General features: G+C 36.4%; 1 protein-coding gene, 7 long non-coding RNA genes, 1 other non-coding gene and 1 pseudogene across 108 annotated transcripts, besides 44 other annotated features; 6 read left to right on the top strand and 4 right to left on the bottom strand.

The window, feature by feature from the left end:
* Nucleotides 1-85,766: 85,766 nt before the first annotated feature.
* LOC107986387 (uncharacterized) lies at nucleotides 85,767-90,289 on the bottom strand. Its single transcript, XR_001742523.1, has 3 exons — nucleotides 90,253-90,289; nucleotides 86,544-86,635; nucleotides 85,767-86,007 (listed from the first exon to the last, which is right to left on the bottom strand). It is a non-coding gene; the product is annotated as an uncharacterized LOC107986387 (long non-coding RNA).
* Nucleotides 89,720-89,920: a silencer, noted in NCBI's record as "peak5340 fragment used in MPRA reporter construct". NCBI's record gives its function as "represses an SCP1 promoter by STARR-seq MPRAs in K562 erythroleukemia cells {active_cell/tissue: K562}" and the evidence as "EXISTENCE:reporter gene assay evidence [ECO:0000049][PMID:32103011]".
* A 20,088-nt stretch (nucleotides 90,290-110,377) lies between the features above and the next one.
* On the bottom strand, nucleotides 110,378-694,629 carry MEF2C-AS1 (MEF2C antisense RNA 1). 9 transcript variants are annotated; one of them, NR_136219.1, is made up of 10 exons: nucleotides 694,474-694,629; nucleotides 672,689-672,750; nucleotides 612,044-612,118; nucleotides 482,930-483,000; nucleotides 427,364-427,426; nucleotides 427,182-427,235; nucleotides 373,907-373,992; nucleotides 200,597-200,676; nucleotides 112,184-112,293; nucleotides 110,378-112,043 (listed from the first exon to the last, which is right to left on the bottom strand). It is a non-coding gene; the product is annotated as an MEF2C antisense RNA 1 (long non-coding RNA). The 9 variants fall into 9 exon arrangements; NR_136218.1 differs by lacking the exons at nucleotides 373,907-373,992; nucleotides 427,182-427,235 and adding an exon at nucleotides 634,837-634,943; NR_136222.1 differs by lacking the exons at nucleotides 373,907-373,992; nucleotides 427,182-427,235; nucleotides 694,474-694,629 and adding an exon at nucleotides 688,479-688,651.
* Nucleotides 168,210-175,651, top strand: LOC105379073 (uncharacterized). Its single transcript, XR_001742436.3, has 4 exons — nucleotides 168,210-168,282; nucleotides 174,293-174,413; nucleotides 175,137-175,253; nucleotides 175,562-175,651. It is a non-coding gene; the product is annotated as an uncharacterized LOC105379073 (long non-coding RNA).
* LOC105379074 (uncharacterized) lies at nucleotides 183,599-188,355 on the top strand. Its single transcript, XR_001742437.2, has 3 exons — nucleotides 183,599-183,704; nucleotides 184,327-184,428; nucleotides 188,198-188,355. It is a non-coding gene; the product is annotated as an uncharacterized LOC105379074 (long non-coding RNA).
* Nucleotides 199,282-200,366: an enhancer, noted in NCBI's record as "VISTA enhancer hs789". NCBI's record gives its function as "enhancer in: eye[3/7]" and the evidence as "EXISTENCE:transgenic organism evidence [ECO:0001131][PMID:17130149]".
* Nucleotides 235,069-235,118: an enhancer, noted in NCBI's record as "active region_22773". NCBI's record gives its function as "activates an Ori minimal core promoter by ATAC-STARR-seq in GM12878 lymphoblastoid cells {active_cell/tissue: GM12878}" and the evidence as "EXISTENCE:reporter gene assay evidence [ECO:0000049][PMID:35858748]".
* Nucleotides 263,811-264,260: an enhancer, noted in NCBI's record as "active region_22772". NCBI's record gives its function as "activates an Ori minimal core promoter by ATAC-STARR-seq in GM12878 lymphoblastoid cells {active_cell/tissue: GM12878}" and the evidence as "EXISTENCE:reporter gene assay evidence [ECO:0000049][PMID:35858748]".
* Nucleotides 264,331-264,420: an enhancer, noted in NCBI's record as "active region_22771". NCBI's record gives its function as "activates an Ori minimal core promoter by ATAC-STARR-seq in GM12878 lymphoblastoid cells {active_cell/tissue: GM12878}" and the evidence as "EXISTENCE:reporter gene assay evidence [ECO:0000049][PMID:35858748]".
* Nucleotides 297,423-297,592: an enhancer, noted in NCBI's record as "active region_22770". NCBI's record gives its function as "activates an Ori minimal core promoter by ATAC-STARR-seq in GM12878 lymphoblastoid cells {active_cell/tissue: GM12878}" and the evidence as "EXISTENCE:reporter gene assay evidence [ECO:0000049][PMID:35858748]".
* Nucleotides 306,000-306,049: an enhancer, noted in NCBI's record as "active region_22769". NCBI's record gives its function as "activates an Ori minimal core promoter by ATAC-STARR-seq in GM12878 lymphoblastoid cells {active_cell/tissue: GM12878}" and the evidence as "EXISTENCE:reporter gene assay evidence [ECO:0000049][PMID:35858748]".
* Nucleotides 306,080-306,219: an enhancer, noted in NCBI's record as "active region_22768". NCBI's record gives its function as "activates an Ori minimal core promoter by ATAC-STARR-seq in GM12878 lymphoblastoid cells {active_cell/tissue: GM12878}" and the evidence as "EXISTENCE:reporter gene assay evidence [ECO:0000049][PMID:35858748]".
* Nucleotides 323,276-325,376: an enhancer, noted in NCBI's record as "VISTA enhancer hs503". NCBI's record gives its function as "enhancer in: heart[8/8]" and the evidence as "EXISTENCE:transgenic organism evidence [ECO:0001131][PMID:17130149]".
* Nucleotides 505,711-505,760: a silencer, noted in NCBI's record as "silent region_16165". NCBI's record gives its function as "represses an Ori minimal core promoter by ATAC-STARR-seq in GM12878 lymphoblastoid cells {active_cell/tissue: GM12878}" and the evidence as "EXISTENCE:reporter gene assay evidence [ECO:0000049][PMID:35858748]".
* Nucleotides 508,013-508,307: a silencer, noted in NCBI's record as "tiled region #5119; HepG2 Repressive non-DNase unmatched - State 24:Quies". NCBI's record gives its function as "represses a minimal TATA promoter and a strong SV40 promoter by Sharpr-MPRA in HepG2 cells {active_cell/tissue: HepG2}" and the evidence as "EXISTENCE:reporter gene assay evidence [ECO:0000049][PMID:27701403]".
* Nucleotides 673,854-860,842, top strand: MEF2C (myocyte enhancer factor 2C). Of its 79 annotated transcripts, none has more exons than XM_047417181.1 (13): nucleotides 673,854-674,043; nucleotides 690,361-690,457; nucleotides 693,533-695,004; nucleotides 754,032-754,224; nucleotides 773,158-773,361; nucleotides 816,631-816,774; nucleotides 825,916-826,102; nucleotides 828,842-828,889; nucleotides 846,058-846,230; nucleotides 847,725-847,748; nucleotides 848,612-848,741; nucleotides 849,331-849,466; nucleotides 855,034-860,842. In XM_047417181.1, the coding sequence occupies exons 4-13, from the start codon at nucleotides 754,171-754,173 to the stop codon at nucleotides 855,353-855,355; spliced, it is 1,422 nt and encodes a 473-aa protein (XP_047273137.1). In that variant the 5' UTR covers nucleotides 673,854-674,043; nucleotides 690,361-690,457; nucleotides 693,533-695,004; nucleotides 754,032-754,170; the 3' UTR covers nucleotides 855,356-860,842. The 79 variants fall into 79 exon arrangements, with proteins under 79 accessions (XP_047273137.1, XP_047273138.1, XP_047273152.1 ...); XM_047417182.1 differs by having other exon boundaries at nucleotides 754,029-754,224; XM_047417196.1 differs by lacking the exon at nucleotides 847,725-847,748 and adding an exon at nucleotides 696,937-697,035.
* Nucleotides 687,551-688,085: an enhancer, noted in NCBI's record as "H3K4me1 hESC enhancer chr5:88185691-88186225 (GRCh37/hg19 assembly coordinates)". NCBI's record gives its function as "activates a minimal SCP1, AML or CMV promoter by ChIP-STARR-seq in naive H9 embryonic stem cells {active_cell/tissue: H9 hESC(naive)}" and the evidence as "EXISTENCE:reporter gene assay evidence [ECO:0000049][PMID:30033119]".
* Nucleotides 688,086-688,622: an enhancer, noted in NCBI's record as "H3K4me1 hESC enhancer chr5:88185154-88185690 (GRCh37/hg19 assembly coordinates)". NCBI's record gives its function as "activates a minimal SCP1, AML or CMV promoter by ChIP-STARR-seq in naive H9 embryonic stem cells {active_cell/tissue: H9 hESC(naive)}" and the evidence as "EXISTENCE:reporter gene assay evidence [ECO:0000049][PMID:30033119]".
* Nucleotides 688,300-688,499: an enhancer, noted in NCBI's record as "active region_22767". NCBI's record gives its function as "activates an Ori minimal core promoter by ATAC-STARR-seq in GM12878 lymphoblastoid cells {active_cell/tissue: GM12878}" and the evidence as "EXISTENCE:reporter gene assay evidence [ECO:0000049][PMID:35858748]".
* Nucleotides 693,668-693,717: an enhancer, noted in NCBI's record as "active region_22766". NCBI's record gives its function as "activates an Ori minimal core promoter by ATAC-STARR-seq in GM12878 lymphoblastoid cells {active_cell/tissue: GM12878}" and the evidence as "EXISTENCE:reporter gene assay evidence [ECO:0000049][PMID:35858748]".
* Nucleotides 743,261-743,390: an enhancer, noted in NCBI's record as "active region_22765". NCBI's record gives its function as "activates an Ori minimal core promoter by ATAC-STARR-seq in GM12878 lymphoblastoid cells {active_cell/tissue: GM12878}" and the evidence as "EXISTENCE:reporter gene assay evidence [ECO:0000049][PMID:35858748]".
* Nucleotides 752,773-753,067: a silencer, noted in NCBI's record as "tiled region #14259; K562 Repressive non-DNase unmatched - State 6:EnhF". NCBI's record gives its function as "represses a minimal TATA promoter and a strong SV40 promoter by Sharpr-MPRA in K562 cells {active_cell/tissue: K562}" and the evidence as "EXISTENCE:reporter gene assay evidence [ECO:0000049][PMID:27701403]".
* Nucleotides 756,368-756,467: an enhancer, noted in NCBI's record as "active region_22764". NCBI's record gives its function as "activates an Ori minimal core promoter by ATAC-STARR-seq in GM12878 lymphoblastoid cells {active_cell/tissue: GM12878}" and the evidence as "EXISTENCE:reporter gene assay evidence [ECO:0000049][PMID:35858748]".
* Nucleotides 758,234-758,283: an enhancer, noted in NCBI's record as "active region_22763". NCBI's record gives its function as "activates an Ori minimal core promoter by ATAC-STARR-seq in GM12878 lymphoblastoid cells {active_cell/tissue: GM12878}" and the evidence as "EXISTENCE:reporter gene assay evidence [ECO:0000049][PMID:35858748]".
* Nucleotides 833,346-834,545: an enhancer, noted in NCBI's record as "CDK7 strongly-dependent group 2 enhancer chr5:88039231-88040430 (GRCh37/hg19 assembly coordinates)". NCBI's record gives its function as "activates an origin of replication core promoter dependent on BRD2, BRD4, P300/CBP, MED14 and CDK7 cofactors, with strong dependence on CDK7, by STARR-seq in HCT116 cells {active_cell/tissue: HCT116}" and the evidence as "EXISTENCE:reporter gene assay evidence [ECO:0000049][PMID:35650434]".
* Nucleotides 841,384-841,433: an enhancer, noted in NCBI's record as "active region_22762". NCBI's record gives its function as "activates an Ori minimal core promoter by ATAC-STARR-seq in GM12878 lymphoblastoid cells {active_cell/tissue: GM12878}" and the evidence as "EXISTENCE:reporter gene assay evidence [ECO:0000049][PMID:35858748]".
* Nucleotides 842,566-842,665: an enhancer, noted in NCBI's record as "active region_22761". NCBI's record gives its function as "activates an Ori minimal core promoter by ATAC-STARR-seq in GM12878 lymphoblastoid cells {active_cell/tissue: GM12878}" and the evidence as "EXISTENCE:reporter gene assay evidence [ECO:0000049][PMID:35858748]".
* Nucleotides 845,357-845,636: an enhancer, noted in NCBI's record as "active region_22760". NCBI's record gives its function as "activates an Ori minimal core promoter by ATAC-STARR-seq in GM12878 lymphoblastoid cells {active_cell/tissue: GM12878}" and the evidence as "EXISTENCE:reporter gene assay evidence [ECO:0000049][PMID:35858748]".
* Nucleotides 845,757-845,806: an enhancer, noted in NCBI's record as "active region_22759". NCBI's record gives its function as "activates an Ori minimal core promoter by ATAC-STARR-seq in GM12878 lymphoblastoid cells {active_cell/tissue: GM12878}" and the evidence as "EXISTENCE:reporter gene assay evidence [ECO:0000049][PMID:35858748]".
* On the bottom strand, nucleotides 855,128-901,741 carry MEF2C-AS2 (MEF2C antisense RNA 2). Its single transcript, NR_146284.1, has 4 exons — nucleotides 901,696-901,741; nucleotides 872,303-872,436; nucleotides 865,094-865,168; nucleotides 855,128-855,335 (listed from the first exon to the last, which is right to left on the bottom strand). It is a non-coding gene; the product is annotated as an MEF2C antisense RNA 2 (long non-coding RNA).
* On the top strand, nucleotides 880,815-886,202 carry GSCAR (glioma stem cell association long noncoding RNA). The gene is made up of 3 exons (XR_007058863.1): nucleotides 880,815-883,742; nucleotides 884,185-884,412; nucleotides 885,065-886,202. It is a non-coding gene; the product is annotated as a glioma stem cell association long noncoding RNA (long non-coding RNA).
* Nucleotides 881,046-882,025: an enhancer, noted in NCBI's record as "OCT4-NANOG hESC enhancer chr5:87991751-87992730 (GRCh37/hg19 assembly coordinates)". NCBI's record gives its function as "activates a minimal SCP1, AML or CMV promoter by ChIP-STARR-seq in naive H9 embryonic stem cells {active_cell/tissue: H9 hESC(naive)}" and the evidence as "EXISTENCE:reporter gene assay evidence [ECO:0000049][PMID:30033119]".
* Nucleotides 886,542-886,768: a silencer, noted in NCBI's record as "fragment chr5:87987008-87987234 (GRCh37/hg19 assembly coordinates)". NCBI's record gives its function as "represses an EF-1alpha promoter that drives an FKBP-Casp9 reporter gene in an ReSE screen in HepG2 liver carcinoma cells, and both phorbol 12-myristate 13-acetate-treated (for megakaryocytic differentiation) and untreated K562 erythroleukemia cells {active_cell/tissue: HepG2 | K562 | K562(+PMA)}" and the evidence as "EXISTENCE:reporter gene assay evidence [ECO:0000049][PMID:32094911]".
* On the top strand, nucleotides 886,918-1,039,693 carry MIR9-2HG (MIR9-2 host gene). 14 transcript variants are annotated; one of them, NR_015436.2, is made up of 5 exons: nucleotides 893,134-893,301; nucleotides 904,931-904,994; nucleotides 906,874-906,923; nucleotides 1,035,889-1,035,924; nucleotides 1,036,836-1,039,693. It is a non-coding gene; the product is annotated as an MIR9-2 host gene (long non-coding RNA).
* Nucleotides 887,324-888,003: an enhancer, noted in NCBI's record as "NANOG-H3K4me1 hESC enhancer chr5:87985773-87986452 (GRCh37/hg19 assembly coordinates)". NCBI's record gives its function as "activates a minimal SCP1, AML or CMV promoter by ChIP-STARR-seq in naive H9 embryonic stem cells {active_cell/tissue: H9 hESC(naive)}" and the evidence as "EXISTENCE:reporter gene assay evidence [ECO:0000049][PMID:30033119]".
* Nucleotides 888,004-888,682: an enhancer, noted in NCBI's record as "NANOG-H3K4me1 hESC enhancer chr5:87985094-87985772 (GRCh37/hg19 assembly coordinates)". NCBI's record gives its function as "activates a minimal SCP1, AML or CMV promoter by ChIP-STARR-seq in naive H9 embryonic stem cells {active_cell/tissue: H9 hESC(naive)}" and the evidence as "EXISTENCE:reporter gene assay evidence [ECO:0000049][PMID:30033119]".
* Nucleotides 892,079-892,702: an enhancer, noted in NCBI's record as "H3K4me1 hESC enhancer chr5:87981074-87981697 (GRCh37/hg19 assembly coordinates)". NCBI's record gives its function as "activates a minimal SCP1, AML or CMV promoter by ChIP-STARR-seq in naive H9 embryonic stem cells {active_cell/tissue: H9 hESC(naive)}" and the evidence as "EXISTENCE:reporter gene assay evidence [ECO:0000049][PMID:30033119]".
* Nucleotides 892,703-893,327: an enhancer, noted in NCBI's record as "H3K4me1 hESC enhancer chr5:87980449-87981073 (GRCh37/hg19 assembly coordinates)". NCBI's record gives its function as "activates a minimal SCP1, AML or CMV promoter by ChIP-STARR-seq in naive H9 embryonic stem cells {active_cell/tissue: H9 hESC(naive)}" and the evidence as "EXISTENCE:reporter gene assay evidence [ECO:0000049][PMID:30033119]".
* Nucleotides 897,269-897,458: a silencer, noted in NCBI's record as "silent region_16164". NCBI's record gives its function as "represses an Ori minimal core promoter by ATAC-STARR-seq in GM12878 lymphoblastoid cells {active_cell/tissue: GM12878}" and the evidence as "EXISTENCE:reporter gene assay evidence [ECO:0000049][PMID:35858748]".
* Nucleotides 897,484-897,984: an enhancer, noted in NCBI's record as "H3K4me1 hESC enhancer chr5:87975792-87976292 (GRCh37/hg19 assembly coordinates)". NCBI's record gives its function as "activates a minimal SCP1, AML or CMV promoter by ChIP-STARR-seq in primed H9 embryonic stem cells {active_cell/tissue: H9 hESC(primed)}" and the evidence as "EXISTENCE:reporter gene assay evidence [ECO:0000049][PMID:30033119]".
* Nucleotides 901,667-902,232: an enhancer, noted in NCBI's record as "OCT4-NANOG hESC enhancer chr5:87971545-87972110 (GRCh37/hg19 assembly coordinates)". NCBI's record gives its function as "activates a minimal SCP1, AML or CMV promoter by ChIP-STARR-seq in naive H9 embryonic stem cells {active_cell/tissue: H9 hESC(naive)}" and the evidence as "EXISTENCE:reporter gene assay evidence [ECO:0000049][PMID:30033119]".
* Nucleotides 902,670-902,769: an enhancer, noted in NCBI's record as "active region_22758". NCBI's record gives its function as "activates an Ori minimal core promoter by ATAC-STARR-seq in GM12878 lymphoblastoid cells {active_cell/tissue: GM12878}" and the evidence as "EXISTENCE:reporter gene assay evidence [ECO:0000049][PMID:35858748]".
* Nucleotides 905,068-905,681: an enhancer, noted in NCBI's record as "OCT4-NANOG-H3K4me1 hESC enhancer chr5:87968096-87968709 (GRCh37/hg19 assembly coordinates)". NCBI's record gives its function as "activates a minimal SCP1, AML or CMV promoter by ChIP-STARR-seq in primed H9 embryonic stem cells {active_cell/tissue: H9 hESC(primed)}" and the evidence as "EXISTENCE:reporter gene assay evidence [ECO:0000049][PMID:30033119]".
* Nucleotides 905,682-906,294: an enhancer, noted in NCBI's record as "OCT4-NANOG-H3K4me1 hESC enhancer chr5:87967483-87968095 (GRCh37/hg19 assembly coordinates)". NCBI's record gives its function as "activates a minimal SCP1, AML or CMV promoter by ChIP-STARR-seq in primed H9 embryonic stem cells {active_cell/tissue: H9 hESC(primed)}" and the evidence as "EXISTENCE:reporter gene assay evidence [ECO:0000049][PMID:30033119]".
* MIR9-2 (microRNA 9-2) lies at nucleotides 911,020-911,106 on the top strand. Its single transcript, NR_030741.1, has one exon. It is a non-coding gene; the product is annotated as a microRNA 9-2 (primary transcript).
* Nucleotides 912,666-913,488: an enhancer, noted in NCBI's record as "OCT4-NANOG hESC enhancer chr5:87960289-87961111 (GRCh37/hg19 assembly coordinates)". NCBI's record gives its function as "activates a minimal SCP1, AML or CMV promoter by ChIP-STARR-seq in naive and primed H9 embryonic stem cells {active_cell/tissue: H9 hESC(naive and primed)}" and the evidence as "EXISTENCE:reporter gene assay evidence [ECO:0000049][PMID:30033119]".
* Nucleotides 913,489-914,312: an enhancer, noted in NCBI's record as "OCT4-NANOG hESC enhancer chr5:87959465-87960288 (GRCh37/hg19 assembly coordinates)". NCBI's record gives its function as "activates a minimal SCP1, AML or CMV promoter by ChIP-STARR-seq in primed H9 embryonic stem cells {active_cell/tissue: H9 hESC(primed)}" and the evidence as "EXISTENCE:reporter gene assay evidence [ECO:0000049][PMID:30033119]".
* Nucleotides 916,137-916,962: an enhancer, noted in NCBI's record as "NANOG hESC enhancer chr5:87956815-87957640 (GRCh37/hg19 assembly coordinates)". NCBI's record gives its function as "activates a minimal SCP1, AML or CMV promoter by ChIP-STARR-seq in naive and primed H9 embryonic stem cells {active_cell/tissue: H9 hESC(naive and primed)}" and the evidence as "EXISTENCE:reporter gene assay evidence [ECO:0000049][PMID:30033119]".
* Nucleotides 916,137-917,017: a biological region, named in NCBI's record as "NANOG hESC enhancer GRCh37_chr5:87956815-87957640".
* Nucleotides 916,428-916,507: a silencer, noted in NCBI's record as "silent region_16163". NCBI's record gives its function as "represses an Ori minimal core promoter by ATAC-STARR-seq in GM12878 lymphoblastoid cells {active_cell/tissue: GM12878}" and the evidence as "EXISTENCE:reporter gene assay evidence [ECO:0000049][PMID:35858748]".
* Nucleotides 916,828-917,017: a silencer, noted in NCBI's record as "silent region_16162". NCBI's record gives its function as "represses an Ori minimal core promoter by ATAC-STARR-seq in GM12878 lymphoblastoid cells {active_cell/tissue: GM12878}" and the evidence as "EXISTENCE:reporter gene assay evidence [ECO:0000049][PMID:35858748]".
* Nucleotides 917,559-918,070: an enhancer, noted in NCBI's record as "H3K4me1 hESC enhancer chr5:87955707-87956218 (GRCh37/hg19 assembly coordinates)". NCBI's record gives its function as "activates a minimal SCP1, AML or CMV promoter by ChIP-STARR-seq in naive H9 embryonic stem cells {active_cell/tissue: H9 hESC(naive)}" and the evidence as "EXISTENCE:reporter gene assay evidence [ECO:0000049][PMID:30033119]".
* Nucleotides 918,071-918,584: an enhancer, noted in NCBI's record as "H3K4me1 hESC enhancer chr5:87955193-87955706 (GRCh37/hg19 assembly coordinates)". NCBI's record gives its function as "activates a minimal SCP1, AML or CMV promoter by ChIP-STARR-seq in naive H9 embryonic stem cells {active_cell/tissue: H9 hESC(naive)}" and the evidence as "EXISTENCE:reporter gene assay evidence [ECO:0000049][PMID:30033119]".
* H3P23 (H3 histone pseudogene 23) lies at nucleotides 974,642-975,288 on the bottom strand (annotated as a pseudogene).
* Nucleotides 1,039,694-1,047,990: the final 8,297 nt, after the last annotated feature.

Below are 1,047,990 nucleotides of genomic sequence, written 5' to 3'. Positions count from 1 at the left end.
CTCTACGAGGATAGAAATTATATTTTCTTTGTTCTCATTTGTGTCTCCAGGGCCTGGCAGAGTGACCAAAAAACAGTAGGCCCTTAATCATACACATCAGATGAATGAATGAATACAACTCTCACTAATACTTTTCTTATGGATGATTTCCCTGTCCTGCTGTGGTATCTTTCCTTTTTACCTAGTTTTGTGGTACTTTTGATTCACCTAAATTGATTTGTGTTTATTACTTGGGATTTACTAAGAGTCTGACAGTCTTCTTCACAGGTCTTCAGAGGACCTAGGGCAGGGATTGACAAAGTTTTTCTGCAAGGGCAAGATATTAAATATTTTAGGCTTTGCAAGCCATGTGGTCTCAGGCTCAACTATTCAACGAAGTTGTAGCACCAAAGCAGCCATAGACAATATGTAAATGAATGAGCACAGCTGTGTTCCAAGAATATTTATTTATTATAAGGTTGGATTTGGCCTGAGGTCTATCGTTTGCTGACCCCTGACCATCAACCAATTGTTCTGTTGCTTTTCCCCTAGAACAATTCTGAATTCAGCAGTGCATATTCAGCTTAGGCATCTAATATCATGAATCTTGTTTTAGTGATGCCATTATTTTCTTCTCATAATCCTTAACAGATTGGTTTCTGATCCTTTCATTAAGTTTAGTAAAATGAGAAGTGCTATTATGTAAGATGTTCAACCAGGAGTAAAAAAGAACCAAGCATTAGTGTTTTTGACCAGTAAATGAAGAAAATAGTGTCTCTAATCTTGAGTTATATTTTCAACTAAATCATTACATTTGTACTAAATAGGAATGGTTAGCATACGTTTTAAAGAATGCAGGGTATTGTGACATAAAGTTCATCATAACTCATTTTATTTAGAAAATCAAGTTTTACATATTTTGGAATTCAAGGCTTGTTCAAGAATGCCTTAATACCTTAGGGTACAGGTTGAATTTGATTGGGGCAGGGAAAACAAAACAGTAGGACTTAACAAGAAGAAAAAGGAATAAATTAATCTTTCAGGCATTGTGCTCTAATATACCGTCAGAACAGTTCAAATGCTACGAGTGCTAGCAATAATATAGTTTCTGAGGGAGCTCGTCTTACAAGGCCATTGGTCACTTTCATTATAGAAATTTGAATCATAATATTAATATGAAGAGTTTCCACCTCTGAATATTTCACACCCTGGGGTTGTTTGTTCCAACCTGATGTAGAAAAACAGATGCCTGTGGTACATGATCATAACTGTGGAGAGCTCTAATCATAGATATTAAAATAGATTGATGTATGAGTAAATACCTGGAGCCATCCTAGGTATCCTTACTAACTTCAATAGATACTACTGAGTAAGGGAGACACACTGGCATTACAGATAGTCCAGAAAGAAAGAGCATCCTTGAATTATTCTTGGATTGTGTTTTGTTTTCCTTTTTTGACTCAGTAGCTTATTTAGACACAAGTCATTGCTTGATCAAAACTTGTGGAAAAGAAAGAAAAGTACTTAATATTTAATTTTTCTTTACCTTTTAAAATGTTTAAATTGATAAAATTTTAAATAGTAGAGAGGCATTACAGGCCACTCCCTTTACACTCTATTCTAAGGCAGGAATTTTTGTGCATTCTTCACATATGATGTCTACCTTCTGCTTGCAAAATGCTAGGCAGAGAACTCCTTCTGTAACAATGCCCATTTTGGACTTTTCTCGTTGTTAAAAATTTCTTTTGTTCTTACCCCAAATTTACTCATCTATAGGGTCCCCCTGTTTTTTTTTACCCCTGGATGCAACATGCAATTCCTATTTCTCTTCTACATGATAGCTCGTAAATTAATTGAAGAGATATACATATACTGTCTATGCTTTCAGGTAAAATGGTTCCATTTACTCCCTTGGTCTTTAAATTAGGTAGTCTGCAGTTCTCTCATCCACCAAGATCTGCACAAGGTATGCTCTTCTTTCATCAATGTTCTGTGTGAAGCTGTGACCCCAAATCTAGACTAAATACTTCTATTAGAGTCTGAATGGATACGTGGAAAACATACTGAGTGGTTTTCTCTGACCAGATATTCTTTTTATAAAGAACACTCTGTACCACTAAAATGCCATATCTTTAGGAGATAGAGGCCTATGATGATGTTATAGTTTCTAATATAATGTTTAAAGTTACTTACTTGTATGTAAATTTGTTGTATAAGAATGAATGAATTATATCCTCTAGTTCATAGCACTTTATCATCATTGGTCCATGTCAGTGCATCCATGTTTTGTCTCCATGCATTTTTAATTTTTCTGAATGGCATTGTCTGTGTATCTCCTTTCTTTTTCCCTTTTCTTTTTCTTACTCAGTACTATTTATTTTTTAAGATCTCTGTGTCTAGGTGCATATTCAGCCCATTGCTTCTAACCACTGCATAGAACTGTGGGAATGTGTATTTATGCAAATTTACCTCTCTGCTCTCCCAGTGATGGATATGCTAAGTGCCTGCAATGTTCTGTAACAGCAAATTATACTGGAATAAACTTCCTTAACCCTGTGTTAGAATTTTGGGATTGCTGGACCATGAGGTGTAAATATACTAAACTTGACTAAACAATGCCAGACTACCCCTTAGTATGGCAACAGACAAGATTCTCATGCATGAAAGCCTCTGTACCTGTATATCCTCACCAACATTTGGTGTTTTTCAGGTTTGTAATTTTTGTCAGGTTAAAGAGATAGCATGTTGATATTACACCATTGTTTTAATTTTCATGTTCTAATGGCTAATGAATGTGAATATATTTCTATGTTGTTAGTGTCCTTTTTAAGTTTCCCCTTCTGTATAATGCTTATTCATATCATTTTTATTTTTTCCTCAGTATCATTGAGGTATAATTGATAAATAAAAAATGTATTTATTTAAGGTGTACAATTTGATGTTCTGATATATGTATACATTGGAGTTCCTATCTTTTTTTGTTGGCTTGTAGGAACTCTTGAAATCTTTTGAATACTATAGTTTTTCCACATTGCAAGTATATTCCATCAGTGTATCGTATGTCTTTTTTTGTCCATTCATAATTATTTTGGATGATGATTTGTGTTTTTAAAATTTTGTTTAAAATTATCTTCTTTACCAATCTCAGTGACAACATTTTTCTTTATGTTTTCTATTAACTTGATAGATTTTAAATCCAGGGGGTCCAAATTTGTATGCAATCTTGCAAGCCAGTTTTATTTTGCTCCACAAAATGAGCCACTTCCCTTACACTATTTAAGAACAAATCATCTTTTCCATTTTGAATTAAATAATATATTAAATTTCCAGGTATACTTTCATTTATCTCAGAGTACTTTTTTGATCCATTGATCCATTTGTCTGTTCTCGTGCTAATGTATGACTTTTATTACTATGACCTAATAGTTTATCTTCATACCCAGTTGAAAAATTCTCCCTTCATTATTTTTTTTAATGTATTTGTCTTAGAGGCATCTGTGGTCTTTTATTTTTTATATAAATTGTAAGTATATTTATCAAAACATCCAGCTGGAAATGAGTGGGATTGCATTGAATTTATACATTAATTAAGGAGAATTGACATTAGTTGTCCTGTTTAAGGAAACGAGATCTCTCTCCTTTTATTCAGACCATACTTTTGTCCTTAGTTTAAATTTTTTTTGTATAGTGATTAAACACTATTTTAAATCTAATTTTAAAATAAATGTATTTAAGGCTACAATTTTAAATCTGCATTCTTTTTTTGGTTGCATTTCATAAATTTTGGCACATACTCTTTTTATCATTTAATTATAAATATTTATTTCCTTCATGATATACTATATATCCAAATAGTAATATAAACACAGTATCAAATATGTAATCATATTATTTCCAAATATATGCTACTTTACAACTCCTATTTTATTTTTAATTTTTACACTTATTGCATTAGAGTTGGAAACCATAGTTGATAAGATAATAACTTTTTGCAATTTATTGAGATTGACTTTATAGTCAAATACATGATCTATTTTTGTAAATTGTCTTCGTGGTGTCTGGTGTCTGATTCCTGTATGTGTAATATTGTGTGGGGAGTATGTGTGAGAAGACACACAGTCAGTTCCTATTATGTTCTATAAAGTCACTATGAACACTGAATTAGTGAATAGGGAACCATTTCTCCCAGGAGAATTACAGGGTTATCTTTCTGCAAGCCTCTGGTAACAATATTTTCATCAACTGATCAACACATAACTTTATTTTGTGTGTGTTTCTGTTTAAAGACAACTTATTTAGTATATGTTGTTGATTCATTGACATTGAACTCAGGCTAACAGCACTGTAACTCATGCCTCAATGACGACTATCTCCATGAAGCACAGTACAGGCTTTGTGTGCTGCCGAACACTACAAAGCACTTCAGCAGCACACTTGGAGACAATTTTAAACAGCAAAATCACCAAGAAAAAGCACAGAAGTAGCAAAATAGACTGTGAAAGGGACACTTGTTTACGCTATAAGAGCTGATACAAGAAGGCAGAGTGTGGCCTTGTTTGACCTCAACTAGGAGCATGTGCATCAGGACACTCAATTTTTTTTTACCACGCTGCACATGTCTGCAAATGACCATGAACATGCTGCTGACTTGTGAGATTATGAATAAATTTTAAGAAGTAGGCAAATTCACAAATACAGAACCCACAAATAATGAGGATTAATTGTATATAGAAATTTTGTCCATAAAAATGTATACCTTTCTCTCTCTCTCTTTGTGTGTATATATATATATATGTGTGTGTGTGACATGTATGTGTGTGTACATATTATATATATGCTTTTATAGAAAATATATATTAATATGTGTATGGCTATATATAATAGTTTGTGTTCATTAATTACATTTTTCAGTCTTTCTTGGTTGGAATTTATCAACTGTGGAGGCTTGGTGGAGTTGCTAACAGGAGTTACTGCTCCAGGGTGGCTGATGAATCTCCTCATTCCAGCTGAACTTGGCAGTGTGCTGTCATCGTTCCTGACTTAAGCTGCTTGATGCTGATTTCCACTGCAATGAGGCAAAAAACGATTGTCTCATGGCAATGTGGGGGAGATGTCAGAGTGGAATGTAAACACTTTCCTCTAACCTACTCTCACATGATAGACTTCCTCTGACTTGGATCCACTTGAAGTTGCAGCATCTACCTCACCCTACACACAAGTTAAGCCTCTTCAGGAATCAATCTGTTTCTCTTTCCCCCTCTGTCTCCTGGCCCTGGGAATTATGATTCCCTCTTACATGTATAATTTCTCCAGGCTGTTTTTTGGAGAGGTTTGGAGCTGGACAGGGGGAGTGCACAGAATATGTTCATATACATTAATGTTCATAAATTAAGTAAGTAAATAAGTAAAGTCCTCAAGGTAGATTGTTGCATTTAACTGTGGAGGTTTCTAGGTGTGTGCTAAGGGCTTGGCAGCAGTGATTAAAGGGAGACCTGTAGCTAGCCACTATTACTGAAAAATGATCATCACTTTAGTAACCAATTGAGGAGCCAGTAATGACAAGGAGGGAAGAAGAAATAAGCTGGACAGCTAGGTATAGTCTGAGAGCAGAATCAGAACCATGTAGAGGGCGGCATCATAAACTCCTTCATGATCACAAGCATCAACTGGGATCGCTCTTGGGGTTGTGGGTTGGGGAGAACTACATTTTGTCAGAGCTTACTTCCAATCCTCTGAAATATCTGTGCCTATAGCTTTCCTTACCATTTTACTTCTTCAATTACTCAAAATGCTGATGTTGTTATTGTTGAATCTTTTTTTTTTTTTCTGGTATTGATGACACTGCTTATTCCTCTAGTCCAATCTAACTCAGCCTGATTCTTCCAAGATTATGTGGTTTGAGCCATTAGATTATCCTAAGAGGACAGAGACCCATGTCAGAGAATCCTAGTACTAACCTGGACTGGTTAATTTCTATATAATGTTGCTATTGTTTACCAGAATGTTTTTACCCACTACATGAGCAATATAATCTCTTTCACTGAAAACAAACACAAATTCATCTGCTGGTAATGCCATTTTTTTAGCCTATTTTTCCCTCAAGATAGCTGCCGGCAAATGTAACTATTTTTTATTACTTGGATCAAGTAAAAATTTGTATAAGTTATTACAATACCAACTTATCAATAGTACAATATTTTTCTTTAGTTAGATTTGTTTTTCTCTTAAAAATACAGCCTTCACTTAGCATAATTCAAATGTGCACATGGAACAAGAACTTCTGACTGTTTTTAGCAATTTTATTAGAGTTGTCCCCCAAAATATATAGTGCTAGACAAACTACTACTGTTTTGAAGAGCTTTTTGTCTCTACAATGACAAGAACTTTGAAGAATTAATTTAAGAATCTTCAAAAACAGCAGTAGCAATTGCACTACTTGAAACTTGGATTCAATTCCAGTTAGGTTCAATTTTAACTCTTCCTGCAACACTGAAAATCTGCATCCCATCTACCACCTTTTGCGTGACTTAATGAAACATAAATCCTCTGAGGGTGGGATGGTCAGATTGTATGAGCAGAATCATCTTTTCACATGCATCTTTAACTGCAAAACGAAAGGACATTGTAATCTAAATATTGTCTTTAAAAATTTACCAATTTGTTGCAACCACAAATTTAGGTGGCAGTAGAACGATTTGAGCTACTCTACAAGGATAAAAGCAACCTGAACATGGAGCAGTTATTCTGTGAAATATTTTGGATGGAATCATTTGAACGAAGGGTCTTTTTATTTTTTATTTTTCCAAAACAATGTCTCAAATTCCTGCAACTTATATTTTCTCAAGTACTGCTTGCTCCATTATTGAGCCATTTCTAATGCCTGTATGAAAAAAAAGTTTACTTTACTTTTGTAGCCAAAAAAACTGCTTTTCATCTGTGCGGCAAGTTGGGCTTTTGTATTTATTTTTCAGGGCAAGAAATCATGATAATTTAAATTCTGAATCATGGAATTGGACTTAAAAAACAATTGAGTTTTGGAGCTTCTAGCAGTAGAATCAACTGGGAGGACCCAATTTCATCCAATTTGTAGCTTGATTTCATCCAGCAAGACATACTTAAGCATAAAGACCTAAAAGTGGTAGGTGTTGTATTGAAATAGCATCACACTTAGGGTGCAATGAGGCATAAAGTAATGCTGAATGCTTTACATTCACTAACACGACATTATTCCAGCATGACACACAATCCAAAGCTTTTGCAATTACAGCTGTGACCCCGAATTAGATTTTAAAACATGTATATATGTATATGCATTTTGAAATTTTCCCTTCATTTTGTCTGCTAATAGTTTAGAAATGCAAATGCTGGTAGCTTCTTAAAATAACTCTGTTCACACAGAATACCATCCTTCCCCTCAGTTGACTTTTCTTTGGACAAAGTCTGATCTTCTTGGGGATGGGTAGGACTGAAGCTTGGGTTTTAGGAAATGGAGCTTAGGGGCTGAGGCCCTGCTTCTGTTCTAGTGAAGCTCCACCGCTTACCTGAAATAATTAAATTGCTTTCTTATTGTTTATTTTTCTTTCATATGTACATGAATAAAAAGCACGACTCAATAAGGTTTTAAAGTTAACAGTGACAGTGACAGGGGGGCTGCTACATGTTCCCTCTTTGTCTCCTGTGTCAGGATTAAGTCACCTCCAGGCTGTAATTCCGAGTGTCATGAGCTCAGAGTGGCACCTGAACATTGTCTCTGGGCTTGTGGAAATATTTCTTTTCCCTCAGAAGGTGCTTTACATCACTGGAGGCCTCAGACAAGGGAAAACCTTTCCATTTCCATTTGCTGCATCCCCACAGTACTGGGCCACAAAAGGCTTGGATTGACATGCATATCGTAGAAATATGCCCGATGCGTGAGCATTTCATCTGTGCCTTATGTCCCACAGCTTCCTGCCTCCCTTAGAAGATTATATAATCACTTATCTTTTCTATTTTTAAAGCAGATTAATTTGATTTAGTAGAAAGGGGACAAGGGAGAAAAGAAAGGAATAATGGGAAAAAGCCAATATTATTTCATTCAAAGCAGTTTGGTTTAGAGTCATTTTAATAGGTCTGGAAAATTAGAATTGGAAAAAGAAAATCAGTTGTGATGCTATATTCTAGTTTGGAAGGGAGCATAAATCCACACTGGCACAGACTTCCTAGTGCTAGATAATTAGGACTGCTTTGTTCTCATGTGGGAGAAGCAGGGGACTCATCAGTTTCTTAAATCTATTATTATTAACAATGTCGTGAATACCAAGAATTCTCTTAGGAATACAAGACGCTCACAGGATGCATCCATCATGTGAGTAAAGGGTAAGCAGCAGGTCTACCTCTTGTGGTTGTAGCAAAGGCCTCTGTCCTAGCAATGCACAGCCACATTGGTTTTTGCCCATCCCCCTCCCATAGGCTAAACACCAGATAAACTCCCTTTATCATCTTTCTTCATAAATATTTCTGAAAATTTTATCCTCAAACGTTCTGAAATAGTAACATAATGGCAATCTATAGCTTGGGTTTTTATGCAATCTAAAGCTATAGGAAACTTTTGATTTTTAATAGTTTCTTTTTTGTTTCTTTTGTCTATTTTACTTCGTTAATATCAAACAAAAACTAAGGTTGAGTGGCTGAGAATATGAAAAAAATAAATTTATGGAGGGTAGGGAATATTTAAGTGGTCAAGGTGGAAGGAAAATTCTAGGATAACTAAAAAGACAGAAAAAAAGACTAGACCAGTATGTTGGGAAAAATTACATTCTAATACACTAGGAAGCTGGTCAAAGTGATTTTGAAAACAAAATGAGGGAAAGAGTTCTGGAATCATAGGAGTAAATGAAGGGATAGTAGAATGGCCCTCTAGAAATTAACAGAAAGGGAAATGGAGAGAAACACATATAATTTCTAGAAAGATATAACTTTTAGTAAGGCAAGTACTTGATTATCAAAGAGGAAAAGAGAGATTGCATAAAATACTGTGGGAAGCTGAAGATTAAAGTTTGGAAAATGTCAAAGAAAAATTGCACTGGACAGAGTTTAATAGGAAGGATGACTTTATTGAAAACTATTGCAATAGATGTCAAGACTATTTAAGAAACCGAGAAGTACTGGAAGATGTTGAGGGAGGGTGGTCATTGTGATTAGGTCATCTGTGTGTTGCTTATGAAGTTAGCCTCCTACCCTCCTACAGAGACTGAGAGATAGGGGCACTATCTTGATGATTATATTTCAGTGATGGCTCCCAGTGAATGTCCTTGAGAAAGACATTCGTGGGTTATAAAACTGGCAAGAGGCAGGGAGAAGATTTATACCTAAAAAGGGGCAAAGAAATAATTTACAATTGCGAATTTTCTAAGGAAAAAGAGGTCGGGGCCTATAGTCAACTGCATAAGGTCTAGTCAAGCTGAGGGACCTTTAAAGCTACTGTCTTGGTCAAAAAATACCAAAATTGCCAGTGCAATGGCTCAAGATTCTAATCCTGGCATTTTGGGAAGCCGAGATGGGAGAATCGATTGAGCCCTGGAGCCTGAGGCCAGCTTGGGCAACATGGAAATTCCTCATCTCCACAAAAACTAAAAAAAAAAAAAAAAAAAAAAAAAAAAAAAATTAGCTGGTAATGTAGGTGCATGCTTGTAGTCCCAGCTACTTGGGAGGCTGATCTGGGAGGATCACTTGAGCCCAGGAGGTCGAGGCTGTAATGAGCCATGATTGCACCACTGCACTCCAGCCTAGTGACAGTGAGACCCTGTCTCAAAAAGGTAAAAAAAAACAAAGCAAAAAACTAAAAACAGAACACCAAAAACACCAACATTTTGACTATAGGGGGATTTTCAGACCTAATTTTTCTTACATAAAATGGAAATGTATAAAACTACTCGATAAAATTGTTCTATGATTTTAAAAAACTTACATGCATAGGACACTTAGAACACTACCTGGAATATAAGAAATGCTGACTAAAAGTTAGTCATTTTTTGTTATTATTATTTCTAGTAATTATGTGAGGGGGAAGATAAAGGACATTAAGATTTAGAGATCCAACTCAATTAAATGTATCATTTGTGAATAATCTTTAAAAACAAGGTAGAAATAAACAGTCAATAAAAACTTTATTAAGATGGTTCATTAGTTGGGAGGAATTTTGAATTACAGACAGCATAATGCACTACAGCCAATGTCTACTCCCCACCCCTAATTTTTACATTTATGAATATTTACTGCTTGCATATAGATACAAAGGCATAAACAAACAAAGCTTAATACCTGTTTTCAACTAATTCTAAGGGAAATAAAGATAGAGGACAATTACAATCCAATGTTGTAAAGGCAATGATATAAATATACACAAAGTATTATTCTAATAATCAATGGTGAATTCATTGGCTTTGAAATTTCCTGGATGATGGCTCTACTCTAGTTGATAGAAGAGTTGTATAGGAGAGAACCATAGTGTTCCTGAGCAATCCGTAGAAGCTCGAATGCTAGATTCGGTCTTGGATCCCCTGGGTCCAGCTTGGAATGCTATTTCAGGTCCCAACATTTGGCAAATGGCCTCTTCATCCCTACAGGAATCATGGTTGGGTTTTACCAGGGGAATTATTAGAAGGGAAGAAATAGCCCCTTAGTTTGGTGCAGTGTTCCTCAATATTCCAATAAAATTGAAAAAAAGAAGATACATTTTATATTGCTACAGTGGAAGCAACTCACAGAGACTCACAACACAAACCTTCTGGACATTAAAATGGTGGAAAATCTGACAGAATGAGAGAAACCAGGAAAGAGAGTCAAAAGTGGATACTCCCTGTCTCAGTGGTAACACTAATAAATATTCCCTCTGACCAAGCCAATTTCCTAGGACTGGCACTGAAAACATTTCCTGAATGAAAGCCACATCTTTTCCTTCTGATTTCATGGTAATAAGAACAAGGGGATCCACTGACTGTTCATCCTTTTTGTTATATTTTTGAATGAAGGCAAGTGTGGACATCCTCTTAACTATATTTGGAATAGCCTCTTAACTTCTCTCTTGAGCTACAGAAGGAAAAATGATGCTCACTAGGGAAACACATTCCTATGGCTATTTATCTGACACAACTTAATGGTGAAAAGACACGAATTTCCCTGCCCTCAGTGTCTCTGAGCATTTGCAACTGACACACATGAAGGGAAAACCCAGAAATGCTACATTATCCAAAAAGAGGTAAAGAAGAGGCCATATTGGTCAAAGATCATGCACAGGAACCAAAAGATCAGTATCCTGTACCCCTAACTCCATGCTTCATCTAAGCAAGTTTGGAGCCACTCGATACTTAGCCAAAGCTATGTAAGTAACAGTGGCCATGCTAACTCATTGATTCCTACCAAGGCCACTGTCCATCCTAATTATAATAGCTCTCTAGTATTGACTGATCAGCAATTTATCACTAACACTATTATGCATCTCTATACAATTATAGCAAGTGGAGATGGATTAGCCATACTTTATTATCTGCATAGGGTCACAGTGGGTGTTTTTGCAGACTTTTGGTCAGAATCTGCTTTAACAAAGGAACTTGGCCTTGAATCTTTCTCTTCTGGAAACAATTTAGACTCTTTCCCAGATCAGAGAACTCAGATTAAATGTCAAAAGCCTTTCATTTAACTAGCCTTTGTATGATTTTGGCTTCATTCACCTATCTAAGCCATCCAAAGAAAAACAAAATGGCTTGGAGAATGGAAAGGCAAAAGAACCTAGGTGAATGATCTAGTTTTCTGAAATCTGCAAGTCTCTGAAGTTTATGCTCCAGCTTTAATTTTGGCTAACAAATGCTCCTTCTACATCCAAACTAGCACTGCCAAATAATTAATTGTAAAATATTGAACAAAACTTCAGCCATAAAAAGAGGCTTTAAAGAATATCTTTGAGAAGAAATAAAGGGGAGGCTTTGCCTTACCTTTGCCAGAATATTTAAGTTTTGAATTTTTCTTATATCAAAAGCCAAACCTGCAAGCTTACTCTAATGCACCAACATTTGATGCACTGTGAAAGGGTACTTACGTGTGGAAAATTCCCATTTCAAGGACCTGGGTAACATTGGATTCACAGATCCATGAGCTTGAGGCTGTACACTCCAGGATAAAGTTTTCTTGTCCCACTTCTCCTTATTCTTTTAGTGTATGCTGGTCTACATGAGCTTGTGTACACACGGATGCGTGTGCATGCACACACATATGCACACACTGCAGAGCTAATCTGGACTTAGGAATGCAGAAGACAAAAGTGTAGACATGGCCAAACAAGACTAGAGAACACATCACAGTTTGCTCCAAGATGTGTTTTTGATCCTTTGCTTTTCATTGGAGTAGCCAGAAATCCCCCCAAATTCATGTTAACATTGAAGCAGATAAAGAAGCAAAACAGGAGTGGGGTCCAAAGCAGATGCTCTTTTTTAGGCCAGGGGAATGTGACTGCCTGGAGTGTTGTAGGTAATCAAGCTGGTTCATTTGGTATGCCCTGAAAATTGAAGTTTTGTTAAATTCAAATGGATTCTAGTTATCTCTTTGATTTCTTTATTTCCTTAAACATAGGTGTTCTTTGCTTATTCTTGTCAGTGTGTAGAATATTTTCCAGAAACATACTGTAGATGTCTTTAAATCAATATGTGATAGATGACATGATACATTTTATCTTTCACATTTGGAACAAATAATAGTATCTATAGTTCTGTTCAGAGCTTTTTTGTAAAGATAGTATTGTGGTATACAAAGGCAAATTATACCTCAAATATTTGTTTAAAGGTAAAAGTTACTTTATGCAATCGGATGATCAGTTTGGACTAGTTGCCATAGTACACTTAATATTGACTAGGCATCATTCACTGAAAGATTAATCTTCTAGCCCATTTTCATATACAGTTTACAATTCAAATAGTTATAGTTTGATCACTAATGTAAGCCATTATTTCTTTTTTATGGCAAATAGAGAGCGATGTTTCTATTTTAACATGTATAAATAGTGGATTTTAACATGGTAAGAAGAAAATGAATACAAAAGAATAAATGTTTCAAATGATGGAGACTGTAAATAGTGATTTATCTCTCATAAACTAAACAGAAATTTCATGGTGCAGAGACTGCTACACAAGCCAAAATTAAATATAACAACTCATATAATAGTAGCCTTATAATTTTTTCTCTGGAATAATGAAGGAAGTTTTCTGCCTTTTGCTATGAGTCACAGCAACTTCAGAAACTGTCTAAAGTAACATAAGCAGTGGGAGCAAATGTCCACAAAATAAGTTATGTTTGGGAATAATAATAATAATATAATAAACACACATTCTACCTCCCTTAAATGAAGACTCATTGAAATCAAATACACAATTATTTTAACAAGCTTCCATGCACACACACACAAAATCATTAATAGTCACAGGAAGGGCTAATATTGATGATAAGATTGCATTTATCTTTGTTATTTTTCAACACTTTCACTAGTGTAGGATGCTTAGGCAAGAACAATTTCAATGTAAAAGAGGTCGTGATATGTTGATGATGCAAACAGGATGATTTAGACTATTGTAAAGCACCTACCACTACTTTTCAAGTTCGTTGGTGTAACACATGTGAGATTTGCTGGCATTGATACTCCCAACATTTCCATCTGCCTTCCAAACAGTAGCAAAACAGTTTTTTTTTTCCTCCAATAAATAACTTCTCTTCTCATATGAATAATCTGAGCAAACAAGGTTTGGAACAAAGAACATACTTATTAACAAAAGGAAAAAAAGAGCAAGTATGTTCACTGAATGTTGTTTATCTTTAGCTGTATGCTCACAATGATAGTACTAGGATGTTTGCAATTGTTGCTTTACTTCACAGGATAATTTTCTATGTATAATAATGAATCATTTGTATTTATGAAAAGTCAATTTAAATTCTCATTATGTGTTTTGGGTTAAATGACGTTTTACTGACAAGGATGCATGTTCATAATCATTCCAGTGCAACGACATTTTTTGTTGAACTTTGATGAGGGACTACATAAAATGTCTTTATCATCGAGCAGTTAGTCAGACTACTAACCAGCTAGTGGATTAATTGGTTGTAGTGTAATGAAATAACAGGTTCACTATGAAATTAAAATATAGCTATTTTGAAATTGTTCCCAGATCGGGAGAATATGAGGCTAATTGATGGCTATATCCATTTTCTAGGGCTGCCGTAACAAAATGTCACATGCTGGGTAGCTCAAACAACAGAAATGTATAGTCTTCCAGTTCTGGAGGATAGAGATCCAAGATTAGGATGTTAACAATTTGGTTTCTTCTGAGGGCTCTCTCTTTGGCATACACATGGCTGCCTTCTAGATGTGTCCTCACATGGTCTGTCCTCTGTCTGTATGAGTGCTTGTGTCCTAATCTCCCCTTCCTGTACAGATATCAGTCAGACGGCATTAAGGCTAACCTTAATGACATCATTTTAACTTAATTACCTCTTTAAAGGCCCTGTCTCCAAATACAGTCACATTCTGAGGTGGTGGGAATTAGAACTTCAACATGAGAATTTTGTGAGGACACAATCCAGTCTCTTATGATTAATTCCTTTTGCTAACTCTTATGGACTGAATGTTTATACATCCTCAAAATTCATATGTTGAAATCCTAACCCCCAATGTGATGGTATTAGGAAGTGCAGCCTTTGGGAGATAATAAAGTCATGAGAGTGAAGTCCGCATGGGCAGGATTTGTACCTTTATAAGAAGAGAAAGAAGAGAGCTTGCACTCTCTCTCTCTCTGTTTTCTGACATGTGAGGTTACAATAAGAAGATATCTATAAACCAGGCAAAGAAAGGCCCTTTACTAAGAATTAGACCATGCTGGTACCCTAATCTCAGACTTCCAGCCTCTAGAACAATGATAAATAAATGTATGGTGTTGTTCAAGCCATCTAGTCTATGGTAATTTTTATAGCAGCCTGAGCTAAGAACAAGCATAACTCTTGACTTCATGTTTCGTTGTTGATAATATAGACTTCATTTTCATATAAATTCATTAATATTAGCATTGTAGTAAATAATAAATAAAAAACAATTAGTAGGAAGATGAAAAGAACATTTATTCTACAACTGGGTAAGTTAGACTTTGACATTTTTACCAAAATTTTTGGAATTCCCACAATCATCTGTTTACCTGATTTCTTGTAAAAAATATTTACTGTAAAATTAAACTGACTTAAGTTAATTTTCTTTCCTTTTCAGATTCTCTTCTACATTTCCTAACAGTACTCTTGGGAAGATGAAAGGGCCTCTGGAGATTCTTTAAAAAAGGATTAGAAATGACTATTTGATAGCATTGAATTACACTTTGAATGAGACTGAAATTTCCTTCATTCCTGAAAACAAAAAATGCATATTGGAAGTATCATTTGTAGAATGATATATCTGGAAAATTCCAGAGCATAGCTATACCATCTATGCTATTTATGAGACTTGTAAAAACGAACTAGTAGCTATCTTTTGTGAAATTGTAATATGTTCACTAATACAATTCTGCTCATCTTTAACAATTGCCAAAGACTTCCCCAACTTCCCAAGCTTTCATCCATTACTGAAACACATCAAGTCAAGGGTAAAATCTGGCATCTATTTAATAACACATAGCAATTCATGCCTATCCCAGTCAGGAAGTGAAATTGATATAAATACAAACATACATATTATGCCATGTGAAATTTCATCTAGTACAAATAGTAGCTTATAGCCGAAATGAAAATATTGTTCATTTCAGACTGCATGCTATTGAAACAGAGGACAAGCTATAGATTGAGTCAAAGGAGTTAGGTAAAGTAAACTACAGAGTTTGAACACTGCAAGAATTATTTTATACCTTTTGAAAAAGACTTCCTATGTTTTTTTGTATCCTAGATCAAGCAGAAGAATTTTGTTTCAACTGCTGCTATTCCACAAACAGTGACATTTTGTACTTCTAATTAAGAGGACAAAATGTCATTCTTAAGTTAAATAATTGACTGCTGCCCTTTTTAGGAGCATTGTCTATTTTTCAATCCACTAAAACACATATTTGGTATGATTATTACATCTGGGATGGGTGGTGCAGAGTAGCAGATAATGGCTTTAGGATAAGAGTCTAACTTTCATCAAGATAGGATTTTTTCAGACCCATTGAAAATGTGTATTTGTTTGCATTAGCTTTGTTTTCTTTTATCCCAGGAGAAATTCTTTGATGTTTAGACACTCAAAGTTAAGAAAACATGAGAGAGATGAAAGTTATCTGAGAAAATAACAGGAGAAAAAAGAAATACAGTCTCTTGGAACTAAAAGTATATAAGGAACACTTCCTCTGGGATGAGAGAAGGTAAGGGTCCATCTCTTGCCTCTACTAGCTGCTATTTCTACCTGTTTCCATTGGTAAAGGAGGTTGTGATGGTTAATACTGAGTGTCAGCTTGATTGGATTGAAAGATGCAAAGTATTGCTCCTGAGTGTGTCTGTGAGGGTGTTGCCAAAAGAGATTAATTAACATTTGAATCAGTGGACTCGGAGAGGCAAACCTACTCTCAATCTGGGTGGGCATCATCTAATCAGCTGCCAGCATAAAAGCAGGCATGGAAAGAGCAGACTGGCTGAGTCTTCTGTCCTCCATCTTTCTCCCATGCTGGATGTTTCCTGCCCTCGAACATCAGACTCTAAGTTCTACAGCTTTTGGACTCTTGGACTTACACCAGTGATCTGCTAGTGGCTCTTGGGCCTTCGGCCACAGACTGAAGGCTGTATTATTGGCTTTCCTACTTTTGAGGTTTTGGGATTCGGACTGGCTTCCTGGCTCCTCAGCTTGCAGACAGCCTATTGTGGGACTTCAACTTGTGATCCTGTGAATCAATTCTCTGAATAAACTCCTCCATATATTCATCCATCCTATTAGTTCTATCCCTTTAGAGAACCCTGACTAATGCAGAGGTCATTTCAGTGTTTCAACAAGCAGAACTTTACCACTCAGGAGAAAGACGCTTGAATGCATAATGGATTCCTGGAGATATTCAGTGATCACTGAGGTGTGATTCCTCTTGGGCAAGCTAACACATAAAGGCCTAGGAGGAAAACAATTGGCTTATCAGCAGTTCGTTTTCAAAGCTATAAATCAAGAGCATATGCTGGTCATACCACGAAATTTAGTGACTTAGTAATTGTCTTGTCGTAATTGCCACCCAAACTCTCCTCATCAAAAGAATGAGAACAAATACTTTTATTTAAAAATTTTGTTCAGGGCAAATATTTCATGGTAATTAAATGGCCATTTTTTTCTGTGCAAAAATGGCAAAATGTTGTGGTTTTAACCAAGTATCTGGTAAATCCTATAAAGGGTGGTCATATATTTGGATGATTAAATGTAGCAGGTATTCAATAAATTGTGTTGAACAGATGAACAATTCAAGTTTTTACTTTTCTCCTGTAGCAGTTTCTTACTCTTTAAAGCTGAATTTTATAGATATTTAACTAAACCTATTTTTACTATTTCATGTAAACAAGTATCATATGTATATTAAGCTTAGGTGCTGGTATTTAATAGGACTAAATCTAAGAGGCAGTGTAAGAACATGAGTTTTGTAATCATAGTGACTGATTTGAAACTCAGCTCTACAACCTTCTAGTTCAACAACATTTCAGTGTTTCAGATTTTCCACAGGTGTATAATAGCAAACAATAACAATATCTGCCTCAAAAATATGGAAGGAATAAAGCCACAAATATATGCAATGCAATTAGAATGTTGCCTGGCACACTGAAAATGTTAGCTTTTACTAGTACCCAAGTAGCCTGAAGCTGAACTCTTCTCTTGTACTTAGACCTATCATCCCTACTCTTGACTAGATGATTTCTTGGATGCATCTGAGGGAATTTTAGGTCTTCACTCTAAAAGAGAGATGGAGGATCAAACATGATTTTCATTTAAATAATATAAGCACAAATTAATATTACACACTGCCGGGATATACCTAATGATTAGTCCCCAGGCTGATCCATCATCAGTAGTTTGTAGCTACATTGTTCCTTACCCTAGAGTAAAGCTGAAGATACTTCTTTCTTTAACAAACTAGACATTAATTAAGCTAGGCAGGGGACTAGAAAGTATAATTGCTACTGTAAAGCATAAAGAATGTTACAAATAGCAGTGAGCTTACTAATGAGGAAATAAAAAAATACAATTCCTCTTCCTAAAAGATAAAATAGAAAAGCATCTCTTTTGAAATAAAGGTACTTAAAGTTGTATTAGAAAAAAATTAGCGAAACTCTATTCTCCATTTCCAGATATTTGATTCTTAGAACAGAAGTAACTTTAGGGCAAAATTGGATCATATTCTCAGAAGTCAGGCACAGTAACAGTCATACACTAAAGTTGGTACCTTAATTTTTCTCCAAATTACAAAGCATTGTTATTATATTTTTATGTTACCTCCTGGGTATTCTATTAGTACTGTCCCTTTGTCTAATTTTCCTCTTTTCAATATCAGTTCATTTGCCTATGCTCACATCTTTAGTATTAACCTTGACCTCTTCCTTAATTCTTACATCAAATAAGTCACAAGCCATTTCACTTTGACACTATAATAGCTCTAAATGAGCTACTTTTGTACATTTCCATATAGTATAGCATTATAGTTAAAAGCTGAGCCTTTAGAATTAAGTGACCTGTATCTAAACTTCAATTCTGTATGGGATCTTTGGTCTGTTTCTCATTTATAAAATGAAGATGAAAATATTACATACCTCAAAGAGTTCTTATCAATATTAATGTGGCAGTCCATGAAAGGGGCTTTGATACAGTGCCCACTGTGGAAGGCCTTAATAATTATGGCTATTATTATTCTTGTTGTTACCACTGGTGTTTCCATTGTCACTAGTCTAATCAGATCTCTACTGTTTCTTTTCTGGATCACAACAATAGTCTTTCCATCTTAAGTCTGTCATCACCAATTATTCTGTACCGTATTGTGAAATTAATCTGACTCCATAGTTCTTATCAGATTACTCTCTGCCCCCAAATGGCCAAATTACTTATCTTGGAACAATGTATCCTACACTCTGCCTCAACCTCTCTAACATTTTCTTATTCTACTCCTATATACTACCTAATGTCTTAATTGAAGTGCATACCATTTTCTGAACATGCTAGATACCGTCCTGCTTCTAAAAATGCTTTCTGTGGCCAGGCATGGTGGCTCATGCCAGTAATCCCAGCACTTTGGGAGGCCGAAGCAGGCAGATTACGAGGTCAGGAGTTCAAGACCAGACTGGCCAACCTACTGAAACCCTGTCTCTACTAAAAATACAAAAATTAGCTAGGCATAGTGACATGTGCCTGTAGACCCAGCTACTTGGGAGGCTGAGGCAGGAGAATCGCTTGAACCCGGTAGGCGGAGGTTGTGGTGAACCAACATCGTGCCACTGCACTCTAGCCTGGGCAACAGAGCGAGACTCCATCTTAAAAAAAAAAAAAAGAAAAAACAAATGCTGCCTTTTAACCATTGGCAATTGATAATAATAATTTGTTAATCCTTAAAGAATTAAATACTGTATCAAACAACACATCTTTCATTAGGTCTTTTTTGAGTTCCAAGTCAGAAGGAATCCATTGTTGCTTTCGTTAAATTGCTCTTCTATAATATTGTATACTTTCCTTGGGTTACTTATCTCTTTTCATTGATGTATTATATACTATAATTATGGTTGTGCTTGTCTTTTCTCCATGAGTGCACTGTAAACTTCAAAGGGGTGGGTCCTATGTCCTAAACATATTTTGATAATGTAGATCAGCATTTACTAGAATGTAGAGGGTACAAGTATAAATGCAGAGGGTAAAAGATGTTTTCAGGTGGTGCAATTTGAACTTTAAATAACATCGAGTCACAAAGTAAGAAATATATTATCTTTTAAAAATCCTATGGTACCTCAAGAAAAAGCTCACAATTGGGTGCTGTCTTTAAAACCTCCATTAAACATATAGTCTTCAGAACCTGTAGAAATCAGTGTTTTCTAACCAGTGCTTTGTCTCGTATTCATTTCATATGTTTCTAGTTAAGAAACTATGCTTACTAAATAAAAGTAGAGGTGGTTTGGAGATTTGGCAAAAGTAACTGTAGATAGGTTGGAAATGGCCAGAGGTTGTTATATTGGAACTCTATTGGAGTTTCTGCTAATAATGGGCACTGAGCAGGTTTTAGGTGATTTCTTAATTCCATATGCCTCAAAAGAGAATTGTTGCAAAAGGGTGCCACTAATTCTTATCTTTCCTTGCCAGTCAAAATGACCCACTAGTCCCCACCATCATCTTTTTTACCAGATAAAATTTTCCAGAATGGTCTTCAAGTTACCATTTACAAGCCAATTGTTTTCATTTACCCTCTTCTACACAAAAACTCTGTTATTGCTGTCTTCTAGGAGACACACATACATTTATGTTAAAATGCTCAGGATTTTCTTTAGACAATTTGCACAAACCCTGAGAAAAACCGATAAATCTTATTTTCCTTCGCAAGGAGTTGATTGTAATGAGGTTATTTAACAATCTTATTGTTAAGCAGAAAATTAGAATTGCTACCAACTGAATTGTGTCCGCCCTAAAATCCATGTGTTGAAGCTCTAACTTCCCATGTCGTAGTATTTGGAGGTGGTGGCTTTTGGAAAGTAATTAGGGTTACATGAAGTTCAAGGGGGAAATGCTCATGATGAAATTAGAGCCCTTATAAGAAGAGATACCAGAGAGCTTGCTCTCCCTCCGCCACGTGAAGATACATCCAGAAAGATGGCCATTTGCCAGCCAGGAAGATAGCCTTTGCCAGAACCCAACAATGCTGGTATGCTGATCTTGGTTTTCTAGAGCCTAGACAGTAAGAAAATTATTTTTTGTTGTTTATAACACCTAGCCTGTGGTATGTTGTTAAGAAAGCCCAAGCAGGCTAATACAGTTATATAACTTGGCACAACTGTATCAAAATGGGACTGGATGACATTCATAGATGTGTCTAGGAGCAGGGAACATCTCAGAGAATGCATTGCTGTTATGGCTCTTCTACTGCCAATGGCAGTGGTGTACCTATTAGAAATGGTGCTGGCCATCCCTGAAAGCCTGGACAGAGGAAGTTAGTCAATGGCCTGAGGACAGCAGGCTAAGAAAAATATTTTCCTGTTCCCAGAAGAAGATAATGTAGTCTCTGAAAAAAATCTTTCTGTGCAAGCACCTAAAACTACGATAGCACTTGAATGAGGTGAACATTTCTACACCTAAATATCCACAATGTTATGGAAGACCTGAGTACAAAGAAACCAGTATGAATTCATCTTCTATTTTAAGACATAAGTTGATACATCTAAGTGGATAAAGTAGTCTATTAAAAGGTGATTTGAACGTAAGTTTTGATGATTTTTCTAAATATTATTTATTTAAAAAATTTCTTTTATAAGATGAGGAATGATTGCATAACATCTTAGAATTGTCCCTGTGTTTGTCTTCATCAGTGCTTTGCCTGAGTCAGCCATGGTTCACCATGAAAACACGATGAGTCACACCTGCATCACAGTTGATCATGATCTCTAGCGACTGATGATATTAAAGCAAAGACTGGGTCCTTTGCTGATTATGTTTTCTTCCTGGCAGTTCCAGTGTCTTCTGCAGTGTCATTGAGCCCTCCACCATCCCATCACCTTTGTTTCTTTGTTAATCGTATTCTGCCAACACCTGTTTTATTTAGAAAACACAAATAAATAAACAACAGGAATTTAAAAATATGTAGTTTCAACATTGCTGTCAGTCCAGGAATTGAAAATATTTAGTCAAATGATTATACATCTTCACCAATGTCAGATCTTCAAAAATCCTAATTTTAATAAATTATTTGGATAAAGAGAGAAAACAGACTATTTATGATAAGAAATCACATTTTTTCTGCATGAATATTATCATTGAAAGCAACAGATTTTTTATGTATACATATATGTATATATACACATACATATATATACTATATATGTATATATGTATATGTATATGTATATATATGTATTTAACTAACATATGATTAGATTTTCAGCTAAAACATAATTCTGGATAATGCACTTGGGAGATATAAAGTCCAAATTTGTGTGTTAGTTCTAGACATTTTTCCCCACTAAGAAATTTGTTGGAAACTTTTCCTCTAACACTTTGAGATCATAGAATGTGATACAAGAAACTGAAATAAGAAAGTCAGATTGAAGCTGGGCACGGTGCCTCACATCTATAATCCCAGCACTTTGGAAGGCCGAGGCTGGCGGATCACCTGAGGTCAAGAGTTCGAGATCAGTCTGGCCAACATGGCAAAACCCCGTCTCTACTAAAAATAGAAAAATTAGTAGGGCGTGGTGGTGCACACCTGTAATCCCAGCAACTTGAGGTTGAGGTAGGAGACTCACTTTAACCTGAGAAGCAGCAGTTGCAGTGAGATCATGCCACTGCAGTCCAGCCCAGGTGACAGAGCAAGACTCTGCCTCAAAAATAAATAAATAAATAAATAAATAAGAATTAAAAATACAAAAATAGAAAGTCAGATTGAACTATGCTTATTTTTTTTCTTATTTTTGAGAATTAAGTAAGTCTGTTTACAAGAAAACAGACTAAGTTATTACCAAGACCCATAAACTCAGACTCCAAATGCCAATTGACAGAAAATAATGTGTGATGTTCAAAAAATGCAAATTTATTTATTTGTTTAATTTTGAGATGGAGTCTTGCTCTGTCACCCAGGCTGGAGTGTGACGGCGTGACCCTGGTTCACTGCAGCCTCCACCTCCCAGGTTCAAGGGATCCTCCCATCTCAGCCTCCTGAGCATCTCAGCCTCCTGAGTAGCTGGGACTACAAGCGCACACCACCATGCCCGGCTAATTTTTTGTATTTTTGGTAGAGACAGGTTTCACCATATCTCTCAGACTCGTCTTGAACTCCTGACCTCAAGTGATCCGCCTGCCTTGGCCTGCCAAATTGCTGGGATTACAGGCAGGAGCCATTGCACCCAGCCTGCAAATTTATTTCTGATGCAAAAAAGTTAAGTCTTTTAGGAGTCACTTGTTTGTATAAATGCATCATGTGACAGGTGCTACACCAAAGAAGACCATCTTTGGAGTCTCACAGAGTTTTGGAAGCATTTATTTGATGAGCAATGAAGTAATGTTAACCAAAGCAGAAACACTGTTTAAAGACAATCATCTCTCCTAAGATTATAAAGACAGGTTTAAATGGCATACTATGCCAGTCTGGCAGGAAAGGAATGTAGAATCTAAATTATTAATATCTTTTGTCCACAAGCAACATTTAAGAACTGATAATTGGTATATTAAGCCCTTGTTAGTTTTTCTTTTTTATATTGACAGATTCTAATTAATGGAACTATAGAAGCTTCATTTTATTCACAAAATTAATTTGGCTTAAGATTCAAGGAAATACCTGTATACCTTTACTTTTACAATGCTTAGGGTCACACATACCAACAAGATCATCCCATGTATTTTTCAATGGACAATATTATTCCACCAAACCAGGAATGGCAAAGATGTTTTGCCACAGAATATTCCCTAAGGAGTGGCTAAATTTGAAGACACTCTATCTAAATTTACATTAGTGTTTTCAAACTACAGGAAGCTTGCTAATAGTTATGTTCATTAATTGTATTCCTTTGGTTCATTAATTTTATGTTGTTGACTTCAAAACTGACACTGTACTTCCAGCCTGAAGATTGTCTTCCTTTGCAATTTTTTTTCATTATCACAACGGGTCTAAATTAGATTAAGCTACATTCATGGCATATACACAAAATTAAGTAAATAAAGTTTGTCTTTCATGAATCAACTGAAAGGATTACCAATGAAGAACAGGAACTGAAAATTCTTCTACTGGGAAATACTTTGCCCTCTTTTTAATGAGGTGAAGACCCGGAGCAATAAGACTTATGTTTGATAACAATCATATTCACATCAAATAAGATTGTGTGACTATCAAACAATCTTATAATCAAAGGATCATGTTTTATGCACCAGGAGATGAGGTTCGGGCAAGTTAGACAAATCATCAGTCAAGAGAATACTTTGCTAAAGATCGAGATCTTTTGGGCACACAGTATTATTTTCTTTGTGTCGTTTTCAAGCCTGTATCTGTCTATAGAGAAAAAAATAGATATCTCCCTCATAAGACAATGACAGAAATAGTCTGTGGATATGCATCTATGTCCAATCAGCAACAATATGCATAGTAATGTGTCGCACAGCTTGTGTAATGAAGTTCCCAGCGTGCAGTCTGGAAAGGTATCCTCCAGTGTGTAGGGTGATTTATTTCCTCTGTTGAGAGGCAGGACAGCCAGGACTTGTCCTTCCCTAGTCTACCTGCAAGAATACTCTGTCATCTTGGGAAGTGGTAATGGGTTCTGCAAGTGCTGAATAGGGCCACTGTTTTGAACCCTTCATTTAGCTGGTCTATTTCCCATCCCTTTTAATTCTCTGACTGGAGCATTAATGGGGATTTCTTTAAAATCAAAGCAATCTATAGTAGGACTACCATTTAGTACTAGTGCCTTGAAAGCAATATTTAGAATGACGAATAAAAACACTTTTGCTATGGTTAAAAAGTATAGAAAAAATGAGAAAGCAAAGCATCATATATACTTTACAACATTCTCTGTAGTAGGGGTGAGAAGAAACAAGAAGAGTGTATGCTTCCCAAAGCTGTTGAAGTCTGTTGTATTTATGGCAGCCATTATTTCCGGTGCTAAAATGTAGCTATCAACTAAACAGTTTTTCTTGGCCCTGTTTATTAGATTTTGATCTTGAATTTTAATTTCCTTTTCATCTTTTTGGATTATATGAAAGTTTATCCAACAATAGCTATTTTCTTTAAAAGACTGCATATTGTAGTCTAAGTAAAACTTTTATTTGGGGAACTTACAAGAGGAAACAATTCCTTATTTTTCAATAGATGAAAACCTTTGTGCTGAAAAGCTAATATGACGGAAAACAATTATTTTTCAAGAGAAATACAGAAATTATCTTAACATCCAAATCAAGTATTTCTGATGAAAGTTTTAAGAGGCTTCTGTCTATGGTGTCTATTTTAGGCACTTATTTGACCAAATCCATTGAAGTAGAATGTCACAGTTAAGATCTTGGGACAGCATGTATTTGGGTTTAGAATCATATGGGTCAACAGCACTACTTCTTACTAGCTGCATGACCTTCGACAAGTTGCTTGAATGTCAGATTTCTTTATCTCTTAAAATGAGAATGATAATCTCGTGGTTATTGTAATCCAAAAAGTTTTACAAAATTAAATGAATTAATTTTATCGAAGTTTTGGTACAGCAACTGGCACCTAGTGAGTATGTATTATATGCACACTGCATTCAAGAATGAAGCATGTTGATGTCACTTCTAATTTCTGTGGGACAGCAATTCTATATTTTTCCACCTGGGCCACTAGAATGGTTTGCTCTCTATCAGTTCAGATTCTAGTTCCTGAGTTCTGCATTGCTGTTATGGATGTATTTCTCTAATGTCCTTTTAGACATTTCAGATGAGTATCTTATTTTGTCTTCAACAATGACTTATAGCTTACCATGCAGTGCTTGGTAGGATATTGTTTCAGAGACCAAATCAGCTCCTCCCATTTGGACAGTGATATTGATCTAGGCATTGTCTTTGAATTATAGAGATTTTTTTCCAGTGGCCTCTTACATCTATGCTTATTAAACCATTTTAAGTGTAATGGGAGGAGGAAGAGCTGAGGGCAGTGAGCAAGATTTGTTAAAATTTCTATTGACAGGAACCACTGTTACTCTAAAATTAAAAATCTTAATATCAAGAGAAGTTTCCTTTATTCTTCAGAACCTATTCTGCCTTTCTCTCTATCCTTTCATTGAGCTCTTATTCTGGCTAGGACTTTTCACACATTTACTAAGTTAATCCCCACAATAGCCATGTGAGTGTTGATTATTAATCCTGTTTTAAGGGGAATGTCTTTTTGAGAGGTTAAGTAACTTTCCCAAGGTCCACACAGTGATTAGGGAAGAACCAAAAATTAGACTCAGTCTTGCCTCCCTCCATGCCTGTGCTCTTCATAACATAGGCTGAAAAATATTTCTATTTCTTGTCTATATTTATTTTAGTTGAAAATATTTTGAGTAATCTTTGAATTGGGCTTTCTTAAAAATGTCAATATTATTAATTAAATCTTCCAGTCATGTCTTGTCTACGTTAGTGACTTTCAGGAGAATGCAATTTCTGTGACTGAGCAAATTTAAATTTGGGTCAAATTATTCTATTTATGGTGAAGAGAGATTAAGAACCTGCATTAATAGCAAATTAAACATTGAGATTAGGATCTAGAAGGTCAGAATCAGGTTGCAAGGTCAAAAATGAGATGTAAAATATTAATCAAGCTGTCATATTAAAATAAGGAACCTGATAGGATAGGGCAAGGCTGCTTCCTAGATCAGGAAAATCAGTGATTACAATCAAGAAGATGAAGGAAAATATTTATAGATATCAGGTTCTCACCTGAAGGTATAGCAGGGAGAGAGAATGCTTGAAAAACCTATGTAACTTTTCTGACCCTTAGTTTTCTCATACTCAATTATGGATTCATGGCAGTCCCCTCTTATCCACAATGGGTACGTTCCAAGACCCCTAGTGGATGCCTGAATCTGCAGATAGTACTGAACTCTACATTTACTACGTTATGGGGGTTTTCTTTTTGGTTTTATATTTTTATTATTTTTCTTGTTTATTTTATACTATTTTTTTAAATGTGATAACCCAGACAGCTACTAAGTGGCTAACTGCAGGTACCATATACAGTGTGAATACAGTGAGATGATTCACTTTCCAGTTGGGATGGAGTGGGAAGTCTTGTGATGATGAGAGATTTCATTATGTTACTCAGAACAGCTGACAATTTAAGATTTGTGAATTATTTTTTTCTGGAATTTTCCATTTAGTATTTCGGGGTCACAATTCACCACAGGTAAATGAAACCACATAAAGTGCAACTTCAGATAAGGGGGAGCTACTTTAACTCTTTTTCATTAGTTGTGAGGATTAGACAAGCTGCACGGGGTATGTCTAACACAGTTCCTGGTACGTGGCTGCAACCTACAGAATGTCCACAATAAGGAAAGAACACCTGAGGGTTTTGAATATTTGGTTGTGACCTTGACTCCACAGCTTAAGATTTTCTATAAAATAGATTCCTCAAACACCAAAGTGTTCTGCTCAACACAGACTGACGTGGACATTCATGTGTCATATCTTCCAGTTCCCCATAAGTGTCCCCATGAGTGTTAATGGTTTCTACATGAATAAAGTTTAAAACTTTAAAAAATGGGATATGCATAAAATGAATACACGCCTTATATATTTTTATGTTTAAAGTTGGATAAACAATGTTGTGGAGTCACAAGAAAGTGAAATTTACTTTTTAGGCTGCAATTTCAAGTAAACACGTTTTTAGGAAACTACAAAATGGCGAATATTACTTAACATTTTACATATTGAACACAACTCCTGTTTTTGATACTTGGGGGACATGTTTGTGCCAGATTTAGATGATAGGCAAATAAAATTATATCAAAGAATATTGGTTGAGCATTTTAAAAAAAAAACCAGCAATAATCCTCATGCTGGTCACTGAACATCTAATATGTTCACTGAACATCTAAGTTTAAAAATCCAGTGTGTTCAAACTCATTCAAACCTCTTTTTCTCTCCAAATAACCAAACAGCTAGATTGAATGTTATCAATATTTTATAGTTCCACTTTTCTCTCAAGTGTTGGTGATGGGAGCATCAGAGGCAAAGAGGGTATAAAGGGAAAGAAGAGCCCTGACAGTCAGGAATCATCTTTCTAAAACACATCTGGTCACTTTATTTCGGTGTTCAAATCCCATCAGTATCTTCATTACCTATATATAAAACCCAGATTCTCTGTCTAGTAGACCAGGTTTTTCATGACCTCTTCCACCGTATGTATTCTCACCCTTTTCCTTTTTTTTTTTTTTTTTTTTTTTTTTTTTTTTTTTTTTTTTTGAGACGGAGTTTCACTCTTGTTGCCCAGGCTGGAGTGCAATGGCGCAATCTCCACTCACTGCAACCTCCGCCTCCTGGGTTCAAGCAATTCTCTTGCCTCAGCCTCCCGAGTACCTGGGATTACAGGCATGCACCACCACGCCTGGCTAATTTTTTTGTGTTTAGTAGAGACAAGCTTTCACCATGTTGGTCAGGCCAGTATCAAACTCCTGACCTCAGGTGATCCACCCGCCTCAGCCTCCCAAAATGCTGGGATTAGAGGCATGAACCATCGCGCCCAGCCTACTCTCAATTTTACAAGTGGACTTGAAAAGCAGATTTACTCAAATAACTCCTAAATGGCCATGTTTTGCTTCATATATGTCACTCCTGTGTTGAAATGCCCCTTCCCATCTGGTGTTGCTTAAAGCACTTCTGCTCACACTTGAAGACATAACTCTAGTGTGACATTCTTTGTGAGGATTTCCTTAACTGTCCCCTACACGGTTTACCATTTAGCAAAACTGTGTTACTTTTATTTGTTTCTGATGCCTCAATTAGCCAATTAATTGCTTGAAAGTGAGAATTCTGTCTTAATCTCCTTATCCTCAAATTCTAGCTCACTGCCTAGCTTCATAGTGGATCTCACAAAGTACTGTGTTGAATAAATAAATTAAGGAATCCTCCCATGAGGCAATTCCATGGTTCAGTCTCGAGCTCTGCCTGGAATGTGAGGAATATGGAGCATGGTAATTTCAATTAGCTCTTAGAGGATTTTAAGTTCCTTAAACATAGGATCCCAGAAATTTTCAAAAATATTAACATAATAAAAATATGAGGTCACATTTTTAATGGTGATAATAATATCTATTTCCATTTAAAGTTTCAAATTGATGAAACTGTTAGGCAAATAATTTCCCCCTTTGAAATAGAGTAGTGTGAACAGTTTCTAAAACATATCGATTAAGTTGTGAGTGGTGTCATGACTCAATCATTCCACTTGTTAATCAACCAAAAACTCCTAGGAATTGTGACCGTTGACCATTATATAATTTCAGATGTTTATTCTTAGTCATATAATATTTCTTTTTTTAACAGATAATATAATATTGATAAAAGACAGTAAACATAACAAAGTGAAACAAAGAAGTGTAAGGAGAATATAACCCTATCAAATTGTCTAAAGATGATTTTCAGTTACTTTATCTGATCAGAATCCTAAGTAGCACATCAAGATTTGTCCCAAGTACTGAAAAAAGCCAATGTTAAAATAAAAATACACGATAAATGCATCTGATTTGTATCTTATCTATTGAGATGAAGCCTCTCCTTATATACCCATCCTGTGTCATTTGTTTACAAGTGTTTGCAAATAACCTAAATTTTTAAAATAGTTATTTGGAAGAAAAAAGCATAAATATTACATTTTAAAAAGTTAGTTGTTTCTTATCTTTTCTTATCTTAAAAAAAAAAAAACAGAGCCTTGCTCAGTTGCCCAGGCTGCAATGCAATGGCACAATCACAGCTTACTGTAGCCTATTTTTTTTTTTTTTTTTTTTTGTAGAGACAGTGTCACTATCACTGCCCAGGCTGGTTTCAGACTTCTGGCCTCAAGTGGTTCTCTCATCTCGCTCATCTCGCTGCCTCCCACAGTGCTGGGATTATGGGTGTGAGCTACTGCACCTGTTCTATTTTAGAAAGTTTTTAATGAAAAATGTGAAAACTCAAATTAGTAGTTCAGTTAAGAAGTTTTGTTTACTTTCTATTAGAAATAGTTATATTTCAGTCTACATGCTGATAGACTTTCAGTCTCCAACTCAGATATATCATTTTAAAATTATTAAAGATGAAGATATTTTCATAACACAGCTAAGTTACGGAAAATGTTATGAATCACTTGCTATGTAGGAAAGGTTGAAATCTATCTTTACATGCTATAAAACTTATCAGAATATGAAAATCAATTTTATAATTCAATCTTTTCTAACATGCCAATATAACTTTAAAAAATATTATTCAAAATAATACTTTTATTACATTTCATATATACACATTGAATGATAAAGAAATTTTAGAAAATAATAAAAGTGCTTTGCAAAAGTGCATGCTTCTGTGAAAGGTGTTCATTCATGAGTTAAAATCTTAGAAAACACCCATATAGTTGAGTATAGAATTTGAGAGTACAGTTGGATGCTGTGAAAAAGTATTCCATTCACTTCCACTTCAAAGGCCACAATGTGTTTGTGGTCTTCTAACTATGGAAACTTTTCAATTAAATTATAAAAGAGAAGTCATAATTGGATGCTCTAGAAATCTCTATTACAATTTTGAATAATGCACAATGAAGCCATATTGCATAACAGATGCAGTTAAATTTGTTGATGATTCACTTAGAGGACCGCTTTGGGAAGATTAACACCTCAATGGAATCTGATTATCGAGCTACTATCTATCTATCTATCTATCTATCTATCTATCTATCTATCTATCTATCTATCATCTATCTATCTGCCTATACATTCTTATAAGCTACGAAAAATGGCTTTTTGTTGTTGCCCACCATAGCTAAGCTGCTTATATTTTTGGTCAGGCTTACAGGCAGGGATGTAGCAGAGATATAGCTAATTGGGTTGGAATAGTTATGCCACGCCACTGAAGGCTACTATTTAGTGACTTGCAATGTTATTTTAATTATGAGTTCTTAGTATTCAAATAATAAAGAGCAATTTTAAAAATGCCTGATTATTGATATCCCATTATATATTCTGTAACTCAGGCTCAGCGCCACCAATGTTTCATACCTCTCCAGAAAACACACATCCCTGGGAACTTGTGCCTTGCTGTTAGCCTTAATCCCTATTAGATCCAATATTCTTTCTTTCTCCCTGTTGCCTCTACCATTTATTAGAAAAAGATTGTATTTTCACTGATACTTTAAGGTAACCATAGTTTCTGCATATCAAAAGAGACTTGCTTGCTTTGTTACCAAATGAGGAAATAGCAGAAGTAAAACTGCAGTCAGAAAGAAGGTCTCTGGGGCAGTTATATAAGATGACAATATATTGCTTAATTGGTTGAATATGATAACAAAGCAAGGAATGAATACTGGATACTTTGCTTTCAAAATATGTTTTGAACTTGTATTTTTTTCCCACCGGATTCTACTAGATTGTCAGTATTTTGGTAGAAAATTTCAATATATTTTCAACTTGGGACCCAAAGGGCTATACTACACTTATATATTTATTTATTTTAGCCCATGACTAATGAATGCAGATCTTACAGAAACTGAACCAAAACAAACCACAACTCTATCAGGCTTGCCTGATATTTCAGAAGGCTTCTAAAAATTAGGTGGGTTTTTAGTAGACACAAGCAAAACAAACAAAAATGTGAACAAGTCGCAACTTAAATTGTGTTTTATTAAAGTCATTGTTTGGATGGTTCTTATTTTTTTAATGTTAGATTTCTCCTGCTGAAATGACAGACCAACCCACTCACTAACAGCATGTGTTTCAATGGAAGAATTTCTATTTTCTTCCAGCCTGAATTCAATGCAGTCTGATCACCAAAGCAAGGTAATGTCAGCCCAGCATGCATGTGATTTAAATATACAAGACTTGCATTTAAAGAACATTTAATATCCTCTTAGTTGCCCTTAGGTAAAAGAGAGTCCTTAAATCCATTCTTTTGTGGTTCTGCAGGAATAGAATAATAGAAAATTAAGAGGATTCTTTTGACTATGAACTTCAATACTGAAAGCTAGATGAGGAGTGCAATATATTGACCCTTTTCTCTTGTCTTGCTCCTGTACAAGGAGAGCCCAAAAGCAAAATCTGTGGAAAATAGCTAAGTGTTCATCCGTTAGCATTTTACCATTCAGGTACTACTAATACAAATTCAAAAAATGCTAATAAAGTCTGAAATTTCCCAGTAGGGGAGTAATGGAACACTTTTTAAAAAGACACTTTCAGTTAATGACTAAGGCATTTTTTGCTAACAGCAATTTTGGCTTCTTATCCCAGGTGGAGAAAAATGCATTAAACAGGAGATTAAAATGTCCTTTCAACTGCTTGGTAATGCCAGCTGCTGCCGCAGGCTAAGGCATCCATGAAGTGGCATTTAGTTGATGGTGGTTCTGTTCCAGGGATGGAGCGAGTATGAGAATCCCACTGGATGGGGTCTCTTTAAATATGCTGTATACGCACAAATAGCAAGTGTAGGAGCTGGGCTACGATGGTAAACTGTACAATCTGTTCATTGCATTTTGGTTGCTAATTAAGAGGTGACATACAGTATGAATGCACAGAACCTGTTGAAATTCTGTCAGGCTCTGTCTTTGCTTTCACATGTTTGAATGCTATTTAATAGGGCATCTTAATTGAAAGCAGAGAAATATATAAAAGTAGAGTACAAATATGTTGGATCAGGATTCTGCGACAACAAGTGTGTATGTTCATGATTTCTAACCCCTTAGTGCTTCTCTCTAAGACAGCTACTCTACTTCATAAACACAATATGCAAATGCCGTGATTTTCTTCTTGCTGTGGGGGATAGAGCTAGAGTGGAAAGTTGGAAACAGAACTTGCAAATACAAATGTGAACTTAACAGTGACTCTGACATAAAGGAAAAATGGCTTTTCTTGCCAAGAAATACCATTTTTATGAGGAGTGTTTAAGCAAAGAAAATGGAAAAAAAGAAAGGGCACTTAGTTTTAACAATGCATTGTGTGTGTATATTTATATAGCCAAATGCATATTTTCTCTAAGCTTTTATTCAGTGTATGAAGCCAGATTAATATCAAACTTTATTTTCTGAAAATTGGATTCATAAAGATAATGAAAGAAGAAAAAGACACAATAAGAAATAAAAACTTTGGTCCCTCTGAAGCTAGCATTGCTTGAAACAGAAACATGCTGAAGTTTGGCATAAATATAAAAGTCTCCAGAAGTGAGAATTCTATCTCTATGCCTTAGTTTTTCCATTTGAATAAAGGGGTTAATGAGTTAAAAGACATGAAGCACTGCATTTGCCTGGCACATAGAGAGTGTTCAACACTGTTCTATCTCTTTGGTTGTTATGATTTAGTCTGTGGAAGTGCCAATATTATGGAATCTGGTGGTAGTAGGTTTTCTTCACAGAATTCTCACTGTCCATCATTTCTTCTAAAGTTAAAACTATTTGAATTTGTACTTCTCCAAATGACAGGTGAAAGGTGACATTATTAAAACAAGTATATATACATCCACTTGAATAATCACTTACTGATAGCTTCAAAAGGTATGTTTTGAGTTTGAGAGTTCCTTTCAATTTCCATTTGTACTGTTCACATCTTCTCCATCTCCTGGTTTATTTTACTGACAGAGTTGGGAAGGATCTCATTTGATGCCCAGATCCATTAACATTCCGTCTTAAATTTCAGCAACGTGTAAGTCAAAATATACATAAGATACAATGCCAGAGCAGTGAGTTAATCTGGAGCAGTTGTGATACATAAACTATCAGTATTGTAGACCTACAGTAGTCTGAATTCATATCCACTTAAACTTAAACGGTGGGACATCAAGAACATTATTACGTAAATACATGAAAGGTAACTTTTGAGAAAATGACTCCAGCAAAAGTGTTATTTGAATTTTTAGCAATCAGTCCTAACTGATGCCCTCTTCATTATAAAAGGTTGAAATTTAGGGAATTGGAAGACTGAATAGTGATTTGTAACTATAGGTGAGTCTAGAGACAAGGAGGGAGGGAAGAGGGTAGAGTTCTGATAGTTGGTCCAATCTCTGGAGCCAAAATCCAAACACCTTTATATGAAGGTATAATATTTTTAAAAATATATGCATCAAATTATCAAATGGTCAGAAATTGTGTTGAGATGATTCTTCATAGTTTCACCACTGTCTTTATTATTGCTGGACATGGAATTTTCAAGAAATACTATTTCTAGGGCATTGAAAGCTATGAATTGCTGCCCTCGCGGCTTAAATCAGGATGAGCTGAGATGATCCCCGAGACAGCTTTGAAATGTCCTAGCTCTGTAAAAACAGAGCAAAGTACTTGTACAAAGAGTTCTATGGTGAGATGCTCTAAAATTCTTTCACACGTTGAGTAAGAATGAAAATATTGTTAGAGATTTCAAACTCCTAATCACTAAGAAAATAAAAATTATACTAATGCCTTTAATTACAAGTCGCTTCACAATATTACTTACCGTAAGATTTTAGTTTTTCTTGGTAAATGCCAGTTAAAAACATAGCAATTACATGTTCTTACAGATTACTTGGTGACTCTATTTCTAAAGTTTGCATGACTTGCCCTCTGATTTTATAACTGAAATAATCTCTTTACCCTATAATTATTTGCTATGTAAATACCTGTCAATAGATGATTGACACTGGCCATTTCCATTTAATTAAAAGGTCAACACCAACATATAAATACTTTTTATTTAATGATATTTGTGCCTATAACCACGCAGGTAGCTTAGAGTCCAAGACAAATTTATTTTTGCTGTGCACACTGAGACACACAATATGAATTTGATGTCACAGCCATATAACATCAAATTCCCCATGTGGCCTTTGTAGATAATAAATAATAAATACACATAGAAATGCTGCATGTAAAATTATTAATCTGTGTATAAACTTATCCAATTTTTGCATAGATTAGGTAATAATAAGAAGTGGGACAAAACTATTCCAGAGAATTTCTATTTAGGTACCAAAATGCACATATATATCTATTTGTCCTCTTAGCATGCGTCTTTTGAGCACAGCAAAGAAAATAGAAAGTAGAGATGAATAGGACTTACAAAATGTATTCCTCTGTTACTAGGAGCGTCTATGGGGATAGAAGGGTGAAATGGAGCAGAAAGACAGAGGAGGTCAGATGGGTTATGTGACGGGAGTAAAGAGCAGGCTAATTGAATTTGCAAATGATATGAAATTGGGAGTTGTCAGGAACAGAGGGGAAGACAGACTGAGTGTTAGTAGATGACTTACTTAAGAAGTTGGACTGAGTTGACATTCTGGAACTTTGAACATTTATACTTTGCATATTTTTGGCTTCTGCTTTGTTCTTTTCCATAGGATTTATTAGTTGCTGTCCTTGAAAATATCCAATAATTATTTTATAGTCCATTCAACAAACATGTACCCAAAATGTTCCAGCCCTTTTTCACCCCAAGGAAGTACATAGAGATTAAAATAATCATTATTTTTATAGCTTTCCTGGCTTAAAGACACACTTGGCCTGGAATGTTTTCATTGAGGATAGGACGCATGGCAATTTGAGTTATTTGGGTGCTACCTGGCTCTTAATATGAAATTTTTGCAAAAGCCAATTCAGAATTTAATCTGAAGGAGAATACCACCGAACAATTTTGCAGATCATAAGCACCCCTTAAATGGGCTATATACAAACAGATGGAAACTAGTACAGTTTTTGGTGAATTAATAGTTCAAAACTGCCTCATCTATGTTATTCATCTTCAGATAGAGAAATACATTTTATACCTCAAAGGGTTTGGCCTCCTTTGCCATATATGAAATGTCTCATTCTTGCTTTAATCAAGTGTAGCTTGATTTTTGAGTGATGTAAGTGCCTGATTGTCAGTCCTGGAAGGAGAAGCCCCCTTTCCTGAAGTGGGTAGTGAATGAAAGATGTCAGGTCCAAGGTCCTTTGTTCTCACCCTCATTAACCTTCCTTTGCTTTACCTCTTTCCCACACAGCTCTAGTTACTCCAAAAACAAACAAACAAACAAAAAAACAAAAAAAAAAAGAAAAAAAAAAGCTCTGGGAGTGAATATAGACTTCATAATATAATACGAAACGAAGAAATGTAGGTCATGAAAATTTCAAGCCTGATAGAAATAGTTAATGCTCATTTATGCCATGACCTATGTTGTTTAATTTATTTATAACTTCTAAATGTTATAACATTCTTTTCAAACTTATCTCCTGACAGTTTTCTTATAGTGCCCTGGGGAAAATTTTAAACTTGAAAGTTTCAACATTTTTGATTTATCGAAGTAAAAGAATTTCTCAGATTCTCTTTTCACTGGGTTTTACATTAGAGAGTTAATATAACTAAAAAAATCTCTTCCTAAAAAAAAAGTAAATCACCTCTAGGCTGAGACTGTATTTGGAGAGCTTCTGCTCTAAGGCAATTTGAGGCTATTTACATAGAGGGGGAATTTGGAATTTGTAACTAAAATTATTTAAATGACAAAATTTGTTAAACTGGATGTTATGATAAAGTCTGATGAACATATACATTTTCTAAAGAAAATTAGGTAAAACCTAATTTGGTTAAAACTCTAGTGTATAGTGAAAAAAAGACTTTTTTGAGGGTATTATTTTAGAAGTGTTCTACAGACTGTGAAGTCTCCACTTTTTTTTTTTTAAAGAAAGATGCTTATTCTTAATTACAATAACTGATAACATTGGTTTAGAGGGACAAATCATTTTACAGCCAAATTGCCACTATTGTAGTATTCAGAGCCAAAGTAGAAAATAATATGAAGAAATTGTGTCCTGGAATTTATTTTTTAAAGTATTCTTTACATATTAAGTCACCTATATGTCTGTGAGTCTAACATGTCACCTTAATAAATCTATGCATGTTTTAGAGCTATAACTTCTTTCAAGTTCAGCAACAGCACTAAACTAAGCCCCTTGAAAGCTTGAAATTTAGCTAATGAATTGAATATGATTAACATTCAGAGTTCAATAATAACTAACATTATTGCCATACTTCCTTATGCACCCATATATGTGGGGCCCTAAATTACCACCCACTGATTACTACCTAATCTAACAACAAAAGTGTAGGTATATTGCTCTTGTCACTAAAAAGGCTGTGGACACATTCAATGACTGTCACTCAGCTGAACTAGTCCCAGAGTGATTAGACAGCTGCAGGCCATATGGAATATATCATTTCTTTAAAAAAATGGCTTTTGGGGATGGAGGCTATTTTATTTGTTGTACATCTCTCTCTGTACGTGATTGTGTGATTTAGTTATTTTGAGATAATAGCTTAGTATGAAAATTATATCATGCAGAAATTTTAGTCCACCTACATTTCATGACATTTGTTGCCATATTTTTTGGATTGTTTATATTCATAGGTAAGATATTTTTAAAAATGAAGGAATAACTTGAAGTATAAGCTAGATTTCTAATGATGAAGAATGTGTTTTCTTGCTAAAAAGCTGAGCCATGCTGTTCCTTTTTCTCATGCTCTCACTCACCTCCTCTGTACTTCTATTCCACTTACAGGCTTTATCTTCAAAACTCATCTAAGTGTCCTTGCATCTGTCCTTAGATTTGGTCAAGTGTGGTTCTTAGTCTGGGCCCTATGCTGTGGAGACCCTGACTCTGACCATCCCCTCTGTTGAGCCCCTTCCATTGGGCCAGCTCAGGTGGCAGGCCACTGGGGCATGAAACCTCCCCATTAGATAATGTCTCAGCTACTCAGGACATGAGAATTTGCTGCCTCAATATGCCTGAAATCACTCCCAGGGCCTATGCTAGGTGATCCTCCTTAGGGCTCTTCCAGAGGGCATCATTGTGCTTTTCCCCAGGGGCAGAAGGAGGAGGAAATATGTTAGCTGAGCACTAAGTTGGTATTCTACAGGTAGAAAAAGGAATGGTGGGTGGTTTCCCAGTAGCCTTCACTGAACTCATGCTTAGTCCTTAAAAGCAGTAGCTTGAAATCATTTACCAAGAAAGGTAAATTTCCCAACCTCCTTGATAAGGTCAAATGCCTCTGTTATTAGTATAGGCCTTCCAATGATTATGTGGCAATCCTTGCAACAGTTGTGATTTTACACTTCTCTTTGTGATTACATTTTTATTTTATGTAATTGATGCCCATCTTGCTACAGGTCTGTGACCTTAATTAAGCCAGAAAATAGGTTTATTTCCACTATTGTATACTCCTGCCAAATACATTGGGAAAGCTCATAATAGCTTCCTTATAATGAATGAATAAATGAGGATGTTCTTGCTTTATAATGTTCCTGTGAAAACTAGAAGACCAATGACTCTATGTTGCATTACTATATGAGGCTTGATATATATTTGGTAGCTACTTAGAAAAAAAATTTGTTAACTAAGGGTTGTCCAACCAAGCTGTTAATCAATTTGAGTGAATATTACCTGATTAACATTTGTGTGATATCAATTATTTAGTAGTCAAAAATATTGTGGTTTACAAAACCTATTTTAATCTGCCTTACTGAAAAATCAATACACTTCACTGAAAATCCAGGGGAATTAATTGACCTATGTACATACGGACCTAGAAGCTCAAATAGTAACATCAGTTATCTTTCTCTTTCCATCTCTGGACGCTATGTTAGCTTTGATCTCAGGCAGACATCTTCCCCATAGTTACAGCAAAAATTCCAGGCCTTACTCTCACAGCCCAGTCCTGGGTCACATGTTCACCTCTGACCCATGCAAGTCAGACTACCATAATACAGAAATTAAAAAAGAAGGCGAAATAGGTTCCTGAAAAGAAAACTAGTGCACTTTTGCTGTAAAAGCACAAAACTATTAACAGACTCTACAAAACAGAGATTCTTGATTCCAAGTGACTTAATTTAATGATTTGCAGTCAATTGCTGCCATATGATCGATTGGTCACACAGAAAGAGAATGAGCAGTATACAATGTTGCTTTCTAGCCTGTTTCCTGAAGGACTTCCTCAAGCATCCTGTCTACCTGTTCCTGCTGCTGTCACAAAATATCTCAGACTGAGTAATTTATAAAGAACATAAATTTGTTTCTTATGGTTCTGGAGGCAGAGAAGTGCAAGATCTAGGTGTCAGCATTTGGTGTCAGCTGCATCCTCACATGGCAGAAAGGGAGAAAAGGGCAAAGGGGACTAGGGTGTTTCCTTTAGCCTCTTGAAGAGCACTAATCTATTCAGGAGAGTGGAACTCTTGTGACTGAATAACTTTCCCCAAAGCCCCACCTGTTAATGCTATCACCTTGGGGTTTAAAGTTCTAATACATGAATTTAAGAGGAACATGTACATTTAACACATAGGACATCCTTAGGCTTTACTTCGAGGGTGGCCCTTCATCACTTCCTCTGGGGCTGAGACAGGGCAGCAGAGAGGTACGCTGCCCTAGTGAGTGTCAGCCCAGCCATGCTCTTGGGGCATTTATGGACTGTTGACCAAAAACCAGAGTTAAGGAAAGGAGAAGAGTGAAGCTGAGAAGAGCAGAAGGAAAGACTGGGAAAGGAGAAGAGTGTTAGAGTATAGCACAGTCTACAGATTACAATGCTCATGAGACCAGCAAACCACTTCTGCAGGTAATTCCAAAAGAAGAATCCATTTAATATTGTGGGAAAGCGCAGCATTATTTGAACAAGTGTAAACTCCCTAGGGGACTACCCTGAAAAATAAAGCTAGTTTTTGTATGTTTGTTTAGAATAGAGAGGTGATTAAGTGTACAGGCTTTGGAGTCCAGTTTTCTGAGTTCAAATTGAGGCTCTGCCAAGAACCAGCCTTGTGATCTTGGTCAAGTTGCTGAATCTCTCTGTCCCTAACAGTCCACATCTTTTCTTTGGAGATATTAATATTATCTACTTAATGGATTTGTTATAAGAAGTAAATGGGTTGATACAAGTAAAGATTTAAAGCACGGATTGGAACACAACAATCATTTAAAAGTTGGCATAGCTATCAGAATGCATTTGTAAACAGAATAGTTTATATATATTAGATACTAAATTATTAAAATGGGTCTCAATCTTTTTAGACATATGACATAGTGAATCCATAAAACTTTGACTAATGACTAATAAGGGCAAGGGAAAAAACAAACAAGTGGTACTGACTGCACTCAGTATTATGGAATCTTATAAACTAATCATGGAATGTGCCCTGCAATATGGAGTTAAATTTGTACATTTAGGACACAGACCAGCTCTGTGTATATATAGGTTCAAAAACCATTCAGTCCAAGCTTTGAAACTATTGGACTCTGTGAAACTGCAATGTGGTAAGGGATCGAAGGATGAAAATGTCAGTGCCAATAAAGACCGTTTCATGGATTTAAAAAGCTGGTATGACTTGTGTAACAATTAGCATGCAGGAGACAGCCACAAGTTGTGAGCAAGCAAAGAGAACAGATAATAGCTTTCTAACTGGAAATCAGCAAAGTAACAAAGAATATCCACGTGTTTGAATACTTATTCATTTCACCATTTGTGCATTAATTAATTAATCAATTAATTTAACACACTGTGATTGAATACTTAAAATAATATACCAGTGCTCAGAATAAAGAAATACAAACAAGTGCCCCTGATTTCAGAGTATGCCGTCTACTAGTATGGAAAAAAATATATATATATTCCACTTCTACTTGTGAGGAATCAAAATGGCTTCACAGAAAGATTGTCACTAGGCAGAAAGGCATTTCAGTGGGCTAGAAGCCTGATGAAAGGCACATTTGTGGGAGGACAAGTCCTCTGGTATGGCTGTAGCCCAAGGTACAGGGCCAAGGGAAGAAACAATCATTAAATGCCCCAAATGCTGTGTAAGATTTATTTTATTATACATGTGTTAAAGAGGATTTTATTATGAGGCAGGATCAACAGCTTTGTATTTTAGAAAAATAACTTTAGTGACAATATGGAGGTCAGGTGGAGTGTCATAAGACTAGCAGCAGAGAAACAGGTAAGGAAATGTCCTCAGGTAAACTATACTAAGGGCTTAAAGAGAAGCAGTGGTGTGGCTAGAGAATTTGGTGATTGGGTGGAAGTCTGTGATTGGTAGTATCATTCACCACAATTGAGAATAGGAGGGGAAGTAGATCTTGAAGGAAAGATAATGAGGAATATGTATGGGAATTGTTGAGTTGGATATGCCTGTGAGCCATCCAGGAAAAGCTCAGGAGGGTGGTATGGGATAAAGTTATAGAAATGTCTGTTATTAGTGGACAGAGAAAGGTAGGGTGAGTAGAAAGAAAAGAGCAAACCAAGGATAGGCTTTGAAAATCACTAATTGCCAAAAAGTATAGAGAGGAAGAAGACGCATATAGGAAACTGGAATAAGAAACTGAGAGGACCAGAAAAAAACTTGTATCATGAAAACTAAAGTAGTAGAGAGTGGATGACGCTGTCAAATGCTAAATGGCCAAGCAAAGAATTCCTTAAAAGGATTCTACCAATGTGTGTGCATCAGATGAGAATGATTACAATGGGAATAAGAAATATGGCCACAATATAGTATTTCTGGGCCACTTTCTGAAATATCCATCTGGTAATTGTAGGTTTTCCCCCAAATTGTCTCTTCCAGAATGTCTGCACAAACCTTCCTATATTTCCTCTGTGTTCTTATAATTTATATGATCCTAATTAAGATAATCCTCTAACTTTTTGGATTAGAAATGGAAAGATATTACTAAATAATTTGTACGTATGCTTTATTACTGAATAATATTAAATATATGAGAAACTTTGTATAACTCATACAAACGTTATGGAGTTTCAAATTATAGCTGTCTCCATACAATTTGGGCATTGCAGAATTGCCTTTTATTAGGCCTGTAACTCCAATGACAGTGCAAGTCACTATGTACCATCTAAAATTAGCCTTCCCCACCAGATGTCTGTGGAAAATCCCATGCACTTCCAGGGAACTTGTGAATTCCTAGGAGATTTACATTGTCTGGTTCCAAGCTTCTACTCTATCAGTTCAGTTTATGGACCATCTCACTATCCTCCAGTGCTGATATCATCTGTTTTCTGTTATTTCTATGCCTACAAACTACCACCTAACATCTTTGTGCTTAGAAGCCTTTGCTAAAATTTTGGAGAGATCCTAGAGGTTTCAGAAAGTTTTGCCTTTTAATTGTGAAATGTGAAGCCCTTCCAAGATGACTTTCTGAAATCTCAGGTTCAGAAAGGGGGTCCTCTGGCTGAAAGGCTAGGACAATAGAAAATGTGTACCTCCAGCCTGAATGGTAGAAAAAATCAAAGGGAAAAGAGCATTAGGAATGGCTGTTGAGTGAACAAGCCAACTGACTGTCTACCATTGACACAGGTATTAGTTCATCCTCACGTGAATCCCATGAGGTTAGATTATCATGATTCCCAGTTTTATAAATGAAGAGAGTATGACCCAGGAAGATTAATAAAAGCTAAAAGCAAGGAGGCAAAGTCATTCTTAAACTATACTTCCTTCTTATTTTAAGTTCTAAAAATTGCCAACAAGCCACATGTGAGTCATGACACTGGTCAGAAGAAAAGCAGCAGTCATTTCTTTGGCCTTGTGCTTCTCCTCAGCTCTTCCCTGAACATTCACCCATATTCTTGTGTACCCAGAAAACCTAGTCCTTCCTCTCTTTTCACAATCTCATCCCGGGAATTCCCATGTCATCTATGAGATTCTCCTGATTGTCCCTATACTAGTAACTTTTGTCTCCTTCAAATGCTAGTATCTTTTAAGTTGCAATAATTTATTTGATACTTGTTACAAATTTTCTGTAATTTCCATTTTTAGTTTCCATTATGTGTCAAGACTTTACACTTCGTAAACTTCTTAAAAATAGAGAAGATAGATCCTATGAATTATAGCTATATTACTCCTACTTTCTTTTCTCTCTGTCCAAATTCTAACTATGTGTCACTTAAAAGACTGGGAATATGATGTCTCTCATAATTATATGCAAACAGGATTTCAAACATAATTCATTTCTCCCAAACTATCATCATTGTTACAAATAAATATTATGAAACTGAAAGTCAGTGGCATCTAATGGCTGATCTTCTATGGGAAATTACGGCCCAGTCCTGCTTAGATAAAGCCTTTTAAAACAAGATTAAGAAGTCAAAGTCCTTTGTCCTTCATGTAATATTTATTGAGCACCTAAAATGTTCTTGCACTATGCAAGATATTGAGGTTATAAAGGTAAATGACAACATAGCACCTGTCATCTTGGAGCTTATCACCTAGTAGGAAATGCCAAAAAAGGAAACATTCAATTAACTCACAGTGTGGTATGTATCCCTAGTTTGCCTGGAACCTGTTGTCCCCTTTACAGGATTATTTCCTAGGAGTTTGAATCTTTTCCACCCCTATTCTAATTTTCAGATTTATTTCCTGGAATACACCAGAATGCTTTTTATTTATACTTCTTTTGAATGGGCAGCTTCCAAATCATTACTTTATTGTGTCTCCCAGTTCATGTTTGCTGTGCATTTTAAAGCTTACCCTCTATGGTAGGCTGCTTCTAAAATGGCCTCTGATGATCTCTACCTCTTGGTATTTACTCTCTTGTGTAATCTTCTCCCCTTGCTTGTGAACTAGAGCTGGTAACTTGCTTATAACAAATAGAATGGAAAAAAATAATGGAATGTCACTTCTGAGGTTAGATTTTAAGACTATAAACTCCATCTTATGCATTCTCTCTCTGATTTGTCTTATTTGCTTTGTCATATTAAGAGTGGCTCCATGAAGTAGCCTATGTGGCAAAAAACTGAGGGTGACTTTCAACCAAAGTCAGCATGAAACTGAGGAATTCTTTCCAAAAGCATGGAAGCAACTGACCTGCCAACAATCACATGAGTGGGCTAGGAAAAGAACCATTCCCCAGTAGACTTTCCAGATGACGTTGCATCTGACACCTACACTGATGCCTGATTACAGTATTGTGAAAGACCCTGAGAAGGAGGACCCTGGTACTTTGCACCCAGGTTCTTGACCCACAGAAACTGTAAAATAGTAAAATGTTGTTTTAAGCCATTACATTTGGGGTTAATTTGTTAAACAGCAATAGATAACTAATACAGCTTAGAACACACAGGATTTGTCATCTTGATACACAGACTTGAGGCCTTCTCTTCTGCCCTCATTGTTTTTCCCCAGAAGTCTGCCTAACTTCTTAGTATGTTCTACACTTTAGCTTTATCTCTCTTTGTTTCTCTTCATTTCCAACTTTCTAAATAGCTAACACTATACCGAAGTATATTAAGTATACTAATTCCATATAGGAGGCTAGATTTTGACCACCACTGTAAGAAAATTAAGCTTATAATACCCTATAAGCTTCCTTTTTGTAGAACAGAGGCTTGAAGTCTTGGAAAATAGCCCCTGGAGACAAGGCTAGTCATCAATCTCTGTTACCTAGATGATTGCAATAACTTCCCTATTGGTCTTCCTGACACTAAGGACTCTGTCATCTCCACCGCAAGTCAATAAGAGCTTTCTGAAATTCAGATCTTCTCATTGCAACGCTATACATCCTTCCTCCACACACACACAAACTTAAAACACTTTGAGAACTTCTCGTTAATCTTAGATAAAGGACAGAAGATCTATTCATGACCTACCAGGGCCTACAAGGTCCAGCAAGCACACACATCTCCAGCTTGGTGTTTCATACCCTTCTCATTCTTTCTGTCCCAGTCACTGCTGCTCCTCATCTGTGCTCCCTCTGCAGTAGCGGATTTCTACACCCTGTTTCCTCTGCCAGGATTACTCTTGCTAACTGAGGCATGCTCATTTTCCAGATCACAGCTCATTACTAAGATTTTACTTTGTCACTCAAGTTTTCCATGATCTCTTCTTCTATGTTCACATATTACCATATAACTCTCCTCCACAGCATGTAACCCCAATCACAATATTAAGCACTTTTAGTTAAAGTATTCAAATTAACATTTATAGGACTAGACTATTAGCTCCGGGCAGGTAGCATATAATTTTTTTACACTTTGTGTCATAATGCCTGGCAATAGTTGGCGCATGGTAAATATTTGTGAATAAATGAACTAGACAGCACTCAAACTGTTCTTTGTAGTAAATTATATTATTATTAAGCTGAAACCTTAATAGAGTATTAGTCTTGTTTTTCATGTAATATGACCACAACATAGACAAGGAGATAAAAACAAAAGGAAGAAAATATGTTTTGAAAGCTTGCCATATATGTATATGAATTACATTTTTCTGCACCTATGTCTTATATGTTAGTCCCACTTTTATGCTGTATGACATTTAACATGAAAAACATAAGAATTTAGTGTTAATATGTAGCATGTTAAATTTCTGGGCCATTTTGACCAAGCTCTATGACGTTCCAGATAAATAAATTCTAAAAACAAATTAGTAATTTGATTAATGACTGATTGATATCTAATCCACTTTATAAGACCAGATTTACCATGCAGAATAAAATTTAAGAAGCTCTGATATCTTTAGAAACATCAACAACCAAAAGGCACACTCAAAACAATCTACCTTACAGTGCTTGTTTGTTTTTTTTCCTACTTTGCTTGGTCACATTTTTCTTTGACGCTATTAGTTTTCATTAGAATCAGGCTGATACTTTTCCTTAATCTTTGTTCCTCTGATTAGTCTCTCCTCAAAACTAATTTTAAAAATAATGCTCCAAGCTTTTGAAATATTGAGTTCTTCAAATTTAATTTTCCTCATTTTGTTTCTTATTTATACTCTGTAAATAAATATATATATTTCAAATTGAGACAGACCTTGAAACATAATGTGTCTTTATATAGCTGTGATCCACCCACTCAGAAGAAAACAATCCATGAACATAGAGTTTAAAATATATCACAAAATTCACACTTCATGCTGTGCCAATTTAATACAAACATGCCACATCCCTTGCATTAATAACCATAGATGATGACTGATAGAAGACGTTCATAAGATTGTAATTTTAAAGTGAAATTAGTTTACAGATCATAAAATATTTGAGTAATGAAATTCAGATACACAAAAAACCCATATCTGCATTTATACACAGATGATCAGAGTCTATAATGTCATATCTGATTTATTATGCATACAAGATAATTTAAAAACCATGCCATTTTACTTCCTTGTCCTTAAGAGAAGACCAGAATATCCATTTTTTGCACTTTTCCTTCTAGAATTTTATTAAAACAATAATTTGATGATATTTATGGGATGAGAAAATAATTTTATTAGGCACTTTTGGTGAGAATTGCTCGAATTAACATTTCTAAGGATAAATTATTACACTGCAATAGATCTCTCATTCATCACCAGTGACTTACGGGATTACTTGAACCAACTACAAAACCCAATATTTAGAAAATAATGTTAAATATTCTATGAATTTAAAACAAAATCACATTGCAGGTTATTAAATTTGCTAATACTACTTACTAACCAACCCTAAAAGAATGTACCTATGGAAAAATAGATAATAATCAACATTTCATGTAGATGCTACTATATGATGTATGTTCTAGCAACCAAAATGTTATTATAAGCCAAATATGTTTATTTGTCTCAAATTCTTGAAAGGATTTTCCAATCTAAGTCACTAAATACTATTTTGAAGAGTCCATCAATATTAAGGCTTTTTCTTGAAGTGAACCCAAACACGAATGTTTTCCTTTATTTTATCCCTGAGTATCTTGTATCAGGAAAGAAAAAAAAATTAGAGTGAAATCTAATGAATACTAATGTTAGACAAATGGACTAAAATCTCATTTAAAAGTTATCCGTAGAAAATAAAAGTATTTTGTAAAGATTTCTTCAGGAAGTCATCCTTGTTCCAGGTATACCTCTCTAATTTGAATTTGGGGAGGCAAAGTGACATAGTGGAAAAATATCTGAACTGCAACTCAGAAGACAAGCCACAAGTCGGAAGAATTCCAAAAGAAAACATCATAGGTAAATATTTCATGCAAGAATATTTTTCTCAATTCACTTTAAAATGATACATTATTCTAGCAGAAATATTCCATAACAATGTAGTGTTCTACAAAAATAAACATCCATTTTTATTATCATTTGTTATATCTTATGTTTTTTGTTTTTTATTTGTTTAATTTTAAGGCCTAAACTTTATTATATGTGGGAAATAGTCTATGCTTTTATATTTACTATAAAAGTAATAAATAGACTGGTTATCTATTCACAAAACATGTTTTGTTTATACAAACCACTTGTGTAAATTCTACTGCCTCCCTTCAGTTAGCTGTAGCTCTGGACTCAGTGCTGGGCAGTGGATGTTAGCAAATGTGACACAAGTCACTTTCAGGCCTTGCCCTCTAATGTGTGAAAACCCATGCTCTTTCTCTTATTTAACTTGAAGCAGACCAGCCTGGGGTTCATATACTGAACACATGAACAAGATGGAGGGAATTTTGTTCCTGAATCACCACGTGTAGGAGAACTGCTCATGGATTGATTGCAAATGTCTATTTTGAAATTTTCTGAGCAAGAGATAAATTTGTGCTGTATTAAGCCACTGATATTTTAATACAGCAGCTATATTTTGTTTTACATATCAATATTTTAATTGAGGTATAAGCTATATACAAAGAAATGAATATTTTCTGTGTACAGTTTATGAGTTTTGGCAAATTGTATGTAGTCACCACCACAAAATAAAAATATTGAACTGTTGTATCTCCTCAAAGAATTCTTCATGTGCCTTTGTAGTTAATATGTTTGATCACCCTAATCCCTGGCAACTACTGACTTATTTTATTTCTCTATAATTTTTCCTTTTTCTGAAATGTAAAAATTAATAAACTCATAAAGTACATAGATTTTTTCACTTAGCTTATATATTTGACATCCATCAATGTAATTGCATGTATCAAACATTCATTTCTTTTTTATTGATGAATAGTATTCCACTGCACAGATGTTCCACAGATTAACCTTTCATGGAGGACATTTGGGTTCTTTCAGCTTTTGGCATTTATGTATAAAGCCACCATAAACATTAGCCTACAAGTTTTTGTGTGAACATAGATGATCACATCTCTGAAATAAATACCTAAGCAAAGGATTACTGGGTCATGTGCTGAGTGTATGTATATCCTTATAAGAAACTGACAAGTTATTTTGTGAAGCATTTGTAGAATTTTGCATTTCATCAGTAATGTATGAGTTCCAATCATTCTGTGTCATTGCAAATAGCACTTACTATTGTCAGTTTTTGTTTGACCATTCTCATAAGTGTGCAGTGGTATTTTATTAGTTTATATTGCTGCATAGCAAAGTACCACAAACAAAGCACCTTAAAGCAACACAAATTTATTATCTCAAATGTCCTGGGAGACAGACCGCTAGTCACAGATTAGCTGGATACTCTGTTCAGGGTCTCCCAAGATGGAAATCAAGGTGTCAGTGGAGCTGCTATCTCATCTGAGGCCTAGAGTCCTCTTCCAAACTAATTCAGGTTGTTGGCAGAGTTTGGTTTTTTATATTTTAAGACTGAGGCCTCTGTTTTCTTGCTCTCCTTTGGCCTGAGGCCACTCTCAGTTGCTGGAGGTCCCTCATTCTCAGGTCTTCTCACAAAATGGCAGTTTACTTCTTTGGAGCCAATAGGAGCATTGCTCTGATTTCCTGTTTCTAACCACTAAACCCTCTTTTAAGAGCTCACCAAATTAAATTAGATCTACTCAGATTATCTCCATTTGAATTAGCTAAAAATCAACTGAGGAGGGATCTTAATTATATCTGCAAAATCCCTTCACCTTTGCCTTATAACATAGCCTAATCATGGAAGTGATATTTCATCATAGTTACAAGCTCTATTTACACTCAAGGAAAGGGCAATATACAAGGGCATGGATCATTGTGGGGCCATCTTAGAATACTTCCTTCCATATAGCTCATTTTGGTTTTGATGTGCATTTCCCTAATCACTAGTGATACTGAGTATACTATTTACAATATCTGTTAATGAACTTGCCTGACAACTGTATTTCTTCTTCATTGAAATGGCTGTTGAAATATCTTGACCATTTTTTATTGGTTTGTTTGTTTGTTTTCTTAGAATAGAGCTTTAAAAATTCTTTATTCTGAAGAAAAATCCTTTATACATTCTGGAGAAAAATCCTTCATCAGATATGTATTTTACAAATATATTCTCCCATCTGGTCTTTCTTTTTTATTGTCTTAACATTATCTTTTGAAGGGTAAAATTTTTAATTTTAATGAAGTCCATTTTATATATATTTTTTCTTTTATAGTATATGCCTGTCATATTATACTTAAAAAAATATTTACCTAACTCACATTCATTCACAAAGATTTTCTCCAATGCTTTTATAAAGAAGCTTTCTAGTTTTAGTTTTACATTTAGGGATATGATTTCTTTTTACTTAATTTTGCTTAAATCAAAAGGTATAACTTAAGGTTAATTATTTTGGTCCTCAATGTTCAATAGTTCCAACATCACTTGTTGAAAAGACCATCCATTTTCCATTGTCTTTTGCAACTTATTCAAAAATCAATTCACCATATATGCATGGGTCTATTTCTGGACCCTCTATTCTTCACAATTAATTTGTGTTTCCATTCTTTCTCCAATATAATACTATCTTTATTACTGTGGTTTGAAAAGTAACTCAAAGTCTGCTAGTATGAGCTGCACAGCTTTATGGTTCTTTTATGTGCTTAATTACATTTTAATATTAAGTATGATGTTGGCTGTAAATTTTATTTTTAAGTGTCTTTTAATGGAGTGAGAAAGTTCCCTTTGATCCCTAGTTTCCTGAGTTTTTATCATGAGCAAGTATTATATTTTGTCAAATGATTCTTCTGAATTGATTGAAATGATCATGTGTTTTTCTTTTCTGTAGTCTATTGGTACAATGGAATTACTTTGATTGATAATGTTAAATCACCATTTGTACATATTGCTGTATTCAATTGTGCTAAGCATTTGTACATCTATATTTATGAGGCATATTGGTTTGTAAGTTTGTTTCCTTGTAATGGCTTTGTCTGATTTGACTTTCAGGGTAATGCTAGCTTCATAAAGTAAATTAGAAAACGTTCTCTCTTCTAATATTTTCTGAAAATTTTTACATTGAATTGGTATAACTTTTTTCCTAAATGTTTGGTAGAATTTACCAGTAAAGCCATTAATGAACCTATCTAAGTTTTTTGTTTGTTTGTTTCCATTGGAGGGTTTTTAATTAAAAATTCAATTAATCCAGTAAATACAAGATCATTTAGTTTATCTGTTTTTCTTGAGTGAGCTTTGGTGGTTTTTCTTTCAAGGCATCTGTCCATTTTTTCTGCTGCCAACATTTATGGGCATTACATTATTCATAATATTCTTATGTTATTATTTTAATATCTGCAGGTTTTTAGTGATTCATTTCTTCCATAGTTGATATTGTTAATTTCATATTCTGTTTTTTTCTTGCTAAGTATGACTAGAAATTTATCTATTTTGTTAATTTTAAGAAAATAAATAGCTTCTGGTTTTCGTGATTTTCTCTACTGTTTTTTGGTTTGCAATATCATTGTTTTCTGCCCTCATCTTTACTATTTCCTTCCTTTTGTTTACTTTTGCTTTTCCTTTCTTTTTCTAGTTTATTAACATGGAAGCTTTGATTTCAGACTTTCGCTCTTTTCTTAAGTAAACAGTAATGCTATAGATTTCCCTCTAACTACTGAATTAGCTGCATCCCACAAATGATGACGTGTTTTTATTTTTTTTAAATTGAAACTATTTTCTAAATTTTTTAAGACTTATTTTTTAAGTCATGAATTATGTAGAAGTGTATTGTTTCATTTCCAAATACTTGAATATTTTCCAGGTTTACTTTTGTTATTGATTCCTAGTTTAATTTTGTTATGATCAGAGAATAGATTTTATGTGGTTTACAAATGGCATTCATGCATGTAAATAGGCATGCACTTTCCTTTCCTTTGCTGTAAGGGTAAGAGTGTGAGTCAATCTGGTCAGAGGGTTAGATGGGTTTACTTTTCATCACTGCTTTGATTACCTTCAGTGTACACTGACTTCAAATTTATCTGGCATTAGCATGTTCTTGGCATGGGACTGGTTTATCAGAGGGTTTTCTCATTATTTCTTCCTCACTGTCAGCATTAGGCTGCATCCCTGTGCTTTTATCTCAGAGTCTCTCTTCATGCTCTTGCCCTTGCCCCAGAGGTGCACTACTGTTTCTTGCTACTCTGTGCTTATTAGCCTAGTGGTGTGAAACTGGGGGATTCTTTATACATCATCATATATTGGTGTCTTTATACAGCATCATTCCCTTTGTCATTGGCATAACCAGGGACTTCCGTTTCCTGACTCTCTGCTAATAGTGGAGGGGTTAATTTCTCTCCTACCTCTAGGTACAATGGGTTTACACCTGTATCCTGGAATGTCAGGGGTTGTTGTCTTTCTCACAACTTTAGACTTTTGCTTCGTTGGGGGAAAGGATCTGCACAGGATCTCTGGGTTTTCCTACAGTGACAGCCTTATCCACTTGACCTAGTGGAAATGTATAGAGAGGAAACTTTGAGTGGATGTAGACTCCCTTGTGTTTTGGCCTCCCAAAGGTTCTCTGTTCTCATGTTAATCCACAGTTTAGCAATGTGTTAAAAATTTAGCTGAATGTTTCTTAACTGCTTTGTTTAGCAGCTCTATCTTCCTCCCTTGCTCTGCTCCTGGTGGGTCTGTATTTGACATCCATATTTCCTTGGAAGCTCCTGTTTTTCTTTGGATTTCAGGATACTTGTTTGTCCTCCAATCCCACTACCCTGATGGGTTCAAGGAGAGCTATCATTTTGTAAACTATATAGCTTCTTTTTATTGTTAGAAAGGAGCCAACATTCTTTTCCAATTTCTGCATTCTAAGAAGCCAGGCATTAACAGTACACTTCTAAATATCTTATACATATTGACTGTTACAGTATCATTAATTGAGAGCTGTAAAAGAGAAATCTGTAAGAAGTAGCCTGTATTTATTAGTTGTAGGTGTGTGTGTGTTTTGTTTTTTTTTGTTTTTGTTTTGTTGTTTTTTTTTTTTTTGAGACAGAGTCTCGCTCTGTCACCCAGGCTGGAATGCAGTGGCATGATCTTGGCTCACTACAAGCTCTGCCTCCCGGGTTCACGCCATTCTCCTGCCTCAGCCTCCAGAGTGGCTGGGACTACAGGCACCCACCACCATGCCCAGCTAATTTTTTGTATTTTTAGTAGAGACAGGGTTTCACTGTGTTAGCCAGGATGGTCTCGATCTCCTGACCTCGTGATCCACCCACCTCAGCCTCCCAAAGTGCTGGGATTACAGGCGTGAGCCACCACGCCCAGCCCAGTTGTAGGTGTTAAGGATACCACTGTCGTCTGCACTTTACAAATGAAGAAATTGAGCTTAGGGAGTTGTCCAACACTCTCAAAGTCATATAGCTAGTAATGACAGGGCTAGACTTAGAACCAGATCTGACACCAAAGTTTATGTCCTTGTACTTTACAGTTTAGAATCTCACATGGAAAATATTCATCATGCACATACATCTTCACAGAGACTATTCATTGGAATAAAAAATAGATTTTAAAGATGAATTATCAAAGTAGCCATCTCCTCTGTGATAGGGATTGTTCTTCATTCTTTTATCACTAGCATTTAGCATACTTCTACATAAATGTTTTCTGAATGAAGTAGTTAATAAGTTATTGAACAGGTAAATGGGTAAATTACTCTAGGGAATTTAAATAGAAAATTTCCTGATAGTATTTTGCTAGGTGAAGTTGCAGGCAAGATACCTATATTTTCATAGTAGGACATATTTCCTGATAGCAATTTTTTTCATAAAATTTGTTGCAAATGTCCTCTGAGCTTTATTTTTCACAATGGTGACACATTAAATAGGAAGAGTAATATGGTTTGGCTGGGTACCCAGCTGAATCTCATATTGAATTGTAACTCCCACTTTTCCTACATGTCATGGGAGGAACCCAGTGGGGGGTGATTGAATTATAGAGGTAGGTCTTTCCTGTGCTGTTCTCGTGATAGTGAATGAGTCTCACAATATCTGACGGTTTTAAAAACAGGAGTTTCCCTGCATAAGCTCTCTCTTTGCCTGCTGCCATCCATGTAAGAAGTGACTTGCTCCTCCCTGCCTTTTGCCATGATTGTGAGGCCTCTCCAGCCATGTTGAACTGCAAGTCCATTAAACTTCTTTATTTTATAAATTGCCCAGTCTCCGGTATGTCTTTATCAGCAATGTGAAAATGGAATAATATAATAAATTGGCACCAGTAAAGTGGGGTGCTGCTGAAAATGTGGAAGCGACTTTGGAACTGGGTAAGAGGCAGAGGTTGGAAGAGTTTGGAGGGCTCAGAAAAAGAGAAGAAAATGTGGGAAAATTTGGAACTTTCTAGAGACTTATTGAAATGCTTTGCCCAAAATATTGATAGCGATATGGACAATAAAGTCCAGGCTGAGGTGGTCTCAGATGGAAACGAGGAACTTGGGAACTGGAGCAAAGGTTATTCTTGCTAAGTCTTAGTAAAGAGACTGGTGGCATTTTGCCCCTGCCTTAAATATTTGTGGAACTTTGAACTTGAAAGGGATGATTTAGGGTATCTGGCAGAAGAAATTTCCAAGCAGCAAAGCATTCAAGATGTGACTTGGGTGCTATTAAAGGCATTCACTTTTATAAGGGAAGCAGAGCATAAAAGTTCAGAAAATTTGCAGCCTGACAATGTGATAGAAAAGAAAATCCCATTTTCTGAGGAGAAATTCAAGCTGGCTGCAGAAATTTGCACAAGTAATGAGGAGCTGAATGTTAATCCCCAAGAAATAGGGAAAATGTCTCCAGGGTATGTCAGGGGTCTTCATGGCAGCCCTTCCATCACAGGCCCTGAGGCCTAGGAGGAAAAAATGGTTTCATGGGCCAGGCATAGGGTCTTTGTGCTGTGTGCAGCCTTGGGACTTGGTGCTCTACATCCCAGCTGTTCCATCCATGGCTGAAAGGGGCCAATGTAGAGCTCAGGCCATGGTTTCAGAGGGTGCAAGCCTGCTGCCATCCATGTAAGATGTGACTTGCTCCTTCCTGCTTTCCACCATGATTGTGAGGCCTCTCCAGCCATGTTGAACTGCAAGTCCATTAAACTTCTTTCTTTTGCAAATTGCCCAGTCTCTGGTATGTCTTTATCAGCAGTGTGAAAATGGACTAATACAAAGGGGACTGAGATATTTACAGAAAATATTATTGTGATACCAAAGGCTCTCTGCTAGTTATTTAACTGAACTAATCCCCCATGTTTATTTACAATATTTGAAGGACTACATTTTAGAATAAACTAAAGAGGGGCAATGTAAATTCATAAAGAGAGGAGTTGCAAAGGAATAGAAAGAGAAAAAAAGTAACGAATCATAGTTGAGTTTTTGGAAAGCATTCCAGGGTGGTTTCTTTACCTGATCAGAAATGGGTTCAATAAGATCATTTTATTAAAGAACTGAGAATGTCATTTTGCCCACACAAGCCAAATATGAACTCTTCAATGCACAATAGCCTAACGTGGTTAACTATGTGTGGGTGAATCTGATGCAGAAATGTATTCTTTAAGAGTAGGCATGTGTTGACAGTTCTTGTGCAAATTTATATGAACATCCCTGAAACATTATACAAACATTTGAGATCATTATGATTATTAATGAACTCTCAGTGAATATGCAATGCTTTTAAGCAGCCCTCAGAATAAATAGTAATTATTTAGAAAATCATAATCTCAATTATCTCTTTGTCCATCCTAGGGGAGAACCTACTGAATTTTTAGATTTTTTTTTCAATTGTTATCTTTCCAGGTTATTTAATGTTCAAAAGAAATGAATTTATTTTCATGTTTTTGTTGTTGTTGTTGTTGTTGTTGATAGAAACAAAAAAAAAGAGCCCTGTAGGTATTCTAAAAGCAAGGTTTAGTATAGCTGTAACACAGTATGAATACAACCATTTGGCTTCCCAAACGGCTTCATGAAATTTGACAATTCTCTGGTTTTTATTTTAAGAATAGTCTTTCACTCTTATGAAATTGAGAATTTGAAGATACAAGTGTCAGAAAACAAATTACACTGCTTGATCTTCTAATAAAGTAATATGATAATACTTAGTAAATTATTACACAAGAACATCTAAGCTTTTGAGACATTTGCTAAACCAGAGGAGACCCATCATATAAAGCAATTTTTATTTAAGCCTTTTGATGTGGGACAATTTAACATATCCAGGCACATAACTAAGCAGATACTCAGGGATTTAAAGAATCAGGAATTATAATCCATGTTCTGTTTTACCTTAGAAAAACCACTACACATATTGTCTAGTGCTCCTTTTCCAGGTTGAGTAACATATAATAAAAACACACCTAATAAAATATTCTTACATAATCCCTTGCTATTTTTATATTTATTTATTTATTTGAGATGGAATTTCACTCTTGTCACCCAGGCTGGAGTGCAACAGCATGGTCTTGGCTCACTGCAACCTCCACCTCCCGGGTTCAAGCGATTCTCTTGCCTCAAACTCCCAAGTAGCTGGGATTACAGGTGTGCAACACCAGTCTTGGCTAATTTTGTATTTTTAGTAGAGATGGGGTTCCACCATGTTGGCCAGACTGGTCTTGAACTCCTGACCTCAGGTGATGCACCTGCCTTGGCCTCCCAAAGTGCTGAGAATACAGGCAATAGTTACCATGCCCAGCACCTTACTATTTTTAAATATTGTATATTTAAAAATAATGTTCTAAGTTAACAACACTTTGTATAGTTTTTCAGTTTGTGCCAACTTAAGAAGATTCCTAAAATCTTCATTTTTCTTCCCTTAAGTACCTTAAACAATTAGAGGTTGTTATCCAGAGTCTGAATTGCAAGGTGTTTGTCCAGAAGTTTTGGAGTGTAAGAGAAGGCTGGCAGGAAAGAGAGAAGGAAAGGAAATTGTATTTGAGGTCTATATCTCACCTTGTAGTTTACTTTCTTCACTAGTGGGTGATATGATTTGGCTATGTCCCCACCCAAATCTCGTCTTGAATTGTAGTTCCCATAATCCCCACGTCATGGGAGGGACCTGGTCATAAGTAATTGCACTGTGGGGGTCATTACTTCCATGCTGTTCTCATAATAGTGAGTGAGTTCTCATGAGATCTGATGGTTTTATAAGGGGCCTTTTATTCGGCAATTCTTGCTGTCGCCATGTAAAGAAGGATGTATTTGCTTCTGCTTCCACCATGACTGTAAGTTTTCTGAGGGTTCCCCAGCCCTATGGAACCGTGAGTCAATTAAACCTCTTACCTTTATAAATTACCCAGTCTCGGGTATGTCTTTATTAGTGGCACAAGAATGGGCTAATACAGTAAATTGGGACTGCAGAGAGTGGGGTGCTGTTACAAAGATACCCAAAAATATGAAAGCCGCTTTGGAACAGGGTAACAGGCAGAGGTTGGAACAGTTTGTAGGGCTCAGAAAAAAAGAGGAAAATATGGGAAAGTTTGGAACTTTGTAGAGACTTGAAGGGCTCAGAAGACAGGAAGATATGGGAAGGTTTGGAACTTCCTAGAGACTCATTGTATGACTTTGATGAAAATGCTAATAATGATATGGACAATGAAGTCCTGGCTGAGGTGGTCTCAGATGGAGATGAGGAAACTGTTGGGAACTGGAGTAAAGGTCACTCTTTTACTTGTATTTATTTGTTTTCAGAGCTATAATAAACACACTAATGACCATTCATATCGAATATGTATATTATTTGTGATTAAATAGCCATATTACTAAAATATTAGTTGTAAGTGTTTGATCAAATGAAAATTAAATGCTATATACTGTGTGACTCTCTAGAGGAAGGCCTCCTCATATCTTTATCAATAAAGAAAATACCTTTTTCAATTATAACTTGTCAACTAGCGTAATTGTAAATCTGTGAGATCCTCGCAGTATCAAAATGTTTCTGAAGTTACTTACTGTTATAACTCCAACAGATCTCCAACTTTATCTCATTGAGAAGCCAGAAAATATACTAAAGTCTCTGTGGTTAGTTTGATTTGCTGAGTATTTGGTCCTTGGGAAGTTTTGTTACCAGTAGCAAATCTCAACGGTCATGAATAAAGCCAAACCTCATTTTGGCACAGTACCACTGTTTGGTCATTTCTATGGGAAAATGTGTTCTGCTGTCCAACCAACTAATTTTAAAACAAATGTTGGTAATGCAAACATGAATAAAAAGAGAATACTTCATATTAATTTAAACCATGTAATTTTGCATTAGCTACTATTATATTGAGTCTTATAGTGTCCCACTCAAGGTGCATATTTTTTATTAGGGTGCCTTTTCCTTGAAATCTAGGACTAAAATTTGTCATTTTTCACTCACTCTTCATCTCCTCCCTTCCTCTTTTCTTTCAATCAGTATTTATTTAAATTCCACCTTAGGTCAGTAACTGTATTATAGAAGATTTCAGTCACCCCAGGCATGATTTAGAAACAAAATATAAATCATTTTTCTGTTGATTTTTTAAGTTAGCTTTTTCCTAATATCTTATCCTCATACCATACAATCCCTAAATATTTCTAAAATTCCAGACCTGAAATGACTGAGGTAGCATTCATGAATTTTTTTAAGTTTTATTATATATTTATTATATTTAATCAATATCAACTGTAAACACAAATATTAGGTCATTGATGCATTTTTTCTATATCTCTTTTCATTATGTTTATTATGTCTTTATCCAATTTTAATCAGAGGGCAAACATAATTTTGCATGCCAATTTTTCATGTAACATTACTTTGTAAGTATTTGCAATGTTGTGTTTCACTGCATCACTCATAAAGAATACATAAAGTTCTGTCTAATTAATGGATCATAATTTACTTTTCTCATTTTTGACATGTAGTTATCTATTTTTTAAATAGAAAACTATCCCCCCAAATAGTAGCTTAAAACACAATTGTTTGTATCACAATTCCATGGGACAGAAATTCGGATAAGATACTGCAGGGACATCTTACCTCTGCTCCTAAAATGGGCTGGGACTCTGTTGGTATTACTCAAATGGCTGGGGGACTGGTTCATATATTTGACTTGTGACTGGGGTCATATGTCTAATTCCTTGGTTCTCCTCTATGTAGATTCTCCTCCTGGCTGGGGCTTCCTTTCATCATGGTAGTTTCAGAAGCTTCAGATTTCTTACAATGTGGCTGGTTTTATCCCAGAAGAAGCTCTCACACATGCTAAAGAGTAAGACTAGAACTGGTATAGTGCTGCTTCTGCCACATTGTATTGGACAAGGCCATCCCAGATTCAAGGACAGGTAAAACAGATTCCCCTTCTCCATGGTGAACTAGCAAGTATATACACAGAAGGAATGAGCTGATGATGTCCATCTTGGAAGATTACCTGCTACATTCATACAATCCATTTGCCAGTGATCATCCTTGTCTGTTTTGGTTGACTGAATTTTGCTCGCTCCCTAACCTTAACTCACAATTGAACCCGTTCATCAGAAATCCCAGAAAATCTGACATACCAATAATTTTTTGTAGCTTTTTAGAATAGCTCTACTGAAGGTTTGTGGTGACATATATAAGTGACCATATCACTAAGCACACAACATTTTACATAAATGATTCCTATTTTCTTTACAGAGTCTTTCCCTACAATGGAATTCTTGTACCAACTGCCAAAATGACGATTTTTCTCCCATGACATTGCGTATGAGTGTAGCAGCTTCACAGCACACTTGCCAGAACTTAGTAGTGGTAGTTAGTTATTTTGTAATGTTTTATTATGAAATAGTACAAGTACCTATGAAAGTAGAGAGAATCATATATGGCATGCTTTTACAGGCATCACTCAGCTTTAAGGATTATCAACTCATGGCCAACTTTGTTGCATCTATATCTTGCCCAGGTACTGGCTACCCTTCCACCACTTCTCTGGTTATTTTAAAGCAAATTGAAGATATCATATAATTTCATTTGTAAATTCTTCAGGATGTTGGTACTAAACTTAAGTGGAAAATACTAGCCCAAAGTGGACAATTGTCACATCTTGGGCCCACTGAGCCTGTTCCCAAATAATAGTAGCAAAAAGAAACCATCCAGTGCCTAGAGCTGTGATCAGAAACTTAGTTTTTTACTCTGAATACAGGGAAAAGGGAACTGAAATACAGATATTCTCAAACTCCTGCCTAGTTGTAAATAGTTCAGTTAGGAGCCTTAAAGGAACAAAATTAGAGGAGCACGTCCATGGAAGACTGAGGGAGAGGTAATGGATCAACCTATAGAACTGGGCATAATGGAGGCAGATGCTTGTGTTTCATGTGAATGCATATGGCAGAGATGTTCTTAAAAGTTACAGGGATATTCTCATGCTAGTACAATGAGCTCATGAAGAATATGTATGTGCTCCTTCTCAATAAGCCTGACCATGCTATTGCCACTGCTAAAGGCCTTTAACTTACTTGCCATCAGCAGAAACAGATTCTCATCATTCAATATGGCAGCATTCCTCAAGGCGACTGTCAGCTACTCTGGCAGTTTTGCTATGTCAATCCCTTCCAACCTATATGAACAATGATAAATTCTTACCAGGTGTATCTTTATTCTGCACTGAATATTTATTTGCCTTTCAATTCTGAAATGCTGCTACCATCCTCATTACTTCAGGGCTCAACAGAATGTCTTACTTATCAACATGGAACCCATACGATGTTGCTTCAAACGAGTAAACTTTATTTTTGTGATAAAGAAGCTGTTACAATAGCCCCAGAATATATTCACTGGTCTTAACATATGTTCCTCATTTAGAAGCAGCTGGCTTAATAGAATATTGGAGGGTCATCTAAGGTACCAGCCTGGGATTGGGGCTCTGTCCTCCGTAAGTTGGTTTATGTGCTGAATAAGACCATCATCAGATGCTGTGTCCTCAGTAGTGAACATGTGGACTCCAAAAAACGAGTTAAGTGTGATCAGCCCCTCTCATCATCATACCTTATAACCCAACTGTGAAACTGTTTATTCACATTTGCATAGTCATGTTCTGCTAGATTTGAGATTCTGTTTTCCATGTGTCCAGCAGCGGATTCTTCTGCCAGGGTACACACTTCAGGATCCGCTGAACCTGAAGCTCTGACTACCACCTGGTTTGTTTGAATTCTGAAAGGCAGATAAACTATATTCTATATTGGAACAAGTAACTGACCTTGATGCACTTGCGGTAGCTATTACACCATAAAAGTAGATAAGAATAGTTTCAAACTCAGTGTCTTCCTAAAGGCATCTCATGATAGTTCTGGGCCCTGTATCCTGTAACCGTTTTCCACGTAGGGAAATGGTATTTACAGACCATAATAAGGGTGTAAGTGATGCTCACTGCTACTCACTTGATCATGTTTATAGTCTTTTTTTTAAATGTAGGAAAAGGTCATGATCTTCTTGATACTTTCAACTCAAATTCAAAATTACTTGTGTTTTAATTAACCTCCATTTTTATTTGTATCTCCTTTCTCCTCAGGGAAAACCCAAGATGTAAATGACACCACATAATGATTGATTCACTTTATCTCATCATTGCACATAATAGTCTCTGAGTAGCACTACTAGCATTCTTATAAACAGTACAATTAATGAAAGCTGCTTATGTTTTTTCCCCAGTACCTTTTTATTTTGTCTTTAAGATATACACTACCAGGGAAATTTTGCCAAAAGCTTAGTTATGAGTTTAAAGCCACATAAAATAATTTCTCCCTGTGTGGTTTTGCCAATACAGCATACCATTTGGTTACTTTTGTTTCATTTTGCTTTTGATTTTAGGTATTGATTCTGTTTACTTCAACTTAACTTGTTTTATAAATTATGTTTGAACATTTTAATGAATCCAAAATCCAATAGTTACAAGAAGGCATATTTTTGATAAGTCTCTCTTTAGTTCTGCTTCCTTCAATTTGTTGTTGTTCTCTTCTGTAAGGTAACAACTCTTTTTTTTTTAAGTTTACTCTTTAATTTTTTGAGATAAGAAAATCATATGTATATTTGTGTGTATGTGTGTGTATAGATATATATAGGTAGATAGATATTTAGAAAGGGAAAGAAGAGAGAGGGTGTATTCCCATCTCATTCTTAAATAGTAGAATAGCAGTAGAAGTCTTATAAGTACAAATTTAGAGATTCTTTAAAAAATAACTTTTGTTTTCCTTTTACTGAAATGAATTGTTTCACACAATTACATCTTAGGCTGGTGCATATAAAGTGACAACTCCTACTTTAAATAAGAGATAAATAAAGAGGGTTTTTGAAGCCCACTTCTCCTTATATAATTTAGATCCCATTTTGAATTTTAAATGGTAAAATATTCTATTTTGTAAAGAGAAAAACTTTGAGGTCCAGATAAACTCATTATTTGACAGACCAGGCGAAAATGACCCACATATGAGATCAGTAGGTTTTCATACTGGGAACAGGTAAAATTTACTCTGTGGTTTGCTTCAGTATTCACTGTTTCCACAGATACTGCTGTTAATGGCTTTGAACATAAGTTATTACAAAATTCTGAATCATGGTATACAATTATAATAAAGAAGATTAGAAAGCATATTTTAAGCTACTACTTTAGATAAGCTATCCTGAAAAGCACTGTGCAGAGGAAACATTGGGGATAGAATAATAGTCCTTGCTTTAAAAGAACAAAGAATAGAAACCTTCAGTTGATGAGATAATGTGCCCAAACAGCAGAAGACCACTTAGAATGCATGTAAAAATTTTGTTATATAAGCTGAGTGAAGTACAAAAAGGCTTCACCTTTATTTTCCCCAAAGATTATTTTTTTCATCTAATTGTTTTTAATGCAAAAACTCTTCTTATTTTTAGAATTGGTATTCTAAATAATAGTTTTTCAGGAAAGATCTCTTTAACGTGTCATGGAAATGAAAAAAAAAGAAAATATTATGACAGTGACATTAAAACTTTTTAAAATCAGATAAGAAGCAACAATTTTTTATTAATATTACTATTTTGAATGTGTGAAGTAAAGGACATTAAGATAGCTAGAAAGAATAATAGTGTATGTATGGACAGGCCCCGTGTGGGAGTTAATGGACAGAGGTGATAAGGGAATATGATATAGAGGAGGAAGGGTAGGATAGGAATAAATTTGCAGTAAGAGATCGGAGAGGCACAGATACAGTTAGCTAGAAAGATAGATCAGAGAGAGAGACTTAACTCTGATATATAGTCATACCCCACCAACTTCTCTATCTCTGGCTCAGATACTTAGAAGACAAAATTGTTTTTTAGTTTTGAATTAGATGAAATTAATTATAAAGTGGGAAAAGTTCATAGTCTCACTATGAAAGCTGTGAAATCTAAATCACTGTTCTATTTTTCGTTACTGAGTAAAAATTGCCATTTTTTTATTGAGCTATAATATGGAAACAAAGAAAAATTAAAAGTGTTTTGGCATAATTCAACTGATAATGGCATTTTATTAAAATTAGTAAATCAAACATTTCTGTACCCCATAATTTATCACTGTAGACGTTTGGTAGATTTTCTTTCAGCACATCGGATGATATTCTGTGTATATGAACGTGTCTGTTTCATTGGGATTATAATATATAGTTTGTATTTTAGTTTTCGCTTTGTTTTGTTATGGCTGGGTAACACAATCATTTCCAATGTTAAGATATTATTTAAAACTATTGTTTTAAATGTAACATGGTGTTCCATAACGTCCTCTTCATGTATTTTTATTTTTCACCTTTATAGATAATGCTGGTAGTAATTACCTTGTAAGTAAATGTTCCCATTAATGTCTTATAACTTTATTTAAAAAAATCCCAGAAATTGAATTACTAGGTCAAAATTATGACCAAAATATTTCCTCCATTCCACCCCGACTCCCTCATCTCTCTCTCTCTTTCTTTCTTTCTTTCTTTCTTTCTTTCTTTCTTTTTCTTTCTTTCTTTTTTCTTTGTTTCTGTCTTTCTCTTTCTTTCTTTCTCTCTCTTTCTCTCTCTCCTTCCTTCCTTCCTTCTCTCCTTCCTTCTCCTCCTCCTCCTTCTTCTTTCTTTCTCTCTTTCTCTTTCTCTTTCTTTCTTTCCTTTCTTTCTCTTTCCTTTTCTTTCTTTTACTTTCTTTCTTTTCTTTCTTTCACTTTCTTTCTTTTCTTTCTTTCTTTATTCCTTTTTTTTAAGTAAGAAAGAGATTTGTTGAAAGAATATTGTGTAGTTCACAGAATAAGAGTGTTACCTCCAGGACTTGATAATAAGAAAAAAATCCCTGTGACCTCAGTGGCAGAAATAAATGAAGTGTTTCTTATGGGTTGGCCATTGAAAGATTTGGTCCTAACTGCTTCCTATCCCTATGTGCCTCCATTTAAGATCCATGTTCTTAGAAAAGAGACTGTATTTGGCCTAAGTTGGATCATGCTCTCTGCATATGGTGGAACATTTATCAAAATCTTAGACTACAGAGTGAGGGGCATTTCTCCCAAATAAATGATGCTGGTCAGATAAAAAAAAATCAGTTATATTCAACAACTATAATCAAAATGTCAATTACATTCAAGTATCTGATTTGAATATATATGTCTCTTTTTCTCCAACATGCAAGTGATATAATCAGTCATTCCACACCTTAACTCTATCCTTAGAAATAGATAACACCAAATCATAGTCTACTTCTATATCCACATGTTATAAAACCAACTTTCTGACTCCATCATCAATGCAGTTTTCTTGCAATATTCTGCTGGAAACTCTTTAATTAAATGGTAAAGGAAGAAACTACAAAAGTCAATTAAAAACTATGAAAGACAAAGAACAAAGAGAAGAAAAGAGAAATAATTTTTTTGCAGCTTCCCCCATTTTTCATGTTACTATCAAGGCTCTTGACACAAAATGGTACTCTTCTGGAAAAATTGATCCAATTCCATTAAGAACATGCAAGAGGGCCTGTTTCAGTGTACCCTTGTTGGCAATGAATATTAAAATATATTTGGCAGACAAAAATACTGTTGCTCCACTCTAAAAGATTTTGTTACTAATATGATTGGACATTTTTCATAAGTTTAGTGTATATTTGTAAAGCTCCTTTAGTGAATGAATGTAAGTAATGTCATTTGCCCAGTCTTTCTACTGGAGCATCCTAAAAATATCTGCAACAAAGAGCAAGCATCAGCTTAGAGGACTACTGTGGTTAGCAATTAGAGAATCAAATACATACACACACACAAACACACACACAACCACTTATAGGTGGTTAGTCATTCCTGAAATATTACATATCTAATCTGTATTTAACCTCTTGTAGATAGTAGTTAGCTGTTACATAAGATTATTACATAATATTATAATTACCTGACTAAAAGTAAGGACAAGTATTTTTAAAAAATACAAATGTTAAAGAAAGGCTGCACCAAATATTGGTAAATTCAAAGGTACATAAAGTTAGAATTTCTTGGTGTCTGATCTATGCCTTAAAAGTACATGAGGCACATTAGGAAGCTGAATCATGGTATTATGTACTCTTTCATAAGTCTTGCTTACGAGTGACCTAAATTCAAGAGTTTGCAAGTGGCCTGAGAGAGGCAGCTTCTGAAGGCTGGCAACATTACAACCCGGGAACATCCTGAGTGTGGGAGAGTTACGCCAATAGGTCTTAAAAGCCTTGCTTTGGGGTAGGTAGGTGGGTGGGAGGGTGAAGAATTGTAAATATGGCCAGAGTCTCATTGTCCCTGGGAGCATACCCTGAATCAATGCAATACTTTCCTGCAGCTGACATTCCTCTTAATATGCCTCCAGGTTATCAATCCTTAAGAACCTGAAGCCACAGAATGACATTTAACTTTGAACTTCGTGTTTAGTGAAGCAAGTGTTAATGAGATATGGTAGCTAAGATAATAACTGCAAGAACATTAACTAGCATTCTTGCAGTTTCCACAGAGGGTAGTGAAGTTACTAAAGAGCAAGACTTCACATTTGATCAGAAGCTAATTGAAAGATCCCTTCTGGCTTCAAAGTAACCAACAGTAATGAAAAATGAGGGATTTAAATAGCAAAGCGAATTTGAGGAATTATAGCTGCTGAAAACTTTTAGACTTAAACATCATTTTAAACACATTTTTTTCCTTTCATTGAACTCTGAGAGCATGGTGTCTGTACTAGCATTGTGGCATTTCCCAAATACTGGCATATGTTATATTACAATCTCTTCCCACTGGGTGGTAAGTTTTGTGAGGGTAGGGTCCAAGGTCCATGAAATATTTACCTTTATAGTCACTGTTAACATTTCAAAAATGTTCTGATCCAGACTGAAGAGACAAGCACCATATTTATTAATGGCTATAGCATTAATAAAAACAAACCGAAGGTTTTTTCCGTTGTTTTTACCAATTTAACTGCTTAAACTTATGAGTAAAGTACTTTATAAAATTCAAAAAGCAGTGTATACTTTGGAAATCATCATTCTTACGTTTATACTTGACGGGTAATTTGTGGAATTATATGCATCTGATTCCAATGTAACCTATATTTTAATAAATAGGGCCTGACATTTTAATTTTTTTGTTTCAAACATTTCACAATGACAATAAATTTTAAAAGGAATTTGAATATACAGTTTTCAAGACAATATTTTCCCAAATACAAAGGATTTAGCTGCAATCTTTGTACTTTCCTGGGTTATAAAGAAAGATAACATTTGGGGCCTGGCGCGGTAGCTCATGCCTGTAATCCCAGCACTTTGGGAGGCTGAGGCAGGCGGATCACAAGGTCAGGAGGTCGAGACCATCCTGCCTAACACTGTGAAACCCCGTCTCTACTAAAAATACAAAAAAATTAAAAAATAAAAAAATAGCCAGGCGTGGTGGCGGGCCCCTGTAATCCCAGCTACTTGGGAGGCTGAGGCAGGAGAATGGCGTGAACCTGGGAGACGGAGCTTGCAGTGAGCCGAGATCACGCCACTGCACTCCAGCCTGGGTGACAGAGCAAGACTCCATCTCAAAAAAAAAAAAAAAGAAAAAAAAAAAGAAAGATAACATCTGGAACTGGAGATTTTGAATTAGGTAATCTGGTCTTCATAACACTAATCATAAATTAGGTGGGTACTTAATTTTAATTTCAAAGCATGTGTTACTGGTTCTAACATAAAGGGATTGATAGTACTTTGAGAAGGCTGAGTAGGACAAATTGGGAAAAATTCAGTCCTAGTTTTGTATCAACACTCAAGTTTTCTTTTTTTTTCCCTAAATTATCACCCTGTCAAAATTAAATGATCAATTCACAGGAAAATTAAAGTCTAGTTAATGTATTTCAATACATTTAGAGTCTCTGATTTTCTAGGTGTATTATTCCTTCAATAAACATTATAAAATGAAAAATTCCTGTAATATCTTTATACTGTATACTATTTACCTACCTTTACTATCACCCCAATAGTAGTATTCAATACTTGTTACTTCTTGGCCATTTTGTTAAACAACAGCTTTGCTTTATTTTAAATTCTATAACAGAATTTTATTTTTTAATTCAAGCAGTATATCTGAAATTATTTTTTGCCTGATACCTGTATCTTTTTGTTCCACTTGTGCTAGTGTTTCAAGTTGAAGGCCTATCCCACATTACCTCTAACTAAATGGTCTTGTGTAAGCGAACTAGGACTTTGTAACTTCAAAGAACAGTATAAAAGAAGGGTAAAGAACAGGATAACAGAAATTCAGAAGGAAACAGATTGTTCTCCCTGAGGGAAAAGCAAAAAAAAAAATTGCAAAAGAACTGGTCTCTTTTTTTAATCTCTGGGATGAAAATGGTAACCATAGAAATCATAATAAAACTTAGGCTTCCTTGTCAAAGAATTTCTCTTGGTGAATGACAGCCTTGATACTCTTTTTAAATCTTTGACCTTATCACCCTTCCCAATATTTTAGAATCTCTTGAAAGAATACACCTGTGCCATTCATGGACTAGAAATTGGGCCTGAAAATTTAAACAGAGCTGAAAATTTGAGGTCTCATGAAGACAGAATATGACATTTAAAGCACAACAGTCAGTTTTCTATAGAAAATGAGAAGAGCAAAAGAAAGGGTGGAGACTCGTTCCTCACTAATATAGCTAACAGTTATGTTCTTTCTATTCATAAGGCATAAAAACCCTCTGGCTAGTTTAAGAGAAAAAATGGTCAAGGAACAGAAACATTGTTTATGAAATTTAAGAAAATAACGAAGTAATCAGGACTTAAGAAAGAGGGAGCTAAACTACAACGCAATGCTTTTAAGGTAGTGAGAATTTACTCCAATGACATTCAGCTTTGGGTTTTCATTTACCAAACATCCGGAAAGAGAGAGGCTGATTGGATCAGTTCAAATCTGGTGAATAATCCTGCATCAATTATCTGTGACCAATTCACACATTCAGGAAGGATGAATAAAACTACTAAAAGGAACCTCTCCTGTCTGCATTGGAGACAATTCCCAGAGGAAGGCTAAGTATGGTGGCAGGTCCATCATTTTAAAAGGTGCTATCACAATATTCATATATTTAAGGCCAATATTCAAAGTTACCATGCTCAGAGCATAAATTACTAAACAGACGAGTATAACAAAGTCAGTGACCCCACTGCTAAAGATACTCATTTGTTTATCCAGTGAATATTTATTTATACATAGAACTTGCATTATAAAATAAACACTATGCTATATAATTAGGATACAAAGATGACTAAAATATAACCTTAGGTTTTAAGAGTGTCTGGTTCTAACAAAAGGGATGAAGCAGGCATTAATTAAAAATAATTAACCATAAAAGTCTTCAATAAGAAGAACACCTAAAGATACTAAGCAGTGAATTTAAGGAGAATAGAATGTAAATTTTGTGTATTCATCTTATTCTAAGTTCAGTGCAACCAGGGATTGCACAGGATCCATAATTAAAACAAGCATAGCAGAGCCTGCTTCTTGTCATCTGTGTCTGTCTTCATGCGTTCACATGCTGTGTGTTTCCTGCTTCACTCTATTTCACTCATGCCATTTTTATTTTTTGGAATGAAAAGCCTTCATTTTCACAATAGATTTAATTGTCCTCCTGAATCCCCCTCTGATTTTCATGGCATGACTACCAACAGTTTTCTGGTGCCTAAAATTCCCCTATTGTGGCATCCTACCTGCAATCCCTGAAATGAATGACTGGTCTGGTGATGACACAAACAATTTTCACATTTTTTCCACAGTTTTACTCAGGGCTTCACATGGCTAAGAAAAAGTAGAATAAAAAGGAGGATTGTTTTCTCTCCTTTTTATATCTAGGACTATACCTACCTAAGGCCCATGCATGGGTCAAGGGAAGTAAAAGCTGAATTAATTTTTTCACAAATATGGTGTTTTCATTGTAAAAAGTTATTAGGCCTGTTTCTAGATTCTGCAGTTAGAAGTATAAATAGAATATAACAGGTTTGCATGTATGTGCAACCATTTGATTATATTTAAAAAGGAGTGTTCTATATATTTGAAACCATGCAGCTAAGTACTTCCATATTCAAACACATGTATATAGACTTAGTAATAATTTTATATCTGCCAGGCAATTTCTCTGTGTAACAAGAAATATATACTTTTCTTAAAATGTGGGCTTATGTAAAATTATTTTATGTAAAATTATTGCCTACCCTGATTTTAAAAGAATAAATAGTTCTAGTGAAACTATGTGTAAATTATATGTAAATGAGAGTTTTTGTAAAAGGAATTGAAAATATGACAGTTTTAACCTTCAAAGTAAATTAGAAGTGAGGCTCAGATGAGGATTGGGAGCAGTCATATCATATCATCCAATATGATAATCTCCATCAGTCAGATAAATCAGTTATTTTAGAAGTTCTCAGTTCATCTTTAATTTGGGGGACCATCCATGAATAAATGTAATACATAATTATGTAGGGGAAGATAGTACATGTAGGGCTCCAGAGGCTGGGTCTGGAAGTCAGACTTCAAGAGACCGCTTAACTTCTGTGTCTGTTTCCTCATCTATGAAAAATAATAATGGCAGCACCTACTTCCAAAGGTTCTCGTGAGAATTAAATGGAATAATACATATGAAGTGCACAGGACAGTGCCTGACATATAAAATGTGGCTGTGAATGTAAGCTATGATGATTATATTCTGTGAGGCAAAGTAAGCGATTTTTAGAAAGATTATTTTCTTCCTATTAAAAAATTTTTATTTTAGTTTTGGGGGTACATGTGAAGGTTTGTTAGATAAACACGTGTCATGGGAGTTTGTTGTACATATTATTACATCACCCAGGTATTAAGCTCAGTACCCAATAATTATCTTTCTTGTCTTCTCCCTCTTTCCACCCTCCCACCTCAAGTAGACCCTAGTGTCTCTTGTTCCCTTCTTTGTATCATAAGTTCTTATTATTTAGCTCCCACTTATAAGTAAGAACATCTGGTATTTGGATTTCTGTTTGTGCATTAGTTTGCTGATGATGATAGCCTCCAGATCCATCCATGTTCCGCAAAAGACACAATCTCGTTCTTTTTGTGGCTGCATAATATTCCATGGTGTATATGTACCACATTTACTTAATCCCATCTGTAATTGATGGAAATTTAGGTTGATTCCATGTTTTTGCTATTGTGAACTGTGCTGCAGTGAACATTCATGTGCATGTGTCTTTATGGTAGAATGTTTTATATTCCTTTGCATGTATACCCAGCAATGGGATTACTGGGTTGAATGGTAGTTCTGCTTTTGGCTCTTTGAGGAATCACCATACTGCTTTCCACAGTGGTTGAACTATTTTACACCACACCTAACAGTGTATAAGAGTATTCTTTTCTTTGCAATTTTACCAGCATCTGTTGTTTTTTGACTTTTTAATAGTAGCCATTCTGACTGGTATGAGATGGCATCTCATTGTGGTTTTGATTTGAATTTCTCTGATGATCAGTGACGTTGAGCTTTTTTTCATGTTTGTTGGCTGCATGTATGTCATCTTTTGAGACGTGTCTGTCATGTCCTTTGCCTACTTTTTAATGTGGTTGTTTTTTTCTTGTAAAAATTTTAAAGTTCCTTATAGATGCTGGATATTAGACCTCTGTCAGATGCATAGTTTGCAAATATTTTTCCCATTATGTAGGTTGTTTACTCTATTGATAGTTTATTTTGCTATGCAGAAACTCTTTAAGTTTAATTAGATCCCATTTGTCAATTTTTGCTTTTGTTGCAATTGCTTTTAGTGTCTTTGTCATGAAGTCTTTGCTTGTTCTTATGTCCAGGATTGTATTGCCTAGGCTGTCTTCCAGAGTTTTTTACTTTTGGGTTTTAAATTTAAGTCTTTAATCCATCTGGAGTTGATTTTTGTATATGGGGTAACAAAGGGGTCCAGCTTCAATTTTCTGCATTTATTGAATAGGGAGTCTTTTCCCCATTGCTTGTTTTTGTCAGCTTTGTCGAAGATCAGATGGTCATAGATGTGCAGCCTTATTCCTGGGCTCTCTATTCTGTTCCATTGGTTTAAGTGACTGTATTTGTACCAGTACCACTGTTTTGGCCACTGTAGCCTTGTAGTATAGTTTGAAATCAGGTAATGTGATTTCTTCAGCTTTGTTCTTTTTGCTTAGAATTGCCTTGGATATTTAGGCTCTTTTTTGGTTCCACATAAATTTTAAAATATTTTTTTCTAGTTCTGTGAAGAATGTCATTGGTAGTTTGATAGGAATAGCATTGAATCTGTAAATTGCTTTGAGCAGTATAGCCATTTTAATGTTATTGATTCTTCCTATCCATGAACATGGGATATTTTCCCATTTGTTTGTGTCATTGATTTCTTTGAGCAGTGTTTTGTAATTTTCATTGGATAGATCTTTGACCTCCCTGGTCAGTTGTGTTCCTAGGTACTTTATTTTTGTGTGTGGCAATTGTGAATGGGATTGGCTCTCTGATATGGCTCTCCATTTGGTTGTTGTTGGTGTATAGGAATCTAGTGATTTTTGTATATTGATTTTGTATTCTGAAACTTTGCTGAAGTTGTTTATCAGCTGAAGGAGCTTTTGAGCTGAGACTATGGTGCTTTCTAGATAGAAAATCATGTCACCTGCAAACAGGGATAGTTTGGCTCCCTCTCTTCCTGTTTGGATGCCTTTATTTCTTTCTCTTGCCTGATTCCTCTGGCTAGGACCTCCAATAATATGTTGAATAGAAGTGGTAAGAGAGGGCATCCTTGTCTTGTGCTGGTTTTCAAGGGGATTGTTTCCAGCTTTTGCCCATTCAGTATGATGTTGGATATGGGTTTTTCACAGATGGCTCTTATTATTTTGAGGTATGTTCCTTCAATATCTAGTTTATTAAGAGGTTTTAACATGAAGTCATGTTGAATTTTATAAAAAAGCTTTTTCTGCATTTATTGAGATAAGATTTTTTTTCAATGATTAAAACACAGGGTCCTGGTTGTGACAATTTTTAATTCCTCAATATGGTATAGTTAATTTGTTCATTTAGCAAATATTAATCTCATACCCAGCTTATGGCAAGTACTTTGTTAGATACTGGCAATGCAAATATGGTCCATGAAGTCCAGGAGCTGAAGGACTGATACAGGCATCTTGTATCAAAATATTCAATATAATATTGTAGGTGGGATGGCAGAAGTAGGCATGGGATGCCATTGGAATACACTGGAGATACTGTAATCTCATGTCTCCCTTGTATGTGAGTTCCAGGAAGTCTTCAGAGAGCTATTAACATGAACTAAGTCTAAATCTCGTTAAGTGTCCACCCAGAAAAAGGGATAGAAGAAAGCTTGCAATCTAAACTGGAGAAGAAGCAGCACATGCAAGAGGTATAAAACATCATGATGAACTTTCAAAATGAAAATAGTTTTATAAAAATGAAACCTAAGGTGACATGAGTTGACTCTGCTCAAATAACAAGCTTTATCTTTTGGCACATTAAGTGCTATGCTAAGAAATCTGAGCTTGGAAACAGTAGGGACCTAATATAGTGAGATATATTTTGGGAAGTTAAATCCAGTGATGTGGCAGGTGATAGATCAGCATGATGAGATCAAGCAGCATTTATCATATTTTAATATGTATGTAATTCACTTATCTATCATATTTATTTTTACTTTCCATTTCTTCCCACTAGAATGTAAGCTTGAGGAAGACAAGACTTTCATCTGTATCCTCAGCATCAAGAGCAGTTTCTGGCACCTGGTAAATTTCAATAAGTATTTAGTGAATAAATTGAAATTTCAATAGCTTAGGTAAAAGAAAATGAAAGTCTAAATGAAAGCAGTGTTATTAAAGCTGGAAAAAATAGATTTTAAGAAGTTAGACTATAGGAATTTATGACTGATTAGAAGATAATGAAGGAACCAGATATTGTCAGCAAATACCTGGTGTCTAACGTAAATACTACATTTCTTGCAAACAGACTATATAGGAGAATAATTTGGTGTGAAGAGGAAGGTGGTTGGGCACATAGGAGTTTAGATTTTTGGCACGTTGTTCTTGAAGGTCATACATCTGGGAATATACAGGTGTTCAGGAAGTACTTAGCTATCTGGTCCTAAAGGTCAGGGATATGGGCCTGAACTGACATTAATAGATTTGATGATATCCCACATATCATTATGGTTATAATTAACTTGTAAATATGTTTAAGTCCAACTCATGAGTGAATATTTAGTATCTCCAACCAGATAGTAGTAGTTGCTGGATACCCTATAACTGTGTATTTTTTTCCTAGTTCCCATAGTTTTTTCTTTTTTAGATTTATTTCATATATTTTTATTTCAATACCTTTTGGGGTATAACTAGATTTTTGTTCCATGCATGAATTGTATAGTGGTGAGATTTTAGTGCACCCATTACCTGAGTAGCGTACATTGCATCCAATAGATAGTTTTTCATCTCTCAGCTCCCTTCCTCCCTCCATGTTTTGGAGACTCCAGTGTCCATTATACCACTCTATAGCCCTTTGTGTAGACATAGCTCAGGTTCCACTTAAAAGTGAGAACATACAGTATTTGGTTTTCCATTCCTGAGTTACTTCACTTAGACTAATGGTCTCCAGCTCCATCCAACTTACTGCAACAGACATTATTCCATTCTTTTTTAATGGCTAAGTAATATTTCATGGTGTGTATATACCACATTTTTTATCCACTCATCGATTGATATGCACTTAAGTTTATTCCATATCTTTACATTTGTGAATTGTGCTGTGATAAGCATATGCATGCAGATGTCTTTTTGATATAGACTTATTTTCCTGTGGGTAGATACACAGTAGTGGGAATGCTAGATAAAATGGTACATCTACTTTTAGTTCCTTGAGAAATCTCCATACTATTTTCCATAGAGGTTTTACTAATTTACATTCCCACCAGCAGTGTATAAGCATTCCCTTTTCACCACATCCATGCCAATATCTATTGCTTTTTTTTGACTTTTTAATAATGGCCATTCTGCATTTAGCCTTTTTTGCTTCCCAGCCTTGCTTCCCTCATGCTACTTATGTCATATATATATATATATATATATACACACACACACACACACACACATGACACACACACACACACACACACACACCTATAAATATAGATTGATCCCAGTACAGTATGCTTTTGGGAGAGAGAGTGCCATGATTGAGAGAATGAATATCCGGATCAAAAAGATCTGAGCTCAAATCCACTTAGCTATGACTTTGGAATAAAAGTTACCTAATCTCTCTAAAGATCAGACTTCTCATTTTTAAAAAGTGTGAATCTCCAGTCTCATAGATTACTATAAGTATCATTGTGTTTAGTACAGTGCTTGGCCACAGCTGAGTCATCAATTAATTAACTCTGACCATAACTTTAATCATTACTATACTAGGTGTAAAGACTGCACTGCAACTTTAATTTAATGGTAAATTAAAGATGATAAAATGAAAGGTTTTTAGACAATTGGCTATCATTTCTGAATTTGTTCTGCTACAAATTTTAGAGCACCTTGGTAAAAATGTTTATTTTAATAAAAATAAACCTTAGTTAAAAGTTGTTTTCACAATGTAGGATTATCCAGCAAGAATAAATATTGATTTGTCTCTAATGGATTCTAAAAGATCAGTTGAATGAGTCATAGTTGAACCATCAGCCACGGTTGATCTAGATGGTTCTACTGTGAAATACACTACTCTTTAAAAGAATATCTTATGTTGTATAGGAATCTTAAGTGTGTGGCCCCTCTTCATCATCCTAATTATTCTGTGAATACAGCAGGTTCCAGTTTCACAGAATGAGGAATTTCAGGCTCAGACTGGTGGTGGCATATTCACCCACAAAGCAATAGAAAAGCAAGTTTCAAAGCCAGAGTCAGTTGACTACCTATTCCACTGTCTTTTCCCCTACTCTTACTATCTTAACATTCATCTCCTGCCCAGGGGTACCGTACAGGTAGGTGGCCAGTGGGAATAAACTGTAATCGAGATAATATGTCTGGAGAAGACTGAGCTTGACTGTAGACATTAACAAGCAATCACTACACATAAAATTTGAGGATATCTAATTTGTGTAGGATTAAACCTATGCTGTTATATTGAAAAATGCACCCCAGAATGACACTATCGTGTTCTATATAAAATTTATTTCAAAAAATTACTAACTTACTAAAGCTTTTTCCCCTGTCATCAGCCTGACATCAAAGATAAAATGAAAACCATGAGCCACACCACCAACAACAACTTAACCTTCAACCACATGCACTTCACTCTTTCCCTAACATCTCACAGAAATGTTGTCTCTCTTCCATTCAGTGCTGATAATATCTCTTGTGGCCTGGATTCCATCACCTTCCACCAAATCACAGACAATATTCTTTTAATTATACTCTTTTAAGTCTATTCAATATTGAAACAAATAATCACGGAGAAAACTAAAATGCTATTCTGTAAATCTTTTATGCCTTTTAAACTCAGTTTCTTTCACGTGCTACTCTATCCATAAAAAGGAATCTGTCTTTCACTTACTAACTTATCTTTATTTTCCAATCCACTGACTGCACTATTCTATTTCAGTGTGGTTGGCCAATCACCACCTAATTGCAAAATGTGAAAGAATCTTTATTTTCAATATTTTTCCTGTCTTCATCTTATCTAATTTTAATGCCCTTTTGGACACTGTCTTTATTCCCCTTAAAATGTACTTCTCTTGCTGTTTCTCTAACTGGGCTCTAGTGTTACACATTTTATCATACTCATTTGGTTTTCTTCTTTTTCACAGTTGTTCTTCATGTTTTGGTGCTCTTCAGGATTCCATCCTCAGCCCTCTTCTCATGTTCTCCTTCTCCCTGATGACCTTCCTTCCATCTCTGTGTTAATGACTTCCAAGCGCCTTCTCTCATCCTGCATCACTCTCCTTAGCACCATATACATGTATTTCATTTTCTACTGGGCACTTCCACTTTAGAGTGACCCTAGAATCTCAAGTTAAATATGTTCCTAATTAATTTTATGAGTCTTCCCAAACACCAACCCCCATAAACAACTTGTCCTGTATTTTTTATCTTATTTCATGACACCATGATCCATCCAAATTTCTAAGCCATATACTGGGAATTACCCTTAGCTCTACTTGCTCTTTCTTCCCCATCCCCTAAACCCATAAGACTCTTAATGCTTTTCATCTTGCTTCTTAAATATTTCTCAAATCCATTTAAGTTTCTTCAGCTGCAAAGTCATTGGCTTATTTTAAATTTGCTTTATTTCCTACTGGATTCTTTCAGTGTTTTTCCCACCTATTGTCCACACGACAATCAAAAATCTTTCTAAAACACACCTCTTCTATGACATATTCCTATAAACCAATTTTTACTGAATTTGTTACCTTTAAATTAAAGTCCATTTGTAAAAACTGAGTTTACATGGCCTTTCAAGAGTTAGTTGCCTGGATACTCCTCCAGCCATTGTTCTGTTGCCCCTTCATTTGTTCAATTCTTCTTCGTCTTAAATCTTACCCAAGACATCACTTACTATGGGTCATTTTCCATAATTCTCCTATTTTTGTTTTTGGAAGACTTCTTTGTGTTTCCATGTACGCCTTTCCATATTTACACTTAACAAAGTATAATATATTGTAGTAATCTTTTCACTTATCTCTCTTTTTATTGATTGTCAGAATCTTTTGTACAGAAAGCCTGCATTTTTCTTGGTGGTCGACCCTAGAATCTGCCGTGGCATTTGGCACCCATTATGCACATAATACAATTTTAGAAATGTCTGAATATAATATGTATTTGAGGGAAGCATGCTGCAGGACAAGCACTACTCTAAGCAGTCAGTGTATAACTATCAAAAACATAGACAGAGCCCCCACCTCAAAGAGCTTACATTCCAGTGGAAGGAGTAAATAAAAATAAAAAATAAATAAATCCAAAAGTGTTAAAAAGTGGAGTCATTTCAAAATTTCTAATGAGGATTTTTTTAAACAATCAGAAAGATAACTCTTCTTTAAATTGCAAATCATAACACCAAAATTTCCAGATAAGGTGTAACAATTATACTAAACTAGTTTTATCTATAAACCTCATATTAAACCGAAGAATGTTTCTAAATGTGTATGCTTTAATGTAAGTATGATGATCATCTGATAAAAGTTGTAGAAAATACTGTAAACAATTCCATTTACATTGATTTAAAACATTTTAAATCAAACTTTGCATATAAAATTTATTTCAGAAATCTCAAACCATAAAGTATGCAAAGAAAATGGGCTATGAATGGATGAGAGTCTAAAAAAGTGTCTAATTTCTAATTCCAGCTGCAAGGAAAAGAATGTCAACTATGTTAGACTGTGGCTCTGTCTGCATCCACAAACTGATTTTGCAAATGATTGAATTCATTTAAATGGTCAGTTATTTTGACAAAAACCAATGACCAAAAGTGGCCAAATCTAGTCAATACCTGGTAGTTTGCATTCAGGCTACTTGCCCTCTCAACTTGGTTTTTATGTGTAGATAGTCTGTGGATCAAGAATTCAGGGTGGGCTACTAATGTCATTTTGTGAAAACAACATGTTACCAAGTAAGAGTGTTTTCTGGCCATTTGCTCTTGGCCACCCATGTGTCTGCTAGTGCAGTGCCATTGGCTCAGTACCTTAGGGCCTCACATTTTCCTCATTGTCTGAGGATATGGTAAAAACAGTTTGATTGGAAAATTGTCAGCCTGGTGGTGGTGGACACATAGTTACCACAGAGTTGTTATCAATCCAAGGCTCAAACAGTGGGGGCTAGTACCCAAGAACCCAGCAATTCCTACTCTCCTTTAATTAACCTGACTGCTCTTTTGGATAGAAATGTTTACTCAAAAGTGTAGAATTGCAACAAAAAAAATTTAAGGGAAGCAACTTTGTTTCTGAATTGCATTTGTTTCTGTAACAATTCTCCAGCTTCAGTTTCTGTCAAATAAAAGACCAACTAGTATTTTTCTAAATACAAACACCAACAAATATGCTTACTGCAATTACTATAGCTGCCTTTTTACTATTGTTAGGAGATATTGAAAGGCTTAATTACTTGTATTTCTTGTAATGCTGATTAAAAATAAGAAAAATGCACACATACAATTCAATGAGGACTGTGAGAAAAACAATGTGTGGCTGAAAATATAGTCTTATGTTCCTGCTGGTCCTTAGCCAGGGTTATTACTATATTAGTGTACAACAGTACAAAGTTTATATTGCATATAATACATGCTATCAGTTTAGTTTATTTTAACAATGCCTGCTCCTTATACCGAAATCATATATCTTACTTTTCTATTATGTCAAAAGAAAAACAATTATGCTTGCAGCCTATTTCATATTTTATCCTATCTCATCAGGCAGGTCAAAGTCATTTTAAAAAACAGTTATAAAATAGATACGATATTATTATTATAATTTTAGGCTGCCCTGACTAATCATTTCTTGTGGTTCAGAGATAGAACTAGTAGAGATGACAAAACCATAGGAGAAGGTTCTAATTCACCTGCCTATACTTAGACATTTACATTGGGAAGCAATGACTAGAAAAACAAACACCGACTACTCTTCAGGACACCTGAGTCAGCAAAATCACCTGCACATAGTTGAGAAAGGGGTCCCTCATAGTGCAGATTTTGTGGAGAACTCAAAAGCCAGAATACAGTAGCTGTGGATGGCATTTATATTTAGTAAGAGTGCAATATACTCGTTTGAAGTTGGGAGATGAGTATTTATTGAAACAGCTGGCAAATCAGCAGGAAAATGCTGATTTTGAAAAAACTATTCTTCTTCTGTGGAATCAGACCTACTGTATTTAGCAACACTATTATAATTGAACACAAAAACTGCATTAAAACACCATTAAGAAGGAGACAGAAATCCAGAAAAATAAGAGAATTCTAAGTTAAAGGCTGTCACAGCACTCCTGAGTCAGCTCTTTTAAGCATAAATGCACAAGCGGTCTTTCAAGTCTGACACGAGATGAACTGACTGGCCTCTGTTTCCCCATCTCTTATGGCCACTGTCAGATGGAAGCAGAGTATTTTTCCAGACTGACCTACCACAACTCATCTATCTATATACATGGGAGCACCAATTCTGCCCTTCATGAAATTAAAACGCCAGGAAATTGGATGAAATTTTAATTTTAGCATGACATGAGCACAGCCTAACCTTTCCCTGAAAATGATACATGTGTTAGTAAGGGACGTTCTGTCACTCCATCTGACCCCACTTCCACCACTTAGAAACACAGAACTGTATACTTTTATACAGACATAAGGAAACCAAAGGATCACCAGGTCATTTTTTTTTCACATGAAAACACTGAGAACTGCTTAATTTATGTAACTTGCTAAAGGTTACACAACTGGTTTGTGGCTAAAACCAAATCTTATGACTTTTAATCCAGTGTCCTTTCCAGCACACTCCTTGCCCTCTCTTTAGTCTGTCAGTAATGCATAAAATAAAGATAGACTTTGTCCCAACCCTGGGCCTTAAAGGCAACTAGGAGGACAGACATGGGTATAAACAGTAGGGCATTTTGTAAAGCACTTAATGGTTACTATTTTCTCCTCCTGTGTTTAATAACGACAGCAGTCAAGTAGGGCTTGTCCAACTCCCCAGCGCAAGCCAAGAAAGTCCTGTGGCTAGCCACGGTGCAGTGTTTCCAGGGCAACAGACCATTGTTGTACCTTCTGCTACCCTGGAAAAATCAGGGAAATATGGGCCATGCAGAAGGGCGAGGTGCAGATGCCTGAGGACTCTCCTAGTGTAGCTCAGCTCTGGACCCAGGTGCAGGTCCACCTCAGTGTCAGAAGCCTATGTGATCATTCTCTAGAAATATGCTAATAGTTTCTCTTATTAAAAAAAAAAAATAGAGTCAGAACCTTTCTGGAGATAAACATGAGCTTCATTTTTATTCAAATAGTCTAAGACCAATTTAATACTGGCTTCAATAGAATCAAGCACAAGCACTTTGTTGTGCAAAGTGTATCTGAATCTAGCTTTTGATAACTTTCTGTGGAATCTCCACTGTCTGGGAGAGAGTTGGCTTCCTAGGACACACTGGTGGAGGTGCACATGGCTTGGGAATGCATCTGAACTTAGATCTTAATATCTGTTAGAACTGAGGAGAGAGTATAAGTGGTGCCAATGGGTTTCAAGAGGCTACATTTTTGTGCCCAGCTCTGTTCTTCGGAAGTGCAACCGTGTCCTCTCCTATATCGCAAAGATTACAGACAGATTTATTTAAAACATAGCTTCCCCCTTTCACAAAATCCAATATTTTGTACCTTTAGAGAGGCTTGAATCAATTGATTAAGACTCACATCATAACCCTGGGAAGTTTAGCAGGTGAGAAACAGAAAACCTGAGAACTTATTTATATATTGAGTTGAGAGCCCAGTGAATGTTCTTGTTGTTGAAACTTTAAACCTAACTTAAACTTTTGAATATTCAAGTTCATACCTTCTTGGCAAAGCATGACCTCATTTTCTTCATGGGAAAAAATTCTAAAAGCTTCAAAAGTTATTTTTTAAAATAATTTTAATTGCAAATGGATTAGAAACATATGAATTAAGTATCTCTGAAATTACACATAGTTGCTAATACCAAAAGGAAAAAGATTAAAACAATTTCTTTTAGACTTCATCAAACCATAAATATCCAAAGTACGCTTTTGAAAAATTTGGCAGGGGAGACAGGAACATAAATGCTGTATGATGTCTTATTTTTTTATATATAAAATAGAATTAAGGAGAAATTTGTCTTGAATATTTGTGGTGACAACCTCAAATCTGATTTATTCTATTTCCAGAGGAATTTTTTTTCTTTCCTGTTCTGCTTTATGCTAATATATTTTTATTCTTCTAACCAAATACATTGTCAGGAGAACCATTAAATGCTGATCGGAAACACGGCTTTGGTCCTAACGTAATTCCAGGGATGAGTGTGGTTTTTAACTTAGATTGCCTACAACCTTTGTTGGATTAAGATTGGTTAAAAGTTTAAACAATCCTGAAACATTACTAGTAACTTTTAATAGTCCCATACCAGTGATATTGAACACTTCCATGCTTTGATTTCAGGATGATTCATTTACATGAAAAGCCTGGTATGATCTTCCAATCTATCTTTTAGCAATTTTTTCTACCTTTATAATTAAATATAGGCAATCGGGCATTTATTCTGGCATTTCACTTTTCTCCTAGAAGTTTGTTTATGGGTTACTTTTAAGAAACAGTTTTAGAACACGCAGCATTAGTTATAATGTTGTTTTTATTATTTTTGTTAAGAAATAATCAATATTTATTGAGTGCCTTCTGAACACCAAATTTGCAAGAGCTTTATAGTTGTTGAGCAGTTGCATATAGGGGCTTTTCATATAGAATTTTAAATTCAATAATAAATTCTATTCAAAAGAAAATGTACTGTACTTTTTTTTACCCTCTCCCATTTCCCTAACCTTTAACTCACCACTTGCCATATTCCATAAAACTTCCTACAAATATTTTGATTAATTACACATTGTAGTCAAATACAAAATGGGAGGCCAGGGAGAGATGCCTTCCTTAACAAATCTGCGTCTCTCTATGAGAAACATTGCTATGCTTCACCTGCTTATAAGTTCAAAACTTGTTACAGGTAAGGACACCCAGGACATCTTTATTGATCTAAACACCAGTCTGCTCTGCTCCCCTTGTGCATGAGAGGATCATGAGACAAATTCTTTTAACTGTCTCCCAGGATCAATATCAGAAAGATACAAAACTTGAAGGTTAAAGAAAGATCTGCATATACTGTGTATTACCTGCATACAATGCTTTACTTGCATGCAGTGATTTACTAGACAACTTTGGGATGTGGTGTGAGAAAGCCTGATTTCTCTGTTTTTTTTTTTTTTTTTTTTTTTTTTTTTTTTGCTTTTGTTTTTGTTTTGAGTAGAAATGAATATAAAACAAAGTAGGTTATATATGAAAGTATCAATACTAAACTCTCACTGTACCTTACTGATGTGGTTTCAGTCTTCACCAGCACACAGCAATTCTGGGTTGTCCAACAGCCAGGGTAAGCCCATGAATAGAGCAACAAGAAAATTAATTAATTTTAAACAAAAGTGTTGATATTTTAAAAAGTAGCAATAATCTTGGAGAAATCAGTACTATAAAGGGGACTCTACATATATTTTGTGGTTTAGGATTTTTATATTTTGAATTCAATATTTAGGTGTAGGCAATAGGAAAAGTTGGGCACAGCAGTAAATTCAGTATTGAAGTTCTCATCATTTCATAGCTGTGCAAAATATTTTAAAATTTTCACATGGGACATTTTCCGATGCAATGTAAACTCAACAAAAGATTGTTAGTACTTTTCCATGACCTCCATTTTGCAATCAGAGTTTTCTTCAGATTAATTCCCTCTAAGAATGTCTCCTGAGGTACTTTCTACCCCAACACATCCATTCAAAATCCAAGTACTGTTTCCGGTGTTTGATTACAGCTCCAGAAAATCCCAGGACATCAACTATAAACCAACTAAAACATTGATGGAGATATGAGTTAGCATCACTCAACTCTAGCTCAGATTCACAAATAATATGGGTTTGAGTTATCAGCCAGTTTTCTTAGTAGTTTTCTTTACTGATCTCTTCTGATCACACCATACTGTGGGTTTGAAGTCTATGAGTGAGGAAGGGAAAGGAAAGAAGATTAAATGCGAAAAGGTTCAAATTGCAATGCAGTGCTGAGACTTCCAGATCAATGGAGAGTTCCCAAGCAAAAGTTGCCCATTAAAGGGTCATACAGGAAAAGTCTAGATATAACACCACTGCTATGCCCAGTCATCATCTTAGAGAAGCCCAGAAAAAGCACAGTTTGGGATAAGTGCCAGGGTGGATTTGAAGCCATGGCTGCTATAGACTATCAATCAACTATGCTTTCACAGCAACTTATCTTAAAGGGAAATCTAAAAGACACAACTCCACGGTCATAGAGTTTACCCTTTGCCCTGGGAAGATCTAATTTTCTATTTCTATTGGGCAAGGACCTTCTCCAATACATGGTTCTCAGCTCCTGAACGGAAACTTAGATGAGGAAGGGCAGTGAGACAAACTACAACCCTCTGCTGTAGTTGGTCTAAGGGCCACAACTAGTACTCATTCTTCCTCTCCTTTACCATCAATTCTAAAATTCCTTCACCTTCAGCCATCAACTTAGCAGGTTTTAGTGGTCATTCTGGTACACTTATATAAACCTTCAATCCTCAGAGGACTGAGCCCTTGATCTGTTTATTTATAATTACAACAGGGCAAGTGAGTACCAAAAAGTACCCTCTTGTATCATGTGGATTCTACATATATAGTCATGCAATGCTTAATGATGGGGACACATTCTGAGAAATGTGTTATTAGGCAATTTCTTTGTTATATGAATATCATAGAATGTATTCATACAAACCTAGAGGTATAAGCTACTACACACCTGGGCTATATGGTATAGCCTATTGGTCCTAGGCTAAACCTGTATAGCATGTTACTCTACTGAATGCTGTAGGCATTTGTAATACAGTGGTTTTGTATATGTAAAATATGTGAACATAAAAAAAGTACAGTAACAATATGATATAAAAGATTTTTTTTAAAGTGTACCTGTATAGGGCACTTACCATTTATATGATACTTACCCAGCTTGCAGGAATGGGAATTGCTCTGGATGACTCTGTGAGGGAGTGGTGAGTGAAGGTGAAGGCCTAGGACATTACTATACACTACTGTAGGCTTTACGAACACTATAGACTTAGGCTACACTAAATTTATTTAAAAAGTTTTCTTTTTCAATAATAAATTAACCTTAACTTACTGTAATGTTTTGACTTTATAAACATTTAAATTTGTTTTTAATTTTTTGACTGTTTTTAATAACCCTTAGTGTAAAACACAAATGTATTATAAAGCTGTACAAAACTATTTTATTTCCTTATATCCTTATTCTCTAAGTATTTTTTCTATTTTTGAATTTTTTATTTTACTTTTGAAATTTTTGTTAAAAATAACACACAAACACACACATTAGCCTAGGTATACACATGTTCAGGATCAATAATATTACTATCTTCCACCTCCACATCTTTTCTGTCTTCAAGGTGCAATAACACACATGGAACTGTCATCTCATGATAACAATATCTTCTTGTCGAATATCTCCTGAAGGACCTTCCTGCGGCTATTTTACAGTTAAGTTTTTAAATATAAGTAAAAAAAGTACACCCTAAAATAATGTTAAAAGTATAGTATAATACACAAATCAGTAAAATAGTCATTTAATATCATTGTCAAGTATTATGAACTGTATACGTAATTGTATCTGCTAGGCTTTTTACAACTGGGAATGCAGCATATTTGTTAATACTAGCATCACTCATGAAACATAATGCTTTACAACATCTATGATGTCACTAAGTAATAGGAATTTTTCAGCTCCATTATAGGCTTGTGAGACTACTCTAATATATGTGGTCCATCATTCACTGAAGTGTCACTCTATGGTATATGCCTGTGTTTGTGTCTGCCCTCATTGTGTAAAAGCAGCCCTCCTTATCTTGCTGATCAGGGTTAATTATGCCTGGCAAGGTGGTGACTCCTCATCTTCTGATCTCTGGATGCAAAAAGTCCAAAGAGTTCTGGAAGCTGCTATAGCTTGTAGATTAATGAGATCCTTCTTGTGTCCTCTGGCAAGAATATGCCCTGTTTGAGGACCAGGAACTCTAATTCTAAAAAGTCCAGAATTGCAGGAATGGAAAACATGAAGTCCCCAAGTAGGTCATTGGAAGCAGTTGTTATAGGGGCCACTGCTGCTTCTATCTCTTAAATCCTAGACCCTTTGTTCTTCCTAGCGGTGACACAGCACCATCTAGACATGCTCATAATGGGTAATCTGATCTAATACATGTGCTGCATCATGAAAAACTACACCACATCCTTAAAGAACATTGCCTCTGGCTGTGTCTTCAGTAGTCTGCACCAAGACTGTACAAGACCTACTGCTTCTGAATTACATAGTATGTGACATGGCCAATGGATCTTTTTGCCCTGGGCCCACTCCTGTACCTCTTTTGCTATGTTGATGTTCAGTTAAATGCTATACTGTGTGAGATTTTTGTCCCTCTGTATTAGAATAGTGGTACATGGTAAGGCTGTACAGGCAGGAAAGGCAACCCTATGCTGAAAATAGCCTTCTATCATTTTAAGAATGAACTGCTTGCTCTTCCTGTAGGATAAAATGGGCTCAATGCAGTTGACTTGCTACCAAGTGGCTGGTTAGTCACCTCAAAAAATATTGACATTTTTGAGACTCAGTATTGGTCTCTGTTGGACATTCAGGGTCAGCAGCTAGATCAACCTTGGTCAGTAGGATTTCATACTGTTGGGCTCGTGTGTACTTTCATCTCTACTACCATAGCGACTCAATTCATTTATCCATTGAGGCAGTTTCAGTGTGACCAGTGACCAAGGCTATGTCAATTAGATGGCTTGTTTTGTTTACCTGGTTGTTCTGTGCCTTTTCTGTGGTTATCTTTTTGTATTGTTTTGTAATTTGTTTCTGTTTTTGTTTTGGTGGGGAGGTGTTCATGTTTGTATAAAAAAATTCCCAGTCACGTCTACTTCCGTGTATCTATTCACATGTTTATACCTCTTCTTCCTTGTCCAATTTTCAAATCCTTTTCCTTCTGTGTCAACCTTGAACATCTGGCAAGGCCACTGGCCATTGCCTCACCATCATAGGGCATTTATTTTTTCACACAAAGTAGATAATCAAATGTACCACTTATCTCCCACTCTGTAATAAAGAGGCTGATACCATTTTTGATGTTCTACTGCTGACATCCTTTAAGTATCACCACTCCCTCTTCCGCTTTCACCTCACACCTGGGCAGGCTGAAGAACAAATCCAAATGGTGCTTCCCTTGTGCTGGTGGGAAGTTCAAACCATGTAAGACCTGGTCTACATGCAAGAATCCTTGTTGCAGTCCCTGCTTTCTCAATCCATTTTCAGACCTGCTTGGAAGTCTTTCCTGCTCTCCCTAGAAAGCTTCATTATTTGAATAATAAAAATTTCACACACTTTCCATGTGTATTACATCACCAGTTTCTACATTCAAACCTAATTCTGAATCAGGTCTGCATTTCACTTTGGTGGGGTAATCACAAGACACCCATTGAGAAGATGCTTCCTTTCCACTGTCTGTCTAGGCCACCCATGATTGTGGCAGGAAAGCAACTGCCAATCACTTGGCTTGCACCCTGATACCAAGCTATCCCATCCATAGACTAAACTTAGACTTTTTTTGTCCTTCTTCTATTGATCAAACATGTCCTCCATATGGCCTTACATATGAGCTCAAGAAAGGTATTGGTGCAACAGTAGTGGGTGTCATGTGAATTGAGACAAATTGTTCATGCAACTTACTTGTACCTTCTGTCCTGCCTGGGCTTGATCTCAGATGTACCATTTCCAATTCACGGTGAATTTCTGCTCGACCTGTCTGACGGTAAGCTTGGTAGGTCCAAAAGAAACCAGCAGTGTGATATGCGTGGTCACTTGGTGCCTCGTATTTAACCAACTGATCTATACCAAGGACAAATAATATATCAGAAAATATTTTCCAAAAAGTGTGTATTTCTTTACTGCTGATGGTATAGCCTTGCTCCTGAATCCCAAGGGCTTGCTTTGGGATTCTTGCACTGCAGCTTGCCATAATCCTCAAATTGTATCTTTCCCCATTGCAGATACTTGCAACACCATAGGTCTACAGGATTGTAATTCCAAGTGACAAAGCAGCTCACACTACAGTCTGGAGTTGCTGAAGAGCCCTTTCCTGCTGGCAACCCCTATGCCATTCAGTACATGGGCCAAGCTGTGTAACTAGGTGTGGAATGTGTGGCCTCCAAAATCCACAAAGGCCTACCAGGAGCCATGCTTCCCTTTGCTGGTAGAGATGCAATATGGAGCAATTTGTCTTTTATTTTTAAGGGATACTTGACATGCCCCCAAGATCCCCAAGGATGTCACTGAAGTTGCAGGTCTCCTAATTATTGAAGGGCCTATCTTCCACCCTCTGGAACTTTCCTGTGTTACTGAGGTCTCTCCCTCATGTTAGCCACCTTTTGCCCATTTTTCCCAGTCAGTCTGTTTCGTTGATGTAACAGATCATTATGGTGTTGGCCAGTGTCCAGATGGTGCAGACCTCCTCAGACTATATTAGGACAGAAAATGAGAGAGTTAACACTGGAGCAAAACTGTAAATGAATATTGCCATCCCGTCTGTGTGAATGTGAACTGTTTCTGACTCTCATTTCTGGTGAGAAAAAAAAATGCATTTGTCAAATCTATTATAGCATAATATCCAATACATTTTTAATCTATTCTACAATGATACCCTGTCCAGCACAACAGCTACAATCAGCCTACAAATTGGTAGATCTTGTGCAAGTCCCTTGTAATTTTGGAGTTCCTATCTAGTTTCTATAGAGGCCAGACTGGCACATTAAAAGGTGTAAATTAGGAACCACTATCCCTATACCTTTAGGCCTTTAATAGTAGCAATAAGTACAGCACCTAGCCCAGGATAGGTATTTTTTACAAACTAGCTTGGATGGAGTGTGTGGGGGTAAGTTTCAGAGGTTTGTACTAAGCCTTCCCCACTATAGTAGCTCTCACCGCATAGACCAGGACTTCATATGGGGATTACTCCAACTGTCAAATATGCCAATTTGCAATAAGGCACTTGGAAACCAAGGAAATGCCTACCAGCTGCATTTGTAACCTCAGTGGATCCATTTGAAGCCAGTCCATGTTCTGGACTCCATTGATTACCTCAGTGGGCTATGATGACGCCTTGGGCCTATGGGTGACAATATCCAATAAGCTTCAAAATGCCTGGCTAGTCATCTTTCTCCAGTTTATACTCACCTAAGTTAATGGCCATAGATCCCTTTGGAGAAAGACTGCGGACATATATTTGCAGTTGGGTTGCATGTGCATTATCCTGGAAGCCTGATACCTTTCTAGTCAATAAATTCCAGATCTGAAATTTGGCTTAGGTTAGGAACTGGGCATGTAATTGTAACTTTTTTTGTGAGGTCTCCTACTCCTCTCATCTTATTCTGATTTCAGATGTTAAGCAGTGCCTTCATTGGCTGCACATCTCATTTGCTTCAAAGGATCCCATGCTTTATCAACCAGCTCTACGAGTCCCTAAAGGTTGAACTCCCTTGACTGCCCCTTTGATACTGGTGATTACTGATGGAAATTCCAGTCCCCTAGCTTCTGGCATATAAGTCCTGCCACATGGTCTCTATTACTTAAGGGAACCATCACCACCATGGCTATTAAGCCCAGCTCTATGAATGCCTCTCTGAATTAGCTTCCTGGGGCTTGTATAACAAAGTACCCCAAATTGGGAAGCAGGGTCAGGCTCCCTCTGAAACTTACAGGGAATTCCTTCCTTGGCTCTTTCTAGCTTCTGGTAGTTTGCAGTCATATTGTATTAGGGCCCTTCCTCATGACCTCATTTTCACTTGATCACCTCTATAAACACCCAATTTCCAAATAAGCTCACATTTTGAGGTACTGGGGGTTAGGAATTTAGCATATTTTTGTGGGGTGAGACACACTTCAGCTTATAATACTCTCCCACCATCACCCTTGACCTGCGGGGAGAGCCACCACTGAATGCAGCTGTATTATGATCACAGAATACACTCTCAAAAATACATTCATGTTGACCATGGTGAATGGTGTGTTCTCTAAGCCTCTCCACAGAATAATCTTCTGTTAGGTATTCTGACCTCACAAAATGTACCCATTCCAGCCTAATCACTTTCCTTAGCCTGTTAATCTTTCCCCTGCTATCTATCAGGAGAAACACAGGCAGGAGTTTGTTCAGCAATAGCCACCTCTTCTTCAGGATTTTACAAGCCACCCGTACCCTAGGGTCTTTCCCTAGGGAGCTGAATCCCAAATCCCAAGGGGCTCTAAACTATTGAATTGTTGCTTATCTAGTCTTTCATTTTGAATCTTTTTTATCAAGAACCCTTAGAATCCAACCCTAAGGAGTACTTCTTTGGCTCCTGCTAATACATCCTAGCTAATTCTTAGGCTCTTTGGGGTTTGGTATCTTACCTTTTTAAAAGGCTTGGCATATCCTCAGCCAGGCTATGCTAGGATTTCACCCAGCTACTCAGATTGGCAGTGATGAGACTATATGGGGGCTGCTCCCAAGAGGGCCAACTGTTACTATATGAGGAAGAATCCTAAGTGTTATGGTTTGCCTGTGTCCCCACCCATATCTCATCTTGGATTGTAGCTCCCATAACCCCCATGTGTCGTGGGAGAGACCAGTGGGAGGTACTTGAATCATGGCAATGGGTTTTTCCCATGCTATTCTCGTGATAGTGAGTAAATCTCATTAGATCTGGTGGTTTTATAAAGGGCAGTTTCCCTGCACACACACTTGCCTGCCGCCATGTAAGCTGTGCCTTTGCTCCTCCTCTACTTTCTGCCATGATTGTGAGGCCTCCCCAGCCATGTGAAACTGTGAGTCCAGTAAATCTCTTTTTCCTTATAAATTACCAAGTTTCCAAAATGTCTTTATAAGCAGCATGAGTACAGACTAATACACTAAGCAAGATATTTCCTTATGGGAGAAAATTTAGCTTATAGTAGGGAGGAATGGTATACCTCTGTAAGCTCTGAGATTTCAGGGGGTAGGGAGTTGCACAGTCAGAATCCGTGGAGGACACATATATGCAGAAGTCCTTAAATGTTGTTTTAAGATCCCAGGTTTTCCTAATAAGAATTTATCACAAGAGTCCTGTTGCCTTGGCTGAGCATTTAAACACATTCGGAGTTCTGTAACTCTATTAAGCTACGAAAAAAGTACCTCTGGTTCTAATACTTTAACTGTTTAACCATGTCCCATTATTCTTATGAAAGGAATCAATAATGCTTGGTAATAACTGGCGAGTTCTGCTCCCCTATTAAGAATTTTTCTCCCCTATATCTCTCGAATACCTGAATAATCACTTCAGAAAGGGGCCTTCTCTCTCTTAGTACACTTTCCCAACATCAGCAATGGTGAAATTTTTAGCAGTTTGGCAACCAGTTTGTGCCAAGCGTTAGCCATGCTTCACATTCTACTCAGGGTGAGTGTCCTCATTGCTCTCTGGGTGGTAAGGGAACCAGTCCCAGCCACAACTTCCAGTAGCACTGGTGTAGGTTCAGGACTCTCAAGAAGCCTTGATGATAAGAGAAAATCTCTGAAGCTTAAGTAGTAGGGAGCAGAAGAAGGCAAGACTTGTATTCTAGCACAATGCGGGTATAAAGCTTGTGAAAAGAGAATGGGGAGAAAGGAGAACTTGTAGACTGAGAGCAGTTCTGAGAAAGTCTTGGCCAGAGTGATAAGAAGTTCCCCAGCAAAAGCTGCTTATTAGAGTCTAGCACTGGCAAGAATGTCCTGGCTCAAGAACTCCCACTATGCTCATTCTTTCTGCCATGATTGTGTTAGGAGAAAGATGGCCTCAATAGGAAGGACACAGTGGATCTCAAGGTACTACAGGTGGATAAGTCACCCCACAGAAGATTCTCTTGAAGGGAGAGCTTAGTGGCTTACATTCATGCCAGCACACCCTTGAATACCGGTAAAGCATGAGTCTTTATGATGGAGCCCGAAGTTCACTGAAGTGTCTTAAAATGAATCTTTCTTTGGAATACTTGTTGCTTTGGCTTAATTCAGCTCCCATAATTGCATTAAACTAGATTCACTTCTCTTCCCTGTGTAAATAACATTGATGTTAGACCTTCCAAACTTACCTTGCTCTGAAACTTTCTTCTGCCTCTCAAATCTGACTCCACCTCTCTGTGAAGAAAACAAATTAAACAGCAGTGACAAAATATGTTTCGATATGTAACACCCTCCCTGAAATGATGCTATTCCAGGATTCCAGTTTTTCTACCGAGTTTCAAACATCCTTTTGAAGAGTCATCTCTCTTAGTCATGTCTCCTGTGGCCTGCTCTTCTATGTTGGCATGAAAACTAAAAGATACATGCATTTTGGGTGAGGGGTAGCAGAAGAGATACTGTAACATTTGGAAAAATTGGGGTTAATTCCAAATATAAAAATAATGTTGGGTGGGAATTTTCAAATTTTTTACTCCGTGTATGTTATCAGTTCAGTTAATTAATACTAACTACCAAATCATACAAGACTCAAAATCTTTGTAGCTTAATACAATAAAAGTTATGCAACATAGTTTAGCAGAAGGCTATTTTCCACTTAACAATTCAAGGATTGAGGCTTTTTTTTATGTCCCCTTATCATCATACAATTTTCAAATTGGTTGTAGCAGACAAAGAGAGTAGGAGGGACACTAGCTCCTAAATGTCCTGAATAAGAAGTGACACAAAATTTCCACTCACATTTTCGTCTGCCAGAACTCACTTCTATGTCCCCAGCCTAACTGCAAAGAAGGTGAGGGAATGTAAATGAGCATGGTGACCCATGCTGAGCGTGATTTGTTTTTGCACACCATGCCAATTTTGCACTTTCCTCATCCCACACTGGGTGACTGACCCTCTGTATTTTTTTTCTTCTTTTCATAGCCCCTGAAATATCTCCATATGCATGTATTCTCTGCCTTGCCAGGAAAGAAAGAACAAACATTTGTAGAAAGAATGAGATATTTCTAGAGATACCGTTAGTTTAAAATATTCATCTAAGTTTCATAAGTTTCCTGATGTCAGTATCAGTCTGTGTGTTTTCAAAGTTTTTGGTGTTTCTTCTTTTTCCAAATGTCTTGTTTGAAGAATTACGTACTTGAATCAAAAGGAACAGCACAATAAGGGTGGAAAAAACTAAATGGTTCTCCTTAAAATATATTCTACAATGCTGATAGATATGCAAACAAATGGATGATATAAAAATATATTATTACATTCTCCATGTTGTAAAAGTTGAACATAGATGATAACTCCGGTCTTTTTAATAGAACAAACTTTTTGAATTTGCTTATTTCACAGCAGATTAAAAAATCTATTTTACTGAATGTGTTAGCTCCCTATTGCTGCTTTAACAAATTACTAAAAAGTTAGTGGCCTAAAACAGCACAGATTTATTCTCCTATCTCAGTAGAGGTAAGACATTTAGAATCAGTCTTATGGGGCTAAAATCAGCAGAACTGGTCCTTTCTGGAGGATTCCAGAAGAAAAATCAATTTCCCAACTCTCATAACTTCCAGAGACCACCAGCATTCTTTGGTTTACTGTTTCATCATACCAGTCTCTGCTTGTCTTTACATAGCCTTCTTTGTCAATTCTCCTGCCTCCCACTTATAAGAATTCTTGTGATAATATTGGGAGCACACAGATAATCAAGGGTAATCCCCCCAATCTCAGCATCCTTAATTTAATCACATCTGCAAAGTTTCTTTTACTGTGTAAGGCAATTATTCACAGGCTTATTCTTATAGACATTACATTCTTATCAATAGCCCATGCTTATCAATCAGCTGGATGAATATAGGGATATAATCTATAGTAATGATATAATAGATTCATCTTCATGAAATGAAATGACTGATGGCAGTAGCAAAACCTTCTTTAACACTAGTCAACTATGAATTTGTTAATGAATACCCATGTAAAAGGTAGTATTGATCACCTAGGAGAGGTAGAGCAAATTTGTATAGAGGTCAAGGAACATTTTGGAAATAAAGAGATCAAGATCTTCACCTCTTCCCTATTGAGGATGAATATTCATTTTTCTCTAATGTACAAAGACCTAGACAACAGAGGTCCACAGGTAGGATAGAGTCTCCAGGGGCACCATATTTGAGGTGGCAACATATTAGAAGCAATAAAAATAACTGACCTTTTAGAGGAAGGATTTAATGTTTAATTTAAATCACAAATACTTCCAGGTATGGTGACAAACTGGATAATCTAGAGGCAAAGGAGTTTTTATAAAATTACATGAGCCCAGTAAGGTAAAACTTTGTGAATAGATGTGATTTCTTTCTGGACATTAATCTGATCTTTCCAAACCTAGATCTGTTTTTTCCTTTTTAAATGTCATGCCCCCTAATATTTTCTATGACCTAATTGTTACCATTGTAGCGGTGTTGCTGTAGAACTACTCTGAATTCTTTTTACCAATGTAATGGAATTATAATGGCATTATAATGGACTCCCGATAATTTCTTTTTACTATTGTAATGCTGTCATAATGGCATTGTAAAGGGTTCTCCATAAACATATACTGAAATCATTTTGCCACCATCATGACAGTGAAATGAGTCCCCATAGAGTTTATTTGAAATTGTTTTGCTCTTATAATGGCATTATTAATGCAGTCTCCACAGACTTACAGGGAAATTGTTTGACCATCATAATGTGGTCTTCATAGACTTACAATAAAATTGCTTACCAGTGTAATGTGGTTTCCATTAACTTGCACTAAAATCATTTTCCTACCATAATGGCATTATAATAGGGTATCCATGAACTTGAGCTACCAAAGTTTGGTTCTCTTGATGGCATCATAGCAGCACATTACAAAGACAGTTAAAGTAATGTTGATGCTTTGTTGTGTCATAAGCAAATACTATAAGTAATGCACATCTACTTTTCACACTTAAGGATCATGTGGTTTCTCCTTTAAAAGTAATGTACTGACCACAGCATACTTTATAAACCAACAATAATCACTTCTCAAATAACTAGATGAGAGAGCCCTAGATTCTGAGTGCAGAAAATCTCAACTCATGCACACTCTAAATGAATTCTAATGGTTTTATTAATCTGACTATTTTTTCTCCTCTAAAAAAAAGTGTGATACATTTTTTTCTCCAGTTCCTTCAAAAAACAGAAACATTGTTTTTATAAATACTTTTTCGTTCTACAATTTATGATGTTTTCTGAGATTGGTATAAAGTACAAATCAACACTTTCTAGTTCTTAATATGAGCATGTGAAGTGTATGATATTTATATAGAGTTTTTATAACCTTTGTCCTTTTTATTTAAGAGACAATACAGAGAACTCACTGGGAATGAATGGATATACTATAAAGGCAGATTAAAAGCATATAATAAATAGAGTGGATTAAATATTTACTGGATGAACAGGCCTCATGTTAGGTGCATTAGTAGGAGATGCAGGCAGGATGAAGGGTGTGATGTTGAGGGAATTTTATTTTTTCATAGGATGTGGTTAGGTTACCAGTAATGTAACTTTGCAAACAGCTTTTGGGAATTATTTACTAGCTGGGAAAATTTTAATCAATCCTTCTCTGAATTAGCAACAGCTGAGTGAATATATGTATGATTTTAAGGAAGCACAACTTTTTCTGCTTATATTAAAAATTTATTTATGTTGCTTTTAATACACTATTGTCCATTCCATCTGATTTCCTTTAGATACACCCATGAGTTCTTATATAAGAAAGAAAACCTATGCAATTAGGTATGGGGATATGACACCTAATTTAGATAAAACTATTTAAGAAAAAAAGCAAGAGTCTGTATTGTATGAGTCACTAGCCACTTCTTTATCTTGGTGTAAAGGGAAAATTGCCTTGGAGGAGTTTCTTTTTTGATTCTAGAATGTCTTTCTAATGTCTCCTTTTCTATTATAAATATGAAGCAAGTATGGATCAATTGCCCTGGAAGGGTATACACGATTTCCTTTTTGGGTAAAAATTGTCCTTCTGAATGCCTGCTTAATAGGTAGTGTTTATCACTGGGAAGAAGGTGGAAACATTTGTACAATGGTCAAGGAACCTTTTGAGAAGAGAGCAAGAACTTCACCATGTTCCTTTCGAGGTTTAATAGAAGCTCATCATTTTTAACAGATTTTGATGGTTAGACAGCAGTGGTCCACAGGTAGGAGAGATTTCCCAGAGGCATCTCAGTAGGAACAAACAACATAGAGTGCCTGAAGTGGTGACTGATTTCTGTCCCAAAACTTATATGGCCTTGGGTTGGAGAGCAAAGGCAGTCGGGAGTTTTTCTCAAGCTACTAGCCACTCCCAATACTGGGTGTGCTTTCAGACAATGAGCATTATTTAATAGTAATAAAATAATAATAGTATTGTGTCAAGGATTTTTCTGTGTACCTTACACAGATCATCTCGAAACAACTATGAAGTAGGCATTTTAAGATATACATTTTACCATAGGAAAACTGAGAGGATAAATGACTTGACCAAGGTCACACAGCCATTAAGTAGCTGAGGCATAAATTACCTGATGCAGTTTGACTCTGCTGTCTATCTATGTTGGCACTACAACATTGTGGGAGCCCAAGCTTGAGGCCCCTTTTTCCTACCATACTGACACAGTGGTGTTTTACTCCCAGTGCAGAGATTCGGTAAGGTAGGAGTGATTTGAGAACTGGCCCTTAGTATCATAGTGGTATAAGGAAAAATTTCGGAAATAAACTTCCTGCCCTTTAGATCCTGAGAAAGTATTGCCAGGATGGTAGTGGCATCATCAGAGCAGCAGATGAATTTCATATCCCAATGTGTGTGTCCACTAGAATTCTACAATGACAAATGTGGCTGAGAACAGTGATTGCAACAGAAATTGGGGAACTTCCTTCTATTAAATTGATCAGATTTTCTATTTATTTCCCCAAAGTGTGAAACAGAACTGGCCCCTTAGGATGATAAAGTCTCCAGAGTTCTGGAAATATTCAGGGAGTTTGAAGAGTCCCAAGAGAGATACTTGAGCTCCTGCTGATGGGCATGGGAGGGCTCTAGAGATTAATTTTGGTACTAAAAATAGAAATGACCTCATTTATATTACAAGCTCATGAAACAGGTCATTTTACATATTCTGCAAAGACCTCTGGATTAACATATACCAGCCAGATTTCAGAAAATAAAAAATGTAATCATTGATTTTCTCAGAATTATTTAATGGAAGCCACTGGCTTTTACTGTCAAGCTTAGGTTACAAATTTATGACTAAAATAGAAAACAAATCACATTGGTCAGAGGTCGGTAACAAAATAACACCAGGATAAAGTTAAGAAAATAACTGAGTCCAAATTATAATATGGCTACCACATAACTGATATTTAAAATGGCAAAAACAAACATTTATTATCCTTAACGTTCTATCATTTACTTTTGTAAAAAGATTAACATCAACACTAAGGATATCATCATTCCTTGACTCAACAAGAGATTTATAGATTGGTGTAAAGAACTCTCAGACTCTCAGAGTGGGGAATCAGACAAGGGAAGTGATAGTACCTACCTCATAGATTTGTTGTAAGAATTAAAAGAGATAATTCACTTATAGAATTTAGCATGCTGCTTGAAACTTGATAAGCATCGCATAGATACTGTCTCATAGTTTTTATTGTTGTGTTCTTGTTGCTATTTGTTAATAAACCACATGGCATTGGACAAATCACTTTATTTCCCTGTATCATAAGTGCCCTATCTACAAAAGGAGCAAATCAAATTAGAGGACTTCCAGACCATTCTTAATTCAAGCTGTTTGAATATTTGAACATATAAATATACACTGGAGGAATTCTGATGGCAACATTTTCTGAAAATTTTCATAAGATAAACTCAATATTATTTAAGCACAGATAGTAGAACTATTGTAAAAAAATGTTTAAAAATACAACTTTGAGTGGTTTAGACCTTTTGCTAGACAGGCAATAGGAGTGACTTGTTGGATAGCAGTCAAAGATAAGGACTCAGAGTAAAGATCATCATGCACCTTCAAAAGAAAAAAGTCGGTGGCTAAATGGCAAGAATTACTGGCAAACACTGGCTAATCATGGAACAGGTTTGTCAGTAACCTCTGTAAGACTCTGGAATAGCAACATTATCAGCAGAATCCTCTTCAAATAAAAATATTTTTTATGGTTAGTAAAGCAAGTTATATCCTGAGCTTTGGGATATCAGAACCCTTCAAGAGGAAGACTTCTGATTTATTTATTATTTATTTATTTTTGAGACCAGGTCTCATTCTGTTGCCTTGGCTTAAGTGCTGTGTTCTGATCTTGGCTCACTATATCCTTCACCTCCCAGGCTCAAGAGATCCTCCCACTTCAGCCTCCCGAGTAGTTGGGACCGCAGGTGCATAACACCACACCATACTAATTTTAAAAAAAACATGTTAGTAGCGATGGGGATCTCCCTGTGTTGCGCAGACTGGTCTCAAACTCCTGGGCTCTAAAAAATTCTTCCGCCTCAGTCTTCCAAAGTGCTAGGATGGAGATATTTTGATATGAAAAGGAAATAGATTTTGGTCAGTCAACATGATATACTGGGATTGTTGGCCAAAGAGCTGTATCAAAGTGCTATAGAAAAGTAAAAGTTAAGTTTGGTCAGATCAGATATTGAGATAAATATTAAGTAAGTAGAGTTCAATAGAAATGGAAAACTAGGGTTAATCTTATTCATAAAATAGGGGGAACATGAGATACACTAAGGAATAGCCACAGTTCTTGGCCTTGACAACTGCCAAACTTTCTTACTTACATGGTTTATATTTTCTTATTTTGGTATAACTGCATTATTCCAACAGGCAGATCAAGCCTTTGGAAAAAGTGGGGTGAGAAAAATTGTGTTTGGCTTTTTAACCAAATTGAAACCTTATGCTTAGGTCTAAAAGATAGGATCATGATCTAAGATCATGTTCCTAGACCTGTGGGCGTGTTCTTCTCTATGTAGAGGTGCCTAAGAAAATTATGAGACATGGTGGGAGGATGTGACAGCATTAGTGACAGAAAGTTTCCAGTCCCAACCCTTAAGCCCATAGAGTTGCTATGTGTCCTAAAGTTTTTCCTTTAAAAATTTTTTTTTGAGCTATCTCAGTTTTTACTCATAATAAAGGATAACAAAGAATATATTGACTAACAATACATCACCTGCCCACAACTGCCTTCTCTCTAAATTCCTTTAGTCATCTGATCTTTTCCTTAATCAGCTCTTCTTAGTCATCTCAACTATTATTACTCATTTCAAGATTTATGCCTTCTGAACAGAAAAATTATGGGATATTTTAAGGAATGATTTTTATAGCCCTTCAATGGGTTATCACAACTCTAGTTTTAGTAGAATGGGCAGTTTTGCTGCTGCAGCATAAATAAATAACTTACCATTTAATATGTCGTTACTTCATCCTAATTGTTCAAACACTGTGCTTTGATTGAAAAGATTACTGTATCCTTACTGTTAAATAAGAATATAAACAATTCATATTATTCTGTTTTGTTCAGAATAAATTCCCATATGTATACTTTTAACTGAGGAATAAACATATATAGTGATGGATAAAAAGTAAGTCTGAAGTGTACAGCTCAATTGACACCCATGGTGTGTGTGTGTGAAGGGGAAGAGGGGATGCATTGGTGGGTGGGTAGTGGTTAGATGGATACACACACACATACACAGTATACACATATCACACATAGACAGATATCCATCATTATATCTGTGACAGTTATCCAAATTGTTGTAAAAAGCCATAATTTGATTTTTTCACGGCCACGTAAGATTCTATGGCATGAAGATAACAAAAAGTATTGCTCCAGTGTACTGTTAATGGAAATTTGGACTGCTATAAGCATTCATGCTCAAATCTTCATGTAAATGCATGCTTTCATTTCTCTTAAGTCTATGGCTTGGAATAGAATTCCTAGGTGATACAGCATTATATGTTTAGCTTTAGCAGATACTGACAAATAGTTTTATAATGTAATTGAAGTAATCTATATTCCCACCAGTGTAGAATTCCAGTTGCTGCAAATTCTTCCCAATGCTAAGTATCATGAATATTGTTTTATTTTCATCATTGTTGTATATTCTTCTTATGTATATTTCGTGTGCATTTCCATGATTTACAATATTGAATTCCAAAATCTATAATTGAAATTGTTTATTTCTATAATTTACTAGCTTCCTTAGGAAACATGGTACAATTATTTACAAAACGGGACTAAAGTTTTCCAACATTAAATTGGTGGGACTTAAGAACTAGGTTTAATTCTATCTGTGCTTACAACTAGTAGTGTGATCTCAGGCAATTCATTTTTCTTGTCTGGCTCTTGCACTCCTCATCTGTAAATTAAGGGTTTGGTTGTCAGGTTGATTATATTTCCAACATATATGACTTAATACATGTTTAGTTATCCACCTTAGTCTGAAATTCTGGTCAAAAGGGTCCCTGTCTCTGGTCACCGGGGAGCAAGACTCATGTAGACAAAATAAACAATTATTCTAGGTCATTTTAAATCTAGATTTATAATTTCTTTGGATTTGCCTAGATTTTTAATCCTATTTCTTAGTAGAAGTTGGAAGGGTCTACTGATCTGAGTTACTATTCATTTTTGCAGGATTGTTTCTTATCAGAATCCCCAAAAAACTCCTTCTGGGTCCTCTTGGCAGACAGACTTTGCTCCAGGGCTACCAGCTTTCTCTCATTTGTGCTGACACAGCTCTCCTGTCAGATCTAAATCTTAAAAAGGGCTATGCCCTTACCAAAATAAATGGCTTCCCATCTGCTTCAGGGAAATTCCATAGCTCAGAAGTGTGCACACCATGTAGTTAGAGTAGCAAAAATAATGTCTTTCTACATGTAGTTAGAGGAATTTTAATCAAATTACTGTAAGAATTTTCGCTCTTATTTGTGTTTGAACTAGAGCTACAAAAAAGAACATCATTTTCCCCCTTTTATCCAAACCCAAATAAAGGGTGACTGATGGCCTAAGCCGTTCCTATTTTTTCTGCTAAGATTTATTTAAATTTATTTAATTCTACATGAATATGATTCTGTTGGAGACCACACTTTCTAGTGTCAAAATTGCTGCCAAGTATAAAGTTAGCCCCTTGTAAAAGCTGCATTAACTCTTCAGAGCCATTAGATTTCTGGTTAGTGTAGTGAAGTCATTGTTTACATTGAAGTAATTTGCTGCATTTCAGAGAGAGATTGTGGCAACTAGACCTTGATTCACACAAAGATTGGCCTTCTTGACTTATATGATCTGCCATTAGCATTTAAAGGCTTATCAGCTTCTTAATCAGATAATAGTGTTACTTGGTAATGACATGCGATTAATAGTCAGTCACATTTTTTACTTTTAGTAAGATCATTATTTATCAAAGTATCATTGATTTATGAATTTAGCAACATTAAACTCCTTGGTAAGATACTATTATATTCCTGTGAATACAATAGTAAGAACACAGAAAAGTCATCTTTTCTTTGTCCTGGTGGGGCTTAGAGTCTTGCAGGTATCACTGTGGAAAAGAAATCTTAAATTTCAAATCTTAAACATCCAAGAACATGAATTAGATGGCTTAATGGAGTCATCTAAGTTTCACAAATTATTAGAGTTTCCAAAGGCCCTTTGACCTACAGACAGAAGAATTAGTTTCAGGCATCCTTTTTTCTTCTACAAATATTTTTGCTTCATTTGATTTATCTGAAATTGTTATATGCTGTGAGGAGCCAGGAGTGAAGGAAACAGATGTGCCTGTTGTCCTCTGGAGTTTCTGACCCATTGTTTTCTTAAATTCTGCTTGGAAAATTCCCTTAATGGCTAAGAGCCTGGGTCACTACTAAATTATTACCACAGTTTCAATCTTCATTTAAATGCTCATACTCATATGTATCCTCCTCCTTGGAAGCTTAGGACCTAGTTCTTTCTTTCCTTTAAAACTATAAATAGGGGCCGGGCGCGGTGGCTCACGCCTGTAATCCCAGCACTTTGGGAGGCCGAGGCGGGTGGATCATGAGGTCAGGAGATCGAGACCATCCTGGCTAACAAGGTGAAACCCCGTCTCTACTAAAAATACAAAAAATTAGCCGGGCGCGGTGGCGGGCGCCTGTAGTCCCAGCTACTCGGGAGGCTGAGGCAGGAGAATGGCGTGAACCCGGGAAGCGGAGCTTGCAGTGAGCCGAGATTGCGCCACTGCAGTCCGCAGTCCGGCCTGGGCGACAGAGCGAGACTCCGTCTCAAAAAAAAAAAAAAAAAAAAAAAAACAAAAAAAACTATAAATAGGGAATGTGTGTGTGTGTGTGTGTGTGTGTCTGTCTGTGTGTGTGTTGTATACTTGAGATTATTTGGTTTGTCAAGCATATATACAGTTTGGAGGGAAATGGAATGAGAGAATATTTCTCACATCTTTAAATATGCCCTAATAGACTTGCATATTAGGTATAACTTGCTCCCCTGTGTCTCGTGCATACCAGTATATGGTATGGTTTAGACTACTAGTGTTAAAGTTAAAAAACTACTTTGGGTATATACCCAAAGGATTATAAACTATTCTGCTATAAAGACACATGCACACGTATGTTTACTGCAGCACTATTCACAGTAGCAAAGACTTGGACCCAACCCAAATGCCCATCAATGTTAGACTAGATAAAGAAAATGTGGCACATATACACCATGGAATACAATGCAGCCATAAAAAAGGATGAGTTCGTGTTCTTTGCAGGGACATGGATGAAGCTGGAAACTATCATTCTCAGCAAACTAACACAGCAACAGAAAACCATACACTGCATGTTCTCACTCATAAGTGGAAGTTGAACAATGAGAACATATGGGCACAGGGAGGGGAACATCACACACCAGGGCCTGTCGGGGGATGGGGGCTAAGGGAGGGATAGCATTAGAAGAAATGCCTAATGTAGATGATGGCTTGATGGGTGTAGCAAACGACCATGGCACACCTATACTTATGTAACAAACCTGCACATTCTGAACATGTATTCCAGAACTTAAAGTATAATAAACAATAAATAAATAAATAAATATTGTTAAAACAGAAAAAAACTACTTTGGATTCTAGCTCTGCCATTCAATACTTTAGTGACTAATCAATTTATTCCTTGTCCCTGAACTTGAATGATCCTATCTGTAAAATGAAGAAAATAATTTCCATTGTACGCTTAATCAAAGTTTAAAAACAGGAAATTGGATTGCATGGGAGATTCAGGGCAACAATTTTAGTTATGTAGCAGGAACAACTTTCTATTTAATAAAAGAAGCTAGTACTACGGTTTCTTCTCATTATTGTGGACATTGACAACTGGTAGAAGAGGAAGAAAAAGTGCTGCCTGCTCACAACCAGTAAAACATGATAAAAGATCTGCCACCTTCTCTGTTCTTTGCCAATGATTGTTTGTTCAAAACATTCTTTGCTGTTTGCCAGGCATCAAATCATGCTTTCAGCATAAATACAGTATCTGGATGACTGGGCACAACTGCTCCAGAAATATACCTTCTTTCATAGAGGGAAGGCTTTCACAAAGTTCCCTCAACCATGCTTCACTTCACTATCGAATATTTTCTTTCCCTATAGGTCAGTTATCCCATTTCACTAATGAGGCATAGATAGGCTAAATAATATCATTCAGGCACAAATGATGATTAGATGGCAGAGCCGGAATTAGAACCCATTAGGTGCTTTACTTCCAGGTCTTTTCTCATGTCATTGAATAAGGCTTGTGTTCCATTTCAGCTCAGATTTCTTATTTACAGTAGATAATTTTTTGTTGTCTGGAATTTCAAAAATTAGCACTTTGACCCCTTAGAAACAGGTTTAAGTGATTGTAGCACTTTTGCCTCAGTGCATTTTTATTTTTACTTAATCAATTCATCAAGACATTCTATTGTTAGCAGGAGAAAGACAGAGACCAAAAACTTTCACAACAGCTCTAAATATTCAATTATTCATCAGAAGTGGAAGCAAAATAGACACAACCAGAATTATCATGATTTAACAAGTGAGCTACTCTAGATCGGAGCATGGAAAGAATATGCCTGTGCGGCAAAAGCAAAAAATATAGAATTTGATTCCATAATTCTGTATTTTTCCCATAAAAGTTTTATTTTCCACATGCATCTAGTTACAGACAGACTTGTCTACATCAATTAGAACTAAATTCAGCTGCATACAACAGAAAATCCAAAATAGTAGTGATTAAACACAACAAAATGTATTATTTCAAATACAAGAGAGTCAGAAGTAGGCAGTCCAGGTGTGTCAACTGGCACCATGGGATGGTCAGAAAATCTCCTTCTCTCCGTTTTTTCTGCTCCATCATCCTCAGTGTGTGGTTTTCATCCTTAATGTTGCCTCATGATCTGAATGGCTGTTAGCGCTCCAGTTCTCATGTCATTGTTCCTGGCAGCAAGAAGGAATGAGACAAGAAGGCTGGAAAAGTGTGCACTCCCTGTCCATATTCCTTTTGAAGGAGTCCTCCTGCACGTTCCACACAACAACTTCCGCTTATGTCACCAGAGCCAGATTTTATTATCATCGCCACTTTTAGTTGTGTGGATATTTGAGCTTCTACTTGTTTGTTTCTGTTTTCTTATGTTTCATTCTGTTCTGTTGTTCTACTTTTATGCTGGCCATGTTGCCTCTGAGACTATTATAAGCTTTCATATAGTAAGGAAAATGGCAGAATGGTTATTGAATAGACAGTTTGCAGCATCTGACTCAGTGTTTAAAGCATGCATGGAGTAAATATCTAGCATGATAATTATTTAGGGAATAACTATGAATGATATTCCAAATAATTCCCATAAAATATTAGTTCTTATAAAGGGATAGTCCTACATAATAACTGTAAGGAAGTCTTTAAATAGTTTTCCACATTATTATCTTAACAACAAAAGCGATGCATGATTATTATAACAAATAAACAATGTAGAAATATGAAGAAAAAAATTAATAATCCCTTTGCTTTCTACACCCTCTCTGTCTTGCAGAAAACTAAAGCTAGTAGTTTATGTGTATTTTTTTCTACCTCTTGCTATAATGATACAAATATATACATGTTACTGTTAGTAACCAAAATAGGTTTGTACCAATTATTCTGCAAGTTGATATTTTAACCTAATCTAAGTTCAATACATGTAGATATCCTCATTCTTTTTAATGGCTGCTTAAAATTCTAGAGTATAGATATGCCATAACTGTTTTACAAAGAAGACAACTTTTACTGATTAAGATTTCTAAAAGGGCAACAAAATCAGCTTGATGAAGTACTGAAAACAGCTAAAAAACAAACAGTCTAAATCGCTAAGACAAAGGTAGAGGTTTTAAGGTCGAGCACATTAAGTGAGTTCATGTGGCTAACTAAGGACACAGAGCATGCTCAGTGTGTGACTGCACCACATTCAGGACAGAGGGGAACTTTTTAGCATAGCTTCTTATGCCACAAAATTCCTAAAGATGCCATTTATGCCATCTGGCTTTGTTGTTCCTCTTAATCAGCATCTTTAGACATTTCTACTATTCATTTTTTTTTCCCTTTTCAAAACATCTCCCCAATCAAATCACCATCCAAGTTCTAAATTCTGAAAAAAAAAAAGTTTCAAAAAATTATTAAAAACTTGGGCCAGTCGTGGTGGCTCACGCCTGTAATCCCAGCACTTTGGAAGGCTGAGGTAGGCAGATCACGAGGTCAGGAGATCAAGACTATCCTGGCCAACCTGGTGAAACCCCTTCTCTATTAAAAATACAAAAATTAGCTGGGCATGGTGACACGTGACTGTAATCCCAGCTACTTGAGAGGATGAGGCAGAAGAATCGCTTGAACCAGTGAGTCGGAGGTTGCAGTGAGCTGAGATCATGCCACTGCACTCTAGCCTGGTGACAGAGTGAGATTCCATCTCAAAAATAAATAACAATAAATAAATAAATAAAAAGTATTAAAAACTTTGCCCTTAAAGCAGCTTTTCTAGTTATTAGTTCTACCTGTTGATCATATTGCTTGCCATTTTGAGTTTGAGAAGTCTTTTCATTTTGTCTTTCACATTCTTCCTGTTTTACACATTCTTTCTGTCTTTCATTTTCTCGTCTTTCTTCCGCCCTTTTGCCTTTTTCCTTTCCCTTTCATGAGCATCCATCCCACCTTCTTAAGCTTTTCAGATATTTACTTGTTTAAAGACAAACTAGCATATATTCTTTCATCTTGAATTTGCATAAATATTTACAATTTAAAATGGAAAGGAGCTGTGTTAACGTCTAAATCTCCAGGGTCCTATGATCCTCCTTTCAAAAATGTGAACCTCATGCCACGAAGTGCTTTCCTCCCCAGCCTTGTCCTAGCCAATACTTGAGGTCTGAATGTACATTATGGACATGATGAATAAGTAAAGTAAATAAAGAAGAAAAGGGAACTCTATGAAAGAGACTAAAGAAACATTTGCTCTAGAACACAAACATGGAGGTATTTTGGCTTGCAAGAAAGACAAATATATCCAAGAACGAACACAAAGCTGCTCAGTTCTCCCTGCTGATCCAAGCTTGAGGGTTCTCCTCTTTTGTGTTTTGTGGATTGTGACTAGGTAAATAGGAAAGTAGTGAAAATACTCACTGGGAATGTTTCATATACTTATGCATTCTTCAATCTCTCTGTTTCCTGATTTCCTCATTCTACAATGAAGTTAACTGAGGATACTCAGAATGTGAGGGGATGGTTCTGAGAGCATTTAATAGCATAACTACATGTTTTCTTTAGTCTCTTATACCCCTTTTACTAAGGATTATAATGTGCAGTTGCATAAAAATCAGTTGCAATAGTAATAAGAATATGAAATCTCACATATGGAAGGAAACCAAAGAGATGCAATGGCTTGTCCAAAATTACATTATTGTGGCTGAGCATGGTGGCTCATGCCTCTAATGCCAGTACTCTGGGAGTCTGAGGCAAGAGAAGTTCAAGGAGTTGAAGAACAGCCTGGGCAATAAAAGGAAACCCCCTATCTACAAATAATTTTTTTTTTAATTAGCAAGGCATGGTGGTGCATGCTTGTAGTCTCAGATACTCATAGGGTTGAGATGGGAGGATCACTTGAGCCCAGGAGGTTGAGGCTGCAGTAAGCCATGATGTCACTCCAGCCTGAGCGACCGACTGACTCTGTCTCAAAAAATAAATAAAATACAGTAACGTTATTGTTACAAAGCCAGAACCAAGTTCTGTCCACTGTGCATGTTCCTCTCACTTTCCTCTTGACAGCAGGCTGCTTCAGATGACAAAATAAACTGATAGATATAGCTGAATCTGTTATTTCTAAGAAAAAAAAATCAGTTAACCTTTCATAGAATGCTCATCATATACCAGGTACCAGTGTGCAAAATGTTTGATGCTTTCCTTTACCCCACAAATGTATGTCAAGGGATATTTATGTGTAACTCTTTGTAGGCACTGTCAGAGGGTCCCTGTTGTCATGGACTCACATCTGGATTTGTGTGTATTTGTGTGTGTGTGTTAGCAGATGGTGAAGGTGGGAAGTGAAAGAAAAAACAGTAAGCAAGAAAACATAATCATCAGAGATGGGATAAAGAAGAATGTAGAAGATGAAGAAAGAGAAGTATGTTATTATATATTAGCTAATTTAATCCTAATATCAAGTCCATGAGGTGGGTAATAAGATTATCCCTAATACATAGATAAATAAAGCAAGCCTCAGAGATTGGAAACTTCTTCAAGTTAATAATTACATTCTAGGTCACAAGGAGACAGCTTTAACCCCAGGTCTGCCTCACTCCAGAGTTGTGCTCTAGTCACTGCCTATTTGCCTCTAAATGAGAATGTCAGGAAAAAACAAAAAAGAAATATATATATATATATATATATATATTTACTTGAATTTTTCTTCAAAGCAGTGATTGTTAAATGAGAAAATGCAATGGGTAAATATTGCAGATTAAGTATCTGAACTGTTGAGCTGAGTTGCTTAATGAGGTTAAGGCTCATGGCATAGGAACTTGAGTTATTTCGTCTTGAGAATGGTGGAAAAGAGGCCAAATAAAAATGCATTATTGGATTCATCTGGTTTCTATTTTCAGGGATTAAAGAATCAGCTAATAGGCACACAATTCTTGAAGCCATACTGTTCAAAGCAAGGTCAGCAGCTAATAAAGACATCTACTATTTAATCATGGATCAGACCATTTGACTTTGCTTGTATCATTGATACCAGCCATTATTGGCTGAGAACCAGCAGAGTACTCAGTACAGCATGAAATAGGAGAGGTTTGGGGATCTGTTAATTGCATCTTGTCTCAACTCTAGGAGGTATACTACTCCAAAATCAGTTCCTTCCAATTATTCCAGGTTGCAGCTGGCATGGTGAACCCTGGGTTGTTTTTGTCCAATGAAAGGGTCTAATTTTATCACAGAATCACAGGACTGGCAAGACCTTGGGAGGTCAATGGAGCTTTCAGGCAAGGCTGCACTGAGTGAATATATCTAATCCTATTTTAAACTATCTCCAGAGGGGAGATTCCATGATTTCTCTTGAAAGCCAATGCCAGTATTAAGCAACCTTTTCTTTAGCCAGTCTAACATCCCTAGTGATTTATTTTGAATTCTTCTTTCACAGGGTTCATAATGTTAACTTATACTATCTCTATTTTTCCTCTTCATATTTTAAAGCATCATTGAAAATTGAAATAACTCAAATGTTTGGGTAGAGAGGTTAAATGATTTTTAATTGTTGCTCAGTAGGCTTAAATCAGCTTAAAATGCCCAAATCAAACACCCATTCTCTGGAAGCTTTAAGTATTGCAAATAAATAAAAATGACTTTGAAGGACTTGCCATCTGGCTCCCACTTCCCCCGGTTCACTATGTTCCAGGCACACCAGCCATTTCAAAATACTCAAACACACTGGGTTTATTGCCCTTGCTATTTGGTCCTGCCTCTAACAGTCTGTCCCAGAGCTTCCAGTGGAGAATTTTCCCTTCTTGGAGCCATCCTTGATCAACCCATTTAAAGGTTCCTCAGAACAATCATCAGATTTTTAAATTACCTTTTTTAGTCCCTAGTTGGCACATTTGTTGTTTCTTTCCTTCCCCATTAGAATGGGGAACTTCACCTATTTTTTTTTTCAACCATTGTAATCCAATCCCAGTTTCTAAAAAAGACACATGGTAAGCATTCCATGAAGATTTGCTAAATGAATGAATGAAAGGACATTTGAGTAGCAATAAAACAGTGCAAAATATTTATTATAGTCTCTTTTTCCTCACAGCCCCAGAGTGGTATGTAAAGAAAGGATGTACAGCTTGCTTACATGAACTCTAAGATCACACTTAGATCCCAGGAGCTTTAGATCCCAGATCTAGCATTTCCCAACTGTAAAAGCTTGGGCAAGTTACTTAAATTCTATCAGTTTTAGTTTAGTAACCTGTGAGATAATTATAATAAAACTAACCTTACTTTCTAGTAATTTGAAAAAATGGTTTATTTTACATAAGCGGGTTATTTTATATAGCATGTAAACTATTAATTTACTTTTTTAAACAATATTTATTGAGTATCTATTGTCAGACAGTGACCTCGGTCCTAATGATACAGCAGTGACTAATCAATAAATATCTTTACCATCAAGCTTACATTTTGGTGCATGTATGTACATGTTTCATAATTATTCCAATTATATATATATATATTTTTTTTTAATTTTTTATTTTGAGACAGAGTCTCTCACTATCGCCCGGGCTGGAGTGCAATGGCACGATCTCCGCTCACTGCAACCTCCGCTTCCCAAGTTCAAGTGATTCTCCTGCCTCAGCCTCCCGAGTGTCTGGGACTACAGGTACCCGCCACCACACCTGGCTAATTTTTCATATTTTTAGTACAGACAGGATTCCACTGTGTTAGCCAGGATGGTCTTGGACTCCTGACCTCGTGATCCACCCACCTCGGCCTCCCAAAGTGCTGGGATTACAGGTGTGAGTCACCAAGCCTGGCCCTAAGAATGTATTTCTGAAATTATCTATATGGGGATTAAGTCTAAACTTCGGTCAGGGTACTAACACAGGCTGTTTTCATTACTCCAATCAGCTCTTCATTCAAGAGTCAACATATATTTACTAAGTACCTATTATGTGCCTGAGCATATTTATAAGTTAACAATAGTGTGTTAGGAGGATTCTTAGAGAGATCTACCTATTGGAGCAAGGAGCCATTCTCTCCTACAAACAGATTGCTCATATTTGACACCTAGAGTGCATTAAGAGATATCTAAAGAGACACAAAAAGATATTTTTAAAATAGCAATCATGTGTATTTCAGAAAAACTATCAGCCAGAAAGTGAATATTTATTTGATCTCTTAGTAAAGAAAGCCTTTTCTTAAAAAAATAAGAGTGTTTCTTGATTTTAATCAAAGAGCCATGTGCATTAGTGAAAGTTAGGGCTAGAATTCAGCCCTTAAATTTTTTGGAAAAAGTATTTTTTCACCAGTAATCCATTCTCTGTTAAAAATGTTTTCAAAAAGAGATAAGCAGCCAAGCACGAACTTCTACTCATATATGAATAGATTGAGGTAAACATGTATTTACAACACATATGTTTTTAAAACATAGGTGAGCTTCTATTTCAAAAGCATTCCTTTTTATCAATATGCAGTGACTAAATTGTGTCAATAGAAATATATATTCAGCTTTCTCATCCTTGTGACTGCATAAGATCTGTGTATGAATGTATCATGATATATTTAATCACACCTCAGTGGATGGACATTTAAGTTGCTTCTGAATGTTTTGCTATTCTAAACAATAATGACATAAACCATACCTGACAAAATGTCTTTGTGTAGTTGTTTGCTTACCTTCCCATATAAAGAAGTAGTTTTTTTGTTTTTTTGTTTTTTTTTTTTGAGACAGAGTCTCACTTTGTCGCCCAGGCTGGGGTGCAGTGGTGTGATCTCGGCTCACCACAACCTCCGCCTTCCGGGTTCAAGCAATTCCCCTGCCTCAGCCTCCTGAGTAGCTGGGACTACAGGCACATGCCACCATTCCCAGTTAATTTTTGTATTTTTAGTAGAGACGGGGTTTCACCATGTTGGCTAGGATGATCTCTATCTCCTGACCTTGTGATCCACCCGCCTTGGCCTCCCAAAGTGCTGGGATTACAGGCATGAGCCACCACACCTGGCCTTGAGAAATAATCTGTATACCGAAAAGAAAGTATTTTAAAATCAATGGATTTGATTATATGAAACCTAGTTTGTAATACATGTAATAATAAACCAAATAGAACAGAAAGTGTAAAGTTTGGGAAATATTTGCAAGACATACTTAGTCACGATTGATCAAGCCAGCCTGGCAGTGTTTGACTTCCGTACTTACTAGCTCTGTGACCTGAGGAAAGTTATGTACTCTGTCTGTGCTTCAGTTTCCTCACCTGTAAAAATGGGGATAATGATAGTACCTACCTGCAAGGGTAATTATGAGGAATAAATATAAGGTGGCCTGAACTGTACTTGACATCTAGGAATGGGTATATAAAAGTTTGTTAATAAACATATCAACAAAAGGTAACTTCCTAAATATATCAAGAGTTTAAAGGTCAGTAGGATTAACACTAGTACCTGAGCAAAAAACAAACTAAGCGGTATAACAAAATAGTCAAACAAGAAACAATACAAATAGCTAATTTATAAATTAAAGATATTTGATATGTCTAAAATTTTTTTAAAAATATGAAAGTTAAATCCATAAAATACATTTTGTCCTATCTAATTAACAAATATCAAATACAGTGAAAATAACCAATACTAAGATCCACTACACTGGGATAGCAATGTGAATATGATGAACACACTTTGAAAATAATTTGAACAAATGTATTAAAAGCCTCAAATAAGGGTTCACCCTTTGAATGTGTAATTCTATTTCTGACAATATATCTCAGGATATAATCGAAAATGTGTGCAAAGCCTATACCACAAAGATTTTTATCGACATATCATGATATATGTAATATGGAGCAAATATTTTACATATCATGATATATGTAATATGGAGCAAAAACAGCAAAGTGGTTAATAGACTGATATTGAGAATGAGGTAAAGCCTGTGTTCAAATTCTGACTCCACTATGAAACACGTTTAACTTTTTTTTTTCCTTTTAGTTTTTTTTTTTTTTTTTTTTGCAGGGGCAGACGGTCTTTGCCCTGTTGCCGAGGTTGGACTGCACTGGCGCAATCTTGGCTCACTGCAACCTTCACCTCTGGGCTTAAGCGATTCTCCGGCCTCAGCCTCCCAAGTAGCTGGGATTACAGGTGCATGCAACCATGCCCTGCTAATTTTTGTGTTAACAGTAGAGATGGGTTTTCACCATGTTGGCCAGGCTGGTCTCAAACTCCTGACCTCAAGTGATCCGCCCACCTCGGCCTCGCAAAGTGCTGGGATTGCAGGTGTGAGCCACCGCGCCTGGCCTGTTTAACTTCTGTTAAACTCTTTCACTTGAAATTAAATGTAGTAACTAGCCTAACAAATTAGTTGTAAAAAGTACACAATGTCTAGCACAGAACAAACTCTCTCTGGAAATGACTGCAATTACTATTATTAATAATAGCCCCACATTTTAGATAACAGAAATGGTTGTAGACATATACATTACCGTATTTAAAAAAATTTTAAGGCATAAATAAAGGATGTCATGAACATTCTAATGGATATAATGTTTAATTGGAAAATGAGTTTTGAAAGCAAATATATTGTATAAACTTAACTATGTAAAAGTTTACATATAGGAGGGAAATAACTTCAAATGTAGTTATTTCTATATGATAGAATGAAAATTTTATTTTTCTTGTCTCTATATAAATATATACACATTTCTGTAATTTCTAAATGTTATGCAGTTTTATATTTGGCACTCTTACATACAAAAAACAAGTATTTGTACAAATAAAACAAATCCCTAGGCAACTTTTTTTTACAGTTACAATGATATACAAATAAGAATATAATAAATATTATTTATTTGGGTAAGAATCTGGTTTTTCCTCTTATTCTAACATCCTCCTATCATGAAATATTTATTATGTGTTCCCAGGCACTTAGCACTTGCTAGAGGCGAGCCTGAATAAGTCCCTATCCTCAAGGTGTTGACAACAAGAGATCATCTCACCAATAACATCCATGAAGGTATAAGAGATGTACACGTTTGTGATGACTCAAGAATAAATTCAAAATGACAGTAAATATTTCAGAGTGGATCATTATGCCCATTATTATACATTGATGAAATTCATTAAAAGTTTAACATTTAAAAGTAACAGAGGGAAGCTAACATTTTCTCCAAGAAAATACAATACCCAAACTTTTCAGTTACTATAAAGTTTTACTTACATAGTTCAGAAGTCTACATATTAGGTAGAGTAAGGAATTTTACTAATTGTCAGTGAATAAAAAATGAGAAATTAATATTTTCCACAAAATGAGAAAGATCATCACCTCCATCTGTGTTACCTGAAAACCTTCTTTCTTCACATGGTTTTACTTGTGAAGTCAGCTGGAGCGTGCTAAGCAATGCCTAAACTAGTTGATTATTTAAAGTCTTGCTAGTTATTGGCCAACATCATCCCAGAGTATCAGTTACAGGATGAAATTTAATATAACACGAAATTTTACCATCCTCAAAAGAAGTTTTAAGAAGCCAAGCGAAAGGGAAGATCTGAATTGCATTCTGAAACAAAGTTGTATGCTCCATCACTCCCTGTAGTCTTGGTGAGGGCAGGGTCATGTTGCTTTTGTTTCATGCTCTATTCTCTGTGTGCCCAGCACATAGTGGACTTCACTTCAGAAAGTGCTAAAAAAAAGGCATGAGAAAATTGCATTATAATGAGACTTTAAATTATACATTAACAATACTAGTAATATTAACTTCCCAATTAAAATATGAATAACTATGAAAGTATATAAATGCATTAGAGGCCTAACATTTCCTACCACATTCAGGATCTGATAAAGAGGATTCTGGAGTCTTCATTTTGTCACTCCTCATCACTGTGCGTGTAGGACATATAATGTGTGTGTAGGACATACACAGTCCTATAATCCTATAGGGTGAGAGAAGGGAGTTACTCTTTGGATGTGAGGAATCAGGGCAATAGTTGTTTGTCACAATATAGATAATAGATAAATAAATAAATAATGTTTAATTGAAAAATGAGTTTTGAAAGCAAATATAATTCATAAACTTAACTATGTAAAATTTTACATATAGGAGGGAAATAACATCAAATATCAGATAAATATTTATGGAAGTAGGGTTTTGGCATTTAACATTCTTTCAAATTCAGTATTTCAAATACATAATACGTGTTCTTTATAGAAAATTGGAAAGTGTGAAAATTAGATAAATGAGAACCTACTCCATTCTCCAGTACCCATGGGCAGCTACTTGGACAATTTGATGAATTCCTTCTCCATTTTTAAGCATTCCCCAAGCACAGAAACATAAACACACATAACCATGCTTAACTATACTATTCTTCATATTAAAGAGATCTCAGGAAAACATCTGCCACTTTGTGATTCAGTTTCTTCCTTTATAAATTCCTTACGTCATATTCAGAAGAGGTTGAAACATTTATATTAATTTTCTGTTTTTTTTACCTCCCCTAACAGACGCACAAGCTATGCTTCTCATTTGATTAACAGCTAGAAGTTATACGTAATCCCCAAAATAGAAGTAATCATGATGTACAACGTTTTATAGCAGTTCTCCCTCATTCTAGATAAGGGTTGTCTATTTTCTTTAAAACGGGGAAAATAATAACGCCAAAGTTTTATTATGAGACTTAAATAAATTGATACATGTGAAGGAATTAGAGCCATGATAAGCATATAGTGTGAATTCAGCAAATATTAGCTATTATTATTGTTGTTATTGTCCTTCACATGGACTCTGTGATTATTTTAGAAAAGACTAACGCAAAGAAGGAAGGAAAAATGAGGGCCACCTCAATAGCAACCAAAAGAAACATAGCAAAGCCAAAGAGCTGTGCTTCTTCCACTGTATTTTTATTGGAGTATAAGGGACAAATGATTACATACCGGCATCAAGAAACAAGCCCTAATTGTGAGTATGCATGGAAGGATTGGGCTGTAAGACTACACAGTATTTTAAAATATTATGTAAATGCAACAAAACAAATTATCATAATAAATATTGTAAAACCTCTCAAGATAATTCTCTCTCATGTTCATTGTGTAACCGAAGTTAATATTTGCTATTCAACTGAAGAGTAAAATAAATAACTTCATGGAATTTATAGTATCTTAATTAATCTAATTTCATCCATAAAATATATGAGTCAACTTGGCAAGGATCAAATGCAGTTTTATTTATCAATTTAAAATTTTAAAATCCAGTTGACTATTTTTAAATTGTATAAGAGTAAAAAGAACAAAAAAAGAATTATTGCTTTCAAAGGCATCCTTTCTGCTTTTCCTACTCAAAAATGGCTCTGATTAAAATTTTTAGCTTTGGCAAGCAGCTATCCAAAAATATGATCAAATGATAAATAGATGAGAGATTCATGACTAAAACTCAGCTTACTGCTGTGCTTTCTAAGTAATATTTTTCAACCAAATTTGAGTAATTATTTTTACAATGAAGACTGATGTGACTAATATTTGAGTAGTCTATTAAAAACACAAAGTGAGGGAAATGCTCATATTATAAGGATCCAGTAGACAAAGAAAAATTTACAATTAAATTTCTTGAAATTTATTCTATTTAACATAATGTCATAGGTTGGGTTTCCCAGGAAGCAGAATCAAAGGCAGAGGTGGAGGATATTGATTAAGGAGAACTCTTGAGATCAATAGCTGTGAAAGGGAAGGAAAGAAGCAGAGAGAAGTTGAACTGCATCATAGACCCAAGGTCAGCCTTCTCAATGGGAGCTCTGGAGCTGAAATGGCCCTTCAGTGTTCCCTCATGTGGGCAAAAATGGCCAAGTCTTTATACACAAGCCCTCATCAGTCATGGATGTTGGCTTTCCATGACTGACCTTGGATGAGGTGACTCTGCCTAGCTGAGGCAATTTCTAGAAGGGGCTGATGGCTAAAGGTTACCTGTCAATAGCATACCCAGTATCTGGACAAGAGTACTTCTCTGGAAGATGACCTGGGTAAAACTTCATGATCTGGGCAAAATGTCCACCACATACTCTATCATGTTTATGCAGACAAGTAGCACAATTTCAGAGGAAACCTTCAAAGAAAGAAAGTTTTATGACCTTTTCCCCCCACTCCTCTCTCCTACTTGATTTCATCAAATTACTTCATAATCGTGCTGGATACCAAATTTCCGCATCACCTCTTACAGGAAGCCTTCACCACATAACCTGACTTGGGCACACTACTATTTTTACTTATTTATTTCTTTATAATTTTTGTGGGTACATAGTAGATATATATATTTATGGAGTACATGAGATGTTTTCATACAGGAATGCAGTGTGAAATTAACACATCATGGAGGTATGAGGTATCCATCCCCTCAGGCATTTATCCTTTGATTTACAAACAATCCAATTACACTCTTTAAATTATTTTAAAATGTACAATTAAGTTATTATTGACTAAAATTTTGCTTTAGAATTATCTTTCAATGTATCAGTTTTCCTCATAGGCGAACTCCTTTAAAGTAGGGATTGTGCCTTGATCATCTTTATATTCTATTGTCTACCACATAGTCTGCATTATAATGGTCACTCACTTAAATATCTAGTGATGAGTGAATGAGTTTTCTTATATCTGTTAGCCCCTTCATCTTAATCCCTCCTAATCATTCCTATATAACAGAATTAATACCCATTCCCATATAGAAGAGTTAATTCTTCTTCTCACAATTTATAAACTCGGTTTTTTGCTTTTGTTTTGTTGTTGTTTTTGTTTTTTTAAAGACTGCCTTGATTGTCAGTGTATCACTAGGGCCTGGCTTAAACAATAGTCATTAAACAGATGAATATTGACTTAATAGCTCTGGATGGGACAATAAATGTAGTCTGTATACACAGAACTACATGATTTGAAGATTCATCATACTACTAAAGGCTTCAATAAATCTCAGAAAAATTGACATTGCAATTTTAATATTAAGTATTAAAATAAAGCATTGTACTACTTTAGAACATTTGTCATGAATTATACCAATTCAATACTTTTATTGATTTATCTGTAGAAATGTCTGCATTCCTATTTCATCATCACAGACAAAGCCTACACCCATATAGACAACGGACATTTTTGGATAGCCTGATAGTTGTATGGTTTAAATGCAATATATCACTCTATCTTAATAATTGTGTGAAGTGTGTATTATTTTCATCTCCATTTTGTAAACGAAAAATCAGGCTTCAATGATTTTAGAAAGTTATCCATGCCTACATCTAATGAGTGGCAAAACTGGGATTCAAACTGATTTATCAGATTTCAGAGAATACATTTTTAGTACCATAGCCAGCTACCAGTGCTTTAGAAATATACAGATATTTAGACTTGTTTATTACATTTATATGCACATTTTTTATCCTCAGATTTTTACATAAATTATGGCTTAAAAATTTAATTAAAAACCTGATAAATATATGTTGTGAGAAAGACAACTTGCACATTGCATTTTCCAAAGACAGCTGAAACTCCTATACCATATCTTACAGGCTCCTCTGCAATATGACCTTGCCACTCCCTGATCAAGTTGTGGAGTCTCTCTCTTGAACCTGTGCTGGCCTTAGTGGCTCTCCTGAAATCAATAAAATGAGGCTGGAAGGATGACATATGAATTTTGAGGCCAGGTCAGAAGGAGCCTTGCAGCTTCTTCCTTGGTCTCATAGACAGATCACCCTCTGGATATTTCCTTTCCAGCTACTCTCTTTTAGATCTCATATATCATTTTTAATTTTAATTTTATAGATTCAGGAGGTACATGTGCAGGTTTGTCACATGGATATATTGCATGATGGTGAGGCTTGGGCTTCTAGTGTACCCATCACCTAAATAGTAAACATTATACCCAGTAGGTAATTTTTCAACCCTCACCTCTCTCCCACACTCCCCGCTTTTGAAATACTCAGTGTCTATTATTCCACCCTCTATGTCCATGTATATCCACTGTTTAGCTCTCACTTATAGGTGAGAACATGTGATATTTGACTTTCTATTTCTGAGTTATTTCACTTAAGGCAATGGCCTTCAGTTTCAATCATGTTGTTGCAAAAGACATGATTTTATTCTTTTTATGGCTGCAGAGTATTCCATGGGGTTTATATACTACATTTTCTTCATCCAGTCATTTGTTGATGGACACTTATATGATTCCATGACTTTGCTATTGCAGATACTGCTGTCATAAACATACAAGTGCAGGTGTCTTTTTGATATAATGATTTCCTTTGGGTAGATACACGGTAGTGAAATTGCTGGGTGGAATGGTAGTTCAATTTTTAGTTATTTGAGAAATCTCCATATTTTTTTCTGTAAGGGTTGTACTAATTTACATTCCCACCAACGGTGTATAAGCATTCCCTTTTCTACACATCCTCACCGATATCTGTGGCTTTTTAACTTTTTAATAACAGCCATTCTGACTGGTGTGTGATGGCATCTCATTGTGGTTTTGATTTTCATTTCTCTGATGATTAGTGATATTGGGCATTTTTTCATGTTTGTTGGCCACCTGTATGTCTTCTGAGAAGTGTCTGTCCATTTCCTTTGTCCACTTCTAAATGGGATTGTTTTTTTCTTCTTGAGTTGTTTTGAGTTGCTTCTGGATTCCGGATGTTAGTTCTGTGTCAGACACATAGTTTGCAAATATTTTTTCCCATTTTGTAAGTTGTTTGTTTACTCTGTTTATTATTATTATTATTTTTTCTTGCTGTGCAGAAGCTCTTTAATTAAGACCCATTTGTCTATTTTTCTTTTTGTTGCATTTGCTTTTGAGGTCTTGGTCATAAAATCTTTGCTTATGCCAGAGTCTGGAAGAGTTTTTCCTATAAGATTTTTATAGTTTCAGGTCTTGCATATAAGTCTTTATTAATCTTGAGTTAATTTTATATATGGTAAAGGATAGGGGTCCAGTTTCATTTTTCTGCATATGGCTATTTAATTGTTTCAGTACCATTTACTGAATAGAGTGTCCTTTTTCCACTTCATATTTTTGTTGACTTTTTGAAAATCAGTTGGTTGTAGGTAGCCACACTTCATTTTTTGAAAGGCTCAAACTACATGGAGAGGTCACAAGCTGCACTCCATTGACAGTCAAAGCTGAGTTCAGATTTGGAGGTATTCCAACCAGGCAACATTTATGTGAATGAACGAGCTTCTAGCTCATTCCACACCCCAGCAACACTGGTAATCTCCATCATTTGAGTTTCCTCAATTAATGCTGCAGACATAGAGCATGATAATAGAATAAGCCATATCCACTCTGCCTTGTTCTGACCCATGGATTGTTTGAGCATAATAAAATGGCTCTTGTTTTATTGTAGTGAAATTTGGGTGATTTTATTTTATTTTTTTACAGAGCAGATATCAGACATCTTAGAACTAGGAGGTTTACCCTCTATTATTCAAGCCTTAGTGAACTACTTGATTCTACCTGCCTAAGAACAAATGGTAAAAAGTACAAGTTCTGAAATATTCCACAAAATACTATTTTTAATGCGTATTTACTATCACACAAGTCTGATTCGTGAATACATAAATTCCAAAATTGTTTAAATTAATAATGGAAGATGAGACATAATGATTAAGTAAGTCAAATTACTGTATCAGATGTTGATAGAGTTGAATAATCTCTCCATTTCCCACTTCAACTCCTCAGAATGGGAGATTTAACAACTTTAGGATATTTGTCATTCTTGATAACTACCTACCCAGCTAGTGCCTTTTACTGCTTTGTAGATATGGCAGTGCAGACACAAAATCTATGAAACTTTATTCAAATCAGATTTATGACAATGTAAATAGTAGTACTCGACTTAACTGCTACTGTTTAAATAAAATCTAAATAATATATGATGAGCACAAACAGGCTTTCTAGTCAATTAACTGTTACTAGAAAGAGGAAAATTCTTCTCATCATTATTTCTCTATTTGCTCTATCATTTTTTCCTATCATAAAGATGGTCTCTAAGTAAATCTAGTCATAGACAATGTAGCCAAGTAGATAAAAGTTATAGGTTACAATCTCTAGCTTCTAATGTCTTTCTTATGGGTGAAATATCAATAGATTTTGTTCCTGTTTTTATTCAAATTGATGTGGTAGAGTAAATGTATTGAGTGCTGAGGAAAAGGGAAGCTAAAATTCCTAGGACTAATTTTTGACAATCCAAACCTTCATATATACCACTCTCTGAAATATGTTTGTCCACAATTGTTTTCAGTGTTATCAACATTTAAGGATTGTGATTTTTTTTTGTCTACATTTGATGAATACTTGGATTTTGGCTTTCATTCCACACCCAGAATGTATTATATACATGTGTGTGAATGCATATATATGAATAATTGTGCAAACCATATCTTACAGTAGGTAATTCATCTATCTTTATTTTTAGAATTTTACAAAACATATTGCAATAAATATTAAAAATCAGAACTGAAAATATCACAAACCTATTAAGATTAAGGTTTATTTGTATTATTCTTTATAAAGTGAATGAAGCATTTGTTAATGTCAACATTTTTGTTATTTAATTGCCTAGCTCAGTGCAAAAGGACAGCTTTAAATATATATTTCTTCAAATGGTGAACTAATCATCATTTAAATGGCATTTGCCTTTGCTTAACATGGCTTCCTGGTTCTCAGATAAGGCTAAAATGAAAATGAAATTCTTGATCCATCCACTGCTATTTTTTTTTTGGTGCAAAAAAGTCATATTAATAAGAACCTTAAACTGATAGGAAATATGTCCAGCCCTGGATGTAGTTAACAATCTAATTAAAAGGACAATTTGGCAATTGATATGCTATCAGAAAAGAGAAAGTGAGAGAGAAAGAGAGAGACAGAGAGAGAGAGAAAGAAAAGGCAGGAGAAAACCCAGGGCCTGGCAACAAATTTGTCTCTTAAATGCTCACTTTCAAGTGTGTCTGGTTTCTAGTGCAGTTTGTTTCAGAAGGGATCAATTTTTTCCCCTTTTCCCTATTCTACTTTTGCACTGGTATTGTCTGAATCCCAGAGTGAGCAGCAATACATCATCTTGCTTCAACATCTGCTAGAGCCCCCTCTCCTCCTAATCTGCCCAGATCCCCAAAGCCTTTTCCACCTGCTATAGCGCCAAATGCTCATTACAGCATACAGCTATGCCCTTCATTGTCCTTTCTCCCAGATCCTCAAGGTTAACATGGAACAATGACTATTATTAAGTGGGGGCTTCAGGAATATAAAAGCAGACTGGGCAAGGAGAGAGAGGGTGGGGCAGTGGAAGCATTGGGTAGCATGCCAGGAGAGCTGGCAGGAAAGAGCTGCTAGAAAGCTGTGGCCAATTTTCCAGTCGAAACATGAGTCACTGAATAGAGATGCCCTAGACATAAATAGCTTCCCTGTTCATTGCCCAGGACAAGCAGAGACCACACCCTTCAGTGGTTTTGTGTCAGGGTACTTTTGGATATGGCTTTGAGCAACTAGCGCAGGAAGAGAGATAAAAATGGCCAATTTGAGAAGGCTGGCAAGTCTAGAAGTTGTGTTTACTCCTTGGCCAACTGTAAATTGTAACCAATTGGAAGTTGTTCTACGTCTTTTTTTAATACAAATCACCAACCTGTTCCTTCTATTTGCATCATCACACCAACCACCAATGGAAAATCTGAGACACATTAGCTTAGACTGCTTAGAAAACAATGAAATTCAGAATCTCTCTGACTGTATTCATTTAGATTATCATAGAATCTGAATTATTTTTAAAGGAATCTAATGGTTGGGGGAGGCAGCTTTACTTTAGATTTCCTGTCTTTGGCAGCTGTGTACCTCACTCCCAGATGCCATACTTGGTGCAATTTCCTTTTAGTTTTGTAGGAGATATTTTAAGAAGTTAAACACTGTTTCCTCAGTGACATTCATAGGGATGATCTAGATAAACCACATGAATGTCAGCTGGCCTCTAGCAGAATTGGCCAGCTCTGTCCTGGACATCCTTTCCTGTTAACGCACCCTTGGACAATGTCTCCAGCAGGATCAAGTCGCTCCCTGTTGCTCTTCCTCTCCTGGAAGTAGTATAAAACCACGGGTTCCCTCTAAGGCCACCTAGTAAAATTTTACTTGCTTCCACCACCCAGAACCCCAAGGAAGTGTGTTAACCATCCCATAGCCACAAAATGTGCTGATCTAAATAAAACACAGGCCATCCAGCTCAGTGTTCTAGCCAACACACTGGAGGGGCTGAACAAGATCTCATTAATAAAATCAGTTAGGTGTAAAACAACCTGGGCTAGATAAAGTCAGAGTTTGTTTACTTACTCCACTAATGACAACACACCTAAACTGTCAGACTTAACACTAGGAAGAGTGTTATAGTTCCCTTTTCTATTTTAAAATCCAAGTTTGAAAGTCACAACTAAACTTAGATAGACAATTTTTTAATTGCAATTAGGAAATAAGAGAGACACATTGAAAAATAAAAGTTTTTCCTTTCACTTGGATTGATCAAGATACTAGATCTTCGTTGCGGGTTTGTGTGAAGATAGAAAAGTAACTAGAGTTTAGCTAAATGGTGAACATTTCAGGAACATATTCTTAAAAGTTTAAAATTTAAACCTTGTCCTAGACATTTCATATACATTTGCCTCCGTTTTAAGATTGAGAAGTAGTAAGTAAATGCTAATAAAAAGTATTTTATGTGGGTGTAGCTTTATATATAAGTAAAAAATAAGGAGAAAATAGTTTTTACTGAGGTAAATCTTATGGAGCATATGAATGCTTTAAAGTATAGTCCTAGCTCTTTCATAGGCTTGCATTGGAATTGCTATTTCACTGTAATATTGGGAAAGTTTCATTTTACCTCCCTGGGCTTTATTTTTACCTTATAGAATGAGGGTAGAAATGGTATTTCACCTTCCTCAGAAGGTTATTTGAGGATAAATGAAAAAGCTTTGGAAAGTGAAGGTGCCTAGAATGTAGTAAGAGGTCAATCCATTTCAATTGGTATTGTTGCTAATCTATTCTACTTGATGACGTTTGCAAGACATTTTATGATTCCAAAGGACTCTATTTCTTTTATCCTTCATTCCTTTCTTTCTCTGTTTTATGATTTTTATTACTTTTTTTTATTAGTTCACAAGCCTAAATTCTATTTTAATCACTTATTACTTATTTCTATTCAAACCTTTTGAAGAGTAGGATTCTGTTTTAATTCTTTCACAAGTTTCACGATCTTGAATGAGATGATAATAAGATGGTACAACTATAAATACCACAAATTAGGGGAAAAAAAGTATCAATGACTGAGTCTTAGTCAGTTTGGTCTGCCATAACAAAATATCATAGACTGACTGGCTTGAATGACAGAAACTTAATTTCTCACAGTTCTGAATGCTGAAAGTTCAGGAACAGGGTGACAGCATAGTCAGGTTCTGGTGAACACTCACTTCTTGGCTTGCAGTTGGCCAGTTTTTTGCTGCATCCCCTCATGGCAGAAGGAGAGTTAGTTGTCTGATGTCTTTTCTTATAAGGGCACTAATCCACTATGAGGACTCAACCCTTATGACCTCATCTGCACCTAGTTACCTTACAATGGCCCCAACTGGAAATATAATCATATTGGGGGTAAGAACTTCAACATATACATTTTGGCAGGATACAGTTCAGTCTATATCAGACTGTTGTCTCAAAATCTGTGACCTAATATCATCAGCTTAATGGCAAGGTTTTCAGTAGAACCAATAAACCTTGATGACCAAGATTTCAAGTTGTCAGACATTTTGACATTACAACTGCAACTTTGGGGATGATTAGCTCTCTATATTATTATTATTATTATTACTATTTTGAGATGCAGTTTCACTCTTGTCACCCAGGCTGGAGTGCAATGGCATGATCTCAGCTCACTGCAACCTCCGCCTCCTGGGTTCAAGTGATTCTCCTTCCTCAGCCTCCCAAGTAGCTGGGATTACAGGCACCCACAATTATGTATAGCTAATTTTTGTATTTTTAGTAGAGACGGGGGTTTTACCATTTTGGTGAGACTGGTCTTGAACTCCTGACCTCAGGTGATCCACCGGCATCAGTCTCCCAAAGTGCTGGAATTACAGGCGTGAGCCACTGCACCAGGCCCTCTACACATTATTTTAACCAAATTCTTCTTTATTCCTAAAAAGTTCTTCCACATAACCTCTTCAATCAACTTTTATGCATGATTACAAATTCCACACAAATTTTGACCCTGTCTCCCCACTGTTTGCTTTCTTTCTTTCTTTCATTCTTTCTTTTTTTCTCTCTCTCTTTTTCGCCACTTTTGTCCTATCCACCCATTGCCTCATTCCCTACCTAGTATTTACCTTGTCCTACTCAGCCTTAATCAGGACAGTCCCTACATCTCCCTGCAACATCTGAAAATCTTGCCTTTGAGTCAAACATCTTATAATATTTCTTCTCTGGTTGCTTCCTCTCATTACTATCTGCATGAATCTCACCAAAGCATATGGGATTTCTTGACCACTTCTCTTTTCCTCCTTCCAGAAAAGTCAATTTTCCTGACACTTTCTCTCTAGATTCTCTTCCAATGTCTCTCCCTTTGCTTTCTCTATTTCTCTTGCTTCTATTACAAACCTAAATCTAGGCATTCCTCTAAGGCTCTTTCCTTTATCTTCCCTATTCTCACTGCATTTCCTGATACCATCCACTTCCGAAAGTCTTACTTTCACCTCTATGAAGATAACAACCAACTAATTCTTCATTCTAACTTCACAGTTCAGATCATAATCAAGATCTCAAGCCTGGGAGAAGGTCAGGGCTGGGAGAGGAAGGCATGAAGAGGTTTTTAATTGGTGACAGAAAGAATATTTCAATGATAAATATAATTATCTTTGATATCATTCTCTAGTTGATTTATTACCTGGCCTTTCATTTCATTTAACACTTTCGTTTTATACTACTTCTTCCGGTATAAAAAAAGCTCAGGCTTCTCCTACTCTACCATATCACAGTCACACTGCTGTAGCTGAGTTCCTTTTCCAGTGTCATTTGGATGGCTCTAAATAATGTGCATAAAGTTGTTTTCACCATATTTGTCTTCTTTTCTTACCATCCCCATGTGTGTTTTATGTTAGTAGTTTTATCACTCTTCTAGCAGTCCAGTCTCAAATCCCTTTTGTGTCCGTACATTCCCCCCATGGACATATATTTAATAGTCTTCATAATCTCTGAATTTTTTTCTGGAATTTCTCATGCACCTAATGGCTCCATTTCCTTTCTATTGGCATTCTTTTATTCAGACTTTCATTTTGGTTTATCCACATTATTGTATTCTCTCCCTACATGATTCTCTCTTGACTGCTCATTTCTGTCTCCCAGTTCATTATTGCAAGCCACTCATTTTCTTCTATCTTCATTCACCTTAATGAGTTCTTACTGCCTATAAAACAAAACCTAAGGCTTTCAAGGCCCGCTACAAATCAGGAAGTGCCTAACTTTTGTGATACACAACCTGCAAGTTCTCTCCAAATACCCTGCACTTTTCCCGCCAAATCCTACTTATCATTTTCCTTTTTTAGAGATGTGGTCTCACTGTGTTGCCCAGGTTGGTCTCAAACTCCTGGCCTCAAGCCAACCTTGTGCTTCAGCCTCCCAAAGCACTTGGATTACAGACATGAGCCACTGTGTCTGGTCTGCTTATCATTCTTGAATGAACTTGGTTAATAACACAGTGGTGATGCCACTGCCTTCACATGGTCAAGAGGTTTCCCCACTTTTTCCATATGTTGAAATAGTCATTCCTTTAAAGAGCAACACAGATGTCAACCTCACCTGAAGTCTTCCCTGTTTCTTCCTGCCAAAACTTTCAGTTCAGACACACACACACACACACACACATTTTTAAATTTAAATGTCTTACCACCTTCTACTATAGTTACTGTTACCCCTTCCTTATCTCTTCCAATAGATTAGGAATAACTTTGTGTCTAGAACCATATCTTATCTATACCTTCCTCCTTCTCTACCACTATTGTCTAGATCAATACATACTTGTTCAAGTAATGTAGGTTAAATTTTGATAAATATCTATCTTTGGAATAAAAATCATTAACTTACTACTATGAAAAAATCTATACTTTTACTATTATGTGTGATTTCTTAAGAGAGTACTTAAAATAATTATAATACTGTTAATGATTAGAGGAAGCTGCCTTTGGTTTTCTTTTCTCTTTTTTTTCTTTGTTTTTGAGAGAGAGTCTTGCTCTGTCACCTAGGCTGGAGTGCAGTGGCATGATATCTGCTCACTACAACCTCTGCCTCCCAGGTTCAAGTGATTTTCTTGCCTCAGACTCCCCAGCAGCTGGGATTATAGGTGTGCGCCACCACACTCAGCTATTTTTTAAAATATATTTTTAGTAGAGACGGGGTTTTGCCATGTTTGCCAGGCTGGTCTCAAACTTCTGGCCTCAAGTGATCCACCCGCCTCAGCCTCCCAAAGTGCTGGGATTACAGGTGTGAGACACCACATCCAGCCAAGAAGCAGCCTTTAGTTTTCTGAATATATGAATAACATGACATGGGCAGCTATATCATTCTTCTCTACTCTAAAAACCTAATAGGTTATTATAATTTCGTTTGCATTACTGTAAATATCTGCATTAGAAGAAATAACACTTTGAAAACAGTAATGGCTTTTTTTTATAAGAGAATATGGCTAACATTTGGTCATACGTAATCTGTGTAGACTTATAGTCCAGTTAAGGCATGTTACATCTTTGAAAAAAACATATATCCATGAAAACAATAAAAATTAAAATCTAAACTAAATATTGTTGTCAAGAGATAAAATTAAGAGTTTAAGAAGACTGCCAATTAATAAAAGCTTCTGCTACTTTAAAAATAATTGAATAACCTACATTTAAGGCAAAGTTATTTCTTTCTATTTAGATATAGGAAATAATGTTGCTACTATCTAAAAACAATTTCCTCAATAGAGATTACCAAGTCTGTTTTTTTCTCCATCCTACCAAAGTCCAGGAAATTTCAAGTGCTATGAAGAAAAAACTATGTAGAATGTTTGGGTAAAAAAATAAATGCATTAAAACCTTGTATGAAAAGCTAGTTATTTCAAGGTATTTGGAAGACGCATCACCAGCAAAGAATATATTATAAGAGTCTGTGCTTAATAATTTTTTGAAAGAGAGAAGAGAAGTTTGATGACAGGATAGCATCAGTGGGCGGTCAAGCTTGGGAGATCCCATGAAAGGCCTCAGTCTACTGCGGAAGGTTTCAGTGTGGGTGACGGGATATTTTCATGTGTGTTTCCTTTCAGTTGATACCTTCCAGTAAAGCCTCCCACATGCTGCTAGAGCACACAACTATACCACCCACAGCATTGTTTTGTGATTTGAATTAGGTTTCATGGAGTATGGGTCATAGGAGTTTGACTCAATACCCAGGGACTCTAGACTCTAATGACAGCCCTGATTATCAAGTTCAAAGGGTCTCATCATTGTAAATAAAAGAAAGTCTTAACAGAGAGAAAATAAAACTCTATAGAACATAAATATTATTACTTTAGAGCCTTAAGTTGGAAGGAACATTTATTCTAACTTTCTTATTTTGCAGATGAGGAAACAGATATGGAGAAAAAATACATAAACTGCCCAAGGTGAAATCACAAGGTTTCCTGAGTTCTAGTCATTCAACCAAATAGATTGACTTCTCTAAGGAAAACTATCATCCCAATATTAAGCACCAGAATGTCATATTTGATGCGGTTAGTGAGAATGACTTTCTCCCCCAGATTCTTTTCATAAGGGTGGATTAAAGGAGCAAGAAAATGAGTTAAAAAGACTACAATTTGGTTACATTTGATGGAGTTCTTAGAACACTAAAAAGAATCTGTGTGTGTATACATATATTAATTCTAAATGTAAAAATATTAATTACAGAATGAGATGAGACATATTTGAATTGCCATTGGAAGTTATTGGAATAAGACTCACACATCTAATAAAATGTCCTCTGAGAAACTGGCAGCTTGCTTTTCCTTATATGTTATTTCCCCTAATGAGTTCATGCTGGGTGAAAAAGAATTGGTGGAAAATGTCTTTGTCATACACTTAAGAGGCAGAGAGGCAAATCAGAAAGAGAATAGGTTTAAATTATCTTTAAATCTGTCTCTTATGTGGCTTGGTTTAAACATCCTCAAAACAACTGAGATCAATCATTCAATAATTCCTATCTTAATACAAGAAAAGCAAAATGATTTTAAACTTCAGTGTTACCTTAATTTGCCATAAATATTCTAGATTTGAAAGAAATTAAAAAAGCACAGTAGACTCTGTAATTGAATTTTAATTTCAGTAAGTAATGAGAAGCAAGATTGAAATTATCTTGCTAATTCTTTAGGTGTCCCACCAGTGATCAGCAGTTTTTATGAAACTGGTGACTTCTGCGTTGTGACTCTACTTGGTCACTGTAATAATTACCTTTTAGGGTCTATCTCTGCTTAAATATATATGTGTGTGTGTGTATATATACATAAATGTATATGTATAAACATCCATGTATACATTTATAAATTATGCATATAAATATATGCATAAATATATATTTATGTATGCATATGTGTATACATAGGCTAAGGAAAAAAATCTAGACCTTCAAATATATGCACAGAAATTTTTGAAAAGTTGTAATCAAATATCTTACTAGCCAAATGAGCTAGAGTGGAGAGTTCTGGAAGAGCTATCCAATATGAATCGAGTTGGCAGAAATTAGAAAGAGGGAAAATATCATTATGATAAGACATGAAAATCTCAGGATTCAGCTAGTGGTACATATCATTGTGAAATAATGGTTAATAGGAGGTTCAGAACAATATGCAAAAAGAATAATTAAACACCTAGCAAGTGGAGGCTTTGGAAACAGTAAAGATAAGAGTCTCTATGGTGAAGCAGCTGGGAATAGTTATTTTACAGCATGGTGTTTACAGAATATTAGGGAATTAGATTCTGTTCTAAATATCATGGTATAAATGAGAAAAAAAGAGATACAAGGACAGTTCAGAGGTGTTCACAATAAAAGTTCATAAGGTCTCCTTCAACTAATTCATAAAACTCAGCAATCCTCACATACTTTTAGCTATTACTCCCTCATCCCTCTAGCTCCCCACCCACACACACACCTGCTGCCACTAATTTCATTGCAGGCATCTGCAAAGGTAAATTAAATAACCAGAGCTTTTTGACATCTGAAGACAGTCAAACAGCTCTCTATGACATGTGAAATGATACTACACAGTGAAGCATTTTGAAACTGAAATACTCAGTCTGGCCCCCAAATTGAGTAAATTACGTTTTATCAATTATTTCTCAATATTCTTGATTATTCAAATACTTAATGATGTTTTAAAAAATGATGTCCTATTTCCATTTATGAAATAATATATAGACATAAAATATTTCTTAGACATTAAATATTTTAGTTAAGATGCAACTAAACAAAATAACACATAGATATCAACAAAATAAAATTCATGGTATTACTGGTATAAGCATATATCAGCAACTATAGCATCAACATCCAATGCTATTTGTCTGGTTAATAATTACCTATTTCTGAGTAAAGTCCTGTATCTTGAGCAAGGCAAGATATTCACCCCACTTTCCTTTCAACCTAAGGAATATATTAGTTCAACAAAATATTTTTCTAAAGATAAACAATTCTCCAAATACAGGGTAATTGTAAACTTCATTGTGCTTAGGGATTAGATTTGTTAAATTCAGAAGAGGGGCGCTTGGCACTTGTACATTATTGGAAATTCCCCAAACACAGACAACAAAAGCTCAGTCAGTTTAATCAAATTATCAGCTTTTCCTCAGTCTGTGTTTAGTCTGTGTTTGTCTAATGTCCGGGTGCATATTTTCTACTTAAGAAAATCAATAAATCTGCTGCTTTTAAAAAAGGCACATTTCAAATGCAGTATACAGCGTATTGCACTATCTGATCCAGCAATCTGTCTGCCTCTGCCCACAGAAGGAATGAACAAGAAATATGCCTGATGAGCTTATGAGATGGTTTATAAATTCATGTTTGAAGGGGAAAAATGATGCCATTGATATATACATCCCATTCACTTCCAATGTAGGAGTATGGCATAAACTGTATAGCTGAAACTTTTCTGCTATCTTGAAAGAGGTTATAAGTATTATAGGGAAAAGGGATATGATCTTAGCAATTAAATAAGTAAATCAGGTTTCTTAGGTAAAATATTTATCCTTGTAATATTCTTTTATGAATGTAATTGTTACTTTTCTATTTATCTTGAAGTCTGACAGCATCTTTCCCTTTATTATTTGTTGTTGTTCTGTAAATATTTAAGTTGTCAGTCTAACACACAATATTCAATTTTCCAACTGTGAGAAATTATCATTTTGCACCAATAACATTTTCTCATGTCCAAGTAGCTCTCAATTTCTCTGCTGCTGTCTCTTTATTTGCAGAAATACTTCCTATTTAAACAGGCACAAATGAGTTGTTTATATAAATCATCTTAAATATTAATACTTTCGATAAATACTTCATTTAAATGTATTCTACAAAGATCACCTTACTCATAAAAGCAAATCAAAGTGCAGGTTTTTCTTAGACCCAGCCAGAAAAAATTCAGAACTTTGGTGGTAAGAATTTGGCTCATTCATTTCCATCGATTAACTCTAATACAACTAACTCTAATTGTATTAGAATTAGTGCATGTTCTCACCCAGAAGGATGGATCTACATTAAACAAAATTTGAAAGGATTTAAAGAAGACAGACACTTTAGGAATAAGAGGCATTCTTCCCTATTGATTGAGACATATAAACTTACTAGAAAATAGATGCTACTTTTTCTTATCAATAAATGATAGAATGCTAGACAAAGGTTATTATATTAGAGCTTTTTGATCTAAAGATTTGCTCACTAGTAATCTTTAGAAATGAGCTTGTCATTATACAAGTATTTTATCTCAAAACCAGGACTGATGCCTGTAAATGAGTTGGTTTGAACAATGACAGTACACTGTGTTTGGTTGCTAGAGAAATGTTATTTACTCTTTCTCCTTCTGTCTCTTTGGCAATAAGAAGACATGGGAAAATAGTGAATTCAGGCATCCAGTGAATATGTCAAATATTAATAATCACCCAAGTAATTTATGAAACTTTCATTGATAAACATGTCTGTGCTTATAGGGGGCAACAAATGAGCAAGTACAAGAAAAAGAAGAAAAAGGCCCCTTAAGACAGCATCCTGAATCCCTTTTCAGTAAAGACACATTTTGACTGGGAAACTCCTTCTTTCCCCCACAACATTTGATAGCAAATGTTTGCTTTGTTTATTATAAAAATGCAGAAGTCATCATCATCAAATAACTTTCTTGCTTATTCCTGATGATTTTGGGGGAATATTTTCATCTTTGGTGCACAACTCTCCCTGGATCTGGTTTGCTGTTTTCCCCCACTGTTGTTTATGTGAATAATTTCTAGTCAGGGTAAAAAAAGGTGTTGCTTGTGCAGAGAATCCGTTTAGTAGAGCAGGCTAATAGGCTGACCAGTCATTAACTAAAACACAGCTGGGAAGAGGCTATAATCCCCCAATTTCCTTCACAAATGCAGTAAATAAATATTCAAGTGAAGCAGTGCACAAATTTGCATATGTGTTAAACAAAAGCCCAGCTGAAGATTTGGTTTAAAAGCTCTGCTAATGTTTCTCCATTTTCTACCTACAATTCCTCTACCTGAAGATTTTATGTTTCACAAGATCCCAATACTTCTCCTCAAATAGAATTCCCTTTCACTTGAAGAATTATCTTGGAAATCTGTTTTGCTGGCCCCCACGGTTGCTTCATTGAGCCCCATTTTTTTAAAGAGGAATGAAAGCCACCTATCAAATTAAGTCCGCTGCTTCTTCTTTAGATGTTGTTAATTTGAGTATCTTAAATACCTAATATGCCATTGGCACACTGTGTTTTGCCAGTTCATGAATAGAACTCTGTTTTTTGGAATCCAGAGCAAAAAATACTTAGGAAATGAAATTCTAAGGGTTCGCCATTGGTACAACTAATTTGCTGACCCTGTGGCTTTTAGAAAGCAAATTCAGATCAGCTTCCTAAATTCCTTCTTCTGTTCTCTGAGCTTTCAAGCAAATGATGTAACATAGGATGTTGCTCGGTTAATTATTCCTTAGAATGATCCTCAATATCGTTACAAATTTCCCACTCTGCCTCTTCTTTCCCTCTCCTACTCTTATTCCATGGTTGTAATTTCTAGAGTTAGATTCTAGGGCACACCTGACCTTAGGCTCTGCTGGGTTGCTTATCCTGAAGCAGTGTGAGTCCCTCCCAAGGTGAAGAAATATAATTAGAAGAAAAAGAGATCATTCAGTGAGGAGCCTAAGGTAGGACACAAGGGGTTACTTTCTAAGGGAAAAAATAGATTGCAAAAAAAAAAAAATTGACTGATTCTGAAAAGAAAAAAAGAGTTAGCGTTCTGCAGTAAAAGAAAGCAGCATGTCAAAAATTAGTGAAGTAAATTGACTTTTACTTGTTTTCAACACTACTTGTGAGTCTTATCAGGCCTGTCTTATTACTCTCCCCCAGAGGAGAAAGAAAAACAAGAAGATAGTAGCCAAAGACCCAGAGAATTCCTAGGCTAAACTGAATTTGTACATTTTTTCCTTGTTATAAGAAGTGGCCTATCATTATATAGATAATGGTAAATGTATAATATCTATCATTAGTATTTATCATATATATATTTGCATACTATATATAAATATATTTTCTTACATTTAGAAAACAGACTCAGGAAAGTGACATACATAAATTTGAACTCTGAATCTTATTATAAGGAAATGAGTTAGTTATTGAAAGACCAAATCAGATTTGGGGGCTTTAATATTCTTTTATATAAATAATAGAGGAATTATTTTTGCCAAGCTGTATTTAACTGCATGGGGGGAATCCCTATTAGTGTCTCGTTAGTTACTTGCTATACAACATACTAACCTGTTTCAATACTGTAATACTTAGGAGCAAGTAAGTGTAGCTTAGGCAATGAAGCTTTCCAGGGATGAGATAATAAAAGATTTTTTCCCCTTCTCATTCAATCACATTTACGAAGCATATTTTTAGGGAGAAAGTCACTATCATAAAAATGATAATGTATTGTGGTTGAACAAAGCCATGTCAGTATATTTTGTGTCACCCTTTTTTAACAACTAATTCTTTTTCATTGAAGAAAATAAAAGATTTAATACCAAGAGGCTAGTTCAAACACAAGCTCTAGCTAATGTAAGAATCAAGTTGTGTGAATTGTGCTATATATCTATAAGCATTCTTCTGAAAAGAAGCTTCAAAACTTTCAAAATACACATAAAACATGGCGAGATAACAATATAAATGTCTCTGTTTTTTCTTTAAGTTTTATTTTTTGCTCATTTCCTTAACAAGCTATGAAAATATTGTTTCTGTTCAAACCACATTGGAAAGACACTGTTACCTTATTTGATAACACAAAAGCTTGAGAAGTACCCTGAGGAACACCTGTTGGGTTCAGATACAGCTCCTTTTCGCTTGCCTGCTAATGGAGTTGAAATTTTCATGAGAAGTGACCCCTTCTCATTTGGTTTTATTATCCTCAAAACTTCTGAAGTCTCACCAAAAAGACTGTAATGAAGTCCAGTATCACTTGTTTATCCACAGCCACTTTGGTGTATGTCCTCCATAAATTAAATTGGGAATGCTACTTAAAAATAGTCATAATATTTTCTATTTGCAGGGAAGAGTAAACAACATTTTTCAAAAAACTTTCAAGTGACTTATCTGTTTTAAGTTTCATAGGTTACCTTTTATTGCTGTTATTGTTGTATTTGTTGCTTTACACACAAAAAGTTACTTTACAGTTAGTTTTTCTTTGTTTCTTTATCACTAATGGCTCAAACTTTCATGAAACTGTGGTGCTGTGTGTTGGGTTAGAGCTTCCTAGTCAGCTGCATGTCAAAGACTCGAAATCATGTATGGAATCATAAGCTATGAAGTGACAAAAACTAGCGAAGAGAGAGCAAGCATTTCAGTCATTACCACAGGGAGATTTTTATCAACCATTCTGTCTGAGCAAATGTATGTCCAGCAGTCCAGTCTGAGGTCACGGCTGCCCCAGAATTTGAGCGGTTGGGGATATTTTGGGATGCTTTCATTAGAAGGCACAGAGTACAGTTAAGAAACAGGCTTGGGGCGCCAGCATGTGATTATGGTAAGACTGGCTGACCACTGGGAAATTGCTGAGCCAACAGGCCAAGGAGTCAGGCTGACCTCCCTGAAGCCAAGTCCACAGAGAGCCACCACCCAACACACCTTCTGAGGGGTAATCTAAAGCACTCAATGCTCAAAATACTCATCTGAGCAACAGATGTTTTTGTAAGACAAAAGTATTGTACATTTTCAGATGCTCTGTTTATGAATCTTCTTGCTATTCTATTTTTAAAGGTGCTTTATCAAAAAAAAATTTCTTATATTTACTTCAGAATGATCCAGCATTCTGGCTGCCTTTTCATTGGTGGTGGTGGAGGTTGGTGGGGATATGGGGGGTTAGGGTTGTTGCAGAAGAGCTCTAACCACAATGCAAGAGTAACTTACTAGGCAGGCAGCAAGTAACCAAGGGTTTGTATAGACAACCATTATATAAAGCAGGTATTTTTTAGCCTTATTGTACTTAGTGACATTTAATGCTTCTGGATAAAATCTTTTTAATTTCAAGTTGTGGTTAACAAAATGTTTCTTTCCTTCTTACTCTTGTGTTTCTTGCTGCTTTTGCTTCTTCTAGCACTCAAACTTCATGTTTTTTTTTTCAAGCATTCTGTTTTTACAAAGCATAGAAAACAGTCACAAAAGAGAGAATTTAGAGAAAGTGTCATTCGATAACCATGACAACTCAGAAGGCAATAAGAAGAAATTTGGAATCTAATATTTGTTTTATGAGCAGTAGAAAACCTGCCAATTGAAGCAATAGTCCTCTGTTACCTGCCAGAGTCATACCATGGTTGAAATGGAATAAATCTGAAGAAAACAGGAAGATGTTAATATGATAACTTGAAAAGAAAAAATACATAATAAAAATCCACTAATGTTACTTTTGTCATCTCACAACATCTCACATCTTTATATTTGAAAACACATGTCCCCATGCCCATCCATTCCCCACCCTCGCTTCCTCTTCCCTTCTCAATGTACATAACATATTCCTGTATGAGGTTTTGATTGGGCAATAGTGTGTATATTTTCTTAAAATAACAGGAAACGGCGGGGGGAGGGTGGGGGTGGAAATGCTAAGCAAGATTAATTATGATATACTCTAACATAAATTATGTTAAAGCATTGACTCTTAGGCTGTCAGGGATTTCAATTTAACTCATATTTATTTAAGTAAAACCCCCAAGCTTTTACAATTCAAAATCCACATTTCAAGTTTGGATACTATAAAATAAAAGGTATACTACACATCAATGAACAGATTAAGCTCAGAACGGTGGTGATGGTTATTGTCAGATTTCTGCTAAAAAGACAACAAATCAACAATAATATAAACCAAAATTTCTACAGAAAAGACAAATCTATAAAAAAACAGGTCCTACTTACCACTTTATAGTCTGTCTGCATTTGTGTGCATGTGGCTTGCATGTGTGTGTGTTTATGTGTGTGTGTACTTTTCTTTGCCACACATTTGCCTCTTCTCTAATTTATTTCCTCCCTTATTGTTTCTTTCCCTTTCCTCTTTTAAATATATCTTAAGGTCTTCTTCAGCAATTCCAGGCCATCTGTCCTCACCGTACTAAATAAGCATTCATGGACACATGGCTGCCTCCTCCAGACTGACAAAGGCTCTTTAGTATAGCTAAGAGAAATGACCCAACAGCAGTGGTGAAGAGGCCTAAAAATATTTAAAGTATAAAAAAATAGCAAGACCCACCAACTTTCTCTTTGCTTGACTCCCCCTTTTTCTTAAGTTTATTTCATGTTGTACCATTGGAATCTGCCCTTACAGAATGTATTTGCATAATTTCCTGCCAAATTGAATATAAGCCTATTTTTAAAGGTAAAGAATCCTTATATCAGAAAAAGAAATGAAAAAAAAAACTTTTAACTTGTTTTTAAACTATGCTTGCATATATTCCTATGTAGCACAATTGGCAAGCTTTTAAAAGACAGAAAGGTGATTGTGTGTAAGAAGCATTCCTGAAATTTCTACTTCTATAGTAGATACAAGGGGTTTGATAGATATACTGTTTTAGCAGTTTAATAAGAATGCATCCAATGAGCAAATATGCTTTTAAATAACTTATACAAATTGGAAGACAATAAGGACACACAGTTTTTTTAAAAAAGTACTCAACGTATTAAAATTTTACATAAATGACTGACTCACACCTTTTCTAGCTGACCAATCTTGGACTTTTTGCATACTCTGTAGAAAGATTTGTTTTATTCTCAATGAATAATGTTTTCTTACATAAATTTGTTGGTTTATTAAAGCATTTTATCTAATGAAAAATATTTTAATTGGATGTAAATTATCACTTTATTTTTTTCACAACAGATGCTGTGTGAATTACATGAACTTATATGAATTTCTGAGCTACTCATAAGTATTCAGAAAACTGCTAAAACCTGTTAGCTGAATAAAAGATAAGATATTCCTATTCTCTTTATGGACTAAACCTTGCATATGTAAAATTGTTAGGCTTTTTTTTCCCCTTGAAACTTAAGAAAGTATGTATAAGCAAGTGTTTCTTCATTCTTTCACCTATACTATATATGCTTACACCTATACTAAGTATAACCCAAAATGATGTCTTCTAGGACTTAAGCTACAAAATGGCTGCACACTACCTTTCATATATTTTATGTGAAACAAAAAATCTCTACTCAACATTGCTCTTCTCTATTGACCATCATAAATCTTTCTTTAGTATGCTTTCAGCTTCCCTCTCTTCATTACTAATTTGCTTTTAAAAATCTGTTTCTTAAAAACATCTACAACAAAAAAATTTGGTAAATTATATCTTTTCAATTTTAAGAAAAAATAATAATTTTAAAAATGATCTTTGAATTATGATGGCACAAACAGAGTAAATCATCTCGTTGACACAACAGAATGGAAGTCAAACATTGAAGAAATTATTATCTATGTGAAATACAAATCAAGATTTACAGTTTTACAAATGCTTTTTTGAAAATATATATTATGGTGTATATGCTTATTAAAACTGGTCTTACAAGGGTGTTTGTGTGTAGGGGTTTGAAGCAATGATGTGGGAAAGAAGGAACTGAATTTAGGTGGTGATGAATTTCATTAAGAAGTAGGTGTTCATCAGTGTGTGTCTTAAAGTGTTCAGTGTTTTTTATAGAATGTTTCCCCTCCTTCAAAAAAAATCTAGTGGGTGTTCAGTGGGTTCTTTTGTTGTTCAATCTGTTAATTAGAATTTTGCAACAAACCTTAAAAGAGGAACAAGGTATGGTAAAAAGGTCTTACTGTAAAATTCAGAAAATGTGAATGCAAAAATCAAAGTCAAAATTATAAACATGAGAGGAAAAATACCAAAAGATTTTATATAAGTTTGAAAATAAAAAGCACAGCACCCTCTGAGAATCATAAGGCTACAATTAGAAATATTTCCGGAATTTGATTGGAGAAGGAGGCAGGATCAAAGCAGCAGACTCTATAGACAGTAGATAAAATGCCCTTATATTTATGGTCTCATTTTGGCTGACAGAGAGAGAATAAATTATAGTTCTAACTCAGATTTTTCCAAATATTGGATAAATGGGTAGGAGTCAAGGACCTGCTTCATCTCTAATACATCAAGCCACTTTAAAAAGTAAGAAAAGAAAAGGGTGTGGAAAAAAAGACCAGGGAATATACACATTTAGTTCTGAGAATCAGTTCAAACCTCCTTAAATAGTATATAAGTCAAATGCAGCTGTCCAAAATGTAGAGCCATTTCTTATATATTTTTGCTCCCTTAATAAAGTTCTCCTCGGCACTTTTTAGTTTATTGTGTCAAATTCTTGATGAATTTAAATGGATAGATAATTTGAACCATACATCTCCTGTATATTTTAATTTCGCAGGAGGAAAATAATTGGTCAACTACCTGTAGACAATTATTTTGAAAATAAATATTAAATTAGTGAAGCAGCAATTGTACCCTCTGGGAAACAACATGAGATAATGGAATAATATCGATATCAAAGCTAAACAGACTTAAATTATAAATTCTTACTCTATTTCTTACCAGGTATGTGGACATTGTCACATTACCCGCCTCCCTGAGCTTCAGCCCCTCCTCTGGAATCAGGGGATAATTGCTTCATCATGGACTGATTATGAATACTAAATATGATATGTAAAGGGCCAAAAGGGGTTTGAACTTATAATGGGTGCTCAGAAAATGTAACACTCCCAACCTATGCCTACCTCGACCTGGACTACTAGAGACACATGACCAGTTTAATCACCAGAAAAATGATTCCTCAGGAATTTCCTGGAACAATCAGAAATCCTTTAGGATATTTTTAGCATTGAAGTCAACAGTCTTCTTAATAAAGGCTCTGAACAATGAAGTGGATTTTCATGTGTAAAAGATGCAGGTGGGCATGTGGGTAACTCTGGTAGGGGAGTTTTCTTTTAAAAATCCCCTGTTGAGAACCATAACTATCATGAGGTCTACAATGGTATCAAAATTATTGTTTTATTAACAAATTCTCCTTAATTCATATATACATACCATTATAAGCCACGGATTCACAGAGAATAAAATGTGAATATGGAATGTGGTCCATTCAAATAATACTTAAATTTATGATATTGTTATGGTCAAATAAATTTTAAAAATATACAGGTTTGGGCAATAGGGGAATTTTTAAAAAAAATCATTACTGAATTTTTCTGTCAATATTTGATAGTGAAAAATGAATTTAAATTATTTTAAATTGAGAAATTTATGTTAATTGTTGTAATAAATAGATAATAAATTATCCAAGTAAAATACTTTTCAAATTAATATACATGTTTAATTTTAGGAGATATTAGCTTATTTCTAGCCATTCATTTTAATCCTGTGGAATAATACATGTTTGTTTCCTTATGAATATCTTTGGAAACACTCTATATTGATATATATGATATAGAAGCAAATGCAAATATTAAATCTTGTATAAAACCATTATTTTACAGAAAAATATGATATTCTGCAAATAAAGAAATCTTTTTGAAAAAATTACACCATACCATAATGCTTCATAAAGTTAAAAAAAAAAAAACTCTGTGGCTTGAGACAAAGAATTTACTTCTGATTAGTAACATAAAGAATACACTTTGCCTCTTGGATTTTTCTGGAAGTCCTCATGGTCTTCTACCAAATACGTCTGTGTATGACTTTTGTTGTGGTTAATTCTGAAGAATGTATGAACAAATATAATTACATTATTCATCATAATTTAAAAATGGATAAATGATCATATCTAGGTGATTAAAGTGTATTTTTCTACCTTAAACATATGATCATGCATGCATGCATACACATATACCGTATTTTCTATGCATTTAACTATGCTCACAGAAACACCACTTGAATTGTTCTGGGTTGATCTCAGAAAAAAAGGCAGAGAAACACAGTAGGACTGCTTTAAAGTTACATGTTCTCTATTTCACCTATATTACAAATGGTCCATGTGGTTTTTGGAGTCTAGAAATACCTAAAGGAACTGATATCACTAGCAAAGATTCCATAAGGCTGACATGTAACTTTGCTTTCCATTTACAGCAGAAACAGCCTAAATTACCGTGGAAACAGAAGCACAATTACTTTGCCAGAATCTGTTATATAAAGTAGTAATAATCACTTTCTCTTGTTGTCAGATAGGAGAATACCACATAAGTAAAGTGGAGAGAAAGTGACTGTAGGGAAAAGAGAGGGGATGTGAAGGTACACACACACACACACACACACACACACACACAAAAGAAAATGAAAAGGGTCTGAATATTATTTTATAAAACTTTGGTTTGTTTTACAAGACAATAAATTAAAGCAATTTTTCTGAGTAGCTCAGGCAGTAAAACAGTTCATCTGAATTAGTCAAAGTGGAAATGTGAGTTTCTGTCTGAAGAACATAGTTTAACCATAAATTCATGATTCTATACTTTCTCTCTAGCCAGTCCAGAAAAAAAGTCTATCTCTTTCTGGTGAAGAGATTTGAAGCATTATCTTCTTTGTAGCATCTGATTCTGTGAAAAGTTAAGGAAAGGCATTCTTTGGATTTCTAAAAATTATGCACTCAGTGTAATCAGGATAGACTAGGTTATACTGAGATAACACCTCCAAAACTGCAGTAGATAAGTGCAACAAATGTATATTTATTGATCATATTACGTGTTCATCCCAGGACAGCTGGGAACTCAGCTCTACATCTTCTCACTCCAGGTTGATGAAGCTTCTATCATCTGGAATGCTGCTGGTTGCCTTGACAGTGGTAGGGAACAATAGCAAACCGAATTTCCTTTTAAATATTCCATCTTGAAGAGACACCTATCACTTCTCCTCACATTTCATTAACCAAGGCAAGTAATGAGGACACGAAGTGTGTTTCATGTCCTGAGGATAGGGAAATGTATTTTGACCATGTGACCAGAAGGAGAGGTAATAGTGACCAATTATAAGAGACCCTCCATGGGAAGGCTGAGCAATGAATTTTGTCTCTTTTCATTGTTGTTTACAAACTCTTTCATCTTAATGATTGTGTGAAAACCTACATTGATTAATATGGTCAAAGGTAATGCATAGCTTATCCTTCATAGTTTCATTTCAGACAAAAATAGAAAAAAAGTAGACTCCTGCTTGCAGAGACCCATTTCCCTGAAATGTTTTCTGGCTTTTTGTTTTTTTGACAAAAGAACAGCCAGCCATTAGAAAATTACTGGGCTTGTAAAAACATCGCTATTATAATAAATATCCTAGAGTCTCAGTGTATGAGCAGTGCTATGGACACCAACTTCTCAGTTTATTTTATGTGCTCTTTCTGCCTCTCTATGTTGAAAGTCAGGGCCTCTGCTTTCTCCAAAGATGTCCTTGGATTGACATCGCCATTATGGCACCAGTTGTTATTGCTGTGCTGTTGCCAAGGTAGCCAAAATATAGACCTGGGTTCAAAGTAGTAACTGGGTGTGTAAGAGGGTAGTCACTTCTACTCTCATGGATACAGCTGCTTGAATGTGACAAATACTATTAAGATCGTGGGTCTTATTACCTCAAACCACAAGGTGCTATCTGAACAAATGCTTGGCTTTTAACTGTCAGATTCTTGAATGTGTCACATTTTTCTTCGGATCTTTGGGTTATTGTAACAGCTGTTTGTAAACATTGTAAAGCCCACATTAGCTACAGAGTGAGTAGAAATATTTTGACCCAAATATCTGCCCCCTGAACCATGATAAGGAATGTAGCCTGTATGCTGACACTTAAGCAGTAGATTTAAATAGAAACTAGGATCAACTTCCAGCTGAATAAGTCAATAGGCATTTTTGATTTCTGACTCCATCTGGGTCAGTTTTCATTCATCAGATGGCCCAAAAACATCCATTGACGTTGAGACCTTAAATGAAAAAAAAAAAAAAAAAGGTAATAAACTAACAGGTATTTCCAACAAGATTTTGGCTGGGCAATATTTTCAATGAGAGTCTAATCTATCCTCTTTGTTTGACAGTTAAAGTTACCAGTGCTTGTTTAATAGCCATCCTTTTCTTTAGAAACAGGGACACAAACAGCTTTAGAATTTGTCATGCTCTGATCTCTTTCATTCTGAAAATACCCCATGCTATTTTATGTGGTGGTAATGAGTTAGATATTTCTAGTGTTTGCCTGGGTAAGCAGTCATGAGGGCTGTTGTAATAAGTAAATAGTAAGACTACATTGCTCTGATAATAGCAACTTTCATTGAAGGATGTGAATGTGCCTTGCAAAAGAATGATATAGAATCCTTAGAAAGGCTTTTATTAGCAGAAATGTAATACAACTATTTTTAAAATGGAAACAGTAAGGCAGAGTGGAGAAAGAATCTCTGATATTGTGTTTCTAGTATCAATTGTAATTTGGGACATCTAAGCTATCAACCCAAGCAGTTAAGAAAAGTTCTAGTAAGAAAATGAACTTGTAGCACATTGAATATTATGGGAAATCTTGTCCTCAGCATTTCTGGATTTTGTAGATCCACATATCTGCCAAGAAGTTGTATTAGATAGTTACCTTTGGAAGCGGCCAAATGATATACATCCAGTTGAAATTGTGATTAGGATTGAAAACATATTTCTTACATTAATAATCTAATCCTTTTGTCCACTCTTTACAAAATAATTAGATATATTATGGCCATGACCCCCAAAAGTTAAAGATATTTCCTATCAAGCTCACTTAAATATAGACAACCATCTACTATTTTATATATAATGGTTATAGCAGTAAAGATAAAGCTCATATATTTGCTTCTGGAAGAAGTACTTTTTTTTTTTTAGAAGATCAACCCTCTTGTTTTTTATTCTAAATATTTGAGTCATAATTAAAGGTAGTTAGGATTAAATACATAAATAACAAGGTAAGGTAGCTTAAGTGTATGCTGGGTAACAGGCAATGTCAGACCAAGATTTTACTGGAGCTAATCAAGACAACTGAATGTGGGATGCATGTTTTCATTGTAAAAATGCAGGCAAGCTTTTTAATGTTTTCTTTTCATGTGATGTTTAGACAAATTGAGGTTTGTTCTTGTCTCATCGAGCTCTCATTTTCTCTTTCTGTCGTTCTTATTCTCTCTCTCTCCCTCCTTCCCTCAAGGAGAATCTCGAAATGAAACTGACAGAGCTGTGTTTCACTCTTTTATGGTGTAATGTTTGTGAGGTTTCTCACATTGTTTACATGTTTCCTTGAAATAAAGATGGCACTTTCATTGAGCATGTGTCCTGAATTTCCTCACAAAATCAAAATTGAAAATGGAGGCTAGAAATAATGCTTAATATCTTTTATGTCTATTTTGTCATGAAAATTATTCTTTGTCAAAACTGGCCCTGTATAAATAGAGAGGAAGAATATATTTTTGCTCTATTGCCTTCTACACCTCTTTGTATTATTCTAGTACATATTCTAGTATGTTTTTCTAGGTTCTACTCCTAAAGTCCCCAGGAGTCCACAGTTTAGTGACCCTGAACATTTAAGATTTTTAGAAAGTGTCTAATTTCTAAATTTTGCATTCTCATCTATTATTACAAGTTTGCTGGAGTTTTCAGTCTTGTGGGCTATAATGTAATAAGGATGTCAATACTTTATGCATCCTATATAGCATGTGAGCAAATAACAATCCTATCAAGATAGTTTCTTTAGAGAATTTTTTGTAGAAATCATCTTATAAACTGTTGCCATATTTCTAAGTTCACAGAAAATAAGTAAAAACAAACCAAACTATACTTAGTGTTTAGTGCCCCTTCTTCCCTCCAAGCTGCCCCTTTCCCTACTCTCCAAAGTCAGAAATGTCAGACTCCTAGAACGTTGTTAATAGGAAACAATCTGAGAGTACTAATTTCCACTAATTCATGAAAGTGTGAATGACTCTTAATCCCTTAAACTCCCAAAGGTTGAGAGTGATTGGAATAGTTGCTACCTAAATAAATCATGAATTTGTAGAACTTTAACATAACAATACATTGATGTAAAAAAGATTCAGATAATACATAAAGATTTATTTTCAGTTAGCACGAGAAGATCATACCAATTTAGATGTTTGCCTCTGCATCTTTTTATCTATAACGCTCGTGATTTACACAGCTTTCTTATTCTTAACTTTTTGCACCACAGAATCTAAAAAGTCCCATTCGTCTTCATTGTGGTTCCTATTTCAGCAGCTGCAAGGCACTGGTGTGTGGGGAAAGTGTGGCAGGAAAGAAGGTATTGTGTACATTGATTTTGGGTAAATCAGAAACTGTGTATTTGCATTCAACTAGGGACTTTCTGGGGATACTGCCTGACTTGAAACTGTGAGGAGTTCAGGGTCTGTGGAAGGTTGTTGAGAAAATATTTAAGTTCCTGAAATCACACCATTGGTGTAGCCTTTTCTATCCTTTATATGTGACTTAAAATTCATTTTGTTCATTTCTAAATGAAATAAATGAGGTTTATACACCATAACCCTAGCTTCCTAGCTGTGGTGCTAGTATTCACTAGTCCCGTGTTTTTCAGAAAATCATTTTATCTCTTTTTGACTCAATTATCTCCTGAATCAAATGGGATCATGATTCTAGCTGTGTCTTTCAAAGGTGCTGTTGGAGAAATGATGGACGAATAGATATGAACATGCTGAGACAAAGTTAGGGATATTATGCAAATTTTACATATTTTAATTATCAAATATTAAGAGACAGGACAAAATGCAGCTTTAAAATATTTTCTTTAACTCTTTATTATAACTAATTTCTTGTCGAGATCTAGGTTAAGATTTAGGGAAGTCATAATGTGAACTACTTTGTTGAAACTGAAATTAACATGAAGTTTCAGATTTTATAAAGTAGTTATTGGAATACCTTTATAAAACTGCTTGCCCTCTTGCCTTTAAGAATGCCAGGGAACTCAACATACTTCTCAGGGTCCTTAAACACAATCAATGACAAAATAGTTTTTTTTTTTCCCTGAAAAAATAATCAGTGTTATTCCAGGTAAGGATTCAAAGATATTTGAACATATGTGATAAACTAAAATTAAACTGGACTAAAATTAAAACTACAGTTTTAATTTTATATCACACAAAGCATTTATGAGAGTATATTGTTTAATTTGTAACCCAAGAAACAGTCTTTGGGAATGTCAAGATGCAATTGAGGAAATGTTTCAGGGGGTTGGGTCCTGTATTAGATTGAAATGGAGGCAAGAAAGAGTAAGGCTTTCTATATTAATGGCATTGGGGTCCTTTTACACCAACAGTCTATGAAGCTTTAGAAAAGAGAGAGAGGCACAAAGCAATCTATTCAGCAAGACATACATATATACAGTATTTGGTTTTGCATTACACCCAAAAAGATGGTGTAGTGCAAAGCCAAACACTGTACAACTCACTTCCATAGACTGGAATTTCACAGACTTGGGTTGATATTGTGTGTCTGATTATATGCCTAAACAATAACTCTATTTGATAAAAATCTTAATTACAACTATCCATACTAATATTCAACTATCAATACTAATATTCAAAGTATTTCACAATGGATCTTATGCTTTCTAAAATGCAAAACATTAGATCTTTCCAGCAATTATAAACAGATGTTAAATATTTCTTTATAATACATATTCATTATATATTACATATATATTGATCTATATATATAAATACTTACAAGCACGTGTATATAAAATTAACAGTCTCAAACCTTGTCAAAATTATTCTATTACAAAGTCAAGTTTTTCTTTGATTTACGTTACTATTGTACTTTAAAGTTATTCTTCCTTTATGAAGGGATCTGGGAACACTATATCCAGACACTTAATGCAAACTGGTCTACTGGACATTACATGGTGCCAAAATCAGATACTTGTGAATTTAACACACCTAAGGCCATCTTTACATTAGTACATTGCTCACAGCTTCAGCAGAAAGCATATTGGACAAAGTCACCTGCTAAATAACTTGGCTCAGGAAGTCAGAAAATAAGCCACTGACCTCCAAAATGAGAAGAATGATGGTGAAAGGATAAGCCAAAAATGTAGGTCACTTTGATTCCTGATTTTCTGTCACTCCCGCTTCTAATCCACACCAAGTTTACCTCTTAAACTTCCCTTATATTCATGAATGTCCTTTCAGCACACCTCTCTAATGATCATTAAACCCTTTGAATCATTGAAATACTTTCTCAATGGTTTCTTATAGTCTAGCTCCCCTGAAATTAATTTTCACAATTGCAGTCAAATAACCTTCCAAAAAGGTTCAAATAATATCAAATCTCTCTCCCCGCTGCTGAAAAGTCTTTTACACCACTTCCCTTAGCCCTAATGACAAATGGATAGGTTTGTTTTGTTGTTCATGTTAGACTTTGTCTTTCATATGGTTGGTTTACCTCAACTTTCTCAAGATTCTTGGATGTGTAGTCACATTTATAAATGATGAACTATATTGAATAGCACAGGTAGCTGACACATATTCTGTTTGCTTCTGTTCACTACCATTTCCCCGTGAGGCCTCTCACCTGAAAGAGAAGCCTGAGTGAAGGTTCTGTGTAAGTGAGGGAAGTCAGGGGAATGTTTTCACAGCCAGTCTCTTTGAAGTGCCCCTGGGAAAAATTGCAGGTTTCAGAGCAGGAGCCTCCTACAGGCTGTAGTCCAGTGCATTTTACTACCAAAAGAAGTGCTCTTCTGCCTTTTATTTTAAACTTATTTTGTGGTGTGTGTGTGTGTGTGTGTGTGTGTGTGTGTTTGTGTGGCTAAAATCATGTTAGGATGTGCTCCACTTGTCTGTCAGACCCCGGCATCTTCACAAAGATAATTTTGTTATAAAGATCACCCACTTGCACTTCATTTTGAGAATAGTCCTTGGGCTTAAGCCCTGGAACAAAAGCCTTTGCTACCAAACCATAGCTCTATTTACACCTGTATGGAAAGGAAGAGTTCTACTGTCCCAGCTCTTTGGAAAATAGCTGTCTAAAAAATGACCCTGGATTGCCCCCTCGCCTATCCCTGCCTTCTTTATTTGTTGATTCACCTTCGAGGTCTCTTAATGACTTCTGCTAAATTTCATCTTCTTTTATTTCCCTACCAATCATATTTCACTTATGCTATTCTCATAAGTTTTTATTATTTATTAACTTATTTACTTCAGAAATTTCAACTTTTATTATAGATTAAAGGGTACATGTTCAGATTTGTCACCTGGGTATACTGTGTGATGCTGAGGCTTGGAGTCCCAATGATCCTGTCACCCAGGCAGTAAGCTTGGTACCTAACAGTACCCCTGCCCGCTTGCCACCCTCCCCCATCTAGTAGTCCCAAATGTTTATAAAATTTTGATTCACTAATGGTACACTTTATTTTTTCTTTCCATAGTGTCATGTTCTCTTTCATTTTAATTCACCATTTCTGTCAATTCAAGGAGAATCTGAGGCAAAGAAAATACAGACAGATTTGAACTTACTAGATCAATTTGAACCAGAAGCTTAAGTTTACCTTTAATTTTGTTGGAAAAATAGTTTGAGTAAATTAATAATTTGATCATTAAATTATAAAAGACAGTTGTAACATCTAGGAAAACTTACTATTTTTAGGACCATTAACTTCAAAACTGTTTCTATTAATTTACAAACAACTTTATGCATTCTTATTAAAGATGATTCTTTAAGAATCAATTTAGAAAACTTAATTATCTGATCATATCAAAATTAACAAGATTAAATATATTTATATATTTTTTATTTTCTAATTCAGATAGACATTATTTTAAGGAATTTCAGTTAGTTAATTATTAAATATCAATATTCAATGATATTGAAATTAGTCAAACTGATGATTAGTAAATATCCCATTTTGTTGCTAAATAGTAATGGATGATAACAATTTTCAGTTGTTTAAATAAAATCTTACTTATTTTGCCAATCCTCAGCCAATCTTGATGATTCTTTCCATCACAGCATCATTTTAAATCATAATATTTTTTAAAAGCCTGTTGAAGTTACAGTAATTAATGGGGATTAAATTAATTATATACCTTTTAAAACTCTCCTGACAACTAGCAGAATACCAGTAAATGATTCGTGAAGATCTGAAAACCATCATAATGTCCCTATAGAAACATGAATTATTATGAAGGATCTATGAATTGTTTAAAGGAGAAACAAAAATAATAAAATAAATGGGGTCTTTCTTCTCAAAGTGGTTACAAATATTATTGATGAAACTAAATATTTAATCTTCACTGAAACGTAACCATAGAAATTAGTCTACAGGTTGTACATACATTTCACACAGAAATTCCATTAAATCTGAGGAGATAACCCATGGGACCAGCAAAAAATGGTTCTGTGGTAGGAAATGACTTTTAACTAAAGGTTAAATAAAATTGTACTGATGTTATTTTAAACTGATTACTCAAGACAGTGGTTCTTTTGGAATGGTTCTTACTTCAATTTGCTCTTCACTTCTTTCTGCTTTTTAAATTCCCAGTACCCTTTTATTTCTCTTATGCTCACGTTTTTATCTCTATTTATTCCTTCCCCACTCTTTCCAAAATCATGGCCCTACCTCATCCTTCACAGAGATTTATATGTACAGAAAACCAACTTACTAGTTTACTCCTCCTTCTCATGATTACCTTTTCCTCTACCACCATTTATTTATCTCCTTTTTTCCCCCACCTAAGGATTCATCAGAACACTAAATTTCCACTGATAATTTATATTCCACCACAAGCGCAATTATACACTTGGTTACATGTTTCATTCATAGATCTTTAATTGTTTGTAGACTAAAATTCTAAATGATGATGGCAAAAGTGTGATGATAATTTAAATACCCAAGACTAAAATTTCCTGAAGATAACTATCATTTCTATTACTTATCTATGCATCTAAACATTTTGTAAATTATAACAACATTTAAACATTTTCTATCCAATCTATCTGTACAAATATGGCTTTAAATTATATACTATATATATATATCAAAATATATTTGCATTGAGTTTTAATTAAAGTATACATTGAAAATTCAGCCATGAACATATTAGTATTAATTAAAAGAGTTCTCGCATATTCTTCTCTTCTCCTCCTAAAAGCTAAATTTGTTTCTCAATTTACTTTTATAGTGTATTTTTGAAAACCCTTTCAATATTTAAGTAAGCACTTTAGGTAAAACAGTCATCTCTAACTAACATTCATACAAATGTGTTCACAAACAAGGTTTAAAATTAGGCAGTAGTTGGATTTCCACAAGGCTAGGGAAAACTGGTTGAAAAGGAAGGCTTTACTTTTCATTCATTGTAAAGTTTTTCAAAATAGGATTTAATTCAAGAACTAAAGGTACATTTTATTTTTAAAAAAGCAAACTCCACTTCAAAACTTTTCATAGGTAGTTAGCTACTAATACTGACTGGATTTGCCTATAATTTGGTTTCAGAGAGTTCACGCCACCTGACAATTTTGGATGCCTGAAAATCAAAAGAATTACAGAAAACTGAATATCAGGTGACTCAAAAAGAAGAATTTAATTAACATCAAAATACAGAACTCACTAGGGTTACACTTTTTAAGTTTGAGAGTCATAGCCATAGTCATATTGGATTGTCACAAATCTGATAGTCAATATTTGTACACTTCTTTTAAACAAAGCAGGGTTCTGGAGAAAGATGCAGAGGAATCAGGAAGAATCTTCATTTGGAGAGGTTAGAATATTAAATAGAAGATAGAATGTCATATTATTAACCAAAGAAAAGGCAGATGGAAATTTTATAGTGTTCTGAATTTTTATTGTGTTTCTAGTTTAGTTTAAACTCTTCTACAAGAGAGCTTGCATTTCTTCAATACTTATAACTATACAATGAAAGATATGGATTGTTTTTAAATTTTATATATACAACCTAAGTAAAACTGAGCCTTTTGTCTTCCACCTTAAGGTCAATCTCAGTATAGAATTACATTGAGGCTGGGTGCAGTGGCTCACACCTGTAATCCCAGCACTTTGGGAGGCCGAGGTGGGTGGATCACTTGAGATCAGGAGTTTGAGACCAGCCTGGCCAATATGGTGAAACCTCATCTCTACAAAAAATACAAAAATTAGCCACACGTGGTGGTACGCACCTGTAATATCAGACACTCAAGAGGCTGAGGCAGGAGAATCATTTGAACCCAGGAGGCAGAGGTTGCAGTGTGCTGAGATCACGTCACTGCACTCCAGCCTGGGTGACAGACTGAGACTCCATCTCAAAAAATAATAATTACATTGAAAAGAACATAAATCCAAGAAAAATATTTAAAAGATAAATTAATGTCCACAATCTCTTAAGAAGGCAACAAGCCACAGTATGTTGTATCAACGCTATCAAATTTCTTTACACTTCTTTGCCCAGGTCTTTCCCCAAAGTCTTGCATGTCAAATCATTATCTATATTTTTCTTATTTTAGAACAATGCCAGGTGCTTTTTAAAATAAACTGTTTATTTTGGAACAATTTTAGATTTTGGAAATGTGCAAAGATAATACAGAGAGTTTCCCTGACCCCCTCATCCAGTCTCTTGGACGTTAACATCTTACATTTCCATGGTAAACTTGTGGAAACTAAGAGGTCACCACTGGTACATTTACTATTAACTAAACTCAAGGCTTCATTTGAATTTCACCAGTTTTTATATGAATTTTCTTTTTCTATTCCATGATTGATTCCAGGGTACTACTTTGCTTTTAGTCATCATGTCTTCCTCCTCAGTCTTCATTAGTCATTTTTCAGTCTTTCTTTGTTTTTAATGTTTTACCAGTTTTGAGCAATGTGGGTTAGGTATTTTGTAGAATATCCCTCAATGTGGGCTTGTCTGATACTTTCCTCATAGACTGGGATTAAGGATTATAAGGATTATAAAGAAGAATAACCCACAGGTAAATTTCCTTCCTGATCACATCATATCAGGTGTGCATGTGACTTGACTTGTCACTGGGTGATGTCACATGACTTGTCACTGGGTGATGTTAACCTGAATCATTTGAACAAGGCAATGTTGGCTAGGCTTTACTACTGTAAAGTTACTGTGTTTTCATTTCCTATACTCTAGTCTTTGGGTATAAATCACTAAATTCAGCAAACACTCAAGGTGTTGTGGTGGTGGGAGACGCTGGTGAAGTAAGCTCCACCTTTAAGAGTGGTAGTCTCCATGTGTATATTTGGAATTCTTTTGTAAGAAAGATGTGTCCCTTCATCCTCATATATTTATTTTATTTAAAGATTTGCCTTCATCAGTATGTATTCACACCTATCTGTTTTATGCTTTAGGTTGTAACCTAATATTGTACTGAATTAACTAGTACCCCCAAATATTTATGTCCACACAGAACCTATGAATGTGACATCATTTGGAAATAGGGTCTTTGCAGATTTAATCAAGTTAAGGTGAGGTCATACTGGATTAGAATGGGCCCTAAATCCAGTATTTCTGATGTCCTTTCTTTTAAGAAGAAGAAAATTTAGAAATAGACATTGACACACCCATAGGGGAGAATGCAATGCCATGTAAAGACAGAGGGTGAGATTGGAATGATTAGTCTACAAGCCAAGGAAGGCTGGCAACAATCAGAAGCTAGGAAGAAGCCACAAAGGCTTCTCCCCAAGAGCCTTGAAAGAGAACGTTACCCAACCAACCCCTTGATTTCAGACTGCTAAGCTTCAGGACTGGTAGTGAATAAATTTTTGTTAAGTCTTCTGGTTTGTGGCAATTTGTTACAGCAGTGAAAGATAATACCATTATTTGTTGCTCAAACTTCCAGGTTTGGCCTGTAGATCTTTCAGGTTGGCTCTTGTATTCCTTTGATATGCCACCATCAAGCTCTGGAGTTTTATAATCAATTTTCTTTCCTCTCTTCTGCCAAGCTCCTCTAACTTCTTCACTCCTTGTATGTGTATACTCTCTCTCTATATATATATGTGTGTGTGTGTGTGTGTATGTATACACACACACACACACATATATGTGTATTTCTCTAGATTTTATTTTCATCTTTTTTAGGTGGCTAAATACTTAAATTTTCTCCTCCCTACCATTAGTACAGAGAGTACTTTACTGACTAAGGAAGTAAACTTGCCTTTTAAGGGAGTGAGGGTGGGAGGGATGGGTGTGGCAGTTTAAAGAGCCTATAAGTGGTCTGTCTGCCAGTGTCTTTTTCTACACTTGCCACATAATCAATAGGTCCTATATTTAACTCGCTATCTTGCTGATTATTAAATACTTCATAAATATTTATTTACTATGTTTTTTAATACTTAATCACAAATCTTGTCTTCTCACCTTTCCAAAAATACCATAAGTAAATAGTAATAACTAGTGCAAAATTTGGAGGCTTATGTATGTTAAGATTATTATGTATCCTGAAAACAAACAATAAAAAAAAGTAGTAAAATTACCATGGAGGACACACATAGAGTCAGCAAAAGGAAATCAAGTGAAATGAAATCTTCCCTTTCTACAGGAATATTATCTCATCTAAGAATTCCAATAATCAATTTATTATGAAATTTTATAGCACAATTATCCTGTAGCAAAATGAATAGATGAAATATTTCTTTTTATATTTCTGCCCAATTAACAACACAATGAATAGATTTAATTCAGTCTGTAGGAAATTAGCAAATTAAACGAATAATCCACAAACTAGATGATTACATAAATTAACTAAAAAAAACCTCTATCCTGAGATTCTTCTTTATAAATGGAAAAGTAAAACACTTCTCCAAATTTCACCTTCCTGATATATGAACTAAATGTTGTTACAGCAGTTTTTCTCATGTACATGTTATCATTATTTTATGATTTCTAAAATCAGCATAGCAATGATAACAGGACTAAAAAAGAGAGACAAATTTTACAGGAAACAAATTGCAAATTAGGGTAAAAGAAAGATTTCATTTCTCATGATTTTATGCAAGTCCTTTATTGAACAATTATCCCTTATATTTTTGTTCAAATGTGCTCATTATAGAGCCTTATTCTAACCCACTCAGAGGTATGTCTCATGTAAAATTGTACTATCCGAAGCTCAGATTGTCCAATTTCTATTTAATTTATTCTGTATGAATGCCTAGACTTGAAAGTAAAGTCAAGTATCTAATAGATACCCATGAAACTTTATTAAATTCTTCAGAATCTTTAGAGTTTCCTCCAAGTCTAAATTGGCAGTCCACCCTGAATCTAAATGTAATGTGCTTATTTTGAGACTTCGGATATGGTATAATAGCATTGCCTTAAATCTGTGCTCATAATATTATTCATGATAAATTACTATCATAATGTTTACATAGATCATTGCATAAAATATGTTTAAAGTATGACATTCACTTAACAAAGAAATACAACGAAATTTTTTAAATATTATTTTTCTAAATTAGTTTCCTAAAATATTATATAGAAACAAAATATTGATCGTTATGTGTTGTATCCACCAAGTCTACCCACTGGCAACCTTGCATATAGAGAAAGAGGAGTGATGCATGGTATTTAAATCCACTTTAGTATCAGAAAAATGAAGAAGCATGAATCAGGGCAATAGTCAAAACAGATACAAGAAAATGCCTTATAATGGTATATTAATGTCTGAAAAGTTTAGATTATGCTCCAGTAATCCAAGTAAAGATGTAATCAATACACACAAATGATTATAAAAATAAATACGCATTGCTTAGAAGTCTTAATTCATTCTCCTATAGCTGATTACCTGATATCATACACAGCCTGAGTTCCTGTGATACCAAATATTCAAATTACCTGAAGGTAAGGCTGACTATACTAAAATGATTAATTCTGAATGATAGGTAGAAAATAAGCACAAGGTATAGTATATTTGATATTTATAGTAGATGTTGTTGTTCCTAATTATTCACTATCTCCCCTCTAAGAGTATAATTCACGCCCACTCTTACCGTGCCTCTCAATAGGTAGATTATTTTCTGTTTCATTGCCATGCTGAGCCATGTGACTTGCTTTTGCTCTTAGATGTGACATACACTGGACAAAAGCTTTAAATGTGTTTGCACAGTTTGGATAGGTGCTTCTTTGTTCTGCCAGGGGAAAAGCATGTCCCAGATTGGTGCTACTTTTTCAACCTGGATCCTGGGATGAGAAGACATGCACAGTAAAGCAGTGCTAACTTGCAGGCTTATAAGCAAGGAATACATGTTTACTGTTATAAGTCACCAGGAACTTGGGGTTGCTTGTTATAGCAATACAATTTGATTTAACACAAATGCAAGAGATAATTTTACACTCACTATTGGTCTTTTAAACATTTTGTATACTCTGTCAGCTTACTATTCCTCTGAGTACATTTGAATTGTATAAAAATGTTACTAGCAGACTTAAGATGATAATACTGCCAGATTTGCTCCCACAGATTTACCTGTTGGACTCATTGCCATGGGTTACCTTGGCCACTGAACCATTTAAGACTTGACACTGCTTTGAACGATCTTTTCTCAGATGTGGTGACATCTGAGGCTTTCCGCCTAAACTATCTGGTTTTTGGGCTTCCTATTTGAATCTGTCTTTATCAACTTTTCTGGAACGATAACACTGCAGCTGACATTTAAATGTGTTAACCTCTGCTCCTGCCAGAGATGCAAAACCATAATTTTACCTGGTTCTGTGTTTCTCTCTTATTGAAAGTACAGGAGGATCACTCAGACTGCAGATGAGACTATTTGCCTATCTACCAAATCAAAGTTTGAAGCGGATTGATTCTACATCAAACTAAGGAAAACTAATATGCAAAAGGAAGTCAAAGCTTTTAAGGAAGGGAGTGACATAATCACTTTTGTTGTTGAAATGGATAACTGTAATAAAAAATGGTACAAGTAGTGTAGAAGAAGATAGTGGCAGAAAAAATAGGAGAAATTTTGTAAATGCTAAAGTTCAGGCAAGTGGGAGGTTACTCTGAAGTCACAGAGTAATACCACAGGAGTCAAGAGTTAGGGAGTTTTTAATGTCATCCCAACAAATGAAACAAGTTCAATTTAGTGTTAGTAGTATTTTTTTAAATGATTTTGGGTGAAAAAGATGGTGCGTGGTTGCACAGGAAAGTTATTTATTGGTGATTTCTGAGATTTTGGTGCACTCATCACCAGAGCAGTGTATACTGTACCCAATGTGTAGCCTTTTATCCCTCACCCACCTCTATCCTTCCCCCTAAGTTCCCAAAGCTCATTATATCATTCTTATGCCTTTGTGTCCTCATAGCTTAGCTCCCACTAATAAGTGAGAACATACAATGTTTGGTTTTCTGTTCCTGAGTTACTTCACTGAAAATAACGTTTCCAACTCCATCCAGGTTGTAACAAATGCCATTATTTCATTCCTTTTTCTAGCTGAGTAGTATTCCATGGTCCATATATACCACATTTTCTTTATCCACTTGTTGGTCAATGGGCATTTAAGCTGGTTCCATATTTTTATAATTATGAATTCTGCTGCTATACACATGCATGTGCAAGTGTCTTTTTCATATAATGACTTCTTTTCCTCTGAGTAGATACCCAGTAGTGGGACTGTTGGATCAAATGGTAGTTCTGCTTTTAGTTGTTTAAGGAATCTTTATACTGTTTTCCATAGTGGTTGTACTAGTTTCCATTCCCACCAGCAGTGTAAAAGTGTTCTCTTTTCACCACATCCATGCCAACATCTGTTATTTTTTCATTTTTTAATTATGGCCATTCTTTCAGGAGTAAGATGGTATCTCATTGTGGTTTTGCTATGCATTTCCCTGATAATTAGTGATGTTGAGCATTTCTTCATATGGTTTTTTTGTCATTTGTATATCTTCTTTTGAGAATTGTCTATTCATGTCCTTTGCCCATTTTTTGATAGCCTTCTTTGGGGTTTTCTTTCTGATTTGAGTTCCTTGTAGATTCTGGATGTCAGTTTTGTCAGATCCATAGTTTGCAAATATTTTCTCCCACTCTGTGGATTGTCTGATTACTCTGCTGATTATTTCTTTGGTTGTGCAGAAGCTTTTTAGTTTAATTAGGTCCCATTTATTTATCTTTGTTTTTCTTGCATTTGCTTTTGGGTTGTCGCTCATGAAGTCTTCGTCTAAGCCAATGTCTAGAAGAGTTTTTTAGTGTTATTACCTAAAATTTTTATGGTTTCGGGTCTTAGACTTAAGTCTTTGATCCATCTTGAGTTGATTTTTATATAAGGTGAAATATAAAGGTGAGGATCCAGCTTCATTCTTCTACCTGTGGCTTGCCAATTATCCCAGTATCATTTGTTGCATAGGGTACTTTTTTCCCATTTTATATTTTTGTTTGTTTAAATATTTGGCTATATTTCTGGGTTCTCCATTCAGTTCCATTGGCCTACTGTTTATTTTTATATTAGTACCATGCTGTTTTGGTAACTACGACCTTGTAGTATAGTTTGAAGTTTTGTAATGTGATGCCTCCAGATTTCTTCTTTATGCTGAGTCTTGCTTTTGCTATGTGGGCTCTTTTTTGGGTCCATGTGAATTTTAGGATTGTTTTTCCTAGTTCTGTGAAGAATGATGATGGTATTTTTATTGGAATTACATTGAATTTGTAGATTGCTTTTGGCAGTATGGTCACTTTCACAATATTGATTCTACCCCTTCCTGAACATGGGATGGTGTTTTCATTTGTTTGTGTCATCTATGATTTCTTTCAGCAGTGTTTTATAGTTTTCCCTGTAGCGATCATTCATCTCCTTGGTTAGGTATACTGTTAACCATTTCATTTTAGTTTTTTGCAGCTGTTGTTGATTCTTAGCTTGGTTATTGTTGGTGTATAGCAGTGCTACTGATTTGTGTACATTGATTTTGTATCTTGAAACTTTACTGAATTAATTTATCAAATCCAGGAGCTTTTTAGATGAGTCTTTATGGTTTTCTAGGTATGCAGTCATATCATCGGCAATTCCTGATGAACATAGATGCAAAAATCCTCAACAAAATACTAGCTAAGTGAATCCAACAGCATATCAAAATGATAATACACCATGATCAAGGGGGTTTCATACCGGGGATGCAGGGATGGTTTAACAGATACAAGTCAATAAGGGTGAAACATCACATAAACAGGATTAAAAACACAAGTCATATGCTTATCTCAATAGATGCAGAAAAAGCATTTGACAAAATTCAGCATCGCTTTATGATTAAAACCGCAGCAAGATCGGCATAGAAGGGACATACCTCATGGTAATAAAAGCTATCTATGACAGACACACAGCCAACATTAATACTGAATGGGGAAATGTTGACGTTTTCCCACTGAGATCTAGAACAAGACAAGGATATCTTCTTTCACCATTTCTATTCAGCATACTATTGGAATTCCTAGCCAGAGCAATCAGATGAGAGAAAGAAATAAGGGCATCCATATCAGTAAAGAAGTAGTATTTTTGCTAATTAAATATGTTGCACATTTGACAATGTAACAAGTGACAAAGTAATTGGAGAGACATTCTGTAGATTAGATTATTATATTCATCAATCATTTAATAGTGTGTGTGAAGTAAAGATAGTGAGAGAACTCTAATGATTGAGAAAAAGTACAAAACACAAAAGAGAAGGCAGCTGAAAAGTTACTTGAACTAGTAAACAACACACATGATGTGATACTCAAGGAGATACTATTGTTTTAAAAATTAGGAATCAGCTGGGCATGGTGGCTCATACCTGTAGTCCCAGCACTTTGGGAGGCTGAGGTGGGTAGATCACAAGGTCAAGAGATCAAGACCATCCTGGCTAACATGGTGAAACCCTGTCTCTACTAAAAATACAAAAATCAGCTGGGCATGGTGGTGTGCACCTGTAGTCCCAGCTGCTTGGGAGGCTGAGGCAGGAGAATTGCTTGAACCCGGGAGGTGGAGGTTACAGGGAGCTGAGATTGCGCCACTGCACTCCAGCCTGGACGAAAGAGCGAGACTCCATCTCAAAAAAAAAAAAAAAAAAAGTTAGGAATCACCACTTTGGGAGGCTGAGGCAGGTAGATATAGATCACTTGAGGCCAAGAGTTCAAGACCAGCCTGGCCAACATGGCGAAACTCCATCTCTACTAAAAATGCAAAAACTATCCAGACATACTAGCACATACCTGTAATCCCAGCTACTCGGGAGGTTAAGGCATGAGAATCATTTGAACCCGGCAGGTGGAGGTTGCAGTGAGGTGAGATCCCACCACTGCACTCCAGCCTAGGGGGAAAAAAATAAGAGGGAATCACATATTATGTTTTCTTCACTCATAAAGAAATTTACCTAATTTGACTTCTTTGTTATTGGCACTGAAAAATAAGTTCATTCCCATAAAATTCAATGTGACACTTTGACTAAATAAAATTGTTATTACCAACATTTTATGACTGAGAGGTTAAACATTAATAAGTTAGTCCAGTAACTCAGCCAGCAGAGGTTAGTAGCATTTGGAAAAGAATGCTCTAATTTCTCTTTAGAGACCTTCAGTTCTGGAAGAGATTGGTGTTGAAATCCTTTAGGTTAGGGCCTAATCCTTTGGGTTCAGCATTTATGATATGAACAGTAGTAAAGATTGCAATCTTAAGGATGAGAAAATAGCAAGTCAGAATGTAGAGGTTCTCAGACTAATAATCACAGTCAGCAAAGGTTAGCTTCCTGATTCTCTGCTTGAGGGAGATGATGACTCATTAATTATACAAAGCAACTCCAAATACGGCTTTCACACATTTCTCTTTTCTAACCCAATTTTACTTTAAGTGAGGAGTGAACACAAAATGTAGAGTTAAAACTCCTTTCTTACAAAAAAGGAAGAAAGAAAAAGAAAAATAAAAAACCTTCTACTTATACAATTGTATGGTAAATATACTAGTCTCAGCATTAATCTTACACTGAAGATGGCCTTTTGATCACTTTATTACTTGTAATTTTCTTTTTCTCAACATCAAAATGAAAATCTCAAGTTCAACTGGGTGGGAAATGACAGAACCATATTTTGTACAAAATAAGGATGATATTCAAAATTGTATTCTAGGCACTGTTTCCAATTAACTATTTGTTGATAATTCTGATGCATGCCCTGAACAAAAGAGGTAAAATTTATCACAGAAAGAACTATCTTGATGTTATAAAACCCCTGCTGTTCTTTGGGACCTCTCAAAGCAGCAGCCTGCCTTGGTTCAGGACAAAGTCATTTTCTTGTATGATTGACTAAAAAGGGGTCATGTTACCAAACTAAGGTGGAGAATACAAAAAGTAATATTGTACTACTAGGCATTCTGCATACTTATGTTAAAGTAAAGTAATTATAATGGATGTGTATTAATAAATGAATACATTTTTATAAATAAATATAATGGTCTTTTTAGAAGATACAAATATAACTAAATTTATCTTTTCTTATTTCTCTGTAATATATCCATGAAAAGATATCCTAAAAAGAAAAACAATTCTCAACTGTTGCTTAGAAGAATGAGAGAACCAAATAAATTCTCAATTCTTACAATAATTTCTACAGTCTGTCACCTAATGAGTTAAAACCTAGGAATGGTGTCTTCTGTCAAGCGGCCCTAGGCAGTCTTTCTGGAGAGGCATGCTGCCAGAAGTTGTTGTTCTAACAAGGGGAGGAATGAAAGGTACTACGGCAGATACAACTTGAATTCAGAGAAATTGGCTCAGTAAAATCAATTTAATGTGTGCAGTATAGGAAATATTATGTTGAGGATAGCCTGAACATTCCAGCCCCTAATATGTCTAATAATTTCAGGGCTAGAAAAAGAAAACAGATGCAAAAATCCGCCTGAACCCTAAACTCAATTTGGAGAATTTAAGAGGAAAGCAGGAGTGAAATGCTCATCTCCAGCTGACATACTCCTTGTTTTCAAATACGGAAGATCTACCCTGCTATTAAATAGAGCATTCTTTACTATGCAGATTATGAGAAGAGGAATGGAAGTATCTCCCCAAGATAGCGTGCTCCCTAATTCTAACTCCATGTGATACTTCATGTTGAAAATCTTGCTATTGGTATAATGCTCTCACATAAGAATGAAAGTTTCAGCATCACAGAAATACAACAGACAGTTTCCTTTGTCACATCACTAAGCCATTCCTTGAGTTTGTAGTTGAATCTTGAAAATTTTTCTTTCGCAGTGAATGGCACCAGTGGAATTTTCTCCAACACCAAAGAGAGCCATAAACCTAGCACTTGTCACAAAATCTCAAATCTGTCTACCATTAGACTAGATCTCTAGAGATTAGCCAAAGAATCACAAGAAGAGAGGAAGAACAATAATAATAACTTGACTTAGTAAAATTTTAAAGAACCAGAAAAAATAATTGGGAGAAAAAAAAATGCCTGTGCTATTCCTGATACAGAACAATCACACAAAAGTAGATTTTGAAAACAGCTGGTATTCTTTTATACAGAAGAAAATAAAGCATAGTAGCTGCAAAACAAAAACTGAACCAATTAAACCTTGTTAAAGAAAAATCTAAGTCATCAATGAAAATAACTAAGTAGTGAAAATCAATGACTCGAACGACCACTCAATGAAACAGGAAATAAAATTAAGCAACATGCAAAATGGAGAGAAGATCATTAATTTTCTGAGCTTAAAAAAAGAGGGAAAAATGGTAGACATGGAAGAATATCACCGTTTTTTAAATGCCTAATGAAACTACATTACTGGGCAATGATTACCAGCGCTAATCAACATCACACATTGAGATACCCAGAAATTGTATGCCTCATGAAGGAAGTACACAATACCAGCTATGGAGAATTCTTGTTGAAAACAAAGTTCACTCTGATTGAACCTATTAGTCTGTTCTTATGCTGCTAACAAAGGCATACCTTAGACTGGGTAACATAAACAAAAGAGGTTTAATTGACTCACAGTTCAGCATGGCTGGGGAGGCCTTAGGAAACTTACAATCACGGTGGAAGGGGAAGCAAACATGTCCTTCACATGACAACAGGAAGGAGAAGTGAAGGGGAACTGTCCTTTAGAAAACCATCAGATCTTATGAAATGTATTCGCTATCACAAGAAGACCATGGGAAAAAGCCACCCCCATGAATCACTTACCTCCCACTGGGTCCCTTCTACAACACATGGGGCTTATGGGAGCTACATTTCAAGATGAGATTTGGGTGGGAACACAGCCAAACCATATTATTCATCCCTTGGCTCCTCCCATATCTCATGTCTTCACATTTCAAAACCAATCATGCCTTCTCAGCAATCTCTCAAAGTCTTAACTCATTTCAGCATTTACTCAAAAGCCCACAGTCCAAAGTCTTATCTGGTACAAGGCAAGTCCCTTCCACATATGAACCTGTAAGATAAAAAATTTAAAAAAAGTTGGTTACTTCCTAGATACAATGGGGGCTGGACATTGGGTAAATACACCAGTTCCAAATGGGAAAAATTGGTCAAAACCAAGGGACTACAGGCCCCATGCAAGTCCAAAATCCAATAGGGCAGTCATTAAACTTTAAAGTTCCAAAATGAAATCCTTTGACTCCATGTCTCACATCCAAGTCAAGCAGACACAAGAAATGAGTTCCCAGGGCCTTGGACAGCTCCATCCTGTGGCTTTACAGGGTACAGCCCCCTGTCCAGACTGCATTCACAGGCTGGTGTTGAGTGTCTGCAGCTTTTCCAGGTACACGGTACAAGCTGTCAGTGGATCTACCATTCCGGGGTCTGGAGGACAATGGTCCTCTTCTCACACCTCTTCTAGGCAGGGCCCCAGTGGGGACTCTGTGTGGGGGGCTCCAACCTCACATTTCCCTGCTGTACCACCCTATCAGAGGTTCTCCTTTAGGGCTCTGACCCTCCAGCACACCTCTGCCTGGACAACCAGGTGTTTCCATACATCCTCTGAAATCTAGGCAAAGGTTCCCAAACCTTAATTCTTGTCTTCTATGCACCTGCAGGACCAATACCACATGGAAGCTGCCAAGGCTTGGGGCTTTCACCCTCTGAAGCAAAGGCCTAAGCTGTACATTGGCCCCTTTTAGCCATGGCTGGGGTGGATGGAATGCAGGTCACCAAGTCCCAAGGCTGCACACAGCAGGGGAGCCCTGGACCTAGCCCAGGAGACCATTTTTTCACCCTAGGGATCTGGGCCTGTGATGGGACGGGCTGCTGTGAAGGTCTCTGACATGCCCTGGAGACATTTTCCCCGGTGTCTTGGCAATTCGCATTTGACTCCTCATTGCTTATGCAAATTTCTGCTGCTGGCCAAAATATCCCCCCAGAAAATCATTTTTTGTTTTCCACTGCATTGTCAAGTTGCAAATTTTTCAAACTTTTATGCTGTGTTTCCTCTTGAATGCTTTGCCACTTAGAAATTTCTTCCCCCAGATACCCTAAATCATCTCTCTCAAGTTCAAAGTTCCACAGATCTCTAGGGCAGGGGCAAAATGCTGCCAGTCTCTTTGCACAGCAAGAGTGATTTTTACTCCAGTTCTCAACAAGTTCCTCATCTCTATCTGAGACCACCTCAGCCTGGACTTTACTATCCATATCACTATCAGTATTTTGGTCAAAGCCATTCAACAAGTCTCTAGGAAGTTCCAAACCTTCCCACATTTTCCTATCTTCTTCTGAGTCCTCCAAACTGTTCCAACCTCTGCCTGTTACCCACTTCCTAAGTAACTTCCACATTATTGGCTATCTTTACAGCAGCACTCCACTACACCATACCAATGTACTGTATTAGTCTTCTCACATTGCTGATAAAGGAGGCTGAGTAATTTATAAAGGAAAGAGGTTTGATTCACAGTTCAGCATGGCTGGGGAGGTCTTTGGAAACTTACAATCATGGTGGAAGGGGGAGCAAACACATCCTTCTTCACTTGATGGCAGAAAGAAGTGCAGGAGAACTTCGCCATTTATAAAACCATGAGATCTTGTGACACTTATTCACTGTCATGAGAACACTTGGGGAAAACCTGCCCCCATGATTCAATTGCCTCCCACTGGGTCCTTCCCACTGGGTCCCTCCCATGACACATGGGTATTATGGGAGCTACAGTTCAAGATGAGATTTGGGTGGGGACACAGCCAAACCATATCAGGCTTGTGCTATCTAATTTTTAGTGTGCTGGGTACAGAGGAACATATGCCATAAGAATGCAGTAAGAAAAACCTGATTGTGAGAAATTCTGCAAGAGAAGTAATTCAGTTTCTTCAACAGGTCAATTGGAGGGGAAAAAAGAAGAGTAGAGAGTAGATTTTAAAAGACTTGAGAGACATAGCAACTAAATTTACATCTGAACCAAACCTAAAGTTATGATAAAATCAATGCCAGAATATGATGAGGAGCTGGTCTCAGAATGCTTACAGCAAAACAGTAATACATTAATGTCATGCAAAATCAAATTGTCACTCATATACATGGAGGGAGGGTAGGGAAGAGCTTCTTTTCTCTTCTACAGGGCTGAGTTCTATTTGCCTAACACTCCATTCCCCAGCTCACATCCAAGCAGAAGCAGCTGAAGCAAATATTTACTGGGGACAGAAAGAGGATCATGGAGGGTGAGCTGGAAGAGTCTTTATGGCAATGGCTAAGAACAATACAACTTCTTTTAAACTGAAAAAAAACAAATGAGTTTCATGTACCCTAGTGAGATTCTAATTTAAATTATAAGCTTTATCCCTGTACAGACAGTGCTAGATCAGCTAACTCAAAATCCATATTGCATTCAGTACCAGGAATGAGAAGATGAGGGGAGTAATCTCAAATTAATATAGTTTTTGAATAAGACTTAATAATTGTCTTCTACTATACAATTACACATTGGTTCCAGATTGGTTAATTATGTATGAAGAGGAAAACTTCCTTCATAGGTAAATTTCTTAGACCCAAACAATTCTGTAACAAGAGGCAGTGAAAACAGTCATAGTGCCAGAAACATGGAAATGCTTGCTCATAAAGAGAGTGTGGGCTTTGTGACTCAAAAGTCATTCAATTCAATTCTACAATGCAAAAACACAAAACCAAGGAGAAAATGGGAATTCAGGTGTTTGGAATAGACTATGCAGAAAAGGAAGAACTTTATAAAAGACTTCACAATGGAGATGCCATAAAGGCAAATTTAGAAATGTATGGAAGAATCTAATGATGGCTCAAATTGAATTTTTTGCAAGATGAGACATTTTGCATAAATGGATTTTAGTCCCTGCCACATGCTGAATGCATAGGGCCAAAATTAACCTTTTAATGGGAGAGTCCTTCTGACTGAGTGTGCTTACTTCAATTTCTTTGAACTTTAACTCATAAGGACGATATAATATAATTCACTCTTTCATTCTTGTTTCAGAGTCGCTGGGTGGGTGAGTATGCCTAATTCTGAAATTCAACATTTAGGAAGTACACTATAACACAGATATAAGCCAATTCCTCTATAAAGGAAGAATTGGTATTTTGGTTGCCTTCTCTGTCTTTTTCCACATATTATTTCTCAATTGGTGAAGAGAGATACTACCTATTATTTATCTCCTCCTATATGAACACAAAAGAAAGATTTTATCATTTGAGTTTACTTTCTGAAAACTTGCACACCAAAATAAACTGTTCCTACAGGATCATTAATGGCACTGTCCAGAAATCATTAAACAAAAGTAACTCTTAAAAGGGAATGCTTCTGTAGAAAGAAAACTGGAATTTCCAGTGAAACCAATGACAAAATAAAAGATAAGAGAAAAAAAAGAATTAGAGATCCTTAGTTTACATAAAGCCTCATTTATTAAACAAATACTTATCTATTAGATGCTCTGCTAGGCAGAGTAAATACAATGTTGAACAGAAATATGTGCGCCTGCTTCCACAGAGTTTGAATTGTGTCTAAACAGAAGTAACAAAACAAAACTAAACAAAAACCACCAAGAGAGAAAGATGCTATGTTATCCTATATGCCTAAATTGAGAAACAGAATCGCTATCACACTAGCTGGGCCAAAAAGGGTAATGTGTTGAAGAAACAAGAAGGGAATTTTTTCTTTATCTTTCTTAGGCTACATGGTATTTTAATACTAATACTTCTGTAGTGCAATTTTATTTTCTTTTTTCTTTTCTCTCCCCAGGCTATCCCTATTTCAGTATGCACATGGTAGACACTGAGTGCCCAATGTTGGTTCTGAATTTCAACACACAATTCGGATTTCATCTTTGAGTCATAGTTCCTGATTGACTCACAGAAATCTGTTTGACCCAAAGTTAAGGGTCTACCACACAACCAATCATTAGTAGCCAAAGGTTGGGTAGATTGGGGGTTAGAATCATATAACACTAACATAAGGATTAGCTCTCTTGGAAGACTTTGCTACTTGCCTATGCAATGTCTATTCTCTACAACTTTATGGTTATAATAGAAACCTAATTTTGTATGGGGCAACAATGTTTCCAGTTGAAATATAATATTCCTTATCCTTTCTTGTGGATAAAAATAGTCATTTGACAAGGTTCTGGCACAATGAAATGTAACTTGGATTTTCCAGATGGGGCTTTGGATAAAGCTTTTTAAAGGGAAGACATTAGAGGTTCATGGCCTTTGTCTTTGGCTTTCGTATTCTTCTTCCCCAGAACTCAGATACAAAGCTGGTGGTGGCTAACCATCTTACAAGCATGGAATGGCAAGCACAATGGCAAGTGTTCATGTTAAAATCAGCTGAGTGAAGAGGTTAAAGAGAGTAAGTCTTAAATATTATTTCAAAAGCTACTGTAAAAGCCCTGGACTTCTCACCTGCAGAATTTTGTGAAGTGACAAAAATAAACTTTCTGTTTAGCTAAATCACTATGAATTTTATTTTCAGTCATAGGCAGCCAAATGATTTAAGTACTGCCCCTTTGTGATTAGTTTGTGATGCCTATCGATATCAGATAAGTGGATTTTGATTGATTAAGCAATTCAAGCAGACTTACCTCCAACAATAAATGGGAACAACAACCGTAATCAAAATACAAAAAGAAAACAAAAAGTTATTGTTAAAGATGCAGACAAAGTTAGTAAAAAATTAGAAGAGAATGGAGAACGTTTGGGCAAAAGCCGAATACTTTTTACACTCTATGACAGTTTAGACCAATATATATAAGCGTGGAATAAGAATATTTGTGCAATGCCTCTTAAATCATTCAACACAATGTAAACATCAAAACTAGGGTAAAAATGCAACTATAAGTTAAGTCTAACTAATAAAAGTGTTCATTAGATGAGAACGAGAACGTCTTATAGAAAAATAGATGGAAATACTATGTAAACAATGAGTTAAAATCGCAGATTGAAGTGAAAAAAATACTAGCTAGATGTAAGACATGAACCTAGAGCAAATGAAATGCAGAAAGTTAAAAAGAGAATGACAAAGACTTATTAATAAACTTTGTGTGAAGTCATCATGAGTATTATTAATATCAAACAAATCAGAAATTAATCACTACATAAGCTAGTCCATTATTTACTAGTTTTTAAAAATGTTAATAAAAGCCAAACATTAACAAATATTCATGTACCAAACAATATAGTATCCAAAAGCATAAGGCAAACGTTTTTAGAAACATAGTATTTGTCAGAAGTTGAAAATTTGTTTAATCTCATTATGTGTCTGTGACAGGTTCATTATGCAAAAATCAATAGAACTTCCAGGGGAAATTAAAAAGTTACAGAAAAGTATGATTTTGATGTGATAGAGGTCTCAGTTTGAACCTTGGATCTAAGTAAAATGCTATGTTAACAAAAGCCTCATTTTGGAATTAAAGAGGAAGAAGAAATAGGAGAAAGGAAATATTTTTGCCCCAACCTAAGAAAATGAGAAAAAGAGATAAAGAAGGGGAGGTGGAGGGTAGGTGAAGCCGCAGGGGAGGAAGAGGAGACATAAGAGGAGAAGAGAAATCTAATTCAGGTTCTGTATTATTGCCATTATATGCATTACTTCATTTAGTCTTCACATGTGCCTATTCCCATTTTACAGAGGAATGAATATAATTTCAGAGGTGAGTAATATTCCCAAGATCCAACAAAGGGTTTTTCTTTGTTTTGTTTTTAATGCTATCATATTTTCTTTTTCTAATATTTGAAATTTAGTTTTTAGGGTCATTCTACTTTGAAAAGTTTACAAAATAAAGAAGAGTAATTTTCTAGTTTTGGAGAAACAAAATTTTAAATTGTGGTAATGATAAGCTTCTTGACTCAAGAGTCTAAACTGTATATTATCATTTGCTTAGAACTTGTTGATAAATACTCACAATTTACATTTTTAATGGTCATACAATTGAATGTGTTTTGAGAGAAACTATTTCTAATATTATTCACATTTGTTTTCCAATCTCAGAAGCATGAAACACAAAGGGGTAAATAGCTTAAAATAAATAAAAAGTTGTGTAGTTTACATACAAATTACATGATCCAGGTCAAAATATATAGCAAAATAGAAATCTTCTCACTTTTACAAAGTAACCATTTGAAATCCTTTAAAGCATTATTCTCTTTAAACATTTTGAAACAAATTTGCCTTTTGATTGGAACTATGTGTTTCATTATAAAGATGGAACACGATGTTCTGGCTTACATATTCTCTGCAGAAGGAGGTCCTTTTTTGTACTGAATTTTTAGCATATAGTAAAGATCCAGATTGTAAAAAAAATTAATTTCAGGCATGACAGACTGGAAGTATATATTGAACAGATCTGGGAACAGAAATGATGCAAATGCCTTTCTCCCAGCTTCTGAAAATTATGTAATGGACCAGAATTTCAAGATAGACTTCTGTTTGAGTGAAGCATGGACTCTCAATCAGAGGACAGTACCAAAAATGGCTTTTGGAAAGCAAAGTATAAGGCAGTTTCCCACAAATGGTAGTTCGATGAGCATTGACTGTAGTGGTATCATTATGGCTAAGCATCAGGATATTCACACATATTGTAATTATTAGTGGTGGTAACAGAACTTGGATAGTAAATATTTATTGTGAATGAGCAAGAGCAGTAAAGGAAATTGACTCGTGAAAGGAAGAGGACCAGTGATGCGTTAAAAGCTAGAAATAAAAATCAATAAAATTGCTTTAATTTTCAGCATATTGCTATTATGTTTAAAGTATTATACACTTTGGTCAGTCACAATGATGATGGTAACATTTATACTGCCTATACATTGATTTTTATATTATTTAGTGTTTTCACCTCAAAGCAAACAAGAATACTGATAAATAAGCTGATAAAAATACTTGAAAGATTTGTCCCTTCCTGTCATTAAACTATTTAAAATATGGTAGTTGCAAAGAGTGCAACTGAATACTGCTAACCACTTGCTATTATGAAAATTTTACCATAATGTGTTTGATAAATGTCATTAAAAAAACTAATGAAAAATTAGTAATTCTAATACATGAAAAATTAGTTCATTTATACTTGCATACATATACCTAGAATTAGAAATCTTTCTAATAATACATAACAACTATCAATAGAACAGATGGATGGACTTTTAGAAAGGTTCTGTTAGCCATTCCACTTAAAAATTGTCTACAAATTCAAGTCAATGCAATGCAACTCAACAAATGTTTTATCAAGAGTCTGTTAATGTGCAATTTTTCCCACAAAATGTTTCTAGGGAGGGAAGGAATAGAAAAGAAACACATCCAAATTTTTTTTGTAAAAAGGACATGACAAATCACTCAAAAATACAAACAAAATGCTGTGGAAATATACAGGTGTCTTAAATGTCTGAAGCATCAGCAAAGACTTCATGGCAGGGCTGGCATCTGAGATGGTAATGTTAGGGCAAGAATTCAACGTGAAGAGCTATGAAGGGGGACTTCATTCAAGGATGAAAGCCAGTGCAAGCCTACTCTCATAAAATTACCTATAATACAACAGTAGAAAGCCATTAGCTTACTTTCCCTTAAGAAGGTAAAAGATCTATAAGAGACAGTAGTGATATTCAGTTATCCAAGCACTCAGAGACCCCAAGTAGCCAGGGCTTTTCTACAAGCAGCTTGTGCAAGATGGATTTTCAATCCTATCTCTATCTCTACTCTATCACCTATTATTTATTTATCTAGTCCTATTTTTCAATTATGATATATCTGTAAAATAGCCGCTACCTAATTTTATCAATGACGAAGTAGATACACACACACACACACACACACACACACAGACACACATACACACACTGTGTTTGCTGTTCTCAAAATATCACCCTGATGACATGACCACAGAATTTATAAACCTTCAAACCTCACTGTGTGAAATACTTTCGTAGAAATTTTTCAGAATGATCCTGCCCAAACCCATGTTTTTAAGATAATGTATAGGTGAAATTCTATGTCACATAGACTCCTGATTTTAAATTCTCATTAGGATAAGATTTGTGTTACGAAAAAAAAATACAAAAAAAAGATAAATGAGCAGAAATGTGACATATTAATAAAACAGAGAGAAAAAGAGAAAATGTGTGTAATTAGCTTAATTGCTTTTGTGATGTATTCAAATCAAAATATTTTCAATATTTTAATCACAAAATATATTTTTAATATTTAAAATTATGGCTAATGCCTTAAATTCCTATTGTTTCATCATCTCCAGTAAATTTTCCTGAATATTTTTTCACTAATTATATTTTTTATTTCTCTAATGTGTTTTAAGTAGATCCAAGCTGAGATCTTTATTTCAATGTAAAAACTTTAACATATATATATATATGTTTTTTTAAAACACTCTTTTTGCTCTTAGAATTTTCTTTTTTATGAAATGGAATAGTAAATGGCCATATACTATTTAATGGCGATAGAAGTGCCTACCTGTTCTGGAATCACTTTCTCCTTCTCTACTTATGGTATACTATTCTGTTACTTCCTTTTCCTAATAATACTTCTTTATATCCTCATATCTCAATGTCTGTTTATATGCTCCCTCCTCCAAGAAGTCTTTCAAAATAAAATGAAATATAATAATAATTATATATTTCTTACTGTTTTTACATGGCTGGCACTGAGCTAAATGTTTTGCATCTATTGTCTCCTTCAATATTCTCAGAAACCCTCTAAGGAAATATTGTCAACCCATTTGATAAGGAATCAAGGGTCAACACGGTTCAAGTGACATCCAGGTCTGTCAGATTCCAAAAAGCAGCTTGCTCTTCGTGTGTGTGTGTGTGTGTGTGTGTGTGTGTGTGTGTGTGTGTGTTTTAATCTCATCCTTTTCCAGATGATTGTATGCAAATATATATGCATGAATTTGTGTGTGCAAATACATATACATACATATGTATGTATGAATATGTATATATGTGCAAATACGTATACATGGATGTGTTTGTGTGTGTATTCCTACTGATTTTTGTTGAAGATTACAGCCAGTCTTTTTATGTGTGCCTGCAGATTGGATCATAAAGCAGTTAAATGAAATGATAGAGTCTTATTCAGTCTTTATCCAGTCTTCATAGAGTCTTCTCATTTTTATTATTTAATGCAGTAACTGCCAGATAATAGTCACTCAATAAATTATTATTGATTGAATATCAAAAACATCTCTCAATTTACCTAGAGAACTGTCTGAATAGAGTAATAAACTCCTTACATTCTTATATTTTCATTCATTATTGCCCACACAGGTGCTTTTCACTAGGAATAATATTTTCTATTCATTTAATTTTCCCCATTTTTAAGCACGTTTTAAGGAAATTTGCCTATTACTCAGAATAATATATTCTAAAAATGTCAAATTTGATTTTGCATAGCAAAAATGATTACAGATTAAAAATTTTTATCACAAATCACCTTTCATAATAGGAAAAGTAAGAAATAATTTTTTTTGAGGGATCTTCTTTTTCAGTTGATACTAATTAGATTTTTTTAAACCAAGTTTAAAGCTCACACTGTTCTGGCTTGAACAGTGCCAAGTGATAATCCAATGTGACATACATTTCCTATAGCAATAACATTTTGGCAGATAAATTCCCCAATGAGAAACAACCATTTCTATGCTTAGATGAATTTTGTGATAGAACGCAAATGAAAAAAAAAAAGTAACAGAATTTTCAGAAAATACTCCACAGTATAATGAATCCCCTTTCCATATTTACAGAAAGTGCCTCAATCCATAGAGGGTAAAAACATTGAATATCTAATAAACAATACATCATAGATTCCTCATTGTCCTTGGAATGTTGATCGAATAACTGATTATTATTTACACTAAAATTCATTCCTAGAAATCTTGTATCCTTTCCCTTCATTATGCAATGCTGTCTTGGACCTGGGAGTCTAGAAATGTGGAAATTATAACACTTTGACACACCATGTAAATGAGGTATCGCAGTAACATGCTATTTAAATAAAGTTTGGAACAAACATTCAGTAGGGAAGTTTGGAAAACTTATAACAAGATTACCTCATACTTTTTTTTTATAAGAGTATTCTTGTATTTCCCCCAGCCATCTTTTAATTCCAACAAGAAGGTACAGTGTGCCAATTTAGCTCTCTGGCAGCAAAGCTGCACATTGTATTATTGTGGCAATTAGTCAGGAGCTGAGCTTGTCGTTTGAGCCTCTCCTCCTTTCCTTTATGTAGATAATATTTGACTTGGAGGGTCTCTGTCTCTCTGATGGAAATACCTGAATTAGATATTATCAGTCTCAATCAACAAGACACTTTCCATCATCAGTTCTGGAATTGAGGCTAACATGGGACAGGTAATAGAAGTTTCCAGATTAGCCTATGTGCTTTATTCATTTTTTACATGTTATTTTCATGATTAGTTGCAAGACCTAGACAACTGGATGCCTGTGGAAAGCTTTAGGAGAGATTCAATTTTGAAGTTTCTTTTTAAAATGTAATAAGTGTATTTTTAAAATATCATGGCTGTAGCAGCACAAATGACTAGCCATAGTTAGAGATGCCACCTGTGGCCATACAAAAAAGAATAAAATGAAAATATCTCATTTTTGGAACATAAGCCCATATCTTTAGAACTGTTCTGTTTTTAGGGGCATTTATTTGCTAATGAGCTGGAGACCAAAAAATGTATATATTTAGAAATAAAATGATGTAAGCCTAAGGAAATTAAAAATTCAGATTTCCTTGTGCAAATCTCAGTCAGACAGGCTGCATACACCCCCAAATATTTATTTGTTAAAATTAAAATATTTCTTTACTTTTCTAGAATTCAAGAGCTGCTAACTTGAGGTGGCTTAGAAATCTCATCTGGTGTCTGTCTTGTGTCTGTTTGGCAGCACCTGAAATCTACACTTCCTAAATTTTCTGTAGTTTTTGAATTCCAATCAGAGACCCCGGCCTTTCTTTTCAGTTTTTTCCTTTTACATCTTCTTCTGAATGTCATATCATAAATAAGCATTTAATATGAAACTTCTTTCTGTAAACAAATTAGATAAGTTCCAACAGGCTGAAAACCAGAGAGAGCAAAGAACTATCCACGGAAGAATCTGGCAAGGGAGGCCCAGACAGTCCCTCTCTCAGAAAAGCCAATGCATCTCCTCAGAAACTATTTCAGTCACCATGTGTTCTCTAAATAGCCTTCTGAAGAATTTCCCAAGGAGATTTCTTCCCAGGGCACTTAAGAAGGTTCCTTCCATTAGGGTGCGTTTTTGGGAAGAAGTGGATGAAAGAGACCATTAGGTCAGCTTACTAAAGATAGCTTGCCATATACTTTAATCCTGACGGGGGAAAAAAGACCAAAAACATTGTAATGAAATAGCAGAATGCTTTCTGAGTAACAGTATAAGGTTTTCAAATTCAAGTCTGGCTATCCCAATGCCAAAACATATGTACATTGGAGTATGGAAAGCCATAGCTTATAAATAATCTATCTTCTAATGTTTTCATTCCTGAAACTATTTCCCAAAATAGTGCGCTATCTCTTTTAAAACTGTGGCCTTTCTTATTTACATGACTAGAGGAGTAAAAGCCAAATTATCATTTCACATCTCTTAGGCATCTTCAATGAAGAAAGCCACTTGTCAGTTTTATTTGCCCAAGTACTTTAAATTGATGAATCGTTTTTAAAGAAAAGCAATATAATTTAATTCTACTTTTCATTTGTGCTTTTTGCTCGTTTCCAGCAGAGCTAGCTGAGAGAAAACTGAAGGGGACTAATTTAAAATCAGGGTGGATAGGATAAGAGATTGTACTTTCTTAATGGAGAGTTTACCAAAAACACATTTTAATTTTTTATATTTATGATATACTTAGCACTGTAGACTTAATTGTACTGGTTGTTTGCTTTGCTGAAATATATTATAAGTTTATATATATTTAAATAAAAACACTTCCACTTGGTAATATCCACTAAACCTACTTTTTAGCTATAAATCCTTTAATTTTTATTTTGCTTTTATTATATCTATGGTCAAAGAGATAACAATAGATGCCTCAGTTTTTTTTCTTTTCTTGTGTGTACACGTGTTCAAGAAATTTTAAATACTTTTATATTAAGCAATTGCCACTTTCAAATATGGAAATATATCCCTTGTAGTTCTATCTGTTGATTTCTAAACATACATAAACATAGCTACTGCACATTGGCCACATTTTTATGACAGATTTTTTAATTATAACTTATTCTCTTAGGCCAACAAATGGTCATAATTTTAAGATATTGTGAGAGGAAAAATCATCTCTTTCTCCACACACATCCATAACAAATACTGGCTCATTTCTGGTTCTGTTTTGTGGTAGCTTGCATGTAAAGAAAACTCAAAAGAAAGCAATTCCTAGATTTTTATCCATTGACTGAATGTTATAGGTTTTGTGAAAGTACTTACATATTATTTAATAATTTCATCTGATTTGTAGTTCTTGATTTTTAAATGAGAAATTCTGAATAGATTTTCTTCTCATAATCTCTTGTCTGTGTATACAAGGATGCCATTTTATTATAAATTACATCTATTTTATTAAATCATTTTTTATTTTTCATGAAAATATCACACCCTTAAACCATGTTGAGTGAATTCTAACATTTTTCCATGAAGATCAGGAAAACCTACCATTGAAAGGCACATGTTAGACTTTCTTGATTTTAACAGCTCAGAAAAAGGTATTCTGTAAGTATTCCTTGAAATTGGATGAATATTAGATTACCTATGAATTTTTTTCTTTTGATAGGTTTTAATTAATGAAACCACTATCATTTCAGCCTCCACTATAAGCTAATATTGTAAAAGAGAGAATTAATTAAGATACAAGACCTTTAGAGATCCTAAGTTTTACAAATTCCACCTTAAGATAATCAGATAACAGATTTTTAATAGCTGCTATCAGTCTATATTTATCGCAGTTCATTGTAAAAAAGATTAGACATTATAAATCAGAAAGTCTTAATGATTACTACATTGTGCTTTACTATTAAATCAAATATGTGAATAAAAATCTTGTAACTTTAGTCTTAAGTCTGCACAAAACAAAACAAAAATCAGTGGAACTAGCTGATTTTCAAGTAAATGCAGTCAGTTGAAAATCAGTTTAACAAACATAATTAAAATGACTAACTGGGGAAATACACCAACTATGACAAGCAAAGAGTTAAAATCCTTGTAACATGAAGAACTCATAGATTAATATCAAAAATACTAACACCTTGGTAAAGCAAACAGAGGTAACTTGAAAAAGAGTATCGCACATACTAGTTGTGTGTACACGTGGGTTGTGTGTGAATATAAAAGCATAAACAAGAAGAATATGCAGAACAGAAATACTCTCTGGGGAGAAAGAGAAAGGAAAATACAAGGCATTTTAAGATAGCTATAACATTCTATCACAAAAGCAAATCAGTCAATAAATGAAGTTAATATTGTGAAATTGCCAGTATTTGTCAAATTTTTCTGATAAGTTCAGAAGGACATATTTTCTGTGCTTTTGTTCCACATGTTTAAAATAATTTGTAATTTGAAAATAATCCTCAAAGAATTTACAAAAGAAATGTTTAAAAAGACCAATAAAAAATAAAATAACCATTAAGAAGTTTATCACACTAAAATAATTGAAAATATAATAAAAAGAATGATAAAAATTGGCAAAAAGCTATCAGAGATCTTTTAAATGCAGGATACTCAATGTTAGCATGGGTAGGATGACGAAGTCACATTCATACAATGCTGTGGGAGTGTAAATTGGCATAACCTTTATGAAAATCCATTTGGCAGTAGGTATAAAGAGCATGAAAATGTTCAGCTCATTTTGATCTAGTAATTCCTTTTCTGGGAATCTAGCCTACAGACAAAAGACAAATGTGAATAAAAAATATATAGGCACAAATAGTCTGACCATTTATTCATCTCCTTAATGAATATTTATTTATAGAGCCTTACTGTGTGGCTGATATTTTATTAGCCACTAAGTCTACAACAGGCATGGAGACAGATAAATTCCCCATAGATTTTGCCCACTTAAGCATTTTTTTGTAAGAAGAAATTGAACACAGATTATCCAACAACAGGGAATATGTATATTTATATATATATACATATACAGCATATCTCATATAATTAAATGATTATAACTTTATTGTATAAATTAGGGTGTACAATATGGTATTTTGATACATATATACATAGTGAAATAGCAAACTATCACATTTATTGAGGAACTACTATGTGCCAGGACCTATTTTAATCATGATTACATGTATCATCCCATTTAATTCTCACCACAATCCCATGAGGTAGTGTATTAACTTCCTATATTCATCCCATTTAATTCTCACCACAATCCCATGAGGTAGTGTATTAACTTCCTATTTCTGTTGTAACAAATTATTATACCCTTAGTGGTTTAATTAAGCAAAAGTTTCTTCTCTTACCAGTTTTGGAGGTCAAAAATCCAAAATGGGTCTCACTAGGCTAAACTCAAGGTGTTGGCAGGGCTGTGTTCCTTCTGGAGGTTCTAGGAAATAATCCATTTTCTTCCCCTTGTCAGCTTCTTTCTAACTGGCATTCTTCAGCCTGTGGCCCCGTTGCTCCATCTTCAAAGCTATTAAGGTTATGTTGAGTTCTCACACTGCCATATCTCTTGCTCTCTCTCTCCTGCCTCTTCCACTTTTAAGAACCCTTTTAATTACACTGGGACCACCAGAATAATCCAGGATAAACTCCCTTTCTCAAGGTAAATTGATCAGCAACCTTAATTATACCTTCAATCTGAATGCTCCTTTACAATAAAGCCTAACATATTATGGGAATTAAGATATGGACATCGTTGGAAGACCATATTCTAGCTATTACAGGTAGGTACTAGTTTTATCCTCATTTTACATAAAATAAACAGAGAGAAGAGGTGTTTGTTATTTTGTCCAAAGGTCATACATATACTTAGTGACGAATCTGGTATTTAAATCTAGCTAAGGCCGGGTGCGGTGGCTCACACCTGTAATCCCAGCACTTTGGGAGGCCGAGGTGGGCGGATCACGAGGTCAGGAGATCGAGACCATCCTGGTTAACACAGTGAAACCCCAGTCTCTACTAAAAATACAAAAAATTAGCTGGGCTTGGTGGTGGGCACCTGTAGTCCCAGCTACTCAGGCGGCTGAGGCAGGAGAATGGCGTGGACCCGGGAGGCAGAGCTTGCAGTGAGCCGAGATCGCGCCACTGCATTCCAGCCTGGGCAACACAGCGAGACTCCGTCTCAAAAAAAAAAAAATCTAGCTGACCAATCCAAAATGTGGGCTTTTAATCACTGTGTTGCAGTACTTCATAAGCAAATCGCTAATGCTAAATCTTCTATAACAAAATAGAAAAGTTTTCAGAGAATAAAAGGTGAGAATCTGCTAAGACGTTAATGCCATTTACATCTTGGTAATAAGCTCATGAGCAGTTTTTATTCTGCTATATTATATGTTTGTTTGTAATTGCCACGTTTTCTTTAATGAATGTGGTTAAGAATTGTTCTATCATCAACTTGATTAAGCTGGGAACTGTTTCCTAAAAGCAACTTCCATGTCTGTATGTAGGTTCTAGCTGACCAAAAGTTATATTGCAAATATTCTGGAAGATGGAAGCAAAGCACAACCATTACCCTCTAATGGTCATCATCAGTCAGGCTGTGGGAGACAGATGCAGCTCTGCAGGTGATTTCAAACAGTTAGGCTGTAGTTCGCTGTGCTGCAAAGTCACAGAGACACTAGCCATGAAAAGCCAATAACCTTCCATATATTTCTATACCTGTCTCCCTTTGTTGCCCCTGTTCTGCAGCTGTATGTGCATAGCTTCCAAATTTCCATGTAAGAACTGACTCATCCATCTGTGTCAGGACTGGCTAGTTAACTTTTCTCTAGTATCGCTACTCCCTTTTTTTGGACTTTTACATCCCTAGCTTCTCTCACAATTGTGTAAGTTCAAATTCTTATAATAAATTTCTTTTTCCTGCCATGCACAGTGTTTCTGTATTTCTGATTGAATCCCAACTGATACAGTTATTGGAACCAGAACTCAGTTGCTTCTGCAATAAAAAGCCGCAGGAAAGAAGGTTCAAGTTAAGTATTGGCAGAAATATCAGCTTTATCTGTGGTAATGTGGAAAATAGAAAGTGTACCCAAGAAAACTCATTGATCTGGCTGGGTAAATAGTATGTTGACAGTACTAACTGATTTATTCTAAACATATGTGATAAAATATGAGAAAACAGAGATAAACTTATGAAGGAAGTGTTTAGCTGTTTGGCAGAACTTAGGTATTAAATGGTCAAGGACAGTTGTTCCACTGAGATTTAGGCTGTTAAATGAAGAAATGGCCTCAGAGTAATGATCAAATTCAGGAACCTTCTAGTAAAACATCATCTCAGTTTAAAAGTGGAGTCAAATGCAGTTTTAACTGTGTATTGGGACTACAGATAGACTTAATGTCATGCCTTGTAGACAGAAAAACAAAGCTTGTTAACTTGCCCTTTAGACCTTCTCTGCTAGAGGGTGTCTCTGGATTTTAAGGGTGTTATACCACAGCACCCTAAGCCTCAGGTCGAGATAGAGAATGAACTGTTGTAAAGACATCTGTGTGTATGCTTTTGCCTAATCATGTAACCATCAATAATATTCTGAGAAACCCACAATGTTTTTAAGACATTTGCATTGGTAGAAGCACTAACAAATTGCATTAAATAAGAGAGGATCAGTTCAAAGCAAAAATATCATAGGCTTTCAAATTTCTATGGGAAGAAAGCAGGCTGAGACAGTTAATCACCTACAAACATGAGCCATTCTCTGTAGAAAAGGAAGAAAGTCTCAGAGTGCAGAGCCGCCTGGCTGGAGAGTGGAGTTAAGAACCACAGGGAACCACTCCCAGGGAGCACAGCTGGGCCCTAATCAAGGAACTGGAATTGTTGCACTGGCTGGATCAGAACTGCTATGAACTAGTAAGTACTACTCATTCCTCATTCCTCCTTTTTAAATGGAAACGTTCACTGTAGTTATCCTGATACCACACCTACCCCAAGACCATCTTGCTGCAAGGAAGCCCAATGTCTACATGGACAGGCTGAGTGGAAAGACAGAGGTGACACAGAAACCCAGCTGGGCCGGGCTCCCAGCCCACGTGCCAGTGTCTGTTGCACCAATATGGAGAACAACCAAGGAATTCAACTGACAGGGACAACCAAGGACTCCTGAAAACCCTCATCCCAGTCAGCTCCAGCTGTTTGCATCACCCCAGCTGAGGTGCCAGCATCATGTGGAAGAGATGACCTATATTTGCAGTGCCCTGTCTGAATTTATGACCCACCAAATCAGGAATACAATAAAATGGTTGTTGCTTTATTCCACCAAGTTTTGGGATGGAATCAACACATAGCTGAAACAATATGCAGTCTGTACTTTTAAAAAATATGTACTTATTTTATAAAGAAATTTTAAAAATGGATGGATAATGTCCCTTTTTTCCATTTGCTAGTTTGGCAATTTAAAATTTAAAACTTAGAGGAGTAAACACCTGAATGTTCTGAATCAAAAGGTGGTAATTCATCTAGAATTCAATGCCATTACCCAATAAGCATTTCTGTGTGGCTTCAAGCTGGAAGTTGCCTTCCCTTCCTCTTTCTTCCCATAACTCTTAATTTAATGTACCATTCATCTGGCATTCCCCATAAACTGCTTGGTTAATAGGTATTAGTGATTTCATATTACATTGTAATGATCAATGCAATGTGCTGCAGAAGATTAAAAAATATATAAGGTATTATTTATGTCCTCAAAGAACTCAAAGTCTTACAAACTACTCTGATGACTTGTATAAATAAATATACTATTGTTATATATGATTGACAAAATTCTATTCCATAAGGAAAATTCAGAGTATTACAAGGGTTCAAAGGAGAGAGTTTATTTGCTACAAGTTATAACAAATAGTGTATGTAGGAGATATAGCTGAGATGAAACTAGGATTATATTGGTTTTGGGTCCAAAGTAGACTTCAAAATCCTCAAGAACAGAATACCATGATCTTCATGTCTGAATTCCTCAAGCACCTATCAAAGAGTTTTGAAAATTATAGCAGCTCAATAATTGTTTGTTGAACAAATTATTGGATGGATTTCCAATTTCTGTGTATTGTATTGTTGGAAAAGAATCACTTGATTATCGTTTGTTCTAGGATAATAATTTGACAGTGTCCTTTTTACTACCAATTTATGTGGGATGCAGACAAGCTTACATATAAAGCCATCATGACAGTTTTAGATAAGGCAACTCGAAAAGCATAAATTACTATTAGACGAAAAAAAGAGGATAATATTCACTAATATTTCTCATGCAGCAATGATTTTGCCATGTTTGCCTGGAGTAACAAGGGCAAATGGCTTCAACATGAAAGTCCATGCAGTTTGTTCAAGATATTTTGACAGATTCTATGTTATCTCCTGATGTTATGATTTGTAATGTTTATAAGCATCATCTTATGACCTGATTGAAATAAATGAGAGCAAAGTAAAGAGATAAAAAAATCTAATTCAGGATAGAGCTGTAAAAACAAAAGATTAGAATAAGGTCCTTTCTGTCACTGAGATAAATTGTTATACCCTTTTATGTTTTACATCATGGACTTCTAACACATTCACAACTTGTATGTGTCATATGGGCATGAGCTATTTCTCATCCTCCCACTCATACTTCCTTCCTAATAGCAAGTTGTTCCAAAATATCTTGTCAGCAAGCGTTTGCTGCTGCTTGAAGACAAACTTGATTCTGAAACCCTTTGCTCTTTGTGAAAGAAAGAAAAATAATCTTGTTTTATTTCCAGTGTTAGAATATAAATCAGTATCATAGCTAATTTCAGAATTTTATGAGTGTTTAAATTAAATACATATAAAACACAATGCCTATTCTTGAAAAGATTTAAAGTATAGAATAGATGTTATATACATATAAAATACGTCAAGTTTTGGTTTTCTTGATTTTTCTATATCCTTTTTTCTTAAAATCTATGTATGTATTCCTACTGAAGCAAAAAATATTAAGAATTATAATTTTTTTCACCAAACTTTTGAGAAAAATTTCAATTAATATAGTTAATATAGCCACATGTATTTAAATAATAGATTGATTAAAAGGAAAATAAAAGAAATTTACCAATTCCAGTCCCAACAGCCTTGAAAATTACAAAAAAGCTTGTGATAAAACTTCAGCCTAGAAACTGCACATTTCTTATCCTGGCCACTGTGTAGGCTTCAGATAAATCCATAACCCTCAAACTTCTGAAGTAGAGACAACATCACTCCCAAGTCAGCACTCACTGTCTACAGTTGAAGTTTGACCCCAGTGTCTAGCTCAGAAACATGACCAAGAAGTAAGTGGTGGGGCTAGAACCAAAAAACCTCCACCATAGTGCTGACTGACTCCCATAGTCTACAATTGTAATACTGGAACTGGAAGTTCCAATACAAGGGCATCAACTAACTGGGAATAGGACAACTTTTTGTGGTATTTATAAAATATCTCTGGTCCACAAAGAAATGGTAATCAGGGGGCAGAAAAGATATTCATTTATTCATGCATTTGTATATACACACATGTTCATGACCTCAATATAATGTTGCATTCTTGGTGAAAATGTAAAGTGGTAAAACCATTATGGAAAATAGCATGAAAATTCCTCAAAAAACTAAAAATAGAGAGACTTTATAATCCAACAATCCCACTTCTGCATACATATCCAAAAAAATGAAATCAGGATCTCAAAGAGATACTGTAATTCCATGTTTAGTGCAGCATTTTTCATAAAACCAAGATATGGAAACAACTCTCATGTCTATAAACAAATGAATGCATAAAGTAAAATGTGGAATATATATTCAATGGAATATTGTTTGGCCTTACAAAAACAAAAGGAAATCTTAACATTTGCAACAACATGGATAAACCTGGAAGATACTAAGCTAATTAAAATAAGTCAGTGTCATAAACACAAATACTCTACTATTCTACTTATATGAGATATCTAAAATAGTCCAACACATGGAGAACAGAATAGTGGTTTCTAAGGGACTTGGAGGAACAGAAATGGGGAATTGTTGGTCAATGGTTATAAAATTTCAGTTATGAAAGGCAAATATGTTCTATAGGTCTGCTGTACAACGTAGTGCCTATAGTTAACAACAGGATATGATACACTTAAAAATTTGTTACAAAGGTGGATTTCATATTAAATGTTCTTACAACAAAAGGAGTGGGATGCATAAGGAAACTTGGAAGTGTTGAATATGTTTATTATCTTGATTGCAGTGATAGTATCACAGGTACATAAATATGTCCCAACTCATCAAACATGCATTAGGCATATGCAATTCCTTTGTATAAAAATTAGACTTTTCTTTTTTTAAAAAAAAAAAAGACCAGGGAGATTGAAATAGTGGCATTACAGAAATGTAATGGTGAGGTACTTAAAGTAGAAAGGACTAAAGAAACCATGTTCGGGTATAAGCATTTCATAGTTAGATAAAAAGCAAAAATAAATAAACTTTCATAGTTCTTGTATTGAGTAATATGTTCAACATTTCAGATATTTACCTCATCACTGAGCTTCAGTTCTTCCTTGAAGTTAACTCCATTATTAACCTTCAACAATTTCTTAAGGCTTGAACTAATTCTGACACTCATTATGTCTTTGATCTCCACCCCATCTCTGAGATTTAATTCTTAGGCTCTGTCCCATTCATCGCATTTGCCTTATCCCACTCCCAAATGACCACTAGCTAAAATTTCACTCTTACTCCAAGGAGAAGGTAAATGTTAGGTACAGAGCAAACTGTGGTATTAGAGGTTGGAAGTGAATGTCAGCAACAAGCTCATACCTGGAGATGAGGTAAAATAATAACAAAGGAGATAAAGGTTACACACATCAATTTTTGTAAAAACAATCATGTTTATATTATAAACTTAATTTATTTTAGAAATATAGAGCATATATAGGCATAGATGTATTTACAGATCCAAATCAGGAAGTATGTCATTCATGGGAATCTAGAGGGTGATTCATAACATTACACATATCTGGCTATTGGGTCTCTGGGGCATAGGTGGCAAGTGAAACCATAAGGCAAATGAGGAACATAAGAGACTCAGAAATGGAGGGAAGAGTATAGAATTGTCAATAAGAAGAAAAAAGGTGCACTGTCTAGTCCTCTTTTCCTATAAGTTTAGTGAAGAGTTGTGAAGAAAATGATTAAATCAAGACATAGAACGAAGTTCCTATAAAGGCATATTAATTGAAAAGTGTTTGATGGCATAGAAAAATGAATTCACAAGATCAGGGGAAAGGGTGAGAGCAAAGGAGCAGTCAAGACTGAAGTGTGTCTAAGGAATTAGAAGTAGTTGGATTGAAATTCACATGTCAGAGAGTAAAGTACAGAACATTTGACTTTCACTTTTGATAGTCACTGGAATAAAACATTGATGGATGCTGGAGTTGGGAAATAAACTAGAAGGCCATGGTAAAACAGGAACAGGATATGCAGACTTTGCTGTTGACAGAATTTGCAGCTTTTTGAAACCACAAAGGCCTGACTGGGGACTGGGATGTTGCTGTGATCTTGTAAACATGCTTCCTCTGCTTGGTTCTGTTGCTGATAACAGCTTCACGTTAGAAAACCGGGTTTTGGAGGACTGTCCCTCAGCACATTTACCTTCTACATGCTCAGCTCTTCAATGAAAACAGAGCATGTTAGGTAAAAGAGGCCCCAGTCCTCCTTCTTCCAGGAATTATGTTGAAGTTACTAGGCAATGTGAAGCTACATAAATTGGCAGTTTATTGGTGAAGTGATGATTTGCAAACTACAGCTTTATATAAAGTTGTAGAAACCAGGGCCTAAAATTATCAGGATAATATTGCACAACTGCTGACTCAAGAAAGCCTCAACTGTTTCCTTCCACTAAATAGAAAAGGCAGCATCTAGTTTTCATCCTTAAACCAAAACACACATTGTAGGAATGCCTTCTATCCTGATAATTTCACTCCTGTTTTGTGTTAGAACTTCACATATGGTATGATCTACAGTACTAGATAGGAAGGGGAGAAGCTTCACATCCCTAAGTCACTAAATTATCTAATCACTACATGTTGCAGTGACATCAGTAATGGGATGGTCCCCATAGCCCTTTGAGAGTTAACATGATCAGATTTGCCTGTTAAAAGATGATTTTCACACTATATGGAGGGTGGATTGGTAGGGTCTGTGGGAAGAGCAGATGAGATAAATCAGGAAACCACTGTCAAAATCTAGTGAGAACTGATGGTCTATAAGGAGAAAGAATATGTTTAGGGGGATTAAAGTTTGATGACTAATAGGATATGGGAGAAGGAATTAAGTAGAGAGAGGAAGGTAACTGGGATGAAAGCAAGATTTCTGGTTTGGGTGAAGGTGTCCTTTCTGAGATAGAGAACATAAGAAAGTGAGTGTGTATGACAGAAAAACTCTGGTATTCACTTTGGGGAATGTTGATTTTGGATATTCAACTTTAGACATGTTGAAGATTTCCAGCAGGCAGAAAGATATATAGTTTTGAAGATACATATATGTAACAGCTCAGTGTGTACATAGTTGGTGAGGTGGTAGATCACCCAGGGAAAAGATAGAGAAGAGACCCAGAAAACATACTTTAATTTTAACCTATTTGAAATTCAAAACTTTAGTTAAACAAGGAGCCATAGACTAAGGATTATTTTTTACTTTTATACATAAAACCTTATTTGCCAAAAAAAAGCATTATATGAAAATGATTGGCACTTAATGGATTAGATCCCTTATAGTTGTTTGTGCTTTTAAATGCACTTACCAAAGAAAGAGGAGCAATATAACCCTGGGTGTATATGTGTGTGTGCATATGCAAGCCAGAGAGTGCAACAACAAAACATACTGTATACATATGGGTATTTGTATAGATAAATTTTTTTTGAATAAATGCATATAAGGAAACACTAAAAATTTGTTCTTAAGGGCTAAGAGGAACAGTAGTTTTGGGGGGATGAGGAAGGAAATGTTTGTTAAGTGGGGATGATTACTTTGCTTATAGTTCTGCTTCCAGTCAGTGTGAAGTTAAACTTAAAAGCCACCCAAGGAATCCCTATTTAACTAATATAGAGGTTAGAGAGCATGCTTGTCCAGAGAAAGATCTCACCAGCAAATAACCCTTACATAATTTAATTGCAAATTATAGTTCATATTCATATTTATATGTGTGCTTTCATGTGTATGTGTGTATGCACACACATTTTACATGCACACACAAATATACACACAATTTTTTAGCTGGTGGAATGAAAATAATTTACAAGAGCTTAATGATTATAGTGAAACACTTAAACAACAATAATCAAAAACTAAAATGAATTATGGTAAAACAACTTAAAATTTGGTGTGTTTCTCCAGCAATGAGTTTTCAAAAATTTGATTAATTATGCATGATATGTTTAATGCATCCATTCTTGAAAAATTTGATAATAGCATTAAAAAGGACATTGAAAAAACTGACATTTCCTGTTCTCTATATTTGTATCTGTAGTACTTATATATTAATGATATTTACACTAAATTTCTAAATAAGTATAGTTATTTTTACATCCTTTTCCTAAGCCCAGATCATTTATTGAATTTTATGCTTAAGGTTGCCTAAAAACTATTTATAGTTCTTTAAAAAGTTGACTTTTCTAGTGCCAACAAATTGAGTATTTAAATAATGTAAGTGATTTAGGGGTCCTGTAAATGGCACCCATTTTTGTCCCCTTACTTCCGAGTTTGTAACTGATTGAGGACTGACAAGTGGAGCTCAAAATTTTAACTTCGTTTCTGACAAACTTTACTGGAGAGAATGGCTTTTTATGTGTGACCAAAAGATTCACCTATTAATCTCCTAAATTAATCAGATTTGAATGGATAACAACTAATACCTCCATTGGAATACAGGCTGCTCTCATGGGCTTAACCATAATGTGGAGAGCGAGAAAGAACACATGCATCTCGCAGGCAGACTGACTCTGAAAAAGGCCAACAAGGCCTACGTCAAGCACACCAAGCTTTTTCTTTCAAACTTATCACTCAGGTAAGTCGCTCTACTTCCAACTGAGAGAGGAGAAGAGAGCAAGTAGAGAAATGGAAGGCAGGCCTCTTACACTTTTCCTTCCTGGGGAAGTGAAGCAGAAATTGGCTTTCCTCCACTAAAACATGGGCAATGTTGTCCTGCATCCCTACTTCATAGGTAATAAGTAATAGTATACATCCATCACTTCCAGCATATATAAAATCCCTGTATTATGCCCGATGATAGAAATCAGTGAAATTTTAAGGAGAATCAGGTTAATTCTATAGCTATAAAGATGTTCAATTTGTTTCTTTCTTTTCATTGCCCTAGAGAAATAAATTTCTGACTTAAAGAAATGAGTGATTCTTATCTAGTCTAAGAGAACCAGAAGTATATTTATGTGTTTCTTTATAGTTCTTATTATACTTTATAATCCCGTTAAGTATTTTAATGAGCATATTTAGTTTACCAATTTTTATTTTTCATACGCCTATGATATTTGTTGCACTTGTAGAATGTTCTCTTTGTACCTTCTCTTCCCTGATTATTCTTTTTAAAAAGTCACTACAACCTTAAATGCCTCTTTATAAGGTCTTCATGAAACAAAGTTGACACACTGATTTTTTTTTTCTGTCTGCACAAGGGTGAAAGATGGAGGTGTGTTAAGAAGGCAAGTAGGATGCTACTTGAAACCCAGAAACAAGTCTACCAAAACAGCTTGGGTAGGAAGACAGTTAACTTTGAAGTAATGATCAAAATTTTTCCTTATAAACAATCTGTATACTTAAAGATACCTAAAGATAAGCAATATGATAATATTTACCTTGATTTCTGAAGATTTGTTCTAATTAGTAAGTCAAAAGTAGACATTGTACTATATAAAATGTCTAACAGTTCATGCTTCCTACTAATGTTACTGGATTTAATACTATTACTATTATGTGGCACTTGAAACTCTACCCCAGAGAAAAGGAAAATGCCATGAAAAACTTAGTTTTGTGATTGAATTGCATAATTAACATATAAATTTATGATGCTAAAAAGGCAATATTGTTATGGATCAGTGCATTGGCCTTATTAACATTTCTGTTTGAATTAAAATCTTTCATAAGATTGCTTTAGCTTTTTTATTACTACAGTTAATACAAAAAACTTAAGAAGGCTCAGTGATAGTCACATGCCTTCAGATTTCATAACAGTGGAGATAATATCTGGTCAGTTTTGTTCACCGATGTGTCCTTTATGCTGAACACACAGTAGGAGTTCAAGAAAGTTCTGCTGACTTTATGAATAGATTAAGAAACTGGAGACTCCTGATAATATGAAAAGTGCCAGCCTCAATCTTCTTGCAAGGATGCATTAATTTGTAATGGGGTTGAAAAATCCTAATCTTTACACAGAAAAAGGAGGGAAACATATAGTTCTCTTATAATTATATTATGGTCTAAAGATGCCAGATTTTTACGAAGCATTTTAAAAGGTTTTTTTTTTTCTAAACAGAATAAATTTGGCTTTAACATTTGAAAAGGTGTCTTAGAAAGTTCTTACTATGTATTTTTAGGAAGTATTTTAAATAAATTAAGGAGTATGGTGATAACTCTTTCTAGCATGGAAGAAATGAACTTTCTTGTGGGAAACAGAGACATTTTTCATCTGTAATTTCTCTAGATTGCCATTGAGCAATAAGAGATAATGAACAAGAAAGGCAATATTGGCTTCTTCAGGCCCCGGGTTTAGGATAAGATAAAATGATTATTTAACATAAATTGGGAGATGTCTTACCTTTTAAGATTGAAAAGATGTTGTAAATATAACCATAATGACCCTGGGGTAATTTGCAAGTTAAGGCAATTCAGGAAATGGGACAAATTATGTAGCAAAACAGTGAGAAATTAGATTCAAATCTCAGTTTATTTGGTTTTGAGCCATTCAATTTCATGAAGTGATTTAATCTCTCTGTATCTTAGTTACAGCATTTATAAAATGAGAATGACAATATCTATTTCATAAGGGCTATTGTGAGAATTAAATAAAATAACTTAAATAAGGGAGTAGTACAATGCCTGGCATCTATCAGTATCGGCACCCCTTTTTTTTCCGTCAGAAATGTGGAGAAATTTTGAAACAAACCAGCTTAGAATCTCCAGCTAGGAAAGCCCTTGAAGTAACATGAAGCCATGCGTCTACTGGGTTGTGTTTAGAAAGAGTGAGAGACACAAAATCACCCACCAGCCCAGTTGAGTTATCTCTAGCCAAACCTCACAGTGAGGGTTTCACTAGTGTGGGACAGTTACAAAAAAAACCAACATTGGAGATGTCTGCCAAGTGAGGAGGTATTGAAGTGGTGGCAAAATAACTTGAATATTGCTGGGCACTATTGGATCACCTTAAGTGAGCGGAATGCCTCAGTGCCTGCTGTCCTTTTTGGAGAGAGGAATATTCAAAGTTCTCTGTGGATGTTGTTGTTTTCCTGAATAAAAAGGTAGTAACAGCCTTGAGAGATAGTGGTATAGGAGAGAACCCCTGTGGAGATGGCACTGGTGGCTCCTCAACCCACTGCATTGGTAAAAGTCATCATCGTACACACTGAAGGTTGGAAGAAGACAATACACAGCTAAGTGCAGACAGCTCCCCTAGGAAAGAATTCCACTAAAGGGGAGCAATTGTCTGTCTTACTGCTTCTCAATAAGTGGTCCATGAACTGGCATGAGCACAACCTAAGAACTTGTTAGATTCTCTGGGCACAGGGGCCAGGTCTTTGTTCTAACAAAGATGATTGTTAAGCACACTAGGGTTTTAGATGCACCGGTCTCTGGAATAATTTTCCTAGCACTGCGGTAGCCCATTCCTGTCTTTTTTGAAAGATGCAGGGAGTTTTATGGTGGATTGAGCTTTAGCATTCAATAGGCAGCATACTCTTCTCACTTCTTTTTTCCTTAGGGCACAATATTTATACGGTATAACTCTAAGTAACAGAAAACTGGGAAGAGAGAGGATTTTTTAGTACTTGGGCAACTGAACGCCTCGTAGTACAACTTTTCTCATCTTTCCAGAGTCCCCTTATGCAGGTGGAAAGCAGGACTTAGGGGAAATTGAGCTGAATCCCCAAGTGGTTCTAAACAACAAGCTCAATATTCAGACTACTCTGGGTTTAAAGTAAATGTTCTGGAGCTCTAACATACAGTATGGGAACTGTAGTTAATAATACTGTATTGTGTACTTGAAATTTACTAAGAGAGTAGATTTTTAATGTTCTTGCAACAAAAAAATGAAACAAAATAACTATGTGAGGTGATGGATATGCTAATTAGCTTGATTGTGGTAATAATTTCATAATTATATATACATCAAAAAATCACAAAATACACCACAAATACACACAATTTTTATTTGTCAAAGTAAAAGTACTTCCAGCAAGAAGGTACTTTTTGTGTATAATTCATAGATAGGCTTAATGACTTGGAGATTTACTCCTATGTTTTAAACTGCTGTTTTAGCTGTTACTGTTTTACCAATTCCCAGATCCACTCTTATGCCATTAATAATGCCAGAGAGCAGCTGTGTTGAAGCTGAGGCTGTCTCCTGACCTTACCAGCCTTTGCTATGGGCAGTTCCCAGCTTCACTTGCTAATATAACCCTTCTACATTTATTTCTCTGAGTTGTTCTTTCTTGTTTTCTCAGTAAATATTCTCATTCTCTTGTCTTTCTATTACTCCTCTGACTTAACCTCTCCACTGAATCTTTCTTTTCAGCATTGCATTATGCTTTCCTAATTTTTATATTATTCTCACCTAATGGATCAACCAATGAGCTGCTACTACCTTGTAAAGATCAGCAGTAGAGGTTTCCTTTTTAGTAACATCAGCTCCTTCTCTCTGTCTGGTATATTTCAGCCTATAGAGACATTCTCCATTGTCAATATGTGAAGATTTCCAAATTTGATCCCTTATGAGGAAAGTGGTTAAAGAGACAAAGAGAGCCAAGAACAAGAAGAACACACAAAGAAAAAACAAGTATATTTGATGTGGCATCAAATATTGCTTCAACGCTCTGATCTGGTGTTCATGAGTTTGATATCAATTATGACATTTTGATGTTCTAAATCAAAGATGTGGCTAGGATCACTGATACTATAGAGACCTCAAAAAGAATGAATGACCTTCAGTGAGATCTTTGTAGTATCAATGAAACACATGAAAAAGAGAAGAATTTAAGAGACCCAATATTTCATTCAGAGAATTTCTCTTACTAAGAATTTGTGAGGTGTAGGTTTATATTCTTTTGCACCTGATATAAATAGTTTTTGTAATAATTATTAAATACAATTTAATGTTAAAGAATTCACAATACTAGCAAATAATTTTGTTTCCCCATGTACTTCCCCAAGCTTTCCAGAGTTTTATTAAATTGCAAATTTGAACCACTTTGTAAAAGCAACCAATGAATAATGCCACATGCACAGAAAAAGTGAGCTAATTATGTTTATCTAACTGTCCATCTTTGGATTTTCTAGGATTTAACTGGAGGAGAATGTTACTCATTGTAAATAATTCTTCAACCAGAAGTGTGCTGCCTTTAGTGATGGCTAATACAACCTATGAATGCATATCTTAGAAGAGAGATACATGTAAGTTAAGGGCAGAAACCCAAAATGATCAAATTAAAAGCTCAGAGAATAATCAATCTGCAATCAAAGTTCTGCACTCCTCCTTTGTCCATCAAGAAACTGATGTTTCTGACTCAATCATTTACCTGGATGAGGGCCTCCAACTGCCATATTTTCCTCTGTTCTCCTCATTGAGCAGATACATCCTGATGAATATATCCAACATACATATACCACGTACATAATATTATATATGTTGTCTATTGCTTCATATTTAGAACCTTAAAGCACAAGTTTAGAACCTTAAAACAACACACATTTATCAACACAGAGTTTCTATGGAACAGGAGTTGGGGCCAGGCTTAGCTTGCTCTTCTTGAGATCTCATAAAGTTTCAATCAAGATGTCAACAGGTCTGGGGTCTCATCTGGAAGATGAGATAAACTGGCTTCCAAACTCATTCACATCTTGGCAGAATTCATTTCCTCTAGCTATTTGGCTGAGGCCCAGAGTTCCTACAGGCTACCTGCAGTGTTTTGACACATGGGCCTCTTCGTAGGTGGTTCATAACATGACTGCTTCATTAAGACCAGCAAGGGAGTGAAAGTGGAACATTTCAGAAGTCTCTGGGCTCTGGTTTTAAGAAACTTATTGAAAGATAATCATTTCCTTCAAAGGTTTTCTTGCAGCCCGTCTGAAACCATGAATTGCTGATTCTTGTCCTTGTAGTAAATCTCTCTTCATCACTTATATTCTGGAGCTCAAAGAAGGACCTGCATAATTACTGAACATAAATTTCAGTTCAAGAACCTACAATTTACTGATCTTTAACCTCCTGAGATGAGAGCTCACTGGAACATCCAACTTGTAACATTAATAACAGTGTATACTGTTTCTCTTATCATTACTATTCAATCTCTGTCCCACCATCAGGCAATTTCATTCATTCCTAAGGCTTCAGATAATTTATTTCAATGATTCCCAGAACTTAAGGCCCATAGCCCTTGTGCCATATTCAGTCCTAGATTAAGTTGATTCCCCATCATTTTACTAAGATGTACCTCAGTTATCTGAATCTGAACAGTTGGAAAATGTGTTCGTCATTATCTTCCCTCTCATTTGCCCATACTCATTTTTACCAGGTCCTCTTCTTCCTCTCATTAAATAGAAACACCTACGTGGAGCTGATTTTTCATTCTTTCTTCTTCCCTACCATTTAAAATAATCAAATACTAGCATTCAACTTCACAACATTTAAAATTTGAATTATGAACAGTGTATATTTGTAGCAAAATTATAAAATTAATATTCATGAACCCAGTATTCTAATTAAGAAATAAAAGTCACTATTACTTTCTGTTAATTTCACTTTGTGCTTATCTAAAAGCATTCCAGTGCCTCCTCACTCCTCCGGACTTAATTACTATTCTAAATTTTGTGTTAATCATTGTCTTGTTGATCTTTATATGTGTTCCCAAACAATATAATATTTAGCTTTACCTGGTTTTAAAATCTATAAACATGATATTCTAATATATCTATGCTTTCAACAACTTGATTTTCTTCACTCAACCGTAGGGTTTAATATTTATACTGTTGTTTGTAGGTGGAATTTACTTGAAATTTGTATTGAAAAATATTTTATGAATATATAGCAATTTATTTGTAAATTTTCCTAACAATGGTCGTTTAAAAAGAATATTTTTACTATTACAATATTTTCTATGAAATTATTGTACATGTACTCAATCCACATGACCAGGAGTTGTATTAAAGTTTATACCCAAAAGTAGAATTTCTGGGTTTTTATACATGCATATTTCCTACTTTACTATTAATGCCAAATTATTTCCAAGTATATACACAAAAATTTAAACTTTTTCTTGCAGTGTTTAAGAGTTCCCATTACTCTGTATGCTGGCCAACACTTGATTTTTAAATCCATTTATTTTTGTCAGTATGGTGGGTATAAATAGTATCTTGTTGTGGTTTAGTTTTAATTTCTTTGAAATTTAATGTATGTAGATATATTTTTATTTGTTGCTGGCCATCTGTTTTCTCTTCTGTGAAATATACGAGTTTGTATTTTTGTTGATTTTTTATTAGGTAGTTTGCCTTTTCTTAGTGAATTTTAGAAGTTCTTTATATATGTAGATTGATATCATTTTTCAGTTTTGCATGTGCAAATTTCTTACTCCCAGTCAATGGCTATTTTGTGTTTATTTGTAATCAATAAAAAAGTTGTTTCTTTCTTTTGATCAACAGGACTTCTAAATTTTAATGTAAATTACATAAACAATATTTTTACTTGGTGTTTTGACTTAAGAAAACTTTTCACTCCCCAGAAATCATAAAAATATCCTACAATTTCCTATAAAAATTTATCTTCAGCATTTAAGATTTTAACCCACCTGGAATTGATTTTTGTGTATGACGTGATGTAAGGAACAAATTATTTGTTAAAACTGCAAACCATTCTGTTGCCATTGATTGTACAATGTGTCACTTTCCCGTTTTATATCATGTTTCTATATCTGTGTGGGTCTACCTCTTAGCTTTCTTTTGCTGGTGTATTTTATATTCTTTTCCCAATAAATACTGTAGCTTTATCATAAGTTTGGACATGCAGTAGAGCAGTTTCTCCTACTTTGCTTTGCTTTAAGTATTCCCTGACTGTGTTTTTCATTTTCTTTACCAAATAAATTTTAAAAACATTTACCATAATCTACAAAAAGTCCTGTTGAGGTTGTGATTAAATTTGCATTGAAGTTATAAATCAATTTGCACAAAGTTGACAACTTTACAGTATTAAATCTACCTGTCTTTGATCATGATCTACTTTATTTACATATGCAACTTCCTAAACTTTCTTATTAATTTTAATATTGGTCTTTTGAGTTTTTCATGTAGATAATTATGTCATCTGCTAATAATGACAGTTTGGTTTCTTTCTTTCCAATGCTTATTTATTTTTGTTTAACAGGGAAGTCCAGGACATCTAGCATATGATAAATCGAAGTAGTGAAAACTTCCTAGAATTCTGTCATCTCTCAGTTGCCCCCAATAACTGAATTTCTGGCGTTGCTAATACAGTAACTTTATTTTCTGTTTCATGAATTTCTAATCTTAACTGTATTATTTTCTTAGTTTTACTTCCTTTATGCACTTTTAAGGTGTTTTATGATTTTTGCTGACTTCTTAAGTTGGATAAATAATTTTTAACCTTTATTTTATTCTGAGATAGATATTAAAAACTATAGATTTCCTTTTGAGTAATTGTTTTTTGTTGTTGCATCTTATATAATTTGAAATAGTGTTTCAAATATATTTCAAAAATATTTCAAAATATTCAAAATATTCAAATATATTTCAAAAATATTTCAAAAATAGTCAAGTCTGAATATTTTCTAAGTTGCATTTTGAAATCTGCTTTGTCCCATGCGTGGTTTACACATACAATGTAAACAATTTTAACATATTTTTGGTTTGGTTGATTTCTAAATGCATCTAAATTTTAGCAATTTATGTGTTAAGTAATTTAATACTAAGCAATTTTGGTATGTGTGCTATTGATTCTTTGGAATTTTTTGAGACTTTCTTTATGGAACAATATGTTCAATATGTGCTTCAAAAGAATACATATACCACAAAAGTTGGGTGTACAGTTTTTTATATGTGCTTTAAACATATATTTTATTTATTAAACAATAACAAATTGGTTAATTGTGTTGTTCAAATCTTTCATACTTTTACCTATTATTTTATCTTCCTGTTGTAATAGTGAGAGCACCATGTTGAAATATCTCATTCTGATGTCAACTATCACTTTGTATATTTTGAAGCTATATTATTTGGTGCTTGCAAGTTTAGAATTACTACATTTTCCTGATAAATTAAAAGATTTATGATTATATTGTTACCTTCTTCATTTCCAGTGATAAGATTTTTGCCTTTAGAACTATTTGTCTGATATTAACACTGCACAGAATTGTTTTCTAGGTCACCCTTTCTTTGCGATTAACTCTCTGTAAGTGTAGGATCCGTGTGGAGCGCTGGGGTTGTGGGGACAAGGCTTTGTTTCTTGTACTCCACATTTGCCTGTCATTGAAACCTAAGCTCCAGGCTACCCAAGAGCAGTAGACATACCCATGACAACAATTAGCCTCAGAGTTTACTAACTCCCCTCAATTCATCCAATGATTTATTTCTGGCCCTGTTTACATTTCCCTTCCTTACTTAAAAATTAACTTGTTTTCAAATATTAATATAAATATATAGGTATATGCATACATACAAACATACACCTGGGGAAGAGTTTTATTCCTCTTGCCTGCCAAACTCCCAGAAATGGGTGTCTTGCATTCAAATATCTTTTAAATACACCAAATTCCAATCCTCTTCCCTGATATTACCCGCATTCAGATCCTCACTAGTTTTCCTGCCTCTATTCTTCTTCCAACCATTCCTACTACAGCCCAAGCCCCCTTTCTGAAACACAGATCTGTTGGCGGCTCTCTCCCTTATTTTTAGCATAAGGACTGAATTATTTCATATAGCCCAAATGCTCTGGGTGACATAAACTGCTTCTCTCTGCATGTTCTTGACTCACATGAACCCCTACTCATGCCCAAAATGTCTGATTCTGCTATAAATGTAGTTGCCTACTTTTGTGGAAGAACTTCTATGCATGCTTTATAAACATTCTATTAGTTGATCCTTGCGAAAATCTTATTTGTTAAGTATTATTATCTCCATTTTATAAGGAGAGGGTAAGTGACTTTAACCAAAGTCACACAGTTACTACTTGGAATACTTGGGATTTTATCCCATGGCTGCCCGACTTCAAAGATCCTTCTATTAATGTCTGATCCTACTGTTCCTTCTTTCTCATTTCTGGGCTTTTATTCTCTTCCTAGAAAAAATCACGCCCTTCTTTCTCTATCATAACTTTCTCATCATTCGAGTCCTACTTAATCAAGTGCCCTTTTTTATGGGCCTTTCACTCTGATACAGTACCTCTGCTTTTTCCTTCTTTTGCGTCTCCCTGTAGACTGTAAGCTGTGTGAGAGCAAAGACCAATCAGCTTTTCCTCGGCGACATCTTTTGTCCCAGGGCACATACTTTCTAAAGTCCCAGGCCCTGAGGAAACTTCCAGGATGAATTTTTTTTTTACTTGCCTCCTTTTTTTTTTACCCACAGGAAAAATTCATGCTTATAAACATCTCATACTTATACACTCACAATCATTTTTTTTTAATCTCCCCTACACTGGTTCTAAAAATTCTGAAGCAATTTAAGAAAAGGGATTTTGTTTCATGGTAAATCAAAGCATAGGGACTTTTTTATTTTTTCCATTTCAAGAGAACTAGTCACTAGTTCCCAGGTCCTAGAGCACTGATTTGATTTACTGGTTTCAGTGCAGAGCTTCCCATGCTCAAACTTTATAAATAGAAAAAAAAAGTGGAAGTTGTATTTTAAGAACCAGTTCTTTAATAAGCCCAAATGATATTTGTTTAATTGCATGTTGGGCAAGGCTTCCAAACTTTGTGAAATTATAAGAGAAATGTGAATTCCATAAAATGAAAATCTAATCATTATATCTACTTTTGAATCTTCACAGGCTCTACCTGTTTCTTCTTGCACTATCGTTTCAATAAGAATTTAGATGAATGTGATTGATGCATTCCTGTCAATTTTGTGAGAAAATATGCATTTTTAATTAGAAAAAAAAACACTGGTATTTGCTAATCTCTTTTAGGCATTCATACTTTATTTTTATTTTATTTTGAAAATTCAATCAGACTATTCACTTGTTTTCTTGTAAAATATGAAATACTAGATGGAATTTACCTGTCGAATTTAAGATCCTCTTTCTTAAATAAAACCAATTCAACTGATACAACCAATTTTCAAAATTCTCTGCTATTTTTATTGTTTTTCATTCTAGTAAAGTTATTTTTATATATATGTATATATTATATATATGCATACACACACACACATATATATATATACATATATATATATACATTATATATATATGTATATATATATATATATATACTCTCAGACCAGAAATTAACTTTTGATTGTGTACTCTACAAAAAGTCATGCTTAGGTACACTAGGATACATATGCCCAAATGTGATAGCATCCTTATTTACAATAGCAAAAGCTGTAAGCAATCCAATATTTATCAGCAATAGAATGGAAAAGTAAATTAAGGTGTATTTATGCAGGGGATTACTCACCAGCAATTAAAATGAAGGAACTACAGTTATCACTAGCAACACGGATAAATCTTAAAAACCTAACATTGAAAGGAAGAAGTCACACAAAAGAAATATATACTACATTATTACATTCATATTAAGTTCAAAACAAGTAAAACTAAATTATGTAATTTAATGATACATTTTCACATAGTAATACTGTAATGAAAAGCAAGGAAAATATTACTGTAAATATCCGAACAACAGTTTCTTAGAGTGGGAGAAAAGGTGTTATAATTGGGTAGAGCTGTTGACAAAGTTCTCTTTTGTTACTTGGTGGTGAATTACATGGATGTTTGCTTTATTATAATTAATTAAGTTGTGCATTCATGTTTTTTATGTCTTTATTTGTATTTGTGTATTTTACAATAAAAGGAGGATGGAACCATAGTCATATTAGACCATTCTCACACTGCTATAAAGAAATACCTGAGACTGGGTAATTTATAAAGAAAAGAGGTTTAATTGGCTCACAGGTGTGCAGACTGTACAGGAAGCATGGATGGAGAGGCCTCAGGAAACTTACTATCATGGTGAAGGCAAAGGGAAAGCAGGCTCATTTTACACGGCAGGAGCAGGAGAAAGAGAAAGAAGGGAAAGGTGCTATACACTTTTAAACAACCAGATCTCGTACGAACTCACTCACTATCACCAGGACAGCAAGGGGGAAATCTGCACACATGATCCAATCACCTCCCACCAGACCCCTTCTCCAAAATTGGGGATTACAATTGGACATGAGATTTGGGCAGGGACACAAAACCAAACGACATCAACAGTAAAATTCATTCCTTTTTGCTTTCAGTCCAGAGTGTTACTGCAATATGAACTAGACTTACTAATTTCTTATCAGCATATTAATCCATACTCACTGCTTAGGGAGGAAATGACCTTACTGAGGAAAAAAATTATAAAGTTTGTTTTGGCTGAAGAAGAGTCAACCTTCTTCCTTAGCAGGAGGCATAAAATACTAGTTTTCCATTTATGGTGGGGTCAAGCTTGTCAAAAAAGTTTTTTCCCCATGAATAGTGGTCACTTTTGCACTGAAACTAAAGCTGTAAAATAGAGCTTTGTTTAATACAAAGCTAACCTGACTAGTCATTTTAATACCTGATATTCCTTGTATTATTACCATATTCTACTTAATTATATAATTCTATCAGACATAAATCAGGACAGTTGTAACATTCTTATTTTATTAGCCATTCAGTATATAGAATAAATTACAACTTTATCATATTCATGTGTGAATTACCTGGTTGAAAATCTTGTAAGGCTTTTCACTTTTTTGTAGTATTGAAGAACAAACAGACTAATTTATTAATAAATATCAATTGACCAGCAACTCTGTTATAGCTCTGATGCTGGGAACTAGGAATATTAATATTAAAATGATGTGTCCTTAACTTGATTAAAATATTTGTTTCTTATGAGTTAGGCTTTTGAAACTTAGCATTTTATGTGTAGTTCACTCAATGTTTCAACTTAATTAAAAGGGGTATAATTTTTAGTTCATTTAATTTTAATATTTTGCTATTCACCTGTATTATACATTTCATACTCAATTATAGATGTCTTAAGTGATTAGGTTTCTTTTTTTACATTAGAAAATGCAACATTATTCTAGTCAAATTCTAGTCATTTACTAGAATAGTGTTATTAGAAAGGAAGTTCATGGATTTGAGAATATTTATGAAAGTTGGCTGGAAGAAAGAGAGAAGGAGATGATACATCCAGTTTTGGACCTGTTGAAAAACGGCCGTGTGAAAGGGCACGGTTTCAAAGCTGGATGCATCATCAACAACAAGGGTAGAAATTGAGTACTTATTTAAACATGTAGGACTGACTAAAACTCACCAAAAATACATTAGTTGAGGATTTATTCCTTGGATCACATTTTCCCACATGTGAATGATGGTACAGGTGTGTAAATTATGATTAAAGATATAAATGATATTCATCAGGAAGAACGCATTGAAAGATAAGCGTCAAAGACCTAAGAGATATCCCTGAAGACACTAATATTTAGAGAAATGGCAGTGGACAAGAAGTCTACCAAGAAAATTAGAGAGTGATGTAATTACACCGAGGAAACCATGTTTAAAGAGGAGGGGTTAGTTAGCAATATCAAGTCCTACCAGTAAAATAAAGTAAGAATACCTACGAGGGATTTGGAAACAAGGCATTCATTGATGACCTTAACAAAAACAGTTTCAGAGAACTCTTGGCAATGTTTTCCAGTTTGCAATGGGTTGAAGAATGCATTGAAAGTGAAGGAAGCACAGAACAATGACTCTAGGCCACTTTTTCAATGTTTGCCAATGCTAGAGGTAGATAGGACAGTAGCAAAAGAGTGACTTGTGGAAAAGGGTGTTGTTTTGCTTTTGTGATTGGAAAGACCTAAGTATATTTAGACAATATTCTTGAGAAAGAGATAGCAAATATGTAAGAATCTGAAAAAAAAAAAAAGGGAAGAAAGACAGGTAAAAAAGGAGGAAGGAGAATCCAAAGTACAGATAAAAGGATTGGCCTCATAATACCTCTACACTTGTGATTGATTGCAGTGGACACTATCTCCATTTGTTTGTAGTGCTTGGATGACAATTTCCATTCTCTTTGTGAAGAGATAATGAGCTGAGAGTCAGAAGGTAACTGGCTTAGAGAGAAATAGTCATGAAAATCATTTCTTTGAATAATGGAAAAGAGAGCTAGAGAAATAAGAATGAATTGTTCCAATCTTGAAGTTTTTGCAGGAATGTGTGATATAAAAGTAAAATTAGGCAAGGAACTTGAGGCAAGAGGAGTGGCTGAAGTGGTAGGCCAGGGAGTCTAGATCAGTCAGGAATTAAATAGTTTATGGTTGATAAAGACATATAAATTGGAGGATTAAGGGATTAAAGGTCTTGGTCAGTTTGGAGAATGAGGATGACAATAAAACCTGAACAGTTAAGAAGTTGTTGCCAGGGAGTGGAATTTATGATTTTAGAGGTGGATCATCTCTAGGTGATAACAGGCTTCAAGTTTGTACATGACAACTGATCATCAGAATGGAAAGTTAGCAGATCTACCATACTGGCCTGTACATTCCTCAACCTACCATATTGGTTTTAACACCTTTGTCTCTAAGTATTCATTGATCCCATTTATGTTCACTTACAATATCTGGTCATTCTTTATCTGTGTAATCAAAATAAATATACCCAAAGTTCATGAGTCAACAGAAAACCTATTTAATTCAAGCCTTGTCTCAATACCTCGGCCCACTGGGGTTACTTCCTACCATGATGCATAGTGTTAAATGTGTTCTTCCCTCACTGGTCACATGAGTTACCATGGTGTGCTGCAAAAGCTGCATTTCCCACTATCCCTGTTGTTTGTGTCACTGTAACCTTGTTTGTGCTTGTGCCTGTTTTGGAAGCCTGTCACATTTTCCTTCTCTGTCTAAGTCAATTACCTTTCTGAGCTAGGTGCTCTCTCCTCTGTTCTTATCATTCCCTATGTATACATCTATTTCAGCACTTACTGCATTATATTCACATTAAACTTTTTATATTTTATTCCTTACAAGCCTCTGCACTTCTTAAAACAGATTTTTCGTTTTATTTATCTCAGTGTCAAACACTATGCCTGGTATAGAACAGATGTTCAATATGTGCTTATGGAGGTAAATTGAAGTAAAATCTTGTTTAGTCATTCAGTGGCTATGTGGCCCAGACAAGTTATATCTACTCTCCCCTCTGTCTTCATCTCATACATGGGGGAAAATATCTCAAAGAGTTTTTGAGGAGCTGGGTGAGACACCTAATGAGAGGAAGTACCCAATATAGTGTCTGGCAGGTAGAAGACTGTAATGAAACTTTTCCAACTTTAAGTCCAATTTGTGCCATCCTTGTATTTTTTAATTGATATTGAATATATGTGTTGCTATTTGATATTTTTATAAGAATGGCTTACCTACTCAACTAGATATTAAAGTTTCTTGAGACTAGGGAATGTATATTGTATTGGCTTATATATCTCACATTACCTAGCATATATTATGAATATGGATAAGTACCCACTCAACAGATGAATATTAAACATTGCCAATCAAATGAACTACATTCATAGATTTTGTTTGACACCCTAGCTCTGAAATGAATAAGGCAGGATAATTAAAATTTTTTTTCTTTAAAGAGGAGGAGAGTTACATGTAAATATATTTGTATTCAGTGACACAATTCAACCATAACCAACCACTAACTGAATGGGGGTTGAAAGCACGAATTGAAATTTCTATATCATAAACAAAATGCTTTTTTCATTCAATGACTGCAAGTTAAACTGCACAGAGTTCGACTGGTACAGGAAAATTCTGATCTAGGCTACTTACTACATAAGCAGACAAGAGCAGCCACATAAATTAAACGATATCTGATATGCAGATGCAGATAAAATGCTTGAATCATTAAATCTCTTTTCTCTGTTCATAAGAATGTTCCAGCATCATGCAGGCATAGCATTCAGCTGCACAGTGTGTTGAAAATTAAAATGGACAAAAGCCTTGAAACTGATGACCTATCCCAATTAGTGTTGCTCTCTCACATAAATGTATACAATTTTCATTAAAAAGTATATTCTCAATTTATTTCATGATTTCTTGATGATGATAGCAAAGTCTATTTCCTAAACTGTATGGTAGAAAGATTTATAAACATTTTGTTATACAGAAAGAAATTGAAGCAAGAAAGGATCTTCACAGAATAAATTAATAGTGGGTGCATAGAAATATACCTGTTCCTCAGATCTAGCCATTCAGAAAGAAGGCAGGCACAACCCTCACCCATCAAGTCCATTCCTTAATTCTGGCAATTTAATATGGTACTGATCAGAAAGTTTTGAATAATATGCATGTCACAACCCCAGAGTGGAGAGCTGATTTGACTTGTCTATTTGTTTGTACATATTTTGAATTTTTTAAAATGACACAATACAACTTGAAAAGGAAACATTTGATTGCAGGAGTTCATATGTACTCTTTATATGTTTTCATAAACCTTCTTCATCTATATTTTCGGCAATTTTTCTTGGACGTCTAACAAATACTGAAATCAGTTTGCCTCTCCACTTACCCTTTCATAATGTTCGTGACACAATCCTGTGTAATTTGACACCTTGGAACTTTAAACAGACTCAGAATCTTTTGGACCTTCTAGCCATCATCAATTCACATAGTGTGCAGTAAATCCAGCTCAAAATAAACAACACAGATGGAATCGAAGCTTATAGTACAATGTCAGCAGTATCCACAGATTGACAGAGCTAGTTAGGCTGCCAGATGCACAGAATGTTGTTCTATCTACTTGTTCTTTATAACTGGACTTGATGGAGTACATCAGTGTCAAACTCCTTGCTGGTTTCCACACGCACACGCACAGAAACGCACCCGCATAAACACGCACATTCCTGCGCTCTATATCAACGGCACCATCTGCTCTCAGCTTTACATGTGGTAGCTAACTAACTATCCTACTGTGCCTGGTCTCACCGACTGCTTTCCCTGGAAACAAATGACAACAGTTTTTATCTTGTGCCCTCCTTGGCATTATAAAATAAGGCTCTTAACATTTCCATACGCATATATTTTACATGCATTTTAAAAAAATTCTGTTCTCCGTTTTATTTACTGGTTCCCTAGAGAATGGCAATATCTCTTTTTATATCTTCCCCAAATTGAGATTTTCCTATGGAACTGCATATACAATGATTGTTTCTTTTAAGGTTTACATCAAAGCAATATATATAAAAGCAATGGACCCTGGGATCATTTTCCTCTCTATATACTATTTTGTAGGGTACTACATACTACTTGCAAAATGGGGGTGTGAAAAATGTGATGATACAATAGATGCAAAAGCATTCATTCCTTTTCACTATTCTTCTGTATAATTCTATTGGCAATAATGACCATGCTGGAACTGTTGAGATGGAGGTTGGTGGGGGGTGGGAGGGGGCTTGTATAAACATGAAATACTTTCATATACAAGTGTCTTACCTGTAGGAGGAAGTCCATGTGTTATTCTTTTCCCAAATGCAGAATTTTTGTCTTGACCTCTTTGCCATCTCATGTGAGATCTAAATGTGTAGTAAGATATAAAGGGGATAATCACTTTTTTAACCATCAAAATTAAATTGTAATGTCTTTTCAGAGCAATACATTCACTTGAACTAGGAGTATGAAATGTCATAAGGAGGATAGATGGAATGAAATTATTGAAAGATAACCCAGGTTTGGGCTGTACCAAATATCCTTTCCTGACCCTTTTCCATGTCTAACACCTGTCTTTATGACAATCTCTCCAGAAGATCTACAGAAATTATACTTACCTTTGGGTAACTAGGTAACATAATCTCCTGGAGGCTAGCTAATTGCAGCCCACGATAACCTCACATACAGTAACTGTTAAACTTTTCATTTATTTCAAATTATTATGGATCAGTGGAGAGGGTACTGATTTGATTCATTAACAGATTCCCAGTCTGTTCCAAGGTTAATGATTACATGTATCTCAATTACATCCTTAACAGGTTATACTGTATGATTTGTTTTAACTGCTTTGTACATTGTGTATCTTTCTCAGCTGAAAGGCTTCTTAGCACTTCGTGATTTAACAAATCTTTCTCCTCCTCTTACTAAAACAATGAACCTGCTCTGATGGAACACATAAAAGTAGGACAAAAATGAGCTGCAAAAGCTTTCTGCAGAATCTTCCAAGAACCATAGCAAACAGTTTACTTTAGTCAGGTAAATACTCGGCAATTCATTCATATTTGAAATATTAATAAGTATGGAGCAGAGGGTTGATCTTTCCTCTTGGTATTTTATACCACCTTCCTTATGTAGGAGGCACTTTATTTTTTAACTTTGATCTTTTGAATATATACAGAATGAAATTCTTCTTAGAAAAGCAGGAGCAAAATATATATTTTTAAGTCACTGTAATTCTTCCAACAGAAACCAGATACATCTTAACAGATCTGTAGAACCAAAAAGTATGAAATAATTAAAAATATAATAACCATGTATACTGTTTAGAATGATAGTAAGTCAAACTCAAATGATTTATAGGTACGCTTTTCATATCTATAATGGATAGTCAGGCACGAGGAGAGAGAGAGATCCATTGCCGGGATTCTCTAGCAAAGACCCCATCTACCAATTCGAAGATGACACATTGATTTTGACAAGAAGGAAGACAATTATGTATTCTAGTACCTCTATTTTCTTTTTTCCTCTTACTACTGCCGCCAAGCCTACTTGCCTCTGTACATTTAGGCAAATAAATTTTTTTACTGTATCCTGAACTAGAATTGTTGAATCTAGGGACTGTCTAAACATGCTTTCTTTGATGAAAAATCTTTGCTTCTTGCTCATAGTAATATAGATTCCATAGCAGAAACTACATTTTAAAGAATGTTATTGCTTTTACTATCCACTTGTATTTTGAACAAGCAAAACACCAGACTCCCCTCCTTCTGGAACCCCCAAGATTCTGACAGAGTTTGGGGACTCAGAAGCCAAATGGGAATCATCAGGAGGAGAGACTTCAGTTATACAATCCATTAAATAAAACAATAGAGCCTGCAGCTGAGCTATTAAAAAGAGTAGAGCAATTTTTATTTCAATGGCTACATTTTATTTCCTCTTCTGAGTGACTGTTAACAAAGGGCCGCTGAAAGGACTGGATAAAAAGCAGGCGTCAGATGCAGGATCCATGAGTTAAACAACATTATTAGATACAATTTCATAAAATCTAGTTGCTTTTTTGCTACTAGAAATCATGTCCTTTTGTCAACTTGTGGTCACATCAGCACTTCTGCTGATATAATTTGCTCCAGCTGCAGAGCATAGCTGGCCTGCAAATCAAGAACCAGAATGAGGACAGGCAGGAATAACTCAATGGCTTGGATAATGTGCAAATCACTACACTTCTTGCTATTAGTCTACTTTTTTTTTTCAGAATATTTGGAAGAGGAAAGATTTATCTTTAGCAAAACAGCCAATCAGCCACCCTCTTAAGAACTGGTTTGTCTGGTTATCTTCTCCTGAAGCCTAACCCTCCCTGCAGTAATGCTTTATAATCATGATATTATGTATTTTTTTCAAAAACTTCTATTGCCCACCACAGAGTAGCAACTTGAACACCTAATGTTAAATAGCTACTGCTTTTATTTACTGCTCCCCTAAAAAAAATTCCCTTAGATTTAAAAATATTCCTGAGTGTTCCTGTTTATTATTCTTGCATTTCAAATGCTTCTATGTGGCCTGGAATGTACAGGTTTACAAAGTAATACATATCACTCTGTCAACAAACTGCTTTATAGCTTCAATTCTGGATGCAATATAGTTCCAATCAAATATGAAATACAATACTGCCTATTGACTTAGGCATAAATTAAAATGGTAGAGGCTTAACTAGTCATTCAGCATTGAGCTTCACCCTGATTAGAAACTCTATTGATTTACATTGAAATCAATTAGAACTGGATCCCAACCATTTAAAATTCAGCCATAATTGAATACTCAACAATCACTTCATGTACAGAGAAAAGAGTTTCTAAATAAAAGCAAAGCCCAAGTACTCTTGCATATCTGAGAAAATCATTATATATGGTGAGCAAATAAGAGGGAACAAACAATAGCATATACAGCTGGAACAGCTGAATCAATGTTCCTATAACAAGAACAGTTTATCAGGTGTGCAAAAGCAGCACTAGCCTGTTGTTCACCAGTGCAAGTGAGCTGATATTCTCTTTTCATGGCATGGCAACCTTCCAGGGCCAGGTGCAATCATAACTGCAAACTCATTATGTAACCTGTCACCTTCTAAAATTCATTGCTGCAGTAAGTACCTAAACCCAAAGCTATGGTTGGAATATTTCCCTTTTTTTCTTTGTAAACTGACCTGGAAAATATTGTGGCTACAAAACATGCTTTTAGATACCATTGTTTTAGAAAAGACAAAGAGAAGGAATGTGCCACATACTTGTGGCACCAACTTTGTTTTCTTTTTCACAGAATTGCACAGTGAGATGGAGATTAGTCCGATACCTCTTTCTGTTTCTGTTTTATTACATGTTGCAGAGGTGAATTTGCCAAAACCCAGAATTCTCTTTACTCCTCAGATAAGAATGGAAGTTATAACATTTTATGAAATGTATGTGGGTAATTTTCACCAATCCTAAAAGCTTTAGAAGTTTGATCCTGCTAGATGTAGACTAGTGAACCTCATGGGCTCTAGCCTAGAGAAACAAATTTTAATTTCTGAATGGTATGAGAGCTGAGTTTTCACATATTTATATATATATATATATATATATATATATATGATATACACACTTTTATTATTGTTCACTTTGGGTGGGTGGAAAAATTGTGGTTCATTTAAAATAGAATCAAAGTTTATGTGATATTGCTAACAAATCTGAAATGTTTAATCATTACATCAAGCAACTCTTTTTGTTCAAATAAACAAGAAACAAATTGAATGACTTGCAAGAGGTTTTTACCTCTCTGAGAAAGAAAAACATCATGTTACAAAAGAAATGGGTTTTGAAAGATGAATGTTAACACCTCTGATCACACTCTTCTAATTCTGCCCTTACCTGGCCTCCTTACAAGTAAGGCTAGATCCAAAAGGTAGGTGAAAGGAATGAGGCTTACAATTGGTAAAGTCACTCTTGAATATGAACAAGTTATTTTATGAGTCTATGTTCATATCTCAGAATAAGCCATTCTCTTATCATCATTAAGTCAAAAATGGTTGTAGCAGTGAGCAAAATGTGTGAGATACTTTTAAAATGACAGTACACCCAGACTTGCTTTAAGGCTACCAAATTGCTATTTCCTTGTCAAACCTTAGATGCTCCTCTGGTATCTTGAATTTGTGTCTAGACAGAAGAGTAACAAAAAAATAGCAGCTAAAAAAGTGCTTCTAGCATTTTCTTTCATTTTTCAGAAGGTAAGGTATAATTTAGTCAGTCCACATTGAAGTTCGAAATAAACTTTTCTTTATAGAACTTCTCTTCTCTTAACTCATAGATTGCTTGTGGGTAGTAGTCAAAATCAAGCAGAAAAATATAGGTGGCATTGAGTCTACTGTATCAGTCTAATAGTCTGCTTAACAATATGGTTTCAAGAATATTGTACTTGGAAGTTGCATTACCCCAGAAACATATAAAGAATATTTTTGAGCACTAAGTATACTGTTACTCGGGTCTGTTTCATGAAGTTTTAATACAGTGTGGGGAAGATAAGTATTTCCATCCCATTAGATTCAAAGACTCATTGTTCAAATATAAATATCCAACACCTTCTCAGCTTGAGTGCTATTTTGCCAGTTGCTTTTGCTGTCAGTTGTCTTTTCTTGTGAAAGATAAAGCTTTCTACAATAGCAAAAATTATCTGCATGAAGTTTAATCTTACTGCATTTGCTTCCCTCTCCTGTATGCTACATACTAATACACATGTCTATGGAACACAAGATGATTATGAGACAGAAAAGTTTACATTGGGATATTTTCTAATATTTTGAGGGTTAACAGAAATAGTTAACCTTAATGGATCACAAAACTATTGAGACAAATTCCATTGCAGAAGGAAATCTGAAAGGACATTAAAAAAAAAAGGAAGAAGAGGAAGAAGAAGAAGAAGAAGAAGAAGAAGAAGGAGAAGGAGGAGGAGGGGGAGGAGGAGGAGGAGGAAGAGAAGGAGGAGGAGGAAGAGGAGGAGGAGGAGGAAGGGGAGGAGAAAGAAAAGAAAAGGAAAGAAAGAACGAAAGAAAGAAAGAAAAGAAGAAAGAAAGAAAGAAAACAACAACAAAATCCTTGGAACAATTTCTGTTAGTTTATCAAATGTTTTGTCTGTTTCAAACAGATTAGTGAGTCACTGTCTTTTTGTTTTGTTTTTATAGAGAAGTTCTGTTGACTTAAAACACTACTGCCAACATAGGCAGAAATACCACAAGTATAGTTGTATTACAAAAGTACTTAAAGCAAAGAAAAACAATATTTCAGAGCCATTCCTGCTATTGAAGTCTCCTGAATTTTCATAAAACATTTCCAAGGACTCAGTTAGGGTTCAGAGGTTCTCCATGAGTTCTAGTCAGCCCAACGCAGCTCTACTGTGAAATGCAGGGAGATGCAGGCTTGGCTTATATAGTGGTAAATGAAATAAATGATTGTGATTATTTGAATATCTTTCTCATGGGTTTTTCTTAGAACAATGTGTATTTGTAAAGCTGTGGAAAATTCACACACAAAAAGAATTTATGAGCATTATGTTGTGTTTTCATTTCTTTGACCCTGAATCAAACAATTGTGTTTAATGCTTGTGGCTTTTGTTGTTGATGATGTTTGCTTTCAAGTTTGGATGCAGACTTCATAAAATAGAGAATAACTGAATTAATACCCAACTTAGTATGTGCTCTATGAAGCAAGTATTTAAGGAAAACTCTCATTCCCCTGCTGGATTGTGAGACTGACTAAGTCACAGATTGTGTCCTGCTAAGATATGCATGTCCTGGTGAACAGCAGAGTTCCTTGCACATAGCAGAATGATTGAACATTTGCAGAGTTAAAGTGAAATCCAATTGAATTAAAATGGCAGTAACACAGCATTTATTTGACAATTCTCTAAAACAGACAGCTGATAAATGGACAATTTCTAGCATCAAATGTTACCATTTATGAATTAAGATCTTGATGCGAATAAAGAAGTACCCTAAAACTTGAAGTATAATAATAATAAAATAAAATAAAATAAGAAGTATGAATTTATATCTTTATGTTAGAAGATTATAATTTTGTTAGCTTAAATTTTTAAATACCTGTATAGTTTCAACATAATTGACTTAATTCCTCATAGCTTTTCTGGAAGCAAAAATAATTATCATTCATTGGCTGTCAACCCTGTCAGGGCACTATATTAGATGTTTTACACTTCTTTTTACATTTTATTTATTAAAATTGATACATTTTTAACTGCACACATATTTATGGGGTACAAGTTTATAGTTCAATACATATCTATGTTGTATAATGATCCAACAAGGGTAATGCATCCATCAGCTCATGCATTTATTACTTGTTTGTGGTAAGAATATTCAAAAATCTCTCTTCTATCTATTTTGTATTATGCAATACTTTATTGTTCACTATACTCACCTTAATGTGCAATAGAATACCAGACTTTATACCTCTTATCTAATTATAGCTTTGTTTCCATTGTCCAACCTCTCCCTGTTCTCCCCTCATGTTGTTCTACTCTCTGTTTTCATGATAGATACTTGTTTTTAATTCCACATATAAGTGAGATCATGCAGTATTTGTCTTCCTGTCTGTATCTGGCTTATTTCACTTGACATGATACCTTTCATGTCCATCCATGTTGTCCTAAATGACAAAATTTGATTCTTTATTTTTTTTTTTTGGCTAAATAGTATTCTATTGTGTACATATACCACATTTTCTTTGCCCATTTATCTGGAGAGGAGCATTTAGGTTGATTCCATAATGTAGCTATTGTGAATAGTGCGCCATAAACATGGAAGTACAGATATGTCTTCAACATACTGATTTAATTTCTTCTGGGTATATAGCCAGTAATGGGATTGCTAGATCATATGGTTGTTCTATTTTTAATTTTTTAAGGAAGCTCTATACTGTTTTTCATAACGGCTGTAGTAATTTACATTCCCACCAACAGTGCATAAGACCTTCCTTTTTTCCACATCTTTGCCACCATCCCTTATTTTTTGTGTTTTTGATAACAGCCATTCTAATGGGAGTGAGATGCTATCTCACTGTGGTTTGAATTTGCATTTCCCTGATGATTAGTGGTGTTGAGCATTTATTTTATATACATGTTGGCCATTTATATATCTTTTTTTAAGAAACGTCTATTAAGGTATTTTGCCCATTTTGTAATCAAGTTAGTTTATTTTTTTTGCTGTTGAGTTGTTTAAGTTCCTTATATATTCTGGATATCAACTGCTTGTTAGATGTATAGTTTGCAAACATTTTCTTCCATTCTCTGGATTATCTCCTTACTATAAATAGTTCTTTTTGCTATGTAAAAGATTTTCAGTTTGACGTAATCTCAATTGTCTATTTTTATTTTGTTGCCTGTACTTTTGAGGTCTTATTTCAAAAATATTTGCCCAGCTAATGTTGTGAAGCATTTCCCCTATATTTTCTTCTAGTAGTTTTATAGTTTCTTTGGGACTTTACATTTAAGTATTTAATTCATTTTGAGTTGATTTTTATATATGATGAGAGGCTTGTGTCTAGTCTCATTTTTCTGCATGTGAATATTCAATTTTCCCAGCACCATATATTAAATAGACTGTCTTTTCCCAATGAATGTTACTGACATCTTTGTTGAAAATCAGTCGGCCATTACACACCAAAATTACACAACAAAATTATAGTTGGTGTGTAATTTTTTTTCTGGGCTCTCGATTCTTTTCTATTGATCTACGTGTCTGTTTTTATGCAACTATCATGCTGTTTGGTTGCTACACGTTTGTAGTATATTTTGAAGTGAGGTAGTGTAATGCCTCCAGCTCTGTTCTTTTTGCTCAGAATTATTGAGGCTATTCAGGTCCTTTGTGGTTCCATATGAATTTTAGAATTGTTTTTTCTATTTCTGTGAAGAATGCCATTGGTATTTTGATAGGGATTGCATTAAATCTGTAGATTGCTTTGGGTAGTCTAGCCATTTTTAACAATATTTATTCTTCCCATCTCCTCTTCAATTTTCTGGGATAGTTTGAGGACAATTGGTATTACTTCTTTAAATATTTGATGGAAATCAAGAGTGAAGTCATCAGGTTCTGGGATTTTCTTTGATGAAAGACTTTTTTGTTATTGATTTCATTTCCTCACTTATTATTAGCCTGTTCAAATTTTCTATTTCTTCATAGTTTAACCTTGGTAGGTTATATATGTCCAAGAATTAATTAATTTCTTCTACGTTATCAAGTTTGTTGGCATATAGTTTATGCAATAGTCTCTTATGATCCTTTGTATTTCTGTGGTATCACTTGTAATGATTCCTTTTTCATGTCTCATTTTATTTGAGTCTTCTCACTTTTTCCTGACCTAAAGATTTAATTTTATTTATCATTTCAAAAAATTAATTTGTTGTTTTAGTGATCTTTTTCATTCTTTTTAGTCTATTTCTGCTTTAAGTTTAATTATTTCCTTACTTCTACCAATTTTGCCTTTAGTTTTTTCTTCTTTTTCTAGAGTTTGAGGTACATTACTAGGTTATTAGAAATATTTCTCCTTTATTGAGGTAGGAGTTTATCATTATAAAATTGTCTCTTGAAACTGCTTTTGTTGTATCTTATAGATTTTGGTATGATGTGTTTTTCATTTTCATTTTTCTCAAGGAAATTTTAAATTTTCCTTTAAATGTCTTTATTGACACATTGATTGTTTAATAGCATGTTGTTTAATGTCCATGTACAGGTAAAGTTTCTAAAGTTTTTCTTGTTGTTGATTTCTAGTTTTATATTTTTGTGGTCAGATACTTGATAAGATTTTTGTCTTCTTATATTTGTTAAGACTTGTTTTGTGACCTAACATGTGATCTATCCTGGAGAATGTTCTATGTGCATGTTAGAAGAATGTGTATTCTCCAGCTGTTGGATGGAATATTCTATAAAAGTTTGTTGGGTTCAGTTTGTCTATGGGTCAGTTTAAGTCTGTTTTTTTTTTTTTTTTTTGGTTAATTTTTTGTCTGTAAGATCTGCTCACTGTTGAAAGTGGAGTGTTGACATTCCCTAACATTATTGTATTGTAGTCTGTCTCTCCTGTTAGTCTAATAAAATTTGCTTTACATATCTGGGTGCTCTGCTGTTAGATGACTGCTCACAATGTGTGGTGGGATGAAAAATGCCCCTCCAAAACATACCCAATGATCAAATCCCAGGAATCCATGCATGCTACTTTATATGAAAATAAAAAAAGGATCCTTGCAGATGTGATTAAATTAAGGATCTCGAGATGGGGAGATTACCCTGAATTATCTAGATGGGCCCTAAATGCAATAAGTATCCTTATAAGATGGAGGCAGAAGGAAATTTTACACATAAAGAGGGAGAAAGAGAGAAATGGCAGGAGGGTGAAGGAGAGAGAAAAGAAGAAAGCATTGTGAAGACAGAGGAATATGAAAGTGATACAGTCACAAGCCAAGGAATTCCAACAGCCAACAGAAGATGTAAAAGGTAATAAATGAACTCTTCTCTGGAGCCTCTGGAGGGAATATGGAGGGAGTGTGCTTGATTTTGGACAAGCAATACAGATTTCAAAATTTGGGCCTCTAAAACTATGAAAAAATAAATTGCTGTTGTTTTAAGCCACCAAGTTTGTGGCAATTTGTTACAGAATCCTTTGGAAACTAATGCACAGTCACAGCACTTTGGTAGTAATAAAGTTACAATTCGAACATAGTATATTAGGATTCTACTGCTGTGTAACAAATTACCACACATTTGGCAGTTTAAAAAATACCCATTTATCATCTCATAGTTCTGTAGATCAGACATTTAGGTGAAATTGACTGGAATATTTTTTGATTAGGGCTGCACAAGGCTGCATTCGATGTGTTAGCAAGGATGAGATCTTATCTGGAGGCTTTGGGAGAAATCCACCTGGATAGGTTTGGCCCACCTCAGTAATCTCCCTATCTGAAACTCAACTCATTAGTAAACTTACTTAAATCTGAGAAATTCCTTTTATCACATGACATAATTGCCAGGGAGTAACACCAAAATGTATTAATAGATTAGGAGTGCCATCTTAGATTCTGCCTACTGTATTTGGTCTCATGACTCCAAATTCCATGCTATATTATCTGTCATACCACACTGTCTTCCAAAGCACTTTGTCCAGAGTTCCTTAAAACAGGGGTTTCCAACTCCTGGGCCATGGACAGGTACCAGTTTGTGGCCTGTTAGGAAATGGGCCATGCAGCATTACCAACTGAGCTCTACCTCCTATCAGATCAGCGGTGGCATTAGATTCTCCTAGGAATATGAAACCTATTGTGAACTGCACATATGAGGGATCTAGGCTGTGCACTCCTTATGAGAATCTAATGCCTGATGACCTGAAGTGGACCAGTTTCATCCCCAAACCATCACCCACTGCCCTGTCCATGAAAAAATTGTCTTCCAGTAAACTGGTCCCTGGTGCCAAAAAGGTTGGGGACTGCTGCCTTAAAGAACACCTACAACAGCTCATTAATTATCATGTCTGTGCAGTGCTTGTCTTGGTAGCAAAATGTCTTTATACCTGTTTCTATTTAAACTAGCAGAGATAACTTGTGACATTGTAGCACCATTTCATGTTTTAAAATCCATCAAGTATTTTGCACTTTCCTACCTAAACATCCATAAAAGCAACAGAATGACTCTCAGAGGAACAACAAGGAGAGTCATAGAGGTGGGAGATAGGGTTGTAGCAGACATTCGAACATTTTCCCAGAGACTTACAGAAGATACATAATGGCCCCCAGTTGATATTCTGGCCGGATCCCTCAATCACCTTTACCCATAAGATGTTCCCTACTTTTAGTTTGCCTTGCTTCTGATTACTCCTAGAAAGATTGCCCTGGGGTTACTGGAGCCACTCTGCTCTTGTGGCAATCTACCTGGAATTGCCTAGGAGCTTATGTTTCTCTGGGGTGACCCACAGAGTCTCCCTGGGGTGGCTGGTAAAGAAACACAACACCAGTTTATTTGCCTTGAAACATGGCAAACTGACGTGTAGTTTACGCTCCACTGCTTTCTCTGGAAACGGGCTGAGGCTGGGATTTCAGCTGAAATTGCACGGCCCCACACACACACTTTTTTTTTTTTTTTTGGTTCTTCTCCTTCTCCATTCTGTATTGCATAATCAATTTCTCCTGGGAACCTGCTCTTCATAAATCACTTACACTTGAATCCTTGGCTGAGGGTTTCCCTCTTGGATGACCTGACCTCAGACATGAAATACACTTTGGGCACTTTTCTAGAGCCAGGAGCATTAAGGGCTAACCACTCTAAAAACCTCTACTTGGCAAGAATTTTTCCAGGCTGTTTTGTGTAGATAGTGAATATAGCCAGGTCACTATTTGGCAGCCAAGTTCTCTGCTGTCAAACAGATACCTCTCCTAAGAATGAAAGTGTGTGTTGGCCAAACAGGGTACTTGGTCTTTCTTTGAGCTTTTGGAAATCTTCCTTAGAACAGTACAACTCAAAGACTTTTCCAGCACCTCTGGAGATAAACCTGTCTTTGGTCACTATGTGAAACCCATTGCCTAAAGGTGTGCATATAGTTTTTACTGACTCTGATTAGCTATCTCTCTTATGTGTATACATGTAGTAACTGATTAATTTTAAGTACCTGTGGAAACTACAATGGTGAGTACATAAATTCAAGGCCGAATGAGTTTGAAAAGGGCATTTTAAACATTATATTAGTTATTCCAAGTCTGTAGTTGATTTGTGAGTGTGAATACAGAATACAAAATAATGATCCACGGATGGATCCACTAAGCCTCTTAACTGCATATTCAGGTGCACATGAATGGTACTACAAGCAGAATCAGGATTCAGGATGAGAACTCGCATAAAATAAGGGAGCAGGAGGTTTAAAAAATGTGCCAGGGTTGCTCAGCAGAGACTGTTGAGATACAATCTGTCCAAGGATGAGGCAGTGCTCAAGAGCTATGTATAGTGAGGGTTTTAAGAAATCCACCTTGGTGCCCTAATGTCTCTTGTATTAAAAATAAAAACAAAAAAGAAAAAACTTTTACATGGCAAAATGGATTATGCAGATGAAATTAAGGTTACTAAATTAGTTGACTTTAATTTACGTTAATTATTCTAGTGAAACTCATCTAATCACATGATCCCTTTTAAAAAAGTTCCAGGTATCTGGTGCCATTTTGCCAGGACCCACTGCCAAATTGCAATTCTTGAACACAAGGAAGCTATGATGGCTGGTCTAGAGCTTTTAGGTTCAGTCATTACAACAAGCTCAGTTCCATGGAATAAATTCATTACCTGAGCAATAATATTTTATATAATCAATTGCTGTCTTGGCGAGAGTAGATTATCATTTTATATTTGCTGAGTGAAGGAGCTCCATATCCAACCAAATTTCTAAGAACTATTTTATCAAAACTTCATCCCTTTGAGGCAGACTAAGCACAAAAGAGTAGAGAAAGGGGACTAAGAATTCAACCTGGATAAGCAAAAGGAAACGCTAACTCTATTTAGTAAACATCTAAAAATACCATCTTCTAGTGTCAATTGATGAGTACATTAGCACAGAGTTTACTGTCAGGGCACCATACATAGTAAAGCCTTTAATGGGTACTTCTCCTCAGGAGGAGTTAAAAAGGAACATGAGAGTACTGGTATCATTTCATTTTCCAGAAACATTAGGGAAGTCCTGAAATGCACCCCTCTGTAGTTCGTTTAGTGTTTACCAATTTTTGATGTTATACCCTCCAGTAAAATGCAGGATGTGCAAAAAAATGATAAAAAGAAAATTATGTTTTTGAAACAAATGAAGTAAATCAGAGCAAAATGTTGGAATCCTAACTTGTTAATTAAATAGTGTTGAATAACTCCTTCTTGCTAAATTTTCCAACTATTTATCATTATAAGATTCACATTTTTTGTACTATGTCATCAACTGAATACTAAACAACTCTAGGTTAAGGAAACTCTCAGTTTGAAGTTTACAGTTTGGTTTTTATTAACAGGTCAATGTAATTTGGTGGGAAGTTCTTTGGACCAAAAGTCAATAGTGTGATCTAGATCTGTGTGGGCAACTCACTCAGCCTTAATAATTTTGTTCTAATTTCTTCATATTAAAATGATAATAGCTAGTATATTAGCTTACCTTTAAGATATCTTGATTCTACTTAAGTTTGGACTTCTATCTTATAGGAAATACCTTGCAGTGAATCATATAAACTCAAACAAACTAGAAAAACCATTTATGTTATAGCTGAAATTATATTGGTGTGATTTTGTTTCCTTACCTCTTGTGCTATTTACTCCTTTTGTTAATTATGTCATTAGTTTTTTCCTTCGTCCCCATTCCTTATATAGGTTTGTTTGTTTTGTGTGACCACTTAAAATGCCTATTATTTTTTATATTCCCAAATTGTTAATTTACCAAAATAAAATTGTTACATTTCACTTTTTCTTTGTTTGTGCTTAATCTAAAAATATACCTTTAAGATTCATGCACTTCGCAAATTGTTCATTTAGTAGGCTATTATAACAGCAGCATAGTACTCTGAAGTATGTGTGCATCTATCACATTTTTTCTATATCCACTTCCCTGTGATGTACTCCCAGATGTCTCCAACTCTAAAACAAAAACAATGCTGTCATCAACATCCTCATAAATATTCCTATAAGAATTTACTTAGGGTATATTCCCAGAAGCACACTTGCAGGTTCACATTATACTTTTGTATTTAATTTGACTAAGTACTGTCTGTTTGCACCCAAAAATGGCTGTGCCGTCTACAGACCAAGGGATCCTGGATGCCTATGTTCTTATCAACATTTGGCATTATCCAGTTTTCTAATTTTTGCCAAAGAGACATATTTACCTTCCATTTCTCTGACAATAAGATGAGTATGATTTACATAATTTTACCCTTTTGGGTTTTTTCTTTTGTAAATTTTCTTTTTATTTCCTGTACCCATTTTTTTGAGATGCCTTTTTCATGATTTTTTAGAGGTCCTTGTATAAATTTCTAGATAGTAGTTCTTTTACTCTTTTAAATAGTGCAATTATTTGGGCTTTTTGTAATACATTATTCATTTTGTTCAAAGAGTTTTTTTGTTGAAGAAAAATTTATTTTGATAGATGTAATTATTATAACCAATGTTTGCCTTAAGGTGTGTGGTTTGAAAATTTTATTTAAGAAGTCTCTTCATGTTTCTACAAAAGAAAGTTGCTCCTCAATAATTCTTCTATTAACTATATAGTTTTACCTCTAATATTAACAACTTGAATCCATCTCTGTACTGTCATTGTCTATAGAATCTACATTTAATGTAAAATAAGATTTATTTTATATATGTTTGTACTGACACTTTGTGATATTTTAACTGTTGCAAGTAAAAGTCAAATTACACTTATTTTATTAGTAGAAAGTTTTTGAACAATTCTACAACAGTTTCATAACTTATCCCATGCTGTTTTACAATTGTAATTTTTCACTTATAATCTCTTTACTCCACACCAGCACCATTACTATGCCCTGAGAGTCAGTCAGTCCTATGAGCATGTGCCCATCCTTATATGATGCTCTATTTATAACCTTAACTGTCTTGTTCCTAAAATATTGCAGAAGATTCCTACCTAGCCATAAAGCTCCATTTTAAGGACCTACTCCAGAAGAACCCTCTTCAATTCTGCCAAGATTTCCCTTCAACCGTTTTCCCCCAGCCCCAGCATATGGTCTTCAAATTGCCATTAATACAGGTGAGGTCAATTAGGGATACATTTTTCCCACACTGAGCCATTCTCTTAAGTCTTTTATTTTTGGTATAAACTTTGTTTCTTGTATGTACAAGGGTTAGGCTTTTGAAATTCAGTTAAGTCCAGTATCTTACAATTTAAACTTTGTTTTTCTGAAACCCAAAAAATTAAAGTTTAACTTTATTTTTGTTGGGATTTTTTTTCTTTGTTCTTGTTCGTTTTTTTCAGGTAGCAACTATCTCTTGGTAAAAATCAGTGTCTCTGACTAAATGGTGAAGAGCTAGGTTCAGAAAGAATACCAGGAACAAAATTCAGCTTGCTGAGTGCGTTAAAACTTGTACTGTTAAATGCTGGTCTCGGCAAGAGGGCTGAAGTTGGGTTAATTGAGATAGAGGGCAATAAGTTTCAGGCCCACGTTAGTCACCAGGGTAAAGAACACAGGAATCCAAATGGAACTGGGAATCCTTGGAATGGAATCAAGTTAACAAGCTTCAGATAGGATAACAAGGAGAAAGGAAGCTAAATGATGAAGTATACAAGGATTCAAAAGTAGACTAGGAGAACCACTAGCACATTTAAGTGAACCCCAGAACTTTAGAGACAGAAAAGCCATAAAGATTAAGGATGGAAAGGATCTATAATATTATTTGATTTAGTATCCTGCCTTCAGATTGATAGTTTCCTTATCCATACTATAAGCAAGGTGACAGAGGCCCATAGAAATGCACCTTTATTCTTAGCACGTGGGTGAGTGGAGGTAAGAAATGAGGTCTCCTTTGCTCCCAAATCAATCCTCTCAAGTATCATTATTTCCCTTCTGAGTCAGTCACCTTCCCCTCAGCAAGCCAGCTTTTGAGTCAAGTCCTGGCAGGGAAACTAAATTGCTTCTTAAGACCACTAAAATTTCTACCGAAAGGGTTAATACTAATTAACCATGATAATTCTCCCCACTTTAATTTTTCTCATCCCCTACTAAATTCTAAGTGTTGCTCCTTGCTCTAGCCAGCCAGCTAACGTGCTTTCTTTTCATGAGTTTTTAAGATTTTTTCCTGAATCCTTTATACTTTCCAACTTCTCTTTCTCTTCCTGTCTTCTTTCTTTTTGTTTTTTTTTCCTTCCCTCATTTAACGAGCATCAGTTGCAGTTTTGTACTGCAATTTAATGAGTTACGTATGAAGGAATTTATTCATAGTTTAAATTAGCACTACCAACCCTTTTCTGTAAAGAGCCAAATAACGAATATTTTAGGCTTTCTAGGCCAGAAAATCTCTGTTGCAACTACTCAACTCTACCACTGTAGCACAAAAGCATGAATAGGAAACAAATAAACAAATAGGCATGACTGTATCTAAATAAAACGCATTTACAAAAACAAGTGTGAGGCTAAATTGACCACTGGGACATGTTTGCTAACCTCTAGTTTAAATAAATATTTAAACAATATATGTAGTATTATAAGAGAGTTGTAAATAAAGGGATATAAGAGCCAAGGAGTCTCACCTCCTTTCTATCAATTCATGATCTATTGCTCAGTTGATCACCTTTGCAATATTTACTTTAGATAAAATATCTTTATAGTATAATTCTCTCTTTCTCGATATTTTATAATACTAATTACTTGCTACGTATAATTAGTAAAAAGTTCCCCTGCTAGATTATTCAATTGTGAACAATCTTGATGACATTTAATGAATAATATACTGGCCATGAATCTTTCTTGGCATAGTCTTTTTTAAAGAAAGATTTGCTACTATATCATCATTATTCTTGAAGAATTAGCAATAATATTTTATATGGCTAATAAATATCATGAATCTAAAAACAAGTACTGTGAACAATTTATGGTATTCAGCCTTCATTACAGAAGAAAATGTCTGAAAGAACATAAAAATAAATAAACCAATATGCTAAGATATGAAGAGTAATGCAAAGATATGCTCAAAAGGACAAATGTACTTACATTCTTTTCTGTATATGAGTTTAGTGTCTCTTTAAATTGTGTTATGAAAAAACACATTAGGGAAAGTACTCCATAATATTAATACTAAGGTAAAAGATCAATAGCAATACTAACACAGTGGTTTTCTACCAGGATGATTTTATCCCTCACAGTACACGTCTAGAAGTGTTTTTGGTTGTCATACGAGAGGGGACTACCACCAGCATCTAGTGACTGGAGACCAGGGATGCCACTGGACATCTGGTGAAGCACAGGACAATCCCCCACAACAAAGAATTATTCAACCTAAAAGGTCAGCATCAAGGTAGGGAAATCCAGTCAGCATTTTTGGTCATGTAGTTTTCTTTTTTATATTAAACTTTTAATTTTGAGATAATTGTACATTCACATACAAGAAATAATACAGTGAGGTACAGTGTACCCTCTACACAGTGACCCATAATGATAACATTTTGCAAAACTATAGTATAAAACCACAACCAGGCTATCGACAATGGCACAGTTAGCATAAAAAACATTACTATCACAACAAGAATCCTTCATATTGCTCTTTTATAGCCACACCTACTTCCTTCCAAATCCAAGACCATTAATTATATGATTCCACTTATATGAAGTGTCCAGAATATTCACCTCTATAGCTACAGAAAGTAGAGTAGTGGTTATGAGGGCTGGGGGAACAGAGAAGTGGGGAGCAATCACAAAAGGCAATAGGGGTTCTTTCTGAGGTGGTGAATATATTCTAAAATTAGATTTAAGTGACGGTTATATAACTTTGTGAATACACCAAAACCATTAAACTGTAAAGTTTATACGAGTGAACATTAAGATATATAAATTATATCTCAATAAAGTTGTTAAAAACTAAAAATAATCGATTATCCATATATACATATTTCTATTTCTAAACTATTTTGTTCTTTGCTTAATGTGTACATCCCCTCACAATGACTATAGTCGTCATTGTTGTATTTTTTGGGTGTATTAAAATTAGGTAGTGATTCCTCCAATGTTATTCTTTTTCTTTAATTGCCTTAACTCTTCTGGTTCCCACGCATTTCTTATAAATTTTAAAATCATTTTGTCAGTATCTACAAAACTTCTGCTGGGGCATAATTATGCTAAATATATAAATTGTTGGGGGGAAAACATAGAGACTTTCTTCTTTCGAGACTTCTAATCCATGGACATGGAATCTCTGCATTTCTTTAGGTCCTCTTTGGTCACTTTCATCAGCATGTGTAGTTTTTAGCATACAAATCTTGTACATGTTTTGTTAGATTTATACCTAAGTATGCATATAAAGTTGGAAAGGAATTATTATAAATAGTAAAAATTATTTCCCAGTTGTTCAATAGTATACAGAAATGCAATAAATTTTCATATGTTGACCTTGTATTTGTACCCTTGAAACTCATTTACTATTTCTAGAAGTTTTTTACAGATTTCTTAAAATTTTCCATGTCAACAATCACGTCATCTGTGAACAGGAACAGTTATTTCTTCCTCTCCATTCTGTGTATCTTTCATTTCTGTTTCTGGCTTTATTGCCTTGAGTTGAGTTCTTAATATAATGTTAAATAGAAGTAGTAAACATGGACATCCTTTCTTCTTCCCAAACTTAGGGAGAAAATGTTAAATCTTTCACTGTTAAGTATGATGTCACCTTTAGTATTCTTGTTAATGTACTTATTAGGTTGAGAAAGTTTTCTTCTATTTCTAGTTTGCCCAGAGGGGTGGGTTGGTTGGTCGATTGGTTGATTGGTTTTTTATCATGAATGAAGTCGAATTTTGTCAAATTCATTTTTTCATTAATTGATAAAATCATGTGGTTTTTCTTCTTTAGACTGTTAAATGGTGGGTTACAGTGATTTTTGAGTGATGAATTAACCTTGCATTCTCACAATAAACCCCAATTTGGCCATGATGTATATAATTTATTGACATCTGTAGAGGATGTTTGCTTCCTTGATCACAAAAAGTATGTATCTGTACTTTTTCTCCCTTTGTTCTTTCTCAATCTGGTTTTGTTATTGGGGTAATTTTCCAATCATACAATCAGTTGGGAAGTGTTTCCTTCCTTTTATTTTAGAAAAGAATTTCATAAAATTGGCATTATTTCTCTTTTAAATGTTTGCTAGATTTTGCCAGTAAAACCATCTGGGCCTAGAAAGTTCTTTTTCAGAAAAGTTTAACCATGAATTCAATTTTTTAAAAGTAGCTATATGAGTACTTATGTTATATCAGTTTGAGTGAACTTTGAATATACAAATCCGTTCCAATCATAAGAGAAATGCTTTGCAAGCAATTGTTTCACTTAATCTAGATTAGTTAACTTATATACAGAGAGCTGTTTGTATATTTCCTTAGAATAATATAATTGTTATTATTGATACAGTAATACAGGCTCTGTAGTGATAGCCAACTTTTCATTTCTAATAATCACAACTTTTGTCATATTTTGTTTTATTTGATCTGTTTGGTGAATGGTTTGTTACTTTTATTATTCTTTTTAAAAAATAAGCTTAGAGTGTCATTAATTTTCTCAATTTTTTTATGTTCTCAAATTTGTTCCTGCTCTTATTATTAACCCTTCCTTATTCTTGTTGTGGGTTAACTTTTTTCCAGTTTCTTTGGATGAAAATCTTGATTGTTGATTTGAGACATGTATTTTATTCTGATATAAGCACAATGATATAAGTATGCCTCTAAGCACTGCTTTTGCTACAGAGTTCAAATTTTGATATGTAGTATTTTAATTTTTATTAGGGCTAAAATATTTCCATATATGCTTTGAGAGCTTATCTTTGACTCATCTCCAAGTGTTTGAAGATGTTCCTTTTCTTTCTTCCATTAATTTCTAATTTAACTCCATTAAAGTCAGAGAACATACTCTGCATGATTTAAATTCTTTTAATGTGTTAAAGTTTATTTTATAACACATTATATGATTTATTTTGGTGAATATTCCATATACATGTAAAAGGATTATGTATTCTGTCAAGGCACAGTGAATTACAGCTGTAATCCCAGTGTTTTGGGATGCCAAGGTGGGAGGATTTCTTGAGTCCAGGAAGTTTGAGAGCGGGCTGGGCAATAAAACAAGACCCCATCGCTACAAATAATAATAATAATAATAAAAAATTTTAAATTAGCCTATCATGGTGGCGGGTACCATATCTACTTGGAAGGCTAAGGAAAGAGAATTATTTGAGCCCAGTATTTCAAGTCTCCAGTGAGCTATGATCAGGCCACTGAACTTCAGCCTGAGTGATAAAGCAAGACTCTTTCCAAAAAAAAAAAAAAGTGTATTCTTTTGTTGTTGTTAGAGTAGTGTATAAATATTTATCAGATTTAATTGGTTTATGGTGCTATTCAGTTACCCTACATTCTCACTGATATTCTGTCTGATAGTTCTATTGATTACCAAAAAGAAGGAATATTGAAGTGTCCAACTGTAATAGTGAACTTACCTATTTCTCAGTTCAGTTTTGTCTTCCTGAATTTTTGCTTCCTGAATTTCAGTTTTTGCTTCCTGAATTTCAGAACTCTTGTGTGTGCCTACACATTTTGAATTAGTACATCTTCTTGGAGAATTAACTCTTTTTTTCATTATGCAATGCTTATGTTTATCCTTGGTAATTATATTTGTCCTGAATTTTATTATCTGTGATGTTAATATAATCACTCTATCTAGTTTTCTTTTGATTGACATCTATATGTTATATTTTTTCCATTTTTTTTTTTTTTGACATGAAGTCTTGCTCTGTCACCCAGGTTGGAGTGCAATGGCACAGTCTCGGCTCACTGAAACTTCCATCTCCCAGGTTCAAGCAATTCTCCTGCGTTAGCCTCCCAAGTAGCTGGGATTACAGGCACCTGCCACCACGCCTGGCTAATTTTTGTATTTTTAGGAGAGACAGGGTTTCACCATGTTGGCCAGGCTGGTCTCAAACTGCTGACCTCATGATCCTCCCCCTTCGGCCTCCCAAAGTGCTGGGATTATAGGTGTGAACCAAAGTGCCCTGCTCTCTTCCATTCTTTTACTTTAAAATCTAAATATATCCTTAATTTGAAGTAAGTTTCTTGTGAAAAACACATCCAGAACAAACAGGATGTACTTATCTTCTGTGGAGACAAGTCCAAGATCTGCAGTCAGCAAGCTGGAGACCCTCAAGAGCTATTGGTGTAGTCCCAGTCCAAATTCAAAGGTCTAATAAACAGGAAAACTGATTTCTATGGAATGGACTGAGTTGCATCTCCTCAAATTCATGTGTTCAATCCCTAACCCTCAATGTGATGCTATTTGGAAATGGGGCCTTTGTAAAGTAATTAGGGTTAGATAAGCTCATGAGGATGGGCCCTTATGATGGCATTAGTACTGTTATAAGAAGAAAGATCATAGAGCTTGCTTCTTTTCTCTTTTTCTCTCTCTACCATATGAGAACACAAGAAGACAGCCACCATCTACAAGCCAGGAAGGGAGCTCTCACCGGGGAACAAAATCAGTTGGCACCTTGATCTTGGACATTGCTGCCTCCAGAATTGTGAGAAATAAGTTACTATTGTTTAAGCCACACAGTCTATGGTATTTTGTTATAGTAGCTTGAGCTGACTAATATACTAATGGTGTAGTTGCAGTTCAAGTCTTGATGCCTGAGGACTAGAAGAAACAATGGTGTAGTTCCATTTAGAAAGCTGACAAGCTCTAGAGCCAGGAAGAGCCAGTGTTTCAGTTTGAGTATATTTTTTTTTACTCAATATATATATTTGTATTTTTTGTAGACATGTGGTTTCGCCATGTTGGCCAAGCTAGTTTCAAACTCTTGACTTCAAGTGATCTGCCTGCCTCAGCCTCCCAAAGTGCTGGGATCATAGGCATGAGCCACCACGTCCAGCCTATGTTATATTGACTTATATATTATACCTACAAACATTGAGAACCTTTTCAAAAATGTTTTAATTTTTCTTTCAACTGTGAAAAGTATTTTAAAACTGAAGAGGTATATATAGTCTATTATATTTATTGATATCTTTATCATTTCTGTTTCTTTATCTTTTTTCAAGTTGTTTTTTGCTTCTGATCAAATTTTCCCTCTTTGTGAAGAATTTCTTTTCACAATTATTTTAGAGCAGGCCTTCAGATAATGAATTATCTTAGTTTCCCTCCACTTTAGATGTCTTTATTTCATCTTAATTCTTGAAGAATATTTTCATGGGATACAGAATTCTAGGGTGATAGTTCTTTTCTTTTTAGCATTTACACTTCCCCTAGCCACCATGGATTCAGATGAGATTTTCACAATCATTCAAATCATCATTCTGCTCCAAGTAGTACATCATTTTTCTCTGACTGATTTGAAAAACTTTTCTTTGTGTTTGGTTTTCAACTATTTGATTATGATCTGTCTGGTCCTGGATTTATTTACATTTATCCTGTTTTGGAGTTACTGAGTGTATTAAAGCTATTGATTTTTTTAAATTATTATTTGAGACAGAGTCTTGCTCTGTCACCCAGGCTGGAGTGCAGTGGCGCGATCTCAGCTCACTGTAAACTCCGCCTCCCGGGTTCATGCCATTCTCCTGCCTCAGCCTCACAAGTAGCTGGGACTACAGGCGTTTGCCACCACACCCGGCTAATTTTTTGTATTTTTAGTAGAGACGGGGTTTCACTGTGTTAGCCAGGATGGTCTCGATCTCCTGACCTCATGATCTGCCCGCCTCGGCCTCCCAAAGTGCTGGGATTATAGGCATGAGCCACAGTGCCCGGCCTAAAGCTGTTGATTTTTATGTTTTACCAAACTTGAGATGCTTTTGGCCATTATATTTTTCAAATATTTCTTCTCATCACACTCTTCTGCTTCTCCTTCTAGAACTCCGATGACATGAATGTTAAAACTTTTGGTATTGTCCCACAGGTCTGTGGGATTAGGTTCATTTATTTTCCAATTAATTTTCTCTTTACTGTTTGAAATGGATAATTTCTAATTATCTATCTTCAAGTTCAGTTATCTTCTACTTTGTCATCTCTATTCTGCTATTGAACCTTTTCAATAATAATGAGGTTTTTCTTATTCCCATATTTTAATTTTTAGTTGTAAAATATATTTTATTATTATTTTGATCTATGACTGTTGATAATTTCTATCATCCTATTCATTTCAAAAAGAGTGTTTGCCTTTACTTCTTGTATTATTTTTCTAATAGCTATTTTAAAGTCCTTGTCAGATTATTCTGATTTCTGTGTCATCTGGGTGTTGGTACATGCTAATTATCTTCTCCCATGACATTAAATATTTTCCTGGTTCTTCCTATGCTGAGAAATTTTGAATTGTGTTCTAGACATTTTAAATATTATGTTATGATTGTCTGGGTCTTGGTTAAGTCCTAAGAAGAATGTTGATATTTAGTTTAGCAGGCAGTCAACTTAGTGAATTCAGGCCCCAAGTTCTGCCTAGCCTTTTGAGGGTTGTGGTTTTAGTGTCAGTTCCATTTTCAAAGTCTTTGAAATGTTGTTTATATCTTTCTATATTTGCTACACCCAGTGGTCAGTCTGAGATTTTGGTGTTGCTCTATGTCTTATTTCTGTTTCCAGAGTTCTTAGTATAATATATAGGGTAAGATTCATGTATACAAAGCTCAGGGGTGAGGCCAAGAGTTTGTAAGCAACTTCATGTGTTGTCTTCCCAAATTTCTCTCTCTCCATTGATGTCCCCAGTAATTTCTGTCCAGAAAGCTGAAGATTTCATGATCCTTCTCCATTGTGCACTTTCTATTACTGCAGCTTCATCGAGGGTCAAGCAGCAGGAGGGCAGAGAGATAAAAAAGAAACAGAGATTTGCCCATCCCCCTTGAAACTACAGCTCCTGTGGCTGGAGAGGAAGGTTATCCTCCCTCAGAGCAGTAAAGCATGTCCCTTGTGACACTGTTGCTAACAGGATACTCCTATCCCACAAGTCTGAACCAGAGAGTTTCTCTTGGAGCTTTCTCTATCCATGCTAATGCCCACTTCCAAGTTTCAGAATGTGTTGGGTCAAGGTCAGGGAGTTACTGGAGGGGAAAAACATGCATGGTAAACTCACCACTAGTGGTTGATTCCAAATTTTGGTATTCTCCAATTTGTCTGCTGTTTACTTTTCATAGTCCTTAGATAGCTACTCCATGCATTCTCTCAAAAATTAATAGCTGTATTCAATGATAGATAAGGATGAAGTGTGCTTACTATGTGTTGCTCAGAATCAAAAACCATGGTTAAGTTTTGAAACCAACTTTATGACCTGTTATATATGGAACTATGCAATGCTAAAATGTGCCAAACTGGAATTTTATTTAAGCTGTGGTAAGTTTGCTCTTCATTTTAATATAAGATCCTTAATATAAGATTCTTTACTATAAATATAAGCTATTTCTAAAAACCCAGATCCAATTTAGTTATGTAATTCAAGAAATATTTATAGAACAGCTACTTTAAGCAAGGCAGTTTACTTGCCACTACAAGGTATAATGCTATTTCACATTTGTCAGGGGCAAAACCAGTTGTGTGGCAGTATAGAAGCCAATATACAATAGATTCCCCATTGTTATTATGGCAATTCTTTCAATTAGGAAGATCCAACCATATTTGTTATCTTGCTAATTTTAGCCTTGTGTCCTTAACTCAGCAGGCAGTCATGTTTATAATACTAAGAAAAATATCATTTTGACAGATTGATAAGCAATTTCTTCAAAACTCTGTGTTAGGCCTATTTTTCATCAAATTGTTGAAAAGTATTCATATTTTACCTCCCTGATCCATGACTCTATTTTGGTATTCAATTATACAATTCAGCTGCTTCCTTCTTAAGGAGTGGGAAGCTGAGTCATCTTTTGCCATATCATTAAAGATTATTTTCCTGAACTATTGTGAATATTATTAATTGGTTTATTTACTATTTTTGTGAAAAATATTAGCAAATTCAACATGTGAGCAGTCTTTATTAACCAAGCCTTCAAAAACCAGACAAAATAAACAAAATCCTTAGGAAGATTTCTTGATGAAAGCAACAGAGATTTTTCTTCTTATCAGCATATTTAGAACTACTTTTTGGCTTAAGGATGAAAAAGGCTATTATCAGGAATCAATAACTGGAAAATAACTGATGAATTGGAGAATGACAGTAATATTCAATATGCTGGTGTTATTGCCAAGTCTGGCATTATTAAAGCAAAGTTCTGCCCAGAGGAAGTATAACAGTATGTTAAACAAAAGTCTCTGAATGCTTTAGAAATAAAATATGGGCGTATGTAACTAAGGAGTTTATTAAGGCAATAAATGTCTTTTACTATAGATTGAGAAGGTTAAACTTTCCCCAAACTCTGTCCCTTAGGAATGAAAAGACTCTAAAATCAAATAGATCAGAATAAAAATCTGTCTGTAATTAATTCCGGTTTTGAAATATTGGCCAAGTTTCTTGGTTTCTCTAAGTCTTGGTGTATTCATCTATAAAATGGGGATAATAATAAAATTTACTTCATAGTGTTGCTATGAGGATCAAATAATATAAGAAGAAAACTTAATGACTGGCACATAATACTCAATAAATGGTCATTATTATCACTAATAATGATAGAGCTCAGTATGTTTTCCACACAGAGAGATTAAATCTTTAAGAGTCATGGATATATCTGGGGAAATATCTCTATGAGTCATGTATGTGGCAATGTGATTTATTTGTTTATTTTAAAAATCTTTTTATCATCTTTGTGGAGCAAGGTATGTATGAATTCTGAGGTTTCCAGAATTCCTTAATTAGAAGGGACAGCAGTCCAGTGAAGTTGTGTTTCTGTCCATTCATACTATTCCCTGCAATGCCTGTTTATTAACTTTTTCTTCACTCATTTATTCAATTGGCATTAATTTACCCCCCCAAATGCCAGGTGTCATATTAGGCACTTTAAATAAATAAATGATGAATACACAGCCCTTATCTTTGAAGGATACCCAATCTTTGGCAGAAAAATACGCGCTGACAAAAAAATTACAGTAGTAAACTGTAGCCATTTTGTATCTGCTCATGAGAACCAACTACTAACAATCCAGGAATTTTGCAAGCTGGTTGTTAAACATTGACATAACTAAAAAATTAAATTGTGTAAACTTAAAATTAAATAATTTATATTAAAAATACAGGTAATAAATATTCAAATTCATCACTTGAACATTATTTTACTGCAGTATTCATTATTATTTTACTACTATCTATGCTTTTGAGTTTATTTACATCCATTATTTCTATATGCTTAAAATCCTGTGTAATATTTTCCTACTGCACATCTCTTTCCAGTTCCACATTTTGTTATATCACCGTGGTTACTTGAAATCAGCCATGTTTGATTACTAACACCATGGAATTTGGCAAACATGGGAATCTAGGACTTTTTTCCCCTCAAATTACGTATGTTAGACGTTACCAGCATAATATTGAAACTAATTATAGCACACTGCTATATGTGTCATCAGAAAGTAATGACATCCTGTGGGAATACGAATGATGTGAGCAATGAACCCCTGATTGCAGAAATCAAGAAAGGCTTCATGGAGGAGTAAATGTTTGAATTAACTTTAGGGAAAAATTGGCACTTTACAACTCCAAGGAACAGAAAGGGTCTTTGAAAACAGTGACAGACTGTATTACTGTTCTAAGCTATTCACTCCCCCTTCTTGTTTTAGATCACTTTCATTGCTTTTTGACTTATTACACATTTACTATGAGCAACACTGTTAAGTTCTTCATACATATAAACGTATTTAATTCTTACCAAAAAAAAAAAAAGAAAAAACAACTATGAGGTAACTATTACAATATTTCATTTTAACAAATAGAAATCTTAAGCACAAATAAGTTAACTTACCCATGATCAAACAGCTGCAAAGTGTGGTTAAGATTTCACAGCCTTACTCCTTATCACTGGGTCACCCTCCCTCATTCATACTATTAATACTCTATGAAGGGCCAAGACATTCAAACTGTGAATAGAGCATTCTTTTCTTTCTAAGGGCCAACATGTCCTCTTTTTTAAAAGGATCACAGTGTTGCTTTAATCTGGGGAAATTTCTTTTCCATTTTAAGAGATGTATCACTTTTGAAATTACTGCTAGCTCTAATCAAAACCACCTACTTAGAGGATCTCTTTTCAGGGGGAATAGGGTGCTATTTTGTTTGTTTTGTTTTATTTCTTTGACTTAAAATGTTCCCTTCAAGAATACTGGAGATTAAACATTATTAATTTGCTAAAGATCCATCATGTTAATACAATTATAATACTTGTGAGGAGAACAGTCAATTTTTTGAAAGAGAGCTACCATCTTCATGTTCATTTCAACAAATTAGAACCAAAGGTGCTTTCTTATCAAGAGTGTGTACCCTCTGGTTGAACATTTCCTTCACTTCAGTTTAGCTTTTCTTAGGATCTCCTTCACTTCTTCCCCCTCCAAACGTTCTTATCCCTCACATTATCTAAATTGATATAGGGTAAAATGGTGTTTACTAAGGTGAAACATGAACAAGAACAGAGTTTTCCAGAATTTTTTTTCTTTTTAGAGCAAAATTCTTTTTATATAGGAGTTATCTCTATCTTTGAGACCTGCCACCTGATAATGAATAGAAGTTTATTGAGAGTTTACATATATCCGTACTAGATTTCACTCACTGAGCTTTCTTTAATATAAACAAGCATAGAATTTAGGAATTATGCTAAAGAAAAAATACCATAAAGGATGGAATAACTTGTCCTGATGATTAAATTTAGTTCTAAGTCTTTGGTTTAAAAATTGTTTTTAATATCTCTGTTTTCATAATTGGTCTAGTAGAAGACACTAACCTCTTTTATTTCTTTATAAGCTCACATCTTTCTCAGTCATATTTTATGTATACATACATACACACACACACACACGAAAGTGCACTTTATTTTTTATTCAATTGTTACTTTAGCAGTGTCTGCAATTAAGAACCAGCTTACAAAATGAACTGTAATTATTGCAAATTGTGGTAAGCACCAGTAATTAAAATGTTGCAGTAGTGCTAGCCAGCTTTGCTACATGCCCTTTGAGAGAAGCATAAAATGATATTATGTCTTTAACTGGTATTTGTATTACAGACGAGAAAACCTGGAAATTCAGGCCTTTAGAATCCTTTGGCTGAGACTTTAAAGCACAATGTGAAGTGGGTTAACAGTTATACAGTGAATTCAAACTGGGAAGATAGTCAATTTGGTTAATTCCACAATGAAAGTGGCTTATTCTTTCAAATGTGCAATCTTTAGGGCATAAACATACATGGCTTCCCCATGGGGGGAAAATGAACAATAAATTCTAATCTCTTCTTTGTGTTTTCAGGATGTTAATAGTGAGCCTTCCGGGTACAAAAGCAAGAGGGAACTCCTTCAGTACATACCCATCTTTTGAGGATCCTCACCCAGCTGCTACCCCCAGTGAACCCTCCAGCTGTGTAGTCATTTGGCAGGGTGCACTGTTATGCATAACTTAAAGCTATGTGTGTGTGACTCTAAAACAACTGGTGAATACAGATTGTTCACATGAAAACCCCCAAATGATCTGCAAGTGAAAAAAAAAATGTAAGCAATGATTTGATGACCATGAAAATGACCCAAATTTCAGATTTAGCATTGGCTGACTCTATCCATCACCAACATATTTATTTGTTTCTTATCTGCCTTTGCTCTAGGTAACCCAAAAATGCTATCTGGTTAGCCAAAAAGTTGTGACTTAGAGAAATATATGCTAATATGGATCATATATTAATTAATGCAAATAACATCAACAGCTATGTAAAAACAGAGCTAATAAGTACTGTGTTTTATAAGATTTAAGTACAATAAATCTACATAAGGTTCTCAGAAACTACAGAGACCTGGGGTAAGGAAAAAATAAAGTCAGGAAGTAAGGTGAAGAGCAGACATTTGCCATTCCATGATGCTGAAACTATTCAGGTCACCAAAAACATTCCAAGTACAGAAACCAATGGACAGGACTTCTGGTCTTGGCTAGGACAGATTATTGGATATGGGAATAATCTTCCCACCATAGGCATTTGTGTATCTAGGCAAAATGTAAAAATCAGCTGATTTGAGACATTGTACGACAGACAATACCAGGGAATTGATTTTTTTTAACTTTTAAATTCAGGAGTACATGTGCAGGATGTGCAGGCTTGTAACATAGGTAAACTTGTGTCATGGGGTTGGCTGTACAGATTATTTCATCACCCAGGTATTAAGGCTAGTATCCATTAGTTATTTTTCCTGATCCACTCCCTCCTCCCACCCTCCACCCTCTGATAGGTCCCAGTGTATGTTGTTCCCCATGTGTCCATGTGTTCTCATCATTTAGTTCCCACTTATAAGTGAAAACATGCGGTATTTGGTTTTCTGTTCCTGTGTTAATTTGCTAAGGATAATTGCCTCCAGCTCTATCCACGTCTCTGCAAAGGACATGATTGCATTATTTTTTATGGCTTCATAGTATTCCATGGTGTATATGTACCACATTTTCTTTATCCAGTCTATCATCGATGGGCATTTGGGTTGATTCCATGTCTTTGCTATTGTGAATAGTGCTGCAATGAACATACATGTGCATGGGATTAATGGGTCGAATGGTATTTCTGTCTTTAGGTCTTTGAGGAATTGCTGCACTGTCTTCCACAATGGTTGAACTAGTTTACATTCCCACAAGCAGTGGATAAGTGTTCTTTTTCTCCACAACCCCACCAGCATCTGTTATTTTTTGACTTTTTAATGATAGCCATAATAAAAGGGAAACACCCCTAATTTGCTTTACATTCACCCCAGAATTCAGCCTGGGGATATTTTTCACATTTCAGCACATGGAACTAGAGTCCAAACAGAAAGCAGTGGTCTTTCCAGGCAGACAAAAAAAAAAAAAAAAAAAAAAAAGGCGATGGGAGTTCGGGAATACCAAAGTTGCCAGAATTTGTAGAGTACTAGAAAGCAGAGAGCAACATAGAGAAGGCACCTCAGGCATCGGCAAAAGGGTCCCCTTCAGTCATTGGCCAAATAATGTGCTATATATACACAAGGCTTGAGAAACCACTTACTGAGGGACTGTGAGATGAATTGCAGAGAGTACTTAGTGCTAAACAGGTTGGAGTGAGACTACTCACCGAAAAACCCAATTATTCTATTGAGATCCTAGAAAGTCATTAATGGTAGGTCAAGTCTACCCCTAAAGTAAGGGATCTAGACCAATTGTAACAAAGCCTGAAAGTAAGCCTCAACAGGATCAAGTTGAGCTGCCAGCAAATTGACTGCCTGCTAGAGCAAATCTCAACATTTTAAAAGAAGACATTATAATTTACACTGTAAAAAATATAGTATCCACAATATGCAAAATTCAATAAAAATTTACTAGATATACAAAGAATAATTTTACAATGTAACTCATAGCCAGGAGAATTTGAGTGAATAAAAACAAACCCATGCATAACCCAGATATTGGAATAAGCACACAGTGACTTTAAAATAGTTATTATAGGCAAGGTGCGGTGGCTCACGCCTGTAATCCCAACACTTTGAGAGACCAAGGCAGGCGGATCACAGGGTCAGGGGATCGAGACCATCCTGGCTAACACGGTGAAACCCCATCTCTACTAAAAATACAAAAAATTAGCCGGGTGTGGTGGCAGGTGCCTATAGTCCTAGCTACTTAGGAGGCTGAGGCAGGAGAATGGCGTGAACCCAGGAGGCAGAGCTAGCAGTGAGCCAAGACTGCACCACTGCACTCCAGCCTGGGTAAAAAGTGAGACTCTGTCTCAAAAAAAAAAAAAAAAAAAAAGTTAATATAAATATATTCAAGGATTTTTTAAAAACAGATAATATGTGAAATGATGGGAAATCTCAACAGAGAAATACAAACTAGGAAAAGAAAACAACAAGTAGAAATTTTAAAACTGAAAAATAATATAATTGTAGTAAACATCTCAAATGCATGGGCTTAACAGCAGAGTGGATATTGTATAAGATCAGCTAATAAAACTGTCTAAAGCACACAGAGGAAACCACTGAAACAGTGAGTTAGGGCACAGTGTCAAGGGTCCAATACGCATGTGATAGGACAGGAGACAGGAAATGACAAAAGCAATCATGGTGAAAAAAATCTGAGCACTGCTCAGCTTTGTGTGGGAGGAATTGACTGGAAAGGAACATGAAAGAACTTTGGGGAAAGACAGAAGTATTTCATATTTTGATAAGTATGTAACACAATTGTATATACTTGCCAAATTTCATTGAACTACATACTCTTAGAGTCTGTTCTTTCTATTGATTGTAAATTATATCTCAATAAAAAATAGAAGAAATCCGAGGGACAATGACCATCAGTTAGTATCATTACCTGATCTAAGCACGAAAATACTGGCAATTACCTTGTCATTCATGAAATCTTGTATAACTTTAGCTCTCACTTTAACAAACTGTTAGTTTCATCTCCTCCCTTTCTGCTTTTTTACAGCCTCTTTCAGTGATCCTTTTCTTCATCCCACTGTTAAACATTCATATTTCTAAGTTTATGTCCTTTTCCATATTTTATCCCTACTTTATGCATTCTTTCAAGGCCTAGGATATGCACAATGCAGGTGTTTAGTGTTTGAGAGATTGACGAACAAATGGACATATAAATGAATAGATGGGTGGGTGGATGGATGGATGGATGGATGGCCAGCTAAATAATGAGTACTCTCCTGGCTATCCAGTCATTCAATTTATGTGCCAAGTACTCTTCTGGGTGCTGAATATACAATTTTGATCAAAGCAAAAAAAAATCCTGTTTTCTAATGTTTACATCATAATGTTTGTAGTACAATCTTGGTTCAACTGTTAAGTTCAGACTCACATAATTTCTCAAATAAGGGCATACCTACCTTCAATTTGTACCCTCTAAGTCAATGCCAGAGTAAAATTACTAAGATTTATATATGATTTGTTACTTCTATATAAAATCTTTTTGATATTTAATGTCCATGTGTTTATGCACACTTTTTGGCATGTTCAACCACATCCTACCTTAACATTCTATGTTCTAGTCATATAACAGTTTTGCTGTTCACCACTCTCACTGTGTGTTTTTACATAAGGTGTTCATTCAGTCTAGAATGTCTTCTTTCCAACTACCACCCTCAGTGTTACCTATCACAATTCTCATTCATTTCCCAAGACTGCTTAAACGGTCTCATTGATATTTTCTTGACCTTCCAGACAGAGTTAAGGTTTTCTTCTTAAGGGTTTTTTCAGTCCTCCCTAGTTCTCTGTGTATAGGTTTGTGTCTATAAGCTGGGTGTTGGTACAGGTTACCCTGCCATAAACAAAGCATGCAATGACATGTAAGAAAGAATACAGTAGAAAAATTAGGGGTATTTGGTATTATTACCAAATAAGGCACTGGGTATCCACAAAATCAAATTCATGAGGGAGCAGAGGGAAGAGTAGAATATAAGAAAACAGAAGTGGGATCCAGTGTTCCTAAGCAAAGATCTCTGAGGACAGTCTGCAGCCAGCTATCAGGTACAACAGGCTGGGCTCCTCATCCACACCCAGGTCCCAGGGATAGATGAAGGAGCACCTATACCTTTCAGGGTGGGGTACAAAAAGCCTACAAACCAATAGCTGGCTGATCAAAATTTTTACAAAGATCATTAATGACCAAGAACACTGGGAGCGAGGAATATTTTTTGCCTCAAACACAGAAAACTCATGACAAATTTTGACTTCTACTGAATCCTCAGCAGGCCACAAGAATAATGTTACCATTGAATTGGCTATGTAATATAGGCAGCTGATATGGGCTAGTTTGGGAACATAGGCTGATACTTTCTCTCAAAAGGAGCTTGTTTTATTTGTTGTAGTAAACTTGTTTCTCCATTTAGGCAATGAGGCCCTCAAAGGCCATGTTAAGTTCTTCTCTACATCTACTACCATGGATGGCTTATTGTAGGCACTAAAAATTGTCTTTTAATAATAAATTAACAGTTTCCTGCAAGTAGAACAGTATTCACAAAAAGCTTTCTTTAGTCCTTACACATTCATTCTTTGTTTGGAATTGTGATAAGTTTTGTTGCCATGAGAACACATTGCCAATTAAAATTTTGTTGAGAAAATAAAGATGTCACATTCAAATATCAAATAAATAGGTCACCTCAAACTCAACTAATAAGTTTTGTAGTGCATAGATAAATAATCTTTCTCTATTCTATTTTTTCATATCACAAATGATTATTTTAATATCATTTATAATTATTATCCAAATGCACAAAGTCATTTTTCACCCATGATAAGTGGAATGGACTTCCTAGACATTTCAAAGCAGTTCCCATGCCATTCAGTAGCATACAGATTCAAGGAGGTATTAACAGATGCATCACATGAAAATAAGTTAGCCATCCTGATCTCTCTCAAAGATTCTCAATGCATTTTTACATACTAAAGGCTCCAAGAAGTCTATGTGGGGAGAGATTGAATTTTAACTCACAGATCTCCAAACAGTTTATCACAACACACTTCTTTTATGACAAATTATCAGCCTTTGGAACACTGCTTTCTGAGGATAACAGTTTAAGATATTTCTTCTGAAAAATAATAGCTGTTTTCTTCTAGGAAGACATGGAAATATATATAGTGAAATTATAATAGACTTTGGAATTAGAAGCTATAGGTTCAAATCACCCAAACTTGTTGTGACTCTGTCATCCTGGAAAAGTTCTTTAACTTCTCTGAAGATTATAAAGACTGTCTCACAGGTATAAACTGCTCAATAAATACTGGTTTTATTTTTCTCACTTTACAACACCTCCCATATTCTGATAATGGACCAAGTACCGGGCTGTGGGCCCAGCTGGGGGTTAACATCCTTTAAACAAGTGGTGAGCCTAGCTTGTAGCACCTGTTCTTCTCGTGAGCCAGGTGGGGCATAGTGATATTGAGACTAGCAAAAGATAAGTGGGGAAGTGGTTATTCCACCCACACATTCTCACATGTTGCAAAATGCAGCTGGTGATTATTCTCTCAAGAGGAGTCTACTAGCATGAATGCCAATGAAAATAAGTCCTTGGGTCCTGTTTGGCACGTGTGCCTTAATTACTGACCCCCTACTCTAGGGAGGTCAACAAGAAAGAAGGTCTCTTCTTTTCTTTGCAACGGTATGAAAATGAAACAATCATAAAATCTGGCAGGAGAGTTAAGGTTAATAATTTTCAAAGAGAGTACTTGGAGGTTTCTTTACACTATAAGCACTATATAATCAAAAGTTTTCTTTTTCTGTATTAAACTATTCAATGTTAGTTATAGATCAAAATATTAAGTGTGTATTAAAACTTTTGCATTTTATAAAGTCATGAATAGATATGTTTTCCACAAATTTTAAACAGATGAAGCTTTAACCTAAGAACCTTTTTTATTAGTTTCTTCATTTTAGTTTATCCTAAGAAACGAATAACTAGTAGAGCACCGACAAACATTTTGGTGAAAGGGGTATCCCTGATTAAAATAGAGCTTCAGCTCTCTATGGACACATTGTTCACCCTCTCCCTATCTCACCCCCACCCTACCTACACTCCATCCCAACCCATGGCAAACTATAAGCCAAAACACATACCATGTAAGCTGTTTCTCCTTTAGAACAAACTTCCTTGGTCAGATTTCCTCACAAATTGGTTATATCTTCAGAAGAATTACAGCAAATTGAGGAATACAAATTGAAACCCACAAAAGACTGAAAATTAAATGTTTAAAAATAAAACTACATTTTTTTTCTTGGAAATCTAGAGGAATGTCACAAGATTCAGAACTCACATATTTCTAGGGACTAATTCTGTGGTTGAACCTAATGTCAGCTATATTATGGTTGGTTGGGTGACTCCAGGAGGAATGAACACCTGAGTCAGGAAGATGCCCAGCAAACTCTACAAATGAAAGGCAACACAGCAGCATCATGCATTCTTTTTTTCTCTTTCTCTTTTTTGTAATAAGAATGTGAAGTAGTTCCAGATGGTGTGCAAGTGGCCAGACTCAAACAAGTTACTAAGCTTGTTGGCATGAAAGAAGCTGCTTAGTGGTGACATACAAGTACAGAATCCCCACAGTCCTGCTTCCTGGTGAAACTGGAGAAAACAAACCAACAATAGAGAAATGAGTACTGTAATTTATCTTGGAGGCCAGTTAGGTTGTTTATCCCAAACTACATTTTGATTCCAGTTACAGTTTAATTATGAGTATTTGTTCTCTAACAGAGACTAAACAAAGGGTAACTATTTTCTTTTATCTTTTTCTTTGTTATGAAAATTTCAGTTTCATGTTTGCCTATCCTCTCTCTTTAAATAGTATCTTATACTATGTGAATGCATTCAGCCCAATTTCTTCCCATTTGCATGAAGTTTCTAAAATAAACAATAAGATCAGAAGTTTTTACGTATAAGAAATGCATGACTTAATAATGCCTTATGTATTTCTGTAAGCTTTTATTGCATCTATTTAACAAGTCCCTTTGGTTATAAAGGAGACACTACCATGTATCTCTGCCATCAAACTATTGACATAAAGTTTCAGACTCGGGGAAACCCACCAAGTCAAGTTACCCACTCCAGTAGCTACTGTCAAGATGTTTTTGGTTTTGACCATGAAATGGGAAGTTATAAATATATGAAAGGCATGTGGGTGATGTTCATTCTCTTCTGTGTGCCTCATACAGCTCTTCTCCCAGGGCAGCAGTAGCTGGGATTTGTCTTCTTGGTTTCAGATCACATATGCTCTTTACAAAAGATATTCAGTATTTGCTTTTGCAACTGTTCAAAAGTTACTTTAAGTGCATAATTTTTATCAATTATATTGCCAGGAGGTTTTTTCCTTCTATCTAAAACACCCTGCACTATGCTCGCTGCTACTTTTTATGGTGGGAAATTATGTTTTCCCTCTGTAGCTGTAGATGGACTCCCTGAAACTTGCTAAACCATCTCTGGGTTCTGTCTAAATTGTATTGATAAGGAGTGTTTGTAACACCTCTATTTTTGCAGAAAAAGATACTTCCAGATTGGGTTGGAGCAGAAAACAAATCCTATATTGCTAAAATTAATAATAATACTGGATTAATTTAAAGTGTTTAAATAAGAAACAAACTTTCACTATAATGGTCCCCAAATTTTTATATTTAATTCATATTTACTACCATGAGAGTAATACATTTTAATTGTTTTCATCTAACTTTTGCATTATTGATCAGTTTTTTTAAATGAACTTTCCTTTATCTACATTTTGGACCAATTCATTGTTTTTTGACCGTTCTCCTAAAAGATCTTGTTTTCATTTCAGTCTGTGTTTTAGTTGGTCTAGCTTTTTATTTTCTCATGAACCTTTTCTATTTCAGTTCAGATCAACTAGGATTGCCACATAGTTTTAACAAAAGCTATCAGGGACAGACAGTTGTAAAAAAAATTGAACAAAAAAGAAATTAGCAGAATATTAGTTTATCAGTGATAATCCACATGTCCTTCTACATGTAACAGTAAATGTACATTGTATTAAGTTGATGTTGTTTTTCAAAAATCCATCTTTGGTCTTTGAACAATTAAAGGTATTTTAAAACTTTTACTCAATGTTCAATTCTTACTGATCCAACTTCAAACTTTTCTGTCCATAGTCCATATGTTTTACACTATACCACAAATTGTTAAGCAAGAGGGGTTGAGGTCATTCACTTTTGAAAAAAATAAAATAATAAAATCAATCTCAATTTTGTTATTTACAACCTGTAAGATGTTCAAGTCACTTAAATATCTAAGTATCAGTTTTCCAACATTAAAATAGAAATAATAATATTTATCTTATAGGTTTATCATGAGAACTACAAAATGCAAATTTATAAACATATAATTTATAAATTAGATATATGGAGAAAATAAGCAGATCATGATAATTTTGGTTTTTAAAATATTTTTATTTCCATGCAATAATTTGACACAGAAATTGAATGAAAATATTTAATACATTGAAGTTTTTTAGACAGGAGATAGTCTACTGAAAATGGTTTGTAAATTAGCAAAAGTTATTATCTTTGCAAGAAAGTGAACATCAAACTTAGGCACTGACTTCTTGAAAAAATGTTACTTAAAGGGTCTTTTTGTTCCATGGTGACAGCTATAAGATTTTAATATAAATATTGAAAGAAGGAGTTGTCTCATAATTTATCAACTTGAAACATTGAAGTACTATAGTTCAAAACTTTGAAAGGAAGTCATTTTTCCAGATATCTGAGGCTCTTTGTTCACATTTTGGGCTTCATAGATATTAACCACATGAAACAAAGGTAATTTCTTCTACAAAGTAATGTAACACTTAATTTGAAATATATTTCCTAAGAAATTTCAGAATGAAAAAAATAAGAATCTACTTTGAGATTATAAGAAAGGTGAAAAGTAATATTGAACAACTCTTTCTCAAAGCTTATTTTTAAATAAATTACTCTGCATTTACTCAGTGTAGGCATATGCCACCAAACTACTGTCAGCTCATAAACATTCAGAACTCTGCTGTTTGATTTACTGTCAGGTACTCACAAGAGCACCCTCACTATTGCACCAGCAAGACTCTCACTGTTACAGTCAATAAGTAAGTTAATATAGTAGGTCAAAATGCAGACCTAGAGCTGGAAAGCACATCTCAAAACATGATTATAATACAACTTACTTAATTAGACTATATTACTTGCTGGAAATACAGTCTCTAGAAAAGAGAGCTTACTATCTAGGCCATCTGGTTCAAAAGTGGTATTTGGTGATTCTTAATTGCAGCAACCATTTATCAAGTGCTGATCAGGAACCAGGCAAGGCACTGGGGACCCACACTGAATTGAATACAGTTGCCTGTTCTTAAGGATATCACTGCCTCTGATGACAGATTCATAGCAAACATTTGTAATGTACTGTGTTATTATGGAAAATGTGTATGTTCCATGGAGACACAGTGGAGATTATCTATCCCAATCTCTCCTGCAATATCTTATGCAACAAGGTACAGAGGAGATGACATGGTCAGGAGGGACATATAAACAATAAAGGGACAAAGCAACAGCTTCATAACTGAGGGACAAAGTTTGCTTCAATTATAAGCTTTCATTTAGTGAGCAACAGGGATCAATACCTAAGCAGGATTGACTTGAGCATGGCAAGTAATTGACTGAGCATCTTTGGACTTCGATAAAATGGAAAGGAAGATGTCAAGTGTAAACAAGCTTGCCTTTTGTTTTCCAGAGAGTGGTTTTGCTGCTCCCCTACCAATAGTTTGAAAACAGATTTTTGAAGCACCATGTCTGTTCAGCATCTCTTGGTTTATCCTTCTCTTTGAACTAAGAGTTATTATAAAGAGTTAATATGTTTCTCCTCATTCTAATTCCTTGTCTCTGTTTGCTACATGTAGATTGTCTCTTCTTTTTAAATGTAATGAATGAAATATATTTCACATTTATGAATAAAACTATTCCTGATGGACTTTACGTATTTTAAAACGTGTCTTAATGGGGATGCATTTGAAGTGTATTCTTACCCTACAAAGAACTGAAATGGTAGTAATTTGGCTACATACAGAACTCATTTTATGTTGCCAGATCTTTACAGCCTCCTCAAATTGTCAACAGGAAATGGGAGTTCCTTGACCACAAAACCATTGGAATTAATAGTATTTTGAGAGTACAGTGAATGGGATTTCCTAATGTCTCTTCTCAGAGGTTGGCAACTGCAGTGGTGACCAGAATTCTTGATGCTTAGCCCTCAGGCGTGTAACATGTTTCCTGTTCATTATCCAGGAGCCTGAAATTGGTAGTTTCTAAGTTACAATGCAAGAAACATCTGCTTAAAACATTTTTTAGCAGTTGGAAGGAATTTCTCACTGACTGTTATGGTGAGGTCTATTAATGAGATAAAGTTAATTTTTGTCATTCTTTGAATCATGATAATTTCTTCTTAGTGTTTGCTTTATATACTCAGAAACAATTGTTTTTGAATGAATACAAAATAATAAATACAATGTATTAAATAGTATTGGCCATACACCTCAACAAATAGACTACTGTAATCATGAACAACCATTTAGGTTCATAAAAACTGTATCAGTTTGGGTCCTCTAGAAGCAGATACCAAGACAGAATAAGAAACACAAGTAATTCATTGGGGGAATTTTCTGTGAAAGATAAAGCTGAGTGAACAGGAAAGCAGGCAGGGAAGGCTTTCAGACCAGGATGCAGGTCTAACACCTATGATGGAAGATTGGGAAGACAGAAACAGCTTAAATAACAGGAGCCCCAGACTGCTGTACAACTCTAGGAGATTCTTGGCCAAGCCAATGGGGAGCCCCAGAGCAAAAGTTGAGCATTAGTTGGGTGCTGAGTTGGCCAACGAAACCTGGACACTAGCTTCACTACAGTGCTGTGTCATTAACTGATAGAGATTCAGTTATAGTAGGGCCTTTATGAATGCTGCAGTGGATCCTAAAGATGTGGCAGCTGGACGCTGTCCACTAAGTCCTCACAGCAGGTTCTTTATTATGGGCAATCCTGAGCACTGCACAGCCACGGCTGCCACACTGGTCTTTCACAATATTTTGCTTCTTATCATGGAAGTCACACTTGCCAGAAAAAAGCAATTGGGGAGGTTTCAAAAATTACAAATTTCATTACAACGTTATTAATTATTGCCATATTTTCAGTAATTTTGAAAAAATTCAGTTCATTGAAAGAAATGAACTTCAAAGTCTCAATAAAAGTTGTAACTTTAAAATTGATAACTTTGACCTTAAAATGTCTTGGAGAAATTTAGTTTTTCAACACTAACATGAAGTTTGCAAAGATAATTAGACACATTTTGTTTGAGCGGAATTGAGGATCTCATTTTCATTGTGTTAGAAAGAATACAAGTAAGAGTATCATAATCATTAAAACAATTTTGGATGATATTGAATAACTTGTGTTAGGTAGTATGGGAATTATATAAAGGAAACTAGACATGTAGTTTTGTATAGTATGGGAATTATATAAAGGAAACTAGACATGGAGTTTTGTATAACCTATCCTACTGGGAGTCTTCAATTGTACCTTCTGGTACCAGAATATCTTAATAGAGAAGGAAAAAGAAAAGAAAAACATATGATCCATCATATATAGTATACAAAGTACATAACAAAACAGTTTAGAAAAAAAAGTTAATGACAGGAGCAAATACTTAATGGTATTACTAAAGATAATAAAATAGTGAAAAACAGTCTTAAAAGATCCTTCTTATTGCCAAATTTATACACAAATATTTTAACAACCTTATCCCTGAGTATTAGAATTCTATTTCTCTTTCTTTGGGTTTTATATTTGCAAATGATCTACAATAAAGATGTCTGTTTAAAATTTCAACTTTTATTTTAGATCCAGGTGGTACATGTTCAGGTTTATGACATGGATATATTGCATGACGCCAAAGTTTGGGGTAGGAATGGTCTAGTCACTGAGGTAGTGGTCCTACTCATCAATTTTTGTTTTTGTTGCAATTGCTTTTGAGGACTTAGATATAAATTCTTTGCAAAAGCTGATGTCAAGAAGGGTATTTTCTACATTTTTTTCTAGAATTTTTTATAGTTTGAGGAGTTACATTTATGTCCTTAATCCATCTTGGGTTAATTTTTGTATATGGTGAATGTTAAGGGTCCAGTTTCATTCTTCTGCATACAGCTAGCCAGTTATTCCAGCACCATTTATTCAGCAAGATGTTCTTTCCCCATTGCTTATTTTTGTCAATTTTGTTAAAGATGAGATGGTTGTAGGTGTGTGGCTTTATTTGTGAGTTCTCTGTTCTGGGTTCCATTGATCTATGTGTCTGTTTTAGTACCAGGACCATGCTGTCTTGTTTACTAAAGCCTTATAGTATAGTTTGAAGTCAGGTAATGTAATACCTCAGACTTTGTTCTTTTTGGTTAAGATTGCTTTAGCTATTCAGGCTCATTTTAGGTTCCATATAAATTTTCGAAAAGTTTTTTCTAATTCTGTGAAAAATGACATTGGTAGTTCGACAGGAATAGTATTGAAACTGTAGATTCCTTTGGGCAGTATAACCATTTTAGCAATATTGATTTTTTCCAATCCATGAGCATGGAATGTTTTTCCATTTGTTTGTGTCAAGACATATTATTCTCATAATTCTGAGCAACAATACAATATAAATTTTTAGATTTCAGGGTAATAACTAGCAGACAAGTTTATGTACATGAATGCACATACATACACATAAAGAATCACAAATGCTTGCAACACATCAGCAAAAAGTCAAGAGAAGAAAGATATTTGGCATAGAGACTCATTGTGCACCATCTACTTTTCATTGCCCAGACTAAAAGGCTGAAATATATATCTGTGTATCCAGTTTTATTTCAGTGAAGCTTGCGTCTAAAACTGTAAAGATCCTCAAACTTCCAAACTATGATCCTGAGCAAAAGTACCTAACTCTATCTAATTCAAACAAATGGCATTGGCTTTCATGTAGGGACATGTAGTGTCTTACATCATTTTTTTCTTTCATCTACATTGCATTTCCTGTCTTGGTGCTTATTTCTGACTTTTGACTTACCTGTATGTTTAATATGTGCAAAGAAATAGGTTGAAAATGCTAATAAAAGGACATACAGAAAATGTGATTACCATGGAGAAAATAAAGAAATCTTTTTAAGTTATAGCGGGTAGAAGATCACAAATTTGTATAGGATACATTTTTCCAGGGAAGATATACTAATAAAGGACAAAAGCTAAAGAGCTGTGCCTTTGTGATTGAATACAATTTGCAAGAGAGAATTAAGTGCGATCTATAAAAAATATATATTTGAGAGATTGGATGTTCAACATGTGTTTTGGATACTCTTAATATTAATTCAGGGAATTACCTAGGAGTTGGCTCAAGAGTTAAAGGCTAGACCTGGAGAATGTGCCACTGATGATACTTCAGATGCAACTATTAATATAATTTTTTGGTGCTTTGGAATCTGAGCATCCGTTCAGATTCAGCAGCCAGGCCCATTCAATGTTATGCTAAGATCAAGAAGTGGGAGTACATGCTTCACCAGATTATGAAAGTAGGTGAAAGTAATTTGTTCTCGAAAATTGTGTGCAACAGAATTTCTGTCACTAATAAGAAAAGAAATATACTTGGTAGAAAGTGTATTCACAGACCACAAGCCTGTACCTCTGCCAGTCACCAGTGACTCGGGAACAAATGGAGTCATGGGTAGAATCTTTTCTTTAGTAGATAAAGTTATCTCTATATTAGGTAATCAGTTTTCCAAAGTTGAATTTGGGAAACTCCTTGAGAGACAAAAGCAAAAGAAAGTTTAGAAATACAACAGTATTTAATAAGTTGCATTTGTCTTGTCTCTTGTTATAACACAGATCCCCATTATTAATGTAAGTGTACCCAAAGCAATAAATAAAAGCAGCAATGAAATTGAAGTATTCTACATGGATAGCGAGCTCAAAGTAGATTATTAAAGTGATAGCTCCTTAAAACGAGCTAACCCAAACCAAACACAAACATTAAAAATATGAATTTTATAAAAATACAAAAATGCAAATTTTATGAAATATGAAATATGCTGAACTCTTTTTTCAATACAATCTTTCTAATTAAAAATAACTTATATAATTATATCAGTTTTAAAGTTAAGTTAAAGACATAGAAGATACCAGGAATAATTAGGTGATTGAGTTCGTCCGAGTGGAAGTTTTAACCATGTAGAGTCAAAAAAAAAGTTAGATTTTGGATTAGAAAATCTTACTAAGAAGTGTCTCAGCTAAGACATTCTTTCTAGGTCAGTGAATGGTCAAACTGTTGTAATTCTCTCCATGTTGCCTGATGTCATTACTACTTCATCCACAAGAGAAAACCTGCTCCTTAGAGCCTCATATCAAAAAGTTACATAACCTTTTCCTTCCTTTATCTTTGGTCCTAATTTTGCCAAGTTCTCAAAGTTTTCTCTTCATGCATTGAATATTTTAAACTATTTCAGCATTTGTCTTTATGACACCTCCTGTCATCCTCCAGGTAATTTCTGAGTTCACCTGGACATTGCAGCCATTACACCAGTTTCTCTTTTTTGTTAACCTCCTGAAGATCAAATTCCTTAATCACACAGCCACCATTATGATAACCACATCTTTTGACATGATCATCTTCTGAACTGCTCTACTTTTGAAGTCTCCAATTTTTTCTGTTACTTTCTCAGGAACTCTCCACGATTTAAAAAAATTTTTAAAGCTTATGAAAAAATCAGAATATATGTCTTAACAATCTTAAAAGCTATGTGAAAGAATAGATAAATTACTTACAAAGAAATGACAATTATACTGACAGCATCAATAGACACTAGAAACAAATGGAATAGTGTTTTCAAAGTGCTAGGGGAAAATGATTGTCAATTAAACTTCCATGCTCAGAATTAATGAGTGAAGGGGAAATAATGATACCTTTTATACATACAGTGTCTGAGAGTTGTTCTGCTCATAGACTTTACTAAGTGAACTATCATATTTCACTGGATATAAGATGTCAGAAATTATATGTTACACCAATAAAAAATGCTCCTAATTAAATTATGATAGGCTGTGAATTGTATAAGTTTCATCTAAACTACAGAGATGGTAAAATATAAAAACCTGTATCTTAGAATGGATATTTTTAAATCCATGGAGAATTAAATCTCCTCCTTCTTGATGAAGTGGAGAAAATACTTCATCAAGAAGGAATGAATCCAGAAGGTAGGAATAAGATGTAAGAAACAATAACCTGACGATAGCTAATAATAATATCTATATGGCTTAAAAACAAAATTGAGCGAAAACACCAGTGAACAAAAACGTGGAACAGAGGGAAAAGATCATGTTATTGATAAAGTCTATGAACCTTCTATTGTTTGAGGGAAAGGTTAGCAATACTTTGGGCATTGCTAAATGTATTAAACCTTTGAATGGTAAACTAGACAAGAATAGCAAAAAGCATACCATATTCAAGTAGGTTGAGTAAAAATATAGAAATTGTTAACACAACAGAAAACAATAGAACATCTAGAATGATCTAGATCTACACTACAACTATACACAAATCTCAAAAGTATGATAAATAAAAAAGAAACTGCAGTGTAATACTGATAACAAATGCAAATTTTTAGAAATAACATTTAGGGTTAGGGTTAGGGTCAGGATTAGGGTTTGGGTTAGGTGTTAATATAAAAAATTTATACTTATATTATTAGCATTATACTGCAGTTTGATTTTTTCATTTTCTAATACTAAATTATACAATCTATAATATTAGAAATTTAATATATAGATAGTATACAATCTATATTAATTTTAAAATAAATATATCATATATATACATATATATATAGCTTTGTGTGTGTTTGTGTGTGTGTAGAAGACATATAAAAACACTGAACAAAAAGATATTCATCAAATCCATGACAGTGATAGCCACTGAAGATAGAAGGAGAGGGAAAACTCTAAGTTTGTAAGTTTGGAATAAAGGAGATTCAGGTCTATCTGTAATGTTCTATGATTTTTAGTTTGAAAATTTAATGAAATCCTCACAGGACGGTGGTGTTAAACTTTATATGCTGAGACCACAGAGGTTTATTAACAATTTTTCTATATTCTTCCATATTTTGAGCTTTTAACCACAACAATGACAATTATCTTCATCCCTAGACCTGATCCTCTGATTTCCTTGCCCATTTCAGGAAAATGAAAAACTATTGTTTCTCTATCCCAAACTATTCTTTCTCCATCCCATTCTAGCCCTCTTTATTTTATTTGATTTGATTTTTCTCTGCCTATAGTCTTGCTCCTCCCTCCAACAACAAAACTATTTTCCAAATTGGGGCAGGGATGACCTTTTTAAAGGGAAAACTATCTGACATGTACAACCCCAACTTAAACTTCTTTGATGCTCCTCAAGTTCTTTAGCAAAGCATGCAAGGCCTTTAGTAATCTATCCTGGAGAAACTATTAAGAATACTCCTCCTCCCTTTGTACTCCACACTTCAGCCAATCCAGACAACTTGTATGCTTTTAGAAAGGTATAGCTGCAAGTCTTTGCTGTTGTGAATAGTGCCGCAATAAACACACGTGTGCATGTGTCTTTATAGTAGAATGATTTATAATCCTCTGGGTATATACACAGTAACAGGATTGCTGGGTCAAACAGTATTTCTAGTTATAGATCCTTGAGGAATCACCACACTGTCTTCCACAATGGTTGAACTAATTTACACTCCCACCAACAGTGTAAAAGTGTTCCTATTTCTCCATATCCTCTCTGGCAACTGTTGTTTCCTGACTTTTGAATGATCACCATTCGAACTGGCATGAGATGGTATCTCATTGTGGTTTTGATTTGCATTTCTCTGATGACCAGTGATGATGAGCATTTTTTCATGTCTGTTGGCTGCATAAATGTCTTCTTTTGAGAAGTGTCTGTTCATATCCTTTGCCCACTTTTTGATGGGGTTGTTTGTTTTTTTCTTGTAAATTTGTTTAAGTTATTTGTAGATTCTGGGTATTAGTCCTTTGTCATATGCATAGATTGCAAAACTTTTCTCCCATTCTGTAGGTTGCCTGTTCACTCTGATGATAGTTTCTTTTGCTGTGCAGAAGCTCTTTAGTTTAATTAGATCCCACTTGTCAATTTTGGCTTTTGTTGCCATCGCTTTTGGTGTCTTAGACATGAAGTTTTTTCCCATGCCTACATCCTGAATAGTATTGCCCAGGTTTTCTTCTAGTGTTTCTATGGTCCTAGGTCTTATGCTTAAGTCTTTGATCCATCAATAATAGACTGGATAAAGAAAATGTGGCACATATACACCATGGCATATGATGCAGCCATAAAAAAAGATGAGTTCATGTCATTTTCAGGGACATGGATGAAGCTGGAAACCATCATCCTCAGCAAACTATTACAAGAACAGAAAACCAAACACCACATCTTTTCACTCATAAGTGGGAGTTGAACAATGAGAACACATGGACATAGGGAGGGGAACATCACACACTGGGGCCTGTCAGGGGGTTGGGGGCTAGGGGAGGGATAGTATTAGGAGAAATAACTAATGTAGTTGACGGGTTAATGGGTGCAGCAAACCACCATGGCACGTATATACCTATGTAACAAAACTGCACGTTCTGCACATGTACCCCAGATCTTAAGTTATAATAATAATAATAATAATAAAACACACAGTGAATCTGCCACCTACTTAAAAAAAGAAAAAGAAATATATAGCTGCTTCACCTCACCCTAGAGTTGTACTTCTGTCCTCCCTCTGGTCCCTTCCAGACTGGCAGACATTACTAACCTTTCAGGACCTCATTCAAATGTCACCTCCCCAGAAAAGCATCATTGCCCTCCTTCAAGGCTGTTTTAGTTGCACTTCTTATGTGTCTCCTCTTCCTTGCACTTTGAGCTGTACCACAGTATGTCAATAGTGCATGATGAAATTGCATTATTTTGTAATTCCTCTAGACTTTGTAATTCTCAATAGAATGGACTCCATAATAATGATAGGTAGCAAAACAGCTATCATTTATTGATTGTCTATTATCAGTCACGCCCTGAGCTAAATGATTTGCCAGAATGTTCTTATTGAACATACTCAGCAACATTCAGAAGAAGCCCCACTTTCCAAGTGAGCACATAAATGCTCAGAGGTCAGCTGTACAGTACGAATGTTACTACATACTCTTTGATTAACCTAAGTGATGGAGCTCAGCTTCAAATCCAGGTGTTCTAACTCCAGAAGAGTATGTGTCTTTTACTACTGTCTCCTACCACTATTTCCCAAATCCTTCTACAATAGTACCTCATACATAGCAGGCACTCAATGGACATATTTTAAAGGAATCAAATAAGGGAGCAGAGGGGAGGAAAAAGATGAAGGGGCAGAGAGGGAGATGCTGGGATGTAGGGAGGTAAGGTAAGGGGAAGAATGCCAATCAGGACACCAAAACCACTACATTTACAAACCTTATTGCAGTTTTGAGGTGCTGAGAAGGTTTTCTGGGTACATTTCCTTAATCAAATAAATAGAGTGAAATTTAAAATAAAGGTTGATCTATAAGTGTGTAAAGAGTCAAGGAATATATCATACTTGCACTCCTTGAAAAAACATACCAAGGACCAGCTAAGATATTTGCCATCTATAATCAATCAGTTTGATGAATGTCATTTATATAATTCTGGTAAGAAGATATTTTGATAGTTATTCTGCAGTTTCATCTGCTGAGAATATTTGAGGTTCTCTAAATGGTTTTAGTCCTATAAAAATGAGCAAGGTGGATGAGTAAGAGGGGAATAGAGTAGGTTGATCACTTATGTAAGATTATGAGGATCCAAATATAAATTTCTAGTGGTTTCCCATTATGGAAATAACAATTTCATTGAAATGTGAGTCAATGACTTAACCTAGAATATTATATATAACTTACTTGACTGGTGTGAGTCTTTATACTTGCAGGATCTGACTATTTGCTGAGTCAGGGGAGAAAACAGATTTTTTTTTGGTACTATTTTTAAGATTAGATAATCAGTGACAAACTCAAAGTATATAGTGGCTTTTTTTTGCTCAGTGGAATATTTGATATTAGTATTTGATTTTTAAATACAGTACATGCCTCTCTTTCGGAACAATGTAACAACAGGATCACTTGGGAATGGATTAAAAAAAAATAGCTCTCATCCCAGCTATCTCCCAAATCTTCAGCATATCAAGGATTTCACTTTCCTTAATATGGGCTTTCAAATATGGATGGCACGACATATAGACAAAAGAGTAAGTAGAGAAACTCCTAGAAGGAAATTGGAAAAGATAAATGCTGGAATTTTTCTTACTGTTATTACCCATGTGGGAGCCATAATCCTTCTGGGAGGTGACAAAAACTCACATTTGAATGTTTTTCATTTGTAGCCCACTGATTATTTACAGACTTTTTGGGGGGGAGAAGGTTTTAAAATAAAAATGTGGTCTAAAAAAGTATTCATGGAATCAGTTCTACCATTCTGCTTCATAGGGAAACACCTAAATTGTACTATTTCATATATCAGCAAATGAAACAATTATGTATCTTATTTGGGGTTGAAGAGTTAGTTTAATGCAGACAAGCACAAGTATTTCTCAAAATGTGCATAGTTATCATTGTTGATCCTAGGAATAATGCCACATTATTAAAATTTTAGCCTTTAAAAATTACCTATACATCGCCCCCCCCCCCACTTTTTTTTTTTTTAACAAAAAAAGAGGAGGCCTGAGAGCCAGAACCTGTGGCAAGAATTAGTACCTAGGTAGAATCAAATAATATTATTCTGCTTTGACAGTATTTACTTCCACTTATTTTAGTGATTCTAGTTTTTCTCTTAGAGTAGTAGCATGTGTTTTCTTATAAACAAATGTATTCAAAGTAAAAAAAGCAATTCAATTTAAAGACAATATTGGACAATTGTAGAAGTTTTTTTGGTAAAATGAAAGTCACAAGTTTGATAGAAGAATGTCTGAAATCTGGTGCAAATTGTGGATGGTGTTAAGAAAGTGATTGAAACATTAATTGAAGTAAGGATAATAGAGAATAAATTCCTTCTATATCAGCAAACTTGATATGGCTTGGATCTGTGTCTCCGCCCAAATCTCATGTCAAATTGTAATCCCCAACGTTGGAAGTGTGGCCTGGTGGGAGGTGATTGGATCATGGAGGTGGTTTCTCACGAATGGTTTAGCACCATCCCTATAGTACTGTTCTCCTGATAAAGTTCTCATGAGATCTGGTTGTTTAAAAGTGTATAGCACCGGCCGGGCACGGTGGCTCACGCCTGTAATCCCAGCACCTTGGAAGGCCGAGGCGAGCGGATCACGAGGTCAGGAGATCGAGACCATCCTGGCTAACACGGTGAAACCCGTCTCTACTAAAAATACAAAAAAAAATTAGCTGGGCGTGGTGGCGGGCTCCTGTAGTCCCAGCTACTGGGGAGGCTGAGGCAGGAGAATGGCGTGAACTCGGGAGGCGGAGCTTGCAGTGAGCCGAGATGGCACCACTGCACTCCAGCCTGGGCGACAGAGCACGACTCCGTCTCAAAAAAAAAAAAAAAAAAAAAAAAAAAAAAAGTGTGTAGCGCCTCCCGGCTCTCTCTCTTCCTCCTGCTTCGTCCACGTAAGACGTGCCTGCTGCTTCTCCTACACCTTCCGCCATGATTGTAGTTTACTGAGTCCTCCCTGAAGCTGAAGCTGCCAAGTTTCCTATACAGCCTGCAGAACTATCAATCAATTAAACCTCTTTTCTTTATAAATTACCCAGTCTCAGGTATTTCTTTATAGCAATGTGAGAATGAACTAATACAAAACTAAAGTGAAGAGTTGTGACTTATTCTTCAAACGATACCTTGAACACTCAATATTCTATGTATTTTTGTGCAGGTGTGTGTGTGTGTGTGTGTGTGTGTGTGTGTGCATTGGCTCCTAGTACTGGGCGGTTGCCTCATTTCTCCAGTTTCTTTGTGACCGACGGTGTCCTCTGCCTTATAGTAACTAAGCAGTAGAAAGTGTAAGCTAGTATATTTTACTGGGGAGATGAGCATAAACACCTTCAGAGCACATACGCAAAACCCATGAGCAGAGTCAGAGTGAGTGTCGATAAAGTGCATGAAGGAACGATTTGCAATGGAAGGAAGAACCCCCTCTTTTCCTATCTTAGAAAGGACTTTGGTACAGAGTGTAAGCTTTCATTGCTTGCTAGTTCCATTTAAAAGGCCCATATGTTTTTGGAATCTGAAACTCAAGAGTAAGGTCAAACGACATGCCATAATTAGGATGCTCATCTTTAGGAATGGAGAAGGATTTGTGTAAGTTTCGAAAAGCATTATGAATGATGAAACAACCACAAGCCTGTTAAGTTGGTTGTTACTGTAACCTTTGGACCAAGCAATTCATAACAGCCCTAGTTCAGAACCATAGCAAAATTCAGAATTATTCAAGCTCTCTACATAACAGGAACTCAGCTTGCTCCAATGATAAACAGACACATATGAAGGAAAATTCCACTGACCCTGTATTCACCTCCGCCTCAGAGGCCTAATTGCTTAAGAAGTAGTGTCAAAACAAAACATATACCTTCAGTCTCTGCAGTTTGGAAGAGCAAGGAGGTGAATGTTTTGCTTTTAAGTAAACCAGAGTATGGTTAAGGTTAAACTGTTGCAGAATGATGAGCCAAATATTGTAATGATTTACAAAGATGAATTAATATTCTTCTATATGCAGAAAACTTAAACATAAGTTGGGGGGGCAACAAATATCATTGTCTTTGTTTATCCTTAACAGTGGTTAAAAGAATCACTTCAATGGTAGTGAGATTGTGATATTGATATAAACAGAGAGAATGATTAGATAGATAAATATAGATAGTGATATAGATAGTGATATATATTGACTAGATAGAAGATAGATAGATAGACAGATGGTGGAAATGTAGAAAAGCAAACTCTTATACTTTTTTAAGGAGATTTAACAAGATATATCAAAACTTAAATTACAGATGTTTTATAACCCAATTTTCTCACTTGCAGAAATTTACTTTGTAGTACTTAATCAAGTATAGAACAATGATGTTCATTAGAGTATTGTTTATAATAACAAAAAATAAATTGGAACAACTGGATATCTATTAATATCAAGACTGGAAAAACAAGCTATGGTATAGCCATGTTCTTGAATAGTATTTAATTCTAAAAACAAACAAAAAACATTAAATATATACACAAGCACATGGGAAAAGTCCATAATATATTCCATATTGCTAACCAAGTTACAACTATGTTTAATAAATAAGCAAATAAAATATGCATTTACTCATATACATACCTATATGTCTATGTATTTATTACTATATAATGTTTATATTTTATAAATATCATCTGAAATCACGTGAAGTGTTATTTTCCAAACAATTAGCATCATTGAGGGGCCACTCTCCAGTGACTTCCTGGGAACTGCAGTCTACAGGAATGCAATAGAATTATTTGTAGCTCCTGGGAGATACTCCTGTGAACTCCTGAACAGAACTGGATAAGACTTTGACAGAGGTTAGAAATTCTACATTAGCAAAGGAGGGGGGAAAATATCCATGATTGGGGGTTGCTCCAATGTAACTATATACATTGTACAAACCCAAAGAAATGTGAGTTACAATTTCATTTTTAAAATTTTTCATTTGGTTTTTTGATACCAGAGACAGATGAAAGAAGTATATGAACAGCCCTGTACAAAAGTGAAATTTGAAGGGATACATTTACCCACAGGACACTCAAATGTTAAGACTCATGCTGATAACTGGCATTTGCATCAAGCATGATGATTTTCAAAATATGTTCACATAATAGCATCTTGCTCACAGTCAAATGTCTTGACATTAAATAATACATCCACTTCGCTAGTGTTATACCATGTTAATGCATCAATTATGAATGAAAAATTATATACAAAGGAAGAGATAAATATATATTTAATAATTTTGTCTTTGTAGTATATTAAAACAAGTTAACCAAAACAGTCTACTGCATTATGGGTTAAGATCAGAAAGGAATGCTTTCATCATATGTTAAGATTTTAAAGAGAACTAAATGAAGCAGTGTGAGGTTTCTGACAAATATGACTCTGAAAAATGCAAAACATGGTGACACAAAAGCCCTCTGAGAAAAAGCACATTTTTATCTTTCAAATGTCCATAGGTCTGAATCAATACTATCTTTTCAAGAATGAAAACAAGCGTCTGTAAGTAGGAGCTAAAAAGTAAGTACACATGGACGTAAAGATGGAAATAATAGATACTGGGGACTCCAAAAGCGGGGAGGGATGGAGGCGAGTGAGGGTTGAAAAATTAACTATGAGGTACAATGTTCACTATTTGGGTAGTGGGTACACTAATAACCCAGTCCCCACAGTATGCAATATACCCATGTAACAAATATGCACATGTACTCCCTCGATCTAAAAATTAAATTAGGCCAGGCATGATGGCTCATGCCTGTAATCCCAGCACTTTGGGAGGTCGAGACGGGCGGGTCACCTGAGGTCAGGAGTTTGAGACCAGCCTGGCCAACAAGTTGAAACCTCGTCTCTACTAAAAATACAAAAAAATAGCTGGGCGTGGTGGCGAGCACCTGTAGTCCCAGCTACTCAGGAGGCTGTGGCAGGAGAATCACTTGAACCTAGGAGGCGGAGGTTACAGTGAGCCAAGATCACACCACTGCATTCCAGTCTGGGCAACAGAGCTTGACTCTGTCTCAAATAATAATAATAATAATAATAATAATATTTTTTTAATAAAAAGGAATAAAAGCAAGTGTCATTCCAAATATGAGCCAGGAATTTTTCTGGATTGATGGGGTTAACTGTACCTTATAGAGTATGACCTTTATGCTGAGAAAATGGTAAATGAAGATCCAATAGTGTTTTTGAATTAATTTTTCATGTTTGAGTCAGATATCTGAAAACAGAAGACCTGATAAAGGAGGAAGTGGAAGGAAAGAGGAAGAGGAAAATAGGTGGGAGGTTGTTTTCAAGAATATCAAAGAACCATTTCAATGCCTATTGCAAATGTTTATTTCAAATTGAAAGTGACATAGAGAGGAAGTTTTTAAAGAATTCAGGGGAAAGAAGTGATTCAACCCATGAGTTTCCTTTGTCTACCAAATAGAATGTTTTTCTTTTTTTTGCATACAATGTTATTTTAGGAATTCTATTTCCTTTTTTAAAAACAGGAATGAAAGCAATACAATTTAGAAACTACTGACTTCTTAGTCCATAGATATTCTCTTTAGGGGAAAGAATGCTCTGTAACCAATATCCATTAAATATTTGTTACTTAAGGAAAACAGCAGTAATAACAACAAAAAAAGGAAAAACAATTGTCAATTTTAGTAGAATGCTTTCAGCAAAATGATCCTTTTCACCAAAACAGTTGATGATTTAAGTATATTCTATAACTAAACGAAGTATTTGTTCTAACCAATAATCAGAATTGAAGAAAGAAAATAAAATTAATAGAAATTTTACTCAAGCAGTTGACACAATAGTTTTATTTAGATGACCTGGTAATCTTGGTTCACCGTAATAAGAACGTGTTTTACTCTAGACAGAATTAGAGAGTGAACAGTAAAAAAAATCCTCAGAGGCAGGTGTGGTTCAAAGTGGCTGAGTCTTACAGTAATTTTCTGGAGGGTGTATATTTTGCAGAATAGTAGTAAAACAGTGTATTAAATATTATTCCTAATAGCCCTTTGGTGCTTAGAAATAGTTTCTCTAAATAGAAAATTTCTGATAATTTCCCTGTAAAAGAACTTGATCTAGCTCTCTATGATTCTATAATGTATTGCTAATGTGACTTTATTTTCAAATATGAAAACAGAGTGAGGGATATCCTTACAGCCACTTGCATTGAAAAACAAACAATATATGATCTCACTGATATGAAATCTAAAAAAGTCAATCTCATAGAAACAGATAGTTGAAAGGTGGTTACCAGAGGCTTGTTGGGAGAGGGAAGGATGGAAAAAAGAGATGTTGATCAAAGAGCACAAAGTCTCAGTTAGGCTGAAGATATAAATTTTAGTGGTCTATTGCACCTCAGGGTATCACAGTTAATAATAATGTATTATATATTCCAAAATTGCTAACAGAATAGATTTTTAACATTCTCATCACAAAAAAATGGTAAGTTGCTAAAATAATGTATATGTTAATTAGCTTGATGGAATCTTTCTATAATGTATACATAGATTATGACATTACATTGTACCCCACAAATATATACAATTATAATTTGTCCATTAAAAATAAATTACTTTTTAAAAATTGATTTTTAATTTTTGATCATTGATATTTTATTGATTCACTGATGGTCTGCTACATAATCCAAAATGCAATTGCCATGCCTTCTAAGAATTTGTATTGAGGGAATCATTTTTGTTTCAATCTCATTCAACATCTTTCATTTAAATACAGAGTAATAACAGAATCTTTTTCTTTCTTTTTTGTTTGTTTGTTTCAGATAAAATAGGGAATTATTGAAGTTGGCAAATATGATGACTGGCTTGTAAAGTGAATACACAGTTTGTCTAGAGTGCCTGGGACCTGAAACTCTCTAGTATACCTTTTCAATACCACTAATTAATGAAGAAAATGTTTCACAGATTTGTCTACATCTAAGAAAAATGCTCACAAGGCTTATAAATATCACCATACATTTCTATCATTACTTTATCAACTAATTCTCTTAAGCAAGCTCTCAAAGAGTAGCTATTGGCTTTTATAAAAGGGCTAGGTGTAAGGAAGGTGGAGATAAAAGACATAGTCTATGGTCTCAAGGAACACACAGACCAGACTGATCTGTAGCATATAATACAACATAGTGAGATGCAATATAGTGCAACAGGTAGTCTGACAGAGACATGACTGAGATATAATCAGTGCCCAGGACAGGAGCCCTTAACCCTGATGTTAGAAGTAGAAAATTCTACTTTTATTTTATTTTTCTGAGACAGTCTTTCTCTGTCACTCAGGCTGGAGTGCAGTGGCACAACTTGGCTCACTGCAACCTCCTCCTCCCAGGTTCAAGCGATTCCCCTGCCTCAACCTCCCAAGTATCTGGGATTACAGGCACCCACCACCATGCTGAGCTATTTTTTGTATTTTTAGTAGAGATGCGGTTTCCCCATGTTGGCCAGGCTGGTCTTGAACTCTTGACTTCACGTGATCCATCAGCCTTGGCCTCCCGAGTGCTGGGATTACAGGCATGAGCCACCACGCCAGGCCAGAAGTAGAAAATCATCTAGAGAAGGTTGTATTGCTTGTTTTTCTTTCAGTGAAATCTGAGCTCAATCCTGAAGATGAAATTGAAGAAAGCCAAGTAGACAAAGTGGAGATGATGTTCTTTAAGGCCTAGAAGTATGAAACTATAGGATATATCCAGGGAATTAGAAATAATTTTATTTTTAGAGAGAACATATGTAGAAACTACAACAGGTGAAACTATATTGATAGCAAAAGCCAGATTATGAAGGGCCATGTATGCTGAGCTAAGGACACTATTCTATCCTTAAAATCATGGAGAGCTATCAAAGGATTCTAGGGGGAAAACATTCACAGACGTGTACTTTGGGTAATGCACTATGACAGGCGTGGGCAGTATAGTACAAAAGCGTGTGATGAACAGCAAGAAAAGTAGTTAGGGGGCTTGTTGCAATAAACTAGATTTAACATAGACTAGCAACATTGGGAAAAGAGCAGGGGATAGATCAAGGTATTTATGGAGGCTAGGCAATAAGACTCAATAATGAACTAGAGATTGAGGGAAAACTGAGCAAAAAGAAATATTGTAACCAGATTTCTCTACTGGGAGACTGGAAGTGAGTGCTATTGCTTTGCATTCTTGAAATCATACTATTTTTGCCTTTAAAGCTACTCCTTCATCGATTTGTTCCTTTAATATCACATTCCTCTTGCCCTCATTAATGAACAACCGGAAGGATGACGTGCCATGAACTACTGTACTCCATTCCAGCTAAATATATACTATAACCAAGACTTCCCTTGTTCTTCCATTAAGGACCTTTAATTTACCTGTCATTCTTAAGTACAATAAAGAGTTTTTACTGTGAGAAAGCTCCATCAGTGACCAATTAGGTTTTATGGACCCATCACACTAATAAGATTTATTAAAGCATAATAATTGGTATAATAGAACATTAAAATATGAAAATATGTTGTGTCTTTTTGGGGAAATTCCAAAAAAACAAATATAGAGTTAACTGACTAAACTTTTTCTTCTTTATTCAGAAAACCTAAAATCTAGGACATGTTTCATATGAATTGGACATGTATCTCTGACATACTTTATAAATATTCACTATTTTACACACATATTAGTTCTCTAAGGCTATGTATCAAGAAAAATTATTCTGCTTGGTGCAAATACAAATAGGCAATATTTTCTCAATAGAACGTCACCTAATTTTTGTATTAAATTATTGTCTCCAACAGTTTCCTACTGTGTATGTTATACTGTGAAATTATATTTTTTATGTAGAATATTAGCTTAGTTTGTTAGGATATGCTTATTGTAATAGAGCTTGCTAATTTCCCACATTATCTATTCCCTGCTATTTCCTTTTGTACATAAACTCCCTGCATGGTCATCCAGCTATATTCCCTGTTACCTAGCATTGCTTTCAGCTATCTGAATCTTACGACTAAGTCATTTCAAATGGGATATAAATGGAAATAAAGATAACTTTCAGGTCTTGTCCTTAAGAATTATTAGACTCGGTCACCTCTTTTCCTCTTCCTTTTCCCATCGGTCAACAAAAGACAATAATACATCTCTGAAATACATGTAAAAGGAAAATGTTTTACAAAAGAACTGGTCAGAGTGAAGGGGCAGAGGAACAAGGGAACAGACAGATAAACCATAGCAAAATTAGTCCTGGACTAAAAAAATAATGATGATCCACATGAATGGTTCTTGTTCCCTTTCCCCTTCCCCTTCCCTCAAATTCTTACTAACTTTCAAGTTTAACAAGTAGGAATGAGTATATGGAAGATAGACTATGAAAACAATATTCTAACTGGAGCTTATGACTCCTTACTACACTGATAATGACTTATAGAGTTACCATAAGGTAACCACCCAACCTCATATGATTGATGAACCACTACGTATGTATTTATAAAAAAAACACTGAATCAATATGCCTTTCTCACATTGTAAGGAAACCTGCATACAGGGACACAGCTGGTAAGTGGCTTGGTCATTTGGAATTTCCATTCTGGAAAAAAGAAATTCTCACTCATTTGCACTTCTTGCCTCAAACCAACTAGATTTGGATTTTACACCTTAGACTATGACATCTTACTTCTAAAAACTAAAATGTAAATGTTTGGGTGGCATTACTCATCAGCTCATTTAAAAATGCATTTGAACTCATATTTATAGCATCATGCACATATAAATATCATGAAGCAAGAATAAACACTGTGCCTTAAAGTGTTTTATTCCAAGAGTCTGTGGAAACCTTTAGAAGTGGGCAATAGAAATATCACACTGCCTGATTTAATTTATGATCTACCCCTTAAGGAGTGGGCAGACCAGAAAAATTTGTGCATTTCTTGAGAAGTCAACTTCATCTGGGAACAGGACAAGGTGTGAAACTGAGAGTAAAGTCTCAAAGTAATGTGGTTAACAGTGGAATGTGAATTAGTGTAATTTAGGTTATTTTTCCCTCCGTTCACACAGCTTGCAGAGCTACCAAAAAACTCGTAATAGAATTCCCTCCAAAAATAAAGTTGATCTTCAATTCTTGGCATTTCAGAGTTGATTCCCATGATTCCAAGATGTTATATGGGTTGCAAATGCCAACAGTAGTTTTACAATAAGAGCCTAGGGACCCAGCAGAGGTTGAACTAAACTCCTAACAATTTAAACCTTGATATGTTCAGCATTTCTGCCAAACTTGAATAGAAGTATATGCCTTGAGAGATTAATGTTGACTTTAACTGTAACGACAACAAAAAACTGTAGTTGAATACAATTAAGTAACACATGGACAGTGTACTATTTACAAAGTAAAATGAGTTAAGACATCTAGATCATTTATCACAAGTTTTACTTAGATTTTTTTAATCTCATAAAGAATATGACTATTTTCTTAAAGAAAGAAGCAATGGATTTTTTTTAAATAAACTTACTTAAAGACATACCTATCAATTTGCAAATAAATATGCTAAAAGGCCCAAAGAAAATATTCTTGCACGACTTAATCAGATCTGTTTGAAATTAATGCCTTTAATTTCCCTACCAGTATTTTCATCATTCCATACTGAAATGGCTTTTTCAAAATTAATTTTCTGTTGGGTAAATTTCTTAAAATTCAGAATTTTACTGAAGTTAGAATTTTAGAATTTCATTTTTCACATTTTTTTGCAGTATAAGTGAGGTGGTAGAATAAGGATAGAAATGTAAAGGACTACTATATTTAGTAAACAACTTCTAAAAATATTACTTGTTTTTGAGAACAAATATCTTTATGAAACGTTCACCACATGAAATTGTAGGGGAGGAGTTATAGTTAGATAGAGCCATTATAAAAAGAAGTTAGGTTAGTAGTAGGTGTTTTTATTGGCCTAAAATGACTGCCTCTTACTGAGAAATGACTTAATTTCACTTGATTTGAATAAAGTATCAGGGATGAGAAACAAGTAAATCTATTTTGCTAAGAAGACTGCAGAATAAATTAATTTACCCAAAGACTGCATGATGAAAACTATTAATATTTCATCCATACTAGCACTTTTTTCCCAAGAATCTAAGAATGTTTACAGTAACTATCTTTACTTAGAAACCTTTTTATCTAGATGGCAGGAACTTAGCCCAAATTAACTATAACATTATTTATATCTCTTGTTTCAAATTATTAATATTTTAATACTGAATTATCCTTTGTTGGTAGACAACAAAAGACAGAAAAGAAAAATATGTGTTTTTATTGTATAATCTGAAATAGGCAAATTTAGTCTTATTTGGATTTTTTGGAAGCCTACTGACTTATAGATATCAATTTCAAGAATAAAATATTCTTAGAATATGGAATGTATCATGCAAATCATTCAGTCCCATAAACCAGGGATTAAAAATATTAGGAACATCCCACATTTTTCTCTTAATGAGTAAATATTTTGACATGGCTCTAAAACCTTCCCTGCTTGGTAAATGAGTTTTATAATATAATATGGATATGTGATACTACAAGCTTCCTGGTCCTACCTCTATTTATAGCAGTGGTTCTAAAACTTTGCTGTACATTAAGAGTCACCTGCAGGTATTTCAATAATACAATTACCTTGAGACTGGAGACGTATTTACTGCCACATATTTTAACAGTCTCTTACTGGTTAAAATACATATTTCAGTTCCCATATCAACACCTGACAATGGTCTATTCTACCCATATATTATGTTAAATTGGCCCACCTAAAATCAAACTCTTCTTCCCTATGAAAAAGCTTCTACTCCTGTTCTTATTCTACTGCTATTACCACCTATTTTCTACTTTTTCTGAGCAAGAATTACCCAAGTCATCTTTGACTCCAGAGTCATTTTCATTCACCTTATTACACAGTAATTTACAAAAGCCCATAAATTTTAATTTGCATGCTCTATAGAATGTTTCCTCCTTTCCATTCCAATTTTTATTGCTTTAGGTTAGGATCCTAAAGCCATCAATACTAAAGTTACCAATACTTTTCTAACTTCTGTCTTTGCCTCCAATATCTTTCATTTTAAAGACATTGATACCAAATTAATTTTCCTTAACTATAATTTTCATCATACCATTTTGTGCATTTGATAACTTGGAGACATTCTAGCCTTGAATTTGAGTTTTCCTAACTTTGTGACATTGGATATGTAGCATCAGTCTTTGGCCTCAGTTTCAAGTACAAAAATGCAAGTGTTGGACTAGACAATTGCAAAGTCCACTCTAACATACTGGTTTCAGATAAAAAGATCCTAAAAGCTTCCTGGTCTTGCCACTATTTATAGCAGTAGCTCTGCAACTTAGCTGTACATTAAGAGTCACCTGGCCGGGCACGGTGGCTCATGGCCTGTAAACCCAGCACTTTGGGAGGCCAAGGCGGGCGGATCACGAGGTCAGGAGATCAAGACCATCTTAGCTAACACGGTGAAACCGCGTCTCTACTAAAAATACAAAAAATTAACCGGGCATGGTGGCGGGCGCGCCTGTAGTCCCAGCTACTCGGGATGCTGAGGCAGGAGAATGGCGTGAATCGGCAAGGCAGAGCTTGCAGTGAGCCAAGATCGCGCCTCTGCACGCCAGCCTGGGCGACAGAGCGAGATTCCACCTCTAAAAAAAAAAAAAAAAAAAAAAAAAAAAAAAAAGAAACAAAGAGTCATCTGCTATACGTAATTTTCCATTTATCCTATCCCATAAATGTTTACTCCTTCTCTGTGCTGTTCTATGCCCCTGGAGGATAACTTCTACACAGTATGCCATTGTGCTCCCTTGCTCACTGGCTTCTCCTCAGATTTGTCCCATGGAAGGCATGTACAAAAGACAGGCGGGTGGGAGAAGGGAAGTCGGGGTATTTTCTCCCGAATTTTTTTCCTGTTTGGGAATCACATCTCTGGCAGCAGTTTTGTCCCACTCTGACTCTAGGTCAGGAAGCCTAATGGATTTCAGATGTTACTAATCTTCTGTCTACTTTCTCTTTAATATTAGGTTTGTTGCATTAACCTTGCTCACACTTTTGCATTTAATCCCTTAATGAAAGTCGCTTCATTTCAGTCACTTGTTGGGACTCTGACTAATACATCTAAAGAGATATTTTTGAAATACCAATGCTCAGACCTCACTCCAGGTTAGTAGAATTGAAACTTTGGATGTGGAGCCCAAGTAGAAGTATTTCATAAAAATTCCTCCTGGTAAATTATAGATAAAGTCCAAACACTTTGTATTATCATTCAAGGCCATATGTAATCTGAAACCAAATAATCTTATCAGTCAAGCAAATATGATTAAAAAAAGAAACCTCTCAGAACAAAATTTGGCTACTTAATAATTTTGCTAATAAAGTAATGTAAAGAAACGTGAGAAACTTAAACAAGTATAAATAAATAACAAAGTATTTTAATGACAAAGTATAAATAAATGACAAAGCACTACTTATATGGTACAAAACAAAGGCCTCCCAATGGGAGTAACAACTTAAATGAGAAGGATTATTAAGACAAAATCTTCTGGAAAGAGGTGCTTTAGTGTTAATGAAATATACTAAAAAGGAGAGGGCTTTACTGTTCACAATAGCAAAGATCTCTCCTTTTTAATATATTTCATTAACACTAAACCACCCCTTTCCAGAAGATTTTGTCTTAATAATCCTTCTCATTTTAGGTTATTGCTCCCTTTGGGGTGGCACATATACACCATGGAATACTATACAGCCATAAAAAGGATGAGTTCATGTCCTTCACAGGGACATGGATGAAGCAGGAAACCATCATTCTCAGCAAACTGACACAAGAACAGAAAACCAAACACTGCATGTTCTCACTCATAAGTGGAAGTTGAACACTGAGAACACATGGACACAGGGATGGGAACTTCACACACTGGGTCTTGTTGGGGAGTGGGGAGCTGGAAGAGGGATAGCATTAGGAGAAATACCTAATGTAGATGACAGGTTGATGGGTGCAGCAAACCACCATGGCACGCATATACCTATGTAACAAACCCACACGTTCTGCACATGTATCTGAGAACTTAAAGTTTAATAATAATTTTTTTAAAGACTATCCAAAAAAGAGAGATCTTTCAAAGAATCATATACTTCTTAGGTATCTCTTATACTCTGAAATGCAAAGGATCTAAAAACATCATGTATACAATTTTCCTGTGAGGTATCTTTCTCTTATTATTTGATCAGTTATCAAGAAGTCTCACATTTGACTGTTTCATATTCTTTCACTTGCATTGATCACCATTCGTGATCACCTCCAGAGCTGAAAGGATCCTCCCCTCTCAGCTTCCCAAGTAGCTATAGCTGGGACTACAATCATGCACCACCATGCCCAGCTTTTTTTTTTTTTTTTTTTTTTTTTTTTTTGTACAGATGAGGTATCATTATGTTGCCCAGGCTGGTCGTGAACTCCTGGATTCAAGCAATCCCACCAGGTGTGAGCCACTGTGCACGGCCCATATTGACTTCTTACCATCAGTATCCAAAGGTGAGTCAGCCAGTGACTTCGAAATAAGTAAAACATACTTTGATGACTTTGGTTCATCTAGTTTTAGCCAGATTGTGGGGGCGGGGGCGGGAACTGTTCTCTGGCCAATTAGTTCCAAGGTCCAGATTATTTAGTGTTTATGTAAGGTTATGTCCTATGGAAACATACTTCTTCATGCCACACTTACTGTTTAATACACATGAAGATTACAAAACCATGTAAATGAGCAGTGAAAGAAGAAAAGCCCTTCTCAGTCAGTCAGAAGATATGTTTATACTACAATCAAGAAACAAGAGCAGCCTTAGAATGAGACAAAATCTCGGCAGGTATTGTGGGCTTGGAAGGGATTGTGTGACTATGTCATTAGAAAACCATATAATATTTTTTCACTCTCTGAATCCTTTAACAGAAAAATGACTTTTGGCAGAAGGAAGAAGAGTATGTCTTCTAAACACTAAAAATTTCTCTCAGAGGCCTTTCCAAGATGTTTTGGATGGCTCTCTGCCTCTCACTCTCTGGCAGCCCGCTCTCCCATCAGTGTTTGCTGAAGGTCAATAAACCCTGCGCAGGCGGGTGCTGTGGAGTGCATGTGTGAGAAAACCTGCTGTTGTTGCGGTAAATGCAGTGTCCACAAATTCATTAGGAATGCATTTGTTCCTGGAAGTGCTAGCTATTCCGGTAACTGGCTGTCGCCAATGTTTTTAACCATATTCTCCACTTTTATGCAGACATTACAGGGCAGAAAACCAGGCTTCTGTTCTCACTGCCTGCATCAATTTGTAATTTGTTACTTGATCGGCTCGTTTTACCTTTCGTCTAGTATAAAAGGGCAGTCTGGGACACTATAGTTATGTCTGGGGCCTCCTTATTAGACTTGATGTTGAAAAGGGGCTCTCTGGGTTAAGAGAATCTCTGAATCTACTTATTCAGCTCTAAAGAAAATATTGGGCATCAGGAAAAACTGAAAAATTATAGGCAGTGTGAAAATTAGAGGAAAATAACTTCTACCTCCCAGATTTTCTCATGCACAACAATAGAAAATATATATATATATTATGATTCCATTGAAATGTTAAGATTTATTTTATTAAGCGTTCTTTCTTCTCTTTGAGACAATATCCCCATTTTTTCTGAGCAACACTTTCGTAAGCTAGCCCTTCTGAATGTCAATAATACTAATATACTTGGAGTTTATAAGAAAAAATTGTAAAAGGCAAAAAAGAAGCTGTGTGCTGAAATGGCCAGGGTTTTATAAGCTTACACACCAAACAAAACATTGCCACTTTTAACGTGACCCGACTGCCAATCTGAGAGAAGAAAACACTAAACAAAAATGGAATCACTGCCTTCTTCTCTGAAGACAATTCTGGTCTGGTTTTCTTGAAGTAATGTCACCTTAAGGGGGTGACAACATTGAACTTCCTGTGATAACGGTAGCTGACACACAAGGCTTCATCTTACTTGTAGCTGGCATGTTAGAACTGGTGAGAAGTGCGAGGCCCTTCCCTCACAAATGGAACACATCTGTCCAGGAAATACACTTCACTGTGCCAAAATGCTTTTAGTGTATCTGCCCCCTGAGTGCCCTATCAAGCTACAATTCCCTGTCAGCAAGTACCTTGTAATTCCTTTCCTTTTATGTTGATGAAAGTCTTGATCTATTATGCCAATACTGCATAGTTTCCACAGTCTCCCAGAAACTATTACTCAGTAATGTGCATAGGGGATGGGGCTCTGTTACTTAGACAACCCACCTCAGCTAAGAACATCAGCCCTTGAAGAAAAACAGTAGCTAGTCAGACTGCCATACAGCTCACGTTGCACTTTGTGGGTGGAAAGAGGAAGAAAAGACCAATGGTGAGATTAGACACTAGAGAAGATAATGCACTACCTTCAGTAGGAGCCAAAAGGGGTGAGTCAAGTAAGGATTTGACTTGCTATGTTCTTCAGCCTAATGGGTTCTGACCATATCCAGTGAGCTAGGGTTAGGATGAGTCATAACTGGAAGTCCCCCTGGTTCTAATTATAGTGGCAGTAACAACAGAGCCTCAGAATGAAGCCTGAGCAGCCTCTACCCCCATTCTTGAGAAAAGGATAGGAGCCCAGGTGGTCACTATGTGTTCAGTTACACAGGCATTCTGAAGTGCATTATATTCAGTCTCTCTGAAGAGCAAACTGAATTCTAGAGTTCAAGAGCGTTTGGTTTAGCACAATAAGAGAAGATTTATAAGAAGAGTCTAAGGTTAGAGCAATTCTAAGTTCACTAAGACCATAGAATCAGACAAAATGAACTAGATTCAGGTGTGTAGTAAGCTGAAAATTATTTAACCCACTACAGTTGATTTCTTTTGCTTGTTTCTAGATGAATCAAAACGTCATTAGCTGCTCATTCAGAATGTATTGAGTGTTCACCATATGCCAGTTATTTTGTTTATTGTGTTGATTGCTGAGGTTACAGAGCAAGTAATAACTAGCACACCTGATGCTGTTAAATCTATGCCAGGCAATATTCTAAGTTCTTTAAAATATTGAATGGTTCATTCCTCAAAACCTAAAGAGGAAGGTATTACTTACTCTTATACCAGTTTTACAGGTGAGGAAACTGATTCAGAGAGGTTAAATAACTTGCTCCAAATTACAGAGCTCTTAGGTGGCAGAGCAGTGATTCAAACCAGGCAGCCCAGCTCCTAGACCATGCTCTTAACCATCGTGTTCTCACATTCCATGATCATTAAACACCAACAGAAACACTACTGGATGAATGGTTGCCAAGGTCACAGGCCATTGATGACAAAACGAAGAGACAATCCATCCACTTATGAATCCCTGACCACTTGTGATCAGGCCTCTGAGACAATGCCAAGTGAGAGTGAGAAATGCCCACAAGCCTTTCTACAGCCCAAGCTATGCTGAACAAAATCCATCCCCTTCAATGTGGCTTTTTTCAGGTTAATCTTTTGTTCTTAAACCATTCAACAAAAACAAACAAAGACTAACATTACAAATCCCCCAAATTGATATTTCAGATTTTATATATTAGATTCAAAATCCATCCTAATAAAAGATATCTTTAAAGGCAGCACTAATATTTCAGCATTTTCTTCTTTTTTGATAAGAAATCTGCTTTCATGTAAAAGTACTCAAAAGTTGCAAAACTTTCAAGTCACGGTCCTCAGTGGATTTTTCTCAATGAATAATACAGGCTTTGCAATAGATCTTTTAGCCTCCATACCCCAGACATCTTTAGAGGAGGATAATAAATCCCATGGCATAGGTATAATTCAGATTTTCAGCTCCATATTCATATGATTGTTTAATATTTATAGACAAGCACTATTTGTTGGAGGCCCAAGTCAGCCAAACATTTAAAGTAATTTCCCCCAGCAGAAACTCCAGTTTATAAAAATAACTTGGCAAATAATTTGTAAATGATGTTCTTAAGTAATCAGCATGCCATCTAAGGAAATTTTGAAGTTGGTATGCTATTTTAGAGAGGAGCATACAAAAGTTTCCTATACAATTTATTAAGAGACAAAGTCGTAGGTGGAAAAATCCTGAATATTGTCTTTGGGTAGATATAACAGATAGAAAAGCACACCATTTAAAACATGTCACTGCAGGAGTGAGTTAATTATCCACTTTGGCTGTTGAATTGTGTGTTCAAGCTTTATAACTTTTTGGTTAAAAGAACCTGCCGTTTACTGGTTGTGGGCTGTTTTTAATAGAAAAAGTCAAGTGAAGAATTGTCACCATCTCTGCCATAAAGGAAAACATGGTCCATTTTCTTTTTGATATGACTGCAATTCTTTTATCTACTTAATTCAATATGTATATATATACATATTTATCTAGATATGCAGTAATGTAATCTGTAGCTATACAGATCAACTACTATATCCATGGTTCTATTTCAAGCACTGCAAAGGTGAATAAGGCATACTTCCATACCTTAAGAAATTTACTGCCTAGTTAGAAAAATATAGTAAGAAGTACAAGAGTAACTTGTATACTGTCATAAAAGAAGTATGTGATAATTAACAGTTTATAATGTCAAATATATATTTGAAAAGTTCAAAAAAGGAGCAATCACATCTATTCTGAGACACTGAAATACTTCATGGAGAGAATGCATCTGAGAAGGGCTCTGGGTAATAAATGGATAGCAACAGACTTGAAAAGGAGGTTCAAAAAAGAGAATACATACATCGTTATTCAAAAAAAGATACTTGCACATGCATGTTTATAGCAGCACAATTCGCAATTGCAAAATCGTGGAACCAACCCAAATGCTCATCAATCAATGCGTGGATAAAGAAATTGTGATATACATATATATACATATATACGTATATACATATATACGTATATACATATATATGTGTGTATATATGTATCACATGGAATATATATATTCCATAATATATATATATCACATGAAATATATATATTCCATCATATATATATCACATGGAATATATATATTCCATCATATATATATATATCACATGGAATATATATATTCCATCATATATATATATCACATGGAATATATATATTCCATCATATATATATCACATGGAATATATATATATTCCATCATATATATATATCACATGGAATATATATATATTCCATCATATATATATATATATCACATGGAAAATACATATATTCCATCATATATATATATCACATGGAATATACATATATTCCATCATATATATATATCACATGGAATATATATATTACATCATATATATATATCACATGGAATATATATATTCCATCATATATATATATCACATGGAATATATATATTCCATCATATATATATATCACATGGAATATATATATTCCATCATATATATATATCACATGGAATATATATATTCCATCATATATATATATCACATGGAATATATATATTCCATCATATATATATCTCACATGGAATATATATATTCCATCATATATATATCACATGGAATATATATATTCCATCATATATATATATCACATGGAATATATATATTCCATCATATATATATCACATGGAATATATATATTCCATCATATATATATCACATGGAATATATATACATTCCATCATATATGTATATCACATGGAATATATATATTCCATCATATATGTATATCACATGGAATATATATATTCCATCATATATGTATATCACATGGAATATATATATTCCATCATATATGTATATCACATGGAATATATATATTCCATCATATATGTATATCACATGGAATATATATATTCCATCATATATGTATATCACATGGAATATATATATTCCATCATATATGTATATCACATGGAATATATATATTCCATCATATATGTATATCACATGGAATATATATATTCCATCATATATGTATATCACATGGAATATATATATTCCATCATATATGTATATCACATGGAATATATATATTCCATCATATATGTATATCACATGGAATATATATATTCCATCATATATGTATATCACATGGAATATATATATTCCATCATATATGTATATCACATGGAATATATATATATCACATGGAATATATATATATTCCATCATATATATGGAATTCCATCATAGCATTTGCAGCGACCTGGATGAAATTGGAGAATATTATTCTAAGTGAAGTAACTCAGGAATGGAAAACCAAACATTGTATATTCTCATTGATATGTGGGAGCTAAGTTGTGAGGACGCATAGGCATAAAAATGATACAATGGACTTTGGAGACTTGGAGAGAAGAGTGGGAGGGGAGTGAGGGATAAAAGACTAAAAATAGGGTGCTGTGTATACTGCTCAGGTGATGGGTGCATCAAAATCTCACAAATCACCACTAAAGAACTTACTCATGTAAGCAAACACCACCTGTACCCCAATAACCTATGGAAAAATAAAAATAAAAAATAAAGAAAATAAAGAAAAATAGACCAAGGCACATAAAATCAATGAGTGGATAAAGAAATTGTGATACACACACACACACACACACACACACACACACACATATATATATACACAAACACACACATATCACATGGATTATATATATATATATTCCATCATATATATATATAAATCACATGGAATATATATGTATTGCGATATATATATATATCACATGGAATATATATATATTCCACCATATATATGGAATTCCTATATATATATATATATATATATATATATATATATATATATAGGAATTGATGGAATACTACTCAGCCATAAAAAGGAATGAGTTAGAGAAAGAAACAATGCCAAGCCAATAATCAATATGACATCCATAGGAAAAACAGTGAGGAGACCTATTTGACAAGAGCATACAATGCCTTAAAAACTTAAGGTGAGAAAAGTGAGTTGAAAATGAAAATGATGAGCTAACTTGCATTTCACCTTATAAGGTAAAAGACCTTTTGAAGACGGTAATTGTGTAATTGGAGTTGCCATTTATGCAATTATGTCAGGTAGTGACTTGTAAGATGGATAAGCCAGAGGAAACATGAGAGATAGCAAAGCCCAATCCAGATTTTGGTGTGTGTGTGTGGTAAATCACAGTAAAGTGAGGAACCCACAGGTGCTAGAAGGGCAACAGAAAAAAAAAAAAAAGGAATAGGAGAGGATTTGTGAGTCACTGTTAATGAATTTCTAGGTTCTGTCATCTGATTAGATTTAAAACCTGGGTTAAGAACTGTGATCTCTTCAAGATGAATTTTCAAACTTTGATGAGTAGGAGAAGCATCCCAAGGAGAATTTATCAAAAAAAAAAAAAAAGATAAGCCTAACATTAAGCATCAGGCAGTTTAACATGTATGAGTCTGTTGAGAGATCCTTTCAAGCCCCCACAGCATATTCACAAAAGTAGATTTGCTGCTTGAAATCATGAAAGCAGATGCTTTTCTTTGACCAGGACCATTACTAAAAATACCCTCCAAATTTCTTTTGTTTTAGATGAAAGTGCTGCTTAGGTAAATGCGAGCTTTCAAATTTAAGGTGCTGCTATTGTTACTTAGATGTGTTCTTCTTACTTGAGAGTTATATTTCCTGTGGCTTGGGTGTTTTCTGATAATACTAGTACATTCTGAGGGCCCCTCGCACAAATTGGAGGGAACGTCTTCTAGCCAAGCCTGACAAGGCTCATGGCTTTCCAAATGAAGGTCAGAGAGAGTACAGCATTTTGTCATGCAACTCTCCCCAGAAGGTTCAATGGAGCCGACCACTGTGACCACTGCTGTCACTGCTCAGTGATTGACAGTTACATTGCTCAATTCTGTACTCTCATTCCATTTTGTTGTAGTGAAAAATGCAGGTGATTTTGTGTCCTACAGACTTGGACTCTAAGTCTGTTTTAGCCATTTTGGTTACAAACTCATTTAATATAATAATTTTTAATTTAGAAATCTAGGCTTCATCAATTCTACCAGAGATAGTGATTTAATTGTGCAAACTTGAATTGTTATTCATTGTTTTTATACTGTTAATTGACAAATAAAAGTTGTATGTTTGTGATGTAAAATATGATGTTTTTGAGATATATATATATATCTCAAATCAATCTATTTACCTTACATACTTTTTTTGTGTGTGTGGTGAGAACCATTAAAACCTTCTCTCTTAGCAATTTTTTAATATGCAATATGATATGTAAAATAAATCTCTTAAACTTATTTATCCTTTGTAACTGAAATTTTGTTTCCTTTGGCCAATATCTTCCCAATCTCCTATCCCCTACTCCCCAGCCTCTGGTAACCACTGTTTTACTCCCTATTTCTGTGAAATCTTATCATTTGCAACAACATGGATGAACTGGAGGACATTATGTTAAATGAAGTAAGCCAGGCACAAAAAGACAAATACTACATGATTCCATTTATACATGGAACACAAAACAGTTTAACTGAATTTTTGACAACTACTAAAATGGACATTCAGGCAGTTATATGAAGTCAGAAGTAGAACCACGTACTAATCTTCCTTCCCTGTTATCCACCTTAATTATTAATAACATTTTTCCAACATACCACTTTGGTAGTAGATTTGATGATTCCATTCATTTATTTAAAAATATAAATGGGTGCCTATTATGTTCCAAGCAATGTGGTAGGCTCTGAGGACTCACAAGTAATATACACACAGATTTATCCTCAAGTGGTTTATTGTCTAGGGACAGAGAAAGGAACATATACTTTTTTTGAGAATGTTTTTGTCCAGACTTTGAGAAGATATTTATTAGGCAGTCAATGAACCCTTAAAACAATATAGGTTAACACCTATAAAGCAGAGGATGCTATAAAGCAGAGGATGTGGAGAAATAGGAATGCTTTGACACTGTTGGTGGGAGTGCAAATTAGTTCAATCATTGTGGGAGACAGTGTGGCAATTCCTCAAGGATCTAGAACCAGAAATACCATTTGACCCAGCAATCCCATTACAGAGTATATACCCAAAGGATTATAAATCATTCTACTATAAAGACACATGCACACATAGGTTTATTGCAGCACTATTCACAATAGCAATGACTTGGAACCAACCTAAATGCCCATCAATGATACACTGGATAAAGAAAATGTGGCACACATACACCATGGAATACAATGCAGCCATGAAAAAGGATGAGTTCATGTCCTTTGCAGGGACATGGAGGAAGCTGGAAACCATCATTCTCAACAAACTAACAGAGGAACAGAAAACCAAACACCGCGTGTTCTCACTTATTAAGTGGGAGTTGAACAATGAGAACACATGGACATAGGGAGGGGAACATCACACACCAGGGCCTGTTGGAGGGTGGGTGGCTAGGGGAGGGATAGTATTAGGAGAAATACCTAATGTAGATGACGGGTTGATGGGTGCAGCAAGCCACAGTGGCATGTGTATACATATGTAACAAACCTACACATTCTGCAATGTATCCCAGAACTTAAAGTATTATATATATATTTCCTGATAACAGAATCTCACAAATCAATTTTCTAAATATTATTCATCCAAACATTTTTGACAGCCATTAGCCAAACTTCTAATGCTTCATTTATTTACTCCCAGAAATTCCCACAAATTTAATGCATCAGTTTCTAGACAGTTGTTTCTGGACTTTTTATGTTCTCATTGAAATATAGAGAGGAAAAATGGTACTAGAATGAAGAGTCAAATATTACAAGATATCATGTGTCTGGTCATAATCCCTTTTAATTTTCTAAGAATGCAAACCTGGGACTCCTTTTTTGGAAACAAAAATTCCTATTCAGAACTGAAATTGTTCTGACAAGACTCAAGCTAGCTCAGGCAAAGGAGTTACTTCCTCCATGAGATGAAAAATAAAATGAAGCTAGACCTATGCTCTAACAATATACCTTCTGGTACTTATTCCTCTGGCACTTTTGTCCACACCCAGAGACTGAAGTTATTGCACCCAAAGGGAGTATTTTTATCTTTAATTATTTATCTGTAATTGATTATCTTCTAATTAATGAGTTTAATTTAAAGTAATTATAAAATACTCTTCTTTTTCCTAATTTACAAAGAATTAGAGCTGAGGATATTAAATGGTTTCAGGGTACAGGCAGGAAGTGACTTTATTGTTCCCTAGCCATTGCCTTTTAATATTCTATGACAGATCTGCTTTCTGTGCTATTTGACAATAATTTGGGCATATCTTAGATTTCCAATCACTTTCAGTTGTTAGAACACACGATAAGTCAATGATGATGAGAGAGAGAGATAAAGAGAGCAAGAGAGAGAGGAGGCTGGATATTTAAAAATTCAGTCTCTATTAAACACAGGTGTCAATATCATATCTAATTCATGGCTCTTTTCCTTACTCCCATAAGAACTAGTTTTCCTGCAAAGATAATGAATTTTAAGCTTCAGAACTCTGAACTTGGAGGGCCTCTTACAAACCCTGTACCTAATGATGCATTTGTATGTTTTGTGTTCTGCTTTTGAAAGAGCATTCTCCAAATTTCATAAGGCCCTACAAAAACTGGATTCATCTGTCCCAGAAATTTAGGCCTGATCAGTGGACAGAAGGACATGTGGCAGGTGTGGAGGAACTAATCTACTCTCTGACTCCTCCTCCTCCCGCAATCATTTCTACCCCTCACTCCTTGAGAGTTAAAGCAGAAGTGGACTTAGAAGAAAGAAGCAATTGTTTCTTCACTTAACAACAACTGTTGGTAGTTAACTCTTGACTTTAGATACCCTCTCCAAGACAAACACCTAAATGCTGACTTTCTCTTGAAGTAGAATTTCTTGATATGGGCAGTGGTCTCCCTAGATGACCTCAGATGACTACTCACAAATCACTCCTCCCTTGGTTCCTCGTCCTTGATGTTCACACTATATTTATTTGTAGTTCACACTACAAATGTACTATTTGTACATTTAGAAAAATGTATAAATAGTATAGTTTAATCATTGGAAAAAATCATTTATTGAACATTTTCTCTGCATGAGGTTCTACGTGAGATATTTTTCTCACATTATTTCTCAATAGCAATTTAAAACATTACTTGTGGTTAATACACAAAAAAGTCCACACATGCACAAATCTTTAAACAAGTAGCAAATAGCACACTTAATGTATCAATTGTAGGTGCAAAGAGCAGAACGAGACAAGTATGTATCCATATTGTTTGGGGATTTCACAAAGTATAGCTTTAGAAAATTTGGACAGCACAGTGAATTTCCAATATTCCAGACAACTCATTCTGTGTGATAATGAAGATAAGAGATTCATTTGAAGTTCATCTATTGCCAAATAACTTATCCAGAAATTTTGTTGAGAACCTAGCCAGTAAATTAGACATGGAACCTTGAAGTATTGTTAACTCAGTTCAAATAATTGTATCAGGAGCACTGTCTATGTGACTCAACATTCTGTCTCTAGGTTTATACTCTTTGTGGCATGGCATATAGTAGGTACTCATTAAATATTTGTTGATGAAATGAATGAATAAACAAAGGATATCTTCCCCCAACCTATTATTCATCACACAATGCAAACCTGAGACTATATCAGTAAACAGAGAGAAACCTTATCTTAATCTGCCAAGTATGCTTTTTCTTTCTTGCCAAACTTGCCATACACAAGGGTTACATATACATTTCATCTCATTCTCAGCTTCCTCTGAGGTTTATGACTCCATGCAGCAGCCATGTTTCTCTCCACATGCACTAGTAGAATTCCTGGAAAACATGCCAGAGCAAAGAAAATGCTTTCATTCTGCTATCTGTTAAGGAATGAATTTTTTTCAAACATAAAGGAACCTCCCCATAATTATCTGTTTCTCTATTCTTCTGTCGTATGGTTTATCCCAACGCAGGTAAATCAACAATAATTTCATTAAAAGTCTAAAAATCTTAATAGTTGTTCCTTTCTTTGGAAATTAAATTCTTAGAGAATGTAATGAAGCAAGATAAACAAAAAATTTTCATTAGATTGAAATCTTTGATACTGCAATGTGTCCTGGATATATCTGTAGCCTGTTCTTTATTTTTTAACATATTATAAGAATCATAGTTCTTTTTAAAGGGAAACTTTTGAAAATATATCGCTAGTACCATATATGTAATATTTATGACATAATGCTTTACATTATAAAATGAATGTTATGTTGATATTATCATCAATATATAAACACAATTGGAAAAACAAGAAAACAAGGAAGATTCTCTTCATATTTGCAGCTTGCCATTTGTTGAATATTAAAGTTAAATTGCCAGCCCTTTATAGACTTCTCTTTTCTCTTCATAAGTTGACAAGTTTGCCCAAAACAAGACACATTATTACCACGGTGATTCTATGGCAGTGACTTTCCAGAGTTACTGCTCAGGACTTACTGCCTGAATTGATGATAGGAAGCCCTAAATTCTTCTCCTCCTCTCATGATCTTTGCAGCCTTCACCACCCCACGAAGGTGCAGATTACAATCCCAGATGCTGGCCATTTGTGTATATTCCATTGTATTTTAATTTTATAAGCATCATGGCTAGTAGAAATTTCCTATAGAATTATATTCGTAGCCAGAAATGAAAAATGACCACTTTTTTTGGCCTTTCACTTCATTGGAGCTGCACTTAAACTATTACCTATTTAATTCAAGTGTAAAAACAAAACCCACTAAATATTCAAGGTGAAAGTCTGGAGTATGTTTTAGGATGTCTTTTAACCTCAATTAAATTTCTAAATGTATTAATTCTCCATTTCACTTAGCATTTGTTAGGTGAGAAAGGGGGGCCCCAAAAGAGTTTTATAATGATTAGGGCAAGAAGCATATATTGACAAGGAGAGGCTGTGTGATGAAATTTGCCATCCTCAGTGAATACAATGACAGCACCGTGGGCTTAATACATTTTCTAAAATTTTAAACTATGGTGTAATGTTCTTTTTTTGAAAATATACAAGAGTGATGTAAATTGTGTTATTAGTAAACCACTTAGGATTGTGTTTTTAAGGCTTTTTATATTTGAACCCACAAGTAGTTTGCCAGGGAACGGTGCCCTTAATCACTCTCCGTAGCTAAGCAAACACATTAAGCTGACTTTCTAATTGGCATGAGCCGGATTTCCCTCACCATGATGAGTGTGATTTTGAAACCAAGAAACTTTAGGTTTGTCCTTTAAGAAAAGTGATTTACAGGAGAAGGTTGTGGGAGGGAAAAAGGAACTCTATTTTACCCCAAAAAGAGACAACATCCTTGCCCGAGGTAGCATTGTGACATTGCCAATGCAACAGGGTTGTGAAATACTGAGTTTTTGTTTTTGTGGTGATGTCTGAAAGTACTGGTTACTGCACCAATGTCTTGTTATCATGCATCTCTAGTTCTGGATCTACTTCCTTATAATTGCTAATGAAAACAGAGTGATGAGCAGAGCAGTGGCTAGATCTTCAGTTCAATTCTTCTGTTGTTTGTATTAATAGATGACATCTTCTGAAAATTTCTTAATAATTATATTTGGCATTTAAGAAACAAAATACAATTGTCTTTTCCTATATTTTTAAGTCTATTTAAATTTTTGACTTACAAGCTAACTTATCTTTATTTCTCTAATCCTAGGCATCCACTAAAAACAGTCTCTATTAGTGTATATTTTGCAAGTAATCAAAATCACAGTAACTGAGGAAAATTAGGACAAGCCTAATAGTAGCCAAGCTCTAAATAGGCTTTAAAATAAAAATAGGATATGTGACTCAGAATACAGTACTAGTTCTTCATCTTACAGATGTTCTCAGCCATCGGAGTCAGCGTGGGCTATGACACTGGTAAGTGTGGGTGAAATGGGTAAAATTTTGGAGAGAATGATAGGCTTTTTTTTCAGACTATCTTCCAATTACCTCATATTACTTTATGTTTTACAGAATGTACAGAAAACTTTGCCTACTCATTTCTTATTTGCCTTAATAGCAAGCTTTAAGTGAGCCTTAAATTAGTAATAGAATTGCCTCCCTCTTCTAATGGCATTTTAGGTTTATACAAAACCCATCTCAGGAAACAAGTGTCTGGCTTTAGTTACTTATCAGCTGAGTGGCTACCTCATTAAACAAAATTCACTAATGATTTCTGTCATGACACGCCATTCATTGGGCCAACAAGATAGAAAAGACAGCATCTCTGACCACGGAAGGGACATGACAGAAATGCTGTCATGATATTTATATTCCACCTACTCGAAAGACCAATTGAGAAACTCCATATGGACTCCAGTTTGCCACTAGCCCACAGAATTGAAGTTTCTTAGCTGGCTTAAATTAAGAATTTTGGGTAAGTGTAAAACTTTGCATATATTTATTTTCATAAATCTAGGCAGTTTATTTTCATGTAGTTCTTTTCATCCTACCCAATTCTCTTTTAGTTGACACAATAGGCAAAGGAAATACATTCTTAGAAAGCTTGTAAGAAGAGAGGGCCAGGTATAATAGGAGAAAGTAAAAGAACATTGCTTGATAGCTCTAATCTAAGGTGTATTAGTTAGGAAAAGGTATGTACACCTAGTTTAGAACAATAAGAAAAAGAAGGTAGCCTCCATTGAGGTAGATTGGCTGATTTGAATTATCTGAAACCCCTTCCTCTCACTTCTCAACATTGGCCAAATGGCAGGTGGTACAAGTCCAGTTCCCCAGTAAGTTCCTGTAAACAAAACTACTTATTTATAGACAGCTTCTCAGTACTGTTTTTCAGGAGCTCAGTCAGAACGCAACTCAGAGCCACATCAACTGCAAAGAAAAATAAAGATATAAAATCCTGTTTTGAAAAATTTGCTTTACAACTCGAATGAGGTCCGCCATGTATTTGGGGGGATCTTCAGCATCATGGCTTGAGAACAGGTTTAAAGAAACATAGAAATAAGCCCCATGAACTCCTGCATTGGAGCAAAAAGAAAATACGGCTGACATCATGGAAAACTGCCAGCAGAGTTAAGCAAAATTTGAAATATCTACTTCTCCTTTCTATTCTTTCTTCTTTCTTCTTTCTATAGGGCATTCATTGGAATCAGCTTCGATGGAGGAATAACTGAACCACTGTGTATACAGACAGATCATAAAGCGGTGAACTGGGCTATTGAAATACTGAAGCTTTCCCAAAAAACTTTTGCCATATTTATTTATATAATGCAAAGTAAAATAGTAATATCTTTCTTTCAAAAAATACATGTCAATGTGCTTTAATTTATTCTCATAATTCTCCATATGAAATTTGCAGATATGTGAAGATTAACTCAGCATATATTTCAAAAGGTAAAATCTTCAGTAGTTTTAATCTAGGCTTATGTTACATATAGAAAATAGTAGGAAGAGGTATAGTTGCTTATAAGGATGAAAAATATGGCAGCTTTTAGTATAATCTCTTCTTACATTCTAAAGCACTACATGTATTCACCAACAGCTAAATGAAATCACTTTACACATTCACCAATTTTTATTCAGCAACTATTAAATTCAAGACATCTTGTCTGTTCTGAATATAACTGCAAAGGTACATAAATATAACCTTATTCTTCAGAAACAAAATTTCACCAAAGAGAAAAAGTGTAAGCTTATTTGCAGCAAAGATATATTTGCTACTTGCTGGCCCACATGAGGCACCTATTACATATTTACTGAATGAGTGTATAAACCATAAAATCAAGTAATTTAAATATAACATATGATATAAGCCACAAATGTGATTAATTCCTATGGGATTTAGAGCAAGGGGCATCACTGTTAGCTGAATGATCAGTGAAGAACTCACGGAGTTGAATGAGCTGATAAAGATTTTAGTCAGGCAATAGTTCAAAATAGGGCATTGTTTGGTAGGCAGAAATAAAAGAGGAAGTCTCAGGCAGAGAGAACAAAAAGAACAAGACCATATAAGGGTAGGGTATAAATACAGGATGGGAATAAGGGAGATCCAGGAGATCAATTCTATTTGAGTAGGTGGAGCAGTAATGGGAGAAAATGGATTGGAGCCAGATAACAAAGGCCTCGGCTATTACACTGAGGACCTCACACCTTATTCTGAAGACCAGTGTTTTCCATGTCTCCTAGAGTGCTCTTCTATTGCTAAATTGCTTGAGCACTCACCACCATAAGTGTATAGTTATATATCAGAATTTTGTAAAGTATACACATTATATTGTCCATCTATATCTATCCTTTATGTATATACACAGAGATGTACATACATGAACACATATTACAAGTAGACATTTTTAAGTGTCGACTAAGTGTGACACATCTACCATAATTTTTAACCACATATGATAAATGTATTTAGTTATTTTTGTACATATTTGCTTACTACATGTCATCTGTATTCCCTGCTGAATTGTCATCCTTATAAGAGAAGGAAACATTTTCTTGTTCTTTCTATATTGCAAGTGCCTAGTGCAGAATCTGGCACAGAGTAGGTGCTTATTAAATATTTGTTTGATGAAGAAATAAGTTGAACGGTTGACTGATCAAATTTGTTTTGAGGTGAGAATAAACTAATCTGGAGCCATCAAACATTCTTCATATTTCCCACTAGAGACTCTCTATATATCACGTATTATAAACATTAACCTTCAGTCTTGAAACTATCAATGACAGACTCCATATTAAAGAAAAGATGGGAGAAACAAGGCTGTCCCATCTTGAGTATAACACTAAAATGTTCCCTTTTCTTTAACAGCTTTATTAACATATTATTAATATACAATACATTACACACATTCAATGTGTACAATTTGATGATGGATATAGTCATACACCTGTGAAACCATCACCAGAAATCAAAGTAATAGATATGTCCATCACCTCCAAAAGTTTCCTTATGTCCTTTTATTTGTTATTTTTGGTGAGTGTATCTGTGTGTGTGTGTGTGTGTGTGTGTGTGTGTGTGTGTGTGTGTTTAGAATACTTAAGGAAACTGTCTTAATATAGTTCCCATTTCTACAAACTAAAGACATAGCATTTCTTTCCACAGATGTATTTAAAAAGGAATATAAAATTCCATTTATAATTTCTTCATATAAAACGAAGTATCTCAAAATGAGTTTCCTGGAGTCCAGGGGTTCCCAATAGGATCTTTAGAGGCTTTTCTAGGATAAGGGCTAGAAAAATGTGTTTGAGGAGAGTGACTACAGACTGCTATTTCAACTAGCCATCTCCAGTTTTCTTCTTTAATAGAGATACTTTTTATAGGATACTGTTTGGAAAAAAAAGAGCTCAGACAATTAACACAATGTTTTTTAAAACCAATAATATAAAGGTGTTTAAATCCTGTAGAAATACAATAGAGCTAATTAATAACTGTGTGAAATCTAAAATGAATTTTAGTCATTTTTGTCATATTGGTTTGTTTATATATTGGCACACCTACTCCTCAATCTATGGTATTGCTGCTGAAACTACAGTAAAAAGAAATAAAACTACTACTGTAATTAAAGATGCTTTTATCCCTAAAAGTTGTTGGTGATTATTCTTTTTTGTCTTCCCAAATCCATCTCCTCCCCTTTACTACTTATCAACTGGTCTCCCTTGTTAGTTGGCGTCTGGTCAAGGTCAACCAATGGGACGCATTGGAGGGAGATGAGACCATGGGAAGAGAAGAAAGCCATAGCTTATTTTCCAGTTCCTACCTGCATTCACACTGTATGTCTAGCAGTAGCTTCATCTGCCTCTTGGTTTCCTTTTCCACAGTTCTAGTAGTCACTGGACTCTAGTAACACTTTTTCCTTCTGTTCAGGTCCTAGCAGGTTAACAACTTTCCACTGTTGCTATTCTCTGGATCTTCACTATTTCTTTGTTTGCTCCTTTGCTCCTCTCACACCTCTGTAATTAATTTCTTGTCTCTTTATTTGAGCCATCTGGTGAATGATGTTTCCTACCATTTTCTTGGCTGATACAAAGTTAAAGCCTATTAAAACATCTAAAACTAAAATACAGAAAATTAAAATACTGGTCATTAAAATTTTTACCGTTGATTCAACCTTGTTTACCATGTCTCCAATATATCATACTGTACATTCTTTTTGCCAAAAACAATAACTACTCTATATTCTTAGAGACTATTAGCAAATTAAAACTAAAGAAAAAGTTCATATAATGTTATGTAAAAGAATGTCCAGAAAAATTATTACTTCATTGTAAATAAATATTCAGAACTCTCCATTCTGCACTTGCATGCAAGCTAGAAGGTGACAAGACCACATAACTCACCTCACAAAGCCAGAGAAGACTAAAGAAATATCCTCAAAAAAGTTCAAAGAGTAAATTTATATATGTGCACATGTTCACTTAACTACAAAAAAAGCAGAATATGTTATTATCCGAGGCCCAAGAGACTAGTCAATGACTAGTAGCAAAATAGTTTTGCTTAAGTGTCCACTACTGTCTGTATTTCCGCAAAAAAAGTATAGCTGGCAAGCACCTTAATAATCAGAACTAGCATTTACTCTAAAAAATGTTGTCTCAAGAAACCCTGAAAAAAATGTATGACATGAACATGAAGAAACTTTAATAAGACAAAATAAATAAAGAATTGTATGTTTTGAACATATTCTTGAAAAGACATCATAGAAAGTTTCCATAGAGCTTTTTGGAAAACACTGACTGGTTATTTTTATGTAGCTGAAAAAAAAAAGCACGATATTTTACAAAGGAATAAAGAAAAGTGTCTTGCAATGAGTTTTAAAGAAAATCTTGTTTTGAGAGAAATGTTCAGCAATCCACTCTATTATTTTAGGCCTCTTAAAGGAATATCCACAAAATTAATTGATATTAAAAACAAAAGCAATCACTGAATACATACTGTGAGTTAAATAATTATAGCACGATCATGTCTGAAAATCAGAGGGAAATCTCATCTAGATCCATCATTAGTGAATAGGCAGGACATGTTCTCAGGTCAAATAGTTGAAGTAAACTAGATTGCTAGAGTAGTGTCTTCTGTCTGCCTTGAATTTACAGAATGGGCATCAAAGAATCCAAAACAAAACAAAGAGGAATGATTTAGGGCAATTTTTGTCTCTGTCAAGTAGAATCACAATACTGAAATAATAAAACATATCTGTAGTTTCTTCAGTGATGCATGTGAAAGACAGCTATGACTATAAGAAATGTATGAGAAATAGCAGTATCCTGCCCATAGTCTACCCACACCAAAGAGAAAGAGTTGAGGTCAGAGGTGAACTTGCCTCCCCCGACAGTTGTATGGCAGAATGGCCAAGACCACCTGACACTGTGAATACAGAAGATGAAAGATTGCCACAGATATCACCAAATTCAGGAAAGCATCAGTGGCTGATGAAATGACATCATGAGTCACATTTGAAATCTAGAGCTCTCAGAAGCCTGATTGATTGGAGAAAAATAGTTTATACATGAGAAAAAGATATGTATTCAAACAGAATTATAAACATAAACAAACCTCATGAGCTACTGAAACCATGATGCCATTTTGCAATTTGATAAGGCTATGTTCTTCTAATTCTGCAGTAATTTTTTTCTCCATATATACGATAAATTTGTTAAAGTCATCACTTTATGCTAATTCCTAATTGTGACATGATCCCTTGGTACTTATAATCTGGCTCTCACTATGACCAATCAATTGAGAATTCTCAGGAAACCTGCAAATTCTCTTTGCAATATGCAACATGATTTACTACCACTTCCACTTATAATTTTTCTTCCTTTGGAACTGATGACATGGTATGCCCAGGGTTTTTTTTTCCTGTGTCTCCAACCATGCTTTCCCTGACACCTTTCCTTTGCTCATCCTCCAGATGTCAGGATGTCTACAGAACAGACATTTTCATCAGAGTATCAATTGTAGGTTTTGGGCCTCAAGACATGAGGGGAAACTGTTCTACATCCTTAGAACTCCATCATCTGCCAATTCCTCAAATTATCTTTGAGATGGTTCACAGGTTTTTTCTTTCTTTTCTCGTCTTTGCTTTTTTTTTTTTTTTTGAGATGAAGTCTCACTCTGTAGCCCAAGCTGGAGTGCAGTGGCACAATCTCAGTTCACTGCAACCTCCACTTCTGGGGCTCAAGAGATTCTAGTGCCTCAGCCTCCCAAGCAGCTGGAACTATAGGTGCACGCCACCGCACCTAGCTAAATTTTTGTATTTTAGTAGTGACAGGGTTTCACCATGTTGCCCAGGGTGGTCTCGAACTCCTGAGCTCAGGCGATCTGCCCACCTTGGCCTCCCAATGTGCTAGGATTACAGGCATGAGCCACTGCTCCCCGCCTGGTTCTCAGGTTTTTTAAGATCAGGAAAAATGAAACTTTGCTTATAACATTCTTACTTTGGCACAGTCTTGTTTCAATGTGGAGTGTGTGTGTGTGTGTTTTTGTGTGTGTGTACATAAAAACAGTCATAGGCAAATCCTTAGGTATATCAATCAGAGCTTTTCAACTCAGAATATTTCTGTGATGCACATGTTTATTGTAAAAGTATGTTATGTACTAGTATGGGGACTTGCTCATTATGATAGAAATAATATTTATTTTCTACAAGTTACAAATGTTTTACCTAAGAAATAGTTAAGTAAGAATGGAAAGTTAGTGGACAATTATGATTAGCTGAAGAAAGTTTACTTCCTATAGCAAATAAATTACGATTGATAAGAAACCTTCCTCAGCATACAGACTTGCCTTGCAAGATTTGGTCACTTTTTTTTTCACAAGAGACTTAGTTATTGGTTTGTATAATTTCCTTGGAACACAAAATATTATCCAAAATTACTTTTTCTACCAAGTCTAGCAGTTATCAGCTACAACCTTGTTTGTATGTTTTGAAAGGTACTATAAATACCTGTTCCCTTTCCCCAACTCTTCACCTTATAAGTGCCTTGGGGACTCTCCTATTTCCTTGATGTCCTGAGTTTGAATTCCCTAGTAAACCCACTGAGTATGTGCTGTTATATGAAATGCTAGGTTGTTATTAGAATGAACCAGTTGATGACGAAGACATGAGTCCCTGAGAAGTTCAGATATTTGCTCGGCACAGACAGGGAATAAGAGAGTAAACCAGAACAGTGTTACCTGACAGATTTGGTGTAGAGCACCTCTTAGCCATCATAGTGTATTAAACTAAAAATATCTAAACCCAAGATCTATGCTAAATCAGGTAACACTTGTATTTTATTCTCATATAAATAGGTAGTGGTAGTTACCGATATTTTGAGAAAGATTTTCAAAGAAAACATTGAATTGGAAAAACTTAATATATATTTTTTTCAAATAAATTGGGAAAACATTAACTTTAGCACTGAAACAAATGGAACCTTAAGGAAAATTTTTAGAAGAGAGCTTGCAGACTTCTATACTGTATCACAAAGTAATAAAACCACAGACTATATGGGATGAATCATAGCTTATACATTATTTATACAAATCCTTTAATTTTAGGAATATGAAAAATGAGGCTCAGATAATCGGGTGAATTTCCAGGTTCTATAACCACATACAACCGAATTGGGACTCTAGAACGTGGGTATTCTGATTCCTCATTCAGCACAATTTTCCCTGCTCAACAGTCTCTTCTGCCCTCTTCTTTCATGAAAATAACTTTTTTCTAAAAACTTCCAAGACATATGAAAGTATTACAGGTTTCATGGTTAAAAAGTTGAAGTTCTAAATTGTTTTTAATTAGTATTTGATTTACCACTTTTTATGGTCCTTATCCAGCTATTTCAATATATTTTTTAAAAGAAAATAAAAACTGTTGCTCAGTAATGATCTTTAAAATTCAGTGGCTTGAGTGCATTAGGATTTCACTGAAGACTACTTAAACAAAACTCTTTTAATAACTTTTGAAATCAACATTTGAACAAATAATTATTGAGCTATTATATGACCTACATGCTAACATGTAAATATTTGGTATTCAAGAGGCAATAATTTAACTTGGAATTATAAACGTATTTTAGAAAATCTGATTTCTTGAGATTTGGGTATCCATTAATTTTTGCCACTTTTGTGTATTTCAAATACCCCAGAGTTTAATGGTAGTATTCACAAACTTATTTACTTGCAGTTCTGCCTTTCCTTGAGGCATTTCTAAGTGCCCAAAACTATTAATAAGGATGAATAAATAGACACAAATGAGCTTATTTTCAGTCATTTACAATTTAGTCTACTATGTGCTAATCCTGTGTCCTCCGTTAATCAACTCCAAAGCACAAGCCTTCCACTGTGCTCTATAGAGATGAGGTATATGTGGTGGAATTCAGTCAAAATATTAATTTAGACATTTGGGAACCATCACCTCCTTGAGAAAACTATCAGGTAAAATACATTCATTTTCAGCCAAGTTAAATTCCCATGTCCATGAATTGCACAACTCTGTTAAAGTCAGTAAGTATCAAAGTCTTGAGCTAGGGACGAGACAACATTGCCCAATAACCACAATTAGGGTTTCCAGCATCTGCTGTTCCTCTTTTATAAATCTGAATTCTTCTTCCTGTGCTATCTCTCATACACATTATTCATGCTGATGTTGAAAGAGTGGCAATTTGTGAGGAGAGTTCAGTAGTTTCATTCTAGCACTGGAAATCACTGTCCACATAACAGAAGGAAAACTGATCCCAGGAAATTGTCTCATAAACGTTCTTAAACCCCCCCACATTGTATTATGATGCACTTTAAACATACAGGGAGTATAGTATTTTGTTAAATATTTGGTTTGTCCTGAACACTGAAACTAAGATTTTTTAACCCTCGGTTTCAAGTTCCTTCACTGACTTGCCCTGATTTGACTTCTCTTTTTTTTCCTCCATTCCCATATTTGTCCTTTAATCAATAAACTCTACCTAACTTGCAATAAAATCTCTTGTTCCTGGCTGCCATTCTAACTCACATTTAAAATTTCTCACCAGTATCCAAAATTCTTTCTTTCCCCTAATTCACAGAGCTCTCAAGATATAACAATTTACTGTTATTGATATTTAAATGCAATGATCATTTCCACTAATCCACTCTATATTCTTCAGGAAATTTTCCCCTTTGCTCTTTATAGTATCAGAGAGAGAAAGAGAGACAGAGAGAGAGAGAGATAAAGAGAGTAAGACAGAGCAGAGCGAGGGAAAGAGAAATCTCATACATTTAAATCAGACTTAAAAATAGATAATAGCCCCTCAAGCCCTAAGCCTGAATGAAATAAAATAAGATCTAGTGAGAATCAAAAAGTGGAACTGAAAGAAAAAATTAAACATATTTCTCTTCGTTAAAAACATTTGTTTGATTTTTATGGAAATCTGAGTTTTTATAAAACTCTAAATATTATTTGGTGAAAAACTATGTCTTCTCTGATACAGAAATTGACCAAACTTGCAGATTACCAAGAAGAAAATTCCATGTGGGAAGGGCCAATTTTGTACTCACACTGAATTTTTGAGCAAAATACACATTTGGAAACAAGAAAATATGAAACAATTATGTGTTTATATTATGCATTCAATTAATATTTCCAAATATGTAAAATTCTTTGTAGGGCAGATGGGAAGTCCAGGTACAGCTGATCATTTTTATATTAAATACAGTATATACATCTTTCAACACTCTTCATAAATGACAAATTGTTCTATGTGTGACCTAAGATTTCTGGCTGAACCAAAAGAATCTCCATGATACATGTTCTTGAGGTTTGTAATAAATAAACTTTTGGCTTGAGGGAGAAGTTGACTTGTTGATTTGATGACTTGTTACAGCCAACTTTCAGGAAATATCTAAAAATATTTTCAACATAAAGTTAGCAATGTTCAGAAGGCATCCTAACGCTTTTATCCACTCCTTCTATGCAGACCACATTTGTTTTCCATGTAATCCTTTTCCCCTCCTAACAACAGCTGTAGCACTACTTAGCACCCATTGGTCTAATGCTATTCTTAACTAAAACTACTAAATTACGTCTCAGAGAAGTACTAGAGAGAGCCAAAGAGTAACTCAGGTGGAGTTCCATTGTCCTACCCAACAAGTTATCCATTCTGCTCTTACTAAATCACATACTAATCAATCAGATGATCAACCAAACTAAAAGTTCATTGATAATTTATTACATGGAAGTCACTGTAGTTAGTGATTTTTTGATAATACAAAGAAATGTATTACTGACAGAGGATTTAACATTGTTATTTTGACTACCCTCAAGCAATAATCAAGGGTTCATGACATGCAGCAATTTGTAATTTTGCTGAGGCACGAAATTGAATTACATGTGGCAAGAGGCTGGTTTCTAGCAGGAATCCTTTAGCTAGAGTGTGCCTTTGTGATTGACCCACACATCTTCTCACAGTGGTTTAGATATTCTCTTTGTGGTCAAGTTACTATGTAATAATTCTCATGATATGATTTTTTAAATAAATATTTTCTTCGTGAGTACTTTTCCAGCAAATGAAGTCAGCTACTAGTTCTGGTGATAAAAGTAAAGTGGAAGCAAAACTATCCAAGAAAGTGATGGTTCTAATCCAGGAAATAAAAGCTTTATGGAGACAATTACATGTTAAACTGACATTCATGAATTTGGGACTGTGGTATCCCTCATGAATATTGAGGATCTGCCATATAAAATAAAGTCCTTATCTTTAGGGAACATTTAGAATAACACAAAGTTACCTTCTTACAACCCACATTAGCTTTAGATCATTGCAGAAATGAATGTCATTTTAATTACATTTTAAGATCAAGACATTCATGTTATTTGTATTTTGCTGAATACCATGCATAAAATCACCACAGTATCTCCTCTTTCACAATACAAGATTTGAAATAATGACAAAATACGGAAGTTTTAATAACTTAGTTATTTCTTTTTAGTTTTAGGTCACAACTAATACAACTTAGGTTAAAATGAAGCTATGAATAAGAAAAAAAACCTTCCAATTAATTGCGTCAATATATAATACACACCTAGGTTAAAACAACTTCATAGGGAAGTGGGATTTGATATATTCTCAAGTTGGCTTAAATACTTTTTCTAGGCAGAATAAGCTTGGAAACAGTTTTCGAATCCCAGAACATTGTGACAATATACATGATGTTGCACAATGGGAAGTATATGGCATATCTTGGCCACCTGTCCCATGTGAAGATCAAGGCCCATCATTTCTGCTTATGGCAGCTGTTATTTGCCATCCTCCCTTCCTCCTGCTGATGATTGTATATACAGCCGCCCTGGGTCTCCTAACCTTACGCTGCTTCTGTTTGTGGTGCTTGCCCTTGCTATTTTCACTTTAAGTGAGCTGCTCTGTCCTTTCTCAAACTCATTGAAATATTGTTCCTAATAAAGATCAAAAATCCAATGCTTGACTTCTTGAAAAAAACCTTCCTCTTTTCCTGGGCAAGCACACAACAGAATGTGCGGGAGGAGGGGGGTGGGGGATGGGGATAAAGAAACAGGAAAGAATCACGTACTTATCTCTTAAAGTTTGCAGAGTACTTTTTGAAAATGAGAATTCTTTGTATTTTTAAAACCCTCTCCACCCATTAGCCTCAACACTACATTGCTGCTATACTTACACCTCGCTCGTTATGTATTTACTTTTTATATAACTAAGCAGCACCCTGTCATAAATGAAATATTCATGCAAAAAAAAAAAAACCTGCTCAAAATGAATTTATAAAAAGAACATATAAAAACTACCATCTGCTCCCACTCCTAGCAAGCCCTTAGATACCCAAGTGTAAGCCCTCTGATTCCACAGAGAGGTAAAGCAACGTGTTCATGATGTATTCCTGAAAGCGCAAACTTTAGAGTTTGTATTAAGATGGATCTATCAGCTCTGGCTATCAAAATGCTTAGATCAACATTGATGGGCTTAGATATTGCACATAATGAATTCACGTGCTAGCATATTGTAATGGGTAGTCATACCCAGTCATATTGTGCTGAATTGAGCTGAAGCTCTTCTGGGAAGTTGTGAAAGCGTTTTGTAGTCAATTGATACTACACTACTTTATAATAAGCCTTCCTTTAAAGAAAGTTGTCCAGACATTCCAAGACTCCAAGCTGAAGTACAGGCATTTGGATACTTTATTGTTTTAATCCAGCTAGGAAAGCTAAGGCTACTTCTGACATACTCAGTGCATTTTACTGCTCACACTTGCAGTATCACAACTGCAACACACCAACGCTAATAAGATACATCTGATTTTCTCAGTAGTTAAATTTCTACTAAATGGCAAGTTGCCTTTTTAAAAGTTCAATGAACACTTTAAAGAAGTTCTCCCCTTTCTGTACCCTTCCCTTCCTTTCCAGCACATTCCCACTTTCCTCAATGCTCCCTGCTAACCACTCTGAAGTTTATATATGAAATTTCATGTTTTCTTCCTGAGTCAATTAGAATTGTTTGTTTGCAAGTGACCAAACAGCAGAGTAGCAGTGTTATAAACAAGAAAAGAGTTTTATTTCCTCTCACAGGGAAGATATCCAGAAGTAGGCAGTCTAGAACTAATTTCATGGCTCCAGGATCATTAGAAAACCAGCATACTTTTTTTCTTGCAACACACATGTTGACTTGGTGTGTTGACTTATGGTTGAAGATGGCTTCTTCAGTTCTAGGCATTCCACTGCATTCCAAATAGCAAGAAGAAGAAAGTTCTGCTCCCTCCTTTCTTAAAAAGACTTCCAGCAAGTAACACACATTCCTGAATACATTACTTTGACCAGAACTTAGTCACATTGCACGTCTTGCTGCAAATCTTGCTACTCTGGGAAATGTAGTCGTTAGCTTGACTCATTGCCACCCCAAAATAAATTCAGAGTTCTTATACGAAGAAGAAAGAGGAGATTAGATGTTGGGATAGATAATTTCCAGCTTCTGTTTCATTTCACTAGGTCATATCATAGCTTATTGTTACATGACATTTGTTCAGGTTTATATTTCTACTTGTTTTAGGTAAATAATCCAGGTATTCATCATTCAATAATCAAATTATAGATAAAGTGATGATTAAAATGGGTAGAGAAGAGTTCTGTAGAGTATTGTAATTAGTACCTTAGCTCCTGTTACACTCTGTTTATGTATACAGGAAGCTGTGAGACTGCCTTCAAATAACCAGCCACACTTATCTACCTAAACAAATATAAAATCAAGGCTCTAGATCTATAGCCCAAGATTCTTGATGCTTTCCTCAGTAGTGATCTCTCACACTTTTGAGAGTGTGAAAGGAGAACTTATTGATAATAACACTGGAATATCAGAGGTAAATCAGGATTGTCCAGGGAAAATTGGGGCATGTGACCACCCAACTCATCCTGCATACTGAATCCTGTCACATACCAAACCTTATAGAGACATCAGTTTACTTTTGTTAATTTACCAATCACTTCTCATTGAAAATGTTTTACGATATGAAGAAAACATAACAGAATTGGATTATTATCATACACAACTCTCTAAGTCTATTTAGGCTGTTATAACAAAATACCTTCACATGAGTAATTTATAAACAAAAGTTTATTGCTTACAGTTCTGGAGGCTGGAATGTCCAAGATCAAATCATAGTCAGATTCAGTGTCTGGTGAGTGCCTATTTCTCATATATGGCACCTTCTATGCATATTTATATGGCAAAAGAGCAAAGGGGCAAACAAACTTTCTCAGGCCTGTTTTATAAGGGCACTAGTCCCATTCACAAGGGTTCTCTGCCTTCATGACCTAATCACCTCCCAAAGGCCCCACCTCTTAATACCAACACATTCAGGGTTAGATTTCAACAAATGAATCTTAGAAGAACACAGACATTCAGACCATAGCAACATCTTATCTCTGAATTTGGTATAGAAGGGCAGAGACTTCAATTAAAAGGACCAGATGAACTGAAAAGTAGCATTAAGAAACTATTTCCATGTATGTTCTCACTCATAGGTGGGAATTGAACAAGGAGAACACTTGGACATAGGAAGGGGAACATCACACACCGGGGCCTGTTGTGGGGTTGGGGGAAGGGGGAGGGATAGCATTAGGAGATATACCTAATGCAAATGATGAGTTAATGGGTGCAGCACACCTACATGGCACATGTATACATATGTAACAAACCTGCATGTTGTGCATATGTACCCTAGAACTTAAAGTATAATAAAAAATATATATATATAAAAGAAACTATTTCCAGTTGTTCATGCTACTGTGAAGTCAAAATTGTCCCAAGAAATGGGTATGAATAGTGGAAATCTACTCTTAGTGCTCAGAATCTAGTTATAAAGGGTTCTGCTTAGTGTCTCTGAGTTTGTAGTATTTGTATCCACTATTCTGAGTAGTTTATCACTTTAATCTGTAACCTGTGACAGTTGACAGCTGTCATTTGGGAGGATTTGCTCTGGCTAAAGACCAACCATACAGAACAAGGCTGGGTGTGAGGGCCCAGGCTGACAAACTATTTTAGCTTTCTTCACAGGGCACTAACATATGATTATGATTGAGAATCTCCTCTGTCTATGACAGAACCTAATAACAGATCCCACTTTTTTTCTCATTCCCATATAATTTTGTGTAATTTTTCCTGAAACATATTTCTGTCTGAAAAAGCATTACTATTAGATAGTACCTATTGATATAGAAGCTTCCAAAGATGCAGAATGCTCAACTAAGGAGAAAAAAAATCACTAGAAGAATTTGGATTTGTAAAAATTACTTAAAATATCCTAAATGTCCACAATCTACACTCTACTTTCTTTGTTGGTTGTTGAAGTTTTCTTTCCCTAAGTGAGTTTACAAGAAGCCTCATACCATGCAAGTTCAAAACGTGAATTTTTGAGTCTAATTCCTGAGTTAAAATCTTCATTCTGCCACTTTCTAACTGTGTAACTTCAAACATGTCAACTACCTGTAAATGAGGATAATCTTACTATCTTATGGTTGCTTGAATATTTATTAGGCTAATATATTTAATTATTAGAACCTTTTAAGTGTTTGAAATTTACAACCTAAAAGTGGACACAGGATGTATAACTTGTGTCTATACAGGTCCAATCAAACTCAAGTAGTTAAAAACTGAACTCATCTTCTATAAAAATGTGTGCCTTTTCATGGCATCCCAATCTTTATTGAGAATATCACTTTCTTTTATGTACCCAGACCCTACATCTTAGTCTTAATTTTTATTTCCACATTCTCTTCTCTCTCACATCTGAAAGTATTCAAGTCTTGTTCCAAAATCCATCTTCTCTCTCTTCATACTGTAATTGTCTTAACTTAGATTCTCTTTAGTCCTTGCCCAAATAATTCCAATAACCCTTTGTGTGTCCAGGCTACTCCCATCAAAACCCCTTTCATACAGTTTATAGAACATCCCTGTTAGAATCCTACCATGGATACTCCTTGCCCAAAATAATATCTAAACTACTCATGATGACATTCAATAATTTCATGATAAGGTTTCAATCTATCTTTTTTTCTCATCTCTCTCCATCCTCATGCCCTAGGTCAACCAGATAATTAGCTGTGCATTTTGGCACCTTAATATTTTTTTGGCCCACATTCTGCCATCTAAATGGAATGTTCTTATGCTCTTTTTTTTCTGAATATGTGTTCCTATGCTCCTTCTTTTCTGAATATGAAAGCATTCATAGCCCATCCTCTGTCTGTCAAGCCATGTAAGGTTGGTTGTATCACCACACAGGGGAAGATTTTTTCTAATCAATCTACCCTGAATCTGCCAAGGAGGATTGCCTCATTCTTTCACTCCCTTCAACAGGAAAGCCCTGCCTCCTCTAGGAGAAGCACCTTTTTCTAACTCTTACAAAAAATGAAGTTTCAGTTAGCAGTGACCCTGGACACTCACAATAGGTTTTTAAATTTAATTAAATAAATCAACATTGTCACAGACTTGTGACAGAAACATGTTAATGAGTCTGTAGTAGAGAACTCAAACCTGGCTCCTCTTCTATTGACAGCCTCCTTCACCAAGTACATCACATGGGGTAGTGATGATTGACGATAATGTGACATGATCATACAAACAACAGCATCTTATGGTTGTAAAGCACCCAAATTCATTTGGACAGGACAGGCTACAGTAGCAAATAGATTCAAGACTATATAACTGCTCAAACATAAATGAAGTTTATCTTTCGCTTACATAATATTTCAAAGAGAATACTCTTGGTGACAGGCAGCTCTCCTCCACACAGTAATTCAAGCGCCTAGCATTCTTTAATCTTATTGCTTCACCACTCATTGACATCTGATAATTACCTACATCTAGATGCAAAAATTAGGGGAAAAGAATGGAAGGAGCATATTTCTTTTCTAAAATCCTTGGCTCAGAAATAACACACAGCAGTTCTACTCCTAATTTACTAGTGAATATTTTTCAGATGGTTCTACATCATAGAAACAGAGGCAAGAAATGTAGTCCAGCTACATGAAGAAGAAACAGTACGGATTTTTGTGAACATGTATGATCATAGTGCCATATAGTTTAGAAGCTATCTTTATAGATGTTATCTCTACTAGGTAAACAGAAATATTCCTCCTTTTCAATTTTTAACAGATGGTGAAGCAGAGATTCAGAGATTGTAAATGGTACACTGAAAATAGCAGAGCTAGGTGGTGAAGGAGAAGAGTCACAAGTCCAAAGCTTCTAACTTCAACTTTCAACTTTTAACTGTTCTCACTGAAGCATCTCAAAAAGAAGATAATTTAATGGAGAACTCTCAAAGTCCTTTTTAATGATTTGACTTGAAAGCTACATAAATCCTCCCAGTACCAAATTTCTGACAACTAAATAGCATCTTAATATTTGGCTAGAAATGGCTATTTTTCTTGTTTTGCAGTGAGGAGAGAGACGATCTCAGAGCTGACAAGGGCCACATCATTTACAGTGGTTTTCAAACTTCTTTGGGAAGTAGAAACTTCTTGACATAAAGTCTTATGTTAACCCCTAAGATAGGAGACAAATAACAGAAGAACCACTCTAACCAACGCAGGGTTGGAAACCCAGAACCTCTCTTTTTGAGCTTCCCTATCTCATTTCCTGCAACCAAGAAGACCCCAAACAACTTTCACAGGTCCTTTAAGAACTCATCTGAAAACGACTATATTAGAAAAATGCCCATTTACCAGTTATAACTGGAAAACAAACCAGTAGGTCTATGTATTAATCAATTCTGCAAGTACTTGTTGACAGTAATACCAGGCACTATGTCAGCTGCTAATGACACAAATAGGAAAAAAGCAGGGACTATGATCTTTCAACCCATTATGATGTAGAAGGGAGTATAGGTATGCATGCAATGCAATGAGAGAAAATGATATTACAGAGAAATGTGCAATGTGCTCAGAACACATAGAGCAAGGGACCATTTAAGCTCATCTAGGAGGTAAGAGCTTTCTAGAAAAGTTTTATGAAAATGTAACTTTTGAGCAAAAAATTGAAGGATGAGTTTGCAACATGGATAAGGGAGAAAATGGATGAGGGAGAAGGTGGACAAAGCATATAGCACCCATAGCAGGCGTAGAGAACTGCAAATAGTTCAGTCTGGCTAGTGTACTAGAAGCATGGAGAAGTATGGCAGAAGATGAAGCCAGCAAGATAGGTAGGGCCCAAAATGTAAATGTACTGAAAATCCTGTTCAAAACTGGACTTTGACATTCAAGCGATAGAAAGCCACTGGAGTTTGGTCCTGGATTTGTTGTTGTTGTCATTATTGTTTGTTTTTAATCAAGGTGATTCATGCTATCTGATAAGAATGTTAGAAAAACAGTAGTATCAATAATGTGTAAACTGATTTGGATTGCTGTGAACAGAGAAGCAGGATCACCAACTAAAAGGCAAAAATGGCATTCCAGAAAAGATGATAAGGCAATGGTGGTGATGACAGAGAGGAGGGAAGAGGATAAAGAACAACTTAGAAAGCAAAGTAGAGGAGGGTTGGTGATTAACTACATTCAGGAGATTAGAAAGAAGAAATTTAGCGTGCCCCAGCTTTCTGGCTGAACTGTGTCAGTGCCAGTAAAAATCAAAGTTTATTCATTTCTACTTTGCCACTGAATTTAGTTGTGCTACCTAATAAGATTGTTTATTCCGGTCACTAGTGAACAAATTGAGAGAAAATAAGTACACTTCCTACTACTAATCTCCCAAAGGTCATGTGGATAAGACCCTTCAAGGTGGAATATAAGACTCCATCATATTGTCAAAATAGTTTCCGGGATCCCTAGTGGCGAAGTAGGCAAATAGCTGGCAAGAACCAACTATAACCATTCAATGATGGTTGCCTGACCTAAACAATAGAAAAAAAAAAAAAAAAAAAAAAAAAACCTACTGGAGCCTCAAAATAGAATTAGTTTTGCCTGTTCTGAAGTTTCTATTTATTACTCACTGTCTTACTTTATTTCAAAAAGAATTGGAGTCTGAATATTTGCAGTCCTCAATAAAAATCAGCATATATTGGAGGATTACTTGCTCTGTATGACTGCTGAGCACTATAAAGTTAGAAGCAATCAGGGAAACTTGTGGTTTCTGCTTTATTTCCCCAGCAATGTGAAAAAGGCAGACTGGCCTCTTGAATCCATCTCCCAGGGATTAAAGGAAACTGGAAATGGTTGTGACTCTTTACTGACTTGCCATATGAGGCAGGCTTAAGATGGCATTCTGAATGAATTGGCACAGCCCTACAGCATTGGAATGGTATTTCTTGACAGGGTTGGATGGCATATGTAGTTTTGTGTATTGTTCTGGTGCTTCTTAAATCAAGTTGCCCAATTTAAGCCAAACAAATGTTTTATTCTCTATTCTTTATTCAAATCACATCAATCCTTTGCATGGTCAAGTCATATCCCCTGACTGCACTCTGAAAATTTCCCATGGTGCTTAGAAAAGGCTATTATAATAGACAGTAATTAAACAATGTACTTAGTATGCTTTAAGTGATTCAATTTTCAAATTTATTTTAACTATGTTATTCCTATAAAACTGTTTGAATTGATTAGTGAGTAAATAAATAAAAGTTTGTAAATCTGTACAAAATAAAGGAGAATAATTGAAAACAAAAATGGTTTCCAGGTCTTAATCAGTTTTTAGATTGCTCTATATCTTGAAGACAATTTACCTGCACTAAGCTGTGTCCAATATTTAGTCAAAGAATGTCTAATTCACCACTGTAACTCATGTAAGAGAAAAGGGACCAACTTGAAAGGAACGTAGGGTGTGGTTGGGAATTTCCTCAGACGTGATGAGCAGGTAAGTACTAAAACTACTGCTGGTTTCTACTTTATTGGAGTCAGATTTAATAAATTTGAGGATGGTTATGTAAGTGTTTATCTTATGATATTTAACCTTCTGTTTTAATTAATAATGGTGCGCCAACATTATCACTAACTAGATAATTTTTAAGCTTTTTCCACCAATCACTCAAATGCAGGCTTTATGACTCCTCTGTTTCTGGGTCTCAGCCCCCAAAGCCTATCATGCAAAATGTTGGCAAAACTCTGTTCATGAGGGATAATTCCCAGTGAGTCACACCATGAGGAAAATAGTTGAACTGTAATAGAAACATAGAGTGATTTATGTGTCACTGATACCTCATGAATCATACCAGTTGTAGGCATCTAAGAGTACCTGAGGTCATGTGGAAAGGCAATAAACATAAGAAGTGAAGAATACATGGGCCTATATCAAATTCTAACTGACAATCTCAATGTCTGTAAAGTTCCAAAATGGGGAAGAGTAAAGATCAGATTAAAGAATTAACACTTAGTGAAATGGCTAAACTTTGTGTGAAACAGAGCAACCCTAGGGAATACCCTATCTGGATTTTCACAGCCTGTTTACCTTCCCATGACATTTTGAGAGGCTCCTACCACAAGGCTTACACCCCAGACTACAAGGTCTTTGCCTTCTTTATATTTCTTGGTGGGGACCTACCCAGACTGTACTGCCCCACTACTTCATGTTCAGAATCTCTCCTATGGCAATTGCTCTGCAGACCTTTAGCTTGTAGGAGGTTGTGATATGCCTATGGGCTATTTACATAGACATAAACTCAATCTTCTCTTATCTTAATGCTTGCTATTGCTTTTTAGCCTCCAGCAGTTTGCCTCAGGTAATTCTTGATAGCACTTTTCTTTTTCAGATCTCTCTTAGAGCACTGACCCAGGGATTCTTGAGATAACAGTAGCCCCTTTCCATCCTGTTTTAATATGAGCACTCTTTCTAACCTTTGAGGTCATCAAAAGAAGGAGATGTGAAAAGGAAGTGTGGCTTATTTATTTTTCTTTGCAGGCCTCAGACCCAGCTCTTTGAAAATATGGAAATTCTTTACAGCCACTGCGTCAGCCAGTTTTGCCTCAGATAAACTTTGCATCTGAGAAATAAGTCTTTTACTCATTTTTAAAAAGTTTAGTTTTCTTTTTTGTGGTCAGTGTTGTTTAGCGTCATTTTCTTCTCCTTATTTCTCTCTTTGCTTTTATTTCTTCTCTTACAGCACTAGTGTCAGCCCCTGCCAAGTTTCTTTATCATCTGTCTCTATAGCCAGCTTAACTTTTCTGAGCCAATGATACCAAATCAGAATACATATGGGTACTGTCAATCTCACATGGTGCAACTTGGAATTAATTTCTGATGCCTACCAGATATTTAACCCATGAGCAGAGTAAAACTTGGGTGGCCCTGAAGTCTCTAAAGAGCTCCCTCCCTAATTCTCCATTCCCTTTCCTGCTATTTAACTCGAACAGAAAGCCTCAGCATCTGCCTTGAAGCAGAGCGTATCCTTCTGACTTTTCTGAGGCACCTAATTTTATTCTAGGGCTTGGGTCCATGCTTGCATTCCAACCACACTTTTTTATGGTCCTGCCCAGCTTTTGCTAATGCCCTGCTTCCAACCACTTAGTTATTATCTGTTCTCATCCTGCCCTACATGGGGAGGTATCTTCAAATCCAAATGCAGCTGTGCCAGAAAATGCTCTAGAAAACTCCGTGCACACTCCTGAACTTCATCACCATCGCTGCGGGCTCTCACATTTGCTGGGATCCAATGTGAGCTTAAACAATTTCCTCTGTGCACTTTGCCTTCACCTTAGCCAGACACTTGAGCAACCTGGCCGTAGTGAATAAGACTGTGATTCAAGCTCACCACCCCACTATCTTTAGATGATGTTGTTTTAATATGTCCAGCCAAAGCCCAGGTCAAATCACAGTATCTAATCTGGATCCTGTGTATTCTGTCTGCCAAATTTACTTTTCTCTAGATAGTACCTGGCAACCAGCTTATTTCTTCTTTACTCTAAATCGCCCTTTTAAATACACCTCCCTAGATCCCCTTACCACACAACACAATCCAGCTTAACAGAGAACTTAGTTTTTAAAATCTCTGTTTCATTTTTGTTCAATAACTAGTTAGCTAACTCTTAACAAAACACACCTGTATCCACTATGATTTTGGAAGAAGTCTCCCCACCATTTGTTTTGTGGCCTCAAAACTTAAACCTGACCTAAGTATAGTTATGTTTATTGACTACTCACTACTTGCTAGTCACTGTGCTAATAATGCAATACTGGCTTAAATCTCACAATATCCATATTAGGGAAACACAATTCTAACCGTGCTTTCACTGTAAGAGGATTAACTTAGAGAGATTAAGTAATTTTCCTGTGGTCAGCCAAAAGTAAGTGATAAAGTGGAGATTTGAACAGAGTCCTTGCTTTAACCCCAGTTACAATCAGTATTGTATGCCCTGAAAGGAGTGTTCCTTAAGTCCCATTTAAGTATCAGTTTCCTTGGAGATAGTACTTCACTCATTTACCAAAGATTTCTAAGCACCTAGTGCCAATGGCTGTCCTAAGCCCTGGAGACATATCCATTAAAGAGACAGGAGCCATTCAGAACACTCAGTTATAGAGTCAGTTGTTCTGGTATAAGAAGAATCTTCCCCCAAAGTAAGTGTCTAATGCCCTGAGGGAGGTAAGGCTCCTCTACCTCAGGCCTCACAGCACAGCTGGGCACAGCCCATGGAGAATCTATCATGTCAGAACCAGATAGAACAGTTGTGGTCATCTGATTTAATCATCTCGGTTTAGAAATGAAAAAATAAAAATAATCATAACATGCTGAGAATTTAACTTTTTCAAGATTACATAGATTTGTAGTGAAAGACTCACTTCTTAAATACAGTTGCCCCAAATCCCCACCCAGTACTTTCACCAATACATCACACTGTCACCTTGAGAAAGATACAGCACATGTTGAAACCAAAATTTTCCATGGCCATAGGAAAAATTCTCATGACCTTGGATCACTTTATCAGAACAAAACTCCTTCATTTAAGCCATTATCCATGAAGCATTTCTTCTAGAGTTTTTCAAGGTGGTTTCTAACATTTAGGCAATGGGAACTATGTGGGACTTGGACATTTTTCTACTTACTCTAGTGGTGTATGACCTAATACAGTCTCCTGTTAGAAGTGGGAGAAAACTAGAAAACTTACTCCCATTTTTCTTATTGAACCCACTTATTAATAAACATCACCAAAGGTTTCTGTCTTTTCCAGACTCTCTCATTCACACTCATCTAGGCAACATTCTTGGGTTTTCTTTGCCACTGAGAATATTAGGTTAGCATGACTGAGTTCTGTTCACTAGTTGCATTCTCCTCTTATCAGTTTACCACTTTTGCAGTCTATCCTGGCGCTTAAGGATATAATCATCTCCTCACCTCCCCCACCCCACCCCTTGCAGTGTGATGTTAGTTGCTTTGTCTTTTCTTTCCAACACACTAGCTTTGTGCTATATTTAACTCCTGTACATTAGCATTAATATCCAGCCGCACAAGGGAAGTTGCTGCTGTGCATTACTTCCACCAGGTACAGTAGGGGTTTGTTCCGCTAATGCCTTTTGGGGATAGGGAAACAGATGCACATACAATAAGAGGGCTGAAACTTCTCTCCACAGTAAATCCAAGACAAATCTTTATAAGAGATTTATGTACATGATTTTGTTATTTTCTCTTTTGCCTACTTTTGCTTTCCGTTTTGGTGGCACACAAAGCAACTTACAAGGGTGGCTGACAAAGTAAAAGCATATTTCCCTCCAAAGAAACTGCTTTAAACCTGACAAGAAACACAGATGGTCGGCCAGGCATGGTGGCTCACGCCTGTAATCCCAGCACTTTGGGAGGCCAAGGCAGGTGGATCATGAGGTCAGGAGTTCAAGACCAGCCTGGCCAAGATGGTGAAACCCCGTCTCTAATAAAAATACAAAAAATTAGCTGGGCATGGTGGCACGTGCCTGTAATCCCAGCTACTCCAGAGGCTGAGGCAGATAATTGCTTAAACCTGGAGGGGCGGAGGTTGCAGTGAGCCGAGATCACGCCACCACACTCCAGCCTGGGTGACAGAGCAAGACTCTGTCTCAAAAAAAAAAAAAAAAAAAAAAAAGAAAGAAACACAGATGATTACCGATGAACATTATTCTTCTAGGATTCTAAACTGCCTAGAACAAGATTTAGTACATAGTGGATCCTCAAACAGTTGTTTAATGAGTAAAACCAGATGTGATTTCCCCTATTCTGGCTAGTCTTCCTTTGGCTAGATAGGCATTTCACCAATGTCTAGAAGGGAAAGACTGGACCAGAAAAAGGGTGTAGTCATCGCAGGCTTCTCATTTGCTTGTCTAGGTTATTTTTTTTCTTCCTTTTAAACTTTTGGTCTGTGAAATCTTCTCCTCTTTCTCTTTTGCATTCTCTTCCCTTCTTCTCATCTTTCTTCTTATTAATACCAGTTTCTCATTTGCTTTTGTTGTTTACTTAAGCACTCAGACCTGAGTACATTTTTTTTTAGTTGTAATAGATCACTGCCCCATTAGAACAACAACAACAAAAAAAATAGATGTATTCAAGGTTTTATCCAAGTAAGAAACAACATTTTTTGCATTGGCTTAACTTTGTTTTGTAAGAAAAAATAATCATAAAAGCAATATTCATTTGATTCTTAGGTAGTAACATTTATTTAATGAGTATGCTAAATATATGACAGGTTCCAATTTTATTCAATTAAGAAAATGGAGGTGGCTCATGGCAGAAAAGAAAGAGGGAGGAAGAAGAGTAAAACGTATTGGGAGAGTAAAAACACTCATAACTAACAGAAAAAGGTGAAAGAGTGAGAGAAGTAGAAAGTGGTCATGGGACTGAAAAATTCTTGGAAAGCTAATGGCTCAAAAGGAGGGGCATTCTGCATGCACATACTCTCAAATATCTTCCTATAGGGCTTTTGAGAGGAGAGAGGGGCAAACGTGGAGGGTGGTACTCTTCTCTGAGTCACACCCACCAGGAGTGCAAGGACTGTTCTCTTCTTAAAGCCCCGGACCCCATCTGTGAATCCTACTTCCATTCTCTGAGTCGTTCAGTTGCTTCAGAGACGAAACCTATAGGAACCAGAAGAAGTCACAAGAAAGGCGTCCAAAGTCAGAGAATTCTATGCAGAAGCAGTTCTGTCTGGTGTGAATGAAAGCACATTCAATTTAGAGGCCTTTCAGTGTACATGTACAGTGACTCATAGCCCATGCCCATTCTGACTGTTCAGTGCCAATGCTTTGTCTGTTTATAAATATTTTTAGTATGACCAGCTACCTTGGGATAGCTTAACTGAAATAAAAAATAAATTCCTTATTTTAGACTATATATACCTCTAATTTTTAAAAAATATATCAGTTTACGTGAGCTGGAGTCACTCATTCATTTGCTCAACAGATGTGTTGAGAACTTACTAGCAGCCAGCAATGTGCCAAGCAATGGGAAATAAGCTTTGATGTAAAAACTGGTGGCCCAATTTAGGGGTACTTATTGACCATCTTGGAAAATTACATTTTGTTTTATTTTTAATAGGGAGCCAATGAAATTTTAAGCAAGGGAGTAGTATAGCCGGACTTCTGCCCAGAAACATCAATCCGATAGCCAGATGTAAAAACCAGTCGAATTGCTCTTTCAATAGTATAGGCAAAACACAATGATCATTTCACCATACTTGCAATAAAGAGACTTGTTTATACTATAACATGGCAACAACAGGACATGGGGACACTTTCAGTGTTGAGAGTTAAAGAAGTTAAGGGGGCAGGGTTCCTGCATGGGATGCACAAAATGGATGGGATTACTGCAGAAAGAGAGATCTTGTCAGGGGAGAGATGGGAATGATAGGAAAGAGGAGAGGTTAGAGGACTGAGGAGAGAACTTTGAGAAACAGGAACAGTTGAGAGGAAGGCTGAAGAAGGTATGCAACAGAAGAGGCTGAACAGGCATGGTCAGAGGGTTGGAGAGAGAATCTGGACAGTGCAGGGAAGTTTTGAGTAATTCTAAGTGGAGACTAGGAGTGTTGACTTTTTAAGAGACTGAAATAGGAGACAGCATGATATAGTAGGAAGTGGGCAGGATTGGAGTCTGACTAACGGGAAAGTAAAACAGCTGTCATTTACTTGCCTTAGATCTTGGGCAAGTTACTCAACAATTCTCAATTTTGTTTGGTTTTGTTTAATCTACTTAATGGAAATAGTGTCTTGTATATAGGATTGTTCTGAGTATTAAGATTATAGTGTACTGTCTATAACTATGCCTTAAGATCCCTTCACTGCTTCTTTTCCCCATGGTTTTACCCTCACCCAGGCCATTGACTTCTGAGTGCATTTCTAAAAACAAAAATCAGATGAGCCCATAACTGTTACTCATCTCTCATGGTTTGCCTTTACCTACACAATAGGAGACCCAGTGGTTCTTCATGGTCTGATCCCTACTCATTCTTCTAGCCCCACCTCTCATCACTTTGGCATCTCATTCCAGTTACATCATATTCATGGACATCATGCTTTGTCATACCTTCAAATCTTGGAACAAACTGCTTCCTCTTCCTAGATTGTCCTCACCTGACTCCCTGGCTGCATAACTCTTCATCAACCCTTCAAGACTTTAATTCAAGAACCTAGTTCTCCATGTACATATCCTTAGCCCCATACACACTCTGCACTAACCCCAACATCTAAACCCCAAAACCCTTATTCCTTGCTGCCATAATATTTTGTAAATGTCACCAGTCATACTGAAGCAATATTTTAACTGTTTATGTGTTTGAATTATCTCCCACCCAATTGACTAATATATATACAAAAGCAAAATGATTTCTCATTGAATCATCAATAACTTTACATGAATGCATGGATGCATGCTCTTAGTGAAAGGGCATGGGTTTTGCAGGTTAAGTATGCATTGCATTAAAAATTGTAAACCCATGTAAACAAAGAAGAAGTTACAGCAGTCTTTTCTTAAAGTCTTGTAGTTGCCTACTCCAAGGCTAGATTAGATTTGAGGTTCAGCAGATCATTATTGTACTGGTAAGATCTAGGTCTTAAAATAATATTACCCTAAAAGTTTATTCCAAGCCCTGATTACTGACTCAGTATGGAACTGATTTGTAGTTTGAGAAAGAGTCAGCATGGCATAGTAGTTAAGAACATGGAAGCTGGAGTGAAACTACTTTGGTTCAAACCCCTTTTTCTGATCATTACTAACCATGATTCTGGGCTAATTATTTAGCCTCTCCATCGTCTAGCCTCTTAATTTTTAAAATGGTGCTGAAAACCATAGATATACCTCCTAGAGATTTTATGAGAATTAACTGAGTTAATATACATAAGGGGATTATAAGTGTCTGGTACATAATAATGTTTTTACCTCTATGACTTGTGATTCCTTTTGAGGACATTAGTGGCTATAGTTATACATATCCACATAACACTATGCACATGTACACAGTTAACAAGATAAGTACCATATATCAACAGGAAACAGAATTTCATGAAAGCCCCAAGGGATATCTGGATCCTAGGCTGGCCCTGAAATCTACACGTGCTCCCTGTCGTTCTCTTTCTGCTCAGCTTCTTCTCCAGCAAGCAGTCCTTTCACAACAGAGCCCTTCTAAGAAGAATGAAGGCAGGATAGAGCACACTGGGATGAGACTTTGTTTTTAAACAAGGACAGAAAAATGGATTCTAGTAATGCCAATTGAAAAATATTCCTTAAATTATCTACTATGGTTGAGACACTGTTCTAGGTACAATAGGGCCAACCTGTTTTACTGGTTTTGAGCCCTAGAGGAATCTTGTACTATCACAAGAAATAACCTTTCTTTTCTACCATGTGCTTATTTTTTTTCTTCTTCCTTTTTTTTTTTTTCTAAAATAGCATTCTTATCAACGTGTGTAGGGTACTATGGTGATGGCTGCTATATAAATACAAGAAGAGAGAACAAGAGAAAAGGGGGAGGTAATTAACTCAATTGTATAAGACTTTCTTTAAGAAGCAGAATAAAGGTTCTCCATAATTTCATTCCTATTTCCAAAGAGACAGAAAAAGTTGTTACAAGAGATGTCCTTACAATCCCAACTCTCGTGCACATCACTGACTCCAAGACAGGAAGCCCACTCGCTTTTTCCACCTGAATGTGCAAGGCAATCCACTTTTCCTACTGCTTTTTCCCCTCTAAGTAAACAACCTCTTTATAAACGGAAAAATGGAGAGCAAGCCTTTCAAACAGTTGTCATAAATTAGAATAAATTGCATTAATTCAAAATGTAAAACTAGGAGAGCCAGGAGAACATGCAACATATTTTCCCCAAATAACACTGTGAACAAGCACAAGTGTATACTTTGGGCATATGTATATCTTTCCTCTGACTGACAGCCTGAAGGATCGTCTATGTGATTTTTGTGTTGCTGAGGTGAAAACAATCTTTATTTGGATTGAATAGCAGAGTAAACAGGAATGAAAAAGAGACACAAAAGTTTACAGTACAGATGGTTTTCCAATTCTTTTACAAAAATTGTCTGTCTTATCAATTAAAGGTGCATTTACCTTTTGTTCTAGTCAATTGTCATGGGTGCTTTTCAGGATTATACAACCAGAAAAATTATAGTAGATCAGTAATTATGTCCCAAGTTTAATAATGCCACACAGGTTAAATGTAGCAATGAAAGTTTATCTTGCTACCTTTTAACTGTAAAAATAAAATGATTCACCTTCTAGTGTGGCTATGTAAGTCATGAAAGAAACTGAAAACCTTAGTGATCACAAGCCAAGACAAAGAAATAAAATAAGAAAGAATTGTGTGTGTGTGTGTGTGCACATACCAATACATATGGGGGGAATGGGTAAAAGATTTTGATGATTCAAGAAAAATATTAAAAGGTATGCCAAAAGTGGTCTCCGGAGACACACAAGGATTTGATTAAACTATAATTATGCCTACCTGTAAGCGGCATACACCTGTGCACCTAAAAGCCTCCTTCCTATGATTGGAAGAAGGTTTTCCTTCCTACGTAGTCATCTGGCTCTGTCATTTGAATGAACCGCCTTAGGTAGCACAAGGAAGGGATAACATAACAATCTATCTCCTGTCAACAAGGCCCCTTCTCATTCAGGGAAACAAAAGACTACTCTAATAGAATTATCCACAACTTTACTACAGTTAATGTCAAATTCAAAATAAAACAGCATTGCCTAAAAATTTACTGAGTATTTTTTATTTAACATGATTTTGGCTATGAATCATGCTATATCTTTTAGTTTGTGTCAAATACTGCCTTTACCTCCAACATTTTCTGACCGCAGAATCCATGGCAGTTACAAGGTCTAATTTAGAAGCACATGAGGGACCCATGGACAAACATACAGGTCTAACTTCCAGGCTCGTCCTTGATACTACAGGCTCTTCTGCTTGCTTTGAAAAGACCGGTTATGGTTCTCAAGGGTGCTCTAATCTGGAACCATTCCCATGCAACAATCAATGGCATATCATCATTTCTTTCCTTTTCCAAAAGAACAGGATACACAGAAAATAATGCACACGTAGTAGAGAGTTGAAAGCCTAATGCACATAGGAAACGGACCCCTCCAAATCAGCGCATCAGGCCACCAGATATCAGTCTCGGGCAGGCGTTAGTCATCATTTTCTTAAACGAGCCATGCTCTTCTCCCAGGATTTATGCATCTTCTTCCCCCTCTACATAAAGAATTAGCTGAATAAAGTAAAAATAAGAGGACTCTGGGGCTGCAGATGGCTGACCAGCTGTTTCTGGGTGACACCCCATGAATCAGTGCCTCATCGAGCTTTAGTGCTTCCATGTTTTGGGGGCAAAATATTCTGCATTTTGGAAAACTAGTTCATGGAAAATAATACAGCAAACTAACATTTATAGAAAACCACAGTAATCTTGTAACAAATGTCCTAAATTATGTACTCAAAAGCAGATCCAATTTTATACCCAAGGTTCTCGTCTACAGAGCCTGTAGGACACTTTCTTGTTGTTGTTTATAACTGCAGCTCCTCCCAACCCCCAACTCAATTGCTTCTTTTTTTAAATGATATACCACTTTATATAATATACCACACAGAAGACAAAATTTCAGCCTGTAGAAGAGGTTCGGTCTGGGAGCAGCAGGAACATGGAATATTTAAAAGATTTTACTTCCATATCCCCTTTGGATATTTCTCTTATATATTTTCATTTAGTTTGGTGTTAAGATTAATGCTACATTTGAAAGCCTCCTAGTTTCTTTTTGAACAATACTTATTCCTCAGTGCTTAAGTGCAATGCTGGGGGTGTGGACAAAATAAAAGTAGAATGGAACTTTATATTCCAACCTCTCCCACTTTCCTTCAAAGTAGAAGTTTCTGGCAAGGCAAGAGTTTCACTGAAGCCTTTCCTGGTTGTCCTCTTCAATTTTAGATGATTGCTTGATATGAATATCTCTAACAGGGTATATTTTAATACACAGAGTAGCAGAGATGGCTTCAAATGCCTATTATCAGAAAAAAAAAAGGCATTTGTGTGATGGGGAAATAAGAAACCTCTGCAATCACTTTTATTCAATGAAAGCCATTCCTTTGGGTGGGAGAGTCAAATGCTAGTACCCACACATGCTGCCTGCATACCAGCACAAGCCGGAGGAATGCAGATTTCTGTATCTGAGAACAGCTGCTAAGTAAAATGGAACGTCCAACAGATGGCTGCATTGTCATTATTGGGGGAGGAAGAGAGGGGAGCTATTTTGGTTTTTCTGTTGAGTGTGTGTGTGTGTGTGTGTGTGTGTGTGTGTGTGCATGCACCCATGCACGTGTGTGTTTAATAGGATGTGTTCTCTCATACCTGTGTTCTCTACTACCTAGATCTCTCTGGTGCTATCAAAGACTCTTAATCACTTTGATTCTTAGAATTAGAACAGACATTGGGGATCGTTTAGTCATTTGACATTTAATGGAGAAGAAGAGAGAAGACCAAAGACACATAGCATATTGGAGCCAAGACCAGAACTCTTACATTTGGCCTGATTACATAGAAGTCCTACATTCTATTTACTTAAGGATCAGTACTGAGCGCAAATACCAAAGCTCAAGAAAAGGAAACACTACAGCAGTTGCAGTTTCATAGTCTGAAAAGTACGTGTGTGTGTGTGTGTGTGTGTGTGTGTGTGTGTGTGTTCAAGTCTTCTGATGGAGTTGCTTTGCAATTCACATGGAGGAAAGAAGTAAGCTATTTTGTAAGTTAACTTATATCTGGTCTTTATTATACATTTTATTAGATGTTTGGAACATTTTGACTTATGGTCTCCCAAATTAAATAACAAGCTATAGAATATGAAGATTCTCCTCCAGTTTCATACTTCAGAACACAAGGAGTTAAGTTTCAAGTCAAAGCTACTGAAAGCCATTCTTAAGAAGCAGACAGGAAAGTGTTGAGATCCCATCATGACCTGTCTATAAAGGTCTCCATCCCACTTCTGATGGTAGCTTTGGGTCAGTTGTACAGTCACATGGCTCACCCATTGGTTCATGTTTTTTTCCAGAAATAGAATCAATAGAGAACAGACAAACCCACAGTTGCCAGTTTGTACAGTCTTGTGGTTTCTGTCAGGGGCTACAGACTCGAGCAGGTCTACCAGATAATGAAGGCAAACTATTTCAGTTCCTGTGGGTCCAGAGTGCCTTGGCAGAGTTCTGGTTTCAAACAAATGAATAACAAATTAAAAGGTACAGTAAAATAAGGCGGTGGTTAAAATATATGAACTAAAATCAATGTAGGAGAAACGTAGTTAAAAACCCTGCATTCTCAGCAATAGCCTATGATGTATTTTGTTAATCTCTTAAAATTTATGTTAAAAGCCTTTTAACAGAAAGTCAATATATTTGGGTGGTAGAGCAAGTATATCATCCTGTACTGGTGGTTGCATTAAATACTATGCATAGGCTCCACTGTCTGTAGAAAATGAGCAGGGGTCCACCCAACGGAAGTTCCATCTCAAGGAGGTCAGACGCTTTTCCCAAAATGGACTGTGAAGCCAAGCTCAGCATTACACTCTCCTCTGCCTAGGTTCCCCACTGACGTCAACAAGAGTTCTGAAAATGAAGGGGGATCAGAATACCAGAAGCATAGCCTAATAATAGAGCAAAAACGGAGAGCAGATGGAAAATAAAGCTTCTCGAATAAAGTGTGACCTAATGTCATAAATTTGTTGGGGAAAAGAAAACAACAACAACAGCACAGCAAAAAGGTCTGTAAGCAGACTTACTGGTGTGAAAACTCTGGAATATGGCAGACTAGAAAAAACACCTAGCTACTTAGAAACCTTTCAGTAAAGGACTAAAAAGTAAACAAGAAAACATGCAAAATCAAATTTTGGATGAGTTCGAAACACCACTACTAATTGTGTGTAGGGGCAAAAAAGACACAAAAATAGAAGTAGAAAATTCTAGAAACAGGGTTTTAGCAGCTTCCTTTGCACATTATTTATGCATACACTTATTCCTTGTATCTTCAACTCACCTGGAACAATCTGCTGCCCCCACAGATGGGCAAGCTTGGAGTGACTCAGGCACAAACTTGATACATGGTGGTAAAAATGAGTTGAAAGAATGGGCCCAAAGTAAAAGATGTTAAAAAGGGTCCCAGCCACACACTAATCTCCTAGAAGGGCTCACCATTTACTCCTGCACCCTTATACCCTCGTGTGTGTGTGTGTGTGTGTGTGTGTGTGTGTGTGCGCGCGCGCGCATGCTGGCGTGCGCGCCAAAGTCTCAGTACAAACTTCCTGGGAATCTTTACTAACTGTATACATCTCAACAGAAGAGAGATTTTTAGATCTACTTAATAATTGGACTTAGAAACTTACTTTTGATATGGACAAAGAAGGTCTCAAGATGTTGAGTGAAATATAAAGAAAAATCTCAAATTCAATCCCTAAATATTTGTTTTTCTATCTGGCAATCATCAAGATGTTTTTCTATTTGATGAACACTCTGTTTTCTCAAAGAGTGGGCTGTTGGTTGGGAAAGCGGAGGAGGTGAAGTTTTAGAGTAGGGCTGCATTTTCTCTTTATTTTCATTGTTTAACCACTGATGGGATTAAGGCAGGGAAAGCTATCTTTTTTAAAATGATTTTCTTCTTTCGGTTTTTCACTCTAATGGTTCTTGGGCTTTACCTCTATCATCCCATACAAAGAAATATTGTTTCTTCAGGGTAGCCTTTCTAGGTTCTGCCTCCTCAACCTCTTTAATCTGTCTAGCCAGCATTTTTCTTTGAGTCTAATTCTTGCTCTGCCTGATCCTTTGAACTTGATATTTTAGAACCTCCCTCACACCCCGGGGAGCTCGCTCACCTCAAACTTTACCTTCATTTACCCTTTGCTCCTGACCCCGTTACTGAGAGTGAGTCTAGTTCATTCCTTGTCGAGTTTCCATGCCCGAGGCCTCCTGCCAGCACCCACCACCCCCAGGAGAAGTTATTGGGCGCTCATCTCTGCTAGGATGGTCCTCAGTCAGATAGAACACAGGGAACTATTCTAAAATAATGAACTCACAATATCGTGTAAATGCATAAAATTAGCAACATAAATATCACAGAATTTCAGGCTTTGAAGTCTCCTAGAGATCATTCACTTTACCGTGAAGAAAATTAGTACTCAAACCTGGTTGATAATCCATGATTCTTGTGGCAAGAGAGTAATACAATGTATATAAAAATGTTTTATAAACTCTATACACCATACTGTATGCATTTAAAAAATGACTATTCGTCTTCTGAGTAGTTTGTGTGAGTTACTCCTGAGATGCTGCCATTACTCAAAATGTTTTAAATCTCTTCTTTAAAATTGTCATTTGAGGCAGTTCAGATTGTCACTGTATAGTCACATCTCGTTTTTATCAATAAAGGTATTATCCAGGGCTCAGACATTCATCTCAGATTTTATCTTAAATGTCTTTGAAGGCAGAAACCATGTCTGTCTTACTCCTTGCTCCTGGTATACTGCCTGCCACTGATTATACACCTAATAATTATTTGTTCAATGAATTTTTTAATAGAAGATCAAACCAACCCTCAGAGAATGATCATTTGCTTTGATTGGTAGGAAAAGGCTCTAAAATCATTTTTCAAAGAGAATTTCCTAAATAAAATTATTTTCCAGTTGTAACATCATTGTTGGAATAAGTTCAAGGTTATTAATTAGAAGGGGACAACATTCATTGTATTTATATGTTAGTATACTGGCTGACCTGTTTGCACCATCAAATTTATTTGTATTTCACCTTACAAAGTTATGAGGCAGATTGAAACAACTTCGACAAAAAGAAACCCATAATAACAAAAACATTAATAAAAAGCACATTACTATAATCGCGTTAGATATGCACAGCAAAAAGCAGCCCACAGGGTGAGTTCCTTATGTGTGGTTAGCCAAGGAGTGACAGTAAGTAACAAGAAATAGAGAACAAATGAGACTCACCCAGTCTCAAGCATATATCTGCATGCCATCTGGCCCGTTCCTTGTTGAGTAAAAAAGTTACTTACAGCCAGTAAGAATGCAGTCATAAGGAAGCATTCTGGGGTGACTGGAGTGACGACATTCCCAGATTGATAATAAGTACACAGGAAGAGAGGCATTTGCAGGTGTCATGATAACCACATCATCACTGCTGTTGGCACTAACAGGTAAAGTCAGCTCTAAACATTCTGTGTGACATATAAAAGTGAGAACAGTCCTTCTCTAGTGGACTAATATTTTAATTTGTTTGAAGAAGAAAGATGAGCAGATGACCTAGGGGGAAGGCATAGTAATCACAAAACAGAATTGCCCACCTTTTCCACAAGTGAGTTACTCTCAGGCGAGTCTAAGAATAGTGTTTTTACAATAGTTTAAAAATGCACTAAGCGCACACAGATACACACAGAATCTAATTCACACCACAAAAGCATGAGCTTCCTCCCATATTTCAACTACTTCCAGTCTAAAGCATCTTGACCAGGAGAGGATAAGTTTATGTATTTGATGAATCCTGTTGGGCTCAGGGCTTGCATTATTAATTGCTCGGGGAACATGTTTACTTATTATTTTTACTGCTCCCTGAAACATCAGATTAAGAAATTTCAAGCAGGTCCAGCTAAAAGCATAGCAAAATGTGGCACCTCATAAAAATGAAACTTAAGAGTGTTAAAAAGAAGAAGTCGAGAATGCTGGATTTCTCACCAGGCCACCAGCTCACTCATTTGGGGCCACTCAAGTTTTGATGAGATCCACAGCATGGGTATCATCCATGATGTGTGGCATCCACAAGAACAAAAGTCACTTTTATCCCAGAAATAAGAGCTATTTAAATGTCATAGCTAAAAGAAGGAAGTGTTACTTGAATTCTGAAGTGGCTGAATATTTGAACTGAGTTTTTAGCTAAGAAGGTAATGTCAAAGACAAAGGTTCTGTTACCATCCACAGAGAATTTATGATCCAGCATTATTCCCTGAAATTCCATCCCAAGCCCTAACCCCAAGACCAGGTTTCAATACAATCTCCACGGTGCATTGGGAGTAACCTTCTGAACTGAAAACTTGATTGTATAACTATTCAGATTACAATTCTTTTCTTTTCTTTTTTTAAAATTATACTTTAAGATCTGGAATACATGTGCAGAATGTGCAGGCTTGTTACATAAGTATACACGTGCCAAGGTGGTTTGCTGCACCCATCAACCCGTCATCTACCTTAAGTATTTCTCCTAATGCTATCCCTCCCCTAGTCCTCCACCAGGTTACAAAGTCTGACTTTTAAACATAACACACAGTGATTTTTAGAAAACTGGCTCTTGTCTTTTCAACCTTATCTTCTACAGCTCCTCTATGTACATCCTGAGCTCTGGCCGTAACAAGTTGAAGTCTCCAGAATCTAGGGTTCTAGCATGTTCACTTATACAACTGTTACATAACTGTTCTCTCTGAGGAATATGCACTTCCTTCCACTTTTCTGGAAAACTACTATTCATTCAAGACACAGATTCATCTCTTTGAAGTGCTTTCTGCCATCATTCTCACTTTTACCCCAGGACCATGCAGACTCAGGTACTACTATATGCAATTCTATAAAGTATAGAGTGTTTTGAACAACATTAACTTTGCTGTTTTGACTTTGAGGGTATTTTCACCCCAATGGAATGATAACCCTGATATTTAATTCTAAAAGGACAAAGCACAAGAGTATACATTCAACTCACCTATAACTCCAGGGCTATTCTCCGGTCACTCCACAGGAAAACAAGCTGCTTGAATGAAGTGTGGCTTTAATCACTTTATTAGTTTGCTAAGGGAGCCATAACAAAATACAACAGCCTGGATGGCTTCAACAACAGAAATTTATTTTCTCACAGTTCTGGAGGTTAGGCGGCTATGTTCAAGGTTCTAGATGATTCGCTTCCTGGCTTGTAGAAGTCTTTCTTGTCTCCATGGCTTCATATGTCATCATATGGCTTTTTTTTTTTTTTACTATGCGTGTATGGTGGAGAGTGGGGGGAGATACCACTCTCTGATCGTTCCTCTTATAAAGACACTAATCCTGTCAAATCAGAGCCCACCTTTATGACCACATTTAGCCTTAATTTACATCCTTAGAGGTCTCATTTTTAAATACAGCCACACTGGGGGTTAGGCCTTCAACACATGAATTCTGAGGGACAAAACTTTTAGTTCATAACAACTACCTTATGTTCTCAAAATCTAACAAGTCCTTGTAATGACTGTAAACATTTGTGATATTATTAAATGCTATACCACATGAAGGGAGAATGAAGAAAACCGGCTAATCCATTAGTTAATCAAAAGTACTCATTTTGTGTGCACCATGTGCAAATCCCTGTTATAGAACATGTCAGTGTTATTGAGGAATCCATAATAAAATAATTTAATGGGAATTTAAACACAAAAAGTGCCAAATAAGTTGTACTAACAGTTAGCAACTATAGGATAGAACAAAAAGTATTAAATTTGGAGTCAGGAAACATGGGTTCAAAATCCAGCTGCAACACTTACCATCTACGTGACCTTAAGCAAGCTGTTTAACATCTGTAAGCTTCAGCTCTCTCGCCCATAATACAGTTGCAGAATACCTAACTGAGGAATCAAATGAGATAGAATATGTAAATTCACTTTGGAAGTGCTAACACTGCATATATGAAGAGTGTGACCAAGCCCTCATAGGAGACTCCTTTGATAGGATCCTTGATCTCTTCTGTCTTCTCAAATGGAAAAGGCAGCTTTTCTTTGGGGCATTGCCTCCCAATAAGGCAGGCCTTACTGCAATAACCACATTTGTACATACTTAGTTATCATCACCCTCAAAACTTAATATTTTATGCTGGTGCCCCACCAGAAAAAGAAGTGTTCTTGCTTCTTTTTTATATTTGCTGTCTTGCATGGAAGAGAACCAGCATACTTTAATTATGAATCATAAAGAAGTTGTGGTAAAAGTAGAATAAGAAATTCTGTACAAGAAAATGCCATGTGAGTTACTTGAAGCCTCCATGTACTCTTGCCGGAACACTCAAGCATTAAAAATGTTAAGGTTAAGGCTGACATGGCCAAGCGTGATTTAAACATGGAGGCCACCACACAGTGAGCGTTCTTATTAAAGATCCATGAAATATGTCATCATGTGCTATCAGCAAATAGAGAATTGTCTGTCAACGATGAAATATTCTCTTAGGAGTCAGCATCAGGAGAGAAAATTGACCTTGACCAACTGTTAATTATTGCTTCACCTTCCAATCAGTAACTATCAGATCACATTCCTAAATCTTAAATAAGTGTGTGATATTTGCAGAGTTTGTGGCAGCAAATGGAGTCCAGGTGGAGCTGCATAGAAAAACAAGAAAAATGGCTCCTCACCAGAAACAAGAGAGGAGCATGGGAGGACAGATTCAGACACCCCAGGCTCCCAAACCCCCTGTTATGAAGTAGATTGTGTGTGTATGTGTGTGCGCACACCACATAAACACACGTTATTTATTTTTAAACAGTCTTACTTTATACCGAACTGACAATGCTCTTTATTTTCATTATGTGTTGAAGAAAAGAATTAAGGGGTAGAAAGAAAAGAATTGTGAGAGACGTTGCTCTGATTCATTCAAAGCTAGGCTCCAGGATTGGCTTTGTATTTATTTAATATATCAAAAAGCAACAAAACATCACAGCTAAAGAAATAGACACTCAAAACTTAAATTGAAAACGTAATTCTGAAGCATCATGGAATGACAAATATAGCATTTAAAATACATTATCTTCTTTCCGTTCCTTACAAATTCAAAGGTGGCAATGCATATTAAAAAAGATCTGCTTGAGCTACTAGTGAAGTACCACAGTGAAAGCATGCAGGGGCACTCCCAGCTTCAGGAAAAGTAAGTTGCTTGTCCAGTCACTGAGTGGTCAGCACCTGCTTTACAAATCTCTTAAACATCTGGCTCCATGCTCTTCACATAGGAGTTCACACAGGCAGAGACATATTTTTTTTTTCTTCTTAATCATGCACCTTTTAAGATTCATAATTTGGGATGAGCAAAAGGCTCGGCAGGAGGTGGGGATGAATTAAAAACCATAAAATTGATGCTATCACTCTGATTGACATACCAGTAGTGCAGCATACATTTCCTGTTTGTCAGGAATGAAAGGTGTTCACATTCTGTAATAATACCTAATAATGTTTTGGAAAGACAAACTGCTGTCTGACTACATTTTACCAGGATGGATTTTTTTCCTCTTTCTATCAGCACTGAAGTCAGAAGCTAGAGTGTACATTACAACCCTATATAAAGGATGACCTAGATATTTAATAGCTGCAGCTATTCCAGTCCACTACCTGGACCTCCCCAGGTCTCCGATGCTATATTCTAGCATGCCTGAAATCACCATTACACCTTAAGACTAATTCAGGGAAGCATCCAGGGAGCTAGATGTCCAGGAATGCCATAATAAACTTCAAAGAATGAGTATCCTTTGCTCCCTATAGCTGTTTCATCACAGAATTGGCCAACCCTCTACCTCTTAGAGGTCTGTCTGACAATTAACATTTTGTACAGGGTAGTAAAGACAATCTTGTACATAGGGATCAGGAGACCTGACTCCCTCTAGCTGCCATGTCACAGACCATCTAAGCAAGTCAGCCATTTAACCTTCTACACCTCAATGTCGTCACATTTAAAATAGACTCTTCTATTTGCCTTGACTTCTTGAGGGGTTGTTGAAAAATAAAAGCAAAATTACAGCTTTATAACTTGCATGCATCCTATGTCATGTAGATCACAAATATGATTATATATTTGTTAAATAAAGAATTTGGAGAATATTTAAAATCTTCTATTCTGGGGCAATAATTTGGCAAAAGGATGAGGAAGAATCAATGAGGTACTAGATTTTATGTGACAGGGTAACATCAGAAAAAAATCAAATGCAGTTATAGCCATTCAAGAATTATTCTTTTAGCCAAAGATATATCCCTCTTTTAGCCAAAGATATATACATCTTTGGCTAAAGTTTTAGCCAAAGATGTATCCCTCAACTTACTGCCGTGTTATTACTGTTTACATCCCTATGGAGTATCAATTGTAGATACTGACTACTAGCATTTCAAACATTAAAATATTATTTTGGGGAAACAAAGAATAAAGTGAAAAGATTAAATAAATCTGAAAATTTTAGGAGGAAAATAGAATAGGTATGTTTGTATTAAGTGTTTTAATGACACATTTTTGCATTTTCATCTTTTGGATTCTGTTATTCCCACAGAAAATTTCAAGAAAATAAATGCAAGATTAGTGCTACAATCATTGTCTAACAATACCAAGTTTCAAGTGTCAGGCACTACAGCCTGAACAACCCTTTGTCTCTGGAATTATCAACACAGACTTAGATGATTTGGGAAGCCTATGGAAAACTGACCCAAATGAAAAAAGGGGAAATGTTTTGTAGACCCTGCTTTTGTAATAATACTATTGCAAAGGGATCAAAGTGCTTTTGAATACAATTTATTACTGTTGTTTTTTACTAAATCCAATAAAGGTTTAGGCAAAAACAGGTTTCAAGCCTTCTGCTTATGATTGCACTTCGTGAGACTTGACAATGCTTATCTCTGTGTAATTTTTAAAATCCATGTTTGGTAAAAAGAAAAGACATTTCTCCCAATTCTCCAAAGTTACTTCTAATGAAATCTGCTCTTTGATATCCATGCTTACAGATACAGTGCAAGGGAAGTTCAGCAAAGTCACTCCACTACACCCAACTGGTCCTTGCTAAAACTTGCAGAAATTGTAAGGAAACTTACTCAGGATTTGAGGCCATTTAAATCATGGCCTGACTTGATTTTATATTCACTAGAAGTGAAGCTAAAAACAGAATGTATGGATCATGTCCTCATAACCTTCAAGTGGCAACCCATAGACTGCTGTCTGTTTCTTGAGTTAGATTGACAAGAACTGGAAAGAAAGCATTAGCAAAACGGATCTTGAATGCTATCAGCTGAAATCTACCTAAATCCCCCAGCAAAATATAACTGAAAAAAATAAGAGGTTCACCTCTTAGTTCTAGTCATTGAGAACTTGAAGGTTAGGTTAAGCATATCCATCCCTCTATTTGCTAAATTACCCAAATGTGGCTATAAAAAATAACATTAAGTATTCAGGCCAGAGGTATTTATCAGAAGGATATGATTTACATGGCTATGTACCTCATGGAAACCTCACAGAAAAATATAGGTACAAATATGCATAAATCATATTTATATACTTTCTATAAAATTAGACTGGCATTAATTAAATGGCAGAAAAGGCAATGAGAGCATTGTTTGGAGGGTAGCTTGTTCCAAGTTCTGATTATAACTTGCTTCCCAAAGAAGGAGCCGCCTACAGCTTAGAAGACAGATGAGAAGATCATCATCGCAGATTTGCTGTGAACAGCTCTGCTCAGCTCTGTCCCTGCCAGACTCGGGGCCACACACAGCCTTCCAAGATGGCTAAAGAAGATTCTCAGAGAGATCACTCTCTTCTTGCCTCAGATTTGGCAAGGGCAGAGTGTGGTCTTATCTTCGGAAAACTTGAAACCTCTCTGTAGAGCTGGGAACTGCTCTCAATAGCAAAGTTGTCACCATCCTCATCACCACACCTACAATGTACTGAGCACTCACTATGTGCTAGGCACAAAATGCTTTGCATTATCTCATCCTATCTTCACAATTATCCCATGAAGCAAATACTATAATTGCCCACATTTCATGAAAGAAGAAACCGACACCAAAACTTGCCCATTGTTACAGAGATGGTGACAGTTGGCACCTGAATTCAAAACAACCACACTCTTCTAGAATCTTAACTTATAACCATCAGAGTAGCTTAATCAGCTGCAAACAGCCCATGGATTTGACTTTTTAAAACTCCACTTCCACTTATAAAGCTCGTCCCATTTATTTATTAATTATATAATACACAAATACATATATTTATCCCCTACAGAGTGCAAGGAACTGGGTTAAGCACTGGGAAGTAAGCAATGAACAAGACATATTCTCTATCCATGTAAAGCATACATTCTATCATATATTCCACATAACATAGCCTCATTTTTTTTTCTCACTAATCTTATGTTCTTTTCTGCTCCTATTACCTGACAATTTCCAGGATGGCTTTCAGTAGGTGGGCAAAATGTTGGCACTACCACAATTCTGCTGAAGTTAGGAAATAACAACTTGGCCCCTCCCTCCTAATTTCTGCCTCTCTTTTCAATTTCTCAGTCTTCATGTCTATTATCATTCAGGTACCCCCTGTCTTCTGGTTGTCCATAGTCACCCACTACTATATCCCTCTTCCTCACCCATGCCAACCCAGACCTGCCCTCAACTCTACTGTCTCATGTATCTGTACTTTTGTCCTTCATTCCTTCCACATCCAAGCCTCAGGGTTAATCTTAGCTCCCATTCTTCTCCTTAGAGAGCAGCCCTGACATGTTGTGGGAAATGACCACAGAAAAACTCTTACATGTTACACCAGGAAATATCTGTTTCTGATAAGTCACAAATTTTATTTTCTCAGAATTTCTTTAGTGGGTTTTCCCTTAGAATCACTCTCTCATGTGGTAGTTATATTCGATAGAACTTATTGCAGGTACATATGGACTAAATATGTTCCTAGGGGCTGGTGAGTGATGTTAAACAGTGGATAATATGCTTTGAATTCCAACCAACCAAACTACAAGTGACCTTCTGGCAAAGTCATCCTCAGTAACATATTCCTGTCTTCACTATTACTAACAATAAACAGTGAAAAGGAGTAAAAAATAAGTTAAAAATGTATTAGTCTTTAGCATTAGAGTGATAGGAATACATAGTAATAAATGCAATATAGAAAAAGAAATAATTTAAACTTAGGGATGGCAGTGGTGAAAGATGCCCATATTTGACAACTTCTACATTTGACAAAAGACAAATGTTTCTAGCATGAGGGATTCTCAGGTCAGCAGAGAAACCCTGAATGTAAACGACATTCAAGAACCTCCCCTAATTGTTCCATGAGCTTATAAGACTCATGAAGGTAAAGAACACATCTGATTTTTCTTGACATTATAACAGCATCACTTAGCACATGGCCTGAGACCTAGTCAGCACTTAATAAATGATTACTGAATGAAAATACGTCATGCTATACTTATCTCCAGCCACCCCTGAATCAGCAGAGCCCTCTGTTGACCAGAAATCCTTACACAAGACTGGATTTTCACATTTATACTTTTCCCTCAGGGAGCAATCTCTGCCTATATTGCCTTTTTTTTTTCCTTCTAGAACTGTTGAAATGAATCTTTAAGGCCAACTTCAAAAATTGTATCTGTTATGACTCCGCTGGAATGGGACCTGTGAGTGAGATACTGGTGCCTATGGCATCTCAGGGTAAGTAGGTGGATGTCTGTCTCTCCCTTGGGCTGACAGAGTCCTGGGCTTTGTTTAGGGATTGGGAAAGTGTTTCTTGCCTACCCTAGATCCAGGAACTGAGCATGGCCCAGCCCAGAGGTTGTGATCCCTTGGGGGTTATCTTTGCACCAAAAATAGGGACAGCAGCCAGTGGGAAGGGGAGATTGACTTCTGCGCAGTGCCAGGACCCATCCTATTTTGCATTGCAGCCCTAAAAATTATGTAGCTGGTCTTGGACCTAAAGAAGAAACCATTGTGTTGCCCCTTGAGCATACATTTCAATCCCTCTCTTAGTTGTAGAGGAACTCTCTAAAGGCAAAGGGTCCATCACTCATCATATCAGCCTCTGGTTTTGCACAGCACTCTCCTCTCAGGAGACGTTGCATAAAAGTGTGTTGAACCGACTTGATAAAGAGAAACATCATTTTATTTTACCCAAAAACGTAGATAATCCCATATTCAAATTTACCTGGATGGATCAGAAAATGGACTAAATAACACAAATTCTTGTTTGTTTTTCTCTGAGACTATCATTCATCTTATTCAAGAGGAAAATTTTACAAATTGACCACACTGCTCATAAATGCTTTTTTTCATATTAATAGAAAACCTTTGGAATCTAAGCTTGTAAGCTCATTCTGGAATATTGTCTTCTACAAAGAATTGAGTACTGTTCAAATATAATTGTGATTAAATTATTCACTCATCATCTTCCAACTACTTAATATGTGCAAGGTATAATAGTGGGTACTGTTAAGAGCTGATCTCTCCGTTTAGTCTTCAACTTGGCCCAGACCCAAACCACTGCAGACAGTTGCCCACCTGAAGGGGGAAATGGGAGCTGAAGTCCAGCGTTCACTCTGTTTGCCAAGCCATATACTCTGGCATGAGGTTGGCTGTGTCCACCCAGGGGAAGTGGTACTTTTTTTTCTAATTCTAACAAAGTCCCTTATGGGCTAAAGGCTGTCTTGGCCCTGCTCCTCCTTCCACACACACCTCCTAAACTGCACTTGGCCCATCTGTGATTTCTTTTCCCTTTCCAGAGTCACTGCTGTTCTGTTGAACATCCTTTCTGTTGCATGAAAATGCCAAAGTAGAGGAAAAAGAGCGCACCATGTGATTTCCCCAGGGCCAACATTTCCCCAGGGATGGTTCTGACTGAGGGGACACAAAAACAAGCAGTTTAACACCAACAGATATCCTGTCCAAATTCTCTTTTTATAGCACAATGTAGCTGTATTAAATACATAACAAGTAAAGTGAGAATTGAATGTGAATTATGAAGCAGAATTATAGTCATGATATGTGAGCTAAACATGAAAAGAATCAGAACTTCTTATTATATTTTATTGGCAACAGTTTTGCCAAATAGGTAGTTACTCTTGAAAGATGGCATCTCCTTGAAATTAACTCTCAACTTCTAGCAAACATTTAGATGTCCCCACACTCCTTAGTCAACTAAGAGTGATTATTTTTTATTGCTACAAGCCATATATGTTTGTTTTGGAGAACATGACATTAATCATGATTAAATTGTGTAGGCTGAAAAATACCTATTACCTGCAAGAAAAAACAAAATGCAACACAGCTGTAAAAATATTTGCCAATCTGTAAAAATTTGTGTGGATTTTCCAGCAAACTAGCAATGAAAATTCTGAAATTTATATCTAGTCTTATGAGAATCTTCAAAGGTTTCTCTAAAAGTGAAGAAGAGGTCAATTGGTTTACTATTTCAAATAGATATTGCCTTACCAGCATACAAATCATACCGACATTGTCTATTTGAGCTGCTTAATTGTGACAACTCTGAGGCATTACTGGGTAAAGCAAATCATTCTGCTCCTATTACCTCTCTGATCTGCCCTCAAATGGGATTATACCTATGTTTCCAAGGCAGAGAAAGCACCTCGGGTGAATCCTATCAGCCCCTGCTATGGACTGAATTGTTCCCCCCTCATCCCACATTCATATGTTGAAGCCCTAACTCGCCATGTGACTATATTTGGAGACAGGGCCTTTAAGGAGATGATTAAGGTTGAATAAGGTCATACAAGTAGGTCCCTGATCCCACAGGACTGGTGCCCTTATGAGAAGATAAAGAGACACCACAGCCTGCTGTCTGCCATGTGAGAACACAGTGAGAAGGTGGCCATTTGCAAGCCAGGAAAAGATCCCTCACCAGAACCTGACCAGGCTGGCACCCTGACCTCAGACTTCTATTCTCCAGAACTGTGAGAAAATAAATTTCCATCATTTAAACCACCCAGCCTACAGTATTTTGTTATGGCAGCCAAAGAATACAGGCCCTTAAGCAAACTAACTAAAATAGTATCTATTATTAACATTTTGGTAAATATGTATAAAGAAGTAAGAAATGTTTTATAAGAATTTTTTAATTTTTATAATTTTATGACTGTGAATAAAAGCATCTTTAAAAATTAACTCATTTTTATTGATCTGTAATAAACATTCTAAGAAAACTGGTGTTCATGCTATGCAACCCTAACTTCAAAAGACTTACTCTTGCCTCCTGCCAATAAGATTATTCCTCTGAAATTTCTCCTAATAACAGAAAATCCCAGAACTACCACTCTTCAAGTTCCAACATAAATGCTGCTGCTTCTCTTAAACTTTTCATATTCCCTGCTCTAGTCTCCCTCTTCTGCACTACCACAGTACTTAATTTAAATATGTCATTTATCATATTTCACCTTGTAATCTCCTTGACTTTTGCATATGCCTGCTCCTCCGCTAGAGGACACAGATCTTGAGAGCAAGGGTCATGTTATCCATTTTAGATTTCTCTAATGTCCACTGTGATGTTTTGTCAGTAGTGAGTATATATTGGCAGATGTGTGAAAGAATGAATGAATTGTTGAATGAATGGATGGATAAATGAAGAAACTGATTATTTATTTATTTATTTATTTATTTACCATTTTGTCTCATGTATCTTCCATAGCATCTGGGAGAATTGCCTTTCCACCATCATGCTTCCCCTTGATGGCGCATTTATGAAAGAAAAGTGTTAATAAAAAGAAAAATGGAGAAACCTTTAGTTGCAATGCCTCTGATTTTTTAGGCACAGTACTAGTATAAATTATTTAATTCTTACTACTTTGCATTTCACGTTCCCCATTTTACTGACAAGAAAACTGAGGCTCTGTGAGGTTAAAAATACATCCATACCCATGCAGTTGCCAAAAAAAGAAAAGCTACAATGTAAGCATGATGCTAAAATCCAAGCCATATCTTGTCTTTCCTTCTCAATGGCCTTCTCTTAACTTTTTCCTCAGCCTTCTGAAGAAAGGTGAAAAGGATGTGTAGATATTTTCTGAGGCCATTTAACATGACCCTCTTCCTGCATCGGACTTGGAGGAGGAGGTGTTCTCTATTTCCCCATGATTTTCACTTCCTTGCCACTGCAAGAAAATATCAATCTCAGTTTCCTCTGTAACCTCAGGAGAGGTACCCTGAGCTCCCCTTAATTATAGTACGAACTGAACCAAACCTTTGATGCCTCTGAAGGTCTCATATCTCAGAGGGCTCCAGGGGTGCAAACGAGTCAACTTCCTCCCAATCTAATGTTCCTGATGCCGCTCCCTGAAGTATAAAATTTGAAGACAGAACAATAACTTGAGATTCAGGCAAATTTTAATTATATTTCAGGTCTGCCACTTATTAACTATGTATACTTTAATCTGTCTCAGTTTCCACATTAAATAATGTTTATGAATTCAGATATATCTGAATATATAGAAAAGGCTGGGAAGACAGATCCACTGAGGGTTAATTTACATTGGGTATGGAAAATCTCCTTCGTGAATATGGCAGAGGCTGGCTAAATATTCACCAATCACACTTTTTCTTCCTGAGCACTTAGGAAAACTACATTTCCCAGCATCCTTTGCAGTTAAGGTTAGGCCCTGTCTTGGGAGTAATGTTCACCACATCCAGTCATGGCCACAAAATGTGTCATGTGATCTTCCTCATTCTTTGTTAGCCAGCCAGCTAAATACAGATGATACAGCAGAAAACTCTGCAGAGGCCCTAGAAAATAATTCCACTACAAGATGGAAGAATTGGGATTCCAGAATCACGGAATGGAAAGCTGCCAGAAGAAAAACCTGTAGTGGGTGAAGTCACTAAGATTTTAAGGTTGTTTTGTTATAGCGCCTGGCACTAATTACCCTGACTAATATAATTTCTCAGGAGTCAGAGAATCTAAGTCTAGGGTAAAAATGATGGGTGGTCCAAAGCCAAAAACTATGATTTGTTCTTCCGCAACTAATGAGCATTGCTCAGAGTATTTTCTGGACTGCTTTCTTCCCTTCCCCATCACCACTCTCCCACACCCGGCTGGTACTAATGCCACAACTAGCAGAGGCCAACCTATCCTAAAGACCCTTCTCATTAGTCTCCACAGCACGCTCACAATACAAAGCAGTACTGCTTTGTGGTCTGCATAACAGAAGAGAAGGTGGAGAATATTTCCCCACTTTAACAAGAAATGGTTGGAGAGCAGAACAGAGGAGCAGTAACATGTCAGAAGCAAAGACTGTCAGACTAGTTACCTAGGATGCAGGCAGCCCAGTCAGATGTGAGGAGACCAGAGCAAACTAAAATCTCTAGAGGGTTCAGCCTTCCCAGACACCCCCACAGTTAGTTGGGCAGAATTACGCTAAAAGAGGTCAGGTTTTAGTACCCATTTTCTTCCCTTCCGTATTTCCCTTTTATGTTGAACTTCCCTCATTAAAAGAATCCTGACTTTTCAACTAATGCTTTTGAGTAGCACAATGATATTGCACCTCCCTATAAAGGAGAATACTGGAATTACACGTTGAGTGAGGGACATGCTGAGAGTTGCTGTCCATCCTCCAGTGAACTGTGTGATAATCCTGTTAACCTTCCTATCAGGAGGTCATTAAACAATTTTGAAAGCTGTTTCCTCTCACATCATAACTGCATGCAAAATTTGATCTAGTCTTTTTAATATAAGCTGTTTGACTGCACAGACTTAAATAACAGCCCTTCACCTGTTTTATATGATCTCTTCTTATACTCTCCTCAGTTCAGTTACTGAGTGCCTTTGTAGCCCTTCTCTCAGTTTAGGTATTGTCATCTGTTTTGTCTTTGTTCTCGATTTCAACATTTAATGCATTTTCTTTCAACAGTATAGCATGCCTTCTCTAGTTCCTTTTGATACCTTGTTCATCACTTGTGCCAACCCATTTTTCACTCATGTCACCATGTCACTTTCCTGTGTGTTAGTCTGTTTGAATTTGTTGTAATTGGTGTTTTGTTCTTATTGCTGCTGAGCTATTTCATGAAACTGCCTATTTCTGTTAAACCCAATTTATTTTTGCATTTCACTCAATCTTTTTTTTATTCCAAATACACTTTACCACGCAGTATTTTTCCTTTCTTCCTCCTTTCCCTCCTTCTTTCCTCCCTCTCTTCCTTCTTTCCTTTCTTCCTTTCCTTCCTTCCTTTCTTCCTTTTCTTTTTCTTAAATAAATATGCTAACAGCTAAGTGATGTCAGAACTCCTGCCTGAATACATTTACAACAAACACGTTTTCCATTTTTATCTTCTGATCATTTAGTTCTTTCATTCAGCTTGAAAACTCGATTTCCTTTCAGCTCCCTAGAAACATAATTTTTACCTCCAGGACAGAGAGAACTTACATTTTTAACCACACTTGAAAAATTGGGTAAAATTGAAATGTACTTCTGGTGGCTTAACTAACACAAAATGGATTCCTAATCTCTGGGGGAAGACTCCATAATAAGACCCTATCATTGAATTAGGAATTCAAGCATTAAGAAAGTCAGTTTTCAGGAGTGTCAGGTTTGGGACTTGACATTTTTAAGAAATGTCTTTGCAAAACAGGGGACTAGTTATCATTGGATGAAGGACACTGATTTAATCTCCAGGGGTGGCTGAACTCGATGTCTGGGGTTCTTCCAAACATTTAAAGTCATTTTCCAAATGTTTTTGATGCAGCACAACCCAAAAAGGATTTTGGCAAGTGTGTTTTCCCTTCATTTTAAAACCCATGCGTATTTCAAGGGAAATGCAATCCATATGTCTTTGATTCATTTACACTTAAATCATCTAAATGCCATTGTGTAAGAGCTATTTGATGTACAAGAAGCCTGTGAGCCTGTTTTATAAGCCTTTTTAAGCCTTATTTCTTTGAATCAGAAAGTCATGTTTTGCCGGCCCTAAACAGAACTTGAACTGGGAAAGGCTCAAGTTCACTTCTAAACTGAAAACCCGCAAAGTTTTGCGTGGCTTCTGTACTTAGCAATATGTTTCCCCTTGCCTAAAGCTCACAAACACCCAGCATTTCTCTTCTCTGTCTCACATGTAGTGAGAACAGGGTAAATCAATTTTTGAATCACATTTTACTTGTAAAATTCACATTTTGAACCTCAGTTATCTCCCAGGCACTGCCAGAAGTTAAAATAGCAACACTTGAAAATTAGGCTTTTGCTCTAAAAGGGCAAAACAGTCTATAAAGTACATAAATTACTGCTTCTGTACATTTATTTGTTTGACAGGTTTAAGATATAAGTGTGGCTTACATATGGATTTTCAGGATGCCAGATTGGATGCTCCACGAGCTACAGTCACAAATGTAACCTCTTTTTTTAAGACTTATGTTTGGGAGAATAGAATTGGAACAATCTTGCTGTTCTGCACAAATCTAATTGCTGTGTCAAAACAGCAGTGGAATATGATGAACATTTGCATTTTTCTCATTTACTGGCCTTTTCTTTGGCTTTAACCACACTTACAATAGTGGTCAAGGAGAAAGTATCTTAGGCTATTTGCTCTCTTTCTCCCTGAGACTTAAAAGTATTTCAATGAATTATGAACTAATACTTTTGAGAGGCAAAATGTGAACCTTCGATCAAGTGTTTGGACATACCCAAATGATTAACACTGATTTATATGGACATAGAAACATGTCTCGAGAATGGCTAAATCTTTCTCAAGCAAAAGCACTAATTATCTTTAAATGTGTGATTTCTTTGTTTTTATTTAGACACATCTTAGAAGTTGCATTTTATTGAGAAGGAAGAAATGGTGATGGTGTGATTGTCTGCAGAGAGGCAGTATTTTAAATTTGCATTTAAAACTTAGGGGGTGGAGATGAAGTTAAAAAGAAACAAAGAAATCCAGGTGAATTTAATTATTCCTTATGTGCTCTCTCCAGTTCACATATATGATAGACTATCATATTTGTGTAATCAAAAAGACTATGAAATTCAAGTTTGGAAAAAAAAGGATTTAGGCACTAAATCTAGAAAAATGTTAATTATGCTGAGATAATTAGATAGCAGAAAGTGTTGGATTTGTTCCTTCCCATGGTTAGTTTTCATTAACTACCAAGTCTTCATGATTCTCTGCAGGCAGAATTATTAGTATTCTATTCTTAGGAAGAATGGTGCATGACTGACAAAGAATTAACTTTCAAAAAGTGTGACAGAATACTTTACATTGACCCATGCATATATTTTCTTTAAAAAATGCTTTTTCTCCTATTAAAATTTTGATCTAAAACAGTTTTAAATTTTAAATTAAATTCTCAAAATACATCAGTTTAGGAAAGTTCACAACCACATTTTCTCAATTTAATTTAAAATACAAAGCAAAGAGCTTGATTTATGATTTTGCTGCTGTTTTACCAAAGTGAACCAGAGGGTATTGATTAGGATCGTACAATAACTTAATAACTCCAATTTTGGTTAAAACGACTAGTGTTATATTATATAATTTTATGCCAAGATTTATGAGATTTAATTTAAATTCGGGTGGCCCTTTAAAAACTTTAAAAAATGAAGCTGGGAAATACTTCCTGACCCTGCACTGCTGCTCTCCATCTTGTTCCTTCTTGCCATAGCTTAATTCACCTCCACCTGGTAAACACAAAAGCTTTGTCTGCTCATCTGTCATCTCAAAATGACTTGTTGACTATCTTGAGAATACATATGATTTAAAGCCTATTTGCCCCACCTATTGGGTCAGATTGTCTCGCTGTCCTCTATTTGCAATAGAAGTTTCAAACTCAAAAGAAACACAGCCAATACAGATTGTAAAATAACTGGAACCCTTGCAGTATAAGAGGACATTAATCAGGCTGTGAGTCTCATGAGAGTGAATTCCAGCCCTGAGAATTCTAGCTCTTCCTTCTTATCTTAAATGCATCTGAAAATATCTTTATAATGCCCCCTTGACACACATATTTACCCACCACAAATGCACACTCACTCACACATTTTCATGAACACAATACAAACACACCTACAGGTACACATACATGCAAACATATACACAAACTTCAACCTAAATTCCTTAGAAAAACCTAATTTTATAGATTCTATTTCTAAATACAATTCTGAGTCCCAGACATACTCAACTACACATGTTGAAAGTTTGGAGGAGAAGGAAATCCTTTCAAAGAGAACCACAATAGTTAAACAAACATTTGTACAAAGGGTCAAATTGGTTATTTGATCTAAATCCATATATGAATGCACTTTTCCTATCACTGCATTAGCACTTGATTTCCATGTATTATTTTAAAACTTTCATATGTGACTTGATTTGAACAACTACAATACATAAGTTCTGTTTTACAAAAGGATACCCTTTAGGACTCCCCAAATTATACAGTTTTCTCTAGGGCATATACAAGTCTAAACAGATTGTTCGTAAAATGTAATATATTGAAACACATAAATTTACTTGAAAAAATTAGAAACATATCAATTTAGCTAAAGGATATAGTGTTAATTGCAATCTTTTCCCCCATGATTATCTTTCATTTCTCTAAGAAGAGTTAACATATCCTTGTTTTTGTCATTATATTTCCTTAGTTATATTAATTTGGTACTCATAGTCTATTACATCTAGTAAAGAAGAAGGCCCTGTAGATTTCTACTTATGTTTTACAACTAATGGTCTCAGCTGGTTCTAGCATCAGGATAACTGGGCCCTAAAGTTTGGATGTTTAAGGTCAATTACATTCATGCCACCCAAGCTTATAATTGACTACCATCACCCAGGTAAAAATTTATGGAATATGTAAAGTAGGGAAGTTCTAAATGGCTAAACATAGTCTTCTTTGAGCTATATTTAAATCACTTAGGTGTGTAGGAATTTGAATTTCGTGCTAGCAGTCTTTGGGCTAGTGGTCCTCTCCAGCTGTAAATAAGGGAACAGTATGAGATACGCAGAACCCATCTTTGGCCGCTTATGTAACATCTACCCTGTTCTCTTGTCTCCTTCTTGATCCTCTCCTTTTTGAACTAATCTCAGGACATAAACATTACATCCTTAGTCCTCTTTACAGAACAATGTCCCCTCCAATTGCTCGCTCCAATTCAAATTTGGCTTTTCCCCAAAGGCAGAACTTTCTTTGCAGCATTTTTTTAGTAAAGGTCTTTCATTCTTTTACACTTCAGTACCGTGCAAATGGGAGCATGATAAACTGCCCCCACTTCACCCCCTCCTCATTTTGACCTTCTGTTCAAGGGATTTCAGGTTTCTCCTAAGGGACCATTTTATGCTTACACTATAATACAAAAATAAAAATAAAAAAATCCTTCTACACCAAAGTCAATTTACTTGTTCACAAAACATACCTTCCTTGTTTATGTCATCTTCATGTGGCTTCCAGGTTATAGCCTCCATATTCATCACGGAGGTTACCCAAATTACAGGCTTCTTCTGCCTGAATGCCTCTTTATTATCCTGAACAATTTCAATGTCCATATGAAAGAACTCCTCACCATCCTTTCATAGCTGTCAACCATCCCTTCAATTCTAGAGGGCTCACCTTCACTCTTCCGCCTTAACCCTTGTTCATGTCTCCTCCTAGACCTTCTCAGGAACCAAAACTCCTCCCTACTTTGGAAATCAGAAATTCTGCTCTCCTGCTCTCTGATCACACCTTACCTTTCTGCTTCCCTTCTGGAACCACTTTCTTTATACATGCCATTCCATGTTGTAGAGCAAGCTTGTCCAACCCGTGGGCCACATGTGGCCCAGGATGGCTTTGAATGTGGCCCAGCATAAATTCATAAACTTTCTTAAAACATAATGAGATGTTTTTGTGACTGCTTTTTTTTTTAGTTCACCAACTATCATTTGTGATAGTGTATTTTATGTGTGACCCAAGACAATTCTTCCAATGTGGCCTAGGGAAGCCAAAAGATTGGACACCCCTCTTATAAAATCTTTAGAACCCCTCCTGAGTCCACCCTATTCCTTAATTGCTTTATTTTCTTCCTTATGGAAGCTCACAACCACCCTTGACTCCTTCGCAACTACATCATTTTGTCACATATTTTTAGCCCTGGATTAATCATGCAAATTGTCCATCCCTGTACTCACCTCTGAGTTTGGTTGACAATAGTAATACAAACTTATAGACTGGGACTACTAAATTTTTATACCCTCTAACTTCAGCTTGCCTCTTTCAATTGCTCATAAAGGTTTACTTGTCCTCTGTCAGTTCCCACTCTCGTTTCCCTTATAATTCAAAACATGTGTCATGCCACTCAAAACCCCTAGCCAACTCCTATGCTTTTATTCTTTGCAGTGAATGTCAACTCCTCCTTCTCAAGAGAGAAAATTGAGGTTCCCAATTTAACTAATTCAACCTCAAAACCAACTTTTTCTTCTGTACTTTCTTCATCTGTGATCTTTAGCCATTCAATTGTGCAAGTCAGAAAACAAAATAACATTCTTAATTTCTTATTCTCCTTTGCCTACTACAAGCAGGCTGTTACCGCATATTTTCTATTTATTCTCCCAAATGTCTATTTTCTTCTTCTGAACCCCCTTCCATCATGTTACTTTGAAATCTAATTATCTCATCCTTGGGAATGTCTTATAATAGTTCCCCTGTCTTCAAGTTTACTTTGCATACTTTATCAATAGTATAATTTCTAAAAAGTAAATCTGGCCCTGCCACTTCACTTATTGAATTTCGTTAGAGGTTCCCCATAGCATGGCAAATGAGCCATTCAGAATCAGCTTCCTGCATCTCTCCCAACTTCTTTTCCCACAGTTTTTACAATTTAAGCTCCAGTAATAGAAATCTGCTCATAGATTCCTGTGCTCAACGTATCATTGCCACCTTTGGATAAGGACAATTTTCTCCCTTCTTGCTTTTCTTGGCAAACTTCTATTCATTTTTCAGACTTTTTTTTCAATCATTTCCTCTGTTAAAACTTCCCTGAGCTCTTTCCTCAGAAATAATTAATTAATCCATCCAAAACACTATTAAAGTGCTAGAGCAAACTTGGGAAATCAAGGAAGGCTTTCCAGAGGATAGAACACCTAATCTGAGATTTAAAGCTTGAGCAACCATTGGCCAGGTGTATAGTTGGGAAAACAGTAATTTCAAGTCAAGTTACTGCAGGGAGGTTGTATGTTATTACTCCTTCTGGACTGTAACATTCCCCCAAGACAGGGTCTGTGTCTATTCCAATATTGTATCTTATCACAGTATCATATACAGATAAATCAAAGATCCAATAAATCTTTGATAAAGAAAGGAGAAAGGAAGGAAGAAGGACAGAAGGACAGGATTTCACTACTTTAATTTTATCTTGTCACTTGTGTTTTACCCTTATGGACATTCCTTAAAGTATTTCACACAGGAAAGAGCCCTTAGACTGTCTATCTTATTGCTACCAAAGGGCAATGGTCAAATAAACCATTTATCGAAAAGGAAGACTGAAAAGAGTTATAATAGCACTGCCAGCAATTTCAGAGTGAGAAGAGTGAGAATAAGGCAGATTCATAATTAATTTACTCTATATTTATACCATAGTAGCTAGGAGCTGCTAACTATATGTATATATACATAAGATATATAAATATACATATATCATACATGTAGATATACAATGATTATATGTGTGTGTATATGTGTGTATGCATACATATACACATATATATAGTATCCAACCTTATATATAATGAGGAATAAACATCTCCCCTATAAATAGGTAATAGAAGAAGTCAGTCTTTCAAAAGAAATGAATCTCTAAGTCATCAGAATACACTCTGATTCAATTTATGGGAATTATGTATTCACTGAAAAAATTATGTCGTCAAGGGTTTTATTGACCCTTGACTACATAAGGTTTTTTGTATAAAATCAAGTATCCAGACTTCTAGGAAATAATGCATAACCACAGGATAACAATGATTATCTCAAAAATAAAGGACTATGAGAAATTAGAGGAGAGGGAGAATATGTCTGTCTGGGATGATTAGGAAATAATTCACTGAAGATGTGATAGCTGTGCTGGGAATTAAGAGTAAGCAGGATCTGAACAAGAATAGAAGAGAATGAAGAATATTTTTAGTTTCATGAGCATTGGTCTACAGAAGAAAAATGATAAAAATAAATATTGGGAACTGTGTCGGTCTTCAATGCTGTTCATCAATATCTGTTTTTCTTCTCCTGTTCCACATGTTCGGTTGCACTTTCTAGTTTCACTAACAATGAGTTAGGGCTATGTGACTAATTCTGGCCAGGGAGTTGTGAATTGAAGTGATGTTTATCACTTCTGTTCCATAATATTTAATTGCTAGTGCAAAACCCTCTAAAGTTATTTCCTACGTGATAGAGAGCAGCAACATTCAAGATGGTGGCTGTTCCCTTAGCCTGGGTCTTTGAGTGACTGCAGTGAACAGAGAACATTCTGGCTGGACTGAAATGACTACATCAATTGTGTAAGAAATAAACTTGTGTTATTTTGAGACACAACTTTTGGAGCAGCTTGTTACCACAATTTAACCTAGACTATACAAGCAAATAACAGAAAGAGCAAGATGTCCAATTTGACAGGCATATGAGGAATATTAAATAGAGAAATAATAAGTTTGAAGGGGTAAACAAATCAATTTGCAGAGAAGCAGAATTTCAGCTTAAAGGGTTTGGACTTTATTTTATAGGCAATGGAGAGCTGTTAAAAGCTTTCAAACAGGGAAATATGATGAACAGAATTGTGCTTTAGGAAAATTAATCAAGCAGGATAGAGGATGCCTAGGAAGCGGAAAGACACTTAGTAATATGAAAACAAGTTATACTATTGTGAAAAGCCTAGAAGTCATGGAGTTTAAACTAGGGTAGTGGCAGTGGGAACCAATTTGACAGAATGAATAGAACAGTAATTTGCAGGTCCTGGCAACTGATGAGACCCAAGGGACTTATAAATCATTCCAAGCTTTTGATCCTGGATGATTGCTAAGATGGTGCCACTGCCACTTACTTAAATAGGAAGCAGAGAAAGAGGAACAAATTTAAGAGGAAAAGTGCATACTTAGGTCAAGTGTGACATCCAACTAGCAATGTCTGGCAGACAACTGGAAACAAATCAAATATGGATTGGAGAGTTATTTGCAATATGAAGCCATGATATGAATGAGACTGTCAAGGAAGAAAGAAGAAAATTAAGAATATAACTTTGGGAAACACCTGCATTTACACAACAAAAAGGAGAAGAACAAAGATATCAAGAAAGGTGTACTTTCACAAAACCGAAAATCAAGAAAGCAGGAAATTTCAAGAAAATGAGGGTAATTAACAGCACCAAATGTAAGGATGGATTAAAAATGATGAGTATTTTTTAAAATCTAGTAGATGTGGTGACTTTTAATGGAGCAGTTTCAAGTGATAACTGCAGGAGGAAGCCAACATTCAAAAGATTGGGAAGTGAGTCATGCAAAAAAAAATTGAGGCTGTGGTTTCTTTATATGGTGGAAAATTACTTAGCAATTAAAATAAATGGACTAAATTATTACATAAGAAAACGTTCATTTCAAAAATACATTCAGTAAAAAAAGAAAATGGCAAAATTATACATACAATGTGATTCTACTTATTAAACATACAAATAATATACGCATATATTATTTATGAATACATGCATGTTATATGTGTATCTATATACATCATAAATACTAACACATGCATTGAGATAACTGTGAAAGTAAAATGTAACCTCTCCTTTAAAGATGTTAAATGGTGAAAGAAAAGAAAGAAATAGGTAGTACCTTGATAGATAAGGAGATAAGAAATACAACAAATGTTCACTAAATTTCCATATTAGATAGAGTCTTTTTGGCTTTTAATTTTTCAATATAAATTTATAGACAATGAAATAACTGCAATGAAGCAATCGTGTTTAATTTATATCCAGTTCTGAAGAAAGAAATATTTTCCTATTAGTAACATTTTATGATATGGCGTGTCACAGATAGATTTCTGACTTTGGAGCTATGTAAATGAAATCTGTGACTTTGAGGAAATTATGACCACAGCTTCAGCTTCTTATCTGTAGAGGAGAAGATAATAACTTCCACCTCAAATATTTTTTATAAAGACCAGGAATAACATAAGTTTCTAAGTGTGGTGTTTGTCACATAGAAAGCACTCAATAAATGGTAGTTGTTATTTTCACTTTCCTTACAAATGATGAAGAAGAAAAAAACCATGATGCTGTCCCTCCTGCATACTAGACAGTGATCTAGAGAGGAAGTGCAATACTGTGGTCAAATACAAGGAATTGGAAGCCAAACTTTCAGGATTCAAATCATGGCTAAGTTTCAAATCAACAAATTACTTGGGGGATCTTAAGAAAACTAACTTAGCCTTGTTGTGCCTCCATTTATTCATCTGTAAAATGCAGACGATGAAGAGGATGGTGATGATGGTGATGATGGTAATGATGGTGATAATGGATATGACTGTGATGACAGGATGCTCCTCAGGATTGTTGTGAAATTTGAGTTCATAAACATAAACTACTATTAACAGGGTTAGCACATATTAAGGAAGGTATAAGTATGTTAGCTATTGTCAGTAATATCCTTTTAATTTTTTTATTGTAGAGTTTTAAAAATGTTTTTCCTTTGATGGGCAGAGCAGTAAATAATTTGAACAGATACTGCTGGGCTCCATGTTTCTTATGACCAGCCACAGATTTATACCTGACTCCCTGCACCTAAGGATAGACTCTGTTATCATGCCATTGTTCAAATTATGCTTGCCCAAGTAGAGAATTATCCCATAGTCATCTCCATTAGCACGAAAATCAAATAAAAATGATACTTAAATCCTCTCATTTATTGGGCAATTAATTTAAACTATTAAGTACTTACTATATGTGCCAAACACTGTTCAAGGCCTTTGGGATATGGCAATGAGCACAACTGACAATACCCTTACTCTTGTGGAGCTTACATTTTGGATGCACTGTTAAATCAGCAAAGAATATTCTAAATTATGGTTTAAATAAACATTAGAGACTGTGTTCCCAATATGACTTAGATATAAAACAAATAAAATCAATCTACATTGTTTTGAAACTAAGTACATTTTCTTGAGCTATGTTGGCTATAAGCTCTTTCTGATTCTGAGATGTAATGACCTCACTAAGCCCACTATTAGAGGGCAGTGATATGGTCACCCACTGTTTATGAGCTATCTAATATTTTTTAATATTTCCCAGGTGCTTGGCATTCTGTTAACTGTTTCACATACATTTGTGTAATTCTCATAATAACCCTACAAGCTAAGTTCTATTATGATCCCCGTTGTATGCATGAGTAAACAGTGGCTAAAGTCATCCACGAGTAGCCTAGACTAGATCTAAACACGGAGGTGTTTCCAACCATGGTGCCCCCTCAGCAGCATTTAAAGAATGGCCACCAAACTCCATGTGCTCCTACAGCCATAATGCTACCCTCTACCATCTATGAATTTCATGGCTATCTTGGATTAAGTTAGGCTTTCAGTGTTCCATGGCTCTTAGTTAGATCAAGCATTCTCCTGGCCCTTACCTGATCCTCAGCTGAATTTAGGAGAAGCCCCTATACTGGTGTATTATTAAGCCCATGTTCTTAATACACACCAGAACTATTGGTCCCCTGTTCCTACCTCCATAGTTACCACCACATTATTGCCATTCTCACCACTACAAAAATTCTAAAAGATGAATCCCAAAAAAGAAACCTATAGTTATAATTGATACTCACCTTCCCCTGAGAGACACCCTAGGCCAATGTCTTCACAGCTTTCTCACTATTTGCCTCAGTCATCAATAAAAACACAATCCTCCTGAGTCATTATTCATCAACACCCAAGCTTTCTTTTCCATGTGTCTGATTCTAACCTAATACCCCACCCCATCATAACTCCAAACTCATTTAATATTTCCTCTGAAAGTCATGGCCTGCCATCAGCAGAGTCTCTTATACAGTATTCTGACCACAAATTTCTGAACGTTCCATTTATCATCTCATTCTAACAAAAAGCTGCTTTTCCATGAGGGCTCTTTTTCCCCTACACCTCTCTCAAGTAATGACTGTTCTCCATCCCACATGTCACAAAACACAGAACCTGAAACTGAAGGAGGTCTTCCCTTTGCTCTCATTAGTGCTTCCAGAAAATTTCTACTCTCCCTCCAGGGCTTTTCAGCTCAGGCCATCAGACTATAATATCTCCTTGTAGTTGTCTACCAAAGATTTGTACTATCCTCCTGTTTCATTGATTCCTTTATATAAAAGCATGATTGGTATTAAGTTCAAAAGAGAAATGGAAGAGATTCATTGGAAAGAGTGAATACACACAACTGTTTGGAGGAGAAATTTTGGTGTAAGGAGAGTAGAAAAATGAGGAGGTACTTAGAAAAGACTGTAAAAATCAAAGGATTTTGTTATTACATTGTTTTGTTTTGATTTTATGATGGAAAATCTAGCAGCATGTCTGTATGACTAACCTCCTGATAAAATGAATGAAATGTTCCTACTTCCAGTTAAGTCCAGCCTCTCCATATTGTGCCCAGTTCACATCCCCACTTACTTTTCTCCTTCCTACATTATCTATGTAACCCTCAATCATTTTCATCAGCATACAATCATGCTGTAATCTCTCTCTCTGCAATATTTATTAATAAATTTACATTTTTATTAAAGACCAACTGAACCTCCTTTGTAAAGGTTACCAATAACCTACACACCACCAAGCTATAATCAATGAATGATTACTTCTTGGTAGAACTCAGTGCAGGTGATCACATCTCGCTTTTTGGACCACTTTTCCCCCTGATGTTCTTGACATTATTGTATTACTGACAGTCTAATCTCTTTCTGGCTTATACTTTTTCAGTCTCCAAATGTTGAGATATCTCAAGGGCTCAACCCTTTCTTTTTCTAGATTCTAATAACTCCTTAGTTTTTCTCATCCAATTCAAGGACTCACAAATTTATATCTCCAGTCTAAACCTCTTTTCTGAAGTACACATTTTTTCAGCAACTGCCTCCTCAGTATTGCCATTGAATACTTCTTAGGTTCTTAAATGTAACGTAACTACAGTATAACTCTTACACCATCTTCTTACTCTTTCTTACCATTGTTTCTCAGCTCAGTAAATAGCATCATTATTTTTCCAGTTGCATAAAATAGAAATCTACATTGTCCTTGAATTTTGTTTTTCTCCCTTTCTTTATCCAGCTCTACCTTTCAAATATAACCTGAACCTTATCACATCTTAACCATTTCCACTGCTACCACTCTATTCCCAGTTACCTTTATCTGCCTTCTAAATTACTATAATGGCTTATAACTTACCTCATTGTTCCCATCTTTTTTCCACACAGTAGCCAGAGGGAAAGTTTTAAGTCTCTATCATACCACATATTATTACTAACCTATCTAAAATCTTCCCTATCTAAAATCTGGCTTTTCAACCTATTTAGAATGAAATTAAAACTCCCAATCCTTGTTTTCATAATCTAGCTTTTATCAATACTACCAATCTCATTTCTTCATATGTTCCTTCTTGCACACTACAGTTTGTCTACCATGTCCTTCTTCCACTTCCTGGAATACATCAAGGCTTATTCCTACCTCAATATCTTCATGCTTGCTATTCTTTTTGTCTGGAACAAGTCATTGATCTTATCATAACTTGCTCCTATATTTTATTCATGTCTGTGTTCAAAGATCGTGAACTAAGAAAGGCTTTCCATGACCAACCCATCTTTGATATTCATCCTTTCATGTGTAATTCCTTTATACTAATTTATTTTTATTAATGTGTAGCCACTACAAATTACATTAAATAACCTGTTAATCTGTTGATTTTTTTCTGTCTCTGTCACTGGCACATCAGCTCTGTCAAAGCAAGAACACATTGCCTAAAACAATTTTAATACTTGGTGGTCTTTCAATAGATTGTTTGCTAAATTCATGAGTAAGTGAATGACTTCATTTTTAAAAATAATACATTTTTATCTGGATATTTCAGAATCTAGGTTTTATTCCCCCTTTTGGCTTAAGTTTTATCTGAATTTTTTAAATTATATATGCCAGATGTGAACATAGTTGAAAAATGTTCTGTATATAATTCCAATGATGTGTGCTTTAGAAATGTAAAAGTTATAAATTAATACGGAAGATCAAAGGTAGTTAGCACATAAATATAAGCATCTAGATAGACATTTTCACTTTAACATAGTCCTTGCAAAGCACAGAATTAACCCAGCTATTCAATCTTACAGAATACTATTTAGAATTGCTGCGAAGGGTTAAACGTAGTATCACTGAGTTCAGCAAAAGAAAAGAAACTTGAATAGTCTTGGATGTCACACAGTCAATAGACTTTCTAGAATACCTATTGTATGATAAGAACCTGTGCTGGACATTCTGTGTTACATTTGGAATATAGGAGAGATAAAGTCCTTTACAAGTATAGTTTATAACTCAGTTGCTGCCACACAACATGCACATGAGTAATTCTTAGGAACATTTCCAAACCACATATAAATTAGAACACATTCATGAAGAACTAGTAGTGTATGTTAAGAGAGGGGAAGGATAAAATGAACAAATAATTTTAAAAGAAGGGCCAGTTTAATCATACAAATGAAATGGTTGATTTTTCAAACTGTTAAATAAACACAAACAGTAAAGAAAATGGAAGCAGCAAGGAAAGGTGTGATTTTTCCAGAAGAGAATTGTAATGTTACATGGAAACAAATAATCTGATCATCTAATTTAATAATTATGGAACTGGGCTAATTAAATGGGGAAATAAGAAACTTAGCAAGGCCTTGATACAGAAAAAAGTTAAAACTTATGCTAATTTTCGCTCAATTTTCAAAATCAGTGAGAATATTCCAAGGTTAGATGTAATAGATCCAACGTGATTATTTACCAAGGGGCTCAATGGGTATAAGGATTTCCAGTGAATAGCGGTCTAGTTCCCATAATGGCAAAGTAAGTAACATATTATCCTGCTGATGACAACTTAAAAAGCCGAACCTTTTTTTTTTTTAATTCTGTGCTCATATTTCAGGGATGATTTACCTCTAAATATAGCTGCTGTTCCTGGAGAGGGTCACTGAGAGATTGAGGGATAATTTTATTCCCTCAGAAAGATGTATGAAGTGCATTCATCCTAAATTCAATGATTTTTATATATGTATACACCTATGTAACCACTGCTCAGATTAAGACAAAATATTTTCTCACCACATAAATTTTCTCTCCTACCCCTTTTTCTCCATGTAACCCACTATTGTGTCTTTTATCATAATCAATTGGTTTCGCTTGTTCTGAAACTTCATACAAATGGAGACTTTGCAAGGGAGTCAAATTAAAATGAAATCCTTAAGCCAGTTCCTAATCCAATATGACTGTTTCCTCACAGAAAGTTGAAATTTGGACATAGAGACAGACACACACAAAGGGAAGATGATGTGAGGAGCCCCAGGGAGAAGATGGCCACCTGATTGATGGGATGCATCCTCAAGCCAAGAAAATTCAGCAATTGCCAACACACACCAGAAGCTGCAGGAGGCAAGGAGGGACTGACTCCTCTGTCTGACCATCAGAGACAGCATGACCTGATGACACCTTGATTTTGTACTGATAGCCTGCAAAAATGCAAGGCAATAAATTTCTGTTGTTTTGAGTCACCTCATTTTTGGCACTTTGTTATGCCCCACTAGGAAATTGATATAATACATAGCAAAAGTAATTTGAAGGCATTGGAAAGCATCCACAGCAGGTGAAAATTTAGGATTTACTATTTGTAAAGAAAAAAAAAAAGAAAAAAGAGAGAGAGGGAGAGGCACAGGAGGTAAATTACACATGTATCTGACTTTTCCTCTGACAGCACTTTTCAGTTTGATGCCACCATACAGGTATTAGAGCTCAAACAGAAGCGAAAATTCTTAGTAAATTGATGAAACAAACAAGAGCTGGAATTTAGGATTGAAGGAGTAGCTATAAATTGAGGACAAATCCAAAGCAAAGGTAACTGCACAAGAAGGAGCCCAAAATATGCACATACATTCCCATTGAGCATTAACTGACTTCATAACGGCACATGCACTCCAGAAGAAAGCAACATCTAGAAAGCCAAAGAGCTTAGCAAAGATTTCAATAGCTGCCTAATTCTGGGAGATAAAGTTTGTAATTCAAGTCCAATCAACTTAGAGGATCTTGGTAAACAACTTAGATTTTCATTGGCACCGCAGAAAAGCCATCCTCTAATACTGGAGGCTATGTTAAATTATACATACACACACAAAGTCCAAAATCAACCTCTACAGATTAAGGTAATTCACTGCTACTTTATCTGTCTCTCTACCTCCCAAAAATCACATTTCTATGTAAGAACATTGTTTCTAGGGACTCTGAAGTTTATCTTTCACAATGACTAACATCCAGTAAAAAAAATGACACATGCTTTAAAACTATAACTAAGTGATTGGAAATCACTGAAACAACAAAGAGAAAAAGACTGATATATGGTTCCCAAACTTGTCTGTAAAAAATACTTTAATATACCACTCATAAATTTGCTAAAGAACACATAGGAAAAATGATTATAATGGAAGAAAAGATGGAGAATTTCAATAGAGAATTGAGATCTATAAAAAAATGAGATTTATTTTAAAAAAAGCATGAAATCATGTCATTTGCAGCAACATGGATGGACCTGGAAACCATTATTTTAAGTGAAGTAACTCTGAAACAAAAAGTTAGATACTGCAAATTCTCACTTATTAGTGGGAGCTAAATCATGTGTACACATGGACATAAAATGTAAAATAATAGACACTAGAAGCTCCAAAGGGTGGGAGGGCAGAAGGATGGTGAGGGATGAGAAATTACATAATGGGTGCAATGTACACTATTTGGGTGATGGTTACACTAAAAGCCCAGATTTCACCATTAGGCAATATATCTGTATAACAAAAATTATCTTGTGTGCCCTAAATTTATAAAAGCAAATAAATAGTGCAACTGACATTCTAGAACTGAAAAATGCATTGTTTGAAATTAATAACTCATTTGATTAATATAACAGTAGGTTGGACACAGCATAAGGCAGAAATAGAGAAGTCAAAACAAAGTCCACAGAAAATATCCAAATCTAAAACACACAGAGAGCAAAAAAGAATAACAAGAACAACAACAAAAACAACAGGACATAATCAAATACTCTAACGTATATGTCACTGGAGTCACGAGGATAAGGAGAAGATTATGGAGCACAAAAGTGCCCAGGAATTTCCCCAAACTTATTAAATAACAATTTAGAAAGCATGTTGAATCCCAAACAGGGGTTACAGGAAACAACTCTGCTAGCTATGTTGATTTACTCATTCAAAAACCATACCTTGAGAGTTTACTGTGAACCAAGAACCAAGGATACATGACTGAAAGGATATTGCCTCTGTTTTCACAGAGCTTGAAGTCTAACAGGAAAGATAAATATTAATGACTTATTTACAATAATATTTTTACAAAGAAAGATTAGAATCTCATAAAATATGTATATTTGACTTGGATGTGATTCATTACTCTGTATCCATCACTATGCATATAGTTATAGCTTTGGATTGTGGCGCTTTCTATAAAATATTTTTTTAAATTTGTACACTTTTCTAAAAGAATTAAGGTGTGATGGCCGGGTGCAGTTACTCACGCCTGTAATCCCAGCACTTTGGGAGGCTGAGGGGGGAGGAGGTCAGAAGTTTGAGACCAGCCTGGCCAACATGGTGAAACCCCATCTCTACTAAAAATAGAAAAATTAGCCTGGCATGGTGGCAGGAGCCTGTAATCCCAGCAACACGGGAAGGGGAGGCAGGAGAATCACTTGAATCCAGGAGGCAAAGGTTGCAGTGAGCCAAGATCACACCACTGAACTCCAGCCTGGGTGACAGAGTGAGACTCTGTCTCAAAAAAAAAAAAAAAAAAAAAAAAGAATTAAGGTGTAACATAGGAAAGTAGGAGAAGAAATAATTAGGGCAACCAATGAGAATATGATTATATCTAATAATCTAGGCAAAAGATGAAGGTGAAACAGATTGAGGTATGTTAACAAATACATAAGTAACTGGATAGAAATGAAAAGTGTAGGATGTAAAATGACCATATATGGTTATTTATTAGTTGTGTGAAGTGAAGAATAGGAAATCAAAGGTAACTTCAGTTTGAGATGAGAGATTGAGGACTATTACAGAAGTTTAAACACAAATTATACAAATACAAAGAAAGAGATGAATTCCATAGGCACTAAGACGAACTTGAAAGTAATCTATTTAAATAAATCTATTTAAATAAATAAAAATGAACAGTTAAACAGTGATTAAAGAAAGATTCATGATAGAGCTAAACAACAATGTCTTCTTTCTGCTACAAAATTATTTTACTTAATAACATACTTTTCTTGAAAATTTTGGACACCTGACCCTCAAATTCATTAATCTTCTTGCCTAAGTCAACCAATTTCAGCCTTGCAGGAATGCAAAATATTTTATACCCCGGAAGATTTAACACATCACTGAATAATGAATGTTAATAGAATCAAAGCTAATATTTTTATTATATTTTTAAAAGCACATTATAAAATATTACTAAAATAAGAGGATTTTTGTTGGATAATAACTCTAAATATCTACCATATTACTGACAAGCCAACTACTGAGCTACTGAGCTAAATATTTAGACTCAAACTGTTTGACCTAGGAAAGAAGAAGACGAAAAGGAGGGGGAGAATGAGTCACCTTTCATGCCAAGAATGAATTATATTCCTCTCCTCCTAACTAACAAAGGAACCAAGTTTGAGTTATTTTCTTCAATTACCACCTCCCAGAAAGATTCAATCACCTTTTAAAATAAGGCTTATTTTTCCATCTTTTCCAGCAATGTGAAATCAGCATTGAAATTTCAGCAAATAAAGACTAGTTTAATTAAGAAGGCAAAATCTCCCATAATTCCATATCCAAAGATAATTGCTGTGTGTCTTTTTGTATATTTTCTGCTATCTTTTAACAAATGTATTAATAATACTAACTCATTAGACAATTCTTGGCCTACTTTTTTCTTTCTTTACATGATTTATATATTTTAAAAAGCATATTCCACTGCTGTAAATTTCATTTTAATGAATTGTATTGCATTATGTAGACATACCATAATTTATTTAACACTTTTCTAGTTTTGTTCCCAATTTTTCACTATTGCATTATTCAAAACTAGAATGCAATCAAATTACCCACTTGGGATTCATACATTTAATAGTTGGCATTTTTTTTCTATTCCCCTTGAAGTTTCATTCAGTGATAGAATTGTTTCTGCTTTCAGCCTTTTGTTGAGAAAATATATTTTTGAAAAGTTGATTTTCCTGTCAAAAGCCTTTCTTATTTCCTCTTTTTAAGTGCAAAAGTCAGCATCTAAACACATTGTTTTGCAACATTTTTTCCCTTAACAATATATACCTGTTGGAATATTTCCATTTCAGTATTTCAGTGCATAGAAAGTTTCCCCTCTTTTTTCCCTCACAAATGCAGGGTATTGTATTTATGGATGTACCATAATTTCTTTAGCCAGTGCCTTACTGATAGAAATTGGTTTTGTTTCTTTTTTTTTGCTACAGCAATCGATACTGCAATAAATATTTTGTAGACCTTCATGTTAATGTGTACCAATATATCTCTGGACAGATTTCAGAAATGTGATTGTTCAGTAAAATTATAATTATGTATGTAACAGTCATTCCCACCTTCTTGAATTTGTGTTAAAACACACCCACACACATACACATACACACATCTGGGAATATACAAAAGAAAATATGTTCATTCAAGTGATTAACTTGTGTGGAAAGAGAGCATGGACTAGGTGGATGGGACATAGTACAGCATTTAAATTTTTCACATTTTATATAATTTATGTTTTTAATTTGTATTTGTATTGTGATTCTTTGTATTCCTCTATTCAAAAAGTAAGTTTTAAATCCTTATCTGTCAATATCACCTAAAAACCCAACTCAGGATCCTAGCAGAGAGGTCTACAGACTGTTACAAAACTCAAACTGGTACATGTGAGCAGGTCCTGTGCCCTAATTCATTAGGTTTCATGGCATTTAAGACATGGGAAAGGCATCTCCAATTTAGGCAGCATGTCTAGATAGAAGCAGAGAAGGATTTGGAACACTAGTCTCTGTGTAGTCCACAAACAGCCTACTAAATAACCACAGATTCCCCAATATTACAATGAAATCCTAAAAAGAGATAACTACTCAGAGCACTTTTTCCATGCCTATCACTTGTGAACAATATAACGTGAGAACTGGTCTTCCCCTCCAAGGATGGGATATATTCAAAAACAACTATCTATTTTATAATTTAGGACACTCTAAGCAGAGCATCAAATATTTCCCACAATGAAGACAGAAATCTTTCTAGGAAGAATGTCCTCTATGCAGTGATCACTCTCTATTAATATTTTTTGACCTAAGTTAAAAAATAAGGGGAAGAGAGATGTAAAGAAAGAAATTTTTTATGCCCTAAGATGAAGCTTCTCTCCATCTGCCCATTAACCTCTGTCCATCTCAGACATGGAAACAATAAATTAGCGGACATGCATGAGAAAACCATTATGTAACTCTGCAGTCATAATCTAATGACCTCTAAATCTGCTGCTTTTTTTTTCTTTTCTCCGTTTTGAACCATGTAGTCACATATTAAATCAAGTAAGAGTGGAAGAAAGCTGAACACAGACTTAAGAAAAGCACCTAGGAAAAAATCTCTTTTATAATAGAAAGAAATACAAAATGTACTAAAAACAAAACCAATGAACATTATTTGCTATAATTGAAAATTAAATTTTACCAAAATTAGTATGTGTATCTTCAAACCTATAAATGATATCTGTCAAAGACAAGGGTCTTAAATGTTGACTCAGAAGGTTGGCAGAATTCTGAGAAAAAAAAAGGGTTCAGTAAGTTATTCCGATGCACTCCTCACCAAAACAGCACTCATAAAGGGAGCCTATAAGCTGAAGCCAACATCCTGTTACTACATCAACTTTAGAAGCATGGAGACACTACACTAACAAAAAGAAGTTAATGCTACTTTAAGAAAAGCAGGTAGCAATTTGGCAGCTCAATAAAATTGTTGATTTCACAATAGGCAATTAATTCTATATCATGAAAAGTTCTTTTCCCTATTACATATCAAGATAATTGTTACCAATACTACTATAGAATCTCAAATATAGCCCTACCCTCATGGTTTCTTATATACTTCTAGTGGCTTGCTGGTATAACAACTACTTCTCTGGGGGAAAAAAAAGTGTGTGTGCATCTATGTACACAAGTTAATTATAAATTGTACCAATATAAAGGGCATGTAGCACACAATATAATGAGAAAGATGAAAGTGATACAGTAAAGATATAGCAGAATGCACCTATTTGTCAGTTATGTATGAGTAACTTCATTGAATCAAATAATAATTTTCAAATATTGGAAGACTAGCTCCTCAATTTTTATGCTATTCATAATGTAATGAACACAAGCGAGGCACTGAAATTTAACCTGCCGGGTTAACATTTTCTCCATCACTTTCTTAAGTTTGTACAATCAACAAAACAATAATTCAATCCCCAATTATTAACATTTAGTAATTTTCATGGTGTAAACGCTACCACCATGGCTGATTCAAACTACTGATGTGGCATCGATGGATAGGGAATTATGAAGAGATACACAATAATACATCATTGTTCAGTATTTCCACTATGATATAGTCAATGTGAATAATCATGAAGGCAAAGGTAACAGTAAAAAGCAGTAAATGAATTAGGAAATAATGTATTTAAATACATCTTTTTTATTTCAATATAATTTATTTAATTGTAAGCTTGCATTACAAATATTTTTAATAATGGCCTTGAGGGCAGATCACTTAAGCCCAGAAATTAGAGACCAGCCTGGGAAACATAGGGAGATCCTGTCTCTAGAAAAAATACAAAAATTATCCAGGCATGGTGATGCATGCCTGCAGTCCCAACTACTTGGGAGGCTGAGGTAAGAGGATCAATTGAGCCCAGGAGGTCAAGGTTGCAGTGAGCCATAATTGTGCCACTGCACTCCAGCCTGGGTGACACAGCAAGATGTGCCTCAAATGATGACTGATGATGATGATGATGATGATGATGATGATGATGATGATGGCCTTGAACAACTGGCTTGCAAAATTAGTGAAAATTTAACAATTAGCTCTGATGAGCTGGTGAAAGCTTGCTCCAGCACATCTTTTGATATTCCCCTGGGCTATTCCCAACAAATATTGTTTTCCAAAATGTTCACTCTGATTTTGTTGCTTGGGCCTCCTAACCTCTCTTACTCATGGAAATAATATTATTGATTACGGCTAGGTGGAAACAGGCCCTAAATAAAACTTTGCATTTGTAATAATTAAAATTCCTTGTAAAAGAACATTTAAACTTGAAGTCCATTTAATTGCAAAAGAATAAACACGAAGGAGAAGTTTAATTAGGCTCAGTGACAACTTCAAAGGCTGTGGAATGTGCTCAAAAGTCACCTTTGAATCACCACAAACATCTCTTTCACTTTTATTCTTTTCTGGTTAAACAGACTGCAAGTTTAAATGTCTTGCTTACTAAAATGGGCAAACATTTTATAGTGATTCCAAAGGTGACTTCTGAGCACAATCCACAGCTTTTGAAGTTGATGTCACTGCTTCTAATTAAATCTAATTACACTGAAGAAGCTGCTATGAGATAGGAAAAGGGAAGGCTGTATATTAAAAGCTAAATGCAAATGATCTCAATTTGGAAAAGTATGCTTAATATTTGCTCAGTTGTCAATATTCCCTCTAAAACTACCCACATCCAGGGGATCTTCTTTCACTTTTATGCTCTCTTAAAGAAGAAATGCTCTCAGACTAACTTGTCCTATGCAAATTGACTATTTTTTTTTTATTTTAATTTTTCCAGGCTGTTTGACCACGGTAGAGTAAATAAGACCTTCTGTACAGGGTTAAGAATTTTAGAAATCATTACTAAATAGATTTTTTAATACTGATGTCTTGCCAAATCAGAAGACAAATAGTGTGAAATAGCTTTTAATGTTTATCTACGTTGAGTTCTTAATCATAAAGCTTTAGCTCAGCATGAGCTTTTAGTTTACACTGAATGAGGAAGAAAGGTTTTAGTTTTTGCAGCATATATATTTCTAGTGCTCCTTTCTGATTTTATGGGCAATCCTGTCTTCATGCTTTCTTAATCTTGAAGCTTTTTCAAAGGCAACATACTGTGCCAAATGTACAGCGATTATGTAATGTGGACAAAAATCCAGTGGGAAATGTGTAGAGCAGATCAAAATCATTCCACTTAAGACCTTTTACAGTCATTTGATCTAATGATGTTCACTAACGTTTGATGTACTAAAAGGCAACCACTGTGTGAACATAAGGTTTGCATCAACATGTGACTTCTCAGTGAAACCGAGATCATTGTGGTCTTTTGAAGACAGTTTTACATACAAAATAATAATATCTATACAGTCCCATGACACACTTTATGAATCACTAAATTTTATGCCACTTCCTATGAAAAATCTTTCTCATGTCAACTGGTCATCAAAGCAGTGTCTTATATGCATGGGAAGCAAAATGGGGAATTTCATTGATTACCCAAATTGAAAGTATAGCTCATATAAATTTTTGGAGAAAAAGTAAATTGTCATCTAGTTTACTAACTTTGACACAGCCACAGATCAAAATTGTTCCATAAACTTATTTAAGCTAGAAAATATTTCCTCATTTCTTTTCATGTTCTACTCTTCAGTTACTTTTTTTCAAGGTTCACCAATACTGTGCACTTCAGGATTCAACTATACATGAGTAACTCTACTATAAGCTCAGACATGTAAAGAGCTTGGAAATCATCACTCCTGTTCTTACAATAAGAAAGAGCTGAACAAACAGAAATGCAACGACTTTTCTTGAGAGAACTGAGATTACAGGGTAAATTTCTATCTAGATATCTGGAAAGACAGCCAAATCCAGAGATTCACAGTATTCCAGGAAAGATTTGCTTACCTGGGGTAGAAGTCTCTGGAGCTCATAAAATGGTAGGAGCACTTAAATGGTAATTTTGCCACATTGCAAAGGCTGAATGGACTAGCATGAGAGTGTAAAATTCCTGGGGTCACAGACTTAGGGAGGCCCCACAATTTTGTTGGCTTTACCTCAAGGAATCCCACCAGATTCTCACAGCGAAGAGCCAACAAAGATCCTTCAGCCAGAAGCAGGAGTTAAAGCTTCAAGGAAATAGGTTAGGAATGCTACGGCCGGAGAAGTAGAGAAGAGGCCTAAGGGAAACCTATACCACTGGCAAAACACTTACCAAAGTCATAGCCCTAAAACACAGGCCCACTGAAAGAGTAGTGTTTAATTGTAAGATTACAGAATTTTTCACCTCTTGCGTTCCTTTGCACAGCAACAGCACTCTGGTATAACAACAGTGGACCATAGCTGAAAGAGCTTCAAGATGTCCACTGTCTTTGAGGAGGAACATTTAAGGGTGTCCAAAGTCAACAGGAGAGAAACATCAAGGACACTAGAGGAATTTAAAGCTTCTGGCACATATTAGCTACAGCAAACATAAACACGGACCAACTCTCAGCAAAATTAACATAAATCCTTACTCTATAAGCCTAATTATGAAAGTTCTTATTATCTAATATATCACATCAAGCAAAAAACTTACAAGGTATACTAAAAGAAAAGAAGACACATAGTCTGAAGAGACAAAGCAAGCATCATCAGGACAGTCTCAGACATGACATTCCATGTTAGAATAAGACAGGAATTTAAAATAACAAATATGATTAATGTGTTAGGGCTTCAACAGAAAAAGTAGACAACACGCAAAAATAGATGGGTAATGTAAGTAGAAAAAAGAAAATTTAAAGAAAAAAACAAAAAGGAATAGTGGAAATTAAAAATGATACAACAAATAATGTCTTTAATGACCCTGAGAGTGACATCAGCAAGAGGATGAGATGAGAGACCAGCACTCATCTCCTCACAGAAATATCAGTTTGAACAGCTTCCATACACACATGGAAATAACTTCACAAGAGCTAAGAAATTCAGGTGAGAGATTACAGCACCTGACAGGAGCACATAAATAAGAAAAAGATGCTTTGAAGAAGGCAGAAAGGACAGTTTCACATTACCCTCATTATCCCTCCCCCTAGCTCAGTAAGTATGGTATAGAAAGAGATACCCTGTGCTTGGCGGAAGTACAAACTGATCACCTGATATTGCTGTGAACCCCAGCACCAGACTGGTCCCTGCAACTCCAGGCTATAGGCCACTCCCTACAGACACAGTCCCCAGGCCTGACCCAGCACAGGCTATAGGCTGGCCCAAGGCCGGATAGGCCTCATGAAGCCAGAACCCATACCTGCTCCCACAGACTCAGGCTCCAGGCCACACACCATGGACCCAGGCTCCAGGCATGCACTGGTGCCAGACCTGCCCTTGTACACCCAGGTTTTAGGCCCATGACAGCACCAGAACAACCCTATGGCTTCAGGTTCCAGGCATACCCTAGCACTAGGCTAGCTCTTAAGGACCCAAGCTCCAGGCCAGCCACCATGGCCCCAGGCTTCAGGCTTGCTGCAGTCATTCTACATCAGCCCAAGTAGACCCAGGACCCATGCCTGCCCCCACAAACTCAGACTCCTAACAACCTCAGCATCAGGCCTGAGCAGACCCAGGCTCCAGGCCCACCCCCATATTTCTGGGCTACAGGTCCACCAGCATGGACCCAGACTTCAGGCCCATTCCGTGTTCCCAGGCAATAAGCCACGTACATCTGTGGGCCACAGATCAAAGCTCCAGGCCCACCCCAGTGCCAGGATGGCACCTGTGTAGCCCCAGGCTCCAGGCCAGCCCGCATGAAACCAAGACCCAGGCCCTCCCCTACAGACTCGGGATCCAGGTCAGTTCAGCATCAAGCTAGCACCTACAGAACCAGTTCTTAGTCCTACCCTATGGCCCAGGCACCAGATCTGCCCCTGTGGACTCAGACTCCAGGCCCACCCCAGTGTGAGGATGGCCCACTGGGACCCAGGTTTCAGGCCTACAGCAGTGCAAGGATAGCTTTGATAGCTCCAGATTCTAAAGGAGTCCCTAAAGACCCAGGACCCAGGCTTGCCCCTATGAGCTCAGTCTCCAGGACTGCCTCAGTGGGTGCCAACACCAAACTGGCACACATGGCCCCGGCTCCAGGCTCAGCCATATATAACTAGATACGATGCCTGCATATATGCACCAAGGCTCCAGGCCTGGCCTCACCCTCATCACCATGCCCGCCCTAGTGGACTCCAGCAGGAGGCCCGCACCTGCAGACTCAGGCTGTATTTCAGCCAAGCTCTAGACCCACACCACTGGACCCAGATGCTAGGCCTATCCCCAAAGATCAAGGCCCTGGGATAGTCTTTGCAGACCTGGGAGCCAGACCCTCCAGCCCACTGACCCAGGCACCAGGAAGCCTCCCTCCCTTGCACCAAGGACTTCAGAAGCAAGCATGCATGTACCCCATTGGCTGTCCTACCTAGTATCTCTAGAAGGGTGAAATGATGACGGACTTTCCCTGCCAAAGCCGGTCTGTAAACACTAGAAGAGGTGCCTACTTCTTCAAGTGTGCAGATCCCAATGCAAAGCCAGAAGGATCACAAGTACTCAGAAAAACATGACACCCATTAAAGGAACAAAATAAAGCATATGTATAGTCCCTAAAGAAAGAAGAGACCTACAAACTGTGGAATAAATAATTCAAAACAATCATCTTTAAGAAGTTCAGTTAGGCTGGGTATAATAGTTCACAGTTGTAATCTCAGCACTTTGAAAGTCCAAGGCAGGAGAATCACTTGAGCCCAAGAGTTCAAGTCCAGCCTGGGCAACATAGAAAGATCCCATTTCTTAAAAAAAAAAAAAAAGAAAAAGAAAATTAATTAGCTAGGTATGGTGATGCTTGCCTGTATTCCATATAGTGCCTATAGCTACTCAGGAAGCTGAGGTGAAAGGATCGCTTGATCCCAGAAGTTTGAGGCTACAGTGAACCATGATTGAGCCACTGCACTCCAGCTTGGATGACAAAGCAAGACCTTAACTTAAAAAAAAAAAAAAAGCTACAAGAGAATACAGAAAGACAATTAAGTAAAATCAGAAGAAAACCAATACATCAATACATGAACTAATGAGTTCAACAAAGAAACCACAAAAAGAAACTAAACAGAAATACTGGAGCTAAAGAACACAATGACTGAGTCAAAACTTTCCACAGACTTCTTCAACAGTAGACCCAATCAAGCAGAAAAAAGAATCAGCAACCTTGAAGATAAGTCATTTGAAATTACCAAATGAATAATAATAACTAATTTTAAAAGAAGTAAAAAACAACCTACAAGTTTTATGGAACACCATAAAACAAACCATTTTATGCATTATGGCCACATCAGAAGGAGAAGAGAAAGAGAGAGGAGAAGAAAGCTTATTTATAGAAATAATGACAGAAAATTTCTCAAATCTGAAAGGAAAGATTGTCATCCAGATCCATAAAACCTAAAGAATCCCAAATACATTAAACCTGAAGAGATCCTCACTGAGACATATTATAATAAAATTCTCAAAAGTCTCAGATCTAAGGGAGAATTTTGAAAATAGCAACAGAAAAGTAATCACATTCAAAAGAACCCTTATAAGAATATGAGCAGATGTCTCAGCAGAAACTTTACAGGCTAGTTTTGAGTGGGATGATATATTCAAAGTACTGAAAGAAAAAAGGGCCAAGAAAGAATACTCTACATGGCAAAACTGTGCTTCAGAAATGAGAGATAGACTTTCCCAGTCAAACAAAAGCTGTGGAATTTTATTACCACTAGACCTCCCTTACAGGAAATGCTAAAGGGTATTCTTTAAGAATGAAACCATTGCTAACTAGCAGCATGAAAACGTATGAAAGTTTGAAACTCGCTGTAAAGATAAGACTATAGTCAGAGTCTGTACCCTAATACTGTAATGATGGCATGTAAATCACTTTTAACTGTAGTATAAAAGTTAAATGAAAAAAGTATTAAAAATATAGCTATAATAATGTGTTAATGTGTTTACAGTAGAAAAAGATGTAAATTGTGACATCAATAAAATAAAAAATGAGATGAGAAGAAATAAAAGTGTAGATATTTTGGATATGGTTGAAGTCAATATCAGCTAAAAATAGACTGTTATAATTCTAAAATATTAAAATGTTTTATGTAAGGTTTATGGTAACCACAAAGAAAAACCTATATAAGATATACAAAAGATAAACAGAAAGGAATCAAAGTATATCATTACAAAGAAATCATCAGTCACAAAGAAAATCAGTAAGAAAAGAAGAAAGAAATTTTTTAAAACTACAAAACAGTGAAAAAACAATGAACAAAATGGGAATAATAAGTCTTTACCTATCAATAACTACTATACATGTAAATGGAGTAGATTATCCAATCAAAAGACATAGAGGGGCTGAATGAGTACAAAACGAAAAACCAACTACATGCTACCTAAGAGACTCACTTTAAGAACACACATAGGCTAAAAGTGAAGGGATGGAAAAAGATATTCCGTGTAAATGATAATCAAAAGAGCAGGGGTGGGAATACTTATATCAGACAAAATTGAATTTAAGTCAAAATCCATCAAAAAACACAGAAAAGTCACCAATAATTATAAGGGAGTCAATTTATCAAGAGTATAATTGCATATATATGACATGAGTATATATATATATGTGTGTGTGTGTGTGTGTGTGTATATGACAATTATATATGCACCCAACAACAAAGCACTTCAATTTATAAAGTAAATATTAACATAACTAAAAGGAAATGTAGACAGCAATATGATGATAGCAGGGGACTTCAATATTCTGTTTTCAACAATAGATAGACCATCCAGACAAAAAAAAAATATATATATATATAAGGAAAGAGCAGACTCGACAACATCATAGGCCAAATGAACCTAACAAGTGAATACATAACATTCCATCCAATAGCAACAGAATAGATATTCTTCTCAAGCACACACGAAGCACTTCCCAGGCTAGATCATACATTAGGCCACAAAACAAGTCTTAACAGATTTAAGAAGATTGAAATTATATCAGTTATATTTTCCTACCACAATGATATAAAAATAAAATCAATAACGGAATAAATTAGAAAGTTCACAAATATGTGCAAATCAAATAACATGCTACTGAACAACCAATGGGTCAAAGAAGAATTCAAAATGTAGTCAAATAATATCCTGGAAAAACAAAAATGGAAATACAACAAAAGCAGTTCTGAGAAAGAAGTTTATAGTGATAAGTGCCTACATTAAGAAAAGACAATGATCTCAAATAAACAACTTAACTTTACACCTCCAGAAACTAGGAAAAGAAGAAAAAGTAAGTCCAAAGTTAGCAAAAGGAAGAAAGTAGTAATAATCAGAGTGGAAATAAGTGAAATAGATACAGGAAAAAGTAGAAAAGATCAATAAAATTAAAAGTTGGTTTTTTGAAAAGATAAACAACATTGACAAATTTTTAGCTAACTTAAGAAAAAAGAGAAAACTCAAATATGATTATACGTGAAAGAGGAGACATTATGACTGCTACTACAGAAATGCAAAGGATCATAAGACTACTATGAACAATTATACATCAATAGGATAATTTAGAAGAAATGAATAAATTTCTAGACACATAACTTCCCAAGACTGAATCATAAAGAAATAGACAATCTGAAAAGACCAATAACAAAAAAGGAGATTGAATCAGTAAAAGTCCCCCATCAAAGAAATCCCAGGACCTGATGGCTTTACTGCTGAATTCTACCAAACAGGGACAATGTAACTTCTTCCTTTATGATTTGGGTCTTCCAATACTGTGTTCAATAGACTCAGCAAGATAGGGCATCTTTGTCTTGTAGGGCTCCTTCTTAAAGAAGAACTAATACTAATTCTTCTCAAACTCTTCCAAAAGAGTCAAAAAGAGGGAATACTTCCAAACTTATTTTACAAGATCAGGATCACCCTGATGCCAAAGCCAGACAAGGACATTATAAGAAAAGGAAATTGCAGGGCAATATTCCTGATGAACATAGACGCAGAAATCTTCAACAAATTGTTAATAATAGCAAACCCAATTCAAAAGGAACATTCATCATAATCAAGCTGGATTTACCCCAGAGAAGCAACAGTGTCTTGACATACACAAGTACATCACATTAATAAAACAAAGAACAGAAACCAAATGATCATCTCAATAGACATATTCGACAAAATTCAACATCTTTTCTTGATTAAAAAAAGCTCTCAACAAATTTGGTATAGAAAAACTGTATCTCCACATAATCAAGGTCATATATTATAAGCCCACAGCTGACATATTCAATGGTGAAAAACTGAAAGCTTTTCCTTTAAGATCAGGAGTCCTCTAAGACAAGGATGCTCTCTCTCTTGCCAAGTCTATTCAGCATAGTACTAGAAGACCTAGCCAGATCAATTAGGCAAGAGAAAGAAATAAAAGTCACACAAATCATAAAGGAAGAAGTTAAACTGTCCCCGTTTATAAAATACTCATATATATAGAAAGCCCTAAAGACCCCACAAGAAAACCTGTTAAGATTAATAAATAAATTTAGTAAAATTGCAGAACACAAAATCAACATACACAAATCATTGCATTTCTGTACACTAACAAGAAACCATCAGGAAAAGAATTAAGGAAATAGTCTCATTTATAATAGCATCAAAAATACTTAGGAATAAATTTATCCAAAGAGATGAAAGGTCTATAAAGTGAAAACTGTAAAATATTGATGAAAGAAATTGAAGAAGACACAGATAAACGGAAGTATATCCCATTTTCACATTTTAAAAATTAATATTTTTAAATGTTCATATCACTCAACATTATCCACAGATTAAGTGCAATCCCTATAACAATTCCAATGGTATTTTTACAGAAATAGAAAATAAAATTCTAAACTTCATATGGAACCACGAAATACCTCTAACGGCCATACCAATCTTGAGCAAGGAGTACAAAGATGGAGACATCACAATACCTGATTTCAAAATATGCTACAAAAGCTCTAATGATCAAAATAGTATAGTTCTGGCATAAAAACAGACTTTCAACAACTGGAATAGAATAGAGATACCAGATATAAATCCACACTATATTTAGCCAATTGATGTTCAACAAAGGCCTCAAGAATACTTAATGGAGAAATGATAATCTCTTCAATAACTGGTGTTGGGAAAAATTGGATATCAACATGCAGAACAATGAAAGTGGACTCTTGTCTCACACTATATACAAAAACACATAGAAATAAACACTTACATGTAAGATCTGAAATTAAAATTAATGGAGAAAACAGGGAAAAAATATTCTTGATGTTGAACTGGACCATAATTGTAAATGGGAGTTCACTCATGATTTCTCTCTCCGTTTGTCTGTTATTGGTGTATAGGAATGCTTGTGATTTTTGCACATTGATTTTGTATGCTGAGACTGTTGAAGTTGCTTACCAGCTTAAGGAGATTTTGGGCTGAGACGATGGGGTTTTCTAAATATACAATCATGTCATCTGAAAACAGGGACAATTTGACTTCCTCTTTTCCTAACTGAATACCCTTTCTTTCTTTCTCCTGCCTGATTGCCCTAGCCAGAACTTCCAACACTATGTCAGATAGGAGTGGTGAGAGAGAACATCCATGTCTTGTGCCAGTTTTCAAAGGAAATGCTTCCAGTTTTTGCTAATTCAGTAAGATATTGGCTGTGGGTTTGTCATAAATAGCTCTTATTATTTTGAGATACGTTCCATCAATACCTAGTTAATTGAGAATTTTTAGCATGAAGGGCTGTTGAATTTTGTTGAAGGCCTTTTCTGCATCTATTGAGATAATCATGTGATTTTTATCTTTGGTTTTGTTTATGCGGTAGATTACATTTCTTGATTTGCATATGTTGAACCAGCCTTGCATCCCAGGGATGAAGCCAACTTGATCTTGGTGGATAAGCTTTTTGATGTGCTGCTGGATTCAGTTTGCCAGTATTTTATTGAGGATTTTTGCATCGATGTTCATCAGGGATATTGGTCTAAAATTCTCTTTTTTTGTTGTGTCTCTGCCAGGCTTTGGTATCAGGATGATGCTGGCCTCATAAAATGAGTTAGGGAGGATTCCCTCTTTTTCTATTGATTGGAATAGTTTCAGAAGGAATAGTACCAGCACCTCTTTGTACCTCTGGTAGAATTCGGCTGTGAATCCGTCTGGTCCTGGACTTTTTTTGGCTGGTAGGCTCTTAATTATTGCCTCAATTTCAGAGCCTTGTTATTGGTCTATTCAGGGATTCAACTTCATCCTGGTTTAGTCTTGGGAGGGTGTATGTGTCCAGCAATTTATCCATTTCTTCTAGATTTTCTAGTTTATTTGCATAGAGGTGTTTATAGTATTCTCTGATGGCAGTTTGTATCTCTGTGGGATCAGTGGTGATACCCCCTTTATCATTTTTTTTTACTGCATCTATTCTATTCTTCTCTCTTTTCTCCTTTATTAGTCTTGCTAGAGGTCTATCAATTTTGTTAATCTTTTCAAAAAACCAGCTCTTGGATTCATTGATTTTTTGAAGGGTTTTTGTGTCTCTATCTCCTTCAGTTCTGCTCTGATCTTAGTTATTTCTTAGCATTTGAATGTGTTTGCTCACATTCTTAGCATTTGAATGTGTTTGCTCTTGCTTCTCTAGTTCTTTTAATTGTGATGTTAGGGTGTCAATTTTAGATCTTTCCTGCTTTCTCTTGTGGGCATTAATGCTATAAATTTTCCTCTACGCACTGCTTTAAATGTGTCCCAGATATTCTGGTATGTTGTGTCTTTGTTCTCACTGGTTTCAAAGAACATCTTTATTTCTGCCTTCATTTCATTATTTATCAAGTAGTCATTCAGGAGCAGGTTGTTAAGTTTCAATGTAGCTGTGCAGTTTTGAGTGAGTTTCTTATCCTGAGTTCTAATTTGATTGCACTGTGGTCTGAGAGACAGTTTATTATGTTTTCTGTTGTTTTACATTTGCTGAGGAGTGCTTTACTTCCAACTATGTGGTCAATTTTGGAATAAGTGTGATGTGGTGCTGAGAAGAATGTATATTCTGTTGATTTGGGGTGGAGACTTCTGTAGTTGTCCATTAGGTCTGCTTGGTGCAGAGCTGAGTTCAATTCCTGGATACCCTTTTTAACATTCTGTCTCATTGATCTGTCTAATGTTGACAGTGGAGTGTTAAAAGTCTCCCATTATTATTGTGTGAGAGTCTAAGTCTCTTTGTAGGTCTCTAAGGATTCGCTTTATGAATCTGGGTGCTCCTGTAGTGGGTGCATATATATTTAGGATAGTTAGCTCTTCTTGTTGAATTGATTCCTTTTACCATTGTGTAATGGCCTTCTTTGTCTCTTTTGATTTTTGTTGGTTTAAAGTCTTTTTTATGAGAGACTAGGATTGCAAAACCTGCTTTTTTTTTTTTCCATTTGCTTGGTAGATCTTCCTCCATCCCTTTACTTTGAGCCTATGTGTGTCTCTGCACATGAGATGGGTCTCCTGAATACAGCATAGTGATGGGTCTTGACTCTTTATCCAATTTGCCAGTCTGTGTCTTTTAACTGGAGCATTTAGCCCATTTACATTTAAGGTTAATATTGTTATGTGTGAATTTGATCCTGTCATTATGATGTTAGCTGGTTATTTTGCTCGGTAGTTGATGCAGTTTCTTCCTAGCATTGATGGTCTTTACAATTTGGCATGTTTTTGCAGTGGCTGGTACCAGTTGTTCCATTCCATGTTTACTGCTTCCTTCAGGAGCTCTTATAAGACAGGCCTGGTGGTGATAAAATCTCTCAGCATTTGCTTATCTGTAAAAAATTTTATTTCTCCTTCACTTATGAAGCTTAGTTTGGCTGGATAAGAAATTCTGGGTTGAAAATTCTTTTATTTAAGAATGTTGAATATTGGCCCCCACTCTCTTCTGGCTTGTAGAATTTCTGCTGAGAGATCTGCTGTTAGTCTGACGGGCTTCCCTTTGTGGGCAACCCAACCTTTCTGTCTGGCTGCCCTTAACATTTTTCCTTCATTTCAACCTTGGTGAATCTAATAATTATGTGTCTTGGGGTTGCTCTTCTCAAGGAGTATCTTTGTGGCATTATTTGTATTTCCTGAATTTGAATGTTGGCCTGCCTTCCTAGGTTGGGGAAGTTCTCCTGGATAATATCCTGAAGAGTGTTTTCCAGCTTGGTTCCATTCTCCCTGTCACTTTCAGGTACACCAATCAAACGCAGATTTGGTCTTTTCACATAGTCCCATATTTCTTGGAGGCTTTGTTTGTTTCTTTTTACTCTTTTTTCTCTAAACTTCTCTTCTTGCTTCATTTCATTCCTTTGATCTTCAATCACTGATACCCTTTCTTCCACTTGATTGAATTGGTTACTGAAGCTTGTGTGTGCATCACATAGTTCTCGTGCCATGGTTTTCAGATCCATCAGGTCATTTAAGTTCTTCTCTGTGCTGTTTATTCTAGTTAGCCATTTGTCTAATCTTTTTTCAAGGTTTTTTGCTTCCTTGCAATGGGGCTGAACATCCTACTCTAGCTTGGAGAAGTTTGTTATTACTGATTTTCTGAAGCCTACTTCTCTCAACTCGTCAAAGTCATTCTCCATCCAGCTTTGTTCTGCTGCTGGCAAGGAGCTGCGATCCTTTGGAGCAGAAGAGGCACTCCAGTTTTCAGAATTTTCAGCTTTTCTGCTCTAGTTTCTCCCCATCTTTGTGGTTTTATCTACCTTTGGTCTTTGATGATGTTGACCTACAGATGGGGTTTTGGTGTGGATGTCCTTTGTGTTGATGTTGATGCTATTCCTTTCTGTTTGTTAGTTTTCCTTCTAACAGTGAGGACCCTCAGTTGCAGGTCTGTTGGAGTTTGCTGGAGGTCCACTCCAGACCCTGTTTGCCTGGGTATCACCAGCGGAGGCTGCAGAACAGCAAATATTGCAGAACAGCAAATGTTGCTGCCTGATCCTTCCTCTGGAAGCTTCGTCTCAAAAGGGCGCCTGGCTGTATGAGGTGTCAGTTGGCCCCTACTGGGAGATGTCTCCCAGTTAGGCTACTCAGGGGTCAGGGACCCACTTGAGGAGGCAGTCTATCCATTTTCAGATCTCAAACTCCATGCTAGGAGAACCACTGCTCTCTTCAAAGCTGTCAGAGAGGGACGTTTAAGTTTGCAGAAGGTTCTGCTGCTTTTTGTTCAGCTATGCCCTCCCTCCAGAGGTGGAGTCTACAGAGGCAGGCAGGCCTCCTTGAGCTGCAGTGGGCTCCACCCAGTTCGAGCTTCCCAGCCACTTTGTTTACCTAGTCAAGCCTCAGCAATGGCAGACACCCGTCCCCCAGCCTCGCTGTCGCCTGACTATTTGATCTCGGACTGCTGTGCTAGCAGTGAGCAAGGCTCCGTGGGTGTGGGACCCACCAAGCCAGGCGTGGGATGTAATCTCCTGGTGTGCCATTTGCTAAGACCATTGGAAAAGCACAGTATTAGGGCGGGAGTGTCCCAATTTTCCAGGTACCATCTGTCATGGCTTCCCTGGGCTAGGAAAGGGAACTCCCCCGACCCCTTGCACTTCCCGGGTGAGACGATGCCCCACCCTGCTTCAGCTCACACTCTGTGGGCTGCACCCACTGTCCAACAACTCCTAATGAGATGAACTGAGTACCTCAGTTGGAAATACAGAAATCACCCATCTTCTGTGTCGCTCACGCTGGGAGCTATAGACTGGAGCTGTTCCTGTTCGGCCATCTTGGGTGGTCCAAAATAGAAAATTTTCATGTGTCAAAGCATACCATCAAGGAAGTGAAAAAACACAGAATGAAATAAAATGTTTATAATTCAAAAATAAAGAGACAATTTTTACAATTAAACAATAAAAAGACAGATAATTAATCAGTGAACAAAAGATTTGAACAGGCATTTCTCCCAATAAGTTATACTAGCTAATAAGTACATGAAAACATGCTCAACATTATTAGTCATTAGAGAAACACAAATCAAAACCACAATGTCTATTGAGTAGGATTGCTATAATCAATAAAACAAAGCACAGAAAATAATCAGTGGGACAAAGATGTGGAGAAATTATAACCCTCATACATTGGTGAAATGTAATATGGTCCAGCCACTATGGAAAACAGTTTATCAATTCCTCAAAAAGTCTAACATAGAGTGGCCAGGCTCAGTGGCTCATGCCTGTATTCCCAGCACTTTGGGAGGCCAAGGTGGGTGGATCATGAGGACAGGAAATCGAGATCATCCTGGCCAACATGGTGAAACCCCATCTTTACTAAAATACAAAAAAATTAGCCAGGTATGGTGGCACGTGCCTGTAGTCCCAACTACTTTGGAGGCTGTGGCAGGAGAATTGCTTGAACCCAGGAGGCAGAGGTTGCAGTGAGCCAAGGTTGTGCCACTGCACTCCATCCTGGCGACAGAGCAAGACTCCATCTCAAAAAAAAAAAAAAAAAAAAAAAGTCTAACATAGAGTTATACAAACCAGCAATTCTACTCTTAGGTATATACCCAAGAGGATTGAAAACAAAAGTTCATAAAAAAAATTGTACATGAATGTTTATAGCAGCATTATTCTAAATAGCAAAAACATGGAAACAACGTAAGTGTCCATCAACTAACTAATGGATAAACAAAATGTGACATGTATACATACATTCCATTGTGTGTGTATATGTGTGTTCATATATATATATATATATACACATATTTACGTACATACAATGGAATATCATTAGGTCATAAAAACGAATTAAGTACTGATACATGCTACAACATGGGTAAACCTTGAAGCATTGTGCTTAACCAAAAAATAAGAAAAAAAAGTCTACATATGGTATTATTCCATTTATATGAAATATCCAGAGCAGAGGATTCCAGACAGTGGGGTAAAAGGAAATGAGGAGTGCCTGGGAATGGATGCAGGATTTCTTTTCAGGTTGATTACACTGTTCTGAATTTAGATGGTGAAGGTTCTACAACCTTGTGAATATACCAAAACCCGATGACACATACACTGCAAAAAGGTGAATTTTATGGTATGTGAATTCTCTCCTTCTCCCTCCTGTACCAGTTAATGACTTGGCAGGAAGGAGATGACCTACTCAGATAACAGTAAGGTTAAAACGGAAAAATAGAGGACTGTAAAATACACTAGACTTGGCAACAATTAGGAAGTATTACCATTCCTAGGCCTGAAGGAGCAGGAAAGGGAGGAGTTCCCAGAATCTAGAAAGCACTATAACTGTAACTGTAGCTGAAGGAGAGGGCAACACAGTCGGAACTAGGCCTCCAGTAGAGGCCCAGCATCCCTGCCAAACAGTGTCCTGGAAGTCCCCCTTCCTAGGTGATAAATACTCAAACTTCTTTCTTCTCCCACACACTGATCTCCTACTTGACCCTCCCCAGTTCACCAAATTCAATAGAAGCCAGAAGATAAGGAAGTCCATCTAATGCAGACAATAGCAGTTGGCACACAGGGGCACAGAAATGGAGAATGAAGGATATAAATTATATCCAGAGCAGGAAAAGATATAAATTATATCCAGAGCAGGAAAAGAGAAGATATAGTCGATTCACTCTAGTCACTATCTGGAGAATGAATTTTAGGGGGTTTGGGGGGAAGGCAGTGAGCAAGAGTAGATGAGTGGGAACAGTGGGAAGCTATCCCAGAAGTCCAGGGTAATGATGATGACTTGAATTGGGGTGATAGTAATAGAAATAAGAGATAAAGAGATGCCTCAGAGGTCTTCCTTGATCTTTGCAAAAGTATGTAGGAACCAAACATGGCAAAACACGGAGCAGAAATGTCAAATGACCTAATTTTCTAACTTTTAGAGCAGTATCCAAATCCAACCAAGTTCACTTCAACTCCTAATTCAGTGTCATCCAATGTAAAGATAACTTGTGAGACAAAGAGGCCCCACAGAACTGCTTTATGAAGTGGCCACCCAACCCTGGCTTCATATTTTACTGGGATCACAGTCTTTTTTTTTTTTTTTTTGAGACGGAGTCTTGCTCTTTCACCCAGGTTGGAGCACAGTGCCACGATCTCAGCTCACTGCAACCTCCGCCTCCCGGGTTCACACCATTCTCCTGCCTCAGCTTCCTGAGTAGCTGGGACTACAGGCGCCGGCCACCACACCAAGTGAATTTTTTGTATTTTTAGTAGAGACGGGGTTTCACCATGTTAGCCAGGATGGTCTCGATCTCCTGACCTTAGTGGATCACAGTCTTGAAACCAAGCCTGCAGTGGCTGAGAAAATATAAATGATTATCTGAAGGACTTTGTCTCACAAGTTTTGGAACAGAAAAGACCCCTCCAATAACTTAGTTCAGCCTCAATTTATGAATGAGGAAACTGAGGCCCAACGAATTGCCTTGCTTTGCCCATCCAAAATTGTCCAAGGCTATAGAATCTAGCTGGGCCTACTGTTAGTCTAATGTGTTTTCAGTGATATTTCTTTAACTGTGAGACTTCCAATGAAAATGTCATGTCTTTCAGAAACCTCCTTGTTGGAAAAGTGATCCCAAACATGATAGTTGTCTTTTGGTCTTCACTCCTGCTAGGCTGGAAGAGAAAAATAAAGCACATGGTTTAAAGTTAGGTTAAAAGTGAAAAAAATTCCAAAATAATATCAATAGCTTAAGATGTTGGTTAAGAATGATCTTTTAGGCGTCATTTTTGGGAGCAGTGTATTTATTTTGCACCCAATTATGATTCAGCATGTCAGATTGTATTACTCATGTAGTTTTACCTTCCGATATCACAGTTATAGCCCAATATAGTAAGTACAGATTTCTGGAGTGAAAAGGCAGCTTTTGATTTAACTTTACTTTCACATATGGAGCACACATTGTGGTATCAATGCAACAGAAAATGAGTTAAGAAAATGCTGAAACCTCCGTAGAAATGTGAGGTTGGGCTCTACTGTAGTTAAAATTGAAAGTGTCATCTGAACAATGCATCTTGAGGGATTGTCATATTTGTGGCTTGCATCATAACTTTACTTGTCTTACCTGGTGGCCAGGAATACCTTGAGAGTCCAAGATCATGTCTAGCAGCTGCCAAATGAAAATCAACTCTCAGCCCCATTCCACTTTTTTTTAGTGCTTAGATCCTGTTATATTATACAATTTATTAGTTATTCATTTTATTTTGGGGTACCTAAGAATACATCAATGATCAGATGGACAGGACCACTCTTAAGTGTTTAGACCTTAAAAAATTCTTCTTGCAGGGCCCTATTTATATAAACAATTTGAATCACCCACAATCGGCACTGTCAGCACCATTCTGGCAGTCCCAAATCACAAGATTCAGAAAAAGAAATTCCACTTGGCCAATGAGAAGAATCTATTTGCCAGGCCTCCCTTTTGGAAGCAGCTTGGCCTGGGACCCCAGGATGACCCTATAGATGCAAGTCCCAGAGCTAGTACCCTAGCATCTGGTTAATGTATGTAGGGGCTGGTGTAGAGTTGGCTAATGTATGTAGGGGCTGGTGTAGAGTTGAAGAGTGCTGCCCAAAGAAGTGAAACAGGGACTGGACCCATGAACATTCCCGTCTGGGCTTGAATCTGGATAGGTGCCAGATATAAGAGCGGGACTTAATAAATTTCAAGGAAGTCACTCCAAAAGAAGAGTCTTCTGAGGTTATAGTCAGGGCAGATGACTTGATTGCCAACACCTAAAGGAAGTTCTAAGGATAGATATAAGCTCTGGTGTCATGGACGTCATCATCATGTAATGGGAAAAGCAGACATTGCCCAAGTATATACAAGTGAAATGATTATTAATAGTGCCATTGATGTGCTGTGGTAATCCCTAGCCCCAGCTTGAAGGGAATGAATGTTTTCCCACAGGAAAACATGCATAGATTGAGATTCAAGCATGATCATGAGCCAGGTGATGAGTGGGGACTTTATATATTTTTTTTATCAGAGAGCTTGTGTGAAAGCCCTGAATAGGACCACCAGCATGTTGAACCAGAAACTAGAAGTCCAGAATCAATGAAAAGTGTAGAGTCAGGGAAGATGCCCACTGTCGAGCAAGAGTCAAGTTAAGGCCATTTTTCCTTCTTGCTTATCATTCTCTAAGGCCTTGCTACTCAAAGTGCAAAACATGGATCAGCAACATTGACATCATTTGGGAGCTTACTAGAAATGCAGAATATCAGGTTCTTCCAGACTTACTGAAGCAGAATTTGCATTTTAACAAGTTCCCCCAGTGATCCATATAGACATTAAAGTTTGAGAAGTACTGGTCTATGATATCTAATTACCTAAGGCACTGCAATATAATTAAGAAGTTGCTATCCAAACCATCTTTGCTACATTTGACCCACACAAGGAGGGAACCAACTATGGTTTTAGAATAATGTAAGATCTCCTTGGAAGATGTGACTCCCAGTAGCACTGTATGAATCTGCACTAATATAAACCAAGTTAGAATGAAAAGTTACAATTTCCAAGAAAGAAAGGCTGTTCTTTGGCTTGGACTGGGATAGTGGAGACAGCAGTTGACCTTCCCTGCCCTCTCAAACAGTGCCTGGAAACTTGAAACACAGCCCTACATTCATGTATACCTCCCACTCAGAATTTTACATGTATTTAAGACAAAGTGTTATTCTCTTAAGGTTAGTATGTCATTTCAACATTATTTTGAAGGTTAACTTTCCCAGGAACCACTATCTTTAAAAAAAAAAAACAAAAAACAAAACTTAGTTAAAATTAAGCAAGTATATATAGCTATATAAATCAGAAAAAAGATACCTATGCATATAAAAATGCCATAAAAATATCACTTCTACTAATTCCAAGAGAAAAAGTATATAAAATGCAGCACCAGACAACAGGAAGAATTGCAATTCTTAAAAATGAGAATATTAAAAAAGAAAGAATATATATTGAAAACCTAGGCTTTTTTGCTTTTCTTCATATAAGACAAAAATACTAGTTGCAAAAAATCATTTAACAAAACCTGTGTATTTATTCTTTCTGTAAAAGCATTTAAGAAGTATCAGAATAAATGTATTATTAAATGTTTATTTTTCAAATAATAAATATCTATATAGACTCAAAGATCAAAAAATAGCTCTGAATCTTAGATAAGATTTCTCTTGATGATAATTATTAACATATTTCTTTAATGAAGATATTTTTCTTTAGATAATTATTATTCCTTAATTCCCACAGCTAGTGTGAAAAAAATACACACACAAAGAAAATGAGACTCACTGACAGAGAAAAATGACAGATAGTCATAAGAGCCCCGTGATTTTAATGAGCTAGATCCAGTAATTTAGGATCCTTTAGGGCTATATTTAAGTGAGAGCCAATAGTCTTAAATTTCTATGCATATTATTAAGCATAAATATTAATTTTTAAATGTTTTCTTTTTAATATAGTTTAGTAATTTCTCTAGGATAAATTGATAGTTGCTAGATAGTCTATAAGACAACACATAAAACATATTTAGAACAGTGCCTGACACATAATACTCAATACATGTTAGCTATTATTATTATCTCATTTCATTATATTTTAACTAAGAATGTTCAACTATAAACAAAATAGATGTTATATTTTGTCTCCCATAGAGTCTTTAAACACCTTCATGTCATAAACTCCATTCAAGAATTTTCTGATTTTTTGACCCAATCAAAATGTAAGCAGTAATATACATACATACTTCTGCAGAAAATACCATTACTGTGCTTTCCATCTTGCTATTACTGGTCTTGGGGCTACCAATGTTATTCAGAACTTAAGTTACAAAATGCTGATCACATTTGAGTGCTTCTTCTTAAACAGCTAATGGGAAACAGAAAACCACTGTAATGCTACACTAACTTATGAGGGCTGTGGCTCCACTCACAGAAATCAGTCCAGCTTCCAGCTGGCACAAAGCCTACAGCTCAGACTAAGTCCCAGACAGAGAATCCCTGAAAGGCAAAAGAAAAAAAAATTGACACAAGAGTTCAAGTAGTTTTCCTTTAATCTATTGAACTACATGAAGTACAGCATGCTTAAGGATTTAACAAAAAGAAAAGATTGTATGCAAACGTTATCATTAAATAATATTTATGACAATCATAAAGAACCGAGTGACCCTAAAGCATAATACTGAAAGACAATCACATAATAATGATACCAATTGAGGAGAAAATCGATATAAGAAAGAGGCCCCATAGACAAAAAATGAGTGCAGAATTATAATGAATTTTCACTGCCATGGGTCTGAGAAACTTCCAACACAACTTAGGCATGTACAGGTAAGTTGTATTGGTACTACTTCTCAGTCTCCTCCCTAATCCTCAGAATGGCAAAATCCATGTAATTACCTAAAGCACACAGATAGAGAAAAGGTACTACTTCAGTCACCAACTCCAATGAATTGGAACTTGCTACCTAGAGCATGGTTTTGAGAAGAATTCTGAGATCATCTCAGTAGGAAAAGGAGGACCGTAATCCACTAGTGCCAGGTATCATGGAGTAAGGCAGGGACTAATGGAGAGTGCTTTATAATGTCCAACCCTCATAGAGTCTTGTTGAAACCATACACTGGCTATTTACTTATTAATCAATTTAGATTTTTACCATACAAAATTTTATTTTTAAATTAACACAGACCTTCTTGGGAGGCCGAGGCGGGTGAATCACGAGTCAGGAGTTCAACACAAGCCTGGCCATCATAGTGAAACCCCATCTCTACCAAAAATACAAAAAATTAGCCAGGCATGGTGGCAGGCACCTGTAATCCCAGCTACTCGGGAGGCTGAGGCAGGAGAATCTCTTGAACTCGGAGGGTGGAGGTTGCAGTGAGCTAACTACATGCCACTGCACTCCAGCCTGGGCGACAGAGTGAGACTCCTTCTCCAAAAAAATAAAACAAAACAAACAAACAAACAAAAAACCACCTTCTTGCCTAATTAGTTTTTTCCTGACACTATGCATTTCCACCTTAAACCACTATATTATTCCACATACATGAACATTTCAAAGATCATCACTGGCCTCTACACCATCAAATTCTTGGACCTTTTCTTAAGATTTAGCCCTTTGGCATCAATGAAATTTTGATAACTTTCACATTCACTATACGGAACTTTCTGTTCCTTTGTCCTTGTATGACTTTATCCCCTTGGTTCTCCTCTGTCTGGGCTTTTTCAATAAATGTCCTCTGTGTAGTCTTTGGCCCCAGTCTCTTCTTCTGCCTGTCCAGCTCCATTTTGCCAAACTGGTCTTAGAAGACATTTATTTCATCCTGCTGACCTTTTACTCAAAAGCCCCGTCACATTTATGAGATGAAAATTGAGCACTTTAGCTTGGGCCATTAGTTGTTTGTATTAGGTAGCTCCTACAATGGCCTTTTGAACGGTTTATCCCAATAGAAGTTTATTTCTCACTCATGCAAATTCCAATTGAAAGGAGGGAAGGCCCTCTGTTCCATATGGTGATAACAGACAGTTAGAAGTTCTGCCATTTTCAACTTGGGCACCAAAATCAAATCAGCAAATAGGAAAGGGAGAAAGTGAAAGATTACACCAGAGGTTTTTATGAACCAGATCTCCCAACCACATTCCATTGGCAAGAATAAGTCATTCAGCCACGTAATCTGCAAAGGAGTTTGGCAATGTAGTTTATCATCTTTCCAGGAACAAAAAGAAACAAATTTGTTGAATAGTTATGTGGTCTGTGTCACAGTTCTCCACGATTTGTTACACACTAACTTCCTAATGATTTTCAAGTCTCTTTAAAATGAAGTCTTCCATGTCTATTTATTTTCTTTCTTGCTATACTAAGCCTTTTTATATCCCCATTTCAGCCAATGAGGCTGCTCTTTCCCTTAACTAGTGTCTCCCTTCTCTGTACACCCAAACTCTATATACCTTTCAAAGTTTGATTTAAGTTTCACATTACCCAGGAAGTTTCTCTCACTTTATATCAGCTTCTTCTAAATAGATAGCACTAGTTTTAAAAATTACTTATTGGCAGATATTACTTTAAATATTAGAAGGCATAGTGAGGAAACCATGTGTACACATCCAAGTCAGGGAGTGAACTGCAAGGCTAGTTGGACCAAAAGTTAGCTGCATACATCATCTGTTTTAGTCCATTCTGGGCACTATAACAAAATACCATAAACTGGGTGGCTTATGAACAACAGAAATTTATTTCTTCTACTTTTGGAGGTTGGGAAGGTCAAGATCAAGGTGCTGGCAGATTCAGGTCTGGTGAAGGACAATTTTTTGGTTCATAGTAACCACCCTCTCACTGTGTCCTCACATGGTTGAAGGGATGGGATGAGAGGTCTCTTTCATGCCTCTTTTATGAGGGCACTAATCTCATTCCTGAATGCTCTGCTCTCGTGATCTAATCACCTCTAAAGGCTCCACTTCTTACACCATAACCTTAAGGGTTACAATTTCAACATATGAATTTTGGGAGGACACGAACATTCAGATTATAGCAGCACCTGAAGGAAACTGGTTTGTTTCAAAGTAAGAACCAAATATACGCAGTCCTGTGAATTGTGTGCGTTTCAAACCAACATAGGAAAAGAACATATCTCAATCACACTAATGTGTGACTCTACAACTTTTGGAGTATTAATCCATTCCATGATCTAACAGTTCCTCATTCTTTGGAAACTCTTTGCAATTGACAGCAGTATAGCCCAACTCTCACGTTAGTACAGGGCAGCTATTTTCCATAGATATTGGAAGCCAGGCTATTTTAAATAGTTTGGATGATGTGTAAAGGGAAACTTTCTGCCATATAACAAAATGGAGAAAGGCAGCATGCAGAAAGCAATAAGAAAGCACAGGTTCAGGAAGAAAGAGATACAACAAAGAGAAAGCTAAGAAAAGCCTGACGTAGTTGTAATTCCTGGTCCATCATTTTCTGAGGTCTAATTCCATCTGCTTTTCTTGGTTCTGAGGTACACCCTTATATCCACATAGTCATCTTTCTTTTTCTCCTCTTCCATGTCAGCAATGTAGTCAAGTGGTCAAGAGTCATAGAGATCCAGATTTGAATTTTAGTTCTGCCACTTACCAGGCTTATGACTCTAGGCAAGTTATGCACCTCTCTGAATCCCTACTTTCTGGTATTTAAGATCTCACAAGGTTAAACACATACTTTTTGTAAAAAGCCTAAAACAGTGGCTTAGACATAATATATGCTCAATAAATGGTAATTGTCATATTTTAAATACTACACTTCATCTAATATAAAGTGCAATTGACCATAAAGGACATCATGATTAAAATGATGTTAGATAAAATGTGTAAAGATGTGATTCAAGATTGATGAAGTATGGTGTTATTTTTATTACTAAACCTACGGAAAGTGTTATAGGGTCTTAACAGACTCTCTCATAGGTTGATTCTACTAGAATACAAATAGTTACCAGATCGGGAAGGCCCAGAGTTCTTTTGACTCTTCTTCTCTCCTGCTAGAGATGTATTATTAATTTCCAGGTCATTTTCCTATCAGACGAATTCCAAATGCTAATTGTAAATTGAATTTTTGCCTTTGGAAAAGTAGCATTTCTCCATTTAGCTCAATGCTTCTCAGGTTGGGATGATAAGCAATAATTACTTAAGAATGAAAATTTTTTTACTCTGTTTTTCAATTTCATGTGATAATATGTGAAAGAGAAAAAAGGACATCTCCATTTTCATATGTTAGTTAGAAATAGCAATATTGACAAGATCAAGTAACTGTTTTGATCATTAAATAATTACAGATGCTATAGAATTTTGCAATGGAATAAAATACATGCAAATGCCAAAGTTTTGCGTTAGCAAGTCACTGCCTTAAACATATGGAAATTTAATTTAAGACAAATGCCTGAAAAACATCTAATCATAGAAACAATACTAGCATGTAATGCATAAACAGTAGTAGGCAGAAAAAGAAATATATATATACATAATGCTTTACTATATATTACATGAACAAAAATAAGTTTCGTTAACTTTTAAAAAATTATAATATTGTATTGTCTATGTTTTCAGGAGAGCCAATAGCTTGTTCAGAGAGGAAAATAGTGATTTGTAATTCTTTGGAAAAATTAAAGTCTTAAGTGATTATACATTCTTTAGGGATGTAACAAAACATGCTCCAGCAAATTTGCTGCTATCTTTCCAGTTGGAAGAACAAAAGACTGCAGCGAACATATTGAATGTATCTGTAAAAAATGAAATTTATGCCTAACGCCAAGATATTATGTCTATAAGTAAGAGGCAAGGGAAAGCCTCAGTGGCCTTGCATAACACAACTGTTTTAATTATTTCAACAAACATTTGTTGAACACCTATTCTGGGCCCCCTGTTGGATATTGTGATTTCTGAGGTGAAATAAAGGATCTTAGCAAGAAATGGAAACTGATCTTATTTCAATGGGGGGATAATAAGGACCTCTGCACAGGAAAAAGAAAAACAAAACAGCATAATGAGTGAGACAAAATTCTAGCTATCCCAATTTAAAATGTAATTATGACCTCCAATACAAGACACAACTTGGAGGGCACAATTCCTTGGTGTTCTGGCTACAGCTGTGCAGGGAAAGAGTCAGGAAATCCATTCACATATGAAAAGGGTGCTTTAGCACAATGGCACCGTCTGTTTTCTCTGTCCTCACTTTGTTAAGTCCAATTTTTCCAATGAGCACATCAGATATGCATGTTACTCACTCAAGATCTATCTGAGGCTCTAATGCATCCACAATATAAAGTGAACGAGCTTTTATCTGAAAATGCTTGTTATGGAGAAAACAGACAACCATGGGTACAAAATAAGACATTCAACTGTGAGTCAAGTAGGAAGATAAACAAGAGCTGGAGTCTTGCTTATGGGAAAACAAAAGTAGTTTGGGAAGTTTTAAAAATTATAGTAGTAAGCAAATAATAGATGCTTAATATCTTATAATAAATACATTAAAATTTTGAGACAATGTCTTTCTATAGAGCAGGGGTCAACAAACTATGATGACCTAAAGGACAAGCCTGGCCCTTTGTCTCCCACAGGTTTTGTAAATAAAGTTTTATTGAAACACAGCTACATTCATTTGTATATGTAGTCTATGGCTGCCTTTGATCTACAATAGAGTTGAGCTGTGGCAACATAGATCATATGACCCACAAAGCCTAAAATAACTGGACATTTATTGAAAATGTTTGTTTTAACCCCTGATGTAGAATTAGAAACTATCAAATCCTCATGGCCAAACATATTAGAGTGTCCTCTCCCATCTCAATCTATTATTTTCATTAATTTTTCATTCATTTTTTCAAGCTTGGGGTTGCTTGGAGTCCAGTTTAATCATCTAAGGCCTGGCTTGCTGAAAAGTAACACCTTTAGATCCAGAAGGAGTCTGCAGAATGACTGGTGCGTGCGTGTGTGTGTGTGTGTGTGTGTGTGTGTGTGTGCGCGCGCGCGCGCGCTATCTTGGATGCACTGAAGGAATTGCTGCCTTCTCTTTAAGGAGAAGTTTGTACTGGAGCAATTTCTTGGAAGAATCATGTGGAAGCAATAGATGCAATGGCATGCCATATAAATGGTGAAACAGGGAGTAAGATTGCCCAACATTCCCCGATCTTTGATGAAGGTGAGAGAAAGAGAAGCAATATGAGTGTGCATATATACTGAAGATTTATAACAATTGTAAGGCACCCATTAATCATTAAGGTGGATCTGATTCTCTACTTGAGGTCTAATGAAAAGTTTCAGATAATTTATAAGTGAATCTATTTGATATTCTTTTTTTTTTTTTTTTGAGATGGAGTCTCACTCTGTCTCCCAGGCTTCAGTGCAGTGGCACAATCTCGGCTCATTGCAACCTCTGCCTCCTGGATTCAAGCAATTCTCCTGCCTCATCCTCCTGAGTAGCTGGGATTACAGGCACTCGCTACCACGCCCAGCTAATTTCTTGTATTTTTAGTAGAGACAGGGTTTCACCGTGTTAGCCAGGATGATCTCGATCTCCTGACCTCAAGTGATCTGCCTGCTTTGGCCTCCCAAAGTGCTGGGATTACAGGGTTGAGTCACCGTGCCCAGCCTGATATTCAATTATTCAGTAACAGTTTCACAAGTATCAAACTAGTAGAAGAAAATTTTAAATGTGTTTATTAAAGAGAGAGTATTTGTAAGAGGGTTAGGAAACCATGACTAAGTAGAAATAATGCTTACTTATTGAGCATTACACATGTAAGCCAGTAATTATTTTCCAACCACTAGTGGTAAGACACTTTAAAACTTATTTTGCCAATACAAAAAAGATTAATTAAGCAAGAAAGGGGTCATATGCTTCACAAACATTTATTGAATATGAACCACATTCATGAATGTCTAATAGTTGATTTAAAAAAGAACACTCACTTCTTAGTTTTAGGATGCTTAGAATATACTGAAGAAGCCAAGGCAATTAACCTCTCCCCACCTCCACACTGAGTTTTATAACAGAGACCAAAGCACAACTGTTTTTTCCTCCTAATGAGACACACAACACCCCCTCTCACAGACTCAAGCTTAAGCAATGGGTTCCATCGGGCAAATATAGTGATAACCAATACTTATTGCCAGTCATTCTACTAAATGCCTTGTTTACATTAATTCATTTAGTTCTCAGCAACAACCTATAAAGGAGTAATAATTATCATACTTCCTCACATTTAAAACAATATAGATTGTTATACATGCCATCATGGAATGTAGCACCAAGAAAAAAGGTGTTACCAATTAAATTATGATATTGCATCTATTGCAATACTCCACCTAAACTCAGAGAAGTTAATTGTGAAAATGTATACTTCTTAGATTCAGTTTTTCATGTGAGAAAACCAGAAGGCAAATAGGTAAATTTTCTTGCTTGAGGACACTAGGCTGGAAAGTGGCATAATAGTGAGTTTGAGTTCTTAAACACTGAACTCCACTGCATATGATAGAGAATTGGGTGTAACATATTGGATTTTCCAGGAAATACAAAGGTGTTGGTTGCAGGCCCAAACAGCAGGGAGCAAAGTTGCAGAAAATTAATATTTGCCACAAAGAAGTCCTTTTCTTCCTGTGCCTTATGAATTCTTTCTGTACAAGCACCTGTTATTTTAATCATATCTGGAGTTTTCATACCTCCCTTATATTGCATTATAATCACGAGTTGAGAGAGATCAAGTGAGAGCAAGAGGGCAAGACCAGTCCATAAGTATGTGTTAATTTAGAACACACTGGGAAAATATTAATACCACACAGACAGCACTTCTATATAGCAAAAGCATCTGTGAATATATATGACACTAAAACTGAAAATATTTAACTGGTAAGTATGTATTCATATATTTATATGCTATAATAATATATAGAGTTATAAATTACACATTTTAATGCACATAAGATTATTTTGCAAAGGTCTCTGGGATGAGAACATTTAAGTAAGATAGGGAACACCTGTATATATCTTATATATCAGGACTTTTATAAGTCATTACTTACAGGGAAAAAGAAGAGCTGAAAAGCTGTCAACTGTCTAAGGGCCAAGACTGTGCGTTGGCCACTACTTAGTATAGCACTGTCCACAATAAGTTTATTTGAAGCAAATTTATGGCTTTTTATATCTTCATCATAAAAGCACTTGTTCTTCATTTTGCAAGTCCTTAAGTTGTGGTAAAAATATGTTATCATACATATCACATATAATAAGTATCACACATTGCTGAATATGACTTTTTGGTGTGAAATGCAAGTTTCAGGATTTCCACTATAACTGTGAAACTAAAGTAAATTTTCAATTGTTTATGACCTCAATGGGCCAGAAAACGAGAGAACCAACTTATCAGTATGAAAGGCAAGTTTCAGGATTCCAGTATAACTGTGAAGTTGAAGTAAATTTTCAACTGCTTATGACCTCAATGGGCCAGAGAAAGAGAGAACCTTTACATATTCCAGATACCCTTAACAATTAAACAGGTAAATCTACAATTTGTAAACTTATTATTGACACAGAAGAACAAGATAGAACTTTGCAATTTATAAATATTTGTTGTTGACCCACACTTGATCATCAGTAACCATGTCTCTTGCAGTGAGGTTTGAAGTTGCTTGATGAGATCCACTTGGGATGAGACTAAGGCCACCCTAGATCATATGTTTTAGCTTATCCAGTCCCACAAAATTTGAACCAAATGAAACCTCATTGCCTTGCATCATGTTTAAACTGAATTTTCCTTTCTAAAGCCAGAATCGATTTCATTCTAATTGCAGTTATTTTGTCCTATCTCATCCCCTATAATCAAAGTATCATTTTAAAATGTTAAGAAACTATAGACGTCAAGAATAATTGGAAATGAAACAAAATGTAACAATTCGATCTTTCATGAGTTAGTCTTCATATCAAAATATAAACTGAAAAAGGATTTTATATCTGGCATGCTCTGGATGCAATGCTAGCAAAGTTATGGAACCAAAGTAGAAAAGTGGCAAAGGGCAGAAGAGGAAAAATTAAAAGTCTATGTAGAACAATGATTGTTTACTTAAAATGCAAGGGATATTCTTTTGAAGTGAATATTGTCCTAAGTGTTAAGCCAAAACCAAAATTATATGAATGGAAAGAAAGTAAAGGCTTTGAGTCCCTGATGGATTTTTAAAATTCCTGTGGAAAGTTTGATGGGCTGTCTTTCTTCTTATAAATAAACTATTGTGGTTTTAAGACATGTGTTGTGTCTTGGTTTATTTAATTCTGAAGAGCAGAAAAAAAAGATCACTTGGTGGGTAATACACAATGTATTGGCATTCAAAGTAAATACAACACATCATGTTTAAATTAAAAAAGGTTTGCCTCAGAATAAAAGCCAAAAGGCAACATAAAAAAAAGACATTGTGGTTGTGAAGGAACTCCAATATCTATAAAAATGATTTCAACTAAATTATAACAAGAGAAATGTTCCTCACTGAGCAGATAAACTCATCCTACTCAGTTTGATTTTAAAATTATTAAACATTTTCTCCATTACTAGAGAGGACAAAATGTCTAGCTTAATTTTAAAAATTATTAGAACGGAGATGCTTCTTGGGCATTTATTAGGTAGACTCTCATCTAATTCATATTTCAAAATTTTCCTCATAGGTTTTAATGACATACATCAAAGCAACCTATGATAAAATTGACTCAAACAATAAATATATGGTTGTTTGCTATTTAGAAAACCTTTTGTTTTTTTAGAGTTACAGAGGCTTTGGTTTCATTTAATTCTAAATTAATCTTTATGTTAATAGTCCTTGGAAATACAGATATTTGAGAGATTTTCTTCAGTCATATTCATTTGACTTCACCTGAGCATTCCAATATACTATAATGTAAACAAACACAGTCATATATATAAACTTTGTATATAAAGTCTGTATGTATATATACACACACATGACTTTCATGTCAAATTTGAAATGTTTAAAACTACCAAAAATATGTAGAAAGAAGCTATGTAAAAAGAAACAAAATAGGGTAGAAATTTTTTTAAAAAAATGATATTTAACTGGCCCTAAGAGTATGATATCTCCAAATTTATACCAATTTTGAAAGCCTAATAGAATCAGTATCTTACCTTATATGATATAGAATCCATGTATCCTTATTGAAATATAACAAGGTATTCCTCATCAATACTATACTTTTTCCTTCATGGAGTCTCTATGAGGAAAAAAAAAACAGTCTGCTTTTCCTCTGCTCTCACCCCACAACAATCAACACAGAAGACTTCTGTGAACAAATGTTTGGAGATTTTTCCCCACACACCAAGCAAGCAATCAATTATGTGGTGGACACCAGCTGGGTATCCTCCAATTTAATTCCGACACTATCTACCCTGGAGAAAGTTTCAGATCCCACAAGTTGAGGACTTAGTCCCACAAGATTGCCCCAACTTCTGATGCCAAATCCAAGCCTCAGGTTGTTGTGTTTCTCATGGACAGGCTATAAATTGCGGTTCCCAAGACTCACTCATTGGATTCAATTAATTTGCTAGAGTGGTTCACAGAACTCAGGGAAACACTTATGTTTACTGGTTTATTACAAAGTGTATAGATGAAGAGATGGATAGGGTGAGGAGCTTCCAGCTCCCCGCCCCACCCCACGTCCCCACCCAGGCACATCATCCTCCAGAAACCTCCATGTGCTCAGCTATTCTGAAGTTTTGAACTTTTGGATTTTAATAGAACATTATTATGTAGGTTGATTACATCATTAAATACTGGTAATCAACTTAATCTTCAGCCCTTCTCCCCACCCTGAAGATTAGTGGGGAGTGGAGCTGATAGTGCCAATCCTCTAATCATGGCTTGGTCCTTCTGGTGACCAGTTGCCATCCTGAAGCTGCTAGAAATCAGTCAACTCATTAACATACAAGAAGACATCACCATCACTTTGGCGATTCCAAGGATTTTAGGAATCATATGCCAGAAAACAGGAATGAAGACCAAATACATATTTTATAATATCACAGATCATAGCCAATTATTCCACTAGTCATTCCAGGGGAGGGGGTGACCGGAATAAACAGAAGAGAAAATTTACACACAGACAGACTGAGAAACAAAGTTAGGATACTGGCTATCGAATATTTTTGATTGAAGTATCTTTGGATAAAAAGGTACAACATCTGCATTTATAACTAACATAGAAACCATCATGTTCATTCATACTCAGTTTTTTATGCATCTCTTCCATTTTACAAGGTGCCCAAATTAGAAGAAATTTGCCCCCATAAAAAACCATTTCACTTTATCTTTGTAAGTGTTTGAAGTCATAGCATTGCAATATATTTCCAGTGTTGGAAATTCCACATACCCATATCTGCAATATACCAACTTACTTTTTCATACCTTCCCTCCAGCAAAAAATTCCCAGAATTGTCCTCAGAGGACCAACGGCATCAGAATTAATGGGACACATTTTGAAAATACAGATTCTTGGGACAAAGCCCAAATCAATAGAGTCAGAACCTCCCTAGGTGGAATCTAGAAAGCTAGAGATGTTTTATAAGTTTCCCAAATGATTCTTGTGGATACTCCGTTTTGAGAACCACTTATAACAGTTATGCAGGGGGCCACAGAGAAGGAAGAAATGAAGGGTACAAAAGCTAACTTTGTGGATACATAGAACAAGAAAAATCATATAAAAGCAATTCAAAGTAATCAAGAGATCATAAATAAGGGCTAACATGCAGAACTCAAGTTCAGATAAGTGATAGAAGATTAGGATGAATAAACAGACTGATCTAGATAAGACAGATATTTCTGATGGATCAAGGCCATCAGATACCTAATGAAAAAAAACAAGTTTTGGGGTAGGATAAATTTCCTCTTCCAAATTACTTGCTTATAAGCTGTGCACATTATTTTCCTTGTTATTTATTGATTTATTTTTTTTAGATGGAGTCTCGCACTGTCGGCCAGGCTGGAGGGCAGTGGCACCATCTCGGCTCACTACAAACTCTGCTTCTCGGGTTCAAGTGATTCTCCCACCTCAGTCTCCTGAGTAGCTGGGATTACAGGCGTGTGCCAGCACGCCCAGCTAATTTTTGTATTTTTAGTAGAGACAGGATTTCACCATGTTGGCCATGCTGGTCTTGAACTCCTGACCTCAAATGATCCACCTGCCTCAGCCTCCCAAAGTGCTGAGATTACAGGCATGAGCCACCATGCCCAGCCTATTTTCCTTTTTGTTATACAATTGTCAGTATTTTGCAAGACATTGTGGGATCTTGTCATAAAAACCTAGTTTTATTAAGCCAAACCTTTCGGTGTTATTTGTAATGATTTAAGCACTGAATTCTGAAGTTTAGTTTTTAATACAGGCGTTCCATGTGAGGTGGCTGCCCCACGGTGAGGTGATGGTTTCAATACATTAAATGAAAGAAGAAATCAGTTCTCTAAATTTTCCTAATCTGAAAACACAATAGCTAAACATCTCTCAAATGAGCTTAATGAGCTCAACTAGGGTAATAAAGAACCACCCCTTTACCATGCTTAGGATTCATATAGAATTTCAGTAATAAAATAATAGGTTTAACTTTGGACATAATTACTAAAAAATATTAATTTCACTCAAAATATCACTATATTTCAAGCTATATTTGAAAACAATTTCTCACCAAGCAATAAAGATTTAAATTGACTTACCACTTAACACATGTTCAAAAACACCTTTGGATGGATGAATTAATTGATAAATTGCAATAAATCAATACATCAATGTACATTCAACTTTGTCACTTAAAGGAAGTGAAAAATCATTGATATTTTAGTAGTTTAACATTGAGAAGTAAATATTCTAGTAACCTCCTTTAAATTATTCAAATTAATATAGTTAAATAGTATTCAGAGATTTCATGAAAATTAGTTTTTGCCCCCAGTTTGATACTTATTTTTGTGTCAAGATTGCTACCAAGACTCTGGCAGCTGAAGCCATGGAGTCTAGTGGCTGAAAACCAGACTCTAGTGGCATAGTGGGCACAGTGCCTAGTTTCAAACGTAACTCTCCATTTTATGTGGGACTTAGAGTAATAAATTTGAGTATCTATGCCCAACTGCCTTTCCTATAAAATGGGGATTATTACGCTAACAGTAACTGCCTCTAAGACTATAAGGAAATCTAAAGAGATGACTCATTCTTGGTGCATAGAATGTCCCCAATAACAATTTGTTATGACTGAGACTTTTTTCCATTTTTATTTTCATCACAGCAAGCACATTTTGTTCATTGTTTACCTTCAAAAAACTTTTCTTTTTAATTTTAAAATTATTATAGTAATATACTGCTTTCGATTGGTATATATGTATATGTATGCACGATTATTTTTGAATAAAAAGGTTGAGTAGCAAAATTTAGTTTGAAAGCCAACAAAATATTTTTTTATTTTAATTAAGAAATCAAAGTGTGTCTAGCTTACATATGTCATCTAGTTTGTTTTCTAATAATTCTGTAAATTATGGATTATTATTTGTATTCCCAATTATAGACGCGGTAAGTGAGTCTCAAAAATGCAAGATTCTTTCCCTCAGCCACAAAGCTAGAAAATGGGCAAAGCCATGATTAAAACATTTTGAGAAGATAGCAGAATAGGACTCTCTAGCATTCATTCCCGCATAGCAACATCAATCTGAACAACTATCCATACACAAAAAATACCTTCACAAGAGCTAAGGAAAACAGGTTAGAGATTACAGCACCTAGGTGTAGCACCGAAATAAGAAAAGATGCATTAAATAGGGCAGAAAAGATAGTTTTACATTACCCACATCACCCCCTCCCAACCACAGGCAGCATAGCTCAGAAAGAAAGGAGTACCAGACTTTGCCCTGCATTCCAATGCCAGGCCCAATCCAGTAAAACCCAGTGCTGATTAGGCTCCTACAGCCTCAAACTTTAGGCCAGTATCCACAGTCTTAGTCTCCAAGCCCACCCAGCCCCAGGCCAGATCCCATAAGCCCTGGCTCCAGGCAAGCCTTGAAATCTTGGTCTCCAGGCCCATCCCAACACCAGGCCAACTGCAGTAGCCCCAGATTTTGGGTTTAACCCAGTGCCAAGCTAAGCTCAGTGACACTGGAATTCAGCTTGCTCTCCAGCTGTCCCAGACTTCTCACTAATCTGTTCAACGAATTCAAGAGCAGTCCCAATCTTGAAACATGCCATACAACTTGCCCAGAATCCCTGGACAGGCTGACTAGTGAAAGCCTTTCTCAGGCAAAACCAGTCTTCAAAAACTGAAATAAATCCCTACTTCTTCAAATGTGTACTCATTACTGTAAGGCAACAAGAGACATAAAAAATTAGGACGCATACCACTGAAAAAACATAACAATCTCACAGTAGCTGATCCCAAAGAGATACAGATATACAAATGGTCTGACAACTTGAAAAATTATTTTAAAGAAGCTCAGAAAACTTAAAGAAAATAAAAATAAACTACTCAATAAAATTAGAAAGACAATGAATGACCAAAGTGAGAAATTTATCAGATATTGAAATTATTTTTAAAAATCAAAATTCTAGAACTGAAAAATATAATAAATGTAATGAAAAATGCAATCGAGAGCATTAACAGTGAATTGACTAAGCAGAAGAAAGATTCTGTGAACTCAAAGACAGGTTACTTGTAAATATACAGTTAAAGAAGAAAAAGAATGAAAAAGAAATAAAGATAGATGTGTGGAACAGCATTAAAAGAGCAAACGTTCAGGTCATAGCAGTTCACAAAGAAGAGAAAAATAAAGGAATAGAAAGCTTACTCAAAGACATAATAACAGAGGCTGGGCATGAAATAAAAAATGCAATTGAGAGCATTAACAGTGAATTGATTAAGGAGAAGAAAGATTCTGTGAACTCAAAGACAGGTTACTTGAAAATATACAGTCAGAAAGGGAAAAGAATGAAAAAGAAGTAAAGACAGATGTATGGAACAGCATTAAAAGAGCAAATGTTCAAGTCATAGCAGTTCACAAAGGAGAAGAGAAAAACAAAGGAATAGAAAGCTTGCTTAAAGGCATAATAACTGAGACTGGGCATGGTGGCTCATGCCTGTAACCTCAGCACTTTCAGAGGCCAAGGCAGGTAAATCATTTGAGGTCAGGTGTTCAAGACCAGCCTTGCCAACATATTGAAACCTTGTCTCTACCACAAATACCACAATTAGAAACAGGTGATGGTGTGTGCTTGTATTCCCAGCTAGTTGGGAGGCTAAGGAAGGTGATTGCTTGAACCTGGGAGGCAGTGGTTGCAGTGAGCCGAGATCATGCCACTGCACTCCAGGCTGGGCAACAGAGTGAGACTCCGTCTCAAACAAAAATAAAAATAAAAAGACATAATAGCTGAAAACTTTCCAAATCTGAGGAAAGATACAAATGTTCTGGTAAAGGAAGGTCAAAGATGTCCAGTCACGTTCAATCCAAACAAGACTAAACCAAGATATAATCAAACCATCAAAAGTCAAAGACAAAGAGAGCACCCTAAAAGAAGCAAGAGAAAAGAGTTACATAACATATAAGGGGCTCTGATAAACCTAACAGCAGATTTCTCAGCAGAAACATTGCAGACAAGGAGAGAGTGGTTATATTCTAAGTGCTAAAGGAAAATACTGGCAACGAAGAATACTGTATCTGGTAAAGCTGTCCTTCAGAAATGAAGGAAAAATAAAGATTTTCTCAGACAAACAAAAGCTGAGGAAGTTTCTCTAATACAGACCTGTATTAGAAAAATGCTAAAGAGTTCTCTTCAAGCTGAAAGCAAATGACTCTAACTGATAATCCAAAAACATAAGAAACTATAAAACTAACTGTCAATAGTAAGTACACAGTCACAGTCAAAATATTCTGATACTATAATGGTATTGTGTACCCACTTACATCTTTAGTATGAAGTGGGTACTGTGTACCATTGGTGTGTTATATTCAGGAGGCCCATCTTACATGCAAAGACACAAACAGGCTCAAAATAAAGGGATGAAGGAATATTTACCAAGCAAATGGAAAGCAAAAAAAAGCAGGGGTTGCAATCCTAGTCTGTGACAAAACAGACTAAACCAACAAAGATCAAAAAGACAAAGAAGGGCATTACATAACAGTAAAGGGAACAATTCAAAAAGAAGAGCTATTATAAATATATATGTACACAATACAGGAGCACCTAGATTCATAAAATAAGTTTATAGAGACCTACAAAGAGACTTAGACTCCCACACAATAATAGTGGGAGACTTTAACAACCCAATGTCGGTATTAGACAGATCAATGAGACAGAAAATTAACAAGGATATTCAGGACTTGAACTCAGCTCTAAATCAAGTGGACCAAGTAGACATCTACAGAACTCTCTACCCCAAATCAACAGAATATACATTCTTCTCAGTGCCACATGACACTTATTCCAAAATTGACCACATAATTGGAAGTAAAACACTCTTCAGCAAATGCAAAAAAATGGAAATCATAACAAACATTCTCTCAGGCCACAGTGCAATCAAATTAGAACTCAGGATTAAGAAACTCACTCAAAACCACAAAATTTCATGGAAATTGAACAACCTGCTCACTAATGACTCCTAGGTAAATAGTGAAATTAAGGCAGAAATCAGAAGTTCCTTGAAACCAATGAGAAGAAAGAGATAACATACCAGAATATCTGAGACACAGCTACAGCACTGTTTAGAGGGAAATTTATAGCACTAAATCCCCACATCAGAAAGCTAGAAAGATCTCAAACTGACACCCTAATATCACTATTAAAAGAGCTAGAGAGGTAAGAGCAAACTAATCCAAAAGCTAGCAGAAGACAAGAAGTAACTAAGATCAGAGAAGAATTGAAGGATATAGAGACATGAAAATTTCTTCAAAAAATCAACTAATCCAGGAGCTGACTTTTTGAAAAAATTCACAAAACAGATAGACCACTAGATAGACCAATAAAGAAGAAGAGAGAGAAGAATTAAATAGACACAATAAAAATGATAAAGAGGATATCACCACTACCCCAGAAAAATACAAACTACCGTCAGAGAATACCATGAACACCTCTACGCAAATAAACTAGAAAATCCGCAAGAAATTGATAAATTCCTGGAAAGATACGCTCTACCAAGACTAAACCAGGAAGATGTCGAATCCCTGAATAGACCAGTAACAAGCTCTGAAATTGAGCAGTAATTAATAGTCTACCAACACAAAAAAGCCCAGGACCAGATGGATTCACAGCTAAATTCTACCAGAAATACAAAGAGGAGCTGGTACCATTCCATCTGAAACTGTTCCAAAAAATTGAAAAGGAGGGACTCCTCTCTGATTCATTTTATGAAGCCATAATCATCCTGATACCAAAACTGGGAAGAGACACAATAAAAAAAAGAAAACTTCAGCCAATATCCCTGATGAACATCGATGCAAAAATCTTCAATAAAATACTGGAAAACCGAATCCAGCAGCACATCAAAAAGCTTCACAATCAAGTCGGCTTAATCCCTGAGAGGCAAGGCTGGTTCAACACACATAAATCAATAAATGTAATCCATCACATAAATGGAACCAAAGACAAAAACCACATAATTATCTCAATAGATGGAGAAAAGGCCTTTGATAAAATTCAGCATCCTTCATGTTAAAAACTCTCAATAAACATGATGGAACATGTCTAAAAATAATAAGAGCTATTTATGACAAACTCACAGCCAATATCATATTGGATGGGCAAAAGCTGGAAGCATTCCCTTTGAAAACTGGTTCAAGACAAGGATGCCCTCTCTCATCACTCCTATTCAACATAATATTGGAAGTTCTGGCCAGGGCAATCAGGCAAGAAACAGAAATAAAGGGCATTCAAATGGGAAGAGAGGAAGTCAAGTTGTCTCTGCAGATGACACAATTTTATATTTAGAAAACCCCATCATCTCAGTGCAAAAACTTCTTGAACTGATAAGCAAATTCAGCAAAGTCTGACGATACAAAATTGATGTGCAAAAATCACAAGCATTCCTTTACACCAACAACAGGCAAGCAGAGAGCCAAATCATGAATGAACTCCTATTCACAATTGCTACAAAGAAAATAAAATACCTAGGAATACAGCTAACGAAGAATGTGAGGGACCTCTTCAAGGAGAACTATTAACCACTGCTCAAAGGAAAAAGAGAGGTCACAAACAAATGGAAAAACCTTTCATCCTCATGGATAGGACGAAACAATATCATGAAAATGGCCATACTCCCCAAAGTAATTTACAGATTAAATGCTATTACCATCAAACTAAAATTGACATTCTTTACATAATTAGAAAAACACTATTTTAAATTTCATGTGGAATCAATGAAGACCTGATACAGCCAAGACAATCCTAAGCAAAAAGAACAAAGCTGGAGGCATTACACTACCTGACTTCAAACTATACTACAAGCCTACAGTAACCAAAACAGCATAGTACTGGTACCAAAACACACATATAGAACCATGGAACAGAACAGAGACCTCAGAGATAACACCACACATCTACAACCATCTAGTCTTTGAAAAACCTAACAAAAACAAGCAATGGAGAAACGATTCCCTATTTAATCAATGGTGTTGGGAAAACTGGCTAGCCATATGCAGAAAACTGAAACTGGACCCCTTCCTTACACCTTACATAAAAATTAACTCGAGATGGAATAAAGACTTAAACGTAAGACCCAAAACCGTAAAAACTCTAGAAAAAACCCTAGGCAATACCATTCAGGACATAAGCATGGGCAAATACCTCATGGCTAAAACACCAAAAGCAATGGCAACAGAAGCCAGAATTGACAAATGGGATCTAATTAAACTAAAGAGCTTCTGCACAGCAAAAGAAACTATCATCAGAGTGAACAGGCAACCTAACAGAATAGGAGAAAATTTTTGCAATCTATCCATCCGACAAAGGGCTAATATCCAGAATTTACAAGGAACTTAAACATATTTACAAGAAAAAAACAAACAACCCCATTAAAAAGTGGGAGAATGATATGAACAGACACTTCTCAAAAGAAGACATTTACACTGCCAACAAACATATGAAAGAAATCTCAACACCACTGATCATTAAATCAAAATGCAAATCAAAAACACATTGAGATGCCTTCTCACACCAGTCAGAATGGCGATTATTAAAAAGTCAGGAAACAATAGATGTTAGCAAGCCTGTAGAGAAATAGGAATGTTTTTACACTGTTGGTAGGAATGTAAATTAGCTCAACCCTTGTGGAAGACAGTGTGGCAATTCCTCAAGGATCTAGAACCAGAAATACCATTTGACCCAGCAATCCCATTACTGGGTATATACCCAAAGGAATATAAATCATTCTACTATAAAGACACATGCACACGTATGTTTACTGCAGCTCTATTTACAATAGCAAAGACATGGAACCAACCCAAATGCCCGTGAATTATAGACTGGATAAAGAAAATGTGGTGGCTGAGTACAGTGGCTCACGCCTGTAATCCCAGCACTTTGGGAGGCCGAGGGAGGTGGATCATCTGAGGTCAGGAGTTTGAGACCTGCCTGGCCAACATGGCACAACACCATCTCTACTAAAAGTACAAAAAAAAAAAATTAGCTGGGCATGGTGGTGTGTGCCTGTAATCCCAGCTACTCAGGGAGCTGAGGCAGGAGAATCACTTGAACCGGGGAGGTGGAGGTTGCTGTGAGCCGAGATCACACCACTGCACTCCACCCTGGGTGACAGAGCAGGACTCCCTCTAAAAATAAAAATAAAAAAAAAAAAGAAAAGAAGATGTGGTATATATACATCATGGAATATTATGCAGCCATAAAAGGAAATGAGATCATGTTTTCTGCAGGGACATAGATGAAGCTTGAAGCCATCATCCTCAGCAAACTAACATAGTAGCAGAAAACCAAACACCTCATTTTCTCACTCATAAGTGAGAGTTGAACATTGAGAACATATGGGCACAGAGAGAGGAAAAACACACACCAGGGCCTATTGGGGGATGGGGATTGAGGGGAGGGAACTTAGAGCATGGGCTGATAGGTGCAGCAAACTACCATACCACAAGTATACCTACGTAACAAACCTGCACGTTCTGCACATAAAATAAAACAAAAATTGAATGTCCTATGTATGGAAACCCTACAAACTCCACCAAAAACTATTAGAACTATTAAATAATTTCAGTAAAGTTGCAGGATTCAAAATCAACATATGAAATCAGTAGTGTTTCAATTGACTAACAAGGAAGTATCTGAAAGAGAAATCAAGAAAATAATTTCCTGTATAAAAAACACAAAAAATACATAAGAACAAAATTCTAAAATTTGTATGGAACCATACAAGACTCCAAAAACCAAAGCAATCTTAAACAGTAAGAACAAAGTTTGAGGCATCACAATACCTGACTTCAAAATATGCTGCAAAGCTATAGTAATCAAAACAGCATAGTACTGGCATAAAAACAGACACATAGACTAATGGAACAAAATAGAGAGAAATAAATTAATTAATTAATACATTTATGGCCCATTGATCTTCAAAAAAGGCAGCAAGAACACGTGGAGAAAGGATAGTCCCTTCATTGACTGGTGTTGGTATATCTGCATGCAAAAGAATGAAACTAGAACTTTATCTCACATCATATACAGAAGTCCACTAAAAATAGATTGAAGACTTAAATGTAAGACTTGAATCCATAAAACTAGCAGAATAAAACATAGGAGAAAAACTCCACAACATTGATCTAGGCAATAATTTTTTAATAAGAACTCAAAAGCATAGACAACAATAGAAAAAAAAATGAGATTACATCAAACTTAAAAAATCTTCTGCACAGTCAACAAAATAATCAACAGAGTGAAGAGGCAACCTACAGAATAGAAGAAAGTATCTCCATACCATACATATGATAAGGCTTTAATATAAGGTGTGGTGGCTCACACCTTTACTCCCAGCACTTTGGGAGGCCAAGGTGGTAGGGCACTTGAACCTAGGAGTTCAAGACCAGCCTGGGCAACATAGGAAGAGCCTTGTCTCTACAAAAATAAAAATAAAAATAAAAAAAATAGCCGGGTGTCTCTAGCCTCAGCTACTCAAGAGGCTGAGATGGGAGGATTGCTTGAGCCCAGGAGTTTGAAGCTCCAATGAGGTATAATTGTGCCAACGCAAACAGCTCAATGGTAAGAAAATAAATAACCCAATGTAAAAATGGGCAAAATATCTAAATTAACATTTCTCAAAAGAAGACATACAAATAGCCAACAGGTATATTTAAAAATGCTCAACATCTTTAATCATTAGAGAAATGCAAATTAAAACCAAATTGAGATATCCACTTACATATGTTATAATGAATATTACAAAAAAGAAAAAGAAAAAAGTGTTGGAGAGGATATGGAGGAAAAGGATACCTTAAACACTGTTGGTAGGAATATAAAGTAATACTACTACTATGGAAAACAGTATGAAACAGTATGGAGTTTCCTCAAAGAATCTTAACAGGAATATCATATGATCCAGCAATCTCACTACTGTGTATATAATTAAAGGAAATTAAATCATTAAATCCAAGAGATATCTAAACTCCCATGTTCATTTCAGCATTGTTCACAATAGCCAAGATATGAAATCAACCTAAATGTATATCAATAGATAAATAGGTAAATCAAATCTATTACATAAACACAATGGAATACTCTTCAGCCTTAATAAAGATGGAAATCCTGTCCTTTGGGACAACATGAATGAACCTGGAGGACGTTATGTTAAGTAAAATAATCCAGGCACAGAAAGACATACTGCATGATCTCACTTATACATGAAGTATAAAAAGTTGAACTCACAGAAGTAGAGAGTAGAATGGTGGTTACCTGGGGCTGTTAGGGAGGGAAATTGGGGAAATGTTGGTCAAAGATACAAAATTTCAGTTAGCTAGGAGGAATAAGTTCAAGAGATCCACTCTACAGCATGGTGACAATAGGCAATAACAATGTATGATATTCTTGAAAAGTTGTCAGGAGAATAGATATCAAGTGTTCTCACCACAAAAATAATAATTATGTGAGGTAATACATATGCTAATTAGCTCAATTTTGCCATTTCATGATGTATACATATTTCAAAACAACATATTATATATAATTTTTTGTCAATTAAAAATAAAACATTTTGACTCTACCACTTATGATTTTAAAATTATACTACACTGCTTTACGTAAATCCAGGATTTTAAACAAATAAGACATTTAAACAGCCTGAATATAGGAACTACCTTTAGGTGCAGGTAAGGAGTGAACTAGAGAGTAAAGGACATTAGGGAAGACCAACTGAGATAACAGGAACCAACTAAGATGGTGAGATGGCTGATATCTGCATATTCTGACCAAACTGACAGTCTACTCCAGATTACATTCTAACATGATTTTGACATGGTTTCCATTTCCTTAAATGACTGCTGTCTGCAGCTTCTTAAATCCATGTGGTAGCCATCCTGGAGAAGAATGCCTGAAATGAAACAGCTGCAAGGGTTCAGATGCCCCTGTCAATCTCATTTGTCATTTTCCATCAAAGCCATCTTAGTCCGACAGGCAGTTCTGTGGTATTCTTAGTTCAGGTCTACTTAGTTGACTGAATCACTATGACCTTTCTTTTTATGGCAATCTATTCGAACTGCTTCACTTGCCAGGGACCTCCCATTCACACTGTTGTTCTCCTCCCTCTTATCTCAAATATTGCCTTAGGAGAGATATTTTCTAATATCTAATACATTTCTAATAAATGTAGTTTTCTTCTCTTACTTTTTAAAAAAATGAACTATAAAAATATATATCACCAGTAGTAGCTCCTGATGGCAAGCTATGTTCAAAGCTCATTTAGAGAAAAATTTGAAAGGTCGATGCCTGGTACAAGTTAGAATTATGTTATATTGCTTGTGAATACATAGCTCCAGCATAAGAAGCTTAGAAACTCCCTTTACTTGGTGTTTTCTACCATTTCTGATTTAGTTTTTTTTTTTTTTTTTTTTACTGCATACCACAGGAAGCTACAATTGCAGCAATTTCCAGGGTCAGATGGGGAGAGAAGTCCTGGATGAAACTTAGACAGAACCACACACTTCCCTTCCCCAAACCCCCCAAGATGTGGCCCCTGGAAAAGGCCTTTCATAAAAAGGGCCTATCAGTTAAATGTCTCCTTTGTGGGCAGATCTGGCTCCAGCTAAGTCTAAAGGTGTATATAGAGAGTGGAAGTTTTTACAGCAATTGCTCAAAATTGTGTTTTAATTTCCATACACACATTTGGAATCTTGCGTTATTTTTAGTTTTTGCCATCACTGTTCAAACAAAGCAGCAGGTTAAAGCTTTTTTTTCTTTCCTAAATCATATGAAAACCACATATAACAAAAGTCCAATGCTATTTTAGACCAAGTAAATACAGACAAGTAGACCTTAGACCTCCTCTTGCCTTTTGGCTCTGCTTCAGTTTGAAGTAACAGAAGCTTTTCCGGAAAAAAGGAAAGAAAATTATAATTCTTAAAATGAGTCTAAATTTAGGAGACCTAACAAGTAATATTCCTGCATAGAGTTGTTTTAAATTCCATGTGGAACAACCTATAAAATACAAGACATTAGGTACCATGTCCTTTTGAATTTTTTTATTTTTAGGACAGTACATGTGGATGCATATTCTGACAGCATGTTTTGAAATAATAACCATGGAGATTAATTCAGTCCTTTATTAACATAATCAGCAAATATTAAATGCGTACCATGTACAAAGGCTTAGGTTGGCTTGGGAGAGAAACAGTGTCTTAGTCTAGAGCTGGCCCTCAATGAGTCACAGTCTAGAAGGGAGGTCAAACTATAAACAAATCATAACAACACAATGTGGAAGGTGTTAATGAATGTATGTATAAAGTGCCATGAGAACACTGAAGAATGAGCAAGTAACTGTGCAGGGGAGTCAAGAGAAAGCAATTAAGAAATTCTGACTGGGCGCAGTGGCTCACTCCTGTAATCCCAGCACTTTGGGAGGCCAAGGCGGGCAGATCACGAGGTCACGAGATCGAGACCATCCTGGCCAACATGGTGAAACCCCATCTCTACTAAAAATACAATAATTAGCCGGGCATGGTAGCGCACACCTGTAGTCCCAGGTACTTGGGAGGCTGAGGCAGGGGAATTGCTTGAACCTGGGAGGTGGAGGTTGCAGTGAGCTGAAATCACGTCACTGTACTCCAGCCTGGCCACAGAGCAAGTCTCTGTCTCCAAAAAAAAAAAAAAAAAGAAAGAAAGAAAAGAAAAGAAAAAGAAAAAAATAAAAGAAATTATTTACCAAAGAGATAGTATTTTAGCTGAGTTATCAAAGTGGGTCTAAGTATCCAATATGGTAAAAAAGCATAGGACTAAAGAGAACAAAACATACGTTACATTCAGACAACCAGAAGCGGTTTGTGTTAAATTTTAGGATGAATTTTAAAAGTAGGAAAGAACCAAAGTTTCTTATTGGCAGCTGAGGGATTTGAGCTTATTTTGGAAGAAATGAGGAGACTGAAAAACTTTATTAAGTAATAATTGTGCGACCTATTAGCAAGTGCAGCAGTATAGATGGGAAGACAGAAAGACCTGTAGGAATGGAGAAAAGGGCACAACACCAGGAACTATCCCTGAGAAAGAATCAAAAGGCTTTGGCACCTGATTAGTTGAGGGCGCTGAGGGAGACAATTGAATCAGAGATCATTTAAATAACCTCACAGGAGGCTTTTAGTTGCAAGTAATGGAACTCCAAGCTCAAAATGGCCAAAATAATAGGAGTCTCATACAAACAAATTGTACAAGGTTAGAAGAGTCACAGGAAGGGTTTCATCAGGGCAGCTCTGCTTCTCTGCAACTTCCTTGAACTGCTTTCTTCCAAACAGTAGGTTTTCTACTAGGCCGGCCCTCCTCATAGCAAGAACATACTGCTAGACTTAGCTGGGCCACATGCTTTCTGGTTAACACAAAGGAGAGAGAGATAGCATCTGTGAGCTTTGTCATGATAGGACTGGAAAAGGTCTTTTGCTCACCCTGAATCAATATTTGTGGGAGTGAGAATGTCATCTGCTAATTGGCTTAGCCCAAAGTTTCCACATGTAATCATTATGGCAAGATATAGATTTATCCTAATTAATTTAGACTTACCATGTCCCACCTCCTCAGCTGAGAACCAGATGCATTCCATTGAAAACCTGTCTGCTACACAACCGAACCAAAGGTAGGATATATGTGTGGGAGACACTGCAATGTCTACCAACAGGCTGAGCAAAATCAATGTTTATACATATTACTTTGTAAGCAAATGGTCAAGACTGATTTCTACAAGCGTATTTCCAAGTTGAAAAATGAACTGCCTTATTACCTTTCGTTCCCTGCAAAATGACAATATTCTGTAACTGATAGGCTTCTCCCTGATATAAGAAAAGACAGGTATTTAGATTTCTAATATTATCTTTCTTAGAAAGATAATATCTTGGAATATCAGCTAGGGAGTTCTAAAATTTGGGTAAAGTCTGCATTTCTCCTTATTATTTTTATTTAGGAACAAATCAGTTAACAATTCTCATTTTTAAACAATGCCCTAATATATGCTCCCAGTACAGTGACCAAGAAAACTTTTCTACCTATTTTACATTATTTCCTGTAAGTTTTCAACTAACTTGCATGCTTCTATTGGAATTATACTTATCCAGAATATGTACCATGAATCTTCTATTACAAAAAATACATTAATATGTTTAAAATTCTAACATAAAATTGACATAAGTGTGAATTTTCTATCATTCAGTATAAGTAAAAATGCAGAGATTAGCTGTTGTGTTTATTTTTTAAGTTGGCTGCATGCCAATTTATCAGTAAGGTATCATTAACTAAAATTCACCTGATTACCAAGACTCAAAAATTAGTTTGTTTGGTACTTTGTAAACTGGTGTTCAGAGGATTCAATAGGGAAATATATGTAGGGTCAGCCAGAGGGGTCAAATCCTGGCTCTGTCACTTATTAACCATATGATCTTAAGTATGTCAAGTATGTTATTTATATCTCTGGGTATCAGTTTCATCACCTGTAAAATGGAGTCTCATGACTTATGAGATAATAATAAAGATTATACATAATAAAATGTGTAATGAGCCTGCCCCACAAAGTGCTTGTGTTCTGCATTTACTGCTTGACTACTATACAACAAACTCAAGTATATTTGAAAAATAGGACACAACGTAAAAGTTCAGTAAACACCCTTATACGTTTTACAACATATGAATGGTAAGGTTTTTAAAAACATCTTCTATGGTTTTTTTTAAAGGTACAGGAAATGTTTAAAAGCTAGATAAATTATTGCTCTACTTAAGAGAGCTAATTGCAGAAAAAGAACACATTCATTGATTTTTTTTAATCCAAAATATTTGAGTACTTAACATGTGTTAGGCACTGCACTAGGCCCTGGGATACAATAATGAATAAGACAAACTCCCTGAAGCTTACAATCTTGGCACAACCAACAAACAACTAAACAAATAATTAATTATGTATCATCAAATAGTGTTAAGTATAATGAAGAAGAATGAGATAGAGGGAAAACCTAGAAAGTGACCTGGCAAGAAGGGGAGTTAGCAGGCAGGGTTTCAGATTGAATAATGACAGAAGGCTTCTTGCTAACTCTACATTAATGTCTACCACATAGGTTTTCTTTCAGTCTAACCAACAGAAATAACAGCTAAGCTCTCCTAGCTACAATTTTTATGAATGAAGTCTTAAAAAAATTCTGGCTTGATTTTCAAAATCAGTTTAACTTTACTGTTTGTTGGTTAATATGAAGAAATTATGAATTGGTTTAAAATTAAGGTAGATTGTCTCAGCAGTTGAAAGCATATGCCAACTTTTCAGAATATTAAGTTTTTAACCCAGTAAAGTAGCAAAAGATTTACTTTGTAAAGTTTAATATTTCCTTTGCTATCTGAGGACTACACATTTTTGGATTGTGTAAAGGGTACAATGCAGGCAGTTATTTTATTTTATTTATTTTATTTTATTTTATTTTATTTTATTTTATTTTACTTTACTTTACTTTACTTTACTTTACTTTACTTTACTTTACTTTACTTTACTTTAAAGTTTTAGGGTACCTGTGCACAATGTGCAGGTTAGTTACATATGTATACATGTGCCATGCTGGTGTGCTGCACCCATTAACTCGTCATTTAGCATTAGGTATATCTCCTAATGCTATCCCTCCCCCCTCCCCCCACCCCACAACAGTCCCCAGAGTGTGATGTTCCCCTTCCTGTGTCCATGTGTTCTCATTGTTCAATTCCCACCTAGGAGTGAGAACATGTGGTGTTTGGTTTTTTGTCCTTGCGACAGTTTACTGAGAATGATGATTTCCAATTTCATCCATGTCCCTACAAAGGACATGAACTCATCATTTTTTATGGCTGCATAGTATTCCATGGTGTATATGTGCCACATTTTCTTAATCCAGTCTATCATTGTTGGACATTTGGGTTGGTTCCAAGTCTTTGCTATTGTGAATAGTGCCGCAATAAACATGCTTGTGCATGTGTCTTTATAGCAGCATGATTTATAGTCCTTTGGGTATATACCCAGTAATGGGATGGCTGGGTCAAATGGTATTTCTAGTTCTAGATCCCTGAGGAATCGCCACACTGACTTCCACAATGGTTGAACTAGTTTACAGTCCCACCAACAGTGTAAAAGTGTTCCTATTTCTCCACATCCTCTCCAGCACCTGTTGTTTCCTGACTTTTTAATAATTGCCATTCTAACTGGTGTGAGATGGTATCTCATTGTGGTTTTGATTTGCATTTCTCTGATGGCCAGTGATGGTGAGCATTTTTTCATGTGTTTTTTGGCTGCATAAATGTCTTCTTTTGAGAAGTGTCTGTTCATGTCCTTTGCCCACTTTTTGATGGGGTTGTTTATTTTTTTCTTGTAAATTTGTTTGAGTTCATTGTAGATTCTGGATATTAGCCATTTGTCAGATGAGTAGGTTGCAAAAATTTTCTCCCATTTTGTAGGTTGCCTGTTCACTCTGATGGTTGGAAAAAACTACTTTAAAGTTCATATGGAACCAAAAAAGAGCCCGCACTGCCAAGTCAATCCTAAGCCAAAAGAACAAAGCTGGAGGCATCACGCTACCTGACTTCAAACTATACTACAAGGCTACAGTAACCAAAACAGCATGGTACTGGTACCAAAACAGAGATATAGATCAATGGAACAGAACAGAGCCCTCAGAAATAACGCCGCATATCTACAACTATCTGATCTTTGACAAACCTGAGAAAAACAAGCAATGGGGAAAGGATTCCCTATTTAATAAATGGTGCTGGGAAAACTGGCTAGCCATATGTAGAAAGCTGAAACTGGATTCCTTCCTTACACGTTATACAAAAATTAATTCAAGGTGGATTAAAGACTTAAACGTTAGACCTCAAACCGTAAAAACCCTAGAAGAAAACCTAGGCATTACCATTCAGGACATAGGCATGGGCAAGGACTTCATGTCTAAAACACTAAAAGCAATGGCAACAAAAGCCAAAATTGACAAATGGGATCTAATTAAACTAAAAAGCTTCTGCACAGCAAAATGGTACAATGCAGTTTTAAAGTGTGATTTAATTTACTTTGGAATTTAACGGCAGCTGATTTGTTTTTATTATGATCCTTTTAAACGCCTTCTCAATCAAGCAACACAATTTGTTACAGAGGACTGTCTTTGAGCTTAGCTGGACGTAACCATTAAAATGAAAAGACTGTTTCACCATGCATTGTGTATTGTATTGCATTGAAAGTGTGTTGATTATAAAACTCATCAAAATGTTATCAATGTTTAATAAATATATGAGAAATAACCTGATCAATTATAACAGTATCTACAGATGGGTGCAGACTGATATTTTATTATCAGCTGAACATAATAAAACTTTAAAAATTATCTCTAAGGATCCCTTCAAATTGTTTTTAAAGGAGTTTTATGTTCAAATACTGATTTCTATAAATTGAGGAGAAATATATACATGCATATTACACATAAATGTGTATACATAACGCATGTGTGTAATTGAGTCATATTTCAATCCTGCTTTTTCCTAAAATCTTGTCTCCACTGCACCAAAATCTACATAGATATAGATTAAAATACCAGATATTGGTTAGAGAAAACAGAAATGTTCAAGTTTTCTAGTGTTCCTGAGCTTTACTGGTCTAGCACCTACCTTGTTAAACTCACCTGCAAAATATCTTGACTTATGCAAAACTACAGGAGTTTCAATCCCTGGTGCATTTTCAGGATGCCCTCAAATGATACCATGGTCTAAACATCAATATGTAAAGATGAAGTGGCTGCTGGGACAGGAGCCTAAAGAGTATTTGATCCAAAATCTTCTGCGACGTTTGATATTTCTTGACCACACCTTTCTTCTGGATTGTTTCCCTTCTCTTTGGTTTCCATGACACCATTCTTGTGTACTCTTATAATTTGCTTCCCAATTTCTGGGATGCTTTTGTTTTGTCTCTTTAATTATCTCCCTTTCCTCACTGCAGAACTTAAGTGTTGCTGTTCCACAGGCTCCTGCACAACACACTTTGCTCTTCATTAACACCTATCTACCAACAATTACATATTAAGAACTGTTTCAGGCAAGGCACAGGAGAGGATGGGAAGAAAGGTTAAGCATAGACTCTGCTCCAGATAAGCTTGTAATATCATCAGCCAAATAGATAAGTTTGTAATATGGTCAGCCAAATAGATACTCAAGTTCATCTTAGGTCCTTACTGTATCAGAATGTTTAAATTTATTTAACCACCAGAGTGATATAAATATACCATACCTGAGAACAGAACTTCGTAGTATAATTTTGTTCTTAGGAACAAATATAATGAAACCATATTATTAATTTCCTTATTATTCCACAGATTCAGTTATGTATGCCCCCTACGATATCTAGAGAATTTTTTTTTACTCAATCATGAAAATCCCCTAAGGTAGGTTAAAATTACATTCTAGGGAAAAGAGCTTGGGGTTTTGGATTTAGACACCCTCAGACATCATAAATAGCATATTTTTAACTAATGAAGTGAATGAATGAGTTTGGCTATATATATAATATATATAATATAACATATATATATATTACAAACACAATTTTCGTCATACACACCAATAAGCACACACACTGAGCATAAAGAAATATAATTAAATTCTACATTTCAAAATTTAAAATGCATGTCCATGTTCTAATTGATGATATTCTGATTCTACTTATGTAGAACCCATACCCCAGTGTACCAAATAAAAAAAATTCTTAAAAGTCTTTAAATCTGAAAATGAAAATCCTGTGATTTCTAATTATGAACTATTTTATCTTTAAATTTATATATTATTTTTCTTTAGTGATATTTTTGTTTTGTAATTCTTAAATGGAAACAAACCATGGATGAATGACTTTTAAATAATTATTTTTAATTGAAAATATCTGAGTACAGATGACTATATTTTCATTAGTAAACACAAATATGCAATTTTTTTCATTAATATTCAGTTATTCCTACAGTTAGTGTCCTCTAGAAAGAAACAAGAAAGCCTCTGAATGTTATAATCCTTCAGAATCTCAAAAACACAGTAATGTAAGGTAATTACACATACTCTATTTTTGCTCTTTATTAATTTTCAGGTGAAATGAGGCAAGATCAGAGCTCTTATTCAAAATATAAGGTTTAAGCCAGGCGCAGTGGCTTATGCCTATAATCCCAGCACTTTGGGAGGCCAAGGCAGGTGGATCGCCTGAGCTCAGGAGTTCAAGACCAGCCTGGGCAATATAGCAAAACCCTGTCTCTACTAAAAATACAAAAATTAGCCAGGCATGGCAGCATGCACCTGTAGTCCAGCTACTCAGGTGGCTGAGGTGGGAGGATCACCTGAGCTGGAGAAATTGAGGCTGCAGTGAGTTGTGACTGCACCACAGCACTCCAGCCTAAGCAACAGGGTGAGAACCTGTCTCAAAACAAAACAAAACAAACGAAAACAAAATAGAGGGCTTATCGAAGTAAAGCTTCTCTAATGAATTAAAAAGATATAAAATATTATTTTCTTTTCCATACTTTTTAGCTGAATGAGACCAAATTAAAAAAAATTCAAAATTCAGCCCAAGAAAATGTACCAACAAACAAAAGATCTACATAGAATCTCCATTAACAAATTCAGGAAATATTTATTAAGATCCAGCTATGTGCTGGGTACAGTTCCAGGCACTTGGAAAAATTAAGGAGGACATCTGTGTTCTTCACAGAACACAGATTATAAATGATAACAGTAAATATATCATATTAAATAAAAGAACAAGTAGAAGGGAACAAGTGGGTTCTTAAAGCAGGGGAGGGTAGCAATTTAAAGAAGATAGGCCAGGCATCATTAAAAATGTGGCATTTCAGCAAAGATTTGAAGCAAGCAAGGGGGTTCACCATATCAATACCTGGACCTATAAATGGAGTATTTCAAGCAGGGGAAGAGCCAATACAAAGGTCCTGAGGCAGAATATGCTGAATGCATTCTAGGGAAAGGAGGGAACAGGGGATGGCACAGAGTAAGGAATGGAATACAAGCAGGAATGAGGTCAGCAGGTCAGAAGGCACTGGGGTGTGTGCAGAGATCACACAGGGCATTTTAAGCCATTTGTCTGCACTTTGGCCTTTACTATAAGTGAAATGAGGAATCCTACTTTTTGAGCAGGGGTGAGGCATGACATTGTCTGACATGCTGTGAAGCATTGCTCTGACTTCAGGGAGCCAGTTATTCCACAGTGAGCTTACAAAACAGGCATCAGCACCAACATCCCAACAAATCCAAGTACCCATAGAATCATAAACCACACACTCCAGAAACACCTGGTATCACTCTTCTCCATTCTTATTGTTTCATTCTTCTAAGAAAATTGTGCTGAGCCAAGCAAACAGGTTAACGATGGACTGTGAACACTACAAGAGATTTTTACAGATTATCCCATTTCATTTTTCTTCTTTTTAATGTTAAAACTATTTCATTGCTTTTAAAATTATAAAATTACATGTGCTTATTGAAATTTTTCACAATATGTGGAGTAAAAAGCACAAAACCACCAAGGTCTTCTAAAAAGTAACCACTAATTAGCATTTTGTTTTGTTGTGTATCCTTCAAGACTTTTTAATGCATTTGTATATCTTTATTTCTTCATTGTCTTTAATTTTATTGTCATCACCTATGCTGATATCTCTATCAGCTTCTCCATTCATCATAGATGGCAAAACAGAAGACCTGAGAATTCAGCCCTGAGAATTTGCCCAGAGGCACACAGCTGGCCAGAAAAGAATGAAGTCTAGACCTGAGGTATCTAGAACAAGCTCCTACAAGTCTTCCCCACACCATAGATTTCTCACCACAATTCTGGATGGTCAAAATTTATTGTCATCCTCTACAAAAACACATACATTTCTGTAGAAATTACTATGACCTATTAAAGTTAGTTATTATGTGTTGAAGGAGAATTTTGACTGGTACTAAAGGAGAAAGAAAAACCTTCAATTATTGGGCACTGCATTAGAATAGGCAGGATAATGTGTAGGTTCTGGTGTTGTGGAATTAGAGTAAGAGGGCAGGATTAGAGCAGAAGTTGAGAGAATGTAAAGATGAAATCTGCCAACCTTGAAATTTTACACAACGCCACATCAGAGGCTAGAGGAGGGAATGCTCTTTGTCTTCCTTCTGCATTACATGATTCTGTGCTCCTCAAACCCACAAATCCATACAGTAGTGTTAGTACTATGACCAAGTATATTTCAGATTCAGAGGCAGTGTAGTGTGGTATAAAACACTCAGGTTTGAATCCTGGGGAGACGTAGGTACAGATCTCACCTCGTTGGCTTCCTTATTTATAATCCAGAGTAATTATGCCAATCTGACAGGTTTGTTATGAATCCCAAATAACATTATATACTGTCTACACACACACATACACACACACACACACACACACACACCACTGCTTGCAAAATAAATATTTATTAAATTCTAGATGCCATTTTACCCAACAAGAGTTTATAACACTGTATTTTATTCCTATTTCCAAATAATATACAGACATATGGGCTTTTGGAACATCTAAGATGGTTATTTTCCCAAATTTTAGACCAGAAATTGAAGGTGAAAATATCTCTTCAGAAATAATATTTTCAGTGAAACATTTTTTCCTCCATTTCACTTTATATTTGAAGATAATCTAAATTATTATTACATTGCTAGTTGCCTTTGCTCTTACTTAAATACATTTTTTTCAAGGTTTCACATGAGAGAATTTCCAAGCTCTATCTATCCATCTATCTATCTATCTATCATCTATCTATCTATCTAATATATAATGTTGATAATAAAATCATTACTTGTGGCTTTAGATATACCACCTTTGGTTGTGTTGTATTAAACACAGGATCAATATCAAGACCCCATCATACAATTACACTCAATCTGGATTTCACAAGGTCACTATTGACACATTAGACCAGATAAATCTTTGTTGCGGAGGGCTATCTTGTGCATTGTAGACCACTTAGCAGCATCCCTGGTCTTTCCCACTAGATGCCAGTAGCACACACACACACTCATAACAATTCAACTCAGTCATGACAATTAAAAATGTCTCCAGACATTGCCATATGTCTCCTGAGGGCAAAGTCACTCTAGGTTGAGAACCACTGTACTACAGGTAGCATTGTAAAAAGACTAAATACCAAAACTAGTTTTACGCAAAATCTGTATTGGGAAAACAACAGAAACACCCTTATAAACATTGGAAGTGTAGCATCTTAAAAAAAAAATCATTTCTTCCTCCTCAATGCAGACACAGTGCCACATCAGAAGTTAAAACAAAACATCCTGATTAGATTAGCACCAACTTCACTGGTTGCCAGAATTGACTCCCTAACAGGGTGGAGCATGAAAAGAAAGCTACTTGTCTCTTCAGGCGCAGACTGCCTGCAATAGCCTTTATTTGGGCAGTAGCCTGAAGAAACCCAACCTTTATTGGAACCATGACTGGTGCAAGTTTATTGTTTTTCTTTGTGGAATCTCAAAGGATACAATGTTTATTGTTCATTTCCTCTACAGTGTCTGTCTATCCAGCCTAAGTAATGCAGGGTCCAAACTTGGGTTTGGCAACCTTTAGCCTCCAAACTAAATCCCATAAGGATAGTACTGGTGAATGCCAGGTCTGGCTTAAAATTTAAGTATCCCCTTGGCCGAGACTCATAACATACATGGTTTGACCAGATGTTCGGAGTTATTCCCAAAAACTCAATCCTTCTCTAGACTAGAGGAAAAACAAACCCACAACATTCTTATTCTTCCTTATGTTCTTGAAGTTCCTGCCTTCAAACATGTTGGCATGCTATCAAGAACGGTAGTGCTGTGGCAGGATTAGGGATGGTTAATGGGTACAAAAATATAGCTAGATAGAATGAATAAAATCTAGTATTTGATAGTACAACAGGATGACTACAGCCAACAATAATTTATTGTGAATTTAAAAATAACTAAGAGTATAATTAGATTGTAACACAAAGAAAGCATAAATCCTTAGTAATAGATAGCCCATCTGCCCTGATGTGATTATTACACATTGTATACTTGTATCAAAATAGCTCATGTATCTCATAAATACATATGTCTACTATGTACCCACAACAATTTAAATTTTAAAATAAAAAAAAGAATCGTACTTTGGACCTTTACAACTTTCATGCTGCCCAAAGGTAATGACTGTGTCATGCAACAAGTGCTCTAGAAGAATATGGTGGCTTGACTCTTGTCCCAAGTCAATACTATACATCAGTGTCCCACTAGAATATGTTATCTCCACTTTCAGATTTTTCTGAGATAATATTTGATTAAAATTCAGAGGCTGCTCACATCACAGCTTTTACCGGTATTTCTACATGCTGAATAAGCTGGTCAAATTTCTGCTCGTTGCACAGCATCCACACGAGTCTCATACAGCATCTACATTACTCCATGAAGCCTAAGTATCAGTAGTAAACAAGTGAAAACAAGATCATCTAAGCTTCACTGTCTCTGATATCCTTGAGCCTTTCTTTTAAGTTATACAGCCCTTCTAGCTTTTTCTTAACTCTAAAATTGGTCTATTCTCATAATGGAATGAGAAGGTCAGGTCACAAACGTGCTATGTTTGTGCCATGGCTGCAAAACCACCCTACTGACCAAGCTGGGGAATGTGAGTCCCTAGTGCCATCCCATGTGTCTGGCTCCAGGCCTCAAAATACCATTAGCAAGAAGCATCCAGTTGGCCACTATATCTCTCAGACATGCTCATAAACACACACCTATATATACCCACATATCACATTTCTCTGCCCAATGAGGTAAGGATGCCTTTTTTTGCCTTAAGTTTCTAGTAATAACCTAAACTATGATAGGCTAAAATGTCATCCGGCTCATGGTCATACCCACAAGTGCTTTCTTAAGAGGTTTTCTGACACCATGGCTTCCAATTTCACTATTTTTAAATCATTTTGCAGAGTAAAACCCCCATACTTCTAGTATTAAAAGCAAGTGTGAAGATAATACAGAAACACACTCTGCCCATGAGCAAGAAGGCAGTGTCAAAATGTCATCTGTGCTGGTATATATAATTTTTAATTCTCTGGGAAAAAAATTGTTTCTCTTCATCTGTTAAAAATTTAAAGTGAATTGAAAACTCCCTGGGAATGCAACCTCTGTATGATTGACAGTGACAAGCACACATACCTTGAAAGCTCCACTGTAATGTTTATGCTTAATAAAAACAAATACTGTGGCATCTGAGAGTAGCCTAGTCAGCCATGCAGCTCTCTACCTGGCGTCTTGTAAATTAATCTGGGTGTTTATGCTGTAGATCATTCATGATGAACACATTGCTATAGCAACATGCTTTTCTTCCATTTTTTCCTGTTAATTACACTAACATCACTATCAGCTACTAAATCTTTGAATTACTAATGAATGTATGTGAAAAGCAATGTCTTGATAACACATTTTCAATATGTCCTTATCCTCAAAGAAAAGATGCATGTAATTTGATTACTTTTAATTTATTGTTAAAATTTGTCAATACAATGTTAATCCATACTGAAATTTGAACATGCTGAAGGATACAAGAGGTGTCTCTATAGAACGTATGTCTCAAGAAGACAGAACGTGGTGAACCGGTAGAATTCTTCCTCTGATCCCACACCATGTTCATTTGTATATATGTTAAATTAGCATTTGGCAACCAGGAAATATTATTTAAACCTATGAGATGCTCAGGCTCTTAAGTTTCTGTGGTTCGGCACTAAATATTAAATTCTATTTAGATTAAGCTTTTTGGTAGAGCATCTAATGAAAGAGTACAGAATTTTTAGTTGATATGCAGTATGTAGGTAAGACACTCTTAGAAAATTCATGTTCATCAACACTGTAAAATGAAGAAAGACCTATCTCAAGTAATTCTCCAAATCACTGCATCTTGGAAAGTTCCCCTTTAGTATTGTTTCAGTTGCACATTGATGTTTTGGGAAAAGTCTCTATTCTTTCATGTCAACATCTTTCTATTTAGGTCATCAAAGGAGATATTTCCCAGTCATCTACTGATGTAAATTATTAGTGCTTACTCCAAATACATCTAAACACACCCACATTATTTAGGCCAAAAGGCATGGCTCAAATCATTAGTAAAGCTGGACATTTCTCAGAAGATCCAAATAATATTTCTATTCTCTAGAAAAAAATAGAAAACAGAGAAAATATCTCTATCTCTATTCTTTGAAAATAGATATTTTCACCCACTCAACACATACTTGAATGTCAGGGAAAGGCAAATGAAGAGCAAAGGTGGTGTGAAAGACAGCTGGAGTCTTTTAGCTAAATAAACTAGTTCAATAAAATGTGATCATTTAGTGGCTGTTTTAGCCAGATTGCCCCTACACAATTTCCTCTTCCAGGTTTTGCTATCTATTCTAAGCTAACCAGAAGTGAAATGATAACCATCAAGAATGTGAGAAAAGAATCGATCCTCTGGAGCTTTACCATGCTGCCCAATATCTTAATTTTAATTTTCTTTTTCCTAAGCTTGAGAATTTTGGGGTATTATTGTACATCTTTTCTTTGTAAAAATTATGATTATATAAGACTATTTCTAATGTTCACGTGTAGGCATGAGAAGAAAATATGAGGTTAAATAAGAAAATGAGGATCTATAATGATGATAATAATAGCAATGGCTAGCATTTTTAAAAGTAAAACTCCATGAGAAGTGCTTTACCCACATTACCGTATCTGTAAAATAAACATGGGATGTAGGTATTCTTACCTTCATCAGTTGATGAAGAAAAGCAGCCAGAGAGGCTATATAATTGCAGGTTATCACACAGATCATAAATTGTACATGTGAGATTCAAACCCAGGTCTTTCTTTTGTCGAAAACCCAAGCTAAAGGACAATAGATAGGCAAAGACATATCTAAAGGAGGTTTTCTATCCACTAACTGCTAGGGAAGAACTGTAAAATAAGACAGACGCGAAGTTCATTTTAGCAAATGTCAAATAAAAGCTGAAATATACCTCTGGATGTGTCTACTTAACTGTTCATGTCTGGATGCTCTGTACCCAGTTTCTCCTATCATTATCTTACACTGGTATGGTTCATTTCTTAACAATTAATAAACTAATATTTATACATCATCATTAACTAAAGCCTCTATTTTATTCCTATTTACTTAGTTGTTGCCTAATGCCATTTTTTCCGCTCCAAGATTCCATCTTGGATACCCCATGACACACTGTCATCACGTCTCCTCAGGCTCCTCTTGGCTCTAACAGACTTTCCTCGTTTTCTATGACTTCGAAAGTTTTGAAGATTATTTGCTAAATATTTTATAGAGTGCCCCATAATGAAATTTTTCTGGTGTTTTTCCTCAATTAGATTGAGATTATGGACTTTTTTTTTTTTTTTTTTTTTTTTGAGACGGAGTCTCGCTCTGTCGCCCAGGCTGGAGTGCAGTGGTGCGATCTTGGCTCACTGCAAGCTCCGCCTCCCGGGTTCACGCCATTCTCCTGCCTCAGCCTCCGGAGTAGCTGGGACTACAGGCGCCCGCCATCATGCCCGGCTAATTTTTTTTTTTTTTTTTTTTTTTTTTTTTTTTTTTTTTAGTAGAGACAGGGTTTCACCGTGTTAGCCAGGATGGTCTCGATTTCCTTACCTCGTGATCCGCCCGCCTCGGCCTCCCAAAGTGCTGGGATTACAGGCGTGAGCCACCGTGCCCGGCCTAGGTTATGGACTTTTGAGAGATCACAGACGTGATGCTATTCTCACCATGTCATATCAAGGGTACATGCTTTTAACATGACTTATCACAGTTGATGCTAACTGTCATCTCCAGGCTGAGTTGATATTTGTCAAGTTCCTTCCCTATAAAATTATTTTCCCCTTTTCCATACTGCGAAAGAAATTAATACGCACAACCCACACACAAAGAGCAGAGAGTTATGATCCACTTTCTTGAAGGCAGAGTATCTACAAAAACTATTTGGGATTCTTCTGCAAGGGACATTTGTCTCCTCTCCCCATTTATTTAATCATATATTTATATCAGTATGGATTCACGGACATTTATTTTATATTTTTGTTATTGTTGCTCAAAGTTTTCCAGCTTTGACCACTGTGATCCTTTTCAGTTGGCTCCTGTGTCTCTTTGATGCATGTCATCTATGTGTGTGTATGTACATATGTGTGTTTGGAGGTGGGGACTAGTGTTCAACATTTCCTTACTTTCTGACACTATGAGGTGCTATAGTCTCCTCTTAAATAATTTTTGCCAGTCTTACTATCCTTTTTAATTTGACAATTATTTGCTAAGTTCTAGCCAGTATGTTGAGATGACTAAGATTTGCTTTAGCTGGGCGCAGTGGCTCACACTTGTAATCCCAGTACTTTGGAAGGCCAAGGCGGGCAGATCTCTTGAGGTCAGGAGTTTGAGACTGGCCTGGCCGACATGGCAAAACCCTGTCTCTACTAAAAATATAAAAATTAGCCAGGCATGGTGGTGCACACCTGTAATTCCAACTACTTGGAAGGCTGAGATTTGCTTGAACCCAGGAGGCAGTGGTTGCAGTGAGCCAACATCATACGATTGCACTCCAGCCTGGGTGACAGAGTGAGGCCCTGTCTCAAAAAAAAAAAAAAAAAAAAAAAAAAAAAAAAGACCTGCTTTCATATCTCAAAGGAATTTAAAATTTAAGTAGAAAAACAAACATGTAAACAAATCAGAGAAATAATCTTTAAGGTGGGAAATTGTAAACATGCAGTGAGTTTGAAATGTGTCAAGTTTCAAAATGCAATTTTGTAGAGAAAGTGCTTGTAAGTGCTCTTGTAGAAATTCACTGACAAAAGAGTGTTTTACCCAATTGTTGAGTAAGAGAAGTAAACCAGTTGGAGGCCAGAAGAGGAATTCCAGTATACGTGTCATAAGGGTCAGAATGGTACAGAGCAAATACTAAGAAACATCACCACACAACATAAGTATATTAAATAACAGTCAATAGTTTAACTTTATTCCCATAAGCGCAAATATCTCTACACAGGTGTGATTACACTACAATAAAGACTGCAGCCATCCTTACTGTTTTAGCCAGAATCTGTGTATTTAGAACTGGGTATAAAATAGGATGACTAATTTCACATTCCTGGTTATCCACTCTCTAATCGATGCTAGACTAAAGGCAGGTAGAAGGAGAAGTACTGAAAATTATTAAAAGCAGATCAAAGTATTAAGAATAATAATCTTATTGTAAGATTAATAATAATAATTGCTATTTATATAGGGCTTACTCTACATTAGACACTTCACATATATGATCTTGTTAATCCCTACACATAAATAGTATTACACCTTAGATGTCTGTAATTTTCTTCATAACACTTAGAACACAGAATTATAGTTTTCTCTGTCATTATCTTTTATGAGGCTATTAAATGTTGGAGCTCCTCCAGGTTCAATCCTCCAATCTCTTTTCTTCCAAATCTATACTCCTTCCTTAGGCAATCTCATCTAAACCCACCACCTAATCAGAGACGCATTAGATATATAAATTGCTAATACAGACTTTTCATCTGATCTCCAGACCTAAATATTTAAATACCTACTTGATAACTTTGGAGATATCAAAGTTGCTTCAAACTCAAAAATGAAAACACTTTCTTATAAAACATGCTCTTTTCTCAGTGGTCTCCAACTCAGTGAATGAGTACTGCCATATCTTACACTAGTATTCATTCCCTCCACAAGCCCTGTCAATCATACTTCTTCATATCTTCACATTTGCCTAATATATTTCTTCTCTCCATTTGCCTCACCACTAACAAGCCATGATCTCTTCATCTGGACCAGTGTTTCTTAGCCCTGACACTACTGACATTTTGGACCAGGTACTCCTTTATTGAAACGGGCTTGTATTAGCATTCTCTTAGAGAGACAGAACCAATAACTGTATGTAAAGGGGAGTTTATTAATTATTAACTTACACAATCACATGTTCCCACAAATGGCTGTCTGCAAGTTGAGGAGCAAGGAGAGCCAGTCCAAGTCCCAAAACTAAAGAACTTGGAGTTCAATGTTCAACAGCAGGAAACATCCAGCAAAAAGATGTAGGCTGGGAGGCTAGGCCCATCTTACTTTTCACATTTTTCTGCCTGCTTTATGTTAGCTGGAAGCTGATTAGATTGCACCCAATAGATTAAGGGTGGATCTGCCTTCCCCAGCCCACTGACTCAAATGTTAATCTCCTTTGGCTACACCCACACAGACACACCCAAGATTAATACTTCATATCCCTCAATCCAATCAAGTTGACACTCAGTATTAACCATCACAGGGCTGTTCTCTATATTGCAGGATGCTAAGTAGGGTCCCTGATCTCTACTCATCAGATGCCAGTAGCACTCCTCATCATTAGTGACCATTAAAAATGTGTCCAGACATTGCCATATGTCCCCTGTGGGATAAAATAACCCCCTGGGTGAGAACCACTACTACTGCAATAGCATCCTTATTGGTAGCCCACATCAATTCCTCTAATTTTTCTTCACAATGAAAGAAAGAATCTTTTTGAAATTCAAAACTGATCACATTGTCTCTCTGTTTAAAATCCTGAAAAGCTTCCGACTGCCCTTGTGGCAAAGGCCTAACTCCATAAAATGGTCCAGAAGGTGCTGTAGATTCTGGTCTTTCCCTGTCATTTCAGTCCATCACCCACAATACAGTGTGGGTTTTCTTTGCTCTAAGAAAGTGATTAGATCCTAATATTTGCAGTACTCCCTTCTGTCACCAAGCATTTTAACACATTGATACATTTCCAGAAATGTTCTTCTTTCCAGTATTCAATTCGTTGAATTTTATCCATTTTTTTAATCCAGCCCAAGCCGTCTTTCCTTGGGAAAGCCTTCTCCAACCTACCAGAGTAGACCAAATTTCCTCACTATAACTCTCATGGCATTATGCTTCTCTCTTTCCTCACAGTCTTTTCAACTGCAATTATACACTTATTTTTGAGATTATTTTAATTATCCTCCACATTGAACTGTAAGCTCAATGATGGCAACAACTGGGGAAGCTTTTGCTTACAATTTGAAATGGACATTTCTTGATTGTGCTTCCTTAGAATTAACATTCCTCCTTTTGGAAACTGTATCCCCATTATGCTTTGAGGAAACTTCTCCCCATTTCACAGTGTATGCAGTGGAGTTATCCCAGACTCCAGGGATGGGACATATGACCTGGGCTTAAGCTCATCTAGTCATTCCATTTTCCTGACCAGAAATGAGCATGGGATTCAATATGGGCTAATGAGAGAGAGTGAACACCAGGGCTTGTATGCACAATACCTTAACAGGCATTTTCTTTTTGAGTATTATTATGATGTAAACATGATGATGCCTTAGAAGAAAGAGCTTGGAAGGAAGACAATCCAGAGGAACAAGAGTGTAGGAATGGACCCTAAGGAGATAGTTTGAGCCCTGAATCAAGCTACACCTGAAACATACTATCCACAGAATATACTTTTTCCACCACATGAGCCAATATATGCCTCACAAGTTTAAGCCCATGTGAATTAGATTTGCTGTCACTAAAACCTGAAAGTTTTCTGATCTGTCACTGGTTTGCTGGTTTCTAGCACAGTGCCTAGCAAATACTTGGCATTCAGTAAATATTTGGAGAATGGGTATATTATCGTCATTAAGAAACTAAGCCTTAGGGAGGAGCTAAATTACTTTACAAAGGTTGCTAAACTAAAACATAGTAAAGCTGAAATTTTAGACTTAGATCTGTCTGATTCCTGAATGGTGAACGTTGCTGCTGAATGCTAACGGCTACTAAATTGTGTGAGGTAAATGCTCCCATACATCCAGTTCCCTAGATGCTAATACAGTGGCAAAGTTACAGGAGAACAGAAGCAAGAGTAGACCTAAGATACACCTACGCGGGGATAGGTGTCCTTCTACACAATCCCATTCTTGCCACTATAGCCACCTCTTCATGCCTCCCAGAAATACTGAGTTGTGAAGTACTGTATATGACCCCTCACCTAAGTCTAGTACTTCTTTGACCCTTCTCTCTCATCTTGGCCTTTTCCATTCAGATATTAGGTCTCCTCATCCCTACCTACTCTAACACTCTGAGGATGTGCTAAACAAGAACAGTCCCTCTTCCCTTTTGTCTACCACTTTAAACACCTTCTCCTGAATCTATGTAGGATCTTCAAACCTAACACCTAAAAGTTGTGTAATTTGTTGAAGTGTTTTTATTTTAAATTATTAAATATTATTAAATAAGACTATATATCATAAACCAGTGTATGCAAGGTGCACATAATAAAGCATGCATTTGTATACACACCACTCCTTTTGAAAATAGAACATACTAGGAGCTTTTAAACACAAACATTCCCCCCCTCTCCTACTCCCCAAAACTTCTCCCTCACCTAAATTTTGAGTTAAAATTCCTTCTTACTTTCTTATTCTTTTTTTTTTTTTCATTGTTGTTGTTATTTTGAGATAGAGTCTCATTCTGTTGCCAGGCTGGAGTGCAGTGGCACGATCTCAGCTCACTGCAACCTCCATCTCCCAGGTTCAAGGGTTTCTCCTGCCTCAGCCTCCTGAGTAGCTGGGATTACAGGCACACACTACCATATCCAGCTAATTTTTCATATTTTTAATAGAGACGGGGTTTCACCATGTTGGACAGGATGATCTTGATCTGCTGACCTCATGGTCTGCCTGCCTCGACCCCCCCAAAGTGCTAAGATTACAGGCGTGAGCCACGACGCCCAGCTTATTTTTTTTATTAAAATATTTATATATAAGTAGGGTGTTGAGTTTGGCATGGTTTTGAACTTTATAAAAATATTCTTTGCATATTGAATGTTTTCTTCTGTAACTCATGTTTTTTCTTCTCAACATGATGTTTGTGAGGTTTGTCCATATTGATAGAGGTCATTAATTTTCACTTTGGTATAACATTCCATTGTATGAATAGTTCATAATATATTTTTAAATTTTTTTAGTCACTCATCTCCAGTTTTTGCTGTATGGAACAATGGTATTATGAACATTATTGTGAAAAATTTTCTCTGGGATATATATCTATGTTAGAGATTCCGAGTCATAGAAGTGTGCATCTTCAACTTTGCTGGATAATACCTTTTTTTTTTCCAAAATTTGTTGACCCAATTTATATTTCTACTAGTAGGGTCTAAGAGCTTATTTTTGGACACCTTTACTTTTCAGTAGATAATATATGTATATATTATCTATATATATGTATATATTATCTGTATATATGTATCTATATATATGTATATAATATAGGTATATATTATCTACTGAAATATATCTACATATATTTCAGTATATATCTACTGAAATAGATATATTCTGTCTAGATATATGTATGTATCTAACACAATAATTGAGACAGAGCAGTAAACACTGAAGAGATGAATAAAAAAGATTCTTCTCACTTTAAGAATCCATGAGGATATCACTGAAGATGGCACATTGCAGCAACTGAGGTTCTAGAGATGGGCTCAAGTCAGAAAAGTAAAATTGCATACAGATAACCTTTTTTTTTTAAAGGCAAAAGCCTATATAATTCGTTTTAGAAAAAAATCAGAAATATTAAAGTGTAAATTTTCTGCTCTTCACCGTAAGTTGTTCAACAGGAAATTACGTTTAAATGAAGATTTCCAAAATGCTAGCTAAATGAGAATTTTATTTTATTAATTTAATAAAAATTGTGCTAATAAACAAACATATGTACACATAAATGTGACAGACACATGCTAAGTGATTTATGCTCTTATCAAATTCCCTTCCCTTGAGTGTGGGTGGAAACCATGACTTGCTTCTAGCCAAATAATATGGCGAAGGTGATGAGATTTCATTTCCATTACTTTGTTACATTATATAAGTCTCCATCTTAGCCGACTACAGGAAGAGACACTCTCTTCCTGACCTTAAAGAAGCAAACAGCCATGTTGTACAGAGGGTCATGTGACTAGGAACTTCCTGGTAGTCCAGGAGCTGAGAGCGTCAGTACTACAACCTCAAGGAACTGAATTCTGCCAACAACCAGTGAGTTAGGAAGAGGACTGCAAGCCTTAGATGGAATCACAGTCCTGGCCGACATGTTGATTGAAGCCGTGTGAGACCATAAGCAAAGGACCCAGTTAAGTCACACGCAGACTTCTGACTCAGCAGCAGTCAGATAATAAATGTGTGTTGTTTTAAGCCCCTAAGTTCATCATGCATCAACAGGAATTTCACACAATAAATTAGCCATCAAAGGAATTAATCATAAAGATCATCAAGGCAATTACCATTCATTTTTTGAGATCACTATTATTATTTCTCTTGCCACTTATACTGGCTCACGAAAATAAATCCTGATAATTTTGAAATGATGGGTTCATTAAGTATGTCTCTGCCCCAACAAGACACTTTCTCTGTCTGTGGTCATTTGGGTGCTGTGACACCTTCTTCTTACTAAGAAGAGAAGAGAGAAGTATCTAGAAAAGATTTGCATGTTGTGGTCAAAACATTGATTGTTACTTTTAAGACATGGAGTTCAGTAGAAACCACTGAAGTTAGATTGGATGGGGTAGTGAGTCTCAGCAGTTTTTCTGTGCAGGAGAAAGGAGCATCCAGACTCAGTTCACGGCTAGTAGGATTACTGTGCATCTCTCACAGGGCCGTGTGCTGCCCTCAGGATGAAAGGACATGAAGAAACTGATACGAGTGTGAATGGGTTTAAGGGAAATTATTTGAGAACAAATAATTCAAGACAGTAGTTCATTATTTTTATTACTTAACTCTGAATTTATTATATGTAAGCAATTTATCCAAAGAAAGTTTACAAGGATGAGTACTTCTTGGTCCATCTATTGGTCTTGGCAGAGAAAAATTCTGGCTTAATTACTAGGATAAGATTTAGAAGAATTAGGCTGGGCATGGTGGCTCATGCCTGTAATCCCAGCAATTTGGGAGGCCGAGGCAGGCGGATGGCTTGAGCTCAGGCATTAAAGACCAGCATGGGAAACATAGTGAGACCCTGTCTCTACAAAAATTACAAAAAAAGTTAGCCAGGTGTGGTGGCACAGGCCTGTAATCCAAGCGACGTGGGGGACTGAGGTGGGAGGATCACATGAGCTCAGGAGGTTGAGGCTGCAGTGAACCAAGATCAACATACCGTTGCATTGCATCCAGCCTAGGTGGCAAAGTGAGACCTTGTTTAAAAAAAAAAAAAAAAAAAAAAAAGAGGTTTAGAAGAATTAAGTTCAAATTTGACTTCTTTTATGTAGTAAAAAATAAAAATATACATATTTTTATAAATATAAGGAAATGTATAGAAGAATGCACAATTAAAGTTAGGTATCAGGTAGGTGGGATTATATAAGAAAGGAGCAGGTTTTGAGTAATTTCTTTAAACAGCGTTGTGTTATTTAACCTCTTAAAACAAGCATAGTTCCTTTTTAAATTAAAAAAAATGCAAATATACTTTCAAAAGGAGCCCTCTACCTGATGAGAAAGGACATTAGATGTAGAAATAAACTGTTTCTTCTTTGACTTCTCGTGTTTCAGGAATTTTCCCTTTCAGAAGGGAAACCCAGGCCTAAGATTTTTCGTTAAAGAAAAACTCAGTTACAAAGCAATACAGAGGAAGGCTTTTTTTTCTTGTTTCTTTTTATTTTTGTAGAAAATTTGTAAAAGAAAATTGCTTCCTAGCTGAGACCTTGAATGGCAAGTTGCAGCTGAGAATAAATTTTTAATACTTAGTTAAAAGTCCTTGATAATAGAGGTTTATTATACAAGTGTTAACAAATCCTTAATTATACCAGTGTTTGCAACAAGTCCAACTGCATTATCCCAGTGGTTCAGCACCTTATGTATATATTATGTCTATCTGATTCAATTAGATCTCCAACATAATCAATACAGAAAAGACTAAAACAATTAGCTTCATTTTCACACTCTCAAAGTTGGTCAGAGAGTAGCTTAGAAATCTTTATTCTCGACAATTTGGATTGTATGGGCTGCCATGTTTCCAGTATGGTCCAAAAATCATTATTATTGTGTAATTTAAGTTTATTCATGTTCATTCTGGGTGCTCCTTTAAGAATACTAAACGAGAAAACTCGCAACTCCAACTTCAGGCAACAAGAACTGTTACAAACATTAGAATATGATTAAAATATCTCTGAGCTCCCGTTCTAGAAAATTAGAAACTAGACATGCCAGTTGTTTTATTTCTTTACTGAATCCAACTATGGTTTGATTGAACCAGGATTGTTATTGTTCTGTTTTTGGCCGAAAACCATTTGCCTCAAATCTGCTTTTACCATATAAGCAAATATAATTATTCAAATATTTAAATATGAATAAAATCTCATTAAATATCTGTACAGAAAACCATGGCTTCTTTTTAATGAAAATGCAAAAACCAAGGATGCCTTATTTAGAGCCCGCCTGAAATGTGCCTCTGAAATGTGATTTGAATTCACATCAGAGAAAGCTCATAACAGGACAGCTTTTGTCAACTAACATTTTCTTTGCACCAACCATGTATGGTTAAGGAAGCAGAGCAATTTTATGCTAGAATACAAGGTTTGATTTGGGTCAGGGCTGCAGAGTGCAGGGAGCAGTAGCACAGGGGGACTGCTATTCTAACAAGCAGCTGTGTGACCTCAGGGAAAGCATTTCACCCAATAGAAAACATCTTCCCTCAACCATCAAAAGCAGATAACAATGCTCACCCTCCTTATCTCTAAGCAGTACAAGGGGGCTCAAATAACATATCAAAATTAGTAGCATCTTCATCTTTCCTCTTCATCTTTCTCATCCAGAGTTAATGGAACTTAGCATGCGTTATTGTATTTTAGCATATTTATATGTCTATCTTCCCCACTCTTCCAACGCAGGTACTGTGACTTTTTTTTTCTTTGTATTCCAATTACTGTGGGACCACAATACATGTTTGGAAATGTAATATCAAATAATTGAAATTCCTTTTAGAAAAGTGAAGCATCACATAAATACAAGGTGTTGGATATGATTTTGCATCAGTATTAACAAGAGTTAGTCTTAATATGAAAATCGCTTTACAAGACAGTCATTTCACTCTGAAGTGCACTGAGTTCTGAATTCATGGGATCTGCATTTCTCTCTGAATTCAGTACTATGACCATGGCGATCATCAACTAAGCCCTGACTTCCTTATTGATAGGTTCCCTACAAAACCAGTGATCTTTATACTTTACATTTCCCATCTCACATTGAATGAAGTACATTCCATGGTGTAATTGTGTGTTAAAAGTAATATGAATAATTTCCCCCAAAATAATTATTAAGCTGTAAACTTGCTAAATAAGGTTCAAAAATACATGCACAAGATCATTACATTTAAAGGACAGTTTGCCAGCCTGGGCAACACGGCGAAACCCTGTCTCTACAAAGAATACAACAATTAGCTGGGCATGGTGGCAAATGCCTGTATTCCTAGCTATTCCTCGGGTGGCTGAGGTGGGAGAATTGCTTGAGCCTGGGAGGTCGAGGCTGCAATGAGCTGTGATGGCGCCACTACACTCCAGCCTGGGCAACAAAGTGAGACCTTGTCTCAAAAAATAAAAAAAAAATTAAACGACAGTGTGCACAAACATTTTCCATGGGCTCTTTATTTCCAAACAGCCAGGGAAAAAAAAGAAAAAAGAAAAAAATCACATTTCCAACAAGAACTGTGACAAACATTAGAAAAATACTCTTCTTTTTTTTCTTTCATCTACTTCAAAGACAGCGTGGCTGTCTGTACTCTAGCATCACATATACATTAGTAATGATTTGTTTCTTTTTAGAAAAATAAAAATGATCTTTTATAGCTGGGTAGAAATTCCAAAGCCATTGACCAGAACCTAACAATTTCTATAATTATCCAAGTAGTATATAAAATAATATCATAGTAGAAGAAGACCAATAAGATAATTTTTGAAAGTCTATGAATGTAAATCAAATTATTCTATCTTGGTAATAGATAAAATTCCTTCAGTAAAACTGAACATTCTTTAGATTAAAAAATAAATTAAATAAAATGACATTTTTCATACCTTCAGTGCTTGGTATATAATGAGTAGTCAATAAATATAAAACAAATGATTAAACATCAATACAGTGATTGAGAAATATGGTAGAAAATAGACTTTGTCCCCAGTTCCACTTCTTGATCTATTATATAAAGTCCTAATTGAGTAGTTTAAGTTATTCATTTTCCTTCTTTTTTATTATGCTTTAGGTTCTGAGATACATGTACAGAACCTGCAGGTTTGTTACACAGGTTTGCATGTGCCATGGTGATTTGCTGCACCCATTAACCTATTATATACATTATGTGTTTCTCCTAATGCTATCCCTCCCCTAGACTCCACCGCCTGACAGGCCCTGGTGTGTGATACTCCCCTCCCTGTGTCCATGTGTTCTCATTGTTCAGCTCCCACTTATGAGTGAGAACACGCAGTGTTTGGTTTTCTGTTCCTGTGTTAGTTTGCTGAGAATGATAGTTTCCAGCTTCATACATGTCCCTGCAAAGAACATGAACTCATCCCTTTTTATGGCTGCATAGTATTCCATGGTATATATGTGACACATTTTCTTTATCCAGCCTATCATTGATGGCCATTTGGGTTGGTTCCAAGTCTTTGCTATTGTGAACAGTGCTGCAATAAACACAAGTGTGCATGTGTCTTTATAGTAGAAAGACTTATAATCCTTTGGGTATATACTCTGTAATGGGATTGCTGGGTCAAATGGTATTTCTGGTTCTAGATCCTTGAGGGATCGCCACACTGTCTTGCACAATGGTTGAACTGATTCATACTCCCATCAACAGTGAAAAAGCACTCCTGTTTCTCCACACCCTCTCCAGCATCTGTTGTTTCCTGACTTTTTAATGATCGCCATTCTAACTGGCATGAGATGGTATCTCATTGTGGTTTTGATTTAGATTTCTCTAACGACCAGTGATGATGAGCTTTTTTCCATATGTTTGTTGGCTGCATAAATGTCTTCTTTTGAGAAGTGTTCATTCATATCATTTGCCCACTTTTTGATGGGATTCTTTGTTTTTTTCTTGTAAATTTGTTTAAGTTCTTTGTAGATTCTGGATATTAGCCCTTCATCAGATGGATGATTGCAAAAATTTTCTCCCATTCTGTAGGTTACCTGTTCACTCTGATGATAGTTTCTTTTGCTGTGCAGAGGCTCTTTAGTTTAATTAGATCCCATTTGTCAATTTGGCTTTTGTTGCCATTGCTTTTGGTGTTTTAGTCATGAAGTCTTTGCCCATGTCTATGTCCTGAATGTTATCGCCTAGATTTTCTTCTAGGTTTTTTATGGTTTTAGGCCTTACATTTAAGTCTTTATTCCATCTTGAGTTAATTTTTGTATAAGGTGTAAGGAACCAGTTTCAGTTTTCTGCACATGGCTAGCCAGTTTTCCCAACATCATTGATTAAATAGGGAATTGTTTCTCCATTGCTTGTTTTTGTCAGGTTTGTCAAAGAACAGATGGCTGTAGATGTGTGCTGTTATTTCTGAAGCCTCTTTTCTGTTCCATTGGTCTATATATCTGTTTTGGTACCAGTACTATGCTATTTTGGTTACTGTGGCCTTGTAGTATAGTTTGAAGTCAGGTAGTGTGATGCCTCCAGCTTTGGTCTTTTTGCTTACGATTGTCTTGGCTATGAGGGCTCTTTTTTGGTCCCATATGAAATTTAAAGTAGTTTTTTCTAATTCTGTGAAGAAAGTCATTGGTAACTTGATGGGGATAGCATTGAAAGTAATTTATAATTACTTTGGGCAGTATGGCCATTTTCACGACATTGATTCTTCCTACCAATGAGCATGGAATGTTTTTCCATTTGTTTGTGTCCTCTCTCATTTCCTTGAGCAGTGGTCTGTAGTTCTCCTTGAAGAGGTCCTTCAAATCCCTTGTAAGTTGTATTCCTAGGTATTTTATTCTCTTTGTAGCAATTGTGAATGGGCGTTCACTCATGATTTGGCTCCCTGTTGGCCTATTATTGGTGTATAGGAATGCTTGTGACTTTTGCACGTCAATTTTGTATTCTGAGACTTTGCTGAAGTTGCTTATCAGCATAAGGAGATTTTGGGCTGCGACAATGGGGTTTTCTAAATATACAATCTTGTCATCTGCAAACACAGCCAATTTGACTTCCTCTCTTCCTATTTGAATACCCTTTCTTTCTTTCTCTTGCCTGATTGCCCTGGCCAGAACTTCCAACACTATGTTGAATAGGAGTGGTGAGAGAGGACATCCTTGTCTTGTGCTGGTTTTCAAAGGGAATGCTTCCAGCTTTTGCCCATTCAGTATCATACTGGCTGTGGGTCTGTCATAAATAGCTCTTATTATTTTGAGATATGTTCCATCAATACGTAGTTTTTTGACAGTTTTTAGCATGAAGGGGAGTTGAATTTTATTGAAGGCCTTTTCTGCATCTATTGAGATAATCATGTGGTTCTGTTTATGTGATGGATTACTTTTATTGATTTTCGTATGTTGAACCAGCCTTGCATCCCAGGGATGAAGCTGACTTGATGGTGGTGGATAAGCTTTTTGATTTGCTGCTGTGGGCCTGACATAAATAGCTTTTATTATTTTGAGATAGGTTCCATCAATACCTAGTTTTTTGAGAGTTTTTAGCATGAAGGAGGGTTGAATTTTATTGAAGGCCTTTTCTGCATCTACTGAGATAATCATGTGGTTCTGTTTATGTGATGGATTACTTTTATTGATTTGCATATGTTGAACCAGCCTTGCATCCCAGGGATGAAGCCAACTTAATGGTGGTGGATAAGCTTTTTGATTTGCTGCTGGATTCGTTTTGCCAGTATTTTATTGAGGATTTTCATATCGAAGTTCATCAGGGATATTGGCCTGAAATTTTCTTTTTTTTGTTGTGTTTCTGCCAGGTTTTGGTATCAGGATGGTGCTGACCTTAGAAAATGAGTTAGGGAGGAGTTCCTTTGTTTCTATTGTTTGGAATAGTTTCAGAAGGAATGGTACCAGCTCCTCTTTGTAACTCTGGTAGAATTTGGCTGTGAATCTTTTTTCGGTTGGTAGGCCATTAATTACTGCCTCAATTTCAGAACTTGTTATTGGTCTATTCAGGGATTTGACTTCTTCCTGGTTTAGTCTTCTGATGGTGCATGTATCCAGGAATTTATTCATTTCTTTTAGATTTTCCAGTTTATTTGTGTAGAGGTGTTTATAGTATTCTCTGATCATAGTTTGTATTTCTGTCGTATCAGTGGTGATATCCCCTTTATCATTTTTCTATTGTGTCTATTTGATTCTTCTTTCTTTTCTTCTCTATTAATCTGGCTATTGGTCTATCTATTTTGTTAATCTAAAAAAAACCAGATCCTGGATTAATTGATTTTTTGAAGGGGTTTTCATCTCTCTATCTCCTACAGTTCTGCTCTGATCTTAGTTATTTCTTCTCTTCGGCTAGCTTTTGAATTTGTTTGTTCTTGATTCTCTAGTTCTTTTAATTGTGATGTTAGGGTGTTGATTTTATATCTTTCTTACTTTCTCCTTTGGGCGTTTAGTGCTATAAACTTCCCTCTAAACACTGCTTTAGCTGTGTCCCAGAGATTCTGGTGCGCTGTGTCTTTGTTCTCATTGGTTTCAAATAATTTATTTATTTCTGCCTTAATTTTGTTATTTACCAAGTAAATTCAGGAGCAGGTTGTTCAGTTTCCATGTAGTTGTGTGGTTTTGAGTGAGTTTCTTAATCCGAAGTTCTAATTTGATTGCACTGTGGTTTGACAGACTGTTTGTTACAATTTTCAATTTTTTGCATTTGCTGAGGAGTGTTTTACTTCCAATTTTGTGGTTGATTTTAGAATAAGTGTGATGTGGTGCTGAGAAGAATGTATATTCTGTTGATTTGGGGTGGAGAGTTCTATAGATGTCTATTAGGTCCGCTTGGTCCAGAGTTGAGTCCAAGTCCTGAATATCCTTGTTAACTTTCTGTCTTGTTGATCTATTATTGACAGTGGGGTGCTAAAGTCTCACACTATTATTGTGTGGGAGTCTAAGTCTCTTCATAGGTCTCTAAGAACTTGCTGTTTTGTAGGTCTCTAAGAATTTGATCCTGTCATTATGATGCTAGTTGTTTATTTTGCCTGTTAGTTGATGCAGTTTCTTCATAGTGTCGATGGTCTTTACAATTTGGTATGTTTTTGCAGTGGCTGGTACCAGTTTTTCCTTTCCATATTTAGTGCCTCCTTCAGGAGCACTTATAAGGCAGGCCTGGTGATGACAAAATCTCTCAGCCTTTGCTTGTCTGTAAAGAATTTTATTTCTTCTTCGCTTATGAAGCTTAGTTTGGCTGGAGAGCAAATTCTGGGTTTAAAATTCTATTTTTTTTTTAAGAATGTTGAATATTGGCCCCCACTGTCTTCTCACTTGTAGGGTTTCTGCAGGGAGATCTGCTGTTAGTCTGATGGGCTTCCTTTGTGAGTAACCCGACCTTTCTCTCTGGCTGCCCTGAGCATTTTTTCCTTCATTTCAACCTTGGTGAATCTGACGATTATGTGTCTTGGGGTTGCTCTTCTTGAGGAGTATTTTTGTGGTGTTTTCTGTACTTTCTGAATTTGAATGTTGGCCTATCTTGCTAGATCGGGGAAGTTCTCCTGGATAATATCCTGAAGAGTGTTTTCCAATTTGATTATATTCTCCCCATCACTTTCAGGTACACTAATCAAATGTAGGTTTGGTCTTTTCACAGAATCCCATATTTCCTGGAGGCTTTGTTCATTCATTTTCATTCTTTCTTCTTTAATTTTGTCTTCACACTTTATTTCATTAAGTCGATCTTCAATCTCTGATATCCTTTCTTCTTCTTGATCAATTCGGCTATTGATACTTGTGTATGCTTCACAAAATTCTCATGCTTTCATGTTTTTCAGCTCCATCAGGTCATTTATGTTCTTCTCTAAACTGCTTATTCTAGTTAGCAATTCCTGTAACTTTTTTTCAAGGTTCTTAGCTTCCTTGCATTGGGTTAGAACATGCTCCTTTAGCTCAGAGGAGTTTGTTATTACCCAGCTTCTGAAGTCTACTTCCATCAATTTGTCAAATTCATTCTCCATCCAGTTTTGTTCCCTTGCTGGTGAGGAGCTGTGATCCTTTCGAAGAGAAGAGGCATTCTGGTTTTTGGAATTTTCAGCCTTTTTGCACTGGTTTGTCCTCATCTTCATGGATTTATCTACCTTAGGTCTTTGATGTTGGTAACCTTCAGATGGGATTTCTGTGGGGACATCCTTTTTGTTGATGTTGATGCTATTCCTTTCTGTTTGTTAATTTTCTTTCTAATAGGCCTCTGTGCTGCAGGTCTGCTGGAGTTTGCTGGAGGTCCACTCTAGACCCTGTTTGCCAAGGTATCACCAGCGGAGGCTGTAGAACAGCAAAGATTGCTGCCTGTTCCTTCCTCTGGAAGCTTTGTCCTAGAGGGGCACCTGTCAGATGCTAGCCGGAGCTCTCCTGTATGAGGTGTCTATCAACCCCTACTGCAGTTGTCTCCCAGTCAGGAGGCAGAGGTTCAGGGACCCACTTGAGGAGGTAGTCTGTCCCTTAGCAGAGCTTGAGTGCTGTTCTGGGAGATCTGCTGCTTTTTTCTGAGCCAGCAGGCAGGAGCATTTAAGTCCCCTGAAGCTGCGCCCACAGTCACCCCTTCTCCCAGGTGTTCTGTCCCAGGGAGATGGGAGTTTGATCTATCAGCCCATGACTGGGGCTGCTGCCTTTCTTTCAGAGATGCCCTTCGCAGAGAGGAGGAATCTAGAGATGCAGTCTGGCTACAGCGGCTTTACAGAGCTGTGGTGGGCTCCACCCAGTTCAAACTTCCAGGTGGCTTTGTTTACACTGTGAGGGGAAAACCACCTACTCAGGCCTCAGTAATGGTGGACACCCCTCCCCACACCAAGCTTGAGCATCCCAGGTTGACTACAGACTGCTGTGCTGGCAGCAAGAATTTCAAGCCAGTGGATCTTAGCTTGCTGGGCTCTGTGGGGGTGGGATCCACTGAGCTAGACTACTTGGTTCCCTGGCTTCAGCCCCCTTTCCAGGGGAGTAACCAGTTCTGTCTCACTGGCATTCCAGGTGCCACTGGGGTACAAAAAAAAAACTCCTGCAGCCAGCTCGCTGTCTGCCCAAGTGGCTGCCCAGTTTTGTGCTTGAAACCCAGGGCCCTGGAGTCGTAGGCACCCGAGGGAATCTCCTAGTCTGTGGGTTTGCAAAGACCATGGGAAAAGCGTACTATCTGGGCCAGAGTGCGTCGTTCCTCAAGGCATAGTCCCTCATGGCTTCCCTTGGCTAGGGGAAGGAGTTCCCTGACCCCTTGTGCTTTCCAGATGAGGTGATGCCCCACCTTGCTTCTGCTCGACCTCCGTGGGCTGCACCCACTGTCTAACCAGTCCGAATGAGATGAGCCAGGTACCTCAGTTGGAAATACAGAAATCACCTGCCTTCTGCATTGATTTCACTGGGAGATGCAGACTGGAGCTGTTCCTATTTGGCCATCTTGCCAGCTCCTCATTTTCCTTTTTATCTTTTTTTATGTGATCTAATATTCTTCATGTTTCATCAGGAGTTCTTTGCTTTACCATTTTGTAAGTGAGAAACTGAAGGAAGAATTCAAGTGACTTGTACAGGATCAAATAGTAAATCTATGACAGAGTTGCCAATGCACTGTAATTCAGTGATAGAATCTTCATTACCACTTCAGACCACTGTAATGTTTTATTCAGTCTCCTAAAAATTCTCATCCCACTGGAAATACATATATATAAGACTTTAAAGCTGATACATTAGTTATGATGGGGAAAATATGTAATTTCAATTATACTTCATGGAATCATATTGCTTCTCCATTAGAGGGTCAATTTTTTAAAAGAAACTTTTAGAATTAATGTTGAAAATAAGAGAAATTGGAATGTGGATAATAAAATAATACTATTTTATAAAAGCTATTTGTTTTGAAGCTCCCCAAACTCACATACAATTACTTGGTAGTCACTGGCATTCCTTGTTACTTTAGAAAAAAAAAGCCAACAGAGTGGAGAAGAACAACTGGTAAGCAAATAGGATAAGCAAGAAAGAGAAGAGTTGACCCAGCTCACTAAAATACCCAAAATATGAGTGTTCCAAACTTTTGGCATCAAGGATTTCTATCCTTAAATATTCTCCACCATAGGTCCTGTATTTTGAAAGATCTACTTAATGACACAAACTACACTTAAGTTTTTTAAAAACATTAAATTTAAAGCATTGAATTAGTCTAATTCCCATCCAAAGCAAAGACCATAGTTATCTCCATTGCCTAATCAAGAGTAAATCTATACATACTTCTTCTTAGACTTACTGAAGTAATATAAAAACTTCAACCACTACCACCCACTCACTCTAGGATCTGTAAGGACTCGCATTGTGAACAATTACATTAGGAAAGCTAGTATTTGCTCCACACCCCATAATTCTTATTTTGAATACTCATGACATGAAGAGTCACTGATGAATTCACCTCTTCTCTTTTTGGCACTCAACCTATCAAGTCTTGCTGAATCTACCCCCAAAGAATATCTCCACTTTGGCCATTTCTCTCTATCCTCTCTTATCTTTTCTGTTCAAGGCACCATTATCCTTTTCATGGACCACTGTAAGATCCTCCAACCAATGCTCCCTGTCTCCATCTTCCTCTCCCTAAAATTCATTCTCCACACAGAATTTGGAACTTCCTTTTTAATATGTAAATAAGATAATGTTTCTTTCTCACTTATTTGAAGTTCTTTGGTGTTTTTTTTTTTTAATTGAATTTAAAAGAAATCCCAGACTCCTTACCATAGCCTATAAGATGTTATAACAATCAAATCCATTCCTTCTCCAACAACTTCCTTTCAAATCATTGTTTTCCTAGACACTGGGCATCAGTATTACTGTATTCCTTTATTTTCCTCAAAAAAGTCAAACAAGTTCTTTGCATTTGCTATCACCTCCATCTGGAATTCCCTTCTCTCAGATCATCCCATAGCTGACTCCTTCTCAACATTCATATCTTAGTTCAAATGGCACCTATTCACAGAGACCTTCCTTGATGCCTTGACCTGTCACAACCTTTTCAAACATCTTCTATCCTATTATTTACCATGTCATTTCATTTTTATTAGCATTTTTATCACTATGTGAATTCATCACATTCATTTTATTCATTTGCTTGTCAATATTCTTCCATCAGAATGTAAGGTTTCTGACAATGGGGACTCGCACACAGTAGGCATTTAATAAACATCTGTTGAACAGATGAACGAGTGTTATAATCTAATTTTAAATTAAACCTATTGAGAAATATATCTGATCTCCTCCATTAGATGTGTTTATTTATTGGTAATGTTTACCTTTGTATTCTTTTTCATGCGTGTGATAGATAATCAATTCTTTGAATGAGAAAACGAAAAAAATTCATAAATTGTTTTAATTCCATCAAAGACTTCTGTGCTAGACAGAATGATAAAAACTTGGTTTGGGGAACAGAGTTTGTAAATGGAAGACTAAGAAGGAAAATAAGAATCAGTCCTTGATTTCCAGTTGAAGAAACGCATGGAAACAACTATAATACCAAATAAGGTGAAGTGAGTGCAACTGGAGAGGGAGACTAAGATTAGGGAAGGCAACTGTGAATATGGGCTGCAGTCTGAGGCATGTGCAGGGATACAATGGCAAATAAAGCTGAAGCAGAAAAGATTTGAGTGGCATGTTAATTTTTCAAAAAATAGGAAACTCTTAAAGAAGAATAAATGATAAATTTTCCATCTGTTTAGATGTAATTTCCTCCAAAAAGCTTCTTCTTATCCTCAAGGTATTGATTAGGGGACCCCATAGCCCTTCTTATTTCCCCTTTAGTGAATCTGCTCTGATGAGTTGTAATTGCCAGTTTGCCAGTTTGATTTCTCCATCATCTTTAAGCTCCAAGAAGGCAGTACTGTGAATATCTTAGTCATCATTTTATCCTCAGCATCTGGCAAGGTACCTATATCATAAAAAGTGCTCCATAAATGGTTTTAGAAAGAAAGAAGACACAAGGAAAGGAAGGTGAGGAGTCAAGAAAAGAGAAGGGTGGAAGGGAATACAACATGGTGGGGAAAGAGCAAGGCAGCCTCCTCCCTCCTCAACACACCCCTCCCACCAAGCAGTGGGGTGAGCGGCACCTACTCTGCAGCTCACCATTTGAAAAGCTTGATATAGCTCTTCAAGTTAGCACATTTGGCAAAATAAACTATTAGAAGAATATTAAGTGCAACATATTCATAGTTATAAAAAATAAAGCCAGTTTCAACAGTTGTATTTATAGGTTATATCTTTTGTAGGCTTTAATTGAATAAACTCTTTAAATATTTATCCAGATTTCAAAAGCATTTGTTAGTCATTGATTTAATATATTCTCATACATGTGTTCAATATTTAGGCAATTTACTATTTTTATCTTAATTAAGACTTGTCTTTTTAATTTGCAGCAAGCTAAATCACATGTATTGTCATAGAACTCTAAACTTCTTTGTTTGATAGGGTGTGACCTTATCATAAAAGTATTCTTTATGAAGACATTTGAAAATATATATACATATAGTGCCTCACTTGAAATTATTCATATATTTAACACTTGAATCAAAAGCAGGAAGTGGTATAAGAGAAGTATTAATTCAATTTAGTGTGTACTTCAGTTTTTTATTTGACATTGGAACAAAGTCATTCAGAAAAACTCAACTGAGTCTGTACACAAAATAGCCTGCCTTGTCCTTCTCTAACAAGGAGACTATCCTGAACTTCAGTTTCACCATTTGTTTTGGAAGAAGATGTAATGCACAGCTAGAATGGCTCCTTAGACAACACAAGAGTGAGCAATCAGAGTTTTAAATCCAGATCTACCAGAGGTTTCCTATTCAACAAATCAATTATTTCATTCGTATCAGTTTCTTTAGGTTTAAAAATGAATCTTTTAAGTGAAAATGATCAACAAATAATTGAAATAAGTATATAAAAACAATTTGCTTATGATATTAGCATACCCACTTTTAAGTGACATTCACTTTTAATTTAGAGTAATGTGAACCAATTGATCATTTGTCTGCCAATTAATTGTGTTCATTGCACAAAATGTATCACAGTCACTTAAGAATGTTTAAAACAAGATTAGCGTGCTCCCTGCCCTCAAAAATCAAAATATTATTTCCAGAGAGGTCTCAAAATGTATCTAGATACACTGAGGTATGTCTAGGCCATTCAATTTTTGGATCCTGAAAATATAGCCAGCCTTCCTTAGAAGAAAAGCCTACACTATACTTCCTGCTTCTTAATAAAATAAATTAATCTTGAGAAAAAGTGCTTATACACTTAATTTATTTGACTTACTGCATTGGAGAAGAAAGGCAGCAGTATAGAATATAGTGAGCATAGAATTTTGATTCTGAACTACTGGTTTTGAGTCCTGGGTCCACATTTACTACCTGTGCAATTTTGGAAAGCCCATTTCCTTTCTCTGAACCTCAGGTTTACTGTCAGCATGCAAGGATAATAATACACATACTTACATAACGTATCTTAACAGTTTGCAGTGAAAATACTCTCTAAAAAGCTGTGTAGAGTGCTATATAAATTCTCATCATTATATTTCCATAGTCTTTAAAATGCATTATTTATTATGGAAAGTGTTTCAAACCTTCCAGATTCAAGTAAGGTGAATGTTTTTGACAAGTTTTCCAATCTGGTGCTAGGTTACCTGCACATAGACCTAAACAAAGTCATATTGCACAGCCTCCATATACTGAGTGTTTTCCTTGACATTGACAAATTTCTGGTTGCCACAGTGTACAGAAGATGAATGCACATGGGCAAAATAAGAACAGAATAAAAGCAACTTAACTTTGGATAGTGTCTAGCAGGCCCTAAACATGATGGTTGAATGAATCTTTTCTATGGCTAAAATGAAGGCCTTTTTGGTCAAGGCTTTCATGGGAAGACAATCTATCAGGTCGTTTTTTCCCCAGATTAGTTTTTAATCCAATTTCCCTGACTACTTCCTAATAAATGAGGGAGGTTTTGCATCAATGTCTCTGCAGCCTCATATCAAGCCAGACTTTGCAGTACAATCAGCTATTATAGGCCATATTTTCCTCTTTAAATTCAACTATATATATCTATCAGTGCTACCAGCAACCTGCCTTAATAACTTCATTAACTAGTCCAAACATGTAGTAGTCTTTTATGTTATCTTAAATCTCCTTCTTTATCCCCACATGCAAAAAAAATTATGTTTGTGAGATAAATCTTTGAGCATACTTTCTCCAAGCAGATTTTGGAATTCTCCTAAAATAAAAATATGAAGAGCCATGGAAGATGATTGGGATAGCTAAGAGACCAGAGTTGGCATCAGTGAATGCCAACTAATACAATTTTTATGGAGCAAATATATTCTTTTGCTGTTTTGAAAATGAATTACAGAAACTGAAATTTAATTCCTTTTTAGGCAATTTTTGTAACTCTAATGAATTTATGAAAGACATTTAGCAAAGAGGACTGAAAAATAGAGCTATCTGACATCTAGGACTTTGCTGCCTTAATACCAGTTCCTGGGTCCACTGCTCTGCTGTCATTTACCATGTGCATCTTATTTGGTCTGCTGTATGAGTGTGGCCTTTTTCTTACTTAGAAATGAAATCAGCTATACTGCCTTAGCGGTGTCCCTCCCACCATTAGTGTCTATCTTACACAGCTTCGTCTTGTTATGGTTCTAGTGGTTGTGCGTATTTCTTTCTCAAAAATTGTTAAAAAGGAATAGAGGTTTAGCAGACTGTGGCAATGGAAAAACAGCCTGAGAATTACAAGGGCAGAAGTTGAACAACACTGTATGTTGTTTTTATGAAAATACAAATTGCTGGGAACAATTTATAAAAGGCAGATATATCTTAAATAGAGAAGTCCTAACATTGTAATTTTAAATTTTGGCAGTTGTGCATAGTTCATTATAACTTTAATATTCAATTATATTAATGGTAGGTGATTTCCATATTCATTAGATTCCATATGTAGTCTGAAAGACCTGTATAAAAGAAGAATGGAAATAAATCTTCCTAGCTGTTGGCAAAAAATAGTGCTTTGTTCCTGTTATATTATTGCCCATGTTGGTGGCAGTGGTGAGGTAATTTTTGGGGGGAGATTTGTTTCTTCATCAGAAGTAAGTATGCAGCAAAATTAGATGTAAAACTGAATTCCAAATATACTCTCTTCTTTACAGATTGTAATAACTTCTTGGTTATTTTTCAAGATGTGTACTTACATACCATTGATATTTTAAATAATATGAAAATTAAATTAAGAAGTAAGATCAATACAAAAGGCAAACTACATGCACAAGAGCCAATAAAAATCTTTATGTATGTCTTTGCAGAATAAGCCATATGAAAAACATAATCATCATTTATATTACACATATTTATATTTCATATGGTTCTTACAGCAACATCAATAATCCTATAAAGAAAATAAAGTTTCAGACATATCATTTGTCCTCAAAAAATAGTTGTTGTTAAATGAATGGATTGAAGGGTGTATGAATGCCTGTAATTAAAAAAATGAGGCCAGGTACAGTGACTCATGCTTGTAACCCCAGCACTTTGAGATACCAAGGCAGGTGGATCACCTGAGGTCAGGAGTTCGAGATCAGCCTGGTAAACATGGTGAAATCCAGTCTCTACTTAAAAAAAAAAAAAAAAAAAAAGATACAAAAATTAGCCAGGCATGGTGGTGGGTGCCTGTAATTCCAGCTATTCAGGAGACTGAGGCAGGAGAATCACTTGAACCCGGGAGGCGGAGGTTGCAGTGAGCCAGGATTGCACCACTGCACCCCATCCTAGGCAACAAGAGCGAAACTCCACGTCAAAATAAATAAATAAATAAATAAAGCTTATTTGCAAACTATTCTGACAAGGGACCAGTATTCAAAATATATAAGGAACTCAAACTACTCAACAGCAAAAAACAAAACAAAACAAAACAAAAACCCTTTAAAAAGTAGGCAAAGGACATGAACAAACATTTCTCAAAGCAAGACATACAAATGGCCAATGGATATATGAAAAAATGCTCAACATCACTAACCATCAGAGAAATGCAAGACAAAAGCATGATGAGATATCCTCTTACTTCAGGTAGAATGTCTATTATCAAAAAGGCAAAAAATAAAAGATGCTGGTGAGGATGTGGAGACATGGAAACTTCTATACATTGTTGGTGAGAATGTAAATTAGTGCAGCCATTATAGAAAATAGTATGAGGATTTCTCAAAATACTAAAAATAAAGCTACCATATGATGCAGCAATCCCACTATTGGGTATATATTCAAAGGAAAGGACATCAGCATATCAAAAGGATACCCATCATGTTTACTGCAGCACTATTCACAATAGCAAAAATATGAAATCCACCTAAGCGTCCATCAAGGGATCAACTGATAAAGAAAATGTGGTATATATAGACAAGAGAATACTATTCAGCCATAAGAAAGAATGAAATCCCATCATTTGCAGCAACATGGATGGAACTAGAGGTCTTTATGTTAAATCAAACAAGCCAGAAACAGAGAAAACAAATATTGCATGTTCTCACTCACATGTAGGAGCTAAATAAAAAGTTGATCTCATGGAGGTAGAGAGTAAAATGACAGATACCATAAGCTGGGAAGACTTTGGAGGAGTAATGAAGAGAAGTCGGTTAATGGGTACAAACATACAATTTGATAGAAAGAATAAGTTATCATGTTTGATAGCAGAGTAGGGTAATTATAATTAACAATAATGTATTGTATATTTCAAAATAGCTACAAGAGAGACCTTGAAATGTTCCCAACATATAGAAATGACAAATTCTTGAGGTGATTGTGATGGTCATTACACATTCTATGTCTGTAACAAAACATCACATGCACTCCATCAATATGTACAAATATTATGTAACAATCAATCAATAAGAAAATGGGCCGGGCATGGTGGCTCATGCCAGTAATCCCAGCACTTTGGGAGGCCAAGGCGGGCAGATCACCTGAGGTCAGGAGTTCGAGACCAGCCTGACCAACATAGAGAAACCCTGTCTCTACTAATAATACAAAAGTTAGCTGGACTTCGTGGTGCCTGCCTGTAATCCCAACTACTTGGGAGGCTGGGGCACGAGAATTGTTTGAACTCGGGAGGTGGAGGTTATGGTGAGCCAAGATCATGCCATTGCACTCCAACCTGAGCAAAAAGAGTGAAACTCCGTCTCAAAAAAAAAGAAAGAAAGAAAGAAAAGAAAGAAGAAAGAAAGAAAGAAAGAAAGAAAGAAAGAAAGAAAGAAAGAAAGAAAGAAAGAAAGGAAAGAAAACGAAGCTCAAAGAAATTATTAAGTAAGTAACTCACCAGAGATGGCACACTAAAAAATTTTAAGATTCTGACCTTGAACACAGGCATTTTGACTCCAGTTTTACTGTGCTTTTGACCTCCCTATGATTCCCTTTTCAACAACTGACATTGACCTTTATCCACTTTCTCCCCACTTTGGATCTAAGATATCTGAGGCAAGTAAAGTCCAAAGCAACTTACAGACTTACCTACCACATGTGAATGTTAATTGATAGCATTTGCTTCTTTGTCTCTGGTCAAACCTGGACTTGGGAAGAAATACAGGAAAGAGATGTATAGAGAACTGTACAGTCAAATCAGAGTAGGAGAGTGAAAAACAGGGAGTGCTTTCTAATTTAAGAACAGAGTGAAAGAAAAATCCTGTACTCACCTTCAATTCGTGCTGGGGATTCCAGTAAAAGCAATGACAGCATTGACAATCCTGATCTTCTCGCTTAAAGAACATAAAAGTTTCGTTATCTTTTCCAAACTCATAGTTCTCAACCAGAAAGACCTAATCAGTTAAGAGGGTGGGTAGAACATAATTTGTTTCAGATTGCATTTAATTATTATTAAATATTATTATACACTGAAGTTAACAAATGATTTAACTTAAGCAAAAGTTAGTCAATTCAAGCTTATCTTTATCATAAAGCCACTCTTTATGTGCTTCCCAGTGTTGCTTCCTAAGACTTAGAGATCAGATTGAGTAATTATTCAGACTATGTGAATTGCTTAGAATCCAAATTTTATGTGGATGTGTCTACGGCAAAGTTAAAGGATTGAAAACACTCTCCTAGATAGTTATCGATAGGCAGGAAAGTGATTCTATAACCTGCCAAAATATTTGTACATATTTCCTAAGACCTGTAAAAAGAGTAAATAGGCACTTGCAAGAGCCACTGATTTCCCAAAGGATAAGAAAATGGGAAAGAAGCAACATTTACATAAACTTAGTTGCTCTGGACAATTACCCCTATGGATCAAGGGGGATTATTCTTGTATAATCATCTTGCTGGCTATTGGTTGGCATTTAAGATTAAGGTAAACATGAGTAGCTGGGAAAAAATGATGCAGCATATGAGTTCCAAGTGTATTAATTCCATCTTTGTCAGTGTTTCTTATGTATGTTTGGAAAGTGATGGTATTTTTTTTACCTAGTCAAATAAAAAACGGTTTTCCTTAGACAAGGAATTTCATCATTTCCGAACTTTTACAATTGTGTGCTCTACCTATCATTTTCATATGCTTCCTTAACCAGCAAATGATGTGGTAAAATTGTGGGTAGCAGCAGCATGAAGAACAGAACCATTTTAATTTCTCCCATCTGGCATATTAGCATTAATAAAAGATGTTTAAAAAGAGAAGGCTTGAAAGGCTTTCACCTCTTGATTTACCAAGATAATAAGGAAAGCTTGCAATCTGCCACTAAATATAACTGATAAGAATGAGTATAATGTGATGATCACCAAGATTAACCTTTGAGACAATTTGTAAAACCCTGCTGATTACATTACAATCATGTTAAGACTAGCACTAAAACTGTTGTTGCTACTTTTTAGTACAAATAAAATAGGAAAAATCCCATTTGTAGAAATATAGATTACATAGATTAATAGAACAAAAATTGGGAAGTTACCTACACCTGCCTTATCTGTAAACCAACCATAGTGGATCTCCCTCTCAATGGTGTTTGTGGATTTAATATTTCAACTGAATGATTATATTGCTGGTTTAGACTAAGTACAGCATAACACTGATTATATGTTTCTATATTTATCTGTTTCACCTAGTTTTGTTGTTATCACATTACAGTCCCCTTCACTAACACCTCATTAATATTTTCCCATTTATCCTGGGTTTTTGATAGGACAGGGGAAGAATTTACTTACCCAGGCAGTTTCTCAATTAAAATGGGATTTGGGGAACCTATTCTTCTTAATTGGAAAATTACCTGAGTGGTTTGTCCAAGCTTTTCATAGCTTTTCTGGCTGACATTTTTGACCACAACTACAGTTCAAAAGAATACTATAGCTGAAAATTACATATAACAATAAAATGAAGAAATCACAAGGGAGTTTAACACAAATGATTTCTTTGTTCAACTTATTCTTGACCATGCATCAGGTAAGGTATTTCAGATGGTTATCTTATAGGGTAAACAGGCAGTCTGGGAATAAAAATTTGCTTACAAACATTATTGTTTCTACTAAAACCAATTTATAATAGGGTCAATGAGGTCATCTACTTATCCTGATATCAAAAAGTACCTAGAAATACAAAGACTGGCCTGCTTACATAAGACATACTTATATTATTCACTACCTTAAGTGAATGCACAGTTTTTGTCTTGGTTTGGCTTGTTTATTCAAGACAAAATTTGGTAGTATAAAGTTTAGAGCTTAGAACTGAATGAGAGATGTTCCTAAGGTATCCCTAATGCAAATTTGAACTATTTGCATTTATTTATTTATATAATGAATCAATAAGCACATAGAGAGTATATAAAAGCCTGTTAGTTTAGCTTTTGCACATATGGTATCCAATCCTGAAAGCCCCCTTTGTATTACAAAGACACAAATAAACTGGTAGCAATCACAATGAATGTATACATGCTACTTTATCATCACTACTATATATCTTGTTTAATTTCACAACTGAAAGCTTACTGTCCAATGGAAAAAGCAGTGCAGATTGGAAGACAATAGACAATAATGAGAATTCTGTGTGCAGAATGAGGCTGTATGTGGACCATAGAAGAAATGATAAACCCATGGTAACCATTAGAGATTTTTATTTTTATACAGACTCAATTAATCAAAATCATTTGGCTAGGATTTTTTTAAATAGAAGAATCAAACTCCAAAAATTCCTACTCAGTATTTAAGGCTATAAGAATTGTACTTCAACCACTGAAAAGTAGAAGAAAATAAACAATCTAAGTCTTCATTCATTCCTCACATAGGGGAAACAGGGAATTAGATCTTGCATAGTACCTAATAGACCCATAATTTTTCCTCTATTATGTTCAGTATTATTTCCAGTAATTGCAAAAGTAAGTACATTTCTTGTTTCTTCTAAAAGTCTAAAGGTCATTTAAAGTTGAGTTTCAAAGGCATAGAATGAATTATATGTACTGATAGGAATGCGTACTATATTTTAGATGAAAAGATTTATATGTATCCTAAAAATCTTTTTTCTTTCATTCAATTTTTGATTAATTAGACTGATAAATATGCTAAATAGTACATTATTACCACTTTCATTAAAAGAAAAATAATTTTATGTCTTTTAAAAACATGGAATTAAATTGGATAAGTAGTATTGATTAATTTTTTAAAGTTCAAAGATATGAACAAATACACCACTTTCTGTATTTCAAAGACTTTTAAAAAATAACAATGGAAAAATAATTTTTTTTTAAAATTACCCCAAGCTATGTATTTTGCAAAGTAAAAAATACTTGATTCAAAGTCTAACCAAAAGGAGTTAAAAAACAAAACAAAACAAAAGCCTCCAGTGGGCAATTATTTTCCAAGATCTGTCCTCAAGGCAAGTTTTTTCTGGAAAATTTGGAATTCTCCAGATGGTGAATTTTCCAAGAACTATAAGTAACTTTAAGACAGTGTCTATAATAGGGATAAATCATAAAGGTAAATTCTTTGTTTAATAAAACCACAGGACTCGTATGTTGATTACACTGCTTGAATGGCTTTGATTTTGTTGAGAAAAAGCTGGCCTGATGAGTTCAGTGTTTCCACTTCTATTTCTCCAGCCAAGGGATATGGATGAATCACTAACAATTCATCACCACTACTGGGAAAGTAATGCAAAGCATATTTCATATTAATTCCATATTGGTAGTATCACCTTTGTGTATGAAAGGTGATACAAATAATTCTCTTCATATTGAATACATTTCTAAGTGACAATTAACAAAACATTAACCCTATCAAAATAGAAAGCCAACATATTATCTCTAAATAAAAAGCATTAAGTAGCATTGAAAAAATTTATTTGCGTCAGATCTTGGTTTTTAAATTCCAAAATAGGGGAGAAACCAAATACCCTTGCAGTAAGGCTGATTCCAGAGCTGGGGTAAGGAAAATACAAGATAAGCCTGGATCATCTTGTAGTAATAGAACAGAAAACAAAGAATTGTAGGGTGTGCCAGAAGAACACAGGAGCCATCCTGACAGAGCCCCCATAGGCCAAAGCTGAAATAATTTGAGCATCAAATAAATAGTGAAATATTGGTTTATAGCCCAAAGTATAAAACATATACCTCTGTGCCCATACTGATGTAAATAAATGCTTTAATAATCAAATAAGTGAGAAGAAAAGACAAATTCTTAGCTAGGAATTCCATATAGTATATGTAGATTTTCCCCTTCAGGAGGTAGAGCCTAATTATCTTCCTACTGAGTATGGACTAGAATTAGTGACTTATTTCTAATGAATAGAGCATAGAATGAGAAAAATAGTAACTTCACAGTGAAGAAACCAAGCAAACACTACCTTAATAAACAGTGAAAATTAACATCATTGGTGAATCCATGGGGATGTCATGTATCTTTCATATGACGTAATAATAAGGCCACTTTGCCTTTGTAATATTCATTAGAAAATTCATAACTCTAGTCTAATAATGATAAAAACATTGGAGAAACCCAGATTTGGGGGCATTCTATTGGATACCTGGCCAGTACCCCTCAAGATTCTCAAGATAATGAAAAACATGATTGAGAAATTGACATAGATCAGAGGAAACTGGGGACACATGACAACTAGACACAATATATTATTCTCACTGGATCCTGAAACATTAATGAAAAACTTGATGACATGTAAGTAGTATGGAGTTTAGTTCACAGCAATATACTAATGTTGGTTCCTTAATTTTGAGAAATGTACTGTGGTAATGTAAGATATTAACAATAGGGAAAACTAGTTGAAGGGTATACTGGAACTCTATTATCTTTCCAACTTTTCTATAATTCCAAAATTATTCTAAAATTTAAAATTAATTTAAAAGCAATTGGCATAAACAGTGATCCCAGAAAGAAACTCTTGCATACATGGTCAAACGATTTTTTTTTTCAAAAGGTGCCAAGATCATTCATTCAATGGGAAAAGGACAGTTGGTTCAATACTGATGTTGGTAAAACTGGATATCTGCAAGCGAATGAATGAAGTTGGGCCCTGACTTTATGCCATATATAAAAATTAACCCAAATAGATGAAATACTAAACATAAGAGTTAAAACTATAAAGCTTCTTAATACTGGATTGGGCAATGCTTTCTTAATATTACTCAAAAAGCATAGGCAACAAGAAAAAAATAGATAAATTGAACTTAACCAAAATTTTTTAAAATTTGTGCATCAAAAGATGCAACCAACAGAAATAAAAGGCAACCCATGGAATGATAGAAAATATTTACCAATCATACATCTTATAAGGAATGGATATCCAAAATGTAAAATAACTCCTAAACTTAGTAACAACAAAAACAAATAATCCAGTCTAAAAATGGGCAAAGGACTTGAATAGACATTTTTCCAAAGAAAATATGCAAATGGCCAATAAACACATGATTATTGCTAATTATTAGTGAAATGCAAATAAAAAATAGATAAGATACCACTGTACACCCATTAGGATTCCCAATATTAAAAAAAATAAAGTAACAAGTATTGGCAAGGATATGTAGAAACTGGAATTCTTGTACATTGCTAGTGGGAATATTAAATGGTGTAGCCACTATGGAAAACAGCGTGACAATTGCTAAAAAAAAAAATATTAAACACAGAATTACCATATGATTTAGCAATTCCCTTTTGGGAATATATCCCAAAGAAATTAAAGACTCAAACAGATATTTGTATACTCATGCTTAACAGTGATGTAATTCACAATGGACAAAAGGTGGAAGCAACTCAAGTGACTACTGATGGATGAATGGATAAACAAAATATGGTCTATACAATACACACAATGGAATATTACCCAGCCTTTAAAAAGAAGGACATACTGACACATGCTACAACATGGGTGAACCTTGACCACACTGTGCTAAGTACAATGAGCTATCACTAAAGGACAAATATTGTATGATTCCACTTACGTGGTGTATCTGGATAGCCAAATTCACAGCGACAGAAAATAGAATGGTAGTTGCCAAGGGTTACAGGAAAGGAAAGAATGGGGAGGTAACGTTTAATGAGTATAGAGTTTCTTCTGTTGGAGAAGATGAAAAAGTTCTGGAGGTAGATGATGGTGATTGTTGCAATAACAACTTGCATGTGCTTAATGCCAAAGGACTGTATACTTAAAGATTGCTAAAATGGTAAATTTTATGTTTTATACATATTTTACCACAATAAAATTTTAAAAACCAATTATCATAACAGGTTCATTTTTTTCTTTATCTTGTCAGATAGATAAATAGATAGATAGAGAGACATTAAAAATGTTTCCAGAGACAGGGATCAGTTCGCTGAATGTAACAAATGGAAATTAGAAACTGGATTATAAAACCAGTCATTATTAGAAAGTTAAAAATTACAAAACCAGGTAAAGATAAATTATTTAAACATGTGAGACATTTAGCAACAGATATATTAAACTTTGTTAGGTTATTCAATTTAGGAGAAGCCGATAGAGATTAATGAGGGCTAACACATTATCAACTATTTTTAAAAACAATAGGATGTCACACATTACTTTTCTTGATACCAGTCAAAATAACAAAAATGTAACAAAAATTAAAAATGGAGATAAAAAATAAAGTATTCTTTCATGTAAGTAAAAATAATCAGTTAAATGCTGTGTTGAGATTAATGTTTAAAATAGAGCATTAATGGAAATAATAAACTAGCTTGAAGAAAACATCTGGAAAAAACTAACAATTTTTTGACTTTTTCTTTCCTCCTGAGGATATTTTCTTGTTTTCTTAATGTGATTTCCCCCCTTTATACCCTCTCTCACTCAAATCCCATCTTGCTCATTGTTTCCCTAGTCAGTCAATTAATAAAAGCCAATAAATCAGTTAATAAGAGATTTTGTCTATCAGGTTTGACAATGGCATGTCTTTAGAACACGAAAATTGAAGGAAAGAGTTATTCATTCACTCATTGCTCATTTAACATATACATTTTAAGGGCCTAATTATTTAAAAGGTTGTTCTTGATACTGTACTCTAATCAAATATTTTGTTTCTTATCTTTTTTGTCACATGGTGTAAGCCTTTCCTTTGTTATTATTAGTCCTGCTTTTTTCCTCTTTTCCAAGTACGAGGCCATTTTTTCAAAGCTTACCAAAATTCCTTCAGATGTATCATTTCTTCATAACAACTATAAATCTTGCATGTCAGAGCCAGCACATAGTAAGTGTTCTGTAATTGTGTTCAATGAATGAAAATTGGTGAATCTTGATGCCCTCTCAACATCAGTTGTATGTAGAATGCTAGCTGTACTCTTCTGGGTTATAAAACCTTCAAATGTAACCAATTAACTACTCTCAAAACATTTATAAATGGTAAGTCTCAAAGTTCAATTGAAAATAAAGTCATATTTATATAAAAATCTGCTCTCACATGTTCTTCAAATGCATTAGATTGTAAGGAACTTCTTGTTAAACCCAAAAAGCAATTATAACACTTGAATACACTGTCTGTGTTTGATTACTAAGGTATCAATTAATGCTGAAAACATTCAACATTGTTTAAATTTCACAGAAGCCTAGCAAAGGGAAAATAAGAAGTATATATGTGGTTAATTCTCTAAGTTATAAATTTACAATTAAAATTTGGCCAAGCTTTAGATACTTAAGAGTTTAATTGACCATGTAATTCTGAAACACACTACAAAGATTCTATTACAGTAAACGCATGGTTATAGGTACATAGCTAAATCATAACAAATCTTGCACATCAAATTCTACTTTTATTTACATTTCCTTAAAAAAAAACAGGCTTACCCTTGAATCAGAGACATCATCTCTTAAAACATACCATATGTCTTTTCTTGTATAGCACATGTTAAAAAAACAGCCTTAATTAGTGTCAATGCATTGTTTGGTTTCTTCACTGACACTTCCTTTATTCTGTTGAGCAGTGTAGCAGTTACCCTTGCATCTTTGTGGAGGTTGGAGACCAAGTTAGTGGAGAGAAGGCTCTGGAGAGTCCAGAAAATGTGAGTGGCTGTCATAGGGCATTAACTAGAATCCATGCCATTTATTTACTATTCTGCTAAGGAAACAACATAAAAGAAAATCCTGTGGGGTTTTTTTGCTCATACTATCAAATATTTACAAGATATAAGTGCTCCTCTAGTTTTGGGAATAGAAGAGAACTTATTAAATATCAAGTGAAGGGAAATAAGGAAGAAAATAATTATTGACTTTAGTTTTCTGTTTATTATTTTGAACAAGCAAGCAAGAAATAATAATTCTTTTTTATGATAAAAGTGATAATGTAATATTCAGCAGATTTATCATCATATAATTACAGAACTCTAGAAAAGGTCTAAGGCTGAGTGTCCCATGTGGACTTGCAAAGCCTATCTTGTTCAAAGGAATTGAATTTCTGGTTCAAATTCATTCAGGAGATTTCAGTCTCATTGATTATTTTAAAAGCACTGTAAAATAGATTATTTTCTTTAATATCTGACTTGATATCCCTCATTCCTTTTCTTTTAATCTTCACATTTCTAGCCCATTACTTTTATTTAAAATAAAATTATTATTATTTTTTTTCTGTAGGAAATCTTATTCAACCCGACTCCTTGTATGGTATTTTCTCTTATTCAAAGCCTTACTCCAACTAAGCTTGAGCTTTGTTTCTCTTTTCCCTTCTTTTCTCTTCTTTGCCTTTATAGACAATCCTAGAGACTCACATAAACTCTTTGTCTAAAATCATCCACCAATGTTACCAACTATCTATTAACCCATCCTCAATAACTATGCTTATGAGAAAAAGAAAAAAAGAAAAATGTAAAGTAATTAAAACATATAATCCTATTTTTGTTGTTTTTTATTGGAATATAATCACACAGCAGGAATTTTTGGGTAGCATTTGTTCAAAAATAAACAGCAATCATCTGCTATTTGCATATGACTTTTTTAGGCACTTTTAGTAGAAATGAACATATATGACCACTGTCCTCAAGGATAATTGAGCTACAAATCAGTCAGTAACAGAAGAATGGACTAATAGAAGAATTAAAGTTCTTCTAAATTATAGTAAATTTAATGAACTATTAAATTTAATGAACTATTAAAAGTTAAGGTTTATGAAGAATAATTAACCACATTCATCCTTATGTTTTTACTACATTAAACTTCTAAACTCATCTTTACTTATTTGCATCCTCATCAGAGACTTCGAATCTTACCCCTTTGTCCTTTCACAACCTTCTTAAAAACCTTCAACCCCCTCTCCACTTCCACAAAGATCTATTTGTCATCTTTAAAAAATATACACACACACACAACCAGGCAGATTGGTGGTATTACACATTTATGCTTTCCAATTTGAGGTGTTTTAGCATCCTAATTCTACAATCATTTTACACATTGCTAATTGAATCCCTTTCCAGCCTCCAGAGTAGCGATTTGAAACTGCCACTGATCTCGCCCATATCCATGGCCCCACACCCTCTCCTCACATTGCCTACCTCCAGCCATACATAGGAATTAGAAGCTATTAAGGACAAACCTGTCTACACAGAATCTTTGGTCTCTTCACAGCCCCCTCCTACCTTCAAGCACATGTCAGTAAATTTATCTATACTGCCACTCTCTTTACTTCCTTCCTTTCCTCATATCTCAGATTGGCCCCTTAAAAATAAAAATATTGCACTGTCCCTCAGGATTGCTCTACATATTTTTATTTTTCCTAATCAGCTTTTATTTATATTCCTCAGAGCAGTTCTTCAAAACATTTACCTATACTGTCTACCCTATGCCCGCTATTATCTTCTTGGCCGCAATCAATAACTCAGACTACATTAAGAAAATAACAGCTATCTGAAATGAAGTTCAGAGTTTCCTTGATGTATTCCTGCATATATTCACTCACATATGAACTTACTTATTTTGGTGCCTATATTTTACTAAATGTTTTTGTCTCAGAAGGAAAAATGTGGTTTCTTTCTGTCAAGGCTAACCCCTCTCCTGCAATAATAATCACATTTCCTCCTAAAGGAATCCTCATCTTTTTCTTGTACGCTCAAACTCCCTCTAATTACTAGCTCCTTTCCTACAACCTCAAATAGTCTCAGATAACCCATCGTCCAACCCTAACTCACACAAAAATACCTCCAAAACCTTCATTTTGATCCTGAATCATTTCCAAATTACTACAGAATTTCTCTTCTTATTTTAATGACAAATTTCTGCCACAGCTTTTTGGATATCTTTATTTCCTCTATTTCCTTGATCCATTGTTCTTTGACTTTTGCATCCCAAATAGACACCTCTTGACATCTCTAAGATGAGCAGTAGTATCCTCATTGCGGAAACCTTATCAGCTGACTCTCTTCTTCCTCACAAATTCTCCTCCTCCCTTTACTTTCATTATATTACATTCTCCTGGTTCTCTTTCTAAGTCTCTGACTCTATTTTCCTTCTCTCTCCATGTTTTCCTACTCTTCATTTACCTGCCTATTAAATGTTGGAATTCCTCAGGATATGATCCTCTCCTCACTCTATACACACTCTCTGAGGAGTGAGATATTCTGACACAGGTGTTTTAAGATGTCCTTTTGACATAGCTTCTTTGACTGTGTGGTTTTGATGTCATGAGTATTTTTAATAATGCTCCAAAAACAGTTATTAAACGTTAACTTTTAAAAACAATTGCCAGTGAGGAATTCCTAGCCAGAGTAATCAGGCAAGAGAAAGAAATAAAGGGCATCCAAATTGGAAAAGAAGTCAAACTATTTCTGTTTGCCGATGATATGGTCATATTCCCAGAAAACCCTAAAGACTCCTCCAAAAGACTCCTAGATTTGACAAATGAATTCAGTAAAGTCTTGGGTTACAAAATCAATATACGCAAATCAGTAACACTGCTACATACCAACAATTACTAAGCTGAGAATAAAATCAAGAACTCAATTCCCTTTACAATAGCTGCAAAACGAGTTAATGGGTGCAGCACACCAACGTGGCACATGTATACATATGTAACAAACCTGCACGTTGTGCACATGTACCCTAAAATGTAAAGTATAATAATAATAAAATTAAAAAATAAATAAAAAAAAATAAAATACCTAGGAATATACTTAACCAAGGAGGTGAAACATCTCTACAAGAAGAACTACAGAACACTGATGAGAGAAATAATAGATGACACAAACAAGTGGAAATACATCTCATGGTCATGGACTGGAAGAATCAGTATCACCAAAATGACCATAGTGCCCAAAGCAATCTACAAATTCAATGCAATTACTATCAAAATGCCAACAGCATTTTTTACATAATAAAAAAATCCCAAGATTCATAAGGAACCAAAAAAGAGCCTGAATAGCTAAAGCAATCCTAAGCAAAAAGAACAAATCTGGAGGCATCACGTTTCCTGATTCTAAATTATATTACAAGGCTATAGTAACCAAAACAGCATAGTACTGATATAAAGTAGAAACATAGACCAATAAAACAGAATAGAGAACCCAGAAATAAATCCAAATACTTACAACCAACTGATCTTTGACAGGGCATACAAAAACATAAATTGGAGAAATAACACCATATTCAATAAATGGTGTTGGGAAAACCGGGTAGTCATACGTAGAGAATGAAACTAGATCCCTCTTCTTACCACATAGAAAAATCAACTCAAGATGGATTAAAGACCCAAAATCTAAGACCTAAAACCATAAACATTCTGGAAGATAAGTTGGAAATACCCTTCAGAACATTGGCCTAGGCAAATAATTTATGACTACAACCCCGAAAGCGTATGCAGCAAAAGTAAAAATAAATAAATGAGACCTAATTAAACTAAAATGCTTCTGCACAGAAAAAAAATCATCAGAGTAAACAGACAATCCACAGAATGGGAGAAAATATTTTCAAACTATGCATCTGACAAAGGACTAATATCCCAAATATACAAGGTATTCTAACATATAAGCAAGAAAGGAACAAATAATTCCATCAAAAAGTGACAAATTACATAAATAGACAATTCTCAAAAGAAGATATACAAGCAACCAACAAACGTGAAAAAATGTTCACATCACTAATCATCGGGGAAATGCAAACTTAAACCACAATAAGATACCACCTTGCCCCAGCCAGAATGGCGATTAATAAAAAGTAAAAAAAAAAATAGATATTGGCATGGATGTGGTGAAAAGGGAAAACTTATACACTGCTGCTGGGCATTTAAATTAGTACAACCTCTATGGAAAACAGTATGGCGATTTCTCAAAGAACTAAAAGTAGAACTACCATTCAACCCAGCAATCCCACTACTGGGTATCTACCCAAAGGAAAAGAAATTATATCAAAAAGACACTTGCACACATATGTTTATCACAGCACAATTCACAGTGGCAAAGATATGGAACCAACCTATGTGCGCATCAACTGATGAGTGGATAAAGGAAATGTGATATATATGAACCAGGGTCTACTACTGAGCCCTAAAAAAGAATAAAACTGGAGGCCAGCAGCAACTGTAGGCCAGATGCTGGAGGCCATTATTCTAAATGAAGTAACTCAGGAATGGAAAACCAAATACCATATCTTCTAACTTATAAGTGGGAGCTAATCTATGGGTAAACAGAGGCAAACAAAATGGTATAATGGACATTGGAGACTCTGAAGGGGGAAGGATGGGAGGAGGGTGAAAGATTTAAAAACTACATATTTGGTACAAAGACACTACTTTGGTGATGGGTACACTAAAATCTCAAACTTCAGCACTATGCAATTCATCCACGTAATGAAAAACACTTGTACCCCTAAAGCTATTGAAATAAAATAAATAAAAAATAAAAATTACCAGCTGTAATCCTCCTGCCCACAAAATGAATTCAATGAAATGGTTTCATTCAAGTGTCCCATGAATAAAAATGGAAACATTATATTATTTAAGTCAAAATGTCTTCTCCACACACTGGATAATCTAATCTTACTAATTGTGTTTCCTACATGGTGATAATTTGCAATCTATTACCCAGACTTCTTCTCCCTTTGATCTAAGGCTTAAATTTTTGACAGTTTACTGAACGTGTCAACATACATAGATCCCTACTGATTTCTTCAAATTAACAAATCTAAAACTGATCTCATTTTATTCTCTTCCCAAGGAGATCATCCTCCTTATAATCCTCTCTTGTTTAACAGTACCAAGATAAACCCAGCCATCCCATTCAGAACCCGAGAACCATCTCAGATTTCTCATTCTTCTTTTCTTACATTTGAAGTTCAGTAAATTCAGTAAGTTATGCCTTCCTTTAAAAAAAAACCTGTCAAAATTTTCCCAACTTTCTAACTTCAGTATATGGCTAGAATTCAAAGCTTTCATCATTTTTGGATGCAATAGGCTCCTAACTGGTCTCTTAATATAATTTGACCATCCTTCAGTCCGTGCTCCATCTTACTGCCAGGGGCATCTTTCCAAGAGCAAATCTGATTGTGTTACTTTTCTACTTAAAGCTGTGAACAGTTTCCTACTGCCTATAAGAATAGGTTCAGCTTGTCTTTTCAGAGTCATCATTTGCCACTCCCCCACACTCATCCTGAAATCTAACCACACCAAACTAAGCACAATTCTCTTAACAAGTACAAACTTAATGCCTCCTAATTTGGAGATGCCCTTATTTCCTCCTGCCCATATCTATCTAATGAATGCCTAATTTGTTCAGAATTCCTGTTGCACCCAAAATACACTTCCAAGAGTACATATATCATATACTATTGCAATCATCTCTAAAATGTTTTAGAATTGTTTAAAGAACAGTATCTTATTTGTCTTTGGGTATCAAGTGCATAGTAGAGTGCTGACATTTGGTACTCAGGAAATTTGGGTGAGTAAATAAGGGCAATCACTGTGCATATTTGAATGGCATAACATTTTCTGATTACATTTCTTAGAGAAAACAGCAAGTCCATGGGGGAGAGAGGTGAATGTTGTGTGTGACTACATTTGAATCGGGGCAAACCTTCTGATGGTGCTGAATTTTTGGCATGCAAGAAACAAGTTCTTTCAACCAGATTCTCATTTTATTGCTCCATTTAATTCGGATTAGTCTCACCTTTTTCTCTATTTCATCTGCACAGTCAATCACTGAGTATTCAACTTCCTTTTTAAGATTGTCTTTCAAAAAAGTCCATTGACTTCTCCTAAGAAATACAATAGTAAGTGAAAAAAATGTAGGCAAAGGAACATTCTGATTGTTTAAAAATGATCATGACAAAGGAGTTTTCTGTGTGGTCATATTCTTACCCGCCACAGATAGTTCACTAATTTGGGTTTTTAAAAAGTTATAAAAAATAAACCTTGCTTTACCAAGATTTTGTAAGCATTTAATTTTTCAGTGCTGCAAAATAGACTTGATCAACTGTTTTTCCCCCATAAGGTTCTACTTTAAGACCTCCATATGCTCAGTTTTAATAATCTGCTTCCAAAACCAGGAACCATTCCAAATATGAGTTATGGAAATATTGTGCTTCTTATTAAAAACAACATGAAAAGAAATATCTGAAGCCCAGGTATCAATCTTTAAAACACATAATGGCAGATTTATGTGAAAGGTTTTGTATGAAGAATTACTGCTTAAAATCACTTTTACTGAGGCAGTTTAACTCGTTTCACTAGAAGTGAAAATTGCTATGACAAATATGTCACTATGGAGGTCAAATGGTAATTTGCACATGCTAAACAGCTCAGCAGGAAATTACATGTGATCCTCGAAATCACTAGCATTCCCACCAGAAATCATTTCAGAAGACATGGAGGTCACATGGATTGTGTTAGGGATAAAACTCTTTCAAACACATGTTCTACCCTCCCCCTTGGGAGGAAGAATTAAAAGGTATGCAAAAAGGTATGATCAAAGTGTTCAAAGTTAGAGAAATGTAATTTACTGTAGTTAGAGAAAGGGAACTGAAGAAAAGTCTCATCTGAGACCAGTTTAAAAAAAAAAACTGCTTAACTTAGTCGAATCTTTTAATACTATTTTATCACTTGATGTTAATAAAATACAATTACGTTTACATATTTTCTTATCAAGAAAATATGATATGAAAAAAGAGAAAATATTCCTGAGATAATTAAAATGTCACCCTGAAAGGACTTGCTGTGCTATCTTAGCAGATTTGCTTCACCTGCATGTATGCTTGCTACAAAAAACATAAGATTTGATTTAGTGGTCTCATACCATAGTGATGTGAATGGGTGCACAATGGAAAGAAAGAGGATGACATTCAGCAGTCTCTTTTCTTCTTATTTTTATATGTTGAAGAATCCTATATCCTGTTGGTGATTGCAGGTAAACAGAAGATTGTGAATACTACAATAAAACACTATGATTAAAACTGTATTCATGTGGTTCCTTCCTTCCAATGATAAGACCTGTGAAGAATGCCTCAGAGAAAACAGCCCAGGAGAGAAGCAATGCTTTTTCTTTTCTCAAAGACCCTATTTGTAACTATCTCATGGCAAAAAGCTTTCACTTCTTAGGTCTTCCCAGTTTTTCTCTCATTATTGTATAAAGTTTCCCACATATGGAAATATATTCATTCACTGATTTATTATTAACTGAGTACCTATTTTGTCCCAGAGACTATGCTGTGTTGGAGAACAACTGTGGCAAAGGTACACAGTCCCTTTTCTCAAGAAGCCTTTGGTTTCATGGGGAGTACAAATGAGCATGGTAAGTACTAAGAGAGGGGAACTTTAAATTGCTATGTGAGCACGTAACATAATCACCTCACCCAAGATGAGTGATCAGGAAGACTTTCTGGAGGAAGAGACACCTAAGCTAAGACCTCAAGGGTGGAGCTGGAAGTTAATATTGCTTAAATGTTTGTCCTGTCCAAATCGTATGATGAAATGTAATCCCCAGTGTTGGAGGTGGGTCCTGCTTAGAGGTGTTTGAATCACGGGGATGGATCCCAAGAGGATCTTAGTGCCATCCCCTTGGTGATAAGTGAGTTCTTGCTCTGAGTTCTCATGAGATCTGATTGTTTAAGAGTGTATGGCACCTCCCTGCCCTCTCTCTTGCTCCCTCTCCCTTGTTCCCTCTCTCACTATGTGATGCACTGGCTCCCTCTTTGCCTTCTGTCATGAGAGTAAATTTCCTGAGGCTCTCACCAGAGGCAGATGCTAGAGCCATGCTTGTACAAGCTGCAGAACCATCATCCAATTAAACCTCTTTTCTTTATAAATTACCAAGCCTCAGGTATTCCTTTATAGCAATACAAGCATGAACTAACATAAAAAGTAAAGACAGGAAAATACCCAGGCCAAGAAAATACAGTATATAATGACCTAGAAGTGTTTTATGACCTAGCTCAATCAAGAAAAGTAAATACGTCTAATATATCTAAAGCATGGAACTCATGAAAAAATGCTGAGCAACAAGGCTGGATTGGGTTGAGATAGTGGAGGATTTTGTAAGCCATAGTCCACTACCTTGAGAGCAGTGGGAAGCCTCTGGAAGTATTCCAACAGAAATTAGAGATCAACTTTGCACTTAAAAATACTATCTTGACTGAATTGTGGATGAGTCTAGAGGCTGAGAGGCCATTAAAAGACTGTTTCAGTGATCCTAGTGAGGGATGATTGTGGTTTGATTGAGAATTCTGACAGTAAGTATGTCATATTCCCAAGTATGTCGTGCACAGAAGGAAACTGGCTATATAGGACTGAAGTTCAACAGAGGGATAGAGATTGAAGATGTGAGTTGAGTGTCACCTTAATATAGATGCTATAGAAACAGCAGTATTAAATGAGTGTATTAAGTGAGAAAAGTAAAGGACCAATGACTAAAACTGGAGGAAACCCAAATTTAGCTGGTACTTAAAAGAGTCTTCAAAAGAGGTAAAGAGAAGTCATAGAAAAGCAAGAAAAATATGAAGTTTCAAAAGCCAGAAAAGAGAATGTTTCAAAGGAATTTATGGTCCATAATGTCCAATGTTCCAGAAAAACCAAGTAAAATGTAGATTAAGAACTGTTCATTATGTTTAATAACAAAGACATAGATCTGTGAACGTGGTGTGAACAAATTCAGCAGAGTCCTAGAAACAGAGCCAGGTTATTGAGGTTCAAGTACAAGTAGAGGTGAAATATAAAGGCAATGGTGTATACAACTCATTAAATAACATTAACTGTGAATCAGAAAAGAGATATACGTTAAGGTGGAGGGGCTCTGAGGGGGAGAGAAGGTTTGTATATAGTTTTTTTTTTAAAACATGAGAAACATTTGAACTACGAATACTAACCAATAAGGAGAGACTGAAGTAAAAAGAGGGAGACGAAATCCTTAACAAGAAAAAGAATGCTCCAGACACAGACAGAGGGATTAATAATAGGCAGAAGGAAGTACTATCACAGTTGAAAGGTAGCATAAAGTTGACAGAGTTTCTTTATGATGGATTACATTTTCACTTTGAAGTCAGAGACAAGATTATCTGTTGAGAACAGGGGAGAAGGGAAGATCAGAGTTTCAAGGAACATACAGATGTGTTGGAAGTGTCACCCCAGAAAGCAATAAAGGGAACCAACTCATGATTCCTAGAAGTGTTGCTTGGCCCTGTTGAGGGACAAGTTGATTAGGGAAACCCTGAATCTAAAGTAGTGCCTGTCTTTGAGTTTGTTTGATTTTCAAAAGTTGTGGAACTGTACTGATCTAAGATTAATCTAGTTTGAGTTACACAGCATTGAGGCTTTTCAGAAAAGGTACAATTGAAAAGCAAGAAGGCAACACAGTTTAGGGATATTGAGAGAGCACCTAATTTGGTTTGGGAAGGGTGTGAAGATGAAAGCAGATTTTCTGGGGTAAGTGGAAGAGACAAAGGATCAGAAGTTCCCACATATTCCAGAAACTGTACGGCAGAAAAAAGTAAATTGGAGAATGGAGGTATATAAAACACATGGAGTGAGATGGATGAAGTCAATACTTCAAAAGAAGTTTGGGCTTATAAGAAGACCCAACATGCAACGATGGGATAGGATAGCTGAAGTGGCTTAAATACAAAGGTCACATCATTGACATCAAAAATAAGAAATTGAAAGCCTAAGTCGTTGGCTAGACAGGTCATCCAAGTGGATATTGAAGCACCCAAGAAGGATGGCAGGATTTGGGATTGAGAGATCAGATGATAAAATCTTCACTGAAGGCAGGGAATAAATTCTGAAAGTTGTCTTTAGTAATTCCACAGCCATACAAAAAAAGTATCATTTTAACCCGAAATTCTACCTCTTCCAGAATGTTATGATAGACATGGCTCAATCCATTTCACCCTGAGAAAATAATTTAACTCAATAACATTTGCTATTTCACATATGTTGATGTTATCAGTAACTTTTTAAACTCTGGATTAAAATGCAATTGTAAATTCTTCTAGATTATGAATTCACTGAGTCATATATAGCTAGTCTGAATACCTGCGGGAATCTAATATAATAGTAAAACCTAAAATAATAAATACAACATGTTATCTAGAGGCACTTGCTCTCGGCTTGATGATGTTATGTTAATGATGAAAAATGCTATCTTTGAGAAGCTCAAGTTTAACACAAATTATAAAAGTTTAATGACAAATTATGTCATTCACAATCCCAACCTTTTCTCTTCATTAAATATGGCTCTCTACACACTACTAAGTCCCGACAGACAATTTGTCAAGGAATGATGAGTAACAGAGAAGTAAATCTTACACCTACTGAAATTTGCCCCCTTAAACACCCCATTGTTGGTAAGAATATTTAAATAATGCAGTTAAACCACTCTTTTCATCTTCCACAGAAAATGACATACATGACTTAGCCTCTTCTGAATGTCTTAAAATATCATCTGTACATCAATTATTGATGTCTTTATAAGCCCTTCTACTCATGAAGCGGTGTTTCCCAAACATTGCTAAGGACGGCCTGTATTACTTGTTATAGTACAGATTTCTGGGTCCTAAGCAGACACACTGAATCAAATCCTCCAAGAGAAGAACTAGAAAAGTCTTTAACAAGCGCCCCCCCGACCACCACCACCCCACCCGCCCCAGGTGATTCTTATTACCAGGGAAGCTTGAGAAACAACAGCTGTAGGATGTTTAGGCTTTGATCCCACATTAAACAGATCCAAGCTATAATCTTTTGGAGTTTTTTCAGAACTTTTCTGCCATTTTTCTTGTTGCCAACTACCACTTCTTTTCATGATTTTGTTATCAATGTTCCTGTCTCAGAAACATTTTCTCTTCTAAGCACAATGTATAAATTATTGCAATGTAGAAACTGAGATAGCAAAGTTTGTTAGAACTGTAAGTGAAATAAGAATGTGTAGGCTCCGGTTGACAATCAGGAACCACACTCATAAGTAAAACTATAAGCATCTTTAATTTAAAGATGTTGTGGTTATCTTTCCAGATTTTATTCACTTCTAAATTTTTTAGTAATTTTCCAGATAATTGATTCTAATATAAACAGACATTTAAAGTTGGACAATGCACCCAAGTGTGGTTTGATTTCAGTATTTTACCAAATGTCCTAATTCCCACTCAGATATGTGGTATTGCATAGATACTGCCTAAATTTCACTTTTTAAGTTATAGCGGAAATAAACTGTATTTGATGCTGTATCTAATTTATTTGACAGAAAGGAAAAGATTAAACAGTTTATTTATATGCACAAATTTCCCAAAGAGAAAACCATTAAATATAGTTTCCTAATCTAATTGCTGGATTTCACAATTAGGCCAATGCTTTTCTATTTAACCATCAGTCTTTAGTACTTAATCTGTGTAAACTGGTGAAAACAGGAGAAGAAAACACTAACTTACAGGGCTAGAAGATGGATCTGTTTCATTGACTGTAAAAACAAGATTGCAGGTTCTTTGGAGAGGCAACCAAACATTCAGCAGTTGGTAAATAAGTGAACATTTCCCTTACAATGTAAGACTATATGAATTCATAATGACCTTAGAGAAAAGTGAAGCTGATTGCTTTAAATCCTCGTATTGCCTTGTCTGAAAGGTTTGCACCCCCGGTTTTCATGAAGGGTTTATGTTCTCTTGCAGACTAGTTTAACGATCCCTTTCAGCCCATTTGCTTGAAAAGAGAGGCTGAGGAGTCTTCTTGAACTATAAATAAAGTCTCAAAGAAGCTGGCTTTCTCAAAATGCTGAGGCTCTCCCTCGTCCAAGTTGTTTGTGTTAGCTTAATAGGGCCACTGCAACCTGTCCCCCTCTTCCTTGCTGTGCTATTGAAACACAGTAAGAAGACCCTTTGAGCCAACCATCTGCTCTTCAATTAAACTAGCAAGCATTTTCTTTTCAATAATTTATTGTGGGCGTCTTTTTGTTTCCAAGTAACTGTTGGTAAAAATTCATGAATTAACTGGGGAAAATAAACTAAAGAAAGACAAAAAATTACTTGCAAAATGGAAAACTTAGGAAAGCAAGGTATGACAAGACCACATGATATTTTTTGCCATGATAGTTGGTCCCATATTTTCCTAAACCATGTTACTTACCCACTTTCCAATGAGAGCCTAAGAACAATTACAATTGCTGTGGCTATAAGTAAGCATGATGCAAGATTTACTAATAAATTGGACTGCTTTATAATTACCCGTGAAATAACAACACTTGACCCTGATTTATTTTGTGGGCTGCCTTTTTCTCTCCAAACATTTTGAAGTTAATTTTTTTTCTTAAAACCAGATGTTTCAACATTTCAAAGAAGATGGATGGAATGCAAACTCAAGACCAAAACTGTTTTAGGTTTGCATTTGTTATTATTGTTATTAAAGAAAGGGCCAGGGCTCTATGCAAACTAGAAATGAGCCAAAAATTCTAATTTAGATGACAGTGGCCATCTTGAAATTTTCTAAACATACAAACAGCTTTCTTTCCATTTTCTGTAAACACAGAAGCAAGGAAATATGAAAACTAGATCAGACAATAAAAAGAACTGCTTACTTCTAAACTTCAATGTGATGTAATGATGGCCCATTTTACTTCACTTTATGGTATGGGAAGGGTTCCATTGTTTGGAATATCTAATTAAAGATGTTAAGGTTTAGCTAGTAATAAAATCTATAACCTGCATTTGTTTTTGCAAATATTTTGACAGGCAATTTTGTCTCTGTGTCTGTGACTGGCTCCTTTGACAACAAAGGAATTTACAATAACCTGGGCATTGGGAGCTGAGAAGTTTCCAAGAGGCTTCTCCACAGTGAGAAAAGCAAAGGGCTCCTGTTCCGTCCCTTGATTGTATCCAGCTGGTTTCAGAAAAGCAGTCACTCAGTCCACTCTAGGGCCAAGAGCTCCTAGGTAGTGGTTCCAAATGGATAAGGACAGGGAGAAAGAGGTAAGAGATAAGATAGAAATGCATGGGCTATGCTGATAACAGCAGTGACAATAATAAGGAAGGCTGACAGAGTGACATGTGGAAATGTGAGTTCATTCTAAGCCAGAACCAACTAAGCCCTTTCCTAAATGATTACTTAGGTAATCGCTTTTTGCTTGATTAGATCATTGCATTAGGCCTTTGGCTCACTTTATTTATTTATTTTAAATTGATGGCCTTTGCTAACTAACCAAGGTAAGTACTTAGAAGAAGTGGATTGACAGGACTTTTCTGATAGCATTTGTACAGCATCAGGTTATAGTCACTGGTTTCTAGCTAGCAGACAGCCCCTTGAGGCAGCAAGGATTTAGCACAGTATCAGTGCCTGGAGAAATAAAGGCAAGGCTCATAAAATGATGCAGTGCTTTCCTGTTGTTGCTATAGAATCACTGTTTGCCAGATTACCTTGAGGGAAAGTGGCCTTCAGAGGGGGTTGTTTATGATTACTTTATACAAAATGGAATGTTGAAGTAGAATAGAAAAAGATTTGATTTTTGTATGCCACCTTTCATAGACAAAGCATGTCATAGGACATTAAAAATCAGCAATATATTGTTCCCATATGACCTGGGTAGACAAATACAATGGCTAGTACATATTCAGCAATAAGATGATGTAGTCTGCGTTGTAAGGAACGGAAATGTTGGCCAGAAAATGAAGTTTGTTCTGTTAAATTTACTGGGGTCTGGAATAGAGAATGATAGAGTAGGAGTCCTTTTTTTAGTGATTTAGTAAATATTTGGGTGCTTATTCTGTACCAGGCACACTGTTGGTATATTACCATGGTGAACTAAACAGATGAGTTCTCAGCCTCATGAACTCACAGTGCCTTAGAAAAGACCTATAACAACTAAATATGATAACTGTGGCAAGTGCTACAAAAGAGACACCTGGTGATATGCAGAGGGTATTGTGGGGGACTGACTCAGGTAGGAAGATAAGTGAGGGTTTAATAGAGGAAGGAGGAGGCTGAGTAGTAGAGAAGAAGGCACACAAAGCCTTCCAAGTAGAGGAAACAACCTGTGCAACAGTCTTACATTGGAAGGCAGCTCAGGCAGATAGGAGGAGCTGAAAGGAAGCCTGTGTGGGTGGGGGTAAGGAGTACGCAGAGTGCCCTCAGAGATGAGTCGGAGGAGCTGAGAAGAGACCAGATCTTCCTGGGCCTTGTAAGCTCTGTTGAGGACAAACCCCAAGAGCAACAGGAAGCCACTGACATGTTTTCACTGTAATCAGAAAATCCCAGGAAATATGATTCAATGTTGCTGCCCCTGTCTGCAATTCAAAAAACCCCATTTTCTTCTTTTGGAATCATGGCATTACACATATTTTCAAATACTCTTTGCTCTTATTTAAGATCGCCGTTAAATAAATTCAGAGACCTGCAGCCTCTTGGATCTGTAACAGAGCTGATTTCTTCTTTTTTTCAACACATTAAGAAAATGTCTAAACAAGATTATTTTAACACCAAATTTTTCAAGATTTTTCATAACAATAATCAAGGAAATCAAAAGCATTATTTTGAGGGGCTTCCTGTATGATTGTTATACAATTTCTCTAAAGCCATTTCTAAACTGTGGAGAGAGGAGAATGCTTTCCTCTCTTACGCTGATGGTAAAAGCAAATATTTACAACACAGCCTGTCCAGGAAAGAAATAGAATCCACATATAATCTGTTTTCTTACAGTATCTGCTGCTCAATTTTATAAGCAGTTGCCAGCCAAATATAATTCGAACCCAAACCCAAAATTTTGTGCCTTTTTGTTAAAGGGAACAGAATATTTTGCTTAAATATGTCAAAGAAATTGTTGAGAGTCATTAAGGGCTTTTGGTTGGCTGATTTGCTTTTTTGGCAATTTGGAATCTCATTGTGAAACGGCCTACAGAACTATGTAGCAAAAGAAGAATTATATTGTTATAAAAGCTCAGTACAAGCCTAAATTGAAGACATTAGAGTATGCATTTCCAATCATGAGTAGGTGGCACAAACATGAATCCTACTGAGAAATAATGAGATGTGTGTACATATGAACCTCCTGCGTATCTTTTTGAAAACACATCCCCAAGAGAAAATGACATAAAACAACTTGCAATTAAACTTTATTTGATGCCAGATGAGAAACAAATGTTTTAAAAACTGTAATTTTTAATATAATAATTATTTGCCTTGCATGTGCAGACCAGCAGCTTCTTATACCACGCCAGTGCCTTAGCCAACATTTATTTCTCAAGTAACTTAATAGAGGCTGAGATTTTAATTGCATTTTTTCCCCTGATTTGTATATGTACTCTGTAAGATTTTTAGAGAAATGAATTATTTCAGCTTGACTTTAGAAGTCACATATAGACCATTATGAAATTAAATGCTTGCTTTATAGATGTTTCATAAGAAAAAAATAGCATATTTATCAATCTACTGTATGTAAATAGCTCATAATTTTTTTCCAACACTAAAGAGTAGTTTCTTTTGGATTTCCAAACAGTGTAACTGTTTTTCCCAAGTGCTTCAAGTACCAGAACCCCATTTTAATGGCAAAAATTTTGAAGGCTCTCTGCCCACAAGATAATAGACACACACCTTCATAGTACATAATTCATTGACTGGAAAAGAGCATGATGATAAGAAAACTCTAATCCAGTAAAAAGTTTAGCAGAATGTATGGTTTGTAACCACAAGTGCTTATGCAAACATTTGAAAATCAGCACTTCAACTGCATTTACAATATACTAGTTGTTTGTTCTAAAGGGAAATGTTTGTTACACATGTGGCTATATGAGCCATTAACAGTCCTTCTAAGGGTCCAAGGCCAGTGGACTGAGCCCTTTGGAGTATAAGACAAAAGAGTTTACAGGATACCTACAAGCATGTGTGTTAGTAATAAATTATTTTTATACATGTATATGTACATAATAATGTTTATATCACTTTATAATTTAAAAATTGTGTTATACTCATGGTATCACTTTATTTTCACAACAAACCTGGGAGATAGTTATTGCTACTATCTCAATAGATAGAAGAGTCTGGCTCAAGTAGGTAATATGACTTGCCCAAGAAGGGGGCTGAGAAAATAATTATTAAACTGAAAACTGGTCAATTTATTTTTAATGATTGACTTACACTGACTTATGATAAGTTTCAGGATATTTCAGGATATGACCACAATGTGACAAAATCTAACACACTTGTTTTTTAAAAAACTTTTCCTGCATATAGAGTTACATATTGTTTTAGGGAATTTTCAATCAAATATTCTAAAATTAATGTAGCCATCCTAACAAAAAGGTTTTAATGCACCTCAACAAGTGTTTTTTTTTCAGTCTCTTCCATTCAAAGCCAGTAATGATCAAAGCATAGTAATGATCCTTAGAGCCACCCTCAGAAAGGGGAAACTATAACCATTAAATTTAGATATAATTAGAACCAAGGCATGATTTTACACAAAACTGACTTTTTACTTAGTTTATAATAGCAAAGGAAAAAATTACTATAAGAGATGACATTATCCACCAATTTCTATCCCATGACTATCTTCTATAAGATATCCTAAAGACTTAAGAACAGGAGATGCAATGTCAGAGATATGTGTATAAACATGAATCATCTGCCTCAGTTCTTGAAAAGGACTAGGCAATTGTTGATTTTACCCTTAAATGTGTGCTGCCACATGCAAATGTGATGAAATTCAATTTTCTTAGTTTTTTTTAAATTTTCTTCTGTTTATTTGACAAACATTTATTTAGCATCTACTGAGGGAAGCAAAATTCATTATGACATACAGGCTTTATCATGGAAATGATAAAATATGGTGTGCAGACCAAATCAACTCCATCTTGGTTGCCAGTCCACTATGCTAACTTCTGATTAACCCCAGTTCCAAGAAGGAACTGGAATCTTTAAGATTTCCAGTTTATCTATTGTTCTTTGCGTAAGAGCATGTACTTACCATAAATCTTGCCCTTGGGTCAAAACAACCTTGACCATCAATGCTACGTTCACATAGCATTCTTGCCTTTCCTTGGGAGGTCAACTTCATTGTCCTACATGTTACTTCCCTATGGTATATAAGCCATGGGTCTGGGGGGTAATGGCACAGGGATCCACCATCTTGTCTTGCCACTGCCCAAGACACACACATGGCTTCTGTTCCTAAGTCCTTATTAAATGTTTCTTTCTAAGCAGCTGGATTTGTCAGCCTTTTTCTTCAGCCTCTCAGCTTCCTCAGACTTTGGGAGTATGTTTGCATAGATCTGCCCATCATAGAACATATGCACACTGCCACTTAGTCAGAACTTTATTGAAAAGAAGACAGCTATGCTAGACCATGAGGGACAGATTTGGGGAAGAAACAAATTTCTCATACAGAATGTGATGAGAAAGGAACAGAGCATGCTTAGGCAATGCAAGTAGTCCACTTTGGCTGAGCTGCAGGTTATAGGAAAGGTAATCATGGTCACTGAGTCTGGAGAGGTACACATAGTCCAGACCTTGAAGAGTCTTGAGTATCAGGCTATCGTCATTTGACTTTATTCAGGAAGTAAGAGGAACAATTAAATATTTCTCTCAACAAGTTCAGCAATATATTAATATGGACATTATATAGGATGAATAAGGAAAGTGAAATTGAACAGGTGAATTCCAATTGGGAAACCAAAAACAGACATGACAAAATCCAGGGAGACTGTGAGAGCAGAAATGGCAAAAAAGGGACAGGTGCTGAAGACACTGGGAAAGAACTGACAGGTCACAGAAGCACATGATGAAACTAATTGAATGGAGGTGAACAAGCAGAGCTGGGGAGAAGAAAGAGGCAAAGCGACTTGAAGGATGAGTAACCCAGAGAATAGGGCCACCATAAAGAAGCTCAGAAAAGTCAGCACATGGAGGTTTGGAGAAAAGAGAAAACATGAAGAATAATTTTGAGAAATATTTAGCTAGAGACCCAAGTCTCCAGACCTGTCATCAAGATGAAAATGCTCAAAAGGAAATGGAAATTCAGGTCAAGAAACTAAGAGAAAGATCAGGCCGGCATATAGGTTTAGGAGCCTTTAGAAGGAAGTCAGACGGCTAAGGGTAAAAAAAATGAAATATGAATGTCATTATACCTGGGAATGTTCTCCAAAGTGAAATGTAGGTTTCAGAAGGAAGTCAGTATTTAATATTTAAATTTGTGTAAACTGTTACTACATAATAAAATGCTCTTAAAGTCAATTTTCCTGGACTATTTCCATCTTCATAAGTTCTGGTTTATTGGTAGATAGATAAATAGATCTGATCTATATCTCATATTTATTATTTATATATATATAAAATAAATAACCAATATTGTGATATATAAACTCCATTAAAATAATCCAGAGGGTTAATAAATGTAAACTTTTTTTGAAGTCATATTATGCATGGAAAATCTTGTAGCAAAAGAGATGATAAGGTGGAAACAGTTTCTGCAACACATCACTTGACAGGAAGTTATCAGAATGAAGTCTTATAGGTAACAATCTTATAACCATACATGGTGTTCGTGCTAGTTACCATACAGATAGGAAATGAAAGGTCCATTACAGTTTCTTATCAGCTGTATATTGGTGTAATTTAGAGAGTTTGATAGCATGAACCTGAACTGCAAAAGCCTTCAGACAATGCCCTGTTATCTGTCATCTAACCTTTGAGTTTGAACAGCCACGTGTGTAGACTTTCTCTTGTCTCTAAAGGACACTGTCTTCCCAAAACATTTAGCTGAAGCTATTAATTTCATTCCCTTCTAATATTTTTTCTTAACCATGATACCTAAAAAACATACCAGGCTTCTAAGATTAAAACAATACAGTGTAATATCATTGGTCTACAATTAAACACAGTCTGTGTATGACTTGTTTCAATATACAGCATTGATATGATACAGAGTCCCTATGGTAATCTCTCAGATTTTCAAACTGATCACGTTTATCTTTTAGCCCTTTTATAGGGATTTTCACAAATGGTTGAGTTTTCATGTGCTTAGTTTCCAACATTGAGATGTCTTAGACAATGACAAAATATTGCATGATTCTCCAGCTCCTTGCCTACTAGGGCTGAAGAGGAACCATCTGGATGCTCACGAGGTAGCCAGAAATCAGGGAGAGCTTCCCTGTGAAAGAATGTGGCAAGGGCAGAAAACTCCCAACCACATCAGTAGAGCGGGGAGAGCCAGAAGCATGGAAAGGAAAGGTAAAAACAAAACAAACAAAAAAACTAGGACGGTAGTTAAAAAGATTTTTTAAGCAATGATATCAGATATCAGGTGGGGAAAGTGCATGCACCTAGACTGTGGTTTATATCAGTACTGTTCTTATGAACCAGCAGGACTCTGTGGCCTCAGTGGACTTCCCAGGATTAAAGATCCAGGTACGGAATGACTCAAACAGAAAACCTAATTCCACTTCTCCACCAATGATGGTTCTCAGCTTGAACTCAGATTACTAATTCCATTTACACATTCTAATCTTGGAATATCCATTGAGTCAACCTGTATCCTGCTTCTAAATTTATTATTGGTTTATATAAATATTAAATTATTTCATCCAGGTCATACTACTGTAGCAGAAATCCAAGGGCAGTTATTGTTGCTGTAGAGAAATTAAATTCTTACCCAGTTTAAGCTGGGATTTAACCCACACTGGATTTCCTATTATGAAACTGTTATTCTTTCACCTCAGTAAGGAGCAATAAAATCATCCTTATCATTATCTCCACTACTCCCTCTCCTGCTAGCACCACACAACCCCAATGTTACGTGGACCTCTCCTAGTGTGGCATTGTGGTTTGAGAAACAGGAGCAGAGACCCTCTACAAGCCGACCTTATGGCCCTAAAGGTTGTGCTCAGTGCAAAATCCCCTTTCATGGCTGCTGCTTCTGTCTCTAGGATGGTTTTCAGCAGCAATTCTTGATAAAGGCAACAATGACAGGTGGGCGTTCAGGAAACAGTAGCAACTTCTAGTACCTTTTCCCAAAGAATTTATATAATTTTTGTGTTAAATCGTAGCCTTGAACCTTTCTTTAATTGACTGGATAATGGAGAGTGTTACATTGCTCTCTGCAATTACAAGCAACGATTCCCAAACTCTGTTCTTCAAGGTCACACGCATACACACACACACATACACAGAGAGAGAGAGAGAGACAGAGAGGCACATACCTAGAAGTATTTTTGTCTCCGCATTTATTTTATATATTAATTTATGAAAATTTTGAATAAATGTGCAAACAACTACAATTGTCATACAATTCTCTGCTTTTAAGAAATGTACACCACTTTGGGAGGCGGAGGCGGGCGGATCACGAGGTCAGGAGAACGAAATCATCCTGGCTAACACGGTGAAACCCCGTCTCTACTAAAAATACAAAAAATTAGCCGGGCGTGGTGGCGGGCGCCTGTAGTCCCAGCTACTCAGAAAGCTGAGGCAGGAGAATGGCGTGAACCTGGGAGGCGGAGCTTGCAGTGAGCAGAGATCGCGTCACTGCACTCCAGCCTGGGCGACAGAGTAAGACTCCGTCTCAAAAAAAAAAAAAAAGAAAGAAAGAAAGAAAGAAATGCACACCAGCACACCCAGAAGTCACAAGAGCGACTTTATGACTTTTAATCTACACCTTGATGCAGTATTTACCACTTAACCCTCAGGTTGACATGTATTGTCTATTTGAAGATGATTGGTTTTTAGTAGCATTTTACAACTGTAAAATACTGTATAGTTTTAATGTTTGTCACATATGAAAAATGTATACCTCATGATCCCATTTACCATGAACTACAATTGAAAAAGGAGGGAATTAAACAAAAGAAGAGTCATATCGTTTTCAAATTGTGTCTAAATAAAACACGTCAACAAGTAAAATTTGGAATATTTCAAAATTAAGTTGATGGATCTCATTTTTTCCTGTCTTTGAAGTAATTCTTAGAGCAGTCCATCTAAGATTACCCAAATGTTGCAAAATATACAATTCCTATTCTCTTTTTTCTACACAGTTCCTATGTAAAATAAGATTTCATATTATATAACAATATTAAGTGAATATGCTATAAAAATAATTTTTAATATACTGTCCTGATAAAAATGTTTTGATATTTTATTATACTTAAGCTTGAAATAATTAGGTTTCTTGTTATTAATGAAATAAAATAAATTATCTGGTTGGTGGTGCTATAAAGCTACAGCACACATATGAATAAGTTTTGCCCCTTTTTTGCAGCTTTTAAATCAGATATAAGACCGGTCATGTTTGAGGTCTTCTTTGATCAAAGTATGCAATATGTCCTGTCACTTCTGTTGGTATTCCATTAATGCATTGTAACTTAAACATGTTTCAGTAGTCAGGTAAGTTTGGGATACCCTGCCCTAAAGGGTTGCTCAGACTCGCTCCATTGAACCCGTCTCATGCTTTGCAGTGTAACATAGTTCTGCCAGCAAGCTGAACTTGCCCAATTCCCTTATTGCCACACTGAGGAAGCAAGCACTCTTTCCCCATTCCCTGAGTCAGCATTCAAGCTCTCAGTCTCTTCCTTAACAGTGGGTAAAGTGTCACACTCTATCTTGATATTCTCCCTGAGTGTGCCTGAGTGGAGTCTATTATGCTTCTTTCGTGCAGTCTCAAACCTAGTATTTAAGACTTGAGAAAAGCTTATCCATAGTTTACTTCATTTCTGCAAATAAAATCCTAGGGACACACTTAGAGTCCTAGAGTTCCCCAAAATATCTATGCAAATTAAACTGTAATGAAGATCTCGAAATACATTCATTCTATAGATGTTTCCTGGGATAATGATTCTTTGGACGTAATTTCTTAGAGTGTTTAAATTAAATATTTTCTGCGCGCAGAATAGTAAGCGCTCTTCCAGTTTTTCCAGCTTTCTTTTATCTTTTTCCTTTAATATTGTGACTTCAAGGTCATTGTAATGATGTAGTGTGTGAGTGTGTGTGTGTGTGTTTGTGTATGTATTCTTCCTAATTCCCCTCTACAAAGTTGATGTTACATTTTTAACTTACATTGAGACATCTTGGCTTCTTATTAAAATCTATGATCAGAAAACATTATTGTACTGCCAATAACATTTATTTTGGCTCCTTTTTCCTCCTTTCCCTTCCCTCTTCCTAGGCCTACAGATGTATTTCTTTATTATGATTACAGATTTAGATTCAGAACATAACCAAAAGAATTTTCTATCAATAGGCTTCACATGCACATTTTTCCTTTATCTAAAACGTCATTCTTTTTAGTCTCTATAGTGCACAAGGTGTTACCTAGAAAAGGATTTTACTCAAATTATCCAAAGCCTTGTTCATTTATCAAAACCACTGTCCACACTTCACAAAATGAATAGGAAATGGCTCCCATTCATTTTGAACTGATAACTTGGACTAAAAGTCATAGGCATCAATGCTAAAAGGCATGGAAAATTCCCACACTCCACCACCAAATCCTGACCTGGGAGATTTGTTCTAATGTTCACAGGCAGGCATAAACTGTAGAATACATTCTGCCCTGTTGACTCATAATTTTTAATGAAATAATGCAAGACTTACACAGCTCCTTTCTCCCAAAAGCATTTTAAGGATGCATACGGCATCTAAAATCCTTAACAAGAAAAGTGTATTTTCCCCTGATAAAAAAAAAGACAGTGCCACTATGTATTGGTAGTTATATATCACAGGGAGTGAGAGAAACTGAGAGGGAGAGAGAGAGAGAGAGACAGAGAGGAAGTTGATTTACAGATTGAAGAAAGTTGATAAATTATAGTGTTACAGTGTAAGTTGCCTGATATTTTTATTTTGACAACTGTCCTCCAAATATATATCAGAGTAAATTTCCCCAAGAATACATACTGCCACAGACTATCTGAAGATATAACCCTGGCTATATTTTTACAGAAAACAAGGGGGTATACACATCTGAATAGATTTGCTGTTTGTACATAAACACTGAGAAGTTAGTTACTATTACCCATCCAGTTCCCTTGCTAAAAACCTTAAGATCCTCTCATATCCCTACTCTCAATGCTACCCTATAAGTGCTAGTTAAATCTTTTCATTCATCACCATCATTTTACTCTTAACTTTTCATCTATTTCCAATTCCTCTTCATCTTCCCAGGTAAAGACTCTCATCATCTGTCATAACCTCCTAATTCCCTGTTACCAGCCTCCACTCATCTTCTAATTGCCGTAGGAATGATTTTCCCAGAACAAAATTCTGACCATGCACTCAAAGTTAAAATTCTCCAATGATTTCCACTTGCCTATAGTACCAATCTGAATCTCCTTAGAAATAAGGAACAATGCCCTTAGTGACCCAGCCTTTCAGACTCACATCTTCCTGGACTCCCCTCCCATCTTCCCCATTTCCCCCATTCCCTTCCTTCTCTGGAGATGTACAATGCACTTTTCTACCTTATATGTTGCCTAAAATACATCCACTTCCCTGAAAATTCCCACTCCATCCACTTCCCTGAAAATTCCCACACTCTTACTCCCTGTGAAATATAACTACCAATACATAGTGACACTCTTTTTTCAATCAGGGAAAATACATTTTTCTTGTTAAGGATTTTCGATGCCGTATGCATCCTGAAAACAGCTCTATTTGATAAATTACTACTTTGTTCATATTCCTACTATCATATTTATTGCATTGCACATGACTGTTTATTTCCTTTCAGGAGGAAGAGTTCTTTAAAGTCACATATCTGTCTAAATCACCTTTGGGTTGTATCACATATGAATTTCTTGGTATGTAGTAAATGTTCAATGAAAGTTTATTGAATAAATAAAAGATGAAATCTATGTTTGAGAACTACGATGTTTTTGTTCATAAGAAAGCTAGTCTTTGAAATTCACACCCTCTTTGCCTATCTCACACCAACTATCTCTCCACCTTTCCTGGAACATGGCACCTAGAAGCATGTTTTACCACGACCAAGCTTTAACTCCAACCATTGTTAGCTGGCTATTACCCTCAAGGTTTCAAAATAGTCCCCCATTTTCCTTTATTTTGCCCTGGGATTTCTTTCACTGTAAAGACATAAACTGCCTATTGATTAAGTGTTTTGTCATCTGACATTGGTATTTAAATTTTCCATCTAAACCAAGAAAAAATAGAATCTTTTTTTCCACAATGATATTGATGTATAGGATAAAAAGTGGACAGATTAGGCACTGATCTACAAAAAACCTCCATTGCAGAATCACCCAAGTTTAAGAAAAATGTTGGGACACTTAAAAAGAACTATTTAGCAAGCTTTTAATTGCAATAAAATGATTAACAAAACAATAACCATTAAAATACATCCATGAAGTAATTGGGTCTTGAGATAATTTTATTTTAATGACTTTCACAGTTGGAGAAGCAGCCAAAATGGCTTTGGCTTTGACTTTGGCAATTTTACTTATTTCAAGTATCAGGAGTCATATCAATTGATCGATAGCCTAATAGTTTTAGATATCTTGAATTGTTCTATGTATAATCCAATTAGCCTGTCTATAAAGGAATCATTTTCACTAACTGGCTAGAATACATAGAGAGATAATTATTACCATGCAATTCATTCAATTTGAGGTATTAAGTGCATTCTACAATTTTTTTTAACAGAAGTATCACACTGAATTCTGTTGTCTTAAAATAAGACTATCACCCTATTTTGCCAGATGATTTTGTTTTCAACTCAGGGAGACCTTCCTTCAAATGAGGAACATTATTGTCAGTCACCACGATCACTCTTTTACCTGAGTAAGGGATTTGTGAGACACTCTGTAATCCAGTATATTGGGAAGTCATCTGCAAATTCATTTCCTTTCTTATGAGATAATATCTACTCAATCTGGTTAAGGTCAGGGGTTCAATTCTTTCGATTCTCTTTTTGGTCACTTTAAACTATTCACACTGTGGTCTTTACTGTGTATTATAGTTTCACTAACACCAAGCCACTTTTCAATATTTAGAAAATTTTTCTCTTTCACAGATAGGGTTGAACTGCCTATAAATGTGAATACTTAATGAGCAGATTGGAAAACTGTAGAAGATTTTAAAGTCTTCATTTTCTCAGAAACTTAAAGTACTTTGTACCTCACAAATTCTGAAATGTAGTCATTCAAGTTAATTAATGGCCATGGCTGGCTAGCTTCCAGGGTCTATGTACCATCCTGCCCTCCCAGTCCCTGCCCCCTGAGCTGACTGTGGTAAAGACAACCACAAGATGTGATCCACCCCCAGGCTCCACACCCTTCCACTACTCATAGTTAAAACTATGATCAGCAAACTAAAATTACCATGAGGCTTTTCTTCCTTTCTTTTAAAAAACAATTCAACTTTTATTTTAGATAAAAGGGTACATATACAGGCTTGGTATATTGGGTCATGCTGAGGTTTGGGGTCCAGATCCTATCACCCAAGTAATGAATATAGTAAACAATAGGTAGTTTTTCAACCCATACCCACCCTCCCTCCCCAGTCTAGTAGCCCATGGTGCCTATTATTCCCATGTTTATGTCCATTCAAATATGTGTGTGCATGAGAGAAACACAGTTCTCTCCTTTTTACTGCTTGCTGTACAGCTATATGTATGTGCTCTGCTTTCTTAAATATAATTGGATTAAAAATGAGATTGGCTGATATGTCATCTTTCTTATAATGCTGTACTAAATTGTCGGAATGATACATAATAGTTATAAGTATAATACTTTTTATGGTTCGTTTGTTTTCCTAAGATCCAGAGGAATTTCTTGTCAGCTCTCACTTTCTACACCTATAAAGCAGTAGAGTTCCTTCCAAGGACAGATCCTAAATTTTTTCTGTAAAAGTCATATTTGTCATATCGGTGTACTTTCTCTTTAACATATTATAGAATCAGCCTGATTGAATTCTGAATTAAGTTACATGCCAGGATTAAATTGTTTTACAAAACAACAACTTACAAATGAATTTGTAATTGGAGACCACCCAAAATAAAATATGAAGTAACTTAGGTTAAAAATCAATGGGAAATGTTTTAGGAAACCTTTCTGTGATCTATTCATTAAGTAACATAAATATTTCAGAGAGATTTATAAATTAGACTTGTAACTGAAACAGTTATATAGCATAATTCTGTTTTACAAAAGTTGAACAATGGTATTATCATATTTTGCTATGAATTTTTTTATAAAAGGGTAATTTTTTATTTATGTAAATAAATATAAATAATCCAATTAAAATATTGAGGAACAATGAATACATTTTTCAAGAGCTGTGTCCCTACAACAGTAACCCACAACTATGCCCATATGTGGCACAAAACAAATTAATCTTTTCTTCTATTTACTTCGAATTTTATTTTTTAATTATTAGTTCCTGTCATACATAGAATTTTCCAGGAAAAAATAAGACAGCTAATGAATAATTAGCCACAATGTCATATTCTCCCCACTCACTCTATAGATAATCAATTAAAAAAAAAAAGAACAATATATTTTGGTCCAAGCAGTTTAGAGAAGTATGGAATTAAAAACATTTCTGTATTTTGTATCAAGTCTAAATGTATCACTTCAAATAGTATGATTTCAAAGCCAAAGATTGTACTCCTTTCTTTTGTCCAAAAAATTAGAAGTAGCTGTGTACATACTAATCAATTTAAAATTGTTAGTGCAGTATCTTTTTTCAAAGTCAAATGTCACATTGCAAGTCTTACTAGGCAGTTAAAAAAAAAGACAAGCCATGAATTCTCCTGAAAACCCAACATATTTCCCTGTGCAAATAAGTCACATAACTCAGATGCCAACAATTCAGCAAAATTGAAGCCTTTTAGTGGCCCTTCTCTTATAGCTATTTTGGAGAATCTACAGAAAAGGAAAATACACAGATTTTTAAAATAAACTTGAATAATCCATTTGGAAGAACAAATTAATCTTGATGATAAAGTCAAACAAGTGATAATGAAGAGGTGAAATCATGAAACCTTAAGGATCCACTGGAGAGAACAAAGTGTACTTTATAGATCTGCTCTCCTGTATTTCTCACATATTCTCCTAGAGACTCAAAACAATTACATCACAAAGATGGAGGCTAGAACAGTTAAGCCCCTATGGCCAACCTGTCTCTCAAGGCTAACCTGGTAGGAAACCAAACTCAAAAGATCTTGCTGTCTTTTGTTTGTTTTTTGTTTTGTTTTTGTTTTTGTTTAAAAAAGAAACTTATTAACACTGAGATTTCATTAAACAAAACACCACTTAAAATTCTAGTCAATATTCAATTTTCTTTTAAAAAACTGTTTGGCATAATTTTACTAGCATTTTGTCTTAAAATTAGTTTTATATTTGGCAATAAACCCTATCTCCTTGGTTTGGTTTCTTTTCCTTACTAGTCGAGAATAGCAATGGCCTCTTTCCATCACTGTGGTTGCTGATCAGATTTAATGTGTTAATTTTGGGAAAAGTATTTGCTTATGCTCTATTATTTTTCCTATTTCAGCTTTATTTGCGTGGCAGTGTTTTCAGTTACATACATACACACACACACACACACACACACACACACACATCCATACACAGCCATAAATCACTTCTTACACCACCTCCATAATATCAACAAAAGCCGGATAAAATTAAAATCCAGTTATTAAGTCAAAATCTCAATTTCCATCTTTCCAAATCAAATTTTTCTTAAAACAATTAAATACCAACAAAACTAAGCAGGTTTGGGTTTGCTTTATTTTTGGTTTATTTGGTTTACTTTGGTTTGCTTTCTCTCTGATAGGTATTTGTAAGATGATAAAATGGCAACACAGTGGCCAACCAGAAGGTAGTTACTAGATATTTCACAAATTGGATACCATTCTCTAAATAATTAATAGTTGATTTCATATTACAAATGTTTTCCACATATTTCTACAAATTGGTTATAAGAATTTACAAAGGGTGAAAATCAAGCAGAATAGGTATTAATGTTTCAAAGGTCGCCTTTAATACCAACTCTTTAATACCAATTGCTTTATAGGACTGATGAATAATTTTTGCACGAAGCTATGAGATTTATAATTCTTATCATAATACCAAAATGACTGATGAATTTGTTAAACTGAAATTTAATTATGCCACAATATATGTTTATAATTGTCTTCAGAAAAGGTTAAAAAATATTTTGAAATCATGGCCTCAGCTAAGGCTTGATTACGTAGGGTATATGATAGCTATTTTTTTAATTGCCATTCCATTGTACATTGATTTCAGATTCATAATGTATTCTATTTATCCATCAATTCCTATCACTATCAATGGAAAATATAACCCCACATTCTCAGAAAACAGTGTTTAAGGAGCACTATCTCAGTAAAATCCATTAGTAGACTATCAACTTGATCAATCCTTTGTAAAACTATCTTTTCTGATGCCCAATGTTTCCTATTTTATATAGTTAAATTTAAAGGTATTTTGTTATAGCAAAAAGAATTCTCTTTACCTCCAACAATGTCTGTTAACAATTACTTGTAAAAAGAACCAATTTAATCCTCTTGTATCCTCTATTTTAAAAAATTCATATCATCTAGACTTCTACGTTGAATTAAAATCTAATTGTAGTGCAATTATGGAAGAGTCATAAAAGTTGTGTATTAAGACAAAGAAATTTTAATATTGGTGGACCTAAAAGATCTTTCTCCACCAACTTTTTAATACAAATTGGAAATATTTATAATTCAAATTTTACTATGTTGCATTAGTATTTATGAGTTTTAAAAATATTCTGAAATTTTAAAATATAAAATTTAGAAATATCCCTTATAATTCCTAAATATTATTTCAAAAAAGTATATTTAAAATGTAGGTAATCAAGAAGAAGGAAGAAAACTCCTCTTCGAGAGAAATTGGTAACATATATATATTTCTTATGATGCTCAAGAACTAATTGCTCTCAAATTACTGTTTTATAACGTTACTTTAAGCATTGGTTTTCATTTCATAGAAATCTGGCATTCTTCATAAGAGACTACTGATAACAGAGCAACTGACCCTAAAAGCAAATTTAAACATTTTGGGAATAATACAGTATGTATGAATTAATAAAGTCAGAACCTTACAACTGTAAGCTCAAGGCAAGTAATAAACTATCAAAAATAGTTCCCTTTGGAAAGGCCTTAATACTTTCCATTTCAACGGCTTCATATCCAAGAAATAGAACATAACTATGGTAAGCTACCATACGAGCTTATGTGCTGCAAATATATTTATTAGGCAGTTTCTTTTGAGCATTAGTAGAGGCTGAAGCTGTCTAGAGCTATATTACTTAGATATTCTGAATCTAAGTAAAGATAGAGGTAAAATGTCCTTTAATGGGAGAATCATTTTCTGTACACTTGCGTTTTTCTGGACTAGGTATAACAATGAAATTATATGACTGCTTTGGCAGTTTCCAAACATTAAACATTACTGTTTGTCCCTGTTGTTTTTCTTTTTGGAAGGCAAACACAAAATCATTGCAATCAAAAAGTAAAGTCTGCTCTATTTTGGTTATTCTTTTTTCAGTGTTAAATTTATCAACATAGTTTTTAACATGTAAATTGTGCTCCTCGTTATCAGAAAAACTATCTATATGGTGCTTTAGATAACAAAAGAGTATCCATTTAAAAATTATGTTACACTAAACATAATAAAAAACATTTTAAAATTTATTGGTATAAGGAATTCCATACAAAAAGCAACAAATGAACAGAAGTCTGTTTCTCCAAAAGTGTGAAAACACAAGTGCCATTAACATTGAAGCGAGTATACACCCAGCCTTGAGAATTCAATGGTTCTGCCTCCTCAATAAACTCATTCTTTTTAATGTTATTCATATCCAGAAATTACCAATGTACCTTGATACAAGGACTCATTTGTTTTGCAATCCGGTGTGATATGAAATTGTTCCAAGACCATCTATCTTTTAATATTTGGTATGTATTTTTTAACAAAGTGCTTGTGTTTATGTGAAAGGAATATAGCAAGACATTGAATTCTTAGGAATGGTAAGAGTCCTGTAAATGAACTTGTATCAAAATATAAAATAATGGCAGACGAAAAAATCTGTGAGCACATTTTATTTAAGAAACTTGTGGTTCATCATACACATTTGTTGTAATGCTTCTTTCTAGGCATAGAAAAGGAAAGTATATTCCTATTCAGAAACTGAATTTTAAAATGAGCAATGTGAATGAACACCTTTCTATTCTACATTATAGACTGCATATTTAATTACTTAATATATAAATAATTTAAACTTGAATTGGACTTGAACTTTTCATTTCCTAGAAGAATTTTGAGATATATGTCTAAGGGAAGTTTGACCCTTGAGTTAATCCATTTCTCTAAAAATCCATGTACCAGAACTTGGTTCAGCTCTAGAAAGCGTCACTGGAGTGTCACCATTTGAATTTTAGTTCTATCTATATTCTCAATGTAGGTAGGCTCTTTAATTAGAGGCTCTCAATTAGCAAACTCTCTAATTGACACGGATTCCTTAGTTTTCTCAAACTGAATAGTAATTTTCAGGCAGGCATTCAAGAAGGAATATTAAGCATATCTTCAAAAAAATAAAAGTGGTGACATAGAACAGTCGAAAATGTTTTTATTTACTTTCTGCTACCAAATTCCTACAAGGCATTAGGAATTAGTTACTATTTATAACTCCCTTACCAACTTCCTTTGTCTATAGTCATCATACTGCTTCAACATATAGCTAATTTGGTCAGAGAAACAATGTCCCAAAGTTTTAAAAGACATGACTGCAGTTTGAGGTTTGCTCAAAGTGCAGATGAAAATTGGTTAAAGCGTGGCCTAGCCAAAAATGACAAGTGGGAGGGTAAATGCTGACAGGCTCCTTCAATTCGTTCCTTACCCCTTTGTGACAGGAGAAATGAGAAAGTAGAGCTGTGAACAAACATTTAGTGGGGTTGAGTGTGACAACTGGCTTGAGTCAATGGAGGTATTGGGATCTGGACATCTGTGGCTTGAATGAGTCACCAAAACTCATGTAAGACTTTTCAACATTTTTTTGTTTTGACAAAGAAGAACACCTAGATCTTTGGCCAATTTTTTAATGTTAGTTAAATTTCTTCTTTTTCTACCCTCAAAAATCAGTATAAGTAGACCAGTTATTGAGGTCAGAGATGCCCCACAAGGATCAAATTAAGAAGTCATTAAAGACTCAGCTCTACCAGTGACCACTGGAAAGCTACATAACTTTCCATTTCCTCATCTGTAAATTGGGCATAATACTCGTCCTGGGATGAGGAAATCAGTCAGCGTATACAGAGCTTTTAGAACAAAGCCTGGCACCTGGCACATAGCAGTTGCCATATAAATAGTTACTAACCTCATCCTCAAATTATTTTTCTCAGAAACCAAATTAAGTAATATACATGAGTATATAATTATTACATAATCTAGTTGGTCAATAGCAATACAACATTTTCAAAATTAGTTCTATTTTAAATAATTTTCTAATTTCAAATACTTTTGGGAATCCAAAAGATGAGCAAATATCTAAAATGCCAAGCAATATTAATTTAATACATTTAAACAGTGTATTAAACAACACTAAATGCTTTTCTGAAGCTTTGAATCACAGTTGTATAGTCGTTTTACTTATCTTGGTACAATTTTTTCCTAGTGATTAAATAACATTTCTATGAAAACACTTTCACTAGCTTTTAAAAGTCAGAGAGGTTGGGAACAAGAAAAAGTAAACAGTGTCTGCATGTCATTAGAGATGATTTCAATAAACACATTGGTCTGATAGAAATATCTTTTCTTTTTCTTTTTCTTTTTTTTTTTTTTTTTGAGACAGAGTCTTGCTCTTTCGCTCAGGCTGGAGTGCAGTGGCGCAATCTTGGCTCACTGCAACCTCTGCTTCCTGGGTTCAAGTGATTCTCCTGCCTCAGCCTCCCAAGTAGCTGGGACTACAGGCATGTGCCACCACGCCTAGCTAGTTTTTGTATTTTTAGGAGAGACGGGATTTCACTATATTGGTCAGGCTGGTCTTGAACTCCTGACCTCATGATCCGCCCACCTTGGCCTCCCAAAGTGCTGGGATTACAGGTGTGAGCCACCACGTCAGGCCATAGAAATATATATACGTATATTTTTTTCTTTTCTTTTTAATTGTGAACACAAGTGTCAGTAAAATTTACAATTTGCTTTAAGACAGCTTAAAGTCGAGACTTCCTTGGAATCTAGCTTTGATGTTTGCTGAAAGTGTCACTTATCCTTAAGTAGCCTTTAGGAGTTTGTTTAAGGTTATCACTCTAGGAGGACTCTTACTCTACAACATATGAAGAAGAGCTGTTGGGGTAAAGGAGGAAGAGCTCATACATCTCATGAGGGATACTGAATAAGAGCTGTTCCCAGTCATTCTCCAAAATTCCCTGAAAGTCTCCAGGAAGAGATGCTTTAAATATTCTCTTGGGTGGGGCCATTTTTAATTTTCTTGTGCTCTCTTTTATATGATATATGAATTAATTACAGTCATTTCCAGCTCTGACTCAAATAAGTTTCAAAATTGAAACAGAACATGGTGTAGGAAAGGGACTGGTGAAAAGAATTCATACTTGAAAACATTATCCAGACTGTTCTGCTTCAGAAGGGAAATGGTGGGAGTGACAGGAGGTATGAGGTATACGTTTATGTCTTTAGAAGAATTTTCATGCCCTGTTCTTTTTTGCTCTTTTTCCTTCACAAATAGTTTTTTAAAATGCTAGGAAATTTTACCTACTTTCCACAAAGGTCTAGATGACTTATAGTTTTATTGCTACCTGAAAGAGTGAGGAAATATTTGTGGGTTTTATTTTAGATTTTTTTTCAAGTATTTTGAGTGCTTTCTAAGATTTTTAATCTTTCCCTTCTATTCATGCCATCTAATTAAAAGCCACCAGTGATCAATAAATCTCCAGGTCCCTTTAAATTTTAAATGTGCAAAGTTACTTGTGTTGCATATCTTATACAAACTCATGGTACTGCTTAAGCAAACTCCTGTGTAAACAGTTATTCAAAAACTATACTTGAAATATCACCTGGCTGAGGACACTGGCAGGATCCAATTGTTATTGTCATAGTAGCACTCTATCCTGGTTTCCATTATTAGTGTATAGACATTTTACATAAATTTGAATATACATATCCTTCATGCCCCAGTGTTCAAAATGTCCCAAATGAAATTTCGGCTTGAGAAAAGTAACTGAATTGTTTATTGTTTATAGAGTGTCAAGGAGGACACAACAAAATAAGCCATTAAAACTTCTATTCTTTTGCCTAGAATGCTATCTTTTTATTTTTTTATTTTCATGGATACACAGTAGGCATATATATTTATGGGCTACATAAGATATTTTGATACAGGCATGCAATGTGTAATCATCATATCAGGGTAAATGGAATATCCATCACCTCAAGCATTTATCCCTTGTGTTACAAACAAGCCACTTATACTCTTCAAGTTATTTTAAAATGTATAATTACATTATTTTTGACTAATGTGATCCTGTTGTACTAGTAAATACTAGGTCTTATTCATTCTTTCTATTTTTTTATACCCACTATCCATCCCCTCCCCACCTTTCTCAGCCTCTGACAACCATCCTTCTATTCTCTATCTCCATGAGTTCAATTATTTTTCTTTTAGAGCTCACAAATAAGTGAGAACATGTGAAGTTTGTCTCTCTGTGCCTGGCTTATTTCACCTGACATAATGAGCTCCAGTTCTATGTATGTTGTTGCAAACGACAAAATCTTTCTTTTTCATGACTGAATAGTGCTCCATTGTACAAATGTACCACATTTTCTTTATACATTCACTTGTTGATGGACACTTAAGTTGCTTCCAAATCTTGGAATAGTTCACAATAGTGAGCAGAGCTGCAACAAACATGGAAGTGATTCTCTTTAATGCACTGATATCTCTTTAATATATTAATTTCCTTCATTTTGGGTATATACCCAGCAGTGAGATTGCTGGCTCATATGGTAGCTCTGTTTTTAGCTTTTTGAGGAACCTCCAAACTGTTTTCCACAGAGGTTGTACTAGTTTACATTCCCATCAACAGTGTACAAGGGTTCCCTTTACTCTACATCCTTGCCAGTATTTGTCATTGCCTGACTTTTAGATATAAGCCATTTTAACTAGGGGAAGATGATATCTTACTGTAGTTTTGATTTCCATTTTTCTGATGATTATGATGTTGAGCACCTTTTCATATTACTATATGACAATTGTATGTCTTCTTTTGAGGAATGTCTATTCAAATCTTTTGGCAATATTTCTTTATTTATTTAGACAAAGTCTCACTCAGTCACCGAGCTGGAGTGCAGTGGCACCATCATGGCTCACTGCAACCTCTGCCTCCCTGGTTCAAGCAATTCTCCTGCCTCAGCCTCCTCAGTAGCTGGAACTACAGGCATGCACCATCACACCTGGCTAATTTTTTTATTTTTAGTAGACAGGGTTTCACCATGTTGGCTAGGCTGGTCTCGTGACCTCAAGTGATCTGCCCGCCTTGGCCTCACAAAGTGCTGGGATTACAGGCATGAGCCACAGTGCCCGACCTCTTTCAGCAATTTTTAATTGGAGTATTAGATATTTTCATACAGAGTTGTTGGATCTCCTTATATATTTTAGTTATTAATCTCTTGTCAAATGAGTAGTTTGCAGATATGTTCTCTTGTTCTGTGGGTTTTCTCTTCACTGTGGTAATTGTTTCCTTTGCTGTGCAGAAGCTTTTTAACCTGAATAGGTTAAAAATGTGATGTGATCCCATTTCTCCATTTTTGCTTTGGTTGCCTATGTTTGTGGGGAATTACTCAAGAAATCCTTGCCCAGTCCAAAGTCCTACAGATTTTCCCCAATGTTTTCTGGTAGTAGTTTCATAGTTTACAGTCCTAGATTTAAGTCTTAAATCCACTTTGATTGATTTTTGTATATGGTGAGAAGTAGGGGTCTAGTTTCATTCTTCTTCATATGGATATCCATATGAAGAGATTATCATTTCCCCAATGTTTATTCTTGGCACCTTTGTCAAAAATGATTTCGCTGTAGATGTATGGATTTATCTCGGGGTTCTCTGTTCCATTCCACTTATCTATGTGTCTTTATACCACTACCACACATTTTTGGTTACTGTAGCTCTGTTTTATAATTTAAAGTCAGGTAATATGATTCCTCCCATTTTGTTCTTTTTCTTACGATTGCTATGGCTACTCTGGTCTTCTGTGGTCCCATATAAACTTTAAGATTTTCTATTTCTGTGAAGAATGACATTGGTATTTTCATAGGGATTGCATTAAATCTGTAGATTGCTTTGGATGATACGAACATTTTAACAATATTTATTCTTCCAATCCACAAACATGGAATATCTTTCCATTTTTTGTGTGTCCTCTTCAATTTCTTGAATCGATGTTTTATGATTCCTATTATAGAGCTTTTTGCTTCTCTGTTTAAGGTAATGCCTAGGTATTTTATTTGTAACTATTATAAGTGGAATTACTTTCTTGATTTCTATTTCAGATTGTTTACTGTTGGCAATATAGAGATGCTACTGATTTTTCTCTGTTGATTTTTGTATACTGCAACTTTACTGAATTTATTTATCAGTCCTAATAGTTCTTTCAGTGGAACATTTTGGTTTTTCCAAGTATAAGATCACATCATCTGCAAACAATTTCACTTCCTCCTTTTCCAATTTGGATGCCCTTTATTTCTTTCTCTTGTCTGACTGCTCTAGTTGGGACTTCCCTATAGTACTTTCCTTTCCTTTGCAATTATATATAACTTTTTAAGAATTACTAATTATGGTGAAGGATATTAAGCAATCTGATGACCTGAAAGTATTAATAAGTTTTCCTCGTTGTCTAACTAAAAATTGGAGAGAAAATGATTCCTCTGGGAACAATATGGGTTTGCAAGCAGGGTTTCCAAGATGAAATTTAAGACGGTGTATCACATCAGCATTTCAAAATTTCAAAAATGTCTAAAAGTGTTTGAAGGTGTACATCATGAGAGTAGCAGAAACCAACACTTCTCAATATGGTGCTTTTTCTCAGAATGATCAACCAGCTACCTGGTTGCAGGTTAAAGGCGTTGGACCACTTCCATCACGGAACAGGCAGCCTTTTGTCTTGTGGAATAGACCCTGGATATGAATTTTAATTCCCTGAATACAATGTTTCTGCAAAAACTGCCAGCTGTGGACTAGAATGTCTTATGTACCACAATGGTATTCCATACAGCATTACCTCTAATCAAGGAACTCACTTCACAGAAATGAAGTGAAGCAATGAGCTCATGATCATGGAATTCAGTCACTCACCATCTTCCCCACTGTCCTGAAGAAGCTGGCTTGATAAAACAGTGGAATGACCTTTTGAAGTATCAGCTGCAGCTCCATGGGGCTGTATGTGGTCTGAATCAACATCCAATATATGATGCGGTTTCTCGCATAGCCAGAATTAATGGGTCCAAGGATCAAGAGATGGAAATAAAAGTAGGGCCACTCACTATTGATACACTGTTAATTTTTTTTTTTTTTTTGCTATCTACAAGCAATTTTTTTCTTCTATCCCTGCAATCTTTGACTCTGCTGACCAAGAGTTCTTAGTTCTTCATCCTAGTGATTTACTAGCAGAAAGTTTTCCTCCTGTCCCTGCAACCTTAGGCTCTGCTAGCCTAGACAGTTTGGTTCCAAAAGGAGGAATGCTTCCACCAAGAGATGAAATGATGATTCAATTGAACTGGATTGCCACCTATCCACTTTAGACTCCTTACACCTGAAGCAAAGGAGGGAGTTATTGTGCTATCTGTGGTGACTGATCCTGACTACCAAGGAGAAATTGAACTGTTATTCCATAATGGAAGTAAGAAAAAGTATGTTTGGAATACAGGAAATCCCTTAGGCCATTTCTTAGTATTATTATTCCCTGTGGTTAAGGTCAATGGAAAACCACAACACAATTCAGGCAGTACTAGGCATGGCCCAGACCCTTCAGGAATGAAGGTTTGGGTAACTCCACCAGGTTAAAAAGCCACAGCCAGCTGAGATGCTTGCTGAAGGCAAAGGGAATACAGAATGGAAGAAAGTAGTTATACATACCAGCTATGACCACATGACCTGTTACAGGAAGGATAAATGTAATTGGCATTAGTATTCCCTCCTCAGTTTGTTATAAACGTGTGTGTGTGTGTGTGTGTGTGTGTGTGTATTAATACCATGTAACATAAAATGTATTGACTTTGTATCATGGTATTTAAGTTACAGGATATCAAGGAGAAGAGCAAACAATAGTCAAGAACTTTGTATTCTCTTCTGGGGAAAAAGTTAGTGCATTTTTGGTTGTATGCTGGATAGTCGTATCGTGTCAGGCAGAGGTATAACCTTGTTATTGTTTTCATTTGAAGATTAATTATGATATAAGGAGATGTGTATGGGGGCCAATTGACAGAAGTGAGCTTCTGGTGATTAATTTTATGTATAAACATGGATGGCCCATGGAATGCCAGATATTTGCCCAGATATTATTCTAAGTATTTTTGTGAGGGTGTTTTTGGATGTGACTAACATTTAAATCAGTGAACTTTGAGTAAAGCAGATTGCTCTCCATGATGTGAGCGGGCCTCACCGAAGCAGCTGGAAACCAGAATAGAACAAAAAGACCAGAATCCCCTCTAGACAGGAGATAATTCTCCAGCAAGCTGCCTTCAGACTGTATCTACATCACTGGCCCTTCCTGGTTCTATAGCAAATGGCCTTTGGATTCAAACTGGAACATTGACTCTCCTGGGTCTCCATCCTGCCAGCTCACCCTACAGAGTTTGGACTTGTCAGCATCCATAATTATGTAAGCCAATTCTTTATAGGAATATGTAGATAGATGATAGATAGATAGATAGATAGATAGATAGATAGATAGATAGATAGATAGATAGAGATATATTCTATATATATCTATATACATATACAATTGATTCTGTTCTTTGGAGAACTTTGCCTAATAAAATGTATTAATGAACTTTTCATTATCACTAAGTTGGATGTGCCCTTGTTATTTCTCCTTCTAACTTTTGTGTTACTCTCACTCTCTCTCTCTCTCTCTCTCTTCTTTATCTCTCTCACCTTTATCCTCCTATTTCCTAATTTCATCATATTCGCCAAATAACTCATTCCTTGGAAAATTACCTTCTTGGCAATCATTTAATCTCAGCATGAACTAATACCTCAAATAATTCTCAAATACATATTTCCAGGCTGGCTCCCTCTGAAGTTACAGATCCTCATTTCCAAATGCTTAATAGTGATCTTCATCTGGTTATTCATCAGATTTCTCAATATGTTCAAAACTGAACTTTTTTTCCCCCAAAACTATACTGTTTTCTATTTTCCTTATTCTGTTAATAGCAAAACCTTCCACCCTGCATATTTTGGTTACTCTAGTTCAAAATCACCTTCACCCTCCCTTTTTCTACACAACTTGTTGCTGAATCCTGGCAACCGGTTGCACTGGTTGTTACCCTTTCCTTTGCAACATCTCTAGCATCTATTCTCTCCTTTCCATCATTCCTCTTCCTCTGCCATTTACACCCTGGTTCAATCCCAGGTCAGTTCCCCCTGACTTTCTTCAAGAGTTTCTAACAGGTTTACCTTATTCTAGACTATTTCCTTCTGTCCATTTTCCCTATGATGCTGAAATTATTTTCCTGAAGAAGCCATACAAAAATCTTAAGAGAAAGAGAAATGACTGAATGGAAAACATATCCTCATCCAAATAAGTAAACCCAAGTGTGGTCTCTATTGGAGGGATGGACCATCATAAATGTAACCCAAGTTGTGAGGTAGCTGTGCTGTTGATGGCATCCAAGAACAATAAGCCACACACAAACGGTACTAGGGTGTAACTTCAAAGGTACAAGGCAGAGTCAAGAAAAAATCCACATTTAGGACAATGCTAAGGCTTTGACACATTCGGTTTGAAAGAGAAAGATGGGAAATCACGAAGGCTTCAGAGGATACAGCCAATCAAAAAGCCAAGGATGAGCAGCTGACCTTAGGGATATGGCTATTACAACTAATTCTCTCTCCAGCCTCATGGAAGCATCTGGCATTGCCAGGGCTGCTCCTGTCTATTGATATTGGGAGAGTCAGTGACCAAGAATGATTTGGTGTATATATATACACATACATATATACATATACATATGTATTACATATATGGGTATATATATATGTGTGTGTGTGTGTGTGTGTTTGTGTATATAATTTTTTTTTTTTTGAGACGCAGTCTTGCTCTGTTGCCCAGGCTGGAGTGTCGTGTAGCGATCTCGGGTCACTGCAAGCTCCGTCTCCCGGGTTCACGCCATTCTCCTGCCTCAGCCTCCGGAGTAGCTGGGACTACAGGTACCTGCCACCACGCCTGGCTAATTTTTTGTATTTTTAGTAGAGATGGGGTTTCACCGTGTTAGCCAGGATGGTCTTGATTTCCTGACCTCGTGATCCACCCACCTTGGCCTCCCAAAGTGCTGGGATTACAGGCGTGAGCCACCGCGCCCGGCCTATTTGGTGTATATTTTTAATCCTGCCTCTTGACTGTAGGATTCTTAAAAGCAAAGGTGCTAATTTTCATTGTTATACCTTGCTTCATACTTGGTCGTATACAACTTAATGTTGATCAAAACAAAACAAAACAAAAAATCTTTACCCTAACATTCAGATCAATTCATGATCTAATTCTGGCTTACCACTTCAAACTTATTTCTCATCAGAGATTCTTGGCTCAAGCAAGCTGAGCTGATGGTCTAAGTACATAGTTCATATTTCCAGCCACTGTTCCAGCAGTCTTCCTCATGACCACAGTTCTTTTTCTCCATATGTAGGAATTGTATTCAGCCTGGACTACTTAAATGCCACTTTCTCTAAGAAATCCCACACTTCAAACATGCCCTTTACTCACTCTCACTTTTCTAAATCCACAGGAAAAAAAATGAATTATTTCTGAAGGCATTCATAATTTTCCCTTCATATTATTGTTCCTTTTATACATTATACCTTCCTACTTTTCTGTAAGTTCACTGACAACAATTCCTATCTGAGTCATCTTTGTCTGCCTCCCCTGCAATAGCAGTAGTCCTGTACACAGTGAACACAATATATGTTTGCTAAACTTTAAAAAAATATCCGTTACACTTCTTAAGTTTTAAAAAATCTATATTTTATGTCACGATTTGCTGACCTGGTACATCAGCAGTAGAAGCAATCTTAATAAAATAATTCTTCCTCTCCCTTTTCAATTGCATAAAGCCTAGTCCTAGATTTTGGGTAACTTCATCAGATATGGAAATAAATTTGTCATTGAATATCTGGGAAACACTAAGAAAGGCAGATACATATTCTGATGAGAACAACACTAATAATGATAAGAGTTATACAGCACTGTGATGTGTTAGACATTGGCCATTGTATACATTAACTTAAATCTCACATCACTCTTATGATGCTAGTATAGATGAAGAAACTGACATACAAAGAGTTTAAGAAATTTGCCTAAATTCAAGCAACGAATAAGTGGTAGAGAAAAGACTCAAATCCAGGCAGTCAGGAATCAGAGTTCATGTTCTTAAGTCCATTCTACAAAATACAACTCCTATTATATTCTACCCACTATTCAGAAAAATGTCCATGTTAAAGGGATGGTCCTTGGCTTGAAGAGCCAGCTCCTTTCAATGAGTGACCCTTGAACCCCTTCTCAAGGGTGAATGGAAGGTACTCTAGAGCAAAGGGCACATGAGGATCAAGGACTCCAATGAGTGTTCTAAAATGACATTGTAGCAATGAAAATTTGAGTAATACAGCTCCAATGTCATTATATAAGGCTTTCAGTAGAGGGAGGTATAGAAAATGACATGTTTCAAGAGTGTTGCCTTTGTAGTAGCCTCAGAACCAAACTTTCTAAAAAGCAAAATGGAATATATGTGAATACTGGAATCACGAATACCCTTATTGCACACATCCTGCTGTGAGTTACTCTTTGAACAGAATTGCTGCTTAGACTTCAAACCACCACTGTGACCTCAAGAGGTTAGCAGAAAAGAGAAATTCTTTGGTTTAGAAACCATAACATGGGTATAATGCCATTTAAAGGCCTAAGACTTAGAACTGAATATGGCTTTTTGGGAAAAGTCAGTCAATCCTCTTCTAAAAAGGAGGAAATCTCAATGAAGCCTAGTGCTTTTTAATTTCCAGATTAATATAGAAAGACCTAATAGCAGTATAATGTTATTTTACCCATAAAAGTAGATGTCATATTCTTAAACATCATTAGCTAAATCATGTTCTTTAACTGATCATGTTCATACTAGACTTTTTTTCAATTTGTGACAATCTTTTCAGTGTGAAATGGTAGATACGTGCTACTGCTCTGGAGAAAGAAATAGTGAAATATAGGCTACATGAAATATTTTGGGACCATGAAGAGTATATAATGCAGCAAATTAAAAAAAGATTCAGGAAGTAAGCAAGCCAGGCAGTCTCACTCTAAAACAATGGATTTAAACTACATATCTGTATATTTGATAGATGAGGAGCAGGGTTCTCTTAAGAGAGAGTCCCAGAACAGAGGACAGAAGTGTTTATATAACCTTGTGATTGAACTAGAAAAACAAAAACAATAACAACAACAAAACCTCTCATATTGTAATTCTGAAATCATATATGGGTAAAGGAATATTTCTAACTCATCTCTCACAGACTATATTTTTATAATGATTTCTGTCCCTTTCCCTCAAATTCAGCAATTTTTGTCCTTCATCATATAACCAAAAAAGGATTTTCTATTTTTTTTCAGGAGGCAGGACATACAAATCTCTTTTACAACAGCTGCAAAAAATAAAAATAAAATACCTAGGAATATACTGAAACAAGAAGTGAAAAATCCCTACAAGTAGAGAACCACAAAACGCTGCTGAAAGAAATCACAGATGACACAAATAAATGGAAACACATCCCATATTCATGGATTTGAAGACTCAATATTGTGAAAATGACCATACTATCCAAAGCAATCTACACGTTTAATGCAATTCCTATCAAAATACCAATAGCATGTTTCACAGAATTAGAAAAAACAATTTCCAAATTTGTATGAAGCCAAAAGAGCCCAAACAGCCAAAGCAGTCCTAAGTAAAAAGAACAAATCTGGAGGCATCACACTACTGGACTTCAAATTATACTACCAGCCTATAGTTACCAAAACAGCATGCTTCTGGTATAAACGTAGGCACATAGACCAACGGAACAGGAGAGAGAACCCAGAAATAAAGCCAAATATTTACAAGCAACTGATCTATAATAAAGCATACAAAAACAGAAATTGGGGAAAGGACACCCTGTTTTGTAGATGCTGCTGGGAAAAATGAATAGCCACATGTAGAAGAATGAAACTGGATCCCAATCTCTCACCTTACACAAAAATCAACTCAAGATAGGACAAAAGCTTAAATCTAAGACAGAAAAACATAAAAATTCTAGAAGATAACTTAGAAAAACTCTTCTAGACATTGGCCTAGGCAAAGAACTCATGACTAAAACCCCAAAAGCAAATGTAACAAAAACAAAAATAAATAAATGGGACCTAATTAGATGAAAAAGCTTCTGCACAGAAAAGGAAATAATCAGCAGAGTAAACAGACAACCCACAGAATGGCAGAAAAATGTTTGCAAACTATATATCCAGCAAAGGGCTAATATCCAGAATCTAAAAGGAACTCAAGCAAATCATCAAGAAAAGAACAAATAATCCAATCAAAAAGTGGGAAAAGGACATGAGTAGACATTTCTCAAAGGAAGATATATAAATGGCCAACAAACATATGAAAAAATGCTCAACAGCCTACTAATCCTCAAGGAAATGCTAATTAAAACCACAATGAGATATCACCTTACTCCTGCAACAATGGCCATTATTAAAAACTCAAAAAACAATAGATGTTGGCATGGATATAAGGAAAAGTGAACACTTATATGATGCTGGTGGACATGTAAATTAGTACAACCTCTATGGAAAACAGTATGGAGATTAATTAAGGAACAAAAAGTAGATCTGTTCAATTCAGCATTCGATTTGGCAATCCCACTACTGGGTATCTACCCAAAGGAAAAGAAGCCATTACATGAAAAACACTCATGCACATTGTATGTTTATTGCAGCACAATTCACAATTGCAAAGATACAGAACCAACCTGAGTGCCCACTGACCAACGAGTAGATAGAGAAAATGTGGTATATACACACCATGGAATACTACTCAGCCATAAAAAGGAAAAAATGCTTTTGCAGCAACTTGGATAGATCTGGAAGCCATTATTCTAAGTGAAGTAACTCAAGAATGGAAAATCAAATACCTCATATTCTCACTTATAAGTGGGAGTTAAGCTATGGGTATGCAAAGGCATACAGGGTGGTATAATGGACTTTGAATACTCAGAAGGGGGAGGATGGGAGGAGGTGAGGGATACAAACTACATATGGGGTACCATGCACACTACTTGGGTAACCAGTACACTAAAATCTCAGAATTCAACACCATGTAACTTGTCATGTAATAAAAAACCACTTATACCCCAAAAACTATTGAAATAAAAATAAATAAATAAAATTAAAATGGAAAATCTTAAGAAAAAGAAATGATCATAATAATAGTTATCATTGCTATATAGATAATACAATAAAAGGAAAGGAGGGAGGAAAGGAGGGAAGGAGGATGAGAAGAAAGGAGGAAAGGAGCAAGAGAGGAAGGAATGAAGGGAAGGAGGAAGAGAGGAAGGAATGAAGGGAGGGAGGGAGAGAGGAAGGTAGGAAGGGGGAGGAAGAGGGGAGGAAGGAAGAAAGGAAGGAAAGAAGGAAGGAAGGAAGGAAAGAAAGAAAGGAGAGAGGGAAGGAGTGGGGGAGGGATGGGGAGGGAGAATAAAAGGAATATATAGTTTTAGTTTGTATCATTTCTTATAAAATATATTAGGTTACATCATCTCCTTCTCCTTTCAAAGAAACCTATCAAAATAACACCTTGCTAGTTTTCTCTGGGGTTGTCATTTTAATCATGTTCATATATACTAGTAAAACATTTTGTTACTAGAGTATTAATATTTGGTATATGACTGAATCTCTAGCACTCATAATAAACATTTTCTCAATACAATAGATGCTCTTAGATTTCCTTTAATAGATTAACAAAAGAATTACTACTGGTGGAAAAATAAAAAAAAAATTAGTTCCAGCCACTTTTGAAGAAAAAATATTACAAAAAGACTTACACGATGTGCATTGCCTCAAGTAAGTGATTTTATCATTCTAAGCTGTTTAAAATAATCAGCCTCATAGAACTTTAGTGACCACCACTTTCTCACACTGTATTTGTAGTGAAGCCTCCTTATTAATTTATCAAGAGACAAACTAAATCCTCAAATACTTGCATTATCAAATTATTACATGACATGGGTTTTCTCTGTTCCAAGTTCCAGATGTGTCTAAGTCAGCTTTAGTCTCATAATACAAACTGTATGCTCTATAGACTCTTCCATACAAATTTCATGGTTTGTATCAGACTCTAAATATTGAGAGCATGTAAATATCATTGAAATATTTTTATCTAATTTAATTAACTTTCCCTACCGTATTGAGTATATCAACCATAGTTTTACCATTATCCCTTAGGCTGAATGATTATAGTATAATTTATGGAGATGAAGCCAAGAGCATATAACTAGTAAATCATCTATAATAAGCAAAGTGGAAAAGCATATTCCCTCTTCACAGGTGGATGATAATATTTGTGCCAAATAATATAGCACTTCTCCCCCTCCTTGGTATTTTAGACATGCATTTTGTTGTCAGGCTCCCTGCCAAAGGCTGCATGGGTCGCAGTGGAGTCTCGCTAATAATTCAAAAGGTGAGTTAATTAGAGGTTGCAGTTTGGAATGTTATCAAGCTGCTGCTTAGACATCTATCTGCTTTCCATACAGGTGTGAAATATTGACAGCAATTTTAGAAGTGTGATGACATTTTTACCTTTCACTTACTTGATTAGATTTTGATATGACTCATACTTTAACAGGAATAGAAACTATACCTCTGTTCAAGTAGCTATTTACCATAAGAAGGCACTGGGGAAGTTCAAAAGAAATGTAGTATTTAACGTATTAACAAAAACTCTTGGGAATTCCTTCCTTCTCCCATTAGAGCACAGAGGTTGATTTTGAATTTTTTTGGTCAAAATTAACCATTTATACCATAGTACCTTTCAATAACATGTTTTGAAATTATGATGACACTGAAAGCAGATTACAATGAAGCTTTGTTTTAGAAATACATTAATTATATGATCACATTTCCTGAATTAATAATAGGCCACAATAGAGATAATGTGAACGTTAGAGCTGTTTTTGCCTTAATATCATATCATATCAGGAGAAAGACTATAAAGAGGCCCAAATGTTGTCATGTATCTGGGAACATCTGGGTATGAATTAGGTGAAAAAATTAGCTACAACATAAATGGAGACAGTTCTATAACATGTATTTTATCATCACACTCCTAGGAGTTCAAAATTTTTAATACATTTATTGTGATTAAGAGCTTTAGATAATGATTGTATCTAAATATCCTTTTTGAATTGCCCTATTTTTTCCCTACAATAGTAGGATCATCAGTAGATCAAGCAGATAAATATGCATCCGAGATAAATATACATCATCAGTAGATACAGCAATTAATAGGGCAAATGTTTTCTATGTAAGCAATGTTTCCCTTTTTTTAATCTCTTCCAGTCAAAGTCAGACACAAGTTTTAATCTAATGTCCCTTGCAGGTCTTCTATTTTCTGATTTCCCCAAAATAAAAGGCCATTTGCTAAGCCTCCAAGTCTGGCATAAAACTCTTTACATATGACCTTTAAATATTTTTGCGTATTTTATTTACTTTTCCATGAGTTATGAAGATGATGATAATGGTTATGATGATAATGAAAATGAGAGCAACAGAATTGAGGACAGGTTTGTTTTAAAAATTTAAAAATTAAATTTAAATTGATTAAAAATCACCCAATTATTGGTCTTTTTATGTATTTGTGGAAAATATTTTAATTTTGTTCCGCTGAAAGCAGAGCCTCAGACAAGGATGTAAGAGCATGTGGCTTGGTTTGGAGGTCATCTCAGTAAGCAGGAATGAAGGAGTGGGGAGAGGCAGGCAGGAAAAGTGCAAATGTAAGAGCTTATTATTGACCTTACTTCTGTAAAGCCTCAAGTCTGCTCAGACCTCTAAGAAGCATACAGAACGTCTTCCAGCATTGTCCACCTGAAGAAGAGGAGTTGGCAGCTCTTATTTCTTTGTTTAAAGTTGTCCCCAGGGGTGATATATTTTCCTTTTTTTTTTTTTTTTTTTTGAGACGGAGTCTCACAGGCTGGAGTGCAGTGGCGGGATCTCAGCTCACTGCAAGCTCCGCCTCCTGGGTTCACGCCATTCTCCTGCCTCAGCCTCCCGAGCAGCTGGGACTACCGGCGCCTGCCACCACGCCCAGCTAATTTTTTGTATTTTTAGTAGAGATGGGGTTTCACTGTGTTAGCCAGAATGGACTCAATCTCCTGACCTCGTGATCCACCCACCTCAGCCTCCCAAAGTGCTGGAATTACAGGTGTAAGCCACCGCACCCGGCCTTATTTTCCATTTTTAAATACCCCACACTTCTTAGCAGTGTTCACTTCAGGCCACAGGTGAAATGCCAGCATAGCTGAGAAAGCCCAGAGGATATAAGCTGAAAGATACCAACCAAGTGCTTAAGATAGGAAACCACCATCCTGAGAGAAGTTATGCCTGGGCTTACAAGAAACCAACCATGAAATGCAATTGTGGCCACAAGCATATGTGGCCAAGGGGATGTAATGAGGGCACCAAAGATATCCATTGTGAGAATTAAGTTATTTTTAAGACAAAAACTCTTACAAGTTTTGTTGTGGTTAAATTTTTAAGTTCTCTCTCAACCAAATATTTTGCTTGAGTACAAATTAGTGACTAGCATTTCATCACCTTTATTTTCCTTTGCCTCACAAAGCAACTAAGAGAAGACAGCCTTGACTGTATTAATGTCAGAAAGGAGAGGAAAGGATTTCCTAAGACGTCCTGCCTCTAAGCACAGACTGGTGGTTTAGTATTATAAAAATTTTGTCTTCTTTGATAAGGTAGACCAATTCCCGACAAGAAGGAGTAAAATGATCAAAATGAACACGGCAGAAAAAACTTTTTGAAAACCAACATAATTCATAAATTGTGTTAAATGGGATTATTGATTGGCAGATAATCACTCCCTTACCTCTCCACAGCTATGTTACACTGTACATTTGCAATCTCCAATAAATCAGGCCTCCAGATGTTCAAAACTGCCTGTAATACAAACAAAAGCTTGATAAACATTTGTACATTGGCATGTCTCCTCTCAGAACTCACCCCCATGAAAGGCAGCCACCGTACAGATATCATACCATAAAGAAACTGGGGCTACACACCCAGTGAGAAACCCAAAAGGAAGAAAAGCCATCTTAGACTTTCTGGCACTGAGTTCTCATCTGAAAGCATATGTTTGAGTGACCCCAGTTATACCATATGAAGCAAAAGAACTACCCAAAAAATCATGAGAAATAATAAACACTGTTTTTTAAGCTATAGGTTTGGATTTTTTTTTTCTGCAGCAATGTATAACTGATACAGAAATTGGTGCCAGAAATGGGATTCTATATAACAAAAACTACAACACGTGGCATTGACCTTGGGAACAGCAAATGAGTAGAAACCTGAAGGCGGCAAAGAGATTGTTTGGTAGAGGCTTGAAAACCAGTTAAGAAAGTGTGGATGAAGCTTGTAGAAAGAAGAATCTTTTGTTAGTGGAAAGATAAATGAGATTGTTGCCTGTGAGAACTTTGAATATAGAAAATATGCTTAAGAAACTTATGGATATTTCCAGGTAGAATGCTGAATATGTCAATTGATTCCTTTAGCCTCTTCTGATAAGGTATTGTAAAAGATAGTTGAACTAAAGATAGAATTGGTCGATTTCCAAGCACAATTTAAAGAGGATATTTCCAATCCAGAACTCCGTGAGTGAAAAAATGAAAATCTTTCTTATTTTCAGCTTCTCTAGGTGGAAAAAAAAAATTAAGAAACTATTTTAGGGCAAAAAAAAAAAAATCCAGAGTGCCACCAAAAAACATGACTTTGAGATCAAGATCAAATTAAAGATGAAGATGTAATATACTTTGTTGAAACCTCAAAAGATTTAAGGTAATGATTTAAAGACCTATATGGCATCTTAGAATTCTCAGGGTGTTGTTCCACAGCAGACAGCCTCCAGTAGAGATGAGCTGGTCTTGAAGAGATGTATGAGTGTAGTTTCAACCTACCTGAGTAAATTATGGTTTGATAATATAGAAAACCCATAAGGTATTCAAAGGAGTTGAATCAGTTTTTGTTAGAAATGTTTAAAATTAAAAGGTGTACCTGGGCCCCCAGCTTTCTGCAGACAGGAAACAGGCTGGAAATTTTTTTTCAGCTGCAAATATATGTCATTCCTCATGGATAAGGAAAGATAAGTCAGAAAGCAAAGCCAAGAGCTGAGAGGGTGAAGCTAAGAGTCAAAAGTGTGCAGCCATGAGTAATGGGTAGGAGAACCATGACCAATATGCATAATCGAATTTTAATCAAGGAAAAGTCCCAAAACAAGGGAAACTGAAGACATTTACCCAATAGGATTGGTTAAATGTATTGCCATGGACAATACTAGTATGTGCCTTCAATTCTGCCTCTTTTTAAACGAGAACCTCTACTGTGCTTATCCTGTCCCATTGTGCATCAAGTATGTGTGGAGCAAATAACCTATCTTTTCAGTTTTCAAACATTTGCTATCCAAGAAGTCATGCCTAAGGAACAATATCTAAGAAGCTACACATAAGGCACCACATCTGAGACATCTCATTGTACCAACACCTGATTTAACTGGTAAAATTCAGAAGTTTTTGATGGTTCCAATGTTTGTGTCCACTTCAAAATTCATGTTGAAACCTAATCCCCATTTTGATGGTATTAAGAGGTAGAGTCTTTACGGGTGATTAATCATAAGGGCTCTGCCCTCATGAATGAATTAGTGCCTTTAAAAAGGCTAGAGGGAACTAGCTCAGGCCTTTTTTGTCCTTCTGTCTCTTCTGCTATGTGAGGACACAGTGTTCAAGGTACCATCTTGGAACCAGAGTCTGAAGTCTTCACCAGATACCAACCTGCTGGAGCTCTGATCTTGAACTTACCAGCTCCAGAACTGTGAGTAAATACATTTCTTTATAAATTACTTAGTCTCAGGTGTTTTGCTACAGCATCACAAAGAGACTAAAACAAAGTTCAAGCTTGTGTTTCGTAACAAAATGTGATTACACTTTGGGAATCTTGAAAGGGAGTATATTTTACAAGTGAAATGAATGTGAATCATTAGGGACAAAAGGGTGATCTGTGGTTTACCATCATATTGGTGTTCCCCAATGAACCACAACTAGATTTATCCATGCTCCTGTGTATTCCTCTATCATATTGACTCTTATATTGGGCATGTGACTTCTTTTGCCAAAGGGACATCACCAAGTGTGATGCAAGCAGAAGTTTGATAAGCCCTTACACTTTGGGACTTGTCTTCCTGGAAGATAAGTTGGAAGTCAGTTACTTGACTGGAAAAAGCTCACGCTAAATTACTGAATTATGAGGATCATGTGGTGAGAGGCCCTGGAAGATGAGAAGCCATCTTAGATGCTCTAGTTCTAGTGAGTTCCTAGCTGAATGCAGGCATATACATGATTGCAGCTACACCACATGGAGCAAAAACACTGCCCAGCTGATTTCAGTCAGCACAAGATTCTAAGCAGTAATAAATCACCATTACTTAGAGCCCCTGTGCTTTGGGGTGGTTTGTTATACACCACTGGATAATGAAAGCACCATCTCCATGGGAGAACTATGCTTCTCCACCTCATCAATCTTGGGCCTAGCCTTCTGTCTTGTTTCTTTGTATTCCCATACCTAGCATGATCTTGGTTTGACCAATTTAGTGTAAGTGGAGGTGACAAGGCTAGTTTTAGCTTAGATTTGAAGGGGCATTGTGGATTTCAACTCACCCCTTTAGCAGCTTCTGGCTTCTACTGTGAGAAGAAAATGTTCCAAGTGGCTACTGCCTCCATACTTTGGGGTCCAGAACAGAGCCCGGACTAGGGTGAGACAAATGAGATGCATGGGGCACAAAATTTAAGGAGGCACTTACTCTCAGAGTCTTGCGAATGCCATCACTGTACTTGCACACCTCTGAGATGAGTTCCTTCTTAAATTTTGTGTCCTAGGTACCTCTCCTACCTAACTCTATCCCTGATCCTTCTTTAAAATCAAATGTGTAAAGCACACCTGTCCCAACTGACCTGTAGACACATTAGACAGAGGTAAATGTTTATTGTTGTATGTTACCAAAATATTTGTGGTTGTTTTTTCCTCAACAAGGTGAAAATATAAACCTTAATAATCAAACTACGACATCCAGATCCATGATGTCTGCGTCTTTATATTCCATACTGTTATGAATTAAACTGTGTCCTCCCCTCCATCAGAATTCATATGTGGAAGCCCTCACCTCTATGTGCCTATATTTGGAGAGAGGGCATTTAAGGAGATAATCGAGGTTAAACGAAGTCATAATAATGGGGCCCTAATCCAGTAGGACTGGTGTCCTTATAAGAAGAGAAAAAGACACTAGAGATTTCTAGTCTCTAATGGAAAAGAGGAAAAGGTCACATAAGGACACAGCGAGAAGGCAGCTATCTGCAAGCTGAAGAGAGACCTCATTAGAAACCAAATTTTCTGATACCTTGATCTTGTGCTTCCTAACTCCAGAACTGTGTGATAATAAATTCTGTCACTTAAGCCACCAGTCTGTGGTATTTTGTATGGCAGCCCTAGCCCACTAATGCACATACCTAGCATGGTGCTGAATGCATTTTTAAAGTTTGTTGCGTAAGTAAGAGCTTGCCATCTCTCCTTCTCTCAGCATGAAGTATATCTTGTCTTTAAGCAAAATTTACAAAGCTCCAAAATCCAGCATCCAAAGAGAAAATACCTGCCCACTAGTCACATAATATAAATTATATCCTTCAAAAGACTCATTTTGATTTTGATTTTGAATTGTTGTCTTTCTCTGAACCAAATTTGTATGGATACAACCTGCGTTTACAGATCGTTTCTTTAAGGTGTACCACCTACCCCTTCGCTTTAGCATATTGGTCTTTGTGATTTATCTAGCAAATTCAAATGTGGCCATTTTGCCTTCAAGAATGTCCTAAGATTTTAATCATTATAATAAAAAGGAATATGATTTTTAAAATCATAGAGCCCATGTGGTGCAGGAAAAAAATGGTTTAGATCAAGAACCATAGTTAGAGTCCTGGCACTTGAATCACAGGTAAGGCAATAAAATTCCATGGTCATGATTTTCTCAGCTTTTTTCAAAATGAGATGTCAAACCAGTGATTCCTGAAGCCACTACTTGTTCGACGGATTTATGAATTTATGACTCTAAGTCTTAGGACATATAGTTGCCTGATTATTTGACTTATATCACATATTGTGATGTTATTTGTTAATGCTTTGGCCTAATCTTAAAATGTAGTTTATGAGTTTTTTACTGTAAATACCTGATGTTCATTTAAAATACATGTACAAATTAAGTGTAATTTTTCTGAGTTTTTGAACATGAGAAAAATGTACATCAGTGCTACATAATTAAGTACCATTTATTTTTTTGCACTGTTTAGGCAAGCTAGAGATATTCAATTGCCATTGAAATATTTTTGTAAACCATGCAACCTTTTGCACAAAAGATAATTATGAAATAGCTAACATTCATTTGACCACAACCAATAAATAATTTATGAACTGGGTGTTTGAAATTATGCAAATATTCTAAATACTTTTTGTTGCCTGTACATCTGAGTAAGTATGATTCAGAAGAAAGTGTGCGATGGATTAATAGATTCAACATTGAAGAGATTTGCATTTCTACAGAGTTCTTTTCTTTGCTGGCTCCTACTATCTTTAGTATCATGGCTCAGAAAACAAGCTTGACAATACTGTCTCTAAATGTATTTGAATATCCTGGCATCCCTATTCATCAGCCTCTTTGATGCTTTAAATGTCTTTTGCTTTCTTTCCAGAACTGTTTATGAAGGCAGAGAGATATGCTTTTAGTAGAGTATCCAACTATTTTATAATACACACTAAATGGAGGGGAAAATAGGTGTCTTTAAATATTTTATATATCTGTGATAGCCCATAGCAGAGTTCTGATAGAGTAAGTTGCAGAATGGGCTCATTACTCTGAGCATACTGCATGCCAGGTGCTACATACAACATCACTGCAATGACTAGGAACTGTTGAGTTTATAAATTCCCTATCCAAATGGAAATCTTATTGACAGCTATAAATTGGTGGACAAACTCTATTGGCAATTATGTTCATATTGCCTTTAGAAATATAGGCTAACATTGCATGAAGGAAATGAGTTTGATTTTGATCATAATCAAGTATAAAAAGCTCTTATCATTTTTAACAGTGTATCATCTAAAAATATTTCTTAGAAAGTACTATGAAATTTAGGGGGTCATTTATTTTCATGTTTTTCAACACCCTATGGTGGGAAGGGGGTGGCATTTCTCTTAATAAAGATATTGAGAAATCTTCAGTCATATTACCATACTAAAAAAAGATTTATATTTATATTGCTAGTTAACATGCTGTTGTTTTATCTAACTTTTTTTGTTATCTAACAGCCCTCTTCTCAGACATACCTTTGTTTCTGACCAAATTTCATCATGCAGGGTAATATATGTATTGATAGATTGGTACCGTCCATTGTTTTGTAAATCCAATTAGTATTTAAAGAATAACAAGAGGGAATTATACTTTACAAAGAGCTATGGATTGGCACAGATACTTGACTATTTTTTATCTTAAAAAGTCTTTTTCCTGTAATGTCCAATTGCCTAAGAGCTACCTAATATTTTACATATATCCACAAAAGAAAATTCACATCATGTGAGTTTATACCTTCACTAATAATCAATGCTTCTTTTTCTCTGAAAGAAACAATTTTACTTAATCCTACCTAGTCTTTCATACTCACAGTTCCTAAAGCAATCATTAGGTTTCACTGTTAATCCAAATACAAGATTTTTTAAAAGTCTTATTACTATTTGCCCTGCTCATATCCTCAAATATCTTCCCCTCTATTTACCCATTTACCTCTTTAAAAAAAAAAAAAAGTGTTTACTTGTGTGTTTGTCTACCCTGAAAACCCAAACCCACAAACTCTGATGACTAGAACAAAGGGCTCACTCTTTTTGGCACTGTTGTATGAATAATACTTGCTTATTTTATTTTTATTTAAATGTGCTATGTCTTTTGTTCTATGGTTGCACAGCACAGAATCGCCCACCTACTCCACTCCCCTCAAAATGGAAGGTGGCACTGTTTTCTTAAGTTATCCATAAATAGTGAAGCAGAAGAACACATCAAAAGCTGTGCACCCTGGGGATTGCTTATTCTGTTCTACATAGAATTCAGCTGAGTTAACTTTAAAACATTCCTTTTCATTTAAGTGCCCCCTTAAACAGCGTAAATGATAGAGCACCACATAAGCTGCTTACAATTTCGACTGCACATTTTATCAGGAAAGCTATCTATCCCAGATTTCTTCTCTTCAGAAAAATTTTAATGATCCAAGGTCACACCTTTTAAAAAGAATGAGGTCTAGTTTTACATAAGAAGGTCCAACTTGTAGGGTTTTATTTTCTTTTTATGCTCAGACCTCACAAACCGAGGACCGCAGTCTTCAAATAGCCTTCCTTGTTAAAATTGAACTCAGAAAAGGAGGTTAGTCTACCTCAGAATTTTAAGTAAAGCTTCTACAACAAAGTTCAGTGTTCCAAAGCTTTAAATAAATCTGAATTAAAGCAGCACTCCATCACTAAGGTGTTTAAATTGGGTTGCTAATCCCCTTACTCTTGAAACAGAGCCTGGCATTCTGGGGGAAAGCAGTGTAGACCTAGGATTGCTTCTCATAGTCGGAGCCTCAGACCACCTGCATCACCATCACCCGTAGTGCTTACTCAAAGCAAATTCCTAGGCCCGTCCCAGTCTGACTGAATCAGATTCTCTGTAGGCAGGCCGAGTACCTGCACCACTGACACATTCCCCAGGTGATTTTTGCCTCCACCACAGTTTAAGAACCACTGCTGGGCATCCATCACTGTGGCCGAAGGAGTCCAGCTGGCATCACCTCTTAACCTCTTAAATTCTTCCATTTCAGGAGACTGGTGCTTTTAAGTTGAACCTTACCACCACTTTGAGGCCAGGATTATGCTAAGAAGATTAAGGTCCCTCCGAATATTCAGAACTTTTGTCTCCCTGCTGTCAGCAACCAAGGAAGCTGGCAAACGCTGGTCTCGCACAGTAACATTTAGTGCCGGTCAACACACCGTATGGGCTAACATCTGAGCCCAGAAATAGGAAAGGCGAGTATAAATAGATTTGAATTGGGGTTGGACAAGGATTTGGCAGGCAAAAAATGACTCTGTGTTGATGGGGTGGGGAAGGATAGCTGCCAATTCAGGGATCCGTGGTGGAGGAGCTTCCTGACCCCTGTCCACCCCAGAAGCTAGAGGTTCCTGTATGGTCTCTGGACTTCTGAGCCTTTGGCTATAATTAGGGAGGTTACTGCTTTTCCTGGCTTCTTCCATATGCATGTTAGTTGTGTTTGGCATTAAGCAGCAGTGTTTGAAGAGTGTCTGGCCCCCACTAGCATTTAGTTGAGCCAGTCACTGGAAAAAATGACAATGGTATCTGGCATAGAATTCAGGTGCTAAAATACCTTTATTAAAATAGAGGAAATGGCACCTATTAGGAAGTGACCCCGAGCTACTAAGTTTTATTAGACTGAGAAGAGGTGTTTCCCCCAACCCCTTTGAAGCATATTGTAAATTCCCTTCTGTCTTTCATGGTATTTAACTGCAAAAATGGGTGCATTCAGTAATTTCAGATTTTCAGTGCTATTTTTATTGCAACTCATTTTGTGTAGTATCAGGGAATACCGAGCTGTGACTTGGCATGTTTCAATAAAACTTTTTGTACATATTTAGCTAAAAAAGAAAATTTGATGGGGTAGGAGAGAGAGTCAACACTACTGGCAATTTCCCATTAGCAGTGCAGGAGGTAAAAGTCTAAAATAAAGCCTGTGGGAAAAGTCTGAACATGGCATCCAAGCTTAAAAGAAATGACATTTCCCTTTTTTCATCCTGAGGTGGGAGAGAAGACTTGACAGAAGTGAGTGAAACCTCACTCAGTAATATTCCTCTGAAGCCAGCCCTGATGTCAGCAGTGGGCATGTTAACCAACGGATGAAGTGGGCCATGTCCACCCTCCACAACTCTATAAAACCACTTTAAAGTTAGCACGAGGTGCTGGCTCTCCCCTTTTCTCAATGAAAAGCATACTTCTTGATTAAAAATATATGTTTCTACTTTATGCCAAAACAAGACAGCATTATTTTCAAGATGATCATAGAAACCAAGTTAAATGTGTTTCTTATTTCAAGAGATAAAAAAGCATCGCAATGGTGAAGAAACATTCAGTGCTGAATGTTGGTTTAATGTAGCCTACTATGCACGTAATTTATTTTGAAACACAGTGATGTATGAAAATCTTCAGCATTCTTGACAGAATGAGATTACACATCCATCTCCCTCTATGCTTTAAAGAAAAAAAAACCTTGACTTAGCCTGCCAATGTTACAAATAATAACTGCGTATGTCTGCATTGTAATACTCCTCCTGTTATTTCCACTTTCAGAGATAGTAATTCCTGGGATAATTTCATTCATAAAGGGTTCCCTTAGGAGTAAGGTGGGTGGTCAGAAAAAGATATTGAAGATAATTTGTAGTCCTGTTGGACAAATTCTCAACTCAGTTTGATTCTCCCTTGTCACTTAGGAGACTAAGGACAGTTTGAATGTAGATGGGAGAGACAATGTTTAGGGGATGCAGGTAGCTCCTTCTGAAGAGGGTGAGCTATTTTAGAGGGCAACAGGCTCAATGGGAATGCATACATTTATTTGGAAGCTTTTTTGAAGCTTGAGAAGAGAGGGATTACTGTCTGACCCTGGAAACTTCAGTTAGTAGATAATATTTTTCCACCCTTCACCTTTTCTTCTGAAGCATGGAGCAGAGATTATGGGTGAATTATATGGTGTGCAAAATAAAGGGAGATATGAGGAGAAACAAACCAACAAAAGGGTTTACTGTCCATGATGGAACAAGGCAACTTCTTAATTTTAGCTACTTAATTACTCTTGAACAATATTAAAGATGAGTGTCATTTTGACATTCTGGGTTTTAAGAATACTTTACAGAATATATTCATACATAAACACAAATATACAGCCATATTCCTCTGGACGTTTTCTCTTCCATGTAACTTAATAGCTTTTTAAATCATTTCACATAATTAGCAGCTTACCTAACCATCATTTGACAATTAAAATCTCTATCAGCAGATATTTCTTTCTTTTAATGGTTTGATTAACCTAGACCCAAGAGGTATCTATTGAGTCATTAAGGTTTAACTTTGTTTAATTTAGGTTTAGCATTAAAATACATATTATAGCAGAAAAAAATTTTCAAAATTATTAATCCATTAATGATATTCAGAATAAATCTTTATTAGAATACTTGATTAAACAGAATAATGCATAGCCCAACTACTCTAGACAATACATTTTTTTTCTGTAATAATGCCCTAAAAAGACAGATGGTAATATTAGATTATGTACCAAGAATAGCTAAACTGTAAAATCTTGTGCAGAGACATTAATATGTAAAACCTTAGAAATATGGAATTAATTAACTTATTTATTAAGTATTTATTTAGTATCCACTATGTGCCTTGTAATATATCAAATATTAAAGAGTACCCGAGAAACACATGGCATTGTTCCTTTCCTCAAGAAATTTCTAACATACATCATATAGTCATATTAATAGCCAAAGAAAAGCACATTATAGAATGTAATCAGAGCATAAAACGTAACACCTAAGCAATATAAATAGCCAAATCAGCAGATAGAGACCCTGGTCCAGAAAGGAGAGGAAAAAATAGTTGTTTTATTTACTAGTAGCATTATTGTTTTCAAACCAACAGTACCTACAAATTGTGGTAATTCACAAGTGAGTATACAAATGTATACATGCCTTGCCAATATGTTTTCAAGCTTTGCACAACTCACTCTTAAGTTCAGTTTCAGCACACATCCACACAATATGTCTTATGTCAAGGCCAAAAATACTCCAGAAATCAAATATTAAAATTATGCATCTCATGGTAGTGGACAGAAATTGTCTTTAAAATTTTGCATTCTGAAAAATCATAGATATAAAAACCTTTCACTTCTTCATTTACGAACAGCCAAACTCTTTCTCAGATTGAGTACCCTGGGCATGGAAAATTGCTAGACTATTGGTTTGGAATATTTCTGGGACTGGTGCTGTGCTACCACTACTACTACCCAGGCATAATAGGCACTGCTAGTTCTTTAGTTATAGTTATAGCTGCTAGGAGTCTTTTAATAGGTTATTTAGAAAAAAGAAAAGAGGACAATTGACCCTGGGTGGTTTTCAAATGGTGCTATTACTGGTTTGTTTTCATAGATTGGCAGTACCCTATAAGAGGCAATGTTCAAGAAATAAAATTACAGCTGTATTAACAGCTTCAAATTAGGGGTGTTTTTTTCAAATCATTGTGCAGGTTTTAGTGGCACAAGAATGAGTGATGTTAATTGGGCCTTCTTCCTGAGAAGGCTTGAGGAAAACTCTTCAGCCCAACAGAAGGAAGGGGAAACCAGGACAAGAGCCACATTATCATTTTCTGAAATTGCTTGTCAGTATCTGACAAAAATCTTATCATAATTTTTATTCAAAGAAATAAAATGCTGAGAGCTGGTCCTCTGCCATAGAGCAATAGAGTTTAGATATCTCACTTTGGAGGAAAATCTTCAGAAGCTGAACTGCCCCAGGTTCTTGCATAATAAAATGATCTTCTGAGAAGTTGACTAGCATATTTTGGCTATGAGCATCAGAAAATACCACAAACAAAATATTGGTGTAGCTTCTAAAACACTCAGGCTGAATATTAAAAGCATCTGTTTTCAAGGAATATAATTATAAAGTACTTGAAGTGAATCAGGAGGCAGGATTCACAAAACATCAAACATGTCATAAACAAGCCATTTGACTCATCCAAATACTATGGGTAATAGATGGACTGCTGATTTACAAAGGAATACTTTCATTGAAGATTCTGACATCAGAAACCATGACGGCAAGGGTCAAATGCCTTCTGATGTCATTCTGGGATGAATAAATTCTGGGCCATTTTTTGAAGTAGTTTGATATGTTTTTAAGAAACATGTGAACAAAGATAGCCTTAATATTTTATAATCTGGCGAATTCATGCAGTCAAGACCATTCCAACAAAGAATGTGGTGATGGTGAGCATTAGAATATATTATACACCCATGAACTGTGGCCACACTTTATCTGTAAAAGGGCATTAACTGTCCCTCAGGAGTGAAAGATTCAAATGAGCTAAAATACAAAGTATCTCCTTTGTTTTTATTTGCACATATCAAAAGCAAAAAAACTTCATTGTGGACATTATGAAGTCAAATGTAATTCATAATGGTACTGCTGTTTTGTGAAAGGAGAACAGACAGAATCCACTTTCTAAGATTAAATTGAAACTTCCTTCTCCAAATGTTAAGCTAAAATTATGGGCAAAATTCTTTTCTCACATTTGCATCACGGGACTTAAGCCTGTTATTCTTTCCTCCTACAAGACAGACTCCTGGGAGTCCTACATACTTATCAGGAGCAAATATTGGATTTGACATCTGCAATATACATCTTTGTAGAATTTTGTCCCAACTCAAAATACAAGCTTGCTTTTTATTGTTCTCTTGAGGTCTTAGAAAAGAGTTTGTCTTTTTACTGTCTCAGAAATGATATTAATTTTCAGAAAGAAAGTCTCTGAAAGCATTAATCCCATAGGAATATGTTGAGTAACATCATTTTACCCTACATATACATTCATAAACTTTGTACTACTTAGAAGAGAAAGCAGGAAGGGGGAAGATAAGGAAAAGGCGAGGAGGATGAAGAATGATATATTGTGAAAAGAAGAGGTCACTAGGTGTAAAAACTGCATGCTTCCAAAAGCAATGGAATTCTAGGGTTAGCATAACCTGATGTACTCATGGGGAGCAATTGCTAAAATTACAGACTGAAACGAGTATTGAAGCTTTATGTTCTCTTTATAAAACTCTCACTCTCCTTTTTCACTCATTTAATATGCTTTATTTGACAGCTGATTGGAGTATTTGACCCTGACAGTTCTCTTCACAGATGGAATGTTAAGCCTGAGAACCTTTAGCCAGCTACATAAGACCAGCCTTGGGACCCAGTGACATCTTTGAACTCTGGCTCTTTCCTCGAGCTTGATTAGAGATTTCATCCTGACTGCCAAAGGGAATGGGAACCTTTAATGAGAAATGGTGTTTTGCGCAGGAGCCACTGATACAGGAAAGAGAGGGACTCTACAAATTAGAGGCTAACTTGACTGAAAAGCTATAGGACTGAAAAATCACTTTACAGGACTGCACCATTATAAATCATCATATAATTATGTATGCAATATATAAAATGAACATAAAGCATATGGAGAATAATCTTCATAGATATTGTTAATATGAATCTTAAATGCCACCATAAATGTTTTGCTACCTCAAACTCATAGTGCTATAAGAGTGAATCAATGAAAATTCTGCCATTTGAAAAAGGACAATATATGTACCACATCTTATGTTATTTAATGTTCTTTTCACTAAAAGAACAATTTTGGTTTTGATATGCAAAGTTTCTTTTGGGGGAAATGTATTTCTATTGGTGTTATTTTACTTGTACTATTTTTCTGATTTTATTAATATGTAGAATAGCTGAAAAATAAAATTCTTAAAGGAAAAAGTGCAAATGCTTTCTGTAAAGCATACCCTCTGAACTCTGGTAGGTATGCCATTAAATGTAAGTTTGCCTTGTTTAGTTTGTTGGTCTTCTCTCCTGAGAAACAGCTGGCTTAAAATTAAAATTATGAACAGGAAATCCAAACCATTCAACTAATCTGGTGGATATTATTTAAAAATTAATAAATTATCCATGGGATTAGTTGTGAAATTTGATTAAATTTTTCAGTAAAGGAGATCCATCAAATTATTGTACAGGTCTCCATTAAGTCATTCTAAATTATTCTATATGTTTCTGGGATATAATTAGATATGTTTTCTGTGTACATGAGGCATTACAATATTTCAGTCACAGTCACAATTTCTAAAGAGACCACCAAATCACTCATGGGAGAGAAGCCTTACTTGTTGATCAAGCTTTCTTTGAACAGTGGCTAATACACAAGATAAACTTGGAACCATATTATTTGTTATCTCTATCAGGATTTCAATGCTTGATCCATTCAGGAAAACCAAGTTCAAGGTTTTATAAAAGCTCAGTCATAGATTACATGGCCTGCAACATGAAAAAACCCTGCAGGAAACTGTTAGGTGGCAGCATGGCTCTTTTTCACCTGGCTGGTTATTCTAGCAAACTGATTACCCCCATCACTGCACAGAAGGCAAATTTGTGCTGTGGTCTCTATCACTGCCCTAGTTTTTCTTGTTTCTCTTTTCTGCGTTTCAATCGAATGCACCACTGAGACACTCTTCTCTTTACCTTTCTTACAAGTTGTCTTTTCTTTGTTCAGAAAACATAGATATGCTCCAGGAATACTAGATGTTTACTGTAGTTACTCATGCAGGCTGAGTATTTTTAAGGCAAAGAAACTGGTGTTTTTAAAAAGATCTCTATTTTAATCCAATCCACCTCCAGTGCTACAAAATGCAATACAAAAATGTTTGTTTTAAATATTTAGCAGTTACCAGTTAAACTAAAGAATCAAGGCTCAAAAATAAAAAGATATAGACTTGATAGCATATTGGACCAACATAATTAATTTTAACTTTTAATTATAGTTAAGTGTGGGAATCCCACATAGTCATAATTCAACAGTTCTCCACATTTTATATGCCTGATCACATTCACTTTGTTATTAGCATCGTGCATAGGATTCTTTCGGGTGTTTGTGTTTGCTTGTCACCTAAAATATAAGCTATCTCTCCTAGCTTTTTCTCATATGCAAATTTCATCAGCTTTACATCAACATTTTGTCTATGAAGGGGTTTGGGGAAAACCAGATGACTTGTGTGCATGTGTTTACACACGTATACACATATACATTCATCTTGAGAACCACTATATTTTTAAGATTCTTAGACATCTTTTAATGAGTTTTTTAAGACAAGTGCAATGAAGAAACAAAGGTGTTAAATATCTTGAGCAACCCTATAAAGGTGTCTGAGCTTCAGTACACTGACGATTCTGCAAAACCAATGAGTTCTTTCAGACTTCTGACAATGCACCAACTCGTCTCTCTACATCTGTGGTGATGCACATCCTCCTTTCCAGCCCCTACTTACCCTTTCCTCAGAGGTCACTCTTATTCTGAATTGTGTGTTACCTATCTGCCTGCTTTATCACACATGTGCATACATTGTTTGCTTTCACTTAGTTTTGAATGTTATAAACAGGTATCATACTGTCTGCATTTTTGGACACTTGTTTATTTCACTCAAGATTACATTCTTAAGATTTATCTGTGCTATTGTGTGTAACTGTAGATCAAGTTAATGTTTACTGCTGTGTAATATCCCATTATGTGACTATATAATAAATTTTTATTTATTATTCCACTAATGGTCTTTCAAGTTCTCTTCCCCATTTTTTGCTTTTATGACACTTCACTATGAAAATTCAAGAACATATAGAAATTGGATACCTGGGTCACAAGATAAATGTTAAGCCTCACAAAATAATGCCAAATTGTTTTCCAATCTTTTAATCTGTATTTTTCAATTACCCTTACAGCGAGTAGGTAAGTAACATTAAATGGAAATTTGAATAGATTACATATGACTATGTCATTTGAATAAATAGTAAATGAATATAATGACATTCTCAAAACATATAAAAGGATACACAATGAAACTTATGTCCCTTTTCATTTCTATCCCTTAATCCTTCATGTCTCCTCTTCAAAGACATGCCTTGCTACCAATCTTAAATAAACTATTCTTTAAAAATCTTTAATGTCAAGACATTGTTTGGGCATGAATTCGATTTTTTTAAACATCCAAATATATTTAGGACCAATTTGAGTAATAAGTAAGAATAACATTTTGAGTCAAAATTGAGTTATGTCTAAAAAATAATGACTTGATGTGATAAGTGGTATCTATTGAAAAGTTACAGCTGACAACATACTTAATGGTGAAACACTGGGTGCTTCACCCATAAGATGGAGAATAAGGCCAGGATGTCCACATTCACAACTACTATTCAATAGTGGACCAGAAGTCTTAGCCTGTATAATATGACAAAAAGGTGAGGAAAAGCAAAGGCAGAAAAAGAAGTAATAAAACTATTTCTATTCACAGATTACATGCATATTTACAGAGCCAGTCTTAAAGAATCAACAGGAAAAGAAGAAAAACTACTGGAACTAACTTACAAGTGAATTTAGCAAGTCTCATATTAAAAGCCAATGTATAAATAAAACCCAGTTTTATTTCAATCTACTAGGAGCGAATGATTGGAAAGTTAGTATTAAAATGGTTTTATTTATATTAGCACAAAATATTTAGAAATTAATTTCAGCAAAGATATATAAGACTATATTGAAAACTAAAAAATGCTGCTTAGAGAAGTTAAAGAAGACATAAATAAGAAGGCCATTAACATGCCTATGGATTAGAAGATTTAATATTTGTGACTCTTTTAAAATCAACTTATAAATTTAACTTTATCTCCATGATAACCCTATTAGGTTTTTTATATAAGTTTACAAGCTGATTTTAATACTTATATGAAAATGCAAATGACTACAAATGGCCATAACAACTGGAAAAAGATTTTAAAAATTGGAGGTCTTACACCACTTGATTCTAATACCTACTATAAAGTTACAGTAAAAAAACCGGAATAGTACTGGCACAAAAATGTACAAATAGATTGACAGAACAGAATAGAATCCAAACTGGAAGCAATTTTATACAGATAATTGATTTTTCAATCAAGGCACCAAAGCAATCCAATGGGGGAAAGGCAAATCTTTTTAACAAGTGGTGCTGGAACTTGATATTTACATGAAATTTATTTATAAGAAAATACTTGTCAAATACTCAAGTATTAACTAATCATAGTGTATTTGTCAGTCATATTTCAGGTAACATGGTGTTCCATTCACTTGCAACTCGGTCAATAGCACAACTACGTTTCTTCAAGACAGCCATGGTATTTCAGGATGCAGTAGGCGTGCTTTACATGTACTTTCCATTTTGTCACACAGTGTTAAAAAGTTACATACTCAAGGATAAAGACATAATAAAGTTAATAATTTATATTGCTTTACCAAGGGCAGTATTTAGAGGAAACTAATTTATTTTTCTTGTGTGTGGCAGTATCTACTATTACAGTTTGGTGTCACTGTCTTTCTGCTAAGATTTCAGCAGTTTTCCCAATCATTACTTTTGCAGCATCCGCGTAAATGTCAACACTGTGAAAAAGGCAATAACATCCTACTACTATCGTGAAAATAGCATTGACAATGCAGTCTCCCTAAAAAGTCAAAAGGAGCCCCCTCAGGATCCACAGACCGAACTTACAGAACTAATGATTAGATGATTGGTTGGTAGATAGACAGATAGAGATTCAATTAATTGAAATCATTCAGCATATTGAAAGATCTATTATTAAGTAAAGATATTACTATGTATCCAGCCCCTTATGCAGAGAATGCAGAGAAACAAATGCCCATCCACTCTCATCCTAGTTTGTTTAGAGAAATCCAAGTCTACATTTTTCTATTTTCTAAATCAGTTGGAAAGAAAACAAATTTTCATAATGATATACATACATACATATGCACATATGTATACATAGGTATAGACATAGATGTTATACATGCATATATAATAAATGGGCAGCTTGAGTTTTTACCATGATGGTTTTCAATAATATAAAGTATAAAATGTTCTTAGACTGAGCACTTCAGTTGGATTCCACACTATGTAGCAAGGTTGAGATGCAGCTTTAGCCACTAAAACTAGCCAAGACCTTGTATCTTACTGCTCAGAGGCTAAATTCCATCCAGCCCAAACTGTGACCATATCACTGAGAGTCTCACTGTAGCATATCTAATTGTGCTACACTATATTACTGAGGAAATATGAGACTATTATATTTAACTCTTTGATTTCTTAAGTGAAAAATTTTGTGGGAGAGATGCTAAAGGGGAGAGAAATTTGCCAAGACAGGCTTTTAAAAGACACAATAATTAGCTAGAGACACCACTCCTTCCCCAGGACTAACGAAGGACAACAATCAATCTTGGTATATCATGTGGAGAAAAAAATGTGCCCTTTTAAAATATTTCATAGCTCTCTGCAATTTTTAGTTCTCATCTGCCAGGCAACATAATAACATTCCTTCCCACATGAGTCCACATTAGGTCAAATATCGATTTTCGAGCTAGATGAATAAAATAAAACATTTGTGAAAGAGCAAAATATCAGTCACATCTAGCCAGCCAGATATTATAAAATATCAAGTAGTCGACATTTAGATTCTTTAATGTTTAGACTGTCAGTTGTAAGACCACTGCAAATTTAAACCAAGCCTCCTCTCATCAGTTTCCTGTTATATTTGAAACAGTTATTCTGGAAAAAAAAAAAAAAACAACCCTGATGTTACTATCTTCATTTTCCTATGAGGTCACAGCCAGTCTGCCTACCTTCTTTCCTTCTCAAAATTTTTTTGAGCACCTACAATGTGCCAAATAGACCTGTAATATCTCACAGCATGGTATTATGCCTCAATGTGCTTGGCTTATCTATAGAAGTGATTAGGGAATCTTTGGGAACCAATGCAACAGAAACTGTACCCATAATACATAATTACCTAAGACAGCAACAACTTATTTACTATAATTATGAGTTTTCGTCCAGTCTCAGCTATCTTTTCTCCTATTGTGTCCCAACTTCTGTGCTGATGATTGTGTGCTGTATTTTTTAATATCTCATTTTATGATGTTACTTTGGTATCATGTAATTTCCTGAATTTTACTCAATTCCACTCATTTAACAACATTGACTATTCACTTTGCAAACAGTTTACTCTCTTTGGTTTGCTGTATTTATTGCCATCACTGAAATTTTGACTTACTTATCATCTTCTGCCATATTTATAAAACACACGTAAATCTGGGAAGACAGTCTAGCATAATGTTTAAGTAAGATCTTGGACTCTGAAGCCAGTCTGCCTGAGTTTGGATTCCAACTCAGTCATGTCCTAGCTTTGGGGCCATAGACAAAGCCTAACCTCTCTAAATCTGTTTTCTCAGCAGAATGGAGATAATCACAGTAACTCCTTCAAAGAGTTACTTTAATATTAAATGAGATAACGTACACAAAGCACTTAGCATAGTACTTGGTATATGGTAAGAGGAAAACAAATATTACTCCAATGAAATTAATACGTAAATAGATTACATTTGTCCTAAATTCACTCATTATCTTGATTGCTATAGGTTAATTAGTACACTTCCCACTTTCATTCATTACTAATAATTGTCATTCTTGCCTGCTAACTTTTAGACTGGAACTTCCACCTTCAGCTTTCCTGGGTCTCCAGTTTGCTAACTGTAGGTCTTAGAATTTGTCAGCCTCCATAGCGTGTAAGTTAATTCCTTATGATAACCTCCCACCCCCTAACCTTTTTGTTTTCACTCTCGCTCTCTTTCTGCATGTGTTATATATATTTGCATCCTATTGGCTCTGTTTCTCTGGAAAACCCTAAATAATACAGGTGGGAATGAGGGCAAACTGTAGAGTGCATGCTTTGCTCCAGCTGATGGCTTTCTTGCAAGAATGGTGACCCAATGCTGCCAGATAATGTGTCAAAAGAATACAGAAATCAAAGAGTTTTACTATCTCAATTTTTAAATATTGGCAATAAAGTTAAATAAAGCATAAGCACATCTCATCAGCCAATCAAAACACGTTTAGAGACCACAGATATCCCAGGATCTCTCATTATTTACCTCTGCTTTAAATAGGAGCCATTCGAGTTTTCCTGAGCAAGATTATTATTTTTTGTTATTTTTATTTTTTGAGATGGAGTTTTGCTCTTGTTGCCCAGGTTGAAGTGCAGTGGCGTGATCTCAGCTCACTGCAACCTCCACCTCCCAGGTTCAAGCGATTCTCCTACCTCAGCCTCCGGAGTAGCTGGGATCATAGGCATGCGCCACCACGCCCAGCTAATTTTGTATTTTTAGTAAAGATGGGGTTTCTCCACATTGGTCAGGCTAGTCTCGAAACCCGACCTCAGGAGATCCGCCCCTAAGCAAGATTATTCTTATGTTAGCATATGGAAAGAAAGAAAAGAGAAGCATACAAGGGCTCAGAGACCAGTTAAGAGGTTCTTGCCACAATGGAAGTTCAAATGATAAAGTCCAGAATAGTGTTTTAATAGTGAGACTACAAAGGAAGGAACACCTGAGAGATGTAGAGGGAACAGACAAGAAGGAGGAAAGAAATTCACCATTCCAAGGATCAGGCTAAAGATTAGGCTGTTGGCAGAAGTATTCCTTCTCCTGGTGTTGCAACAGTGACTTACATTTCATTTCTTTGACCAAAAAAAAAAAAAAAAAAAGAGAGAGAGAGGAAAGTTTGTTCTGTGAAGTACATGCTTTTATTGAGGTAACACTAATTAATGTAATAGATATGCTTGGAAAGTTCAATAACCTAAGAAATAACTTCAGCGCTTACTCATATAACAGTCCTATATGGCTGTAGGATAAGTATGTTCTGCACAATGATTCAGGGATCTAGGCTTCCTTCTCTCGAAGCTACACCACATCATAGGGCCTCTGGGTCCTTCACTCAGTTCAACAGACAGGTAAAAAGCCTGGAGGATCAAGCAGAGAGTTTCTGATGAGCACCATCTGGAGGTAGAGCACATCAGATCTGCCCACCTTTTATGAGTAGAACTTCATCACAAGGTCATACCTTACTATCAAGGTGGAAGAAGAAAGAAATTTTATAAACAGCCAACCAGCTGGTCATACTAGTATAAGCATTTATCCTCCCTCTTTGAGCTCATTTTCTCAACTATAAAATGAAAAGTTTGGATTTGGTACTTTTTGAGATTCAATTTAAGTTTTTTACTATTTGAATAGAAGCATTTTAAGGCAATAAAGAAAACACTAGATGTGTTTTCTTTCCTCCATTTTAAAATCTATAGAAGGTTTTTTATTTACGAATTTTTTTCCATTGATTGTTTCATATTATAATACTTTCGTTAAGAAGATACTTTCCAATTACAGCTAGACTCAGCTTAGCCTTTGACAAATCATGAACCACTGCCATAAAAGCAACAGTGTTAATGAAATGTTATGACCTTCTTTGGTTAAAAAAATTCAAAGCCACATGATATATTAAAAGCATTGTATCCACTACATGGCAAAGCTGTTATTTTCTAGATACTTGGACTGAAACAAAGATTCTTTTAATGCTGATTTACAGCTGGATAACAAGAAATAAAAATCTCACTGGCCATCTCATAAACAGTCTCCTAGTTAGTGCTGATGGGTCACATCTTCATAACCATCTTAGTTCTGATCAGAGTGAAGGTCACCACATGGACCTGTCCTTTCTTTATACCCCTCTGAACCAAGTCCAAGATGTATTACTCTTGCAAAATGACTGATGCCACTAGTTTTAGGATGGCACTCCTCAAAGGTCTCCCTCCAGTCACTGTACTTTATCTGACTGTACATAATTTTTATCCTTGATGATGACTTTTTCCTTATTTAGCACATTAATATTCTGGCTTCTACTATATTTTCTTCCACTACCAGTCAGTAGACCACCCACTCTACTAATAGAAAGAAATCTTTTTTAAAAAACCTGTACCTTTGAATGATAGGACATTTATGGAATAATGTTATGTTTTTTTCTTAAGATAACACCTTATAACATTGTTTTAACTGATGAAAAGCAATGTTCAAATGATATATTTCATGACATTTTATTAGCAATTATCATAACACTCATCACATAAAATAGATCGACATCCCACGATATTTCCTTTCTGTATTTCTAGATGCCATAGGTATTCCTATAGTAATGACAGTGAGCATATATAAAAAGATAATGTATTTTTTGACTTTAATTAACACTGAATGAAATTATGCTATGAAGAAATAAAAGATGAACAGCTCTTTCTTTTCATTCTCTTGTTCTCTCTTGTTCATAACAAAAATAATTTATAATTTCAACTTTTCCTGCTGCTTCTCCAATATCCCAATTTTAAAACCCAATCAAAAGATGCCAACATATTCCAAAGTGAGAGAATGCTTTGGATTCTGTACTCCTCCTGTCTTCCTCATCTTTAAGGGATTTTAAGTCTTTTCTTTCCCAAGCTGCCAGTTATGCTGAATTGTTCTGAAATGTGAATGACTTTTTTGTGTAAATACGAGCTACCATCAACTACAGTAACAATGCGAACTTCACACTTGTCATTTACTAAAACCTGCCTTTTGAGCCCTGTCAGTCATGTGCCTCTACATGTGTGTTTCTTGGTTGGAGCAGCGTTGTTTTGTGGCAGCTTCTGTTTAGGAATTCATGTCGCTGTTTGGCATTTATGTAGTTCAGCTGTTAGAGAGTCAGGGTAAGAGGAAAGAAAACATGCAGGAGTGAAGGTTTCAGGGGCAAAGCAGGAAATAAGAAGGGGCTTTAGGTTATGAAATAACAATGCCAACCATGTGGCAGCAATAAACCACAGGAACAACCCCTCGGTTTAGGAAAGACACTGCGACGGAAGAACAGATGTAGCTCACACCCATGCTGCTGATGTGGGTGGCCAAGTGCTATTACAAAGGGCAAGTGTTGCATGAAATATTAGCAGTTACATTCACCTTTCAATATTTTTCATTCTTTACAACACTGAGCTTGATTACAATGTGTGCTACTGAGCTTGGATGTGCTTAAGGCGAAGACAAAGAGACTCTGGAAAAGAAGCATACGGATGAGAAGTTAATATTATACTTTGGGTTCTTACTAGAGTTGACAGAACTGTGCGTGATTCATAACGTGGGTTCAAATATGCCCAGAAGTTCAGATATTTATCTAAAATTTATCTGTATAAAACTGCATCCCTTGGGGCTCCTGCATTTTAATGAGAAAATAATAGGAGTAAGCTTTCTCTGGAGTTCTCAAACACTTTGAGCTCCTTATAAGTCTCAAATCACTAGGAAATCCTGAGTTTAGAGATTTGAGGTTCAGGGAGTAAGCTCTTTCGGAATATGTACACAAAGAGTAATGCAAATTAAATTTCACTCCTTTTCTAAATAACTCCAGAAAGGTAATATAGGTTCTCACTCTTGTGTAGCTGACATTTTCTATTTGTGCTTGCCAAAGAAAGAATGTAAATCTCTAGGGATTATTTGGAGGATGTGCCTTATAAATAGAAAGAGGTAAACAGATAGAAGTAAAATAAAAATGCATAGAAGTTAAAAAAATGTTTTCAAAAATCATTGCTTTCCCTCTATAGCTGCTCCCCATCTTTCATTAAATAATTTGTTTTGCAAGTGATGTATTAAAAATTTGTTTTGAAATCTACACTGTAAACAATTGTGTCTCTACTGCAATATGATACATTTAACACATCAGCAAAATATCAATACCTTATTAATATTTCAATATTGATATATTAATATTTTCAATTTTCTTAATAGAAAACTTCTTTAAAACAGCCAGACACAAATGACTGCAAGTAACTAAATGGTTACAGTCATACTTTAAGATATGAGCACAACAAGTATTTATAGCAGATTCTCATTCATTTCCAATTTCATGGGCGCACACACATGTATTCTGGTTTCATTTATACTCACCTATTTTTAGTTGAAAAAACCTCTCAATCTAATAAATGAAATGCTATATTCATTATGACTAAAATTATCTACACAGTGTAGTGTATGTGTACTGATAATGCCCAACAATAAGAATGCTTTGTATTTGTACACAATGAACAGTGCTCTTACACTTAAAATCTCTTCACCTATAATAAAAAAAAAAAACAAAACTGTCAGCCGAGGGTATATACAGCAATTTTCACACACTTATTGTTTCCTTCTTTTTAGTCATTTGCCAAACCAGAAGAAGGGTAAAATAAATTGCCTTTCTTTTCTCTTCTACACTTTAGAAGCTGTATTTCATCAGTTCTTTGTGCCTTCTAACTTTTAAAAAAAATAACAAAGTGGTTAACTTAGGCATCGAGTCAATCAACTTTTGGTTTCAAAAACTCAGCAATGTAACTATTATTAGATGACTAAGAAAAAAATACTAGGTGACTAAGTAAATCTAGTTATTAATTAACACCTCAATGCTTCAAAAAGAGATATGAGTTGGACATGAGACCAGGCAGTATTTCAAGCTTTATATTATGCTGTGCATGGCATGAAACTGCTGACTTTTCTTTTCTGAGAGGGCTGACAGTATATTTCTAACCTACTATTAGAAATAGCATCTTAGAAGATTTACTAAATGAATGCTACAAAAAAATAACAAATTAATATACAGCCATGGGTCTTACTTCTAAAAATGTTTTAAGCACCCATATGGGCAGCACAATAGCAATAATACAGAGATTAGCATGGCATTTGTACATGGACGATATGTAAATGTGTACAGTCATCCACATTTTTCAGTAGATACCAGCAGCCAGGGAATGTGGGTCAGCGTAAAGACTACAAAGGGGCACAGTGAAAGTTTGGGGTGGTAATGGAAATGTTCCATATCATGATTCTAGTAGTGGTAATATGACTGTATACATTTGTTAAAACTCATCAAATTGTACTCTCAAAATTGGTGAATTTTATTTTGTGTAAGTTATAGCTCAATAAAGCTGACAAAAAATGTTCTCAAATACTAAAAAAAAAATTGTGAAAAATATATTATTTCTCCCATCCATCCCATGTACTAAGTGGGGAAATAAAATTTCATGGAAAGCACCACACGTTCTCAATTATAAGTGGGAGCTGAACAGAGAGAACACATGGACACGGGAGGGGAACAACACATACTGGGGCCTGTCAGGGGGTGGAGTAGGAGAAGGGAGAGAGCATTAGGAAAAGTAGCCAATACATGCTGAGCTTAATACCTAGGTGATGGGTTGATAGGTGCAGCAAACCACCATGGCACACGTTTACCTATGTAACAAACTTGCACATCCTGCACATGTACCCCAGAACTTATAAGGAAAATAAAAATTAAAACAAACAAAAAGTTCATAAAAAACACAGGGACTTTCTCCTTCTATTCTTCTGTTTGAAGAATTCAGTCACGGCAGAAGCAGTCGGTTTTAAGTTAATTTATCAATCTCTGACAACCAAATAAAAATTCACCATATTTGGATACAGAAGTAATTATTTCAATGTAATATCTAATAAACTAGATATTAAACTAAAGCAAATGTTTAGAAAACATGTAAAATTGAATGATCAGTAATTGATAATGTGCTGCTTCTCAAAAGCAAACAAAATATATTGAAATCTTTTGCCCTTTTTTGATCAGATTATCAGATTTTTTTTCCTATTATAGAGTTGTTTGAGCTCCTTAGATATTCTGGTTATTAATTCCTTGTCAGATGGGCTTCATGGACTGTATGCTAAACTTAAAATTTAAAATATCATGTCCATAAACATTAAAATGAATAAAATTCTTCGGTCACTAAAAAAAGGAAACAAAATACTTTAAGAACAATATCTTTCCTCAAGGTAAATATTATTATTCGACTTTTGATCATAAAAATCTATTTTTCTTTCTCTAACCACTCATCAGATTAAAACTTAAAACAAATATATATGTTCACATGTTATGCACAGAAAATGTTATGTACAAAGAATATGTATATAGGACTGCGTCTGTCTCCAGTATATTCACAACAACAGAAGTTTTTGTCTTTTTTCTCTTTAGACTTTTTTTTTGCATGTCAATCTGATGAGATGGGAAAAATGAAGCTGGAAAAGAAAACAAAACTGAAGCTAAAGACAATAAAGAAGATTGATTAAACCCACATTATCAAGTAAGTGTCAATAGCAAGGAGCTACTGGGATCCTGCACTCTTTTTCTCTGAACTTTTAGCCTTATGTCCATCAAGCCTCAAGATAACTATCCATCATGGAGTCAACGTGGCGAACAACTGTGTGGTCCTTTGATAAGGGACAGTGTCACAATTTGTCTCCTTCTCTTCCCACAGATCACCACTAACAGGGCAAGGCCAGGCCACAACAGCTGCAAATAACCCAAAGACATTCCTTAGTGTAAAATAAATTCTCAGCAAAATTGTAGAACAGAAATCTAAGCAACCTTCAAAAATATCTAAATTCAATGATTATTTACTTGGATGTCTCATGTCAATTATATTTGTTCTTTTTCTAAATACCAGTTTTGATGAATCCAAGTTTTAAGTATAATTAAATAACAGGATTGTGATACATTAGAAATGTGCTGATGTTAACCATCCACTGACAGTTACAATGTAGCATGTACAAAATCTGAGTAATATTTAAAATCTGTAATTGGACTATGCTGTCATTTATGCAATGCCTACAAGGAGGTAATTCATGCATTTCGATGTATGATAGGACATCTATGTCACTTAAAAACAACACAATTTAGTAAAGTTCCAGCATACAAAATCACCATACAAAAATTAGCAGCATTTCGAAATACCCCAATAGCGAACAATCTAAAAAAGAAATCAAGAAAGCATTCCATTTACAATAGGTATAAAATAAATAAAATATTTAGGAATAAACTTAGCCAAGAAGGTAAGAGATCCCTACAATGAAAACTGTAAGATTTTGATGACAGAAATTGAAGAAGACATAAATGGAAAGATATTCTGTATTCATGAATTAAAAGAATTAATATTGTTAAAATATTGATATTATCTCATGGATCTACAGATTCAAGGCAATCTTCATCAAAATACCATGGTATTCTTCAAAGAAATAAAAAAAAATCTTAAAATTCATATGTAAATGCAAAATACCCTGATTAACCAAATCAATCCTGAGCAAAAAGAATGAAGCTAGAGGCATCACACTACCTGACCTCAAAATGTACTTTGAAGCTGTAGTAACTGAAAAAGCATGACACTGGCATTAAAAAGTGATAGCTATGGTAACTACCCTGATTTGATCATTATGCAATGTACACATGCATTGAAACATACACTGTATCCCATAAATATGTACAATTCTTATGTATTAATTATAAATAAGAATTAATTAATAATTTTTAAAAGAAGAGCTATACCCAGCCTTCCCTCCAAAAAAACTCTCAGCCTAATTAATGAAGAATGCTTAGTATCCTAGAAAATGACTATGGCATAATATTAAGAGAAAGAAAGAAAAACTTTAAAAATATTAGTTATGATTAAAATTATGTTAAACGGCCAGGCACGGGGGCTTACGCTTGTAATCCCAGCACTTTGGGAAGCTGAGGCAGGTGGATCACTTGAGGTCAGGATTTCGAGACCAGCATGGCCAACATGGTGAAATCCTGTCTCTACTAATAATACAAAAATTAGCCAGGCATGGTGGCACATGCCTGTAATTCCAGCTACTCTGGAGGATGAGGCAGGAGAATCGCTTGAGCCCAGGAGGCAGAGCTTACAGTGAACCGAGATTGCACCACTGCACTCCAGCCTGGTAGATGGAGTGGGACTCTGTCCCAAAAAAAAAAAAAAAAAAAAAAAAAAAAAAAAAATATATATATATATATATATATATATATATGTAAACATATACATGTTAAAAATATGTATATTTGTATAACATATATATGTTAAACATTCACAGAAAAAACTTAGAAGGCTACAAAGTATATCAATTGGTATATTAGAGTACTGAGATTATAGGCAATAATTTTTTCTCTATTTTATGATATTTTTCAGAAATTATTTTACTATTTCTTCACAGTTTTTTCTCTATACACTTGAAAACTTAGCAAGTTTATATTAGGGTTCCCTAAGATAGTGTCAGTAAATATTAGCTTTAAAATAAAGAGCTCTGTATCATCACCAATAGGGAAGAAGTCATCTCAAGCAGACTTGCGATTATCTTACCATGGGCCAGCAGATTTCTGCCTCTTGAGCAGGAAGCAGCTCTATTTAAGGGCAATGAGAAGAAATGCATTCTTAAGCGAGTGTTCTGAGGCCATGTGAGCTACTCTGAGTTCTTCCACTGGAATAGAATAGCGTGGAAATGAAGGAAGAGAATCTAAGATTTTGTATAATTAGTTCAGAACCTCAGAAAATACCCTAGTGTCACCAAGCAAAGGGTTTATTCTTTCCCACCCTGACCACATTTCTCCCCTTAAGCTATTTATTTAGTTAGTTAGTTGGTTAGTTAGTTAGTTAGTTAGTTAGTTAGTTAGTTAGTTAGTTATGACAAAGTCTCGTTCTGTCACCCAGGCTGGAATGCAGTGGCATGATCTCGGCTCACTGCAACCTCCACCTCCTGGGTTCAAGTGATTCTTCTGCCTCAGCTTCCAGAGTAACTGGGATTACAGGTGCCCACCACCATGGCTGCTCATTTTTGTAGTTTTAGTAGAGAAGGGGTTTTGCCATGTCGGCGAGGCTGATCTCGAACTCCTGACCTGAAGCGATCCACCCACCTCGGCCTCCCAAAGTGCTGGGATTACAGGTGTAAGCCACTGCGCCTGGCCCCCTGAAGCTATTTAGTTCATGAGTTCTTTTGCCTACAAATACGCTCTTCGGGTTCATTTTAGACTGATTTTATCTGTGTAAAAATATTTGAGTAGAAAACACTGAGTTTCCCCAGACCCCAAGTCCCTCTCTAGGAAGACACAGTTTCTTAATCCTTACATGTCTTCCAACATTCTCCAGTGGCCGTGTTGTCTGAAGTACATTTTGTTCCTCTTAGATACATCTTTGTGTATTAATTTTTACCAAAATACAGTCATGTGTCAGAGAAATACCGTTAGCTAGTATTATTTTCTGTTCACATTTTTATTGGGAGTGGACAAGGATGAGGTAAAATAAGACCTGTGAACAATGGGACAGTAGATGGGAATAGGGACCACCAAAAAGGAGGAGAAGTTTCCTTGAAGGCGAAGGGAGGAACCCAGCAAATGAAATCTTGCTTCAACCACCATCTGATTGTAGGTGAATCCTGTTGATCCTGGTTAAGAATGTGAACTTCAGAATCAGACCAACCTGGATTCAAATCCTGTCTCTACCACCTAGTAATTTTGAGATCATAAACAAGTTACCCACCCTGCCACAATAGTGTATTTCCTTCAGTGTCCCATAGGAAAGTAATATATACTTCATGAAAATATTTTCAGTAACAGACCAGGTAATTGCGTATTTAACCATGTATAATAAAAACTTCATAAATATTCATTACTATTCTCTTTATTTTCCCTTTTTGTTTTCTTCTGTAAATGAGGACCACATTGTACTCTCTAAATTCACATTTTCAATGAGTTTTCAAACTCTATTAAAAATATCTGATTACCATCACTGTCCCTCTTGATGGTCAGGACTAGATCTCCAAAAGCCATGCTGGCTTCTGAGGATTTTACCTCCTGTGTTGAGAAGATCAGGCCTGTGTTTTAGCTTTTTACGTACATGGCATGGAAATTCTACTCCTATGCTTCTTGGATGAGGAATTTAAACTGCCCATTCCATCCTAATCGGTTACATAATGTAATGAACCCCCCGTATGTGAGCTGTGTGAGAGTGGAGCCACATGCAAAGACCAGTAGAGAAATGGCTGTCTCATCACAAGCCCCCAGATGAGGCCTCTCAAATTCAGAGGGCAAAGCAAAGAGCCACAGACTCAGGAGTTCCCTTGAAGTTCAGTTATGAGTGTAATGAGAGGATCAGGACTGCCACGTCAGCAGACTGTCTTGAATCTAAAGGTTTGCTCAACCTGAAAAACTGCCAGAAATGTTGACTCTTAATTAGCCACACAAACTCCTTAAAAACTGAATAACAAAGAGATTCTAATTGCAGTGTCTTTAGTTTGTCATATATAAACTGTTTGGAAGTCCCAAATTCCAAAACATTATGAAAAAAAAAAACTTCCAAGTGTGTATGGCAAGATATAATTAAAGTGCAATGAAATTGGTGTTTTAAGAAAGGTATTTATTTTTGTTTTTTTAGCTCTATAGGGTTGAATAAAAATAGCCCTAAACAATAATTGTGATGTGTTAATTGCTTTATACCTTCTCATGAAGTCAGGAGAAGTTTTGCTCACTGAAGGACCGTAGGAGAGAGGCCTTTGCTGGAACCAAAAAATGCTACCAGTTATTCCAATTTGATGAGAAAATTAAGTCTGTATTATATGTAATAATAATACATAAGCATGCTCTAACAGCATTTAGCAATACAAGCGTTATTCCTAAGAGTATTTTTAAACATTGATAATTATGAAATTTAGTCTATTATCAAACAGAATGAAATTCCTAATATAAAAAATAAGAAAAATGTGTATCATTTTTTGCTTTGCATTTCAGAAGCCAACGAAGCAAAAATTATTTTCACTAAAGCTTTCCCATTCACAAGGAACTACTTCACACACATACACACACGTGCACACATACACACATACCCTAATACATGAATGTGTATGGCAGCATTTTACAGGATGCTAAGCATGTGATATATATGATAAACCATTGCTATGCCACAAATCTGGCCCTAAATTGTCATATGTGACCATTCAATGCAGAGAGGGTTTAGGATAACCCAATTTGAGAAAGCTACATTACAAGACCAGATTCTATTTTTAGGCTGGATTTTTTCTAAACAGATGTTGAAAACCCAAAAAGAGGATTTTTTAAGTGTTATTACTGGTAAGTTATTGCACCCTTAATGTGGTCCGTACTGTGGCAATAGAAGCTTCAGGAAAACATCTTTTCTTTCTGCCTCTTTCTCTCTTTAAACTTTATTTATAGCCTTGCAAAAGACTAGCATTCACATAACCCGCCTTTGCAGGCGTGCCAGAAGATTAATGATATCTCAGTGTTCTTGAGAACAAAAATGTGTCTACCACTGTGTTGAATAATCTCCCCTTTCACACATTAAAAGTGAGATGAGGCCTACTTTAGAAAGCAAGGACAATGTGTCACAATGAGTTACTTGGCTTAAAGACATACCCGTATTGCTATCCTGAATCACAAATTGTTTTCATGCATGTTATCTTGAGAATAAGAAAGCTTTTATCACCATCACTTTTTAAATTTTACATAGAGCCTCAAAATCTGACTTATTCCAGCATTTTTTTGTTTTACAATCTGTTGCTGGTGAGAATTGAGAATTTGGAGAAAGTTATTCATTATGACCTCTTATCTCTACTCTCCTCAAATTTGGCTAACAAGAATAAAAGCTATTTGAAAATTTAAATACTATAGATGTAGCAATTTTTGTTAAAGCTACCTTTTACCTAGTTTATAGTAATAATGACAACATTAACTCTACTTTTATTAAAATCTTACCTCATTCCATGAACCATTCTAAGTGTTTAACATACATTATCTCATTTAATCCTCATGAAAATCCTAAGAGGTAAATACTACTATTATTCCATTTAATGGAGGAGAGAATTTAGACTTACAGAGATATATGACTCACTCTAAATCGCCCTTGTAATAAGTGACAAAACCAAAACTCCAACTGTGGTTTGTGGGACTTCAATGTTACACTCTCAACAACTATGATATACTGCCTCTCTGGCTACATTCATTTACTATGGACCATTACACAGCCATGTGATACTTACAGAATGTTTACAATTTCCAGGCATTTCTTTGCCAGTGTTTAAGTACTTACCACATATCAGTGTCTACTATTGGTCTTCAGAATTATAAAAATGAGTCAAACACAATTCTTGCTCTCAAAGTGTAGTGGTACCACAGAGCCAACTTGATACATTCTCAGGATCTAGAGTTTTGCAGATCTTCCTGACATCATATAAAACATTAAAATGCACTCACATCTCACATTAAATATAATTCACATAACCACATCCGAGTTAAGTTATATTTGCTTGAGATTATTTTTATAGGCATTTTAACATTTATTAATTTTGATGCAGTTTTTCATAATTTATAGCCAGAATATATATATTTTTCCACAATCTCAGAAATTTTTGCCCAGGTTGTCTGCCTATAAAATTTAACAGTACATTGGTCCCAGTGTGAAAGATAGAAAAGTAAAGGATGAAAGTGATACAATGTGGCAAATAAATAATGGAAATATCTGCAAAGAATTATAAGAGCCAAAAAATACAAAGAGCAAAGGACACTTAAAAAAAACTTAGGATAAGTAAAGGAGTTTAACATGTAACTCTCATTTACAAAGCTATTGAGCTACAAAAATCTGTGTTATCTCCAAGAAATGTCAAGAAATTGTGTCTTAAGAAGCACATTTGGGCAGCATGATAGAGGATAGGGACAGAGACTTACAATTTAAAGTATTTTCATTGTAGGTGTTTTCTGTCATCTAGAGGAAATCTTAATAGATATTATACTGAAAATTCTGTTTCTTTGCCATACTGATCAGAGTAGCTTGGTTTTCTTTAAGGCATAATATAAATTATAATTGACATTCTTTTTTACACGTTATTTTTATTGCCAATTTTCTTAAGAGAACTAACTACACTTTTTAATTCAGAATGTTAATTCATCAAGTATTTATAAATTATTTGGGACAATATTACATATATAATGTATATATACGTATATGGATATGTAAACATAGTATTTATAGTATGTGTGTATATATAGTATACATATTCATTATACATGTATTATATATCATATAGCATACACAAATATAGTAAATACAGATTGTATTTCTGTGTATGTACATTTATATGCACATACACATACACATACATACATATATATAAATATATAATGTATATATATGTATATATACTAAGCAATCAGGGATTATATCTATATGCTTTATGTCTACAACCTTCAAACTTCTTTTTCAAATATGAAGTATGTCCAGTGTAAATGAACAAATCCTATACTTCCCATTAAAAATGTTGCACAAAACAATTGACCAAAAAAACTTTTGAGAGCAAATGAAAAACTTTAAAGGTAAAATCATACATACATGTAAGAAAAAAATTACCTTATAACTGTTTTTAAGTAATTCTCTTCAAAATATTTAACATGTTTAAAATCTGTCTCCTTTGAAAAGTTAATTTGATAGGGCCAGATGTGGTGGCTCACGCCTGTAATCCCAACAATTTGACAGGCTGAGCAGGTGGATCACCTGAGGTCAGGAGTTAGAAACCAGCCTGGCCAAAAAGATGAAACCCCATCTCTACTAAAATGCAAAAAAATTAGCCAGGTGTGGGGACACATGCCTGTAATCCCAGCTACTGGGGAGGGTGAGGTGGGAGGATCACTTAAATCTAGGAGGTGGAGGTAGCAGTGAGTTGAGATCATGCCACTGCACTCCAATTTGGGTGACAGAGTGAGACTCCATCTCAAAAAAAAAAAAAAAGAAAGAAAAGAAAAAGAAAGTTGATTCGATAGGACAGGAAGATTAAGCAAGTAGCTAGGTGGAGAAATCTCTAAATTAGGTATATCTTAAAATACTAGAGTGAAGATAAGCACTATATTTGTGGTAAGAAATGGGGGTATTGAGACTAAAATCAACTGATATGGTAAACTAATCTAACAGAATCATACTATCACTAGTTCAAAGCTGTATTACTGAGGACTCTTGCACTAAATGGACATAAAAGATTACGGAATTGGGGAGTTTGTTTTCACCTTGTGGAGCAGCAGAAAAAAAAAAAAGGACGAACAGGTGTTTTAAAACATAGGCAGAAAAAAATAGGTTATATGATGCAAAAATTTAATATGAACAAAGGCCCAAAGAACTAAGAAAAATTCCCCCTTTCAAACTGTAAAAATGTGAAGCCTTTGAATTACTAAAATAAATCGGCTGAATAAAATATAACATCCATAACTGTGACCAGACAAGACTTGAGTTGCTGCCCAAGGCCTAGATATTTGGGATGGTAATTATGCCAGACTCAAATTAAGTTGTGATGTCATTAAATTTGGCATCACCCTAGATCACATATTTCATGCCTTAAAATATTACTCCTCATCGTGTGAACCTTATAGTTATAGAACCTTATAAATTCATTTGTATAATGTTTTAATGATATTCTAAATTTCTTTTTTAAAAAAAGCAGATTATGAGCTTTGACCCATTTCTGTTATTCTTGCTTGAAAAGACTTATTGACTAATATATTTGCACTCACAAATCTTTACCCTATACATTCTCAGTTACTAACATTAATCTAGATATAACCTTGAAAAATGTAGACATGATCTTTACCTTGTTGAAATTTGGAGTCTAACAGGAAAAGAGATAAATGGACAATTGTAAGGCAACATGATATATGTTATGATGGTAAAAGTAAAGGCATCATGAGAAATGTCAAGAGAAATGTCTTGGAGGAGTCAATGCCTATGAAGGCGTCCTAGAGAAAGTAAAGTGTAAACTAAGGCTTACTGTATCATTATCAACTAAGCCAGAAAATAGTAGGGAAATTGGGGAAATGTTTTAGGCAGAGGAAACAGCATGTGCAAAATGCCAGGGATAGAAAGCATGGATTCTATGCAAGTGGGGAAACTACAGAGATAGACAGTGGCCAGATTATACACCACTTTAAAGAGACTGTACTTTCTGATGCTCAGAAAGAAAATGATGAGATTTAATTTCTAGAACTATTTTTAATCTTCTATATAGAATAATGAAGACAAGACTAGAGTGCAGAAGCTATTTAGAAGGTTGTTTTAGTAGGTCAGGCCAGAGGCAAATTAGGGAAGAGGCAGTTGAGATAAAATGAGATAAAGGGATTCCTTAAGATAAAGAATACTTAGGACTTGATATTACATAGGAGTGAGTCAGGAGGAGGAATACAGGAAACAAATGTAACCCTATGTTCGTTTAATGAACAACTAGGTAAATACTGGCACCATTTAATGAGGGGAGGGAGGATAGGACAGGGAAGATGACAAGCCCAGTTTCAACATGTTCAATGTGAAGTACATATAGGATGCTAAGCGGGCAGGTGGATATAGAGGTCTGATGCTTAGCATAAAATCTAAGCAGGTAATAGGAATGTGGACATCATCAGCTTATAGATTTTACAATAATGCAAATTCCAAAACCAAATGACATTGGGCAAAGAAAATGGGTAAAGCAAAAGAGCCAAGTGCCAAGGGCTGAACCCTGAGAAAGCCTAATATTTAAGGAATAAGAGTGAAAGAAGCACTGGGAAAGGATTGAGGAAGAGAGAGCAGAGAAAACTTGATGGAAATAAGAAGAGTGAAAGAGTTCCTGAAAAAGCAAGTGTGCAATAGTGTCCAATGGGGCTGAGAAGTCAAGCAATACAAGGACTAAGGGGGTCCTTTCTTTTTGTACAGGCCATTTGGTAACATACGAGATCATGGTCTCAAGGTAATATAGGAGAGAAGTTAAAATACCATATACAATAGCATAACAAATTAAGAAGTTTCCATTAGCATATATAGATATATGTGTATGTACATATATTTGTTGTTTGTATCTTCACAAAGTATATACACACATATGTCTACATACACTCTCATTCAAACATATTATGATGTGCATACTATTACCCTCTTTTCCAGATGAAAAACTGCAGACACAAAGGGCACACAGTTAATAAGTGGTAAAGTTAGAAACTGAAATAGGTTGAGGACTTGAATGGGAAGTAAAGAAGTAGAGAATGGGAGTGTAGGTAACTCTCTCCAGCAGTATAGCTGTGATTTTCTCGGGGAGCTTTGCCTGGGACTATTGCTCATCAGGTGCAAGCTATCTGAGGACTACTATCCAAATTGCTGACTGAAACTCAAGAGGAAAAAATGGCTTATGAAATAATTTTTTCTTAAATACTGTGTGTTCAAGTAGCAGGGGTAACAACGTAAAAAAACACGTTCTTTTCAATGTACAATTGCCTTGAGCTTTGACAACAATACACTATTTATTGTTGCCCATTAAGCCTAAAATTCAAGTGTAACCCTAAGTGACACTACTTTAAGAATAATTCCAACAAAGTTCTCCCAAGGGATCTACCAATGTTAACTAGAGTCCTATACACTGTATTTTAAACTCTTAGTTTGCCTATATGAAGTACCCATTTTGTGTGTGCATTGTCTGGTGATATTGTCCTTCCAGAAACATCTTTATGAAGCCAGGATATGTTCAATCGGTCAATCTTCTCCACCATGGGAAATTCATTAAATGATAAATTGTCAAATAAGTTGAGTTTTTAATAGTACCTGAATCAGTGAAACATCACTGATTTGTGTGGAATAAAAGAAGAAATTCGTCATAATTTAATTTTCATTTACAAATATTTTAGGAATGCTGTATAGTCACATTCATCATCTACCAGTACTTTATTATAAGCCATTGTTGAATGAGAAACCACATTGAAATATTTGCTATTTGCATGACTTACTACTGTAGTATATGTAATATGAGTGAGAGGATAAGTATAATTAGAAAACCTATTTTTAAATGATATTTGGAAACACAGAGTGATCTCCAAAAGTTAAAAAAGTGAAGAAATATACTTAAATAAAATTGTTAAAATCATGGTAGATCAGTAATTTTTGGAAAGTTTAGGATACCGTCTATTCAATTGTCATTATCATTCCAATTTTCAATTTGGTTCTGCTTTCCATCTCTTCCTTAAAAGAAAAAAAAAGTTTCATTTCTAAAAATGAAAAACAATAATGTTTGCAGTAGCCTCAACATTTTTTTACCTACAATTGCCCATTATCCATAATTGAATTTCCCAATACAGTCTCATGAACTTTATTGTCAGAATGACTGGCTAAAGACGCTTTATTCTCCCCCAAGATGAAGAATTACTTAAGGGATGCTAAACACAATGAATATGAAATTGAAGAAAACAATGATTTGGTTTTAACCACAAAAAGCATAATAATACTTAGTTGAGCCAAAATTTTAGAAGAAAATAAGTTCTTTTTTCAATATTTTGATATGTTATATTGGTCATGTCAAAATGAGATTACACTGTCCCTAGGACAACCCTGAGAGTCTAATAGGCACTGCTCCAAACCTCACCATTCTCATAACTATGAAGTCTCACATGTCAGCTCAGAGAGACGTTATGGTGCCCTCCTCCACCAACAAGAGACACATTAGGGGCTGTAGCCCTATACTACAGACCTTATTTTAGCATTGAATACCTGATTTTTAAAGGTTTTCTTTCCCAAGTTAAAGAAAGAATGAAACAGGTAATGTGAGGGCTCCCTTGTACTGACTCCAGGTGCTTACATAAGATCCTTTAAGTTTCTCAATAAGAAACCATACCTCAAGTGACACACGGGTCAAATTTACAGAATATTGAGTGAGAGAGAGAGATTGGGAGAGGAGGAAGCTTTCCTTCTATTTCTAGAATGTGATATAGCTGGGATATTCACAAGATTCTCATCTAAAGGAATAAATAAAGCCATGAAATGTTTAAAAAGTGCTAGAAAGTAACTAGGGAATACCTCTGTGCTTTCTTGATTTTTGTTTTTCTACACTAAGTTGGAACTTTTTGTACTTTTTAAATTTCTTTTAACCACCTCTTCCCACTTTCCTATTTGTCTTAACCTGTCTCCTCTCAGATGTGAAATACTCATAATTATTACTGTGGTTATGTGTAAAGCGATATCTGTACTTCAATCTTTTGGTTCGGACCAGTAAATTCAAGGATAATGACCAAGTGGACATCTGCCTTTTCTAAGCTCTCACTACCTAGAACACAGAGAGAATCCACTTGCACTGCACTTGCCTTTTTCTAAAGGGTTATCACTAAAGCCTAGATAAAAATGAACTCCACCATTTTCATTTCAGAGTCAAGCATCCTCACTCGACACACCGTCCCATTCCCTTTCTCTTCTGGCTGGTAAAAGACTTAAGTCAGCTTGGGTATCAGGCCAAGCTACAGAGATGTGTAAAGAACACAAGGAACATGAGAATGTGAGAAAAAAGGAAAAATGTGTTTAGATGTTAGTTTTTAGTAAGTGAGGAGTTGCTACTTAGCTTTCTTGACTCCTAGTCTTTATCTGCCTCTTCTTACATTAGGGAAAGTCCACCCTTTTAGTTTCCTCAGTAATAGCCTTCAATCTTATCCATCAGAATCTTTCTTCAGAAACCTAAATTGGCTTTAGTTATTGCAATGAAAGTTAGCATGAAGTCTTTTTTTTTTTCCAGAAATGATATAGGGAACTAGAAAGCAGATGTTCCAAGGTCTACATTCTCTACTCGTTAAAGACAATTAATAATCAATTTGGGCTCACAGAAGATAAATGTTCCATCATCAAATTCTTCCTCTATTTTCTAAACAGAGACTCTCAAAGGTACAAGGTGAGCATATTGATGAAGACTCCAGAGTTAGCTGATGTTGATACTATCATAACTGGCCTTCTTTGCAGGTTCGCTAGATATTTGCTTTCTTTAATCTAGGTTTCTTTATCTATGTAGATAAAGCTATTGTTTTTCAGTTGCATTATACTGTTGCCTATAGCAGCAATATAATGTCAGAGACTGAGGTAGACTTCTGGTGGCTGGGCTCTGTATCCCGACACAGATGTGATTTTTTTCTTTGTCATTTTATTTATTTATTTACTTATTTATTTATTTTTGAGACGGAGTCTCACTGTGTCACCCAGGCTGGAGTGTGGTGGCATGATCTCAGCTCATTGCAACCTCTGCCTTCCAGGTTCAAGGGATTCTCCTGCCTCAGCCTCCTGAGTAGCTGGGATTACAGGTGTTCACCAGCATGCCTTGCTATTTTTTTGTATTTCTAGTAGAGATGGGGTTTCACCATGTTGACCAGGCTGGTCTCAAACTCCTGACCTCAGGTGATGGCCTCCCAAAGTGCCGGGATTACAGGAGTGAGCCACCTGGCCTTTGCCGTTTTACTAAAATGCATCTTAAAACCTAGAAAGAATCCATAGAAACCAGTTGATCCATCTCTGTCTTCACTGTTAAAGCATTATTTTCACACTTTACATGTGAGGCAACTGAGGCCCCATGGGGTTAAGAAATTGCTGAATGTCCCTTTTTTCATAAGGAAAGGAAACATAGTGCACACCTCCATGCGTTCTTATGCATGGCGCTGTATGGCATTCATTGTGCTCACAAAAGACAAAGTAAAAAGGCCCATTTTCTGCTATCCGTAAGTTTGCAATTGTGAAAAACATTCATCTACACACAAAATTCAAAATGTTATATTACAATTAACAAGTCTACCAGCTATGAGGCCTGCAGTAAATTGTACCAACTTCTCTAAATCTCAAACTCCATTTTTTTAAATGAAGAAAATTATAACTATTTCTATAAAGTTTTCTGAGGACTACATGAATTAATATACAGAAAGCTCCTGAACAGTGCTTAGCATGGTAGGCATTCAATAATAAATAGTAGTTATCATTATTCACCTAACTCTGGTGATTTCAGCATTTAAATAATTTCCCTTACAGCTTGAATGAGGTGTATTTAGGAAAAATAAAATAAAGTACTGCTTTAAATTGCAGGCAGTAAACATGAGATATTAACCTAAGCAACTGTAGAGGCTAGGTACATAAGTAGCTTCATGAAGGGGTTATATAAATATGGCATTGACAATGGACTTGAACAAAAAAGAAAGAAGGTTGTTGAGAGGTTCCTGAGTTCTGAGGTTGACAGCAAGAAATGCAAACTTTACTCTCCTACTAATACTTTTTGCAGTTATTAGTGGATTTAGCATGAAGTGAACCCATTAGGTACCAATGCAGTTTCTCTTACGTTAACGGGAGGCAGTTTATCCAAAATACCTGACTTATTTAATGCACATGTAGCAATGGACAGAGCTCAGAGGCTCCGATGCATGCTGAGTAGGGGGCAGAATACAGCTGCAGCTTGCATGTCCAACTATTTATGTTTTAGGTAATGGCTTCAGGGCATAGCAAATATGCTAAGAGCAACAAAATCCTCTGGTATGTTGATCAGTTTTATTTAGAACAATTCTAAGCATGCAACTGTGACTGCCCAAAGCATACATAAGTTGACCCAACTTCCTTCCTTTCAACTCGTAAAGAATAAATAAGCCCCATCCAATGACAAAGTTTTTAAATTTCTTAGCAAATGAGATTCCCTTTATTTGTGTAATCTGAATATTTTTCCTTTCTACTAATGCCAGGACTGACTTATGACAACAGTAATTAACCATGAAATTTCCAAGACTGCTTCTTTGCAAAGAGTCCATTTGCATTATAGGTCAACAAACCATTTTTTCTAAGAATGAAGATTCAGATTGGCTTTTAATGTTCTTGGCCCTTGTTTACTCCTCTACTAGTTAAGAGTACTGGGCAGAGAGTGGTGAACTGGTAAGCTCTAAAGATGCTTATTGCCGTCATTCAGAGTTCTGACAACCTTCTCTTATCAGCTCTTCTGCATATAGAAGAACAATTCATACTCTTGCTAAGGCTAGAAAAGTGAAGCATCCAAAGATATTGCTTTCCAATAAAGTAATAATGCTCCATTAGCTATTTTGCTGTTACACGTTTTACCACAGACAAATCTTCTTTAGGCTGCCTTCCCGTATGTGGCCTTGTGATAAATTTTATCAGTGGTCAGCGGGACAGAGTTGCAGGCTGGGCAGTAACACAGTGGCTTTTTATCTAGCTTAGTTCCCCCTCTCTTGCCCCCCACCCAAAGCGGCATTTTCTTGGCATAATTTATGTTGTGGCATTTCTGTCGGTAGATGTGGTGTCAGCAATTTGTGTTCCTAGTGGAAGTTTACATGGAAATGAGATACTTAGCCACAGAACAAAATTAAAGATGGGATGAACTAATAAAAACTGTAATGCAAAGGTACTTGCGCCTGTTCATATTTTTATTTTTTTTTTTTAAAGAGGATTGTCTCTTGCTGAGAAAGCTTGTTTTCCAAGTCTCAAACGTCGGTACAAATAGTATGTACAAACAGTATGTATAAAGTACACCAAAATTGTCAGCACTTGTGTTAGAAGTTCTTACATTCCAGAGGCATGATAGCAGCAGCATAATATTTTAAGTTAAGGTGATATTTAAAGTTTTAGAACCTAGAATGTTTAATCACAATTTGTGGTGTTTGTACCTTGGGAAAAAAGTACGTACATATGGTATGTATTTTTGTACAGTTAAAAAACTCAGCCCAGTGGAAATTTTAATGGAGAAATCATTTTACTGAATAAATACTTTGTTCCCATATGGTTTACCATAAAAAGATTTTCAGTTATCCCACAGCAGGATATTGAGAGCATTTAGAAATAGCTGTGTACTGCATTAGAAATGAAATAAAAGCATTGTTTAGACTTCTTTGCCAAAGACTCCTGAGATAGTTCAAGCTCTACAGTTATTTAGACTCTCGACTTTTCCATCTTAGAAAGGGTTTTTACATGAATTGAATCTTCATTCCGAGGTAGAGCACACAGGAAGAGAGACACAGATAGTGCTCTCTCATGCATCTACAACCTCTCTAGGGGTTTCCATTTCATTCTTTTCCTCACAGAGAACACATTTCCCAAGAAGCAAGGCTGCACATAGACATCCTGCATCCTCTAGACAGAGTTTCAGCACATTACCATACGCAGCTTCCTGCCATCTCATCAACAACAGATTTTTTTCACTTACATTTTCATATTTTTTAAAGTATTTTAAAAACATCTTAATGGCATTTCCCCCTTCACTAAAATTTCCTAGTTGATCCATTTGTCATACGGACTGTATCTTTGAGTATTTGGTAATATTCTGAGCTGAATGTGAAATGTTGGTTACTTTATACACAAAGATATCCAGAAAACAGATTCACTTCCATGAATGATGCCTGATTTTCTGAAACAAGTTTCCTCGAGTCAAACTGGCAAGAAAGACTTGAACTCCATTAGATGGAAATTTTCACTTTTTTGAAACAATTTAAGAACCTGTCTTTAGTAATTTAGATTAAAGATGAATGTTTGGAAACTTGGTCCCTGTATCCAACGTGTATCTACCATAGTCCCGCTAGGGTTCTGAACAGCAGAGCAGTATACCTAGCTTACACATACCAAAACGCCAATATATGTATTCACCTTTGTAATTATGCCTTTAAAAATACCTCGCCATATTTAGCCACTCCTAAATATGTATTTACACAAGTCTACACACTGTAAATGTTTACCTGGGAGACAGGAAAGGTCTCTCTGGTAAATAATATGGTTTTATAGCCTTTCATGAAGGAATTTTTTGTTTGCTATGTAAAAAAATCAGCACCTCTCAGTTATAATTTAATAAAATTTTTCTTTCCCTGTAAATTTACTGCATAGCACTTGAGGTAAAGCCCTCCAATTTTTTTTTTTTTTTTTTTTTTTTTTTACAAAAAAAGACAACACTGGTGTTAGCTTTGGATACAGAGTGGCTTTGATTCATTTTACGAAAGACTTCAGACATGAATATGATTTCTGAAGACCCAACAAATAAAAATAACCTGTCAGATATATTTTAGAGCTAAGGATGTTGAGTCATTACCCTTTTTCTCAGATTTTTAAAATCAGAATCTCTAGGAAGATCCAGATACTTTAAAATGACTTTGCCCTGAATTTTCTGGATCATTGCCTTAATTTTACACTTTATATTACATGAGTGGATGTAGGTAAAACAACCTCAACTGATAAGTAAAATTATAAAACTCACAATATGAATAAATTCTGAGAGAAAAGCGGAATTCATTTCCCAGTATGCCAGTTCAAGGACAGGAAATTTTTAGTGCATACTCCAACTTACAAATATGTGGTCTTAAGCAATTTAGTTTATCTAACTTATTCTTTTGAATTTGTAAATTAGGCTGTGACCTACCCTAGAACTAATGAATGATAGGTCCATACTTAGATTTTAAGTACAGAATATTAAAGAGAAAAATATATCTTTTTAAAAAAGACATGCTTGTTCTTTCTTAATAAATTGAAAGATACAAAATAAAACAGAAAATCCTTGGAGTTGAATAGTTATCCTGATATTTGGTAGATTCTCAAAATGTATTCTCCATCCCCCTCCTTTCCCTAACTTTGCTCTCCCCTTAGAATCTGAGACTTTAGAAATCACCTGACATTAACCAAATGCTCCTTCCCTTTCCTGAGCCACTTCTGGGTCCTGGACATGGATATAATTTAATTTGGAGTCCTTTAAAGTATTTTAAGAGGGAAGATCTCTCTCAGGGTATCACTCTTGTAATTAGTTTACTTTCTTCTAGAAGGTAAATGTGCAGGATTTCCAGCAGTTTCTCTCTGGAACCATAGAAGATTTTCCTGTCATCAGTGGACTTAAAGACTAAGAAGAGAGGAGCAAAGAGAGAGAGGCCCCTTACCTGAATCCTAAAGACACTTAGTAAACTATGGCTTTACATTTAAAGGATTCCTCCTCTCTTTCTTTGTTGCGTCTTTCAAGAATTTTCCCTTTCGGAATCTTTGCGTGCATGGGTGCTTGTGCACAGAGGGTATGAGACTGATTTATGTTGAGCAAGTAAGAAATACAGGCATTTTTAGCAAGTCCAGGTAAGGAAACACTTCGGCTTTTTTAGGATATAAACATATCAAGTATTTTTTAAGGGCCCCAGTTATATTCCCTCCACATAAAAAGCATGTTGAAATTTGCCAATGTAAACAGGTGTTTGTATGTCTTCTTATGTCATATCTATGTACAGCTTGGAAGAGATCAAGAGAGGAAGAGATGGAGAGTGTATGCGTCTGTATTGGTGTGAGTGTATTTTACATATAAAATATATAAAAGGTATGAAAATATTTATATCCTAAATTCAGATGTTTTAAAGTACTTCACTTGTAAACCTTTTTCTTCCATTTATTCTCAAAATGTTGAAAGATGCATCCTGTTACAAAGGATTAAAACAATCCTTTAAAATGTGAAAACAGAATTTATTTATATTTAAATATACTAGAAATTTAAATAAAAATATATGCTTGATGGACATGGAACAGAGGGTTTTGCAAGTAGGTCATTAATTCAAATCTGATACAGAGAGCACTGAATACCCTACAGCTGCCTATTATGAGTATCTAAAATGAATGCAACAAATAAACATCTGATTATATTTCCATACAAATTGTATACCTACTCTGCTAATTGAAATGGAACATAGTGTACTCTTTCTGTATTCAATTTACATTTTTGCAAATTATTCATTTTACATTTCCACAAAAGTAATAGTAAATTCATTGTCATTCCAGTAATACCCACACATATAGCTCCAAAGGACGCAAGTAATATATTCCCCACCTTCTGAGTATGAACGAGCAAGGTATAACTCTTTCTGCTCCATCCTAGATTCTCATACTTTTAGACATGGCAGGCTAGAAAGAACACTCCTAAATGCAGTACACAAATCCATAACGGCCATCATGAATTTTGTCACCAGGTACTGTAAGAACTAACATATGAGCTAAATCACTGACCCTTATGTTGGAGTCAGAGTTTGTTAGAAGAAGCAGTGTCTTCTGTCTCTTAATATCTCTCAGACATTTGGGGAAACAATTCTTTCTATCCACTTACTTCTGACCATTCACACCACATTTTATCCCCACTGAGACCCAGGCACAAATTCAGGGTGCCAGCTTAAGTAACAAATGCCTGCTGTGCTAAAGATTGCTCGTCCACCTCCTTGCCTATTTTCTTGGAAACAGACAAGTATATTTGACTCTCTTCCTTGAGGATTCTTTCCTAAAGCTATGACAAGATTGCAAAACTTTAGAGTTTGACTGGAACCTGAGACCTGCATTTGTTAAGGTGCGGGATGTTGTGAAGGAGACTCGGCTAGAATTAAGAAATGACACTTCAGTGTGGCTGCCAAGTGTAATCTCAAATGTACATTATCTAAAATTCCTAAGTGGCAGTGCCATTCTAATCTGCACTGGTTGAATCCATCCTGGATACACTGCATTGAGCTCCTAATGCTACCTCGTAAGCCTACACAGTATTCAGGAATAATAACATAAGGTTATGGGGGAAACACACCTGTATCCTACAGAGTGCAGTTGAAAGCACTGGGACTGATTAAAAGAAAATAGAGGAAATTTGGAACCCCCTTCAAATATCTGAAAGACTATCGGGGAAACTCGCCCCCAATATTTCAACATAGTTGCTTTCTATTTTCCATAAGTGTCAGCCGGCTGAGAAATAAAGAGAAAGAGTACAAAGAGAGGAATTTTACAGGTGGGCCGCCGGGGATGACATCACATATCGGAAGGACCATGATGCCCACCTGAGCTGCAAAACCAGCAAGTTTTTATTAAGGATTTCAAAAGGGGAGGGGGTGCACCAACAGGGAATAGGTCACAAAGATCACATGCATCAAAAGGCAAAACGCAGAACAAAGATCACATGCTTTTGAGGAAACAGGACAAGGGCAAAAACTGAACTCCTGATAAGGGTCTATGTTCAGTGGTGCACGTATTGTCTTGATAAACATCTTAACAGAAAACAGGGTTCAAGAGCAGAGAACCAGTCTGACCAAAAATTTACCAGGATGGAGTTTCCCAATCATAGTAAGCCTGAGGGTACTGCAGGAGACCGGGGCATATCTCAGTGCTTATCTCAACCGCACAGAACAGACATTCCCAGAGCGGCTGTTTACAGACCTCCCCCCAGGAATGAATTCCTTCACAGAATATTAATATCAATATTATTTGCTAGGAAAAGAATTTAGTGATATCTTCTCTACTTGCACGTCTGTTTATAGGCTCTCTGCAAGAAGAAAAACTATGGCTCTTTTTGCCCAGCCCAGCAGGCAGTCAGACCTTATGGTTGCCTTCCCTTGTTCCCTAAAAATCGCTGTTATTCTGTTCTTTTTCAAGGTGCACTGATTTCATATTGTTCAAACACATATGTTTTACAATAAATTTGTACAGTTAACACAATTATCATAGTGGTCCTGAGGTGACGTACATCCTCAGCTTACAAAGATAACAGGATTAAGAGATGAAAGTAGGACAGGCATAAGAGATTATAAAAGTATTATTTGGGAACTGATAAATGTCTATGAAATCTTCACAATTTATGTTCCTCTGCCACGGCTCCAGCCAGTCCCTCCATTTGGGGTCCCTGACATCCCGCAACAAAAGACTGTCATGCAGTTCACAATCTTTTTTCTTTCACCACTTTAAGTAGATCATGAAAGACTGTTATGCAGTCTTTCAGGCTAGATTAGGCTTATTTTGTATGAAAGCACCATAAGATAGAGTTTGGCTGAACATGAAGTACTTTCTAGAAGTTGTGCTGCACCATGAAGAAAATAACTGCCTCAAGAAAGCCCAGGCAGCATCCAAGAGTAGGGTAGATGGCCTTTTGGAGGTTGGGCTAGATGACCTTTGACCCATTTTTCATTGCTGAATTTGTGTGAATCTAAAAAACCATCCCCATTTTGGGAGTTTCCACCTGTGCTCCTGGAGAATTATCAGGGTACTGTCAAATCAGAGTCACCCCAATGAGTCATATTTTTTTGATCCTTTCTAAGCCTAGAATTTCTGTCAAGGAAGCTGAATTCTCTGCAGTGAATATGACCATAAAAAGATCATGGGTTCTACAATCAGAGAACCCTGGTTTAGAATCCTGGCTCTTCCATTTTATTCGCTGTGTAAATTTGAGGAAATCATTGAGCTAAAGAATCTTAGTCATAAAAGTGAGGATTATTATTCCCATCTCATAGGATAATTGTGAGCATAAAAATCATCTGAATATGCCTGGTATATGCATTAGGTGCCTATTGCTGAAGGTGCATAAGGACATAATACATAGATATTGTGGCCTAAAAAGCCCACTCCTACACATGGTGGGAAAGGACACTCATATTGCAGTAAGTTCAATGTAGTAAGTTATGATGATGTATGTTAATTACCTGCTTCTAAAAAGGCTCCCTTTTATATCAAGAACACACACATTTCTATTATTCTGGAATAGGAAAAAGATCCTATGGTGGTTTATAGCACCTTAGGAAATGGTGCTACAAACATATAAAATGTGGTAAATGAAATAATAATCACAGTGATGAACTTTATCAAAATTTACATGAGATGAATAATGCAAAGGCAGGGGAAATTATTCCCTACCAGCAGTAGAAATCCTCAGCATAGCACAATCTTAATTTCAAGATTCTTCCAGTAATGCAGAGTCTATCTGATTATTATTTCTTTACGTGTTTCAAAATCAAGCACCGAAGGATGAATGCATTGGTCACATGTACAAGAGAATTGCCTGATTTATTTGCTAAAGAGATACTTTTCACTCTTGGCATATGACTCCTAAATTTCCAAACTAGATGTTTTGGTCTTTCAACCAGGAGGATGATTATTTCCACCTATTAATGGCTGATGGGTTTGATCCAACAAAACTGCTGAGTTTACTAACCAGTTATTCTGTATAGCATAGCCCCCCCCCATTAAAATTAATATGTATAATCCTCTGTATTTACTCTTGCCTCCAGTATTAACCTATTTATATTTAACATGGCTACTCCATCGAAATTGGTATCAATGATCTTTAATCTACTCAGTCTTCATCACATGTATGAGGGATTTCTGGCATGAATTTGGACTTTTACCATCCCTTGAAGGACACTGCCAGAACTTCTGGGTTCTTTGCAGTAGGAACAAGAACATGCGATTCACACTGAACGCATGGTATAGGTTATACCTCCTGCTGAAATGATTCTGTATGCCCAAGTGGGGATGATTAGTTTTAATGAAAACATTTACCCCTAACTTGGATTGGTAACCTTAAATATTCAGCAAAGTTAGGCAACCTTTTCAACTGGTTGAATTCCTTTAGGAAAGCTAGTTACAATACACAACTTCATGCAGCAGCCAGAAATGTGAGCAGTTGGCAGTTGGGGATACATGTTGCCAGAACACAATTCTCTCACTCTAGCACAAGTGCACATGTAAACAAGAAAAAGGGCAAATTGTCCAAAGGCTTTGGGACAGCCTCTGGCTTCCTGCCCTACCTTCATGTGGCAGTAATTTCCCTGGGCAAGAGGCAGAAGGCCTCACCCTGACACACAGTGTCTGCCTTGCTTCCCACATAAAAACCCACAAGCAAGTATGACCCAGTGAGCATTAAGAATAAAGTCCTGACCTGACCACACAGCAATTCTGGAGCATGAGCAATGGACATTGCCATGCTCCTGGGAAGAGTCTCACTGCATGCAATTTAAAACTGGGCATAATAAAATGACTTTGTCAGGAGTCCCAGTGGAGCATTAGCAATTGAATACATATTCTCCCCTTGGTAGGTATGACCACGGAATAGCATGAATTCTATGCCTTGGCAGCAAGGGAACTTGGTGATAGCATTTTCCTAAACTGAAATGAAATGAATGATTTGTCCTGATACTTAAAAGTTATCTGATATGTTAAATCACCTCTAAAAATAAAAACTAAAGATTTGAAGAGAGATTTGTGAATCTTATAAAATGAAAAGTATAGTTAGACAATAAGGTTTTTGCTTGTCCAGAATGATTTTAAAATATGATAAGAAGCATCAGTAAACTAAAATAGAAAATCAAGTACTAAAATGTTTGTTCATAATTCAAGGACTGATGAGTATGGACAAACTCCTACAATAATTCAGAGAGTGTTAGTGATCAATGAAAAAGCTCTTTTATACATTTAGTTATTACAGACTTTAGCAAATACCAAGCATTGAGCTAGGCCCTAAACAAGTAAAAACATAAGTAGGTCCTACCCGAATAAAAATCTATTCATGGGAGTTGGGTATCAATCCTTTGGATAGTAAAAGGATAGTGGTAAAAACAACAGAAATATGAATAAAGGCATTAAAAAGAAAAAACAAGTATTCCATAAGAACGTTCAGTATTTTTTTAAACTTCCCAGTGTGAAACTGGGTCTTCACTTTCCTGTCTGTCCTGTTAGATTGCTTCATTGTTCAGAGACACTGCTTCACTTTCCTACAAGGTCAGGATCATTGTTACCTCTCTTTTTTGTAACTAGCTTTTGATTGATTGATTGATTTTGAGGCAGGGTCTCACTCTGTCACCCAGGCTTGAGTGCAGTGGCATGAACACAGCTCACTGCAGTGTCGACCTCCTGGGCTCAAGTGATTCTCCTGCCTCAGCATCCTGTATAGCTGGGACCACAGGTACACACCACCATACTCCACTAATTTATTTATTTTTTATGTTTGTAGAGGCTGGGTCTCACTTTGTTGCCCAGGCTAATCTCAAACTCCTGGCTCAAGCGATCCTCCCACCTTAGCCTCCCAAAGTGCTGGGATTACAGGTGTGAGCCACTGTGCTCACTGCTTTTGATCTATTGACCAAAAGAAGATATGCATAGTCCTAGAATAGGTTCAAGTTCAAGATAACATAAATTCAGTGCTTCTGCCTTAAGGAAAGTATCAGGATTTCTTTCATTGTAATATTGTGTTTCCTCATAAAACACAAATGAGGGCAGAGGGCAGCTTTCTGATGGACACTGCTAACCTCGGGGAGCATGGATCCTGGGGATGGAGTGAAGGAGAGGGGCAAAGCTTCCATTCTCTGAGTTCCTGGTACAATGTGGTCAAGCCATTTCATTATTTATTATCGACTTCAATCTCAAACTGTTTGATTTGAAAAACAACATGCTTATTAGACAAAACAAAACAAAACAAACCTGAAATTGCTTCACACGATACAGTACAAAGATATAGAGTACATATGATCCATGCAGAATGACAAAAACAGGGCATGAAGTACGTAAATCTTTTCCCTAATGTGCCCAAGATTTTACAAACAAAATGAAGAACCTGTCAATGGGGCTGAAATTGAACCATTCAAACCAGGCTCAGTGTTTATAAATGAGGAAGAGCCAAACCAATAATAATATAGTGGTATTGATTCTTTACGGTCTCACTCACACCCACCTCATCACTTAATATATTTTTTTCTCCTAATACGTGTTCAATCTTTTTTGACAGCTTGGCTCAGAGCTTAGATAATAAAGCCAAACCATATCCCTTTGGTTGGACTCAAGTTTGGCTGGACTTTCAGTGACTTCCACATATTAAGATCCACTCTCACAAAAGGCTTAATAAAATAAAGCCACCTATCTAACAAGTAACAAGAATCATCATTTCTGGATTGGTTCTATCAACCAGTCACTGTGCTTAGGGCTTTACATGTAGTATGTGACTTAATTCTCACAATAACACTCTGAGAGAGGTATCCTTAACCTCATTTTACAGATTAGGAAAGTTAGAACTTTTCCAGGATCACAGAACTAGCAAATGGTATGCCATTTATTCTATCAACTACGTTTAGGTTGTTGCAGGTTCTTAGAATGTTCTGCCATACTTTGAGACTTTGACAGGCTAGGATCCCTGCTTTTAAAAATGTAGGAAGCTTCACCTCACTGCAACATGTGAAGACTGGCCAGCATCTCCTAAAGAATCTGATGAGGAAACAGATTGCTCACTTTCAGGTGGTACAAGAGGCTTAATGTTGGCAAACATGCAGCTGATTGCTAACGCTCACCCTTTGCCACCACCTCCAGCAACAAGAAAAAAATTAGGACTCCTGCATACTCCCACTGCGGATTAGTTTTTATTTGTGGTCTTTTATTTCTTTTTAATGTAGTCAAGATAGTCTGATGTTCCCTGTATACAAATATTGGGGGAGAGGTTACACAAAGTGTGAGTTACCTCAGGCCAAACCTAAAATAGCCCTGGTTCTCCCATCCCCAAACTTCAAAGTCAGCCCCATTCTCCCTGCTTCTTCTTCTGCGGTGACTCTGCAGTAGTCACAGGCCAAACAGCCTGGGTGGTCCCCCCATACCCAAGCATTCCCTGAGCCAGGGAGCAACCACATACCCTCAATCTGGGGTAGGGTAGGCAGGGGAGAAAAAGATAGAGCTGATAAACACACTCTGGCTTCCCTGAACTCCCCTTTGGGGAAAGTCAACAATATACAAGCTGACTGTGCTTACACAAGGCAAAGCTTTCCAACAGTACAGCATTGTCTGTGCTGTCTAAGATTTTTCCTTCCTTACTACAGTATAGCAATATGGGAGGCCACGTGGCACTTCACGGGCGGTGGGAAGATCATGAAACTGGAAGCAAAAAGACCCATGTCTAAATTCCTAACACTCGATGGCAATCATTATTCCTCACTTCATATTTCTTCAGGTATTGGGCACTAAGGCTTATTTATTTGTTCACTTATTTCCTGAAGATGGGAAAAAAGGTATTTTTCTCAAATTTCCTCAGCCTTTGACTCTGTTTTAAAGCATTGATTTATGGCAAATAAATTTCAGTCTTCAAGAGAATTCAACAGGAATCAACTTTAGCATCTTCTAGAGAGCAGACAGGAGCTCTCAGTGGGTGCCCTACACTCACTTTTGTGGAAAGAGAAAAGAGGATTTTTAAACTCAGCATAACTTTTCAGTGGAATCAGGAACTGAACAGTAACATTATCCCAGTTGTGCATTAGAAAATCCTCTTTCTCCAGTGTGTAATGGGACTTTAATCTGAGGGATGCTATCCAGAAAGGCCTGGTAGAAACAGAGAGCCACAAGCCTATGGAGTTCTAGGAGAAGTGCCTTTTCTTTATGAAACCCATAAATAAACCAGTTCCAGTATCTAGAAGAATACAAAGGTTTTCTGAATTTTTTTTAAAAAAGGGTGCTGGGGTGGGGGGTCTGGATATTCTAAGACCATGTGCTGGAGGGTGTGGGGAAAGAACTGGCTTTTCTTTGAAACAAGAAGATGTATTTGGCACCTCTGTCCAACGGATACCTGGAGCAGATTCTATGGTCACAAGCTGTTATATCTAATTTTATTCCCCCTAGTTTTCTTTATTATGAGTCCCATACTGTTTTGAGTCTTTCCATCCTTTACAACTGTTGAATCTTTTCTACAGATCTGTAAAAACAAACAAGCCATTTCCAGATTACCAGCCAGCAACACCACATCCTGTGTTACAGCTGATGATAAGGAAGGAGGCAGGTAGTTCCCCTGACACATCTAGGAAGCATCCTCCTTCTTCAAACAGAAGCACACAGCATTCAATTCCAGGCAACGTTTGTCTGACCTTGTGGTCTACTGAGCTGAAATGGTTACACTCTTCTTTTTCTCTAAATCTATAGATTATGTTTTTCCTTTGACATTTTTCCTTTTTTCAAATTTTCTTATATAAGAAAATAACCTCCTGGGGGAAAGCTGTATTGGCTTTCACTATGAGCCCCAGGTGTATCCTAATTAGCTTTAAAACTTATATATATATTTAAAAAAAAAAACTTCAAGTTGAAGACAACTAAAGCAACCAGCAGCCATAGTTTGGGCTAATTAACTCTCTGGTAATAGTGACTAGAAACTGTGGTCTCAAAGATGTGATGATGATGTAGCTACCCAGGATCATATCTGCTCTTTTAATTTCTTTTAAGTTAATCAGCTTAGTAATAATTAGCAACCTGAAATTATTTTTGTCTCTAGCTATTATTTATTATTTTCCTCTTCCATTTATGTGTTCTTCACTCTCTCCCAGCAAACCCCTCCAATCACCACTTAAAATACAGGAGTTTCCTTCTTCTCCCTCCTCCCCAAACATATGCAAACATACACTGAAGAGGGCAAACATAGGGTCTAATGTTTCTTTTGCATCCTGAATTTTGTATTCTCAGAACCAAAGGTAGACTGAGTATGAGCCAAAAGGGGGGAAAGTATTGTCATACTCCACTGTCTCAGAGAACTAGAATCTTTCCCATCTTCCTCATCTCCTCAAGGAAATGCTGTGCCCACTGGGAGTAGTCTCTTCCTAGCTGATCTGTAACATAAGGAAAACCACACCTGAGGTTATAGTTGGCCCGGAGAGAGACCTACATGCCCTAATCATGCACAGCTGTACAGCCTTCCGGGCTATCCTGTGACAGCCAGCAAGTGGGCTGGAAAGATTGCAATAAAAATGCACTCAGTCCTACTGACTCCTCTCTCATCACCCTATAAGGGAAGGTTCCCTTTCAGGACAGCCTATATTTTGTCCAGCTTATACTTTATATTGCCTAAGAAGTCTACTCAAAAAACTTAGACAAGAAATAAGTCTCTAATCTTCTATTGAGGAAAGAGAATATTGGCCTAGAATTCAAAAGAGCTATCCTCTCACTCCTTCTCTGCCATTAACTAGTTTTGTGGCTTTAAAGAAATCATTGTCTTCTCATAAAATTAAGCCACAGAATTTCTAAGGCCGCTTCCACCTCTAAAGGTTCTATGAAGGGACAGTTTTCCCATTAGCCCCTTTGAAGACTAATTGCTAACTTCTGTACAGATGTAAGGTGGATAATCAGACTCAAAGAAACACAGATATACACTTCATGGGACTTGAAGGGAATTTTCAAAGACACTCTTTTCTGAAATCAAGAGAGCTCTTACAGGGCCAATGTTGGTTATAATATCTACATGAAACATAATATTTTTCTGATACACTGATCACCAGTCAGAGGTTAACTTGAGATCCCCTGGTGAAGCAATAAAGCAACTTTAAAAGTTGAACTAAAATGAATATATATGACTACAACAATAGAAACACCAAATGAACATTTTAGTCCTTATTTTGTGCCAGACACGGAGTTAGGGATTTCTGCATGTGTTATCTCAGCGCAGCATTATACACACGCTCTGTCCTCTCATTCTGTTCTCCAATTATCCCCCCAAGCTGGCCTGCCATCTGCCCACCTCCTGCACAGAGATGTTGTATGAGAAAGGACCTTTATGCATAGCACACCCAATCAGCTCTTGTCCACCCTAAGGCCTTCCACAAACCATCATCTCAATTGATTGCCTCCCTGTGGAAGGAAAAGAGCTCCATATTTGTCAAAAAGAAAAGAAGTCTCTGTTTTTCTGGGTTTTTTTTTCCTGGTGTATTTCCTTCAAGTCTCCAGGAGTATTTTATCTACACAAGGAGGGACATTCTAGTGTCTAGATCAATATCTGCAAAAGCTTTTAAGCTATAATAACCATGATCTTCAGCACTCAGTATATTTTGACAAGACCCCCCTCTATGTCAAGTGAGATGAGTAAACTACAAGTGAGATTGGTAAACTCTTAGGCAGGAATTTTTAGACCCACTCTTTTCAGTAGAAAGGTCCATAATCATTAAGTCAAATGCAAGGGGAAAAGCATTCCCAATCATATAGTTTTAATTCCCTGTAAGTCCAACCAGCACAAACTTCATCACTACATTGTAGTGTTGCTAACTAATGAGTTGAATTTTGGCAGCCCATTAATCTTAATTTTGTAAACACTGATTTTTTTTTCCTGGGTTTTGAATGGAGCTAAAATTAGCTCTTTTTTTTTTTTAAGTTTAACCTCCATTTCAACTTCCTGCTACTGAGTTTTTTATTACAACAAACAGCTCTATCCTTGACCAGGATCTAAAAAGAAGTCAGAAGACTTCTGGGAATTATGACCCCACCTCTCATTTTGTTTCACACGCTTCCCTGTCCCCTTTGGGAAATTGACTTCTAAGGAAACTCACTTGAGGCTCAATTAAAACTACGGGCACAGAGAAGAGGGGGCACGTCCTCACCTTTTCCTCCCCAGTGAGGACTGTTTTAAGGACTAATCCTACATAGGAAGATTTTTGTGGGCTTGCAGGATAAGACAAAACTTGGAGGTGCACCACAGAACTCACTCATTTGACAATTGCTGGATCATCTCAAGTTACCCTTACAAGTATAAATGCCTAAGATGGAGACTGGAAGGAACTGTCCCATCAAAGGGAGCGTTCATGGCTTTCAATCTTTCCCCAGCTCTCTCTGGCTTCTTAGCCATTGCCATTTCGCAAATACAGTATAGGGAACAGCAGTTTTATTAGTGTAAGAGAATGTATGAACTACACTCCATTGAGTTACGATAGCTAAGACAGTCATTACACATGGCCCATTTTCTCATTATGCTCTCTCTTAGCATCTCCTCACTTACAATAGGCTAGTCTATCCCTCTTCCTTTTTCTCTGGGGTAGCCTATTCCAGAAGACTTTCAGCCCCTTCCCTTATTTTTCTCAAACCTACCGTATTGCAGCCTCCCAGACACTCTCTTCCCTTCTCTATTGCACTCCTTTAGTCTGTTCTCATGATTTCAGATTTATACTGTTAAATACCAGTCCAGTCTCTGAGCATTCTTTGCTCACTTGTGATAAACCAAACAATCACATTTCTTCCACAGAAGCATCCTGACATTTATCACTCTTCTTTAAGTTTTCATGTTACTCACTGAAATTCTAAAAGCAGTCGCCAAATCCATCTGTGAGGTAATCTTTTCACTGTATTGTATTTTGCTATATTAGTGGTGATGATGAGAAAAGGCCCAATTGTCAGACAGCAGACAGCCAGGTAGAATCCCGGTTCTCTGCTATATACCATTTCTGTGTCCTTGGGTACATTATATAAGCTCTCTGAGCCTGGTTTTTTTTTTTTCCATCTACAAATTGAAGATAGGATAGTCTCTGCCTCACAAGGTAGTTGTGAAAATTAAAAAAGATCCTGTGTGTAAATCTTCAGCACAGTGCCTGGCACACAATAGGTACTTAATAAACATTAGCTACAAAACAAAACTATACCAAATTGTTTTAAAGATTATATCCTTAGCTCCCAATTGCAGTTTGAGGGTTGTCACCCAGATGTACAATTCCATGTTTAGAAATATTTTATGCTAGAGAATGAGAAATATGGTATGTGTCTGTGAATGTAATTTTAATCTCTCCTATACTCACCTGCCTCCATATCTGAAATCAAGTAATAAAGGCCTGCATTTCATATGATGTTGTAAATTAGCACTAGGAAAAATAGAAAGAGGTAGAAATGTAGTCCCTCCCTTCTGAAATCTATCTAGAAAAGAAGGCACACTGCATAGTATTCCATGGTGTATATGTGCCACATTTTCTTAATCCAGTCTATCATTGATGGACATTTGAGTTGGTTCCAAGTCTTTGCTATTGTGAATAGTGCTGCAATAAACATATGTGTGCATGTGCCTTTATAGCAGCATGATTTATAATCCCTTGGGTATATACCCAGTAATGGGATGGCTGGGTCAAATGGTATTTCTAGTTCTAGATCCTTGAGGAATTGCCACAATGTCTTCCACAAAGGTTGAACTAGTTTACAGTCCCATTGAACAGTAAGAACACTTGGACACAGGAAAGGGAACATCACACACCGGGGCCTGTCGTGGGGTTGGGGGAGAGGGGAGGGAAAACATTAGGAGATATACCTAATGTAAATGACAAGTTAATGGGTGCAGCACACCAACATGGCACATGTATACATATGTAACAAACCTGCACGTTGTGCACATGTACCCTAAAACTTAAAGTATAATAACAATAAAAAAAAAAGAAAATGTGAGGCTCAAAAAAAAGAAAAAAAAAAAAAGAAGGCACACAATCGACAAGTAAATAATAGCCACAAGAGAGCCCATTCACAAATCTGTAATACTTGTTGGCTAAATGAGTGGCATAGACAGTTCTTTGAGTTAAGACAATCCCTGCCTGACATGTCCTAGGAAGTATTCAGGGAGTGAGAAGAATTCAAGCTTGGCCTTGAAACACGGGCCTGTTTGGATCAAGTTAGAAAAGTAGAGTGAACATTACCAGCAGTGGAATTTCAGAAAGAGTAGCCCAGAGTCTGGTCAGAATAGAGTATATTCAGTAGAGAGTTATGTTCAGAATTTTGCTGGAGCACAGTAGGAAGATTTTGTACCTACATTCAATGAAAGGCATAATGGGATTAACTTATGTTGAATTCCTGGGTATGGACTTTGACTTTGAATTTCCCATTGTGGTCCATTGAGTATGAGAAAGAAGTTTCATGTGGAGATCTCCTAGCAATTGATAGTGGTTCATTAGAAATCTGTGTTCTTAGGCCATGGGCTCTTAGGCAAACAAAGAATGATTGATTACTAATGTCTACCATGAGGAGTGGGAAAGAGGTGGCCTATATGTTTTAAGTCCACCATGCAGGCAATACAATGTGAATCAATGAGTGCAATTTTAGACAAAAAGTAACATGATAAAAGAGATGTTTTAAAAAAGATCAATTTGGCAACAGATCATTGGATGGACTGCTAAGAGAGACAAAGCAAGAAAACCAGACCTGTTTTGCCAGAACCAGGACAGCAACCATGTAAATAAACATAGAAGAAGGAAGGAATTTAAGAGATTGTAACGGCAATTTGGCCAGGTGTGGTTGTGTGTGCTGGTAGTTCCAGCTTTTTTGGAGGCAGAAGTGAATTTCCTGAGTGCAGGAGTTTGAGGCTGCAGTGAGCTATGATTATGCCTCTGTACTCCAGCCTGGGCTTACAGAGTGAGACCCCATCTCTTAAAAAAAAAAAAAAAAGTAAAGAAAAGAGATTTTATTAAAAGCAAATCAATATACCTAGCACAAATACTAAAGGGTCTTTAAATCAAGTTGAGACATTTTGATTCTTGAGAAGGGTACCATATTGGCTAGGTCTTATAACAGGAAAGCCTGGTTTATTTCATTCATCTATTACCAAGTATTGTCACTTAGCAGAAAGTAAGGGCATTTGAGATGGAGTACAGATAAGCTCAGACAGATAATAGATAAAGAACGATTTGGATGTGGTGCCTTCTAAGTTCAGTGAGTATTTTGGTGAACCTGGTAAAAGTTTGATGGCAAAGCAGGGGCCCACCTAGAGGGAGTCAGTGACCATGGGCAGAAATGGTGGAAGACACTAAGCATAAATCTTGCCTTTGTCATGATTTTGACCAGTAGCTCTGGCCATGGCTTATTTCACCCACTCTTATCTTTCCATTTTGTTTACAATGTGTACAAAATGGCACCATGGCAGTTAAGCCAGAAGCAAAGACACAGGGCTGAAGCCAGATCTAGTTTCAAGGACAGGTAACTCAAAAGACCTCTTGGAGCAAGGGCAGAGGGAAAAGGGACTGTCCCTATAATCATTGACACTGCAAGTTTATTTATTTATTCATTCATTCATTCATTGAGGGACCATTATACATGAAGCTCTGAACTAAAAGCCATTTCAGCCAGGTGCAGTGGCTCATTCCTACAATCCAAACACTTTGGGAAGCTGAGGTGGGAGGATCACTTGAGCCCAGGAGTTTGAGACCAGCTTGGGCAACAAAGTGAGATCCTGTCTCTACAAATAATGATAATAGTAGCCATTTTAAAATTATGAGTAACGTACATATCCTCCAGACACTTACGCTTGACCCAGCAGAAAAGACATGCATATATTAAAATGAAGGAATACAGTGAGAAATGGCAGAGGCCATAAATAGCAAATGTCCCTGCCTTGTATCTAGCCAGTAATAGTCTTGGATATGCTGCTTTCTGGAATGTCATCAGTAAGATATCAGAGGGAAATTCACAAGTTAGGTGAAGGGACGTATGATCTGGGAGACAGGAATAACCACTCACCTAAGTGCTGAATCACAGCGATTCCCCAAAGCTAGACAAAAGGGAAGAACAAATAAGAAGGAGCTGTTTGCAGAAGGACTGGCCCTGACTGGGGCTCCCTTCTCATGGCACAAATATGTTGATTATGTATCTCCAACCAGGCTGAGGGAAAGACGTTTAGAACATTTCCTTAGACAATGGTCCAATTGAGAGGTCACTTCCTGCCACTTTCCATCCCCTGAGGGGGAATCCCATACTGGCTCCCGGTACACAGTGATGGCTGTTGAAAGCCAGGGTTCCGAACAAATGCCTGCTTGCCAGAGTCATAGGCTTCTAACTTTGAGGGTAAGAGATGAATTACACATGAGTATTCATGCTAAAATGTCCACTCAAATATAATGCAATCTGTACAGTTTTTCCATTCACATCGTTGCAAAGTAACTGTCAGTGTTTTCCTATGCTTCGTTTACTCTATATTTTTTCATATCATCTGAAAAACAGAAATTCATTGCTCCCAAATGAGCAACATTTTGAACTCAACCCTGACCCTCACATGTAAAAATCTGTGCCGTTGAAAAGAAACATAAAGTGTTTTGTTGTTTTGTTCTGTCTCTTCCCCTGAAAGCCATCCAAGGGCAGAATCCTGTTGCCTGCATTCACAATGAAGATGACATGGAAAGAACATGGTATTTTAGACAGAGCTTTCAAAAAAATCCATATAAGGGCAAAAAGAAACATTTGATGCTGAATTCTTTCCTAATTTAAGACATTGAGTCCAGTTTTAATTTTTTATTTTTTCGAATAAAGGAATAAGAATTTTAAGGCAAAATGCTCCTGGGATTTCTTGTGTGAGCTGAAAGAAGTGATGAGCAAACATTGTCCAAATCACTGAAGGAATTCCAGACAACCTAAATGTCCCCTTTGTGTGCGTGGTCAGCACCAGCCTGCACAAAAGATCTTGTCCTCTCTGGCACCCTCGTCTTCATCACTTGCGTCTCGGCATAACTCCATACTCTAGAATTTTAAACATATTTGTGTGTTGTTTTGCAACTGCTGCCAAGTTACTTCATAAGAACATTGCATAACCTGATATGATGCTTATCATAGCAGATGATCCGCACTAGAATCACCTGAGGTTTCATTAAAATGCAGATTTCTGGCTGGGTGCAATGGCTCATGCCTGAGATGCCACTACTTTAGTAGGCCAAGGCAGGACGACTGCCTGAGCCCAGGAGTTCAAGACCAGCCTGGGCAATATAACAAGACTTTGTCTCCATACACACACACAAAAATTCTTCAAAAATCAGCTGGGTGCAGTGGCAGGCACCCCTTTAGTTATAGCTACCAAGGAGGCTGAAGTGGGAGGATCGCTTGAGTCCAGGAGTTTGAGGTTGTAATGAGCCACAATCATGCCACTGCACTCCAGCTTGGGCAACAGAGAGAGACCTCAACTCAATTAAAAAAAAAATCCACCCAATGTAGAGTATCTATTTAAGGGGCCTGGGTATCTGCCCTCTAAGAAGACAATCCTGGGGTTTGCAACCACTTTGTAAAGAATGCTGGACTTTGAACTCTAATCTTAGTTCCACCATTAAACGTTCACTGTGGACTTTCAGTCAGTCATTTAAGTTCTGTGCCTCAGTTTTTTCAACTGTTACATAGGGTTATTGTGAGGTAATATATGGAGAAGTACTCATATATATAAAAAAATCATGTATGCACCTGTGAATTCCTTAGTGAGATGATAAACTATGAGACCCAGGAATCTCTTTAGAGTATTTTCCTATTGGCAATGTCATATTTGTAGCTAGATTTCTGTAAATAGCTGATTAATAAACTATATAGCATATTACAAGTGTTAGAAGCATTTGCACCCTGATACCTTGAGAAATTCAATTAGCCCTCAGGAGTCCAGACCAGTATAGGATTTACCTTGGCACCTTTAACACTAACCAGGGTCTTCCCTGGGACTTGCAGTTTAATTAATTATCAGAGTTGTCTCACAAAGTTCATAAGGTGGACATGTAAGGCCTCTTTGCCAATTTATATAACTGCCAACGGAAAAACAACTCATGAAGCCTGATAAGTCAAGTTGCCCTACCCAACAGAAGATTAGAGTAAAAAGTTTTGTTTTTAATTTTAAAAAGTTTTATTCAGGACAGTCTTAATCAGTTTGGGCTGCTATAACAAAAGTATCATAGACTGGGTGGCTTAAACAACAAAAATTTATTTCTCAGTTCTGTAGGCTGGGAAGTTTGAGATCAGCATGCCAGCTGATTCAGCTCCTGGTGAGGGCCCTCTTTGTGATTTTCCTTGCTGTATCCTCACATAGCAGAGAGAGAGGACTCTGGTCCTTTCCTCTTCTTATAAGAGCACTAATCCCATTATAGGGCCCCCCTCATAATCTCACGGAATTTTAAGTACCTCCCAAAGACTTCACCTCCAAATGCCATCACACTGGGGGCATGAATGGGGAGAGGACACAAACAGTCCATAGCAAGGACATTCTTTTATGCTTTCTCATGTCAAATATTTGAGAACTATATGATATCCCTATTTCACAAACAAATAAACTGAATCATAGGGAAGTTAAGTGGCTTGTGATATGTCTGTCTCCAGGAGATGGAAAGACCTGCCAAAGGGTGGAGCTGACTGCATGGGCCTGCAGGGTACCCAGAGAGTGCTGAGGCTGTCAGCTGATGGTCACCACGGTGACTCATTTCTGCTCTGTTCCAGGGCTGACCAACTCTCTTTTTCTGAATGACATATTTATTTCTTTAAATATGTTGTTTTAATTCTGATTTAGGTCAATTGTATTGGCTCTGAAGACGTCTTGTGAAGTCAGTGTTACCTCAAGTTCATTTTATATGGTAAAAGGATGAACTCTTTTTTACATGAATAGTTACACATTTATGATCATGGTTATTAGGAAAATATATATAACCAGTATGTCAAATCCTAATTTCAAAAATAGTATTACAAACATGAGGTTAATAACTTAAAATGATGAATTCATATAAAGTTAATTTAGTGAAAAACATTAAATAATTGTTTAGGTATTACAGAGATATCAACAATTTGTGGAAAAAGTTTACCAATAACAGAAGCTTGGGCTGGGCGTGGTGGCTCACACCTGGAATTGCAGCACTTTGGGAGGCCAAGGCAGGCAGATCACTTGAGGTCAGGAGTTTGAGACCAGCCTGTCCAACATTGTGAAACCCCGTCTCTCCTAAACATACAAAAATTATCCAGGCATGGTGGCGCATGCCTGTAATCTCAGCTACTCAGAGGCTGAGGTAGCAGAATTGCTTGAACCTGGAAGGCAGAGGTTGCAGTGAGGCAAGCTTGCACCACTGCACTCCAGCCTGGGTGACCAGAGTGAGATTCTGTCTCAAAAAAAAAAAAAAAAAGAGAGAGAGAGAAAAGAAAATAACAGAAGCTTGGGAAAGATGGCTTTAAATTGACTTTGTATACCTTTCTCTATTCCACTATGAGTTGACTTTTTAGTTAACTTTGAGAAAAGAATATGCATTTATTTTGAAGTTCTTCAGGGAGTGCCTCAAGGTAGCTTCTTTGAGCCAACAACATATATGACCTCATCTGATTTTAAAATGCTGATTATATGACCCTAAATCACACAAAATATAAAGATAGTAGTAATAGCTCCTTTTATTGACTATTAGCATGAATTTACACACTGTTCTAGTCATTTCATGCATACTATTGTTCATTATCAGAAGAACTCCTGTAAGACAGGTATCGTTATCCCCAATTTACAGGTGTGGAAACTGAGACTGTAAAAATGGAAAACTCCCTACAGCCCCATAACTTACTACATGTCAGTGCAAAAAACCTAAGCAAAGCTGTCACTTCCTTAAGCCCTTGTTCTTTTTCCAATACAAGTTACCTCTCTATATTAAATTTCCTAAAATATATTGCAAAAGTATTTTTAAATGCCTTACATAGTAAAGTTTTGGTGAGTATACTGTACTTGTTGAAAATCCAGAGGCTGTGGGGTGTGTGTGTGTGTGTGTATGTGTACTGAATTGATTCCGTTTTTAACTGGGTCATCTTTGGAGTGGTCTTGTCAACCAACGGTCAATACCTATCCCCAATCAGGGTCAATCAGATTTTCTTTCTTAGAAATCTAAGCTGAAGACTACTTGGCTAAAGAAAAGAGAGAACATGTAAATGTGGATGCTGTGAGAAAGTAGATGGAATGAAGGATGAAGAAGCAGAGAGAATACTGAAGCAGAGGTACACCTAGAAGCAGAGAGGGGAGAGAGAGAGAGAGACAGAGAGAGAGAGAGAGAGAGAAAGAGAGAGAGAGAGAGAGAGATCCCATCCAGATTCCTAGATGCAGTCCCTCATGAGGCCCAGTTGTTCCATCTCCTACCCTGGTGCTCTGTGTGGTATACTTATAATAAATTCTTATGCTTTAATTAAGCTAATCTGACATGAGTCCCTGTTACAACCAAACAGTGTTAATACAGTTGCAACATTGGAAAGAAATGTCTCCTTAAAAATGCTTTCCAATAAATAACCATGAACACTTCAGTTTCAGGTGATCATCTACTGGTAGTGACTGTATGACAGATCATTTCAGTTAGTTCTAAAAGTCAAATGCAGTCCACTTGACTACACTGTAATAAGTACACATAATACACAGATAAATGACTAAGATTCTTTGATGGGTTTGATTAAATTGCCTATATTTGCACCACAAAGACATTCAAATGAGAAAATGATACATACACCCCCTAAAAGAGCAGAGTCACAAAAGATGGCCTTTACGTATCAAATAAACCCCAGTTTGTCTCCTGTAGTTCCCTTTGAGTTGCTTTCTCCACTCATCCTGCCTTAACCATTCTTACCAGAAACTCCAGAATATTTTTTTGCCCAGACAAAACTAGAAGCAGATTTAGCAACAAAAGCATGTGTGTTTAAAAATGGCCCCTTACTTAGCATGTGTTAATACGATGGTGCATACCAGAGGAACAAAATAAAATAATCACAAGAAATGACTGCAAAACACAAGCATTCTGGATAATTCAAACCTAAGATTTTTAGCTGGTTAAAACAATTTGGTTTTTATTTCATACATCACCAAAGTGAGACATTAAAGAAGACTCTATGCAGAACAATTTTTTGTTTTTCACCCATGTTTTCCCTTGAGTTTAAGAAATGAAAAAGTAGAAAACCATAGCATTTCTTTCATTGAATTAATATTTAAAAACGAGTTTTAGCAATTAAAATCAGATTTTCTAAAACAAGGAAAAAATACATCTGGGTAAAATGCTTATATTAAAAGTTTTAGTAGAATATGGATTAAATTATTGGCTTTTAAACCACCCTGCAAAGATGCTATTGACTCTCTATTGGAAAAATCAGTTGTCCAAAGTAGTACAACATTTTGACACTAGTAAAATTAAAAGCTAAGTTAAAATTTGGAATAAATCATTTTCAAATTTAATAATACTAGAAAAATCTAGAGTATAATGTCTTCCACTGCAACTGATCTTTTACTGATTGTTTTAGTTCATTACAGAGATTCTTCAGGCTATAGCTATTGAAACCTGCAGCTTGATCCTCCAGTAGACTTGGGGCAGCAAATTCACATGGGCATGAGTATCCATTCTCTTCACCTTGATTCTTTTGACTTGAAAGTTGTTCTTTTCAATGCTTCTGCCCAAGAGAGAAAAAGCAAATCTAGATGTGCTTTTTCTAGATGTGGGAGGTGTCTTTGCTTTGTGAGTTGTCATAAAAGTTGTCAGGTGCTAAAAGATCTAAATGTTAAGAGACTACAGCTGAAGTTATAAACACATGCTTTTAAAGAAAAAAATCCTGAGAGTAATACATTAATATTATTATATATCATGCTGTAGAGGAGTTTGCTCCTACAAAGTGAATACTTTACTGAAAAATGACCCAGCAGAAGTTGGTTTTAAAAGAAAGAATGTATATAGCTGAAGTTAAATATTTCTGTTTTGAAATGTGCATTACAATTTGAATTTATCAGACCACTAAGAGTAAATATTAGCCACTAACAATATAATTTACTACCATATAGCAAAGTAATGGACCAGGCTAACCATATACTAGAGAATAAGCAACTTCCTAAGCAAAGTCTAAATGTCTCCTAAATTCCCACTAATGATGCTTTTACCTCTAGTTAATGTCAGTGGAAATCTGTAGCTGTTAAAACGCAAATACCTTTGAGTTTTCATACAAACTCTTTCTTCTGCTTACAAGGTCCTTCCCCTTACTCCTTTCAGAGACAGAAGTATTTTTTTTTCTTTTTCTCTCAGTTTAAATGTCATTCCTTTTACCACAGTTTTCCCCCATCAGCTTCTTCCTTTTGCCCAACCTCCACTGCAGTAGAATTAACAAATTAATCACGCACTCCTGTGTTATACACAGTGTTACCATAGCATTGTGTTAAGTAGCACAGCACTTCCGTTGTGTTATAATTAGCTCTGTGTACATGGGTCTATCACCACAATCCTGGAGACTTTTGAAAGTGGGAACAATGTGTAATTCATTCAACTTTTTTTTATAATAGGCAGTCCAAAATGTTCATCAGAAATAAATGAATACAATCCTCTTATTAGAAATACGCTCATGCATTCACTCATTCATACCTCATTCACTCATTCATACTTCATTCACTCATTCATACTTCAACTCAACAAGTAGTTACCTAGTATATATAAGATATGTGCTGCATAATGACATTTTGGTCAACAATGGACCATGTATATCTTATGGTACCAACAATAATCCCATAAGATTATAATACCGAGTTTTTACGGTACCTTTTCTAGGTTTAGACATATTTGTGAAAGTGTGCTCTACAAAGTTTGCACAATGATGAAATTGTCTAATGATGCATATCTCAGAATGTATCCTCATCATTAAGTGACACATAGTGGTAGCTTGCATCTTAGTGTAAAATAGTTTCTCAGATCCATTCCTCAGAAGTAGAGGGTGGAGGGCCGGGCACGGTGGCTCATGCCTGTAATCCCAGCACTTTGGGAGGCTGAGGCGGGCGGATCACGAGGTCAGGAGATCGAGACCATCCTGGCCAACATGGTGAAACCCCATCTCTACTAAAAATACAAAAAATTAGCCAGGCGTGGTGGCGGGCATCTGTAGTCCCAGCTACTCGGGAGGCTGAGGCAGAATGGCATGAACCTGGAGGCGGAGCTTGCAGTGAGCCGAGATTGCGCCACGACACTCCAGCCTGGGTGACAGAGCAAGACTCCGTCTCAAAAAAAAAAAAAAAAAAAGAAGTAGAGTGGGGAGACTTCGAGGCCACTGGAAATCTTTCAAATACATGACAACACGCAGTGGAAAAGAGCAGAGAAAAGGCAAAAAAAAAAATTATCCTGCTTAAGCATTTTGCCTATGGCTATCTCTGATGCTAAATGTATAGCATGTGCTTAATGAAACTTGTTGAATGACTGATTGATTATAGCTGAAGTTCAACTGTTTTCTGTCAAAGCAGGTGATAAAAATATCTGCTAAAAACTTCATCATCTTCAATACAAACTTTCATATAAAGCCAATTTTCATCTTGACAAATAACTAACCTACACAGGACTGATGTCATTCCTCACTAAAACCTTCCACATTTCTTGCATGCATATCTTTATTTTAAAAATACGTATCCATCAATGATTATATTATGTAGTATTTCTTCAAGCTTTAGGCCCCTAGCATTATATGCTGATTTTCTTGAAATGAGGAAAAAACATTTTCTCTTTAAACTAAATGCTAGTATATTTGTGCTTCTGTAAAGCAAGAAACTTGATTAGTTAGTTCTTCACTGAGACAGTAATCATTTATGTGAACAATGATCCCCCAGAGGCAGGGCAAGTTTTTGTGCTTCTTCTGAGGTCTTGTCAAATGACAAAATTACATCTGGTCCCATGCTATTATCAGACATAAATAACCATATTCATAAATTCTTAAGCTTTCAGAATTGAAAGGAACTTTCAGGATTTTCTATTTGAGGTTTCTACCAATGCAAGAATCCCTTTTCCCCCATTCCTCACAGGTTAAATCTGCCTGGATACAACCAGAGACAGAAATCATCTTCCTCAGAGGGAGCCAATTCCATTTCGGAATAAGTCTAATTCTTAGAATGCACTTCTATTTATTGAGCCAAAATCAGATTCCCTGAACTTCAAACATTGATCCTGGCTCTAGCCTCTAGTGTTTCAAAGATTTAATCTAATCCCTCTTCAAATACTGAAAGGCAGCCATGGTTCCCTCTAGGTATTTTCCAGTACAGCCTATAAACCTGACTAAATCTGTATCATCCAGCCCACATGTGTCTATTAACCACAAGGACATCATGAGCAATCACTTCAAAGGCCTTGCTCATGTACTAATCCCAGCACTTCTTTAACTACCAATTAAATAAGCAAAGCGAATTGGTCATAATTGCTCCTAGGAAATTCCTGTTGGCTCTTAGTGATCACTACCTACTTCTGGGTGCACATAAGCAATGTGTTTAATAATTCATTTGAAACTATGTTCGTTTTTGTTTGTGAATCCATCTTTCTCTCTGTATGACTCAAGGTTCAACCAGAGACAAGGGAAATCCACTTTAAGTAGTTAAAACATGAGGGGAGACAATACAGGGAACTGATTACACAGAAGCAGAAGGGCTCACTGTATCAGGGAGGTACTGAGGCAATCTAGATATTAGAAATCACCAGAAGCCACTAGGACTTCTTAGGCTGAAGGAGAAAAGGGGAGGAACCAGTGATAACTGGTGCCAGGAGTCAGGGTCACCCTGCAAAGATTGTACTGTGACAGGAGTGTAGAGCAGGAGTCACAGCTACAGAGGAGACACCACTTGAGACATTTTCAGAGATGTCACCTCAGACACAGAAGGACAGGACAAATAATCTGGCTTTTCTCTTCCACAGCCCTTTATGCTCCAGGGGCTTTCTAACTGGCTGAATCCACTGGAAAGCCAGAGGACACAGTAGCCTGGAAATGCACCAGCAAAGGGGCCATGGCAGAGCAGGCAAGAGGCAGATATTGGGGCCTTTCCACAATTCTCCATGATAATCAAAGGCTACATGCCTATGGAATAGTTCAGTACTTTGGAGGATAGCTTATTATATCACTTATTTTATTATGGTTTGTTTTAGCGGTGGCTTGATATGGTTTGGCTTTGTCCCCATCCAAATCTCATCTTGAATTGTAGCTCTCATAATTCCCATATGTTGTTGGAGGCACCTGGTGGGAGGTAATTGAATCTCAGCAGCAGGTTTATCCTGTGCTGTTCTCATGAGAGTGTATAAGTCTCACAAGATCTGATGGTTTTATAAAGGGGAGGTCCCTGCATGCACTCTCCTTGCCTGCTGCCACGTAAGATGTGCCTTTGTTCTTCCTTCACCATCCACTATAATTGTGAGGCCTCCCCAGCCATGTGGAACTGTGAGTCCATTAAACGTCATTCCTTTATAAATCACTCAGTCTTAGGTATGTCTTTATTAGCAGTGTGAGAACAGACTAATACAGTAAATTGGTACCAGGTAGCAAGGTGCTGCTGTAAACATACCGAAAAATAGTGGAAGTGACTTTGGAACAGAGTAACAGGCAGAGGTTGGAACAGTTTGGAGGGCTCAGAAGAAGACAGGAAAATGTGGGAAAGATTGGAACTTCCCTGCTCAGAAGACAAGAAGATGTGGGAAACTTTGGAACCGCCTAGAGTCTTGTTGAATGGCTTTCACCAAAATGCTGACAGTGATATGGACAATAAGGTCCAAGCTGAGGTGGTCTCATATGGAGATGAGGAACTTATTGGGAACTGGAAAAAAGGTGACTCTTGCTATGCAAAGAGACTCGTGGCATTTTGCCCCTGCCCTAGAGATCTGTGGAATTTTGAACTTGAGAGAGATGATTTGGGGTAACGAGTGGAAGAAATTTCAAAGCACTCAAGAAGTGACAGAGCATAAAAGTTTGGAAAATTTGCAGCCTGATGATGCAGTAGAAAAGAAAAACCCACTTTCTAGGGAGAAATTCAAGCTGCTGCAGAAACTTGCATAAGTAATGAGGAGGCAACTACTAATCACCAAGACAATGGGGAAAATGTCTCCAGGGCATGTCAGAGACTTTCACAGCAGTCCCTCCCATCACAGGCCTGGAGACCTAGGAGGGAAAAATGGTTTCCCTGGCCAGGCCCAGGTCCCCCTTGCTCTATGCAGCCTCCAAACATGGTGCCCTGCATCCCAGCTGTTTCAGCTTCAGCTGTGGCTAAAAGGAGCCAAAGTACAACTCAGGCTGTGGCTTCAGAGGGTGCAAGCCCCAAGCCTTTGCAGCTTACACATGGTGTTGGGCATGTGAGCGGACAAAAGTCAAGAATTGAGGTTTGGGAACCTCCACCTAGATTTCAGAGGATGTATGGAAATGCCTGGATGTCCAGGCAGAAGTTTGCCGCAGGGGATGGGTCCTCATGGAGAACCTCTGCTAGGGCAGTATGGAAGGGAAATGTGGGGTTGGAGCCCACACCCAGAGTCCCCACTGGGGCACTGCCTAGAGGAACTATGAAAATAAGGCCACCATCTTCCAGAACCCAGAATGGTAGACCCACTGACAGTTTATATCATGCATCTGGAAAAGCCTCAGACACTCAATGCCAGCCCATGAAAGCAGCCAGGAGAGGGGCTTTGCTCCTGCAAAGCCTCAGAAGCAGAGCTGCCCAAGGCCATGGGAGCCCACTTCTTGCATCAGCATGACCTGGATATGAGACACGGAGTCAAAGGAGATCATTTTTGGAAATTTAAGGTTTAATGACTGCCCTATTGGATTTCAGACTTGCATGGCAACTGTAGCCCCTTTGTTTTGCCCAATTTCTCCCATTTGGAATGGTTATATTTACCCAATGCTGGTACCCCTATTGTAACTGGGAAGTAACTAACTTACTTTTGATTTTACAGGCTAGTAGGCAGAAGGGACTTGCTTTGTCTCAGATGAGACTGGACTGTGGAATTTTGACTTAATGCTGAAATGAGTTAAGACTTTGCGAGACTCTTGGGAAGGCATGATTGGTTTTGAAATGTGAGGACATGAGATTTGGGAGGGGCTGGGACAGAATGATATGGTTTGGCTGTGTCCCCAGCCAAATTTCATCTTGAATTGTAGCTCTCATGGTTCCCATGTGTCATGGGAGGGAACTGGTGGGAGGTAACTGAATCATGGGGGTGGGTCTTTCCCAAGCTGTTCTCGTGATAGTGAATAAGTCCCATGAGATCTGATGGTTTTATAAAGGGGAGTTCTCCACATGTGCTCTCTTTGCCAGCTGCCATGTAAGACATGCCTTTGTGCTTCACCTTCCACCATGATTGTGAGGCCTCCCCAGCCATGTGGATCTGTGAGTCCATTAAACCTCATTCCTTTATAAATTACCCAGGCTCAGGTATGTCTTTATTAGCAGCATGAGAACAGACTAATACACTGCTCTTCACATAAATGTCTTTCCCAAATCTGAGCAAGCATGACACAACTTTGTGTTGTCATTTAACCTCCACAGCATTTACTAGTCTAGCACATGAGACACTAAATTAACACAATTTGTCTGATTTGGAAAAAAATCAATTATTCTCCAAAACTAGCTACTCATGTTTAATCTCCTCTCTTGTTTGCTGTTTAATTTCTGCTTAATCATGTTTGCATTTCATTTTTTAGTTTATAGATGGTGTTAACCGATAGTTAACTGGAGTTAAGTAGATCCAATTCTCCTTCTTAGAGGGTTAACTTGACAATATCCACTTACTGATTATTTGTCTAACAATGCAAACCCAGCTTTCATTGTGAGAAACATGAAATGTATTGTGAAAATGTTCAAATGACATTTAAGTGATGCATATCAATATTATATTTGTATTTTTAAAGTAATTCCATTCTCTCTTTTGAGATTTTACTAGAAGAATGTTTGTATAGTGTGCCTGGCACAAACATTTTTACATTTAGCAGCCGGTAGCTTTATAAAATCATCAGTCAGCTGGCTGAGTTCACGAATTTAGCTAATCTCCCTAACAAAATGGTAGGTTTTAACAGTAATTGGCAAAATTGAACAGCAATCAGATCATTGTGTTAAATCAGGATTCATATCCAGTTTTTCCTGACCGTCCAAAGTAAATGTTTTAATCACAAATACTAGACCGATTCTCAAATGGTGAAGTATAGAGCTGTTGCTGTCCCATGCATTACTAGCCATAGAGAGGTACTAAACACTTGAGGTGAGGCTCCTCTGTGTTGGCATATGCTGTGAGCATAAAATGCATATGAAAATTCAAAGACTTAGTTATACAGAAAAGAATGTGAGATATTTTATTAATATTTATATTGATTACATGTTAAAATGATTATAGTGTGGACACATTAAGTTAAATACAACATTGTTAATTTCCTCTTTTCACTTTTTAAATTTGGCTCCTAGAAAATTAAACTATATATATATATACATATATATGTCCAATACATATTATTTCATTTATGAAACAATATATGTTAGTATTTGTGGCTCTCTTTATCTTTCTATTGGAGAGTGCTGGTCTAGAGCAAATGAAGAGGTGACTGTCTGCTGAGACAGGACATAGCAGCTAAAGGAGAAGTCATCTCTCCTTTTAATTAGTTTTGTAATTGCAACAAATTCAATGTCAGACATTTAAAAGAGACAAGCCTATTCTCTTCACTCAAGCAAAACTCCCACTGCGGTTCCTAAGTGTTCTGCCTGAGTGAAACAAATGAGATTAGGCCCATAATGTTTACTTCATACTAAAACATTTGCTCTTTTCTAAAACTTTTTTAGTATACCATTGGCTACCAGGCTATACAAGTGTAGAATAGAGAAAAGGATGAAAGAACAATAAAGGAATGATTTGAAAGTGTTGTTTTGAAACATGTAACTAGTGCTGTCAGCTGCTGGTTCTTTCCATTTTGTACATTTACATTTCCTGACTGTAGTTTAAGAACATTTCACTGCGTGTTACTATCAATCATCCTTAACCTAGAAGTGCACTGTACATTAGTAACAGTTAATTGGCATATTTAAAGTAAATAGCTACTTAGTTTTGTTTTGAAGGTTTTGCATACAAATCTATAACACCACATGCTTTGTTTGTTTCAATAACAAACATCCCTGTCTGCAACATTGCCACCTCTGACAGTAGATGAATAGAGATGCAATCGCATTGAAATACTCAGCACACTATACGACAGCCCAAATGACATGCAGTGTGTAAGCAGGCACTCTCTGCCCACCAAATGATGCCCCTAGAGAAAGATGAACACAAAGACATGAAAAGGAGAGGCAATGTGAAGTAGTAGAAAGATGGTTAAGAAAGAAAGTTAAGGGAAAAAAAATAGAAATTATAACTCTGCCTATATTTTTCTATGTGTTAATGAGCTATAAGGGGGAATTATTTAGCAGACATTGTCTTGGCCTCTGCCATTTGTTCAATGTCAGGGTCACACTCAGCAAGCAACATGCTTCTCGAAGCTCAGGGAGAGCTACCATTCTACTCCCCACTCCCCTCAGAATCAGTCCAGTAGCAAGTAGAAATGGGCATCTTCCTTGGGCAGCAAGGCTAAAACAGTAATGGCTTAGGTATTTGATAAAAGAAGATAAAATAACAGGGATTTCTTTCCAATTGTGAGGTCAGGACATCTATGATATATATCTTAAAACAAACATTATACACTATATTTTGGGTGAATCCCAGCATCTCCTAGATTTGGAGACAGAAATCTTTACCTGAGTCAACAATATTTCTTTTGCTACCTGTGACCAAGGAATCAAAAGAGATCATCTGATAGTTATGTGTGTATGAGTGAGTGTGTGTGTGTGTCTGTCTGTCTGTATGTGTCTCTGTCTATGAGAGAAAGGGAGAGAGAAACAATATAAACAGTTATTAATATGGAACAATGTCACAATCCATAAAAATCCTATAACCTACAAAAAGTTTGAAATAAAATCAACTAACAGTGCAATTAGAAACCATAGTGATACTATTCTATTGCTAGCACTAAAAACATTATTTAAACTATACAAAGAGGTTAATGAAGAAAAAAGGTTTTATGGAAATAACCCGGAGAGTTAAACAGTGCTCATTTCTAATATTGTTTCTCTGGGAAATTTCAAATCTGAGATACCAAAAAAAGTTTTACTTATTTAACTTAGAAACATCATCAGTAAGCAGGAATTTGCTACTTTTATTAGCAGCAAAACCTAGCTATGGCATTTTTTCAGTGTTTGGAATATGATAATATAACCTGCAAAACTAGGAGTGGTCTGGGCACTTGTCCTTCATCTGCTCCCATGTATTACATCTACCTAGTAAAGAAAAAGAAGAAAAGTTGCAAATAGTGTTATCTTAAGGATCCAAAAATATGAAGAGGAGAATTTCTCTTTCTCAGTAAAAGTATCAGGAAGAATTTCCCATCTGTTCTAAATTTCTACTATTGAACTCTTCAGTTGAGGTCCACAGTCTTTCATGGTTCACTGTGAATTTCTAAATAGATGTTTTGACATCACTAACTCAAAACTAAAAAGCCAGAATTCTTTTCTGGGACAGTGTTTTCGAGGCCTTCTTTCCAATGAAGCTTTTCTATGTGTATTGTTAACACCACCATCCAGGCTGATATTAAGTTTTTGGGGCAGCATGTGTCTCTTTGTCACACAGCCCATTCGATTCAGGAGTGTACCCTATTCCATCTCTTTTGTTATATTTCCAAGATGTATTCATTTCTTTCAACAATTACCATTAAAGCTCTGGAGTCATGGTTAAAGCATAACTAAATGATCGCTATAACTTCTTGGTTGAATCCATTGTCTCTCTTTCAATCCATTTAAATGAAATGATGAAATTGTGGACTCTAACCAGTGCTTCTTAAACTATCCGTGGTAGAGAAAAGAGTTTTTGTTTCCTTCAATCCATCATGAACTGATACTTTTGTAAACAAAAATAAAATGAACCACTAGAAAAGTGAACACATGATTTGATGTCACAGCTATGTCAAATTGCTATAAAAGTTTCTAAATTCTGACTCTCAGTCTTTAGATTTGTCTCATCCTAGACCTCTACCCATTTCCTGATAAGTACAGGTTTGAAGACTACACTCTGATTAGCACCAATAAGCTACTGATTATCTAATGATCATTACTTTTTTTAGCCTTTACATGTATATCAGTACAGTACAAGCACCAAAAATAAACATAAAACTAAATTTTTGTTCAGATGGGTTGAGTCTAGAAAAAAACCCACAGAGGTCTTTTCTCTCCCATTAAATATCCTCTGACCTTAAAGCACTTTAAATCCTATAGATGTTAGATAAAATTGTCAAACAGCTTGTGACAAAGAAGTACCAACACCTTGATCAAAGCAAGAGAGGGCAGGAAAATACTTAAAAATATTATGGCCACTAAACTCCAAAAAAGAAGCAGAGAAATCATATACATATGCACGCACACACACATGCATACACACAAATTTCATCTAAGCATATTAAAGAAATTCTTAAGTATATTCTGCAAGAGGAATATACAAAATGTATCCAAGTTCTCATCACTAGGATGGCCAAATTCAGTGCTAAAAGGCAATATAGAAAAAAAGTATGAAATAAAAAGTTCAGTGTACTATCCCTTTACAACTAGTAAGGCTTTTTAAAAATCATCAAACTATTTATTTTGTGTGATATAAACAAAATATCCAGATGAATTTCTGAAATTTCAACCATATTGACTGAAGTTAATATGTTGCAGAGATACAAAGAGGCATTTCACTGAGATACTCACCTTACAGCTGTACTTTGATATACCATTTGTTTTATAGACTAAAATGCAGAAAGTATTGCCCTCATCCATAGGCTCAAAGAGTGATAATAATCCCCTTCCTTCTGGGTTCCATTGCTTGAGCCAGATTACTTTTCATACTGTTTCTTCATATACTTTGCAACACGATCACATCGCATTTTTCTTCAAAACTCTGGCAGATTGTTTGGGCTAGAGATAGATGGAGACAAGAGGCACCATCTGGTGCAAGATCTTTATTCCTTGTTAGCACTATAGGAGTTCTGGTATTTTACATGGTTCAAGCAGTAGCAAAGATTTTTAAAAATGCATAGATTGAGAAGGTGTAAGATGGTCAAATGGCCCTTGGCACAGTCTGATCATATCACCGGCTTCCTTGGTGTAGAGTTGGGGTTTTTTGTTGTCTTTTTTTTTTTTTTCCAATTCAGACATCCAGTGGCATATGGTTTCATGATTCACAAAGATGGTCCTTGACTATGGATTTGACGATCTCAACATAACTTTCAGGCTTGCCAGAGCTGTGTTACAGTGGAGAGAGCAAATAGCTCATGATATTTCTCCTCTGATGAGTAAGCTCCAAAATCTCAGGTTTAAATTTGATTTGGGATTGAAAGAAAAGGAATCATGTCCTCCCATTCCAGTGTCCATGCTATTTCTTTTTAAGAGCTGAATGTTTGTTTCTGCATCATTGGCTCACAGCTTTAGGAACCAAAGGCTCAAATAATATCCAGGTTAATTCTGTTGACCCTGATTAATTACATGCTTTTACTCTTTTATATACCTTTCTATTCTTTAGAAGTCCAAGACCTCCCTGAAACATTACTATTGTTTTAAAAATCTGGTGACTATTTAACAGAAAAAAATTTTCATGTTTCCTTCACAATTAAAGTCAGTATTTTCTAATGGAATTAGCTAAGAGTTGGGAGCCAGGACACTTGCCTGATGATGCTAAGAAACTAACTTGCAGTTACCTTATGAGGGTAAGTGAAAAAATGAACTGGAACATTTCTTTGGCAACAAACTAAAACACACAAAAAGTGAGGCTTATGCAAATTAATCCTGACTGCAATTCAACAACAAAGTTAAAGGACACCCTCACCTATTGCCCCTGATTTCAGAAGCCTACATGGAACTACTGTTGTTGGAATGTGTTGCCAAAAATTTGTAGTGTCATTATAATGATCACATTAATGGCATCTTAATATCCGTGAAATGCTCTGTCATTATCCTATACACATATGGTACTCATTCTCCCCTCTGCTTTTGGCCATTTTCTTTGATTCTTTCATTAATCCTAAACTCTCACTCTCTCTCCTGTTTCACTCATATGCTTTGTAACCTCCAGGCTCACTTTTTTATATGGTTTGCAGGATCCATAACTTATGACTTTTTTTTGAGTCCTTTGACCACTTATCCCTGCCATCCACCACTCTCTCACTGAAAGCTCCTTGCTTGATATCAGGAAATGGTGCAGATATCAATGGGAATGATGTAAAAGGAAGAAGGAAAAGGAGAAATAACGGAATGTGTCTAAGATAAATAGGGTTCTATGTTAAAGAAAGTAGATGTCAATATGACAGCAGATGGTGTAGATAAACTCAGAATGAATATGGCTAACCCACTGCATTTGACATATGGCTGATTGTAAACCATACATACAACTCAGATGTACAACACACTTCGCAGGTAGCTGTTCATTGGCTCTCTTTAGTCAAGTGCTATGCCAGAGTCAACTCTTTTTATATTTGTACAAGAGGTAGAGCACCTAATAATGTCTAGGTCACTCTTCTTAAAGGCTAATAATTTGTGAGGAGTCTTATTTTTATGTTAACAGCAAACAATTTCCTTTAAAGTATAAAGAAGAGTTATCTGTATACTTCCCACACCACTCCTCAGATTCGTTTTGAAGTGCGACTTTGTTTCTTCTTGGATCACATGTTCCAAAAGAAGAAATGAATATACATTACTCTGTCTAGATAAAGAAAAAGAAAGCAATCTCCCAGTGGCAGCTCATTTCTTCTCTACTCTTATGTTGGAGGTGAAACAGAAGGTGGAGTCCAGGGAATGACCAACATCATGTGCTTTGAATTGTAATAACTTCTGAAATCCTGGCTTGGGGAATAAATCTGAAGCTAGTGACAAATTCAGGATTCAAGTTGCTATCAATAAATAGATTATCTCAAAAGTTTCAATGGTGGCCCAGTGAATACAGAAAAAGGCCACATTTACCAAACTGACATTTAATGCTCTCCACAATCAGATATCAACCTATCTTTTCAATGTTTCAACTGCTATTTTCATTCATTAACCTTCATTTCCTTTGGAAAAATTTATTCACTGTTACTTTAAAACATCATATGGATTTAAGTTCTACAATGCCATTTACATGCATGTTCTTGTTGGGATGTCCACTTCCTTGCCTCTCAACTTGTTTAAACAGTATTCTCCCTTTAGAGGCTCCTAAAGATTCACACCATCTATGATTCCTTCCCAGCTACTCCAGGCCAGGATGATCTCTCTTCTGATCACCTAGAGATTTAATCTTCTGTACTACCCACTGAGCTCTTATTGTAGGCTATCTCTGGTTGCTAGTTAACACTTTTTACATGTGTCCTGTCATTCAGCTATACCAGGTGCTGTGGTTGTCTCAGACTGTAAGGTAATCGGAGGCAATCACTGTTTCTACATGCAACTTTTATAGAGCTTAGAAAAGGCACTCATTATATTTGTCAATGGATCATTTTATTGAATTCCTGCATTTTAAATTTAAGTGCATAATCAATGTTAGATGTTCAACTTCAAATTTCTGTAACTATACAGACCTTTGCTAACTTGAGGCTAGCTTTATAAAGGGCATGTTACTAGGCTTCATGTAAGCCTGAGATAACACCGTAAAATCTAACTTAGTAAAATACAGATTGAAAGCCTAAAAAATAAAGGGGAGATAAAATAAAAATTCCCTTCAATAATCTGCAGAAATGTACTCTGATTTTTAAGCCATCTCTTTAATATAGCTAATCGTCTGACCATCAACATAGCATTACAAGAGTTTTTTTTTTTTTTTTTTAAAGGGAGCTAGACATTGATCTGAGGATTGATCTCACCAGGTATTGACAACTAAAATAAAACAAGCAAATTAGGTACTGATGAAAAGATACTGAGACAAAGCTGGTCTGTATACTCTCAGCTAAGCTCTGAAAGAAGCAACCTGAGTAATACAGAAAGATCATTCTAGAAGAAATTTGGGAAAATAAATTAGGAAGATGACAGTATATAGAAAAATAAATGTGGTGACAAAGATAAATTTTACACCAGGTGAAATTTGATTCTATTTTTTTCCATTTATTTCTTTTTCTAAGACAATCTCACTCTGTTACCCAGGTTGGAAGGCAGTGGCACAATCACGGCTCACTGCAGCCTTCACCTCCCCAGGCTCAGATGATTCTCTCACCTCAGCCTCCTGACCAGCTGGGACTACAGGCGCATGCCACCACACCCAGCTAATTTTTATATTTTTTGTAGAGATGGGGTTTCACTATGTTTCCCAGGCTGGTGTTGAACTCCTGGGCTCCAGCAATCTGCCAGCCTTGGCCTCCCAAAGTGCTGGGATTACAGGCGTGAGGCACCATGCCCAGCCGTGATTCTATCCGTATATAGAACTGCAGCACAAACTTTTTATGCAAAAGTAACCATTTCATTCAGCCAAGCAAATCTTAGTTCAGTCAGCCAACCAGGTGGATTGACCACTCAATTAATTGGTCAGTTGATTGAGCTGACTAAATATTTGCTCATAACTTAAAGTGGCCTTAGAAGTTGAATAGTTTATAGCTGTAAAAAAGGATTTTCTAAGCTTAAAGTAACATACAAAATGTTGTGCCCCAGGCCACCAACTGTTCACCAAAGATGTATACTCCCCTCTACTCCCTCCATAGTGAAAACTGTTGCTAGAAGGCGACTACCCAGACAGGGACTCCATTTCCAGTCCCATTCACAATTAGGCGATGCCATATGTCTAGTTCTTGTCAAAGAAAAATGAGACTAAGTGGCACAGGCTGTTTGGGGAATGAAATGGTTAAAAACCATTTGTGCCTTCTCCACAGTCCCTCTTTTCCTGTCTGCCCAGCCTCTTCTCCTTTGCATGCTTTCATCATTGCTACTTTCTGGTCAGTGGGTTGGAAGAGACTTTGTCATAAGGTAAGATTTCTTTTCCCAAACCTTGTATTTATTCATTTCCATTAGCCTATTCAAAGCTTAAAGAGAGGCCTATAAAAGAACCCAATTATCTGGTGAAAACTGGGACCACTAGCTATGTGTCATAATTCAACATTTGATTACAATAACAATAATGATGATGGGGATGATGGTAACGAAAAGTAAAGGTTTTTTTGTTTGTTTGTTTTTACAAAAGAGATTCTTAAAAAAAATGCAAAACACCATGTTTATAAAGGCTTTTTAGAAGTATTTCAAAAAGAAAAAAAAAATCATTTCAATTAAAGCTGAGCTAAGCAGAATTTAAGCAATCTCTGTAACATCAGAAAGGAAAGACTGTTTAAGCCTATTGCAATTTATTCTCCCCAAGGCATTCATTGTTAAGGCCTCCAGGGCATTACCTTAGCCTAGTTTTAAAGTTACTGATTCAAACCACAGTCCATTCAAGTAAGCCCCTTGTGTTGGCCTTACTACTATGCAGTCCAAAGAATTGCATTGTCTTCCTAAGCAGCTAATTTCAAATGAACTCCGCACCACAGTCTCGTGGAACTGGGAACATCACCCAGAAGCTGAACCAGGGAAGAGTACAGAGTTAAGATCCTGTGAATTGGAAAGGAGTGAGACAACCCTGATGTATCCAAAAGATCTTGGAAATGAAACATGCTTTACTTAATTGTTCTACAATTTCTCTAACTGTAAGCTAATATTAGCATTTGCAAGGGAAAATAAAATGTTGCATAAGCTAAAATCTCATTGTTTTAAAAAAAATACAAGAATCACTTTTTCTTGGTTTGAACTGATTTTCCCTTTTCTCCAACTTTTGCTATTGTTGGGGTTTCCAAATATAATAATGTTTCTGACCATTCTTAATTGTGCCTTAATGGGTGTTAAGCATGGGAGTGTAGGCAAACATACAGAGTTTTCCAGCCTTTGACTGTTCCTTGCCTCTGGCCTCTGTCAGGGAGGCTTGCTAACTGCATCTCAGGGGAGCAATCACACGGCTTGACTCAGCCTGTGGCTCTGACTATTGGGACTTCCTGAAGTCACAACCACTTTGGCATCCAGTAATGGGGCACCACATGTCTACTCTTCACAAAATCCAGAGATTGCAAGGGAAGTGTGAAACGTGAGAGCTGATTAGGGATGCACCTTAAATGGTATCAAGGGAGCCAGTTAGCAATGCAAAATATGAGATAATATAAACATAACATTCACTGCCTGCCAGTTGATCACTTATGTGAGCACCACGAAGAGCAAAATACAACAGAAAAAAAAATTGGTGATCAGCAACAAATACAAGATTTCCTCAAAGATAATTTTGCATAGAAGTTCAACTGCATGGGTAAAATGCATAATAAAATGACGTGCAATGACATGCCAGCAGAATACGATATGTCTATTTGTCTTTCTGGAACTTGCTTGGTATTAATCAATTCTAGTGGGTGTACCTAGTTCTTTTATGCATATATCCTTTCTTTCTTGCATATTATTGATTGAGAGAATTTGCAGTAAGACGATATAATTATTTAGGCTGTATTTAACCCTCTTCTGTGACTACAATAGAATGATTCTATTTTCACTTGTAAGAGAAGCAAAAGTAATTTTAGTTTAAAGTAATTTTAATTCAGGAATTTCTTTTTTAATTACTAGTTCTTAAGGAGCATAGCATCTTGCTTAGCAAAGGGTCCCTTTTTTCCTCAGTGTTCTGGTGTAGCTACTCTCCTGCCAGCCCAGGCTTTCATAGAGAGGAGAAAAAAGTCTTTATAAAAGCCTTGGCCTAATTAACAAGAATGAACTAGATTTTATGATGAACAATTTATAGGCAGTTAATAGAGCTCATACACGGTAGCCAGGAGCTAGATAATTTATCATAAAAGGAATCTCAGTTACACTCCTAATCCCTGTTCTTTTAATATTGTAACCAACTGCATTCACAATTGCCACTTGTGTAAGCTTTGATTTACTGACAAATGATGCTGTATTTTATATAGTCATAATGAAATTTATAAGTACTGTAAATACTTGTATTTCTGTCCATATGCTTCAAATTCTTTGCCAATTTACTTCTCTACATTGTTCTCTCTAGATAAAAATGTTTCAGTGATCTCCTAAGGATTCTTCATCCTAGCATAAATAATAATAAAAACAATAACAAATTGTTTATTAAGCATACTAAGTACTTGTTGAAAAGACACTTATTTATCCTTAAAAGAATGATGCAGCTGTTGTAATGTGTTGTGAATGGGGAGCGTCAATACTTCCCCAAATCATAACTAAGATAAAATTGCAAATGTCCAAAAGTAATTTTTTAAATGGCACGATGTAAAATAGGTGAGGCCCAGGAAAATCACATCATCTGTTAGCACTTGGTGTCCTTTTATTGTTTCTATTTTAAAGCTATAGCAAAATACATCACACATCATGTGGGCAGAATTGGGTGACTGCCATCACCTTAATTACATCTCATTTATCCATTGCTTTCCACAAGTAGTTCTTGAAGGCCTCAAATTAGAGAACACTTCCTCCATGAAGGCTTCCCTGACCACTGGTATACCTCCTAGAGGCATTCTTACCACCCTGTTCCTCCTCCTAGCAGAAAAACAAATACAACTGGGTTGTTTGCTTGATTCCTGTTCACATCCCACATTGACCATGTAAGGACCTCCTTACTTCCAGTCTTGAGTCTAGCAGACTGCCTGGGACATAATGTATGTGTGAATGAATGATGTTCTGGTTTTGAAAGGCTGTTTTAATATAAGTGGGAATACATCATCTTAGTTGTAATTATGATCCAGCAATAAAGTTGATTACTGAAATTGACAGTGAATTAGTGTATATTTTAAAAAGTAGAACATTCAAAAGTCATTACTCTGTTCCCTTCCTATGCCCAACATTATAAATACTTTTAAACATTATGTTATATTTTGATCTTCCACATTTGAAAGGGACACGTTGCAATAAAAGAATGACTAGAATAAAAATCCAGAAGTCAGAGAAATATGATTGTTTAACCTGCAACAGATGTGCTAAATATTACATTAATCATGCTCTCTTGGGACACAAAGAAAGTTCTCCCCATTCCTCAAAAGTACAGAGCCATGGCCCGTTGCAAAGTTGTTTAGGCCCCAGAAGTAACAGCTTTCTGACCTGACGGGCTACAAGATATGAGATTATGTGTCTACCGGTCCACTCAAGAGATCACTTTTCAAGTGATTAGAGATTTAGTTCTGCCTGCCAGGCAACCACTTTTTATATGGCCAATCAAATTACAGGTATGTGGTCAATTTTATTTTATCATCAACTGTTTTTGAATATCAAATATACTTGTCTTTCATCCAGGGCTTCTCATTTCCTATCTGGGGTTATGGAAATTGATTCTATTATTTTTTTATAGAAATATATTTTTCTAGTAAAAGGGAAAATGAGACCTTTCCCTTCCAGATTTCACCCATCACCAGAGAGAAGCTAAGGCTCAAAACAGCTGTCTCAGAAGGCAGGTCCATGGCTGCTGAATCATTCTCAAGAAGACAGCATCCCCAGCACACTCAGAATGGCTAGCAGAACGTGGTAGAAAATCTGCTAGTTTGCTGACACCTTTTCCATTTTATTTCTTGTCACTGAGGTGCAGAGACCCAGCACAGAACATGCTCCCAGCAATGTCTACTGAGAATGTCAGCCCAGCAGGGCTGTGCTACCCCATGACACCTCTGAGAATATGGAACCAACAACTCTGCTGCTCTGAATCAAAATAAAGCCTAAAAATGCTATCTTTTATGATTCTTAATGTCAACTAAAAATAACAGAGGTGGTTAGTTAAGACCTAAGGTTCACCTTGGATTTTTTTCCTAATTGTGCATATCCTAAAAAGTGTCTTTTTTCCAAATGGAATTGGTCATTGACATGTGGATGTGCTCCTAATAGCAAAATAAAAATATTTCCTGCCTGAAGCATTATAATAAAGATGTCTTTTTCCATTTCATTGTCTCGGAACATTTAATCAATTGATATGACATCTAGGGCAGGTCAAAGGGAGCCACCTCTATTAATTTATAATTGCAATAGTCATTAACTTGTTGATGGCATACTGTTACTACTTTAACTTATTTTTAACAGTTTTAGTTTTAATTTTATTAATGTTTTTAAACTGTAAACTCCCTTGGGATTCAAGGATAGAAGCCTACACACATTTTAATCCTCTGTTCCCATTTTGAAAAAATCCAGCTCCAAGGAAATTTCTGAAGTGAACAAATTTTGCCTACAAAAGCCTGGGCTCCCATTTAGGAGGGTTTTCTATTGCCAACCTGATTTCAAGCACCTGAGATCATTTTCCTACCAAACTCTTATCTAAGTTTTATGTTAAATGAAATATTTAAATTATATTTAATTTTTCTAAGACAGAACTCAGCACATAGTACAAGTCGAAAATTTATTAGCTCCCTTATTTTTTCAGCTCAGGAAAAGATCTATTATCAGTTATTTCAATCCATGAGAATATCAATCAATAATTTTCTTCTACCTGAAGTATTATCTCTTCTGTATTTATAAATTAAAAGCTATCTCCCTATTAAAGACATTATAAGTTTCTGTATGTGTGTTTGGATGGGGAGTGGAGAGGAAGAAGTAGAGGAAATACACATACTGTCTAGGGTGCTGAAATGGCACAAAGCAAGCAGTTATTAGCTCCATATACACATAAAACTAACATTGCCTCTTTGTCTCTCCCCTCTTACTCCTGGGCAGAGGCAGGCTTCCCTGACTATATCTTCCTGAGTTTACAACACGATTCTGATGTCCCTATCTCAATTCTGGCAGCAGCCAGCTAAGCCCTGACAAGACAAGGCTTGTCCCAGGCAGACAATGGGAAGTAGATAACTGTTAAAAATGCTTAATTCCAAACATGGAAATGAATTAGCTAAACTGCTTTGGCAGTGATTTTCCTCAGTAACGAATAGCATGAGGAAAGGCATTCCTTAGCACAATGGTGTGTACATGACAAATGGTTGGGTTCATCCACTTAACATGTTTTGCATAAATTGTGATTAACAGTCTAGATTTTTTTCTGAAATTGTCTCCATCTTATTGTGAATTTTAGGTCTTAAACAATGGTTGTATTTCAAATATTTAAGAACATACCAGACAGGCGTCCTCCACCCAACTACCAAAAATATTATACATACTAGCTAACTTGGGGAATCTGCATCCCACGTTTCTTTCTCCAGCAAGTTTATAAAATGTGCATATATGCATTCACATGCAAATTCCTTGCTGAACATAAGTATACTCACAAAGCCATAGTCACTCTCTTCTTTGTGCAAGCAGAAAGTCTGTTAGAACAAGGACTAAATTGCATGTACAGTTCAGAGCATCTTTGAATGGCACACCCTCTCTACAGAAAGTGGGCCACTCATCTAGACATCCTAGTATTTTGACACAAGCCCTGTCAGATAGAAGATTCCACGCTACCAGATACACTTCTTTTGAAAATGTCATCCAGGGTAGAAATTGATTTTCTGCCTCAAATGCAGCTGCTGCTCCAAGAAACCTATCCTATTAAAAGTGTCCCTGTTCCGCCTCCATCTAGACATAGACCACATGATGGGATTGACATATTTGTAGGAATGCTTAATTCTCACTGTGTCATTCATGTATTCAACAATCATACACAAATCACTGTTCTAGATGCTAGGGATATAGGAGTTAACAAGATGATAAAGATCCCTGTTCTCACACTTTCTAATGTGAGAAAGCAGATTAATAAATAAATAATAAACATGTTGATTTCAGATACTGTGTTATGAAAAAAATAAGATAAAATAAGGATGGAGAAAGACTATTTTGGATTGGATAGCCAAGAAAAACCTCTCCCAAGGTTGTGATATTTGAGTAAATCATACATAATCACAGGTATTGAAAAACTTGGTAGAAAGGCACAGGAGTTGGAGACAAGATGCAGGTTTTTTAATGGTCATTAGGCAAGTTCCTGCAAGCCTTCTACCTTTTAGTGTAGAATTGGTAGTCCATTGGAATAGTTCTCATTCTCCCTAGAAAGCTTCATAATGCTTCAACTTGATAACATTTTCTATTACGTTATTTATAACATGACTAAAGCCCATCCACCTTTCTACATATGAAGATTGTAAATCAATGATTCTTAACCCCATATGCACGTTAGATTCACCTAGAGGCCTTTCAAAAAAATATCCATGGCTCTGCCCAACTCATATCAATGCAATCTGACCCTGAGAAGAGAGCTTGGACACTGGCATTTCTAACAGAACCCCAGGTTATTTGAATCCTAACCCTGTTGGCACCACTCTACAAGCTGAAGTAAATAATGTGAGAAAAAGTATTAGAAAAGACTTAGGTGCAATCTGCAGGCAGCTAAAAAAAGAATGAGGGAAATGGGGATTTCTTTCAGGAGTGGTGAATCTATTGTCTCTCAATTCTCCACTACCTTATGTAAAACTACCTGATACAGGTGAAAACAATTTGAAGCAATTCAACGTTTTCATAACAGATTTATCCCAGGTGATTGAGCACAAGATATCTGTGTCACCGGCTTAAAAAAATGTGATAATATCATCAAGCCAGAATTGGTTTATAGGTGATGTACATGTTTGTGGTGTTACCACTGTTTTTTTTTTTTTAAGTGATGCAGTAGAAATCACACCCTCTTGAGGTTAAATACTTACTGTCCCACACTCTTCAAAGGATTGTAAATCTCACACCTACACCTACACATTAAATTAGCCCAAACCAGATGGAGGTTAGCATTTTAGGTTAGAATGACTGTCTTGCACAAGTATGTCCTTGAACTGCCAATAACAATAGCTTTTACCTTTAGGCCTATTAGTGTGTTGCTTGACTTCTGACATTGAAGTGCATTTAAGCCATTCAGTCTTTCATACCGTGACCACAGAGAGTGGCTCAAAAACAGTTTTGTTGTTGTTGTTGTTGCTTTTCTTTTTTGATTGGTCATTAGGAAGAACCAAGAGTAAATTCAAAGATGAGTTAGAAGCATTTTAGTAAACAAAAACATTCACAGGCCAGCACCTTTTTTCACAGTGCTTTCTATCACTCTCACCAAATGCCCACTTCTTTCCACTCATCCTAATTCTACCCAACCTTCAAGGTCCGATTTTATCCTCATCTCCTGTTTCCCTTTACCAACCTTCTAGAATGTATAATTTTGGGACCCTATTGACTCCACTCCCCCTTCAGTTGAATTTGTGTTTGATTTAACTGAAGTTTACGTTCCTGCAAGATAAAAAGCATATCTTACACTGCTATCTTTCAATAGCTTCTCTGAAATTAGACTAAAATCAGGCACACAACGGAGACTTAAAAGATAGGCAATAAATAGAAATGATTTTGAAGGAGTCTTCTTGCCTAAGGCTATAGGATTCGAGCTTGACCTAAATCATGTTTTCAGAAAAAAAAGTAGTAGAATAAATTCAGTAAACATGTTCCTGGCTAGACACCGGTAGCTTTGGAGACAGGAGGAAAGGTCTCAGAATCTGAAGGCAGGAGTAGATTGGAAAAACGAAGCAGAGAAAGACAAATATTGCATGATCTCATGTGTATGTAAGATCCAAAAAAGCCAAACTAATAGAGGCAGACACTAGAATGGTGTTTGCCAGGGTTGGAGGGTGGGGGAAATAGGGAGAGGTACATCAAAGGGTACAAAGTTTCAGTTATGGAGGATGAATGAATTCTGGAGAGCTAATGTACAGCAAGGGGATTATAGCTAATAATACTAATATTAAATACTTGAAATTTACTAAAAGAGTAGATCTTAAATGTTCTAACCACGTACACACAAAGTGGGGTGTGAATATTAGGCAGTGAATAAGTTAATTAGCTTGATTGTGGTAATCATTTCACAATGTATACACACATCCAAACATCACATTGTACATTGTAAATATGTACAATTTTTGTTAATTATACCACAATAAAGCCAGGGGTGGTGGGGGAAGAAAGTTTAGTTACTTCTTTGTAAAATGGGTTTGTGGAATTGCAAAAGAAATAGACATAATATGTGTAAAGCATCTATACAGCAAACTGGCAAACACTAAATGGGTTTGTGGAATTGCAAAAGAAATAGACATAATATGTGTAAAGCATCTATACAGCAAACTGGCAAACACTAAATGATAAAAGAGTAAATAATAACTATTATTATAATGATCCAATATTGTTATTAAAAGAGGATTTTTCACATATCTTTGTCTGGAAATCCAGGATGAGATGAGATACTAAAATGTATATGAGCAAAAGAAAATCTATGAGAAAGATTGAGTCATGCTGAACACTTGGATCCAAGTGAAATTTAGATTTGTGTAGGAAGAGAACTTCTTTTGAGCTTCTCTCTTATTATCCCCAAAATGCATCTTTTTTCTTTCCTTTTGCTTGATATTACCAAGTATTAAAGCCTACGTGTTCTAGAAACCACAACAGTGGAAAACAGTTCAGGACTTGAAATCAAAATGTGTGGGTCTGGTCTCATTGGAAGAAATTGAGCAAACATCTTAATCTCTGCAACCTTAATTCTGATGGGTTATAAAATGAGCATACTTACTCCACGATGCTCTTAAGAGCTAATATGGTATGTAATACTTGCTGATACCTTGTGGTTGAGAACAACCAAGAAATTCAGCAATCAAATAAAAAGTCAATGGATACATTGAGTTGGTAGTTATTATTTACTATAAGCAAAGAACCATGAAACACACAAAAGAAACCAGAGCCCCCTTGATACCTCAAGCAAGACAAAGACACTGCAAAACAAAGAAAACTACAGGCCAATGTCTCTGATGAATATCAATGCAAAAATCCTCAATAAAATGTTAGCAAATTGAATTGAACAGCAAAGTAAAAATATTACACATCATGACTAAGTGAGATTTATCCCTGCCATACAAGGCTGGTTTAACATATGCAAATCAATCAGTGTGATACACCACATTAAAAGAATGAAAGATTAAATACCACATGATCATCTCAATTGATGCGGTAAAAGCATTTGACTAAGTTCAGCATTCTTCCTTACAAAAAACTCTTAACAATTTAGGTATAGAAGGAAACTTCCTCAACAGAATAAAAATTTTTTTTTTTTTTTTTTGAGACGGACTCTCGCTCTGTCGCCCAGGCCGGACTGCGGACTGCAGTGGTGCAATCTCGGCTCACTGCAAGCTCCGCTTCCCGGGTTCACGCCATTCTCCTGCCTCAGCCTCCCGAGTAGCTGGGACTACAGGCGCCCGCCACCGCGCCCGGCTAATTTTTTGTATTTTTAGTAGAGACGGGGTTTCACCTTGTTAGCCAGGATGGTCTCGATCTCCTGACCTCATGATCCACCCGCCTCGGCCTCCCAAAGTGCTGGGATTACAGGCGTGAGCCACCGCGCCCGGCCCAGAATAAAATTTTTAAAAACACAAATAATAAAAGCCATTTATTAAAAAACTCAGTGCTAACATCATAATCATTGAGGAACAATTGAAAACTTTTTCACTAAGATGTGGTACAAGGTATGGTTGCCCATTCTCACCATTTCTATTCAACATAGTACTAGAAGTACTCACAAGAACAATCACAAAAGAAAACAAATGAAAAGGCATCCAAAACATAAAGGAAGAATTGAAATTATCTCTACTTGAAAATGGCATGTAGAAAATCCCAAAGATTTCAGAAAACTGTTAGAACTAATAAATTCAGTAAAGTTACAACAAAATCAGCATATAAAAATCAGTAGGATTTCTACACACAAATAATGACCTAGCTGAAAAATAAATTAAGGAAACAATCAAATTTACAATAACATTTTTAAAACCTAGAAATAAATTTAACAAAAGAGGTGAAAGATTTGTACTCTGAAAACTATAAAATACAGATAAAAAACTGAAGACACAAATAAATGGAAAGATATCTTATGTTCATGGACAGGAAGAACTAATATTGTTAAAATGTCCATACCATCCAAAGCAACATACAGATTTAACTCAATCTCTATCAAAATTACAATAGCATTCTTTACAGAAATAGAAAAAATAATCCTAAAATTCAAATGGAACTGCAATACCTTCTGAATAGCAAAGCAATACTGAGAAACAAAAACAAAGTTGAAGTCATCACAATTCTGATTTAAAATTATAAAGCTACTGGCTAGGCCCAGTGGCTCACGCCTATAATCCCAGCACTTTGGGAAGCCGAGGCAGGAGGATCACCTGAGGTCAGGAGTTCGAGACCAGCCGAGCTAACATAACGAAACCTTGTCTCTACTAAAAATACAAAAAATTTAGCCCGGCATGGTGGTACGTGCCTGTAATCCCAGCTACTTGGGAGGGTGAGGCACGAGAATCGCCTGAACCCGGGAAGTAGAGGTCGCAGTGAACCAAGATGGTGCCAATACATTCCAGCCTGGGCAACAGTGTGAGACTCCATCTCAAAAAATAAAATAAAATAATATTATATTTTATGGCTATAATAATCAAAACAGCATAGTACTGGCATGAAAACAGAAACATAGACCAATGGAACAGAATAGAGAACCCAGAAATAAATCCAAACATATAAGGTCAACAAATGTTCAACAAGGCCACCAAGAGGATACAATGGGGAACAGATAGTTTCTTCAATAAGTGGTCCTGATAAAACTGGATTTCCACATGCAAAAGAATGAAATTGGGCTTTATCTTATACCATGCACAAAAATCAACTCGAATGGATAAAATACCTAAATGTAAAACCTGAAGCCATAAATCTTTTAGAAGAGAACATAGGGGAAAAGCTGCTTGACATTGGCCTTGGCAATGGTTTCTTGAATATCACACCAAAAACACAGGCTACAAAACCAAAAATAAATAAATGTGATTATATAAAACTAGCAAGCTCTGTACAGCAAAGGAGAGGCCAGCAACATTAAAAGGCAACCCACAGACTAGAAAAAAACAATGGCAAACCACATATCAGATAAGAAGTTAATATCCAAAATTTGTGAGCAACTCCACAACTCAATTCCAGAAAACAAATAACCCAATTTAAAAATGAGCAAAGGGCCTGAACAGATATTTCTCCAAATAAGACATAAAAATGGGCAACAGATTTATGAAAAGGTGTTTGGCATCACTAATCATACGAGAAGTGAAAATTAAAACCACTATGAGATATCACCACACACCCCACCCGTAAGGATGACTAGTAACAAAAAGACAAGAGATAAGACATGCTGATAAAGATGTGGAGAAAAAGAAACCCTAGTACACTGTTGGTGGGGATGTACATTGGTACAGTCATGGAAAATACTATGAAGGTTCCTAAAGAAATTAAAAATAGAACTTCCAGGCTGGGTGTGGTGGCTCAGAATTGTAATCCCAACACTTTGGGAGGCCAAGGCAGGAGGATTGCTTGAGCCCAGGTGTTCAAGGCCATCCTGGGCAACATAACGAGACCTTGCCTCTACTGAAACTTTTTTTTTTCCTAAAAAAAAGCCATGTGTGGTGGTACACTCCTGTAGTCCCAGATACCTAAGAAGTCTGAGGCAGAAAAATCGCTTGAGGCCAGGGGATTAAGGCTGCGGTGAGCTGTGATCACATCACTGCACTCTAGCCTGGGTGAAAGAGTGAGACACGGTCTAAAAAAAAAGAAAAAAAAAAAGAACTTACAGATGATCCACCAATCCCTCTTCTGGGTATACAACCAAAGGATATGAAATCACCACCTCATAAAAATACGTGCACTTCCATATTCATTGCAGCCAAGACATGAAAATAACCTAAATGCCTAAATGCTGATCAATGAATGAATGGATAAAGATGTTACATATAGATGTAGATATAGATATCACATACACACACACACACACACACACACACACAATGGAATATTACTTGGTCTTACAAAAGAAGGAGATCCTGACATTTGCCACAACATGGATGAAACCAGAAGACATTTTGCTAAGTAAAATAAGCCAGGCACACACACACACAAATTTGCATGGACTCACTTATATGTGGAATATATTTTAGGAAGAGCTCAAATACAGTGATTGAGAATGAAACAGTGGTTACCACCATGGAGGTGGACAGGGATAGGAAATGGGGAGACGCAGGTCAAAGGACATAAAGTAGCAGTTACACAGGACGAACAAGTTCAGAGATCGAATTTACGACATGACAACTAAAATTAATAAAAATGTATTAGGGATTTTTGTTAAATAAGTAGATTTTGGCTACTCTTTTCACAAGAAGCGTAACTATGTGGGAATGACAGATATGTTAATCTGCTTGCTTCTTCACTGTAATGATCATTTTACTATCTATATGATATGTAATTTTTTTTTTTTTTAGATGGAGTCTTGCTCTGTCACCCAGGCTGGAGTTCCAGTGGCACGATCTCGGCTCACTGCAGCCTCCACCTTCCAGGTTCCAGCGATTCTCCTGCCTCAGCCTCCCAGGTAGCTGGGATTACAGGCACACACAATCATGCTCGGCTAATTTTTTTATTTTTAGTAGAGACAGGGTTTCACCATGTTGGCCAGGCTGGTCTTGAACTCCTGACCTCAGGTAATCCACCCCCCTCAGCCTCCCAAAGTGTTCGGATTACAGGTGTGAGCCACTGCACCCAGCCATATGTATCTTATAATAGCATGTTGTAAACCTCAAATATACACATAAAATTTATTTTAAAAAAAAGAAAGAAAGAAGCTGGAGCCAGAGAACTCAATCTAAGAGAGCTGGTTGCTAAATGGGACTACAGTACACTTAAATAAAACATAAAACTAAATTAACGTAGCACCAACCTTGAAAGCACATTCCATGTAGAGTGATAACACCCAGACCTTAATCATTAACCTCCCAGGCCTGTCATTTAAGGCCTATCAAGGCCACCTTGATAGAACTCTAACCCACTTCTGGGAGCCTAATTTCCCAGGTCTTCCGTGGAAATTGTTTCAGCCAAGTTGGAGTACGTGCTATTCCCTAGCATGAACTAAACTTTCCCTCTGTCCATTTGCTCATGTGCCTTCTTGCACTTCTAACTACCCAGACATCCATAATCTTTCCTCTGCTTAAAACTCCTCCCATTCATTACCACACATCTTAAATGTCACCTTTTCCAAGAAGTTTATCCTAACTCTTCGAACTAAGTGTTAATTTTTCACCTTTGAACTCCCGCTTGATTTTGATAGTTCCCTTCTAGGGAAGATTGCATATTCTACTTACACACTTTCTTTTTGCTGCTGTGAGAATTGACGGCGTGCGCCCTCACTCGCTCTCAGCGCCTCCTCAGCCTTGGCGCCCACTCTGGCGGCGCTTGAAGAGCCCTTCAGCCCACCGGTGCACTGTGGGAGCCCCTTTCTGGGCTGGCCAAGGCCGGAGCCAGCTCCTTCAGCTTGCATGGAGGTGAGGGAGAGGCGCGAGCGGGAACCGGGACTGCGCGCCGCGCTTGCGGGACAGCTGGAGTTCCGGATGGGCGTGGGCTTGGCGGGCGGCACTCAGAGCGGCCGGCCGGCCCTGCAGGCCCCGGGCAATGAGGGGCTTAGCACCCAGACCAGCGGCTGCGGAGGGTGTGCTGGGTCCCCCAGCAGTGCCGGCACCAGCGCTGCACTCGATTTCTCGCCGCGCCTTAGCCGCCTCCCCGCGGGGCAGGGCTGGGACCTGCAGCCCGCCATGCCTGAGCCTCCCCCTCCTCCGTGGGCTCCTGTGCAGCCGGAACCTCCCCGACGAGCGCCGCCCCCGCTCCACGGCGCCCAGTCCCATCGACCACCCAAGGGCTGAGGAGTGCGGGCGCAAGGCGCGGGACTGGCAGGCAGCTCCACCTGCGACCCCGGTGCGGGATCCACTGGGTGAAGCCAGCTGGGCGCCTGAGTCTGGTGGGGACTTGGAGAACCTTTATGTCTAGCTAAGGGATTGTAAATACACCAATCGGCACTGTGTATCTAGCTCAAGGTTTGTAACCACACCAATCAGCACCCTGTGTCTAGCTCAGGGTTTGTGAATGCACCAGTGGACACTCTGTATCCAGCTACTCTGGTGGGGACTTGGAGAACCTTTGTGTCTACACTCTGTATCTAGCTAATCTAGTGGGGAGGTGGAGAACCTTTGTGTCTAGCTCAGGGATTGTAAACGCACCAATCAGCGCTCTGTCAAAACAGACCATCCATCCTCTGCAAAATGGACCAATCAGCAGGATGTGGGTGGGGCCAGATAAGAGAATAAAAGCAGGCTGCCAGAGCCAGCACTGGCAACCAGCTCGGGTCTGCTTCCACACTGTGGAAGCTTTGTTCTTTTGCTCTTTGCAATAAATCTTGCTGCTGCTCACTCTTTGGGTCCACGCTGCCTTTGTGAGCTGTAACACTCACTCTGAAGGTCTGCAGCTTCACTCCTGAAGCCAGCGAGACCATGAACTCACCAGGAGGAACGAACAACTCCAGACGCACTACCTCAAGAGCTGTAACACTCACCGTGAAGGTTTGCAGCTTCACTCCTGAGCCAGCGAGAACATGAACCCACCAGAAGGAAGAAACTCCGAACACATCCGAACATCAGAAGGAACAAACTCCGGACATGCCGCCTTTAAGAACGGTAACACTCACCGCGAGGGTCCGTGGCTTCATTCTTGAAGTCAGTGAGACCAAGAACCCACCAATTCCGGACACACTGGTTTCTAAAGTAGAACACCTCCTTCACCTTGTACCATCCCCAACAGTAGACATTAACTTTTTTTTTTTTCTTTTTTCAAACCTCTCAGGGATGATATTACTAACATTTTAAAAATTGATTCACCAATAAGATCTCATTAAGATACTTATAAATCATGCAATCTTAATCTTGATTTGAACAAAACAGCTCTCTTGTGACCTTAGAAGAGGCTTATGATATGCTGTGTACTGTATAAGCCTATGGCATGCATGGAAGTAAACAGCCAATTGCAGTAGCAGGTTACTGGGTTTTGATAAGAAGTACAGAATAGGACCGGGGATGAGTGGGTGGATAAATAATCATTTCTTATTCTCCAAAGGACTTTGAATGACTGTGAGAATTTTCCGAGTAGGCGATCCATGAATCAGAAAGCTGGCTTTAATGTCATCTTTCTCACTCCAAAAAGAGTAAGAGCAGAATAATTCAAGCTCAGCCAGGGAAGATAGGAAATGAGGGTGGAGGAAGTCCCTCTCCTCTCTGCATACTGAACTTGTAGTCTTCTATCAGAGGAAAATATTGGGCAGATTGACAAATATTTTTAGCCCCCTAGTCAAACTTCATTACAAGCAATTATTATCACAATTATACCTTTTTCTCCCACTTTATTGTTTAACTGACTCAGAACAATTGCATCTTAGAAATAATAGTATTGAAATATGTCAAACATCTTACTTCCAACAGCAATAAACTTAAGGCTAGAACATAATGTTTTTTACACATTCTTTTTCCATTTCTCCTTTGGATTATAGATTATGAAAGAGAAATTTCATGCAGCAGTTGGCGACAAAATATATTTCTTATTAATGTGTAATATTTGTTACATTAATAATTTTATGGCTTTAATAATTAATGCGAACTTAATTGTGTACCATGTCCCTTTTTCTTGCAGCTCAATAAAAACTATATATTTCTTTAATTAGGCTTTATTTGAAGACTGGAAATGCAGGAGTGGTTTTTTGCTCATTCACCTCTATACAGCTAGGAAATAAATGGAATTAGTGTCTTCAGTGTGGTTTAGCAAGCAAAAATATTTAAGTGTTCTGAAATGTGACTTTCCTTTGCACAGTTAACCTCACCCCGAGGCCAGGGATACACAGCCAATTGAAACTGAACACTGCAGCAGGGGATGGTTTTCTCTCCTCCCTGGCTCTGGGGAGAAATTTCATCGATTTCAGTAGAGATAGAAAGGGAAAACTGGGGTCACCTACATGGTTATCATACTATCTTCCCTCTTTATATTTTCAGCTTTATTAGAAATGTAATCTAGGTCTTTCCTGCTTGATTTCAACATTTTGTTGTGATGCTTGCTCCACTTAAGAGTCCATGGGAATGTAATAACCACTTTATTCCATGTCAAAATGTTTCAAAACAACTACAAGAAAGGATATATAGAAGGAAATTAACATATGCTAAGTATCTGGCCCAGGTTATACTAGGTGCTTTCAATCAATTATTTATTTAATCTCCCCGGGGTCACAATCACAAATGCCAACAAGCTCATAAATGAAGAAAGCATAGTGGGCTTCAGGAACAAGGAGCCCTCTGCGCTCCATCTTTCATTTTCCACTTTTGATAGGGAAACAAGCACAGAAAAAATGTTTTTCCACTTTAAGGATAACAAGAGAGCAAGTGCAATGATGAATTGCAATTGATACTGAGTCTCGGTATCAGGCAGGGCACTGGGAGCCGTGGACTGTGGTAAGGTGGAAGAGATTTTCAACTCCAGCCCTTTGGTGCCATGTGAGAACATGAGCTTGATGTCAATAGATCACCCAAATTTGTAAGCAGAGATGAAAAATACGGTTTTTGCATGAAACTTTCTGGTTTTTAAATGTTGTCTTAAATTTCCTTAAAACACAGTGCAAAGCATATCTACAGATGGACTATGGCCCACAGGCCATCAGTTTGATCTCTCTGCCACAGGGCTCCTCAGCACATGTGAAATAAGTGGCAGATCAACTATCCCTCAGCTTTTGTTAGGCCTATTACAGTCATCACCATGGATTTATCCTTAGAAGGCAAAAGGTCTTGGATATTATTTTCTCGGGAAAAAAAAAATTCTTGGGCAAGGCTTGTGTTTTAATTATTTTAAAAATCATCAGCCAGGAGCAGTGGCTCATGCCTGTAATCCCAGCACTTTGGGAGGCTGAGGCGGGTGGATCACTTGAGGCTAGGGGTTCAAGACCAGCCTGGCCAACATAGTGCAACCCCACGTCTACTAAAAATACAAAAAAATTAGCCGGGCATGGTGGCAGGCACCTGTAATCCCAGCTACTCGGGAGGCTGAAGCAGGAGAATCGCTTGAACCCAGGGGGTGGAGGTTGCAGTGAGCAAAGATTGCACCACTGTACTCCAGTCTGGATAACAAGAGCAAAACTCTATCTCAAAAATAATAATAATAAAAATAAAGAAAGAAAAAATAATCTATATTCATTAAAGATATTTCTAAAATAATAAAAATGTTGAACAAAAAGTAAAATAAAAATACCATAGTCCCATCAATCCAAACAGAATTACACATTTCCATCCAGGATTTGAACCACACTTGTATTTGATAATTTTTAAATCAGTGTAGTCATATTATATATACATTCTGTATAGTTCTTTTTCCCTTAACTTGTTATACTAAAAATTACTACATATGATTTACTATCTCATTTAACATATTTTTAATGGTTGCATAATATGCCATTGAGGGCTTTTATACTAAAAGTTTGCTAAATCAACCTTATTTAGGTTTTCATTTCCAAGGGTGGGGGAAATCTAAATATTGCATAAAATATTGCAGAGAACACTTTCTTGCATAACAATTTTCACATAATTAAATTTTTAGTATATATTCAAAAAATGTAATATGCTAACAATTGCACACATTCCTAGGGCTATTAACTTAAGATGTCAAATTCTTTCTTGCAAAAAACATGTTACCAATTTATAGTGTAGCACTTCACTTTATAGATGTTCCTTCATCTTTATCAACCTATAAAGTCTTAAAAATTAAATAAATTTTAGTAATGGATTTCCCATCATAGGCATGGACAAAGTCAAATCTCTTTTACCCCAATGGTAACTGTAAACAATTATCATAATACCCACTCAATTGTTTCTTACCTTGAATAAACTTTTTTCTCAGTAATTTAATTTAATGGAAGATTCATGTCACCCAATCTTAATCTATGACACAGATATGGATAAGAAGGTGGATTAAGAGTTATAGGCCAGGTGTGGTGGTTCATGCCTTGTAATCTCAACACGTTGGGAGGCCGAGGCGGGTGGATCACCCCCTCACATGTTGGGAGGCCAACGCGGGTGGAGTTTGAGACCAGTCTAGACAACATGGCAAAACCCCGTCTCTACAGAAATTAGCTGGGTGTGGGGCACGTGCCTATATTCCCAGCTACTTGAGAGGCTGAGGTCGGAGGGTCACCTGAGCCTGTGGGGGTTAAGGTTGCAGTGAGCCATGATTGCACCACTGCACTCCAGCCTGGGTGACAGAGTGAGACCCTTCTCAAAAATAAATAATAAATAAAGAGTTATAGATAAGAGTTTGCAATACAAAAAGACATAGCACATATTGAGAAAGACAAAATATATTATTATATATACATAAACTTGATGAGAAGGAGAAAGACATGAAAAGAGAGAAATTGATTTGCATTCTAGATTACTGCTAGCTGAAGCCTCTAGAGTCCGGTGCCATTCATACTCCTGTCTTTAACCTTACAACTGTACTGTCCACATAAAAGCTTCATTCTCACCTATGTTCATTTTCCTATTGCTATGTAAAAGATTACCAGAAACTTCATAGCCTAAAACAATACAAGACTTATCATCTCAAAGTGTTCTTGCTTGAAAGTCTGGACACGAATTAGCTGGGTCCTCTGCTCAGAATGTCACTAGGCTGACCTCAAGGTACTGGCAGGAGCTACAGTCACACCTTCAACACCAGGGTCCTCTTCCGAGCTCACTAGTTGCTTACAGTTTAAATGATCAATAACCCTATTCTCTTGCTAGCTATTCGCTAGGGACTACACTCAGCTGCTAGAACCCGCCTTCAGGTCTTTGTCCTGCAACCTCTTGCATAGACCCTCTCACCACACAGAAACTTACTTCTTCCAGGACAGCAACCTACTTCTTCCAGGACAGCAGGAGAATTTCTCTAGTGCTTCCAATCTTTCTGATCTCTATTAAGGGCTCACCTGACTAGTCAGTTTCACCCAGATTTATCTCTCTCTGATTAAGTCAAAGTGAAATGATTAGGGACCTTAACTACATCTGCGAAATCCCTTCTGCCATATAATATAACAAAATCACCAGAGTGATATTTCATCATATTCACTTGTCCTGCTCATACTCAAGAAGGGGTTATGCACTGGAAGGAGGGAATCTTAGGGGCACCTTAGAATTCCGTCTACCAGAGCACCTTTTCTCAGGCTTCCCACAGAAGTGTTGCACTCTTGTTAAAAAAAAAAAAAAAAAAAAAAAAAAGTGAGTTGCTGAATAGCCGTGAGTACTTTCTTAATTCCTTTCATTTGCCACAACTGCTTTGACCTGTTAGCACTGTCTTATCACATTATCTGATGGGTCCAGTGCCATCTACATTCAGTGCCTGTCACTATTTTTAAAACTTCAGTGTTGGAGCCTTTTTCCTGCCACTTAAGTATAATAAATAGTTGTCACAAATGAAATTTGCACAAAAGCTGACTGTGTGATGTCAATAATAGGTATGGTTTTTGTAACAGTATTGTAGATTGATTCCTGAAATCTTAAATTTATCATTAGTGCACTCTATTCAGAGGGACTTAACTCTCTTGATATACATAGAAAATTTAAACTTCAAAGCATTTTAGAAAATGACAGGCATCTGAAAGTCCCATTTTTATTCCGATGAAAATACTTTTTACCAAGAAGTTAAAATTTCCCACAAAATGTAAAGTGACAAAAAAAAAAAAAAGGTAAAAAGTGCTATTATTCTCAGTAAGACAAATCATAAGCATGTTGACTTAGGAAAATCTTCGAGCATTTACTCCAGCAATTTTAAGGTAAATTCGGTTTCCATAATGAAAGGAAAATGCTTTGAGGAGTTTTCTGGGGTTTCTTTCAACTTGTTTGCTTCTTTGCCTATACAAATACTTTATGCCACTTTAAAGGGCAAACTATAAGAAATATTTATGTTTAGAGAAGAAATTCATCCGTAGAATTCGAATTTAATTTTAAAATCAGGTAAACTATCCTATAAACAAAATCAATGATTACTCTAGGTACTTTTTGAAAATGAAAACAAATCAGTTCTGGTTTTCTCATCTGTTGCTTGAACACTGAAGCACAATTCTTTGCGATTTTAAAGAGAAGTTGTATTATTTTAGATTTTATAAATCATAGTACAATAATTTATGGTTTAGAAAAGAACTATAGAGCTATGTAGCTATTTTCTTTTAAGAGTAGCAGTTGAAACAAACAATCAACTCACTTCATGCATGGAAGAAAATTCTCCAAACTATTCTCCTTAAACAAATCTTCAATCATCAGATAAATGACGTTTGTTTAAAGAGAAGTATTTCATACTTCCCCAATTCTTACTGATGAGTCTCTCATTCACAATTTAAAAATTTCTTGTGTCAACTAAATGTCTATAAATGGATTGACTTATTATAGTACATGGATTTACTGGATCAATTCAACCAAATGCCAATATTTCATTCCATCTGATTTTCAACACAGCATTTGATAAATACTTACAGAAAAATGCTCCTGTAGATAACATTTGCGGATTGATAAAGGTTGATTGATTAAGGGTATAAAAATGTAATCCTAACTTGGAAGTTTAATGTGCTAAGCAATCATTTCTAGACACTTTTTCGTTGTTCCAAGGGTGATTTCTAAAAAACATGTAATAAGTTTATTCTGGTCATTTGATAAAAATAATAATTTCAAAAAACTAGAGAGAAGGTAGAATTAGTAATAGAAAAGAAAGTTAATATTTAAACGTCCTTGCTCATTTTGTTTTATATTTTTTTTTAATTAAAGTGAAGTTAACTTTAGTTTTGTATCTATCACTTTTGCTCCTGTTGGACAAAAACAGTTCTTCATGGTGTAATTTGAGAAGCACTGAGCACCTTCAACTGACCTTGCCTTGTTTCCTGGTAATTAAGACTTCAAGACTTTAGTTTAAAGGCCTTGACAACCACCATTTAAAAGCAGAAGTTATCAGGCAGGGGTAATACATAAAGTCATCATTATATCAGATTAGTTATAAAAGATCAGTTGTGGCTTTCTAATGGGTCCGTAGCAGAATAGGAGTTAGAGAAGTTGTGTTTGAAGTGGGTAAGGAAAAGACAAGTCATCTCCCCAAACACCCTGGACATAATAATCATCCAGTGAATATCTGTTAAAATGAACTAACTTGAACAGACAGCACAAGACTTTAAGGCCAGGACACTGTCAGGGTAGAATGCTTGATAGCTGAATGTCAAAGGAAAGTTTTAGGCCCAGGAGAAAGGAGATGAACAGCTGGCAGAAACGGCAAAAATGGGTAAGGAGGGCACCCTTACCCATGTCTGAATATTTAAACGTAAGTAAGTGTGAGGAAATAGGAGATGTTGAAGAAGTTTCTCATATATCTAAGTAGCTTGTAAGTGTAATTTTCATGTCATTTAAGTACAGCAGAATAACAGGACTTCCTGGCTTTGTATCTTAAATTCAGGGAACAATGTAGCTATGATGGAAAATATAGCTTTTGGTTAGCAATTTGAACAATCAATAGCAAGTATAAGACCAAGTCAAATTGGTACTTTTAAGATTTACAATGTTATTTCCACACTGGCCAGAATTTGAATTCAAATCTGTAATAAGGTCCTTGTGTCAGAATGTATCTTTAATTTCACTTTTTGGTCAGTTAATCCAAGATTATGTAGATTCCAAAGTTTAATTTCATACTTATAACTATTATTATTTAATTTCTCTCAACAATGTAGCAATAAGTTTCTGCCAGTGAATTGGCAAAATCACAATTTTTCTTAATTTGTTGTGGGTTTTCTTTATTGTGGGGGGGATTTTTTGCTTCTCAAAAACTTTTCAACCTGGCTCTGTTTCTAAGAGCTCTGTGTCTTACTTTTTGTGGGAGGGAAGCAGCTTATTTACACGATGCAATAAGATCTGGGGATTTGTAACATGGGAAACTGAGTGATTGTTTTAATATTTCCACCAGCAGTTTTCAGAGGGTATGATAGTGCAACTGCATTTAATCAGAGGAACTTATCAAAGCAGCTCAAGATCCAAATGCAGAGATGCTGCACATGAGGCACTGCTGCCTGTTGGTATCCAGGATATCCCAGAGTTCAATGGGAAGGTCCAGCAGAAGAGCTTCCCAGGAGAATCAGGGAATTCGGGATAATATCACAAGTATGCCTACCCCCTACTTCAGTGATTGATCATATTTCCTTGACTCAAGACATTTATTTTTCACAATTATGAATTCTAAAGTCAGGAAGCAGTTTTTAATCAACGTATACTTTTAATATGTCAATATTTCTTTTTCCCTTTTGAAAACTTATTATTTACTTGTAATTTGATTATTATTTAATCAATGGTGATTCTTAAACAATGAGCAGTCTTTTCAAATTGAGTAAATGAGCAAAATATTTCAATTGAAAATATAAGGCCGAACATAATAAAAGTAAAATCTGTTTTTTTACTGGTCCTTAAAGTGAACCAGTGTCTACCCTGGTATTGTAAAACCTTATCAAAGGAGGAAAACTAGAAAAAAAAACTACATTATGATACAGTAATCTTAGCTATTAGACATATTAGACACTAGATCTATGTTTAAAAGCATGCGGAATGCTTCCCCAGCCTAAATTTAGTGTCCTTGTTGGGAAGAGAATTTACTTGTTATTTATAAGATCACTGTGTGTGTGTGTGTATGTGTGTGTGTGTGTATGTGTTTGGTTTCTAACTAATTCAAACACATTAGAGACCTTAAGTCCATATCTACAATATAACAATTACTCTTTTCATGAAAGATAAATGATTACATGTGGTTAAGACTGGAGATAGCAACAGGATTTTTTTCATTGAAAATTTGTAATTTGACCTGCTTTGACACATTAAGAAGAGCATTCCAATCCAAACTTTTTAAGCTCATGAATCTATTAGATGTTCCTAACTAGGACTGTAATTGGGTTGTTTGGTAATAGAAGAATTCAAAGATTTTCTAGAATATCTGGCTCATTCTACAGACAAGAAAAATTATGTCCAAAGAAGAGAGTCATTTCCTTTGCCCATAGTTGTCTAATCAGTGATAAAACCATGGGTAGATCCCAGTACTTCTGTTTTCTAATGCAGTGCTCTTCAGTAGAGAAGAAAAGACTACCTCCCTCCCAAAACATGATAGAACACTGTGGTTCTTGACTTTGCCAGAACCTACAAATCGAGCCCAGGTCTCAGAGGAGTTTTAAGAAAGGAGAGCTCAATTCTACCTCAATATTTCAAATTGTTCTCTGAACTCCTCTGACCACTGTACATAGATAAAATGTCTATATGGTCTTTGTAACAGATCTGGAAATACTGACATTAAAATATTATACTTTAACTAGTCAAGGATGTTTTAATAACTTAGAATCACATATCATTTTAAGAACTGTAGGAGTCCTATGCATTAACTTTATTTCATTCTTTAAGTTTAGTAGGGGGGAAGATGATGTCTAAGAAAGTAAAATGGCATATCACATGCTGGTCAGTGCAAGGTCAAGACTGGAACACCAATGTTCCAACTCTCAGTCCACTGCTTTTTCAAGACATTGCATAGCTACATCATAAATTATGTCCAAAAAAATGGAAAGATGCAAAGATAACATAAACTAAGACAGCTTTCTTATGAGAGATTTCTCTTTTTTTTCCAGTTTCTGTTGTTGTTGTTGTTGTTGTTGTATTATACTTTAAGTTCTAGGGTACATGTGCACAATGTGCAGGTTTGTTACATATGTATAGATGTGCCATGTTGGTGTGCTGCACCTGTTAACTCATCATTTACATTAGGTATATCTCCTAATGCTATCCCTCCCCTTCCCCCCACCCCATAACAGGCCCCAGTGTGTGATGTTCCCCACCCTGTGTCCAAGTGTTCTCATTGTTCAATTCCCACCCATGGTGAGTGAGAACATACGGTGTTCGATTTTCTGTCCTTGCGGTAGTTTGCTTAGAAGGATGGTTTCCAGCTTCATCCATGTCCCTACAAAGGACATGAACTCATCCTTTTTTATGGTGGCATAGTATTCCATGGTGTATATGTGCCACATTTTCTTAATCCAGTCTATCATTGGTGGACATTTGTGTTGGTTCCAAGTCTTTGCTATTGTGAATAGTGCCACAATAAACATACGTGTGCATGTGTCTTTATAGCAGCATGATTTATGATCCTTTGGGTATACTCCCAGTAATGGGATGGCTTGGTTAAATGATATTTCTAGTTCTAGATCCTTGAGGAATTGCCACACTGTCTTCCACAATGGTTGAACTAGTTTACAGTCCCACAAACAGTGTAAAAGTGTTCTTATTTCTCCACATCCTCTCCAGCACCTGTTGTTTCCTGACTTTTTAATGATTGCCATTCTAAGTGGTGTGAGATGGTATCTCATTGTGCTTTTGATTTGCATTTCTCTGATGGCCAGTGATGATGAGCAGTTTCTCATGTCTGTTGGCTGCATAAATGTCTTCTTTTGAGAAGTGTTTGTTCATATCCTTTGCCCACTTTGTGATGGGGTTGTTTGATTTTTTCTTGTAAATTTGTGTAAGTTCTTTGTAGATTCTGGATATTAGCCCTTTGTCAGATGGGTAGATTGTAAAAATTTTCTCCCATTCTGTAGGTTGCCTGTTAATTCTGATGGTAGTTTCTTTTGCTGTGCAGAAGCTGTTTAGTTTAATTAGATCCCATTTGTCAATTTTGGCTTTTATTGCCATTGCTTTTGGTGTTTTAGTCATGAAGTCCTTGCCCATGCCTATGGTCTGAATGGTATTGTCTAGCAGACCTCCAGCAAACTCCAACAGACCTGCAGCTGAGGGTCCTGACTGTTGGAAGGAAAACTAACAAACAGAAAGGACATCCACACTAAAACCCCATCTGTACGTCACCATCATCAAAACCAAAGGTAGATAAAACCACAAAGATGGGGAGAAACCAGAGCCGAAAAGCTGAAAATTCTAAAAATCAGAGCACCTCTTCTCCTCCAAAGGAATACAGCTCCTCATCAGCAACCGAACAAAGCTGGATGCAAAATGACTTTGACAAGTTGAGAGAAGGCTTCAGAAGATCAGTAATAACAAACTTCTCTGAGCTAAAGGAGGATGTTCGAATCCATTACAAAGAAGCTAAAAACCTTGAAAAAAGATGAGACGAACAGCTAACTAGAATAAACAGTGTAGAGAAGTCCTTAAATGACCTGATGGAGCTGAAAACCATGGCACAAGAACTATGTGATGCATGCACAAGCTTCAGTAGCCGATTTGGTCAAGTGGAAGAAAGGGTTATCAGTGATTGAAGATCAAATGAATGAAATGAAGCGAGAAGAGAAGTTTAGAGAAAAAAGAAATGAACAAAGCCTCCAAGAAATATGGGACTATGTGAAAAGACCAAATCTACGTCTGATTGGTGTACCTGAAAGTGATGGGGAGAATGGAACCAAGTTGGACAACACTCTTCAGGATATTATCCAGGAGAACTTCCCCAACCTAGCAAGGCAGGCCAACATTCAAATTCAGGAAATACAGAGAAGATCACAAAGACACTCCTCCAGAAGAGCAACTCCAAGACACATAATTGTCAGATTTACCAAAGTAGAAATGAAGGAAAAAATGTTAAGGGCAGCCAGAGAGAAAGGTCAGGTTACCCACAAAGGGAAGCCCATCAGACTAACAGCTGATCTCTCAGCAGAAACTCTACAAGCCAGAAGAGAGTGGGGGCCAATATTCAACATTCTTAAAGGAAAGAATTTTCAACCCATAATTTCATATCCAGCCAAACTAAGCTTCATAAGTGAAGGAGAAATAACATCTTTTACAGACAAACAAAGGCTGAGAGACTTTGTCACCACCAGGCCTGCTTTACAAGAGCTCCTGAAGGAAGCACTAAACATGGAAAGGAACAACTGGTACCAGCCACTGCAAAAATATGCCAAATTGTAAAGACCATCGATGCTAGGAAGTAACTGCATCAACTAATGAGCAAAATAACCAACTAACATCATAATGACAGGAGCAAATTCACACATAACAATATTAACCTTAAGTGTAAATGGACTAAATGCTCCAATTGAAAGACACAGACTGGCAAATTGGATAAAGAGTCAAGACTCATCAGTGTGCTGTATTCAGAAGACCTATCTTACATGCCAAGACACAAATAGGCTAAGAATAAAGGGATGGAGGAAGTTCTACCAAGCAAATGGAAAACAAAAAAAAGCAGGTTTTGCAATCCTAGTCTCTCATAAAAAAGACTTTAAACCAACAAAGATCAAAAGAGACAAAGAAGGCCATTACATAATTGTAAAGGGATCAACTCAACAAAAAGAGGTAACTATCCTGAATATATAGCACCCAATACAGGAGCAACCAAATTCATAAAGCAAGTCCTTAGAGACCTACAAAGAGACTTAGACTCCTACACAATAATAATGGGAGACTTTAACACCCCACTGCCAACATTAGACAGATCAACGAGACAGAAAGCTAACAAGGATATCCAGGAATTGAACTCAGCTCTGCACCAAGTGGACCTAATAGACATCTCCAGAACTCTCCACCCCAAATCAATAGAATATACATTCTTCTCAGCACCACATCACACCAATTCCAAAATTGACCACATAGTTGGAAGTAAAATAGCACTCCTGAACAAATGTAAAAGAACAGAAATTATAACAAACTGTCTCTCAGACCTCAGTGCAAACAAACTAGCACTCAGGATTAAGAAACTCACTCAAAACCACTCAACTACATGGAAACTGAACAACCTGCTCCTGAATGACTACTGGGTACATAACAAAATGAAGGCAGAAATAAAGATGTTCTTTGAAACCAATGAGAACAAAGACACAACATACCAGAATCTCTGGGACACATTTAAAGCAGTATGTAGAGGGAAATTTATAGCACTAAATGCCCACAAGAGAAAGCAGGAAAGGTCTAAAATTGATATCCTAACATCACAAATAAAAGAACTAGAGAAGCAAGAGCAAGCACATTCAAAAGCTAGCAGAAGGCAAGAAATAATTAAAATCAGAGAAGAACTGAAGGAGATAGAGACACAAAAAGAACTTAAAAAAATCAATGAATCCAGGAGCGGGATTTTTGAAAAGATCAACAAAATTGATAGACTGCTAGCAAGACTAATAAAGAAGAAAAGAGAGAAGAATCAAAAAGATACAATAAAAAATGATAAAGGGGATATCATCACCAATCCCACAGAAATACAAACTACCATCAGAGAATCCTATAAACACCTCTACGTGAATAAACTAGAAAATCTAGAAGAAATGGATAAATTCCTTGACACATACATCCTCCCAAGACTAAACCAGGAAGAATTTAAATCCCTGAATAGACCAATAACAGGTTCTGAAATTGAGGCAATAATTAATAGCCTACCAACCAAAAAAAGTCCAGGACCAGACAGATTCACAGCCTAATTCTACCAGAGGTACAAAAAGGAGCTGGTACCATTGTTTCTGAAACTATTCCAATCAATAGAAAAAGAGGGAATCCTCCCTAATTCATTTTATGAGGCCAACATCATCCTGATACCAAACCCTGGCAGAGACACAACAAAGAAAAGAGAATTTTAGACCAATATCCCTGATGAATATCAATGCAAAAATCCTCAGTAAAATCCTGGCAAACCAAATCCAGCAGCATATCAAAAAGCTTATCCACCACGATCAAGTTGGCATCATCCCTGGGATGCAAGGCTGGTTCAACATACGCAAATCAATAAACATAATGCATCATATAAACAGAACCAAAGACAAAAACCACATGATTATCTCAATAGATGCAGAAAAGGCCTTTGACAAAATTCAACAGCCTTCATGCTAAAAACTCTCAATAAACTAGGTATTGATGGGATGTATCTCAAAATAATAAGAGCTATTTATGACAAACCCACAGCCAATATCATACTGAATGGGCAAAAACTGGAAGCATTCCCTTTGAAAACCGGCACAAGACAGGGATGTCCTCTCTCACCACTCCTATTCAACATAGTGTTGGAAGTTCTGGCCAGAGCAATCAGGCAAGAGAAGGAAATAAAGGATATTCAATTAGGAAAAGAGGAAGTCAAATTGTCCTATTTGCAGATGACATGATTGTATATTTAGAAAACCCCATCGTCTCATCCCATAATCTCCTTAAGCTGATAAGCAACTTCAGCAAAGTCTTAGGATACAAAATCAATGTGCAAAAATCACAAGCATTCCTATACACCAATAACAGACAAACAGAGAGCCAAATCGTGAGTGAACTCCCATTCACAATTGCTTCAAAGAGAATAAAATACCTAAGAATCCAACTTAGAAGGAATGTGAAGGACCTCTTCAAGGAGAACTACAAACCACTGCTCAACAAAATAAAAGAGGACACAAACAAATGGAAGAACATTCCATGCTCATGGATAGGAAGAATCAATATCGTGAAAATGGCCATACTGTCCAAGGTAATTTATAGATTCAATGCCATCCCCAACAAGCTACCAAAGACTTTCTTAACAGAATTGGAAAAAACTACTTTAAAGTTCATGTGGAACCAAAAAAGAGCCCGCATTGCCAAGACAATCCTAAGCCAAAAGAACAAAGCTGGAGGCATCACACTACCTGACTTCAAACTATACTACAAGGCTGCAGTAACCAAAACAGCATGGTACTGGTACCAAAACAGAGATATAGGCCAATGGTACAGAATACAGCCCTCGGAAATAATACCACACATCTACAACCATCTCATCTTTGACAAACCTGACAAAAACAAGAAATGGAGAAGGGATTCCCTATTTAATAAATGGTGCTGGGGAAACTGGCTAGCCATATGTAGAAAACTGAAATTGGATCCCTTCCTTACACGTTATACAAAAATTAATTCAAGATGGATTAAAGACTTAAATGTTAGACCTAAACCATAAAAACCTCTATGAGAGATTTTTCAAGCAACATGACGACATAGGTGATCCTTGTCTTCAGCGCTGTCTAATTCTCTCTCCTCACCCTGTCAATAGTCCGTGTCCTCCCTCATGGCGTCGCCCTTCTTGCCCTACCAAAACACAGTTGCTCCTTGATTTACAATGAGGTTACACCCTGTAATCCCATGCTAAGTTGAAAATATCCTAAGTTACAAATGCATTTAATACATGTAAGCTAGCTCAGCCTAGCCCACGTTAAACGTGCTCAGAACACTTTCATTATCCTACACTCGGCCAAAATCATCTAAGGCAAAGCCCAGTTTATAACAAAGTGCCAAATAGGTCATGTAAGAGTATTGTAATGCATATTGCTAGCCTGGGAAAAGATCAAAATTCAAAATCCTAAGTATGGTTTCTACTAAATGCACATTGCTTTTGCACCATGGTAAAGTAAAAAACTTCTAAGTTGAACCATCCGAAGTTGGAGACCATCTGTATGCTCTTGGGAAGGCTTTTACGAGCTATCTTGTTTTTATTCTTTATAGCAACTCTATTAGGTAGTCTTTAGTATTATTATAATAAATTTAGAGATGCAAAAGTGAAAAGTGCTGAAGGATTGAGTTACATCACTACAGGTATACAGTTTATAAGTGGTAAGCACAGGTCCAATCCCACAGCTGTCATGATTCAAGCACCTTTCTTTAAAGAGTGCTAATTCAGCATTGTATTTAAATAATTGTAGGTATATAATAAATGTGGTCTGCAGGAACATAAAAAAAGAAAGAATTAGAAGGGAAAGAAGGAGAAAAGTAAGAAAGGAGGGAGAAAGGAAAGGAGGGCGGGGGAGAGGGAAGGGAGAATTCCCTTTAGAAAAAAAAGTTTAAAAGGGTAGAAGATTATATGTAAGCATTATCTACCATATAACCATACAATATACAAGGTAGAGCAAAGATTAAGTAAAAAGGACATTTAGATAACAAATGAATCTGTTTTATCTGCATGTATGTATTCTTTACATTGTCTTTACACTTAACATATTTAATTTAAAGTTAATAAATGTTCGACTTAGGATATTTTCAACTTACCATGGGTTTATGGGATATAACCTCATTGTAAATCAAGATGCATCTGTATTTTTGTAGAGCAAGAAGGGCAAGTCCACGAGGCAGGACACTGACCATTAACAGGGGCGAGGAGAGAGAATTAGACAGCCCTGAGAACAAGTATCACCTAAGACTGTAAGGTAGAAACCAGAAGTTCTTTTTAATTGTTAGCTGTTACACAACGCCTAGAAAACAGGTTACAAAGGAAAAGCACAAAAATTCTTCAATATTTCAGAAAGAACATTATAATAATAATGGGTAGATTAAGAAGCAAATAGTTGAAAACTGGAAATCTCATGTTGTGTTACTGTTTTAAGCTTTTTCTATAAAAGTCAATTATGGCATACCAGTGAAGTTAAAGAGAGAGGGAAGTTGAAGCATTTCAATGTTCTAAACATGTAGCTAAATGTAACGTATATGTACACACATAACTTGTCCGAAAGTAACATCATTTCTGCCTGAGAATTTTCTCCAATGTCTCTGTGTATTTCCATCACAGTACAATACTACACAATAGTTTCTACAGAAAAATGCATGACACCACTTTCTCACTAGATTCCCCTTAAGTAATAAAACTAATGGACAAACTCTGTGTGGTATTAGGGGTGAGAAATGATGCCTAGTTATTAGTAGCCTAGAGCCTGACAGGACCCAAGGTTACCTAACACAGCTAGGCCAGAGGGAAGGGACAGGAAAAGTAGATGGCAGAGTTATGGTTCTAAAAGGTAGACAAAATGCTATTGGGGTGCACATGAGGAGGTAAACCATAAAATCAAAGGAGGAAAGGAGCTAGAAGGATAAGGACTAGAAGGCTTGGTGAAAATGGCATCGACACCACACAACTAAGTCACAGCTGTCCTTTTATATAGGTCCAAGTGTGGAGTGCCTGACAGCTTAAAGAAATGACAATTTCCACATCATATTTCTCATTGAACATACTGTGGAGTCTAAGATGGCCCTCTCTACTGCATAGTCAGTGAGGCAACTCTTGGTGGCAAGCCCTGTCATACATCTGTGTTCAACTTCAATTATCTTCTTGCTACTATTCATTTGTATCCAAACTCCATTCTTCGAAAATTTAACCATTTATTTGTTAGGATAAACATTGGGATTTCTAGAATTCTGAAATGAGGATGTATATTGTGTGCATTATAAGAATGAAGATATTTCAAAGAAAATATTTAAAGTGTTATAATAAACTTCCATCTTAAAATCTCTAGTAACTTATTTTAACAATGGCTTTCATATCTTTTTCAGTTGTTATTTTGTTTAGTTGAAAAAAACTATAATATTTTTCTTCTAATAAAATCAGGAAGTTTCTACTACTGCTGAAAATAAAAATATTTTACTCGAGCCTAATTTCCCTTTTCAATACACACCATAGACACAAAAAAAGCCACAAAGATCATTATTTTCTTGATGGCATCAATCCTATTTCAAAAAGGAAAGGAGATAAAGGGTGAAACTACTTCTCAGCATTCCCAAACCAGTTTGCTTTCAGATTTTGCATATTCAAGCAACGGTTGACTGTTTTACTGATTTGAATAACCCAGCCAGGTACAAGAAGTTCTAACTTCTATGTTAGAATCCACATCTGCTTATGCTAGAATGAAAACCCATCTAAGAATCAATGAAGCACATGGAGAGGGTCTAATTAAATCCCTATGCCATTTCCTTTAAAACTGTCAAATTGAAATTGTAATCGTGTATTCATTCACCCCCAATGGTGCAGTGGTAATTTTAGAAGTGGGAATATTTAAGCAATAAGACCCAACAGGGTGTGTTTTGCTAGCATATCAACAAGACTGGATAGTTCTTAGGTAAGCAGCCAACAGTCTGAAAACAAAACCTTTCCTAATAATGGATAAATCACAAGACCCTTCTACAAGTGTACAACCACGCTAATGAAAAGACTGAATTCTGTATTGGGAATGAGTATTTGCAATAGATATAGTTATTAAATTATACCACAAAATTATCCTGAATACTCCATGAAAATAATATAAAGCTTTAGCACATTATATCAAAGTGACGATATGTTCAACAAATCAATAATCAAATTTCCAAGATTTGGCTTTCGGAGTCACCATAAAATTCCGAAAAACTTGTTATATCTGCAATTCTTTGTCATTTGCTTAATTTTGCTGTTGCCCTAAATGTTTCCCAACTACAATCAAATTGAAAAAGTGTGAGAGGAATATATGAACTGGTATTAGTCTGTTCTCATGCTGCTAATAAAGACATATTCGAGACTGAGTAATTTATAAAGGAAAAAAGTTTAATGTATTCACAGATCCATGTGGCTGGGAGGCCTCACACTCATGGTGGAAGGCAAAGGAGAAGGGAAGCAAAGGCACGTCTTACATGGCAGAAGGCAAGAGGGCATGCGCAGGGGAACTTCAATTTATTAAAACATCACCTCTCGTGAGACTTATTCATTATCACTAGAACAGCATGGGAAAAACCGCCCTCATGATTCAGTTACTTCCCACGAGGCCCTCCCATGCCATGTGGGGATTATTACAATTCAAGGTAAGATTTGGGTGGGAACACAGGGGCAAACCATATCAGCACTTCAATTTGATATTGGGCTACCCTTTTGCCTCATTTTAAAGGACAACATTACACTTGAGGATGAGTCTGTTTGGAACATGGATTGAAATATCTACATGCTCTTTATATATACTAAAAAGATATACAGCTAAGACACAATTGCCCAGGTTGCTTTTCCAGTATGTTTAAATAACAAATAGTGAAGAAAGGTAACCAAATAATATAGCTAATTCATTAGCTTCATGTGGACACATCCTGAGCTAGGATATCATGAGGGTATCTCCAGTCCTCAGGAGAAATATCTTTATGTTCTTGCTTCTGGGCTACAGTGTGGTTTATTCAATCTAAAGGCAATGTCAAAACAAAAACAAAAACAAACAAAAAAACTTTTCTAGATTACATTGTTAAGGTTTTCCTTGATATACTTACTGATTGGACAATTCAGCAAAGCCAAGTAAAGAAGGCTAGCATGATAGCATTCTAATCACTTACATATTTTAAAAAACCTCTTTTTACTCACTTCCTCTCATTGTATATGCTCTCATCCTTCCCTACACCCAATTCCAAACAGAAACACAAAACTGGCACTCTTTATGCCAGTTCCCTCTCTACACAAAAGCCTCTTAAAAAGCTCTCCTCAGTCAAACTAGGCCATAGTCCAAGGTCACGGTGTGCAAACACAGCAACCTCAGAGAAAATTAAGGGAGGTTCCATTGTCCTGTGTGTCCAGGGTGTTTTTTGGGGGAAGAGTTAAGACAAGCAATGTTGACCATAAAAACAAATATAACAAAACAATATTATTTCTGTATAAAGAACTATGGAAATCTGAGTAGAACTAGAGTTCACACAATGGAGAAAAATAACTTGATAATGGGAGGGCACTCTTGCTACCCTCCTCTCCCCTTTGCTTATAACCATTCAATTTTTGGTGCCTGGGGATGGGAAGTAGGGAGGGAGTAGACGCTTGAGAGAATGGAAGAAGTTTACTGTTTTCATCAAATAAATTTACCTTCTCTGATCTCTATTTCATAAGATATGAAAAACACTCACACCATCAGTATAGAGAAGCATAATGCCAACTCACACATTATATTTTCTACCCTACATTAGCAACATATCCATATGCACAGCAAATAAGAGAGTTTAAAGATAAGTCAAAGAAAGATGAAACTCAAAAATTATTGGTAACTATTGGAAACCATCAGAATACCAGAAGAATCCATAAATTGCATATCTCCACAAGAAGTTAGATCTCTAACATCAGGATCTGTCACAGGGAGAACATACACAAAGTTATAACAAAATTCCAACATTAAACTCTTGTAAGAAGGAGCAGGAAATGTAAATGTCCTGGGACTTTTTAAGTGAAGGTCAACATTTGAATTACAGGGGATTGCTCTTCCGGCTCTTATTTTAACATATAAACACACACTTTCATACATAGTAGCACACACTAACACTTTTTTTTAAATAAAATATGAATGTTTATCTTAAATCTGGACTTTTCAATAGTCCAAAGTTACTGTTGACCACCAAGTCTTCTCACAATAGGAAAACTCATAAATCATAGTTAAAATTAGGAAAACTAAATTAAGTTTATGATCTTTCACATTCAACATGTTGTTTAAAATGTCCATAAAATGATGTTCTTATTTAGAGCATTTCAGGCTTCTACTTCATCACAGATTGTGAAAATGAATGGGAAAACAGTAGAGCTGTGGAATAATCAGTGGGAATATGCACATTTCCTAATCCAGTTTTCCTAAGTCTAAGCTCTTTATATCTTGACACCAAAGGTAAGCTTTGAACTTCTCCAGTTGAAATATTTCTTAAATTCTAATATAGAAAGATTTACATATACTCCCCATTGTTTCATTTGCTTAGAAAACAGATTGAAAGAACAATGATGCTGGATTTCAGATGTCTGCAGGAAATATTGCATGCATGACATATGTTTTCCCTGGGGATTTGACACACATTTGCTTTAATGTACTGGTGTGTTCCTCATTACCTTAGATGCTATATGCTAAAAAGAAGAGTGTTCCAGTTTTCAAGGAAAAGAGAAAAAAATGATAAATTCCAAAGCTTTTCTCTCTAAAGGGCAATAATTTAGGGGTTAAACTTTCAAAGAAGAAAAATGCAAATGATCATGTTTCTAAATGCCCAACTCTTTAAAGATTATGTGTAAGCCTTCCATAAGCCTTCCATACATGTAAGTCTTTTTTGTTATTGAAGAATTTATCCAAAGAGAGAAAGAATATGCCTTTGAAAGTCAACAACTAAAAAATAAGATCTGCATCTCTAAATAATGGAAGTCACCAATTTAAGATGTTTGAGGTATTAATCCTCTGGAAAACTATCTGGTCTCCAGAAGCAGTGGATTGTTAAACATTTTTTGATGGATGCCTTGGGCTTTTACCACAAACTGACACATAAAGTTCCACACTGAACACAGAATGCCACCATTCCACAGTACACCAGCTGCCTTATAACAATGTCTACATCTCTGTGTAATTGTCCTTAATTAAAAACATATAGAATATCCAAAACACTTTCAGGATTCTCATTCAGTATCTGTTCAACCAATATGCAAATAAAGAAAATTGTCCCCCCTAGGTCACTGAAATTAAAAAGCTATTGTAAAAGATACAAGACTCTCTAAAGAACACAATTCAGTACGATATCATGAGGAATAAAATATTTTACAAGCTGAAGATAATACATCATATGGGCGTATGGGATAGAATCTTCTTTTCCACTCAATTGTCCTTTGCCTGAGATGACCACATCAAATGATCAGATGTTACTCTGTACCATGAGAACTTGATAGAGTTCTGAAATCAAATATCTCAAATAGTTTCCTAAGTCCAGACAATGATAATAAACATTTCTGCAAGAGTTTAAGCCAGACTCATTAGTGAACATGAGTTGCCTCACATCAGCTGAAGGGAAAACTGTCTCCTGAAATTAAAGAGCAATTGATATCAACATTTGCTTCCTCCTGGCACAATCTTTAGTATCTTGGAATCTTGGACTCGTATATCCTGATGCACTTCAATAAAACTGACTTTAAAATCCCCCACTCAGTGAATTGAAATAAATAAGTGTATCGATTGAGTAAATTGCAATCCATACATTTAATTAAACACCTTTCGCAATTTAATTTAAAGAATTTGAATTAATTTTGCATTTATTACAATGGCTTTTCTTATTAAAAATGAAAACACCAAGAGGGACAGAGTGAGCTAGGGATTGATGTTAGAAAGTCTACCAAAAAGATTAATAACTAATTTAAATGTCACCATCTCCCTGACAAATTGTGTGCTATTTTCAGGTTGACTTGAGAACTCCAACCTTGTTTGTTGGTGTTTAATTCTGAACATGAATTCTACAGTTTTATGAAAGAGATAATATGTATGTATTTTACAGCTGAAACACCAACAGGATTGAAAACCAAAATCTTCTGTTTATCCCAAGGTTAGGTACAGTGCATTCAGCTACAGTACAAATGTAGAGTACCTAAATGAGCTTGCCAATGACAGTCTTTATTACAGAATAATAATTCAATGTCCACCTTAGCTGGATACCAAGTAACAGAGATGGCTGACCCAGTCTAGCTATTTGAAGCAAGTTATTATTAGCAAATATTTCTGCTGAAGCTGAAATTTAGTAATTTTTATGGTGTAGGCCACTTTTGGTTTAAATTTTGTAAAGTCCAGGAAACTACAAAAAAACTATTAAAGTGAGAGTTCTCTATTTATTAAATGAATAAAACAATAAATTGATAAACAGATGGATAACTGAATGTATAGATGGATGGATAGAGGAATCTTTGCAAGACTGCAATTTACAAAATAGTTTTTGAACAAAAGATCAAAGTGTTTGACTTTCTTCTTTATCATAGCTGGTTTGAAAATGTACCAGTAGGTTGAAGACAGCTGAGGGAGCAACTGGGAAAATTTTTCCTTAAGAGGCTGTAATGACACAACGTTTCATTTTCTGCATATCATAGCTATTACCATGGAAGACAAACTGAAGAGATTCCAAGAAAGAAAAAGTTGTCATGATTCTAGGTATTAATTCTTCAGTCAAGAAGTTTACCCTCACAAGACTCCATATATATATATATATATATATGTATATGTGTGTGTATATAATGTGTGTGTGTGTATATATATATATGTTTTTACAAAATGATTATTGTAAACTCCTCGGCTGCATATATGCATTGCATAAGAACAAGTAACTAGATCATGATAAGCTTGATTCTCCATACACCAGGATCATTTCCTGTTGTAAACTAAGTACCAGTGGAAGTCAAATCAGCAGAGTATAATTTATTAAGCTACTGCTGTGTTAATGCAACTTCCAAAGGTGGCTGACTTACTACCTGGGATTTGATAAGCCACTAGAACCAGGTTCATTTTATTCAGATAAGGCTATTTCAAACCCAAAACTTCACAGCTGACTCTCAGAGAAAAAAAGTATCCATGAATTTAATTATGTTGGAAATCTATAAAATTCTAATTCATTCATTCGCCATTCATATTGACACATTGCTAGTGGTACAGGAAGTTATAGGATATATAATCCTGCTGTTTTTCAAAGATGTGTATGGCAGTATCGTGGGGAGGCATATTTTGCTCAGGAATCCTTTCACCATTATGACACTACCCAATATGTTATGGCAATTGTAATACTTTGTAGACCAGTGGAAAATATATCTAAAAATAACTGTGCCATTTCTGAGCAAAAGCAGAAGTAATTGATGTTTCCTAGAAAAACGATCCCACCTGGCTTTGTAGAAGAGCAGCATGAGCATTTCAGTGACAGGTAGATCCAGAACAGAGCTTTGTCCTCAATATCATTCCGATTCTCTGAAACCCCAAAGCAAGGTTCATAGAGGTTCTTTAGAATGCTCTACTTGAAAGCCAGATTACACTATTTAAGTGGCCTATGGAGTTCTGTATTAAAGGCTCCCTGCTGCTCAGGCATTTTTCCCCATTATAATATATTGCTATAGATTTGACACTGGAGATGTTCTATCATTTAACTAATATGGCTCAAAAGGTTGTCATCAGGGACACCTCTAAATTATATCACTGCAAATAAACCTTGCTATGGAAGGATCGCTTATTTAGCAAAGACATTTTATGGCACATTAGCATGAAAATACTACTTCTGTCTTTCAAGTTCATCTGTAACATTGCTGCTGAGTAGAAAAAACATTAGATGTGTACAAATACAAGTGACTTTGGCAGTAAGCTAATTTGTAAATGCATATTTGCAAACTTTAAGTGCACTGATATGTCCTAACTTATACCCTACATAACTCATAGATTTTTGCATAATAGAAAAAGACAAAAAAAAAACCCTTATTACTCAGCTTTTCCATTTAGCTCACAGGAAATTGGTAATCAACCACTAAATGTTCATCCCCTGCTGAATGTGGCCTGCAAAGCGGGTGAATGAAGCAATTCAAAGTAAGGCAGCATCCAGAGGAGAATGAAGCATTGGCTGCATGGGAAGAATGTTTGAAGGGATTATTTTTTACCCTTCCTCTGAAACCAACCCGCAGTGAACATGACGGTAAACACTAAAGCTGACATGAGAATGAAAGCTATTTGCCAAGTATTTTCATATCTTCTTCATCTCAGTTGATTGTTCTTGCTTGCTGGATGCTGCAAAACATGTTAATAGCTTAGGTTTTAGTATCAGAGAAGCCTGGATTCAACGTTGGTCTTAACATTATGTACTATGTCATCTTAGACAAATTGTTTGACCTAAGACTCAATTTCCTCATATTTTAATTTTGTAAATTACTTATTTTTAATTATCATGGGTATACAATAGTTATACATTTATGGGGTACAGATAATGTTTTGATACAGGCATAAAATGTGCAATGATCAAACAGGGTAACTGGGGTATCTGTCACCTTAAGCATTTATCATTTCCTTGTGTTAGGAACATTCTAATCCTACTCTTTTAGTTGCTTTAAAATATACAAACAATGATTCTTACCTGTAGTCACCCTATTGTGCTACCAAATGCTACCTCTTATTCATTCTATCTAACTGTATTCCTCATATATCTTCAGATGTGCATAACATACTGATCTTTCTAGTTAAAAGAAGTTAACAGCCTTTTGAGCTAGACAATACAGTTATTTTTACCCACATTCTGAACATAGGGAAATTAAGGTTGAATGAATTTAAGAGATTTATACAAGTTACATATGTAGACAATAGCAGCCTTGAGTATGGATTCCAAGATTTCTGGCTCCTAGCTTAAAGCTATTTTTATTCCAAAATACAGGATTCTCAATTTGCCTAGTTTTTGCTGTGTGTTCTGACCTCAGTATTGTACATATGAGTTATTTTCATTTTTAACTCAAATTTTTATTTGATCCAGGTATGTTAAAAAGTAAAGAGGAAAAAAAAAAGGTCAAACAGCTAGTTAGGTCAACCACGCCTCACATCTGTTATTTTGAAAGTCTGTTCCTGGTTCTCCTAAAGTGTTTCCACTTTCCACAGATTCTTCCTCTGTTTTACTTCTGAACTCAAAACAAATGATCAGGCTTCTGCTTCTCTTTGGAATTCCAGCAGTGTTCTATGATGTTAGTAAATACATAATGAAGGAGGCCATTTGTAAATTTAAGTCATTCATGGATTGAATGTTGATTGGGCACTGGTTTAGTCACCATATGCTTACCATAAACTTTTTTTTCTATTTAATTAACATAATTATCTCAAAAAATATATTACAATAATAATGATAGCAAAATGTATGTCCACAAATTAACTTATTCACTTTAAGTTAGAATTTATCCATGTTACCTAGCACAATATGCCGTATTATTTAAATTATGCATTTATTTTCTTTATTCTTGGTCACCCCTCATTAGAAATAAACTGCAGGAATTTGTAACTATTGTGGTCCCTACTGTATCCTCAATACCTAGAAAAATCACCTAGTATATTAACACTTAATAAGCACTTGTTAGATAAATGAATGAATGAATAATTCCTTCAACCAAATATATCCCTCTACCTTCTGGTACTCTTGTACTCTGATTTCCATCCATACCCCAGAAACCCCAGATGGAAGTATAAACTCCCATCTAATACCAGCCTAACAAGTTTGCACCGTATCTTTTTTTTTTTAAGTGAGATAGGGTCTCTCTCTGTCACCCAGGCTGGAGTGCAGTGTAACAAACACAGCTTACTGAAGCCTCTACCTCCCAGGCTCATGTGATCCTCCTGCCTCAGGCTTCCATGTAGCTGGGACCACAGGCAGGCACCACCACACCTGGCTAATTTTAAAATTTTTTGTAGAGACTGGATCTCACGGTGTTGCCCAGGCTGTTCCTTTCTCACCTATTTAAGTGAGATTCTCACCTATGTAAAGTACAATTTTCCCTTCTGTTTCCTGTATCATCAACTTATTATACTATCTACTAAATCCTTCCCCTTCCCCTATGATAATGCATTAATATCTATCAACTTGAAAAAAAAAGTACTTTGACCTCATAGCACCCACCAAACATATCATGATTGTCTGCTTTCTTGACATAAATCTCTTCTGAAAGAGTTGTCTCTACTTCCTGAATCCACTCCCTCCCTTACATACACCTCTAAAACTATAATTGCTCTTGTTAATGTAATCAATCAGTGAGCTCCATGTTGTCAAAGCCAGTGGCCAATGTGATTTTGAAATATGTTCTTTACTTGGCTCTTGAAATATCATTTACTGTCATTCTCCTCCTTTCAACTGTCACCTACTCATCTTGTAAACTTGAATCACTGGAATGTCCCACTCCTCAGATGTCAATGCTCTTTGCTTCCATTCTCTACTGACACCATCTAGGTAATTTCATCCAATACTATGGCTTTAAATACCATTTAAATGCTAAGGATTCAAATTTAATCATTATCACTAATGTACCTCTTTGACTCCAGGCTAATATATCCAATTGCATACTTAACATGTTTACTTGGATATCTGAAAGGCATTTCAAACTTAATATGCCCAAATCCAAACTTATGATTACTCCTTCACCACCCAAAACCAACACTTCCTCCAATCTACTTTGTTTGAATAAATGGTATCTCCACAATTTCAGTTGTTTATGCCGGAAAACTCAGTATCCTCATAGGCTCCTCTCTCTTTCTGCTGTGGTTTAAATGTTTGTGTTCATGTTGAAACTGAATCCCCAATGCAAAAGTATTAGGAGGTAAGGTCTTTAGGAGATAATTAGACCACTAGAGCTCTGCTCTCATGAACAGAATTAGCAACCTTATAAAAGGGCTGGAGAGAACTAGCTAGGCCCTCTTTTGCCCTTCTGTCTTCCACTTGTGAAGACACAGCATTCACCCCTTCTACCATGTGAGAATGCAGCAAGTAGAACCTCACCAGACATGAATGTCAGCACCTTAATCTTATACTTCCCAGCCTCCAGAATTGTAAGAAATAAATTTCTGTTATTTGTAAATTGCTCAGTCTCAGGTATTTTGTCATAGCACCACAAATGGTCTAAGAGACTCTCATACCTCCAATTTAATTCATTGATAAATCCCATAAAGCTCTATCTTCAACATATATTCCTAACCAACTACTTCTTAACACTTCTAACACCCTAATTGAAAGCTTGATCATCTGTCACTATACTACTGCAATGCACTGCTAAACTAGTCTCCCTGTTTCTAACCATGCCCCTTTTACAGGTAACAGTATTTACACAGTATCTAGTAATCCTTATAAAACAGAAATAAAATCATGTCAAAATTTTGTTGACAGACATTCCTTGGCTTCCCATCACTCATAATGAAATCCAAAGCCTAACCACAGCATGCAGGACCCTAAATTACCTCCTTATGACCCACCCCACAGATTCTCTGATTTCATCTCCTATTATTCTCCTACAAATGCTGATGCAATAACAATGGATTCCTGGATATTCCTCAAGTATTCCAAGTACCCTCCTGCCTCTTGGCAATCATATTTTCCTCTGCCTAGAAGGGAGTCCCTCAAAATGTCCACATGGCTTGCTTTGTCACTTTTGTTCTCAAATGAGATACTAGGTGAGAAGCCTTCACTGAAGATGAAGGCTTCTCAGGTATATAGGTATACAGAGTGATGGGGGTAGTGTCTTATATTACATAGAGTGATATATAATATTTCTTTTTTTTTTTTTTGTCTTTTGTTTTTTTTTTTTTCCTTTGTCTGGAGAACGGGGTCTCGCTATATTGCCCAGGCAGGTCTCGAACTCCTGGGCTCAAGCTATCCTCCCGCCTCTTGGCCTCCCTGAGAGCTGGGATTACAGGCGTGAGCCACTGCGCCCGGCCAATATTTCTATAATCATTCTATATGAAATAAGGCACTAGCCCCATCACTTTGTATACCCTTATTCTTCCTTCAGAACATTCATCACTAATTGATGTATATGATTTGTTCATTGTCTTTTTTCCTACCTTACAACATAAGTTCCAAAAGAGCAGAAACATTATCTGTTGTGTTAATTGCTATATCCAAGTCCTAAGACAGTTTCTGGTACATGGTTGACACAGTAAATATCTAGTAAGTCAGTGAATGACCCCTCCTAATTATGAAAATTAAGTGTAGGAATAAACGACTGTCCCAGGAAATGTCATACTAGGTTCTATTAATAGGTCTGACTTCATGAGTCTGATTCTCACTGAATTCCTATAGCATTCAGGGTTCTACAGAGTGGTTCAACCAATTTGAATCAGGAGATGAGGGGCCTTCAGTGAGGAAAGCTACAAAGACTCCACCCTCTATTCCCCAATATTTCAGGTTACAGAAACTGATCAAATAGACTAGGGTGACTCTGTACATCATCTCCTGGTCCAAAAGAACAGCAAGCCTGCAAGAGGGAACTCACCAGGAGGGCAAAGGGAGTCTGAGCTGGCAGCCCAGACTCAACATGAGAGTCTATGTGGTTAGGAAGCAAGGCTGATTCTGAAGCCAGACCCTCCAGACTGTGTTGTTCTTTGGGGAGCAGTGAATGCACAATGACTATACAATGACACTCTAATATCACTGCCCCAGTATGAGGCACCATTTTCAATGTCAAGGCTAGCAAAGAGAGGCATCTGGACCAGCTTTCGTTGAACTATGCAACACTAGCCTCTGGTAGAAGGAAATCAGGCTTTCGGTTTATTCTCTGCTTTGTGTTTGAAAGCAGAAAAAAACATTTTGGATTGAGTAACAAATATCAGAATTCTTAGACAACTCAAGAGAATGGTGTAGGGTAGAAAATGATGAACATGGTGGCCAAACACAGTAAGTTCCTGCTAATAATGGCAAATCAAGCCTTCACATTTTGTTTTTCATCAAAAGAAGTATGACTATATTTGCATGCTGGGTTGCTGGAACAAATCAGATCACTTATATGAACATTTCACAAAATGTATTCCATGCACTATAAATAGAAATTACCTAAAAAAATTTCCATGGCCAAATGAAATAGGAAAACATAGGCTTAAACAAATTTAAGCAGCTATATTGACTGGAAGACTTTTCAGAGAGGTAACGAGATAAAGTACAGCATTTTCCAAATTTATGAGATTAGGAAAACCTTCTTTACAAGGGAATTTCATGAGAGTAACATTCTGGGAAGCACACTTGAGAAATGCTGTTAAGTCTAAACTATATGGAATAAATGTATTTTGCAAGAAGTTTGATTAATGACTTGATTGAATACTAGTGTTTGGGCCAGTGAGATATGGTACCAGAATTCATGCAAAATAATTTATTCAATGAAAAATATTTCATTTTAATTCTGTACTTTTGAAAAAAATATTTTTAAACTCCTAAAGATGGGAAATTTGGACGGGAATGAGCTACTACATGTGGCAGGCATAAGTTATTCAATTTATAGAGTCCCTCATTTCATTTTTACAAGAACTCTATAAGATATGTATTGTTCTCTCTACTTTTCATATGAAGGAAACAAAAACTCGAGCTATTTAAGTGACTTACCCAAAAAACTAATGGTAGAACTTCTTCTTCTTCTCAGACTTTTGGCTAAGATCAAATGTAAAAAAAACTAATGGTAAGGCCAGAGTTTGAGACCAGGCCATTCCAGTGCCAAAATCACAGGGACCCATCCTCCCTTCCTTTCTTCCTTCCTCCCTTTCTTCCTTTCTCCCTCCCTCCCTCCCATCCCACCTCCCTGTCTCTCTTTTTCCCTCCCTCCCTCTCTCCCTCCATCTTTCCTTTTCTCTTTCTTTCCTTCCTGCCATTCATTAATTCTTTTTTTTTTTTCTTTTTTTGAGACAGAGTCTCGCTCTGTTGCCAGGCTGGAGCACAGCAGTGCGATCTTGGCTCACTGCAACCTCTGCCTCCTGGGTTCAAGCGATTCTCCTGCCTCAGCCTCCTGAGTAGCTGGGATTACAGGCACACACCATCACATCCAGCTAATTTGTTGTTGTTGTTGCTGTTGTTGTTAGTAGAGACGGGTTTTTGCCATGTTGGCCAGGATGGCCTCGATCTCCTGACTTCATGATCCGCCCGCCTCAGCCTCCCAAAGATCTGGGATTACAGGCTTGAGTCACCGCTCCCTTCCCTCCCCTCCCCTCCCCTCTCCTCCCCTTCCCCTTTCCTTTCTTTCTTTCATTCATTCTCGATTCTTTCTTTTTCATGATGCTTCCCTAAGATCCAAAATCAATCAAAAATCAGCATTCTCCCACCAAGGTTTAGTTTTCCGTTATGAAAGAAATACTCGAATTTGGAAATCAGCAACAATTTTGTGGGGCTAATGAAAAATGGGTTCCATTTAGAATTATAGTGATCCATTATTTTATATGGACCACCCTGCACTTCCTATATTCTCCCCAGGCTCTTTTTATTTCTTGGGAGAAAAAAAAATTGTTCTCTTAAAACAAAAGTTTCATTTAAGAGAATAATTAATTATTATTTAAAGGGCACTTCAAATGCCATTTCAAATCATACCCTATTTCCTTTCGTCCACAGCACTCTGCATGAATGTGAACTGATTCAATGGGAGACTTACTATTTTTACAATGGTCAATTTTTTTGCAGTCTATGTTTCAGTTAGTTGTGTGGTAAGAAAAAAAGCAAAGATTTTGTGTAGGTGTGCCCAGTTACCACTTGAGACCAGTATTTTGCATTCTTGTTTCTCCTTTACAAACACATAAAGAGTTATTCAAATTTGGGTGGTATCAAAGAACTTAATATACAAATTCAAACAAATCATTCAAAAGAAAAAAGCAATTAATCTATTTTTTTGTCTTTACTTTCTCTCAATTGCCATTCAAACTGATTATGATTTTGTTATTTCATAATCAAATAGTCTTCTGCCTTAAATATAATTTTTCTCCCCCAAGTTGAGCTCTGAAGTACCATTGTTATAATAAATTACAACTGTAAGAGTTTGACTTCCTAATACTTACACTGTCTAGCAAATTGGGAAACTTAAATGTTTTGGAGATAAATGGTGGAATACCAATTTTGTGGATTCATTCTCTGGTAAATTCCAATTCTCACTTTATCATACAGCATTAATTCAGATCAAAGTTTCTACTGGGATTTTATACACAGAAAAAAATATGCATATATAAATCCACATATATATTCATTTGCAATCAGAAAAACACAATTTAAAACCCTGTTTGTCATAATCATGATAAAGATAACATGACCTCTTCCAGCCTTCTGCCCCCAGGTAACATTTTGAACCTCAATCTGGCAAGTAATTTTTAAACACAATTTAAACAATAATGAGACACCCTTCTTATCCATCTTATTACTGAATAACAATGTCAAATAATAGGTATCCTAAAAAACAAGAGTGTAAGTTGGCACAGCCACTTTGAAGAGTAACTTGGCAACATATAGTTAAATTTCAAATGGGAAACGGGCATATGCTATGATCTGGTGATTCCACTTCCTGGCAGTCTTAACTTGGGTTTCCATAACAAAACACCATAGACTGGATGGGTTAAACAATAGACATTTATTTCTAATAGATCTGGAGACTAGGAAGTCCAGATGAAGGTGCTGATGGATTTGGTTCTTAGTGAAAGCCTTCTTCCTGGTTTGGAGATGGCTGCCATCTCACTGTCTATTCATATAACCTCTTTGTGCAGAGACAGAAAAAAAGAGGGAGAAAAATTTTCATGTCTCCTCTTCTTCTTATAAGGGCACTAATAATATCATGGGGGGCCCACTCTCATGACCTCATCCAAACCTGATTACTTCCCAAAGACCCTACCTCCTAATACAGTCATGTTGGGGGTGAGGACTTCAACATGTGAATTTTTTTTTTTTTGAGGAGGAGTTTTTCTCTTGTTGCCCAGGCTGGAGTGCAATGGTGCACTCTCGGCTCACTGCAACCTCCACCTCCCAGGTTCAAGTAATTCTCCTGCCTCAACCTCCCAAATAGCTGGGATTACAGGCATGCACCACCACACCTGGCTAATTTTGTATTTTTAGTAGAGACGGATTTCTCCATGTTGGTCAGGCTGGTCTCAAACTCCAGACCTCAGGTGATCTGCCTGCCTAGGCCTCCCAAAGTGCTGGGATTATAGGCATGAGCCACCACACCCAGCCTCAACGTGTGAATTTTAAGAGGACAAATTCATTCAGCCCCTAACATTGATGGTGGACAGCTTTTGAGTGTGTGCCCATAGAAACACAAATATACAAATATGCATAATCCTTGAAATACTGTTGGTCCTACTAAAATAGGTTTAGTTATATATGGTTGAGTTCTCAGAAAATGATATTGAGGAGAAAGGAAGGTGAAAATGATAAATGTAGTAATGTAACTACTATAAACATTTTAAAACCGAAAGGTATAAAATATTTATGATACTTATGTGTATAAAAAATAAACATGAACAAGAAAGATGCACACCAAATTCATCATAGAGATTATATAGGTAAGGAATTGTAGATTAGGATTAACATTGGTGGTTAATGGGAAATAAGTAAGACAAAATGTTAACAATTATTAGTTCTGGCCATAGATGTTCTATTATTCTATGTATTTTTCTGAAATATTTACATTTTTAAAATTAATTTTTAAAACAATTAAATTCTTAGAATCCTAGGTGCTTTATGATTAGTAACAAATTACTGGGCTGGGCACAATAGCTCACATCTGTAATCCCAGCATTTTGGGAGATCAAAGCAAGCTGAGCCCAGGAGTTGGAAACCACACTGGGCAATAAAGTGAGACCTTGTCTCCGCAAAAATCTTTTTAAAAACTAGCCAGGCATTGTGACAGTCACCTGTGGTTTCAGCTCCTTGGGAGGCAAAGGCAGGAGGATCACTTGAGCCCAGGAGTTCAAGGCTGTAGTGAGCTATGATGATGATGCCACTGCACTCCAGCCTGGGTGACAGAGAGAGACTCCAACTCAAAGACAAAACAAAACAAAACAAAATTACTGGCTAGACTGAGGTTGAAAATGGGGCAGAAGGTTGGAAAGGTCATGTTATCTTTATCATGATTATGACAAGCGGGGTTTTATTCGCAGAATAACCAGACTTGTTTAACAGGACTGATAATGATATACTGGATGTTCCAATGAAATATTTACCCAGTTTGGATGGTGAAAAGGCATTTATAAATATAGAAAACTTGTGAAAATTTATACTATAATATGCTAAGACCACTAGCTGGCATTAGTAATGTGTTACATGATTGCATTAATTGCAATCTGGATAACAAGTAGCATAATCACATCCAATACTGAGCAACCTAAAGAAGGATTATAGTATTACTGGAAGATGGAAAATGTTGCTGTTATTCAAAGACAATGTAGATATGAATTCTAAACTAAACCATCAGTGGATTTAGTCATTGAGTTTCAAAACTAGTTTGAGATTAGGGATATTTTGCAGGAAAATATGCAGAATGAAGGAGGAAGTAGAGAAATAAATATGGATGTATATGGAAGAGTTAAAGCACCTTTTCTCAAAACTCCAGCTAAGCTAATGGTAAATATTTTGAACCTATGCTTCTCAAGCAGCATATTTAGAGCATCTAATATAAATTTTTAGACACAGATGATGGTGGGCATTGGCATTTTATTGAGATGCATTATATAGTAAATCATTTTTTATTTGAGACTTGTATGTGCTAAGGACATGTCCTTGCCAAAACTGTGACTGCATTGGCTAAAGCCCCCATCATTTTTCACTTGATTAATGTCTCAGTTTATCTCCTTCCTCCAGTTTCTATCCCCTTTTAAACTCATTGTCCACTCTAACATCATATCTCAGATATAAAATTCTGATTATGTCATTTAACAGCCTGCAATGAGCTAGCCCTGTTGACTTGGAGACATTTCCTCTAAGAATAGTCAAGTAAAAAAAAGCAAGATGCAGAAAAATATGCAAAGTATTCTTTTGTAAAGCAAACAATGGCCAAAAAAACCCGATGTATATGGATATTGAATATATACATATACTGTATGCTTGAATATAATTATATAGCCAAGGAGAAAACAAAGAAAGGATACGAAATAAGTGTTAACATGAGTTGGGGAAGGAAAGATGTGGGTAGAGAAGGGGGATAAGACAGGAAGGAGAGAGAAAATTGGGAGGCAGGAGCCAATTAAAAAATGAAGAGGAAAAACAATATGTATGATCGTCTTTATATATTGATGTAAAATGTGTGTGATATTTTTATGTAAACACTTGAAAAGTAACAAATAGTAATAATTATAATTTCCTATTGTCTGTAGGAAGTTTAAACTTTTTGGCTCTAAACAGTCGTTGCAATTTCCCAATTATCTTGTAACTGCTCCAGGCTTATGTACCAGCTACACTTTCTTCACAGTTCCCACACCACACCATCCTAACCTTCCCTATCCAACCCTTACACATCCCATTGTGCATCTGGGATGCCCTTTCCTCCTTTCTTCCTAGAGAAGTCCTATCTTCATTCAAGAGCCTGTTCAAATGTCCTTTGCAAAGACTTTCTTAAACTCAGATACTCCATCTTCCATGTGCCCTGAAGTGTTTGTAGAACTTTCCATTGTGATGTTAAGTTGTATTGTGATTACTTTTGAACATATTTCAGCATTCTATTCTCTCGCTAGATAGCTAGCTCCATGAGGAAAGGAATCATATGCTTAATTTTTGCATATCAAGCACCTGGAATAAACCAGCATTTAGGAGATGGTAAGGAATTTTTGTTGATTTTACTGATTTCTGTTTGATTTTACATTTTAAAATGATGCTCAGCATTGTTGTACATCAATATTGTGCTTATTGTACACCAAGGTTAAGCATTTACATCTCCAATAAACCAACTCATTTTATTCTAGTTTATGGCCATGATTTACAGATATCTTACACTTGTCTCTGTAACAAGGTATTCAGGAAAGATTCTTTCTATCTAAGTTTTGGGGGAGGCCCCCAAAATCAAAACGGAAACAATAGGTAGCAAGTTCTCCCACATTCTAAAATAAGGCAATGGACCTCCTAAACAAGACCTGAAAGGAAGTGGACTGAAACTGCTTAGTGACTCAACATCTACTCAAGGGTCTGAAACAGTTGATATTGAGGAAACTGAGAGACATAAGAATTTCTCTGTAGAATGTTGTTGGAGGCTGTTGCTACTTTTCATCTCCCTCATCTGTAAGAGAGGCATCAAGAACACCTCACAGAGAGTTTAATGTTGATTCCCTAAAGCTTGGAGGACAGAGGAGACACGTGTTTAGTCTACCTTTGAGAAATTTCAGGCAAAAGACTCTATATCTGGAGTTGCCTACTTAGAGGCAATGCAAAGAGATACAGCTGTCCTTGGAGCCAGCTGCACTTCCACAGACAATAAAGCAGAGGTTGGTGTTTCCATGACCCAGTGTGGGCTCTTTAGATGACATCTGGGTAAGAGTTTCTTTTAAAAGGATTTTTTTTCTGAGGATGAGGCAACCTTGGCATAAAGAAGCTATGGGGTACTAACTGATGTAGAAGCTGAGGAGCTATTGAAGCAAACAAACAAGAGAGAAAGAGACTAGATGGCTCTAGTGAGGGAATTTCTGCAGAACCCACAAGAGTGTCCCACATCAGCTGAGAGCATATTAGGTTGGTGCAAAACTAATTGCGGTTTTTGACTTTAAAGTAGTGGCAAAAACTGCAATTCCTTTTGCACCAGCCTAATGCAACAAGGCAATGCAGACCACTGGCATCCCTGCCCTTGCCTCTCCTCCCTCTTTCTCCACCAAGGAACAGTGAAAAACCCAGAGCCAGTGGTTAGGGGAATGGCAGTGGAACCAACATGGGAAATGAAAACTTTTAAATTTACGGGAACCTGAGATTACTGATTATTGCATGGACTAGTCATTTTAATTACCTAAATGGGGTTCTGACTGTAAGTGACTAGAGTACTTCTTTTATCGTCCAAAAGGCGATGAAAAAGATATAGAACTTACCTAATATTTCAACTGTGGTAGGGAAAGAGTGAATCCATAAAGAGTTTGAGTTTATTATGCTCTAGCTGTTCAAACTAGTTATGTATGCTATTTTATACAAGAATGGAATGAGAAATATATGTTAATTTGTATACATCTATTGCTACTACTGGAGAAAAGAAATTCAAGTATATCCCTGGCTCAGAAAGAAATAATGAATCATTTTTATATTTAAGACTTACAGAGTAAATTGTCTATTTCATCACATATATGAAAACATAAAACAAATGTGAACAATAAGTCTTAGTTATAAATCTCACAATTAAATTATTGTAGCATTTCCAACACAAAAAATATTATCTTCATAAATAATTTTAAATAGCCATACAATAAGTTGCTCTCATCATGGTCCAACAGAGTAATAAAGAGTACACGTTTAAGAGATTTTTTGTCTTGCTATGGTAATTTACTGCATGTCAGGTATGATAGTAGGCAACAAGTGTGAAGAAACAAGTGTGAGGAAGACCACACCCTCGTTATAAGAAATTCACAGACTAGAAGAAAGACTAATGCATTAAAAATGTCCACCACTGGGCTAGTAAAGGCCCCTGTCAGGTGACACCTAGACTGCTACTACCAACTATGCTTATTGCCTCCAGACTCACCCCCTCTCATCCACCTTCTACACTGATTACTAAACTAAAACTAATATGACCATGGCACCTGCTTGCATTGAACGTGCTGCTGGCTTCTAGTAAACTTCAATACTAATTTCTAATATTTTAACCTGATAATCTGCTCTCTGCCTACTTCTCCATCCTTCCTTCTAAATATTCTCCCCTTGTTAACTTCATACTCCAGTACCTCAAACTATATCACATTTTTCCCCACCTCCTGAGCCCTTGCCCATGCTTTCCTTTCTCTCTGGCACCCTTCCTATCTCATCTGCCTGCAAAACTCTCGTCCATTCTTTGAAATCCTGCTAAGTTATTCGCTAAGATATTCATCTCTTCTGTAAGGTCTTTCTTGCCCATCCCTGTTTAGTGAACCACTCACATGCTTATTTATATAAATTCCATTTTCAGCCGTACTTCTATAATGGCGCATATGACATTGGTCTAAAATTACTTACTTTGAATCTTGTCTCTAACACCACACTCTGAGCACCTGGTACTGTGACTGGAACATTGTGGACAATGAACAAATGAAATAACTGAACCAACTCAAATTTGGATCAGTCGTATAATGATATGTACTGACCTTGATTAGGGGCCAGCACAGTGGCTTTATTGCCTAATGAACTAGACTTTTCTTAGGACTCAAATGCAAAGTTGTTAAAAGGCCCTTCTAATTAACTCAAAAACAGATAAGGCAGTTTGAAGGAGAGCTGGCTGTGAATTTGGCTCCGAGTTTATGTACTAGAATCTGAGGGGTCCTGAGAGGTTCAAAGCGTCCAAGTCCTATAAGGAATTGCGGATTGGAAGACAAAATTAGCTAACACTACTGAGAAGACAAACAAGAAATCCCTGCAGCATGGCCGACAATCATCTGCACTTTGTTTATACCTTAGGATCCGTTTTTTTCACATGGCTTCCATGTTCTTCTGTCTTCCCCCAAAGGCATATTCATGTTTAGAGAACCTGTAATAAAAATATTAGATAAACAATAACAAGGACTGCTTTTCATTTACTGGAAATTCACACAATTTATATAAATATATAAACATCCAGGAAGAATATTAACCAAATACTTTCCCCACTGAAATGAAATTACTTTCTTACTTGATTTTTTTTTTTTTTCTGAGACAGGGTCTTGCTTTATCACCCAGACTGGAGTGCAGTGGCGCGATCTCTGGTCATTGCAACCTTTGCCTCCCAGACTACAGGTGCATGCCAGCACGCCCAGCTAATTTTTGTATTTGTAGTAGAGATGGGGTTTCACCATGTTGCCCAGGCTGGTCTCGAACTCCTGAGTTCAAGCAATTCACCTGCCTTGGCCTCCCAAAGTGCTGGGATAACAGGCCTGAGCCACCGCACCCAGCCTCAAACTTGATCATTTTTTTAAAAGCAAAAACTTAGACTATTTTCAGAATTTTTATTATTCCTAAATATAATTGAATGGAAAATATTTAAATTAATTTCTCCTTAGCACCACAATCACATCTTGATTCTTATATCCTAGTAATTAATGGTTCTTCACCTCCACCACTGTCACTACCACTAGTAGTTGGACACTCTTAGGATCTTCTTATCTATCCCAGAGATCAATTTTAGTTGGTTTATGTACACTAGACTCTCAGTTTTCAAGGCTTACATACACAACAAGAAATCTAGTCCAACTGGATATACTTTGTGATCTTGATTCTACATGCACCAAGAGACAAACTACTGAACAGCCCATTCCAAGCCAAGTCGTATGGTTTCTGACCATCCATTCACTCATTCAGCAAATATTTATTTAGTGAGCTTCTACTGAGGGTCAAGCACTGAACTACACATTGTAAACACTTAGATACAAAGAGCACCCATTGCATTCAGAGATGTCCCTGGTGAATTCACAATTACAAATCCCCAAGGTAAATGCTATGTTAAAAGATGCTGGAGGATGAGAGGGCTCCAGGGAAGATTCCCAAGGAAACTTCACAGAAAAGGTCATGCTGAAATAAGTTTTCAAAGATGAGTAACTGGCCAAATAATAGAGAAGGGAATTCCAAGCAGCAGGAACCACAGATGCTACAGCATGAAAGCATGGGCCTGAAGGTGCTTTTAGAAAACTCCAGGCTTTAGATGCAGTTGGAGCCTTGGTGTACACAGGGGTAAAGAGAGAAATGAAGCTGGACTAAAAGACAGGCCCTGATGGTCAACAGCCTCTTACGCCATGTCTAGATTTTTACGCTAAAATTGATCGAGAGCCACTTTAGACATTTCAGCGAGTGGCTTCATCAGATTGGTGTTTCAGAAAAATCATTCTGGCCAAAGTGTAAATGACTCAGGGGAGCCAGAGGGTTACTACAGTAATTCAGGTGAGATAGGGAATACTAAAAAATGAATCTGTTGAGGAGAGAATATGATGAGGTCAGTGTTGGGGTAACCTGGGATAGCTGCTAGAAAATTGACTAGAGCACACTTCTTGGTTTATATGGTATACAGTTTACCCTTGCAGCCCTCAAAACAGCATGCATTTCAGTCTGGGCCACACACTCTCACTGCACGGTCTGCAGACGTAGTAAACTAGTCAACAGCACTCACTGTAAGCTGCTGCTAACTCTAGACTTGTAGTTTTGTAGTTTTGAAATTGTTGGCTATACTTGAATTTTCCACATTGCAAAATTTGCTTTTTGAATTTTACTCATTTTGATTTAGCCTTGAATCACAGCAAAACAAAACAAAAACAAACAAACAAACAAAAAACCAACTGTGTTCTAGTTGTCTTGCTTACTGGGAAATCTGGTGGAAGAAAGAAAAAAAGCCAGAGAAATCCTTCCCCTTGACTATGTTTATTGGCCAGCGCTCCACAGGGCATACCAAGAAGGTAAGAACAGGAGGAGTGGGTGTCAATCTTCTCTTCTAGGGGTGCCCAAGAGTGGAGGACTGTGGTCCTTGGTGTTTTGGTTCAGTCTGTTAACATATAGAAAATTAATAGGAAGCCACACAGCTTTGAAAAGTATGTTACAAAGTCCTTTGCTATAATTTCTTATAGGAAAATTATTTTGATAAGTGAATTTTTGGATTATTCATGTTTCTCTAATAATTATTCCATTTCATATGTCAAGGAGTTACTATACATGTGTGTGTCTGGAAATAAGGGAAAAGATCTAAGCTAGAGATATTCAATTACAACTCAATTTAAAAAAAAAAGTAACGGACTTTTTTTCTTATTTTATTTTTTACTTTAAGTTCTAGGGTACATGTGCACAACATGCAGGTTTGTTACATATGTATACATGTGCCATGTTGGTTTGCTGCACCCATTAACTCATCATTTACATTAGGTATTTCTCCTAATGCTATCCCTCTCCCCTCCCCCCTCCCCCCACCTCAAGACAGGCCCCGGTGTGTGATGTTCCCCACCCTGTGTCCAAGTTTTCTCATGGTTCAATTCCCACCTATGAGTGAGAACATGCGGTGTTTGGTTTTCTGTCCTTGTGATAGTTTGCTCAGGATGATGGTTTCTAGCTTCATGCATGTCCCTACAAAGGACATGAACTCACAGTAAAGGACATTTTTTATCCCATACTCTTTTTGCATGTGAAAGAAGAATTGTCTCTAACTCTATCTTAAAGGTGAACGACCAAAATAAATATATGGATGTGAGTATCAAATATTCCACATAATACGCTTTAATAACTAAACAAGTATTTGGTTTTTTTTTTAATTTAGTGATCAAAAGCCAGACTCAGTCTGACACATTTTCTGATGTGAACGGATATAAAAAGTTCAGCAATTCATACACTTTATAAATTTCATTATGTTTAAAATATGATTAACTCCAAAACTTTGATCTCCAACCAAAAGAAAATACTTCATGGAATCTTGAATTAACAGGCAACATTAAAGTGATAAGATTTTATAAGTCTAAGATTCTATTCAGAATAGTAAAAAATAAACTAATGAAACTATGTGAACTACTAGCTCATTAAAATTTTTAACTTATAAACATGTAGTATGCAAAAATTAAAGGTTATTTTTGATGATTTCAATTGGTACACTAAGAAAATGCTGAGTTATTGAGTATTATTCTATGTTCATAAAACCCCAAAGTGTAAATACATTTTATATCTTCATAAAAACACCTTATATAAAAGACCAATATGAAGTAACACAAGAAATCAGCACATTTTCTACCTCTTGATAGCAGTGACTAGAAATAGAATTCTTGAAAAAAAATAAATAAAATAAAACTAGCTTCTTAGTTAGCAACTTTGGAGTTTTCCGGTATGTTATGTGGTTGGACTACTGCTGGAGTGTCTGGGTTGGGTTGACCACCCATCTAGCGCTCAATCCACATGCCCAGTTTTGTGGGTGTCTTTCTGCTCTTATGTTTTTAAAGTCATATTTGATTTTTCACTGACCTCCTGTTATGATGACCTTTGAAGCAAAAACATTACTATTCTCCCCATGAGCTATGTGTGATGTTGTAAATGTGATTTAAGTATTGGGCAGAGGGTTAAAAAAAAAAATCCATGTAGGAAACCAAACAAATTTTGGGGAAAATGCAAAAATTTAAACCTCTGAGAATTTCCCAGGAGCCACACACTATTTCCACAGTTTGAAAAGAATGTAGTAAGAAGTTTTACAAAATGGAGACTATTGAAAATGAGTAACAGAAAGAAAAGGGAAATGTAATTCATTTGTTGAACAAAATAAAAGACAGTGTTTTGAAAACTACATTTAATAATGCCTAGACGTACTCCAAGTGGTACCACATGGCTTCTTAGGGCAACTAGGGTTTGGTCTCGCCTTAATGATGACATGTGGAATATTAAAGTCAGGAAAAGGCTCAGAAGCCATGTAGGACTTCTTTGTTGTTGCTGTTGTTGTTGTTTGAGACAGTCTCACTCTGTCATCCAGGCTGGAGTGCAGTGGTGCGATCTTGGCTCACTACAACCTCTGCCTCCCGGGTTCAAGCAATTCTCTTGCCTCAACCTCCTGAGTAGCTAGGATTACCAGTGTGAGCCACCACACCTGGCTAATTTTTCTATTTTTGTAGAGAGGGGGTTTCACCTGTTGGCCAGGGCTGGTCTCGAACTCCTGACCTCAAGTGATCTACCCACCTCGGCTTCCCAAAGTGCTAGGATTACAGGCATGAGCCACTGCTCCCAGCCAACCAAGTAGGATTTCTGATCTACTATCACCACATCCAACTTCAACCCAAGTAGTGCTGGGTATTTTACAGGTGGCCTCTGTTTGAACAAAGTGTTTCATTGCTTTAAGAAAAATTTGAAAATCATTAATTCAGTCTGGAATTCAGAAAGATAAATTCACTGCAAGTAACAATGCAGCAGATTTGAGAGTGGAACCTCCTTCGCCTGACTACTGGTCCAGGTTTTATTTCTCTACCTCATGGTAGCTCAAATGAATTCAGCCAACAAATATGGAAGAAACTGCCACAATCTAGCACAGTTAGGAAATAAGCCTAACTTTTCTCTTAGACACTACATTCTTTTGACCACTTAGAGTTTTGTTTTTATTTAAAACTCTGAGCCACATTTCTATTTTTTGTCTTTTTGTTTGTTTTTGTTTTGCTTGTTTTTTGCTTTTTCTCTCTTTTTTTTTTTTTCCTTTTTTTTGAGACAAGGTTTTACTCTTTTGCACAGGCTGGAGTACAGCACTACAATCATAGTTCATCATAGCCTCAAACACCCGAGCTCAAAGTAACCTCTTGCCTCAATGCCCCAAGTACCTGGGACTACAGGCACACACCACAGTATCCAGCTAATTTTTAATTTTTTTGTAGAGACAGGGTCTCACTCACTGTGTTGCCCAGGCTGGTCTCAAAATCCTGTGCTTGAGTGATCCTTCCAACTTGGGCTCTCTAAATATTAAGATTACAGGTGTGAGCCACCATGTCTGGCCCAGATTGCTATTTTTTATTTTGAGACTTAAAGCGGAGATGATTAGTTGCCAACATGATATCCTTCTTCTTTCTTCTTTATGAACAATTTACTCTTCCTTCTTTATGAACAGAACCCGATGTAGCTAAGGGTTGCAGTATAATTAGCTAAAGACTGTATTTCCCAGCCTCCCTTAAAGGTAGGGAGCCTATGACTAAGTTCTACCAATAAATGTAAGCAGAAGCTGTTGAGTGAGACTCATTCAGCTGGCACATTTATGTGCCCTTTTCCCCTCCCTTTTCTTTCTGCCTAAAATGGTCACATTTTGTACAGAACTTCCTTCGTCACAACTGTGGAGCAGAAATGTCGAAGGATCCTAAGGCACATTGAAGACAAGGAATAACACACCAGCGCTGGAACTTTAGGCTTTCCTTGGTTGGTTGCTGTTAATCAAATTCCTACTTGGTACACTTTGGGGCAAAGCCATATCGTGAAAATTCTTCAATTACTACCATAGTTTAAAAGTAGCATAGTAACGATAGCCTAAATGTGTAAAGTCATTTCAAAGGAAATTTATCATTCACTAGTAGTAACATAAGTTTGAATCTTCTATTACTGTTTTTAAAAGGATCTCAAATTCTGAATGTGACAGTAGGACCATAGTTTGAAATGTGGAAAAAAGGCTTTCCTGGGAAATTCCTCTGAAAACAAATCTTTGTGCAGTAAAACTGATTTTAATCAGAGTACATAAAGGGAATAGAACTGTCCAAGGGCAAGGACCAAACCTGAATCCCCCAGCATGCAGCATGGGATCTGACCACATATACTTTCCCTAATATTTATTTTTTAGAAAATATATGCTAGTGAACCCTACCTAGGGCAGTGAGGACAGATGCTGAATCAGTGGAATCTTTCTCAGCTCTTTGGTATAGTTTGAAACCCCTGCTCCTATTGACTTCCCTCTGACAGCCAAACATAATCTCAGGAGAACTGGCTCCAAAAAGCCATAAGGAGGTTTAGTAATACTAGAAAGCTCTCAACAACTCGTTTTAATGTATGGTACAATTCAAAGTACAAGGTTTTGTCTTTTGGGAGGGTGTAAGAATTCAATTATAAGGATCAAATAAGAGCAGTTAAATAAACAGAACAGGCTCAATAAAATCATTTGTGCAAGTCTCTGGTCACTCAGGCTTGGTTTCCTAGAACACTGTAAAAGGTCCAGGTTTTTAAAGTAATAGGTTAATCTAGGTTTAAGAAAGGAACAACAGTGGAAAAAGCACTGATGTAAAGTGCAGTAGGAAATCCACTATTGGAGAAAGCATATTTCCTAGAGCAGAGAGGAGACAAACTAAAACATTCCAAATGATATTCTTTAGGTAACATATTAAATTTCTTCTTTACCACATCAACTATAATTCAGTCATTTTAGTTGAAGATATTTCTAAATGAGAGCTCTCTGGTAATCCCCCCCAGCCTTTTTAATGAATGCTCGTTTCCCATTCATCATATTTTAAATGATTCTATAAATAATGTTATGTTAAAAAACAGTTTTCTCTTCATAGTAGAGTACTAAATGAGGGTCCTATATAAAAGATCCTACAGAGTGAAATATTGGGAAATAACCAAATAATTGATATAGTCATTTTAATTGCTACCTTGTTATCTGTGACCTAGTTTGCTTAGCCGTTTTTATGGAGCCTGATTCTCTGATATACTGGAGAATGTTAGATTCAGAATGGATGTAAGAATATTTTGATTTCTCTTTCAGTTCTATTCGGTTGATAGTATTTCTGTAAAAACAAATCAGGCTAGTAAAACTCATTTTTAGTATTTTTCTAAACAGCAAGTTTATATTAAATTAGATTTAATAAAGAAGAAGAACTTTTTTCTATAATTATGATTCCCTACAGAGTATATATATCAAGGCAAACAAGAGGGAAAGTAATCTTATATTTTCTTGGAACACTATTGCACCCAATCAAATAAAATGAACTTGAAGCCTACTCTTTTTTTTTTTTTTTTTTTAACAAACTAAAAGCAAGTGTGAGAACTTGTGGAGCCAGCATCAGGTTCCTTAGTTTTCTACTTTGTCTAGCAGATCTTCAGTCTTCAAACTCTTCTTTACAAACCTCATCTTTACAAGTCATCCCACCTAACCGATGCACAAAAAGGCATTCATTTACGATTACAAATGTTCTCGATGGCATAGACTCCATTATCAGAACATGTAAAGGTCTAGATGAAAACGGTATAGAGTTGTGAAATAACTGTCATTTGAAGGTATGTAGAAAGGCTTCTTCATGAGTAACAATGAGAATAATAAATAGATGGCAAAGTAAGACAAAGACATATGACAGGGTGTTGTAAGACACATGCACAGGCACACTAAGATGCACATACATGACCATGGCATGACTACGGTGTAAGGATTCTCTATAGTCTGCTAGATCAACCCCCTTACTCGACAGTTACTTCTTAATGATGACAGCTTATCTCTCCAGTGAGGATTAATATAGCCTGAGGTGTGGACTTGTTCAACATTTTATTTCTTTGTGCCAAGGAGTCCATGTGTGCACCATGCATAAAAATGTATGAGATTATAATGATAAAATGAGAAATTGAGCTAGACCATCGGAGAGCTATAGCAAACATCACAGACAAAGGGCATCATAAGAAACAAGCCATATAAAACTGTAATGTTGTTCTTTGGGGGTAATTCCGAGTAACTCGTTTGTATATTGTTCACTTTTGTTTCTTTGGCTTGGCTGCTAAGAAAATGAGAGTCATCTTTGTCATTAAATTCACATCCAGCCTCATGGTGTGTTTTCCTCTCTGGTCTTCATTTTGGCTAAGTAACATCTTTTTAATAAATTTAAGTCATTTTTACTTACTTTATTGTATTTCTTTTGAGAACCATTTTTACACATTTTGATATAACACTAGCAGGAGAATAAAGAAAAGAAAGCAGGGGATGAGGTGGAAAGAGTGTGAGCCTGTATTCTGAGCTTTGGTGACCAGTTAGACCTAGATTAGGATCCCACTATCTTCTGGATTTTTTACTTTGGGCCTACATTTATTTAATTTATGCAATTAAATTATTTATTTATCTAATTTATTTAACTTCTCTGAGCCTCAGATTCATCTAAAATGGAGGGATATTAGAACCAATCTCAATGGAGAAAATATGGTAAGAGATCAGCTAATCTTTCTTTCTTCCTTCCTGATATTCCCATCAATATATATTGTGAATGTGCATGTGTGTGTAAATATGTGTGTTATACATGAAACTGTGCATATATATAGATATACATATATTATATATAGATTATATGTACATACATACATACACACAACCTCTCCCTGCTCTCCACCCACAAAGTTCTGGCATCAAAGTCTTATTCAAAAAGTCTTCACTCACCAATTTCCAAAGAACTTCAAGGTAAGCAAAAACTAATCTATTCTTCACTACAAATGCTGTTTTGTTTTTTGTTAAAATTGTGATCTATGGAAGATATTGGAAATTAGTCTGTGAAATGAGCCATTTTATGAAAGCAGAGTTTCAGTAATCTCTATGTGTTAAATAGGAGGCTAAAAGAAATTCCTCCCTTTGGGTCCCCCACTCATCTCTGTGATTTACTCTGCCTGTCTGCTGCAACAATCATCGCCACGGTACACAGTGCTCACCACTGACCTATTGCAGACAGTTAATCAACAGCAGAGAGAGTAGCTTTCACAGTACAAGTAGTTACTTGTTCTCAACTTTTTAAAGTTCATAATTCAGTCTTACTGTCATTTCTTTCCTCTTGCCGGTGCTTTATGAAAGGTAAAGCTGAACAGAAAGAAAACCAGAGTCATTAACTGTTTGAAAGTTTAATGTGCTACCAAACCAGAATTAGATGTGATAATGAAATTTCCACAGTTGAAAGCAGACTTTGCTAACTGATGTATGTAGTGAGAAGGTGGTCACATAACCAATGAAAATAAAAACCGTGTTCATTTTTTATATTTCTCATTCATTTTTTTGTTTAAACTGGCCAAATGCCAAATTAGACTTCAGTTGGGATACTTTAAAAAGTGGATTTAGTAAAATTACACTTGTTTTGCTTAAGAAATATACATTCAATATTGACAGTAGAGATGTTGATCAAGTAACTTTATATCTAAAGACGTTCCAGAACAATGGTTTAGGATTTATGGAATAACTTTGCTAGCCTGTATTCAGCCATCGTGACTGGTGAGAAGAGCCATCCAAGTCACCAGAATCCTTTCCATGGAGCCACAGGATGGCTCACCCTACTCATGCCACTCCCCAGCCTGGTATTCAAGGCATGTCTAAATAGGATTCTGACTTACCCTTTCTAACTACTTCAATTTCTGCCTTTTGTGGTCAATATAATCAACATGGGTCATTTGTTCCCCAAATACAGCACATTCTTGTCTACCCCTTTGCCATTGCACATGCTTTTCTCTCCTCCTAACATTCTCAGCCATGGGGTCTCTTTGCCTCCCCTCGTCCAGGCATCCCCACCCACTGTGTCCCTCTTCCCAACACTTCCTCTCAGGGACCTCTTACTTACCTCCATCTTTTGAAATTATATCCATTTAAAGTTCAGTTAAACTGCCCTTTTTTCAAGAAAGTATTCCTTTTTGTCCACCCCAAACTAAACTGATCTCTTTCTCTTCTCCATCCAGAATCACTTACTTTAACTCTTGTATATCACTTTCATAGTCTTTGGCATGCAGTAGGAGTTCATTTGCACTATGATAAGTGAATCAATGACTTATAGGCTATATTGCATTTTAATTTACCCCATAATCTTCTCCTCCTCCTTAGCTTATAACTTCCTAATGGTAAAGATGGGGTTAGTGGGAGGAGGTACTTATTAATATTTACAACCTTTACATTATCTAATAGTTTAATTGTACATAATCAAGACTTGATAAATATGTCTTGAATTGTATGATTAAACTGGGTCGGTCGGCTGGGCTTGGTTAGAAGCACCTCAGGATCGTGCCTGGATTTATCAGAAGCAGTGCTAGTGATGCAAAAGGTAATTTTCTTTGCTGAATCATAGCTGAATTTATATGACATTAAGCTTTGGAAGGTACCATTTTTCAAATTACATATAAAAACAATAACCTTTCTGTGTGGAATGTTTTAAGTTCTCCTGGCTCCTTTCAGGCATGGGGACATCTCTGTAAGGTGTTGACCTAAATTTCTTCTGACCTAATTTCCTTGTTGCAAAAGGAATTCGGTGCAGCCAGCCCCCACTGCGGAAAGGTTTTGTTCTACATCACTGTCACATTTCAATGACAAATGGAATGAACTTTGTTAGTCCTTTTGAGATTTCAGAATAGCTCACGATATTCCCCTCTAATATCTAAGAGGATTTCAGTGATTTGTCCTGCCGGCTACAGAGTATAAAAGGGCCTCCCTCTGTCCCATGCATTCCCCCTGAGCAGCTGGGCATACCACATGGAAGCACCAGACACTACTTGCAAACATTTTTTACTGCATAGTAGCTGAAGAGAAGGTTGCTGATGAAATAAAGAAGAATGAAAGTGGCAAAAATGATGCACTGGGCTCTTGATTCAAGCAAGAGAAATGTTTCTCGGCACTAACACACTCAACTTTGGTTCTAGTTCTAAGTATTTTGAAATGAAACAAACCTCTACTCCTATGATCTGAAAAAATAATTTTCCTCCTAATGATACAGAGCAACAAAAAAGCCTGTTTTGCCCACTATATTGTGAGCATGTGTGTATAGTTGTAAGTATATGTGTTTGAGAAAGAAGAGGCTAATAAAAAGAAGAGGATTTAGTTCAAATAATTCAATAGCTATAAAAGTCGTAAGACAATAGACAGGAATCTAAAAATTATTTCCTTTCCATTTCTTAAGAAAAGACAAAACAGTCTTCTACAGAGAATAGCTTTGGTGCATTACTTTCTAGAAGAAGAGGGGTTCCCTACTAGATGGGTCCCAGGGCTTCCTTCTGTTGCTGTTATTAACCAATGACCACTATCTGAATCAGGTATTCTACAAGCAGTTTCAATGTGAGATCAACTGCTTTTCAGATTCAGAATTTTAATAATCATTTGAGCAATATGCTGTACCTTAAAATGCTTAAGATTACTGGAATTCTCTCATGTTTTATCATACAAAATGTTACTCCATTATTTCCATTTGGAAGTAAGTCTCTTGGAAGGTCTTAAGGCACCACACCCTGCCAGTTGGTGATGTGGTCAGCAAAGTCGAGAGGAGGTCAAAGAAAGCAGCTGTCCCAGCAATTTAGCATGAACCTAAATGGTAGCATAAAGGAGAGTAAGAGGAGAGAAAACGCTGACAAAAGAGAGCAAAACGGTCTGTTTCAAAAGAGTAAATAAAGATATAAGAAGATAGGCAATAGATAATTAAAAAGTACACAGTGAAAAAAGTTATTTCTAACAACAACAAAAAAAGAAGAAAAATAATCTGAAGAGGAAAGGGAATTTTAATCACCTTCCCCCAACCAAATGCTGAACATCTCTTGGGAAACTCCCCCAAAAGTCAAAAATCACAAGCAGAGTGAAAGATGCACCTAGATAAATAGGTTATATAAAAAGAAAGCAAGTCAAATTAGAGTCCTCAGCCAGCATATAGTCACTAAGCAATTACTAAGGACAGACACTGCCCGTATGCCAAGATAAATGATTACCCAAATGGGCAAATCCACTACTAATGTATTATTGCACCAAGATTGTGTTGTCCAAAGGCCAGAAGAACTGATTATTTAGAATTGCATTTCTTATAGCCCAGTGTGCAGTATTAACCCAAGTGCAGATAGATGACAGCAGACAGCACAGAGGAGGGAGGGAGGGAGAGACAGAGAGAGAGAGAGAGAGAGAGAGAGAGAGAGAGAGAGAGAGAGAGAGAGAGGACGTATATAAATGATGGGACTATAGTATTTGATTGGCTGGCTTGTGAGCAGAGGGGTTGATATATTACCTGGATGAAACAGAATACGTTTTCTCTTGAGAGCACTTGCCGGCATCCCTAAATAGATCATCTACTGAAGGACAAAGAAAAAATATATTTTGTGAAATCAAAGAAAATTATTATTTCCAGGAAGTTAGTTTTGGTGAAGGAATTTATTGTCATATTTCTGTGAGTTGCACAGGATCACAAGGATTTCTGAATGTGAAGCAAAATTTGAAAAGTTAAATGATCCAGTAAGACGTGGTCTCAGCAGATGCCATTACAAAATGGCCTAGGACAAGCTGTATATAAAGTAGAGACCTTGCCTGGGTGTTCTGCATCTCTTCCATTATCTTCTCCTTCTGAGTAAGGACTTGGCATGACCCCTCCACTTTGATTCGTATATGATGCAGTAAAGCTTTTAATAACCAAGTAAATTGGTGACCTGAAAATGCATGTCAACACATATGTAAATTCTGTGGTGAACTTTAAAGTCACTGCCTCTCATGCGGACTAACTTTCCATGATTGTGTAGTACAGGATCTATTCCAGGAGCAAAGGAGACCCAGCTGTTGGGTTCTATTTACTTAGCATGGTGCTCTGGCACCATGACTCTCAGATCCTGCTGCAACACACACCTGCTGCTGCGGGAGGATCTTCCCTCTGTCAGACACATGGAAAGGAGAACAACTTCTAAAACCCATTTTTACATTACCAAGAACAAAGATGACAATGTAACGCAAAAGCCAGGTCAAATTTAGCTACTCATAAAATTGGTTGTGCCTGCCTCTGCTCAGGGGAAAGCCTTGCTGAATCTCCACTTTCAGAAGCTGCACTAGATTGAACAATCAGACTGAAAAACCCATCCTCCCACAAGGATTTGTGAAGTGTTGAGCGTCTAGCATATGGGTGTTCTGAATAAAAGGATTTTGCCAGGAGTTTTGAGATCAGAGATCCATGATTAATTTTGACTACTTGGATCAATAAAGATTGTTTTCCTTTGAAACAGAGCACCTATAAAATTATGTAATTTGAGGTATAGGAAAATCATTGCCGAATGAGCAGAGTACTTTGCTGCCCACAGAATCCATTTGGTAATAATTTCAGCATGAAGAGTAAGACCATTATTTTGATAGAACAAACACATTTAAAAGTCATGAAAGATTATATCAGTTAAAAATTATTTGCATAAAATACGTTTCAGCACAAACTCACTCAGGTGTAGTACCATTCACACTAGAAATGCAATTCAGTGTGAGCTGTTTCCTAAAGGAAAAGTACACGTGAGAATTTAGATTATTTTGTCTAGCACAGCTGCTGCTTGTACTGCAAAAGCAGAGATGCAGCTGATGACAAGGTAGAATGGAACTTGACACCTCCACTGGCATCCAGCCAAGAATACAGAATGTTTTAGCCAATCTATGGCATGTGATCCATTTCTTAATTGTTGATAACATATAATTAGGACAATCTAAGCCTAGTTTAATGAATGCAATAAGTTAAACTGCAGTGCTTGACTATACTTGGATAGACTTTGTTAGTCTTGGAGCACGGAACTGCAGAGTAACATTTTATAAACAGTACAAAATGGAATCTTCCCTTTACAAACTATCAGTCTAGAATTATGGCCGACATCCTAACCCACAGTATAAATTCTATGCGCTGTATAAATGTCAACTGATATTCATGGCCAATGTGCCCAAAATAAATTTTCCCCTTGAAGATTTTAAAGGTAAGATTTATGTGAAGAAATTGGGCACATATTTAAAAATGACAGACTACACGTTCTGCTAATCAGTTATCAACCTGATTTATTTTGACAGACTTCTTTTTAAGATGATCAGAGCTCAGTCTAGTGTACTACATAGTTTTTTTAAAGGCAATGATTTTCTTGAAAATAATGAATTATTAACTTTTTATTAAAATAGATTCATTGCATTCATCTTTCCACACCCATATTACTTACCTGTAGGTTTTGTAAAAATATTGTCATTGTAGAGCATGAAAAGACCTTTACTAGGGCCATAAATAAATTCAGCTGAATTTTTCATATCTCTGGTAAGAGATTTATTTTTTCCAAAGGCAAGAAAAATCCTACCTAGGTATAAAAATAATACAAGAAATAAAAAAGTTTTGAGAAAATGCACTTTAGATTTTTGTCTGAAAAAAGAATTTTTAAGGGAAGCTCTATTTATCCACAGCATGCATGCTTTCTCTGATTTTCTTTTTTTTTTTTCGGCCTTTAAATTTGTTCCAATGTTATCAGAATTGATTTTTAGTCTCAGTCATCCCAGAGGAACTGTCTTGAGTGAAGCTCTTATCGGGGAACTGTAATGAAGAATCAGCTCTCAAAGCTGTTACTATGGTGCTCACATATCTGAAGAAATTTTTAGTGGAAATAAAATTCCAAAGCACTAAATTTAGAGGTATTTCGTTTCCTAGTAAGAGGTATAAAAATAGTACTACTAGATACAATTTAAATTCCAAGGGGGAGATATTTATTTCTGTACGATACTCAACCATGTACATTCTAGAAAGCCAGTTTCTTTCCACATGCCTTGAGACAAATTAAAAACCATGTTAACTGATTCCCTCTTAGCCCCCCATCCCACCAAAGAATAATAGTTTTAAAAAAGGAGTTCTTTTCCATTTCCACATTTTCATTTTTGTGTTGCTTTTAAGAAGAAACTTTACAAAGTGAAGGCATAACTATCTGAAAAATGTATTCTTTTTCATATATTTAAGAAAAAAATTTTGACAATGATGTATTATAGTTTTAGATGCTAAATTGTATATTATCTCCAGAGGGCAAAGGAGAGTTAAAGAACATCACTGGTGTCCTGGTATAGTTACTAGAAAGATCAGGTTTAAGCCATATTTTACATTAAAAGCAATAATTACTGTGGTGTGCATAAGTCAGCAAAATTCCCTTTTCCAAAAATGAAAATTTCCAGAAATCATGACAAAGTATAGTCCTGAAATTAAAATATTTCTAAGTATCATATCATTTCATATCGTATGTAAATATAATTTTAATAAGCCTCTGCCCACTATACAAATATGTACCAAATTCCTCAAGTCAAATTACACTTCAGAAGTGTTGCCTAAATTACTACTTGAAGAAGAAATTTTTAAATCATCTTAAAAATTTCACTTTTGCCATTAAGCCACCAGAAACAACAGAAAAAAAACCCTGTAATAATATTACATGGATGAGAATATTATACTACATCTGCACTTCTAGGTTCATAAGAAAGAAGAGAGGAACTGGTATCTCTCAAGAAACGAAACTAAAGAAGTTACAGATGTATACTTTTGTATGAGTGATAAATACTCATATAATGATTGAAGGGGGGAAATAAAGAGTACAGCTACAAGCATTCCATCCATTATGTATAATTTTTATTGATATAAATATATATTTGAATTTTAAGACTTTTAAACATTAAGATTTGACAAGTGCAGTAAAGAACAAGCTTCTCTATTTATGCTGTTCCATGCATACAGGAGAGAAGAGTTCATGTCATAATTGGCTTTGGTTTTATCTGTTCTTACAAAGTCAAACTGTCCTTAAATGAAATTATTCGCAAAAGCAATCCACAGCGCCATCCTCTACATTAAAATGCAAACCTCATGTTAACATGAATAAATGTGCCCATAATTTCGGAGAATATTTTAGGAGTTGTGGCCATTATATGTGTTTTATTTGTAATGTAAACTTGGAATTTGGGAGAAATTTTACCTTGTAATTAGAATAGAATACCAAGACTAAGATATATAATGCAATGCAACAGTGGATAATTCACTATTCTTTTACAAATATTTAATTCAATACTTCTGATTTTCAGTCTGTACCACGAAGGAAATATTTCTTCAAGTAAAGTAAATGCAGAACCTTCATTAAAGAATTCACATGATTTTCTAGGTATACTTTTCATGTTACTGTAACTTAATTTTCACCTCTATCTGACCAGGCCCACTACAGATGGTGAAATAGAATGAGAAAAAATAAAGTAAAACAGAAGTGAATTTATTTTGCTATCACATAAAACAAAACTCTACACTGTAGCATTCAAAAAATAAAAATTATTAAAGCTTTTTCTTCTGACAAAACACTTAGAAAACAATCTCTAAAACTGGCAGTTTAAAAACTCCTCAGGAACATTACACTGTAAAAGTCACCTTTTTTGTTAATTCGTTATTTGTTGATAAAAGAAGTGTTTGCCTGTTTTTGTCACTATGGCTGTAATTATTTCTCTTTTTTATAGGCTGTATACTAAATATAATCTACTAAGTTCTTATCAACCTTTTGCTTACAATAAAACTAGCTCTCCACCTTTTCTACTTGCTAGACAAAATTGATTAGAAAGTGATTGTCATGTTAATTTTACCAGAAGCTAGAAAGTGCAAACCGCACATTCAGCTACATAGATTTCTGGACTTTTAACTGTGTTTATGTAACTGTACCAGGAACAGTATTTTGCAAATAATAACCAGTGTATTTCATGACATTCCCTAAATCACATTTCTTTTTGGTCTAATCTTCAAGGCCAAGCCAGAAAACTTACTGCTTTAGGTCAGGAAAGAATAAGAATTTAGCTTGAAAGCAAGGCTTTGGGGAGAGTAAATGGATTTGCTAAATTCTTTCAGTACCTACTTAACATTTCAAAACTAAGCTAGAGGACTCAATCAGAATTCTCATTATAAAGAGAGGATGCCATCCACCTATGAACTCTCTAGGTCATGAGGCTTGCTGCTGTATATACAAGGGCTTAGTATAAAGTTAAAGGAGAACTAAGCCCATCCCTTCTGTTTCTGGGAGCTGAGAATGGTAGAGGATGGAAAGCAATCTGAGACTGCATTTCAATTTCCCTTTCTGGCTTTCTCTTTTCTTAGTAGTTGTGTGCTGGGAAGCTCAAGGGAAAAGCAGTCCCAAATTCCATACCTGACTCTAGAATGCAACCTTCTGGAGCTGCCCCTGCTGAGAACTCATCTCTTAACCTTGAGGAATGGCTTTCTAGACTCCTCTGAGTTTCAATGTGGCCTGGATAGAAACTAGGAATTTCTACAAAACCCTGCATCTAAGCCCCAGGGGAAATGACGAGGCAGCTGAGGTGAGAACTGGCAGGCAAGGTGCTTCCATGGCAGAGGCTCAGTTTGGGCTTTCCACCAGGGAGCCACTTGAGAATAAAGCAGAGACAGATGTTCTGTAGCATCAACCAAAGCCAAGGGGAGGGAGAGTTGATCAACTTAACATAAAAGGTGCCTAGATCAGCTATGAGTGCCAGCAAGACAATAGAGAAGGACAGCACCCCAAAAGCCAGAGGATCAACAGGTCTCTGCACCAAAGAATACCAGCTCTTCCCTACCACTCCTAGACTGTGAAAGCACCCAGACACCAACTTGAAGGGGTGCCTGGAAGTGGACAGAAGGCTGAGAAATCTGGGAGACTAGGCATGTTTTCCAAAAGAGACAGCATTACCTAAAGGGATGGTTTTAATTATTGGATTGGACTGAATTTTAAAATGCATAGGACTCTATATTTATAAGAGAACCAGAATAGTTATAGACAAAATAATGGAGCTATTTTCCAGGCACATCCAAGTTGCTATATGAGTGAAGTTAATGTTACATAACCAACACAAAGAAGAAACTTTCTGCAGTAAAAATAATTCCTTCTCCAAACACATATTCTTATACACATGCAAGATCACAACATGATATCTGATGAGGAAAGAGGAGTAATTGTTTTTTACCTGAATTATCCATACTGGGCGACTTCATTAATTAAGGGAGCCAAATAGCTGCTTGGGTTTCCTTTTGGAGTTTGTCATGTCTGTATAAGTCAGAATTACCAGTTCAAAAAACAACAACAACAAAAACCCTGCTCTTTTAAAATTTACTCATCTGCAAAGAGGAATACTAATATCTCAAATGGTTATTTGGGGAATTAAATAAGACTATTCATGTAAAGTTAAGCGCTTTCTGTAAATTGGCTAGCACTATGTCTGGCACTTTTATCTCTGTCCCCTGCTCCACCCCATCTTCATACCTTTTCTGACATCAGTGAGGTTTGAATGTTCAGCATCAATGATATTCCACTTACCATCACCATCATTTCCAATCCCTGATCACTGAGTTTCCAAGTCTTCTTTGTTGTTCACCTGAAAAAGTTCTTAAGCTTATCCCCTGATCTCCTTTCTCACTGTCATGACCTTCAGTCCAGATCTTATTTCTTCTCTCTTTGGCACCTGTAAGTGCCTTCTCACCAACCGTCTCCAATCGATTCCTTCTTGTTTGCAAGCCACTGCTTGGCTCAGAGTTTGTCATTCCTTCTCCAACACCCTCTCTACTCTTTCCTTTCTCCTGTCTTTTTTCCCTCCCTTCATATCTTTCTTTTTCCTTTTTGTAATTTCCATAAAGAATATGAAGCTACTCAGAATGTTGAAATACGTAGATAGCATGAATCAGTTGAAAGTAAATGAGAATAAAGATGAATAAAACAAAGCAAAGAGATAGCTATTAGAAGAATCTAAAATAGAACTTTCCCCAGCTAAGGTCTGAATTCAACTCTGAGTTTTAAGGCAGTTCAAATGGAAAGGGAGGTATTGTTTTTCATGTTCATTAACTCAAAACTGTAAAACAATTAACTTTACACTTAACATCCGTGTTTCAAAAATTAGAAATTAGTTATGGAATAAAAAGTTTTTCTTAGGATGTGCTGAGAATTCTAATTATTTTTTAAGGTTCATGTATTAGTAATACTATAACATCTATAAATAAAAAATATTTCACAAATAATTTTCTTAGCATGATATTTAAGAAAATTAATGACTGATACACTGTAAAATCTATAAATGTAGATCTGAAAGTAACTCCTAATGAAGATCAATCTTCTGATTTCATTTGAAAAAGCAATAATAATAATGCCTGGCCTTTGGAGAATGCAGAAGTTATTGGTGTGGTTTTGCAAATATCTTGTTTGATCTTAATAAGAAAACTAGGTTTCTGAAAGGGTAGATGAATTGACCAGGATTACACATCTGGTAAACAGTAAGGTCGGAGCTTGAACACAGCTTCACCCAACTATTTTCACAGCCCAATCGGCGTCAATTGATTGATTGAGAGTGATTAATTGCAAGCAGCTGAAGTCCGTGTCACTGGAAGTATATATATATATATATAGAGAGAGAGAGAGAGAGATTGAGTCTCACACTGTCACCTGGGCTGGAGTGCAAACTGGAGGTATATTCTTCATTGCAGTCTCATTCAGGCCCATTTTGATATGTTATAGTGTCCTCATTCCCTTTTATCTACTACCCAAAGAGATAGTAGAAGTGATAAATGATAAAGAAGGAGAAGAGTGACTCATTGCATGTGTATAACATGTGTTTCAAAATTGGGCAGGTAAGATTTAAGCATATATTTCCAGGCCAGGCATGGTGGTTCACACCTGTAATCCTAGCACTTTTGGGGGGCCAAGGCAGGTGGATCGCTTGAGGCTAGGACTTCGAGACCAGCTGAGGAACATGACGAAACTGAGCCTGTAATAAAAATACAAAAATATGCCAGGCGTGGTGGCACGTGCCTATAATCACAGCCACTAAGGAGTCAGAGGCAAGAGAATCCTTTGAACTCAGGAGACACAGGTTGCAGTGAGCCGAGATGGTGCCACTGCAGTCCAGCCTGGGCAACACAGCAAGACTGTCTCAAAAAAACATATATATGTGTAGATACACACACACACACACACACACACACACACACACACAAATATATATTATATATAATATATTAAAATATATATATATATAAGTATATATATACATATTTCCAGAGGGCTCTGAGAAAGAAGGTCCCTTAGTAGTTACCATGTGTCTATAGGATATGAACAAAAAGAAACAGGTAATCCTTGTGCCAGCTGCTGGAAGTCATCTTGCGACTGTGAAGGAGGCCCTGGATGTCAGAGTGGAGAGACAGAAAACAACCATGTTTTCTTGACACAACAGAGCCACCTACACCACACCACCTTCCAGTTATGAGGCCCCTACATGCCCGTTAAGTCAGTTTGAATTGGGTTTTCTGCTACTTGCAACAAGCAGTATATGAACTGATATATGAGAGAAGAGTGGAGGTAAAAAGGAGGGTAGTTTACACTTTCTTACATATTTCAGATTTATGTGTAAGGTCATGAACAAGATATTGGCATTTATTAACATTTGAATGTGTATGAGAACCTTTTGGATGACACAAGTTTGACTTACAAGATGTGGACACTGATGTCTAAATGGTGCATCAGGGAAATGGCAAGTGCCTTCACAAGAGCTGAAGGAGGAAACAGAACAGTCCCCCTCGTTCCACACAACGCAGTATACCAGTGGATATCCCCTCTGGTTTATAGGTGACAGAAAGAGAAAATATTGAGCAAAAATTACACTAGAAGGGAATGAATAAGTGGAACATCCTCTGAATCGGTCTCCTCTACTCACGAAGGAAAGAGGAAGTATTCCACCCGCACACTGGGCATTCTGTTTCTGTTTTGTAGGCTGTACCCTATCCCTCTCCCCACTGGAAGGCGATGGGGGAAAAGACTTTACCAAAGCACAAGACAGAATGACCCAGAGTGCAGTTTTGGAAGACCGCCAGCTCCCTAGCATTAATGTGGTCCCACTTAATTCCTCTGGGGTGGACACATGTAGATGTTTAGTGACAGCAAGCTATCACAGCAGCTGGCATACAAGGAACTGAAGTGGAGTCACTGCAAGTAGGATGGACAGAAGAAATGCTCTAGAAAATGCTCAAGTGTAACTTCAAGCAACGTTGCATTGCTTTGGAATGCGGGAAACCACAGGAGTAAACAGGCCAAGCTGGCATGCAACAGGCACAAATAAAGCAGGACTCCTTTTTTCTTTTTTTTCCTGACCCAACAGAGAAGCCAGATCAAAGCTCTGGAGTGGTTGGCAATACTCTACAAAGTATTGATTCATTCTGTTAACAGCTGTTTATTGCATACCTACTATATATGTTGCACAATCTCCAATACCAGAGTATGACAATGAGGAAGACACAATTCCTTCCTTTGATGCACAGAAACCTAAAGCCACCAAGCTACGATGTGCAAAATATATATATAATTTCACTTTTTCCATAACATTTTATCTTCAATTTGAAGCTCCCATTCACATTGTAACAGAAATAAGGTCTGCTTCTATCCCCCTTTCTCCTAGATTGCCTCTAATTTCCAAGGAGCTTAAAAAGTGCCAGGGACTGTGAAGGGAAGGTGAGAATGAGCAGTCCAGTCTTCATGTCGTCATCCGTCCTCACTGCTCTACGGGGAAGCTGCCATCCCTTCTGCCCTGGTCTTGGTCCATGTTCTTCAGTGGAGAAGCAAGACTTCCCCAGGTCCTGCTCCATCTTAGAGACTGTTCCCTTCCTCCCTGGAAGTTCTCTGCTTCTTTATTATTCCAGGCATTGTCTGGGCTTTTTTGCAGACACCCACCAGCATCTAAGCCCTCTTCGTTCTTTCTCAACTTTCTTCTTCAGAGGCACAACAGAAATTGACCCGTTATGCTTTCAAATCTATTTTCTAAATTTGGACTTTAACTTTGAGTTACAAAACAAATACATCGATTCCTTTATTGTCTTTTGTTTTCCTTTGCTGTCTCCTCCCTAATGTATTCTGGTTTCCTGAATGCAGAGGCGGGTTAGAGGTTGTAAGAATATTAGGAGGACAGAAGCATTGGTTCATACCTCAAAAAACTTATTCCACTACAGTGGAGTTCTGTTCTCCTTTGGGAGGATGGGAAAATTTTCCTTGATGAGATAACATATAAGTGGGTCTTAGAAACGGATAGGTGTTTACCAAAAGAAGAAAGTAAAAGAGAATCAAAGGGATAAATACTTCACTTGTAAACAAAGTTAACCCAACACTCATTTTAAATCACAAAATAGTATCAGATTTAAGAACAACATGCAGATTTCATAGAAAATGAGGATTAAATATCATTACCTGAATAAAGTGTCTACCCTGAGTAGAAAAATGAACCATCTGCCACTATACTTTATGTGGTTAAATGTCTATTTAAAGTTAACATCCCGTCATTCACTTTAAAAAACAGAAAAGCTTTATTTAAGAAAAATGTAACTTAAAGTAAGGCCCCAAAGCAGAGGTCAGATACAAAATTAAGAATTTTTTCCCTTTTCTTTCTGTGGCAAAAGCGTATTTGACTAACGACTTCCATTAAAATAATGGAGCAATGTAATATTTCTTTGTGTATGAAAAGAAATCTTTAACAACATTGACACTTTTGGATTAGAAGTTTTTAGATGCATTTTGCATAACTAATTTGACCAACTATATTGGCAAAGAAATGTGGAAACACAATAGGCAAAAGCAGGCTTTTAAAACCACCCATCAATGTTCAATTTCCTACCAGCAGTAATACAAATGTTATCAACACATGTGTAACCTCCCTTTACTACAGTGAGAGTTGTTTGGGTGTCCATGCACGGGAGAAAAGAATCCCAAGAACATACATCCCTCTTCCCAATTTACATTTTCAGTATCCTGAATTTAAGCTTGTTCAATGAATCTGACAGGGAGTGCTACTGAAGTCTCAACTCCAAATAAATAGTTTAAAATAAAAAGTTGTATAAATATTAGTCTGTGCCAATGGTGCGGTTTGAGAGGGAGTGCTATAAACACAAAGTAAATTAAATGGGATCTACTTTTGTGGGGTAAAAGCCTACTTAGACTGGTTATTATAGAGAAAATTTTGTTGTGTGGTGCGACAGCACGTACCCATGTGGCTAACCTACAACTGCTAGAAGAAACAAATCCCACCCATACCTAGGAGCGGTGCCACAGCCAGACCACAATTCCTATGAGGGATGAACTTAATTTGCTGAAAATGAAGGCCAGGCTCTGTTGCAGCTCATTAGCTGGTTACAGACACACTGCAAGAGAAGAAAGTGGAATTTAGTCGATGTTCCAACTTCTACATGTGCTGTGAATAAAACAGACTATTGTTTTTTTGATAAAGAAGTATTGTTTTGAATGTGCAGATTGGCTAAGTAAAGCCAGCAGAATTTTTTGGCCAAATATAGTCTCTTGCTCACTCCTAAAAATCCTAGCTTTCAAATTAGGAGCTGAAGTCATTGAAAAAAAAAAAAAAGTTTACATTCCTGCAGCCTGCTGCAGCAAAGCCAAACAAATGTTTGGCTTAAAGCTCACTTACATCTCTTTCATGAGCCTTTTTTTTAACATGGAAGTCTGAAAAATACCATTTCTTTTATCGAGTCATTTAATGCCAAGTGGGGAGTGTGTGTGTGTGTGTGTGTGTGTGTGTGTGTGTGTGTCTGTGTTTATGTGAGGACACGCACACTCAGCAACAGTACTATAGGGTCAGTGTAGTGGTTTTAAAGCATGTGGGTCATATTTGAATTTAAAGAAACCATGGTTTTACAGCTTCTGGCATAATTTAGGTCACAGTCACAAACTGTGATTTTTTTTAAGCATCATTAACCACTGAATGGACAAGGAATGTGTTATTTTCAAGGAGTTTCTTTGGTGCCAGTTCAGGCAATAAAAACTTAAGGACAGGGTCAAACTGGGAGGGTAACTTTGTATGTAGTTGCCCTCCTGATGCACTTTTTTACCATAAAAATTGGATGCTTTTTGGCCTTCAGTCTCTAAGCCCAAAGTGGATAACATGAAGTAACAGCAACAATTTGTTGGAGGCAGGCATGTTGATGGCCAATTTTTGTATAGTCAGTAGGACTAGTGATTTGGCACTCTGAAGAGTCCATTAAAGTGACAAAATTGCAGAACTGAATAAGCAGTGGTCTAGTATTTTTGGGTTCACAGATTCTCCTTCCAATATTCTTCATAGATCAGCCAAATTTTTGCTAGAATACAGTTGAGTTTTGTTATAATGATGACATTCATATTAAATAAATTCCCAGTCTGAGAGCAGAAAATGAAATGGTTTAAATCAAACCTCTTTCTGAGTCAGGGGCCACTGACTGACAGTGTGTGCCCAGACCTGGGGAAAGGGAAACAGAGGGAGCCATGTGAACACCACTCTCATCGCCCTCTCCCAGCTCGCTACCAGTTTTGCATGCTGATTGGGTTATTTTGTTGGCAGGAGTAATTTGCTAGTGAGGGTTGATTTCCCAAGTGCAAATGATTGGTGTGTTTGAGGCATGTCAAGAGGAGGAGAGCAGAGAGTAAGTCCTCCTGGCCATACTGTCACATGATGGGTGGCTGAGGGCCTCCTTAGGCCAATTCTAGTTCCCTTCTCAACCTTTAGACACTAAACAAACAAGTAAGTATTTTCATTACAGAAGACAGTTGTTATATGGAAGGAATAAAATGAAGCATTTACTATAAAATATTATTTACACACTAAATTATTTTTCCGTGTATTATTAAAAACATTTTTATCACATTCCTGGAATTCCCAAGCTCTTCAGATGCCACTTGGGGTTTGTTGTTGTTGTTGTTTTGTAGTGGGATTGGCTTTAGCAGAATTTTACCTGCATAGGTTTACATACATAGCTTACATCATCAGTATAATAGTGAACACATTACCATCAGAGGAAGACCAGAAGAGATGTCTTTATTGTACATTTTCCCAGATATTCCAGATATCAATGCTTACACTTTTGAAGATTGTTTTCATACAATACAATCTACCAAAGAATGTTTTTAATTTATGTCAAAACCTCTGAAAATTAAATGTGGTGAGGCTATAAGAAGAACAAAGAAGGTCACCTTTTGAGAGAATGGATGAGGACTGCCTTCAGTTCTAAACACAGGATCACCTCATTAACGAGATGTGCCCCCAGGCATGCACTTTCCAAATAAATATTTGTTGAGTACATAAACAAACACTTTAATTTTACCATTTTTATTAAATAGTTTCTAAAATGTTTTATAAATGCCCTTGCCTCCTTAAAAATTACTTTTAGAATGAAAATGTAATTGTTTTGTCTTGTGTCATCACTGTGAATACCCACTGCTGTGTTACATAACCATGTGTCTTGTCTGCCCTTTAAGTTGGTTGCTTTCTCTTTCAGTTCCAAGTTCTCAGTTAAGATGTTTCTACTGCTATGCTGTGCCTGTGTCTAATAACATTTCGCATTCTTCCAATCTGTTCTAAAATAGAAAAAGATCTTTGTTAACAATTTATGCTAAATAATCATCAATATGACTGTGGATGAAAGGATATATAATTACAATTAGATAGGAGAAATAAGTTCAAGAGATCTATTGTACAGCATGGTGACTATAGTTAATGACGATAGATTACATTATTTAAAAATGAGAAGATGGTGAATGTTAAGTGTTCTCAGTACAAAAATGATAACTATGTGAGGTAACACATTTGTTAATTAGCTAGACTTAACTATCCCACAGTGTATGTATACTTCAAAACATCATGTTGTGGGCTGGGCACGGTGGCTCATGCCTGTAATCCCAGCACTTTGGGAGGCTGAGGCGGGTGGATCACAAGGTAAAGAGTTCAAGACCAGCCTGGGCAAGATGGTGAAACTCCGTCTCTACTAAAAATACAAAAATTAGCCTGACGTGGTGGCAGGCACCTGTAATCCCAGCTACTCGGGAGGCTGAGGCAGAGAATTGCTTGAACCCAGGTGGTGGAGGTTGCAGTGAGCTGAGATGGCACCACTGCACTTCAGCCTGGGTGACAGAGCAAGACTCCGTCTCAAAACAAACAAACAAACAAACACACCCATCATGTTGTGCACAATAAATACATAATAAAAATTTTTAAAATAATAAATTTTCTAGAAGTTTTATAAGAGCACTTTCTGCCAAAGAGTTTAAATTGTCAGTATTCAGTATTCAGTACTACCAGATCAATATTCAAGTAAGTAAAGGACTATTGTAATCTACAAGTCCTGACCACCTCTAGGCTACTTCAAAAAGTCAAGGATTACATATTGCAACTAAAATTCTAGTTAATCACCAAATAAATTTTCCCTTGAAAAGCATTTAAGTTTTGAGACTAACTTATATCCTAAGCTTCTCAGATCTTACCTCATATTTGAACATAATTTGACAGTTTACAAATAATTTTCACATAATGTACCATTCCATTTTACCTGTATAACATGAGTATGTTTGACTTTTTCAGGTAACAAGGAATGGAAACATATTCTGGTTACTTTAAATTACTGCAAGGCCTTACAGGAAAGAGAGGAAAACAAGCATCTGTAACACAAGCCTAATGAACATTAGAGATCATTCAGGGATGCAAAGATTGTTCAGAGGGCTGAGTCCTCATAGCCTGCTTACCCTGTTGTCACTTTTGCAGAAAGGACATGTCTCTGCCTTTGCTATGGCTTCACCATCATTCTCACCCATTTTCTTATTTTAGTACATTATTAGTAATATTAAAAGCTATCGAATAAAATTTTAAAAATATTTTTAAACATTTTCTTTTTAAAACATATTTTTAAAAATGTAATTAAAATACTACATTAAATATTAAAGTATCTTTAAACTAGAAAACTGTTACGAATATTTTCAGTACTGTATGAAAGATTAAATGGTGTATCCTTTAAATAACCCAAAACAAAGATGTCACCTGATTATTCCTACCTCTCACATACACACACAAAATGATTCACAGGTGAAAGTATTGAGCCTTTGAGTGTGAAACACTTCTGGCAAACCAAAGATAACTTTACCTATTCTCCCTAATGTTCCATGTATGATTGGTGTCCGATTAAAGATACATACATGAGATGATAAGACTTTTATTTGGTCTAGAGAAAGAGGAGCTGTTTAGTCATGGAGCTCAACTCTCACAACAGAATGTCAGTGTCTAGTCACCTTGCAGTCTTGACTGCAAACTGAGCACTCTCTTATTATTAAGTACTTTCACTTAGAAGAAACCACCTTTCATAGAAGACAGACTCAAAAAATCTCAACCAAAAAACAAAAACAAAATGAAAGACAGGGACATAAAAGTCAGCAAGAAACACTGAATATTCTTCGGGGGATGAGGAAATGTATAGCCTTCGTTTTACGATTCCCAGACCAAGTCTACTTTTGTAAAGCAATAGTCTTGGGATCTTGAGAAAACGAGCAACTCAAAAGGAAGTGTGGTGGAAATTTCCAAAACACAGAGAGTCTGTCTGGATAAAAACAGTGAAGACAGGCTTCTATATTTAATGACAGGGCCTGGGTTGCCTGTCTTCTGTGATCACTGGCTCTGTGTGGTACACTTTGGTAAGTTTATGATGGTGTAATCCCCTGATGAATGAAGCACTCCCTTCCCTTCAGTGCTGTTTATTCTTAGCTTATGCACACAAAGAGCAAAAAAAGTTGTCAACAACGTATCCAGTTTATACACTGAACACACTACTAACAGCCAGCTGACTCAAGTGAACCAAGAAGTTCTTGTATCCTGAACGTCCTTCCTTCATTCATTCACACACACAAATATTTACTCTGCACCTACTATGTGCCAGGCACAACAACAGAAGAGGTTAGTTGGGGAAAAGTGTAGAACAGGAACATGACAGTGGTAGAGAGGGGAGGAAAGAGGAAAAAATAGTTTCTGTTTGTATTAATAAAGGGGGAAGTTGTTTTCCTGACATCCTGTAAAAATCTGTGACTCTCAGTCATATTTAAAAAGTGTTCGTTTCTGATTTGAACCATAATATGCAGGGAGATGTCCCTGTGTTGGTTTGCCCTTTATTACTGCTCCTGAAATTCTCATAGGAGGTGAAAAATACATCTATACTAGTTCTCTAAAACAATTCAAAACTTAAGAATATGCAACTCCATATATTTCAAAAGCAGAGAATGAAGACAATAAAAAGACTTATTGTTTAAAAATTAGCCATTTGATAATTATAAAAATCTCTTATGTGTCCATTTTACAATTGGAAAATAAACATATTAAAGTAAATATGATCATAGCACCTAAATTCTAATACCTCTGATGTAATAGCTTGGGAGAATAATTGGAGGAGAATGGAAGAAAAGAAATTTTAGCTGGAATTTAGAGTTGTGGATCATTCTATATCTTTAAAAATGAAGTTCTGCCCTTAGGGAAAAAAATTAGTGGTTCTGGCCTATAGCAGGCTGTTTCAATATCACTCTGTGCATTGGGACAACTGAAATAGCATTTGTTCAGAAATGTTTCAAGTCATGATTTCTAGAAGTCACCCCACTTATCATTATGTCAGAATATTTTTCTTCAGTCCATTAGAAGCAGGCTCTGCCTTTATGCTGCTTTCAAGGATTCCAAAAGTTCACTCACAATGCCAGACTACAATAAAATTCAGCGTAATGTGAACCACTCAATGATATTGCCTTTCCTTATTGCCTTTCAGTTACACCATTCTAAATGCAATAAAGAAAAAGTTGTTCTGTATGGAACAGATAGAGAAATGAGTATCATTCCCCGAGTTGAAAAGTCACAGGCTGTAATACACTAACAGCTTAAAGGAGAATTTCTCATATTGATGGTTGGTTACGTGTGTTTGAACATCCGAGTAACCTGAAAAGCATATAAGATTGCCGATTTCAAATCACGATGGTTTTTATTTGGCACGCATTCCACAATAGGCAATAAAGCAGTGCCCCCGCCAGCTGCAAATGTATCTACCTGTTCTTCTGGAGAGCAAACCCAAACAGCACTGGGGTCATAGGAAAAGAGAGCTAGTGGCCACTCACACTGCGGAGCAGCCCTGGGAAAGTGCAGCGATTCTTTCTACATCGTGGCTTGACTCTCAACAACAGGTTGGAGCTATTCAGGAGACCGTAAACCCAGCAATGCCTTTCAGTGATGCCAGTGGGGCCCCAAGTGATCTTGGGCAGTTTGCATAGAACCTTCACACAATCTGACCTGTCCCTCTGCATGCATTAGCCTGAGGTAAGTTTCTTGACAGGAAGGCAGGTGCACAGGATGCAGCCTAGTTTTCTGTGTCTTTTGTGGACTCTCAAGCAAAGCAGGAGCTTGAGGATAGCAGCGCTGATCTTTGTAGGTGATATTAGATGCATTTCAAACATAAAAGCCAGATTTAAAATACTCAGACTATATAATGGTTATTTTACATATGGTCATCTGTTTATTTGAAGATGAAGAGAGGCATTGTAGGACAACTCTTGGCGTATAAATACCAGTAACCCCAGTCATTATTTTAAGTGTTTCCTTTACCTTCAAAGAAAAAAAAAAAAGCTAAGCAAAAAATAAAAATAAAAAATAAAGCAACTCAAAGTGACATTTTAGGAGTAATTATACTCATATTTTGAAGTAACTTATCTTAAGATATGAATGATTCTTGTCCAGCTCACATCTTGTGTAGTTTTGTGTAGAATTCCCACTAACAATCCCTTTGCCCCCGTACTTAAAATAAACCCATCTATTCCTTCTCCCAGAAAGAAAATAACAAAATTCTCAATGGTTGCAGTGAAATTATCCCCTGTGACATGAGTGAGTCATCTCAGCCACTGCAGGCAAACTTGAAAACTTGTTCGTTGCTTTCTTTCTAGAGGACCTGCATTACTGCCATCAGACTGGAAAACATGCAGCTTTACTTCACTTTATGCACCAGACACTCTGAAGAAGTTTTCTTTAAAGTTAATGCTTGCACATAATTGACTTTCACCAAAGAGTTAAAGCTGCAGATGCACAGAAAGGAGTTTGTCTTAAAAACATTTTTAATTTCAGTTAAGAGTTTTAATATTTGCCTCAATGGGCATTTCTTGTGACTGTTTTTTCCTACAAAACTATTAACTCTGCAAAATAGCAAGCCTGATTCTGTGCACTTATTTAAAGCATACATATTATTAAAAAAAGCACCCACATTTTCTCATATCTTTGCCAGTTGATCTTTAATATTTAAGAAGTCATACTGGCTACCCCAATTTTACAGGTATTTAGTAAATGTTCATTTGTTGAAAAATCATTGTGAAGATTTTATTAATTAGAATTTACCAGTCTTACCAGTAATTTTACACAATATATTCATTTGTTAAGTTTCTTTTTCTTTTCCATTCTACTCTATTACATTTTTAAGAGATGCAAGTTCCATAATTTCTATGTATGAGGTACCTATTTGGTGGATTGATTCCTCAAACTATATCCTTTTTATTTAAATCAATAAAAAGATATAACAGAGTACCTATTATTTATGACACATTTTACTTCATGCCAGTGAAATGAATGATTTTTTATAAAGTTAATCCATTTTTGCTGAGTTATTTTCAAAAACTTTTTCCAAAAATACATCTTAAATACTGATTTTTCATTTTTCTGAATGTATATTAGATGTCACATGCATTAGAGAAATTTTGAGTTACTCTAACATGAAAAAAATACCTACCAATATTAATGGAGCTCTTTAAAATTAAGAATCTCACATCTTTCCAGTTCGAGACAGTATATTTTCTGACACAGGTTTTCAGAAACACAACAGGAAACATTAGCGAGTGTATTACACATCCCTCTTAAAGGTGTCAGTGCTTCCCATTGTCTGTAAAAAATCTAGAAATACAATAAAAAGAAAGCCAAGAAAATCTATGTACAATGCCATATGCTCAGCCAAAAATAATTAAATCTTAGACTCAGGCCAAAAAAAAAAAATTACCAAATGGTTATCTTGGTGGGATCAGCTCCCCCCATAAAGACTGCAACCAAACTGATGACCTCAGAGAGATAAGCTATCCCTTTGGCACCACTGCTCAAATGAGAAGCAGAACCAAACATCCTGAGACTTGTTTTAAACAAAAAACAATATAAAATAAAGAATCAGAGGAACTGAAAGAAACTTTAGAGCTCATTGGTGATAAAATCACCTATTTTCATGGAATAAAATAAGAGCTGGAGAAATCATAACATTTAGGTATTATTTAGATATTTTCATTGAAGACTACAAGCTCTGAAGACTCCAAAGAGCAAAAAGAATAATTTCAAACAGTTGACAAATAATGAAAATAATGTTTAATTCTCAAAGGGCTTTAAATTGGTCCTCAGTGATGGCCATATAGTCAGCATAGTTGCGATAGCCCTGGCAGTGGAAATTACTGGATCTTGGAGATGATGTTTGCCACCAAGATGAATGGCAGAGTTTTGTCAGTTACCCAATTCACTGAGATGGAGGAGAGAGATGGTGGGAAGCAGGCCTTCCCTCATGAACCTACACATCTTACTTATGAAGCCATGTGTTGTAATTTTATCTAAGCAAGAAGGAATGCACATAAAAGTGCCTGAATTGTACCATAAGAGCTTGATCTAAAACACAAGCATGGAATAGAGTAATAAATTATCACAAAGTGGAAAGCGGTAACACTAGTAGTTCAAAATTCATAGTCAGGAAAGCAATGCTATACACACTAAAGCCGCAGGAGCCCCAGACATACTCTTATCTTGGATAGCAGAGCAGTACAGAGACACACGCTCAACCCTGAAGAATTTTGTCTGTGGAAGGTAATGACAACCAGTGACAAAAGTAAAGAAAGTCACAATATGGCATTTTAGGGGAGAATCATTCATTGGGTAAGGGAAATTGTCTCCATTGCAGTTCATGGCCTAAAGGACAATGCTTCTATGAAAATTCTACAGCTTTTGCGGTAATCTTTCCTGTTCCTCGAGCTTCCAAAGCCATTGTCAGTCTGGGAATTTCTTTGAAGATTTCCAATAATCCAGCTACAAAATCCAGAGTTTCTAAAAGTTATTACCTCAAATTTCCATAGTCAGGTTGTCAGAATTTGTCAGCAGTGGAAGATGCCAGATAGGAATGACTATGCCCTGAGACCTGGCACACCCAGTGGCCTGGCAGGGCAAGTATTGGAGGTGCCTACATTGCAGGTGAAGACTGGGCTTGTCTGGGAGCTCCACGGTGAACTAGTGAGAGCTCCAGGGATTCAGAAGCAGGAGTTTTTATATATATGTATAATGTATGTGTGTGTATGTGTGCGGGGAGATATTAGCGATGTCCCCAAATGCTAAATTCATATTTTTACCCTGTGTTTGGATCTTCATGTATACTCACCTCTAAAGGTCACACTAAGAGTTTGAGAAATAGGATGGTATGTATTTAACAGAACAGATTCCAGGAAAAGAATCTTGAGAGAAGAGAGACAAAAGGGTTTCTCTTCAGACAAATGGTCTGATGGGGTACAGAAAGAGGCAAGAAATGTCTGAAAGAATTTGGAGGTAAGGCCAGACTAGGTAGAACTATACTGAAATAATCCCACAGTCTAAGCCTTTTGATCTATTTTTAATAGTATTTTCTTGGACTTTCCAAAGTTATATTATCAGCTATCATGTCTTGTTTCTTTCATTTGCCTGAATCTGTAATCTGTGATTGCAAATTTGAGTAATTTGCCCCTTTAATCTTCTAAAAACATAGAAACAAACAAAAAAAAGCCTGTTAGAACTACAGGTAGGATAAGAATAGGCTCTGTCCAGGTAGAAGAATAAAGGGCTCTTTTACCATTATTGATATTGTGAACTATTTTTCCTTTGCATTTTTAGGCTATTCTCATTATTTCTTGATTCCTAGCTATAGTGTCATGTTTGAAATTGACCACTTCTTATATGAGGTATTAGTATTTTAGGCTTTGTTGATAATTTTTTTCTCTACAAACTTTAGTTCTGAATTGCATGGAATACTTTTAAATAAAAATGGTGGGCATATGGTTCTGCTACTTCTTTATAAATTGCAATGTACCCAAATTAGCTTTTCTATATGAAGTGTGATGCTAAAAGCAATGATTCTAGCCCCACAAACTAAACTGCACAAGAAGATAAATGCATCATTTAAGGTAAATGAACCTTGTAAGGGCTATTGAATGTCAATGATATGCATGAAGAGCATTTCATTTGTAAATAGATTTCTCAACATGCCTGATACGAGAGATTCTGATGACAGGTGGACTCTCCATAATGATTGAAGCTGGAGCACAGATATTCTACAAAGTTACATCTCCTTTAACAAACATTTACATAGCACCCTATCATAAACCAGGCACTATGCAAGGTCCAAGGAATACACAAATGGATTCGATATAATCCCTATACTCAAAAGGCTCACAGTCTAGCTTGGAAGATAAGCATATCTTTAAATACTACACAGTATAACACAGTATGCATAAATGCCAAAAACAGGGATAAAGTGAAAGATCTACTAATGTCCTTGGATGTTCAGGGAGTATTTCATCAAAGATATGTCATTTGAACCCTATCTTGAAAGATTTAGTACATGTTTCTAAGGCAGATAAAACTGAGATGATTTTCTGACGGAGGACATTCCAGCTATGGTCATAACATGATTAGTAGGTGGTAATTCATAACTTGGTACAGCTATGAAGAAATAGTATGGAAGAGTCTGAAAAGTAGGCAGTGCAAGAAGTCTTTATGCTCCACATTGAGAAATCTAGACTTTATCCTGTAGGTGACATCAGGCCCTTGTAGCTTCTTAATCATAACTGATAACCTTTCAAGAGAATAAAATATTCAATTTTTCAATCTTCTGTTGTACTTACTTTCTACCTGCACTTCTTGTACAAGTCCTTACACATTACCATTTCCCAAAAATGCAGTCAGAGCAGAATGGCCCTGAACTTATTCTAGGAGATTCGGTCACTGGAGAGAAAGACTCTCCTGTCCACAGATTATTTATTTTAAACCTGATTTCATTGCCATAACCCGACTAGTACTTTGCAGCATAGCCAATTGATATAGAAACCAACCAACCAGTAAAATATTTCCCAACTCTAGAAATATTCAGTAAAAGAGATTTCATCTTGCACATCCCAGGAATATACAATAAAACTTTCATATAAGTATTTTTTGTATGATTGATAACATCACTTTTGTCTCAGGAAATTCTCAGTATCATGAGAAAGTTCAAAAGCAAATGAGAAGCCTTCACACTCTCCAGTAAATCCAGTCACCTTGCAAATTGGAGTTTTACCATTTTGCAGAATAATAGGATAAAGAGAAGTACATTTATTTGAGCTATTAGGTTGGTGCAAACGTAATTGCAGTTTTTACCATGGAAAGTAATGGCAAAAATAGCAATTATGTTTGTACCAAACTAATAGTTACATAATATATTTCTGATATTTCCTGGGAGTCCACGAAGAACAACTTATCCTCACTTCTTGAAAACTATTGTGTCAGGAGGTAAACTCAAAATGTTTATTAGAAAACATGATTATTAGGTATACTCAAGAAAAGAAATTTCTTTTTAAACTGTATAACCAAATAGTGGTTTTATTTTCCCCACACTCTTTGCCTTTGTCTATCAACTGATTAAACCAAAACCTTGGGAAGATATTGGTAGTGAGAAGATCTGAGCTCTAGACAGATTACAAACTTTTGGAATTAAAAACAAAATTAAAATTAAAAATAGGGCTAAGACCAGAACTTCACAAATGTCCTAAGTGGTACATTATTATCTTATTTCCAGTCTATAAGCTGTTATCAAGAGCAAAATGTCATTATCAATATAACCCTAAGGAAAGTTTACAAAATAAAAATTTGTGAAAATGAAAACTGGCAGCTAAAAATCAAAGCATATCCATGTTTCTCCTGTCTGCATGCTCTTATCCATTGATATACATTTTGATTTTCTGTATTTACTCTGACTCTTTTTTTATAAACCACTTATTTTTTTTAATCAGTTGCTTAATAAGAGGGTCTAAACACTCTATGGGAAATTTCTCCTTTTTTCTCCCTTGGCTATGTAAAAATAAAGAAGCTAGCTGTGGCAAATGTTTCACAAGAATTTTTGTTTCCCAAAATGTTAAATGGAACGATGTTAATAAGACAGGAGTTAAAGGTTATCACAATTATATAGATTTTCATTTTTTATACTAGCAACTTTTTGCTAACTTTTCAAATTATGCGTTGTTACCTTGACCCATTTTTTAGATGCCTCAATGGATCTGAAAGGCAGTAATTTGAGACTTAAAATTTGAACATTCAATTGCAGTATTTTTAGTACAACATAAAGGTGTTCACAGGAAAATGTGAATCTAGATTAGACAATAAAGAGTTGTTTTATAAAAGCAACCACCTTTTCTAGTTCAACTCTCTTTTCATTCTGAACTTTTCCTAAAAGAATTTTTTATCTAATATTTTAAGATAATTACATGCTCATGGACATTGGATTAATTTTTTTATTAGTAGGTTTTCAAATTGTGTTCTTCTGCTAGTTACAAAAATGAAAATATTTTGAAATTACATAAGCCAAATTAACTTTACAGTATAAATGTATACTTTTAAAATTATAATTTAAAGCACAAAGGCTTCTGACACCTTACATGGCATTCCAATTCCTACAAGAAATTGTTGAGATTCAGGAATCATGAACCATGCCTAAGTTCTTGGAAACTATGTGTCTGCTATGGTGGCTGTTGGCTCCTGTGAATGGAAAAAAGTGCCACAGAGAATTTCAACCAACTTGAAGCAACTGTTCCAAAGAATGTGGCTTAAGATTTTCAAAGACAAGTCAGACACTTAATGCATGCAGCTGTACTAGAAGGTGACCAAGAATAAGAATAGATGAATCAAATAACAAATGCATTACCACGAGGCTGGTTTGAATTGCCAGAACTAGCTTAAGTTTTGTATTTTTACCTGAAGAGCATCATATTTCAAAAGAAACAATTAAAAACTGATATAGACAGAGGACAAATTTCTAAAATGAAAAATGGTCATTAAGATGGTAAATAAACAGATGTCCAAAAAAAAAAAAGGAATCCGAGGTTACCAAAAGTTACCTTGACTATAGGAAATACCTAAATCTTGTATGTTCTTTTGAGAATAGCACATATGACAATTTTAAATCACACTGAAATTTAACTACAAAATTCTTCCAGAATAAATTAGCTTCCAAAAATCAAACATTTTTCAAAGAGCCTATAAAAAAAAAGATAAGTGTGAAGTGTAGGCCTTCTGTGGAATCATCAAAATCTCTTAGCTCTTTATTCTTTTTTCTAAAAAGTTTCTCTGCTGAAATATAATTTAGAGAACATGCAGAAAATAAATTTAGGATAGTCCAAACAAGTATGATGCCTGAAGCTCCAATAACAATTTAGAGACTATAAATGTTATTAAATTTCAACCCATCTTTTCCTGGTGAATGCAATTCATTATTTCCTAAGGAAATCAGTCTTGACCAATACCATTGTGAATTACTTCTATAAATTAAATACGCCACTTCTATAGAAAACTTTAGGTCAGCAGCAGATGTTGGTAAATTCCTACAGAAATGCATGCCCAGAGAATGTTTTTTTTTTTTAAATGGCAGAAATCTGCTAGCTATTCCTGCCTTATCTGCAACAGCTGAGCAATCTTTCAGTGCCACGCGGAGACGGAAAACTTGGCTCAGATATAGCGTGGACAAGCTTGCCTTAATCACATTGCTCTTTTACATGTGCACAAGGACATCAACATTGACAGTACAGAGTAAAGCAGCCATTTGCTGAAAACAACTGTCAACGTTGTCAAGTTTTTGGAACCTCTTATAATGTGATTTGTATGACAAATCTTGTGGCATTTTGTTTGTCAGCAACAGTAGTGAATTTCCATGTATCTGGGAAGGCAGGAGAACAGTTCAGAAGTGAATTGGGATTCTTTACACAGACTGTATTAAAGGAAAACAGTGATTAATTTTAAAATGACAGATTTCAAATAGATCTAGAATTTTCAAAGTGGAATTTCATTTCAGATATCGCATAAATGTGTTTTACTCCTTGGGCTCAAACCTTGAAGAGTTGCTAGAGTCGTTCAATTTTCCTTTGTTGATCTCTAAGTTTAGAAAACTGTTGTAAAAATATTAATATTTTCAAGACTCGAATCTGTAGCAGTAATTAGCAGAGGGTGTTCTAAGTGACAACAGTAGGTTCATTCCTTTCTTTAAGAACTAGATGCTCATTGGCCATAAAGCTCATGAAATCAGTTGTAGTCAGTTAAAACTAACCTAGTGCACAGCAGTGTTATTGAACAATACATCTATTAAAAGACCATTATAGAGATCTCATGGTTCATTACTTTTTCAACATCATTCCTACTTATCCTTACTTTGCGCTGTGTTTTTCATATAGCTACTCCTTAATGTGTTTCATTCATCTGTCCTCAGCCAAGGTCCTCCTTCATGTGGGTGGGATTAGCTTGGACATGCTTATATAATGGACCATGAATGACCCCTCCTTGCACATGCCAAATTACCCTTGGATGCCTGACACCAGTATCCTAGCCCAGCCAAGAAAGTCTCAGGTTCTTCACATCTACACTAATTATTGTTCCTTTAAAAGAGATCCTTCAAAGTCTAATGAGAGAATCTTTCTTTTTTATGCTTCCTTCCAAGTAAATATCTGTCAAGAACCCCAGAAAAGATATTCTCTCCTTCTGTTAGGATCCTTTTCCCCTCTGATCAAAGCTATGCTCAACATAATGTTTAGGACCACCCTTATAAATATTAGGTACTAAAAGATTTTTTTATGGAATGGAATTTTTAAAATGATAGATAAAACTGAGACACACTCTAATTGAAGGATTAATATTTTGTTTCAAACTCCATAATAACCAGTTCTCCCTCCTTTTTTTCTTCATTTTTCTGGAAAAATACTGAATGAGGTGCCTATAGTAGCAATAGAAGTATGATGCAAGCTACATAAGTAATTTCAACTTTTCTAGTAGCCATATTAAAAAGTAAATAGAGGCCGGGCACGGTGGCTCACGCCTGTAATCCCCACACTTGGGGAGGCCAAGGTGGGCAGATCTGCTGAGGCCAGGAGTTTGAGACCAGCCTGGTTAACATGATGAAACCCCATTTCTACTAAAAATACAAAAAATTAGCTGGGAATGGTGGCCCGTGCCTGTAATCCTGGCTACTCGGGAGGCTGAGGCAGGAGAATCGCTTGAACCCGGGAGGCAGAGGTTGCAGTGAGCTGAGAGCACGCCATTGCACTCCAGCTTGAGTAACAAGAGTGAAACTCCATCTCAAAAAAAAAAAAAATTAAATATAAAAAGAAGAAACTAATTTCAGTAATACTTAACCCAATATATCCATAATATAATGTAATCAATATAAAAACTATTTATTAGATATTTTACATTCCTTTTTCTTTGTACTAAATATTTGAAATCTAGTGCATATATTACACTTACAACACATCTCAGAACTAGGCACATTTCAAGTGCTCAATAGCACCATGGGGCTAGTGACTGCCATATTGGACAGCAGAGTTCTAGAGACCTCAGTTCTAATACTACTTGGTCCACTAGGTTATGTGACTTTAGCTAAGTCTCTTTTTTACTGAGTCTTATTTTCCCCATCTATTAAAAAGACTTTAATAATTCCTGTCCTGGTTCATCTTTGAGTAATTTGTGAAGAGCACATAGAAAACTACACTTAAAAGTAGTTTAAAAATTAGTAAGTTTTCTGCAGTTTTTAATTTTTGTTGCTATTTCCTCTTTCCCAGAATTTCCTCACTTTCCTTAAAAAAAAACCTCTGACTGCTATTTAAAATCATACATGGTAAGGTGTGCTGTGTTTTATGGTTTAAAAATCTACTGTCAAATGCTTCCAGTGCCAAATTTTTGCTCCTCTCAATAGCAACTTGCCTTCATAAAATCCTAAGCTTAGGATAATATCAATAGCCTGCCTTTTCTGTGATGGTCACTGTTTCTAAAAGACACTCACATTCTATAGTTTTGTTCTTTTCTCATCTTCCAGTTGTGTTTTGATAATTCTAGACTAGAGCTTAGCTGTGTGTCAAAGACATGTAGACCTCTCTGTACCTAAATTTATTTTAAACATCCAGTGTATTTCCTACTTATAAAAATACTAAGAATGGAAAACTATGTACAGTCACGAGCCACATAATAACGGTGGCCTCGTAAGATTATAATGGAGCTGAAAATTCTTATCACCTAGTGATATCGTAGCTATCGTAATGTTAGCACAACACATCACTCACGTGTTTGTGGTGATGCTGGTGTAAACACACCTACTGCACTGCCAGTCATATAAAAGTCTAGCACATGCAGTTATGTACAGTACATAATACTTGATAACGATAATGAATATGTTACTGGTTTATATATTTACTATACTATATTTTTATTGCTATTTTAGAGTGTACCCTTTCTATTTATATATAAAAAAGAAGTTAACTATAAAGCAGCCTCTGACAGGTTCATCAGGAGGTATTCCAAAAGAAGGCACTGTTATCGTAGGAGATGACAGCTCTGTACGTGTTACTGCCCCTGAAGACCTTCCAGTGGGACAGATGTGGAGATGAAAGACAGTGATATTGATGATCCTGACCCTGTGTAAGCCTAGGCTAATGTGAGTGTTTGTGTCTTAGTTTTTAACACAAGAATTTTAAAAGTAAAAATACAAATTTTAATAGGCAAAAAGTAGAGAATAAGGATATAAAGAAAAATATTTTTGCACAGCTGTACAATGTGCTTGTTTTAAGCTAAGTCTATCACAAGAGTCAAAAATTAAAAAATAAAAAGTTTATAAAGCAAAAAAATTACTGTTAAGCTAAAGTTAATTTATTATTAAGAAAAATATTTTTTATAAATGTAGAGTAGCTTAAGTTTACAGTGTTTCTAAAGTCTACAGTAGTGTACAGTAATGACCTAGATCTTCACATTCACTCACCACTCACTCACTGACTCACCCAGAGCAACTTCCAGTCCTGCAAGCTCTGTTTATGGTTAAGTGCCCTGCACATTATAGTGGAAGCACAGCTTCTACTATAATTAAATTCTAATTGTTTCTAAAGTTTAGGAAGGATAAAATGGTTAATCTCCGTGGTGACAAAAGGAAGCCAGGAAAATAAAGTGCACACTTGTATGAACTGTAAGGAAATAAAGTACCTTTTTTAAATCTTTTATACTGTATTTTTACTGTGTCTTTTCTATGTTTAGATATGTTTAGATACACAAATATTTACCATTATGTTACAATTACCTACAGTACTCAGTACAGTCACTTGCTGTACAGGCTTATAGCCTAGGAGCAACAGGCTGTACCACACAGCCTGGGTGTGTAGTAGGCTGTACCATCAAGGTGTGTGTAAGTCCACTTTATGATGTTTGCACAGCATCAAAATACCTAATACTGCATTTCTCAGAATGTAACCCTGTTGTTAAGTGACAAATGACTATATAATTGTTGAACTTTCAATCGATGTATTTTCAGTACAACTTAAAGGTATTGACAGGAAAATGGATCTAGATTAGAAAATAGTTTTATGAATGCAACCACCTTTTCTTGTTCAAGCCTCTTTTCATTATTAGTTTTTTCTGAAAGAACTTTTTAGCTAGTATTTTTAGTTAATGACTTGCTCATGAGTAGGGAACCCTGCCTTATACACTCACTGTCCTATTTCTTTAAATTCTGAAAACATCCTTGACATACAATAATTCTTACTGGCTTTTCTCCTCCTGATCATTTTAAACTCATTACCATTCCTTTCCTCCTTTTCTCTTCCCCCCTCCGACAGTCTCTCTGTCACTCTCTCTCTCTTCTCTCTGCCTTCTCAATCTCTTCACCATGTTCTCAACAGTCACCACACTGTTTTTCTTTTTTGACCTTTTCTTGTGTATTCGCTTATATTCAGTATCTGGCACGCTGGTAAGTTGGCTGCATCAAAGGAGCTTTGAACTTTTTGCTTGTTTGTTTACCAACAATAACTGTCCTATAAACTATAAGTATATAATTAAAATATATTATAAATTCAACACATAAAATAGATTGTTATTTAAAAATCTTATAAATTAATCTAGCAGCATCTAGTAGTATCACTGGCTTCCCAAATCATCTACTATCCCAGCAAAACAGCAATCTATCTGAACAGTGATCTAAACGTTTTGAAGTTTTTTTTTAATGCTTTTGAATATGATCTTAATCACCATTTCCAGTGGTGTGTCTACATACCAGCTGCAGCCCTGCTGATTAGAGCATCAATACCAATTGATTTTCTAGCACATACTTGCAATATCTATTGTATCTCATTGAATACTATTGGTATTTAGCTGAAGCTAAGAGGGAAGAAAAAGATTTTGTGTACAGAACACATGGGTCCCAGAGAGTTTCATAATTCCCAGGAGAATATAAGAATCAGGTACTCGATGTCAGACTAAATGGTTTCTTATGGTTAATGTGTTTGGTGACCACAACCTCAAATAATTCTCTTGCCCAGAGCCAGGGTTACTCAGCTGTATAATAACCTCTAAAGTCTCTCCTTTGAAAAAGACTCAGGATTCATGACTTTAATTTTGCCACTGATAATATGAAAAGTATACTCTATATAGTACTGAGCAAGCATTCACTCTCAGCTTCCACTGTAATGAAATTCTAATTGTTTCTAAAGTTTAGGAAGGATAAAATGGTTAATCTCCATGATGACAAAAGGAAGCCAGGAAAATAAAGTGACACACTTGAATGAACTGTGAGGAAATAAAGTGCACAACATGCGATAATGCCATGACTCCGTGTTATTGCGCATTTCTGGGCTGAAAAGATATGGCTTGATGGGTAATTTGTCATGCTGTGCAATAGAGAACAACAGTAAAGAGACTTCAGACAGAAGAAAATTACACAAATAGTAGGGTGGAAAGGTATAATTGAAGATGGCAAAAGATTGAAAGAAAGACATTTAAAATTACTGTACTGACCTACTAAATGCACTTGGGCGTGGAATCCTGGCCTCACAAGAAGAGGCATTAAATGACTGCGGGCTGTGACACTACTGCAGAGTAATGCCAATCTCCCGAGCGCTCGGAGAAGAAAAACACAATGCACAGCCTGATGGAACAGTCTCAACCTGCTTTCTTAATGAGAGGAGCATGGGTTTCTGATGAACTTAGATATATAAGTTTCCTAAACTAATTCGTTTGCTTAAATTATGAACACATTTAATTTATTAAAAATATTTTGGGAGCTTAACTAATTCCTTAATTTTCTGAAGTCAATAAATCTGCACGTTATAAAACTGCAAAACAAATGGAATATCTTTTTAAACGGATTCACACAAAAGGAATGTGCTTTTCACATCCGGTTAAGTTTCTTCAGGATTGAAGAGTCCGAGAGATCAGTATGACATTGTGCAAAGCACGTTCATAACTCTGAGAAGCAGAAGACACAATCGGTATCCCCACCTCTTCTGCAGGCTCATTAATCATGTACAGCTCTGGGCAAGTCCCTAAACCTCATGAAGCTCAAGTCCCCTTCTCTGCATAAGGAGAAACATGGACCAGATATTTTCTAACGATCTTTTCCAGTCCGTAATTCTATTTCAAACAGCAGACGCTCAAAAAAACCTTCTCCATAAATATTATTGCCATTTCCTTCCCAGGGATGTCCCAACCACGCATACTTTGTAATGGCTGAGGTCAATCATCTACTTTGTTCCCTTAAATTAAAGAAATGTGCCTCCTACCTATCATGTAAGATGATTGCATGGAAAACATAAAATTCTTTGAGATGCCAGTTAATTATAAAGTTCTTCCCATTTCTAACATATAATGAATAATCACAACTTATCTTTAAACATTTAATTCTTAATGACAATAAAGAACTTAGTATAGGAATATGACATTTCTTTATATAAAGGAAAATGCTATCCCTGATGATTATACTACATTAAAAAATGAAGTGGGAGTATTTTTGCAATTCTTATTACAGCTCTCAAGACTCTATTGCCCCATAATTTCTTCCACAAAGCAGAAATCTTAGGTTATAATCTGTGTAATCCTCCATGAATTGCTCAAAAAATGTTTTCCAATGGGAAATATCTTGTGCATATTACTGGTAAGGTACAAAATGGAAAATAATATATTTATAATAAATGAAAGAGTGATTTACATTTTTAAAAATAATCTTTAACTTGAGGAAAGTTAAGTGAGCTAAAAATAAAGTATTGATCAATATAACTCTTCTGTCTAGATGACATTGTAAGAAATACATTCAATTAAGAAGCTTCAAACTTGTAAGGGTAAAGCAATTTTAAAAGATTAGAAAGACTGCTTAACATGGGCTTGTGATATACTATGGGGAAATATTTAGATATGCCTTAGAGATTTTTAAAGGCCCAATAGGCAAACATGCTGTACTTAAACAAAAATCGGTACTTAAAATCAAAAAAGGTACTTAAAATCACAAAACTTACTTAAAATCACAAAAGGTACTTAAAATCACAAAAGATACAAAGGGTACTTAAAATCACAAATAGAATTCTGTACTTAAAATCACAAATAGAATTCTGACTGAATTTCATCATGTGACATCATTATACTTTCTTTCACTATTATATTTTTTCTTCAAGTTAAACATTTTAGACTTTCAATATTTGTTATGTTTTATATTTGCAAATTATAATACTGATGATAACGAGCAGCAGGTACTATTATACAACTCTCTCCAAAAATATCTTTTCATTAATTCATTTCAATATATGATGCTTAATTTAAAATTTCAAGTGGAAAATGCATGGTAGTGGAACCTAGCAAAATCTTGTCCCAACTCCCAGGGTCTGGTTATATTGGTACATCACATATAACAGGATAGACATAAAGTTAATTTCTGACTAATGTCGATAAAATAATCTATTAATTATTTAATTTAAATTTACAAAAATCATAAAACTAGAAGAAATACCAGAAAGTCACCTAACCTGGGGCTTTATGCATATGAGATTAATCTTTCAAAGGATGTGGTGAGCAAACACTCAGTCCTTTAAGACACAAAGATTCATCCAACAAATAAGAGTTTTGATGACTGTTATGGTCTCTTCCAGCTCTGGGATTGCAGACTGCATGAAAACACATAATTACGTTAAAGAAAATTCTATTCAAAACATTTGGTCATATCAGAGTCAAAAACTTCTCAGAATCCAGAATCCACAAGACTCAGTTTTAATGCCCACACTTTATGACTATTTTATGAGACATCTAATCAGGGCCATGAAAGCTATCATTCTTACCAGTGTAGGAATGAACAGATCCAAATGCCGTCAACTATTAAAATAATAATAAACCACTCACTCACTTACACATTTCATGAACACTTACTATCATCTACTATGTTCCAGGCACCGGGCCAGGCACCAGGTATAGAGGACAATTACACAGACATGACCCCTTTCAGGGTCTAGTAGAGAACAGAGAGTTGAATGAGTAACAATGGAGTGTGGTGAGATGGGATAAGTCACATGAGCCCAGGAGTTCAAGTCTGCAGTGTGCTATGATCACATCACTGTGCTCTCATCTCTTAAAAAAAAACTGGGATAAGTACAGGGAACTGTGAGACCATATAAAGGCTCTGTTAAACCTAAGGCAGATAAGGTGTAGCTGAGACCTAAAGAATGTGAGCAAGGGTAGCTGCTTTTACGCACCGTTGCCCTCTCATTTCTGCATCTTTGCATATAATGCCCTCTCTCCCTACAATGCCCTTCCAACCTCTGTCTTGATCATCCTCTTGGATTCAGTGTGGACAGAACCTCTTCAAGGAATTCTTCCCTTAATCTCCCAAATGCACTAACTAGTCTGCAGTGAATGTCCTTCCCTCTTCAATGCTCACTGAACCAATACATAACTGCATCCACCATTTCTGTAATTGCCTGTATAATCCTGATCTCTTGGGCTAATAAAATCCAAGAAGAGGTTTCTTTGAAGCTTCTGGGGAAGCTTTTGTAGCTCTTCTATAAAAGTCCCTTTCACTTGATAACTTTCTTGCTATTAGCCACTGATGAAGCTGGTCCACAGAGAGGGCAAACAATGGAAGGAAAATGAAGCCCAAACTACTGGATTCAAATGACCCTGGATTCCACCACATCTCTGAACTTTCAGTGAAGTGAGCCAACATATATCTTTATTATTGAGGCCATTTGGATTTGTGTTTTCTGTTACCTGCAGGCAATGGCATAGTGACTGATAAAACAGTATGGATGGGAAGCACGCCTTTTTCCTCAGCATCTAACACACTATTTAACACATATAATGATTCAATAAATGTTTCACGAATAAATGAACTAGGGAATTTAATTAAAATATCAGATAACAATGAAACTATCAACTTTATTTCCAAATATAACTGAAACCAAATTGTTTTCAACCACAATTTTTAAAGGTGGATTAAAACTCTATTCAGAAAGCCTGACATTTTTAGAGGGTTTTGCATGTTGTAAAGAAAATAAAGCTTGACTATTTACAATAGCAAAGACTTGAAACTAACCCAAATGCCCATTAATGATAGACTGGATAAAGAAAATGTGGCACATATACACCATGGAATACTATGCAGTCATAAAAAAGAACGAGTTCATGTCCTTTGCAGGGACATGGATGAACCTGGAAGCCATCATTCTCAGCAAACTAAACCAGGAACAGAAAATCAAACACTGCATGTTCTCACTCATAAGTGGGAATTGAACAATGAGAACACATGGACACAGGGTGGGAAACATCACACACCAAGGCTTGTCAAGGGGTGAGGGGCAAGGGAAGGGAGAGCATTAGGACAAATACCTAATGCATGCGGGGCTTAAAACCTAGATGATGGGTTGATGGGTGAAGCAAACCACCATGGCATATATATACCTATGTAACAAACCTGCACGCTCTGCACATGTATCCCAGAACTTAAAGTAAATTAAAAAGAAAACTAAAAAAAGAAGTAAAACTTGTCCTGTGCTGTTCTAAACCTCCTCATTCACTGTCTTTCATCATGTCCCCACTACCTCCCTCATGCCAACAAGGAAGTCCCTCTCACTCTCTAGTGACTCGGTGTCTTCACATTTCTCTGCCCCTTCACTCTCAAAATCTGTTCTCCAGAAAGAGCTAGTCCGCCTATTCACACTGAGTTCTAATGACCTGACTTAATCAAAGTATTGTCATTTCTAGGGATGTTTGAAAAATCCAAGCATTGTAATCTCTAATTATGCAACTATAGGTATCGGTAAGCGGTAACAAGGACACTTGTGGAGCTGATAGCCAACTGTGACCATGAAACAGCAGAAAGAGATGGCTGGTTTCCCTGTACACAAGGGCAAATACAGATAGTCTCATTAATGGTCAGACCAAGAATTTGACAAAGATTCATTCTTGTTGCATTCTATTAAGAGTAAATATTATACATCCAGTAATCAGTGAACCATGTCCACCAAGTGATAAGAAGTTCTGGTTGTAGACTTTAACCCTAGGATAGGATTTAACACCATCTGTTCTGTATAACATTTGGAACTAACTTCATAATTATAATAAACATCTACATTAGAAATTCCTCTACCACCAAGCGCTATGAGCGAATTATAAATAAGATTTTATTTGCTCCAAAGATGAGCAACTCAGGATTCTTTGTTATAGACCCTAAACCCAGATAAAAATTAAAATCTCAAAAAAAAAGAAAAAAAAACAGATGTCCCTAGATAAATGTTCCAGTATACAACCAGTACAAACTGTCTGGCTAACTTTTTTTTTTTTTATGAAATCAGATATTCCAGAGCCACCTTTATCACCAAACATAAAAGCATCCCACTGCATACCTCAACAGAATTGCCTGCATATCCTTAATGTCTTTCCAAGCAATTTTATGCAGTCAGCACCCTATACATTAGGGAAGGAATGGATGTGTGCTCTATGGGTTCTTATAATAGCAATGAACCTTCATAATCAGACTCATTCCTTAATTTTGCTTACTTTTTCATGCAGCTGCATTAATACTACATTGTCAAAGACAAAGACGAACATGAGACATGAGATATGAGTTTTAAAAAAAAGAGAGAAGAGCAAAAAAACAATACAGCTATCCAAGGAGCAAGTGCTGAGCTTGTGTAAAAACAGCTCCTATTTTATTAAATAATAGTGTTCCTGCAGGGATGTCTGAAGTACTCTGCAAGGCTAATTAGGACAGATCAATGTACACTTACCTCTCCAGAAGGCTGAAAGGTGTGTAGTGACTATGTGTCATTAAAAATTTACTTGACCATGGGCATCAGATGTCCATGAAAGAATGACCCTGGTGAGTGCTCTAAGTTTTCATTTTACTCATGTCATCCTCAATGCATCATAAATGCCATAGACACCATTACTATCACCCAGGCTCATAGCAGCTGATGTGCTGTATATGCTTGAGAGGGTGGTATCAATTAACTATATTATCTATAAAGCCATACTTGCAATTACTACCACTTCACAATTTATCATTAATGCATTTGGCAGATTTTTTTTCTCCAAAGTAACATTTATTTAAAGGTTAATCAAAATTCTTAGAACAGCATTTATTATAATGTGATTTTTGATAATTGACTAAATCAGTGGCTCTTAAGAACACCCTTGTCTCAGTCCCACTCAGTATACACCACAGTGCCATTTGGGGAAAAGAAATACATATTAGAAATGTTCATTTCAGACCTCGTCATGGAAGATCATATATTAATGTAATCAGGTGGTACATTTACATGCTCATTAGTAATCCATCATTAGTCCAAATGCTCACTATTAGGAATAAATGTACAACGAGTTATTCAGAATACCCAGAAATAGTATTTCTTATTTAAACATTCAGGACAAGCTGACTGAAATAAGTGCACACCTTGAATTTGAACTTTCAAGGCACATCACTAAAGTCAATCAGTTATGTCAGGACACTCTTCTGTAATAATCTCAATTATAAAATTCCTGCCTCTCCCTAACACAGGAGTTGGAGGGAGTTCCAAGATCGGAATCTTTCTAATTCACTGTAACTGCAAAAAAATCTTGATGAAGTGTGTATTTAAATTTCATGCCTTAATACATAGCATGCCACTAAAACCACATTAGTTATGCTTTATGCTGCTTAATCATACGTCAAAATCTGTAAAATCTGTTCTTGCATGCTAAGGTAATTTAACTGCAATTAATCAATTAAGAAAATAAATAAAATGTAATAAATGCCAAATAATGTAACTTCTTTTAAACAGACCACTATCTACACATTTATTCCCCAAATACTTATTAGCCAACACCATATAAGGAAAACATAATAAAAAGTAGACTTCACTGAGCCTTTCTCCCATTAGTAGCTTGCTCTAAACTTACAAATGTTTTAGAGAATTCTTTGGCATGATCTGACTTTCCAACTAAAATGTGAGCAACTTGAGGGTCAAACTTATCTTTTTTTGTCCCCTGTGCCCAACACAATGCGTTAATCATAATAGGTGTTCAGTTTGTTGAATGAAAGAATTGAATGATTCAAATATCATGAACTAAATTATTTTATCATAATGTTTATGAACTATAACAATACTTATATTTTTTCTTCTGACAACTACATATTATACCTCATTGGCATTTAACTAAAAGTAGTAGTACACTCTTAGTTAACTTTTTCATTTTTTTCATAGAGTCAGTTAGGTTTCATAGAACCAGCAAGGTAGGTTGGTAGATATATTTGTTTGTATTTGTTCCTCTAAATGAAAATGGTGATTTTTTTTCAAATATGTAATTTAACAACTTGATGAACATAGTTGCGGACTAAGACTTGGGAGGCTAATTATAAGTTATGAGTCCAGCTGGCAAGAATTTATTAAGCACCAACTGAATAAACCAAACTATGCTAGCAGCTAAAAATATATGAAAGGATATATTAAAAAAGAAAACCACGTCCTGCCTTCCAGACCTTAAATCAGAGAAGGTACATACATGTGCATTCAACAAACGTTACTGACTACACTTTACACCATGCAAGGCACTAAAAGGGAGGAGGACAGCCAACAAGTCTCAGTTCTCAACAAGAAGCTAAAAAAGAAATTAACAAGTAACTGCATGCCAAGCACAAAGTCATGAATATCACTGAAAAATTACAAACTGATTCCCTTTGAAGCCTCAGGAAAGAAAGCAGGTGAAATCATGGAAGTCTTAAGGAAGTAGGTGCCATTAAAAATAGTTCAAGAGAATTTCCCTGATTACATAAATTAGTGAATTCACTAGTGATGAAGGCATTGAAAGTAAAGGTCCAGAGGTTTTCAGAGTAAGTTACTCACTTTCTTAAAAACAGCAATCTGTTTGTTCATCTCATCAAGTTAGTTTGGTGACATAAAAAAATTATAACTTCTGAATTAATGGCCATTCAGTATGAAGAACACTGAAGAAATTTCCTTTCAAGGTTCCTGATGGTAATTGTAGCTGAGGAATCTCAAGACTGCAAGTATCACAAGAATATTTTAACAATCAGGAGGTGCCCTCCTACCGTTGCACCACTTGCCCCATTGTGGAAGGCCACACTGCAATACAGTAGCCCCTGACCACATGTGGCTATTGAGTACTTGAAATGTAACTTTCTCAAACTGAGTTGTGCCATTGGTGTAAAATACACACTGCACTTCAAAGATTTATTTTATTTTTATTGAGACAGAGTCTCGCTCTGTTGCCCAGGCTGGAGTGCAGTGGCGCAATCTCGGCTCACTGCAACCTCCGCCTCCCAGGTTCAGGCGATTCCCCTGCCTCAGCCTCCTGACTAGCTGGGACTACAGGCACGTGCCACCACGCCTGGCTAATTTTTTTTTTTTTTTTGTATTTTTAGTAGAGACGGGGTTTTACTGTGTTAGCCAGGATGGTCTTGATCTCCTGACCTTGTGATCCTCCCGCCTTGGCCTCCCAAAGTGCTAGGATTACAGGCGTGAGCCACCATGCCCAGCCCAAAGACTTATTTTTTAAATAATGTAAAATACGTCCATAGTTTTATATCGATCACCTGTTGATATAATAAGATTTGGGGGTATATTGACTAGAATGCATATATTATTAAATTATTTTCACATATATCTTTTTACTTTTTACTGTGGATACTAGGAAATTTAAAATTATATATGTGGCTCACATCATATTTCTCTTGGATTAGTGCATGTCTAAAGGCATTGTGAAGAAGAATAATTTTTTGAAGTATATCATGCTAGAAAGGAAGGATGCACTGGCATTTTAATATGATTATTTGATATAAAAATAATAAGCTACTCAACACACGCTTCCCCATAGCTAGGAAAAACATAAACATTTCTCCTGACGAACTGGAATCTCCTGCCCCACTCTGATCTGATAGTAGGTGGCATCATTTCTATGCCTCTCTTTTTCTCCAACTGGCAGAAAGGTGAGCCTAAAATTCAAGTTATTCAACTGCAGGATCTTTGAGGGAGGTCCTGGTTTTCTGGTTTAGTTTTATCCTACGCCCTTTTATTACGTGCCTTTGTTTTAATCCTTATTTTAATGGTTTTATTATCATAAGTTACCAAGATAGCGTTTTGGAACCAAGAAGAGCTATGGAGAAACAAGAGAGTGAATGAGACTCATACTATGGTGCAATCAGTGAGATGCCACCCTTCAGAGCTTGGAAAGACTCATTATGTCTGAGGCCCATCTCTCTGATACAGGTGTGAAGCACAAGGGATGTTTAGCAATACCAGCCAGGACACACATTTGGGATCACAAATATACAGCAGAAACTATTCACAACTGACAACCACAGATCCATAAGACAGAAAGGCACCATATTCAAAGGGCAGAAAGAGCACTGAAGTCATGCAAGCAGCTGTAAGTAATAGGGTATCATATCAGGCAGAAGTAGCAGAGACTATCAGGAATACTTAGAAATCAGGCAGATGGTGGCCATCATCAGATCTGATTCTATTTCATGAAACACCACAGAGTGGAATTAGGGCATAGTGACAGCATCCAAAGATCCAAGGAAACTTAGCAGAGGCCTAGTCCCGTGTAGACAGAAGAGGACAATTTCCATATCTATAGAGCCACACTGGCCCCTAGGATATAATTCGGAATCATGGCCTCCCAGATCTAGTGAACTGCACAGATTCCAGCTCAGAATGAGCAATAATACGGGAGCCCAGCAGTAGTAGCAGGGCCACTATATGTACCCAATGAGGAAAAGAGAGTCAAAGGCTCCAAATATGCTTCCTATTGTTGCTGAGTTTGGTCCAGGGACTGATAGGTTTGCTGCAGGTGGGAGTAGATTCAGCACACTTTTGTTCAGGCAGAAGCAGAGGAGGGAAGGAAGATGTGGCAAATGCCTTCTCTTTATAAACTGGAGGGATTATAGTGGTGCCTATACAACTCTTGTTTCAAAATCAACGCTTTAAGAACTTTAAAAGAAATACTTCTTCTGAGCCTGGCCAACATAGTGAAACCCCGTCTCTACTAAAAATACAAAAAAAAATTAGCTGGGCATGGTAGCGGGCGCCTGTAATCCCAGCTACTAGGGAGGCTGAGGCAAGGAGAATTGCTTGAACCTGGGAGGCGGAGGTTGCAGTGAGCCAAGATGACGCCATTGCACTCCAGCCCGGGTGACAGTGTGAGACTCTGTCCAAAAAAAAAAAAAAAAAATTCCTCTTCGGTGGCTTTCCAAATCTATGGAAACCGTACTGCTTCCTGTTAATTCCTATTCCTCTCCATAAATGCTTGTAATATTTTTAATAGTATGGTTGTGTATATCCATTTTAGCACTGGTGCAATCTTAATTAAGGTTGTAGAAAAAGTATAGAATTTGTGGAACGTTGTGTAACTTTGAGAATCCTTATGACTGCATTTTAAAGAAATAATTAACAACAAGGAATAACTAATAATTTTTTCAGCTATACAGAGAGATATGAGAAGACGAGGACACAGGAAAGATCATGGCCATATAAAAATCAGGACCACAGAGTCACCACAAATTATCAGAAATATTCTAAGTGAAGTATACATAAACTTGACTATTTTCTTAGAATGATTTTAAAAGATTTAGCACAAAAATGGGTTTCATTTCAGATAATCAAAATCAATAAACATTTTAAGTGAAAAGTAGTACACAACTGACTACAACAAAAAATGAGGAAAAGTCTTGGGACTGAATCAAAAATAAATGACCTGTTAAATGTAAAGTACATTATGACTATATAAGCAAAATTAAAAAAAAAAGGCCCAAGACCCAATGAATTCATCAATTTTTTAAAAAGAAGCATGAGATCAAAGGTAGAACTAAGTGGTGAATTTCACAAAGTAGACCTAGGCAATTTCAAATTGGCTGCTATACTCTTCAAGGTAAAGGACACAAACCAAAGGTACCTATATATACTTTTCGTGATATTTATTTCAAGGAGACAGATCAAATTAAAAACTTCAAGAATGTTTTCTGCCTGGTAAATATTCCAGCAACCCACATAAGCACTGACTCAGACACTTAGTCCAATAGAACTCCAAAGAGGTTTTCCTGACACTGAGAAGAGGGGGTGAGTTTTGGGGAAAAAAATTTTAAAAATAAAGTACTTCCAGTCTATATATTGTAAACTCACCTATTCATGGATTTGTGAAATTTAGAAACAGCCTAATAAAAATTCTAGGACAACTGAGTTGTCACAATGTCACAAGAGCACAAATTCATATTGAGTGACTTTTCTAGTAATATGAACAAAACCAATATAAATTTCCCTCAACATATCAGAAATAATATATATTCTATTTAGTTCCAAGAAAGAAAAAAAACTTTTATAACTTGAGAAAACTCAAAATATATGACAATCTGTCACTAAATTAAAATAAGCTATAGTAATAAGTGACTATGTAAAAAACCCACTACAACTATGCGTTCATCTTCACGTACAAAGGCTATTTCTAAATGGGTCAGAGTAAAGCTTTGGCTGATACATGCTGATGGCAGAATAGGGCCAGAAATGAGCCAAAGCTGTGTGTATTCCAAAACTCATTGATATTTAAATCTGGAGTGGGTCTTTGTGCTTACATTTGAACATGTTGTGAGAACATGAGCCTCCTGTTGCTTTGTAGTAATACATGCTCATTCTTACAAAATGTTTGCCTTGTATGGTTATAAAAGGAGGGCACATTACTTTGGTGGGGGTAGAGGAGAATCAACACAACTATTTTGCTAGTGCACTACTGCTAATACATGTCCTGCAAATAGAAGCATGACCTGATGGGGAAGCTTTAAGAGACAAGAGTAGTAGAGACGTTGTCTTATGACTTGGGAGTGGGAACAAGGTATTCCCCCATATGTATGTATTACTTCCCCTTTGCTAAAATAAGTGCAAGAAATAACTAATGGTTTTCTCCGCTATAGAGACAGAGATAGGAAAGGATACAAAAAAGACCATGGCCATAATAAAAATCAGGACTACACAGTCACCACAAATTACCAGAAGATGAGAGAGAAATACTCTGTCAACTATACTACTGGCATACACTGGAATGTCTTCTTAGAAGAAATTTTAAAGGATTTAGTGAACAACCAGTTATTATTTCAGAAAATAAAAATTAATACAAATTTTCAGTGAAAGGTAGTATACAATTGGCTATTATAATTGGCTGTTTAGTTCTTTGTACCCTCCACAAAATTGCAAGATATTTTTTAACTTTTTATTTTAAAGTAATTAAAATTTCACAAAAAAAATGCAAAGAAATGGACGGGAAGGTCATGTGCACCCTTCATCCAGTCCTCATTCTCAATGTTAACATCTTGCAAAACTGCAATATTAAAACCAGGAAACTGACAATAGTACAATCCATGGAGCTTTTCATAGAATCCATAGATATTTCACCAGCTATACATACAGTTATTTTTGTTTGTGTATGTGTGTATAGCTCTATGTCATTGTATCACATGTGTAGCTTCGAGTAACCACTAGCACAATCAAGACACTTAACTGTACTATCACCATAAGACTCCCTAGTGCTACCACTTTATGCACACCCCACCCTCTCCCCTTCCCCTCCCTAACCCCTGGCTACCACTAATCTTTCTCCATAATGATCTTATTTCATGAAGGTTGTATAAATGAAATCATTCAGTAATGTATCTTTTTAAGACAGGTTTTTTTTTTCACTCAGCACAATTTCCTTGAGGTTCATCCAGGTTGTTACCCATAATAACAGTTTGTTAGTCTTTATTGCTGTAGTCTATAGCATGCTTATATCACAGTCTGTCCAACCATTCACCCACTGATGGGCATATGGGCATTTCCAGTTTGGTGCTATTACAAATAAAGTTGCTGTGAACGTTCATGTTCAAATTTCTGTGTGAAAATTAAATTGCAACATTTTTAAGGGAATGAGTGGTGTTTTATTCACCATTGTATTCTCAACACTTCATATGACACATAATAGGTAATCAAAAATGTCTGTTAAAGAAATGAATGAGTGAACCAAAAAATTGCCTCTAAGTGGCAGAAAATAAAAAAGGACTCATCTGTTGGGGGAAACCTAGTTGGGAGGAAATAGGCCAAGAAGAGGTCTTGAAGTGGCACTGGTAGTTTGAAGACTACAGCAGTGTTTCAGAAAGATTTCTGACACACGAACAAACACACATCAATCAGAATATTTTTAAATTTAATTTAAATATTGAGCTTCATATTAATAAACTGTTTGGATTAACAAGCTATAGCTGACCTTTTTAAGAAACAACTGGGGAGACTTCCATTTCTAGCCAAGATGGACTGAAAGGGACTGGATGTGCCCTGCTTCCTGAAACAACCAAAAATAAACCCCGACAAAATATACGAAACAATGGTTGTCAAGACATGAGCTATCAGACCACAAACGACGTTGATCCCTGAGGGAGGTGAATCCTATGACGGCTCTGGCTTAAGCCCGTGAAGGTTTCTTAGCAGTGGCACAGGAAGGGCAACTAACTCAAGGGAGGCAAACTCCATGAATTGAGGAAACAGAGCTAAAGATATGGGATAATAAAGCAGCTAGAGCTTACAGGACAGAGTTCAGGAGAGAGCAGATGCACAGACAACAATCTCTTGAAATCTGCAGAGAGTCTCAGAGATCTGGATATGTGCATGAGGAAGCTACCCAAGGCTGAGGAAAGAAGCATCGGAAATAATTATACGGGGAACAGTACCTGGCACCTTCCTACGGCTGGAAATAGGCCTTTTCTCACCAGTCAGAATGGAAAATCTCTTAATTCATATGCAATTAGGTAGAACCTCAGTAGTGAGAAATGAGGTAGACTATGCACTGCTCTGGTCTCTCCTGGCTAACATTTTAATCCCAAAAAATTGAAAGCAAAAAGAGCCAAGTGAATCTATCTATATCTAGCTGGTGGCATAATCACACCAAAAGAAACAATTTTACATGACTTAAAACCTCAGTAATACATACATCTTTAAAGAGAAGAAGGGGGCTGTACACAGGGTGTACACAGGATGTGTACATCACTACTGATGGTAGTAGTCTTGGTATTATTATTCTGAGCCTGTTGTAAGTGTATTTGTAGCATAAGCAAATAAGTACGCTACTATCATTAAGAATTAAGATTGTAGGATGGTCAGCTGGGAAGAAAGGACATTGATATGATGCAAGATTTATGTGACTAAATTAAAATCCTGTTGGCCTGTATATTAATAGGAAGTATTAGTGTGAGCTCCTGATGTATTTAATCTTAAAATTAAACACACACACGCACACTCTCACACACACACATACACACACTTTTTATAGCTCTTTCCTTTGAAAGGGCCTAGATTAAGGACAAAGTCAGTAGCAATGAGCTCACTAATTTTAAGATTACGGTTTTCAAGTACTAGTTCCAAGTCAAAAAAAAAAAAAAAAAAAGAACTAAAATTTCTTGGATAATTGCCTGATTCCAGGTTGGGAAAGGAAATATTAAAGATGAGCCTGTTATATTTTGTCACACCAATTATCCTGGAAGCTCTCAAAAACTTGAGGTTCTTTCAAAAACACAGAGGAACCAACTGAGATAAACTTTGAGTAATCAGAGATGTGGCAAACTGGGCATTCATAAGTACGATAACTGCAATAGCTTGAAGTGCATTAATGTTCATAATGAAATTTTTTAAACCATTGGTAAACTTTAGAGGATGTTAAGGAACCACACATTATATTAAGAACTGATAAAGGGAGAGAATAAAGCATCCATCCTGATTTTCTTATATAAATTGAAACTCTAACAAACTAGTTTATCTTTATAGAAGCATTCCACCCAATAAATAAACCAGAAATGACAATTATATTGCCATTTTTCAAGCTCTAAGGAATAAATAGATGTAGGCAATGATCAACAACACCTGCTAATGTCACAAAAAGAGAAAGAGCCATTAGTCTTGCCCCTCATCCCCTAAATGAATTTCATCAAGTTTCTAGAGTCTTCACTACCCATTAACAGGTAAGAAACAAGGCTGAGGAGCTCATTAAATGACTCTGCAGGAAAGCATCAGCAAATGCAGACTATGGAAAGCTCTACAGCACAAACAATCCAGTTTCTTAAGAAACAAAGAAAAATAAACATAAACCTATAGATTAAAAGAAGAGACATATTAACCAATTACAGTGTATGGACCTTATTTGTATCCTGCTTCAAACAGTAAAGAATACAAAACTTTAGGAGACAACTAGAAAATTTTGAATATTGGTTTTGTATATTTGAGAATAGTAAGAAAATGTTGACTTTTTAAGTGTGGTTAATTTTCTAGATGTGGTTCATTTTTAAGTTAAAAAAATCTTATCTTTTAAAGATACAGACTGAAATGTTACCAGATAAAATGATGTCATGTCTGGGATTCGCTTCAAAATAATTTGAGGTGGAAGTGGAAAGTGGAAACAACAATTATGAAACAACCTGGCCCATGAGATGATAGCTGTTGAAGGTAGGTATAGTTATACAAAATTTCATTATACTTTTCCCTCTACTTTTCTAATATATTCTGAATTTTCATAACAAAAAGTTAAATACACTTAAAAGTAGACAAATACATACTAATTTGAGGTGGTGGTTAAGGACTCAGAAGTTACAGTCCATGTGTCTGAATGAAAGTAGTTTCTCAAACATGCAGATATCAGAGATTTGTGGGATTCCTTCAATGGAGAACCATGTTTTCTCCACACAGAACACTGGTTTCTGAGCAAAAGTAGGCCCTCTTCCTGAAAACAGATCTGACAATATGAAAGTGGTTGGCTACTTAACTGAAGATACCAAAAGGAAAAAAAAAAAGGACACCAAAAAACTGGGTCTACAAATGTGGTTGTTGGTTCTCCTTGTTTTTTTTTTTTCAAATAAGGCTCGGTTTAGGAGCAGTCTAATAGAGCATGTGACTGCTATACTTCCAACAGTATCTTTGCAAATAAATACAACCCATACAATTCAATTGTCCATCCCACTTTTCCTGTTTGTTTATTGCTCTTCAACAGCAGTTTCACCTCATGCTTTTTAATTTTTTCATTCTGAGGCAAGGAAGAAGGATCTTTAGAGTTGTTAAAAAAGTTTCCTGAAGTCAAGTAATTCATTAGAAAGTATGTTTTATCCAGAATCCTATTGTTTCGCTGCAGAAGGAACACTCAGTAGCTTGTCCAAGGTTCTGCCAAAGGAAGTCTCCTCTCTCTCGCTTATCTGAATCCTATCCTTCCAAAAGAACATGCCCAGGTCCAATAAATGGAGTTCCTAAAAGGACGGATGTCTCCCATTTAAAAAAATATTTCCCAGAGTCTCTAGGTTCAATGTCCTACAAATAATCAGCATTCAAGATATGGATTTACTAACTTTTAAAATCTATACAAATTTAAAATTTTCAATATTATTTTATACACAATTATCCTATCTATAATATTACTGTCTAGCATTATTATAAAAGTATCATCACAAATCCTAATGATCATTTCCACTAAACGCCTGAAAAGGTCATGGGAGATTTAAACTCTGATGTGTGCTTTGGAAGTAGAGTCAGCTTTTGGAGAAACAAGGCTAGGGAGCACTTTTTGAGGCCGATTACATTTTTGGAATTATTTGCCAAGTTGTATTGCCAAGTTGCATTGCAGAACTTGTAAGAAAACTTTTTCCTTTTTTTATTTTTATTTTATTTATTTATTTATTTATTTTTTGAGATGGCGTTTCACTCTTGTTGCCCAGGCTGGAGTGCAATGGTGTGGTCTCACCTTACTGGAACCTCCACCTCCCGGGTTCAAGCGATTCTCTTGCCTCAGCCTCCCAAGTAGCTAGGATTACAGGCGCCTGCCACCATGCCCGGCTAATTTTGTATTTTTAGTAGAGACAGGGTTTCACCATGTTGGTCAGGCTGGTCTTGAATCCTGACCTCAGATGATCCGCTCACCTTGGCCTCCCAAAGTTCTGGGATTACAGTCATGAGCCACGACACCCAGCCAATTATAACTAAACTTTAAAAAATATTTGTCCCCATAGTTAGAATTTTCATTAGTGTATTTATCTTTTTCATGTAGTCTTGTTTACAAAGGCCATTTTAAAAGTTGCTGTCCCAGGCTTATAAAGTAATTTTATAATGTCTTCCTATCGACCATATGAAAAGCATTCATCTCTGAGAAAGTATCATAAAGAAATTCTACTGTAATAATTCAAATATTAAAGTAAACATAAAAAATTATACTGTATGACAGAATACCAAAAGAAATAGAAAATCTCTGCAAGAGGGTATTTAATTTCTGATGAAAACAAAATAGTACTCTTTACAATTTGGCCTATCACATGACAGTATTTCTCAAAATCCTGCTAAATTAATGTTGGAGCATACTTCTTCAGGCATTAATGATTTCAGTAATGGTCAATGGTAGTTGATACAGATAAGAAATAACTGATAGTGATATCAAATCTATACATATTTGACTCTCCCCACATTTCTAAGTGACCTAGACCAGAGCTAGGTTGTTTATGTGGTAGCCACTAGTTACATGTGGGCTATTTATATTTAAATTAATTAAATGTAAATAAAATTCAAAATTAAGTTTCCCTGTTGCACTAGCCATGTTTCAAGTACTCAATAGCCACATATGGCTAGTGAGTACCATATTGGATGGTGCAGCTATGGAACATGTCCATTATCACAGAAAGTTCAACTAAACAAGGTTGGTCTACATTAGAGAGGTTACTACTGATGAATGGAAAATCTCAAATATATACATAAATGTGTGTGTGTGTATATATATATATATATATATATACACATTTATTTCTATAGCAATTTTCCTTTTGTTATAGGAGGTTTCATTAAATATGTCAAATTTAAATTTTTTTTCTGGAAAAATTTATATTTTAATGTAAACAGTTAAAATTGTGCCATGAGCATTGTACTATAGATTTTCATTTCCCTTGTATTACAAGGAGAATGAATTCAAAAGATTCCATTTTCTCAAAATAGTGAATTATAACATTACCTGGTCTTCCCCTTCAATTAGCATTTTCTTTCTTTATAAACATCTATTCTAAGCCCTCTCTGCTTCCAATTTTACTCAGCCAAAGCCCACTTTTATTATGCAGCAAGGAAATCCCACTTCTGGCCTCAAACTCCACTGAAAGTGGAGTTTGGTAGCACTTCCGGTCTCAAACTCCACACTTGTGAAGTTTGTGAGTTACATAAAAAATTAAATTCCTAGCCAGGTCTTCCTATTGGGTGAGGAGGCCCTTCCAAAGTTCCAGCGAATTCCTTAGTCTGACAACTTTTCTCAATTCAGAAAGATGTGTTTGGTAACATATATTAAAAGGCAGAAATATGCAAATGCATAAACAATAGAATTTGACATAATTATGTGATAAAGTGAAATGCTCCTGCAGTTAGTTATTGAACATGAAGGACCTCTCTAATTCTTCAGAGAAACTGTGAGATAATCTCTACCATTTATGCTTAGCAAGGAGTCATGCTGCAGAGGAAAAGTAGAAATACACACGAGTGACAAAAGCAAAAAAATATATATATGAAAAACTCTGAAACCACCCTCGATGAAAAGTAATATGTCTGTATTTAAAGAGCAGGTAAATCATATAGTGAATTTAGAAGGTAAAAAACGAGGTCTATAATTACATGAGTATATAGAAAATGTTAAGTGTTTTCGTGAAAACGTATATAAACAATAATGAATAATCATTTCACATTGAAAATAATTTAATTTTAAAAGGAGATAGTACAAATAACAAAAAAAAAGTCGAAGTACGGAAATAGTAGAAATTTCAAATATTTTAGGAATGTCTTTCTCCAGAGTAGCATGTTGTTTAGAAACTAAATTTCCACAGTAGATTTCATAGCTCCTGAACATGAATTAAAACTTTGATATTAGCTGCAGAAATGTACATTAGTTTGTGGGGAGGGGATAAAGAAAATGATGTGCCAACCTCCCAACAATTTCCCCAAACAGATTTTTGCATCTTGGTCATTACACTTACTTTCAAGATTCTTTTCTTGGTTTAAACATGTAATCTTGTCTCTTTGCTCACCTGCTCACTCTTCAAGCAAGCCTACAGCCAAATAAATTGCCATACATGTTTACCAATAAACCATTATTTTCCAAGGAATTTTTTCTTAATTTTTAAAATTTAACAAGTTTAACTACAATTAAGAAAGTACTCCCGGCACAAGGACTCTGAAACATTGTTTGGGTCTTGGAAAAGTTTGAAACTTCCAATTCATTAGGATTTTGAGTAGCTGTTTTGTACCTAAGAATGAGAATTGATGGAGAGAGTGGTACTAAGCACATAATTTTATGAAATATGGTGAAAACATGAGAGTTTTGTTATGACGCACATAACAATAAAGAACCTGTTTCTTTTTAGCAGGCTCCTAAAAAGTACCTCCCTTATAATTATTAAATAAAAACACTCACTTATTCAGTACTCAGCTAGGTTTTAAGATCTGAATAACAGAAGTACACAGTGAGAGAGGTACTTACATGGTTTCCTTGGATACTGGATGATGCCATTCAGGTCTATGTTTTTATCTGAAAGTGGTGCCCTGTGGAGAAACGAGGCTTGGTGAGTGGCTGTTTATACATAGTAAGTAAATAGGAACTTTGTTTATTTTACAAAGCATTTTTTATTTTGACCCAGCTTTCCTTTTCTCATCACACCCAACTCCTGTAAACAGCAATAATATGGTAGAACAGGTACTCTGTACAACTCTTTTTAACAACACTTAAGAAATCATAATTATTAAGGCAGAAGCTCAGAATGCTTTGGCTAAGGATGTTACTCCTTGGGCTGCTTTATATATCTTGACTATTTTATTTATGTCAGACATATTAATGAATATTGCCTGCCTCTCTATTTTCCTCAAAAGGAATATTGCTCAAACCACTAATAAAGAAATTAGTCTAAAACATTCACATAAATGATAAACGTCCTTACCTTAACCAAAAGATAAGAGAACTCAAGCTTTAGCCAGTTTCTAAACATGAAGGGTTTCCATAGACCTTAGCTGCCATTTTACATGTTCCAGTGGCATCCTAGATTCCCAATAGTTTTAGTGCTATGAGCATACAATTTTGACATTCAGTCCCTCAGAACTACACACATTCTAATTTTGGTAGTATGAATAATCTCTCCTATGTGATAAGTTATTTAACCTTCTAATATTTCTTAGAATCGAAAAGAACAAATGAGCTGCAACAAAGAATGGCAAATAACTTTTATGCTTAACACAATTTAATAACCTGAAATGAAGTAAGTATGTGCTATGTTTCCATTAAAAAGTTTCCAGCCACAATTAATTGAACGAAAACTTGTCTTGTTCCAAGATTATTCTTGGAAATGTAATTTTAAAATCTGCTTGAAATGAGGAAACTTACTTTTTTATACCATATGAAAGCAATTTCATTTTTTAGGAATGATTTTTGGATAGACTTCCGATTGGATATTTTCCATTGGAACTAGCAGCATAGGGGGTCGGGAGGGGGGAGGGGAGGGAAGCAATTCTGTGTTCTTTTGCCAGCACTGACAAAGGTCTGGTTGTCAGTGATACCTTTACAGCTAAATTTACTCCAGAGTGACAGAAACAGGTGCACCTCGGCCTGCCAGACACTTGTGCAGAGAGATCACGCATCTCACGGCTTGACGATCAAGGGGGCAAAGCCTCGGTCTTCATAGAAAAGGAGAGGAGGCAAACGCAGCCCAAACTGGGGGGTTTCTCTTCAAAGCCAGCTGGTCTGGCTTTATTCTGCAGGAATTTTTTTACCTGTCAGGGTTTGGACAACAAAGCCCTCAGCAGGTGCTGACGGGTACAACTTCCTGGAGAAGCAGAAAGGCACTGGTGAGTTTCAATTGCCAAAATATATTTTTTAATCTCTAAAAGTTAATTTTGTTGTCTTGAAAGAGGCACCACTGAGGTACCTGTGTTCACAAAGTTGATGAGACCATTGGAATCAGAGCCAACTCACTCAACAGTGGGTTTGCCTTGTGTGAAAGTAAAGCTGTTACCATATAACAATTTTTTAGGTTTTTTTTTTAGGTTTAAAACAAGATTCTATTTTTAAATATTGGTCTCTTTCATTACTGTTTTCAATATTTGGAAGATGAAGAGTTAATTACATTTATAATATTACACGATTTAACACACATTTTAGTCTCCTTTTTATCTAATTCTGTCATAATCTTTTCTGAATAAAAAGTTATTTTCTAATAAATCTCCCAAATAAAAAGGTGTAATGGTACATACTATTTTCAAAAATTACATGTACTGGGTTTTTTAAAATGTGTGCATGCTACAAGAACATGATTAGAGAGAACATGCAATTAACTTTATTTTAATACATTTTTAAAGCATACATTGCATGTATAATTAAATAATTTAAAATATATTGCATGTTTAATAATTAAATAAAAGTAAATTGTATTGTAGTAAATATTATTTAATAATTAAAAGTGGCAATATTTTCTCATTACTTTACAAAGAGCGTCTTTTGAGAAAAATCTTTGAAATTAACAACCAAGACGGTATTAAAGCATGTTTTTACATCACTGATTTCCAAAATTCGTATATTTATATATTTTTTATTTTTATTTTGTTAATTCAAAAGTTTAGGCAAAAATATTTTTTTCAGAATAGGACTTTAATTAATGCAAAACATGAAAAAATGAGACCACATGTTAGGACATATTTTTAAAAAGTGACTCTATTTCAGGGATTCATTCTTTTAACTATGCTTCACAGCATTTCTCTACAAATTGTTGTATTATAGTAAATTGAAAACATTTATTTAAGCAAGTAAGCAGCTCAAAGCTAGAGCCTATACGTAGTAAACATATGAAACCATTTTAATAACCAAATTCCATATTCACAAGCAACATGGGCTAATGAATTTAAAAGAAACAACAGTATACATTGATGAAGAATGCTATAAATTATTATGGATAAAATCAATTTTCTGGGCTGTGGGGGGTAGAATTGGTGCTTAAGAAAGAAAAGACTCCTACCAATATAAATTACTAATACTATGAGGCAATTGTTTTATTCTGATGATCCCATAAATAACTTTAAATCTACATCCTTAACACATGATTGTATAGTGGAAAAAAAATAAGGTCTGACTTTTTTAATGACCACTGTACCTGAAATGATTTTTAAATCAGTGACGACATGGATATGCCACAAATGTATAACTAACATACTCTTTTAAACTGTTGTAATTGCTGTTGAAAATTATGAAACATTTGTGGTTTAAAAAATTATCAGAAATACTCCACCCAAACAAAATAGCTAATATTTTAAAAACATAACGTTACCCACAAACATTTTAATGAACCCCTATTTTAAAACATTAAAACCCAAATATACTTTTTATTATAAATTGTTACATATATATTTCAAATGATTAAAACATTTAAAAATATATGTGTATTTATTGCGATTTCAAGCTGCTACTTTCATATATATTTTGTCATGCTTCATTATGTTTCATTATATTGATTCAGACACCTGAGTAACTATAGTCGCTAAATTTTTAGAATAACTTCATTAGTCTCTTAAAGAATTAGTATGTATTTCATGCACTTGAAAATTTTACTTTTATTTTTCTAGTCTGTTAAATACTATATTCCTAAACAATCACAATATTTACTTTTAAAGATGATAGTTACTGCAAAACTGAACAACATGTGTTCTTATGTCAACTTCAGAATTGTATTTGTTAAGTTTTCACATGCATTACCATTGGCTATAATTATTACATTGTCATTAAGTATAAGCAAACCAAAAGCTTCTGCCAAACTATTGTTTATGACTCTGTCAATTATTTAAGTATAAATGAAGCTACTGGAAATAATATTAAATATAGCTCAAATATTTCAAAATAACTAAAATTTATCATTTTAGCTGTGCCTGAATTGTAGACTTAATCTAAAATCCCATTTTTTAAAATTTTCATTATGAGAGGCTGTAAATTCTTGTCCACCATGCAGCTATGTTTGTCCTTTCTAATAAATCTTCAACATTGTGTCACAAAAAAACCTATGCCAACTCCCTCAATGTATGGGAATGGTTTATTTTAATAAAATATTGGAGTTTAAAGTAGCATTGATTTACACCTGCTCTAAATATTTAACATTAAAACATATGCATTTTAAACATTATTTGCAAGTTATCTTCCTATCTTACAGATAGCTTATTTACAGTGGAGAAAAATTGTTTTCCTGTTTCAGAAAGACACTTGGAAAAACATGTTATTTAACCTTATATATTAATAGGGAAAATCTTGATTCTCCCAGTAGTTAACTTCAATTAATTATATTTTAAATATCAGCCTATTTAATTTCAGTGCAACAAAATTTCCAGCTAAAATGGTTTACTTGTAAGTATTTAAAGCAACAAAAATATTTTGGCAGCTTTATATGTATCTCCTCATTGACCAGCCACCTGACTGACAGCTGTCAACTGTCCATGTGCCAAATGTAACCCAGTAAAGATAAAAATTACATATTACTCATCCCTGTTGATAATACCTGGTGCCAGTAGGTTTTCAAATAGGAATAACTAGACTATAGATAAAAAACAAGTAAGTGGGGAATCATTTCTACTGCCTACCATTCCTCCTTTGTCATTAACTCATTTCCCTTTCTTTTTCTTATTGATCCCTTTTCCCTTGCTGTCCATATCTATAGAGTTATTTTCCTTAAAGGAACTTTCAGAATATGTTACAAGTCTGTGTCCATGAAAATACTGGGCAGCCAGGTAATGATGCCCACACATTTCTTTTAGTCATATTTTCTTTTGAGCTCATAAACTATTTCGGAGTTATGGGAAGAAAGCTTTAAAGCTTTCAGCTTCTCATTTTCAAAGAAAATGAAATCAAAGAACAAAAATGAAATTTACCAAAGGTCACCAAGGTGGTGACCTTTATGTAGATACAGACTTGGGTCTGTTTCCCAACTTAATATCCAGGGATTTTTTTTCTAATTAGACTTTAAGCATGTTGACTAGTAAACTATAAGTAACAATGATCACATGGAAAATTAATGTGAATTATATTCCTTTGAAGAACCCTTTTCAGTCACCAAATTTAATACCTTGTTAGAGAAATACACATTTTTATCACAGCATATTAAAATGTAGTTCTAAAAAATACAAAGACTATAAATGTACTAAAACATCTATGGTACAAAAGTTTTTTATTTGTCTTACCATTTAAATGGATTTCCAAACTGGAAATATTTATGAATGTATATGAAATAGCAGAAATAAAAAAATTATCAAAGGTAATACATATATTTAGAAGATAAATGTAGAAATCAAAAATATAAGTTGGAATATAGGGTTTTTTTTAAGATTGGGAGTAATTAAAAATACAAAATATACTAACACATAAGTATATGTATATATCAAGTGCATAATACATTATATAGTTCATATAACTGACTTAACAACTGACTAGCTTATGTGTGTGTATATATAACTATCTTATATTAATTCCAAAATTATTAATTATATTAGTAAATATGGTCTATTTATATAATTTGTTGATAATATTTGTGCAATATATTGATCTGGTCAAGGTCATGAAAATATTAATATTCAAGCCAAATATTTGTCTTCTGGATCTCCAGAAAAGAAACTGTTTAGTTGAAATCTACCACATTCTGAATTTATAAGAATTTATTTTAGTCCTGGGCTTTGGAACAGTACTTGCTTATAAGAAGTATTAGCTTTAAAACCCAGACATGTAAATTAATAAGAAAAAGAGATGGGGTAAAGCTTAAAATATTGAGAAAAAATATGGAGGGAAATTGTGGCTAGGGTTCCCCTGCAAGGGATTGATCTAAAATAATCAACATTTTTATGACTAACAACACCATTTAGCAACTAAATTGTATATCTAAATTTGAAAATATATTTGCTTATTCCATTACATTTAGTCCAAATCAACATTAGTCATTAATCAACAAACCATTTAACAATATGTAATAACAGTATGCAAATCAATTGCAAGCAAAATAGTAAATAGCATCCATTTCTAGCAATTTGAAAGATAGGCAAGTTTAATCATTGCCCTGCATCCCAAAGGGGTTTTAGTGAAAATAAGTGACTTGTCCGGTATCTGCTTTTGAAGGATCATAGAGGCTTCCTCATTAGAGTTAAAGAGTGTTCTTCAAAGAGCACCAGAGCAGAAGTAGGAAGATTTGAGTTAGACTCTCTGTTTCACTGCAAAGTCATTTTGTGACTGGAAACAAGTCACTTAACCTCTGTGAGGCTAATGAATGGATGGGCCTTTTTGGCCATTTTGTACAAATCATAGGAAAGTAAGTTTTAGTTATCCAATGAAAGATATTTCCTCTGTTTCATGTGAGGAAGTCTCAAAAGGAATCTGGAATATTATTGGTGGGTTCCTGTCTGCAATGACTGGGCCCCACCCTATCCCTATTGCTATAAGTAGCCCACCATGTAAGCATTCCAAGTAATTAAAACTGACACACTATCTAGCCTGTGAAGTCAGTGGGGAAAACAAAATCACTTTGCAATATACTCCAGAGCAGCAGGCCTTATTTTTTCCACTTGGGGACCCTAGTAACATAATACAAAAAGTCTCATTCTCAAAATTATGTTATGACACGAAGCTTTGAACTTTTCAGTATGCACTATAAGGCTGAATTGACAAAAAAGTACTGAATGGTCATTTAATATTTTTAATTTTATAGAATGACAGGAAAATTTTTAAACTTAGAAAGATATTCTCCACACACAATGCTGTAAGCCAGCATGATAATATATTTATTTATGTCAGGAAAATGTTGGAACAAGAAACAGTGTTAAAAATATCTGAATCCTAGTACAATATGTCTGCTACATATAGGTATTTAGGTTATGTATGATGAATAAATGGAATGAAAGAATGGATAAATACAGCTGGGGAGTTCAATATTTTTAAGGAAAACTTGTAAACTAAAGCAATACTTTTGCAATAGTAATAATCATTTATTATTGCTATTTTTATGTTCATGAGGACAGAATTAAAACATGATTAATGTATTTTTTAAAAAATCTTAATACAAAAGAGGTTAAAGACCTAAGATATGGATCACTCTGTTGACAAGGTTGGCAAAGATGTGCAGGCCCTTTATGACTGCTTGGCAGATGGAGGTGATTACTGAGGTCACAAGGAACATCTGCATTGATTGAAAATCTCTTTACAGAGAAGCCACATTCCTCAAGTGACTATGACCAGTGCCAGTCCTATTTTCCTGGAGTCTAGGCTCACAGCAGGTGGCAGTCACTGAAGGATGAAAATGTTTGGGAGTCACTTATCACCAATGGTAGAGGTCCCTGGATCTGAAGCCCATTTTACAGGTTTTGCAGAGGTATCAGGACCCAATGAACCGATTCCATCCAAGAAAAGATAATGGCTATCCCTCAATTAAGTAAAGATGAAGAATTGTACAGAAATTTGAGATAATTAGGTTTCCATATTGCTTAACTGGTTTTCTAATTTCAACAGGCAGAATATTTGTGGCATGTCTTTTTTTCTTGTTTACAATTTTGAATCAAGATTCATCTTACTATCTTGAAAGGTTCTCATGACTTTAAAAGTTCCACAAAATTTGTGAACATTAGTGGAGAGAACAGGAGTGAATAACAAACGGAGAGAAAAAAAAATTATGGCATTAGAGGGACCTGTGGATCTTATGCTTCCCCTCACCTTAAGAGAGTAGCATGCAAATAAGTGCTATGGAAGAACCACCTGAGGAGCCTGTTATAATGCAGATTCCTGAGATTGCAGCTAAGTGGGCCTGAGGTGGGGCCCATGAATCTGGATTTTAACATGCACCTGGGTGATTCTGAGGCACTTTGGTTCTTTGAGCTAGACTGTTAACATCCTCACAAGGAGCCCTCTTTTGTGAAGAGGATCAGTTCTCCTGCTCTACAGTAACAGGAAAACTAACATTTAGTGATCCCAAGTCCCAAAAGATGAAAGGGAGCATATGCACACAAGTATAGACTTTACCTTTTAAAATGTATTGTCTGCTATAATTAAACACTACTGTGTTGAGTAGTTCATTTATTTTAATTATCTTATGTAGACTGGAAAATAAGTGTCATCAAATACTAGTGAAAAGCCAGAAAAAAAATCATTCTTAAGTTTTTCTTAAGTTTAAGATGCTAAATAATACAGCTTGAAATGTGATAAAACGGCTTGAGCGAACTCTTCAGGACAGTCATTCAAACAATACAGACAGTGCTTATTATGGAACGTATGAGAGTGTAGAGCATACACATTCACCAAGTTTTAGAATGCTCAGTTAATCATCACTGACCTGTGGAGTTTAAGAGCTTATAGCCCACTGATAATGTGAGAGAAACCATAGGCTTTATTCTCCTGTGGGTGAGTTTATTTTGCGGCCGTAGGCTACACAGACTAGAATCTCACGGCTACGTAAGGATGAGATGAGACTGTGTGGATGCATGAACATAAATCCTTCACAAATACTATATAACCAACACAAGCACAGACCTTATTCATTGTAAGTTAATCATCATTGCAATCATAGAGTAATTACAGTGATTAATAACAAAAAATAATCATAGAAGTTATTCTATGACCATATTATCTATAACATGCATCATCAATTGTTTAGAAATAAGCTCCTTTAGTGAAGGTATTTTATTTTGAAGTGATTCTGATAAATCAAAAAAGAATAATACCCTATGGTTCTGAAACAGAAAATGTAATTTTCCAACGCAAAGGAAAAATCCTGTTAATAACCAGTTGTGCGTGTGTGTGTGTGTGTGTGTGTAGCTTTACTGAGTTCACAACTGATACTAAAGAATTTACAACTTGAAAATGAAAAGAGGAAGCAGAAAAGATGAAGGAAGGAAGGAAAGAATGAATGAATGACAGATGGAAGGAAGAAAGGAAGTTAAATGGAATAGTTGGGAGGAAATCTGTTGGCTAGCTATTTAGCCTTTGCTAAAGGGGTCAAAAGGAATAAGAAAGTTGTAGAATGTTTCTTACTTTAGTAGTGTTCAAAATCTTTTACTTAGAATCTTATTTCTTCCTTTTGAATCTTGAGTGATGATTTTTAATATAAAATTGCATTCCATTTGATATGGATACTCTTTATTTAAAGATTTAAGACTACACTAAGTTGGGAAATATTTGTTTATGTACCCTGTCTTTGCACATAGGAAGATGCTTTATCTGTGATTTAATAGAGGAGATAGAAGGCAGAATGAAATTTGCCCTCTGTCCCTAAACCTCTCCCCAACCGTTTCAAATTCTCTCTTTCATCCAACAAGTGGTACATATTCTCTTCAAAGAGTTCTTAAACCCTGTTCAAGACATTTCTGGATAAATAATCACTAATTACACCTCTGGTGGCTTTGGTGGGGCAGAAGGGAGAGCACACAGGGTAAGTCTGAGTGACAACATAGTCACTATGGTACAAGGGACACGCAGTGGCTGCCTGCCTCATATTGCAAAGAGGGAATAGAAAAAGAGACCAGGGGAACAGGTAATGCAATGTACAATTTTTTAAGTATATAAATTTTCAAGGAGTATCTTAATATTTTGCTGATAGAGAGTTCATCTTCCAATCCCAACATTTTCAAAAACAAAATTGCTTCCTCAAGTAAGGGCCAGGTTTCCCATTTGCTTGCATCCAAGGCTTAGATCTGTGTGGACAAATGAAGTGGCTGCTGGTGGGAGGGACCTGAGACATACTGAAAGTGCTCCCTAAAACACCACCTGACCAACACAGCAGGGTATCTGTGGAAGCATGGATACTCCTTTGGATTATGAATTCTTTTCAGAAAACTTTTGAAGAGAGGTTCATTTAAAGTGATTGCACAATGATACCGTGTCATGGATTAGGCGGCTGTAGTGGCCGGCTCCTCTGATAGAACATAGTTGGAAAGAATTCCGCGGACATAAAGGGGCGGCTGAGGGATGAAAGGACTTTGTAGGTCGCATCAGTGGAAGGCCCAGAGGAGAAAGAAGCACTCGTGAAAGAGCTATTACTGATTGTAAAAATTGCTGCTGGGTGAGTGGAGCATGCCAAAGTGAAAGCAGGGCCTGCTGAAGGTGAGTATAGGGAAGAGAGTGATGTAAAGACAAACTTTCACAACATCACAACTGCGCATATGCTACACAGATAAGAGCCCTGTTTTAAGAGGAGTTCACTGGGATCTAATAGGAAGCCACTAATTCAACATATTTATGCTCAGTTCCCTTAAATTTAAGATTATATAATGAATAAACAATTTAGAAGATGTCTGAGGTAACTAAAAAATAAAATCTTGGAGCATCATTCTGGGCAAATGGGTATGTCATTACTTTCATAAGTCTGATGAAATCCAATAAGAATACCCCAAAAAAGTTTATCTAAAGACAATATTATATAGAACACTGACAAGGATAATATAGTTAGCAGTCCAACATGTAAGACTTCTTGATATAATACATATTAACTGAATAAACATACGACCATAAATGTTTATATTTACTTTATATATCAAATACTTTACATAAAATAACTGTTTGGAAGCATGAAACTGACAGAAAAGAAAACATCTTTTAAAATATCATTACATAACTACAACATTGAGATGTTTTCCAGGAATATGGGGTATTTCTTGAAAGTGAAATGGTATATAATAGCTAACATTTATTGAGAATTTTCTATATGCGAGGCACTAAGTGGCCACAGAAGTACAATTTCATGTGCTTCTCTCGGCAAAATCATTATCATGGGTAGTTCCTGCCACCTTCCCCATTTTACAAAAAGGGCATTTAGAAAATTAAGGTCAAAACAATTATTTAGTGTCTAAACGTGGATTCTGCTCCAGAGTTTCCTAGTTACCCTCCGCTGCCCATTTTATACTCTTTGAAAAGAACATTTCCCATGCTGTTTATACATGATCTATAACTATTAATTTAGTGAAAATGACTTTTTTAAAAAAATACCAGACCTTTTACGAGTGTTACTTGTCAAAACTGTCTCCTTAAAGGTTATAAAATCATATCAAAAATACTTTGAAATTCCTCTTTTATATCTTCAATTAGTGTCAATTTATGAGACAAATATCAAATAATCTAATGCTTTATACTCAAATCTTAGTTTTCATCCTGTTTACTACATTTGGCTTGGATTTACTTTTGGAAAAAATTCATCCTTAATGATAAGGATTTGCCAACAATCAGGCCAGTTTTAAGACTGTGTAGCAAATCCCTGAGGAGATTTCTAAATAGACTTGAGCAAAGACAACATTACTGAAATAAATGAATAGTCTTCTAAAGTGTCTACCTTAAAGAGGATGACATGCCTTTAGATATGTATTTCTGAAATATTTTCTGGTGGGACAAAAATATCTATTATATTATCACTATAAGTGAACAAACGTTATGAATACAAGGAAGCAGTATAGCATCATAGCTAAGGGTAGAGTATTGGAAACAAACACATTGGTTTTATGTCGTTTGGCACTTAGGAACTATGTGGCCCTGGGCAGGTCATGTCAGCACTCACAGCTTTAGTGTGTAAAATCTTAAAATGGGGACAATAATAGTACATGTCTAAAAGGTTGTTCTTTGAATAAAAGGAAACAAAAGTTTATAAAGCAATTAATACAGAGCCTGACAAATAGTATGTGGCCATTAAATGTTAGGTACTTCAAATATTCATTTCAACCCACATTCTAATAAGATAGTATTATTTTTGCATATATACTCCAGATATCATTGTATTATGACTAAGAACATTACTGATTTAAAAGATTTAACTACACATTTAGTATAAATGAATAAATAAGTAATAGTCCGTAGGAAATCTGGCCTTTTGTTTGAGTCTTTGACTCAATCAGTACTTTGGTGAAACAAACTGGTTTTAATCACTCACTTAAATTTAAAAGTTTTATTGAGTTTTACTTTTAATTCTCACCATATTACAAAATAATTTAGAAACTCCTCCCAGTGAAAATTCTGTTTCTTCCTAAGAAATTAGAATATTGATATAATTATGTGCCTCCTTGTTCCACAATTTCTATAAAATTACGTATTGAAAGCATATAGATCTATGCATGATCTTACCTTCTTGAAAACATAACATTTTCTATTATATTGCTTGGTTTAAAATTTAGGATTATAAATAAAATATTTTATAAATAATTTTGTAAGATCCAGATAAGTAGAACATAGTCATTTAAAAAATTACCTAGAAATGGCTTGGTACAGTAGCTCAAGCCTGTAATCCCAGCACTTTGGGAGGCCAAAGTGGGCGGATTACCTCAGGTCAGGAGTTCAAGACCAACCTGGCCAACATGTTGAAACCCCATCTCTATGGGAGGCAGAGGTTGCAGTGAGCCAAGATCACACCACTGCACTCCAGCCTGGGCAACAGAGCAAGACTCCATAAAAAAAAAAAAGAAAAGAAAGAAAAAGAAAAATACCTAGAAAGATAGAATAATGTACATTTTGCCATGCGGTAGCTCTTTTCCTTCTTTTCTAAACTCTTCTGTCTTAACTTGGGGTCTTCACTTAATAACTAGTGTTAGCGTGAATATCAGATATAAAATTTTTATTGACATTCTCTAAGTCTGTTTTTTTCTGTAATACATACTTAATCATAAAATCAGTATAAATCATAAACATCTCAGGTGGGACTTTATTAGAACCAAAAATGCAAAATGACTATGCTTCTGTTTTTCAAGAAATGGTACAGTCCCCTAACACAGCTGTAGTGTTGATCATATGTCTAACAGAACTACTTCTAGGTCCTCTTGAACAGAACGCTCCATTAGGCATTCTGTGGGCTACCCCTTCCCAGCAGGCTTTTGCCCAACCCAGTTGCCATAGACGGCCATCAGACACTTGGAATGACATCAGGAGACAATCTGAGCGGACTCTGACCTAAAGAATTCAAGCTAGGGGGAGACTGAAGATATCAATGTCATCTTGGCTGACAATAGCATTCCAAAGGTCAACCAGGGTGAAAAGAGGATAGACTCTGAGTTTTCAGTGCCTTTTCAGCAACCAAGTGGCTAACAAGTATAATAAAGCATCCCCCCAAAAAAGAAAAAATATCCTAGAGGCATGATGTCAGTGAAAGGGAAATAAGGCAACCTGTACACTTAAGTCATGGTATTTTAAAACATTTTACCTCTTCCAAGGTAAATCTCATCCTGAACCAATTCCCACCTCTCGGATGACCTACTTCTTTCTGCTGTGATAACCCCAGTATAGGTGAATAAAGAACTTAATGGTATAGAAGTGGAAATTCTTTGCATTAGATTAAGAATGGCTAATTTTTACCGCAGTTTGTCACTTTTCCAGCCCTGTGCTTTATGCTGAATAGCTCATTTAATCCTTAAACAAAGTTTTGAGGATAGCACATTTTGTTCCACATTTTACAAATGAGGAAACTGAGGCAAAGGGAGATTTAAACCATATGCATAATCAAACAGTTACCATGTGATACAGCCAATTGGCTGTTGGCCACACAGCTTCTTCCAAGTCAGACCAGCCTTCTCGGTTGTCAGCCATGGAGAAGGTGAGGCCTTCTTCCATGTCTACAAGCACCTGAAGAAGTGAAACATTTTCTCTAAGGATACTGGATTTTAGGGAGAATGGGAAGAATGCTGAACCACACGCAAATGGTAAATTAAGAAGAGCAATAAAGACAATAATTCAAATAAAAATGTAAATCTACACTTTTAAAATAATTTATTGTTATTAATTTAAAATTATTTAATATTCATAAGTACTCTTATTTGGACACTTCGGGGATCCTTAACTAAGTGTTAAGTTAAAAGGTAACTACTATAAAAGAGCAGAATTAATACCAACAGTTCACTCCTAATTAACAATAAGATATATAGAATACAAACATGGCATTAAAAACAAAACAAACCCAAAAGACAGAACAAAACAAAACAATAAAACTAATAAGAAAGCTTATGCTTTGTCTAAATCTTTATGATGTATTCTGTTGCCTTATATGTTTCAGATAGTGTAATTTGTAATAATGTTTTGTTTGGGCCGGGTGCAGTGGTTCACGCCTGTAATCCCAGTACTTTGGGTGGCCGAGACAGGCAGATCACGAGGTCAGGAGATCGAGACCATCCTGGCTAACATGGTGAAACCCCGTCTCTACTAAAAATACAAAAAAAGAAAATATTAGCTGGGCGTGGTGGTGGACGCCTGTAGTCCCAGCTACTCGGGAGGCTGAGGCAGGAGAATGGCATGAACCCAGGAGGTGGAGCTTTCAGTGAGCCGAGCCAAGATCGCACCACTGCACTCAAGCCTGGGCGACAGAGCGAGACTGCGTCTCAAAAAAAAAAAAAAAAAAAAAAGGTTGGTTGGTTATTAACATTTCTGAGCCAATTCCATCCTAGTTATATCATAATCAATGTCTCCGATATCTTTATCAAATTTGAGAAAGATTATGCTTTGCTAAAAATTTTCACTTTAGGTGACACCTTTCCTCCCTGACCTTAAGAATGCTTTTTAGCTCTTTAAGAGGATAATCCCATTTCCTCAGAATTTTTAAAGTAGAATGAAGCACAGTGTTATCCCAATTAGCCTCTTAGAAAAGGCATTATATGAATCTATGACACTACCAATAATACATTTTTAGTTTGGGAGATAGTATTATTCCCCATGCTCCTCATTCTTTGTTAAATGGAATTTCTTCCTGGAGGAATACTTAGCAGTATTTTTTCTTGTAAAAGGGTACTCTTGCCTAAAATTTTCAGTCAAGTTGACTTTCTGTAAGATGAATTTGCCTAGAAAGATGTCCTTGTCTGGCACAAAGTATACTGGACCCTGTTAGGGGACCTTATCTTCTTTCCAAATTTATGACATAACTTTGGGGGCATCACTTAACTTCTCTGGGCCTGATTTCTCTTGCCTATAAAAAAATTAGGTGTCTGGGTGAAGTGTTCCCCAAGGTCTCTTTCAGCAGGAAGATACTGAAAGTCTGACTTTAAAGCTTCTCACACTAGTGCCAAGTAACAGAAACTCCAAGAGTGTCCTAAAATGTGGCTGGTATCAGTCATAAAGTAATTTCTTTCTTTCTTTCTTTTTTTAACCAGCATTCATTTTGAACTCTATAGCAGTATTCTCCAGCAGAACTTTATGCAGTGATGGAAACGTTTGACATGTCGCTGTCCAGTAAGGGAGCCACTAGCCACATGTGGCTATTGAGCACTTGAAATATGGCCAGTGGAACTGAGGGACAGAATTTATTTTTATTTTATCTTATTTTAATTAATTTAAATAGCTACCATCTTGGTAGCCGCTAAATGTTTCAAGAACATGATAACATAAACGTTTTTACACCTTCGATGTAATTGAGTATTCCACAATGCCAGACAGGTCAAAGAACAGCACAGATATCTGCATTTAGTGACAGCATTTTTGTAAGACATCCCAGAACCGTTCCCCTGTGTTAACAAATAAAGGGGGTACAAGGGGAAAGGAAGTTTTCTGTTTTGTCTTTAAAGTGTGTGTTTTATCCTGAATACCCTACTTCTTGCTTTACTTTGTGGCTTTTTCCTAGCCAAAACTCGCACACGCGTTAGCTTAATAGAGCTATGAGTTGGCTTTTGTTTTTTGAAATATAATTCCTTAGATGCTGAGAGCTCAGACTATAAAATCCAGTTTGGGGCCCGTGTTCTTTCCTATTGGTCTGTCAGGTGAAAAACTCCGGCTGGCCAGAGTGGGACAGGGGCGGCGGCTAGACCTGCAGAGCCCCTCTTGCTCTCCCAGGTTTGCAAAATGGTTGGAGCGCTTCGGGCAGCCTGCGTCACCAGACGTGGACCGTGTGCCAGCGCTTTGTGCACTGTTAAAGGGTGGGTTCATTTTACTTGGCCCCTGGTATTTTCGTGGGTCGCTCTGAGCCCATCCCGAGCTCTTTTGGATCGCATTTCTCCAGCCCAGGATCCCAAAACCAGACCAGCAGGACAACTACCCCGGCACTGCCACCGCCCGTTTCCACAGTCCACCCACAGCCGTTGCGCCCTCCTCCATTCCCCAGAGCCCATCACGCACCCTCTTTACCAACAAACCACCGGACGCTTTTCCCCCAGCCGTGACTTCCACAACCCCCAACTAAATACAAGTCGGCACACCCCCTTCCTTCCCCGCGCCAAACCAGCGTGGCCGCCCACTCGTCGCACCCAGGTCCAGCAGGTCCAGCAGGTCCCCAGGAGGGCCCAGAGCCTGCCTCCTGCTCGCCCGTGGCGCACGCACGTGGCGCACTCACCCCCTACCAGCAGCCTCCGAGCTCTAGAAACACTCCAAGGAAGGAACCCCCGCCCCTTCAGCTCCGTCGGCCGGGAGAAAAGGGGGGGGGGAAGGGGGGGGAAGCAGAGACGGGCAGAGAGAAGAGTATATAGGTGATGAGAGCAGTGTTGGAGGGGAGGATCGGCAATAATTGGATGGCGTTGCAGCTGTTGCGCCTCTGCTGAACGCCCAGCCAGAGCGGATTCACTTTTCACACAAATCAACCGGAGGGATTGTTGCTGCCTGCAATCAATAACTCAGCGGAGTGAGTTGCTCAAACTAGAGGCGTCCCTCGTCTGGGTCTTTGAGGGCCGTCCGGATTGAGTCCCAGCGCTCTGCTTTCCAAACAAAGAAGTGGGCACCAAAACGCAGGACGAGATTTTTAATCCCCACTTCCACCACAACCCCGGGTAAAGATTTTTTAAAATGAAAAAGCACACACATAGTAAGGTATCTAGAAGAAACAGTTAAAAGGGGAAGTGTGAAAATCCATTCCTTGAATTGAAGGTTTCTGTGATATTTCAAGAAATGGGATAGAATCAATGTTCTGATGAACAACATTTAACAATTTTGTAAGTAAAGGTAAAGTCGCATTAAATTTATTCATGCATGTGGTTATTTTTGAATCAGCCACACACTTGCAAGCAAATTACTGATCAAGCCTTATTTGGACATACTGATTACAGGAAAAGAAAGAAATGTATCATAATTTGTAGTGTCGTTTAAAAAAAAAAAAAAAACCTTACCATACCTTTCAGATGTTATTTCATGAAGATTGCATTTCTATAAGGTGAATAGGCCCTGGGAGATGTGTATTATGATTCTCACTTAATAGACTGTAAAATGAAGCACAACTGGAAGAAAGAGAACTCACCAAATCACTTGGTAGTGACTACAAGACCAAGTTTGGACTCACTCACTGTGGGCCTAAGCCTAAAAACCTAAACTCAACTAACACCCATAAAGTAAAACTGGCCAAAATTTTTCATTTCTCTTTGACTCTGAAGCAACTTAAAAATAAACCTCAGAGATGTCAACCCAAATATAGAGGCTTTATAAATGATTCTTCACTATGCAAAGTCCTCCTGCTATTACAAATGGGAAAAGAGATATTGACCATCCTGGTCTGATGTGTCTCAAGGCTGGTTCTCTTTCTGGGACTAGCCTCAGTCTGAAGCCAAGGAAAGGTTCATTTGTGTGCACAAAGTCATGGAAAGCCAGACTAAAACAGAAATCAGAACACAGGAGCATTTGTCTGTGCTCAGTATAGTTAAACACTGCTTGGAAAAATAAGGTATTATTGGTAATAGAATTTATAAACCGTACTGAATACACATCACTAATCCCAAAGTATTTTAAATTGGCCTTTAGGCAATGCATAAAATAAGCCCTTTCAGTAACCTCAACTGCATTGCAAACATTTCCCGATTTGACAAATTGTGTTAGCTTCGGATATAATGGATTTGACATTCTTCTGTAATTCTCTATCAGATATAAAACTGAAGGTACAGAAATACAGATAAACATAGAATCCTTAGATATGTGTAAACCTTGTCTTGAAATAACAAATCCTTTGTATATTGCAAATTCTCAATCACAGACATTCCACATGCTGTATATTCTTCTTGGGTTAATGCTGCACCTAGTGAATTTTTGAAATTTAGATATTTGGCACTATTTATGTTAAAGATTATTATCACAATGCATGACAATTTCAGTTGTCTTATATTCAAAACACTTTGGTTTAAAATCAGAATATTGTTACTTCAGATTAGAAGTTTTAGAAATAAATCTATTTGAAAGTATTTTCATATCAGCATTAACAAAATACTATATACTGTTTTGCACTTCCACATTTGAAGGTGCCAAAGAAGAGTTGCAAACTGTGAAGTAACTTCTATGAAGAGATGAAGTAAAGAACGGAAGGCAAATGATTGTGGCAGTAAAGAAGTGTATGTGGTGAGTGCTCACATTTGTTTTTATCATTTACCACAGAGTTACCATAAAGGTAAAACTGCCAAACTCCTTGGCCTTAGGTATTTACAGAATAGACGTGTATAACAATAATAAAGAGTTAAATGACCACCATACACTTTATATTATAAGCAATGACATATCATTTTGCTTAAAGATCATGTCATCTTTCAGGGCCTACTTTTGCAAGTACTGTATCTTATAAAATTAATCTATTTCATGGGAAGTCCTGTGTATCATCAATACTATAATTAGACAAAGATTAAAATATGTAATGCTATTGGAATTTGTGTTTCACTGCTTTTTAGATTTTTCTAAACCACCATGTTCACTTATCATGTTTGTGTTAAAAGTATTCTGGCTGAGGAACAAATACTATACAGTTGAATAATCTTAAGGGGTACATTAATCTATAGCCTTTCTTCATCTCAGGGTGGGTTGCTGTGGCAACCGCCCCAGTTCACTTTAAAATAATTTTTAAAGCTCACTTCAAGAGCTACACCCAGCGTGGGCCAGGCTTAAAAGCAGGCAGACCCAGTGCACAGGGCTTTAGTGGACCGCTGCTTTAATGTAGGGAAGTAGTGAAGAGAGGAGGTTGGAGTAAGATGGTATGCAGCTCTGAACAGAAATTGCAATATTAGCTTTCCCTGGAGTTAAAATCCCGAGGAGCATGCTCTCTGTAACTTCTATGACACTTTAATTAAATATATTGCTAAACATAATTCTTTTGAGGGAAAAACAAGTGACTCTATATTTACATTAACAATAAAGCATTTACAACTTAATGTAGGAGAAATATTTGGTGATTAGAAAAAAATAAAAGCTGGTACAGTAGTACATCAATCCCAGACATAATTTTCTTTTAAAGGAATTGTCACCTATTATTTAACTGGATAGACCCTACCTTCCAATTGGTTTAAAGGGTAGAAACATTTTCTGTTTTCCAATGATAGAACTGGAATAGGTTACAGAACTCATTTAACACATAAGCGAACTGAAGCCTAGAAAGGACAAATCCCTTAGTAAGGCACAAATTTTGAACTAGATAGAGAATCCAGGTCTCCTGACACCTAGTACAAGCTCCTCCCTACATGAGAAAATAGTCTGATCCTAACCAAGTATCATTAGATGGCAAGGATCAGGATGATTTTAAAGAAAAAACAAAAACAGAAACAGAAACCAAAAGTCCAGAAGTATTTAAAGAATACAAAGCACACTCTGGATTAACTACTTTGTGGATTACTCATGAATAATTTTAAATCTCAGGTGATTTTCTAATGTATATTTCTTCATATCTCTTCTGCTTCAACTGTAAAGGCTCATGGGAAGAAAACTAATGGTAATATTAACTTAGGTCACACATAATTAAGAAGCTAAATCTGCTGAGGGGAAAATCCTGTATTTTAAAAGGCCAACTGTGATACATTCCAGATCCAAATTATTTTCAAATTATCCAGTGTGGGGTTATACTTATTTTTGAATGCTTGCAGTATCATTAATAATTATGGGTTTGTTATAATGGGTATTATTAAATAATTATTTAAAATATGAAAAGGTAAAATAAAATAATTTCTTTTTGAAAGAACATCTAAAACTGAAGTGTACTGTGGTAAACAGAAATACCCTCTATAATTCATTAAAAACAGCAGGGCTGAAATTCATGTATTGGCTATGTGTTTGCTCATGTCAAATAGACTGTTGTAACTCACTGCATTAATTTTAGGTATTATGGCAATAAACTTAGATGGTCCTTCAAATGCTTTGCTTTTTCAGGACCTTCGTGAATCTTGAAGAAAATTAATTTTATTTTTACCACCATATATAGACATATCTTAGTATTCGAAATATCTTTGCCCTTTAAATTTTTGGATTTTCAGAGAAGTTGTACTTTGAATGGAAACCTGATACAGATGTTCTCTGCCATATTATTAAAATGAATTCATGGTAATGGCAAACTCAACATTTGAAAAACCGGCAAACAAAATACATTGTAAATACTAATCTGCAAGAAATACTACTATTTCAGATGGTTTTTGCTTTGTGACAGTTTGTGATGCATTCCTATAATAAAAGGGAGGGAATGGTCTTAGTTTTGCTGATAGTCACAATGATGAGCTGGAACTTGAAGATTGTTCAGATCTAGTTGTACTTGCCTATAAAATAAACCTTCCCCTTTCAAGTGAAGCCTTGGGACAGTTGCCTAAATGTTGAGGCCACTCTTCTGAGAGAAGCTACTCACATCAAATACCTCCTACATTGAAGCAGGAGGCTTTTTGAACCATACTGTCCTCATATATTAAAATAGTCATCTGGAGGCATATTGCTGAACTTAACAGGAAATACAACTAGTCATTGGGTTAAACGTAGTGCTAAAAGGAATTTTCTAAAGTGAGGAAATCTTTAGTTAGCTAGATATTTCAATATACTATTGTCTAATCTCATATATTCCATGTTCTATTAATTTTCCCTTCTTGCTTTCACAATATTTTTTAAAAAATAGTTTGGTTTAAACATTTTATGTAATCTATAATTCTACTGGCATGCAATCTTGTCTTTTCATGATTCTATACTAGTTGATGTATTTTATCTTTGGCTTTATTGGGCATGGTATATATTAACAGTTGGTTAGGGCGGGAGGTGCCCAATCTCTAGTAGCCTAAATATTAAAGCCTTTTTTTTTTTTTTTTGTAAGGAAAAGTGTTTATCATGCTTTAACCTTAACATAAGTATCCTCCCTTATCAGTCTCTATTTCTGCTTCCTGTGCAGCTGAAACTCTTCAGGATAAGTGAAGTCATCAGCTATCGGCTAGGGTAGCCTAATGCATTTGGGAAGTTGGTTTGGTTTACATGTTAATGACCTGGATGAAGTCCAGTAAGGTGTGGAAAAGATAGAGTGGGGGGAGGGGGGGAACTCCGAGGAAGCTGCTTCCTCGGTAAATATTTCCAAACTGATTAGAAAGTTCATGGCCCCGCGATGAAGTCGAGATCTCAAATACTGGTAATTATTTTATTATTTCGTACATTACTAACATTAGAGAAACCTTTCGGCTCGCTTTCTAGCGCTCCAACCTCTCAGGGTGAAAACCGCGACTTCTGGGCGTGCAGGAAAAGCACGCTGGAATCGAGTGCTGCAGACATCCTGGACCGTGGTTTTTACGCGTGAGTAACGGAGGAGCGCACCGACCGGTGGAAGAGAGAAGTGGCTAACGCGTGTCCAAAAGGGGGAAAAGTCACAAGAGCAACTATTAGGGTCGCGCTCCTATTGGTCAGAGGAAAGATCCCGACTTTAGAAGGACTTTCCTGCTGGCTGGCTCGCAGCGTCCCCGGAGAGCAAGCGAGCGCGCCGCAGCGGGAGACTAGGTTCTCTCCGAGCGTCCTCCGCAGAGGCGCCGCGAGAGGAGCAGGGAGCCGCAGCTCGCCGTGTTGTCTTCATTTCGTGCAATAAAGAATTGTCATTAGGTTTGCGTATGGCATGTGCTATTACCCCACCGTAAAACTAAAATTAGCAAAATGTCAGGAATGGAAAGATTGATTCACCAAGATGCAATTATCATTTAAAAGTGCTTGATTGAGGTACTGATGTTCAGTGATTTATTCTGCATACCATATACATAATTAAAGTAGTGTAGTGGAGTAATTTATCAATCTAGTTGAGACTGGAGGGGTGAGGAGGGAGCTGCTGTATGTTTGTTTTATTAAAATGCTCCGAGGTCTAGTCCCGCCCCCCTTTTGCAAGAGTGAAACTGATGATTTCTCCAGCTCGCGAGGAAAGAGTCAACGGTTTGGGATTGTGGGGGAGAGAGAGACGGAGAGAAAAAGGCAGCGCGAAGCAAAGGCAAGGACAAAATTAAATAAAGGGGGAAAAAAGGAGGCAAAAGACATTTCATCGGACGTGCTGCTTAGAACCCCAACCATTCGTGCTCCGTCTTCCCTACCACCCCCGCCTCCCCTCCCAGTATCCTTCAATCCCCCCCGCCCCCACCACCCCCAGTCTTTTTTACGCGATGTTTCAAACGCTGTGAGCTGTTCTCCTTTTCCCATTCGTCTTCTGTCACTTCCTTCCTGGACGCAGTTTTCTGGACGAGTCTGGTTACTTTTAATCCGACCGGCCGCTGAGAGCCACTTTCTCCTCCTCCTCCTCCTCCTCCTTCTCTTCCTCCTCCTTCTTCCTCCTCCTCCTCCTCTTCCGAGCGGCCTCGGCGCGCGCGAATGCGCGGCCCCGCGCCCCCCCCCTCGCGCGCGCTCCCCTCGCGCGCGCGCACACACGCACACATCGTCTCCAGCTCTCTGCTCGCTCTGCTCGCAGTCACAGACACTTGAGCACACGCGTACACCCAGACATCTTCGGGCTGCTATTGGATTGACTTTGAAGGTTCTGTGTGGGTCGCCGTGGCTGCATGTTTGAATCAGGTGGAGAAGCACTTCAACGCTGGACGAAGTAAAGATTATTGTTGTTATTTTTTTTTTCTCTCTCTCTCTCTCTTAAGAAAGGAAAATATCCCAAGGACTAATCTGATCGGGTCTTCCTTCATGTAAGTACCCCTGATATTTCTCGAGGAAATAGAAAACCCGGGTATTGTCTCTAAAATCTGCATCAATATATTCCACGGCACTGTGTCTATCTATCCCTGTGCCTTTTTTGAAGGCTGAAGTTGAGGCTCGTTGTGCATTCTTTTTCGTTAGATTCCATGATTTCCTTGTTTGTTGCTAAAAGTAACTTTTTAGATAGTCGTATCCGTTTGCCATCAGCTATTGAAATCACTCCTGACTCGTTCCTGTCACACCAGTGTATTTAAAGTTTCATGAAGTTAGTTCACGTCATTAGCATGTTTGATATGGTGGAGCGTGTGGAGCCTGGTGGATTTTAATATTTCACAGCATGTTCTGTGACCTTGAAGTAGACGCCTTAAGATTTAGCAGTTAGTTCACTGTGGAAAGATGCTCCCATGAGTCCCCCCAAAGACACTGATTTGCCCTGGGTTATGCTTCTGAGCCACTAATTCTTGGGATTAGTTTGACCTAAAGCATGGCTGTCTGTCAGAGTATACCTTTGTGCATTTCCTTCCCTCACCAAAGTGCCGGCTTGACAGAGGGCTTCTTAATTGGTGTGGACAAAAAGTAATATCCCTGCCATAGTAGTCTACACATTTCACAATTCACGTTCGATTTCAGCATATGGATTGCTGTTCAGGTCAAGTCAAATACATAGCTGTTTAAAAGCAAGCAAGGTTAAGTCACTTAAATTGCCTTCTCTTTGGACTTGGAATGAAAGTTACCAAACTCGATGATAAAGTTTGTCACAAAGGAAGTATATATAGATGTGGCACATTGTTTATTTTATTATTAAATATTGTGGAAGTATTTAAATTTAATGCTAATGTTACCTTCCTTCCCTGAACATGGCTATTGCTTTTTAAAGGAAATTTTATATCTGAATCACTTCTGACTATTCTAAGTCCAGTAGTTATCATTCTTTGGGGAGAGCCTTTTTTTGTCACATTTTAGGAATGCGTGTCTTTTGTATAAAATACTTTATATGTAAATGCTGACAGTAGACTAAGTAGAATTGGGCTCTCTGCCAGTTCCTTAACCGGTCCTCAGTGGAGAATTGCTTTGACACAAAGTGCGTTTTACTATTGTGAATCTGAAACTAACTCTAATAGTAACTGTCTTATGAAATGCTTGGGGACTGCATATAATTTCTAAGTGCTATAAAGGAAACTCCAGCCACCTCATTATACCAGTCCAAAAAAAAAAAAAGCGACTAGCCTACTTTCACTGGCACCTTGCAATGGAATTGTGGTTGCAGAGTAAAGATGTTTATGTGGAGTATAATAACTCCAATCCCTAGAGACTTGGTAGGACATGGAAATGTGACCACCTGTGAACCCCGTTTAACCTCGTATTGCATACCAATTTTAGCTTTAAATAGATCAACAATCTCTAATTTGAAACTAAAACATCTTATTTAATTTTAAAAAATGTCAGTTTTGGCTAGTCTTTAAAAACATTCAGCATGTACCAATATGGTATAAGCAGTATTTTTGTTTCTCCATCAGTTTCAACTAAAGATAATGCAGTTAAAAAGCCATATTATTGTCTTCCAGTGTATGCATGAAATTAAGTTAAAAGAAGTAGTTCTAAAGCAAGACTCAGAACTTGATAGGTAAAATGAGATGTCCCTATCTAACATCCTATTTCAAGAGGAAAGAAATATTTTAAATCAAATATCTCATTCTATTTGTAGAAAAGTACATTTAGCTATGTATTCTGCTACTAACTCAATTCTAAAAGTTTTCATCAAAACAGTCTTTAAACATAACATTTGCTTAAAATTTGGTTCTCCCGTCAAAGAGACAGTAGGTGGCTGTTACCTTTACTTCAAATTTTACTAAATTTTATAAAAACCTACTATTTTTATTAATATAATTCACACAGCATTCGAATGTTTGACTTTTTTTCAGACTTCTTAGGAAAGGCAGCATTTTACTTCATTCATTAATTGCACCATTTACGTCCTGATTGCTGTGCATGTGGAATATATTGAAAGATAATATTAAAGTGTAAGTTTTATTAAATGTTAATTTGTTTTTTATTTCAATAACAAATGAGCAATTTATAATAAAAACAGTTTTCCACCTTTTCTGAGCTATTCATATTTTAAAAGTGTGCAATCACAGATATTAACTTTTCAAGAGAGAAGCACATTAATACTAGATAACTCCATGAAACTTAGATAACAAGAGGCACTTTGCCTCTTTTCTTCTTTGTAAACATGTTCATTTTGAAAAATTTGGGGGAAAAGATACCTGAAATTTTTTCCTTGGCCCTAACTTAACGGAATCAATAAATTCCATAACACTGCAAACGTATCTTTCTAATAAATACTTTATTTAAACTTCTTTTATAAAGAACAGCACTGAATAACTCCTTAGCATATCTTAACATTATCTTTTAAAACTTTCTTCTGTTTATTGTAGTATATTTTGTGGTTTTATTTCTCAACTCTAAAGTGTGGTATAATTTGAGTCTATGAAATCTCAGAAAGTGACAAAAATGGGGAAATAGCTGTGCAGCAATACTTGTGCTACATAACAACAAAGACATAGTTATTAAACAGAATTCTGGCTTTGGGGACATGATTCGAAGCAACATAGAAGAATTTAATATGCAATTAATGGTCACAAGATGAACTGTTAAGAGATTATTAATAAAGTTACACTTTTTTTTCAAAAGCACATCCTCTGAGAAAATACCACACAAATTAATATCTAAAACTTATCAAAATACACGTATTCATTCTATACTAATGTGGTGATTGCCTAGACACGATGAAATGATTTAATCACTGTTGTTCCATCAGTATGCTGCATGTGGAAAGACAGGTAATTAAGATCCCCGTCCTTAGCACTGTACCTTAATCTTATAGGCGCGTGGACTGTCTTGCACTCAGTAAAGCTTGACTGTTCACCGAGATCTGTCACCTTTAGGAAATCAAACCAGATTACAGAGGTGATTCACAAAACCAGGAACAACAGAGTCTATGCACGTTACAAAAGGCAGATTACATAGTTCACATGTTATTTTGATAGGTCAAAGATAAAAGCTGATTGTTGAGGAATGGCAAGACACTCAATTTCAAATGATTGCTTAGATAAGCATACTTTGACCCTGTTGCTTCATCATTATGATCCATTCAAACAATGGAAAATTCAGTTTTCAAATGACAGGCTTTCAGTAGTGAAGTAAGAGAAAACATGTCCTTTTTTATGTATGTCTTCATTGTGTAAATTTTAAGTTCCATCATTTCTTTATGAACAAACATTAAATTGTCTGCTTACATGAAGCAGGTATTGTAAGGCTTAAATGCATTAGACATTTTCAGAGGCGTTATAAAGAGCACAAAACAGAATTTGCCAGAAATAAAACATACACTCATGTTATTGAGTAATTCAGCAGAAAATGCATAATAGTCAATATCCATTATGTTATTCTGTTACCAAATATATTCTACATAAAAATGTGTAATTACATAGTTATGAATCCATATATGTGAAACATATCTTCATAAAAGTTCATTGGTCAAATTTTATATATATATATAATATATATATTTCATGAATGTTATATAAAGATCATTCTTTACAACAGAATATGATGTTTTGAGAGTTTATTTCAGAGAATAAAGTTTTGGTTTACATAATAACATTTTGAAAATCTTAACTTCTTACACACCCAACTTTACAGTAATTTTTTGCTTCTTCTAAAATTGAAGTCCTTTTTTACCCAACTGATGCCTCCTAGTGTTTCACACAATAAAACACTAATGAGTCACCCATAAATGTAAACATTGCATTTTCATTGCCTACATCATCTGTGATACATAAAATTAATATTTATGTGTTTAATTTTCTGTGCACTATTATAATAAGATAGAAAATTTTAGTGAATGAGATGTTTCATCTGAGTGGATTTGTGGCACGCACTTGCAGGTTTTCTTTGACCATCACAATATCTTACTAAGTTTTAACAAGTTTATTACCTTCAGTTGCAGTTATATATTCACTCTTTATATTCACTCTTATTTCAAGTGAGAAACATAGGTAAATAACAAAGCTTTCATTTTGTAGGCCTGGGAATTATACAGTTGGGTTCATTCTGAAATGCCTGATAAATTGCACAAGGACTATCCATTTCATTTACACACTAAAATATCTTAAAAGAGATATAATTTTTTTTCCTGCTGTGTCTTTACACTTGAAAATTTCTTTGTAAAAGTGGAATAAAGAAAGACTATTTAGAAAAGATAAAATCAAAGATAAATGCAAAATTTTCTATAAATATGGAGTATATTTATTAGAAAATAACAACAAAAGAAAAACTTTCCTTGGAAGGAAACATATTATTCTACATAAAGGGAAGTCGTGTTAGAACACAATATCCAATGACCAGCAGCTTGCCTTAATGAGGTAGAAGTTAGTGGGTGCCAACTTTGGTGTGAGTTTTCTGCCATTAGGATGGTAAGCGTAGACCTGTGATATTTTTGCATGTTTGTGATTTCAAACAGCTCTCTGATTCTACTTCCTAAGTTTCTAAATGTTTTTTATCCAATATACTTATGAAAGAAAGGGGTCATTCCTGTAATGGGTCTTAAATTGAAAGGAGGCCATCAAAAACTTGTAACATTCATGGGCCTCTTCCTGAGGTGTCATACAACATACCTGTACACAAAAACATTCATGAGTTTCTTCTACTAACACAAACATTCTATAGCATCCAAGTGTAGACACTAGATTGAACTTCATTCTGTATATGTGTCATTTAGTTCTCCTGACTCAAAATACACAGTGTATTAACAATATTTGACTATCACTTAAGATTTTCTAATTTAGTCAATAATACAGTGCTATTACAATTGTTGGACACATTTCAAAGAATGTAAGGGGGTGTGTTCCTTTCGTTCAAGGAAGCAAACATGTAGAAAGGGGTGGACCTTTCCCACAAGAGCCACATTTCTTCCCTTGGAGAATTGAAGCAAATATGCAGTACGTAAGTGAATAGCAGCATGAGAAAGAAAATAATTTGCAATGATCTCCTATAGTTAGTGAGCAAAGAAAATTGTCAGTTTTTTTTAAAGTAGCTCTTATTGACAACCTATCTTAAACTGAATACTGAAAAAAAGTCTATGAAAGTTTTATAATTTCAGTATGTTTTAACATTCATGCGTGAAATAACTGTAAAGTACACTGTAATAATTTTGGTCTTGCTCAAATCAAGAATTTTTTAGTAACCATGTTATTTTACAGACAATATTGAGGCATAACAAAATAAAGGGTGCTGGAAGCATTCATTCCTTACCCCTCTCTTTTAAGAATACGAAGATGGCATTGATGTTCTTTTGTTATTTTTGTCTGTGAAAGAAAAATAATTAAAGAATGTTCTATGACAAAGAATACCATTGTAAAAATAAGATTATAGAAAAGGTTATTTAATATACTATTATCTCACATCTCCTTGATACTATTTTAATGTTTACTGCAAAAAATCATATTCCTATTAAATATGGAAATTAGGTGATACATGTTATACAAATTTATGGTTTAGTTTTAGGTGATATGAGTAACATTTATTTGTCATCGCCATAATTCATTTGCTGTACATTGTCATTTTATTGTACAAGTTAAATCTTGGTATATATTTTTAAAATACAGCCAATGTAAACAAAGTTCAAAGTACATGAAGAGAATCTTTTGAGGGCATTGAAAAGGAAATTGACGACATTACAAGCAATAAAAACAGTAAACATATTACAGGCAGATTTCTTCAGGAATCATTACTCTTAAATAATGCAGACATTATAAAGACTTTATTAATTCTTAATGCTGTAAATTTGAAATGAATGGAGCAATGTTGTTCCTCCTGCAAGTGGTTGGGATTCATGTAGAATGACAGTGCAAGTCCTCAAGCAGTGATTTAAATTAAGTACCCAAAACTTGTTTTTAGAGGCTGGAGGAACTAACTGATCTTTGAATCAGTCCCTTTTGAGAACCTGCTTTTTCCAAATAGCATCATGAGCGTGGTGGTCTGGTTTTCCTCTTCTATCTTGTTGTCATAGATAAGATGCACATGAAGAATTCATATAAATTGCTCTCAGATACTATGGATTCCTAGCATATTGGATTAAAAAAGAAGTGGATATGGTCCTTCGATAGAATGTGAAGTGTTTTTTTAAAAATCAGCCAAGAACTATGCCTGTCTTTTTTTCACACCTGTGATTCTTTCAGCAAGTTAGAAGGATAGCAAGAGAATGTGCATCCTTCCCCAAACCCCGAAGACAGGCAGCTTTGGCTTAAATATGCTTATTTATTTTCAAAATTAGAAAATAAACACATTAATGTAAATATGTTGAGACAGACAAAGAAATTTGTCTGCTACTTAATAAACACGCGATTTATACTTTTTGTCTTCTAATTAATTGTCGACCCTGAATAAGGTGGTACAACTAAGGCATATTATGGAAAACTGGCATTATTGCTTAATGTAACATGAGGGATTGGAATTTCTTTAAAGTAATTTTAAGATATGATTATTTAGCAGAAATATTCACTGGAGCATTTTACTTTTAGAAATTATCGTCACACAAGGAAGCCTTTATAGGACCGACTACCTAATTGCAGTCAAAGATCTCTTGAATGAATGAACACACACACACAGAAGAACACACATTTTAAGAATATAGTGGTCCTATATTTTTAAAAATTTTTGCCACATTTTTTATATCTGAACAGAACGTATGTGTCTAAGCAGATGTTTTAAGTTATATCCTTCATGTAGGTGAGTCTGTAAATGTACCATTTAACTTAAATGGCTTTGTGGGAAGGTAGTTTGAGGAGTTTAAAAAGGAAAAAAAAAAAAAAAAAAAACTCCAGTTACTACAGTTTCAGCTCTTTCTTTTTAAAAAACAGTAATTACACTCAGGATAAAGAAAGAAAAATAAACTCTTTTAATTCTTTGTAACATCCACAGTTTTTCAGGTAGAGTTCTGGTATATTTTTATTCCTGAATATGCAGGGCAGGTACTGGCAGCAGAGCTACAAAATGAAAACTTCCTGGCTGCAGACCAGATACTGTGCACAGTGCCACATCATAAACTTCCCCTCTTCTGTCTCGGAGTGATTTCAGCCCTAACTAATGTCCTTTATTTCCCCCTACATAGGGTAAGGAACAGAGGGCCTTCTTCCTGGGAAATAGGGGAAATACCTTTGGGAAAGGAAAAGTATAATGTTTCCCTTCTTTAACTTGAAAATTCTGCCTCTTAAATTACTAAGACATTAACTGCAAAGTGGATTCAGTATGTTTCCTTTTTATTCCCATATAGCAGTTTAGAATACATAAAACAATAGGTGTGAGATAGAAAATGAGACCTCTTCCCCACCCCCTACCTCCAGCACACCCAGACCCAATCAGATATCTGTACTTTTTGTTTCGAAAAGAAAAATATAATGGTTTCTTTTCAATGAAGCTTGTGCATTATATTCCAGATATGTTAGATCATTTTGTGATGCAAATTAGCATTGAGGTTTTTTGTACTTATCTCGGGAAATAGCAACGTTCCACCACAATGTGTGGTGCTGCAAAAATTTTTATTGATAAACACCCACACTTTAAATGATTATTAGGTCAAAATAGAGAGTACAGGGGGAGAAAATGTGAGCTTTTAGTTTTCAGATTTGTTTTATGCTTTTCATTTGAAAGGTACAGTGTAAGTTCTGTGTATAATACCATGCAAAATAAATTGACTTCTAAATATCTGCACTAATATTCCTTGTATCTGAAACTATAGTCTAAAAGCTTGTACTTCTCCTTAAAAAATAAAGTAAAACTTTGTTAAGAAGCAGGCTTTAATTACCAGTTACATTTTCAACTGTTACCCATGTGATTTTTAAAAAATCCTATTAAAAAATAATTTCTAGCTGCCATGGCTCCTTTCAATCAGTAGAATTCTCATTTGTATGAGGTGCAATCAGATTATTGCCAGCACACCTTTCTAAAACTAGCCTTCTTCTTTAGAAATGTATTAAATGGGAGCCTTCAGGAGAAAGTGTTACCACTTAATAAATATTTGTTCTAATTTTATTTTTAAACTAAATTATTGATTTAACAGTATATGAATAGTGTATAAATGTTAGCTTAGTTGTTAACCCACTACACTAATTATTAATTGCCTATATGAAATTTACCAAATTAGACCAACAGTTAAGTGTAATTTAATTTTATTTCTCTTGAAACTTAAATAGATAAGAATGATAATTTTAATTATGTTTAAATATCAAGCATTTATTTTTCTGTGAATGCAAATGTTCCCGATAAATTGTTAAGAAATTAATACAACATAGATCTTAAAAAATGTATAAGGCAGCTTATAAGAATATGATAACAATGGCATATTCCTACACCTGGCACTTTTTCAAGACCCATTAGCAAGGGAGGAAAAAGATGTTAAACTTTGTTTTGTAAATGCTAATATATATATGAGTCAATACTTTCTGACATTTATTTGTTAGAAAATTACACACATTTAAAAATTCAAATTAAAACTATGCTTCTATTTAGGCTATTGTAAGAGATTTCTTTATTTTCTTGGAAATTCTCTGGAACAGTAGGGTCATTTGAATCATACCCGTTGGTATTGTCAGATACATTGTAAAGTTTCAACTATTGAACATATGTATGGAATAGAAATTTTAAAATAGAAAATTCGCTATCTTGCCATTTAAGTATGATAAAACTATACCCGATTAAAACGTTGACTCTATTAGAGGTTCGCCTAGTAAGTAATTCTCTGGTCAAGAATTTGGGAAATTTTAAACTCTGTTAACCATTAAAACAATTACTTCTTTAAGGTACCGGATTTTCATCCATATTTGAGGAGCCTTATTAAGTTGTTGGGTGGTCTTTTTGTAAAGGTTTATGTGGTTAAAAAAGTAGATCTTTTCACCCTTCTATTACAGTTAACATTAATATCTTTAAAAGGTACTATATAAATCCAGACCTAATTTATTCTGGATGATTTTTCTTAACTAAATGAAATCTAACAAATTTGTCTATTTTTAAGTGAATCTTTTTTTTATTTCTAGTATTTATTGGAAGTTCACTTAGACTCTATATAGGTTAGAAGTTAAAGTAAATAATTTTGACTATTTTTTTCTTTCATTTCATGTTTGAATATTTCCCCCTTTACATAAACCAAAAAAAAAAAAAAAAAAAAAAAAAAAAAATCCGTGACGACATTGATAGATTTGCAGAAGGCTGAGTAAGATACTCAGTACCCATTAATTGTTTCCCTATGACTCTTGGGTTGAAATGAATCGGCAATATCCCTTCCAAGACTGTTTGATCTTGCTTGATTTAGAGTGAGCGTTATGTGATTTTTTCCCTCCGCTTCTCTCATTTTATAGCTTCAAAAAAATCAGAGAATTCTTGACTTCAGTGTTTTTTCCTTCCGTTTTCATTGTTTTTGGATTCTCTCCTGTCTGAGCTTCCTTCTTGCTTCAAAGTATTTGGTATCGTGAAAGCAAGTGCACTTTTAACTTGTTTTGACTACACATGGGCGACAGAATTGTTTTAGATGCTAACTTACCTCCTTACACTTGAGAAACTGATGTGGTTCATCACAGCCCAATGCCATGTCTTGAAACAACTGCGGACACTGATCTTGAAATAGCCAGGGCTATAGGATCATGTCTTTGTAAAGAACAACAGCAGCTTTAGAGTCACTGGATGGTATATTCGTTGCAAACATGAACAGCTTCATGAACTCCCAGGAAGTGGTACAGTTATTGGACAAGGTCAACCACATTATGCCTTTTAGGTTGCTCTATGAAGTAAGTGTTAGACCAGAACTCCAACGGTGTGAGTGTGTGTGTGTGTATGTGTGTACGGTGTGGGGAGCATCGGTGTGGGAGAGCAGAGAGAGAGAAAAAGCATGAAAGGATGAAGATACACTCTCGAGAGAGAAGATCGTTTAAACAAGCATAAAGAGTTTGGAGACTCCATTTCCACACTTAATATCATTTCTTTGATTCTACATATTATGCTATTAGACAAACATGTCCATAAACAATAAAGAATAATGATTAAGAACAACGACCAAAACTGGGTTCAAAAGCCAGCCTCCCATTTACTGATTAGTGGTTTTAGGCAGGTGTTTTAATGACCAGAAAGCCCCAGTACCAGGATCTGTAAAATGGGAATTATAAAATCACCCACCTCTTAAAGTTTTTTAAGGATTTACTAGGATAATACATATAAAACCGTAATGCAGATACATAGTAAATGATCAGTAAATATTAAATTATTATCATAGCATTGTACTATATTTTAGTCATTTTAAGTTTCTGCTAATGGTGATTTAGAAATTTTTGGTGGGATGGTTATTAAAATTATTTTTCAATAATACTTTCAGTCCATTAAATTTGGGTCACATTCAGAGCAAGTATCTAATTCTTACACAGTCGTGGGTCAATTCTAATGATTGCTAAGTTCAATATACTTCTTTCTCCAAAAAAATCAAAACCTTTCACAGATTTGATGTTATTAAATAAATATATTATTTTTAGAACCAGAAATGGAACCAAAGAAACAAAATGATACCATCCATGAATTTTAAAAGTCATTTACTCAAAGTTCTGAATTGCAGGTAGATTATTCCTTAGTCTTAATGAAAGTTCAGTTTGGAGGAAATGTTTCATGTACAGTTATTAGATGATTTTAATGGTGAAACCAGCCTCGCCAAGAGTTCTAGGTGTTTTTCTTAGTATTATCCACTTTTGTATACATTAATAACCTTTTTTTTATTTTTCTTATTAGACAACTTTGATTATATGTAGAAATGGAATTAATTTATGATGAATGTGTGTTCTTTTAGTCTTTATATTTCTTCACAAGAACTCTTGCATATAATAGGTACTCTATAGATATTTGTTGAATAAATGAATGAATTGTATTTTCCCATAAAGATGAAATGCATTTTTTATTTGAAAAGAAAATATAACCAGCAAATGCTACCCTTATTATCCTATTTTTCTCTAGATTTGAGGGCTTATTCATTATGACCACAGCTTATCAACTTTGAGATGATGAATAAGTGAACTTGTCTTAATTTGGGTATTTTTATTTATGTAAGAAAAAAACATAAAGTATAGAAAATGCAGAATTGTACCTGAGGATTATACCTTCTGATAACGCAAACAAATTTAGGTAAAATGTAGATTTAAAAATGTGAGTATTACTGGTGTCAGGGAACCCCTTTTGTTCAGCTTTTCTGTTCACATGGTTTCTCAAAAAAAATCATATTTTGGATGTCAGGTAATATTGATGAGACATGCCCAGTTTATACAACCTGGCTAGTTGCAACCACTTGAAATTGTTATCATGCTTTTGAATAATGCCCCTTTAGTGTGCACCTTGCATTTCAGCTTTCTTTTCTAACTCTGTTTTAATGCCTGGATAAAGAGTGCTCAGCACAAGGAATACTTGCAGAGTGGACTTCCCTATGGTAAAACAGCATGGACAGCTCCCAACACTGCAATCAAGGACGCCTCTAAAAGCTTTAATTTAAAAATAATAATAATAATAATAAGTCTGCATGAAGATGATGGAGCCCTCTAAGGCACATGGGCTTAGAGAATTATTCCCATCTGCAACCCCCTCCCCCTACTTAGTAGCCCTTTCCAGGGTTATGATTACTGGAAAATGGCTGTTAATCACCAGAATTTTTTTTGACTGCAGCTGCTTCAGTCAGACTACTAATCTATTAAACAACTTCATCTTCAGTTTAAAATTTGCATTGTAACTGTATAGAATAAATTTTCATTGTAATCAGAGCATCCGAGAAAACTTCTTGATATGATTTATAGAAGCACATTTGTTTTTATGTATGGACCTCTCTACCGCTATTGAGCCAACTGTTTAAACAATACTGTGGTTGATCAGCATAAAATAAAATATTGTAGCACTCTTGAGCACAAGCAACATTTACAATAGTCACATTTGCAGAATATTTGAATTGTGGCATCTTTGGCACTTGTCAATACAATACCCACATAATTCAAAAACTTACCCCAGATATTTAAAATTTGACTTGAACCCGAAAGGGTTTTTATAAGTTTAGTGTTTTTGTACCAGGCTGTGGTAGAGTGGTTTGGCCTCTTTTTCTACCCTAATGCTTATTACATTGCCATAATTTGAAGAAATAACCCAAAACCGGAGTCAATATTTAGTGCTGAGAGAGGACAAAACAGCTCTAATTTACAAAGAACTCCTTTAAAACACATTTTTATATGTAAAATTGACAGGCTAAAAGAGGTGGTTGGATGATGTTCATCATGTTGGAAAGAATGTTTCAATTAAAGTTGAACACTTTCTCTTCCAGGTCTTTTTTTCTCCATTTTTTATTTGCTGTGCCAAGGTATCCATGTGCGTTTTTCCACTGTCATCTGGCTCATTCCCAGCAGATGCACACAATCTGTTCTGCTGTCACTAACAGGGTTCGGTTTATGAAAAGAATGTGTCAGAACATGCCACTATAGTCACTTTTACAGGTTTTTTTAAAGAGTAACTGAGAATATATGCATTGCCCTAGTTTTATTGTGCTCAGCCCTTAAGAGATTTCTAAGAAACTTTTATATTCATAAACCAAAAGCTTTCTTCCAAACATATTTTTGACCAAATATTTACTTTCCATTAAAAATAAAATTTTAAAAGTTCACAAACATCTTTAATTATGAAATGTATTATATTAAAATTTGAGTAAATTTTTATAGGATTGTTTAAAATAAACCAAAGATTTTTAGATAAAATTATTAAATTTCCAATTATGAAATTTACTGCATAATCCTTCAATACATATCTTCCCTCATACTAAAAGCAAACCTACCTTCCTACTCAAGTCAAAGCATTGTTTAAAAAATGTATTGTAATAGAATACTTAGGATATGGCCGTAAGTACCAGTTATTTGATCTGATATATAGTACTGATTTCCCTAAGTGTTTGACACCACTAAGTTAAACCCAAAGTAGTTAAACTACCAAAACTTTCTTAGCCCATATAGAGACGCGTGATACACCATCCTTTCACAAAATAATGTGACATTTTATTTTTGTAAGCATGCATGTTTTAAAAGCATACTAGATAATTAGTTATGAAATTAATTTTTGTTCGTTAAGATTTCTCTATTTCTATTGACTGTTCTTAATAAAAAATCAGTTTTTGTTGTCTTCATAAAAAATAATTTTTCTGGTACTATGTGAATTAAAAAAATTTGAGCAATGGAAGTTGCATTCGTTTCTGAATTAATAAGTGTAGTAAGTTAACAGAATTTGAAATGTCAAGTATGTGTAGTAAGTAGGGACTGCATATGCAGATAGATAATGGACATATTTACATGTTGTGTACAGTTCATGGTATTTAAATATCTCCCAGAATTGAAGGCTTTAAAAAGGTACTTAAGTGCTAGTTTTAGCATTTTAAAATAATTTTTGACTTGGAGAACAATACAACGTTCAGGAAAATTAAACTTTTTTAAATAAGTTATAGTTCACATGCACTAAAAATGCAGATTAAGAAAATATTTTAAGGAATGACAATTTGTACAAATGAAGCTATATGTGTATATATATATATATATGTGTATATATATATATATATGTATATATATATATATATATATATATGAAAACTAGTTTTAGATTTCTGCCTAGGAAAAAATTACAAAATACATTTAAGACATAACGTGATTGTGAAACTGATATATTGTCACATAGACAAATCCAGCAATATAAATTAAGACCTTTGTGAAACAACTTTGCCATTATAGCAAGATAATAATTTACAGTTAGAACTCACTGGCACTGTTGTCACATCATATAGATTAATTGCTAAATTATCTTTCTAGAGTTCTATCATGTGCTTGTTGTAGTAAGTTTTCTTAATTCGTAAAGAAAAAGGAATCCTTGTTTTATATCAAATATTATAATGTATACGTGCCTATTGTAAGTTGATTTTATAATGTTTTTTGACGATGTGAACATAGCACATAGATTTAAGATGAATCATAAAGAACAATTCTGGAGTTCACTTTTTACTGCCAACATTTTAATTTATCTGTAATCTTACACATCAGATAACTCGACTTTTTATCTAACCTGTAAGTAATTTCATTGCTTTGTTTTGGGTAATTCGGAATATTTGCTCTTGGCATAAAAGGCCAAGAATCATAGGTGGTGAACTGATAAGAATGTTCTAGTTGAATCATGTGGGTTGTCATAGCCTCTCTCTCTTCTCCTTAAAGTACCGGTGGTAGAGGTGGGGGAGAATTGTAGTGTGTTACAAGAAAGTAGACAGCCTCACTAACTAACTATGCCAGTATTGGGTGGGGGGTGTCACACGGACTTGGAGAACAAGCAGAATCATTTATTTTGCTGCAATTTGAATATACATGACATCCTTTCAAGACAAAACTCCAGAGGCAAACTTAGTTATACTTATCCTGATTTACTAATCCTTAAAATCTTCTATCACTCAAAGTGTAAATATCATCCCAAATTTCACTGGGGGAAAAGCTTACGCCTCTTAGCAGTATTCACCGAAACTGAATATTTGCAGTTGTGTTTTGCCTTGTGAAATGCTTGTAAATACCAGATCTTCTAAAAAGGTAGGCTTTTTTATTTAGTAATGCTTCATAAAGAAGTAATCAGATATTTTTCCCCCAGCTTTATTTTTTAAAGTTAAAGGAAGAGTAGTTCCGAAACGTGAAATTTTCCTGGTTCTCCAGGATATGCACCGTGGGGCCATTTTTATCTCAAAAATACTTTTTAAAGTTTTGCCAGTTGTCTTGATTTCCAACACAGGGGGTACCACCCTCCTTTGTGGTTGGGAGGTAATTCTTTCTTTGCGTTTGCTTAGTCATAGGTCTTTTTGGAGCAAAGACAGATTATTTTTGTGACACTGTCCCCAAAATATATATTATTCACAGACTAAGAAATCCATCAAAGAGTCTCGCTGCACGCGTAATGATAGGTTGGACTGCAGTGACCAGAAGGCTCTCCACTCAGCTTTCTTTAGGGAATTTAAAGACAGTTGTATCCTTTTTCCATCTGCATCGACATATGTTGACCAGTTGGTTTTCAATTCTTGCTGGCTTGGTGGTTGAAAGTAGGACTGATCTTCTATAAATATAATTGATACTTTCAAGTATGACTTAGGAATTCCACTTTTACTTTCTTCAGCGTCACTACTCAAAATATCTCTAATAATTTTAATAACTTTTATGATATGTGTGTAAAAGCTTATATTATTAATTTGAAAGAATTACTAATTATAATAAGACAATAAAAACCACAGCTAACATTTTTTTGAGAGCATACCGTATACTTGAGCACTATTCTATAGGCCTGAAGTTTTATATGCATTAATTCATTTATTCCTCAAAACTTAATGAGGTAGGTGCAGTTACTATCCCGATTATATAGATGAGGAAACTGAGGTAAAAATTTACAAAGTAACTTGTCCAAAGTTACCCACTTAATGGCAGACCTAGAATCTCAACCCCAGATAGTCTCAAGTCCACTCTCTTCTTATTAAGCCAAAATCTCACATACATGATCTTATCTGTTAGATAAGAAGAAGGAAAGAGTCAATTATTGAGTCTTAATTTTGCCTGGCATCTTAGGGAAAAATATTTAGTAACCTTGGAATGACAATATAACTAAGTTTGTGTAAACATGTTTGTATTGTTTTTAAAAAGAAGTGTATTAATTCTTGGCCTGTGATATATACTTCCACATTGTTGATGTGAAGTGAGAAAAACATATATTATCAACTGCTTGATAAATCTTTTCACAAGCAATGTCTTACTATTTGCGAAAATATATTTTTCCAGCTACGATATTAGCGTTAATTGAAATGGGAAAATCTCGTTTTATGTCATCACTGTCTAGTGACCACTTTGCTATTCATTTCTTGAGCTGTTTTAATTTTTAACCTTCATTTGCAAGAATCATAGTAATTTATATGGTTTTAATTCAAAAATGTGAGATGTATAACAGAGCCTATAAATGAATATTAAATGGATTTCAGGAGTTATTCAGTAAATTTAATTAGTGCAGATGGATATTCTAGAGAATTCAACTTCAAGAACACCTTTAAACTTTTTCTTTGTAGTTAAAAAAGGAAAACAACAAAACTTTAAAACCAAAGTTAGATGTGAAATAACTACTGATGAGTTAGAACAAGGTCATATTATATTTGAAAATAAGAAATATTATATCAAGTTTATTCATCAAGTGCATAGCTTTTAGCTTTTAACTGAATTTTTCTGGGTTCAGTAAAAGACCTTTTGAAAAAGGAAAAGGATCATTTTTAGAATTTTTACCATGAGAAACAATATGAACTTTCTTTATTCTAATAAACAGTTTCCTTGTTTTTTCATAAAAGTATTGCCGTACTGCTGACTAGAAGTGAGGACAGAGAGGCTGGCCAGAGGTCAAATGGGACTCAGATATTTCTGAATTACCAGATATACAAGCTTTGGACTTCAAAATTAATAGCTACCATATCTTTAATGTCATGGATTCCTTGCCAAATTTCCACAGTTCATATTAGTAACTACATTTGCTTCCGCTTTGTTTCACTGTTGAAGAGAATGAAATGCTTGTTTGGATTACCATGCAAGCATGCAAATAATCTATGCTCTCTGTATTTAAAAATTCGTCTATTTGAAATGTGACTTGGGCCGGGCGCGGTGGCTCACTCCTGTAATCCCAGCACTTTGGGAGGCCAAGGCCGGCGGATCACGAGGTTAGGAGATTGAGACCATTCTGGCTAACACGGTGAAACCCCGTCTCTACTAAAAAATACAAAAAATTAGCCGGGCGTGGTTGCGGGCGCCTGTAGCCCCAGCTACTCGGGAGGCTGAGGCAGGAGAATGGCGTGAACCCAGGAGGCGGAGCTTGCAGTGAGCCGAGATAGAGTCACTGCACTCCAGCCTGGGCTACAGACCAAGACTCCATCTCAAAAGAAAAAAAAAAAAAAGAAAAGAAATGTGACTTAAAGATTTGGGGATTCAATGTGTTATTTGGAATTAATTGATTTCAGTGATAAACAGCCTTCCTGTCACTTACGATGCCCACTGGCGGGGAAGTTTTGTGTGCTTTATGCAATATTAAGTCCCATTGGTAACACTCAGTGTTCATTCTTCTCTTTCCAGCAAAACCACTGAGGCCAGTTATATCTACTTCCTAATGTGATTTTGACTAAAGTTGTTTGAATTCTGTCTCTTTGGAATCTTCTAACTGTAAAGCACGCTCTAAGACTCCATAAAACACCATATTTATATTAATATCCATTTGAGTTGTAAATATGCAGGAAATAATTATTCACTGTAAAGGCCTGGATTACCCTAAGACTGAGGAGGAAGTTATAGCTGTTGGCTAATTCTATAAAAGATAATTGCATAAACTTATTAGTAATATTCCTTGAAGAAGATTGCGATGTAGCTAATACTGCACTTCAAAAGCCTTTTTAAAAAATTTAATCATCCAAAGACTAAAATCAACTAAGTTTCTCACAAGCAGAATTCGTTAGAAAACTATGGGCTGTAACTGATCTTTGGTATATGCCAAGTGACAAGGTCATAGGTATAAAACATTGGATTTCCTTTGAACAGTTAGCTTAGATAAGTGGTTCTGAATCCTTGGCTGTAAGGAGAATTATTTTAAAATACTGATGTTAGGTGGGCACAGTGGCTCTTGCCTGTAATCCTAACTACTCGGGACACTGAGGCTACAGAATCACTTGAGGTCAGGAGTTTGAGACCAGCCTGGGCAACATAGTGAGATCCAGTCTCCAAATTTTTTTTTTTAAATGGCCAGGCATGGTGGCTCATGCCTGTAACCCCAGCACTTTCGGAGGCAGGTGGATCATCTGAGGTCAGGAGTTCGAGGCCAGCCTGGCCAACCTGGAGAAACCCCGTCTGTACTAAAAATACAAAAATTTGCTGTGTGTGCTGCTGGGCACCTGTAATCCCAACTACTCAGGAGGCTGAGGCAGAATCGCTTGAACCCGGGAGGCGGAGGTTGCGGTGAGTGAGCCGAGATTGCGCCATTGCACTCCGGCCTAGGCGACAGAGCGAAACTCCATCTCAAAAAAAAAAAAAAAAATTTGAAAAAACAAGCGTGATGGTGTGGCATATGCCTGTTGTCCTAACTACTTGGGAAACTGAGGCTGGAGGATCTCTTGAGCCAGGACTTCAAGGCTGTGCTGAGCTATAGTAGTGCCACTGCACTCCAATCTGGTGACAGAGTAAGGCCTGGTCTCTAAATATATAAATATACATATATATAATTTGTGTATTTATGTATATTTATAATATGCATATTTATATTTATGTGTATTTATAAATATGTAAATACACATATTACAAATATACAAATATATACACACATACACCAATGCCCAAGTTCCACTCCCAGATTCAGATTAAATTGGCCTGCCATCCAGGTATTGCAGTTTCTCCGAGCTGCCTGGGAGCTCTTAATGTAAAGCTTGGGTTGAGAACCACTAGTTAAAAGAAGATAAATGTGAATTTTTATTTTTAAATAACATATAATAACTGTATATATTGATAGGGTACATGTGATATTTCCACACATGTATACATTATAGCATGATCAAATAAGGCTAATTAACATAACTATCACCTCAAATATTTATCATTTCTTTGTGTGGAGAACATTGAATACACAGTGAAATACCATTCAGCCTTAAAAAAAAAAACAAAAAAAAAAACAGAAAACATGGCTGGGCATGGTGGCTCAGGCCTGTAATCCCATAATCCCAGCACTTCGGGAGGCCAAGGCTGGAAGATCACCTGAGGTCAGGAGTTTGAAACCAGCCTGGCCAACATGGTGAAACCTCGTCTCTACTAAAAATACAAAATAGAGCCAAGCGTGGTGGCACATCCCTGTAATCCCTGCCACTCAGGAGGCTGAGGCAGGAGAATCACTTGAACCTGGGAGGCAGAGGTTGCAGTGAGCCGAGATGGTGCTATTGCACTCCAACCTGAGAGACAGAGCGAGGCTCTCTCTCAAAAAAAAAAAAAAAGAAAAAGAAATTCTGTCATTTGCAACATGAATGAACCTAAAAGACATTACGTTAAGTGAAATAAGTCAGGCACAGAGAGACAAATACTGTGTGATCTCATTTGTACGTGTAGTGTTAAAAGCTGAATTTACAGAAGTAGAGAGTAGAAAGGCAGTTTCCAGAAATGGAGGCGGGAGTGGATGGGGAAAGGGGAGACAAGACATAGGTCAACAGGTACAAAATTTCTGTGAGACAGGAGGAGGAATAAGTTCTGGTATTCTGTTGCACAGTGTGTTGACTATAGTTAATAATAATGTATTGTATATTTCAAAATAGTGAATCTTGAACTTGGGCATACAAATCCATGCATTCTTACAGTTTCAGAAACAAATAAACCTATAAATTGAAAACTACCTTTGGCTCTGCCAATAAAATGTCTACTGCTATTGCCCAACACTTCTTGGACGTCAACTGTATAAATTTATTAACACATCAGTCAACTTTTCACTAAGTGTTTCATGGGAGTGTTTCATTAGGGATACAAAAGTGAGAGATGGAAACTCTGTTGTTGAGGAATTCAGTCTGATGAGGGAGTTGAATATGCAAAGTGCAATTATAAATGTAATGTGATAAACACTATACTGCAGGCATGTTGAAAATGAGGTAAACGCTTAATTGATAGAATGTTCAGCTCTTTTGGGAGATGACTGGTTAGGTCAATCTTCAGTCAAGGATGCCTAAGGTGAGTCTTAAATGATGAGTCAAATCCTGGCAGTACTCCAGAAAAAAGTTTTGGGGGCTAGTCTGCCCTCTGGAAGCATAGCAGACTTTCATATGTTTTTCGTATGGCCTGCCATATTCTCAACTTTGCTTTCTCATTTAGAAAAGCTGTGCAGGCCTTGCCCAGAACTTCAGATTCTGTGGAAATTGGGGGCACCTAATGAAGCCGTGAAGATGGTATCAGAAGTAGGAAGTGCCAACCTAATCTTCTTTCCATTCTCTGGTATGCCATAGAAACCTCACTGTGGCAGATCTCAAGGTAACTGGGAGGACATACTCCTCCTCAGCGCCCACTCCTGCCCTATTTCCTAGACACAGCTGAAAGGAAGGATGGCCTGATCCGGGTCCTCCCCTGCAACCCACTGTTTTGACAAGGGATATGGGACAAGTTATGAATAAGAGAAAAGGGCCAAACAGGGAGCTACCCAAGAATACTTTATATAGAGGAGATTCAACTTACATCTCTTACAAAGTAATTTTTAAAAAACTTTAAAGGTTATTTCTCGGGTTTTTTTTTTCCTTCTTGTTCTAAAAGAATAAAACTAAAGAAAGACAAGTACTTCAGGGATGTCATACCAGTAGGAAAACATCTTGTATATTTTAAAAGAACTTCGGGTACTCTAATAGAAGGGGATAAATCTGTAAACATAGCAAACCATGATCTTATAAGACACGTAGAATACGAGAAACTAAGCTTGTCCCTCCTATGTTGCCAAACAAACATACACATGTATCTCTGTGTGTGTGTGTGTTTGTGTGTATGACAGAAGTCAGAAAAGGCAAGACATGACAGGAAAATAAAAATACTAGTTCCACAAATTCTATAGAAAAAGATTGTTTTATTATTTCGTAGGAAGCCTTACCATAAAATGAACCACATAAAGTTTTATGTAAAGAGCAGGGATTAGATAATGATCTCAGTTATATAATGGAACAAAATTCCAAGTCTGTAAACCTTTTGGTCGCAGCTGCTAGATAACGTTACCTTCACAAACCAGGTACTTAATGAAAAAAGACCTGTTTCATGTGGAGGGAGGTGGAAGAACTGGGTTGCACTGCTTACTAATACCATTTCCCAGTGACTGAGGTAGAGAAATAAATTAGTTGTGAAAGACTGAGAACTTTGGTCTAATGGATTGACTTTTTTGGAAGTCACAAAATGTAGTGAATTTGATCTCAAATAGATAATACATTAACATCATACATGCAATTAGAAAATTATCACCTTGAGTAAATTAAGTATACAGCATTGAATTTAATTAGCATACTATTAGAGATTTGCAAGTCAGTAAATATCACAAGGTGAAATTTATATTTTTAAATACAACTGAAAACCCTCCAAAGAGTCAATATGATCCAGATAAAAATGATTACTTTGCAAGCCCTTGAAAGTTCCTAATACTGGTTCTGCAGAAAAGGGGCATATTTATCAGGACTGTTGTCTCAGAAAGGCAAAGCTTTCTGTGATTTTAACTTATAAATCTATTAAGTGTCAGGTTGTCCATATGAATTTTTTTTTCTCTCACTTCGTGCAGTAGCTGAGAAACTCTCTCAGGTGAATTAGCTCAGAACTGGATAGACCGGTAAATTTCAAGAACATACCACATCCAAGGGAGATAATGCAACAACATACCTGTGTTGCAGTGGTTATGTTTCTAAGAGTTTTAATATGATTCATTTCAGATCTGGCTTCACATTGGAATCTCCTGGAGAGTTTTTAACAAGTAACAATGCCAGGGAACCTGGTCCAACAATCCTGATTTCATCAGTCTGGGATGGGTCTGGGTATCAGTGTTTTTAAAAAGTGTTTGAAGTGATTGAAATGTATAGTCAGCATTAAGAACTACTGTTAGTGGAACATTCAAAATCTCTACAACTTTGAAACATCTTTGAACACTAGGGTGAAGCAAATGCAGAACATTGGTGTTACTTCCATTCTAGCTGTAGAATTGAGAAGAAAATAAATTAATTTCTTAAGTTATGACAGGAAAATTTTCTATAGAATCCTGCTTTTTTTCATCTGTGAGACCAGCCGCATCATTCCAGTTTCTAAATTATCGGCATTTCTAAAGATGAAGTAACAGGGGAAGTGATGAACTTTATAAATAGACTCCCTAAAATATTTGGCATGAGGGGTCAAGATGTAGGCGAAGCTGGAAAAAGACTTTAGTTTGGGTATTAGCCAGAGGCCAACAGTTGTTAAATTCTCTAAATTTCCTTAAGAAAGGAAAGAGAATCCCTTGAAGAACATTTTTTTTTTCTCCAATGTGTAGTCAGTGAAACCCAGAGGGGGAAAAATGTACCTTTCAAGCCAGAATTAGGTCATGCCAACCACAGCAAATTGGAAGCTCTACTTAAACTGTAGTCTTGCAGGATTGCTATGTATCATCTTAATGTCATGCATGTGGTGGGGCCAACACTTCCAGATCATAGCTGCTAGGCTCTGCTGAGCGGGGCAGCTCTGCTGGGTGAATCTGACCACCCCATTGGGCTGCATTTGGCACACAGACATAACCTAAGACTGTCTGAAAGGTAAGCCCTGGAATATGGCATTTTTTAAAGTGAAAAAAAAATTACAATTTCTAAAAACAAAATATTTCATTTTGTTTTATGATTTTAGAGGGGGGAAATGTCAAGGGAAATAGAGAATGGACAAATCCACCATTATGACCAGCAGGCACAGCTTCCTGGCAATTGAGACAAGGTTGCCAAAAACCTACCTTACCATAAAAAAAAAAAAAAGCATACAAATAGTTTCATGCATTTATTCACCTGTCCACATTAGAAGTAGCAGGATTGCCCCCTTACCAGCCTTACAGAAGTGGAAGAAAATTAGAAGGTACTTCATTCATTTCTTTGGCACTTTCCATAATTATTAGAATGTGGAACCTACTGTAAAAATGGAACATATTGCCATTATGTAAAAGAAACTGTTGTCCTTTCCTACCTGTGAAACATAGGGTTTCACAGGCATTTCCAGTCATTATTAGAAGGCTGAATTGGCCATAAAAATGTAACATATTTCCATTACCTAAAGGAAATTTATACTCTTTCCTACTTAGAGAAAGCATTTAATAAAATGATTAGACCTGTATGGTTTAAGAAACTTTATCATGAATTGCCCTATCGAACTTTATGAAGCTGTTTAAAGAAAATATTAGTATCTGCTACAGTATCCAATGTGTTTGTTCTGTTTAAAAAGAAAATAAACTAAAATATATTTTTGTTGAACACTTCTGAATTGACTCCCACAAGAAAATAAAACCTCAAATTTGTTGACTTGTTCATAAATGAGCAAATATTTTTGCAGACTTGTAGCCATTAGCTTTACATCTGTCATGTCTGCAAAGAGTTTTTGCTCGTTGAGCGCAACTTCCCAATGTGTACAATTAATTAGATCAATCTAATTTTCAAATTATTGGCTTCTTTTAGGATGAGGTTGTAGCAGTTATATAACATTCTGTCAGGTATGAACTAAAATAGGATACTGAAAACATTAATGCTTTCCTCTTGCTATAGAACACTGTCATCTTCAGTTAATTAATACAGGAACTTTCATATGTGAAACGGCATTCTCCTTGATTTTCCTTGCATGCTGGTTCTACATTTTTGATAACACAGGAAATAAAAAGCCTAATCTGTGCTACATGAGGATTCTGGAAATACTTCACAAAGGAGAAAACACTTGAGCGGGATCTTAACAGAAGAGCTTGAATGTGCCTTGTCACTGGGTGTCTTGCTTTTGAGTAAAGACTCTAACATACCATTATGTTCCCAGGAATACCGTCACACTGCAGCTTATGAATAATTTGCATCCCAAAATTCTGTTTTAAAGTTATGTTGGAAAATCCAGAATTTATTTTTTCATGGAAAGAGTTTTTTAAATGCTTGTTATTTTCTCACATGAACCCACAAATACCTAGTGTACACTCTTAATAACAATTTTAAAAATAGTAAGAAGCCATATGGATGTTGTAATACAAATAACAATTATATAGTTCAAGTTTGCCATAACCAGTAATGCTTAATCAAAGCACTCTGACGAGACAGGCAGAATTTTTGTGGAAACAATGAAAACAATGTCGAGATGTGCAAAATGTAATCCACCATACATAGGCCTCAGAATGGTTTGCAGTGCTCCTTCAAAATACACGTCTCACTACTACCTTCCTGGGGAGAACTTTGAACATGATATTTAAATAATTAGAATGTGAAGTTTGAGGATTACTGCTTAAAGATTCAAGTATTCTTAGTTTATGTTTTTTTTAAAAATAGCGTTTTTTATTCCTTAATGCAGATGTATAATAAGCATCACTCTAAATGTTTATTAGTTGTCTTTAGCTGACATGCAGAACACATGAGAAAGAGATTTCTCCAAGGAGTAACTAACTGATCCAGGATTAGGAAACTGACAAGGATGTGTGCATGTAAGTGAGGGCCAGAGAAGGTCTGCACACAATGAGGATAAGGACATAGGTGGGTGGGTCCCAGAATCCATACCCTTATCAAATGCACTTTGCTCCCTTCTTTGTCTTCTAGTTAACTCTTACTGGGCTGCCTCCTCCTGACATCCCAGGTGGGCTTTAAGTTTTGTTGCCTATGGTCACCAACTATAAATGCAGCCAAGGCCCATGATTAACTTGCTAAATTAATGAGCAAATGAATTCTGTCACCCCCTTTATTCCAATCTCTATGGAGTCTTGCTTCTTTAAGGGTCCCCTGAAATGACTGGAAAAGTACCTTGAATATATTGTAGGTGAATATTACACATGAATTCCTATATGAGAGACAGGAAAAAAGATTGGTGAGGCTTGAATGTAGAGGTTGGTCTTGAGGTGATAGGCATATGTAGGAGCGTGGAGGGAAGATTGAGGAGATCCTGTTTTTGCAAGGAGGAAAGATGTATGCATTGAGTTGATTTGAAGTACATATTCACAAGTTGGATTTCATTATCAAGAAATGCCTCAATTTGTCAAAATTAAATTAATAGGAAGAAAATACTTTGCTGGATATTCTTATGAGTCTAAAAACAATACTGCATGTATTTAATTCACAGAGTTTTTGTTGTTGCTGTTTTATAAATTTCATTGTTTTTAAAATCATGCTTTGAGATTTTTCTCTGCGTCCTCTAGACTTGGACCATAATTTAAGCACACATTCAGCTACTTTACAGGAAATCTGAAGAAAGGAAGTGTATTAGTTTGTTCTTACGCTGCTATGAAGAAATAGCCAAGACTGGATAATTTATAAAGAAAAGAGATTTAATTAACTCACAGTTTCACATGGCTGGGGAGGCCTCAGGAAACTTAGAATTGTGGCAGAAGGCACCCCTTCACAGGGTGGCAGGAGAGGGAATAAGTTTTGAGCGAAGGAGTAAGCCCCTTATAAAAACATCAGATCTCATGAGAACTCACTATCAGGAGAACAGTACGGGGGAACTACCCCCATGATTTAATTATCTCCACTTGGTCTCTCCCATTACAAGTGGGGATTATGGGACCTATAATTCGAGATAAGACTTGGGTGGGGACACAGCCAAACCATATCATTTCTCCCCTGGCCCCTCCCAAATCTCATATTCTCACATTTCAAAATGCAATTATGCCTTTCCAACAGTCCCCCAAAGTCTTAGCTCATTCTAATATTAACCCAAAAGTCGAAATCCAAAGTCTCATCTGAGACACGGCAAGTCCCTTCCACCTATCAAAAGCATGTTAGTTAGTTCCACCTATCAAAATCAAAAGCATGTTAGTTACTTCCTAGATACAATGGGAGTATAGGCATTGGGAAAATACACCCATTCAAACTGGGAGAAATTAGCCAAAACAAAGGGGCTACAGGCCCCAAGCAAGCCCAAAATCCAGTAGGACAGTCATTAAGCTTTAAATTTCCAAAATGATCACCTTTGACTCTATGTCTCACATCAAGGTCATGCTGATGCAAAAGGTGGGCTCCCATGGCCTTGGACAGCTCTGCCCCTGTGGCTTTGCAGGGTATAGCCCCCCAGCCCCCCAATCCTGGCTGCTTTCTCAGGCTGGCATTGAGTGTCTGTGGCTTTTCCAGGTGCATGGTGCAAGCTGTCAGTGGATCTACCATTCTGGGATCTGGAGGATGATGGCTCTCTTCTCACAGCTTTGCTAGGCAGTGCCCCAGTGGAAACACAGATGTCAGGGCTCTGACCACATATTTCCCTTCTGCATTGCCCTAGCAGCTCCATGAGGGTTCCACCCCTGAAACAAACTTCTGCCTAGACATCCAGGCATTTCTACACATCCTCTGAAATCTGGGTAGAGATTCCCAAACCTCACGTCCTGACTTCTGTGTACCCATAGGCCCAACACCACGTGTAAGCCGCCAGGCTTGGAGCTTGAACCCTCTGAAGCAACAGCCTGAGCTGTTCCCTCAGGCTGTTTTAGCCACAGCTGGGACACAGGGCACCAAGTCCCAAGACTGCACAGAGCAGCAAGGTCTTGGGCCTGGCCCACAAAACCTTTTTTTCCTCCTAGGCCTCTGGGCCTGTGATAGGAAGGGCTGCCATGAAGGTCTCTGACATGCCCTGGAGACATTTTTCCCATTGTCTTGGTGATTAACATTTGGCTTCTTGTTACTGATGCAAATTTCTGCAGCTGGCTTGAATTTCTCATCAAAAAATGGGTTTTTCTTTTCCATCTCATTGTCAGACTGCAAATTTTCTGAACTTTTATGCTGTGTTTCCCTTTTAAACATAAGTTCCGATTTCAAACCACATTTTTGTGAATGCATAAAGCTCAATGATTTTAAGAGCACCCAAGTCACCTCTTGAACACTTTGCTGCTTAGAAACTTATTCCACCAAATAACCTAAATCATCTCTCTCAAGTTCAAAGTTCCACAGATCTCTAGGTCAGGAGCAAAATGCCTCCAGTCTCTTTGCTAAAACATGGCAGGAGTTACCTTTACACCAGTTCCCAACAAGTTTCTCATCTCCATCTGAGACCACCTCAGCCTGGATTTCATTGTCCATATCACTATCAGTATTTTGGTCAAAGGCATTCAACAAGTCTCTAGGAAGTTTCAGATTTTCCCAAATCTGTCTTCTTCAGAGCCCTCCAAACTGTTCCAACCTCTGCCTGTTACCCAGTTCCAAAGTTGCTTTCACATTTTCAGGCATCTTTACAGCAGTGTCCCACTCTCTGCAGTACCAATTTACTTTATTAGTCTGTTCTCACACCGCTATGAAGAAATACCTGAGACTGGGTAATTTATAAAGAAAAGAAGTTTAATTGACTCACAGTTCCACAAGGCTGTAGAAGTATCAGGAAACTTACAATCATGGCAGAAGGCACCTCTTCACAGGGCAGCAGGAAAGAGAATGAGTGCCAAGTGAATGGGGAAGCCACTTATAAAACCATCAGATCTCATGAGAACTCACTTACTATCAGGAGAACAGTATGGGAGAAACCTCCCCTATGATTCAGTTATCTCCACCTGGTCCCTCCCATGACACGTGGAGATTATGGGAACAATTCAAGATGAGATTTGGGTGGGGACACAGCCAAACTGTATCAGAAAGGGAATAAAAATCATGCAACATGAAAAGCATTATTTTATTCACTGGCTTTTAAATTATCCAACTAACTAGTTTATTCTTTTGTATCAGAAAAATAATCTGTGAACAGTTAAGGAAAAAATATCCAAAATCGTTAAAAGAAGTATATCATCTTATTACTGTATGTTGTGCTATTCAAAAAAATGTAATGATGCTTTTCTAAAAATGGAAGTAATTTGTTTTATAGATAAAAATATTTTCAAATTATTTAAGAAAATAAACTTGAATATGGATATATATTTAAATGCTTCCTATATATTCTATATAGCACTTAGCAAAACTCTTTCAAATCCCAACATTTAAAAACAGCTGTTTAAAAATGAACTATAAAGCTGAGGAAAAGTTCCAAAGCTTCTTTTTAAATTTGTGTCTCTTCTTCAGGATTCTTCAGCAAGGACAGCACGGGGTCCAGCACCCTTTCTGTGTACCTCCTGCCATGCTTGTCTCCTTTATTGTGCATAGAACCACTTTGGGTAGTAAACCACACATAAGCTATTCTAGAATGGGTCAAGCCATTCACATAAATACTAAAATTAGAATGAATCTCAGTTCTCGGAAGCACAAGACCCTAAAGGCTCTACTGAGGTAGTTGTGATTCATTGCAGTCCTTTTTTCATATCACAGTAGAAAAATATCAACTTTTGTGACTTCAGTAAACATGATTCTCAAGGTCTGTGTGAAATGATATGTGCACATAGCACTGTAAAATGGAAATAATGTACAAATGTACATTATTCTCAACCCAAGTTAGATTGTAAACTCCTTGAGCTTGGAGACTGCACCTTACTCATCTTTGTTTTCTCTATGGTCTGTATGAGTCTGTTACACATAATAGATGTTCCATCTTTGTTGAATTAATTTGAAGCAAGTGAATGAAGGGTAATAATTATCCTAATTCAGGTGAGAGAGATCTAGGAAAAGTAGTTGATGAAGTATTTCCACCATGAGGCTTTTCCCAATGGTGTTATCTTTCCCACATCTGACTTTCAGAGAACTTTTTGAGTGTCTCTTTTATGGTGTTTACTAATTTCTACATTGTACTAAAGTTAATTTTTAAAGTATCTTTCCAAGTTTGATAAAATGTAGGCTCTTTGGTGTGCAGAGGTTAAGTTTTATTCACCTTTCTATTCAGGATATACTTCCTGATTGATTTCTAATCTCTCAACTAACAAATTATTTTTTGCACCACATCTGCTATACTACCTGACTGGCTGAAGGATGTTGATCATAACTACTCTATAAACCCATGGCAATAGTATCTATTTATTGTATCCTAATACATATTTCACAGAGAAGAAAACTGAGATTTAGAAGTCTCATAGATTAAAGCTTTGGTCTCACCAAAAATATGGTTCTTATATAGCTGCAAAAAGCTGCTCTCAATGGTCTTTAATTCATTTTACATGCAGGTAATAGATAAAGAATGCTTCCACCTCTTTCCTAAATTATAATTTTACAGTTCTTCCTCAGATTTTGCCCCCATGTAAAAATTAGGAATGATTGTGGTTCTTGTTTGTGTCACAAGTGAGGTCATGAAATAACAATAATGTTGTCACTGATAAAACAATGTTGAAAGACACATTTATGATTTATTAGGAGACATAGTACATCTTATTATCCTTGTTTGAAGTTTAAGCTTTATCCAAAGCATTCATGTAAATTGTTTTATTTGTTTTGTGATGAGCATCTGACCATGTGGATCGCTTATTCCTGTAAATATCTGAAGATTCAAGTACATTGGAAAGGGTTTATATCTTTTATAAATTCATTACGTGGACATCTAATAAAAGCTAAATCATGCCTTTATATTTTCCATTGCTGTTTAATATCAGATGATGATGGGAATAAGAAAATCAAAATGATATTCAAATCACTAAGTTTTACTTTTCACCAGCAGTCTTTATGATATATTTGTTTTAATAATATTGTTGCCTAAAATGATTGTCATTTTTATTTTGCATAGATTTCACTTTTGCAGGCAGTTTACAATTATCTGTGCCCATTTAATTATAGTGACTTTATACTGTTTCAACTTACTAAATGTCTAGGCATTATGGAGCTAACAGAACGTTTCTTCTTAATGGTCCTAATGGAAGCTCCCTGGCTACCCTGTGTACACAGCTGTTTGGTAATCAACTCTTGTTTAAACGTATACAAGTCCAGCCTAGAAGATCTCACTACTCATTGCACACTCAGCTAGAACTACATTCTTTTTCTTTACTTTTTTTTAAAAACAAATGAACAAAAAAATCCAAAACAGATGGAGTCTCACCATCGCTCAGGCTGGAGTACAATGGTGCTATCCTAGCTCACTGCAGCCTTGAACTTCTAGGCTCAAGTGATCCTCGCACCTCAGCGTCCTGAGTAGCTGGGACTACAAGCACAGGCCACCATGCCCAATTAATTTTTTTCAGTTTTACAGAGACAGTGTCTTGCTATGTTTCCCAGGCTTGTCTTGAAATTGTGGATTCAAGCAATCCTCTAACCCTGGTCTCCCAAAGAGCTGGGATTACCAACATGAGCCTCTGTGTCTGGCTAGAACTACATTCTTTTTTTTTTTTTTTGAGACAGAGTCTTGCCCTGTCCCCCAGGCTGGAGCGCAGTGGCGCTATTTCAGCTCACTGCAAGCGCCACCTCTCAGGTTCCAGTGATTCTCCTGCCTCAGCCTCCCAAGTAGCTGGGATTACAAGTGTGCACCATCGTGCCCAGCTCATTTTTGTATTTTGTATTTTAGTATTTGTGTTTTTAGTTTCTCCTAAAAATACAAAAACGGTGAAACGGGGTTTCACCATGTTGGCCAGGCTGGTCTCAAACTCCTGACCTCAGGTTATCTGCCAACCTTGGCCTGCCAAAGTGTTGGGATTACAGGCGTGAGCCACCGTGCCCAGCTAGAACTACATTCTTAAGAGCAGCACATGCACCATTTTAATTATCGCTTGGAAAAATAAAATAATTAAAATAAAAATCTTTGTTAAGGAAAGTTTTATTGTTGTACAGTATACTTATTTCAAGTGATGGTTAATACAACCAGAATCCAGTGTTCAAATAAATAGAGAGACCACTACTCTGAATGGTCTTTTTTGGGCACTAAGTTTAGAGTGCAATTCTGACTACCTTTTCTCATCATGTTTTATGAATTTTCTTCATCTCAACTTTTACCCCACCACTGGTACTTTTAGGTGTGTGCTTTTCTAACATTTTTTAGAAGAAATAGCTTTAAAATTAACTTTTTAATTATATAGAAAAGATTTAAAGTATTTAGTTAAAGGATGTGTTTTTTAATATTATAAATCTTTTCTGTTACTAACCAATGTTGAACATACAGTTCAACATACAGTTCTAAAATTCTTTTAATCGTGTTATGATGTCTATAATGATAGCAGTAAGTTATTTTTTGTCACTATAGTGCTTAGGAATGTATATGACTGCCAAGTACAATTACTTTTGGTCATTCGAGTTTTCACTTGTCATTATGGAAATGTTGCAAACAAAAATACAAATAGTTTGATAAATTGCTTATATTCCAGATATATAAAGTACTTATTGATTGAGTCTGATTGTATTGATTGCATTATAAAGGTTCAAGTAATAATCATCTTGGTACATTTTAGTACAATTAGAATACTTTAATCTCTTTGAGATGCTGAAAATACATTTTATAATTTCCAGTACTTGCAATAAATATTACAACCTATTCACACAAATATAAATGCATGAAACTATTTTAATTTTAAAATATAAAATAAGGAGTCGTACATGACCAAATACTGAATTTTTAAACCTTAATTAAGTTAGCCGACTTATCATCGAGAATGTGAAATTATTACGAATAGTAGCGTATAGAACCTTAGCAAGCAGAAGCTAAAAGCTAGTAGAAAAATTAGCCAGATCCTAGCAGATAGGCTGTTTATATTGAGTGGGTTTAGTAAGTCTGCATCCAATACTTGTACAGGTTGATTGACATCAAAATGGAAGACAAAGTGAAGTCATGGCATTATTCAAAAATGAAGCAAAGTAGCCAAGTTTTCTACTAAAATACAATTGACCCTTGAACAATGTGGAGGTTAGGGTTACTGACCCCCCATGCAGTTGAAGATTTGTATATAACTTTTGGCTCTCCAAAAGCTTAACTACTAGTAGCCTACTGTTGACTGGAAGCCCTACCAATAACACAAACAGTCAATTAACACATACTTTGTGTGTTATATGTATTATATACTGCATTCTTTTTTTTTTTTTTTTTTTGTGAGATGGAGTGGCACTCTGTCACCAGGCTGGAGTGCAGTTGCGCGATCTCGGCTCACTGCAACCTCCACCTCCCGGGTTCAAGTGATTCTTCTGCCTCAGCTTCCTGAGTAGCTGGGACCACAGGTGCACGCCACCACGCCCAGCTAATTTTTCTATTTTTAGTAGAGATGGGGTTTCACCACGTTGGACAGGAATATACTGCATTCTTACAAGAAAGTAGGCTAGGGAAAAGAAAATGTTATAAATGTTCTTAAGAAAATCATAGAAAAGAGAAAATATTAAGTTAAAGTGGATCATCATTAAGGTCTTCATCCTCATCTTTACATTGAGTAGGCTGATGAAGACGACGAAGAGAGGGGTTGGTCTTGCTGTCTCGGGTGGTAGAGATGGAAGAAAATTCATGTGTAAGTGGACTCTCTCAGTTCTAACCTGTGGGTGTTGTTCAAGGGTCAACTGTACATATATATTCTTTCTTAAATAATTATATGTATGTGTGTGTGTGCATATATATGTGTGTGTGTGTATGTGTATATGTGTGTGCGTGTGTGTGTGTCATAGAGATCACCAAAATCAGAGTGTGTACACAAATCTGGAGGTTACAATTACTGCTCCATGTTGAAGTGAAGGGCATTCTGGGCATCATAGTGGCCCTGAAGGTCCTCTTCAACTCTGAATCCTCCATACCCTCATCTACTTTGGCAGTTCCCACTCAGATGCTGCATTCTTATGGCAATCAAAATAGCCATTATTTTTCATTAAAATGTTGGACTCTTTTTAGTGTAATAGTTAAAAAGCAGATGCTGGAGTCAGATCCTGTAACTTCAAACCCTAGATCTACCTCTTACCATGGGCAAAAGAAGTCCTCTTTGCCTCCATTTCATCTGTAAAATGGGCATAATACTACAAAGCATATTTCTGGAGATTAGATGAACTAATATATGTAAAATGAATAGAATAGTGCATGACACAAAACAAGAATTAACAATCATTATCCTTTTTAAGCTTTTACAGTCAAGAAATTTTGCTTTGAGGACAAAAAACCAAACACTGCATGTTCTCACTCATAGGGGGAAGTTGAACAATAAAAGCACATGCACACAGGAAGGGGATCATCACACACCGGGGCCTGTTATGGGGTTGGGGGGCGGGGAGGGATAGCCTTAGGAGATATACCTAATGTTAAATGACGAGTTAATGGGTGCAGCACACCAACATGGCACATGTATACATATGTAACTAACCTGCAAGTTGTGCACATGTACCCTAAAACTTAAAGTATAATAAACAAACAAAAAAAATAAATTTTGCTTTGAAGGATTTTTGGTTTTTGCCTTTTGAGAGGAAGGTCTAGGAAATAGATTTTATAATTACCACATAATCCTACATTATCCTACAAGCTACCCTAAAGTCATTAAATATGACTTTACTTTTGTCATTTATCTCTTCAGTGTTTTTTTAAAAAAGTATTGGAGTGAAATGTTAATGGTTTCAATTCAAATTATTAAATTAAAAATGGATCTAGAGTATACTGGATTTGCTAATTTCTGGAAGTTTCTGCATTTCGAAATATTGATTAACGATAGATAATTTCTTAAGGCAGCTTGCAGATTCATTTGCCTGAAACAGAGAAAACAAAACTTTAATAATGGCCAATCATGAATGTGATTGATACAAAGTTAAACACTTAAGACACAGATTAAATAGAATAAATATGTTCAAACTTTTATTGTAGATTTTTAAATTGAGTCTTAGATAACATTGCATGTTAGTCAAATATCACACTCATTCTCTGTATATATATTATGTGCATATGACCTTATTATTTATTTATTTTTAACAAATAAGTTTTGCAATCTTTGCAGGACAAAGAAGAGATATTTCCCATAGAATTCAACAGATTAGCCAAAATCATGTGTGCTGGCTCTTAGATATGTGAATTTTAAGGGTTAAGCAGTTGGAGCATGTGGATTTATGAATGCTTTTTATTTTCAAATTAAATTATTTAGAAACAAGTAAATTAAAAATACTTTAAAATATTTTAAAGTATTTGGCACAAGAATTTTTTTTTTTTTTTTTTTTTGAGACAAAGTCTCACTCTGTTGCCCAATCTGGAGTGCACTGGCGCGATCTCGGCTCACTGCAACCTCTGCCTCCCGGGTTCAAGCGATTCTCCTGCGTCAGCCTCCTGAGTAGCTGGGATTACAGGCAGGCGCCACCATGCCCGGCGAATTTTTGTATTTTTAGTAGAGACGGGGTTTCACCATGTTGGTCAGGCTGGTCTCGAACTCCTGACCTTGTGATCCACCTGCCTCGGCATCCCAAAGTGCTGGGATTACATGCGTTAGCCACCACGCCTGGCTCACAATAATATTATTTTAAGAAGTATTTTCCAATATTGAAGAATCTTTGTGTCATCCAAGAACACATACTACTTACTTCTACATCACCCGTTAAGAACTCTAAATACCTTATTCATTAGTATAGAAAATCTTTTAACTCTTTCACAGAGAAGAATGACATAGGCAAATGGAATTTGTATCCCCAGGAGTGTCAATTTTTTTACCAAAATCCAAACTTAATTTTCATCAGTGTGCCCATTTTTATAATGTGCTTACCCCAGTTGCAAATCACTAGTTAACAGTGTGGAGTGAGAAGTTATACTACTGAAGATTTCAAAATGTGCCTCAGCTTATCTACCTTATTATGACTAGAATAATTATAAGAATTAAATAATATGCATAAAGCACTTAGCATATTGCCTATTATCATTACTATGTAGAGAGATAGAAATGTGTGAAAATGGGAGTTTTTACCTTAAGGATGTAATTTTTCATCCGTGTAAGATTACCCAATATTCTATAAAATAAGAGATGTTACATAACTAGAAAGTTGTAGCCATTCAACCATTTTTCTGGAACTAGCTTTATTATCCTCTACTAAAATGGTTTTGGCCACTATAACTTTGGTCTTTCAAATACAGATCATTATTAAGTTTTTAAATCCAGCAGATTCTCTCCACAATGTCTTTCTGCTCTTTACCTTTGAGGAGTTTTTTTAAATGGCAAATTATTCTATATCATCTTTTTAAAAGTTATGACAATTAAAGATTTAAAATCTCAGCTAAAATATTATATATGGATTTTTAGTTACATTTTATGCCCAATCGCTAGTTGTAAGCATAGTTGTAAGCGTGCTGAATGAAGTTTATTTGCACTTTGTGTATTCCCACTTTTTAGTTATGTACTTTATAAGTGGAATTTATTTGACTCTAACTTTTGTAATTTAGATAATCATTGTTTGTGTTCAAATTCAAATGTGAGGAACTTTGAATGCATTTGTGATCCAAGTCATTACCAAAAATTGTGTAAATATAAATGAGATAAACAAAATAGAAATGGTGGTCTCATATGAAAGGTATAGATTGGTGTCTGATGTTGTATCCTAATTTTATGTACCAGATTCACATGTTAAAATTCTATCTAGAGGTCCTGGGATTATTCTCTCTCCCTTTTTTTTAACATGTGTTTTATAGTCAAGTTACTAAGTGAAAAAAAAGAAAAGAAAAGTGGTAATAGAGGAAGTTGGCACAGAGAATTGTCGCTGTACTCAGCTCTTTTTATCTTTTTCTAAATATAGTCTTAAAATATTGTCCAGGTCAGCTGATGTAAGCAGGGAAGTGCTTCTTCATGTCTTCTTTCTTTCCCAGTCATTTCAATAATGTTTTGGTGAATTAAAGTATGTAAGTGAAACAAAGAAATCAGTGCTGAGTTCTGATAGCAAATTGAAAATTGAAATTGCTAAATTTCCAGATATTATAATAGATTGCTAATCTCAAAACTAGGACTACATTGGTATTCTAGGGCTAAAGTGATAAATTTTTAATAGAGATGTCTCCTACGAGCAAGTCTTATTATAACATACTAGAATATCATTTATTCTTTCAGGGTGTGATTTATTCTATTTAAATATAAGTCCTGTAAAGAAGATGTGTTAATCTGTTTTTACTCTACATAAATATGACTGCTACTCTCTAGTCAGTAGATGTATTCAAAAGCCAATATGTCTACACTCTCACATTTCTTCTGTAAATGATGAATAATGTTGATAAATGAAAATTACAAATCCGCAATAGAGCTTAACTATTGAATACTAAATCATTCTGTTGCTAACTCCATGTTCCAGTGACATTTTTGATATAAAAAGACGTCATTCCTGCATTTAAAAAATATTTTGTGCTTTTGCAGCAATATAAGCAAATGTACATTTGAAAGAAAATTCACAATGCAGCCACAAATAATTCCCTTTAAGATTCAAGGTGCCATTTCAAAAATGGTTCAATTTTCAAAGTAGAATATTTAAAACCTCTTTCCTGCCAGACTATATCCATTCCACGTGTTTGGTACAATTAAAATAGAAGAGTTGGTGGAATGAAACTCTTCCATCTATATTTTGGAAAAACATATTCACTCACCTCAGTTTGTCAGTGTACATTTAGAGGCTGGTCATTATGCAGTAGAAAAAAGAAGAAGGCAGCTCCAACTCATGTGACTGACATACTGAATATGGCCATTAATACAACTTGACAGTGACCTTGGCGGCATTACAGGTAATCTCCCTGCAGGGATAAACTGTGTTTGAATGATATTTCTACCATGTTGAGCACAAAGAGATTTCTCCTTGGAACTTTACTGCTTAATTTTCTTTTATGCTAACAAAGACATTACAGAGTGATTTTTGTAATGATTTTCTTTTTCCTTTTGCTCTCTGAAATGACAGTTTACTACATGGTATTGCTGCTGTCATTTTTCTGTCATTATAGGGAAATGCCATATATTTGTAGCACTTTCGTAAAGTGTTGAAGTAGGCCAGGCATGGTGGCTCACGCCTGTAATTCCATCACTTTGGGAGGCAGAGGTGGGTGGATCATCTGAGGTCAGGACTTCAAGACCAGCCTGATCAACATGGTGAAACCCTATCTCTACCAAAAATACAAAAATTAGCCTGGCGTGGTGGCGGGCACCCGTAGTCCCAGCTACCAGGAGGCTAAGGCAAGGAGAATCGCATGAACCCGGGAGGTGGAGGTTGCAGTGGGCTGAGATTGCGCCACCGCACTCCAGCCTGGGCAACAGAGCTAGAATGCATCTCAAAAAAAAAAAAAAAGACTTGAAGTATATATTATTTTTATTATAGGAGTAAATATGTAATTGAATGTTATACCACTTTTAACAAAGTTCTAATAAGCTGAAAGTACATATCAAGAAGATATAGGCTGAAAATTCAATGTTAAGAAAAATCTTTTATTATGTATTTTATAAAAATTATCAGCACCAAAATTAGCTGGGTGTTGTGGCGTGCACCTGTAGTCTCAGCTACTTGGGAGGCTGAGGCAGGAGAATCACTTGAACCCAGGAGGTGGAGGTTGCAGTGAGCTGTACTCCAGCCTGGCGACAGAGCGAGACTCCATCTCAAAAAACAAAAGTTTTCTGCACCATAAGTTAGTGTTATTACCATTTAAAATTTATTTAGATTATGTAAGATAAAAATGTGTATTTTTATCACCAACTTCTGAGATGTTCACCATAGAAGACTCATATGCATTATTGCTTGTTTCCTACTTTAGATAAGCTTATCACACAGGAAGGGAACTGTGATGCGTAAGATTCAGGTAAATGAATGGAAAAGATCATGACAAATAGTGAAAGTGTACTCTTCCTCAAAACTTCTACTGCTGTTGTAATCTCAGATTTAGTGGTATGTCGATACTGAAATGACTACAAAAAAGAAATTTCACATAATGAAAGTTTGGCTTATTAAAAAGCACTTAAGTAGGTCGTAATTTCTTACTTACAGTTGCTTCTACGTCATATTTCAATGCAGGAAATGAACAGTGACTATAAAGGAAGAGTTTTTTCCATAATGTGGATCCATTTAAAAACTTTTCCTTCCTGAATTGTTTCTGGGGTCTTTTGGCAATTTGAAGCAGCTGTTGACAACAGCAATTATAGGCACCATTGACACGGGAGGATATGACAGTTGCAGTTAAGCGTTCGTTATTTGTAATGTTCATTCTGGCTTCAACTTTTACATGCAGTTCAAATTAATTAACATGGAATTAAAACAGGTTCACTGGTCCTTGACGTTTTTTAGTATCCTATCTATTGTAAAGTATTAAAAAGTTGCTTACAATCAATGGGTAATTTTAAATGCACAAGGTGAACTATTTTCATACACAGAACTCTTAAGAATCATTTGATAAGAAAGGCATAGACATTTATTAGATAAGACATGTTCAATAAATTGCAGAACACGGCATTTCTCACCAATTCCTCTATAAATTTAACCTTTAGCAGCACATTTTTCCAATTCATTGTCAAGTTAATCTATATAGTCAGAGTTCCTAATTATGTTTACATTACTGACATACACCAAATGGAAAATTAGAGATATCTTATCCCTAGTTATAAGTTGTAAGTAAATACTTGCTGGTATACTATAACACTATTTAAAATTTTAACCATGAGGAAAAGAGTTGTTTTTGGAATGACTTTAAATAGAAGTGCATTAAGAAATATAATTTGAATCAGAGAAAAAGTTAGATTTACTTAGTATTTTTGGTGTACTGTGTTAAAACTACAAATAGCAGTATATTTTCCCAGTTTTCAAAGAGTGGTAACAAAAAACCAAGCAGAAACAAAACAAAAACCCTTCTCTAATCTAATAAGAAATAAACTTCGAGGTGTATTTTTAGATAAAAGCTCTGATCGTGGTTGTACTTGAATTTGATATATGTATGTCACTGTCAACTGATTTCGGACTTTGACATATAATATTTTAAAACAACATGATAAAAATATTTCCTTAGGCCTTTTTGAGAACTTGGACTCTGGAGTCAGCCTCCCTTATCTCAAAACCCAATTTTGTTGCTTACTTGCAGTATAGAGTTGGACAAGTTGTGCATTTTTTCAATGCCTTGATTTCCTCAACAGAAATATAATATGAAGTATAATCATGAGATTACGAATTTGCCTGAGATTAAGGTCCAATTGAAATATAGAAATAACATGCCTGGGGCATGCTCATTAAATTTTACCACTTTTACTAGGATGATTTAAAATTGTTTCGCAGGGGTGCGATGGCTCATGCCTGTAATCCCAGCACTTTGGGAAGCCCAGGCTGGTGGATCACGAGGTCAGGAGATCAAGATCATCATGGCCAACATGGTGAAACCCCGTCTCTACTAAAAATACAAAAAAATTATCCAGGCGTGGTGGTGCGCACCTGTAGTCCCAGTTACTCAGGAGGCTGAGGCAGGAGAATCGCTTGAACCCAGGAGGCAGAGGTTGCGGTGAGCCGAGATTGCACCACTGCACTCCAGCCTGGGTGACAGAGCAGCAAGACTCCGTCTCAAAAAAAAAAAAAAAAAAAGTTTCACAGGAACAAACAATCAAACACAAATTAAGACGTTGTTGCCAATTTTCAAATTTATTTCTTCAGATTTTTTTCTTCTGTGTTTCCAACTTGAAATAGAATCTGTTAACATGATAATTTTCTGGATTAGAGAAAGTCATAGATATTTGTTTCAATAGATCATAGCTAATAAAAATTTTAATTAGAAATAGAAGAAACATATATATTACATAGTTAACACCTCTCACTTTGTTGTGGAGAAATTGAGTCTTAGAAAAAATGAATAAGGTATAAAACTTGAATTTCAGACACATGAAAAATGTAGTTTAAATGTAATTGTGTAACATAAATTGTCTGCCTAATAATTGGTCTGCCTCATTTTTGCAATGTCTCAATAGAATTCCAAAGATAGATTGATTTTTTTAGCTTAATTTCAACAATTTGTTGGTTCACCTTTGAGGGTTTTTTTTGGGGGGAACCAAATTTAAATAACACACAAACAATATTTTACGTGATGTAACATGTCTATCCATCTCACATGGATAATGGAGTAAGATACCCAAATAGAAATAGAAATGCTTTTTTTTTTACCATAGAATTAAAAAAAAAAAAAAGCAAGCAAAATACACATATAACTAGAGAGATTTTTATAAAGCCCTTCATCCCTCCCAAAAATGAGATAGGAAAAACGTTAGGGTTGACAAGATACCACCCCCTAAATATCAGGATGTTCCAAAATAACTCCGTCTTTTGTAGCTCCCAATCAGTAGCCACTGATGATCTCTGTCTGTCATACCCTCCTTCTCCTTCTAGAGCAGGACTGAAGGAGGGGCAGTGTGTTTCTCTGGGGAGATGGTTGTGGTCAGCATCATCACGTGCCCTCTCCAGTCCAGACATTTCACTGTTCCAGAATAGAACCCACGCTTAATTTCAAGGATTCTGGAAAAGAAAAAGTTGTTTTTCTTCACAAATTATTGAGATCCTAACCCAGAATGTCATATTTTTAAAGAAGATTATTATTATTTAGATTCTCATAAGCACATGAAAAATGTATCTAGGAAGTTGACATACTGGCAGACATCTAGCTACACATAAGAGGGGTTTTCTCCTTTATCTCACCTTTTTCCTACTGCGAATTTTTTCAACATACTTAATGAAAGTTAAAATTATGACAAGGAAACTATCACAGTATTTCCCATTTCTTTATTTACTGTAACTTTGTGGCTGTTGAATGAATTCTCAGGAAATTTTTTTTCACTGTATAATTTCTCTTTTTTTTTTTCCATATTGTTGACGTTTGTAATGGCACTGTTTCTAATCCACTATCTTTTATTATATGTTAGAGAGTCATTGATTACTTGCTTTCATCCTCATATAATAGAAATATCTAAATATTACAGTCACAGATTCCACAGACATGTAATATCAGAAAACATGAAAGTGAGTTAGCTTTCTTGTTTTACTAGATTTTTTTTCTTTCAGTAAAGCTAGGAAAATATTATTAATTAATTAGTTTAGTTTTCATCAAACCTGGTGATTGGCCGGATTCTTAATATTGTAGCACCCAAATACAGGTAGGAATTAAAGATCTGAAGAAGCCAACAATAGGAAAGATGAATTTTAATGGATCAGATTTCAAAGAACTTGTAAATATTACAAGATATTTCTTATAAAATATACTATGTAGCATAGAGGATTGCACAAATGGTCAAAGAACACTTCATCAGAAATCACAAGCCTTAAAAAGAAGTATCTGGTTGACTAAAGAAAGATCTGTATGAGGAATGGAAATCTGAATGTATTATGAGAATAGGAGAAATTTCAAATAGTATAAAAATAAAAGTTCTAAGAAATAAGGCTTAAAGTTGGATAAGGAGAATCAAAATTAAAAGATGATTTTTATGAATTTGTTTAACCAAAAGCAACAACAAAAGATAAAATAAAACGTAGCCCATTTTTAATGTGCTATCAGGAGTGTGTACGTTCCACCAGGGCATGAAATTTTGTCTGTTTTATTCCCTGACATATTACATAGAATAGTGCCTTGAACATAGTAGTGACTCAGAAAAAAATTGTTGAGTGAAGGAATAAATGAAATGCTTCTTTGCTTTATTTTTCACCTTTATTATGCAGCGAAATGAACACATGCTTGTAGCCACATACATGAAATGTAATACAAGTATGTGTGACTTATGGAATCCATTGATACTAAGAAACAAAACAAATTTCATGGAACTCCTCCTGGAAAGGTTTGACTAAAGCCTAAGATCATTTTTTTTTCTTTGCTTCTTTTTTTCTTCTTTTTTTTTTTTTTTTTGAGACAAAGTTTTATTCCATCATCCAGGCTGAGGTGCAGTTGTGCAACCACATCTCACTGCAGCCTGAAACTCCTGGGCTCAAACGATCCTCTGATCTCAGCTTCCTGAGTAGCTGGTACTCCAGGCATGCGCCACCACACCCACTTAATTTTTAAATTTTTTGTAGAGGCAGGGTCTCACCATGTTGCCCAGACTGGTCTCGAACTGGGCTCAAGTGATCCATCTGCCTCAGCCTCCCAAAGTTCAGGGAGTGCAGGTGTGAGCCACAGTGCCCGGCCCTAAGATCATTTCAGTAGCAGGAACTATTTTAACATAATGGCATTACGGGGCCATAGGCTGTTAGTCTTAAGAATTTTTGAGTAAAGACTAGGAGTTAACTATCACACTGATAACATTTCTTAAATGAAGGATGACGCTGGGAACCACAATTAGTAACTCTCTTATTTGCAGACTTAAAAGTGTACAAGGAAATATTGCCATGAAATCCATGTGTTATTTATCTTTAAAAGTTCAGGGCGTGAGTATTAAGCAACATAGCATCATATAAGAACTGGTGCTATGAGAATATTTTCATCTTTGTTAATAAAGTGTGAAGGAAAAAGGATAGGTATAATTTCAACTTTCTAAGGCTTTTGATTTTCTTCCATATGACATCCTCATCCATAAATTGGGAAAATATCATCTAAACCACACACAGATTTTAATGGTAGCTAAAGGAATAGTGAATTAAATAATTTAGTCATTACATTTTAAATGCTAACAAATCCTGTATAAAGAGTGCTTGAGGTCTGGCCCTTGAAAGATAGGAATTCAGCATAACCTTGGTAAACTAGAGAAGTGGTCAGAAGTCTTGAAGCCAAGGAGAAAAAAAAACAAACTCTCTAAATACAAAATGTGGAAGAGTTGGCTAGAAACAAATCTGGCAAGGGAAAAATTACAAAATTGAAATAAGTGAAAAGGTAAACATTTACTTTAAAATTCATGCAGAGTGTGGATAAATAAAAATATTTATTTGATAAGAATATACAACAAAAGCACTTTTCAAGGACTATGTATATTTTTGGACTCCAGAGATCTAGGCAAATCTGATGTGAAATGATGAGCTGCAAAGATGGCGAAAAAATAAAAACCAGCGTAAGGAAAGATTAAAAGAACAGACATAAAGCAATACACAATATTGAAGTGTATGACATGAGGACGTGATCACCAAATGTTGTTCTCTGTACAAAGGACAGAACAAGAGGAGTGGACATAAAGTATTCTGTGAGGGATTAGCTATAAGTAAGAATTTCCTGAGAGTGAGAGTTGTGAAACATCAAAATAGGATACTGAGGAAGGTTATGTTGCTCCTTTTCCGGAAGGCCTTAAAAATAGGAGAGGTGGAATCTTTGTGAAATAATTTGGGTACGGTATTATCTGAAGGAGGGAAAAATGATATGACCTTGCATAACTCTTGCCAATATTAATATCCGGTGTTTCTACTCTTACCTTAGATGAATGGAAAATACAAATATGTATTTCTAACCAAAAGAAAAGATTTTTTTCTCTTTTTTGACATGGCAAAATTTATCATTTTCATAAAGATTCATTTTAAGGCAGTTGAAATTTCCAAGTCCATTCTGGAATTCTCCATAGTAAATTTAGTGAAACACAAAATATTCATATTAACTAATTTATTTCAAAGGGACTTGGTAGAGGTTTTGTTATGCTTATTGTTTTTCTATTTCATACGATACAAAAGACAAATACTCTTATATAATTTTGAAAGTTAGAATCCTCAGGATTGTGACCAAATAATAATTTGGTATGTGAACTAGTTACTTGATGGAAATGTCCGCTTTTTTAGCATATAAGAGTAATATGCACACTCTTTCCTTTTCAGAACACTTATTACTGGACCCACAAACATACCTGAGGGACACGGACATAAAAATTATCCTAGAGGTGTCTTCACTTTGAAAGGCAGTATTTGCCAACAGATTCGTTCTTACTGAATTACAAATCTCAGAGATTTCCTGTTTACCAGAAGTCCTCTTGGAGTGCATGGGATATAGAAGCAGCCATTTTGAGCATTCGCTTTGCACCATCAACTGCCTAGCATCTGAAATTGAAGTCAGTCTTACATAGGTAGGTAGGTAGAGATAGATAGATAGAGAGAGAGAGAGAGAGAGAGAGAGAGAGAGATAATGTGGCGTTGTTGCCTTATGGAGTTTTTGAATGGTTCTGACCTGTTCTCATCAACTACTACAATAACATATATAATTATGTAAGTGAATATAGATGTACTATATATGTACAAACATAGGTACATGGTGTTCTGCCTATGAAAGTAGGAAAAAAGTCTGACAAATGCTGAATATATATATACACACACGATTACTTCCTCATGCTGTAGGCTCTGATAGAGCAAGGCTACACAATACATTGTGAAAAAACTGTCATGTTAACTTCTATAATGCACCAAAATGTGCAGTATTTTCCAACAATTATAAATATATCGCCAATTATGTCAGCTGTTCTTATACAATTAGTATATTTTATTAGGCGTGTGTCTTATAAAGTTGAAAGCCGTAAAATTCCTTCTAAAATAATGTACCTAAAGAGCTTGAATTGCACAATTAAACTCAGAGCTCTAAAACACAAAGTATTCTGAAGAAGTAGGTAACTGTATAAAATTTTGAAGTGGAAACTTCCCTGTAAATAGAAGGATTTGTAGTAGACCATAATTTGAGGAGATAAGGAGAAGAAAGAGAAAGAGCATAACGAGAAGGAAAAAGAGGAGTGGCAAGGGGAGGAGGGTAAGGATAATGGCCAGGGTCATACCAGAGCTGGTTAGGTGTGTTTTAGAAACCTACTCAAGGTACTTTGAAGGAAAGCAAAATGACTGCTTCAAGCTTTGGGGATGAGATATCTGTGTAATTCTCATCTGTAATTCTCAGATGAGAATTCTGTGTAATTCTTAACTTCATCATAAGTGAAAATGACTCTCCTGACCCATTATCAGGAAGACAATTCTTTTGGGTTTCTTTTTCCGGGAATTGTGAAGAATATATACTGATTTATACAGTATACATTTACCTGGTTTTCCTTGTGAACACATTCATTTGTAGAAAGTAGAAAAAAAAAAACCAAAAACAGCTGCTGATGATCATCCAGTAAATTATAATAGTAAAGACAAATATCTAACTTACATTCTATTCCCCTGCTGGCACAGGGAAGTAAACTCATTTTTGCCATCAAGAATAAGAAAATGTGAGATGAGTTGAAGAACACTCATTTTAAAAATAATTTGTAGATTCCACCAACTCCTGAACATCACATTTTCTACATAGAATTTTAAGTTTTAAGTACTCCCTTGAATATTACTTAGCAGCATAGAGAAGTAACAGAGTATGTGATTCGATTCTCTGAGTGTGAGACTGGATTGATATATTGATCCAATATTGGTATATTGATATATTGATATTGATTATAGCTCTAACACTAGCTGTGTGACCTTGGGTAAGTTACTTAACCACTCTGTCCTCCAGCCTTCTTTTCTGTAAAATGGAAATTGTAATAGTGCCTTCCTCATAGGCTGTTTTGAGGATTAGAGTTAATATATGTAAAGCTTTTAATACCTTAGTATTTTCCTAGCTATTATGTATTTATTAAACTTCTAAATGTGATTAGTGGTCCAAAGTGCATAATGAAACCTTAGTCTTAACTGTTTATATTGCTTGAGGCTGAGGTGAACATATCCTTCAATATTTTAAAATATGGAAGAAAACAATTCTATTTATCCAAACAATAACTTGTCAATTTATTGTTTCTGTAGGATGATACTTTTGTGAGAATCATTCCAACCCTCATTTTTGTTTTGTTTTGTTTTGTTTTCCTCCTTTATTGAATGCATACCATTTAGGAACTTGAAAGGGGTCTTAGAGACTGAACCCGGCTCCCTTTTTATGTCTGAGGATAATGAGACTTAAAGAAGTTGACTGGCCCAAAGATATGCAGCTAGCGAACCCAACTGAGAGTCTGACTCCAAATGGAGCTTTCTTTCCACTGTGCAGTATTGCTTTGCGCTTAGTGCTTTGCGGTTTGGAAACAAATTGCACTCTTTAATGGCAAAATAATTTATTAATACTTTTACTTCAAGTGAACAGCAATTTTCTGCACCTGATCTTATGTTTGCACTTTTTTTATAAAACTGAAAAAAAAAAGTTTTCCATTGTTTTATCATGTCTTCAGCAATACTATTGTATTTTCCTTGTGCCAAGCACTGAGCCAAGTATTGGTCTGAAGTATTTCAGCACTGCAGTGTATTCATTGGTCAATGGGAAGAAGCTTGTTATTTTCTTTAAAGCTAGCATTTCCAAGGGATATCTGAAATATATTGGGAAATAGTCCAGATTATGACATTCAGCATGTAGAAGAATATGAAAAGTCCTATAACAAATAAATCAGTTTTCCAAATATATTTGATTTGATTTCCTGACTTTTTTTTTTTTTTTTTTTTTTGAGAAACAGCTTGTTAAAATCTTAGGAACCAGTAATCTCTGGAATCCACTTTGGGGAATGCTAATTTAGGCACTTTGGGATCTCTAAGGAAAGGAAAGTCGTGAGCTTGCCTCCACCCGAGAGTGCTTTCTTTTAGAGTCTAGGTTTGAGAGAATCAGGCTAAAATAGGATCCATTTTAGTAACTTCTGATCTATAGTACCTGATCTTTTTTACAGGGGAAGCACTGTAATACTTTCCGTTTAGTGTTATCTGCCGAGGATGACTTGGGCTATCCTTGAAAACAGCCTGGGACAGAATGTGTAGACATGCTGAGATAAGGAGCCTCCTGCTAGGCCTTCGGCCTAGAAACTGTCTCAGCTCACTCTGGCCCAGGGCAACATCCCTCTGCAGCGTGCCTGTCCTTGCCCTGCCTGGATTGTATGGAGGAAACATTTTGCTCGTCTGAGAACACCTCTATTCCTAGCTCTTTGACAGTTTCACTTTCCATATCCCCTCAGTTCCAAACATGTGGAAAAAGAGATAAAGAAAGGTGATGAAATGAAAAACTGGAGTGGGGAATGCTACAAGTAGAGAGGAGAAACTCATATTTCCATGTCTGGTTTGTATGCAGTCATGACTGGGTTTTGGAGGGTGAAGCAAATGTATCCCAGAGGTCATCCTACTAGATAGACAGGGAGGGAGGTGAGAATGCAATGTGAAATATTGGTTAGCACTGAGAAGAAAATCAAATGCAATTTTTTGTTATAATATCTATACCATGATACATTTAGAAAAGAAAAATATAGTTTTTATTTTTAAAAAACTTTCAGATTTATGTTTCTTTTGTAGGGCATTTGATTGATTGTAAATGAAAATCGATAAGTGTTCATTTAGGCTTCATGGTAAATTATATAACTTACCCTATTTTAAAACTGATAAATTATGTTCACCAAACAGGAAATTAGAAGAAATGGTTTGGAATAGAGAATCAAATCTATTTATAACTTCCTCCAAAAAAGAGGAGGGAGAATTGAAAATATATACCCCTAATTCCTTAAGGCATAGGAAATTTTGACCTTTCCTTAAAATACTATCATTTGTCATTAGGCATTTCTGTTTCACAACCTTAAAAATTAAAGTGGGAGCCTGTTGTCCTTTAATTTTCTATTTATTAGAATTTATAATCCTTCCTTTTTTTTTTTTTTTTTTAAGATGGAGTTTCTCTCTTGTTGCCCAGGCTGGAGTGCAATGGTGCAACCTCAGCTCATTGCAACCTCTGCTTCCCAGGTTAAAGTGATTCTCCTGTCTCAGCCTCCCGAGCAGCTGGAATTACAGGCACCCACCACCACACCTGGCTAACTTTTTGTATTTTTAGTAGAGACGGGATTTCACCATGTAGGCTAGGCTGGTCTCGAACTCCTGAACTCAGGTGATCCACATGCCTCGGCCTCTCAAAGTGCTGGGATTACAGGCATGAGCCACTGCGCCAGGCCTGTATTTTTTTCTTAAAAACGCTTTCATTTAAAATACTAGATAATTCAATTTGTCTATTCATTCCAAGTTGGAAATTAATCTGTTGGGCTTGAGGCTACACAGCTTAATCTATAGGTGGGGATGTCCAAAGATACATGAATATTTCCAATACTGTGAGACACTGGGATTTTCAAATACTGCTGACATCTTAATCAAAGCTCTGCTGATTACTTGGGAGTTGGGTCCTTTGAGAGATGAAATAAATCAACCTAGCCCACTGACAAGTTACATTAGTACGGTTGTAAGATTGTTTTTTTCTCAAATTTTAAAAAGTGTGATTTTTATATAATTCTATATTTTACACTTGCAGAAATTTTGCATTGTATTTATCAGATTCTTCATGGTGTTATCCATAGTTAGCATTGTGAAATGAAAAGAGGTGTTTCAACCAGTGGCCATTGCCATCATGAAATACTCACATTTCAAGGGAAGAGGGATGCTTTTGGACTCAATTGATGTCAATTTAGAAACATTTTGCATTATGCTATATTCCTAGAGCTTCAAAGTATTTACAATTTTTATAAAATTATATAATATCAGTGAAGGAAGCAAGTTTACACAATTAGTGTATGAAATTGAGTTGTATCCATCTGAATTTTTACAAATGAGTGTGGTTTTGTCTTTTATTTGAGCCTCACAACCTCATAATAGAATGTGTATGTTGTTACTATTCCCACTCTATAGAGAAAGAGACTGGGGTTTAGAAAACTATGACTTGGCCAGGCTTGTACCACCAGTGACAGGCACAGTGACGGAGTATTCATCCTCCAAATAATGTCTGACTCCATTGTGGATTAGGGCTTTCCTCAAACGTCATCTCCTCAAATAACCCCTCCCTATAAATCAGCCCAATAGATAGCCACCTCTGCCCTTCTCCACTTCATCACCCCTTGGTCCATTCCACTGCGATATTTTCTCTATAGCACTTCTGTATTTAAAATCATCATATTGGTGCACTTGTGTGTTGCCCTTTTTCCCCTTAGAACGTAAGCTTCATGAAGACTGAGACCTTCTGTTTTGTTTTCAGTGGTGTCCATGGCACGTAGCATCATGCTTGACAACTTCATGTCTCTGTGACTGATTGAATTTTGTCATTGATATCTGTGATATTAAGCATCATGATTTTGGCTCATGGTATACCCCATTACAGTGACTTAGCCAGGGTTTGATTCCCATGTACTCCAACCTGAAATCTACAATCAGAATACACCAAGTATGTTACATGTAATTGGTCTGCTCCAAAGCTGTGGCAGGTAGCGTGGACTGCATTCTGTTAGAGGACCTGAACTCCATGTGTGTGCCTTAATCTCATTTCTGACATTTAACTGTCACCCTGCCTGCCCACCACCCTGAGAGAAGTTCTGAAGTATTCGAACAGTGTGTTACACAGCCCCAGCATGTTTTACAGTGAGCCAGGGCAGTCATGGAGAGGTCTCTTGTTCTGGAGTTTTGCACAGATAAAGGGAGGATATAGTTTTGAGAGGAATGCTATAACTACAAAGTGCATCCTGAAGGCCATTTAGCTCACAATGAAGGTCTGTGTTTTAAAATAGCACTATAACAAAGTAACTACAGAGTTTTGGCAAGGGCTTCAACTATTTATAGAACTAAGTAAGGAATAGTAAATAGTGCCACAGTACCCAGTTCTCCCTTGCCATAACCCCAAACTTATAAGAAGCACTATAATTATATTTTTCTACTTAAAAAAAATCGTAGTAGCCATTATCAGTTTAACCATACGGAAGCTCAGGCTGAGATTTCTTTTTTAAATGCATAGTTTTGATTTTCAGCAGCTGCACTGGGTCTTTAATCATATATTATCTTTATGAAGCCTTTTTCTAACATATGTTAATTGGCTGTTTTCTGTGACAAATTATGAGCTCTTACTTTGATGAGGTTCAATTGCAATCATGTTGGAGTCGAGTACGTAGAGTTTCCACCCCTGCTGGCTCCTCAAACCACTACAAACATCCGCACGTCACTACAGTGCTGAGTAATGGCAGGATTTGGGCTGGCTGATTTCTCTACAGATTTTTTTTTCCACAGGATATTTTCAGCTTCTTTGTACTAAATCTGTTGCAGGGTTTGCCCTTTTTAGCAGAAGCATGCTCTAAAATTAACATCAAATCTTATTGGAGATTACTATAATACATGAGAAATATTTCATAATTCAACATCCAGTGTCTGTACTGCTTTGCTAAAATTTTAGTACATTTATTACACATTTTTAAAAGTCAGTCAGTTGTAAGGCTGGTAAGTATTTTCTATATCATCAGCATTTTGTAACAAATATTTTGAATTTTCCTCTTGAGAGGGATACAGTTATTAAGTGAATAGATGATCAGGTATATATTTAATTATCATAAAGAAAATGCACATAATGTTTTTCCTGGCATTACCAAATTTATCACTATGTTAAAAATTCCATTGTATTTTCATTTTTCTTTGCAGTTAACATCTGTTGGTTGAGTCATAAGAACAATTACATGTCCCATCAAGGCTAATGTCCTATAAGATGCATAGCATGTATTTCAATTCTCTAACAGTTTTTAATGTATGATTAGGATGAACAGATATGTTCTAATCCATCTGCTCTGAGAACTGTGACAGCCTGCATCAAGTACCAGCAGATGATCAGTGATAGCCATAATTAGCATATATATATAAATACAGTGTATTTGTTTATATTCACAAGAAAGTAGGGTAATTGATTAAAGCCTTCAGAACCTGTGTCAGACACCAGTCATAGTGGGATTAATTTAACTGTTTCTGCTTTGACATCAAAATATTCTAGGTAAACTGCTGCAGTTGTTCAAAATCTAAATCTATGGATCAAATCTTCATACAGGTATTAGACTTTAGAATCAGATGAGCCAGATGTGAATAGGAGCTACTCCTCCTCATGAGGCTGTTTTTAATCAGTCATTTCCCTGGAGTAGCACACAATCAATGAGCTCTAAATCCTGAGGCTACCTGCGCTTGTAGGAAGGCCTGGGAACATCATTACAGAACTTACAATTGGGCATATGTGAAAAAATTAGAGCAGAAATTAAGGGTAAGAAAGGTTAACTTCAGAAGTCTTACTTTGGTACTGCTTTTTTAGAGGGAGGTAAAGAGATAATTTCAAATGTTAAAAAAAAAATAGAATATTAAGCCCAACTTCTAAATGCAGAGAATTTCTATTAAAAGATCATTATAAGCAAGCCAAATAAAAGTTATTATTGATTTATGTTAGCCAGAACTGTTTAAACACGTGTATTATTTCGAGAATGTACATGTGGGTCCATTTCAGGATGAGTAAATAAATGTAAAGATTCTTTTTCGCTAGTACCTCTGCAGCTGTATAGAATGGCTTCAGAAGTCCTATGTGATACTTTGGTGTGCAGTCAATTGACACACTGTGTCTGGAGCTAATGTACATAAGGAAATTTAGTTCCACTTGATAAGACACATGCTTAACTGGCTTTAAGAAAATAAACCAAGAACAATGTGTGAATGAAACAGAGAACTTGGCACTTGACTGTATGGAAGCCCATGAGCCATGTGGTTTAATTGGGGCCAGTTGGGATCATTTAATGATTGCTGTCAGAAGATCAGATTTAATTCTCCTTATAAGAAGACCACAGTGGGATAGAGTTAAACAAATTGTCATCAGAGGTTTCAGATGAACAAAGCCTTAATTAGGTTGATTAGGATGCTGTAAAAGAGATGAAGAGAAATAGAAAAATTGATGAATCACTGAGTTCCATGTTGAGCCACATATAATAGCAATATCATATATATTTTGAGAGATAGTATTATAGCATTTTGAACATCACATATTTGAGCATGTAAAGTTTCTGTGTAAACCTTCTAAATGTGAAGGTTTAGAGATAAAAATAAATGACATTCCACTTAAATAACAGATGATTTATCTAGCATTTTCTCTTTAATGTACAACAAAAACATTGGCAGGGGGACAATGGTATTTCTTCCCATTTCAAGGTCATCTTTAAATGTTAAGTAAATTGGAAAATAAATAATGAAAGAAGCAAATTATTTTCAAGGACATAATTTTCAATCATTTAACATAATATTTGAATGCAGAGTAAAATAAAGCTTTTACTGAGAACGTCCTTTTAGGCATTCACACCACGATCTTAATAATATTGTGATTATTTACTGGTGATAATACTCAAGACAACTCAGGTGTCTTAAAATGTACTCTTATTGTTTTATTTACACATTTCGACAGACTAAAATGTGTTTTTCCATGTGCTGTGCACACATGTGCACACATGCACAAATGTATCAGTAAGACTGAAATATGTGTTCAACACTTATAGGCATATGAGAAAAATATTTTTAGAGTATTTCCATTTTAATCGTGAAATATGATATATTAAAGATGAAGAATATAACGAACATAATTTTTTTCTAACAGGGTCATGAGATGCCTGGGAATTTAGATGTTTTTATCATAATAGCATGAAAATCTATAATAGCAACATCTCCAACTTCTAGCCTAGCTTGCTTTACAGACTATTTTGTTTGACTGAGGTTGATGTTGTATAGTGCTTAACTTGCTTTGTTCAATAACAGCAACAAAAATCCAGCTGCATGTGCTTACTGAGAGGTTAGAGCTGGGGAACAGAACACAATCTGATGTTAAATTGTAGCTCTTGCTTTGTCATAAGACAGTGCAGGCTTTACCTTTGTGGTGAGCCCTACCACATCACTCAGAGGCCTTTGAAAGAAAACATGGTGGCTGCACTGTTGTGAAAAATTAGAAAAACAAAGACATGATAGAACCCTGAATTAATTACCTAATATGATGTGGAAAGACTAAAAGCTGTGGTAGGGTTGGATAGCACAAGGTTCTTCACATATTTAGACCATTTGGAGTTTATTTTGGCATGGGAATAGAGAATGCTATTTTAGCTGCAGTGTGAAAAAAGTGTCCAAGACAAAATAGACCATGGATAACTATGACAGGGAGACTGTGCTTCCCTCACAGTTATTAAATTGTTTATAATGCAATACAATTGTATAAAGGTATGTGTCTCCTAAATTCTGGAACTGTGTAAATAAAATGATGTATGTCAGGGATAATGGCAGGTTAGGCCCACTTATTAAATTAATTGCAGGGGTTAAGAAAACGAGTTCCTTTTTAGCCTTATTATATTTCTGACATACATTTCATCTCTTTTTGTCCTTGGGGAAAGATATTAAAGTAGGACTAGAAGCATTAATGTAGAGTTTTCAGCAGCCGTGGTCATGGGGAAAATTGATGTATTTCCCTAGTTATTTCCACTTTTGCAGCCTGAAGCTCTTCCGTAGCTGATATGTAAGAGAAACTTCTTAATTTTTTTAACACTGTAAATTTATTCTTCATTTGGTGATTATTGTTACAGGATAAATGAGGCATTATCTGTCAGAATTGCTAATCATTAGCTTTGGAAAGTGAGATCTTCATGGTAAATGTAAGGACTACACTATTCACTTGATAGCATTACTATATGATAGGACTTTCACTTTATGCCTTCAAACGGAAGCAATCATACGAGCAGCAGGCCATGTTCCCAGTACTACTGTGTACCCAGGATTCACATATAGTACCACATGTTATGATCATAACCATCCTACAAATGAAGATTTTTTTCCCAGTTATGGGTAGGGCAAGGAAACAACAGTTCCAAGGGATTAAATAATCAGTCTGGAGTCACACAGCGTCCAAGTACCAAGCTAGAATTCTAACCCTGTTTTTTCTGACCCCAAAATCCATTTAACTTCCAATTCTCAGTATCAATTATTCTAATTCCACATAGGAGATGCTATGTAAATATGGCGAAGTATTAAGTGAGGTTATCAATCTGCTTCTGTGTAAGCAAAAATAGTAAAATATTTTTAGTAGTAGTCAGTAAAAGTAGAAGCTGAAGAAAAGAAAATACGTCAGTTGAGAGATACACATCTTAACTGATTGTCAGTCAACGAATAGTCATTAGCTCTTTCTATATGTTTGACACTAGGGTATATATTGTGGATAAAACGGTGAAACAAACAAATAAAACAGATGTTGAGGAAGACAAGCAAACATACAGTTTCAATTGCTGCGAGTGCTGCAAAGGAGAAGGACTCAGTGCTTAGATCTTATGAGAGGGAAATTCGATGTCATCAGGAGGGCGTGGAGTACTTCCTGAGGAGGTGAAACTGAAGCTGAGACAGAAGGGAGGAGAAGTCAAGGAGGTACAAAAGGAAAGGAGGAACATCCAGGCAGAAAGAATTGCCTAGTACACAAAGGCCTAGTGGCAGGAAGGAGCATGGCAGATGTGAGGAAATGGAAAAGATGGTCAACATTATTTGTATATGTGGTACTATGTTACTGAGACTTGAAGATGGTTTGAAATTCATATTGATACTAAATTGGAATAAATTAGGAAAATAAATTGGCATATGGCATGATGGTATTTATCTAGTGGAAAAGAATAGCTGTTCTTTTATTACCCTTAGAAGAGTGAGTCTTGGGTATGTGATTTGGAAATAAACTCAGAATGCACTCATAGCTAAGGTAATGGTATATTTATAAAATACATGGTAAGCTTAGAGAGAAATGGAGCAACTTTCAAGGCCAAAGAAATCCTCCTCAACTCAAGACATCACGCAGTCGAGCATCAATAGGAGTAGTAATTTGGTTATACCTTTTGAAGTTCAGAATAGCTCCTAATGGAAAAAAAGTAAAAGTTCTGCCTGTTCCTTTTAACCAAAATATAATTGCATGCTTCATACATTTTATCAAACAAATCACAAAATAGAAACCTAAATGTAACTAGATGTAACATATTGAGCAAAGTTTTCCACTTAAAAAGATAATGAATCATTTAATTATTTGATTTAGCAATACTAGGTTTGCAGCAACTGGGCTTATGATCATTTTTGCCCCTTACGATGTATCCAGCTTGTATTTATTTAACAGTATTATTTAGTGTTGTGTGATAGAGTGTGCTCAGTTTTCAGCTTTGAGTTTTTACAAAACATTATTTGAGGATACTAGTGTTAGTGAAAATGTAAGTCAATCAAAAAGATCTGCTAATATGAATCAAAGAAAACCGGAATTTTTTTTTGAAAATTGACATCACATATTTCAATGTTTTACCATTATTCATAGGCTGTTTTTATTTAAGTGACTGCATTGTACTTATTGCAGAAAAATACATGCTTTGCAAAGATAAGTTTAGCAGAAGAGAATTAATTTCTTCCCACATCTTTTAATGTGGCATGGCAGTTTCACTCTAAGATCAAAACACATAACTGAAGGTTATGTTTAACTTCTAAATCAAAGTGTTGTGGGAAGATGATTGAAATCTGATGATGACTCAGATACGCTTGATATGTGGTTTTCTTCCTACAGAAACCTTATGTAGAATGCCATTTCCATGTTAGAAAGAACCTAATAGTGAGGAGATTAAATAGTTTCACTATAGATGCAGAGTTTGTGTTATTCACTTTGGTTCCTAGTTTGAATTTTTTTAAAGAACCTCGAGAAACTCAATAACCATAAGAATCTTTTCCCCCTCAGTATATCTTTTTTTTTTTTTTAATGTGGGAGCAAACAAATGATTAGCATATTTTACCAGCATGCATTGATTTTTTTTTTGCCGGTTTTCATAATTCTTTTTTTTAACCAAAAGTTTTAATGTATCTATTTTGGTTCTTTGCTTGCATATTTTTCATTTGCCTCAAAGGGTAAATTCCAATTATATGACTGCATTAACTGTGTACGATGACTTTTGTAAGGCCTGGTAAACAATAACTGAGATATATCTGCTATTTCAATGAAGTCAATGTGTTTGTTTTCTTATTTTCATTTCTTAAAGCAATCATAATAAAACACTAACCTAGAGCTGACATGAATTTTTCTCAGGTGTTTTAAAGATGGAAATTAAAAATCACGCTCCCGGTCTGAATTGTCCTCATTGTCCCTTATCTGAACCTCTCCAAGGCCTCTGTGTGTGGGGTGTGCAGCACAGCACACTCAGACGGTTCTGCTCAGAGAAGGAAGTGGAGAGTTTTGGTTCCCATTTTACACTTCTGGAACAGTTTAGGGAAGGAAGCACCTTTACACCTTTTATTGTTCGTGGTTGCTGACATCATATCCTTCCCTGACCAGTCTGTGTGCGTGTTTCCTGCCATTCTGTCAAAATTCTTCTGTGCTACTGGGAGAGATTTGTAGGAGGGAAGGAGGGAGGAAGAGGGCAAGAAAGAGTGAGGGAGGGAGGAGGGAAATGGAGGGGGGAGGTATGTGTCACTCAAGGGAACTTGTTTGTAAATGAGATAGCCCAGTGGGAGAATGATCTTTAGCATCTGTCCAGAAGAAATTCTTCTCGACTTGGGTCTCAAACCACTTTGCCTTCATCTGCCTGCTTATGCCAAACTCAAAATGAGCAGAAGCCTGCCATAATGAAGTTCCCCTTTTTAGTAAGCAGCCTCATTTTAGTTTTCTTTTATCTGGGTTGGCATTTTTTCTTTAGAAAAAAAAAATGCAGAAGACTGTAATTCTATAGAGTGTAACTATAGTAGAGCAGTTCTTCATCTTTTTTTTTTTAAATTAGTGATTATTTATATGTAGCTCTGTCATTTTCTAAGAATGCTTCTTTCCTGTGGAAAAAAAGTAGTGGCAAGGCTGTTGGAATTATTTTAAGCTTATGGTTGATTGTACGTAATGAAAGTTCTCAGCATAACTTGAAATTTTACTACATGTAGGCTAGCTGTTATATTCCTTTTTCATATACACACAAAACAGTTTTACAGATTACTAAAGTTAAATAATCTCTTTCTTCGCCTCTCTAGGCCTCCTACAAATTGATACTTGAAACTGACCTTTTAATATAGTTTTTGCATAAAAATTAGGTTAGAGAAAATGTTGTGCTAAGAAAACAATGCGTGAGCTATTGTTGACCTTCCTAATTCTTTAAATTTTTAGTGACAGCCTTGAAATGTGGTGACCCATAATCAAATGTTCTAAACCACGTTTCATGATAGACTTTACTTCATGACCAGTTACTTAGTGTCATCATCACCACATATTACTCTGCACGTGTACTTCATACTAAATTTTGGATTTTAGAAATGTTCTGAAGGCAATACCTCAAGAAATATTTATACAGAAAACAAAAGTTTAGTTCTATTGAAATTTAAACTTGCTTCTCTCTACATTGCTTTGCATATTTCAAAAAAGAAAATATATTCAATGGCATTTTTATCAACCACTTATATATACATAGATACATACACACATTCTCTTTGGCAAAATTTTTTTCCAGCATGTTTTAAGAAATTTTTTTTTAAGTCCTTGCTCTGCTCTTTTTAAAAATGGTCTCATTCAAAGTTGTGAAATATGGGGTGATGATATGGAGGAACTCTCCTAAGTTTGGTTCATCAGGAACTCTCTCTGTCTTTCTGAGACTTTTCTCCAAGGATGTTTTGCTGCTTGTTTGGTTATTTGTATTTTGAAATCAGGATCTGTAGATGTTCTTGTCTCTTCTGCCTTATCACCACACTCTAATCTGCTCACCCTGACCTTCCACCTTGAAGTGAATAAGCGCTTAGGCAGGCATAGTCCTGTAAGCCGATAGTGCCACCGGCCTCAGCTAAATGAAAGGAAAGGAAATTGTCCTATATGCATTTGCTGTGGATTCATGGATTGGCTTTCTGTGATAGAGAAAGCTTGTTTGTATCTTTGGGGTCTTAAACGTGCATGGGAAATACCATTCTAACACACTGCTTGCTTCTAAGGTAAGACTATAGGAAACACAGGAAAGTTGCCCCATTGAGTGACATTTAAGACGTTTTCTAAAAATAGATGGACAGTGTCTAGCAACATCAAATATATGATGCAATTATGCTTTGTGGGTTTTTCATATTTTAATGTGATTTCAATATGTTATAACTATTTTTATATGTATTTGTCAAATGTGTGTTATTTCTATAACTCTTTAGAATTTTGAACCACCTCCAACATTTAAAATTACAGCTGGAGCAATAGTTTTTGATGAGCACTGTGTGGTCATAATGTTACTCAACATACATATTATGAGAGGCAGAACTGAGCTGCAGTTTAGTAGAGAGGCGTGAGGCAAAAGAGAATGGATAGTCTTAGTATTTAAGCAGCACTTAATCCACCAGAAGTAATTATATCATAATAGCTTCTGCAATTAAATAATCACCAAAAACTAAAAAAAAAAAAAATACCCAAGGTGATAAAGAATTTGGAAATTAAATTAAAGAAATCAGAAGACAGCTAATGGTCAGACCGAATGTGTAACAGCCTTCCTGTTCCAAGAACTTTGAATTGGAGCCAAACAATCTATTAAATAGCCAGGACATTGGCTTAGCATTACATAATACATGTGGGAATTTATCAGGTCCGTTGTCAGACACCAGCTAAAATAAACAGGGAAATTCTGAGCAGTGTGTAAAGTTGTTGCATTCATTGACCTAAAACGAAGTAGAATAATTGGAGCTGTTGCTTGAAAAACCCATTGTGGAATGCTTTCTTGTTAACTTTCACATTTCAGAGCAATTAACTTCCGTTGTGTTCAAATATTTTCAGATGTAATTTAAAACCAAGTAAAGTATGTACTTTTAATATTCTGGGTTTCTTGGGCTTATCTCATGTTATTGATGATCATTTCTCTAATTTTAATTCCTGACCCAGAGATCTCCAGTATGTAATGTGAAGCTTCTGCAATTTTGTATCTTACTCCACAAAGACATGATATGTCTGTTTCTAAATATTTAAATTTAAAGGAAGGATGGCTTGTTATAAAAAATATGGTTATAAATTGAAGAATAATCTTAATTTTGCACCATTTATTTTGTGTCAATGCTTATCTTTTTTGATTCTTGTTATCTAAGATGTAGTTTAAGGGCTTTCAAAAAGAAAAGATCTCACTGCTGATAGATGCTTGTAATCTAAGATTAAATATTCCATATTATTTTTAAGGTGTTCTCACAGCAATAATTTTTTTAAAGTAAGATTAAAGGATTTAGATTTAAATTAGTTGACATTTACATATATCAAATAGCACTTTCATAATCGTCCATCCTATTTGCATAACGAGGGACGTTATCACCTCTGCTGTCAAAACAGGAGATTGTTTTCCCTTCAGAAATGAATTAGCTGCCCTACTTAGCATACACAGGTACATAAAGGTTCATTAACTCTCTGATTTAGGTAATTTTTCATAACGGGTGAAATTGTCACCTAATTTCATTAAAAAGATTAGGAAACTTTTTACAAAAAAAAATACATTTCAAGTGTTAGTCTTTAAAAAAGCATAGTTTGCATCATTTAAATGACTTGTTAAATTACTTATGAGATCATTTTAATTGTTAAAAAATAAAACTACTTGATCTGCTCCTGTCTGTGATATACCATATATTTTTAACAAAAAAGTTATTTTTATTCATTTTATTGCTTTAGCTCCATATAGTTTATTTCCTTGATAAAATTAGAATATGATAGTTCTTATGAAACTGACTTGCTGTTAGAGTGGTATTTAATTTTTCTTTTTTGTTCAGCAGGAACGAATGCAGGAATTTGGGAACTGAGCTGTGCAAGTGCTGAAGAAGGAGATTTGTTTGGAGGAAACAGGAAAGAGAAAGAAAAGGAAGGAAAAAATACATAATTTCAGGGACGAGAGAGAGAAGAAAAACGGGGACTATGGGGAGAAAAAAGATTCAGATTACGAGGATTATGGATGAACGTAACAGACAGGTGAGTGGAGTAAACTTTTTTTGTATCATTATTTATTAATTATATTTTCTCCACATATGTTAAGGGTACAGAAAATATCTTGAATCTGTAAATATCTATTAAGAGAAGTTTGGGTTAATTAAATGTGACCAGTTAAAGTGCTGATAGTCTCTTATATATAAAGGAGAAAAAAATCACTTTATCTGTCAGAAACATAGTTTACACATTTGTCATTATTCACTTTTTACTTCAACACAAATTTGAAATGGGAAGTGTAGTTGTGTGACATGAATAGCTTGATAATTAAGAGTTAATCAGCATAACATTGCTACATTGCACGCATCATCAAACAAAGATATTCTTATATTCATGGGAACTAGACCTTTTGTGGTCATTCACTTAAAGGTTTATAATATAGGATAAATATCCTGTATGAAAATGGCTTTCATTTTATTCATAGTAAATGAGATTTTGAAACACATCCAAACATTTTAACATTGTGCTGACAACAACAACAAAGAAAACACCCACACAAGATATTAATAACTTAAAACATATAGGCAAGGACTATCGGTTAATTCATACCATTTTAAATCTGAATTTGATAAACATAGAGGCAGATGGTGTTATAATTTTTTTCTAGAATGCCAATGATAATGTCTGTGTGATACAATTAATCTGTTGTGAAGACTTTACACATTCAAATGCTCAGTTTGGCATTAAAGACTTGTATATCATGAATGCCTGCAATTTGACTCTATTTTTCTTCACACTAGGGGAGAGTGGATTTAGTTAGGCTATGTAAGGACAGCTGGGTAGTTTGTATAACGTTAAATATCAAATAATGGTCCTGGGAGAAATTATAGTACTGCTGGGTCCCAACCATCTCATATGGATCATGGAACCTGCAGAGAAGACGTTTCTGGACTGTGGAAGAGAAGAGTGTTTTGCCTACTTTTCGGTTACACTGAAGAAGGCTACACAGTAGCCCTGGGGACAACCACCAGACTGTAATTTCCCCACAAATGTAGACACTCATGTCCTCTATTGTCCTGTTTTGTCTTCTTGGACATACAAATAGGACTAGAACTGATTGATTCATTTTTTTAAATGTAATGTTGTTTCATGTGTAAACTATAATGAATAGGAATTAATTATTTCTTGCATCAAAGTCAGTACGCCATTAAAAAGTAGAGAAACTTTTAGGTTTTCAAGTTTATACTCCTCTAAATTATTATATATTTTCAGGTACACACAACTTGAACTATTTTTGGCTGCATGTTTAGCTAGAGGGTGAATAATACTAAGATTTATGGTGGATTCCTTTAGTGTTTTCATGCACATCGTTTCTTGCTGTGGATCAAGCCAAAGAGCAATCATTGTGTCAATAGAAAACCGCTATTTTTTAATTGGCCTATAGCTTGAAATTGAAATTAAGACTGAAATATTGAATGTCATGTAACACTGTTTGGACCTTGTTATTTGGACCAGAACCTATTTTGAGTATAGTCAAAAACATATGAATTAGCATTTGCACTTTATTACCAATACCAGATAATTTTTAGGTTTATGATATTCATTATATCTTCTTTTGCTTGCAAAGTTAGAAGAAAATTTTTGCAGGTTGAATTCATGAGCTTTTATTATGCTTTATTAGAAAAAACAGGGATACAAGATTTTTTAATTTCTATTTTTAATTATGGGTACATAATAGTTGTATATAATATGGAATACATGTGATGTTTTGATACAGGTATACAATGTGCAGTGATCAAAATCAGGGTAATTGAGGTATACCTACCTCAAGCATTTATCATTTCTTTGTATTAGGAACATTCCAATTCTACTCTTTTAATTACTTTCAAATATATGATAAATTCTTGTTAACTGTAGTCACCCTATGTACTACCAAATTCTAGATCTTATTCATTTTACCTATTTTTGTATCCATTAAACATCCCCACTTTATCCCCTCCCCACTCCATGCCCAGCTACCCTTCCCAGCCTATAGTAACCATCAGTCTACTCTCTATCTCAGTGAGTTCAATTTTTAAAAAAAAAAAGTTTAGCTCCCACACGAGTGAGAACATGCAAAATGTGTCCTTCTGTGCCTGGCTTATTTCACTTAACATAATGTCCTCCAGTTAGTTTCACTCATGTTGTAACAAATGACAGGATTTCTAGGGATACAATAATTTTAAAGCCGGGAGTGGTAGTTCATGCTTGTAATCCCAACACTTTGAGATGCAGATCACTGGAGCCCAGGAGTTCAAGACCAGCCTGGGCAACATAAGGAGATGCAATCTCTTATTTTAAAAAGTTAAAAAAAAATTAACTGGGTGTGGTAGTGGCATGCACCTGTGTTCCCAACCACTTGGGGACCACTAGGACCCGAGATGTCAAAACTGCAGTGAGCCGTGATCATGTTACTACTACACTTCAACCTGGGCAACAGAGTGAGACCCTGTCTCAAAAAAACAAAAAACAAACAAACAAAGAATCTTAATGTCGCACTTTTGAGCTAATAATTGAATATCTTTTCTTTTTTTATATATAGTTGCAGCTACAGTGGCTGTTACCCTCATCCAGGTTAGAAGTCATAATAACTTTAGAAGAAGAAAACTTATTTAAATTCAGCTTAGTTTGACTTATCATTTTTTTAAATTCTGAAGACAGATTTCTTGATTTTATTCTTTAGAATTTAGGGTATATTTATTCTTTTCTCCAGTCTTTAGATACAGTAGGCCTGTAAGTTCAATACTTTTAAACAGAATTAGTAAACTTGAAATCCACCATGTTTTAATATATATTTCAGTGATTATTTTAGAGGCTGTTGACAATTTCAAACATCTTACATATAAATGCTTGTCTTGTGCACCTCTCACCTACTATGAGAGCAGTTGTAAGAGTCATTTGGGAAAGAGCCTAAATTATGTAGGTCACTTCTAATAAACAAAACCAGCAAATCCGAAACAGCATATCATACTGTGTAGAGGCACCCGTAACCTGGGCTTTCTTTCAACTGTGTATTCACATGTTGCAAAGAAAAATGCTTTGCCCTCTTTGAAGCTGCCCCACTGTAGACTGTCCAGTAGAACCTCATGCAATGGCTCACTGTCATCTTTTCTTAAAAGTTGTCAAAGACTGCTCTGCCATTGCACTTGTTTATTTAGCTATACACAGAATAAGTTATGTTTTTTCCAGAAAAAGAAATACTGACTTCAAGTGTGAAATGAAATATTACAGCACTGATGTTATAAGTTGTATATCATTAAGAAATAAAACTGTTGTGAAATAGAATGGCTGTTTAAATTGAATTTTACCTTTACTTTAGCTGTCTTTCATAATGGAAGTAGGGAACAGCTCAAATTCAGAAACATCAATACATGAAATAGTTTAGGTGAGAATAAAAATTGACAGCTCAAATTCAGAAACATCAATACGTAAAATAGTTTAGGTGAGAATAAAAATTGACAGCTTTTTTATTTAAAAAAATTTTTTGGCATTTCCAAGTTTACAAAAACTATTTCTTTCTTAGTTTCAAGCTTAGACAACATGGATTTCTTAAGCAAGTATGTAAAAATAACATTATGAATTGTTAATTTATCTTACAGAAATTTTCAGACAACCTAATAAAAGTAGTTACCAATTATGTGCCAAGAACTATATATATATATATAATTACAAATAATTTTTATTAATAAGTCCCATTTTATGGCTGAATAATTCATTTATCTGTGAAATCAACAAATATTACTAGACTGCAGTGTACCTAACACCAAGTATTCAGTGGTGAACAAGAATCTCATCCAGCTTATCCTCTGCTTTAGGGGTTCAGCGAGCTTTCCTGTAAAGGACCACATAGCAAATATTTTTAGCCTTGTGAGCCATATAGTTTTTGTCTCAACTACTCAGCTCTGCCCTAGTAGTCTGAAAGCCGTATGCAGTATGTAAATGAACCTGTGTGGCTGTGCTCCAATAAAGCTTTACTGACAAAAACAGGGCGTTTGGATTTCACTTGTAGGCTACAGTTTATGGACCCCTGATTGAGTTAAACAGACATGAAATATAAAAATATATAACAAAAATTTCACTTATATGTGCTATGAAAGAATAATAGGAGGTACTTTATTTACATCAGGGTTGGAGAAAGGCCTGAGGAAGTGCTAAAAGATGAGCTAAAAGATGATTCAGAGTTAGGCAGGTGACAGCATTCCAGAAGCAGTATTTGCAAAGTTCCTTAAGAGAGGAAAGAGCTTGACTGAGGAGCTGAAGGAAGATCAGTGGGACTTAAGCCTGGTGTATGACTGTAGAGAAATGAGAGAAAAGATTGGATGTTAGACAGGACCCAGATATCGCAAAGCTTTGAAGGTCCTGTTAAGTTCTAAATAACTGGCTCAAGATTGTACAGTTAAAACTGGGAAGTGACCAAGATCTGAGCCCGGATCTCTCATATTCAACACGAAACAAATTATGCTTTTTAAAATTATGTCATGATGCATCTAGTGTAATATAATAACTAAGAGCATGGTTTTGTGTCATTACTTTTCCCAATTATACTGCATCCAGTATAATCAAATGGCTAAGAGGCATAGTTTTTAGAGACACACAAACTTCGTTCTTGTCCCAGTTCTGCCACTTACTAGCTATGTGACCCTCTAGCAAGTTACTTAGACCCTCTGAGCTTCAGCAGTACCCTCATCACTAGAGTGAGGATGAAAAAAAGTTAGTACCTTTCTCATTAGGTCTTTAAGACAATTAAATGAAGCAATAAATGTAAAGCACCCACCAAATAATAAGTGCTCAATAAATTTACCTATTAGCTATTCCTATTAAGACTCAGGCTCTTTGAACCATTAGCTATTATAGTTAATGTGATTTCTATCAAAACAACTCTTGTACTGTGTAGCACAATAAAGAATGTTACCTAAACCTTCATTTCATGAGGGTTTTATTTTAAAAGGGTATTGAGGAGATGGATGGAAAAGTGGAACAGGTAGAGCAGGAGCACAAAGGAGCCTTCAGAAGCCAACAAGGGGCTAGAGAATGATACCAGAGCAGGAGTGAGCTGATGCAGAGAGGATAGTTTGTGGACAAGAAGGAAAGATCACACAGGACGTTTGCAGAGGATTTATGACAAGGATGGGGAGAAGTCGTTTCCTAAATGTTATGCTTGTGGGACCTGTTTTCAAATATATGTTACTGACCAAATTATTTTTAACTACTCCTCACCATTTTTATCACTACCAGCTTCTAGCTTATGCTAACACTACAGTTTCAGTCTCTCCGTCGGCATTTTTTTTTTACCCTTGAAATACCTCCATCAGTTAGGCAGTCTTACCCTCTTTCACATGGTACCAATTTTTAATCATGCTCCTGAAACAGATTTTTTTCTGTGACACTTTTATTGTATTTTACAGTAACATATATATGCAAAGGTTTAAAAAGTTCAACAACAAACTGGTTTTTATGAACAGATGGTTTTGGGGGTGCTTGTTTCATTTCTTTTGTGTTTAAAATTTTTTAAATTAACAAATAATTGTACGTATTCATAGGGTGCACAGTGATGTTTTAATATGTATAATGTATAGTGATCAAATCAGGGTAGTTAGCATATCCATCATCTCAAACATTTATCATTTCTTTGTCTTGGAAACCTCCAATATCCTCCTTCTAGCTATTTCAAACTGTAAGATATATTAACTGTAGTCATCCTTTGGTGGGATAGAACACTTGAATGCATTTGTCTTATTTAGCTGTAATTTTGGGTCCTTTAACAGTTTTTAAATGAATATTGTCCTTATATGACTCTTTCTACAAACAATATATTTAGAAATCTGTTATATTAGGAAGAAAGATATATAAAAATTAGGCATGCTTAGCCTAAACCTATTTACTTGTATGTTTGTATTTGAAAATTTCAGCTTTCCTACTTTGAAAGGATAGGAGAGGTAAGCCCAAATTTATTTGTGCAACTTGTTATAAAAAGACATTTAAATATTTGTCAGATAACACAGTTAGGGCTTAAAATAGTAAGTTAAGAAAGAAATATATTTAAATGCCTTAAGTTTTCTTTTCTTTCATCAGATCTGGCACACTAATAGTTTTTGCCAGCAAACAAAACTTCATGTAATTATCAGTGCAATAACTGGAGCACAAACTAAAGACAATTTGCAACATTCTGTTAATAGAACAGGAGAATCCCCTTATGACTAAAAGAATTCAGAGTTCATAGCTGTTACATTTTCTAACTTTCCCTCTTCTTATGTCCCCATCTCAGTCTCTTCATATGAATTATAAATTATATAAGATGAACTAGGAAAAAAGCTGGAAAAATGTGTTCAGTGTAGATGCAGCTTCTGACAGTTTCTACATACTGATGTGTTTTCAAACTAAATCTGGTCTATTCGACACTAAACTGAAAAATAAAAAGAGATGTATAGATTCCCTCAAGTGACTCTTTAAAAAGAAAAAATTTTACTCCTTACTTTTTCCTGGTTTTCATCAAGTTAATTACAGTTCTAAATTTGGGAGTTACATCTTAATAACCTAATAGAAAATTTGTTGAAAGAGAGATACATTCACTCTTTAAATGTGAGTAACTGGATAATTGAGAAATACAAATTAATTGCTTCAAAAAAATAATTTTTCGGTGAATTCCAAACCATAAGTTGGAGAATAGATGGAAGATGCAGTCTCCACTGCTAAATGCACTTTTTTTGGCCACCTCCACAAACAGAATTTCCAGACTTGTGAGTTTTTCTTTAAATACTGTAGAAGAATTATACTTGTTAATCAAGAAGTATCTGGAATCTCTTTCAGACCTAGTGAAAAAAAGCTCAATCAGTGAAAAATTATTGATTTTCCTATCTTTTAATCCAAAATAAGCCTGCAAATACCTCATAATAATGATGATGATGATTGTTTTTTCTTAGTATCATTTCTTAACAGATGCCTGCCTCCCCAACACTTGTATTAAAAATTATACTAAACTTATTTCATATAAATAAAATAAGGGTGTGTCATAGTAATATTTTAGGACATCATACCCATCAGAATTGAATTATAGGGTCTATTGCCACATATTGGGGATGCCTTCTTAAAAGCTCCTCATGCATATAAGTTAAATCATTCTTTTATTAATCTTAAAATTACCAAGGGAAAAGTTTTTATTCAAAGATTTGGAATTGCTGGTGATTGAAGAGTTGAAAAAGAAAACCAGAAGGGAAAATGACCTAAATAATACTTGTAAGAGTTTCCAAATTAAAAAAAAAAAAAAAAAAAAAAAAAGCAGTAGGCAGAATGCTCAGATGTATGTTTAACAGCTGTGGCCTCAGGCCATTCATTTCCATTTTATCCCTTAGCAATTTGAAAAGAATTCACAAATAATCTCCCCACCATGTAGTAGGATCACAGCAACAGTGTGCCACACATATTACTATTTATCCTGTTCGGTGCATGATATTTTATATTTATGTCAGCTAGATCTACTCCTTTACTGCCAGAAAGATATTGCTCCAACTCCCGTCAATCTCATTCATTCACTTTCCTTTGGTAGGAAATCTGAGAGAGGCCAACATTTTCATAAGGAAAAGAATAATTGTCACTTCTAGAATTCTGTCACTCTTCTTTGAACTTGAGGGCCTCAAGGGTTTTTATTGTTTCCAGTTCTAATTTGTATATCTCATATAATTTCTACTTAAAACTGTAATTTAAAAAGAATCTGATGCTTTTATTTATTGTATCTCATTTTGTGAAGAAAGTTGATACTGAATGGCCCCTTTCACCTCTGGGAATGCATGCACACACCACTCTGTCTGCTACAAGTCACCTTTAGCTTTGCAAATGCACAAACTGTGTGACATTGTATTACTGAGAAACCAACACTAAAAATATTAACATTATAAATAGACTACATACACCGAGAAGTTTCTTCCAAACTGTAGATTAAAAGACATGATGCTAATTGTTTCAAAAGCCATGTCCTCTGCAGTCTGCACTTCTTTAACATTTAGTTCAAAATGAAACTACTTCAAAAATTATTAGGGTATTTTTAAAGTTTGCATCCCAATGTATTCTTGTTGAAGGTAGTTTGGAAACTTATTTTTTCTGAGGATAATGGCTTTGGCAAAAATTTTAAAAAATTAAGTAAATGACATCATTAAGGAAAAAAATTAAAAATTGATAATATGTAATGTGTATTTGTGTTTCTTTTGAAATATGTTGGACCATTAATAAGAATTAGAGAACCAGTCTAAATGTTTGGAAATTTGACTTTTAATTTTAAATTGGAACAGTTTAACTAAAGAAATCACTAACATTTAAATAACATTTCAACAAATGTAACTGTTTGGAAACTATAAGGGAGACAGCCTTCTGTCTTGCAAGGATTGATTTGGAAGGCCCTGGGGGAGAAAATATTGGAGTTAGGAGGTAAAACCTAGGCTATTGTGGAAAGGAAGAAGTTACACTCTTCCTGTTATGACAGGAAAATGTAGACAAATGTGCTTCCTGAGCATTTGCTCAGCAGGGAATGAAGTATCCTTTGACCTTTCCCTTAGGTACATTTGGCTTTGTTGAACTAGTAAACATGTTTTTGCCCCCAAAATATTAATCTGGTTTATTTGATTCTTCTCAGATTCAAATTATATCTCTTATGTAGATGAGATACAGAGAAACAAAGGTATTTATTTTATGACTGCATCTACAGATTGGATTTAGAATGAAAATTAGCCCTTTAACAAACCAGGCAGACTTGAGCAGCCCATATAAAAAATGTGAAGCCTGCTGTGTTAGTCTTCTCTTTTCAAAAGGCAAAACATTCCTAGGCCTTAAAATGGGCCACAGTAAAATCTCTTATATCCTGATCAAGTTAACAATTTTCGGTCATCCTTCTTCCTTTTCCTCATGCAGACAAATGCATCAGAATTCAGCTGTCACAAATTTTAAAACTCAAACTTTTATGAGTTTGTTAATAAACACTCGTTTCATTAATGTGCATTCGATTATTTAATTTAGATCTAACTGTGATTTATTATTTTCCCTCCAATGCATAAGATTTGGAGTTTTATTTTGGGATTTGGGATGTTGACTTAGGGTGAGGGGTTGGTAGAGTTCTAAATTCCACACTCTAAGCCCCTTATTTTAATCCTTTTATCATGTTCAGAATTTTAGGAACTACTGCTTGAAAATCCTTTGGAAATACTACTGTATTTCAGCGAAACGGAGGCTCAATTTGCTTGAGGCTAACGAGGACAATAGTCCCCTTTGCGGCAGAACACACTGCTGTCTCATCCTCGCAAGTTATGCTGGAGGGTTACAAGCACGTGGTAGCAGTCTGCTTAAAAGAGTCCCTCGCTGCTCTTTAAAGAGCCTTTCATTTACGATGGCAGGCCCCGTCATTGTATAAAGGAACGCTTGTCTAGAACACAAGTCTGCAGAGGCACTGCTTCCTCCCACCGAGAGTAATCATCGGGCCTAAAGCTCGCGAGCCTTTCTAATGACAGACTGAATTAAACAAAATAAAACTGAAGAAGAATACTTTAGAACATTTGTGCCATTACTTACTGTCAGGAACAAGGGAGGTGGAGAAAGAGCATTTAGGAGGGCATTTCCCTTTTTCCCAATTAAAGATTGTCGTTGCAGACTCTTGACTCCAGCCCTAACCCTTTAAACACATAGGAAGACCTGTGGCTCCTGGATTACAGAGTGTATTGTATCTGTGAACTGTCCATCTGTCACTCATTAGTCATTCTGTTTCCTCAACTGGGAGGAAACTGAGAGATTATCTAGGTGGGGGGATGAGGTGGAGTAGCCGACCTGAAATATTTTCACATAATGAGGGTTATATTTATCATGACTCTTATTTGGAGGGAAAAAAAATGATCAAACCTCAAACCTTTGAAAATAGAATTAGCTGGGTATACGAATCCCAAACACATCCTAAAACAAAGAAACTACTATTTATGAGTTAAAGAATGGTGAAAATAAAAAAATAAAAAATTATCCATTCATTGAGCACTGTAAGGTTCAATTAAGATTAGGCTAAAAATATTGTGTTTGGTGGAAAGAAGTATTTGGGACCCATAGATCAGATTTTTGTTGCTTCCCTTAGTGATATGTCTGAGGCAATTTGCAGTTGGGCCTCAATTATTATTATAGATGTGAGTAGCTGCTGTTTCTAAAGGTCCTTTTCTTTCAGAACTCTTTCCTGCAAGGTGCAAGAACAGTTACCACAGTTAAAATGGCAGGAAAGTTCTTCTGAGGTGACTTTATGAATGGGGCTGGGCCTGGGAGGGTGAGGGAGGGGGCAGGCGTGTGGAGTGGAGAAAGATTATGAAATGCCCTTTCCATTTCACAGTAGTCAAACTAATTTCCCTACCCTGTAGGAAATGATACAGGACTCCTTCTCTGTTTTTAGAACTTGTTATTTACATTGCCTGTGTAAATCAGAGGGCCACCTTTTTTTATTCTAGCTGTAAGCAGACCTGTATTTACTACCAACCAAAATTCTTCCCATTTTCTGAAATTAAAATAAACATCCATAAATATAGAACTAGTTTGTGCCCACTAGTGCATGCATGTGGTTCTCAGTGGCTGTAGTGGGAATGGCCGGAGCGTCTGAGGGCAGAGTTGGCTGCAGAGTCTATACAAAAGTAGCTTTGATTTACTGTCAGAACCTAGAAACCAACTGGCTCTCAATTTAGTGTTCTTAGTATTATTTTTTGACTTTAACCTAGAAAGCAGTCCTTACGTTAATTAAAATGTTATGCATTACTGTGCTTGCACTTATCAGAATTTCTGATGGTTCTTAATGTAACATTACAAATGACAGTGCCTGCATACTGCTCAATAAACAGTTGACTGGGTCCATATTGAGCTGAACTTCAGCCCCTAAAATCCATAGTTATCTAAAAGAGGGAAGGAACACTAACTAACAGAAAGAAAGATGCACTTTGTGTGAAGAGGGTTGGTTTTCTAGTCCATCCAGGAACAAGTCTGGGGACCTTGGATAAGGCTATTCATGTCTTTGTTTACGGTATTCATCTGAAAAATAGGGATGATAAACTGTGCTAAAGAATAAGTTCAAAGAGATACTGTCGAATGTAGGGAGATAATTAATTATAAAATCGTTGAACTTCTTAGAAAAAATTATCAAATAAGCAACACTGTTATCTAAAAAATAATATAAGAAATCTGATATGCTTCACTTGCACCAACCAACCCACACACAAAATTTGACCAAGTCCAGTTTTTTCTCCTGATTAATTTTACCAAATGTAAGTTTCTACTGTAAGTTAAAATGACAAAAAAATAAAATAAAACAAGTATGTGAAATTTCCCTCTCTCAGTAGCAAACTTCTTGTTAACATAGTCTGAGCATCCATAGAAATTTATTTTCAGCTATTCATTTTGGATTACAAAAAACACTATAATTCCTCTGTCCATATATCTATTCATTCTATCAACATTTATTTATTTAGCCAAGTATTATTATTGGTTGTCAGGTTACAAGAATGAGCAAAAGATGGCCCAGGTACTCGAGAAAAACTAGGATATAGCTGAGAGAGACACTCTAATCTAGACCTAAGTAAATAATGGTAACACAAGCTGACAGGTCCTAGGAGACCAGTCTTTTACAGTATGTTTCAAGGAGCGACTAAGCCTGGTGCATCAGAGAAGATACTACTTGCTTTGTAAAGTGTTTCACAGTTAACAAGTTATTTACACTGGTATTATATCCCTTACTTGACCTCTCACAAAACTCTATATGATGCCTGTTATTATCTCCACTTTCCAGGTGAGGAAACTGGGGTTCCGGTAAGTTAAGCAATTTTACGCAAGGGCACACAGCTCATAAAAGGCAGAGCTGGGACTTGGTTTTCAATTTTTATGTTTTTCTTTCTACATTGTACTGCCCCAGTCATGATGCATGTATCCTGTTTCTTTAAAATGTCTTTAATAATGTGAATTTGCTGTTTTATCAATCTGGATAATTATTTTTCTGTGCATTTTCAGTACATCATTTAATGTTGTCTACTCAAATTCTTTACAGTCTTTTGTGTCTCGTCTAGCTACAAAAAAAGTTATTTTATTTCTTGAAATATGGAAATTAGAGGCGATAATGTATGGGTGGGATTGAGTAACTAAAACATAGGAGATTCTGTAGGGTGCATGCTTGGTGAACCATATTGCCATTTGCTCTTAACTCAAAGCCCTATGATACTTAGGCATAGATTAAGAACATCTAAAAATTAGAATAAATATTTTAAAGGTCTCTAGTCCAACTTCCTGCTTAATTCAGGAGCCCCTTCTACACCTTCCTTGATATGCAGCTCTATGTGAACATATTCAGAAATGAGCTGCTTCCTGCTTGGTGGGAAGTTCTCATCACTAGATTTTCCCTTGTTTTGAATCTCTTTCTAATTTTCAACAATGCTTACTAATTTTGCCTCTTCGCATGGACATATGCTTCAGACCTTAGAAAATGTTTAGCATTTCACTTTTAATTCTATTTTTTTCTGAGTTATACATTCCAGATTCTTTCAATGGTTCCTCATGCCAGATTGTTCTCAGACCCTACATCAGTCTGTTTACCATCCTGTAGATGCTCTAATTTTGTCAGTGCTTTCTTAAAATGTCACCCTCAGAACTGAATATGCTACCAAAGATGGTTCTGACAAACAAAAAGATCAGTAGGATAATTAATTACCACTATAGAACGCTAAAACTTTAGATCCTTTCCCAAAATTCCTTAATTATCCCCAACCTGAACTTTTGTAATTGTTTTTTAAAAATATGAATGTGGACTTTAAAATTACCTTCATTTGATTCATCTTGATTGTGACCCAGCTTTCTAAAGGCTGTAGAAGGCGCTATGGATATAGACTCTTATCACCTACTGGGTTTGCTCAAGCACCCAGATTTACGTTGCATGCAGATCTGATAAGCCTGCCTTCCTATATACCCATCTAAACCAATGACAAAAATGTCTCCTGGGATGGGAAAAGTACTGAATTCTATGGCACTTTACTAGAGACTTTTTGATAAACTTAACATTGATCAATTAAGTCGGCCTCATTAATTATAGTTCATCAGCCATATTTAAATCAGCTAAATTACTACCATCCAGTCTCAAATTGTGCATGAGGATTTCATCACTTTTCCAAATGCTTATTCTTTGAAAATCTGAACTCATCAGAAAGTTCAGTACATTTTTGCTGAACAAACTCAGTCATCCTGAACCCATGGATCCTCCCCATTCTTTCTGTATCCTGTGATTGTAAAATTAAATTTTTATCTTCAGACTTTTTTATCTTTCATCTTTTTTATCCAGGCAAGGGATAAAAAAGAAAAAAACTTTTCTCTGAATTTTTTGAAGTATATTTTTCTTGAAGTCTACAGCATATTTACATATATATTTTTCTCCAGACATCATTTACCTTCTTTATTATAAATTCCAAGATAGTGTAATTACTTTATCTTAAGATTTGTGTCACTAATAAGCTAAACATTGTAGTAAAATAAAGGTATATGTGTCCAAAATCTCTATTTTTGAGAGATTAAATTATTTAAAAGGCAAGTAAAAAAGCATCTACTCTAACATAAAATTATACCGAAACATTCAGACTTCAAAATGGAGTATTTCCATTCCATAATCCATTCGTTCAGCAAAGGTTCATTGAGTGGCCACTGGTCAGAGTCTGTGAGAGGCCTGAGGGATGGTCTTTGGGGAATTCAAATCTGGCAGAAGGGAAAACTCATATACAACCAACTTTGTAATACTGGAGTAAGTCTCATAATAAAGATTTGTAAAAAGTGCTGGAGGACTACAATGAGAAAGGAATGAGTTTTATCTGAATGTGACAAGGAAAGCATCAAAGAAAGAAGTTGGCATTTAAACTAACCCTTACAGCGTGATGGGTGCATCCAGTGGCCAGGTGGAAAAGGAGAGATGGGAGTAATACCACAATCAGCTTTCACCAAGTCAAGATTAGAAATAACCAGTAAGGTAGATTTCATTTCGTACTCATCTTGACTGAATTTACATCTACTATTATTTTTCTAGCTCAGTCCAGAGAAAAAGTTAGTCTGAAAAAAAAACTGAATTCACCCAACTCTAAATAAAAATACGAATTCAGATTATTAGATATGACTGAAAATATAACTCTGTTGGCCAAGTCATGCATTTTGTTCCAAATAAAGAAAATTCCTTTTAAACGTTATGGAATTAAATGACTTTTTTTTGTCCAGCCACAAGGAACTGATATGAACAAGGGAGATATTATTTTATGTAATGGAAGCCACAGTACCTAGCACAAATGCCTGACATAGAGAATATTCAATAAATATTGCTTAGCATAATGTTTGACATGCGGAAAATGCTCCATAAAACTTGGCCAAATTATTTTTATATTTTTTGTGAATAGACTTTCTTAAATTTTTAGTAACTGATTTGTATGGTGCTATATTTAATGAATGTTTCTTTTCTCAATTTCAACTTCTAATTTCTGTTTTTCCTTCGCACCTAATAGGTTCTAGAGCCATTATCAACATAAGATGTATGGTATCTGTCCTTACTCTAGGATTTAAAAGTCAGGGCCACTATAAAACTTAACATACCATCATCACATTTGGGGCTATTTAAAGATTCAAAAATATAAAGGAAAAACATAAAATAAAAAACATACAGAGTAGTTCTGCTTTCTATGCTATATCACACATTAAGTCTCTTTAATTTGATAACATGTTGACTTATGTAAATACTGGAAAAGAGAGACTCTTTGCCTAACTACTGTAAAAACCTCTTTCTGCCTCACCTAAGGTTCCAAACATGTTATTTAAAAAGAAATATGGACTTGTCCCCATTACAAACTATTATCAAGTTAAGAAAAATGTAACCATCACAAGGCATTATTTAAGTATAAAAGCGCAGAATTGAAATCTTTGTTATTGAGTGGCATATTTTAAATGAAGAGTTATATTCCAGATCTCTTTAGAAAGCCTAATGCTTAAAAATAATTTTATCTAACTATGAACAATGAGAAAAAGCATTATAAAATACATTTTGAGAATGCTATGAAGAATATGAACATAATGCAGAATTAAATTTAGAGCAATTAAGAGTAGATTTTGAAGATATTTTCTTACGTGCTTTAATACAGTCATCATTTCAGTTTGCAGTTTTAAATTGCAGAAGAAGCTATATGCACTGACTTCTTTGATGGGTATTATTAAATAAGTATTCATTATCCAGCAGCCTATTTGGTTACACAAAAATTGAGGAGCACTAAAAGTAAACACAAATAGTGACATTAATGATATTTCTGTACTGAAATGTACTTTGATTATGAGTGTTGTAACGTGCAAAATTCTGAGGTCTGAGTACAACAGAAACCATACTGTATTGAGACATTCCACATATAGCTTGTGGTCATGAAGTCTGATTAAAAGTGGTTTTAGATATATGAAAGTAGTCTAGGTCAGTGCCTTCTGTATTGAACGTATTCTGTAGCCTATTTCACTAAGTAAAATGCCAATATGCAGGTACATTTTCATATCAAAATTGGATCTAAAAGAAATATTAAAAGACATTTAGTGCAGCTCTGTGTAATTAATGATTATGTTTCTTTATTCATTCCAAAAAGATGGTTTTCAGCCCATCCTTAATATCAATTATGACTCATCTGCATAAAACAGAATAAAAGTTTCTAAAGTAGTATGATAATCAGATATGAAAATAAAACACTAGCTATATTTTTTCAGAAGTACTTTAGAAAGACAATCAATAAAGATGAAATAGAAGGTGAAAAACACTGACAATTACAAGAAAGAAGAATTATCCAAGTTGAAATGTAAATAACGTAACTGAGTAAATATTGACTAGTTGATATGGGCTAGTAAATATCTAAATGCCTTATTTTCCAAACGATGGTCACTACAGCTTTATCTTTCTATCAGTCATAATAACATCTTCAAATAGCCATAACTGGTAGACTCTTCAAGTCACCAAGACAAGTATATTTTGCTAGTTCTTCTTTTTTGGTTAAGTCAACTAAGAAATTTGGGGGAACTAATATTTATTGAGCACCTACTCTAAGCATTATACTCAATACTATACACACATTATTGGATACAATCCTCACAACAGCCTTAAGAGTAGGTATAAATCTCTGTTTTACAAATGTGAAAAATCAAACTCAAAGAACTTTATTTAAAGTGAGGCGAGGCACGGTGGCTTATGCCTGTAATCCTAGCACTTTGAAAGGCTTAAGCGGGAGGATCGCTTGAGCTCAGAAGTTTGAGAACAGCCTGGGTAACATAGGGAAACCTCGTTTCTAGTAAAAATAAATACAAACAAAGATAAAGCCAGAACATGTTGGTGCACGCCTGTAGTACCAGCTACTCCGGAGGTTGAGGCGGGAGGATGGTTTGACCCTGGAAAGTGGAGGCTGCAGTTAGCTATTCTAGTACCGCTACACTCCAGCCTAGGAGACGGGGAGACCCTGTCTCAAAAAACAAACAAACAAAAGAGAAGTTGTTAAGTGAATTTCGCATGACTAGCAAATTCGGCATTCAAATTCAGAGTTCTCTAAATACAAACCCTATGTTCTTTGCTTTCTACCATACTACCTTCAATGTCATATGATAAAATAGTGTAATTATTATTAAGTAAGGAATATATGTATTGTTAAAACATTTTGCATATGAGTTGTTAAAAAAATTTCATGGGAAAATTTATCACATATATACATACATCAATTGTATCTTTCTGAAGATTTCACATAGTAGCTTCCCCTATCAATTTTTATACCATGGATTTTTACCATGTGCCCACACATGTCTACTGGTCTAAGCACTGGGGATAAAGTAGTGAGCAAAATAAAAACGGCATATACCCTTGTGGAGCATGCGCTGTAGTGGAAGAGAGGTTAAACAGATCACACAGGAAAATATAAACAGTTTTGTATTTTTTATTTTGCATATTTTATATACAAAATATATTTTGCATATTTTTGTATATATTTGGTATATTTTTGTGTATATTTTGTATATTTGAAAATATAAAATGTGATTGTAACATGAAGGAAAAATAAAAGGTGATAAGTAAAACAATAATTAACAAAATGTGGAGGAATGAGGAGACTGGGAGGTCAGGCTTTCTGTCTGCTAGTCCACAGTCCTTGTCAACATAAATCTATTTAGTTGTGGGGGAGGGTGGGGAGTGGGAGAAGGTGGCAGGCCAGGATTCAGAGTTCTCTCTGAGGTTTCTAGTTTGGATGACTGAGTTTATGGTGAGATGGGGATTCCAAAAGGGGCTGCAGATTCTAGACTGAAGATAATGAGGTTGAACTTTGGAAGGTTTGAGAATCCAGGATGTTTAGACAGGTGTGGAACTGGAGGACATGCATTGGGTGTCTGGAGACAAAGAGAAAGATGAAGGGTAGGAATATGCAATTAGGAATTACACACAAATCTGTGATAAAATGAGCTGGCCTCTCTGCAAGGTGGGTTGGATTTGAAGGTATGAAAAAAGTTTAAATGATTCATTCTGAAAACAGTAGCTTAATTAAGTAAATTAGCTTTTCCCAGAATATGTGCCTCAAAAACCTAGTTCTGAAGAGTGATAGTAAGTGCTCCTCAAAATAAATAAATATGCAAAGAAACAAACGATATGTCAGCAATAGGTTCGAAAAGCAAGTTAAACAAAGTTTAAAAGGTTTCATAGCCTTTCATATACCAATGTGCCTCTTTTTCCAAACATATTAGGCCACTGAACTTTTTTCTTAAGGAGTATTTTATAGGAACAGTACTCTACAGAATGAATACCTGTTGGGAAACAGGTATTCATTCTGTAGATGGGAAACACTGGACCATATAAAGGTTTATAAGAGACTCCGTCTCCAAAAAAAAAAAAAAAAAAAAAAAAAAAGAATGTTCACGCCTTTTCAGTAGCCAGACTGGAGCAACAAGCTGAAGTTCAATTAAAAGAGAGTTGAAATTGGGAAGAGTGAAATGTATTTTTGCATTTGGTAGGATTGGCAGGTAGGAAGTTTTCAAAGCCAGGGAGAGGGAGCTGTTGTAGGCAGCTCATCAGGAAAAAGACAGTAGGAAGAGTGAGGCTTTGCAGTTTGAGTTAAATTGAGGAAGGAATGATTCCAGGCAGGGAGATCATCGAGGACAGGAAGCTGCTAGGCTGTCCAAAATTGAAGTGATAAGGACATCAGTGATAGAGTTGCCTGGGAAATAGTGTGAACCTGAGAAATATTTTGAGGAAAGGAATTATGGGTCTTGGTAATAGATTAGATTAAAAGAAGAAAATGGTGGCATTAACAATACAGTTTCTGACCTGAGAGAAGAAGAAAGATACACAGAAGAATGAAACCAAAACCCTAAGCATATGATGGCTAACGGACTTCCCAGTGCCCTGTTGGGTTTCTAGAAAACAGAATACAACATCGTCTGAGATCACAGTCATATCCCTTCAAGTGTTTTCAATTAAATGACATGAGACTAGACAATTTTAAGACTTGTTTGAACACAGATCTAAAATGCTAAGTTCCTAATGTCATGTCCACTCTTCAAATAGTCAAAAACAAGCTCCAAACTAATTATTAATTGGGAAATATGCTAACCATGCTGAAATTAATTTTTTTTTAAATCTTAACTTGCTCAAAGAAACATGACCAGTTCCCTGGTCACCTTCATTAAAATACCCTACATTAAATCTTGCATTTAGAGTCTCACATTCAGCAGCAAGCTAGAAATCACACATTTTCAAATGATAAGCAGAAATTAATATTAGATTTATTTGCTTTCTTTCTGAATGTGTTAGTGCCCAGGGCTCTGACAACTACACACCATTGTTTTGTGAAGGAAAAGAAAAAAGAAAAGAAAAAAACCACACATGCATGAATATTTTTTAAAAAATCTTGGCTGCTTTCTTTTTTCTAGGTGACATTTACAAAGAGGAAATTTGGGTTGATGAAGAAGGCTTATGAGCTGAGCGTGCTGTGTGACTGTGAGATTGCGCTGATCATCTTCAACAGCACCAACAAGCTGTTCCAGTATGCCAGCACCGACATGGACAAAGTGCTTCTCAAGTACACGGAGTACAACGAGCCGCATGAGAGCCGGACAAACTCAGACATCGTGGAGGTGAGAGAGCATGCGTGGTGAGCCCCAAGCCTCCGCAAGCAGGGGAGTTTGGACCTCCCCCTGCCACACACACATACACACATCATGTTCTTTTTCTTAAGATGTTCATAGTCCCATAGATAGACCCAGGATTATTATCTATCGCAACTCTTACTCCACCTTTTCTCTCCCCTTCAAAAGTTAGAGTGATGTGATGATAGAGACCATGTAAGATCTGGTCTTTGCTAGAAATCAAGTACCAGTGTCAAACTATTTGCTTCATCTTTGGCAAGTGGTCATTGTCCACAGCTGTGTATCAGGACACCATGGTTGGGAACTCTTGCCAGGGAATAGCTCATCCATATTTTAGACACTTCTGATCATTTATTTTAGGTATATAATAGTTTCCCGGCATCATCAAAGAAAAAACGTATTTAAAAATGAACTCACCCCAACCTTACACTTTCAGTTTTTCGATTTATGTCTCTTCTTTGTAACTCATTATTCTGAATGCTTTCTTGCTGGAAGAGTAAAGGCAATTATTCTCCTAGAAATGTTTTTTCCTAAAAATTATATCATTATATATATCAATGAAAACTGTTAATATACATGGAATCAGAAATCAGATGAAAATGAATTTCTAAATGTTAGCTCAGTGTTTAATCAATGTCAGATTTAAAAAATTGTTTTATTGTGCCCAAAATAAATAAGCATGATGCTGAAAGTCAAAAATGTTTTAGATGTGTTAGCATAAGTAACATACCATACAGTTTTGGCTGGAACATTTTTTTTCCCATTTTATTTTATTTTATTTTATTTTTATTATACATTAAGTTTTAGGGTACATGTGCACATTGTGCAGGTTAGTTACATTGGCTGGAACATTTTAAACCTTTTCAGCATCGATCCTATTTAAATACTTTGTAGTACCCTTCATGAGCAATGATTAAGACTACAAAACAAAGGAAGAGGTATAATAAGGATGGTTCCCATCTGCCTATTTTCTTAATCTATTTGTCTACTCTGGCTTCCCTAGATTGTGCCTGCTTTCTCAGAATGAAAAGAAAATTAATAAGTGTTTCAAAAGTATGTACTCAAGAGCCAGTTTGCCAGAGTACACGTCATTCTTGCCATTGCTTAGACTGGTTCCACATTGTAAAAAAATGTAGTGCTAATCCTGATCAAATGAATATGCCTCCCACATCCATCTCCCTTTTACCTGTTACAATTGTCTAAGACTAATTCTCATTTCTTTGTTTTTATTTGAAAGTTTTTCAAAAGTATTGAGCTGATTATTATATTTTATTTTTGCCTTAACGAGGCCAAGGAAATAATTTCAGAGAAACAAAAGTGAATGATAAATAGACCTAGGGTGATATGTGCTTAAAATACTATGCATTATTTTAGTTTTTCATTGATAATTTGAATTGTGTGCTTGCCTTGATCTTGAAATTTAGGATCACTGATAAAATTTACCTATGCATTTCAGATAGTTTTTTATTTGCATATAAATATGAAAGTACAAAAATATGAAGGTGAACACTGCTTGTGTGTGTGCACTAATACTTATGTAAAATAAATTCAGAAAACAAAACAACTATTTACTAAAAACTCCATCTCATTACTAAAACCATTATAACAAAAGTCAGGGTAACAAAAGAATTTGAGTTGGAATTTATCATTACACTGGAACTGCTAGTCCTTAATGTCATGTGAAATGCTGTAGATCCATAATGAGCCAATTGGAAAATATGTTGACTTCTAAAATTTGCTTTCTTAAAGGAGTTTAAAACCTAGAACATTCATCTTCTGAGGGTTTTTCTTAGGAATATATTATATGACTTGAAGGCAACTTAAAACTTCATATATTGGCCAGGTGTGGTGGCTCACACCTATAATGCCAACACTTTGGGAGGCCTAGGTGGGCAGATTGCCTGAGCTCAGGAGTTTGAGAGCAGCCTGGGTAACATGGCAAAACTCCGTCTCTGCAAAAAAAATACAAAAATTAGCCAGGCATGGTGGCACACATGTGTGGTCCCAGCTACCTGGGGGGCTGAAGGGGGAAGATGGCTTGAGCCTGAGAGGTCAAGGCCTCAGTGAGCCTAGATTGTGCCTCTGCACTCCAGCCTGAGTGACAGAGCAAGACCCTGTCTGTTTAACAACAACAACAACAAAAAAACCCACTTCATATATTGTATGAAAACTTCATATTTTTTGATAGGTGGATATTTGAAAGTCAGACTTCTTTAAATGCCACAAAAACAGCACTGGGTTAAGAGTCATTGTTTTTCATTTGAATCCTTGTCTTGCACTTTTGTGCAGTGTGGTGAGTTGGGTACCTCTCTGGGCTGACGTTTTCTCATCTCAAAAATGAAGGCATTGGATTTGAAAGTGCTTTTGCAAGATTATAATTTTTAAAAAAGCAATACTTGTAAAACAGGAGTAAAGAACCAGTTCCATTTTCTTGTTAACATCAATAGATTAAATCTCTGAATCTCTCAAAAAGACACTTCGAGGCTTTTGGGCCAAATCTAGAGATTGGATGGCTCAATTATTTGGATGAACATAACATGTAAGTCTAACACATTGTGGGTCCGTCCTGTTCAACTCCCTGAATTATGCATTCTTCACATATTTGGCTTTTCCACATTTTAGTAATAACAGAGATCATGGAAAAAGAAGTAAGATGGGACCGCTAAGCTTGATAAAATTTACATCATCTTCACATGGAATATTTTTCAAAGTGCTGCATCACTGAAATTAGGATACTTGAGACACTTGGTGAAGAGGGAATCTGGATTGGAAGTTGCATTTATAAAAAGTTCCCCAAGTAGGCCAGGCACGGTGACTCACACCTGTAATCCCAGTACTTTGGGAGGCCAAGGCAGGCGCATCATGAGGTCAGGAGATCAAGATCATCGGGGCTAACATGGTGAAACCCCGTCTCTACTAAAAATCCAAAAAATTAGCCGAGCGTGGTGGAGGGGGCCTGTAGTCCCAGTTACTCGAGAGGCAGGAGAATGGCCTGAACACGGGAGGGAGAGCTTGCAGCAAGCCGAGATCGCGCCACTGCACTCTGGCGCAGGCGACAGGGTGAGACTCCGTCTCAAAAAAAAAAAAAAAAGTTCCCAAGTAATTCTTAGACACACTAAATTTGAAAACCTCTGCAGCACTAGTACATAAATTGTGCTGGAGGCAAAGACCTATGATACATCAGGGATTTGAATTCGTTCTTAGAATGGATCTACCATAAAGTCAAAAGTTAAGATTGTTTACTGCTCCTGGGTAAAATTTTAAATCCTATTTATTTTAATTTAATGGAATACATTTAACTGAATAAGTTTAATGAGGAGCATAATATGTTTCATGAAGGGTCATTAGTTTTATATTTCCCATTTGGACCATTACCCCTCTTCCTTAACCCTCTAAAAACAGTTTACTCACAAGAAGAAAAGGTATCGGGAGAGATAGAAATAATATAATTTCCAGCCTTTACACAGAAATACAAATTTCTGGGCCATACCAGAGTAGTGCTACAGGGTCATAGGAAATTGTGCAGTGCGTGGGTGTTGAAAAAGATTCCTTCTTTTAGCAAAAAAGCTCTGCGTAATTATCATGTCTTTGCTTGATAATTAGCACTACTCCAACAATGGCACAAAGACTCACAAAGGCTTAACAGACAGACTGAGATCAGTTTTTTTATGATTATATTATAATGCAGCTTGAATATCTGTTTAGATACAATATATAAATATGCCAGATTTAGTAAATGTGTTAAATTTTTAATCCATTGGTTAAAAAAACAAAAACAGTTATTGTATTAAAAGCACTTCCTTTGAAGGAAGTCCATTTTACTTAACTCTGTGACAAGTATACTGGGATATTTACCCAAAACGCTAGCTTGTCAGACTGTTGAAATTCAGTTCGGATGGCATTAAGGAACTGCCCCCTTCACTGCTTGTTCACTAGCTCCACTCCTCGTTCTCTTAGCTGTCTAAGACAGCAAACCCTACCAGTTTATGTTGGGCTCTGTTCCTGGAAGAAGATGTGGTTGTTGAGTACTTCAGGATGATCTGAAGATGCAGATCCCACAGGACATGCTTACAGCCCATTGCTTCATTTAGCAATGATTTAGCAAGCTCCACTCATGCTCAGCACTGTGGAAGAGACTCTGAAACAGCAGGAGACAGGCATTCTTGTTAAGGATGTAAAACATATATGCAAAAAATCAGCTTGGGAACAATTGGACGGCAAAGGAACAATAACCTCATTAATGCAGTATAAGCTGCTGAAATGAAGGTGTAGGCTAAACAATTCAACAGAACTCATTCAGCCAGGTCATGTGTTTTTCCAGAGCATTCCAAGTGATCCTTGGAGTGACAGGACTCCCAGACAGGTTACCTCCATATCCAGCACGTTTTGTAACCACAAAATCCTTATGGGAGTATCACTTAGCACCCAGCCAGGAAGGAATCTCTCATCCCCTCAGTGAACTCAGTGATTCTAATGAGCTACTCATTCAGTCTGGGCCCACAGTCCAGTGATTAAGTGTGGAAGGGGAATAAAACACAAGGCCCTTTGCTGCTCTCTAGGAAATTCAGAGATGGATGTAACTCCTGCAGAAGAAACCTTTGATTCACAACTGTCTCAGTAGAGGATTATTGGTTTTTCTTTTTAGAGGAAGAACATGTGTGTCTCTCTCTCTGTGTGTGTGTGTGTGTGTGTGTGTGTGTGTGTGTGTGTGTGTGAGAGAGAGAGAGAGAGAGAGAAGGAAAGGGACATAGGGAGATGGAGAGAAGATGAGAGATGAGAGATTATATTTACCTGATATTTTATTATTTTGGAAATTTTATTTGCTGTCACCTGAATCCTGACTTCTGTTTTGATTTAGAGACATCTAAGAACAGTTGCTGCAGCAAAATGTTTTCTGCACAGTAATAATTAAGGCCTAAATTGGGATGGGAAAAGCCTTAAAATAGTTTATAACTTGTATAGCTTCACAATGGTGATGAAAGTTATCAACGAGCTAAGTGCTCTTACATAGTTTAGTGAAAATACTAAATACAATTTTTGTTGAAAAGCAAATGCAGCAAATAGCGAAATTGGACTTCTTTACAAACTCAGTATCACAAAATTTGGAAATGGATGTAAATGTGAAAATATGTCTACTTTACTTGACCATTCATTATATCTAATTAGCTTCTAATTTTATACTTATAAAAATATAGATGTAAAGCCACTGTAGCCAGACTGCCTCTCTAGATTCCTCCTCTCTGGGCAGAGCATCTCTGAAAGAAAGGAAGCAGCCCCAGTCAGGGGCTTATAGATAAAACTCCCATCTCCCTGGGACAGAGCACCTAGGGGAAGGGGCAGCTGTGGGCGCAGCTTCAGCAGACTTAAATGTTCTGGCCTGCTGGCTCTAAAGAGAGCAGCGGATCTCCCAGCACAGTACTTGAGCTCTGCTGAGGGACAGACTGCTTCCTCAAGTGGGTCCCTGACCCCCCGTGCCTCCTGACTAGGAGACACTTCCCAGCAGGGGTCGACAGACACCTCATACGAGAGAGCTCCGGCTGGCAACTGGTGGGTGCCACTCTGGGACGAAGCTTCCAGAGGAAGGAACAGGCAGCAATCTTTGCTGTTCTCCAGCCTCTGCTGGTGTTAACCCAGGCAAATGGTCTGAAGTAGACCTCCAGCAAACTCCAGCAGACCTGCAGCAGAGGTGCCTGACTGTTAAAAGGAAAACTAACAAACAGAAAGGAATAGCATCAACATCAACAAAAAGGATGTCTGCACCAAAACCCCATCCAAAGGTCACCAGCATCAAAGACCAAAGGTAGATAAATCCATGAAGATGAGGAAAAACCAGTGCAAAAAGGCTGAAAATTCCAAAAACCAGAATGCCTCTTCTCCTCCAAAGGATCACAACTCCTCTCCAGCAAGGGAACATAACTGGATGGAGAATGAGTTTGACAAATTGACAGAAATAGGCTTCAGAAGGTGGGTAATAACAAACTCCTCCGAGCTAAAGGAGCATGTTCTAACTCAATGCAAGGAAGCTAAGAAACTTGAAAAAAGGTTAAGGGAATTGCTAACTAGAATAACCAGTTTAGAGAAGAACATAAATGACCTGATAGAACTGAAAAACACAGCACAAGAACTTTGTTAAGCATACACGAGTATCAATACCCAAATCGATCAAGCGGAAGAAAGGATATAAGAGATTGAAAATCAAATTTAATGAAATAAAGCATGAAGACAAGATTAGAGAAAAAAGAATGAAAAGGAATGAACAAAGCCTCCAAGAAATATGGGGCTATGTGGAAAGACAAAACCTACATTTGATTGGTGTACCTAAAAGTGATGGGGAGAATGGAACCAAGTTGGAAAACACTTCAGGATATTATCCAGGAGAACTTCCCCAACCTAGCAAGACAGGCCAACATTCAAATTCAGTAAATACAGAGAACACCACAAGATACTCCTCAAAAAGAGCAACCCCAAGACACAATCAGATTCACCAAGGTTGGAATGAAGGAAAAAATATTAAGGGCAGCCAGAGAGAAAGGTCGAGCTACCCACAAAGGGAAGCCCATCAGTCTAACAGCAGATCTCTCTACAGAAACCCTACAAGCCAGAAGAGAATGGGGGCCAATATTCAACATTCTTAAAGAAAAGAATTTTCAACCCAGAATTTCATATCCAGCCAAACTAAGCTTCATAAGTGAAGGAGAAATAAAATCCTTTACAGACAAGCGAATACTGAGAGATTTTGTCACCACTAGGCCTGCCTTACAAGGGCTCCTAAAGGAAGCACTAAATATGGAAAGGAAAAACTGGTAACAGCCACTGCAAAAACATATCAAATTGTAAAGACCATTGACACTATGAAGAAACTGCATCAACTAACGGGCAAAATAACCAGCTGGCATGATAATGACAGGATCAACTTCACACATAACAATATTAACCTTAAATGTAAATGGGCTAAATGCCCCAATTAAAAGACACAGACTGGCAAATTGGATAGAGTCAAGACCCATCTGTGTGCTGTATTCAGGAGACCCATGTCGCGTACAAAGACACACATAGGCTCAAAATAAAGGGATGGATGAATATTTACCAAGCAAATGGAAAGCAAAAAAAAAAAAAAAAAAAAAAAAAAAGGCAAGGGTTGCAATCCTAGTCTGTGATAAAACAGACTTTAAACCAACAAAGATAAAAAAAGACTCAAGAAGGGCATTACATAATGGTAAAGGGATCAATGCAACAAGAAGAGCTAACTATCTTAAATATATAGGCACCCAATACAGGAGCACCCAGATTCATAAAGCAAGTCCTTAAAGACCTAAAAAGAGACTTAGATTCCCACACAATAATAGTCGGAGACTTTAACACCCCACTGTCAATATTAGACAGAACAGCGAGACAGAAAATTAACAAGGATATTCAGGGCTTGAACTCAGCTCTGGACCAAGCTGACTTAATAGACATCTACAGAACTCTCTACCCCAGATCAACGTTGGACTTCAGCATTCTTCTCAGCACCATATCACACTTATCCTAAAACTGACATAATTGGAAGTAAAACACTCTTCAGCAAATGCAAAAGAATGCAAATCATAACAAACAGTCTCTCAGACCACAATGCAATCAAATTAGAACTCAGGATTAAAAAACTCACTCAAAACCACACAACTACAGGGAACCTCAAGAACCTGCTCCTGAATGACTACTGGGTAAATAATGAAATTAAGGCAGAAATAAGTAAGTTCTTTGAAACCAATGAGAACAAAGACATAGTGTACCAGAATCTCAGAGACACAACTAAAGCAGTGTTTAGAGGAGGTGAATTTATAGCACTGAATGCCTACAGGACAAAGTGAGAAAGATCTAAAATTGACACCCTAACATCACAATTAAAAGAACTAGAGAAGCAAGAACAAACAAAAGCTGGCAGAAGACAAGAAATAACTAAGAGCCGAACTGAAGGAGATAGAGACACGAAAAACCCTTCAAAAAATCAGTGAATCTAGGAGCTGATTTTTTGAAAAGATTAACAAAATAGACTGCTAGCCAGACTTAATAAAAAAGAAGAGAGAGAAGAATCAGATGCAGTAAAAAATGATAAAGAAGATATTACCACTGATCACACAGAAATACAAACTACCATTAAAGAATACTATAAACACCTCTATGCAAATAAACTAGAAAATCTAAAAGAAATGAATAAATTCCTGGACACACACACCCTCCCAAGACAAAACCAGGAAGAAGTCAAATACTGAATAGACCAATAACAAGTGCTGAAATTGAGGCAGTAATTAATAGGCTACCAACCAAAAGAAGTCCAGGACCAGATGGATTCATAGCTGAATTCTACCAGAGGTACAAAGAGGAGCTGGTACCATTCCTTCTGAAACTATTCCAAATAATAAAAAAAGAGGGACTCCTCCCTAACCCATTTTATGAGGCCAGCATCATCCTGTTGCCAAAACCAGGCAGAGACACAACAAAAAAAGAAAATTTCAGACCAATATCCCTGATGAACATCGATGCAAAAATCCTCAATAAAATACTGGCAAACCGAATCCAGCAGCACATCAAAAGCTTATCCACCATGATCAAGTCAGCTTCATCCCTGGGATGCAAGGCTGGATCAACATGCACCAATCAAAAAATGTAATCCATCACATAAACAGAAACAATGACAAAAACCACACCATTATCTCAATAGATGCAGAAAAGGGCGTCGATAAAATTCAACACTCCTTCCTGCTAAAAACTCGCAATAAACTAGGTATTGATGGAATGTATCTCAAAATAATAAGAGCTATTTATGACAAACCCACAGCCAATATCATACTGAGTGGGCAAAAGCTGGAAGCATTCCCTTTGAAAACTGCACAAGACAGGGAGGCCCTCTCTCACCACTCCTATTCAACATAGTATTGGAAGTTCTGGCCAGGGCAATCAGGCAAGAGAAAGAAATAAAGGGTATTTAAATAGGAAAAGAAGAAGTCAACTTGCCTCTGTTTGCAGGTGACATGATTGCATATTTAGAAAACCCCATTGTCTCACCCCAAAATCTCCTTAAGCTGATAAGCAAATTCAGCAAAGTCTCAGGATACAAAATGAATGTGCAAAAATCACAAGCATTCCTATACACCAATAACAGATAAACAGAGAAATCATGAGTGAACTCCCATTCATAATTGCTACAAAGATAATAAAATACCTAGGATTACAACTTACAAGAGATGGGAAGGACCTCTTCAAGGAGAACTGCACACCACTGCCCAAAGAAATAAGAGAGGACACAAACAAACGGAAAAACACTCCATGCTCACGGATAGGAAGAATCTATATCGTGAAAATGGCCATACTGCCCAAAGTAATTTATAGATTCAGTGCTATCCCCATCAAGCTACCATTGACTTTCTTCATAGAATTAGAAAAAAACTACTTTAAATTTCATATGGAACCAAAAAAGAGCCCGTATAGCCAAGACAATGCTAAGCAAAAAGACCAAAGCTGAAGGCATCACGCTACCTGACTTCAAACTATACCACAAGGCTAAAGCAACCAAAACAGCATAATACTGGTACCAAAACAGTTATACAGACCAATGGAACAGAACAGAGGCCTCAGAAATAATGCCACACATCTACAACTATCTTATCTTTGACAAACCTGACAAAAACAAGTAATGGAGAAACGATTCTCTATTTAATAAATGGTGTTGGGAAAACTGGCTAGCCATATGTAAAAAGCTGAAACTGGACCCCTTCCTTACACCTTATACAAAAAAATAACTGTAGATGGATTAAAGACTTAAACGTAAGGCCTAAAACCATAAAAACCCTGGAAGAAAACCTAGGCAATACCATTCAGGCCATAGGCATGGGCAAAGACTTCATGACTAAAACACCAAAAGCAATGGCAACAAAAGCCAAAATTGACAAATGGGACCTAATTAAACTAAAGAGCTTCTGCACAGCAGAAGAAACGATCATCAGAGTGAACAGGCAACCCAAAGAATGGAAGAAAATTTGTGCAATCTATCCCTCTGACAAAGGGCTAATATCCAGAATCTATAAGGAGCTTAAACAGATTTACAGGAAAAAAACAACCCCATCAAAAAGTGGGCAAAGGATATGAACAGACACCTCTCAAAAGAAGACGTTCATGCAACCAACAAGCATATGAAAAAAAGCTAATCATCACTGGTCATTAGAGAAATGCAAATCAAAAGCACAATGAGATAACATCTCACACCAGTTAGAATGGTGATCATTAAAAAGTCAGGAAACAACAGATGCTGGAAAGGGTGTGGAGAAATAGGAACACTTTTACACTGTTGGTGGGACTGTAAACTAGTTCAACCATTGTGGAAGACAGTGTGGCGATTCCTCAGGGATCTAGAACCAGAAATACCATTTGACCCAGCCATACCATTTCTGGGTATATACCCAAAGGAGTATAAATCATGATGCTATAAAGACACATGCACATGTATGTTTATTGCGGCACTATTCACAATAGCAAAGACTTGGAACCAACCCAAATGTCCATCAATGATAGACTGGATAAAGAAAATGTGGCACATATACGCCATGGAATACTATGCAGCCATAAAAAAGGATGAGTTCATGTCCTTTGCAGGGACCTGGGTGAAGCTGGAAACCATCATTCTCAGCAAACTAACACAGGAACAGAAAACCAAACACCACATGTGCTCACTCATAAGTGGGAGTTGAACAATGAGAACACATGGACTCAGGGAGGGGAATATCACACAGCAGGGCCTGTCGTGGGGTGGGGGGCTAGGGGAGGGATAGCATTAGGAGAAATACCTAATGTAGATGACGGTTTTATGGGCGCAGCAAACCACCATGGCACGTGTATACTTATGTAACAAGTCTGCATGTTCTGCACACGTATCCCAGAACTTAAAGTAAATAAATATATATGTACAAAATTATTTTTATGTGCTATATAGATACATATTATACAAGGATACTTTTCTTAAGAGAAAAAAACAGATTCACTTACCTAATCATTTGCAGATTTTCCTTCTTTCAGTCATTGATTGAACAAAAATTTGTTGAATTCCTGCTCTGTGTTATATGCTATGAAATGCCTGGAGATACAGATATAACCAAGGTCCCTCAAGGACTCTCAGTCCTTAAGTTGGCTCACAAGGCCATGCATGATCTGATCCATGTATTTCTCTTACTCTTCAGCCTCACTTTTTGCAATTTCCCTGCCATTAACCTGCCCTTACAACCCCCATCCTATACTCAAGCCACATCGTACATACGTACATTCCTCAACCTCTCCAAGCTCTGTTTTGTCTTAAAATTCCTTACTGGATCTCTACTTGGCTGTTACTTATCCTTCACTCAAGTCAGGTCCCAATTACACTTTGGAAAGTCATCCTTGAAGCCCCCATAACTTAGGTTAGGTGCTTCCCCTGTATTACAGTCATCATGTGTTCTATCTTTCCCATCAGAGCACTGTTGAAGTTGTTATCCAATTGCCTGTCCCACACTAGATTCTAAACTCCCAAAGGGCAAGGGACTGTACACGTTTTGCTCACCATCATATTCCCAGTGCTTAACATGAGGTCTAGAGAAAGTTACCTCCTCAGAATATATTTATAGAATAAACAAACAGGAAAGACAGACATATAATCAAGTGATTATCATGTGGCATAACGTTGCACATTTAAAGTATGAAAAAATGTTTTTACAGTTCCAATGAAACAATTCATTAAATTTTGATAGAGTTTATCAAAGCACAATTTAAAAACACTCAAGTAATCTAGGTCCATACTCTCCAATATAGTAGCCAATAGGCTCATGAGACTATTTACATTTAAATGAATTAAAATTAAATAAAATGTCCAATTCAGTTCCTCAGTTGCATTAGTCATGTTTCAAGCATTCAGTAGTCATGTGTGGCTAGTGGCTACTGAATTAAACAGGGAAGATATACAACAGAATGCATTGATCATCACAGAAAGCTCTATGAGACAGCACTGGTCTAGACTGAAATATGAAGAGGGAGATATTTAAACAAATTGTGTTTTCAAATTAATACCAAAATTAATTCTTCAATATAAAATTTGAGGAGTCACTTCGGAAGTGAGTAACTGTGTACCTTGTGATTTTGGAATTCAGAGCATAAATGTTCACTTCGAGAGACTCTGATCTGGAACTAAACACTCACCATAAAACTAAAAGCACACTTTACCCCTAACCTATAACCACAGAGTCAATCAGTAAACTTATGATCTGGTCAGAAAGCACTTGCAAGTTGTCCAGGCTGACAGGGAACATTAACTGTGTGAGCTGGGTGAAGTATACTGTATTTTTTTTTAACTTGAAGCTTGTGAATGGAAAGATGATAGTTCTGTCTTATTACTATTTTTAATTTACTTGAAGCAACATTGGACCAGTATTTACCTATATAATTAGTAAATTAATTTCTCCAGAAAAGTATTTTTCATTATAAAAAAATTTAGAGAAATAGTATTCTTGAGATACATTACAAATCCTTCTTAGATTTACTATAAAACATAATTGATATAGATCTTACTGCTAGTGACTAAGTAAGTCTACCCTCCCCTCTGTTAAGCCAAGCATATAATTGCTTTTCAATACATGGTATTGAAAAATTAACAAAGTATTAGTATTTTCCATAAAGATTTAAACCTTCTATGTTGTGGCTTCTGAGGGAAAAGGGGAAAAAGATTTTGTTATTTAAAAAGTTTTTTATTTTCCTGAATTTTAATATAATTTTGTTTATATATCTTTAAAAGACTTTTATTAGTACCTGTAAATAATATTTTTACTTGTTCCCCAAAGTCTTAAAGAAGAAATGAGTCTAAAATTTTTTAAATGTATTCATATTTCTCATAACTATACCACAATGATTTGTATAGATCAAATTTGAAGAGCCATTTCTTTTTTAAAAATAATCTTCTTGCTTAATTTACATGTTTTATAAACACGAAGAGCTGCTTCACATCTCATTTATTAAGAAAATAATCATTGTTGAACAAATAGTAATGTGAGGCAATAAAACTGAGCTTCCTCTAGTCTCTGTTATTACACAGCTCTAATAGTTTGCAAGCATTAGTATGAACACAGTGAGCAGATAATTACTTAATAATAGTAGAAGCAGAAAAGACAGGGTTCAAAATATAGACTTTTATCAGTAATATAATTTCTTTATCAATATTAATCATTACCATTTTGTCATCATTATTATTTTACATGAACCTTCCTGAACTAGAGCAAAACAAAGATCTCATGTGATCTCTCTTCACCTGACTCCCACCATACCTGGAAATGAAAAGAGAAAAATATATAGCCTGGATGATAATTGTCAATTTTTAATGATATTTACAAATTTCATGGCATATGGAACTTGGTGGTAAGCAGCATATTTGAACCAAATGTTACATTCTAGCCATTGATATCATCTAAGTAAAACTAACATTGGCTCTAAAAGGTGCCGAATAAGAATCAAAGTGTAGAATATTCTTACTTCCTCAGGAAAAGTTACTGAATATATAGTCATGAAATATTCAAAAGTAAAGTTCTAAGAATGATTCTGAGGCTTGCCTAGAAGCAGAATTCTAAGATGATGGCTCTTTTCATTAAGGAGTGTTTATTTTAATTTCTTCACCCCACTGTTGGTTTTGGGGGGTTTGTTTTTGTTTTGTCTAATTACAAATCCCTCTCCTTTCCCTGAAGGGCATGACGAAGCTTTGTTCATCTCTGTACCTCCAGCTGCCAGCTCAATGCCTAGCATATTGTGGACATTCAATATATATCAACTTACTGATGATCATTAGCATAAATAAAATTTTTAAATATACAATTTTTTCTTTGGTGAGATCCGATGTGTTCTAATAATAAAAGTGAGAATCTTTCAAGTCAGCTAGAGTGAGTAAATGTTGTTTTGCATCAAAAATAAATAAATAATTAAATTACAAGGCACAGGAAACCAAGTAAAAGTATTGCTTGTGGTGCTGGTGGAAAGGAAAGGACTTCCAGACCAAGGTACAGTATTTTGATTACTGGAGAAGAGAGAAGAAACCTGTTAGTGCTTTGGCCAGTATTGGGTCAAATGAAATGCCTGTGGCCCAGTGTGAATCACCAGAGTATCTTGCTAAAATGCTGATTCTAACTCAGTGGGTATAGGGCAGGGCCCAGGATCCCTTTATTTCTGACCAGGTGATGCTGATGCTGCTGGAGTAGAAAGGATCTAGATTTCCTTTTCCAAACATGTATTTCCTTCTTCATGGAATTTGAAAGTGTGTCTGTAGACTATTTCCTCTTTGTAATTTTATGGAGGGTTAGAATCATGCTATAAAACAGGTTCTTACAACTGAAATTCTGTGAAACTAATTCTTGAAAGGAAGTGTCTTAGGTTTTTCTGGAAGTGTGATACATTCATAAAAGGCACATCACTACCCAGTGAGGTGGGACTCTGGCACATTTCACTCCTTAGTGTGTGCCCATCACTTTGTACTGGCTGCCTGGAGCACACAGTTAAGGAAGATGCTGAGTCCAAGTCCAGACATTCAGGAAGTGTGATGTGATTGGTTAGGGGCATGTGCCTTGGGTGCAGAGAGATAGTAGTACCCATAACTTTTTCATTATTTTCTTGGTCAAAATAATCAATAGGACATTCTGGGAAAAGACTTAATCAAAGTCAGTCATTAAAAGGACTGTAATTAGGTAAATGCTGCATATGTGTACAACAGATTAAGTAAATAGATTATATTATTGGAAATATACCCCATTTTATAGCTATTTGGCATATTATCCAGTCATGTCTCAATGGTGTTTAGTGTATTCTGCACTACTCTGAAATTTAACCACCTGGAAGAAGTTATGAATAAGAAAAAAAATTCTCTGTCAATTATTTCTAAAGGTCATAGAGTTAATGACTAGCTGGAAGGTTAATTAGATTCTGAAAACCTCTTCATATCAATTAAATCTCTTATCTTTATGTTTTAGTAAATAAACTGAATAACTATTTAGAGCTACTGTTCTAGGGTAAGAAACGTTGTAAACAGTAAAACTACACAATGGGTGTTTGGGTTTTTTCCTCACATTAAAAAAAAAAATAGTTATAGCAGGCATGGTGGCTCACACCTGTAATCCCAGCACTTTGGGAGGCTGAGACAGGAGGATTACTTGAGCCTAGGAGTTCAAGACCAGCCTGGGCAACATACAGAGACTCCAACTCTACAAAAATAAAAATAAATTAGCTGGATGTGGTGGTGCATACCTGTACTCCTAGCTACGCAGGAGACTGAGGTCAGAGAATCACCTGAGCATGAGAGGTTGAGGCTCCAGTGAGCTGTGATCATGCCACTGTACCCCAGCCTGAGTGACAGAGCAAGACTCTATCTCAAAAAAAAAAAAAGTATTACAAAAAAGTAGATATATGAATTAATAATAGTAACTTATTTTAATAATAGTAACTTATTTTATAATTTCTGAATTACTTTATTTTTCAAAAATAAAAGTGTGCATATTACTATTTAATCATAAACAAGTTCCATCACTATGATGTCAAGGAGGAAACCATTTCATAGAAAAATAGACCAAAGTTACCCTATGCATGAGCTACTACTAATCTAAAGCCAACTTCACTCTCAGTTATTTCAATAGGACATAAGTTTATTGATTGACTCTGTGGTTAGTTCCAGAAACCCAACCCCTTTGAAAGTTACTGTACACATTTGTAAATAAATGGTATATTTAGCACCTATACTATGACAATTATAAACTCATTTGTGTCATGTAAATTTTCTTTGGATAATATAACCAGACTTCAGATGAAAAGACATAGATCTGCATTAATCTGTAAGGTAGCCTAGCCACATGTGGCTATACAAATATAAATATAATTTAAATTACATAAAATTAAAAGTTCAGCTTTTCAGTCTCACTATCCACATTTCAAGCAAGATGTGACTAGTGGCTCCCAAATATAATTGTCCATTATGAAAGAAACCCTCTGTTGGACAGTAAATGACGAAACTGGTGCATCTAGTGTTCTCTTTCATTCAAATAACTGGCATGGGCTGGCCGAGGTGGCTCATGCCTGTAATCCCAGCACTTTGGGAGGCCGAGGCAGGCGGATCATTTGAAGTCAGGAGTTCAAGACCAGCCTGGCCTACATGGTGAAACCTCATCTCTACTAAAAATACAAAAAAAAAAAAAATTAGCCAGGCGTGATGGCACACGCTTGTAATCCCAGCTACTCGGGAGGATGAAGCAGGAGAATTGCTTGAGCCCGGGAGGCGGAGGTTGCAGTAAACTGAGATTGTGCCACTGCACTCCAGCACTCCAGCCTGGGTGACAGAGCGAGACACAGTCTCTAAATAAATAAATAAATAAATAAATAAATAAACAAACAAACAAACTGGCATGATGGTTAATAGATACAGCCCAATAAAGGATATGTAAACTGGAGAGGTTGCACCTGGCTACTTCACCTTCCATTCCTGCAGCAGGCATTTATGACATGCCCACTGTGCGTCAGTCAGGACCTGAGCCAGGGCAGAGAAATCCAACCAGGAAAGTTGAATCACTCAGTTGGCATTTACTCCAAGGAACAGAATATTTGTTAAAGTCTATGTGATTTTGTGGAGAAAGACGAGAAAATGGAGGGATCACTGAAGCTGGAATTGCCCTGAGGAAGAAGAGAAAATGGAAAAGGCACAGGAAAAATGAGTAGTAAGAACGTAGAAATAAGCTAGGTCCCTTGTGAACTTTTCCAACAGGAAAGAAAAGATCATGCGTGCACACGGTTTCTTCTGATTTTTCTTAATTAGTATGTGCGGAATTTTATCTTCATCCAGACTCCATGATTGGTTTTCCTTAACTGTAGTTGTTCTGAATTAATTTCATGTGGGGGAAAAATAAAGCTACAAAGTGATTTTTCTAAAGAATATTGTTGAAGCATTGTTATGAGAGTTCATCTTTCAAATTTTACTTCTAGGATATAGGACTTTAAAAGCTCCACAAATTTGAAGGAAAGATGGAGATTAAAAATTCAGTTCCAGTTACAGCAACATCACACACTCTCATTCTCTAACGGAGGGCGAGTTATGTAACCTTGCTGGGCTTTAGGTTCCTCATGAGTTAATGCTGTCTACCCTGAGCTCCTTACGGGGCTGTCATGAGGATTGCAGGTTATAACAGCTGTCAGAGCCCATTGTCAACCCTTAAGTTTTAAAAAATTAGTTTTATTTTCAAAGTCAAGAGAAAAAGTTCAGAGAAGAAAAAATGCTAACCAAAAGAAAGACAAAAATTCTTAATTTACGACTGCATAGTTTATGCTAATAAGTGTATTATTTATAAGTAAATATTGAATGATTATATAAATAACTGTAGCATTTTACATAAATTAAGAAGATCTAACAAAGGTCAACGAATTGATTTTTTTTTTCTTTTCCACAAGTATTTATTAAGTGTATGTGCAAAGTATGGTGTTCACGGCCCTCCAGGGCCAGTAGCAGTCCATGGTGGACAGAATATACACAGTATTTGTTCTCTCATTCAGTAGATATTGATGGACATGAAGATCATTTGCTAAGCATTCTGCCAGTTACTGGTGATGCATCTGTGATTATGATACCCAATTATCTGAACCATAATAAGATATAGACAAAGTACAGTGGGCTAACAGAGGAGAAGGAAAGCAGTTACAACTGTGAGCACCTGAAAAATCTTACTGTAGATTTCAGATGAAGGCATGGCCTTGAATAAGTAGAATAATTTGATATGCTAAGCCAATCTGAGAACCATTTTTCCCATTTAAACTAAAAGTGAGACTAATAAATGTAGTGATATATGGACATTAAATGCATATATGTATATATATACACACATATATGTAGTATGTATATGTAGCAGCCTTTATTTTTTGTTTTCTGTTAGCACTGGATTTTTTAATGTATGGTTTTTCTATAAACAGATGGTTATAATTTCTAGAGAAATTCCATAGAACACAAATGTTAGAAAAATGCAGTGAATTTCATTGCCTTTAAGCTTAATAAAAGGTTCAACCTTAAAGTTGCATCCCACATCGTTAGTTTAACTTTACAGATGAGATTTTTTTTTCCCCTCTCTAAATTCTAAAACATGATACATCTGGCTGAGAGGCTGGAAAATTGTTACATGCCTGTGCAACATTCTTACAACCTAATCAGTTCTTCAACTTTTCTCGCAGTTTAATCATTGGAGAATGTTCTTTGTTTTTGTAGTCACTGTTTCACATAGTAACAGCTTGTTGTATTTTGGTCTGTTTGCCAGAGGGTAGGTTTATTTTTAAAACCCTGAACTCTGAATTTTTCTTTATTTTTCCAAGATTGAAAGCAGCTGAAATGCCTGGAGTTACAGGTTGAAGGCTGCTTCACAATATGTGGAGGAAGCTTCTTTCCCTCCTCCCTTTGTGTGTGTGTGCTTTTTTTTTAATTTTTCCCTAACAAATGTCTTCTAACTGGTAGTTGTCTAAAAATAGAAAACTGCTTAACTAAAAATAGCCTGGCTCTCAGTCGTGCCAAGGAAAATGGAGAGGAATAGGCGTGGAATAGAAGGCTGAGTAATCCAGTTCTATTCATTCAGAGAAACCTTTGAGAATGCGGGCGATGATAAAGTGCCCTCAAAAAACCACAGGCCCGACTCTCTCTTCAGACTTCTAGGTGCCAATAAACATTTTAGCCCCAGGATACTTTTTTTTTTTTCCTCATAGGTTGTAAACATTTTCTGAAAGACAAGGCTTTGTTTCAGGGAACCTGACAAACTGCCATAAATAACTAACTTTCCTAAGGTCTTAAAAATTCATATTTGTAAGATGTATTTTAAAAGAGAATCTTAAATGAAAGTATTGTAAAATAATGTACGTCGTGTAATAATTAACAGAGGAAACTCTGTTATAATAAAAACCACTTACTGCTTGCAATTAAACTCAAAACTTTAAGGAGTTTCACAGCAAGAAAATTATTCCTGTGACTCATTGTACCTTAAGAGAGCAGCTGACTCATTTTAGTTTAGCTCCCTGAGACATGAAATTCTCTTGTTCAGTCTGTATCCCCTTAACATGCCAACATTTAGTCTCTTTCTTAAAATTATTATTTTCACTCAAGCAGATTTTTACTTTTAATCTTTAAAATGATGTAGAAACTACTTTGAAAAATAGCATTTCTGGAGTAGGATGGCTTTTAGTTTCAACAAATGGAATTCTGAGTAAGTCATAAAAAAATACGTGTGTGTGTGTGTGTGTGTGTGTGTGTGTGTGTGTGTGTATGCCAGTTTTGCAATGGGAATGCTTTTTTTTTCTATTTTGTTTTGCTTAAGTAATCTGTAAACCAGGTCAAACATAGCAACAGGGTGTGGAAATGTCAGCACAGTTCATAGGGTTATACGAGTCTGAGCATTGTTATGTTCAGTTCCTGTAATGCTGCTGGTGATAAGACTCTTGAGACAAAAGACGATAATTGATGGAAAGAGGCTTAAATCATTGCTAGAAGAATCAAGGTCCTTGTATCTGTGTACATCGACTCTTCTGGTCTCCTTCCGTCTTGTAAAGCATTTTGTCGTCTTGCATGTTGGCCCCCTACTGCTCTTTGTAATGGATGCAGACCACAAGTGATTCCTTTATGCAGCATACAGGGTGTAATTGTGTCTGTGTGGTGTATTAGTAATTACCAAGCTGAATTCCCATATTGTATCTTTACTGCAGGCATGGAAAAATAGGACATACAACCCTGCGAAACCATTTTCAACCTAGATAGTGAGCCACTTAGAGCTGTATTCCAGGGACAAAGCCTTTTACATGAATACTTTTTAAACAAAATTTTCATTGTTGAGTCATTTGTACCATGCAGGATAAATTCAGTTTGGGAAATTATTACCTTTGATATTATATTATTCATTTCTGACTCTTCAGCAAAGTCTGTAATATGGAAAATATTGGTTCTTTTTAACTGCTGAAATAAAAAATATTTTTAGATGTAATAGTGATATGAGCTATGGTAACTATGCTAGGCTATCATACAGAAAGAGTACTACGTGAATTACTACATATAATAGATTCTGTAACATTTATAAACATGAAATAATATAGTTATTTTAGTAGCATTTTATCTTAAACAGTTATATGTTATACATAATTTATCAATATTGGCTCAAGCATTGTTAAACTTCAGAAAAAGCTGACAAAAAATTTTGTTACAGTAAACAGATATAAATTATTAATTTCTTTGCTATAAAATTTGCATCCATCCTTTATGTATTATGTAGCTGATATTGATTTGACTACCTCCAAATCATTGTGGATTTGAAATGTCTACAGTATTATCTGTAATAGAAAGCCAAAATAATGCAAGCAGCTTGGCTTAAACAAAAGAAAGTATGCTTATTCTATGCATCAAATGCTTATAATGACAGTTAAGAAATATTAAATAGAAGTGCAAAGAAATTAATACAGCAATTTCATTATCGATTTTCAATGCAGTTAGACTTATATTGCAAATTATTCATTAAAGCATTCAAGATTTTTGTTATATTTTTACCTTCATTTCTGAAAGTGGCCTTCCAGTATGTATATCTTAAAAATTTGCTTCCACTTTTATATGTAGATTTTGTTTTATTCAAGCAATAATTATTAAATTCTTAGGATATACAGAACTTTATATTGATGCCAGGAGAAATACAAGTTTGGAAGACATTGTCTGTGACCTCACAAAACTTACAGTCCAATTAAGGTAGAAAATACATGTGGGAATCAACTGGACAAAACAACGTAATGAGAACTATGGGGTATTTAGAGGGAGGCAACATAGCACAGTGTTGAGGAGCATCAGTTCTGGAGATAGACTGCCTGAGTTCTATATGTCCTTGGGCAAATTACTTAGACTGTCTGTTTTATTTTTTATTTTATTTTATTTTTTTTGAGATGGAGTTTCACTCTTGTTGCCCAGGCTGGAGTGCAATGGCGTGATCTCAGCTCACCGCAACCTCCACCTCCCGGGTTCAAGCAATTCTTCCTCAGCCTCCCGAGTAGCTAGGATTACAGGCATGTGCCACCACGCCCAGCTAAATTTTTTTTGTATTTTTAGTAGAGACAGGGTTTCTCCATGTTGGTCAGGCTGGTCTTGAACTCTCGACTTCAGGTGATCCGCCAGCCTCGGCCTCCCAAAGTGCTGGGATTACAGGCGTGAACCACTGCACCCGGCCAACTCTCTGTTTCTTAATCCCATCGTCTGTAAATAGAGGTTAATAATACTATCTTCTGCTTAGCTGTTATGAGAATTAAATGGATAAACATTTATAAAATGCTTAGAACAGGGTCTGACACTTGGTAAGGTTTACAATAATGATAACGACGACCATGATGGCAGTGCCGCTCCTGATACCATGTCATCAAGCAATAAGTGGTAGAAAGAAGTTTAAAAGGTCAGGACAGGCAGCCATGATTGGTAGTCCTTTTTAGGCTCAAACAAGTCAAATTCAGAAAGATGGATATCAATTGATGAAAAACGTGGGCAAACTTTCAAAAAACCAAGTATGCAAAGAGTCACAAGAAAAAAGAAACAAGGGCATGAAAAGTATTAGCTTGATATGAAGAGAATATTCACATAAATAAAAAGATATAAGAAAGATGGCAATGAAAATGGGAAGAAGAGACAGGGAAATCAAGCACTCTAAATATTTGATGTGGAATTAAATGTGATACAATTGGCATCAGAAAGACACTCCGTGGTCTCGAGCAGTAAATTAGCATAATGACAATTCTTGAGAGAGGTTCCGCTGGAAAAGACAGAAACAGTTGTGAAAAGTGGAAGTGCCAAAATATTTTACGTTTTGTAAGTATGTATATGTGTGTGTGCTAAAAAGCCTGAAAGCTTTCACCAAACTTATATTTTTATTTCATAGGACAAGTTGCTTCAGAAATATTCATATAATTTTAGTTTGCACTAATAAGGTGCACATGCATTTCTGTGACTGAGGACTATTTATCACATACAGTGTATTAAAAAAGCAAATTATAGAGGCCTCAGGAGGTTTTTTGTTGCGTTTGTTGTTTTCGTTTTGCTTGTTTTTATTTTTTTTTTTTTTGAGATGATTTCATGCCCATTGCCCAGGCTTCAATGCAGTGGCACAGCCTTGGCTTACTGCAACCTCCAACTCCTGGGCTCAAGTGATTCTCCTGCCTCAGCCTCCCAAGTGGCTGGGACCACAGGCACATACCACCACACCCAACGAATTTTTGTATTTTTTGTAGAGACAGGATTTTGCCATGTTGCCCAGGCTGTTCGAATTCCTGGGCTCAAGTGATCCTCCCACCTCAGCCTCTCAAGTGCTTGGATTACAGGAGTGAGCCACTGTGCCTGGCCTAGGAGGTTTATTTTAAACTATATAAGCTTCTTTACAGTAAATTGAAACATAAATCAAAATCTTATAAATTTAGAAGTTCCTAATGAAGTAGTGCACTTTTTAATTTTTAGACAGAGTCTCGCTAGGTTGCCTGGGCTCTTCTCAAACTCCTGGGATCAAAAGATCCTCCTTCCTCAGAACATGTGCAGTTTTTTGTTTTGTTTTGTTTTGTTTTTGACAGAGTCTCACTCTGTTGCCCAGGCTGGAGTACAATGGCACGATCTCGGCTCACTGCAACCTCCACCTCCTGGGCTCAAGCAATTCTCCTGCCTCAGTCTCCCGAGTAGCTGGGACTACAGGCATGTGCCACCACACCTGGCTAATTTTTGTATTTTTAGTAGATACGGGGTTTCACCATGTTGGCCAGGCTGGGTCTTGAACTCCTGACCTCAAGTGGTCCGCTTGCCTCGGCTTCCCAAAGTGCTGAGATTACAGGTGTGAGCCACCACACCCAGCCAGGACATGTGCACTTTTAATGATCACCTAAACAGGTCAGGATTCTGAATACAATACTGCCAAATATGAAAACTCTCCCCTTACACTTTCACATCCATATAATAAAAGCCCTGCCCTTTCATAAAAAAGACAGTGTGGTGCTGGAGGAGGGACAGACACACATTTTAGCGTCAGACAAACCTGGTTTCTGCCACTTTCATAAACTCTGTGATCTTGGGCAACATTCTGAATTTCCACCAAGCTTCAGCTTCTGAAGCAGTAAAAAAGGGATAATAAAACTCACTTTTGGTCTTCCTGTAAGAATTAACTTATGTACATATATAGCCATTAGCACATGATGCTCATACAACTGGTATTTATTTTCCTGCTGTTCCTTTTTGCATATGTAAATTTAGGCAAAAATTTTAAACTTTCACTTGTATATACACACGCATACTTTGGACACTGAAATCTTCAGTGTATTTGGTGCTTACATTTAAATAAAATGTCACATTTTATAAATTATCATATAATGTATGTATATTTCTTGTGTAATAACGTGATGAAATTCTTCAGAAATAAGGTCCTCACTACACAGATTTTTAAACTAGGGAAAGGGTAGAAAAAGGAAAAAAACTAGGAGTCAAAAGTAATTCTATTAAGTCCAGTCAAAATAGAGTTAAAAGAAAAAAAAAGTGGAACTCTGCCAAATAGAGGGGCTTGCCCAAGTTCTCTTAGTGAACTCTGGTAGATAGCATTAGGATATAATTTATTTCCTGGTGTCCCCTTTGAACTACTTTGTATCCAAGAAGAGGAGTTAGACAATGAGAGAGAAAGTGAAAGAACGAGAGAGATGTAGGGAGAAAGAGAAGGGGGTAGGTTGATTGAGATTTCAAGACAATGGAAGTAATTAGCAAGGATAACACAAGTGTCCCTATGCTGCCAGTTTCTCTTCTGACACAAAAATAAATAATTGATTTCATTGAAGTATTAGTCAGTCAACAATGCTTAGTGTGATGATATTGTTAACAGTGAAATATATATGTTGTGCATTGCTTCTAGGGTGAAACTTAAGTATCTTTGCCCTGGCTCCCGCAGTATTTTCATGGCAGTGAGGATACATACTCTTGGAAATGAGCCAGGAACACTCTAATGTATTACACATGTGGCTTAATACCAGGTGAACAGGTATTTTAAATATTCTAATCACATACCCACAATGTATATCGCTACTGGGAAAAGGATATCATTTTTAACCACTGGTGTTTGTTCTGAGCCATACCTTTTTCACACTCTGAAGATTTTCAAGACGAACTGTGATTTGGGGAGGGATGGCCATCTCAGTCAACTTTAACTGATAGGAGGTACAACAAATTTATAGTTCTGAACTCTGCACCTGGAGTCTGGCTACCGAAATCAAACCACTTGCTGACCAGCATAAAAATAAATAGGAAAATATTTCAGTGTTTTCCACAATTGCGTTTGTACAAATACAAGAGATTTTATTTATATTAAAGAAAACTGTAGTTTTTCGTTTTTTCTTTTTTCTTTTTCTTTTTTTTTTCGAGATGGATTCTCACTCTATCATCCAGGCTAGAGTGCAATGATGCAATGTCAGCTCACTGCAACCTCCACCTCTTAAGTTCAAACGATTCTCCTGCCTCAGCCTCCCAAGTAGCTGGGATTACAGGCTCCTGCCACCATGCCCAGCTAATTTTTTTGTATTTTTAGTAGAGAGGGGGTTTCACCATCTTGGCCAGGCTGGTCTCAAACTCCTGACCTCAAGTGACCCACCCGCCTTGGCCTCCCAAAGTGCTGGGATTATAGGCGTGAGACATGAGACACTGTGCCTGGCCTGCAAATTCTTATATTATGATTAGGGGAAGAAATTTGTTTTCCATTAGAAACCACCATTAAGTTTGCAAGCATTGTAACATAAAAAAAAAAAAAACCTCACTTTGCTGAGGCCTAAATTTCTATATTGAAATATTACTTTCTGGGGGAAAAAGATAAAATCTACCCAAAAGTACATCTAACGAGAAATAATTCTGAAGATTCTTTCAGATGTTCTGCTTCATGCTGTACACACACACACACACACACACACACAAACCTACACAAACCTACATATATTCACATATACATGCAGTTAATGTGAGACTGGCAGTTTCCAGCACAAAATACATAGCTTCCATTTCACTGTGCACAAGTTCCTGTGTCAGATCAACAAAACTTTCATTGATTTCTATCTATCTGCTTGGCTTCGACAATAATGTAATGCAATCGGGGAGGGAGAGTTTCTAACTTCTCCCAGCCACCTGCCTTAACCTCATGCTTCATTCATCTCGGTATAGACTGGATTCCTTTGACAATTAGTCGATAGTGTACATTACCTCATGGAAGCAGACTTTGAACTATGTTTTGCTTCCTTTTAATGGTACTGTTTCCCCTCATCTTTTAACAGTGATCTTTTAAAAAGAAGTGTGATTCTGTTCAGAATGATGGTGATGGCTGTTTGAGACATTTTAAAACTATTAGGTGGTTAATATGTGGTTAATATTATTTATTCAACAGAAAATGGACTTTAAGCGCATGTGAAAAGCAAAGCATCATAATTGTAAACTTCTTTTAAAAGTTATACAACTTTATTTAGTTTCAATTTTCCAAAAGTCCAGTTTCCCATCTGAGAGACATGGGTATTGGCCCGGCTGTGGGAAACCTCCAGAGAAAACAGGGGAGCTCCGCTACTGCGGAAGCAGAGTCAGTGACTGTGGGTGGCATTTTCTCCGCTGAGTCAGGTCCTGCCAGCCCTACCCCAGGCTTCTACCAACAGTGCAGATTTTCTGGCAAGATGCAAAACCCAAGTGTTTGTGGTTCTTGAAGCTCTTCTGCAGTTTCTCCTTTTCCTTGGTACTTTGGGAAATTTTCACTTTAGAAGATCACATCTTACTGTGTCTTCCTTGTAACTGTTGAAAAAATTGGGAAGTTTAAGTCATTTACTTTATTTTTCCTCTCATCTGGCCTATAAAGTAACTTGGTGTTATGTGCATGTTTTTCAACAAACAGGAAAGGGAAGAGATTATATACCCATGATTTTGAAAATAATTTTTATACAGCATACAAGATTTCTCGATGATCCCTCGCTTTGCCCAGGGAGAAACAATAGTTTCTCCATAAAAGCATACATTTTTCTCTTTTCCCCAATCTATTCCCTCAACCCAAGAGAAAATGTAGTCTTGTAGTTACCAGCCTTTGCATCCCCCATCTGCTCAAGCAAATTGAAGAGAAGAGGCAAGTGGTTGGCTTCTGCATCTGAAGAATATAGGTGCCAAAATAATAAAGTGGACCTTTTTGTTAGTCACAGAGACTTGAGGTTCTTGCTAGTATTACTCTAATCATTGTAATAAACCTGTGCTTCATTTTATGCAGATAGGTACAGTCTGTATATTATTGGGAAGGACTTCCTTCCTAGGCTTAGGAATGTTAGGAGTTGAAACATTTAGCAGCCGGGCGTGGTGGCTCACGCTTGTAATCCCAGCACTTTGAGAGGCTGAGGCGGGTGGATCACAAGGTCAAGAGATCGAGACCATCCTGGCTAACACGGTGAAACCCCGTCTCTACTAAAAATACAAAAACAAAATTAGCCGGGCGTGGTGGCGGGCATCTGTAGTCCCAGCTACTCAGGAGGCTGAGGTGGGAGAATGGCGTGAACCTGGGAGGCGGAGCTTGCAGTGAGCCAAGATTGTGCCACAGCACTCCAGCCTGGGTGACAAAGGGAGACTCCATCTCAAAAAAAAAAAAAAAAAAAAAAAGAAAAGAAAAATTTAGCACCCTTTCTTTTCCTTGGGGCTTCAACAACCTACACTTCATTTTAACTAGATAGATAGTACCTACATATTGGTGAAGGGCCTTCCCATCTATTCTAGATAGTACCTACATATTGGTGAAGGGCCTTCCCATCTATTCAGTTGATATTATAGCAAAATAGTAGGAAAAACATTTTAGATAATATTTTTTATCAGAAAATGAATTCCGTTACAAACACATCCCTTTATGAAAAAATAAGATTTGTCAGTCATTTCACCAATTTCAGCTGAGAGTAAGTGTTCAAAGGATACACAGATACACAGGCATGGTTTAGGCAATCCTTATTGTTAAACAACCTTGCAGACGCAGAATAATTTGATAGCTAAGAGAGAAAATTCTGGAGCTCATTCATGGGTTCATAGACTTGGTTCCACCACTCACTAACTTTGTAAACTTCAGCAAGTTCTTGGGCCACTGTGTGCCTCTTTTTTTCATCTGTAGATTGGCAGTCATTGTGGAAGAGTAGCTTGTGAGGATTAAAAAAAGACCCATGCAAAGCCACGGGCTCAGTCCCTGGCACATGTACATGCTTGGTAAATGGTAGGTGTTATTGCTGAGGAATGGATTCAATTAAAATATTAAGAAAATTAATATTTTGATAGTGATGGAAGACTGGTTTAATTTCCTCTTCATGCCATAGAAGAGGAAATGTTGTTTTTATAATTACCTAATGAAGAATCTGGAAGAAATGATTTTGCAAATGATACCCTTAAGCTCATCACTGAACTAACAAAATAACTGAGATTTCATAAGTTATGGAAATTGAAATACCTAATTTAAAAAGTCAAGTTTGCAGTACATTTCCATGGATAATGCCTGAAGTTATTGAAGCCATCATGACTACAAAATCAGGCAGCCAGGAGGCCAGGTCTACAGAGTCTGTTCAGAGAAGGCTGTCTGGGGCCACAGGACAGAGTGCGCCGTGGGGCTGGCAGCATGCACTTGGCCTTGTTGAGTTAGACAACAGGTGCCGAGCCACTGCCAGGTGTGGATATCAGGATGAACAAAATTGCTGATGGCCTGTCATAAAGCTTTATGTTAGATCATAAAGTGCTGAGCCCATATGATGAGAGATGAGTTCACATAGCAAGGGATCACTTGAAGTGTTCACTTGATTTTCCCCTCCCTGTCTTTCACACGATCTTCAAATTCTCTCTTTTTCACTCATTTTCATTCCTTCCCTCTCTCCCTCCCTCCCTTTCTTTCCTCTCCCCCTTCCAGTATTTTTCTATCTATTTATAACCTCTGTCTCTCATTCTTGGTATTCTTATTTTTAAACATTTTCTAAGTAGAATGACGGTTACTGGAGGCCGGAAGGGGTTGAGGTTACCAGAGGCTGGAAGAGGTTGATGAGGGCGGGAATGAGGAGTTGTTGATCAAAGGGTACAGATAGACAGAGGGAATAGGTTTTGAGAGCTACTGCACAGCAGGGTGGCTATGGTCAATAATAATGTATTTATATTTCAAAATAACTAAGAGAATAAATTTCAAATGTCTCACCATAAAAAATAAGAGAGGTGATAGATATGTTAATTAGTTAGATTTAATCATGCCACATTGTATACACATAACAAAATGGCACATTATACCATATAAATATATACAAGTATTGTTTGTCAATTTAAAATAATATTACTAATAATTTTTTTAATTATGGGGAAAAGTTCATCATAACAGTTAACAAATTGATTAATGAAATTTATCTTAACAATTTTATGAACACCAAAGCATCATCAAAATAAAAGTAGAAGAGGCATTTGATGAAATTCAGTTTCTATTAATAAAAATTCTTAATGGACTAGGAATAGAAATTTCCTTAAGTTTATGAAATATATCAACAAAAAGGGTTCATAGTAAGTGTATAATGGTGAAACATTTGGCTCATTCCTTTTAAAGTTATAAATGAGATAAATATGCTCCCATCTCTGCTTTAAGTCATACTGAGGGCCTAGTCAATGGAACAAAATGAGATAAAAAAATAAAATGTATATAAATCACACACACAAAAATACTCTCTATACCCTTCCATTTTTCAGTTCTCAGTGTCACTCTAGCTTTTATAGCATCATGTGAAATCCAAGGTGACAATGCACACCTAAGAATATTATCATCTGCATAATATATGCAGTCATGGGAAATGAGATTTTGTGAAGTAATAATTGGTCCATGATTCTGGACTGTCGATTCATATATGGATAGCATTCAGAGAATAAGGAAAATAAATTGAGATGAATTTGATTTTAATTATTAATTTAATTTGGAAACATAAATTTTGAAAAAAATTAACCTGATAATAAAGTAACTTAGTCTATATAGGCCTTGATTAGCATGCAGTATCAGTAATAGTACACTTTGCAAAATATTTCTTATGAATTATATTTTATTTGTAAGTATTTAACCTAGAAAGAAGGATCTATTTGCCATAATGCAATGTATGTTAGGAATTTTCAGATTGTATTTATTCATGACTCGTGTCCTCTCCGAGCAATTACACTCAATTCATAATTGCCTACACTAGTGAAAAAGGATCCTTCACATTAATACCATAAAACAGCAGGAACTGCAATGTGAGTCCAGGCACAGCAACCCCCAATAACAAATGAGCCAGGAAACTAGCAGGCAAGTCCCAGTGGAAAGTTGAGCAGAGGACCCTAACTCTGAAATGCTACTGGCACTTTTGATGTCGGTCCTAGAAATACTCTGATTATTTTTCTGGTACTAGCTGGAAATAATTATATTGTTAGGTAAGCAAATAAAGGCCCTCTAATTAGCAAACTTGAAATTTACATTAAATTATGAAATTCCCAGGGCCCAGTACTCTGCCAGGTACTAAGGATACCCCGACACAAGGCACAGACCTGCCCTCAAGGAGCGCAGCCTTGTGTGGAACAGAGGCAGGCACACAGTGGCATTGCAGCATGCAGAACTACGACAGGACTGCAGGAAAGACGAGTTTAAATAAAGAAAGCCACTGGAATGATGTCAGTGTGTTTGCAGCAGAAGCCTTGAGAAACTGCCTCAGAATTTTGAAGCACATTTATTTTTAAGCACCTGAAGCTCTTATCAAACAGTCCTATCAAACTTTCTTTCATCAGACACCTACCCAAGTCAACTGAACGTAAAATCCACCACTTATTATAAATTCACATATTAGGTGAGTGGTAATGAGATAACAGCTACAGAGGATAAATGGATTCAATTCTCTCCATCTCTACAAGTAATCTATAATGTGACAGGAGAGATAAAAGGTAGAAACTTACTTTGGGAGGCCGAGGCGGGCAGATCACGAGGTCAGGAGATCGAGACCATGCTGGCTAACACGGTGAAACCCCGTCTCTACTAAAAATACAAAAAATTAACCTGGCGTGGTGGCGGGCGCCTGTAGTCCCAGCTACTCGGGAAGCTGAGGCGGGAGAATGGCCTGAACCTGGAAGGCGGAGCTTGCAGTGAGCCGAGATCGCCCCACTGCACTCCAGCCTGGGCGACAGAGCGAGAAAAAAAAAAAAAAGAGGTAGAAACTTATTTGCAGAAAAGAAACAATTATTTGCATTTTAAGTTTACTGCTGTGAGTTTTGGAGATTTAGTCTGTGAGACTTTCTTAATGCATGATGTAGTTGTTGGTAGATAGAGGTTTGTTCTCTGACCATTTGACAACATCCTGAAACTCTAACAACTTCTACCTCCAGGTCAACTGTTGAACCTGCAAGGAGCCTTTTCCCCAGATCTCTGACTTCCAGTCGGCCTTTCTGCCTCTTGTTCACTAGAGAGTACATCCTGGTTTCCTGTCCTTATGCTAAGTCTGATGAAACCCCAGGATGTCTGTCTGCTGGCTTAACTGGCCCTGGATCAGCAACTGTCCCCTGACCAGCAACCATCTACCCATTATACCTTTCACTGCCTCTGTTAAGCAGAAGGTTTGCCAGTATATGAACCAATACAGTGAAAACACTAATATTGCATTAGCCAAGTCCCAGGAGAGATTTTACATGGAAAGGGAGAAGTAATATACAAGTAAGACTAGAGACCAAGACTGCTCACCTTTTACAGACCTGGCAAACCTGACTAAAACGCGAGAGAGGTTTGGTTTTCAAGGGGGAACATTTGGATTCCTAGCCACTAGCTTTTGCTTAGTCTGCCTGAGCCTCTCCATTGTATATCATCAGGCTGTCCTTACCATTAGTCCCCTGTAGGACACCTATCCAGAAAAGTTAACCAATTTGTAGCAACATTCTACTGTCAGATATCCTACTAGTTGCCAAGGATGGAAAGTCGTCAGGAGACTTCCTGTCTGCAAGAATCTTATAATCTAGAAAATGATATAAAAGCAGAAAACAGATAGCAACAATATGAAATAACTGTTCATTATATAGTTCTAAGGAAGAATAAAAGAGACATTAATTCTATTAACTCTCTCTTCCACGTGATTTTTTCCTTTTATAATTTAAGTTTATGTACGAGGATGGGGGATGGTGGGGTTGAGGGGCAGATGTTGCTAAGGGTAGAATCAGTGTATATGTACAGTATGTATACAAACCTAATAAGTGCCCTCTATGTGTTTTTAGATTTCATTGTAATTCCATTTTAAATAAGAACTTCTGTTGCTACAGCCTTGAATTCCATTATTCTTTCATCGACAATAACAACATTTATTGAGTGTCATCCATGTGCTGGGAACATTCAAGATGCTGTGGATACAGAGGTGAAAAAGACAAAGATTCTGCTCTCATAGAACTTCGTTCTAACACACTGAAACTCTTCTCTCCCCAGGCAGCCACAGGCGGCTGTGACTTACGTATTGTGTTCCCACAATCCCAGTGACGCTCTGCACTCCTGATACTTCACTTTTCTCTAATCAGAACAATATGGGTATTGAGCAGTATGTGTTAACAGTTGTCAATGGCAGTCTCTGGGATGGCATATCACAAGCTCAGGCAAAACCCTCAATTAGCATCTAAGTGTGTTTGTTCTTCACAGGGCATATTAACTGGGGAGATAGACTATAAGAGACCCTCCCTGCTCATTGCTGTCAGATCACTATAGAATAACCAAAACCAAAGTGAAAATTTTCAAGAGTGAATGACTTATAGCCACTCCTTGAAGAGCAGGCTGGTTTATTAGGAAGAGGGAGAAATCAATTTTAAAAAGATTTGAATGTCACGTATTATGTGGGAAGAAGTTGAGGATACCATAAATGAAATCTGTGTTCACAATCCAGAATTGGTCCTTGAAAAATCTCTCTGCCTGCTATTTAAGAAATTGAAGAATAGAAATAACTTGCAGTATTTTTGGTGCTGTCCCAAATTGAAAACTGTTATTGGTGATGTTGGTCCTGTGACTTAAGACATGACAACCACAACATAGAGAATGTTCCCCATCAGGACAAGGGCCAGCCCAGGAGAAAAGTGGGCCAGGGTCAAGCCCATTAGATGTCTTTACCTCTCTTAAGCCTGGCTGTCAACTGAACGTAAATTCCACCACTTTAGGTTGGGAGACAAGGAATTAAAGGAAACAGCTCAATCTTTATCTTGGGAGTTCCTGACTGTCTCAGAAATGAGGAATTTGATATCTTAAGTTCTCAGGTATGATTAAAATAGTCATGACATAAGTCAATCAGTTGCCAACCTCAAGACTTTATTTTGCAATGCCTTATGGAAAGTTCTGTGTATACTCTGCTTTTCTGATAAGCTGGTAATAAACTGGAGATCCCAACTGACAGATATTCTGTAAAGTACATCAAGGGTAATGCCTTGTTTCGGAGGGGAGACGTAGAAATAGAGAAGAGAATGCACAAAGGTGTCTATTGCAGTAAGTTTTGTTCTCAACATGTTTGTGTCTTCCTGGCAGTAACAGAGCAGCAGCAGCCACAGATGGCTTGGAAGCCCATCATGCCCCAGACTCTGAGCAGGTCTAAACACAGAGAAATCCCACCATTTGTGAACCAGTTACAATAGTCTGTGTCACCTCCTCCATTCCCTCAGCTCCCACAGGGATGTCCTGTGCCGCAATCTTGAAGTCATTCCAGATATTGCTTTAACCTACCAGAACTTGTACTCCTTACATTTTGAGGTAATAATCTTATTAAAACAAATAAATAGTACTGTCACTCTACAAGACCACCCAACTCATTTGAATTAGTGTCTGTCACTGTTAGAAAGTATGACTGTCAAGTTTGTTTGCTTATTCATTTATCCAGTGAACCATAACTGAGAATCTTGGTTGAGTCCACACATATTACCCAAGCCCTGTGTTAGGGACCAGAGATGCCCATTTTTCACAGAACTCACTACCTGGTGGTGAAGCAGACATGTTAAAAAATAAATTACAGTATAACATACCACATATAAAAAAGAGGTCAAGGACTGTACAGGTACAGAAAAGGGAGTTCCTGAGTGCCTTCTACAAGCGTTAGGAAAAAGCTTCACCAAGTAAGTGAGGGCATTAGGTAATAGGGTGTCCTAGGACAATTAAGGTTTGTGTAACTGAGAGGAGGAGTAAATAAGGATATTCTAGGAAGGATGGAATGGCGTATATCAAAGCAGTGTTTCTAAAGGATTGAGCTGACTTGCCAAATGACATGAAATTTCCCCCTTGGCCAAAACCCAGCGATATAGTTTGGCTGTATCCTGACCCAAATCTCACCTTGAATTGTTACAGTCCCCACATGTCATGGGAGGGACCCAGTGGGAAGTAATTAAATCTTGGGGATGGATCATTCCCATGCTGGTCTCATGATAGTGAATAAGTCTTATGAGATGTGATGGTTTTATAAATGGGGGTTCCCCCGCACAAGCTCTCTTGCCTGCCGCCATGTAGGACATGCCTTTGCTTCTCCTCTGCCTTCTGCCATGATTCTGAGGCCTCCCCAGCCATGTGAAACTGTGAAGCCATTAAACCTATTTTTCTTTATAAATTACTCAGTCTTGGTATGTCTTTATTAGCAGTGTGAGAACAAGCTAATACACACAGTAGGCTGGAGAAAAGAGGAAATGAGCCTAGAGGCAGGTGGAGGGTTTTCAAGGAGAACAGCCATCCAATTAGATGTGCATTTTAATTAGACCCTGCCAGAAGTATGAAGGAAGATTGACTGGAAGGTGGGAGTCCAAAAACAAACAGACAAAACACAGAAGACCAAATAGAAAGAATAACGATAGGTGAGTCAAGAAATTACGGAATCAAGGGTGATTTCTGAGTTTTCAGCTTGAACAAGTACATTGTGACATTTGCTAGGAAGGGAAAGATGGGAGAGAAATGGATGAAGGGGTAGGCTGGAATCCAGAAAATAAATGGGAAAAGAAATGATATAGTAGAAGAGATCGTGGGAAATCCTGTAGAAATGAGGAAATGTGGTGACTCAAAAGATAGCTCAGAAGTGACTGGTGAATGCAAAGATGTAGGATATAAGCTACTCGCATTTCAAATGACTAATCACGCATAGACTCAAATTGAATAAAAAGGCATTTACAACTAGGAAATAAAAATAATGATTTGACTTATTTTGATGACCCAGGATAACATCTACATCTTTTGTTAAAATAAGTCATTAATGGTTTATGAAAGATGCTCCAACATGTTATTTGTAAAGCATCAGTGCCTCAAGATACAGCCTTTTTGTCCCTGTAACCAACCCATTTGCAAGTAAAATGCCATAGTCTAAAATGTTTAGTATGTGAAGTTACAATTATTATACATTTTATACTTTCAAAAAACCTGTTCTCTGATCTTATATTAATTTACTCCTTTCCTCTCTCAACCTTTGTTTAATTTATAGTTCTGTCTTGTCTTTTCCTTCCTCATTTAAGAAATCACTAACATTGCCCATTCTTCAAAACAACCTACAACTTGATTCTTTGCATTCCAGCCTTTCTTTTCTTAACTTGCATTATAAAGATTATTAGGATAGGCTGGACACAGTGGCCCATGCCCATAATCCTAGCACTTTAGGAGGCTTAGGTGGGTGGATTACATGAGGTCAAGAGTTCAAGACCAGCCTGGACAACATTGTGAGACCCCATCTCTACCAAAAACTACAAAAATTAGCCAGACTTGATGGCACACACCTGTAATTCCAGCTACTTGGGAGACTGAAGTGGGAAGATCACTTGAACCCAGGAGGCAGAGGTTGCAGTGAGCTGAGATCATGCCGCTGCACTCCAGCCTGGGTGACAGAGCAAGACTCTGTCTAACAACAACAACAACTATAGCTATAGATATAGATATATAGGATTAACTGCATATCCTATCATGCATTTCAATTATTATATATTAAATGTTCTCTCTTTAGTATTTCACTTCACATCTCTGCTGGATTGAGGATCTCAGGGAGTGTTTTACAGCTAACGTGTGCCAGACTTCCCCATCTCAGTCCCATTCTAGGCCAACTCATGATGCATGCCCTGTCCGGGTTCCAATAGAGGTTTGGCGGAAGAATCCTTACAAACACCAAATCCTTGATCTGTCCTGAGGAAGCCTGAATCATCTGATTGGCCCCAGAATCACCCTGATTTTCCATGAATTCCCTCAGGCAAATGTTGGCCCAGAATAAGACCAATGTAAAAGCCCAGGAGAATAGTGGAGCAGTAGACTAGCATCCAAGAATGGGGGAAAATGATGAACTTTGCCCAAGAATTTGAAAGCATGCTTAATTCAGATTTATAGTATCTGACTCACATTCACAAATTTCCCTGTGCTCTTTCCTACAAAGGTTTTGTTTTTCCTTTGCTAACCTTTACCTTCTGCCTAAAATATCACTCCCTTTTTTCTCTTTCCATGCTGAAAATTCTGTGCCCTCTTTCAGCTACACTTTTGATCACTGAGATTATATGCTTATGACTTTCTGGCATTAAAAGATTTCACTGACTGCTCAGTTTTTCTGAGGGTGTCTATTTAGACTAGTACCCCTAAATTTTAAGCGTTCAATAATGTAAAATTTGTGAGTTATAATGTTTCATACATAGTACAAATCACACCTACATTGCACTGCTTTCTAACTTAAAAACTGTACATTTCAAAAAGTAGTAAATTTGGGAGTTATTAAGAGGGAATAAAAACATTGAGTTTTAACGTAGTGTGAAATGGTAGTAATAAATGGAAAAAAAAGAGATTGCAGTTGCAAAATACTGCACTGAGACTAATCTTCCTCCCTCTAACATTTGAACATTCTTTTCTGTTCTGTTCATCTATTCATTTCAGTTTGTCATGAATGCTGCAAATATCTAGTAAGTTCCGACCACTTGCCAGGCCTTGTGCTAAGTTCTGGTGATACGAGATGACAAATAAACTATTCCTAACCTCTAGTAGCTCATAGTAGCAGGAAGAAAAACACATACATAAACAAATCATCTTTATCAAATGTCCAGAAAAATCATCTTAGCATCCAGAGGACCACTGGCAGCACCTGACATATAGTAGCAGTTAGTAAATATGTATCAAGGGGTCTGGACCCTACTACAGCCTTTGCCTCCAGCCAGCCAGACAGCCTTGGTCAAGTCAAGAAACCTCCACATACATTAACATTGAAGTGGAAATGTGTGTTCCATTCATTCATCTAGCATTTATTGAGCAACTACAGTAGGTCAGACTGCTCTCTGGTGAAACTCCAAAGTGAATAAAGCAAAGTGCTTTGTTAAGGACCTCTCAATCTAGCAGAGGGGAAAAAGCACATAAAGGATCAATAATGTATGATTAAGACTATAGTGGGAAAATGTGTAGAATAAAATGAGTGCCTGAATGAAGGAGAAACTGATTCAGCCTGAGCGATCAGAAAGTCTAAAGAGAGGAGACAATGTGTCAGCTGCTCTTTGAAGGAGGAACAGATATTGGTGGGCTCATTCCTGAAGGAGAGCCCAGCTTGAGAAGGGATGCAGAAGGAAAGGCATGCAGCGTTTGCACCATTATTCCTCACCCACTGTGGGCATGAGGAAGGGCCGGATGATGCTTGGCGGTCTCATCCAGACTAGAGTATCAATAATTAGCACCATTTGAATGTTTATGTCAAATAATTTGTGGCCCTTAAGACAGAGTTGGTGGATGTTTCCTTGTGTTCAATACATGAAAAGGCTTTCAAATCTTTAATTAGTGTGTCTTTTATTTCCATTATTTGAAGATGAAAATGATTCAGTCAAAAAAATTTCAGCTCCAATATTAAGATTATCTTTTGAGGAAGCATATAAAAATAAAAACAATGACAATATCCAACCCCATCCACCCCTTCCCCAGTAGAAGTTGATATCTGGCTAGAATGAGCATTAATAAATAACCTAGAGAAATACAGTATTGTACAGTTTTATATTTTCAACTTTTTATTAAAATTTTTACCACAAGTGAATAATTTTTGTTAAAATCTAACTTTTTGTACTCTGTATTGGATATGATTTGCTTGCCTAATTAAAGTCTACCTGCTGATTATACTAGATTTAATATATTAATGTGTCTTCATTTCTAGAATAAGAACAAAGAAAAGGGACTATGGTACTACAGGGAGAGATAGTATAGACAATGCTTACAGTTTTATTAAAACCTGTGGAGAAATTTCTTGGCATCTAATCTTCCCTCAGCCTAAGGCAAAAACCATACAATGTTATAAGTCAGGTCAGAGCTTTTTAGTTTTAAATTTGGCTGCTTTCCTAACACATAAGCGTACAAAACAGTATCTGGCACATGGTAGGTTTTCAATAATTGTTTGCCGAATAAATTTTAAATGAAGTAAGGCACTGGGCACAGTCCTCAAAGCACCTCTCTGTAGATACTAAAGGGTCAGGAAACAGCAGCAGCGTGAGTACCAGCACACCAATATGGAAACACTTTCAGGAAATATTCTTAGAAACTCAATTTATAGGCAGTATTCATTTCAACTGCACTTCCTATTCCTACATGAATTTACTACTTTCTAAAGATTATTCAGCTTGTTAAGAGTAGATACTTATCTTCATAAAGCTGTGAACGACAAGCAAAAAAATGATTCAGGATCAGAGGAAAGGAAACTACCTTTTCTAAGTTGATGCTTTTTTTTCTTGGTTTTTGTGTGAACATGACATTGATGCAACTAATAGTAATAATTCCTGCATGTGTTCTTGACACATCAACCCTCTGAAGTAAAGATCACACTACCTATGCAACAAAGTGTGATTACTTGGATTTTTAACAAAGGTTAATAGGAGTAATTTGGGGGTTTCTCCAGGTTTCTCTGCATGTAGAATGGGCAGGCACAGGAAAAGGATGATGATGAAAATATACATTCTTGAGGACTGAGACTGCAGACATGTAAAGAAATTGAGTGGTTGAAAGCTTTTAGTCTGTGATGGTGGTTCTCTGAAAAAAAGCTGAATTTTACTTAAATAGCATTAATATAAAAATACAGCTTCATATAATCGAAAAAGGTCAATAATTTACTTATTTCTTTTTACTAACGAGATAATTTTTGAAAGAATAAAAGGAAAAAATTTTTTAAATAACAAAATAGTATTTAAGAAGGGAAAAATCAGTTTTAATCACTGCATAAGAAAAGGATTTTCTAGTTGATAACGTAATGCCTAAAACAAGAAATGAGAGCTCCATGTAGCATTCTTTTTCATTTATATTCCTTTCAGTAACGAAATAGAATCTGTTCCCCTAATGAAATTCTATTTCATTAGAATTTTTGAAGCACCTGTCACCTATCATCATCAGTTTGTACGTATTTCAAGTTTTTCCGATGAGCAAATGGAATAATGCAGGGTCCATATGTCCACATGTCTGGGAGGAAAGATTCCACGTGGTTTTTGGATTACCTGTCTGGACTCTTTCTCCCATTTATTGCTTGGAATATGTCACCTTCTGTCAATCTAATTACTCCTCTAGGAAACGGCTGTTCTCAGCTCACAGTATGACAATCGCTGTCTTGTGAAAATATCCCAGAAGCCTCTGTAGTTGATGGATCTACCTCAACAGTGTCACTCTGACGTGGAAAGCTGACTTCAGTATACAGGCTTGCTCAAGATTTACTTGAGTTCTCTGAGGAAAGAGTTTCTTCAGATACGTAAGGAGAGAAGCTGGTGGTTTTAGGAGATCTCTTGCCTTATCTTGACATACATGAATAAATCTTTTCAAAACGTAGTCAGTCAGCTGAGAGACAGTATATACATTTAGGACTTCCAGCCCCTGTAAAAGAATGACAATTGAAGTACCTACATTACCTGACCAGTGACACTTGTAAAAGATCAGAGAAGCTTTCAAAGGCCAACAGCAGAGATTTTGATTTTGCTAGAAAAGGGCCCGAAGGAATAATGCTTATTTATCCATTTAGTCAGCCCTTTCGTTCATATCGACTATTCATTACTGTGATAAAGACAGACTTGGCTGAATCTAACAGAAATTCTTTTGTTATCATTAAACAGCTGTAGATTTTTAATATAATAAAGATAAAACTGCTCTTATAGTTCCACATTCACACTATGATATTCAAGTTTGTGCCATCACTTCCATTTTCAGAGCTTTATAATTCCACCATAATCATTTGTTCTTGGCAGAAATGTGTTATACAAGCACTCAGCTGAGGATAATATTTTTGAACATTTTTTTCAATGTTCTTTCTGGTTATGTGATTATGGGAATTTGGAACTCAATATTAATTTGCTCTTCAGCTTTGTGTTTGTATATCTCAAAATGCTCTTTTTTAAATAACACAATTTAACTTGAATCATTACTTAGATTCGGGTGATATTCATAGCAAGATAATGCAGTCAGATACAAGAAGAATGTATTGGGAGAAAATGAGCCACATTTTTCCTTCTCATCACTGCCATTTCCTTTGTGACTCCATGCCACCTGCCTTGTTTGTTTAATAGTTTATATAATTCTTCAGGTACAAAGTGAGCCACTGACCTAATTGGTTTTTTTCATTCATAAACTGATGTGTTTTATTGACCAATATGCATTCCAACTCTTGACTAAAATTTGACATCTAAGAAAATCAATATTTTAGCTCTATTTTCATACTTGAAATTTTCCCTCAGCCTAATTTTTTAAAATTTCTACTTCTTTTTTTTTTTTTTTTTTTTTTTGAGATGGAGTCTCACTCTGTTGCCCAGGCTGAAGTGCAGTGGTGTGATCTCGGCTCACTGCAATCTCTGGCTCCCGGGTTCAAGTGATTTTCCTGTGTCAGCCTCCCAAGTAGCTGCAATTACAGGCGTGCGCCACCATGCCTGGCTTATTTTTTGTATTTTTGGTAGAGACAGGTTTCACCATGCTGGCCAGGCTTGGCTCAAACTCCTGACCTCGTGATCGGCCTGCCTCGGCCTCCCAAAGTGCTGGGATTACAGGCGAGAGCCACCACGCCTGGACAATTTCTACTTCATTTATTTCAGCGTCCAGTGTCCTAACTATAGTTACATATGAGTGAGAGAGATCTAGTCTGCACTCATCACTTCACACGGGTGGGAAAACGGGCAGGGGAAAGTCAGGCCCCACACTGTCTCCAGGCAGGAGGCAAATACTCGTTGACTGACCTTGGACCATCATGCTTGGCCATATGGGTTTGAGACCTGGCATAGGTTTACCTAATCTCTTCATGGAAGACTTGTGAGAGATAATGGGTTAATATTTGTGGAGATCTTTCAACAAAGTGTAATTGATGTTTGAATTTTTATAAACCAAACACAATATCTACCCCCTGAAAGCTTTGTGAGAATATTTAGCACACATGTATGTGCCAGATGGATTGTAATGACAGTTGATAGGCCTCTCCTCACCCTTGCATTCTGTTGTCAGAAATCTGCATATCAAAACAACTATAATTTTTACAATAAGATTTATTGGTTAAAAGATTTGGGTGCACACTGAAAAATCTACTGCCTGGATAAGACTATAAATTAACATTATGGAAGGCTTTAAATTAAAGGTTTATATAAGAAAATTATTGGCAGGGTGCCATGGCTCATGCCTGTAATCCCAGCATTTTGGGAAGCTGAGGCAGGAGCATCCCTTGAGTCTAGGAGTTCAAGAGCAGCCTGGACAACATAATGAGACCCTGATTCTACAAAAATAATTTTTAACCAGGTGTGGTGGCACACACCTGTAGTACCAACTGCCCAGGAGGCTGAGTTGGAAGGATTGTCTGGGCCTACAATGTGGAGGCTGCAGTAAGCTATGACCACGCCACACTGCATTCCAGCCTGGGCAACAGAGCAAGACTCTGACTCAAAAAAAAAAAAAAGAAAGAAAGAATATTTTTAACATGTCTTATAGATAACTTTTGAAAAATATCAAATAATATTTTCTTGATCTGACATATTTTTCTCTATACAAATGAATTCTAATGAAAAATATGTGGAATATAATGCAAAAACAATCAGAAAGTATTCTTAAAAGCTCAAAGATATGCAGAGATCAAAGCAGAAACACATCATAATACAATAGTTATCAGCCAGAAGAATGTTTTTGTGGTTGAGATAATAAGAAAAGAGTATGAAGCACAGGAAGTTAAGTTAGTAAATAAAATTATTATTCTAATGTATTGTGATGTTCTTTATAGTATTACTGTAGAAAGTCTCTAAAAGTACTTGTTATGAGTGAAAAATGATGCCTGTAGATCCAAGATAAGGGGACAGGTGGCCCCACCAATTATAAATTCCCCAAGATTGTAAATGTATATTTTATCATGCTGTGTCAAAATATTCATTTTAATATTCAAACATTTTACCACATAATAAGCTGTAACCATATGTTTATTTGTTATATTATACCACTATAACATTAATAAATATTTACAGAGCCACTGTGTATCCCAGATATATTAGAAATCATAGCTTTCTTGATTTTTTATTTTAAGTGAAAATATTCAGTGCCTCAGAAACTAATTTTAAATAATGTTACATTTGTTACACATTGATAAGAGCCAAGGAGTTTAGATTTTTAAGACTGACACCCCCCTTTTTAACTCATGTTGTTTTATTTATTTTCCCCAATTGCATGAATTAAAGATGGGGTGTTATCTCAGCTTTGAATTCCTTAGCTTGATGTCACAGCTTTTGCTTTATTTGTATGTGAATTCTGTCTTTAATAAAGATGAGCTCTGCTGAACTTTCCATTAATGAGAGACACTTAGGTATGCATCTCTTTATAACGGATCTTGGTGGTACCAGGAAAATTCAGAAATGTTGCTAGTCTATTAATAATTAACATGACAAACTATGATTAATCAGAAGTTTTATGATCTCTAAAAACATAACATTATCTCTGTAAATCGAATTGTATACAATTAAGTTGACAACCGTTAGTAAAAAAAAATAATAATAATAAAGCAGGCCAGGTTGTGGTGGCTCAGCCTGTAATCCCAGCACTTTGGGAGGCTGAGGCAGGCAGATCACATGAGGCAAGGAATTTGAGACCAACCTGGCCAACATGGAGAAACCCATTCCCTACTAAATATACAGAAATTAGCTGGGCATGGTGATGTACCCAGCCACTCAGGAGGCTGAGGCAGGAGAATCACTTGAACCCAGAAGGCAGAGGTTGTAGTGAGCCAAGATCACTCCACTATACTCCAGCCTGGGCGACAGAGCAAAATCCTGTCTCAAATTTAAAAAACCAAGTAAAACTCAAGACTCCTAACTTATACTTTTTCTGTTACAATGTTACATTAGTATTTATTCTTCTGTGACAGCTGAGACTAGACCAGACCCACATCCAGGAGACAGGAGGTTCAAGATGAGGCACTGACTTTTTACTTTCATGTGTCAGTCTCAGGGTGATTCCTACTCAGCTGAAAAACTAGGAGGAACCCTTGCTAGTTTGGTAGTTATTGACTTGGTTACCTGTTTTCAGTGTTCTTCGTCTTCCTTACTCAGCTCAGCTGTTTTCACTTTTCTTTCCACCTGTGTTTAGGAAGAGACCTTCTCAGTATTATAAATTTTGATAAGATTTTCACATATATAGAACCCTAACAAACAAAAGTAGTTCTCCATATAAGCACAGCGTCTGAGCATTCTTCACCGATGCTTGGTGGGGATATTAGCTGTGTTCTCTTACACCCTTTAGCTGTCAAGTACATCAGAAGTGGAGGCTGTGGGGACAGGACACCACTAATGCCAACCATTAGTTTAAATTCACACTTGGATCTGTTTCCAACATTTCTGCTTTTGTCATCATCACAGGTTCGGAAATCATTGTGTAATGTCCTGATTTCTGATTTTTCTGTGGGAAGAGAGTGTTGCAATTTGCCACCTTAATTGTATTCTGCTGTAATTGTCTCTCACTAGATATTTGAAGCACGTAAGAATTCTGTATCATGAAACTTGAGTCCTTATACCCTCTGTTCATTGACTGAATTTAGTTGCAAGAGGAATCTTTCGCTTTTATTTTTTTAAACTGCTGATGAGCACTCGATTGAAATGACTCAGCTTTCATCTGTGGTTTCTCTTCCCTAATAGAATAAAGCATATGTAATAACCTGAAATACTGGACAGCTTGAACTTCTTTAATGCCCCTGAATGTCTCTTACAGCCTTTGTCTAGGTTTGAACTTTCCAAATTATGTATTTCAGACGTTGAGAAAGAAGGGCCTTAATGGCTGTGACAGCCCAGACCCCGATGCGGACGATTCCGTAGGTCACAGCCCTGAGTCTGAGGACAAGTACAGGAAAATTAACGAAGATATTGATCTAATGATCAGCAGGCAAAGATTGTGTGTAAGTACTCAGAACACCCTTCATTTTTTTTACTCTTGATATTTCTCTGAACCTGGCAGGCATTGAACAAGAAAGAAAACAAAGGCTGTGAAAGCCCCGATCCCGACTCCTCTTATGCACTCACCCCACGCACTGAAGAAAAATACAAAAAAATTAATGAAGAATTTGATAATATGATCAAGAGTCATAAAATTCCTGTAAGTACCAAAGGTAGATGGCTGGTCTGCTGATAACTGCTGCAGTAACATACCTTAACCCTCTCAGTGATGGCTTTCTCTAAGACTCTTCGGAAAGTCAAACAGATAAATAGCCATCTCATCCCACGGGCAGCTCATTTAGAAAGCAAACCCTAAAGGATGCTGAGATTATGTAATCTAACAGAGTTGCCATCGAAAAGTTCATTCTGAGGTAGAACAGTTCACAGCAGGAAGAGAAAGATTTATGAGACACACCGTAAATTTACACAATCTTTTAAACACACAGTCCATGCAAATCACAATACATGAGTAAAACACTGGAACCTCCTTCCAAGCAAGTTTGAGAATTGCTATAAAATACATAGATTATACATTGTTTGCTAAGAGCAGATACTCAAGTGGGTCAGCAATTCTTTCATGTAAACTGACAATCATCACCTAAATAAAAGCTGATTTCTGAATAAAACTTCAGCCCCTCTCCCTATACATGAAATTCAACAACAGCACTGAAGGGTTAAAGCTAATGCTCGCTGCAGGGAACAGACTGCATGAAACCTAATGGTAAGATTTCAACATGTTTGTGTGCTGGGGTGATTTTAAAGCTTTATCAGAATATTATCCGCTTTGCCACCAACATTTTCCATGCTTTAACATTTGGCTAATTTTTGTTTTAACCAAATGAAAAAAATTCTAACAGTCAATCATATGCCTTGCCAGATATTTAAGAGAAATAACTGCATGTATTATTTTGTTGTCCACATATATAGGAGGAAAGTACATACTTTTTATTAGATTCTGTCATCAATCAAATAATGTTAATTTTGTGGCTGAAAGGGGTGAAACCCAAGGCTCACATACCTTCTAAATAACTAATGTTAGTGTCTGAACCTTAATTGTATACAAGCTCCTCAGTAGGCAATCAGTTCCTTTTGAAAAAAGTTCATTTTTTGTAAGTTAGCAAAACAGCCTAAACCTGAGAAATGAGAGAGACTGAAGTGAAAATATGTTTTGGTGATTACAAGTGCAGATATGTGGGGACAAAGTTCGAGGCCAAATTCACAACTGCACTCACAAGATAAATTAATACTTTACCATAGTAGCTGCACACTCAAACCTGAATTGAATTAAATTGAACACTTTAAAACTTATTTACAAAATGTGTGCATATTAAAATTTCTATCCTTATAAATACCTATCTGCTTCTTTTGTTAAATGAAATGTCAGCAGTAGAACTTTTGTTGAATCAGAATTATTAATACACTGTATCATGAAGGAAAGCTAAGTGCTATAAATTCTTAAGGGTTTCATAAAACTATTATATGCACACATTCATAGTGGGCACTTTATGAAATGGAGTATTTAGTATTATATGTAGCCATGCATACTTGTTATGTCCAGAATTATTAAATAATAAAATATCCATTGGTATTTTATTTTGCCTAGAAGAAAAAAAGAAGCGGCTCATTTGGGCCAATTTTTATTTTTATTTATCTATTTTTATTTTTGAGACGGAGTTTCACTCTTGTTGCCCAGGCTGGAGTGCAATGGCACGATCTCCACTCACCGCAACCTCTGCTTCCCGGGTTCAAGCAATTCTCCTGCCTCAGCCTCCCGAATAGCTAGGATTACAAGCATGTGCCACCACTCCCGGCTAATTTTGTATTTTTAGTAGAGATGGAATTTCTCCATGTTGGTCAGGCTGGTCTCAAACTCCTGACCTTAGGTGATCCACCCGCCTGGGCCTCCCAAGGTGCTGGGATTACAGGCGTGAGCCACTGCGCCACGCCATTTGGGCCAATTTTTAGTTCTTATGATCTGAGTTTATCTTGCTATATAATACATTGGTGTGGAGCAGCTGTGCATTAAGGTTTGTAAGTGTAGGATGTTAAGGCGGAGTACCTTAGGTGTGTCAGATAGTAAGAATCCCCTGCACAGTTGGAATAAAGACAGATGTATGCAGTACTGCTGATCACTCAATGGAAGCGATCATATAGGTGGAGTTTTAACCCCTAAAGTTCTGGAAGAATGCACATTGGATCTTGTTTCTCATACTTTAGGGAGAGAGACATGTAATACACACCTGTATTCCCTCACAGGATTTCAGCCTGTTACGTAAAGAGTTCAAGATCAAGATACGTGATTTCTTAAGGGGTGCAGTGGTGTGTGGTAGGGGCTGAAAAACCACATTAGAGTTTACGGGCAGAGCTGTGAGAAGGAGCCACCCAGCTCCGAGCTATGCCACAGAGTCTCCATCTCTTTAGTAAGTGCTTCAGTCTTCACGATGAAAAGCCCAGTTTTTGCACATCGCTCTGAGTTGCTGGAAGTCAATTTTGTTGAAAGTTTCCACAGCTGCTAAAACATTTACAGCAGGGCAAGGACACTCTGCCCTTTGTATGTAGAGAGTGTCTCCACCTCTTTAAAAACATTACAAGACTGTTTTTCTATTTCGAAGACCCAGTTTGAAGAGTTTCCCTTTTAAAACAGAAAATTTAATATTGCAGTCACCTGTTAGTATATTGTAATTTATGCCCATATTCCTCAATTACATAAAATAATTCATGGGTGATTTGGAACTGTGTCGAGCAGCATTTCCTCATGCTGGGTTCGCCATGGTTCATGCTGGGCTTCACAGCAAGAGAAAACACCTCCGTCTGAGGAACCAGCAGAAGTTAGGAAAGGGGCTGAATGAATGAGAGGCGGGTGCAAGTTGGTTGAGAGTAAAAGGGAAGGGAGGAAGTGGAAAGAAACAGTATGTATTTTCTTCAAAATAATGGGCTGTGAAGAGAGAGAAATAATGTTGTATGTAGGATCAAGGGAGGAGTTAAAATGAAAGCGCTTGAGATTATTTACATGCAGAGGAGAAGTGCTTGGAGGAAGGAAAAGATTGAACATACAGGTACAATGGAGATAGAATGGCAAAGCCTCTCAAGGAAGGGAAGGAGGATGGGACCTAAACAAGAAGGTGTTACAGATGGAGCCAGGTGTAGCTAAGGTGGTAGCTGGGTAGAATTACGCTGAGTAGGTGACCATATAATGACCTCTATTTTATTTTATTTTTATTTTTTATTTTTTGAGACGGGGTCTCACCCCGTGCCTCAGGATGGAGTGCAACGGCGTGATCCTGGCTCCCCTCAACCTCCGCCTCCCATGTTCAAGTGATTCTCCTGCCTTAGCCTCCCAAGTAGCTGGGACTACAGGTGCCTGCCACCAGGTCTGGCTAGTTTTTGTATTTTTAGTAGAGATGGAGTTTCACCATGTTGGCCAGGCTGTTCTGGAACTCCTGACCTCAAGTGATCCGCCCGTCTCGGCCTCCCAAAGTGCTGGTATCACAGGTGTGAGCCTCCATGCCTGGCTATTTTGTTTTTTAATGTATTTAGTTTAGCTTCTGTAGTTAATTAGGGAAGGGGGAAGCAGGTGATTGAAAAAGGACCGAGAAGTTAGACATCATGAGGAATAGGAGTTGGAGAGGGAATGAACAAGTCCATGATAGACTTGTCAGGCAGCCTTGAGGGAATTTAGATAACCAGCATTGGTACTCACAAGTCATCAGAGTTGTATGATTTTTTTTTTCCTCTACTACAGCCCAGCAGCTGGTAATGGTTAATCAAAATTTAAAGGTGTCATTAGTGGCAAAAAAAGGGTGGGGGGAAGATTCAGTTCAATCACTCACATTAAATAAAAGAGGGCCCATTAACTAAAAATATTTTACTTTAACTATTTTATTTGATTTTTTTATTGGACTTTTCCTTGTGGTAAGTTTGGGAAAATAGTGGGTTTTGGATGAGAGTTCAGATACTTTTCTGATTATGACTCACTACAGTAACCGTGATCACTTTGTTCAGGGATAGAAACTAAAAGTTTTTTAGCTGTCATGTCTGTGTCCTTCAAAGCTGGGACCGGCTTCATGGGCCCTCGACTTGGCCCTGTTCTCATAGGGCTGCACTTGGTTAAATACTCTGCTGTCATTGTCTTGAAGTTCTTAATACTTTTTTAAAAAGGGCCCCCACATTTTCATTTTGCACTGGGCCCTGCAAATTACATAGCCAGTTCTGCTGACAGCATTTCATTTAATCACCCCAAATTCTCTCTTTCTTCCTATCTTGAGTGTTTGTAAAAGTTGGAGCCTGGCCCTGAAGTCTTTGCAAGTTTGGTGTTTTTAACTACTTTTTGGCTTTCATTTTTTAGACAAAAAAAAAAAATTGTTTAAATGTAGATGCTTTCAAGTTTCCTAATTTTGAAAAGTCAAGGAGAAAAAGAATAATGCCAATTTCTTAGAAATATTTATATGTGATTATAGCATTTGCATTCCCTAAAATGTTTAGAGCAGCTTCATCTCTTCATAGATACAACCATTTCATGCCTTAGATAAGAAAATCAAGGTCAAGGGAGATTAAATGACCTGCCTGGTTAGATGGCAATTTATTACATAACCTGGACTGTAACTGAGATTCCTGATAGAAAGGCTAGTGTTTATTCTGATTCTCTAAAATATCTTCTCAGTGTGCTCATTTTTAAGCTTATAATTTGCTTTCAAAATTATTATAGATAGTTCCTTTAACTCAGAAACAGAAAATCTAATACCGTATGTTCTCACTTAGAAGTGGGAGCTAAACAATGGGTACACATGGACATAAAGATGGAAATAATAGACACTGGGGACTCCAAAAGGGGGGAAGGTAGCAGGGCGGGGTGAAGTTTGAAAAATTAGCTCTTAGGTACAATGTTCACTATTTGGGTAATGGGTACACTAGAAATCCAGTCCCCACCAGTATGCAATATATCCATGTAACAAACATGCACATGTATCTAAAATAAAATTAAATTTTAAAAAATTATTATAGGTAGTTCTTGATACAGGTAAAGCAAAAGATTAATAGAATACAAATGATCTTGGTATATTTTATGAATTTTGAAATTTTCAACTATACTCTGATACCATAATTATATTTGACTGCTTAGCCAATCACAAAGTAGTTTTATAATAATCATTATCATCCAGTTGTTTCTGATCCAGAATTCTAGAAGCTGAAGAATTAATTCTTGGGGATAATAGTCAGAGGAAGGAAGGAGTAGAATGACTTTCACTGACCTGCTTGTTTGGATGGTTCTGAACTCATTACATAATTATTAATAATCCTCTTTATTTTGGATGTGCATATAATCACCCAAGGGTGAGGGGATATGGGCTTTGCTCTCTAATGAGACACAACCAACATTCTATAGCATATTCAGGGAAGATATAGTTTTATAGCAGATCCTTAGATACCTATTAACAGTTAAACATTTATAAGTAGTAACAGTGAATTCAAATTAAAACATTTGTAGCCCAGAGATGGCTTTAAATACAAACTCTAAGCAAATATGGAAAAGGGGAGTCTTTAAGATTTATTTTTTCCTAAAACCTGAGACACTCCAGTGTAGATACTCACCCACATTTCATGAGAACCCATTTAGTTTATTATTTACATGGTCCAAAGATAATAAACTGCTAATATCTAGCCCTTATTCACTTAACAGAATGATTTCTGACTACAGTATTTTATTTCTATCCAAAAACTTATACTGTGTTGCATAGTGTTTGGTAGCAAAAGCAACAGACTCAGTCACTAGTTAGATGACTTTGGGTCACTTACTTAACTTACCAATTTGAAAAGGAAAGAATTATATCTATGGTCAAGGGATGTTTAAAAGGTTAAATCATATCATGTATGTCAACTATACAGCACAGTGCCTGCTCAATAAGTAATATACAGTAAATAGAAGCTTTACTTTTGTGTCAGTAGAGTGTCTTCCTAAAAATTCTCCTTTGAAGAAAAATATTAAGTTCGTATAATAAGAAGTAGAGTAGGCTCTGCATTGCCTCACAGCAAAAGGGCACTATTTAACCAACATCATAAATGATTTTATAACCAAGGAGAAAGAAGAGCAGGAGAAAGAGATCAGGATATGGGCAAGGGGCAGGACAAATTGCAGGATTAAATAGGGTGGTCAGCGTGGGCTTCCAAGAGAAGGCCAGATTTTGAGCAGAGACTTGAAGGAGGTGATGCAGTTCGTCATGGAAATGAGGCAGGGAGGCAGAAGGTGTTAGGCGATGAGATAACGGAGGTTGGCAAAAGCTAGAGCTTAATAGGGCCTGTGGACCCTTGGAAGAAAAAAATTCTCATCTTGAGTTTTTATTCTAAGATGAGAGCCCTCACAGGGTTTTGAGCAGAGGAGTGTTGGCATGACTTAAGCTTTTAAAGGGTCAATCTAATTTCTGGTTTGAAAATATAAAGGATGGCAAGGACCGGAGCAGGTAAATCTGTTAGGACGTGACTGCAGTTATCTAGGCAAGAGATGGCACTGCTTGAGCCAGTGTAATAGTCACACCCTCCAGTCATTTTGATACCCAAAGATAGTCCAACAGATTTCCAAAATGCTCCCTAAGGAGACAGTCCCACCCCTGTAGAGTACCAGTGTTCTAGATCTAGAGAGTTACTATTATGGCCCAAGGTTGCAGCAGGAAACAGATGGCAAACTCTAAAGGGTAATTGAAGACAGTTTGTTAAAAGGACTGTTTACAGATGGGTAGAGTTAAGGAAAACCTGAGAGAATAATGAAGTACATTAGGGCTTGCAACCTAGAAGCTGTTCCTATCTCTAGATCTGAAAGAGTAAGTGGAGGGGAAAAGTACCAGATCACAGCAAGATCTATGTGTATAGGAGAGAACAACTCAAAAAGAGATGGGGTCTTCGCTAGAGAAACGCAGCCTCAGCCAGCCTGTGGCCCAGCAAGGATGATGCCACTATAAAAAAATACCCTGACTTTGCTCCCCTCCTGCTCTCTGTGCTGTTGCTGGTGCCTCCCCCACTGACCAGTGGGAAGCCAGAGGGCAGGAGAGCCTGGTTGATGCAGTCTGGAGGGTCAGCTCCTGGGCACACAGTACAGTGAAGGGGCTAGAGGGTGGGTCTGGATGGAGCAAGTGGAGAATATACCTAGTAGAATCACTTTACTTTGTTTTCTTGGGTATGCTAGAGCAATCCTTATTTGGCCTTTTAATGAAGAAATACAATATTTTATTCATGCTATAGACTTCGACTTTACAGCATATGCTGATTTTTTGTTGTTAAAAGGGGGCTGGACATGTAAGGCTAAATTCATTATTTGATGTCTTATCAAACATTTATATTCCATTATGTCATGATGTCTATCCAAAAATTATTTCCCCTGTTTACTGTAGATAAATCCTAATAAAGACTGACCATATTACTTATATCACTTGAACATTTTTATTTCCCTCTAAAACAATGACAGATTGGGCCAGATGTGGTAGCTCACACCTATAATCCCAGTACTTTGGGAGGCCGAGGTGGGCGGATCACCTGCGCTCAGGAGTTCAAGACCAGCCTGGGCAACATGGCAAAACCCCATCTCTACTAAAAATACAAAAAAATAGCTGGGCGTGGTGGCACATGCCAACCACTGCTTGGGAGGCAGAGGCAGCAGAATCACTTGAACCAGATAGGCAGAGGTTGCAGTGAGCAGAGATGGCACCACTGCACTCCAGCCTAAGCAACAGAGTGAGACTGTGTCTAAAAATAATAATATAATAATAAAAGTAAATATGAAATAAAATACAAATGAAAAATCAAAGATGTGTGAAAGAAAAGAGTTTTGAATGTAAAGCATTTGCTGTTGTCAAGATTGACATGTCCAGAACATGGAAGAAAAGAAAAATGGGAAATTAATAATAAGGGAGCATAAACATAAACAAAGAAAAGTATTGTGATCATCACCAAGATAAACAGAGAAATATTACACAGAAAGATGTATGATGCAGGCCAGCCAACCAAACAGTAACAGAAAGTGGATGTCAGCACTAAGGGCAAACAATAGTAAAAACAAAATGGGACCAAAAAAAACAACCAACTGAGCCTCAAGCACATATGCATTTAAATTTGCACAATAACTTATTGAGAACCCCCAAGGGAATGCCTTAATGCCTTCTATAAATCCTATTCCATATATATGTCCATTTTATATTAAGAATGCCATATGTTTTGATACCATATGAGTTCTCTGGCATTATATTCAAAGAGTATTTTTACTCGTAATGCTTAAAAAAAAGTAGCTACAATTATGTTCCTATGTTCATCTAGTTAGTACAGCAGAAACATAAACATGATTTTGCTTAAATTGACAAAATAATTACTCAAAAATCAATCATTGAAACCTGGATTAATCTAATTAGACATCCACACAGCTTCAGTTCACTAAATATTTGCCAACTTTCACAATTGAGATACAGGTCTTGCCATTTGTCAGTGGCGGTACACACCAAAATATGAAGCATAGTGTTTTCTGAATTGCCACTTCAAAATGTGAATTATTGAATGATACATGCTCTGTTGAATCTTGTATGTTAAAATGCCTATTATCTTTAGAGTTACTTTTAAAACATAGACTTTAAAAAATGATAATTAAGGTATATGTGCTATGCACATGCTTGGAGATGATTTTCTATCATTAAACTTCTACATAAATATGCTTCAATAAGCAATTAAATCAAAGGCTTCGGTTTGCATTTTAATCCTTTTTCTCTGTGAAGTCATCACAATCAGGCACCTTTGATCTTGCAGTCATTTCTGGCACCAGATTCAGATATCACAAATGAACAATTACTACTTAATAGAATGGAATCCAAAGACAATGGAGTCTAATGAAATGGGGCTTTGTTTTAAACAAAAGTGAAACATTTTTTAATGGTTGCAAAGAAGGAGTTCTAAGCACATTTAAGAAATCAATTTATGATCTGAACGTCTTGAGAGCTCTTCTTAATGGTCTTCTAGACACAAAGTAGTTTGGAATGTAGAATTTTTCTTGGAAAAATAAGGGCTGTCTGTCTTGAAGAGCTTCTGTTATTAATTCTTTTCTTTTACCTTTGTTTTGTTTTCTGTTCCTGCAGGCTGTTCCACCTCCCAACTTCGAGATGCCAGTCTCCATCCCAGTGTCCAGCCACAACAGTTTGGTGTACAGCAACCCTGTCAGCTCACTGGGAAACCCCAACCTATTGCCACTGGCTCACCCTTCTCTGCAGAGGAATAGTATGTCTCCTGGTGTAACACATCGACCTCCAAGTGCAGGTAACACAGGTATGTCCTCATAAGGATGTAATGCTAACAAATAGTTGGAAGGAACCATTTTCGGCAAAGCCAACACTGCTTTATCTACGAGATGTTTTCTGGTTTTCCACTTACTCTCCTTCATGGCTTACCATCCACCCCCGAGCTAGGTCTCCTGCATGATAGAGCCTAAATTCTTTAGTATGTTTTTCGAAATCTTTCATAATCTGCCGTTTATCTTTTTCATTCTGTCACCTATCTCCTCCTGTGGCTATATTTTAACCACATACTCTCAAACAGGATGTCAGATATCCTTTCTCCACACTTTTACTTCTGCTCGTCCTCCCTGCCTAAAATGCCATTTTCCCTCTTCCTCCTGGCCAAGCTACCACTTCTGTGAAACCTTCCCCTGTGTTCTGTGATAGTATTTATCCCATTTAGTTATTTATTATTTGGGTCAATTTTTTTTTATTTATACAGTAACTTATCCCACAAAGGACTTAGGCAGAAAGGAAATATGATAAGATAGCATCATTTGTAAGACATGTGAAATAAAAACAAAGCTGAATCAGAAATGAAGTTAATTAAACACATGTACACCTGCCACAAATTTGTCTCTGCACTTTTACTTGCTGTTGTTCAATTCACAGTGTCCAAGAGAAAAATAAATTATTTCTCAGAAAAAGTTCATCCATTCTTAGTACTTAGAACAATCAAAATACATTATGATGAATTGTATTTAATATATGTCTATTTTGATACTGGATTTAAAGAACATTTAAGGGAAGAATGTTCTCTTGATTTGCTAAACTAACAGTAGGAACCAAGTCAATGCGTATTGAATATAACAAAATTATTCCTTTATGTTTCCAGAAGCAGCATCAAAAATAATTGTATTTCTAAGTCACATACAGCAAACCATTATATATTTGCATTTCATATTTTTAAAAGTACTCTATAGGAAATTTTTAATGTATCCTACATACACATAGCTGTATGAAAATAGTTTATTCATGGAGGAATTTTCCTGTAGAATACTTATATATCTGCCTTACAATTAAAACCAAACATGTATTACTATTTTTGTTACAGAAGCTTTATATAGAAAATACAGTTAAATTCATCCAAATAAAAAATTTTAATCTTGAGTCTGGGAAATGTATACAAAGGACTTCATTGAGCCATTCTCTTGACTTTTGAATATATTTGAAAATTTTCGTATGAATTTTCAGTAACCACATGTATTCCTTTCAGATCATACTAGAATGCAGTTCACTTTCCTATTTGATAAACTCATGCTCATTTTTTTGAATTTGATACGGTATTTCCAAAATATTATCTGATTGGAAATAATAAACATTTGCTTAAACTGTAACGAAGGCCAGATGCAGTGGGTCACGCCTGTAATCTCAACACTTTAGGAGGCTGAGGTGGGAGGATTGCTTGAGCCCAGGAATTCAAGACCAGCCTGGGCAACATAGAGAAACCCCATCTCTACAAACATTTTTTTTTTAAATTAACTAGGTACAGTGGCTTGTGTATGTGGTCCCGGCTACTCGAGAGGCTGGGGTGGGAGGACCACTTGAGCCTGGGAGGTTGAGGCTGCAGTGAGCCATATTACTGCCACTATACTCCAGCCTGGGCAACAGAGCAAGCTCTGTCTCAAAAAAAAAAAAAAATCGTGTATATATATGTATATATATAAACAAACATTTTCTTTTAATTCCAAAACCTGAACCAACTAATAATTACAGAGTATCACTTAGAGGCAATTAGAAAATCTAGATGATATTCTCACTATTATTCTTTTGGCTGAATGTTGTTTTTTTCAAAACTAAAAGTAATTTTTTTTTTTTTGAGACGGAGTCTCGCTGTGTTGCCCAGGCTGGAGTGCAGTGGCACCATCTCGGCTCACTGCAAGCTCTGCCTCCCAGGTTCACGCCATTCTCCTGCCTCAGCCTCCCGAGTAGCTGGGACCACAGGCACCCGCCACCACGCCCGGCTAATTTTTTGTATTTTTAGTAGAGACAGGGTTTCACCGTGTTAGCCAGGATGGTCTCTATCTCCTGACCTCGTGATCCGCCCACCTGGGCCTCCCAAAGTGCTGGGATTACAGGCATGAGCCACCGCGCCAGGCCCAAAACTAAAAGTAATTTTTATGTTCAATACCTTATTGAAACATCTTGACTCTCATAAATAAACATTGCCAAATTTTAACATACTGTCTAAAGTTAGCAATGAATAAGCATATGTTTCTTAATCTGTGGCCGGTGAAAAATTTGTTATATTGTGTCAGTCAATAAGATTTTAGTAGTAAATGTGGGTAGATTCATGAAACGATCAAATTTCTGGACAATTAACATTGCACAAAATTAATGGCATAAAACATATTTACAAAGAACTAAACATCAAATGTGAGGTCATCTGAGCATATAGTAGACCTTACTCTTTCTTTCACTTTCTATAAAACATCTGCTTAGGGAAAACCTAGACTTAGAAATAATAAAAATGCAGAGACCAAAGACTGGATTTTTTTAAATGTAACTTTCTTAGAAAAAAGATTCTGCAAAATGTCAGTGATTGAATGTATTTTTAACGTTTGAGCACAGCATGGCACAATAAAACAAATGTCAGCCATCTGACTTGGGTTGTACTTTACAAGTTTATGACTATTGCAAGAGGACAAAATACTGAGGTTGCTGAAGGTAAAGTGTTTTGTTCTGTGGGCCTTTAGCCTTTCTCGTTTTGATCTTCCTCTTTAATCCATAGGTGGTCTGATGGGTGGAGACCTCACGTCTGGTGCAGGCACCAGTGCAGGTAAGCCCAGACTCCATACTGCAGTATGTATCATTGTTCTGAGTTCTTCTACTAGGTGATTTGCAGGACAAAGTCTTTTGAACAAATAAAGTTAAGAGATCTGTGAGAGGCATGGAAAAATGACACCAAGAATTTTTAAAGCACTTTTCTGAAGCAGGAGTGGTTAAATAGTAACTTAGAAGAAAACTATTTATTAACTAGAACCTTCCTTAATAAAGCTTCAACTGGTCAGCAGAGAATTAAGGGCTCTGATCCAATCAACTTAATCCTGGATACCATCCTTGGACACAAGAGTACCTTTAGCAAACCATACTTTTTGTGTTCTCTGTTAATCATTTCACATTAAATATGAATCATTTTCCAGCCAAAGAAGTATTGAACTTCTATGCATTTCTAAAGAAGAGTACATAAAGAAAAGGAGGGGTTAAGATTTTAATTATTCAACAATACTGTTAATAAAATAAAATCACATTGGCATTAAAATGAGCTCTTAGACAACATGAATATAATGCATCCCCAAAAGACCCTAAAATATATTTCAGCTAAGAACTTCTTACACTGTGACCAATAATTGTCTCAGTCACATTTCTCCAGGTTTCCGTGTTAATTTGTAATATTGAGATTATTGAGATATCGATGTCATTTTCAATGCAGAGGCAAGATAGCACAATACTTTCAAATGCCAACTGCAGTTCACTATTGGCATAACAAGTAACCATGGTAATTTCTGCAGCTGGAACATGCTATACATTTAAAATAGTAGGAGGCAGGCATGAATGACACAAGGTTATGTTTGAAATGTCAAAAAAAATCAAGTTTATTGAAATAGACATGGATAGCCTAATTAAAATATTTTGCCAGGGTCAAGTAGAATAGCCTGCTAATTATAAGAAAGAAGATAAAGAAAATTGGTTTACAAATACATTTTTATAAATATATCTATTTGAGGGTAGAGTTTCTCTGTTCTGATGCTGGCTCTTCACTAATTCACTGAATAATGAAGAAAAAGTATTAGACCTACACAGTGATTAGCAAACAAGATGAATAACACTAGCTTCCTATTTTATATATCTTTTGAAAATTAGGTCGAGCCAAATTAGTGTGTAAACTCACGTAGTATTTTGCTGGACATGGAAATGAAATTTTTTCCCTCAAAAAATACTTTGTGGTTTGTAGCCTCAAAATGAGAGAACCAGATCAAATCCAGACCAATGTTTCTTGGATCCAAGTCTCTACCAAACACTATGATTAGAAAGAATGGTGAGGACTGAGAATTGGGTGGTCACAAAGACCAAGATATAATATAAGAAAAATGGTTTAGATGTTATGATGTTTTACCCAATATCTCACTGCACCGATTTGCTTGCCATTATGGAAACAGCTAGTAGTGGTTCTGAAAGTCATTAAAAGTAGTAAAAAAGGGCCGGGCGCGGTGGCTCACGCCTGTAATCCCAGCACTTTGGGAGGCCGAGGCGGGCGGATCACGAGGTCAGGAGATCGAGACCATCCCGGCTAAAACGGTGAAACCCCGTCTCTACTAAAAATACAAAAAAATTAGCCGGGCGTAGTGGCGGGCGCCTGTAGTCCCAGCTACTTGGGAGGCTGAGGCAGGAGAATGGCGTGAACCCGGGAGGCAGAGCTTGCAGTGAGCCGAGATCCCGCCACTGCACTCCAGCCTGGGCGACAGAGCGAGACTCCGTCTCAAAAAAAAAAAAAAAAAAAAAAAAAAAAAAAAAGTAGTAAAAAAAAAAAAAATGTGGAGGAAAACATGGCCTACTCAGCTTTGATGGAAGTGGCTTGTTACTGCTTAATAGCTAGAATGCTTTGGAATCCTATATTGAAAATAAAAAGTGTTTGGTTGTTCAATTATTCTGTCATTGTCAATTCCCAGACAGTTGGCTAAGTTTAATGATCCTCTAGGGATAGAGAAGACTCTCAATCCTGTAGGCATAAAAGTTTGACACACGTAGGATATAGTAACATTGAACTAACAAAATCTTATGCACTTAGCAAATTCATCCTCTTACCTCAGGACCTCTACCATAGGTATGAGAATCTTCTAATTCAGAAATAGAAGAAAACCAAAAGAAAGATACTGAATTACTCCACCCTGGTGATAATAAATATTATATCTTGATTGCATATTATAGCTACGAGCATGTAGTTTTCACAGTTTCTATATAGCTGTGAAAGTGTTACCCATATTTTAAAAATAGAGGAAGAAGCCCTTTCTAACTCTGGTCCCAAGGAACACCTGTTGCAGATGCCACTTAGTCTCAAGCTTAGCTGTCATGTCCTACTCATAAACTCAGCCATCTTCCCCTTCTTTCTCATGCCAACCAGTATCATATGTCAGGCTGAATATATCCGTGCTGATGTCAGAGAATCACATAACACCAGAGGAAAACAAGGCCAGCCAGAATGTTGCTACATTTTCAGAGAAGAAAACCAAAGCAAAAAGGCCAAAATATAGCTTCCAAATTTTGCATATTGTCATTGAAATTCAAGGTTTCAGATAAAGTTTGAAACTCTTGAGGCCAAGTGGCGAGACTGCAATTACGTTACTTTTTAGCAGCTGCAGTTTTTTTCTAAATCAAGTCATCTCACTTTGTTAAAAAAAAAAAAAAAGTGAGAGGGAGGGAGAGTCTCATGAGGCAAGGAAGTAAATTGAACATTTATTTTGTGCCTATAAATACTAAAAGACCAAAAAGGTAAGCATGCTTTTTTTCAGCTCAGTTTTATCATAAAGTGTAGCATCTTTCCCATCCAGTGCCTGAGCCATCCTTTTCTCATCATACCATCATCCAGTAAGTTTCTAGAACATCCTAATTCATCTCCCTGCTTTATATTGCATCCTGCTTCAGTCTCCCCAGGACTGCTTGTTCTTTCTTAAAACCTTAAGCTAACTGTAGGTCATCATTCACATGCCAAAAATCCAGCCATGGCTTCTCTTTGAAAATTAACAGTGAATATCTTATCCCTAGGCCCATTCCTACTCTCCAGCCTTAACCTTCTTCCCTTCTGCCACTGCTATCAAGAACCCGGCCCTCCAGCTCTACTAACAGTAGACATCTAAACTGCTCTTACTGTGCACTCTACAAAAAGCATCATTCTCATAATAGTCGTTTAAATTAAGTGTTCACATTATGCCCTTTCTACAGATTAGGAAACTGAGGCACAGGGAAATTAAGTAATTGCACAAGGAAGAGCCCAGGTAGTCAGGTCCCATACTGTGTGTTTGTATGTGTGTGTTTTGAGACAGTGTCTTGCTCTGTCACCCAGGTTGGAGTGCAGTGGCACGATCTAGGCTCACTGCAGCCTCAATCTCCTGGTCTCAAGCAGTCCACCTCCCTCAGCCTACTGAGTAGCTGGGACCACAGGCATGCACCACCATGCCTGGCTAATTTTTTAATTTTTTTCCTTATAGAGATGGGGTCTTGCTATGGTTTTCAGGCTGGTCTTGAACTCCTGGATTCAAGCAATCCTCTCTCCTTGGCTTCCCAAAGTGCTAGGATTACAGGCGTGAGCCTCTGCACCCGGCCTCAGTGTGTGCTCTTAATTGCTACACTGTGCCGCCACTTGGCAATGTCACGGCCGCTTACTCTTACCTATGCAATCCTAGCATGCCTTTCCTTCTTCTGCTTCATGCTATTGAGCACTCTTTGTCATCCCACAGAATTCAGTTCAGCCATTTGAGAAAAGCCTTTCCTGACTCTAACAGACAAGTTATGCACCTCTTTCCTGTGCTTACATAGTAGCCTGTACCAACATTACATTTCTCATTGCATTATGATTGCAACATCTGGGCACATCTCTCTAGGACGCTCAGCTCTGTGGAGGCAAACTCTTTCTCATTCAGTTTGTATGCCCAGTTTAACACCTAAGCGTTAGCACACAGCAGATACTTGGTAAATGTTTGTTAGCTGAGTAAGGGAAAAATAGATCTTCTAGCCATGAAGTTTTAATAGTGTTGATGTAAACCAGAAGGAACATTTCAAATAAATTATGTAATTTTCAATAAAAAAAGATATACCCTTGATCTGTAACTCACAAAAATAATGTATTCTTCTGAAACAGTATACAACGAATGTTTAATTAACCATTTGATTAAATGGCTGAGTACCCTGGGCCAATAAAGCAAAGTTTCATTAACTCCTCTAATATTCTTAACGGAAAACCTGAAGAGCTGACATATAGTAGTAAATGAAATGTGGGTTGGTATCTCAGACCATCACAAATCACCTCTTAATACAACTTCTTATCATCACTTAACTTGAAATACTTTCAAAGATGAAGACAAAGGGTAATAAAGAAGTAGCAGGATGGAGTTGTACTCTTGGTATAAGAGAAATATACAGCAAGTCATTATAATACATTAGTTAGTAACAGTGACTTTTCTAAGGTTTCAGTTGATGGTTATTCATCCACTACTTAATTCTTTCCTCTTAACAACCTAAATGAAAAGTCACTGCTTTTAAAATAACATTTTGTCATAACTCTATAAAACTTTTTTTTTTGAGACGGAGTCTTGTTCTGTCACCCAGGCTGGAGTGCAGTGGTGTGATCTCAGGTCACTGCAACCTCCGCCTCCTGGGTTCAAGCAACTCTCCTGCCTCAGCCTCCTGAGTAGCTGGGACTACAGGTGCACGCTGCCATGCCCAGCTAATATTCTGTATTTTAGTAGAGATGGGGTTTCACCCGTTGTCCAGGCTGGTCACAAACTCCTGAGCTCAGGCAATCCGCCCACCTCGGCCTCCCAAAGTGCTGGGATTACAGGCGTGAGCCACCATGCCTGACCACATTAAAGCTTTTAACATGCTAATCTGAGTGGTTATTGATGATGGTAAGATCAAGTTCGGTTGTTTGTAGTCATTAGATTTAATGGAAATAACCATTAGCAGAGCAATGCCTTGTGTTGGATTATTCACTATCCCGTTAGTATCCTTTGTTTTCACTTTGATAATACGATTGCCTTTTATTGAGTAGAAAGGACCAGTATGCTCAAGGAGTTATTGATTCATAGTTGAGATCAAAAAAAGAGAAAAAAGAAATGAAAAACCTTTAGGAATTCCTTTGAACATTTAAGATAATTTTACAATCTACATAGCTATTTGACAGTAAGGCAAAGGAGATTTATGTATATTGGTTAATAATTTTAATTGGCATTTATTGTAAATTAGATATAATTTTATAAAAAAGAAACTAACATCTGTTTTCTTATTTTGAATGTTAATTGTTGACTATTTTATGCATTTGGTTATCAAGCATTGTCACTTCTGGAATGCTTAATTTATGTCAGCTAAATACATGGAGAGTTGATGGTGGCAGTGTACTGCCGTGGATAAATATTGAGCAGTGAATAAGAGATCTGGTTTCCAGACTCTGGAAAGACTCCATCTAGCAAGACCTTAGGTCATGACTCAGCACCTTTGAACTTAGTACTTACTCAGATTGGAGATAAGAAACAAATATTTTTACAATCCATTTACACGCAATGTTTTATGATAATATAATCATAAAATTTTGCTTATGTTTTTGTAATTCATCTAGCATTGAAAAAGAAAAAACTTAGCATATTACAAAATAGAACTAAGTGGAAAGAGGAAAGGTCAGACAATGCTTAATTTTTCTGTACCAGCACCATTGTTTTGCAAGTATTTGTTTTCAAGAATACTTATCAAAAATTTCTTGGCTGACTTTCTTATTGGCCAGAAAGACTTCTCTGCAATTCTTACTTAGTGACTTAAAATATCAGTGAAGTGGTTAAAAATTTAGTTTAAAAAGTTGGCTTTAACAAGTTTGCATTTTTTGTTGCCCAGGAAAACATAACTTAAGATTGCAATATTCAAGAAAGGGAGAAAGATACTTAATTACCCTCAAATAAGAAAACTAATTGTTAGTATAAAGATATAATTTTTATATTATTTTTAAAATATTATTAAGCAGCAAATGAAAAAAATCTAGGTTAATAGTTGGGTTCTGTTTTGAAAGTATTGTTCCATTAGTTTGAATTGTTCTGAATTAAAAATTCTGAATTCATTGGCAGTTTTACCTTGGGAGTTCACCCAAAACATAAGTAAATAACTAACGGCATTGCTTTATTATTATTATTTATGAAATTAAGTAACAATGATATTTTTAACCCAAACCAAGTTTATCAAGATTAAAGAAAAAAAAAAACCTAGTCCTCAAATTAGATAGCTACAGCATGTGGTATGCAGCTACTGCCAAGAAAATCAGTGTTCACTTTCCATATACAAAACCAAGCAAATTATAGATAAACCATTACCTTGATACCATTCTCTAGGGGCTCATGTTGAAGTGGGAAAGGCAGGTCAAAGACAAGACAAATGAAAAATGTTACAGGTTAAGTCAGGATGTTGTAAAATATGCCTTCGACCCCTTTGGTTTGACTTCATTCTTAAGGAGTTTGATTTCCAGAGGAAAAAAAGAAAATTTTAGGTTATAACTTCCTAGAGAGTGTTTTAGCAGATTTTAGAGCCCTTTGTTTATCCTGATTTCTGACTTCACAAATTGTATCCTTTTTATTCTCTATCCTTCTATATCTACAGTAAAGTACTGTGAAGATTGGTTTCTTTACTCATATCCCATTGATTTAACCTAATAGTGTGAAGGATAAGAAAACCTTGGTTGTTTTTAATATTAAATTCAAGCCGTTAATATTTCCCCCTGAAATACTAGTTTTATTCAGAATTTGTCTTTTTTTCTCAAAGCAGTCTTTTCTCTTTATACACCTATTAGGTTCCTCTTCCCTATCTTTGGCATCATGATAAGATTTTATTTGGAGATAACACAGAAAGGAAAGCTTTTTTCATAATCATCAGTGATGTGACATTGTGCATCAGTAGAGAGCAGATGCTGAAGGGGGGATTTGGTTAAAAACCCCCTCTTTTGGAAATCAGTTTTTTACTTACCAGGGACTTTCTCACTCGGTGCTTCAAGGCTGTCAGCCAAGAGTATAATCTGCTGTTTTTAGACAAACCTTTGCCAATCACTTAAATTTTGCAGTTACACTTACATAGTATGTTTCAGTTGAATTTCAATCCAAAGAATATTTAGTCATGATACAGTATCATATTTGAAAGATCATTAGCTATGTTAAACTTAAGTATTATACCAAGAACCTTGGATAAACAGTTTAAATTTATAACCAACTGATACGTCCAAAAGGTGCTAAGTGTTCACTGTGTTTATTTATTATTGCTCCATTTCAATTGTTTTAACTGAACTCAAATTTAAGTTTATCTATTTTACTAGACATTATGCCTTCTTTTTACAATTTCTTGACCTTAGAGTCCACCCACCACCTCCAGTTATTATAAAGAACCGATTATGTTGTATTTAAAGTATAAGGAGGAAAAAGCCCTGCTATACTAATATAGAACATTATAATATAGTAGTAAGAGAAAACTAAATCTATGGCCAGTTTACATATTCAAACATTATAACATTAATTTACATAACAATCAAGAAAACTGAATCTTTAGTTGGCTCTAATATTAAGCAACTCAGTGAAAACCGTAAAACCATGGACCAAAATTTTTGCCCAAGGAGTAGTTTGGGAAAAGATTCCAGAGGCAGATATTCAAAAAAATAAAACAACCAAGGAAAGTATGTGATATACAAATTATTTTAGGGATGGCACTATTGCCCTTGAAAAGTCTGTTAAACTCCTCTTTTTCCGGATTGTTGTAAAAATTAAATGAGATAACTGATGCAAGGGGTCTAGCACAGTTTCTGCCCCAGAGTAAGTGCTTGTTAATAAATGTGAGCTATGGTTATAATCATCTACATTCTTGATTTTCTAGCCTTTCTGGTTATAATGTTTAGCTTAATGCAGTTCCAGTAGTATTTATGAAATGTGTGGTGAAGGGAGCACACCAGTAGGCTTCACAGAGATGTCCAGCACGGGGCTCCTATCCTCAAGGGTGGAAGTAAAGCGGATGTATTAATAAATCTGAAGCAGAATGTGAGAGCAGTACAGTACAGTGCAACACATTTCACTTTGAACGTTATGAACTTCTGATGTGTTCGCAGCAGTTGTGTAAATGTTAAAACCACAAGTAATTATTCTTTCTCTTCTGTCATGCTCTCTCTAATTTATACTGTCTCAATATTTTTGTTTATAAAAATGACTGAAAGAATGAGCGATTGTGTCAATAATGAAGACACCCCCTCATTTTTAGCAAAGAGACAGCCCCAAAATCTCAAGAAGTGAACAATTAAATGAGTCATAAATCTATCATTCATAGTTAAATGGAATTTTTTAAAGATAGTGTGGTTCAATAGCATTTTTATGGTGCAATTAAAAACTATCCCTTCAGTAAATCAGTACCCAAAGGAGAATGATATTTGGGTTTTTTTTTTTTTTGTACTGGAGACATCAGATTGTCAATTTCTTCCTTATTTGCAAATACAAGGATGCATGCTAAATCTCAGACATCTGGCTTTTGTAATGTAGTGGTAGCAACCTGCATTTTGGATTCAAATCAAAGCCTCTTCCTTGCTGACAGGGTGATCTCAGTCAAGTAACGGAAGCTTCTTAAGCCTCAGTTTCCTCATCTGTCAAAAGCTGGGATGGTGATGCCTAAATCCGCATGACAGTTAGGACAAATGAGAAAATGTTCGCCAACACAAACCTACTTGATGGACTCTCAATCTTTGGAAAAACAACTTAGTAATAAGTAAAATTTCTTTACCTCTCCCTCACAATCCAGAGCTTACACAGTATGTGCTGTACGTTAAAAGCTCATTGTCTCATTGACAGACTGTTAATTTCACACACACACACACACACACACACACACACACACACGCAAAATCGCTGAACAAAACACAGCCCAAGAAACGTCAAGGACAAATAGGCTAGATATGAAATTCCTGAAGCTCTGGTCCAGCATCAGGTGACATGGTCAAAGAGAAGAGACAGCTCTCTTTTTAGAACGTCTGATGCCCCTGAACTGGTATGGCCAAGAATAGTTCTTGGCTTTGGTATAGTCTTGGGGTATTTCTCTAAGAATATACCACAAAATGCACTGAGGTTTCAGAGAAGTTTCTTCATAGTTTAACATTATGCATTATTATATAATTTCCCTAAGAAACCCCCAGAAAAAGTGGAGCCTTTATTTTGTGTGTAAGAATCCCTAATTAGGAGTCTTTAGCAAGATAAGAATCAGAAATCTGATTTGCCCCCTTTCTACATTAAGCATATTGAAATTTTCATCATACCCAGATTTCTGACCCCTGAATGTTTTGTGGTTGCCTTTTCTCTTAGAGCTATTCAATGTAAAATATCTTTTTTTCTCAAAAAAATAAAAATAAAAACAAAACTGATTTTGATACACAACAGCTGAATAACTCACAGTTCCTAGCATATGTAACAAGGTTTCAGGCATTCAGGCTAGGACTGCAGTCTAGAAGATCATATTTTTCCACTAATTTTTTTTTCAACTGTCACTTCCAGTAGAGTAGGGGATTGTATGAGCAAGTTTATGATACACAATTTAAAGTAATTTTCTATAAAAAGATGTATGTTCATTTGAGGCACAAAACAATATCCTGATATTGGAAACTAACTTTTAATCTTAAAACTTTAAAAACTAAAATATAAAATTAATTGATGATAGTGAGCATTATTATGTATGTGACATTTCCTGTCTAACAACCCAGTATGCTGTAACTGTTTTCAAAATTGCTTTATTTTTTTTTTAAAGTGAGTAAAACATTTTGTTGAAGTAAAAGCAGCAAATTGATACTTCAGAGGTCCAGCTGTGTGTTCAGCTTAATGTTTTCCTGTGTCAATTTGCTTCAAATCCCTCAAAATCAGATACTATTAACAAATTACTAAACAAAATTATTTTTATACATTTATATATTAGAAGTTATTTCCCGGGTAACAACTAATCGCAGATACTAAAAAATACTGGACATTTCACTGTAACATTGGGTGTTTCTGATAGAAGCTGGTCTCTTAAATTGACAGTAAGTAAGTAAGCATCATTACCATTTAAGTATATTACAGGGGAGAAGATTATTGACTAAAATATTACAAAATCTACTTTTAAAAGCATATTTAATCATCCACTCAAAATAGCACACTAAAAGTTAAACAGCTACTCTGGTGTTCAGTGTAGCTAAACTCAGTATTTCCTACTTGTAAATATTTATTTATCCAGAAAGAGACCAGAAATATGGTTTGAACATCACCATTCTGTGCCTCTTTATGAGAATTCAGTGTCTTCTGAACCAGAACTACTATTTACTATGCCCAAGTTGACCTTACAACATGTCCCTCAAACTTGCACATCACCTCTGGCTTAGGACAACCTTGACTGTCCTGTCCCTAGTTGTGTCCTCTCTTCATTTGTATCCCCATAATTTGCAAATGAGACTCGACATAGAAAGGCTTTCACTATCTCAGAGCATGACTGGTTCTGAAGGAGCAGTGTAGTGTTGTACTTCAGGGCATGGACTCTGGACATACTGCTTGGGTTCAAATCATAGCTTCACCAGTTGATAGCTGTTTGACATTGAGCAAATTCCTGGACCTCTCTTTTCTTCGGTTTTCTCATTTCTCATTTTTCATAGGGATACTATTAGTATCCCACAGGGTTGTTCTTGTGAAGATTAAAAGTGCTTTATATCCATGTACAATATCTAGCACTTACATAGCAGTTACAAGTGCCTGGTACTCTTCTGAGCAGTTAATGTGTATGCTTAATGTTGTGTTGTTGGTAAATAATACTATACACTGTGTTAGCGATTGCTAATATTGTTGGATGGTAAGATTGTCAATGACTGCCTCAGATGAGTACCTGAGAGCCTCTCATTCAGATTACTTTCATGCTTCTCTCACACTAGGGAAATACTTCTATTGAGAAAACTAAGGCTCTGTAGGGTTGAGAGAACTCTTAACAGAAACATTTTGAGTAGAACCTAGATTACTCTGCCTTATCTTTTTTTTGTCCCCAACTCCTGGATGCCTGTAAACCTTTCTCTCTGCGCTGCCTCATTCAGACATCATTTCTCATGTATTCTAGAGCAAGGCGTTCTAACTAGCTTCTCTAACAGCAGTCCAACCCCCTTTTGTCTCTCCTTTCCACTGCCATCATTGTTCCTTTCCTAACACAAATTTAATAAAGCTAACAACTAAGAAGCTATCTTAGGCACTCATTTTCTAGAGTATAAAATTTGGTAAAAGCTTAGTATAAAGCCTACAGTGTAAAGTTAACATAATCTTAGAGGTTCATGTTAGCCAAGCCTTCTTTTTCAACTTCGGAAAACTTTCTGCTCTTCAAGATCCATTGTTTCATCTTCAGAGGAATGCCCCTCCTTCTAAACTCTGAGATCTCTCTGTCCTGCATTCCTTCTCTCCGCAAAGCCTCTCTCTGAACCATCTGATAAATTCCTGTTCACTCTTAATAGCCACCCTGCCACCATTCTTTTCCCTAGGATACCATGCAGCTTATCTTTTGGTGAAAAGTTCTGTATGAGTAAATTAGTATTGAGATTTACCTTGATATAACGACAACCTGTGGCAACAAATACTCGTCAGTGTGGAAGAAAATATCAGAGACTTCAACTTTTCATTTTCATTAGGGAAAATGTCTGACTTGTTTAATTCTACCACTTGCAGTTAGCTAAGGTAATGTGCTGTGAAATGATTAACAGGTGCAACAGGTAGAAAAGACGCTTTAATTAACTCTCTATAAACAAATTTAGTAGGTGGGCACTTACATGATTTCCTGGCTTTCATATATATGGTAGATAAGCAGTTTGTCTCAATAGTGTACTTGGTCATCAATTTGCAATCATTATCTAAAATATAAAATTTTCTCAAGTAGCATAAAGAGAAGAGACCCTTGATGTTTCAATTTAACAAGTTACTCATTACATTTTCAGTTCTCACCTCATTGTCCCTCAATAACTTACCTTTTAGTGCCTTTCCTGAATAATTCTTAATTTTTCTAGCATATTCTATATATCTATTTGTGAAGCACCTGAAACATATAAAGAACTAGTACTCTGTGTATTATCGCTGCCACTAATTGCAGCAGAGGGGAGTGAATTCAGTGTGGGCTGAAGTTGTCTGAAAGGCATCATGAAAGAGTTGGAACTTTAGTTGATCCTTAAAAGATAAATTTGAATTAAACAGGAGAGCCAATACTGCCAGTTATTGAACTGCTAGAGCAAAGATTTGCATATATTCCGAGGACCATAAGGCAGGCTGTGACCATTGGAAATTAGGTTTCATAGATAGAGTGTGTCAACTGTAGACAGTTCTGAGAGCCAGGCAGGGCACTGACTCAACTGTGTTAAGCACTCATGTATGAAAAAGGAACATGATGGAAGTAGCAGTTCAGAAAGACTTCCTTGAGTGGGTTGGTTAGCATCACACAAATGCACAAAAGTTTGCATACAGCTTTAAGGAACTCCTCTGAAGGCCTGAAACTCCTCTTAAGGCCTGGTGAAGAACCCCTCAAGTAGAGACCAGAGGCCCAGATGGAGAGTTGCTGAAATATTTTTTTTTTTTTTTTTTTTTTTTTTTTGAGACGGAGTCTCGCTCTGTCGCCCAGGTCGGACTGCGGACTGCAGTGGCGCAATCTCGGCTCACTGCAAGCTCCGCTTCCCGGGTTCACGCCATTCTCCTGCCTCAGCCTCCCGAGTAGCTGGGACTACAGGCGCCCGCCACCGCGCCCGGCTAATTTTTTGTATTTTTAGTAGAGACGGGGTTTCACCTTGTTAGCCAGGATGGTCTCGATCTCCTGACCTCATGATCCACCCGCCTCGGCCTCCCAAAGTGCTGGGATTACAGGCGTGAGCCACCGCGCCCGGCCGAGTTGCTGAAATATTTATTCAAATGGTGATGGAAGCCAAAGCTAAGATGGTGGCAGTGGAAGTAGAGACAGGCATTTCTGAAGAAAAATGAATAAGATTTGGTATCTCATTGGATATGGAGATGGAAGGAGGAGAGGGGATAATAGAAGATGACAGTTTGGTAGATTAAAAAATGGTTATGCCAATGGCAGAATTAGCCATGGTCCATAGTGACTAATTCTGTTTATGCTTATTAGTCTTATATGCTTGTATTCATAATTCAAAGTCCTAGAAAAGAAAAAGAAACAAGTGAAGAAAACTCAAAATGCCTAAACATCCAAATAAAAGAAAGTTTCAGAACTTTGAGCTCAAAGAGAGCTACATGTTCAAGTGAGCTCTGTGAGACAAGGCAAAATGCCTTCCTCATAATATCTTAAGCCAGGAATATGTTCTTTGAATTTACGACTTCTTAAAATAGGAGTCAATAAAAAAAATGCAGCAAGTGTTTGCAAGTTAACTGGGGAGAAAAATGTTTTTCTCCTAACACCACATTCAAGTTCTATGTATTGACACTAATATGAGTATATACAAACTTGTAACCAGAAGAGGTAGATTCTCTAATCCTTTATGTAAGTTAACTCATATATGCTTAAATTTGTTATTTTTATGTAAAACAATATTTTTAATCAAATGAAACTATAAAACAAACTGACTCTAAAGTTGGTCTGTACTTCATTTTCTTATAATCTATAATCAGGAAATCCATTCACTCCTGCTTTATAATTTTTGTGCCTTTAAGTGGTCAGAGGAATGTGACATCTGCATACAGTCACGTCTAAATTGATAATTGTCCAGGCAGAGGGTAATTTTAAAACATAGCATGAAAAAAGGTTGAATCCATATATTAGAAGGTTGTTGAGAGGTGGTGTTTCCCACCTCCCGGACCCCTGAATTTAAATGCGACCATTCTCTTTGGTGAATTTATCTTAAGGTGGGACAACAGGCTCAACACAGGCCGCAGCATTCTGAGTGAGGAGGAGGCTGCGGTTTCCCAGCCGGTTTAAATGCAGGCTCTTCTTAGCAGTAAACCACACGCATGTATTCATCATTGATTTTCAAATCATAGGTTTCTATATCACTGGTTTAGGATCCACAGTCTTGCATTCCTGAATCTATATTATGTCCAAAGAATAACAATTTGGTGGCTGGAAACAGAAATGGTTATTATACGGCTCCAAAATGCTAGCTGGCACAATATGCTAAAAACAGCAGAAATTCACTAGCAAAAAGCAGAATTTATTTGTTCTTAAAAATAACTTGATGCTCTAAAAATATGAATTTAAGAAGTGTCATCATGGTTCAAAATATTTTACATTTCAGTATGTAAACACCTTAAAATATGTGACTAATCTTCTAAAATGGCGTAATTTCCAAATAACAGGAAATATTCCAAGAGAAAAATAGAAGGCTTTTAAAATCAATTTTTTTAGTTTTGAGGTATTTACTGAATGAAAAGCTACAATGTATATTTACTTTTTTTTCCCCTACTGCTGCCCTGAATCACTGTTTAAAATGTGGGCAAAAAGACATAGGCTTTGTTGGAATTTCTCAGAGAGTTTACTGTAGAAAATGCTAAAAAAAAAAAAAAAAAAAAAAAAAAAAAAAAACAAACTTTTCTCAAGGCCTCCGTGAAGCATTTCCATTTTCGCACACTGGCCCAGTGCTTGTCATATCACAGGACAACACATTTCACGAAGCGGTTTTACTTCCTTTTAGCAAAATAACTCCTCCATGCAAACCAGTATCGGCATCTACCGAGCTGGGGTTTTAGTTTCTTCTGATCTATTCAAGCTTCATTGCACTGCTTAACAGACTTTTTTCTCCCCCTTCTTTTGAAATTACCCAGCTAATTTTCCATTTGATTGTTTATATAAACCAGATCTCACACAGGCTTAATAGATAAGTGACATATGTCTTCAGTGTGTCCATCTGACCTTCAGCTGACAGCAAAGTATAGAGCAGAATTGACCTTGATGTTCTTATTCTCTTTTTATCCCGTAGAATCTATTAATTCAAACTAAGTTCATAACATATTCACAATAATGATTCAGGATGACATATTAAATATAAAACTCCTCTAAGCACTCCATTTTGTCAAGCTTTTTTTTTTTAAGTGAACATACTCTCTTTTGTTTGTTTTTTTCTTCTAGTGAGAGGAAGTAAATGCATTGTTTTATGTAACAGCTTTTGCCATGGAATACTGTTCGAATTTACTGTAAAGAAAATTTGGGGGTTTGTCATATTTATCTAGCTTTAGAGAATTTGGCTAATATTCCAGAAGTTTTCTTATAGAAGGGAATTGATATTCAGATTCAACCAACATTTCTTAAGTGAGTCCTGTCACTTAACACACGTTTTGGGGGTGTCCAGTTTGCTTTATTTTTGTTTTTTTGCCCCAGGAACTGGGATAATTTTATTCATAATCCAATTGACAGACTTAATCTTGTAGTTATTTGTTATATATTCAGCCTGTTTATTCATGCATAAAATGAGACAGGTAAATGAATGGGATATGAAGAACAAATCTGCTTTATACAGTGTGCCTCAAATATATTTTGCTTCTAAAGATGTTCCCATAAATATCTCCTGAAATATACCTTTGCTCTGCCTTCCCAGTTCCTCATGGCCTCTATCTCAGGCCATCAAAGTAGTCTCCAGACTGGTCCACACTAGCAGGCCTTACTAATTCCTGAGTATACCAATGCCAGTAGATCTTTCTGACCACTTAGAGGTCTGTGTCATACCTCTACTCTGAAACTTTCATTTCCACCATATAAACCCAAGGACTTTTAGCCTGGAATTTGAGATCTCCACAGCCCAACCCCTGCATCCCTCCAGAGCCTCTGACACCCCTCTCTTTTCACGGGTCCCCTTCTAAACAGGTTCCTCTCAGTGCCCCTTACCATGCTCTTTAAACTCCTACCTCAGCCCTTTCCTACTGCCCAGTCACAAGCCTAACATATCTTCCTATGGCCTTTCTTTAAGGCCCTCATCAATTCCTGCCTCTTCTGTGAATCTTTTATTGGATCACCTCTTCTCTCCCGGGAACTCAATAACACTTAATCTGGATTACTCTGCAGGCACCTCACCCTACGCTGCCTTGTATTGGTCTTTATGTTTTCCATGAGTATGTATTGGATTACCACAAAGAGATTTCAGAGCTTTTCAAGCCTGGGGCCTTGTCTTTGCATCCTCACTGGGTAGCACACAATCTCACTCATGCAGGGGTAATAGATACTTGTGTTTTGTAATGATGGCAATAACAATGAGGTTTAACTGTCTCCTTTAGAAAGCTTCAGAAAACAACTGTCTAGTTTCTAGCAAGGATTGTTGAATCAGGTAGCTGAGTTCTCTTATTCTCCCTTCAGAGGCAGTGGAGGAAATCAGCAGATGTCTTTCTGAGTCCACTGTCATGCCAGCTCTGCTGGCATTTGTAATCAACTCCTCCCTAGCTCTCTTGGTCATATTTTGAAATATGAAAAACGCAGACCTTGGGATACCCACTTTTCTGTTAGTAGGATACTGAACATCAGAGACCTAAGAAAACCCTTTCAGTCTTCCAGTTCAATGGCTATTCCTGTGCCTTGGTGAATCAGCACTTTAGCGGAGGCATCATCACTTCATTTCAGCTCCAGGGAAGGAGTCTTGCTTTCTGAAGTTCTGTGTGAGGAGGAAAGCAAGGGTTGTACACTGAACTTAGTAAGGAGGGCAAAGCAGATGGAAGAAAAACCATAGAGAGAATTCACTCAGAGAAAAGCGGAACTGAACAGCAAAATGTGTAAGCGGCTTCCCCTCCTCCTGCCTGTCCTAGAAATTACAGTCTTGCTGGTATGCCCTTTCTTCATTTAAGGACACACAGACACACAAAATAAAACCCAAACCAGTGAACTGAAAGAGTGAGTCACGCCAGCCAGGCCTCCGCCAAGCTAGTCAATTAAAGTGCAAGACCAGTTCTGTGCTTTTCTTAGACCCTGAACTACTGTCTGACTTTCTTCCTGAATATTTTTGATAGGAAAAAAAGTATATGCTGACTTCTGAGCAAGTTGATGTATATTGGCTCTCTTCTCATAAAAAGTTTTTAATCTTCCTTCAGAGGACTATTGAATACTTAATTGGGTTACTTGTCCCATGGAGGTCAAATCAGTCATCCTATGGTTTTGCAATGTACGTCTTACCATTAAGCTTTTGTTTTTATTCTCATGTTGTGTATTCTTCGGAAACGTATTTGACCTAGATTTCTTCCTAAATGCTTTATTGTTTTTTGTTAACAGGGAACGGGTATGGCAATCCCCGAAACTCACCAGGTCTGCTGGTCTCACCTGGTAACTTGAACAAGAATATGCAAGCAAAATCTCCTCCCCCAATGAATTTAGGAATGAATAACCGTAAACCAGATCTCCGAGTTCTTATTCCACCAGGCAGCAAGAATACGATGCCATCAGTGGTAATACAAAACTACATTTTAAATAAATATTGATAATGTTTTGTATATGTTTTGCTGTTTTTATATTTGTCTAACTTGATGAATTACTTAACATTCTCCCAGAAAATTAACATAACAGTGCCATTGACAGAGCCTTGCTTGTATTTAGCTATTATTTCTGGTAACTGGTTTGCATTTCCCTTTTCCGTGTAAAAAAAATATATATATATATCTGGTGAACTTCACTAGGCTGATGTTCTAGGATAAGAAAAACATTTTCTTTTAAGGCTTTCAATTTATAGTTGGAAAAAAATCAGACACTACCATCGGTCAATCTCTACGTCCCATAAGCAGAGTAATAATAGGTAATGAGGTACTTTATAACATAGTATTTTTACAATATTTATGTCCTCAACACGCTGACAATGAGAAAGTACTTTCCACAATTTCTAAATGAACTTTCTCCTGTTAATTAGCAAATCCTTTCTTAGATGTATTGCAATGATTATATCTAATACATCGCATGCCTACACACTGCCTCAATTCATCTTTCCATACATTTACTTCATGAAAATAGCTATCTCTCAAAAGCAAATTAAAATCCTAGGCATTTTAGGAACAAAGGTTATATTTTACATCAAAAAAGAATTGTAGCACCTCTAAGGAAGATAAATAAATAAGAAATTTTAAATAGAGGTTATATCCCCAGACCCTGTCATTTTTCTTTCTTCTGGGTCTGCATGCCTAAGATGAAGATAATGTTATGGGACCAAATTCAACAACAAAGAGACTTACATCAGTGTTCTACAAATTAGCTTTGCTTAAGAGCAAGAACGTTTAAAACCAAGATTCGGTAGACAAATTTAGATCATTCTGCAAACACATTTATTTCTTTTTTCTTTCTCTGCTCTGTGGCAAGCTTCAGGGTAAAACAGTCCTGTGAGCTGATTAGTTTATTATGGCACAGTGCAGATTAATTTTGAATATCAACCAAAAACATCACATAATATGCAACATTCCCTTCAGAAAAAAACTGGGTCTAATAAATATAACCTCCTACAGGGCTACAGCCAAGCAGTGTGGGCCGTGCATGGCAGGCCATCTCTATCAACAGATTTATTCCAGGTCCCTTAAAACTGATGCTGTCCCAGGGAATCTGTGATGGGTCAGTTAGGTCCCTCTCTGGCAGCCAGGTGTGTAGCTCCCCTTCCTCCAGCAAGTGAGGTTTCAAAGCACAGTCTTTTTTTTTCCTTCAAAATGAAGTGATGAAATAATGAACATTGAGACACTGACCTGGGCTGAAAACCGGGTAGATTGTCTTCACATTTGAGACAAACAGCTCATTAAGGGAAACAAAGAATGTCTTTGTAAGGAGTTATCTTTGGAGTCTGGGTTTTAAAACTGTTTAAACTGTTGTGTCTATCGGAAGATGCTTTTCCTTTTGTTGAAAAGATTTTGCCCAATTATAAATATTTACGGACACTAATTAATAAAACTCCTTCCGCATGCTCTCAGTCTGAGGATGTCGACCTGCTTTTGGTAAGTGGTGAGAGCGCTTCCCTCAAATGGCATGTGCAAAGCTACTTTTAGGTAGAGGTGGTAGCTTTGATAAAATTGGAAGATATTGGAAGTTACCACAGTATGTCAACATTGATTATGTTTAAATACCATTAATTTCTGGCATCACTCACAGGTGAAAAGAATGTCAGGTTTTTTTTTTTGTTTCAATATTTTTTCTGTTTTCAATATTTTAGGACAATTTATAGTAAAATTCAAACAAAAATATTCTTTCATTACATAAAACTAAAATATTTCTTCTTCTGGGAATTAAAGTCTCATGATTTTAAGTTTATGTGGTGGATCTTTTATCTCTTTACTGTAATGAGTTAAATATTCGCATTAGCTGCTTTGCCATCTAGTTTGAGGGAAGTTTAGAAGAATCTGAACAAAGTGGTCACAGCACCACCTGCTGGTCAAAATATAACATGAGCCCCTACTCATTTGCTCTCTGCTGTATGTAGAACTGAACATAAAAACTACCATGGTTGATTTTAATTTTTTTTTAATTTGCATTTGAATGAAAACTGAAACAATGGAAGTACAGTATACATATTTCATCAGTTTTCAACATAGTCTGTTTTTACCCATAATAAAGCTATGGTACTTGTTACTAGTTCAGTTGCCTAGGAGATACTGATGTAATGGGTTACTATGGCAACAGCTGGTCTCTTGAAGGATTGTAAATGATAGGGTTGGCAGAGTTCATAGAGACACATGTTAAATGATTAATTTCATGAGATTTGTACCAAGTTATCTCTTTATGTGGAAAACTAATACTGAAATCTAATATTTTTAACTTTTAAAAAAATTCATCAGTAATGTCTTTTTATTTATTTTAAAAGAATCAAAGGATAAATAACTCCCAGTCGGCTCAGTCATTGGCTACCCCAGTGGTTTCCGTAGCAACTCCTACTTTACCAGGACAAGGAATGGGAGGATATCCATCAGCCATTTCAACAACATATGGTACCGGTGAGTAGCTTTGTCATGTGCAATTAGTACACTAAATACTTTTTATTGAAAATCAAGATGAAAAAGTTATCTTTTACTCTATTAGGAAGCTTTATTTAGGGCCTGCGCCGTCCACAGCACTGCAGCATTACCCATTCTTCACTAAGACAAAGTGAATATCCACATTTTTCTTTCTTAACTGACTGAAAGTTTTATTTATGCAACCTGAGTTCAAAATAGAAACACACTTTCAAGAAAATTGAGCTGTTTCTTTGATGTAATAAAAAGCTCACTTTCTCAGGATTGTTTAACATTTCTACATCATCAAATATGTACATACCTTTATACTAGATTGTAGTTCTAATAAACTAGAATTGCGGACTATGCTACTTCAGAGCATTCGTGGAATACTTATTTTTGGTTTATAGTATATTCCTTTTAAATTAGAATTATCGCTGATGCTTTATCTCCCCTCCCCTCAAAATTAAAAATATCTATAATAACGATAATCCTAATAGAATATTTTGGAAATTGAAAATGTTTATTCTATTTACCATTTGATAATTTCTAAATTTAATATTTTCCCTTGTTGTTTTATTCTTTAATCTAGAGTACTCTCTGAGTAGTGCAGACCTGTCATCTCTGTCTGGGTTTAACACCGCCAGCGCTCTTCACCTTGGTTCAGTAACTGGCTGGCAACAGCAACACCTACATAACATGCCACCATCTGCCCTCAGTCAGTTGGGGTAAGCAATATTATTTTTTATAATATAATTTTAGAATGTATTTTGAAAAACAAATGACAGTCTCTAAATATGTGCTTCAATATCCCATTAACGGGTATAAAACTCTACTTTATTGAAATCCAAGTGTAATTTTCAGATCAATACTTTTCAAGTAGCTTAAATCTTATATACCTGTTTTTTAAGAGGACAGCGAGCTCTGTAATAATGAGGTAAATTCTTTCCTTATTGTTTTAGGCTACATTTGTTTCCACTTCTATCAGTGATATAATTTTTATTTAGTTTTCACACAGTTCATTTGGGACATAAGAAGGCATTTATAGTATAAGCTTAGATATTTGAGAATTTTTCTTTTTTCACATAAACCATATGGTTTATGCTAATGTTAACCTAATACACATAGGAACAACTAGTCAATTGATACACAGGCTTCATGTATTTATAATGTACTCATAGTATAGTTGTATACTTATAGATATTTTAAGAAATATATGTATATAATACTAACTAGTACATATAATACTAATTACCTAAATTTGGATATAAAAATAATTTTTGTTTTATGTAGTCAGAGGATGTATCTTTCTGCCCCCTTGTGGTAGTTTTCAGATATGTCTTTATCATAGAAATGACTCTTGTCATTTATCTATGGAAACGTTCAAACCTTTAAAAAGCTCTGAATTCACAATTCACACTATTTCATATAAAACAAATCATTTTTTTAAAAAAGCTTAAAACGTTAACTGAAAGCCTGACTGTAAATTTAATAAGTCCAAAATTGCAATTAATCTTCAAAAGAAAATACCAGGAGGATATAAAATATTTAAAGATAACAAGCTTTTATATTTTAAAAATATTCTGTCTGCCTAGCCCACTTTTACTTTTCTGCTTAGCCATTTGTTATCGTTAATCACTTAGCTGTATTAGTTAACTAGTTATATATCCATATGTCTAAGGAGACAGTGAGAATAAAACACTGATTAGTATAAAAGTCACTGATTTATACCACAACTTTGTGTCTCTTATGTTTGCTGGTGCCCTCTCTCCCCCCACCCACTAGCTTTCACATGATAGTGATTTAGCATATATTAGTGATCTGATTATGAAATATTCACCCGTACACTGTTTGCTTATGTTCATCCTACCCGCTAATCACTGTCATTGAAAATCTAACCTTTCATTTAAATAGTAAGATAAATTCACGTGATACTGTTGGTCAGCTTTCTTGAAAGATAGTTAACTTTGAAGATACATTACATATTGATCAGCGCAGAGTTTTATCTTTTTAGGACACTTAAATTTTCTCTGGAATGTTAACTATTCAAGTAGACATTAACTGTGGGAACTTCTTCAGGTAATTATCACCAAGCACATAATTCCATCCAGGCAACTAAAAAATATGTACATGTATACATATTTTGTACAAAGTATCAACTGCTATGGCTTAGCAGGGAATCCACTGAACATGATTCTTGTCAAAAATAAACATAACTGCTTATTTCCCATTTTTTTCACAAAATTCATCCATTATAGGGCTAGATTTCCCTAAAAGTTATCAATGTCAAAAGCCATATTATTTTCTCTGAATGTGGCTTTTTTTTGTTTTCAATAGTACCTGATAATTTATATTTTTACATATAAACACATATTTATTTACATATTTTAGCTGTACTACAATTTTAAAACTCTTTTCTATTACAAGGAAGAATCTAATTCTCTGCTGCCTCTAATAGAGGTTTCAGAAAATGAGAAAGGAGGGACAGCCTTAGACAGAAAGGAACTGAATTACAACAGCCAAAGGTTAAGCATTTTGTTCAGCTCCCGGTTCCTTTCAACACTTAATTTCGTTGTGCTTAATTTGACTCTTAGTTTTCTCTGTGAGTTTTAATTGCACTTAATCACTTCCCTTACCCCTCAAATCAATGGAATGACCCTTCCAGTCCTTCCACTGTTGGCCCTTCTCTCTCTCTGCTTCACACACACTCTTTTCTCCCTCTCACAATCACACACAGAGTAGCTTTTTGAAAGGAGGTTCCTTCACATGGACTACCTCATATTCACACGATTAAATGTTAAACTGTTTTTTTAAAAAATCCCAAGCTGCAATACTTATGTAAAGTAATTCACATGAGCATCCTTAATTCTTTACAGTGTAAATCAATTTAAAAAGAATTGATACATTTTCCAGGCCAAAGTTGTCGCAGAGATTTGTGTTGCGGGCTCACATTCTTTTGGCTAGAGACAATGTTCATAGCAGAGTGGAATATATTTCAGCTCCACCAAAGTAGATATTCCCAGCAGCCCAAGATGGTTACCACAATTCTTTCTCAAAATTGCAAAACCATAAACAGAGTTCTTCATATTTTGTCCATGGAAAAAAAGTTCATTTTGTCCTTTGGAGCTTTAAGTCTTCAAAGCTATACTTTTAAAACCTAGTATCTGATTTTATCTAACCAAGCTAAGTAAGCAACACAAATTTATTTGCTATAGGGAGAGAGATGGCTGACAGAGGAACTTGCCATCAAGAGTTAATGAAAGTCCTTTGAATACTAATATTTGATTTAGTGTAACACTAAGTTTTAGTGTTTTTCTAAACCACCACCTATAAAAAGGGCAGCCTGTTTTCTGGAAGCATTTCCATACGTCAACTTTGTTGATGTGGGTGTTCAGTACATACTGAGAGAGATAACTCTGAGTAGAGATGACTTATAAAAGGTTAGGTTAAATATAGTTTGATAGTCTAATTTCCAGGCGGAGGCAGTAAAAATTTTGAATAAAACTATCCAGTCATGTTTGATTTCTGAACAATTATGGGAAAGGGTAGGAGTTTTCCCAATTCAAAAGCATCTGTAATAGATGAAAATTTGCATAGAGGACTTGATATGGGTAACTTGCATATCTGGCTTCTATCTCCCCACCCACCTCTTTATCACCCACCCACACATATGCAGTATTTCACAATTATCAGGGTCTATAATTATTCGTGTCTATATTTTGTTCTCAAGTAGACCAACATGCTTATATCTGAACCTAGCATATATGCAGTTAAGTTATTTTAATGCTACTTTTTTCTTTTCAAGAAAATACTTCTTTGTTAACAGAGACTAGCCATTCTATTTTATATCCTATGTCACAGTATAATGAAGCTGAATCTAAGATATCACTTGCATTTTACTACTGTGGATTTAGTCCCCAGAACTACTCAAAATGCTTCATGTATGTTTTCAGTGTCAAATGAAATTCCACCAAAAGATAAATTTAAGCTAGTCTGTTTGTAGGAAGGGATAACCAATAATTGTTACATCTTTCATGGGGAAGATACACAGCTAAACCTATACAGGCCAGTTAACATAGGAAGATGATGCAAAGAGGTGAATAATGCAGCTTCCAAAAACTGTATTAAAGAAACAGAATTTTGGTTATATTATTTTTCCCTTACCTTGTCTAGATTAACTGCTTAGACTGTCCAACTCACCAATTTTTTCTTCTAATTTTCTATGTCACCCTCCCTGTGAAGACATAATCTGTATGTCAAAGAGCAAGCAAAAGTATTTATTGACATATCACTTTTTATTTTCAGACTCCTAATTCATATTCATTATTAAATAGTTGTGTGATTCATAGCAGAAGCATTTAATTAAATTTTAGTGAAATGGTCTTTCTTAGAGCCAGGAAAATTCTTTATTCCAGAAATCAAAAGACGATTTCCTCAAACATCAGAATGAATCACTAAGTAACTTTGAACCAAGATAAAATAGTCTACCATTATGAATCCTTTTGAAATACAGGTGTTCCCTCTCCCCATTTTAACAAGGCTTATTTAATTAAAACTTTTGGAAAATTAGTAAACTGATAGACTATAAATTAATAAGCTACAAATAAATAGCTCCAAATATAAACAGGTGTTTGAAAATTATATACAGTCAGTGTAGTTTCTTGATATAAATGCTAACACTGCTTTGATTATATAAGATCATAAAAGCTAGAGAAAGAGACGCTTATTAAGGAAACAAATAATTCTCCTTTATATTATTCTCTACATTAGCTCATCTATTTATTAATAGGAGAAGGAAAGTAATTCTTTGCCAGTAGGTGGTGCTTTTGTACAAAACATCACTCAAAGATAAACTCGTTTCTGACTAATTTTATATCACTATACATCTTGAGTTTGTATTGCATCTCCCAAAAAGCCAGCCCCAAGTTACTTCACTTTTTTTCTGAAATATATACTTTTTCTCTCAGTGGTCATAATGACATTGTTAGTGCCAACTAATTCTCTCCACTGGAAAGCAGCATAATTACATACATTAGTAAGTAGGCTTGCTTTCCTTTGTTTAAAATGGGTGTGTCTGTATGGATAATTCTTCACTTGGATTCTTCCTCAGTAAAAGAGAGTACCATGCTCTTTTGACAATATAGTCAAGTAATCCTGACTCTAGCTCTGGAAGTCAGTGTAATTAGTGTAAGAAGAGTAAAAGCATCTTAAAATTGATGCGAGCAATGCCACTATGGTTTATCCTGATCAAAGTCATTGTGATTGCTAATCTACACTTAAGGGCTTAATACTTTTTTCCTCTAGAATTCCAAGTTTCTAAATTTTCCCAGATTTTGGAAAAAGGAAAAATTATTCTCTCTGGGAATATATGAGGATTAAGGATTATAAACACAGTAAAATCACACTACATCCTTCTTGGCAACAAGCTTTCCTTAGGCAACACCAGATTCATCAACTAATGCCAATGATAAATAAGAGGAGTGGTAGCCTAAGAACCGCACGCATCAGGGAGTGACTAACATTAATAAAATTGAGGTCATTGTGGAACACAAAGTATTTTCATCTCATGTAACTGCAAAAGGATGAAGAAAGTCAAATTATCAGTTTTAATGGAGTAGAAAGTCTTAAGTGTTTGAAAACCAACGTTTAAACTTTCTGCAGATAATTTTCAATTTCCCTCCCCCTTTCCATTTTTTCCACCTCCAAAGCTTTTTACCAGATACAGTTATTGTGCAGCATTTGAGTTCTAGTCATTTAAAATTTAACTCCCTTCACTTTCTCTGAAGACTATGTGATTCCATCTGTATGTGCTTATTAATTGGAGGCAAATATTTATATTGATAATAAGCTTTTAAAAATAATATTCAAACACAAGCATTAGTAAATCAAGGAAGTCTAATTCCAGAGCTAAACACTGTATCTAAATGCTTAGAAATTTAATTTTTAGAACTAGTCTAGGGATAGAGTCCATGAACACAGAAAATGCTTTTTCCATTGTGTCTTAAACCTTTCTGAAATGGTAACCTATATGTTTAGGGAGCCTCTCGGAGACTAGAGATATAATTCATGAGGCCTGGACCAGTTAAATGCTGTAATTACTACCGGGCAAATCAACAAAGGCATCCTAAATCGCCCTGAGAAGGCGATGCCCTTATGTGCTTCCAAGCACGTTTTCTTCACTCTGGGCATGCTCTGGTGTCTATGCGAGTCTTTAAGCTGATGTTTGATTTAATTGTGAGTTCCTGGGGCCTCCAGGCCTCCTTCATCTGTAACTGGGTTTCCTTTCCTCCTACAGAGCTTGCACTAGCACTCATTTATCTCAGAGTTCAAATCTCTCCCTGCCTTCTACTCAAAGCCTCAACATCAAGTCAGAACCTGTTTCTCCTCCTAGAGACCGTACCACCACCCCTTCGAGATACCCACAACACACGCGCCACGAGGCGGGGAGATCTCCTGTTGACAGCTTGAGCAGCTGTAGCAGTTCGTACGACGGGAGCGACCGAGAGGATCACCGGAACGAATTCCACTCCCCCATTGGACTCACCAGACCTTCGCCGGACGAAAGGGAAAGTCCCTCAGTCAAGCGCATGCGACTTTCTGAAGGATGGGCAACATGATCAGATTATTACTTACTAGTTTTTTTTTTTTTCTTGCAGTGTGTGTGTGTGCTATACCTTAATGGGGAAGGGGGGTCGATATGCATTATATGTGCCGTGTGTGGAAAAAAAAAAAGTCAGGTACTCTGTTTTGTAAAAGTACTTTTAAATTGCCTCAGTGATACAGTATAAAGATAAACAGAAATGCTGAGATAAGCTTAGCACTTGAGTTGTACAACAGAACACTTGTACAAAATAGATTTTAAGGCTAACTTCTTTTCACTGTTGTGCTCCTTTGCAAAATGTATGTTACAATAGATAGTGTCATGTTGCAGGTTCAACGTTATTTACATGTAAATAGACAAAAGGAAACATTTGCCAAAAGCGGCAGATCTTTACTGAAAGAGAGAGCAGCTGTTATGCAACATATAGAAAAATGTATAGATGCTTGGACAGACCCGGTAATGGGTGGCCATTGGTAAATGTTAGGAACACACCAGGTCACCTGACATCCCAAGAATGCTCACAAACCTGCAGGCATATCATTGGCGTATGGCACTCATTAAAAAGGATCAGAGACCATTAAAAGAGGACCATACCTATTAAAAAAAAATGTGGAGTTGGAGGGCTAACATATTTAATTAAATAAATAAATAAATCTGGGTCTGCATCTCTTATTAAATAAAAATATAAAAATATGTACATTACATTTTGCTTATTTTCATATAAAAGGTAAGACAGAGTTTGCAAAGCATTTGTGGCTTTTTGTAGTTTACTTAAGCCAAAATGTGTTTTTTTCCCCTTGATAGCTTCGCTAATATTTTAAACAGTCCTGTAAAAAACCAAAAAGGACTTTTTGTATAGAAAGCACTACCCTAAGCCATGAAGAACTCCATGCTTTGCTAACCAAGATAACTGTTTTCTCTTTGTAGAAGTTTTGTTTTTGAAATGTGTATTTCTAATTATATAAAATATTAAGAATCTTTTAAAAAAATCTGTGAAATTAACATGCTTGTGTATAGCTTTCTAATATATATAATATTATGGTAATAGCAGAAGTTTTGTTATCTTAATAGCGGGAGGGGGGTATATTTGTGCAGTTGCACATTTGAGTAACTATTTTCTTTCTGTTTTCTTTTACTCTGCTTACATTTTATAAGTTTAAGGTCAGCTGTCAAAAGGATAACCTGTGGGGTTAGAACATATCACATTGCAACACCCTAAATTGTTTTTAATACATTAGCAATCTATTGGGTCAACTGACATCCATTGTATATACTAGTTTCTTTCATGCTATTTTTATTTTGTTTTTTGCATTTTTATCAAATGCAGGGCCCCTTTCTGATCTCACCATTTCACCATGCATCTTGGAATTCAGTAAGTGCATATCCTAACTTGCCCATATTCTAAATCATCTGGTTGGTTTTCAGCCTAGAATTTGATACGCTTTTTAGAAATATGCCCAGAATAGAAAAGCTATGTTGGGGCACATGTCCTGCAAATATGGCCCTAGAAACAAGTGATATGGAATTTACTTGGTGAATAAGTTATAAATTCCCACAGAAGAAAAATGTGAAAGACTGGGTGCTAGACAAGAAGGAAGCAGGTAAAGGGATAGTTGCTTTGTCATCCGTTTTTAATTATTTTAACTGACCCTTGACAATCTTGTCAGCAATATAGGACTGTTGAACAATCCCGGTGTGTCAGGACCCCCAAATGTCACTTCTGCATAAAGCATGTATGTCATCTATTTTTTCTTCAATAAAGAGATTTAATAGCCATTTCAAGAAATCCCATAAAGAACCTCTCTATGTCCCTTTTTTTAATTTAAAAAAAATGACTCTTGTCTAATATTCGTCTATAAGGGATTAATTTTCAGACCCTTTAATAAGTGAGTGCCATAAGAAAGTCAATATATATTGTTTAAAAGATATTTCAGTCTAGGAAAGATTTTCCTTCTCTTGGAATGTGAAGATCTGTCGATTCATCTCCAATCATATGCATTGACATACACAGCAAAGAAGATATAGGCAGTAATATCAACACTGCTATATCATGTGTAGGACATTTCTTATCCATTTTTTCTCTTTTACTTGCATAGTTGCTATGTGTTTCTCATTGTAAAAGGCTGCCGCTGGGTGGCAGAAGCCAAGAGACCTTATTAACTAGGCTATATTTTTCTTAACTTGATCTGAAATCCACAATTAGACCACAATGCACCTTTGGTTGTATCCATAAAGGATGCTAGCCTGCCTTGTACTAATGTTTTATATATTAAAAAAAAAAAATCTATCAACCATTTCATATATATCCCACTACTCAAGGTATCCATGGAACATGAAAGAATAACATTTATGCAGAGGAAAAACAAAAACATCCCTGAAAATATACACACTCATACACACACACGCACAGGGGAATAAAATAAGAAAATCATTTTCCTCACCATAGACTTGATCCCATCCTTACAACCCATCCTTCTAACTTGATGTGTATAAAATATGCAAACATTTCACAAATGTTCTTTGTCATTTCAAAATACTTTAGTATATCAATATCAGTAGATACCAGTGGGTGGGAAAGGGTCATTACATGAAAATATGAAGAAATAGCCATATTAGTTTTTTAACCTGCAATTTGCCTCAGCAACAAAGAAAAAGTGAATTTTTAATGCTGAAGATAAAGTAAGCTAAAGTACCAGCAGAAGCCTTGGCTATTTATAGCAGTTCTGACAATAGTTTTATAAGAACATGAAGAGAACAGAATCACTTGAAAATGGATGCCAGTCATCTCTTGTTCCCACTACTGAATTCTTATAAAGTGGTGGCAAGATAGGGAAGGGATAATCTGAGAATTTTTAAAAGATGATTTAATGAGAAGAAGCACAATTTTGATTTTGATGAGTCACTTTCTGTAAACAATCTTGGTCTATCTTTACCCTTATACCTTATCTGTAATTTACCATTTATTGTATTTGCAAAGCTAGTATGGTTTTTAATCACAGTAAATCCTTTGTATTCCAGACTTTAGGGCAGAGCCCTGAGGGAGTATTATTTTACATAACCCGTCCTAGAGTAACATTTTAGGCAACATTCTTCATTGCAAGTAAAAGATCCATAAGTGGCATTTTACACGGCTGCGAGTATTGTTATATCTAATCCTATTTTAAAAGATTTTTGGTAATATGAAGCTTGAATACTGGTAACAGTGATGCAATATACGCAAGCTGCACAACCTGTATATTGTATGCATTGCTGCGTGGAGGCTGTTTATTTCAACCTTTTTAAAAATTGTGTTTTTTAGTAAAATGGCTTATTTTTTCCCAAAGGTGGAATTTAGCATTTTGTAATGATGAATATAAAAATACCTGTCATCCCCAGATCATTTAAAAGTTAACTAAAGTGAGAATGAAAAAACAAAATTCCAAGACACTTTTTAAAAGAATGTCTGCCCTCACACACTTTTATGGATTTGTTTTTCTTACATACCCATCTTTTAACTTAGAGATAGCATTTTTTGCCCTCTTTATTTTGTTGTTTGTTTCTCCAGAGAGTAAACGCTTTGTAGTTCTTTCTTTAAAAAACATTTTTTTTAAAGAAGAAGAAGCCACTTGAACCCTCAATAAAGGCTGTTGCCTAAGCATGGCATACTTCATCTGTTCTCATTTGTGCCATCTGCCGTGATGTCGTCACTTTTATGGCGTTAATTTCCTGCCACTACAGATCTTTTGAAGATTGCTGGAATACTGGTGTCTGTTAGAATGCTTCAGACTACAGATGTAATTAAAGGCTTTTCTTAATATGTTTTAACCAAAGATGTGGAGCAATCCAAGCCACATATCTTCTACATCAAATTTTTCCATTTTGGTTATTTTCATAATCTGGTATTGCATTTTGCCTTCCCTGTTCATACCTCAAATTGATTCATACCTCAGTTTAATTCAGAGAGGTCAGTTAAGTGACGGATTCTGTTGTGGTTTGAATGCAGTACCAGTGTTCTCTTCGAGCAAAGTAGACCTGGGTCACTGTAGGCATAGGACTTGGATTGCTTCAGATGGTTTGCTGTATCATTTTTCTTCTTTTTCTTTTCCTGGGGACTTGTTTCCATTAAATGAGAGTAATTAAAATCGCTTGTAAATGAGGGCATACAAGCATTTGCAACAAATATTCAAATAGAGGCTCACAGCGGCATAAGCTGGACTTTGTCGCCACTAGATGACAAGATGTTATAACTAAGTTAAACCACATCTGTGTATCTCAAGGGACTTAATTCAGCTGTCTGTAGTGAATAAAAGTGGGAAATTTTCAAAAGTTTCTCCTGCTGGAAATAAGGTATAATTTGTATTTTGCAGACAATTCAGTAAAGTTACTGGCTTTCTTAGTGATGCAGTGTCCGTGGTGCATTTTTTTAAATTAATGTTTTGCTGTTTAAATTTATTCAATTTTATTGTGTTTTTTAAAAAGCAGCTTATGCCACAAGCACAAATGAGCTTTCTCAGTTTTCAACTCAAAATATTATATGAAAAGATGGATATGTGTGTCTGTGTGGGAGGGGTGTGAATTGGATGACGGTTCTTAGGGTATTACAGAATTCAGCCAGTGGTGGAAGTCTAAGGTTCTTATTGAATGGTTCAACTTCTTTATCAAAGAAGTTCCATGAAGATCTTTGATAACCTGTTTAAATGTACAGAATTTTTCAAAAGCCACTGTGAAAAGCAGTACCATAAGTTATTTTTTAACTAAAATCTGTAGAAAGTGTTTCCAAAAGAGTTCCTTTTTTCTTCTTCGAAGTAATTTCTAAAAGTTGAAAACATAGGCTTATAAATCTGAATAAATTAGTGAATTCATACATTTTAGAGACTATCAAATATATCCATTATTAACATTCAATAATAATCTCTAAAGGGGAATGTCCTTAAAAAGATTGATAGAAAGATTAATTTAAAAACTGAAAAGGAAAACAAGACACCACCAGTTAGCCAGCTGGAGAACTTGGACTTTTGCATTAGTAGTGATATCTGCTCCAAAAAGAATGCAGTTCGAGGAAATGTTGCATGTGGCTTCAAAATAGCAGTGCTTTCTGCTTTGTTCTCTTGTATTCATTTTCAGCAAACATGTATTAAGCAATTATTATATGTAACTCATGTGGTGATTCCAGGATGAATGAAGTTGTAGCCCTTTCTCTTAGGAAACTTATAAACTAATAGGAGATAAAAGGCATTCTCAGGGAAGTCTACAAAGTGCTATGAGGGAGCCACTTTGGCCATCCTGGGGCAGAGCAGACCAGAGGCTCAGAGCATGGACACTTCCTCATCCACCCAGCAGAAGCCTTTCACTTGATTTTGAAGGTGGGCAGGATTGAGAAAGGCCCAGAAGGGGATGAGTTCAAAGCTGTTTGTGGGCATGTGACCCCTGCAGTCACATATGGCCCTAGCTTGTGTTTCGTTTAGTGTTCTGCTATCATTATCCTGATAATATCCTGATAATAAAATTATCCTTAATAATTTTATATTTGAGTTTGAATGTTGTAAGCAAAGTCCTGTAGGACAATAGAGCATGTGCCTGAACAGAAGAGATACACAGGAAAAAGTGAACTGTTTTATATTTTAGTACCTTTAACAGAGAGAACCTTTTATTTCACTTTTTCAACAAGGACTTCCACATTTTCATTCTGCACTGGGCCCTGGAATCATGACACCATCCCTGGATGTGGGCATTTCACAGGGAAGAAATAGTAGATACAAAGGTACAGAGATGGGAAAGCAAGAGACAAACTTACAGGAATTGTGGGCCTTTCTATTTACGTAAAGTGTAGCCGTGTGTAGGGGAGCAGTGAGACAAGACTGGAAGAGTTAGTTTGCCTCTGATTATATAATCGCAAATTTAAAAGAGTTAGGTTTAAGCAAGTAATTGAAAGATTTAGGAGAGAGAAAATTGTCAGAATTCAGTAAATGGTTAGATTAATGGTAGGAGTGGTGATAGATAAGGAATTGTTAAAGTTTACAGTTTTAGGCTTAAATGATTAGGATCCTAGTAATGTCCAAACTGGAAATTGAGAGGTCACTGCTTTGTGAGGAAGGTAGTCACTTCAGTTTTCAGTATGTTGAGTTAGAATATGAGAAAGTTGTAAATAAGGACTTAAACTCAGGATTCAGTTAATGCTGGCCTGATTTGGATGTGTGGGTGTTTTTTTTTTCTTTCAATTATGTTTGAAAGTCTGGATTAAATAGAGATACTGAATTTGGCAAGGGAACCCTATTCAGAACAGAGCATCTGAATTTTCATCTTGTGATTTGAGAAAACCCTTTTTCCATTTTGTTTGCATATTTCTATGGCATCTTTCCTATGTGTTATCCTTGCAGACTGACTTCTAAACAAGATCCAGTGATGAAGGAGTAAAGCCAAGTTCACTTCCCTACTGTGCATATCCCTTGGATTCCAACTGTCCGAATTGCCTGAAAGCAAATATCTCCATCACCAGAAATGAGGCTGCTCTTTAACCTCTCCTGTCCTAAGCATGGCCTCCTTCCTGGGAACTTTTGTTAAGAGTTAGAATTAGGAAAACATGGGAAAATGGTCATTGTTTCTGGCCTTAAAGTAGTTTCTGATCTTATCAATAACCTTGGCTGCCAAATCATCAGCTTCATCTCTTACTCAGTCTGGATTGCTTCAGACTGGAGGAAGAACTTCCAGCCCTCATATACCCATGTTTAGTAGCCAACTTCTAGAAAGGATGCTCACCCTTTGAATCTGGCAACTCAGTACAAGGACCAGACTGAAATGGGAGGAAACATGAATTACTAGTGGGACAATTCTGCATGGAATAGAAAGTAGTTAGGAGAGCACTTTGCTCAAACACTCCAGGGCCAGAAATGTACGGGCCTTGGTAGTTTCCTTGACACGCTCCACCAAGGGAGAGCCAATGCCTGGGAGGTTGCAATGGTAGGGGTAACCTGAGGAAACAGACGTTGAAGTTGGCCTGTGAGTGGGGGCAAGACACTAACAGTTCCTTCACTACAATGGACTTGACCTACATGATCTTATTTAACCTACTTGATGACACTGTGACAAGGGTGCAGTTTTTTTGAGAGGTCTTGGTTAATAATTAAACCAACAATGCCCCTTACAAGCTAAGTAACATTTGTCAACTTACTTATTCCCTCTAAGCACTGATTTTCTCCAAGTCACAGAGTTTATCACTAACTCAGAGGGTTGCTGAGGCTCCATTAAAACTTGATAGGTGCTAATCACTGAAAAGATTGGGAGCCCTACTCTCCCACAAGTTACTCAAAGTAAACACAAGCCTACTCTGTAAAATAATGGTAAAAGAAGTCAACAAAGTTCTGATTTTTCCTATGATGACCACAGTATGCTATTTTATTTCTTTAGGAATATCACGTTCCCAAAAGATAATTTGGTAGGATCCTACTTTACTAATGCTCAAAGCACCTACTCCACTTACAGAGAAAGCCGAGCTGTGCAGGTATTCATCCCAAAGCTTCACACTACTAGTGCTAAATATATCAAAACACAGGCTTTTCTAGAAGTGATAGTTACAGAAACAATTACTTTCTTCAAACATTTATTCCAGAAATATTCTATATGATATACTCGTTTATTTTTACAAATGAGAGAGCCGTGTTTGGAAATGCAAACCTATGTGTATGCAAAAGCTTATATGTGTAATATTCATGATTAAAGTCTTAGGGAAGGTCCCTATCCCTGCAGGAGTGCTTAAGTAAATTGTGGTACATCCTCCCAATTGAATCCTATGTAACCATTTTTTGAAAAACACAAAACAAACTAAAGCCTCTATGTACTGATATAGAAAACTCCATAACATATCATTAGGTAAAAAGCAATAACAGAGCAGTGTATAGAGTAAGCTACCTTTCAGGTAAGAAAAGGAGGAGACCAAAACAATAAGTTTTCTTAAATTTGCATAAAGAAACCCTAGAAGAACACACAAAGAAATGAAAATACAGCCGGGCATGGTGGCTCACACCTGTAATCCCAGCACTTTGGGAGGCCAAGGCAGGTGGATCACCTGAGCTCGGGAGTTTGAGACCAGCCTGGCCAACATGGGGAAACCCCGTCTCCACTAAAAATAAAAAAAAAACAAAATTGGCTGGTGTGGTGGCATGCCTGTAATCTGAGCTACTCGGGAGGCTGAGGCAGGAGAATTGCTTGAACCCAGGAGGCAGAAGTTGCAGTGAGCCGAGATTATGCCACCGCACTCCAGCCTGGGTGACAGAGCGAGACTCCATCTAAAAAAAATTAAAAATAAAAAACTTAAAAAAAAAAAGAAATGAAGAAAGTAGTTACTAACATGGCAAGGGGTTGGGGAAAGAGGTGAATGAGAGGAAAGATTTAACAACACATATTTTTAAATATTGTTTTTATTTTTGAGCTATATGATATGCCACTTATTTTTTTTAAGATTTTAGTTTGAAAAAAAGGCTTCCCCCCAAAAGCAAATGCCACACACTGAATAGATTTACAGGGAACTCTCCTCTAATGAAGCAGCCTTTGGAAAGAAAATGCCAGTGTGTAGAGCAAACCTCAGGACTGATAGGCTCGCCTCTAGGATTCTCCAGGCACAGATGGCCTCAGCTGTCAGTTCTGGATGACACGACCACAACCTTAAGGTTAGCAGTTTGCTTCTCTATTGACTACACTAACTGGCCAAAGAGCCTTACTTAAGCAAGCAGTTTTCTATAATTAAATCACAAATATTAATTTAGAATTCATCCTATAAGGTTTAATTTACTCTGCCTAGTTAATAATCAGTTTATCCTATCAGCCATCTAATATTAAGACTATAAATCTAGAGATCTTGGCTGAATTTCCGTTGCTTCCTTGCTCATTGCCATTGTAACCTGCTCCCCTATGACCAACCCAGCTATAGTATTAGAACACAGAAAGCATGTCATTCTTACCAACTCCTGTGTCCATAACAATCAGCTGAAATTGCATGGAGACTATGTTACTTTTTGGTACTTTCAAATTCATCAGCTAAATTTCCAAGTAAGATTTGGGAGGCTGAAAATAATATTTTTCACTATTTTCCATCTTTTCATTCTTCCCATTTACTATCCTGGTTTATGTGCTTTGCATGTGAAAAAGATTATTTGAGCAAATCAAAAAACATTTTCTTTACTTTAGAGTTCTACTGGCAATAAAAGAATAATGCTTTCCCTCATGAACATGTACAATTGTTATTTATCAATTGAAATAATTTTTTTTCAAAAATAAAGAATAATACTTTCTGGCCAGAAGTGATAGCTTACACCCTGTAATCCCAATGGTTTGGGAGGCTGAGGTGAGCAGATCACTTGAGCCCAGGAGTTTAAGACCAGCCTGAACAACATAGTGAGATGCCTGTCCTACAAAAAAATTTAAAAATTAGCCTGTCATGGTGGTGCACACCTATAGTCATAGCTATTCTGGAGGCTGAGGCAAAAGGGTCACTGGAGCCCAGGAGTTAAAGGTTATAGTGAGCTATGATTGCACTATTGCACTCCAGCCTGGGGGACACAGCAAGACCCTGTAGCTATAAGAGAGAGAGAGACAGAATAATAGTTTCTTCTATCTCTCTCCTGAATCCCCCAACCAGTAATGATATTTGTCCTTTGAGTTTAATAACTACGAAATAACTCAGAAAAATGATTTTTGTCTTCTAACCAATGTGTCCTCTCCAGAGTCCACTTTAAATATACTGACAATACAAAGACATACACAACAGCCCTTCCTCACCTACCTTGATAAAGCCCAGTTTTCTTCCTGCCTTTTTAATAATGCATTTTGTAGACTCTGAGAATAGAAGAGAGAGTTCCTATGAAATATAAAATCAAGAAACAGGAGACATGATACATTGAACTTCTGTATTTTAAAAATTATGTATGACTAGTTATTAGATAAACCAGAATGTAACTAATTTCAGTGCTAATTGTGATAACAATTATTAAAATTCACTCATTAAAATTTATGTGAGGATTATGCTGCATGAAAGAATCTGGGCACAAAAGAGAACAAACTGTATAATTGCATTTATATACAGTTCAAGAACAGACAAAACTAATCTATGCTGATAGAAATGAGAACAGTAGTTGCCTGTTGGTGGCGGTGGGAACTGACTAGAAGGGGGCACCAAGGGACTTACTTCAGTGACAGAAAAGTTATATATCTTGACTGGGATCATTTGTTAAAATTGACCTAGTGTACATTTAAGATCTGTGTATTTCACTCTGTGTAAATTTTACCAGAATTTTAAAATACTTATATGAAGATAAATCTCAAATTCAGAATATTATGTAAGAAATAGTAGTAGGGAGGCCAAGCACGGTGGCTCACGCATGTAATCCCAGCACTTTGGGAGGTCGAGGTGGGCGGATCACGAGGTCAAGAGATCGAGACCATCCTGGCGAACATGGTGAAACCCCATCTCTACTAAAAATACAAAAATTAGCTGGGCATGGTGGCACGCACCTGTAGTCCCAGCTACTCGGGAGCCTGAGGCAGGAGAATTGCTTGAATCCGGGAGGTGGAGGCTGCAGTGAGCCAAGATCAAGCCACTGCACTCCAGCCTGCCAATAGAGCGAGACTCTGTCTCAAAAAAAAAAAAAAAAAAAAAAAAAAAGAAAAGAAAAGAAAAGAAAAAGAAAAAGAAATAGTAGTAGGAGTTACTACTCTAAGGTATCTCCTGTTGAAGTATATGAGGGCCTGCTTCAATACAGATAATCATTATGCTTCCATTGAGCCCTGATTCAAATCAAGATAAACTACTCAAAGAATATTAGTTCTCTTAAATACTTTGAACATACTCAACTATAACATTTGCTGTGCTGTTATATTACCATAGATAAAGGGAAGTAAATTCCAGCTCAATCCTGATCAAGTTAACACAAATGCTAAAGTAGTAGCAGTAATCTAACATAATTACATCGAGACTGATCATGTAATGTAATAATACACATCACATAAATTGACTACTTCAAGGATGAAGATATTATTTATTGCAGAATATTAAATGGCTTGATTATTTTGCTATCTGGGGTCTTATACCATACTCTTACTCTTGCTCAATGTAATGTTAAACCTCAGAAGATAAAAAAGAATAAGAAAGCTAAAATTCTTATATTTTGTCTCTAGACTGTCCAAAATGAGGCTTCATTAATTTTCGCCCCAGGGAAACTATTTGAAGCTTCAATATTTATAGTACCAAGAGTGACAGTCAATGCAACCGGTAATATTAAAGCACCTTCTTATAAAATTGATCATTCAGCCATTCGTCTTTGAGGGTTAAATAAAGGACAACACAAATAAAAATAAAAGGCCCGGGTACATTTTGAGGTGCACTTAGTGAAATTAAGTGCAAGGCCTATCTGCTTAAGTCCTCTGAAGCTAGCAGTGGAATTTCATGAGTGTATGAATTTCAGAGAAAAGTACATATGATCAATAGAAAAAAATGCTTAAATGGGAGGAGGACAGTAGACATTGCAATATTCTCTTAATTATTAAGAAAAAAAGATGTCAAACATTAAAACAAACATTTTTCATAAAGCATTAGAAACTATTTGTTGTTAATGCATTTGATCAAATATGTGTATATAATTCTAATTGACGTTCAGCATTTACATGCACACACGCATAATACATATATAACACACATACATAACATATATATAGTTCATGAACATGAATTAGATTGATACAATCAACAGTAGAAAAGAAGTCTTGATTTTATCTACGTGGATATTTGTCTTGGAAAATGAACTCTATGATAGCAAAAGATTTCCCATGTTGGCTTTTGCTGTCCTTTGTCTGTCACCACCACAAGGCTGTGCACACCCAACACAAGCAAACATCAGTGTTTGAGGACAAGCAGAAAGAATATAAGAAAAGCGCATAAGAAAGTAGATATTTGGGTCAAATTTATAAGGTCACATTATAAGGATGACTGCTCTGTTTCTTCTGGATAACATCAAAGAGTGACCATTGTATTACTCCCAATATGTCTTCATGCTGAAGAGGAAGATGTAAAGGTGCACTTGTGTAGAAAAGGTGAGGAAGCAAGTGTCCTATAGAGATACCCAAACACCAGCATTTGTTTTATTATAAACCATCATATAGATTAAAATAATCTTTAATTGTGGTCTTGTGCTATTTTAATTATGTAATAAGTAATGTCTTAAGTCCTTAGTAATATATAACTTATTATATATTAAGAAATATTTTAATCTTTATCGTGTCATGGTATGGTCAAAAGTTACAAACTTTGACACCTGTGTTTAATGCCCCCTTGGCCAGCTACAAGTTACGAAAAAAATTTTTAACCACTCTTGGTCAGTTTCTTCATCTGTAAGTGGAAATAATATCTATATTTAGGGATGTTATAAAGGTTTTTAAAACTATGTATACACACACATATATATAACTGTTATACACATTATACATAGATTTTTATATAGTTATGTGTATGTGCATATACATATACATACACACACACACATATGTGTGTATCACTCAGTATTTACCTATTTTAGCACACTATATAGCACTACACATTCACAGCATCTTAGTGAAAAATAAATATACCTCCAATGGAGCTGAAACATTCTAGGGAGTAACTGGGGATAGTAAATGATTACTTTCCTTACCTGGAACCAACCACTAGGAGTAATGAACTAAATATTAAAAAATTTCTAAATGCAATTTTTAAAAATAATTTAAAATATGTTCAAAAAGATTAGAAAATGAAACTATTATGAAGAAGTATTATTGTTGGGAGACAGTCCTCTATGGGTCTCTCCCATTGATACACATCTTGTTGGGTTTGCCAGGAATGCGAATGCAGGACCAGCCTAGTCTTCTCTTTTTGTCGCCCAGGCTGTAGTGCAGTGGTGCGATCTTGGCTCACTGCAACCTCCGCCTTTGGGTTTCAAACAATTATCCTGCATCAGCCTCCTGAGTAGCTAGGACTACAGGCATGAGACAGGGTTCCACCGTGTTGGCCAGGCTGGTCTTGAACTCCTGACCCTAAGTGATCTGCTACCTTAGCCTCCAAAAGTGCTGGGATTACAGGCGTTAGCCACTGCGCCCAGCCTCAAGACCAGACTACTCTTTAACCAGGTCATTTCTCAAGGTTGGATTTGCAGTGAGCAGCCCTGAAAGATAAGGTAAAATCTTCCTCTGAGACAAAGAGTCGGCTTTTTACTGCTTGTTATAAAAGTGGTGAATTCCCCAAACTTAGTGTTCCTCAGCTATACAAACCCACTGTGCACATAGCAACCATCCAAGCTATATCACACCACCATATCACACAGAACTGTGGACAAAGAGAATCAATGCAGATATGTTGATGCTCATGCTGTTTGCTGTGCCATGAGAAATAAATACTTTTGCCTGACTCAGGAGTCTCATGTTTTCTGCCAACCTCTATCAAACAGTAACAGGCTTACTCAATAGTTTCTAACTTTTGGCAGGGGGATGGGTTGGTGGCAGAAACATGTTTCTTTTTTAAAAAGGAAGGACAAGGCTCCCACAGTTTTCATTCGAAGATATGAAAAGACCCCCTGGAATCCAGTAGCTAATGTTCTTGCCGAAGTGGTAGATGGGGTATGGGTGGAAGTGGGTAAGAGTTCCCCACTGTTTTACTTGTTAATGAGGATAAACAATGAGAGCTAAAATTGAAGCAAGCTACAGAAATGGTGTCTTAGCTGTTGCTCACTCTCCTACAAATGGCCAGAGGAAGGGATATTAACATTACAAAAGGAACAGAAAACTCCAGCTAAAAGATAGTGTGGCTGTGGCTATGGAGTCAAACAGTTCCTAAAACTGAAATAAGTGATGTCAGAAATAGGGATTTTGCTCATCAATATAGACCTTTAGGTAAACTGCAAACATTAGAAGTTTGGTTGCACCATGAGCAGGCAGCCTCTCAAAAGCAAAAGTGAACAGGGCTGGCCATGCCTGTCTACCTGGTCTCTGCTATAGTCAAACTTGCCTAGCAAGAAGAAAGAGGCACTGGATGTTGGGTGGCTGAAAGCTCACAAGACAAAATGTAGTGATATAGACAAGGACAAAAAGAGAGGGACCCCTGGACCTAAGCACTCTCCAGATGCCAGAGGTGCACAGAGAAGGAAGCAGCACTGGGGCTAAGATATCCATCTTAGAGTCAAGGGTCAAGGGGAATGAAAAGGCTAAAAATTATGTTTCTTCCTACTATTCCCACCAATGGACTAGCCTCACCAGCAACCCTGCACCTCCCAACCTCACAGCTGGGGAATAGCATGATCTGGGTACTGCTACTGTACCCCTTGATGAGCATGCGTTAGACTCCCTGACCTGTATCCCTGTAGGGAAAAATGCACCTGAATTCAACTGATGGAGTCTAGGCAAAGTTCACAGTAGACAAATAAACTAAAGTGACCTTATGGGTGGGGCATTTATGCTACCACTATGTACTATTGTGACTTCCACATCTGAACATGTAATGAAATTAAGGTGGTATGTGCCTATACTTCCCTGTTCCATCAGTGATAGACAGGACCCATACAGGAATCACTACATGCACCCTCCCTTTAGGGTGGTCAAGAACAATAAAAACCCAGAGGGAGAAAAGAAATCACAGCTTCAGTTAAAGACTTAAAGGCTGCCAGATTCTCAGAGAGGTCATTTTCAGGACCTCTCAAGACACCATCACTGCCTAACATAGGTGAAAAAGGAAGCTATTAACCTGCTACTAAGGTCTTGTTGAAAGCCGTGCAAGCATTGTGAATCTCTGCCTTGCCATTCCCATTTTAGTTCAGGTCAACTCCAACTTGATGATTAACAAGCTAGGAATGCCCAACAGGCATTATGAGTCAAATGGAAATGGTATATCAAGAGTACCGGCAGCCTGGCCATGGCAGCATTTTGGTTTTACATGAAAAAGTGGCAGCTACCCCTGTGGGGACTTCCTTATCCCTGACTCCACCATGTGTAGCAAAACCAATAGTTCAATGGAATTCTATTCACAGAGGTTTTCCTAAATATTCCGGCCTAGCTCACTGATGATTTAACTAAATTAAAAGCTGATAGTATCTACTAGGAGGCAGTAATCATCCAGCTTCAATGGCAGACTGGAAGACTGTGGTAAGGACCTGTCACCACAATGAGTTGAATTGAAAGCCATTATCCTTGCCTTACACAATACTTCTGAGGGCCACACATGTTGTATTTTTACTGATTCTTTGTCTGTAGTCAATAGCTTAGACATCTGGTCTGGCAGAATAAAGACAGCCCTGTTTAAGGGCAACAAACTAAAAACAAATTGTGGTTGCTGATCGAATAATCTGGGTCACTCAGTACATACCTTTGTAAAGATTCATTTTTGAATGAGAATGACTGGAATGAAGCTGCTAAGCCTGAACTTTCCAGACAGCCACCATTGTCACCTGGATCTATTATAGCATCACACATAGCAACACAGCCATCATCGTGGAATGGGCACATATTAAAAAACAATGTTTCTGGTGCAGATGCCACCACTGCATGCCAGACTTATGACTTTTGCCAAAAATTGGTCTTTCGATGAAGAACTCACTATACTTCAATAGACATTGTCCCTGCCTTTACCTGAACAATTTATTATGTTGGACCTTTGATTCACTCTTGGACTGCCATTGATGCCTTACCACTGTTGACAATTTTTCAGGTTATGGTGTTGCAGTTCTAGACTAATCATCTGACTTTAGTCATACCTTTATGGTCTTTGAATCAAACTCTTTCATGTTTTCAGCTTTCTAGATAATCTATAGTCAGAATGTATGCCTGCTGTCTCAAAGGCCACCCAATAATGAGCCAAAGGTCAAGGTATTTGATGGGTATTCTATGCACCTAGCCATTTACAGGCATTTGATATTGTAGAGCCTTGGAACAGCATTTTCAAAATCAACACAAAAGGATTTCTGACTCCTTCTCCTTCACATTCTCCTGGGCCACACACCTAAGTAAGGCAGTCTAGTCCTTGAATGTAGCCACCCACAGAAACGTTTCATCTCCTTTGCCTGACTCTTGGGTAATGATCAGAAAAGGATGGGAGGTTATCAATACCGATTTGGAAACTTTAGGATCCCACCCTGACCATTTCTGGGCATGATACTTATTTCTTTCCTTTAGCAGCAAACCAGAGGCTGGCATAACTGGTACACGCTCCAGGTGGCAAACTAGCCAAAATGGGGCTTCATCTGTTTTGTTCACTGTGGCACCCTAAGCTGCTAGAATGGTACCTGGCACAGAAGCAACTTCCAAAAATATTTCATGAATTAGTGAATGAATTATATGAATAAAGTATTCCATGACTGTTGGGACCTTTAAACTGGTTTAAAAAATAGCTTAATATGTTAATACATTTAGATCTATTTTATCTATGGTAATCCCTAATACCATTTAATATAAGAATGAACCATCATTTTTCATTTCCTCTACTGATGGACAGTTAATTTGCATGTATCAACATGGGAAAACCTTAAAAACATAAGTTTTGGAGAAAAAGCAAATGTCTAGATACATAAATATGTAGTACAAGATTTCCAAAATGCACAGGAGAAATATATATTAACTTTTAGAGAGTGGCTACCTGTGGAAAGAAAGAAAAGGAGAGTAGACAGGATTAGAAGGTGGAGGGATAATTTTTACTTATTTATTTTCTTTAAAAAGGCTACATGAAAATTAAGATCTTTCAAATGTGAATGGTGGTTAATAAATTTTTGATATTCTGTAATTTTGTTAGCATTTTTCTGCACATTTGAATTATTTTACACTCAAAAATAATTTTTTTTTTTGAGATAGTGTCTCGCTCTACCACCCAGACTAGAGTGCAGTGGTGCAATCTCTACTCACTACAACTTCCACCTCCCAGGCTCAAGCGATTCTCCCACCTCAGCCTCTCCAGTAGCTGAGATTATAGGCACGCATGCCATCTTACCCGGCTAATTTTTGAGTTTTAGCAGAAACGGGGTTTCGCCATGTTGCCCAGGCTGGTCTTGAACTCCTGACCTCAAGCGATCCACATGCTTCGGCCTCCCAAAGTGCTGGGATTACGGGTGTGAGCCACTGCACCTGGCCAAAAAGTAATTTTTAAACTACAATAATATTTTCTGGTTTTGAATAAACTCCTTGATTACTATGGAAAACATAAGAACTTAAGTTCAATCTAAGATTAGCAACTAACATAATATTTTCATTAATTCTCAAAACCAATAATTTCTATCATAATTTGTATTTTATTTCATTTTATATTTTATTTTATTTTATATTTTATTTTGAGACAGGGTCTCAGTCTGTTGTCCAGGCTGGAGTGCAGTGGCATGATCATAGCTCACTATAACTCCGAACTCCTGGGCTCAGGTGATCTTCCCACTTCAGCCCCCGAGTAGCTGGGACTACAGACATGTGCCACCATACCTGGTCAATTTTTTGTTGTTGTTTGTTTTTGGTAGAGACTGGGGTCTCCTCATGTTGCCCAGACTGGTCTCAAACTCCTGGGCTCAAGCAATCCTTCCACCTCAACCTCTCAAAGTGCTGGGATTACAGTCGTAAGCCACCATGCCGGCCCATAGTTTTTATTTTTATATGCATAAAAATAAAATTAAGCTGAATTTTATTTATTTATTTTCAGTTTTAATTAATTTTTTTATCATAGTCTTATCCCTTGCCCCTCTCCCACCCTTTCCCCTGAGTCCCCAAAGTCCATTGTGTCATTCTTATGCCTTTGTGTCCTCATAGCTTAGCTCCCATTTATGAGTGAGAACACATGATGTTTGGTTTTTGTTCCTGAGTTACTTCACTTAGAATAGTGGTCTCCAATTCCATCCAAAGTTGAATTTTGAAAGAAGAAATACAATAGCATTTTATCATTTTATTTGCAGTCTTGTAAGCATATGGATAGGTTAATATTATTTCTCATATCAATTCTATGAGCAGCTAATAATGTCCAATTCCTAGATAATCTATGCAGTATTTCCACATAAACTTACACATACGTACTTAAAGGTTACATAGTTTTGTAAGAGAGGTTCCCTCCACCCATAGTAAGTGAGTAATTCTGCAGAAACCTGCTCCTCACTTTACACTTTACACATACCCAAATTATTTGCTATCAGGTGTTGTATTCTACTTACAGATCCAGTCTCCTGTATGTTTCCTGTTGTTTTACCCAGCCCCTTTGAGGACTAGTTTGAGAGCATTTCAGCTAATTTAATATATAAGTTTGTTATACCAGCAAGAACATCTCTCTATAAGCTGAAAGAAGCCAGAGTGCTTTAAGTTGGCTTAAAAAAAAAATATTAAAGCAAGTTAGAATCTTCAACTATCTTAAGTTAATGAATCAGGTACTAACTAGATAACTTGTAATTTCGTACACCATTACTACACATAAATGTGAGGTTAAATAAGAATGGAGGAAGAAGGAATTACATGTTCTTATGTGTTCATTTGCATTTTCCCCTACAGATTAGTGTCCTTTAATGCTGAATATTAAGGATTTTGAAATAGTTGACTGATGAGTTTCTTATTCTTCTATTATAAAATACATGTATCTGAGAAATAGGAACAACATAGCAAAAAAGTTTGAAGTAACTTTTACTAAGTTCTCAGGTAACTGGGTGTGTAAATTCTGTTAGACTTGACCATGAAAAGAAGATAATGGCTGAGAAACAGAAGATGATCTTGTCAGCCATTTGTAACCAAAGGACATGACCGAGAGATGACCCAGAGATGACTGTGATGTTCTCTTTGCTTTTTTTCTTCCCTAAGCAAATAGTTGTTAAATCCTAGGTGCAGAACAGCATGATTTTTGGTATTTCGGAAAATAAAATAATTTTTTAAAGTATAGACCCTATTGGCTGGGCGCTGTGGCTCACACCTGTAATCCCAGCACTTTGGGAGGCCTAGGCGGGTGGATCACTTAAGGTCAGGAGTTAGAGACAAGCCTGGCCAACATGGCAAAACCCCATCTCTCCTAAAAATACGAAAATTAGCTGGGCATGGTGGCAGGCGCCTGTAGTCCCAGCTATTCAGGAGGCTGAGGCAGGAGAATCGCTTGAACCCGGGAGGCGGAGCTTGCAGTGAGCCGAGATCGCGTCACTGGAGTCCAGCCTGGACGACAGTGAGACTCCGTCTCAAACAAACAAACAAACAAAAAAAGGAATAGCCTCTGTTGTTGAGAAGAGTTAGAAATATAATCTGTTGCTCTGGCAGAGAGCCAAGCCAACTAGTCCTTACTGGACAGGAGTCCAACCATACACTTTGGCTAATTTACTTCCCCTCTTCTGCCAACTGAACCAAGTAGCTTATATGATAGCAATAGCAGTAACATGTGGATTGTCATAAGTAATATCAAAGTGAACTCTAGGTTAAAATAAAACATATACTTAAAAGTTACTCAAACATATACTCAAAACATATACTTAAAAGTTACTCAAAAATCAAGGCTTTTAGTGTGCAAAATACTACAGGTTATTTTCTTTATTTACTTCAATTAAATGTGTAACATTTTTCTAAAAACAAAGACATCGGATCAAGGAAAACTTACCTATTGTGTATTAATGACTGCGTTGTTGTTGTTTCTTTTCTTTCCTTTTTTTTTTTTTTTTTTTTTAGCGACAGAGTGTCACTCTGTCACCCAGGCTGAAGTGCAGTGGTGCAGTCATAGCTCACTGTAATCTCAAACTCCTGACTCAAGCAATCTTCCTGCCTCAGCCTCCTGTGTTGTTTCTTACATTTAGATTTTATATTTATATACCTCTTCTAACTGGTTCTTCCCAGTTTTTTCAATTCAGCACGCCAGAATTGATTTTTAAATTGTGATGGCAATGACTTAGGGGTCTGTGAAACACTATGTTCCTGAAATGACATGTTTTTCTGTTGTGTTTATTTTATGTGGACAAAAAAATAATCTTCCAAGAAAAGATAGAGAAGTTATTTTCATCCAGCTTACAATGCAAACCCCTTTGGGCACAGCTAGTGTACGTTCCTCTCCTGCAGTGCCTGAACAGCAGGAGCTCCTTTGCTTCTTTAGAAATGTCAAAAGGAGGAGGAGCAGGTTGGATATGGTAACAGTACTCTCTGTTGACGTACTCCTGAGCTTCATACTTCTGGAAGCTTCACAATGATGTGGAATGTTATCCTGTGTTTTTCTCTGCCTGCGTCTCTGAAGTCTGTGTGTGTGTGTACACACACACGTATGCTGACACAGATAACTGTTTGAATAGGTCTTGAAGTTAAAACCCTTACTTTACAGTGTTGGTGTCACTGATCTTGAAGCTGCTTTTCTTCCTTGTTTAAGAAAATTGTATTTTATGTAAAGACACCATTAGGACAATGTCAGTAGCACTGCAGTTACATTTTCTGGCCAAAATGACAAGACTCAACAATGAGCCAGAATACAGACTTAATGCATTAAAAATATGACAGGTAAGAGCTTGGTGTAACCAGCCTTCAGGTAAAATTTAAAACTGAGGCAGTATTTTTAATGTAGGAAACCAACTGGAGATGTTCGTGCATAATTTGTAACCATGAAATTGGTTCCAGAAAGGGGTCATGAAAAGCATAGCTCTGCTAAGGCTGCAAAGCTTCTTTAGGGAAAAGTCACTCAACCCCTTCACTAAACCACCTTCTCTTCAGAGTCTTTAACAATGAATGCTTGTTGCAGGAGCTTAGTCACAACGTTTGCCCTGAACACTTGTGAAGGATCAGGCACAATACATTCCTCAGCCATGTGAGGATGTTGGGGCTACCTAGGACTTTCTCTTAGAGATACTTACCTAGGCCTGCTCTCCACAGGAAATATCTGTTGTGTTAGGCTGTTCTTGCATTGCTATAAAGAAATACCTGAGACTGGTAATTTATAAAGAAAAGAAGTTTAATTGGCTCAAGGTTCTGCAGGGTGTACAAGAAGCATGGTGCTGGCATCTGCTTGGCTTCTAGGAAGGCCTCAGGAAACTTACAATCATGGGAAAAGGCAAAGGAGGAGCAGTCAAGTCACATGGCAACAGCAGGAGCAAGCAAGAGAGAGTGGGGCTGGTGCAGGAGTGGGAGTGTCACACACTTTTAAGTGACCATATCTTGCTAGAACTCCCTATCATGAAGACAGCACCAAGCCATGAGGGATCCACTCCCATGATCCAAACACCTTCTACCAGGCCCCACCTCCAGCTTTGGGGATTACACTTCAGCATGAAATTTGGCTGGGGACGAATATCCAAACAATATCACCTGTTCTTCAGACCATTCTTACCCAATTTTGGAGATAAAAAAAATTATATATTTGTGTCCATTTTGCTAAGGCTTCATCCTTTTTTGTTCCAGGAAAACTATTCATGTACCACCATCCTCACCATCATCATCACAGTCTTTGCTGACACTAGATGTACTTACTAGATGCCAGGCACTAATTTCAGGTTTTCAGGCATTAACTCATTGAATCCTCATAACAACATTGTGAGATAGGCACAATCAGTAAAGCTTTTTTATGGGTGAGAAAAATTGAGGCATAGGATGAATTAACTTGCCATAGGGTCACCCCATTGGTAAATCAGAGAGCCAGGACTTGAATGAGATGGTTTCATTTACGGGTCTCATTCACAGGTTAAGCGACTCTTCAATGATTTATTAAGTGTCACTTAACCTGTAAATGCTGGAAATTAATGCATTGACTCTTTCTAGGGTGTCCATCCCTCTCCTCACCAGTATAATGAGGTTTATTCTAAAGGTAAAAATTTTAGATATTATATTAGATCAAAGTGGAACTCTTTCAATTTAGTAGAATTATCAGCAATTCTTCAATCAAACTGGATCATTCCCTCAGGAGCCAGACAGGGACACAAGCCACAGGCTGCCATGAACTAGCTAATCTCAAGAACACTTTCTGGGGTTTATTTAAAAATTTACTGTTGGTATGAAATAACTGTTACAAAGAATGATAGTTCCCTTCACGTAGCTGAGTCCTGGAGCCCAAATAACTGTAAGAAAAGATTAGCAGAAAAGTATCCAAGGTGTTCTAAAGGATTTGAAGGGGATATCCATATGACAAATGTACTTATTCAAGGCAACTGTTTAGGCAAAACCTGTGTCAGTTTCAGTCTTTGTGACAAGGCATGGACAACTAGTAAAAGTAGTTAAAGTGTCAAATGTGGTGCACAATGAAAAATCAAAAGGGGGAAAATGTGAGAGTCAATGTTTGGACAATTGACATAAAAAAATATGGGCACAATATGGCAGAAGGTGGGACAAGGTGGCCTCCTGTATAAATGCAATATGCTCAATGAAAGAATGTTTTATATGGGCATGTCAACAGTCAGCCTAATCTGAAAACCCAGCCATCAAGTGCCAGATGAGGAATGCCAAAATGCCAAGAAATATATCAAGAGGTAAAGAGAGCCAATAAAAAAACTTCCATCTTGTGGCAGTTTTATGGAAAGGATTTACATAGAAATCAAGAGCTAATAATGAGAGCATACAAATTACTGTGGAAAATGATGATTAGTGATAATAATTGTTCAAGAAAATGTGTGTCACCTGCCTCTAAATGTTAATTTACTTTAGACTAATGAATAATTCAAGCATCTAAGCTTAGGAAATACCCCACTTCTATCACTATTTCCCTAGTCAGGCCAAAAGGAGAGGACAACAACTGAATAGACCCCAACACCAACCTATTCCTTCCAAGTAATTTCTTCATTGCCTCTGACTGCCTGGTCATGCTGGCTAAGTCCTGAAAATCCCTTTCTTCTTTTTTTTTTTCTTACAACATTTCCTCATATCTTCAGGATTTCCAGGAGAGAAAGTAAGAGCAAAAATGAAGCAGAAGGAAGAAAAAAAGGAGGAAGAGCAAGAGGGGGAGAAGGATCAGGAAGAGGATGAGGAGAAAGGAGAAGGAGGAAAGAAAAAGAAGGGAGGAAGAAAAGAAGGAAAGGGAAAAAAAAAGAGAAAGGAACACACCAAAAGTATCCTCCCTCCAAATGTTAAATGCATTGAAGGAACTTACTTAGTTTTAGAAGTGTCCATGGAGTCTCACCAATTATATCTTACAGAAGACTCCTTTTGTTGCTCAATGTGAAGTTCTCAAAGTTAATGAATAAACAAATTAATCAGTTTCCTAGGCGGTGTGATTTCAGGAACAGCGGCTTTAAAAATAATTTTACCTTCTCCTGTCTGGTTTGGAAAGTCCATAATTAGAGAGTTTCTCATTTGCTTTCTAATTTGATATAAAGTAAATATCTCTAGGACATAGCCAATATAAATCTCTTACACTTTAGTATGAAATTTTATCAGATACTTTTCTACAGTTGATTGAAGAAACAAGGAGAGCCAGATACAAAGGGTGCCTAAAGAAGGAAGGAAATGAAAGCAAATGGAAAAATGACTAGATGCACTGCAGTTTATTTTTCCTGCTTGCAGTTTTACCTAAAAGGATGGTGACTGTCACTGTACCTCTAACTTGTGAGAGAATCATGTTAATTATTTTTGTGTGCACAGCACCAACCATAGAGTGCCATACTATGGATGTTTGCTGAATTAATGAATAAATGAATGCAAGTATTCAGTGATTACTGTAGTCTTGATATTTTGTAAAATCTATGCATAACACAATCCCTTGCTACTAGCAAGTTGTCTTCTAAAAGAAATGGTGTACGTAGCAAGTATTCTTTCCAACTAGCTATTTCTCTGCATTAATTTCTAAACCAGGTTCTGCCTTATCCCAAACCACTTTAGCTTCTGGTTAAGAAATGTATTGTTACTAGAAAACAAAACAGAACTGGTGCTTTTTTTGTATGCATAATATATACAAATGAAGAATGGCTAATGATCGAGATATCCAAAAGATGACCTATATCACAAATAGACATATTTAATCATTTATTCAATATTTACTGAGTATCTGCTGTGTAATGAGTAAGGCAGGCAAAGTCCCTGACCTCTTGGTGGTTCCTGTAATAGAAGTATATTTAAAAGTGTAAACGAATATAGAAACAAAGCTCTTTCAGATTATTACAGATTCTATTTTTAAAATACAAATGTGGTAGAGAGTGATGGGGTAATGGGTTGAGCTAGTTTGGCCTAGGAATGCTTCCTGAGAATGCAATGAGCATGCAATCATGTTAATTTCTGTGGGAAGTGTTCCAGGCATAGAGAACACCAATTATAAAGGGAAGAAGCAAGTGTTCTGGGGACAGAAAGGTGAATGTGGTTTCAACATAGGAGAAGAGTAGTCTTCTTTCTAGCACAAGCCCAATAATTTAAATTGTCATTGAATGATCTTTTAAAATTAATGTCTAAGAATTATAAATGGGTCTTCTACTGTCTAAATTTTAAAGCTGTCTTAGCTATTTTTTTTAAATTCAGCTATCTTATGTTCCAGATATGCTAGGTTTCAATTCTTTCCCTAATGGGCTTTCTTCATAATTGCACTGATGAGTATTTAAGCATTTATGACAGGCCAGCCTTAAAAGAGTGAGTTTATGTAGTACCATTATGTTCCCCTTACTAAAGTTAGACAACAAAGAGTATTCCCTCCAAACGTGTTCATTAAGATTCATATCTGATTTGAAAAGCTTGAAGGAATTGTGGCCAAAGATTTGCACATTAACACATTTATAACCATCAATACATTAGCCTAGGCTCATTTTATCAAATGACCCAGTCATTACCTTGGGAAGCAAAGAGCAGGGCCCTCAAAGATTAGAAGAAAGGTAAGCTAAGTTTGTTGATGAAGGAGAAAAACAAAAAAAGCTCAATACACAATACGTGATGAAGACAAAACTATTTTTTGCTCAAAATTTTAGCCATTCTAAACCGTGGTTCTCATGTGTTTTTGCATGAAAGTATAAATATTTCCTTGCTGCAATCGAATCTGAGAGATTACAAAGCAGATGAATGTTATTTTTCTAGGGCTAGCTATGATACATTACATTTCTCTTATGTGGTGTTGTGATTGTATCTCACTGCTGATTGTGTCTTACCAGACTGTGCTTTCCTTGGTTTTAAAAGTAATGGCAATGGTAAACACATCATAACAATAGCTTTAAAATGTTAGTATTTAGTATTATGGTATCAGCTATTTTAATTCGAGGATAATCTAATAGTAAATCGAATGTGACTGTAAAACAACATTTTAAAAAATAGCTGCCATTGAAGACCTTCTTTGGGATGGCACACATAGTTCTGAATGTCTGCAACAGTCAGAGGATATGCTATTCAAATTGGCATATCATCCTCAGTTGAAGGTGACATCTTCTGCTTTTTTTTTTCAAAAATACCATTTTAAGGAAAAAATAAACTAATGAGGTTCATTTTCTCATGTGTCTCAGAAATAGATTCCAATGACAAAATGAATGGGAGGAAGAGAAAGGGAAAATGGATGAGGAGGAGAAAAATGAGGATGAGAGAGGAGGAAAAAAGGAGGAAGTGGAGAAATAGAAGAATCCAAATATATTGTAAAAAGACACTTTATTCAAATAAGTACATAATCTCACAGCTGAATACTTTCCATGAATATTCTGACACATTTATTTAAATTTTTGAAATCTTACTTTATGCATGTTATAATGGAAAATAGAGGATGAATCTCTTTATAATTTTATCTCATTTATGTTAAATACAAAGATATTCTAGATCAGAACTAACAAGATGAAAGTAATTTATTAAAAGTATGAAATTTCATTAAAGTAGTATTTAATTTTTTTATGTTGGCATGATTGGTCTATTACCAACAACCTTCAAGGAGCTAACTCTTTTATAATCTTTATTCCTGGTGCTTGATTTTCCTCTTTATATCAATCCACTATGTGTTCCACAATTCTAATCTCAGATTTAAAAAATAAATGGTCAAAGGGAGTGGCAAAATATTTGAATTGCTTTCAGAGGTTTGATGGTAGGACCCAGAAGACATAGAGATTGCCAGAATTAACATAACAGAGGATTCAATGTGCTCCTGTGAGAAGCATTGATTGGGGTGGGAATACAAGTCTGTTTCAAGCTTTCTGTACTGGTAGTAACTACTCACAGCTTCTACTCTTGCTTCTTAACCATAGCTTTCCTTTTTTTTTCTTTCCAGGGCTATAAGATTTTTATTTGATTTCAATAATCTTCCACCTGTATCTCCTTTTTACTTATAATGAAAAATTTCAGTTCTGTAAGACACCAATATAATGACTTACTTGCTTTATCTCATAATATATAAACAGTTGCAAAATATGAATAACAGCACTACAACTAGCAATATGATGATTGCTTAACAGCTAAAGATTATTTTTAGGGTTTTTTTTTGCCGTGATTATTTCTTAAGGTATAAAAAGTCAAATTACTACACAGCTTTCCTTTATAATGGGCAACCAAGTACCATAGGTTGAAGGGCTACTCTTCAGCAGTTATAGCCTCACTTGAAAACTCGGCTGACCTCTGCTAAGAGCTTCCACTTAGCGGTTGGTAGTTGTGTTCAGACTCTGCCTCTGCTACTTACTAGCTCTATACCTTTGTGAAAGCCATTTAATGTCTCTGCCTCAGTTTTCAAATTGGAAAGAAGAGAGGGAGGAAGAAAAACAGAAGGAAAAACCCTATTTTACATGGTTGTTCTCAGACTAAGAAAAAATATATAAAGCATTTACCTCAATGCCTAGAGCTTAAAAATTATTAAGCAAATGGTAACTATATTATTTAGCTCATGAGCCAAATTCTTTCCAGATAAAATTTTTAGAAATCAATAGAAATAAAACTTGCCACGTAAAAACAATTTTCCACCTTCAACAGAAATATATGGGCAGGTAAATTCTGTCTTATGCAAACTTTTGTGGTTCTTTAAAATTAACCGTAGGAGGAAAAAGATTTACAATGTATTTTGGGGGGGAGGGGCGGGAATGGCAGTGAGGGAGACAAGAAATATGTAGGGAAAATCATCTTAGAAAAAATAAAGCTTCTTAAAATTGATATAAGCAGAGGGTGGAAACTGAGGCCGGGAGATTATTACTCGTCCACGCTTACAGGGTGGGGTGGGGCAGCGTTCTCCAGGGTTTCGCCTTTGCCGAAGACCCGCTCCACCTTCTCTCGACCCAGATGCCCTTGTCGGGAAGAGTATGCTGTCCTCAGTGCCTGGGACAAGCTCACAAGCCCTCGTCTGTTCCAGGAATTCCAGTCCAAGCTCAGTCCTCTCTCCATCCCGGGGCATCCTAAGCGTGTCTTTGAACCGCACTGTGGAGTTTCACTCCGAAAGTCCTTCTTACAGAGCAACTCCAAGGATGGGCTGAAAAGCACATAGAGAAAATGGAACAGTGCGAAGTTGGAAGGTCCGTGCGGGTGGCAGCGCCAGTGTGGGGATGAGATGCTCACAGGACGGTTTTTAGGCGGCTCACAAGGGTTTTTTCTTTCTTTTCTTTCTTTCTTTTTTTTTTTTCTTTTTTCTTTTTCTTTCTTTTTTTTTTTTTTTTTTGAGACGGAGTCTCGCTCTGTAGCTCAGGCTGGAGTGCAGTGGCGCGATCTCCGCTCACTGCAACCTTTGCTTCCCGGGTCCCGGTTCAAGCGATTCTCCTGCCTCAGCCTCCCGAGTAGCTGAGATTACAGGCGCGCGCCACCATGCCCAGCTAATTTGTGTATTTTTAGTAGAGACGGGGTTTCACCATGTTGGCAAGGCTTGAACTCCTGACCTCGTGATCCGCCCGCCTTGGCCTTCCAAAGTGCTGGGATTACATGCGTGAGCCACCGCGCCCGGCCTCACAAAAGTGTTTTTGAAGGCTCCATTCCCGAAGACTGAGTGAGGTATTCGATATCCTCCTCCCTCATTGAAAAGTTGTGTAACAGGAATCTAAGTTCATGCCGTTTGATTCCCAAGACTTCTCCAAGCCGCACTGTAGAGCAGGAAAATCGACTAATATTACTGCTCAGATTATCATCATAGTGGCCATTTAAGATGGAATGCGACATCAAGGGTAAACTAGGCATTGAAAAATTCACTTTCAGACCTCCCTTCCGTGCCTCACTCTCCGGCCAGTCCTTTTCCCCATTCGCCATTCAGGCACTAAAATTTTGCAGTTTGAGAAAAAGAAAAGTGAGGAAAACACAAGAGAAAAAACGCGAGGCTTTTCGGGTTCTTTTTTATATATAGAATAGCTTATATAGTCCAATTTTATTTTCTAAATCGCCCCACACATAAAACGTATAACTCTAGCCAAGATGAAGGAAAAAAGAAATGTAATAGTTGGGAGCAGAGAGAAATAGCCAGCACCACCCCCCAGCGCAGAGCCGGGGCGCGGGGCCTCGGGTCGCCCCCTCCGGCTCCTCTGACCCGAGACTCGCCAGGTCTTGGACATCCTCAGCCTGCGACACCGTTCCCAGGACGGCTCATCACCTATTATCTCGGACTCCAGATTTTGTGTGTACGTGTGAAAATTTTCCACAAGAAAGTGGGAAAGATTGTCGGTCCTGTTCCCAGCGGGTGGGGGCTGGTGGGGGGTTCTTGTCTGTCTTTGAGTCTTTCCATCCGCACCATCAGCTGAGGGACAACAGGGTAGGGGTGGGAGGGGGAGTGTAGGGGAGACGACTCGGGGGCCATGTTCTAAGAGACTCTGGGAGGTAAAGTGTTTTAGTCCAGTCTTTTCTAAATCTTACTGGGGGAAAACCCTGAACAGGAACCATTAGAGAAGAAGGCGACCCCTCTAATAACCCCTATAATAACAGGGCCCGGCTGCTGGGCATTGTCAACAGGGAAATAACTCGGTCGCTGCTTTTCTGGCGAAGACGTGCCATAGCCTGGGATAGTAGCCTGGGGTCACAGGGCCACACCGAAAGCCCTCATCTCTCTCTACCTTCTCTCTGCAGAAAAAGCGTGAGGCTGCTCCTCATTGACACCCACTTAGAAGTTGGTTGATGAAGACTGCAGTGAGCACTCTCAGCAAGGGTAAAACTGGCACATTTGGGCCTGAAATGGGGTCCTCGGGGCCTGGTAGGCTCAAGTATGCCCTTGGTAATTTCCAGCTTACAGAGAAAAGAAGAGCGTTCACTTTGTTTCTGCTGGCAGGGTGAAAAGGGGCAGCTACGTGGCCAAAGGTGAGTGCTCAAGTTTGCAAGGGCCCAAGATAATAGGGACTCTGATTTGGAGACTGCTGGAACTTGAGCAGTTTGTTCTCCACTTCTGGTCCTCTTGCCTCAGGTGTGCGGTTGCCTGGCCAACAGGAGGTGGGTCCTTTCTGTGCGCCCCAAGTGGTGCCAAGAGTGATTCGCGCCACTTCCCGGGGGCATGGAGGTTAAGCAAGGCCGGTAGGAATGTTAGTGAATCCTTGCTTGGGGGTCCGCACGGTTTTATTTGTTTTGTTTTTCTGACTAGATTCCAAAGTTGGTGAATTTTTCTGCTCTGGGGTTACGGGGAACTCCCGGGGCGCAGTGTAGGGAAGGTCAAGGAAAACTACTGCTCTCCCATAGGCGGTTGCTGTGTGTGAGTCACGTCTGGGCGTTTTAAAATTGAACATTGTTTTGCTCACTGTTTAGTTTTCTGAAAAGACCGTTTCTTAAACTATTACAATTCAGTTATCTCCATTAAGATTGTATTTCTGTTGCAATATATATTTAATGTTTGGGCTTTATAAATGCTGTTTCCCTTAAGCAGCTCTCAGTCCTTTCTTTGGACCACAATAAAATACAGCTCTTAGAAATCTTTGGTTTCCCTGGGTTCATTTTCATTGCGTGTTCCTCATCCTGCCAGGTTACACGTTTTCCCTCACTGCGAACTGTCAGCCTTATTCCGAGTATAGCCACCACTGACTTCTGACCCTGGACGGTGTCATTCACCGGGAACTCTTAACGTCTCCGGCCGAGAAAGGAGGGGACGGTAGCTAACTCTTTCGGCGGAGCTGAACCCCTACCCCCTCCCTCCTGTGACCCGAGCCTACTGCGAGACCTGGACACCGCCAAGTGGGGCAACGTTTCGCTCTTACAGCAGCTTCCCGACCTCTGCTAACTCCCAGGCCATTTCAGAAGGCGCAAAGGGGAGAAGGAAAAGTTCAGAGAGCAAACGTTGCTCTCTAGCCTCCCCCAACCTCCAGTTCCTCTCTTCCTTCCCCTGCTGTCCAAACTTCATACTGTCCACCAGGGGAGACTGCCCCCCGACTCGGCTGTCCCTCACTAACGCGGTGGTCCCCGACCTAGGGTCGCAGATGCACTTCCCGAGGCACATGCGGGCGCAACAAGGTAACTGCGCTCCAGGCGTGGAACCCCAGTCCTGAGCGATGTGAAACCAACCCCAAGCGGGCTGTGCTCACAGTTTGGGAAAAGGTAATGTCTCTGATCCCCCCATATCCACCCCTCCCCCAACCCTTGAGGACAGATTCGGGTACCGCAAAACCGCCAGGCACAGAAGGGAGGAGAGCTGGGACGGACAGGCTACTCCCGGGGAGGGGATCACCTCCACGTTCCCGCTCCAAGCGGCTGGTAGCTGCTAGTAATTCAGACTTCTGGCCTCGGAGGAAGAGTGCCAGGGAAGAAAGAGACTAAGAAATCCTCAAACGCCCGTAGAACAAGACCCGGGAGAAGTGCCCAAGTGGGCGCGGCCGTCGGCGAGGTCAGTTTAGCCTGTACTGGACCGTGGAACCCTGAGCGCTGAGGCTGTGGGGTCGCGGGATTCTACTGGGCCTCGCCAGCTTCCACAGTCTGCTGCGGTCTGTGGAATGGGGAAGGATAAAATACAGACTTTGGTTTATTTTAAAAAATGGTATTCTGCCTGAACTATCAGGTCCATGGTTTGCTTTTGGCGCTTGCAGAAGCACCAGGACGATCTTTCCAAAAATTTCTGCAGTAGTTTAACTAACCAATGAAATAAATGAAGGTTAAAAAACCAAAACAGATCATTTTCTCCTCTTGGCCTTTATTTTATTTTTGTTAAGCGAAGGGGTTCTTTTGTTCTTATTTTTGTCTTCTTATTTGCCTGAGGGGTGTGAACTCAGGAGCATCTGGACCTTTCCACACATCATTTGTTCGATTACTTTCTTGTTGTTGACCCAACTAAGCTTTTTACGTTTTTTTTTTCTCAATTCTTTACAGAAAAAAAAAAAAATCTTGGGAGTACTGATGAACTTTGTTTACAGAATCACACTCCGACTCCTTCCCCTGAATCGCTGGTGCCTCCGGAGCTTTGAAAGCCCTGCTTTTCTCTAGGTTCAGAAACCAAAGTTATTCACGCTCACTTCTCAAACCCTTTCCATATGTTCTTCTCTCGCTGGAAAAACTGATAAGTAACAATGTGTGTGTGCACGCGCGCTTAAATTGCGTTTAGATTTCAGATACATCAGAAGAGCTAAGGTCTTTGGTCGACACCACTTGCTGACGGCTCTTTCTCCCTTAAATTGGGGACTTGTGTCCCTCCCTTGCATTGGATTCAGAGGAGACACGCGAGCAGCTGCTCAGGAAAGAGTTTTCTCTGCTACACGCTCACTCGCGCTGCATATCTCCTCATGTCCACTAGAGGTCACTGGCCCCTCGCGGCTCGCGGTGCTACCGGCCGCCTCCCGCTCCTGAAGCTCAAATTAGCGCGTTAATTAACACCCGAGTCCATCAAGGCGCGTTCCTCAGTACAGTACTCCAGCAGGGCTTATATAGACAAACCAAACCCAGCCAAATCAAACCTCCCCAAATCCAACATTTCCTGCATGTCCAAAATGGGAGACAGGCGCCTGAGTAACCCGGGGCAAGGTATAGTGCAATCACGCTTTAACTTTTGTTCTGTGGGGCTTGCTAAGTTGCTGTGAAGATAACATTCTCTGCGAGCGCAGGTTCGGCGGGGCCCGGCTCCGTTCTCCAGCTCTTCAAGGCTGGGCAGCGTGAGTTTTGGCCCCCGCAGCACACTGGTCCTCCGAGCGAGTTTCTCCAACACGGTCGCTACGGGGAAGAGGGGCGCAGGTCCACACCGTCCTAGGCGCACACGAATGTAAAAGGAGAATATTTGTTTAGGATATGATGCACAAGAAAATGCCCAGATGTGGAGAAAAGAAATATAAAATATGACGTTTCTCCTGCCTTTTGATGAGAAATGGGGAAGGGGCGGGGGTTGACTGTGGAGACCGACGCCGGGAATTGACTCTGGTGATTTTAACGCGGGAGCTAGGGGGGTGGCTGCGATGTCCAGAGAAGGTCACTGACTCTTGCTTATTGTGCGTGTGTGTGTGTGTGTGTGTGTGTGTGTTTAAGGTCCACACGAAGCTTTGGGTCTAGCTTTTATTTTATTTTATTTTATCTCAACCAAAGCCCAATAAGCATTTCCCACTATGGACTGGGAGGAATTAGTCACGTCTCCAGGGCCTCAACGAAATCCTTAAGGACTGCATGAAACCAAGCCCAAGTTACATTCCAATAGCGCTGTCCACGATCGTGATATTTGTAAATCGCCATGACGAGTCCCTTTGACATGGTGCCCTAGTGAGTGGAAGAGGCGCCTCTAGAGCTCTTAATTCTTTTGAGAAAAAATCTTGGAAACATTAATTCGCGTTCTGACAAAAGGGTTTACAAGGCTCGGGGTCTTTTGCCTTAGCGGGGAGCAGGAAGTTTGGAGAGGAACAGTGTGGATTCCTAGGAGTTTGGGGACTGACCTTTGTTTTTCATGGGATCATTGGTGCGGACCCCAAAGATCGGGACGGTCGGGCCTTCACTAGAGAGGGATCCAGCGTGTTAACCACCGTTTGCCCCAACTGTTCAGCCGTAGGCAAAATTAGCCTGCCGCGCCCTCATTGCGGGATGGGGCTTCTCCTGGGTTAGTTTAATGATGGCCGATTAATAAAGCCATTGTCCGCCTTCAGGCGAAAGCAGCAGCCGGGGCGGGTTATGGGCCGCGTCCACGTGTTAGGCCACGCCGCAGGCACCTCCAAGGTCCGCATCAATAGCACCCAGGGGGCTGGCGGGAGTGAGAGCTTCCGGCAGCCCCGCGGCAGATGAGTCCTCCGCTGGTGACGGGGTCGGAGGGGGCATCCCTGGAAGCCCGCCCCAGTCTGGAGGAGAAAGGGGCGTCCAATGCTTCCTGATAAAGCTCTGGGACTTCGAAACTGCGGCTATTTTTTTTTTATCGCAGTCCCAAATTATTAGGGAGCAACCCTTGGAGCATTCCCTGCAGAATCCAATCCCTACCTGAACCCCCAATGAGGGGCCGCCCCCCATCCCACACTTCGTTCCTCTTCCCCTTCGCCTTCGGCTTGGGCGCTACTGAGCCGGCGTTCCAGGTTGGAGCAGTCGCCAGAACCTGATCTAGCTCCAGGGCAGGCACAGGTGTCAGCTTGAACTGGCATTATGTAATGGATTTGGCAGCTCTGGCTCTTTCCAAACGGAATTAAGAAAGGTGGGGCTTTCCTTTTCTTTTCTTGACCTTTTATTTTGACTACATCTGGTCAGGTGTACTCAATCCGTGGCAGCAGGTGTTATTGCAGGAAAAGACGAAGCGGAATGGCGGCAGAGGTTAAAGCACTCCCAGGGAGCGGCCCAAGAGAGGCCCGGGGGCCCTGGGAAGAGCCTCAGCGACCCTTCCCTGAGCCACTCACCTGAGGCCGTAGCTGCAGGCGACCTGAATTTCAGGCGCAGGGGACGAGGAGTGAGCAGCCCCTGCTCTCTTTGTTTTCTGGCCAAAACCCCTCTGGTAGAAACTGTGGGGCTCCCTTCTGATTACTATTTGCCTTTTATTAGCCTACCTATCACCCCACGAGTGTGGGAGAGTGTGAGTTTGGACCCAAAATCAGGACATTCTAGGTAAAATACCCTTGCAGGCGACAGGGAGCCCCGCCTTCATCTCAGAAGCGTTACCTGCGAGCAGCCTCCGCCAAGCAGTTCTCTAAAAATTAGCCAAACGGAGCCCCCCGAACCCCTTCTAAGCTGCAAGACCACGGGGCTCTCGTCCAGGAGAATTTTAAAAAACAATTTTGGTAAGCTCTGGAAGGGAATTTCATACAGTCAGTCTCCATTTTATTAGATACAAAAGAAAACTGAGAAATGATAACATCTCCCTCTCCAAACTGTCAGTTTACTTGTGAGTACCAAATTACTGCCATGATGGAATTTGATGCTAAGGGCTGGTTTGAAGAGACCTAAGAGACTTTTGTAGAGACCTAAGGAAGTGTTTGAGCCTTAAAAGTGAAACGCTCAATTTTGGGAGTAGGCTTACTTTTAAATGATAAAAGAGAATAGTTTTTAAAGTACCAATTCAAAGACTAAATTTGAGTCTCTGAGTTGAGTTCTAAAAGGAGCACTCATTAAAGGTGATAAGAAGATTTAAAACAAACATTTGGAGAGTTGTGGCAAAAGAGGCTGGTGTCTACATGGTTATTTACAGGTGATGTGTCATGTATCCAGACTTCTTAATTTGGACTCGTGAATTCAGCCCAAAACTCACACCTATAACGACTTGAGTAACAACTATACAAATAAAAATGTCTCTTTCTGGAGTAGCTTCCATTTGCAGAGGCTGCTGCCAGGAAAGCTGGTGAATCCTTTACACTGGATATTTACATGGGCCTGAAGTGCCCCAGTACCTGTGTGTTAACTGTAGCACAATGCCATGCAATGGCTACCTATAAATGACATTTAAAAAAATATATTGTAAGAGATAAGCAGGGAGAATACTAACATCTGCCAGGAAATTTTTAAAAACAAAGTTCAAACTAGCCCCATTAAATATGTCATGGTCAAAACTGTTTGGTGGTGAATTATTTTTGCCTTCCCTGCTGTTGCCAAAGCCATTGATGATCACAGGAGACCTCAGCGAAAGGAATCAGGAAGCAGCACTCTCCCCCACCTTTTTTTCCAAACGCACATGAGTTTCTTCGTGAATTCCATTTGCTGGATCTCGTCTGCCAGCTGAAGATCCTGTACTGATCTGGGTAGGGACCAGCCCCCACACGCAGCCGTCTGTTCCTGAGCAGAACTTGGAGGTGTAACTACATTTTCATGCCAACAGGACAAAATGATTTCGCTCAGAATCAGGTTGTGTTTTCAAGTTACCTTTCCTGTCTAATCACGTGGTGCTTATAAGACTGATAACCTTAAAGCACACTCCTCAGTGCCGGCACCATAGAACCTAGTTGAGCTTTGGGGGCTTTTCTTGAGTACTTATAAAAGATTCCACACCTTCCAGAGGGGCAGGTTGTACGTTGTTGGGACATCAGCGGCTACTTGGTGTCTAATTCAAGCCTTCAGGTGTTTTACTAGTTAACAAGTGTAAATTTCCCAGGTTGTAAATGGTTTAAGAGGGGAAAAAAGAAAGGCAAATTATCAAATTGTCTGTTTAAAACATAGTTTTGCAACTGCTAAGTTCTACTTAAACATAAACCCAAATTTCTTTTGTCCTCTTCAATAATAAATTACTTTCTTTTATATAATTGTTCTGTATATCAAAGCTGTACCTTATTGAACCCCTCACTTTCCTCCGTGCAACCCAATCCTGAGGCCTCATTAAAACACTGGCGAATAATTTTAAAGAAAAAAAGGGAAACTCTCAAAAATGATATTCAATATGCAGGGCAGTTTAATTATTTAGTAACTGTTAAACAATGAAAAGTGTTTTCTCTCCACCATGCCATCGTACTATAGCCTGAATGTTGACCTTACACAAATATCCATTTTTCAACGTGTAGCGATCCACCGAGAACGAACTCTTGGCCTCAGAAACTGAGTCTCAAACAGGGCGAATTCATGGGGGTGGGGGTCCCGATGTGTTTAGAGTGTGTGCTCCAGACACTGGGAACACGGGTGCGGGCTGGGCGGGGGTCTGCGTGCTCTTTGCTTCCTCTCTTATCACTGTTGCCTGAAAGAATTTTTAAAACACCACCTGGGTTGGTAAAATATGATCCTCATTTAATACAGTGCGTAACCGGCTCGTTCCGCTGAGAGGATTTTTTTTTCCTACAACTAACATAATTTTCAAGGAGCAACTTCTTTTTGTTCCATTTTCCTTCAAAACTATGCTGGGCACAAACTAACAACATTTTATCATTCTTATTCTGAAATAAGATTTGGCAGGTAAGTGAGTCCTACAACATGCCAAATGTCCCGCAATCTACCGTTCAGAGATTCCTTATGCCACCTTTGTAACTGTGTAGCAACAGTAATCCCTTAATTAAGTATACAAATGTACAGTTCACCAACCCATCTAGTGGTTTCACTGGAGTGGGAGAAGGGAGATGGTTACCGTGACATCATTGTTATTATTTAAACTGCTAAGGGAGAATATAATTGTTAATAAAAGGCTTCTTCTCCACGCCCCTCAAGGTTCCCTCCCCCCTGGCATTTTATGACGTGCCATCCACAATGAATGTAAGTAGAATTATGTCGATCCTGGGAGCCTACTCTCTAAATATAATGTCGCACAGGTCAGCAAGGAAATGGAGAAGAAAATTACTGTATTTAGGGGTAGTTGTTTGAGAAAATATGTATTTACAAGTGTGGGGTATCGGTATTAAAACTTTGTCTCTTTATGAATGTGTGTGTGTGTGTGTGTGTGTGTACAGAGGGAGTTCTATAAACGGGTTGTGTGCATCCGTTTTAGAATCCTCGTGTTTGTACATTAAAAGGCTGCCATGTAATCATTCCATGGGGCTGGTTTAGTGCATTTAACGGAGAACTAATGGGTAGTCTATGTTGAAAAGCATGGTCCTATTTTTTAATCCCATCACGTACTGAAACGGTTTTGTGAGAGTCTGCGGCTTTCACCTTTATCCATCGTGGATGCTCTTGTTCGAGAAATCCATTCCAAACACTTTTAGTTCCTGATCACTGCTAAAATGCTGTCCCTTCTTTCTATGCAACTGTTCTTTATTTTTGGCCTATTTTTGTCAGTCTTAGCAATAATGATAAACAATCCTTGCTGCATTGAAACTCAGTTGAAATGATCCGGTGAACCCCTGCCTTGGTCCTTGCTGCAAACTGTAATCTCAAATACTGAATATGGTCGGACTTGGTAGTGGGATCCAAGCTGCAGGAGACCGAAGCTACTTTTTCGTTACCTTCTTTCTAGCCTAGAGCGCGCGCGCTATGTACACACACACACACACACACACACACACACACACACACACACACACCTCGGTAAAAGCAAGCTGAGATGAGGTGAGGGGGTGTTCCAATGTGAACAGAGACGCAGGGTTCGGGCTGAGGGAGCCTGGGCAGTGGGGAAACCGACGGCGTGAGCAGTGCCGGGACCAGGGGCTATGACTAAGGTGGGCGCCCCGCGTCCAGGAAGAGGACGCGAGGAAGCTGCACGAGCCTCCGGCGCTTGTCTGAGATGCAGAAGTGGATGACCGGGCTCCCGGGCATAAAATCAAAGTTCCGTGGAGCTTGGAGCTCTTAGACAGCGACGCTTGTCCGAGCTGAGAGCCCTCCGTGGTTCGAGCTCGCGCGTGGAGCGGCCTCCAGCGCTCGGTCTGCTAGGGTAGAAGCCCATGAAGGGGGTCCCGCGGCGCTAGCTTTTGTACGGCCCCGCCTTGGCCAGCCGTGAGCTGACGCACCGGCTCCCCTGGGACGCTGGGGGCGTCGCACCGCAGCTGGGTGGGGAGCAATTTATTCCTCGCCGTCCCATCCCAGCCCATCTTTGGTTACTCCACCCTACCCCTCCCATCCCTCCTCCTCCTCCTCCTCTTCCTCCTCCTTCTCTAACAACGCCCGCACTACCTTCTGATTCTCCACCTCCTCTTCATCCTCCATCCCCCTTTTACTTCTCTCTCCCCCGTCTCTCCTCCCTCCCGCCTCCTTTCTCCCTCTCCCCCTCCCTCTCTCCTCTGAATAAGCAAGCTTTTGCCTCTAAAAGTCACAAGTAATCCTCGTGTGTGACAGAGAGAGAGAGAGAGAGAGAGAGAGAGAGAGAGAGAGAAACGAGCTGGCGGAGAGGAGCAGAAGGCAGGAGGGGAAATCTGGCACAACGGCTGGGAGAGGAAACTTGATGCTTCTGGGCCACCATTTGCCAGGGCCTCGCTCGAGGTAAGCACACTGGGGTCCCGCGGAGTCCGTACCTGTCAGGGTCCAGCCCCCGCCCATAGCCGAGAGATGGGCACCCTTACCTGGGCTATTCAAATAATGATCAAAATGGAACGGGGATGGGATGCGGGTGAGGGAGTGCTCCAGCCGGAGGGCCCGGGGCCCAGAGGATGATGTGCGCCTGGAAGCTTGGACCCCGGGCTCTTGCCCCTGGGCACCTTGTGCCTCCAGCCAAGGTTCCGAGCGACTGCGTGGGGCTCCAGCTATCCGATTTCCCTTCCTAAGTCGCGCGTTCGACAGCTCCCTCCTTTACACACCCGCGTGCAAATGAGCCGCTGCTCTGTCATGAAGTGAGAATGTGAGCCTCTTTCAAACCCTAGAAAAGGAAAGTTTGGTAAGGCGGGGGCTGCGCAGATCTGCTGTTCTCTGGAACCTAAACTGGGAACCCTAGACTTGCGCAGAAAATTAATAGTTTTCCATTTTTCTTTAAAAAAATTAACTTCAACGAAAAATTGTGTGTATTCAAAAAAATTATTGGATTACCATGTCTGATCAGCTGCTGATGACCTACCAATAAGCGTTTTAAACACACATGCACATTCACGCGTGCGCGCGCGCGCGTACACACACACACGCGCGCATACACACACACACACACACACACACACACACACACCCCAGGGGCTATGTGCAGTGAGGAAGGCCGTCATAAGTAACTAAGAATTCAGAGGGAGTCGCAAGGGCTTTTAAGTGTGTAAAGGCTGTGTACGTGTCCTCCTTGTTACAGAGAGCAGAGGGAGGGGGCAGAGGGAATGAGCGTCGGCTCGGCGTTTTCGCTGTGCCTGTGTGTTTCGCGTGTTGTCAGCTGGCTCTGGTTTCTAAGGGCTGAGCGCTGCCAGGGGCGGGGGCCAGCATCCACCATCCACCTCGGCACCCTAGTGGTGAAACAGGACTCATTTGTTTGGTGCAGAGCGGTGACGACCTAGAAGAGACTGGAGTGTGGTTAGGTCGGCCCCCTGCCATCCATTACACCTGCGGCAGATGGCTCAAGTGGTAGAATGGTTTTGTTTGCCGAGATCAAGAAAGGAGGAGGGGAAAGCTAGAGCCTCGCCCCACTCAAAAGAAGTACCATAAAGAGCCAAAGAAATGAAAGAAGCCATATTCGTACCATCAAAAGCAAGAATGTTGCTGCCTTCCAGGAGTTAACCTGGACACGTTAGTGACTTTGGTACCTGGCCCGAATTGATAACGACTGAATTTTAGAACCAACATTTTTCAAATGTATTTTTGATGAAATGCCTACTTCTCCCTACACACACACACACACACACACACACAACACACACACACCTATCTCCAGGCAGATGCACACAGGTGTCCTTGGAGCTCTACTCCCTGAAGCCAAATGTCAGTAAGATCCTGCGGATTTCCAGATGAAGGAAGCCTCTTGTCTCCCCCCACTTTTTTCAGTCGGCCTGCTAGCTTCCACACACAAGCCCCTCTCGCAAGACAACCACCTGGCTGAAATTTAGCCAGGTGTCAAATGTATCCATCTCATTTTCACGTGCAATAATGTGCCTTTCTGATCAATCTTCACATCCTTGCATCCATTCCTTCCTCCCTGCTACTCAAGAAGCAAGAAAGGAGCACACACATCCTCCCAGGCAGTCCAGAGGAAAGGCAGGCGTGACAAAGAACACAGACACAGTCTAATGACAATTTAGCCTGTCTTCTATTCCTTGACTTTCTTGTTAAATAAGAGGAATGAAAAGAAAAATATATTGAGGGAGACCTAAACAGAAAGCCTTGTAAGCCTTGTCTCCTCCCTTACTTCACACAGTCATCACGATAACACCCATATACAAATTACCTTTATGAATATGCTTATTCACATTTAATGTGAAATAAAAAATTATTTTGCTGGCCTAATTTTCTGTACTGAACAGTAAACATTCCTTCTACTAGAGTTTAATACACTAATGCTTTGGGGATGACTAGCATGAAGAGAAATTCCACAATTTTTGAAACAGAAATTCTATTTTTCTATCTTCTTTAATGTCAAATCAACATTTTTTAGTTAGTAAAACCAAAGAATATCAAACAATGAGAGTCCTTTCTAGCTAAGATTTTGGAGTCACAAATAAAGCTACATCCTAAAAAGCCAAAAGGAAAGGAAAAAAAAATCAACCCCTGCATTTATCAAGGTGCTTTAAATACCCAAAGACACCTCTGAACTGGGTTTTGTTGATGGGTGCTTGTTGTGTGCCCAGTGTAATTTTTTAATAAATATTTTCCTGTGCTATGAATGTTTCCATTTTTATAAGGAGAAAGCTGACTTTGAAATGCAGTGGGAAACAGGATTTGCCAAGAAAAAATGCCAGTAGGATAAAGCCCAATTTTATTATTAATAATATAGGTTTATTTGTATATCATACAAACTGCTAAGAGTCTCTTCTTCGATGTGAATTCCTGTATTATCAGGACACAGTCAAATCCACTTGTAAGAAAATTTAAAAAGAAAAAAAATACTTGCAGAACAGAGTTGAAATACAGGTTTCCTGGGCCTTTTAGTGATTTCTTTTTAAGAGGGAGAGAGAGGGGGACCTGACCTAAAACTCCTGGCTTTAGAGACACTAAAAGCTTCCAATTGTATTTAAATAAAACAGAATTAGCAAACTTTTGTGACTGTAGAGAACGAAGACAAAAATTTAGTCCTAATAAGCTCTCCCACCTTCCAGGCAAAATCTTTTAGACCCTAGTTCTAACCGGTATGTAAAGCTAAGAAAAATAATTTCCAAAATGAACTCTTGAAATTTGAATGGAAAAAAACTGCCTTTAGTTCTGAGGTTTGTTAATAAGCAATATTTTACATAGAAATCTTAAGGAATGAAATTAGCTCCGATACCCCAGTGTTTCGAGGAAAGGGAATATGTTTTACTTTTGAGCAGGTTAGTATAAGAATCACACTCAGCCAGGTTTCTTAGGCCCAAGTGAGCCTCAGAACCTGAAAAGGGGAAAAAGAAGGCATCTTGGGGCATAATGGAAGCTGAGGTTCCCCCCTCCTCTACCCGCTGCTGGGACCAACATCACATCTCCTTCCCATATGAAATGGCTATATGCTATTACAGAAAAGACTAGATAAGAGAAAGTGAATCTGGAATACATGAATTGCTTTTTTGCCATCCCCAACCTTGCTGAGCTTTCATCAGACCTGCCATGCCTTCACAACCTCTTACCTTCCCCAACATAAGCCAACAACCGAAGCCATGTCGCAGAAGATATATATGTAAATGTATGCACACATGTGTATGTGTGTGAGTATATATGTACACACACATATGCATATACTTTATGTATATATTTGCTTTGGTATATATGCTTTAAATATATATATTTATATATGCATATATACCTGTAGTTCTCAAAAATATCACCAGTAGCCCAAATTTGCCTTTATTTCAGGAGTAATTAAGAAGATTGTAATTCTTAAAGAAGAGCTACCAAATTTCACTCCCTGGCGGCAGTCTCAGGGCGCACTAAAGGTGCCCGAAGCTGGCTAGCAGGAGGGCTCGGCCGGTTCGTGTGCCCGGCGCCAACCGCTGCCTGTGAGTCTGTGTCTTTGACTCACTCATTTCCCCGCTTCAGGGAGGATAATGAACTCTTTTCTTTTCCTAATTTGTAAAGATATCTTCTTTAGTCAGTGCTGAACTGGGAAAGGCGGTGAAGAGGCCTGGGTCATGAACCTGAGGAGGTCAAGGCTCCGACCTCTGCTTGGGTCTCTCTCATAAAACCAAGGGACGGTGGGCAACTGCATCTGAGGGTTTATCCGGTTCCCCAGAAAAAATGGGCATGCGTGTGTGCCTGTGTGTTCAGTTCCATCCTACAGTCCTCCCAGGGGTCTCCAGAAAGCGTGGCTTTGTCTTCTCCAGGGCGGACGAGTCCTAGAGCAGTCCGCAGAGCCTTCGGTGAAGTTTCCCGCGGCCTCCCAAGTCCACGGAGCCCGGCACCCCGTCCCAGGGCAGCCCTGACGGCCCGGGCGCGGTACCCATGCGGCCAGTAGGTGTCGCTGTTCCCCTGCCGGCGGGAGCCAGGAGCCCCGCGCGGGCCCCCAGCGCCACTCAGCCTTCCGCTCCCGGCAGGTTCGCAGACCCACCGGAGCTCCCGAGAGAGGGCCGCTCTACCCGCCCCCGCCCCGGGACTGTGCCCGTGCTCACCTGGCTACCACCGTAGCGACACTGCCGGCCTAAGGAAGTACCTTCGGGGAGAGAAAGGAGAGACGGGTCTGTTGGGGCGAAACATGGGCCCCGACGGAAGCGGCTCCGAGCCGGCTTCTCTCGTGGCTCCCAACTCTCCCTCCTTTCTCTTCACGTGCCATGGGCGGCGGTGGGGCACTGAGGGCCTCCTGGTAAAATCCGAAGAGGGGAGATTCAACCGGGGTTCCATATGGGCTTTACGAATAAACAAGAGGTTGAAAATCCCAGCTTCGTGGGAGCTAGCTACAGAAAGAGTGGATTGGTTTCAATATTCTTGCCTCAAAAAAAAAAAAAAAAAAAAAAAAGAAAAAGAAAAAAGAAAAAGAAGAAGAAAAAGAAAAGAAAGAAACCTAGGCCTGGCTACATGCGTGGGCTACATACCACCTTGTACACACATGAACACAGAAGTGCCGGGTAACCGCGATCGCAGTCCCCTCCCCAGGCCCAGGAAGGAGCCAGTATTTGGAATGTGGTTGTCTTTCCCAAAAGCGTTGCTTGCCAAATATTATTTCCTCTTGGAAAACCTAGCAGTTAGCGAATCTTTGGAATCTGCATTGAAATGCTAGGTATTGAGAATTCTGCGCCCTTCTCTGGCGTCCTGCGGCTCCCTGCCTTCGGCCTCAGTGTGCCGCGAAAGAGATTATTAATCAGAGGCGTTCTTTTTGTATGTGTTTCAAAAGAAGGGCGTTTGGCTTATGAATACCTAAAGGGACATTTACAATGGGTACATCCTCTAGGTGACTGGAGATTTTAGTATGATTCTGATTGTTTTGTACAGGGAAATCACTGCTCTGATTTGAGGATAGGGAGAGGGAGAGTGAGTTGAATTGGCTAAATTCAGAATCAGGTGCTATTCAGAGTTAGTTTGCAAAATGGAACTGGCTATGTGTTTAAATTAACGTCTAAAATCATATCTTCAGTCAAAATGTGACATTTTGCAGTAAAATTTTTTAAAAGATTCACATATTATCTGTAAAATTTAGGTAAAAGGAATAAATTCGTGAAGAAGAAAAACGTAACAATAAAATTTGAGACAGGAAGAAAAAAAATTTTCACTTAAAGTCCAAAATATTTCGGAACACCTCTTGTTGCTGGCCCTGGGCCGCCATCTCACCATTTCAGAGGACATGGTTGGACAACTGCCGAGTCGTTAAGGCAAGCCTTAATTTTTACCGTGAGGTAGCCAACATCATCTTTAAATGTCATATATTTTTCGCTATGTTTCATAAAATGAGCTTCTTTCTGCTAAGTCCTATATCTGTTATACAATTCTAAATAATTATTTCTGATTGAGACGGCAAATTAATCATTCGGTGACGTGGTGGTGAGGGGAGAAACACGTGTCTCATTGGAGGTTGTGAAGTTCAGTGAGGTGGTATTTTTAGCTTGAGAAGTCCAAATTCAGATATTTGGGTATTTCTCCCCCTCCCACCGTTTCCCCACCCGGTCCCCATTTTACTCTCTCTTTAACTCAACCCTTTGGGTTCTCTTTCTCCTTTTTCTCTCCCATTCTCGCTTCTGTTTTCTCTCTCCCCTTTACAGCGCCTCTCCCTTTTTCTGTCTCTTCTTTCCTCTTCTCTTCTCTCTCCTCTCATTTATTGTCTGATTCTATGTCAAGTTAATATAAAAGTAGCAAGTGGGAGACCCAGTACCCTCAGCAGACCCTCTCTCCACCGCGCGCAGGGCACTTTGGGGAGTTGTCTGTCGCTGCCAGGTTACCGGCCAGAGTGGTGGCTCTTGGTGCAGGGCATGCTGCTCTCGGAGGAGTTGGGGTCTGCGCGGGGTTGCGGGGCTTATTCAAATACCTCCCGCTGCTGCTGTGATTCGCAGGGACTCGGCCTCCATATGGTAATGCGGGGCGGGGGGTTGGGGGAGGCGCAGAAGGGAGGGGAGGGGAGGATGGGGGTGAGGGCGGGGTGGGAGGGGGCTCCGACACTGCGCGCTCGGCTGCCGGGCTGGGACAGAGCACCCGGACCCGCGGCGGCAGCGGCAGCGACGCTACCCACCCTCTTCCCCAACACCCACCTAGCCAGCGAGTCACCGAGCCACCGGCCCTCGGGGTAAGCCACAGCGCGCACACGGCAGCGACGGTGACGGTTCACACGCTTTGGGTTACTACCATGCGCCAATAAGGGAGATTAGAAACAGAAAAGGAGATTACAGAGAGATCAGAGATAAGAGGTGTACCTCTCTGTGTTCCTTGTCACATAGCGCGCGCGCGCACATACACACGCATCTGTACACACATGCATGCTCAGCCGTACACGCACGCGTTCCTTGCTACTGCCATCTAAATATATGCACCGACACTCTATGCCCTGCAACGTGGCCGGTGTGTTTGTCCTGATCCTACATAAAGGTAGGCAGGTATGTGGGAGAGTCCAGGCAGGAACAAACAGCCACGCGCAATTTAACTGCAGCCAAACTCAAAGAGACCTTGAGCCTGCCGAATTGTTTCACTCAGCCAGGTGCCCCCCAGAAACCGGCTATTCTGCAATCAGTTGTGGAATCCTGCAATTATTCATAAAATGTGCTGAAAATGTATTTTAGGAAACGTAATCTTGCTATATATGGCAAGGTAAAGGCGAACCTGAAGGATGAATGTGTTTCTGCTTTTTAATGTCATACGTGTAGCCATCTGACCACTTTTTATTGGGTGACATATCATATGAGCACTTTGGTGTAGGCTTGGAAAAACTACAGCCAGAGGTAAGGCTGGAAATTCCATAAGAGTTAAGGGTGCTGAAAATGGATGCTGGATAGTCCAGCATGAAAGATGGCATACCGCTTTAGGTTTGAAATAGGGGGAAATACATGTGAATATTTATACATGAAGGCCATTGGGGAGGGCTGAGTCTTGGCCTGAGTATCTGTGCAGGTAAGTCATTCATAAGAAAACTAATTACCTGTGCATGTACTTGGACTTGTTTAATTGAATAAGCTGCATGTGTGCATACTTGCTGTTCTTTCAGGGTTTGCAATTATAGATTGAGTCTTTTTTAAATGATAGCTTGGGGGAATTAAAAGGTGGAAAAAAGCCATCGTGCTGCATAGCTATATTGCCAAGAAAGAGAATCCGATCCTATAAACAAGATTACCATTGCTTGAAATCTAACTCAAGGCCTGTATATTTTAAGCCACATCAACTGGTTTAATATAGCCAATTGTTTTATTTGTGTATTTGCTTTCATTTCAAAGTCAGGAATCAAGGATGCTTTTCAGTCAAGATAATGTGCCTTGTTTCCAGCCATATTAAGATAAAAATGAAACTCAGTAAATTTTGAATGCAGCCAATAAGGTACAACATACAACATGGTTGAAAATGTCTTCCTTGCAGAAGGCTGTCCATTGCTGTGTCTACCCATTTTAAAATATATATATTTTTTTCAATAAGAAATGCTAGAAAGCAATAGGGCGGGGAATGCCGCACCTCTCAGGCAATCAGCACAAAAATTATTTAGAAATCTTTGGAATCACTTCACTTATACATACATTATCTCGAAAGCACTGGCCCCGAACTGTGTTTCTGCTAATATGAAGTTAATTAGACAATCAAACTTTGAGCCTTGAGCGATGGGCACTACAGCCCATCAAGGTATGTCAAGAAAGAAAAAAAAATGTGTATTTTCCTTTATGACCAAACCAGGAGGTTATACAGCTGGCATTGCATACATGACAGATGTGCATATTTGTAACCTTAAATAAACAGAAGCAGGGAGGTAACTGTGTATATTATCTAGCAAGAGACAGCAGCAGACACTCGCCAAAAAAGACAGAAAGGGACAAGAGAGACACATAGACATAATAAAATAACAACAATAAAAATCCTCCAAAAAAAAAAAGAGGGAAAGGGAACCAATAAAATGACAAAATCTGAAATTCTCGCAAATTAAAAAATGCAAATATACCTTTACATATGCATCAGTATTAAAAATAATACACGCTGGAACCAACAGGAGCGAGAGCAAGAAGAGGAGGAGGAGGTGGAGGAGAAGGAGGAGGAGGAGGAGAGGTGGAAGAGGAGGAGGAGGAGGAGGAGGAGGAGGAGGAGGAGGAGGAGGAGGAGGAGGAGGAGGAGGAGGAGGAAAGAATGGAGGCGCCGCGGAGCCCTGATTATGCATGGGCTGGAGCTGCCTCCTCTAACCTGTTCTTCTCCGAGCCGGGCAGCCGGCGGTCCTCAGCCGCCCACAGAACAGGAGCCGAAACAACCGTTCTCGAAGGCTACAGCGTTTATTTTTCTCTTTTGGGGGGTTTTGGCGGTTGTTTCAGGGGCTCGCCAACTGGCCCCTTTAATTAAAAGCTTCAATAAAAGGCGATCGCGCCAGGAATGCACCCGCTCCTCTTCGCGCAGGATTTGCATATTTTTTTAATGCCCTAATTTCCTTGATGTATGTAAATGTAGCCGGACGTAGAGGGAGACAGGGAGCTGACGTCAATGGACGTGACCTCGCAGCTAAACCTTGAACGTGAAGCCGGGATGGGGGAAAACACGGAGCGGCAGCCGGCGGAGCCCGAGAGCGCGGGCGGCGGCGGCAGTAGCCGAGCCCAGGCCGGGGTGCCAAGGGACCAGTGCCGGCCCCGGGGGAGGACAAGCCGCCGCCTTCTTTCTGCACCGCGCGGCTCTCAGACTCGCCAGCCTTCCGGCCGCACACGCAGACTCTTGCCCTGAGCTTCCAGCCCCACCACACACACGTTCTTTTGCTTCCCTCAGAAAAGCAACACTCCCCAAAACAACAAACCAAAATCAACAGATAAAACAGATGTTTTAGACCAATGCTCGGGTAGCTTATCAGAAAGAAGACTCTGACCACGGAACATATATATTTTTTGGCTTCTCTCCACAAGAAGAGGAGCGAGAGACCACAGACAACAGCAAATCACTCCTAAAACACGATAACTACAAGTGCTCCCTGTAGGGAGAGGTAAATCGCCCAGCCGACTGGTGAAGTCTTCTGGTTTCGGTACCTATTTACCTGTGCACTCATTATGCGCCTCGGCTTCATTAACGGCAGGATCATGAGCGCGCGTTTTAATGTGATGGGAGTGCTGTGTTGTGTGTGTGTGTGTATGTATGTATGTGTGTTGGGAGGTGCTTGCGCTAGTGAGCACCGAGGCAGGCGCTCTGAGCAGAGAGAGATCAGTCTTTCCATGGCCACGTCTGGGACTCATCTGCGGAGCCATCTAGGCCAGGGCTCCTAGATTGGGGTTCGACTTCACCCCATGTAAAAAGAGAGGCCAGCAAAGGCTTCCCCTGAACAGCCAGGTCCTTCCCATCGGATTGTTTGAGGAAGGAGGCTTGAAGTGTGAGCCATTCTGTAGCCGCCGCCTTGCCGGATTTGGCCTGGTGTTTTGCACTTGAAACTCAGCGGCCTCAGCGCGGAGGTAGTGCCTCTCCGAGACGCGGCCGAGGCCTTGTCATTCCCCTCCTTCCGCCCGCGGCAGCCCTGCGCGCCGGCGTGTGCGTGCCCGCGCACCGGACCGCTGGCACCTCCCTGTGCACATCCGCCCCCTCCTCTGCTCGCCCCCTCCTCTGGGGCAGCTAAGAAATGGTCCTCGGCCTCTTCTGGGCCGGAGGGCAGATCTACGAGCAGGCAAGAAAGGGGCGCCGGTGGCTGTGGTGGCGACTTCTCCGCTCTGCCCTCGGCCGCCAAGTGTGCCGTTTCATCGTTCCACCTCGCAGCCCCAGCTTTGTTTTCCTGACATGTTCGTGGCCATTGGGCCCCACGCCTGCGAGGGGAGTGTGTGCGTGTGCGCGGGGGTCGGGCGCGCGCGGCGGGTGGGGGCTCTCCCGCCAAGGACACGCATGGCTGTCTGTCCTCCGGCTGCACTTGGCGGGAAAGCTAGGGGCCGCCGGCGGGGCTGAGCGCCAGCGGCTGTCATTACCGCCTCCCTGCTCCCCGCGGGCTGCATTTACATACGGGCCACTCGTCTGAATTTTTACGGCACTCTTCCCCCTCCCGTACCCGGTCGCACGCGCGCAGGCTCGGAACTACCACCCCGGCACGCAGACACCCGCGCCCAGAATGCGGCCAGCCCCAGGCGCGCAAACAGGCCCACAGGGGCCGACGGCACTCGGCGGGACGGATTCCTGCACCGCCTCCCCGCACCCCCGTGCCCACACCCCTGACAGCCTCTCCGCTTGTGTTGCAGGAAGCCCACCTTCCCCTCGAAGCCCCCACCCTTCTCTGTCTGCATACTTCCACCCCCACCCTCCCACATCTCTCCGTCTCTCTTTCCGTGGAAGGCAGACGCGCGCGCGCGCGCGCACACACACACACACACACACACACACACACACCCGCTTTTTCTTCCTCCTCAAATAGATGACCCCTATGGCGCGTCCCTGGTACATTTAGAATACCTCTAGAGTTTAGAGAATAAAATTCTTTAGAATGCATTGCTTGTCTTTAGCTAAACACATTTAACAACCACGACACAAACGGGGAGGAGTGAAGAAGGGGGACTTGAACCAAAAGACCTTTAAAAAAAAAAAAGTCTGCGAGTCAAAAGGTCATTCTCCAAGTTTGTAAATAAAATTGCAAAGGGAGTCCTTAAGAAAGGAGAGGAAAGAAGGGGAAGAAGGTTAGGAAGACTCACAAGTTACATAAAACAGTGCATTGGAAAAACGACAGGGAGATTCTGTAATAAAAAAAAAAGAAGAATCTTAAGAAACCAAGAGAGAGAAAAAAAAACTGGAGGAAAAAAGAAAAAGAGAAGAAAAGGATTTTAAAAAAAAGAAAAAAGCAAAAGAAGTTTCCAAAGAAATGTGTGCTTTGCATCCTACAATAGGAAAATGTAGCCATTGCCTTCCTTCAGACGAGACATTTCTAATTTGTTCCGTCTGTCAGGAGGGGACTATGAGAGGTTTGGGTGCAAATTCATTATCTCTGGCAACGCAGAACGTAGTGTGGGGACTGAAAAAGACCGTGGCAATGGATGAACAATAGGGCTTCAGTTCATCAGTAACAAAAGCAGTGGGGAAATTGGTTGAGTTTCAGAGCACGTCCTCCTCGGCAGAGGGGGCTGGACTAGACCTTGGACAGCCCCCCCAAAAACTTGCCAAGCCTCGCACACACCACTTCACTCTCCACTCCGAGGCTCAGGGAGCAAGTGCCTGGCATGGGGGGTAAAAGTTGGCTTTTTTTTTACTCCTTGGTCTTTTGCGCCCTTCTCCCTCTCCCCAGAAGGGAAGACCCATTTAAACTATTTTAGACGCAATCAACCAAGAATCACCATGTGGAATTGAGCGGCAGTTTTAAATGTGTTGAGCAGGGGAGAGGAATGATGAGAAAAACATTTTTTTTTTTTTTTTTGGAGACGCCGAAAGAAGCCTGTTTGTGTGCTGCGGCCGTGCTGTGACTTTGGATCTTGTCTTTCAGCCGGCGCCTCGGTTCCTGCCCAGCTGGATTTGGGGGGCAGCATTGCCTGGCGCAGGGAGATCAAGTGAGTATCGTGGCGGCCCTCAGGCTGCAGCTCGCCCGCGGCGCGAGGCCAGCAGTGCCCGCCGCGGCCCCGCGCCCGCACTCCTCACCTCGCCCGCTAGCCGGTGCCCGCAGAGTCCCGCTGCGGGCCGCTCCGAGGGCCAGTCCGGGGCTTTGCTTCAGCTAATTGATTGTGTGCCTCGGATGTTAAACCTGTTGATCTCGTGAGTTTTCTTAGCCAGTACTGTTAATTATCCAGCGGCTTGACCCCCAATCGCAGAGAGATGCCAGGAAATCTTCGCGTTGGAAAAGGGAATTTTTGTATGTAATTTTGTGGTGGTGGTGGTGGTGGTGTGTTTGGGGGGGCTTTTCCCTTTTAAACCTAGAGCAAAATGCACTTGTATTTTGCACTTCTGTATTCGAATTCGCATTTTGAAGAATTCGCCTCCCTTTAACCGCCCCAAAGTTGCAATTACCTGGCAAGGAAGCGAGGGTCTGATTAGATTTTGGTGGAAAACTTAGTACAGTAGCTAAGTAGATCTGGTGGCTTTCCACTTCCCTTTTCTCTTTGCCTTTTGAATTTTGGGAGGTGAGAGGCCGCTTTACAGGGTTATCCCAAGTTCAGATTCATCAAGATGCAACCATCATGGTTAGTTATTGGTACTTGGAGCGGTTCAGCTTAAGACGCTTCTGGTATCCAAACGGAGCTAGGTCTTTGCGGTTTGCTTAGAGTCTAGACCCGGCTGAGGAAGGCAAGAACTCCTTTCTGTGGCCTGGAATTATCTGCAGGAACCCAGGGTGATGGGAACTCGGGCAATGTATTTGCATTAGTGTCTGCGGCGTTTTATCTTGCAAATGTACCCGCGGTGCTTGAATGGGGGACTGTCTTGAGGGGTCAGGAGAGCAGTGGAATTGATCAGAAGTTAGACCGGAGGCTCTGTCAAGTCACGGCCACGGCCGGGGGCCCCTTTGGAGCTGTGGCTGCCTTGGGCCCAGCACCGCAGAGTCGGGTTCCGTTTCCTCCCTTTCTTGGTGTCCACCTCTGTCTACCACCCTCCTTTCTCCACCTTGGCACCGGTAATTAGGGCGCTGTCTCAGGAAGCGAGCTCCCACAGTCAGCATAATTAAACCAGGGCAATACTTTCATTTTGCAAAACCAATAGCCCCACCCCTCCAGTCCAAAATAACAATAAGCATTAAAAAATCATAAAAGAAAAACAACCTATTTTGGGGAGTATTGAATTCCTGAATGTTGGATCGAGAGGGAATGGGGGAAGGGAAATTTTCAAAAATCCACCACTTTACAGCAATCAGGTTTTACATTATTCATTGATTTACTGGAGGAAAGAGCCAATCAGGAGCCATAGATATGAATGCACATCTCACGGTGCTGTGGCCTTACAGTAAACTATTTGCATCTTTCTAATGGAGTAGATATTTATCCAGGGATTGCCATTGTTCGAAAGGCCTGGAAATTCAGTTCCTTAAACATTTAGAAAATAAGACTTTGTTCCAGACTTAAAATCCTTACATGGAAGGACTCTCCTCTTTTGTATGGCAGGTTACAAGGTTCAAGTCCCTAATGTTTTTTTAAGAGTCCCTCTTCCTTCCAAGCTAAAAATAAAAGAAAAGAAGAAAGAAAAATTAATTTCTCAAACCCCTCCAGATTCTGCATATTTTGCATTCACATTATCATGCATGTCTCCATTTGAATGCAAATTAGCATATTTAACCCCGTGGGTGCTGAGACCTAGGATACATTGTACTGGGGTTTTATGGAATCTCTGGCATTTTAAGGAATCATGTTAATAGCAATATTTTAAATGAAGCAATATCTATATGACTTCATATGTATACATATATATAAACTGTGATCATTTGTTTTCTTGACTATTTTTCAGATGAGACTGCAAAGAAGCATAAAATGAATAGACAATCCAACCAACCAAAGGTAATTTTAAAATTTACATTTGATAAAATCCAAGTGATGTACAAAATAGAGTATTATTTACTAGGCGGTAGGCATGCAGTGGGTTGCATATCTCCTAATTCATGCTCTAAGTTTCTATATGTGCAGCCTTCTCCTCTACAGGGAGCCTTTGTATATTATATATCAAGCATAATACAAATATAACCTGTAACTGCCTATAAAAAAGAAATTCAAGATACAGAGTAAATAATAGAATACTTTTGTTAGAAAGTAAGCCAGTCAGGTACCTTGCCTGAACTATACAAATCACTGTAAATTAAATGGCTTTTATGTAGAAAATGGTAGTCTTGACTGTACTAGTGCACTGTGGTTTACATGCATTTGAATCATACAAACCAAATATTAAAAGGGGATTTCAGTGATAGGCCAGTTCTTCATGTGCTTTGCAGTAATCTGAATAGGATTCAGAGGTGTTCTAAATATGGTGACAAACCTAATGTATTTGAATTTATGAAATAGCATAATTCTGATCCAAATAATGTGGAAAACGTAACTTTTCACTTTTAACTGAAATAGAGATTGTCTACTCCCAGGTAAACCAGAATGTTTCAATTCATGTTTCAGCCATCTGGAGATCTATAAAAAGATTAGAAAACAAGCATGACAATCACGTCCTAATCTACTGGCCATTAATGGGAATTTATTAGTGAATGAGCAGGCAAACCATTTAAATTCAGTATATCCTTCAGAATGCAGATTTCAAAACTGGTATTCTGCTCAGCTTAATAGCTATTTGAAAGCAAAAATATCTGATATAACATGTAGGTGTTAATAGTTGCTCTTAATATGTGACAGACATTGCTAGGAATCTTTAGGGCTACACAATTGTTTCAACTTGTCTCACATCCTATATAATAATACAGTCTTTGAAATATGTATAAACCATCATATAAACCTTGGCAATATTCAAAATAATCAGATGCTCTGTGTTAAGCCTTACTGTGTAGTTTTTATTTCTGCATATCCTGAGAGATGGTGGAGAGTAAAATATTTAGTTGGCTATCTGGCTAATGAACAGACTGCTCATAATCCTAATGTTGGTTCCTTTCACTTATTGGGACTCCCATGATGAGTCTATGTTATATATGCCAGACATGGGGACCAGGCCCGGAGTCCAGTTGATATGACTATGTGGCATTGCCCTAGAAGATGCTGTTTTAAGACAGTATCTTCTATAGCTTTTAATTGTAAAAGCATCTCAAATGTTCAGTGTCTTGGCTTTCATGATGGATACTTTGGTTCTAAAAATGCATTTAGTTGCTAAGTGTGGAAATATAGCCATGTTACTTTGCAAATTCACACAGATATGGGGGTGATAAACATGCACAGACAAATGCATGACATCTCTTTGCTTCCACCAGCCCCCACCCAAGTATATATAAAGCAAAAAGATATTCTAAAAATACCTGTCATCTGACCACATGCTTGCTTTATGTAATACATGCCAAATCACTAATGATTCTGCATCTGTGTCTTGGAAAGCAAGGCCACAATACTCTCACTCTTCCAAGGCGGCAGAGCTCATTAGTGTTTTATGTAATGTCTAAGGTGGAATGTGCCTCAGTGATGTGTTACATTTTTATTTAGTAGTGTATGTTGTGACCAGCTAGTTCGAGAAGGAACAGTAACTTCATGGAGGTGTGTTTCTCTGAGTTAGTTTTTGGTTTGCTTGTGCATTTTATGTATAACCCAATGCAGCCATTTCTGATTGTACCTCTTGTACCATAATTTGGTAAGAAAAATAGATGAACAATTTCAACAGCTTAGTCTTTTCTAAATAATCAGTACTGGAATGTTCACCAAAAAAAGTAAATAAATAAAAAATCTAGGGAAAAGTTGGCATCTATGTTACTAAATCATATCTTTAATTGGTGTAATATTGTAGTTTAAACTCTTGATTATAAGCTTTTCCTAACTATTCTGATTTTCTTGCTAGTCTTTTTTATAGGGTTTACATATATGTGCTCTGTATATAATTCAGTAAGCATGTTCACATTCATGTCATAAATGAATAAGTCACTGAATTAATGAAAGAGTGTATGTTAATTCCAAAAGTGTTTTAGTTGTTGGGGAAAATAATCTATAGAATTGAGAGTATTGTGATAAAGTAGTCATGTGTGCAATGAATATTAAGATTACTCTAATAGCATATATTTTAAAGAATAGCAATATGACCAAACATAACTTGAAATTTTGAAAAGCAGTTCATAAGGTTCACCCTTGGTAAATATGAATTTAATGTAGACTATCTTAGATGTTCTGTTGAGGGACATTTGAATATTACAACTGCATGTATTATAGATGAGTTAGACATAGATTACTCATTACTAAGGAGAGAGAAGAAGAAAAGGACTCTTTGAAGTGATCATATTCACACTTTGAAAAGTTCTAAGAAAAGGAATGAGGCTAATTAATTAATAAAACAACATTCCCCTCTAGATAGAAGAAAGGTGGGGGTTGGAGAAGGGGAAGGTAGGGCAGAGTTATGCTCTTAACATCCAGGTGTTTTATATGTGTTCTTCACGAGGTAACAACGTTTTTTTTCATAGTTTCAGAAGCAAGACTATTACATTATCCTTTTGTATGAAAATTGATGTTTAAAACAATAGACAAAGGCTCAGGATTTTCATTACAGCAGAGTTGTGTACAGCATTAGAAACTATTGCTGCAAGGTTTACCTGTGCTGCATTCTAACGCACACACCCTACATATGTAGTCATTTTTTAAAAACCACGATGAAGTCCGCTTGCTTAGAGCATTCAGTTCGAACTTACAGAACAAAATATGCTGCCCTATCGCCATGGTACATAGATACAAAACATGACTGAGCTGTGAAGCCATTAAAAACACACCACCAGAGCAAATTGTCAATGTAATCACACATCGACTCACTGCGTAATACAGATCTGATTCCCAGCCCCAGAAAACGAGGCCCTGCTTTAAGCAATAGCAAAGTGCCTTCCATCTGTCTGCCTATGCAATCTGCCAGAAGAAAAATGCAGGCAAAGACGTTCCCCAGATCTGAAATGCTTTTATCTGTCCTTAGAGAGAGATTTCTTCCAGTCTTTGGATACTAGAACGATCTACACTAGCACGGAGGAGGTAAAAGGCCGCGGGTTGCTTTTCCAGGAGCAGTCGGTAGTGCTAGCGGAAGAGATGTTGATTGAGAAAATAGGGATTGTTGCAATGCTGCCGCTACTGCTGCTGTCGCTGCCGCTGCTCGGGCAGCAGGCGTGGGGCAGTTGGCTGATCACTGATGCATATCAATAACCATGTACTTGAGATTTCTCATGACATCATCATTACCTTGGTCTCCCGCGGTCTCGAACCTTTGACCTTGCCGGGCTGGTCCACAATTTGGCAGTGAAAGCCCCTCCAATGATGGCCCTTTTCTCCTTCTTTCAGACCGGGGGCAGCAGCAGGCCAGCAAGACGGCATCTTCTCCTTCCCAGCCTAGAAGCCCTGTGAAATCGAGGATCTTCCCCCTAAAACACATACACACAAGATATGTGCAATCAAGCTGCCACCGCTTGGTAAAAAGCCATGGTGCCTAACCAAAAAGGATCAGGAACAGATCCTTGAATCAGCTGTCACTTCTATAGAATGGGATTTTTTTTTCCTTCCTCCTTAACCTGCGCTGGAAATTGCCGTTGGCTTTATACATCTCTATAGAGAGAGGCTAAAGAGTCTTGCGTGAGAAAGAAGCAATTTACAATGCAAATAGAGGCCTGTGAAGGGACGGATGCTGCTGCTCACTCGTAACAGCTTGCTGCACCTTAATAGCTGGTTTTATTTTCTGATATTAATAGATGAATTGTTGGCTAACGCTGCCGGAGATTACTTGCTGAAAGGAAAAAGAAAAGTTCGGAATAAACTCTGAAGGCAACAGATCTCGTTTGGATGTTTTAGCCGCGCACACACACAAACAGAAACCAGGTCATATTTACATAAAAGGAGGAATCTTAAGCGCGGCAAGTATCCTGGACGACCACTCTTCGGTACTGCCAGAAAGGATCAGGACCTGGAGTCTGGCAAGAGGAAGACAGAGGCCTGTGTGGGAAGCGAGTTGTTATCTTTGGTTATCTAGCTGTATGAGTGTATTGGTCTTCATAAAGCTAGATAACCGAAAGTAAAAACTCCTTCAAGATCGCCGGGGAGCGTGTGAGAATGAAAGACTACAGCCGAGAGACAGTAAAAACCAGAAAGGTCAGGAATACTTATTGAATCTAACTTTGTTTTTGTTTTGTTTTTTTCCTTATGATTAAAGGTGGGATGAGAGAAAATTAAATGACACACACATGCTAAAATATCAAGGTTCCAGATATGTCTTGAGAGGGGTTGTTGCAGCTGCAAAGGAGAAGTGTATAGTGATAATGAGTAAAGATGCATGTGCAGTTTGTTCTATTTTAAGGCAAAAGTTATATCAGGGATTTTTTTCTTAGAAAGGTGTTGCAGAGATGTCTGGTACCTAGTTTAAAAATGATTCCATAATATGTAGACTTGGGCAGTTCCTTTGGGAGGCACCTCCCTCTCAAAATTTGAAGATTGTGCTTGGAAATTACTTTACATGTATTTGGGCTGTATGTCAATTTGTACGAAATTAGACTTTCAGAAAAGTTTATACTGGAAGGTTAATAATTTGTATCTACTGAGGACTTAGAGCTAGCAGGCAAAATGAAAAAAAAAAAAAAAAAAGCAAGGGCTGATTTTTATTCTTCTATTCAAAATACAAGGACAGATGCTTCTCTGTTCCAAGAGGGTTTCCTTGAGGAAGCTACTGAAGCAGAAAGACATGATGGAGACGAGATCGCCTCCCCTCTTGTCAAAGTGTTAAAAAAATGTTCTGTCTTACTCTGCGCCTAGCATTGGAAATGAAAGTGACATTTACGCCACAACCCACGTGTGCGCCTCCTCTCTTTTTGTTTAAGGATGATCAGGTCTATCCAGGAAACAGCTCTGGCATCCCAAACTGAAATAATTAGGACGTATATAGACCTGACAAAAATGGAAAGGGGGTGGGGAATCTGAGGGTCTGTCTTGCCTAATTGATTCCGCTAAACGGAATGCAGGAGATGTGAACGGCAGGACGCTCCGATTCCCACGCTCGGGGGCAAGTGATAAAGCGGGGCCGGGCAGCCTATGACAGACAGCCCTGTTGGGGGGTGGGGGTATGAAAAAAACATCAAGTGCACACACCATACTCATCTCCATCGCTTAAGAAAGTAAAGGCATTTCCCACCCACAGCCATCTGCAGCTTCCCAAATGGCAGCACCAACTGGTCTGTAGCTGCTACATAGTCTGCTTCTGTTAATTTTTTAACCACTGTTTAATCTGGCCATAATTAAGTTTGGCTTTCTTCGTTGTTTGAGATTTTCAGAATTCAAGGCAAGCTAGTAGAAAGCAATTCCAAGAAAGTCCCATGACTGCCTGCCCCTAATGTCAAAATCTCAGTCCATGAGATTATGGCCTTGTGACCACATTTTTGCTTTTGTTTTGGGTGGGCAAATGTGTATAGAGATAAAATACATATCTCTATATAACAGTCGTTATTATAATTTCATGAGGCTTTTTACCTCTTAACATGATACATCTAGGAACTTGGTCTAATTGTGCTAGTAGATATACACTAGAAGTAAAACTATAAAGTCATTAGCCTGTAGAAAGTTGATTATGATAACAATATGATAAAAAGTTTGTTTTGGAATAGTCTCAGCTAGATGGGTCTAAATAGCCATTTTAATGTAATCTAAAAATAACACTATGCCTAGCAGAAACTTTGGCGCTTTGGAGGTCCCCATTGTCGCCTTTTCATAAAAGTCCTTAAGTTTTCCATATGTCACCAAGCAAACATTTGTATAGGCATTTACACAGAAATATAACCATTGCAATTAGAAAATATCCAAAATAGCCTGTTATCTTCCACGTGGCCTAGATTATTGACAATCCCAAATATACAATTTTTCTTTAAAAGTAGTACAATTTCCTTTGTAGCTTCAATTCCTTATATGACTTCAGACTGGAGAAGCCTGTTAAACCACTGTTAGTTTCAGTTAGAAAGTCTGAGAGACTTTATACATAAATTCTCAATTTGGCTGCTGTACACGTGCCAGAGTTTTACTACTGTAGTGACCGTTGAGAAGACCCTTGTTTATTTACATTTGAAGCACTGTTTGTGCAAACAACCTTTCATTGTTAAGTGCCTGTATTCCTTTCATTTACTTCATGTCCAGGGGTGCTATTTACCTAGAACCATTGTCTACTACAATTAACATTTACATTACAAAGTGTGTGGTTTTCTTTTTCAAGGAGGTTCAATTAAGGCAATAAGATGTTTGCTGGAGAAACCTATTGTTTACTGAAAGCACTCAATGAAGTCAAATTACTGAAGCTTTTGCCTACATCTTGGTCTTTTATGTAAATATGTTAAATATAACATCTAAGGAAAATAAACAATATTATAATTATGTGTTTGCCATTGTCATATCAAACTTGCTTTGTATCATACTAATGTTACATAACTTATCGATCAATAAAAATACATTTCAATGTTATTATTTTCATTTTATTTTTTGCTGTTCCACTGCCCTTGGTGCAACATGTCCCAATTTTTCTTTTTTCTATTACACATCAAACTTCTGACATTTTGTTTTATTTGTGTGTGTTGAAGAGAGGTACTGTATCTGAGCATAGGTTTGAAGGGTGTTGGAAATAATCTGTACATTGACCTTATAATAAGGTGATATTTCTTTGAAACCCGTAATATTCCAAAGGCATGTACATTTAAGTCAAAAGAAGTGTAAATATCAGTTAAGTAGTTCTTTGAAACCTAGTTTTAACATTGGCAGAAACCGGATCAAGTTTATTTAGCATACCACTGCATTGTAAAACAGTTGGAGTGAAGTTGCAGGTTGCGTGAGTATGCATGTTAACTAGTGGGAACCAAGTGCAGTCTTTGTGAAAGGGGAGCAGCAGATTGCTGTGCAAGGCCAATGTTAAAAAGGCAGCTGAATTTAACACCATCTGGAAGAAAAGATCCCTTCACGACTTTCTCACACCGTCAGACAAAACTAGTGTCTCTTGTTCCGAGCCCTTGTCTATGCAACCATACAATACTGAGTCATTATACTTTTGCTGAGAGAAAATTTGAGAACACAATATGGGTAACCAGTGAATGACCAAGTTTCATTGTGCCCGCTTAAGTCGATTGAAATCTACGTCTAGAGCTATGAATGGTAGTATTGTTTTCCTCACCAGGGCTGTACTAAATGTCAGCACAGTGTAAAGAAAAACTGTAAAGAAAAGTCTGCAAATAACTTACCAAATCTCAATTATAATATTTTCCCACACTAGAACTAATATCATTGCGAGGGGCTACATTGCAGAAAATACAAAAAGAAACGAAAAGAAATAGTTCATTTAGAAGTTATTTTATCCAGACAAACATTTTAATTTTCTGATGGGAACTTCAATTCAGGCTTCAGGCTGGGATGAGAGGTGGAATTCAGTACTGGCGAGTTCAAATTACAAAAATTCTGCTTCTGCAATTAAAATACCATAAAACAAACACCTAGCCCCACCTGAAGTTCTCTATTCTTAAATATAAATGGACTCTATGTGGGTTTTACTACTTTAGTCCTGCATAGAATTGTTAGTGTGAATCTAGCTTAAATTTTGCTTTAAATTATGGCACACTGCTCTTTCAAAGTTTGCCACTGTGATTGACATTGCAAAAGAACATCATTTCCCAAAATATTTAAGAATATTCTGGCACCTCCCTAGGCGGATTCTGGCGTGCCCAGGAATACACTTCCTTTTTATGTTATGCCCCTCCCCCTACTTTCTAACTTTTTCCCCCTCATGATGTGTGTAAATCAGTTATCCTTCGGTTTAACATTCACGAAATCTATTTGACTGTAAACAGTCAGAAAAAGGAAACAAAACAGTTCAAAAAAAGTAAATGGAGTTGGTTGTGTATGTTTTACTAGGATGTCTATTTTAAATGTAATTGACTTTGCAATTTTGTTATTGTGTCACCAAGTGTCTCATAGTTCTTAACATGTAAGTGCAAAACAATGAGTAATTGCTGTTTTGCTGAATAATACATCTGAGTTGCCAACGTCAAAGGTATTATTTTGCGTATTTCTAAACAGGAACGTTAACTGCAGGTTTTGACATCTAGAATCTTTTCATGAAATACTTAGAAATAGGGTGATAAAATGATACCTGTAAAAGTAAATATAAAGATAGAACCCATTTATTTTCTTTACCCTACTTTGTTATACCAGAAAATTAACATTGAAAAGTCACTCACTAATCAAATAATAAAGGATATAGGATAAACATAGTCATACAAAAAATACAAAACAACAACAAAAATGAAAATTGGATAAAGGTTAAAAAAAAGATTCAGGAAGACTTCTTCAGTGTCCTTGCTGAATGTGAATGGGTATTTTCACTAGTATCAATCCCTTAATGAAGTTGCTATTATGCATAATAATGAGACATGCATTATTTACATTCAAAATGGAATATTTTCCAAAGTGACTGTTCTTTAGGTCACCTTGAACAGTAAATTTTCCACCACAAGAGTTCTTTGTGTTTATTTTTAAAATTAAAATAATTTTCTTATTTGGAAAAATATAAAATTCTAATTTGATTTTTGTGTAGCCTGATGAAAATTAAGAAACCATTTAAATTATAAGGAAGCCATATAGATGGATACATATAAATATTTTAAGATATTTTAGCATTTTAGGAATTTTGACTTTTCAAAAATGGAGAGATGAAACCAAAGGCTTTATTTTCCAATGTGGCTAGAAAATGAATGACAGTATGTAACTGTCTATGTATCTATTTTTTTCCTATGAATCTATACATCTGGAAATGTCACTGTGGTTTCAGAAAATTGATACCCTTTCCTCCCTAATGTGCTACAGTTAAGTAAAACACACCATAATATGTTGCATTTAGTGGGAACTGGGGGTGGCAGTGGTGAGATGGGCAACACAGGACAAGGTGTTCTTTAAGACTAAGAACTAATTAGAATCAGTTATTGAGTAAAAAAGATATCTATAATGCTGGGTCGATTGTTTTAACATGACTACTTCGAGATAGTTAAACAGGTCCTACAGCAATTGGGACATGTAAGGCAGTTCTTCAGTGTCTCTGGATTTTAATGGATGGCTTTGTTAACCCTGTTTCTTTGCTCATCGGTTCTTAACACAACTTAAACAACCTAGTACAGAAATCAGCAGAACCCTCTATTCCTGTTTGCTCAGAGAACCCATTTCACCCCTTCTGGGAACTGTTCGACTTATTTGTGGAATTAATTCTAAGATGGTGAATGGAAATGGAAAGTATATAGTTGTGATTGATATTAAGGAATATTTATCTGCCCTCAATCAGGGCTGCGAGAGTTAGTGCACTTCCTTAGAAAGGTGATGACCATGTTTGAGGTGGGAGCGTGTGGCTTTCCGCTTTTCAGCCAACTGCCAGACCACAGGGGGTAGGGCTTTTAAAAAGTGCAGATAATCGACTTTATTCAGGGAAATACGGAGTTTTGAGCCATATTTGTTCAAAAAGCAGCACATCACTGTGCTTGATGGTTTGACTTGGTTTTAGTTGAGCGCGGGCATAGCGCATTCTGGAGATCTAAAATTAGCCAGGCTTAGCAGCCGCCTTGCAAGGTACTTGGCGTGGGCGGTGCAAAGAGGAGACAGCCGACTCTGTGACTGGCTGCAGATGCGGTTAGGCTAGGCAGTGGCAGCAGCGAAGGCGGCTGGCCCGCCGCGGGGCAGGACGACGCCTCCCGGTGACCGCCAACTGCCCGAGTCCTCCTGCAGCTGCTGCGGCTCGCGGCCCTCGCCTGAAAGCGGGCGTCTGATTGGTGTTTCCCGGGAGACGGGCTCCTCTAGCTGATGGAGCTGGTGCGCCGGCGCGCGCGCTCCCGGGTTGGCGCGCGACTGGGAGGCCGGGGGCGCGCTGCGGCCCGGGTAGCAGGCTGGGAGGCCGCCCAAGTTTGCGCTAGCTCAAGTTCCCGTGCCCGCGCTCGGCGCCTTGGAGGCTGCTGGACACCGGCGCCGCGCTGCGGGGCTCGGCAGGGGCGGGTCGTCAGACTGTCCTTTGCCTGGCACGCTGAGCTGCGTCCGCGAAGGCTATTCCGGTTTTTTTTTTTTTTAAAATTATTATTTGCCAGCCTCTCGGCCCCTAATCAGCGACCTCGGTCACTGCCTCTGCGCCACCTCCGGTCTGCGGTTGCTTGGGAATCCCTGAGTTGAGCTTGTGAATGGGGGTGGCGTCGAGGTTTAGTCACGCCTGGACGTCGGTTAGAGGCAGGCATCTCCCAGCGGCCACCCCCTGCCACAGGGCACCTTCCTCAGGCGGCACGCAACTTGTGGTTAAGAAGCTTTCTTTTGCTGACACTCGGTGTCTCTAGTTTTGCCCAGGCTTCTTCCCTGGACGTGATCAATATCATTGATATAGATATTGTGTAACCCCCAAATCCCCCCTCCCCGCCACCACCACACACACACCGTTATTAACTTAGTGAAAAGCTGCTAACGGAAAGGGTCTCCCTGCGGGGAAGCTGGGTGGGGGGCGGGGGCGGGGAAGTTTTGCTCGGTGGCCGGCGTTGGTGAGCGCTTGCCACTCTGGGCCCTTCCCTGGGGCAACTCCCACTTCTACCCCCATTGCCCATAGGAGCTCAGGGCACATCTTACCCCATCATCAGATTTGCTGGAAATATTAATCTCCTTGTTGGGTGGATACAGTAGAACTTGTTCAGAGATTACTTTAAAAAGAGATCTGGGTCTTAAGCACTTACTAAAGCCAGTTAATAACATCATGCATGGACATTTAAACTTGTTGTAAGTTGCAGAGAGGATTAGCGGGAAGTCACGCTGTGCGCAGCTAATGATACCATCTTAACTCTAACTGGGCTAAATCCAACTCGCCCGGCACAGGTCCGGCTCTGCGGCCCTCGGGTGAGGCTAGGAAAGAGCGCCTTGGAAAGAGGTCTTGGAAAGAGGGCCGAAACTGGCGGAGCCGCCCCGATCCTTACTGCGGGTGACGGTCACTGGTCCTGGGAGGCCGCGGGCGGTCCTGCTGTTGCGTAGGCACGAGCCCAGGGACTGAGGCCCAGGCCTCCCGGTGCACACTGACACACCGCCGTCCGCGGGCTGAGCTTCAGTGACACCGAAGGGCACTGGCCAACATGTCAAAACAGTTTTGATTCCATGAACCAAAGGGCGCACAAGGTCTATTGCAAGCTCAGGTGAAGTCGTGGGACTCCAAAGGTAGTGGCTTTCTTGCTGCTGGTCGATTTGCATTACAGAGGCCGTTTACTTTCAATTCCACTTTTACAAAAGTAGTCAAGCTCTGTATTTCACAGGTAAATTTCGAAGGATATTATTAACAACTTCCTGTCATAGGCTTCCTCAACTACTTTCGGTCTGATTACTGTTTTAAAGCAGTTTGCTACCACTTTATGACAGGGCCAATGAGAAATAATCTTCAGAAAATGCTTCGAAAATGCTGCGTTATTAAAACACTTACCTAACAATATTCATTTAATTCTGTCACTAAGTAGCTGTCTGACAGATTTCGTGTTTTCTCTGAGTTTCTTTTAATAGTCACTGGCCCTCGGAAAACAAGTTATCAGGAGAATTTTAACTGCAACCTGGCTCTTGGCTTTTTTAAGTTTTAAATTCAAACTTGACAAGGTTAAGATTTTTTTTATTATATCATTAATAGCTAGTGGGAGATTGGAAAAAACTACAGACGCTAATCACTTTAATAGTTGGTGAAAACCTGTGAAAGGAACCACTTGAGAAAAGAGATGTGCGTAAAGAAAAAAAAAAGATAGACAATAAATACTTTCTCTGAATCAGGCCACAAAAAATGATCTACAGAATATTACCCAGAATGTCTCTTAAATCTTTGTCTTTTAGGGAAAAATGTCTTCCTACACACACAAATGTATACATATGAATGAAATTTACTGGGATGGAAAAATTTCTAACAAGTATGATTTAGAAATATTTTCACCGAATAAGTATCTCAAATATAATTACGTATTTATCAACACTGGCCTAATTAAAAATACTTCATATAATATATTTGGACATAATACCTTCATGAAGACAATAATAGATGTAATATCATTGAAATTCAGAATCTATGGACTTACTTCCTGTCAGGGTTAAATCTCTTGTATAGTAATAATAAAAGTGTACTTAGTCCTTATTTTTAATTCAATGAGCATTATAAGTTCTTGAAACTTGCATAAATATAATAGTCTTTGCGAGGAGCTCAAATAATAGATTTTAGGCCTTATTATTAGAAAGTACATAGTTTGTACACAGTCACTACCCAATATATATTACTTTAATGGATTGAGTTACCCTTGAAATATATGATGTACATACAAAGTTAAATTAGCATTGACTGATATTGGGAAGATGAAGTTGAGGGTATTGAGTGGTTTGTGGTATAGCTTGAAAACTGTTTAGACAAATTCATGGCAATGAATGTATGACAAATTCATGGCAAGTGGAGTTTGAAATGGATGGAAGAAAAATAATCTGATAGGAATTCATCTTTGGGGTTTGTAATATATACCTCTTGAGTGGTTCCAGTAGCGAAAATACCTAGACAGCAAGGATATAGGAATTAATTGACAAATTTGCATTTGCATTGTTTTATAAAGTAACTCTTATGACAATTTCTAGGTACGTAGATTAATATAAAAATAAAAAGTTTAGCTCTCCCCAAATAAAGTTAAAAATTGCTGAGTAGCTTAGATTTCCACACTGAAGACTCGTGCTCAATTATAGTCTAAAATCTCAGTTTGCAGGTATGACATGGGATTCCAGTGATTCAAACAGCACAGTACAAATACTGCATATACTTCTGCCAAATTTGTCTCAGATGGACTAGCTGCTAAGGAAGAATCTATAGCATGACTGAGCTAACAGAGAGTGTGTTACCTTTCCAATAGGTAATCCCTCCATTTGCATGCCGTGTTCAATGATAGGAAAGAGGAGTTGAATTTCTGTCATTTTTCTGGACTTCAGCTTAAAGGTCTATATTGTCAGTTCAAAAATATATGAAGTGAACACTATTTCTTGTTAGCCAATAGTTATTGTTATAATAAAATTATTTTCATGGTCATTGAAAATTTTTTGGCTTTATTTATTAAAAGTTAACTAGCTTTATTTCATTAGAGATTGTCTAATTCAATTTTGATTTTTCAAATTGCATTTTATACTATAAAGAGCCCTTCTGCATAAAATACAGTTTGAAAAGAGAAAAATATTTATGCCTTTATCATTTTAAGTGATCAAATACTGTAGTGCTAGATATTAGAATATCATGTGCATCACTACATTATTAACTTAATCTAATACTCGGAGTCATTACCACATTCATGGGTGTCTTTCTGATATCTCTCCAGTCCACTGGATTTTGAAGTGTGATTATGTAAATTTTCTACTGATAAATAAATGACTATAATTGTACTTGAAATACCACTCAAATTCTTAAGACCATGGCATCTAAATAATGTATTATGGATTCCTTAATTATTTATCAAGACTAATTCAAAATAACTGTAGGGCAAAGCATTTATTTTTAAATAGCCATCCCCTTCCCCAATTTTTTCTTTACTGGGTTAAAAAATATTCCAGATGGTGGAACTGTAGGAGACGAGAAAAGGGTTGATGAGTGGAGTGAGTAAGCAGCAAGTTTATCCTTCAAGTAAACATCTCTGGTTTGCCCAATAATACTGTTACCCTAATGCAATTTTTTATAAAGCATATGATCCTAATGTCAGTTCAGTAAGAGTATTTGATGATAGAAAAAACATTTTTAAATGTTAAACATTAGTCCAGAAAATTCTTCACCATTATTTGACAAGGAAAATGGGAACAGTTAGCAAACAAAATATTTCACACATGGTTATTTTTAAAAGTTCTTTTATAAACATAGTAGGGAAATTGTAAAATTTCAGTAAGGGTTATGCCAATCAAATGATACTAAATTTAAAGTATGGCTTTCCTTCATTTAATTATAGATGTAAAAAAATCACAATAATTGAATGGTGCCTTTTCATTGTTTAACAATTGCAAGGCTGTATTCAGAACTTTTGTTGCACTGTGCCTTTAAAGGAAGCACATGTGTGTTTTACCTACATAAATTCTAATTGCAGAATCCACTCTAATCACCACGTAGAAATCATCTGAAGCCTCATAAGTTCATGAGCTACACACTTTTCTTTTTTTATTCTGCAGACCACACCTTATCTGGTTGCTAATGAAATACAGGAGATTGATTGCAGAAAATCTTCAAGGGAATATTTGCTGTACCACATATAGTAAGCTCCATTTGGTGCATTAGCATTTAGCCATTTTATGCAAATTTAGAGAAAATGACTCATGTATATGATTTAATATGCATCAGCGATAACTCATATCACCCTTATAAGAAAACAGAAATTAAAAATTCATTAGAAAACTAGGCTAGTGTCACTACATGGTTAAAACATTATTAAAGCATATTTCAATGTTTTGCTTACACTAGTGTTCTCATCATGGTGCCACCATTTCATGACAAAGACCGTAGAGGAGAAAACATTCAACTTAAAATGTCTGCTGGCACACATCGCTGGATTTGTGTGTCACTAAACAATGAGCGAGCATAGCCTTGAATACCAACTATTTAATTAGCACTTTTGGAAGCCATGCATAGAAAATAGCTCATTTACATGCATCTGCTTAGCGATTAGTCCCATAAAAAGCTACCATTTCTTTTTTTGTTGTTTAATATAGTGAGCATTTTGCCATTCGGCCATGAAAAAAAAATCAAAACATATGTTATTATTTTCAAATACTGAAATTCAGAGATTTAATTAAAATGGGCAAAAGTCTTCATATTTCTCTTCAAGGTATATTTAAATGATTTAATTTAACCTTAAGTGTACCATAAAATGCTGGATACAAGTAATAATTAAGAACTTCAAAGGGCAACAGAAACCCTCTAACAGTCCTTCGTTTAATTAAAGGCTATTATTAGAAAGCTCTTGAATATACAGTTACATTTAATGACGAGTGATGACTAGTAAAAGCAGTATTTGAAAGTTATGAGTATCTTATTTTAAATACTATTGATAGACTCTAGAAAGTATAGCTATCATTTCGTTTTGAAAATAAATGACATGTATTTCTTGAAAAATCAAATTCATAACATTAAAAGACTGTTTAAGATGTTTTGCTTTTCATTAATTCTCTAGTCTACACACACCTTTCATGATCATAAATTAATTGTTTGCTTTGTAAAAAGTGTTTCTGCCTATTTAAATACCTTTAGGAGGGTATATTTTTCTAATACAGTGGAATGCTTATGAAGGCATGTATACAATGTATATGGATGCATTAACAATAAAATGGGGGTTTACTTGTGCATTTTGAAATATAACATTTTTTGGAATGTGAATTGATATGTAATATAACAGTAATAATTTTTTTAGAAGTTTCTATTATTTAGCACATTTGTGTGAGTAGACAATTGGCCAAAAGCCCCAGGTGATTCTAAATAAATTTTGGAAGGTGTATAAACCATCTATAAAATAGGAACAGAGTATTTATGTAAAATTTGCTCTTCTGTTATAAGTATTTATTGGACTATTTTGCTTTATCTACATTTATTTATACAAGGAATTTGGTTGGAATTTCCATAGTTAAAATTCAGGGCAGGTGAATGATTGGTGTATAGATACATTCTCAAGTGAAATTAATGAACAAATACTTTAAACATTCATTTAGAACATATTACTAATTCTGTTTCTTAATTATCTTTATTAATTGGCTTATGTACACATCTATAATAAAAAAGCTACCTACTTATTAAGCATATACAATTTTATCTTGGTGAGTAATCTGTCATTTTGAAAATGTGACACTAATTCCTTTGTTCACTGTGGGACAGGGAATGCCATGGGATGTGTGATCTTGGAAAGATTTCTTGGATTAAATATTTGGATACAAATCTATATCTATCTAGTTTATCCAGTTAGCTAGCTAAATAATGTATTATATGTATATAGTTCACTGTCTAGGAAAAGTGTGCACCTGGTGGGCTTTTTGTATAGCATGTTCTTTAATTTGAAATTATTTTGACATCAATTTCTTATTCTATCCACCTTGCAACGAGTATGATTCTTCATTTGCTTATCATTTTCCCCGGCGCCCCTTCCTGATTCTTAGGCACTCATAAGGTTTGTAGAGTAGGGGACTTACCTGTCTTGTTCACTGCTGAATATCCTATACTTAGAACAGTGTCAGACACATAGTAGATGCTCAATAAGTTTTTGTGGATGAAAGAATGAATACATTTAAATAAGAGATTTATCTTTCTGAGACAGCCGTTGCCCTCTGGATCTAAGGGCTTGATTTTGATAGATAGACTGATTCTCTCAATATGGGAGTCCTGTTGATGCTGCCCTGCTTTGTTGAAGAGATTACCCTTCCCAGGTAGACTAAGATCATTGATTTATTTGCGAGTAAGTATGTAACTGCAAGCAACCTCTAAGCTAGCTTTCAAGGCCATTTGTAGGATATTTATTTGAGATCCTATTCTGGATGTGGGGAATAGTCAATAGTTATGAAATAGGGCCAAGTTAACTGGACACATGGGAACTAAGTGCTAGACCACAGAATTATTAATGTATTCCAAACAAAAATATTTTGTAAGTAATTTTAATATTTTTATTTCACCTTGATTAAAATATCTAACTCATAGAAGCATGCTGCTTATAAATGGCCTAAAATACTTATAATTTTAACTAATGATACAAGAAATAAGAGTCTTCCTGGCTTAACCTTCTCCTTGAAGTTAGGACCATTTCTGAAAGCTCTATTAGTTCCAATTTTTAAAGCTCCTTAGTTCATAAATCCCTTGGGAATTATGAATAAAGATATGGCTCATGTTACTAAAGGGTACTCCTGTGACTTAAAAGTTAATCTCTCTAAATATCTAACCTGAAATCTAAGAGTTACATGGAGAATTTATATCATTTGTTACATTTTGGAGCAGAAATTAGAAATATGGTATAAACAGTGAAAATTTGTCTTTTTCTCCTTTTCACACAACATGAGTTCAAAATAACAAATGTAAGAAGGGCAACTCAAACCAGTGAAATTTTTTTGGGGTTATTTTATTATGTTCCCACCAATGAGATCCTAAGGTCCTTAAAAATAACGAAACAGTGAAGTGTTGAGTTAATAAACAACAAACAAATATATTCATAAGACCAGGTGGTAGAAAAGTGAGTCATCAAAACGTGCAGACCTTTTCTATTTCTGTACCATTGAGAGGGAATGTTCTTGATTTGGAAGTTGAAAGTTGGGCTAAGCATTTGATTGACCTCATTAACTCTTTCAAGATTATTAAGGTACTATTTTAGTCTATGAATGCATTTTTTGAAGCTACAGTGAATTCTCTTTTGATGCAAAAAGGTACTAAATGATACCCTGGGAGATATAATGGGCTTGGCAAGTCACCTGTCATGAACATTGTAACTGACCCTGGACTCTCGTAAAATTTGGATCCACACTGCTATTGTCAACAGACTTTATTATAAAATAAAGCAGAAAATTCAGACTAAATATCTGGGTCACTTTTAGGCTTTTGTCTTTTAATTACAAAAGAAACCTCTAATGTACAAGTGGCCATACCGCTTTTTACTACATTAAAGGTAAAGATAAATATGAGGAAATCAATTACAAATTTCTGAACCAATATTAAACCTACTAACCAGCAAATTTTTATTGATTACCTTCTACTAATATACTGTGCTAGGGGCTATTTACATGTTTGAGGGTGTAGGCTTGAGAGATAGAAAGCCTTGGAAGAGGACTTAGAAAAAGTATAAGAAACGATGCTCACACCCGGCGCGGCAGCTCACGCCTGTAATCCCAGCAGTTTGGGAGGCTGAGGCGGGCGGTTCAGTTGAGCCCAGGAGTTCGAGACCAGCCTGGCCAACATGGTGAAATCCCATCTCTACTAAAAATATAAAAATTAGCAGGGCATGGTGGCAGGCGCCTGTTGTCCCAGCTACTCGGGAGGCTGAGGCAGAAGAATCGCCTGAACCTGGAAGGCGGAGGTTGCAGTGAGCTGAGATCGCACCACTGCACTCCAGCCTGGGTGACAGAGTGAGACCCTGTCTCAAACAAACAAACAAACAACAACAACAAAAAAAGCTCACTCTAAGAAACCTAAGATCAGGTTCAAGTGACTAACAAATTGTGGGATACCTATTAATGAGTATATTAATAGAAATCCACAGTAAAGACAAATTAGTATGAATGACAAATGAAGGATTATTTGGAGAAAGTAATATTTGCATTTTTGAGTCGGGGCTTTGAAAGACTTGTAGAATTAAGATAGTTAGAAGAAACAGCATTATTGGTTAGAAAAACAAAATGATCACTGATGACCTGAATGCATGAAGGAGCACAGCACGTTTTTGAGAATGAGAAGACAGTAGAGTTTTATATTCAGTAGTGATGATTATATTTGTGGATAGATGGAATAAGGCCAGATTATTTATATTCTTGAAACTTGGCCAGCAGGGAGACTTGATGATAGAAATTACAGATAGTTACTTCAGATTTCTTCTTTGATATATTCAACAAATATTTATTGAACAGCTACTGTGTGCAAAGTGCTGCACCAAGCATGGGAGAACAGTGGTAAACCAAATCCAATTCATGCCCTATCTCATGAAATATTCTAGTCGGGAAGCTAGACTTTAAACAGCAATTACACAATTACACAATTAACTAATTAGTTATGGAATGATACATTTTGTAATGAAGAAGTACATAAAATTATGAGAATATGTAACTAGTCTGAGACAAGGACTGGAGTTAGGAAATTTTCCCTTAAGATGTAACGTTTGACAGGGTTAACTAGAGGAGGAGTAGATGACTGAGCAAAGGGAAGGGGTCAGGCAGACCTTTATAGATAAGGAGACAACACATGTCAAGGCCCCCAGGTAGGAAGAAGGCTTTCATTTTGAGGAACTTTAAGCTCAGTGTGATTAGAGTACAGAAATATATGGAAATCAGGTAGGATGGACTAAGATGAGGTTAGAGAGGGAGACAGACTTTGTGGGGTTTTGATCTTTGACCTAAGTGTGGTGGAAAGCCACTGAATGATTATAAACAAGGGAGTGGCATGTTTGGATTTATTTACACTTTAAACAGATCATTCTGTCTGAAGTATGAAGAGCAAGCTTGTCCAACCCATGGCCCATGGGCTGCATGTGGCCCAGGATGGCTTTGAATGCAACCCAACACATGAGATTCTTTTGGTGATTTTTTTAAAAGCTGATCAGCTATCATTAGTCTTAGTGTATTTTATGTGTGGCCCGAGACGATTATTCTTCCAATGTGGTCCAGGGAAGCCAAAAGATTGGACACCCCTGATGTAGAGTAAGAAAAGTGTGGTTGAGGGAAAAGTAGTTATGTAGCAGAGGTAATTGTTAAAAGATGATTGTGGGTTGGACTAGGGTGTTTGTAGTGAATCTTAAAGGTGTTATGATACAAAATATGACCACATAAACAAAATGAGGTAAGTAGCATTTAAAGAAGTTTCACCGTAATCAGTATTCAGGTGAGCCACAATGGGCCTAGTAGGGAATTAGGGAAATAGTTGGAGACTGTTGAAATAATCTGAGAAGGTGATGAAACCTGAAGTTGGGAACAAAGAAGAGAAGACATGTGATAGAGACATTTTAAAAAGAACAACATGTAGATTTTTTGACCTAACGTTTTGTCTTAGTACCATAGTGGCTTTGGTGGCTAGAAGAAGGAGGGTGGAAGGAAAAACAATCAACTCCTTTCAGAAGTGGGGAGTTTGCAGTATCATCCAGTTAATCAGAAAGTCCAGATATAGGAGTATGATTCTATTTGGAAGGCATCAATAGACATTTGTGATTAGGTTAAAATGATAAAATATGTGAAGTTTGCCAAGGAAAGTATAGAGAGCAGAGAATAGCAAGCCCAAGTATGGACACTGACACTGGGGGAAGGAATAAGCAGATGTCACTCATGGAGTAGTTTACATCTGGAAACAGTCACTCTTTGTAATTTCCTTTTGAAAACAACTTATTTTAGCTGTTTGCAATTTGCTTTTGAAGACAACTTATTTTAGCTGTTTAATGTGTGTTCAGTTATTGAAACAAGTCCTCACAAAATGTCTGCAGTTTGCCACATTTAAGAATATGTTATGTTGAAAGAAAGGGAGGAGAGACTAGTTGGAGACTGTTCATATAATTCTAGAAATAATTGGAATGTAAGTAATGCTTCATAAACACATAAATTAAACATGATTATCAAGTTATCCATTATATGCTCAAGTTCATAGGAATTCCTTTTAAAAAATATAAGCTTATTTCTTCATTTAATAAGTATTTATTGAGAACCTGTTACTACTTTTGGTCCTACTGATTTCTGATTATGGAATCTACATTTTAAAGAGGAAAGATAGTAAACAAGTAAATAAAAGAAAATATCAGATAGTTATCAGTGTTATGATAAATAAAACATAAAAGGGGACTTACTTTAGAATGGGTGGCCAGGCAAGACTTACTTGAGGAAGTAATGCTTAAAGTGACACCTTAATACATGAAAGCATAATGATTACATTTAAAAAACCTATAATGAGATACATATACTTGTCCATCAATTTACATGAGATTAATGAACCTATTTGGGTTTAATAGAAGCTAAAAATCTTGACTTGATTTCTCTTGGTTCTCTATTCAAGACTATAAAAGACAGAAGGGTAGAGGGCAAAACACTGTGATATGAATGTGATTCTTTGCATGCTTCACTTCCATAATTATGCATCCAAGTTCAAAGAAAAAGCTACAGGAAATAATTTCTTTTCTTTTTTTAAAAAAAATTCGATAGATTTTGGCCAGGTGCAGTGGCTCACGCCTGTAATCCCAGCACTTTGGGAGGCTGAGGCGGGCAGATCATTTAAGGTCAGGAGTTTGAGACCAGCCTGGACAACATGGTGAAACCCCATCTCTACTAAAACCATAAAAATGTGCTCCAGCCTGGGCAGGGTGAGACTCTGTTTCAAAAAAAAATTAGCCATGCGTGGTGGCAGGTGCCTGTAATCCCAGCTACTTGGGAGGCTGAGGCATGAGAATCTCTTGAATCCGGGAGGCAGAGATTGCAGTGAGCTGAGATGGCACCATTGCACCCTAACCCGGGCGACAGAGCGAGTCTCCATCTCAAAGAAAGAAAAATCAGTAGGTTTTTGGGGGAACAGATGGTGTTTGGTTACATGAATAAGTTCTTTAGTCATGATTTCTGAGATTCTGGTGTGCCCATCACCTGAAGAGTATACACTGTACCCTCTGTGTAGTTTTTTTTTATCCCTTGCCCCCCCACCCTTTCCCCGAGTCCCCCAAGTCTATTGTATCACTCTTATGCCTCTGCATTCTCATAGCTTAGCTCCCACTTATGAGTGAGAACATAAAATGTTTAGTTTTCCACTCCTGAATTACTTCACTTAGAATAATATCTCCAATTCCATTCAGGTTGCTGCGAATGCCATTATGCAGGAAATAATTTCTTAGTTGCTTATTTGGCCTACGTTTTATTAGTTTTTGTAGAGACGGAGGTCTGGTTCTGTTGTCCAGGCTGGCCTCCAATAGTGCTGGGATTACAGGTGCAAAGTTTTAAAAAAAATTTCCTGAATAGGCACTGACTGTCACGTACCTGTAATCCCACCTACATGGGAGGCTGAGGTGGGGGGATCACTTGAGCCCAGGAGCTAGAGTCCAGTCTGGGTAATATAGTGAGACCTTGTCTCTAAAATATAAAATTTCAAAGGAAATTTTATATTCGCCAATAATATATTGATTTTTAAAAGCCCCTTTAAAATGTTAATTTTACTACCAATATAGTGAGACCCTCTCTCTAAAATATAAAATTTCAAAGGAAATTTTATATTCACCAAAATATATTGATTTTTGAAAGCCCCTTAAAAATGTCAATTTGAAAGCCCCTTAAAAATGTCAATTTTACTACCAATAACATTAAGCATGTATGTAAAAATTTATATTTTTGAATTGCTATCACAAGTATTGATTGATAACTAGAGTTATTCAACAGTACTGATTGGAACTGGGGCTGTGAAATTTTAGGTTTACTATTAAGAAGGTAATAAACAAGAAAGGGAGGGCTTGAGCTATCAATTAATTGTCCTAATTTCTTATTATGTACTGGCTATAACTTTACAGAGATTGACAGGATAGTTCCTTTTCACATATTATGATGTTTTAATTTCATTGTACTATCAAATTTTTAACTTATCAAGTAAAATTTACTTTTTCTTAATTGCCTATATCATATGGTTTTGAGAAATACTGGTATTTGAAAGTCACATATCCTTAACGTAGTTTTGGGAATTCACATTAAGTCTTGAAATTATTGTTTAACAACAACAATAAAAGTTTTTTTTCAAATAGAGTCTCACTGTGTTGCCCAGGTTGGTCTCCAACTCCTGGGCTCAAGGGATCCTCCTCAGTTGCTGGGAGTAGCTGGGATTAAGGTGTGTGCCATTTGTTTTTTTTTTTTTTTGAAATTTTGTATTTTAGAGACAGGGTCTCACTGTTGCCCAGACTGGACTGTAACTCCTGGGCTCAAGTGATCTTCCCACCTCAGCCTCCCATGTAGCTGGAATTAAAGGCGTGTGACAGTCAGTGCCTGTTTAGGACATGTTTTTTAAAAAGCTTGCACCTGTAATCCCAGCACTCTGGGAGGTCAGCCTGGACAACAAAGCCAGATCCTGTCTCTACAAATACTACAAAAACATTACCTGGATGCTTTGGCAAGCACCTGTAGTCCATTACTCGGAAGACTGAACTGGGAGGATTGCTTGAGCCTGGAGTTCCAAGCCACAGTGAGCTGTAGTCACCATTAGCACTCCAATCTGGTTGACAGAATGAGAGGCTGTCTCAAAGAAAGCAAAAAAACAAAAAACAACAACAAAGTTTCACAGAGACAGAATGATAAAAAGTAAAGCTCTGGCTTTCCCGAGTTACTCTCTCTCGAGATAACCAGCAGTTTCTTGATGTTTGGAAACTGTTTTCAAATTAAAATTGAAATTATTTTGCTTGTGTGAAAGTTTTCCAAATTATAGTTATATTGGACTTGGGAACATTTTCTGCTATTTTACAACATTCTGAAAAGACAATGTCAAACGTATGCAAGGATTAGATTAAACATAAATCATTAAATATCTTAGAACCTTTGAGGTTATCTTTGGTGAAAACTAAGCTCAGTAAATTAATATTGTTTATTCTTTGTGAAATTTGTACTTGGGAGACTTAAAGGAATGTAATGGACAATTTTCCTCCAAAAGGTATTTATTTTTGCCTCAAAGGATTTAATGAACTTTATTGTGAACACAAAGAGTCCACAATTACGGTTTAGTTTACAAACTCTCTCACAACCTCATGTACTTGACCAACTTTCAAATGTGTGGTTTCCCACTCAATAAGTTAGCCAGTCTCTAAACTGTAGCTTGAGCCATCATCAATAACCTTCTTATCAATTTCCAAACACTTGTGAATCAGTTAAAAACTTCAGGCCAGGATGTTCTCATGGAATTAGAAGATGCTGCCTAATCCCTAACCACTGTCCAATGAACTCCTGAGACTACAAGAACAGCAACAGTAGCCTAATGATCAGTCAGTTATTCTGTTAACAGAAAGATTAGTAATTGCTGCCTATTCTGCTGAAATCCCTGTCATTCTTGCTGTTTCCTCCATCAGAATTTATGTTAAATCACACATTCTGTGAAGCTGTCAAGTTCTCTCTAGTTCTAAAGCTAGCCCTTCAGTTTAATCATCCACCTTGGAGCAACTGTGGCTGCTAAAGGGAAATTTTACAGCAGCTCAACCATGAATTATCTCCTGGCAACATGGAGATGGAACATTACGCAGTTAGGTAAGTGGGTAAAAGTCTTGGGTTTTCTCCATATCCTATAATGAAGAAAACTCTTAACATCAAATATTTTGTTAACCAGTACCCAAACTGGGAAATGAATCAGGGGTGTGATGGAGCAAATATTTTTTTCATCCATTAAAATTTCTCTGACTGTTCTAGAACTGAGAAGAAAACAAGAAGTAAGAAGAAAATAAATTAGTTATTGAAACTAAATAAAACCACTGTACTGGAAGCTTTGCAGACATTATCTCATTTAATCCTCATGAAACTCTGTTGTTTGGCCTCATTTTTCAGAGGCAGAAGCTAGGCTTGGAGAAATTACTTAAAACAAGTAAAGGAAAGAAGGGACAAAAGGAGAAATGCTTAGATATCACAGAATCAGGGTCAGGATAAGCTTATATTTAAACAAACAAAAAGCTCCAATTAAAGAACATTATGATTTATTTATCTATCTCAATAATTAAGAAAAGCAGCAAGCCAGTAAAACTCCAGCACTTTGAATTCATAAATTATCAAAGTAGTAGATCATTTAAGGGGAAAAACAGAGGACATTTGAATGGGGAAAAAAACACTTTTGTGTGTTTGTACTGAAAATGAATTGAATATTCATTTTGCATTCAGTTGCTATGGTATATGTAGGCACAATTTATAAATATGCACACTTGCTGCTTCAAATTTTACATATTTCAAAATTAAATCTACATTTATATGTTTTCAGTATTTGAATTTCTTAAGAAAACTACCAATTTTTATGTGTGAAATTTTATCTTTAATTTTATAGAAAGAAAATTTGCATTGAAATTATGTTCACTATATGTGATATTGTTAACTATCTAAACATATTAACCCTAATGTTAATATGTGACAACTTTGCTTTACCTTAAGTCTAAATGTGTGTGAAGAGGTGTCTTTGATGTAAAGAAAATTAAAATAACATAACTCACATTTAGCACTCAAGCATTGTTTGAATCAAATATATGCTAACTTTTTTTAAGCCTCTGAATTTAGTAACAAAAATGAGTTAATGGTTCTGCGTGCTCTGCAGAAGAATTGAGCAGGCTGTGTTGCTGCAGTTTCACATTGCCTAATGGCATGGATGGCAAATTGATACTGAGCAAAGTTGTAAAGGGAGGGACATTTGTATCTTGTAGTTTAGTAATAGACATTTTTGTTCTGAGCCTTTTACCTTCACAGTTGTTTTTCTGTTTTCACATCCTTTTTCCTTTTAGAAGATATCCAATTTTTTCTTGTCCTCTCCGATTTGGCCCTATTTATCCTTGCTCTAGGGACGGGATTGAAATATACTAATCCCTCAAGTGAAAATTCCTATTATGGTTTAATGTCTGTCTTAGTCTATTCTTGCTGCTATAATAAAATCCCTTAGTCTGAGTAATTTATAAACAATAGAAGTTTATTTCTCACAGTTCTGGAGGCTGGGAAGTCCAAGATCACAGTGCTAGTTGATTCGGTTCCTGGTGAGGGCTTGTCCTATCTATAGCCTCTTCTTGAGCGTGTCCTCACATAGCAGAAAAGGCAGAAGAGGAAAAGGGATGGAAAGGCAGGCACCTCTCTGAAGCCTCTTTTATAAGCTCATTAATCCTATTCATGAGGGAGGAGCCCTCATAATTTAATCACTTCCCAAAAGGCTCCTATTTTTTAATAGGGGGTCTATTTTAATACTATTAATACTATTTTAATAGTATTAATACTATTGCATGGAGGTCTAAGTTCCAACATATGAATTTTGCAGGGACATATGCATTCAAACCATAGCTATGTCTTATTTCTTAAAACATACTGTAGGTTGAAGGAATGAAAATTGTGTTAACATTCACTCACTGTTCTGTGTGTTTTATAAACATTAACTCATTTAACCTCTCATGATAACCTATGAGGTAGGTTTTTAATTGTGGAAGTTCAGGTAATCAAGTAGGGGAAAGCTTGGGAAGCAATTGATCCTTTTATCTTTGAAATCATAATAAAACAAAATTCCATCTGTATGGCCAGGCCATTTGTTACTCCTATGATAGGAATCCTGAGCCAAGGCCAATCAAGCATAAAATAATCTTGCGGTCAGTGTGATGTGGGGCAATGATGATAGGGCTTATGGTAAGATCCCATTAGAACCTCAGGACAGGGATTTTATTGACTCATACTACGAGTAGAAAGGTTCACATCTAAGTTTAAAAAAGTTTTATGGAGATATGCTAATTCTTGAATTTTTACTGTAATTATAGTTGAAATGTACTGTTTTGTTATACGTAATGTCAACATTTTATGTCTAATATTTTAATATGTTACTTTTAAAAGTTAATTTTTTAACTTTTGGAATATCACAGTGATTTTAACTTTAAAATGAGTTATCCATAAATAACAGTTGCTTTCAGTTTTTAAAAACACACTTCTTAGAGAAGGCTTTCTTCATAAAATAAGATTCAGTTCCATTCATTCTTTGTTACAGCGCTATGCAGTGCTATGATTATTTTTTCAGGATATCACACATTGTTTTTATTTTATTTAACTCTGTTTAATGTTTGACAATGTTTAAATGTGAAATACACAGTCTTTTAAACTACTGAGTAATACTCTATCAGGATTCTCTAAAAACCTCCTATAAATACATAAATGAATCAAAGGATTGTCTATTTTAGTTAAATTTTTATCTGACTTTTTAGAATATGTGGAAGAATCACTAAGAAAAATATGTAAACAGTAAAAACAACAAGGAAAAAAGTACTAATGAGTAGATTTATTTTAATTAAGTATAAAATTTTAAATTTTAACAGCAAAAATTGTTTAATATTTTTCAAATCTTACATGATAAATTGATAGGAAATATGCCCACTCTGAAGCTGATTATTATATAGTAGTTCAAATTATCATTTCATTTCTTAACTAGTCATTTCTTAAAGAAGTCTTTGAGAAAATAATATAATTTTTTGATTAATATTGTATTGATACAGATGCCTGTGAGAGTAATTCTCATACCCGGTTGAGAAACTTTTAGAAACTACCAATATTGGAGCTCAACCCTTAAAGTTTCTCATTTAGATAGGGCCTCATCATTTAAAAATAAAAAACAAAAAATAATTCCCAACATGAATTTAATATGTAGCTACGGAATTAACCACTGGACTACACAATTTTTATACAATTATTTCTATCACATAATTCTGTTTCCTGAATGGATCCCTTGCCCTTAAATGTAGAAATTTTAATATTTCGTAATGCGTCAATTATATCAGTTTGATTCAACATTCTTGAAATGTTTAATCAAATGTATTATACTAAATCTGTTACAACATAACTTGATATAATGAAAGAGTCAATTTACAAATTAGGGATTATCCATTGTTTTCTACTATTGTGATGGCTGAAGTAAGTAGAACAAAAAAATTAGTGTAACTTGATTTATCATTACTCATTTAAATGGCTGAGTCATATTCTATGAAACATTTTGTTGACACTGTGACATTCATGACTCTTAGGGAACTGGATCTACTCAATATCTAAGTTCCAGAACAAAATCTACAGATTTGTAAGAGTTAAGCTTTCTTTTATGAACATTGTTTAAATTTAGAAAAGCATCATCTGTCTTGCAACCTCACTTTGTGCTTAAGAGATACAGTTCTAGAACTAGTTTTTGTAATTTGTATTTTGTTTTGGTTCTAGAAGTAGTATTGATGCTTGCCATCTTACTATTTAGTAAAAGTTGAATTCTAGATAATTATCTTTCTTTTTCCTACCTACCACGAGGAATTAGAGAGAAGGGAAATTAAAAAAAATCAGTTTACTATAATGTGATAGCTATGAAAAAGATTACAGGCCTTGTTATTTTCTCCCAAATAGCTATACATTTAGGACAGTCAAAAAGAATTTATACAAAATCAAAGTGGAAATTAAAACGTTCTCTTTTTTCCTAAGGAATTTGGTTTCAGTATCTGTACAGTGCCCTTAATACATGTAAAATCAGAACAGAGTCAATCTGTGGCTTAGCTACATACAAATTCCTTGAGAGGCAGTGTACAATTGTTGGTTTGAAATAAGCATTAGATTTATCATTTAAATGTTAGCTCCCAATCACTATACCAGACTTACTACAAAGTAAGAAAGATGCTTTTTTCAGTGATTCACATGAGAGTTTATCACATTTGAAAACATTTTTGCAATTTATTACTGGTCATCCTTTCTTATACAATTATTGGTACCAATCATATTTTACAGGCTAGGAAATGAGTTGGATATATACTAAAGAAAGTCTAAATAAAGTAGAATGATTTTGAGGGTATTTTATAAAAATGGGATTTGGGGTTGGTTTGGAAATGTCCTTAGGCTTGAATAAAATGCTGAAATTTGTACCAATAGGATATGAGATGCTGGTAACCCATGGCATGTAGTAACATCAAAATTAATCAAATTATCACCTATAGTTGACTGTAATTAAGTACCTTCTGAGACAAGCATTTTGGGAGACTAAGCAGGTGCCACTCTTGGCCACTATGGCTATGTTAATGACTAAAAGGACCTTGGTATGGGATGAATTCTTTTGAATGACCTGGAAATTTCCAGAAAGCAAATGAGAAGCGCAGGTTTCTAACTCTTGGTTTAAAACATGGTGAGAGAACCTGAGAGCTTCTATTTTGGCCTTAAAATAACCTTATTTCTCGTAGCAACCACATCTATATTGCTGAAAATTAAGCACAGGTTTCTAACTCTTGGTTTAAAACATGGTGAGAGAACCTGAGAGCTTCTATATTAGCCTTAAAATAACCTTATTTCTTGTAGCAACCAAACCTATATTGCTGAAAATTTAACACCAAATTTAATTATGCAGACTACACAATTCTAACATAAGTTGAATTCACGGTTTTGCCAAGTCTGTCCCATAAAAGTAAGGGCATCAATTGGAAGATGTGGGATTCTGAAATGGGGGGTGAAGGCATTGTTAATGGAAGGAAATTGTCTTTTCATGTCTAAGACTAGCCATCCCCTATTGAAAATCCTCTGATAACCCTACCCTGGGCAGTTGCTTTGCAAGGGAATGCCATTCTTCTCAAGACCCACCCCAACCATTCTTTGTTGTCACTAGACTCATTACTAGGGTCATATCTCAGTACGCTCCAGGAATACAAGTCTGAAGTTTCAGCAAGGAGGAAATAGCTTATGTGCTAAGAGAACTGCAAAATTTTGCTGATATGTGTTGGATGAAATCTGGGAAATACAGCCAGGAATGAATTCTTAAGAGTATTGGACCAAGGAAGAAGTACTATAACATTGGGTTGGGCCACATTTATTGATATGGATACTCTTACTAGATATTCTGAATTTAATGCATTAGCTTGTGCAGCTGGAAGTGACTCTAACCATTTATTTGTTTGGTTGACTAAAAGTTAGACTCAATGGTGGCCTATATATATAATGAGGAAAATATGCCAGAATTTCTTTGGAATAGTAGAAGCCAAAGGTTTATGATGACAGGAATATTGGAGTGGACTTATGCATGTTGTGCATAGCTATTACCTAACTACATCACCTCAGACAGCCCAGAGGACACTCACTTTACAAAGGCTTAAAGAAGTGCATTAGTGAAAGGAGCACCTGCATCCTTGAACAGCTTTCTGGTAATTGTCTTCTTTCGGTCAAATGGCAGCACTTAATTTCCAAAAACAGGTTGGGCATATTTGTTGTTAAGGGCTGCAGCGACATAGTGGTAATTAGAATGTTTTGATCTACAGGAATATTTAACGAAAGGCAATCTTTCTAGTAGGCAGAATTTCAAGCCGTCCATTAGGCTGTCCATTTTGTCTGACTTGAGAGATGAGTAGAACTACACTGGTGTAGTTTATTAAGGCTGCCATATTGCAGTACTACAGACCGGGTGGCTTAAACAACAGAAATTTATTTCCTTACAGTTCTGGAGACTAGAAGTCCAGGATGGAGGTGTCAACAGCATTGGTTTCTTCCAAGGTCTCTCTCCATGACTGATAGATGGCTATCTTCTCCTTGTACATTTATATGGTCTTTCCTTTGTGTTTGTCTTTTTCCTAATATCCTCTTCTTAGAACAACACCAGTCATATTGGGTTAAGGCCCACCCATATGACCTCAGTTTACCCTAATTATCTCTTTAAGGGCCCTATCTCCAAATGCAGTTACATTCTGAGGTACTAGGGCTTAGGACTTCAACATATGAATTTTGAGGAGACACAATTACACCCATAAGATACATATCTACATGAATTTATGAGCAGTTGCTAATGGTTTGATCAGATGATCAGAAACTCAGAAAGAACAGGACAAGGAAGTCTGGGGAAGAGGTACCTTTCAAATAGTTACAGGGTATGAAGATATTTATGTCCCACATGAATGCTCGTAAAAAATTATCCACTGCAGAGAACACTCAGTAATCACATGGATAGATTTACTCATTTATTGTCTGGATGTCAGACAGCCTCTTTCCCTAGCCGTCCTGGTTCTTACTCAATCAGTCGATATACAAGGTGGCCATGGTGGTAGGAATGGAAGCTCAGCATGGACTCAACATCTTTCCCTCTCTGAGGCTGATCTGGTTACCACTACTGCCGATTGCTTAATATGCTAACATCAGATGGAAGCAACAGTCACCAGTCAGAACCAGGGTGGCTGGTTCTCCCCAAAGACTCAGTGTTGTTTCTGATTTTGTCCTCACTGGAATAAGAAATGCATTCTGGGTATAGATTTAGTTCCTTTGCCAGCACCACCAAACCTGGTCTTAGAGAATGCCTTCATGGTATTCATGCTCATGGTATTCTGTATAACATTCTTCCTATCAAAAGGAATTCATTTCATAGCAAAATAATTGCAGGAATGGTCTCATGTCCAAGGACTCAATGATCTTACCATATATCCCATCATCTAGAAACAGTTGGCCCAATAAAAGTGGAATGGCCTCCTAAAGGCTAAATTAGACTTCAGATGAGAGACAACACCCTGAAGGATGGGGCTTTACCTTAGGGAATGAAGTATGTGCTTTGAATCAAAGATCAAAATATGTTGCTTTATCTCCATAGCCAGAATATATGGGTCTGGGAATTCAGGGTTGGAAGTAGGAGTGGCTCCTCTTACAATTACAGTTAAAACCCACTTCCAGAATTTTTGCTTTCTGTTTCCACAGCCTTGGGTTTGGAGTTCATGCTTCCTAAGGAAGGAAGGTCTTCATCACAGGATCCATATGGTTTCATTGAATTAAAGGTGTGAATTTCACCTGGCTATTTTGGGTTTCTCAATTCACTGAACCAATGGCCTAGAGTTATAATTCCCAAATTATCAAAGGAAGGAAGAAAATGTGCAGAGCCAATTTGTTTTAATTTTTGTAACTAGTCAGAGACAGTAGCTGATGTTTATAACTTCCTTCTCTCATTACTTATTCCATGTTTCCTTTGCCCTCTCTCAGCCAGGACCTCAGCTGGTCAAAGTCCTTTACATGACAGAGTTACCCAAATTTTCATTTGTGATGTGTCTGAATTCTGCCCTTTTTTAATTGTAGCTTTTTATTAACTTTTACTATTAGACATGCTAACCCTAAGAAGTGCCCAAAGAATCCCCTGAATTCCAGACAAGGTCTCCTCACCCTGTTGGATAGTTTCAACACAGTCACAATTAAGATAATGAACATATTTGTAACCCCAAAGAACTTCCTTCTGCCCCTTTATAATTCAGCCCTCCTGCCCCTTCCTGCCTTCCCCAAGTTACTCAGGTAGCTTCTAATCTTCCTAAGTATAGGTTAGTTTGTGTTTTCTAGAATTCTATATAAATTTGATCACACAGTATGTACTCTTTGTATTTGGCCTAGCTTCTTTCACTCAGAATAATCATTTTATAATTCTTCCATGTTGTTGAGTGCATCAGTAGTTCAGTCCTTTTTATTTCTGAGTAGCATTACAGTGGATAGATATACCATAATTTGTTTATCCATTCACTTATTGATGGAGATTTGGATTATTTCCAGTTTTTGACAATTAAAGTCTCTATGAACATTTGTGTTTAACTCATTGTATGAACATAGGCTTTCATTTCTCCTGGGTAAATACCTAGGAGTGGAACGGCTGGATTATATGGTAGTTGTACGTTTAACTTTTTAAGAAACTGCCAAATATTTTTTAAAGTTGTACTTTGCTAGTATTTATTTCCACCATCAGTATATGAGACCTCTAGGTTCACATCCTCAGCAACACAGTGTGTCCAGTCTTTTAATTTAATTTAAAGTTGTTTTGTTTTTGTGAGACAGGGTCTTACTCTGTTGCCCAGCTTGGAGTACAGTGGTGCAATCTTGGCTCACTGTAACCACTGCCTTCCAGGTTCAAGTGATTCTCCTGCTTCAGCCACCAGAGTAGCTGGGATTACAGGCGTGCACCACAACACCCAGCTAATTTTTGTGTTTTTAGTAGAGACAGGGGCTTTGTGATGTTGGCCAGGCTGGTCTTGAACTCCTGGCCTCAAATAATCTGCCCACCTCAGCCTCTCAAAGTGCTGGAATTATAGGTGTAAACCACCGGGTCTGGCCCTTTTTAACTTTAGACATTCTAATAGGTATGTAGTGGTATCTCGTCGTGGTTTTCATTTGCATTTTCCTGATGATTGATGAAGCCATCATCACAATCAAGATCGTTAATATATCCGTCACTTTAGAAAATTTCCTTTGTATGTGCTTTAGTGACATTTATATATCTTCTTTGGTAAAGTGATTGTTCAAATCTTTTGTCCATTTAAAATAGTAGATTGTTGGTTTTATTGCTAAGGAGTTTTAGTTTTTGACTTATGTATTCTGGGTACAAGTTCTTTATCAAATACATGTTATTTGCCAATATTATCTCCTACTCTGTAGCTTTTTTTGCATTCTCTTGACCATATCTTTTGAAGAGCAAAAGTCTTTAACTTTGATGAAGTACCAATTTTTCCTTTAATACGTCAGGATTTTGAATCTAAGAGATCTTTGCTTAACCTAATTTTACAAATATTTTCTCCTATTTTTTCTTCTAGAATTTTTATGGTTTTAGGTTTTCCTTTTTGGTCTATCCTCCATTTTGTTTTTGTATTTGTTTGTGGTGTTAGGTATGAATCAGTTTATTTTTTGTATATAGATAGCCAATAGTTCCACACTATCTGTTGATGGTTAGCAGTTTCACTCTTGTTGCCCAGGCTAGAGTGCAATGGCATGATCTTGGCTCACTGCAACATCCACCTCCCAAGTACAAGTGATTCTCCTGTCTCAGCCTCCCAAGTAGCTCGGATTACAGGCACGCGTCACCACACCCGGCTATTTTTTTTGTATTTAGTAGAGACGGGATTTCACCATGTTAGGCTGTTTGTGAACTCCTGACCTCAGGTGATCCACCCGCCTCGGCCTTCCAAAGTGCTGGGATTACAGGTGTGCGCCACCACACCCAGCCTTCAAGTTTGTACTTCTAAACCAACTGCAGTCTGTGCATTCACCTTTACAACAACCCCAGGTTTAGGACATGTTGTGAATTAATGAATATCTATATGGTTATGACCCAGCCTATTACCTAATATAGAAAGAATATCCTTTTTAAGTGAATGGTTTGAAAATACACATACCATAAAAGTGAATCTTAAATTTTGAACCTAAATAAATAGCCAGTTATGCTGTCTTTTCTGCAACTGGACTAAGCATTCATTTGCTATTGTACAATGAGGAGGAAAAAAGGTTTGTAATATTGAGAGACTTTGTAATGAGACCCTAAAGAGCCAGAATCTATTTAAAATACTGACAGTGAATCCCATAACAGTTTTTAGACCAAAGAATGAAGGAGGGGGTTGGTTGATAAACTACTCAAAAATAGAAACTGAGTTAAAGGTGATGTTTTGGCTGTTAGGCTTTCTTCAGGCCATAATATATAAAAGTAATATTTTTAAATTTCTTCTTCTGCCCAAGGAAAACCTCAAAGATAGAATGTTATGTTTAACCTTATTGTACATTCCACAGAGTATTTTAAGAACTAGAAAAGGATTGCTGGGGCAAAAAATGATTGTAGTATTGAAAGATCAGAAAAACTCTGTCATAATTTTAAAAAATAAGCAAACACTGAGAACTTCATCCGCAATGTTATTCTGAATTCAGTATTCTATCGGGGGACTTTTGAGGTAAATAAATAAGACTAACTTAGAGTTCACAGTATTTTTGGATCTGAGTGTTACTTTCTTCTACATAGTATTACTTGAAACTTTATTTGCTTTTCTATAATAGTATTATTTAGCTTCAAGTCAAGCATTGAATTGTAAAATGATTTTAATTGACAACTGAATTGTTCAGTGCATTTTACTTATGTATCCCTTCCTAATACCTTAAAAATATTGTTTAATTATATGAAGATATCTTCTAGAAGTTATTAAAATCACAATATTTTATTATATTTATGATTGAATTTTGTTTATACAATTTTTTGAAATAAATGAGTTAACAGGTTATAAAAAATAGACATGATAGAAATCAAAGCATTAACTCCAAAAACCACTAACAGGTTGGTCTTAATTTTTTTTGTCTAATGAACAAACAAACATGCTCTGAAAAAAAATGTTTATCTTTGACAGATATGGCCAGGTTCAGGCTAGATTGTGATATTCACTGAAGATTGTGTGACATTGTTCTAAAAATATAGGTGTCTGTCAAAACCATCAACTGTATTGGTTAGTTGTTAATATCTTAAAAAATGGAATAAATGTCTATGCATCCTAAGGAAAGAGAGTTGCAAATGAGACAAACACTGTTGATTGCTAGAAGCTGACTCTGAACCAAGTGTTTTGCATATTTTGTCTTATTTAATCCTTACAGTAACCTCATAGAAATAAAAACAATTTGTCCATTACCATACCACTAGAAAGTGGTCATATCTAGCACGGATGTATTTGCTCTCAAAGCAGTTCTTTCCATTACGCAGTGCTACCTTTTAAATATATACCAGGTCATAGTCATTCATTAATGTGGCAGAAAGCAGCAACTTTATAACCAGGTAGTATTCTATGTAATACTATGATATGTATTAAATACTCATGAAAAGTTATATATGTTTACTATAAACTTTTATGTATTCTATAAAAACATGTAGATTTCTTACTATTTCTTATTACATCTATATTAGATTTTTTAAAAAAATTCACATTTCATGTCAAAGTTTACTTTTGTCTTCATTATGATAATTTTCAGTGCTGATATTTTACAATATTGATGTACTTCATTTATTATATTTTTTTCTGAGAGAAAATGGATTAATGTAGCCTAAATGACTAAGTAAGATAACAAGAAGTTCTTCTGCAATAAAAAAATCATTCAGAAGCTGTTATAATTTGCATGGGTTCATGGCAATTATAGTCTTTTGTTAATTTTCTTTTTATTCTCTTAAGTATTTAGTGAAGTTCTTTTTGAAAATTGCCAAAGAAATGGTCATATTTTGTTTCATTCACTGATAGTATTAAACTAAACCATAGTGAGTGGACTCGAATTCAAGTAAGATTTTCAATTGGATTAAGACTGGGAATCTTGTGCTATTTTTTGCTATCATAGTTTCTAAAGAACAGCACAAATCTCAGGGACAAATTTCAACGCAATTTCAGCATCACATATATGAGGGATATACAACTTAGGAGTTCACTCCTCATATCATCTGTAGGTGATTTACTGATGAAACCTACCAGAGGATGGCAAATATTTTCCTACTACTTGGGTGATCCACCTGCCTCAGCCTCCCAAAGTGCTGGGATTACAGGCATGAGCCACCGCGCCCAGTCTTTTTTTTCTTAGAATGAACAAAAATTTTGTTTTGAAAATGTAAGAAATTTTCATGGTACCAACGAACTTGGGAACATTCCGAAGAGTTCAAAAATAAAGGATAGGAATAAGTGACTTAGAGCTACACTGACAAAATAAATTATAAGATGTTTCTTTGTGATGAATTCTGAATATGAAAATCCCATCCCAATGCTTCTGTTTGTGACTCAATGGATCAAAAGGCTATAAGTGATTACTAAAAGATAATTATGAAGCTAACTTTGTAAAAACCTTCTTACATGGTTATTCTCATTACCAATATTAGAGCAAGTTCAGTAGTATTTGCAGGAGAAGACAAAAATGTACTTGTCAGTATGCTCAAATACTTTTTTAATCCGAAGAAAAATGTTTATTAAATTGATACTACTTTTAAATACTTCTGTACTGCATTTAGTATTGTTCTGTAAAATTAGTTTTTGGCAAATGCTTTTCTTCAATCATCCCTTTGACAAACTACTGATAGTTTTGTAACTTGGCAAAAGAAGGGAAATGTAGTATGTTGCATGTATCAAACTACCTTGTCTGATTTATGTCCAAAATACTTATTTACCTCTCTAAGAAGGACTTCAATTCACGATTATTGAACAATTACTGAAGAATTAACTCATAAGTGTAGACTGCTAGGGTCAAATTAGATTACTATCTGAATTAACATCATCATTTACTACAAACTGAGCTGCTAAATTGCCAACCTATAGTTCAGGGTTTTTTGTTTGTTTGTTTGTTTGTTTGTTTGTTTCTTACAGAGACCGTCTGAGCCTTTTATATTTGCATCTTGACATTTTTCTTGCATTTATTTTTTTTAAATAGAGAATTCCCTATTTTTCTTCATGTCATTGAACAAAATAAGATTTATAAACAAAATTAAAGCCCAAAGTGGTTTGGCTGAAAAAGTATTTATTTTCCAAAAACGAAATAAAACAAAACAACAAACAATCCTGAGACATTGTGACAAATATCTGTTCCTCAGGATGTGCTCCCAATTCCTCCAACCCAATCTTTAGTAACCCTGTGAACCTGTGGAAGCCAGGTAGGAGTGGGACTGAGGATATTTTATTTGAAGAACAAATTAAGAAGGTCTAAACAGTAGAGCAAAGCTCTCAGGAATTGGTGAAGGCTTTTGCATGAAGCAGCAGCAAGGAAAAAATATGAAATGCATGAAAACTCTGCACAGCAGTTTTAAAGCTTTGATAAAATATAAAATGTCTTTAACCCCTTTGCTGTTCTTGCAAACGCCTGCAATTCAAGAATTTTATTATTCTGGGGCTAACATATTTTAAACCTCAATAACTGAATGTTTCCTTTGGGATACCTTCAGGCAAACTATATATTGATTTTCTCAGAATGCACTGTATTTTTCATTAGCATCAAGGTTTGGTGGATATCCAGTCATTTGTTCACCAAATTCCTCTGAAAATTAAAATGGACTACTCCATTTTGGCTGTGGAGGCTTTGGAGCATGGGCATTCATTTTTTCCTATTAAACACTCTGCCAAGGTACACTATTTTGACATTCATCTTGTCCAGGACATATGATACCAAATCACCTTTTAACTTGGTCTGCCATACCATTCCCTATTTGCCACTCGGGTTTGATGACACATTTGTCATAGCTAACATCAGAATGTTTCTCTGATTTATCTTTTTAAGCTATAGAGCTATAGATTTGCCTATATAATACAAATGAAATAGTCTTCTCTGATCATACTTTCATTTGAATTAGTCAGGAAATTTAGTTATTTTAAAATGCAAGTCATATTGACTTTGCTCAATATTCATTGTTTCATTTGGTGGTAGAAACTTAGTCCATGATGTAGATAATGTGGTTTTCACATTTGGAAGTAGAATTACTCAAGTAACTTTGTTGTGCCTTCCACTCTCATCTTTTATGAACCACGTCTACTTTCCTGAGTGAAGACAGACTCAGCTTTTCTTCAAGGGTACACTGCTCACCAAGCTGGGTGTACATTAAGAGATCATGTATTAAAGGAAGCTTATCACTTATTTTGTCATACTTCATTGTTTTTGTTGTTGTTGTTTTTAAATGAGGGTCTTGCTCTATCATCCAGGCTGTAGTGCAGTGACATGATCATAGTTCATTGTAACACCAAACTCCTGGGCTCATGCGATCTCCCTGCTTCAGTCTCCCAAGTCGTTGGGATTACAAGGGCATGCCACCATGCCTGGTTAATTTCTTAATTTTTAATTTTTGGTAGAGATAATGTCTGTCGATGTTTCCTAGGCTGGTCTTGAACTTCTGGCCTCAAGTCATCCTCCTACCTTAGCTTCCCAAAGTGCTGGGATTACAGGTGCGAACCACTGTGACTAGCCTGTCTTACACTTTTTGATAACCAGCACATTTTTTATTCTACCAGCCATTACTCCCAACCCCACCCAAAATGCATGGTTTGAAATAGTAGTTGATACCTTATATTTTAATTTTTTGGGAGACACGATCTCACTCTGTTGCCCAGGCTGAAGTGTGGTGGCACAATCTTGGCTTACCGTAGCCTCAACCTCCTGGGCTCAAGCAATCCTCCTGCCTCAGTCCCCAAGTAGCTGAGATTACAGACATGTGCCATCATGCCCGGCTGATTTTTGTATTTTTTGTAGAGACAGGGTCTCCCCATGTTTCCCAGGCTGGTCTTGAACTCCTGGGCTCAAATGATCTACCCACCTTGGCCTTCCGAAGTGTTAGGATTACAGGCGTGAGCCACTGCGCTTGGCCTTAGTTGATACCTTTTTTGTATAGATATTTATATCATGCATTTTGCCAGTAAGCCAACTGAGCCCTCTGCATCCACACAACATGGATTTGCTGTTCTTTCTTAATTTTCGTGACAACCTTCTGAAGTAGGTGCATAGTAGTATAACAGTTTTATAATTGAGGAAACTGATGAAATTGTATGCTATGGTCTGTTAATTCAGTGATTTTAGAGGAAGTTGGGTGTATCATTTAGAAATATCAAGTATTTGCTATGACAGGAATAATTCAAGGAGCCAAGGAAGGGATCAGTGCAGACATGCACTTGCTGTTTCATATTTACTATATGCATTCTCAGATTTTTTGAATGCCCTCTGTGAGTAGAACACTCAGTATTCTAGGCATGGGAGATCCAAAAGTGAACAATACAGGAAAGGCCTCCACTGTGATAGAATTTACCTCCAATCAGGGAAGAAGGGGAGAGAGTCAATATAAAAGGAGCCAAATAAATGAACAAGATAATTTCAGGTAATTGATGAAGGCTTTGAAAACAGTGAGACAGGGTTACATAACAAGAGAGACTAGAAAGGGTAGGAATTGGGCTGGGAGTGTTGAGAGCTACTTTAAATTGATTAATAATTTCACTAAGGAAGTGATGTTTCTGTTCAGGCCTGAATTATATAAAGGCATTAGCCATGTGGAAGTCTGGGAACAAAGGAAAACCAATGAAATGGCCCTGTGCTGGTGATGAGCTTGATGTGTACAAGAGCCTGGAAGAAGGCAAGTGTGGTTGGAGAATAGAGAGTGAGGCGGCAGCATCATTAGTATGAAATGAGGTCTTTTACCCTGGATTAACCAAATTTGTAATTTGGCTATAAAGAAAACTTCAGGATTCAGAATTTAAAAAATTTTAGGTCAAAATCAGTGTTAATTTACAATGTATTATTATAGGATTTTGGATCAAATGTCCTTTAAAAAGAATTCATGTGAGAAGATTTAAAATGCAACTTATAATAGCAGGGGAAAAAAACCAACTTAATGAAGTATTGAGCACTTCTATGTATCAGAGTCTGAGCTAGGTGGAGGTAGATGAATAAGACATGATCCTACATGATCCTGCCATTAACAACATCTCTGACAGGTAAAATGCAGGTTAAAACTATTACCTATCAATGTATGAAAGAAAAGCCAACCAACCTCAGAAGTTATCCTCTTGTCTGAAATTGGACAAAATTACCTTCTCAGTTACAACTGGAATTTCTTGTCTAGTGTCCACTGTATTTAATTGAAATCCAGTTTAAATTTAAGCAACGTAAATTATATGTAGGTGCTTCTTAATGGTTGATTTATTAGTTTTATTAACAACACTTGAGTCAATGTATGTAACTTATATAAACAATTACTACATCAATGCTATAATCATAACAGAATAAGATATAAATGTAGATGCTTAGTCCACTTCTTCAAATTATTTCCACATGTCCTCTCAGTTACAATAGTATGTACATCTGATTTTCTAAATCTGACAAGTTATTTTATTCTAAATTTTCATCTGAATTTCTAAAACTAATTCATTTTAGAAAAAATGTAGGCTGACAAATTACTAGAGCCCCTTATTTTTCCTCCTTTCATTATTTTTATAAAAAGCAAAACAAAAGTAATGCATGCGGCCGGGCGCAGTGGATCACACCTGTAATCCCAGCACTTTGGGAAGCCAAGGTGGGCGGATCACCTGAGGTCAGGAGTTCGAGGCCAACATGGCGAAACCCTGTCTCTACTAAAAGTACAAAAATTAGCCGGGCCTGGTGGCGGGTGCCTGTAATCCTAGCTACTCAGGAGGCTGCGGCAGGAGAATCACTTGAACCCGGGAGGCAGAGGTTGCAGTGAGCCAAGATTGCGCCACTGCACTCCAGTGTGGGTGACAACAGCGAGACTCCATCTCAAAAAAAAAAAAGTAATGCCTGCTTATTAAAAAGAAAAAAATAAATAATACAAAGATTCATAAAGTAAAAAGTCAAAATCTTAATATACTGCCTCTCCCCACACCAATCTCAAACCCAAAAGGCAGCCATAATAAATAATTTGGTGCATATCTTGCAGATCTCTTTCCATACTCACCCCATTCCTTCCCTACATATGTTTGATTTTTTGTTTATGTGACTCGATCATACTATGTATGTTCTGTGACTTGCTTAGCAACCTATCGTTGAAATAATTTCAAGTGAATGGACATAGATTTACACTATTCTTTTAGAGTGGTGTGGAATTTCATAGACTCAATCCATCACATGTTTTTTTTACTTTTTAAGAGTATTCATATTACAAAATATTCAACATCCAGACAAGAGTAGAGAATAAAATGATGAAAATGTGTGTACAATCTTTACTATTTGGGCAATGAGTACACTAGAAACCCAGTCCCCACCAGTATGCCATATACCCATGTGACAAACAAGCACATGTACGCCCTGAATCTAAAATTTTAAAAAATAAGATAATGAAAATAATAGAAACCCATGTCCATAGCATGCAACTTCATATATCTAACAAGTTCCCTATTGATAGGTCTAAATGTTATTGCTAGCTCTTTGCTGTTAAAAAACATTCCAGTGAAAAAATCTGTACACCTAACATTATGCACATGTGCAAATAAGTTATGAAAGACCAAATTAGAGGTGGAATTGTTGGAACAAAAGGCATGTGCATTTGAAAAGTTGAGAGTCCCAGTAAAATTGTCTTCCAGAATGGTTGTGTTTATACTCCCATCAATAATAGATGCACGTGAAGCCTTTTACTGGAACATAGTACACTTGCAGAATGAAGAATGATAAATAATAAGATGTTAATATGAAAGCACAATTTTTAGAAAAATCAAATTAAACCTCCAAAATTATATTATCAAACATAGAACTACCAAACTCTTGTTCCTTTATTAACTTCATTATCTTTTTCAGTACCTTAAGTTGGTGTCTGTTTGCACATATGTTCAAATTTTTTAAAAATGTAGAAGCATTTCTGCACAGAGCAAATAAACTTCATTCCAAAAATTTGCTACCGAGGTTTTTATTTGCATACTCTTTGCTCCTACTATTGTATTTCCACTGTCTGAAGTATTCTTATGTGGTATTACCACCCAATACAAGAGATAGCAATCAGGATTTTTTCTTGAACTATTGTAATTGGAATAACTCCAATATTGCCATTTTATCTTGAAGAACTAGGTGAAAAATGTTTTCCTTGATTATAATTGCTTTTTCAGAAATTCCAGCATTTATTTCATTTACTTAATCACTTAGAAATGCTGAATTTAATCAAAGTTACAAACCTATAGTTCAAACACAGCAAATTCTAATCAGATTTCAACTAATTTTTTTTTTTTTTTTTTTTTTTGAGACGGAGTCTCACTCTCTCTCTGTTGCCCAGGCTGGAGTGCGATGGCGCAATCTCAGCTCACTGCACCCTCCGTCTCCTGGCTCCAGGCAATTTTCCTGCCTCAGCCTCCTGAGTAGCTGGGATTACAGGCACGCACCACCACACCTGGCTAATTTTTGTATTTTTAGTAGAGAAGGGGTTTCATCATGTTGGTCAGGCTGGTCTTGAACTCCTGACCTCATGATCCACCCACCTGGGCCTCCCAAAGTGCTGGGATTACAGGCATGAGCCACCGCGCCCGGCAATTTCAGCTAATTTTAACATAAATTTTGCTTACTGAAGAATGGTCTGAAAATTAAGTACGTGCCACTCTTTATGAAGTTAATTTTATGTAGTGATTTGACTGGGCTAATGGATGCCCAGATAGCTAGTAAAACATTATTTCTGGGTGTTTCTATAAGGGTGTTAGGGAAGATTCACATTTGAATCAGTAGACTGAGTACAAATGATCCTCCCTCACCAATGCAGGTAGGCATCATTCAGTTCATCAAGGGCTCAAATAGAACAAAAAGCCAGAGAAAGGGTGGATTTGCTGTCTTGTATTGATCTGGAACATCCACCTTCTCCTGCCCTCAGACATTGGTGCTTCTAGTTCTTGGGCCTTTGGACTCAAACTGGGACTTCCAATATTGGCTCCCCTGGTTCTCAGACTTTTGAGTTTGGACTGACACTACACCACTGGCTTTCCTGGGCCTCCAGCTTACAGATCGCAGATGGTGGGACTTCTCAAGGCTCCATAACCCTGTGAGCTGATACCACAAAATATATATATATATATATATATATATATATATATATATATATATATATATATATATATATTTTGAGACAGAGTCTCGCTCTGTCGTCCAGGCTGCAGTGCACTGGCGCGATCTCTCCTCACTGCAAGCTCCGCCCCCTGGGTGCATGCCATTCTCCTGCCTCAGCCTCCTGAGTTGCTGGGACTACAGGGGCCTGCCACCACACCCGCCTAATTTTGTTTGTGTTTTTAATAGAGACGGGGTTTCACAGTGTTTGCTAGGATGGTCTCAATCTCCTGACCTCGTGATCCGCCTGCCTCGGCCTCCCAAAGTGCTGGGATTATAGGCGTGAGCCACTGCTCCTGGCCCACGAAATTCTTTTAAATATCTATAGATCCTACTGGTTCTCTTTCTCTGGAGAGCCTGACTATATTCTCTTGTACCATGGATGTGCCACAACAAATAAATAAAACAAAAATAACTCTTCATTCCTACATATATTTCAGGACTCTAGGAATCTTTTAAAATTAAGGGGGCCCTATAGTATATGTGCTGCCGAAGTGAGCACTAAAATTAAGGAGGCCCTATAGTAAACTTATTTTAAGAACTTTCTTGAACTATTTTCAAGGACAACAGAATAGTTAAGAATTTATAAAGTGAATATATGATGTCAAGTCAACAAATATTTATTGAGCTCTGCTGTATACACAGTACTATGTTAGATATTGTGGAATTCAACAATGAAGGAGACAGGCTCCTTTGAAGAGCTTACACTTCAGTCAAAAGTGGACTTTGAACTCTATTCTAGGTGGATAGGACTTGCACATTCCTTTCACTTTTCTAACTAAGACAATAAGTTTTAAAGTTGATCAAACCAATACTTAATACTATATTAAAATAAACTACTCATTGCTCCTGTTTTATACTTTCCAGCGAAAATCTTCTGTTAAGATAAGAATCAGGAAACTTTGCTTTCAGGGTAGCCAGTGGTCCAGACTAAGATGAGTTGTTCAGTGAGCAACACTCTTACAGGTTTTAATACTTTTGACTATGAGGAAGTGGTTTAATGCTAAGAAAAAACATGGGAACAGAAATTGTGCATATTCTGGTGAATTATCAGATAGATAATTGAATGAATCACTATGATATTTGGGGTTTATGATTTCCAGTCTCCCACTGTTAAAACAGGTATACTCATCCTCATCTACTTACAGAAACTGTGTTAGGATTGGTTTCAAAAACAAAAGCCAGGTCTCCAAAACTGCCTCTTTAGATAAACTTGAGTCCTTAGGATGCTCCAGTTGTAAATAGATTAAATAATCTCATGTTCACAGAATACATGAATTAAATATGTTTTCCTGAGTCCCAGGTGCCATTTATGATAATATCATTACATGCTAAACGCATATAAAAAGAATAAGGTGAAAAAAGGCCAAGCATAGGGTCTCACACCTGTAATCCCAGCATTTTCAGAAGCCAGGCAGGAAGATCCCTTTACTCTGGAAGTTCAAGACCAGCGTTGGCAACATAGTGAGATTGGCAACATAGTCTCTACAAAAAATGAAAAAAAGAAAATTAGGCAGGTGTGGTAGTGTGCACCTATAGTCCTAGCTTCTCAGAAGGCTGAGACAGGAGGCTGGCTTGAGCCCAGGAGTTTGAGGCTGCAGTGAGCTATCATCCTGCCATTGCACTCCCAGTCTGGGTGACAGAGTGAGACCCTGTGTCAAAAAAAGAATAAAGAGAAATGAAGTCCAAGAGTAACTCGAACATTCCTTAGAAACAGCAAATTCTAATCAAATTTCAACTAATTTTAACATAAATTTTGCTTCATAGGTATGGCCCATGAGTGCTATGCTCAATAAAAATGCTCACAGTGTGTGTGGCTCACGCTTGTAATCCCAGCACTTTGGGAGGCCGAGATGGGTGGATCGCTTGAGGTCAGCTGTTCGAGACCAGGCTGGCCAACATGATGAAATCCTGTCTCTACTAAAAATATGAAAATTGTCCATCTGTGGTGGTGTGCACCTGTAGTCCCAGCTACTCAGGAGGCTGAGGCAGGAGAATCACTTGAACCTGGGAGGTGCAGTGAGCTGAGATCGCGCCACTGCACTCCAACCTGGGGGACAGAGCAAGATCCTATCTCAAGAAAAAAAAAATGCTCACAGACATCATCCTAATCATACTTCTTTCTCTGTCAAACTCTGTACCCCAAAATTAAGCCATTAAACCATTCTAATTAAACCAATTGAGGCATAATATGTGTTTAATCACAATGTTAGAATAGATGAATTCAAATAAAATTTGTGGTTTGATTACAATATACTGAAATTAGAACTAAATATTTTAAGTTTTTATGTCAAATCTTGTAAAAATTACTTTTCCTTATCTATGTGGTTTAGTTCCATTGTGAGCTCGAAGTAAAATGCCCTTCTTTATCTCTGTGAGCTTAAATTAACCTCAAATTAACCTTTATTATTATTTTTTATTATTTTTCTATGCTTCCAAAATTATAGAACGTGTTTGGGTATTTATCATTTCCAGTATGCTGAATGACATCCTGATTGTCTGAGAGAGTTATATGCCTTGTGTAAACAAGCATTTTTTTTCCCTAGAGAGATTATCACAACTTACTATAGCAGCACTTCTGCACAGTTGTATGTAAGATTACCTGGGCAGCTTATTAAGAATTCAGATTGCCAGGCCTCTTCCCCTGTGATTCAGATTCAGTAGGTCAGGAGTGGCATTCAGGAATCTTTATTTTTCTGTCGTCCCTTGCCATTCTGATGTAAGAGGTTGGGTCAAAGCTTGCACTTTAAGAACACTGCTAGAGGCCAAAGTCTAAAATAGATGTAGTGAAATATTCATAGTAAAACATAAATGTTTTCTTCCTTTCTTTCCTGCTCTCTTTTCATTACTTTTTACTACCCCAAACTTAATGTATCACTTTCCCCATTGGCTTGTTTGCTCTCAAATCCACAATTAAGCAATATGTCTGATATCTTTCTAACAGCCTATGTTTTTCTTGTGGAAAATATTACTTTATTCATTTTATAATCCTCTGGTAAAGTTTGTGCTCACACAACTGGTAGTCTTTATGACTAGAGATGGGGCTTTCTAGGTTGTGTTTTTCTTCTGAATGTCTTCTCTCAGTTGTTCTGTCTCAGTAAGAAAGTGATAAGGAATTTATAACCTTATTAATAACCCTGCTTTGTAAAGAGGCAGTTTTCAAAATGATTGTGATTTTTCAGCAGGATGATATTGTTACTATGATAAAGCTCTTTGGTTTCATGGACATACCCTCTTGGCTCTTTCCTTCTGGGTGTCTTTGTGGGAGAGTTGCAGTTTTCTGTTTCCTCTTTAGTGTAAGCATGATTTTGAAAATTAAACATTCATTGTTCATTGCACAAATATTAATTCAGTGTCAATTAAATGCCAAGCACTGTTGTGGGCCCTAGGGACACCACTGTGAGCAAAATTAAACTACTCTTTGTTCTCATGAAGACTTCAGTCTAAATTATGGCCTGAAATAATTGGTAGTGTTATGAGGTGGGTCAGGTGGCTAAAGTGAACTAAAGTTGACAGAAACAGTGAAACGTGGTTGCTGAAGATTTGTAGAGCAGGATGTGTCTTTAAATATTATTTATTTTAGTCTTCTGAGTTTAAAGCGGGCAAAACTGAGAATGCAGGAGGTCAAGAGGCTTTTCCTAAAATGTACGTAGGTAGTGAAACAGATCTTGAATTTATCTCTGATAAAAATGCTGGAATTTAAGGTCTGGGCCTTGGAGATCATCTACTGAACTCCTCATTTTAAAATTGAGAATACAGATTCAGGTTCCAAAGCTATGCGGCTGCTTTGTGGCACAGTCACAATCTGTAGCTGAGAGTTCTTTATGACAAGCAGTATACTTGAAAGAAGATCTTGGTGTTGACTATGAGTTCAGAAGTTTTCCATCTACATCACCCTGCCTGTCTCATGGACAGAGTATTTGGCTGAAATTGCTAATTACTTTTTAAAATAAACTTTAGATTTTAGAATAGTCATAGATTTATAGAAAAATTAGGATGGTAGTACTGAGAGTTCCCATATACTCCACACATGATTTCTCCTATTATTATTTTATATTTATGTGGTCTGTTGGTCAAAATTAATGAACCAATCATGACATGTTATTATTAACTAAAGTCTATAGCCTGGTTAGATTTTCTTAGTTTTAACCTTATGTCCTTTATCTGTTCTAGGATCCCATCCAAGACACCACATTACATTTAATTGTCAAGTTTCCTTAGGATCTCCTTGGCCGTAATAGTTTTTCAGACTTTTCTTGTTTTGAAGACTGATATTTTTGAAAAGAACTGGTCAGGTATTTTGTGGCATGTGCCTCAGTTGGGTTTGTTCTGATGTTTCTCTCATTATTAGTCTGTGGGTATGGGTTTTGGGAAAGAAGACCACAGAGGTAAAGTGCCCTTCTCATCACATCATATCAGGGATACATATTATTAACATGACCTATCACTGTTAATTTTAACACTAATTCGTTGGCTAGGGTAGTATTTGTCAGGTTTCTTCACTGTAAAGTTAAGCTTTTCTTCACCTTTCTGTATTGTACTATTTGCAAGACAGGCACCATGTGTACTCTACACTTAAAGAGTGAGGAATTATAAAGGAATAGAAGATGGCCAAATAGGAACAGCTCTGGTCTACAGCTCCTAGCGTGATCGACGCAAAAGATGGGTGATTTCTGCATTTCCAACTGAGGTACCTGGTTCATCTCATTGGAACTGGTTGGACAGTGGGTGCAGCCCACAGAGGGTGAGCTGAAGCAGGGCAGGGCATCGCCTCACCTGGGAAGCACAAGAGGTCAGGGGATTTCCCTTTCCTAGCTAAGGGAAGCCATGACAGACTGTACCTGGAAAATTGGGACTCTCTCACCCAAATACTGTGCTTTTCAAATGGTCTTAGCAAACAGCACACCAGGAGATTATATCCTGTGCCTGGCTTGGTGGGTCGCTTGCCCACGGAGCCTTGCTCACTGCTAGTGCAGCAGTCTGAGATCCACCTGCAAGGTAGCAGCCTGGCAGGGGGAGGTGCGTCCACCATTGCTGAGGCTTGAGTAGGTAAACAAAGCAGCCAGGAAGCTCAAACTGGGTGGAGCCCACTGCAGGTCAGCAAGACCTGCTGCTCCTGTAAACTCCACCTCTAGGGGCAGGGCATAGCTGAACAAAAGGCAGCAGAAACTTCTGTAGGCTTAAACGCGCCTCTCTGACAGCTCTGAAGAGAGCAGTGCTTCTCCCAGCACAGTGTTTGAGCTCTGAGAATGGACAGACTGCCTCCTTAAGTGAGTCCCTGACCCCTGTGTAGCCTAAATGGGAGACACCACCTGGTAAGGGCCGACTGACACCTCATACAGGTGGGTGCCCCTCTGGGATGAAGCTTCCAGAGGAAGGATCAGGCAGAAATATTTGCTGCTCTGCAATATTTGCTCTTCTGCAGCCTGCGTTGGTGATACCCAGGCAAACAGTGTTTGGAGTCGATGTCCAGCAAACTCCAACAGACCTGCAGCTGAGGGACCTTACTGTTAGAAGGAAAACTAACAAACAGAAAGGAATAGCATCAACATCAACAAAAAGGACATCCACACCAAAACCCCATCTCTAGGTCACCAACATCAAAGACCAAAGGTAGATAAAACCACAAAGATGGGGAGAAATCAGAGCAGAAAAGCTGAAAATTCTAAAAACCACAGCACCTCTTGTCCTCTAAAGGATTGCAGCTTCTCACCAGCAATGGAACAAAGCTGGATGGAGAATGACTTTGATGAGCTGACAGAAGTAGGCTTCAGAACATGGGTAATAACAAACTTCTCCGAGCTAAAGGAAGATGTTCGAACCCATCACAAGGAAGCAAAAAACCTTGAAAAGAGATTAGATGAATGACTAACTAGAATAAACGCGTAGAGAAGACCTTAAATGACCTGATGGAGCTGAAATCCATGGCACAAGAACTACGTGATGCATGCAAAAGCTTCAATAGCTGATTCAATCAAGTGGAAGAAAGGGTATCAGTGATTGAAGATCAAATAAATGAAATAAAGTGGGAAGAGAAGTTTAGAGAAAAAGGAGTAAAAGGAAACAAACAAAACCTCCAAGAAATATGGGAATATGTGAAAAGACCAAATCTATGTTTGATTGGTGTACATGAAAGTGATGGGGAGAATGGAACCAAGTAGGAAAACACTCTTCAGGATATTATCCAAGAGAACTTCCCCAACCTAGCAAGGGAGGCCAACATTTAAACTCAGGAAATACAGAGAACACCACAAAGATACACCTCGAGAAGAGCAACCCCAAGACACATAATTGTCAGATTCACCAAGGTTGAAATGAAGGAAAAAATGTTAAGGGCAGCCAGAGAGAAAGGTCTGGTTACCCACAAAGGAAAGCCCATCAGATTAACAGTGGATCTCTTGGCAGAAACTCTACAAGCCAGAAGAGAGTGGGGGCCAATATTCAACATTCTTAAAGAAAATAATTTGCAACCCAGAATTTCATATCCAGCCAACCTAAGCTTCATAAGTGAAGGACAAATAAAATTCTTTACAGACAAGCAAATGCTGAGAGATTTTGTCACCATCAGGCCTGCCTTACAAGAGCTCCTGAAGGAAGCACTAAACATGGAAAGGAACAACCAGTACCAGCCACTGCAAAAACAGGCCAAATTGTAAAGACTGTCGATGCTAGGAAGAAATGGCATCAGCTAACAGGCAAAATAGTCAGCTAACATCAAAATGACAGGATCAAATTCACACAGAACAATATTAACCTTAAATGTAAATGGGCTAAATGCTCCAATTAAAAGATACAGACTGGCAAATTCGTTAAAGAGTCAAGACCCATCAGTGTGCCGTATTCAGGAGACCCATCTCACGTGCAGAGACACACATAGGCTCAAAATAAAGGGATGGAGGGAGATCTACGAAGCAAATCGAAAGCAAAAAAAAGCAGGGGTTGCAATTCTAGTCTCTGATAAAACAGACTTTAAACCAACAAAGATCAAAAGAGACAAAGAAGGCCATTACATAATGGTAAAGGGATCAATTCAACAACAAGTGCTAACTATCCTAAATATATATGCACCCAATACAGGAGCACCCAGATTCAAAAAGCAAGTCCTTAGAGACCTACAAAGAAACTTAGACTCCCACAAGTAATAATGGAAGACTTTAACACCCCACTGTCAATATTAGACAGATCAATGAGACAGAAGGTTAACAAGGATATCCAGGACTTAAACTCAGCTCTGCAACAAGCGGACCTAATAGATATCTACAGAACTCTCCACCCCAAATCAACAGAATATACATTCTTCTCAGCACCACATCACACTTATTCCAAAATTGACCACATACGTGGAAGTAAAGCACTCCTCAACAAATGTAAAAGAACAGAAATCACAACAAGCTGTCTCTCAGACCACAGTGCAATCAAATTAGAACTCAAGATTAAAAAACTCACTCAAAACTGCACCACTACATGGAAACTGAAAACCTGCTCCTAAATGACTACTGGGTAAATAACAAAATGATGGCAGAATTAAAGATGTTCTTTGAAACCAATGAGAAAAAAGACACAACGTACCAGAATCTCTGGAACAAGTTTAAAGCATGTGTAGAGGGAAATTGATAGCCCTAAATGCCCACAAGAGAAAGCAGGAAATATCTAAAATTGACACCCTAACATCACAATTAAAAGAACTAGAGAAGCAAAAGCAAACATATTCCAAAGCTAGCCGAAGGCAATAAATAATTAAGATCAGAGCAGAACTAAAACAGAATAGAGACACAAAAAGCCCTTCAAAAAATCAATGAATCCAGGAGCTGTTTTTTTTGAAAAGATCAACAAATTGATAGACTACTAGCAAGACTAATAAAGAAGAAAAGAGAGAAGAATCAAATAGACACAATAAAAAATGATAAAGAGGATATCACCATTGATCCCACAAAAAAAAAAACTACCATCAGAGAATACTATAAACACCTCTACGCAAATAAACTAGAAAATCTAGAAGAAATGGATAAATTCCTGGACACATACACCCTCCCAAGACTAACAGGAAGAACTTGAATCTCTGAATAAACCAATAACAGGCTCTGAAATTGAGGCAATAATTAATATCCTACCTACCAAAAAAGTCCAGGAACAGAGGGATTCACAGCCGAATTCTACCAGAGGTACAAAGAGGAGCTGGTACCATTCCTTCTGAAACTGTTCCAATCAAGAAAAAGAGGGAATCCTCCCTAACTCATTTTATGTGGCCAGCATCATCCTGATACCAAAGCCTGGCAGAGACACAATGAAAAAAGAGAATTTTAGACCAATATCCCTGATGAACATCGATGCAAAAATCCTCAATAAAATACTGGCAAACCAAATCCAGCACCACATCAAAAAGCTTATCCACCATGAACAAGTGGGCTTCATCCCTGGGATGCAAGGCTGGTTCAACATATGCAAATCAATAAATGTAATCCAGCATAAACAGAACCAAAGACAAAAACCATATGATTATCTCAGTAGATGCAGAAAAGGCCTTTGACAAAATTCAATAGCCCTTCATGCTAAAAACTCTCAATAAATTAGGTATTGATGGGATGTATCTCAAAATAATAAGAGCTATTTATGACAAACCCACATCCAATATCATACTGAATGGGCAAAAACTGGAAGCATTCCCTTTGAAAACTGGCACAAGACAGGGATGCCCTCTCTCACCACTCCTATTCAACATAGTGTTGGAAGTTCTGGCCAGGGCAATCAGGCAAGGGAAAGCAATAACGGGTATTCAATTAGGAAAAGAGGAAGTCAAATTGTCCCTGTTTGCAGATGACATGACTGTATATTTAGAAAACCCCATCATCTCAGCCTAAAATCTCCTTTAACTGATAAGCAACTTCAGCAAAGTCTCAGGATACAAAATTGATGTGCAAAAATCAGAAGCATTCCTATACATCAATAACAGACAAACAGAGAGCCAAATCATGAGTGAACTCCCGTTCACAGTTGCTACAAAGAGAATTAAAATCCCTAGGAATCCAACTACCGGGGATGTGAAAAACCTCTTCAAGGAGGACTAGAAGCCATTGCTCAATGAAATAAAAGAGGACGTAAACAAATGGAAGAATGTTCCATGCTCATGGATAGGAAGAATCAATATTGTGAAAATGGCCATACCGCCCAGGGTAATTTACAGATTCAATGCCATCCCCATCAAGCTACCAATGACTTTCTTCACAGAATTGGAAAAAACTACTTTAAAGTTCATATGGAACCAAGAAAGAGCCCACATGGCCAAGACAATCCTAAGCCAAAAGAACAAAGCTGGAGGCATCAAACTACCTGACTTCAAACTATACTACAAGGCCACAGTAACCAAAACAGCATGGTACTGGTAGCAAAACAGATATATAGACCAAAGGAAAAGAACAGAGGCCTCAGAAATATCACTACACATCTGCAATCATCTCATCTGTGACATACCTGACAAAAACAAGAAATTCGGAAAGGGTTCCCTATTTAATAAATGGTGCTGGGAAAACTGGCTCGCCATATGTAGAAAGCTGAAACGGGATCCTTTCCTTACACCTTATACAAAAATTAATTCAAGATGAATTAAAGACTTAAATGTTAGACCTAAGACCATAAAAACCCTAGAAGAAAACCTAGGCAATACCATTCAGGGCATAGGCATGGGCGAGGACTTCATGACTAAAACACCAAAAGCAATGGCAACAAAAGCCAAAATAGACAGATGTGATCTAATTAAACTATAAGAAATTCTGCACAGGAAAAGAAACTACCATCAGAGTGAACAGACAACTTACAGAATGGGAGAAAATTTTTGCAATCTACCCATCTTACAAAGGGCTAATATCCAGAATCTACAAAGAACTCAAACAAATTTACAAGAAAAAGACAAACAACCCCATCCAAAAGTGGTCAAAGGATATGAACAGACACTTCTCAAAAGAAGACATTTATGCAGCCAACAGACACGTGAAAAAATGCTCATCATCACTGGTCATCAGAGAAATGCAAATCAAAACCACAATGAAATATCATCTCACACCAGTCAGAATGGTGATCATTAAAAAGTCAGGAAACAACAGATGCTGGAGAGGATGTGGAAAAATAGGAATGTTTTTACACTGTTGGTGGGGGTGTAAACTAGTTCAACCATTGTGGAAGACAGTGTGGCAATTCCTCAAGGATCTAGAACTAGAAATACCATTTGACCCAGCCAGCCCATTACTGGATATATACCGAAAGGAGTATAAATCATGCTACTATAAAGACACATGCACACATGTGTTTATTGTGGCACTATTCACAGTAGCAAGGACTTGGAACCAGCGCACATGTCCATCAATGATAGACTGGATTAAGAAAATGTGGCACATATACACCATGGAATACTATGCAGCCATAAAAAAGGATGAGCTCATGTCCTTTGCAGGGACATGGATGAAGCTGGAAACCATCATTCTGCACAAACTGTCACAAGGATAGAAATCCAAACACTGCATGTTCTCACTCATAGGTGGGAATTGAACAATGAGAACACTTGGACACTGGGCAGGGAACATCACACACCGGGGCCTGTCGTGGGATGGGGGGCAGGGGAAGGGATAATATTAGAAGGAATGCCTAATGTAAATGACATGTTAGTGGGTGCAGCAAACCAGCATGGCACATGTATACCTATGTAACAAACCTGCACTTTGTGCAGGTGTACCCTAGAACTTAAAGTATAAGAAAAAAAAAGATTGAGAAATTATACTCCATCTCTTGAGGGTGGAGTATCTACATAAATTATTTGGAATGTTTCCTCATGAGAAATTTATAATCCCCATTTATTTATTTAGTAATTTTTAATAATTTGTATCAGTATGGTATTATAATTCAACAGTACTTAATTTTATTGCTCAAATTGTTCCAACTTTGTCCACTAAGCTCTTTCATTTGGCTCCTGTATCCCTTTGACATACTCCCATTAGTGTGTGTGTGTGTGTGTGTGTGTGTGTGTATGTGTGTGTAACATTTTTTTGCATTCCAGTACTGCAAGATGCTCCAGGCTCATCTTATTTATTTCCTGCCTGAGTTCTAGGATCAGCCATTCCCCCCAAGGAGCTTTGGTCCCTTTTATTGGAAAATGGTATTAAAAACCAAAATTTGGACACTAGGTATGCTTATCACTGCTGCGATGTCATTGCTTCTAAGCCCTCTCACCTGAAAAATCAAGGAAATATATGTGTGTATGTAATCCCTATAAATACACATATCTATGAGTATTTCTATGTATATCCAATCTGTGTCTGTATTAAGCTAAACAGAAATTTATACTGTCTTTAATTTTCTTTTCTTTTTTATATATATATATAATTTATTATTATTATTATTTTTTATTGATCATTCTTGGGTGTTTCTCGCAGAGGGGGATTTGGCAGGGTCACAGGACAATAGTGGAGGGAAGGTCAGCAGATAAACAAGTGAACAAAGGTCTCTGGTTTTCCTAGGCAGAGGACCCTGCGGCCTTCCGCAGTGTTTGTGTCCCTGGGTACTTGAGATTAGGGAGTGGTGATGACTCTTAAGGAGCATGCTGCCTTCAAGCATCTGTTTAACAAAGCACATCTTGCACCGCCCTTAATCCATTCAACCCTGAGTGGATACAGCACATGTTTCAGATAGCACAGGGTTGGGGGTAAGGTCACAGATCAACAGGATCCCAAGGCAGAAGAATTTTTCTTAGTACAGAACAAAATGAAAAGTCTCCCATGTCTACCTCTTTCTACACAGACACGGCAACCATCCGATTTCTCAATCTTTTCCCCACCCTTCCCCCCTTTCTATTCCACAAAACCGCCATCGTCATCATGGCCCGTTCTCAATGAGCTGTTGGGTACACCTCCCAGACGGGGTGGTGGCCGGGCAGAGGGGCTCCTCACTTCCCAGTAGGGGCGGCTGGGCAGAGGCACCCCTCACCTCCCAGATGGGGCGGCTGGCCGGGCGGGGGGCTGACCCCCCCCCACCTCCCTCCCGGACGGGGCGGCCGGCCAGGCAGAGGGGCTCCTCACTTCCCAGTAGGGGCGGCCGGGCAGAGGCGCCCCTCACCTCCCGGACGGGGCGGCTGGCCGGGCGGGGGGCTGACCCCCCCACCTCCCTGCCGGACGAGGTGGCTGCCGGGCGGAGACGCTCCTCACTTCCCAGACGGGGTGGCTGCTGGGCGGAGGGGCTTCTCACTTCTCAGATGGCGCGGCTGCTGGGCGGAGGGGCTCCTCACTTCTCAGACGGGGCGGTTGCCAGGCGGAGGGGCTCCTCACTTCTCAGACGGGGCGGTTGCCAGGCAGAGGGTCTCCTCACTTCTCAGACGGGGCGGCCGGGCAGAGACGCTCCTCACATCCCGGACGGGGCGGCAGGGCAGAGGTGCTCCCCACATCTCAGACGATGGGCGGCTGGGCAGAGACGCTCCTCACTTCCCAGATGGGATGGCGGCCGGGAAGAGGCGCTCCTCACTTCCTAGATGGGATGGCGGCCGGGCAGAGACGCTCCTCACTTCCCAGACGGGGTGGCGGCCGGGCAGAGGCTGCAATCTCGGCACTTTGGGAGGCCAAGGCAGGCTGCTGGGAGGTGAAGGTTGTAGCGAGCCGAGATCACGCCACTGCACTCCAGCCTGGGCACCATTGAGCACTGAGTGAACGAGACTCCGTCTGCAATCCCGGCACCTTGGGAGGCCGAGGCTGGCGGATCACTCGCGGTTAGGAGCTGGAGACCAGCCCAGCCAACACAGCGAAACCCCGTCTCCACCAAAAAAATACGAAAACCAGTCAGGCGTGGCGGCACGCGCCTGCAATCGCAGGCAGTCGGCAGGCTGAGGCAGGAGAATCAGGCAGCAGTACCGTCCAGCTTCAGCTCGGCATCAGAGGGAGACTGTGGAGAGAGGGAGAGGGAGACCGTGGGGAGAGGGAGAGGGAGACCGTGGGGAGAGGGAGCGGGAGAGGGGGAGGGGGAGGGGGAGGGAGAGGGAGAGGGCTAATGTCTTTAATTTTCATCCACTGTTATATGGATCATTTTAGCCTTCTCCCTGTGCTTATCTGTAATTTCGCACTTCAGCAGTGAGAAACCTGGCATTTGCTATCTGCCATGCATTTATTTAATTTTTTAATTCCAGTATACATATACAATGCTTTAAACAACTTTATCAACTAGAGTACAGTGCTTGCATATAGTTCCTTTTGCCTTTAGTGTTACAGGCTCCAAAGTTAATTAGGTCAGCAACTTTTTCTTCCACTCCCTTCGGTGCAGTTCTGTTATACTTATATACATTTATACATTTGTAATATGATTCAATTATTTTGTCACAGTCTGCATTCCTTCAAATGATTTTTTTAAAAATTTGCATGTATTATGGTTCATTCTTTGTGATCTAAAATTCCATTAGTTTTGACAATGCATAATATCATGTGTTCACCATCACAATAGTATCACTGCTCTAAAAAAATTCCCTGTTTTTCACCTAATAAACTCTCCTCATAGCCCCAAATCCCTGATAACTATTGATCTATTAATCATTTTTATAGTTTTGCCTTTCCCATAATATCATCTAAATGGAATCATTCTGTCTGTAGGCTTTTCATACTGACTTCTTTCATTTAGCAATAGGTGTTAAAGATCAATCCATACCTTTTTAATCGAATTAGATATTAAAATGTATTTACTTCACTGTTTGTGACTTTAGTTGTGTTGGAATTAGTACTAATTGCAATAATAGAAGCAAGAAAAGAACACAATACTAGTAGATGAAAGTGATTCACTGTGTTGAGAGAGGTTAGGAAAAATTTCACAGAAGAGGAAGAAAAACCTGGATTAGACTTTCTGTTTTAATGGTATTCATTGTAAAGGCAGTGACACACACACACACACACACACACACACACACACACACACACACACACACAGTCTCGATACCTTAATGGAAAAGGTGTATTCATTTTGGTATATAGATTGCGGTACACATACACTGTTAGTAAAATTTTATGTTTTTAACTTGCTAATATTACTGAAACATTTTTCATGTTTACATATACTCTTCACAATTATAGTCTTGCATATGTTTTAAGCATAGTTTTTATTTTTATAAAAATTATACATGCCAGCTGTGGATAATTAAGTAAATACAAAAAAGTATAAAAAATAAAGAAATGTATAATTCTATTACTCATCTGCAAAGGCAACATTTTAGTGTATCTCCTACCAGACTTTAAATGGTTTTTAAAATTTTGTGTATTTTTATTTTACCTAACATTATAATATTCTGTTATTTAAGACTGTTCACAATCATAAATTTAATGGCTGCATAACTGTAATTATTTGGATATTCCCCTATGCTCATGTTTTTATTCCACTATTGTAAATAATCGTGATAATACTGTAACAAACATCTTTGTAAGTGAGTTTTCTTTTTGTTTGTTTTTTTTTTGAGATGGAGTCTCGCTCTGTCACCCAGGCTGGAGTGCAGTGGCATGATCTCGGCTCACTGCAACCTCCGCCTCCTGGGTTCAAGCGATTCTCCTGCCTCAGCCTCTCAAGAAGCTGGGATTACAGGTGCCCGCCTTCACTCCTGGCTAATTTCTGTATTTTTAGTAGAGACAGGGTTGTGCCATATTGTCCAGGCTGGTCTCGAACTCCTGACCTCAGGGGATCTGCCCTCCTTGGCCTCCCAAAGTGCTAGGATTACAGGCATGAGCCACTGTGCCCAGCCTGTAAATAAATATTCTGTATATTTTAATTAATTTTCTCCAGGAAGACTCCTGCAAGGAAAAATAAATCCCAAATCCCATATCAGTTGTAATTTCAGCTGTAAGTGACAATAATTCTCAGCTAAAAAAGCTTAAACAGTAAGAAATCTATTATATCATATAAAAAGAAGCCCAATGTTAGATTCATGATTGCTTCATTCACTGATACAGTGATGCAATCAGGAATCCTTGTGTTCTTCTTTAAGCTCTTTCATCCTCAGGATTTTGGTTTTGGTTGCAGGCTTAGACCCTCATTGCTGCAATATGGTTGCTGTGGTTTCAGGTATCATACCATTACCCAAATGCCACCAGGAGAGATGAGGGCAAGTCACCAGATACTGACCCACCATGGTGAGGGCTTTGGATTTTCTTTCTGCTTGATAAACTTCCGTTAGCCATTCTTTTACAGCAGTTCTGCTAGTGAAAAATTCTTAGTTTTCCTTCCTCTGAGAATGTCTTTATTTCATCTTCATTTCTGAAGAACATTTTAACTGGATATAGGGTTCTGGATTGAGACTTCTTTTATTTCCTCTTGAAAAAATTTTGTGCCACTTCCCCATGGTTTCTAATGAGAAATCCTTTGTTATTCTAAGAATTTTTCAAGTATAAAGTATCATTTTTCTTTGACTGCTTTTAAGCTTTTTCTTAGTGTTTAGTTTTCAAAATCTGATTATAATGTGTTTGAGCCTGGACTGTTTTTTTAGTTTATTGTGTTAGAGATTTGCTCAACTTCTTGAATCTGCAGTTTATGCCTCTTGTTAAATTTAGGGAGATTTTAGCTATTATTTCCGCAAATATTTTTTCAGCCCTGCCCTCTTTCTTCTGTCCTTCTGGGACTCAGAGAGCACAAATGTTATATTTTTTTATCATTCAGTAGGTTTTTGAGGCTCTTTTCATTTTTTTTCAATCTTTATTCCCCTGTTTTCAGATTGAATAATTTTTATTGATATATCTTCAAATTCACGGATTTTTAACTCTGTCATATTCATTTTGCTCTTCAGTCAATAGGCGAGTGTTAAATTTCATTCAATTTTTTTTATTTCTAAAATTTCCATTTTGGTCTTCCTGATATCTTATGTTTCTTTGCTGAGACTTTGTATTTCTTCATTTGTTTCAAGAGAATTCAAAATCACTTGTTGAAACATTTTATGATGGCTGCTTCAAAATCCTTGTCAGATAATTTCAACATCTGTCTTTTCTCAGTGTAGGTGTCTTTTGATTGCTTTTTCTCATTCAGATTGAGATTTTCATGGTTTTTGCCATAATGGGTAATTTTATATTGTATCCTGAACATTATGAATACTAAGTATAAGACTCTGGTTTCTATTTAAATCTTCTATTTTAGCAAGGATTCAACCTGTTTATATAAAGAATATACATCCTAGCCTACTTTTGTGGGCTGTGATTCAAATGCCAATTTAGATTTCAAAGCCTTTGCAGTGTTGTTCTGGTCTGCCCCAGTTGTGTGCTTCCCAGAGACCAACTTGAATTCTGGGCAGTGTTTCAGAAGAGTGTTCAATTTTCAAACCTTTTGCTATGTTGTTTCTGGGGCTACATGCATGGACTTCTAAGAAGTTTTCTCAAGATTTCAACAGCTCCTTTCTTTCATTGGAAGGAGGAGTAACACCATTTCTTTATTGTATGGCAGAGATAGAAGATAAGGCTCTGCCCACAGTCTCCAGGCTGCAGCATCTGGTGAGGAAGGGAAGGTGTATGGCTGCATTGTTTTTCTCTTGGTGTTCAACTGGAATAGAGCAGGTATGGTTAAAATATTTATGTCCTGCTGGACTTCTTTTTCCTCCATCTTCTGGCTAGGGCTTTTTGTCCTTTTGGGATCTGTGTGTGTGTGTGTGCGCGCGTGTGTATGTGTGTGTGTGTGTGGTTGCTGGTGTTTTAGGTTGTGTTCCTCTCCAAGACTAGGATACGTAAGAGGTAAACAAAACAAAACAAAGACTAGGAGATTCATAGCTATGCCATTCTTCAAGTCCTGGGGACCCTAATCTGTCTGCTTTCTTTCCTCCAGTTTTGTCTTCTTTTACTTACGTTATGAATATTGTCCAGGATTGGTTTGTTTTGTAAATAGTGGGAGGAATAGGATGAATGAAATGTGTTTACTTTATCTTGTTCTGACTGAAAGCTCAGGACTTTGGATTCTTTGGGCAATGGGATACATTTGGATGTTTTTGAGTAAGGGAGGGACATCATCTGAGTTACATTTTAGAAATATGCTGCCTGTTGTTTAGGGAACTCACTGGAGCAGTGGTACATGTGGGGAGGATGGTGCATTGAACTAGAGACTGGAGAAATGTGAGGGATTTGCAGAATTTTTACAGAATTTGCTGATAAGAGAAAGAGGAATCAGTTTTTCCAAGTTTTTTTGTCTTGAGAAACTGAGGGAATGATTGTATCATTTATTGAGATAGCAAATTCCAGGGAAGAAGCAGAGTTGGGATTAGACATGCAAATCGAGAGTCCAAATTTTAGATGTGTCCAGCTCAAGATGCTTGCTAGGTACCCAAACGGAGATATTGAGTGGGCAGTTGGCTATTCAAGTCAAGAATTTAGGGGAGAGATCAGGGCTGCTTATGTATAAGTTTGTAAACCATGAGTCAGAAGATGATATTTAAAACCAAAAGAATGGTTAGATTACTTAGGAGTGAGTGTAAACACAAATGAGAAAAGGTCTAAAACACTGAGCCCTGCATCTCCCTAACATAGTATCTTCATTGACACCTCAGTGGAGTTTGACGTAGCTCATTATTTGCTTGTTCTAAAATATCCTTTCTCCTCATTTCAGTGACATCACCTGCTCTCTAGGTTTTTCTCCAGTTTTTTAGGATGTCCCTTCTTCTTCTTATTGGCAGGTCTTCTCCCTGCCCTCCTGACCTATCCCTTAAAAATTGTTTTATTTGGGGCCGGGCACAGTGGCTCATGCCTGTAATCTCAGCACTTTGGGAGGCTGAGGCGGGCAGATCACGAGGTCAGGAGTTCGAGAAAAGCCTGGCCAACATGGTGAAACCCCGTCTCTACTAAAAATACAAAAATTAGCCAGGTGTGGTGGCGTGTACCTGTAATCTCAGCTGAAGCAGAAGAATTGCTTGAATCCAGGAGGCAGAGGTTACAGTGAGCCAAGATCATAATACTACCTTAAGGCCTGGGTGACAGAGTAAGACTCTATCTCAGAAAAAAAAAAAAGTTTTATTTTGTTTTGTTTTGCTTTTTCTCCTATGGACTGTAGTCTCTAAATGCCATTTTCCACTGGGGCTTACCAAAATGGCTGATTCCAGGTCTGAGGCAGGAAATATATGTAATACAAACCAGGTTTATCTTTCATGCTAATAAATAGGAAAGCTACTGATGACCACTGGGGTTATGTCAAAGGGACACAGGGTCCAGCTGGAAAGAGCTCTTATTGCATAGACTTGGGACAAGTTGAACATCAAAAATAATAATAATTACAATGGGTTAAAACACATCAGGTATATTGAAATCTATGTGTTGATGATAGTACCAAAAAAGGTCACTTTTCAAGGATGCTAGGAAATCAACTCATTCTGAAAATTGGTAAATAAAAGGAAAGAGTCAAGTATTTGTTTTGTCTTTCATATGAGAACTGTACCTCAGGGTACTTAAAGATTTAATGTAGTAAAATTCTTCTTTGTGGAAAAATTCCAGCTAATAAATGTGGAGGGAATAATAGAATATCACCATTTTGCAAACTCTAATGAAATAATGGATTCAGGCAATGATAATAAATGGCTGATTAAAGATCAAGTTGACTACATCTGAATCCACTGATTAATTTAGTATTGTAAAAAGAAAGACAAGACATTCTGTGTCTCCTGATAGGCACTAGCCACATGTGGCTGTTGAGCATCTGAAATGTGGCTATCGAACTCATGTGCTATAAGTGTAAAATAAACACTAGATTTTTAAGACTTGATTTGAAAAAAGCAAATGTCCCATTAATGTTTTAAAATTTGATTAACTGTTGAAATGTTAAAATTTGGATATATTGGGATGAATAAAATATGTAATTAAAATTATTTTCACCTGTTTTGTTTTACCTTTTTAAGATGTGGCTTTTAGAAAATTTAAAATTGTATACATGGTTTGGATTGTATTTCTGATTTGTTCACAATGGAATCTTCAGTGGCCAATACAGAGCTTGACACAGTTGTATAAATGAATGAAGTTGCTAATAGTTAAAATTATTTCATTATTTATTTATGTGATTTCATCTACTAGAAACTCAGCCCCAAACTGGGAGGAGCAGTGGGGAATGAGAGTGGTGGAAAGTGTATCAGATTATGGCGAGATTTTAGAGAAAAGCAGTAGGTATGTGCCTGTAGATGTTCTGTAGTGGGTGAAGACTGTAAAAATTCTTGGTATTGTATTAGTTCATTCCCACACTGCTGTAAAGAACTACCTGAGAATGGGTAATTTATGAAGAAAAGAGGTTTACTTGACTCACAGTACGGCAGACTTAATCAGAAGCATAACTGGGAGGCCTCAGGAAACTTACAATCATGTTGGAAGGTGAAGGGGAAGCAGGCATGTCTTACCATGGCACAGCAGGAGAGAGAGAGAGAGAGAGAGAAGGGGGAAATGCCACACACTTTCAAACCATCAGATCTCGTAAGAACACACTCACTATCATAAGAACAGCAAAGGGGAAATCTGCCCCCATGATCCAATCGTGTCCCACTAGGTTCTTCCCCTTGCATGTGGGGATTACAATTTGACATGAGATTTGGGCAGGGCACATGAGCCAAACCATATCATGTATAAAATAGGTCTGTCTCAACTCTCTTTCCCCAACTTCCACTCTAGTTTATCTCTCTACCTTTCTTACTTTTCTCACTTTTTCTTCACATCCTGTAATCTTTTGTGGTTTTTTTTGTTTTGTTTTCTTTTTTCAGTTTAAAAATCTATTGAGCCATTGACTAAGAATAAAACATATAACTTGAAATAAAAAGAAGCCTTATAACTAAAAGAGGTCGTGGAATTTTAGGTAATTTTTCTTAACCTATTCCTCTTTGTTTTGGTTCATTCTGGCTGCTATACGAAACTATCATGGATGGGGTGGCTTATAAGCAACGGACATTTATTTCTCACAATTCTAGAGTCTGGAAAATCCTAGATCAAAGTGCCAACAGAGTCCATGTCTGGAGAGCACCCACTTCCTGGTTTATAGACAACCATCTTCTTGTGTCCTCACATGGTGGAAGGGGCAAGAGAGCTCTCCGGGGTCTCTTTTTAAGAGCACAACCCCATTTATGAAGGCTCTGCCCTCATGACCTAATCATCTCTCAAAAGCCCCACTGTCTAATCACATTAGGAGTTAGGATTTCAACATATGAATTTGACAGGGACACATTCAGTCTATAGCACTCTCCTTCCCCCAAATTAAGAGGCTGGCGATTATGTTTTTTCCTGGTGCTCATTTTGTAATAAATGCTATAATTGGCCAAATTAGATTATGAATGCATTTAATGACACTACCTACCCTTTCATACCTACGTGTCATCTAAGGCCTATTAAAAGACTTTTTAACCCCCAATACTTGAAAACTTCCCTTTGTTTATTGGTAATATGAGAAATATATGATATCATGATTGTAGCATTAAACATGTTTTAGGGTGATTAAAAAATAGATATAAGTAATACTCTCAGGGGGTGGAGGTGGAAGCCACAAAATGGTTTGAGAAAGAAGCCAAAGGGTGAGGAGTGTGTGAGTGAATCATCTATCACTGAACCTGCACATTCTCACGTTCAGTAAATATTAATCCACCTCTTATGAGTCTTATGGTGTGATTTTATTAATGATTTGAAAAGTTTAGAATTCATGACATAGAATGTAGATTTTCACATACAAATATGAAACTATATTACAAAAAATTTTGCAATACCCATTCTTTCAGCCTCCTTTAGAACTTAGAACTTTCCCTTTCCTTTCTTACCTGGTAATTCTCCCAAGCTTTGCTAGGAAACCAGCTGGATAGTTAGTTGACCCTCAAATGTTGATGAGTATATTACTTATTCAAGAAACTAATTTTTATTTTAACAGGAGTATTTAAACACAGTTGTTTCCCGTGAAACAACACATTAATACTGAATTATTGTTGGTGAGAGGGGTATTTTTGGACTGCCTTAAGTTTCGCCCACAATATTTAAAGGCACTGGTGTTTGGACTGTCCCAAGTCTACTGCCCCAGGCTTGGCTTTATCTGATTAGGCCAGGTTCATATGCAAGAAAACAACTATATCTGCACAAAGAAAATGGGGTCCTGAGTCTAAACATTATAATGAGCTCTGTCACAGCAACTATGTATGAGTAGAGTATCCTGGTTCTGAGATCTAACAGTCTGGATCTGAATCTGGGGCACATTACTTACTGTTTGTGTGACATTGGGCAAATTACTTGTCTCTTCTATATAACTGATAAAATGTTAACATCTGTCTCAAAAGATTATTGTTGAAATTCAATGCGTTAATGTCTATCAAGTGCTTAGAATAGTTCCTGGCCCTTAGTAAATGTTTAGTATCAGCTATTATTATATGAGATATACCAATAGAATATGTTTGGATTGCTCATGTGGATAGCCTCAGGTCTAATTCATTTATTTGTTCCTGCCACGTTACGGTCAATTTAGAAGCAGTTTAAAACTTGACTCACGTTAGGTATTATTCACATAATGAATGTTGGTTAACAGTTATAGTTTTCCAAATTATGCTTATGAAATTGAAATTCTGGACAGGGTATCCGGGTTACAATAATATAAAGGTATTATAAATAGTTCAAAATAATCTACTTCTAGGGACACATTTTGGCATGAATTTCCCAGTGAATTTTAGAACTAAATGTATGAAATCACATTACATGAAAAAAGTGACCCTCAATATTTCTGAAATAAAAATGATTATGAATAAATTAAAATAAAACATTCATTGTGCACAATCATCCTTTATATGAGTCAAAATATTTAGTATTGTTCCACCTTCTATAGTTTCTTGCCTCATACATAGCTGGGTTACTAGATATGAATTTAAGTACATGAGTCAGGACTCTTTTGGTTGCCAGAAACCAAAACACAAGTCAAAATGGCTTAATTCAAAGAGAAATTATTTATTTACTCGTGCAACTCAGAAATCCAAGGGACTGACTTCAGGTATGGTTGTAGTAGTCTTTCAATTCTTCTTTCCTCTATATAGAATTCATACTGAAGTAGATTATCCTCAGGTTATGATTACAGCATATTTAGACTTACATTCTCATGCCTAAAAAAAATCACAGCTAAAAGTTCTGAAAGTTCACTGAAATGATTTACTTTCAACAGACTGACCTACCTCACATACCTATCTTTGAAAATTCACTTTGGCCGGTGGATAGATTGGCTGATTTCAGTCCTAGGGTGTTTTGTCTTTGGAGTAGGAGAGGGTGAGATGGTGGGGGTCGTGCAGAGGGGTGTTTATCCAAGGTAAAATCAGGGTCTTGCTATCAGAAAAGGGAGTACTGGGCAGGCAAACCCAATAGATGCTGCAGAGGTGGTAGATCCCTGGCACTTTTCCATCGTTGCTTCCTTCTGCATCCTTGGAAGACATCCTAAATTGATCATGGTACTCTTTACAAATCAGCAGACTTACCCTTGGAATCATTTTCAAGATGATACTTCAAGCAGTTCTAACCTGTGGATATAAACTGACACTCTTATTGAAATCTATTTGCCAGACCTAGTTTAGACAAAAAAAAGAACCAGGCTATAAGTCTTAATATTTGATTTAATGGGCTTGTATCTCCTGCCTTAGGCTGGGTTTCCTAGACAAAGACCCTGAAATGAAGATTTGAGTGCAGTACGTTTATTGGGAGTAATCTTGGGAAGCAGGATTGGGAATAAGGAATCCCATTGAAAGTGCCAGAACTGGGCTTGCCCTTTAGAGTTGTCTCAAACTGAGGCAAGGGGCCAAGGCTTTTATCCATGTTGGCCACCTTTGTGTGCAGGCTGTCATCAGGGAGGGGGTGGAATCTTGGGAGAGGCAGCTGCCCTTGTCACAGGTGATCCCGTATGGAGGGACACACTGTGAGCCGCCAGCAGTCAATACTGCAGGCAGTTGGGGTTCTAAGCACAGCTGACTAGTAGAGATGAATGAGACTAGTTACATGGATTTAAGAATAATTATAAATTTTCAGTGTTTTTTTTTTTTTTTTTTTTTTTGAGACGGAGTCTCGCTCTGTCCCCCAGGCTGGAGTGCAGTGGCGCGATCTAGGCTCACCGCAGGCTCCGCCTCCCGAGTTCACGCCATTCTCCTGCCTCAGCCTCCCCAGTAGCTGCAACTACAGGCGCCCGCCAACACGCCCCGCTAATTTTTTGTATTTTTAGTAGAGACGGGGTTTCACCGTGTTAGCCAGGATGGTCTGTATCTCCTGACCTCGTGATCCGCCCGTCTCAGCCTCCCAAAATGCTGGGATTACAGGCGTGAGCCACCGAGCCCTGCCGATTTTCAGTGTTTTAATGAAGATATTATTTGCCTCAATAACTACTGACTTTTTGTTTTATTTTCGTTTAACCCAATTCCTTGGGTATTGTTTTTAAACATGCAATTTGAATAGAGATGACTTTGTCAGCAAATCCTCTTAAGTATGTTCCGACAAATGGTAACGTTAGATACTCTGTAGGCACCTTTCCTTTGAGGAATTAAGAGTTATCAATCTCTGTAAAAAGATTGTTCAAGACTGAATAGACAATGTGTACAAGTACTATGTAATAGCAATATTGAAGGTAATCAGAATTACTGGGTTAGAAGGACAGAATTAGGCATTTTTGACAAGAAAGCAGTAGAATTTTACACAAGAAAGGATAAGAACAATAAGAGAAAGGTTAAAAAAAGAAAAGAAAGAAGCAAGATAAGTGGGATTGCTAAAGTCTAATTGTGTAGGGAGTGGCATGACACATAGTCAAGGGCTGCTATAAATGTAACACAAATTTTTGAACGACATAAGCAAGGTTCATTAATATCATAAATCTAAAAAGCCAGTTAGGACTTTAGCCATCAGGGAGTGATAGCTGTAAGACAGATGAAAATATTTAAAGGATTCCTCCCAAAACATTCCTAGTAAGTCTCAGAGCAAGATTTTGTTTGAATAAGGACCAGCAAAACTCCACAGCTCATTACTATCAACAAACACAATTTTGTGTTAAGAGAAAATGGCTATAAGTTAAAGAGCATTTGTAAATTATAATAAAAAATACATGATAAGTTTAAAAACAGAAGCATCTGGGAGCATCGATGACAAGTTTGATAAACTCTGATGGAATAAACAAAATAGTAACTTACAGTAGCATTTAGAGTTATACATTTTAGACTATTAGGGCTGGAAATGGCCCCAGAGATCAACCAGTTCAACTCTGTTGGTTTTTTGGTTGAAGAGAGGGAGAAAACAGGTCTAGAGATGTTAGATGACTTACTTAAGGTCACTCAGCTAGCGGGAAAGCCTGGACAAGGAAACTGATCACAGTATATCTAGTGTAAGCTCAGTGCTTGTCACTGTGCACTGTATAAAAGCAAAAGTGTGTGCTACCTTTCCTGTCCTCGAGGAGCCTGAAATCAAGCTTGATCTTTGCCAGACAAACATATATATTCATCTCTGGGTATGTGTCTCAAAAATTGAAGGAATGGCAAATGTGGGTGTAGGACAGTTATGAAATTACCTGTAGCCTCTTTTTTTTTTTTTTTTTTTTTTTTTAGGCTTAATGTGTTTTCATAGTAAACTTACAGGAACAGCACAGAAGACAGACAACATTAAAAACATGTACTTGCATGTAGTACAACTCAGAAACATTTGGTGAATGGATTAAATCTACTGTATGATAAAAATGCTACAAACACCATTTAGTTGCAGTCAGTAGGAAATTTACTTGTTTTTTAAAGAATCCAAATGCTGGCATTGTCCAGAAAAACTTAACACGTTTATTTATAATTATTATAAAGTTGAACCACTGACACCTGTTCACTGAAACGTTTTGACTTGCATTAACGCTTTGTGTTTCCGCATAATATTAAAAATTCACATACGAATGAAAATGGAAAAACTGCCAATCCCTGATTTCTATTCCCTATTTTTCCACTCGCAATCATAAATTTAGGTACCTTCAGACCCCATGGGGCCGGGGGAGGGGGCGGGCGGGGAGAAATCTAACATTAAGAACTACCAATAATAACAGGAAGAAGATAATTTTTTTTTAGAATGAAATGTTTCCCATCATAGTGGATTTTTAAGCACGTTCTCCATGTGCTAGCATGTGTGCGGCATGCTAGCTGGATGTCTTTTGGCATAATTGTTACACGTTTGGCATGGATAGCACACAGGTGGGTGTCTTCAAAAAGGCCAACCAGTTAGGCCTTAATTGCCTCCTGTAAAGCACCAATAGCTGCACTCTGGAAGCACAGATCTGTTTTAAAATCCTGAGCAATTTCTCACACCAGACGCTGGAAGGGAAGTTTGCGAATCGTGCCTCACTACGAGGCCTGTAACAATGAAGCTTATTCGCCCGTCCAGTAGAGGGCGCACTCTTGCAAAAGGCTTTTGTAGCCAGTTGCTTCCCGGGTGCTTTACCACCCGTGGATTTGCGTGCAGTCCGCTTTGCAGGCACCACGGTATGAAGACCTCCTTGCTTAACCCCCTTCTTCGGCTGGAGCTCAGCCAAGCGAGAGGCGGCGCTAGCATTAGAGGGCGACGGCGGCCCGGCGGCGTCATCTGTAGTGAGTGTAGAAAGTGTTATTTACAAACTCTGAACTGGGCACAGGAATAAAATTTGATTACCCCAAAAGTTTTGGGAATTGATGGGTATACTTGGAATTTTGAATGTTTAAATATGTTTTTTCCTTTCTTTCTGGATTCTCAGAACTCAGAATCCACCCAAAACCAGTCTCCCAAATTGGAATTTTCAATGTGGCTCTTGCTTGAGAAACATAATGCCTTAGAGCTATCTTAATGCTTGTTCATGGTCAGTGAATTTTTTAAGTGAGAATGTGGGAGGAAGTATCATCTAGAAATATACCTGAGGAAAGAGAAGAGGTCTTTGGTTTGTGAAAGAAAAAAGTCAGTACTTTATTTGAATTTCTTGCATATGAGAAAATATTAAGTGCTTTGAAAATCTGTTTTTTAAAGTTTATTCATTCATTTATTTATAAATATTTATTAAGGCAGACATTTTTCTAGATGTCAAGAACACAGCAGTGAACCAAACAGATATCAGTATCTTCCCTCAGTGGGCTTATATTCCAGTTGGGGTGAGAGACACAATAAACAAATAAAGAAGTTAAACATATAGTATGTCGGATGGTAACAAGTGCTATGTAGTGAAGGGGATCAGGGCTTTGGAGCAGAGATTGCTATTTAAAATTGTGCATGAGGGCAGTTCATCTTCACGAGAAGATGACATTTAAAGACAACTAAAAGAGGTGGGGAGGCAAGCTGTGTAGCTCTCTGGGGGAGACAGCGTCGCTGGAGGAAGAGTGCTGCCGGCAGAGGAACAGCAAGTTCAAAGCTCCGAACGGAGCATGCTTCAAGTGTTTGAAGGGGCCAGTGCAGGCGGTGCAGAATGAGCAGGAGATAACATCAGAGGAAAATGAAGCATCATATTATGTAGGACCTTGAAAGTTATGTAAGGACTCTGGCTTTCACTTTTTTTTTCTTTCTTTTTTTTTTTTCTTGAGACAGAATTTCACTCTTGTCGCCCAGGCTGAAGTGCAGTGGTGCAATCTCGGTTCACTGCAACCTCCGCCTCCTGGGTTAAAGCGATTCTCCTGCCTCAGCCTCCTGAGTTGGCTTTTACTTTGATTGAGATAGTAAATCGTTGGAGTTTTGATCTAAAAAAAATCACTGGAGAGGAATGATGTGGGCTGATCTTTATATGAAAAAGAATACTGTGGGCTGCTGTGTTGACAATATCCTGTCCCGGTCTGGGTCAGAAACAGGAGACCAGCTCGGAGGCTACTACAGTAAGATAAGAGCTAACAGTGGCTTGAAGCCAGCTGGTAGCAATTGAGATGGCGAGAAGCTGTCAGAGACCTGGACATACTCTGTAAATAGAGCTGACCTGTTTTGTTAATGGATTAGATGAGAGAAGTGAGAAAGGGAGAGGAGCCCAGGATGGTTCTAAGATTTTTGTCTTGAACAATTGTAAGATTGGAGTTGCCGCTTGCTGAGATGGGGGCACTGGGAGGAGCAGTTTGGGAAGGTGGAAGGCTAGAAATGTGGTTTGCAAATTTGGCTTTGCTTTGTCTTGCACTCAACAATGTTGAAAACCAAATTTCTCTTGCCTTGCTTTGCGATTAAAAGTAATTGCAAGAACCACAGTTACTTTTGCACCAACCTACCTAATATTTGTTCTTAGTGTGGCTTGCGATTTGCTGTGTGTGTGACTATGTGAAAAAACAACAATCTTAACAACTTGAAATAAACTAACTTCATATCAGAGGCTTTTATTTGTTATTTATTCTTTTCCATTTGATTTTTAAAGGGATATTTACTCTGGATATAAAATTCTGAGTTGACAGAATTCCCCCAACACCCCCCTGCCATGCTCATGAGTACTTTAAAGACATTTTCATTGTAGAAGCTTTTATTTTATTTTGTTTTTCTGGATAGTGCAATAAAAGATTTGGGATTTACAATATTTAGTATTTACATTTAAAAGGAAAGATTTATATTTTATGCAAATCAAGGTCTTTTTTAAAAAAGCCCAGAATGTGGCCGGGTGCAGTGGCTCGCGCCTGTAATCCCAGCACTCTGGGAGGCCAAGGCAGGCGGATCACGAGGTCAGGAGATCGAGACCATCCTGGCTAACACAGTGAAACCCCGTCTCTACTAAAAAATACAAAAAAGTAGCTGGGCCTAGTGGCGGGCACCTGTAGTCCCAGCTACTCGGGAGGCTAGGCAGGAGAATGGCGTGAACCTGGGAGGCGGAGCTTGCAGTGAGCTGAGATCGCGCCACTGCACTCCAGCTTGGGCAACAAAGCGAGACATCCTCTCAAAAAAAAAAAAAAGAAAAGAAAAAAGAAAAGAAAGCCCAGAATGCCAGGAAAACTTTTAAAATGTACAGTTATTAATGGTAAGATAGAAAAAATAGAATCAGTCAAATGTCAAAGGGTTTAATGATAAATTAATTTTTATTGTATGATTTTAAAGTAAATCCCAGGTAGTAAATCTTTTCACTCCTAAATACTTCTGTGAAAATGTTTATGTCTGAAGAACATGTTTTATTCACTTATTTATCTAGCTACAGTTTTTAGTTGCTATCCATGTACTACCACTTAGAAGGCTTTATCTGTCTACAATGTAGGTAAAAGAGATTCTTAAAGCAACTCTTAAGAGTTGCTCTAAGTCAGGGGTCCCCTGACTCCCAGGCCACAGACTGGTATACCCACTCCTCTCCACCTTCCCTGCCCTGGCCATCATGCATGGAATAATTGTCTTCCACGAAACCAGTTCCTGGTGCCAAAAAGGTTGGGGACCACGGCTCTAAGTGACAGCAATAAAATTACATAAAAATTCTTCAGTGAGGTTACACTATACATATTAAAATAAAACATTTCCTCATTCAGTCTTCTGTGAAGTACTTGAGTTTTATAGGAATATTTGTGTAAATATAAGTTATATACATCTTTGAAAAAGTATGGCTTTTGCACAACTAATTGAAATGCAGCTCAGCCTATGTCTGCAAATGAACTGAACTGGGAGATTTAAAATATTTTAATATTCTGTTTAAGAAAGCAATAAATTTTAAGTGATCCAAAGAGAAGTTTCTAGATGAGAGATATTTTTAAAATATTTAAGTGGAAATGAATTTTTAGCTATTATACAACTTTGGAAAATTAAGAGATTACTAAAAAATATTTTGCCTAATAGATTGATTAGTATATATTTATCTTTCAGCTGCCTACACAGTTCAGTTGCGCAGATTATCATCACATTTTTAAGGCCTATAAGAGAAATTTGTTTTAGCCAAGAATATTCCAAAAGATATTGAAAGAAGGGCATTGATTTCAGCTATTCTCAGATACTTCAAACTGATCTTTGTGGTACATCAAGGATTTATTTTGGAAAGGACATCATAGGCTTGCAGGTCTGGAAGTGCCCATAAGGGTTCATCTAGTTCATCATGTCAGTCCAAGGATTATTAAAATTGCCAGATGCAAAACCAGCTATAATAGGCTGATTTTCCAACCTGTGAACTCTGGATAACTCTTCTAAAGGCAGAATCTCCTTTTCAAAGATATTAAAAATAGGGTTCTTCCTCATTTCACTTTTGCTGAGTCCCCAACAGTGGTGGTGTGTTTTAAAGGGTCTCCTCACAATACTTTAAACCCTTAAAAGAGTTTAGAACTTAAACTTCAAATAATCTTCTCTTTGTCAAGGTCTTTTGGTGTTCTTCAAATAATAGTCCTTTGTTTAAAGAAAATCAGACTTAAACTTGTGCATTAAGTGATTAAAGTAAAAGCTCATTATTATGTTTTCCCTGTTACTTCACCTCTGATCTTTCAACTATGACCTCTGCTTTTGATCCATTTCCAAAGTATTAAAATATAACTATTATAAAGAACTAGCCTCTGTAATAGCACAATCACCAACATGTCCTTTGGCTATTTCCGATTATTCAGGCCTTGTTCTTCAGTTTTGAGACTACCTAGTATTTTTTTGGTTCACTTCGTATCAGTGATTACCCAACTTTCTCTCTCAAGGGACTCTTTCAGCGTCTAATTACTCTGAATGTTAAAATCATTAAAACATTAAAAACATTCTGATTTTTACAACTATGCTTATAAAAGAAAATAAGCAAAAAAAAGAAAAAACTGGGTAGAGGATAAGTGATTATTTCCAAAATATTCTTGAATATTGTTGCAATGTCAACAGTCACAAATAAGTATATATACATAAATCTACATAAAATACTACAATGGATTAAAAATAGCAAGCATGTTAAAATCTCAATGATTTTAAAAAGCATACTCATTAGTCACTCTTGATAACAAAGTTACTGTTCTGAAAACTGATCCAAAAAGATAAATAATGTTAAAAAATCTATTTCTCAAATTTGAGAAGTTTGAAAATGCTTTCTGTCAATTTCCACCAAATACCAAAAAAGCTCCTTTCCTTCATCCTCAGCATTCCACGTGTTTTATATATGCCACAATTGTAGTGTGCTGGGGTTCTAGGGTCTTATAAGATCAATTTTGGAACATTTAGGGACTTATTAATAAATATTATTATTAGTAATGTATTTCAATAAAACATTAGTGGTGCTACTTTTAAATGAAAACATGAAATTTTTTTTCAAAGGCTATGTATCTATGGATTAAAAAAAGTAGGGCCAAATGTGGAAGAGTAAGGATTTCATTGGTGTTTTCTTCCAGTGCTCACTAGACCCTCAAAAGGTCTTTTTCATTCCTTGAAGCCTGGTCCCATCTCAAAATATCTTAAAAACGCCTTAGCGTCTTATGGAGGAATGCATTTTAGCTTAAATTTGCAACAAACTCTTAGACATTAAATTACTAGAGCTTTGGACTATGCACTTCCATGGCACCAGGGCATTGCTATACATTTTTGTTTGTTTGTTTGTTTGTTTGTTTTTGTAAATGGGTGATGTTGACACCTCCTATTCCAAATCAAATCTACATTAGGATGATTCCTGATCCAGGACGTGTCTCTATCCTAATCTACCTAGCTGCCTATACTTCCTCTTACTGTTCTCCTTGCTGGTTTTGGCTCTTATCTCAGCAGGAATTCTATGGCAAACTTCTTCTAGAACACACTTCTTCTTTAAAAAGGAAAAGACAAGCTCCTACTCTACTTTTGCCCTTCCTTGACTGTAAACACATTCACTTACATTCAACAAGCATATGCATTTAAAATATTTATGTCTGCAAACTTTCAGATGTAGCTAAAATACTCCTGTCTTCAAGGAGTCTTCATCTATCCTTACATGGAGTTAACTGCTCCATTCTCTTGTACAGTCGTGGAACTTGATTTATAACTGTATTACAGCATTTACTGTGCTCTTTAGTCACTTATTCACTTTATGGTATAGATCTCATTGGATGTGAGCTGTTCAAGAGCAGAGGTCGTGTCTTATTTATCTTTCTCTTTAGCATAGTCCTGACCCCTTGGTAAATATTCAATAAACATTTGTCGAAAGAATAAAAGAATTAATGAATGGATAAATAAATAAATGGCCTTGTATGCTTTGGTTGCCTCTCTGCCAAATAATTTCTTACTTGTTGTTATGGCATTTTTGTGTGCTTGTTTTCATGGATACTATGCTTTTACATTTATTACGTAAAAATTTGGTCTTTAAATAAGTAGCCCTAATTCTTAATTTCCCTTTAAATTCTACTTAAATAACCCATGCTTTAGTAAAGCACTATAGGAACTAATTTTATGTTTGTCTACACTAGAAAATCCTGACTGAATTGCCACAAAAAGGCAAAAATTAGGGTTGGTCAAGGAAATGACCAAATCATTTAGTTTGTTTTATTAGAGCTTGCCGTCCACACAAACATTTGATTTCTAGTTTATTTGTAGTAGCTTTTTCCCCCTCTTAGTAAACATCTGGTAATCAGAAGGAAAGCAGCAATCTCGTAAGTAATATAAATGTGGAAATGTTTTCCACCAACTTGATAGGTGGGGAGTCTGGGGCCAAATGGTGATACTTATTTTTTGACAACCTCTACTTTATTCTGCCTTTCCTTCCCTACTGTCCTGGCTAGTCTTTCCTTAGCCCTCCTTTCCCCTCCCACTTCAAAGGATCTCATTTTGGTTTAGTGGATAGTGTGGGTTGGGAGGTCTAGTTCTGTGAGTCATAGTTTCCTCATCTTTAAAGAGAGATAATAGATCCAGATGCTTATGAAGATCAAATACATAATGCATAAGAAAATCCTCTGTGAACTCCATGAAACTACATAAATCTGAAGGACTGCTATTTTTAATTTATTAGAGGCATCACCTGTAGAGCCAGAATTCGGTAACTTCTATTTGTATCTTTCTGTGTTCTTATGACGGTAACTAATGCAATAATCTGGTCTTGTTGTAATAAGGATGTGTTTAGGGCATGCCCTTGGGGCATTTTAGCAATAGCCACTTGAAGAGGGTGTCTCTTTCTCTGTTTTCTAACCCTGAAGAGCCAGGCTTACAGGCATGGAGGACAGTGGGGGTGACAATGACTGTGGAGCAGGGAAGGATAGGCAGTGAGGGCACATGGAGACACAGGTAGAAAGCCACAGAATACACCTACACCCTGAGATGGCTCTATGGTCAAAGTACCAAGGCAGTAATTAGACAGTTTTCTTTTAAACAAAATTAATGTATACAGATTAAAATGGAAATTTATGTTGTAAAACAGCCATTTAAAAGGTTTAAATTATTAGGTTAGAAAAACATCTCAAATTAAAATAAGCTTTGTTCATAGAATTCCTAACCTTACAATTGAAAGGAGATGCCTTCAGTTGTAAGTAGGTAAGTTGAAAGTAGATTACTTTTCAAGACTATTCATGGAAAGCCAAGGGTGAAATCTAACATCCTAAGTGGGTTGCCTACTAGAATATATACTGTGCTGTCTTCACTTTTAGGTGAGAAACTATATGATTAAAGAAAGATGTTAAAGAGACACATGATGCACACATGTGTGTACACACTGCACACATACGTACTCACATATATAAGGCACTTGTTAAGAGATATGGGAATGATTGAAATTTTATGTTAATTAAGCTCAACTTTTATGTTCTTCCAGATGATCTTAATTATTTGTGTACTATAAAATTAATAATATTTCTATTGTCAATTTTAAAACAAATATTTTGGAAGAAACTAATTTGGGGAGATTGCAGAATATCATGGAAAATATATTCCTTAAACTTCAGTACACTAGACAGTTCAAGAAAGGTGGAAAATAGCAAGATGATAAGAGTGATAAACACAAATAGAGAAGCAGAGAACCCCGATCCTTAATCTTTGCTATTTTGTCAAGAAATTGTTTCTTTATGTTTAGAAATGTCTTCTGGGCTAGTTCATGAATGTTGTAAGCATTAATATTTTCCAATACATTTATTTAGCTTTACTCTTCTCAAAAATGGGTGCTATATAAAGAATATTAGAAACAAATGGTTTGAATAAAAGGAAGTGGAAAAGTGGGAAGAATCACTTAAATAAATGTCCTGCCTCCTAGGTGAGGTCAGGGAAATTTTGCTTATTCCAGTGTCATTCTTTAATGTTATGGCACTGCAGTTCATTGCCTTTTTAAATCATTTTGCTTCTAGACTCTAACTCTCAAGTAATGAATGGTCAGTAATTATTCACCAGTTTATTAGTCACTTTTTATCCTTAGCATTTTGCTTGATGCATAGTAGGTGCTCCATTAATGAATTTTAAATGAATGAATAAATAATCTTTTATATACTTATACCAATTTTATGCACATTGTGTCAGTTTTTCTTACCTCACTTTGTATGTGTGATTATCATCCTACTTTTGAAATGGTAAAATTAATTTTGTGTTTCTTCCAAGGTATCCTGGTCTGAGATGGGAGTTCAGACTAAGATCAGTTCAAACTAAGCCCAGGGTAGATTATTGTTTAGTCTCAGAGGAGGCAGACACATCTGCTGGTGGCCATTTCAGCCTTCTTCTTCTCTCCCTCCCTACTTGAAATCCTGTCCCTTGCCTCCCATGACCTCTCTGATCTCACCTTCTACCAGTATCCCTCTTGCTCACTCCACTCCAGCTACGCTGGCCTCCCAGCTGTTACTAAAACACTCCAGGTATGCTCTGGATTAGGGTTTATGTAAGTTCCTTATATGGAAGCTGGGCAGATGGGCAGGAGATAGATCACAGAGGACTCTGAATGCCATACCAAGGAGTTTGAATTGGTGGTGTGCAGCCTATTGAAGGATTGTAAGCAGGAGAATGACAGAATCAGATCAATTGTATTTGCATTTTAGAAATATCACCCTGACTGTGATGTAGATGCTAGGGAGACTGACGGAGAAAGTGAAAGGCTGTTGAAATGGTCCAGGTAAGAGATGATGACAGCCAGAGCTAAGGCAAAAACAGTGGGAAGTCAAAGGAAGTGACAGTGACATATTAACTATCTGGAAGGCCCTAGAACTTTCAAAGTAGATGTTTGAACTTTTAATATTATTATTATTCTAATGAGCATGTGAATCTTGGTTCTATTTATCCAAATAGGTAAATAGGAGGAAGACATATTATTGCATTGAAGTGACTATGAAATTTCAGTAAGTAAAAACCCACTAAGTCATTGGATGCATAGGCCTGGATCTATAGATTTTGGTAGTCATTAATCCATAAAGGTAGTTGAAGCCATGGATGTAGGGTGAGATGTAGGCTGCTGAAGGAAGAACCCTACAGAATCACAACATGTTGGGAATAAAAAAAGAAGAGATATATGTGGTTAGAAAAAGAGAAGGCATAATCCAAGACGAAGAAGGAGAACCAGAGGGAATGGGTCTGTGAAAGCTAAGAGAGGAGAGAATGTCAAGGGCTCATACTTGTAGTATAGTTTGACGTTGGGTAGCGTGATGCCTCCAGCTTTGTTCTTTTTGCCTAGGATTGTTCTTGGCTAGGAAAGCAGCTACTGGATTTGACTTGTGGGAGTTCACTGGGGCCTTTAGGGAGAGTAGCATTGCTCTACTAACCCAAGTGTAAGGAAATTCTCAAGTCTTGCCTCAGTGACCTTGGGCTCTTTGAGGGAATGGAAGAACCCAGAGTGACTTGCATAGGATCACACAGCTGATTTGTGGCAGAGTTGAGCTGAAATCCCCTCTGCATTTCCTGTTTTGTTATTTGCCTTAGAACTAAATTGTTAGATATTTGAAAGGACTCAACAAACCAGGCCTAATAGATTTAGTAATAGGACATGTCCTTGTTTCCTTTCTTCCTCACTCCCACTCTGACCCGACCATGTTTGATTCATCTGTAAATTCTGTTGACTATTCCTCCAAAAAAATATCCTTTTAATCAGTTAACTTTCTCTACTTCCACCACCACAACTCAATTTTCTCTTGCCCATGTTATTGCAGTAGCCTCCTGACTTGTCTCAATGCTTCCACTATGCCCCTTCTATTGTCCATCTTCTCTTTCATGATCAGATCTTGTCACTATCTTGCTTAAACATTCCACAAGATTTCCCATAACACTTAGAATGAAACCCAATCTCTTGAAAAGCCCTACACGGTCCCAGGTACTGTAACTGTTGCCCACATTTTGGACCGTGCCACCTTCCACTTTCTGCCTCATTATTGTACCAGGTACTATCTTTCTTTCTATTTCTTAAACAAGGCAGTGCCTTTCTGCCTCGTGGCCTTTGCACTTCTGTGTCCTCTACCTGAGTGTTTTTTCCCCAGATTTTCATTTGGCCGCTCCTTTTCCTCATTCAGCTTTCAGATTAAATGCCATCTGCATAGAGAGGTCTTCCTTCTCATCCTAATCCCTCCATTTGGTCGTATTACCACAAAATCTGTAGCACTTATCACTTTTTGAAATTACATTGCTTATTTGTTTTTGTATTTTACTTTATTGTATTTATTTTTTTTTCCTTCAACTTTTATTTGAAGTTCAGGGGTACATGTGCCAGATGTGCAGGTTTATTACATAGGCAAATGTGTGCCATGGTGGTTTGCTGCACAGATCATCCCATCACTTAGGTATTAAGCCCAGCATCCATTAGCTATTCTTCCTGATGCTCTTCCTCTCCCAATGCCCCTTCCAAGAGGCCCCAGTGTGTGTTGTTCCCCATCATGTGTCCATGTGTTTTCATCCTTCAGCTATCACTTGTAAGTGAGAATGTGCAGTGTTTGATTTTCTGTTCCTGTGTTAGTTTGCTGAGGATAATGGCTTCCAACTTCTGACAATAGGAACATGTCCTATGTTCCTACAAAGGACATAATCTCATTCCTTTTAATGGCTGCATAGTATTCCATGGGTATATGTACCACATTTTCTTTATCCAGTCTATCATTGATAAGCATTTAGGTTGATTCCATGTCTTTGCTATTGTGAATAGTGCTGCAGTGAACACACATGTGCATGTATCTTTATGATAGAATGATTTATATGCCTTTAGGTATATACCTAGTAATGGGATTCCTGGGTCAAACGATATTTCTGCCTTTAGGTTTTTGAGGAATCACCACATTGTCTTCCACAGAACTAATTTACACTTCCACCAACAGTATAAAAGCGTTCCTTTTTCTCTGCAACCTTGTCAGCATCTGTTGTTTTTTGACTTTTTAGTAATAGTCATTCTGATTGGACTGAGATGGTATCTCATTGTGGTTTTGATTTGCATTTCTCTGATGATCAATGATGTCAAGCTTTTTCTTCTTATGTTTGTTGGCTGCATGTATGTCTTCTTTTGAGAAGTGTCCATTCATATTCTATGCCCACTTTTTAATGGGGTTATTTGTTTCTCTCTTGTAAATTTGTTTAAGTTACTTGTACATTCTGGATATTAGACATCTATTAGATGTCTATAATGTAGACATAATAGATTATGTAGACATAATTTGTCAGATGGATGGATTGCAAAAATTTTCTCCCATTCTATAGGTTGTCTACTCTGATGATAGTTTCTTTTGCTGTACATCTCTTTAGTTTAATTAGATACCATTTGTCAATTTTTGCTGCTGTTGCAATTGCTTTTGACATTGTCATCATGAAATCTTTGCCTGTGCCTGTGTCCTGAATGGTATCACCTAGATTTTCTTCTATGGTTTTTATAGTATTGGGTTTTACACTCAAGTCTTTAATCCATCTTGAGTTAATTTTTGTATAAGGTGTAAGGAACGGGTACAGTTTCAATTTTCTGCATATGGCTAGCCAGTTCTCCCAACCCTATTTATTAAATAGGGAATCTGTTCCCCATTGCTAGTTTTGGTCAGATTTGTTAAAGATCAGATTGTTGTAGGTGAGCAGTCTTATTTCTGAGTTCTCTATTCTCTTCCACTGGTCTGTGTGTCTGTTCTTGTAGCAGTACCATGCTGTTTTGGTTATTGTAGGCTTGTAGTAGTTTGAAGTTGGGTAGCATGATGCCTCCAGCTTTGTTCTTTTTTCTTAGGATTGTTTTTGGTTATTCAGGCTCTCTTTTGGTTCCATATGAATTTTAAAATAGTTTTTTCCAATTCTGTGAAGAATGTCAATCATAATTAATGGGAATAGTATTGAATCTATAAACTACTTTGGGTAGTATGGCTATTTTCATGATACTGATTCTTCCTATCTATGAGCATGGAATGTAGTTTCATTTGTTTGTGTCTCCTCTGACTTCTTTGAGCAGTGGTTTGTAGTTCTCCTTGAAGAGGTCCATCACTTTCCTTGTTAGTTGTATTCATAGGTATTTTATTCTTTTGCAGCAATTGTGAATGGGACTTCATTCATGATTTGGCTCTCTGCTTGCCTGTTGTTGGTGTATAGGAGTGCTAGAGGTTTTTGCACATTGATTTTGTATCCTGAGACTTTTCTGAAGTTGTGTATCAACTTAAGAAGCTTTTGGGCTGAGACAATGAGGTTTTCTATTTATAGGATCATGTCATCTGCAAAAAAGATAATTTGACTTCCTCTCTCCCTATTTGAATCCCTTTATTTCCATCTTTTGCCTGATTGCCCTGGCCAGAACTTCCAATACTACATTGAACAGGAGTGCTGAGAGAGGGCATCCTTGTCTTGTGCTAGTTTTCAAGGGGACTGCTTCCAGCTTTTGCCCATTCAGTATGATATTGGCTTGGTTTTGTCTTTTATTTTGAGGTACATTTCTTCAATACCTAGTTTATTGAGTTTTTAACATGAACGGATGTTGAATTTTATCAAATGCCTTTCCTGTGTCTATTGAGATTATCATGTGGTTTTTGTCTTTAGTTCTGTTTATGTGATGAATTACATTTATTGATTTGCTTATGTTGAACCAATCTTGCATCCCAGGGATAAAGCCAACTTGATCGTGGTGGATAAGCTTTTTGAGGTGCTGCTGGGTTTGGTTTGCCAGTAATTTATTGAGGATTTTTGCATCGATATTCCTCAAGGATATTGGCCTGAAGTTTTCTTTTGTTTTTGTATCTCTGCCAGGTTTTGCTATCAGGATGAGGCTGGCCTCTTAAAATGAGTTAGAGAGGAGTCCCTCTTTTTCAATTTTTTTTAGACTAGTTTCAGTGGAAATGGTACCCACTCTTCTTTGTACCTCTGGTAGAATTCAGCTGTGAATCTGTCTGGTCTTGGGCTTTTTTTGGTTGGTAGGCTATTTATTACTGCCTCAATTTCAGAACTTGTTATTGGTCTATTCAGGGATTCAATTTCTTCCTGGTTCAGTTTTAGGAGGGTGTATGTGTGCAGGAATTTATTCATTTCTTCTAAATTTTCTAGTTTATGTGCATAGAGGTGTTTATAGTATTCTCTGATGGCTGTTTGTATTTCTGTGGAGTCAGTGGTAATAACCCCTTATCATTTCTGATTGTGTTTGTTTGATTCTTCTCTGTTTTCTTATTAGTCTAGCTAGTGGTCTATTTTTTTTAATTTTTTAAAAAAACCAGCTCCTGGATTTGTTGAATTTTTTGAAGGGTTTTTCGTGTCTCTCTCTCTTTTAGTTCAGCTCTGATATTGGTTATTTCTTGTCTTCTGCTAGCTTGGGAGTTTGTTGGCTCTTGGTTCTCTAGCTCTTCCAGTTGAGATGTTCGGTTGTTAACTTGAGATCTTTCTAGCTTTCTGATGTGGGCATTTAGTACTATAAATTTCCCTCTTAACACTGCTTTATCTGTGTCCCTGAGATTCTGGTATGTTGTCTTTTTATTATCATTAGTTTCAAGGAACTTCTTTATTTCTGCCTTAATTTCATTATTTACCCAAGAGTCATTCAGGAACGGGTTGTTTAATTTCCATGTAGTTGTGTGGTTTTGTGCGAATTTCTTAATCTTGAATTTTAATTTGATTGTGCTGTGTGCTGTGGTCTGAGAGACTATTTGTTATGATTTCAGGTTTTTTTTTTGCATTTGCTGAGGAGTGTTTTACTTCAAATGATGTGATCAATTTTAAAGTAAGTGCCATATGGCTATGAGAAGAATATATATTCTGTTGTTTCTGGATGGAGAGTTCTGTAGATGTCTTTCATGTCCACTTGATCCAGAGCTGAGTTCAGGTCCTGAATATCTTTGTGAATTTTCTGTCTCAATGATCTAATATTGACAGAGGGGTGCTGAAGTCTCCCATCATTCTTGTGTAGGATTCTAAGTCTTTTTGTAGGTCTCTAAGAATTTGCTTTATGAATCTGCATGCTCCTGTATTGGGTACATATATATTTAGAGTAGTTAGATCTTCTTGTTGAATTGAACTCTTTATCATTATGTAATGCCCGTCTTGGTCTTTTTGATTTGTTCGTTTAAAGTCTGTTCTGTCAGAAACTATGATTGCAACTCTGGCTTTTTTCTGTTTTCCATTTGCTTGGCAAATTTTTCTCCATCCCTTTATTTCGAGCCTATGTGTGTCTTTGGATGTGAGATGGGTCTCTTGAAGACAGCATACTGATGGGTCTTGGCTCTTTATCAGATTTGCCATTCTGTATCTTCTGATTGTTGAATTTAGCCCATTTTACATTTAAGGTCAGTATTGTTATGGGTGAATTTGATCCTGTCATCATGATGCTAGCTGGTTATTTTGCAGACTTGTTTATGCGATTGCTTGTATTGTCACAGGTCTGGGTACTTCAATGTGTTTTTGTAGTGGCTGGTAGTGTTTTTTCCTCTCCATGTTTAGTGCTTCTTTCAGGAACTCTTGCAAGGCAGGCCTAGTGGTGACAAATTACCTCAGCATTTGCTTGCCTGAAAAGGATCTTACTTCTCCTTCACTTAAGAAGCTTACTTTGGCTGGATATGAAATTCTGTGCTGGAAGTTCTTTTCTTTAAGAATATTAGGGTGGGCAGTCCACCATGAGGTGAGCCACTGCCCATTCACAAAAAAAAAAAAGAAAAATGAATGTTGAGTATTGTCCCCCAGTCTCTTCTGACTTGTAGGGTTTCCACTGAGAAGTCGGCTATTAGTCTGAGGGACTTTCTTTTGTAGGTGAACTGACCCTTCTCTCTGGCTGTCCTTAACAATTTTTCATTCGTTTCAACCTTGGAGAATCTGATGATTATGTGTGTTGGGTTTGATCTTCTCATGGAGTGTCTTACTGGGGTTCTCTGCATTTCCTGAATTTGAATGTTGGCCTGTCTTGCTAGGTTGGAGAAGTTCTCCTGGATGGTATCATGATGTATGTTTTCCAACTTTGTTCGATTCTCCCCATCTCTTTCAGGTACCCCAATCAGTTTTAGGTTTGGTCTATTTACATAATCCCATATTTCTCGGAGGTTTTTTCATTCCTTTTCATTCCTTTTTCTCTATTCTTGTCTGCCTGTCTTATTTCAAAAAGATAGTCTTCAAGCTCTGAGATTCTTTCCTCTGCTTGTTCTATTCTGCTATTGATACTTGTGATTGCATTATGAAGTTCTCATGTTGTGTCTTTTGGCTCCATCAGGTTGGTTATATTCCTCTCTAAACTGGTTGTACTGGCTTTCAGCTCCTATATTGTTTTATCATGAGTCTTAGTTTCTTTGCATTGGGTTAAAATATGCTCCTTTAGCTCTACAAAGTTCATTATTACCCACCTCCTGAAGCCTACTGCTTCTTTCAGTTCAGTCATCTCAGCCTCAGCCTAGTTCTGTGCCCCTGCTGGAGAGGTGTTGTGGTCATGTGGAGGAGGAGAGACACTTTGGCTTTTTGAGTTTTCAGCGTTTTTGCATTGATTCTTTCTCATCTTTATGGGTTTATTTACCTTTGATATTTGAGGTTGCTGACCTTTGAATGGAGTTTCTGTGGGTTCTTTTTTGTTGATGTTGATGTTGTTGTTGGTTTCTGTTTGTTTTTCTTTTAACAGTCAGGCTACTCTTCCATAGGGCTGCTGTGGTTTGCTGGGAGTCTGTTCCAATCATAGTTGCCTCGGTTTTTCCCATTCCCAGAGGTACCACCAGTGAAGGCTGCAAGACAGCAAAGATGGCAGCCTTCTCTTTCCTCTGGAAGCTCTGTCCCAGGGGGCACTGACCTGTTGCCAGCCTGAACACACCTATAGGAGGTGGCTGGAGAGCCTTCCTGGGAGGTCTCACCTAGTCAGCAGGAATGAGATCAGGGACCCACCCAAAGAAGCCATCTTGGCTGCCCTTTGGTAGAGCAGGTGCACTGCATTGAAGGGACCCTTCTTCTTCCTGACCATTTGTATTCTCCAGAGGCAGAAGGCTGGAATGGCTGAGTCTACCAAACCACAGAGATGGTAGCTTCCACTCTCCCTGGGAGCTTTGTCCCAGGGAGAGATCAGAGCTCTGTCTGTAGAACCCTTGCTGGAGTGGCTGAAGCCACAGGGAGGTCTCGCCCAATGAGGAGGAATGGATTGGGGTCTCACTTAAAGAAGCAGTCTGGCTACGATCTGGCAAGGCAACTATGCTCTGCTGTGGGGGACCCTTTCTTGTCCAGACCACCCGTATTCTTCAAAGCTGACAGGCTGAAATGATTAAATCTACCAATCCACAGAGATGGCAGCTGCCCCTCCCCCTGGGGAACTCGATCCCAATTCCAGCAGACTTCAGCCTGCTGCTGTAGGCCGGCTGGAATTCTAAGCCAGTGGGTCTCAACCCACAAGCCACTGTGGAAGTGGGGCCCACAGAGTGATGCCATTTGGCTCCCTGGACTCAGCCTCCTTCCTAGGGACATGCATGGACATATCTCTTGCCTTGCCACAGAGCACAGGGCTGGAATATGCAAAATTTTGGGTTCTCTGTGTGTGCCTGGGTGGCCACTCTGCCAACTCCACATAACTCCATGTAACGGACCCAACGCCCTGGTGACATGGGCTCATGAGGTGATCTCCTGATCTGCAAGTTGCAAAGATCTGTGGGAGAAGTGAAGTTTCCTGTGTGGGGTCCCATAATCACTCACGCTTCTTTTGGCTGGGGGTGAGGGTTCCCTTGGCTCTGTGCCACTCCTGGGTGGGGCATCACCCAGCACTGCTTCTCTTTGCTCTCCTTGGGTTGAGCTGTTTGCCTCATCAGTCCCAATACGAGAACCCAGGTATCTCAGCTGAAGGTGCTGAATTCACTTGCTCCTTTCATTCCTCTCTGTAAGTGCTGAGGACCACAGCTGCTTCCAATCGGCTATCATCGTTTCTTCTCTGCTGCTTATTTGTTTCTTCATGTTAGTCTTGTTTGTGAGACCAGGGACCATATCTATCTTGTTCACCTTGGTATTCCCAGGGCCTAGAATCATACTTGGATTATAAAATAATAACCTACTTTTAAATTCTGTTTGCCCCTTTTGTGACACTGTTCTCTGTACCCTACAGATGATAACGCATTGAATCATATTATTGCTATGAGGTAGGCACAATTCAAACCTACATTTATGAATGAGAAAACCTAGGCACTGAGTTAAGTCATTAAGGCCCTTGCCTAAGCCAGTAAGTGACAATGCCAAACTTCAGCACCCATCAGAATCACCTGGGGACCTTGTTAACACAGAGGTTACTGGTCCCCCACCTTGGCATCTCTGTTTTGGTAGATCTAAGATGAGTTCCGAGAATTTTTACTTCTAACTAGTTCCCAAAAGATGCTGATGCTGCTGATCTAAGGACCACCCTTTGAGACCCAATGCAATAGAGTTCACAGAGTATTTTCCACATTAGTTGTATTAATACTCACATCCCCATAATCAATTATTATGCCCATTTTATAGATGAGGAAACTGAAGCTTGGAGAAGTTAATTAGCTTTCCCATGGCCAGAGTGGGAATGCGTAGAAAAGCTGCTTGGACCCAAGTCTCCTGGCTCTAAGTCAAGTTCTCTTAGCCTTGCCCTAAGAGGTCTTTATATGGTACTGAATTTTTCAGAATGCTGCTCCAGTAGATAAATTGTGAAGTCTTTGTGAATTTGGCAGATAAACAAAGCAACCTCCTGGGAACAAAAGAACTTACGTCTTCTGTTTCAACTTAATTGAGTGATGAAGATGGTTTCTAGATAAGCTGACATGATTGAAATTTATTTGTATTGTAATTTAGACATGCCATAAATGTGATCCAATAACCTTCCCTTGTTATTACCATATTTTAGTCATATGGTAGCATTGCAGGTGAGGTTTATCTAGTCATACTACTATTAAAGAACCTTTCTTGCAAAACGTAAGGAGAAATTCAGGAGTATTTATTGAAAATTTACAGTATCTTAATATTTATCACTTAATTTTCTAATTAACAAAACACTTGTTCTAAAAGCGTTTTTAAAAAACATCTAACAAATGAGACAATTTTCGCTAAAATTTCTAAAGAAGTTCTTGAATTTTTTTCTTAGCTAGCAATTCTATACACCATACACAATTTACAGTATCTTAATATTTATCACTTAATTTTCTAATTAACAAAACACTTGTTCTAACAGAGTTTTTTAAAAAACACCTAACAAATGAGACAATTTTCACTAAAATTTCTGAAGAAGTACTTGAGTTTTTTTTTCTTAGCTAGCAATTCTACACACCAGAGACTTAAAGCTACAAAACTTTGTTTTCTTTAGGTTCTTTCAGGCATTAATATTCTGATGCCATGTTCTTATGACAGAGACTAATAAGAAGAGAAAATGGCACACCCTGAATCTATTTTAGTGATGAAGATAGGAGTGGGAAATGGGAAAAACCTACCTTGTTCTCATTACTACCATGCTAAAACTGTCATCAATTATAATCACTCACTGTATTCCTAACATAAGACTGTTGGTAATTTCTCTTCAACACAAACTCAGTCTCCTTTAATTCAGTTTGTACATGAAATATATATGGAAATATATTGATAGTGCTTACATTGATGGCATTTTCTTCACTTACAAAAGCATGTGTTGAAAAGAAGTGATGTCAGTACATAATAGCAAAGTTTCTGTAAGGTGGTTATTTCTGTTTTATTTCCCATGATCTTATGGCAAAGTAGAAAATGTTTCAATCATTTACCTTGACCCATATTTTATAGTCATAGTTATCTATGCAGCACGTTTCTCTTGTGTTTGCCCAGTGTGCAAAGACATCAGTACTCTTCTCCCTACTTTTACCCACGGTCTTATGTCCACTTTTGTTCAGTATGACTTGACGAATTTGTTTCTTCTGTAGTTTACTAGCTTTTCTTCCCTTTATTCTCCCTCTCTTTCTTCTCCCTCTCTTTCTGTCTTTCTTTTTTCAACAAATAATTATTGGGTCCATGATATTCTAGATTCAGAAAGTAAGACACTTAGAGTCATGCTAGAGAAGAAAACATGAATGAATTAAAAAGTCCCATGGTTCAAGATGATATATTACACAATGAAGAAGCAAGAAAAAAGTCCACAAAGGTGCAATAAGCATTTGATTGGGGTAGAGATCCCTGCAGACTTGAGATTTTTAGGATGGCTGCATAAAAAACATTTCAGGTATCTGTTGCTGCATACTAACCACCCAAAATATAGTAACTTAAAACCATAAATACCTATTATTTGTCTTAATCCTACCATCTGGGTTGAGCTCAGCTGTCTTCTGCTTCACTGGTTGTCTGCTGGTGTTGGGATGGCCATGATGAATTCTTCAGTAGCATGTCTGGCATCTCCTCTAAATGGCCGGAACAGGTGGCAGCTGGCTGGGCTTCTCTCTCACCACAAAATCTCCTCAGTAGAGTAGCATTACCTCTGCATGGTAGCTCAAGGCTCCATGAGAGAGCATTTCAAGAGGGCATAAGCCACAGTGTGCAAGTACTTATCAAGATTTCACTTGTATTACCCTTGCTCATGTCCCATTGGCCAAAGCAAGTCAGTGTGGGAGGTATGATACTGGGGGGCATGGCTCACTGGGGGCCACCAATCCAAACAAAGCATTTTGAGGGCCTGACTGCATGTGGGGTATGAGGAAAGAAGTCACATATGGAGGATTTCGGCTTGGATGACTAGAAAACTTGTGGGATTATTCATTAGGAGAGAAAAAGTTACATGTGGGAGCTAATTTTAGATGTTAAGTTTGAGAAGATGAAAAGTTCTACTAAGCAGAGAAAATATATTGGAACATGAATGTAAGCTGAGGGCTGAAGTACTAAACTTTGGAGTCATGTGTAGAAAATAAATAGTTAAAGCCACGTGACTGAATGTGTTCTGAGAAAGACAGAAATTCTACCAACAAACTGAGCTATGTTTATAGTTAGAAGTTGGGAGGAGGAAGAGAGCCCAATTAGGAGACAAAGATACCACACATTCCTCATATTTTGTGATTCTGTTAGAATTTCTAAATTTCTAGGTGAATTTGGCTCTGATTTATCTGTGAGTAGGATTTAATTGAGAAATAATTCAGTTTTATTTTAGCAACTTCTACTGTGGAACACTTCTAGTGCCTTGAGTTACTGACTTTTAAATGTGTATTTATTAATAATAGCTAATATATTTGAGACTTTCTCATGGTTCTCAAAGGGTAGAATCATAGTATGAAAACTAAAGTTATGATATTGCTTGGCAGAATTAAGTTTTACTTTGTTTATTAATCTCTCTGCATGTTGTCCTGCTTCTGGAAACATCAATGAAATTGTACCAAAGCTTGGTTTCAATGATGAGTCGATTTTCTTCTTATGAAAAGGACTTAATGTTAAGGCTGGATCAACCCAAGCACAGGAAATTAAAAGTTAAGTGCAGAAATATTTTCTTGGTATCCACTAACAAAGTAAAGTCAGTTTTCAAAGGTAATTCATAGTTTTCTCTGAACCCATTGCACACATAAATGTGAACTGCTGATTGAGGAACTGCTTTCACAAATTCTTTGAGGAGGTGTCAGGAAGTTTTGTATTTAAAAACTTGTGTGAGCACTGTCTTGTTTCACTGAGCTACTCATGTAGGCCTTACATAGGTCCTCTAGTTACATGACCTGCCCAATTCAATGTGACACTCAGGCCCAAACTACTGTGGGCAGGCCATAAGGACCTTTTACACTTCAGCCAGAGAGGATAGGGTAAATCACAGAAACCATTTGGAATATATTATTTTTACTCAATCTTTTGCTTTTAGAGAAAAATGCGGAGGTTAAGAATTCAGTTCAAACTGAAATTAAATATGTCTTGAATTGTTCCATGGCATCACTGATTTTCCCTTTCTCTTTCACTTTTAAATCATTTTGTGACTATCGTATGGAAAACACCTATACATACTTGCTTATCTGAAAGAATATAATGGCCGTGCTATAAAATGTGGTTGTAATGTTATATGTACTGTTTAACAATTTTATTAAGTATGTTACTTGGTTCCCTCCACTTTAGAAAATTTTAAGGGTGATACAGGTATGTGTTATATAGGCAACGTCTTCATTAATGTACTACGTTGTGACTTAATAAAAAGAGACAAGGTTTATTGAGTGCCTGCTATGCCCTGAGTGCTTTACATGTAGGATTGTATTTGATCCTCACAACATCCTTATGAGTTAGGTATAAATAATAATCTGCAAATTATTATCCTTAATTTGCAGATTAGGAAACTGAGACCGAGAGACTTTATGTAACCTGTCCAAGGTAACATAGCTAGTAAGTAGCAGAGCAGGATTTAAACATGCATCTCTGAACTTACAGTCAGAACTTTTAACTACTGTCCAGGCACCAGAAGTTTTATGATATTTCTCTTCTTGTGTTCCAATTCCTTTATTTTCTACCTTTAAAAATCTTGACCTGCATAACTGAAGACGATTCGGCCAGTGGAGCACGGGATATTCACTATAATATTTCCTGGCTATTCTCTCACTATATGATAAGGGGCCACATCTGTAATCAGGTAGTCATTAGTAATAATGAATGCATAGCATGTCAGTACTGTTGTTTGAAGTGAATTTCACATTTTAGCTCATTTAATTCTCATAACATCCGTATGAAATAGGCATTATTATCTCCCTTTGCAGATGAGAAAACAGCACAGATAAGTTAAGTAACAAACCCAAGATCACTCAGCTGTTATATTAAGTAGCACAGTCATGGTTCAAATCCAGGCAGTTTAACTCCAGAGTTCATGTGTTTAACCACTCCGCCTACTGCCTCTTTAGTTTCAATTTGTTTTCTTCAAAGCTACATCTTCTTCACATAACAATTTTGATAACAAATTCAAAATTAGTTTAGTTTATATAAAGACTAAGATCTATTTCATTCCTCTCGCCTCAATTTCTTTTAAAAGTTTGGATGATTTATTTATTTTTTATTTTTATTTATTTATTTATTTACTTTTGAGATGGAGTCTCACTCTGTCACCCAGGCTGGAATGCAGTGGCGTGATCTTGGCTCACTGCAACCGCCGTTGCAATTCTCCTGCTTCAGGCTCCCTAGTAGCTGGGATTACAGGTGTGCACCACCATGCCCAGCTAATTTTTTTGTATTTTTAGTAGAGATGGGGTTTCACAATGTTGGCCAGGCCAGTCTTGAACTTCTGACCTCGAATGATCTGCTTGCCTTGGCCTCCCAAAGTGCTGGGATTACAGGCATGAGCCACTGTGTCTGGCCCTGCTTGGATGATTTAGATTGGGATGATGAAGTTATTCATTGTATTAAATAATTTTGTGCTTTCTCTTACCCCTCATGAAGTCCTTTTGCTTATTAGGTGCCTATTTATCAACTGTATACTGGGTAAAAATACGTGAGTTCTTACTTGCTGTAGACACAGAATATTTGAATTTAGCTTAAATATTGTTTACATAAAATCCACTCCTGATTCCATTTGAAACAATTCTAAAATTAGGATATTCCATGTATCTTCTTCCTTACAAGCATAGAAATATTGTTATCCCTTGATCTATGCATATCATTCTGTACTAGTGGGTTGCTGTAAGGACCAAAAGAAGCTTTCCTCATAAAACTTCTGTACTCACAAATGAGCTTATTGATGTCATATAGGCAGCTCTTTACACACACACACACACACACACACACACACACACACACTCCACTTAAAACTGGATTTTTAGAAAGCAAATAGTTTATTGACTTTTATTCTAGAAAAACAATTACCAAAATGATTTTTGGGAATAATCTAGAAATTCGACCAGGAGGTCCTTTCTGCAAAGCTATGGTGACACAGTTGAAATGGAGAAAATGTCCATGAAATAAGTCTGGGCTACTCTGTATTGATGATGTCTATCCAGCAAAAGTTCCAATGCCTGAAGCCCAGAGTCAGAGGATGGATAAGCCTGGGAATGCCATCTGTCTATGAGACATGGTAAACACCAATATTTTAAAAGGAATCTTAGTCAATGGAACCAGAAGTGATATAAAAAAGTTTTACTTCCTCTTATGACCTCCTGTGACAAAGAGAATTTATCGATGATTGAACATGATTGCTATCATACTGAGAGTTCTCCTTAATGTTAAAACGCAAATGAAATAAAGTGGGTTACCTAACAAGTGACATGAAGTTTATACTCATGATGCTGTACTACAGGATCATCTACTCCTTTCTGTTTATTATGTTGTTTAGATTTGGAAATCTTTCAGTTTTTGAAATTAATCCTTATAATGCTATTTTATGATCAGCAAAATGGAGACCCACATGTAAAAATTCATCTTAAAGTCACTGAAATAGTCTTTTAAATCTATGCAGTTTGAAAATATAGCGGAATATGATAATATCACTTAGGGTATTTGTTTATGATTATACAATTTCCTCCAGTCTTTATTTATTTATATATTTATTGTTTGTTTGTTTGCCTTTCCAGCCTGCAAACCCTCTAGTCTTTAAATAAATTGGAACTCTCAATGAACTTTTTGCATGAAAATAACTTTCACTGAGTACTTCTTTGATTTTAGCATTCTAAATGACTTTAATTTAAAAAGTATTCAGAATTAAGTATATAGAAAAACTGATAGTATATACATAGTGACTACATATACCATTTTAATAATTTTCAGCATGCAAAAGTAATTATATATATTATACTGGTAGATTTATTTCCTCATTGTAGGAGGAGTCATAATACAGACAGCTTTAATTTATCATAACCTTGAGAATTCTTTGGGATTTATGTTATACATGAACTAATGATTAACTAAATATACTCTAGTCATAGTCTTTCCTTCAGTGAACACAGAGTTTAGGAAACATTCTATGTAGGAATATGAATCATAAAGCAGGAAGATTTTTTTGCTAGCTACTTATATCCCCATAGTGATAGTAGGTATTAAGCTGAAGCTAGAAGGAGATTCCATACTTTCATATGGTCTTCAAATAATTTTAAACCAACTAAATTCTTTTCAGGCTTGAATTTCATGTGTTCCAATAACCCTAGGCTCTTTTTTGAATCTTATTATCACAGGATATGTGATTTTAGAAGTGTTTTTATTTAAGTCATAAAATAAAATATACCCCTGCTATAGCATGGATATTTCATGACTTTGGATTTAACATGAGCCAGTCTTCTCTCAGCTAACACCATTGTTAGTATGGGGTTCTTGCAGAATCACAAAAGGTGAGAGCTATATTTTATACAAAATCTGTTACTCTTTCTAGAGGAAATGGTTTGCTATTTCATAGTGAATTTCTGGAGGGTAGGATCTATTAGATCCCATTAACTCAAATTTAGTGATTAGTGATAAACTGGCAGATTATTAATAGACTTGAATTGTAGGTTGTGCCTGTACTAAAAAATAAAGTCAAGGTTATTTGGAGATTTGATACATACAAGTACAGTTTTATTCTGAGTTAATGACTCAATTCTTCATTTAAGTTGGTAAGCATGTCAGTTTGGTGTATATGTAATCTTTTTTATTAGATTTATTGTAATATCCTATCAATACTAATTAATCCATTTTACTAGAATGACCCCAAAAAGTTGGAATAAAATTGAATGTAAATATATTCATTAATTAATCTACTCTCTCAATAATTCATTCATTCATTTATTTATAAACAAACATTTGCTGCCTTCCTAGTATGTGTTAAGCCCTGTGCTAGTATCTAAAATACGTTAGCAGGTAAAAACAAACAAACAAACAAACAAACAAACAAAAAAACTAAACAACATATATGATTCTTGCTGTCATGAAGCTTCAGACAAGTGGAGGAGCCAGGCATTAATCATATCATCATACTCATGAAAGAATAATTACAAACAGATATGTCTTTATGGAAAGCAATTTGCTGCTCAGTATAACAGAGCAAGCAGGCTTTGTCTAGGGGTGAGGTTGGGGTGCTAGGGAAGGCTCTGCAAAAGGTTGAGTAGGGTGGTGTATGAAGGAGTTTTCCATTTGTAGAAGAAAAAGCATTTGCAACTGCCCCAGGTGGGAGGAAGATACTGAGGGGAGAAATGGAAATAAAGCAAAAGTTGAAGTTGTTTAGGAAAGAAGCACAAGATGAATCGAGGGCCAAACCACTCAAGGATTTTTTAGTCCATTTATCTACCTTGGCCTTTATCCTAAGAGAAAGTGGCAATTGTGGAAATATCTTGAGAAAGGAAGTGTAGTAGGTTTAATGGTGGCCCCCATGAAGCTATGTCCATGTGCTAACTCTTGGAACCTGTGAATGTAGTCTCATTTGGGAAAAGGGCCTTTGTAGACATAATTAAGTGAAGGATCTTGTGATGGAGTTCTCCTGTGTTATCCCAGTGGCCCCTAAATCCAATGACACGTCCTTCTAAGAGACAAAAGAGAAGGACCCCAAAGGAGAGGGCCATGTGAAGATGGAGGCAGAGATAGGAGTGAGAAGCTACAGTCAAGGAATGATGACAGCCATCAGAGAATGGAGAGGCAAGGAACAGATTGCCTCCTAGAGCCTCTGGAAGAAACACAACCCTGTAGACACCTTGATTTCAGACTCTGGCCTCCAGAACTATAAGAAAATAAATTCTTGTTGTTTTAAGCCACCGGGTTTGTGGGAAATTGTTATAGCAGCCCTAAGAAATGAATAAGGGGCTGTGACCCAGTCAGCCATATGTCATCATGGGTCTTTCAGCTGCAGCGTGTGGAGACCTGATCCATGTCAAGCCAGAGAGGACTGGGAGGGGCCAGGGAGTAGATTTTTCACTTTATTTGAGACAAGAGCCTGGTAACTTGCTTGGACTAGAGGGATGGTCGTGGAAATAGATTGAAGAACTAGTAAGGAAAGTTGAGAGGACTTGATGATGGACTATTTGCCTAGGTAAGGGAGAGAGGCAAATGTTAGTTTTAAGATTCACCTTTGCTTATTTTTGGCAGAAAAGTTGGCATTGTATTCATTCAAGGAGTATTTATTATCTTTCTACTATGGGTCTGACACTGTCCTAAGTTCTGGTGACAGTGGCAAATAAAACAGACAGGGTCGTGCCCTTTCAGAGATTATGGTAAGGCAAGAAATGAGGACAAATTGTGATTTGTGGATGCATATATGCAACCAAATAGAAAAAGTTAGTAATAATAACATTGGCTTAGTTTACACTGGACCCAGAGTAGTCATCACATCACACTTATGCCATACATAGCTGACCAGGAGGATGTCATGAGACAAAGAATATAATGCAATGTAATGGCTTTTTAAAAAGGTAATCCCCAACACAATCTTCTTATGTTTGGATGAAATGAGAACATTTATAGTAAGATGTCATAGTAATACTCTTATATCTAAACAAAATACCAATAATTGTTTTTTTCCTCCATTTAAATGAGGGGATTAGACAAACCAATTCCCTAAGGTCCCTTTTAGCTTAAAAAAGACACAAAAACAGAAAAACAACTCTTTATTTTTTACTACATGTTATTCTTTTTTACTATAAGTTCGTTATCAAGATCTGATCTTTAGGAAGAATTTAAGTGTAATTTAAGGATAAGCAACAGTTTATAAATAGATCTTAATTTAAAGAAGGTGTGAATATTCATGTTTTTCATAAGTGGCTCCTAGGTAAGAATTAAAATTTTTCTCCCTGAAATATTGTCATGCCATGAGCTGGAGATTCCAATGTATTTCTGGTCTTTACTATCGATTTTTGTGTATTCTTTTTGCTATTTTAGCATTTTGAAGAAAGAGAGGAGGGTGAACATTGAATTGTAATTTGTAGGGAGTTAAGTCTAGTTTCAGGTGTCCTCTCTTATGACCTCCTTTCTTAAATCTCATTCCATCAATTCCTGGCTGGATAGCTTTCAATTGGCTCTTTAACTTGAGCCAAATTAAAAAGTGGTGCTGATTTGGCCACATTCTATGGGATTTTCCTAAACAGTGTCAGAACCTGAATGTAGGTATCCACTTTGTGAAGTGTGTGAGGTTCTGACACTGGGGGAGTCCACAGGAGGTAGAGGGGAGCTCAGCACTGGAGACTGTTGACCTTAGATGTGAATCCTGCTCTACTACTCACACACTATCATCTGACTAATCTGTAAAATACGTATTTTGTAAACTTACTTTTAAGGGTTAGCAAATCTGTTTATAAAGTATTTATCACAGTCCTTACACTGTAGTAGGGGTTTAATGAATGGTATCAATTACTATAGTTATTGCAAAAGTGTTAGCAAAAGTCATCTGACATCTCTGTAAAACAGTTGCCATTGTATAGCCACTTTAATTAAACGCTCTGTATTGAGACTGGGTAGCTCAGTTCATTTGAGAAGATAGACTGCAGCTGCTCCAAAGGAGAATGTGAAAAATTTAAGAGAGTGCAAAAAGGTGAAGATCTTCAGTATTTTCAAATAGCCTAACTCGTCTCCATTCAAATATGGTTAGGGAATGGAAAATCATATTGTGCTTAGAATAGCGCATTACTAAAACATCTGTATCCCATCATACATATCTGTTAACTTTACAATGCTTATTTCAAATCTAGTTACATTGTAATTTCCTATATAAGGGAAAAACATATTCTCCCAAGCTATTGACTTCCTAGATGTTCCTTGGGTGCTTCTGAAAGCTGCATTTGATGCTTTCCTTTCATAAGAGTATGATTTAATAAAGTATTATTTACTTAGCTCATGACTAAACACTAACTTAGCACAGTTGAAGAAATACCTTACCAGATTTCTCCAGACTGACTATGTTGGTCAGTAAAGATCCATTTATTTTAAACTACGTTTGAAAAACACCTAGTTTCATATTTTCTCACATTTTATCTGAGCAGTGCACAGTGTTTATTTGTAAAGTGGAAATGAATTTTAATATTGAACCTCTTACTGCTGTGGGGTTTAGAGTTGACTTCATATCATTAAATGCATGGATGAATTAGTGTATTTATTTGCATGTATGATATATCTGTATTTCAAAGCAAACATTTCAAAGGATCACTAAAATATGTATGTAAAGTTTGTATTTGCCTCCTAGTAATGTTCATAGAGGGTATGCACTACACAGATCTGGTTTTATAAGAAAAAATTGGACTGTTTGGAACTCCATTACTCAATTTTCATGGGCATATATGTAGGCAGACTTATATATGCAAATTTTGGAAGTGTTTATGACATAATTTTAAAATCTGACAGTAAATAGGTAAGATCAAATTCTACCCACAGGTGACTTAATATTGGTCAAAACAGTGTTTTTGCTTTTCTGTATTTATGACACAGAACCAAGATATACAGGGCCAAGCATAGTTTGTGAGACAGTTACACACATTTCATTTTAAAATATGGGCGCTTTACAGTAAATAACTTGAAACTGAGGACATATTGGAAATAGTGCCGGGGATTGTATGCCATTTTAGTTATCCATAAATGTAAACTCCTTTAATTATGCACAACATGATCTCATATTTTTTATACTCTTTTCCCTAGATTTTAGTTCTTACTTTTAATTTTATCACAAATAGATTTTAATCAGATTTAAACATGTACAAGAGCCTCGTTTCACTTTGATACATGTGTATCTGATTCCCATGGAAGTTACTGGGGGTTATGAATGCATACAGAGGGGAGAGTACACCCATAGCCTCCAAAACAAATTTAGAAAAATTTAAAATGCCCTGGAGTAATAAAGAGCTAGTCTGAGGGTTCAAAAAGAGGGTAAATACATGTTTTAAAGATGATTTTCGTAAAAACTCTTGTGGCTTTTTTGAAGCCCAAGGGAGGGATAGATGGGTGTGAATAGAAAAAAAGAATAAACTAGCAATTATGCCTAGGGTAAAAGTGTAAATTACAGTTTACCTTGGCAGAAAGCATGTGCATGGTAACATTTTTTAATGAGTGCTATTTGTAGTTCCAAGAGCTATGTAATCATTGTTTACTCCTTAGAATGCCCTTGTGAGGTTTGCATTACCTACCAATCAGCCTCATGTGACAATGACATGGAGACACGTTTATCATTCTGTTTTCAGGAACTAATATTTTAAGTGATCTACCAAGCTACCATCAATATGCCCTGTGCAAATGAGGAAACCTCAAGTTAAGGGGGGTTAGGAACTTTCCTCAATTACTTGAGAGACAGCATTTGGGTTGGGTTTGGTTAGGAATCATTCTCTTGCAGTATCTAAGAGACATGGAACACATTTGTTGCCATATATCATGCCTGCCTCCCCATTTTTCCACCCATTCCCTTCTTTCCCACAGTCAGACTTGTTATTAGTTATCAAGGTGCTAGGAAAATACATGCTTAGAACTGAAGTCTTGAATGCTATTTAAATGTTGGCCATCTTACCCTCTCCTTAAAAAGCATTAACAAATATTAACTCAACTGGTGAAACCAAGTAAAAATTTTTATCTTTACTACACTGAGGCACCATAACAAAAGTAACCTAATGCCATCACCAGTTGGGTGATATAATATACTACCTATGTGACTTGGCATTATGCCGTTCAATAAAGACCATAGAAGTAAAATCACAACACCTGGCTTCTAATTGAGTGCTTCTCAACTCCGGCTGCCTAGTAGAAATATCTGGTGAGCTTTCAAAACATACAGATGCCAGAGATACCCTCTTTCCCCAAAAGTCTAATTTACTTGTTTTGGGGGGAGGATCAGGCATCAGTATTTTCACAAACTTTTCAGATGAGTCCACTGTTCTACTTTCCATTTTAAAACTTCTAATTTTTGTGAATTCCTTTTAAGAACTCACACTCTCTTAAGCTTCTATTCTTGCATCTCTGAAATTGGGATAATATATACCTAGTCTGTCTCACACCATCTTGAAAATCAAATGGAGACTTGATTTTAAAACCTGTGAAAACTGTGACATGATGTACAAACATGAGATATGCTTGTGATGGTCAGGTTAGCTTTCTTATAATTTAAAATAGTAAAATTTGAAGGAAACTTCTTGGGAAGAAATCTCCAGTTTTCCTTCATTTTCCACAGTGGTTTTTTGATACAACTTCAGTCTATTTTAACTCAAGTATATATTGTGCACTTGGTGTGCAAAATGTATGCTAATGGATATTTGCCAACTCAATGGTTAGAATAGATAGTAGAAAGTGGGGTGTGTGTGTGTGTGTGTGTGTGTGTGTGTATAAAAGTTTGTCCATATAGATATCTGGGAAAACTCTAGATAGATTTAAAGAAAAGATACTGAGTAACAGCTATAAAAAGGTGATTGGCCAAAACATATCAGAGTTTATTCATTCACCCAAGAAATACTATTTTGAGGGTATGCCAGGCCTTCTGCCAAGACATAGAAATAGATTACATTGTCAATGTCCTCAAAGAATCTCCATAGACAATTTATAATGACAGACAAATAAGCCAATGCTTATAGTACAGAGACATGCAGGCTGCAGTTGAAGGTCTTTCAGTATCATGAAGAAGTCTGCAGGAGAGAAGTGAAGAGCCCAGGAATGTGGTCAGGTAAGGCTTACAAGAAGGCATAAAGTGTGAATGAACTGAGTCTTGAGGGACACCTGGAAAGAGGTCAGACTGAGGAAGGGGATGGGTCTTCCAGGCAAAAAACAAAAACAAAAACAAAAACAAAGCAGAAGTGCTAGAAAAGAAACGACAGAATGTGGCCCATTCAGGAAAGTGTATGAAGCACATGTAACAGTATGTTTGGGAATTGCTAGTGGATGAGGGAAGAGAGAGGTAGCCAGTGGCCAAACACAAATGGATTTAGAATTTATTCTGAAGGCCATGAAGATACATTTTATGTTATATAGGGGAGTAGCAGATTGGCTTGCTTTCGGTAAATTCAATCCCATAACCATAATGGAGGAAGGAAGATGGACTAGGTGAGAGATCCAACAGCTCACCACTGATGTAGTGTAGGCCAAAAATGAGAAAAGACTGAACAAAGACAGCGGCAGAAAGGAGTTGTTGACTATTTAGAGCCATTTAGGAGAGTTGAATCAATAAAATTAAGTGTCAGATTAATAATAATCACAAACTTTTTCTGAATAAAACCAACACATGGAAAACAGGATGTTAGAATGGGACTGTGGTAGGCTGAATAATGGCCCCCAAGATATCTATGTTCCAATTCCTGGAACCTGTGAATATATGACCTTAATATGCTAAAAGGGACTTTGCAAATGTGATACATTAATTATCCTGAGATGGAGACAGGCCCCTGGATTATCTGGTGCATCCAATGTAATCATAAGTGTCCTTATAAGAGAGCAACAAGAGGATCAGAGTCATTGGTAGTTGTGACAATGGAAGCAAGAAGTTGAATTGATTTGAGGAAAGGATCCAAGCTAAGGAATGTGGGTGGCTTCTAGAAGCTGAAAAAGGTAAAAGGTAGGAAGACAGATTCTACCTTTATTCAAAACCATCAGAAAGAAAACACTCTTACCAATATTGTGTCATTTTCCTCTAGCATCAGTAGTGAGATGTCATTCTCATTCATATTTATTTTAAACTTCTATTCTTTCATACTGGAAGTTTTTACAAAACTATCTGGAAATCTTGGTGTTCAGAAATTTTGGAAGGAATATACAGTTATAGGTCTTTTTAAAATTCATTCTGCTTATCATGTTGTGGTACATTTGATCTAGAGATGACCCTTCTCCACCTATGGATATTTTGTTCTACTTGTTTCTTGATTATTTCTCTTCCTTTCTTTAAAAAATCATTTTCAGACTTAGTTGTATGAATATTAGACCTCCTAGAGTAACTCTGTATCTCTTAAGTTTTTCTTGTATTTATGATCTATTTTTCTATTGTACTTTTTGTGATATATTCTCAACTTGGTTCTGTTTTTTAAATTAAATTCTTTATTTCAAATATTATATTGTAAATTTCCAGTACCTCTTTATTTTTCTTCTCATCTTTTCCATAGTTGCATGTTTTTGTTTTATACATGTGTAAACTCAATCTCCCTGAAGTTTTTTTTAATCTTTTTTTTTCTATTTACTAAATATTGTCTTGTTCCAGATTGGCATGCAGGAGGTTTATTAGGAAGTATCCTTGGGATCAACACCTGAGGAAGTGAAGAGAAGAAAAGGATTCAGGACTGAGCAGAGGGAAAAGTTGAGCTCCAATGCAATCTCAGTGGAGTTTTCATCCAAGCTTTGGGGAGTTCTGAAGCTGGGATTGTGAAGCAGGTTCGCTGTGCTCTGATTACCAACTTTTCTAAGTCTGGTGAGAGAGAGCATACTCATGTGCAGAAAGTTACATGAAGCAAGTTTATTACTTACAGATAGGCAGCAAGGGACAACAGAAGCCTAGGGTTCATTATGAATTGGTCCCCCAAGGCTCAAAAAGCTACTTGGGGTGCATGGAGATCCCCTGCACGCCCCACTTGCATCACAGCTCAGGGACCCTGGGAAGCAGCCTACCCTAAGTCTCAGGGCCACATGATCACTGGGCTAAAGTGTTGAAGGTCATCCTGTTCTAGTGGGAGATTGGGACAGAGCCCAGGCTGTTCTTGCCAGCTTCTCTCCACACCCATCTCAGGATGCTGCATTCCCAGCACATTCTATAGTTATTCTTAAGCAAGAAATAGGGGAGAACAGAGCCAATCCACAGCCACCTAGAGAACTATCCTGCAGGGATGACTCTTCAGTGTTTCTCCACATTGGGATAAGGAGGCTAGGACTTTATATATCCATGCTTCCCAGTCACTGGATATGGTAGCCATCAGGAAGGAGTATGATCTTGGGTGAGGTGGCTGTCTTCAGCCAATGCAATCCCTTATGGCTTTCTGGGGGCAGCTCTCCCAGCAACTGGAGAATAAATCATTTGTTTCTGAAGAGGGATCTGTGTGGTTTATCTCAGCATCCATCACATCTCTGCTTTTTGTTTTTTAAGGTTTGTTAGATTCTACTTGTTCCGCTTTTTTTCTCTCTTTGATACTATCATTTTTTCTTCAAATGTTTGGTGAGTTTAGGTTTTTATTTACATGTATGCCTGTCTAGGGAGTTAACATGACTAACTCCCTATCTGTTTGCCCTAATAAGGCTTTTCCTTGAGTAGAGGGACTAGCAGAGCTCTCTGTGTGTGGTTGGGCGCACAGACTGGCAGGACTCACTTTCAGATGCTCAGCTGGGGAAGTATCTGGCATTTCCAAATGCTAGAATGTGGACAGCCTTATTTTGGGGTGCTACTATCTCTGTTAGTTATCCCAGATGATTTTAACATCTCTTTGGAAGTTAATTATCTGATTTAAATATGGAATGTGGGGCAAACGCTAATTCTGTATGCCACATCAATCTGTGTGGGAGTGGCAGGAATGTGGTTCCTGAACAAAGAGCTGTCCATATTCCAATATTGCCCAAACTTGTTTGCCATAAAAATCACATGGGACTCTTGCTAAAAATCCAACTTCCTGGGTTATATTGCCAGACTCACTGAACGAGAGTCTTCAGGGATAAGTTCAGAGATTCTCTCTGTTTAACAAGAACCCCATGTTAATCTTATGATCAGCTGAGGTTTGTAACACTGCCTGTGGACAGTCTTTCAATCAATCACCTTCCTTATCCATCCCCAATCTTTGTACCTGTTCCTTTGGAGTCTCTCTGTGGCTTCATGGTCAGGAACAGTGCTTTTCTTTCTGTTAGAGCTTTTTCCTATGTTTGTTTGAAATGGAGGCTCCTACTTTTGTTTGCCTATTAATATGATAGTTTCTACCTGCTACTCATGTTACAGAACGTCATCAGGCTCTCTGGTCTTCCTGTTCTCAGAACAGTTATAAATATATTCCCTTTTGTACTTCTTTTTCAATGAGATGAGTTTTTAGAAAAGGGGGAAGGTAAACATGTACACTCAAAATACCCTCTTGAATCAAATCTCAATAATCACACTTTGGAAAAATCTCCTGAGCTAGGCTATTGCTAATGTGCAGTATAACAGATTGGATACGGGGATAAGGGAGGTAGGGCAGCTTTGGATAATCCTCAACAGTCTGGCTTTAGAAATTGGGCAATTTTTTTTATTATCATACTTCAAGTTTTAGGGTACCTATGCACAATGTGCAGGTTTGTTACATATGTATACATGTGCCATGTTGGTGTGCTGCACCCATTAACTCGTCATTTACATTAGGTATATCTCCTAATGCTATCCCTCCCCCTTCTGCCGACCCACAACAGGCCCCAGTGTGTGATGTTCCCCACCCTGTGTCCAAGTGTTCTCATTGTTCAATTCCCACCTATGAGTGAGAACATGCAGTGTTTGGTTTTCTGTTCTTGCGATAGTTTGCTCAGAATGATGGTTTCCAGCTTCATCCATGTCCCTACAAAGGACATGAACTCACGATTTTTTATGGCTGCATAGCATTCCATGGTGTGTATGTGCCACATTTTCTTAATCCAGTCTATCATTGATGGACATTTGGGTTGGTTCCAAGTCTTTGCTATTGTGAATAGTGCCACAATAAACATACATGTGCATGTGTCTTTATAGCATCATGATTTATACTCCTTTGGGTATATACCCAGAAATGGTATGGCTGGGTCAAATGGTATTTCTAGTTCTAGATCCCTGAGGAATCGCCACACTGTCTTCCACAATGGTTGAACTAGTTTACAGTCCCACCAACAGTGTAAGTGTTCCTATTTCTCCACATCCTCTCCAGCACCTGTTGTTTCCTGACTTTTTAATGATCACCATTCTAACTGGTGTGAGATGGCATCTCATTGTGATTTTGATTTGCATTTCTCTGATGGCCAGTGATGATGAGCATTTTTTCATGCGTCTGTTGGCTGCATAAATGTCTTCTTTTGAAAAGTGTCTGTTCACATCCTTCGCCCGAAATTGGGCAAATTTTTATGTATTTTACTGAAAAGAACAGAGAGGGGAAGGAACCATTTTGATGGGGAAAGATAAGGAGTTTCATTTTTCACAAGTCCAGTTTGATATGAAGGCTTAGGGAAGAGGTCTGATCTGGAAGCCTATCTCTGTGAGTTGTTCATTCATCCATTTATCAATTTACGTAAGTAAAGCACCTATTAATGAGGCATATATTAAATGCCACAACATGGAACTGGAAATACCTTATAGGGGATAGAAACAAATAACTAAGCAAGTGCAATAAAATGTGATACATGTAATGCTAGGGGAGGATCAGAGTGCTATGAGAATTCATAGGAGAGACACCAAACCTAGACCTGGTGATCTGGGAGGGCTCTGACATCTAGGCTGAGACTTACAAGATGAACTGGATGAGTCTGGTAAAGGAGCCTACAGAGGAAAGTTATTTCAGAAAGAATGAAGAGTCAGTAGGGAAGCTGAGAGCCAAAACAGAATACTGAAAAATTTCTGTACAACTTGTTTTTAGTAGAAAGGAAGGCAAGAGAGGAGGCTGGAAAGAAAAGCAAGGATGAGGTGATGTAGGATCTTATACAATGGGAAGTCACTGGAGAGTTTAAAATAATCATCCTAAACATGGATTTGATTTGAAATCTTGGCAATGGATGATATCACCCAGTGGTTCTCTATCTTTGGTCTGCATTAGAATCACCAAGAAGCTTGTTAAAAAAGGAACCTACTATGTGTAACATTGCATAAAGCCCTTTACATATGTTATCTTTTAAACCTCACCATCTCAGCAAGCGGGTGCTGTTTATTTTCCTAGGGTCACAAAGCTATTAAATACCAAAACTGAAATATGAACCCAAGCAATCTGGCTGTAAAGTCTCTCCCCTTTGTCCTGTACCATGTTGCCTCAAATACAAGCATTATATAAAATAGACCCCTGCATTTCACAGAGAACATATAACGAGGCCTTTGAGAATTCTCAGGTTCACAATGCCACCACAGAAAACAATTTTGTCTCTCCCATACCTGGAGATTTTAACTCAGGAGAGTGGAAATGGGCCTAGGAGTCTGAATTTTAACAAGCATTAAAGATGTTGTTTTGTTGCAGATGGTCCCCTGACCCTGCTTGGAGTAACTTGAGAATAGAGAAGAGGTTGAGGACGAAAACTTAGGGCAGAATAATCCATGAAAATGAGAAGAAATAGCTGAACAAGTAGGAGGTAAACTTTAAGAATATTACTGTGGAATAGGAGATAATTAGAAGAAAGATCAATAATATGATATGCAACAGGCAAGATAAATTAGATCAGAACTAGAAAGTGCCCACAGGGCATGGTTATCAGTTCACTGGTAAGACTGAGAACTTTCCCTCCATAATTCCCACTTAAGAAGACTTACTACTTCTTGTTCTTGGTACTTCATGGAACTATGCTTAGAGATATTTACATTGTCCTCATATTTCTCCCTGTCTCATAGAAATAGTTAAAAAATGGATTTTGGCAAGGTCAATTTGGTCAGGTGTGGTGGCTCACTCCTGTAATCCCACCCACTTTGGGAGGCCGAGATGGGTGGATCACTTGAGGTCAGGAATTTGAGACCAGCCTGGCCAGCATGGTGAAACCCCGTCTCTACTAAAAATACAAAAATTAGCTGGGTGTGGTATGCACACCTGTAGTGCCAGCTACTCGGGAGGCTGAGGCAGGAGAATTGCTTGAACCTGGGAGGCAGAAGTTGCAATGAGCCGAGATCAGACCACTGCACTCCAGCCTGAGTGACAGAGTGAGACTCCCTCTCAAAAAAAAAAAGGTCATTTCTCCATAGCTTATCTTTGTAGGCATTGAATTTAAAACACAGTATGGCTATGAATGGCAGACTCACTTAAATTTCTTACAAATGCTTGACATACTCTAGGATTTGACCCTTTAAATATGGAAAGATTAATTTGTTTCAACAAAATGCTGCTCATTGATAAAGTCAATAAAATACTTTGTACTGAGGATGCTGCCACCCATGATGATTAAACTTGAAAAGAAGAATTGAACTACAACTTACGAAAACCTCTGTGCCTATTTTTAAATGCAAGCAAACAAAATTCTCAAAATTCTAGTTTAAACTGCAGGTAGATAATTCTTTGTTTTGGATTATTTAAATGCTATCAAAATAAAAATAAACAGGTTCCGCTTTGAAGTTATGATGGCTATACAGGCACCAACAGTAACTGATATCTCTTCTTTTCAACATGCTGAAATGTATGTGTCTGATTCCTGATGGCTTTTACTGAGGTTGAGTCTCACAGCGCAGAAGCTTAATAAAAACTAGTGTTAAAATCTCCACATAGCTGACTGTCAATTATAGATGTTTATACTGTAATCTCTAACAGCTCCAGTTTCTTCCAGTAATATAAAGCATTTCTTCTAAACTGAATTCTAAACCTAATTAACTCTTCTTCAGACATTGTCTTATTCTTATATTAACTAATGTATTTATCCTAAATTAGAGGTCCAGTTTGACTGTCCAGGAGATCACTTAGAAATTTTATGATAATAAAAATAAATAACAATTATTGACCACCTACTATGTTTGGATTTGTGTTAAGATCTTCTTTAAGCCTCACGATTTTGGAAAGTGAGTGATATTTATATTCCCAGGGTCATATAGCTGGTAAGTGCCAAGTCTGAGACTTGAACTGAATCCGGCTATAAAGTCCCTGCCCTCACTGCTGCACTGTGCCGTGTCCATAAAGAAGTATTGTATAAGGTAGGCCCTTAAATTTCACTAGAGCTGGAGAAGGGGCTGTGGGAATTCTAAGATTCCCAATGCCACCACAGAAAACTATTTACCCTCCGAACAGCAAGTCGTTTCCTAAGCTAATTCAATACCTTGCTGACTCTCCTACAGACCAACCTCATCCTCTACTAAATTCAAATCTATACCTGACAACATCATAGACTGCACATTGTAAGCCATTATGTTCATCATCTGTCATCTGCTTAATTCATTCAACAAATGTTGAGCATCTCATCAGTAAGACAAGATCCTTGTCTTTATGGAGTCTTTAATCTAGTGAGGGAAAACCATGAATGATAAATCTAGAACTATCAAGAGTCTAGTAGGTTTCTTTGTGGTTTTCATATACATGTAAATGTGGTTGAGATTATAGAGGTCACTCAAAGAAATAAGACATCTTTTAGGATGTGAGAAGAGGTTAATGCAGGAGGTTTCTAGACTAAGAGACTTCTTGCAAAGGCCCAAGAGCAACCATCCTAAACACGTGGAAGGACCAGGGGAAAGTATTACTTGAAAGAAATGAAGAAGTCATGTCAAGGAAATATTGTACTATGAATTTTGAGATACTAAGAAAATAACATTTGGACCGCAGCTTTCTTTGATTTACATATTTCTGCCAGATAAGAGTTAGAGTACCCTGACAATCATTGCACATGTGTAATAACTTGAGGTAGGATTTCAAACCTCTCGAGGAAAAGGGTGAATAATAGCAGTTCTGGAATGCTGCTTCCATCTCACCTGCCTATCCTTGCCTTCTAATACCGTTCTAGCTTTCTGAACTCTTGTAAAGAGTGTAAGTGTTCATAACTTTTTGTATCAAACTTTGTAGTTAAAGAAGGAGGGAAACATATGCTTTTATGATTATTGCTATTAGAAACCAAGCAAAAAATAGTAATTTTTAGTCCATTGCTTTTATTAATCATGGTATAGAGCTTAATGTTTGCTTTTTAACTTTAAATAACTCTGCGTTCTAGATTAGGGGTAGAGGTTTTCAACTGATTTTTAAGAGAATTTTTATGAGAAACAACCTCCAGTTAATAATTCACCAGAGGATTAAAACATAGATGAGGGGCTGATGGGTGCAGCAAACCACCATGTCACATGTATATCTATGTAACAAACCTGCACGTTTTGCACACGTATCCCAGAATTTAAAGTATAGTAATAAAAAATCACCAGAAAATCTAAATGAAAGGCTCATTAATTATTTTTATTATAGTAGCTGCTGAAAATACAAATGGATTAACTATTGTATTAACAATCACTACCATCCAACCTACTAGAAATCTCAAGAAAAGTGTTACCATAATACTCCTTTTTTTCTTTAATTTGAAGAAGTATCTCTAGGTTATTTCCAAGGCAATCTACTTGAGTTATTTAACACTTAGACTTTGTTCAAATTTATAAATGGATTTTTTATAAAGGAAAATTCAATTAAGGGACACAATAAAGAATTAAATGAAAAATAAACATTTTGAAGTTCAGAAAGAGTGATTTTCCTCAGGAATACCTGCAAAAATTCCAATTGCCTATATTTACACTAGAAATATTCACCTATGCCCTCATTCACTCAAGCTGTGGAAAAACAATTAGTTCGTCTGTATAATACAATTTGGAAATCATTTCAGGGAAATAATACTGTATTCTTTATTAGAAGAATAAAAATAAACTTTTCTATCAGGTTCATATCTTAACAGTTTAGAAAGCGTCGTGACTCTGGAATTGATTCTGGACTTGAATTTGCTTTCCATTACTAGATACATGTTCTTGGATGTATCTCTTAACTTGGCAGTGCTTTTGCTTTAAAATAGGGGTAAGCATAATAATTATCTTACAAGTTAGTTGAGAAGTTCAGATGGGATAATGTATACAGCATAGATAATGTCTATAAACCAGCAAATTCTATAAAAATTTTATATACAAACACTTATTCATAAAATTTTTTTTTAGTTGGTTCTTATAAGTAGGAAATTTCCACAAATTCTACATGGATTTCTACAAAAGCGGGTGACTCAAAAACTATAGAAGAAATATCTTATATTTTAAGATAATAAACTGCTTTAGGAGTTTCTACAACTGGATATTATAGAAAGGAGGAATATATTTAAATGAAAATTTCCCTGAAGGGCAGTTGGAATAGAGCAGAGTCCATCCAGGAATTATGCTGGCTAGAGAAATAGTTCTTCAATGGGATGTATGTGCTAGATGTGTTCTGTTTATTTTTGCCTTTAATGACCATTTAATATTTCACAGAATATTGATTTTATAGTGTTAGGTATATTTAAGTTAACAGGAATAGTAAACCTACCCCCACTAACCAGTTATTTATTTTATGACCTGCCAAGAGCTCTGAAGTTAAAAGATGCTATCTTGTTTTACTTAATCTGCTGGCATTTATGGAGTCCCAGTCTCATGTGGAGCACTAGGTGCAGTCACTGGGGATGGACAGAGGCAAATTCAATAGAAGGTATCATTGTTACTCTTAAGGAGCTTATGATCCAGTTGAAGGAATGCACATCAAGAATTGAAACGATGGAAAACCCATTTATGAACCACGATGCCAGTAAGAGTAAATTGATATAGAAATTGCTGGCCTGGAAGAGAGATAATGGGCCCAAACATTTTAAATTCAGATTTTCTGCTTTGGGATGGTGTGTTGCACTCAGGATGTGTCTGTATATCAAAAGTGTGATTTGAAACTTTCTCATCTTACAAGCCCTCTTCTATTCCCTCTTGTTACCTTTTCCCTCTAAATTAGACACATTGTACATGTGTAGGGTGACTTACAGTTTCGCTTATGTATGTTCACACTTACTTCAAGAAATTGCATTTACTCTCTTTTACAGAATAAAGAGGAAAATACACTCAGTCAAACTCTACCAAAGAGACAGTTGACTGGGTCTAGACTAATTATTATAGCAGTTGTATTAGGCAACAACCAGTCTTTTGTTACATAACATGAAAAGTCCCATCTCATTCTGTTAAGTAACTAAATCGTATGATTGGTTCTAACTCTACTTTTAAAGTTATAGTTTTCTATCCAGAGAGCTCCACAAATGACAGAGCTTAATTAGCTCCAGTAAGCTACTCCTTGTGAAACTCACTGCGTCAGTCAGAATAGGATAGGTCAATTCCCAAACTTTTGGTTTTTGGTTTCTTTACTTTAAAAATTATGGAGGACTCCTAAAGAGTTTTTGTTGATATTGGTTACATGCATTGATTTTTTTCTTGTATTTGAAATTAAAATTAAGAACATTTAAAAATATCCATTAATTGAAAATGACTATAATAAATCAATTATATGTTAACATAACTTTTTTATATAAAATACGAAATTTTACAAAAAAAAATAAAAATTTAGTGAGGAAAATGGCACCATTATACAGTTTTGCCAATCCTTAACCTGCTTGTCTTAGTTAGTTCAGGCTGCTCTTCCAAACTGCTATGACTGGGTGACTTAAACAACATTTATTTATCACAGTTCTGGAAGCTGGAAGTCCAAAATCAGGCTGCCACCATGGTTGGTTTCTTGGTGAGGGCCCTCTCCCTGGTTTACAGATGACTGCTTTCTGGCTATGTCTTCACTTGGAGGAGAGAGAGTGGATTCTGGTCTCTTCATTTTCTTATATGGGCACTAACCCCATCACAGGGGCTCCACCATTATGATCTCATCTAAACCTAATTACCTCCTAAAAGCCCCATTTCCAAATACCATCACACTGGGGATTAGGGCTTCAGCATACGGATTTGGGAGGACAAAAACATTCAGTGAAAATTACCGCTGGATTCTTATATCAACTTCTGCATTCAATCTGTTGCAATATCACACACCATGTAGCCTTTGGAAAACTCTACACTGCATTTGTGAGAGAACGAGAGCAAAAGGGGAAATAACATCTTCATATTATTACAAAAATAATTTTGACCTCATAGACCTCTTGAAAAAGCTTCAGTAACCCCAGGGTTCTCCAAAACACATTCTGAAAATCACTGGGCTAAGTTATAATATGATAATATTTAATTTTCAAATCCTGGTGACTTTAGCAGTAAAGTTTTTTTTTTTTTTCTCCTTCCTCTTTTTCATTCAGTATCCATTATGTATCTGTTGGATATTTTGTTCCATGTCATTACAGCCCTCACTCTGGGACATAATTTGGTGGAGCAGAAACTCTCTAGAACATTGATGGTGACTGTGGCAAAAATAAAAGAAAGAATGGAAGAATATGGACTGATTCTTTTTTTTTTTTTTTGAGATGGAGTCTCTCTCTGTTGCCCAGGCTGCAGTGCAGTGACATGATCTTGGCTCACTGCAACCTCCACCTCCTGGGTTCAAGTGATTCTTCTGCCTCAGCCTCCAGAATAGCTGGGACTACAGGCTCATGTCACCACGACCGGCTAATTTTTGTATTTTTAGTAGAGATGGGGTTTCGCCATCTTGGCCAGGCTGGTCTCAAACTCCTGACCTCGTGAACCACCCGCCTCGGCCTCCCAATATGCTGGGATTAGAGGTGTGAGCCACCGTGCCCAGCCTGGACTGATTCTTGAAGCTTTCTCTTGCAAGACAACTATTACGTATTTCGTTAGCCAAAGCAATTCACGTATCTAGCCTGACTTCATGAAGGCAGGAGGTATAACCCTTCTGTAGTGAGAGACACAGGATATTAGTCAACATTAATACAGTCTATCATGCTCATTAATATTTTTAAAGCACATCTGTGTGTCAAGTCATTAGATGCCTTATAGACTTTGATCCCAGTCAGAGTTTAGCGAGGTTGTCTTTATCTGTGCCTCCAACTTGCTCCTTTTTTAGGTTTCAAGAATTTAACAAATGCCTGATATATACTGAATATTTAGTGAACATTCATCATATAAAGGGACAAAAATGGAACAATTAATACAATATTTAAATTTGGGCAGGTGCCTAAAATTCTCAGGATGTGATGTCCAAATACTGACTAGGTTCATTTTGGATCTTGGAAGGGTCTCGTTGATAATCTACATCAACTCCATTATATAACAGATGATTCAGTTGAAGTGTGAAGACATTAAATAACACCATTCTAACGCTAGGTATGAAAATAGGGTTAATTGTGTCCAGTTTGTATTTTGGAAATGGTGTTGAGTTTGGGATGTCTTTTAGGTAAGTCTAGATAAATGCTCAAATGATGCCATCTTACAGATTTCTGCGTTGGAGATACATATTGCTTAATATCTAAAATTTCTAGGACTCTACGGAAAATTTAAGATAGTTACAAAGTAACTACAGATATAAAACTTTAATTTACTTTATTTCCCTTGTGGTTCCATTGGGGTAGGAGTTCTTTGCCTAATTTCTAGCTCTCCTGCAAGCTTGAAGTCATTTTGAATGCTACTGTGTTGACTATTTCTCCTGCAGAAGCCATTTTCTAAAACCAGTTATACTCATAAAAGCATCTTGCAGCTGATATAAGATTATATAATGTAAATTGCCAAGATGTGGGTGACTGCTCCCATCTCTAAAAAATCTAATTACGCATTTGGATTTTATTTTTATTAACTCTAGAATCAAAAGTTCCAAACTTAAGAAAAAGAGATTGGCTGAGTACAGGCAAATCTACAACACTGCATTCCCTACCATGTAGTAAAAAGTTAATGAAAAAAAAACGAAAACTTTCATCCTTAAGATACTTTTATTCTAGGAGCAATATTTTATTCTAATTAAACTTCACAGTAACCCAACAGGGGTAAGTAATGGGCGAATATTCCCTTTTTATAGGTTAAAAAATCAAGGCACAAGCAGGTTAAAGGAGACGCCAGCCAAAATTCACACAATGAGTCACTAACGGAACCAAGAAGACATGATGCTTTTTTCTTCCAAGATGGTGCCCTAGACATGTAGCCACTGTCACCATGATTATACATTTTGATAAATGACAAAAATTAGAAAAGCATCTTGGTCTAAATATCTGAAATGAAACCTACATTGTATATGTGGCAATTATCTTGGTGGAAACAAGAAATTGCTTGTATTTTCAAAAGCATCCTCCACAATATTTTATTTTTCCCATTTTCTTTGTATTCAAAAATATCTATTGTCCAATGTCAAATAAATGCAAATATTAACTGTGATACAAAGTAGCATTTGTGCCACTAGCCACTGGTACCATTAAAAACCTTCATGTGTGAATGGGTGTTTAATTAGGCTGTATTAGATTAATCCCATGTCTCCATTGGTTGTAACAAATGAAAAGATAGTGTGCACTGTCATGGGGATAGACATTTAAAGCTCAATGTAACTTTCATATTTTTCTATGTGATCGATCAGCTAGGACTTCCTTTTAATTTAATGAAAATTTGGTTTGTAAATCAGATAACCTTTTTAATTGCAAGAAATGCAAAGCAGGAATTTTTTTTTTTTTTTTTTTTTAAGGATTGACATTACCTTTGTTGTTTGATACATTAAAACAAGACCCATAAGGGACAGCTCTAAACAATGAACTTCATATAAAATAGATAAAAGCTTGCTCCTTGGGCCTACATAGAAATTCAGACAGAGGTTTGGAAAGAAAAGCCTAATACTTCTAATATGATAATACTGCCTAGGTAGCAGTAGAATATTTGTTATAAAAGGTCTTAAATGTCATTTCCTAATGACATTTTGAGGTAATTTTAACCACTCTTAAAATAATTGCATGTAGATTATAGTTATTGTATAAGAAAAGACTTGCCTCCAATTTAAACAATATTGGGAAGTCAAATATAAATTTAAGTAGTGAAACTTAATTTTTAAAACAGAAAAATATTCCAGCCGACACGTAAGTTTTGCTTTGTCACTGTACTGTATTCTGTTCAGTAGAACAAAGACCGGATGCATAATGAGCCAATGTAAATGAGGTCAAATCAGCAAAAGCATAGTGGGGGAGGGGAAGGTGTAAAATATGACAGTCAATATAATGACCAGGGAGTAGAGAATTTAAATGTTTAATGCCTACACATTCAGATTCATTTTTCTGTCATCGCTTTGAATGGGTAGACTGAGGAGCTTCAAAGTCCAGAATGAAAACATCATCCTGTGGACCAAAAGAATTATTAATATTATTTAATGGCACGGATATGATCTGCACTTACAATCATCTTCTTTCCATCACTCCCCACTGCCCCCCTCCACCCGGGGTGGGTCGGGGGAAAGAAAGGTGGTCATAATAAGAGATAATTAGAAAATGCTCTAAGTATTTATTTGGGGCTTTCTGTCTTACCCTCCTGCACTGCATGCCAGCTTCCCATCTCCCAGCCATGATGGAAGCTCAGAACACAATAGAAACACAGCAACGATATGAATTGCAAATACATGTGTATCTTTCCACACAACCTATCTTACTTACTCTTAATAAAATGAGTATCTTCTAAAAAATTTCTGGAGCTGTAAATTGCTTTACTATTGATGACGGGCTTTGGAAAAATACCACACATGCCTTACGATCAACTAGACAGAGTTGTGTTAAACAGAATTGCTTAGCTCTTGTCTGTAAATTACTCCCCTCCCTCTCCAATAAAGGAATGAATCTTGCTTAATAATCTGTACTGCTTAGCATGTGTTGCAACTATACATGTGCAAATCTGGGTATTTTATATATCCCACACTTTAGGACTATAACAAGCCTTTATCGTAATGTTCTCATATTTAACATTTTCCTACATAGAACGTGAATTTTCAAGAATACTGGCATAAAGATCATTTAATGTATTGTCCCCTGCCATCGTATTTTCTCTCATATGCAGGTCCAAAATATTGCTGTCTTGAAAGATATTCATAAAATTCATTTCAGTGTCTAGCCGACTTAACACATAGTAATTAAACTGGAGCTATAAACAGCAAATGTACATAGACTTCTCTGATTTCAATGTTACATTAAACTAGTGAATATTAATCCCTAAAAATAAGTGCATTGATAATATGAAGGTAGAATTCTATGCGGGGAAGGGGAGTGGGTAGATGGGAAATGGTTAGAGAATTATTGTAAAGTAAGTTAAATTTCTGATTTTGCTGTTAATTAAATTATTCAAAAGACTGTTTTTACAGCTTGAAAAAAAGGAAAAAGAGACTTATTTGGCACTGGCAATGGCTACTAAAAGGCTGCTGTTAAACTAGCACCAAGAATGGGAGGGGTATGTATGTTGAGGGCTGGGGGAACACAGGAACTTGAATACTTGCTTTGTAAATATTTAAGTTTTTTGCAGGCTAGCATCTAAAGAAGAAATAAAATATTTGCCTTTTACCTTTGAACCCTTTCGTGAAATATCCTAATGTTGCCAAATGTGAATATAGTGAACTTAATCAGCAAATTTGACTTAGATTTATGAACTTTTTCATTCTAAATGCATTTACATATACACAAGCACATATATGTTCATAAATTTATTTTATTACATCCATTTTGCACAAACGGAACCTTAAGCAGTTGAAGTACTAAAAAAGCCAATCAAAATACTCTTCATATATCCTTAAGTCCATAAACCTCTTTAAATTGTCTCTTTTAAAAAACAGCTAAATTATGGAAATGCAGTCTGCATTACAGAATATTTGCCAGTTATATCTTGATTCTTATTTGAAACTCCCACAAGAATATAGGCATGACAGTAATATAAACCATAGAAACAGGCAAAAAAAAAGTAGAACACAGGGACTTGTAAATAAATCCATGAATATCAAGAAGCACAGATGCTGAGATTATGCATTTTTACCAGTACAGTTCTGTGCTTGTAAACTATAAGACCAGACATTTGTAAGATGCCGTGTAGCAGGCCCTGCTGAGGGCGGGAGAGGTAGGAGAGACTCTGAGAAAGGTGGGGCGGAGGGAAGAAGGGAGGGAAAATGAGTGAGAGGCAGAGAGAGAGAGATTGAGAATAAGGAGGGGGACACATAGCCAGACACAATAACGCATAATAATGTTAACATTCCTGCATGTCTAATGGCTTAAATATGCTGAGTGCCTCACTCCAGCCCCACACCACAGATGATGTCAAAGAACCATTTAATATTTTATCAACAGTCCTTCTTTGAACCAAAAAAATTTTTTTTCTTTTAAAAGAGATTCAGGGGTTTCCTAGCATGAAAAAAATTAAATGCCTTGAAAGGCAAAATTTTAAGACAAAACAATATTTGTGAATACCTCATGTTCAGCAAGATTCACACCATTCTCCAATGCATCTTACATTATTTACATCTTAGCAATGTCAACATGTCTTATTTACCAAGGAAACATAAAATCATATTTTAGCTTCTTTTCTTTAAACATTAGTAATGTATGGCTATTTTTAAAATGTAAAAAAACCTATTGATTGAATTATTATTATAATATCAGTTGGACTTTTAGGGGTTTTTTTTGGTGGAAAATATTGTTTTCTTGTTTGACGGATACTATGCCTGTAACAAAGAATGACTGAATTGTCTTAACAAAGAAGATGAAGGCTGTATGTGTTAGTTACAATAGAATAACCACCTTCCAGATCTCTTAAATCCACAATATATGTAGTGTGGGTCCTGAGTGGCTTTTGTTTTCAATGTCTTTTGTAAGCTTTTAGGTTTTTTTCTGCATCAAATGTCAAGTTAATTTACAGGGCGCTATTACTGATATGTTTCCTTGGTTTGTGGTTTTCTGTGAAAGGCAGGCAGCTGAGACCAAGTCTTAGGCTGCGGGGGAGGGGCAGCCAGCGAGCCCATAACACATACACAGTGCCAGGGTCTGTAAATTGGCTGCCTGTATGACAGCGGGCCCAGGGAAACCTCTAGTCTTCATTTGCATGCTGAAGAATATCCAGGATTAAACCGGACTGATTTTCATACAGGATTTAGACCTGACATTTATTATTCGGTTCACAGACCTCTTGAAGGAAAGTTTGTTTTCCACTCATAGATGAAAAATCTTCTAAGATAAATAAAGTCTGGCTTAGCAGTAACAGTAAATAAATATCTTTCCTGTATTTCTTATGAATTTATCATATATGATTGCCAGACAGATGTTTGCCACCAAATTATTATATTTTGCTCTTTAACAATTTTGAAGAAAAATATCTATCAAGCCCCCATGCTTGCAGTGTTTATAAAATGTATTCATTTAATTCTGGAAGTTGATTTTTCATAAATAAAATTCAGAGACAGACACTTGATTTTTAGAACAAATTAAAACAATATTGGAGCGGTAAAATACTCCAAAATGCTTAATTTTGCATCTGCTTTATGTGTTTTTATGAGCACAGAGAAGATTTTGGTTGTACTGTAAGCATCCATTACGTACTTTTATATAAAACATGAAAATTATAAATGAATGCTACATATGAGCCCTATCTACTAAATTTATAACATAGATAGTTCATTTCCATTGCCAAATAGGTCCATAAAGTATTCTGGTGTCTTTCAACATTTAGGTATTAATTGTTTGTCCAGACAAACACTTATAATCCAATACTTTGGCAATATTTTAACTAAACCAAGATTTAATTTCTAAAGTTCAAACAAAACATATTTTGACATGCTACCAATATGAAGAAGCATGATAGAGCTGCTTTACATTTTCTAAAATGCATTTTTGATGTGGACCAGAATAAAGACTTCAAATAGTGATTAAGCAGGCCCAGAAGAAATTTAGGATTCCTCATGTATTAATAAACAGTATAGATTTTAAAAGTCATGGAAAATATACTTTATATATTTAATAAACGTAAGGTAAAAATAATACAAATGTCAGTAATTAAACATATTATTGTTCCTGTCAGTGCAGATGGAGGAAACACTATAAAATCTGCTATGTATTTGAATTTTTAATGTGTCAATGGAACTTTTGAAAATGTGTTCTGGTATTGATTTCTTTATGAATATTAACTTATTCATAACAAATCTTAAATATGTAAAATATAAGATATATTTCTTGGAAATTTGTCTTTGTTTTAATGTTGCATTTTATTATAAATATACATATGAATCACATTTACTTCCTCAAATGAATTTATGATATACCCAGTAAGAAGTATATATTATTGAAGTTTTAGATAGAATATATCAATGAATTTTTTAATGGTGAGATATCAGTATTGTATATACCAATCAGTTTATTAACCAAGCATTTAATAAATGAACATAATGAGTCTGTCTAGTTTTGCCTTGATTCAATTACCATATAAGAACATGCACACAAATGATCTGACTGTACCAAAAATTAGGGACAACCAAACAGTAGAAATTATTGTGAAAAGATTTTGGTCATCTTGTGTATAGAAGTATTTCTGCCTTATATGTATGTAAATTGCAAATGTTAACATAAATATTATTGTAAAATGTGTCTACACATGCAAAGTGAAGAGAATCAAGGCAATTATTTGAACAATTCAGGATAAACCCCTCACTTTTGCTTGCAATAGATAATTGAGGCAAAAGTGTTTTTCCCTTGAATTATCTGGATGATTGCATCAATTCTTCACTTCTCTTTATACATGTATATAGACATGGCAATCGTGTGTCTTCAGAAAGTGTCACTTTAAGAAACATGCAAATGCAGAACACATTCATTGAGACATCGCTAACTTATAGGCTTAATATACCACTGAACTTGTTTATTAATCAAATTGGGACCTTAAAAGAGAGGAAGTGTTAAATATATTTTTCTAAGCAATTATTTCTAAAGCAACATACAGTGATATTTAGATGTAACATACAATTATACATGCATCATGCAAACTAGGTTTCTCCAACCTACTCTGGCATACTAATGCCCCAGTATTCCTCATTATTATTTCTATCAGCAGTATACTTCCACAGTAGGCCCTGCTAATTGTATGAAGAGTATTCACGATGGTGTGTTGCCAATATAGTACTGAGGAACATTTAATTGCGAAGGTTTGACCCTCAGCCCGAAATCCTGAAAGTATATGCTAGAGAAAAAGGAATTCTGAATTCAGTTGGTTGGAATGAGGAAGATCATTTTCAATCAAGCCAGTTTTTAATGACTTTATTGTTAACACCCTTAAAAATATGGCTGATACAATGACTTGCATGCACACAGTTATTTCGTCTTTTTAGTGACTGCATGAGAAATAGGTATTAATTGCTCTGCCATTTAAAATTCTCGATACAATTCACATTTACTCACTTTAAACTCAAGATGTCTCTCAATCAAATTATGGGGCTCTTTATATCTTCAATGTAATTAGGATTGTACAGTATTCATGACAAACATACTGAACAAGGAAGAGGATTCCTACTTGGTAATCATTGTAAATATGAAATTGTCAAGCTAGTCCTAATTAGTCACTGAGATAAAGATTATATGCAAGTCTCTAAGAGGTGCTACAGACTAAGAACAAAATTCAAAAATACCACAATTAGATTATTGTTTCAAATGCTTATGCTTAATAAAGTTGGTGGACCATGTTTGCCAAATAATTTTGTCAGGCAAGCGGTCATAGTTTAAAAGTAATTAAGCAATTCAGCCTCATCGTAAAATGGCACCTGCAAATGTCCATGCTTTTGTTGGTTTGGAAATGTGTAAGATGCTCAATAAAAAGTACTGCCTAAGAAAAAATTCAGTATATGATACTTTTTAAGCTTCAACAGGTAGAGAATCATTTTTAAACTTGCCTTTAAAAAACATTGTAGTGAAGCATTTGATTGTTTAACATTTTTATTATTCAAGTTCTTACCATTTCACACTACTCCCTGGAGAGGGGCCAAGAAAATATTAAAAATACTATAGAAATATAAAGGATAAGATATTTGTCACACTCATTTAAATTGATGTATGCTGCTGTCCTATAAACGTCACATCGGATAACCCTGAAAAATTACCATGAATCTCCATAATTACGCATATTCATGATGGTGTTTTGCATAGTGCTAACAGCAGACTGCATGTGAGGTGGGACGTGAAGGGGGGTGGAAGTGATGTGACAGATTAAAATTATTACCAATATCATTGAAATAGACATAGCAACAGTTCCATTTTGTTAGGTCTTAGAAAACAAAAGCATATCATAAAATCTCATAGTAATTAAATAACTAGAAATTTTTCTCCTACATATTTTACTATAAAAAGTTAACAGCAAAAAACTGACTAGAAATATCATTGTTACTTGAAATGTGCTTGCATTTATCATAGACTCCTAGGTACAGGGACACAGCAACTGAAAGGAGACAGAGCTTTTTAACTTTTTTGAGAGACAGGGGAGAAGGGAGGGTGATGGGGAATTTTTAAGCCTTCCAAAGTACACCTGTGCGACTTATATGGTTAGCAAGCTCCGATGAGCTGAGTGCAAATCACGTAGGTACATTTCTTCTAATAAGTATGAGGACTGAGTCATATTCAGTAAACTGTTAAAAGGCTCTAAGAGATAGAAAAGTTGTCTGGTGTCTATCTCAATAGCTTTTTTGTGCTGAGGCAGAGAGCAGAGTTAATCAGGGACTCTAGAAGTAATTATCGGCAGAGTTTGGGTAATACAAATGCTTGGGTAAACAGCGATTGTTCTTTCCACAAGATTGTGAGTAGAAACAACAATACTGGTATTGTCCTCCACTTCTCATTAAGGGGACTTGGGGAGGGAGCGCTGCACTGCGAGGCGCATGGGAAACTGACAGGCAAACTGTGCTGGGAACGACTCTCTCCTGATCCCACTACCACAAGCTCTGGCTTTTGGCATCAGGAGTGCCAGCTGCATCGGGAGAAGCCAAGCCTGTCATACCATCTTCACATCAAATCTTCAGGGTACAAGAGCTAGAGCATAGTTAGAGCTTAATGAAGAAACAAATACAAAAGGGAAGATTAGGCCTCGTGAACACTTGCATTCATTTGTTCTTATAGAAACTGCACTGGAAGGGTTGTTTTACAGAACTCATTCTTTTTCCTCTTAAGCAGAAAAGTTACATTGAGGATGCATTTTTTATATTGTAAATACACAGGGAAAAAAAAAATCTTTCAGTTCTCCTGCAACTATTAGCCAGCAAATTGTTTTGTCAAAAATGCCATTTGAAACAGTGATGTCCATGACAACAGTCAAAATTGGTAAATAAATACTTTTCTCTTTTTTATATTAATAATATTGTACTCGTCGCCACATAAAGCATTTCCTTGCATACTTAAGTGGTACTATTGCTTTCTTTCGAAAAATTGGGATGTGAAACTTTATCTATTGTTATGGGATAACAATCTCTTCTTTGGGGTGAAACATTTATGTTTCATGGCACCACATTACTTTTATCTTCAAATTAATTGCATTTGCAGAAAAGGAACCATATTTTTGAAGTTCGCTATAAACTACCCAGAAAGTTTGACAGCAGAATGCTACCATTATTTTTTATTGTTGTAAGCAATCAGTCAACTGTACAAAGGTGTATTGTGTACAGCTGCAATGTAAAACCTATTTTTGTTTATGCTATCTGTCAACCACTTAATATGCTAAGGTGCATTCTAAATGATATTATTCCAAAGGAAACAAGAACACTTTAATGGGATAATGTACTTTCTATTCTATACTTTGTGTGTGTAAGGCCTACCCAAGAAAGGTTCATAATGTATCTGTGGCTCTTAAACTTTAGCTCTATGTTGAAAGAAGACAGGCTAATTATGGTAGGCTATGAAGAGAGGAATGTACAACACCTGTACTGGGATTGAAATATATGATTTTTACAAATTCTCACTCAGTTTAGAGGTAAGCTCAGTGAGGAGATCCTTGCCTATGCTGGAATACATAGGAATATGGACAGCTAGGTTTTATTTCAGATAGAAACTTTCCAGAAATTTCTTCCTGTAGACATATGAAAAGATATATACCCAAGCATAATGTGGCCTAATTACTAAATGTAATACTTTTTTAATGAGAAAGGCACTGAAAATAAACTATACTACAGAAATAGCTGAAAGCCAAGTCGTTTTATATAAACTGCATTAACCCAAGGTAAATTTACACCTATAGTCACATTATGATGATGAAGAAAAACATTATAAACTAGGTTTTGTACTGTATAAGTAAAGCTTATCATTTCATACAAGGCAAGACTCCACATCTCAGATATAACTTCTGTATTATCCCTTAATTTTTAAGGGATATTACTTGAATTTACATTGGCCTAATATGAATGAGTCCTTCTTCTTTTTTTTTTCTTTATATAGCCTAAAGAAAACCAGTGTTTTCAGTATGATAGAAGTGAATCCCTTTTATTCTGTTGGTATCTGAAGATACCACCAAATCAGTGTTATATTCTAGAGTTCCACTGACTTTTTTGCTCTTTGTGGTTACAATGTTTGTGTGACATTATTTGGTCCATGGCATATACATATCCAAACAACAGTGGCCCTGAAATACTTAGAAGTATTTCATATTTCCTAGTCTACATTCTTCTCAGTACTCTGAAATCATGGATGTCACCATTTTGAGTACATGACTACATCTTAAAATATGGGGTCATGTCGTAGGGAGCTGACCTCATCACAAACACTTCTCAGATAATTTGTTACAATGAATTCATTGATTAATTATTTAAATGACACTTGGTATTTATAAGTGACAATTTCCATGCTTTTAGAACAAGAGCAGTTAAATACTGAATATTGCTATATTTATTTGTTAATTTTACTGGCAGTGTCCTCAGTAGTTTATAATTAAACATGACAGGTAGATTTGCATGGTGTCTCCAAATGTGCTTAGCTATACAATAGTATTAATATAACTTTGTGATAACAAGTAAAATGAAACTGCATTTTTCGTTCTGAACAACAGAACTCCTTTTTAGGATTTTATTAGTAATTACTTCAGCATTAATGTGACTACACTATAACATTCGTTTCTAAAACTGTCCAACCAATGTTAGTGAATGTCAATTATGTACTAGCAGGACAAAACATGAAGCTAGAATATTTACAAGAGAATCTTTACCTCTGGAATAACTTGTATCTTGAGTATAACACTGTAAAAATATACATGTTTATCTGGATCATTTTAAAACAACAGTATGATTGAGGAGAGTAAAATAAGTTCATATGAGAAGAAAAATTCCCAAAGCAAAATTTGATGAAAACATTAATTGTATTGGAACACATGTAAATATGACATATATTCTTCTGACAAAATGAATGCAAGTAAATTTTCTGTTTGAAAATATATTGCTGGATTGAATGTGCAGTTTAGGTGAGAGCAGATAGAGCTATGAATATTAATATCACATGCATTTAATTGACGGTACCTATTTTGGGTTATAGAATATTATTTTAAAAAACATTTATGTTTTATAAAGTTTAATGTTAATTTGTTCATATTTATAACTTCAGTGAATAAAAATAAAAATATACTTTTATTTAGATTAGGAAGTATTCACCCTGAATTTAATTAAATTTTCCTTTAAAATTATTTGATATTATGTAAAACATTAGCTACAATACAAAGAATGAACTTTTCTTTAAGTGTTGAAAAATTTTGTTAGGTAATGACAGAAAAATTTAAATGTGACTAAAAAAATTGAAAATCTAATAATATTGACTATTTGGGCACAGGATAAATTGCTTTTGAGTTGTTCTTTATTTTTTTGAGAGAGAAGACATTGTTGATCAGGGCTCTAAGGAGAATGAACTTGTTTCATTTCTCTCACCTACCCCGTGGTCTCTAGTAGTGTAGGACTGGTATATAGAGGGAAAGGGAACATATATAGGAATGGAACCATGGCTGGGCCAAGTAGCAACCCAGTGTCTGCTACAGCATCATAACCTCAAGCTTTGGTAAAATTAGAGGCACAATCCCACCAAGAATCATTCCTGGTCTTCACTATTATGGCAGTGATGAAAAGCATAGTTTTCTTGGAGGGAAAATTGACTGAAGGTGGAGGGTGTCAGAATTCTTTCAGTCTGAGCCCACGCTTATAGGTACTGGATCTGTGTATCTTTGCTTACTCTCTTTTCAGTAGGTGTCTACATACAGGTTAAAAAAATCTTTTCAGGCAATTTCTAGTTTGACTAACATTTTTACTCAGTATCGATACTACTACACATGTGGGATCCCTGAGAGGGCTGGCTATGGAATAAAGAGATCTGAAATAGAATTACAGCTTCTCCTTACATGGAGTTAATCACCTCATCTTATTGCATCTCAGATATTTCTTCCTTACACGGAGACTCTAAAGATTACATAAAATATCATATGACAAATTTGCTAGTACTGTGTCTGAAAAATGAGAGATTCCCCAGATTAGTGACTGTATCTAAATTTCAATGTGTAGATAGAGTCCAGGACAGATTAAGAGCTGAGTGGTTCTCTAAGAACTGTTGTTTTCCCTGAGAGGTGCATGGGGGCAGGCGCACAGAGCCCCTTCATCATCTGTGAAAAGTGACAAGGCCCTCTGTTGGGCTTCTGCTTGGTTCTGTGATCAAGGTTCCACATTTAGCCAAATCACGTGAAACTGGTTTGAGTCTTTCCTGATAGCTGCAACTTAGACAAGATTTGGAAAAACTAGGTGCTTAAAAACAGACAAAAAGAATGAAAGATAACACAGAAATCCATTCGTATTTTTTCTTTTTAACATAGAACCTTGCACGTAATAAACTAAATACATATTTGCTGAATGAATACACAAATAAATGAATACATAAATAAATTTAATATATAAGTCACTGAAATTTGAAAATAAGTAATTCTGAGTTCACCCCCACCCTTTTATTATTATTTTTTTACATAAAAAGTTTAAGGGATTTTAAGAGTGAAGGATACTCTGAAACGATAGATCAATATGAACATACAGGTTCATAAGTGTTGAAGAAGAACTACTTGGCATAGATCTTCATGGAATGTACCTTAAAGTACAAGAACAAACCCATATCAATACATGCTTCTTGCACAACTTTTTCCACCACAAATTCTATCATAGTCAGACATTTATTCATAGAATGATCTCTCATTTCTTAATTAACAAAAGCATTTATTCAGAATATTTTCTTAAAAGACATAGCCAGGTGTTTACTAAGTATACTCTTTAACTATTTCGTGAAGAAGAATGTATTTCCAGACATTACCACCTATGTTAGATTTAATCAAGATTGCTGAAGTAGGCCAACAAAAATGTGTAGCTGAGCTGTAGGCATTGTGTTGACCTGTTAACCTGAATTTCATTTCTGACTACTTTTGTATTTAAACTTAAATTCCATAACCCGTATATGCACAGGAGATTAATTGAGAATTACCATCCTACTTAAGAATAACTGTAACAGAAAAATAGTTGTTCATTCCAACCATCAACTTTTTCAAGATTTGGAGCTTGTCTCCTTGGAAGTTCTTCCATATAGCAGAGTGAAGAGGCCATTTAAAGTATGATACCAACAGGAGTTTGCAGAGATGCCACTTCATAATGAATGGTGGCATCTGTAGAGGTCTTTTATTCTCTGGTATTCATAAAAACTATGCCTCTATATACATTTTAAGTTCCAATATAAATATGAAAAGTTTCTAAATGATATTTTTCTAGTAAATATAATTCACATAAATCTCAGTGATTCAAAATAAAACTGGGTGATGCTAATTTTTTTTCTGGTATAAAACCTGTGGATTAGAAAAATTATAACATTATGGGGTCACCTTAAACTAAAAATAAACATATGAGGAAAATAATTTTTATAGCTGCCAACTGATGCTATCAGCCCTCTTATAAGTGATAATGCTTATGTAAAAAGTATACATTGAATGTTCAAATTTGCAAATGCATCTATAAAGATCAGAAAGAATTATCTTTGACTCTATTAATCAAAGGGTTTTCTATGAAACACAGACATAAAAATTCATGCAAGAAAATATTTTTATTTCACTATTTATTTTCCTCATTGCACTTTGATTTTAAGGCCTCAAAGAACCTCATTATAAGCTAAATTTAATTTTGTCTATTTTTTTCCCTAAGAAAGTTAATAATGTTAGGTCATTATTGGAATATCTGTTTTAGTGTTCACTAGGTTTTTTTTTGGTAGTTTAATAATCTTTTTAACATGATTTTCACATAATAATTATTTTAAATAAAATGTGGAATCATGGTAATATATCTTTATTTCTATAGTACCGCATAGTCTGATAAAATACACTTAGAGTAATTATTATACTAAATAAATAGTAAATTTTATGTCCAGTATTTTCTGGACAATAAGCATTTCTCTGAGTAGCATGTTTATATTTAAGAAACTTTCCTATGTTTTAAAATATGTGACCTTATCTTTTTAGAAATGTATGGAAAAATCTTTGCCAGCATTCAGCTATTTCAATTAAAAAGCACAGATATACGCTTCAAACATTTTTTTCTCCTCTGTATGTTTTAAAGGACTTATAAGAACAAATGTAATCAGATAGTTAACTATTTATTATATAAGAACTTGAGATAACCACTGAGAAACAAGAGGATGGTAGTGTCCAACTTTTATTTACTTCAAAAAATAATATATCACACAATAGTTTTTATTAATGATTAGGACTCACAGATGTGTTAGTTAAATGAAGCGTCTATATCATACCTCATATCAATCCACAATGACATTATAATAACAAATTTGCATTTATAAATTTCATAATTGTGAAATTATTATTTTTCTTTATATTGCTCATTTTTAAGAAAATGTTACATTTTTCTTAGAATGAATTGTAATCAGCTTACAGTGTTATAATTTTAATAACATTTTAACACCAAAACAATTCTTCCTACAATACCTGCATGCCAATATTCAGTATTCCTGCTCTTTTCTGCATGACCATAGTTAGATGTTTCTCATCAACAAAATTCTTTTCTCTTTTTACTATATCTCTCTTTCTCTCTCTGCTTTTCTCTATCTTCCTTTTCTTTTCTGTTTTCTTATTTCCCCCCTCCACCCAATTCCCTTCTTTCCCTGCCCTCAGTTCTTCACTGCAGAGTACATTGAACATATTAAGAACATTCAGTTGTGGTTGGGCTTCTAACCTTGCTCAACTCCAGCATTAGCAAAGGGATTCAGTTTCCTGAATTCATTAATAGTGTTTTGCCACAAAAGGCTTTGCAGTTCTCTCCTGAATATTGAGCCTAGCTTAATAACATTCCATTTATGTTAAAGACACATTTAATCTGTAAATGTGACCTTTAGAAGAATTCTCTTGTTTTTCATTAAAGAAACACTGCATTACAAATATTAATTATTCCTTGATGCCATATTTTAATTAACTAATCATGTGCTATTTGCAGCAATAAAGAGTGTAGTAATGTATGTGCAGTAATGTTATGCAATGCAAGATCGATATCAAAGAATTCAGTGCTGCAGAAAAGACATGTTTTGGGTATCTTCTTTGGATGAGTTTGCTTACATAAAACATTAAGTCTAGAATGATGCCTTGTTTTGCTTTGTGTTTTGTATTTTTAAATGCCAATGCAAGTCTGATTAAAATGCTGAACATATCTTTAGCCCCATCACTAATAAGTGAACGTTCACTGATGCATATTAGCAGGGTCTAGCAATGTGGTGAAATTGTCACTTAAGTGCTTGGAATCTGAACACAGAAAATGACAGGCAATGCCGAAGGTCCGGCTCCAGTGCATGTCTTCACTGTAGCTGGAGTCACTGGAATGGTGAAACCAGTTTAGGTTCAAGGTCACTGCTGACATTCAGCTGTCATGGCTTCATTGTCTGCAGGCCTTCTCTCCATTGACACATTCAAGAGTACTTTATAGCAACCACAAAGAGCCAGTCAATTGATACCATTACACTTCATGCACACACAAACCACAAGCCTGTTCAAGACTGTTGATACAGTCTAACATTTATTCATTAAAGGATCTATTGAAAATGCAACTTGCTCAGCCCCACTCTTAACAACATAGACTTACTTGTTTAGTCCAAACATTTAGCTACGTCTTTTTCAAGTTTTGCACAGCATTCTCTAATTGAGGTAACATTATCTGCATTTTAATGCTACACCATTTATGTCCAATGAAAGATTACCTGAAGAACCCAGCCATTACCATACTAGTTTAAATACGGGCAGTCGTATAGAAAAAATATACACAAAAGATGTAAGCGGGGGGAAAAAGGAGATATTTATTTGTTCTGGGAGTGCCACGGAAATCCAATTGCTCAGAAATGAAATAAGAGTCTGAAGTGAAAGGAGGGAAAACCTAAGCTTGGGTCAGGGAAGAGGCAGTGATTAGCTCCATTGTTAGGAGCTCTTTGAGCTTCGTTGGTTGTAAAGAAAAACCCACTAATGAATCTATTGAAGCTTGCCAGAACTTTGTGTGGAAGACAACTTAAGTTATGATGCTTATCTAAAAAAATGGTAGTAAAGTATGTGGATATATAAAACACAGCACATATGTCTCTTTATTAACAGCTTGCCCATAAAAACAAAAAAAAGTTTAAAGATACTGTGTTGCACAAATGACTGATTTAACATGCATATGTTTAATTCAGTATTTACAGGTCTTGAAAAAAATCACCTAACTGATGATAAGATATAAGAAAGTATGTCCTATGATAGTTTAAATACGGGGAAACAGGCAGAAATAGAATACAGCTAATCTCTTCTTGGTTTTCTACCAGTAGTTGCAAAGAAAGATGGGTTTAAAAGTCAAGTCAGAAGGCTTTTTCATATTTTGCATATTTTAAGTACGCTGAAAGCATTTCATTAAGAAATGTAATCAACTGACATTAAAAGTAACAGACTTTGGATAAAAGGACCAATATGACTGTGTACTGTATGTGGTAAAAAATGTTCATCATGCTTCCATTCTATGTAGCGTTTCCAACATAGAGTTGAGTCTTTTTCTGCAGGCTGATACAATATTTAATTACATTAGCTATGTAATTCTGTAAAATACATTTCACTGTCTAAAATAAGGTTATCATTAATGTAAGAATTCAATTAAGTGGCTGTATACTAGAAAAAATAATTTTGACCAATCACCTGGTCAAGATCATTGCTAGTAGCTGGAAAATATATGCTATATAATAAGTAGAGGTAGAACACATTCTGAATGTTTGCCCTGAGTTGAGTTTTGCCAAATACTTTCAAGTGTAAGATTGGTGAAGCAAAGTTCAATCACCAAATAAGAAGAGGTCAACCCCCACTATCACACTTATCCATGGTTCCATGACTGTTTCACAAGAATAAGCTTATTACTTGGGAAACATGATTCTCTACCTCTGAGGACTTGTCTTTAATAAATAAATGAGTGTTATGTCAGTGAATTCACTCATTTTTTCATGACCAAGTAAGCGTTATTCCTCCAAAGCATACTATTTTGGGGCATCAGGACTAACTGCTAAGCAGAATTCTTTTTTTTTATAATGTCAAAGTTCTCTTTACTTTTGACATACCAGATTTCCAACTAAGCCCCTGGGAGACTTTTTGTGGAGATTATTGTGTAGTTATGAAAATGTCTCTTTAGACTCATGTCTACATAAGGGAAGATACTGTTGCCACAATATGAGCAACCTTTCTTCAGGTCTTCATTAGTTTTCTTCAGTGATCAGGCTAGCATGAGCAAAGGCTAACCACAACAAAATAAAAACTAGTTATGTGGTCATAGTTTTTGTCAGGTCTAAACCATCTGGAATCCATTATAGTAAGGTTTGTTACTAAGAATGTCTCTTTTTCTAAGAGATTTTATGTCAGGAGATTTGACTCAATTTTGACCAACAGAGAAATTTGAGGATGAGAATTGCAAGAGGTATATGAAAATATTGAGAAGGTAAAGGAAATTAATATTTAAAGGATACATTCCAGTTATTGTGTCTGGCACTTTACCTATGTTGTTTTTCCTCTGCAACAACCCTATATATTTTGAAATTATTATTACTCCATTCTACTGATGGGCAAAGAGAAGCTTCTGGATCTTTAAATTTTTACCTGAGGCCATAAAGCAAGTAAATGGTAATGCTGCAAGTTAAACCAAATACCATATTCTCCTAAAGCCTATACTGTCCTGAATACCTGTTTCAGCCAAAGGACTTAAAAGACCTTGGTAAAATTTAGCTAACATTGTTGATGCCATTTATGATGAATAGTACCTTCTCTCTCTTTCACCTTTATATTGCCTCACTTCAAATTCACTCCCTGGAATGAGCTTCCATTTTGCCTTTCTTTCTCTTCCTCTTTCCTTTGCTCCTAGAGAACATTGAAGATCTATCATCTTCCATATCAAACTTCTCCCATATCAGACATTTTCACATCAGTTTAATAAAAGTAGCTCCACTAATGAGTAACAGTGATCTACCAATTCACAATTGTTTCTTCTGTATTTTTTTTCCTCAGGGAGTATGAATATAAATCTGTCAGTCCAAAATTCAGGGTCTCTCTAAATGTTCTGTAAAATCCTTATGATATGTTATATAATCTGTCAAGCTTTCTTCCAAAACTCTTTTATATCTTTTCATTAATTTAACAATTTTTTTTCTAGGAAATTGCTTTGGAGATGAGGAAACAAACTCTTATGGTAAGTTACCCTGTATTTCTACTGGAGATTCCAGATGAAGAGATATATGCTAAGTTTTATAGCCTGTACCATACAGGCCTTCTGCACATGTGCTGTGTGTGTGTGTGTGTGTGTGTGTGTGTGTGTGTCCATGTGTGTATAAACTTCCAGGTGTACCCTCCAGACTAACAGCTCACCATCCTCTGTTTGCATGACTTTTGCATGGAGAAATTTTTGGTATGCTTCTGATATATTTCTTCAAGAAAAATAAAAGACTGTTTAAGTGCATATTATCAGTTAAATAGCTTGGTCAATTTTTGGAGTATTCACTCATTTGAATGGCAAAGAAATTATCCCCTCTGAAAAGTAGAAAGGATATAGTGCTTTTGTCACAGACACATTTACAGTCTCTCATAATGCAATTTTTCTTTGTCCAGCTGTATTTTCAGGAACCATTTAAAATGAGGACTTTAAAAAATGCCTTACTAAAAATGTCACCAAATAATATTCATATAATAACAGAAGGAGAGAGATGACCAAGGCAAACAAATGACTTCCCTTCTGAAACTTTGCTGAAACTAGATATAGATTTCTCCTTTTAATGATGTAATTTGGATAAAAATATTTTGCAAGTATATTAAATTTTATAAGATAAAATTATTGCAGGGAAATTCTCTCCATGTTATAATTTTTATTTTTTTTACTATTCTGTACTATTACACAGTTAAAGCAAATATTATGTGGCAGGGTTGGTTAAAAAGATATTTAATACAAATAGCTAACAGAAAGATAATAAACTCTTTTAGGAAAGTGAAATATGCTTTTAAGATATGCTTTCAGTTAATTTATAATCTAGAAGGGGGCTTATTTGACGATTGTACCCTATAATTAGTGAGATCAGTAATCAAGACAACTGTGATTTATTTTACCAGGAGACCTAAGAGACTGAAGACATCTGGCGTGGACTACTCTGATGGTAAAATTGAAAGTACACCTAAATTTGCTTTGTTACAGGATTCTCTTCAGAGGACAAGAGAAGATGTTACATTCTCTGCATGAGGACAATTCTGCAGCATCAAAATCGAATAATATTTGTTTTCTGGCAGCAGAATTTTGTATCATATTTCTAAAGACAGTAAGCACTTGGGTGGACGTCAATGAATACTAAACACTAATTGATCTGATACAGCCGTATGCACATACACAGATATACATGGTGGCTTGTAATGGTTGAAAAATTACGGTTTGGTTTTATTAAAAGATCTGTCACTTTTAGGTCAGAGTGGGATTTTGGAGGGATAGTCTCCCACAATAGAAAACTACCCTGACAACAGTGGTGTTTTGAGGTTGTTTGTTGTTTGGCTTCTTGATGATGCTTAGCTAAGGAGACACTTCCTTTCAGATTCTGTCTTCCAAACCCCAGGGCTCTGTTCTGGGCAGTTCAGCCTAATGGAATTAAGCCTGACATGTTTCAACTCTATTTCTTGATAAAATAAACATAAAACAATGGTTTAGATTTCGAATAAAACTCTTGAAGCATGGGGTACTCTAACTTTCCCTGTTCTTTACACATCTGTAAATAAAGTGCATAAAAGAGGAACACAACAGGATAAATCAACATAAATTTGAAATCCACTGCAGCATATTAAATGGCGCAGTCTCAGTCAAAGAGAGGCTGACCCCGCGGCTTCGTGCAGTTTGAAGCTAATTGTTTTCGTCAGGATGGGAACGTCTGGAAGTCCATGGCTGTATCCCACCAGTAAGGCTCCAGTAACTGAGCCGGCCCACAGAGAATGGGCCCACTTTGTAGCGACACAGCGGGCTCAGACACCACCTATTCTGCTCTCCAAACTGTCATGCATAACAACTTTATTGTGCTAAATTGAACTTGAAAGCAACCAAAGGCTATGAGAAGGAGAGGCTATGAGAAAAGCGTGCTGTCAGCGCCGGCAAAGGCTGACCTGGAAAGTAGGCTCAGAGACAGGGGAATAAAAGACCAGGCCCCATGAACACAGCATATTGTTTCATTTTAAAGTATGATTCCCATACCAGAGAAAGTAGCAAATGTGATGTAAATTTATTTAAATAGATTCGACCGCTTAAAAGTTTGCCAGCCGCTCTTATCCAACTTTCCCAGCTCTCTGATTCGTTACTTACAGTGGGAATATAATGACATATAGTCATCATTGTAACAGCTTCTTTGCAGGGGCACAATGATGATTAATAGCCAGCAGCAAATTTTCACATGGGCTCTGAAGCACTATGGCATTAAGCAGCCAAACAGTCCCAAATCCCCCTTTTCTGTTCCGCTGAAAAGTCCCCTCCTTGTACCTTCCAGATAGGAACAAAGCCTATCTTAATTCCAATCAGCTTTTCGTCATTCAAAGGGACCTTCTCTTTTTCATAATTGATTCATGTGCATTTTTTAGTGTTCCACTGAGCTGAAGCCACTTTTCTCCTTTCCTCTGTTCTGTCCCCACACCCACACCCCCTTTTTTTGAGGGGGTGAGGAGTGGGAAACATTTCAACAACAACAACAACAGTAAAAAATGGTGTGGTAGTTTCCCCCGCAAATATTTGCTAAATAGATTTCTCAATTAGTATTAGCTTTACACTTAAAAGTCTTAAAACAAAAATTAACTCCTGGACTTCTTTTTTGTTGGAAGTGGTTTTGGTTATAAAAATATGAGCTTACTGAAATAGCTCTGGTGGCAGCCCCACAATCATGTTCTGTTTCACTGGGAGAGTTTGAGTAGCTTTCCTTCCCACCAGAGACTCACAGCTGGAGTGAGGATGGAGTCTCTTGCTTCAGACAGATTCTTTTTCCTCCTCTGTGCTGGTAGCCATCAAAAAAAGAACAAGTGACCAAAATGAAAGGCGGCAAATGCACACCTCCTAACCCACTCTGTCCTTCTTAAGTATCATTTTTCCCCATAGTAATCGTACATTATAATTATTAGCAGAAGCTCCTGTGCTATTTGTGGAAGTGCTCTCTCTCGTCTATAGTTTTCACCTCCTGTGATAACGACACAAACGACATCAACCAGTGCTGTCTTGGAAAAAGATTTCCATCCGCAAATTCATTTGTGTTTCTATGACAATATGATGGCCATAGAGCACAGTTTTAGTAGATATACTTTGCATATTTGTTTACATTCCTTACAAATCTGACCTCATTTTTCTATATGAGTAGGGTGACCACACACCCCTGTTTTCTCAGGACTAGCTGTATTTATGCCTATTGTCCTTACATAATTATTAACAGTACTTCCTTTCACCCTCAAAAGTATCCTGATTTGAACAATTTGAAAAACTCATGACGTTTTGCCATTAAAATGGCCCCAAATGACTTACACAAACCCAAAGGGTGGGCTGTCTCCTACCCAGGTGGCTGGGGACTGCTTTATACCATCCCAGTTTAGGGGAAAGAATCAAACTTGGAAACCCTGCTGCCGATGTAGCAGCACCGACTTTTGTCTCGCCCACTTTGAAGAGGTCAGTTGACCCTATACAGCTTCTTTGATATGTGACAGAAAGGAGGTCATTTGCTGAAATGAAAGACACATTACAAACCAGATTTTAAGTGTGACTCTTTCCTTCAGCTGGGTCACAGTTCTTACTTTGAGCCAGAGCAACACACTTTACTGGTCAGATAAAAATACTCTGCCATATTTTAGAATAATGACCTTTCTTATGCTTTGGTGTCTCCAAATGGTTAAATGGAGAATATATCCAATTGACAGGAGGAATTCTGTTCATCATTTTTACTCTTGTGTTTATATCTTCTCATAAAAAAAAAACATGTGAAAATGGCATCATGTATCTCTATTGTATTTTTCATTCAAAAATCTCAAACAGGTGAGTGTAATCCAGTCTTTAGGTTATAGGACCAAAGACTCTCAAAGACTGTTACAAACCCCCGGACAGTGTCCCTAAGGGCTGGACTTTGCATGTGGATTACCGAGTTAACTGAGAGATGTGTAATATCATCTGTAGTCAGAAAACTCCCTACTCCCTATATGGAGCAACCAAGGACATTCACATGTGTTGCTTACTCTTGAAAGTATATGGGATAAATGGGCTCCTGATATGCTAGTTTCAGAATAACTATGGCAGGACCTTAAAATTTCCCACTTTCCATAAGATCATAGCTCATATTCAATTACTGGCAGGATAAACATGTAAGATTATTAACTCTGCCTTACTAGTTCTTTTAGAGGAGCATAGCCCCTTGATGAAGGCATTGTTCTAAGCCAAATCTGGACCTATCCAATCTTTATTCATGCATTTTATCCGCTTTCTTAGATCATTCTTTCAGAAATGAAATGAGTGAGGTACATGAAATATATTTTCTGATGCACTCTTTTTAAAATAAAATACTTTTTATGGTTGTGCATTTATTTGTGAAGTGAATGTTTAGAAAACTTTAAAACCAATTCTACCATTCTGTCCTTCTTTCATGGTGATAACCAACTGTTCTGTTTAATAGGATGATGGAATTGGTTACCACTAAAGTCCAGCCCTTAGAAATTACTCTGTATTTTTAGGCCCTAGACGTTTATAAGTCTATGAGAATCTAACAAGGAGAATTGGTTTCTCCTAACAATTCTATTATCTTGTAGGTGGCTGTGTCCATTCTTAAAACTTTTGGCTCATCTTACCAGATTTTTTACAAAGATGCAGATGTTCCTTAAAAGTGGCTGAAAGATTAGGAGTTCCTTAAAAGTGGCTGAAAGATTAGGGACTTTGTGCCTGATGTGCTGGAATATGCCCGAGTTCTGTTAAATCTGATTTAACCATATTAAATCAAATCTTTTCTGATGTATTCTTATGCCCTCATTTTCATGTAATGTTACTACTATGAAGAAGTGTAATTAAGACTTTGATATGAGCCTTCACAGTCTAAAGAGTGCTTCAGTGACAACAGTTTTATTAGATTATGGTGATGGGCCTGGCTGTGAAATTCCCACATTCATGAACGACTCTGCTTTTTACTGGCTAAAAACAGGATTTTAAAATGCAATGACCTTTGGGACTCTCAGATAAGTTGCCTCTTCAACCCTGAGGTTATTTGATGAATTGCTGGGGACATACAGAAGGATGGATTAATGAATGCTGTGCTCATCTTGTCTACTGGCACCATCTGAGGGACTGAAGATCAGGGTGCCTCTTTAGACTTTGGCTTGAGATTACAATGTTACCCCCCTCTTTGCTCTAGTAACTCCATCCTCTCCACTCCATCACTCTCTATTATCTCTAGGATGCCGTAAAGCACTTACAGTTATTTTTCCTCACAGTGGAAAATCTCTTTATACAAACTATATAAACTGAGACCCACTGTCCTTATACAATCAGGGCCAACCTCTTTCCCACCAAAGACTAATTCTGCCCGGATGCCCAGGATAGTTATTTTACGTACATACACTATCCATACCCTAATCCCAAGCCAGGTAAATATATATGTAATATCCGAGGTGGATGTTTTTATTACATGGTGCCTACATTTAGAAGTATAAAATCTCTTAATTGGTTCCCATCCTGATTTTTTTATAAACTCAAGCTTTTCGGGTCTTTACTTTGATTTTCCATATTTTTCTTTTCTCTTTGTACTTGCTAACAGAACTCTGGTTTCTTTTCAGATACCATGCAAAAAATAGGCTCAGATAAGGCACACGTATGCCCATGAGTCATAATTCATCTATCCCTTTCATCATAATTCCATTCTCCTTTGCCAGGGATTGGTTTAGGGACGGGCATGTGACTCATTCACCAAATGAACATAAAAAGAAATCTGTTGGGATTGATTTTCCTTTTGTAAAAAATAAAAGAGACAAACTCATGAGGAAAATCTCATGTTCCTCCATGTTTTTAAATCTTATTTCATGAGGATGGGGGCTTGGAGTTGTGGCAACAATAACAGAGAAGCCAAGAGAATCCTAAAAAAGCTGACCCAGAGATGTGACATTTGTGAGATGTTAATTAACCACCTTGGAAACTGTCACTTCTAGACTTCTTGTCATCTGAAATAATAAACCCCTATTACTCAAGTCATACCTTGTTGGGAATTCTGTTACTTGCAACCCAAAGCACAGTAACTGAATCCCTCACCTTCTCTTTTACCAGTTATTTCTTAGTTCACGTATCTTTTCTAGCTTCTCTCAGTCAACTTGATAGGATAATAGAACTCAGACTATTGCAGTTGGCGGCATGTAGAGATCACCTCATTAAATCAAATTTGACATACTTAATTTACTGTAGAGGAAATAAACCTGGGAAGCAACAAAAATTAATCTAAGGTCATACAGGTAGTCTAGTCGCAACAGAATTAGAGTAAAATTCTGGTTTTCTGAATTGCAGTCAAGTCTCTCTACAACAATTTGGTCCAATTTCCCCTATTGCTCTGCACTCTCTCAATCCAGCCACAGTTCATTAAAGATTGGCATGCTGTACATCTTATATATGAAGTACATAATATAGGCTGAGCTCAGTGGCTCACGCCTGTAATCCCAGCACTTTGGGAGGCTGAGGTGGGTGGATCACTTGAAGTCAGGAGTTTGAGACCAGCCTGACCAACATGGTGAAACCTCATCTCTACTAAAAATATAAAAATTAGCTGGGCCTGGTGGCACATGCCCTTAGTCCCAGCTACTCAGGAGGCTGAGACAGGGTAATTGCTTGAACCCGGGAGGCAGAGCTGCAGTGAGCCGAGATCGTGCCACTGCACTTCAGCCTGGGTGAACAGAGCGAGACTCCATTTCAAAAAAGTAAAAGAAAAAATTAATAAAAATAAAGTACATAAGATAAATCACATCTATAAAAAATAGTTAAAGCATACATCCATACATACACCCAATTTGTCAAAGGAATTTAGTTATCAAAGGACATTTTCATGGACTCCTAGGAAGATCACTATGTCACAGTTTCCCTGGAACTAAGATGTCTTTATTTAAATATTATTTGGTAATCTCCACATCATTTTGTGTGTTTTGCATATTGAATTTGTAAGGTCCTAATTTCAGATATATAAAATATATACAATGCACTGAGATTATATTCAAATCTGATATCTGGGAAAAATGCACAAGAGATGAGTTGTTCAAATCTGTCCACATCATCCATTCTAAAATTTGGAGATATGATGCTGAATCCTAGGTCAGTTAACTATACATAGGTGTTGTGCATACTTTCACATTGTGGTGAGCAATGAGGGAGAAGGGATAGATAAGAGAGCAAGAGATGGGCTGCTCTTTAGCCCTTGCATTTTGGGACCAGGCAGGTTCTGGGTCGTTTCTCATTGCTCTTTGCTCACAGTCCCAGCATAACACTGATTTTTTTTTAAAATGTGAGGTATTAATATTTTGGGTAGCGATTCCTCTTGATGGCTATTACAGTAAATTCCAGCAGCCAGTATAATCAGCGCAAAGTGAGATGGGCTGTTTAATCAATTAAATTAAACATAGTTTAATGCGCAGAAGAGTTCATTTTTTAAATTTTTTTTTAAAATTGTGGTAAGATATCCATAACATATTGCTTACTATTTTCATTATTTTTAAGTGTACAGTTCAGGGGCATTAAGTACATTCACATTGTGCAACCATCACCACCATCCATCCACAGAACTTTTTTCATCTTGCAGAACTGAAACTCTGTACCCATTAAACAATAACTCTCCATTAACCCCTCCCACCAGCCCCTGGTACCTACCATTCTACTATCTGTTTCTGTTATACACTATTTGTCCTTCTGTGACTGGCTTATTTCACTTAGCATAAAGTCTTCAAGCATATATCAGAATTTTCTTCCTTTTTAATGCTGAATAATATTTCATTGTATGTATACACCCCATTTTGTTTATCTGTTCCTCCATCAATGGACACTTGAGTTGCTTCCACCTTTTGGTGATTGAGAATAATGCTGCTGGGAGCATGAGTGATGTGGTCTGGTTCTGTGCCCCCACCCAAATCTCATCTTGCATTGTAATCTGAGTATGTTGGGGGAGGTACCTCATGGGAGGTGATTAGATCATGGGGACAGTCCCCATGCTGTTCTCATGATAGGGAGTGAGTTCTCATGAGATCTAATGGTTTTACAAGGGTCTTTTCTGCCTTTGCTTGGCACTTCTCCATCCTGCTGCCATGTGAAGAAGGACATGTTTGCTTCCCCTTCTACTATGATTGTAAGTTTCCTGAGGCCTCCCCAACCGTGCTGAACTGTGAGTCAATTAAACCTCTTTCTTTTATAAATTACCCAGTCTCTGGTATGTCTTTATTAGTATCATGAGAATGGACTAATACAATGAGTATACATATATCTCACTGTGTCCTTGATTTCAATTATTTTGGGTACATACCCAGAAGTGTTATTGCTGATCATATGGTAATTCTATTTTTAATTTTCTGAGGGAACACCATGTCGGTTTCCATAGCAGCTATAGCATTTTATATTCCCACCAGTAGTGCACAAGAGGTCTGATTTCTCCACGTTCTTGCCAACGTGTAATATTTTCTGTTTTTGTTTTTTTTTAATAACAGCCATCCTCATGGGTGTGAAATTGTATCTCATTGAGGTTTTGATTTGCATTTCCCTGATAATTAGTGATTTTGAACACCTTGTAATGTGTTTATTGGCCATTTGTATATCTTTGGAGAAATATCTATTCAACTTCTTTTCCATTTTTTGAATTAGGTTGTTTGGGTTTTTATTTTTCGGTTGTATTCTAGGATTTCTCTGTCAATTCTTGAAACAAATGCCTTATCAGATATTTGATTTGCAAATATTTTCCCCCATTTCGTGGGTTGCCTTTTTACTCTGTGGATAGTGTCCTTTGATGCATACTTTTTTGTTTTGATGAGGTCAAATTCTTTTATATTTTCTTTTGTTGCTGTTTCTTTGGTATGATATCTAAGAAATCATTGCCAAATTCAATGTGAAGCTTTTCTTGTATGCTTTCTTCTAAGAGTGTTTTAGTTTTAGCTCTTACATTTATGTCATTGGTTTATTTGGAGTTGTTTTTGTATACAGTGTTAGAATATAATGTTGTTAAAAATTTTTGTATGTAACATTCCTTTGCATGTGGATATGCAGTTTTCCTAGCACCATTTGTTGAAAAGAAAAGTCAGTTCATTTTAATTTCATGTCATTAGTGCACTTTGCTGAGTACAGGGTAATCTAGTGATAATAGAATGGGTATTACAGTTAGCTACTGGATTTGAATCCCAAACATGCCACTTGTTAGCAATGACACTGAGTAATTCACTTAACTGCCTGAACCATAGCTTTCTGATCTTCACTCTATTATTCATACACTCATATTTGCCAGGTACTATGTTAGGTTATGGAAATCCAACAGCTGACAAGACAAACAAACTCTAATTCTCATGGAACTTACGTTACAGTAATATGTCAAGTGGGGTGGAATATACAATTCTTACTTCTTAGAGTTGCTGTGAGGATGAAATGAGGAAAACAAAAGCACATAACAAATAATTGTATCCCCAAAATACTAATTCCCTTCACCTTGTTTCCATAATCCATAGTTATGATGACCATACATGGTTGTTTAAAAGTTAATGCACAAATTATTTTTATTTTTATTATTATACTTTAAGTTCTGGGGTACATATGCACAACGTGCAGGTTTGTTACATAGGTATACATGTGCCATGTTGGTTTGCTGCACCTATCAACTTGTCATTTACATTAGGTATTTCTCCTAATGCTATCCCTCCCCCAGCCCCCTACCCCTTGACAGGCCCCAGTGTGTGATGTTCCCCTGCCTGTGTCCATGTGTTCTCATTGTTCAACTCCCACTTATAAGCGTGAACATGCACTTCTTCTTGTGTGACTTTGCTGAGAATGATGGTTTCCAGTTTCATCCATGTCCCTGCAGAGGACATGAACTCATTCTTTTTCATGGCTGCACAATATTCCATGGAAAAGTTAATGCACAAATTCTATGACACATTTTCCATCAAGAGGTGGTATTGCTCTGTTTGTGACCAAGATGCAGTAACAAGGACTGGGTTTTCCTTCTCATCTGAAACAACAGTAATGAAAAATGAAAAGAGGAAAACCAAAATTTTGAAACAACAGTTTATAAGACACTGGACCTCAGATAATGATGGACAGATATCCCTGAGAGATCAGGAAAAAATGAGATGAGCCCAGTGATTGCTCTAGTGTCATAAAAAGGGGAAACCAAGGCAGAGCTCACTGGACTCCTTGTGTTGAGGAGATGTAGTTGAAAGTCTGGGGAGATTAAGGCAACAGGTACCAGAGGGTGGAGCACCAAAAAGGAGAGAGCTACACAGAGAAAGAAATCCAGACATCTGCAGAGTGTGCCCTTCAAGTATTCAGCCAAGTACTGATCAGCAAGTACATGCATGGAAACTACCTGAGGCCAAGGGAAAAACATCCCAGAAGACTAGAAGATACAGTGCCTGGCACTCTGACAGGGCAAGGAATAGTGTCTATTCCCACCAACCAGACTAGAAAACTGTATAATTCTAAAGGCCTGGAGTATAGTACTTAGAAGGGTCTTGTGTCAGGAATGAGGCATAGTTGGCCCTAGACTAAATGTTGCTCTGGTCCCATTAATGAAGCTCAAAAGCAAGATCCAAGAGAATCAACTGTTTCCAAGGACTTTGACTGCGTCCAAGAACAAAGCTCAAGAACCAAAAAATATCCAGCATCCAACAAAGGAAAATTCACAATGTCTAGTGTTCAGTCCAAAATTATCAGGTGTATTCAAAAGGGAGGAATATAACCCATAATAAAGACAAAATGAACCAACTGAAACTGACCTAAAATGGACAGAAATGTTAGAGTTAGCAGACAAGGACATTAGAACAGTTTTTATAACTGTATTCTAGGTGTTCCAAAAGTTAGTTAGAGACAGGGAAGATTAAAAAAAAAAAAAAAACAAAAAAAAAAAAAAACCAGACATCCAAAAATTAAAAACCTATAATTATCTGACATGGAAAATACAATGATGGGCTTGATGGCAGATTAGGTATTGCAGAAAATGATATTGATAAACTTGAAAACATGCATTAGAAACTATTAAAAAGGAAGCACACATGGAAAAAAGCAATTTTTTTAAAAAAGAGCATTAGTGACCTGTGCGATAACTTCAAAAGGCTTAATATATGTGTAGAGTCCCTCAAGAAGGGAAAGAATCAAATAAATATTTGACAAAATACAGGTGGGACATTTTCTAAATTTGATGAAAACTATCCAAAAATCTAAATGAACCCCAAGCATAAGAAACATGAAGAAAACTATACTAATCAAATTGTTCAAAACCAGTGACGAAAAAATTCTTAAAAGCAGCCAGAGAAAAAAAAGGCACCTTTTACTGAGAAAAAAGTAAGGATGACAGTAGATTCCTCTTTGGGACAATGCAAGTGAGAAGACAGTGTAGCAACATCTTTATGGTATTGAAAGAAAAAAAAAGCCACTTAATATTCTACACCCAGCAAAAACAGCTTTCAAACATCAAGATGTTTCATACAAGCAATAGCTTAAAGAATTTATCACCCACAAACCTGTGCTTCAAAAAAGTTAAAGAAATTCTTTAAGGAAGAAAAAAAATGAGACCTGATGTAAATGAAATGTCCTGGAAATGGCTATTTCATGAATCTTTTTTCTTATTATTTAAATCTCTTAAAGAAAATTGACCTGACAATTGACTTGTATATAGTATATAAAGCACTTTCAAAACTCAACAGTAAAAAAACAGAATTGGAAAATGTGCAAAATACATGAATTGTCATTTCACTGAAGCAGATATAGGCAAATAGTCACGTGAGAAGATATTTAACATCATTAGCCATTAGGAAAATGCAAATTAAAACTATAACGAGTAAATCAGAATGGCTAAAATAAAAAACAGCACGAAATGCTGATGAGAATACAGAGAAATTAGATTACTCATACATTTCTCAAAGGAATGTAGAATGGTAAACCACTCTGAAAAATAGTGTAAAAGTTTCTCAAAAACTAAACAATCACTTACTATGCAATCCAGCAATTACACTCCTGGGCATTTATCCCAGAGAAATGAAAATGTGCATTCACACTACAACC

Source organism: Homo sapiens, chromosome 5, assembly GCF_000001405.40.
Source record: "Homo sapiens chromosome 5, GRCh38.p14 Primary Assembly".
Classification (NCBI taxonomy): domain Eukaryota; kingdom Metazoa; phylum Chordata; class Mammalia; order Primates; family Hominidae; genus Homo; species Homo sapiens.
Note: the sequence above shows the minus strand (reverse complement) of the source record. Positions and strands in the feature narration are given on the sequence as shown.

Excerpts from the sequence above, each read along its gene's own strand:
- MEF2C (XM_047417217.1), top strand. The coding sequence starts at position 754,171 with ATGGGGAGAAAAAAGATTCAGATTACGAGGATTATGGATGAACGTAAC. Across the intron at positions 816,775-816,833 it reads TCAGCAGGCAAAGATTGTGT|GCATTGAACAAGAAAGAAAA; the intron begins GTAAGTACTCAG and ends TGAACCTGGCAG. Across the intron at positions 848,742-849,330 it reads TTCAACAACATATGGTACCG|AGTACTCTCTGAGTAGTGCA; the intron begins GTGAGTAGCTTT and ends TCTTTAATCTAG.